The sequence below is a fragment of the Ambystoma mexicanum genome, chromosome 10 (genome assembly GCF_040938575.1).
Source record: "Ambystoma mexicanum isolate Mex_15411 chromosome 10, UKY_AmexF1_1, whole genome shotgun sequence".
Lineage (NCBI taxonomy): Eukaryota > Metazoa > Chordata > Amphibia > Caudata > Ambystomatidae > Ambystoma > Ambystoma mexicanum.
The window spans coordinates 65627248-66780680 of NC_090932.1; the positions used below are offsets into that span (position 1 = coordinate 65627248).

General features: G+C 46.1%; 2 protein-coding genes and 1 long non-coding RNA gene across 3 annotated transcripts; all 3 read right to left on the reverse strand.

Annotated features, from left to right (window-relative positions):
* Positions 1-20275: 20275 nt before the first annotated feature.
* LOC138492813 (tenascin-X-like) lies at positions 20276-780047 on the reverse strand. The gene is made up of 42 exons (XM_069620166.1): positions 780023-780047; positions 779187-779441; positions 762237-762491; positions 747258-747512; positions 743742-743996; positions 726274-726528; positions 721633-721887; positions 713760-713839; positions 672075-672148; positions 671801-671867; positions 655390-655568; positions 638663-639230; positions 513110-513425; positions 491632-491889; positions 468301-468558; positions 465410-465667; positions 462518-462775; positions 433840-434097; positions 430577-430834; positions 379088-379345; positions 336158-336415; positions 322014-322271; positions 299498-299755; positions 263394-263648; positions 234941-235198; positions 227613-227870; positions 214609-214866; positions 213657-213914; positions 204378-204635; positions 201677-201934; positions 199259-199516; positions 176278-176535; positions 163271-163528; positions 162319-162576; positions 153048-153305; positions 150347-150604; positions 149395-149652; positions 146894-147151; positions 114946-115203; positions 57574-57828; positions 45026-45105; positions 20276-22901 (listed from the first exon to the last, which is right to left on the reverse strand). The coding sequence occupies exons 1-42, from the start codon at positions 780045-780047 to the stop codon at positions 22827-22829; spliced, it is 9954 nt and encodes a 3317-aa protein (XP_069476267.1). The 3' UTR covers positions 20276-22826.
* On the reverse strand, positions 525583-598052 carry LOC138491154 (uncharacterized). Its single transcript, XR_011275970.1, has 3 exons — positions 597963-598052; positions 525795-525823; positions 525583-525715 (listed from the first exon to the last, which is right to left on the reverse strand). It is a non-coding gene; the product is annotated as an uncharacterized lncRNA (long non-coding RNA).
* Positions 780048-926999: 146952 nt separating the features above from the next.
* On the reverse strand, positions 927000-1055622 carry LOC138492814 (receptor-type tyrosine-protein phosphatase eta-like). Its single transcript, XM_069620167.1, has 8 exons — positions 1055586-1055622; positions 1052621-1052878; positions 1008354-1008608; positions 974884-975135; positions 959375-959632; positions 948673-948927; positions 929825-930079; positions 927000-927289 (listed from the first exon to the last, which is right to left on the reverse strand). Exons 1-8 carry the CDS (start codon positions 1055620-1055622, stop codon positions 927000-927002), a joined length of 1860 nt encoding a protein of 619 aa, XP_069476268.1.
* Positions 1055623-1153433: the final 97811 nt, after the last annotated feature.

Below are 1153433 nucleotides of genomic sequence, written 5' to 3' on the forward strand. Positions count from 1 at the left end.
ACCTGTTGCCTGAGGAGGTTGGAGGATCAAGGGGACCAACAATGTCAATCCCTACTCTCTCAAATGGGACTCCCACAACTGGGAGAGGCACTAAAGGTGCCACATTCTTGGAGCCAACCTTACCAGAGGTCTGGCAGGTGTGGCAGCTCCTGCAGTGTTTTTCCACTTCGGCCCCCATCTTCGGCCAATAGAGGTAGAGAGAGAGCCTTTCCTTAGTCTTCTTGAAACTCAAATGACCAGCCAAAGGAATCTCGTGGGCTAACTGCAAGAACTGTGGTCTGTTCTCTTGGGGTACTACTAGTCGTTTGTAGTCTCCAGGTGCAGACTCGGTCGGCTCACTGTAGAAGAGGCCATCTTCCCAGTGTAACCTGTATTTCCCAGGCTCTTGCCCTTCAGCCTGAGCTTCTGCCTGGTGGCGAAGACCTTCCAGAGTTGGACATTCCCTCTGTCCCTTACTGAAGTCTGCCCTGCTGGGTCCACCTTCTGCCAGTAAAGACTGCAGCTCAGGATGGTCAACAGGATCCACATCTCCAATGAGTTCCTGGCCTTTCATTAGCTCTTCCTCAGAGTCTAATTCTACCACACAGGGCTGTACCTCCCTCTCAGCCTCGGCTGGAGGTGGAGTTACGGGTGTAACTTTGGACAACCGCGGGGAAGTCCGTGTTGGCTGCACTGGAATGCTGGCTGCTGGTTTCGGGATAGAAGTCTTAGGTTGTCCTTTCGCTTCTGATTTCTTGGAGACAGCGGCCGACAATTCCAGTGGAGCAGGAGTGATTTCTTTCTTCATCATCTCCTGGAGAGTACCGCGCATGGTCCTCTCTCTTGCGGGTCTGGTTAGCTCCTGTAACCGTTTACTAGGAGGTCTGGGAGTATGCGATACAACTCCAAGAGTTTTCAAATCGTTACCCAACAGTACGCGTCCTGGTACCTCACTCTGTATGCTGACAGGTATCTTCACAGTCATGTTGTTACACTGGATGAGAACTGGTAATTGGGGAAGCATCTGCACAGGCCCTCCAGCTAACTTGGTGAAGCGTTTGGGTGCCTTTAGCAACATCCTCAGCCTGAAAAAACGATTTATGCACCACAGTTATGCTGGCCCCAGTGTCCCTAATGGCAGGAGTCTCCTGACCATTCACCTGGACACTGTCCTTATAATACTCCTTAGTATTATCGGGGATAGAATTATAGAAATCTAAATTCTGTTGTTCCCACAACCCCAGAGATACTAAAGAAACACTGGCTGAGACTCCAATGGGTTCGTCAGCTAGCAGTAGAAAGTTTCCACTTGCCATTTGGACTTCCTCCTCTGGAGCGAAGGCTAAGGAGACAAGCTGGACCCCTGAAGGTTTACCCTTACATCTGGGATCTCCTTTCACGTGGTCAGTCGAGCCACAAACAAAGCATTTACCGAATGCTTTCTGGAATGGTGGCTTGTTCTGACCTCCTTCCGGTTTGGCACCAGAAGACACACTATTCTGCTGTGGTTTTCCTTGTGGCTTACCCTTCTGGTTTTGTTTGGGGCCCTCTTTGGAATTTGAGTTATTAGAATTCTCTTTTGAGTCTTTTTTAGGCTGTTTTCCCTCATCCTTTTTCTGAGTTGCCCCAGAATCCTTATGAGTAGCCCTGTTGGCAACCCATAAGTCAGCAGCCTTAGCCAGTTTCCGGGAATCCAATTCCTTCGAATCAGCCAAGTGCTGTCTGAGCTCAGGAGAACAGGCATCATAAATAGACTTCAACATAAAAAGATTCCTCATACCCTCATAAGTGTTCACTTTGTAACCCTTAATCCATCCCTCTAAGTTTTTTAACCCTTCACTCACCCAGGTAGCCCAAGGGGTACCATCATGCTTTTTGAGGGTTCTAAACCTCTTAAGATACTGGGAAGGGGTCTTCCCGAATCTAGCTATCAAAGCTAGTTTCACACTTTCGTAATCCGTCTTATCCGCCTCCCCCAACTCCATTACCACATCAGTCGCAACAGGAGGGAGCCTAGAGAACAACCAGGGAAGTAAATCATTCCCGGTGATGTCCTGGAGCCCATGATTGTACTCAAACAGTTTCAACCAATCCAACACATCCAATCTCGGTTCATACATACCCACTAATTCCTTCGGCATCCGGGGTCTTTTGGGACTGGAGCTCCTAGAGGAACCAGAGGAGAGAGAAGCATTTTCCATAGACAACTTTATCATCTCTAACTCGTGATTAAGTTCTATTTCCCTGAGTCTTAACTCAGCTTGCTTCTGCTCAGCTTGGGCATTCATACGTCTGAACTCGAGCTCTTGGTTTTGTTCAGATTGAGCCAAGAACCGTTTGTATTCTAATTCGAGCTTCATTTTTTCGAGTTCAAAATAAGCAGGATTACTCGTGGGATCTGCTATGGGCCCCGTAGGTACAGCTGGTAAGGCAGGTAGAGGAGCAGGGGAGACAGTTTCGTTAGCCTCTCCTTCCTCTTCAGCCTCTTCATCGCTATCATCAGAATTACAATTTAGATCAACACCATCACTGTTATCTACATTTGCTGGAGAAATTGGTTCCTCTGAACCAGTACCCAGACTTTGGTTCGCCAGCAATCTCTCTATTAGTTCTAACTTCTTGCCTCTTACAGGAAGATTCTCTTGCCTACAGAGAGCTCGCAAACTATCAGTATTTTCACCTGACAAGGACTCTTGACCGTAAATTTCCATCGCAGACATGTTTTTGAAAGTTGCTTTTTAGTGCTAAGCTTTGTGGTTAGTTATCCTAAAGTGTCGAAAAGCACTCTAAACTGTATACTTGATACAAATCCCACCGCTGAACACCAGTGTTAGGCGGAAACCTGTGCAGTTCCCTCTGGGACCACTGCAAAAGATTTAGGACTACAGGTGTTTGGCAGTAAACCCATTTGGTAGCAGTCTGTACCACACAGATTCACTTGGTAGCTGTGGCTGAGCAGTCAGAATTCCCTCAAGAAGAGTTAAGCAGTATGTGGAGTATACAAGATAGGGCAATTCTTCACAGTAAGACAAGCAAACACGCAACGAGGCTCAGTGTAAAGATATTAAGGTATTTATTTATAACGAAACATCTATCAAAAACACTATGGCACTATCACGGCAAACAAATCAAATACAATTACTCTACGAAGAAGAAACGATCAATCCCCCTAACAATATTTCGACAAGTCTAGGTTCTACCAGCACCACTTATTTGCAGACAGAGGTGTATGCCTCAACCTAGATGGCACTCTAATATTAGTTAGGACGGGAGAGAAAAATAAGTAGGTTAAGAAATCAACACAGTTCAATACTTCACGGGAAAAATGCAAGGCGAGAAGGCAAGAACCACAATAGATCATAAAGTTCAGAGGCCAGGCCCACTCGGAGAGAGGCAAAGCGATATGTCCCAAATAGTCTCTAGTGGAGATGCGTTCGAGTCTTTGTAGCAAATTGTTATTGGCAGATTGAACTAGTTCAGAACAATACGTGAGAAAGCTTGGAGGCGACCCAACGGAAAGGAGAGGATTAAGACACCTCACTCGAACCGATCGAAAGGGAAGCCAGGCGGACACGGTACCTTGTTTGAGGAGAGACAGCTCCGGCGGGGGCAGTTGTTCCTGGTGGTGGATGCACGTCGGGTCTTTGCCAAGAGTAGAGATGATCTCGTCGTTGAAGAAAAGTGAAGTCCGGTGCACCACCAGGGAAGATGCCAGCCGCGGAGTGCTCCATCACAAGGCACCACCTTTTGGTCGCGGTACAGGGGTAGTGGCTATCCGGTTGCCGAGGTGCTCTGCACGGGCAATTCGACCACTGCGTCCTGAGGCGAAGAAAAAGCAAAAGGAGACTAGTTGTTCCCACCAGTCAGGGGAAGAGACTCTCCGGCAGGGAGATCTCCTCTGTCGTCGGGAAGTGGTGAGTCGGTTCAGCAGGGCTCCACCGGAGGTGTCGTCGTTGCAGGTCGGCTCAGCTTTACCCTCGTCGGATTCTTAGGTCCTGTGGCGACTTCTGAAGATCCAGTCCCAAAAGCCCTGCTTTTATGCAGAAAACCCCCATTCATTCAGCCTAGCTGTCAATGAACACATGCTAAGTGGTGAGCGGGGAGGCTCACCACTTGGGCCAATCACACCAGAGTGCGACCGGAGTTGGCAAGGCAACTCGGTCCAGGGTACCTAAACCCCCTCCCACACCCCTGTGGTAACCCAGACAGAATGGCACCACTTTGGAGGGTCTCTGTACAGAGCCCTTTGGTTTAGGAGTCATAGAGACGAACACAGACGCCATTTTAAAAACCGAGTTCTGGCAGAAAATACCATCCAATAGACTTATTTAAGATAAGTAGACCGGTGGTATGTCAGAGATTAACGAGAAACAATATCAATCTCTAATAATGGGAAGAATCCCATAGGGTTATATTCGGGGTCGAATATAACAAGTAGTTTCCACTGCCACCAGCCAAAACTCGACGAGGGGGGATGGGACAGTGCCCCTTCGAATAACAGACCTAGGAGTAATCAGATTAACCCTACTAGTACGTCCACAATAGGATGGTTTGTACTAGTTTGTACTAGTTCTGTTAGTAAATTTAGGTCTAGTAAAGCCAATGGTGACTTTACATGCCCGGGGAGACAGTAGTCAGTCCCCGGGTATGGAGTCTATGATGGAGGTCCGCTAGGACGCCCCAGTGTTACGGCACGTAGTGTGCGGTGTAACACACATAGCAAAACATATGAGACCCTATGGAGTAAAAGACCCCATAGCCCATAGAACACATTGACATTCACAGGAATTACACACATTCATGTCCAAGAGTGGGAGAAAAAGAGTCTCACTCTTGGCAGGATGGAAAAAACAAACTCCAGAAATCCAGCAAAGCTGCTGGGGGACTCACTAGGTTAGGAAATTCAGCCTAAACAGAGAATTCTACCTAACATGCATGTCGCTGTCCTTGACCCTGTGACTACACCATCATGCACCAGCAGGGAGGCCCCGTCCCAGGCCCGTCCGCAGGTAGGGGAGAGTGCCATATCACCTGCCTCTCCACTACCTGCGGACGAGGGGTCCCGCGACCGTATGGGATCCGTCCTAGTGGGTGTCGTGTTGCGCACGCGTGTCATTTGTGATGACGTGCGTTCTTCCTGGGCGGAGAACGCACACCATCACGAAGAGCAGCGTTGTGACGTGGCACTGCTGGGAGGGGCCCTGGTCGGAGGGTTCCTACATGTGACGCGCACTCTGGCGGACCTCTCCTCCTCTGTGGGGGCTATGCGCCGGTCGTTCTCCACATCGTCTTCCGGCCCAGATTCCACCAGGGCCCCCTGTGGACCTGGCCTGACCAACACAGCCAGCTTGGTGGAGATCCCATCCCTGCCACAGTCGGCAGGGGTGGACACCACAACTGGAGACCAGCAGATGGAGGATGTGCAGGCTCCATCGGACAGGGCACATGGACAGCAGCAGTAGGAGCAGGCTGTAGGTGGGAGCAATGATGGCTCGGGGCCATCAACATCGGAAGGGCAGGCATCGGCCGGAGGGCAGGAGGACCCTGGACGGGAAGTGTCTTCCGTGTGGCAGTGGTTGGGCCATGCGATAGATGGGGAGCGGCAGCGGGCGGAAGAGGCACGGCTCACGATTGTCAGGGCGGAGAACTCCATGCGTAGGGCCCTGAGGCGGGCCGAGTGCCTCCAGGCCATTTGCAGGGACCTGGAGTTCAGATGTCATCGTCCCTGCGAACCCTCGGGGCCATGGAAGAGGACCGCCTCCGGGAGATCGAGCAGGAGTTCGATGATGCCCTGGCCCGGAACATCAACATGTGAGCCGTTGGACTTGTCCGCTGCCCTCGTAAATAGTTATTTGGTTAGTATTAGGTTTCCTTTGGTTTTTTCTTTATTTTGGACCTTTTGGACAATGGACCACATTTTTGTATATAGTTTTTTTATTAGGTAGGAGTTTTTGATAGGTTTCATTTCTTCAGTTGGGATCATGGATCCTGGATTGTTCATCTGTATATAGTTAACTGTTGTATTCTACTTTTTTGTTTGGATTTCCCCATAGAGCAATGGTTTTACCTTGGATTTCATTTTTGGAACTGTGACTTTGGACACCTTTCCTTTGGGTTATGATTTGTTGTTTTTCATTATTTTACAGACATGCAGCTTTTCATTTTTAATTTCCATTGTCGTTTGTTTGATTTTAATTCCATTCATGTTGCTTTTAATACATTTTTTTCTTCAAACTTCGATGTGTGGTATTATCTCATTGTTTTCATGCATGTCCTGATATGGGTTTTGACATTCACTTGCACCCATTGTGTGTGTGTGACGGACATGTGTTCATTTACATACTTGCCATTGGGGTTGTATCATGTAATTGGCATTTCTATGTGGGTGGATGCAATACTTGGGTGGGTTTTTGGCATGTGGAGGCTGGCCATAAGGGCCAGGGATCTAGATTGTGATGACGTGTTGGCTGGGGGACATGTGTCAGGGCCTGCTGGCAGGTGCCCTGCACTGCTTGGGGGGTGGGGGTGCAAGGGGACATGAGTGGGGGCCTGCTGGCAGGTACCCTGCACTGCTGGGGGATGGGGGTGCAAGGGGACATGAGCGGGGGCCTATTGGCAGGTACCCTGCACTGCTGGGGGGTGGGGTGCAAGGGGACATGAGTGGGACATGAGTGGGGGCCTGCTGGCAGGTGCCCCTGACTGCTGGGTGGGTGGGGGTGGCAGGTACCCTGCACTGCTGGGGGGTGGGGGTGCAAGTGGACATGAGTGGGGGCTTGCTGGCAGGTGCCCTGCACTGCTTTGGGGGTGGGATGCAAGGGTACATGAATGGGACATGAGTGGGGGCCTGCTGGCAGCTACCCTGCACTGCTGGGGGGTGGGGGTGCAAGGGGACATGAGCGGGGGCCTGCTGGCAGTTGCCCCTGACTGCTGGGGGGGTGGGGGTGCAAGGGGACATGAGTAGGACACGAGTGGGGGCCTGCTGGCAGGTACCCTGCATTGCTGGGGGGGGTGGGGGTAGAAGGGGACATGAGTGGGGGTCTGCTGGCAGGTGCCCTGCACTGCTTGGGGGGTGGGGGTGCAAGGGGACATGAGTGGGGGCCTGCTGGCAGGTACCCTGCACTGCTGGGGGGTGGGGGTGCAAGGGGACATGAGTGGGGGCCTGCTGGCAGGTGCCCCTGACTGCTGGGGGTTGAGGGTGCAGGGGGACATGAGTTGGTGATCAGTGGTGCAAGCGGACAGGTGGCTTGTCTGGGGGGCTTGCCCATGGTGGATGGGCTGCCTGCGGGACATGACCAGGGGTGCGGGGTAGTCCCCTGTGGTGTGGTCTGCCTGGAGGGGCCGTGCAGGGTATAAAGGGAACACCTGGGAGGACCCACACTGCCAATTCACGTGTAGGACTCCCCGCGCACCCCCGAAATTCACGTACCCCACTCTGACAGCTAAATCGCGTGTGAAACTTCCCACAAACCCCTTAAATACACGTACCCCACTTGCACAGGGCCTATCGCTGGTGAAACCTCACGCGAACCCCAGGAATGTTGGCCCTGTGCGAGCGAGCGGGGTACGTGTAGTTCTGGGGTACAGCGTGAAGTTTTACACGTGAAAGGGCCCTGTTGAGCGGAGTACGTGTATTCCTGGGGTTCGCGTGCAGTTTCACCCGTGTTTTCAGCAGGGTACGTGTATTACGGGGTTCGAGTGAAGTTTCACCCACGATTTCAGCAGGGTGCGTGTATTCCTGGGGTTCGCGTGCAGTTTCACCCGCGATTTTAGCAGGGTACCTGTATTCCTGGCGTTCGAGTGAAGTTTCAGCCAAGTTTTCAGCAGGGTAAGTGTATTCCTGGGGTTCGCGTGCAGTTTCACCCGCGATTTCAGCAGGGTACGTGTATTCCTGCGGTTTCAGTGAAGTTTCACCCGCGTTTTTTAGCAGGGTATGTGTATTCCTGGGGTTCGAGTGAAGTTTCACCCGCGATTTCAGCAAGGTACGTGTATTACGGGGTTCGCGTGAAGTTTCACACGCGAAAGGGCCCTGGTCGAGGGAGTACGTGAATTTCAGGGGTGCGCGGCAAGTTTTACACACGAAAGGGCAACGCCCTTGCACAATACGTCACAGACCCGCTTACACGCTAAGGGCCTTTGGTCCAATGATATCGCGTACGTGTGGTGACGCGCTTACGCGCTAAGGGCCTTTCCTCGAATTACACGCTGATGTGCAAGATTTTCACGTGCCAAATCACTCCGTATCAAGCTGGCCATGCGTACACACACGGAAGACCACGCTCCTGCCCAGAAGGCCATTTTCCTGCCCCCCAGAGCCCCGAGCACGCTTCCACCAGCCATCTGCTGCTGCCTGTCTGCCTGCTGGCCACGTGCCCTGCTATTTGGTGCCTGCACGTCAGCCATATGCAGGGGTCCAGTTGCTGTGTCCACCCCTGCTGGAACAGAAGACTCCCGACTGGGTTCCATCGCTCCACAGCACAGCCCCAGGACCCAGTTGCCCACCCACTCCTGCCTCTGGGTTTGCCATGTTGGGCACTACATCATCTGGCACCACTGGCAACCCCCAGCCAGAGAGGTAGAGAGCCACCAGCTTCACTGCCACCGAAGTTGGTGTCCTGGTGGAGCATGTCCTGGGGCATTATGATGCCCTCTTCGGAACATCACGCGCCAACAAGGAAGGACGGGAGAGGATCTGGGACGACGTAGTGGTTGCCATCAACGCGGAGGGGGTGGCAACCCGCGACATCAAGCACGTCAAGAAGCGCTGGGAGGACTTCAGGTCCAGGACCCTCCACAAGGCCCGGCACCTCATGGAAGGGGGCCGGGCACGCCTGAGTGCCATCCAGATGAAGGTCCTGGAACGCGTAGGCCCAGCGCTCCATGCCCAGATCCTTCAGAGGCAGACCCGTCTGGAGTTGAGCAGTGAGTGGCCAAGCATTGCTGTGTGAGACAGGGCATGTTGCAGTGTGCTGGTAGTCTGATGCTTGCCTGTATGTGTGACATAGGCCATGTATGGATGTGTGTGTGCAGGGACATCATGGTCATGCATGTGAGACCAGTTATGTGTGAGCCACATGGTTGGTGCATGTGTTTTAAAGCAACATGGGGAGCTCTATGTGAAATGCACACATGAATGCATGGCTGTCTCTGTTCCTTGACATGGAGGGGGGGTGAGGAATGGGTGCTGATGTCATGTACATGTATGGTGCACATGTGTGTGTGTGTGCCTGCGAAGTGTGTGTGTGACTTTGAAATGCCATGGATGCATGTGACTTTGAAGGCAACATCTTGGTTTACAGGGGCCCTTCTACATGGATGTTGATGTTGATTGCAGGCACCCGGACTGTTTCTGCATGTGTGTTGTTTGCATTCACCCATGTGTTGTGGAATGACAGGATGGAAGTGACATTTGACAGTGCCACTCATGTGTTATTGCTTCCTGTCTAGGTTATTTTGTACTGTACTCTGATGCTTGTGTTCTATGTCTTCCTCTACGCAGCGTCAAATGAAGAAGAGGGCGGAGACGGCACTGTGGAGCCAAGCGGCGGGGACGCCTCCACTGGGCGGCGATGCAAGGCCCAGCCACCCTCCCAGGAATTACCATCATCCGGGAGCGAGGGGGCTGGTGCTGCGTCTGCCTCAACGGCTGTGGCGGAAGGGGCTTCCAATGGCGGAAGACGGTGTGGAGACATCCAGGTTGGTGGTCTCCACAGAGGAGGAGGAGCCTGCTACTGAGCCGCACATGGGGCCTGGTGGGGGCAGTACCACTGGTGCAAGTGGTGCCGTCCAGGGCCAGGGTCAGGAGGTAGCACAGGTCACCGCTGAGGGGCCTGTGCATGTCGCTGACCTTGACCCTTTGACTGCACCATCATGCACCAGCAGGGAGGCCCCGTCCCAGGCTCGTCCTCAGGTAGGGGAGAGTGCCATATCACCTGCCTCTCCACTACCTGCAGACGAGGGGTCCCGCGACCGTATGGGATCCTTCCTGCTGGGTGTCGTGTTGCGCACGCGTGTCATTTGTGATGATGTACGTTCTTCCTGGGCGGAGAACGCACACCATCACGAAGAGCAGCGTCGTGACGTGGCACTGCTGGGAGGGGCCCTGGTCGGAGGGTTCCTACATGTGACGCGCACTCTGGCGGACCTCTCCTCCTCTGTGGGGGCTATGCGCCGGTCGTTCTCCACATCGTCTTCCAGCCCAAATTCCACCAGGGCCCCCTGTGGACCTGGCCTGACCAACACAGCCAGCTTGGTGGAGATCCCATCCCTGCCACAGTCAGGAGTTGGCGGTCCAGCAGGGGTGGACACCACAACTGGAGACCAGCAGATGGAGGATGTGCAGGCTCCATTTTACAGGGCACATGGACAGCAGCAGCAGCAGGAGCAGGCTGTAGGTGGGAGCAATGATGGCTCGGGGCCATCAACATCGGAGGGGCAGGCATCGGCTGGAGGGCAGGAGGACCCTGGACGGGAAGTGTCTTCCGTGTGGCAGCAGTTGGGCCATGCGATAGATGCGGAGCGGCAGCGGGTGGAAGAGGCACGGCTCACGATTGTCAGGGCGGAGAACTCCATGCGTAGGGCACTGAGGCGGGCCGAGTGCCTCGAGGCCATTCGCAGGGACCTGGAGTTCAGATGTCATCGTCTCTGCGAACCCTCAGGGCCATGGAAGAGGACCGCCTCCGGGAGATCGAGCAGGAGTTCGATGATGCCCTGGCCCGGAACATCAACATGTGAGCCGTTGGACTTGCGCGCTGCCCTTGTAAATAGTTATTTGGTTAGTATTAGGTTTCCTTTGGTTTTTTCTTTATTTTGGACCTTTTGGGCAATGGACCACATTTCTGTATATAGTTTTTTTATTAGGTAGGTGTTTTTGATAGGTTTCATTTCTTCAGTTGGGATCATGGACCCTGGATTGTTCATCTGTATATAGTTAACTGTTGGATTCTACTTTTTTGTTTGGATTTCCCCATGGAGCAATGGTTTTCACTTTTGTTTTTCCCTTGGATTTCATTTTTGGAACTGTGACTTTGGACACCTTTCCTTTGGATTATGATTTGTTGTTTTTCATTATTTTACAGACATGCAGCTTTTCTTTTTTAATTTCCATTGTCGTTTGTTTGATTTTAATTCCATTCATGTTGCTTTTAATACATTTTTTTCTTCAAACTTCGATGTGTGGTATTATCTCATTTATTTCATGCATGTCATGATGTGGGTTTTGAGATTCACTTGCACCCATTGTGTGTGTGTGAGGGACATGTCTTCATTTACATACTTGCCATTGGAGTTGTGTCATGTAATTGGCATTTCTATGTGGGTGGATGCAATACTTGGGTGGGTCTTTGGCATGTGGAGGCTGGCCATAAGGGCCAGGGATCTAGATTGTGATGACGTGTTGGCTGGGGGACATGTGTCAGGGCCTGCTGGCAGGTGCCCCGCACTGCTGGGGGGTGGGGGTGCAGGGGACATGTGTCGGGGCCAGTTGGCAGGTGCCCCGCTCTGCTGGGGGGTGGGGGTGCAAGGGGACATTAGTGTGACATGAGTGGGTGCCTGCTGGCAGGTGCCCTGCACTGCTGGGGGGTGGGTGTACAAGGGTACATGAGTGGGGGCCTGCTGGTAGGTGCCCTTCAGTGCTGGGGGGTGGGGGTCCAAGGGGACATGAGTGGGGGCCTGCTGGCAGGTGCACCTCAGTGCTGGGGGTGCAAGGGGACATGAGTGGGGGCCTGCTGGCAGGTGCCCCTCAGTGCTGGGGGTGCAAGGGGACATGAGTGGGGGCCTGTTGGCAGGTGCCGCACACTGCTGGGGGGTGGGTGTGCAAGGGGACACGAGTGGGGGCCTGCTGGCAGGTGCCCCACACTGCTGGGGGTGGAGGAGCAAGGGGACATGAGTGGGGGCCTGCAGGCAGGTGCCCCTGACTGCAGGGGGGGTGGGGGTGCTGGGGGACATGAGTGGGGGCCTGCAGGCAGGTGCCCTGCACAGCTGGGGGGTGGGGTGCAAGGGGGTAATGCGTTGGTGATCACTAGTGCAAGGTGACATGTGGCTTGGCTGGGGGGCATGCCCATGGTGGATGGGCTGCCTGCGGGACATGCCCAGGGGTGCAGGGTAGTCCCCTGTGGTGTGGTCTGCCTGCAGGGGCCGTGGAGGGAACACCAGGGAGGACCCACACTGCCAATTCACGTGTAGGAATCCCCTGCACCCCCGAAATACACGTACCCCACTTGCACAGGGACTGTCGCGTGTGGAACTTCCCCGCACCCCAGAAATACACGTACCCTGCTGAAATTGCGTGTTAAACTTGCCCGCACCCCAGTAATACACATACCCTGCTGAAATTGCGTGTTAAACTTCCCCGCACCCCAGGAATACACGTACCCTTCTGAAATCGCGTGTTAAACTTCCCTGCACCCCCGGAAAACACGTACCCTGCTGAAATCGCGTGTTAAACTTGCCCGCACCCCAGAAAATACACGTACCCTGCTGAAATCACATGTGGAACTTCCCGCGCACCCCAGAAATACACGTACCCTGCTGAAATTGCGTGTTAAACTTCCTCGCACCCCAGAAATACACATACCCTGCTGAAATTGCGTGTTAGACTTCCCCGCACCCCAGCAATACACGTACACTGCTGAAATCGCATGTTAAACTTCCCGGCACCCAAGGAATACACGTACCCTGCTGAAATCGCGTGTTAAACTTGCCCGCACCCCAGAAATACACGTACCCTGCTGCAATTGCGTGTGGAACTTCCTGCGCACCCCAGAAATACACGTACCCTGCTGAAATTGCAGGTTAAACTTCCCTGCACCCCAGAAATACACGTACCCTGCTGAAATCGCGTGTTAGACTTCACCGCACCCCAGAAATACACGTACCCTGCTGCAATTGTGTGTGGAACTTCCCTGCACCCCATAAATATACCTACCCTGCTGAAATCGCGTGTTAGACTTCCCCGCACCCCAGGAATACACGTACCCTGTTGAAATCACAGGTGAAACTTCCCGCGAACCCCAGTAATACACGTTCCCCGCTTGCCGTGTGCTGTGTGGCGGCCCTGTATACTGGTTCAGGGTTAGCGCAGCCCTTTGCGCTGGATTGGGGATTTTGATGGCTTTTCCTTGCGCGAGTGGCGTTCTTGGGGGCGTTACTGGCGCTGCTGCAGGGTCGCAGCGCCACTCTACGCCGCGGCTGCTTTTGGTGGCTAAAATCCATGAATACGCTGTGCACCTAAATGGATTTTGGCGCATGCAGCTGGCGCAGACTATTGCACACGCACACTGTGCGCCAGCTGCGTGCGCCACTTGTGCGCTTAATTCTATGAATTACCCCCAAAGCCTCATGTAGCTTGTGTGCATAGTCAGGGCTCTTCATTTAAAAAAAGTTTAATTCGCTAAAACCAAATTAATATTTACAGAAGTTTATAACAGGCATTAGAGTGTGCACTGTGTCATCTGTGCATGTAGAGATAGACCCTAGCACCCGTTTTCATTTACATACACAATGTACCCACCAAGAATACATTTTATTTTAAATATGCTGTCTGCCCCATTAAACAAAAATACACAGGGCTATATTTTAGAACAAACTTAAAAAATAATAGCTTTCATATCATGTTTAAAAAGCACACAGCACCAGTGAACCAGCATTTCAACGAATATTAGCTGTTTAGCCAAAAACTCACTTGCATTCAGGCATGTCCTCCCAAAAACAAATATATTTTGCTTATATTGCACATTAAATAGCTGGTGCTATAAGCACTTAGAACTGGAGAGTCACAAACACATGTTAACGCCTTGAAACACTTTCTAGCACTAAAAATACTCTTCTTTAGATTAACGTGTATACATTTTTCACACTTTTACAGAAAGCACATGTTAGCGCCTCGAAACTCTTTCTAGCACTAGAAATACTCTTCTTTAGATTTAAAGAGTGTATAAAGAGTGTACACTTTTAAAACACCAGCTACCATGTATTAGTAATCCTTTCACATCCCTGTACAAGGCTACATAATATAAATAAATAAAACACATCTTACCTTATTGTTCTTTCAAAATGCGGCCTCTTCCATCTCAGGACTTGTAGATGGCGAAGGTCTTCAGGTCCAACCAGGCTCATCAGATTGTGCAAATCCCGTGAAATCCACTACACTATTCTGGCCAACATCCAAAGCATGGGTTTTGAAGATATCCAGTTAGAGCCCCCTCTATCTCTCACACAGCCCCTGAGCGCACGTATCGGAACATCGCTCATCCTGCACATGCCATCTGTCGATAGACTTTACAATGAATGGGCTAATTCAAATGCAGTTTAGACACATCGAGCACATGACATCTGGAAATTACACGCACCTCAGGGTTACATTGACTTTACAATGAATGTGTTAATTCCAATGCAATTTAGACACACTGAACACATGACATCTGGAGATAACACTCACCTCGGGGCTTCATTGCAAGGTTGCAGCGTTCTGATGTCGGGTTCAAATATTTTAATACTTAGCAGCTGATTGGATGAGTCATCAAATAACTGAGCCAAATGCACATGGGCTGTGTCGTCAGCTGATGCCAACTTCATAGATAAGAGTACCGGCTCTGATGTGTGTGTGTGTGAACCTGCCTGCAGAAACAGTGGGGCTAAACCACTGTATTTTTTTAAAAAGACACTTTTGGCTGGCTAGCATATGCAGAATTTGTCCCTCTGAATAATTATATTTTACACAGTCGTAAGCAATAACTTACAATTTTTTTTGTCTCAGTTTTCAATGGTTTCATGTTTGCCTTTGGGTCTGCGGCTGTGTTTGTGTGACCACTGTGTTTTTAAAAATGACAGTAGGCGCACCTCTGAAATTAGATGTTCAATTTTCATTTGAAAAAGCCTTATTTTCATTCTGTTAACTATAATGTTAATAAACTATATATTCCCTGTCCCTGCAACACAGCTGTTTAAAAAAAAAATAGTTTCACTTTGCCTGTCTGTATTTTCAAGGGTTTTATATTTGTCCCTTAGCCGGACATGTCTGCCCCGTCTTAATATACTATAAACAAAACATGCCCGGCCAAGCCCGCCATGCCTGGACGACATGCCCGGGCATGTCCACGCCATATTAAAATCATTTGTATTCAACTTGTATTGGTTTTAAAATAGTCACAAGCCTCCCAGACCTATCCTTCACATTATAAAATGATAACGGCATGCCTAGAAAAGCCTTATAAAGTTTATAAAAAATCTGTCATAAAACTCTTATAAAAAAGTGATGTTACCCCATCTGCCTCGCTTTATATTACAGCACTATTAAATCCTGCCAGCTTTATATACAATGATGACATCATACCATCAAGGCCACAACCCACTTCCGCATCATCAAAGCCTCACAAACACATAACGCTCGCCGGCTAACGCCTCACAACTTACTATGCCCTCGACCAAGTAACAGCGCACACATGCTCTCCCATATTGGAAAATAAATCAATTAAAATGCAATACAATTGTGCAATGAGTGCATCATAGTATTACATATTGTCATTACATACCCCATCATAGTATTACATAACCTAATTGCATACACAATCATAAATCACTATCATTCTACAGAGAACCTTGAACACAATAAAAGAAAACATGAATGACATTCTGTCTTAATGTCCAAATTCATTTTCCAGTATGCATCCCCCTCAAACTACACATTCATTCTATCAGCCAACTGTTTAGCATATTTGGTATATTGCATGAAAGTAAATTTTATTCATACTATGTCAGTAAATATTGATTTTCTGATCTTCAATGCAATTGTGATAAATGGACGAATGTTATGCAAGTCCTCTTGCTTCAACAGATTCAGCAAGCAATATTCAGCCTCCCCAATGTTCCTTTGGGTATGTAGAGGAAAAGTGGTAGTAACGATTGCTTACGCGGAAGACGATACCATCTACATAATGGTAGGAAATGGGCACAATCTCTCCTTCTGCCAAACTCACACTCACACAATACTTCACTGCCCTCCTTTTATACAATCTAGCTGCAAAGCTCTTCAAAGGGAGCATTTCAAATTGTAATCTCAACACTGACGTTTAATCACTTGGTAAGGCCATCAAGTCTAATTATGGCAGGTACGTAGTAATTTCCACACATTCCAAGTACTTTTTAAACGCTCTCTTGCAGAAATTGCACCCATGTTTACCCTACTTAACTCTTCTCCATGATATGATTTTTTTTACCAGTGGTATTTCCCCAGGATTAATATACAAATGCATCTTCCTCCCCTCCCCTGATGTCCTGAAACATTCTCTTGGGACTACACTCTGATCTACAGCTAGAGACTCTCCAGCTGGATCAGGTCAGCAATTTAGGCAATATTACTTTCATTGTGCCGTATGGTCTTCACAGCATATCTATTGATTCATACAAATGTATTTAACAAATTGGACTTTATTTTTTCAAATACTAAGAGATGTCCTATGGTGACTGTGCTTCACTTCCATAGGTTGCTTGTGAAATGAATGTTGGCCAATAACATATTTGGGGCGCTTGAAACATTTCAACTTCAGATTCAACCCGAGCATAGCTCCACTCGATTGGGACAGATGGGGTTAGGGTCTTTTACATCGAGAGGCCTGACTAGAGTCGGCTTAAAAATAGATTCTTAAAGAACCAAATGTTTGATCCTTTTCTTCGCTGCTCTCCTTCTAGAGAAAATATAAATGTGGGAATTGATATGATATGATATTTTATTTGCATCGCACTCAGACACAAGTGTTTCAGAGCGTGACTAGGCAAGGGAGGGGAACAGGGGAGAACAAAAACAACGATCTTACTAGGCCCAGTGACATTGAGAATGCGCAAGTGCATGGGAAAGGGAAAAGGGAAGAAGTGCATGGAAGGCGGAGAGTGGAAAGTGCAGAGCCGAGGAGCGCAGATAAATAAAATAAATACAAAATAAATAGACAATGGAGGAAATAAACTGTGGTAGTGCAGCCAGCAAGTGGCAAGTGCTGTGTTTAAGGCAGCAAACTGGGTAAGTCTGAATAAGTGCAGAAAAAGAAGTAAAATGGCAGGGGCTGTATGGTTACAGATACAGTCCCCAGTGCAAGGGGTGGCCAGGAGGCAGTGCAGGAAGGTGACAGGGTGAGCAGGTACCTGGGCCCAGGCGACAGAGGGTGGCCAGCTGCATAGTGCCACGAGAGAGCAGATCAGCAGGGGAGAAGGGGAGCGAAGGCAGAAGCAAAAAGGAAGGTTTTTGAGGTGCTTCCGGAACCAGAGATGGTTCTACTCAAGTTTTTGACTGGCAGGGAAGATGTTCCAGAGGGAGGCCCCAGCCGGAGATAGAGATCTACCACCAGCACATTTCTTTGAAAAATATGAGCGCCGATGTCCATTATATTTGTTTTCCTTGTGTGGATCTTGATATCTAAATCTGTGCACCTCTGGTCAAAGACCCTCAGCAAGTTGCACAAGGTCTTCACCAGTTTAGCTAATCCTGAGATATCATCTGCATACATTAATTTTTGAATAACAGCGGTGCCAACATGCCCTACTTCCCACCCCCCGGGACTTCTAAAAATAGGGTGTCCATGAGGGCAAAACCTCAAAAGCCCTTTATTATTGGAAAATATGTCATTTTTCATTATAAGCGATCACTCAGCCTGCCTCAAAACCTAAGGAGCATTCAAAGTTTGTGACCAAAATATTTTTCCTTTCCTAATTTCCTGATACTTCACGATAGTAAATGCAGATTTAAGCATTTATCTGTTGTCCCATATTTCTAAATCCCAGTTCACATGAAGACAATGGGCCTCATTACGGTTCCGGCGGTAACCCTGCCTGTGCTACCGGCTGGTTGCTGCCAGACCCGTAATATTTTACTGGCGCCTGACTTCCCGGTGCCACCGGCTCATTACGATTCCAAAGGCCCGGAAAGTCAGGGGCCGGCATATTGCAAGTCCCCATTCCCACAGAGTCCTATGGGATTCTATGGGAGTGGGGACACAGAAGCACCGGCACCATTAGCAACGGTGCCAGCGCTTCTGTGAACAGTCTGCCTACCATGGCCACATCACCAGGCAGGGTCAGACCTGTCAGGCACAGCGGCTCGGCAGGCAGACTAAGAGTTTGCTGATCCAGAAACAAGGGTGCCGGTGAGCTTACCTGCACCCTTGTTTCCAGACCGGCAAACTCCTAATGAAGCCCAATATCCCCTCTCTCTTCCCATTACTCTACTCTGCTCCGGTATAAGGAACCCTTCCAAACAGTTTGGTGTGCCTATTCAGGAGATAGATTCACAGATAAGAGCTAGGTGTCATTTGGGACTATTTCTTTTTTTTAATTGGGTCTTTGGGATTAATTTCGAGGATAGCGGTAAAGATGGCGCCTAGTTCACAGGGTGTAATTACCATTACCGGCATCCCATTGCATGGAATTAGCACCCTATCATGTGCGGAGTAAGCCTTGGCCATACCATATCATGGCCTTCCAAAGGATATCAAAAGGAAGAATGCTACACTGTAAAGTTACGGTCCCCCGAGGGAATCTAACCAACAATCCAAAGTGGTCAAAAAAGAGTGGACAAGCAGCGATGAAAAAACATGTTTAATTAACAGCTTGGAGAAAAAACAGACAGCTCTGTGCAACTGAAGTGAAAACCCGTTTCTGAAATTGACCCTTCCAGGCTACACCTTTTAAAGAGAAATTAACAATTTCTACAATTGCAAAAATTAACACAGTTCTGGCACCCTTAAAAGTTACCGCCCCTTAATGACAACATACTCTGCTGGGCAATACAAATCCGGACACACTGATTGCCTGGCATCGTTCTTAGCGCAAGGTGAGAAAGTGCTTGGTGCTAATTGGACCACTATGTTGGAGACAGCGCAGGCAGTAGCATCTCACCAAAACTGACCAGTAATATTACGTTTGGAAATCGGCCAGAGCAAAACTATATTGCAGCCCCTGTAACACAGTATCCCCTTCACCTGATTGGATCCCCTCATCCCTTGCACCCTGCTTGCTCTGTGCCTCTTAAGCTGATACGTGTGGCCAACTTTGCGCCAAGCCTCTGTTATCTTACGATGGACAGTTGCATGAAAAAACGTGAGCACAGCCCTGCTTCCAGATATGAATTCCTTCTAATTATTTGTTCTACCATACACTGTTATTCTTGTTTGAAATGCCCTGCTGGTCAATGGGGGCGCTATCGCTCCCCTCCTAATGCTATATTGTGGCATCGCTGTGATTCAAGCCCCCTCATGCATCATGCTTTGTCCTTCACAATCACTGTGTATTCATAAGTGTATCGTCTGGGAAGGCACCTGCTGTCTGGAAAGCAACTTCCTTCCCCTGAGAAACCATTCCCTTGTAACATTTAATTAGACCCTGTGTGGCATCTCTTTCCATTCTGACCTTTGCCCCATGAGCTCCTTTGTCCTGCAGTGAAAAGAACCCTAAATTAAACGAAAACTGCTGCCTTTAGCTAAATCATGGTGCTCTGCAATGTTCAACACTAACCTGTCCCAACATGGCCATCCTCCTGCTCCCTGAAACCACTAACAATACTACTTAATATCACCCAAGCTACATAATAAACACAAGCCATGTACAAACCCTGCCCCTCTGAGCCTACCCCTTTGCATGTGTGCTGTCTGCGCGTGTTGTCTGCATCACCCCCCTCCCTACTAGATCCCTAATGTGTGGCACATTGATGTGCACTCTAATTACCAGGTGAAGTCACCAATCCTTGTGACCGCTGCATCACTGCCTGGGCCTAAGGCTCTGCTCAAATACTTTGCATAGCTTGTACTTGCACCCCTCGGTGGACCACTGGATCTGCACCTTCACACTTCTCTAACCAACTTACATTTTTCAGCCCCGACCAACGCGCCTTTGCACTGTGGGCACACAAGGCCCCCCTCAATACACATATACCTCCAGTGATCTCGATACAAGACACCAAGAAACAGGCCAACATACAGTACCTGGCCTTTTCTGAACTGCACACATCAACACAACAGCAAAGGTACATTGTATTTTCCCTCTTTCCGCACTTTATAAAAGCACAATCTCCTCTATTCCAGGACTGCCAGAGCATCAATAGAACATACTAATGGTAGTGGAGTGCAGCATGCCATCAATAACATAGCATAATACAACATTGGGAAAGAAGGGCTTTGGGCTGCATGAGTCCTAGTAACAGAGCACAAGACTGCTTCAAAGCAGGAGAAATTTGGTGTGAAGTGCTATATGAAAGTGCAATAGCAGAGAATGCTACAAATATTCATAGGTGTCACAACATAAGGCACGAGGTGGTCGGTAGTGTCATCTTTGTATTTATTTCAAGCTTACATTGAACATAGACAAAACATGGCGTCCATATATTAGAATACATTACACAGTTTTGGGTCTTAATTAACAGAAAGCAAAATGCAGAAACAAGGTTTACAGGTAGGATTGTGAGCCATTCCGTGGGCATAGTGGAATACGGAGGGTCTTGCATTTCTAGCTAATCAGGCAGGAGAAGAAGGGGGTATTACTTGTTCCTGCTGATGGAAAGAGGCCATATTGTCTGTGTCTGATGCTTTTGGTTTTGTGTTAAGTATCCTCTCCTAGGTCCTCTTTCGTGATATAACAGCCTATATCCTTTTGGGGTTCAATGTTTGATGTTAGTGCCTGCCACTGAATTTCCTTTAGGCCTGAAGTGGGAGGCACATGTGTCGGCTCCCATCTCCCCCTTTGCTTGCAGTACTCATTCAAGTGTCTTAGACTAGATACTGGCAGATCTGATAACATGAGATTGAAGAGATGTCGTCTACATAGGTTTAGTACGTATATTAGTAGGTGCAAAAGAGATGCAGGCCGCAATGTTGTATATTACACAAGAGAAAAGCAGGGTGTTTAAGTGATTGTACTGCATGGCCACAGAGCTGCCGAGACACAACAAAGTGTTCTGGAACCAGGCTCAGGCAGGCTGATTTCAGAACAGGAATCCATTAGCAGTCAGAAACCCAGATACATCAGAGATATAGGTATTTCAATGGCAGCCCAAAAAACAGCTGCTCTTCCTCAATAAGACAAGCAAAAAATAATCAGAGATGATGACTGAATGATGGAACAAATTTTAGAAGTGTGCCCTAGATCAGACACCGCCTGGTTCTTGTTCTTTCACCTAGTGGGCCTAGGAGTGTTCAGAGATCAAGGGTGCGTGTGCCCTCTCCTTCCCTTACCTGTTAACTATGTGGCAGCAAGAGTGGGCAACTCAGCCCCAGCCATCTGAAAATCAAGCGAAACCGGTCAAATAAAATGGAAAAACCATGATTAACATTAAGGGCACCTAGGATGGTTTCAGCATCCAAGCACTATGCTCAATTCAGGCTTCCTAAAATGTAGATCTAATGCACAAACCTTGTGCAAACACTGGAGTTCTTCTTCCATATGTAATCATTTGAGAACACATTTAGGGTGGGCTAATAATTACTTGGAGGAATAAAAAACAAAGAGTTGAACACTTTTAGAAAAATCCCACTGTGCACAATGATTAAGTAATGTTAGGCTATTCAAACCTAAAGTTTCATTTTAGATAACTCTTGAGTGTCAAGCAAAACAAATTCATCTCTTTGTTGATAATAACTTTTACCCAACCGATGACTACTACATGATCCAAAATCTAATAAAAAGTATTACTAATAAAAATGATCAATGCTTCAAAGAGATCAGAATTGTTGATAGTTTGGACTATTTACTCAGAAGTTAAACTCATCATTCAGAATTATGAATCCCGGAATACTCATCAATACAATTAAGTTGGGAGCAGATAGGATCCATTAGTGCTTTACATGAACACCAAATGCCATTGGCTATACTCAGTGTGGTCTGGTACAGCAACCTCATTATGACTCTAGGAAAGCTCAAAGTGTGTCTCATTGGGCAATCTGCAGAATATACAAACAAGTATGGCTCACGTATTGCTCAGAACCCTGAATCCCAAGGCTACCGACAGTGGGGGGATGTTCTCACAGCCAATTCCCAGTGACCGCTCAGGCAGGTTTATGTACTGGCAACTTCTAAACACTTAAATTATATATTATCAGGAGCTGAGCAGGTTGTAATAGCTTTAGAAACTCCACCCTCACACCGCAATAGGTGTTATTGGTCCATAAAGCTTGTTAAATGCCATTGTTGAAAGACTGTGAAAGATGTTATCATCTGTTCCCCTCATTATGTGCACTCGGCTTTGCCTATGACCCATAACTTGAGTACTGGTTGATAACATCTGTTAAAGCCATCTCTCTTGGGCTGTAATGCCTCAGTCTGCCATCTTGAAAGGGCTTTATGATAAAGATATACTATATATAGTCTTAACTTTTACCATCAGCAGAATATTTGGATGCTTATCCATTTGGATGGAACTGAACTTAAATATTCAGATTTTCTTTATTCACCTGAGTGCTAATGGATCTTTATTGAGTTGCATGAACTCAGAGGAAACCTTTGGAACATTGACAGCTCCCAGTTTTGCAACCTTATGCAATGTCCATTTGGGCATGCCACATTGACAATATACATGAGCATGACACTTTATGAACGTGTTCCTCTCTCACAACACAGAAAAAGGTCCTTCTGCAACGATAGAAATTAATCCAGCTGCATCGATTTGTGATTTCTGCATCATTCCATGTGCAGTACTGCATGCTACCACACATGGGCACATGGCTACCATGCCCCTATGCCATTCACTCAAAAAGGCTTAAGATAACAGATCATGTACATTGGGCCTTTAGAAGTATTTCCTTTCAATGGTGCAAAGAGCAATTTTATGAAAATAACACCAATGTCCAGGGCCAATGACACATTTCAAAAGATTTCCGTTATGTAGGATTTTCTCTGGTCCACGTCAACGTAAAGTTCTCCCCTGGAAATTGACCTTCTATCTGTCGCTGCAACTGAAAGACAGAAGAAAGAACTGAGTTGTTTGTTCTGTGAGAGATATGAAGTTAATTACATGAAGTTGATCTATGAATACATGATGACACCTATCCAGATGGTCATTCTGCATCAGGCCTTCTATGGCCTAGGGATAAAGTCTAGGGATACATGATGACAACTAGCCAGATGGCCATTCTGCACCAGGGACTCTATGGCCTAGGAATAAAGTCTAGGGATACATGATGACACCTAGCCAGATGGTCATTCTGCACCAGGCACTCTATGGCCTAGGGAAGAAAGGCTAGGGATGCATGATGACACCTAGCCAGATGGTCATTCTGCACCAGGCACTCTATGGCCTAGGGAAGATGGTCTAGGGATATATGATGAAACCAAGCTAGATGGTCATTCTGCACCAGGCATTCTATGGCATTGAACACTGTTTTATATTAACCCACCCTGATGTGGTGTGCAGACTCAAACTCTTAATTCTTTCAATAAAATCTTTATTGATTTCACAAGACAACCAAATACAAAACAAAGGGGAATTTCATTCATTACACGAGAACCAGACAGTAAATTCTACATAACCACAGATTGGATGTTACGGATACAGTTTAGCAATGCTGAAGGACGAGGCGCTCAGAATACTCCCCCCCAAAAAAACATACTCATTGGGAAGATAGCACAACATGTTCAGGAGACAGGATCCCATAGGGGGTGCCAATGTTGAATGTACACCAGAAAGCACAGAACCACAAGGCGAGCCTCCAGTGCATAGGCCGGTCAGAATAATGTGATCAAGTTATTATAACCGTGAGCAAGCATTCAAATCATTATGTAGGCCACCAAAATCTGGGGTTTGTGATGCACCATCGGAAAGTCATTGCGCTGTAAAAATTTAATTCATGGCCGCCTGATCTCCAGGTATTTGGTCATTTCCCAATTATTAATAGCATCTATTTTATACATATCTAAGGAGAACCTGAACCTGCTCGACCAGTCTCGGATGTCTGGGGACAGGTTCCCCTTACAGTTATGAGCCAGTGTCACTCGGCCCACCACCACAAGGTGTGAGATTATTCTGGTGCCCTTACTTGAGAGATTATATATTCCATCAGAGGCATAAGGCATCCTTGGGCAGATCCATTACAGTAATACTTTTAATGTGAGATAGAATTTCCTTCCAATATTGCTGGATCAGATGACAGGACCAACAGATATGAAATAAGGATTGCCCACATGGCCAACCTGTTGGAAGTGAAGTTTGGTGCATCTGATGGAGATGCTCCAGAGTGAGATAACAACGGTCCAACAACATATAACTCTTTTCCCTCAACTGAATACATCCGGGCGATTTGAAAGTCCTAGTCCAGATGTTAATCCATGCCAGGTCATCTATATAACTGCCGAAATCTATTTCCCATTTATCCATATAGTTGTGCGGGAGCCCAAAGCATTTCCCATTGAGAACTCCATACAGAGTAGAAATCTTCCGAGAGGGGTGTCGCCAAAGAAAAGATCTTCAAATTTGGTGGTCTCTGTTCCCCACCCCCTTAGCATTTTGGGCCTAGCGAGCGATGCCTCAGCTGTTTATAAGCGTGCTTCGCAGTTTCTGGGTGGAGGAACGATTTGTTTGCATTCCTGGAAGGAGAGCATCCGCCCATCTACAAATAGCTGGCCAATTCCCTTCAACCCCCCTGCTGATCATTGTAAAAGAGATACTAGGTGGAGGCCTGGTGGGAAGGCGAATTCCAGGTTACCAGGGTAAGTGGGGATGACATTGTGGAAACATAGTACCTTCTATGTGCCCTACCCCAGATCATCAAGGAGGCCTTAGTAGCGGTCAACACTGAACTTGGGTTGCACCTGTCGTTATGGGGGATCCAGCACTGTTCATGCAATGGTACTCCTAGTCCACTCCTCTCAATCCCTAGCCAGTGCTTCTGATCAGCTGAGGAACCGGAATCGAGGAAAGGGGCAAGCTGGGCAGCATAATAGCTTTCCAGATCCAGGAACCGTTGCCCCCCCTTGATTTTAGCAGCTATCATAACACTTAGGAAAATGACGGGGGTTTATTGACCCAGATGAAATTAACTGAAAGGCTTGGGCCTGCAATTTCTGCAGAGTCTTCTTTGGAATAACCAGGGCAAGAGCCTGCATCATGTAGACAATTGACTCACACTCTTCGATTGTACACCTGTGCACCAGAACAGACAAACATATCTAGGGGATCCTGCAAAGACTTAAGGCTAGTTGTCAATACTCCATTGAACTGTATCCTTCTAAATCTTTTAAGCTTGCTTTTTCATTCTTCTACTCAAGCGATAACTTCTTTTGCAGCTCATTTTTAACTTTTGTGACTGTAGTGATTCTATTATTTAAAATGTAATGTCCCTGTTTTTACTGCTACTGATACCATCTTTTACGGCGCATGTTTTAATTTACTGAATTTAAACCTTACTCCAGATCAGCCAAATTTGTTCCCTGCTGTCTAGATTTCCTTTCTCTAAATTCATAATATTCTTCGTAAACATGACTCAAGGGTTCTAATTGATTTTGCGAAAGAACTTATAGGCTATCTGAAAGACTTGTATATTTCGGAGGGGTTCTTGGCTAACTTTCCAGGTGTAGTAGCAGTGTACATTGAAACAGCAAGATGGGATTGAAGAGAATGATGATCTTTGTAAATATGCATTGCTTAAAGAATATAAAAACATATTGAGATTGAGAGGAACCCTCTCTAAATATCTGGAAATGTTTCCAGATTATAAATTAAAAGCATCATTTATGCGTTTCTGCTTTAATCTTTTGTATACATTGGATGTTATTGCTTGGCCTCCTCCCTGAGATTCTGTAGGCTTCCTTCTGAAAAGAAAACTTTTAAACACCTTTTCCTATATTGCAAAGAGACGAGAGACTTAAAAATAAGTATCTTGACCAAATTTGAATACAGCACAGAAGCAGTATTTTCGTTATCCTTGTGGTTAAGATGACTAAATGGCAATCAGGTGTCAATGATGATACCAGGCTTATTTGTGTGGATTTTTTACCGAAAACCTTCAGCTGAAAAACCTCATAAAAATATGGGGGGCTAAGGGGATATTACGGGTACAGGGGTTTGGGGAATAGGGTCTAGATAATAGGGAAGAGGATTTGGAGAGATCATCCCCAAATAAAACAAATAAAAAATGCAATGATTTTGTTTTTCCACCCAACATTTTCTGCAAAAAACTCAGTGAAAAAAAAAACCTGCCGATCAAAGAACGTAGAATGACCATTCGACCATTGCAGAGGCTTTATGAGAGATTATAAGCGGGGAAAGGAAAAGATATGTATTTGCTCTCAACATCAAATGAGTTTATATCAATGTGTGAGAGTAAGAATTTTAGATCAATTATTAGAAGAACTACCAATGTGATATGATGTGGTGATTTCTTGGATTTCGTGCTCTTGATTTTGGAAGAATTATTAGATGATTTGTGATCAGTCTTGATAGAAGGATAGGATTTGATTGGTGATGCCACTTGAATGGTTTTATATGGAAGGAACACATTTTTATTTATACTGTTGGAAACAACACATTTTTATTTATACTTTTATATGTATATAATTTTGTTAATATAAACCATACACACTTAATTTTAAAAAGAATAATGTTTTCTCTTTTCTCAATTTAGATCTTATGTTGTCTACCTTGCTCAAAAACACACCTCGTGCATTCTAACTTCTCTATCTAGACATAACTATTGGTGAAGGTAAAGGCGACAATCTTTCTTTACCAGATAATGTCAAATCCAGACTCGGTATGAACATCTAAAATTGGCCTCTCCAAAACATATAAACATTGTCCATACATTGGGCCTCATTACACGGTAGGCGGTACCGCCTTCTGGGTCCGGGTAGGCGGTATGGAGACTTACCGGGTTATTCCGACCCGGGGGGACCCGGTAAGTCCCCATGCCAATTATCATTCCCCATTCCCATTCGAGCCCCCATAGGGCTCAATGGGAATGGGGAAAGAGCTAATAACGGTGCCGCTAAGAGCGGTACCGTTATTTGCTCTGAAGTCACTCAGCGGGTCCCTTCCTTAACGTGTGTCTGACCACACGTTAAGGACGGGACCCGCTGAGGGACCTCGTAGTAGCACGGTAGGGGATTACCGGCACCGGTGCCCTTACCGGTGCCGGTAATCCCTTACCATTATCCGTGTAATGAGGCCCATTGTGTTTTTCGGCCACAAGAGAGAGGATACTGTCACCTCTCTATGTTCCTCCTGTTCTTATATCAGAACATTCTCTTATATCAGAAAATTCATCAGGACAAAAACATTACAAAACAGTCGATGAGCCCCATTTATACCACATTTCAAGACAAAAACGGTGATTCTAAGCTTCTTAAATCTTGATAGTTGAAAACATCTCAGCACAACACCTCAATTCATATAAGGCTCCTCTTGTAGAGTCCTTCAATCTGTCCGCTGTGTTATCTGCAGCCTTGCATGTCAATTTGTATTAATCCATGATTCAATGAGGGCAATCTCATCCCTTTGAGAGGCAGGCCACTCCAAACCCCGAGGAAACTAGTCCCGTCAACATCATCGGAGACCCGGCTGACGCAGACACACTCTCTATACTTCCACTTTCGTCCTACAGCCAAAGCCGAAGCTGTGAGTACTCAGCAATTGATATCATTGTATAGGCCTATCAAGCTGTATTGACCCCTGTGATAACAAAGGACTGTTCTGAGTACATTCCAAACAGCTGAAGCATAATCTATTTACTTTAACATTAACCATCAAATAGAACCCATGGAAATCAGTAGGGGACTCACTGAAACAGGCACACAATATTGCAGCAGTGATCAGCGGCCACCTGGCAGGGATGACAGTAGTATACATAGCCTGTTCTTACTTTAAAAACAAGTTCTCACATCAGTGAAACATACAAGTTTCAACACTACGGAATGAAGGGTAGGTAGGTCTGCTTAGTTGACTATCAGTCAGCAAAAAGCTATCCTTGTTAAATGACACTCAGGCAGACTATGACGCTCGGGAAAAGTTCAACGTATTCTTGGTACTTGAAATGTAAGACTCACATAATTATTTGGGTGTCCTGTGAAAAAAAAACATCTGCTTCTTATGTATAGGTAGTTAATATGGACATTCTGTAAGATTCTGAGCTACTTGAGTATGCAATTCTGTTGCTACTTGAGTATGCAATTCTGCTGTCCTTGCTGTAATACACTGGCTTCAGTCTTGATAATTCTCAGTGATAATGCTCAGACCTTCTCAGGCTTCTTTTCTTAGTTCCCATATTCACTCTAAAACCTGTCTCCCAAGCACAGACACCTTAGGGTTTTTATAGTGTTTAACACAAAAGGCCAGATAAAGAAGAGCCAGGAACATTCATTTAGTCAGTTACATAGATAATGGACTTCCTACACTAACATCCTCTGACCTTGGGGCACCATGCCAGACCCATACAATTCCGCTGGCCTACCCATGTGATACAGACCACCGCTTTCAGCAGGTCCTGCCACTACGTCTAATAAGCCTGAACGTGGTCTAGCGCCAGAGTGATCGTTGTTCTGGTGCTCAGGCAGTAAAACATACCTTCATTGGTGATCAGCAAAGCATCCCCGGGCATAGCTGCAGAGGCTAACCTCATGCCCGCACAACCCTATGCGATGCTATATGTGTGCCAACCAATCAGATTTCTAACCACGCCACCTCCAAACATAGCTGCGATTACCACATCATCCTACCAAGCATGGCTGTGGTTTTGCTCGGCTTGTGGCTCATGTTTGTCCAGGGTTCCTCAAAAATGTTATAATGTCAGCTTTAATTTTTATTTAATTTATTTATTTATTTAATTTGATTTAGTTGTTAGTACAACTTTACAAATTTTTTTTTTTCACTTTTTACAGATGAACAAATAAAATCAGTATTAAGTTACAACATTTCAAATTTCACACCATATTTCATCATAGGATCATCTAATATGTGATAGGTCATAAGTTAAAATCCATGACAACAAATGAAATAAAACACTTGTGCATATATGACATATGACACTTTTTACATAGTTTTACATGTTGAGATGTCAAGCGCTTCATGTGACGTAAGTATATAAAGAAGGAACTTCTCAGTTACTAGGGAATCACCTTATTTAATTCTTTGGTTGTTATTTGCAATCTTTACCACAAACGGAAAAGCCAAATCAAGCAATCGCATTGTCGCGATTCTAACTGAAATCTTTCTGGAGCTAAAGATTTCATGCCATATTTCATTCAGCGTGTGATCAGCAAGATTCCAGGCTAAGCATTCAGCTATTTTTAAACGTTGAGGTACAAAGGCTTCACACTGCATAATAATGTGTTCCAAAGTTTCAGGAATCGATCTATTAGAACAGAATCGACAATAACTTAGCTCTTTAGTTATGAGGCCTCGTCTTAGCAAGATTTCGTTGACAGGCCATAAATTTAATCGAAATCGTAGTATTTTTTGTCTCAGGCTCAAGGATGGACATCTAACTAAGTAGTCTGCCATTCTTCGGTATTCTTTATGACCAAATAACATCCTGTTAAAATTTTTTCATTTAGAACATTTGTCTTGGGTCATAATCCAATCAGCTTGGAAAATTTTGGTTTTTGCCCGGTTCGGATTGGTGAGTAATATATCAATAGAGATTTTTGCCTCCACAAGGGCATCCAATACATGGGTTCTCCATTTTAATGGAAAAGAATGAGATGATGTTAGAAGATACTTTGCTAAGATGGCTAGACAATCTTGTTTGAATAGACCCATTATGCATTTTCTTAGCAGAACACACATTTTCCAAGTAACCAATGATTGGATTGATAACAGACCAAGTTCAAACCTAAGCAACAGACTAGGGGTGCCATTTGGTAAATTAAGGATGGTTTTCCAGAATTTAGCTTCTAATTTGGTTAGGCAGTTGGAAGACCTGGGTAACAAAGATTCTGAGCCATATGTAACTATAGGTAATTCTTTCTGCTGATAAAACCTCATTACCGGTATGCAGGAAAATTTTCCAAATCTAGCATGAATTATTTTTGCTTGGGAAATGAGTCCTGTTAGTTTGGATTGAAGCTTTATCTCGATTGTCTTTTCAGATACTAGATTGTTAAAGTCTACGCCCAGGTATTTATACTCAGTAACTACTTGAAGTTTCTTATCACATATTGTCCACTGGAACTTTTTATGTGAATGAGTTGGGTGTCTTCCAAGAGTGACAATTTGAGTCTTGGTCTCGTTTATTGTGAGGTTATTTTTTGCAACATAAGCCTCAAGAGCATTCAGCATTTTTTGAAGACCAGAAGGAGTTTGAGATAGCAGAATTAAATCGTCCGCATATAGAAGCCAGGGAACTACGTGATCACCCAGCTTCGGAGGATCTGATTGAGTTCTCATGAAATCATCAGCCATGTCAAGTAAAAAAAGGTTAAATAAGGTGGATGCAAGGATGCACCCTTGCTTCAGGCCTCTTGCAGTCAAAATAGATTTGGAAAGTAAGCCCTCCATATTTAATTTAACTTGTACAGAGGTGTTAGAGTGTAACAGCGTCACAATTTTTATCAAGTTTTCCGGACAGCTATATCGCACCAATTTCTGAGTTAGCAGTATTCTGTCCACTGAATCGAAAGCCATGCGAAAGTCCACAAATGCTATATAAAGTGGTTGCTTCCGCACGGCATACGAACATTTAATGGCATTGAGAATAGTTAAATTAATGGCCGTGCCCATGCCCGAAACAAACCCAGTTTGAAAAGGGTCTCTTCGTTTAAACTGTAGTGACCAGTTGTTTAGTTCTCGCAATATCAGCCTGCAGAAAATTTTCCCAGAGACATCAAGGAGGGCAATGGGCCGATAACTCAACGGGTCTTGCCTGTTGCCTTTTTTGAAGATGGGAACGATGATCGATTGTGTCCATGATGACGGAATTTTTTGATGACTAATAATAAGTTGAAAAAGAGAGAATAAAATCGGCGCCCATAGGTCAATGTTTTTTTTTAAGATGGCATTAGATAGACCGTCTGGGGCGGGGGCTCGGGACATACTGGCTTTGGTGATAAAATGATAAATATCATCCTCGTCAAATTCAAGAGAAAACGGAGTGGAGGTCATATACACATTTTCATTTGCAGTTGGCGCAGCATACACATTTTTAAAATGTAGGCACCAGTCAGATTCTGAAACACCATTAATGTGTGAAGATAGTTGGGACGGGGTGGTTACCGAATTTAGTAATTGCCAGAGCTGTGCCGTGTTTTTATTTTTAATTTCAGTTAGCATGAGTTCTCCATCATTCTGATGTTTGGTAATTTTGTATTCATTTAACCAATTTTTATAGCTGGTTTTGATGGATTTCATGGCTTGTGTTTTTACATGAGCTGGTAATTTCATGGCTTCTCTTTTTTGTGATCTGAATGCTGTTTTCCGAGTACGAACTATGTTATCAGAGATTTTACTTATTTTGGTGTTGATGCTTTGTTGGGAGGCATATAGTTGCATTAGGCTAAACTGAGATATTTTATTTGGTTCAGAAGATGACTCACATGATTTATAAGATTGTAGATGGTCATAATATGAAATTAGAGATTCATGTGACCATTTCAGTCGATTTAAAGAATTATTAATTTCATATTGACCTTTAAGTAAATGTCTTGGTGCAGTTGAAGTGAGGTGTAGGTTGATCTTAAAGGTTAATGGTCGATGATCGCTGTATTGTGATGTTTTGACTGCAAAGTTGTTTGAATGTGCAAACAAACTTCTCGAAACAAATATGTAATCAATGATGGCTGATTGTTTTTCCCTAAGCCAAGTGTCATGAGGAGGCAAGTCAGCCACGCTCGTACCATTTAGCATGATTAAATCCCAAGATTTCATAAATTTGTTCCACATGCATATACGTTCATTATCTTTCACTTTTTTCTTATTTACAAGATGTAAATTTAGATCACCAGCAATGATCACGTGAGTAGTTTCATATTTCAGCCTAGCATTCTCTAAAGCAGACGTTAAGTTTTTGAAGAACTGAGCAGATGTTATGCCTATAGGATTCCAATAAATATTAAGGCATGCAATCTTAATCAGTCTGATAGTGACGTAAGAGCATTGTATGTATGCATTCGATGAAGGTGTTGAACAAAGCTGAATGTCTGCTAAAGAGTTTGACGCTGTAAGCAATCCTGACATAGGTCTGCCTCTGGTTGCTTTTATAGCTGGATTAAGCGACACATCATAATTATTCCATGTTGGTGTAATGGAGAGCCATGTTTCTTGCAAGAAAATTAGATCATAATCACCCAATATGCTATCCTTGTTATTGATTAGATGCTTAAACCCCTGTGTGTTCCAGCTCAATACTGCTAGCTCTGCAAACTCTTCATTATTAGCTAGTTATACTCTAGTCATATAGTTTTGAGCATTATACATGTTTTTCGTGGGGTCAGCAGGAATTCTTGGGATGTAAGATTCAGATCTAGGTGTTGATTTCAGGGAAGATTTAATTTGTTTTTGATTGTTTCCGTTACGAGTGAGTAGAAATCCCAAGTTAAATAAGTCCTGTCGCGCGGCCCAAATGATGTTATGGATTACTAGTGACCGGGACCATATCAGGACTATGGTGTTATCATCTGCGATTGGAAATTCAATTTGATCAAGATCTTGTGACTGAATTTCTTGTAATGATTTCACATCACCAAAAAGTCTTAGGATGCTTTGACGATTCATATTATATGACAAACCTAAGTCCTGTCGACACGAAAGTGTCACGGAATGTCTGTTCTCCTCTTTTGCTAATCGGGTGTTAGATAGCATTGATGTTTTGCCTAGGGAAGATTTTATATTTGGAACAGATTGCAGGCTTGTCCATTGTCTTTCATTTGCTTGTTTTGAGGATGATACCGTCTGTGATCTAGTATTGAGTTGCCACAGACGCGCAATCGAATCTTTGATTTCATTTAGATCTGTTTGTAATAGGTTATTATTGGTGGTGTGGATTTGGCTCTTGTTTTCAACACCAGAAGGACCGAGCTCAGCAAACGAGACTCGCTTTCCTGGACTATTTGTTGTTGCACTCGTCTTTGACAATGTGTCAGAATGAGTCACAGTAGAGCATTTGGCAGGGCCATTCGTTATAATTGGGAAGATTGGTGGTTCAAACGTTCGGGACTCAAGATACGAATCGATTTCATGTCTTAAGGCCTTTCTTGAATCTGCTAAATCTTTGTTAACCTCATTGTTCTCTATTTTCTGATCACCACCGATGACTGGCATGGGATTCATAATCGCATCAGGGTTTTTATCGTGTGCAGATTTCTGTTTTTCAGCCAATTTGATGAGTTCATCTAGTGGAGGATGGTCTGCAATTTTTTTTGACGATTGAATAGAGTCTGCTTGTTTATTTTTTTTTCTTAAATTCGCTAACGCAGTATATTTTTTCGTTATAAGGCTCGCAGCCGCTGTCGATCTCAAATTTGCTCTAGCAAGAGTGTTAATAAATTGTTTAGTGGAAGAGTTTCCTGATATCTTCGCAGATTTTTCATTTTTTGTCTTTTTCAATTGGTCTGAGGGTTTATTACAGTTATTTTTTGACTTGATTATGGCTTCATTGGCCACTTTCATGTCGAAAACTGAATACGTGGGTTGGGATTTTTGTCCACAGTCTGACCTTTGTTCTCCTTGTGAGAGCGGGCAGTTCACGTGCCGATATGTGGAGGTAGCTATTACAATTTTTTCTTTTATAATACCTTCAACAAACGGAATGTCCGAGTTAGCCTTATAATGTCAGCTTTAATACCTGCACCATTCTCTAAATAATGCTGGTGACTGGTACGCTGTGTGTTACAAGGATTGACCACCTGGGGGCATCAGAGACTTAGCTGGGAGACTCATGCAGCATCAATTCTTGCTCGGTATCTTAGGAGCATGGGCTCATGATCTCAAAAGAAGAGCAACCCTTGAATAGTTATCCAGCATACGGGGGAACCACACCTCTCCTGCTGAGTACAGGAGGACAGCTGTACTGCAGCATAAGGGACATTTCTCAAATAGATCTGAGATGATAGGGCAGTGCATGACAGGGAAAGGTGTTGACAAATGTGTCATGTTTAGAGTATACCACTGTGCACAGTAGGGACAGAGGAAATGCACTCGTAATGCCTCTTAATCCTTGGCCTCCATGCTGAAACTGTTATTATTATGGTTACAGTCTAATTTCAAAGCACTTGTGTTCCATTGGTATTGCTGTGCAGCTGGGGCTATCATAGAGTGCAGTCCTGGACAGACCTGAGTTTCCAGAGGAGCATGGATGAACAGTGCTTAACATGAGGCATTTCAAAAGTACATTATATAGTGAGGTCCATTTCAATAAAGGTGTCCTTACACCTCGGATTAAACCTAGCGATCAATCCGGAATTACGTGTGCGATTACCCAGGGATGTCATTTGGGGGTCGCAGCTGCAACCCCTGCTATCTGACCTGCGACCCCTGCTGTCTCCCTGGCGACCCCTGGTAATGAAAACACATTTCTTTTAAACCGAAGCTCCATGACTGCCTCCTGGGCTGCGGGCGCCACTGGGACTCGTGCTTTAAGAGTTCTGTGACTTTTTGTGGTTGCTTAGCTTAGCAACCACAAAAAGTCACAGAACTCTTAAAGCACGAGTCTAGGCTTACACCCAACACTGGCGTAGCTGGGGCACCCGCAGCGCCTGTGCTGTGGGGGTCCTGCCATGAAAGCAATGAACCCACTTGCCTGCAGACTCACGTGCACTTGTGCTCTGGAGATCCCAGACTTGTTTGTTATAGCGCTTTCCTCGGCTAAATTCTGACGAGAGGCAACAAAAAGTGTGCATGGGGCTAAATTACACAGATTCACTTCATCGTGGCAGAGTACTCTAAATCGGTCGCCCTATTTTTAAGGGCAAACATAATTAAGCGACTATTAAGAACACACATTAAAATTAAATGAAGATATTCAAAGGAATGTTTACTGACTGTTGGTAAAGACCTATGACAGTGGGATCTGTCATTGAATGTCTTGTGAGGCAAAATGACATGGCAGTAGCTGTACCACTGCACACAACACTGCCTGGTGTTCACTGCCGAGCTCACTGCGTGCACTACTTCAAGTCTTCAAACAAAGCTTTTCCTCACACAACATTTAATTGTTGCAATTCTCATCTCACATCAACTCAATTCCCTCTGAAAGCACGTGGTATTTCAATGACGGTATACCGCACATTGGTATTGCAAGCAGGTAGTGCTGTAGGTTCAATAAATCAGTCAAGCAAGTATGGTGTGGCATGGTATGGGACGGCTTATTATGAAATGGTATGGTCTGCTATGGTATGAGAGAGTATGGCATGATATGGGCTGGTATGGTATGGTATGGTTTTGAATGGGATGGTGTGATTTAGTATAGAATGGCATGGTATGGTTTGCTATTGTATGATATGGTGTGATATGGGTTTTATATTGTTTAGTTGTAGATGCTATGGTATGGTAAGGCGTGAAATATTATGGGATGATATGTGCTTTATTGCATGGCTTCTATGAGTGATTATGGTATGATATGGTTTGGTATATGATGAGTAGGTATGGTCTCATATGCTATATTAATGCACTGTTTTCATATGATATGGCATACTACGGCATGGTGTGGATTAGTGTAGTTTGCTATATGTGCAGGCATGTATGGTATGATGTAGTATGGCATGGTATTGTATGATGGTGCATCGGGTGATTCTTGGGAGGAGGAGCAGGAGGGGCAGAGAATCCTTAAGCGCAACATGTGCAAGACGCATCCTCAAGCGACATGTGCGGGCAAATGTATCAGTGATTCAGGGAAGTGGGAGATACCATTCTGTTTTCATCTCCTAAAGTGATTGAACGAGACATGTACCATCGGTTGACTTTTGAGAGAAGGAGCAGAGAATCCCTGAGGAGAGCTTGAGTGAGACTCATGCTTCCATGATTTTTTTAAGAGAGGAATTAGCAGAGATTCAGGGAGACAGGACCAATCAATGTCTGTCGCTTGAAGGGAGTTAACTAGACATATACCATTGGGTGACACTTGGGAGGAGCAGCAGAGAATTACCGGAGGTTCTGGGAGGCAGGAGATACCTTTAAGTCAATGAACGACCCATTGGACAACCTGTCCGAAACACCCAATTGAGCCAGAGGCAGGGAGCTATGTGGTGGTCAAAGTCTTTTTTTTCATCTGCAAAAACACTTGCTTTGTGCGTTGCAGATGCCAGAGTTGGACATCGTCAGTCGAAGGTATCATCCAACTGAAAGTCCACACTCTTCTCACAAATTGCTCTGGAGTAAATGCACTAGTACATGTACGTGCACGGGTATTGCTCATTGACGATGAAGATCCAGCAGGTCTGACATAGGGGGTTGCTCTTTCAGTTCTGTCCACTATCTCAGGGGCAGAACAGGGAAGGGTGCAGATCATGGAACAAGAACACATGGTGTCTCGAACAGAGGGAGCAGCTGGAAAGTTACAGGTCTGTAGCTACACCTTCCTCACCCACTGAAAAGTCAGAGATGATGATGATGGTGATGATGATGAAGGCAATGACTGCGTGGATCTATTATAATAAATATTATGATGCAGGCAGGAATGCGCATTGCTGCTGGAAAGCCTTGATCCTGAGGAGTATGAGAATTACACCACAGATACAGAGGCTAAAGTGGTAATAGAAGCTCACGCCCACCACCCTTTGAGAAACATCCTTTTTGTCACAGAAAATATCTCACATCATAAAACAGCATTTAGAACACCCTCACAACCGCCAGCACCATCCTGCCCAGAATGAGCCCACAAGGAACCTAAAGTGTGTGAGTACTTCAGCAGAATCAGCAGCAAACACATCTTGCCACTTGCACACTTTGCTGGAAAATGGTGTCCTGTGAGAAGGCAGGGACCAACTTGAGAACCACATCTATGCAGTCGGATACAGCACCATGCACAATCATGGGAAGAAAAAAAACATCTGCAGCGCAACCTTACCCATGCATCGTACAAGCAGCATATCACCACCAATACACACAATTAACACAGAAAATACTGCAGATGTATCATTGTTTGGGACGCCAATCCCTTCTTAGTTCCGCAATGATGCATCACAGTAAACTCCAATTGTGTAATGTCAGTCTTTTTCAATCATTTGAGGCGGGACACACATAACACAAGTCATGTGAAACAGTGCCTGCTCGATGCTATGCAGGCTATTACTGTTGACTATAGACCTCTTCTCCTACTCCTTTGTGGAAAGCCCTGCCTTCCAAGATTTTATGTGAAAAGTCGATCACCATTTGGACAAGCCCGGGAACCATTTATTCTCTGGTAAGGTGGTACCGTAATCGTATGATGAGGTTATGGATAGTCTGGAGTGGGTACTGCATCCGTTTGTGGGCCAAAAAATCCACCATACAATAGACGTAAAGACCAGTAATCAAAGCATTGACTACATGGCCATCACAGCACACTGGGGGGCTTTGCTTCCTCTACCAGACAAGAAAGATCCTGGAGTAATGGGAGAGGTGTAGGTCCGCACCGGTCAATGTGGTGACGGCAAGGATTCAATGGCAGAATCCACAGGCGGCTGACATCTCGGAGAAGGTAGGGAGGTGGAGCAACTGGAGACAATGGATCGAACGTCCTTGCTGCCTTAATAATGTCAAGGCAATGCATGACCCATGCTTTGCATCTTTTCTTCATCTGGTTGTCACTCCCTAAAGTAGAAAGAAATAGTTGCTATGGCCCAGGAGATCAGCTCACATTTCAGCAGTGTTTACCACGCCAAAAGCACTGCCTCATCTGGAATTGCCCTAAAGGTGTTACTGCACAACGTGAAGAGCTCAGTGGCCACCCGTTGGATCTATTTGTTTCACATGTTGGACTGGAATGTCATCACAGATTACTGCAAGACATCCGAGTTCTAGATGGGGCATTTTTGACATTGTGTCAGTAGCAGACGCTGTTTAATGTCTGCCCTGTGCTACAAACGTTGGAGGAGGCAGCCAGCTGGTCTAGCTGGTAAATTGTGTCCGTCAGTGAGGTGGTCCCTCTGGTATGGTTAGTGGAGCTGAACCTGTCCAACATGGTTAGGGCAAATGCCTTGTGAGAGGATGCACACGTGACACAGCAGGGGGAGGGGCATGCTTTCAACCTTGCATGGTGATTCATGGAGAGTTGGATTTAAGGGTAACACTGAGTACTGGGTGGTCTCCTTTACGGATATTTGCTCCCCCATTACTATCGCATTCCATCCCCCTGCACAGCCACCTACATTGTAGGATGGTGCTGCAGCAAATGTCTCACCTCAGCAACCTCAATCGACATGGAGTACAACTCCCCCTCGCCGAGAGGCACCAGGCCATGCACGTAATATGTGCATGGATGCCTCATCACCCTGTCCCATAGTGTATGCTCAAATACAGCTACTGCCAGTGGAGTGATGCTTCCAATCACATTTCGGGGGCTGTCAGCAGCAAGGACGTGCGCTGCATGCATCTGGCGGTGCCACTGGCACTGGCTTGGCAGTCCTGGCTGGTGTGGGGGTTCCCTCCTCATTGGCATACCTTGGCCAGCACCCTTGCCCTAGGAGGTACTAGCACCCACAATGTCTCCATGGCTGGAGGGTGCTGCGGTGGCAACAGGGTCACTGACGGATATCAGTGGTTGCACAGTACTCATTCATCCAGGAAATGTCTTTGTGCCACCAGAGAATGTGGTTATTCTTTACCCCTCGTCCACAAGATGCGCCCTTGCTACTCTGCTTTGTCCTAGCTTTCTTCCCACATATCGCCACCTTGCTGAAGACTACACACGCATCACCTGTTGCAGTCTTCCCCAGCTTAAAGTCAAAGCACTGCCACACCCAGGGGTGGCCATATTTTCTCCCAGGACTCCTGTGTTTGCCCTGCCACCTCTGAATGGCAGGCATTGGGTCAGGCTAGTCCTCTGCCAGCTCCCCACATTCCTCCTCCACCGCTCTCACTCGGGTAGGTCCACCATCTGCTGTGGCACCACCACAGGGTAGATCTCCCCCTGATGCTCCTCCACAACATTATGTTCCTCCTTCAGGATCTCCCCCTCCTTTGCACTCTTGACCTGTTGAATGAAGACCAGTCCTCCTCTGCAACAGCCCCCAGTCACAAATTAACTTCCTCCTGTATCTCTCAAGGGTGCTTGCAGCAACTCTTCCCACTGCCAAAAGAGTAACATACCCATAGCCTCTTCCTGCACCACTGCATGCCACCCTTCTCCACGACAGGCCGTCCATCTTTGAGGGCCTCACCAGAATTACTGACTCCCCTGCCACCTTGCTCAATGGGGCCTCCTCCTAGCGCCCTGCTTCCTCTTACACTCCTGTATCTTCTCCGTATTCCACATCCCATTCCTTCGCTCCTCCTGTCTACTCAGAAGCCCGGCAGTGCTGAGTGGCCCGTTCCTGTGACCCGACATCAATATACAACACACAGTTCCCAGTATCCTCATAAATCTTTGGGGAAGCTTCCTCTTCCTGTGAGGTAAAAGGCAGTGCCTTTCTTCTCCTCCCAGCTCTTCTTCGTCTAAGTACCCTTACATCCTATTCCTCTCTTCAGAAGAACTGAACATTTTGAGAAATAGAGGGCCAAGCAATCAGAATCACTTAGACAATTGCACCCAAGGACCAAAACATGCACCACAATACCACATGCTCTACACAGAAACAGAATACAAAACATCACAGCAAACGTGATGACAACAATTAATATGCAACGGAAAATAGAAAGCGGTAAACCATATTCTTCTGTTTTTTTGAGGTTTTGAGGGAAGGAATAGGGGCTGGATCATTTTTATTCTTTAAAAGTTTTATCGAAGAAAAAATGGATTAAGGCAGAAAAGGAAATTACAGTTTTTGTTATTGTTTTGCTTTTATTTATCATCGAGAAACTAAACAAAACCAGAACAAACAAGAAACAGACAAAAGAACTTGAGAAGAGACAACAAAACTGCAAACAACACCAAAAAAATAAAGATACACGAAAGTGTGAAAAATGCTTCTAAAACTAGTCAAAACAATCTTAACAACCTCCAATAGTGAGCCTGTCCTCTGTACCACCTTACATCCCAGCCTAGCAAAACCTGCAAAGGAAGAGGAATTTAAACAGGCCCTCTTATAGAGCCTCAAGCTTCCTTTAGGGGACTCAGGGGATCCGAATGGCAGAAAGAACTCGGAGGCTCCTGATTGGAGCATAAAGCAGCGTTGGAGACCTGGAAACCAGCTGTAAAAATTCCACCCTGGATCAGACCGTGCCAAACGCCTGCTGTACGCTCGGGATAGGAAGAATCATGTCAAAGAGATCTGAGGGTTGCCCGAGTCACCTATTACAAAGGCTTGCCCAGTCTTACATACAAGGAAGGACACAGTCCCAGGCAGCATCCACCTTTGTGAGTTTTCCTAGGCTCCCCTTGAAGGGGGGTGTTCAGCGTTCCATGGTGCAGAGGAAGGCTTCCTGAGATGCACCCCTACAAAAATGGATAGTCCCAGTTCTGACTACGGCATTGCTAAAATACTATTTGCTTTTTAGGTATCATTGAATGTTTCTAATCATCCCTTCTATAATAGTAATAAGACTCTAGTTAATTCCAACACTAGCACAATGGGGGCTAAGCCTAACTCCAATCCCTCTAATGAGTTGCCGAGTGCCTGGAAGAAAGTAGGTTTTGGTTCTGAATCTGGGGCCATATTGAAAAGTGTTAATCATTCATTAAAATCTACAAATAAAAAGGAGTCTGTACGAACCGCCCACCAATTGTCTAGAAACACCTTTTCCAACTGCCACTCTCTTATTCTTAAATGTAGAGACGCTCCTCATGAAAAATATGATTTGTGCAGGACTAGCATTTTAAACATTTTAAACATTTTTGGGGATGTGAGCAATCTGCAGGACATTGCTTCAAGTGATATCGACCGAGTCGAATGTGTGTGTGTGATCAAAATCTTGCAATTGTGCGTCTATGGATCAAATCTGGGCTAGTCTTGAATTCAATTTGGAAAGAAAAAATTGAACTATTTAAAATAGGTTTCTTGATTGCTCAGGATCCGGAATGTCTCATAGCTGAGGCCAAAGATTGTGAACAGTTCCAACCCCCAAGTTCTCTCTCAAAATGCCCTGCAGTGTGTACTTGTGCTTACTGTGGGCCTGTAGTAATTCCCTCTCAGTCCAAACCCTCCACCTATCAAGCTTAACCATTAAAAGAGTGTCCTCAAGATAATTACTCACTAGTTTCTTGGAACACTAGAGGTCACTCTCATCTCCAATGGTCTTCGCCTCTTAATATCAACAAGTATGATATAGTGGCCTTGCATGAAACTTGCCTTGTCATGACACCTGTATGGGACGACCATGATATCATTCTTCTACCGGCTTTAACAGCGGCCAGAGGGACACCTAATTCTGGCCTTTTGGTGGCAGCAAAAACCAGTAAAGGACTGAAAATGACTAAGGGGGCATTGCCTAATAATTTAATATAATTAGTGAAAATCACTTGTGCTACTCAAACAATAGCTCTAATTAACTTGTATCAGAACCCTCTCGGGCTGACCGATGACATTTTTTACAAAGATCTATCTATGATATTGGAATTGATATCTTGTGACCTGTCTATTGATGCCACAATGATGGTAGGGGACTTAAACCTTAACTGCATATGACCAAAAACAAATTGTCAAAAGCTTGAGAGCATGAGATGGATTAACTTTATTAGAGATCATAACCTGCATATGGCCAATGGTGCAATTGTGGGTGATATTCCCCCGAAAACGACGTGGGAGAGAGGCTCTTCCAACTCAATCATTGACTATGTCTTTGTCTCGGATAGCCTCTTCCACAGAGCCATTACATTTGAAATCCTGTTCCAATCAATCAGTGATCATCATATGCTGAACTTTGTGTGGCAGGGAACACGTGATCATACCTTGCTAAAACAACTTTGGTCGAAGCAGGTCCTAAACGTGAACACTGCTAAAATGCGCATTAAGTGGTCAGATGCCTCGTTAAATGCTCTCAACTGTGCTACTCAAGGACTATATCTCTCGAAGCTCGACTTCTATGCAGATATTCTTCCGTCTTTTGGGTCTTTGTACAGTGGAAGATCCCTCCACGTGTTGAAACATAAATACCAAAACGATCAAACTCTTCAACAGGTAAGATGCACCTATACGAAAGAATTAAGAGCTACATTCAAACTCCCATTAGGTGTACAAGAATGTAGTAGTCGGAAAATTAAATGTCAGTACCGAAATTGGTGCCGAGCAAGAAAGGCTATTCTCTATCAGCAGGATAGTGAAGCCTTTTTATGCTCCGCAAACAATAAAAATTCTGCCCAAATATGGTCGCTGCCTAACAGCATGTCGAATCCACCGCAAGCCAATCTTCAATTGTGTGGTGTATCTGAAAAACAATGGCTTGAACATTTCTCGAAATTATATGCAGATACTAAATATGCTGACTTCACCTACTCTCCAACTTTAGACCATTGGAGCCTAGAATGTTCGCCTACAATTATTGAAGAGTTTATAAAGAAATCATCATCCTCACATGCTGCAGGGCCCGACGGTTTAAACAATTTTATGTTTAAACAGAATTCATCTAGATGGGCCGGGATACTGAACAACGTATTCCATCAAATTATTCTCTCCAAAAAAATTCCAACTTCATGGCAGTCCTCCTTACTTGTACCAATTTGTAAGAAGGGTGATATGGAATCACCTGCAAGTTATCGTCCCATTGCATTGCTCGACGCTCCAGGGAAGATCTTTGCTCGACTGGTATTGAGAGATTTCTCCCTTTGGACTGAGAGCTGCAAGCGACGGGATCCCTGTCAGACTGGGTTTGTGGCAGGTTTAGGAGCGACTATTAATCTACTGACTCTTAATGCCTTAAAGGCTCAGGCCCAATCAACAAAACAACCGTTATACTTTGCTTTTGTTGATCTACATACATTCTTTGACTCAGTTTCTAGAATTAAATTAATGGAAAAGCTACAGTCGGCTAATTGTCCAGTAACACTGTGCAATATTATTTATGCCCTACATTTGTCAACAACCATAATGGTGCGGTTATCTAAGCTTGGCTTACTATCAGCGGCGATACCAACTTTTAGGGGGTTGAAACAGGGCTGTGTCCTGCCCTCAGCCATTTTTAATTTTTTCATCCATGATGTGAGTTAGACCTTTTTTCAGGTAGCTTCGGACTCGCCAAAAATGAATGGTATAAGCATTAAAGCCCTTTGGTACGCAGATGACCTGGTGTTGGTCTCCAAAACGCTGATAGGCCTGCAGAAATTACTATCTGTTCTAAATGCATATTTGAACCCAAATGAGCTAATAATTAATTTAAACAAAACACAAGTTGTCATTTACACTCTGAGGCCATCCAGACGAACACAATTTGAGTGGAAAATTAACAGGATAGTGGATGTGGTCCCAACGCACCTTTACCTAGGAATTCTATTTGATGGTTCACCCTCCATTGACTCACACTCCAGGACCTTAGACCATAAGATCATGTCCGCTATCTCCCAGACAAAGATCATTCTGTACAAATTTGGTAAATTTACCATCAGGCCCGCAATTACCTACTGGAGACAAAAAGTACTGCTTACTATATTGTATGGCCTTGAGATCAAAAACATGCATCTCCTATTATTCTGCACAAGTTAGAGGCGAAATATTGGAGAGGTGTTTTACAACTCCCTCAATGCGTACCTGGTCCCTGGCTAAGACATGAACTGGGTCTGACATCCTTGAGTGCGGAATATCATTGGAGGCTTTGTGCCTTGTTTCGCAAGTGCTTGACTTTTGTAAGACCTGATAACATACTTGCCACATTATCCATCTATATGTTGACCTCTGAACATTAATTTGTTAAAAATTGGGTCTTGCATATTTATAATATCCTGGCTAGAGGCGATCTGTCTTTGGAAGCCCTCATTGTAAATCCAACTCGAGCAAAAGAAAAATTTTTCAGATCGGATTGGATTAACACAAGAACAGAGTGCCTATCGTATAAAGATTTTCATGTACTGGCCTTTGAACACAAAAGACTCAAAGTTTTGGCTCTACACCTAAACCAATCTCCGTCTCCGCAAGTAAAAACAACTATCTTACGTCTGCGGTTCAACCTATTTCTCACTCGTGATGTTTTGGTTAGAAGGAGGTTGTTGCCGTGGAAGGAGAACTACTGTGCTTTCTGTCAGGATATGGCAGTCAAGGAAACCCTTAAACATATTATAACCGAATGCCCGGCTGTAAATGATTTACAAAGAAAACTTTTTGAATCGCACATGTCTTATTTTAATGCGATACCTCCTGACACCCAATGGTCGGTAATATTATCCACTAACTCAATAAGTATCCGTATTGCCACCCATAATTCTCTAGCGGCTATAAAATTGAAATCGAATTTTGTGTCTCCACTTGGATCAGAATTGTAAGGGCTTTCAAGTTCAGTGATCTTACCTGAATGCATAGGAAAAGTCTCACTTGGGATGGGTCTTGTGTTTTAAAAATGTGCTTAGGTTGTGCAGAATTAATGTGTGATATATTGTTTTGACTGAGCAATCAAGAGACTTACTTTATGGTACTATGCTTTTAGTGGAAATAATGAGTCATGATTATGATTAATTACTTCAATATGTGGCACATAAATTGTCACAATTTTTCTTTTATATTTAGCTAAGTTTTGTAGAAGGATTTGGTTCTTTCCAAAGATTTTATGTTTGTTTTGTTCATATTTTGTCTCTTTTTATTCCAATTTTATTTTTGATTTTATCTGATGTTTGTGATGTATTTAATATGTAAATGAATTTTGTTTAAATATTGGAAAAGTTGAATTATTGAGCTATATTCAATAAAAAAAAAAAATAGTAAGGCACAGGCCCTGTACCACAAACGGCACTCAATACTGTGTGCATAGGGGCCAGCTTTTTAAAATAGTATAACAACACGCCACTCAACATACTCCGGCCACACCCTCCATATCTAGCATATAATTGCAATTTGGAGGTCCTCAAAACACAAAGCTTATCAATGCATAGAATAGAGCTCTTACCTGGGATAACATGTACACTTTTTGTTGATTTTCACCAACACTTGCAGACAATTGTAAAGAAATGTACAGACGACTGTTATCTGCAAAGAACAAGTAAACATGGCGTTATAACCTTTCTTTATGCTGCATTCTGTAGCCACAGGTAATAAGCAACAGGACCCATGAAAGCTATGCATCTTGCGGCATGTGCGCCTCAACACACATTTGCATGAGGGTTATCCCTATATAGTGTCAATTTAGTACATGGAAACTGCTTGCATTAGTGTAAACCAGTCCCATGTGCAGGATTCAAGCATAAAATGAGCCGAGCATGCTTGCTCTAAACTACAGTTAATTTGGTGCATTTGCTGTACAGGAAGAGTCAATATTCAAAAATCTGCAAATAATTAATATAGAACAATCTTCTAAGTTCGACAACATGAGAAATGCCAACAACATATACCAAGATAATACAACAATGACATTCCATTTATGAGGATAGGATATACTGACAGCATTACCACGTGTCTGAAGTACATATTGGCGACTTTCAATTCATATTTCTATATTTATAAAAGTGAAAATGTGTGGGCTTGTTTGTGGCATGGCAAAGTTTTTTTTGTTCTTATGCAACTCCACATCGTTTCACCAATCTGCACCAAACTCTGCTTTAGTGAAATTACCTGTTCGGATCTGCAAGACATTACTGGCTAGATCACATTTGGATGTCCCACCCTGTTCCCCAGATTTCAGCAAAAGAATTTGTTTGCGGGTTTGTGGCTTGACGAAGCATTGGTTCTTATACAATTGCGCACCGTTTCACCAATCTGCACCAAATTGTGCATAGTCACCTGATAGGACCCACCAGACATTACTGGTTACATAACATGTGGACACCCCACCCCTTACACTGGATTTCAACCCCTTCATGCATGAGACGGTTGCCTGAAATCAGTGAAGCATCAATGTGGTCGTAGAAGGACCGGTCTCCAAGCCTAGAATGCATGGTATCTGGAACATTTGCACCGCATTGCACCGCAACGAACTGCACCACGCCAGGGTGAGGCAACAGGTGGGGAGAAAGCACAGTGGGTCCCAGTGGGCAGCAGCACACGGACACTCGCCTCCCCCAACGTCTGCTCTGGGCTATGTAAGCCAGCCACACACGTCCATTCTTAGCGCAGTCTGCTTCGGAGTGCAAAGCACATCAAGCGATAAGCGACTCTGAACAGCGACCTACAGGATCATTGATTTTCAACAATTTATAAGAGTGTTCTCATGTCTGTCCACAGAACCGGTAATAATAAATAAAATGGACATGTATACAAAAATAGTGTGACAAAGATTTTCACATTTATATATTATTTGTAAGGCGCTTATTTGTGTTTCAAAACACAGGGCAAAGGGAAGGGAACAAGGGAGAAGCAAGACAATGGAATATAATAACAGAGATGAGCAGAAAATAGAAGTGGTCCTACTAGGCCTTGTGAACATTGGGATCATGCAAGTGCAGAGAGCGAGAGAGGGGAACGGAGAAGGGGGTAAGTGCTAGAGGTTCCACAGAGGGGTGAAGTGCCAGAGAGCCTGTTGCAAAGGCAACAGCTAAGTGCCAGGCAGTGACTGCTAGATGGAAGAGGGGTCACCAGCCCATAGAAAAATTGCAAGCTTGTGAGACAACACATGCCAAGTGGGGCCCGAAGGCAAGTGCAGGGGACATGGATGCTGCGGGCAATCAGACAAGAGGCCAGGACCAAGAAGGACACATACGGGTCCAGGCCACCAATCACAGTGACTGTGTGGTTTGGCACAGTAGGTAGGGAGGGAAGGGGGATGATAAGAGGAAAGTCTTGAGGTGTTTGAGGAACTTGTGGAGATTGATGCAAGACGGAGAGAAAGTGGGAGGCTGTTCCAGAGGAGGCAGCCAGTCAAGGAAAGGGAACGCCCGCCCGCTGTCTGCTTAAAGAAGCGACTGACAAGCCGAGAGTTGGAGCCGGAGGATTGGAGCGATCTGGAAGGAGAGTATTTGGTGAGAGTTGCAGATAGCGGGTTCCCTGGCCACAAACAGCATTATGGATAATGCAGAGGGATTTTAATTTGATCCTTGCAGCAATCGGGAGCCAGTGGAGAGATTTTAGGGCTGGAGAGATTTGGTCCCTGGTCTTAAGGCCAAGGATAAGTCTTGCAGCCCTATTCTGGGTTAGCTGGAGGGGGCAGAGAGAATAAGAACGTAGATTAAGGAAGAGGCTGTTAAAATAGTCCACCCTGGTGAGTACCGAAGCTCTGGAGACATTAAACTTCCGGGAAAAAGTGAGGAACGGGAGGGTGCCCCTGAGGAGGTAGAGATGGAAATGGGCCTTCTAGGCAAGGTCCAAGATGTGAGGAATGAAAGAGGGAGCGGAGCCGAAGATGGTTTCAGAGGAAGGAGAGGGGAGAGCGCCCATCGAGGGTGGCCAGATTGAAGGGAGGAAAGAAGCAACCAGAGTCCCAATAGGAGGAATCTCAGTCTTGCTGGTATTGAGACAGAGATCATTGTTCGTACATAACGACTGGATGGCAGACAAGCAATCAGGAATGAGAGTGGAAGTCAGAAGAGATGCAGGCGGTATGTGGGTGTCATCTGCATAACACTGGAAGTGAGTTGAGAAGGTGGTGATAAGGTGAGGAAGAGGGGCGGGATAGATGTTAAAGAGCCAAGGGGGAAAGGTTAGAGACCTGGGGAACGCCACAAGTGGAGATAGAGGGGGGTGAGGAGAAAGGATCCAGGATAACCTATGAGGGAGGGTCAGTGAGGAAAGAGGTCAGCCAGTCTAGTGCCTGCTTTGAGATACCAATGATATCATGGAGCCATGTTATGAGGATGGCGTTGTTAACTGTGTCAAAAGCAGAGGAGAGATCAAGTAGAATGAGAACAGCAGGTGAGTTGGAGTCAAGTGATGCAAGCAATTCTTCACAGATTGATGAGATATGATATGATATGGAATTTATGACGCGCCTGTACACAAGTGTTTCTAGGTGCGATAAGACAAGAAGGGGTGAAACAGATGGAGGACAAAACAACAATCTTTCTAGGCCTTGTGTCATTCAGATTGTGCAAGTGCAGGGAAGTGGAAGGGGTGAAGTGCTAAGGGGCGAGGGGGATGGAAAAGTGCTATTAATCAAAAAGTGCAGCCAGTGGGTGGCTCAGTGCAGGTAATCAGAAAGTGCAGCCAACGGGTGGCTCATAAGTGCAGAGAGAAGGAACTGTACGGTTACAGATACAGACCACAAGTGCTGGGGGAGTCAAGAGGTAGTGCGAGGTGCAACTGGACATGCAGGTACCTGGGCCCAAGTTCAGAGGGTGTCCAGGTGACCAGTGCATGAAGCAGACGGGTCATCAGCAGGGGAGAGGAAGAGAGAAAGCGGTAGCAAAGAGGAATGTATCGAGTTGAGTTTCTGCCGGAACCGAAGGTGGTTCTGCTCAAGTTTGAGAGAAGCAGGGAGGCTGTTACAGAGAGAGGCCCCAGCCAAAGAAAGAGATCTGCCCTCAATTCTCTGCTTGGTAAAGCGACTGACCCTCAGAGAGTTGGAGGTGGATGAGTGGAGAGCTCGAGAAGGGAGATGTTTAGGAAGAGAGAGTTGGAGGTAATGCAGTCTCATGCCCCAGAAAGTCATATGGACGACGCAGAGTAGCCAATGAAGAGATTTAAGGGCTGGAGATATATGATCTCTGTGCTTGAGGCCAAGGACAAGTCTTGCAGTCCTGTTCTGGATGAGTTATAGAGGACGGAGAGTAGAGGCAGGACAATTTAGAAACAGGCTGTTGCAGTAGTCCAGCCTAGAGAGGATCAGAGCTCTATAGACAATGAGCTTTTGGGGGAAAGTGAGGAAAGGAAGATGGTCGTGTAGGCAACCAACAAGCTCAGTGTGCTGGGCAGTTGGGGGAAGACCAACCTCTCCAGAAGTTTAACAAGGAAGGGAGTGAGACAGATGGGGCGGTAGTTAGCCAGATATGAAGGGTCAGCAGAAGGCTTTTTCAGGAGGTGCGTGCACAAGGGAGTGCTTGAGGGAAGTAGGGAAAGACCCAGTGGCAAGAGATTACAGAAGTCAATGAGTGCAAGGCCAATGGAACCAATATTGTCCTTGATAGTTCTTGAAGAACAGGGGGAGACCTGTTTGGAGGAGACCTTCATAGAGCGGACTACTCTAGTGACCTCATTTAATCTGATGCAAGAGAAGGAGGAAAGAGTGGATGGGGAGGAGGAGGGGCACAGGATGGCAGGGGAATGGGGGTAGGGTTGAGGGGTGAAAAGAGGGAACTCAGGATGTCCATGAAGTGTGTGGCCAGAGCATTGTAGAGGGGCTGGGAGGCTAGAGGTGAGGTAGATGGGTTGGCTAGTTCCCTTCAGATTTTAAAGAGCTCAGTCATGTTCTTAGAAGCTCCAGAAATGCAGGCCTGCATGCGAGCCCTCTTCTTGTAGCAAATGGAGAGATGATATTGCCTTGGAGAAGGCGACAGTCCAGTTTATCAGAGGATGAGCTAGAGTTCTGCCACTTCCGTTCAGCAGCTCTGCACTTGTCTTTCAAGGCTGCAAGGTCAGAGTCATACCAAGTGTTACACTTGGTGCCAGGTTTCAGACGGATCTTCATGACACGGGCAAGAATATTGAGAGTGTTTGTGATAGCAAGATTTAGATTGATGAGAGCAGAGTTAATAGTTGGGTCAGTAGTTGGAGGAGGGGGGGTGAAGGTGGAAACGAATCAGGCCAACCGACACATGTTTCATTTGACAGATGTCTGAAAACAAGGCTGTCAGAGGTGGGGGACGCTTGGTTAGAGGGCCAAGAGGTCCCAGATGGGAGGAAAAGAATGTGTGGTCAGACCAGGAGAGTGGGGCAGAGAGAGGGGTAGAGAGCAAGAGATCAGTATAGATGAAGGCATCGAGAGTGTGTCCGGCCGAGTGGGTAGGGCCGGAGGGGAGAATTGAGAGGGCGAGAGAGGTCACAGAAGACAGTGGAAGCTCCACCGCCAGCATGGTTGGGGCAAGGTTTTGAGATGATCTTGTAGCCATCAGGGAGAAGGGAGTCAAAAGCAGTGACTGAGCTGGCATTGAGCCACATCTCAGTGAGAGCGAAGAGGTCAAGATCAAAGTCTTCAAAGAAAAGGAAAATGTCAGAAGAATGTTTGGCAGCAGAATGAGCATTAAGTGTGGCTAAGTGAAGCCGGTCACCACACTTAAAGATTTTCCTGGGAGTGGCACAGGGGTGTGGTACACCCGTCGGTAGTGGTGAAGGAGGTGCTAAGGGAGAGGAAGGAGGGATAGCAGGGGCAGGAAGGAAGTTGATGAGAGACAGCAGGCGCTGGTCAAAGAGGAGGAGATTGGGTTGAGGACCCTGATCCATGCTGGTGCCATTGTGATAAACATTAATGATGCACCTCGAGGATGAGAAGCCAGCCCAGATAACTTCCTATCTAGTGCCACCATTAATGAATGAGAAAGAGGAAGGGGAGAGCATGGAAATTAGATGCAAAGTCCATTGGTCTGGAGAGACAGAAAAGAGGATTTCAGTGACAATCTGTCTGGAAGTGGCGCTGAGATAGGTGTCTGCGATAGGTTATCCAGGATTACCAGAAAGGAGATCTTTTTTGAATTTTTTTCTTCCAGACTTAGTGAGAGAGGGGGGATAGGTGATAGAATAGCAATTAGAGTAGATAGGAGAGATGGAGAGTGCCATAGAGGAAGGGAGTGAGGGACATTAGTAGATACAGCACAGGCACAAGGAAACACACCAGGCAGCTTAGCAGCCGGAGGTAGTGGGCATTTAAAAACAACACCTAGATTTGACTATGGCAAAAAAGCACAAAAACAGCACAAAATGGAGGCTCCAACAATTTAAAAAGCATACCTAGATTTGACTTTGCCAGAAAGCACTAAAACAGCACAAAATGGAGGATTCAACAATTTAAAAAGCATACCTAGATTTGACTTTGCCATAAAGCACTAAAACAGCACAACAATGGAGGATGAGACAATTTAAAAAGCAATCCTAGATGTGACTTTGCCAAAGTGCGCTCATGCAGCTTTAAAAAGGGTCAATAGGCATCCATGTGGAGAGTATTTGCCCAGGGCAGGTGATCCAGTGTGCTTACTGGGTCCCGGCCGTGGCACATTGTTCATAGTCTTGGACACAGGAAAGCAGTTAGTTTATTTTGTGAGCAGTGCTGATTGAGTGGATGGGGGTGCGCCTTCCAGCGCTGTTTGGGGCCAGGCAGGGGCTTTGTGTGGGCCTTGGTGCTGCGGGCAAGCTGTTCCAGCTGCTGGCTCCCGGTAGGCCAGATACACACAGAGAAGGGCCAATCAGAGGGAGCACAACCTCATTCCTATGGAAACCCTCAGAGGCACTCCTAGTCCGAGGAAGAGGGCGGCCATCATGCAGGGTGGGCAAATACATCAAGGATGGTGAAGCCTGCACGTCTTGCGGTGGAAAGGCAGCACAGGATTCCGGCACAATGTAAAAATTCACATATAGCAGAAAATGATGAGCAGCTGCAGAGGGGCACCACCACGTTGCCACATCCAACAAAGAACAAGCCCTACCTTCAGTAATTGCACTCCGGGCCAGAGAGAATGCGAGCACACTGCTTGGTGGGATCGCCGAGGGGAGAGCACGCGACCCTCTCGCTCCTGCGGCAGTAGAACGAAAGAAGACACAGAGGCAGGACGGGGCCTTGTGTGGGCCATGGTGCTGGGGGCCAGCTGTTTCCACCTGCCGGCTCCTGGTAGGCCAGATACACACAGAGAAGGGCCAATCAGAGGGAACCTGACCTCATTCCTATGGCAACCTTCTGAGGCATTCCTGTACCAAGGAAGAGGGTGGCCATCATGACATTAACTTGAAGTGTGTACAAGGTATTTACAAAAATGTATTTCCAATTTCAACCATGCCATACTGCGTTAATTGCAGTGGTCAAAACAACAGAAGAAACAAGATGCTGCAATGGATAAATTCCTTCCTGACAGAAAGAATGGAAATCACCTGGCTACCTTCTTTCAGCTCTACCTCACGCATGCTCACGTGTGGTGTTACACAAGACTCATGTGACTCACCACTACTCTTCAACATCTACATAGCTAGTATCTTGAAACTCTTCAAACGACACAGACTAACATGCTACAACTACACAGATGACACTCTAATCATCTACAAAATTGCCACCATCAAGGACATAGACCAAACAGTATTAAGTGTTTTCATAGAGTAGATTTGGCTGCAACCAAATCCATTGAATTGTTTTCTGCAAATATATGTGGGAAGGACCCCTCACATCTCCCCTTATTTATTACCCTTACCCACCCCTCACATATATTTGTGGCAAAATGCCACTGAATAAATGGTTTGGCTGTCCCCAAATCTACAGTGATGAAACCTCCCATTAATGACCAAACTCTAGTCAATTGCCTCTTAAAAATCAATGCATGGATGAGCAACAACCTTAAACTCAACCCTGGACAAAACTAAAATTGTGCTCACGCCCAACCACGCTTCCATCCAACAATCCATGCCATGGCCTATGGAAATGGGAGCCAGACCCGAAGACTCCAAAGTGGTTACACATTTTGGAATCCTTATGAACAATGAGCTCACATTGGTTCCTCAAGTTAATGCAGTAGTAAAGTAATGCTTCTTCCACCTACGATCTATGAGCCAGACATTATGCGTTCTCACTTCTCCACACCAAACACTCACCATTATTTCACTTGCCATGTCAAGAATAGACAATGCCAACGACATGCACTATGGCATGTCTGACTACCTCACCAAAAACCACAACAAATCCAGAGCTCAAGACTACTTCTAAGACTTAACAAGAGAGAAGACATCATGCCAGTGCCAAGATCACTACAAGTCAAGAAAAGGATCTAATGCAAAAAGCTGTACATTGTTCACAAAGCAAATTATGACCAAGTAGAAGAATTTCTGCAAGAAAAGATCTTCATCTTCAGACAAAACCGAACCGCTAGCAATGACATGCACCTTGAACCCAAGTGTTTTTCAAAATCAAACTTTGGAACTCCCTCCCTAAGAGAATGCACACAGTAGAGTAACCGCCGACATTCAGGAAAGCAGTACAATCATGGTTGCTTAATATGCCCAGTTACATCACAAACCATAGGCCATTGTCAAAGAGAGACCAAACATAGCAGATGAGGGCACACTAGGTTTCAGTTACCCAACACGCTACATTACAACTGCAACATAACCCAATGCCGTGAGGATTGCGCTCTCTTTCCCCCACTAACCCATACTAAAACCCTCCATACTCCTGCAAACATACCACATGTAAACCAACTATGTCACGTGCACACACCCATATCAACACCCCACACTGACATCAAAAAGCAGAATTCCGCACCTACTCCAATAACTCACACAAGGTCAATACGGCCAATCCCTCCTTCTGCTTCCGACACACAACTTCATCCATATGGACGCAAACCCCTTGCATGCCCACCAGCCCAGACCACCTATAAGCAAACCCACACAAAGTGACTGTTTTTCTGAGCTGAAACTCCATAGCAAAAGCATGTGGGCTCTCTTCCTCTCCTCCCACTAACAAACTGACTCTTCTCTTACTTTCAGATTCACCAGAGTACCTGGAAACCATGCAAATGGCAGTGGTGCTCAGTGTAAATCCCACTGACATAACATAAGATAACATAACATTGTAGACTACAGAATGCCAAGATCTGGGTCAATCCCAACATCCTCACTTTCCAAAAATCCAACTCCTAATGTTCTCTAAACATTGCTTTATTTAAGCTATTTTGAAGCAGTAAGACATGGCTAGAGCTTTTTCAGTCTGTCATTAACACACCCCTATTTCTGAGAGATATTTTTGCATAAATTGCAACACTACATAAGGAGTAGTGAAATTCACTTATCATTTCATACCCAACTACAATAGCACAGAGTAGGCATGTCTGCCCTTGTATCACATCATAGCCTGAGATTGTTGTCTCTTACCTAACATAGTTGTATGGTGGAACTGCCAAAACTGGCTCAAACAGGGCTTTGCAGTGGCCCTACACCTGGAGCCCACTTATGTAATATGCGTTTGCTTATTCAGGGCAGTCACACTGACCTCAAACACTGAATACCCCATTGTATAGCATTGATCTCTCTGAACTCTGTGCCATGTGCTGGTGAAGTAGGCCTGCACGCAATGTAGTTATTACACCAAGGAGCAGCATGCAGGCCTGTAGTGTTTACCTGAACTCCTTAGCGTAAACAGACCCTCAAGGAACTCCAGTATGAAAAATCAGTCTAAGAGTTAGCTTAATGGCTTCTCTTGCAGTGATGAGGGTATGAGGGCTGTCTCGATAGCTGCACCATCTCTCCAGATCGCCTAACTCCTAACGACAATGGGCAGAGTAAGGAAGGCATGGTATCAAGTAGCAGACAGACACAATGGATACACGTTTTGAAAACGTTTATTTAATATTTTGGTTGTGTTAGTAGAATTCCTAACCAACCCTAACTCTAAAATGGGAGTAATCTCGACCATTAAACAAAATCACAAAACAAGTCCAAGTCAGTCTAGTCAAAATAACAGTCCTATACTAACAAAACACAAACCTTGCCTTGGGAATAGAAAAGAAAAATAGTGTTTCAAAAGAAATGTCAGAATGGCTCAAGTGACAACTCCCTTCCCTGCATTCAGCCCAGAGGGATCTTGAGAGTTTCTTAAAAATGATAGGTGGATGGCAGATTTCTGTCTGTTTTGCACACATTAACTTACTGGTACAGTTTAACAGCTCAGGTTTGGGCTTCAAGCTTCTGATATTTCAATCACTTCCTTAGGCTTTGTCTGCCTTGTTATAAATGTACAGTTCCATTTCTGACCATAACTTTTCCACAGTTCAACACAGGCTTCCCTCTGCCGGGCTCAAGCCTGTCAATGCAGCTTTATAGCACAGTTCACACAATTTTGCACAGGTGTCCTTCTGCCGGGCTCGAGCCTGTCTCTTTCCTTTGTGGGGGTTCTCTTCTCCACGTTTTTTCTCAGGTAACTTTTCACTGTTGAAGACTTACAAAACTGCAAGGATTTTGGCAAAGACCTTTGTATGAACACTTTGATCTTTCTTTAACAATCCCACAATTCACAGTCTTCCTTATCTTGCAATGCACCAATGCTTTGTGGTACTTGTAGTCTCTTATCAAGTCACAGTTCATATACATGGCCCTCTTGGCACATTCAACGTTCATATACTTTGCTTTCCACTTATTAAGCTTTCTTTCAGGATTGCAGGTACTTTCTGTCTTTGGTTCCCGTTGCCATATATTTCACTTTAGAACATTTCAAAGTGACTTTGGAATATGTGACTTTACCTCGCAGGACCACTCTGTTACTTTGCATGCTTTCCTTTTACAATTCAAAAATTATCCTTTTCATTACGTCTCTTATCAGCTTTTTTTGCCCTTTATTACTCACTGTTTGTGTCAATTGATCTTCTTTCATCGCTGCTTTGCCTGCAGAAGTCAAGGATGTACCAACGCCTCTTCTGCTACTCCCCAACTCTGCCGTTCACCCCGAGGGTAACGGGCCGCTTTCAGGCACATTGAAGTTTTCTATCTTCCGCTCCCTCGGTTTCATTTTTCGAACACTTACGGCTTCCCAAAAGTGTGGACTTCTTGCCTGGCTCTCTCTCGTTCTTCGCAATTGCCAATCAGCACCTTGGCCTTCCAACTTCCACAGCCTGGTTTGCACTAACCCCGAAAGGGCTGTGTCTTCTTGTACCCAGCCTCGCTCTTTGTGTGCCTGTGCACAACACCTTTTATCCTGACAGGGAGTGTTAACAAGTGGCAGGTGTGTATAGTTATGGTTATGTGCCTGACTAGGCCTGGCCTTATTTCAGGGATAGCGTCATTGCAAGTCAATGGAGGTAATCATTCTAACCTCATTCCTCATCTTCCTCAGCTCAGTAGTGTTGTCAATGTTAAGTGGGGAGGAATTATAGGAGTTGTAGTTTCCCCCCAAAACAGCAGGGATAGGGGCTAAATGGGTTGTGGAAAAAGGGGGATACTGCATCTCACCATCAGGTGCTTCTCCCCCACTCCCTAAGGACCCCCTACCCAGGTGATCCTACCCCCCTTCCCCACCCCCAAGGTTGGGATCCAAAAGCGACAGCCTTTCCCTGGCCACCTGACTATGGGATCCCTGCTTGACTAGGTTGTTAAACACCCTCTGTCTTTTTCACAGCTGGTACAGCTGTGAAGTTTTCCAAGTGAGGCAGAGCACTTGGGATCTCTCGTTGGTGCTACACCAGGTTCCCCTGAGTTATCTTTTGGCAGGGAGCATGGAATGCCACAAGGGGATCCAAAGGACAAGACACATGGGGGTCATTCTAGAAGAGGTGCATGTTGCATGGAAAACGGAGGATAGCACAGGTGCAACGTTCGGGTCTTGGAAACAAGGCCGCAAAGAGCAACAGAGGTTTGAAACCCAGATCTGCGCTTAGAAACTGAAATCAGGTATCAAGAGCGTTATAAAAAAAACAATAAAAAACACAAATTAAATTTAAAAAAAGACTCCGAACACTTGCACTTATAGGTAAGCAACCATCTCTATGCAATTTTGATTGTTTCTTGGGGAGGATATGGTCTAGGAAAGCCATGGGTCTGCAACCTGTGGATCTTCAGATTTTCTGGACTGCGGCCCCCATCCTGCCTGACCATTAATTATGATGGCTGGGCTTGATGGAAGTTGTAGTCCAAAACATCTGGCAAACCAAAGTTTGCAGGCTTCTGGGCTAGTCATATAAATCTATCCCATCTAGAGTTAACATATCTAAAATAAACCCACCCGTAAACAGTCATAAATGTTGACAGCAAAGTCAGTGCGCTTTCGAGGGTATTTACATTAATCCCAGTGGGTGTATTATGAGGTCAATAAGTGATGCAATTCTGGTGTGGTTACTCTCATTTGAAGTTCCAGGCCCTTACTATATTCCAGTGAAGTTACACTTTAACTGTATGGGCCTCATTATAAGTCAGGCGGTAAGGGGTTAACGGCGCCGGTAAAGGTGCCGGTGCCGTCAACCCTGTACCGCCTGATTACGAGGTCCCCTCGCGGGACCCGCTCTGCACGTCTGGTTTTACCAGACGTGCAGAGCGGGTCCCGCGAGGGGAAGAGGGAGCAAACAACGGGCCGCTCGTAATCGGCCTGTTGTTTGCTCCCTCTCCCATTCCCATTCAGCCCTATGGGGGCTGAAATGGGAATGGGGAAGGGCCAGGCCTGGGTTCCTGAAGGGAGGAATTACCGGGCCCTCCGAACTCGGAATGGCCCGGTAATTTCCCATTCTGGGAACCGGACCCGATTTTGGCAGCAGCCATGCCGTCAAGAGCGGCATGGCTACCGCCAAAGTCGTAATGACGGCCTATGTCTTTCTATAAGCTTCCAGAGGATAAAGTGAGCATACTTTTATTTCCACAATGATATTTCTGTTAATAAGTTTCAATGCCTGCGGGCTTCGGCGCATTATACATGCACAAATAAATAAATAAAGAAAATTTTACTTTAAAATTGCGCACCTGTGTAAGCTGATGTAGAACTGTTCTTCCCCATTGTGCCATCACCAGCCACCGCTGAGACCACAAATGTGTACAGATTGCCAGCTGTTAATTTGTCGATTGATACTGATTCGCTTTGTACAGTCATGAGTGTGGGTGGGATCCCTAATACTTGCACCGAATAGGAGCTCCTGTTTCCAGTTGGTGGGAGCCAGTTCAGAGACACAGAATCAAAGGTGGTGGCGGTGACAGTCAGGTTCCTGATCACATTGGGGACTGAAAAAAAGAAACAAAAAATACATTAGAAATCAGAGATCTATTTAAAGAGTACGAGGGACTTTAATCTGCAAAATTACAAAACACATATGAAGGTTGGGGACTCAGCGATCAGCTACTGTCAAGATAGTTGAGTTAGGTCATTTGGTGAGACATGACATCATGCATTCTTCAGAAGCCTGGGCTGGAGCAGTTACCTGAAAAGTGCTGTGAGCTGCAAGGCATTTTGTTTTTTACAAGCAATTGACGTCCTATTATTGAGGTCTTAAGGTATCAGTAAAGCTGGAGACATTTTCAAAATACAGTCAGTTTTACCTCCTTCCACCAAGATGGATTGCAACATCAATATGAGGGTTGAAATGGATACAAACATTTTTTGAAAATACAGAAAATAGTATTTCTAGCATAGAGCTGTCACTCAGATTTCATAGATAAAATGCCACTCTGTTACCACTGCGCAAGTGGTAATACTGTAGTTCAGCAAATATCTGTGTACATCGCCTGCAGTGGAAATATATTTACTGTTGGCACTGTTTCTGCAGTGAAATTGACAAGCCTGTCATGTTCCCCTATGTGATTTGATTTTTCGATAGGACTTATTTGCCTTCCTAGAAATTACACATTTTTCCAGGCTCTCCAAGTTTGCAGGTTTTCAGAACTCCATTGGCACAGAATGTTTTATAAGTCTTTACTAATGGTATGGAGCAGCATAGTCCCCTTTTTATTCTTCTTGATTGCGTGCCTAGTAAGGGTGATAGTTTGTTGAAAAGCAAATACTGGTCCTACATATATAGCGGGTGGAATAAAAAAAAACTGTTAAGCATTCAATGAATTCAAATGTATTTACAACAAAACAAGCAACAGCCTTTCTATGTTTGACCTACATTGTAAGATACAAGGAACCTACTGTCAAGCCTTTCAACATGTCTCTAATTTCAAAGCAGTTTGTTTATCGACCGTGTGGTACTTGTGGTACTTAATTTGTGACTTGTGAAGAAGTTGTACAATTTCAAAACTGGCACCAGACAGTGTTCCACTTTCGGAGTTCCTGCACATTTCCCTCTCACCACTCCTCCTTTGTCAAGTCAACCTCACTTGTTTGCACAGATTTCTGTATGTTGTTTTACTTACTTGAATATTTGCGCATGAGAGGTCTCGATAGAATCAAGGAACTAAGATATTCTTAAGTCTAAATGAACAATCTATTCCAAAGGCAATTTTTCAAAGATGGAGCCTGTCCAGTTGTCGAGGAGCAGTTACATGCCTCTACAGGAAATCCCTATATGTTGCCGCTTGAGATTGTGCCATGCTTAACACCAGCAGTTGTGACCATACCATGGTGAGTATTTGAAAGATATCCACTGAGGAATCCCTATCAAATGTATCCCCAAAGAGACGATAATCTAAGGGAGGAAATCCCTGACGGAATATGAAAAAGAGTGAAACAGGAGTTGGTGACGTCACGGAAGATGAGCGTGACGCCCTTAGAATACTGGCTGAAGAGAATGCATAGATCTTACAGAAACTGATGACAAAGTTAAGGATCGAGTAAACTTTCATATGCGAATAGAAGAATGTACGTGTGCGGAGCACTGAAGAAAATGCAAACCGTTCAATAACTGTACAGATGCTGTGACGCAAGTAGACTAAGTGATCATAGAAGCTAGCTATATGTAGTGAATAGACTTCAGGCAAAGCCACCATTGTATAAAAACTGGACATCGTGGTCTCCTGTCTCGTGAGCCAAGGATGGAAATAGAGTTGAGTGTGGAGTTCTAGAACAACGATAGTGAAAGCCTGTACTCCCATATATTCCCAGAGACAAGAATACGTTGCAAGGCCAAGTTCAAAGATGATCTGCATTGCAGAAGGCATAGGTGATGAGAGATGTTGGGCTAATTGTGTGGGGAGGTAAAGTCAAGTCCACCCCCTGGCACCTGGGTCTGAGCTTACGTGCTGCTAGGTGAACTGAATGTTCCAGACATGGCACGAGCATGCCAACTAATTATAGATGGCCGTAAAATGAAGGGCCTTATAGTTTGAGAACCAATGATATACCATGTACTTAATAGTGTAATTGTAATGGGTTATTTAAAACGTGCTTAATACCCAGAGGTTTCTAAGCGCAGACCCGGGGATCGAACCTGTGATGCTCCACGTCACCTTGCCTCCAAGACCAGTGCTCTGCCCCTGAGCTATCCTCTGAAGATTACATGTTTTAGAGGAAGGCATAAATTGTCCACCTGACAGTAGATAGCCAATCACAGTTCCCCTTGAACCTATCACAATCCCTTGTAGGTTTTTCTTATTTGCCACATAGTATGATGTCACATCTGATGTATTTTTTGCATATAAAGATGTTTTTATGAGAAATGCACAGAGTAACTCCCTGTTTTAAATAATTGCTAATAAAACAGCACCTTTGCCATTTTCCTGAGTTGGTTCGATTATTTAGTGTCAGAGTTATTCTGCATCCTCATCCATTGCATGCACGATATCCAAAGGGCCATATGCTCACGTGGTAGCAAAGGATGGTGGGAAAAGATCCAAACTAGTTCATACCCAGTCTTTCGGACGATCGAGTATCCTCAGCCATTAGCCGGAAGATCACAGGGTTATCTGTGGAGAGCGGCCAAATAGAAATAAACTTGCAAGAAGAACCCGAGACGGCAGGCAGGTCCTCCTTTGTTGAAATCCGTGCCCAGTTTCCACAGGCGCTTAGTGGACAAAAGGCAAAGTGGGCGGATTGAAGGAGGAGTCGGTGCCGAAGGCCTCGGGTTGATTCACAAACAAATGTTGAGGAGACTAAGGGGAATGGCAAATGAAGGGGATGGGATTGTGATAATTTTTGAGTAACTGAAATTATTGTGTGAAGAAAAGTTAACGCCTAGAGTCCTCACTCAAGGGAGTTTCAGAAGGAGACGTTTCAAATCCCAACGGGGGTAGAACAGAAACATATAACATGCAAACAGGTTTGCGTAAGGTGACGTCTCAAACTCTGTATAGGGTACAAAGTAAAGGCAAGAGAGAAAAGGGTGATCACAGTGTTTATTAAGAAGTAATGTCAACTAGTCTGTATGTTGTTTGTTGAGTAAAAATATCGAAGAGCGATAGACGTTGTGAAGTAATTGAAAATGTTGAGGAGCAATAGTGATTAAGCCTAGCAAGGTGATTGGTACCAATCAAAAGGTAGAGATAGCTAATAAAGAAATTAGAGGCTTGAGCGGCGATTGATGGTGCATGCTCATATTTGTTGCTCTAAAGGCGTTGACAAAGTGGTGATTTAAGCAAAAGTATAAAGGTTATTTCAGAAGTCTGATAAGTATTGAAAGACAATTGAGACTTGTCATTATGGGAGATACTCCTATGACACACTTATATAAAACATTACCAAAGCACATGCCCAAGCTCAAACAGTGTAGTGCGGAATGGGTGAAAGGCAGGGCAGATAAAATATGTTCATGCCGTGGCCACAAGGGGGATCGTTATCAAAAGCGGTATTGCAACACATGACCACATACTTGCACACTGCATACACGGGGAAGAAATTAGAGAAAAGATTAGCGATTCTAGAACACTGGAAAATGTACCAGGAAGAAAGGGAAGATCCACCACCTGAGGAGTGAATGCTTAGGCAGCGTAAGGAGGAAGGTGTTGAGCCCTCATCTCCCCTTACCTCACCCAAAGTAAAAAGTACTAGCACGGAAGAAATAGGGTTATATTCTTTAAAGTAGTTGAAAGCGGCAATGGGTATAGTAATCCGATTTACGAACCCTCAGCTTCCAATAACAATGATAGTCCATAGGAGAATAAGAGAAAAGAAGAGATCTATAAGATCATACAAGACAAAGAAGAAAGGAGTGAGCGGTCGAATCTGTCGATAGAAATAGATAAGGAAATTAAGAGATGGCAAGGTGAGAAGGATAAAGCTGACGAGATAGCGCTCGTGCAGAACGAATGGTTGTGAGGACAGATATTACATAAAATAGATGGGAAAATCATCGAGGAAGTTAGGCAAAGAGAAGATAAGGACGAACAAGAAAGAAAAACAAAGAAAGAGAGAAGAGATTGAAAGAAGACATGCAGAAAAGGAAGAGCTGGGAGCGACGAGAACAGATATATATCAGAAGGAGCAAGAGAAAAAAGAATAACAGGCAGAAGAACAAAGAAAGTATGACAATAGACAGAGAGCGATAGAAGATAGGGATAGAAGAGAAAGGAAAAGAGAAGAGAAGAAAGTGCAAAGACTAAGGGACAACATATTCCAGAGGCAAAGGTAAGAAGAGGAAAGAAGGGAAGGAGTATGGAGAGAAGAACAAAGGCAAGAGAAAGACAGAATTAGAAGGGATACGAGAAAGCAAAGAGAATTAGATGAAGAAATAGAATGAAGAAGATGACAGCAGTGTCTTGATACCAGTCTCATTCGTAAGGATCCAGTAGGGCCAAGCCCAGAAATGTGATGAGACAGAATAGAAGAGATTCCTCTGATGAAGGAACCAATGCCAACAGCATTTAGAGTAGTATTGGCAGAAGAAAGATTTGATGCGGAAAGCATCAGAGAAAGGATTGATAAGGCTTATCAAGAATTAAAGGAAGGTAGCAAGTATGGAATTTGAGGGAAGAGGGATCAATCCCTAGTATTTAAATCACGAAGCGAAGAAGAAATTCTGTTCTGTCACGGACGTAGAGCATTGTCCTGAATCAGACTGAACTTAGAAAAAGGTGAGGAAGAAAATAGTCTCACTAGTTGGGGACAAGACATGTCAGATGAGGAAAGAAAATCCAGTCTTGGGGTAGAAGGAGGGAGTGCGTGCACCCGTGAAGGAAGTCTGCAAATTGATAAAGAAGTAAGATAAGCAGATCTGGAACAACCTAAGTATAGGACGCCAGATCTCAGAGCATATCCAGAACGTCCCTTAGGACGATCGTATAGTGAGAAGGGACAATCGCCGCAATATGTAAGCAGGTTAAGGTCATTACCGACAAGGAGACAGTAATAGTAGAATCCGACTGTGGGGCAGGGTTTACGCAGTTTCCATTACTGGAAAAAGGGGGAGCAGGACCACAGTATATTCCATGGCTGTAGATGGACAAGGATAATTTAAGGTGTAAGCTCCTGAGTTTGACTTCGGGCGCTGGGAAATGGATATATGAATTAGAAAAAATGACAGAAGGAAACACGCTGGCCATAGGGGACATAAAAGGTCTCCTGACAGCTATTTTTGGGGAAAGGGCTGATGACATATGGAGGAGAGCAGGATATTCAAGTGTGACAGCATGAAACACAGTTCATGACGGAGCGTCGTTTAATAATTGTAGAGCAGATGTGTGGAGGGCTCTCAGAGTAAAGTACTCCAATACATCAGATATGGGTGCAATTATGAGACGTAAGATGTAGGAAGATGAAGACCCTATTGTTTACATTCAAGATATTCAGGATAAATGTCAACTTATGAGATGTGGGAAAAGACAGTGGCATTATTTTATCACATTTTATGCCAGAGGTTGCCTGAGCCAGTGCAGAGGTAGATGAAAAAACAAGTACGGATGGAAGGTAGGCCATGAGGTGAGATACAGCTGACGATAGTACACAATTGTCGGTTATGACAAGAGAAAAATAAAAAGAAAGATGAGACTAGGAAAATCAAGGAAACCAAGTTAGTTCAGATTTTCTTTTCTAAATTTGCCCTAGAAGGGGCGGTATTGAAAAGTGCAGAAGGATTGGGAATGTAGGAAGCAAAGGGTGCATCACAGGCAAGTAATCAGCGCCCAACGGATCAAGGTGGATATGGGTTTGTGCCACAAGCCAGAGGTATAGGCTCTAGAGGAAGAGGTGGATTCCAAAATATTCAAGGTGGGTTTCAGAATACACAGAATGAGAATCAGAGTACCAACGGAGGATATAAACAAGGGGGACTTTTTACTCGGTCACACCCCAGTATGTTGGACTTGTGTGATGACAGGGCATATGGCACGTGTATGTGGGAGCCAAGGGAATGTACAGGATGTCCAGAATGGACAGCTTATCCTCCACCATATAGCACACAAACCTTTTTAAAACATTTTTTTTATTTAATTGTGTCTAGTAACCGTAATTCTTGCTTTACACAAAATCCATACAAAAATCCATAAAATCAAACATTGAATAATAAAACAGTAAATAAAACAAAACAATAAAGTTGATCCAGGCCTAACAAAAACACACAAAATGACTAAAATGACCAAAGGAGACACAGAAAGCAACTTAAAGCATCCTCATTCCAGTTAGAAGTATTTTATAAACCTTCCAACAGTAAGCGGACAGGATTATCCCAGTCGTTTTCAATACACTGATTCCATTGATAATAACCAGTGTTTCCTGGCCCGCTATGAGTCTATCCCAAAACATTTCTGTGAGATGACGCTCCTCAGTTTCAACCAGCTGACCTAAACCACTCCTTCTCACTTTCCATGTGCCTTCACATTCCATCATGAGATGTCTTAGGGACTGCTTTCGAGGATCCTCACAAACTTTACACAGTTTTATGCCTTCATTACCATGCCCCCAGCAAGATAAAACTTTGTCCGTATGTAATAGATTCAAGCAGAATCTCAAGTAGCTTTGTCTGACTTCTGGATCTGGGAACATTCTCAGATATCGTGAGAGAAAGCCCTCTGTTTTTTATCGTAAGTGGAAAGTGAACCTGCCAGAGCTAATTTACGTATTTGGTCTATGGTGTGAATCCAGTCCATCTGCATTTGGTCTTATCTGGGTTGGTGATGAGAGTCTCCATGTAACTATTACAGTCCATGAGGGCTTCCAACATCAACCTCTGCAGACTGAACAGGATGGGCGACTGTCAATGGTTCAGATGGGCTAGCAGGTCCTCATAAAGGGAGTCCATCTGAGGGGCCATAATCTGTCGATAAAGCAAAATGAGCCTCCAGATTGCTTGTACCTTTAAGGATTTGAGGCACAGCTCATACCATAGGCTTACCATCGGGAGGCTCTGTGGTAGACCCAGAACTTTCTTCCATAATGAACTCTCCAAGCATTGCCAATTAAAGTCCCACACCAATGGTTTTGCCTCCAACCCATACAAAAGGATTGGGATGATTTTGGCTGTATAATATCTGATAAGAGGCACAATGGAACATTTACAATATTTTCTCTTAATTTTAGCCATTTGAGCGATTAATTGAGATATTTTCCCTATAAGGTCTTGGCCACTTTGGGCCAGACTAGGGGATGCATACAGAGGAAAACCCAGGTAAATGAGCTCCTTCACTACCAGAATTACTTGTCCTTCCAGTGTCCAAATAAATTTGGACCCCTGCCTACTTCTACTCTTAAAGGCAACTATTTTTGATTTGCTTGGATTAACTATGAGGTCATTATCCTTAATATAGGTCTCCAGGGAATTAAACAGGTGCTGCAAAACCACCTCGGTCCTATCCAAAAGGACAATATTGTCCGCATATATGAGGCAAGTGATGGCACAAGTACCAATCTTAGGACTTATCAAGGCGGAAGCTTCCAACTTCCTCCCCATATCTGCCAGATATAGGATGAAGAGGAAAGGTGCCACCAGGCAACCCTGCCTGACCCCTCTTTCCACCTTAATACAGTCCGAGAGAGTGCCTCCCCATCCAATCTTACTTGGAGTGTGTTATCTCTATGCAGAGCAATTAGAATAGATTTGAGTGGTTTCGGTATCCCCCAACTGTCCAGTTTAGCCCAAAGAGGATCTCTGTTGACTAACTCGAATCCCTTCAACAGCTCAATCCAGGCCCCAAAGAGAGTCTTCCCCCCTTGCAGCTTGGCTTCCCTATTAGAGTTGATAATATGGTCCCGTACAGTGAGGTGGAAAGGCCTTTCTGGAATCCAGTTTGAAATTTGGGGATGATACGACGAACATCTTACTTTCCACATCCAAGAGGCCTATTGAGTGGTAATTTGCCAGTGATGTCCGGTCGCCCTTCAAATATATAGGAATGATGATCAAAGAGGTCCAGGACTTGGGGAGTGTTCTCCTAAGCAGGATTTCTTTAAACAACTGGGTCATGACCCGCCCCCATAGATTTAGGTTTCGTTTGAGAACCTGGTATGTCAGACCGTTTGGCCCAGCAGCCTGAGAGAAAGATGCCTTTTTGATCAATTCCCTTACGTCACTTTCTTCAAAAGCCAAATCCACGCTAACATCTGAAGTATTATAACTTATAGTACCCTTTGGCCTTTGATATTGAGACGCCAGGTACTCCATCCAATTGACTTCTGCTACTGAGTTTATTAAAACTCGGTTCAAAGTATTCTCCTCCCCATTGATGATTGACCAAAAGTTGCGAGAATTATTTTCGTTGAGTATCTCGATGATTCTCTCACCGTCATTCTGAAAGCGTAGTGCCTGATGTTGACGGGACCAGTTTTTGTAAGATCTTTTAATCTTTCAAGCGTTTTCTTTATGTTCATCTCTTGATAGGATAGTTAGCTTTCAGGTTCTAAGGGCATGTCTCATTTCTCTATTTTCGAACCACATGGACTCATCAAATGAATGGTGGTGCACCTTCTGTTTACTGATGTATAGGCCAGAGGGTCGATCAAGGGACCACAGGAAATCATGAAAAATGAAGGGGCTACAATTGTCCCTCCATTCCCTGTTTGATATATTGCTCTGGGAAGCTTCCACTTTGATGTTTAAGTGTCTCCCCTTGCTCTTATACTTATCAATCTGTTCTTACCATTGCTCAATATAAGTGGTTGATTTAAGTATAAAGCTTTCTTTGTGAAACTCCAAGACATTTCTGCTACTAGACATTTATGATCACTCGTACCCCCCTCTTTGATCTGCAGTTGCGTGCACATCTCAAAGATATTCGCAATTTTAGCAGGATCCTAAAAATGGTCCTGTGATAAGAAGGCTTCTCATCGCAATAATTGAGCAAATCTTACAGCTGCATGTGTAAAGATATTTGATGATTGTATTAAAGATGAGAAATCTAGAAGCTGGAATGGTTCTAGAGAATGAACAAGTGCAACAAGTACCAGGATGGTGTGAAAAATGGATGGCTATGTTTTTGTGCATAATGTATGCCTGCACGATTACTCTCTTTGTCTTTCTGTTCCTAATTTTTCACAGTCTCTATCATGTTAGTACTAGTACTTTCACTGAGGTAGAGGCCCCTACTGTTCGTCCTACTATGGGAACTTCCTTTGATATACTTCATGAATGGTACAAGGCTTCTAAAAGACATAGGAGAGATGCAGAGGAAGATAATGAGGGGATAAATACCTATCTAGATAATTCAGCACACTTTGGTAATAACATGGGGTACCATAACATGAGGGAAGTAGGGGAAGGAGAGTTGCTACATCTGCGCTCTCATCCCCTATGCCATGAATACAGTGCAAACTTTCATCTCAAGAGAAGTCCCAGAGCACGATGCCAGCTGCCTCATTCATCTTGCAGAATGTATGGCCAGAGGACAATTTCAGGTAAGTTGGTTCACTTAGCGATGGAGATCAAAATAGTTGTGAAGTATCCAGTTACACAACAACGGAAAGTGAGTGCAAATCCAAGTTTAATTTCATTAGTAGAAAAGGACCCGGTGCCCTGTCCTGCCTTCACTCACTCCGTTCACCCATTCTATCTCAACCCCTGTTCTTCGAATCACAACACACTAATACAGAAAAAATTCTAACTCACGCACTCGCAGGACAAGTGATGAACAAAGCTGTAAAAGGATTGTATAAATACAACGTCACCCCCCCTAAAACAATTTAGAAAGAATCAAAACAAAGAGGAAAAAAAAACAATGAATAAAACCCAAAAGGCCAAGAAAATTTCCTAAGGATAAATATACAACATCATTCCCCCTAGTAACAATTTAGAATGAATCAAAACAAGGAGAAAAAATGAACAAAACCAAAGGCAACAAAAACTGAACAACCTCCTCAGGATACATATAAAGCTATAAGAAATAACTTTAACCCAAAGGTAAAGTCTCATTTTTAATTGTCCATGACGTAGTCTTTCGACCAATTAGGTAATCTCCTGAGTCTTGAACTTCGAACAAATCTATCATCATCAACAACCTCAGAATAGTTCTCTCGATGTACATTTAACTCTCCCATTTCATTTCCTTGTTGCACATTCGTGATACTATTTTGTGAGCAGACAGCACTATTTTGTGAGGAGACATCACCCCCAAGCAGCTCAATAGCTATAGTATTATATCTCTTCTCCATCCGATTCTCCACTATATCATCACCCTTCCAATTCCACTTACTGACCCTATCCAAATTCCAAATAGACCCACCACAAACTCTAACAGCTCTTTTAAACACTTCAATAACTTTAACCGGACTGCTGTACTTAGACTCGCTTTTTCTCACATTGCGTCCCAATTTGATTCTTACTAGGTCACCAGGTGAGATTTTTAACCCACCTTGTTCCACGCACACCTCCTTACTAACACCTTCTCTTCTTTTCCTATAGTTCACCCACACAGGTTTAAGTAATGTGTTTGGTACTCTCCCTCTCATCATTTCAAATGGCGATTTACCTGTGTCTCTTCTGACAGACACTCTCACACTCCACAACTTCTCCATAAGTGCATCATCGACAGATATATTGTTCCTCAATGCTAGTTCTATTGTCTCTACAATGACTCTATTGCATCTCTCCACCAACCCGTTAGTTTGCTGGTGATATAGTGCTAAAAATCTCCAATCAATTCCAGAACTTTTGGCAAACTCCTTCATCTCTCTACTTCTGAACTGTACCCCATTGTCACTGATGATCACTTTAGGATAACCCTCCCTTCTAAATACTTGTACCAAAAATGTAATCACTTCATTTGAATCAATCTTACTAACGGACTTGATTTCCAACCATCCTCAGTAGTAGTCCACCAACGCCATCAAGAATTTCTTTTCATGTATCAAATTTCCATAAGGACCAACTATGTCAATACTTATCCTGTCCCATGGCATATCCGCTTCAGAGATGTTGATGGGTTCCAAGTTAAAACTTTTGCAACTTTTGTCACTATTTTGGCATGGCCAACAATTTCTGACAAATCTTTCAATCATCAAGTCCATACCAGGGCACGAATATGTTGCCCTTACATTGTTCTTCGTACCTGTAATACCTGGATGTCCTTGGTGAGCCTTTTCAACTAACTCCTTATACAACACTTGCAGAGGAATCAGTTTACCCCCCCTTACCCAAAAAATCATTTTCCACAGAGAATTCATCTCTAATCTCCCAGAACTTCATACAGTCATTACAAACCAACCTCTTTTCAGGCCACCCTGACTTTGTATACCTCATGACTTTTTGCAACGTGTCATCCTTACTAAGTTCATTTAACCATGTTTCTCTTGATGTCACTTCAAGAATGGTTGCTACAACTTCGCAGTCTTCCTCAGCGCCCAAGTTAGTATCTATCAAAGGTAACCTAGATAAATAATCAGCTATTAGATTTCTTTTACCCAGGACATACTTTACCATAAAGTGATAATCTTGCAACTTGAGGCTTAATCTGGCCAACCTGGGAGAAGCTCTACACATCCCACATACCGTAAGTACTTCAAGTAAAGGCTTGTGATCTGTCTGTATTATAAATCTGCTTCCCCAAAGGTACTTTCTAAAATAATTAACTGCCCAAACGCAAGCTAACAATTCTTTTTCAATAACTGAATACCTACTTTCAGTTTCAGAGATCGCTCTAGAAGCATGATTTATAACTTTTTCACAACCATCATCAGTGATCTGCGACAAAACCGCTCCTAGACCACTCCCACTGGCATCCACAGTGACTTTGTTCTGTCTACCAAAAACAAACCCTCCCAACTCTACAGCTCCACAAATCTCATTTTTTATGCATTCTGTTGCTTAATTGCATTCATCACCCCACTCAAACTTTGCATCTTTTTTCATTAGTTGTCTCAAAGGTTGCGTCACACTGGCAAAATTCCTTACAAATTTGTTATAATATTCGCATAGCCCAAGGAACGACTTGAGCTCATCCTTATTGGTAGGATTAGGCAAATCTCTAATCGCCTTCATAGCCTCCAACTTAGGTTTGTATCCGTTCCCATTCACCGTGTGACCCAAATACTCAACTTCTTTCACTTTGAATCTGCATTTACTGTTCTCTATTTCCAATCCCACCGCTTTCAATCTTGTTAACACCTCATCCAACCTTTTATCATGTTCTTCCGAACCTTTACCAAAAACAATAATGTAATCTTGGTATACTAGTGTCCCGGCTAAACCTTTTAGAACATGAGCCATCACTCTTTGAAAAACTGCTGCTGCGGATGCCAATCCAAAAGGCATTCGCTTGTACCTATATAGACCATAAGGTGTGATAAATGCTGTTATGTCTCTGCAGTCTTCTGTAAGCGATATCTGGTGGTATGCACTAGATAAGTCTAACATTGAAAAGTATCTGCATCCCCAATACGGTTTAGCATCTCCAATATTATTGGCAAAGGAAATATATCTATGATGATGTTCTTGTTCACATCTCTCAAGTCTACGTAAATTCTTGGCTTCCGATTTTTCTTTATTGCTACAACAATAGGACTCACCGATTGTGATGATTCAATCTTTTCAATCACCCCTTCTGATTCTAATTTTAATAATTCCTGCTCAACTTTATCAATAATAGCAAATTGAATTGGTCTGGCTTTTGTGTGCATTACTGGTACTGCTCCCCGTTTTAGTCGTATTCTATGAGCAAATTCTTTTAACAACCCCAAACTTGGTTGGAAATCATTGTCAGGATTCAATACTGTTTTCTTAGTTTGTTCTCTGCTGCTATTTACAATCAGAATTTGCTCTTATTCACACAGATCCAATCTTATTCTTAAACCTGCTTGGTCTCTCCAGCCTATTATGTTTACACCTTTTTCAGCCACATATTCTTTTACTTGAGCACGTCTGCCCTTGAATTGAATAATTCTTGAAAACCAACCAACAATGTGTATTTTTGACCATTCGAATCCACCTGGATTCTTTATGTCTGGTGCTTTGAATTTGTTTCTGAGGCCTTCCGCAACCAACTTCTGCCAAGTCTTCCTTGTAATGATAGTCCACGGTGAACAACTATCAACTTTCACCTTCAATTTCCAATTGTCTAGAATGATTTCACAACTTGGACATTAAGGGAGTAATTCATAGAATTTAGCGCACAAGTGGTGCACGCGGCTGGCGCACAGTGTGCGCGTGCGAATCTCTGCGCCAGCCGCGTGCGCTAAAATCCATTTCCGCGCACAGGGTGTGCATGGATTTTAGCTACCAAAACCAGCCGTGGCGCACAGTGGCTCAGCGAGCATGCAGCAGCGCCAGTTACGCCCCCAAGAACGCCCCTCGTGCAGGGAAAAAAGCCATCAAAATCCCCAATCCAGCGCAAAGGGATGCGCTAACCCTGTACCAGCACGGCAAGCGGGGTACATGTATTACTGGGGTTCGCTGGAAGTTTTACACGCGATTGGCCCTGTGCGAGCGGGGTACTTGTATTACTGGGGTTTGCGTGAAGTTTCACACGCGATTTCAGCAGGGTATGTGTATTTCGAGGGTGCGCGGGAAGTTTCACACGCGATAGGCCCTGTGTGAGTGGGGTACGTGTATTTTGAGGGTGCGCGGGAAGTTTCACAGGCGATTTCAGCACGGTACGTGTATTTCAGGGGTGCGCGGCAAGTTTTACACGCGATTTCTGCAGGGTACGTGTATTTGAGGGGTGCGCAGGAAGTTTTACACGCGATTTGCCTGGGTACGTGTATTTCAGGGGTGCGCGGGAAGTTTCACACGAAATTTCAGCAGGGTACGTGTATTTCAGGGGTGCGCGGGAAGTTTTGCATGCAATTGGCCTGGGTACGTGTATTTCAGGGGTGCGCGGGAAGTTTCACACACGATTTCAGCAGGGTACGTGTATTTCAGGGGTGCGCGGGAAGTTTTACACGCGATTGTCCTGGGTACATGTATTTGAGGGGTGCGCGGGAAGTTTTACACGTGATTTCAGCAGGGTACGTGTATTTCAGGGGTGCACGGGAAGTTTTACACGTGATTTCAGCAGGGTACGTGTATTTCAGGGGTGGGCGGGAAGTTTTACACGCGATTGGCCTGGGTACGTGTATTTCAGGGGTGCGCGGGAAGTTTCACACGCAATTTCAGCAGGGTACGTGTATTTCAGGGGTGCGCGGGAAGTTTCACACGTGATTTCAGCAGGGTACGTGTATCTCAGGGGTGCGTGGGAAGTTTTACACGCGATTGGCCTGGGTACGTGTATTGCAGGGGTGTGCGGGAAGTTTCACACGCAATTTCAGCAGGGTACGTGTATTTCAGGGGTGCGCAGGAAGTTTCAAAGGCGATTTCATCACGGTACGTGTATTTCAGGGGTGCGCGGCAAGTTTTGCACGCGATTTCAGCAGGGTACGTGTATTTCAGGGGTGCGCAGGAAGTTTTACATGCGATTTTGCTGTCAGAGCGGGGAACGCATATTCCCCGCATAGCACATCTCAAAGATATTCGCAATTTTAGCAGGATCCTAAAAATGGTCCTGTGATAAGAAGGCTTCTCATCGCAATAATTGAGCAAATCTTACAGCTGCATGTGTAAAGATATTTGATGATTGTATTAAAGATGAGAAATTTAGAAGCTGGAATGGTTCTAGAGAATGAACAAGTGCAACAAGTACCAGGATGGTGTGAAAAATGGATGGCTATGTTTTTGTGCATAATGTATGCCTGCACGATTACTCTCTTTGTCTTTCTGTTCCTAATTTTTCACAGTCTCTATCATGTTAGTACTAGTACTTTCACTGAGGTAGAGGCCCCTACTGTTCGTCCTACTATGGGAACTTCCTTTGATATACTTCATGAATGGTACAAGGCTTCTAAAAGACATAGGAGAGATGCAGAGGAAGATAATGAGGGGATAAATACCTATCTAGATAATTCAGCACACTTTGGTAATAACATGGGGTACCAGCACATGAGGGAAGTAGGGGAAGGAGAGTTGCTACATCTGCGCTCTCATCCCCTATGCCATGAATACAGTGCAAACTTTCATCTCAAGAGAAGTCCCAGAGCACGATGCCAGCTGCCTCATTCATCTTGCAGAATGTATGGCCAGAGGACAATTTCAGGTAAGTTGGTTCACTTAGCGATGGAGATCAAAATAGTTGTGAAGTATCCAGTTACACAACAACGGAAAGTGAGTGCAAATCCAAGTTTAATTTCATTAGTAGAAAAGGACCCGGTGCCCTGTCCTGCCTTCACTCACTCCGTTCACCCATTCTATCTCAACCCCTGTTCTTCGAATCACAACACACTAATACAGAAAAAATTCTAACTCACGCACTCGCAGGACAAGTGATGAACAAAGCTGTAAAAGGATTGTATAAATACAACGTCACCCCCCCTAAAACAATTTAGAAAGAATCAAAACAAAGAGGAAAAAAAAACAATGAATAAAACCCAAAAGGCCAAGAAAATTTCCTAAGGATAAATATACAACATCATTCCCCCTAGTAACAATTTAGAATGAATCAAAACAAGGAGAGAAAATGAACAAAACCAAAGGCAACAAAAACTGAACAACCTCCTCAGGATACATATAAAGCTATAAGAAATAACTTTAACCCAAAGGTAAAGTCTCATTTTTAATTGTCCATGACGTAGTCTTTCGACCAATTAGGTAATCTCCTGAGTCTTGAACTTCGAACAAATCTATCATCATCAACAACCTCAGAATAGTTCTCTCGATGTACATTTAACTCTCCCATTTCATTTCCTTGTTGCACATTCGTGATACTATTTTGTGAGCAGACAGCACTATTTTGTGAGGAGACATCACCCCCAAGCAGCTCAATAGCTATAGTATTATATCTCTTCTCCATCCGATTCTCCACTATATCATCACCCTTCCAATTCCACTTACTGACCCTATCCAAATTCCAAATAGACCCACCACAAACTCTAACAGCTCTTTTAAACACTTCAATAACTTTAACCGGACTGCTGTACTTAGACTCGCTTTTTCTCACATTGCGTCCCAATTTGATTCTTACTAGGTCACCAGGTGAGATTTTTAACCCACCTTGTTCCACGCACACCTCCTTACTAACACCTTCTCTTCTTTTCCTATAGTTCACCCACACAGGTTTAAGTAATGTGTTTGGTACTCTCCCTCTCATCATTTCAAATGGCGATTTACCTGTGTCTCTTCTGACAGACACTCTCACACTCCACAACTTCTCCATAAGTGCATCATCGACAGATATATTGTTCCTCAATGCTAGTTCTATTGTCTCTACAATGACTCTATTGCATCTCTCCACCAACCCGTTAGTTTGCTGGTGATATAGTGCTAAAAATCTCCAATCAATTCCAGAACTTTTGGCAAACTCCTTCATCTCTCTACTTCTGAACTGTACCCCATTGTCACTGATGATCACTTTAGGATAACCCTCCCTTCTAAATACTTGTACCAAAAATGTAATCACTTCATTTGAATCAATCTTACTAACGGACTTGATTTCCAACCATCCTCAGTAGTAGTCCACCAACACCTTCAAGAATTTCTTTTCATGTATCAAATTTCCATAAGGACCAACTATGTCAATACTTATCCTGTCCCATGGCATATCCGCTTCAGAGATGTTGATGGGTTCCAAGTTAAAACTTTTGCAACTTTTGTCACTATTTTGGCATGGCCAACAATTTCTGACAAATCTTTCAATCATCAAGTCCATACCAGGGCACGAATATGTTGCCCTTACATTGTTCTTCGTACCTGTAATACATGGATGTCCTTGGTGAGCCTTTTCAACTAACTCCTTATACAACACTTGCAGAGGAATCAGTTTATCCCCCCTTACCCAAAAAATCATTTTCCACAGAGAATTCATCTCTAATCTCCCAGAACTTCATACAGTCATTACAAACCAACCTCTTTTCAGGCCACCCTGACTTTGTATACCTCATGACTTTTTGCAACATGTCATCCTTATTAAGTTCATTCAACCATGTTTCTCTTGATGTCACTTCAAGAATGGTTGCTACAACTTCGCAGTCTTCCTCAGCGCCCAAGTTAGTATCTATCAAAGGTAACCTAGATAAATAATCAGCTATTAGATTTCTTTTACCCAGGACATACTTTACCATAAAGTGATAATCTTGCAACTTGAGGATTAATCTGGCCAACCTGGGAGAAGCTCTACACATCCCACATACCGTAAATACTTCAAGTAAAGGCTTGTGATCTGTCTGTATTATAAATCTGCTTCCCCAAAGGTACTTTCTAAAATAATTAACTGCCCAAACGCAAGCTAACAATTCTTTTTCAATAACTGAATACCTACTTTCAGTTTCAGAGATCGCTCTAGAAGCATGATTTATAACTTTTTCACAACCATCATCAGTGATCTGCGACAAAACCGCTCCTAGACCACTCCCACTGGCATCCACAGTGACTTTGTTCTGTCTACCAAAAACAAACCCTCCCAACTCTACAGCTCCACAAATCTCATTTTTTATGCATTCTGTTGCTTAATTGCATTCATCACCCCACTCAAACTTTGCATCTTTTTTCATTAGTTGTCTCAAAGGTTGCGTCACACTGGCAAAATTCCTTACAAATTTGTTATAATATTCGCATAGCCCAAGGAACGACTTGAGCTCATCCTTATTGGTAGGATTAGGCGAATCTCTAATCGCCTTCATAGCCTCCAACTTAGGTTTGTATCCGTTCCCATTCACCGCGTGACCCAAATACTCAACTTCTTTCACTTTGAATCTGCATTTACTGTTCTCTATTTCCAATCCCACCGCTTTCAATCTTGTTAACACCTCATCCAACCTTTTATCATGTTCTTCCGAACCTTTACCAAAAACAATAATGTAATCTTGGTATACTAGTGTCCCGGCTAAACCTTTTAGAACATGAGTCATCACTCTTTGAAAAACTGCTGCTGCGGATGCCAATCCAAAAGGCATTCGCTTGTACCTATATAGACCATAAGGTGTGATAAATGCTGTTATGTCTCTGCAGTCTTCTGTAAGCGATATCTGGTGGTATGCACTAGATAAGTCTAACATTGAAAAGTATCTGCATCCCCAATACGGTTTAGCATCTCCAATATTATTGGCAAAGGAAATATATCTATGATGATGTTCTTGTTCACATCTCTCAAGTCTACGTAAATTCTTGGCTTCCCATTTTTCTTTATTGCTACAACAATAGGACTCACCGATTGTGATGATTCAATCTTTTCAATCACCCCTTCTGATTCTAATTTTAATAATTCTTGCTCAACTTTATCAATAATAGCAAATTGAATTGGTCTGGCTTTTGTGTGCATTACTGGTACTGCTCCCCGTTTTAGTCGTATTCTATGAGCAAATTCTTTTAACAATCCCAAACTTGGTTGGAAATCATTGTCAGGTTTCAATACTGTTTTCTTAGTTTGTTCTCAGCTGCTATTTACAATCAGAATTTGCTCTTATTCACACAGATCCAATCTTATTCTTAAACCTGCTTGGTCTCTCCAGCCTATTATGTTTACACCTTTTTCAGCCACATATTCTTTTACTTGAGCACGTCTGCCCTTGAATTGAATAATTCTTGAAAACCAACCAAACAATGTGTATTTTTGACCATTCGAATCCACCTGGATTCTTTATGTCTGGTGCTTTGAATTTGTTTCTGAGGCCTTCCGCAACCAACTTCTGCCAAGTCTTCCTTGTAATGATAGTCCACGGTGAACAACTATCAACTTTCACCTTCAATTTCCAATTGTCTAGAATGATTTCACAACTTGGACATTAAGGGAGTAATTCATAGAATTTAGCGCACAAGTGGTGCACGCGGCTGGCGCACAGTGTGCGCGTGCGAATCTCTGCGCCAGCCGCGTGCGCTAAAATCCATTTCCGCGCACAGGGTGTGCATGGATTTTAGCTACCAAAACCAGCCGTGGCGCACAGTGGCTCAGCGAGCATGCAGCAGCGCCAGTTACGCCCCCAAGAACGCCCCTCGTGCAGGGAAAAAAGCCATCAAAATCCCCAATCCAGCGCAAAGGGATGCGCTAACCCTGTACCAGCACGGCAAGCGGGGTACATGTATTACTGGGGTTCGCTGGAAGTTTTACACGCGATTGGCCCTGTGCGAGCGGGGTACTTGTATTACTGGGGTTTGCGTGAAGTTTCACACGTGATTTCAGCAGGGTATGTGTATTTCGAGGGTGCGCGGGAAGTTTCACACGCGATAGGCCCTGTGTGAGTGGGGTACGTGTATTTTGGGGGTGCGCGGGAAGTTTCACAGGCGATTTCAGCACGGTACGTGTATTTCAGGGGTGCGCGGCAAGTTTTACACGCGATTTCAGCAGGGTACGTGTATTTGAGTGGTGCGCAGGAAGTTTTACACGCGATTTGCCTGGGTACGTGTATTTCAGGGGTGCGCGGGAAGTTTCACACGAAATTTCAGCAGGGTACGTGTATTTCAGGGGTGTGCGGGAAGTTTTACATGCAATTGGCCTGGGTACGTATTTCAGGGGTGCGCGGGAAGTTTCACACACGATTTCAGCAGGGTATGTGTATTTCAGGGGTGCGCGGGAAGTTTTACACGCGATTGTCCTGGGTACGTGTATTTGAGGGGTGCGCGGGAAGTTTTACACGTGATTTCAGCAGGGTACGTGTATTTCAGGGGTGCACGGGAAGTTTTACACGTGATTTCAGCAGGGTACGTGTATTTCAGGGGTGGGCAGGAAGTTTTACACGCGATTGGCCTGGGTACGTGTATTTCAGGGGTGCGCGGGAAGTTTCACACGCAATTTCAGCAGGGTACGTGTATTTCAGGGGTGCGCGGGAAGTTTCACACGTGATTTCAGCAGGGTACGTGTATCTCAGGGGTGCGTGGGAAGTTTTACACGCGATTGACCTGGGTACGTGTATTGCAGGGGTGTGCGGGAAGTTTCACACGCAATTTCAGCAGGGTACGTGTATTTCAGGGGTGCGCAGGAAGTTTCACAGGCGATTTCATCACGGTACGTGTATTTCAGGGGTGCGCGGCAAGTTTTACACGCGATTTCAGCAGGGTACGTGTATTTCAGGGGTGGGCAGGAAGTTTTACACGCGATTGGCCTGGGTACGTGTATTTCAGGGGTGCGCGGGAAGTTTCACACGCAATTTCAGCAGGGTACGTGTATTTCAGGGGTGTGCGGGAAGTTTCACACGCAATTTCAGCAGGGTACGTGTATTTCAGGGGTGCGCAGGAAGTTTCACAGGCGATTTCATCACGGTACGTGTATTTCAGGGGTGCGCGGAAAGTTTTACAGGCGATTTCAGCAGGGTACGTGTATTTCAGGGGTGCGCAGGAAGTTTTACATGCGATTTTGCTGTCAGAGCGGGGAACGCATATTTCGGGGGTGCGCGGGGAGTCCTACACGTGAATTGGCAGTGTGGGTCCTCCCAGGTATCCCCTCTACCCCCTCCATGGCCCCTGCAGGCAGCCCACACCACAGGGGACTACCCTGCACCCCTGGTCATGTCCCTCAGCACCCCCACACCCCCAGCAGTGAGGGGCACCTGCCAGCAGGCCCTGACACATGTCCCCCAGCCCCCCCAGACCCCCATCATTGACAGGCACCTGCCAGCAGGCCCCGACACATGTCCCCCAGCACCCCCACCCCCCATCATTGACAGGCACCTGCCAGCAGGCCCCGACACATGTCCCCCAGCACCCCCACCCCCCCATTATTGACAGGCACCTGCCAGCAGGCCCCGACACATGTCCCCCAGCCAACACATCATCACAATCTAGATCCCTGGCTCTTATGGCCACCCAAATCCCACCCCACGCCACCCCAGTCCAAACACCCAACCAAGCTTTACATCCACTCCAAATTGAAATCCCCATTACATGATAGATCACAAATAAGCAGTATGCGCATGAGTACAAGTCTGTCAGACCCACACAATGACAACACATGACTGAGAAAACCCACATTGTGACATGCATGAAACCAATGAGAGAAGACCACACATTGAAGTAAGAAACAAAAATGTATTCAAGTCAAAATGAAGGGAATGAAATTAAAACACACAATAATGCCAATAATAATCAAAATGCAGCATGTCCCAAAAAATGATAAATAAATAAAATGAGAATCCAAATTAATCCAAATGAAAATGTGTCCAAAGTCACCGTCCAACAAAGCAAATCCAAAGGGAAAGAAAAGCGTAATATCCATTGCTATATGGGGAAGAAAAAAAAAGATGAACGAGAAAAATCCACTGTAAAACTATGTACAAATAGCAAATCCAGGGTCCATGAGCCCAACGACATAAATGAAACCTACAATGAAACCTACCTAATTACTAACTATATACAAAAATGTGGGGCATAGTCCATGCGCCCCAAATGAAAGAAAAAAGAAATGAAACTTAACACTAATGAACTATATACAATGGCGGCGGGCAATTCCAACGGCTCACTTGTTGATGTCATGGGCCAGGGCATCATCGAACTTCTGTTCAATGTCTTGGAGGCGGGCCTGTTCTCTGGCCCCGAGGTCTCACAGGGATAACGCCATGTCAACCTCCAATCCCTGCGAATTCCCTTGAGGCACTCAGCCCGCCTCAGCACCCTGCGCATGGAGTTCTCCGCCCTGACCATTGTGAGCCGTGCCTCCTCCGCCCGCCGCCGCTCCACACCTATCTGCTGGCCCAACCGCTGCCACACGGAAGACACTCCCATTCCAGGGTCCTTCTGCCCTCCGGCCGATGCCTGCCCCTCTGATGTAGATGGCCCCGAGCCATGATGCCTCCCACGTTGAGCCTGCCGCTGCCTCCGACGCAGCTGCCTCTGCCAGCACGACGGCATCCAGGCTGATGGAATCCACCGACGCCGTCATGCACGTGCCCTGCCCGATGATGCCGGTACATTCTCCATCTGCTGGGGTCCAGTTGCTGTGGTGTCCACCCCTGCTGGACCTCCGATTCCCGACTGTGGCAGGGATGGGATCCCCACCGAGCTGGCTGCGTTGGTCAGGGCAGGTCCACAGGGGGCCCTGGTGGCATCTGGGCCGGAAGACGGCATGGAGAACAACTGGCACATAGTCTCCACAGAGGAGGAGAGGACCGCCAGAGTGGCAGACACATGTACAAAACCCCCGACCATGGACACTCCCAACTTGGCCACGTTGGCATGCTGCTCTTCGTGATGACGTGCGTGCTCCCCCCGGGAAGCACGCACGGCATCACGAATGTCACGCGTGCGCAACGCGACACCAATCAGGACCTTCTCCATATGGCCAGAGGTCCCCTCGTCCGCAGGTAGAGGAGTGTCAGATGACATGGACATCCCCCCTACCTGCGGACAGGCCTGGGATGGGGCATCCCTGCTGGTGCATGGTGGTGCAGTCACAGTTTCAGGGACAGTGACATGCACAGGCCCCTCCACGGCAACCTGTGCTGCCTCCTGCCCCTGCCCCTGGACTGCACCACTTGCACCACCCCCACCAGGCCCCATGTGCGGCTCAGTAGCGGCCTCCTCCTGCTCTGTGGAAACCACCAACCTGGATGGCTCCACACCGTCTTCCGCCGTTGCAAGCCCCTGTGGTGGCTCACCCACCCCTTCCACTGCAGCCGTAGTGGCAGACGCAGCACCAGCCCCCTCACTCCCGGACGATGGTAATTTCTGGGAGGGTGACTGGGCCTTGCGTCGCCGGCCGGTGGGGACATCCCAGCCGCTTTTCTCCACAGCGCCGTCTCCGCCCTCTTCATCACTTGCCACTGTGTAGAGGGAGACATAGAACACAAGCATCAGGGTACTGTACAATGGTCCCCTAGACAGGAAGCAATTGCAGATGAGTGGCACTGTCAAACATCACTTCTATCATGTCCCTCCACAACACATGGGTCAGTGCAGGCAAAACACCTGCAGTAATAGGCATGGCGCATGCTATGAACATTAGCATACATGTCCAAGGGACTCTTGAAACATACAATGTTGGTTTGAAACTCACATGCATCATGGGTCATGCCTATCACATGCACACACTTCACCGTATTTTCATCCATCTGGCCTCGTACACCCCAGACACAGTGGATACAAGGATGAGTAGGCTGCATCAGTGAATCTGAACATTGTCACAGACATGTGTCATGCATCCATGGCATTTACAAGTCACAGGCACGCAATTCAGACACACAGACATGGACACCATACATGTCCATGACCGCAGCCCCCAACTCTCACACCCCATCCATGTCCAATAACAGAGACAGGCATGCATTAATGTGTACATTCCGCATGCTGCTCCGCATGTTGCATTGTAACACATGCACCTACCATGTGGTTCACACATTACTGGTCTCACATGCATGACCATGATGTCCCTGCACACACACATACGTACATGACCTATGTCACACATACAGGCAAGTATCAGACAACCAGCACCCTGCAACATGCCCTGTCTCACACAGCAATGCTTGGCCACTTACCGCTCAACTCCAGACGGGTCTGCCTCTGAAGGATCTGGACATGGAGCGCTGGGCCTACGCGTTCCAGGACCCTCATCTGGATGGTACTCATGCTGCCCCGGCCCCCCTCCACGAGGCGCCGGGCCTTTATGACGGTCCTGGACCTCAAGTCCTCTCAGCGCTTCTTGACTTGCTTGATGTTGCGGGTTGCCACCCCCTCCGCGTTGATGGCAACCACAAAGTCGTCCCAGATCCTATCCCGTCCTTCCTTGTTGGCGCGTGATGTTCCGAAGAGGACATCATAATGCCCCAGGACATGCTCCACCAGGACACCAACTTCCTCCTGACTGAAGCTGGTGGCCCTCTGCCCCTCTGGCTGGGGGTTGCCAGTGGTCTCAGATGGTGTTTACCCCGACATGGCGACCCCCAAGGCAGGCGTGGGTGGGCAACTGGGTCCTGAGGCTGGGCTGTGGAGCGATGGTATCCCAGTCGGGAGTCTTCTGTTCCAGCAGGGGTGGACACAGCAACTGGACCCCTGCAGATGGCTGATGTGTAGACACCAAATAGCAGGGCACGTGGGCAGCAGGCAGTCAGGTAGCAGCAGATGGCAGGTGGGAGCATGCTCGGGGCTCTGGGGGGCAGGAAAATGTCCTTCAGGGCAGGAGCGTGGTCTTCTGTGTGTTTTCGCGTGGCCAACTTGATACAGAGTGATTTGGCATGTGAAAAAATTGCACGTCAGCGTGTAATTCGAGGAAAGGCCCTTAGCGCGTAAGCGCGTCAGCACACGTACGCGATTTCATTGGACCAAAGGCCCTTAGCGCGTAAGCGTGTCTGTGACGTATCGCGCACGGGCGTTGCCCTTTCGCGTGTAAAACTTCCCACGAACCCCAGGAATACACGTACCCCACTCGCACAGGGCCCTTTCACGTGTAAAACTTCCCGCGCACCCCTGAAATACACGTACCCTGCTGAAATCGCGTGTGAAACTTCCCGCGCACCCCTGAAATACACGTACCCGGGCCAATCGCGTGTAAAACTTCCCGCGCACCCCTGAAATACACGTAACCTGCTGAAATCGCGTGTGAAACTTCCCGCGCACCCCTAAAATACACGTATCGAGGCCAATTGCGTGTAAAACTTCCTGCGCACCCCTGAAATACACGTACCCTGCTGAAATCGCGTGTAAAACTTCCCGCACACCCCCGAAATACACGTACCCCACTCGCACAGGGCCTATCGTGTGTGAAACTTCACGCGAACCCCAGGAATACACGTACCCCACTCAGTATATGCATGCTTTTTATTTGTGCACACTTTTGTAATGCGCAGGGACGCTACCGCCTGCCTTCGTGTGGCTGACGTGTTTAGGCCTGTGCGTGTCTTTGCCCGTGCGCGGGTTTGCCCTATTCGATTCCATGAATAAATGTGGTTCGCGTGCGTGTGGGCGTTCCGTGTACTTCCCAGCAGTACTTCCCCCGTTACGCCTTCTTTTTCACGCGTTATTCCCCATTCCGCATGTTACGCCCCCCGTTCCGCCTACTTTTGTTGTGTGCACTGCGCTAGGTGCGCTTTCGCTGTGCGCTTAGCGCACGCTGTTTGGAGGCGTGTGCGCCAGCGTGGGCCATGCACGGATTTGGCGCACAACCAGTGGGAAAGTAGCACAGCGCCTTCCTTGAATCGCACGCGTGCGCATGCACTTGCTTTCTCACGCTTGCGCCTCCTTGCGCCTGCTTGCGCTGGGATTTTCGGTGCACGTTTGTTCCATGAATCGGCCCCTTAAACTCTCCTCCAGGTGGTTCATGTATTACGAATACTCTCTCTTCATCGGACTCTTCTTCCTCTTCTTGGATTATTGAAATCCTCTTTTTGTGTCTACATGTAACAGCAAAATGTCCTTTAATCCCACAATTTCCAAATTTTTGCCCAATTGCAGGACAGTTTCTGGAGTAAGCATAATGACCTACTCTCCCACAACTGAAACATCTGTCTGTCTCTTGTCAGTGTGTTCTGGGCTCTGGTTTCAGCTTTTGCCCAAGACTTCCCTTTAGAAAAATTTCCTTTGATATCCAATCCTTTATGTCTGTTGCCTTTATTCATGGCAAATTCAACTCGATCTCTGGTGCGCTGAGCATTGACTAGTCCTTGCTCTTCCACTTCCTGTACATTCTTGCTACTGCTCTGAGTAGCCTCCTGCTTCTTATTCTTCATCTCTTTAGAACACAATTGGCTGTGCTCTATTCTTTTCGCAATGGCATTAGTCTCTGGCAGAGATGGGTTCCCCACCATCCACAGTCTATCCTGAATTAGCGTATCTCTTGTATGAATTATAATCTGGTCTCTGATAAATTCATCAATGGTAATTCCATTTTCAAAATGACACGTACGGGCCAACAACCTTAAAGCCGAAACATATTCTTCTATATTTTCCTGTTTTTTCTGAACCCTTGTATAAAAATTGTACTTATTTATTGCCACGTTAGTCTCCGGGGAATAATATTTGTCTAATTGTCTCAGGGCTCTATCATGCTCATCACTATCAACAGCTTCGTCACCTGATAATTCTGGAAGCGCTCTATATTTTCTTTGTCGTTCCAAACATAAAGCATGGAGTAACACAAGTTTCTTTTTACGAGAAGTGAGTCCTTCTTGTTCCACTGTTTGAATGTAATTCAACCAAAACTCCTTCCATCCGGGCCAAACCACTGTAGGTTGCCCAAGAGTTGGAAGAAAACTAGCTGGTGGTTGAATACTGATTCCCTGCATAGCCAAACTATATGATGGTAAGTATGAACACTTTCCAAGTCCACTTGTATGCGATTCACTCCAGAACTCACTTTTACTCGACCTGTATACAGCACTACCATGTAAAATGTTCTGTCATGGTTCGGTAAACGTTCACGAAAAGGAATAATCCATAGACTACACTTTCATATCTTCATGAGAATGACCACTTGCATTTCATGACTTTTGAAAAAAAAAAAAAACTAATCTTTTTTTTTTTAAAATACTGTGACGAGGATGAAGCGTGTCTCGCAACATCCCTGCCTGACTTCCTCGTAATAGACAAAAAGGAGGCGCATCATGTGACGTGCGTGACATTTTTCAAAGTTCTTTAGTCTAGTTTAGTTATAAACAAACAGTGTCCCCCTGACGCGCGTGTGCGCGAGTATGAAAACATTTTGGAGTGAAAGTTTCTCCCGGATCAAAAGGTCTGATCCTTTCTGATCCTGCCGTCGATGAAAACAGCCACCAACAGCACAAGCAAACGCAGGCCGTTCACTCAGAGCCACTGCTCTCACTTATTGTTTTCCTTGTCTTCTGCTACGTGGGTGACGATGGCGCCGGGTCGACCGTCCTCGTCGGCAAAGTGAGATATCCTGTTACACAACAACGGAACGTGAGTGCAAATCCAAGTTTAATTTCATTAGTAGAAAAGGACCCAGTGCCCCGTCCTGCCTTCACTCACTCTGTTCACCCGTTCTATCTCAACCCCCGTTCTTTGAATCACAACACGCTAATACAGAAAACATTCTAACTCACCCACTCGCAGGACAGGGTGCCTCAAACAATGTGATAAACAAAGCTGTAAAAGGATTGTATAAATACAAGTTGTTTCCATTCCAGGATGATCATATCAAGAATACACAGATGGAAAAGGAACCTGGATGGGAGAGCAAAATGCTTGCGTATCCTGCAGCAGGACAGGAAGAGGTAGTCATTGAATACTTGAAGAGAATGGATTGCCCTGATATAACAGAAATGGCTGGGTCACCTGGATGTTGGGAACAAACTCAAGTTTTAGTCTATGGATGAGTGAAGTCCAAGAAGAGATGGGAAGGAGGACTGATGTCCTCTGCAGCTCATCTACTGAAGCCAGCATATGTACAAGAGGTACAGAGAGTGAACAATGGATGTTTTAAGTCCTTGGCTAAACATGCCAAACTACTGACATGGGTAGATGAGGAATCAGGTCTAATGGTTGTGATACCATTGGCGAATGCAACATTGTACTTCCGAAGAGAGGGAAATAAGCATGAGGGAGATAAAGGCTGCAAAACTACAGTTGACGTTTCCAGGATGGGTGCAGGGGCAGCCGTTCTGATGGCTTGCGAGCCTATGCTTGGGGAGAAACATGCTCGTTGGTGCTTATTCATGTTCCAGCATTCGTGAATCCTCAGAGCAACCGGAACATTGGAGAATTTCTAAAACTAGATAGCCGTTTGAGAAAAAGAAGATCGCTTGAATTTCTCAATCGAACTAGAAGAAGGAATTACTTCTCAGCCAAGTCAATAGAAACATATGACTCTATTCCTTATGAACACAGGTTTCCAGCAAGACTGCTTCATAATTTATGACTATATTCATGCCCAGGATTCAGACGATGGCCAATGTCAAGTGGTTGCAGATTACGAGATGGGAGCTCCTGCAGACGATCAATACCACCATAAAGGGATTCAATGCTGTCAAGGAAGAGCTGAGGGCCATACGACTAATGACCCTCCAGAACAGATATGTCCTTGACATGACCACAGCGATTGAAGGAGGAGTTTGCACCAAAATCGGCCCATCGTGTTATACATTCATACCTTTTCTAACGATTACGAGAATGGGACCTTGACAGAGGCCATTACTTTGCTAACTAACTTGCATAACAAGATAGAAGGCGAGACAGAGGGCATTGAGGATGACAGTTGGTTTGCTTGCATATTCTCATGGATTCCACAGTGGATGCGAAACATCTTCAAGTTTCTTGGAGCAATATTGGTGATGGTGATTTTTCGATTCTGTGTAATCAGGATAGTGATCGCCCAATGTAAAAAGACGGCAAAGAAGGCAGTAGGAATGAAGATCATGATCGATGTCGAATCAGGGTTTGGACCCAAGGAATTGACTGATGAATATGTTAGAAAATACATAGAGGCCAGCATTGTAGCACCTGAAGGAACAAAGTTCCTGTATCCAAAGAATCATAAGAAGTACATGGGACTATGGGGCTATTGTAATCCGAATGGACAGTGTAACTACAAGACCTGGAGTATAGATGAGCATGTCAAATCATTCGGCACCCTGAGGGGGTGATGAAGATCTGGACTCTGAAGAGTCACTTCTTCAACAGAAAATATCAAGATGTGGAGACCATTGAAAAGATGGGAATGTAGAGGAGCAGTTACATGCCTCTGCTGGAAATCCTGCACCCCTACCTCTTATATGTTGGTAGCCTGAGATTGTGCCATGCTTAACACCAGCAGTTGTGACCATACCACGGTGAGTATTTGAAAGAAGGTATCCACTTAGGAAACCCTATCAAACCTATCCCCAAAGAGACGATAATCTAAGGGAGGAACTCCCTGAAGGAATATGAAAAAGAGTGAAAGAGGAGCTGGTGATGTCAAGCAAGACGAGCAGGACCCCCTGAAAATACTAGCTAAATAGAATGCACAAATATTACAGAAACTGATGACGAAGTTAAGGATCAAGTAAACTTTCATATGCAAAAAGAAAATTTAATGTGTGCAAAGCACTGAAGAAAATGCAAGCCAATTAATAACTGTACAGATGCTGCGACACAAGTAGACTAAGTGATCATAGAAGCTGCAAGAATAGACTGCAAGCAAAGCCGCCATTGTATAGAAACTAGACATCGGTGTCATGAGTTTAGTAAGCCAGGACCCATGAAGAGGAAAGGCCTAGAACTGTGTTGCAGCAAGAATAAGCTGAGATCATGTAAATGAATGGTGAGGCTCTCTGTCCTGGTGTCAAAGCTGAGGCAACCAAGGCTGGTTATCTATTCTTGAAGGGGTGGACATGAGAAGCTGAATCATCCTTGTTAAGGTGCAAAGAAAGAACATCAAGCATGCCAAGTTTATTCATTTAAGACATTTAACTGTTGCAAAATGGACCAAATCGTGGTCTCCCGTCACGTGAGCCAAGGATGGAAATAGAATTGAGCATGGAGTACTAGAACAAAGATAGTGAAAGCCTGTACTCCCATATACTCCCAGAGACAAGAATACATTGCAAGGCCAAGTTCAAAGATGATCTGCATGGCAGAAGGCATGGGTGATGAGAGAGGATGGGCTAATTGGGTGGGGAAGTAAAGTCAAGTCCACCTCCTGGCACCTGGGTCTGAGCTTACGTGCTGCTAAGTGAACCGAATGTTCCAGACATGGCATGAGTGTGCCAACCAATTATAGAGTGCTGTATAATGAAGGACCTTGTAGTTTGAGAGCCAATGATATACTGTGTACTTAATAGTGTTGAAGATTACATGTTTTAGAGGTAGACATACATTGTCCACCTGACAGTAGATAGCCAATCACAATCGCAGCCCCAATAGAAAGTATACTTAGATGTTCCTGTTGAACCTATCACAATCCCTCATAGGTTTTTCTTATTTGCCATGTAGTATGACATCACGTCTGGCATATTCTTTTGCATACAAGGATGTTTTTATGAGAAATGCACAGAGAGCTCGAACGAATGTCCATTGATGTCTGTTGTAACGCTCTGTTTTAGATAGTTGTTAATAAAACAGCACCTTTGCCATCTCCCTTAGTTGGTTTGATTATTTGATATCGGAGTTACTCTGCATCCCCATCCATTGCATGCACGATACCCAAAGGGCCATATGCTCACAGTTATGCATTTGTTGGGGAGTAAAAGGAAATATGTGAGAAAGATACATATTTTAGTTATCCGTGAATCTATATTTTTTGTAATTCTAAATGTTTACATTGTGGAATTAATGCCCAAAGGGCAGATTAAAGACAGGGAGAAATTTGCGTCAAACTGATAGATTGTCACCAGTGTGATGCTCTAGGAAAATGCGCTAAAATATCCCTCTAATGGTTTGGTCAATGGCATCACTAGCTTTGTATTATAATGTGTTGATAAAATAAAGTTAGGTACTTTAAAGCAGCCATTGAGGAGCTGTATAAAGGAAACCTGAGCCATGGACGATAATCTCATCTTCGCAAGATGGCTCTTGGGCTGTAACAGTTGACAGGGTCTCTACTCCTGCAGAAGTTCAGGCACATTGCATGTCAGATAGAACAGCAAGTAGTATAACCGCTATAAAGGCATCCCAGTCAGAGCCTCAGTGCAGACCCGTTTACCTTTCTTCCTTGAGAGGAGCTGCAGTGACGGAATTTGGACCCTGTGTCTTTCATTTTTCAACTTGCCTACAAAAAAGAACTTGGGGCGCGGCGCGGAGTTCGGTGCTGAGTTCCAGTCAGCCCAGTCAGATCCTCAGTGCAGACCCGTTTACCTTTCTTCCTTGAGAGGAGCTGCAGCGATGGAATTTGGACCGTATGTCTTTAATTTTTCAACTTGCCTACAAAAAAGAACTTCCGGCGTGGAGCGCGGCGCGGAGTTCGGTGCTGAGTTCCAGTCAGCCCAGTCGGAGCCTCAGTGCAGACCCGTTTACCTTTCTTTCTTGAGAGGAGCTGCAGCGACGGAATTTGGACCCTGTGTCTTTCATTTTTCAACTTGCCTACAAAAAAGAACTTCTGGCACGGAGCGTGGCACGGAGTTCGGTGCTGAGTTCCAGTCAGCCCAGTCAGAGCCTCAGTGCAGACCCATTTACCTTTCTTCCATGAGAGGAGCTGCAGCGACGGAATCTGGACCCTGTGTCTTTAATTTTTCAACTTGCCTACAAAAAAGAACTTCCGTCCCAGAGCGCGGCGCGGAGTTCAGTGCTGAGTTCCAGTCAGCCCAGTCCGCCTCCGGATGCCACCGAACGCGCAATGGATCCTGTTCCCAATGATTTTGAAGTGTCACTAACGGGGGTCGGTCCACATACGCGCAACTGATTGTTGCAGCTGCGGCGGCTGCAATCTAAAACTTCATCCAAATCGAAGGTAAGCGTATTGTGTGTACTGTCCGGTGCTCCACCGTCTAGTACTAAGCTCCGGGAGACTGCCATAAGCCAAGACAGATTGTCTGGTGCCGCCGTCGTTGCCGTTGCGGAGCAACAAAATCCCTTTGAGCAAGCGTGTATTTCCATCTTAACACTAAATACACTAAATACACCAAGTGAATCGATGTCGATATCGAAAAGGGAAAATCACATGCAGGGAATAGTCACGCGAATAGCCACGGGAATAGACCCAGCTCGACCATGTATAGAAACACTGACCCCGATCTCCCTGTCTGTAACAAGTGATCATTTGTTGAGGCAATGTGAAAGTCAAGGCGAAAGTTTATCAACACTTGAAAAGCAAGTACATCAATCTGAAAAAAGTACAGCACCTCCACCTATGGTGTACCTAGAGGCCTCAGAGACAACATTCTCCTTTGACATAACTGATGCAGACATATTAGCGATAAGGTCTCCTTCTGACGAGGTGTCGTCCTCGTTGGTCCCATATGTGAGCCTCGATCAGCATCAGATCCGGTCGAGTTCAGTAGAAGAGCTTTCGAAATGCATCAGCAACTGCATTCACAAACCTACCAGAAAGAGAAAGAAGGTCTTAATACTAAAGAACCTGCCGTCGATTTAAGAGCAATCAGCACAGACAGTGAAAAATTATTGCCAGAAGAGAAGAAAAGAACTGGACATGCAGAGTTGGCAAATGCACCCTTACTAAGGATCCAGTTGAGCACTGCGGCAAACGCTGCGGCAAATTTTCGATGTGGCGGCCCGTGAAGCACGGCTCACCGAAAGGTTAAAGGCCAACTTTATTCTAACGAGAGAGCGACTAAACAAAAGTTTTGTCAATAAAAAAGATATGCAACTCACGAATAGACGAAATGTGAGTACACTGACAAAAGAATCAACACGTGTTAAGGAACAAGTTACTTACCTGTAACTGTTGTTCTCCAGCATGGGTCTGGCATGGATTCACATGCTCATGAATATTCCCCGTCGTCAGGCTGGGAATCCTCGGTAAAGAAAAAACCAGTATCAGTTTCGTTTCTGATCTGTCTTTCGTAGTAGTAACCAATCACTGATCTCTGCGTCATACTGACCACAGCCAATGGCCGCCCTCTACCTAAGCCCCGCCTCTGGCAGCCATCTTCAGATTTGGTAGCACGTGAAGTGGCAGTATGACCAAGTGAAGAGCCGCAGAGGGGTAGGCGGGAGGGTTCGCATGTGAATCCATGCCAGACCCATGCTGGAGAACAACAGTTACAGGTAAGTAACTTGTTCCTTCTCCAGCATGGGGTCTGGCATGGATTCACATGCTCATGAATAAAGAATACATAGCAGAACACACATGCACAACCACGGGAGGTGGCAAAGGCTCAACATTAAGCATTACATCAAACTCAACATTAAGCAAATCTTACCTCCTCACCAGGCTCACCTTAGGCAAACAGGTTGCGCAGCACTGCTTGGCCGATCCTGGACTCCTCCCTGGAATCCCGATCGACGCAGTAGAATTTCGTGAAGGTGTGCGTCGACCTCCACGTAGCAGCCCTGCAGATGTCCAGCAAGGGCACACCAGATAGGAACGCCGTGGTAGCTGCGATCGCTCTGGTGGAATGGGCTCTCGGACGGCCAGGCAGCGGTCGGTTTGCCAACCGATGACAGTACATGATACAGCCGGAGAGCCATCTGGAAATGGAAGCCTTCGAGAGAGCCTTCCCCTGATTGACAGGTCCAAAATTCACAAAGAGTTGTGACGTCTTCCGAAAACACTTCATGCGGTCCACGTAGAACTTCAGCGCTCTAGCCACATCCAGCGAGTGCAAAGTCCTTTCAGCCGGCGACAAAGGCGACGGGAAGAAAACAGGCAACACCAAGGGTTCATTGAGGTGGAAGTCCGACGGTACCTTGGGCATGAAGGAGGGGTGCGTCCTGAGCACTACCCTCGTGTCGTGAAAAGTCAAGTACGGGGCCTTGCAGGAAAGGGCCTGGATCTCTCCCACCCGTCGTGCGGAGGTGATGGCCACAAGAAACGCTGTTTTCCACGACAAGAACTTCAACGGAGCCGCGTGCAGAGGCTCGAACGGAGGTCCCATGAGCTTGGTCAGCACCACGTTGAGCTCCCACGCCGGGGCCGGAGCCTTCACCGGCGGGAACGATCTGAACAGTCCCTTCATGAACTCTTTCACCAGACGATGAGACCACAAAGACGTCCGCCCCGTGGTTCTGGTGTATCGGGAGATCGCAGCAAGATGAATCTTGATGGACGCGTGCGCCAGTCCAGCTTTGGCCAGCGTCAGTAGGTACGGCAGTACTTGGGGGGCCGTAATCCGTAGAGGGTTAATCTTCTGTGCGTGGCACCAGACAGAGAACCTCTTCCATTTGTGTACGTAGCATTTAAGAGTTGAGGACGCCCTGGCCTTTGCAAGAACCTCTCTGCAGTCGGCCGGTATGCCGTATCCTCCAAACTCTAAAGCTGCAGGAGCCAGGCCTGCAAGTTCAGCGACTTCGGGTCGTGATGGAGGATGGCGCCTCCTTCCCTGGAGAGAAGATCCGCGTCCACTGGCAGCTTGATTGACGGGGACGCTGACAAGTCCAGAAGGTCCGGGAACCATATCTGCCTCGGCCACGCAGGTGCGACGAGGATCATCCTGCACCGTGACCTCTTGAGCTGGTTGATGAGCCGGATCAGCAATGGCAATGGAGGGAACGCGTATAGAAACAGGCCCTCCCAGGGGAACGAGAAAGCATCGCCCATGCTCCTCGGCTGGGGAAACCTGCTGGCGAACCTCCGGCACTTGGAGTTCGTCGCCGTCGCGAACAGATCGATCTGGGGTGTGCCCCACCGTCGGAAGAGGCGGTCCACTAGATCCTGTCGTAGTTCCCACTCGTGGCACGAGCGCAGCTCCCTGCTGAGTGAGTCGGCGATGGTGTTTTTTATCCCTGCCAGATGAAACGGCACCAGAAACATCCCTTGGGCGACGGCCCAATGCCACAGATCCTGCGCCTCCCTGGACAGGGCTGGGGACCTGGTTCCGCCCTGTTTCCTGATGTAGAACATGGTGGTGGTGTTGTCGGTGAAGATCCTCACCACCTTGCCCTTGAGGGACGGAAGGAAGGACCTGAGGGCCCAAAACACTGCACTGAGCTCCAGGACGTTGATATGGAGGGACTTCTCCGTCGGGAGCCAAAGGCCTCTCGCGTGCAGATTTTCGGTGTGCGCTCCCCACCCTTCCAGGGAGGCATCCGTGGTCACTGTCTCCTGGTGGCCGGGGGTCTGGAAGTCCATGCCCGCCGTCAGATGCGCGCGGGTGCCCCACCACCGGATCGCTCGTCGGAAACTCTCGTCGAGTGTGATCCTCTCCTCGAAGCTGCCCGTCGTCTGGATCCAGCGCGCGTCCAGGACTCCTGCAACGGGCACATCCGGAGCCTGCACAGGGGGATGAGGTAAATGCAAGAAGACATCATTCCGAGGAGGGACTTGATGGACCTCACTCTGGCCGCGTCCGCAACCAGCATCCGCTGCACCTTGCCCAGAATGGCCCTTGTCCTTTCCTCTGACGGAGAGGCCAGAAGCGACACTGTGTCGAGCTTCGCTCCCAGAAACAGTGCGTCTTGCGCGGGCACCAGGTGGGACTTGGCGTAGTTTACGGAGAATCCCAGGTCCGTGAGAAGTTGGACGGTCCTTGCCGTGTGCTCCACGGCGAGCTCCCTCGTCTTGGCTCGGATGAGCCAGTCGTCCAGGTAGGGGTAGACGTGGATCCCCTCTCGGCGCAGCTGCGCCGCCACCGGTGCGAGGCACTTGTTGAACACCCTGGGTGCCGACCTTAGTCCGAAGGGAAGGGCTCTGAACTGATAGTGACGCCCTTGGACCCCGAACCTGAGAAACTTTCGGTGTCCCTTTAGGATGGGAATATGGAAGTAGGCATCCTCCAAATCCAACGACGACAGGAAATCGCCCTCCTCCAGCTGACCCAGGACGTGTTGGAGGGTGACCATCCGGAACTTCTGTGCCTTGATGAATTTGTTCAGTCGTCGTAGGTCCAGGATGGGACGCCATCCTTCCGTCTTCTTCTTCACGAGGAAGTATCTTGAGTAAACTCCGGAGCCCTGAAGCCTCTTTGGGACGAGTTCGATGGCGCCCTTCCTGAGCATCGCCTTTACCTCCAAGAGAAGTTGAGGGACGTGAAGTTCTTTCCTGGCCACAGGGGGGACGCGCGGGCACCTTCTTTGAAACTCGAGCGCTTGACCCTGGGCTAGGGAGTCCAGCACCCAACGGTCGGTGGAGATGGACTCCCACACGGTGACGAAGCTCGCCAGCCGGCCTCCCACCGGGGTGCTTCGGTGGGGGCCCGACCCCACGGCCGGTTCAGTCCTGCTTCGACGAGGCTTTGCCGCCTTGACCTCCTTGGCGACGACGGCGGGGTCCGCCTGACTTGCCTCGTCCCCTGTAAGCTTCCTGCGACGACGAACGGGCCGCTTGACGGTAGGTGGAAAATCCGCCGCCGGAAGCTTTGGAGGCACCCTTGCCTCCGCCGCTCCGAAAGGGCGGCCGCCGTTGCTGGAGAACCCCAAGAGCCCGGGCCGTCTCCGTGTCTGCTTTGATGGCTTGAAGGGAATCGTCCACTGTTTTCCCAAACAGGTTGTTTCCATCGAACGGCATGTCCAAGACTCTGGTCTGCACGTCTTGACGGAAGTCAGTAGCCTTGAGCCATCCACGCCGCCTAAGGCACACGCCGTTGCCCAACTGGCGAAATCCAGTGTCGGCGATGTCCGTCGCAATCGTAATGGCGTGGTCCGACGCCACCTCACCTTCCTGCAAGATCTCTAGGGCATCCGCCCTCTTGTCGTCCGGTAGGAAGTCCAGCAGGGGGGCCAGTTTGTACCACAGCTCCCTGTCGTAGCGGGCTACGATAGCCAAGGCGTTGGCCGCCTTAATCGTCGTCGCTGCAGACGAGATGACCCTGCGTCCCATCGTATCCAATTTCTTTCCCTTGCCGTTTGGCGGGGAAGTCGACGTGGAGGCCGCACCCCCCCCCGCTTTCTTCCTGGCCGCCGCGGAGACGACGGAGTCCGGGGTCGGCTGTGCCCGGAGGCACAAGGGGGCCGCGTCCGGTACCCGGTACTACTTCTCGTACCGATCCCTTCTAGCCGGCGTCGTGGATGGGTTCTTGAGGAGGGCGAGGCCCTCATCCCAAATATCGTCCAGTAGAGGCACGGAGAGGACCGTCTTCCTCTTGGCCTCGCGCCGTTGATAAAGGAAACCTTCCTTCTTCTTCTCCTCCGGGCAGAGCTGGAAGAGCTCGGATGCACTGGCGATCATGGAGTGAAACGATCCAATCTCGTCGGGCATCCCGGGGTTGGAGGTGACAACGGCAGATCCTCGTCGTAAACCTCGTCGTACGTACCCGTCGCGGCCGTGTCAGTCCCCGTATCATCCCCACGAGTCGTGGACGGGGAGGAGGGCTGAACAGGGCGCGATGGCTGAAAAGGAGGTGGAGGGTGAATCCTTCTTCTCTTAGGGGGAGGGCTCCCAGAAGGGCCTGGCTCTGGGTCCCCTGTCGGGAGCAGTTCCTCCGCTGGTGGTAACAGCAGTCTCGTCCTTATCTCCGAGCATAAGGACTGTATAGCCAACAAAATGGCCGCCGAGTTGTCTTGCGGCGCTGGTTGAGGGGAGTCCGACGGGCGGTCAGGGGCCCCGTCGGCACCCTCGACGATATCGTCGTCTCCTACGTCGCGATCCCTCCCGACGGGCTGGTCTTCTTCCACGCCAACGCCGTGGCTTAAGACCTCGATCAGCTCTTCCTCAGAGGTTGAGGCCGAATCCACGACGACCTCCTGCCCCCCCTTTTTCTTCTCCGTCGGAGGTTTCACGGGGGTCCTGTCGATGGGCATAAAAGAGGACTCCCTCCGCGGTGGCAGGGAGACTCTGAGCCCCGAGGTCGCCACCACTGGTGTAGCCTCCACAGGCTGAGCCAGGGCCGCCGCAACTGTCTCGATAGAGGCCTTGGCCGGATGGATTAAGGCTTTCACCACCCTAGGTGCGCTCACCGCCTTCTCCTTGGGTGGGGGGACACTGCCTCGCTCTCCCTCCGATGGGGCCTTTGAGCTCGACCGGGGCCTCTCCAGGAGCTTCGCCGGGTGCTCGGCCTTCCTCTTACCCGAACCAGAGCGTTGGCTCGTGGTTGATGGTGCCGGGGAGGATGCGCCCTGCCTGGCGCCCGTAGAGCCTGACCGTTCGGCGCTCCCGGTGCCAGCGGACTCGCGGTGCTTGGCCTTGTGTTGGACCCCCGTCGCCGGGGTGTCCTCAAAGGTCTTAGAAGACCGCTCGGATTTCTTCCTCTTCTTCTCGCCTGACGGGCTCTTCCCTTCCAGCCAGTTGGTGAGACGTTGATGGCGGTCCTTCATGGTCCGCTCCGACATATTGCCGCAAAACGCACAGTCCTTCTCCACGTGCGTCTTGTCCTCATGTAGGCAGTAAAGACAAAAGGAGTGTTCGTCCTCCTTAAAGACATTCTGAAGCTGGCATCCAGGGCAGACCCTGAACAGCTTTCCGGGCGTCGAGCTTCCCTTCTCCTGGGCCATGTCCGAGATGGGCCTGAGAAACTTCTGGAGTCCTCCAAAAGCATAGCTCGACGAAATCTTCACCCTTGAGGGGCGTAGACGAATCCGACACGGGTCCCCGTTGATCGGATGAAGAATCGGTGGAGCTTGAGGCTCTTTTTGACCGAAAAAATCGAAGTTTTTGAGAAAAAACATGAAAAAAATAGCACTAACGCTCGAGAGTAATAGCACGAGGATCCCAACACTTGAACGTGCTGTAAAAATCTGAAGATGGCTGCCAGAGGCGGGGCTTAGGTAGAGGGCAGTCATTGGCTGTGGTCAGTATGACGCAGAGATCAGTGATTGGTTACTACTACGAAAGACAGATCAGAAACGAAACTGATACTGGTTTTTTCTTTACCGAGGATTCCCAGCCTGACGACGGGGAATATTCATGAGCATGTGAATCCATGCCAGACCCCATGCTGGAGAACAGTAAAGCTGTCTCACTACAAAACCCGTCGATTACAGTGTGACCCATCAACTTAGATACTTCAGATGGTTGTCAAGAAATCTGTGGCAGTAAACTCGTAATGACCACTGAACAATGTGCCAAAGAACCTATGGCATGGGGAGAATCGCGAATGCCAAGTTCCAACGAAACTCAGCAGACTGCCAATACCCATCTTGAAGACACACCAAACTCCAAAAAGAACATTTCCATAGCCGCAGGCATACAGATTCATAACAACATTTTAGCAGCTACTTCCATTTCTTTGATGCCATTTATGAATCAGTGAATGATGCACTGCGAGACCAGAACTCTGTTCTAGAAACCTTGAACAATAAAGTCTCAGCTATGGAAAAATTAAACGAACATCTAATCACCGACTTGTTTTGGAAGCAGCAACCTCACGGCAATGGCACTCGCACCTCTATGAAATAACTAAGGGTGAGGCCCATGAAAAACTTGACCTCGCTGAAGCCATTGTCGAATGCACAAAGTGGATCAGGCATAATGTTGCGGTACAGCCTTTAGGTTGCTATGAGAGAACCCGCTGCACCTGCCAGCAACACTGCAACAACTCAGGATTGGTCAACTATCCAAGAAAACCTTCGGTACAATCTACAAGTGGTGTGCCCACAAATGAATTAACAACTCTAAAAGTGGTTCATAGAGGCACTGAGATCTGTGATTTAACAGTCACAACCAATGAAGAAGGAGCCATTGCTAAAGCTCCAATAACTAAAGGGTGCGCGGCTGCTGTAGCTGCGAGTGCCAACACCCCACCTGGATTGCAACCGGAAGATGCGGTTACGAAGATGGCATCAGCCACGCAGGAAATCAGATCTTCAAATGAAGTTGATGTTGTCCCGTAGTTGAAACAAAAGAGCTCTGCTACATCAGAGGAACAAATCGCTTCTTTTGGGATTTTTTCTGGCCTGGCCAAAACAATTAATCCACCAACTGTCAAAACAGTGCTGCAAAAAGGCAAAACACCAAAAGTGGCGCAAACGAAGGGCAAGGGCCTGGCCTCCAAACCCCCCCATACAAATGGTGCAAAAAAGTTTATACGAAACTTGACGACGCCCCTTCGACCAGAAAGTATGAGAAGCAGCAAAGTGGCTTTGCAAACAGAGAAACTAGGCAAGGAGACGAATCCTTTATTAACCCTTCCGAAGGCAACAGTGGAAACCCGACATCCCGCCTCAAAACGTGCACGTGATGACACTATGTCCTCAGACGATGCTGCTACAAATAATTCAATAGATCTATGTGATCTATCAACCTACACAATAGATGAAGACGCTGACCCCGAAAATACGACATCTGTGGGTGACCGCCTGGAAATACCCAGCGAAGAAAAGACAGGAAATGACTCTACAAGAAAAATCATGTGGCGCAGTCACTATGCGCAGAGGCAACCAGAATTGCGACCAGCAGCTAGTGAGAAGAGACACTCCACCACTGCCGATGCTCGATCAAATGCAAGCAGTAAACTGCATGAAGCATTGGTAAATGCTCCTCTAAAGTGTAATCCAAAATGCACAACTGCTCAATCACAAATACTAAAGCAACAAAGACCAAGTGAAAAGATTGTGTCGCAATCACAAGCAAAAGCCAGATGGTGGAAACTGGAACTGGAAAATATATTAGAAGATAACAGCTACTTAAATCTAAACAGAGCCAATGTAATGAGGCTGCTACACTATGTTCCAGCACTACACAACATAAGATCAGACGACATAGCAATTGTCGAATATAAATCAGAAGCAAGATCAGACTGGGTTGTTCTACATATGAAATTAAAGAATCTAGCCGGACCACTCCTAGAAGCAAAAGAATATCTATTGTTTTTTGGGTTCGATCTTACTGCATGTGATGATCAACAATCTGCTGCTGATGGTTCAAACGAACATAAGCAGAAAGGATCCTCAAACAACATCAAAAGAGACGTGCTATGGAAACAGATGAAACATCAATCTGCCCACCCAACTGAAACACAAGATGCTAAGATTCATGTATAGGATCACGCAGGGTCAAGAGGTATGACCCAACTACTAACATCCTGGAACACCCGTGGTTTTGCTCACCTATTTCAAGATGGTGACACACAAGATTTAAAAAGCTCTTTTATCTGTTTACAAGAAACCTGGTTACTGTTGGGGGCTGCTCCGGATCACCCCATACTCGGGTCGGGTGGCACCCGACAGTGCACACACAGGTGTGGCGTTCACGCCGCTCGATCAGAGGTGGGGGTTCATCCCACCCGCTCCGGGGACACCGGAGCTTCGCACATATGGCCGAGTGGTAGACCCCCTGGGCCGACTCACAGAGCCAGGGGAACACACAGGGATGGCGTAGCCCGGCAGGGGCACCGTCCGGACGGCGTTGCCCGGCAGGGGCACCATCCTGGAGCTGGGCCCCGTCCTTGGGCCCAGCACACGTGGTGGGGCACCCGCATGGTGTCACCACAGACACACACACACGCGGAGTCAGTTTGGTCTTGACTCCTGAGCCGGAAGCAGCTCTGACCTTTTATTAGGTTGGTCACATGGGTAACCATGTGACCACACAACAGTGGGAGATACCATGGCCCCTTACAGGGGTGCCATGCAACACTCCTTCTTTTCCATAACGACAAAACAAACAAACCCCACCGTCCCAACACAAACACAACGACTACTCTTGAACCACTGTACTAATTAACATACCCTTTATTAACCTGGGTGAGTGGTTCTCTAATTACCAAACGCTAATAAAACCTACTGGCACCATGGGTTTGACTACCACACAGCACTAATGAGAGCTACTGGCACCACATGACGTCCTCTACATGTGCAGGTGTGCACAACATTACACTGCCCACCCCCGGGCGACTATAATCAAGTCCATGTCTGCAGGCCCCCGTCTTCACAGGAATGTCAACAGTGAGGTCCCTCATTCCACGCTCGTGGATTCGCCGGACACCACCTCGCAACTTCCCCAGAGTTCTTTTAAGACAGTCACAACGCAGTCCCGAGGACCGGCAAAAACCACCCCTGGGGGGGGCAAGGGGCCACATTGTTCTAGGTCCACTTGTATTGGGGCAAACCCACAGCAGGGACCGATGACGGACAATCAGGCCACTTTACGCACCTCCCCCTTCACATGGGGGCTGCTGGAATTATGTTTGGCCAGCGTCACAGTTTTTCCCCTTCACCAGCGTCACAGTTGTTTTTTTTTTTTCATTCACCGCCGCGGGCCCAGTTGAAAATTAAGCCAGTCCATGGTGTGGGCAGATCTCCCCTCCCGCAGTGCTGGCACAGCGCGTGTTGTGGGCGGGGGAGGGGCAGGCAGCTCACCTCTCTCTCAAATGCGGGCATCCGTGTGTAGCGGCCACGCCGCACTCCTTTGTTGCATCTTTTCCTTCTCTTTTAAACGCTCCTGTGCGGAGCGAATTTTCCTTTTTTTTTTTTTTTTTTCTCTTGCGGCAGGCCCATGTTCTTGGGAGCACTGCCGCAGGCTTTTCTTCTAGATTGCTTGCTTGGGCCCACTTTCTGTCCATCGCGTCCCCCTTCAAATGGGAGAGGGGGCACCTCATGCGGCCACCGCCGCCCACACACTGCGGCCGGGACGCCTCAACTCACTTCTCCTCCCAACGGGCAGGGAGCGGCTCCCACTTCGTTGCCCTTGTGGGCCCAGCTGTAGTTGGGCTCGCACTGTTGTATTCCGTGCGGTGGTGTTGGCCGCTCTGTTTCCGTGGCTTGCGGGTGGTGGGGAGGGGCAGCACCTCCCCCTCTTACGGGCGACGCTGCAAGGCAATCTCCTCGGGGCCGTCTCAGTTGTTCGGCGGCCCCTCGTTTCACTCCTCCTCCGCGGCGGGCGCCGCCAACACGCCTCGCGGCCCGGTTGCGGGGAGGGGCAACCCAACTCACCATTGTGGCAGATGCCGCTCATCTCTTCACGGAGGGGGCCGCAGGGAAGCCGCCTGGCACCGTATTGCGGTTCCGACCACCAGAGTTTCTTTGTGGGGGGCCATCCCCCTCGCGGGGAGGACCCTCCTCCTCTGCTTCTGCGGGCCCAGCTGGTGTTGGGCCCGCCTCCTTTCCTTTTTCCGCGGCGATGTCAGACGCACCTCCCCTCCGCGGGTCGCGGATGGGGCAGCGCCTCCACGTTGCGGCCACCGCCGCAGGCGCTTTCGCTCTCCTCGGGGAGGGGAACTGGCATCCTCCCTCCTGTTTGTGGTGGTGGGGGCAGGCCACTCTCCACATGCTGGCCGACGCCGCACCCCTCCTAGCGGCCGCCGACACAGGCACCTCTTTCACCTCTCCGACGCCAGGGAGAGACCGCCTCCATGGTGGGGGAGGGACGCAGTCACCCCACGCGGCCGACGCCGCAGACTCCTTCTGTCCCCCTCAGGGGACGGGTACGCAGCTCGCCACCGATGTACTCGTCTCGCGCGGGCCCAGCTGGTGTTTGGGCCCGCCATGCCATTTCTCCTGCGCGGGCCCAGATGTGGATGGGCCCACCACACCAAACTCTTCCAGGGCACGCAGGGCCCGGTCCTCGTCGCCATTGTTGGGGGCTGCTCCGGATCACCGGGCGGCCCCATACTCAGGTCGGGTGGCACCCGACAGTGCACACACAGGTGCAGTGTTCATGCCGCTCGATCAGGGGTGGGGGTTCATCCCACCCGCTCCGGGGACACCGGAGCTCCGCACATATGGCTGGGTGGCAGCCGGCTTACCGCTGCCCCGGCTCTGGGGGCACCCAGGCCGGGGTCGACCCCCTGGCTCGACTCACAGGGCCAGGGGAACACACAGGGATGGCGTTGCCCGGCAGGGGCACCGTCCTGGAGCTGGGCCCGTCCTTGGGCCCAGCACAGGTAGTGGGGCACCCGCATGGTGCCCCATACTCGGGTCGGGTGGCACCCGACAGTGCACACACAGGTGTGGCGTTCACGCCGCTCGAAGCGGCTCGGACCTTTTATTAGGTTGGTCACATGGGTAACCATGTGACCACACAACAGTGGGAGATACCATGGCCCCTTACAGGGGTGCCATGCAACAGTTACGTGAGTTACCATCATGTGACGGATACACGGTATTTTTGAATGCGGCAGGTAAAAATATGTTTGGACGTCCTTTTTCTGGCCTGTTATCTACAGGCCGGTAAAGAATTCTTCCGGATGGGAAATGTTAAACATCCAAAACCCGAACTTGTTCGTCCAGGCCCTAACTCTGCAAACAGTAGTTGACGTCCAGGATGAAAAATCACTTAAACAACATCTACTGCTAATAAACACATATTGGAACCCTGCCATGATTTTGGAGTCCGTTTTCCTAGACTCAGTAATAACGGAAATAGACAAATGCCACGCATCGTTTGTCGACCCATTCATAATAGTGTGTGGAGACCTAAATTACACATGGTTCGATAAATCAAAAAGACGAAATCCACGTGAGAAGTTCAAATGTCCTTGGGCCTCATTCCGAGTACGGCGCTAACCAATGGCGCTATTAACGCCTTGGTTGACGCCGTACCCGGACCGGCAGCGCCTTGGTGGATGGCGGAATTACCGCCCCATTCCAAGGTTGGCGGGGCGGTAATTCCCCATTCACCAAGGCTCTTCCCTATTCCCAAATGAGCCCCTATAGGGCTCAATGGGAATGGGGAAGATGCAAATAACGGTGACCGTTCATTACGGTCACCGTTATTGGCTTGGAGGCCCCTTTGCGCCCTCGACTTTAACACCTGCTCAAAGCAGGCGTTAAGGGCGAGGGCGCAGAGGGAACTCGGAGTATGGCGGTAAGGGAATACCGCCACCGGTCTCGTTACCGGTGGCCGCTATCCCTTACCGCCATACTCTGAATGAGGCCCCATGAGATTTTGCAGACCGAGGTACCAAATGGGAGTACCAACAAATTCTGCGACACTGCGTAATGTTGAACGGCTCCATCAGTGGCGATATCCCTAGACACGTGGCACCGAGGAGACACCGCAAAAACCCTAGATTATATTTGGGCTTCAGAAAATCTTCATTCCCACATTACTAATCTCTCGATAACGAAGTCGATTAAAAGCGATCACGACACGTTAGTGCTATCGTGGGGGAATACACACAAAAATCGCTGCAAATTTATACAGTCCCATTAAGCATTAATAATGCCCAAAACCGACTGCGAATAAATAGCGAGCAGATCGATAACTTAACAACTGACTATACTCAAACACAGAAGCGGAACAAGCAAGTAGAATATGTATCCTTATTAAAGAAATTCACTTGCACAAACAAGTCAAAGGGAAGAATGATCTCTAACAAGCACCCATTTAGCCCAGTACTATATGATGTAAAGAAACAGCTACAAAAGGATTTGAAGCAGTTAAAGAAAGCAGGTGGAAACAATCTAAAGCTGTTGATGATGCAAAGACGACAGCGATACCGCAATTGGTTGAAAGCATTTAATAGTTTACGAGCACAAGAACAAGCCGAATTGATGCTTCGTTTACTAATTCAAAAAGATAGTCGTAACATCTGGCAAATCATAAATTCTGGCAAGTTAAACCAGATAAGTGCACTATCAAACGGAGTGAATGCTGCTAGCTGGGTAAAGCATTACACAGCAGTTTTTAACAACCATGATGCCAACAAGCAATCTGACCCTTTGGTAGAGGCGAGCAGTTGGAATGTGATCGAAACAGTCGAAGACATTGAATTCGCTATCCAGAAACTGATGACATCACGAGCCGCAGGACCTGATGGTATTTCAAATCACATGCTAAAAGCAAACAAAGAAAACTGGGCACAATTCATTAAAGTATTATTTGAGCACATAGACCTGACAAAAAAGATTCCTGTCTCCTGGACTAGTGCTGTGGTGGTACCAGTTTTCAAAAAGGGAAGACGTGACGACCCGGAGAACTACCAACCCATTGCTTTGTTAGATACCATGGTGAAAATATTTGCCACCTTTCTCCCAAAAAAATTGCTATATGGCAGTTATCTGATAACAGACAAACAGGATTTACCAAAGGTGTCGGAGTGGAACTAAATTTAGTGCTATTAAACTTGGCCAAATTGAATGCTATAAAACAGAAGAAGACTGTTTTTGGCATTTGTCGACTTAAAACAAGCATTCGACAGTATCAACCGCCAGCTCCTTTGCAAAAAACTAAAAAACTGGGGTTGCCCAAATCAGCTTTTGGCTCCACTAATGGCACTATACGCAAAAAACAGCATTCAAGTGCGTTTAAATGCGGAAGGGGATCTAACCGAAGAAATACAAACTACAAAGGGAGTGAAACAAGGCTGTCACCTGGCTGCCTTACTATTCAAACTCTTTATAGCTGATCTTCCAGCAGCTCTAGCGCAAACAAGGTCCTTCCCCCGAAAGTAAACGGAAATCACCTAAGCGACGTAATTTATGCTGACGACGTGGTATTATTAGACAGCACAGAAATTGGCCTTCAAAGACTGCTATCTTCACTACAAACATATTTATCAGACAACCAGCTGACTATAAACGTGAAGAAGTTGCAAGTCATTGCATTGGGTCCAAAAACAAACACTAAGAACAAAATATTCACGTGGAAAGTGAATCACGAATCCCTGTTCAAATCAGACACAATTCTCTATTTGGGGGTTGTATTTAATATCTCGATAAGAGAGTGGAGCTGGACAAATGATGTGTCTTCTCGTATGAAAATCCTAGCATTGCAAGGAGCAAAACTGCACGCAAAATACAGATGGTTTTCACTACAGCCGGTAATTACTTTCTATACCCAAAAAGTGACTCCAATAGTATGTTTTGGCAGTGAAACAAATTGGAATATCGACGCCAAATTCTGGATTCAACTGGAAGGCAAATTTTGGCGCAAAGTTCTTAAATTACCACAGTGTGCCTCAATGGTGGCAATTCTTCACGAGCTGGGACTCAACTCCTTATATTCCTTAGTACTGTGGAAATCAATAACCTTGCTGCGAAAAATGAGATTAACACCAGGAGCAAAACCCTACTTGATTTTAAATAACAAAAGCAACGAACCATCAGCCCCCTTGCTAAATAGTTGGGAAGTGAAATTGTTGTCAATTCTAGCAGCCGCGGATGTAAATATGTCATTGGTGTTGCATATTCCACAACTGGCAAAGGTCAAGTTCAGTCAATGGAATTGGATAATCAACACTAACACAAGAGCTTCATTGTCGACAGCCATAGACCTGGGAATGTCTTCGCAAAAAGCAGGTGAGTTACCAAAGTATTTTACCAAATTCCCATCACAATATTATAGAAATCAGTTCCTGAGACCATAACCTTTACCATACACGTGAGACTCTGATGAAAAGAAATGACCCAGCAACAAAGAGCGACATTTGTTGTTTCTGTCAGAAAGAGACAGAATCAATAAAACACTTGATAACTGAATGCTCTAACATCGCCAACCAGCGTTCATTGCACTTAGCGCGCTTTGCTTCAAAGAACGTAAACATGGCTGAATGGTGTAGTTATGTAATATCGGGGATAAATACCAATTTAACCTGTGCAATCATCAACTTCGTCGATATGATCCTCCCACGTTCAGCGGAGCTGATTGAAATTTGTCTGGGAGGTCATAAATATAAATGCGAGGTTCAGGCTAAAGGAAAAGAAAAGGGGAAACGAGACTCAAGAAACAGACGATTGTGACTCCATTGATGACGGGAATGGACAAAGACCGTCTGTGGCACCAAAGAGGAGATGTGTGAAAGCGGTTTAATTTTACGTCAGTCTATGTCTCTTTCTTTCTTTCTTTCTTTCTTTCTTTCTTTCTTTCTTTCTTTCTTTCTTTCTTTCTTTCTTTCTTTCTTTCTTTCTTTCTTTTTCTATTTCTTTTCTTTTCTTTTCTTGGAAGTCGGAATGTAATGATGAAAGTTTGTGACAAAAATTTTGTTTTCTTTATCAAACTAAAGTCAATAAATAATAAAAAAACGAAATAAATAACCGCTATAAAAAACGTGTTCTATGTGGGACAATCAAGGAATCGAAGCATTCTTATTTGTCAAGCAAACCTTTGAGAGTTATTAGGGGAAGCAATTTCTGTAGACCAATGGAGTTCAACGAAAAGAATCAGTGTCAGCCATTTTGAAGAGTCATAAATCATTCCTTGTTACAAAGTTCAATGAGGCTAGTTATAAAGCATAGAAAACTGATTAGAATGGTTGAACTACCGGTTAGCACAGAAATACTACTATTACCCAGGTATTTTATGGGGATCCAATTTTAAAAGAAAATGTTTCAGGCAAAACACACACTGTAAGAGATGAAGTTAAGTGAGTTCACATTTAAAAGAGCATCTTTTATGTGCTACGTGTGGATATTTTGACCTTTACTTGACATACGACTGCTGGTTAAGGTGGCTACATTGATAATAATCACCATAACCGCTCCCTTGCTATTTGTAAATGTTTGATATAAAATATAAGGGCTCAAGCAATGCTGATCAGAGCAAAGGATAAGAGGATGTCCACTTGCTGAAAGCACGATAGGTCAGTGGTCGGAGGCCCTGATAAAAACATGTTGGTAAAGGTCAAAATCCCAGAGGAGCTAATTCATCCCCAAGGTCAATTTTAACAAGGATTCAGTTGCTCAATTTTGCCACCAGTTATTCAAGCTCCTTGAGACATGCCGTTGATGGTTTAGACTTGGAATCATCAAAAACTATCCTTTGAAAGAATTGTCAATCTAGTTCTTTTGATGGGTGGTTTGGAAAAAGCTGTTGATCCGTTTGGATCCACGTGCAGTGCTCCACATTCTGTGGTTGGATTTTGGTCCCAAAAGAACAAGTTACTTTCTTACCTGGTACTGGTAACGTACTTTCGATGGGATGTTCCGACAACGTATTCCACATCTATGACAGGTAATCACCACAGCTGTGCTGGTTCGGAACATTTTTTGCATCTGCGTCGTGTGTCGATGACGTCGATGCGCTGTCCTCGAGGGCCTCCGTCGAGCCGATGTCGCCGGATGTTATAAGTAGGACGCACGACGCCCGTAGCCTCAGTTGTAGTTTTTTTCCAGAACGTGTGGCACCAATCTTCTGCCAGAATGACTACAGAAACCCTTGCGGAAACGAAAGCTGCAATCGCATAAGAAATTCTGTAGAGGGGCAGGTAGGGAGGGAGCGATGTGGAATATGTCATCGGAACATCCCATCGAAAGAACGTTACCAGGTAAGAAAGTAACTTGTTCTTCAAAGGGATTGGTTCCTCCGACATATTCCACATCTATAACAGACTCCCAAAGCAGTACCAAAGTATGGAGGTGGGAAAAGAATTTTGAATTTTAGAATGCCCAATCAAATTGCAGAATAGAGGACTGCCTTACCAAACGCCAAATCTTGCCCATGGACAGTATCCAGGGAGTAGTGTTTGTCAAAAGTATGGACAGAGGCCCATGTGGCTGCTTCACAAATGTTACAAATGGGAACACCCCTCTGCAGAGCAGTGGAGGCAGCCACACCCCTAGTAGAATGTGCCCTCAAGCCTACCTGAGGGTCCTTACCCACCAGACGGTAGCATTCCGAGATGGTCAAGATAATCCATCTGGACAGGGTCTGCTTAGTAACAGCTTGACCCAAACGCCTTCCAGCGTATCCTACAAAGAGCTGATCGTCCAGTCTGACCCGGGACATGCGTGAGATGTAGAAGCTTAACACTCTCCTAGGATCCAACCTATGGAGCCTCTCCTCTTCCTTACCAGGATGCGGAGGAGGATAGAATGCCGGAAGAATGACCTTCTGGTTTAAATGAAATTCCAACACAACCTTCAGAAGAAAAGAAGGACGAACCCTAAGGACAACCCTGTCCTCATGGAACACCATGAAGGGTGCTTAGCGGATAGTGCCTGCAACTCACTCTGCGAGCGGAAGTAACCGCAACAAAAAATACAGTTTTAAAGGTCAACAGTCTCAAAGGGCAAGAAGAACAAGTTACTCTCTTACCTGGTAATGTTCTTTCGATGGGATGGTCCGACGACGTATTCCATATCTATGACAGTAATCACCACAGCTGTGCTGCTTCGGAAAATCTTTCGGCGTCTGCGTCCTGCGTCGATGATGTCGATACGCCGCCCTCGAGGACCTCCTCCGACGGCCGACGTCACTGGATGTTATAAGTAGGATGCACGACGCCCGTAGCCTCAGTTGTAGTTTTTTCCCAGAACGTGTGGCACCAGTCTTCTGCCAGTCTGACCACACAAAGCCTTGTGGAAACGTAAGCTGCAATCGCATAAGAAATTCTGTAGCCGGGAAGGCAGGGAGGGAGCGATATGGAATACGTGGTCGGACCATCCCATTGAAAGAACGTTACCAAGTAAGAGAGTAACTTGTTCTTCGAGGGGATTGGGTCCTCCGACGTATTCCATATCTATGACAGTCTCCCAAAGCAGTACCAATGCAAGGAGGTGGGAAAAGAATTTAGAAAACAGAAATTTAGAATGCCCAATCAAATTGCGGAGTAAAGGACCGCCTTGCCAAAGGCCAAATCCTGCCCCCGGATGGAATCGAGGGAGTAGTGACGTACAAAAGTATGTACCGAAGCCCAGGTGGCCGCATCACAGATGTTACGAATAGGAACAGCCCTCTGTAGGGCAGTAGAGGCAGCCATACCCCTGGTAGAATGGGCCTGTAAGTCGACCGGTGGGTCCTTACCCGCCAAGCAGTAACACTCAGAGATAGCCAAAATAATCCAGCGAGACAAAGTCTGTTTCGTCACAGCTTGTCCCAAACGCTTTCCAGCGTAACCAATGAAGAGTTGATCATCCACTCTGACCTGGGACATGCGTGAAATATAAAAGCTTAACGCTCTCCTAGGATCAAGCCTATGGAGCCTCTCCTCTTCCTTACCAGGATGTGGAGGAGGATAAAACGCTGGAAGAACAACCTTCTGGCCTAAATGAAATTCCGACACCACCTTCGGAAGAAAGGAAGGACGAACTCTAAGGACAACCCTGTCCTTATGAAACACAGTGAAGGGTGGCTTAACTGAAAGTGCCTGTAACTCACTCACTCTGCGAGCGGAAGTGACCGCACCCAAAAATACAGTTTTAAGAGTTAACAGTCTCAAAGGGCATGAATGCAAAGGCTCAAACGGAGCACCCATCAGAAACTTGAGAACAAGGTTCAAATCCCAACCGGGCACCTGGAAAGGTGACGGAGGGAACACATTAGTGAGCCCTTTCAGAAACTGAGAAATTAAAGGAATTTTAAAATAGGAACACTCTTCAGACGAGCGCTTAAATATGGACAGCGCCGCCAGGTAACCTTCAACGGTACCCACTTGCAGGCCCCTGTGGGCCAAAGAAAGCAAAAAAGACAGAACTACAGGAATGTCATATGCAAAAGGATCCACATTCTTAACCCTGCACCAGTCGCAGAACTTACGCCAACGGCAACGGTACAGGCACTTTGTTGCTGGCCGTCTGGCCGAGAGCAACACCTCCATCACGTCTTCAGGGAGGTCCCAATCTTTGTACCTCAACCTTTCAGAAGCCAAGCGTGAAGGTTGAGGGATCTGACCTCTGGATGGAGAAGCTGACCCCCCTCCCGTGAGAGCAGATCGTCTCGGTAAGGAAGACGACGTGAAGTGCAGATGGAGAAGTCGAGAAGGTCCGGGTACCACGTCCTCTGGGCCCACGCCGGTGCAATGAGGATCATCCGGGAACCGAACCTCCGTAACCTCTGCAGTACTTGCGGGATGACGGGGACTGGAGGAAACGCATACAGCAGTGGGAATGACCACTCCACCTGGAACGCGTCTCCTAAGGCTCCTTTCGGAGGAAATTCCCACGAGCAGAACCTCTCGCACTTCCGGTTGACACTGGAGGTGAAGAGATCCACTTGAGGAGTCCCCGAAAGGGTGAAGATCTCCAGGAGAATCTCCTGAGCCAACTCCCACTCGTGAGAGATCGCGCTCTGCCTGCTCAGAGCGTCCGCCGTCTCATTTTCGTCTCCGGCCAGATGAACTGCCGAGATCGAAACTTCCTGCTGGATTGCCCAGAACCAGAGCTGCATCGCCTCCCTACACAGAGGAAGTGACCCTGCCCCCCCTTTTTGTTGAGGTAGTGCATGGCCACCGTGTTGTCCGTCAGGATCAGGACATTCTTCCCTCGCACAGTCGGCAGAAAAGCCTTCAGGGCTAGCCTGACGGCCCTCAGCTCCGACAGATTGATATGGAGTCTGGACTCCAACGGAGACCAACGACCGCTGACTGTCAACTCGATGGCATGAGCTCCCCATCCCGTGAGGGATGCGTCCGTCACGATCGTCACCTCCAGCCAGGGTAGCCAAAATTGGAGCCCCCTTCATCAGATTGATGGCCCACCACAGAAGGTCCTGGGTGACCGAGGACGGCACCTGAACAGGGTCCGACATCCTGCCGGAGGACTGAGACCACTGGAGCTTGAGTGCCCATTGCAAAGATCTCATCCGTAACCTGGCCTCTGGCACCAGAAGAATGCAGGATGCCATGAGGCCGAGCAATCTCAAGAACTCGAACGCTGGGAGACTCTGGGCAAGCTGAAACGTGTGCACCATCTGCTGAATGTGATGAGCCCTCACCTGGGGAGGAAAACACTGCCCCAGGGATGTGTCGAGCACTACTCCGATGTACTGGAGCCTCTGAGTTGGTGTCAAATGGGACTTCTTTAATTTGAGGGAGAAGCCCAGCTTGTGGAGGGAGTGGCAGGTGACTGACAGATGATCCAGGACTTGCTCGGGAGAGCGCGCCCTGATCAACCAATCGTCCAGGTAGGGGTAGACGTGAATCCCCCCTTTCCTGAGGTGCGCTGCCACCACTACCATGAGCTTGGTGAAGACCCTCGGGGCGGAGGTCAATCCGAACGGCAGGACACGAAACTGAAAGTGCGAGTCGCCAACCGCGAACCTCAGGTACTTCTTGTGCTTTGGATGTATCGGCACATGAAAATAAGCGTCCTTGAGGTCGATAGACACCAACCAGTCCTGAAGTTGATGGGCCTGGAGGACTTGAGAGAGAGTAATCATCTTGAACTTGTCCTTCCTGAGGAGTTTGTTCAAACCGCGCAAGTCCATGATGGGTCTCAATCCCCCGTCTTTCTTGGAAATAAAAAAATAAGGGGAATACCATCCCTTGTTCCTCTCCGCTACAGGCACCAGTTCTATGGCGCCTTTCTCCAGCAGGGATTGAATTTCCTGCGCAAGGAGCAGATCCGGACTCTTCAAAGAGAGATTCCCCGGTGGATTGTCTTGAGGCCTCTGCCGGAAGGAAGACAGTAGCCGTGGGTTGTGATCTCCAGAACCCACATATCTGAAGTAATGGCGCGCCACTCTGCAAGATGCCTCGCCAGCCTTCCCCCAACCGGCGAACCATGGGACATGGCATCATGACTGAGCTGAGGCGGCTGCGGCGTTACCTGAGGGCAAAGAGGCAATTGCCAGAGCGGCCTTGGCACCTCGAGTACCTTGTTTTCCACCTCTGGCACTCCTACAGTGGCCCCTTTGACTGGCAGATCCTCTCGCTTTACCAAAGGATGAGTAATAACGAAAGGAACCTCCCCTCCATTTCTGTCCCCTAGGACGAAAAGGCTGAGGTCGTCGAACTGCAGTGCCCAATGACTTCACTGCAGCTTTTGAGGTCTGCAACCTCTCAAGGCTCTCGTCAGCCTTGCTGCCAAAAAGATGTTCCCCGTCAAAGGGCATGTTGAGGAGCCGGGCCTGCACATCAGGAGCAAACCCCGACTTCCGCAACCACGCAAACCTGCGTATCACAGTGCTCGCCGCCATGGACCGGCTGACGCAATCTGCCATGTCCAAACCAGACTGAACGGCCTCACACATGGCATCCTTGCCATCCTGAACCATGGCAAGGAAACCATCCCATTCGTCCCCTTCGGGAATATGTTCAGCCGCTAAGGAAACACAGTTCCACAGAGTGTGCATGAAACGTGACAAGGCACATACGGAGTTGGCCGCCTGAAGCGCCATACCCCCTGAAGAAAACACTTTCTTCGCCCAGCCGTCAAAACGCTTGTTGTCCCTATCAGGAGGGATGGTAGGATACGACACCTGCTTTGCCCGGGCCGTAGCCGCCTGCACCACCAAACTCTCCGGAGTGGGGTGCTTGGACAAGTAGCAGGGGTCGCTACTGGCTGGGCAGTATTTTCGCGGCAAAGACTTGCCCACTGCCGGGAGACTCTCTGGAGCAGACCAAGCCGCTGCCACCCTCCTCTGTAGAGCCATATGGAACGGCAGTACCGGGTCAGTTGGTGGACCAAGGTCGAGGATATCCGTAAGGTCATCCTGAAGAAACTCCCCCTTGGGAGCAGACCATCCCAAGTACTCGGTGACCCTCGACATAAGGCGCCGGTACGAGAAGTCGGCATGAGTACCAGGCTCAGGCCTACAAAACTCCACCTCCGGAGAGGTGTCCAGCCCACTAGCATCGTGCAGGGACTTCCTCAGGTCCTCAAATTGGCTATGGCCCGAGAGGATCTCGTCTGGCACCGTATTAGAGCCATCATCAGAGCCCTCATCCACCTCTGAAATAAACTCAAGATGGCGGTAAGAAGGCACAGAATGTGAACCAAAGCCATGCTTGACCTTGGCCAGAGCCTTTCTAGGTGGTTCCACCGAGCCTCGGGGTACCCCCGTCGACACAGCCTCGAAAGGCGTCGAGGGCATTGAGTGAATCGGCGTCGATGCCGAACGCGGCGCCAACAGCATCGATGGCGTTGACACAGGCCTCGAGGCCAGAGCCCAGAGCGTGTCCTTCGACAACCTGGGCGCCGATGGCGCCGACAACTTTTTTGGAGGCGGGGCCTCGAAAGAGACAGTCGACGACCTCGGTGCCACCGGCGTCGACGTCTTCCTCGAAGACATCACAGGTACACACGGTCTCGAGCGCGTCGAGGACCGGGACCTGGACCGGGCATGACGAGAACGATTCCCCTTGTCCGAGCGGGACCTCTCCCGCAAATTGTGCCGACAACCCGAGCCCGAAGGCGTGCGAGCGATCACGACCGACCCCACTCAGATGCGCGGACGGACCGGTGCCCTGCGATTCGAGAATCGCTAACATTTTCTTCCCGAAGGAAGCCCATACCTCCGTCCTCGCCTGCTTGGTAGGGTAAGCAACCCGCCTACGGGCGGAGTCCTCGGAAGAGGACGGGGAAAGCGACCGATGACGGCGCTTCCGGGAGTGCCTCGAAGAGGCAGAGGAGTGGTGGGACCGACTCCGGGACCGAGACCCACTGGACTTCCGACGACGACGCGGAGAGTCGCCTCTCGAATCGTCCGTCGAAAGCCTCGCAGACCTCGACTTCCGTGGCTTAGACACCTTACCTACCGATAACTTCTTCTTGCGCTCCCGCAAGGCTTTAGACGTGAGCGACTGGCAGTCGACACAGTCATCCGTGTCATGGGCCTCCCCGAGGCACCAGAGGCAGGTGTTGTGCAAGTCCGTAACCGACATCTTGGACCCACAGTCCCCGCACTTCTTAAATCCCGGACGCAGGGTGGAAGATGAGGTAGACATCCTTCACGAAGAAGAAACTTCACAAAACGAACAGGATAGAAGAACCGAGAAACAACAGAAACTCCAAAGAGTCGAGGCGCGCCAAGATTCCCGAAGCGAACACGTTCGTGGCAAAAAAGGAACTGAGGCTACGGGCGTCGTGCGTCCTACTTATAACATCCAGTGACGTCGGCCGTCGGAGGAGGTCCTCAAGGGCGGCGTATCGACGTCATCGATGCAGGACGCAGACGCCGAAAGATTTTCCGAAGCAGCACAGCTGTGGTGATTACTGTCATAGATATGGAATACGTCGGAGAACCCAATCCCCTCGAATGTAAAGGCTCAAACAGAGATCCCATCAGGAATTTTAGAACCAGGTTCAAATGCCAACCGGGCACCTAGAAAGGTGACAGTGTGAACACATTAGTGAGCCCTTTGAGAAACTGGGAAATCAAAGGAATCTTAAAATAAGAACACTTCTCAGACGAGCGCTTAAATATGGACAGCGCCACCAGGTAATCTTTAATGGTACCCACTTACAGGCCCTTGTGGGCTAATGAAAGCAAAAAAGACAGAACCACAGGAATGGCACATGAAAAAGGATCCACATTCTTAACCCTGCACCAGTCGCAGAAATTTCACCAACGGCAACGGTACAGGGACTTTGTTGCGGGCCTTCTGGCCTTCTGCCATTGATACCATCAACCAATCTAACCTTCTCTTAACACCATCTATTCTAGGCATCAGGGACAAGGCCTTCACTTGGTTTGCTTCATATCTCGGCCTCAGACACTTCCAGGTGTAATGGAACAGACTTATCGCCCCACTCAACATCCTTACTGCTGGTGTTCCCCAAGAGTCAGTCCTGGACCCACTTCTCTCCACTCGCTATACTTCTGTTTTGGCACTTTGATCTCTTCCTATGGCGTCTCCTATCAACTACTCACTGATGACAGTCATATCTTCTTCTCCTTTTCCTCCTTATCAGACGGACAAAAATGTCTGTCTTCTCGCCATCAAATACTGGATGGCCTCTCACTCGCTCATGCTTACCTCCACTAAGACTGAAGTTCTCTACTTCCCATCCAAACAGGCTATCTCTTCCTCTCACCCTCTTCTATTCTTCTCTCCTGACTACCTTCCCTACTCTGTTTCTGCTCACAACTTCATCTTCGACCCATCTCACAATTTCTGGCTTTTCATCTCCAAATCTGCCACTGTGGCCAGACTTAATCTCCTCAACATCAGAAAACTAAGAAATGTTCTTCTCTTCAACACTGTTAAGTACGTAATTTCCTCTTTAGTACTCTCTCGATCTGACAACTATGCCAGTCTACTCTATAGCTTTCCCAACTATGATTTTGCACCTCTCGACAAAGTCCTCAACTTTGTTGTCCGTACACTCATCAACGTTCCCCGCTTTATCTCCACCCCCAACCCAATCATCAGTTAGGCTGGTTATCTATGAGCTAAAGGGCAAAGTCTAAACTCATTCTCATCTTCAAAACTATACACAGAATTGCCCCACCATACCTATCATCCCATCTCGCTCCCTACTCTACCCCTCGCTCCCTACGATCATCCTTGGCTCAACTCCTTGCCACCTCTCATGGCCCTTGCACTCTCTCTTTCTTCACTCCCTCTCTGCACTACCCCCACTCTTTCTCTATTTAAATCCAAACTCCTAGTTCTCCTGCTTTCTGAAGAACCACTTGCATAGCATTCTACGCCACCGGATCTCCCTGTTCTCCTCCACCCTCCCTCTCTACGACAAAACCATAGCACTTATCCCTCACCACATCATCCTAATACGTAGCACTTCCTCCACTATCCCGTTCCTACACCATGCTCCTCATGAGCTTGTCCCTGGTTCATGTTTCTACCTCTACTGCATCATCTGATCTTACATCCACATCCTCTCACCCATTGTTAAGGACACCACTGTTGAATGAGGAGCAAATGTCTCTCCCATGTGTTTCAGCTTTTATTTGTGGATATTTTGCAGCCAAAATGGTGGTGATAGGCATTGATTGAATGTCTGAACTAGGCAAGTAAATATAATGATATTTCCAAATGTTGCTTTTTAGAATATTAAGCTGTGCTAGTTCAATCTTTGAGTAGCATTACATTTTCCACCTCATAACCTGCTCAGTTCTAAACTAATTTGCTACTCTTAAACATTTACCTTAGTATCTTTGCGATTCTGTTCATAAGGTACTCACCTGTGTATGTCATGATGGAGCTGCTTTTCCCCTTCAAAGAGCCATCCCCTGAAAGAGCTGAGACCAGAATTGTGTACAGATTTCCAGGTATCAGGTTAGAGATGGACGCTGAATTACTGGACAAGGTCATATTTGATCGAGGCTCCCCAAATACTTCAATCAAGTAGGAACTTTTATTTCCAGTGGGAGGGAGCCAGACCAGAGACACTGAATTGATGGACACTGCACTGATGCTGAGGCTATTCGTTAAATTGGGCACTGCAAAAAGAATCAGACAATGGGCGAGGGGTTTATTTCATGTCTTTGTAAAGAACTATTACAGCTTCAAGAAAATGTCAAAACAATCATGTTCCTTAAAATTATTTCTTTGTAATTCATTGGATTTTTTAATTTGCAACATCTTTGAAACTGTAAACATAAGGGATTTAAAGCCTGACAGCGTTCTGTGTAAACTGACACATGCACCCTAAAATCTCTACTAAAAAAATCAAACAATCATTATACTTAACTTCGGAAACTGTTTCCCATTAAAGCACATAAAACAAATGTGCAGAATGTTGCAATTCATAGGCATAAAGAATATATCACAAAAAGACATAAAATACCCCCATCCGCTTCATTTTCTTCAGCTCTTATGTACAATGCAGCTCTTAGAATATGTAATAGTGCCTTGGCACTTTTCATGTTGTTTGGTCTTAGCAGAAAAAGATGTGCAGGTCTACACCATATAAAGGCAGATTCAAGTAGGTCTGGCAGCATTGTCCTGCTTCTTATCTTTGCGTGACATGTGCAAAAAGTATAAAATACAGGTTTCAATCAATCTGAGCGAAAGGGACACACAACATTTGACTGCAAAGAAAACACCCAGCAACCAATGACTTCATTGAGCGTATTTTATATTTATTTATTTATTACATTTATAAAGCGCACAAAGCAGCCCTCAGGCATTGAGGCGCTGTTACAAGCAGGCTTACTTAGTTACATGACACAGAAGGAAAGACAGCCTGGAAAGACAGCCTGTCTGTGGTTCGTGATTACATTGAACCTAATACCAGACAGGTAGTGGTTAAACGTGCAATTCTACAGAGGGCGTGGGGCTCTCCCGTTCAAAGGTTACAGGGGAACCGGATACAACTAATACCTTGATGGACACAAGTATCTGGGTGTACCTAAGGGTCTCGTGTGGGCTTGATATCATTAATGGGACATGGAGTGATTAAGACTCTACGTTTAAGATATAGGCCCTCATTACGACCCTGGCGGTAAGTATGCGACATTACCGCCATGGCGTAATCATCGTTTACGCCATGGACCGATGGCGTAAAGAGCACCATATTCCGACCCATCGTGCACGAGCATTACTCCATGGCGGTAATGTAAACTACGCCATGGCGTAAACAGCCCTTACCGGCATCCAACGCCGCGCAGGGTGACCTACCGCCACCCATCATTGCGCCGACCGTAATCAGCGGGCCCCGTAATTAGCGGGCCCCGTAATTAGCGGGCCCCGTAATTAGCGGGCACCGTAAATAAGCAGAACCGGAAGTAGCGTCATCGCGGCGGAACGGGAAAGAGCACAGCGGCCATCTTTAAAAACACAATCCATTGCCATCCTACCCAACCACACTGCATTCGACCCTGAAATCCTGTGAATCCCATTACCCACCCATTTCCTCACCTAACAATGCCAAAAGTTGTTAAAAAAGCCTGCGACAGGCAGCGGCAGGACCGCTTCAGTCGCGAAGAACTAACTATGCTTGCAGAAACGCTGCAGGAAAAGGCAGACATCGTCTTCTCATCAGAGATGACGAGACCAGCCATAGCCCGGAAAAAAGCAGTATGGGAACTCGTGGCACAACGCGTCAGTGCCGTAGGTACTACCCCACGCGCCGCCAGACAGTGCCGCAAAAGGTGGGATGACCTCCGGCTCCAAGTAAGGGGCATACTGTCAGCAAACCGCAACCTGGGACTGGCAACTGGCAGTGGAGCAGACTCCCCACTGAAGATGCAGCCATGGGAGGAGACATGTGCCTCATTGATCGGCATAGAGTGCATTGAGGGCGTCGGCGGAATGGAGAGAGGAGCCCCGACATCAGGAGACACAGGTAGGTGCCTCCAATTCAGCCTTGCAAAACACCCTGAATCACACTTACATGGGAATCACAATGTCGCCCCATATGGCAAACGCAACACATCAGCAGAAGACCCACACCCTGCACACATGCAGCATGTACACTCTACAGCAGGCACACACATTCCTGCATGCTCAACCCACCCAAAAGGGAGACAACCTGTATGTCACGGCCTACAAAGTCCACCATCTATCCATCTAAACCATGGCACTCATCACAATGCCTGCTCAATGTCCGCTGAACCATCAATAACACTTTCCCTCCTCTGCTCCACCACAGGCTCACACTCGGACACCGGCAGGGACGAGAGTGGCACCACCCCAGCCAAGAAGCCCAGGACTGAGGGAAGAGCCCACCAACCATCCACCTCTGCTGGACCCATGGCCAACCCACAGCAGGCCAAAATTCCTGTTGCCGAACAGCCCAGGGCAGCAATTCCCCCCGAGGGAAGGGACATGATAGCACCCACGGCAGACCCACAACCACTGCTGCCCACTGAGGGGATTGTGTCTGCGGGGAGCAGTACAGTCGGGGAGACTGCAGCCATCGCAGCCTGTTCTGACAGCGATGTGGCGAATGTGGATGATGACATGGAAGGTCCCCCCAACACCCAACTTACCTCCCCACACCTGTCCCCATGTAGCCTGCATGGACAGGACACACAGGGGCAATCCCCTGGAGATTCATGGCCAGCCACTCCAAGCCCAGTGGGAGTAGGGGAAGAGGGGAGTAGTCCTATTGGGCCTGCAATTGCAACCTCCATTGTGCCTGATTTCAGCCAGGTGCTGGACCAAATATCAGCGAGGCAAGAACAACTGGCGTCACTCCTAACGCAGCATGTTGCTGATTGTGGAGGTGCCAGTTCAGGCATGGAGAGGTGTGCTGAGAGCATCAAGGCAGCCATCCAATCAGCAAGCACGAACATATGCACAGAACTAGCCGCAGTGCGGAATATGATTAGTGAACTGATACGGACAATCATGGACACACGGTGTACCGAGCAGGCCGGTACCTCCTCAGCTGCAAGTTCGGCCCCATCCAGCCCCGTCCCCAGGTCATCCAGGACCGGAGGAGTACAGGCAGGGGGGCCCCAGGTTCCGGGACAGGGGGCTGGCAATAGTGCCCGCCCAGTGGACCACTGAAACATTACCCACTTCACCACGGGCACTGGCACTCCTTTGCAGGGATTTCTGGGGGGAGGGGGAGGGGGGATTGGGTGTGTTGGGGTGTTCAGGGGGGAGGGAGAGGGGGGATTGGGTGTGTCATAACTTTTCAGAAGCACAATACACTTTTTCGTTTATCACAAAACAAATGTGTGGACATTGCTCATTGTGTATGTGTGCTTTATTGTTGTACAGTCTACAGTGTGCATATACCAGACACACACAGTGCCCCAAGTGCCGTCCACATGTTACACGCACACGCTGTGTGTGCTAGAAGTATTGGTCAATGAGATTCTGACGCATTTCACGCCCCTCCTGTGCATCGCTGCCTCCTTGAGGTGCTGCCCCATCCCCATCCTCATCATCCTCATGATCCTCATCATCAGGTGGTTGCAGTTCTGCGTCAGGGGGCAGAGGCACGTTACGTCTGACGCACATATTGTGTAGCATGACACATGCCATGACGATCTTCGCAACCTTCTCATGGCGGTACAGGATTGCCCCGCCAGACCTGCTGAGGCAGCGGAAACGTGCCTTCAGTAGGCCAAAGGCCTGCTCTATCACCACACGGGTACGTGCATGGGCACGGTTGAAGTCCTCCTCATGCTGGTTCTGTGGGTTCCGGACTGGTGTAAGGAGCCACCTCTTCAGGGGATAGCCTGCATCACCTGTAAATGGGCAACAATGTATGTGTCAGGAATGAGATTGCTTTCTGAACATGACGCGCCACCATGCCTTCTACTGTTACTTTGCACCAAATTTAGTTGTGCTAATGGATTCACACTATGCAACCGGTATATGTTCATGGCTCTCATGTACTGTTTTGCATGCCAAGACACAATGCAGGGGGGACAATTGCCTTGTGAGTGCCCATCCACTGTGTCCGTTCAGGCCATTATTTTATGTGACCTGGCACGTGTCCTGTGATGTCAAAGCTCACATGATTGCAACATTGCTGTCTGGCTCATTATGACCCCAGGGAACAATACTGGTGTCAATGGGGAGAGTTTGTGGGTCTTGCTGTCTGTGTAGTGGTGCATTGATGTTCCTGTCCGACATGTGCCTCCTTTGTGCGCAGTTATGGGGTACAGGCCTTTCAGTTGATGGTGTTTGGTGACGTGCATGTAGGTGCGTCCCTTTGGAGTCAATGTGGTCACATTTCGTACAATGCACTTTTAGATGGTTGTGTCATGGTTGGGGTACACTTTCATTCACATGTTAGGGCTGATTAGATCAGGCATCATGTATACAGTTGTCAGATGACGTGAGTGCTGCCTCAGGGTATGATCTGGCTACTGCTAGTCGCAGCCATGTGACGTATGCATCATTCCCCCCCCCTTTCTGCCACGTGAAATATGCATTGGTACGTCGATCACCTACACACTTCGCATTTCCATGCTCATGACATTAGACTCACCGAGTAGGCAGGATCTTGGGCCTGCATGTCGCTCCATGTAGCAAGGTATTGTGGAGTTCCGAAGGACCATTGAATCATGGGTTGATCCGGGGAATCGGGCACAACAATGTGTGAAGATCCTGTTGGAGTCGCAGACCATTTGCACGTTGATTGAGTGAAATAGTTTACGGTTGCGGTATGGTACCTCCATGGCATGTGGGACCACCAATTCAACATGGGTGCAGTCGATGGCACCAATGCAACCAGGTATGCCAGCTAGTGCATGGAAACCCACTTTGGTGTTGGCAATCTCCTGGGCAGACCGTGGCAATGAGATGTGGACGTCTGTGTGCTTGAGGAGGGCATCGAGCACTTGGATCAGTGTACGTGAGAATAATGGTTGGGATATGCCATGCAAGTGGCCCACTGTGTGCTGGTAGGTGCCTGTGGCCAGGAAGTGGAGCACGGACACTACCTTCAGTAGAGACGGGATGGCGGTGGGTGTTTCTATCATGCTGACAATGTCGTTGTGTATCATGTGCACAATGTTGGTGATGGTGTCCCGGTCCAGTCGGTACAGGTTGTGGATCTGCTCTGCGGTGAGGTTGAATGGACTGGCTCTGATGCGTGGGATTGGGGGCTGCCTGCGTGGTGCCACTGGCTGTGCTGGTGGGGGTTGCTGGCCCTGCCTTGCCCTCCTTCTCCTCCTGCGTCTCCTCTGTGCAGCCTGTTGTTGTTGTTGTTGTTGTTGTTGTTGCAGTTGTAGCACTCGCATTGCTATCAGGTCCTCCAGCCCCAACATTGCTAGTCCTATTGGTATCATTGTGGAGTGTGACTGGGGCTGGTAGGGGTGGGGTGTGCTCTTTTTGCACTGGGAGAGTCTGTATTGCCTCCACCTGTGCTGATTCTGTGCACCTGTGGCAGCTGGGAACACTGCACATGGCCATTTACGGTTGGTTCGCGATGGCGGCATTAGCGCCATGGCGGTAAGGTACTTAACGGCCTTGGCGATGGTGCTAGGGGCATGTCCGCTTGGTTTGTGATCTGCGTAGCTTTGCACCATGCCGGTATTTACGGCATGGTGGGGCGCGCGCGCCCGACCTTGGTGCTGTTAGCGGCACCGTAAACTACGATGTCACTAATTGCACTTTCGCGGGTCGTAATCGGACCTAGCGGAAAACGATGCCGGTATTCATTTACCGGCATCGTTTTCCGCTTACCGCCTGGGTCGTAATGAGGGCCATAGTGCCCATTCTACATATGGCAGGATCATGTTATCAAAGAAAATTATACACAGTTACATATTTTATTTATTTATTTATTTATACATCTTCTCTCACATTCTGCTACAATGTTAATAATGCACTTTTAATCTCGGAGACCTCGGATTTTGTTGAATAGAACATCATTAAGGAGATACAGAGATGTTCATTTTAACAAACTCACTATTAAAGGCATGGTCTAGTAAAAAATGTTATTGTCCCAACGGGTCGGCCATGTTTTTTTAAGCCTAAGTGGCTCGATTCTAGAAAACTTTCCTATGGACCTTACCCGAGTTTTCGTCCATTAAACGCACGCGAAAACAAGCACCAGGGAGCCACCATTTTCTGATAATCCTATCTTTTCCACGATCGCCCTGGCTGACCTGCTTTTGCGGCACTAAATCAATTCCCCCGCCCCTGAGCCTGACATTATCAAAACATTCATATTCCCCGCCTCTCCCCGTGACGTTACTGTGCTGCATAGGCAAACGCGCCCAGTCGTCTTCTACGCGACTTCACACAGAACCCGGAAACCAACACAGATCAACTCACAACACAGCGCGCCACAATTCGGAATATGAAACTGTACTTTAAAATGAAACAGCAACACGGTACATTTGGTAAAGTACATTTATTTGACATTAAATGTTTAGAGAATATTCTGCAATTGACATATGAACTCCGGAAGCCATTTATTTTCTTTTATCTGTATCCGCAATAACTGTTCCGTTTCATCTTGAGTCACGCGCTGTTCCTTTATGGTACACAGGGTGTTCATTTTCGTAAAAAGAATCACTTTGGAAGCACGGTGAACCGCAAGGCTGTTCCATCAACTAGGCACTAGTCCATCCTAAAGGTTGATATGTTGCTTCTAGCCACTAGTACAGCGTAAGGGCATGTGCGCCCTTGGCAATCGTCCCATAATATGGTGATCGTGCTCCAGTTGTTGACACGAAGCTGCAGGTGTCTGCTGAAGAATCCATCCGCCGGTGTCTCAAACAGATGGCAGTGGCAGTAAGGGATCAAATACCTGTTATGAAAACAAAAAAATGATAATTAGTCTCGCTAGCCGAACTTCATTAATATTACTCATTTTATTTATTACGGCCGATCAGAAACTATTTGCTTGCAAGGGTAGTTCAATGGAGTATGTTCGTCTCTAAAATCAATGCGAAAAGTAACGAGATAAAACGAGGCCAACACACAATGATAAACGACAGTCTACATGCGTGAGGAATGATATGATATATGATATGGCATTTGTAACGCGCCTATACTCAAGTGTTTCTAGGCGTGACGAGGCATGTGGGGAACAAGGGCAGACAGACAACGATCCTACTAGGCCAGGTGTCTTTCTGATCGTGCATGGGGATGGGCTGTACAAGGTTAGTTGAATACAAATTAAATAATAGGGCCAGCTGGTTGCAAGTGCAAGGTAAATGCCGGGAGAAGGGGCTGAAGGATACAGAGACAGTCCCGTAGTGCAGTGAAAAGTGGCTGGGCCATGGAGCGAGATCGGTGAGACCAGTGGACCTGCATGCTCATGTGCCCACTACGAACAGTTTTACTTGCTTTTCCTAGCTCTTCATTCATTCATTTATGCATGCATCCATTCATTAAATCTTCATTCCGGTATAAAAGCGTGTAAAGATTTACTTACATTATATTTGAAATTTCCATTGTGTCTCTTCGTAATGCAGTCTGTAAAACGGACCGTGCTCTTAACAATGATTTTTCGTATACTGACCTCAAACTGAAACTCGGTCTAGTTTCTGAATTTTCTGCCTTATCGTCTCTTACGTTATTGCGCACTCCCTTCAAATGTAGTTCTTTCGGCATGGTCCCTGTCTCAAGGTCAAAAAACAATAGACGCTTATACTTCCAGTGCGACTTGCGGGCCTCATCTTGTCGCTGTCCTTCGCATTCTTTATTTGCAACATCACGTAGTATAGGCATCTATGAGAACTTGAAGTTTAGAATCCGTCTATGTAGTGCGCCTCAATGTGCAAATGCGAACTGGCTTCTCTCCCAAATGCCACGGCCCGCTTGGCTGGCGCGTTCTAAGTGCCCCAATTTTGTCCCCGTTGTCTGCGAGCTTTGCAGCCCAAATTGAGACATTTAATTTTTGGCGGAAGGTCAGGCAAAGTATAAAGTACCACAGGAGTTGAGTTAAAAGTGAGATTTATTGTTTGTTTGTTTGTTTTATTATTTGCAATACGCAAGCCTCCCGTCCGTTAACAGTGCGCAGCATTTACATTTACATGAGATGAGACATGAGAAAAATATATACATACACATATGTGAGGTGAATAGAGAGAATTCAAAGATAAGACCCAGCTTGTTCGCCACCCATGATGGTGAAGTTAGGGGTTAGGTTTACAGGTACACTGTACAATAACATTTATTTACAAAAAGACAATCGTATTGCAATTATTTAAACCGGGATTTGTACTTCACAATCAGCTGTGCATCGGGTGGGCATGGCACAGTCGCAATGTTCGGTGGCAATGGATCACTGCTCTGCACAGAAACGTCCAGAATTCCATATCTGTGCTTCTCTAACACAGCAACAATAAGGCCTTTCACAAAGTCAAACTGCATTTCATCATAGACTGGTTTGATCACCCATTGCTTACTTCGTTTTGAAAACACCTTAGTGTATCGAGGCATCCTTACTTTACCCCTAGTCCTAGATTGTTCACGTCCGACATTGCTGTTATGGGCCAAGACCGCTATTAGAGTGCGATGTTTCATGCCCCGAAAGCTAAAATGCAAGCGCTTTGGCCTGTACTTTAGGCACATATTGTGGAACACCTCCAAATCTCCTGTGTGACAGAATTCTGTCAGTCCTCTCAAATCTCTTGATAGAGTTTTGTCGAAAACAATCTTCTCAATGGCTTTGTGTGTCGGTGAAGATGGAATCAACCACTTCTTCTTCCGTGCCTCCTCTGGGGACAAAGGGCCATGTTCACATTGGTGGAAATGTTCATTTGCTGTCCAGCGGTGAACGTTGGTACAGTGGTGCATCAGTGACCGCCATTTTTCAAGTAATATTTCCACTGACCCCTCACAAGTTTTTGAGCTCCCCCAAAGATGGTTGGTGATAGAATGTGACCACTGCAAAATACTTTCAAAACCTTTTTTTTTTCCTGCAGCCGAGATTTTCTTACTGATTGATTTAGCAAGATGCCATACGTCAAATTGATGTTTAATATGTGGGAACTGCTCTCTCATTGTCTTGGCAATTGAAATGTGTCTATCCGTGGCTATGAGGTCGATGTGCATTCCCCTCGATTGTAGATATTCCACTGATTTTATAAAACCTAGTTTCTCCATGGCCACTGACGATGTACATTGTGTTACCTGCACGACCACCGAACTCCCAATTTTCTTACTATCCATGTCTTGAAAGGGGTAGGTGCAGTACTTGGCAGAAAATCCAGGGCTGTCGCACTGTCCATCGCCGGCTAGCCTGAATCGTTTGCCTTCGAATGTACTTGCTAGAGACAATTGTTCAATTTTCCAAGCATCACTAATGGCCGGAAACAGATAATCACGTTGGTATGTGTAGTACAGAGCTTTAGAAATGAAATGGAGTCCCACACACATAAAGAAAGCCTCTAACTTTCTAAAACTGGAGCCACTAAAAAGTGATGCAGCTGCACACAGTAGATTGCCTGCTGGCATTTTCCCCAGCATTGGTTGTGCAGACCATGAGAACCTATGATTTAATCTACAGGCGGCATTTATTTTGACGTTGCTGCCTTTTATATGACGAGTCACATTAATCAATGGCTTCCCACATACTTTCCCTCTAATGGAACGCACACATTTCAGCATACTTATAATTTCCATCAAACAACTGTCGAATACAATGTATTTGCTCTCTTTCATTAGACTGTCATCCTGCGTCAACGTTGTTTCGGCCTTTGACGTTGTGGAGATTTCAACACATTTGAAAGTAATATCGCTGATATCAAGTTGTGATGCATCTATGGATGCTGCGGCTGGTTCATTCACTGTCATTTCAACATCTATTACTTCAACATTGATGGGAGAACACAACAATGTCGACAGGTTTTTTGGTGGCAAATTTTTGGCGGGTGTAGATTGTGTAAATTGATCTGCAACTACTTCAGAGCTATCTTCAATACATTCAATAACATCTTCTTGTGGTGGTGCGGTCGCACTGTAGCTATGGTCCAATGCAACTTTGCTGTAGTCTCCAAACACAGTTATTTCATGTTCTGGCCATTGGACATGAGCATCTCGAGCCTGAACACGCCTCGCCTGAATTAATAGTTCCTCCATAGTGTACATGGTCTGGCAAGCCACATCTCTCATTTGCTTCACTGTCTGTGTGTATAGTTCTGACACCCACGGGTAACCGGAGGAGAGATTGTAAAAGGGATGTTCAGTTTAAACACAAGATGGAGTGTAGTAGAATTGACTGGAAAAAAACATAAAATAGTCCCCAGCACAAACATTTTTTTAAAGTTATGAACTGTTTGTAACTAACCTTTTTTTGTTTTTTTTTCTTTGCAACTTTTTTGACTCGACCTTCAACATCTGCACGCTGTAGCTCCGATTCGTTTCCGCATGTCCTCCCTTCCTCTTGCGCTGCAAGGACTATATTTTCTGTATCCGCATAGACAGCACGGAATGAGGCTCCATCATCTCCCTGAAACATAGTACTTTCATTACTATGTATCAAAATATTGTTAGCATAAAACACACGTGAGGACGAACACACAGGTACATCTCAATAGCCAAATACGATTTAAACATTGTGTGCAACAATCAAAGGACAAGTATTCGACCAGTGATGATCTATTTCGATGGAACTGTCAGTATCCATACCTCTGGCTCTGCATGGACTGCCATGAATGGTTGTATTGGAGAGGAAGCATCCGCATCTCCCTGAAACACAGTACTTGCATTAGTATGCTTTTCAATATTGGAAACACAACACACACTTGGGGTCGACGGCACAGGTACATATAAAGAGATAACCGCAAATGATGCATTGTCCAAAAGAATCAAGGAAAATCCAAATATGATCACATTTCATCGACTTATTTCAACGACTCCTTCACATCTGCATCATCTAAATGAGATGTTGTGATTGTGGTGGAAGCTCCGTCGTCTCCCTGAAACACAGCACTTGCGTTAATAGGGAAGAAAGTATAGCAAATGGAATCACGTTATATGATCACGCATGATGGAGCTGTCATTATCCATACCTCGTGCTGCTGAAGAATATCTATGGATGTTGCAAATGTAGTGCGCACTTCCGAAAGCTGTTGCGCCGATTCGTATACTTGAATGTCAGGCTCTGTATCAAGTGCAGGGGTTGACGCTCCATCAACTGCCTGAAACATAGTACTTGCATTAGTGAGGATTACAATTGTGAAAACATAACATACACCTGGGGTCGACAGCACAGGTACATATCAACGGCTAACCACGAATGAAACATTGTGTTGAACAATCAAACGACAAGAATTCCAGCTCTGATGATGACGCTCGATGGAGCTGTCAGTATCCATACCTCCTGCTGGTGAGGAACATCTAGAAACGTTGTAGATGTGGCGGACGCTTCAGCATCTCCCTGAAAGACAGTACTTGCATTAGTATGGATAACACTAATTATAACTGAAAACAAACACCAGTGGACGATAACTAAGGTGTATATTAATTGGAAAGCAGTAACCAAACATTCGGTAAAATAATTACACGATAGAATAAAACTATTACTTGACATGTATAAAACAAGTATGTAGCGGATTAGCCTAGTAAGATTACCTGATACGCGCTAGGAGTGGTTGATAACTGCGACCACGTCAAGGATGTAGAATGTTCTTGCTTCAGATTCAAGGGATAGTCAAGAACTTGTAAAGGTCAATTAATGATTGATAATGAAATGCCAATATTAAAAATAGCCATGTAAACCGACAGAATACTTGAAAAATGCTCAATATAGCACAGTTCCCTGTCCCCATATATATATACATTGCGTTTGTGGGTTATGAAATCGAAAAAGAATATATTGATAAATGTCATTATTCAAAAAACTATACACTCATATCAATATCGAAATTATTACAAGGGATAGAACACCTACAATATCTATTAATCCATTCGGCTACACACTACCGCAAGGCCTAAAGCTAAATCCGGACACTTGACTCACCGGTGGCGGAATGTGGACGAATAGAGTGGGAATAGCGTTTTCGCGCAATTTCCGTGTCGTTCGCCGTTTATTCTTCTTTGTTACCCAAGAAGTTGTGTACATGTCCAAGGAAAAGTGCCGGCTGCAGATGCGGTATCGATCACCCCTCTTGTCCTCTAAGACTTGTTGGACTCTACTTTCCAGCTCATCCAGTGGATATCCGCAATGTCTGACCCATTCTCTTATTCGATCAACAGTTTTCGGGAATACATGCATTGTAGTTCCTTCAGATTTCGCATGGGTCTTCGAAGGGCAACCGCTAATCGAACAGGCAGGCATTGTTGATAAATCTGAAAAGTAAATATCGACATTATTATACAATCTTCAAGAGTAAAGATTTGATACAAAAGTAAATGAATCATACAATGATCAATGCAAGGTTTGTTTTGGTCGCAGGAACTATACCAGTTCATTATGTGCTGCTTAGTATTTGCATAAGTTGCAGAAATGTATAATTGATGTGACTGAAATCTGAACATGTGACTCGTCCCTTGGATGTTCTGTCTTGCACGAGAAGGAAACATTCTAACATTATTGACTGGACCCCCGAAGGATGCAATTCAATCACAATAGTCACAGATGAAAATAAATAGATCTATTGATAGCATAGCAATGGAAACTCAAATCAATACCAATGAGACCAATGAACATAGCACTATTGTCTACTCTACTCGAAAATAGATAGAAATTTAAAAATCTGCGAAATATAACCAGGATACATGGCCTTACCTTGACCAACAAACAGTTGGGTTCAGCAAGCAGAGCAGTATGTTGCGGGAGAATAGGTGGATGGCCACAGGTAGCGCACTGATGGGTATGCTCGAAGCGGTCACAGAAGTTCACGGATAGCACGACGGCGAGCAGATTAGCATAGATCTCAGTGGTTCCCAGGTAGCACGTTCAAGAGTTGACTTGCAAAGCACAATCATGTTCTCATGAGACATATCGAGTGGTTTTTAAAGTATTAGAAACTGGGGTGTGTTTGTGAATGAATGACGTATGTATGTCGTGGTATTAGGGGGGTGGCCTGCCTCAGGGGAGGCCTGCCTGCCTGGAGACACGGGGTCTGAGGAGGCCATGTGACCGATGGCCCCTTGGCGTGGGACACCTTTTGAAGTGTACATGTAGTTTGGCACCTTGGCCGTTTGCGCCCCGGACAGCCCCCCATGCCAGCGCGCATCCACCGGCGCGAACCGCCTTTGATAGAGGGGGGTGGGATGGATGGCCCTGGGGCGTGCAGATAAGGCACAGGTAGACTGCTGAATGGAGACACACTTATGTGGATTGCAGGGGGGCGGCCTGCCTCAGGGGAGGCCTGCCTGGAGACACGGGGTCTGAGGAGGCCATGTGACCGATGGCCCCTTGGCGTGGGACACCTTTTGAAGTGTACATGTAGCTTGGCACCTTGGCCATTTGCGCCCATCACAGCCCCCCATGCCAGCGCGCATCCACCGGGGCGAACCGCCTTTATATAAATATACAGTATATCGCCTTTATATCAATGATAGTATATCGTTGCTTATCAATAACAAATGCCACATACCGGAGTTTCTTGTGAGCACAGACCCACACTTCAACCGGTGTATTATAGTGGCCAAGACCCTAAGGCCTGTATAATCCAATGGTAATTGTTAGTATAGATATATGTGTGACTTTTATAGAGACATAACCTACTGAAAGACTTTGAACAAGTGTTATTTAATGCATGCATTATCGAGAATATGTTATGTTAGCTTAGATAGTGACCACCCTGCTTCACAGCAACCAGACCTTCACCCATTCGGAGCACAGATGTCTGACGTCCATCCTTGAATGGAGACACACTTGATTCATTTAAAAAATCGAGACAAACGTTGTTAAAATATATGTGGTGTTTTATTTTGTATCTTATTTTCATGAAACAAAAATACAAGACTTTAAAGATTATACAGGTCAGGTTGCAGCACAGCGAGAGAAAATCCCCTTTACTGACCGCTGTCACTCGGGAACGTTTCTCTAATGGCACGAACGGCACAGGCGGGTATCACTCTTCGAACGCGGTGTCCAAGCCTCCCGTGAAGCCACCATGTAAAGGAACGATAGGCCACCAGCCTGTACCACCTGTGAAAAGGAATGAAACAAACTTTTTTTAAATGACCCAGATAAGTTTAATAAACGTTTGTTGTCAATGACAATTCTTGTAACTAATGGCATTTTACACGGACAAATGCTATCTAGACAATGCACACTATTGAATGACTTACATGCGTTACAATGATATGTAGATGTAATTTTGGATATAGTAGAAGAACATGAAATAGGAGTGGCATGACAAGCAGAGTATACTTACTTGTTACTCGGATTACGAGGACGAACAGTTGCTCGAAGTTCGTGCATAAGCACCATCATTATTCTCAACACGGCCCGTGTGAGGCAGGCTGCCCTGAAGTTTGGCAGCTCGGTGATGCATTGCGGTCGTGGCTCGCCTTCCGAAATGTAGGCCAGGCATCCCGAGTTTTCTCGGCAGCAGCAGTTCTCGTCCTCAGTTGGCATTAGCTCGCACCGATTGCATGTGCACCAGGTGGAGACGCCGTCCATTCGACTAGGCCCAGGCTCTTCATCTGTTGATTCGTCCTGCCAACTGCCGTCCAAATCCCCATCGTTTTCGCGTGCTTCCCTTTCCAGTAGTTCCTCCTCGGTATACTGGAGCTCGTACATGTAGGGCATTATTGTAGCCATTGTGTGTTAAACAAACTAAAATAATTGATAGCGGTGGTACTGGTATCTGTTCACACGGGCTACAAGCGGCGAAGGTAGCTGACAAGAGCACTGAAACGAGTCACAGAATACTCTAAGTAACACGGAGAGAGGAATGGAATTGAAAATCGGCTGCTGTGTGTTGTGAAACGGTCTGTTTATACTTATTGAGGAGAGAGGCATCCTGCCATTTCCATGGCGACACGTCATTAGCTGAAGCGCAGCGAATGTTGACACGAGACGTGCTTTGGCATTGGGAAATGGGCGGTACGAGTCTGCTGATGACAGGCTCAGGGGCGGGGGAATTGATTTAGTGCCGCAAAAGCAGGTCAGCCAGGGCGATCGGGGAAAAGATAGGATTATCAGAAAATGGCGGCTCCCTGGTGCTTGTTTTCGCGTGCGTTTGATGGACGAAAACTCGGGTAAGGTCCACAGGAAAGTTTTCTAAAATCGAGCCACTTAGGCTTAAAAAAACATGGCCGACCCGTTGGGACAATAAACATTTTTACTAGACCATGCCTTTAACATGACTCAGCCAATGTATCTCTTTCGCCGTTTGACTCTGGATGGTCATCCTTAGTAGATTATAGGATAGAGTTTCTATACCCTTTTTAGATATAAAACAACAGGATTTGCTCAAATAACTTCTTCCAAATAACCTATAGCTACTTTGTTGTGCACTGCACAATTGGAAGGCAGGTCTTGTGAAAAGAATTCTCATTGGTCTGAAGACCTTTGCCACATACATCCCCAAATACTAGAGACAGAAGTACCCACTGTTCTAACTTTGCCCTTGCAGGCTCTAAAGATATATTTTACGGGTTGCACCACATAACGCGAAGCAAACTTAAACTCGTGTTTGCTCAATTTTTTGAAGCATTCTAGAGGATTGTGTTGATCCATGTAGTTGGGGAGATATCATAATATGGAAGCACATATCTAGGTAGTCATAAAGTTCAGATGCAAGAATAATGTCCTTTTTATTATAGTAAATGCAGGATTACATGCTCCTACTACATGTACAATCTATAGTCACAGATTTTGATGCGTTAATATTTCAAGTCAATTCTCCCGTATATTTTGTGTAGCCATCTACAGAATTGTCAGGTTGTGAACACAAATTACATCCATATTCAAATAACATAAATCATCATGTAGGGATAGAGCATAGAGATTAAACAAAAGGGAGGCGAGGACATACAGCTGTGAAACTCGTTTAATTGTCATGGCTGAAGTAGTCACTAAACATTCCCTGCCATATCTTACCATGGAAAAAGTATGTGTATGCAGGCCTTTAATATAATGAATAAATAATGTTGTACCCCTAAAGTTTCCAGTCAAATCCACAGTTTTTCCCTATCAATAAAATTGAACACTGTTGACAGATCCATAAATGCTGCTTAATGAGGGTTCTCTTTTTGAATAGAACAATTTTGCAACAATTAAATACAAATTCAGATCCTGTTAAGGCATCCCTAAATCCTTCCGAAAGCCCAGCTGAACCAGCAAAAGGAGTTGTTTTCTTCCAATCATAAAATAAGTAACCAATATAATGTTGTCAGTTTACATGCGCTGTCAAGGAGGGATATTGGCCTGTAATTAGTCGGAAGGGCTCTATTCCTCTTATCTATGATTTGGAAAAATGATTGTTTCTTTCACCGATTAGGGCTGGCAATCAGTCTCACTCGTACAATTAAAAGGTGCAACATAGGAGTGGACTCCACACTTTGGGCCTCATGTTAAAAAGATCTGCCAAAATATAATTGATGACGGGGCTCATATTTAAATTTAAAGTAGTTGTAGCATCCAAAACATCCTCCGGGGTTATCTTTACACAGAAAGGGTCTGAGTCCAGCTAGGGCAAACCTTCTACTATCTGGTCACTGGGAAATGCCAAACCTGGATGAGAGTTATCACCAAACATCATGGAAAAATGTGCAATGCCTAGAACACGAGGTACATTAGTGATAACACTGCGTTCTTTTCATGAAGAAGGACCATGTTCTGCTATTTCCTCAAAAGCTTTGAGAACTGGTAAGGGCTGGTAAGGGCTGCTGCTTCTATTAAATCGTTGCAAGTGACTTCCAAAATACCCTCTTTTCTCCTAGTCAGACAGCTTTTGTACATTTGCCTTATTTGACCAATTTCTGAACTATTTGGGTTAAATATTTTTAAGGATTTCGAATGATTGCTTTCTTCCCTGGTACACAAGAGCTGTCTACCAGGATACCTTTATTGCAGTTCTTGCAGGTTTTGTAACCGCAGTCATCCTTCATTGTGACCCTGTCGATAATTCATCAAACAATTCTAATAGCTTGAATGGGTCATATGGTGAACGCAAGCGCCCTAGTATTACTCTCTTATTGGCCTTAAACATTTTGGGGATCATATTCCTTTCATTTATTCTTCTCCGGCTTAGGGCTCTAAGGTTAGATGCAAGGCTATACTCAGTAACTTTGATTTTATCCCTAATAATATTCTTCTCTGAGAGTAATTCTACATTAATAGCAATGCAGAATGATCACTATCTCACTTATTGTTAACTTCAGAGCCACATATTCGATTTCAGATAGAAGTGGGAATATAAAACAAACCTATAGGTGTGACCCAGGCACTCCAAGTAATCATAAGCCTACCCTGTATGCCTGATGGAAATCTCCCATTCAACAAGTGCAGCCCCCATCAAAATAGATAGTCATATATTTGCAATGAGGCCTATCTGCTCAGCTGTCTATCATAATTGGTAAAGCAATCCCCACGGCAATGTCCTCTTTCTCATCATAAACCCCTCCACTGTGACAATCCTGATCTTTGGATTAAAATCAGCACAAACATAATCAAATGTGTGGAAAATGCATCAATCTAAGGAAGTGTGCTTGTCATCCAAATGAGATAAGAAACAATTAGCCTTTCTTTGAGTTGAGGCCTTTAAGCAAATAATGAGAAAGAAGGAATCACCACTAGGGTAACAGCTTCAACATATTAAATAGCATTTGTAAGACGTAAGCAATTAAACTTATAGTTTAACTTAAGCAAAAAACATACTGAGGACACCTGAGTTTGTAACTCTTCTGTTGGGAGTAGCTAGCCTATTTCATTAATCCTTCAAATAAGGCTCAGAAATAGACCATATATCTTGTAACAACATGTTATATGAAGTACGAAAACTAAACTCTCTCAACATGGGTAAAAGAAATTCATATCTTCTTTCTGATCAATGAAATAACTGTCTCTGCAATCTTGGAGGTTCTAAATCCTGAGTGCTTATCCTAGAAGCATATGTATTTTCACTATAATGTTTTAATCGGTCTCAAGTATAGTACTCTCTGTCAGTTTAACCTTCAAACAATAATACGTCTCTACATAACGTACTAAAAGGCGAAGTCATTCTATACTCTAAAACATCTAGATCGATTTGTTTGTGATTCTATTTATGAGATACTCACCTGTGTATGTTATGATGGAGCTGCTGTTTCCCTTCAAAGAGCCATCTCCGGAATGAGCAGAGACCAAAAATGTATACATGTATCAGGTCAGCGATGAACGCTGAATTATTGGATGTGGTCATATTTGAACGAAGATCCCCGAATACTTCTATTAAGTAGAAACCTATTTTCCAGTCAGTGGGAGCCAGAACAGGGACACTGAATTGATAATCATTCTTTTTTTAATGTATTGTTCGCTTGCTAGGCACTTATACAGCAAGTACATACTGTTTCAATGCGCCCACAGGGCAAAGGGAGGGGACAAGGGCGTGATACATATTGAATACACAACAGAGGAGGGGAAAGAAAAAAAAAACTACTATGCCTTGTGAGTATTCAGAACATGCAAGTGCAGCAGGGAAGAGGGCAGAGGGGGTAGGTGCTGGAGTGTCTGTGCTCGTGAGTGAGCAACAGATGAAGTGCATGGTGTAGAAAGTGCTACACGGCCTGGAGCCATGTTGGGTGTAAGTGCGTGCCTCCAAGGCGGAGGGGGTGCCAAAGTAAGTGCTGAGAGTAGACAGAAGCTGGGCGATTGGGTGTGGTAGGTCAGGGGCCCCGAGGATGAATAAGTGCCCAGGACACCAATTACAGCAACTGTGAGATTAGCAGAGGAGAGAAGATGGGAAGGAGGATGTAAAGAGGAAAACCTTGAGGAGCTTCCATAATTTAAGGAAGTCCTGCTCAAGGCACAGAGGGACACAGAGGCACAGAGGGAGGGGGAGGCTGGTCCAGAGTAGGGAGCCAGCTGAGGAAAGAGTTCAACCTCCTGCCATCTGTTTAGCAAAGAGCTTTACACACAAAGAGTTGGTGCAAGAGGAAAGTAGAGGTCTGGAGGGAGAGTATTTAGTGAGATAAAGTTGAAGATAGTAAGGGCCATGGGCCCAGACAGCCCTTTGGATGATGCAGAGGGATATGAATTTAATCTGTGCAACAACTGGGAGCCAGTGAAGACTTTTAGGGCAGGAGAGATGATGTCCTTGGGCGTAAGCCCAAGGATAAATTTTACTAGCCTATTCCGTAATAGCTGGAGAGGATGAAGAGTGGAAGAAGGTAGATTCAGGAGGATGTCCTTTCTGTACAGGTCCTACCCCTGATGACTGCACTGAGTAAACTTCAAGTGACATCAGAGGAGTTGCTGGGGGGGGGGCAAGGGGGCTATAGTCCCTGGTCTTTTGGTTGTGGCCCCAGATAGAATCTCAGGATCTACAGCCAAAAGGCTATCCAGCTCCCAGTCCCAACAGTTCCGACTTCAGCGTAGCCCCAGGTCTTTTGCAGACCTAGCAACACCCCTGAGTGATATGTTTGCTCTTACATTATCCTGCACTGTTTTAGGAGTATTATGGAGAAATTTACACTGTTAATACTCTGAATATATTTTCATAGGTCATGTTTATCCACCTTTTCATCTCTATTTTTGTTTTCTTTGCATGGGTTTACTGCAATAAGGTGCGAATAACAACTATATATCTATATGTGCATCGCTAAAGATTCCAAAGCGTAAGAGAAGAGAACCTTAAAGCAATGTAGGGTGCTCCTTAGAGAAGCTCTCATCAAACAGAGACAAAGGGAATCCAAAGAGCATGACCAAATAGTTCAACACTGGGAAAGCACCTGAATGTTTAGCACGTAGGCGTTGGGTGCGATAACCTGTACATACAACAAAAAAAGTCTGTGGTGTTTTTCTAGGAGTCCCTGATCAAGAATCTGCATAAGTCATAAGATAATGAAAGCCACACATACCATCCTGAACAAAACAAACTGCTGGGTTTGCTCAAATCTACCACAGCATGGGGAGAGAGGGCTGGGTTGGTACATACATTCTCTCCCTCTGACTACTGCCTGTTATGCCTCTCTCAGGGCGTTATTTTTTGGAAGATGGAATGGTAGTGCTACAGGGAACTTCGATGGTACTAACATTAATGACTTTGAGAGACTTTTATTAACACCATTGGGTTGTTTGATATTTTCAGACAAAAGCAAACCAAACATTGCATCCACTAGACCTGTTGATAGGATTTCCAGACCCTATCAATCTATGATCACTTTCAAGATGCCTCCCACGGGCAACAGGGATGCCATACCACCCTCCTACACAATAAACCATAGCCCACACTCACCAAATGGGAAATTTTTATCGGTGCGCAAATACTGCTGTCTTAGGGCATGAAGAGAGACCATTGTTCATAGGGGGTCCCGTTTATTTTGTATGCAGGGATGAGGCATACCCATGGTTACCCAGGGATTGGGGATGTACCTGCTACTTGGGGATACTCTTGCCAGGAGTATATCGTGCAACTACTTCCGAAATTTCCAAAGCACGCCCCAGGTGGCAGACAGATGGTGATACAGCCTGGAAAATGTTTGCCGATGTGGCAAAATCTTTTGTACCCTTCTGGGGACAGGCAATCAAGTCGTACAACATTAGGAGATTGGCCAGAGTACTGGAGAAGACGATCAATGAAACACCAGACATAATGTATAATATGACATTAGAGCAAAAGGCAACCAGGCTGGTGGCCCTTCAAAATAGGATGGTGCTTGACGTCATCCTAGCGGAGCGTGGTGGTGTATGAACATTAGTGGGGTCTGCGTGCTGTGTTTTCGTACCTGACTCCTCCCCCACAATATTTAAAGCAATAAAAAGGTTGCTTCTACTAAGTACAAAAATTCATGTCCCCAAGGGTGATTGGAACATAGGTGACTGATTCTGGGACATGCTGAGATCCTGGGGTTGGAAGATATTTTCATTCTTGGACATAATACTCAGTGTCGTACTATTCTGTTGTTGCTGCGTGCAGTGTCTACCCGCCATTTGAAACCCGAACTGTCCCAAATCACCAACAATGCAATGGTAACACAAGATGCAACAATTAAAGAATTCATGTCCAATGACATTTTGGATGAGAATGATTAGGTTGTTCTGATGACAACAGCTCAGAAACTTGGTCTCAGGAAGATGCAGTTTTTGGGTGATTCTCTTGGCCTAGGCCAAAAGGAGGCTTTGTCGAAATATAAATGCAATTATGCCGTCTGATTATATGTTGGTCTAAGCCACTAGTATCACTTTTCGCATCATGAAACAATGTCGCAACATGTGAACCTGAAAATCCTTGCTTGAGAAGCCATTTTGTGTAAGGAGGCCATTTTGTGTTTTTGTTCTGCACTCTGCTCATTGCATATATATATTCTGGTTTTCAGCTTGAGCACAGTAACCGACAGCTGCTTGGCCCTTGAGTTGCTTACATAGTTAGGAATGCCAGGCTGCCACATGATTGGTTTTGTCTTATAATGAGAGAGCCTTGAAGCTGTACATAAACATGAATAATCTGCAAACCCCGGTACCGCTCTGTCTAGTTAGGCCATTATAGCAGGCAGCTAAAAAGAATTATACATAGCTGTATGTGTTCCCTCGCGGGAGTTGTTATTCATTTCTGCTTGAGAACTGTCTGACCTTAGCACAGAGAGATAACATTGGATGGCAAGACAAGGAATGCCACCTCAATATAGAGAACATGATATGTTTCCCTCCATCCAGATGCACCCGGTTCTCAGATAGTAAATTGTATTGGCACTGGCAGCAAGAGTGTAGAATGTTTTGGTATAATGAATTACGCAGTAACCCCTTGAACCCTAGCCTGATGATGTTTGGACAAAGGAGGCCAGGCAATGCCTTCTAATGCTGTGAAGTTTGCTATATATGTGCCTGTTATACTTGTGCTCTCTCTCCCCCTCCTCAAAGTGTCCTGTACACATCGTGGGGCGCTGAGATCCATTTGATTAAATGCTAATATTGAATAAATATATTTGACTTTGGATCCTTGTGACTGGCGTGTCATTAGTATATGGTTGGATGCCTTACTTCCGGTTTTTGATCTGTCAAGATAGTGGCCGAATAGGGACCCTCCCACTGATGCCCCATCGCGGAGACGAGGTGACTTAGCGGTGCCCCTATGCAAAGTGAGAAGTGATTCCTCCGCAGATCTGCGCACAACCCTTCTCTGGCCGGCAGAACGCATCTTGTGAGCACGGCGGCGAGGGTCCCAAAATGCAGACAGTTTGGGCCAGGACACGCCAGACACGAAGACTGCATCTTTCAAGACGATTGTTGAATTCAGGTGAGTCGTGCCCCGATATCCGATATCCCTGATATTTGTTGTTGAGAGTTGCCTTGCAAGAGCAAACTCCCAGGTAAAGAGAGAACAGGTTGTAACTATGCCTGGGAAATTGGCATCCTGCTTTGCTAGATTTTTGCATTGCGGAAGTCGATCTTTGCAATATGTCCATCCGGCGCCACCCGAAAGGTCGCCGGCATATGAAATGTAGGCAAAATATGGACTAGGAGCAATAGTTTTAAATACGATTTGGCACAGACAAACTAGGCATGAACCCGAACTTCAATGGCCAAATTACGGCAGTTTTGAGCTAGCCCACATAGCACACTTAGAAACTGTATTGTTGACCAAAAAGGCTAGGCCCACCGCATTTGACACTATCAGGGACTGGAGGAAGGAAGCCAAACGCATGCGAATTAGAAAATAGCATGCACGCGAACATAAGACTAATGCTGAGAAAGCATTAGAGCATGGCCAACAGAGACAAGAAGATAAAATCAGGGGTTTAGACAGGGCATTCCAGTTAGAGATACAAACGATATATCCCTCTCAGGATATGCATGCGTCAGACGAATTGATAAATAAGATATTGAATGAGCGAAGGTATGACCCAATTGATGATTCCACTGCACCACCTCGCTATGTACCGCCTCCGGCTGCTCCTCTGCATGCGCCCCCTCCTGTGTTGGCACCTGTGCCAGTTGTTGCAGTCGCTGCTCCATCTCTTCCATCTGCGCCACCAGCGTCATTTCCTCTGCTGCCTAGCGAGGCAGATTTGCATGTTGACTCTCGTCCGAGTTGTTCTGCCCCGTTGTCGGAGGTTTATAATGATTATAGGGAAACACGTAGTACAGTTAGCAAAGAAAGGAAGATGGAATTTCACCGGTGGGCTGAAACATATGTTGAAGGGGGCGATGAAGGCACCACTTTATCTGCTTTGTCAGATTATGGGGATTTCACTGACCAAAATGTACTGATTGAAAGAATGACTTCATATTTGGTTGAGATATGGGGTGATTTAACAGATGAAGTTGTGCCGCAAGACTTGCGTGATGAGTGGTCCTTGCCCGGACTTGTAGAAACAGCACAAAGATGCAAAATGATTTAAGTAGAATATTTGTGTTCAAGAGAGAACTTGATCGCTTAGACAAATCACTTGTAGACAAACATAAGACGCAGACATTATATGTTCAAAAGCGGCATTTCCCTCCTTCAAAAGCAGTTAGTGAAGAGATGCGTATTTGTGTGAGAGATGCCCTTTCAGGTGCCACTATTCCCCCAATTGAAATTCATGATACATTTTGTCAATACACTGCTGCGATGCAAAGGAAAGTGTGACAGGTGATGGTCGAGTATTTACAGGACGATTGTATGAAGCATAACGTATGTTGTCCGGCTGATTTAATGCTGATTTTTAAAAGAGCTTTTTCACCAGAAACCCCATTGACTGCATTGTCTCTTGATCTGGCCCTACTGTTGAATAGACGTTTACACCTTCCCATGATTGACCCGCCCACTATGCAGTTACCTATGAGAGAGGTTCTGCCAAAATTTGTTCCCAAGGTAGAAATTCCAGCCGTTAATGGAGGTGATGAACACACGATTGAAGCACATTATAATTCCCAGTTTGTCCATGTCCCATTCTCTCGCCAAGAAGTAAATACACTTAAACAGTCAATTCCAGATATTAGAAAGAATCCTTCTGGATTCTATAAGGAAATTGAATCTGTTATACATTCATCTGTGTTTACATTGGGCGATATTGATTTGTTATTTCCTGTTATTTTGCCTGCTGACATATGGAAACAGATAAGGTCCTTGGATGACGGGCCAGGATTAGGCGACACATGGGCTGCCATGACACAAGCAGACAGGGATAGGAAGGCTGGTGAGCGACCGCCACTGATTATCTTAAAATTGCCTATGAACATTGTCACTAAATTGAAAACTATTGTCCCAGAAAAAAGGATTGTTTGGGACAAACTCACTGCTTGTATGCAACACAAGTCGGAAGGTGCTACAGAATATTTTAATAGGTTTGAGAAACTGTTTTCGGATTTCAGTGGACAAGATCTGAGTACGGAGCCAGGTAAAAGATTGTTTGTCGACAAGTTTGTGTGAGGTTTGTTGCCCGAAATACAGACACTGATTATGACGTCTGAAAGCACAGGGCATGCAAAGTCGCAATTTGAGGTTCTGCACATGGCTCAGTATTATGAAAATAGAGTGAATGCAGAGAAGGATAAGATGGAGAAAAATAAAGGTGAATTGAAAACAAGGGTTTTGCTTCAGCAAGTGGTAAGGGGAGCTAGAGGTGGGGGCACACAGTTTAGAGGACAGTACGCACCACAGGGCCAGGCTCAATTAGGTCCCCCATCCATTAACCAATATGCATACTGTAGACAAGAAGGCCATTGGCGCGCAGAATGCCCAATTCTCCAGCAGAGAGCGAATGGTACCCTATCTAGGTGATCAAGGGGATGTCCAGGTTTAGGGGGCCCTGGAAGGAATAATTATGCAAATAATTCACAATGACAGCCACAGACACAACCCCAAACCCAAAACCTGCATAGTGCGTGCAGGGGGCTTCAGCTTCCCAGCCATCGCTGCCACCCACTGGAACGCACTACCTTCACACATTAGGGTAATCGACTCTCACCTGGCCTTCCGCAAGGCCATCAAAACCAGCCTGTTTGTCTGAAATGTCAGGCCCTGAATGCCCATCTGTCCTCTGTAACCTAGCACATATGATGTAACCAAGTAACCGTATGTCCTAATGTACTCATGCCTATGTACACTTTCATGTAAACAGCGCCTCAATGCCTTGAGGCTGTAGTGCGCTTTACAAATGTAAAAATAAAATAAAATAAAATAAAGAAGGCCAAGGGAACCAACAACAGAAAACAGGTGGCAGGAACATATTCGATAATCCCTCCAATGCATATTACACTGAAGACTTTACATCTGATGATGTACTTTTCCCATAGGACAGCCCAAAACGGGGTCTGGAACCAGTACCTATTCCCATTGATCAAAAAGGGCCCTACGTATGGATTAGAATTGGGAATAGGGAGCATGTATTCTTAGTAGACACAGGCTCGCAGAAATGCTCAATTGACCATTAGCGGGTTCCAGACATACCACTGTCAGGGCAAAGCAATGTTTCCGTAGGGTTTTCAGGTACACCAGTAATCTGCCCGGTTTCAAATCCGGTGTCCATTACATTGGGTCCTTTCACTGAGCAGTGTCCATTCCTACTGACCAAGAATTTGTTGAGGTTAAATTTGTTAAAGAAATTGAATGCTGTGATTTACTGTTCTCTGGATGGAGTGTATGTGACGATCTCAACGCAACAAAATCCTGTTTCGCAGTTTGTATCCATGTCATTTCCAACTGAATTAAGTACAGTCCCAGCATGTCTATGGGCTGTGAATGATAATGATGTTGGTGTTTTGCAAGCAGAACCAGTCCACATTACCTTGAAACCAGGTGTTTCCTTGCCACATATCCCGCAGTATAAAATCTCGGTTGAAGGTGAGCAGGCCTTAAAAAGCATTGTCTCTGATTTGGTACATAGATGAGCAATTGAAGAAATTGAAGGGAGTGTGTGTAATAGCCTGATTCTTCCGGTGTACAAGAAAGGGGATAATGTGATCCCATTCTGTTTTATTATTGATTTGCATGAGATTAACAAGATTGTTGCTCCACAGTTCCCGACTGTCCCAGATGTTACTGCGATTCTAACTATGATCCCGGCTACTGCCATTCATTTTAGCGTAATTGATGCTGATAGCTGCAGATTCAGTAGACGCTTGCAAGGAGTGCACTGTATTGTTATCAAAAATACTTAGCAGAACACGGCCATAAAGCATCACTTAAGAAATTCCAATATTGTCACCAGGAGGAGGCCTAATTAGGATACCTCCTGTCGAAAGAGGGCAGACGCTTGATGTCAGAACGAATTCGTAGCATATCTGCTATGTCTGTCCCAAATATGCAGAAAGAGGTCAGAGGTTAAATTGGCATGGCCTCATATTGTAGACAGTGGATTCCGAACTTTAGTTTGATGATTAAGCCTATGTTGGCATTGACGAAGAAGGATATTCCTTCGCCCTTGCCATGGAACATGGACTGTCAGACAGCATTCGATTTACTCAAAGCTGCAGTTTTAGGCACACTGAATTATGAAAAATGTTTTGTCCTGTATGTGCATGAAAGAGATGAATGACCATGCAGTTATTTTTCCTCCACACTGGATCCTGTTGAATGCGCTTTGCTGTGTTGTCTGAGAGCTGATGTTGCTGCGGCTGCGTCAGTAAAGCAAAGTGAGGGGATGGTTCTGGGTCACTCTTTAACCGTCATGGTACCTCACTCAGTAGACGTTCTGTTGAATAGAATGCAGACACAACATCTCACATCGGCTCGGCTAACAAGGTACGAGCTGATTCTCTTTGCTCCGCATATCCAAATTAAGAGATGTTGTGCCTTGAATCCGGCTGAATTGCTCACTCCTCCACAGGAGAAAGAAAACTGTGACATTGTATCACATGATTGCCTTTTTGTAACTGAACAACATACTATGGGAAGAGTTGACCTCACTGACACAACCTTGAGAGAACCAGATGGAGAGCTATTTTGTGATGGCTCATGTTTCAAATGACCAGACGGCACATCCACTGATGTCTATGCTATCACCAATTTGGCTACTGTTGTAGAAAGTAAACGAATTCCACATAACTCGGCCCAAGCCGCAGAAATAATCGCCTACACTAGAGCCTGTGAAATATCTGAAGGTATTACTGTAAACATATTTACTGATAGCCAATATGCATTTGGGGTAGTTCATAACTTTGGACGTCTGTGGGCTGAGAGGGGTTTCTTAACATCGCATGGCACAAAGATCCAGCATGGCACTTTGATAGTGCAGTTGTTGTCGGCACTCGCACTCCCAACCAAATTAGCAATAATGAAATGCGCAGCACATAAAAAGTGACAGATGACGTGGGAAAAGGAAATGCTTTTGCCGACCGAACTGCCAAGCAAACTGCAAATGACATGTACTCCAAAATGTACAGTTGTTTGGGTTGAGCATACCAAACAAAGATGGATGTTACCCAACGCATATGTTACTGCCATAGTCACCATGGCCCGACACATATATGTGCAAAAAAGATCTGTCAGCTTTTAGACCCTGTCTGGTATAATGAGAACATCTCAAAGGTTGCTGAATGAATTGTCCAAAACTGTATGGTCTGTCTGCAACATAACACTGGAAAGGGAACACCGACACCAAAGGGTAGTTTTGGTCCTCCCTCCATGCCATTTGAAGTGAGTCACTTTGATTTCATTGAGATGGAGCGTTGCGAGAACTACAAATATGTGCTGGTGGTAATTTGTGCTTTTAGTAAATGGGTTGAGGCCTACCCACCAAAACACTGTACAGCTATGTCTACAGCCAAATCCATGTTGAAGGAGTACTTCCCCAGGTTTGGGTTGCCAAGAGTAATTTGGTCCGCCAATGGCCCGCATTTTGTTGCAGCAGTAATACTGCAAATATGCACAGGCCTGCAAATTGACAAATGTTTTCACTCAGCGAGGCATGCTCAGGGTCCCTGACTTGTGGAACGTCACAACAGTATTCTGAAGAATAAACTTGCAAAAATATGCACCCAAAGCAAATTGAAATGGCCAGATACCTTGCCCTTAGCCTTACTCTCAATGCGGACAACCGCACAATCAAGAACAGGTCTCTCCCCATATGAGATCATCATGCGGAGGCCCGCGAACGTATGGAATGTACCTAGGCCCAGGAAGTTGAGTGACATAGAATACCCTCTGTTGGCCGATTACTGTTATCAATTGACTCAAAACTTGCGTTTGATTAATCAGCAGGTGGGAGAGGCTCTTCCTGCCAAATACGAAGGGCCAGGTCATTGTCTGCAGCCAGGGGACTGTGTCCTTACGAAAAACTTTGATTGAAGAAACTGCCTTGAACCTCGGTGGAAGGGCCCCTTCCAGGTCCTCCTGGCCACGCAGACTGCAGTACGTGTCGAAGGCCGAAAGCACTGGATCCATGCCACACACGTTAAGAGGATCCTGCTTCCTCTGCCTTACGACAAGTGGGACGACAAAGACATCGATGACTCCATCTCCCAGAATGCATCAGCACTGATCGACTTGCAGAATGCCAAGCTTGAGTTGAATCTACTTCCTGAGCCTGAAGGGCCTGGGGAGCTTGCAGCACCATCTTTGCTGCCTTCTTTATATTCTGCATCATCCTCCTGCAATGCTGTCGCTGCATCTGCATATGTTCCTGGACACAACAGTATTTTCTTTTCTGATCACTCCCTGCCTGGTGCAACCAGGTACAATCTGCGACCATGTGACGAGAAGAATTCTACAACTTTGCAGTAGCCTTTATCTTTAGCCCTGCCACTTGAAGGACTGGGGAGAAGGGCTAGTGAAAGGGAACGTATGAGCGAGAAGGAGGCACTGACACGCGCTTTCCGGGTGCTTTTTGAAGGTGTACGGTCCTTGTGGGGACAAGCAAGGTCATTGTTCTGACACCTCTGTGATCTACTTGCGTTCTGATTGAACCAACGAATTGAAGGATACCTGAATCACGCCAGCCCCCTCATCAACCCTCTGCTGGAAGTTCGAAAGAGGTCAAGGGGTTGGCAAGGACAGACAAGCTGCCTCTACAGACAAGAATAACAGTGCGATCAGATGCTGCCTATGAAGAAACTGTAAGAGTTCGACAGCGAAGCTCTAAAATGGACGCTGAGAAACTTTTAGAGAACTATGCCTCTGTCTGGGGCCGCCCGTACAGACAATGCTGATGACCAATTTGATGAAGTTAGACATGTGCAAATGAAACGATGGTCTTTGAAGGGCAAATGTATATTGATCATGGTATTTGCATGTGTTGCAATAGCTCTGATAATCCTGTTATGGTATTTGGAGCACTTACACCCGCTTGATGCTATGTTACCAACTATGGGCACGACCACAATGGTTACCCCACACGTCCTTTCTCATACTCTCCATCCTCGGGACGTTAAACATAGAGGGGGTTATGACAACAACACCCTCTTGCTGATAATGAAAGCCACACATACCATCCTGAACAAAACAAACTGCTGGGTTTGCTCACATCTACCACAGCATGGGGAGAGAGGGCTGGGTTGGTAAATATATCCTCTCCCTCTGACTACTGCCTGTTATGCCTCTCTTTAGGGTGTTATTTTTTGGAAGATGGAATGGTAGTGCTACAGGCAACTTCAATGGTACTAACATTAATGCCTTTGAGAGACTTTTATTAACACCATTGGGTTGTTCGATATTTTCTGACAAAAGCAAACCAAACATTGCATCCACCAGACCTGTTGATAGGATTTCCAGACCCTATCAATCTATGATCACTTTCAAGATGGCTCCCGTGGGCAACAGAGATGCCATACCACCCTCCTACACAATAAACCATAGCCCACACTCGCCAAATGGGAAATTTTGATGGGTGCGCAAATACTGCTGTCTTAGGGCATGAAGACAGACCATTGTACATAGGAGGTCCCATTTATTTTGTATGCAGGGATGAGGCATACCCATGGTTACCCAGGGATTGGGGAGGTACCTGCTACTTGGGGATACTCTTGCCAGGAGTATATCGTGCAACTACTTCCGAAATTTCCAAAGCACGCCCCAGGTGGCAGACAGATGGTGATACAGCGTGGGAAATTTTTGCCGATCTGGCAAAATCTTTTGTACCCTTCTGGGGAAAGGCAATCAAGTCGTACAACATTAGGAGATTGGCCAGAGTACTGGAGAAGACGATCAATGAAACAACAGACATCATGTATAATATGACATTAGAGCAAAAGGCAATCAGGCTGGTGGCCCTTCAAAATAGGATGGTGCTTGACGTCATCCTAGCGGAGCGTGGTGGTGTATGAACATTAGTGGGGTCCGCGTGTTGTGTTTTCACACCTGACTCCTCCCCTACAATATTTAAAGCAATAAAAAGGTTGCATCTACTAAGTACAAACATTCATGTCCCCAAGGGTGATTGGAACATAGGTGACTGGTTCTGGGACATGCTAAGATCCTGGGGTTGGAAGATATTTTCATTCTTGGACATACTACTCAGTGTCGCACTATTCTGTTGTTGCTGCGTGCAGTGTCTACCCGCCATTTGAAACCCGAACTGTCCCAAATCACCAACAATGCAATGGTAGCACAAGATGCCACGATTAAAGACTTCATGCCCAATGACATTTTCGATGAGAATGATTAGGTTGTTCCGATGACAACAGCTCAGACACTTGGTCTCGGGAAGATGCAGTTTTGGGGTGATTCTCTTGGCCTAGGCCAAAAGGAGGCTTTGTTGAAATATAAATGCAACTATGCCGTCTGATTATATGTTGGTCTAAGCCACTAGTATCACTTTTTGCATCATGAAACAATGTCACAACATGTGAACCTGAAAATCCTTGCTTGAGAAGCCATTTTGTGTAAAGAGACCATTTTGAGTTTTTGTTCTGCTCTCTGCTCATTGCATATATATATGCTGGTTTTCAGCTTGAGCACAGTAACCGACAGCTGCTTGAACCTTGAGTTGCTTACATAGTTAGGAATGCCAGGCTGCCACATGATTGGTTTTGTCTTATAATGAGAGAACCTTGAAGCTGTACATAGACATGAATAATCTGCAAACCCCGGTACCGCTCTGTCTAGTTAGGCCTTTATAGCAGGCAGCTAAAAAGAATTATACATGGCTGTATGTGCTCCCTCGCGGGAGTTGTTATTCATTTCTGCTTGAGAACTGTCTGACCTTAGCACAGAAAGATAACATTGGATGGCAAGACAATGAATGCCACCTCAATATAGGGAACATGATATGTTTTCCACCATCCAGATGCACCCGGTTCTCAGATAGTAAATTGTCTTGGCACTGGCAGCAAGAGTGTAGAATGTTTTGGTATAATGAATTACGCAGTAACCCCTTGAACCCTAGCCTGATGATGTTTGGACAAAGGAGGCCAGGCAATGCCTTCTAATGCTGTGAAGTTTGCTATATATGTGCCTGTTATACTTGTGTTCTCTCTCTCTCTCCCCAAAGTGTCCTTTACACATCGTGGGGCGCTGAGATCCATTTGATCAAATGCTAATATTGAATAAATATATTTGACTTTGGATCCTCGTGACTGGCGTGTCATTAGTATATGGTTGGATGCCTTAATTTCGGTCTTTGATCCGTCACTATGACATGACAATTGTATTGCAGTTTTCTAGTTTAATGTCACTGTGTAAAAAGGTCAGTCATTGGACACAAGTTCTTGAGAATCATCGCAACATTCTGAACAACAGAGTACAGCTACAATTAAGTAAGATTTAATTTACCTGTTGCAATTTTATTTGCTGAAATACTGACCTGTGTACGTTACAACAGAACTGCTCTTCCCTTTAGATGAGCCATCTCCAGCCACAGCTGAGACAAGAAATGTGTACAGATTCCCAGGTATCAGATTAGAGATGGACAATGAGTTATCATAGACTGTCTGACTGGAGGCAGGAACTCCTAATACTTCGACCACGTAGTAACTTTTGTTGCCAGTAGGAGGGAGCCAGCTCAGAGACACTGAATTGATGGAGATGGCACTGAAGTTCAGGTTGTTGGTTATATTGGGTACTGCAAATAAGGAAAACTCAATGAATATGCAATTGTTTTCTTTTTATTCTTTCTTAAATGTATTAAGTGGCCATTTCTTTATACAAATAGGTTTTAACATGTAACCCATCCCATCCCCCCTATCCACATCTCATTAGTATACTACATTTGTCTGTTCACCCAAATCAGTGATACACAATGACAATCTATGCAAGACCACTTAGATTACACGCAATACATAGCAGACTTTTCTAGGATAACAGGTCAAGATATAGACCCTAGAGGGGCAATGAGACAGTAATCTCCATCATCAGAGAAAAGATCATACAATCTTTGCATTCTAGCTCAATCATGGCATTTATTCCATCGGACCTAACAGCAGCATTTAACCCTGAAAAATACGCCCAATACCTAAAAATGACTAAACACACTGTGGGAATCAATGGAAGGGCCCTCAAATGGGTACCTAAAGCTCATCCCAAGTTAGAGTAAGAGATTTCAGATTGATACCTTTTAACCTCAAAGGAGAAACTCCTCAATGCTCCATTCTCTCCCTTTGCCTCTTCAATACCTGTGACAAAGCTCTAACGTCCCTAATTAAAGACTTTCTGTTGGATTTAAAATTCTCAAAGAAAATTTTCATATTGCTGTCAGCATAAAAGCCAATCAGGTCACCAAGTTCAATATTGCCACAAGTCTTCAATGATTACAAGACTGCATGATTGATAAACTGTGGCTTAACGCTGAAAAGAACAGAAATTATTTGATTTGCAATACCTACTTTCACACCTCTTTATTCTTTCATGGCTGGCCTCAATGGGCCCTTCAACTTTATAAGTTGGACGTGTAAAACACATTGGTATCCTTCACGACGCTGAACTGCCTTTAACTCTACATTTAAATGAAATGACACAGAAACCCTCCTACGAGCTCTATCTAGTGAGACACATTTGGTTTTACTTAGCAATGGTACACAAGATGGTGTTAAACTGGGCAATAGTTGTATGTAATGTTGAGACCTGTAAGAGATTTGCTTTAGTCCCGAACAAGTCATTGATTAGTGAGCAGCAACTTATCTAAAAGAGAGGTGCTAGAATGAACTTGGGTTTCAAAATCGGTGTCTCTTTAGCTCCTGTAACTAAAGCGTTGCACTGGGTTCCTGTAAAAGCAAGGATTAAAGGAAAAGTACCCTGTGTCATACACCACACTCTACCCGCTGCCTGGTTTAAGCACCTCTACACGTACTTGCAAATACACAATCCTGTAAAATTCTCCAGAACAGCCGGTAATAATAGATTCTCACCAATTAATTACAAACTGTTAACCAAAGGCAGAGTATCATTTGTCATAATGGCTCCCACCATCAGGAATAACTCACCACAAGGTCTAAGATTTAAAGAGGACTACATTGCTTCAAGGAAAAAACTTAAAACAAGTTTTTTTGAGGAAAGCCTTTCAGGCTCAGAGTGATAAAGGACACAATGACAATGGCTCCGCTCTACTTCTTTGAAGAGCTGCTAGTGCCAAGAAAAGGTTAGATGGACTGATGAATGATGATACCTCTGGTTAGAATCCTTTCTCTACAGATCCTACCCCTGGTGACTGTGCTGAGTAATCTTCAAGTTACACGTTTGCTCTTACACTATCCTGTACTTTGTAGGCGTGTTATGCTGGATTGTACACTGTTAATGCCCTGAATGTATTTTCATAGGCTCGGTCTATGCACCTGTTTATAACTACTTCTGGTGAGCTTTGCATGGGTTTACTGCAATAAGGTACCAATAACAACTATACATCTATATTGTGCCTCTCTTATGATTCCAACGTGTAAGAGAAGAGAACCTTAAAAGCAATGTAGGGTGCTCCTTAGAGAAGCTCTCATCAAACAGAGACAAAGGGAGTCCAAAGAACATGACCACACAGTTCAATACTGGTTGTGCACCTGAGTGTTTAGCATCTAGGCATTGGGTGATGTACCCTGTACATACAAAAAAAGAGTCTCTGGTGTTTTCCTAGGAGTCCCTGATCAAGAATCAGCATGAGTCATGCACTCATGTTCCTATATCCTGAAGTCAAGAAGTGTGAAAGAATCCTGTCACATGGCAATTCTATTTCTGTATTCCAGTTTAATGTCACTGCGTGAAAAGGTCAGTCATTGGACACAATTTCTTGTGAATCCTCTCAACATTCTGAACAACAGAGTACAGCTAAAATGAAGTAAGATTTCATTTACTTGTTGCAATTTTATTTGCTGAAATACTGACCTGTGTACGTTACAACAGAACTGCTCTTCCCTTTAGATGAGCCATCTCCAGCCACAGCTGAGACAAGAAATGTGTAGAGATTCCCAGGTATCAGATTAGAGATGGACAATGAGTTATCATAGACTGTCTGACTGGAGGCAGGAACTCCTAATACTTCCACCACATAGTAACTTTTGTTGCCAGTAGGAGGGAGCCAGCTCAGAGACACTGAATCGATGGAGACGGCACTGATGTTCAGGTTGTTGGTTATATTGGGTACTGCAAAAAAGGAAAACCCAGTGAATATGCAATTGTTTTCTTTTTATTCTTTCTTAAATGTATTAAGTGGCATTTCTTTATACATATAGGTTTTAACATGTAACCCAACCTATCCCCCTACCCACATCTCATTAGTATACTACATTTGTCTGTACACCCAATTCAGTGATACACAATGACAATCTATGCAAGACCACTTAGATTACACGCAATACATAGCAGACCTTTCTATTGTACCTCTCTTATGATTCCAAAGTGTAAGAGAAGAGAACCTTAAAAGCAATGTAAGGTGCTGCTTAGAGAAGCTTTCATCAAACAGAGGCAAAGGGAGTCCAAAGAGCATGACCACACAGTTCAATACCGGATGAGCGCCTGGATGTTTAGCATCTAGGCATTGGGTGATGTACCCTGTACATACAAAAAAAGAGTCTCTGGTATTTTTATAGGATTCCCTGATCAAGAATCGGCATAAGTCATCCACTCATGTTCCCATATCCTGAAGTCAGGAAGCCGGAAATAATCCTATCACATAGCAATTGTATTGCTGTTTTCTAGTTTAAAGTTACTGTGTGAAAAAGTCAGCCATTGGACACAATTGCTTGTGAATTCTCTCAACATTCTGAACAACAGGGTACAGCTACACTGAAGTAAGATTACATTTACCTTTTGCAATTTTATTTGCTGTAATACTGACCTGTGCATGTTACAACAGAACTGCTCTTCCCTTTGGATGAACCATCTCCAGCCACAGCTGAGACAAGAAATGTGTACAGATTCCCAGGTATCAGATTAGAGATGGACAATGAGTTATCATAGACTGTCTGACTGGAGGCAGGAACTCCTAATACTTCGACCACGTAGTAACTTTTGTTGCCAGTAGGAGGGAGCCAGCTCAGAGACACTGAATTGATGGAGATGGCACTGAAGTTCAGGTTGTTGGTTATATTGGGTACTGCAAATAAGGAAAACCCAATGAATATGCAATTGTTTTCTTCTTATCCTTTCTTAAATGTATTAAGTGGCAATTGTTTATACATACAGGTTTTAACATGTAACCCAACCTATCCCCCTCCCCACTTCTCATTAGTATACTACATTTGTCTGTACACCCTATTCAGTGATACACAATGACAATCTATACAAGACCACTTAGATTACACGCAATACATAACAGACTTTACTAGGATAACAAATCATGATATAGACCCTGTAGGGGCACTGAGACAATTATCCCATTCATCAGAGAAAAAATAGTAACATCTTTCCATTCTAGCTCAAACATGGCGCCTATTCCATCAGACCTAGCATCAGCATTCAACCCTGAAAAACACGCCCACTACCTAAAAATGACTAAACACACTGTACGAATCAAAGGAAGGGCCCTCACATGGCTACCTTTAATCCTAAACCGGAGTTCAGCCCCAGTTAGAGTAAGAGATTTCAGATCCATACCTTTTACCCTCAAAGAGGAAACCCCTCAATGCTTCATTCTCTCCCTTTGCCTCTTCAATACCTGTGACAAAGCTCTAACGTCCCTAATCAAAGCATTTTTGTTGGATTTAAAATTCTCACAAGAAAATTCTCAAATTGCTGTCAGCATAAAAGCCAATCAGGTCACCAAGTTCAATATTGCCACAAGTCTTCAATGATTACAAGACTGCATGATTGATAAACTGTGGCTTAACGCTGAAAAGAACAGAAATGATCTTATTTGCAATACCTACGTTCACACCTCTTTACTCTTTCATGGCTGGCCTCAATGGGCCCTTCAACATTTACAAGTTAGAAGTTTAAAGCAAATTGGGATATTTCATGATGCTGACCTGCCTTTCACTCAAGATTTAAAGGAAATGGCAATGAAAGCCCCCCTACCTGCTCTACCTAGTGAGCAGTGCCGTCGCCTGGAATCAAATTTAGGAAGGGCACAGAGGGGGCCAAAGACAAAAGTAGGGGGGCACAGACAAAAGTAGGGGGAGAACATGGTCACTACTCGTCTTAGGTAGGGAGGACCGAAGGGGGGGTGCACAGGGTTTCACAGGGGAGTGCCCTGGCCCCCCCCAGGCACCCGCTAGCGACGCCACTGCTAGTGAGACACATACAATGTTACTTAGCAATGGTACACAAGATTGTGTTAAACAGGGCAATAGTTGTATGTAATCTTGAGACCTGTAAGAGATTTGCTTTAGTCCCGAACAAGTCATTGATTAGTGAGCAGCAATTTATCTAGAAGAGAGGTGCTAGAATGAACTTGGGATTCAAAATCGGGGTCCCTTTAGCTCCTGGAACTAAAGCGTTGCACTGGGTTCCTGTAAAAGCAAGGATTAAAGGACAAGTACTCCACACCACCCACCACACTCTACACTCTGCTTGGCTTAAGCACCTCTACACGTACTTGCAAATACACAATCCTGGAAAATATCGAAGGAGCAGACGGTAATGATAAACTCTCGCCAGTCAATAACAAACTGTTACCCAAGGGCAGAGGATCATTTGTGCGTAATGGCTTCCACCATCAGGAACAACTCACCACAAGGTCTAAGATTTGAAGAGGACTACATTGCTTCCAGGAAATAATTTTAAATACATTTTTTAAGGAAAGCCTTTCAGGCTCAGAGTGATAAAGGATGCGATGACAGAGGCTCCTCTATACTTCTTTGAAGAACTGCCAGTGCCAAGAAAAGGTTAGATGGACTGTAGCATGGTGATACCTCTGGTTAGAATCCTTTCTGTACAGATCCTACCCCTGATGACTGCGGAGTCAATTTCAACTGATAAGTTTGCTGCACCTTCTTAGGCGTATTATGCGGGAATGTACACTGTTAATGCTCTGAATGTATTGTCATAGGCTCTGTCTATCCACATTTTCATCGCCATTTTTGGTGTTCTTTGCATGGGTTTACTGCAATAAGTTGCAAAACAACTACACCTTTATATGTGCATCTCTAATGATTCCAAAGGGTAAGAGAAGAGAACCTTAAATGTAATGTAGGGTACTGCATAGAGAAGCTCTCATCAAACAGAGGCAAAGGGAGTCCAAAGTGCATGACCACACAGTTCAATACCGGATGAGCGCTTGAATGTTTAGTACGTAGGCATTGGGTGCTGTAACCTTTACCTACAAAAAAAGAGTCTCTGGTATTTTTCATAGGATTCCCTGATCAAGAATCGGCATAAGTCATCCACTCATGTTCCCATATCCTGAAGTCAGGAAGCGGGAAATAATCCTATGACATAGCAATTGTATTGCTGTTTCTATTGTAATGTCACTGTGTGAAAAAGTCAGTCCTTAGACACAATTTCTTGTGAATTCTCTCAACATTCTGAACAACACAGTACAGATACAGTGAAGTAAGATTTCATTTACCTTTTGTAAATGTATTTGCTGAAATACTGACCTGTGTACGTTACAACAGAACTGCTCTTCCCTTTGAATAAGCCATCTCCAGCCACAGCTGAGACAAGAAATGTGTACAGATTCCCAGGTATCAGATTAGAGATGGACAATGAGTTATCGTAGAGTGTCCGACTGTAGGCAGGAACTCCTAATACTTCCACTGCATAGGAACTTTTGTTGCCAGTAGGAGGGAGCCAGGTCAGAGACACTGAATCGATGGAGACGGCACTGATGTTCAGGTTGTTGGTTATATTGGGTACTGCAAATAAGGAAAACCCAATCAATATGCAATTGTTTTCTTTTCTTCTTTCTTAAATGTATTAAGTGGCCATTTCTTATATATATATATATATATATATATATATATGGGATACATTACTCACCGTAATCGTATTTCTGATGCTTGTATCTGCTTAGATTCACATGCTGTGCATAGGCCGACATCAAGTGGAAGCTGCAGAGTATTACAGTTTGTTTTTCGAAACTCGAAAATGGGCGTCGACACAGGGCGTGCCAGTAATACTATCCCTAGTGTGATGTCCACTGTACCCAAAATCCCTCACGAGTCTAGGATCCTCAGATTGTATTTTTTCTGACATGAGGTAGCATGAGGAGTAGCGTGAGTACAGATAATCCAAGCAGATAGACAGAAAGGTAAGACTACAAGCAATCATGCGCCTTCTCTCGGAGGGGAGGAAGGGTGGGTCGCATGTGAACCTAAGCAGATACAAGCATCAGAAATACGATTACGGTGAGTAATGTATCCCTTCTGAGGCTTGTGGAATCTGCTTAGATCACATGCTGTACATAGATTAGCGAGCAGTACCAGAAGAAGGAGGTGGGATGTGAGAAGGGTCATGAGCAAATAAGTGTCTTAGAACCGCTTGTCCCATTTGTGTATCTGCCTTGGAATGGGTGTAAATGCAGTAATGCTGAGTAAAAGTGTGAAGAGAGCCCAAGTAGCTGCTTTGCAAATGGTGTCAAGGGGTACATTTGCAATGAAAGCCAGAGTGGCCCCAATGCCTCTAGTAGAGTGGGCCCTTGGCGTAAAAGGCAGAGTCTTTTCAGAGAGTGAGTAACACAGCTGGATACAGTTAATAATCCACTTCGAGATGGCACCTTTAGAGACGCGATCCCCCTCTCTGCCTGTAGCTACGGAGACAAACAGTTGATCTGTTTTCCTTAGCTGTCTTGTTTTATTTACATAGTAGAGGACCGCCCTATGCACATCTAGGGTGTGTAGTTTCACCTCAGCCGAGCTTTGCGGGTTCTGGAAGAAAGCCGGAAGCTCGATGGACTGATTTACATGGAATTTTGATATAAATTTAGGTGAGAACCTAGGGTGTGTGCGTAAAACCAGTTTGTCTTTATGGATAGTAAAGAGGGATCCTGCACTGACAGAGCCTGAATTTCACTGACCCTTCTTATAGAAGTAATAGCTACTAGGAAGGCCGTTTTATAAGTCAGGTGTTTGAGACTGCTTTTATGCATGGGTTCGAAAGGGGGGCCCATGAGCTTGGCTAGCACCACATTAAGGTCCCACCCTGGTGGTGGGTATGAAATAGGAGGGTGAAGTCTCTTTACTCCTTCCATGAAGGCTTTAACTACTGGTACGTTCCACCACGAAACCTTGCTATGGGAAGTGGTGTAAGCCGAGAGGGCTGCCAGGTGTACTTTCAATGAGTTAAAAACCAATCCTGCATCTAGCAGGTGGAGCATGTATGTAACAATAGTGGAAGGAGTGCAATCAACTGGGTTGATTTGTCTACTCTGGCACCAGATAACGAACCTCTTCCACTTGTCAAAGTAACAGTGCCTTGTGTTTGGTTTCCTAGATTCCTTTAGGATGTCCATACACCTCTGTTGCAAATTGAGGTGTCCAAACTCTATGACCTCAGGAGCCATGCTGCCAGGTTCATTGAGTTGGGTTGCTGGTGCACTGTTTGACCTTGATGCTGGGACAGTAGGTTGTACCAGGCTGGAAGTTTGATGGGCTCGCACACCGCCATCCTGCGTAGGTGTGGGAACCACGGTTGTCTTGCCCACATGGGAGTAACTAGGACGAGCGTCATTGATTCCCTGTTCATCTTGTTCACCACTTTCCTGATTAGAGGAGTTGGTGGAAAAGCGTACGCAAACATCCCTGACCAGTTCATCCACAGGGCGTTCCCCTGGGAGTCTGGTTGGGGGAACCTGGATGCAAATCCTGGGCATTGTCTGTTTTCGCTTGTGGCGAATAAGTCTATAGTGGGGAAACCCCACTGAGAGAAGAGATCTTCTACGACCTCTCTGTGAAGAACCCATTCGTGTTCCTCTGGGAGGGAATCTCTGCTCAGAGCATCCGCTAGGGAATTGAGCTCCCCTGGAACATGTTGTGATGACAGGAAGATGTTCCGCCTGAGTGCCCATATCCAGATTTTCTGGGCAAGCTTAGACAGATTTGGTGAGCGAGTCCCTCCTTGCTTGTTCAGGTAGAACATGGCTGTAGTGCTGTCCGTCCGGATTTGCACTGACAGGTTTAGTAGATGGGGCTCGAACGCCTGAAGCGCTCTGAATACTGCCAGAAGCTCTAGCAGGTTGATGTGGTTCTTGGCCACTGAGTGAGACCAGAGACCCTGAGCTGTGTGGTGAAGATGGTGAGCTCCCCACCCCGTCAGACATGCATCTGTAGTGACTACTGCCTGTACTTCGGGATCGTAAAAGGGTTTCCCCTGTGCGAGATTCTCTCTTGTCCACCAGTGAAGGCTTTGTACCAGTGTTGGCGAAATGACCACTAGATCGTCCCACTGACCACTTGCCTGAGACCACTGTTTCGCCAACCATACCTGCATGGGACACATGCGCAGGCGCACATGGGGGACCAGGTAAATGCATGACGCCATCATGCCCAGTAAACGCATTGCTTTGCGTACCGTTATTTGTTGACCGGACTGATAATGCGGAATTTTCAGTAGTATATTCCGAATTCTTTCTTCTGAAGGAAAGGTCAACCCCTCCTGGGTATCTAGGATTGCTCCTAGGAATTGTTTTGAGGTGCTTGGAACCATGCTTGACTTCTTCTCGTTGATTGAGAAGCCTAACTCGTGTAGGAGGTCGATAGTTCTTTGAATGTTTGTCCTGCAAATTCCTGGGGTTTCCCCCGTTATGAGCCAGTCGTCCAGATAAGGGTACACTGGGATTGCCTCCCTGCGTCGGTGTGCAGCCGCCACCGCCAGTACCTTGGTGAATACCCTTGGTGCTGAAGCTATCCCAAAGGGCAGTACCTTGAATTGGTAGTGGCGACTGTCCACCTTGAAGCGCAAGTACTTTCTGTGCGCTGGGAACATGGAAATATGAAAATAAGCATCTTTCATATCCAAGGTTGCCATGTAATCCCCCTTTTTCAGGAGGGGGATTACCTCTTGTAGCGTGGTCATACAAAATTTTTGGGGCTTGACATACTTGTTGGCAGGCCGTAAGTCCAATACTGGGCGCATTGTCAAGTCTTTCTTTGGCACAAGGAAGTAAGTTGAATAAATACCCTTGTTTACCTGTGTCCCGGGACGAGTTCTATCGCGTCCTTTCGTAGAAGAATGGCGATATCCTCGAGGAGAATCTTCTGATGTTCTAAGGAGTGTACTCTTTGTCGTGGAGGATGGTTCTGGGGACGCTGCAGTAGCTCTATACAATATCCTGTGGATACTGTTGACAGCACCCATCTGTCTGATGTGATCCCTTCCCAAGCCTGGGTGAAGTTTGAAATGCGTCCCCCTACTGGGGTTGCGTGAGAAGGGACCCTGAACTGAGCGTCACTGCTTTGGTGGAGGCGTGCCGCCTCCTTTGCTGGGGCTGCCTCTGCCTTTACCACGACCTCTCCTATTACCTCTGCCGTAACCCTGGGTAGACTGTTGGTTGTTGTTCCACTGTGTACCCTGCCCCTGGGAATAGTTAGATCCTCTCTGGGAATTTTGGCCGCGTGGGCGACAAAAATTACTATTCCCTCTCTGGTTAGGGGGTTTATTGGTTAACTGGCCAAGGGACTTGAGAGTCTCGTGTTCGTCCTTGGCATTTTTCAGTGCGTCTTCGACCGCCTTACCAAACAACAGATCGGCTTCCACCGGTTTGTCCAACAATGATGCCTGTGTTTCTGTCTTAAAACCAGACTGCCGTAACCACGCATGTCTTTTGATAACAGTACCTTCTGCTATCAATCTGCCTGCGTTGTCCGCGGGGTCGAAGGTTGCTTTCAAAATGCAACCAGACACCGCTCTACCCTCTGCGGAAATCCGAGCTAATTGGCCCTTTAACGGTTCAGGAGCAGAGGCTATGAGAGCCGCGACTTCTTCCCACTGATGGCAGTTGTAGCTGGCCAACAGGGTGGTGGAGTTAGCAATCCTTGCTTGATAGGCGGACGTTGAGGCTACCTTCCTGCCGAAACCATATAGTTTTTTGCTCTCCTTGTCGGGAGGAGCTTCTGACGAAGACAAGGGTGTCCCAGCCCTCTTACGAGTGTTGGTGACAACTAGGGAATCTGGCTTCAGATGTCCTCTTATATAGAGAGGGTCAGACTGTGCCGCCCTGAAAAGTTTTTCAACCCTGGGATTGACTGCTCTGGTGAGGTTTGGGTTCACCAGGGACGGATCTATTCTCCGCTGAATGGATTTAACGATAGGGATGGTCTGGGCAACAGGCCTCCTTTCCCCACTAACTCTTCTGCGAAGTCCCTTTCCTCCTGTACACCGTGGGTGTCAATGTGGAAATGTTCTGCTGCGCGAGCGAGAACCTCATTTAGGAGGGGTTGGTTATCGACCGGGAGTCGGTAACCGGGGCTTCGTTCTCTACCGGGGAATCTACTCTGTATGTTTCCGGGTCATCCTCTTCTTCTTCCTGGTCCTCATCATCCCCATAGTAGCCCGTCCCGGTTTGCTCTTCTATCATACCAAATTCTTGGTCTTCACAAAAGGAAGCCTCTCCTTGATACCGTGAGTATGGAGTTGCGTAAGGTTGTACCTCGAAGGGTTCAGACCACATCGGGGTTTCAAACCGGGCCTTCTTACTCGGGTGGATAGGATCAGTAGAGCCTGAGGGTGTGGCTCCTTGTGGATCATACGAGAGGAAATGTTCTGGATTTTTATCATAAAAATCAGCCAAAGAAGACATTCTTGACATGACCCTATCTATGTCTTCACTGGACCATTTTTTGGAACTGGGAATGACTCTCTCAGCAAGTGTATGGGATTTATCTTGAGTAGCTTTGCTGGTTGTGGACCTATCAGCAGACCTGGGCTTGTCTGTCTGTTTAGGGGGGGTGGAGTGTTTCACAGGTGTGGAAGAATGTACAGGTAGTTTCTTCTGGTGTTTTCCCCCCTCCCTGTGCGTAGAAAAATGTTTTCCCTGTCCCTTAGTGGCTCCGGAGTTTTTCGATGCCTGGCGTCGAGGATCGGGAGAGGTGTCCCTGTCCTTCGAGCGTGGGGCCTTGCTGGCTTTAAATGCGGGCTCCGACTCCTGGAGTGCGGCCTGGGAGTGGAAGTCGTCATCGTCTTCCGACGATCGAACTTCTGTTAGCCTAGGGAGCGAGGCACTCTTGGCAAGAGTGGATGATTGCCTGGAGTCATGCGGCGATCTTGATCGAGAGCGCCCAGAGGACACCGAATCGGACCGTTCTGTCTGTGCCTCTTTCCGAGAACTCGACGTCGTCGAGTCTCGGTTGGACTTAGTGTGTTTAGTGTGTGTAGTATGTGAAGCGCTTGTTTCGCCGGGGGTCTTCCCCATAGCCGCCCTGCCGGACGACCTTCCGAGGTCGGGGACCTGCGCTCGGCTGTCTTTCGACGCCGTAATGCCCTCGCCGTCCGAAAGTACGGCGTCGCTGCCATCGCTGAAGGCACCCTCTGCTGCCATGGCCGCCTGCCTGGCGTGGTGGGCCCAACGCTTCGTCGAACGGTCTTTAAGTGTCTTAGGTTTAAACCTACTACACGCTCTGCAGTTCGCTTTGGGGTGGTCCCTCGGCAAGCAGAGATTGCACATGGCGTGCCTGTCGACCCAAGGGTATTTGCGATTGCACTTGGGGCAGAATTGAAAAGGGGTACCCTCCATACGCACCTTGAGGCAGCGGGCTGTTAAGTGTAGGAAATGTATAAGGTGTACCTATATACCAAGAGTGTAGAGTATGTACCACCCCACACTCTCCCTACTTGCAGGGCCGAGGCCAGCGGCCTACCAGGCCCGGGCCGAGGCCAGCGGCCTTCCGAGGCCCAAATCCGTCGTGCAGCAGCCGACGGTCGATTTCTTCTCCAGCCGGCGTCGAGTGTCGAAGTTCGACATTGGGGTGGGGAAGGATGTCAATAGGTTATTATTTTATATTTTAGCAAAAGTATGGCTAAGGCCAGGGGACTCCGCAAAATGCTTCCGACCTGTATGGCGGAAAAAAACAATCTGAGGATCCTAGACACGTGAGGGATCTTGGGTACAGTGGACGTCACACTAGTGTGTCGACGCCCATTTTCGAGTTTCGTAAAACAAACTGTAATACTCCGCAGCTTCCACTAGATGTCGGCCTATGCACAGCATGTGATCTAAGCAGATTCCACAAGCCTCAGAAATATATATATATATATATAAAGGTTTTAACATGTAACCCATCCCACTTCCTGCCCACATCTCATTATTATGCTATATTTGTCTGTACACCCCATTCAGTGATACACAATGACAATCTGTACAACACTCGTAGATTACACTCAATATGTAGGAGACTTTTCTAGGATAACAAATCTGGATTTAGACCCTCTAGGGGCACTGAGACAGTTATCTTGTTCATCAGAGAAAAGATCCTAACATCTTTCCATTCTAGCTCAAACATGGCATTTATTCCATCGGACCTAACAGCAGCATTTAACCCTGAAAAACACGCCCAATACCTAAAAATGACTAAACACACTGTGGGAATCAATGGAAGGGCCCTCAAATGGGTACCTAGAGCTCAGCCCAAGTTAGAGTAAGAGATTTCAGATCAATACCCGTTACCCTCAAAGGGGAAACCCCTCAATGCTCCATTCTCTCCTTTGCCTCTTCAATACCTGTGACAAAGCTCTAATGTCCCTAATCAAAGAAATTATGTTGGATTTCAAATTCTCAAAAGAAAATGCTCATATTGCTGTCAGCATAAAAGCCAAACAGGTCATCAAGTTCAATATCTCTGTTCTAAGTGATTTGCCCGCGGCTGAAACTACTGCGGCCAAAACGTTCACACGAGAAAGGTGCGAACTACCAAATGTTTGCACCTTTCTCATGCGAACATACATACATACTCACACCCACACACACAACACAACCATAACACCCCCCACCCGCACCCTCAGCACACCCCCACCCACACCCCCAACATAAACAAGACCCACTTACCTTCATCTTCACGCTGGGTTCCTGCAGCGGCAGTTCCCTTTCACTTCCATGATCGGGAACTGGCGCCACATGGTCCTTTTCTTTTCATTTTTTTTTCAACGGAAGGCTATGGGGGTGCCCCCACAGTCCCCGCTCACTATACCATAAAGTATACTGAGCAGAGCGATGCAGGGGATACCCCCGCAGCCCCCATTTTTTTTTTTACAATGCTACCAGCAAAAACTTTTGGTGTTCGAACCTTTGGTGGTAGCATTTTTATAACTTTTGGTCATTGCAACCATTATATGTTAGTAAAATCGTCCTATACCCAATATCGCCACATGCCTCCAATCGTTACAAGGCTGCATGATTGATAAGCTGTGGCTTAACGCTGAAAAGAACAGAAATTCTTTTATTTGGAATGCCTACCCTCTCCTCTTCACTCTTTCATGGCTGGCCTCAAATGGCCCCTCAACTTTACAAGTTGGACGTGTAACACACATTGGGATCCTTCACGATGCTGAACTGCTTTTAACTCTACATTTAAATGAAATGACACAGAAACCCCCCTACCAGCTCTATCTAGTGAGACACATACGGTTTCACTTAGCAATGGTACACGAGATGGTGTTAAACTGGGCAATAGTTGTATGTAATCTTGAGACCTGTAAGAGATTTGCTTTAGTCCCGAACAAGTCATTGATTAGTGAGCAGCAACTTATCTAGAAGAGAGGTGCTAGAATGAACTTGGGTTTCAAAATCGGTGTCTCTTTAGCTCCTGTAACTAAAGTGTTGCACTGGGTTCCTGTAAAAGCAAGGATTAAAGCAAAAGTACCCTGTGTCATCCACCACACTCTGCACTCTGCTTGACTTAAGCACCTCTACACGTACTTGCAAATACACAATGCTGGAAAATATCGAAGGAGCAGCTGGTAATGATCAACTCTCACCAGTTAATTACAAACTGTTACCCAAGGGCAGAGGATCATTTGTGCGTAATGGCTCCCACCATCAGGAATAACTCACCACAAGGTCTAAGATTTGAAGGGGACTACAATGCTTCAAGGAAAAAACTTAAAACAAGTTTTTTTAAGGAAAGCCTTTCAGGCTCAGAGTGATAAAGGACACGATGACAATGGCTCCTCTCTACTTCTTTGAAGAACTGCTAGTGTCAAGAAAAGGTTAGATGGACTGATGAATGATGATACCTCTGGTTAGAATCCTTTCTCTACAGATCCTACCCCTGATGACTGTGCTGAGTAATCTTCAAGTGACACGTTTGCTCTTACACTATCCTGTACTTTTTAGGTGTGTTATGCAGGAATGTGCGCTGTTAATACCCTGAATGTCTTCTCATAGGATTTGTCTATGCACCTGTCTATAGCTACTTCTGGTGAGCTTTGCATGGGTTTACTGCAATAAGGTACCAATAACAACTATACATCTATATTGTGCCTCTCTTATGATTCCAACGTGTAAGAGAAGAGAACCTTAAAAGCGATGTAGGGTGCTCCTTAGAGAAGCTCTCATCAAACAGAGACAAAGGGAGTCCAAAGAGCAAGACCACACAGTTCAATACCGGATGAGCGCCTGGATGTTTAGCATCTAGGCATTGGGTGATGTACCCTGTACATACAAAAAAAAGAGTCCCTGGTATTTTTATAGGATTCCCTGACCAAGAATCGGCATAAATCATCCACTCACGTTCCCATATCCTGAAGTCAGGAAGCCGGAAATAATACTATCACATGGCAATTGTATTGCTGTTTTCTAGTTTAATGTCACTGTGTGAAAAAGTCAGATATTAGATACAATTTCTTGTGAATTCTCTCAACATTCTGAACCACACAGTACAGCTACAGTGAAGTAAGATTTCATTTACCTGTTGCAATTTTATTTGCTGAAATACTGACCTGTGTACGTTACAACAGAACTGCTCTTCCCTTGGCATGAGCCATCTCCAGCCACAGCTGAGACAAGAAATGTGTACAGATTCCCAGGTATCAGATTAGAGATGGACAATGAGTTATCGTAGACTGTCTGACTGGAGGCAGGAACTCCTAATACTTCCACTGCATAGGAACTTTTGTTGCCAGTAGGAGGGAGCCAGCTCAGAGACACTGAATCGATGGAGACGGCACTGATGTTCAGGTTGTTGGTTATATTGGGTACTGCAAAAAAGGAAAACCCAGTGAATATGCAATTGTTTTCTTTTTATTCTTTCTTAAATGTATTAAGTGGCTTTTCTTTATACATATAGGTTTTAACATGTAACCCATCCCATCCCCCTACCCACTTCTCATTAGCATCCCACATTTGTCTGTACACCCAATTCAGTGATACACAATGACAATCTATGCAAGACCACTTAGATTACACGCAATACATAGCAGACCTTTCTATTGTGCCTCTCTTATGATTCCAAAGTGTAAGAGAAGAGAACCTTAAAAGAATTGTAAGGTGCTGCTTAGAGAAGCTTTCATCAAACAGAGGCAAAGGGAGTCCAAAGAGCAAGACCACACAGTTCAATACCGGATGAGCGCCTGGATGTTTAGCATCTAGGCATTGGGTGATGTACCCTGTACATACAAAAAAAGAGTCTCTGGTATTTTTATAGGATTCCCTGATCAAGAATCGGCATAAGTCATCCACTCATGTTCCCATATCCTGAAGTCAGGAAGCCGGAAATAATCCTATCACATAGCAATTGTATTGCTGTTTTCTAGTTTAATGTTACTGTGTGAAAAAGTCAGCCATTGGACACGATTGCCTGTGAATTCTCTCAACATTCTGAACAACAGGGTACAGCTACACTGAAGTAAGATTACATTTAACTTTTGCAATTTTATTTGCTGAAATACTGACCTGTGCATGTTACAACAGAACTGCTCTTCCCTTTGGATGAACCATCTCCAGCCACAGCTGAGACAAGAAATGTGTACAGATTCCCAGGTGTCAGATTAGAGATGGTCAATGAGTTATCATAGACTGTCTGACTGGAGGCAGGAACTCCTAATACTTCGACCACATAGTAACTTTTGTTGCCAGTAGGAGGGAGCCAGCTCAGAGACACTGAATCGATGGAGACGGCACTGATGTTCAGGTTGTTGGTTATATTGGGTACTGCAAAAAAGGAAAACCCAGTGAATATGCAATTGTTTTCTTTTTATTCTTTCTTAAATGTATAAGTGGCAATGTATTTATACATATAGGTTTTAACATGTAACCCATCCCATCCCCCTACCCACATTAGTATTCTACATTTACCTGAACACCCAATTCATTGATACACAATGACACGGTACACCCCCTTTCGGCGCGGATGTTTCACCGTGGGTGGTTCGGCACGGCCAGTTGGCCACAGCGGCCAGTTCGGTCCGGGAGCCTTTCTGGTGCCGCCGATTTGGCGCGAGGGACGTTTGGACGTGGCTGACATTGCAGCCACGTCTAAACTTCCTCACGCCAAATTTAAAAGCATAATTATTTTCAAATGCAGCACGTTGACAGGAACTGTGCCTGACAACGTGTTGCATTTGAAAATAATTTGGGGTCAAGTGACTGGCGTGAAGTGTGTGGAACAGGGAAGTGTGTGAAGGATCAGGGGTCACAGTATGAGGGTGCGGGTTGAGGATTAGGAATTCGAGGCACAGGGTGAGCGCAGACAAGGAAGCTCAGGAAATAGGAGGGCACGATGTGAGCTTGTGCTCCTAGAGTCAGTCCAGGGAATCTCTTCCACGATTAACGGGATAAGGCGCCTGCTGTATCGTTGTTCACCCCCCAGTTGCTGCAGTGCACCCGATCAAAAAGACCCTCCACACTCTCTCATCCTGTGGTGATTGCCGGTTTACCATTTCCACCCCTGTCGCCTCATCCACATTAAATGTCACCATCTTGGCCTCCGGTCCTTTTGCAACAGCTCCATGGCAATTACCAATGGGGAACAGTCCAGAAAAGCTGTACTCTGGCATCTGCCTCACCATTTACCCAGCCACTCCCCTTCACTGCACTTCTCCAACAAGTACATGCCAAAACATGATGCCCCGGCTGCGTCTGAAAACTTAGGTGCTGGCAACTACACAGGAATCCCCGTCAGTGACATAGAGAACACATTCAATTGTGCCTGAAACATTTTCCACACCGTTGGATCCTCCTTTGAAACTCTTAATAACACCTAACTGCAAGGAGGTAACCTAGCTCCTGACATTGCCCTAGCAATAGTGCGGCAAAATGTTCTTCCTGGCACTACCACCTTGCAAACAAACTCAAGTGCCCCAAGAGTTTCTATTGCTCTACTGCATCGTCCACGTACTTATACCCTTCTCCAGAAGACTCTGTAACACGTCTACGTTGTCCTCAGGGAATCTCAAACATATTCTCTCTGTGCCCACAGAAGTGAGAGGCATGATGTAGGACCATCTGTCTTTTCTGACCCTGGCAGAAGAACACACTCCACTGTCAAAACCACAAACTCCAGCAAGAAACTGGCAGGGAGCTTACATTCCTCTTTTGGACCCCGCCATATCTAGGATCCCTACTCTCAATTATCCTCATGAACTAACCTTACTCCCTGTCTGCTAGGGGCCCACTGTTGCGTCTCCCACTCTTCCAGTTTCATCCAGGTCCATTCGCTGGGCACTGTCCACTGCCAGAGATACCAGCTAACAGCAGGGATGGAAGTTACCAGCCCCAGGATGTCTCCTCAAAAGTACCCAAACAGCAACAATACCAATACCCACTCAAGGGTCACTCTTACAGAGACCTCACCATGGGCACACCGGATGAAAGCTCGAAGGTGCCACCAGGCCCACCACCACCCTCCCTACACTAACGTTCTCAACCTCTACACTTAAACATACTATACACATGACAGCTATTCTCAACAGACATCAAACATTTGCGTATCCCTCCCTCTTGTATTTGTAAATTCGCTGGAGGTAGTGGCCTTGCGTTAAGTTCTCTACCCCAGAGTCTTGCAAGCCATGGTTTGTGGATAAACTGAACCTTTCTTTAATTTCCCCTTTTAAATAAAAATAATGTGATATTTTGCAAATACAATAAAATTAAAAGCTTTAGCCCAACCACGAACCATGGCCTGCAAGATGGTGAGGCTTGGAACTTAACCAAAAGACCAAACTGGCCTTGTGCCGGGGGCAGCAAAAGTTACATATTTAACCCACATGATTGAACAGTCTAATAAAAAAAAAAAAATAAAGCATTTGGGCAATTCACAATAAAAAAGAACCCCCTGGCCACTACCACCCCTCTCCTCCCACCACTTGGCCACTCCCACCTCTAACCCCCTTCCAGCTACCACCTCGCTCCTCCACCCACTGCCCACTACCGCCTCCCTCCTCCCACCACCTGCCCATTACCACCTCTAAACCCCTGTCAGCTTCCACCTCTCTCCTCCACCCCCGCAAGATGCCACAAACCCCCTGCCCACTCCCACCTCTCTCCTCCCACCACCTTCCCACTACCACCTCCCCCTCCCACCACCTGCCAGCTACCACCTCTCTCCTCCACCCTTGTCCACTACCATCTCTCTCCTCCCACCACCTGCCCACTACCACCTCTAACCCCCTGCCAGCTACCACCTCTCTCCTCCACCACCTACCCACTACCGCCTCTAACCCCCTGCCAGCTACCACCTCTCTCCTCCCACCACCTGCCCACTACCACCTCTAACCCCCTGCCAGCTACCACCTCTCTCCTCCCACCACCTGCCCACTACCACCTCTAACCCCCTGCCCACTACCACCTCTCTCCTCCCACCACCTGCCCACTCCCACCTCTAACCCCCTGTCAGCTACCACCTCGCTCCTCCACCCCCTGCCCACTACCACCTCCCCCCTCCCACCACCTGCCAGCTACCACCTCTCTCCTCCCACCACCTGCCCACTCCCACCTCTAACCCCTGTCAGCTACCACCTCGCTCCTCCACCCCCTGCCCAATACCACCTTGCTCCTCCTGTCATGGGTTTTGACCCATGTTGAATCAATAGACTGGGTAGATGTGGGGATGAGCTGTCGCCACCCATTATTCTATCCCAGAACAAACTAAATCAATAGACTGGGTGGATGTGGGGATGAACTATCGCCGCCCACATTCACGCCAGAATAGGAGAACTGTGCAGTTGGCACGAGACCACTCCAAATATACAACCTTCTTATGGGGGGGTTCCACATCACCACTCTACTGTAAGGATGCCATCAAAACAATGTTAAGCAAGGGTCCTATACTATCAAGCAAAAGACCACTCTATTGAAATGCAGTAATTCAAGACAACTCAAAAATGGATGCAGTATCGACAAATTCCCCAAGGTGGCGCTAGCGGTCTAAACTCTGACAGGGAAACTGTATTTAGGAGTTGCAAGAGGGGCAGGGACTTCAAAGCTTGTTAGTTAATTGAAAATCTAGCCACCTGCTGTTCCCAGAGGCCAAGAGGCTGGGAAACCTTAACACCTCAGAGATTCCACACCAGGAGACAGGATATCACATGACCCTGTTGATTGATTGAGGAGAGACTTCCAGGCAGCCTGCTGGAGCCCACACAAAAGGCTCTTTCTGTTGAATGGGGTATGTTAATTTTGAGTGTTTCCTGTCAACAGCCCTCTGCCAGCAAGGAGAGACATGTGATCACTGACCCACCCAGACTCCTGGAGGCGGACCCAAACACTTTGGGGGAGTTGAATTGCAAGAAATATATAGTTTATAGAAACAGTGATAATTTATTGTAACCAAATGACAGGAATGTACAACTTTGAGAGTCTTAGTTTGAAAAATGCCCTCACTATTTGAGTCCAAACTCCAATTTGTACCATGTTCTGGGGCAAACCCCGCTAATTATGATTATTGTCAACAATGTGTTTAAGCTAGAGACATGGAAAGTTACTGGGATATATGTGGAAGGGAAATGTACCTTTGTATAATTTTTGATGAAAATCCCATATTGCAAAACCCACTAAAATCAAAAATAAGTTGCCATTTTTAATGCAAGCTCCTAGAAACGCCAGAGTCGGGACAGGGACTATCTTCAGTAATATATGATGTGTGTATGTGATGTCAAGCAACTGTGTACCTGGGAAATATGTATTTGGGTCAGAAATAGATTTGTGTGCAATCTGACAAGGGGAGGTTCCTCTGACCATAAAACCTACAGCATCACTCTGACTCACATTTCCTTCCCCCAATCAAGGGAGAGAGGAGGAATTGGCCAATGGTAAGTGAGAGGGGCAGGTTTAGTTATGACCAACGCACACACCCACTTTCCAAAACACATAAAAAGAGACTGCTGGGACAGGTAGAGACATTCAATTCCATTTGCTGCGGAGCATGCTGACCGACGACTTCACATCCAGAGATCCAGACTTCAAATCCATCAATTTCCAGAACCTGTAGCAGAAATTAACTCCAGAATTTGTAGCAGAGAGGCCTGAATCCACCAGCTGAATCCTCTTCAGCAGGCCTCAGAACCAACCAAACTATTCAACAGCCGGGCGAGCTGTTTGAATTTTTGCAAAGAATTTTTGCCAAGAATTTTTACAAGAACCTGTAGCAGTATCCAGAAAGCAGTGCTGTATCCGGAACCCGAGAGAACCACAAACCAGACCGTTGTGAGCAGATCCAGTGCTTGACAGACCTAGAGAGCAGAGCTGACCCAGATAGCCGGGATTTCAGAACCACCCGCCGGAAGTCCCGTCCAACCTGACCAGACCGTGACGAGGCCTATTTCAAATTGATATTGTGAGTACCTAGCAGAACTGTGCAGAACCAATCTCTTGGTTAAAATAATCTAATCCAAACTATTTTAACCTAAGTAGAACAGCCTCCTAGAAATCGTGTCATCTGTCATTTTTAAAGCTGCACAACTGTCACCTGCCAATTCTGCAGCTGCAAGCTGTCACCTGTCATTTTGAGTTTACTTTAAATCCGAAAATCTACCTTTATTAAATCGTCCGTATCTCTTGAACCGTTTGGGCTAGGAACGAAATTTAACTTTCCAAGCTTAGAATCTAGGCTTTCCAAAGAACCTAGAACCGACTTCCTACTCCCTATACTTTTTCCGTAATCACGATTTACGCACTCGCGAAATTTACCGCGATTTGCGATTTTGGCTCAATTTCTCCACTTGTCAAAATAGCAGCTCCATTCTTTCTTTTGTTAAAATCCGTTTGCAACTTGGTAATAACTCATAGAGCATTGCTAAAGTGAGCCTGAACTAATACCAACACGCATCTCCCACTCACCCTGAATCTCTAGAGGGAATTAAAATCAGTTGGCACATTTTCCCATCCATTGCCATCACATTAAAAAAGCATTTTGGGCCTGTGTTTCAAACTCCTACCTGTTTCCTCTAAGCTTACTGGGGGGGAACTGAATTTCGTATTTGTATTTGATTGCATTCCTGAGAACTGTGTGCTCCTCTTTCCATCTCCTTCCATTTCTTACATTGCATAGGGGAGGGGGGTGAATTGCCAGAGAAAAAGTGATTATGTTATCTTTTGCTAAAATCATATCAAGCATTTCTGTACTGCATTTTATTCCACCTTGCGTTTCCTTGAACCATATAAAGCATTCTTTCCCACCTTATTCTTCTGTTCCTATTCATAAGTACCTCTTGCTGACTACTGCTCATATTCTGAAGTGTAATATCAGTTATCAATTTATTTATAAAGTGCAATAGATATATATTGTTGAATTGTCCAAATAAACCTTTTTAATTTGCAAAACAAACCTACTTCTTGGCTCAGTGGGGTCAGGGGGATTCTAAGAGGGGGGTGTTATACAAGGGTTGTCATCCAGAGTACTTAACTGGATATAAAAATACATCAATAAGGGTTTTCCTCAGCATCCCAGACTAGGCATTGACTTAGCCGTAGTGTTGATTGAATATCGCTTACGCTCCCACCACCTGCCCACTACCACCTGTAACCCCCTGTCAGTTACCACCTCTCCCCTCCACCCCCGCAAGATGCCACGAACCCCCTGCCCACTACCACCTCTCTCCTCCCACCACCTGCCCACTACCACCTCTCTCCCGATCCCAGGGATTACAGGCTCCAGGCCCTCACATTCCTATATGCGTGTCGCATTTGTAAATTCGCTGGAGGTGGTGGCCTTGCATTAAGTTCTCTACCCCAGAGTCTTGCAGGCCATGGTTTGTGGATAAACTGTACCTTTCTTTAATTTCCCCTTTTAAATAAAAATAATGTGATATTTTGCAAATACAATCAAGGTTAGTCTGAATTGCCTCATGATATCGGATATGCAGATGCATGCTATGTTCCACGTTGACATCTGATTGATTGCATACGTTTGCCTAAGGTATAGTAGTAGACTATGAATCCTGTATCTAGGTGAACCCTGTCTGCACATGCATCTTTAGCCGTAGTGTGTATTCTGTATCTAGGTGAACCCTGTCTGCACATGCATCTTTAGCCCTAGTGTGTATTCTGTATCTAGGTGAACCCTGTCTGCACATGCATCTTTAGCCCTAGTGTGAATTCTGTATCTAGGTGAACCCTGTCTGCACATGCATCTTTAGCCCTAGTGTGAATTCTGTATCTAGGTGAACCCTGTCTGCACATGCATTTCTAGCCCTAGTGTGAATTCTGTATCTAGGTGAACCCTGTCTGCACATGCATCTTTAGCCCTAGTGTGAATTCTGTATCTAGGTGAACCCTGTCTGCACATGCATTTCTAGCCCTAGTGTGAATTCTGTATCTAGGTGAACCCTGTCTGCACATGCATCTTTAGCCCTATTGTGAATTCTGTATCTAGGTGAACCTTGTCTGCACATGCATCTCTAGCCCTGGTGTGAATTCTGTATCTAGGTGAACCCTGTTTGCATATGCATTTTGCATTCTTGCAACTAACGAGCATGCCGCCCCTGCTCAGTAATTGCCTTGCCTACTCCCTGCTCCTCTTAATCACCATAATACTGTCCAACACACCGCCTCAACATCCATCTACCATGTGCGTGACCTTACCCAACTCCATTTCATCCAACAGCTCACCGCTAATGATAATGGCACCTCCAGTGCTACCGACTAGCATCCCTTGCCCCACTATAGACAGGAACACAAGACTCAGAGCTAGATTAGCCAAAATCTACGAGCCACTCGCCCGTTCCATGCCCACCACTAAGAGACCCAGCTCCACTCCCACCAGCCCCAACAACCACAAACCTAAACTATCTCTGAACCACCATACCAAATATCCACCTCATCCCACCAACCAGAGAAGCACTAAACCCTCACAGAAATTGTCGGCCTCTACCACCACTACACTCTTAGTGAGCCCCCAAATCAAGGGAGCTCTAATCAACGCTAGATCATTAGTAGCTCACGCAACTGAAATTGCTGACCTAATCACCAATGAAGACCTGGACCTTCTTGCTATCACAGAGACCTGGCTCCATCCGGCAGCAGGCCCCATGCTCATGTTAGCTGTCCCTGATAATTACACCATCCTGAGAAAAGACCGACCTAACTCTTGAGGAGGCGGTGTTGCCATCATTCATAAATGTAGCCTTCCAATAAGAGCAGCTACCACCTTCAGTGTCCTTTCTTGCGAACTACTCTCAGCCAAAATTCCCATCACCAATACCCAAACCCTTAACATCCATGTGATTTATTGCCCTCCAGGCCCATTAGGCACATTCGATGAGGATCTTAACACTATCCTATCCACTAACCTAAAAACAGCACACAGGTGCTCACCCTTGGAGACTTCAACATGGGTTTCAACGACCCCGAAGACCAAGCTGCCATCACTACGCTCAACACCCTCACCGAATTAGGATTTACTCAAAGAAGCCTTAAACCCACCCATGAAAAGGGCAAAATACTTGACTGGGTGGCCGACTACAACTGCCTAGCTAACATTACTAACATCTCACCACTAGCCTGGACGGACCACCACCTGGTATCGTTCTTGCTGTTCACCACTAGACCTCCTCCTATGCAGCCCAGTAGGGCCCCACTCACACTCACGGGAAACAAAAAGAGTATCACGGTGGATAGACTTATCCCCAACCTACTCCCTACACTCAATTCACTCCCTGACAACTTGGATCCTGAAACCCTGGTTGAGGAATACAATAAAATCATGTCCACCTCCTTGGACCTAATCGCCCCCCTCAAACTCAGGCCAAGCAAGCCCAAAACACACCTTAACAATTGGTATACACCATTCCTCAAAAACTTAAGACAGCAAAAAATAAATTGTGAAACCATCTGGAAAAGAGACCCATCAGTAGCCAACAAAATCAAATTCACCAAACTAGCGGTCCGGTACAAAAAAGAAATAATCCTAGCTAAACGCACCTCCTTTGACTCCCGCATCTCCCAAACCAGTTCAAACATGAAGGAACTATTCTCTATTCTAAAAGAAGTAGAAACCCCCATAGCACCACCGGACACCTGCATTAAAGATAAGAATTGGTGCACCGACATCCAAAATGCCTTAGCCAACAAAATCGCTACGTTACAAAATAAAATATCCTGCAAAAAAGCCTCCTTGAACAACCCTGCCTTGCCCAAGCCACCCGTGAAGCAGACTACTAATGAATATACACAATTCACTTTTAACAAAGTGACCATACTCGAAGTCGAAAAAATCATCTTGTCATTGAAGCCCTCTAACTGCCAGGGAGACCTATGTCCACCACAGCTCATAAAAGACGCTGCCCGCGACCTCTTCCCATTTATCACAAAGCTTATCAACGCCTCCTTATCCACTGGGTCCATCCCAGCCAACCTAAAACAATCCTGGGTATTACCTCTACTAAAAAAAACCTACTCTTGACCAAGCTACCCCCACTAATTACAGACCCATAACAACGGTACCATTCCTCTTGAAACTCCTGGACAAGGTCGCTTATGTTCACATACAGAAGCACTTGGAAAAACACCACCTGTTAGGAGCCAGACAATCAGGCTTCCGACCCCAACATGGGACTGAGACAGCTCTCATCGACCTTAAAACACAGATCGATCTGCTTAAAGACAATGGCCAAGCAGCACTACTCCTCCTCCTAGACCTCTCTGCAGCATTTGAGCTGGTCGACCACTCGGTCCTCTGCAATCACCTACACACGGCCGCCCACTTCTCCCCCGAGGCCATCACATGGATCAGATCTTTCCTCGATGGCAGAACCATGAGGGTTTTTTCACCTACAGATGCTGCAGACCCCATACCCATCACCTGTGGCGTACCCAGGGCTCCTGTGTCTCCCCTACACTGTATAACATATTTACCAAGCCCCTTTTTGATGATCTGGATCATCTCGGTATCACCTACACTAACTATGCAGATGATACCCAGATCCTCCTTCCGCTTTCTGGAGATTATGGAAAGGACTTGGCCTTGGTGAATAGGGTCTACATCATCATCCAGGCATGGATGGCTACCCACGGTCTATGCCTGAATGATGATAAAACTGAACTCATCACCCTAGGTACCACTGCCAGCCTAAAGAAACTAAGCCCAGCTTACTCATCCTTCATAATTGATGGCAATACGATCAGAGTGGGACACGAGGTCAAAACATTGGGCTTCTACCTGGACTCCAACTTCACCTTTAACAGCCAGGTGAACTCACTAGCCTCCTCCACGGTTTACACATGTAAATTGATCCGTACAGCCAAACCTTTTCTATCCGACACCAGCTGCCTTACCCTGGCCAGAGCCCTCATACTATCTCGCTTAGACTACTGTAATTCCCTCTATCTTGGGTCCTCCAAAGCCACTACTAGCAAGTTACAAACCCTCCAGAACAATGCACTCAGAGCAGCACTGGGCATCTCAAGAAGAGACCACATCACAGCACACAGTCGACAGAACAACTGGACCCCTATCATAGACAAAATCTCCCTAAAAACTGCCTCTCTCACCCACAAGTCCCTCAATAACGTGGCCACCATCTACCTGATCAACAGATTCCACAGACTGACATCCTTGAGACCGACTAGGACAGCATATAGAGACTCCCTCTCCGTCCCTATCTACAAGCGCTCCACCATAGGAGGTAACAGCTTCCCAGTGAAAGCGGCTAAACTGTGGAACTCCCTACCACCCACTCTTAGAATGGACTTACCCTACCAAAACTTCCGTTCCAAGATGACGTCTTGGCTGAAGACAGCCGTGGTCTAAACATACTGAGCCAGGTTCCGCCTCTCCCTCTTGTCACTTGGACATACTGGACACACAACTGTTCAACTGTATATATGTATATATTCCTGCTTACCTTCATCATTATTGTGCTTATGCCTTGTTTATATTGTATTTTCTGTAACTAAGCTTCGCATATTCCTGTATCTGCTGCGCCCTGTTACCCTAGGGTATTCCGGCGCATTACAAATAATAAACAAACAAACAAACAAACAATTAAAAGCTTGAGCCCAGCCACGAACCATGGCCTGCAAGAATGTGAGGTTTGGAACTTAACCACAAGACCAAACTGGCCTTGTGCCTGCAGCAGCAAAAGTTACATATTTAACTCCCATGATTGAACAGTCTAATAAAAAAAAAAATAATAAAGCATTTGGGCAATTCACAATAAAAAATACTATAAAGCATTTGGGCAATTCACAATAAAAATACTGAACCACACAAAACAATAAGAATATCCCCCCCGCGCCAAAAGATCCCTGTGACATATAACAAAGCATTTGGGCAATTCACAATAAAAAATACTGAACCCCCGTGCCAAAACATCCCCGCGCCCAAACCCAATTGTCTCCTGCGCCGAATCGGTTGCGGCGAATCGGCCCACGCCGAACTGGCCGCGCCTAATCGTCCTGCTCCGAAAATGACAATCTATGCAAGACCACTTAGATTACATGCAATACATTTTCGAGGATAACAAGTCAGCATATCGACCCTCTATGGGCACTGAGACAGTCATCTCCTTCATCAGAGAAAAGATCCTAACATCTTTTTCATTCTAGCTCAAACATGGTCTTTATTCCATCGGACTTTGCAGCAGCATTTAACCCTGAAAAACTGGCCCAATACCTAAAAATGACTAAACACACTGTGGGAATCAAAGGAAGGGACCTCACATGGGTACCTAGAGTTCAGCCCCAGTTAGAGTAAGAGATTTCAGATACATACCTTTTAACCTCAAAGGGGAAACCCCTCAATTCTCCATTCTCTCCCTTTGCCTCTTCAATAACTGTGACAAAGCTCTAACGTCCATAATGAAAGACTTTCTGTTGGATTTCAAATTCTCAAAAGAAAATTCTCATATTGCTGTCAGCATAAAAGTCAATCAGGTCACCAAGTTCAATATCGCCACATGCCTCCAATCATTACAAGGCTGCATGATTGATAAGCTGTGGCTTAACGCTGAAAAGAACAGAAATTCTTTTATTTGGAATGCCTACAGTCTCATCTTTACTCTTTCATGGCTAGCCTCAAATGGCCCTTCAACTTTATAAGTTGGACGTGTAACACACATTGGGATCCTTCACGATGCTGAACTGCCTTTAACTCTACATTTAAATGAAATGACATAGAAACCCCCCTACCAGCTCTATCTAGTGAGACACATACGGTTTGACTTAGAAATGGTACACGAGATGGTGTTAAACTGGGCAATAGTTGTATGTAATCTTGAGACCTGTAAGAGATTTGCTTTAGTCCTGAATAAGTCATTGATTAGTGAGCAGCAACTTATCTAGAAGAGAGGTGCTAGAATGAACTTGGGTTTCAAAATCGGTGTCCCTTTAGCTCCTGGAACTAAAGCGTTGCATTGGGTTCCTGTAAACACAAGTATTAAAGGACAAGTACCCTGTGTCATCCACCACACTCTACACTCTGCTTGGCTTAAGCACCTCTACACCTAATTGCAAATACACAATCCTGGAAAATATCGAAGGAGCAGCCGGTAATGATAAACTCTCGCCAGTCAATTACAAACTGTTACCCAAAGGCAGAGGTTCATTTGTCCTAATGGCTCCCACCATCAGGAACAACTCACCACAAGGTCTAAGATTTGAAGGGGACTACATTGCTTAAAGGAAAAAACTTAAAATACGTTTTTTTAGGAAAGCCTTTCAGGCTCAGAGTGATAAAGGAAGCGACGACAGAGGCTCCTCTCTACCTCTTTGAAGAACTGCTAGTGTCAAGAAAAGGTTAGATGGACTGATGAATGATGATACCTCTGGTTAGAATCTTTTCTCTACAGATCCTACCCCTGATGACTGTGCTGAGTAATCTTCAAGTGACACGTTTGCTCTTACACTATCCTGTACTTTTTAGGTGTGTTATGCAGGAATGTGCGCTGTTAATACCCTGAATGTCTTCTCATAGGATTTGTCTATGCACCTGTCTATAGCTACTTCTGGTGAGCTTTGCATGGGTTTACTGCAATAAGGTACCAATAACAACTATACATCTATATTGTGCCTCTCTTATGATTCCAACTTGTAAGAAAAGAGAACCTTAAAAGCAATGTAGGGTGCTCCTTAGAGAAGCTCTCATCAAACAGAGACAAAGGGAGTCCAAAGAGCAAGACCACACAGTTCAATACTGGTTGTGCACCTGAGTGTTTAGCATCTAGGCATTGGGTGATGTACCCTATACATACAAAAAAAGAGTCTCTGGTGTTTTCCTAGGAGTCCCTGATCAAGAATCAGCATAAGTCATCCACTCATGTTCCTATATCCTGAGGTCACGAAGTGTGAAAGAATCCTGTCACATGGCAATTCTATTTCTGTATTCCAGTTTAATGTCACTGTGTGAAAAGGTCAGTCATTGGACACAATTTCTTGTGAATCCTCTCAACATTCTGAACAACAGAGTACAGCTAAAATGAAGCAAGATTTCATTTACTTGTTGCAATTTTATTTGCTGAAATACTGACCTGTGTACGTTACAACAGAACTGCTCTTCCCTTTAGATGAGCCATCTCCAGCCACAGCTGAGACAAGAAATGTGTACAGATTCCCAGGTATCAGATTAGAGATGGACAATGAGTTATCATAGACTGTCTGACTGGAGGCAGGAACTCCTAATACTTCCACCACATAGTAACTTTTGTTGCCAGTAGGAGGGAGCCAGCTCAGAGACACTGAATCGATGGAGACGGCACTGATGTTCAGGTTGTTGGTTATATTGGATACTGCAAATAAGGAAAACTCAATGAATACGCAATTGTTTTGTTTTTATTCTTTCTTAAATGTATTAAGTGGCCATTTCTTTATACATATAGGTTTTAACATGTAACCCATCCCATCCCCCTACCCACTTCTCATTAGCATCCCACATTTGTCTGTACACCCCATCCAGTTATACACATTGGCAGGAATCTTAGATTGTTCCTGAAGCACAATTAGCACTAGTCATCCATCTATTGATTGCACTCCACATCCAAATCCAAAAGCTTAGGGATTTATATGCCGAGGTCGGCTGCAGGGGCTGTCACCAAGATGGAGCTTCACAGATTGATACAGTCCAACAAGGAGCTGTACCTGCATAGCAGAGGAGAGAGAAAGAGTGAGGGGAGGCATTGGCATCTTCACTGTGCCAGGATATGTGGCCATGGCAGAGGTCTGCTCATGTCAGTGTCCATCAAGCTCTTTAGCACATGTGGATGAGTTCGCTCCCTCCCATTGCTGTGATTGTTAGGTGCAGCTGAACATCAACTGAGTTGCCAGCAAACATTATAGACTTGTTCCAGCATTTGAGTTCTCGATGAGTTATCAGGGTGAACAAAAAACAGAAATTCTTTGTTTTGGAATACCTTCCCGCACCTCTTTACGCTTTCATGGCTGGCCTCAATGGGCCCCTCAACTTTACAAGCTGGATGTGTAAAACACGTAGGGTTCCTTCTCGACGCTGACCTGCCTTTCAATCAACATTTAATAAATGGCACAGAAGGCCCCCCTACCAATGGGCTCTTTATCCATTGTGTCTTCTCCCTGTGCCAGTACTGTAACACACCCCAAGATTTGTTTCGGTAGGATAGCTCAAAGGCAACGTGCTCACCTTGGTAGCAAGACGACACGGAGCAACACAGGTTTGATCCCTGGGTCCGTGCTTAGAAACCTCTGGGTATTAAGTGTCTTATAAATATCATATCATATCAAATCAAATTACAATATCTGCTAATGGGAGGGGCTGTGCCTGCCCTACTGATAAGGGACCTATTGGTGTATCACCACCCTCCACTTGTATAGCGAGTAAGTGAAAAACAACGCAAGCGGAATAAAAGGTGAAGACAAAAAAGGCAGCAGACCATGACTGAGAATATTATCAACATAAGAGTGAAACAAAATTCAATGTGCCGGACTGAAACTAATAAAGAGGATGTGATTGGCATGAACACAGAGAAGGGCTACGATCTGACAACAGGTGGCCTCTCTATTCCTGTGACTACAATCTGCCCTGGGCTAGCTCCTCCCTCATTAGGTCCCCTTGACAAATAGTTACAAGTCCCGGAGACAAGCAAGAGCTTTTAATTGGGTGATGAGCAGAACTCAACACTACCAGTATTGGGGTTAGAAGCGGGATCCAGGTGACCTGATGCGCCCTCATTGGGCAATAAATGTCACGTTGGGACACAATGCAACTCTCTTGACTCTCTTCCTAACATGATGACTGTTGAATCAGGGCATTTGTGTTGGGCCCCTCTTCTGTTGCACTGCCTTACCCAAAATTAGCCTCAAAGGAAAGTTGCTTGGAAAAGATGTTGAAGGTTGCGGAATTGTTTCTGACTGCTATCAGCCCCTTTCTCAGTAGATCACACCTGTTAGAACCTTTGCATCATATTCCTGAATTGGGGTTTATCTCTTCATCTGACATTGACAAATGTTGAGCTTCCTGATATTGACAGCATTACTAAGTGGAATTGTGTTAAAGGGAATATGGGAGGCTTTTGGGTTCCTTTTTCCAGTGGGGTCCATCAACCTTGACAAAGGGAAATTGACCCTTCTTACTGTTTGCTAATATGGAATAATAGAGGTTTTCACTCATTTCTGGAAAACACGGAGGGCCTAATGGGTAATATTTGTTTTGCTACAGGAGAGCTGGCTAAGGGAGATTTTTGTGCGGGATGGTTATAATATAATTTCCTGTGCTGCCACGCCATCTGTTAAGGGTCGTCCTAGGGGGCCAGTGTATTGGCGCCAAGGTGCACTTTTCATTAAGCGAATACTGGAAGTTAATTCTCTGGTAGAAGCTACATGTTTGCTTATTACACTGTATGACCCCCCCCCCCACCACCCTGAAGGTACTTTAACTAAGCAAATGATGTCTTACATTAATGTCATATGGGTAGCCTGGGTTGCCCTTTTCACTCTTGGAGGTAATCTGATAGCTGGAGATTTTAATACTCGCTATAATGTTCCCTTGGATGGTACTGGATCATCTAATGAGCAACTACTTGCAGTGGTCATATATGAAGCAAGTATAGGGCCACATCAAATAACATTAACAGAAAAGCTTGTTTGACCCAACCAGTCAGCAGAGTTCTAGGAGTTTCAACCTCTAACTTGCAGAATCGACATAGTCGTTCAGATTACGTTGTTTTTCTCCAAGTACCCAATCTGGATAAGGATGGGAGTAAACCAAGGCGAATTATTACCTTTCTGTTATTAGGTTTCTCAATATAACTAAAAGGCATGTTAATGGAAATCCCTGCAGACATACCAAGTATAATAAGATTTACTAGACAGCTTGGTCAGGTCATTTATTCCTATTCCAAATACAAGCTTTTTCTGTGATTTCCTTACATGCCACTGTGACATTAATGGGTAAGATCAATTAATATCCTCTATGATTATAAAAGGATAAAGCATCCTTCAGCCCCATATTTGAAATTCCCAGTGAACAGGGAGGTTTAAGTAGGTCTGTAAAATTGGAAATCATAGAAACCGGTTTGTCTTCTTCCTTGATCATTTTCAAATAAAATATAACACTGTTAATTTTTTTTAAAGTACATAAAGATGTCAAGCCCAATTCACTATCAATCACTCAACAGTGAGGCCCAAGGCCATACACCACAATGTTCCCTCAATGACTTTAAGGCAAGCAGTGTGTTTATTGGTGCAAATCTCTAAACTGTAAAGCACACTGGGGACTATACTGGCCCTAGAGATCTTCCAGCAGGCCTTCTATTGAATAACCTCCTTTATGTTTAACAAAGTTCCTGGTTGGTCTGAACACTTTCACTCAGTACACCTTCTTTATTAATTCTAAGTTTAACAGAAGTGTTGGTATAAAGTTGTTTAATGAAATCCAATATTTGTGGACGCTGATCCATCTCTCAAAGAAGAATAAATCAGTAAGAATAGCCGATGCAAAGTATTAGCCCATTTCTTCATAACAATATTAGGCACCCCATCTGGGTCGGGAGCTCTGCATGGCTTAAGATTATCGCGCGCACCTGGGAAGTACCCGAAGTACAGCTGTTGGCTGCGACCGCTGGTTCAGAACGCTGCAGAGGCGCCGCTTGACGCAGCTTCGAAATACTTTGCAGAAGAGCTGACAGGACGTACTTAAAGGCAACACGGAAGTTGCCTGTCCCTGAGATGCTCTGATTGGATATTCTCTTTTCAAACCCGCCCCTGGCCCCGCCCATTGGTAGCGTTAAATACGCTGTGCACTGCGCACCAGTGCGCGCACCTGGGAAGTACCCGAAGTACGGCTGTTGGCTGGGACCGCTGGTTCAGAACGCTGCAGAGGCGCCGCTTGACGCGGCTTCGAAATACTTCGCAGAAGAGCTGACAGGACGTACTTAAAGGCAACACGGAAGTTGCCTGTCCCTGAGGTGCACGAAGTATAAACTCTAAAAGCTAAAAGCTAATTGTTATAAAGTTACTGAATAATGAGGAAGAAGTGTGCCTGTTATTGATTATCTGCCCATCCTCTTTCAGATGCTCTGATTGGATATTCTCTTTTCAAACCCGCCCCTGACCCCGCCCATTGGTAGCGTTAAATACGCTGTGCACTGCGCACCAGCGCGCGCACCTGGGAAGTACCCGAAGTACGGCTGTTGGCTGGGACTGCTGGTTCAGAACGCTGCAGAGGCGCCGCTTGACACGGCTTCGAAATTCTTCGCAGAAGAGCTGACAGGACGTACTTAAAGGCAACACGGAAGTTACCTGTCCCTGAGGTGCACGAAGTATAAACTCTAAAAGCTAAAAGCTAATTGTTATAACTTTACTGAATAATGAGGAAGAGGTGTGCCTGTTATTGATTCTCTGCCCCTCCTCTTTCAGATGCTCTGATTGGATATTCTCTTTTCAAACCCGCCCCTGACCCCGCCCATTGGTAGCGTTAAATACGCTGTGCACTGCGCACCAGCGCGCGCACCTGGGAAGTACCCGAAGTACGGCTGTTGGCTGTTTGCTGCGTTGCGCAGTGTGCAACTGAGCAGCTTTGTGTGTGCCGAATTATACAATCGTATGCCTGTATAGAGACACAGCATCAGGGAAATTCATAGAAAAAGGCTATACACCCATATGTGTGGTACTGAAGGAAGAAGTTGATCTGAGTAAGGTACGTGAAGGACAATACGTGTATATGCTTGATTGGGGGTTCGGCTTTATCTCCTCAGAACGTAAGATTAGTAATGAAAAGAAAGTTTGCCAGGGGTAAAAAAGACCCAGCAACGGCAATGAATATTATAAAAACGCACCGTATGAGTATAGCGCATGCTATTGCAATAGCTCTTCCGTTACCCTCCGACTCTGATGAGGACCTAATTGAATGTGCCCAAAATGAATCAGCCAGAATAATTATTGAAAATCAAGATGATGTGATCCCTGCCTCCTCTCAGTCCATGTTCAATGAGGAGCCAAGACTGGGAGGAGGGGACGGGGTCGAAATAGGATGGAATGCGGGAAATCAGTCACAACTAAGACAGAATACCGTATCATTTATAGAGACACCTCACATATTTACCTCTGGTGAAATAACTTTACTGGGTTTATCTGAACACTTTCATTCATCCACACAATGTTCGAATTCAGCACGTAACATTGTGAATGCAGAGGAAGCTTTGAGCGAGTCTAGTCGACCTCAGATTCCACAGAGAAATGATGGGATTCATGATTACATACTAAAAGAAGTGAAGTCGCAGACCCGTATGCTAAAAGAAATCTTGCTTGCCTTGACAGCTTTCCCTGAAATGCTAGTTGAAAATATGGCAAAGTGGAAAGTAATGTCAGGGGAAGCCGCCCCAAATACTTTACCTAATACATTGAGCAATGGTGATCAGGACACAAGCGAGTTACATTTGATTCTTCCTAGACCTGGCATGGGAGATAATGAACAGAGTGTTATTGAGGTGCATAATACTAGGAAAAACAATAGCTTGCCGGAAGATTTGCAAATTCCTGCTGCTGCCAATGAGCCTATCAGGGTGGCGGATATATTTAATGTCAGGATTTCTAGAAAAAAAAAATGAAAAAAAATAGACAAAAACAGGTGCGTGCTCAAAAGGCTATGAATGCATCTGCCTTAAAGTCCTTGAGAGACATCGATACACGCAACCCTGATATGGCATTGGGAGGGAACTCCGTTACAGGACAGTCAAAAGCTGGGTTGGAAGCATGTATGGATGATGGTAAGCGGGAGAAAAGAGGGTCGACGACAGTAATCCCTCGTTTAAATCCTGCTTATAACAAGTCTGAGGGGAATATTGCCGAGCCGGGGCTTGAGAATGGCTCAAGTACCGAACCCAGTGTGATTCTGGTTTCTGATACAGGGACTAATAACGATCCAATGGTGACTGGCTATTCTGATGCGGTAAACAATTTATCAGATGCTATGAAAAATAAAATAGTCACTGATAGAATTGATACTAACTTGAAAAATCTAGAAATGGGCATGCTTGATATTTTCGACTTATTCAAGAACCCTGATGCTAAGATGCGTATAAAGATACCCCTCAGAGCGCCGAAGGGGAATGATAAGCCAATGGAAATTGCTGAGAATGCTAATAAGCTAAGGCTAATACATGAGGAGCGAATGGGTGTACGAAGAGAGAGATCAAAGGAAGAGAGAAGTCCTGAGAGAATTAATAAAGAATCCTCGACTGTAGATCAGACGTGCACATATAAAGGGGTTCAAGTCATCCGTGACCCTTTGGTGAGGGAGACGGATAGCCTAGCAGGAATGCCTGTACCTGAAATAATGAGAAAGCGTGATAATACACCATCTAAAAAAGAGGACACAGAGGAAAAAGATCAGCCCTTGACTGTGACAAGTGTCCGAGAAATAATACAGGAAATATTGTCAAACAAAGCGGGAAGGATGCCGGTATCAGAAAATGCAATCACAGGTAACGGTATGCCGATTGACAATAGATATAATGAACTAAGTAAAGGTTCCTGTGGAAAACCTATGTATGAAGCGAGAATACAGGGGGCTGTTAGTTCTCCTCATGAAGATGCTATTAGGGAGCGCGAGGTGTACCCCCATAGAGTGCAGGATATGGCATATGAAAATTATGTGAATAGGAAAAATCTGAACGGTAATCAGTATGATAAAGTGAGACGGCCTGAATGTTCTAGTGATCCAAGTCTGATCTTTTATTATGTGTTCGATGATGGCTATTATCCGATCTTAAATAGATCATATATCTGGAACTTGTTTAGAGAGATACCAGAATTAGCCCTTGTATCTTCATGTGATATTCAGCTAGTGGACTTTATTGATCCACATAGGATGGACTTTGTGTGCCTAGTGATAGCATCGCCTATGATGCGAGCTCTTATACTCAAGGAAGCTGGGGCTCTGCAAAAGAGGGGGTTTGACACGTATGAGTATGTTGATTCTGGGGAGAATACACGAGAGAGAAATGAGGAGAAATACCCCCGAAATAATAGTACAAGAGAGAAACAAAGGGTGACAAATCAAGTTGGGGGTGAGCACTTAACTCTAAGTGAAATGGACGAATGGAGATCAATGGCGGTTTCACTTAGAGATACTTTGGAACAACTAAAAGGTATGGGTAAATCCCTTTAGCGATGATAGTTTTTTTAAATTGATATCTTGGAATTCTAGAGGACATACACACCTGGTACAAAACAAAAAAGTATGCATGAATTTAGAGAAATTTGACTTTGTTTTGTTACAGGAAACTTGGGCATGTGGACCACTGTTATGGGACGGCTTTGTTGTCCTCTGCCTGCTTGGCATGATGGGCATTAGAGGTTGCCCCAAGGGTGGTTTGGCGCTCGCGTATCGTAATGATCTAGATATATCTCTGATAAAAGAGACACATGTGCATGAGTCCTGCCAAGCGCCCAATTTTAGAATCATAACCAAAGAGGGCATTACCCACCTTATGATCATTAATATCTATTGGAATGATGTGGAAAATGATGATCTCATGCTTGAAAAACTGTTGTCTGATCTGAATACATTGCTAGAAGAATGGATAGTGTCTACCCCAAACGGTTTGATAATCCTAGCAAGCGATTTGAATGCGGATTGCGATCTAACAAGTAGTGAAAGAGCAGCGAGATTAAGTGGGTGTTGCAACCAAAGAAGGCGATTAGATAATAAACAAAATAGAGGAGCCTTATGGTGTAATTTTGCAAACTCCTGGGGGCTGACACGGTTGTTTAATGACAAACCCACCTGGAAGGCGCGTGGGCTTTCCTCAATTATTGATTTTATCTTCCCAAGTGAACATCTAATTGGAAATAGGGCCAATATGCATGTGGAAGATAATTCAGAAAGCGATCATGCAATGTTATCAATGAATATAAATATAAGGAAACAAAATAATCTTACCAAAGTATATTGTGCCCAAACAACTGTTAATGTCAGAGGCTAGAGAATAAAGTGGAATATGAAAAAAACAGCGAAATTCAATGATATGATGATGCATGATTTTGAGAAATGTGCTCTGGAGGTAAAAAAGATCCAATACTCGGTTGACAAATTTGGCGAGTTCTTGGGTACAATGATGGCCAAGGTGGAGCAACCAACATCCAGAGTAGCTCTAAAAGACAAAAATCACAGGCACTCCTTTGACCTGGAGATCAAGTTGCAAAGGGCCAGGCTGAATAAGGATCTCCGTGCCATAAAAAAAAAAAGTTACTTGCCACTGAGTTTGGGGAGCATTGTAGACGGAGACAACAAGCTTATAGGAATTGGAGGTTGCATCATCAAGCCTTCTTATTACAGAAGGATGGTGAAGACATGTTGAATGCAATGAAGGAAAGCAATTCGCAAAATTATTGGGCTATCATCAATAGTACAGAGATTACACAAACTCAATTAAACACCAATCCCATTAGTGAAAAGGTATGGTGTGAATATTTCGAGAAGTTGTATGCATGTTCTTGTAATGATGACTTTGTGCTTGAAAAGATGACTTGTCATTGGTTCCTCGATGTTTCTGTGGAAAAAATACTATACACAATAAAGAAAATGAAAGCCTCCGCTACTCCGGGACCCAACAATTTGGCCATGGTGTTGATAAGGCAAAATGAATTGTTGTGGGCGAAAATACTCCATATGTTATTTAAAAATGTAATTGAGATGCAAACTATGCCAGTTTCCTGGAAAGTTTCATATGTAATTTTGATCTTTAAAAAAGGGAACCGACAGAGTATGACTAATTACAGACCAATATCTTTATTAAATATTGAGACAAAGATATTCTCAGCCATAATTCTAGAAAGTTTACTAAACTGGATGGAGGAAAAAGACATTTTAGATGTCCGACAGATTGGTTTTCGTAAAGACTTGGGAACCGATGCTGGGGGTCTAGTAGTTACAATTATGCAAAATCAAAGATCTAAAAAGGGGAACGGCCCCATATATGCTGCATCAATGGCCCTCTCGGCAGCATTTGATACGGTGGATAGGCTACTTCTATGGCAGCAATTAGCAATGTTAAACATAGAGGGTGGCCTACTCTCCATGATTATTCACCTATATTCAAACACAACTCTAAAGGTTCGACTTAATAATGAAGGACTGATGTCTAAGGAAATTCATTCAAAGAATGGCTTGAAACAAGGTTGTGCATTGGCAGCAATATTATTCAATTTATATGTCTCTGGAGCGAATGCTAGACTGGACCCTGCGGGCCTATTAGCCCCCAGGGTCGGTGGAATTGCGATCAAGTGGTTGGCATATGCGGACGATTTCATTCTTTTTGACAAAACTAAGATCGGTCTCCAGAGGCTTATTGATGCTTTCGTTAGCTTTATCAGTGATCTGAAATTGAAAATGAATCCGCAGAAAACAGTGGTGATTAACCTAGGAGAAAGCAAAAAGAAATGTGTTAATCCTGTTTGGTTTGTTGAGGGTACTGCAGTTCGTCTACAGAAAGCATTCAAGTACTTGGGCTACTCTTTTGTTAGCAATATGTCATATAGTTTTGTGAAACAATGTTTGGAAGTAAAAACCATTGATCCAGCGAAACAAATGAGAGTTATTGAAAGCAAGCATGGTAAATTTTCCATGAGTGCCTGTAGGGATTTCTATCTCATGAAGGTGATCCCAAGGCTGTCATATGGACTCGAATTCTACCCAGAGAAAGAAGCTTTACAGTTAAAAAGTTTTGAATCAAAAATCTGGATAAAGCTATTATTTTTTCTGCCAAAATGTATACCGATGGAGCTAATAAGATATGAGTTTGGTTTTAACTCTTTAAAATGTTGTATGGATTGCAAAAAAGCGATGCTTTATAGAAAATGTGTTCTTGCTAAGCATAACTCAATATATCAAGTCTGTAGGAATGATATGGGGATATACATGTCGAATTTGAAAGTAGAGGTGGAAAAGACGCTGAGTAATATTGGTGTTACTTTGAATGTCCTTTTAGAAAGACCTGCTAAAATCAAAACAATGATTAAAGCCTTCGATTGGGTTGCGAATAATTCTGTAATAATAAACTCAAAATTGTATGTGCAAGTATTATCGGTTTGGAAATGGTTCCCCGTACCTGAGCAATATCTAGTAAAATGTCCATCAAGGAATTTGCGACATAACATTATGAGATTTAGAATGAATGTGATGAACACCAATGAAATAGGTGCATTAAGAAAATTGATTCCACAGAATATGAAAGTATGTAGATTCTGCATGTTCGAAGATCTTCCAGAATCTTTGTCACGCTTGCTATTAGGTTGTTCCATGCTAAAGAATGAAAGACTTGTTTACTTTGCGGAATTTGTAATTGACACCTCGTGTGTATTTAGAGAGCAAATTTGGTTTGAAATGCTACATGGTCGTAATATCATATTAAAAATAAGGGTGATAGCGTTCTTGGCAAATGTATGCAAAGTTACATAGAAGGATTGAAGTCAGGCATGTGTGGACATACGGATATATGCTCGGGAAACATGATCAGGTGTAAGCAGTTAGATGGAAAGGCAAACTATGTACAGTGGAGGTTATCAACTCTGGATGAGGAAAAATAAAATAAACACATTTACTATAACTACTTTTAGTTGAAAGAAAAGAATTGAAGAATTGAAGACTTGCATGTGAGTCTGTTTATGAAAGTAAAAGTCTATGCAGTTGTTGTGAGAAAAAATACTTACTATATGTGTAAAATGATGTTTTAAGATTGTTGTGTTAAATGATAAAATGTATTTTTGTATAATTTTATGTTTTGATAATGAAAATTTGTAAAGGTTGTTTTAAACCAATAAACAATAAAAAAAAAAAAGATTATTTATCAAAAATACTGTGTCCTCAATGGCAAAACCCAGGCTATCATGATCATCCAGAGTGACATATTGCTCAGTGCAATAGTCCATTATATTAGGTATATTATAGAGCTTAGATATATAGTCAATCCATTGGTGTTCTGCAATCAGATTGATTTCTTTCTTATTTATTTATTTATTTATTTATTTATTGGGTATTTATAATCTGTCCATACACACAGTGTTTCAAGGCGCAACAAGATGGGGGAGGATGAAAAAACAGGGATGGAGAAAAACAAAAACAGTCCTACTAGGCCTTGTGACATTTGGATCATGCAAGTTCAATAAGACAAGTGCAGGGGAGACGAGAGGGGGGAAATGTCGGTCAGAGTGGAAGGGCCTGTGGGTTAAGCAAGTGCCAGGGGAGGCAAGGTGGAAAATGCCAGGGGAATGCAGAGACTGCAGGGGAGAGCAGGTCCATGTGATAAGTGGGAGGGACGGGTCTGGAAGGGCTCATGGGGGACAGGCCCGGTTTCCCTGTAAGAATTTGAAGGAACCAGGCAGCTAGTCGATAGGCAGAGGGAGACATTAGCGGGGGAGGGAAGGAGGAAGAGAAAAGGCGGGTCTTGAGAAGCTTCTGGAACTTAAAGAGATCCGGCTCAAGTCTGAGAGGGGCAAGGAGGCCATTTCAGAGGTAGGCATCTGTGGAGGAGATAAATCTACCCCCCACTCTGCTTGGAAAAGCGTCTGATTTGCAGAGAGTTGGACCTAGAAGTTCAAAGGGCTCTAGCAGGGAGGTATTTAGGTAGAGAGATTTGGATGTAGCGGGGTTCCAGGCCCCAGAAAAAACGTGTGGATGATACAGAGGGTCTTGACCTTCATCCTTGCAGTGACTGACAGCCAGAGGAGAGATTGTAGGACTAGAGAAATGTAGTCCCGGGCTTGAGGGCACGGTTAAGTCTTGCAGTCCTATTCTGTATTAGTTGAAGAGGGCGAATGGAGAAGTTAGGCAGTCTGAGGAAGAGGTTGTTGCAGTAGTCCAGCCTGGAGAGCACCAGAGCTCTGGAGACATTGGGCCTCATTACGAGGTAGGCGCTGACGGAATGAAGGGGGCCGGTACGGGACTGGCCCCTTTCATTCCGTCAGGGCTGATTACGAGCTTCCCATCGCGTGACCCGGATCGGACGCCTGGTAAAACCAGGCGTCCTTTCCAGATCCCGCGAGGGAAAGTGGGAGGTAACAACGGGACACTTATAATGTGCCCGTTGTTACCTCCATCCCCATTCCCAATGAGCCCTATGGGGACTCAAATGGGAATGGGGAATGGTTCCTGCAAGGAGGACTTACCGGGTCATCCTGTGTCAGAATGACCCGGTAAATCCCCACTGCAGGAACCCGGAAAAAGGAGCCCGGTTTGTAGGCAGCCATGGAGCTAATAGCTAATAGCTCCATGGATACCTCCAAACTTGGAATGAGGCCCATTGAGTTTCTGGAGGAAGGTGAGGAAAGGGAGAATGCCTCTGAGGAGGTGCAGCTGAAAGTGGACCTTCTTGGCAAGATTTGAGGAGAGAAGGAGCGAAAGGAGTCAAAATGACACCAAGGTTTTTTGCCTTACTGGAGGGTGTGGGGAGGGGGCCCATGGAGGGCACCCAGAGTGTAGGAGGGAAGGATGGAGCTGGGATCCCAATGAGAAGATTATCAGTCTTACTGGCATTAAGGCAGAGATTGTTGGCAGTGCACCATGCCTGAATAGTAGACAGAAAGTCAGGAATGAGAGAGGAAGAGGAGGAGGCAGAAGAGGGATGCTTGAAGGAGAACTGTGTGTCATCCCCACAACACTGGAAATTAGGAAAGATGGCAGAGATCAAATGGGCAAAAGCCAAGGCGAGAGGATAGAGCCATGAGGGACACCACAGGTGGAGAGCGTGGGGGAGGAGAGAAAAGGGCTAAATTCAACCTGGGAAGGACGGCCAGGAAGGAAGTAGGTCAACCAGTCCAGAGCCAGGTCTGTGATGCCAAGGGTATCATGGAGCCGATTTATAAGGGTGGCAAGATTGACTGTGTCAAAGGCAGAGGATAGGTCAAGAAGGATGAGAACGGAAGGCAAGTTGGAATCGAGATTAGAGAGCAAGTCTTCACTGGTGTTCTGGAGAGCAGTTTCTGTGCCTCTGGCAGATCTGAAGCCAGACTGGTGGTCATGGGGACAACAAACAGATTCAGTGTGGTGGATAAGCCCAGAGATGGTGGACAGGAGGGGTCGGCAGAAGGCTTTTTAAGGAGATGTGCACAAGGGAGTTCTTGAGGAGTAAAGGGAAGGATCCAGTGGCAAAGGAGTGATTGCAGAAATCAGCCAAGGCTGGAGCAAGGGAGAAAATGTTGTCCTTGATAGTTCTGGAGGAGCAGGGGAGCACCTGTTTGGATCAGTTGTAAATTCAGTCCAAGATTTTTTAATATTCCAGAACCTACATGAATCTAAATGACAGAGACGATGAAATATGAGTTGCCAATGAGAAGTCATCATAGAAGTTGAAACGTCAGCTATTCAGCTGTTTACACCACAACAGCCAGACAGGTTATTCCTAAACGGATGGAAACACACCCTGCCTTGCAAACAGCGCTACATGCCTGGCTTGCCATACCAGACATTGTGCCTCACAGTGTACATCACGCTTGAGCAGTAGGAGAAGAATAACCACCAAGAGCCTTCCGCAGGGGCGCACAGCGACCACAATGGCACTGGTTCTGCATGACTCAGCAACAGAGGCCTGACCAACAGCCTCCCCGTGAAACCAAGCAGTAGAGGAAAGAGACTCGGAAAGTCCACAAACCATCCTACTTCAACACAGCGTAACAAGTAGCAATCCTGATTCTCAAAGCTCACAACCACAAGCAAATTACTTAGCGAGGGAACACCCAGGGAAGTGTGATCGCCGTACTGAATCAAAGGGAGGAAGCACCCCAAACATTGATGCATGGCTTGGGCACTACACCTATGAGGTAAGGTGACTCAGCAATATCTCACACGAATCGATCACCTCGCATACCAGGCGCAACAACGCTTAACATGGGTAAAGATAAGGCCAAGAAGCTACCCGCCCAGAACAGAATTGACCAATACACGCTGCCAGTCACACATGCCCGAGAAGGGCAGGAAAAGAGGACTCAATGGCAGAAGCAGATAGCTCCATATCGCAGAAAGACGTTATGTCTGCCATCGCAGATTCCAGGGCCTCGATGGAACAGAAAATGGACGGCATCAGCATGGATTTGTCGCTCCTCCGTCATGACCTGCAAAAGCTAACGTCATGCACTGGCGAGGCGGAGCATCGCATATCTGGGACCGAGGATGGGCTTTGTGAACTACGCCAGCAACTATCTGGAGTGCAAACAAGATTGAAAAGAATGGAAGAAAGAGTGGACAAGGGTGAGGAAGATCAAGGCGCAACAACATCCATATTCTAGGCCTGCCAGAAAACACAGAAGAACCAAACATGGAACTGTTCCTGGAACAATGGATCACTGATATGTTTGAAACTAATTTGTTCTCCAAGTTCTTCTCCATAGAGAGAGCCCACCGCATGCCATCTGGATGACCAGTGCCTGGGGCAGAGCCCCGTATTGTGATTTCAAAGCTCCTAATTACAGGGACCGTGATGCACTGCTTCAACATGCACGCGCCAAGGGCACACTGACCTACAATGGCTCCAAAATTGCCTTCTTCCCGGACTACACCAGGGAAGTGCAAAAAGCTAGGCAATCATTTGATCAACTTAAAAGGCAGCTGCAGTCACTAAAGATGAAATATGGCCTGTTATTCTCAGCCCAACTGAAAATATATCACAAAGGCACCACTGTTCATTTCACAGACCCTAAAGAAGCATGGAGATGGGCAGAACAGCATATTGAGGGGGACTGGAAAAACACGAGGACTAGCAGGAATAAAACCCCCCGGGTACGGCCAGAACGAGGGCCACTGCCGATGCAGCCACCTCTGCACGACCATGAACCGCTGCAGCTCAGAGAAGTCGAGTGAGTGCCACAATTGAGCAGTGAAATTCACATTGGAGGCCCCACAGACCGAAAAGAGATCTAATGAAGGACAATGCCGAGACACGAAACTAAGAAGCCAAAGAATAGACAATATCAGCGAATGGTTGGGGGTACCCCCTACCCTACCAAGAGCGAACACCTCTTTGGACCCTAGGTGCAAGGGTAAAGTGATTTTGTTGGGGATAGAAGTTGTTATAGATCATTTAAGTATTATTGACGACTAACGGCATTTGTGCTCAGTCGGCATGCAAGGGTGACAGATGCTTCAAGTTGGGTGGAGTATGGGGAGAGTGAGGGGGAGTTTATTTTTTCTTATTATTGTTCTAGTTACTGTACTACGTTGATCCCAAAATCGATACACAGACGAATATTTGAAATTACAATACAACACGAGATCGCCAAACCAATGGGCACCTAGAGATACTCCTACACTAAGCCACCACATACCCACGACATTCAAAATGACCTCCCCTGAGCACAAAAATAGAACACTTAAAATACTGACGTGGAATGTCAATGGACTAGGCACCAGTGTGAAAAAGAGGCTGGTAACACAGCTACTAAATAGAAACTCACCAGACATAGCTTTCCTCACCGAAACACACCTGGCAGGTACAACCTGTAATCTCTTTAAACGTACCAACTACCGCACAGCAATCCACGTCGGCTTTACGATGGGCTCCAGAGGGGTCCTTATACTAATACAAAAAAGGCTCCCCGTGACCCTCTTAAACGTATTCCAAGACACAGGCGGGAAATGTGTTTACATCACAGAGAATTTCTGGAACAAAACAATAGCCATGCTTGCAAAATATGCGCCACCCATATTATTATCAACATTAATAGAGGATGTTACGCCCATACTCACCAATGAGTGAAGGGAATACTCATACCACTCTGGTGCCCATGCGTCTCTCTCGAGATTAGATGACGTCTTCCTCCCAACGGCAAATATACAAAGGGCTACTACTTCAACCCTGTTCCCAAGGGGTATCTCGGATCACTCCCCATTGGTAATGGAGATGATGACGGAGAGACAGCTCCGCCGCCACAGTGGTGCAACAACAGTTATTACCTTGGTTTCCCAGACCTTATAGAACAAATACAAACTGCCACAAATAATTACTTTGAGCTAAACACTGGATCCGTGGGGGACCGGTGTGTACTGTGGGAGGCGTACAAGGCGGTACTCCGTGGAGAAATCCTATCCTGGACTACTGCCCACAAGGGAAATTTCAGAAATCACTAGAAGAGTTGGAAACAAACGTAAAACGGGCAGAGGAGACTCACCTCTCCCTAGACCTACCTGACACACATCGAGCACTACTACTAGCCCAAAAACATCTACAGAACATAGCACTAGACTCCGCTAAACAAGCACATAGAGCAATGCATGCTAGAATATATGAAACAGGCGATAAAGCGAGTAAAATGCTAGCATGGCTTGAACATAGGGACGAGGGGCACAGCCAGGTCAGAGTTATAAAACCTGATAACGCAGACCCGCTGGTAACTGATGAAGACATAATAGAGGGCTTCGCGGCATACCACGCAGATCTATGCAAACCGCCAAACGCCCCAGTCGATGCCTCGATATCAGATGAAATTCCTCTTCCCTCCCTAAACGATAAACAAAAAACACTGCTGGAAAGAGACATCACAGAAGAACTAGTGGTAGCCATAACGCAACTTCAGTCAGGGAAAGCACCAGGCCCAAACGGGTTCCCAATAGAGATCTGGAAGAAAATAGGACCGAGCAAAGTGGCCCCGCGCCTACTGCACATGTATAACTACTTGAGAGAACGAGGCAACCTCCCTGCAGATCTCAGGAAAGCCACCATAACTGTGATACCCAAAAACGATAAACCCCCTGATAAATGTGGATCATATAGACCAATCTCCCTTCTAAATAGTGAAACCAAACCTCTGGCGAAGATACTTGCTAACAGAATGCGAGGAGTCATAACATCACTAGTACACGCAGATCAGTGCGGCTTTATGCTGCAAAGATTTACGCGCATGAACATACACAAACTCCATGCAGCAATGGAAAAGACATCTACTCTACAGGCTCCCCGGGCAATACTGGCAATAGACTTCGAGAAGGCCTTTGACTCTGTCCACTGGGAGGCACTCTGGGAGATAAATCGGCGCATGGGATTTGGGGAACACTATATGAATTAGATACGACTCCTCTACAGCTCCCCCGAAGCCGAAACCAGAGTGAATGGGTGGCCATTCACACCCTACACACTTGGGAAAGGAACAAGGCAAGGGTGCTCACTATCTGCAATGCTCTTCACCCTCGCAATAGAACCTTTAGCCGTCCTGCTAAGAAATACACAAACATGGAAAGGCTTTCGGTGGTCGGCCGAGTGGGAAGACAAAATATCCCTATATGCAGATGACTTACTGATTTACCTGCGTGACCCTGTGGTCTCATGCCTAGTTGTAATGGATCTACTGAAGCGATATGGTGCCTTCAATGGCCTACGAGTCAAATGGCCCAAATCAATACTGTTCCCTATGGGAGGTGAGAGAGATAGAATTCCAATAGACTGTTCCTATAAAGTAGAAATGAGCCACTTTCGTTATTTAGGCATAGTAGTATCCCATAGGCTAGACGAATACGTGACCAGGAATCTGCACCCGGTCACAGAGCGATTCAGGGACGATGTACGCCACTGGATTTCACTGCCCCTGACCCTGCTTGGCAGAGCGGCATTATTTAAAATGATGGCCCTGCCCCGCTTTCTATACATTCTCCAAAACGCACCACTACATGTTCCACCGCGAGAATTTCATAAGATCGAAAAGCATAATCAGGAAGTTGCTGTGGAGGGGCAGACGTCCACGGATAGCATTGCAAATGCTGCAACGTTCCGTATGGGAAGGAGGCATAGGACTCCCCGACTACAAACGTCTTATTGGGCAAGCCAGATGGCAATAGTCAATGATAAAACACTACCACACATCAAGGGCGACATAATGGGGGATCCGGGAACCACCCCACTGGAGGGCCTCTACCACACAACAAACTTATCCTCCCCACAGAGTATGGCAACACACAGAACACTAATCTGGGCAGAAGGACACAAATACATCGGGTGGGTCAATAAAATCACACCGGTTCAACCCCTGTGGGGAAACAAGAACCTCCACGAAATAGGCAAGCTCCCCAAATGGCCGAGCTGGTAACATGCTGGGATAACGAAGGTTGGAGACGTTACATTGAATGGCAAACTGATACCCTTTGGACAACTAACCTCCAATTTTAACCTGTCCGCTACCGAGCAATACACACACACGCAACTACAACATGCACTACAGAACCATCTCCCAGATCTGTCTGACATGCCTGACTGCACCCCAACAGAGAGGAATATAGTGCATGCTGGAAAGGATTGAAACTAAAATCACCTCCACCATGTACATTGCGCTGACCTCCTTTGCTACACCCAAATTATTAAGCCTGAAGGCGAAGTGAGAAAGAGATATAGGGGAAATCCTGCCGGAAGACTGGGTCACGACTCTAATGTACCCACGTGAAACAGCAATATCGTCTAGACTCAGGCTTGTTCAGTTTAAGATTCTGCATAGGGTGTACTACCCGAGATTAGCGCTCCACCGATGGGGCAAGATTGTAGACTCTAAATGCTTGAGATGCCCCACAGAAGAAGGCACATTCTATCACATACTTTGGGACTGCCCCAACATCCAACAATACTGGCAACAATGTTAATGTTAAATGAGTGGTCCCCTGGTGCTTTGGCGGCTCTGAAAAAGGGAGAAGGGCAGGGTGAGTTAGTGGGAATAAGCTGGAAAAGTGCAAGAGAGCAGTGATATGCTGTTGGCAGCCTCAGCCCGGTGGGACAATTGGCTGGGCTTGGGGTGTTTTACAGTCGGAGGTTGTTGTGTGCTGTTGTGCAAGTCTATGTGTGATTTGTTTTGTTGTTGCAGTGTAGTGAAGTTTGTGCGGATTGCTGTGTTTTAGGTTTGTGGTTGTGTTTGGTTAGAGTTTGAGAGGTGTATGAAGAGGGATGAGATTGTTAGTGGATTGGTTAGTTGGTATTGCTGTCCTTGCAATTGTGTCTCGGAGTGATGCTTGCCATCATTCACTGTTTCATCTGAGTGTGGCACTTGCTAATCTTCAATATCATGTCTAGATGTGAGGCAGTCTAGTTATCACGATTCTATCCAAATGTGGCACTTATCATCCACAGTTTCATCTAAGTGTGGCGCATGCTATCATTCACAATCCTATCTAGATGCGATGTCCGCTAAGTTAAGAATTCCAGCTAAGTGTGGCACATGCTAACTCACACAATCCTGTCTAGGTGTGAAGAAGCTAGAATTCCAGCTAAGTGTGGCACATGCTAACATTCACAATCCCATCAATGCTGCAAAGAGCTTTCAAAAGCCCTCAGACGTACGATCCCAAGAGACCCAAAGTTACTACCATTGGGGGTGGAAGATGAGAGAACAATGACACGATACAAAAAAGCCCTCTTCTCGACCACAACCACACTGATTAAAAAGAACATAGAGCAACTATGGGGAGCCGGAGAAACCCTGCAATACGGACAATGGGTTGCAGATGTAAATATGTGCATAGCAAAGGAGCAACGAGTATACAACGCCAGAGGTTGCCCATGGAAGGCCAAGACAATCTGGCAAAAATGGGAAGACGTACAGTAAAGTGTCATTGACAGGCTGACACACCCCCATAAGACTATTGTGATGTGATCGACAACAAAGTAATGCAATGAATGAGATTTATGATCGTGGATCCATGTTTTGTTTATGTGCTATTGCATTTTGACTCCTTTGAGTCTTAGTTCTGTTATGTAATGTCTTTTAAAAAAAACAATAAAATGTATCACAAAAATAATAAAATCTCTTAACATGAATGAAGGTTTTATGATATCCTATCTGATAAATGAAACAACTATCGCTCTGATCTTGCAGTGTCTAACTCCTGAAAGGTTATCCTATTAACATCTTTTATTCTTCCTAAAATGCATTAGTCACCCTCAAGTGTAGCAATCTGTCTCAGTGTAATCCGTGAACAACATTAATTGTTTCTAAAGATAACCTGCTAAATAGCTAAGTCAATTTTTACTCAAACATTTACATCCATATGATGGTGGTTCTACTTATGAGATATTCACATGTGTATGTTATAATGGAGCTGCTGTTCCCCTTCAAAGAGCCATCTCCGGAAAGAGCTTAGACCTGAATTGTGTACAGATTTCCAGGTATCAGGTTAGAGATGGACGCTGAATTATTGGATGTGGTCATATTTGAACGAGGCTCCCCGAATACGTCAATCAAGTAGGAACTTATATTGCTGGTCGGTGGAAGCCAGACCAGAGACACTGAATCAATGTAGACTGCACTGACACTCTGGTTATTTGTTACATTGGGCACTGAAAAAAAGAGACAGTGGATGAGTTGTAGAATTCATGTCTATGTAACACAATTATGGATCTAAATATTTCATTCATAATTCATTGAATTTGGACATTTGCTTAATGTTTGACCTCGGAAAAGTAGTGATATCTACGAGAGCCTCAGCCATAAAATGCTTCCCATGCCGAGCAACCCTAATTAACCATTTGATTAACATCAATCGGGCTATTAATCACAATTCAAATTCATCCATCAAACCTGCCCATATCGCCTCAACAGTTAAAAAAAACAGCCATCCCTCCCTTATTGAAAAAAACACAAATTGGATATGCCAGACACAAACAACTACTGCACAATCTCCAATTTCTCATTTGTCAAAAAAGTATGGAGACAGTTGCTACAACCCAATGTATGACCTTTAATGAGATTAACAGGCTTTACTGGGATAACCAATCAAGATTTAGACCCTCTATAGGCAGTAAACAGTTCTCTCATTGCAAAGATTGAAGATCATGACTTTGTATTCTAGCTCAAAGATAGTATTAATTCAATTGAATTTGGCAGCTGCAAATAACACTGTAGATCATGGGCAACTGCTAAAATGACTTCAATCACAGAAAGAGCCTTGACATGGCTGTCTTCATTCCTCAGCAAGGACCCAGGCCAGGCTTGAGTGGGAGGGTTCAGATCTGCATGTTTTACCCTCAAAAGGGCATCCTCCCAAGTCTTCATTCTCTCCCCTTGTCTCTTCAACATGTATGACACATCATTAGCATCACTGATCAAAGAGTTCACAACAATCTGCTTATCCTTCTCAGTTTGATTCAACATAAAACCCAATCTGGAAAAAGGCTTTGTCAGCCTCCATTCAGCCTTGCTTGAGTCTCAAACCAAATACACACCAAGGTATTCTGAGCTCCTGTGGAATCTCATGAGACTTGCTGACAGCCAATAATAGTGTCTAAACGCATCCTGTAAAATTCAGGCTGATGAGGATTTCAGATCCACACTTTTATGCCTCAAAAGGAGAGCAACGCAAAGCTCCATTCCCTCCCCTTCCCTCCTCAACACATTTGACAAATGCTGAGAATCCCTTACCAAAGAGTTTTCTATGGATTATCACTTCTCAGATGGCAATTCTCAGATTACTTTCATCATGAAAGGCAATAGGGTCACCAAATTCACTATCGCCACATGCCTCCAGCAATTAGAGACTGGATGATTACTAAATATATATATATATATATATATATATATATATATATATATATATATATATATATATTGAAATACTCTCCTCTTTTCATGGCTTTACCCAATGGCCCCCGCAATGTTCTGACATTAGACCTGCAAAACACCTGAGAATCATTCTTGACACAGACCTATCTTTCACTCCACATATAAATGAAAGTACATAGGATGCCCCCTACTAGCTCCATCTAGTAAGAATAATAATATACCACCTAGAAATGGTTCACACGATTGTGTTAACCAGGGCACTTGTTTTATCCAATCTTGAATACTCTGAGAAATTTGTTCTAGATCTGAACAAGTCATCAATGTGTGAAAAAATAACTTATCTAGAGCTGAGGCACTAGAATGAACTTGGGATTAAAAAGATGCTACTCCATCTCTCTAGGAGTTTAAGCCTTGTATTGGCTTCCTGTAGAAGCAAGGATTAAAGGAAATGTTCTCTGCAACCCCCACAACACTCACCCTCTGTGTGGCCTAGGCATCTCTCCTGGTACTTGCAAACACACAATCCTAGCAATATCCCTCGGTTCAGCTGGTCATACTAAGACCATCAGACAATACAAAATATTGCTGAAAGGCAGAAGATCATTTGCTGTGATGCCACCCAACATCAGGATGTATACACACAAATAAATTAGAACTAAACACAACTACATTGCTTTCAAGAAAAACATTGAAAAAACTCATTATTAAGGAAATTCCTTTCATAGAGTTAAAGGATAGGATGACGCAGGTGCCTCTCTATATCGTTAAAGAAATACTTACACAAAAAAGTTAGATGAATAGTAGAATGATGAGACCTTGTTTACAATCCTTTTTCTATAGATCCTACCTCTGATAACTGCTCTTAGTCGAGTTAGAGTGACACATGCGTCTTATACTATACTACAAACAGTGAACATTCCTGCATAATAAGCCAATATAAACTGTTAATGCATTGGTCATACCCTCAATTTATCAACCTGCTCTCCCCTGTTTCTGGTGTGCTTTGTAGGGGTTTGCTGCAATAGGTGGCCAACAAAACAACTATAAGTCTATATGTACATCTCTAATGATCGAACAACAGAAGAGGATTCATGTGAGGAATAGACTCTGATAAGCACTGTAGGATGCTCCTAAAAGAGGGTCTTATCAGACAGAGTCCAAAGGGAGTCCAAAGAACTTGATCACTTAGTCCTATACTGGGAGAGGACCTGGATATAGCTTTTCAGCATGTATGCACAGAGTGCAACCCAAGAGAATAGTCTCTGATGCATTTGAGGGACTCTCTGATCAATAATCAACGCAAGTCATCTCCACAAGTTCCTACAACCTGAAGTCAGAAGAGGGGTAATAATCCCATGAAATGACATGTCCATTGCTGTTTGCTGTTTTGATGTCACCATGTGGGAAAGTCAGTCATTGGACAGCATTTCCTGTCAATCATCCCGACATTCTAAAGTGCGGAGAAAAGCTTCCACCAAACAGAAATAAATGAACCTGTTTCAATTGTGCTTGTTTACTTACGGGTGTAGGTTATGAAAGAGCTGCTCTTCCCTTTCAATGAACCATTTCCAGCCACAGCTGAGACAAGAAATGTGTAGAGATTCCCAGGTATCAGATTAGAGATGGACAATGAGTTATTGTAGACTGTCCGACTGGAGGCAGGAACTCCTAATACTTCGACCACGTAGTAACTTTTGTTGCCAGTAGGAGGGAGCCAGCTCAGAGACACTGAATCGATGGAGACGGCACTGATGTTCAGGTTGTTGGTTATATTGGGTACTACAAATAAGGAAAGCTCAATGAATATGCAATTGTTTTCTTTTTATTCTTTCTTAAATGTATTAAGTGGCCATTTCTTTATACAAATAGGTTTTTACATGTAACCCATCCCATCCCCCCTATCCACATCTCATTAGTATACTACATTTGTCTGTTCACCCAAATCAGTGATACACAATGACAATCTATGCAAGACCACTTAGATTACACGCAATACATAGCAGACTTTTCTAGGATAACAAGTCAAGATATAGACCCTAGAGGGGCAATGAGACAGTAATCTCCATCATCAGAGAAAAGATCATACAATCTTTGCATTCTAGCTCAATCATGGCATTTATTCCATCGGACCTAACAGCAGCATTTAACCCTGAAAAATACGCCCAATACCTAAAAATGACTAAACACTCTGTGGGAATCAATGGAAGGGCCCTCAAATGGGTACCTAAAGCTCATCCCAAGTTAGAGTAAGAGATTTCAGATTGATACCTTTTAACCTCAAAGGAGAAACTCCTCAATGCTCCATTCTCTCCCTTTGCCTCTTCAATACCTGTGACAAAGCTGTAACGTCCCTAATTAAAGACTTTCTGTTGGATTTAAAATTCTCAAAGAAAATTTTCATATTGCTGTCAGCATAAAAGCCAATCAGGTCACCAAGTTCAATATTGCCACAAGTCTTCAATGATTACAAGACTGCATGATTGATAAACTATGGCTTAACGCTGAAAAGAACAGAAATTATTTGATTTGCAATACCTACTTTCACACCTCTTTATTCTTTCATGGCTGGCCTCAATGGGCCCTTCAACTTTATAAGTTGGACGTGTAAAACACATTGGTATCCTTCACGACGCTGAACTGCCTTTAACTCTACATTTAAATGAAATGCGCAATAGTTGTATGTAATGTTGAGACCTGTAAGAGATTTGCTTTAGTCCCGAACAAGTCATTGATTAGTGAGCAGCAACTTATCTAAAAGAGAGGTGCTAGAATGAACTTGGGTTTCAAAATCGGTGTCTCTTTAGCTCCTGTAACTAAAGCGTTGCACTGGGTTCCTGTAAAAGCAAGGATTAAAGGAAAAGTACCCTGTGTCATACACCACACTCTACCCGCTGCCTGGTTTGAGCACCTCTACACGTACTTGCAAATACACAATCCTGTAAAATTCTCCAGAACAGCCGGTAATAATAGATTCTCACCAATTAATTACAAACTGTTAACCAAAGGCAGAGGATCATTTGTCATAATGGCTCCCACCATCAGGAATAACTCACCACAAGGTCTAAGATTTAAAGAGGACTACATTGCTTCAAAGAAAAAACTTAAAACAAGTTTTTTTGAGGAAAGCCTTTCAGGCTCAGAGTGATAAAGGACACGATGACAATGGCTCCTCTCTACTTCTTTGAAGAACTGCTAGTGTCAAGAAAAGGTTAGATGGACTGATGAATGATGATACCTCTTGTTAGAATCCTTTCTCTACAGATCCTACCCCTGATGACTGTGCTGAGTAATCTTCAAGTTACACGTTTGCTCTTACACTATCCTGTACTTTGTAGGCGTGTTATGCTGGATTGTACACTGTTAATACCCTGAATGTATTTTCATAGGCTCGGTCTATGCACCTGTCTATAGCTACTTCTGGTGAGCTTTGCATGGGTTTACTGCAATAAGGTACCAATAACAACTATACATCTATATTGTGCCTCTCTTATGATTCCAACGTGTAAGAGAAGAGAACCTTAAAAGCAATGTAGGGTGCTCCTTAGAGAAGCTCTCATCAAACAGAGACAAAGGGAGTCCAAAGAACATGACCATACAGTTCAATACTGGTTGTGCACCTGAGTGTTTGGCATCTAGGCATTGGGTGATGTACCCTGTACATACAAAAAAAGAGTCTCTGGTGTTTTCCTAGGAGTCCCTGATCAAGAATCAGCATAAGTCATCCACTCATGTTCCTATATCCTGAAGTCAAGAAGTGTGAAAGAATCCTGTCACATGGCAATTGTATTGCTGTATTCCAGTTTAATGTCACTGTGTGAAAAGGTCAGTCATTGGACACAATTTCTTGTGAATCCTCTCAACATTCTGAACAACAGAGTACAGCTAAAATGAAGTAAGATTTCATTTACTTGTTGCAATTTTATTTGCTGAAATACTGACCTGTGCATGTTACAACAGAACTGTTCTTCCCTTTCAATGAACCATCTCCAGCCACAGCTGAGACAAGAAATGTGTACAGATTCCCAGGTATCAGATTAGAGATGGACAATGAGTTATCATAGACTGTCTGACTGGAGGCAGGAACTCCTAATACTTCGACCACGTAGTAACTTTTGTTGCCAGTAGGAGGGAGCCAGCTCAGAGACACTGAATTGATGGAGATGGCACTGAAGTTCAGGTTGTTGGTTATATTGGGTACTGCAAATAAGGAAAACCCAATGAATATGCAATTGTTTTCTTCTTATCCTTTCTTAAATGTATTAAGTGGCAATTGTTTATACATACAGGTTTTAACATGTAACCCAACCTATCCCCCTCCCCACTTCTCATTAGTATACTACATTTGTCTGTACACCCTATTCAGTAATACACAATGACAATCTATACAAGACCACTTAGATTACACGCAATACATAACAGACTTTACTAGGATAACAAATCATGATATAGACCCTGTAGGGGCACTGGGACAATTATCCCATTCATCAGAGAAAAGATAGTAAAATCTTTCCATTCTAGCTCAAACATGGCGCCTATTCCATCAGACCTAGCATCAGCATTCAACCCTGAAAAACACGCCCACTACCTAAAAATGACTAAACACACTGTTCGAATCAAAGGAAGGGCCCTCACATGGCTACCTTTAATCCTAAACCGGAGTTCAGCCCCAGTTAGAGTAAGAGATTTCAGATCCATACCTTTTACCCTCAAAGAGGAAACCCCTCAATGCTTCATTCTCTCCCTTTGCCTCTTCAATACCTGTGACAAAGCTCTAACGTCCCTAATCAAAGCATTTTTGTTGGATTTAAAATTCTCACAAGAAAATTCTCAAATTGCTGTCAGCATAAAAGCCAATCAGGTCACCAAGTTCAATATTGCCACAAGTCTTCAATGATTACAAGACTGCATGATTGATAAGCTGTGGCTTAACGCTGAAAAGAACAGAAATGATCTTATTTGCAATACCTACGTTCACACCTCTTTACTCTTTCATGGCTGGCCTCAATGGGCCCTTCAACATTTACAAGTTAGAAGTTTAAAGCAAATTGGGATATTTCATGATGCTGACCTGCCTTTCACTCAAGATTTAAAGGAAATGGCAATGAAAGCCCCCCTACCTGCTCTACCTAGTGAGCAGTGCCGTCGCCTGGAATCAAATTTAGGAAGGGCACAGAGGGGGCCAAAGACAAAAGTAGGGGGGCACAGACAAAAGTAGGGGGAGAACATGGTCACTACTCGTCTTAGGTAGGGAGGACAGAAGGGGGGGTGCACAGGGTTTCACAGGGGAGGGCCCTGGCCCCCCCCAGGCACCCGCTAGCGACGCCACTGCTAGTGAGACACATACAATGTTACTTAGCAATGGTACACAAGATTGTGTTAAACAGGGCAATAGTTGTATGTAATCTTGAGACCTGTAAGAGATTTGCTTTAGTCCCGAACAAGTCATTGATTAGTGAGCAGCAATTTATCTAGAAGAGAGGTGCTAGAATGAACTTGGGATTCAAAATCGGGGTCCCTTTAGCTCCTGGAACTAAAGCGTTGCACTGGGTTCCTGTAAAAGCAAGGATTAAAGGACAAGTACTCCACACCACCCACCACACTATACACTCTGCTTGGCTTAAGCACCTCTACACGTACTTGCAAATACACAATCCTGGAAAATATCGAAGGAGCAGACGGTAATGATAAACTCTCGCCAGTCAATAACAAACTGTTACCCAAGGGCAGAGGATCATTTGTGCGTAATGGCTTCCACCATCAGGAACAACTCACCACAAGGTCTAAGATTTGAAGAGGACTACATTGCTTCCAGGAAATAATTTTAAATACATTTTTTAAGGAAAGCCTTTCAGGCTCAGAGTGATAAAGGATGCGATGACAGAGGCTCCTCTATACTTCTTTGAAGAACTGCCAGTGCCAAGAAAAGGTTAGATGGACTGTAGCATGGTGATACCTCTGGTTAGAATCCTTTCTGTACAGATCCTACCCCTGATGACTGCGGAGTCAATTTCAACTGATAAGTTTGCTGCACCTTCTTAGGCGTATTATGCGGGAATGTACACTGTTAATGCTCTGAATGTATTGTCATAGGCTCTGTCTATCCACATTTTCATCACCATTTTTGGTGTTCTTTGCATGGGTTTACTGCAATAAGTTGCAAAACAACTACACCTTTATATGTGCATCTCTAATGATTCCAAAGGGTAAGAGAAGAGAACCTTAAATGTAATGTAGGGCACTGCATAGAGAAGCTCTCATCAAACAGAGGCAAAGGGAGTCCAAAGAGCATGACCACACAGTTCAATACCGGATGAGCGCTTGAATGTTTAGTACGTAGGCATTGGGTGCTGTAACCTTTACCTACAAAAAAAGAGTCTCTGGTATTTTTCATAGGATTCCCTGATCAAGAATCGGCATAAGTCATCCACTCATGTTCCCATATCCTGAAGTCAGGAAGCGGGAAATAATCCTATGACATAGCAATTGTATTGCTGTTTCTATTGTAATGTCACTGTGTGAAAAAGTCAGTCCTTAGACACAATTTCTTGTGAATTCTCTCAACATTCTGAACAACACAGTACAGATACAGTGAAGTAAGATTTCATTTACCTTTTGTAAATGTATTTGCTGAAATACTGACCTGTGTACGTTACAACAGAACTGCTCTTCCCTTTGAATAAGCCATCTCCAGCCACAGCTGAGACAAGAAATGTGTACAGATTCCCAGGTATCAGATTAGAGATGGACAATGAGTTATCGTAGAGTGTCCGACTGTAGGCAGGAACTCCTAATACTTCCACTGCATAGGAACTTTTGTTGCCAGTAGGAGGGAGCCAGGTCAGAGACACTGAATCGATGGATACGGCACTGATGTTCAGGTTGTTGGTTATATTGGGTACTGCAAATAAGGAAAACCCAATCAATATGCAATTGTTTTCTTTTCTTCTTTCTTAAATGTATTAAGTGGCCATTTCTTATATATATATATATATATATATATATATATATATATATATGGGATACATTACTCACCGTAATCGTATTTCTGATGCTTGTATCTGCTTAGATTCACATGCTGTGCATAGGCCGACATCAAGTGGAAGCTGCAGAGTATTACAGTTTGTTTTTCGAAACTCGAAAATGGGCGTCGACACAGGGCGTGCCAGTAATACTATCCCTAGTGTGACGTCCACTGTACCCAAGATCCCTCACGCGTCTAGGATCCTCAGATTGTATTTTTTCTGACATGAGGTAGCATGAGGAGTAGCGTGAGTACAGATAATCCAAGCAGATAGACAGAAAGGTAAGACTACAAGCAATCATGCGCCTTCTCTCGGAGGGGAGGAAGGGTGGGTCGCATGTGAATCTAAGCAGATACAAGCATCAGACATACGATTACGGTGAGTAATGTATCCCTTCTGAGGCTTGTGGAATCTGCTTAGATCACATGCTGTACATAGATCAGCGAGCAGTACCAGAAGAAGGAGGTGGGATGTGAGAAGGGTCATGAGCAAATAAGTCTCTTAGAACCCCTTGTCCCATTTGTGTATCTGCCTTGGAATGGGTGTCAATGCAGTAATGCTGAGTAAAAGTGTGAAGAGAGCCCAAGTAGCTGCTTTGCAAATGGTGTCAAGGGGTACATTTGCAATGAAAGCCAGAGTGGCCCCAATGCCTCTAGCAGAGTGGGCCCTTGGCGTAAAAGGCAGAGTCTTTTCAGAGAGTGAGTAACACAGCTGGATACAGTTAATAATCCACTTCGAGATGGCACCTTTAGAGACGCGATCCCCCTCTCTGCCTGTAGCTACGGAGACAAACAGTTGATCTGTTTTCCTTAGCTGTCTTGTTTTATTTACATAGTAGAGGACCGCCCTATGCACATCTAGGGTGTGTAGTTTCACCTCAGCCGAGCTTTGCGGGTTCTGGACGAAAGCCGGAAGCTCGATGGACTGATTTACATGGAATTTTGATATAAATTTAGGTGAGAACCTAGGGTGTGTGCGTAAAACCAGTTTGTCTTTATGGATAGTAAAGAAGGGATCCTGCACTGACAGAGCCTGAATTTCACTGACCCTTCTTATAGAAGTAATAGCTACTAGGAAGGCCGTTTTATAAGTCAGGTGTTTGAGACTGCTTTTATGCATGGGTTCGAAAGGGGGGCCCATGAGCTTGGCTAGCACCACATTAAGGTCCCACCCTGGTGGTGGGTTTGAAATAGGAGGGTGAAGTCTCTTTACTCCTTCCATGAAGGCTTTAACTACTGGTACTTTCCACCACGAAACCTTGCTATGGGAAGTGGTGTAAGCCGAGAGGGCTGCCAGGTGTACTTTCAATGAGTTAAAAACCAATCCTGCATCTAGCAGGTGGAGCATGTATGTAACAATAGTGGAAGGAGTGCAATCAACTGGGTTGATTTGTCTACTCTGGCACCAGATAACAAACCTCTTCCACTTGTCAAAGTAACAGTGCCTTGTGTTTGGTTTCCTAGATTCCTTTAGGATGTCCATACACCTCTGTTGCAAATTGAGGTGTCCAAACTCTATGACCTCAGGAGCCATGCTGCCAGGTTCATTGAGTTGGGTTGCTGGTGCACTGTTTGACCTTGATGCTGGGACAGTAGGTTGTACCAGGCTGGAAGTTTGATGGGCTCGCACACCGCCATTCTGCGTAGGTGTGGGAACCACGGTTGTCCCCACATGGGAGTAACTAGGACGAGCGTCATTGATTCCCTGTTCATCTTGTTCACCACTTTCCTGATTAGAGGAGTTGGTGGAAAAGCGTACGCAAACATCCCTGACCAGTTCATCCACAGGGCGTTCCCCTGGGAGTCTGGTTGGGGGAACCTGGATGCAAATCCTGGGCATTGTCTGTTTTCGCTTGTGGCGAATAAGTCTATAGTGGGGAAACCCCACTGAGAGAAGAGATCTTCTACGACCTCTCTGTGAAGAACCCATTCGTGTTCCTCTGGGAGGGAATCTCTGCTCAGAGCATCCGCTAGGGAATTGAGCTCCCCTGGAACATGTTGTGATGACAGGAAGATGTTCCGCCTGAGTGCCCATATCCAGATTTTCTGGGCAAGCTTAGACAGATTTGGTGAGCGAGTCCCTCCTTGCTTGTTCAGGTAGAACATGGCTGTAGTGCTGTCCGTCCGGATTTGCACTGACAGGTTTAGTAGATGGGGCTCGAACGCCTGAAGCGCTCTGAATACTGCCAGAAGCTCTAGCAGGTTGATGTGGTTCTTGGCCACTGAGTGAGACCAGAGACCCTGAGCTGTGTGGTGAAGATAGTGAGCTCCCCACCCCGTCAGACATGCATCTGTAGTGACTACTGCCTGTACTTCGGGATCGTAAAAGGGTTTCCCCTGTGCGAGATTCTCTCTTGTCCACCAGTGAAGGCTTTGTACCAGTGTTGGCGAAATGACCACTAGATCGTCCCACTGACCACTTGCCTGAGACCACTGTTTCGCCAACCATACCTGCATGGGACACATGCACAGGCGCACATGGGGGACCAGGTAAATGCATGACGCCATCATGCCCAGTAAACGCATTGCTTTGCGTACCGTTATTTGTTGACCGGACTGATAATGCGGAATTTTCAGTAGTATATTCCGAATTCTTTCTTCTGAAGGAAAGGTCAACCCCTCCTGGGTATCTAGGATTGCTCCTAGGAATTGTTTTGAGGTTCTTGGCACCAGGCTTGACTTCTTCTCGTTGATTGAGAAGCCTAACTCGTGTAGGAGGTCGATAGTTCTTTGAATGTTTGTCCTGCAAATTCCTGGGGTTTCCCCCGTTATGAGCCAGTCGTCCAGATAAGGGTACACTGGGATTGCCTCCCTGCGTAGGTGTGCAGCCGCCACCGCCAGTACCTTGGTGAATACCCTTGGTGCTGAAGCTATCCCGAAGGGCAGTACCTTGAATTGGTAGTGGCGACTGTCCACCTTGAAGCGCAAGTACTTTCTGTGCGCTGGGAACATGGAAATATGAAAATAAGCATCTTTCATATCCAAGGTTGCCATGTAATCCCCCTTTTTCAGGAGGGGGATTACCTCTTGTAGCGTGGTCATACGAAATTTTTGGGGCTTGACATACTTGTTGGCAGGCCGTAAGTCCAATACTGGGCGCATTGTCAAGTCTTTCTTTGGCACAAGGAAGTAAGTTGAATAAATACCCTTGTTTACCTGGTGTCCCGGGACGAGTTCTATCGCGTCCTTTCGTAGAAGAATGGCGATATCCTCGAGGAGAATCTTCTGATGTTCTAAGGAGTGTACTCTTTGTCGTGGAGGATGGTTCCGGGGACGCTGCAGTAGCTCTATACAATATCCTGTGGATACTGTTGACAGCACCCATCTGTCTGATGTGATCCCTTCCCAAGCCTGGGTGAAGTTTGAAATGCGTCCCCCTACTGGGGTTGCGTGAGAAGGGACCCTGAACTGAGCGTCACTGCTTTGGTGGAGGCGTGCCGCCTCCTTTGCTGGGGCTGCCTCTGCCTTTACCACAACCTCTCCTATTACCTCTGCCGTAACCCTGGGTAGACTGTTGGTTGTTGTTCCACTGTGTACCCTGCCCCTGGGAATAGTTAGATCCTCTCTGGGAATTTTGGCCGCGTGGGCGACAAAAATTACTATTCCCTCTCTGGTTAGGGGGTTTATTGGTTAACTGGCCAAGGGACTTGAGAGTCTCGTGTTCGTCCTTGGCATTTTTCAGTGCGTCTTCGACCGCCTTACCAAACAACAGATCGGCTTCCACCGGTTTGTCCAACAATGATGCCTGTGTTTCTGCCTTAAAACCAGACTGCCGTAACCACGCATGTCTTTTGATAACAGTACCTTCTGCTATCAATCTGCCTGCGTTGTCCGCGGGGTCGAAGGTTGCTTTCAAAATGCAACCAGACACGGCTCTACCCTCTGCGGAAATCCGAGCTAATTGGCCCTTTAACGGTTCAGGAGCAGAGGCTATGAGAGCCGCGACTTCTTCCCACTGATGGCAGTTGTAGCTGGCCAACAGGGTGGTGGAGTTAGCAATCCTTGCTTGATAGGCGGACGTTGAGGCTACCTTCCTGCCAAAACCATATAGTTTTTTGCTCTCCTTGTCGGGAGGAGCTTCTGACGAAGACAAGGGTGTCCCAGCCCTCTTACGAGTGTTGGTGACAACTAGGGAGTCTGGCTTCAGATGTCCTCTTATATAGAGAGGGTCAGACTGTGCCGCCCTGAAAAGTTTTTCAACCCTGGGATTGACTGCTCTGGTGAGGTTTGGGTTCACCAGGGACGGATCTATTCTCCGCTGAATGGATTTAACGATAGGGATGGTCTGGGCAACAGGCCTCCTTTCCCCACTAACTCTTCTGCGAAGTCCCTTTCCTCCTGTACACCGTGGGTGTCAATGTGGAAATGTTCTGCTGCGCGAGCGAGAACCTCATTTAGGAGGGGTTGGTTATCGACCGGGAGTCAGTAACCGGGGCTTCGTTCTCTACCGGGGAATCTACTCTGTATGTTTCCGGGTCATCCTCTTCTTCTTCCTGGTCCTCATCATCCCCATAGTAGCCCGTCCCGGTTTGCTCTTCTATCATACCAAATTCTTGGTCTTCACAAAAGGAAGCCTCTCCTTGATACCATGAGTATGGAGTTGCGTAAGGTTGTACCTCGAAGGGTTCAGACCTCATCGGGGTTTCAAACCGGGCCTTCTTACTCGGGGGGATAGGATCAGTAGAGCCTGAGGGTGTGGCTCCTTGTGGATCATACGAGAGGAAATGTTCTGGATTTTTATCATAAAAATCAGCCAAAGAAGACATTCTTGACATGACCCTATCTATGTCTTCACTGGACCATTTTTTGGAACTGGGAATGACTCTCTCAGCAAGTGTATGGGATTTATCTTGAGTAGCTTTGCTGGTTGTGGACCTATCAGCAGACCTGGGCTTGTCTGTCTGTTTAGGGGGGGTGGAGTGTTTCACAGGTGTGGAAGAATGTACAGGTAGTTTCTTCTGGTGTTTTCCCCCCTCCCTGTGCGTAGAAAAATGTTTTCCCTGTCCCTTAGTGGCTCCGGAGTTTTTAGACGCCTGGCCTCGAGGATCGGGAGAGGTGTCCCTGTCCTTCGAGCGTGGGGCCTTGCTGGCTTTAATTGCGGGCTCCGACTCCTGGAGTGCGGCCTGGGAGTGGAAGTCGTCATCGTCTTCCGACGATCGAACTTCTGTTAGCCTAGGGAGCGAGGCACTCTTGGCAAGAGTGGATGATTGCCTGGAGTCATGCGGCGATCTTGATCGAGAGCGCCCAGAGGACACCGAATCGGACCGTTCTGTCTGTGCCTCTTTCCGAGAACTCGACGTCGTCGAGTCTCGGTTGGACTTAGTGTGTTTAGTGTGTGTAGTATGTGAAGCGCTTGTTTCGCCGGGGGTCTTCCCCATAGCCGCCCTGCCGGACGACCTTCCGAGGTCGGGGACCTGCGCTCGGCTGTCTTTCGACGCCGTAATGCCCTCGCCGTCCGAAAGTACGGCGTCGCTGCCATCGCTGAAGGCACCCTCTGCTGCCATGGCCGCCTGCCTGGCGTGGTGGGCCCAACGCTTCGTCGAACGGTCTTTAAGTGTCTTAGGTTTAAACCTACTACACGCTCTGCAGTTCGCTTTGGGGTGGTCCATCGGCAAGCAGAGATTGCACATGGCGTGCCTGTCGACCCAAGGGTATTTGCGATTGCACTTGGGGCAGAATTGAAAAGGGGTACCCTCCATACGCACCTTGAGGCAGCGGGCTGTTAAGTGTAGGAAATGTATAAGGTGTACCTATATACCAAGAGTGTAGAGTATGTACCACCCCACACTCTCCCTACTTGCAGGGCCGAGGCCAGCGGCCTACCAGGCCCGGGCCGAGGCCAGCGGCCTTCCGAGGCCCAAATCCGTCGTGCAGCAGCCGACGGTCGATTTCTTCTCCAGCCGGCGTCGAGTGTCGAAGTTCGACGTTGGGGTGGGGAAGGATGTCAATAGGTTATTATTTTATATTTTAGCAAAAGTATGGCTAAGGCCAGGGGACTCCGCAAAATGCTTCCGACCAGTATGGCGGAAAAAAACAATCTGAGGATCCTAGACACGTGAGGGATCTTGGGTACAGTGGACGTCACACTAGTGTGTCGACGCCCATTTTCGAGTTTCGAAAAACAAACTGTAATACTCCGCAGCTTCCACTAGATGTCGGCCTATGCACAGCATGTGATCTAAGCAGATTCCACAAGCCTCAGAAATATATATATATATATAAAGGTTTTAACATGTAACCCATCCCACTTCCTGCCCACATCTCATTATTATGCTATATTTGTCTGTACACCCCATTCAGTAATACACAATGACAATCTGTACAACACTCGTAGATTACACTCAATATGTAGGAGACTTTTCTAGGATAACAAGTCTGGATTTAGACCCTCTAGGGGCACTGAGACAGTTATCTTGTTCATCAGAGAAAAGATCCTAACATCTTTCCATTCTAGCTCAAACATGGCATTTATTCCATCGGACCTAACAGCAGCATTTAACCCTGAAAAACACGCCCAATACCTAAAAATGACTAAACACACTGTGGGAATCAATGGAAGGGCCCTCAAATGGGTACCTAGAGCTCAGCCCAAGTTAGAGTAAGAGATTTCAGATCAATACCCGTTACCCTCAAAGGGGAAACCCCTCAATGCTCCATTCTCTCCTTTGCCTCTTCAATACCTGTGACAAAGCTCTAATGTCCCTAATCAAAGAAATTATGTTGGATTTCAAATTCTCAAAAGAAAATGCTCATATTGCTGTCAGCATAAAAGCCAAACAGGTCATCAAGTTCAATATCTCTGTTCTAAGTGATTTGCCCGCGGCTGAAACTACTGCGGCCAAAACGTTCACACGAGAAAGGTGCGAACTACCAAATGTTTGCACCTTTCTCATGCGAACACACATACATACTCACACCCACACACACAACACAACCATAACACCCCCCACCCGCACCCTCAGCACACCCCCACCCACACCCCCAACATAAACAAGACCCACTTACCTTCATCTTCACGCTGGGTTCCTGCAGCGGCAGTTCCCTTTCACTTCTATGATCGGGAACTGGCGCCACATGGTCCTTTTCTTTTCATTATTTTTTTTAACGGAAGGCTATGGGGGTGTCCCCACAGTCCCCGCTCACTATACCATAAAGTATACTGAGCAGAGCGATGCAGGGGATACCCCCGCAGCCCCCATTTTTTTTTTTACAATGCTACCAGCAAAAACTTTTGGTGTTCGAACCTTTGGTGGTAGCATTTTTATAACTTTTGGTCATTGCAACCATTATATGTTAGTAAAATCGTCCTATACCCAATATCGCCACATGCCTCCAATCGTTACAAGGCTGCATGATTGATAAGCTGTGGCTTAACGCTGAAAAGAACAGAAATTCTTTTATTTGGAATGCCTACCCTCTCCTCTTCACTCTTTCATGGCTGGCCTCAAATGGCCCCTCAACTTTACAAGTTGGACGTGTAACACACATTGGGATCCTTCACGATGCTTAACTGCCTTTAACTCTACATTTAAATGAAATGACACAGAAACCCCCCTACCAGCTCTATCTAGTGAGACACATACGGTTTCACTTAGCAATGGTACACGAGATGGTGTTAAACTGGGCAATAGTTGTATGTAATCTTGAGACCTGTAAGAGATTTGCTTTAGTCCCGAACAAGTCATTGATTAGTGAGCAGCAACTTATCTAGAAGAGAGGTGCTAGAATGAACTTGGGTTTCAAAATCGGTGTCTCTTTAGCTCCTGTAACTAAAGTGTTGCACTGGGTTCCTGTAAAAGCAAGGATTAAAGCAAAAGTACCCTGTGTCATCCACCACACTCTGCACTCTGCTTGACTTAAGCACCTCTACACGTACTTGCAAATACACAATCCTGGAAAATATCGAAGGAGCAGCCGGTAATGATCAACTCTCACCAGTTAATTACAAACTGTTACCCAAGGGCAGAGGATCATTTGTGCGTAATGGCTCCCACCATCAGGAATAACTCACCACAAGGTCTAAGATTTGAAGGGGACTACAATGCTTCAAGGAAAAAACTTAAAACAAGTTTTTTTAAGGAAAGCCTTTCAGGCTCAGAGTGATAAAGGAAGCGACGACAGAGGCTCCTCTCTACTTCTTTGAAGAACTGCTAGTGTCAAGAAAAGGTTAGATGGACTGATGAATGATGATACCTCTGGTTAGAATCCTTTCTCTACAGATCCTACCCCTGATGACTGCGCTGAGTAATCTTCAAGTGACACGTTTGCTCTTACACTATCCTGGACTTTGTAGGCGTGTTATGCTGGATTGTACACTGTTAATACCCTGAATGTATTTTCATAGGCTCGGTCTATGCACCTGTCTATAGCTACTTCTGGTGAGCTTTGCATGGGTTTACTGCAATAAGGTACCAATAACAACTATACATCTATATTGTGCCTCTCTTATGATTCCAACGTGTAAGAGAAGAGAACCTTAAAAGCGATGTAGGGTGCTCCTTAGAGAAGCTCTCATCAAACAGAGGCAAAGGGAGTCCAAAGAGCAAGACCACACAGTTCAATACCGGATGAGCGCCTGGATGTTTAGCATCTAGGCATTGGGTGATGTACCCTGTACATACAAAAAAAAGAGTCCCTGGTATTTTTATAGGATTCCCTGACCAAGAATCGGCATAAATCATCCACTCACGTTCCCATATCCTGAAGTCAGGAAGCCGGAAATAATACTATCACATGGCAATTGTATTGCTGTTTTCTAGTTTAATGTCACTGTGTGAAAAAGTCAGATATTAGATACAATTTCTTGTGAATTCTCTCAACATTCTGAACCACACAGTACAGCTACAGTGAAGTAAGATTTCATTTACCTGTTGCAATTTTATTTGCTGAAATACTGACCTGTGTACGTTACAACAGAACTGCTCTTCCCTTTGGATGAGCCATCTCCAGCCACAGCTGAGACAAGAAATGTGTACAGATTCCCAGGTATCAGATTAGAGATGGACAATGAGTTATCGTAGACTGTCTGACTGGAGGCAGGAACTCCTAATACTTCCACCACATAGTAACTTTTGTTGCCAGTAGGAGGGAGCCAGCTCAGAGACACTGAATCGATGGAGACGGCACTGATGTTCAGGTTGTTGGTTATATTGGGTACTGCAAAAAAGGAAAACCCAGTGAATATGCAATTGTTTTCTTTTTATTCTTTCTTAAATGTATTAAGTGGCTTTTCTTTATACATATAGGTTTTAACATGTAACCCATCCCATCCCCCTACCCACTTCTCATTAGCATCCCACATTTGTCTGTACACCCAATTCAGTGATACACAATGACAATCTATGCAAGACCACTTAGATTACACGCAATACATAGCAGACCTTTCTATTGTGCCTCTCTTATGATTCCAAAGTGTAAGAGAAGAGAACCTTAAAAGAATTGTAAGGTGCTGCTTAGAGAAGCTTTCATCAAACAGAGGCAAAGGGAGTCCAAAGAGCAAGACCACACAGTTCAATACCGGATGAGCGCCTGGATGTTTAGCATCTAGGCATTGGGTGATGTACCCTGTACATACAAAAAAAGAGTCTCTGGTATTTTTATAGGATTCCCTGATCAAGAATCGGCATAAGTCATCCACTCATGTTCCCATATCCTGAAGTCAGGAAGCCGGAAATAATCCTATCACATAGCAATTGTATTGCTGTTTTCTAGTTTAATGTTACTGTGTGAAAAAGTCAGCCATTGGACACGATTGCTTGTGAATTCTCTCAACATTCTGAACAACAGGGTACAGCTACACTGAAGTAAGATTACATTTAACTTTTGCAATTTTATTTGCTGAAATACTGACCTGTGCATGTTACAACAGAACTGCTCTTCCCTTTGGATGAACCATCTCCAGCCACAGCTGAGACAAGAAATGTGTACAGATTCCCAGGTATCAGATTAGAGATGGTCAATGAGTTATCATAGACTGTCTGACTGGAGGCAGGAACTCCTAATACTTCGACCACATAGTAACTTTTGTTGCCAGTAGGAGGGAGCCAGCTCAGAGACACTGAATCGATGGAGACGGCACTGATGTTCAGGTTGTTGGTTATATTGGGTACTGCAAAAAAGGAAAACCCAGTGAATATGCAATTGTTTTCTTTTTATTCTTTCTTAAATGTATAAGTGGCAATGTATTTATACATATAGGTTTTAACATGTAACCCATCCCATCCCCCTACCCACATTAGTATTCTACATTTACCTGAACACCCAATTCATTGATACACAATGACACGGTACACCCCCTTTCGGCGCGGATGTTTCACCGTGGGTGGTTCGGCACGGCCAGTTGGCCACAGCGGCCAGTTCGGTGCGGGAGCCTTTCTGGTGCCGCCGATTTGGCGCGAGGGACGTTTGGACGTGGCTGACATTGCAGCCACGTCTAAACTTCCTCACGCCAAATTTAAAAGCATAATTATTTTCAAATGCAGCACGTTGACAGGAACTGTGCCTGACAACGTGTTGCATTTGAAAATAATTTGGGGTCAAGTGACTGGCGTGAAGTGTGTGGAACAGGGAAGTGTGTGAAGGATCAGGGGTCACAGTATGAGGGTGCGGGTTGAGGATTAGGAATTCGAGGCACAGGGTGAGCGCAGACAAGGAAGCTCAGGAAATAGGAGGGCACGATGTGAGCTTGTGCTCCTAGAGTCAGTCCAGGGAATCTCTTCCACGATTAACGGGATAAGGCGCCTGCTGTATCGTTGTTCACCCCCCAGTTGCTGCAGTGCACCCGATCAAAAAGACCCTCCACACTCTCTCATCCTGTGGTGATTGCCGGTTTACCATTTCCACCCCTGTCGCCTCATCCACATTAAATGTCACCATCTTGGCCTCCGGTCCTTTTGCAACAGCTCCATGGCAATTACCAATGGGGAACAGTCCAGAAAAGCTGTACTCTGGCATCTGCCTCACCATTTACCCAGCCACTCCCCTTCACTGCACTTCTCCAACAAGTACATGCCAAAACATGATGCCCCTGCTGCGTCTGAAAACTTAGGTGCTGGCAACTACACAGGAATCCCCGTCAGTGACATAGAGAACACATTCAATTGTGCCTGAAACATTTTCCACACCGTTGGATCCTCCTTTGAAACTCTTAATAACACCTAACTGCAAGGAGGTAACCTAGCTCCTGACATTGCCCTAGCAATAGTGCGGCAAAATGTTCTTCCTGGCACTACCACCTTGCAAACAAACTCAAGTGCCCCAAGAGTTTCTATTGCTCTACTGCATCGTCCACGTACTTATACCCTTCTCCAGAAGACTCTGTAACACGTCTACGTTGTCCTCAGGGAATCTCAAACATATTCTCTCTGTGCCCACAGAAGTGAGAGGCATGATGTAGGACCATCTGTCTTTTCTGACCCTGGCAGAAGAACACACTCCACTGTCAAAACCACAAACTCCAGCAAGAAACCGGCAGGGAGCTTACATTCCTCTTTTGGACCCCGCCATATCTAGGATCCCTACTCTCAATTATCCTCATGAACTAACCTTACTCCCTGTCTGCTAGGGGCCCACTGTTGCGTCTCCCACTCTTCCAGTTTCATCCAGGTCCATTCGCTGGGCACTGTCCACTGCCAGAGATACCAGCTAACAGCAGGGATGGAAGTTACCAGCCCCAGGATGTCTCCTCAAAAGTACCCAAACAGCAACAATACCAATACCCACTCAAGGGTCACTCTTACAGAGACCTCACCATGGGCACACCGGATGAAAGCTCGAAGGTGCCACCAGGCCCACCACCACCCTCCCTACACTAACGTTCTCAACCTCTACACTTAAACATACTATACACATGACAGCTATTCTCAACAGACATCAAACATTTGCGTATCCCTCCCTCTTGTATTTGTAAATTCGCTGGAGGTAGTGGCCTTGCGTTAAGTTCTCTACCCCAGAGTCTTGCAAGCCATGGTTTGTGGATAAACTGAACCTTTCTTTAATTTCCCCTTTTAAATAAAAATAATGTGATATTTTGCAAATACAATAAAATTAAAAGCTTTAGCCCAACCACGAACCATGGCCTGCAAGATGGTGAGGCTTGGAACTTAACCAAAAGACCAAACTGGCCTTGTGCCGGGGGCAGCAAAAGTTACATATTTAACCCACATGATTGAACAGTCTAATAAAAAAAAATAAATAAAGCATTTGGGCAATTCACAATAAAAAAGAACCCCCTGGCCACTACCACCCCTCTCCTCCCACCACTTGGCCACTCCCACCTCTAACCCCCTTCCAGCTACCACCTCGCTCCTCCACCCACTGCCCACTACCACCTCCCTCCTCCCACCACCTGCCCATTACCACCTCTAAACCCCTGTCAGCTTCCACCTCTCTCCTCCACCCCCGCAAGATGCCACAAACCCCCTGCCCACTCCCACCTCTCTCCTCCCACCACCTTCCCACTACCACCTCCCCCTCCCACCACCTGCCAGCTACCACCTCTCTCCTCCACCCTTGTCCACTACCATCTCTCTCCTCCCACCACCTGCCCACTACCACCTCTAACCCCTTGCCAGCTACCACCTCTCTCCTCCACCACCTACCCACTACCGCCTCTAACCCCCTGCCAGCTACCACCTCTCTCCTCCCACCACCTGCCCACTACCACCTCTAACCCCCTGCCAGCTACCACCTCTCTCCTCCCACCACCTGCCCACTACCACCTCTAACCCCCTGCCCACTACCACCTCTCTCCTCCCACCACCTGCCCACTCCCACCTCTAACCCCCTGTCAGCTACCACCTCGCTCCTCCACCCCCTGCCCACTACCACCTCCCCCCTCCCACCACCTGCCAGCTACCACCTCTCTCCTCCCACCACCTGCCCACTCCCACCTCTAACCCCTGTCAGCTACCACCTCGCTCCTCCACCCCCTGCCCAATACCACCTTGCTCCTCCTGTCATGGGTTTTGACCCATGTTGAATCAATAGACTGGGTAGATGTGGGGATGAGCTGTCGCCACCCATTATTCTATCCCAGAACAAACTAAATCAATAGACTGGGTGGATGTGGGGATGAACTATCGCCGCCCACATTCACGCCAGAATAGGAGAACTGTGCAGTTGGCACGAGACCACTCCAAATATACAACCTTCTTATGGGGGGGTTCCACATCACCACTCTACTGTAAGGATGCCATCAAAACAATGTTAAGCAAGGGTCCTATACTATCAAGCAAAAGACCACTCTATTGAAATGCAGTAATTCAAGACAACTCAAAAATGGATGCAGTATCGACAAATTCCCCAAGGTGGCGCTAGCGGTCTAAACTCTGACAGGGAAACTGTATTTAGGAGTTGCAAGAGGGGCAGGGACTTCAAAGCTTGTTAGTTAATTGAAAATCTAGCCACCTGCTGTTCCCAGAGGCCAAGAGGCTGGGAAACCTTAACACCTCAGAGATTCCACACCAGGAGACAGGATATCACATGACCCTGTTGATTGATTGAGGAGAGACTTCCAGGCAGCCTGCTGGAGCCCACACAAAAGGCTCTTTCTGTTGAATGGGGTATGTTAATTTTGAGTGTTTCCTGTCAACAGCCCTCTGCCAGCAAGGAGAGACATGTGATCACTGACCCACCCAGACTCCTGGAGGCGGACCCAAACACTTTGGGGGAGTTGAATTGCAAGAAATATATAGTTTATAGAAACAGTGATAATTTATTGTAACCAAATGACAGGAATGTACAACTTTGAGAGTCTTAGTTTGAAAAATGCCCTCACTATTTGAGTCCAAACTCCAATTTGTACCATGTTCTGGGGCAAACCCCGCTAATTATGATTATTGTCAACAATGTGTTTAAGCTAGAGACATGGAAAGTTACTGGGATATATGTGGAAGGGAAATGTACCTTTGTATAATTTTTGATGAAAATCCCATATTGCAAAACCCACTAAAATCAAAAATAAGTTGCCATTTTTAATGCAAGCTCCTAGAAACGCCAGAGTCGGGACAGGGACTATCTTCAGTAATATATGATGTGTGTATGTGATGTCAAGCAACTGTGTACCTGGGAAATATGTATTTGGGTCAGAAATAGATTTGTGTGCAATCTGACAAGGGGAGGTTCCTCTGACCATAAAACCTACAGCATCACTCTGACTCACATTTCCTTCCCCCAATCAAGGGAGAGAGGAGGAATTGGCCAATGGTAAGTGAGAGGGGCAGGTTTAGTTATGACCAACGCACACACCCACTTTCCAAAACACATAAAAAGAGACTGCTGGGACAGGTAGAGACATTCAATTCCATTTGCTGCGGAGCATGCTGACCGACGACTTCACATCCAGAGATCCAGACTTCAAATCCATCAATTTCCAGAACCTGTAGCAGAAATTAACTCCAGAATTTGTAGCAGAGAGGCCTGAATCCACCAGCTGAATCCTCTTCAGCAGGCCTCAGAACCAACCAAACTATTCAACAGCCGGGCGAGCTGTTTGAATTTTTGCAAAGAATTTTTGCCAAGAATTTTTACAAGAACCTGTAGCAGTATCCAGAAAGCAGTGCTGTATCCGGAACCCGAGAGAACCACAAACCAGACCGTTGTGAGCAGATCCAGTGCTTGACAGACCCAGAGAGCAGAGCTGACCCAGATAGCCGGGATTTCAGAACCACCCGCCGGAAGTCCCGTCCAACCTGACCAGACCGTGACGAGGCCTATTTCAAATTGATATTGTGAGTACCTAGCAGAACTGTGCAGAACCAATCTCTTGGTTAAAATAATCTAATCCAAACTATTTTAACCTAAGTAGAACAGCCTCCTAGAAATCGTGTCATCTGTCATTTTTAAAGCTGCACAACTGTCACCTGCCAATTCTGCAGCTGCAAGCTGTCACCTGTCATTTTGAGTTTACTTTAAATCCGAAAATCTACCTTTATTAAATCGTCCGTATCTCTTGAACCGTTTGGGCTAGGAACGAAATTTAACTTTCCAAGCTTAGAATCTAGGCTTTCCAACGAACCTAGAACCGACTTCCTACTCCCTATACTTTTTCCGTAATCACGATTTACGCACTCGCGAAATTTACCGCGATTTGCGATTTTGGCTCAATTTCTCCACTTGTCAAAATAGCAGCTCCATTCTTTCTTTTGTTAAAATCCGTTTGCAACTTGGTAATAACTCATAGAGCATTGCTAAAGTGAGCCTGAACTAATACCAACACGCATCTCCCACTCACCCCGAATCTCTAGAGGGAATTAAAATCAGTTGGCACATTTTCCAATCCATTGCCATCACATTAAAAAAGCATTTTGGGCCTGTGTTTCAAACTCCTACCTGTTTCCTCTAAGCTTACTGGGGGGGAACTGAATTTCGTGTTGTATTTGATTGCATTCCTGAGAACTGTGTGCTCCTCTTTCCATCTCCTTCCATTTCTTACATTGCATAGGGGAGGGGGGTGAATTGCCAGAGAAAAAGTGATTATGTTATCTTTTGCTAAAATCATATCAAGCATTTCTGTACTGCATTTTATTCCACCTTGCGTTTCCTTGAACCATATAAAGCATTCTTTCCCACCTTATTCTTCTGTTCCTATTCATAAGTACCTCTTGCTGACTACTGCTCATATTCTGAAGTGTAATATCAGTTATCAATTTATTTATAAAGTGCGATAGATATATATTGTTGAATTGTCCAAATAAACCTTTTTAATTTGCAAAACAAACCTACTTCTTGGCTCAGTGGGGTCAGGGGGATTCTAAGAGGGGGGTGTTATACAAGGGTTGTCATCCAGAGTACTTAACTGGATATAAAAATACATCAATAAGGGTTTTCCTCAGCATCCCAGACTAGGCATTGACTTAGCCGTAGTGTTGATTGAATATCGCTTACGCTCCCACCACCTGCCCACTACCACCTGTAACCCCCTGTCAGTTACCACCTCTCCCCTCCACCCCCGCAAGATGCCACGAACCCCCTGCCCACTACCACCTCTCTCCTCCCACCACCTGCCCACTACCACCTCTCTCCCGATCCCAGGGATTACAGGCTCCAGGCCCTCACATTCCTATATGCGTGTCGCATTTGTAAATTCGCTGGAGGTGGTGGCCTTGCATTAAGTTCTCTACCCCAGAGTCTTGCAGGCCATGGTTTGTGGATAAACTGTACCTTTCTTTAATTTCCCCTTTTAAATAAAAATAATGTGATATTTTGCAAATACAATCAAGGTTAGTCTGAATTGCCTCATGATATCGGATATGCAGATGCATGCTATGTTCCACGTTGACATCTGATTGATTGCATACGTTTGCCTAAGGTATAGTAGTAGACTATGAATCCTGTATCTAGGTGAACCCTGTCTGCACATGCATCTTTAGCCGTAGTGTGTATTCTGTATCTAGGTGAACCCTGTCTGCACATGCATCTTTAGCCCTAGTGTGTATTCTGTATCTAGGTGAACCCTGTCTGCACATGCATCTTTAGCCCTAGTGTGAATTCTGTATCTAGGTGAACCCTGTCTGCACATGCATCTTTAGCCCTAGTGTGAATTCTGTATCTAGGTGAACCCTGTCTGCACATGCATTTCTAGCCCTAGTGTGAATTCTGTATCTAGGTGAACCCTGTCTGCACATGCATCTTTAGCCCTAGTGTGAATTCTGTATCTAGGTGAACCCTGTCTGCACATGCATTTCTAGCCCTAGTGTGAATTCTGTATCTAGGTGAACCCTGTCTGCACATGCATCTTTAGCCCTATTGTGAATTCTGTATCTAGGTGAACCTTGTCTGCACATGCATCTCTAGCCCTGGTGTGAATTCTGTATCTAGGTGAACCCTGTTTGCATATGCATTTTGCATTCTTGCAACTAACGAGCATGCCGCCCCTGCTCAGTAATTGCCTTGCCTACTCCCTGCTCCTCTTAATCACCATAATACTGTCCAACACACCGCCTCAACATCCATCTACCATGTGCGTGACCTTACCCAACTCCATTTCATCCAACAGCTCACCGCTAATGATAATGGCACCTCCAGTGCTACCGACTAGCATCCCTTGCCCCACTATAGACAGGAACACAAGACTCAGAGCTAGATTAGCCAAAATCTACGAGCCACTCGCCCGTTCCATGCCCACCACTAAGAGACCCAGCTCCACTCCCACCAGCCCCAACAACCACAAACCTAAACTATCTCTGAACCACCATACCAAATATCCACCTCATCCCACCAACCAGAGAAGCACTAAACCCTCACAGAAATTGTCGGCCTCTACCACCACTACACTCTTAGTGAGCCCCCAAATCAAGGGAGCTCTAATCAACGCTAGATCATTAGTAGCTCACGCAACTGAAATTGCTGACCTAATCACCAATGAAGACCTGGACCTTCTTGCTATCACAGAGACCTGGCTCCATCCGGCAGCAGGCCCCATGCTCATGTTAGCTGTCCCTGATAATTACACCATCCTGAGAAAAGACCGACCTAACTCTTGAGGAGGCGGTGTTGCCATCATTCATAAATGTAGCCTTCCAATAAGAGCAGCTACCACCTTCAGTGTCCTTTCTTGCGAACTACTCTCAGCCAAAATTCCCATCACCAATACCCAAACCCTTAACATCCATGTGATTTATTGCCCTCCAGGCCCATTAGGCACATTCGATGAGGATCTTAACACTATCCTATCCACTAACCTAAAAACAGCACACAGGTGCTCACCCTTGGAGACTTCAACATGGGTTTCAACGACCCCGAAGACCAAGCTGCCATCACTACGCTCAACACCCTCACCGAATTAGGATTTACTCAAAGAAGCCTTAAACCCACCCATGAAAAGGGCAAAATACTTGACTGGGTGGCCGACTACAACTGCCTAGCTAACATTACTAACATCTCACCACTAGCCTGGACGGACCACCACCTGGTATCGTTCTTGCTGTTCACCACTAGACCTCCTCCTATGCAGCCCAGTAGGGCCCCACTCACACTCACGGGAAGCAAAAAGAGTATCACGGTGGATAGACTTATCCCCAACCTACTCCCTACACTCAATTCACTCCCTGACAACTTGGATCCTGAAACCCTGGTTGAGGAATACAATAAAATCATGTCCACCTCCTTGGACCTAATCGCCCCCCTCAAACTCAGGCCAAGCAAGCCCAAAACACACCTTAACAATTGGTATACACCATTCCTCAAAAACTTAAGACAGCAAAAAATAAATTGTGAAACCATCTGGAAAAGAGACCCATCAGTAGCCAACAAAATCAAATTCACCAAACTAGCGGTCCGGTACAAAAAAGAAATAATCCTAGCTAAACGCACCTCCTTTGACTCCCGCATCTCCCAAACCAGTTCAAACATGAAGGAACTATTCTCTATTCTAAAAGAAGTAGAAACCCCCATAGCACCACCGGACACCTGCATTAAAGATAAGAATTGGTGCACCGACATCCAAAATGCCTTAGCCAACAAAATCGCTACGTTACAAAATAAAATATCCTGCAAAAAAGCCTCCTTGAACAACCCTGCCTTGCCCAAGCCACCCGTGAAGCAGACTACTAATGAATATACACAATTCACTTTTAGCAAAGTGACCATACTCGAAGTCGAAAAAATCATCTTGTCATTGAAGCCCTCTAACTGCCAGGGAGACCTATGTCCACCACAGCTCATAAAAGACGCTGCCCGCGACCTCTTCCCATTTATCACAAAGCTTATCAACGCCTCCTTATCCACTGGGTCCATCCCAGCCAACCTAAAACAATCCTGGGTATTACCTCTACTAAAAAAAACCTACTCTTGACCAAGCTACCCCCACTAATTACAGACCCATAACAACGGTACCATTCCTCTTGAAACTCCTGGACAAGGTCGCTTATGTTCACATACAGAAGCACTTGGATAAACACCACCTGTTAGGAGCCAGACAATCAGGCTTCCGACCCCAACATGGGACTGAGACAGCTCTCATCGACCTTAAAACACAGATCGATCTGCTTAAAGACAATGGCCAAGCAGCACTACTCCTCCTCCTAGACCTCTCTGCAGCATTTGAGCTGGTCGACCACTCGGTCCTCTGCAATCACCTACACACGGCCGCCCACTTCTCCCCCGAGGCCATCACATGGATCAGATCTTTCCTCGATGGCAGAACCATGAGGGTTTTTTCACCTACAGATGCTGCAGACCCCATACCCATCACCTGTGGCGTACCCAGGGCTCCTGTGTCTCCCCTACACTGTATAACATATTTACCAAGCCCCTTTTTGATGATCTGGATCATCTCGGTATCACCTACACTAACTATGCAGATGATACCCAGATCCTCCTTCCGCTTTCTGGAGATTATGGAAAGGACTTGGCCTTGGTGAATAGGGTCTACATCATCATCCAGGCATGGATGGCTACCCACGGTCTATGCCTGAATGATGATAAAACTGAACTCATCACCCTAGGTACCACTGCCAGCCTAAAGAAACTAAGCCCAGCTTACTCATCCTTCATAATTGATGGCAATACGATCAGAGTGGGACACGAGGTCAAAACATTGGGCTTCTACCTGGACTCCAACTTCACCTTTAACAGCCAGGTGAACTCACTAGCCTCCTCCACGGTTTACACATGTAAATTGATCCGTACAGCCAAACCTTTTCTATCCGACACCAGCTGCCTTACCCTGGCCAGAGCCCTCATACTATCTCGCTTAGACTACTGTAATTCCCTCTATCTTGGGTCCTCCAAAGCCACTACTAGCAAGTTACAAACCCTCCAGAACAATGCACTCAGAGCAGCACTGGGCATCTCAAGAAGAGACCACATCACAGCACACAGTCGACAGAACAACTGGATCCCTATCATAGACAAAATCTCCCTAAAAACTGCCTCTCTCACCCACAAGTCCCTCAATAACGTGGCCCCCATCTACCTGATCAACAGATTCCACAGACTGACATCCTTGAGACCGACTAGGACAGCATATAGAGACTCCCTCTCCGTCCCTATCTACAAGCGCTCCACCATAGGAGGTAACAGCTTCCCAGTGAAAGCGGCTAAACTGTGGAACTCCCTACCACCCACTCTTAGAATGGACTTACCCTACCAAAACTTCCGTTCCAAGATGACGTCTTGGCTGAAGACAGCCGTGGTATAAACATACTGAGCCAGGTTCCGCCTCTCCCTCTTGTCACTTGGACATACTGGACACACAACTGTTCAACTGTATATATGTATATATTCCTGCTTACCTTCATCATTATTGTGCTTATGCTTTGTTTATATTGTATTTTCTGTAACTAAGCTTCGCATATTCCTGTATCTGCTGCGCCCTGTTACCCTAGGGTATTCCGGCGCATTACAAATAATAAACAAACAAACAAACAAACAATTAAAAGCTTTAGCCCAGCCACGAACCATGGCCTGCAAGAATGTGAGGTTTGGAACTTAACCACAAGACCAAACTGGCCTTGTGCCTGCAGCAGCAAAAGTTACATATTTAACTCCCATGATTGAACAGTCTAATAAAAAAAAAAATAATAAAGCATTTGGGCAATTCACAATAAAAAATACTATAAAGCATTTGGGCAATTCACAATAAAAATACTGAACCACACAAAACAATAAGAATATCCCCCCCGCGCCAAAAGATCCCTGTGACATATAACAAAGCATTTGGGCAATTCACAATAAAAAATACTGAACCCCCGTGCCAAAACATCCCCGCGCCCAAACCCAATTGTCTCCTGCGCCGAATCGGTTGCGGCGAATCGGCCCACGCCGAACTGGCCGCGCCTAATCGTCCTGCTCCGAAAATGACAATCTATGCAAGACCACTTAGATTACATGCAATACATTTTCGAGGATAACAAGTCAGCATATCGACCCTCTATGGGCACTGAGACAGTCATCTCCTTCATCAGAGAAAAGATCCTAACATCTTTTTCATTCTAGCTCAAACATGGTCTTTATTCCATCGGACTTTGCAGCAGCATTTAACCCTGAAAAACTGGCCCAATACCTAAAAATGACTAAACACACTGTGGGAATCAAAGGAAGGGACCTCACATGGGTACCTAGAGTTCAGCCCCAGTTAGAGTAAGAGATTTCAGATACATACCTTTTAACCTCAAAGGGGAAACCCCTCAATTCTCCATTCTCTCCCTTTGCCTCTTCAATAACTGTGACAAAGCTCTAACGTCCATAATGAAAGACTTTCTGTTGGATTTCAAATTCTCAAAAGAAAATTCTCATATTGCTGTCAGCATAAAAGTCAATCAGGTCACCAAGTTCAATATCGCCACATGCCTCCAATCATTACAAGGCTGCATGATTGATAAGCTATGGCTTAACGCTGAAAAGAACAGAAATTCTTTTATTTGGAATGCCTACAGTCTCATCTTTACTCTTTCATGGCTAGCCTCAAATGGCCCTTCAACTTTATAAGTTGGACGTGTAAAACACATTGGGATCCTTCAGGACGCTGAACTGCCTTTAACTCTACATTTAAATGAAATGACATAGAAACCCCCCTACCAGCTCTATCTAGTGAGACACATACGGTTTGACTTAGAAATGGTACACGAGATGGTGTTAAACTGGGCAATAGTTGTATGTAATCTTGAGACCTGTAAGAGATTTGCTTTAGTCCTGAATAAGTCATTGATTAGTGAGCAGCAACTTATCTAGAAGAGAGGTGCTAGAATGAACTTGGGTTTCAAAATCGGTGTCCCTTTAGCTCCTGGAACTAAAGCGTTGCATTGGGTTCCTGTAAACACAAGTATTAAAGGACAAGTACCCTGTGTCATCCACCACACTCTACACTCTGCTTGGCTTAAGCACCTCTACACCTAATTGCAAATACACAATCCTGGAAAATATCGAAGGAGCAGCCGGTAATGATAAACTCTCGCCAGTCAATTACAAACTGTTACCTAAAGGCAGAGGTTCATTTGTCCTAATGGCTCCCACCATCAGGAACAACTCACCACAAGGTCTAAGATTTGAAGGGGACTACATTGCTTAAAGGAAAAAACTTAAAATACGTTTTTTTAGGAAAGCCTTTCAGGCTCAGAGTGATAAAGGAAGCGACGGCAGAGGCTCCTCTCTACCTCTTTGAAGAACTGCTAGTGTCAAGAAAAGGTTAGATGGACTGCTGAATGATGATACCTCTGGTTAGAATCCTTTCACTACAGATCCTACCCCTGATGACTGTGCTGAGTAATCTTCAAGTGACACGTTTGCTCTTACACTATCCTGTACTTTGTAGGCTTGTTATGCTGGAATGTACACTGTTAATACCCTGAATGTATTTTCATAGGCTCGGTCTATGCACCTGTCTATAGCTACTTCTGGTGAGCTTTGCATGGGTTTACTGCAATAAGGTACCAATAACAACTATACATCTATATGTGCATCGCTAATGATTCCAACGTGTAAGAGAAGAGAACCTTAAAAGCAATGTAGGGTGCTGCTTAGAGAAGATCTCATCAAACAGAGGCAAAGGGAGTCCAAAGAGCAAGACCACACAGTTCAATACCGGATGAGCGCCTGGATGTTTAGCATCTAGGCATTGGGTGATGTACCCTGTACATACAAAAAAGAGTCTCTGGTGTTTTTCTAGGATTCCCTGATCAAGAATCAACATGAGTCATGCACTCATGTTCCTATATCCTGAGGTCACGAAGTGTGAAAGAATCCTGTCACATGGCAATTGTATTGCTGTTTTCTACTTTAATGTCACTGTGTGAAAATGTGAGTCATTGGACACAATTTCTTGTGAATCCTCTCAACATTCTGAACAACAGAGTACAGCTACAATGAAGTAAGATTTCATTTACCTGTTGCAATTTCATTTGCTGAAATACTGACCTGTGTAAATTACACGAGAACTGCTCTTCCCTTGGGATGAGCCATCTCCAGCCACAGCTGAGACAAGAAATGTGTACAGATTCCCAGGTATCAGATTGGAGATGGTCAATGAGTTATCATAGACTGTCTGACTGGAGGCAGGAACTCCTAATACTTCGACCACATAGTAACCTTTGTTGCCAGTAGGAGGGAGCCAGCTCAGAGACACTGAATCGATGGAGACGGCACTGATGTTCAGGTTGTTGGTTATATTGGGTACTACAAATAAGGAAAACTCAATGAATACGCAATTGTTTTCTTTTTATTCTTTCTTAAATGTATTAAGTGGCCATTTCTTTATACATATAGGTTTTAACATGTAACCCATCCCATCCCCCTACCCACTTCTCATTAGCATCCCACATTTGTCTGTACACCCCATCCAGTTATACACAGTGGCAGGAATCTTAGATTGTTCCTGAAGCACAATTAGCACTAGTCATTCATCCATCTATTGATTGCCCTCCACATCCAAATCCAAAAGCTTAGGGATTTATATGCCGAGGTCGGCTGCAGGGGCTGTCACCAAGATGGAGCTTCACAGATTGATACAGTCCAACAAGGAGCTGTACCTGCATAGCAGAGGAGAGAGAAAGAGTGAGGGGAGGCATTGGCATCTTCACTGTGCCAGGATATGAGGCCATGGCAGAGGTCTGCTCATGTCAGTGTCCATCAAGCTCTTTAGCACATGTGGATGAGTTTGCTCCCTCCCATTGCTGTGATTGTTAGGTGCAGCTGAACATCAACTGAGTTGCCAGCAAACATTATAGACTTGTTCCAGCATTTGAGTTCTCGATGAGTTATCAGGGTGAACAAAAAACAGAAATTCTTTGTTTTGGAATACCTTCCCGCACCTCTTTACGCTTTCATGGCTGGCCTCAATGGGCCCCTCAACTTTACAAGCTGGATGTGTAAAACACGTAGGGTTCCTTCTCGACGCTGACCTGCCTTTCAATCAACATTTAATAAATGGCACAGAAGGCCCCCCTACCAATGGGCTCTTTATCCATTGTGTCTTCTCCCTGTGCCAGTACTGTAACACACCCCAAGATTTGTTTCGGTAGGATAGCTCAAAGGCAACGTGCTCACCTTGGTAGCAAGACGACACGGAGCAACACAGGTTTGATCCCTGGGTCCGTGCTTAGAAACCTCTGGGTATTAAGTGTCTTATAAATATCATATCATATCAAATCAAATTACAATATCTGCTAATGGGAGGGGCTGTGCCTGCCCTACTGATAAGGGACCTATTGGTGTATCACCACCCTCCACTTGTATAGCGAGTAAGTGAAAAACAACGCAAGCGGAATAAAAGGTGAAGACAAAAAAGGCAGCAGACCATGACTGAGAATATTATCAACATAAGAGTGAAACAAAATTCAATGTGCCGGACTGAAACTAATAAAGAGGATGTGATTGGCATGAACACAGAGAAGGGCTACGATCTGACCACAGGTGGCCTCTCTATTCCTGTGACTACAATCTGCCCTGGGCTAGCTCCTCCCTCATTAGGTCCCCTTGACAAATAGTTACAAGTCCCAGAGACGAGCAAGAGCTTTTAATTGGTTGATGAGCAGAACTCAACACTACCAGTATTGGGGTTAGAAGCGGGATCCAGGTGACCTGATGCGCCCTCATTGGGCAATAAATGTCACGTTGGGACACAATGCAACTCTCTTGACTCTCTTCCTAACATGATGACTGTTGAATCAGGGCATTTGTGTTGGGCCCCTCTTCTGTTGCACTGCCTTACCCAAAATTAGCCTCAAAGGAAAGTTGCTTGGAAAAGATGTTGAAGGTTGCGGAATTGTTTCTGACTGCTATCAGCCCCTTTCTCAGTAGATCACACCTGTTAGAACCTTTGCATCATATTCCTGAATTGGGGTTTATCTCTTCATCTGACATTGACAAATGTTGAGCTTCCTGATATTGACAGCATTACTAAGTGGAATTGTTTTAAAGGGAATATGGGAGGCTTTTGGGTTCCTTTTTCCAGTGGGGTCCATCAACCTTGACAAAGGGAAATTGACCCTTCTTACTGTTTGCTAATATGGAATAATAGAGGTTTTCACTCATTTCTGGAAAACACGGAGGGCCTAATGGGTAATATTTGTTTTGCTACAGGAGAGCTGGCTAAGGGAGATTTTTGTGCGGGATGGTTATAATATAATTTCCTGTGCTGCCACGCCATCTGTTAAGGGTCGTCCTAGGGGGCCAGTGTATTGGCGCCAAGGTGCACTTTTCATTAAGCGAATACTGGAAGTTAATTCTCTGGTAGAAGCTACATGTTTGCTTATTACACTGTATGACCCCCGCCCCCCACCACCCTGAAGGTACTTTAACTAAGCAAATTATGTCTTACATTAATGTCATATGGGTGGCCTGGGTTGCCCTTTTCACTCTTGGAGGTAATCTGATAGCTGGAGATTTTAATACTCGCTATGATGTTCTCTTGGATGGTACTGGATCATCTAATGAGCAACTACTTGCAGTGGTCATATATGAAGCAAGTATAGGGCCACATCAAATAACATTAACAGAAAAGCTTGTTTGACCCAACCAGTCAGCAGAGTTCTAGGAGTTTCAACCTCTAACTTGCAGAATCGACATAGTCGTTCAGATTACGTTGTTTTTCTCCAAGTACCCAATCTGGATAAGGATGGGAGTAAACCAAGGCGAATTATTACCTTTCTGTTATTAAGTTTCTCAATATAACTAAAAGGCATGTTAATGGAAATCCCTGCAGACATACCAAGTATAATAAGATTTACTAGACAGCTTGGTCAGGTCATTTATTCCTATTCCAAATACAAGCTTTTTCTGTGATTTCCTTACATGCCACTGTGACATTAATGGGTAAGATCAATTAATATCCTCTATGATTATAAAAGGATAAAGCATCCTTCAGCCACATATTTGAAATTCCCAGTGAACAGGGAGGTTTAAGTAGGCCTGTAAAATTGGAAATCATAGAATCCGGTTTGTCTTCTTCCTTGATCATTTTCAAATAAAATATAACACTGTTAATTTTTTTTTAAAGTACATAAAGATGTCAAGCCCAATTCACTATCAATCACTTCAACAAGGGTAGAGCTAGCGAGGCCCAAGGCCGTACACCACAATGTTCCCTCAATGACTTTAAGGCAAGCAGTGTGTTTATTGGTGCAAATCTCTAAATTGTAAAGCACACTGGGGACTATACTGGCCCTAGAGATCTTCCAGCAGGCCTTCTATTGAATAACCTCCTTTATGTTTAACAAAGTTCCTGGTTGGTCTGAACACTTTCACTCAGTACACCTTCTTTATTAATTCTAAGTTTAACAGAAGTGTTGGTATAAAGTTGTTTAATGAAATCCAATATTTGTGGACGCTGATCCATCTCTCAAAGAAGAATAAATCAGTAAGAATAGCCGATGCAAAGTATTAGCCCATTTCTTCATAACAATATTAGGCACCCCATCTGGGTCGGGGGCTCTGCATGGCTTAAGATTATCGCGCGCACCTGGGAAGTACCCGAAGTACGGCTGTTGGCTGGGACCGCTGATTCAGAACGCTGCAGAGGCGCCGCTTGACGCAGCTTCGAAATACTTTGCAGAAGAGCTGACAGGACGTACTTAAAAGCAACACGGAAGTTGCCTGTCCCTGAGATGCTCTGATTGGATATTCTCTTTTCAAACCCGCCCCTGACCCCGCCCATTGGTAGCGTTAAATACGCTGTGCACTGCGCACCAGCGCGCGCACCTGGGAAGTACCCGAAGTACGGCTGTTGGCTGTTGGCTGTTGGCTGTTTGCTGCGTTGCGCAGTGTGCAGCTGAGCAGCTTTGTGTGTGCCGAATTATACAATCGTATGCCTGTATAAAGACACAGCATCAGGGCAATTCATAGAAAAAGGCTATACACCCATATGTGTGGTACTGAAGGAAGAAGTTGATCTGAGTAAGGTACGTGAAGGACAATACGTGTATATGCTTGATTGGGGGTTCGGCTTTATCTCCTCAGAACGTAAGATTAGTAATGAAAAGAAAGCTTGCCAGGGGTAAAAAAGACCCAGCAACGGCAATGAATATTATAAAAACGCACCGTTAGGATGATCGCTTTCCGACTTGTTGATAACTTCAAAGCCACTTACTAGATTCCACATATGATCAGTGGTAAATGGAGTATAGTTCCACTGGAATTGAGGTAATATCTCACCTGAGTTAGCAGATGTGACACAGCGTAGCAAAGAAGCCCCAAGTAATTTGAGACGGACCGCAATGCCGTTTTCCTGGAATGATACGCTAGGTAAGGCCTCATGAATCCACATTTAGGTGATCTGTTAAAAGGTGTCATTTAACATACCACTTGCTTTAACATTACCATCTGTCTCCCAATTATCTCCTAAGGCTATTCATTTAAATGTGCAGCTATCTCCGAAGCAGGGGATTTAAACCCAAGAATGGCCTCTCAAAGCTGGCACCAGCATTCCTACAAGGTTATTTTCCCCATTCTGCTAGTGTTTATATGAACCTTAGAATAGGACTTTGTTTATAGGTTTAACCTTTCGACTGTCATGTTCTGAAAAAATATCCCCATTTGTCCTTTGGTTGTACATATTGATCCCAAATTGGGGTTCAAAGGATGTTAACTTGATTCCCCCCCATCAGAACCAGGAAGCAGGCTAAAACTGTTTTTGAATGTAGCAATCGGGGCAAAGGGTTAAATGTACCTGCTCTGGTTTCTCTAACCTCCCTCTTCCTGTCCTTTACCCTTTAAATTTGGTGCTCTGAAGCCATCATTGGCGGAGTGTGGAGCTCGACAATTGGCAGATACGTAAATAAACAAATATATTTCTTTGAGAGTTCTGTGTGTGGACTGTAGCTAACAAAAGATCACCCACAATGTACACTATTTTCACAAAGCCTCAATTTGATAACCTAGACAATGTGGGTGTCACCTACACTAACTATGCAGATGACGCCCAGATCCTCATTCCTATGTCTGGCGATTACGAGGCTGACTCTGCCCTGTTGGATAAAATCTATCTCTTCATTCAGACATGGATGGCCTTGCACGGCCTCTGTCTGAACGAGAAAAGACTGAGCTCTTGCTCATCGGAGAAACAGCCAACCTCAACAAACTAAGTAACCAGTTCCAATCATTTAACATCGATGGTATAGACATTAAAGTTGCCAAAGATGTAAAAAAACGTTCGGCTTCCACCTAGACTCAGCCCTTAACCTAAAAAGGCAAGTCAATGCTACTGCTTCGGCAACAGCATACACTTGTAAGCTCATTCACGCCTGCAAACCGTTCCTTTCTATGGCCAGTTGCATTACACTAGCCAGAGCCTTAGTTCTTTCAAAACTAGAATACTGTAAGGCTCTATGGGCCTCATTACACGGTATGCGGTAAGGGTTTACCGGTACCGGTAAGGGCATCGGTACCGGAAAACCCTTACCGCCTTACTACGAGGTCCCTTTGCTGGACCCGACCTCAACCGCTGGTTTTACCAGCTGTTAAGGAACGGGCCCGCAAAGGGATCTTGGTGCTAATTAGGGTACCGCAATTTGCGGTACCGTAATTACCTCCTTCCCCATTCCCATTGAGCCCTATGGTGGCAAAAATGGGAATGGGGAAGTGCTTTGGTGAATGGGGAATTACCGGCCCCGCTCACCTTGGAGTAGGTCGGTAATTCTGCCATCCACCAAGGCGGACACGGTAAAATACCGGCGGCAACCATGGCGCTAATAGCACCATGCTTACCGCATACCATGTAATGAGGCCCTATATCTTGGTTCCAGCAAGCAAAACCTCAACAAATAACAAATTCTAAAGAACAACGCCCTAAGAACTGCATTAAGCACCCCGAGGATGCAAAATATCTCAATGACCAGACGCATCACCAAGTGGCTTGCAGTTAATGACAGAATACAATTGAAAGCATTAACCCTTACCTACAAATGCCTAGCTAATGCAGCACCGAAAAATACCTGTTGGATAAATTTACAAAAAATATATCTGCACGACCGACTAGGACAGTGTATTCAAATTGCCTTAAGGTCCCCAGATATAACCTTAAAAAGGCAGGGGGCAGCAGCTTTCCTGTCATGGCAGCACAGATGTGGAATTCCATGCCTATAGCCTTAGGATCGGACCCATCATTCTTCCGCTTCTAGCTAGGGATCTTTAACTTATCTTAGATGGAGTCACTTCTTCGTTGGACCTTCACCTGCTGTTCCTGTATAGCTTTGTAAATATTCTGAACATCTGTGAATTTGAACTGTGTTATTCTTTATGCATTCTTGCCCTGTAATCTGTCTATTCTTGTATCTTGAAACAATGTAATGTAATAAGCATTTTTATGCAACGTGTAACGCGCCCAGATACCAATCAAAAGGCACTGTACACAGTGAGGAAACTTGGACACTCCTATATAAGCTTCCCAGCATGCAGAATCTATGCCACTAGGTATTCCTGCCCAATGGCAACTATTTAATGAGTTTTCTGGTCACAGCGGTAGCCTGGTGTTTTCTGGTGCCCCCTCTTGGTATGTAAGCATAGGTATGTATCTTCTTCATCGTGAAATTGGCCCTAGCGCTTAACACCGATCCAACGCGATGCTCAGTGTTATTTCAATTTAAATAGCTTTCCACATTGAAATTTAAAAAAAGCATGTACATTTCTTTATCTCATAAGCCTCTGCCCAAAACGAAAACAAGCCTATCATTATTATATAAATACCATTCATCTGGCTGAGGAAATCCACAAATAGTGAACACATTCCATGTGCAGTCATTGAGAAACGATGTCCATCACACATAGCAGTGAAGTTACCACTCTGTTAAATTCTCAGATAGCTTGTGGAGTCGAACCGTATAACCCTCTTGAGAAAACTCACCCTTCTGCATACACCTCCTCAAACTCTGAACTAAACACAGCCATACCTCTACAGCACCACAAACCGCACGCACTTCACAACACACCATACATATTCTCAACCGACAGAACATGGCGACTACCACCGAAAAGCACACCTATGCTATGTGACCGGTTTCTCTGAACTGAACCTACCAACAGCACATCACAGCTCTCTTGCTCTTTTGCCCGCTTAGTCCTACTAGCATACCCCGCCACGAGTGCTACTAGCATCCCCTGCAACCCTCCATACATTATGGATCCGCCAGAGCACCAAGAGACCACGCAGGTGGCAACAGTGTGTGGTATAAGAACCTTTAACATAACATTATTGTGCTTTTTCTTCTGAAATACATGTATCATCAAAATGTCTCTGTTTGGCTAACACTGACCTGTGTACGTCGAAATAGAAAATGTCTTCTCTTGCAACGATCCATCCCCAAGTATAACTGAGATAAGAAATGTGTAGAAATTGCCAGTTACTAGGTTATTGATGGAGACTGACGTACTGGCCGCTGTCACGTTTGAGTCAGGAACTCCTAACACCTCCACCAAATAGGAAAAGTTGGGACCAGATGGGAGGAGCCAGCTCAGAGACACTGCATCGATGGAGACGCCACTGACACTCAGGTTGCTGATAAGCACTGTCACTGTAATGATATATGAAAAAACATTGTTTACATTCATTTCTTTGTGAGCATTATTACAATATGGTGGTTCCAAAAGACATTTAAATAACAATCAGTAAAAAAAATCGCCAACAGCCTTGTGAAGATGCACTCTACAATCAAACATAAGCATTGCCAAAGCCAACAGTTTGGGCCTTTCTACCTGCTCCTCCATTCAGATATTAAATATATTTGATATATTACTGTCAATCCTTAGGAATGAGAGAGTATGTCGCCTATGTCGGGGCCTCTGCATCGAGACTGCGGGAGAGTGCACTCCCTGATAGGCTGAGACAACGAGCACTCAGGTCTGCTGGCAGGGCTGGGAACTCTAACACAGAAGAATTGTGGACCACCTTCATGAGTGGTAATGATGCCACTTCTATTTTAGATATGATTGTTTTTTGGAAGCAGATGTTTATTAATGTTGCAGAATCTCAGCTTCCTACATCTGGGGGATTGTGTGATGAACTTGTAATATCTTATGGTAGATAGGAATTACGTTGGCTCTGTTTGTATTTATCTGGTATGTATTAAAAGTTGCTTTGTCAACTGTATGATACTAAATAGAAAATAAAACAAAAAAGTTACTATTGTTAACAAATCATCTTAATAAAAGTAATACTATGTTATTACTTATCTTCAGGTTTTAGTTGCAAAACAAAAATGAATAGAATATTGCTACTTGTCAACCTTTTTATTATTTTTAAGGTATTAATTGAGCGCGGACCTAGCTTCGAGAAGCAACGGAGCGCGCGACAAAGGTATAGAACACTACAGATACACAGCAGAGGTGGGATACAGAGGGGCACAGACAAGGGATACAGGTGTACCGTGTGGCGGTGGAGGAGAGGGGCGGGTGCTGTCTAGCGAGTCAGGTGGCGAGAGGGGAGACATGATGGCCTATACAAAAGAAGCCAACATTGAGAAAAACTAAGTACTTTAGGTCAAGGCGACTGCGTGCAGGGATTTGTTGTTGTTGCTTATATTGCAAAAGGAGGCAGGCACACTTGATCAAGAGGTTTTAAGTACACCTTGAGCTGCTTATTAGCTGCAATGACTGTATTCCAATTCATTAAGATGGTTTTCCTGGCATACCTAGTTGTTCTAAATCCCCTCAGCGGTCATGAGTTGGATAATTATCAGATTAATAGTTGCAACTAACTCATTACATTCCAGAGGGCTGCTTGGGCGGGCATAAATGGTTGACTGAAATCACCTTAATGTGAAAAAGACTCGGAGAGCACAGAGAATGTGCCAGTGGTCAGGCTATGTGTGTGTGAAAGTGAGGAACCAACTCCACAGACCAGAAAGACGCGTTCTGGCAGAGGTCTAATGAAAGGCAAGGGAGCTTTACTGAAATAATTGTACCAGCTACCTTCAATAGCTCCAAAACATCCCTGCGGTAGAAAACCAGTTTTGGATTTGTGACTCATTTTCTCCAAAATGTCACTCTGATTTTATTTGCCCTTGGATAGATCTTCTCAAATACATTTTTTTTAGTTTTTTATTAAATTTGTTTTGGCTACACAGTAACCTTTACAAAAAATAGAAATATCACTTTACGTTACATAACATTTTAGTGAATAAAATCTAATGCATATTAAATATATCGAAAAACAAGCAAGCATGTCATTGCAAATTATTCCACGGAATATTTACAGTTGAAACGTAAACATCACTTTTCCTTCCATGACGTTTCATTTTGCATAACTAATAAATTTAACAGCTTTAACATTGAGATAATCCAAATCTTCCTAGTTGTTTACAGCATAATGCCAAGAACATGACTTTCTTAATACTCAGACAAATTGGACGACCAAATTCTACCCTTACACTATGAATCCAAGACCCACAATCGTCCTTGCAGTTCGCATTTAGTTTTTAAAAAGCGCAACACTGCCAATTGCAGTTTGACCCTGGAGCCCTGTAGCATATCCATCCAGAGTGCTTCGAGGTTAACACATTCGGGGTTAGGCACATATTTAAGAAAGTATTCTATGCGTGCTTGTCTAAGTCCCACACATTGTGTCAGCAAATGTTCCAGTGCCACTTCCCTGGCATCTAAATTACAAAATCGGCATTATGCCGAAGGAGCAAGCAAACCTCGCCTTATACTCATGATTTGGTCAGTTGCCAAAACATTGAAACGGAATCTCATAAATTCCTGTCTAAGCGCTTTGTTGGGGAATTTTATGAGATAAGGTTCCGTGGTACCCATTTTGTTATTGTTGTTTACAAGAGGCGCAAACAGCTTTTTACTGTGAATTAGACTAACCGTCAAATTCCAGTCCACATGTTGCAGGAGTCTCTTTACCTTCATGGGATTCATGATGAGAAGTTCGTTAGAGACACCAACTTCAGCGAGTGCTTCCTGTACCTCCCTTTCCAATTCCTGCAAAACTGAGTACAATTCCTCGCCCACCGCCAAGCACCGTCCCAGGATTCCGAACATAGAGGAGACCTTACCCACAAGCAATTTCCTGTACAGTGATACTCTATGCCAGACAATTATACTTAATAATGAAAACAGCCCAAGCTCGTAGCATATCGCCGCAAGTGGGATGCACTTCGGAAGGTACCAGACTAATGACCTCAGCAGGCGGGCCCCATATTTAGAAAATTTGCTTCTAAACCAGGAGGGGAACAATTGCATCCCATAGCAGAACTGTGCAGTAGATTTGCTATGGTATACTTTTAAACATGGCAACATCAAAAATTTTCCATATTTATTATCCATTTTGCGTAGTTGGGAGATCAACGGAGAGATTTTTTTATCCAAATAGGTACATAGGTTTGCCCTAGTTACAAACTGAAATATGGGATAGCCCAGATAGCGGAAGGCATGGCATATTGAGAGTTTGACATGATCTAAGAACCAAGTAAATCTAATTGCACATTTCCTGTAGCTTAGTCACATGATGAAAGTTTTTGTTCGGTTAATGGCTAATGAATTTTCAACAGTATATTTCCTAAAAGAGGAGAGCACACGTTGCGAGCCTATGGGCATCAGATCAAAAAGAAGAACATCGTCAGCATAGGCAGTCCAGACAATCTTGGTGCCTTCCACTTTAGGTGCAGCAAAGGAAGCACCTTCCAAAAATGGGCCAACATCAAATAGATAAAGATTAAAAATAGTAGGCGCGAATATACCCCTGCCTAAGACCATTTCTCGTAGAGATTTCCTCCGAGAGGATACCCTCAGTATTAAGACGGATCCTAATTTTAGTTTCAAGATGCAGATGATCAATAATAGTTAGCAACTGTGCGGGCATATCAAGAGCAAATAGTTTGCGCCACAATGTTGCTCTATTTACCATGTCAAAGACAGAGCTCAGATCAATTGACACCAAGTATATTGGTTGGCTGCCTCTTAACCTAGTCTGGTGCTGCATAATTGACAAGAGAAGGCCCCCAGCATCTATACCCACTGCTTTCCTAAACCCAAATTGCTGGGGTGAGAGTATTGCCTCTTCATCCATCCAGGAATAGATGTGTTCCAAGACTAAAGATGCGAACATTTTAGAATCAGTGTCCAACAGTGTGATAGGTCTATAACTAGATGGTACAGACCTATCGCCCTTTTTATAGATGGGTACCACATACGACATGTGGCAACTGGTTGGAAATACCCTGGATATAATGATGTCCTTAAACAATAGAAACAACATCTCTGCCCACAGATTCAGATTGCCCTTAAACAGAACATTAGCAAGCATGTTTGGCCCAGGGGCCCGTGAAGACGAGCTTCTTGCGATAAGTCTTTGTATATCTTGCAGTGTAAAGGGGATATTCCATTGACAAGTGAGGATAGTTGCAGGCACTAGCCAAACAGGTTGGTGGAAAATATAGGGAGCCAAAATGCCCTTCCCATACAGCAGAGGAGATACAAACTCCTTGTTCTCTAGGTTGAATTTCACCTCTCCTGTTGACCAGAGTCCAGAAGTGTCTCGTATTGGTTTTGGATAGTGCTGCTAATATACTTTCCGTGTCCTTCTGGAAGATTTTTGCTTTTAGGGTACGTGCTTTAGTTTTCCATTTATTTTTGCCTTTTTTATCGCTTCCCCCAGTACGGGAGTAAATGTGAGCTTTACTAGATTACGAATCTCACGATTCCTTTCTTTTTTGCGTAGGTACATAGTGGGATCAAAGACATAGGTATGGGACGGACCCCGATTCTTGGGTCTCCTTATCCCTTGAGGCCCATAGATGACACCCTTAATGTAGCGATTAAAATCCCTGTGTGTATACATTCTGATTTTTTTTTATCACAGCCATTTTTATCGTAGTCCTGAAAGAATATCTTATTTACTTTCTCAATGTTCTCACAGTGCCAATTAATTCTATTCCCCACAGTGTTGTGCTCCTTCATCAGTGGATATACATCCTTAGGAGCAGCCTCAGTTTGCGCCTGCAGGGTCAGTTTAAGTATACTGTGATCACTAACCATAGAGGGAAATACTGTAAACTTGGACATAAAATTGATTAGATGCGTGCTTACAAAAATATAGTCTATAGTGGAAAACTCACATCCATTTGTCCAGGTGTAGCAGAACACATCCTTACCCAAGCAATCATTAACACAGTTTAAGCACCAGCTCATCAAAAAATAATTCCAGAGCAAACCCTGCCTTTGTTTTCTGGAGGAACCAAAATTCTTGGTGCAAAGCGTAGACTCTCTAAGTGCCCCCTTAGATCTCAAACCTGCTTCAGAATTAAAATCACCCATCACCATGATATTCAAAACTTTACATAATATTTGGCACTCCTGTATAATTCCATCGATCAGGTTGATAAATTCCTTTAAATCGAGCTCAGGGCTCCAGTAAACATTAATTATCAGCAGTTGGCCAAAGGGAACGGGGTGAGAGAAATGCAGCAACATAGCAATACAGCCCTTATGAGGTGAAAAAAGTTTAAGACACTTGAAGGGCAGTGAATTTCTCACTGCAATAAGCATGTCCCCCGCCGGTCTTCCTCTAGATTTTTTTACTACTGGTATTTGATGCAAGCAGTACCCATCCAGCACCAGAGGAGAAAGTGACCAAGTCTCTTGGAGACAAAAAAATACTTGCTTCGAATAGATGGCAAATGCTGTCAGACGCCATCCTCAGAACTTTATTACCCCGTGTATTCCAAGATACAACTGTGTAAGCTAATGGAGTCTATGGTTTCCCATTTAGGGCCTGAATTTTAGCTAGTGATTCACTCAATGTTTGTACCAGCCATTGAAGTTCGCGTTCTGGAGTTTGACTTTGTGCAGTTACCCCCTCAGTCTCTTTTGAGTGTATATGCAGAGCGGCTTCCGAAGACTGTTGCCCTCTTCCTCAACCCCACGACTAATCAATCTGCTAATGAATGGTTTGAGGTCAAAGCCGAAGCAGTGGAGGGAGTCAATTTCCGAAGCCACTAGTTGCATGATAGCCTGTGAGAAGAATACCAGTCTTACACAATCAAACCTCAGTGGGTGAATAAAATCAACCAATTGCCCGATGAAATCATGGAAAGTCTAGGTAATTCGCTGAAAAGTGCTAGAACTATATGGCGATTTAGTGAACCCGGACCGCCCTGCGAAAACATAAAATATACCATAATGCTAGGGCAATCCGTAAAAAGGGGGGCTCTCCAGTCCATTCTCTTGGGCATCTCATTATTTAAAGCTTTGTTATTGGACCTATAGGGACTATGTTTGTCCCCCCCCCTATAGGGTTTTCGGGACCTGACCGGTTTTCCCCTTCTTTCTGTAGATCATTACCAGAAGCACGAAAGTCGGACCACTGAGACTTACTGTTTTCCCCCTCTAAAGAGTGTGCCGCTCGTACTAGGTTCACCCATTCTTTAGGCGGGTGGGCATTCCTATTTCTTTCAGAGATGTCTCTCATTTTGTGTTGCTCACACGTGTAGTTACACTGAGTGGCCAAAGTGTTTTGCTGCTACACAATAATTTAGCAAACACCATAGACCAGCATGTCCCATGCCAGAAATTAGTAATCTGATTTTCAGAGATTTACCAGTGCTATCCTTTTGTATATCACGTGATACAGAGCTTGACTTACCACTAAGGAGTCAGATTGCTGGTAGTGACATTTCTCACCACTTTGCGTTAGATACAAATGTCACCGTTAGTGGTGGATTGAAGGTGACTGTCCGCAGAGTTCAGAAACCAATAAAGATGTCCTTGAGAAGTTATGTTATCTCATTTGACTAAACTACCAGAAAATTGTGGGAATGCAATGATGCTTGACATTCCTACTACTGAACAAAGAAGAGCTACAGAAAATGAGCCATCATATATAACTGTGGTTGTTACTTCATGTAACAAGGGGGTGGTGTTGTGGTGTGGGCTCGAATTGTGTATGTGGAGGAAGACTATAGACCATAGCATTAATTATAAACTTAATTTTACATTTTGAATCAAGCAATAATCACCATTTCCATGGGCTTGAACGGGTTGCAACGACCCAGGGTCTGAGTTAATAGGACCAAGCGTAGCAAGCACCCTTAACGAGGGTCCCTGGTACAGTTGCCACCCGTTCGAGCACGTGGAATCAGTTATTATTGCTATTAGCACCTCGGATTGTCAAGTTAGTTACGCAGGATGCTAATAGCTATGTCTTTTGTATGAATGAATGGGACACCTTGAAAAGTCCCGTTCATTCATTCAAAAAACGGATGCAAGATCGCCGCCATGGAATTGGAAGACAGGGCTCCAAGTGGAGCCCCTCTTCCATTTCCATGGTGGTCAGCAGCAACACGGAGCTGCAGCAAGAACTGCCGCCGCTGCAAGCATCAGGTAAGTGGGGGTGGGGTGGAATGGGAAATTGAAGAAGGGAAGGGAGGGTGGGGAAAATGGCTGGGCAGGTCAGGTTGCTTGGAACGCAGGCTTGGATCGTGGGATTCAGCACATGATCCGAGCAATCTGATTGGTTGCTTCCCCCACCCTGGGTTATAATAAACCATACCATTGAACAAGTATACAAATGACCTGCCTCTATTATGTAAAGAAGGATCTTTGCCATCAGTCCATTCCCTATCCTTAATACACAGCAATATTTTACTCACACTGGTTACAGTTTTCTCATCACTGTTATAGTAAACATCTTTGGTCACTTCATCGCTCTGTCAAGTTAGTACTATATAAAGGCAATTGCCAAGAATATGTAAGGGGTATCAACTTTACAAAGTTATTCCACTTCTCTGCAATGATTAACAGTTCCTAGTCTAGGGCCCACATTCGTACATATCATAAGAACATCAATTAAATACAGAGAAATAGAGACAGTGAGTCAACACAAAGTGAAACATTTGTCTCTGTGATTCATTTAATTTTAAGAGAGCAGACCTGTCAGAACACTAGAAAAGTTTCTTTAAAACAACCAAAGCGTGTGTATGACACCTGCTAATTACCATAAGGGCTCTGTTTAGTGCTGGGATGAATATAGTAAAAGAAATATGCATGCAGATTTAATAGTAGCATTCCAGATGATAAAATGCCAGATAACAGAGAGATGTACATCTCTGACAGCACCCTCCCATAGTTACAAATCCTCCTGCTTTAACCTTGAAAGAATGTGGCGGCCATTTTGTAAGTCCAGGAGTGCAAATGTGTAAAAGCAATGTCAACGCCATCTCTGCCATCCTTTTGCACACCCAGGAATAATGGCGGCCTTTAGAGGTGAATCAGGGGCACGGAACAGAACGTATAATCCGCTGGGCACTGCCTTCCCCCTTCAAATGCCTCCTAGTTTTTAGACGAGCGATATTTTCATGTAGGCATAAGAATAAAGGACACCTATGAAATCGCCTGTTTTGAACACCTACTAAAAGCGAACATATTCCATAAGAAACAATTGTAAGTTATACCTGCTTAAAAGGCAGGCAGCATTAAAACAGAATGAAAAAGCATGCCGTAAAGATGATTTTTACACCTGGGATTTGCCCCCTATTTAAATGGCGGGAGCCAACATGCAATTGCCACTCCTATAAAATACCCCCTTACATTACATTAGTGAATGATGTTCCAGGACCATTATGTGTCTTCTTCGTCAGACTCTCCAGGGCATCGCAGCCTGGCATCTTGCAGTAAGGAAGGCGGTCATTCTTTAAGCATGCTAAAACCTGTCTAAGGCCTAGTGCAAAGCAATAGGCACTAGACCACTCGGGTAAGTTCTTCAATATGTGCCATTCACTGTACCTTAATAAAACAGCAAATATGCAATACTCAACACAATACATAATCACACATCACACACCATGCACATTCACAATTTCTAATCACATTATCAGCATGGCCCAATAAAAACACCACATTCCAAACACTCCTCAGTGTCCTGCTCCACAATTCTGGCCACAGACTTTGGATATGGCGCTTCATGAATATAGCGCATCATATCTTTGTTTGCTGCCAAGGCCTGCTGTTCTATCCATCCCATAAATCTCAAATCCACACTTGTGCTTCCTCCTGCATGTTGTTTTGTACAGGATTCTCCAGAGGCACTCTCTGCTCCCCAGAGCTGCCTAGCCCCACCCACACCAGTCCCTTCCTCTACCAGGGTCAGCTGTGTTTGCTGGCTCTTTTTGACACCTTTTCCCAGCTTCTGGCCCATACCCGTCTCCCCATTCTCAATGCCTTCCTAGCAGCCCTAGTCATTCCTTCTGTGAGTGGATTGGCCCAGCCACGGTCATGTGACCCTCCCCAGACCCCCAATGCTCCACAGTGCTTCCCAGATGCACAACTGTGTCTTCCTCCACCAGGGTAAGCTCTTATTGCATGTTGCTGATGTTGCTCCTTTTCTGTGAAGACCTACTGCCAGCCCCCAGGACCTTCACCCAATCCTCATAGCCCTCCAAACAGCTTGGTCATCCCTCTTGTCAGTAGATTGCTGTCACCATGTCCAAATGACCCTCCAGAAACTCTCTCTGCTCCCCAATTCTACCAAGCCCACACCAATTCCTCCTCCACCGGGGTAAGCTTTTTTTTCTTGATGTTCATTTCTTTTTTCTTTTTTCATTATGATTTTTATTAAAATTCCGCATAAGAATTAATTACAAAATATTCTTGACATTGGCATTCATAACGGTAACAATCACTTCCCACATTCCCTGACACCCGCCTCCCCCATCCGAATGAGTCTTGGATCAATTTCCATCCCAAAGTTCATAAGTCCACGTCCTTTTCGGCAGTCCTTGTTCTGAGGCCGTGGTACCTATTCAAAAATCAGCTTGACCGGAATTGATGGGGTCAAATTCATATTTCTATGCAGACTCTGTTAAATCTGTTCGATAGAACATCCTTCAACATTTAGCAGCATCCCATTGCCCACCCAGATCTTCCCCCCACTATCAGATTCCCGCCCTTCTGTTTGCTCATTGCATCTACTAGTCTGTTTCCCCTGCATTCTGTATCAAAGGATATTCCTTTTCCTTCAGTTATTTCTGCCTCTTCTCTCTTCCTCCCCCGGCTTTCCGATCGTATTGGCCACGTCACATTTCCCCTTTTAAGCCCCTCCCTCCTCTCTCACAGGGTTGGGCTAACCTCAATTGTCTCGACGTCTTCCCATTCCAGACGACTGCCACGACCCTAACGGCTCTCCGTCCTGTATCATGACCGCCCTTCCGGTTACGATTCTGCCCTTCTCTGAGAGTGATTGCCCATCCTTTGTACTAACCCATACATTCTCAACTTTTATAAACAATATGTTATAACGAAACTCAACCTGTAACCTCAGCTGCGTAGAATGGTCCCTGTGTTATTCGCCCAGTGCCTCCTTTCAGTCTGTACTCCTACTGAAATCACCAATATACCTTTCTGCCTGCCAGTTCCTCCCTGTTGGGCTCCATTCCCTGCCCCCCACAGCGTACTATTCAAGTGCCCAGTAGGAATTTCTCCCAAATTACCTGGGAGTCGGCCTCCCTGTCCCTTGCCCTATATATCAGTCGCTCATATGATGCAACTCTAGCCATTTCCTGTTCCCATGCCATGCATTCACTAGCAGGGTTGTTTCCGATTTCTATAACCGTAGAATCATCTGCTTTGCCACCATCAATGCCGCACCCAGCCACTTTCCATCTTCCCTACCTATGCTCGGCATCTGCGACATATCATGCCAGATACACAACCGCGGGTTCATTTGGGCACTCCATCCCAACGCTCTCTGTATTACCTCCAACACACCCTGCCAAGATACCTGCACCCTCAGGCAGTCCCACAGAATGTGCCCCACATCTCCTTTACTTCTTCCACACCTTCAGCGCCTGTCATCCTTCATGAGTTTGGCCACTTTGAGCTTTCCTGGCATCCAGTAACAGCCCTGTAGTACCTTATAGTGCATGAACTTCAACCTGGCCTCTGTGGCCCCTCTCCAAACATTTTGGAAGATGCTATGGGTCATGTCCTCTGTGAACTGCTCCCCCAACATCTTTTGCCATCTGTATACCACCCCTTCCCCGCAGTCGCTTCATTATAGACAATCTATTATCTCCATCTACAGCCTGCCTACTAGGCCCCTAACCCAGCTCCAATTCTCCAGCAGAGCCATCATTGTTGAGTTTCGAATCCCCCACTGGTGCTCCTTCATAACCCTCTGCAAACGGTGCCTCAGCAGCTTGTGCCGCCATACCTCCCCCACCCCAAACCCTTCTGAGTTTGCAAGTCTTGTAAAGATGTGTAACCCCTTCCCATCACAACACTACTCACTTGCTTCATTCCCACATCCACCCAGCTCTTCCAGTAAGCCTCGCTGTCCACTGTCCGTATCTTCCTGTTGTGCCAAATTGGGGCCTGCACGTGCCAATACCGATCCACCGTAAGCCAGGCATGAACCTTTTCCCCTGCAAGAACACTTGCGTTAAGTATTGGGTGCATTTTATCTTTTCCCTCCATTCCGAAGATCACCCCCTGGACCCTCCCTCCTCGCGATCTGCTGCTCCCATATCACCCACAAAGTGTTCCGCCACCTGAGTGGGACAGGTGCTGGGCCATGCAATACACTTCCTTTTGAGGAAGCCTCCGCCCCTGCCCTCCCTAGCGTGCATAGTTTTCCCGCTTTCAGTCTTGGTCTGCGTGTTCCCCGCACAAAGGACCTGATGCCCTGCATTATATTTCTCAGCGGGATGGGCACTTTCAGGGGCAAGATGCTGAATATAAAATTCAACTGAGCGGCCGGAACCATTTCAATTAGCTGGATTCGACCTCAAGATTTGATTTACCGCCCCATTCCAAGGTCGGTGGGGCGGTAAATCCCCTTTCTGCCATTGCCCTTCCCCATTCCCATTTCTGCCCCATAGGGCTCTATGGCAATGGGGAAGGCGCTAATTACGGCACCGCAATTTTGCGGTGCCGTATTTAGCTCCGAGGTCCCTTAGCGGGTTGGTTTTTAACGCTGGCTCCACATCATTGCTAATCATGCTTGCCAAGCCTTTGTTTAGGTAAATTCCTAGATAGTTGAGCTGCTCATGCACCCATCCTATCTGAGCTTCCTTTATGCACGTGCTTTGGGTTCTATCGTTCAGGGGCATAGCTTTGCATTTTCCCCAATTTTCTTAATATCCGGAAAAAGTCAAAACAGACCAATTTTCTTCATCAGCTCCCCCACTGATCGGGCCGGGTCTGCAAGCGCCAGCATGAAGTCATCTGCATGTATTAACGCCTTCTGTTCCCCTACTGGTGTTTTTATTCCCCTAATACCCGGGTTACGCTGTATAGCCATGGACAGCAGCTCCAGTGCCAAAATAAATAACAAGGGGGATAGCGGGGATCCCTGCCTTGTTCCCCAGCTGATGTTAAAGGACTCATATTCGGCACCATTCCCTCTACCCTTTGCCTTAAGGCCCTTGTACAACAGCCGTACCAGTGCGATGAACCCATGGCCCAACCCAAAGGGATCTAGTATCCTGAACAAGTATTCCCACTCCACCTGATCTAAGCTTTCTCAGCATCGAGCGCAAGCGCTATTCTGGGCTTCACCCCTCCCCTTTCTTGCCATAGTAGATGTAATAGTAACTGCTTGTTGTCTCTTGACGATATGCCTCGAACAAACCCCACCTGTGACTCGTGGATCAGCTTTGAAATAACTTTCTTCAACCACATTGCTAATACTTTCCAAACATTTTAATGTCTACCTTGATCAATGAGATTGGCCGACTGCATAAGAGGGGGTCCTTGCCCGGCTTCTGGATCACTGTTATCAAAGCTTCATTGAACTCTGCTCAGAGCTCATCTTTTTTTAGTGCCTCATTGAATACCTGTGCCAGCCTGGCAGCTAATTGAACCCCCCCCCACCTTGTAAAACTCCACTGGCAGACCTTCTTCCCCTGGTGATCTTTCACGGTTCATGCCAGTAATGCTCTCCCATACCTCTTTGGTTCGTATTGGCCTCCCTAGCATCGCCCGATCCCCCATATCTAATTGCAGAATCGGTAGTGGGTAATGGAGCTGTTGCTCTACTATTATGTCAGCGGTCAGTTCTGCCATATACAATGATCCATAAAAGGCTCGGAATTCCCGCAGGATATCCTCAGCCTTTGTCACCTGCTTCCCATTATCCCTGCATTGGATCATGGTAATTGCCCCCTGCTCCTCTCTGCTCTTGAGCTGAACGTCCAACATTCGCCCTGCTTTTTCCCCCTGCTCGTAGTGGGAAGCTCTCAGCCGGAAGAGGGCATACTCTGCCTTATGTGGAAAATAGTTGTTATTTAATACTTCACACTCCTAAGCTCCTACTGAACCTCTGTCTTTGGGCTGTGCTCATAACATCGTGTTAACTCCCTCAACTATTGCTCTGAATCTGCCAACTTCTCTTTATCCACTCTCTTCTTTCTGGCCCCCTTCTGTATCAGCGCCCCTCAGAAGTATGCTTTACCAGCAGCCCACAGAGTGCCCAGCGATCTCACTGAGCCCTCATTGAGCCTGAAGACATCATCTATCATTTCCCCCACCTCTCTTTTTTCGCTCTGATTCTTCAGCAAGCTAGTATTCAGTCTCCTCCTCTTGAAATCTTGTTGCTTAAAACCTATATCCAGGGTGATCATGACCGAGTCATGGTCCGAAATCCCCCCAGGCAGTATTTCCCCCTTCATTAGTTGCGACACAACCTTCTTTGACCGCAGGACAAAGTCTTCTTGATTGTGTGCCATGAACGCAAGAAGTAAATATGAACCTCTTGGCCGTTGGGTGTACCAAACTCCATTCACCTAGTTGCCTGTGGTGAGCCATTGTTTGCTTTAAAATGTCAATTTCCCTTTTTAGCCTGTCTCTATGCTTGTCTGATTTATCCAGGAATGGGTCCAGCGTGAGGTTCCAGCCGCCCCCCCCACAAGAAAAATGTTACTGCTGTGCATACTCACCTGGTGTCTTGGAGAGGTATGAGAGAAATGCTTTTTTATCCCCATTGGGCGCGTATACTGAACCGAGTATCAACGTACACTCACCCACATGTGCCTTGATCGCTACCATCCTTCCCCCCACGCCCCCATCTGCCCACACCTTGGTTACTCTGGTAGGCAGGGAATTCCTAATGAGAATGGCAACCCCAGAATGCTCCCTTTCTAGCTGCGACTGTAATAGAATTTCCCCACCAATTCCCAGTACATGAAAGTTGGGGGGACAAACACCCCTGTCTCCCCCTACAATTACGCCCATGTTTCATCCTCCACCTTCAGCAGATGGGTCTCCTTATTGCAGTACTTTCTTGCATTTGATATCATGATTAAGGCCATTCACAACTAACGAGACGACCTGTAAGGTCCTATGCGCTATTGGCTATCTTGCGCTTTTGATTCCCAGTTCCTTTCTTGCATAAAATGCATTGGTGGGTTCCACAGAGATGAATCCCTAAGGGCTCCATCGTCCCCTCCTGGACCATTTTCTCCCTAATGGACATGGGCCCCCAAAAGGAGCATCCTTCTAGGCTAGTTTCCAATCTACTTGCTGAGTAACTATAACCAATCACCCAGAAAACATGAATGCCCCCTAGACTATCTACCCCGTAATGATGCCCCCTACGCTCCATAACCACCTCCAGAGACCCCCTCACTCTCTTACACTTCTTTCCTCCGAGGTGTGGTGAGCCTGCCCTCCCCACCCCCCTTGCTGGCAGCCTGTCTACTGCCCCCCACTTTCTCCCCTCCTGGGTTTCTCCACCAGTACTCATACTGTGTCTTGCCTCTGCACCACGCTCTGGATGAGATGTTTCCATCAATACTGATGTCTGTTCCTGCAGAAATTCCCACAGCGTCTCCGGTTCCCTGAATTCCAGCGTTTTCTGTCCCTTTGCGACCAGCATTTTGGCAGGGTCAAGCAATCCATATCATAGGCCTAACTTTCGTAGTTGCGGCCAGAAAACCAGAAACTTTTTCCTGGTTTCCATGGTCTCCATGGAGTAATCTGCTGACACATAGCTTTTGTGGCCCTCCCATATCATAGGATTTTCCTTCTTGGCTAGCATTAATATCTGCTGCACCTGCGGGTATCTTAGGAGACATGCAATAAGTGGCCAGGGAGCTTTTGCACTGCTCCTGTTCAGCTTCCTGACCCTCCGTGCCCTCTGGATCTCCAAGGGTCTACTCAGTTCTAGCCTCAGTACAGATGGTATCCGTTTCTCCAGAAAAGCCACCGGATCTCCTTCCTCCAACTTCTCCAGAAAGCCAAAGGACTGTACGTTGCACCTCCTGCTTCTGTCTTGCAGTTTGTTGTGTGCCGCCTTCACCTCCTCAAGTTGTGCATGGAGTGAGAATATTTTGTCGGCCACACCCTCCACTCGCCCTACTCTTTCTTCCACTTCCATCAGTGTATTCCCAAGCTTGCTCACATCCATTTTCACTGCCTTCTTATGTTTATCTCTTACCCTGGCATCCATGCCTGCAATGGTCTCATTCAGAATCGCGAATTGCTGGAGGATCAAGTCAAATTTAGGTGAATCCATCTCCACTGGCATACAAGCCAAGTTACCCCTCAGAAACCCTCTTGCCTGTGCAATCTTCACCTGCGCACCTTAGCCGTTTTTTATCGGCAGTGCGGCTCTCCCCTCGCGATAGTATGTTCCAGGCAGCTCCTTGGCAGCCCTTCGTTCCCCCACAGACCGTTCGACTTACCTTAAAATCTGTCAACTTATGATGGTCTCTTACCAGGCCCTGTATCCACCCAGGCTGGTAATTATTGTCCCCTTTTCAGCCTCTTCCACCTCTGATCCTACACCTCCTACGTGTTGCCACGCAGGCGGAATCAGCCCTTCTCTTACACGCGCAGGGGAATTGCTGACGTGTGTGGCTGACTGCCCTTGTAGTGGGGGAGTGATGTCAAGCAATCTGCCCTTTTCTTTATGTTCAGTGCCCCCTCTGCTTTGCCACAGCAGCCGAGAGGGATTTCAGCTGCAAACATGTATATTCCCCTAATTGGCTCCAATGTGTAAGCCACATTTGCTCACAGTCAATGTGCCAGTAGGGGAGAGGGTGTTATCTGCCTAAATTGTGCTCCACTATCAAGTATGATGTGCTTTCAGGGGCTTCCTGGGGTGCTTTTTAATTATAGTGCAGGCAGCGACCCTCCACTCCAGCTCTCATCTCTCCTTTGTCTCCTTCTGTCGTGCTCCCTTCATTTAGTCACCGCTCCCACCGCTGCTCGCACCTCTATGGCACCACAGAGAGCAATATCGCGGTCACAGGAGCGGGGCTCTGTGAGTTCACTTACCACATCCGCACCCACTTGTACAGCCTTGGTGGTCTCCTCCCCGCTTTGCTGGGCTGCCGGTCTCTCTCAGCTGCTGCCCTCCTTCCCCCGGTCACCACTTACTGAGATGTTCCAGGCAACGCAGACTCCTGTCCACTGCACTCACTTCTGATTTTCAATTTAACTCTGCAGTGCAGCGGCAGACCTGCCCTCCCCTCCTTGCTCTCTCGCTGGACACTGTTCACTCTGGCAGCCGTCATCCACCATTTTCTTTGCTTGCGGCACACCTTCAAGGCACTGGAGTCCCTCTCTGCTATGTCATGTCCAGACAACCTCTGCTCATGCTGTTGAAGGAATTCTGCTCTCCATAACTTTACCATTTCATAGGTCTGGAATCCTGGAATCTTCCCCATTTAGGATATATGTATGGGGTCAGTTGCATTTAGGCAGCCATTTTACAGGCATCAGGCCATGCCCCGATGTTGATTTTGTTTTCTTTTTCTGTGAGGCTTACTAGCTCAATTTGCCTCCCCCGCCTGTCCCAGGTTTTTCCCCATCCCAATAACCTTACCTAAAAGAGTCACCCTTCCTGCTGCAAGCAGATTGGTGTACTCTGGCTCAGAAAACCCTCAATAAACCATTTTGGGGCCCTTGCGTTTTGCAGGCCCACACCATTGAGTCCATCCACCAGGTTAAGCTGTTTTTGCTTGTGGCTGATTTTTATTCTCTACGAAGCCCCTGTCCTTCATCCTACCTATGAGTGGACCAGGGTATTCCGAGTCCTGTGATCCATATGATCCTAAAACACCAGACACCTCATGTCAGACTTGCCAAGCACCTGGAGAAGCCCATGGGCAAATGGCAATGCTGGTTTGTCTGATGAGCTTGACGACTAGGTCCTGCTCTAGGTATCTACACCAGATCCAGCAACCCAATTCCACTGTTTGTAGATCGTGCCTGATTGACTATTTGCTGTGCTAGACCTCATTATTACTTTGCTACACTACATGTTGACACAACTATACTTTGCATCCCGATCACTCCAGAGCATGTGTTACATTCTACATTTACTCTTGCCCCACAATAGGTCACTCCTTATTTTTCCTCAGAGTAGTGGCTGCAATACTATATTAATTTGGAATTGATAGATCATGCCATTGCTAAACTATTACTTTGCTATATCACTTTTTTGCATTGCTAGACTGTAACATTGTTAGATTAATTTCTACATTGCTTTATTAACATTACCATTGATAGAATTGCTATTGCCCAATGGTAGGTCACTCCTCATTTGCCACATTGTAGTGGCTGCATTGATAGAATAACTGCATTGCTAAACTGCTACATTGCTACATTTATTTTGCACTGCTAGATCATCTGATGCGCAACCTTACTGCACTCATTGAATACCCCCGGTGAATTGTATGCATTGCTAGAACAACTGTTGCCCAGCGGCAGTTGGCTTCTAATTTGCTACACCACAGTGGCTGCATGGCTAGATTATCTGTAAGCAATGTTCCCTCTAAGTTGTGTGCATGTGTGCTTGCCCAGCTTCCTTTTGGGTCTCAGCCCCTGGAGCCCCCACAGAGGTAGGAACATACACATTTGATCAGGAACCACTGGGGAAGACGTACCACACCGTCACTGTGGTTTTGCCAGATCATCGGTTCAAAGGAAGTTGTCTTCTGGCTCCTCTGCTCCTCTGCTGACCTTGGATGGCGGTGAAAGCACACTCGATCACACCCACCATGACCACACATTGCATTAGACCCGCACAGATTTTTCTGGCCCTTGGCATCTTGGCGAATGGACTTCGGGTTCCTGTCAGGCTCCTCTTCTGGTGAAGATCAAGGCAGCAAGGTTCCGGTCTCACAGCAGAGCACTGAGGATGGCCATGGAGATTCCAGCACAGAGGCTGCATTGAAGTGTTTGCAGCAGACCAAATCTGGAAGCTGGTGTTGCAGGCTTGTGCAAAGCCTGAAAATGGCAATGCAGATGAAGCAGGACAGCTGAGTCTGGTGTCCTTCAGTCAAAGGGAGGGAGGTACCTTGCAAAAGTCTCCCTCGTCAAGCAGAAGGCTAAAGTCTGAAATGCGATAGTGCTGGCTGAGCTGCCGCTGACCTCTGCGGCAGTTCTCCAGAATGCCTTAGGCATCATCTTCTTTGGATTTCTCCAGGGTTCAGTGGTAGACTTCTTTCCTGGCACCAGCTCACCACCTTATATGTACAGATCCGTCTAGGGATAGCCCAACCCTCCAATAAGAGACCGGTTGTCTAATTGTGGACAGCAGCCACCAGAATCTGCCCAGCAACAACAATCCCTCTGTATGGAATGCGGAATAGGAACAGACAGCCCTCCTCTCCATTTTTCTGCCGGCTGAAGCACACTGGTCAACCTTCCCCGGCTTTGCAGAGGAGAGTCCTCAAATTCTACATGAAGAATGGAGACTCTCCCCTCCCTTGAAAGGCAAAAGACTGGCCATCAAAGATCATGCCATCTTGAACAGTACTTAAACCACGACGAGTAGCAATTTTGAGTTTATGGTCCTCCCAAACAAAGCGTTGCTGCTAAAAAAAGGCAGTGCACGACGCTGCATCCAAAAAAAAGGTATCAACTGACACCAGCCTGTTCAGGAGAAGCAAGAACAGTAACACAACGCACTCCATGTAACATGACTTGTGCTGCAGCAGAAAATGCCCACCTCATGAAACGGGGATACCATCCCCTCCACTGGACGACCCATCGGCTGCACGCTGCATCCATAACAACATAGGAAAGAGGCCCTTGGGGGGGGGGTCCCTGGCAGCACTCCATGGAGGGTGAGGGTTGCAACCATAAGGCAAACACATAGTTCAACCTGAAATGCTGTTCCAGTGTCTTCAGAACAAAAATAAAAGCAGTAGGGAAGTGAGGTTGTAAGGCATCACTCACCTTCACAGTCAATGAAACAATGAAACAAATGCAGAAGGTCCATCAATGGCGCTAGGGGCCCAAAGGAAGCGGGGGGAACATTTGCAAAAGAAAGATATCCCTAGCACTAGCTTACAACAAACCCATACATAGTTCCTCTGCAAAGATTACTAGAGAATGGACTAATTTGGGTAAGACTCTGCACAATCTAAATGAACTCCAAAGAATACAACCAACATCTTTAAACAGACGACCCCCATCATTTCCTGAGATGGTGCCCAATTACTTCTCTCAGATGGCGCTTAACACGCTGCTTCTCCCCACTACATGCGCCCCACATTTCCCAACCAGCCGACTCACCTCTAAAATCTCCCGACACCTTGCACTGTAAGCACCAACCTTCCCACAGGGTGACCTCGAGTCTGTGAGCCAGCAGATCATGAGTGATGGAGCTGTGACAAAGCTCACCTCTTTAGCTCCATAACAGCCCAGACTCAGAGCAAGATATTCTTAGATCTTGAGTTCTGCACCTCCATTCGAACACACACCCACGTGTCGCAGCCAACCCCATAGAACCAAAACAGCACCCAGGATCTGGTTCCTTTCGACCTGCACCCATCGGCACAACAGGCTTTGCATCTGCCTCTCCCTCGATCCCACTGACAGCACCCCACCTTTCCTACAAGGGCAGGTCGAGCAAGGCCAGCAGAAATGGCAGAAGGGGTAAGCAACAGCACTTTACATTATATTACTTCTGGGTGCCTTAGGTTGGGCACAATCATTATTGCACAATGAAATGTGCCCTCATAGAGTGAAAGCCAGTAGGAGCAATGGTTGAGTGTGTCCTGGCTGCTGAGCAGACTCTGCTTGCAGTGAGAAGGATAGGTTTACTGTGCATCTCCTTTCATAGTTGAGCTATCCTCTGCTCCAACCTTCATCTAATGTTCATCGTCACAGCAAAGCTCACATGTGCAAGCTGCTTCACACCTGATGAGCTGACCACAGATGCATATAAATGGCTTCATGAGAAATGCCTCCATAAACAGCAGCCATGGCTTGGCCTTCATCCATATATTATGCTGGCACTGATCCCCACGCCCCAACACCCCTGTTGATTCCACCTAACAATCATCCCCAAACACCTCTTTACATTGCAACTCTGACAGCTGTCTTCAAATTCCCATCACCAAACAGTCAATGTTCTTCGTCAAAACTTGGCTTTTCGACAAATAGGACTGAGGCTGTCTGGGCCTGCATTATATGACTGAAGACGCTGGTTCTAAATGATCTATCATATGATTTTGTACTAGCGCTGTGATACCCCAAGGTCTGAGCGCCGTCAACAAATTCAATAAATAAATAAACATGTTCTCACCCTCCCAGACATAAAACGTCACACTGTTCAACACTGGGACACCAGAATATACCAGCTAAGACAACACACACAAAATGTGCCCAAATCCTTTGAAAGGTCCCACTTGACTTGGCATGACAAGCACTACTTTCTTTAAGAAATATCCCCACAGCCGAAGACAATATCATGCTTAGTTTACTGAATAAAACACTATAAAATCCCCAAGAGCAAAGCATATATCCAATCCCCTTGCACCTCATCACATGAAGGAGTTCAATATCTTCAAATGAGAGATCTGCACAAGGGAACCATGTTGGTGCACGCCTCAAGCAGAATCAGATCTCCAAATGCCTACAAGTCATATCTTAGGCAAAGTCCAATATGTAAGCCAGAAACATTATGCACGCTAAAAACCAAAACAAGCTACTCTTCAAATAATCTGCTACTGCATAAAGACGCACTGAACCCCCGCCACCGCACTAAGATAGCAAAGTCTTATCTGTAAACAAATGCTGCCATGTTCCTGCTAATCCTACTCCTTCTCCTTACTATCCTTTCCCTTTCTCCCCCATGGCCTCCGGTCACCCAGTCTCTCGCACCTCTACTTCCCCTACCCCTCTTCCCAGGTGTTCCTATCCCCATCATGTATTCACATCCCAAACACCAGTCAAGATGCTCCTTCCGCTCTCCTATTCCACCCACTCCTACCTCATCTACCCTATCTGCTTCCTCTTACCTACTCCAGCATCTACCCTATTTACTTCTATTCCTACTGATCTCACCGTGGGTCTCCAGAATAAAAAAAAAACTTCTTTCTGACTGATCATTGTGATTCCAATCTCCCCAAAGCCTCGATGATGGGTAACGCTTCATCACACTGCCAACTTGGAAGGCCTTCTCACTGACTTTGCTTCTTTCGCCCTCTTCCCACATCTATCCAAAAAAAGGTGTTGGTCTCATGATCAGCAAAGACACATCATCAGCACTCCTTCCCCTCAATGATTTCACTCCCTTCTCCTTTGATCATATCTTGGTCCATTTTCTCACTTCCACCTCTCTTAGTATCCACCTGAATTACTTCCTCCTTCTGGGCACACTCAACCCCTTCTTCTGTGGCACAACAGCTCCAACTTGACTCCACTCTCTCTGACAACTCATTCGTCACCCTACATAAACCTCCTAGCCAAACCCAAGGGGAGTCTCTTGATCTGATAACCCTATCTTCCAACATGCTCTCCAACATGGTCTCCTCTGCTCCACAATTAATTTTCGCCCCCAACTAACCCCTCTCTCATTCTTTTCACCCTCTCTTTCCCCCCTCACTCTCCTATTCCTCTCCTATCACAAAATATAAAGTTGAGCCTGACTCCATGGCCCCCTACCTTGAACCAGTCCACATCTCACTCCAAGCTCTCTTTCCTCTACTTGCTCACACCTGTCCCAGATGGCTTAATAAATACTCAGAGTCTCAGGGACGGTTCAAGGGTTTTTATTTTTAAGATCTCTCAGGACCTAGGACGTCCCCTCTCACTCGTCTAGACACACACCTCCTCTCTAAGCCAGGCATCCCTAACTCCAGGTTAGTATAGTCTGCAAGCTCACCCTATGGTCTAAGTTCTGACTGACACTAGAGGTTAAGAGCAAAAGCCAGTAACCTTTTCTCACTACACTTGTGCATGGACCTCCACATTTCTCTGCCCTCAGACGACTCTTTGTAATTGCTAAGTATGCAAATACTGGCCTCAGGCTCTCTATGTCAAGCATGTTGTAATTTGCTTTGGTCCCATTCCCTGGTGCATGTTCTTATTCTTAACCCTTCAACACCTGGTTGAGGTCATTAAATCCAAGAATGCTCTTATATGAAGCTAGGACTCCCTCCAATCTCTGCCATTTCCTACTTTGTAAGTAACTTCTGTTTCAAATAACAGCCTGTCCGTCACAAAATACAAATAGAAGGGCATCGAGGTCACACCTCTCTTGATTGGACTACGCAGGCATGACTGAGAAACACTACATCACCTTCAAAACCATGATCCCAAAAAAGCAAGCACACCTAGAGCAAAGTGATGAGTCTTGAGACACGGATACCGTGGTAAGCAAAGTGTAAGGATTTATTAAGTAAAACGGAGCGAGAAACAGGCACCCAGCCCGGCCCAGCTCAAACTGATTACTGGTTCCAGAACCCTGATGGATTCTGGAACAACATTGGAACATAAATAAACAAGTTAACAAACACAACACAAAGCATTTGCATAACTCAAAATCAAAAGCTGCGCGGCCATCTTGGTATGCACGTTTACCTCCGGAGAAAGCCACTTTCACCTCTTGAAATCAGTCACTGCCCCATCGCACATTCATTTAAGGACTTACATCAATGGCTATCTATTCTGTCACCCCTGCCCTCTTCCACACTGGTGTCAAGACCCACATCCTGACACGGGAAAGGTTCCTAAACACATTGGACGCCTAAATGTCAATGAATTTCAACTACCACTTCATTGGGATCATGGAAAGATTTTGACTTCTCATCCAGTGCCACGTCCACCCAAAATTAAGAAATTACAGTACATAAGCCCATACATTCACCCATGCAATGCAAAAAATGCACGAGTATTGCCACCAGTGACTGTACTGTGCAGTATGCTGTTTATTGCTCAGTGTAAAGTGACGTGTTGCTGAATGCAACCCGGTCTGCACTAGACCCAAAGCTAATACAATAAGGGAACTGGACGAGTAGATTTCAGATTCATACCACCAATGGATAAAGCAGGCCCACAAGAGTCACCAATGATCCTTCTGTGCATTGTGCAACTCTCAGTGGCTGCGATTGATTAAAGCGTTCTGTCCTTCACTTTGTGATTGTTCCCCCAGGAGGACGTCCTGGCAGTAGGATGTCAAAGTCCTGATGCTACTTTCCTGGGCAGCTGTAAATGAAGTGGCAGTCTGTGTTTGGCTGTTTGGAAAGGGCTCTTGTTTCTTTGAACTACTTTGCGCCTTTGTTCCTAGAACGGCTTCAAAGAAGGGCACACAATCTGCTCTCGCGTTATCTATAAAATAAATACATTCAGAGAAATCCAATTCGCTGTACTTGCTGCAGAGCTTAAAAGTCGAGACTGCCTGGAAAAAAGTTTATACCATTTCTCCAAGCTGTTTTTACAATTCTTCCATGATGTTTCTTTAAAATAAGTTTTGATCGACTTTAGGGTGACTCAATTCAATTTCAATGTATACATTTATTTTTTTTAAAGTATATATGTTCCTAGCAAACTAAGTGAAAACTCCACAATCCGGTTTCCGATTAATGTTCAGTTAAAAAATCCTGCAAGGAAAAAAACATCTTTTTACAGGCGATTGTTTTGGAAAAAAGGTCTCTACTGGAAATGTTATAAGAAGTGCAAGTGTATAAAAGAGTTACATTATCAGAATGTGGGGACTTCAAATTATGAATTTGGCACCATTCTTACATGGTTTCTTCTATTTACATTTTAGAGGGCAAGATACCAATAAAGTGAAACATATCAATACAGAAGCATGTACTTCCATTTCCGAACGTTCACCAAAGTAAACGGCCTCATCACGAGTTGGGCGGTAGCCCTTAAATGTGGCGGTAGCGCTATTACCACCAGCACAATTACTGCCAACGGTAGTTGCACTTCACAATCCCATTGGGTGCTACATACCCAATGGGGAATGGGGATTTACCACTCCCCGCAACTTGTGATCCGGTGCAAATTGCGCCCGACCATATTGCGGTTGCGCTATTAGCGTTGGGCGCGGTATCCCAGTGATATTACTCATGATGATGCCCAATATATAAATGCATTATGACCTGACATTGACCCTGTATCCACTGTGTGTAATAGTACACCGGTTGGAAAAGTCTACCAAGTTCAGTGTACATTGTGCAGTTTGATGATCCCTTGCATCCTAGTCATGATACAAGTATGAGACATGCTGTGATGCAATGTATACATATGAACAATAGCACAATACCTCAAAAGGCATGTTGCATCAGACCTAGCCGCCATAGGTTCTGGGCTATAGAGTGACCACGCTGTAGCAGAGTCATCCGAAAGTGTACACCTGGGTCATTAGCAGTCTGGTGTATAAGGGCATCCTTCCCTGACTGCTAGTGGCGGGAGGTGGGCGCGCAGTCTTCAGGGTTTAGAACCCACGTGATCTGCCCACAGGCAGAACAGCCAGTGGCATCAGAGCATTAGGACATTCTATATTCTCCTTCATGCCACACTGTAAATGTATTCCATTGCCTCCCAATTAAGGGCCTGAGTCATGGAATTGTTTGCACAGTGCAAAGTGACTTTACCTTTTGCACTGCTACAGGAATCATGGTGGAGCATTGCAAAGCGTATTTTTGCAGGGCAAAGTGACCCTGCACGTCAAAAAGACATTTTGCACTGTTCCATGTATCAGGGTGGAGCAGTGCAAAGCAAATTATTGCAGTGCAAAGTGACTTTGCACAGCAAAAAGACATTTTGTACTTTTCCATGAATCAGGGTGGAGCAGTGCAAAGTGTATTTTTGCAGTGCAAAGTGACTTTCGAATCAGGGTGTTTGTTGGCAGTGGAAAGTCACTTTGCACCAGTGAAAATTCACTTTGCATCGTGCCAAAAATTCAATAAATCAGGCCTTAATTTAATACAGGGTCTTCACAAGTTTGGCGGTAACCCTTATATCTGGTGTTAACGCTATTACCGCCACATGTAAGGGTTTGCTCAATCATGAGTCTGGCAGCATTTACCTACAGCTCTAAGCTAGGGGTAAAGGTGCCAACTTAACACCCATTTTTTGGCGCAATTAACGCAGCGCTATTAGCGCGCTCTATTCCGCCGAAAATGCCCCATTGGGTCCGATTGACCCAATGGGGAATGTGAAATACCCATTACCGCCCAACCATTGATCTGGCACTAATAGCGCCACACAGGGTGGCTGTAACGCTATTAGTGCGGATGGTTTCCCGGCGGTAATACTGCCGGTGTGCGGCCCAACTCGTGATGAGGTCCAACGATTTGCAGTAAGAGAAGATTTTTTTGAAATGTGATCGCATGTGATGTGTAATACGGGCAAATGTTGTATTGAGAAGAAGCGGGACCTGGCCAAAGCTAATTATAAGCTAAGAAGGTTGAAGTAATTTTACCAACTTCAACATTCTTACTTACTGCATGGAGAAGAAGAGAGTTTTATATGAATATATGAAAATAGTATCTTAAACAAGATTTGTATTACATTCTGTGCTCAATTGTATAGACAAGTGTAATAAGAAGATGTGTTTTCTCTTTTGTTATTTTTCTGTATATTTGTGAATTTTAATACAATGGTATGGCTCTTGTTGGCACCTGACTAGGTTAATGGTTCGTATCTAATTGTCTCCATATTTAATGTTGTCTGCAGCTATTATGGCATTTCAACCGAAAATAAAGTTTGTTATGATGATGATGATGATGGAGTGATGATGCAGCTGAATACATCATTACTAACTCCTGCCACAACCCTGCCCCAGTACCTCAAAGGGGGGAAATATTACAAACTGAGACATCATACCCATACCACCCCATAAACATAGGAGTGGTTGATAATGCAATGTATGTGCTGACTCAGCGCTACCAGGTGGGGATGTACCTACCAGCTGCAGGAATAATGGTAACAGAAGGGGCAACCCCAGGCATGGGGCTGCATATATTTGATATGATATGATATGGCATTTATAACGTGCCTATACACAAGTGTTTCAAGGTGCGACAGATGGCTGTTATAAAAGTGCCTAGGGTAAACATGCAGCCTGAGAAGCCACGCGGCCAGAGTGGGGCGGGGTGCTCATGAGGGGCATCAGTTGTGTGAAAGAGGGGCATGGTATAAGAATGGTGGCATGATACATGAGGTGTTGCCACACAGCCAGTGACAGATAAACATTACAGGTAAGTAGATCACATGGGGGTAGCACAGACAGGCCCTGCACGGTAGGCCACATAGAAATGTGCACAGACATTCCATGGCAATGGGGTGAGGAAGATTCATTCAAGCTGACCGTCCCCAGGAGACAACCAACAGTCGTTGGGAACAGAACCAGCCGATACATACAAGGTCAGCGAGCCAAGCTCTTCGTCGCTCGCTGGGACCGGAAAAAAATTAAGCTCACAGAAACATGTCCAGGGAGGCAAAGTATGAACAGCAGTTTCAAATTGCCCTTCGGCAGGTGGGCCTGGGAAGAAGGATGTGGGACGAGGGGTTGATACGAGAAGGAGCCAATCAGAAGGTAACTCTTGGTGTCCCTGAAAAGTATCTTGTACTCTTGCTGATGTCTACGAGGCCCCTCATTGGTGGATGCTGAGTGAATGTCTCCCTTCCCATCAGCTCAGGCTGTCTCTTGTTTTCCTATGTGTGCTGACCGAGGACAGGTTAATAAAATTACAGAGATCAGCACGATTACGTAGTGTTTAATAACAATGAATTAATCGGGTGGAGGAATGTGTTCCTCTGTGCTGTTAGATTCGTGCTTGCCCCACTTTTTACCTGGTGTATGTTCTTTTTTGGATTGATTCCGGTAAATTATTGATTACTTGCTCATAGAGGACCCCTGATACAATAATATGCAACAATATGCTTAACCAAAGTGAATCTACATGCAATCGGCCATAAAGGATTAGTTGGATCGGGCATCACAAGTGAGCATAACAAGTGGTTGGTAGAATGCACCAATAGTGTGCATTATAAATAGTGCAAGACAGTAGACATGGGCAAGAGTTACATGTATACCAAGAAAGGGACTCCCTACACTGATAGGACAGGTGAATTGTAGGTAGATGAGATGCTGAATACACAGCTAGGGATATCATCGTATGGCAGCCGTACAAGATGAATAGAGGCGTCTATAGGTCACCTATCTGAAAACAGGAAGACAGAAGTGCAGCCATTTTCCTGACACAGAGGCCACAGCCGGTCACAGAATTAGCAAGGCCTCAGAACCCAAGATGCCGAGCTTACAAAAATACATGTGTTCTAGAAACCTGTGCAGAGCCCAGACAGAAGTTCATGGCCAGAGCCAAGGTCAGAAACTAGGAAGGGATTCATAGATGAACAGAACGCATGAACGAGATAACCGTTCCCAGAATGAGAAGTGGTACACTACGAAAATGAATCTATATTAATAGGAGCACAAACAGCCATTGATGTCCAAGTGCACGAGATCAGTAAGCCAAGTGACTATAGGAAAGTAACTGATTAGTGTCCCCAGAGGCCACAAAGAACACACATTGGGTGTTAGGATAGGCTAAAACCTTAATAAATAGAAGGAAATCCACTCTCAAACACGGTACACTAACATGTGATCCAGATACAAGAAACACTGGCTATTCATTATGAGCCCAACGCTGTTAAGACACCTGCAGAACTCCTTCAGTGCACGTGCAGACACCAGACACCCCACAAGGCCAACTACAAAGGGAAGGCCTCATCGTCTCCAAGATGACCATGAGCATTCTTTCATTAAAATTATGGCATACTGCAGAGATCTCTTCCCCCTATCTCACTCGTATCTTGATGCCTTGTCAAAATGTCCAAGGTTGGTAAGCTAGATGCCAACCAATAAGAACTCCCTGTGCGAAACCATCTATGATGGATGATGCCAGTCAATTAGCTGTCCTTATAATGATGTATTAGAAATGGATTCAATAGTAGAATAGGTCCAGGCGGAGCCATCAGATAGGTAATGCTCAATAGGGTAACTAACCCATATATAGCCTATTTGTAGTTCGAATTACTAACCAACCCAACTTCCCCGTAGGTTTTTTAAACTGATACTATAATGTGATGTCATTGCTGATGTAGTTCTGGTAAAAAACGAGCTTGCAGGCATTGAAAATGTTGAGAGCTATGAGAACGAGATGCGTGTATGCTGTCCTGGCTTGGCTTCGTTGTTTGAATAAAGCTGGGTTTTGACATGCACCTGAGTCCTCTATCATTGAGGATTATTTTGACTAATTTTGTGATCCTGGGCACACCTTAACAATGTAAATAAAAAAGACATATATTGCAATTTGCAAATGTTCAATACTTTTGCAATTACGAAAGTTAGGCAATTGACTTTGACAAGACATTTAGTTAAATCTTTATTGTCTTGGTCCTTATTTTTTTCTTTTTGAATGGTTATCTATGTTACGTCAGGGCCTGAAAATGTTTTATTTTCAAGGGGAAAAAGGAAAGAATGATCATGAAATAAGATGGCAATGCACTGACCTCTGTGTGTAACAGAGCTGCTGTTCCCGTGAAGTAATCCGTCAGCGGCGACTGCAGAAACTGAAAAGGTGTACAGATTTCCCGGCATTAAGTCAGAAATATTGACATGTTCATCGACCACAGTCACAAACGAGGCAGGGTCCCCAAATACTTCCACCAGATAAAAACTTCTGTTCCCGGTTGGTGGGAGCCATGTTAGGGACACTGATCCACCGGGGAGCTCCGTCACTCTCAGGTCGTTTGTAACATTTGGTACTGGAGAAAAAGAGAAAAGGTTGACAGGTTGATCCAGGTAATATGGTTTCCAGTTTTCCTTCACCCTCATCAACAGTCAGATTGCTATACATTGATTCTCAACAGGTGAAAATGCCATATAGTTTACAGATTACTTTAACATGCAAATCATTGACGATATCACATGCATCCTATTGGCCACAAAGAGCACAACATGCATGTTAGAATTAGCTAAAACCTTAATGAATAGAAGGAAATCCACTCTGCATGCTATGAGACATTTGAAGTGAAAAGCATGTCTCTGCTCAGACTGTTCAGAGTGCACAAGAACTGAACATGCATGATATGGCATTCATAACACGCCTGTACACAGGTGTTTCTAGGCGTCAAATGCATGGCACGGAATGAGTGATATGTGTGTGCTATTGTGTACTGTTAATGCTAAATCACACAGCATTTATTTGAATCTAAGTGTACTACTAGAAATGTCTTCTTTTTTTTTCAAAGGAATCTTAAAAAAAGAGCCAGGAGAGAAAGGTTGGCAAAGCATGGATTAGGGGCCATTTTAAAAGGCAGGGAGGGCACATGCAATGTGCGAAAGCAAGGCATTTGCAATGTTGTGTTACGTGCATGAAACGGAATTAGCGTTTCTGCAGTGCATTGCTTCTCTGACTTCCCAAGTGCACATGCGCTCAGGCCTCCAATAGATTTCCATAGAGCCATGAAAGGAACCGATTCCGCAGGAATCCATTCTGAATGCCACCTGCAAAGCGTAATGTGTACACCGCGTGCACATTTTCTACAAAACGAAGAGTACAAAGAAACAGTAAAGCCGATTTATCCTGCATTTACTCTTTCCCTTTGCACTCTGTTTTTGAAAATTAAGAGCACGTGACGTACCAGCATTCAAGTGATAATGTTAGGTCCTCCCTTGCACGCAATTTGCACTTTTTGCAAAATGGACAGCATTGTACATTGTATCTAGAGGAAAGTCATGGAAAAGAACAGTGCAGTGGGCCGCCATTCTCTATGCTTAGAATTAATACCTACATTTAGTCCAAGCACTGACAATTACCCTATTATTTTCAAATTATTAATTAAACATTTGAGCGATTTAAGAATGTATTACTTGGAATTCCAGTTGACCATTTCCTAAAAGTTTCAGCTAGATCCGGCTACTGGCATGCAGATCTTTTTACCACCTTTCCCTCACTACCTGGCCTTCCTTTCCTTGGTACTTACTGTTCCACTTTACCTCCCCCTTTGTCGACCTACTTTCCCTGGTCACTCTTCTTGCTCTTACTGAGATTGCTCCTCACCCTCTCTTTCCCAGACGCCTCCTTGCTCTTGTTTCTTTTGTTCTGCACAGACCTACCAGTCAATGCCAAAAACTGTTGGCTTTGCCAATGCTTGTGTGTGTTTTAGCAGTATTGACTGAAGGTTATTTTTAAAAGAGAGTGAGAGCAGGTGAATCGGTAATTGCTCAATGTGTGTCCATTGGGATTAGTTCTGGGTCAGGTGTTGCTGGATTGCTTTCCACAGAAAGAAAGCAATGGCAGCCTCCAGCATGTTGTGTGCTATCTACACTGAATGGAAGTGTAACTATTTTCCCAATTAGGAAAAAGGGGGTTCCTGGCTACGTTGCAATTTTTGGTTTTTGGAAAAGTAGATTCTCCACGCTTTTTGCAGTTTTTAAACAGTGTATGTTTATTTGTTCAGTTAATTGTGGACTCGAAGTCCTATTGGTGGTCAGCCGACACGTGTTTCGACCTTGTGGGTCTTTATCAAGGCTAAAGGTTGGTGTGGCCCCGGGTGGGGTCCCGTATTGCGGTCTATGCAGTTCCTGTGTGTTCACAGCTAGGTCCTGAGTGAGCCTTAGTGTCGATATATCACAGAGCTGTTGCTCTCACGGTATCTGCCAGAAACCGGCAGAAATAAATAAACCTGCACTGTTTAACAACCGCAAAGAGCGTGGAGAAGGGAATAGTTTCTTACCTGTAACTCCATTTCTCCAGCATTGGTATCTTTCATGGATTCACATGCTTAGAATATTCCCCGTCGTCAGGCTGGGAATCCCTGGTACATTATATAGACCCTTTCCCGTAGGAAAACTTTCTCGACGCTTATGCGTCCTATCCACCTCGTTTTGTATCATGCGTGCCCGCACCGTCAGGACGTCATGATATAAATACAAGACCCGCCCCCGCGCTCCCTCAGATTTCGGCCCCCAAAGTAGTGGGGAAACCGGTTTGCATGTTCAGGGAGGCAGGTGGGCGCATGTGAATCCATGAAAGATACCAATGCTGGAGAAATGGAGTTACAGGTAAGAAACTATTCCCTTCTCCAGCATTGGATCTTTCATGGATTCACATGCTTAGAATAGATTACATAGCAGTACACCCCCAAGAGAGGAGGCGTGCATGCAAACCCATATACTTTCTTCGCAAAGCCCGTTCCCTATGATCATGTATACATTAGTAATCGTTAACATAGGAAAACGAACCACATACCGTCATAAATTCCGCAGGATGCAACCCCTCAGTATGGGCTTACCTTATTGGAATAGGTGTCGGAGCACCGCCTGTCCCATCCGGGTATCTTCGGCATGTTGCTGCGACAGGCAGTAATGGCGGGTAAAGGTGTGTGTAGCCGCCCAGGTAGCCGCCATGCAGATGTCCCCCAGAGGGACTCCGGCCCACAGTGCCGTCGACGATGCCGCTGCTCTAGTTGAATGAGCTCTTGGCCGTCGTAGAAGAGGCTTCCCTGCCCTGGAATGGCAGTACGAAATGGTAGATGACACCCATCTTGACAGTCCTTGCTTTGAAATGGCTTTTCCTTTAGCACCCAGACCATAGGCCACGAACAGTTGTCTCGTTTCTCTGAATGGTTGCGTACGATGAAGATAAAATTTGAGAGCCCTTTTTACATCCAATGTGTGTAACGTGCGCTCCGCTACCGAGCATGGCTCCGGAAAAACGTAGGCAACACTATAGAGGAGTGTTTATGGAACACCGAAGGAGCTTTCGGTATGAACTGTGGGTTAGTGGCAAGGGCTACCTTGTTCTTGAAAAATCGTAAGTATGGTGGGTCTACCATTAGAGCCTGAACTTCTGAAATACGTCGGGCTGAAGTGATGGCCACCAGGAAGGCCAATTTCCACGACAAACACTTTAGAGACGATGATGACATTGGCTCAAAAGGAGGCTTCATAAGAGACGTTAAGACCAGATTGAGGCTCCACTCCGGCGGAAATTTCTTCTCTGGAGGGAAACTCCGAAAGAGGCCTTTAAGGAAGTGCTTAATGAGGCGGTCGCTGAACAATGGTGCCGAATGCCGTCGACGAGTAAACCTGGAAATGGCGGCCAGCTGTACTTTTATTGACGATACCGATAGGCCCTTTTGAGCTAAGAACAGCAAGTATGGAAGGAGCTGTTCCGGCTTAATCGATTGCGGGGCCAAACCTGGTTGATCCTCACACCACTGACAGAAACTTCTCCATTTGTACTTGTATGAGGCGTTTGTGGAAGGCGCTCTTGCCGCTTGCAGGATACGCCGACAGTCCTCCGGAATCGTTAGCCGACCGAATTCGGCGAAGTCAGGAGCCAGGCCGTCAACTTGAGGCTGTCCGGGTCGTGATGCCAAACGACACCCTCCTGTCGGGGGTCTTCTGGAGTCTCATCGGTTCCGCCACCGCTAAGTGTAGCAGGTCTGAAAACCACGCCTGTCTGGCCCAGTACGGGGCCACCAGAATTACCCGACATGGGTACCTGAGGATCCATTGCAACGTCCTCTGGACAAGGGGAAATGGAGGGAATGCGTACAGGAATTTGTTCGACCATGGGAAGGAGAACGCATCCCCCAGTGAGCCCTGCTGAGGCCACCTGCTTGCGTACTGATGGCATTTCCTGTTGCTCTTCGTCGCGAACAGATCTATGGAAGGATGTCCCCATTTCTTGAATACTTGCTGTAGTTGTTGGTCGTTCAGCACCCATTCGTGAACTTCGTTCATTTCTCTGCTGAGGGCATCGGCTTCCACGTTTCTCACTCCTGGCAGGTTGAACGCCAAGATTTGCATGTTGTGTTGTAGGGCCCAATGCCAGATTTTCTGTGCCTCCGTCGATAGGGACCTGGAACGTGTCCCTCCTTGTTTCCTCAAGTAGAACATCGTAGTGGTGTTGTCCGTCATGACACGCACCACCGAGTCCCTCAGTTGAGGAAGAAAAGATTTCAGAGCCCATCGCACTGCTCTCAGTTCTAGCAGGTTGATATGCAGGGAGGATTCCTGCAACGACCACTGGCCTTGTACCTGTAACGTATCCAGATGAGCTCCCCATCCGCTCAGCCATGCATCCGTCACCACCGTCTTTTGGAATTCCGGTTCCAGTAGAGGCATTCCTTTCGTTAGATGAGTAGACACTCTCCACCAGCAGAGTGCTTGTACTAGTTGTTCGTCGACGACCAGTCTGTCGGACCAGCGACCTCGGCTCTGCGCCCAACGGTCCGCTAGAAATTCCTGGCAAGGCCTCATAAACAGACGGCAGTTGCTTATCAACGGAATGCAGGACGACATGGTCCCTAGCAGGGACATGTATGTGCGCACCGACACCTTGGTACCGCATCTCCATTCCGACGCCTTGCTTTGAAGTTTCTGAATTCTTTCGCTGGATGGTCTCACCAGGCTTGTGTGTGTATGAAACTCCGCTCCTAGAAAGACCAAGGTCCTCGAAGGCTCTACGGAGGACTTGTTGAAGTTTATTGCGAAACCCAGTTCCTGTAAGAGGGACATTGTGGCCCTTAGACTGTTTCGTGTTTGTTCCCTGGACGAACCTCTGACCAGCCAGTCGTCCAGATATGGATAGACATGGTGACCATCCTTCCTTAAATGGGCCGCTATAGGGGCCAAGCACTTGGTGAACGTCCTGGGGGAGGACTTGAGCCCGAATGGGAGGACCTTGAACTGAAAATGCTTTCTCCCGACGACGAACCTTAAATATCTCCTGTGTCGTGGGCGTATTGGGATGTGAAAATAGGCGTCCTGAAGGTCTAGTGACGACAGATAATCCATGGGTTGCACCGACCTGATAACCTCCTGGAGCTTTAGCATTTTGAATTTTAAGCTCTTTAGCCATTTGTTGAGTACCCTCAGGTCGAGAATGGGCCTCCATTTTCCATTTGGCTTCTTGACAACAAAGAACCTGGAATAAACTCTGTGTCCTTCCTGTGTCACAGGAACTCTCTCTACCGCTCCTTTTCGCAACATAAGCGCCGCCTCTTGTCGTAGGATTCGGAGGTGGGGCTGGGTCGAAAATACAGGCGGGAGACGTGGAGGCTTGTCTTTGAATTGTAGCGCATGACCCATGCAAATCGTGTCTAGAACCCATCGATCTGTGGTGATGCATTTCCATTGGTCGAAGTGATGAGAGACTCGTCCCCCCAGGACGTTCCGAAGGCCGTCATTGGTTGCTGGTTTGCTTGTTCTTCGTCGACGAGGGACCCGAGCCTCGCCGCCTGGAAGCTTGATAGTCTCTGCTTCTACGTGCCGACTGGGACGCTCGTCTGAACCCTTGTGAAGAGTACGAGGGCCTGTTAAATCCACGGTCCCTCGAGGCTCCAAAGCGGGAGTTTCCAGAAGCACCCCTAAAGGGGCGAAAAGAACGAAAGTTTCTACCCGTTTGGAGGGCGCCGAGGGACCTAGCAGTATCCGTGTCTTCTTTCATCCCCTTCAACGCTTCATCAACCTTTTCGCCAAACAGGTGTTCCCCTTCACATGGCATGTCAAGGACTTTGTACTGGACTTCAGGACGGAAAGTAGTACATTTGAGCCACGCTTGTCGACGAAGTACTACGCCATGGTTGATTTGTTTGAAGCCAGACTCTGCTAGGTCAACTGCAATATTAATTGAATGGTTCGAGGCCTCTTCGCCATCCCGCACCAGTAACATGGCTGCTTTCCGGTGTTCGTCTGGCAGGTGTTCTAGGATAGGGGCTAGTTTGTGCCACATCTCTCTATCATATCGTGACACGATCGCTAAGGAATTGGCTGCTCTTACCGTCGTCGCACCGACCGAGAGCACCTTTTTTCCAAAGGCGTCTTGCCTCCTAGCCTCGCTTTCTGGTGGAGTTGAACATTTTTGCTGTACCCTGGCCTTCCTAGCCGCTGCCGCCGACACCACCGAGTCAGACAGAGGTTGTGATGTTAGACATTTTGGAGTGGACTCCGGAGCTTTAAACTTTTTCTCAATCCGCCCCTTTATAGCTGGCTCCGAGAACGGATGGCGCAACGTCTTGAGACCTTCTTGCCACACGTGGTCCAGAATTGGGATGGCAAATACCGATTTCCTCCTTTGACCCATATGGTCAAAAAGGAAACAGTCTTTCTTCTGCTCCTCAGGAATCAAACCGAACTCGGAACAAGCTTTTCCCATCATTGCATGGAAGGCTCCCACATCATCCGGAGGAGATGGCTGTGTCTGGCTCCTCGTAGACTCTACCTCTACATCCGAATTCCATGTTGGGTCCCTCGACGGTGACAGGGAGATGTCTGACCCCGAGTCACCCGGTATAGAATCTGACTCCGACAACTCACCCTCCTCCTGCGCTCGAGGACGATCTTTTACCGCCTGGGGAGCCGATGGGTTTTTAGTCGTCGAGCGAGCCGCACAAGTTTGCTCGTCGACGGAAGGTACAGAAAAAAGTGACGATGAAGTCCCAGGTTGAGGGATCTGCGTATCCAGCCGCTGCAGGAGCTTCTGAAGAGTATTGAGCACATCCAGAGACAGAACTGTCTGGGGGGTTAGTAACGTTGATGATATAGGTACCATACCCCCACTCGCACTCGTCGTCGTCGTCGACGTGGAAGGCCGTAAGCCTAAATCCGATGGCTGCAGAACCGTGCCACCTTCTCCTTCCGCCGAGTAGGCCGTGTCTGGCTGCAGTAAGACTTCAGGGGGGATCGGGTCATAGACCTCTGGCAGCCAAGCCATAGACTGAGTCTCCGTCGACGAAGGAATCCCAACCGCTGCTGCCTGAACAGTAATAGGCATCGTCAATGACACTGCGGTCGACGAGCAAGTAGTCGTCGTCGAGCCCTTAGACTTCGTCGCCGATTTCGATGCCGACTTCCCGGCTGAAGCGTCTCGACTCACGGTAGACCTGGGACGGTCCCCTGAGGAGGATTTTGACAGCGCTTGCCTCTCCGTCTTAGATGATGAGGAGGAGGAGGGCTTTTTATGTGATGAGGAAGACCCAGCATGCTTCCCCTTATGCTTGTCCTCAGCGCGGTTTTCTGCTGGCCGTACCTTTTTCGATGGAGGTTCCGACTTGCTCCTGGAGGCCGTGGAGCCAACTTCCGAAGCCGGGTAGGCACCCGCTCCGTCATTAAGCCAGTCGACCAGCCTTCTTTTACGGTCCTTAAGGGTTTTTTGGGAGAAACCCTGGCATATCTCACATGTATCCGCCGTGTGGTGCGAGTGGAGACAGTAGATACAATCCATGTGGGCATCTCCTTCATAAACTTTTTTGAGGCCACATGTCGCACAAGGGCGAAATAACGCTTTTCCAGACATAATTCTCCAGAATTTGAACGTCGCCGAAGCGAAACAGAAAAAACAACCTAGTTTCTACTAGTAGTAATCACGAGGATCCCACTACTTTGAAAGACGGTTGAAATCTGAGGGAGCGCGGAGGCGGGTCTTGTATTTATATCATGACGTCCTGACGGTGCGGGCACGCATGATACAAAACGAGGTGGATAGGACGCATAAGCGTCGAGAAAGTTTTCCTACGGGAAAGGGTCTATATAATGTACCAGGGATTCCCAGCCTGACGACGGGGAATATTCTAAGCATGTGAATCCATGAAAGATCCAATGCTGGAGAATTTACTTTCCCGAAAACCAAAAAATGCTAGGTAGCCAGGAACACCCTTTTTTCTAATCATACAAAGAGGTGTGGGCTGCACCTCGACTATTACCTGTGACCTTGCACCAATATCATTAGCAATAAAAATTAACCAGAGTTTAGCTCAGGAGTGTTCCAATTCTAGAGTCCATTCTCCTCTTTCTAGTTTCGCAATTATTTTATTCAATCAGTGAATGATAATGTTATGGTACAGAACGCATCCAATGTCATTAAATGTTACTTTATTTATAAATCATATTTTTCATTCTTGATATTAAAATAGCTTTACATAAATTATTCTAAATGACAGAATTTGAAAAACATTTAAGCACCAACAATGTGCAATTACAATAGTCATGTCAGATAAAAAAAACTTCAGAACATCTCACGATAGACAGTGATCATTCAGACAATTATGCCAGAAGAGGAGGAAAAAAACGATTTCTTTTTACAAAACACCATTACAAAATGTATTAATGTTCAATTAGTTGCATATAGGTTCAACAAACAGCAACCATAAGAAACGATCGCCACGTCTTTAGGACATTAGTATGTCGATGCCATATTCTAACCTATGGACAGTGAGACCTAATCACTCTGCTATCATCATCTAAAACGAAATGTGGTCTGTACCATAGACGTATCATTCACTGATTGAATACAATATTTGTGAAACTAGTTGAAATTCACCAACCAATACAGTTGAATGTAATTATTTTTTAAGTTGCCGGATGATTTGTTGTTTACAGGAATCCCGATGTTTGTATGATGTGCAGCATTTTGTTTTATCATTGATGCATAGCATCAACATGTTATGTTTCTAATATTGACTGCCACATCCCACAAAATAATATATTCGGGGGAATTCATAGAATTCAGCACAGAAGTGGCGCACGCGGCCAGCGCAGAGAGGGAGCATGCGCCAGCCATGTGCACCAAACAGCATTCTGGCCCACCGCGTATTCATGGATTTCCCAAGCCATTTGCAGCCGTGGTGCACGAACATCCAGCAGCGCCAGTTACGCCCCCAAGAACGCCCCTTGCGCAAGAAAAAGCCATAGAAATCCCCAATACTGCGTGAAGGGCCGCGCAATCCCTGGACCACCTTACAGGCCCCCTACACTGTAATCTCGTGAAAAACTATGCGTACCCCGCTCGCGGCAGCCAAAACACATGAAAATCAAATTGCGCACCCCCTTGAATACGCGTACCCTGCCTGCGCCAGGCAAATTGCATTGAAACGTCCCCCCTGTGGAGTGGGCTGCCTGCAGGTCATGGTCAGGGGTGATTGGCTGCCTGCAGGGCATGGTCAGGGGTGTAGGGTGGTCCCCTGTGGTGTGGGTTGCCTGCGGGGCATGGTCAGGGTGGATGGGCTGCCTGCTGGGCATGGTCAGAGGTAGTAGGGGTGTCCCCTGTGGTGTGGGCTGGCTGCGGGGCATGGTCAGGGGCATAGGGTGATCCCCTGTCATTTGGGCTGCCTGTGGGGCATGGTCAGGGGTGTAGGGTGGTCTCTTGTGGTGGGGGCTGCCTGAGGGGCATGTCATGGGTGATGGGCTGCCTGCGGGCATGGTCAGGGGTGTAGGGGTGTCCCCTGTGGTGTGGGCTGCCTGTGGGCCATGGTCAGGGTGAATGGGCTGACTGCGGGACATGGTCAGGGGTGTAGGGTGGTCGCCTGTGGTGTGGGATGCCAGCGGGGCATGGTCAGGGTGGATGGGCTGGCTGTCGGGCATGGTCAGGGGTGTAGGGTGGTCCCCTGTGGTGTGGGCTGCCTGTGGGGCATGGTCAGGGGTGTAGGGTGGTCCCATGTGGTGTGGGCTGCCTGCGGGGCATGTGAAGGGCACACACGGGAGGGCCGACACAGCCAAATCGTGTCAAGAGAGCACTTGCGTATCCCGGAGTACACGTACCCTGCTCGCGCCAGCGAAATCGTGTGAAGAGCGCCCTTGCATCCCCCGGAATACATGTAACCCACTCATGCCAGAGAAATTGCGTGAAGAGCGCAGTCGCGTACCCCGGAATACACGTAACGCGCTCGTGACAGCGAAATCGCGTGAAGAGCGCTGTCACTTACCCCGGAATACATGTAACCCCCATATAACCCGCTCGTGACAGCGAAATTGCATGAAGAGCGCACTGGCGTACCCCGGAATACACATACCCCGCTCGCCCTGGCAAAATCGCGTGAAAAGCGCACTCTCGTACCCCGGAATACACGTACCCTGCTCGCGCTTGCGAAGTCGCGTGCAGAACGTCTTTATGGCAGGGCAAAAGGGGCACTTGCCCAGGGCCCCCACCTTGGAGTGGGGGGCTCACAAGGCTAGCCGATCTGAAGAAGTAAGATTCTATTGTTCACCAGTCTTAAATAACACATGTCAGGATATTGTATGGGGTGCTGCTGAAGCTCTAAACCCATTGCCTTTCTGTTTTGATAAGTATATTCTGCCTTGATCAATTCATCATGTAATGCTTTCTGTGTTCACTGTGGTATACAAAGTTTGTGTTTTCCTTAAGTCACAACTCTGTAGCATTCTTTCCTTCCTGTGGGAATTATATTGATCATGTGCAATAGGCAATGGTGAAATTCTTATTGATACATTGAGTGCCACAATGGTTCAGAAGTTAGCTCAGTGTGTGAAGCACCCATTGTAGAGATATGTGTTAATATGCAAAAGTAGAATATCACATTACAGCCAGGCTGGCTGAGCATTTCCTATGTATGAAGTTTATAAACCTGCCTGCATATGTACTTTGTTTTGCAGAACACCATCTGCTATTATCAGCAATGTACCTGTACCAGCTAGGGGCTGCTATAAAAACGAACATATCATCCGTATGGTGAAGGTCTAGAAATTGGTTTGTACAGATGGGGTGTTGTAAAAACAAGGCAGTCGCCTCCAATGATGGGATAAACTGTTAGTCGAAGAGGTGACTAAGTATCCAAATTTAAGACTATGGAACAAAAGCGTTGATTTTTGTATCCTGGATTTTCCAGCAGACGATACAGTGATCCTGGTCAAATCATCTAATACATCTTACATTACTATGCTTTCTTCTGTGAGGTTTCCCTTCTTGCATGCTGCTGGTATCGTTTAGCCCATTACTTGATCTTTCTTCGTATGTAGGCTATTTGGGTCGAAGGGTTGGTAGACACGATTGGTATGCTGGTTCTTATATACTTCCCTTGATGATGGAGGGGATGAAGCTAGAATCATTCCCATTTTGCATACCACTCTTCTACCATCAACCAATGTGTGATCCTGTGCATCTCATTTAATATTGTATTGCCTAACCTCTCAATATTGCCAGTCTCTAAACCTTTCAAAATTGTCAGCCTTTCAGAGTGATTTCCTTCTCATGGTATGATCTTCATAAAAGCCTTATTCATGGTTTCACTGTGTTACTAGTGAGCATATTTATATTGCACACTACAGGCATTTGTTCCTTTGATATCTATGGCAACACTATTTGAAAACCATATCCCACTTCTAATCTCAGTCTGTCTAGATAAAGACACCGCCCAGGAAGCTTCTAATCTGCCTCCACTATCCATGCTACGGTATGTGTATTGATATTGATATTTTATTTCTATCGCGCTCGTACACAAGTGTTTCAGAGCGCAACAAGGCAAGAGAGGGGAACACAGGAGAACAAAACAACGATCTTACTAGGCTCAGTGACATTAGGAACGCGCAAGTGCATGGAAGAGGGGGAGGGGAAAAGTGCATGGAAGGGGGAGAAGTGGAAAGTGCGGAGCAAAGGAGAAACAGAGAAATAATAATACATAAATGATAAAGGCAACAAAGAGTGGTAGTGCAGCCAGCAAGTGGCAAGTGCTGGGTTTAAGGCAGGAGACAGGGTAGGCCTGATAAGTGCAGGAAGAAAAAGGGGGAGGGGGAGACTGTATGGGTACAGATACAGACCCCAGTGCAAGGGGTGGCCCGGAGGCAGTGTGAAAGGGTGGCAAGGTGAGCAGATAACTGGGCTGGAGGACAGAAGATGGCCAGGTGCACGGTGCCAAGAGAGAACAGATCAGCAGGGGAGACGGGGAGCGAAGGCAGAAGCAAAGAGGAAGGTCTTGAGGTGCTTCGGAACTGGAGATGGTTCTCCTCAAGTTTTAGAGTGGCAGGGAGGCTGTTCCAGAGGGAGGACTAGCCGAAGACAGAGATCTACCCCCAGCTAATTTCTTTGAAAAACGACTGACCCTGAGGGAGTTGGTGGTAGAGGAGCGAAGAGCTTGAGAGGACCCAGGCCCCAGAAAGCCTTGTGGACAATGCAGAGGGTTTTGAATTTAATCCTTGCATCCACTGGGAGCCAATGGAAAGATTTCAGAGCTGGAGAGATACTATCCCAGGGCTTGAGGCCAAGGACAAGTCTTGCAGTCCTGTTCTAGATTAGTTGCAGAGGGCGGAGAGAAGCATTCTCCTTCCTTCCAATTGGTGTTCTTTATCCATGCATGGGCACTTTTGCATTCTGTGAGGCAGCTAATATGAGGTCTCTGTCTATTATGGCTTACATGTACCTTTTACATACGGTCCTGCATTAATACTACAGGCTGCATACCTTCCTCGATGTTATTGATAAAAAGTATCATGTATGTACTATAACGGTAACCGCTTCGTAGACTGTTAATGGTGGTCTTCAAATGCTACTTGTTTATCATTCTGATTAGAGCAAGAATGAAGAGGGTAAGGGGACTTAAAGGGAGTAAACATGCTTATTATGCTGTGAGACAGCATATCAACCTATAGGTTGTGAGCGCAACAGTTGGGGGGCGCGGACTGTATTGTTGATCCCTTAATTCCTTTAGTTTGGTGGAGGGGAGCCCAAAATATGTCCGTGCCCAGGGCCCCAAAAGTGCTTAAGATGGCCCTTGTCGCGTGAAGAGCAATACTGGAATACTGGAATACACGTACCCCGCTTGTGCCGGCGAAATCGCGTGAAGAGCACACTCGCGTACCCTGGAATATACGTACCCTGCTTGCGTCAGCAAAATCGCGTGAAGACAGCACTTGCGTACCCCGGAATGCATGTACCCCGCTCGTGCCAGAGAAATCGCGTGAAGAGCGCACTAGCGTACCCCAGAATACATGTACCCCGCTCGTGCGGCAAAATCATGTGAAGAGGGCACTCGCTTACCCTGAAATACACGTACCCCGTTTGCGCCGGCATAATCGCGTGAAGAGCACACTCGCATACCCCGGAATACACATACCCTGCTCATGCCGGAAAACTGAAAAGTGGTCCATTGTCATGATCTCTGCTTCCAAAAGATCAGGACTTGCCCGACTCCCTTGGAGGCAGACCCATAACCCCGGTTCCGAGTGCCAGCCAGTCCCAATTGGGACCTTTTGGACCCTGTCCTGGCGCCAGTGGCACCAGGCTCATAAAGATGCCCAGTCCCAGCGCTGGAAGCGCCGGGCTCATAATGCTTGGGTGGACTTACCTGCAGCAGACCATGCTGCTTACTTACCTGCCAGTTGAACCCCTGATCCTCTTCTGTTTGAGACTACTTTTCCTGTTGGGTGGGGCAGGAGCCACTCCCTAGGTTCAGAACACTGGAACTCTTCTGGAAAGCAGGAACTCTTTTCTTACCTAGGCGTGGCTGTGGAAGGAGACACCTAAGCACTACAGGAGGCTATTTAAACCACACCCGATGGATGAATCTTGCTTTGCGTTATTCTGCATTCTCTGCAGCAGAACGCTCATCGTGTCTTCTGCTTCTGATCCTGGGCCTAAGGGAACAAAGGCTTACCATCCTGGAATCCAGTCTTCAGCAGCACCTGTAAAGACAAAGAAAGAACAGGTTAGCACCACGGTCTTCAGTGGCAGCGCATCTCTTACCTGGTCCATCGGCTGTCACCAACGCCTCGCGCTGCATTCCGGCATCTGAAAGACAAAGGTTTACCTACTCTTCGCATGCTCCGGAGGTCTTCGCACTGCATTCCGGCATCTGAAAGACAAAAGCTTACCAGCTCTTTGCACGCTCCGGAGGCCTTCGGCGCTGCATCCCGCATCTGAAAGACAAAAGAAGGTGCGTTTAAAGACATTGGGCAACTTTATTACTCACGTGCCATTACTCCTTCCCACGCCGAATCCAGTGGGTATTCCAGCACCCTTCAGCTTCTCTAAAGCTCTGAACTTATACCTGCAAGATAAAAGGGACAGTTAGTGCGCATCGTGAAGCAGGCTACAAGCGCTTACTTACGTGCTTCCAGGCGCTTCTATTTCTCACGCGGGTTCGATCCTCAACTCTCATCAGCCCGCCATCCGCCATCGCCGGAACCCTGCAAAACAAGAGATATCATTACAAAAGACTTTTAAGACATTTGAAGTACCCAGAACTTACCGTTCGTGCAGTTAACGACGGACAGCAGTCCTCTGAGGTCAAGAGGCCTGCACCCTTATCCAGTGAAGAAACTGGTTACGGCACCCTGCCCCGAGGCAGATGGAGAGCTCGGCGTTCACTTACCTAAGGTGAGGGCGTTAACCTTTGGGGTTCTACAGGAGAAGAGAAAGGGAAGAGGAGAGAGGCACCCAATAACCCCAGTTCATTAATCCCATATTTTCTATCTGTAGACATCTTACTCTTCGAGTCAGACATACAGTGCACAGAGGTGCAGCCCAAAGAGCCAACCGTGTGTTACACATCACCTTTGAAGATACGGCATTCACCCAGTCAAGACCGGCGCCTCTGCGGGAATCAGGTGAGCGTTACAGAACGCAAAGCCTACCGCAAAACTCCCACCCAGGCGCTATGGAAACCTCGGATACCGACCAGCTAGCCCAGTTACTTGGGGAACTAAGAGCAGAAGTGCATGCAGCCTGTCAGGAAACGAATGCTCTAAGAAGGGAACTGATTATTTCCAAGGAGCGAACAGACGATCTCGCTAGACAATTGCTACAGTCACAAGCCGGACAAACTCCATTACCCGCATCAGGGGCAAATCTTCCTTCAACATCCTCTACGAACCCAGTGCAGATCAACCTACCTGGGAATGTACCTCTGGCTCCGCCCGAATGATTTTCTGGTGACCCAAAGAGGTTTGCAGTATTTATTAATCAGTGCCGGTTGCACTTCTTATGCCGGCCAGCAGCCTTTCCAACTGATCAAGCTAAGGTAGCTTTCGTGCTTTCGTACCTTAGTGGCAATGCGGCAGACTGGTCGATCCCTCTAGTTAATCAAGATGATCCGGTTCTCCATGATTTTCAAGCTTTTCAGCTCAGTATGGAAAAACTGTTTGCAAGACATTCACAGGGGCAGGCCTTGGACAATGAGCTCCTTTCATTGCGACAGGGTAATCAAGACCTTTTGGCTTATATTGCGTCTTTCAACAGACTGATAGTGTAAACTCGATGGCCTGAGGACAAAAGGATTACACTGTTTTATAGAGGTCTAAGTGGAGAGCTCAAAGATGTGTTAGCCCAAGTAGTGAATCCCCCGCAAGACTGTTCGGACTATATTGACTTAGTCGTTCAAATTGACCACAGACTGCAGAACAGGAAGGCCGATCGTTCCAAGTTTGATGCTCGAGTAAACCACCAACTCCTACCAAAGGAGTAGACTCCGGGGAACCCATGCAAATAGGGGGCCTGAAAGGACCACTAACACAAAAGGAGCGGGAAAGGAGAAAACAGCTGCAATTATGCCTCTATTGCGGAAACTCGGGGCACTTTCTTCGAGACTGTCCGGTGAAACCAGCCAAGAAAGCAGTAGGAGCTGCAGTTACCAGGGTCACAAACTCTGAGCAGGGAAACGACCTCGCCCGACAAGAATAGAGGTCCTCTTGCCGAGCGTTAAAACCAGTTCCGTGACCTCGCATTTCGTGATACCTATGGTCCTCATTAGCCCCGAACATCCGGATCGATTACATGCGATTGAAGCTTACGTCGACAGCGGTGCCATCGGCAATTATGTGGATCATGAAATGGTTTTGAGGATGAATCTGACTCTTTGTCCAAAGGCTGTAAAGGACGTCATTACTACGGTGGATGGTACGGAGATAGCCTCCGGACCAGTAACGCATACCACCCAAGAAGTGACGCTAGTAAGTCAAGATGGACACCATGAGAAGATCGTGTTCGATGTGATCAAGGCCCCTCAGTTCCAGATTATTCTAGGAATTCCTTGGTTAGAGAAGCACAATCCTCAGATCGATTGGCGAGCAAGAACGGTTCAGTTTCCAGAATGTGTCTCTACTTGTCACCCTCGACCTGGTGTTGCACTGGCAGCAATTTCCTCGGAGGCTCCCCAGTTACCTCCTGAATACCTAGAATTCCAAGATGTTTTCCGGAAGGATCAGGCTAACTCTCTACCTCCTCATAGGTCTTATGACTGCCAGATAGACCTGATACCTGGATCTACTCCTCCTTGTAGTAGAATTTATGCCCTCACCGAGCCTGAGAATCTTCACCTCCGACAATACCTGGATCAATACCTAGCGAATGGGTTTATTCGTCCTTCCAAGTCCCCTGCTTCCTCAGCTTTGTTCTTCGTTCCAAAAAAAGAAGGGGACCTTAGAACTTGTATAGATTATCGCGCCCTGACCCAGATCACCGTTAAGAATAGATATCCGTTACCTTTGATCCCTGAACTCCTGGACCAAGTCAGAAAAGCATGCATATATACAAAGCTGGATCTTAGAGGAGCCTACCACTTGGTACGAGTAAAAGAGGGCGATGAATGGAAGACGGCCTTCCGCACCAAGTATGGGCTATTTGAATATCAGGTCATGCCCTTCGGACTTTGCAATGCCCCGGCCGCCTTTCAATATTTTATGAACGATGTCCTTAGAGAGCTCATAGATGTGTGTGTTGTTGTTTACATTGACGACATCCTCGTTTATTCTTCATCAGAAACTGAACATCGGAAACACGTGAAAATGGTCCTCGAGAGATTGCGTGAACACAAACTTTTCGCTAAGTTGGAAAAATGTGTTTTCAACGTGACTGAAGTTGAATTCTTGGGATTCATATTATCACCTAGCGGAGTGCGTATGGATTCAAAGAAGGTCGATGCAATTCTCAAATGGCCATCGCCATCCTCCGTAAAAGGTGTTCAAAGCATGTTAGGCTTCACTAACTTTTACCGCAGGTTTATCCCCGAATTCTCTCGAATAGTCCAGCCCATCACCGCCTTGTTAAAGAAAAACAAACGTTTTGAATGGTCTACCGAGGCGGAACAAGCTTTCCAGAATTTGAAGACTACATTTATCTCTGCACCGATCTTAAAACATCCTCGCCCAGAACTCCCCTACATCGTTGAAACTGATGCTTCGAGCCTTGCCATGGGGGCAGTTCTATCACAAAAGGACCCAGTAACCAATCAGTTGCATCCCGTGGCATTTTGGTCCCGCAAATTCTCGCCTCCTGAAATCAATTACACTATTACTGATAAGGAACTTCTAGCTATCAAGTCCGCCTTTAAGGCTTGGCGGCATTATCTTCTGGGGGCCCGACACACCGTTACTGTGATTACAGATCACAGAAACCTGCAATATTTGAAAACCGAAAAAGCTCAATCCTCTGGACAACTCCGTTGGGCACTATTCTTTGCCGAGTTTGACTTCATAATTACCTATCGACCTGGTACAAAAAACGGTAAAGCTGATGCCCTTTCTCGGATGGGAGTGGAAGAACATTTGATCAATCCTAAACCTGTACCTATCATTCCCGAACAAAGAATTCTAGGTGTAATCGCCACACAATCCATAGAGGAAGTTAAGGATAAAGCCAGGCTACTGGTAACTCCAGCAGACATACAGAATTGGCATCTGCAGGGAAAGGACTTTATGGTGAAGGACAACCTATTATATTTCCAAGAACGGTTATACCTGCCCAGCACAGATTTACAGAAAAAGGTAATCTCTTGTTATCACGATTCTTTAATGGAAGGACATCCCGGTATGACCAAGACCTCGGAAAAGACCAAGCGCTACTTCTGGTGGCCGTCTTGGAAAAAAGATATCAGAGACTTTATAATGTCCTGTGGAGTATGCGCCCAAAACAAGAGTCAAAAGGAAAAACCAGCCGGCCTCTTACGCCCTATTGACATCCCGCCTCGCCCTTGGCATACGATTTCTATGGACTTCATCACCGATCTACCTCCATGCTCCGGATACAATACGATCCTAGTAATCGTGGACCTATTCTCCAAGATGGCGCATTTCATTCCACTCAAAGGCTTACCAACAGCAGCAACTCTGGCCCGAGAATTTCTTGAAAACATCGTCCGACTGCACGGATTTCCTTCAGTTCTAATTTCGGATCGAGGTAGTCAATTTATTTCTCATTTTTGGCGAAGTTGCTGTCGGTCGGCTCAAATTGATGTGACACTTTCGACCAGCCACCACCCTCAAACCGACGGACAAACCGAGAGGACCAATCAAACTCTGGAACAGTATTTGCGCTGCATGCTACAACAAACTGAAAAAACTTGGAAAGATATCCTTTGGATAGCCTAATATGCCTACAATAACTCTGTCCACTCGGGAACTGGGAAGACCCCGTTTTTTCTTTTATACGGTAGTCACCCTCGAACCTCGGAGTTGGATCCACTCCAAGATCTTGGAACACCAGCAGTAGACCACCTGCATTCTACAATCACCCAAGCCTTTAAGGAAGCCGTTTCTCACCTTCAAAGGGCTAAAGAACAATACAAGAAAGGAGCAGACCAACATGGAAGGAAGCCCCCCAATATCAAGTAGGAGATCAAGTCTGGTTATCCACCAAATATCTACCTCTAAAAGGACCACGCACATTCAACCCAAGATACCTTGGTCCCTATTCCATCACTACCATAGTAAATCCAGTAGCGGTCAAGTTGGACTTGCCCCCTCACATGAAGATACATCCGGTCTTCCACGTCTCTCTATTAAAACCCGTGCAACCTCAAACCCGACTAACTAAATCTCCAAAACCTATTCTAGTTGATGGAGAACTCGAGTTTGAAGTCAAAAGCATCCTGGATTCCAAGATCTCCAAATCTAAACTATTTTACCTGATTGACTGGAAAGGCTACGGTCCCCAAGAAAGATCCTGGGAACCTGCAGAATATGTCCACGCGCCTCGTCTAATCAAAAGATTTCATCGAACATTTCCTAACAAGCCCAAACCCCCGGAGAAGCCCGGTTTGGGAGGGACCTTGAGGGGGGGTGCTGTCATGATCTCTGCTTCCAAAAGATCAGGACTTGCCCGACTCCCTTGGAAGCAGACCCATAACCCCGGTTCCGAGTGCCAACCAGTCCCAATTGGGACCTTTTGGACCCTGTCCTGGCGCCAGTGGCACCAGGCTCATAAAGATGCCCAGTCCCAGCGCTGGAAGCGCCGGGCTCATAATGCTTGGGTGGACTTACCTGCAGCAGACCATGCTGCTTACTTACCTGCCAGTTGAACCCCTGATCCTCTTCTGTTTGGGACTACTTTTCGTGTTGGGTGGGGCAGGAGCCACTCCCTAGGTTCAGAACACTGGAACTCTTCTGGAAGGCAGGAACTCTTTTCTTACCTAGGCGTGGCTGTGGAAGGAGACACCTAAGCACTACAGGAGGCTATTTAAACCACACCCGATGGATGAATCTTGCTTTGCGTTATTCTGCATTCTCTGCAGCAGAACGCTCATCGTGTCTTCTGCTTCTGATCCTGGGCCTAAGGGAACAAAGGCTTACCATCCTGGAATCCAGTCTTCAGCAGCACCTGTAAAGACAAAGAAAGAACAGGTTAGCACTAAGGTCTTCAGTGGCAGCGCATCTCTTACCTGGTCCATCGGCTGTCACCAACGCCTTGCGCTGCATTCCGGCATCTGAAAGACAAAGGCTTACCTACTCTTCGCATGCTCCGGAGGTCTTCGCACTGCATTCCGGCATCTGAAAGACAAAAGCTTACCAGCTCTTCGCACGCTCCGGAGGCCTTCGGCGCTGCATCCCGCATCTGAAAGACAAAAGAAGGTGCGTTTAAAGACATTGGGCAACTTTATTACTCACGTGCCATTACTCCTTCCCACGCCGAATCCAGTGGGTATTCCAGCACCCTTCAGCTTCTCTAAAGCTCTGAACATGTACCTGCAAGATAAAAGGGACAGTTAGTGCGCATCGTGAAGCAGGCTACAAGCGCTTACTTACGTGCTTCCAGGCGCTTCTATTCCTCACGCGGGTTCGATCCTCAACTCTCATCAGCCCGCCATCCGCCATCGCCGGAACCCTGCAAAACAAGAGATATCATTACAAAAGACTTTTAAGACATTTGAAGTGCCCAGAACTTACCGTTCGTGCAGTTAACGACGGACAGCAGTCCTCTGAGGTCAAGAGGCCTGCACCCTTATCCAGTGAAGAAACTGGTTACGGCACCCTGCCCCGAGGCAGATGGAGAGCTCGGCGTTCACTTACCTAAGGTGAGGGCGTTAACCTTTGGGGTTCTACAGGAGAAGAGAAAGGGAAGAGGAGAGAGGCACCCAATAACCCCAGTTCATTAATCCCATATTTTCTATCTGCAGACTTCTTACTCTTCGAGTCAGACATACAGTGCACAGAGGACCAGCCCAAAGAGCCAACCGTGTGTTACACATCACCTTTGAAGATACGGCATTCACCCAGTCAAGACCGGCGCCTCTGCGGGAATCAGGTGAGCGTTACATCCATGTCCAAAGTCCAATAAACGAAATCCAAAATGAAAACCATAAAAACCATTCCTTCATGGGATTTAAAAAAAAGAAAGTATGTACATGTCCAGAATTATTTACACTGAAAGTCTGAAGGGTCCATGATCCCAAAACAAAATGAAATCTACAAAAAAACCCTATGTAAAACACAACTATATACAAAAAGTGGAGCAAAATCCATGGACTCCAAATCATAAAAAAAAAAAAATGAAACCTAACCCTAAATAACTATATACAAAGATGGCAGGCTAGTGCGACGGCTCACTTCTTGATGTTCCGGGCCAGGGCATCATCGAACTCCACTTCGATGTCCTGGAGGCGGGCCTGTTCCGTGGCCTCAAGGGCACGCAGGGATCTTGCCCCCTGCGCGTTGATGGCAACCATGATGGCCGACCAGATCCTCCTCCCTCCTTCCTAGTCCGCGCACGGTCATCTGAAGAGGGCATCATAATTCCCCAGGACTTGCTCCACCAGGCCAGGATGCCAACTTGTCTGGATGAAAAGCTGAAAGCCCTCTGCTTCTCTGGCTTGGGGTTGCCAGTGGTCTCAGATGATGTTTGCCCCGACATGGCAACCCCCCAGGCAGGTGTGGGTGGGCAACTGGGGCCTGGGGCTGGGCTGTGGAGCGATGGAACACCAGTCGGGAATCTTCTGTTCCAGCAGGGGTGGTCACATCAACTGGACCCCTGTAGATGGCAGATATGCAGGCACCAAATTACAGGACATGTCGGCAGCAGGCAGGCAGCAGCAGATGGCTAGTGGGAGGCTGCTCGAGGATCTGGGCGGCAGGAAACTGGCCTTCTGGGTAGGAGCCTGGTCTTCCGTGTGTTGTCGCATGGCCAGCTTGATGCGCATGTTTTTTTTCATTCATTTTCCAGGCAGACGGTGAGTCGTGCATGTAGTTTTCCACTGTGGTTGCCCCTGTGTGTCGCATACCCATTCAGAGGTAATTGTAGCCTGCGTGTACCACGTGTACACATTTGTTGTGTTTCTGGGTGCCACAGCGTACTGCAGCTCCTTAATTCCACGCACGTGGGCTACCCAGGGGTCGGGTCCTTTTTTATTGTTTTGTTTTTGGGGTGCCTGAGCGTTGCATGACTCGTCATTTTTCCCCAGGGGTCACAGAAAGCCTTGAAGGAGCACATGGTTACCTATTCCATCTAGTACCCTGCCCCCCTCACCGCAATTGCCCAGGACAATTGTTTTCTGCACCTCCCATTCGCACAAGTACATCAGTTCCATGGTTGGGAGGCGACCAAGTGGTAAGGGAGGCAAAGGTGGCCGACCTCCATGAGGTGTCCGCGGTAGGGGACGTGGCCAGGATGAACAGGGTGGCCAAGGAGGCAGTGGTGGGCAACGTGGGCAGGGTGGCCCAAGAGGGCAATGTATCCAAGACCATTCAGGGACACCTATGCCCCCCACCAGTGGGTCAGGGAGATGCAGCTGACGCCATCCCAGCACAGGCCCTGCTAGCCCAGCCCAGATTGGTCACAGAACAGGCACGGGAGGACTCACAGGCCGACTTCCATGTCACGAAGTCCAAGTCACATGTGGTGGTGAATGTTGCTGTTACCGGCCACGTGGATCTGGGGCAGCAATGTCATCTGCTGCCCCGAGTAGCCTGGGTGAGGAGGTTGCAGGGGCAGCTGCAGCTCACTCCACCCCGGCTCTGAGTCACCCAGCCGGGACAGTGTTGGTCCCGGCCCCTCGCACCCAGGCAGTTGTGCTGCTTGGTCCTGGCAACAGCACCCAGCAGCCAATGCCTGCAGTGATACCTTTGGTCATCATGCAATTGCCTGCTTCCAGTTGCCAGTCCACCTGCGCTTCAGTTCCTGCAGACCAGAGCGGCGTAAGCCACTCAGGGTCTGCACCACCTCTCAAGAGGAAGAAGCATGCTCTTGCGGAACAGGCTGGGACCCCAGACACGGCTCGCCCCACCATCACGTCAAGGAAGCTGAGTTTCAATAATGTGGAACTAGAACTAGACGCATTTGTCGGCCACGTGTCGGAACATGGCAGCAACATGCTGGTGACGGCAGGGTGCAAGACTACGCGTGCTCAGTGTAGGGCCCACTGGCAGTGCATCGCGGACCACATTAGTTCCTTGGGTTTTGTGAAGCGCACAGCTGATGATTGCTCAAAGCATTGGAATGACCTCAAACACCGAGCAAAAAACAAGCTGGTTTCCTATTACGCCTCTACTCTGGTGACGGGCAGTGGGTCAACACCAGAGGAGGATGAACTCACAGAACATGAGGCAATCGCTGGAGGGTTCATCGCAGAGGATCAGATCCAAGGCATGGGAGACCTACCAGATCTTGAGACAATATCCGGTGAGTGCCCATGCATGTGTGTCAAGACCATGTGTATGTTGCTTGGGTGATGTGTTGTGATCGAGTGCCAGTTCAAGCTGTGTAGTCATAACTGCCATATGTGACCCATGTAGTGCCTCCAAACCATCCCCTGCCCTTGGGTTTGGGGTTCACTGTATCCCTACTGACCACTGCAAACACTTTGCACATGAAGACTGCACTTCCACTTAAAACTGCCATCATGCCACAGCATTGTTATTATACTTTTTTCTCTTTACTCTGCCTGATTCATGGAATCATTTGCACGAATGACGCAGATGTGTATGCTTTTCTGCCCAAAAATCCCCTTACTTCAGACAGGGAGTTTGGGCCAGAAAGGCACACAGATGTGCGCTTTTCACGCAAATGATTCCATCAATCAGGCTGATTGACTGCTGCGCACCTACACATGTACTGCACCCGCTCACTTCTGAGCCCTGTTTGAACCTTCAACATGACAATTCATTTGTGTCATCCATGTGCCTCCCATCACTGTATTTGAACACACTGGTATTGTTGCAGCATGTGACACATGTGTGTTTTGTCCCACTCTTTTGCATGTTCTGTTTGATGATATGCGTTTTACATGGATGGGGGACAGTAGTGATAAACTCCCATCGACAAGGGTGTCCTTGTCAGATCTGCCATGGCTATGCTACGTGCCATCTGTGTGCTGTCATTTGTCATGTTTGTGGATGGTCCATGCCACTCACAGGCTTATGTGTAATGCAGGTGCTATGCACCATGCATCACATGTGTTGCTTTTCTATTTTGGAGTCATACGTGTCTGCTTTCAGGGTCCCCTTCCACTTCATTGCCACTGCATGCATGGCTGAGTTTGTGTCATGTGTGACATGTCTAATTTATGTATTGGATGTGCACATTGTGATGCCTATGTGTGTCGGCTATGCTGTTCATGCGTGTCTTCACGACTTCTCCTTTCATTTTGTGCAGGTGATGAGGCACTAGATGCTGTGTAGGAGAAGGAGATGGGGCAGGGGTAGGAATACTCAGAGCCCCAACCAAGCACCAGTGGAGGACGTGGGGTGATGCCGCATGAGAATCCACTGCTCCTATTGACCATCCTGTCCATGGGTGTCTCTCGGTACACCTCCGAGGATCTCTATGGCTCAGGTGCTGAATCAGACATTTTCTTCACCTTCCATTCACAAAAGTACATCAGTGCCATGGTTGGGAGGTGACCAAGTCGTAAGGGAGGCAAAGGTGGCCGACCTCCACGAGGTGTCCGCGGTAGGGGACGTGGCCAGGATGAGCAGGGTGGCCAAGGTGGCAGTGGTGCGTAACGTGGGCAGGGTGGCCCAAGAGGGCAGTGTGTCCAAGACCATTCAGGGACACCTATGCCCCCCACCAGTGGGTCAGGGAGATGCAGCTGATGCCATCCCAGCTCAGGCCCTGCTAGCCCAGCTCAGATTGGTCACAGAACAGGCACCGGAGGACTCACAGGCCATTTTCCGTGTCACGAAGTACAAGCCATATGTGGCGGTGAATGTTGCTGTCACCAGGCCACATGGATCTGGGACAGCAATGTCATCTGCTGCCCCGAGTAGCCAGGGTGAGGAGGCTGCAGGGGCAGCTCACTCCACCCCGGCTCTGAGTAACCCAGCCGGGACAGTGTCGGTCCCGGCCCCTCACACCAAAGCAGTTGTGCTGCTTGGTCCTGGCAACAGCACCCAGCAGCCAATGCCAGCAGTGAGACCTTTGGTCATCGTGCCATTGCCTGCTTCCAGTTGCCAGTCCACCTGCACTTCAGCTCTTGCAGACCAGAGCAGCGTAAGCCACTCAGGGTATGCACCACCTCTCAAGAGGAAGAAGCATGCTCTTGAGGAACAGGCTGGGACCCCAGACACGGCTCGCCCCTCCATCACGTCAAGGAAGCGGAGTTTCAAAAATGTGGAACAAGACGCATTTGTCGGCCACGTGTCGGCACATGGCAGCAACATGCTGTTGACGGCAGGGTGCAAGACTACGCGTGTTCAGCGTAGGGCCCACTGGCAGTGCATCGTGGACCCCATTAGTTCCTTGGGATTTGTGAAGCGCACAGCTGATGATTGCCCAAAGCGTTGGAATGACCTCAAACGCTGAGCAAAAAACAAGGTGGTCTCTTATTACACCTCTACTCTGGTGATTGGCAGAGGGGTCACCACCAGAGGAGGATGAACTCACAGAACATGAGGCAATCACTGGAGGGTTCATCGCAGAGGATCAGATCCAAGGCATGGGAGACCTACCAGATCTTGAGACAATGTCCGGTGAGTGCCCATGCATGTGTGTCCAGACCATGTGTATGTTGCTTGGGTGATGTGTTGTGATCGAGTGCCAGGTCAGGCTGTGTAGTCATAACTGCCATATGTGACCCATGTAGTGCCTCCAAACCATCCCCCGCCCTTGGGTTTGGGGTTCACTGTATCCCTACTGACCACTACAAACACCTTGCACATGATGACTGCACTTCCACTTAAAACTGTCATCATGCCACAACATTGTTATTGTACTTTATTCTCTTTATTCTGCCTCATTCATGGAATCATTTGCACGAATGATGCAGATTTGTGTGCCTTTCTGCCCAAAAGTCCCCATACTTCAGGCAGGGAGTTTGGGCCAGAAAGGCACACAGATGTGTGCTTTTCACACAAATGATTCCATCAATCAGGCTGATTGACTGCTGCGCACCTACACATGTACTGCACCCGCTCACTTCTGAGCCCTGTTTGAACCTTCAACATGACAATTCATTTGTGTCATCCATGTGCCTCCCATCACTGTATTTGAACACTCTGGCATTGTTGCAGCATGTGACACATGTGTGTTTTGTCCCACTCTTTTGCATGTTCTGTTTGATGATATGCGTTTTACATGGAAGGGGGACAGTAGTGATAAACTCCCATCGACAAGGATGTCCTTGTCAGATCTGCCATGGCTATGCTACGTGCCATCTGTGTGCTGTCATTTGTCATGTTTGTGGATGGTCCTTGCCACTCACAGGCTTATGTGTAATGCAGGTGCTATGCACCATGCATCACATATGTTGCTTTTCTATTTTGGAGTCATAAGTGTCTGCTTTCAGGGTCCCCTTCCACGTCATTGCCACTGCATGCTTGGCTGAGTTTGTGTCATGTGTGACATGTCTAATTTATGTATTGGATGTGTACATTGTGATGCCTATGTGTGTCGGCTATGCTGTTCATGCGTGTCTTCATGACTTCTCCTTTCATTTTGTGCAGGTGATGAGGCACTAGTTGCTGTGTAGGAGGAGGAGATGGCGCAGGGGCAGGAATACTCAGAGCCCCAACCAAGCACCAGTGGAGGACGTGGGGTGATGCCGCATGAGAATCCATTGCTCCTATTGACCATCCTGTCCATGGGTGTCTCTCGGTACACCTCCGAGGATCTCTATGGCTCAGGTGCTGAATCAGACATTTTCTGCACCTTCCATTCACAAAAGTACATCAGTGCCATGGTTGGGAGGTGACCAAGTCGTAAGGGAGGCAAAGGTGGCCGACCTCCACGAGGTGTCCGCGGTAGGGGACGTGGCCAGGATGAGCAGGGTGGCCAAGGTGGCAGTGGCGGGTAACGGGGGCAGGGTGGCCCAAGAGGGCAGTGTGTCCAAGACCATTCAGGGACACCTATGCCCCCCACCAGTGGGTCAGGGAGATGCAGCTGACGCCATCCCAGCTCAGGCCCTGCTAGCCCAGCTCAGATTGGTCACAGAACAGGCACGGGAAGACTCACAGGCCATTTTCTGTGTCACGAAGTACAAGCCATATGTGGCGGTGAATGTTGCTGTCACAAGGCCACATGGATCTGGGACAGCAATGTCATCTGCTGCCCCGAGTAGCCAGGGTGAGGAGGCTGCAGGGGCAGCTCACTCCACCCCGGCTCTGAGTCACCCAGCCGGGACAGTGTTGGTCCCGGCCCCTCACACCAAGGCAGTTGTGCTGCTTGGTCCTGGAAACAGCACCCAGCAGCCAATGCCAGCAGTGAGACCTTTGGTCATCGTGCCATGGCCTGCTTCCAGTTGCCAGTCCACCTGCACTTCAGCTCTTGCAGACCAGAGCAGCGTAAGCCACTCAGGGTCTGCACCACCTCTCAAGAGGAAGAAGCATGCTCTTGCGGAAAAGGCTGGGACCCCAGACACGGCTCGCCCCTCCATCACGTCAAGGAAGCGGAGTTTCAATAATGTGGAATGAGACGCATTTGTCGGCCACGTGTCGGCACATGGCAGCAACATGCTGGTGACGGCAGGGTGCAAGACTACGCGTGTTCAGTGTAGGGCCCACTGGCAATGCATCGTGGACCCCATTAGTTCCTTGGGATTTGTGAAGCGCACAGCTGATGATTGCCCAAAGGGTTGGAATGACCTCAAACGCCGAGCAAAAAACAAGGTGGTTTCTTATTACACCTCTACTCTGGTGATTGGCAGAGGGGTCACCACCAGAGGAGGATGAACTCACAGAACATGAGGCAATCACTGGAGGGTTCATCGCAGAGGATCAGATCCAAGGCATGGGAGACCTACCAGATCTTGAGACAATGTCCGGTGAGTGCCCATGCATGTGTGTCCAGACCATGTGTATGTTGCTTGGGTGATGTGTTGTGATCGAGTGCCAGGTCAGGCTGTGTAGTCATAACTGCCATATGTGACCCATGTAGTGCCTCCAAACCACCCCCCACCCTTGGGTTTGGGGTTCACTGTATCCCTACTGACCACTACAAACACCTTGCACATGATGACTGCACTTCCACTTAAAACTGTCATCATGCCACAACATTGTTATTGTACTTTATTCTCTTTATTCTGCCTCATTCATGGAATCATTGCACGAATGACGCAGATTTGTGTGCCTTTCTGCCCAAAAATCCCCATACTTCAGGCAGGGAGTTTGGGCCAGAAAGGCACACAGATGTGTGCTTTTCACACAAATCATTCCATCAATCAGGCTGATTGACTGCTGCGCACCTACACATGTACTGCACCCGCTCACTTCTGAGCCCTGTTTGAACCTTCAACATGACAATTCATTTGTGTCATCCATGTGCCTCCCATCACTGTATTTGAACACACTGGCATTGTTGCAGCATGTGACACATGTGTGTTTTGTCCCACTCTTTTGCATGTTCTGTTTGATGATATGCGTTTTACATGGAAGGGGGACAGTAGTGATAAACTCCCATCGACAAGGATGTCCTTGTCAGATCTGCCATGGCTATGCTACGTGCCATCTGTGTGCTGTCATTTGTCATGTTTGTGGATGGTCCATGCCACTCACAGGCTTATGTGTAATGCAGGTGCTATGCACCATGCATCACATGTGTTGCTTTTCTATTTTGGAGTCATAAGTGTCTGCTTTCAGGGTCCCCTTCCACTTCATTGCCACTGCATGCATGGCTGAGTTTGTGTCATGTGTGACATGTCTAATTTATGTATTGGATGTGTACATTGTGATGCCTATGTGTGTCGGCTATGCTGTTCATGCGTGTCTTCATGACTTCTCCTTTCATTTTGTGCAGGTGATGAGGCACTAGATGCTGTGTAGGAGGAGGAGATGGCGCAGGGGCAGGAGTACTCAGAGCCCCAACCAAGCACCAGTGGAGGACGTGGGGTGGTGCCGCATGAGAATCCATTGCTCCTATAAACCATCCTGTACATGGGTGTCTCTGGGTACACCTCCAAGGATCTCTATGGCTCAAGTGCTGAATCAGACATTTTCTGCACCTTCCATTCACAAAAGTACATCAGTGCCATGGTTGGGAGGCGATCAAGTCGTAAGGGAGGCAAAGGTGGCCGACCTCCACAAGGTGTCCGCGGTAGGGGACGTGGCCAGGATGAGCAGGGTGGCCATGGTGGCAGTGGTGGGCAACGTGGGCAGGGTGGTCCAAGAGGGCAGTGTGTCCAAGACCATTCAGGGACACGTATGCCCCCCACCAGTGGGTCAGGGAGATGCAGCTGACGCCATCCCAGCTCAGGCCCTGCTAGCCCAGCTCAGATTGGTCACAGAACAGGCACGGGAGGACTCACAGGCCATTTTCCGTGTCACGAAGTACAAGCCAGATGTGGCGGTGAATGTTGCTGTCACCAGGCCATATGGATCTGGGACAGCAATGTCATCTGCTGCCCCGGGTAGCCAGGGTGAGGAGGCTGCAGGTCACTCCACCCCAGCTCTGAGTCACCCAGCCGGAACAGTGTTGGTCCCGGCCCCTCACACCAAGGCAGTTGTGGTGCTTGGTCCTGGCAACAGCACCCAGCAGCCAATGCCAGCAGTGAGACCTTTGGTCATCGTGCCATTGCCTGCTTCCAGTTGCCAGTCCACCTGCGCTTCAGCTCTTGCAGACCAGAGCAGCGTAAGCCACTCAGGGTCTGCACCACCTCTCAAGAGGAAGAAGCATGCTCTTGCGGAACACGCTGGGACCCCAGACACGGCTCGCCCCACCATCACATCAAGGAAGCAGAGTTTCAATAATGTGGAACGAGACGCATTTGTCGGCCACGTGTCGGCATATGGCAGCAACATGCTGGTGAAGGCAGGGTGCAAGACTACGCATGCTCAGCGTAGGGGCCACTGGCAGTGCATCGCGGACCACATTAGTTCCTTGGGATTTGTGAAGCGCACAGCTGATGATTGCTCAAAGCGTTGGAATGACCTCAAACGCCGAGCAAAAATCAAGGTGGTTTCTTATTACGCCTCTACTCTGGTGATTGGCAGAAGGGTCACCACCAGAGGAGGATGAACTCACAGAACATGAGGCAATCGCTGGAGGGTTCATCACAGAGGATCAGATCCAAGGCATGGGAGACCTACCAGATCTTGAGACAATATCCGGTGAGTGCCCATGCATGTGTGTCCAGACCATGTGTATGTTGCTTGGGTGATGTGCTGTGATCGAGTGCCAGGTCAGGCTGTGTAGTCATAACTGCCATATGTGACCCATGTAGTGCCTCCAAACCATCCCCCGCCCTTGGGTTTGGGGTTCACTGTATCCCTACTGACCACTACAAACACTTTGCACATGATGACTGCACTTCCACCTAAAACTGCCAACATGCCACAACATTGTTATTATACTTTTTTCTCATTATTCTGCCTGATTCATGGAATCATTTTTACGAATGACACAGATTTGTGTGCTTTTCTGCCCAAAAATCACCATACTTCAGACATGGAGTTTGGGCCAGAAAGGCACACAGATGTGCGCTTTTCACGCAAATGGTTCCATCAATCAGGCTGTTTGACTGCTGCGCACCTACACATGTACTGCACCCGCTCACTTCTGAGCCCTCTTTGAACCTTCAGCATGACAATTCAATTGTGTCATCCATGTGCCTCCCATCACTGTATTTGAACACACTGGCGTTGTTCCGTGTGACACATGTGTGTTTTGTCCCACTCTTTTGCATGTTCTGTTTGATGATATGCGTTTTACATGGATGGGGGACAGTAGTGATAAACTCCCATCAACAAGGGTGTCCTTGTCAGTTCTGCCATGGCTATGCTATGTGCCATCTGTGTGCTGTCATTTGTCATGTTTGTGGATGGTCCATGCCACTCACAGGCTTATGTGTGATGCTGGTGCTATGCACCATGCAGCACATGTGTTTCTTTTCCATTTTGGAGTCATCAGTGTCTGCTTTTAGGGTCCCCTTCCACTTCATTGCCACTGCATGCATGGCTGAGTTTGTGTCATGTGTGTCATGCCTGATTTATGTATTGAATGTGTACATTGTGATGCCTATGTGTGTCAGCTATGCTGTTCATGCGTGTCTTCATGACTTCTCCTTTCATTTTGTGCAGGTGATAAGGCACTAGATGCTGTGTAGGAGGAGGTGATGGCGCAGGGGCAGGAGTACTCAGAGCCCCAACCAAGCACCAGTGGAGGACGTGGGGTGGTGCCGCATGAGAATCCATTGCTCCTACAGACCATCCTGTCCACGGCTGTCTCTGGGCACACCTCCGAGGATCGCTATGGCTCAGGTGCTCAATTAGACATTGACACAAATGTCCCGTCGCAGGTGAGTGTTTCTGGCAGGGATGCTGTTCTGTCCAACGCACCTGCACTGGGGTAGACCCCTCAATGGCCCATTCAGTGTTGGAATGTCTGCCTGTGGTGTTACGGATGCAGGGTCACACTCCATACTATTTGCTCCTGTTCCTGGGGCAGCAGATCAAAGGAGGAATGCAGTCCTGCAGCCTCAGGCAGCGCCAACACAGCCAGGTGCACATCACCTTGGGGCCGCCAGGAGTGGTGTCCGGCAACACAGTGGCCACGCGCCACCGGGCAATACTGTGTGGGAGAACTCAATGTATGCAATTGCACAACAACAGGGGGCATCATGTGAGATGATGGCTCAGGCCGTGGATAGGGTGGCCACTTCCATTCTCCCCCCCAAAGGCAGGTGGAGCTCCAGCAGCAGGCAACGCGGTCCACGTGCCGCTCACACAGGCAGGACATGTTGGCCGCCAACAGAGACCGACGGGCTGAACTGGGGGCCCTGCGCACACCCATATCTGCTGAGGCACAGGCCCACAGGGATGCCCTGAGGGAAGATAACACCTCCCTCAGAGCTACTCTGGGTGCACGTGAGGTGTCCCGAAGTAGACGGTCAGAACAGCAGCTGGAGCAGCTAACACGCATCTCAGCTGAGCTCCAGGCAACCCATGAGGAGATCCGTGCATCACGTGAGATCTTGCAAGCAGAACTCTGTGCTACCTGTGACATGCTGCATGGGGACCTCCGGACCATCATCTTGCAGAACCAAACCTTTCAAACCCGCATGCTTGCTGCCATGGAGGAGCATGTCAGGGCTTTGCATGGTCTGCCTCCCATACCACGCACACCTTTTCATGTAGCACCAGAGGGTGACAACAGCGATGGCAGTTCTCCCACTATCGGGTAGCCGCCGTGCAGGCCATGAGCCCATGGAGGTATTTTTTTTTCTCAACATCCACGCATGTGGTTGTTGGTGTGCACCCTGCACCTCCTCCCTCCTGGGTGGACCCCCCCTCTCGCCCATGGCCATTTTTGATTTTTGTTTTTTGTTTTTTAATTTTAATTTTTCCTCTTTTTCTTGTCTATTGTGCATTCATGTTACAGTGTTTTGCTTTGAGTGGCACCCTTAGGCATCCACTGTGTGTTCCACCTGGGCCCATACAGGCTTGTCTTGTGTTTGTGTTTGAGGCTTGGGGTCCAGACACATATGCCACTCCTTCTCCTTTCCATGGGCTCGAAATGATGGCACTGTGTGACAGTAAATTACACAGAGGCATTGGGCTTCCATCAGTTGTGTGGCCAGTCTGTTGTCCAAACTGTGTATACACCCCTAGTGGGGATTAGTGATGGTTTCTCCAATGCATGGTTGATTTGTATATTGTATTCAATATTGCTCATTATGCATATTTACATGTAGCTTCTTCATGTGTTACCTTGCCTGTCTCCATTGCAGCTGCAGTTCATGCTGAAATACTGAATGCAGTACCCTGCCACATTTACCTACCACCAACACACTGAAGATGGGAGGGGTGGATGTGCTGCATTTGTCAGATTGTCACACTTGGACTATTGTGATTGGTCACTGTCAGATGTTGCCACTGTTGGGTTCTGTATTCATATTTTGTCATGATGGTAAGCATATGTTCATGTGTGCAGTTTCTTTTTCATATGTGAGAGGGAATTGTCTGTGGCCTGTTTCCATTTGTGACGGTGCACTTTGTGACAGTTGTGTCATGCGTTGTGCATTTATTTGGTTGCTTTCACATTGCATGCCATGCCATGGTGTCTCGGGCAGGTGACATGGGTTTTGGGAGGGGTTGGGTGACATACCAGTATTTGGGTGTGCTGTTTTGCAAGGGGGTAGTCCTTTATGCAGCATGAATGTGTGCCTTTTACTGACACGGCATTGGCTCTCTTTAAGTAGCTAGGGATGCACACAATGCAGCACTTCCAGGGAAACAATCTCAGGGTGGTAGGGTTGTGACAGCTGACTTTCCCTTTTTCATCATTTGCCAGGCCTGTGTGCACTCCGCAGGGGTGGGATTTTACGTGAAAAATGTTGCCACAAGCTGGGTATGTGCTGCCTCGCCACGTGCCTTTTCCCCGTCCATGTGCAGCGGCCATGCATGCGGATGTGGGGGCACCACCATGTCCACCGGCACGCCCCTCCGGGTTGCAACATTGTGCAGGACACATGCTGCGACAATGATCCTGCACACTACTGGGGCGCATATAGCAGCTGGCCACCAGAGCAGTCAAGGGAGCAGAAACGTGACTTGAGCACTCCGAATGTGCGCTCCACTATGCCCCAAGTTGCAATATGGGCTGTGTTGTATCTTATCTCAGGTGGTGTGGTGGGGTTCTGTATTGGCGTCATCATGTAGGTGCTCTGAGGGTGGGCACTGTCCCCATGGGAGGTGATAATGGTTGTGACTAATGGGTTTTGCCATTTCTCTGTGTGTGACATGCATGCATGTGCACAGGCATTTGTACTCACCAATGAGCCATGTGTCGCCATGCCTCCCAGCTTCCAGGTCCCGGTTTAGGGATGACATTCTGAATATGAAACTATCATGGATGGCCACTGGATAGTTTGCATAGACAGAAGTGATTATTCCCTTGGCATCGCATACCACCTGCACGTTGATGGAATGCCAGTGCTTGCAGTTGCGATAGATGTGCTCAGTGGCCCTGGGAGGACGTAGAGCCACATGGATGCAATCAATGGCACCGAGCACTTTGGGGAATGAACCAGTGGCCAAGAAATGCAGTACACTGAGCACCTTTTCCAAGGGGCTCAGTGCCTGGGAGCACAGGGTGGGTGATGTGAGGTCATCCTCCCACTCAGCGACGAGGTCTAGGATGATATGGGGTGGAAACATGTACCTGCCATAAACCTGGTCATCAGGCATCCCAAAAAGGCTGGTCCTGGGTAAATAGATACAGGGCCTGGCTATCCTCCTCCTCCTGCGGTGTCCCACGACCACTGCTGCGAGGTACGGTACATTCATTCTAGCGGTATGAGCTTGTTTGTTGTTTGCGCGCACTTTTATGCTGCGCGGAGCACTTACGCCAGCTTTCGGCTGGCGTACATGTTTCCGGCTTAGCGCGTCTTTTGTGGCGTGCGGGTTTCCCCTGTTCGATTCCATGAATACGTGTTGTTAGCGCGCATGTGGGCGTTGCGAGGATTTGGCAACGGTACTTCCCCCGTAACACCCACATTTTCACGTGTTGTTTCCCATTCTGTGTGTTCCACACCCTTTTTAGGTCTGTGCACTGGGCAGTGTGCGCCTTCACTGGCCGTCTCGCGCACAGCCTTCGGGATGTCGCAATCACGTGTGCGCGACACGCAGATTTGGCGCAGATCACAGGTAAGCCACGCTCAGCGACTTCCTTGAATCAACAAACGGGCACTTGAGCAGCTTTTGCACGCGTGTGCTGCGATTTTCACGCTTGCAACCCCATTTTCAGCGCACATTAATTCCATGAATTACCCTGCATATGTTTTCACAAATATATTTTAAAAAAGAAATGTCTCTGAGCACAATGACACGTCTCCCACTGTAAACAAGTATTTGTAATTCAGTAGACCTAGTACATTTATTTCTGAGCACAATAGACAACCAATCACCAATAACTTATTGGATATTCTGAAATAAGTCTATTTTTTTATGTGTGTGAACTCACATTTGATAAGTGCTTGATACACGTTAAATGTCATTAGGAATTTTTATAAAACCAATGATCATGCATTACCAACATTACCCAGCCTACCATAAGAATCCCAAATCATCCATATCGGAAATATATGCATTGATATTTCTTTAGAAGATCAAACTTCAGGTTTGATATTTGTCTTATCCAGAGATTTGCAACCTTTGACACACCATATGTTTTGGAATACAACTCCCATCAGCCTTTGTTATCAAAGTCAATGATGAGGGATCATGGGAGTTAGAGTCGAAAACATCTCGAGAACTGCAGGTTGCAGACCACTCAACTTTTGAAATTAAACTATACAAGTAGAATCTTCGAGTGTGTGCTTATCTGGCTTTCTCATGTTCTAACTGCCTTTGATTGCATCAGGGGGACTACTGGATTACTTGTTGACCTGTATGGCAGAAATGTTGGGCAGTGCAGTTCTTGTGGCGGCATAATATTGTGCCAGTGCAAAAACGTTCTGGCATGGTATGTTTTTGCATTGGTCCACAAACCTCACTAAATCAACGTACATTTCTGTAATACAATCCGTAATGTCAGCTGTCGTAAATCAAGAAGCATAAACACATTTGTCCCCAAAGTAATACCCCTTATTAGAACATGGAGATCATTATTGACCTCCACTCTGCCAATCAGAATGTTAAGAGTGCAGTCAATAACTACTGGTATCGACTGCATTCTGAACATTCTATCTTCAAAAGCAAACAGGGAAACAACAATGTAATTTCCTGCCAATATTCTTTTCAACAAGACACATCCTCCCTGAGAGGCCATTTTGTTTTCCACTGCAACATCCTGTTTAACACTCCAAAGAGAAAGCTACAATATGGGACAATTGTTTCACTTTCTTATAGAGAATGTGTGAACTTTTACATAACACCGAATGCAAGCTACACCCGTTTCAGTTCAACCAAGATTTCAATAACATTGCTTAACTTATGAAGATAATTATGTTTTTTAAATACTACAAAATAAAACCACATTTAATTTACTAACTTAGTTTGTCTATTTGCTTTGCTCGTTATTAAAGTCCACTTTTTACTTAACCACTAAAATTCCAAAATATGTATTGCTACTACCACTATGCGCTAATAGCCTTATAGACCTCGGGAGAGGGCATTATTGCTTGGGATAATGGCTCCACCTCGGGCCATAACTTGGTGACAGGTCATTATCAAAAGATAATAAACAACCTCGCCCTCGTATATAAGGCTATATTATTTACTGTTGCATGAAGAAAATACCTACTTGTGTATGAGACAACAGAACGGTTCTCTCCTTTCAGTGACCCATCACCAGAGACGGCCGAGACAAAGAAGGTGTAGAGGTTCCCTGGTATCAGTTTATGGATGGTCACTGATTCACTGTCCACTCTCCGACTTGAGGCAGGTTCGCCGGACACCTCCACTGAATAGTAACTTCTGTTGCCGGTAGGTGGGAGCCAGCTTAGAGACACTGAGTCGATGGAGACGTCACTGACACTCAGCTGATTGGTCACATTTGGAACTGTGGTAAAATAAACAGAATTAAGCTTTGTATTGCTCTGTTCATGTAAAGTGAATTCTCCCCATTAACGGAGTGGCTCCCACTGGCATGTCAGAACTGATGGTAATATCTGTCCCTCTAAGTCTGTTCATTCTCGGTATATGCTATGGCCTCTCCCAACTCACATAAAGGGGTCTCTAAGCTTACAGTTATTTTGCATGCAATACATGACAGCCTGCAATATCCATTAGAAAAAGCAGTAAACAATGTTCTGATAGCAGGTGTTGCAGACTAGTTGTAATTATCGCTAATCACATGTAATATATGTGATAAAGTACACCCTACTTTATGTTATAAGGGTGTTGCAAGTCAACCCTGAAACACCTGTGTATAGGCATGTTATAAATACCATATCATATCATAACAAGGATGTCCATGAACAAACAGGGGAACGAGGCCAGGTGCCTACGCCCTTTATATGGTCACAGAACTCAGACGTGGCTTGCAAGATCCTTGTATGCATGGTAGAGGGCATCTTGTCCCTTATAATAGATGGCCACATACTGTTACCCCTTGTAATACCTGATCTCCTGTTAATCTAATGTAAGAGATCCACTGTTTGCTGATTAATGCAACCAGTGTAGAATCCGTTTAGATTATAAAACAAATATGCAGTTTGTAATGTGTTGTAGAAAAATACCTAATGTGGTTAAGATTGCTTCGCTTTCTCTGTACTACCATTTTTGGTGTGGGTAGACATTTTAGACTTCTTTAACAATAAACAGAATACTGTTTGTTTTAGAAAACATTCCCTGAACACCGGTGACACCATTAGGGCCCTGACAGAGGGACGAAGGGAGCCCACCCAAGGGCGGGCAGGCTCCCTCCTTACTCCCACCTTACCTGCATTGACTGCGGTACTGCAAGGAGACACAGCCATAGCAGACTTTGCTGAGCAGCAGCCCACGAAAACCTTGCAGGTGCCATGAACGTGGCAACATCGGCCGCTGGAGGACGCAGCAAGATTGTACGCAGCATCATGGGGTCCCATGACAACTATAACACTGACAGGGCTCCAGCGACCACTAGCCCACCTGGGACTTTTTAATTATTAAATAAAGGCCTCCTGAAAGGCCTTTAGTCCACTACACCACCAGGGATAAATACTATATGAAAGACGCATGGAGGCCTTTCACATCCAACGTCCCTGGACACCATCAGGGTCTATGTTGGAAAAGGCTTGGGCTTACAAGCCATTTTAAAGCCTCCCAAACGCTGCCCATGACACACCCCCTGCAACCAGGTAAGCTATTGGTTAAGGTAAGTGGCCAATCCTGGGAGGTGGTGGGGTATTTAAGTAAGTGCGTTTGAATGATTCAGTGAGGGTTAGTAGGGTGAGGACACGGGGTGGTGAAGGAGGCATCGGAGAGACCAGAGGTGGGGGCGATTGGAGTGCAAAGTCTATTCTTTATCAGAGGTCTGTAGAGTGCTTGAGTGTGAGAGTGGAAAATCTGAGGAGTAGAGGTAGAGTAGGAGCAGAAAAGTGTTAGTGGTAGTATTGGCAGAGGTAGTAGTAGTTAGGTGTAGATATATGCAGTGGTAGTAGTAGTGGGGAATGGAAATAATGGTAGTGGGAGTAATGGAATAGCGAGTGAGGGCGAGGGAGTCAGTAGCAGTAGTGTCAGTGGGGGTGAAGGATAATATTGGAAGTGGAGTAGGTAGTAGAGAGCGTTAGCGAGTAGAAGAAGTAGAGCCGCAGTAGGCAGTAGAAGGTGACAGTGAGGCTTAAGTATGGAGTAGAAATAGTATGAGCGTCCCTGAGTGGGAGCGTAGGAATGACTATCTAGCGCAGAGTGAGACAGAGTTTAGAACTGAATAGTAAGAGGCAAGGAAGTGCAGTGTGAGAAGGGAGAGAGGAGAAGATAACAGCTGGAGGTACGAATTATAGTAAGAACATGAGTAAGAAAAGAAGTACGATCAAAGGGTGGAGGTGAAGAGGCGGAGTGAGAGATCAGAGGGACAGTGACGTGGTGGGAGGGGAATATCTTAAGAGGCCAGTATAGTGGAAGGTTAGGTATGAGCAGGTGTGAGAGAAGTGAGAGTGACACCAGGCGGAAGAAAGTAACATCCCTAACTCCCTATGAATACTAAGCGGGCTAGGCTAGGGAACGCCTAGAAAATCCCTAGGGGAGTTATTCAGCCCATGTCTCAACCACCATTAAAGTAAGGCCGTCAAAGACAGCCATTTGTTACCGTTGGCAAGAACTAACATCCCTTCTAGGGATGCCTGGGTAAGGGAAGTGGGAATCCCCCTTAAGGACCCAATAGACCCTAAAGGACCTGATTGACTATTCAGTCATTCTGTTGTAAACTTCCAATAAAGATCCTTGGAACTACTCTGAAAGGAAGTGTGGTTATTTGTGGTGGCCCACCCTGTCACACTTACTTATTTCAACACTGTTTTGTGCTGCTTATTCTGAGAAGCACTTTGAAAAGCACTGTGTGGCTGGCACATGTCCTAGATGGCATTGGCTTACCAAATCTTTGCTAATTAGCTTTAAAGATCACGACAGGCTCAACAGTGGAATAGGCATGGAGCATTATGCTCTGTTCTGTTCTCTCAAAACAGTGGTGAGTGAGCACCACTGTGAGAAACAGGTGTTTCCTTTCACTGACTTGAGTGTTCCCACAGACAGCTTGATTCCTGGAGCCTGATCCAAAGCATTGGCAGTGACTCATTCCTTGAGGCAAAGGAGTCAATTGCAATTTGTTCACCAGGAATATGCATAAATGTTTCCCTTTCATATAGATATTGGGTGTTTCATTTTAGAGTGACTCCCAATAATAACATTACAATAACTTAATTCAACCAGTTATGGTTGTGGATTTTTCTCCTCAGTGTCTAAGCTCAGGCCCATTTTCTTTGATAATACATTCTCAAGGACTTTTGTCCTTTGGGAGATGGGCATGTGCCCACCAGACCCGGGTACAATTATGCACGTTGAAAGGAAACACCGTCTGCAGATAGCCCTGGGGCTCCAATTGAGTGAGTGATGTCACAGTGATTGTATCCTTGCCCTCAAATCCCAAGCCTGTCTAAATGAGTACATTTAGTTCAATGCTACTCATATTTTAATGATAGGAAGACTGTTGTGGAAAATGAATGAGCACCAAACCCAATGAGAATGATGTGCTTAGTGATTCAAGCATGCCATCATGTTATCACAAGCATATCTGTGGTCATTCTTCTGTTTCCAAAATGCTCTGTGATTTTATGCAAATCAGTCAGGAAGCCTCACAAGTGTAATATGCCTCCTTCCCCTTCCTCATCATGGTACTTTGAGTATATGCGAATGTACTTCTTAGAGGGATAGTCATCCACCAGAAAACAATGTATATGGTTATCCTAGGGCTTGATCATATGCTTTGCAAAATAAGATAAGTATAATGTTCTTATTATGACTAAAAACTATACTGGAAGTGATCATTGGAAATGAACATTGCACACTTTTAAAAATAGCCTGTGTACAATGTTAGTACAAACACATATTATCCTTTTCTTTTTTTATAGCTGCTTATGCAAAAACCTTTATGGGAAGCAACAGAGCTGTGTACAGAGGGGACACACCCAGAGTTTACAAGTAGGGCAATCAGTGACCGGTGAGATGTTCTATAAAGAGTAGGGTCTTTAGGTCATCTCTGAAGTGTGTGATGGAGGGGGCTGGCCTTATATGCAGTGGTAACCTGTTCCAGAGACAAGACACACGGCAGATGCCTGGATTTTACCAGCTTGCAGTTCTTTATTTACAGACAGTCCCGGCTTCTGGTGTTGCGCTTGTCTCCGTAAATGGCTGCGTTTTAATGGCCACTCCATTTGGCCAAGTTTCTCAGGCAAGTAGAGTGGTGTTCTAAGGGGAGGCAGGGAATCTTGAATATGATGCATCCCCAAGGGGTAGCCAGTGCATCTCCTTGAGGATGGGCTGATGTTGTGGAATTTGCATAGTCCTCTGGTGAGGCATGCCGTGGCATGCAGCTTGGAGCAAAGGTAGCATCTGGGACTCCTGCGAGTAAGGTGTTGCCATCATCCGGGTGGGAGATGGCCAGGGCTTGGACAACTGTTCTGAAACTTGGGTAGCAATGAAAGGCTTGACTTTGCAGAGGAATGCCAGCTGGTCATGCTGACTGGGTCTTCTTAGTGATGTGTGTTTTGAATGAAAGAGTGCAGTCAGAAGAAAAGCCTAGAGAATGTGCACTGTCACTCAGCCAAGTCTGGACTTGGGCATTCTTAGTGGGGGTTTCCCAGGAGAATGAATTTGGTCTTTGTTGGGTTAACCTTCAGATATGACATTTGGTGGTTGGACTACAATATAGTGCTTGCTTGTCAGTATCTGGGTCCATAGATTCAATATGTAGGTTTACTAAATATATCCAATGAATTCTCAAGTATAGGAGCATTCTGAGGATCGTTGCATACATGCATTAAACCCCTGCATTGCCTCTGATGTGTGCAATGCCCGGATCATCAACAAGGGAGAGACAATAATGGTTAACTGCTATTCGCACTCCCTTCCAAACACTCCCTGCCACACTTGCGTCAGCCTAAACCCATTTAAGCGAATAATCATGTCTTCACAGGTTTTGGGTATTGCATCTGCTGTGACATGGTGCAAATTGATCCCGGATAGACGACACATAAAAATCAATTATATTGAACTCCATGCCGAAATCTAGCCTCTAATCGTGAGATAGGGTATCAAACCTGTTCTGCTCCACTTTGACTTGTTTTCAAGACAAGTGCTTTGTCCCTGACCTATCCTCCCACGCCGGAATATACAAGGAGATTCAGCAGAATGATCATGTATCTAAGCAGCTGAAAGTATGGCATGAACTTGGAAATCGAACCATACATAGGTTTCATAATATTGTCAACATCCATTCAAGAAGCTTTATAGCCCTCGTCTGCACATTACGCCAGATGTTAATGGTTTGGAAACCAAAGTTAATGCTCAAGGTTAATGACCAATTACAGCAAAGACATTAACGGGTGCTTAAGGCCACTAAGGGGCCAGTATAGCACACAAGTGAGGACGATAAGGCTATGAGTACCTAGACAATGGGGCTCAGGTGCAAACCCAGCCCTGCAGAAAATAAACAGAGGTGAAGGATCAGAGTGTGCTGTGTTTGATGCCCTCATGAAAGAGAATTCCAAAGAACCACCCTGATATGTCTGCCAAGGACAAAGCGGCAGGTGCAGCATGATCACAGCAGGGTTCCTTTGTAGTTGTTTGCGGGAGTAGAAGGGGTGGGGGCATAGTGCAAGGGGGATGGCAATGGGATCCAATGGTACAGAAGACAAGCTGCTGTTAGGCGGATGGGAGAGAAGCAAGATCGCTAGGTGACTCACATGGAGCAGAAACACTGGGGAGAAGAGCACTGACGATGGAGAGTAGAGTTAGGATTGTGGGTGAAAGCAGCAGTCAGGTTGGAAATAGAGAAGTGTGAGTGGTGGTCAAACCTGCAATGAAGTAGGAAAGGACCGGTTACTTATTCGGATATACCTTCACAGGAATACTTTGAGTAACATGTGGCACACTCCCCGTTTCGTAAGATATTGTGTTTGGCTCAGGCTAAATACACCTGAATCTCAATCGAGGGATGCCTTGCGAGTGAGGAGCAATGAAGAGATATGTGAACCAAATGGATTTTCAAAAAGGAAATGCTAGTTCCTCGTGCGGACTTATCTCAGTAGAATTGCATTGAACTGAGTGTGCCGTATTTGGTGCCAAATATCTTGACCTGGCTCAGGGAGATTATACAAGATTTAGGGGGAGGGCTTCCGAATATGTGCCTATGAGTGGACAGAGTATATAAGCTGTGCTTTCGGCGCAAACACAGAGTTGGAGAAATCAGCCCCAAGTATTATCAAAAGCGATGAGCTGCACTTTGATAAGTTGGACATTCAGATTGTAATACGGAAGCTACAAAAAAAAATCGAGAACACCAGGCCCTAACGGAATAGCAAATATCGTTTTAAAAAGTGACCCTGAGAATTGGTCAGAATTATTATAGGAACTATTCACTAAAGTGTCAGAGGAAGGGAATATCCCAACGTCTTGGAAAACATCTTATCTAGTAACGATCCATAAGAAGGCCAAATGGAGAGACCCAGCAAATTACCGCCTGCTGGCCATGTTAGATGTCTCAGGGAAGGTTTTTGCCTCCCTACCATTACAGCAGCTAACTAAGTAGGTAGGCCATAACCATGTATTGGAAAACTCCCAGATGGGCTTCTGTCCAGGGTCAACTACCACCAATGCTTAAAAATTATGGGCAGACAAATAAATCTGACGAAAGAACAAAAATGGCCTGTATTAATATGCAGCGATGATAGATTTCTGCTCTGAGTTTGATCTTGTAGACCAGAACATCTTATGGGCCAAGCTGCATAAGTTAGGCTATCCTGCCAACATATGAAGTGCGATCTGTGGTGTGTATCAAAACACCCAGGTCCAGGTGCGTTTGGAAAGCAGGGGTCCATTATCAGATCCTGTCTCCACCAGTAAGGGGTTGAGATAGGGCTGTGTATTGGCACCTCTGCTGTTCAATATCTACCTGGCAGACCTGCCCGAGGAACTGTCAAACTTGAACAACTGTCCACCAAAATGTAAAAACACCAAGATAAACTGTATTCTCTATGTGGACGATTTGATTGTATGTGATCGTACATATATATGATATTTTATGATATTATATGATATTTTATTTGTATCGCGCTCGTACACAAGTGTTTCAGAGCGCGACTAGGCAAAGGAGGGGAACAAGGGAGAACACAGCACAACATAAAAACGATCTTACTAGGCCCATTGACATTGAGAACGCGCAAGTGCATGGGGAAGGGAAAAGGGAACAAGTGCATGGAAGGGGGAGAGTGGAAAGTGCAGAGCCGAGGAGCACAGATAAATAAAATAAATCAAAATAAATAGAAAATGGAGGCAAACTGTGATAGTGCAGCCAGCAAGTGGCAAGTGCTGTGTTTAAGGCAGCAGACTGGGTAAGTCTGAATAAGTGCAGAAAAAGAAGAAAAATGGGGGGGGCTGTATGGGTACAGATACAGTCCCCAGTGCAAGGGGTGGCCAGGAGGCAGTGCAGGAAGGTGGCAGGGTGAGCAGGTACCTGGGCCCAGGGGACAGAGGGTGGCCAGGTGCACAGTGCCAAGAGGGCAGACCAGCAGGGGAGAAGGGGAGCGAAGGCAGAAGCAAAGGGGAAGGTTTTTAGGTGCTTCCGGAAGCGGAGATGGTTCTCCTCAAGTTTTAGAGTGGCAGGGAGGCTGTTCCAGAGGGAGGCCCCAGCCGAAGATAGAGATCGACCCCCAGCTCGTTTCTTTGAAAAACGATTGACCCGGAGGGAGTTAGAGGTAGAGGAGAAAAGAGCTTGAGAGGGGAGGTATTTGCAGAGGGATAGCTGAAGGTATTTGGACCCAGGCCCCAGAAAGCCTTGTGGATAATGCAGAGGGTTTTGAATTTAATCCTTGCATCCACTGGGAGCCAATGGAGAGATTTCAGAGCTGGAGAGATACAATCCCAGGGCTTGAGGACAAGGACAAGTCTCGCAGTCCTGTTCTGGATAAGTTGTAGAGGGCGGAGAGTAGAGGCAAGTAGATTTAGAAAGGCGCTGTTACAAAAGTACAACCGAGAGAGAACCAGAGCTTGGGAGACAGTGAGCTTCTGAGGGAAGGAGAGGAAAGGAAGAATACCTCTGAGGAGGTACAGTAGAAAGTTTGACTTTTTAGAGACCTCAGAGATATGGGCCGAGAAGGAAAGTGTGGAGTCAAAGATGACCCCAAGGTTCTTAGTCTCGCAGGTCGGGGTAGGAGGAGGGCCAAGGGAGGCCGGCCCGAGAGTGAGGGAAAAGGATGGTGAAGGTGTGCCAATGAGGAGGATCTCCATCTTGCTGGCATTCAGACAAAGATCATTGGCGGCACACCAATCTTGAATGGCAGTTAGGCAGTCAGGGATGAGAGAGGGAGAGGAGGTGGCCGAGGGCAGCCGGAATATTAGTTGAGTGTCATCAGCATAGCACTGGAAAGTTGAGGAAAAAAATGGCAACGCAGTGAGCGAGAGTTACCAGGTATTGGTTGAAAAGCCAGGGTGAGAGGTTAGACCCCTGGGGAACCCCACAGGTGGAGAGGAAGATAGATGATAGGAAAGACCCCAGTTGGACCTGGGTGGGTCAATCAGAGAGGAAAGAGGTCAGCCAGGCCAGAGCCTGATCAGTGATATCCAGGTTCTCACGGAGACGGTTGAGAAGGATGGTGTGGTTGACCGTGTCGAAGGCAGAAGAGAGATCAAGAAGGATGAGGACAGAGGGAATGTTAGAATCAAGGTTGGAGAGCAGATCTTCACGGATATTGAGGAGAGCAGTTTCCGTGCTTCTGGCCGCTCTGAGGCCAGACTGGTGGTCATGGAGACAACCAACAGAATCTGAATGAAGGTTAAGCTGAGAGATAGCCAGCTTTTCCAGGAGTTTGCCCAGAAAGGGGGTAATGGAAATTGGGAAATAGTTTGCCGGACAGGAAGGATCAGCTGTGGGTTTCTTGAGAAGAGGATGCACAAGGGAGTGCTTCAGAGGGAGAGGAAGGATCCTGAGGCAAACGAGTGGTTGCAAAAATAAGCAAGGGCAGGAGCGAGGGTGTCAATGTGGTCCTTGATGGTTTTGGAGGAACAGGGATGAACCTGTTTTGATGAGGCTTTCATAGATCGGACTTGTCTAGCGACCTCGTCAGGGGAGAAAGTAGGAAAGGAAGAGAGGGAATAGGAGGGGGAGGGGAGGCAAGGGTGGACAGGATGTCCTGGGTTTTAGAGATAAAGTGCGAGGCAAGGGCATTGCAGAGAGCCTGGGAGGCAAGAGGAGGGGAGGAGACTGCTGCAGGGTTGGCAAGCTCATTGCAGATTTTAAAGAGTTCGGCCGAGTTGTTGGATGCCGCAGAGACACGGCCTTGAATGTGGGCTCTCTTCTTAGTGCGAACATAGAGTCGGTATTGCCTTTGGAGCAGGCGACAGGCCAGTTTGTCAGAGGATGAGCAAGAAGACCTCCATTTCCTCTCAGCCGCCCTACACTTACGTTTAAGTGTAGCTAGGTCAGAATCATACCAGGAATTGCACTTGGCTTTGGACTTCAAGCAGATCCTCATGACAGGGGCAAGAGCATCAAGAGTATCAGAGATAGAAGAGTAGAGAAGGGACAGGGTTGTGTCGGGGTGTGAGTCAGCCAGGGAAGCAGGAGGGGGAGAGAAGGTGGCAGCGAAAGCCTCAGCTGACACACGCTTCATAGGTCGGATGTCCGAGAAGGTAAGTGGAAGTGTTGGGGTGTGGTTGGCTTGGGGGGAAGAGAGTGAGAGATGGCAGGAGAGGAGGCAGTGGTCACTCCAGGAGAGAGGAGTGGTCAGAGGAATAGAGAGGGGGAAGCCAGAGGAAATCAAGACATCAAGTGTGTGCCCTGCAGAGTGCGTCGGGCCAGAGGGGAGGATAGAGAGGGAGAGGGTATCGCAGAGGTTGCAAAAGAGCAGTGATGAGGGACAGTGAGAATCGAGGTGAATGTTGAGGTCACCAAGGAGGAGGAGTTGAGTGGTTGAGGCCAGGAGGGAGGAGGAGAGGTCAGCCCACTCAGAGAGAAAAGAGGTGATTTGCCCGTGGGGCCGGTAGAGAGTAGCAACGGTAAGAGAGTGGCTAGGAGAGATTGAGAGCCTGCAGACAAGGCATTCAAAAGAGGAGTAAATCTGAATGGGAATGATAGTGGCAGGAATCCACTCAGGAAAGATCAGGGCTATGCCCCCTCCAGGTCGAGTGGATCTGGGTGTGGAGAGGATCTTGTAGCACTCAGGGAGTAGAGTGTCAAAGCTTGTGACAGAGCTAGCAGTGAACCATGTCTCCGTAAAACCGAGGACATCAAGGTCCAGTTCTTCAAGGAGGTGGCAGATGTCAGAGGAGTGTTTGACAGCAGAGCGAGAGTTGAGAGTGGCAAGATGAAGAAGGTTGCAGGCCTTAAAGACCTTCCGGGGAGGGGTACAAATCAGAGGTACTCCCTGCGGAGTTGTGGAGGTAGCCTAAAGAGTGGCAGAGGAGGAGGAAAAAGTGGGTAAGGTAGCCAGGGAGTGAAAGAAGGGGACAGCTGGAGATGAGAGGAAGTTGATGAGGCGAGGGAAATGCCTATCGAAGAAGAGGAGATTGGCCTGAGGACCTTGGACCATGACAGTGCCATTTAGGTAGACATTAAGGATGACTCTGGAGGAGTCGAAAGAAGCCATGAGGACATCCCAGCGAGTGCCACCAATAATGGGAGAGGAGGAGACAGGACAAAGCACAGAGATCATATGGGGGGTCCATAGATCCGGCGAAGGAACAACAAAGAGGATGTCGGTGAGGGTCTGTCTGGAAGAGGCGCTGGTATTGGTATCAGCGATGGGGAGTCCAGGGTTGGAGGCCAAGATATCCTTTTTTTTTTTAAATATGTTTATTTATAGCAAGGCAGTATAGGTTACAAACAGTATCGGGTGGCAGTATAACATTGCAAAGAAAAGATTCTGGCTTTGTGTCCCTTTCCCCCCATCATTCCGGTTTTCCCGGGCCAGAGATTCAGTCTATCACCCCCGCCTGGTGCGTACTCTCCAGGTCCCCCAGGGCCCAACGGGCGTTGATTGGCTTGAACGTCATTGCAGGAAATCCCTGATCATAGTCCAGCACTGGAGCCCATACATTCTGGAAGCGGTGCAGAGTCCCCGCTCTCGCAGCGGTGACCTTTTCCGCTATTAAAATGTCCCACAATTTTCCCCACCAGTGGGCTAGGCAGGGGCCGTCTTGCGACTTCCAGAAACGGGCCAGAACTGTCTTGCCCGCCAAGAGGCATTGTGTGAGGAGCTTAGCCCTGTTGCCGGAGCGGGGGTAGATTCCGGGGACCGGGATCCCCAGTAGAATTGTCTCAGGGTCCAGTGGGAGGGCGGAGCCGGTGACTTGTTCAATGGTTGAGAGACACCTGGTCCAGAATTGCTGGATCTTGGGGCATGTCCACCACATGTGAAAGTAAGAGCCTGGTTGACTGCAGCCTCTCCAGCAGGCGGGGTCCACTTGTGGATTCATGTGGTGGAGTCTGAGAGGGGGGTAATACCAGCGCAGGGTGAGTTTGTATGCACATTCTTTGTTGGTGACGCAGGTGGAGGAGGAGTGGGTGCGGGACCATATGTCTACCCAAGTTTGGTCATCGAACGGATGGCCTAGGTCCGCCTCCCACTGAGCCATGGATCGGGTTTTTGCCGCCAGAAAGTCCCCCGAGAAGCATCTATATATGGCTGAAGTTCTTCCTCTAGCCGGCAGATCCGCGAGGGTTAGCTCCAGTGGAGTCGGGGGGCGAGTTGCCGCCTGGAGGGTCTGGGGGTGTGAACACCAGTGGCGGAGCTGGCAGTATGTGAACCTGTCCCTCTCTCGAAGCCGAAAAGTCTCCTTGCACTGTTCGAAGGTCCGGGGTCTGTTTTCGGAGTACATCTGCCCCAGGGTTTCAAGGCCCCCGTCTATCCAATTCTGGAAGTTGCGGGGGAGAGATCCCGGGGAGAAGTCGGGATTGTGAAAGATCGGCGAAAGGGGGCCTCAGCCCCTCGGGATTCCTTTCTGCTTTAGAGCCCAGTCCCAGGAGCTTAGGGTCTGCTTCGTTGTCAGTAGGATGTCCTTCCAGCGCGCCCTGAGAGAGGGTTGGATGTGAGGGAGGAACCGGAGGGGGAGCGGGAGCTGGGCTTGCTCCAGTTCCACCCATCTGGGGCGGGCTGTGCTCGACTGCCAGGCGTGTAGGTGTGACAGTTGCGCCGCTGCCCTATAGGCCTGCAGGTCCGGGACCCCTAGGCCTCCCAGCCTGGCGTTACCAATCAGGGTCTTGTGGGGGATCCTGGCCTTTTTGCCTTTCCATATGAATTTCGATATCTTCCTCTGTAAGTCGTGGAGGGTCTGGGTCGGGAAGGGCACCGATAGAGATGAGCAGGCATAGAGGAACCTAGGGAGCAGGTTCATTTTGACAGCTGTGATCCGGCCCATTAGTGAGATCTCTTGCGTGGTCCAGCGCTTCAGGTCTCCCTCCAGCTCCTTGATCAGTTTGGGAAAGTTCGCCTGATAGGTCTCCTTTGGGTTTGCTGGGATGAGAACTCCTAGGTAGGGGATCCAGTGGTCCCGCCATTCAATCGGGCACAGACCCGTTAACGCCTCTTTTTCCTCTGGGCGGAGGCCGATTCCTAGGGCCACTGATTTGGCGAAGTTGACAGTAAAGCCGGTGACCTCCCCCAATTCCTTTATTTCGGCCAGGGCGTGTTTCGCTGAGGTACTGGCTTCCGTGAGTGTCAATAGTACATCGTCCGCGTAAAGAGCGATTTTGTGGTGGGACGGGCCCACCTGAAGTCCCTTAATGGATTCATTCCGCCTGATCTTCTGGGCGAAGGGCTCCATTGTGAGGGCGAAGAGTAGGGGTGACAGCGGGCAGCCCTGCCTTGTCCCACAAGACAGAGGTATCGGGGCTGAGTGGGCGCCATTGATCCTGAGGATGGTTTTAGGCTGCGTGTAGTTCGCCAGGATCATGGCTCGGGCTGTGGGGCCGAACCCAAATGCTTCCAGGGTGCATTCCAGATAGGACCAATCGACTCTGTCAAAGGCTTTGGTTGCGTCCAGGGCCATTAAGGCAAGGCCTTGGGAGTCGCGGTGGGCGATGTTCACTAGGTTCAGAGTCCGCCGGATGTTGTCCCCTGCTGCTCGGTGAAGAATGAAGCCTGTTTGGTCGGGGTGGATTATTTCCGGGAGGATAAGTGCCAGGCGGTTGGCCAAAATCTTCGAGTACAAGTTGGCGTCGATATTCAGTAAGGCGATGGGTCTGTATGACGCCGGATCTCTCGGGTCTTTCCCCGGCTTAGGAAGGAGGACCGTCACCGACTCTTGCATTGTGGGGGTTACAGATCCCGAGACCTGGAAAGAGTTGAAAAGGGCCACCATGTGGGGGATAAGCTGGAGCTTAAATATCTTATAGAACCTCGGGGAGAATCCGTCTGGGCCCGGGGCCCGCGATTTGAGGGCCTTGATGGCTCCGTCAACTTCTTCATCTGTTATTGGGGCTTCCAACTGCTCTCGTGTGGAGTCCGGGAGACGCGTCAGGGCTGCGTTCCGCAGGTATGCCTCCTGCTTTGACCGATCTCGGGGGGGTGCTGTCATGACCTGGGTTAAGTGGTCCGAAGCTAGTTGTAGTTTCGTCTGTTCGGAGTGATGTATCACCCCCTGTGGGTCCCGGAGCCCTATAATTGTGTTGGTCCGTCTTGTTTTAGCTAGCTTGGCCACCAGCAACTTGTTGGCCTTGTTGCTTTTGGCATAGTAAAATTGTTTGGTCTTCGCCAAAAGTTGCGCAGTGTGTTCTGCATAGTGGGCCTCCAGTTTCTTCCTGGCCGAGCGAAGCGCTCTCTGTGTCTTGGGAGACCAGCCACTCTTTTTCTGGGCTTCCTCAGCTGCTCGCAAGTCCTCCTCCAGGGATAGACGGACTTGTTTCCGGTTTCGATGGTAAGCTACGCCTTGGGCTATCAAGGATCCCCTAACTACAGCTTTCATTGTATCCCAGTTATTGGCTAGGGAGGTGTCTGCGGCTGGGTTCTCCTCAAAGAAGTTCTTGATGGTGGTGGTTATATTGTCTCTGATTGACATATCATTGAGGATTGGGTCATAGAGCGCCCATCTGCGTGTCGCCTTGGCGTGGGTGTTCTGAATGCTTAGTTCCATTATTATCGGAGCATGGTCCGATAGAATTTGCTGGCCTATCGACACCTCATTAGCGAGGGCGAGAGTTTGGGGGGAAGATAGAAGGAGGTCGATTCTGGAATAAGTTCGGTGAACGCCCGAGAAGAAAGAGTAGTCTTTCTCGGTGGGGTGAAGCACCCGCCATGTATCCACCACCTCCAGGGTTCTGAAGAGCCGCAGCAGACTGAGGGCCTGACCGAACTCGCCAAGAGCAGGGGGGTTGGATTTGTCCTTAGTGGGGTCTGGAACCCCATTGAAGTCCCCTCCGATTATTGTCTGGCCTTCCGCAAAGCTTGAGAGGGAGGAGCCCAGGGAATCATAGAAAGTTGCCTGTCCCGAGTTGGGTGCATATGCCGATACCAAGGTGTAGAGGTCCCCCAGCAGGAGGCACTTGATGGCCACGAAGCGGCCCTCCGGGCACATCATGGAGTCCAAGATCTGGGGGCGCAGGTCTTTCCGAAACATAATTGCTGTGCCCCCCTTTTTGGAGTTCCCTGAGGCGAAGAACTGGCGTGGATACATGCTAGATCGGAGCCGGCCAAAGTCTGCCGGGAGGAGATGAGTCTCTTGAAGGAACACCACACCGGCCTCCTCATCTTGTAGCTTCTGGAGAATCGATTTGCGCTTGGGGGGAGAGTTGAGTCCGTTAACATTCCAGGAAAGGCATCTCAGCGTCTGGTGTTCCGGGATCGGGGAGCCAGAGGTTCCTTGCTTGGGGGATGGAGGGGGGACTCCAGGTTGTCCATTAGCTGCCATCGTGAAGAGGGTGTAGAGGTGATCTGTACCGCACTTGCAGTTTTAACAGAGGCCCCCAACGGGAGGCCAACTTTTTAACTAGCGGGGTGGGAAACATTGTGGGTGTAACCCCACCCCAGGCCAACAGGGCCAATTGTGTCTGGCAAAGTAACGTTTGCATCCAAGGACTCTAAGATGAAGCGGACCTTGGAGGGGGGCATAGGCCATGAAGGAATCCCGCCGCGCCGGGCGAACGTAGGACTGTGTTGGGCCGGAGTTACTGTTTCTGAATTTAGCTGAAAGGGCGTTGGGCGTCCGGGACGCCGGAGGAGCGGAGGACATCTAGGGCCGCTCGAACTCGGGTTATCTTCTCCTGTTTCGGGAGGCCTTGGACCATGGAGGTCGCCTGGGTTGGGGAGGGAGGGCTGACGTAGGGCTCCCCGAGGCTTCCAAGTCTGGGGCGGTAGTTCCCTCCGGGGAGGAGGATGTCTGCATGATTTTAGCGGCATCTTCTAAATGGGATATTCTCCGGAGGGAGCCATTATAAGAAAATTGCAGTGCTGTGGGGAAGAGCCATCTGTATTTGACTTTACGCTCTTGGAGGAAGAGGGTTAAAGGTCGGAGAGCCCTTCTTTTCTGAAGGGTTGAGAGGGAGAGATCCTGATAAATTTGAAGAGGGTGACCTTGAAAGGAGAGATCATCTCCGGACCGACTGATAGCGGAGATAGCTTCTTTTGTGGAGAAATAGTGAACTCTCGTTATGACATCGGGGGACTGGTCGGAGTCTACTCCCCGACGCGGACGCAGTCTGTGAGTCCGATCCAGCAGCAGTTGGGATTTATCTAGTTGTGGGAGGAGGATTTGGAAGAGGTCTCCTATGTAGCCTGCAAGATTTTGGTCGGGGACTGAGGACGGAACTCCCCGGATTCGGAGGTTATTCCGACGAGCTCTGTTTTCCAGGTCCTCTTGTTTGTATTCGAGGATTTCGCACCTGTCTTGGAGGGCTCTTACTGTTTGCTGAATATCTCCCATGGCAGCTGTTTGGTCTTGGGAGCGGTCCTCGATCTCACTCAGTCTTTGCTCCACTTCGGTCACCCTGTGGTCCGTTTGTTCCAATTTGGAGGTGAGTTCCGACATGCAGGACCAAAACTCGGCTTTGATGTCTGCCATAAACGCCAGTAGATCACCTCTGGTAGCTGGGGTGTCACCCTCCTCCTGGGAGATCATTGGGGTGGGAGTAACTGAGTCCGGTTTCTTTCCCCTGTCAGGAGCGGTGAGCATGGTAGCAATGTCCACGTTTTTAATAGCTTTCGACTGTCTCGACATGTTGGCGAATCGTGGGTGGGGAGATGGTTTGGAAGGCCCACCCTGTGGATGAGCGTCAAGGCTCTTGATTGAGGAAAGGGAATGCTGGTTCCAAGCTTGACCGGTGCACAGTGGCTTCAGATAAGGGGGTGAGCTCTCCAAATCTTGGTGGTGGGCAAATGTGTGGGGCGTAGGTTCCGGTGGGCAGATAGATTGATGGGCCAGAGAGAGCAGAGCGGGTGATGCAGTGGGCCGGGGCGCCCCAGGAGATACGCAGTCGGGTCGCTTCTGAGGCCAAAGGGGGCTACCCCTCCGGAGTCAGGGGTAGCCCGGGATGGAAATGCGGCCAGGCCCGGGGGTTAGCCTAGGCGCTTCGGGGGGTGTCAGAGAGGGCCCCGGGCTGGGGCTCCAGGCGGGCAGCGTTGATCAGGCTCTTCTCCGGGCTTGCAGCTGTGGGTCACTCAACGTGGCCCGGCTTAGACCGCTCCTCCTCCGTGGACCCAGGCTTGGATCCCCTGGTGGGGATGGTAGTGGGAGGGGACCTCCAGTTCTCGGGCCTGAGCGGTGGCCCCAGATGATGGTATGGGCCGGGGCGCCCCAGGAGTGCGGCGTATGGGGTCCGGATCTCTGGGTCCTGGGCAGCGAGGGGCAGAGGCAGGAGCCCGCCGGAGGGTGGAGGAGGGGGGGTGGTGATGGCGAGGCCCCCACCCCAGGCGCTGTGGCAGGTCCGGAGGGCTTCTCCTGTGTGGCCTCGAAGGGGTGGGAGGCCAGCCCCCCACCCGGGTCCTCACCCCCAGCAGCCCCTACCTGATGGGCACCGTCCGTGCCGTCCCTCGTCAGGCAGTCGCGTGCAGGTTTGGACTGGTCGCTTCGGGGAGACCACCGGAGGAGAAGTCCGGGGGTCTGGTGTCGCTCCGCCGCGCCCCGGGCGCTCGAGGAGCTGAGCCGCGTCTGGATGCGGCTTCAGGAAGCTCTCCCCGCCCTCCTGGGCCGAGAGACGAGCACGGCCGCCATCTTGGGGAGTCGTCGCTGAGGAAGGCTCGGGGAGCCGGAGCGGATAACTTCGTCCCCGTCGGGCGTCACGGTCCCCGCTTCAGCCTGCATGGGCCCCAGGTCCTCCGACGTCCTTGGGATCAGCTGGGCTCCGGTATCGAGGTGTGGAGCCGCATTAGGGGCCCAGAAGCGGCGGGCTTCGCACGGCGGGCCTCAGGGGAGCAGCCACATCGATGGCGCTCCAAGCCACCCAAGATATCCTTTTTACATTTTTTTCCAGACTTAGTGAGAATAGAAGGGTAGTTGATAGAGAAGCAGTTGGAATAGATGGGAGAAACAGAAAGCGCCATGAGTGGAAATGAGAAGAGGCAGAGGGAGGAGTAAGCAAGTAAAGCAGTATTGGACAGTCACTGGGCTAGCAGGTTACAATCAATGGGCAAACGTTAGATGCAGAAATACACTGAAGTTGAATTTTCAAGTAAATGCAAAAATACACCCAAGTCTGACTTTCAAGTAAATGCAAAAATACACTCAGTTTGACTTTCAAGTAAATGCAAAAATACACTCAGTTTAATATAGGTATTAAGAAATCGATGATGGAGATTTACAATTATGCAGAAGCTAATGGTTTATGCATTAGCTATCAATGGATCCTTCTGCTGTATAAACAGTGTTTTTGTGGCACAATGCTATACCGTTTGGGGGCACTATACATCAGTGACCTGCTCTGGCTGAAGTACTGGAAGGTACATTCTGGAGAGCAATACTCAGTCTTGGTCCGAGTGTGCCAATTGAATTGTTAAGGCTTGAGTTGGGACTAATTTTGCTGCCTGCACAGGTGATTAAAAGAAGGTGCTTATTACATTTTAAAACTAAAACTTTGCCAGTATGTCCATTACAAAAACTGTTGGGTGATTACTACCATACGGATAAACTCGATAATTTTACAAAACTGGTTAACACAACCTTCGGAATGCTTCAATGGGTACTGGATTGGAGTAAAGACTATTACTGTTTATAGAAATAGTTTGATAACAAATTGGAAAAGTGGGACTAGCAGTCTAAGTACAACCATTTAGAAAAATGTAAAAACTATGGGGAGACTCAAAAGCCAAACCACGTTTACCAGACACCACAGGGATACCTATGTTTGTGGCCATCGCTTGAATTTGCGAAGGTTTCTGCTGTTATTAAGAATAAATAAGCTACCTGTGCTGTCATGAATTGGCCCCGAACTAGGAATGTCCAGGGAGGACAGGCGCACTGTCACATGTGTGCCATCAATCACATACAAGAAATGGCATAACACTTTCTAACTGAATGTCAAACAAAAGGGCCAATTTACATGAACATGCTTGTCAAATTTGTAAGTGACTATGATAACATCAAGAGTGAAACGCTCTGGCTATATTGATTAAACACTGTTAACAAAGCCTAACACATTGCACTTTACAATGTCTGGAGTAAAGTTAAAACACGACTGAAATAGAATTATGTTAATCAAGAATTTTAATGTATATTATGTATATATGTGCTATAAGTATAGAATTGATTTTCTTATGAAATGTGAACATTTCTATAGAACTGTTAATAAATGAAATAAATATGTGCCTATCAACATCGATATCTCTGAGCCAAGTTGACTTTGAAGTAGGAAAGGACTTGTTACGTATTCAGACATATCTTCATAGGAATACATTGAGTAACATGGGGCACACTCTCCTTTTCGTAGGAGGTGCAGTTTGGCTCAGGTTAAGTACACCTGAATCTCAGAAGGATGCCTTAAGTGAGGAGCAATAAAGAGATACATCAGCCTAATGAATTTTCCTCTAGGAAATACTAATTCTTCATTATAGCCAAATAGCTTGAGAATTATGAATTTCAGAAACAGAAAAATTCTGATTTTCTGGAGAAAATAAAATGAGCATCCCAAATTCAGATGGTGAACAAAAATAATTTTCTAACTTCATGCTAACTTCAGCATGCAAATAAGAAGGCGCCATCTACCCGTGCTGGATGTTGCACCCCCTTGAGGGCTCGTCCAATGCCATTCCCATGTGATGTCATATTGACTTAGTTTATAAAGCCACATTACATCCTGGGAAGATTCTTTGGGTAAATATTGGATGAAAATGTGTATCAAGTGTTTTGGGTGATTACCATTACAACCATAGCTAAGTATTGAAAACGATATGCTTAATAAAGAAATAATGCCCTTTGCTATCGATTTGCACCCTCATATTGATGGTGGTAATTGATCGTGTATATTAGTGGTTCGTGCAAACACACAATTTTTCACACACACAAGCTTAATTCTAAGCTTTAATGCATCACATGTGAAAGGTGGTGAGAGAGTGAGCATCAGACATGCCTCTTGCAATGATCAAAGACACCAGATTATTTACTGTATTGAGATATCTGCTTGTGCTTCCCTTCTGTACAGGAAGTGACCTTTAAAATACTTGCTGGAACATTGTACAGAGCTGGCATATTGTGGGTGCCACATCAACATCATGAAAGGTTTACAGTGCCATTGATGATAAATAATGTGGCACTAATGTCATGGAAGTGTTTCATAGTGTGAATGCTCTAATTCCTGTGAGCACTATAATGATGAAAATACTTTACAGTGGGGATTTTAAAATATATGGTGTGCAACGCATTCTGGACATTTTAGACTGTGAATGCTGGCATATATTGTGGGCTCAACATCATAAAAGTTATTTTTTTACATTGGCATATAGTGTGGGCACAGACATCATAATAATGGTGTTCAATAGTCCTTTATACTGTAGGTAATCTGACATCTATTGGGTTTTTTCATGTGTTACCCTACTGAGTTAACTGTAAATTGTTTACCATATCGTTCTTAAAAATCATGCTGCAATTTGCCTTATTTTAACCGGTTATTTAAAAAGAACCAGGGCCTCCTTGACCAATGCAACATTAACTATGTGTCCCCACCTTTGCTTGTGCCTTCACGCTCATTTGGGGCGAAAGGCGGGTCATTCCACTAAAAGGTTCACCAGCTGCCACTGATCGTAACTAATTTAGAATACCTAACAGCCGCACACCAGCACCCCCCCTAAAAGCAGCCCATCATGCTGCAGCCTGCCTCATTACATCTGTCTGCAAATTCGACTGTTATCTCTCTAACACTGCACACGCTTCACTGGCTGCTCCTCCCACCCAGGATCATGATCAAAACTGCATGCATCACCTACCAATCAGTCTCAGAGTTGCGGCTAAACTCCACACTTCTGGAGGCTCTAACACCTCAACTAGCAAAACTGTCAAAAGGTTGGACTCAAAGCTTGCCCGCAAAGAGAAGACTTGCAGGGAGTCCTTCTCCTGCCACACCCCAGCCATCTGGAACTCCATCCTGGTAGTGGCTCGAACCCCGCCCGCTCGCCCCCCCCCACATCCTCCAGTCCCGGCAAAAAAATTAAAACATTGCTCTTTCAACAATACCTGCCGGACAAATAAAAATACCTCTCTCCCTCCACCAACAGTACTGCATTACTGTATAAAGTGCCAAGCCCAATTCTGGCACCTTCCTGTTGTAAAGCGCTCTGCTGCTCTTGAGATAAGTTCATGCTACAAGCAATAAAATGAAACAAAAATATATGCCCCAGAACCAACAGCTGCCTCCAACACTGTGTGGGAAAGACAAAGGAGCGTCAACTGTGTGGGTGCTGCTGGCAGAATAGGCTGAGGCCCACCCGACACCCTCCAAATGCAAAGTTTGGAAACCTAGATGGTGGGCTGCTGTTGAGAATCCTTCACACGCATAAGGGAACATCTGTTGCAGAAGCCCTTCAAGATGTCTGCTGTACGAGTGCAGCATAGGAGCTGATCTCATGCTCTTGGATACATGCCTCTAGAAACAAGCATTGGCAAAGGCAAGAGTTTGGGCTTTTGTGTAGGCATGGCAAAGGCACTTGTCAGGCACTGCCGTAGTGTTATTAACTGGCCGTTGATGGTAGCAGGTGCAACATGCTACGACTACCTGGGCATCTAATAGCAGTGCCTGGAAAAAGCTTAAAACGCATAAACAAGTCAAACATGTTTCCTAGCACTTTAGCGGCTTTGCCAATGATTGTTTCCAACAGAACCTCGGTGAAGGACATGCATAGTGCTTATAAATCGAGTGGCTGCAGGCTCATTTCAGTATTACCCTGTAAGTGCCAGAAACTGGCCCGCATGGGGATGAGATCAGGAGCATTGAACAGTTGCCCTTTTTGGATCAGTGCTGATTTGATCGTTCAACATTAACCCTAAAGGCATAGCAACTATAAGAAGCTCCATCCTTACACCTCAGCCTCCCACTTCCTCGCTGTACGATTATCTCATGTGCATTGTAACCTGTCCTCACTTTCGCCCTTTACCCTCATTCTGTTCTCTCACAGAGTCTGGTTATCCCTGGCATGCGCTCAATAGACCGCTATCCTGACCAGCCTCTGTGCTTTTAGACAACTACGACCATGCACCTCTTCTATCCAACAGATGCCCCTCCGAATTTGATCACATGAATCATGTCATATTACTGGGGGTCGGGGGTCTAAGGCTTGAAAGCCCCGGGCGGGGGCACAGGGCATATTTTTTTGCACAAGCCTAGGGTGTTTCTGAGACTAGTACAGTTTAGATTTGGTGCAGTATTCATCTTTGTAACATAACACAACATATGATTGTGGGCAAGGAAAGGAATGCTTTACTTTGGAAACGTGGAATTAAATACATGAAACTGCTTTAAATCAAAGGTGATGTGGGAAAATTATGAAAAATTGTCAAGGTGAATAGGAATCGTACCAGCTTTGTAAAGACCGTAACGGAGACAATGCGGAGTCTATACAGTTGCTGCGGACAAGGAAACGTGCAGATGAGATGGGCTCAGGCAGCCAAAAACTAGTCACAATATATGAATATGTGCATGCCATGAACTCACATTCCTTGCACTCTACAAACATTTTTTTAAAACAAAACAACTTATGCAATTTTCAATTTCAATTTCCTGAAAGTGATCAAATGGTAAAAATGAGTAAATATTGACTGCCGGGGTATCGAGTGTCTCCTCGCTCCTCGCTCTGTCTTCCCTCCACTTTCTATTTTGATGTTTGATGTTGCAATGCAGTACAGCCCGCCAGGTACGTCCTCACTGCAAGTCTCCATCCTTATTACCTTCTCCAGGACTCGAGGGCTGGAATCCTGACGTGTTTTGAGGATATCCCTCATTAATATTCATGAGAGAAATTGGCATACAATGATTCTAAATGTATGCACATTTTTCCTTGTGAATATTAATGAGGGATAACCTGAAAACCCATCAGGATTCTGATCCTTGAGGCCTGGAGTTGGACAACCTAAAGAGATCTAATAGTTAATTTACTCCCATGTTTAACTCATAACCATTTCTCAAACCTGGTTTTAAGGTACTTACTTACCCGTGTAGTTCGAAACACACGTGATGCTTCCTTGCAAGGAGCCATTATCAGACAGAGCCGAGACACAAAATGTGTATAGATTGCCAGGAACCAGATCAGAGATGAACGCTGACTCATTGTACACCCTTGCAGTTCTGGCAGGATCTCCTGATACGTTGACCAAATACGAGTCCTTGTTGCCGATTGGTGGAAGCCACTCAAGTGTGACTGCATCAATGGAGGCAGTGACAACCTGCAACATGTTGATTTGTGTTGGCCCTGCAATAAAACAACACATGGACAGTTTGCATTCAATCACAACAACAGCAACCAATCAAGTAATGTGTAATTACGTTTCGGGAGTTGCTTATTGAGAAGCTGATTTCAAATTCCCAAATGATAGCCATCTGGGAATAAATAAAAGCATTGACACTACCAGCTTTTAAAGTTCCCTAGGTGTGCATATGGTAATCAAATTAGACATTATGAACATATGTTAACAAAAGGTTAATTTACTGAGAATTTATGGAGATGCAGTTGAATATTTGTAAATGTTTCATTTTGCAATATTCACAAGACAATATTTTATGTAATAAACGTCAATAAACCGGTGCCTCTACTATAGCGCAATACACATGTTTCTGTGATTGTTTAGATGTCCTGCCTGAACTGTATAGACATACCAGTATTAAGGAATTTCACAGGATTTGGAGCAATGGCTTAAAAAGACAGTATCCTAAGACATCTGGACATTACTTTCTATGCAAGATATTTGAAGAATCATCAATAAATATAAAAAAAGAGAGAGAGTGTGTGTGTGTGTGTGTGTTTGCGCGCGCACGCGCTTGTGGTTCATTAATTGTTAAATGTTTTATTTTACACTCTGATTTGATTGTTACTGTATGTGTTCTTGTACAGAACTGAACCCTAATAGGATAACTACGTTCTTTGTGTGCGTGTTTTTGTTCTATATTATGTTACTTGTTTTTTATACTGTGGCTGTGGTGAATTGCCATCTGCCAAGGGTGTCAAGGCCCTGTCTTTTTATTTTGATTAAATAATAAAATGATATGGGTGATTCCCTATCTGAAAGGGAAATATGCTAATTATATTCCTCTTTCATAAACTCTGTGCCAAACGCATAGTGTGTACTTGTGCCCTGCTGCACCAGTATCCTGATCCACAGCACCTGCTCTACCAGAGGCACAGAGCAGGTTCTGAGGTCACAAGTGCCGACTTGAAAGCTGCAATGGCATCCAAATTCCTGCAGCGCATGTGCTGCATTAAAAATATGCACCAATGTTCCGAAAAATGCATAAATCTGAAGATTCTGTCATGGTGGCACACTAAGCTGCAAACATAAGTCATACCTGAGCTAGGGTACAGTGGCCAGCATCTCTCACAGTTATCCCAGACACATTAAATTGATATTGCACATATGTCAGCCCTGTGGGCACAGGACAGCTGTGGAAGCGGTATGTATTTTTGTTCCCAGATAAGGCTTACCCCGCCCCACTGACAGAGAGGTAGCCTTGGGGGATTGCTTTTCTTTGTTCCTGTGTAAGGGTAGGTAACACCCTTTCCCCAGGGACATTCACTCTGCAGGAGCTGGCATGGGAACAGGAACCAAGGTGCACACCTATACACAGAGAGCAAGGTCTCACCCCAGGGTGCTGAATTTCTAAAGGCCCTTTATTTTTTTAGAGAAGGGAAGAGGGCAGGGTTAGAGTAGCCAGGGGAACTCTGTTCGAGAGAAGGAGATGCCCACCATCTTGAATCTCTCTGTCTCTTTCCTGTACTCTTCACTTCCTCTGGAGCAAAGCACTTTGGGTGTAACATCACAAGGGCAAAGTCCACACATTTCAAGAGCTGAGATTAGACCCCTAAAGCAGACTAGATTTAGTATAATCAGCTAGAGACTTTTGCCTATAAAAGAAGGGTTCTCCCACCACTTCTTTGAATCATCTTTTGGACTTCCTCCCTTGAAGAAGATTTCATTTGGAACCTGCTGGGAGAGCAGACCTATCCAAAGTCCTCCAGTTGTGAGGTGAGAGAAGGTGTTGCAAGGCAGAGGCAAGGTCTATCCCCTAACGATCTCTAGGGACCATTGGGGGTGAACCTGCTGCTGGAACAATACCTGCCACTCTGCCAGCCACAACTGTACCTAGGACCTCACTGGGCTGAAGGGGGCCTGCTGTTGTGTGCCAGTCTCCCCCCATGTTTGTGAGCCCAAGAAAAATAACCCATCTTGTTTTTGAGTCCCTGGAGTGGGACTCACAGCAACCTAAGAAGTGGTCTGCTGCAGGAGCAACACCTGCCTCTCTGCCAGCCACAGCTGTAACCAGGACTTCACCATGTTGAAGGACCCCTGCCAGTCTCCACTGTGTTTGGGAGCAATAGAAAATGACCGATCCCCTGGATCGGGACTCACAGCACCCTGAGAACCAAGGCACCCAGGATCCTAGTGTTTTGCCAATGAACTGTGTTTCCAGAAATGTTCAACACATTTGAACCACCAAGAACCACTGTTATAGCCCTTTTTTATCCTCCCAATCTTCCCAAGAGTACCAACAAGTCTGATTTGGCGCTACCGTACCACCAAGAACTGCAAAAAGGTATTATTATTATTGAGAAGCTGATTTCAAATTCCCAAATGATAGCCATCTGGGAATAAATAAAAGCATTGACACTACCAGCTTTTAAAGTTCCCTAGGTGTGCATATGGTAATCAAATTAGACATTATGAACATATGTTAACAAAACGGTTAATTTACTGAGAATTTATGGAGATGCAGTTGAATATTTGTAAATGTTTCATTTTGCAATATTCACAAGACAATATTTTATGTAATAAACGTCAATAAACCGGTGCCTCTACTATAGCGCAATACACATGTTTCTGTGATTGTTTAAATGTCCTGCCTGAACTGTATAGACATACCAGTATTAAGGAATTTCACAGGATTTGGAGCAATGGCTTAAAAAGACAGTATCCTAAGACATCTGGACATTACTTTCTATGCAAGATATTTGAAGAATCATCAATAAATATAAAAAAAGAGAGAGAGAGAGAGAGAGAGTGTGTGTGTGTGTGTGCTTCGGCTGCTTTGGTCCATCTTTTGACTCCAGAGACTGGCTAGGTCATGTTGAAGAACATATAATTTGATCATTGTAGTCTTAATTGACTTTTCTCCCTCTGTCTCCTCATTACCCAGAGTGCTGCATCTATTCTATATGTGTATATTATGTGTTCTTTCTGCAGGGTTGGGGTTTTACAGTGTTTTCCAGTTAATATTGTACATTGTGTGTTTGATTTACGTATACATTTTTATAGAACCTTCAATGGACATTCCTTCATTTTGGACTGTAATACATCAGTCTTTGAGCTTCTACTGAACCACATTCACACCTCTCTTGAGAGTATAGCCTTCCCTCAGCACACGTTATGACAAAAGGCAAAGGTGGTATATCTGTTAACTGTACCTATTTTACAATTATGATTGGTTTGTAGAAGTGTGAGTGCGGAGTGGGCATGGGCACTTTAGTCTATACTCATCTTTATACTCCTGCAAGCAGAAGTCAATTCGTCACAGTTCCAGCATCAAATCCTTTCTGAAATTTGAGGTACCGTGTCCGCACAAGGCCTGCCTTAATGTTAGTTTGCAGAGGAAAAAGGAGAACAAAACAGAAGAGATGAATGGTGAAGGACAGTCACAAACAAAACTGATAAGAGACGATTCAAGATACTCTGGAGGGATAGGTGTGTGCTAGTCTGCATTGATGAAGCATCAGTGTGGAAAATCGATGCATATCGCTGAGAAGAAAGGAGAGTGATACAGCAGATGCTTATCATAGCAGATGCATTGCCCAATATGGCTAATTCCAGTCACTAAACCAGAATTCAAAGTAGTGTTCCATGAGATGCGTGATGGGCTTGAGTTGGCTCACACAAATCCATGGAGTTTCTTTGTCCGAAGGGTGATTCAGTGCCCTTTCCCAACCGCCCAGAAGGAAAATTCAGGTGATTCCCCAGGCCATTGTCAGAAGCGATGGAGACCAGAGTGACCTGTGGGCAGAACCATTCTTCAAAATGCCATACGTACATGGCCACATGATGAGATCCCAGTGTGATACAGAGTAATGTTTTAGAAATTACTGTGAAAAGTGAACACATTAAAGAGAAAATGAAAATTGAGACCTAAGTCACTGGCTGCAGAACACATCAGATCAGAAAAATGGTCTTGCTAGCCAAATGCTGATGAGACAAGTGGAATTGTGTCCATTTTGTATTCAATTTTTGTTTTTATATTGTTATTTAAAGCACGGACCTAGCTCAAGAGCAGTCGAGCACTGTACAAGGTTTGGGTAGCCAGAGTTTGGACTGGCATCTTCTAACAGTAGAGCAGTACTGTGAATTTTGAGAGATTTGCGAAATTGGAGAATTCTGGGGGCATGAGAAGAGAAGGATTGTTTGCGGGTCATTTCTTTGTGGACCAGTGTTGATTTGAGCCGGTTGATCGATTTACTGCGCAATGAACGTGTGCCACCATATATGTGCAGCTTATCTGTCAGATACACTGGTGTGCTACTTGTGACTGCTTTGTAGATGATACGTGTATTCTTGAACAGTATCCTGTCCTGGAGAAGAAGCCAATGCAGTTTGAGTAGGACAGGTCGGGGGTGGTCGGTCACATTTTCTCACACCTGTAATAAGACGTGCTGCAGCGTGGTGGACTGCTTTTAGGGGAACCAAGTGAGCAGGTGAGAGCCCTGTCTGGTTTCCATGTATGAAAACAAGAGTTAGGTTTATTGCATGAAAATGCACCTCTGGGTCGTAACATATTTATGTGAGCATCAATGCATTGCATAATAAACCCGTGGGTGGAAGTAAGGATGAAAAATCATGACTCTTTATGCAAGGAGAAAAGTCCTTTAGGTCGTTGCACGCTTCACTATTTGGATTGTCTCACACTACTTAATTGTGGTGTACCCGGCTATTCTTTGATTTTCTGCAATGTAACCTTCTACACCACCTGTAATGTAATGAATCATGTTTTTCAATTGAGATGTAACTAACTTACTGCTCATTGATTGGTGGGTGAGGTGGCTTCTCTGCACCAACGAGGGACCGGCAGGCTTTAGCAGTCCCACTGTCTCAAAGGCCCACCTCTAAGGCCCCTGTCAGCTTCCTGTCCACTGACAGGCCGCTAAAGGAGACTCCTGTATCTGCCACAGCCCAACCCTCCCTGAGGCTGCTATCACTTGACTATCGGAATACCATGACTCTCTTACCACATTCGCCATGGGTTAGTTCCCTCCCTCTTATGTACTCATCTGAAGCTGTTTCCATAATCACCTTTACCATTCTCACTCCCATCTAAATTTCCCTAACCACTGGTCCCTCAACTAACTGGAAAGTCAAACTTGGGTGTGTTTTGCATTTAACTGGAAAGTTAAACCTGGGTGTGTATTGCATTTAACTGGAAAGTCAAACTTGGGTGTGTTTTACAATTAACTGGAAAGTCAAACCTGGGTGTGTTTTGTATTTAACTGGAAAGTCAAACTTGGGTGTGTTTTGCATTTAACTGGAAAGTCAATCTTGGGTGTGTTTTGCATTTAACTAGAAAGTCAAACTTGGGTGTGTTTTGTATTTAACTGGAAAGTCAAACTTGGGTGTGTTTTGCTTTTAACTTTGGCCATTGATTGTAACCTACAAGCCCATTGACTTCTCTATACCGCTGTACTTGCTTACTCCCCCCTCTGCCTCCTCTCCCCCCACTTATGGTGCTTTCTGTTTCTCCTATCTGTTCTAACCGCTTCTCTATCAACTATCCCTCCCTTCCCACTAAGTCTGGAAAGAAGAAGTTTAAAAAGGATGTCTTGGCCTCTAACCCTGGACTCCCCATCGCTGATACTTATTCCATCGCCTCTTCCAGACAGTACCTCACCGACATCCTCTTTGTTGTTCCTTCTCCGGATCTATGGACCCCCCATATGATCTCTGTGCTCTGTCCTGTCTGCTCCTCTCCCATTAACGGTGGCACTCACTGGGAAGTCCTAATGGCTTCATTCGAATCCTCCAGAGTCATCCTTAATGTCTACCTAAATGGCACTGTCATGGTCCAAGGTCCTCAGGCCAATCTCCTCCTTTTCGATAGGCGGTTCCCTCGCCTCATCAACTTCCTTTCTTCTCCAGCTGTCCCCTCGTCTCATTCCTTGGCTACCTTGCCCACTCTTCCCTCCTCCACTGCCCCTCTTCAGGCTACATCCACAACTCCACAGGGCGTACCTCTGATTTGTACCCCTCCCCGAAAGGTTTTTAAGGCCGGCAACCTTCTTCATCTTGCCACTCTAAACTCTTGCTTTGCTGTCAAACACTCCTCTTACATATGCCACCTCCTTGGAGAATTGGACCTTGATGTCCACGGTTTTACGGAGACATGGTTTAAAGCCAGCTATGTCATGAGCTTTGACATGCTCCTCCCTGATGGTTACAAGATACTCTCCACACCCAGATCCAACCGGCCTGGAGGTGGTGTAGCCCTGATCCTTTCTAAGTGGATTCCTGCCACTATCATTCCCACTCAGATTTACTGCGTTTTCAAATGCCTTGTCTGCAGACTCCCAATCTCTTCTAACCACTCTCTTACTGTTGCTAATCTCTACCAGCCCCCTGGGCAAATCACCTCTTTTCTTTCTGAGTGGTCCGACCTCTCCTCCACCCTCCTGACTGCTACCACTCAACTCCTCCTCCTTGGTGACCTCAACATCCATCTCGATTCCCCCGGTCCCTCATCCCTGCTCTTTCATGACCTTGGCATTCCCTCTCCCTCTCTATCCTCCCCTCTGGCCTGAGGCACTCTGTAGGACACACCCTCAATGTCCTGATCTCCTATGGCCTCCCCCTCTCTATCCCTCTGACCACTCCTCGCTCCTGGAGTGACCACTGCCTTCTCTCCTCTCATCTATCACTTTCGTCCCCCCAAGCCAAACTCACCCCCAACACTGCCACCTACCTTCCTGGACATCCAACCTATAAAGCGTGTGTCAGTTGAGGCTTTTAGCTGCCACCTTCTCTCCCCCTCTCCTCCTCTGGCTGAATCACACCCGGACACAACCCTGTCCCTTCTCTACTCTTCCATTTCTGATACTCTTGATGCACTTGCCCCGGACACGAGGATGTGCTTGAAGTCCAAAGCCAAGTGTAATTCCTGGTATGATTCCGACCTAGCTATACTTAAACGTAAGTGTAGGGCGGCTGCGAGGAAATGGAGGACTTCTTGTTCATCCTCTGACAAACTGGCCTGTCGCCGGCTCCAAAGGCAATACCGACTCTTTGTCCTCACCAAGAAGAGAGTCCACATTCAAGACAGTGTCTCTGCGGCATATAACAACTCGGCTGAACTCTTCAATATATGCAAGGAGCTTGCCCACCCTGCTGCAGTCTCTACCCCTCCTCCTACCTCCCAAGCTCTCTGCAATGACCTTGCCTCTCACTTTATCTCAACAACCCAGGACATCTTGTCCTCCCTCTCTTCCCCGCCCCCTCCTATTCCCCCTCAGTCTGCGCTTGCTAATCCCCTTTAACCAGCCCCCTTCCCTTCTTCTCTTCCTTTCCACTTTTTTCCCCTGATGAGGTCGCTAGACAAGTCCGATCTATGAAAGCCTCATCGAAACAGGTTCATCCCTGCTCCTCTAAAACCATCAAGGACCACATTGACACACTCGCTCCGGCCCTTTCCAATTTTTGCAACCATTCCTTTGCCTCAGGGTACTTCCCCTCCCCTCTGAAACACTCCCTTGTGCATCCTCTTCTCAAGAAACCCACAGCTGATCCTTCCTGTCCGGCCAACTATCGCCCAATCTCCATTACTCCCTTTCTGGGCAAACTCCTTCAGAAGCTGGTCATCTCTTAGCTTAACCTTCATTCTGATTCTGGAGGATGTCTCCATCACCACCAGTCTGGTTTCAGAGCAGCCAGAAGCACGGAAACTGCTCTCCTGAACATCCGTGAAGATTTGCTCTCCAACCTTGTCTCTAACATTACCTCTATCCTCCTCCTACTCAATCTCTCTTCTGCCTTCGACACGGTCAACCATAGCATCCTGCTCAACCGTCTCCGTGAGAACCTGGGTATCACTGATCAGGCTCTGGCCTGGCGGACTTCTTTCCACTCTGATCGACCCTCCTAGGTCCAACTGGGGTCCTTCTTATCCTCTATCTTCCTCTCTTCCTGTGGTGTTCCAAAGGGGTCTAACTTCTCGCCGTGGCTTTTCAACAAATACCTGGCGACTCTCGCCCACTGCATTGCCATTCTAAGCTGAAATTTCCAGTGCTACGCTGACGACACTCAACTCATTTTCAGGCTGCCCTTGGCCACCTCCTCTCCCTCTCTCATCTCTGATTGCCTAACTGCCATTCAAGATTGGTGTGCCGCCAATGATCTTTGTCTGAATGCCAGCAAGACTGAGATCCTCCTCATCGGCACACCTTCTCCATCTTTTCCCCTCTCTCTCTGACCAGCCTCACTTGGCCCTCCTTCTATCCCCACCAGTGAGGCTAAGAACCTCGGGGTCATCTTTGACTCTGCACTTTCCTTCTCCGCCCACATCTCTGAGGTCCCTAAAAAGTCAAACTTCCTTCTGCATCTCCTCAGAGATACTCTTCCTTTCCTCTCCTTCCCCCCAGAAGCTCACTGTCTCCCAAGCACTGGTTCTCTCTAGGTTGGACTATTGTAACAGCCTCTTTCTAATTCTACCTGCCTCTACTCTCCGCCCTCTGCAACTAATCCAGCACAGGACTGCGAGACTTGTCCTTGGCCTCAAGCCCTGTGATCGTATCTCTCCGGCTCTGAAATCTCTCCATTAGCTCCCAGTGGATGCAATGATTAAATTAAAAACCCTATGCATTGTCTACAAGGCTTTCTGCGGCTTGGGTCCAAAATACCTTCAGCTATCCCTCCACAAATACCTCTCCTCTCGAGCTCTTCGCTCCTCCACCTCTAACTCCCTCAGGGTCAGTCGTTTTTCAAAGAAACGAGCTGGGGGTAGATCTCTATCTTCGGGGGTGGGGCTCCTTCTGGAACAGCCTCCCTGCCACTCTAAAATTTGAGGAGAACCATCTCCGGTTTGGGAAGCACCTCAAGACCTTCCTCTTTGCATCTGCCTTCGTTCCCCCGCTGATATGCTCCATCTTGGCACTGTGCACCTGGCCACCCTCTGTACCCTGGGCCCAGGTACCTGCTCACCTTGCCACCCTTTTCTGCACAGCCTTCCGGCCACACCTTGCACTGGGGACTGTATCTGTACCCATACAGTCCCCCACTACCCCGTTTTCTTATTTCATGCACTTATCAGACTTACCCAGTTCTGCTGCTGTAATCACAGCACTTGCCACTTGTTGGCTGCACTACCCCTGTTTATTGCTCCATTATCTATTTTATTTGTTTTTATTATTATTTATCTGTCTCTCCACTGCTCCACACTTTCCACTCTCCCCCTTCCATGCACTTTTCCCCTTTCCCACGCACTTGCATGTTCTCAATGTCACTGGGCCTAGTAAGAGCATTGTTTTGTTTCTCCCCTGTTCCCCTCCCTTGTCTTGTCGCATTCTGAAACACTTGTGTACGAGCGCGATACAAATAAAATATCATACCATATCATAAAATAATAATGTATCGAAATGTTTTGTAATGTAACCTTCTACACCACCTGTAATGTATGACTCATGCTCAGCAATTGAGATGTAATCAATTTAATAATGTATCGAAAATGTACCTACTGTATTGTAACTGTTGATATGAAGAGTGCACCCATATACCCTTCGGTTAGGTGCGCTATATAAATAACTAAATAAATAAATAAAAGGAAAAGGGTGGAGAGGAGTGAGTTAAGCGGTAAAGCGAACATTAAAACACTTATAATCGACATGATTCCTTCTGGGCTAGAACACCAGATTACACTAGATGTGTGCTATCACCTGTTTAACATGGAAAAATGACATGGGCCCTCATTACAACCCTGGCGTTAAGGGGTTATCGGCGCCGCAAAAGGTGGCAGCGCCGTTAACCCCTTAACGCCTGATTACGAGGTCCCTTTGTGGGTTGGCGATTTTAACGCCTGCTTTTTGCAGGCGTAAAAATCCAACCCGCAAAGGGACCTTGGTGCTAAGTACGGTGCCACAATTTGCATTTCCCCATTTCCATTGAGCCCTATGGGGCGAAAATGGGAATGGGGAAGGGCCATGGCGGCATGGGGAATTACCGCCCCACCAACCTCGGAATGGGGCGGTAATTCCCCATTCCGCCATGGCGGAGTCGGTAAGTTACCGGCATGGACCATGGTGCTATTAGCACCATGGTCCAACGCCAGGGTTGTAATGAGGGCCATGGAGTCTGCCTCATAGGGAATTCCAATAAAATATTTATTAAATGTGCACACAATATAGACTATAAAAAAGGAACAATTGGCAAACTGATGTAAGTTATAGAGTGAAACTAGTGTCAAGTGCATGTGTAACATGCGTGTTTCATTTTTAAATGTTCAATATTATAAATCGTTTTATTGCCGTTTTATATGTTTTTGTCTAGCACTGAACCCCGATCTTGTAGCCAGGCTATTTGTGGGCGGGGGGGGTTCCAGATTCCAATAATGCTGCAGTGCTGGAAACACAAGTGAGAACTATGTTCCGTTGTACTTGGTAATGCTGTTGACCAAGTAACAGAAATTATGTAACTTTGGTCTATTCACATCAAACAGGGAAGTGCACTGTTCTGAAAAAAGTGCTTGACTTCATAAAGAAAACCCCTATTACGTCACTGTTTGCTTTTCAACCGAGTGCCAAAGCACATTTAGAATTATTTATATCCAATGTTAAAGCAGAAACATACAGAATCCAAGCAGACATTTCTAATTGAACCAGTTCAAATGACTAATAGTTATGGGAGAAGGAGGGTGCAAAAAGGAACTCAGCAACGAGGACAGAACTGTCATGTTGGGCCGTAAAGGCCCCACCCAGAAGACTTCTTCAGCAGTTACGGATTCATATATTTCAGTGTGTCTTACTATGTTACAGGCAGAAATGCTATGGTGGCGACGATCTTGTTTTTATGGAAGTTTGGGCTTGCACAATACACACACAGCGTGCCTCCAGTAAAAAAGAATTAATTAAACTGTTTGCACCACGGATGAACACTGGGGTGCGAAAAGCAATCAACCCTGCTTAAAGGGAAGTACAGTGCTGGGCTGGAGGGACGTTAGCGGCCTTGTACTCCCCCTAAGTGTGAGTGGATTGCTACAATCTATTCCCACCATTACAATAACAGCAAGCCGTAACCTGCTAAATGCCAGGAAAATTCCTCCCTTCTCACCTACCGCACCACTAAGTCTCTCCTCTCAAACCTTGACCTCTTTGGACACAGCTACTTCTCCAGCCTTCTCCTGAGCCCTCCTTTTCCCCCCTTTTGCCTCTTAACAAAATTCTAAACTTTTCTACTAGCAAATCTTCACGACCTCCTCTTCTTGACCCAGCTCTGCTCACCACTTCCATGGTTATTGGCTTGCTGTGCACCACTGACTGCTCTTCAAATTCCGTCTCCTCCTCTTTAAATCAATGAGTGGACTAGCCTCCCATGTAGCTATCACTCTTCTCTCAAGCACCCTTCTCACTCCATCTGTCCCTTGCCCCATTAATTGCCTTGCACTCACACTCTGATTCTGTACTTGACCCTTTACACTTGATCGACCCTCCTGATTTAAAACACTGCCACCATGCCTCCATTCACATCTGCCTTCAAACTTCATATTCCATCCCTGGAAAGGGGCATTGCACTTATGCAGGACATCCACCCCCCCCCCCTAATCCCTTGCACTCCCCTTTGTACGTATGCTTGTTAAGCAAGCGTAGTTCACCTTATTTGTCAGCAGTGGCCCTGCCTCATGTTCGCCTACACTCATTGCTTGTTGCTCTTCTCACTTCATCCTCTTTTATTGTTCCAAGCTCTGTTCAATTAGTCTCCATTTTGGAGTCCCATGTCTCCATGCCGATCAGTAATTACCACATGCAGTAATGTTTTTATGTGGCAGTAATTACCAACATGCAAAAATAGGTAACATTACATTGGTGACGCAGTAAACTATGAGGGATTTGTGAATACTGCGTGTTTCACCATTACTGCCAAACTCTGACTGACCCCTATAGATCATTCCAGACCAATATTGCTTAACATGTACCAGCAGCCTCACATGACATGGGTTACATGTGAATTTATTGACCGAAAAATTCAGAGTGGTACATTTCATTGCAACCAAAATATTTTATTTGGGCGGGCTAAGCCCCCTGATTTTCTATCCTTATAAGACCACCATAACCCCATCCCGACTCATTTTAACCCTGTACCCCACTACCCTTTATATATTTATTTAATGTTTTCGGTGTTTTCGGTATTATGGACTTCAGTGAAATGTACCACTCTAAATGACTTTCAATACATGGGTACACATGACATGATGTAGCATGACATACCATAGCTCTATAAACCAAACCTAAGAAAGGGCAGTGCACAATGAACATAGCACAGGGTGGCATAGCACACACCATTGCAGATATATGGTATAGCATAGCATACCAGACAAATACAAATGTTACCCAGAGTAACAACTCCACAATCTATGCATGCACCGTATAAGATGTGAGAGTGGTGACTGGCAGCATGGGACATAGGACGGTGACATGCGATAATCCATGAAGCCCCAGGGAATGTGGCAAAAGGGAACCTTGAATGCTGCACATTTCAAATCCTATCTGCAACCATGCGAATTTCAGCAACAACCACCCATTTCAGCATTAATTAAATTCTACTTCACATTATTTTCTGCTGGGCATTATAATGAGATAATTAACTGGCCCCAAGTAAGAGGTTCCAGGGCGAAGGTCAGAGCTCCCAGAGAGGTTGCAGCTTAATTGTTCTGCAAATTAAGTTCACTTTATCACAGCTAATTTATGAAAGCTGATCAGGATAATTTGGAAAACGATTTTGAACTGGAAAGTGACAGGAACATCAATTATTCTACGAAAGGAGCACCAGAAATATTGCTACCATGAAGCAATTATACACGTCCAATTAGGGCACCACCGGCCGATGCGTGGCATTGTAAGGAAAGCAGCGCCAAAATCACTTTCCATGGCACAGTCATTATTTCCCAGGGCTGCCCACCTCCACAAAGATGGTGGGGTTTTCTAATTGTGAAATACAAAAGTGTCTTGCACATTCGCCCTCCAGACACTCTCAGCACTCGCGTGTATGAGGGCAGCACATTTCACGCACGTCGCTGTGGAATGCTAATAAAAAATGACAAGCATGTCTATGCCTGTTTGAGGGATAGAAATGCAAGCGGGAGAGCAGCGGTTCATACATGTGGGTTTCTTTTTTTTTTAAGTCATAAAGGGTCAGGATTGACCCTGTCATGCAAAGCACAGCCCCCTGCACATGTTTCAAACAAACACAGGGGGGCACCTTTGCCTTCCATGCAGTTTATTCTGTTTTTGGATATGGGACATGTGGTGTGCACAAATCCATTGAGGAGAGAAAAGTGGACCCATCCAAATGACCTTTGAGGATAGCCTGCATCTTTTATGGCTCAAATTATGAGGTGCGGTAGAGTATCTCATCGTTGGCGCACAAAAGGTTTCGAGAATCTGACTAAGGATAGGTTTTCAGCCCCGCATTGAAATGCACACCATAGTTCAAGAGAGTTTCAACTGCTTGTCCTTTCCACCTTCCATCCCAACTCAGCAATAGAACTGTGAAACAGGTAGTCATTGGTACTGATGTACTCTGGAGTCAGCTCCAATGTGCACAGCTGCATCCTGAGGGGGGATGGGGGGAGAGCTGACCTTAGTCCTCCATGTCCAATGTCTAGGTTTTGGGTATATGATTTAAAAATGCATGGTGTTCTAGCTTCAAGTTCCTCGTGCTCACAGCCTGACCACTCCCCCCCCCCGCCCCCCTTGGCCCACAGAGATTCCATGCACACTCTGCTGTTTGGTAAATGCAACATACACTTTGCTTGTCCCATCCTGCCACCTTTTGAGACTCAGCCAGTTAATTTTACTCCACAAAATAGAAAAGTATATTGTTATGTTGGTGCTTTCAGTAAAATACTTACCAAAGTATTCGATGGAAGCACTCATCCCTTTCGATATGCCATCTCCAGCCACTGCAGACACTAAGAAAGTGTAGAGCGTTCCAAGTACCAGGTTATCAAACGTCACTGATTCATTGACGCACGTCACATTCCAGGAAAAAGGATCCGCCGATACTTCAACAATATAGAAACTTTTGTTGCCAGTTGGAGGGTCCCAGCGCAGAGACACTGAGTCGTTGGAGAACGTGCTGATAATCAGATTGTTGATAATGCTTGGCACTGCAACCAAAAGACAAAATGGCAGTTTATATTAGCTTGTGCAAGTATTTATCCCCCTTTTTTGGGTGCAATAATTTTACAAAGGACAGCAGGGTCAACAAGAAACACAATCATGAGCTATAATATATATAGACTGCAGAAGGCCCAGAATGCTGCGGTGAGACTGGTGGGGCAGCTGGGTAAAAAGGATCAGGTGTCACCGCTTCAAAGATCTCTGCATTGGCTGGCGGTTGAGGACCGAATTATATTTCAAGTAGCCTGTTTAATTTATAAATGTGTCAATGGGCTCCCCCCAGGGTATCTCAGTGCCAACGTTCGTCGATATCACCCTGTCCGGGCATTACGCTCAGAGGATAAGCTTCTGTTGAATATTCCACTTACAAACTCTGTCTCCAGAGTTGATAGGAGACTTGGCGTTTTCGGACCCAAACTTTGGAGCAGCCTCCCTGTGGAGATTAGATTTTGCCAGTCACTATTCCGGTTTAGGAAGGATCTTGAAACCTACCTGTTCAAATAGATCTGATGAGCTCAGGCTCAGCACCTGTACACATGCTGTCTAGTGCCTCATCTTGAGGCACTCTATCCATCTGCGCCTGTACACAGTTAAGTCTGTTTGGAGCACGGTACAAATGTTCAAAATCTAAATCTAAATCAAAAGGACAGCTTCCTTAGTGGCCTAGCTTGGAGATTTTTTTTCTGTGTGCAACGATGTAACGTATTGTAAAGCGATGCAAAGGGATCTTCTAGAACACACTGTTGCCACTTTGGTAACGTCATGGTACACGGTTCTGCTAGAAATAGGGGGTGTTGTAGGTGAAAATTCCATGGTCTTAATGGTTGCAGACGGAAGAACCCCTGTCCCTTGATTTCTGGTGGTGACAGTTGAGGCCCGATTCTCAACAAGGTGTTAATTACCGAAAAGTCATAGTAAGGGTTACCAATGTTTTGGGTAATTAACACCTATTCTGATGCTGTCAGTTTTTTCAGAGGGAAGACAGAAAACGCCACTTTATAAACAAGTTTGCAGATTGCTAAGATTTGGAAATCAACCAGGCAACCGCCAATTTGGGAACACGTTAGTTTTCATGTTTATTCTGGTGTCACTCCTCCACATTAGCAAGAGTGTGAAATTGTCGTTTATATACAGCACCTCCTTGGGTAGCGGTCGGCTCATTGCACTTTCGCCATTGTAGAGGAGTGTTGAATAGGATTGAAGATGTAGTTGTTTGTAATTGCACTCTGACTTTTTGCATGTGCAGCAGGGGAAGATTTCACGTGGGGTTCCAGTGGCTGCTCTGTTGGATGAAATGAACCACTGCCATAGAATATCTGACCAGCCACGCACATCGCAAGTGCAGGCCTTGTCATGTGTTCATTGATGGCCAAGTGCGCCATCACAGATCACCTCCCCCTACTGAATATTTTCAGAGGAGGGTCCACTGCCCCCTGCAACGCTCTGCCGCATGCACGCCCTTACTCAGCTCCAGTGGCTAGTAGTGCTTACATTCTGCCAATGCACCTCAATGCCTCTTCTGATTTTCAGCAATGTTACTGGCACACAAGGCTTGCCAATTTATGATATGATATGTTATTTATAACGCGCTTAATACCCAGAGGTTTCTAAGGGCAGACCCGTGGATCGAACCTGTGGTGCTCCGTGTCGTCTTGCTTCCATGGCGAGCACGTTGCCGATAAGCTATCCTCCTGGGACCATTTTGTGCTTACCTACAGCGGCCCTGAACTTTAGCCTGCTCTTATCTGCATGTCTTGTATTGTTTATGGTCTCTGCAAATTAGATGTCTCAATGCATTTAGGTACAGGAGGAGGTCCTTAAAGTATAACGAAAGAAGCATTGACTGAGAAGCTGTGTTTTCGGCAGCACTTTCGTTAAATTGCAAATATCAGGCAATTAGGCAATTATACTTTTAAAACATGTGGATTGCAGGCTGTTTGAGCTACTTCAGAGTATGGGTGTCAAGAAAAACTGCAGTGAAGCGTGGTGGTTACTATGGACACTACCACATACATCACAATCAGGCTCTTGGTTGGAAGTTTCACCTGAAAGGAAGAACCCAAGTTCTATTAGCTTCCAGCGGTGGGATTGTGGCGAGCCGTTGGACGGAAGAGGAACAGTTCCATGTGATAATGTCCCCCAAAAACGTCGCCATGCAAAAAAAGTGCCGGAAAATGGACGTTTTAGGCGGAGACATTATTACATGAAACACTCCCGCAACCCTTGCTCCGTCTGTCCCTATAAATATAGTCACCTATATAATATTGACACAAACCTTTCCCGGCGACATTATGTACCGCAACCATATATATAGGGACATTATTACCTGATACCAGAGGAACAGTGGGACTGCATTAGGGCTGAAGATGTGGCAGGCCATGCCAAGAGCTCTGAGGGACTTTGCAAAGGTTGATGTGGTGGAGTCAGTGCTAGCAGGCATAATACGACGTCTGTTTGGGCTGGTTCCGTGTATGTACTGTAGCAGTGCTCGGTGATTGAATGGGGAATCCGTTGCGAGGAAGGTGGGGTCATTTTGGGGGCTCTTGAGGCGTGCTGTTGCTGAGGTTCAAGCCTAGACTGAACCTACAGATTTGCAGTCTGCTATCGGTCTGGAAGTGGCAGTCTTGTAGAGTTGTTATGCCTCCAGATAGAGATTCTGCATGCGCTTGGTTCAATTCCAAGTATAATTGTAATTGTTTATTTTTAAAGCGCTTATACACAAATGAAGTGCCTCAAAGCGCTTCAAGGCAGGAAGGGAACAAGGGAATACAGTGGTCATTCTTAGGCCTTGAAGTTTCAGAAGGATCTCTAACTAGCACACTAGGCTGGAGGCATTTCATCTTGTACAAGTGCATGAACAGGAATGAATGTGGGAAGGGGGAGAAAGAGAAGAGCAAACAATCAATAAGCTAATGTACTATGCCTAACGACTTGTTAGATAGTGCAAGTGCATGACAAAGAGTGGGGAGAGAAGGAGGGGTGGAAAAGGACATACAGAACAAACTACCGTACTAGACCAGGCTACATTCAGATTGATTGGTGGTTGGTCATCACTAATGCGCCTATGCACATGTATTTCAGGCAACCAAGCTAGGGAGGGGAGACAGAGGGAGGACAAACCAGACAATCTTGCTAGGACTAGTACATTCAAGGTCATTCAGGTGCGCAGACAGGAAGTGAGAGGACGGGCGAGGGGGACAATTGCACCCAGACCAGCAGGCGCTTGGGTTAAGTGCAGAGTGGTTGCCCATCTCATGGAACGTATTCCGAGTGCAGTAGTGACAAGCAGAGTGCAGAGGCCCGGAGGCAAGTGCAGCACTGGTGGGGACGCCGGGGACCTGTGAGGCTCTGGAGGTGCACCAGGTGGCCAGTCAGCGAACTGAGTAGTTGGGGAAGAGGGAGGAGGAGTGAGGCAGGAGGAAAGAGGAAGGAGGTGTTGCTTGTAGATACTGAGACCGATCTCAAAGCAGCTCTTGATTTTTTGCACACTGAGGCCTATGGGGTGCTGCGCTTTCTAAGAAATAAATCAAATCGAGTCAAATCAAATTATAGGATATGTGCCAGCATACTGCAACATGTCTGCGAGACTGACCAGAATGTCACAATATTCAGAGTCTATATCAATCGTTTAAATGTGGGTCATTTTACGAAATGTAATCGGAGACCAATATAATGACCACTTAGGGGTAACACTTTTCATATGACTAAGTGGTGTGATATGCCCCTTATTAAAAAATAGATTGATACAAGAGGCAGATCTGACGCTGATAGCGAAGAAATTCCATGAAATACTGTGTGAAAGTGATGCATGCAAGGAACAGCTTGAAAGAAGGAACCCAAACGCAGAAATGCGATTTCCTTGATCACATTTTGTGTCACTCTGTCACGCAGTGTCCTTTGTTCGATTCCAAAAGAATTGCGCGTGACATTGGGAGCACGACAATAAAACGACAACAAAAGTCTGTAAGGCAATGTTGCACTGAGTTTCATTGATATTGGCGCATGAAAATCATCCGACGGACGCTATTGCACGCATATTGCATGAAAAATACATGAGATGCAGTGATCGAAGTGAGCGGGAACGGTCGGTAGCAGTGTTCCACTACTTTTCTTTTTTTCTGTTTACCATTCCTCTACTTTTATAACAATATTCACCATTCTATATAGAGGATTGGTCTATTCCTGTCCTTGTGCAAGTGTAACGTTGTATTAGGAGCCTTAGTTACTAGTCATTTCGACTATTGCAATGGCCCGGCCGCAACACCTTTCTAAATGTTGCACTAGGCTTCCACACAGTTCCATTACTTTTTTAGTACACTTCCAGCACTGATGAGAGGCACATGTTCCTATCATATAATATAATGTTCCTTTCATGCAGATACAAGAAACATGTTTTCATCCAAAGCACTTCTGCGCGTTTTCACCAAAGACGACCTACAGGGGCGGAAGAACATGCATGGGTACAAGAAAGAAAAAGCAAAATTGCATGTCTGGAAAACCACCTAAAAAGCAGTCACTATGCAAAGAGGCCACACTTTGGCCCGTGCTGCTGTGTTTATCTGTGTGTAAGGTGGCGTGGCCAGGAATGTGAATGCTGACAGAGCTGAGAGAATGATTTTTACGGAATCAAAGATTCAGGTCCTCATCTCAATAATAGAGGAGCTGAAAGAGTTAATAATATTCGGTCTTTATGCGCCATGCACCAATGCTGCGGAGCCCAATGCCTTGTGGCTGGAAGTCCCAACAGGCATGCGTGCTCTGGCTGCCTTCCCCCACTGTCTGAATGATGCAGAGAAGGGAGGCGGGCACCATCGGTAGCCCACATCCAGGGTTAGCACAGCATGGGAGAGAAGGGAGGCGGGCACCATCGGTAGCCCACATCAGGGTTAGCACAGCATGGGAGAGAAGGGAGGCGGGCACCATCGGTAGCCCACATCAGGGTTAGCACAGCATGGGAGAGAAGGGAGGCGGGCACCATCGGTAGCCCACATCAGGGTTAGCACAGCATGGGGGTCACATGACAACTCGAGACGAACAGAAGGTCCACTCTTAGTTGTTTACTTTCTTCATACAAAAAGGATTAGGGCTTCACTGAGGCCTCGTGATATGGGCAGGGTTGTCACAAATAGGCCTTTTCCTTCCTCTCGTGACCAGGGTGCTCCATCGTTCTCTCTCTCCACCGGAATCAATTCCGCCTCCTCGGCAGAAAAGGGCCACTAAAGCTGTTTGGATGTATAGTGTCCCTGACCCCAGACCCCGGTCTTAAATCTTTGTCCTTCTTTGCTCTGGAAAATATCAATGCCATGGGTTTCTCCTTCTCTGTGCTCTCCTGCCAGGAACCACCACCCGAGGCCTTCCGGTAGGGTATCTGACAATCTGCTGATGGTTGTAGCCCATGGCACTGCAACCTTCTCCCTCCGGACTGGGCTTTGAGTAAAGACTAAGATCCCTGTCTCCCTTGACCCAGTCCTGACCCTTGGAGAAGCTCCCCTCCTTCGACTTACAAGGGTCTTACTAAGCCTGGCGTAGATGGACTTTACTCTCCTGGTTCTCTCACTACGCGTAGGTCCTTTGGCTTCTTCTCATGGTTCTCTTTACCCTTTTCATGCCCTTGGGGTCTCTGTGTCTCGGTCTCCCTGTGTGTTCCTTCCCCTTTCCTTTTCTTTCCTACATTGTTCTCCTGCTTCTCTTTAATCTGATATCCTGCTTCCACCTCTTGCTCCCCTTTTCCTGTTAGATGTCCCATTGCCTGCCTCCATCCTTTCCCTTTTACTGTGTTGTTCTTTTTTTGCCTCCTCTTCCACCTCCTTCCTCTCTCAACTTGTTTCTTAAGAGTCCTCCACCTCTTTCTCACACATACCTTGACACCACTCAACTTTCTCCCCTCTCTACATCTCCCTCATGTGCTCCATCCCGCCTCTTCATTCGCTATCCCCTCCACCTCCCCCTGTCTTCACTCCCACTTCTTCAACACTTCCTATCTGCTCTCTTTCTGATCCATCTCGGCCTCTCTGCGATCTCTCCACTTCTTCTCCGCCACCCACTTCTTTGTTGCTCCGCTGTATTCTTTTCGCTTGGGCCAGGGCGTTTTATTGTGTGAACAAGCACAGGTGTGTGAGAGGGGACTTCTTACACACTCACGGACAGGGATAACATGAGTGCTGTCCGGGATCCCCACAAACCTCCTCTGAGGACTGCATCATGGAGCGGGTTCCTGTCCCCAAAACCACAGGGTCACCCTGCTACTATTCCCTAACCTTGCACACGTGACTTTGTCTCAGAGTACATGCCAGTTTTATTTTTGGAGGCCAGAGTGCATCCCTACATGAGGAGCCAGTAACAGCAAGGATCTGCCGCAATGGCTGTGGTCGTTGTTGGGGAAATGACACAGTGCAGGAGCATCGCAGTAAATTAGCACAAGGCACTAACCTTGTTCTTGGAAGTGTGTGTATGCAGGGGCATGAGGGCTGTGAGTGTGTCTGCACTGTGTGTGTGTATGTATTCCTGTATCTGTGTTTGGGAAGGGGTTGTGAAGGGTTAGTGGGTACGTGCAAAAATGGTTGTTTGGGAGTAGAGTGGGTTCACTGTGTGCTAGCAATTGTGAGGGTTTTTATTCATATCCACATGCTATGGACATATTTCAGTGTCACGTACCACCTCACAACATATGCTACAAAACAGTGGCATAGGCTTTTTGGTGAACCACAGTGGAACCCTGTAAAGACTGGAGGGGGGTATCTGTACTTCTGCCCTCTATATGGTAGGGTAAAGGCACAGAACACTCCAGTCAGGTCTCTCAATGTGATAGCAATGGATGAGCAACTAGGCTTAAAGGGATGGTCCGGTAAAAAATGTATTTTATTTACAAAAAAGATAGGCAATATAAAAAAAAAACGATTGCCAATTTTTTTTCCCCAAGTCCCTATGTAAAATTTTGAGCAATTCAAGCTCACAATTTACAAAAGCAAGCACATGGGCGCATCCATTTTGTGAAATGGATGCCCGCCTGTGCTGCCTTTTGCTTTTGCGGCACTAATGAAGGAAAAGCAAGCCAGCTGTAGTAAACAAAAGCTACCACTGGGTGGCTTGTCCTTGATTGGTGCTGTACGCGGAGGACGGGTGCCGGAGACCAGAGCAGGAAAGCTGCAGCTGAAGGTCCAGAGGTGCGTTTCATGACTGGTTGAAGCTGTTGCAGTCTACCACTCAGACGAGGGGGTGCCATAGCATAGTGCTGCTGGTCACCCAGAGCTGAGAAAGTTCCAAACTGCCTAGGACATTTCCAAAGGACATCCTAGCCATCATCACTGACCACTCTTTCCCTCCAGAGAGAGTCCAGAGTTTCTGGGTCACAGGATGGCCTGTCGGTGGGTTTCACACCACCAGAATCTAGAAAATACATGCCAAGGGTCCGCACTTGATGAGTGTCCATGGTCTAGTCCAGTGGTCGAGTCAAGGTCACCAGAGGCCTCCAGAGGTTACTCATCAAGTGCGGACCCTTGGCATGTATTTTCTAGATTCTGGTGGTGTGAAACCCACCGACAGGCCATCCTGTGACCCAGAAACTCTGGACTCTCTCTGGAGGGAAAGAGTGGTCAGTGATGATGGCTAGGATGTCCTTTGAAAATGTCCTAGGCAGTTTGGAACTTTCTCAGCTCTGGGTGACCAGCAGCACTATGCTATGGCACCCCCTCGTCTGAGTGGTAGACTGCAACAGCTTCCACCAGTCATGAAACGCACCTCTGGACCTTCAGCAACACCAATGAACTTCTGTGACAAAAGATTTCCGGGCACTCCTTTTTAGAACTCACGAAGGCCCCTTCTTTGGATGACAAGCACTCAGGGCTGGCATCTAGGGTGCCTCCGATGAAGAGCAGCAGGTTTGCACATGGTCCCTCGTAGCTCGGAAGAGGTCTCCTTCACAGGTCCTCTCTGGATCAGTCCTTGGGATACACAACAGTTTTCAGATTACATTGAAGAAATTGCAGCAGCAGACTTCTCCAGCTGGGTTTCAAGGAACAGCTTCTTCTTGTTAAGCTTCAACTTCATCTTCTGAACAAATTGGTAAGTGAGAGGTCCCTAGACATACACATCTGTCCCTCATTCAATCTGGCCGAGCCAGGCTCAGTCAGCCATTTACACAGAAGGGCAAGCATGCATGCAGGCAGCCAATCAGGCTCACAGGCATTCATGCCATTCTCTCCACCCAGACACCCATAACAAAGAATGTGGATTGGGGTAAGTACCCAGCCTTTCAGCACACTACACTGCATTCATGTCAGTTTCAGGCAGGGCTGTCTCAGTCATTGTGTCTCACACACACAAATCAGACAACAAAACAGAGAATGTGAGTGGTCCCATCCTAGGGTGTACCCACAACACACAGCCCCTGGGAAGGCTCCAGTCAGTCTGACCTGAGGCAGCCCCAGGGCCTATATGGTATTGCCACCCAACAGCCAGTCAGGAGGTAAGGGAACAGAGACAGAGACATATATAGTGTTTCCACCCATCAGCCACTCAGGAGCAAGGGAGCAGAGACAGGGCTTCCCAGGACGTTTGGAAACAAGGCATAAGGCAATAGAAACAAAGAGGTCACAAGGGCCATCAGCCTTCCTGCAGGAATCCATTGATTCCTATAGCAGTGCCTGGGTATCCCAAAAAGCAAGGACACTCTGAGCCACTGCCAAGTCAGCATGTAGCTGCCACCAGCCCATACCCTGATCTGTGAGCAAAACACAGGTGTCCAAAAACACACATAAGGGGTACAAGGGTTAAACCCCACCCTTGGGTGCCATAGGGATATCCCATGGGTGTTGTTCACAAAAAAATTAAACAAAGAGATGCACTGCCAGAGGTCCAGGCTGGACCCCAGTGGCAGAAAACATAGAGAAAGCACACCCAGAGAAGTGGAAGGACACGGACTAGGGGTCCCTGTCCCTCCATAAGCTATTTCCAACTTCACATGCTCAGCCCCAGACCTAGATTAGGGTAACTGATCTCCCACAAGATCGTTAACCTCATCCAGATGGTCAACATACTTTCTGGTGAGGCCATCTGCATTATCATGACTCTTCCTGGCCTATGTTCAATGGTGAAGTCTAGACCTTGCAGGCTAATTGACCACCCGTGCAGTTTGGGGTGTTCACCCTTCATTTGCAGTTTGGACCTTAAAGGCAGACCATGTAAGGTAAGGTCTAAAACACCTAAGTACCCAAATTATGCTAAAACACGCATTTTCATTAGTGGCCCACCTAAATTCCCTACCCTTGAGTTGCCTACTGGTTGACATTATAGGGTGTGCTCTCCCTTTGTCATCTAACTGAGACAAGACACCTCCAATTCCAGTGTCACAGGCAGAATAAAGAGTTTGCTGTAGTCAGGGGCACACAAGAGAGGTGCCCTGCACAGACTTTCCTTTAATCCATCGAATGCCCTTTGACAGTCTTCAGTGCAATGAACCTTCTTAGGTTGTTTTGGTGATGTCAGAGGGGCAGCTATGGTGCCATAGTCTGCCATTAAGTTTGGGTAGTACCCAATGAGGCCCAACAAAGGTCTAATCTGGCTCTGATTAGAAAGAGTCTCCCAGTCCTGTAAAGCTTGTACCTTACTAGGGAGAGCTTGGATTTGACCCCGTCCTTACTCATGACCAAGGTAGGTAACCTACCCCTTGTGCTATCTGGTACTTGGTTGCCCTGATAGTGAGGTTGGCCTTTTTCATGGTCTGCAGCACCTTATCCAAGTGTGTCAAATTCTCTTCCCAGGTGGAATTGTAAATAACAATGTCGTCCAGGTAGGCCACACAAAAGACCTCCAGCCCACTGAGAGCATGCTTGACCAACCTTTGAAAGGTGGCAGGAGCATTCATCAACCCAAAAGGCATAACCCTAAACTGGTAGAGCTCTTCTGGTATTTAGAAAGCCATTTTCTCCTTGGCCTGGTCAGTCACAGCTTTTTGCCAATAGCCTGATGTTAGGTCAAAGTTGCTCACAAACCTGGCAGCACCTATCTTGCCCATAAGCTCATCTGCCCTGGTGAATGGGTGTGCTTCAGGCTTGGTGACTGCATTGACTCCTCTGTAGTCCACACAGAACCTCCAATTCTTGGTACCTACCTACCTGGGAACTTGCCTTAGGGACAAGGACCACTGGGCTGGACGATGGGCTGGTTGAGGGTTCAATAACACCCAAGTTCAACATCTTGGTGACCTCTGCCTGGATGTGGTTCTTAACAGTTTTTGAGGCAGCAAATAAGGGGAAACTAGAAAAAAGGCAAACAGGATTTGTACGCAAAATTGGAACTGTCAACTTGATAATACTAGGCCTTCTCAAATACGAAGCTGCACTAAGAAATCAACAGGTACATGCAGTTTTTATCGACATAAAAATGGCATTCGACTCAGTAAATAGAATAAAACTATGGACTAAATTAACAACATGGGGCGTCCACCAGCAATTCTTCATCCGATCAAGCAACTATACACCAACACTTCAGTCCGAGTCAGGCTAACAAAACATGGTAAAGTTACACAACCGATCAATACTTCAATGGTCTTAAGCATGGATGTCCCTTAGCTGCCTGCCTCTATAATCTATACACTTATGACTTTGTCAACTCAATCAAAGATCCACTTGCAAATCCACCAAAACTTAATAATGAATCAGTTCTATCTTTAATATACGCTGATGACATCAGAGTCATAGATAAAACCCCAGCAGGTCTACAAAAAACTCTGGACAAAGTAGTAATTTACATGAAAGCTAATGAACTTCAGATCAACATAAAAAAAACAAAGTAATGAACTACTCAAAGAACAAAGAAGAACCGAAAAAACCCAAAGTTTTACCTCGAAGAGAAAGAAATTGAAACAACAAATGTCATCAAATATCTGGGGGTAATGATAAATGCGTCATCCACGGAACAACAGTGGAAAATGCACAATCGAAGACAAAGCTAGGTCCCTAGCCAGATTGGGTCCATTCTATCACTGCAAATTCGGGACATATTCCTTCAAATCAACAATCACTTTCTATAAACAAAAAGTTGTTCTCATATTGACTTACGCTGGCAAAACCCTAGCAAACAACCAAGGACTGAAATGACACCTCTATGAAGCAATATTCTGGAGAAAAACACTGGCATTACCGAAAAGTTTCCCCATGACAAGGATCCGATTTGAACTGGCATGGCAATCATCACAATACATAATAGTATGGAAACAGATGGATCTTTACAGAAAATAATAAGTCATGAAAAGATTCCAGCGATAGAAATATTGAAAAGCAAAAACAACGCACTGATGCAACTGTTCTCCAACAATGGACCAATAAGATCAAGTCTAAAATGGACGCCGAAGGCATTACCGAAGAAACGCTAATAAACAGGCCACAACATGCAAAACTAATGCTACAGAGGATGACTGGATAAAATCCCTCGAAGACCAAACCAACTATAAATGCCACCAAGTATGCCAAACAGACATAAGAGCCCTACATGAACTTCCCCCATACATGACCTACTTTCCAGGTCGACAGTTCCGAGATCTCTTCTTAAGGTTCCGATTGAACATCCTACCAACTCAAGACTATCTGAGTATCACTCAACAGACAGAAATTAAATCTGCAGATTGCCTTTTCTGCCAGAATGAGGGAACCAAAGAGACATTGTTCCATATCATTATGATATGCCCAGGCCTACAAGAAAAAAGAAATCTATTCAAAGAATTCTTCAGAATATCAAAAAAACAGATGGCCACAAAAAAACGCTGGAACCAACTACTAAAAGGCAATGACAAACATCTAACGGCCATCAAATTTTGGATAGAAATCGAAAAGAATACGAAAAACAAAAAAAAGGACATCAACCCATGGCAATTTACTGAGCGTTTCTGCAAAAGACCAATACAATGAAAGGTTTGGTTTACCAAACATACCATTAAAAAAAACAAAAAAAAACAGTGTTTGACATCCTGTAGCAACTATTTTCGACAGGTACACTGTCACCAGTGTCAATATCATGCCTGCACCATGGGGTGAGGCTTGTTGTCAGTGCAAACAGGGGGGCATACTGCTGGAGCAACGCCCTGCAGGTCCTCTGCTGCTCTCTTGTCAGCTCTGGAGAGAGTTGCTCTCCCTCCTCTGAGCCATTCTGAGGGTTGCTCACCTCTCCTGTGGAAAGGCTTAAGCCTGTTGACATAGAATACCTGAGGGATTACCCCAGGAACACCCTTGTCAACCAGATAGTTGATTTCACCCATCTTGGAGATTATCCTGAAGGGTCCAGTCCACTTATCTGCCAAAGCTCGAGACTTGGTAGGCTCCATCACAAGGATCTCCTGACTAGGAGTCCAATCCACTTGTGAGGCCTTAAGTTCATGCCAGTACCTGTTCAATTCTTGGCTTGCCTTAAGATTTGCTGTTGCCTGGCCCATCATCTATCTGTGCCATCCTCCTTCTGAGGCCTAACACATATTCCCTGACTTGCTGGACAGTACCTGGAGGGGTGGCTTCCAAACATTCTTGTACAAAGGCAATGGGCCCCCTCACTGGATGTCCAAAGAGGAGCTAAAAGGGCTGAAACCAACCACCCTCTTGAGGCACCTCTCTGTAAGTAAACAAAAGGCATGGTAGGAGGAGATCCAATTTCCTCCTTAGGGGCTCTTCCAAAGCACCTAGCATGCCCTTGAGAGTCTTGTTAAATCTCTCAACCAGACCGCTGGCTGAGAATGGTAGGAGATGGAGAACTTATAGGTTACACCATACTCCTTCCACATAGATTACATGCAACTAGACATGTAGTTGGTTCCTCTGTCAGAGATTACCTCTTTTGGAAATCCAACTCTGGTGAAGATGCCCAGGAGAGCCCTGGCAACCACCTTGGCTGTTATGGTCCAAAGGGGTATAGCCTCACGGTACCTGGTGGCATGATCAACCAGTACTAGGATGAACCTGTGTCCACCTCATGTGTGAGGGTCAAGGGGACCAACAACATTGGTGCCCACCCTCTCAAATGGTGTGCCAACCACTGGGGCAATGGCTCTGCCTCCAGTCTTGCCAGACAAATGGCAAGTGTGATAGGCCTTGCAGCGTGTTAGGCAGAATCCTGTGCAGTTCCCTTAGGGAGCACTACAGAAGATTAAGACTACAGGTATGAGCATCATACAGGTAACCCCGTTGGTATCAGTCTGTACCACAAAGATTTAGTTGGTAGCTGTGGCTAAGCAGTCAGACTTATCTCAAGAGGGAGATGAGCAGTAGTAAGGGTTTACACAATAGCGCTACAGCACTTATGGCACAAGGAAACACTGACCAAGGCTTTGTATTAAAAAAAATATATATTTATTTTCTAGTTCAACACATTAATCACAGTTAATAAAGCACGTCAACATTTGTCAAGAAAAGTATACACAACTCCCTAGTTAAATTGTAGACAAGTTTGAGCACGAGTCAAAACTGAGCAAAACGGCACAGTGAAAACCAAACACAAATGGCACTCTAGCAATATCTCACAAGGGAGGGAAAGCACAAGTTATACAGAAATATCTTCTTACACACCCTAGCAACACTTCCCATAATTCTGTGAACAATTTTAGGCAAGGCAGTACTTTAGCATCAAGGATACTTAAATGAAAACCAAGCAAAATGGCACTTCACAAGTTTAAAAAGTGGGAAGGAAAAGGTGGTTATAAGAAGTAGGTGCACCAACACAGTTCTAGTTGAAAAGCAATCTAGAGAAGGCAGTTCTAACAAATTCAACCAGAGTCAATAGGCCTGTGCCAGAGTCAGTGGTACAGGGCAAAGGGCCCAGGAGCAAAATGATTTTATAGCTGCAGTCAAGTCTTTGGTTAACGATTTCGAAAAGGTGGATGCAGAAGGTGAAAGACAATGTTTAGAAGATCGGGGCGGCCAACCCAACAGGTATGTAAAGGATTTAAAACACCTTTAGCACTACCATGCGAAAAGGGAGGCCTGGCGGAACATGTACCTTAATATGAAGAAGTGGCTCCTGCAGTGGCGGTTGTTCCTGGTAGTTTCTGCAGTTCGGTGGATCCAGCAGAGGAAGAGAGGCTCTCGTCCTGGAGGAAGGTTCGAATTACTGCACTACCCAGGGATGAAACCAGCCGTGGTGCTGCCCGACGAATAAAAGGTACGCTCCTTTAAATCACGGTCCGGGTGGACGGGTGCCTGGCTATCCAGTCTCTGAGTACAGGGTACTGGCGATTCGACCAAGACAGGACCAGGAAGGCGATTGGCAAACTGGTTGGCCCCCCCAGCTCAAGGGAAGAAGGCTCTTGCAGATGAAGATCTTCTCTCGTCGTGTGGAGAAAAGTGGTGCGACACTGCAGCAGGGCTTCACCGGTGGTTCAGTCGTTGCAGGTGTCTTTGGCTTCTCTCCTCTTCGGCTTCTTAGTTCCAGTGGCAACATCTTGCTCTTCCAATCCTCAGGACCCTGTTTTTATGCAAATAGATCCCCATTCATACAGCTTAGCTGTCACTCACACAGTGGAGTGGTCATCTTGGCGGGAGACCCTCCAGCCTATCAGGGCAGAGTGTGACATGGGTTGCGGAGGCAACCCTGTCCAGGGGTCCTACTCCCCCTCCCACACAATGGACACACCCCAGACTCAGTGGCGCCGAAAGGAGGGCTTCATGGCAGAAGCCCACCAAAAGGACAAACAAAGGATCCCCAACCTGGGTTAGGAGAGAAAGACACGAGAAAGAAGTTATATTAAAGTTCTGGCAAATAAAACCTACCAGAGTAAAGTTAATATTAAAATACACCAGTGGTATGTTAGAGGCTGTCAAAATGTGGTAGCCTCGAACAATGGGAAAATCCCATAGGGAAATATTTGCGGTTAAATATTTACGGTAGTAACTACTGCCACCAGCCAGAAACCTTTGAGAGAGGGACTGTACGGTACCCTCTCGAAAATGAACACCATGGAAAAACTATTAACCCTTCCCAGTACCTCCATAGTAAGATGGGCTGTACTGGTTTAGTTCATAAAAATTGACTAGTAAAGTCAATGGGGACTTTAGATGCCCTGGGAGACGGTAGTCAGTCCCAGGGTATGGAGTCTATGTTTGGGGGTCACTATGACACCCCTGTGTTACTGCACGGAGGGTGCTGTATAACACATGTGTAAAAAGATGGTTCCTATGAGGGTGAGATAAACCCCATAGACATTAAACACAAAAGTAGCCTAGAACACACATAGCAAAAATGTCTAAGAGTGGGAAAAAGAGTCACATTCGTAGCAGGAGAAAAAAACAAACCCTTCAAATCCAGCAAAGCACTGGGGGACTCTATAGGTAAGGGAAATTAGCCATAAGATGAGAATTCTCCCTAATACAGTGAGCTTCCACTTCTACTTCCATTCTGGGCCAATTGAATTGGGCTGAGAGCCTTTGTTTGGTCTTCTTGGTGCCAAGATGACGAACTAAGGGTACCTCATGGTTCACTGCAAAAGAAGGGACCTGTATACCTTGAATGCAAACAACCTCTTGACTGCACCACATTCAGGCTGAGTGGGCTCACTGTAAAGTAGCTCACCCTCACAATACATCTTAAAGGACCTACGCACTTCTCCTTGCGCCGGGCTCAGTTTGCTTAGACCCTCTATAGAGTGGCATTCTCTTTGACCCTTACAGAGATCCGTCCTGGAGGGCCCACCTTCAGCCAACAAGCACTGGAGGTCTGGGTGATCCTCTAGGATGAGTACCTCTCCCTGAGTCTAGTCCTTCAGGCGCTGGGACCACAGTGGGTGCTGCTGAAATAGGTGGAAGGGAAGGAGCCCCCTTCACAGAGGCGGTCTTCTTCCCCTTCCTCTTAGCCTTGGGTCTCCCCTTTGGCTTGGGGAACTGACTGTCAGTCAGACCCTGTTGTACCTGTGACCTATTGACTGCAGCGGCAGAACTGTAAACATAGAGAACTCCAAGCAAAGGCTGGATACATACATCCAGGCTGCAGACAAATCCCAGCACTCAAGGACAGAAACAATGCTGAATTAAATGTGTGTGTGCAGCATAAGAAAATTGGATTTAAAAGGACTCCGTTTAAGGTGCTTTTTCCATAAATAAAGTGCAAAATAACCAGTTTAAAAGCATGTGTTGGTTTAAAAGTTTAATTCTTGAAGAAAAGTCAAAGGATTGCTAATGTCAAAATACACTGATAACTGTGTGCATTTTATATGTGTTAATGAAAGATGTAGGTAACTTAAAGTCAAAACCCAGTCTTGAGTTAATTAAATATTTAATTATGAGCTGACAGCCTCAGCCTGGGAATGGTTGACACCACACTACTGGCAGGAAATAATAATGCCACAGAGGTGGTCTTCTTACCCTTCCTCTTAGCCTTGGGTCTCCCCTTTGGCTTGGGGAAATGACTGTCAGTCAGACCCTGTTGTACCTGTGACCTAGTGACTGCAGCGGCAGTCGGAGGTAAACCCATCAAAAATTAACCCCATCTCTACTAAATTATTCCCCACCAACACATTGGCAGGCACGTTGTCCTGAACCAGGAAAGGACGCTTTGCTGTCTTGTCATCACTCTTGATGGTGACTAGGGCTACAGGAGAATGTTTTGGAGGCCCATCAGCTAACCTAGTGGTTCTCAGAGGAGCACCAACATAGCCCTCTGGCCCGAGCAGGATCCTTTCCACCACTGTCATGTTAGCCCCAGTGTCTCCCAAACCATTGGGAGGCTGGCCATTTATGAGGACACTTCTCAAAAACCTTCTAGTATTCTGTGGAATAGTAGCCAGTACTTCTGAGTACTGTTCCCAGGCCCCAAGGGACACTAAGGACATCTCTACTGGAGCACCAAAGGTGATTCCAGGAGTGGAGGGGAGGACAGTGGCCTCCACATCTGCCATAGAGTAAGGGTAGGTCAGGCTGACTGCATGGACACCAAGTGCCTTACCTTTACACTTGGGGTCACCCTTTCTGTGGTCCAAGGTCCCACAGTCCCAACAGGTACGAGGAATGTGGGGGACTGAACTAGATCCATTGGGAGCCTGCTTTGCAGTAGGAGCACCAATACACTTGCTCCCATCCCAATGAGACTTATCCCCACTAGATTTGTGGACCTTAGAGGTAGAATGTTTAGGCTTATTTGGATGCGGCTGCTTCTTGGACTCCTCAGCCTTCTGAGGGGTCCCTTTTTCCTTGTCCTTGTCCTTCCCACTAGGGCCCTTAGGGGACACCCTGTGAGAGACCCACTTATCAACCAACTTGGTCAACTTAAAGGGATCCAAAATATTTTGGTCAGCAATGTACACATGCAATTCTGGTGAACAAGCTTCAGAAAAAATATTTTAAAAACAGGATGTGAGACAATTCAACAAAAGACTTGGCTTTGTAACCATCAACCCATCTCATAATATTCATATGTGCAGCACTCACGCAATCAACCCAAGACATATTATCTCTCTTCTTATAATCACTGAACCATTTAAGGTACTCTGCAGGTGTCTTGGCAAACTTGGCAATCAAAGCAGTTTTCATGCACTCATACTGGCCTCTTTCTTCCACACTCAGTTTCAGAATACGGTCAGAGCCAGTCTGAAGTACTCTAGTTAGCAAACACTTAGCCCATTCCCTATTATCACCATCATGGATACCACAAGCCATTTCAAACGCTTCTAAATGTGGGACATTGGGACCCATTCCGATATGCCCCACTGCATCACTTTAGAAATGGGGAAAGAAACAGCCAAAAATGGACGCGCTAACCCCTGTGTGCGCAAAAATCTGCAAATTGCGTATGGGTCACAATCACAAAGGGCTGCACACCCCTGCCACACAGAGTCGAAGTGGGGGGGCCAGAATTCTCACTGCAGGAGCATGCCAGTGGGTGCTGTTACATTTAACATGAAGCAAGGCCACCGAATGGGGCTAAAAACAGTGAACCATTGAAATTAAAAGGGTACTAAAATTACAGATCATCCAGGTGGCTCAGAGGAGCCGGGCCTCACTGACTGACAGCAGCTGTGGATACAAAAATTAGTAAGGTCTTGCCCTTGTTGTAGCAAGATGAATCCTGTAGAGCCTCAGAGTAGAAAAGGGTGGTTGCGTGCGACTAGGCAGTGTTGCAAAATTTGTTTTCTTGTTAATCAGATGTCAAATTCCAAGAAGAAGGGAAAGGCAGAGGGTGGTGGCACGACAGATACACGATAGTCATGAGCAGCACAAGTGAATTCCTCGAAGAGGGCCCCTGAGATGCAGAGAAGGGCGTAATGGCTGTGCAGTTTTAGGCCTATCAGCTCACCCCAAGAGTGTGTTTACGAGGAACTCTTCTACACGAAGGAGGGATGGGGAGAGGAAGATTACTGACTAACTGCTATGCTTATGTAAACTCCTTCTTTGTGCAAGTGTTAGAGATTGGAACTAATGGTATTTGAAAATGTATATAAACCATGCAGACCTAATGCTTGTCAGCTCACTCCTGCGCAGTCTTTTGAATGTGCAGGAAGTCATTCCATTCGCGAATACTGAAATTGAATAAATGGATGACTTGACCAACCGTCTGAGTCTTTTTTGGAGTGGGGTCCCCTTTGACAGAAGTGGGGTGAGGGAAAGTGTACCCCCATTTACTGGCGACCGCGAAGGGACCCAAAGGTGTGGCAGCCCTTCACTGGGTGAGGCCTTCCAGGTCGAGGCTGGAGGGGTAATGGTATCGGGGCCCCAATGAATGAAGAAGCACCATTGACTGCACAAACGCGTTACCCTTCCTCCGCCAGCCCTGCCGGATGACAGGACAGCAGGCTGCTGCCCTTTGCGTCCAGCAGACCTAAAGGCAAAGACCCCACAAGAGGTGAGTGCAGGTAGGAGAAACGGTTGATAAGAGTATCAGTTTTATAGTATGTATTAAAGGGGTGGTTCGCCCAAAATTTTTTATTTAAAAAATAGATAGGCAATATTAATAAAAAACGATTGGCATTTTTTTTTTCAAGTCCCTATGTAACATTTTTAGCAATTCAAGCTCAAAATTTGCAAAAGCAAGCACATGGGCGCATCCATTTTGTGAAATGGATGCCAGCCTGTGCTGGCTTTTGCTTTTGCGGCACTAATGAAGGAAAAGCCAGCCAGCTGTAGTAAACAAAAGCTACCACTGGGTGGCTTTTCCTTCATTGGTGCCGGGACTCGGAGGACGCAGATTTAGGCAGAAACACTGCAGCATTTAGCATTTCTCATTTGGGGCTCTCGGGCCCCCCTGGGGAGCCCGAGAGCCCCAAATGGGAAATCAGCTGTAGGCAAAAACACCACGGCATGTAAACACAACTGTATTGTGTTTCTGCCTGCCTTGGCTTTCACTTTGGGTCTCCGGTGCTCTCCTGGGGGAGCACCGGAGACCCAAAGTGATAGACACGGCATGCAGAAACACAACGCATGTGTTTGAAAACGCTGCGTTTTTTCTTTCTGAGTTTCTCAGGCTCCTCCGAGTCGGAGGAGCCTGAGAAACTTAGAAAGAAAAACCGCAGCGTTTTCAAACACAATAACGTTGTATCTATGTTTGCGGTCGCTTCAAAAGCTACCGCAAACATAAATACGTTTTTAAAGCTGCGGTGTTATTTCTAAGTTTTCCGGGCTCCTCCAGCCTGGAAAACTTAGAAAAAAAACGCAGCTAGTGTTTATTTTTATTAAAAAAATAGCACTTACCGAGATGCAGCTGCAGCTTTTCTGCCTGTAGTCTCCGGTCCCCGTCCTCCGCGTACAGCACCAATGAAGGAAAAGCTACCCAGTGGTACCTTTTGTTTACTATAGCTGGCTGGCTTTTCCTTCATTAGTGCCGCAAAAGCCAAAGTGAGCACAGCGGCGGGCATCCATTTCACAAAATGGATGCCCCCATGTGCTTTCTTTGAGCTTGATTTGCTCAAAATTTTACATAGGGACTTGGAAGAAAAAAAATTGCCAATCGATTTTTTTTTATATTGCCTATCTATTTTTTAAATAAAAAAATGTTGGCGAACCATCCCTTCAATGATGAGGTCTGTTGTGAAGACTGAAAGGAAGGATGGATGTTTGATGTAAAGGACCGGTCCAGATGTAGAAGTTACAAGTGAAACAAAAGTCATGGGGAATTTGTTGTCAAGTTTGTTAAGGATTTCAATCAGGTGACACAGACCTTGTATTTTATATTTGTATTTTGTTTATTTATATAGTGTGCTTGGCCCAAAGGCATCTGGGTGCATGTCATAGGATACATGTTATAGAAAGCTAATTTACATACATGCCATAAATGAAAGTACATTGCAGTGAGGTAGGTTTACAGGCATATGAAGATCAAAGTACAGAAAGTTGTGTACAAGCATGATAGGTATTGTACAGGTACAGTGATATGTGAGTAGGCTAATGATACAATGACGTTTATCAATTACATGCAAGTGGATCCAAGGTAAAGTCCCAATGCGGGTCAGTCTTAAGAAGCCACAGGGTACAGTGACAGGATGTCTCAAATGTGTACCTTGTCTCAAATGCGTGACATTTTGGTCTCAGCCTAGTACGTAACGCACAACTGAGATGCCTTTCTCTTTATTTTTATGCAGATTCAATTTGAGATGGTACACAACTCGTATCACACCCCTTTTTTCAAATACCTCATGTCACATTGGACCATGAACCAGGCTGGTTGGTGAAAATACAATATTTACTTATTTTTTTAAAAAATCAAAGAAATCATACAGTTTTTATATGGGGCAGCAATCACCAATGGGGTGATATTTACAATGAAAATGGAAGCAATGCACTTAATTGACCGTCTCCTAGAACATATATGAAGCACAAGTGAATAGGAGCACATTTTGAATTAGGATAGATAGCACCCATGTTAAGGTTCCCCCCTGCAATGTTCCCTCAACCCACAAGTAATAACATTCTAAGTGGGTAGAAAGAAGCAGCGGGTAGTCAGGAATAAGAGGCACTAAACAGAATCAAAAATCCGACCTTCCCTCATACAATAAGAGGCAAAACCCTTTGCAAAGGTCTAAAATGACACTCAAATTTTACAAATAATTACTTAATGTGTGGTCAAAATTATGATATACATATGTTTTATCACAATAGCAGGTATGTTGTATCACTGGCAACCACAAGGCAATGGATTTGCTGCAGTCAAATGACACGTTGGAAAACTTGCAATTTACCTAATTCCCGTTTAAAAATGACACAAACAAATTTGAGGAAAATGGTTGAAATACCTGAATTCTTAATGCGTTTTTTGGGCTGGGTGATGGATGTATATCGCAGCGAAGGTATAGAGGTGGAAATAGGTCTCTAGCTAGTGGATTGAGGAAGATTTGGAAGGTGGAGTGAGGTTCGTTTGGGGGAGGGTGTAGCAGTAAAGAAGAGAGGGTCAGTTTTAAGGTGAAGGAAAGGTTTTACTTGGATTGAATTTGGTGGCTGGTAGGGGAGGGGCACCACCCGTGAATATCAGGATGCCCTGCAGTTGTGGCCCTTTGCGCGGTCAGCCCCTTATTCTTTGGGGTGAATTGATTTGTTTGGTCAAAATATCGCTAATTACTTATGATTTATGCAGAAAAAAAGGAAAATAGGAAAGTGGCGCTGGTGCTGGGAGATTCAGCGGCAGGGTGCGCAGAGAATTTTAGCAGTTTTAGCAGGTTGCCAGGGTGGGGATGGGATTACTTGGAGAAGTGGAACGGGGACACATGGATAGGGATGGGGTAGACTGTGTGTTGTGGGGTGTGGGATGCTCACGTTCTACGTTTGGGGTTTGGGAGTTTTGGAGCAGTCAGCAGGGTTTTGGTCACTGCACCGCTCGGGTTGCCGGGTGGCGGACTCTCTTGGCGGAGAGGCAGCTGGGCAATTCGGGACACTGGAGGGCACAGGTAATGGATAAGCCGGTCTGGTCTCAGGTTGCTAAGGTACCACAGCCTGCCCCCCTTTCATTTTAATGGGATTTCTTTAGTGGGATTTTCTTAAACCAGGACTTTGCTAGAGTAGAGTCAGCTATGCTTTGGCCTGGCAGTAAAATCTGGTCAGCTTTGTTGTAGCTGTAATGAGCTTATTTTACACAACAGTCTGTACAAGGCAAAAGTCTTCATGAAATTGACATGTGCACAGAAAGCTACGATTTTCTTTCCAAGCAGTGATTTTTGACATTTTGTAGCACAATTTAAGCGTTTCTCGTGTAGCTGAAGGAAAGCCTTTGTTGAGCTCCTCAGGTTTGCCTGGCACAGCCTGTCTTTCAGGAATAAGGCTCTTTTCTGATGGAGCACGTTGTGAATATGGCTGGGCATGACAGGATTTTTATAAAGGTGGTGTGATGAAGGACAGGGAAAAATGGCATTAGAGCGGCATTATTTTGACGGTGAAATATTCCCTTTTTCAATGGGAATTTGGGCTTGCAGTGGAGCGGCACCGTTTTCGCTCCCCTTCTTTTGTACATGTAAGGACACCATGGCAAGCTTTTTCAATGTGCCCCTCTTGTTTCATCCTGCCCAATATGTGCTTGGCCAGGAGGTGCAGCTGTTTTTTGTCATTGCAAAACGCAGTTTTGGGGTGAGGCAATGGTGCTTACAGGAGCCAGCGAAGCCATTTCGCTGGTTCTGCTGAAGTGCAGCTTGGTGATGTGAGGAAGAACTGCTGAGTGGGTAAATGCTACCAACAGGGACATCCCTGGTCCAGTACCTAGATGACATATGGGAATCAACTGTTATGGTACTGTTTCACCTGGCAAAACATAATCACAAAGTGCCTTTAGCATAAATGCAATATGTACAGCAATAAGTTGACTATTTGGGCTATGTTTTGTCAAAAGAAGGGCGGTCATTGTCGACAGAGTAGCGTTGATTCAGGCTATGCCGATTCCCAAAACATATAAAGAATTGAGAAAGGTTTTGGGAATGTTGTCATATTGTAGGCACTAGGATTCCAGAGTTCTCAGTAATAGCTAAGCCCCTGCTAAAAACATTGAAGGATGAGAAACAACATATACCCTTCGAATGGAACAAGGAGATGGAAGAGGGGTACATGGCATTGAAGAGCACCTTGTGTAACGCCCCAACTCTGGAGACACCCGATTATGGGAAAATGTTTTAGTTATTTATGGATGAGGTGAATGGGTGTTCTGTGTCTGTATTAACCCAAGAACAAGGTGGGAGGCAAAGGTCTTGTGCCTACTTCTCGACTGGATTGAAAAAAGTTGCCCGAGGATTGCCGCCATGTATGAGGGCGGACGCAGGGGCATTTGGACAATATATGTGTGAAACTGAAGGAGACGAATTTGGTGTGGGGGGAGCAGGTAGTAAGAATCCAGGAAGATGCAACATAGGGAGAAAGGAAAACCTGGCAATCGGATGAAAATATAAGACAACTGGAGAGTGGGGCATGGGCAAATGTGAACACAAGGAGGTGGATGTTACCAGATGCATACCTCCCTGTTGTAGGAAGCGTGGCACATGGAGCAACACATGTAAACACTAGAACAATGGAAAGTGTGCTAAAAACTGTCTAGGAGAACAAAAGAATGTGTCCCTCTTGCAGGCAATGGGCAAACCAGTGCAAAATCTGTGTAATGTACAATGTTGGAAAAGGTGTGCCGGCCCCAGCAGGGCACTGTAAACTGCCCACACAACCCTTTGAAGTTGTGTACATGGATTTTATACATCTGGAACCTGTAAACAAGTTTGCTTACTGCTTGGTATTGATATGTGGTTATCCAGGATGGGTGGAAGCCTTTCCCCTCTGAGACAACAGTGCTACCTCAACTGTAAAGTGTATATCGAAACAATGGGTACCCCTGTACACGGTCCCTACCTATCTATGGTCAGATAATGGGTCGCATTTCACGGGCAAGGTGGTGGAAAAGGTATTCACCCCCAGTCAGCAGGAATTATTGAGGGTACCAATAAAATATTTACCAACAAATTGGTAAAGGCCTGCGCAGAAACAGGTTCAAGCAGGTTTGAAGTGGCCTGATGCCTTGCCCCTGGCAATGCTGAGCATGAGAGCTGAGCTCAAACACACCCATGGACTGAACACCCAAAAAGATTGTCTGAACAAACCTGGCCATCGTTGCAACATATTGTATTGCACTGACTAACAGGCTTCTTTCTATACATACGCAGGTGAAAGATGTGTCCCCAGTACCACCAATTGGGCCAATCCATGATGTGAAACCTGGGGACTGGGCGGTAATCAAAGCCTTTGACAGAACTAGCGGCCTGCAGCCACGCTGGAAAGGACCCTACCAAGTGTTGCTGACAAAGCAGACAGCACTGAAAGTCGATGGTCAACCACACTAGTCCCATGCAAATCATGTGAAGAAAGCTGCTGCTATAGAACCATTGCAATCAACCGGGGTACAAACGAGCCCGTTGGAATCATCCCAGACCCCTCTCCCAATGGATGTCCTCAGGTACAGCCTGAGATCACGAAAAGTATATGTGCCAGGCAACGAGTAAGGACTGTGAATTGAACTTTGATTGTTAGAGAGACACAAACTCTTTTTTCATTCAGAGCAGTGCACAGCCTTGCCGAAGACAACAAGCAGTTGCTTGAAGGGCCTCCGGTGTCCCTCCTGGACAAAGGACAACGAGGCGTGCGACAGATCGGTGAAAGGGACGCTGGTGCACCCTGTACGTTTAGGGTACAAAGACACTGGAGCTTGAATTAGGGTTGGGAAGGTAAGCTGTAAGAGCGAGAGGCTGCTCACTAGGGTAGAACGCTAGGCGCTAGGACCCAGCCAAGCCACGGAACTTAACCTGCAACTGTCAGCATAAGCTCAGGTAAGGTGGCAGAAGCAATTATAAGTGAGATGGAACTGCAGGATTTAGCTCTGCCTGCCCACCCACAAGGATGGATGAAGGTGGACAAATAAGGGTGTACAACGAAGGAAAAAACTGTTTTATGTATGGCAGGTGCCTTGGTGGTAACAGGGCTTGGTGTACTTTTATGGTATCTGGAACATCCTTCAATGTATGAATTTAAGAATATGTTTCCCATGGCAAACTCCTCAAATGACACCAATATCAATTATTTATACAGTAAAGATAGGCATGAGCATGATGGTCATGAAGAGTATAGTAGGAATGCGTATATACGCTTAATGAATACAATACAGAAGGCGTTGAATTTGTCAAAATGTTGGATATGTAGTAATGTTCCCCGCCATGCAGGGGATGGAATACCTATGTATGATTTTGCGGTACCAGAAGTTGACAGTTGTATTTTGCTTTGGATGAGGGTTCTTTCACTAGACAGGTATATGCCAAATACTTCCAGGTGCTTTTCAATGAAATGGTTAGACATATCAAGGGGACACTTATGTTTGTAATAAAAAGGCTTATCTATGGCTTCCCAGGAACTTTTCAGGAACATGTTATTTTGCCAGGTTAATACCTGCTGCTATGATCTATACCCCTAAAGAAATGTATGCTAAACACAGATATAAGAGAGACAAGGAAAGGGCTTGACCAATCAGACACTGATCTGGATATAAAGGCAATGACACTCCCTGTAAGAATATTCCTGAACTCCCAAGCGGTACGCAGACTACGTAGGGCAGTGGAGACCATGATTAGTGAAACAGCTGATATACTCACTAATATTACATATGAGCTAAAGGCCATATGGTTAGTTGCATTACAGAATAGGTATGTGTTGGATGTGTTGACAGCAGAAGGGCAGAGTTTTGTACTATGGTGGGTTTTCAATGTTGCATGTATATTCCCGATACAAGTGAGGGAGTTGTCTGGGATATCCAGGTTACACAAGATAGCCGAGACAATCCACTATGAGGAGGGGGTCGGAGATAGTTGGTGGATGAAGTTAATGAAAGATATTGGCTGGAAGTTGCTAACCCCAATACTGGAAGTGATAGGATTAGTCCTGGTTTGCTGCTTGTGCATACAATGTTCTCCAATGCTTATTGGAGGTTGTATGGATTGCTGTAGCAGGACAGCCCACAAGGTACAGGATTCCCCCAGGAAAAGGAGCATTTGCGGATAATGTGGTTGAAGGAAATGGAGGATTTGAATAAGATTGACATATAGGGCCTCATTACACGGTAGGCGGTGAGCCATGGCGCTATTAGCGCCATGGCTCATGCCGGTAAAATACCGGCACCGCCTTGGCGGAAAGGGGATTTACCGCCCCATCCCAAGGTTGGAGGGGTGGTAAATCCCCCTTCCGCCATTACCCTTCCCCATTCCCATTTCTTCCCCATTGGGCTCTAAGGGAATGGGGAAGGCGCTAATTACGGCACCGCAATTTTGCGGTGCCGTAATTAGCTCCGAGGTCCCTTAGCAGGTTGGTATTTAACGCCTGCAAAAAGCAGGCGTTAAAACTCCAACCCGCTAAGGGACCTCGTAGTAAGGCGGCAGGGATTTACCGGTACCGGTATTTTACCGGTGCCGGTAAATCCCTACCGCCTACCGTGTAATAAGGGCCCATAATCTTGGTCAACATGAGCAAAAGGGGCAAATTGTGGATACAAAAATTAGTAGGGTCTTGCCCATGTTGTAGCAAGATGAATCCTGTAGAGCCTCAGAGTAGAAAAGGGTGATTGCGTGCGACTAGGCACTGTTGCAAAATTTGTTTTCTTGTTAATCAGATGTCAAATTCCAAGAAGAAGGGAAGGGCAGAGGGTGGTTAAGGCCTGGCACGACAGATACACGATAGTCATGAGCAGCAAAACCGAATTCCCTGAAGAGGGCACCTGAGATACAGAGAAGGGTGTAATGGCTGTGCAGTTTTAGGCTTATCAGCTCACCCCAGGAGTGTGTTTACGAGGACCTCTTCTACACGAAGGAGGGATGGGGGGAGGAAGATTACATGATTAACTGCTATGCTTATGTAAACCCCTTCTTTGTGCAAGTGCTAGAGATTGGAACCAATGATATTTGAAAATGTATATAAACCATGAAGACTTAATGCTTATCAGCTCACTCCTGCACAGTCTTTTGAATGTGCAGGAAGTCATGCCCATTCGCGAATGCTGAAATTGAATAAATGGATGACTTGACCAACCGTCTGAGTCTTTCTTTGGTGTGGGGTCCCCTTTGACAGAAGTGGGGTGAGAGAAAGTGTACCCCCACAGCTAAGAAATGTATGTTTCATGAAAAATACAGGCCAGCAACATTTGTTTTCAGTTCCACGGGAACGATGCGGCTAAAAATGGCAACATGGAACAATTTCAGCTGTGCAGAGAGAACTCCAAGCAAAGGCTGGATACATACATCCAGACTGCAGATAAATCCCAGCACTCAAGGACAGAAACAATGCTGAATTAAATGTGTGTGTGCGGCATAAGAAAATTGGATTTAAAAGGACTCAGTTTAAGGTGCTTTTTCCATGAATAAAGTGCAAAATCACCTGTTTAAAAACATGTTTTGGTTTAAAGGTTTAATTCTTGAAGAAAAGTCAAAGGATTGCTAATGTCAAAATACGCTGATAACTGTGTGCATTTTATATGTGTTAATGAAAGATGTAGGTAACTTAAAGTCAAAACCCAGTCTTGAGTTAATTAAATATTTAATTCTGAGCTGACAGCCTCAGCCTGGGAATGGTTGACACCTCACTACTGGCAGGAAAGGACTAATTTCTGCTGGGAGGTTTTCGTATTCTCATGACAAAGAACACATCAGACTTTTGTCTGGGACTCAGGTAAAGACAATGGGCCTCATTCTGAGTTTGGAGGCAGCCATGGGCTAATAGCACCATGGCTGCCTCCAAAACCAGGTCCGGGTCCGGTCTGGTTGAATGGGGACTTACCGGGACATTCGGACCTGTGCGGACCCGGTAAGTCCCCATTCAACCAACCATTCCCCATTCCCATTTGAGCCTCCATAGAGCTCAATGGGAATGGGGAAGGTGCTAATTACAGGCCTGCAGATAGCGGGCCCGTTATTAGCACCCTGGTCCCTTAGCAGAACCCGTAAAGGACATGTGGTCAGACCACATGTCCTTTACGGGTCCCGCTAAGGGAACTCAGAATTGGGCGGTAAGGGTTTAACGGCAACGGGTTCCTTAGCGGTGACCGTTAACCCTTACCGCCCAACTGGGAATGAGGCCCAATGGCAAGTTTGAACACTCATCCCTACAGGGGAGGGGCAGGAAACGTCCCTCTCAAGGAGGAAGACCCCCAACCTGATCAAAGGAATTTGACAGCTGTTGCCAATTGAAAGAATAGTAAAAAACGAAATAACTGCTAAGGATTTTTGGTGGTTAAATGCCTATTTGTAATTACATTTTTAAAACTTTTAACTTTGCCACAAGAAGGAGGATACATCTAAGTGTTGGTAGTTGTAAATCTAATTGTATGCTCTTTCTTTGGAGACATGATTGAACCATGTACTGCAAAAGGACCCAAAGTTACACATAAAACATTAATTGTACAAAGACTATTAATGCTGCAAACCTAATATTGTATACTTGTGTTCTAGAGGTGATTTATGATTAAAATTAACAAAATTCCACAGAAAGATAAAGCCAGCTCTCACTGACGTGGGAATTGAATGTAAAGGTAACCCACAAAATATGTAATGTATGTGTCCAATTTTATTAGAGGGCATAATTATAGAAATGTGTATTTGTGGGAAAGTTAAGTTGTGGTCCAAATAACCGTGGGAGTTCCCAAGTCACATCATAAAATATGACAGCCCTTTCTGGCTTACAACCAGAAGAAAGCAAGTGCCTTTGACCAATCACATCTGTGTGGGTGTGGATTGTAATTCTGCCTATGCCATAAACTGAGTGATGTCACTTGGCATGATAAATAAGGGAAGCTCACAACACACAGACACACACTGATTCCTGACTAGATCCTGATTCCGCGTCATGCCCTGTTATAGACTTCTTCATCTTGTCCTGATCTAGACTACTTTGCAAAACCAAGGCCATCAGCATTTGCTGAACTCTTTTTCAGCTAGGCCCAAATCCTGAACCATCCCAAACATAAGGGAATTAATCCTGATCCAGTCTGGCTTGCTACCATTCATGCTTGCCTGCTAAAACTCACCATCCCGCTAATCTACATTGTCCAGTGACCAGAAGACCAATTCAATCAAATCCAATCTGAGGTGCAGTCCAATTGACGTGATGACTAGAATCTGACAGTGCAATCTTAAATTACAGTGGACTGTAAGTATCAACATGAATCATAGTAACCCATAATATATTTGCCTTGTCCTATCCCAATCTATAACCCATCCTCTTTTAACTTAAGAACTTGTAATAGTGTCACACCAGTCTTGAAACATTGCTTTGATTTCTTGCGCTAGTAATAATTTCTTAAAATCCTTTTGTCTCGTGAAATCCCAAAACCTTAAAATCATCCTACGTGTATTCCAACTGAGTCCTCCAAGGCAGATACGGGGGTGCTGGGGTTGGTTTCCGCAGACTCTGGAGCTTACTGTGGGGGTCATTAAAAGGTGGGCGGTAAGGGATACCAGGCACCAGTAAGGAGACCAGTGCAGGAGATCCCTTAACACTCTATTCCAAGGTCCATTGGCGGGGATCGTAAGGATTGTGTGGTCTGACCACCCCATAATTTCCATTTTCTGTCCAAATTGTCCTTTTTCAGCAGGGTCATAACCCATGCCTCTTTAATATTTTCCGGTACATATGACTCTTGAAATTAACGATTTATAAATCTGGTTTCGAAGGAGCCAATCTAGAGATGAACTCCTTGAACAGAGATGCAGGGAAAATGTCACCTTTACAGACGATGGGTTTGAGTTTAAGAACCACTTCCGTGACCTCATCTATGGAAACTGTTTTAAGGGTGAAAAAGGGAAGATCAAGAGCAGATGATTCAGCCTCCTTAATGACAGGGCCCGCATAGGTAGATATTAAATTCACTTGGGCATTTATATTCTCCTGATGTCTAAGTGTTTTATTTGTATAACTATCATGGATGGGTTGGCACCAAATATTATCTGCAAGTGCGAAAGAGATGGTCGAGCATCCCTTGAGTTCCTGGAGAATTGTAAAAACGTCCATGGGCCGTGATTTGGCTTCTAAAATCCTATGATTTAGGTGAGTTTCTTTGGCCTTAAAAATAAGAGATTTAAACATTTTGGCTGCATGTTTGTAAGCACTATGATGGAGTTCTGTCGGATATTTAAGCCATACACGTTCTAGTTTGCGCTTATGGGCTCGAGCCTTGATAAGCGCAGGCGTAAAGGGAGTGTTGAGGGTGGAAGGCTTTTTAGTATGTGAGAGTTTTAAAGGAGCCAATGTCTCAAATGCGTGATCCACAGCTGATCTAATGCCAGAAATAAAATGGTCAAGGGGCATATTTTCTTCAAGGGAAGGTAATAAGGGGAGGACCAAAGCATGAAAAGCTTTGTGAGTGACCTTGCGTGAATTCTGAGATAGGCGAGGTAAGGGGGACTGCTGGTTGCTGGTTAGTGCAGTCTGATGGTCAAAAGAGACAAGATGATGTTCTGACCAAATACAGTTATCGACCTTAATGTTCATGGTCATGAGATTTTTGGACAAGACCCAATCCATGGTATTACCTCCTGTATTTATTTATTTTATTTATTTATTCGCATTTGTATAGCGCACTTGCAGCCCATGGACATCGAGGCGCTGTTACAAGTAAGTGTTGGATTCTTAATTCAGCAGATATGCATGAGACCAGAGGTCTTATGGATACAAAATTGCAGGCATAGTTGCAGGTGAGGCATGATATTCATAATACAGTAACAGAATGCATTCAGGTACGTTTCATACAAAGAGCTTGGTTTTAACAGCTTTGCGGAAGGCTTGGTGGGATTCAATCATTCTGATGTGAGGTGGCAGTGCGTTCCAGTGGGTGGCGGCCCGAGTGGGAAAGCTGGCACTACCAGCGCGCACCTTGCGTGATTTGGGCGTGACAATCGTGTTTGAATAGCACATTCTTAATGGTCTGGTGGCAGAGTGCTTGGTGATTCTTTGGGTCAAGTAGGGTGGAGCAAGTTCATGGAGGCATTTGTGGGTGAGGACGAGTGTTTTGAAAACAATCCTCTCTTTCATCGGAAGCCAGTGTGCCTGTCTTCTCACTTCTGAGATGTGGTCTTTTCTCGCGGTGCCTGTGGCCGCCCTAAGTGCATTATATTGAACTAGCTGAAGTTTGGCCAGGTTCTTATTGGAGGTCCCAACGAGTAGGGTATTACAGTAGTCCAGCCTGGATCCAATTATTGCCCTAGCAATGGTGAGGCAATTCTGGCGTGACAGGAAAGGTCTGGCAGCGTTGAGGACATTCGAGTAATAGGCTGAGGAGGAGGCAATGGCATTGACCTGTCTATCCATTGACAAGTCGGAGTCTAGGTAGACTCCGAGTGTCTTCACATGTTTGGAGACCTTGATGGGAATGTTGTCAATAGTGAAGGAAGTGTACTGTTCACCGAGGTTCCCCGACGTGGAAGGTGCTCCTATGAGGAGGAGTTCGGTTTTTTCACTATTAAGGCATAGCCAGTTATCTGCCATCCATGATTGGATAGTGGAGTAGATGGTGGTAAGAGTTTTAGTATCCGCCAGGTAATCGCCTGTGAGTGGGATGAGGACCTGGGTGTCATCCGCATAGTTTGTATACGAGATGCCCAGGGAGTCAAGGATGCTGAACAGTGGCCTCGTGAAGAGGTTGTAAAGCGTGGGCGCGATACATGAGCCCTGAGGCACACCGCAGGTGATGTGGCTAGGGGTGGCACAGGCTGAGTCGGAGAAGACTTTCATGGCCCTTTCTTGGAGGAAGGAGGTAATCCATTCGCAAGCTTTGGGGGAAAAGTTAGCTTGGGTAGCTAGATGGTGACACAAGGTGTTGTGGTCCACCAGGTCAAAGGCGGCGGATAGATCCAGGAGCAGAAGGAGAGCAGGTTTCCCTGCATCTCTTAGATCGTCCATTTGGTTCTTTAGGTCCAAGAGAGCCGTTTCGGTACCGTGTCGTGGGCGGAAGCCAGATTGCCGCAGGCCGAGGAGACGGTTTTCTTCAAGGAACTTTTGGACTTGCAGGTAAGCTGCCTTGTCCAGGATTTTCAGCAGGAAGGGTACAGTGGTGATAGGTCGATAGTTCCCCAGGATCGTTGGGTCCAGCGAGGGTTTTTTGAGGAGTGGGCGTACCCAGGCCTCCTTAAGTCCCGTTGGAACGTGGCCGGACTGGAAGGATGAATTAATGAATGCTGTGAGAAATGGAGCTAGGATCTGTGCTGAGTCTTTAATGAGACTAGCTGGACAAGCATCTCCCTTACAGTTGGAAGGTTTGATGAACTTGAGCAGGGCGATGACTTCGTGCTCAGTAATATCTTTGAAGTCAAAAGATGGAGAGGGATTAGTGGTGGAGGGTGTGGTGGGTTGACTATGCAGGTTAGCTATGAGGCGGGAAAGGGCTTTTTGGTGGCCACGAATTTTAGTTTGAAGAGTGTTAAGCTTGTCTAGCATTGCGGATTGAATGCTATTGCACCAGTTGTCATCTTTGATAAGAGCGGGAGGAGGAGAGGATGGTTTTTCCAGTTCCCTGAATATGGTGAAGATTTCCTTTGACCCCGATTTGGCGTCATAGATCCTAGCGTTGAAGGAGGCAGCTTTAGCTAGGGTGATGTTAGTTTTGTAGGATTTAGAGATGACTTTGAACGCATTTTTGGTGGTTTCTGAAGGGTTAGCTTTCCAGGTGGAGAGGGCAGTCCTCTTTTGCGCACGTTGTTCAAGGAGTTCTTTGGAGAACCATGAATTAGCGTGTTTGGTTTTCTTGGCTTTTTTGAGGGTCGGTGGCGCAACGGCGTCAACTGCTTGGGTGATGACTTCTTTGAAAGTGTTGGCTAGGGTTTCTGGGTTGTTGGAGAATGGGGCCTGCAAGGCCGGGTTGCGGAAGTAGGGTGCTAAATTCTCGACTGTGAGCTGGCGGGAGCTCCTGGCGAGAGTAGCTGGGCAAGGGGCGGGAGGTGAGTTGGTCTGTTTTTTGGTGCGAAGGTTGAATTGGATGTAATGGTGGTCAGACCATGGGATGGGCGTGTTTTCCGTGACAAGTAGTGAGCAGCTATGTTGACTGATCCAGTCGAGGGTGCGCCCTTTGATGTGGGTGGAGTCAGAGACAGATTGCGCAAAGCCCAGGGTAGATAGGGCGTTCTTGAGGGTTTTGGCATGGGGGTCCTTGGGGTCATTGGGCCCCAGGTTGAAGTCGCCCAGGAGTATGACCTGGGAAGTCTTTTTGATGTTGTTGGACAGTGCGAAGATGATGGTGTCATGGAAGTCAGTGCAAGGACCCGGAGGTCTGTAGACAATGTGCACAGTTATGGTGCAGTTAGGAGAAACATTAATTTTGAGTGGGAGGTAGTCACTATTGTGGTCAAGTTGCCCTGCCATTTCCCTAATAGCAAAGGATTCCCTGGCGATGAGGGCCACGCCACCACCTCTCTGAGAGGTGCGGTCCTTCCTGAATATGGAGTACCCAGATAGCCAGAGATAGTGCCGGGCCTGAACTTTCATTGAGCCAGGTTTCTGTGAGGAATAGGAGGTCGAGATTGTCCTTAATGATCAGGTCGTTGATGTCGAGGGCGTGGGCAGGTACGGAGCGAGCGTTGAGCAGGGCGCAACTAAGGGTGTGGACCGTTGGAGGTGTGATGGAAGTGGGTGGTCTGGGGGGGGTAGTGGGTGGGTCAGGGATAGAGGGTAGTATGTTTTTAGACTTGGTTGTGGTGTCAGCACTAGGCATAACAGGCAATGCAGAAACAACATTGGGCATAAGGGCAGCAGTATCAACAGTGTCAACAATATCTACATTTGGCATGGGGGCATCACTAGGCATAACAGGCAATGCAGAAACAACATTGGGCATAAGGGCAGCAGTATCAACAGTGTCAACAATATCAACATTTGGCATGGGGGCATCACTAGGCATAACAGGCGGTACATAATCCACATGAGGTATAAGTGCAGCAGAGACAGTAGTGGCAACATTGGGCTTGTAAGCATCATTTGGCCTGGGCGTGGATGGTAGTTCCGCGACAGTGTTAGTAATGGGCCTTTTGATTTGGGCGTCTGATGAGTTTGGGCGGAGATGAGGTGCAATGGCTTCAGTGTACAATGGTGCCATGGTGCAGGCAGGCCTGTGGGGCACAAGAGTGTCATCCAGGTAGGTCGAGTTAGAGTTGTGCCTGCGTGACGGCGGCAAACATCTGAGACCTACCTTTAGGTTACGGTCTACTATATTCGGGGTGTAGGTGATAGTGGGGCGGGTGCGCGACCGGAGTCGTGCGTTTCTGAAGCTGCACGGCACTGTGCGCAAAGTAGTAGGGAGGGCCTTCCCCCATGATGGGGGGGAGATGCAGATATTAAGGCAAGTGGCCTTACCTTGTGTGGGGCAGCATAATAGCGCCTTGCGCGCCGTCGAGCAGCGGAGAGCTGCAGAGAGCGGCGTCGGCCTTTGCCAACGGCCTTCGCCAGACTGCGGCTTTGCCTGCCGGTCTGCCTCCTCTCCCTTTAAAGCAGGAGAGGAGGGGCTGGCGGGCGCGGCAGGCAGATCAGCTGTGCTGGGACCAGCTGTGCGGAGTCTCGCTGTGTGGGAGGGGCTCTGCTCCTCCATGTGCACCGCGGGCCGGGCCGCGTGCATCCCAATGGCGGCGGGGTGGGGGCTGCAGCTGTGGTTCCTGGGGGGGTTCCTGGCGTGAGGCCCTCGCAGCGGAGCTGCAGAGAGCGGCGTCGGCCTTTGCCAACGGCCTTCGCCAGACTGCGGCTTCGCCTGCCGGTCTGCCTCCTCTCCCTTTAAAGCAGGAGAGGAGGGGCTGGCGGGCGCGGCAGGCAGATCAGCTGTGCTGGGACCAGCTGTGCGGAGTCTCGCTGTGTGGGAGGGGCTCTGCTCCTCCATGTGCACCACGGGCCGGGCCGCGTGCATCCCAATGGCGGCGGGGTGGGGGCTGCAGCTGTGGTTCCTGGGGGGGTTCCTGGCGTGAGGCCCTCGCAGCGGAGCTGCAGAGATCGGCGTCGGCCTTTGCCAACGGCCTTCGTGTAGGGGCCTTAATTTGTTGACGAAAATCTACAGTGTGCGGAGACTCCATAAGAGATATAACCTCACAATCCGTAGGCTTGTTCCCAGAGATTAAAATCTCCCAGGATAATAGTGGGAGAGTGTAGCTTGCAAGAGTTTCCAAGGAACGCTAATAAGTGTTCCTCAAACAATGGTTTCCATTGTTTGTAGTGTAGTTATCCATATACACTAATAGAACTCTAAATCAATAAAGAAGTGTGAATATTTTGTAGTAGCTAGGTTTAACACTGAGGGCCTCATTACAAGCGTGTCAGTAAACTCACTGGCACCCTTGTTTAAGGACCCCCACACTGCCTGCCAGGGCTGCTGTGCCTGACAGGTCCAGTCTGCTGGGCGCAGTGTCCCCGGCAGGCAGAGTCACAATGGAAGCACAGGCACCATGAGCAACAGTGCCGGTGCTTCCGAGTCTCCATTCCCATGGAGGCCCATGGGACTCCATGGGAATGGGGAATTACATAATCCGGTGCCTGATTTCCGTGCCGCCGGGACTTGTAATATCCCGGTGGCACTGGGAAGTCAGGTGCTGGATACGGTTTTACAGGGTTGGCGGCAACCCGCTGGTGGCACCGGCGGGTTACTGACAACCTCGCAATGAGGAACTGAGTCTTAAAACCAGTGATCTCACCGCTGTACCACCAGTGTAAAGACTGGAGGGGGGTATCTGTACTTCTGCCCTCTAGATGCTAGGGTGAAGGCACAGAGCACCCCAGTCAGGGCTCTCAATTTGGTAGCAATGGACGAGCAACCAGGCTTAAGCTTTTAGCAGTCGATGCAGGCTGGTTCTTAAGTACAGTGTTTCCCCAAGTCCCCACAAAGAATGTCCACACACTTTGTTAGGTGATAACACAGCTTCTTTATATAAAATAAGGTTTGCTACCCAAGCATAAACATAAATATAATAACACTTTGTACATGGAAATGCTTATTCAAAGAATGGCCAATATATATACATTATATGTGGTACCACACAATGCTTAAATCCAGTAAGAAACACACTAACTGCAGACAGTTTTAAACTGACGTGAATTCTTTAATAAGGTGTACTAACAAAGAATAGGGAAGAAAGACAGGTTAGTTGTGAACAGTGACAGAATGCTTTCTTTAGACTAGATACACAATTGTGTGTGAGGATACCCTCACCTGGGCAACCTGTAATGGAAACATTAGGGAGTAACTTATATTGGGCCTCATTACGACCCAGGCGTTAAGGGTTAACGCCGTCGTTAACCCTTAACGCTTATTCTGATTTTAACGGCTGCTCTTAAAATCCATGGCGCTAACCTGCCATGATGCTAATTGCGTAATTAGCGCCTTCCCCACTCCCATTATGCCCTATGGGGCAAAAATGGGAATGGGGAAGGGAAAATGGGAAATGGGGATTTACCGCCCCACTCACCTTGGAATGGGGCGGTAAATCCGCCATCCACCATGGTGTAAACATAGTTTACACCATGGTGGTAAAGTTGGCGCAATTAGCGCCTGGGTCGTAATGACCCCCATTGTCTTTTACAGCCCAGTCCAATAATGCTCAATAACCTTGTACTTTCTTTTAAAAGGTTCTACCACCGGAAGGTACCTGAGAAGCCACATGAGAACAGGATCAAAGACAAATATAGGACCCTGAATGATTCCTCTGGCTAGAAGATGCTCTTCCTCGTCACAGTACCTTTGGTGCCTTAACAGGCGAAGTGGCAGATTTTCTCGGTTTCACTCGACTGTTCACTCCGAGGATGTACCCCACTTGGAAGAAAGAGCCACTGAGATACTGAGTCCATGAATAAAAAGGAACCAAAGTCTTTCGAAAGGGCAGTAGTTTGGCTCTTCGCTTCGCTCTCCTTTGGTCGACGATTTATCCAACTGTAGGAATCCTGTGAAACTTGCTGTGGTCTCATGAAAGGCTTGGCACATGAAGATAAGACCCCTGGGACCCTTCGATGACTTCTGATGGCGACGGTTGCATAGGTCAAATTTGGTGTTGGGTTTTGGATTTACACGGTTATCTGACTTTCAGTTCTACGGTGCTGCAGCCAAAGCACAGATATCTTGACAGCTTCTGGCAACCTGTACTCGACCACTGGAGTAGACCAAGTGTGGACCACTGGGACATTTTCGCTTGCTTCTGGCGGTTGGAAACCCAACGACGGACATTCCTCTGCCCCCAGCGACTGTGGACTCTCTCCGGTGGGAAAAAGTGGTCAGTGATGATGGCAAGGATGTCTTTTGAAATGTTACAGGAAGTTTGGAACTTTTGCAGCTCTTTGTGTCCAGCCGCACTATGCCAGACTGCAACAGGGCTTCCAACGGTCATGAAATGCACCTGCGGACCCTGGGTGACACCAATGGACTTTTCTGACTTGAGATGTCTGGGCACTCCTCTTCAGGACTCACAAAGACCCCTTCTCCGGACGGTAGGCACACAGGACTGGCTTCCAGGGTACTTTGGATGAAAAGCATCAGGTCTGCACGATGTTCCTCATAGCTTAAAAGAGGTCTCCTTTGCTGGTCCTCTCTGGATCAGTCCTTGGGAGACACAGCAGCTTTCGGATTACATTGAAGAAATTGCAGCAGCAGACCTCTCCTCCAGCTGGGCTTCAAGGAACAGCTTTTTCTTTCTAAGCTTCAACTTCAGCTTCTGAACAAATTGGCAAGTGAGAGGCCCCAGATATACAAATCTGTCCCGCATTCACTCTGGCTGAGCCAGGCTCAGTCAGCCAATCACACAGTAGGGCATTCATGCAGGCAGGCAGCCAATCAGGCTCACAGGCAGTCAGGCCATTCACACCACCCAGACACACATAACAAATAATGTGGATTTGGGTAAGCACCCAGCCTTTAAGCACACTACACTGCATTCATGTCAGTTTCAGGCAGGGCTGTCACAGTCATTGTGTCGCGCACTCAGAATTCAGACACCCACAACAGAGAATGTAAGTTGACTCTGAACTCCATTCACACAGGTACCACCCCTACGGTGTACCCACAACACACAGCCCCTGGCTCCAGTCAGTCTGACAGGGGTCAACCCAGAACCACATTTGGTATTTCCACCCTACAGCCAGTCAGGAGGAAAGGGAAGGAACAGAGACATATATTGTGTTTCCACCCAATAGCCGCTCAGGAGGAAAGGAACAGAGATAGGGCTTCCCAGGACTTTGGTAAACAAGGTAAAAGGCAATAGAAACTAAGAGGCCACAGTGACCATCTTGCCTTTGTGTGGGAATCCATTGATTCTTATGAAGGGACTGGGTATCCCAAAAAGGGAGGACACTCAGAGCCACTGCCAAGTCAGCATGTAGCTGCCACCAGGCCATACCCCGCTCTGTGGGCAACACACCGATGCCCAAAAACACACATAAGGGCTACAAGGGTGTACACCCACCCATGGGTGCCAAAAGGATATCCAATTTGGTGCTGTGCACCAAAAGATACAATGAAGATCTGCACTGCCAGTGGTCCAAGCTGGACCTCAGTGGCAGAACACATACAGAATACACGCACAGAGGTGGTAGTACCAGGCCTAGGAGGCACTGTCCCTCCATAAGGCATTTCCAGCATCACAACCCCACTAATGATCATTCATCACAGGAGCTGTGGCAAAAAATACAGCTGATTGAAATATGTTTTAGGACATTATACCACTTGAGGGCTTGAAAAGCGACAGGCAGGAAATAGAAGGCACACAGACATTACTGGAAGATGTGGTTGAAGAGAAAACTGGCAACGGCCTTCCAGTGTCTATGGAATTTCCCCCACCAGGGTCAGGGATGAACATAACCCAGTTTCCTTCAGCCAGTCCAATGAGTCATCATCTCCATCTACAGGTGGAGAGAGCCAAGGCAATGTGGTGTTTGCAATATGGTTGACTTTAGAGAGTACACCTAAAAAAACTTATGATCGATTATGTTACAACTGCCACTGCTCCCATAAATGATTACAAAGAAGAGGAAACTCTAAAATAAAACTTTCAAAAATTGTATTCTGAATTCTGTTTGTACATAAATCAATGAATCTAATCCACTCATCACAACACAAAAAAAATCCAATATGGCATTTTGATATGATCCGGAAAACACTCTCAAACAGTCATTCCTCCAGTTCCTCTATAACAATGCAGCATTTACTAATTTCAGAACATAAGAACTGCAGTGAACTAAGCAGCATTTTTATTATATTTTCTTAGAATATGTCAGAATAAACAGAAAAGGATATTGAGGTCTTGAATGATATCCAGAGAGCCCCTTCCCTGATAAAGACTGAATTGAATAAGTGAATATTTGAATGTTGGACTAAACGTGCATTGGAAGTTCACTACTGTGTGGGACTGTGAGGGGTCCGAAATGAAAACTGCACACAAAGTTGTCATATTCACATTTCATTAAACAAAAAGGGGTTGGGAAAATACCTCTCTAGACCTATTCTACAGAGGAACGTCCCCGCCTAGAAACTAAAGCTAATGGGTTTTCTGCATCAGGATGTCAGTTATCGAAGTAATCCATCCTTGTGTCCAAAGCTCCTCATCCTGACCCTCACACTACAAACAAAAACAAAAGGTGCAAGGAAATGTCTTTATGTTGATGTTGGAAACACGTGTTAAAAAATGAAGCAAAAGGATGACTCCTAAGAAAATGTTCTCCAAGGTAAAGATCCTTGGATTCAGATAGTGGTCCCCTTTCCCTGGATTTTTAGATATGATGGAAAAAATGTCTCTTTTAGCTAAAAGTTCCTTTGTGTCTCACATGAACTCACATGGACTCACAAAGTTCTTGTTTAAACAATACGGTTTGTAACAGTCTTTCTGTAGTCATTTTGATAACTTTGCAGATCGCCTGGTATACTCCCCTGCAAGGCATCTTCATCAATTTCAGCTGCCTGGTGTACTCGCCTGCCAAAATGTTTCTTTAGGATTTTGAGATTCCCTGGTATACTCCCCTGCCAGGAATCTTTATACAATTTCAGCTGCCTGATGCACTCTCCTGCCAGGACTTTTCTTATGTGTTTCACAATTCTTTGGTTATCACAGTACTTTGGTTATACCACAACAGCATATACCGTGAGGTACTTAGTATATTTGCCTTTGGTAACACTTTTTCAAACTTCTCCCCACATTGGCATCTCAGAGATCTATACTTGATTGGGGTTTGCCTTTATAATTTGTCTTATCTGCCTTCAAACATTCTTCTTATTGCTTGTTGAATGTATTCTTAATCTTCTCTGCATTCAAACAAACTTGGTCTTTGTGCTTTGCCTTGTCTGAATTCAAATATTCTTCTTATTGGGTGCTGAATTCTCTCTTTTTCTTGACTGCATTTAAACAAACTTTGTGTATTTTCTGCATCAGCAATCTTGTACTATTCACTGTCTCTGATGCTGCTCGCACCTCTGCAATGTGGTTCATTCACCGCCTTCCAGTTTGGAGTGTGCAGACGTTCTTCCGGCATCCTATGTGGCTCCACTGTCACACGTCAGACTTCCTTCTTGGCCCGGGCTGGAGAACGCTGTCATGTTGAGCGGCCCCACCTCCTGGAGCTCTGCTGCGGCTCCCAGTGTTCTTGCTCACACGCAGTGCTTCTCCTCCTTTCCCAGCAGTCTTCTCCATTTCACCAGCTCCGTTGAGTGCCTCGCGTTTGTGAGCCTCAGCCTGGGCAGCAACATCTCCTCCTCAACTGCTCAACTTGATAGGGTGGGTGCCTTCTTTAAATGTATTGCGAACTGAACGTGTGGAAAAACAACTAGTCTGAATGTTGTACTTTGAGCACCTGTCATTTTGCACAAACTCTCTCACCCTCCTCCTCTCAGTACCTGAGTGATTTTGGAAGTTGGGGTCCATGGATATCATTGGACATTTAACTCTTAAATGGTTTCTCTCGAGGATTTCACATAAAGACACATTAAAAACAAAAGGTGATATCTGTGGGTTATTGGTGTTTGGGCCAAAGGTGGAGGCCTAACTAGAATGACAATTGGCCATTAAGAACTCGAGTATCTGTGGTCTTCCTCATGGGAAAAGGGGGGATACAGCATCTTGGCCTATGGAGTCAATTCCCCCGTAGTTGTCTCCCCCATGTGATCCTCCCTCATAAAAGCACCCCCAGGGTCAGGATCAGGTAATGGCTGCCATCTCCTGGCCACAGGGGAGGAAGTCACCAATGGGGAATCCATGATGACTCAATTGGATTCATCACAGGGACACACATTGTTATAGAGGAGTTGTGAAGATTGATGCCCACTCTACCACTGGGATAAGTCAGAAATGTTGAACTCACTATGTGGCCAATATAAATTGAGAGGATGTTTTAATTTAACAAGGAATGAATGTGCTAAGTTGGTTTTTGAACAGAGGAATGATTGGTTGATAGGGCTCTCCAGATCATGGCAAAGGACTCTATTTGATCTTTGTTTTGTGCTGTGATCTATGTAGTACACTGTTTGATTTTTGTTCAACTAGAATTTTGATAATTCAGAATAAGAATTTTAAAAGGTTTACTTTGCAGATTCTTCTTCTCTGTAAACATTATGGATGACCTTGAATCTCCTATGTATTGAGTTGAGAACCTTTCTTTGTAAACACTGCTCTCATAGGCGGCAGTTCGAAATATGTGACTGCCACTACAAGAAATAGAAGTTTAATATGCCTACTATACCCAGATTTATGAAGGATTTTAGATGTTTCCTGCCCTGGGTTAGTATTGTAAAAGTCTGTGTACAGTAGTAACAAAGGGTCAGTTTGCATCCAGTGTTCAATTATATCACCAATGTTATTCAACTTGCAGGTGGAGTGTTATAACCCACTGGGTATTCACTATTCATCTGTGCTCAGATTGTTGCAGGCTTTACCTGAGGGTGTCCTCTTTGGAGAACATTCTTGCAGGGGTTGACTGGTCTGTAGGGAACAATGGGGATGTACCAGTAGGCCTCAGCTCCCTGGGCCTCTTTTGTGTGGTAACCTATTTTATTTCCAAATGTTCTCATAGGAAAAGGGTGGCTGAAAATGAGTAATATGGGAACACTTGGAGAATTATTTCCAGGGTCTGTTGTGGTTCCCGGTCTACCCCTGCAATCTCATCCTAATAGCCTTCTTATTTAAACTCCTGATGAATTTGCCCACTCTCAAATCCAAATGTATCTGAAATGGAATATCTTTTACTAGCCTCTAACTCAGATACAGTGGCTTTTGAAAAATGTCCAGCGCTAGCCAAACTTCGTAGATTGGTCAAATAAAGGAGATGACCCGGGAAGTTCTTGGGATGTGGCGTTTACTCTTACATCCATTGACATTCTCTTATTGCCGCTCTCTCCAAATATGCATTATGAGTTGAACAAGCATTTTAGGGAGTGGACAGACAGATACCAGTTTTCCTTGCCTTTGATAAACTGGTATGCTAAGGAAACTGGAGGTACCATGCCCTTGGTCAGATGTATGAATTTACGTACAGTAACAACACATAATTTTTCAGATGATAGAAGCAAAGAGTGAGAAATCAACCACACGCCATCATTTTGATGTGCGTTCCAACACACATCTACTGTGAATGTTAACGTTCCTTTGCATGCAGTCAAGGCTGCCATATCAATGTATCTCCGTTGCCCATCTTAAAAACCTGTAGACATCATCGTGAACGTGCCTTAGCCCAAAGGGGTATTAGCAATAAACACTGCACAGTTTCACTTGAAAAGTTGCTTACCTGTGTACGTACTAACTGAGCTGCCAGCTCCCTGCAAAGCTTGATCTCCAGAGAGCGCTGAGACATGGAATGTGTAGAGATTTCCAGGTATCAGATGAGGGATCGACACTGCTTCAAGATCCACAATCACAACTCCGGCAGGATCCCCTGATATATTTACCACATAAAAGCTTCTGTTGCCATTGGGTGGAGGCCAGGTCAGAGACACGGAGTCGACGGACACGTTGATGACATCGACCTCTGTGATCACATTTGGTACTGCAATGAAAGACAGAATGTTGCTTTGCATTTAATTGACAACAGAACATGAAAGATAGAAACAGCATTTATATATTCTCAAATTTAATAAATAATAACATTTTTTATTGTGATTAGTTCAGATTGAACTTTGCACAAAAGAAAACATTTAATAAAATTGAATGCAATACACATCCATAAAATCGATACAATTCATTTCAGATTTCAGATGTAATTTTACGAACGTTTCCAAAATCTAATATTGAACATTAAACATTGCTAGAATAAAACTGTTAATTTAGAAACATCAAACTTGGTGGAGTTAAATTCAATATTGCCGCAGCCATCTCTCCACCCCTAATTTGTTACAAACCCTTAAATATTTTGAGGATAACTTAGCTCCCCTTACGAATACCTCATCCTGAAATGATTACCTTATCGGGCAGCTGTGACAGTAATAATAGTTTCTTCACCTGTAACCAAACCTGATATAAGGCAATTTGTGAAGAATTGTTGAGCATATTTAGGCAGTAATCCCAAAAAGATTTGGCTACAATAGCCTCATACCTGTGAACGAGGCTCACAAGGTTAGTCATATATATAGGGCCTGGTTGCAGACACTGGGTAAGCATATACCTAGCAGTTTCAGCTTTGTCAGGCAGCCCACAGATACGACATACCTTAGCAACTATGCCCATCTCCGTCTGTGGACAGCCAGGACTGGTAATTGGTGTGTCAGTAGCTGCAGTAGAAATTGCCTTATTGCAGGATCTGGGCACAATAACAAGTATGGCTGGGTCCTCCTATAACGATGCACCACATGGCACACAGCATCATATCCCTTTATTTTCTAAAGGTGGGTATAGTTAGTACACCAGCCCCACTTGTTAATTGCCTCTTAAAATACTTTTTCTAATAAATGTAAGGTGTACCTTTGCTGAAATCTGGGATCCAGTTAACATCAATAAAAATAGCTTTGTTCAGGGACTTATAATTGGAACTCTTAAATCTGGCTACCCCATCATAACTTTGGCCCAGGCCTGGCAATAACTTACAGGCAGCGCAAGATCTATATGGATGTACAGGTAGCCTCCAGCACAAATTGCCTTTCCCTTCAATAAAGTTGAGACCAAATTAAACTAAGGTAGTAAAAAATCCCCTGAGATCTAAGTAGTGGGAATATTAAATGACAACATGATTTATTTGGGCATTCTATTTGAATGTAATCATATTTGAAGAGGGAAGGTATTGCTTGAAAATGGTGGCGTAACAGGAAACACTGCTTCAGGGGTGAATGTATTGAAAGGTGACTCAAGTATGGGAAACATTGTCGATAAGGTAAAAGTGTGTTTAAAACATTTCAAGCAAGGGAAATTGGACACACTTTCAATTGTAATGTAGACTTATTTTAAATCCTTTTTCTTGTTTACCATTTATCTTTTTATAATTTTTATATTTTGTTCAGGCTAACACATCATGGGCTGGGTGAATTTAATGCACTAACAACCAAAACGGAAGTTTAATTCGTAAAATTCTCTTTAGTGACTAATTATGAATCCCACCCTTTTTCAAAACCGAATGGGATTTTGTAAAAGACAATCTGAAGCGATTCTTAAAACAAGACAATGAGTTTATGACACAAACGAATTGTGTCTTAAGGCAATTAACCTATATGTTACAAAAATAAATTGAGTTGCTTAAAAGGAAACACTTTGCTATTTGTTAAATTCAATCAACTGGAAAATACTCCTCAAATCGATTTGGGGAGAAATACCACAAATGTATACTTTTCAGACTGTTTCAATATTTTATATTTAAGAGAAGTTTACGACTAATTTTTGCAATTCATCAGCCATATACCAAATCGTATTATGTTTAACTGCATTGCATACATTTTACTTGAACAAAATACTGTACTTTTCCAAATTGTAGGAAAGTTACATAATGGGACAGCCTTTCCACCCTCCCCTCCCTCTCTCCTAATACCTCATTCTCTCTGTCACCTCTCACCTGCACCCTAGCTTGCTTCTAATAATTTTCACCAACCACATCCACTGATTTGGCTCCCATTCTCTGGAAATATAACAACCATGTAATTTAGAGTTTAATATGGTCTTATCTGTCATCTCTCTGCAACTGCTCGTTCTCTAATCACATGATAATAAAGTGGCTTCTGTTCTCCCCATCCTAAAAATCCCACTGCTGATCTGAAAAACCCTGCCTATTATTAACCTGTACATGTTCACCCTTTCCATGCTAACATTTCAGGGCGGGTGGTCTTCAACTGGGTAACCAGCTACTTTGAGGCTACAAAACTTTCCAAAACTCTCAAATTTAGGTTCCACAGTCATCAACCATTGAAACAGCCCAAGCTCATGCCTCCCTCTCTGCTGCTCCTGTGAGTACCCCATGCTTCCTAATTACAGTGCTGTCTCTCCACAATACAGTGCACACCTATAATCCATCCACTCCTGTTTCTCCTGCTGCTCCTCCCACTCACCTCTCCCTACGCTTTCTCCAATCACACTACAACGCCCTCCTTACATCTTGAAACTCCCACTACTCCATCTCTCATCCCCCTACTTCCAACAAAGCCGACAAGCTAACCATACCTCCCCTAACACCTATTCATCTTGCCCCCCTTCCTCTGACACCCAACTTCTCTACTCTTCCTTAAAGCATCAACTGAATATTGCACTCTGGAATGCTCAGTCTGTATGAAACACAATGTTCTTTATCACTGAATACTTTCACTCCAGATCTCCTCCTCTAGACCGTCTTGCTATCACTGAAACCTGGATTTCTGCATCTGACACTGACACTCTGGTGGCCCTACATGACTCCAGACAATCCTTCATTCACTCTCTTCAACTGACTGGCAGAGGTGGATGCCTCAGACACCTACTCTCGTCCTGCCTCAATTCCTGCTATCTCCCCCTTTAGTCACACTAATACTGACAAAGTGGTATATCTACTGATGAAGGCTAACCCCTCTTGTGCCCCATCAGACCCTCTTGCTCCTCAGCCAGACACTCCTATTGCCCATTTAGTGGCCTTTCACCTTGCTGAACTCTTTAACCTGTCTTTTGAATACGCTTACTTTGCCTCTATTTACAAAAGACTCATGGTCAGCTATCTCCTAAAAGAGCAAAGGCCTGATCCGAATCTACAGGCTAACTTTCACCCTATGTCTCGCCTTCCACTCTATTCTAAAGTGTTTGAAAGGGTTGTGTTCAACTGTCTTACCAATGTCATCAACATCCACAATCTTCGAGAACCCCTGCAAGCAGATTTCCACTCCTGACACTCCACAGAAACTGCTCTCATGAATGTGTCCAACTTTATCCCCTCTGCTAAACACTCCAACCTATTCTCTATCCTAATTCTCTTTGACCTGTCTACTGCATTTGACACTATCGATCACTCTGATCCTCTTAAAACTCTCTTTCTTCTTGGGATTCGGGATCAAGCCCTTGCCTGGATTGTATCCTAGAAGGAACATCGCCAATTCTCTATCTCCTGGAGCAACAAAATCTATCAACTCAGCCCTCTAACTGTTGGTGTTCCACAAGGCTCTTTCTTGGATCCACTCCTCTCTACTGTCTACAGCTCTGTTCTTGGGGCACTAATCTCCTGCATCGGGTTACTGTACCAACTCTTTGTGGACAACACCCAAATCTTCTTCTGTTTTCCTGAACTCTCCTTTGATCTCTCTATCAACATTTCCAACTGTTTCTCTGCCATTAAATATTGGATGGCTTTGCACTCTCCAATGTTAAACTCTACCAAAACAAAGGTGTTGTTTTTCACTGCCAAATGTGTTCTCTCATCTCTTCCCGTGCCTAACCAGTTCCCACCTCACACTCTCCCCTACTCTTTTCCTGCAAGAACCCTCACCATTATCTATGACCCTTCTCATACCTTCTCTATTTCCATCTCCAAAACCTCAACAGCAGCACGTTCTAACCTACTAAATATTGGGAAATTCAGTCAACTCCTTCCCTTCAACACCACAAAGCATCTATTAACTATGCTTGCCTTCTCTAAACTGGAGTACTGTGTCAGCATCCTCTTTGGTCTCCCCAATTATGCTGTGTGTTCTCTCGACAAGATCATTAACTTCATTACGAGGACTCTCGTTGAGCTCCTAATTCCTTGTACTGTCACCAAGCTTATTGGCTGATGATGGAAAACAGGGCCAGATTCAAATTTCTTCTTCTGTTTCACAAATCTAGTCATGGTACAGCAGTACACTATCTATCCTCCTCAATCTAACCCTACAAGCCTTCTTGTAATCTCTGCTCTGCCTCCTCGACTACCCTCGTGGTTGCTCGCCCTCCTGTGCTTCCGCTGACATCTGATCCTTCTCTCTTCTAGCTCCAGTTGCATGGAATTCTCTTTGAAACTGTACACATGGATTTGCTTTAAACAAAACTAAAAGCCTGCCCCCTTACTTCCGAGTTATCTTCTTAACCTACCTCTCAACTGCCTGCTATCTTACATTTCCCTCCCCTCTAACCTGCCTCTGCCTCTCACTTCCTCTGCTTCCACTCTAGCACTTCATTCATCATGATCACATCACGAGCACAGCTGGCCGTACTGCATGCCTGTCTAATGTTTGGTGTCCTTAATCTATGTATGTCCACGTATGTATTGTCTCTGATGACTGTCCCATTTACTCCCCTCCACAACCTAGTCAAAATCACCAAACTCACCAAATTTCAAGAAGCTCACTGCTTCCTGTCAAATCTGATTTCTTACCTATTGTACGTTCCTTTGTGATCAAAAGAGCATTGTTACTCCTGGCATATAATTAACTACAAAATTTAAAAAATTAAAAAATAAATAAATACATGTCATCTCCTCCACTGCCACCCACTGCAAGCGTGCACATGCTAAACATCAGGATGCTCCATACTCTCCTTTCCTACCACCCAAATAAAATATTCTCCACTTTGCTACTGGGCCAAGTCGACTGCTGGGCGAACCTTCTCATATGTCTCCCTCTACATATCTTTGCTTCACTTGACAAAAGTCTCAGATGATGCCACTCAGACTCTTTACAATCTTCTACTCTCTTCTCCCACCTATCCACAACCTCTGCACTCTCATTGGTTTTCGAAGTTCAACGGGTCCCTCTTCAAATTGCTGCTATTAGTTCTTACAACTAATTATGAACTTCGCGCGCCCTGCCGCACCACCCTTTTACTACCTCTCACCACTCTCCTGCATGCACCCTCCCTCATAGAAAACATCTTAATATCTCCATCCCTGACCAACCCTGCGCTCAGACTCAATTCTGCTATTTTTCTCTCCTCATCCCTCACAACTGGGACTCCTTAGCCCCTGACATCAAAAACATTACCAACATTCAGGCATTCAAGTCAGCCCACAAACTCCAGCCCATCCTACTCTGGGACACTCTTCATCCCCTATTCCACTTCTCACTTACCAGCACTTTTAATATGCTGTAATCTTCCTATAAACACCCGTCTCTTGTTTTAAAATCCTCTGATCAATTACTACTAATGAAAGACCTCTGCTTGTGGGATTGTGCTGGCTACTCTTTAGCTGCTTATGATCAAAACACCATGTTATATTGAATACACATACACAACACATGTGCTGATGTATTAACTGATCAATCAGAAACCAATTCCATACAACCTGGACCCTTTTTTCCTAAACATTATTAGGCAATGCATTCTGCAAATGTGCAGTTGCAACTCCAGTTACATTGTTTACATTGTTTTCTGTGTAAAAACATCAAATAAGTAATCACGAAGCATAGAAGAAATACCTCAGTGGGATGAGAACCCGAATCAGCATTCAAAGGATGTATTGCACAGTATTTATAAGTGTGGATATTGTAGGAGCAGTCACAAAGCAGTAGTGATTTTATACATTTTAGGCAGTTTAATCTTTCAAGCAAAGTTTGCATGAGTATGTTAAGGTAAGTTGCATGTTTTAACCCAAGTGGTGCTGGCAGCTGATAAAAACTGCTTACAAGGTTGCACATTTTTTTTTAAAGAGACCAGACATGTAAATTACCATTATTAGATGTCCAGCTGTTGTTTTTAATGGTTAAGGACTAACTTTCAGAAATGTCAATATGCGCCATGAATACTTTGCAGATAACATACTGGGAGGTATTTACCAAGTGTTTCTTTTGTGACTATGAAAGACAATTCTTCATTAAAGACACTACAGCACTGCCCGAGGGCCTTAAGAGGAGCTATGTGATCTGAGGAACGAAGTTGACCGGCTAATAACTTGTGGTACAGCTCGAGGGTGGGTTTTTGAGGGAGGATCAGTGGGAGGGATTATGCGTGACAGGGCCGCTTCTGCCAGGCGCGGCCTGGGCAAGGAGTGGACCAGTGCATGTGGCAGGTCTCAGCATGGCACTCTTGTGATGACAGGGAGTGCCGCACTGAGATCCCTGCTCCACCATGTAATCACTGGGAATAGTCACATCACTCCCCCTCGTTGGCCAATTTCAGGGCTCATAATGAGATTTCAGAGCCATATTAGCGTGTATAGCCCAGAAATTAACCAATGTTACAATGATTCTTACGCTTGCAAGTTGTCTTTACAAGTGGGCTTTTATAATCCTGTGGAGCAGTTAGAGTCTCATTCTCCTTACATTATTATGTTATCCTTTAGCAGTTAATAGAAACATCAAAAACAATACACCCACTATACAGCACAACAGTGGTGTTTGCTCCCTTCCTCTTTCAGAAAATTTCTCTGAGTGGCGGTGCCTTTCTGTACTTCTCGCATCACACACGTACTCAATAATTGTTTAGCCTTAAAAATATGAAGTACATAAATGTAATGTAACGTAAAGTGCTCGTATATTTGCAAACTTCTTTCATTTTGGCAGCCTCTTGCCATCCCATTAGTACCATCAGGATGCCTAGCGAAGAATCATGTTAACATGTTCACACTAAATAATGGATCTATGCAACAAAATAGTGAAGAAAATAATGCATATTTTTTTACCTCCTGTTTTCTTTTCAAGCCTTGATTAAACAAGTTGCCAAAATTGTAGGAGTACCTCGGTTTTGAATAAAAACGACCAAATTCCATGTTCTCTGTAATGGTTCCCACTTAGAGGATCTACAACGATGTCTAAGATATGACATGCATTACTTACCGTAAAAGCATTTCTGATGGTTGTATCTGCTTAGATTCACATGTTGTGCATAGTCCGACATTCAGTGGTAACCGGGGAGTATTGCATCTTGTCTTTCGAGAATCAAAAGGGGGCGTTGACATGGGCGTGCATGTAACACTATCCTTACGTGACGTGTAGTGTACCTAAGATCCCTCATGCGTCAAGGTCCCTCCGATTGTATTTTTTCTGCCATGAGGGAGCCTTATGACTATCGTGAGTGAGTACAGAAAAGAGAGAGAGAGTAGTAAGACGTCTATGTTCCTTCCATCCAAGCGGGGAGGAAGGGTGGGCGCATGTGAATCTAAGCAGATACAACCATCAGAAATGCTTTTACGCTAAGTAATGCCTGTCTTCTGATGTTTGCAATCTGCTTAGAATCACATGCTGTGCATAGACTAGCGAGCAGTACCCGGAGTTGGAGATGGGTTGTTAGAGGGAACAGTAGTGAAAAGATGTCTTAGTACTGCCTGTCCCACTTGAGAATCAGACCTAGAATGAGTGTCTAGGCAATAGTGTTTTGTAAAGGTGTGTACAGAACTCCAGATTGCCGCTTTGCAAATGGACTCAAGGGGAACATTTGCAATGAATGCTATGGATGCCCCAGTGCCTCGAGTGGAATGTGCTCTAGACTTGAAGGGCAGTTCTCTCTTAGCAAGATAGTAGCAGAGTGTAATGCAATTGACAATCCATCTAGAAATAGTGGATTTGGAGACTGCATCTCCTTTTTTTTCTGTGGCCACTGACATGAAAAACTGATTAGTCTTCCTTAGTGGACAAGTTCTTTCCATATAGAACATGACAACTCTGTATACATCCAGTGTGTGCAGGGTTCTTTCATCCAGGCTTGAGGGATTTTGAAAGAAAGATGGTAGCTCTAGTGACTGGTTCACATGGAACTTGGAAATGAATTTAGGCACAAATCTAGGGTGAGTGCGCAGAACCACCTTGTCTTTGTGAACTGTTATAAAGGAATCTAGAATAGAGAGTGCCTGCAGTTCACTTACCCTACTAATGGAGACGATTGCTATTAAAAAATCAGTCTTGAGGGTGAGGTTCTTAAGACTTGCTTTGTGCATGGGCTCGAAAGGAGCTCCCATAAGCCTAGTTAACACCACATTTAGGTCCCATCCGGGAGCCGGGTTAGAAGTTGGAGGGTGAATTCTTTTTACCCCTTCCATGAAAGCCTTAATCACTGGTCCACCACAACACCTTCTTTTGTGATGTTGTATATGCTGAAAGTGCCACTAGGTGCACCTTTATTGAGTTGAAGACTAGGCCTGAATCAAGTAAGTGAGTTAGGTATAGGACAATGTGAGTGGGAGAGCAGTCGATTGGGTTGATGCTCTTTGAGTTACACCAGATGACAAACCGTTTCCATTGACTAGAATCGAAATATCTAGTGTTAGGTTTCCTTGCCTCCCTGAGGATGTCCATATATCTTTGAGGGAGCTACAGGTGTCCGAATTCTATGAACTCAGGAGCCAGGCCGCTGTTAAGAGGGATTTCTGAACTCTGACCTGGAGGGGCAGAGGTTCAGAAGGCCAGCCTAGTTTCTTGGAACAGGGTAACCTCTGGACAAGCCAGACCAATCAGGGTAGCGACGGCGGCGGTCAAGACTAAGTCTCAAGAGGGGTGAGGGTGACTGAAAGACCTCAATGAGCACACAAAGCAAGGACACTTACAAATTACTCCAGACAGGTGTTATATTAAAAATGTAGACACATTTATTACAAGGCCTTTGTAACATCGACCATAGCAAAGAATCACAATAATACTAAAGTAAACCAACACATCACAATCAATACAATATATATACACAAGACCGAGGGGTCTAAGGAGTTAGAAGCATGAAATATGTAGACCACCTAGATGGGGAGGAAAAGAGGCAGTTGAAGGAATCGTTATACCTAGTCCGATATCAGGAATACACCTAACTAGGAGGCAGTCCACGCCCTACGAAGAGAGGAGCCTTGTGCTCAATAGTACATGCACGCGCATGTGCCAATGGACAAAACAGGGTCAACAGGGTCTCTTCAAGGGTCTCTGACAGTTCAGGAAGGTGGATGAAGGTGGATGAAGAAGAACACGTCCCCACTACTCAAGCAAGACCTCCACTTGCGGGCAGAGGCAGGGTGAGAATGAGGGATGGATCTGCTATTTCGCAGCAGCGGTAGAAAAGAAATGGGTTCCTGCGCTAGGGGCCACCAGTTGGGGTATGGAGTACTCACCGGTTCCCGACGCAGGCAGACCCAGACTTCGCCATTTCAGTTCACGTTGCTGGCAGGTTCGGATGCGACAAGCAAGACGTCTCGACACCCTGTAGATTTCGCGGTAGCAGGATTCAGGGTCGAGGGGTCACAAATGCAGCGAACGTGCACAGGTCGTTACCACAGCAGGGCAACACGGCAACCGCGTTTACTCTGGTCCGGGCGCACTCGTCTCACTTCAGACCTGGGCATGCCAAGTGTGCAAAATTCGGGGTGAGGGTGCCGTGGACACAGAGCTAGCAGTAGGCCAAGTTTCGAGGGCTTCCCCGAAACGGCAGCGGTGACAGAGCAAACGTCCTGGGTAAACTGGTCAGCCCACTGGTTTGCCCAGGGACACTTCCGAAGAGGCTTACTTACAGGGTTTGATGAAGGTGCCAAGAATAGTTGGTCCCACTATTCCAATGGGTCGAAGCGCCTTCGCAGACCTTCTAGGATGATCAGATGCAGAGGGGTCTCACAGGACGACAGCAGGCTCAGGGTGCCAAACCTTCCAGCGGGTCACCAGCAGTTCCTCGACTCGGCTTCTTGTTGCAGGATACTTGGCTCCTTATCCCTTGTTCGGTGTGAACTCAGGAGATTGACATGGTAGTGGTGTTTTCGGCCTCTTCTTATCCAAAGTTCCCTTCGCGCCAAAATGGAGACGACCCAAAGGGAGATCTGCTCACAAACACTCACTCCATACGTGGACCAATCACAGACCACGGTGGTCCCAGGCATTCCGGACACTCCAGACTCTCTGGCACCCAGGATGTGTATTGGGAACAGACATCCCAGCCCACATCCTGGAGGCACACACACAAGGCATGCTGAAGCCCGAGAAAGCGTTGGATTTCGCGGGAAAGTGCATGACCAAATAAGGACTGACCCGGGTCGGCTCGACCTGGGGAAGGTGAAGGGGCAAGATGGCCAAAGGACAGGACAAAGAACCTCGTGGCATGGCCATTTTGGAGCCAGGCCACCTATTTGTGCCAAACGCGGTAAGCGCGGATAACATGGCAAAAAAGGGTTCAAAACATAAGATCAACGATAGCTGCCACCAGTCCTGTCCGTGACACACCTGCACAGTTCATGATAAGTCCAGCGAGAGTTTCTAGGGCCCTTGGAATGACTAGAGACCCAAGAGTGCGGTAAAGTAAGTTACATTGCACTCTTGTTACATGTTGCACAAAAGCTGCAACATGAGGAAAGGACTAAGGGAAACAAAGTCTCCCAGTACTGATTGTCTTAAGGGCATGTCAGTTTCCCCATAAGAATTGAGGGAAAGCCCAGAGGAGTGCGGCAGAGGGCTGCGCTTCTCTGGCAAAGTTTAGATCAGGGTGTAAAACAGCAGCAAAATGTTTGGGGGTTGCCACACGGAGGGAGAATTACATTCAAATATGAAATCTTTCCCAACACTTGCCCCTCCCAGACTAAGGAGAGGGGGAACTAATCCACCCCTGGATGAGTTTCTTGTTCAGGTCGGTTAAACATTCTAGACAACCTATCAGCATTGCTATGTTGGACACCTGGCCTATGCTAAATAGTGAAGTCAAAGCCTTGCAGACTTATGGACCACCTAAGCAACTTTGGATTCTCTCCCTTCATGTTCATTAGCCACTTTAAGGGCTTATGATCACTTTGCACAGTGAAGTGGGTCCCATAGAGGTAGGGCCTCAGCTTCTGTAGGGCCCACACAACAGAGAAACATTCTTTCTCTACTGTGGACCATCCTGTGGAGCTCCAGTCCTTAAACTGGTGGCTAATGAAGCCAATAGGGTGTTCCTTACCCTTCTCATCTACTTGTGATAGTACAGCTCCTATCCCAGTGTCAGAGGCATCTGTCTGCACAATTAAAGGTCTTTGGTAATCAGGGGCCCTGAGAACAGGGGCCTGGCACAAGGAGTCTTTTAAGCCATTGAAGGCCTTCTCACACTCTTCAGTCCAAGTTACCTTCTTGGGTTTCTTCGGAGTGGTGAGAGCAGTCAGAGGGGCAGCTATGGTGCGATGGTCTGCCATGAAATTTCTGTAATACCCAGTGAGTCCTAAGAAGGCTCGCACTTGGATCTGTGTAGTGGGGGTAGGTCAGTCTTGTACTGCTTGTACTTTACTGGGTAGAGGCTGTATCCTCCCTCCACCTACTTCATGTCCAAGGTAAACCGCTGAGCCTTGTCCAATCTGGCATTTACTGGCCTTTATGGTCAAGTGGGCTTTCTGAAGAGCCTGTAACACAATCCCAAGGTGTTTCACATGGTCTTCCCAGGTGGCACTGAAAACTGCTATATCATCCAGATATGCAAGACAGAATTCATCCAACCCATTCAACAAATGATTCACAAGCCTCTGGAAAGTGGCAGGTGCATTCTTCAACCCAAACGGCATTACCCTGAACTGGTAAAGAACCTCTGGAGTGGAGAACGCTGTCTTCTCCTAGGCATGTTCTGCAAGGGCTATTTGCCAATAGCCTGCACTGAGGTCAAATGTGCTGAGGTACTTGGAGGCAGCCAAGGTATCCACCAGCTCATCTGTTCGAGGCAAGGGGTGTGCATCCGTCTTGGTGACAGCATTCAGAGCCCTGTAATCCACACAGAACCTCAATTCAGAAGTACCTGCTTTTGGAACCAAAACCACAGGGCTGGACCAAGGACTACTAGAGGGTTCAATCACCCCAAGATCCAACATTTTGTTGACCTCTGTCTTAATGTAAGACCGTACTTTGTCTGACATTCTGTATCCCCTACTTTTGGTAGGTACATTGTCTCCTGTGTCTATGTTATGTTTGCACCAAGGTGTCAAACCAGGGGACTGTGAAAACGGGGGCGGGGGAATTGCCTAAGCAAACTTTTCACCTCAGCCTGCTGATCAGAAGTCAGGTGAGGGGCCACTCGGACACCCTGAAAGGAGCTATCTGAAGGACTGCTTTGAAAAAGGTCAGGGAGAGTTTCAGACTCCTCCTCCTCAACATCTGAAGCTAATAGCAGTGCTGCAATTTCAACCCTTGGGATGAAAGCCTTCAGCCTATTTACATGGAACACTTTTGTAGCCTGTCCAGGCCTTCCAAGGTCCACTAAATAGTTGACCTCACCCAGGGGCTCCACCACTGTGTAAGGGCCTGACCACTTATTCTGTAAAGCTCTAGGCCTTATGGAATTCATGATCAGGACTTTCTGACCAGTGAAGTTGATGACGGAAGCTTTCTGGTCATACCAATGTTTCACCAGAGCTTGTCCTGCCTTCAACTTGTCACTAGCCAGACCCATCAGGTGTATCATCCTTTTTCTGAGCCCTACGTTGATAGTAATAGGGGGAGTGGGCATCTCCCATCCCTCCTTGACTATGGCTAAGGGTCCCTGCACAGGGTGACCAAACAGAAGTCAAAGCGGCTGACGCCAACACCCTCTTGTGGTACCTCTCTGTAGGCAAACAGTAAGCATGGTAAAAGAAGATCCCATTTTCTTATTTGGGGTTCTTCCAGAGCCCTAATCATACTTTTCAAGGTCCTGTTAAACAGTTCCATCAGACCATTGGTCTGGGGTGGTATGCGGAAGAAAACTTATAGGTGACCCCACATTCTTTACACATAGCCTGCATATACTTTGACATAAAGTTGCTGCCTCTGTCAGACACAACTTCTTTAGGGAAGCCAGCTCTAGTAAAGATGCCAAGTAAAGCTTTTGCAAATCACTTGGCAGTCACAGTTTTCAATGGGATGGCCTCAGGATACCTGGTGGCGTGGTCGACCAGCACCAGGATAAACCTATTGCCTGAGGATGTTTGGGGGTCAAGGGGACCAACAATGTTGATCCCTACCCTCTCAAACGGTACCCCCACAACTGGGAGTGGTACCAATGGAGCTTGGATTGTTGAGCCACTCTTACCAGATAACTGACAGGAGGCACAACTCCTGCAGTGACTTTCTACTTGCACCCCCATCTTGGGCCAGTAGAAGTGCATGGATAACCTTTGCTTGGTCCTCTTAATACCAAGGTGACCAGCAAAGGGCACTTCATGCGCCAGCTGCAGGAGGAAGGGTTTTACAGCAAGGGGAACCACCAACCTCCTATGGTCTCCTTCTGTAGACTCTGTAGGCTCACTATACAGGAGCCCACATTCCCAATAAATCCGATGCTTCCCAGGAGGTTCACCCTCAAGCTGGGAGCAGGCCTGTCTCCTTAGGCCTTCCAGAGATGGGCACTCACGTTGGCCTTTACTGAATTCTTCCCTGTCAGGACCACCTTCTACTAACAAATCGTTTAGTTCAGGATGGCCATTGGGGTCAAATACTTCAGGCATCAGGTCCGGGTGATTGACCAACTACCTCCACCTCAGTGGTAGGCCAGTTAAGGGGAATATTCTCTTTCCCTCTTTTTGATTTTTTGACTCCTTTAGCCTTGGGTTTCCCCTTTGGCTGGGGCAGGGCATTGGTCTTGGCCAGTGCTGGCCTCGTTTGAGACCTTTTGCATGGTCTGTCAGCAGTATCTCCCACCAGCCCTAAAGCTCTGAGATCATTGCCCAACAAGACCTTTCCTGGGACACTCCTCTGAATGCTCACTGGAATCCTGACTGCTGTACCATTGATAGTAAGATTTACAGGTATTACTGGGAACATGAGAGGTGGGCCGTCAGCCAACTTAGCGGGCATCAGAGTAGCTCTGGAAACTTCCGCTGGGTCTACCAAGGTAGAATCCACTACAGTCCGACTGCACCCACTATCCCTAAGAGCTGGAGTATCTACTCCATTGATCAGCACACTGTCCTTAAAGTAGTTCTTGGTGTTATTTGGAATCCTAGCATAAGCCTCTGAGACTTTAGGCTCCCAGGAACCCAGGGAAACTAAAACTACCTCAGCTTCTATCCCACTGGGGAAGGAGTCTGAGGAGAAGGATGCTCCGGTAATCTCTTCTTTCTCATAGGAGGAGAAGTCCAGATTAGCAGAGTGGACCCCCGAGGTTTTGACCTTACATCTGGGACCCCCCTTCACGTGGTCAGTTGCTCCACAAGCAAAACAAGATCCATTGGGTCTGTTCACATAGGGAGGCTTATTATAACCAGAGTTCGGTTTCAGAGGCTGACCTCCACTACCCTGTGAGTTCTTTTGTGTCTTACCCTTATTTTTCTTTTTGTGGCCCTTTTGGGAAGACGATTTATCAGTTTCCCCACCCTCCTTATCTTTTGACTTTTTCCCTTCCTCCTGCTTACCAGGATGAGTCTTGTCCTTATGAGACACTCGATGTGACACCCATAAATCTGCTGCAGTGGCTAGCTTCTTAGGATCTATCTCCTTTGAATCTGCCAAGTGCTGCTTAAGCTCAGGGGAAGAAGATGCAAAAATATGTTCCAGCATGACAAGACTTATCATACCTTCAAAGGTAGAGACCTTATAACCTTCGACCCAGCCAGTCAAGTTTTTTAAGGATTCAGTTACATAAGATATCCAAGTACCACCTTCTTTTTTCTTATACTCTCTGAATCTTTTTAAGTATTGGGCAGGAGTCTTTCCAAACTTTAAGATGAGAGTTTGCTTCAATATTGCAACAGCTGCTCTCTCAGCTTTCGACATTTCCATAATGGCACTGCAGCCAGAATGGGACAGTCTGCTAAGTAACCAGGCAATTTTATCAGCATTGTCAACTTGTTGAACTTCACATGCATACTCAAATGTATTCAGCCAGTCCATAATATAATTCTTTTCCTCATACACACTGAGCAGATCTTTTGGAAATCTTGGATGAGAGGAGGCCCCAGACCCATGTCCAGGACCCTTGGACCCATTGGCAACTTGAAGCTGGGCCAGTTCCAACTGGTGATCCCTGTCTTTTTGTTTTTCTGCCTGCTCTATCTTTAGTTTGGCCATACTAAACTCAAGCTCCTTCTGCCTAAACAGCAGCTCTTGCTTCTTGAATTCAAGTATGGCCTCCCCATCAGCACTGGCAGAGGAAACGTTAGACATTTCATCCTCCATGTCTTCATGGTTACTGTGGACCAGTGCAGCGGCAGAACTATCAGTTCTACCAGTGAGAGCAGCCCCACCTCCTTCTGCACTGTCCTCTGAAGCTATAGCACTAAGCTGAGCTTCTTGCCAGGCCATGATTCTTTGGATCATTTCCATTTTTGTGCCTTGAGAGGAGACACCTCTCTCAGCACACATCTTTTTCAATGTTTCGGATTTAGAAGCATTTAAAGTTAACAAGGTACTTGTTTCCATAGTGTTAGATAGGACTATGGCCTTTAAAAAGTTATACTACGACAATTCACTATGTGTCCTGGTAGGAATAACTCGAAATGCCTTCACTAGTATGCAACACTAGATACCTTGGGCCTCATTACGACCCAGGCGCTAATGGGTTAACGGCGCCGTAAAAGGCTGCAGCGCCGTTAACCTATTAGCGCCTAATTACGAGGTCCCTTTGCGGGACCCGACCTTAACGGCTGGTTTTACCAGCCGTTAAAGTAGGGACCCGCAAAGGGACCTTGGTGCTAAGTACGGTGCCGCAATTTGCGGCACCGTACGTAGCGCCTTCCCCATTCCCATTGAGCCCTATGGGGCAAAAATGGGAATGGGGAAGGGGCCATGGTGATTGGGGAATTACTGCCCTGCCAACCTTGGAATGGGGCGGTAATTCTGCCATTCACCATGGCGGAGTCGGTAACTTACCGGCATGGACCATGGTGCTAATAGCACCATGGTCTTCCGCCAGGGTCGTAATGAGGCCCCTTCAGTCCTATCCCACCGCTGTACACCAATTTGTTAAAATGGATTTCTGAACTCTGACCTGGAGGGGCAGAGGTTCAGAAGGCCAGCCTGGTTTCTTGGAACAGGGTAACCTCTGGACAAGCCAGACCAATCAGGGTAGCGATGGCGGCGGTCAAGACTAAGGGCCTCATCACGACTTTGGCGATAACCCTTAAATCTGGCGGTCGCGCTATTACCGCCGGATTTAAGGGTCCACCAAATCAGGACTTCGGCGTATTTCGCCCCAGCTCTTGGCTGGGGGAAATCCGCTGAAAATTCGCGCTATTACCGCCGGCAGGAAATCCGCCGGCGGTAAGAGCGCACATTTTCCGCATTGAGCCCAATGGGGAATGGGGCATTCCCAAATTGGGTCAATGGGGAATGGGGAATTACATTACCGCTGAACTCGTGATCCGGCGCTATTAGCGCCGGGGAGTTCGGCGGTAGGACTAATACCGCCGGCGTTACCGCCAAAGTCGTGATCAGGCCCTAAGTCTCAAGAGGGGTGAGGGTGACTGAAAGACCTCAATGAGCACACAAAGCAAGGACACTTACAAATTACTCCAGACAGGTGCTATATTAAAAATATAGACACATTTATTACAAGGCCTTTGTAACATCGACCATAACAAAGAATCACAATAACACTAAAGTAAACCAACACATCACAATCAATACAATATATATACAAGGAGTTTGAAGCACGAGATATGTAGACCACCTAGATGAGGAGGAAAACAGGCAGTGCAAGTAATCGTTAGACCTAGTTCGACATCAGAAATACACCTAACTAGGAGGCAGTCCAAGTCCTACGAAGAGAGGAGCCTTGTGCTCAATAGTACATGCACGCGCTTGTGCCAATGGACAAAATAGCGTCTCTTCAAGGGTCTGTGACAGTTCAGGAAGGTGGATGAAGCGATGAAGAACAAGTCCCCACTACTCAAGCAAGACCTCCACTTGCGGGCAGAGGCAGGGTGAGAGTGCGGGATGGATCCGCTATTTCGCAACAGTGGTAGAAAAGAAATGGGTTCCTGCGCTAGGGGCCTCCGGTTGGGGTATGGACTACTCACCGGTCCCCGACGCAGGCAGACCAAGACTTCGCCAGTTCAGTTCCCGTTGCTGGCAGGTTCAGATGCGATAAGCAGGACGTCTCGACTCTGTGAAGATTCCGCGGTAGCAGGATTCAGGGTCGAGGGGGTCACAAATGCAGCGAACGTGCACAGGTCGTTACCACAGCAGGGCAACACGGCAACTGCGTTTACTCTGGTCCGGGCGCACTCATCTCACTTCAGACCTGGCAATGCCAAGTGTACGAAATTCAGAGTGAGAGTGCCGTGGACACAGAGCTAGCAGTAGGCCAAGTTTCGAGGGCTTCCCCGAAATGGCGGCGGTGACAGAGCAAACGTCCTGGGTAACCTGGTCAGCCCACTGGTTTACCCAGGGACACCTCCGAAGAGTCTTACTTGCAGGGTTTGATCTAGGTGCCGAGAATAGTTGGTCCCACTCTACCAATGGGTCGAAGCACCTTCGCAGAACTTCTAGGATGATCAGATACAGGGGGGTCTCGCAGGACGACAGCGGGCTCAGGGTGCCAAACCTTCCAGCTGGTCACCAGCGGTTCCTCGACTCGGCATCCTGTTGCAGGATACTTGGCTCCTTATCCCTTGTTCGGTGTGAACTCAGGAGATTGACATGGTAGTGGTGTTTTCGGCCTCCTCTTATCCAAAGTTCCCTTCGCGCCAAAACGTAGAGGACCCAATGGGAGATCTGCTCAAAAACACTCACTCCATACGTGGACCAATCACGGACCACGGTGGTCCCAGGCATTCCGGACACTCCAGACTCTCTGGCACCCAGGATGTTTATTGGGAACAGACATCCCAGCCCACATCCTGGAGGCACACACACAAGGCATGCAAAAGCCCGCAAAAGCGTTGGGTTTCGCGGGAAAGTGCATGACCAAATAAGGACTGACCCGGGTCGGCTCGACCTGGGGAAGGTGAAGGGGCAAGATGCAAAAAACTGAAAGGAGCAGGAAAACTCTAGCCTCTGGACCAGAGTATTATAATGTCATCAATAAACAGAAAAAATATGTCCAGAGAGAAAAATATTTATAGTGCTGTATCAAAATTTATTTAAAGTGATACAAAATTGAAAAAATGGTGACTAAATCACAAATTATTAAACACTAATCACTTAAACATAGCAAAACAACAGCTATAATATGCCTAAAAGGGGCAAGATGGCCAAAGGACAGTACAAAGAACCTCGTGGCAGTAGAATTGGGCAAACTCAGGACTTTCCTCCAAAATGTTGCTTCCAATTTCAGCCAGATGTTCAACGGTAGGTTTGGCATTGCATCGCTTCCATATGTTAATGAATGCATCACTTTTTTTTATATAACTCCCATACTGGGACTATTGAGAATACCTGCCAAATTTCTTATCAATAGCTCTGCCTTGGGGCACCAATTTGTTTACTTTGGATCTTAATGACAATTGCATTGCATAATCTTGCTTTGAGCTATCTAATGTGACCCCCAAGTATTTAAAGTATTGTACTGTTTTGATGGAAGTGTCTTCGAGGGTAAGACGAGTTTTTTCTCTCTTTCTACACGCTGCTTCTAGCACCAAGAATTTTGTTTTTCTTTCATTAATCTCCAAGTTGTTTTCCTGGATGTATTTTTGTAAGTTGTTTAATTGGCGTTGTAGCCCAATTGGTGTATGGTCTAACAGTACTAGATCGTCTGCATAGAGTAACCTCGTGATTGATGTTTTGCATATCTTCGATGCTCTGATTTCTTTCTCTGAATCCTTAATGTCGCCCATAAATGCCGAAAGAGGGCCGTAGCAAGCGGACACCCTTGCTTTACCCCTCGAGCTGTTGGAATCTGTGCTGACAATAGTCCTTGATGGTCTAGGCCGATTTGCATACTAGTGTCAGTGTAGAGTGCCTTTATCGGGTCCAGTAGGGCTGTAGGGCAGTCCCAGGGCTCCAGCTTGGACCATAGTCTCGATCTCTCTACCCGATCAAAGGCCTGGGTGAGGTCGATAAAGGCAATGAAGATTCAAGGCCCTCCTTCCAATACTTTGTTCTTTAAGACTTTTATAAGGAGAATGTTTGCCGCTGTGCCTACGTTCTTCTTAAATCCTGTTTGGAAGGGATCTTTACAGGGCGCGTTTTTGGCCCAAGTCTTGAATCTATCTAATAGCAAAGAGCCAAATACTTTCCCCATTACGTCTAGTAGCGCTATTGGGCGGTAGTTCGCCGGGTCTTTTTTGCTGCCTTTCTTGAAGATGGGGACCACTGTTGCTGTCCTCCACGAGGGCAGGATAGTTTTCAAATCCGCACATCTCCCAAAGATTTTACTAAGGAGACTCGCCCACTCGTTTGGCCATGTCTTTAGGTCCACGTTCGTGATCCCATCTAGTCCCGGAGCCCTGGAGTTCTTTAAAGACTTGATCTGGTCTAGCATCTCACCCTAGTCATCCACCCTTACCCATGATGAGATATCTGCCGTGGTACAAGGGATTTATATAGTTGTCAGGTTTTGGTACACGGTCTTGAAGTGCATTATCCAGGTCTGTTCTCCAATGTCGTTTCTTATGGAATTTGCAAGACCTTTGGATGTTGTTTTCAATAGGCTCCAAAAATCTTTTGCTTTATTGCCGTTTATGGTGTTTAACATGTTTTCGGAATCTTGTTGATAGTGGTCCAGCCGATGGGTTTTAACCCAGGATTTGTATTGTTTGGAGGCTACTTCTGCCTCTTTGAATGCTGACGGCGTTGCGATAGTTTTTGCCTTATGCTGAATTCTCCTCAGTTCTCGGCGTTGGTTGACTAAGGTCTTGGCGAACACATGTCTTGGTTGTTCGCCCGAGTTGTACTTCGAGGTCGATACTTTCTTGTACATTGTTAGAAATGGCAGGTAGTCTGTTCGGTTTTGGCAGTTTGTTTGGGTGGAAGTATTGAATCTATTTTCTAGCTCTTTGATTGAGGTTGCTGACAATTTTACTCTGTTCCCCTGTGCATTAGTGTCTACCTGCACTTCCATTCGGTCCATGAATGGCAAAGTTGTCCGCCATGTGGTAGAGAGTGGGTTGTGGTCGCTAGCGTGATCTCTTGTAACCTCAAAAAGTTTGGTCACAGACAATATTGAGTCTGTGACAAATATGTAATCGATTGTAGCCTTTGTGTCTTTTCTCTCCCATGATGGTAGGCGATTTGGGTCCGGGAAGGCCTCATCTAGGTTATGGAGGTTTCTTGAATCCATTAGCCTCATCCACAGTTTCCCACGCTGCCCTGCTGATGTTTTGTTCACGGACCCTGGGTCAGCTCCTGTTCTTGGTCGACAAAGCGCATTAAGGTTGACACATATCAAAAATTGCTGTGCCAAGTGGACTGTAAAGGCCTCGTCTATTTCCTCTTCTACAATTGCTAGGTAGGCTGTCGAGTCCGTAGCGGCCGGGTTCTAATACATGTTTGCTATTATTATTGTAGATTTTTCATACAATGCCTTCTTCCTGCCTTGATTCGTCCATGTGGCTTTAACCATCAAGATGGCTTGATTGCTAATCAATGTCTGCTCCAGTTGGATCCCACATCCATTTTTACAAGCGGTCAACAAGCCTGATGAAGGTCGTCCCAACAGTCATTTTTTTGCTGGAGCCAGCACTATCTCATACCCTTGCATTGAGGGGTGCTCTGTCAGCTAGGTCTCCTGGAGGCATATTATGTCGTAGGACCCCATATCAGTATTGCCTGGAATTTGGAGGTGAGGGTGCCCTCTCGTATTCAATGAGCACATCCTTATGGTTTGTTCTCGTTGATTCGGGCGATGGGTTTCCTGGTCGACAAGCTCCAGGTCTGAGGATTGCTTCTTTTTTTTCTGCATGGTTAGGGCTTTTGGCAAACAAGACCACAAACCCTGCATTGTTGCACATTTCTTCGGTGGTTCTCTCTCAGTTTTTTGTGTCTGTACCACTTGGGTAATAGATCTTGTAATGGTGGTGTCTCTCCTTATGTGGCTTCCTTTTTCAGACCTCCTGTTTGTCTGTTGTTGATTTTTTGTTGACGGGCTGATCAGGACGGACACCTTAGCCTCTTGATCCTTGTTTTTTAGGCTCACTCGGTTGTCAATTGTTTGCTTTTTTTGGTGCGATCTGGCACTTTTCTCCTCCACATACTTATACTTTCTGCCTGTAATTGCCCCCCAGAGATTAGCAGGGTAATTCATAGAATTTCGCAGAAAAGTGTCGCAAGCGGCTGGCGCAGAGTGTCCGCGTGCGATTGTCTGCGCCAGGCACGTGCGCTAAAACCGATTTCCGCGCACAGCGTATTCATGGATTTTAGGCTCCCAAACCAGCCGTGGCGCAGAGTATCGCAGCGACCCTGCAGCCGCGCCAGTAACGCCCCCAAGAACGCCCTCGCGCAAGGAAAAGCCATCAAAATCGCAAAATCATCGCAAAGGGCTGCGCTAACCCTGGACCAGTTTACAGGGCTGCCAAACAAGGAACGCAAAGCGGGTAACGTGCATATCAGGGGTACGCGTGAAGTCATACACGCGATTAGCCACGGTGCCAGGGTACGTGTTTCAGGGGTGCGCGGGAAGTACAACACGCGATAGTCCAGGGAACGTGTATTACAGGGGTACGCGGGAAGTTCAACACGCGATTGTCCAGGGAACGTGTATTACAGGGGTACGCGGGAAGTTCAACACGCGATTGTCCAGGGAACGTGTATTACAGGGGTACGCGGGAAGTCTTACATGCGATTAGCCAGGGCACGTGTAATACAGGGGTACGTGGGAATCATCACACGCGATTTAGCAGGGTATGTGAATTACAGGGGTGCGTGGGAATTATCACACGCGATTAGGCTGGGTGGGTCCTCACAGGTGTTCCCTGTACACCCTCCACGGCCCCTGCAGGCAGCCCACAAAACAGGGGACTACCCTGCACACCTGCTCATGTCCCCCTGCACCCCCACCCCCCAGCCACCAGGGGCACCCACCACCAGGCCCCCACCCATGTCTCCTACCACCCCCACCCCCCAGCAGTGCAGGGGCAGCCTCCACCAGGCCCCCACTCATGTCTCCCACCACCCCCACCCCCCAGCAGTGCAGGGGCAGCCTCCACCAGGCCCCCACTCATGTCTCCCACCACCCCCACCCCCCAGCCACCAGGGGCAGCCTCCACCAGGCCCCCACTCATGCCCGACTCATGTTTCCCACCACCCCCACCCCCCAGCACTCTGGGGCACCTGCCAGCAGGCCCCAACCCATGTCACCCACCACCCCCACCCCCCAGCAGTGCAGGGGCATCCTCCACCAGGCCCACACTCATGTCCCCTATCACCCCCACCCCCCCCGCCACCAGGGGCACCCCCCACCAGGCCCCCACTCATGTCTCCCAGCGTGCTACGTGTATTTCAGGGGTGCGCGGGAAGTTCCACTCGCGAATAGGCTGGGCGCGTGTATTTCAGGGGTGCGCGGGAAGTTCCACACGCGAATAGCCTGGGCGCATGCATTTCAGGGGTGCGCGGGAAGTTTTACACGCGATTTCAGCAGGGTACGTGTATTTCAGGGGTGCGCGGGAATTCTCACACGCGATTTGGCTTGGTACGTGTATTACAGGGGTGCGTGGGAAGTTACACACGCGATTAGGCTGGGTGGGTCCTCACAGGTGTTCCCTGTACACCCTCCACGGCCCCTGCAGGCAGCCCACAAAACAGGGGACTACCCTGCACACCTGCTCATGTCCCCCTGCACCCCCACCCCCCAGCCACCAGGGGCACCCACCACCAGGCCCCCACCCATGTCTCCTACCACCCCCACCCCCCAGCAGTGCAGGGGCAGCCTCCACCAGGCCCCCACTCATGTCTCCCACCACCCCCACCCCCCAGCAGTGCAGGGGCAGCCTCCACCAGGCCCCCACTCATGTCTCCCACCACCCCCACCCCCCAGCCACCAGGGGCAGCCTCCACCAGGCCCCCACTCATGCCCGACTCATGTTTCCAACCACCCCCACCCCCCAGCACTGTGGGGCACCTGCCAGCAGGCCCCAACCCATGTCACCCACCACCCCCCAGCAGTGCAGGGGCATCCTCCACCAGGCCCACACTCATGTCCCCTATCACCCCCACCCCCCCCCCGCCACCAGGGGCACCCCCCACCAGGCCCCCACTCATGTCTCCCAGCGTGCTACGTGTATTTCAGGGGTGCGCGGGAAGTTCCACTCGCGAATAGGCTGGGCGCGTGTATTTCAGGGGTGCGCGGGAAGTTCCACACGCGAATAGCCTGGGCGCATGCATTTCAGGGGTGCGCGGGAAGTTTTACACACGATTTCAGCAGGGTACGTGTATTTCAGGGGTGCGCGGGAATTCTCACACGCGATTTGGCTTGGTACGTGTATTACAGGGGTGCGTGGGAAGTTACACACGCGATTAGGCTGGGTGGGTCCTCACAGGTGTTCCCTGTACACCCTCCACGGCCCCTGCAGGCAGCCCACAAAACAGGGGACTACCCTGCACACCTGCTCATGTCCCCCTGCACCCCCACCCCCCAGCCACCAGGGGCACTCACCACCAGGCCCCCACCCATGTCTCCTACCACCCCCACCCCCCAGCAGTGCAGGGGCAGCCTCCACCAGGCCCCCACCCATGTCTCCCACCACCCCCACCCCCCAGCAGTGCAGGGGCAGCCTCCACCAGGCCCCCACTCATGTCTCCCACCACCCCCACCCCCCAGCCACCAGGGGCAGCCTCCACCAGGCCCCCACTCATGCCCGACTCATGTTTCCCACCACCCCCACCCCCCAGCACTGTGGGGCACCTGCCAGCAGGCCCCAACCCATGTCACCCACCACCCCCACCCCCCAGCAGTGCAGGGGCATCCTCCACCAGGCCCACACTCATGTCCCCTATCACCCCCACCCCCCCCCGCCACCAGGGGCACCCCCCACCAGGCCCCCACTCATGTCTCCCAGCGTGCTACGTGTATTTCAGGGGTGCGCGGGAAGTTCCACTCGCGAATAGGCTGGGCGCGTGTATTTCAGGGGTGCGCGGGAAGTTCCACACGCGAATAGCCTGGGCGCATGCATTTCAGGGGTGCGCGGGAAGTTTTACACGCGATTTCAGCAGGGTACGTGTATTTCAGGGGTGCGTGGGAATTCTCACACGCGATTTGGCTTGGTACGTGTATTACAGGGGTGCGTGGGAAGTTACACACGCGATTAGGCTGGGTGGGTCCTCACAGGTGTTCCCTGTACACCCTCCACGGCCCCTGCAGGCAGCCCACAAAACAGGGGACTACCCTGCACACCTGCTCATGTCCCCCTGCACCCCCACCCCCCAGCCACCAGGGGCACCCACCACCAGGCCCCCACCCATGTCTCCTACCACCCCCACCCCCCAGCAGTGCAGGGGCAGCCTCCACCAGGCCCCCACCCATGTCTCCCACCACCCCCACCCCCCAGCAGTGCAGGGGCAGCCTCCACCAGGCCCCCACTCATGTCTCCCACCACCCCCACCCCCCAGCCACCAGGGGCAGCCTCCACCAGGCCCCCACTCATGCCCGACTCATGTTTCCCACCACCCCCACCCCCCAGCACTGTGGGGCACCTGCCAGCAGGCCCCAACCCATGTCACCCACCACCCCCCAGCAGTGCAGGGGCATCCTCCACCAGGCCCACACTCATGTCCCCTATCACCCCCACCCCCCCGGCCACCAGGGGCACCCCCCACCAGGCCCCCACTCATGTCTCCCAGCGTGCTACGTGTATTTCAGGGGTGCGCGGGAAGTTCCACTCGCGAATAGGCTGGGCGCGTGTATTTCAGGGGTGCGCGGGAAGTTCCACACGCGAATAGCCTGGGCGCATGCATTTCAGGGGTGCGCGGGAAGTTTTACACGCGATTTCAGCAGGGTACGTGTATTTCAGGGGTGCGCGGGAATTCTCACACGCGATTTGGCTTGGTACGTGTATTACAGGGGTGCGTGGGAAGTTACACACGCGATTAGGCTGGGTGGGTCCTCACAGGTGTTCCCTGTACACCCTCCACGGCCCCTGCAGGCAGCCCACAAAACAGGGGACTACCCTGCACACCTGCTCATGTCCCCCTGCACCCCCACCCCCCAGCCACCAGGGGCACCCACCACCAGGCCCCCACCCATGTCTCCTACCACCCCCACCCCCCAGCAGTGCAGGGGCAGCCTCCACCAGGCCCCCACCCATGTCTCCCACCACCCCCACCCCCCAGCAGTGCAGGGGCAGCCTCCACCAGGCCCCCACTCATGTCTCCCACCACCCCCACCCCCCAGCCACCAGGGGCAGCCTCCACCAGGCCCCCACTCATGCCCGACTCATGTTTCCCACCACCCCCACCCCCCAGCACTGTGGGGCACCTGCCAGCAGGCCCCAACCCATGTCACCCACCACCCCCACCCCCCAGCAGTGCAGGGGCATCCTCCACCAGGCCCACACTCATGTCCCCTATCACCCCCACCCCCCCCGCCACCAGGGGCACCCCCCACCAGGCCCCCACTCATGTCTCCCAGCGTGCTACGTGTATTTCAGGGGTGCGCGGGAAGTTCCACTCGCGAATAGGCTGGGCGCGTGTATTTCAGGGGTGCGCGGGAAGTTCCACACGCGAATAGCCTGGGCGCATGCATTTCAGGGGTGCGCGGGAAGTTTTACACGCGATTTCAGCAGGGTACGTGTATTTCAGGGGTGCGTGGGAATTCTCACACGCGATTTGGCTTGGTACGTGTATTACAGGGGTGCGTGGGAAGTTACACACGCGATTAGGCTGGGTGGGTCCTCACAGGTGTTCCCTGTACACCCTCCACGGCCCCTGCAGGCAGCCCACAAAACAGGGGACTACCCTGCACACCTGCTCATGTCCCCCTGCACCCCCACCCCCCAGCCACCAGGGGCACCCACCACCAGGCCCCCACCCATGTCTCCTACCACCCCCACCCCCCAGCAGTGCAGGGGCAGCCTCCACCAGGCCCCCACCCATGTCTCCCACCACCCCCACCCCCCAGCAGTGCAGGGGCAGCCTCCACCAGGCCCCCACTCATGTCTCCCACCACCCCCACCCCCCAGCCACCAGGGGCAGCCTCCACCAGGCCCCCATTCATGCCCGACTCATGTTTCCCACCACCCCCACCCCCCAGCACTGTGGGGCACCTGGCAGCAGGCCCCAACCCATGTCACCCACCACCCCCACCCCCCAGCAGTGCAGGGGCATCCTCCACCAGGCCCACACTCATGTCCCCTATCACCCCCACCCCCCCCGCCACCAGGGGCACCCCCCACCAGGCCCCCACCCATGTCTCCCAGCGTGCTACGTGTATTTCAGGGGTGCGCGGGAAGTTCCACTCGCGAATAGGCTGGGCGCGTGTATTTCAGGGGTGCGCCGGAAGTTCCACACGCGAATAGCCTGGGCGCATGCATTTCAGGGGTGCGCGGGAAGTTTTACACGCGATTTCAGCAGGGTACGTGTATTTCAGGGGTGCGCGGGAATTCTCACACGCGATTTGGCTTGGTACGTGTATTACAGGGGTGCGTGGGAAGTTACACACGCGATTAGGCTCGGTGGGTCCTCACAGGTGTTCCCTGTACACCCTCCACGGCCCCTGCAGGCAGCCCACAAAACAGGGGACTACCCTGCACACCTGCTCATGTCCCCCTGCACCCCCACCCCCCAGCCACCAGGGGCACCCACCACCAGGCCCCCACCCATGTCTCCTACCACCCCCACCCCCCAGCAGTGCAGGGGCAGCCTCCACCAGGCCCCCACCCATGTCTCCCACCCCCCCCCACCCCCCAGCAGTGCAGGGGCAGCCTCCACCAGGCCCCCACTCATGTCTCCCACCACCCCCACCCCCCAGCCACCAGGGGCAGCCTCCACCAGGCCCCCACTCATGCCCGACTCATGTTTCCCACCACCCCCACCCCCCAGCACTGTGGGGCACCTGCCTGCAGGCCCCAACCCATGTCACCCACCACCCCCACCCCCCAGCAGTGCAGGGGCATCCTCCACCAGGCCCACACTCATGTCCCCTATCACCCCCACCCCCCCGCCACCAGGGGCACCCCCCACCAGGCCCCCACTCATGTCTCCCAGCGTGCTACGTGTATTTCAGGGGTGCGCGGGAAGTTCCACTCGCGAATAGGCTGGGCGCGTGTATTTCAGGGGTGCGCGGGAAGTTCCACACGCGAATAGGCTGGGCGCATGCATTTCAGGGGTGCGCGGGAAGTTTTACACGCGATTTCAGCAGGGTACATGTATTTCAGGGGTGCGCGGGAATTCTCACACGCGATTTGGCTTGGTACGTGTATTACAGGGGTGCGTGGGAAGTTACACATGCGATTAGGCTGGGTGGGTCCTCACAGGTGTTCCCTGTACACCCTCCACGGCCCCTGCAGGCAGCCCACAAAACAGGGGACTACCCTGCACACCTGCTCATGTCCCCCTGCACCCCCACCCCCCAGCCACCAGGGGCACCCACCACCAGGCCCCCACCCATGTCTCCTACCACCCCCACCCCCCAGCAGTGCAGGAGCAGCCTCCACCAGGCCCCCACCCATGTCTCCCACCACCCCCACCCCCCAGCAGTGCAGGGGCAGCCTCCACCAGGCCCCCACTCATGTCTCCCACCGCCCCCACCCCCCAGCCACCAGGGGCAGCCTCCACCAGGCCCCCACTGATGCCCGACTCATGTTTCTTACCACCCCCACCCCCCAGCACTGTGGGGCACCTGCCAGCAGGCCCCAACCCATGTCACCCACCACCCCCACCCCCCAGCAGTGCAGGGGCATCCTCCACCAGGCCCACACTCATGTCCCCTATCACCCCCACCCCCCCCGCCACCAGGGGCACCCCCCACCAGGCCCCCACTCATGCCCGACTCATGTCACCCACCACCCCCACCCCCCAGCAGTGCAGGGGCAGCAGGCAGTCAGGCAGCAGCAGGTGGGAGCGTGCTCGGGCTCTGGGGGGCAGTAGTTCGGCCTTCCGGCCAGGAGCGTGGTATTCCGTGTGCGTACGCGTGGCCAGCTTGGTACGGAGTGATTTGGCACGTGAAAATCCTGCACGTCAGTGTGAAAACTGAGGAAAGGCCCTCAGCGCGTAAGCGCGTCTGTGACGTGACCCGCACAGGTGTTTCCCACACAGCACGTGATGACAGAGCACACGTGGAAAGACTGCACGTCAGAGTGTAATCGCGTGTGATTGGTGGAAATGGCCCTACACGCAGAAGTGACAAAGCGTGTGATTGGTGGAAATGGCCCTACACGCAGAAGTGACAAAGCGTGTAATTGGTGGAAATGCCCCTACACGCAGAAGTGACAAAGCATGTAAGACAAAGCGTGTAATTGGTGGAAATGGCCCTACACGCAGAAGTGACAAAGCATGTAATTGGTGGAAATGGCCCTAGCGCGTACACGCCGCGTAAGTGACGCTGGACGTGTGGGCCTGTATAAAAGGTACGTGTAGAACACGTTTTCCTTGTACGTGCTTTTCGTGGAGAGCGAGTGGGTCATTTCTGTACTTCTTGTCGTTTCACACGCGATTTACTTCACGGCGTTTCAAGTTCGTATTCCCTGTTACCTCTGACAGCTTTTTCTCTTTTTTCTCTTTTACTGGTTTACCTGGGCCTGTTCCCTCAAACAGTGTTCCCTTCTACTGTTGTCCTGTCTCCTCAGACAGCGTACAAATCTTCTTTTGGCGGGGGTGTTGCCAACCAAACGTGCTCCTTTTATACGCTCGTTTACCAGGCAGACGGTGAGTCACGCACGTATCTAACATCTGTGCTTGCCCCGTGTGTAGCCTACCCCTTCAGAGGTCCTTCTAGGCTGCGTGTGACACGCATACGTTCATTCTTGTGTTACTGGGTGCCACAGCGTAGTGCAGGTTTTTCTTTCTGCACACGTGGTCTAGGAGGGGTTGCGTGCACGTCATCTCCCTTTTTTGGGCCTCCTGTGCGTTGCGTGACCCGTCATCTTTCCCCAGGGGTTACAATCAGCCTTGCTAGAGCACTAGGGTACAATTACCATCTGGTACCCAACCCCTTTGACCCCCAATTGCCCAGGACAATAGTCTACATCCACTCCCATACGCACATTAACATCAGTGCCATGGCTGGGAGGCGAGGATTCCGTAAGGGTGGCAAAGGTGGAAGAGCCACAAGTGGTGGCCGTGGTGGATCCGGTAGGGGACGTGGTCGTAACTTGCAGGGTGAGCCTGTCCCCCCATGTGTGGAGGACCAGTCACGGGCACCCATAATCCCCCCCCACCCCCCCTCCCGTTGAGGCTGATGTGGCTGACACCATCCATGCTCAGCCCTTGTTGGACCAGCCCATTGTGGCACCAGACCTGGCTGACTCCATGGCTGACTTCCAGGTCAGCAGGGCTACGACACGTGCGCTGGTGCACGTTGATGCCATCATGCCACGTGGATCTGGGGCAGCAAGGTCATCTGCTGCACCAAGGAGGCAGGGCGGAGAGGCTGCAGGGGCAGCTGTGGCTCCATCCACCCCAGCCCTCACACACCCAGCCAGGACAGTGTCGGTCCTAGTCCATGCTGCTGACATTCCCCCTGACACCATCACACTAGAGCCAATGCCTGCACCAACTCCCATGCTGAGTGTGCAATCCCACACTCCTGATACAGAGTCCACCAGGGCTCCTGCCCCTAGTGTCCAGAGCGGCGCAGGACACTCAGGATCACCACCACCTTCCAAGCGGAAGAGGAAGAGTGCTCGTCCGGCACAGGCTGATGCCCCAGACACGGCTACACAGTCCGGCCCGTCCAGGAAGCCCAGCTTCACGGATGACGAACTGAATGCACTTGTCGAGTATGTGTCCGGACATGACAACGAGATGGTCATTGTTGCAGGATCCAAGACCACACCTGCACAACGCCAGGCACACTGGCAGACCGTTGCGGACATCGTAAGTGCCCTTGGAATCGTGAGGCGCACAGCCAATGATTGCTATAAGCGCTGGAATGACCTAAAGCGCAGGGCAAAGAGTAAGCTGGCCTCAAGTCATGCCGCAACTCTAGTGACTGGAGGTGGGTCTCCAGTAGTAGACATGGAACTCACTCCACATGAGTCAGTCGCTGGGACCTACGTCACGGAGGAACAGATCCAAGGCGTGGGAGATCTGGCTGATTACGAGGCATTGTCCGGTGAGTGCACATGCATGTGTGTGTCATCCATGTGCATGGTGTGTGTGTGAGGGCTTCTGTTTGTGTGCCAGGTGAGAGTGTGTGCGCCTGAGTCGTATGGGTCAGCCATGTGCTTCATGCAATACTTCCTGCGCAGCTGCATTTGGCCATAGCAGTATCCCTTCTGCCAACAGTAGAAATCTAGCCCAACTGCACGCCAGTTGCCCTTGAAGTGTCACCTTGCCACAACATTGTTGCTTATTTTTCACTATTCATTCAGTCAGATTGTTTGCATTCCCCCACTTTTACTAGCCATGTCGCTGTCCACTAGTCACATGTCTGACATGGCAATGGTGAAGTGGAGTGACTTTGTTACCTGGATATCATTTGTACACACATGTCCCTGTGCAATTGGACCATTTCAGACTGGCAGCTCCAGGTGAAAAATCTGACCTGTTAGAATTAGAAAAGCAATTTCATGCGGGAACTGGACTGAATGAATAGGTGCTGCCCTCCTCTCCATCTTCACTAAATAGCAATGGTACATGCCATCTGTGTGATGGCATGTGTGTTTCACCTGGCAATCACAGGCCAATGTGTGATGCCACTGCCAGGCAGCATGCAGAAAATGTGTTCATTTTCCATCTTGGTGTCATCAGTGTGTGCCATTTGCCTGCACTTCATACGCAGTGAGGGTGCATGCATGGGAGGGTTTTAGTCATGTGGGACATGTGTCAATCAAGTACTGGTTCTCTTGCTTCTCAGCCCTCATTGTGTGCCATGGTGCTAATGCCTGTTTCCATTTCTTTGTTTTCATGTCTTTGCAGGGGAAGACGCACCTGATACTGCTGGGGTTGTGGAGATGGTGCAGACCCAGGAGGGGTCCGAGGGCCGACCAACCACCAGTGAGGGACGTGGTGTGGTGGTGGGGGAGAACCCACAAGTGCTGCAGGTCGTGCTCTCAAGGGGTGTCTCTGGCTGCACCTCCCCCGAGCTGTACTCAGGTGTTGATTCGGATGAGACCTACGTGCCGTCGCAGGTGAGTGTTCCAGGGAGGGATTCTGTTCTGTCTCACCCACCTGCACCAGGGTCAGCACCCTCCATGGGGATGTCAGTGTTGGCAGCTACGCCTTCGGTGGTTACGGATGCAGGGTCACACTCCGCGACATCTGATCCTGTTCCTGGGCCAGCAGATCAGAGGGGGAATGCAGTCCTGCAGCCTCAGGCAGTGCCGGCACAGCAAGGCGCAGTTCGCCTTGCCCCAGACAGGTGTGGTGCCCGCCGACGTGGTGGCCGTACGCCACCCGGCAATACCGCATGGGAGCAATCCATTTACGGTATGGCAACCCAACAGGCTGCATCATCCGAGATGATGGCTCAGGCCATGGATAGGGTGGCCACTTCCATTGTCCCCCCAGAAAGGCTGATGGAGCGACTAGAGCAGGCAACCGACTCCATCTGCCAGTCACACAGGGAGGACATGTTGGGGTCCAACAGGGACAGGCGGGCGGCACTGGTGACTCTGCAGGAGGCCATCTCCATTGAGTCCCAGGGCCACAGGGAAGCCCTGAGGCAGGAGCTCCTTCACCTCAGGATGACTCTTGTTGAGCTTGAGGCTTCAACACACCAAAGGACAGAACAGCAGCTGGAGCGTCTCACCCGTACGCTCTCAGCTGAGATGCAGGCAACGAGGGCGGAGGTCCGGGCATCCCGTGAGTTGTTGCATGGGGAACTCCGCACACTCATCCTCCAGAACCAGACCTACCACACCCGCATGCTTGCAGCCATGGAGGAGCAGACTAGGGCCTTGCGTGGGCTGCCTCCCATAGTGCAACCACCTCCGGATGCAGCTGCACAGGGTGATAATAGCGACAGCAGTGATACTCCCACAACAGGGTAGCCGTGTGGGCCATGAGCCCATGGAGGTGTTTTATTTTCCCAGGATCCACGCAGGTGGGTTCTGGTGTGCATCCTGTCCTCGGACCTCCTGGGTGGCCTCCCCAACCCCCCCGGGCCCATCAATGGCCATTTTTGATTGTTTCTTATTTTTATTTTTATTGTTATTTCTTTTATTCCCTATTTTTTTGGGACGATTTGTTGGCTTCCGTGGTTCCTGTGGGCATACGCTGCATTGTGGCTGGGCACATGCAGGCTTGTAATGTATTTGGTTCAGATGCTTGGGTTTGAGTCACACACACCCCTCCTGCTTCCCGTTTCCATGGGCTTGCAAAGGGTGTGCCCAAGTGACAGTGAATTACACAGTGACGTTGGACTCCCATGAGCTGTGTGGGCAGTCTGTAGTCAATACTGTGTATACATTCCTAGTGCATATTGCTGTTGTGTTGTACACTGCATGTTGCATTGATGTGTAACTCATCTTCTGTGTCTACCTCCCAATTTGCAGGTCCCTTCCTCATGTCTACACAAGGACCTCTAGTCTGGAGATGGTGTCCATGTTGGCAGCAGTGCACCTACAAGTCTACATGGTGCCAACACTGCACAGTTGGTAGTGGTGGGAGTGCAGGCATTTCCAGGTGGTGAGACTACAAATATGTAACAATTGTGATGTCATGTTAATGGTACTACGTGCTCAAGTATGTAGTTGGTCCGGCATTGCTGTGAGCATTTCAGGTGTTGCAGGTTTCTAATAGGGACACTGTACATAGTGAGACTAGTGTCATGTTGTGGGGATTACTTTGTTTACCTGCAATTAGCATGACATGGCACGGTGTGTCGTGTGGCGGTGCTGGGGTTGGGTTGGCTGACATGGCACTGTCCTCTTGTTGCATTTTGCAAGTGGGTAATCATTTTAGCTGCTTGAATGTGTAACTTCACAAAACTGCATTGGTGGTGTCTGTGTGGGTAGGGATGCACACATTGTGACACTTCCAGGTGAACAATCTCAGGCTGATATGGTATTCACGGTTCATTCTCCAGACATTCAGGATCAGTGTCAGGTTGAGTCATCATTGATTGTCAGATGGAATGTGCAAGGGCAGTGTGCACTCCACAGGGGTGTGATTTCTATGTGAAGAAATTAGCCACTAGCTGTGTACGGGCTGCCTCCCCCCGTGCCCTTTCCCCTCCCATGCGCAGCGGCTGTGCATGTGGTTGGGGATGTGGGGCCACCACCATGTCCACGGCCAGGCCCCGGCGTGTTGCAACGTTGTGCAGGACACATGCTGCCACTATGATCCTGCACACTACTGGGGGAGCGTATAACAGCTGCCCGCCAGAACGGTCAAGGGAGCGAAAGCGTGACTTTAGCACTCCGAATGTGCGCTCCACTATGCCCCGGGTCGTAATGTGGGCTGTGTTATATCTTACCTCGGGTGGCATGGTGGGGTTCCGAATTGGCGTCATCATGTGGGGGCTGAGAGGGTAGGCACTGTCCCCTGTGGAGGTGGTGATTGGTATCATTGGTGGGGTTGTGACCTTGCTCAGTATCCAACATGCATGCATGTGCAGTGGCATACATACTCACCAAGCAGCCATGTATCGCCATGCCGCCCAGCTTCTAGGTCCCGGCTTAGGGTGGACATTCGGTAAATGAAGCTGTCGTGGGTGGAGCCGGGATAGTTGGCATATACTGAGGTGATGATTCCCTTGGCATTACATGCTACCTGCACGTTGATGGAATGCCAGTGCTTGCGGTTCCTATAGATGTGCTCAGATGCCCTGGGGGGACGTAGAGCCACATGGGTGCAGTCGATGGCACCTAGCACTTTGGGGAATCGTGCCACACCGTAAAAATCCAGGGCGGCAGCATGCCTTTCTGCAGGTGTTCTGGGCAGGTATATGTGCCTGCGGACTGATGGCCGTGCAGTCATGATGTTCAAGACCTGGTGTAGGCAGCGTGACTGGGTGGCCTGTGACACCCCACCCACTATGGCACTTGTCCGCTGAAATGATCCAGTGGCTAAGAAGTGCAGTACATTGAGGACCTTCTCCAGGGGGCTGAGTGCTTGGGAGCACAGGGTGGGTGATGTGAGGTCATCCTCCCACTCACTCACCAGGTCCAGTATAATGTGTGGTGGAAACCTGTACCTCCCATACACCTGGTCATCAGGCATCCCGAAAAGGCTGGTTCTGGGTGTGAATATTCTGGCCCTGACTATCCTCCTCCTCCTCCTTTGGTAGCCCACTGCCACTGCTGCTAGGAACGGTATGTTCATCCTGGCATCTGAGCTTGTTATTGTTAAAGTGCGCAAATGTATGCTTTGCGCGTGTTCTAGGCGAGCGTGTGACCCGCGCACCCCTGGAATCCAGTTCCCAGTCCAATAGCGTGTGGAAATTCACACGCACCACGGGATACAGCGTGTGACCCGCGCACCCCTGGAATCCAGTTCCCAGTCCAATAGCGTGTGGAAATTCACACGCACCACGGGATACAGGTTCGCTGACGTACTTGCGTGTGTAAATGCCCGCGCACCCATTAAATACACGTACATAGGCCAATCGCGTGTACGCGCACTTTTGTCCAATTACACGCGATGACACTCTGACGTGCAGTATTTCCACGTGTGCCCCGTCATCACGTGCTGAGTGGGGAACACCCGTGCGTGTCACGTCACAGACGCACTTACGCGCTGAGGGACTCTGGTCCAATAGAATCGCGTATGCGTGCTGACGCGCTTACGCGCTAAGGGCCTTTCCTCAGATTTCACGCTGACGTGCAGGATTTTCACGTGCCAAATCACTCCGTATCAAGCTGGCCACGCGAAAACACACGGAAGACCACGCTCCTGCCCAGAAGGCCGAGTTACTGCCCCCCAGTGCCCCGAGCAGCCTCCCACGTGCCATCTGCTGCTGCCTGCCTGCCTGCTGCCACCGTGCCCTGCCATTTGGTGCCTGCACATCAGCCATCTGCAGGGGTCCAGTTGCTGTGTCCACCCCTGCTGGAACTGAAGACTCCCGACTGGGATTACATCGCTCCACAGCCCAGCCCCAGGACCCAGTTGCCCACCCACACCTGCCTCTGGGGTTGCCATGTCGGGCACTTCCACATCTGGCACCAGTGGCAACCCCAGGCCAGAGGGGCAGAGGGGCACCAGCTTCACTGTCACTGAAGTTGGTGTCCTGGTGGAGCATGTCCTGGGGCAGTATGATGCCCTCTTTGGATCGTCCCGCGCCAGCAAGGAAGGACGGCAGAGGATCTGGGCCGACTGTGTGGTTGCCATCAACGCGGAGGGGGTGGCAACCCGCGACGTCCTGAAGATCAAGAAGCGCTGGGAGGACTTGAGGTCCAGGACCCTTGTGAAGGCCCGGCGCCTCGTGGAGGGGGGCCGGGGCCGCATGAGTTCCATCCAGATGAGGGTCCTGGAACGCGTACGCCCAGCGCTCCACGCCCAGATCCTTGAGAGGGAGGCCCATCTGGAGTTGAGCGGTAAGTGTCCAAGCATTACTGTGTGAGACAGGGCATGTTGCGGTGTGCTGGTTCTATGATACTTGCCTGTATGTGTGCCAAAGGCCATGTATGCATGTATGTGTGCAGGGACATCATGGTAATGCATGTGCGACCAGTGATGTGTGATCCACATGGTTGTTGCATGTGTTGAAATGCCGCATGGGGAGCCCTATGCAGATTTTGAACATGAGAGCATGCCAGTCTCTGTACCTGGACATGGGTGGGGGTGAGGGATGGGTGCTGATGCCAGGTACATATATGGTAGCCATGTCTGTGTGCCTGACCTGCGTGTCTGTGACTTGTGCATGCCATGGATGCATGACACATGTGTGTGACAATGCACAGATTCAGTGAAGCAGCCAAATTACCCTTGTATCCGCTGTGTTTGGTGTGTTTGGGGCCAGATGGATGTGACTGAGGTGAAGTGTGTGCATGTGATAGGCATGAGCCATGATGCATGTGAGTTACATATCATTGAATGTTTCAAGAGTCCATTGGACATGCATGGAAATGTCCATGGCATGCACCATGCCTGTTACTGTGTGTGTTTTGCCTGGACTGACCCATGTGTTGTGGAGGGACATGATGGAAGTGTACTTTGACAGTGGTGCTCATCTGCTATTGCTTCCTGTCTAGGGGACCATTGTACAGTGCCCTGATGCTTGTGTTCTTTGTCTCCCTCTACGCAGCGGCTAGTGAAGAAGAGGGCGGAGACGGCGCTGTGGAGCAAGGCGGCGGGGATGCCCCCACGGCTGCAGCGGAAGGGGTGGGTGAGCCCCCACAGGGGCCTGCTACGGTGGGAGACGGTGAGGAGCCATCCAGGTTGGTGGTTTGCACAGAGGAGGAGGAGGCCGCCACTGGGGCACACATGGGGCCTGGTGGGGGCATCCCTGCTGGTGCAAGTGGTGCAGTCCAGGGCCAGGGGCAGGAGGCAGCACAGGTCACCGTGGCGGGGCCTGTGCATGTCGCTGTCCCTGACCCTGTGAGTGCACCACCATGCACCAGCAGGGATGCCCCGTCCCAGGCCCGTCCGCAGATAGAGGGGATGTCCATGTCACCTGACTCCCCTCCACCTGCGGACGTGGGAACCCCTGGCCGTGCGGAGAAGGTCCTGATTGGGGTCGCGATGCGCACGGCTGTGATTCGTGATGCCGTGCGTGCTTCCCGGGAGGAGCACGCACGTCATCACGAAGTGCACCGTGCCGACGTGGCCCAATTGGGATCGGCCATGTTCGGGGGTTTCCTGCATGTGTTGGCCAATGTGGCGGCCCTCTCCTCCTCTGTGCAGGCTATCCACCAGTCGTTCTCCTTGCCGTCTTCCAGCCCAGATGCCACCAGGGCCCCCTGTGGACCTGCCCCGACCAATGCAGCCAGCTCGGAGGGGATCCCATCCCTGCCACAGTTGGGAGTCGGAGGTCCAGCAGGGGTGGACAACACTGCAACTGGACCCCAGCAGATGGAAGATGTGACAGCATCATCAGGCAGGGCACGTGCACGACGGCGTCGGTGGTTTCCATCAGCCTGGATGCCGTCGTGCTGGCAGAGGCAGTGGCGTCGGAGGCAGCAGCGGGCTCGACGTGGGAGGCATCATGGCTCGGGGCCATCAAGATCAGAGGGGCAGGCATCGGCCGGAGGGCAGGGCAACCCTGGGATGGTGGTGTCTTCCATGTGGGAGCAGTTGGTCCAGCGGATAGGTGCGGAGCGGCAGCGGGCGGAAGAGGAGCGGCTCACCATGGTCAGGGCGGAGTTCTCCATGCGTCGGGCGTTGAGGCGGGCTGAGTGCCTCGAGGAAGCTCGCAGGGAGTTTGAGCTGGACATGGAGTTATCCCTGCGAGACCTCGGGGCCAGGACAGAGTCCCGCCTCCAGGACATCGACATGGAGTTCGATGATGCCCTGCCCAGCAACATCACCGAGTGAGCCGCAGGACTTGCCCGCTGCCTTTGTATATAGTTATTTAGTTAGTTAGTGTTAGGTTTCCTTTATTAATTTTTGTTTTTTTGGACCGCTCGGACAATGGCCACTTTTTTGTATATATTATTTTCATTAGGTAGTAGTAGGTTTCATTTATGGTGTTGGGCTCATGGACCCTGGAAATTTCGTGTATATAGTTTGCTTTTTGAAGAAATATTTTTTTTATTAATTATTGTGTTCACCATGAGGAAATGGTTTTTCATTATTTTACTTCCACATGATTTTGCTTTGGACAACATTTGTTTTTGGATTACTTTGTTTTTTTTATTTTTGCATTTGTTCTCGGACATGGACCATTTATTTTGTTATCCCCATTGTTGTATGTTTGATTTTTTTACTTATTTTTCATCTTTAATACATGTTCTTTTTAACTTTCACTTGTGGTATTTTCTCATTGGTTTCATACATGTCATGATATGGGTTTTGACATTGACTTGCACCCATTGTGTATGTGTGTGTGACGGACATGTGTTCATTTACAGACTTGCCATTGGGGTTGTATCATGTAATTGCATTCACTATGTGGGTGGATGCAATCCTTGCCTGGGTGTTTGTGCTGGGTATGCTGCCCATTACTGCCATGATTGAGTATCGTCAGGACCTGGGGGCAGGGGGACATGTGTGGGTGCCTGGTGGAGGCTGCCCCTGCACTGCTGGGGTGTGGGGGTGGTGGGAGACATGAGTGGGGGCCTGGTGGAGGGTGCCCCTGCACTGCTGGGGTGTGGGGGTGGTGGGAGACATGAGTGGGGGCCTGGTGGAGGGTGCCCCTGGTGGCTGGGGTGTGGGGGTGGTGGGAGACATGAGTGGGGGCCTGGTGGAGGGTGCCCCTGCACTGCTGGGGTGTGGGGGTGGTGGGAGACATGAGTGGGGGCCTGGTGGAGGGTGCCCCTGGTGGCTGGGGTGTGGGGGTGGTGGGAAACATGAGTGGGGGACTGGTGGAGGGTGCCCCTGGTGGCTGGGGGGTGGGGGTGGTGGGTGACATGAGTGGGGGCCTGGTGGAGGCTGCCCCTGCACTGCTGGGGTGTGGTGGTGGTGGGAGACATGAGTGGGGGCCTGGTGGAGGGTGACCCTGCACTGCTGGGGTTTGGGGGTGGTGGGAGACATGAGTGGGGGCCTGGTGGAGGGTGCCCCTGGTGGCTGGGGGGTGGGGGTGGTGGGAGACATGAGTGGGGGCCTGGTGGAGGGTGCCCCTGCACTGCTGGGGTGTGGGGGTGGTGGGAGACATGAGTGGGGGCCTGGTGGAGGGTGCCCCTGGTGGCTGGGGTGTGGGGGTGGTGGGAGACATGAGTGGGGGCCTGGTGGAGGGTGCCCCTGGTGGCTTGGGGGTGGGGGTGGTGGGTGACATGAGTGGGGGCCTGGTGGAGGCTGCCCCTGCACTGCTGGGGTGTGGGGGTGGTGGTAGACATGAGTGGGGGCCTGGTGGAGGGTGCCCCTGGTAACTGGGGGGTGGGGGTGGTGGGAGACATGAGTGGGGGCCTGGTGGAGGGTGCCCCTGGTGGCTGGGGTGTGGGGGTGGTGGGAGACATGAGTGGGGGCCTGGTGGAGGCTGCCCCTGCACTGCTGGGGTGTGGGGGTGGTGGGAGACATGAGTGGGGGCCTGGTGGAGGGTGCCCCTGCACTGCTGGGGTGTGGGGGTGGTGGGAGACATGAGTGGGGGCCTGGTGGAGGGTGCCCCTGGTGGCTGGGGTGTGGGGGTGGTGGGAGACATGAGTGGGGGCCTGGTGGAGGGTGCCCCTGGTGGCTGGGGGGTGGGGGTGGTGGGAGACATGAGTGGGGGCCTGGTGGAGGGTGCCCCTGGTGGCTGGGGGGTGGGGGTGGTGGGAGACATGAGTGGGGGCCTGGTGGAGGGTGCCCCTGCACTGCTGGGGTGTGGGGGTGGTGGGAGACATGAGTGGGGGCCTGGTGGAGGGTGCCCCTGGTGGCTGGGGTGTGGGGGTGGTGGGAGACATGAGTGGGGGCCTGGTGGAGGGTGCCCCTGCACTGCTGGGGTGTGGGGGTGGTGGGAGACATGAGTGGGGGCCTGGTGGAGGGTGCCCCTGGTGGCTGGGGTGTGGGGGTGGTGGGAGACATGAGTGGGGGCCTGGTGGAGGGTGCCCCTGGTGGCTGGGGGGTGGGGGTGGTGGGAGACATGAGTGGGGGCCTGGTGGAGGGTGCCCCTGCACTGCTGGGGTGTGGGGGTGGTGGGAGACATGAGTGGGGGCCTGGTGGAGGATGCCCCTGCACTGCTGGGGTGTGGGGGTGGTGGGAGACATGAGTGGGGGCCTGGTGGAGGGTGCCCCTGGTGGCTGGGGTGTGGGGGTGGTGGGAGACATGAGTGGGGGCCTGGTGGAGGGTGCCCCTGCACTGCTGGGGTGTGGGGGTGGTGGGAGACATGAGTGGGGGCCTGGTGGAGGGTGCCCCTGGTGGCTGGGGTGTGGGGGTGGTGGGAAACATGAGTGGGGGCCTGGTGGAGGGTGCCCCTGGTGGCTGGGGGGTGGGGGTGGTGGGTGACATGAGTGGGGGCCTGGTGGAGGCTGCCCCTGCACTGCTGGGGTGTGGTGGTGGTGGGAGACATGAGTGGGGGCCTGGTGGAGGGTGACCCTGCACTGCTGGGGTTTGGGGGTGGTGGGAGACATGAGTGGGGGCCTGGTGGAGGGTGCCCCTGGTGGCTGGGGGGTGGGGGTGGTGGGAGACATGAGTGGGGGCCTGGTGGAGGGTGCCCCTGCACTGCTGGGGTGTGGGGGTGGTGGGAGACATGAGTGGGGGCCTGGTGGAGGGTGCCCCTGGTGGCTGGGGTGTGGGGGTGGTGGGAGACATGAGTGGGGGCCTGGTGGAGGGTGCCCCTGGTGGCTGGGGGGTGGGGGTGGTGGGTGACATGAGTGGGGGCCTGGTGGAGGCTGCCCCTGCACTGCTGGGGTGTGGGGGTGGTGGTAGACATGAGTGGGGGCCTGGTGGAGGGTGCCCCTGGTGGCTGGGGGGTGGGGGTGGTGGGAGACATGAGTGGGGGCCTGGTGGAGGGTGCCCCTGGTGGCTGGGGTGTGGGGGTGGTGGGAGACATGAGTGGGGGCCTGGTGGAGGCTGCCCCTGCACTGCTGGGGTGTGGGGGTGGTGGGAGACATGAGTGGGGGCCTGGTGGAGGGTGCCCCTGCACTGCTGGGGTGTGGGGGTGGTGGGAGACATGAGTGGGGGCCTGGTGGAGGGTGCCCCTGGTGGCTGGGGTGTGGGGGTGGTGGGAGACATGAGTGGGGGCCTGGTGGAGGGTGCCCCTGGTGGCTGGGGGGTGGGGGTGGTGGGAGACATGAGTGGGGGCCTGGTGGAGGGTGCCCCTGGTGGCTGGGGGTGGTGGGAGACATGAGTGGGGGCCCGGTGGAGGGTGCCCCTGCACTGCTGGGGTGTGGTGGTGGTGGGAGACATGAGTGGGGGCCTGGTGGAGGGTGCCCCTGGTGGCTGGGGTGTGGGGGTGGTGGGAGACATGAGTGGGGGCCTGGTGGAGGGTGCCCCTGCACTGCTGGGGTGTGGGGGTGGTGGGAGACATGAGTGGGGGCCTGGTGGAGGGTGCCCCTGGTGGCTGGGGTGTGGGGGTGGTGGGAGACATGAATGGGGGCCTGGTGGAGGGTGCCCCTGGTGGCTGGGGGGTGGGGGTGGTGGGAGACATGAGTGGGGGCCTGGTGGAGGGTGCCCCTGGTGGCTGGGGGGTGGTGGGAGACATGAGTGGGGGCCTGGTGGAGGGTGCCCCTGGTGGCTGGGGTGTGGGGGTGGTGGGAGACATGAGTGGGGGCCTGGTGGAGGGTGCCCCTGGTGGCTGGGGGGTGGGGGTGGTGGGAGACATGAGTGGGGGCCTGGTGGAGGGTGCCCCTGCACTGCTGGGGTGTGGGGGTGGTGGGAGACATGAGTGGGGGCCTGGTGGAGGGTGCCCCTGGTGGCTGGGGTGTGGGGGTGGTGGGAGACATGAGTGGGGGCCTGGTGGAGGGTGCCCCTGGTGGCTGGGGGGTGGGGGTGGTGGGTGACATGAGTGGGGGCCTGGTGGAGTCTGCCCCTGCACTGCTGGGGTGTGGGGGTGGTGTGAGACATGAGTGGGGGCCTGGTGGAGGGTGCCCCTGCACTGCTGGGGTGTGGGGGTGGTGGGAGACATGAGTGGGGGCCTGGTGGAGGGTGCCCCTGGTGGCTGGGGTGTGGGGGTGGTGGGAGACATGAGTGGGGGCCTGGTGGAGGGTGCCCCTGCACTGCTGGGGTGTGGGGGTGGTGGGAGACATGAGTGGGGGCCTGGTGGAGGGTGCCCCTGGTGGCTGGGGTGTGGGGGTGGTGGGAGACATGAGTGGGGGCCTGGTGGAGGGTGCCCCTGGTGGCTGGGGGGTGGGGGTGGTGGTTGACATGAGTGGGGGCCTGGTGGAGGCTGCCCCTGCACTGCTGGGGTGTGGGGGTGGTGGGAGACATGAGTGGGGGCCTGGTGGAGGGTGACCCTGCACTGCTGGGGTTTGGGGGTGGTGGGAGACATGAGTGGGGGCCTGGTGGAGGGTGCCCCTGGTGGCTGGGGGGTGGGGGTGGTGGGAGACATGAGTGGGGGCCTGGTGGAGGGTGCCCCTGGTGGCTGTGGTGTGGGGCTGGTGGGAGACATGAGTGGGGGCCTGGTGGAGGGTGCCCCTGGTGGCTGGGGGGTGGGGGTGGTGGGAGACATGAGTGGGGGCCTGGTGGAGGGTGCCCCTGCACTGCTGGGGTGTGGGGGTGGTGGGAGACATGAGTGGGGGCCTGGTGGAGGGTGCCCCTGGTGGCTGGGGGGTGGGAGACATGAGTGGGGGCCTGGTGGAGGGTGCCCCTGGTGGCTGGGGTGTGGGGGTGGTGGGAGACATGAGTGGGGGCCTGGTGGAGGGTGCCCCTGGTGGCTGGGGGGTGGGGGTGGTGGATGACATGAGTGGGGGCCTGGTGGAGGCTGCCCCTGCACTGCTGGGGTGTGGGGGTGGTGGGAGTCATGAGTGGGGGCCTGGTGGAGGGTGACCCTGCACTGCTGGGGTTTGGGGGTGGTGGGAGACATGAGTGGGGGCCTGGTGGAGGGTGCCCCTGCACTGCTGGGGGGTGGGGGTGGTGGGAGACATGAGTGGGGGCCTGGTGGAGGGTGACCCTGCACTGCTGGGGTTTGGGGGTGGTGGGAGACATGAGTGGGGGCCTGGTGGAGGGTGCCCCTGCACTGCTGGGGGGTGGGGGTGGTGGGAGACATGAGTGGGGGCCTGGTGGAGGGTGCCCCTGCACTGCTGGGGTTTGGGGGTGGTGGGAGACATGAGTGGGGGCCTGGTGGAGGGTGCCCCTGCACTGCTGGGGGGTGGGGGGTGGTGGGAGACATGAGTGGGGGCCTGGTGGAGGGTTCCCCTGCACTGCTGGGGGGTGGGGGTGGTGGGTGACATGAGTGGGGGCCTGGTGGAGGGTGCCCCTGCACTGCTGGGGAGTGGGGGTGGTGGGTGACATGAGTGGGGGCCTGGTGGAGGGTGCCCCTGCACTGCTGGGGTTTGGGGGTGGTGGGAGACATGAGTGGGGGCCTGGTGGAGGGTGCCCCTGCACTGCTGGGGGGTGGGGGTGGTGGGAGACATGAGTGGGGGCCTGGTGGAGGGTGCCCCTGCACTGCTGGGGGGTGGGGGTGGTGGGTGACATGAGTGGGGGCCTGGTGGAGGGTGCCCCTGGTGGCTGGGGTGTGGGGGTGGTGGGAGACATGAGTGGGGGCCTGGTGGAGGGTGCCCCTGGTGGCTGGGGGGTGGGGGTGGTGGGAGACATGAGTGGGGGCCTGGTGGAGGGTGCCCCTGGTGGCTGGGGGGTGGGGGTGGTGGGAGACATGGGTGGGGGCCTGCTGGCAGGTGCCCCACAGTGCTGGGGGGTGGGGGTGGTGGGGGACATGAGTTGGACATGGGTGGGGGCCTGCTGGCAGGTGCCCCACAGTGCTGGGGGGTGGGGGTGCAAGGGGACATGAGTTGGTGTTCATTAGTTCAAGGAGACATGTGCCTTTGCTGGGGGGCATGCCCATGTTGGGTGGGCTGCCTGCGGGACATGACCAGGGATGCAGGGTAGTCCCCTGTGGTGTGGGCTGCCTGCAGGGGCCGTGGAGGGTGTACAGGGTACACCTGGGAGGACCCACACTGTCAAATCACATGTGGGACTCCCCGGCACCCCTGAAATACACGTACCATGCAGAAATCGCGTGTAAAACTTCCCGCGCACCCCTGAAATACACGCGCCCAGGCTATTCGCGTGTGGAACTTCACGCGCACCCCTGAAATACACGCGCCCAGGCTATTCGCGTGTGGAACTTCCCGCGCACCCCTGAAATACACGCGCCCAGGCTATTCGCGTGTAAAACTTCCCGCGCACCCCTGAAATACACGCGCCCAGACTATTCGCGTGTGGAACTTCCCGCGCACCCCTGAAATACACGCGCCCAGGCTATTCGCGTGTGGAACTTCCCGCGCACCCCTGAAATACACGCGCCCAGGCTATTCGCGTGTGGAACTCCCCGCGCACCCCTGAAATACACGCGTCCAGGCTATTCGCGTGTGGAACTTCCCCCGCACCCCAGAAATACACGCACCCAGGCTATTCGCGTGTGGAACTCCCCGCGCACCCCTGAAATACACGCGCCCAGGCTATTCGCGTGTGGAACTTCCCGCGCACCCCTGAAATACACGCGCCCAGGCTATTCGCGTGTGGAACTTCCCGCGCACCCCTTAAATACACGCGCCCAGGCTATTCGCGTGTGGAACTTCCCGCGCACCCCTGGAATACAAGTAGCCCGCTCCCCCAGGCCCGATCGCGTGAGGAACTTCACACGAACCCCTGTAATACACGTAGCCCGCTACCCCAGGCCCGATCGCGTGAGGAACTTCACGCGAACCCCTGTAATACACGTAGCCCGCTCCCCCAGGCCCGATCGCGTGTGAAACTTCACGCGAACCCCTGTAATACACGTAGCCCGCTACCCCAGGCCCGATCGCGTGAGGAACTTCACGCGAACCCCTGTAATACACGTAGCCCGCTCCCCCAGGCCCGATCGCGTGTGAAACTTCACGCGAACCCCTGAAATACACGTAGCACGCTCCCCCAGGCCCGATCGCGTGAGGAACTTCACGCGAACCCCTGTAATACACGTAGCCCGCTACCCCAGGCCCGATCGCGTGAGGAACTTCACGCGAACCCCTGTAATACACGTAGCCCGCTCCCCCAGGCCCGATCGCGTGTGAAACTTCACGCGAACCCCTGAAATACACGTAGCACGCTCCCCCAGGCCCGATCGCGTGAGGAACTTCACGCGAACTCCTGTAATACACGTAGCCCGCTCCCCCAGACCCAATCGCGTGTGAAACTTCACGCGAACCCCTGAAATACACGTAGCACGCTCCCCCAGGCCCGATCGCGTGAGAAACTTCACGCGAACCCCTGAAATACACGTAGCCCGCTCCCCCAGGCCCGATCGCGTGAATAACTTCACGCGAACCCCTGTGATGCACGTACCCTGCTGAAATCGCGTGTTAGACTTCCCGCGCACCCCGGTATACACGCACACGTATTTTTTGTCAGCGGGTGTCCGTGTTTGTGGGTACCCCTTTGCACGTCATTTTTCCTGGAGGGCCACAGTATGGGACATTCATCATGGCAGTATATAGGTGCTATTTGTTGGCGCACCTTTTGGCGCACATTTCTTACAGCCGCAGAGACGCTACTACCTGTTTTCTTGTGGCGGTCGTGTTTGTGTCTGTGCGCTGGTTTGAGCGTGTGCTTTTTTCCCCTATTCTATTCCATGAATACGTGTTGTAGGCGAGCGTGTGGGCGTTCCGCGCACTTGTGCCCTGTACTTCCCCCGTGACGTCCACGTTTTGGCAAGTTGTTCCCCATTCTGAGTGTTACGCCCGTGTTCCGCCTACTTTTGTTGCGTGCGCCGCGCTATGTGCGAATTTCGCTGTGGCCTGTGCGATTTTCGCTGTGACCTGGCGCACGCTGTTAGATGGCCTGTGCGCCAACGTGCGCCGCGCACTTTTTTATCGCACATCTGCTGGTTTTCTCGCGCACGGCCTTCCATGAATCGACGTGCGCTGCTTTTCGTGCGATTTTCGCACTTGCACTGCGATTTTCGCTATTCCACTGCGATTCGCACGTTTTTGCCCACTTGCGCCGCGCTAATTATTCCATGAATCGGCATGTAGATCTCTTGCTGGGTTGGTCGCAGACACTTTGACTTGTTGATCCCAACCGCTTGGTTTTCTCATCACTAGATGGTCTCTTTGTTGTGGTACTTGCTGGATGTACACTCAACTCGTATCCCATTCTTAGCAATTTGTTTGTTTCGTTTTGAGGATATTTTTTGTTGTTTTTGAAGCAATATGTAGATGTGTTCTTGCTTTTTTCTGTTTGTGACTGGGTTCCACCACCAAAAGGTCTTCTGATTTGATTTGACGCACATTAGGAATATGTTTGAAGAGTGTTAACACTGATCCTCTGTTCAGTGTAACCCTATCGTTGTTTTCTTCAGATTGTATCATTTCGATTATCCATTTAGCCTGCTCCCATTTTCTTGGTTTTTCATTGTAGATGTGGGTTCTGGATCTAAAGTGGAAACCAGGCTCTCTCATTTCTTTGGACATGTAATGGTCTGTTGACCCATTTTCTTTACTCCTCTTTATCTTTTCTTTGATGTGGTTGGAGGTCGGTGATGGGCTATGAAATCTAGCCCTTCCGTCGGTTCGACCTTTGTTGTTTGGTGAGGTCGCATGTCTCTGTTTGATCTTATTCTTTTCTTTCGGGTAGTCCCGGTGCCTTGGAGAGTTTCCTTGTTTCACCCTTCCAAATTTTTGACTATCCTGATCCTCAGATGCCCCCTTTAGGTCCTGTTCCCTAACTTTTTGGGGCACACATGTCGGAGTGTTTTGGTTCCAGTTTACTTTTTTTTTGTTTAAACTTTTGTATCTGTCCTCCAGGGTTTGATGGTGTAAATCCCAATACTCGTCCTTCTCTCTGGAATTGTCCTCTGGTTTATTAGTAGTATTTTTACTCAGTGAAGTAGTACTTTGCTCAGCGGATGACTGCATCAGTGATTGATCTAAAAGGTGTTGGCTAAGGTTCATCAGGGACCCGTCTTCAAGAAAGTCATCGACTGTTTTTGGTGATGGGGCCCCTTCCTTTCTAGAGTCCCTGCTATTTTCGTTGGTGTCCAAACATTTTTTTCCTACTGCTTTATCTACTTGCTGGCTTAGGAAAGGTGCTGGCATTGGCTTGGGCTCTTTGTTAGGCCGTGGCTGAGTAAAAAATTTGAAAATCGGTTCTGCCGTTTGGGTGCCTAATTTCCCAGGTGGTCACATTTCCTTGCGAATGGTTGTTCCCAGGGCCGTCGCCTTTGGAGGCCCGCTCTTGGAAGTGACCGACGTTTCTTGGCAATCTGCCATGTGATCAACTGTGGGGTGCTTTTCTTGGCTTTCGCATAACCCCGTTGGGGTTTCGATGGCCAGAGGCACAGTCGGTCGCTGGCTGGATGGTTTGTTTGTTGTTAAGTCAATCAATATAGTAGTCAGTGTCCCTGCCCTGTTGCAGGGCACCCCCATTTTCTTTCCCTTTTGTGGGTCATAAAGTGTGGAAGACAGTTATTCTTGGCACGTCACCAATTTTTTTGTTCTAGACTCTAGAGCCATGATGTATGCTTCAAGGAAAATGACCCTGCTGTGGATCATTGCTTGTAGAATTGTGTGATCTTTTAAGGAGTCTGCCACCGCTTCATATAGCTTCATGAATCGTGCCAAAGCTATCGTCATGGTTGACATAATCAAGAGTAAGTCCACTTTTATGTTTGGAGCCCCTGGCAGGCTGGGTGACAATTGCTGTGTTGAAGGTCTCCTTGTTGGGGAGTCAAGTCAGGAAGTTGGAAGGCCCTGGCGGTGTGGTTTAGCAGAACGGTTTGTATCCAAGGAACTTCTTCTGTTCCTAGTCGAATCCGGAGTTAACAGAAGATGTTTTGACCCCCAAGTTCTTTGTTGGGGGGATGGCACTGCCCCCTGCTCCCCAATGGCGATTTAGCTGCCGTGTTTGGTAAAGTTGTTGGATGGACTAGGTTTATGTCCGTTTCCAGCACTCCTGGCTGTGGGGCTGGGAGGGGTATGATTTTGATGGACGTAGAGGAGATGTTTTTGGGTGAACCGTTGTCAGGTTCCATCAGCGGGACCCGGTCACCCTGGCACAGCAATAAGTTGTCCAAGGTTATATCGGGTACACCTGGTTTTCCAGGATCGTTCCTCCCTTTAGAGTCTGGTTGTTTCTTTGGCAACAAGTGCTGGTCGGCGTTGTGCATTGCTGAGGGTGCCGTTGATAGAGGCGAGGGATAATTAGAAACCATTTCCCCCTTATCCTGATGTTCTTGTTGGTCGAGCGTACTCTCCCTTTCTTCACAGCTCAAAGACCATGTTAGCTGTTGAGGATTGGATGGATTAGAGTCAATCCTATGTTGTTTCGAGAGAGGCAAACATTCTCTAATGGCCTCAAGTATTTCCACATCGGTTAATTCTAAAGAGCTATGCCTTTTCTCAGATCTGGAGCTGGTACGTGTGTGAAAGTAGTCTGTCACAAAATTTCTCGGAACCGATTCCTTATTCCTTTTTGTCTGTTTTCCAGCCTTGCAGCTCAAGGTCGTGTTTGTTACCGCTGATTATTTCACACCCTGGACTTTGGTCTTAGAATTGTTTTTCTTGTGGGTTTCAAACTGATGCTTGGCGTTTATTTTGTGTTTCCACGCATGTTGACGTCGGACGGGGGTGCGGAGTCAGCTCCTTCGGAGCCTCCAGAGCTTGCTCCTCCCGCCAAGACGCTCCCTCCACTGATGGGTCCCGGGGGACTCTCGCCATGGGTCACCTCTGTCCTCAGTTCCCGCTCCATGACCCGGACCCCCCCCTGGTCCCCACACAGACGGCGGCCCTCATCCGAGAGCTGCGGTGCATGGCACGGATCGAACAATCGTTCCATGCAGGGTGGATCCGCGCAAGACACCGGACACTGCTGCGTCGGCTCTCACTGCAAGGTAAGGAAGGGCTCACTTGATTGTTGCTCACAATTGTTTCCTGACAGCTTTTCGAATAACTGCAGCAGAGTTAGCTTGGTTTGAGCACCACTCACTGAATCGTCCACTTGTATAGGTGATAAAGCTAGGTCACCTTCATTAAGTTTGTCGAGGGAAAATCCCCGCTCTGACGTGTTTTTCGGCACCTCAGATTGGAGTGTAAATGTGTTTGGTCGCAGCCGTGAGCTTTTTAAACGGCATCCCTCCTCGTCCTCTTTAGATGTTGCGTTGAGGTCCACTGGCCTGGCTGACCTGGCAGTCCTGACAGCCATGACTGCAGGACTGCCACTCGTCTTCCACTCCGCGGCCGCTCCGCGGCTGGGAGCTGGTTATGTATTGTGGGTCCACCCACAGGCAGAAGGCAGTAATGGAGATAGGAGATGGACTCCACAGGCATTTACACCAGCGATTCAGGCTCAGCTCGACTGCAGGACTGCCACTCGTCGTCCACTTCGCGGCCGCTCTGCGGCTGGGAGCTGGTTATGTAGTGTGGGTCCACCCACAGGCAGAAGGCAGTGATGGAGATAGGAGACAGTCTCCACAGGCAGTAACACCAGCGATTCAGGCTCAGCTTGACTGCAGGACTGCCACTCGTTGTCCACTCCACGGCCGCTGCTCAGCTGGGAGCTAGTTATATAGTGTGGGTCCACCCACAGGCAGAAGTCAGTAATGGGGATAGGAGACAGACTCCACAGGCAGTTACCAGCGATTCAGACTGAGCTCGACGGCAGGACTGCCACTCGTCGTCCACTCCATGGCCGCTCCGCAGCTGGGAGCTGGTTATGTAGTGCGGGTCCACCCACAGGCAGAAGGCAGTAATGGAGATAGGAGACAGACTCCACAGGCAGTTACACCAGCGAATCAGGCTCAGCTCGACTGCAGGACTGCCACTCGTCATCCACTTTTTGACTTGACTTCCTTGAAGTGGATCCATCCACAGCAGTTGGACGAATTGTACCTGAAGACTTGCAGGTTAAGGGAGATTATTATCTCTCGTGGAGCGACGGTCCCTTGGCAGGGATCCAGGCAATGTGTGCCGGAATGCAGCGTTCTTGCTTGCAGCCCATTGACAAGAAGAGTTGTCACAGCGTTCTACTGGGATAATTGTCCTGCTTTAAACCATCTGTTAGTTTTCAAAAGCCCAATGCCTGGTGTAATTCCATTTGTACAAGAGCACGTGATGAGACTGCTTCGAAAGAAGGCACTGGGAATAAGAGGCTTGTCCAATGAGGCATCTGGTTCAGTTGTGTTGATTTCTGTCTACTCATTATTCTATGGGTTGTTGAAGTCTCATCTGCTGCAATATCCTTAATTGATTGTTTTCTGAATTTCTGAATTGTTTTTCTTATTCATTTTTATTGTACCATTTTTGATCCTTTGTACAGTGCCTTGGTTTAAGGCACTTTATAAAATAAAAATAAAATACAAATACAAATATGTATGCTGTACAATGTTTAGGACAATGGTATCTTTGAGTACCTTCCACCTTATGAGAGCCGATGAAATAAGAGTGCATCTCATTCCTTTCTGCCCCTACTGTCATGACATTTCACTCATCCATGTTAACCATTTTATCAAGATATCCATATACTTGCTGTAGGGATCCATCGAAGGCTGCTGTGCCCTAGTGGTCTGACCGATAACTACTGTGTGTTCTGCAAAATGAAGGGGAAATCACCTTGTACCAATGATAGGGACACTTCTGTTGCAATTAATAAGACCCTCTGTAATGTATTCATATATATGATGAATGGTGCCATGGCCGTGCCTCATGCCCTTATTCCATGGAGTGGTGTTTGATTAAAGCACCTTTGCATGGGGGGGAGAATCCATTGAAACCTGTCCCTGCTTACAACATTGAAGGCAGAATACACAGCTATTGAAGCAAAATCAAGAAGATCACATGATTTCTTTGCAACATGATTGAAATATTTGACATGACATTGCAACTCAAAATAAATAGAGCCATACTTTAAATAAGAACTTTCTAATTTATGTTTTGACTGAGGTAAATAGTAGTTTTCTTTGTTTTCAATGGAAAGTATGTATTATAAGAATATTTGGGAAATAAGTTATACTTTCTAAGAAATGTGCTATTAATTGGAGGATAGCTGGATACCACATCCTAAGTGTTGTGTTGCCACATAGAAGAAGAATATATAATTTGGGGAAGGATAAACATTCAGGCATGCAAACATGGGTAGCTATACCAACTCTTTCATCAAGCATTGCAATCATATTTACAGTAGTGATCAAAAAGCAATACACATTTTAAAGCAAGACAATTATGAGGAATCAAGTTAGGGCATGGTGTTGTGGAAACCCCTAATAGATACTTCCTGTAACTTCCAAAGACCCCATGCTTTCCTGCCTGGTGAGTGAGAGGGCAATCCTCATTGTTCATTATAGAAAGCTACTGAATGTCATATTGTTCTGTAATACCTTAAGAGTACATTATGAATGAATACTGAAATGTTTCATTTGGAAAGTATCTTACCTGTGTACGTAATAACCAAGCTGCTTTTCCCAATCTTCGATTCATCTCCAGAGATGGCCGAGACAAAGAATGTATACAGATTTCCAGGTGTCAGACCAAAGATGGTCAGTGATTCATTCACCCAGGTAAAATTTGAGGAAGGTTCCCCTAATACGTCTATTGCATATGAACTTTTGTTGCCAGTTGGTGGAAGCCAGGTCAAAGACACTGAATCGATGGTGACGTTGCTGACAATCAGGTTATTTGTTACATTAGGTACTATAAAAAAGCAAGAACAGTTCTATTTAGATTTACTCGTCCAACCAACTAAGCATAGATATATTTGTTATATGTAGCAGTGGCAAACAACATTGAGATATGGAAACAACAGCTGAACACTCTTAAACTAAACGCAAACAATGAGAAATCCCACAAGACAGTTGTACTTAAGCTCTGCCATTTTGAGATGCTTGATATTGGAGTAAGCAAATTCAGAGAATCCGTGTTTGAAAATGATATGGGAAGAGATTCAGAGTTGCGATAAACACTTTTAAATAATTAACGTTTTCAAGCAAATGGAGTAACAACATATGAAACAATATTGGGAATATATTAAAAAGGTGATTCAGCTAGGCAATGAACTCCTGTCAAACAATAATATTATTCAAAAAGATTTGATGATTATAGCAACTAGTTTGTAATGATTATGTTGAAGTTTGTGCCTTTCGGGTATGCACGAAAGTGGTAACAAGTATAATAAATAATTAGCTTTTTACTAACATTTTTCAAGAAATTATAATTTTCAGAATTAAAATTCTAACTTATCTCATAGGTTTCATACATCATACAACTTCACAAATAAGTAACTCAAACTTCAAGCACTACTATTCAAGAAGGATAATGTGTTTTGATATAAGAATATGGCAATCTTGATTAGGATACTAAGCAACTCCTCAAAACATACTGTGTAATCTATCACTCATAAGTAGATACTTAAAAAACAATTATACATGGTTATCTGACAAGCCAGCTGCAGCTCTCTGACTCATTGAAAGTTGATTCAAATATGTAACTTGCAACACCTCTCCTTGAAAAAATACAATATGCACAGAGTATGGACATACCCCAGAAATATCTACCACCAGACAGGCTCATCAGTCTTTTAAAAAAAAACATGGTTAGTCTTGATAGAATGTACTTCCATCCAAATAATCTAGTGAATTTTGATCAATAAATATAGTACTGCAAATCAATTTATGAAAGCAAATTGAGTATGGCTTAATTCCAGGATAAACGACCTTTACAAAATACACATGTGATTATTGGACTTCTCATAATAACTTGTGTAAAGAAAAGTTGCTTTGCGGTAATTGTTGATGATACAGAAATAACATTTGGAATGTACTTCTAGAAATCTACTAGAGGTTCTTATGGAGAATTCATGATTTAGTGCATTTTTTATTCAAAGGACTAACAAGCTTTCTAGCTCACATTTCTAATTAAAGGAAGCATTGTTGGAATGATTTTGGATTTAACACAGCAAAAACCTCAATGTATCCACTCAGAGGATTAATGTTTGCCCTAAAAAGATATTTGACTTGAAAAAAAGTTAAGACTGTACTATTGAGGATTTTCAACGTTATTTAATGCCCAAAACATGCACTGTTCACATGTTATACTCTGCCAATAGGAAGAAAATTATTAAATATATCCCCAAACATTATATTTCTCCTTTTCCTCTATTTCATATTCTCTTCCGGTAAAACACAGTGAATGTCTAGTTGCTATCCCGTCTTGGATGCACTCTCACTCCATCATTTCACCTTGACTAAATTGAGGTAGGTCTCCGCCTTACATCTATTTTTTACCCGTATCACCCCATTCTGCCTGGTTTATTCACTTAAATGTGTTTCTATACATCAACTCATAATCTTGTTCTCAGTTTGATCTTACTCTTTCCTTTTCACTTCACATTTCTAATATGACATGTAATTGCCACTTATATCTTTGCTGTATTTACATCATTACTGAATGATTTTATGTATTATACCTTTGTGTTCTGTTAAACGCTAATGCATGTTTAGAACAGAGACTGTCCCAATGCAGTTTTGAAATGTTCTGGTGGACACATCTTCCCATCTCGCCAAATATCTGACATGGGAACTTTTCAAAGTTATTTTTTGCTGCCTAATCTTAGACATTGGGGGTCATTCCGAGGTTGGAGGTAAGGGATTACCGGCGCCTGTAAGGGCACCGATGGCGGTAATCCCTTACCTCCGTATTCCGAGTTCCCTTTGCGGGTCCCTCTTTACCTCCTGCTTTTAGCAGGAGTAAATTACGGGACCCGCAAAGTGACCTTGGAGTAAATTACGGCACCGTATTTTACGGTGCCGTAATTACCTCCTTCCCCATTCCCATTGAGCCCTATGGGGGCAGAAATGGGGATGGGGAAGGGCTATGGTGAATGGGGAATTACCGGTCCATCCAACCTTGGAATTGACCGGTAATTACTCCATTCACCATGCCGGTATTCCATGGAGTAAATAGCTCCATGGTTGCCAACCATGGAGCTATTTACTCCATGGTGTAGTCCTAACTCGGAATGAGGGCCATAGACAGCTAATGCCTTATGCATCTGTGTGATTTTATTTCCCAACAACATGATTGCATTTGCAAAATGATTGAAAATCTAGACAAGGCATTGCACCTCAAATGTTTGTGTTACATTTAACCATTCTCCAATAAGAACATTGCAATTTACGTTTTGACTGAGGTAAAAAGAGGTTTTCTTTACTTTCAACTGAAAATATATAGTATAAAAATATTTGGGCATACGTTATATACATTTAGAGAAATGTGGTACTAATCCGATGATAGCTGGAAATCTTCTCTGAGATGAAAAGCAACCTAAGTGTGGTGTAACCACAAATAAGTAGGACATATATTTTGGGGCAGGAGATACATGCAGACATGCACACATGCTAAGATATAAGACAGCTTTCATAAAGAATTGCAATAATACTTACAGTGGTGATATCAAATCAATGACAATTATGAAAAGAAGTAAAGAATGAGAAATCAATTCAGTGCATGGCCTTGTGGGTTGCCCTTATGATTATTTTCTGTAAATTCAAACTATCCCATGCTTTTCTGCCTTCTCAATAGGAGGTCAATACTCACTGTTCTTGTTACAAAGTTATATATAGAATGCCATGATATTCCATAATACATTAAGAGTAAATGATCAATAACTACTTTAGAGTTTCAGTTAGAACATATCTTACCTGTGTACGTAATAACAGAGCTGCTTTTCCCAGTCTGAGATTCATCTCCAGAGATGGCCGAGACAAAGAATGTATACAGATTTCCAGGTGTCAGACCAAAGATGGTCAGTGATTCATTCACCCAGGTAAAATTTGAGGAAGGTTCCCCTAATACGTCTATTGCATATGAACTTTTGTTGCCAGTTGGTGGAAGCCAGGTCAAAGACACTGAATCGATGGTGACGTTGCTGACAATCAGGTTATTTGTTACATTAGGTACTATAAAAAAGCAAGAACAGTTCTATTTAGATTTACTCGTCCAACCAACTAAGCATAGATATATTTGAGGTATGTAGCATTTAAATTACATTTTAAAGTGGCAAACAACTTTGAGGTATGGGAACAATTACAGAACACTCTTAAATTCGATAGAAAAAATAAAGAATCCCACAAGACAGTTGCACTTGAGCTCTGAAATTTTGAGATGCTTGATATTTAAGCAACCACGTTCAAATAATCTGTGTTTGAGAATGAGTTGGGAAGAGATTCAGAGTTGCGATAAAGACATTTGAATAATTAATGTATTGAAGCAAATGGAGTAACAAGGTAATGAAACAATATTGGGAATATATTAAAAAGGGGATTCAGCTAGGCAATGAACTCCTGTCAAACAATAATATTATTCCAAATGACTTGATGATGATAGAAATCAGTTTGTAATGATTGTGTTGAAGTTTGTACGTTTCTGGTACCCATGAAAATGTTAACAATTATAATCACAAATCTTTTAGAATCTCTAAATATACAACAATGGGTTTCACACATCATTCAATTACACAAATAAATAACTAACTCAAACCACAAGCACTACTATTAAATAAGGACCATTTACATATCAGAATATTTCAATTTAGATTAGGATATTAAGGAATTTCTCCAAACATTCTGAGTAATCAGGTACGTGTATTTCAGGGGTGTGCGGGAAGTTTTACCCGTGATTGGCCCTGTGCGAGCAGGTTACATGTATTTCGGGGGTGCGCGGGCAGTTTTACACGCGATTGGCCCTGTGCGAGCGGGGTACGTGTATTTCGGGGGTGCGCAGGCAGTTTTACACGCGATAGGCTCTGTGCGAGTGGGGTACGTGTATTTCGGGGGTGCGTGGGAAGTTCTACACGCGATTGGCACTGTGCGAGCGGGGTACGTGTATTTCGGGGGTGCCCGGGCAGCTTTACACCCGATTGGCCCTGTGGGAGCGGGGTACGTGTATTTCAGGGGTGCGCGGGAGTTTTACCCACGATTGGCCCTGTGCGAGCAGGTTACATGTATTTCGGGGGTGCGCGGGCAGTTTTACACGCGATTGGTCCTGTGCAAGCGGGGTATGTGTATCACGGGGGTGCGTGGGAAGTTTTACCCATGATTGGCCCTGTGCGAGTGGGTTACGTGTATTTCGGGTGTGCCCCAACAAATTGGCAGTGTGTGTCCTCCCAGGTGTGCCCTCTCCCCCCTCCACAGGGCCTGCAGGCAGACCACAACACAGGGGAACACACTGCACCCCTGGCCATGCCCCACAGGCAGCCCATCCACCCTGGCAAAGCCCCTCAGCCAGCCCACATGTCACCACGCACAAGTGAGCACTGACTCATGTCCCCCAGCACCCCCATCCACCCAGCATTGACGGTCACCTGCCAGCAGGCCCCGAAACATGCCCCCAGCACCCCATCCACCCAGCATTGAGGGTCAGGCCCGACTCATGTCCCCAAGCACCCCCATCCACCCAGCATTGAGGGTCAGGCCCCGACTCATGTCCCCCAGCACCCCCATCCACCCAGCATTGAGGGTCAGGCCCCGACTCATGTCCCCCAACACCCCCACCCACCCAGCATTGAGGGTCACCTGCCAGCAGGCCCCGACACATGTCCCCCAGCACCCCCATCCACCCAGCATTGAGGGTCAGGCCGACTCATGTTCCCAAGCACCCCCATCCACCCAGCATTGAGGGTCAGGCCCCGACTCATGTCCCCCAGCACCCCCATCCACCCAGCATTGACGGGCACCTGCCAGCAGGCCCCAACTCATGTCCCCCAGCACCCCCATCCACCCCGCATTGAGGGTCAGGCCCCGACTCATGTCCCCCAGCACCCCCATCCACCCTGCATTGAGGGTTAGGCCCGACTCATGTCCCCCAGCACCCCCATCCACCCAGCATTGAGGGTCAGGCCCGGACTCATGTCCCCGAGCACCCCCACCCACCCAGCATTGAGGATCAGGCCCCGACTCATGTCCCCCAGCACCCCCATCCACCCAGCATTGACGGGCACCTGCCAGCAGGCCCCAACTCATGTCCCCCAGCACCCCCATCCACCCCGCATTGAGGGTCAGGCCCCGACTCATGTCCCCCAGCACCCCCATCCACCCAGCATTGAGGGTCAGGCCCCGACTCATGTCCCCCAGCACCCCCACCCACCCAGCATTGAGGGTCAGGCCCCAACTCATTTCCCCCAGCACCCCCATCCACCCAGCATTGAAGGGCACCTGCCAGCAGGCCCCGATTCATGTCCCCCAGCACCCCCATCCACCCAGCATTGGGGGTCAGGCCCCGACTCAGGTCCCCACCCAACATATAATGAAGATGCACATTCATGGGGCTCATGTCCACCAAAATCCCCATGCACGCCACCCCAGTCTTTAGACACAATCAAGTTTCCCATCCACCCCACACTGAAAGGCCTATTACTTGTCACTTACCAAAAGTTAAATAGGCACATCAACACATGTCCGTCACACACACACACTGGGTGCAAGTGATTGTGTAAACCCACATTCTGACATGCAGTACACCAAAGAGCAAATACCACACATGGGAGTAAGAAATCAAAGTGTATTGTGCACAAAAATAATAACAATTATTCAAAGCATGTAAATAATCATAAACCAGAAAAAAAGGCATGTCCAAAACAAAAAAAATAATAATGATGCCACAATCCAAATTAATCCAAAATAAAGTTTGTCAGAAATCCTTGTCCACCAAAGTAAATCCAAAGGAAACCAAAATCCCAAAAATCCATTCATCCATGGTGAGGGTAAATGATGTCATTAAAAAAATTCACTGTCCAACTATGTACAAATATTGCAACAAGGGTCCATGAGCCCAACAAATGAAATGAAACCTATATACAAAACCCTACCTAATTTACAACTATATACAAAAACGTGGGGCATTGTCCAAGCGTCCCAAAATAAAAATTAAAAGAAAGGAAACCTATCACTAACTAACTATATACAATGGCGGCGGGCAAGTCCTGCGGCTCGCTCTGTGATGTTGCGGGCCAGGGCATCATCGAACTCCATGTCTATCTCCTGGAGGCGGGACTCTGTCCTGGCCCCGAGGTCTCGCAGGGATGCACTCATGGCCTGTTGAAACTCCCTGCGAGTTGTCTCGAGGCACTCAGCCCGCCTCAACGCCCGACGCATGGAGAACTCCGCCCTGACCATGGTGAGCCGCGCCTCTTCCGCCCGCCGCTGCTCTGCATCTATACGCTGGCCCAACCGCAGCCACATGGAAGACACTCCCATTCCAGGGTTCTCCTGCCCTCTGGCCGATGCCTGCCCCTGTGATGTTGATGGCCCCGAGCCATCATGGCTCCCACCTAGAGCCTGCGGCTGTCCATGTGCCCTGTTCGATGATGCCTGCACATCCTCCATCTGCTGGTCTCCAGTTGTTGGCATGTCCACCCCTGCTGGACCGCCGACTCCCGACTGTGGCAGGGATGGGATCTCCACCAAGCTGGCTGTGTTGGTCGGGCCAGGTCCACAGGGGGCCCTGGTGGAATCTGGGCCGGAAGACGGCAGGGAGAACGACTGGCGCATAGTCTCCACAGAGGAGGAGAGGTCCACCAGAGTGCGTGACACATGTAGGAACCCACCGAACAGGGCCCCTCCCACAGTGCCATGTCGCCACGCGGCTCTTCGTGATGGCGTGCGTGCTCCCCCCAGGAAGCACGCACGTCATCATGAATGTCACGCGTGTGCAACGCAACACCAATCAGGACGGAGCCGATACAGTCATGGGACCCCTCGTCCACAGGTAGTGGAGAGCCAGATGACGTGGGACTCCCCCCTACCTGCAGATGGGCCTGGTGCGGGGTATCCCTGCTGGTGCATGGTGGTGCAGTTACAGGGTCAGGGGCAGCGACATGCACATGCCCCACCGTGGTGACCTGTGCTGCCTCCTGACCTTGACCCTGGATTGCACCACTTGCACCAGTCTTACTACCCCCACCAGGCCCCATGTGCGGCTCAGTAGCGGGCTCCTCCTCCTCTGTGGAGACCACCAACCTGGATGTCTCTGCACCGTCTTCCGCCATTGCAAGCCCCTGTGGGGGCTCACCCAGCCCTTCCGCTACAGCCGTAGTGGCAGACGCAGCACCAGTCCCTTCGCTCCTGGATGATGGCAATTCCTGGGAGGGTGGCTGGGCCTTGCATCGCCGCCCAGTGGAGGCATCCCCGCCGCTTGGCTCCACAGCGCCGTCTCCGCCCTCTTCTTCACTCGACGCTGCGTAGAGGGAGACATAGAACACAAGCATCAGGGCACTGTACAATAGTCCCCTAGACAGGAAGCAATAGCACATGAGTGGCACTGTCAAACGTCACTTTCATCCTGTTCCTCCAGAACACATGGGTCAAGCACGCAACACACATGCAGAAACAGGCACAGCGCATGCAATCAACATCAGCATCCATGTACAAGGCCCTCCATGGACATAAATGTTGCCTTCAAACTCACATGCATCATGGCTCATACTGATCCCATGCCAACACATCACCGTAGGGTCATGCATCATGGCTCGTACACCACAGACACAGTGGATACAACGGTGACCAGACTGCATGAGTGAATCTATACATCGTCATGGACATGTGTCATGCATCCATGGCGTTTCAAAGTCACACACACACTTCTCAGACACACAGACATGCACACCATACATGTACATGAGAGCAGCACCCATATCTCACCCCCCACCCATGTCCAAGAACAGGGACTGGCATGCATTCATGTGCGCATTCCGCATGCAGCTCCCCATGTCTCATTGGAAAACATGCACCATCCATGTGGTTCACGCATTACTGGTCTCACATGCATTACCATGATGTCCCGGCGCACACACATCCATACATGGCCTATGTTACACATACAGGCAAGTAGCTGACTACCAGCACACTGCAACATGCCCTGTTTCACACAGCAATGCATGGCCACTTACCGCTCGACTCCAGACGGGCCTGCATCCTGAGGATCTGGTGGCGAAGCACTGGGCGAATGCGCTCCAGGACCCTCATCTGCTGGTTGGTAAGATGGCCCCGGTGCCCCACTGCATCCTCTGCCTCTAAGAGGCGCCGGGCCTTCCTGAGGGTCCTGGACTTGTAGTCCTCCCAGCGCTTCTGGACGTGTCTCAGGTCTCGGGGTGCCTCCCCCTCCACGTTGATGGCACCCACGATGTCCGTCCAGATCCTCCTCCGTCCTTCCTTGTCGGCGCACGATGGTGTGAAGAGGGCATCATAATGCCCCAGGACATGCTCCACCAGGACACCAACTTCCTTCTCACTGAAGCTGGTGGCCCTCTGTCTCTCTGGCTGGGGGTCGCCCGTGGTCTTGGATGGTGTTTGCCCCGACATGGCGACCCCTGAGGCAGGCGTGGGGGGGCAACTGGGTCCTGGTGCTGGGCTGTGGAGTGATGGTATCCCAGTAGGGAGTCTTCTGTTCCAGCAGGGGTGGACACAGCAACTGGACCCCTGCAGATGGCTGACGTGCAGGCACCTAATAGCAGGGCACGTGGGCAGCAGGCAGGCAGCAGCAGATGGCAGGTGGGAGCATGCTTGGGGATCTTGGGGGCAGGAAAATGGCCGTTTGGGCAGGAGCGTGGTCTTCCGTGTGTTTTCGCGTGGCCAGCTTGATACGGAGTGATTTAGCACGTGAAAAAAGTGCACGTCAGAATGTAATTTGAGGAAAGGCCCTTAGCGCGTAAGCACGTCTGTGACGTTACGCACGCGTTTCCCACAACATGGGTAAAACGTGAGCGGGTCCCGGCGGTTTGCTGTACGTGCCTTTCGTGGGGACCGACATGTGTGTTGCTACTTCGTGTTGTTTCGCGCACCATCACTACTTCACAGCTATCAAGGACGTATCTCTTCTTTTGGCAGGGGTATTGGCTACGGGTGTTTTTCATTATCACGCTAGTCTGACGGTGAGTCGCGCACGCTATTTTTCCCACTGCGGGTGGCCCTGTGTATCGCGTACCCATTTTCGAGGTCATAGTAGCCTGCGTGTCCCACGCGTATGTGTTTTTTGTGTCCTTGGGTGCCACCGCGTACTGCGGGAGGGTAATTTCACACACGTGGGCTACCGGGGTGCGTGCACAGTTTTACTGCAGTTTTGGGGTGCCGGAGCGTTGCGTGACCCGTCACTTCATCACGGGGTCATATACAACCTTGCAGGTGCAGGGATGCTTATAACATCTTGTATCCCACCCCCTTCACGCAATTGCCCAGGACAATTGTGGTGTACACCTCCCATTGGCACTTCTCCATCTGTTCCAGCACTACTCCATCTGTGCCATGGTTGGGAGGCCACCAAAGGTGAGGGGCGCCTCAGCTGGGCGTACTCCTCGTGGCGGGAGTGGTCAGGGACGTGGCCGGGGTGACCAGGGAGTAGGGGGACTCCAGGGTGTCCAGGGTGGCTGCAGAGGGGGACGAGGCAGGGGTGCGCCAGCTCGGGGCGATGTTGAGCCACGTTTTGTTGCAGTCTTGGCACCACCCCCTGCGGCTCCGGTAGATGCAGTTCTTGCATCTGGCACTGGCGCCCGTGTGACCCGGCAGTCCGTTTTATCGACTGCCACGGGCCAAAGGGTAGTGGTAGCTGCAGGTGCAGCTGTGGACACCACCACCCAGGCTCAGGGTCTGCCAGCGCAGGCTGCGTTGGCACTTGAAGAGTCACTGGAAGATTTCCAGCAGGTCAGGAGGAACACCGTAGGTGCACGCAGGGCTGCCCTGACCGAGACACGTGTCCCTGGGGCAGCAATGTCATATGCTGCCAGACCAGCAGGGTGTTGGCAAGTGCAGGGGCAGATGCAGCCAGCAACACCCCGGTTGTGAGTCTACCAACCAGGACAGTCGCGGTCAATGACCCTGGCACAGCGGATGTTGCTGCGCAGGGTCCATTCCAGGGCACCCAGCTGCCACTGACGCAAGTCAGGCCTTCGGTCGTCCTTCAACCTGCCACTCCCTTGGTTCAATCCACCGGTCCCACTGGCCATACTGATCAGGGCAGCATTCGCCAGCCAGGGTCCGCGCCACCATCCAAGAAGAGGAAGGTTGCATCTGCAGCACAAGCATCTGCCCCAGACACAGCCACGGCCTCCTGCACGTCAAGGAAGAAGCCTTTCTGCAACCAGGAACTGGACTCCCTTGTGGACTACATGCAGGCCCACAGACGTGACATGCTACTGGGGCCGAATTGTCAAACTACGGCTGCCCATCGGAATACCCACTGGAAGCATGTCGCGGATAATGTGAGTGCATTCGGCCATGAGGTGCGCACAGCTGCCGAGAGCAAGAAGCGTTGGGATGGCCTCAAACGCAGCGCTAAGGCCAAGCGTGCCTCTAATTACAGCATGACTCTGGTGACTGGCGGTGGGCCACCACCTGAGGAGGATCACCTCCCTCCGCACAAGGCACTCGTTGCAGAGTTCATACCACAAGAATCGGTCGAAGGAGTGGGAGAGATGCAGGACTTTGATGCCCAGTCCAGTGAGTGTTGTTGCCCTTCTGGCCCCCTTCCACTCCTCTAAGGTTATCATTAAAATTTACGTGAATGGGACCGTCTTGGTCCAAGGCCCTCAGGCCAACCTTCACCTCTTTGATCGAAGCTTTCCGCGCCTCATCAATTTCCTTTCTTCTCCTGCTGTCCCCTCCTCCCTTTCTGTGGCTACCTCGCCTCCCTCTTCTGCCTCCAGCTTGGCTACCTTGCCTTCACCCTCTCTCTCTGCCTCCTCTCGGGCCCCTTCTATACCTCCGAAGGACGTACCTATGAGCTGTACCCCTCCTCGGAAGTCCTTCAAGGATGGCAACCTTCTCCATATTACCACTCTAAACTCTCGCTCTGCTGTCAAACACTCCTTTGATATCTGCCGCCTCCTGAAAGAACTTGCCCTCGATGTCCTCGGTCTCACCGAGACATGGTTTACAACCAGTTCTGTCACTAGCTTTGACACACTCATACCTCTTGGCTACAAAATCCTCTCCGCGCCTAGGCCCAACCGCCCTGGAGGGGGTGTAGCCCTGATCTTCCCCGAGTGGATTCCTGCCTCTGTCACTCCCACGCAGGTCTATTCCTCCTTTGAATGCCTCGTCTGCAGGCTCTCTCTCTCTCCTAGCCATTCCCTTACTGTGGCTACTATCTATCGGCCACCTGGTCAGATCTCCTCCTTCCTCTCTGAGTGGGTGGACCTCTCCTCCTCACTCCTGGCCTCAACCACTGAACTCCTCCTTCTTGGAGACTTCAACATCCACCTGGATGCCCCCTGTCCTCCCTCTGGACTCTTTCGTGACCTTTGCGACTCTCTCTCACTCAGTATTCTCCCCTCTGGCCCAACTCATTCTGCAGGACACACTCTGGATGTCCTGATCTCCTCAGACCTTCCCCTCTCTGTCCCTCTCTCCACCCCTCTCTCCTGGAGTGTTCACTTTCTCCTCTCCTCCCACCTCACCCTCCCTACCCTCCAGGCCAAGCCACCTCCAGCACTGCCACCCACCTTCTCGGTCATCCGACCCATGAAGCGCGTGTCAGTTGAGGCTTTCGCCACCACCTTCTCACCTCCTCCTCCTCCCCCTCTGGCTGACTCTCACCCTGACACAGCCCTCTCAATGCTCCACTCTGCTATATCTGATACTCTTGATATCCTTGCCCCTGTCATGAGAATCCGCCTGAAGTCCAAAGCCAAGTACAACTCATGGTACGACTCGGACCTCATCACCCTAAAACGCAAGTGCAGGGTGGCCGAGAGGAAATGGCATGTTTCGTGTTCATCCTCTGACAAACTGGCCTACCGCCTGCTCCAAAGACAATACCGGCTCTCTGTCCTAACCAAGAAGAGAGCCCATATCCAAGCCTGCGTCACTGCGGCATCAAACAACTTGGCCGAATGCTTAAAAAACTGCAAGGAACTGGCCGATCCTGCCACAGTCTTTACCTCCCCGGTCCCCTCCCAGGCCCTCTGTACAGCACTGGCTTCTCACTTCATCTCTAAAACTCAGGACATCCTGTCCTCTCTCTCCTCCTATCCCCTGCCCCCCACCCCACTCTCTGCTCCTCCCCTGGCCTTTCTGCAGCCACCTGACCTCCCTCCTTCTCTGCCTTTTCCCTGTTCTCCACAGATGAGGTTTCTAGACAAGTCCGATCTATGAAAGTGTCGTCGAAACAGGTTCACCCCTGTTCCTCCAAAACTATCAAGGACCACATCGACTCCCTGGCTCCTGCCCTGGCTGATTTCTGCAAACACTCCTTCATCACTGGAGTGTTCCCATCCCCCTGAAGCACTCCCTTGTGCACCCTCTTCTTAAGAAACCCTCTGCTGACCCCTCCTGCCCGGCTAACTATCGCCCAATCTCCATCACCCTCTTCCTGGGCAAACTCCTGGAGAAACTGGCCATCTCCCAGCTCAATCTCCACACTGAATCTGTTGGTTGTCTTCATGACCATCGATCTGGCTTCAGAGCTGCCAGAAGCACGGAAACTGCTCTCCTGAACATCCGTGAAGAACTGCTCTCCAACCTTGACTCTAACACCCCTTGTGTTCTCATATTACTTGATCTCTCCTCTGCCTTTGACACTGTCAACCATGCCATCCTGCTCAACCGTCTACGTGATAACCTGGGTATCACTGGTCAGGCTCTGGCGTGGCTGACTTCCTTCCTCTCCGACTGTAACGCTCACCTGACTCCCACAGAGGCGCTGGTCTAGTCTGGGTTGCTGTGACCTCTTCAAGCGTGATGCGCAGAACTCGCAACCCCGACTGAACAGGACCCTCAAATCTTGCTTGTCTGGCCCGTAGGAATATCCTTCTGCAGATGAGAAAGGGGATTAACAGTCTGCAGAATAGTGTGCTTGCTCTCCCATTCCCCCCTTCGTTCTTCTCTAACTTCCTCCGAAATCCCCGGTTGAAGCTCACCTTATGGTTTGAAAGGATGAACTCTCCATCCTGCTTCTGGTGCAGGGGCGCGTGTTTGTCCAGTTACTTCACTGGTTTTCAGAATGGCGCTGGCAAAATCCACTTGACTTTTCCGAGCGGAACGCCGTAAGTATGACGATTACAAAAGTTCAAGTGTTGAGCCTCCTTTTCTGTTGCCTTCCTTACCTGTGATCTGTCCTTTATTTCAGGTGCAGAATGAAGGCGATGCGTTGAGGAATTGAATTGCCGATGGTAAACTCAGGTGAGTTAGCGATGGGGGCGATCCCTCTTAATGTCTTTATATTCCTCCAGTAATGTCTTTTTGTCCTTTCCCCATAGGGGCCGGGGTGCGGTACCTGCCAACGAAGCGGCGCCGACCCGAAATGAGGAATGGTCCACCAACAGAAGACCGGTAAGTGTTATGGTGGAAAATTAGGCTTTCCTCATATGTTCCTTCTGCTCACCTTTTGTCTCTTCTTCTCTCCCCTAGGTGCAGAGATGTGGCGACCGGTGCAGACAGTCGCGGTGGAGCCAGAAGAACTCCCGAGGACAGGTGAGTGAAGCGCGGCGCTGCAGCGAGAAACGCGGTGCTTTTAAATGAAAGTCTTTTCCCAGGAACGCTGGCGTGAAGGTTCCGGATGCAGGTAAGAAGTTTGATAAAATTCTTGGTTTTCACCTTTCTCTTTTCTTCTTTCCTTACAGGTGTTCCAGGATCGAGGCGGGCGTGGCTGGAGACCAGATGCAGGAGCAGACACGGTGAGCGTTCAGCTGCTTGGATGCAGAACAACATGAAGCGTGAGCTACTGTCTGGGCGTGGCTTAAATAGCCCCCAAAGTAGTTCCAGGTAAGTATCCTTCCCTGGCCACGCCCGAGTGGCAAAATAGTCCCAATGAAAAAATAGTCCCTTTCAGGTCTCAGGGAGGCCTGAATCTTGCAGCATGGTCTGCATCAGGTAAGTGCACCAAACACCTTCCTTTATGAGCCCGGCGCATATGGCACCAGGACTGATGTCCAACATGAGCCTGGCGCCAACGGCGCCAGGACAGAGTACAAAGAGCCCCTATAAGGGGCCGCTGGGCTTTTACCCGGGGGCATGATGCCTGCTCCCGGGGGTGCTGGGCCTGGCCTGGTGCTCCGGGGGTAGGCATCATGACACCGACCGACCCTCCCAGGTTCAGCTGGGGTCTTTCCTCTCCGATATCTTTGTCTCTACCTGTGGTGTCCCCCAGGGATCTAACCTCTCTCCGTGGTTGTTCAACCAATACCTGGCCCTCCTTGCCCACCACATTGCCGCTCTCTGCCCCAACTTTCAGTGCTATGCGGACGATACTCAGCTCATTTTCAGGCTACCCTCGGCCTCCATCTCTCCTTCCCTCATCTCTGACTGTCTGTCTGGCATCCAGGAGTGGTGTGCCGCCAATGACCTCTGCCTTAATGCCAGTAAGACTGAGATTCTGCTCATCGGCACATCCACTCCCTCCTTCCCTGCAGCTCTCTGGCCGGCCTCCCTTGGCCCTCTTCCCGCTCCCACCCGCATGGCTAAAAACCTCGGGGTCATCTTTGATTCCACACTCTCCTTCTCTCCTCACATCTCTGATGTCTCTAAGAGGTTTAATTACCAGCTGCACCTCCTCAGAGGTATTCTTCCTTTCCTCTCTTTCCCCCAGAAGCTCACTGTCTCCAGAGCCCTGGTTCTCTCTAAGCTGGACTATTGTAACAGCCTCTGTCTAAATCTGCCTGCTTCTACTCTCCGCCCTCTGCAACTCATCCAGAACAGGACTGCAAGACTTGTCCTTGGCCTCAAGCCCAGGGATCGTATCTCTCCAGGACTGAAATCTCTGCACTGGCTCCCAGTGGCGGCGAGGATTAAGTTCACACCCTCTGCATTGTCTACAAGGCCTTCTGGGGCCTGGGGCCGAAATATCTTCAACTCTCTCTTCCTAAATATCTTGCTTCCCGACCTCTCCACTCTTCCTGCTCCAACTCCCTCAGGGTCAGTCGTTTCTCCAAGCAACGAGTTGGTGGTAGATCTCTCTCTTCGGCAGGGGCCTCCCTCTGGAACAGCCTTCCTGCCTCCCTGAAACTTGAGGAGAACCATCTCTGGTTCCGGAAGCACCTCAAAACCTTCCTCTTTGCTTCTGCTTTCACTCCCCCTCTTCCCTGTTGATTTTCCTGACAGATACTGCACTGGATACCTGGCCTCCCTTCTGATCTTGTGCCAGGCCCGCCAGTTGCACACCTGCACTGCCTCCCTGGCAACCCCTGCACCTGGGGACTGTTTTTCTGTATCCTTACAGCCCCCCTTACCAGCACTTATGTTCTACACTTATCATACACTGCCACCTGCTGGCCGTTTTTTTAATCTTATTTTATTGTACTATCCCTTGTACTGCACTTCTCCCCTCTCCCTTCCCCACCGCACTTCTCCCTCTCCCCTTCCCATGCACTTGCGCAATCTGAATGTCACCTGGCCTAGTAGGATCGTTGTCTGTCTTCCCTTTGTTCCCCTTCCCTTGCCTCGTCGCGCCTTGAAACACTTGTGTATAGGCGCGTTATGAATACCATATCATATCATATCATATGTTCAGCCCATGTGCGTTTTGCCTGTGTGATGTGTTGTGATTGACTGCCACTACATGCTATGTGTACATGGTTTTCATGTGCTAGTCATGCAATGCTTCACTAATGCGTGCTTGCTGTGCAGGATGGTGGACATGTAGAGCAGACGGGGACTGTCCTCATCACCACACTTGCACCCTACTCACATGTTTGTCACCCAGATGCCCCTCCGGTCCATGTCCTGCTCTCTGGCCCTTCTGCATTTAGCCAGGGGTGGTATTCCTCTCAGCCCAGGGACTATGTCATTGCATGACTGACATGCATGTGTCCTCTGCCTGCATGCGGGTACTCCACATAGGCATGCCCCCTTGCCCCTCCACCCCCCCTGCACCCCAATTACACCATTGCACTGTTGTGCCTCATTTTGGCATACTGCAATGGCCTATTCAAGCCTCCTGTGTACATGCTAACTTCCACCAGCCAACCTGCCAGACACATGCAGTGGGGTACATCCTCTGCCCTTCATGCAGGTTGTATCACTTGGACTGTGCAGATGGCAGATGCTCCGCAGGGACACGAGTGCCCATTCATGCTCCATGTGCATTCCATGCATGCCCCTATGTGTCCTTGCCTGGATGATCATTGTAGTACATGTCTTGTATGAGCAACATTTCATGGGATTTCTACAGCCATCCGATGCCCACACTGGCCCTGTCCTGCATCACACACATGTCCAGGGTGTCACAGGCTGTGTGGGGCACAGTCCTCCCCCAGTTTCAGGCCCACTGACTCTGTCCAACTGGTGTAGTGGCTTTTGCACACTTGGGTGTACTACTGAGGGTGCATCATGTGTCCTGCTTACTGCCCCATCATCATCTGCTGTGTTGTCAGTTGACTCAGATGATGCCATTGATGCTAGTCAACACTGTCTGCCAATACACAGGTCTCTGTTCATCCTTTTGCTACAAAGCAAGGCATCCCTGCATTTTCACTGAGGGGGGGGGGGGCTTTGCTTGTAGCCATGCAACCCATTGCATGCACATTGCACGTGATGCCTGAACTAGCCCTTCCACTGGCTTCACGATTTTTGATACACATCATGGAGTACTTGTTCATGTAGATAGTGAGTAACATACACATGTTCTGCACTGCATCAACCCGCTTCTGAGCCGTGTAACACTGTTCTACATGCCTACTCACTGATGCAATGTCAAATTGACCAAGCATGCATGGCAGGTTCTGTTTTGTGTGTGAGATGTCTGCTTCATGTGTTGGCTGTCTGTGTGAAATCTATGTGTATGTGTGTCATGTGCTTCTGACATGTGTACTAATTTGTTTTTCTCTCCACTTTTCAGGTGATGACGCAATGGAGCCAGAGGATGGTGTTGTCATGCCAGGCACAGGGTTGTTATCACAACCACAACCCGGCACAAGTGGGGGTCGTGGGGTGGTAGACCACGAGAACCCACGTGTGCTTCAGTCCATTTTATCTTTGGCTGGCTATGAGTCCAGCCCAGATGACCACTCTGACAGCCATGTTGAGTTGGATGTGCATCAGGTCCTTACGTCAGGCGTGAGTGATTCTGATGTGGACACTTCTCTGTCCGCGACACCTGCACTGAGGGGCCGGACAGTGGTGGGACCTCCGCCTGTGGTGGATCGGGATGCAGGGTCACCCTTCACACCAGTCGCTGATGTGCCTGGGGCATCACGTAGACGGGGGTATGTAGTTGTGCAGCCGCGGGCAGTGCCAACCCAATGAGGACGCACGGTCCTTGGGTCCCACAGGTGTCAAGCCCAGCAACGCGGTGGCCGCATGCCACTGAGGTATACTGAGTGGGAGCAAGACATGACAGCCAATTCAGAACGTCAAGGGGCAGCACTTGATGACATCGCTGCGAGCATGGAACGTGTGGCCCAATCTGTGCTCCCCCCTGCTAGGCAGGTGCTTCTCCAGTGGCAGGCGGCGCAGTCCACGGCCCGCTCGCTCAGGCTGGGCATGGCGGCCTCTGACAGGGCACGTCAGGCTGAAATTTTGTCTCTGGGTCAAGCAATTACTGCTCACACAGAGGCACAGATGGCGGCCCTGAGGGCTGAGTCTCAGTCCCTCAGATCCACTCTGGATGCCCTCTTGACATCCCAGAGGGTGCGGTCAGAGGAGAGGTTTGAGCAGCTTGAGCATACCATCTCGGCTGAGCTACATGCTTGCCGGGAGGTGCATCAGTTGTCCAGCCAGACCACGCAGGAAGAACTCTGTGCTACACGTGTTACCTTGCAAGAGGAAGCAAGTGTATCACGGGAGGTTCTGCATGCAGATCTGCGTGTCATTGCCGCACAGAACCAAGCTCACCCGTCCGGCAGACTTGCTGCCGACGAGGGGCAAGCTGCGCCTAGGCGTGGTCAGGCTCCTGTGACACGTCGTCGTTTACAGGATGAGGCAGACTCGGACGACGGATTATCTTCCACACAGGTCGTGGTGTGCAGGCGTTGAGCCCATGGAGGTTTTTCTTTTGTCTCAACATCATCGCATGTGGGTGTTGAGGTGCACCCTATACCTCCCCCCTCCTGGGTGCCCCCGCCCCGGGTCGTATGTGGCCATTTTTGATTTTTCCTTTTAGTTTAGTTAGTTAATATTAACTATTTGATAGTTATTTTAATTAGGTTATGTAGGCTGTTCATTGTTAGTTTAATTAGTTAATATAGTTTAATATTGTTTGTCTATTGTGCATTCATGTGACGGTGTGGTGCTTTGTGGCTTTTGAAAGCATCCACTGTCTGTTCCAGCTGGGCCCTTCAAGCTTGTCTTGTGTATGTTTTTGCAGCTTGGGGTCCTGACTTACATAGGCCACTCCCGCTTCCCTTATCCATGGGCTCGCTAGGATGGTTCGGTGTTACAAAATATTTCACAAGGGCTTTGGACTTCCTTAATTACTGTGGTCTGTCTGCTGCTGTTCTACTTGTGTTAACACACCTAGTGGGGATTAGTTGCATTTCATCCAGGCCATGTCTGTAATGAATTTGGTTGAGTATGTGATTGATTTCTCCATTAATTGATGTGGATTGTGATGCATGTTATTTTCTTGCCTGTATATGTGCTTGATGCACTTCATGCCGTAGACAGTAGCCTGCAACCTTGGCCTGTAAAAGTGACACTGATGGTGGGAGGAGTTTGGATGTAGCTCTGTAACCTGGCCCAGTGACAACCAGCATGTAGACACACACACAGGGAATTGTCAAGCCCTATTAATTTATTTCATGCCCTTTCTGCAGGAAGATGAGCCTCCAGACTACCTTTGCCAGCAGACACCGGGACGACTAATACAGAAAACTGGGCACATTCGGTGGTGCAGACGTGTGGATGTGTGGATGTGTGTGCAAGCAGATGCACAGGGCATGTGCTCAGACGTCCGACAGAAGCAGAGGTGTTTCCAGGAGATCCTGGCAAGGTGAGCAACACACTGCAGACTACCTTCCACCAGGCCACTTGCACATGGATGCTAAGTGGCACCATTTCTGTGGAGCTTTGCCAGGCATTGTTGGAGAAGCACACAGTACAGCTGACATGCTTTGAGGGTCAAATGCCAAGTGCCTTTACTAGTTGTCAGGGCCACATGCAGGGGCCATCAAACATATCCCTGAGTACCCCCTGCTCCACTGAAGCAGAGTAATTAGGGTAGTAGCGTTCCTGGCCAGAAACTGATACAGCGCACAGGGACAACCAGCGAGGCTCAGACTTGTGGTGAGTGCATGTCATTTGCATGTGCAAATTGCCACGTGCACTACCTGCGGCGGCCAGAACGCAACTTGTACTGAAGTTGCAACTTGCTATACGCGTCTAGCAGCTCACCCAGGGACCATTGTATCATGTCTGATTCTTGACTCATTGGTCTTCTATTTCCCGCGCGTCCACATGCGCCGGCATTACTGCATTGACAGTGTATGTACCATCGGTGGGTCAAGCTAAAGTATGGGTACATAGCAGCAGACAGGGGAGTTTGTTTGTGGAGATGTCACTTACTTTGGGGCATGGATGGGTGTGTGTGTGTTGTAAACACACATTCAGATTAGTAACTCACGCTCTCTTTGCAGCATTGAAGTGCTCCTGTTACCGGACCTGAGAGTGCGCAGGCAGGAGGTCAGCACTCACCCCAGAGATAAGTGTCTCTTTGGCTTTCATTTGACTGATTTGGTACAATGTACATGATGAACATGTTTTCTCTGATTGAGTATGTGTTTTTGTGATTAGTTGTATTTTGCCTACTTTACCTTGCAAATCCACATCCATTTTCCTGCCCCTCTTTCCAGTTATCCTGAATACCAATGCCTGTCCATGCAACATATCCCTGACCCTCCTTCCCCGCCGGGGTTTCAGAGGCCTCTGTTAGTTTGACCTTGCAGGCACCCAGACCACGGAAGGGGAGGTTGGTTCGTGCCACTCCTGCGCCTGAACACCGGAGCTCTGACAGTACCCATCAGTTGTTGCATCATCATTGTATATTATGTACCGTGAATGGTACCCATCCTGTTGGACCATTGTTCAACTGTGCTACCTTGGTTGTTCTATCATTGTGCTTGTACATGTGCTTTGACATTTCCTGCTACCTCAAGGCATCTACGGGAGACTCTTCCAGGGTTTTTTGGTGCCTACTGCCTTTTTCATTGGTTTGTGGGCTTGCCTACTTGGAGTTCTCTGCAATTTGGCATTTTTACCATTCAAGGTGGCCTCTGAGGGGGCTTGATCCTATTTACACGCAAGCTGGAACATGGAGACCAAGGGGTAGGGTGATCCTGTAGCCAGGTAGACTTGAAGAAAGAAGGCTACATACACCAGAGACAGTTGTTCAGAAGGTCACAGTGATGTGTAAGGGAGGGCCTTTTGTTGTTGGACAGTTGGCTTGGCCTACAGTGTTTTGGGCACTCTGACTTTTTAATTGTGGGGTACTATGTACATGATGTGTTATGCTGCTCAATGCCTGTTCCTGTGTTGTCTTTACTTTTCAGGTGTCAAGGGATTGGTGTGGTTTGACATGCTGGGGTGTTCACATGGGCAATGTTCACATGTGATGTGTACAGGACACTGAGGGTCACTTTATTTCACATGCATATATTGAGAGCATGTCCCTAATGACACACACAGTTGCACAATGATCCACCACACGCACATCCACCCTTCCATGGCCACAGGTGCACACAGATTGCATTTTCAGGCCCGCGGTGTCCATGCAGCACATGATCTATCGCCATTTGGGTACCTGTGCATGCGTCATTTGGTTGTAGATTTCATTAGTTTTTTTCATGTGATGCTCAAGGTGTATCTGCAACACAATGGCTGCTCAAAGTGCTCTGTGCTGTGCAGTGTGTTGCAGGAGACACACACAGCACACAGGTTCGGGAGTTTGGAATTTGCCATGCCCAATGTGCATGTGAACAGGCATTCAGTGTTGTTTTCATGCTACGACTGTTGGAAAGCATTTGTGTCTGACTTTGTATGTGTGGGAGGTTGTTGGTCAGTCATTTCATCTGATTCCATGTCAGGCATCATTGTCTCGTGCCAGTTTTCATTTATGACATGTCACTTTGTATCTTATTGGTCACGTGTTTGTCTTTTGCTATTGCATGCCATTTCATGGTGTAGCAGACAAGGGTGATGTGGTTTGTGAGGGTTTGGGTGACATACCAGGGATTGTGATGGACTGTTTTGCAGGGGTGTGTGATACATACACACCTTGCATGTGTTCCTTTTGGTCACACAGGATTGGTTATTTTTAAGTAGCTAGGGATACACACAATGTGGCACTTCCATGGGAACATTCTCAGGGTGGTAAGGTTGTGACAGTTGACTGTCTCTTTGTCATCATCGATTGTCACCTGGTATGTGCCAGGACTGTGTGCACTCCGCAGGGGTGGGGTTTAGGTGAAATATGTGGCCACAAGCTGGGTCCAGGCTGCCTCGCCACATGCCCTGTCCCCTCCCATGGGCAGCGCCTGTGCCTGTGGTTGGGGATGTGGTGGCACCACCATGTCCACCGGTACCTCCCACTGTGTTGCAACATTGTGCAGGACACATGCTGCCACAATGATCCTGCACACTACTGGGGGTGCATATAGTAGCTGCCCACCAGAGCGGTCAAGGGAGCGGAAGCGAGACTTGAGCACTCCGAATGTGTGCTCCACTATGCCCCTGGTTGCAATATGGGCACCGTTGTATTTTACCTGGGGTGGTGTGGTGGGGTTCCGGATTGGCGTCATCATGTGGTTGCTCAGAGGGTAGGCACTGTCCCCTGGGGAGGTGATAATAGTGGAGATTATTAGGGTTTGTGTATTTGTCTGTGTGTCACTTGCATGCATGTGCACAGGCATTTGTTCTCTCCTAGGAGCCATGTGTCGCCATTCTGCCCAGCTTCCAGGGCCCGGCTCGGGCGGACATTCTGTATATGAAACTGAAATGGGTGGAGCAAGGGTAGTTTGCATAGACAGAGGTGATGATTCCTTTAGCATCACATACAACCTGCACGTTGATGGAATGCCAGTGCTTGCGTTTTCGATAGATGTGCTCAGTGGCCCTAGGTGGACGTAGGGCCACATGGGTGCAATCTATGGCACCAAGCACTTTGGGGAAGTGTGCCACCCTGTAAAAGTCCTGGACCACAGCCTGCCTTTCTGCGGGTTTTCTGGGCATGTATATGTGCCTGCGGACTGAGGGGCGTGCAGTGATGATTGCCAACACCTGGTGTAGACAGCGTGACTGCGTGGCCTGTGAGACCCCCCCCACTATGGCAGTGGTCCGCTGAAATGACCCAGTGGCCAAAACATGCAGGACATTGAGCAACTTCTCCAAGGGGCTCAATGCTTGGGAGCACAGGGTGGGGGAAGTAAGGTCATCTTCCCACTCTCTGACGAGGTCTAGGATGATATGAGGTGGAAACCTATACCTGCCATAGACGTGGTCGTCAGGCATCCCAAAAAGGCTGGTCCGTGGTAAAAAAATGTGGGTCCTGGCTATTCTCCTCCTCCTGCGGTGTCCTACGATCAGTGCTGCGACAAATGGGGCATTCATCGTAGCTGTATATACGTGTTTGTTGTTTGCACCCACTTTTATACTGTGCACCGGAACCCTTCTGCCTGCCTTCGTGTGGCAGACGCGTTGACGCCTATGTGCATCTTCTGCCGTGCACGGGTTTCCCGTATTCGAATCCATGAATACGGGTTGTTCACATGCGTGTGGGCGTTCCGTGCATTTCCCTGAAGTACTTCCCCAGTTACGCCTTCTTTTTCACGCGTTGTTCCCCATTCCGCGTGTTATGCCCCGTGTCCCGCCCCCTTTTTGGTGTGTGCATGGACGTTGTGCGCTTTCCCTGTGCGCGTCACGCACGGCGTTCGGGATGTTGCAATGACGTGTGCGCCCGTGTGCACCACTCACGGGTTTGGCACACATCCAGAGAAAAACACGCGCAGGGACTTCGATGAATCGCACGCGTGCACGTGCGCTTCCTTTTTCACGCTTGCGCCTGCTTGCACCAGCTTGCGCCACTTTTTTCACCACACGTTTGTTCCATGAATCGGCCCCTTAGTCTTGATAGAATGTACTTCCATCCAATTAATCTAGTGAATTTTGATCAATAAATAAAGTACTGCAAATCAATTTATGAAAGCAAATTGAGTATGGCTTAATTCCAGGATAAAAGACCTTTACAAAATACACATGTGATTATTGGACTTCTCACAATAACTTGTGCAAAGAAATGTTGCTTTGTGGTAATTATTGATGATACAGAAATAACATTTGGAATGTACTTCTAGAAATATACTAGAGGTTCTTATGGAGAATTCATGATTGAGTGCATTTTTTATTCAAAGGACTTACGAGCTTTGTAGCTCACTTAAACACATTTCTGATTAAAGGAATCATAGTTGGAATGATTTTGGATTTAAAACAGAAAAAACTCAATGTCTCCACTCTGAGGATTAATGTTTGCCCTAAAAAGATATTTGACTTGAAAAAAAGTTAAGATTGTACTATTGAGGATTTTCAACGTTATTTAATGCACAAAACATGCACTGTCCACATTTTATACTCTGCCAATAGGAAGAAAATTATTAAATATATCCCCAAACATTATATTTCTCCTTTTCCTCTATTTCATATTCTCTTCCAGTAAAACACAGTGAATGTCTAGTTGCTATCCCGTCTTGGATGCACTGTCACTCCATCATTTCATCTTGACTAAATTGAGGTAGGTCTCCGCCTTACATCTATTTCCCACCCGTATCACCCCATTCTGCCTGGTTTATTCACTTAAATGTGTGTTTCTATACATCAACTCATAATCTTGTTCTCAGTTTGATCTTACTCTTCCCTTTTCACTTCACATTTCTAATATGACTTGCACTTGCCACTTATATCTTTACTGTATTTACATCATTACTGAATGATTTTATGTATTATACCTTTGTGTTCTGTTAAACGCTAATGCATGTTTAGAACAGAGACTGTCCCAATGCAGTTTTAAACTGTGCTGGTGGACATCTTTGTTAAAATTTGGGAACTGCAGGCCTGGAAGCCCTGCCTCGGCATCCCTAGCGGGCATCCGTGAGTAGATTGTGTTTTTGAATATAAAAAAAAAAAAAGTTTCATCTGCGCTCGTAGCGCGTTGTTGTGCCTGTTCTCCCCCTCCCCTCCCACTTCCTGGTTCTCCTCTCCCTCCCGCCTCCCTGCCCGCCCACCCCCCCCTCTGATTGGCTTCTGCCTGCCTCCCTTCTGGGCTACTCGACGCCCGCTCCCCCTGCTCGCTTCTTTGTGTAGCTGAGCGTGGGAGAGCGGTCGCCGGTGGCCCCGAGGGAACTGCAGGCCTGGAAGCCCTGCCTTGGCATCCCTAGCGGGCATCCATGAGTAGATTGTGTTTTTGAATATAAAAAAAAAAAGAAAAGTTTCATCTGCGCTCGTAGCGCGTTGTTGTGCCTGCTCTCCCCCTCCCCTCCCACTTCCTGGTTCTCCTCTCCCTCCCGCCTCCCTGCCCGCCCACCCCCCCCTCTGATTGGCTTCTGCCTGCCTCCCTTCTGGGCTACTCGACGCCCGCTCCCCCTGCTCGCTTCTTTGTGTAGCTGAGCGTGGGAGAGCGGTCGCCGGTAGCCCCGAGGGAACTGCAGGCCTGGAAGCCCTGCCTCGGCATCCCTAGCGGGCATCCGTGAGTAGATTGTGTTTTTGAATATAAAAAAAAAAGAAAAGTTTCATCTGCGCTCGTAGCGCGTTGTTGTGCCTGCTCTCCCTCTCCCCTCCTACTTCCTGGTTCTCCTCTCCCTCCCGCCTCCCTGCCCTCCCACCCCCCCCTCTGATTGGCTTCTGCCTGCCTCCCTTCTGGGCTACTCGACGCCCGCTCCCCCTGCTCGCTTCTTTGTGTAGCTGAGCGGAGCGTGGGAGAGCGGTCGCCGGTGGCCCCGAGGGAACTGCAGGCCTGGAAGCCCTGCCTCGGCATCCCTAGCGGGCATCCGTGAGTAGATTGTGTTTTTGAATATAAAAAAAAAAAAAAGAAAAGTTTCATCTGCGCTCGTAGCGCGTTGTTGTGCCTGCTCTCCCCCTCCCCTCCCACTTCCTGGTTCTCCTCTCCCTCCCGCCTCCCTGCCCGCCCACACCCCCCCTCCCCTTCCTCTCCTCCCTCTTCCTATAACTACACCCTTTGGGGCAGCCCTCTGCCCGGCAGCCCCCTGCGGCTAAGGGCCCCAAGGCCAAGGGCGACTCCTTCAGTTGCGGCTCCCTGTGTGTCTGCAGGTGTCCGCAGGTGACGCAAGGCGCCTGTACTTTGCCATTTCCACCTTGCGCGGCCCACCCCACCTACACCTGGTCACTTCCTTCGCATGGTGTCTTCACCTCACTGTGTTCCACAGTTGAGGTAAACTTTTTTCTCCCCTCGCAGGATTCTCTAACTTAGGTGGCCTCTGTACCTAATACTCATTTACTGTTCTGAAATGTGGTAAACTTGGTTTTTTTTCCTCCCCTCGCAGGATTCTCTAACTTAGGTGGCCTCTGTACCTAATACTCATTTACTGTTCTGAAATGTGGTAAACTTGTTTTTTTTTCTCCCCTCGCAGGATTCTCTAACTTAGGTGGCCTCTGTACCTAATACTCATTCACTGTTCTGAAATGTGGTAAACTTGGGCTTGCCGCTCACGTCCTGCCTGCGTGCTTCTCGTATCGTCTGTCTTCCCGCCCCCACACTCCCTCCTACTCCATGGTGCTCTCTATCTCACCTATCTTCTCTAACTGCTTCTCTATTGACTATCCTGCTCTCCTCACTAAATCTGGTAGGAAAAAGTTTAAAAAGGACATCCTGGTCTCCAACCAAGGCCTCCCTATCGCTGACACCTACACTAGTGCCTGCTCTTAGGAAACTCTCACTGACATCCTCTTTTTCGTGCCTTCACCTGACCTATGGACCCTTCATATGGTCTCTGTGCTCTCTCCTTTTTCCTCTTCTCCCATTAATGGTGGCACCCGTTGGGATGTCCTCTTGGCCCCCTTCCGCTCCTCTAGGGCCATCATTAATGTCTACGCTAATGGGACCGTCTTGGTCCAAGGCCCTCAGGCCAACCTTCACCTCTTTGATAGACGCTTCCCTCGCCTCATCAACTTCCTTTCCTCCCCTGCTGTCCCCCCCCTGTCTTCGGCTACCTTGCCTCTACCCTCCCTCCCTGCCCCCTCTCGCACTCCCTCTTCACCTCCTTCTTCTACACCTCCGCAGGGCGTACCTCTGATCTGTACCCCTCCCCGGAAGTCCTTCAAGGATGGCAACCTTCTCCACTTTGCCACTCTTAACTCTCGCTCTGCCATCAAGCATTCCTCCGAAATCTGTCGCCTTCTTGAGGAACTGGACCTTGACGTCCTCGGTCTCACTAAGACATGGTTCACAGCCAGCTCTGTCACGAGCTTTGACACACTCCTACCTGAAGGTTACAAGATCCTCTCTGTGCCCAGGCCCAACCGTGCAGGGGGGGGTGTTGCCCTTATCTTCCCTGAGTGGATTCCTGCCACTGTCACTCCTACGCAGACCTACTCCTCTTTTGAATGTCTTGTCTGCCGACTCTCTCTCTCTCCTAGCCATTCCCTTACCGTGGCTACTATCTATCGGCCACCTGGTCAAATTTCCTCCTTCCTCTCTGAGTGGGCTGACCTCTCCTCCTCACTCCTGTCCTCTACCACTCAACTCCTCTTTCTTGGTGACTTCAACATCCACCTAGATGCCTCCTGTCCCCCAACTGGACTCTTTCGTGACCTCTGCGACTCGCTCTCACTCTCTATTCTCCCGTCTGGGCCTACTCATTCTGCAGGGCATACTCTTGATGCTCTGATCTCTTCTGACCTTCCCCTCTCTGTCCCTCTCTCCACTCCTCTCTCCTGGAGTGATCACTTTCTCCTATCCTCCCACCTCACCCTCCCTACCCCACAGGCAAAGCCACCCTCATCATTGCCACCCACCTTCTCGGTCATCCGACCCATGAAGCGCGTGTCAGTTGCGGCTTTCGCTGCCACCTTCTCGCCCCCCCACCCCCTTCGGCTGACTCCCACCCTGACACAGCTCTCTCCTTGCTCCACTCTGCTATATCTGATACTCTTGATATCCTTGCCCCTGTCATGAAAATCCGCCTGAAGCCCAAAGCCAAATGTAACTCCTGGTATGATTCGGATCTCGTCACCCTAAAACGCAAGTGCAGGGTGGCAGAGAGGAAATGGCGTGATTCATGTTCATCCTCTGACAAACTGGCCTGCCGCCTGCTCCAAAGGCAATACCGTCTCTCTGTTCTCACCAAGAAGAGAGCCCTTATCCAAGCCCGCATCTCTGCGGCATCTAACAACTCGGCTGAACTCTTTAAAATCTGCAAGGAGCTTGCCAACCCTGCTGCAGTCTGTACCTCTCCTGTCCCCTCCCAGGCCCTCTGCACTGCACTGGCCTCCCACTTCATCTCTAAAACTCAGGACATCCTGTCCTCACTCTCCTCCTTTCACCTCCCTCCCTTCCCTGCTCTTCCTCTGGCCCTTCTGCAGCCACCCCTCCTCCCTCCTTCTCTGCCTTTCCCCTTTTTTCTGCTGACGAGGTTTCCAGACAAGTCCGATCTATGAAAGTCTCGTCTAAACAGATTCACCCCTGTTCCTCCAAAACTATCAAGGACCACATCGACTCCCTGGCTCCTGCCCTGGCTGACTTTTGCAACCACTTCTTCGCCTCTGGAGTCTTCCCATCCCGCCTCAAGCACTCCCTTGTGCACCCTCTCCTTAAGAAACCCTCTGCCGACCCCTCCTGTCTAGCTAACTATCGCCCAATCTCCATCACTCCCTTCCTGGGCAAGCTCCTGGAGAAACTGGCCATCTCCCAGCTTAACCTCCATGCTGAAGCTGTTGATAGTCTCCATGACCATCAATCTGGCTTCAGAGCAGCCAGAAGCACGGAAACTGCTCTCCTGAACATCCGTGAGGACCTGCTCTTGAACCTCGACTCCAACACTCCGTGTGTTCTCATTCTGCTCGATCTCTCTTCTGCCTTTGACACTGTCAACCATGCCATCCTGCTCAACCGTCTCCGTGATAACCTGGGTATCACTGGTCAGGCTCTGGCGTGGCTGACCTCTTTCCTTTCCAATCGACCCTCCCAGGTCCAACTTGGGTCCTTCCTCTCTGACATCTTTTTCTCCACCTGTGGCGTTCCCCAGGGATCTAATCTCTCTCCCTGGCTGTTCAACCAGTATCTGGCACTCCTTGCCCACCGCATCGCCGCCCTCTGCCCCAACTTTCAGTGCTATGCGGATGATACCCAGCTCATTTTCAGGCTACCCTCGGCCTCCTCCTCTCCCTCCCTCATCTCTGACTGTCTGTCTGCTATCCAGGAATGGTGTGCTGCCAATGACCTCTGCCTTAATGCTAGTAAGACTGAGATCCTACTCATCGGCACACCCACTCCCTCCTTCCCTGCAGCTCTCTGGCCGGCCTCTCTTGGCCCTCTTCCTGCTCCTACCTGCAAGGCAAAAAACCTTGGGGTCATCTTCGACTCCACACTCTCCTTCTCTCCTCATATATCTGACGTCTCTAAGAAGTCACATTACCAGCTGCACCTCCTCAGAGGTATTCTTCCCTTCCTCTCCTTCCCCCAGAAGCTCACTGTCTCCCGAGCCCTGGTTCTCTCGAAGCTGGACTACTGTAACAGCCTCTATCTTAATCTGCCTGCCTCCACTCTCCGCCCTCTGCAACTCATCCAGAACAGAACTGCGAGACTTGTCCTTGGCCTCAAGCCCAGGGACCGTATCTCTCCAGGACTAAAATCTCTACACTGGCTCCCAGTGGCTGCGAGGATTAAGTTCAAAACCCTCTGCATTGTCCACAAGGCCTTCTGGGGCCTGGGGCCTAAATACCTTCAACTCTCGCTTCCTAAATATCTTCCTTCCCGAGCCCTACGCTCATCCGTCTCCAACTCCCTCAGGGTCAGCCGCTTCTCGAAGCAACGAGCTGGGGGTAGATCTCTCTCCGCGGCAGGGGCCTCCCTCTGGAACAGCCTTCCTGCCTCCCTGAAACTTGAGGAGAACCATCTCCGGTTCCGGAAGCACCTCAAAACCTTCCTCTTCACTTCTGCTTTCTCTCTCCCTCTCCCCTGCTAAATTCTTCACCAAAACTGCACTGATTCTGCAACTGGGCTACTCGCACCGACCTCGGTCCTGGGCCCAGTCACTCTTCACTTGCACTGCCTCCCTGGCAACCCCTGCACTGCAGGACTGTCTCTGTATCACTACAGCCACCCCCCCAGCACTTGTCTGCACTTACCTTGCACTTGCCACAAGCTGGCCCTATTTATTTATTATTTTATTTCTATTCTACTTATTTGTACTGCACTCCCCTCCCCCCTCCCCCTTCCCCTTGCACTTTTTCCCTTCCCCCTACCCCTGCACTTGGGCGGTCTGAATGACACCTGGCCTAGTAGGATCATTGTCTGTCTTCCCCTTGTTCCACCCTCCCTGCCTCGTCGCGCCTTGAAACACTTGTGTATAGGCGCGTTACAAATGCCATATCATAACATATCATATCAATAACTACACTTTTAGGGGCTGATTCATGGAATTTGTGCACCAAAAAACAAGGATTTGTGCGTCCTTTTGCCCGCAAATCCCTTTTTAACAAATGGGGATTTGCGGGCAGAATGGTACACAAATCAGTATTTTTCCGGCACACAAATTCCATGAATCAGCCCCTATGGCTTGATATAATATCCTCCCATTCAATTTATTGCATTTAAACAATAAATAAAGTATTGCAAATTTATTTATGAAAGCAAATTGAGCATAACTTAATTCCAGGATAAAATACCTTTACAAAATAGACATGCAATTAGTGGACTTCTAGCAATGATTTGTGTAAAGAAATGTTGCTTTGTGGTAATTATTGATGATACAGAAATAACATTTGGAATGTACTGCTGGAAATCTACTAGAGGTTCTTATGTAGTATTCATGACTTAGTGCATTTTTAATTCAAAGGACTATTGAGCTTTGTAGCTCACCTAAACACATTTCTAATTACAGGAAGCATTGTTGGAATGATTTTGGATCTAACAAAGCAAAAACTCAATGTATCCACTCAGAGGACTAATTTCTGCCCTAAAAAGATATTTGACTTGAAATAAAGTTAAGGTTGTACTATTGAGGATTTTCAACGTTATTTAATGGCCAAAACATGCACTGTACACATTTTATACTGTGCCATTAGGAAGAGAATTATTAAATGTATCCCCAAACATTATATTTCTCCTTTTCCTCTATTAGATATTCTCTTCTGGTAAAACACAGTGAATGTCTAGTTGCTATCCCGTCTTGGATGCACACTCGCTCCTTCATTTCACCTTGACTAAATTGAGGTACGTCTCAGCCTTAACTCTATTTCTCACCGGTCTCACCCTATTCTGCATGATTTATTCACTTAAATGTGTGTTTCTATACATCAAATCATAATCTTGTTCTCAGTTTGATCTTACTCTTTCCTTTTCACTTCACATTTCTAATTTGAATTGTACTTGCCACTTACATCTTTGCTGTATTTAAATCATTACTGAATGATTTAAGGTATTATACCTTTGTGTTCTGTTAAACGCTTATGCATGTTTAGAACAGAGACTGTCCAAATGCAGTTTTGAAATGTTCGGGTGGACACATCTTCCCATCTCGCCAAATATCTGCCATGGGAACATTTCAAAGTTATCTTTTCCTGCCTAATCTTAGACATAGACAGCTAATGCCTTATGCATTTGTGGGATTTTATTTCCCAACAACATGATTTCTTTGCAAAATGATTGAAAAACTGGACAATGATATGCACCTCAAATGTGTGTGTTACATTTAACCATTCTCCAATAAGAACATTGCAATTTACGTTTTGACTGAGGTAAATAGAGGTTTTCTTTATTTTAAACTGAAAATAAATAGTATAAAAATATTTGGGCATACGTTATACATTTAGAGAAATGTATTCATTGGATGATAGCTGAATATCTACTCTGAGATGAAAAACATCCTAAGCGTGGTGTAACCACAAATAAGTAGGACATATATTCTGGGACAGGAGATACATGCAGACATGCACAAATGCTATGATATAAGACTGTTTTCATAAAGAATTGCAATAATACTTACGGTGGTGATATCAAATCAATTACAATTTTCCAAAGAAGTAAAGAATGAGAAATCAATTCAGTGCATGGCCTTGTGGGTTGCCCTAATGATTATTGGCTGTTCATTCAAAATATCCCTTGCTTTTCTGCCTTTTCAATATGAGGTAAATACTCACGGTTCGTGTTAGAAAGCTATAGAATGTTATGTTATTTCAGAATACATTAAGAGTAAATAATCAATAAATACTTTACTGTTTCATTTAGAACATATCTTACCTGTGTACGTAATAACAGAGCTGCTTTTCCCAGTCTGAGATTCATCTCCAGAGATGGCTGAGACAAAGAATGTATACAGATTTCCAGGTGTCAGACCAAAGATGGTCAGTGATTCATTCACCCAGGTAAAATTTGAGGAAGGTTCCCCTAATACGTCTATTGCATATGAACTTTTGTTGCCAGTTGGTGGAAGCCAGGTCAAAGACACTGAATCGATGGTGACGTTTCTGACAATCAGGTTATTTGTTACATTAGGTACTATAAAAAAGACAAGAACAGTTCTATTTAGATTTACTCGTCCAACCAACTAAGCGTAGATATATTTGACGTATGTAGGATTTAAATTACATTTTAAAGTGGCAAACAACTTTGAGGTATGGGAACAATTACAGAACACTCTTAAATTCAATACAAAAAATAAAGAATCCCACAAGACAGTTGCACTTGCGCTCTGACATTTTGAGATGCTTGATATTTAAGCAACCAGGTTCAAATAATCTGTGTTTGAGAATGAGTTGGGAAGAGATTCAGAGTTGCGATAAAGACATTTGAATAATTAATGTATTGAAGCAAATGGAGTAACAAGGTAATGAAACAATATTGGGAATATATTAAAAAGGGGATTCAGCTAGGCAATGAACTCCTGTCAAACAATAATATTATTCCAAATGATTTGATGATGATAGCAATCAGTTTGTAATGATTGTGTTGATGTTTGTACCTTTCTGGTATCCATGAAAATGGTAACAATTATAATCTCAAATCTGTTTTTTTCTAACATTTTTCAAGAAATCTATATTTTCTGAATTAAAAACATAAATTATCTTAATACATTAGAATCTCTAAATATACAACAATGGGTTTCATACATCATCCAATAACACAAATAAATAACTAACTCAAACCGCAAGCACTACTATTCAATAAGGACCATTTGTATATCAGAATACTTCTATCTCGATTAGGATATTAAGGAATTTCTCCAAACATTCTGAGTAATCAATCACTCATAAGTAGATACTTAAAAACGAATTATTAATTGTTATCTGACAAGCCAGGTGCAGCTCTCTGACTAACTGAAAGTTGTTTCTATTATGCAACCTGCAACACCTCTCCTTGAAATAATACAATCTGTAGGAGTATGGAAATGCCCCAGAAAAATCTACAACCAGACCGGCACCACAATCTTTTCAAATAACTAGACTTTTAGTCTTGATAGAATATCCTTCCATCCAATTAAACTAGTGCATTTTGATCAATAAATAAAGTATTGCAAATTAATTTATGAAAGCAAATTGAGTAGGACTTAATTCCAGGATAAAAGACCTTTACAAAATATACATGTAATTATTGGACTTCTCACAATGACTTGTGTAAAGAAATGTTGCTTTGTGGTAATTCTTGATGATACAGAAAGAACATTTGGAATTTACTGCTGGAAATCTACTAAAGGATCTTAGAATTCATGATTTAGTGCATTTTTTATTCAAAAGACTATTGAGCTCTGTAGCTCACCTAAACACATTTCTAATTAAAGGAAGCATTGTTGGAATGATGTTGTATCTAACACAGCAAATACTCAATGTATCCACTCAGAGGATTAATGTTTGCCCTAAAAAGATATTTGACTTGAAATAAAGTTAAGATTGTACTATTGAGAATGTTCAACGTTACTTAATGCCCAAAACATGCACTGTACAAATTGTATACTGTGCTAATAGGAAGAAAATTATTAAATATATCCCCAAACATTATATTTCTCCTTTTCCTCTATTTCATATTTTCTTCCGGTAAAACACATTGAATGTCTAGTTGCTATCTCGTCTTGGATGCACTCTCACTCCATCATTTCACCTTGACTAAATTGAGGTACGTCTCCGCCTTAAATCTACTTCTCACCCGTATCACCCCATTGTGCCTGGTTTATTCACTTAAATGCGTGTTTCTATACATCAACTCATAATCTTGTTCTCAGTTTGATCTTACTCTTTCCTTTTCACTTCACATTTCTAATATGGCTTGTACTTGCCACTTACATCTTTGCTGTATTTACATCATTACTGAATGATTTAAGGTATCAGACCTTTGTGTTCTTTTAAACGCTAATGCATGTTTAGAACAGAGACTATCCCAATGCAGATTTGAATTGTTCGGGTGGACAAATCCTACCCATCTCGCCAAATATCTGTCATGGGAACATTTCAAAGTTATCTTTTGCTGCCTAATCTAAGACATAGACAGCTAATGCCTTATGCATCTGTGTGATATTATTTCCCAACAGCATGATTTCTTTGCAAAATGATTACAAAAATGGACAATGCAATGCACCTCAAATGTTTGTGTTACATTTAACCATTCTCCAATAAGAACATTGCAATTTACGTTTTGTAAATAGAGGTTTTCTTTATTTTCAACTGAAAATATATAGTATAAAAATATTTGGGCATACGTTATATATTTAGAGAAATGCAGTATTAATTGGATGATTGCTGGATATCTTCTCTGAGATGAAAAACATCCTAAGTGTGGTGTAACCACAAATAAGTAGGACATATATTCTGGGCCAGGAGATACATGCAGACATGCACAAATGCTATGATATAAGACTGTTTTCATAAAGAATTGCAATAATACTTACAGTGGTGATATCAAATCAATTACAATTTTCCAAAGAAGTAAAGAATGAGAAACCAATTGAGTGCATGGCCTTGTGGGTTGCCCTAATGATTATTGGCTGTTCATTCAAAATATCCCTTGCTTTTCTGCCTTTTCAATATGAGGTAAATACTCACGGTTCGTGTTAGAAAGCTATAGAATGTTATGTTATTTCAGAATACATTAAGAGTAAATAATCAATAAATACTTTACTGTTTCATTTAGAACATATCTTACCTGTGTACGTAATAACAGAGCTGCTTTTCCCAGTCTGAGATTCATCTCCAGGGATGGCCGAGACAAAGAATGTATACAGATTTCCAGGTGTCAGACCAAAGATGGTCAGTGATTCATTCACCCAGGTAAAATTTGAGGAAGGTTCCCCTAATACGTCTATTGCATATGAACTTTTGTTGCCAGTTGGTGGAAGCCAGGTCAAAGACACTGAATCGATGGTGACGTTTCTGACAATCAGGTTATTTGTTACATTAGGTACTATAAAAAAGCAAGAACAGTTCTATTTAGATTTACTCGTCCAACCAACTAAGCGTAGATATATTTGACATATGTAGGATTTAAATTACATTTTAAAGTGGCAAACAACTTTGAGGTATGGGAACAATTACAGAACACTCTTAAATTCAATACAAAAAATAAAGAATCCCACAAGACAGTTGCACTTGAGCTCTGACATTTTGAGATGCTTGATATTTAAGCAACCAGGTTCAAATAATCTGTGTTTGAGAATGAGTTGGGAAGAGATTCAGAGTTGCGATAAAGACATTTGAATAATTAATGTATTGAAGCAAATGGAGTAACAAGGTAATGAAACAATATTGGGAATATATTAAAAAGGGGATTCAGCTAGGCAATGAACTCCTGTCAAACAATAATATTATTCCAAATGATTTGATGATGATAGCAATCAGTTTGTAATGATTGTGTTGATGTTTGTACCTTTCTGGTATCCATGAAAATGGTAACAATTATAATCTAAAATCTGTTATTTTCTAACATTTTTCAAGAAATCTATATTTTCTGAATTAAAATCATAAATTATCTTAATACATTAGAATCTCTAAATATACAACAATGGGTTTCATACATCATCCAATAACACAAATAAATAACTAACTCAAACCGCAAGCACTACTATTCAATAAGGACCATTTGTATATCAGAATACTTCTATCTCGATTAGGATATTAAGGAATTTCTCCAAACATTCTGAGTAATCAATCACTCATAAGTAGATACTTAAAAACGAATTATTAATTGTTATCTGACAAGCCAGGTGCAGCTCTCTGACTAACTGAAAGTTGTTTCTATTATGCAACCTGCAACACCTCTCCTTGAAATAATACAATCTGTAGGAGTATGGAAATGCCCCAGAAAAATCTACAACCAGACCGGCACAACAATCTTTTCAAATAACTACACTTTTAGTCTTGATAGAATATCCTTCCATCCAATTAATCTAGTGCAGTTTGATCGATAAATAAAGTATTGCAAATTAATTTATGAAAGCAAATTGAGTAGGACTTAATTCCAGGATAAAAGACCTTTACAAAATATACATGTAATTATTGGACTTCTCACAATGACTTGTGTAAAGAAATGTTGCTTTGTGGTAATTCTTGATGATACAGAAACAACATTTGGAATTTACTGCTGGAAATCTACTAAAGGATCTTAGAATTCATGATTTAGTGCATTTTTTATTCAAAAGACTATTGAGCTCTGTAGCTCACCTAAACACATTTCTAATTAAAGGAAGCATTGTTGGAATGATGTTGTATCTAACACAGCAAATACTCAATGTATCCACTCAGAGGATTAATGTTTGCCCTAAAAAGATATTTGACTTGAAATAAAGTTAAGATTGTACTATTGAGAATTTTCAACGTTACTTAATGCCCAAAACATGCACTGTACAAATTGTATACTGTGCTAATAGGAAGAAAATTATTAAATATATCCCCAAACATTATATTTCTCCTTTTCCTCTATTTCATATTTTCCTCCGGTAAAACACATTGAATATCTAGTTGCTATCTCGTATTGGATGCACTCTCACTCCATCATTTCACCTTGACTAAATTGAGGTATGTCTCCGCCTTAAATCTACTTCTCACCCGTATCACCCCATTGTGCCTGGTTTATTCACTTAAATGCGTGTTTCTATACATCAACTCATAATCTTGTTCTCAGTTTGATCTTACTCTTTCCTTTTCACTTCACATTTCTAATATGGTTTGTACTTGCCACTTACATCTTTGCTGTATTTACATCATTACTGAATGATTTAAGGTATCAGACCTTTGTGTTCTTTTAAACGCTAATGCATGTTTAGAACAGAGACTATCCCAATGCAGATTTGAATTGTTCGGGTGGACAAATCCTACCCATCTCGCCAAATATCTGTCATGGGAACATTTCAAAGTTATCTTTTGCTGCCTAATCTAAGACATAGACAGCTAATGCCTTATGCATCTGTGTGATATTATTTCCCAACAACATGATTTCTTTGCAAAATGATTACAAAAATGGACAATGCAATGCACCTCAAATGTTTGTGTTACATTTAACCATTCTCCAATAAGAACATTGCAATTTACGTTTTGTAAATAGAGGTTTTCTTTATTTTCAACTGAAAATATATAGTATAAAAATATTTGGGCATACGTTATACATTTAGAGAAATGCAGTATTAATTGGATGATTGCTGGATATCTTCTCTGAGATGAAAAACATCCTAAGTGTGGTGTAACCACAAATAAGTAGGACATATATTCTGGGCCAGGAGATACATGCAGACATGCACAAATGCTATGATATAAGACTGTTTTCATAAAGAATTGCAATAATACTTACGGTGGTGATATCAAATCAATTACAATTTTCCAAAGAAGTAAAGAATGAGAAATCAATTCAGTGCATGGCCTTGTGGGTTGCCCTAATGATTATTGTCTGTTCATTCAAAATATCCCTTGCTTTTCTGCCTTTTCAATATGAGGTAAATACTCACGGTTCGTGTTAGAAATCTATAGAATGTTATGTTATTTCAGAATACATTAAGAGTAAATAATCAATAAATACTTTACTGTTTCATTTAGAACATATCTTACCTGTGTACGTAATAACAGAGCTGCTTTTCCCAGTCTGAGATTCATCTCCAGGGATGGCCGAGACAAAGAATGTATACAGATTTCCAGGTGTCAGACCAAAGATGGTCAGTGATTCATTCACCCAGGTAAAATTTGAGGAAGGTTCCCCTAATACGTCTATTGCATATGAACTTTTGTTGCCAGTTGGTGGAAGCCAGGTCAAAGACACTGAATCGATGGTGACGTTGCTGACAATCAGGTTATTTGTTACATTAGGTACTATAAAAAAGCAAGAACAGTTCTATTTAGATTTACTCGTTGAACCAACTAAGCATGGATATATTTGAGGTATGTAGCATTTAAATTACATTTTAAAGTGGCAAACAACTTTGAGGTATGGGAACAATTGCAGAACACTCTTAAATTCAATGCAAAAAATAAAGAATCCCACAAGACAATTGTACTTGAGCTGTGACATTTTGAGTTGCTTGATATTTAATCAACCACGTTCAGAGGATCTGTGTTTGAAAATGAGTTGGGAAGAGATTCAGAGTTGCGATAAAGACATTTGAATAATTAATGTTTTGAAGCAAATGGAGTAACAAGGTAATGAAACAATATTGGGAATATATTAAAAAGGTGATTCATCTAGGCAATGAACTCCTGTCAAACAATAATATTATTCCAAATGATTTGATGATGATAGCAACAAGTTTGTAATGATTGTGTTGAAGTTTGTACCTTTATGGTATCCATGAAAATGGGAACAATTATAATCTCAAATCTGTTTTTTTCTAACAATTTTCAAGAAATTTGTATATCAGAATATTTTGATCTCGATTAGGATATTAAGCAATTTCTCCAAACATTCTGAGTAATCAATCACTCATAAGTAGATACTTAAAAACAAATTATTAATTGTTATCTGAAAAGCCAGGTGCAGCTCTCTGACTAACTGAAAGTTGTTTCAAATATGCAACCTGCAACACCTCTCCTTGAAATAATACAATGTTTACGGAGTATGGAAATGCCCCAGAAAAATCTACAACCAGACCGGCACAACAATCTATTCGAATAACATGACTTTTACAGAGTAATTCATAGAATTCAGCGCACAAGTGGCGCATGCGGTTGGCGCACAGTGTGCGCGTTCGAATTTCTGCGCCAGCCGCGTGCGCTAAAATCTATTTCCGTGCACAGCGTATTCATGGATTTTAGTTTCCAAAACCAGCCGTGGCGCAGCGTGGCGCAGCGACCCTGCAGCAGCGCCAGTTACGCCCCCAACCCCTCCCCGTGCGCCATGCACAGCGCACACATCCCATACATGGCGCACAGGCCCCCAACCACAAAAACGCCTGTAAAACTCCCTGCGCACCCCTCTGAATACACGTACCCCGCTGCACGGTGGAATGGCACACGCAATTGGAGTGGGGTACGTATATAACAGGGGTTCGTGGGAAGTTTCACACGCGAAATGCCCTGTGCGAGTGGGGTACGTGTATTCCTGGGGTGCGCGCAAAGTTTCACACGCGAAATGCCCTGTGCGAGTGGGGTACGTGTATTCCTGGGGTGGGCGGGAAGTTTCACACGCGATTGGAGAGGGGAACGTGTATAACAGGGGTTCTCGGGAAGTTTCACACACGAAATGCCCTGTGCGAGTGGGGTACATGTATAACAGGGGTTCGCGGGAAGTTTGACACGCGATTGGAGAGGGGAACGTGTATAACAGTGTTTCGCGGGAAGTTTCACACACGAAATGCCCTGTGCGAGTGGGGTACATGTATAACAGGGGTTCGCGGGAAGTTTCACACGCGATTGGAGAGGGGAACGTGTATATCAGTGTTTCGTGGGAAGTTTCACACGCGAAATGCCTTGTGCGAGTGGGGTACGTGTATAACAGGGGTTCGCGGGAAGTTTCACAGGCAAAATGCCGTGTGCGAGTGGGGTTCTTGTATTCCTGGGGTGCGCGGGAAGTTTCACACGTGATAAGCCCTGTGCGAGTGGGGTACGTGTATTCCTGGGGTGCGCGGGAAGTTTCACACGCGATTGGAGAGGGGAATGTGTATTTCAGGGGTGCGCGGGAAGTTTCACATGCGATTGGAGAGGGGAACGTGTATAACAGGGGTTCGTGGGAAGTTTTACACGCGAAATGCCCTGTGCGAGTGGGGTATGTGTATAACAGGGGTTCGCGGGAAGTTTCACACACGAAATGCCCTGTGCGAGTAGGGTGCGTGTATTCCTGGGGTGCGCAGGAAGTTTCCCACGCGATAGGCCCTGTGCGAGTGGTGTACGTATATTCCTGGGGTACGCTGGAAGTTTCACACGCGATTGGAGAGGGGAACGTGTATTTCGAGGGTGCGCGGGAAGTTTCACACGTGATTTTGCTGTCAGAGCGGGGTACGTGATTTTCGGGGGTTCGTGGGAAGTCCTACACGTGAATTGGCGGTGTGGGTCCTCCCAGGTGTTCCCTCTACACCCTCCATGGCCCCTGCAGGCAGCCCACACCACAGGGGACTACCCTGCACCCCTGGTCATGTCCCGCAGGCAGCCCATCCACGAAGGACATGCCCCCCAGCCAAGCCACATGTCACCTTGCACTAGTGATCACCAACTCATGTTCCCCAGCACCCCCACCCCCCAGCAGTGAGGGGCACCTGTCAGCAGGCCCCCACACATGTCCCCCAGCACCCCCAACCCCCAGCAGTCAGGGGCACCTGCCAGCAGGCCCCCACACATGTCCCCCAGCACCCCACCCCTCAACAGTCAGTGGCACCTGCCAGCAGGCCCCCACTCATGTCCCCAGCACTCCCACCCCCCAGAAGTCAGGGGCACCTGCCAGCAGGCCCCCACACATGTTCCCCAGCACCCCCACCCCCCAGCAGTCAGGGGCACCTGCCATCAGGCCCCCACTCAAGTCCCACACATGTCCCCCAGCACCCCCGCCCCCCAGCAGTCAGGGGCACCTTCCAGCAGGCCCCCACTCATGTCCCGCACATGTCCCCCAGCACCCCCACCCCCAGCAGTCAGGGGCACCTGCCAGCAGGCCCCCACTCATGTCCCGCAGCTCCCCCACCCCCCAGTAGTCAGGGGCACCTGCCAGCAGGCCCCCACTCATGTCCCCCAGCACCCACGTCATGATGATCCTCAATCATGGGCCTCATGGCCACCCACACCACACCCCATGCCACCCCAGCCCAAAGACCCAAACAAGTATTGCATCCACCCACAGAGAAATGGCCATTACATGATACAACCCGAATGGCAAGTATGTACATGAACACATGTCTGTCACACAGACACAATGGGTGCAAGTGAATGTGAAAACCCATATCATGACATGCATGAAACCAATGAGAGAATACCACACATCGAAGTATGAAACAAAAATGTATTGAACACAACATGAATGTAATGATAAAAAAAATGAAATCAGAATCCAAAGAACTCCAAATGAAAATTTGTCCAAAGTCTCAGTCCAACAAAGCAAATCCAAGGGAAAAGAAATATATGAAATCCATTGCGCCATGGTGAAATTAAAATAAAAACGAGAAACATCCACTGTTCAACTATATTCAAATCACCAATCCAGGGTCCATGACCCCAAAAAATTAAATGAAACCTACAAAAAAAACCTACCTAATAATGAACTATATACAAAAATGTAGTGCATTGTCCAAGCGGCCCAAAATAAAAAAACACAGAAAGGAAACCTAACACTATCTAACTATTTACAATGGCAGCGGGCTAGTCCGACGGCTCACTTATTGATGTCCCGGGCCAGGGCATCATCGAACTCCCGCTCAATGTCCTGGAGGCGGTCCTCTTCCATGGCCCAGAGGGCTCGCAGGGACGACGACATGTTCACCTCCACTCCCTGCGAATTGCCTCGAGGCACTCGGCCCGCCTCAGGGCCCTCCGCATGGAGTTCTCCGCCCTGACCATTGTGAGCCGTGCCTCTTCCGCCCGCTGCCGCTCCGCATCTATGGCGTGGGCCAACCGCTGCCACACGGAAGACACTTGAAATCCGGGGTCCTCCTGCCCTATGGCCGATGCCTGCCCCTCCGATGTTGAAGGCCCGAGCCATCATTGCTCCCACCATGTTGCTGCTGCTGTGCCTGTGCCTGCGCCCTGGCTCTTGTTGCCTGCACATCCTCCTCCGGCTGGGGTGCAGTTGTTGTGGTGGCCGCCCCTACTGGACGTCCGACTCCCGACTGTGGCAGGGATGTGTCCTCCTCCAGCCTGGCCGCTGGGTCAGGGGCAGCTCCACAGGGTACCCAGGTGACACATGGGTGGGAAGATGGCATGGAGGACGAATGGCGCGTAGGGGGTTCAGGTGAGGAGGGGGTCGCAAGAAGGTCCAGCACACGGAGGAATCCAGCACCGGTGACCTGTCCCAGTAGGTCAACGTGGTCAAAGAGGCATGCGAGACGACGTGCAGTCTCTCCACGAAAAGACTGCAGGTCACCTTGCATGCCCCGTTGACGCAACGCTATCCCACTCAGGACAGGCTCAACACGGTCCCGGATAGCCACGTCCGCAGGGAGAGGAAGGCCAGTTGTTGTGCGCTCATCCCCTCCCTGAAAACGGGTCTGGACGTAGGCATCCCTGCTTGTGCCAGATGATGCAGTGACAGGATCATGGACAGGATTGCACACAGGCACCTCCGCGGCGGCCTGTGCTGCCTCCTGTCCCTGCCCCTGCAATGCACCACTAGCACCAGTGGAATCCCCACCTCCAGACCCCGTGTGTGTCCCTTCCACAGCCTCCTCCTCCACCAAACCCCCCACCAACCTGGATGACTCTGTGCCATCTTCCTCCGTTGGACCCTGTGGGGTCTCAGCTGCCCCTTCTGCTGTCGAGGAGTCCTCCTCCGACCTCTTCCTCTTGGACCTACCCTCGGCAGCTGCAGCCTGGGACGCAGCACCAGACTCCTCACTCCCCGACGAGATGTCAATCTGGGAGGGGAGCCGGGCCTTGCGTCTCCGGCTGGTGGTGCGATCCCTGCCTCTGTGCTCCACAACACCCTCCCCGCCCTCTTCATCAGTTGACGCTGCAGTCAGGGAAAGATAAAACACAGACATCAGGGCACTGTACAATGGACTGATACACACATGACAATTGCACATGAGTGGCAGTGTCAAACTTCAGACATGGCATCACACTCCACGACACATATGTCATTTCAACTCACACACATGAGCATTTCCACAGCAATATTGCACCAGGCAGCAACATCCATACACATACAACAGCATGAACAGCCGAAGGTGAGCCTGACATCACATGAAACACAGGGAGTGCACTAGACATGCACACACGCCACCACACTTACATGCATGTCTACATCTCCTCCAACTGTCGCAGTGATGCGATCGCCATACATGTCACATCTGGCATTCAGCCTTCTACATATCAGTGCCACGTGCATCCATGTTGCATCACAGTTGCAAACTTGTCAAATACACACACATCCACATGTACACAGTGCAGATACATGCAGCAGGAACCACCATCCATGTGTGACACCACAACCATGCCAACGTGCATACACAGAAATTCAAACATGTGTGCTACCACACCTGCATTTGCACAGCATGCTTACCAACACATACACCATCGATGTGTCTCACACCTAAGAGGACTCACATGTGGGAGCCTCACACCCCTGTTCATACATATCCCTACATGGCCCTACGAAAACACATGTGCAACCTGCACACTACTGGCACACCACCACACGCACAGAATCCAGTCAGTATGCATGTACACTTACAGCTCGATTCCAGACAGGTCTGCCTCTGAAGGACCTGGACGTGGAGCGCTGGGCATATGTGTTCCAGGACCCTCATTTGGTGGTCGGACAGGTGGCCCCGGCGCCCCTTGGCATCCGCTGCCTTCAAGAGGCGCCGGGCCTTGTTGAGGGTCCTGGACCTGAAGTCCTCCCAGCGCTTCTTGACATGTTGTAAGTCGTGGACTGCCACCCCCTCTGCGTTGATGGCAGTCACGATGTCCATCCAGATCCTGGTCCATCCTTCATTGTCGGCGCGCAAACTTCCAAAGAGGGCATCATACTGCCCCAGGACTTGCTCCACCAGAACACCAACTTCCCTGGCACTGAAGCTGGTGGCCCTCTGCCTCTCTGGCTGGGGGTTGCCAGTGGTGCCAGATGGTGTTGTGCCCGACATGGCAACCCCAGAGGCAGGAGTGGGTGGGCAACTGGGTCCTGGGGCTGGGCTGTGGAGGGATGGTATCCCAGTCGGGAGTCTTCGGTTCCAGCAGGGGTGGTCGAAGCAAATGCACCCCTGGCTGACGTGCAGGCAGCAAATAGCAGGGCACGAAGCAGCAGGCAGTCAGGCAGCAGCAGATGGCAGGTGGGAGCGTGCTCGGGGCTCTGGGGGGCAGTAATTCCGCCTTCTGGGCAGGAGCATGGTCTTCCATGTGTTGTTGCGTGGCCAGCTTGATACGGAGTGATTTGGCATGTGAAAATCTTGCACGTCAGCGTGTAATTCGAGGAAAGGCCCTTCGCGCGTAAGCGGGTCAGCACATGTACGGGGTTTCATTGGACCAAAGGCCCTTAGCGCATAAGCGCTTCTGTGACATGACTCGTGCGGACGTTTCCCTCGTGACGTGGGCATAGTGGTTCAGCGCACGTGAAAAAACTGCACGTCCGCGTATGAATGCGTGTAATCCGAGGAAAGGGCCTACGCGCGTAAGTGATGTGACACGCGCGGGGGTTTCCCTCAGCACGGGTTAAAGATGAGCGGGGCCAGCAGTTCGCTGTACGTGCCTTTCGTGGAGACCGACGTGTGCTGCTGCTTCATGTTGTTTCGCGCGCCATCACAACTTTACAGCTAGCAAGGACGTATCTCTTCTTTTGGCGGGGGTATTGGCTACGCGTGTTTTTCTGCATCGCGCTAGTCAGACAGTGAGTCGGCCATGCTATTTTTCCCACTGCGGGTGCCCCTGTGTATCGCACCTGTTTTCGAGGTCATAGTAGCCTTTTTTCGCGTTACTGGGTGCCACCTTGTACTGCGGAGGTTGATTCCAAGCACGTAGGCTGCAGAGTTGCATGCACGGTTTTACTGCAGTTTTGGGGTGCCTGAGCATTGCGTGATCCGTCACTACATCAACGGGGTCACATACAGCCTTGCAGGTGCAGGGGGGCTGTTAACATCTTGCATCCCACCCCCTTCACCCCAATTGCCCAGGTCAATTGCGGTGTACACCTCCCATTGGCACTACTCCATCTGTGCTGGCACTACTACATCTGTGGCATCTGCCTCAGCTGGGCGTCCTCTTGTGGCGGATGTGGTCAGGGACAAGGCCAGGGTGACCAGGGAGTAGGGGGACTCCAGGATGTCCAGGGTGGCCGCAGAGGGGGAAGAGGCAGGGGTGCGCCACTTGAGCACGATGTTGTGCCATGTGTCGGTGCAGTCATGCCACCACCCCCTGTGGTTCCGGGAGATGCAGCTTCTGCATCTGGCACTGGCGCCCGTGTGACCCGGCAGTCCATTTCATCGACTGCCATGGGCCCAAGGGTAATGGTAGCTGCAGGTGCAGCTGTGGACACCACCACCCAGGCTCAGGGTCTGCCAGCGCAGGCTGTGTTGGCACTTGAAGAGCCCTTGGAAGATTTCCAACAGGCCAGGAGGGAAACCGTAGGGGCACGCAGGGCTGCCCTGACCACGACACATGTCCCTGGGGCAGTTATGTCATCTGCTGCCCCGAACAGCCGGGTGTTGGCAAGTGCAGGGGCAGATGCACCCAACAACACCCCGGTTGTGAGTCTGCCAACCAGTACAGTTGCGGTCAATGACCCTGCCACAGCGGATGTTGCTGCACAGGGTCCATTAGAGGGCACCCAGCTGCCACTGACACAAGTCAGGCCTTTGATCGTCCCTCCACCTGTCACTCCCTTGGCTCAATCCACCAAACCCACTGGCCATACTGATCACGGCGGCATTAGCCATCAGGGTCTGCGCCACAATCCAAGAGGAGGAAGTTTGCACCTGCAGCACAGGCTGGGACCCCACACACAGCCACGACCTCAGGCACGTTGAGGAAGAAGCCTTTCTGCAAACAGGAACTGGACTTCCTTGTGGACTACATGCGGGACCACAGACGTGACATGCTAGTGGGTGCTAATTGTCAGAATACGGCTGCCCACCGTGATACCCACTGGAAGCAAGTTGTGGAACATGTGAGTGCATTCGCCCATGAGGTGCGCATGGTGCAAGAGTGCAAAAAGCGTTGGAATGACCTGAAACGCAGCGCTAAGGCTAAGCGTGCCTCAAATTACAACTTGACTCTGATGACTGGCAGTGGGCCTGCACCAGAGGAGGAAGACCTCACTCCGCATGAGTCACTCGTTGCGGAGTTCATACCATCTGAATCGGTCGAAGGAGTGGGAGAGATGCCAGACTTTGATGCCCAGTCCAGTGAGTGTTGATGCGTGTTTGTTGAGGACGTGTGTGTTTTACTTGTGTGATGTGTTGTGCATGATTGCCACTACATGTCACGTGTACATGGTTCTGATGTGAAAGTAATGCAATGTTTCCCTGATGCATGTCTACTCTGCTGGATGGTGGACATGTGGAGCAGACGGGGACTGTCCGCATCACCACTATTGCACCCTACTCAAATGCTGGTTAACAGTATGCCCCTCCGGTCCATGTTCCAGCTCACTGGCACTTCTACATGTAGCGTGGGGTGTCCTTCCTCTCAGCCCAGGGACTATGCATAGCATGACTGATGTGCATGTGTCCTCTGCCTGCAAGCGGGTACTCAATGTAGGCATGCTCCCTTGCCCCTCAACCCCCCGCTCTGCACCCCAATTCCAATTTAGCACTGGTCTGCTACAATATTGCCGTTGGGTACTTCCCTGTTCATGCCTCCTGTGTACATGCTAACATCTAGCGGCCAATCTGCCAGACATATGCTGTGTGGTACATCCTTAGTACTTGATGCAGGGTGTCTCACTTGGACTGTGCAGAGGTCAGATGCCCCGCAGGGACATGAGTGCCCATTCATGCTCCATGTGCATTCCACGCATGCCCCTATGTGCCCATGACTGGATGATCACTGTAATACAAGCCCTGGATGACCTACATTGCATGGCATTTCATCTGCCTTCCCATGTCAACTGTGGCTCAGTACTGCGTTGCACACATGTTTAGGGTCTGACAATCTGTGTGGGTCACAGGCCTCAGCCTGTTTAATGGCCAATGACTCTGTCCAACTGGTGTAGTGTCTTCTTCACACGTGGGTGTACTCCAGAGGTTTGATCATGTGTCCTGCTTACTGTCCCATCATCATTTGCTGTGTTGTCTCTTGACTCACATGATGCTGTTGATGCTAGTCAACACTGTCTGTCAATACACAGGTCTATGGTCAGCCTTTTGATACCATGCTAGGCATCCCTGCTTTTGCACTTGGGGGGAGGGGTGGTTTGCTTGTAGACATGCTACCCATTGAATGCACATTGCACGTGATTCCTGAAGTTGACCTTGCACTGCCTTCACATTTTCTGACACACACCATGAAGTCCTTGTACATGTAGATAGTGAGTAACATACATATTTGCTGCACTGCATAGACCCACTTCAGTACAAACTGCCACCTTTCCACAGGTCCAATCACAGCAGCAATTTCAAGTTTACCCAGCATGCATGCCAGGTTCTATTTTGTGTGTCACATGTCTGCCTGATGTGTTTGGTGTCGGTGTGTGTGTGTGTTGTGTGCTTCTAACATGTGTAGTGACCTTTGTCCTCTCTATTTTTCAGGTGATGACGCAATGGAGCCAGAGGATGGTGTTGTCATGCCAGGCACAGGGTTGTTATCACTACATCAACCCAGCACAAGTGGGGGTAGTGGGGTGGTAGGCCACGAAAACCCCCAAGTGCTACAGTCCATCTTGTCTCTGGCTGCCTATGAGTCCAGCCCTGATGAACACTCTGACGACCATGTCGAGTTGGATGAGCATCAGGTCCATAGGTCAGGGGTGAGTGATTCTGATGTGGACACTCCTCTGTCCGCGACACCTGCACTGAGGGGTCAGACAGTCTTGGAACCTGCGCCTGTGGTGGATCGGGACGCAGGGTCACCCTCCACACCAGTCACTGGTCCAGCACACGGAGGAATCCAGCACCGGTGACATGTCCCAGTAGGTCAACGTGGTCAAAGAGGCATGCGAGACGACGTGCAGTCTCTCCACGAAAAGACTGCAGGTCACCTTGCATGCCCCGTTGACGCAACGCTATCCCACTCAGGACAGGCTCAACACGGTCCCGGATAGCCACGTCCGCAGGGAGAGGAAGGCCAGTTGTTGTGCGCTCATCCCCTCCCTGAAAACGGGTCTGGACGTAGGCATCCCTGCTTGTGCCAGATGATGCAGTGGCAGGATCATGGACAGGATTGCACACAGGCACCTCCGCGGCGGCCTGTGCTGCCTCCTGTCCCTGCCCCTGCAATGCACCACTAGCACCAGTGGAATCCCCACCTCCAGACCCCGTGTGTATCCCTTCCGCAGCCTCCTCCTCCACCAAACCCCCCACCAACCTGGATGACTCTGTGCCATCTTCCTCCGTTGGACCCTGTGGGGTCTCAGCTGCCCCTTCTGCTGTCGAGGAGTCCTCCTCCGACCTCTTCCTCTTGGACCTACCCTCGGCAGCTGCAGCCTGGGACGCAGCACCAGACTCCTCACTCCCCGACGAGATGTCAATCTGGGAGGGGAGCCGGGCCTTGCGTCTCCGGCTGGTGGTGCGATCCCTGCCTCTGTGCTCCACAACACCCTCCCCGCCCTCTTCATCAGTTGACGCTGCAGTCAGGGAAAGATAAAACACAGACATCAGGGCACTGTACAATGGACTGATACACACATGACAATTGCACATGAGTGGCAGTGTCAAACTTCAGACATGGCATCACACTCCACGACACATATGTCATTTCAACTCACACACATGAGCATTTCCACAGCAATATTGCACCAGGCAGCAACATCCATACACATACAACAGCATGAACAGCCGAAGGTGAGCCTGACATCACATGAAACACAGGGAGTGCACTAGACATGCACACACGCCACCACACTTACATGCATGTCTAGATCTCCTCCAACTGTCGCAGTGATGCGATCGCCATACATGTCACATCTGGCATTCAGCCTTCTACATATCAGTGCCACATGCATCCATGTTGCATCACAGTTGCAAACTTGTCAAATACACACACATCCACATGTACACAGTGCAGATACATGCAGCAGGAACCACCATCCATGTGTGACACCACAACCATGCCAACGTGCATACACAGAAATTCAAACATGTGTGCTACCACACCTGCATTTGCACAGCATGCTTACCAACACATACACCATCGATGTGTCTCACACCTAAGAGGACTCACATGTGGCAGCCTCACACCCCTGTTCATACATATCCCTACATGGCCCTACGAAAACACATGTGCAACCTGCACACTACTGGCACACCACCACACGCACAGAATCCAGTCAGTATGCATGTACACTTACAGCTCGATTCCAGACAGGTCTGCCTCTGAAGGACCTGGACGTGGAGCGCTGGGCATATGTGTTCCAGGACCCTCATTTGGTGGTCGGACAGGTGGCCCCGGCGCCCCTTGGCATCCGCTGCCTTCAAGAGGCGCCGGGCCTTGTTGAGGGTCCTGGACCTGAAGTCCTCCCAGCGCTTCTTGACATGTTGTAAGTCGTGGACTGCCACCCCCTCTGCGTTGATGGCAGTCACGATGTCCATCCAGATCCTGGTCCATCCTTCATTGTCGGCACGCAAACTTCCAAAGAGGGCATCATACTGCCCCAGGACTTGCTCCACCAGAACACCAACTTCCCTGGCACTGAAGCTGGTGGCCCTCTGCCTCTCTGGCTGGGGGTTGCCCGTGGTGCCAGATGGTGTTGTGCCCGACATGGCAACCCCAGAGGCAGTAGTGGATGGGCAACTGGGTCCTGGGGCTGGGCTGTGGAGGGATGGTATCCCAGTCGGGAGTCTTCGGTTCCAGCAGGGGTGGTCACAGCAACTGCACCCCTGGCTGACGTGCAGGCAGCAAATAGCAGGGCACGAAGCAGCAGGCAGTCAGGCAGCAGCAGATGGCAGGTGGGAGCGTGCTCGGGGCTCTGGGGGGCAGTAATTCCGCCTTCTGGGCAGGAGCATGGTCTTCCATGTGTTGTTGCGTGGCCAGCTTGATACGGAGTGATTTGGCATGTGAAAATCTTGCACGTCAGCGTGTAATTCGAGGAAAGGCCCTTCGCGCGTAAGCGCGTCAGCACATGTACAGGGTTTCATTGGACCAAAGGCCATTAGCGCATAAGCGCTTCTGTGACATGACTCGTGCGGACGTTTCCCTCGTGACGTGGGCATAGTGGTTCAGCGCACGTGAAAAAACTGCACGTCCGCGTGTGAATGCGTGTAATCCGAGGAAAGGGCCTACGCGCGTAAGTGATGTGACGCGCGCGGGGGTTTCCCTCAGCACGGGTTAAAGATGAGCGGGGCCAGCAGTTCGCTGTACGTGCCTTTCGTGGAGACCGACGTGTGCTGCTGCTTCATGTTGTTTCGCGCGCCATCACAACTTTACAGCTAGCAAGGACGTATCTCTTCTTTTGGCGGGGGTATTGGCTACGCGTGTTTTTCTGCATCGCGCTAGTCAGACAGTGAGTCGCGCATGCTATTTTTCCCACTGCGGGTGCCCCTGTGTATCGCACCCGTTTTCGAGGTCATAGTAGCCTTTTTTCGCGTTACTGGGTGCCACCTTGTACTGCGGAGGTTGATTCCACGCACGTAGGCTGCAGAGTTGCATGCACGGTTTTACTGCAGTTTTGGGGTGCCTGAGCGTTGCGTGATCCGTCACTACATCAACGGGGTCACATACAGCCTTGCAGGTGCAGGGGGGCTGTTAACATCTTGCATCCCACCCCCTTCACCCCAATTGCCCAGGTCAATTGCGGTGTACACCTCCCATTGGCACTACTCCATCTGTGCTGGCACTACTACATCTGTGGCATCTGCCTCAGCTGGGCGTCCTCTTGTGGCGGATGTGGTCAGGGACATGGCCAGGGTGACCAGGGAGTAGGGGGACTCCAGGATGTCCAGGGTGGCCGCAGAGGGGGAAGAGGCAGGGGTGCGCCACTTGAGCACGATGTTGTGCCATGTGTCGGTGCAGTCATGCCACCACCCCCTGTGGTTCTGGGAGATGCAGCTTCTGCATCTGGCACTGGCGCCCGTGTGACCCGGCAGTCCATTTCATCGACTGCCATGGGCCCAAGGGTAATGGTAGCTGCAGGTGCAGCTGTGGACACCACCACCCAGGCTCAGGGTCTGCCAGCGCAGGCTGTGTTGGCACTTGAAGAGCCCTTGGAAGATTTCCAACAGGCCAGGAGGGAAACCGTAGGGGCACGCAGGGCTGCCCTGACCAAGACACATGTCCCTGGGGCAGTTATGTCATCTGCTGCCCCGAACAGCCGGGTGTTGGCAAGTGCAGGGGCAGATGCACCCAACAACACCCCGGTTGTGAGTCTGCCAACCAGTACAGTTGCGGTCAATGACCCTGCCACAGCGGATGTTGCTGCACAGGGTCCATTAGAGGGCACCCAGCTGCCACTGACACAAGTCAGGCCTTTGATCGTCCCTCCACCTGTCACTCCCTTGGCTCAATCCACCAAACCCACTGGCCATACTGATCACGGCGGCATTAGCCAGTCAGGGTCTGCGCCACAATCCAAGAGGAGGAAGGTTGCACCTGCAGCACAGGCTGGGACCCCACACACAGCCACGACCTCCGGCACGTTGAGGAAGAAGCCTTTCTGCAAACAGGAACTGGACTTCCTTGTGGACTACATGCGGGAACACAGACGTGACATGCTAGTGGGTGCTAATTGTCAGAATACGGCTGCCCACCGTGATACCCACTGGAAGCAAGTTGTGGAACATGTGAGTGCATTCGCCCATGAGGTGCGCACGGCGCAAGAGTGCAAAAAGCGTTGGAATGACCTGAAACGCAGCGCTAAGGCTAAGCGTGCCTCAAATTACAACTTGACTCTGATGACTGCCAGTGGGCCTGCACCAGAGGAGGAAGACCTCACTCCGCATGAGTCACTCGTTGCGGAGTTCATACCATCTGAATCGGTCGAAGGAGTGGGAGAGATGCCGGACTTTGATGCCCAGTCCAGTGAGTGTTGATGCGTGTTTGTTGAGGACGTGTGTGTTTTACTTGTGTGATGTGTTGTGCATGATTGCCACTACATGTCACGTGTACATGGTTCTGATGTGAAAGTAATGCAATGTTTCCCTGATGCATGTCTACTCTGCTGGATGGTGGACATGTGGAGCAGACGGGGACTGTCCGCATCACCACTATTGCACCCTACTCAAATGCTGGTTAACAGTATGCCCCTCCGGTCCATGTTCCAGCTCACTGGCACTTCTACATGTAGCGTGGGGTGTCCTTCCTCTCAGCCCAGGGACTATGCATAGCATGACTGATGTGCATGTGTCCTCTGCCTGCAAGCGGGTACTCAATGTAGGCATGCTCCCTTGCCCCTCAACCCCCCGCTCTGCACCCCAATTCCAATTTAGCACTGGTCTGCTACAATATTGCCGTTGGGTACTTCCCTGTTCATGCCTCCTGTGTACATGCTAACATCTAGCGGCCAATCTGCCAGACATATGCTGTGTGGTACATCCTTAGTACTTGATGCAGGGTGTCTCACTTGGACTATGCAGAGGTCAGATGCCCCGCAGGGACATGAGTGCCCATTCATGCTCCATGTGCATTCCACGCATGCCCCTATGTGCCCATGACTGGATGATCACTGTAATACAAGCCCTGGATGACCTACATTGCATGGCATTTCATCTGCCTTCCCATGTCAACTGTGGCTCAGTACTGCGTTGCACACATGTTTAGGGTCTGACAATCTGTGTGGGTCACAGGCCTCAGCCTATTTAATGGCCAATGACTCTGTCCAACTGGTGTAGTGTCTTCTTCACACGTGGGTGTACTCCAGAGGTTTGATCATGTGTCCTGCTTACTGTCCCATCATCATTTGCTGTGTTGTCTCTTGACTCACATGATGCTGTTGATGCTAGTCAACACTGTCTGTCAATACACAGGTCTATGGTCAGCCTTTTGATACCATGCTAGGCATCCCTGCTTTTGCACTTGGGGGGAGGGGTGGTTTGCTTGTAGACATGCTACCCATTGAATGCACATTGCACGTGATTCCTGAAGTTGACCTTGCACTGCCTTCACATTTTCTGACACACACCATGAAGTCCTTGTACGTGTAGATAGTGAGTACCATACATATTTGCTGCACTGCATAGACCCACTTCAGTACAAACTGCCACCTTTCCACAGGTCTAATCACAGCAGCAATTTCAAGTTTACCCAGCATGCATGCCAGGTTCTATTTTGTGTGTCACATGTCTGCCTGATGTGTTTGGTGTCGGTGTGTGTGTGTGTTGTGTGCTTCTAACATGTGTAGTGACCATTGTCCTCTCTATTTTTCAGGTGATGACGCAATGGAGCCAGAGGATGGTGTTGTCATGCCAGGCACAGGGTTGTTATCACTACATCAACCCAGCACAAGTGGGGGTAGTGGGGTGGTAGGCCACGAAAACCCCCAAGTGCTACAGTCCATCTTGTCTCTGGCTGCCTATGAGTCCAGCCCTGATGAACACTCTGACGACCATGTCGAGTTGGATGAGCATCAGGTCCATATGTCAGGGGTGAGTGATTCTGATGTGGACACTCCTCTGTCCGCGACACCTGCACTGAGGGGTCAGACAGTCTTGGAACCTGCGCCTGTGGTGGATCGGGACGCAGGGTCACCCTCCACACCAGTCACTGATGTGCCTGGGACATCACGTCGACGGGGGCATGTAGTCGTGCAGCCGCGGGCGGTGCCAACACAACGAGGACACCCGGTCCTTGGGTCCCACAGGGGTCATGCCCAGCAACGCGGTCGCCGCGCGCAACCGCTGTATACTGAGTGGGAGCAAGACATGACTGCCAATTCTCTGAAGGCCAGGGGGCAGCAATGGAGAACATCGCTGAGAGCATGGAGCGTGTGGCCCGATCCGTGCTCCCCCCTGCTAGGCAGGTGCTTCTCCAGCAGCAGGTGGCACGGTCCACGGCCCGCTCACTCAGGGTGGGCATGGCGGCCTCAGACAGGGCACGCCAGGCTGAAATGTTGTCTCTGCATGAAGCAATTGCTGCTCACGCAGAGGCACATATGGAGGCCCTGAGGGAGGAGTATGCTTCCCTCAGATCCACTCTGGGTGTCCTTCTGATGTCCCAGAGGGAGCGGGCAGAGGAGTGGTTTGCACAGCTTGAGTGTACCATCTCGGCTGAGCTACATGCTTGCCAGGAGGTGCAGTGGTTGTCCAGCCAGGCCTTGCAGGAGGAACTCCGTGTTACACGTGCTACCTTGCAAGAGGAAGCATGTGTATCACGGGAGGTTCTGCATGCAGACCTATGTGTCATCGCCACACAGAACCAGGCTCACCTGTCTGGTCATACTACTGTGCCACGTCCTCCTTTCCAGGAAGAGCCAGACTCGGACGACAATCTATCTCCCACATAGGTCGGCCTGTGCAGGCGTTGAGCCCATGGAGGTTTTTTTTCCTCAGCATCATCGCATGTGGGTGTTGAGCAGCACCCTGTACCTCCCCCCTCCTGGGTGCTTCCCCCCCGGGTCGTATGTGGCCATTATTGAATTTTCTTAAAGTTTCTGTTTGATAGTTAGTTTAAATAGGTAATATAGGTTTTTCATAGTTAGTGTAATTAGTTAATATAGTTTAAAATTGCTTGTCTATTGTGCTTTCATGTGACAGTGTGGTGCTATGTGGCTTTTGAAAGCATCCAATGTCTGTTCCAGCTGGGCCTTTCAAGCTTGTCTTGTGTATGTGTTTGCTGCTTGGGGTCCTTGACTCACATATGCCACTCCTGCTTCCTTCCCTTATCCATGGGCTCGCAAGGATGGTTCGGTGTAACAGCCTATTACACAAGGGCTTTGGACTGTCATATATGTGGCATGTCTGCTGCTGTGGAACATGTGTTGACACCCCTAGTGGGGATGATTGGGGTGTAATTGACCACTGTTCTTCTTTTGCTAGATGGGGTGTTTCATGATTCATGTGTACATTCATTGCTATGCATTGTGTAGTATGTTTCTTATCTTTACTGTACATGTGCTTGTTGCAATTCATGCCATAGATAGTGTGTTCCACACTTTGGCTGTGAAAGACGGATTGATGGTGTGATTGCTGATGTACGTCCCTGACATGGTCCAGTCATGAAATGCCTGAAGAGACACACACTGATGAATCGAAAGCATTAATCATGTGTTTCATGGCCTTTCTGCAGGGAGATAAGCCTCCAGACTACCTTTGCCTGGAGACATGGGCCATTGGACGTCTGGAATCTGGACACGTTTGGTGGTGCCGACATGCGCATGTGTGCGCAAGCAGAGGCACAGGGATTGCGATCATACATCTGAAAACTGCTGACGTGTTTCAAGGGACTCCAGGCAAGGTGAGCAGCACATGGGGGTCACAACACAGCAAACCTTCCACCAGGCCAGTTGCACATGCATGCTTAGTAGCAGTACTTATAGTGAGCTTGGACAAATATTGGTGTTGAAGCGCACAATACAGCTCAGATGTGTTAGTGGACTGATGGCTAGTTGATAGCGAAAGTTGTCTGGGGCACCTGCAGGGGCAGTGGCAAATACCCTCAGGTCCACTATGGGCCATTGAGGCACTTGTATTAGCCATGTAGCGTTCCGAGACATGGAAAGAAGCAGCTCACAGGGACAGACAGCAAGGGACATACTCGGGTGCAGTGCATTTCATTTCCGAGTGGAATTTGCAACATGCACTGCCTATTTTTAGTTTGGTCATGGTGGTACATGACTTGTTCTGAAGTCATACTTTGCTATATGCGTCTGTCTGCTTACCCAGGGAACATTGCATGTTGTGTGAATGGTGACACATTGGTGTTCCATTTGCCACGCACCCAGCAGCGCCTGACTTACTGCATTGACTGTGTATGAACTATCACAGGGATAATGTTACGTATGGGTACGAAGCATCCACACAAGATTGTCTGTTTGTAGAGTAGTTTGTTACTTTGGGGCATATTTGGTGGTGTGTTTGTGTGTTTTGGGCACGCAGAGATTATTAACTGTGGCTCTCTTTGCAGCATTGAACTGCTCCTGTTACCAGCCCTGAGAGTGCGCAGGCAGGAGGCCAGCACTCACCCCAGAGATAAGTTTCTCTTTGACTTTCATTTGAGTAATTTGATGCTATGTGCATGATGAACAAGTTTGGTCTAATTGTGTATGTGTTAATGTGAGTACTACATTCTTGTGCATTCCCTACTTTCCCGTGTCAATCGTACTCCCCTCTCCTGTGCCTCATTCCGGTTATCCAGTATGCCAATGCCTGTCCTGACTGCATATCCCTGACCCTCCTTCCCCACCAAGGTCTCAGAGGCCTGTGTGAGTTTGACCTTGCAGGCACCCAGACCACGGTGGGGGTGGTTGGTTCGTGCCACTCCTGCGCCTGTACACGGGAGCTGTGACAGTACACATCCGTTCGTGCTGCATCATTCTATGTTATCTACCACACATGGTACACATCCTGTTGTGACATTGTTTTACTGTGCTACCTTGGTTGTTAACATCATTGTGGTAGTACTTGGCCTTTGTGGCGTACTGCTACTTCAAGTCATCTACTGGAGGCTGTTCTGGTTTGTTTTCCTGCCTGCAGGCTATTTGCTTGGCTTCTGTGTTGGCCTGCTTTGAGTTCTCTTGGATTTGGTGCTTTTGCAAATCAAGGTGGACTCTGAGGGTGCTGGCAACTTTTTACACACAAGGTGGGAGATGGTGACAAAGGGGAAGGGTGATCCTGTGGCCAGGTGAAATTAAAGGATGAGGCTGAATAACCCAGGTGCAGTTGTTCGGTGGGTCATGGTGATTTGTGAGGGGGGGAGGTGGGGGGATTTTGTTGTTGATAGTTGCCTTGCCCTGCAGTGTGATGGGCACCCTGACATTGTAATTGTGGTATCCTATGTACATGTATTCTGCTGATCAATGCCTGTTCATGTGTTGTGTTTACCTTTCAGGTGTGAGGGGATAGTTGTGGTTTGACATGCTGGGGTGTACACATGGTGAATGTTCACATGTGATGTGTAGAGGACACTGATGGTCACTTGATTGCACATGCATATGTTGAGTGCATGTCCCTACTGACCCACACACTTGCTCTATTATCCACTACATGTACAACCACCCTTGCATTTCCACGTGTACACTCTGTTTGCCTTCTGGTGCCCACTGTGTCCCTGCAGCACATGTTCTATGACCAATTGTGGATCCTGTACATGCCTAATTTGCTTTTTGATGTAGTTTGTCACTTAGATGTGATGCTCAGGGTGTGCATCACACACAATGGCTGTTCACTGTGCTGTGCACTGAGCAGTGTGTTGCAGGAGGTGGACACGGCACACAGAAGCTGCAGTGTTGATTTTGCAATGCACATTGTGCATGTAGACAGGCATTCATTGTTATGTTACAACTACAACTTTTGGAATGCATTTGGGTCTGACTTATTTTGGGTGGGAGGTTGTTGGTCAGTCATTTCATCTGATTCCATGTCAGGCATCATTGTCTGATGCCATTTTACATTTTTCACATGGCAATGTGTACCTTATTGGTACTGTGTTGGTGAATGGCTATTGCTTGCCATGTCATGTTGTGGTTTGGGAGGGTTTGAGTGACATAACCCAGTGATAGTCATGGCCTGTTTTGCAGGTCTGTGTGATTCACACCTTGCATGTGTGCCTTTTGGTCACACAGGATTGCTTGTGTTTAAGTAGCTAGGGATGCACACAATGTGGCAAATCCATAACACCAATCTCAGGGTGGTAAGGTTGTGACAGTTGACTGTCTCTTTGTCATCATCGATTGTCACCTGGTATGTGCCAGGCCTGTGTGCACTCCGCAAGGTTGGGAGTTTAGGTGAAAAATGTGGCCACAAGCTGGGTCCGGGCTGCCTCGCCACGTGCCCTATCCCCTCCCATGTGCACCGCCTGTGCCTGTGGTTGGGGATGTGGGGGCACCACAATGTCCACTGGTACGCCCTGCCGTAGTGCAACATTGTGCAGGACACATGCTGCCACAATGATCCTGCACACTACTGGGGGTGCATAGAGTAGCTGCCCGCCAGAGCGGTCAAGGGAGCGGAAGTGTGACTTGAGCACTCCGAATGTGCACTCCACTATGGCCCTGGTTGCAATATGGGCGGCGTTGTATCTTACCTGGGGTGGTGTGGTGGGGTTCCAGATTGGCGTCATCATGTGGTTGATCAGAGGGTAGGCACTGTCCCCTGGAGAGGTGACAATGAATGTGATTATTGGGGTTTGTGTATTTGTGTGTGTGTGACATGCATGCATGTGCACGGGCATTTGTACTCACCTAGGAGCCATGTGTCGCCATGCTCCCAACTTCCAGGGCCCGGCTCAGGGCGGACATTCTGTATATGAAACTGTCATGGGTGGAGCCAGGGTAGTTTGCATAGACAGAGGTGATGATTCCCTTTGCATCGCATACCACCTGTACGTTGATGGAATGCCAGTGCTTGCGGTTTCGGTAGATGTGCTCAGTGGCCCTGGGTGGACGTAGGGCCACATGGGTGCAATCTATGGCACCGAGCACTTTGGGGAAGTGTGCCACCCTGTAAAAGTCCTGAACAACGGCCTGCCTTTCTGCGGGTGTTCTGGGCATGTATATGTGCCTGCGGACTGAGCGGCGCGCTGTCATGATTGCCAAGACCTGGTGTAGGCAGCGTGACTGCATGGCCTGTGAGACCCCCCCCCACTATGGCATTAGTCCGCTGAAAAGACCCAGTGGCCAAAAAATGCAGTACATTGAGCACCTTCTCCAAGAGGCTCAATGCTTGGGAGCAGAAGGTGGGAGATGTAAGGTCATCTTCCCACTCCCTGACCAGGTCTAGGATGATACGGGGTGAAAACCTATACCTGCCATAGACCTGGTCGTCAGGCATCCCAAAAAGGCTTGTCCGTGGTGAAAAAATGCGTGCCCTGGCTATTCTCCTCCTCCTGCGGTGTCCCACGATCAGTGCTGCAACAAATGGGGCATTCATCGTAGCTGTATATACGTGTTTGTTGTTTGCGCGCACTTTTATACTGTGCGCGGGGACGCTTCCGCCTGCCTTCGTGTGGCGGACACGTTGACGCCTGTGCGCGTCTTTTGCCGTGCGTGGGTTTCCTGTATTCAAATCCATGAATATGGGTTGTTCGCGTGCGTGTGGGCATTCCGTGTAGTTCGCTGCAGTACTTCCCCAGTTACGCCTTCTTTTTCACGCGTTAATCCCCATTCTGCGTGTTACGCCCACTGTTCCCCCACTTTTGTTGTATGCGCCGCGCTATGTGCGCTTTTGCTGTGCATGTAGCGCACGCCGTTTGATGACCTGTGTGCCCGTGTGCGCCATGCACGGATTTGGCGCACAACCAGTGGGAAACAAGCGCAGCACCTTCCTTGCTCACGCTTGCGCCACCTTGCGTCTGCTTGCGCTGGGATTTTCGGCGCACGTTTGTTCCATGAATCTGCCCCTTAGTCTTGATAGAATATCCTTCCATCCAATTAATCTAGTGCATTTTGATCAATAAATAAAGTATTGCAAATGAATTAATGAAAGCAAATTGAGTATGACTTAATTTCAGGATGAAAGACCTTTACAAAATAGACATGTAATGATTGGACTTCTAACAATGACTTGTGTAAAGAAATGTTGCTTTGTGGTTATTATTGATGATACAGAAAGAATATTTGGAATGTACTGCTGGAAATCTACTAGAGGTTCTTATGTAGAATTCATGATTTAGTGCATTTTTAATTCAAAGGACTATCGAGCTTTGTAGCTCACCTAAACACATTTCTAATTATAGGAAGCATTGTTGGAATGATTTTGGATCTAACACAGCAAAAACTCAACATATCCACTCAGAAAAAGATATTGGACTTGAAATAAAGTTAAGATTGTACTATTGAGGATTTTCAACGTTATTTAATGCCCAAAACAGGCACTGTACACATTTTATACTGTGCTAAAAGGAAGAACATTATTAAATATATCCCCAAACATTATATTTCTCCTTTTCCTATATTTCATATTCTCTTGCAGTAAAACACAGTGAATGTCTAGTTGCTATCCAGTCTTGAATGCACACTCCCTCCTTCATTTCACCTTGACTAAATTGAGGTACGTCTCCGCCTTAAATCTATTCCTCACCCGTCTCACTCCATTCTGCCTGGTTTATTCACTTAAATGTGTGTTTCTATACATCAATTCATGATCTTGTTCTCAGTTTGACCTTACTCTTTCCTTTTCACTTCACATTTCTAATATGGCTTGTACTTGCCACTTACATCTTTGTTGTATTTACATCATTACTGAATGATTTAAGGTATTAGACCTTTGTGTTCTGTTCAACGCTAATGCATATTTAGAACAGAGACTGTCCCAATGCAGTTTTGAAATGTTCTGGTGGACACATCTTCCCATCTCGCCAAATATCTGCCATGGGAACATTTGAAAGTTATCTTTTGCTGCCTAAACTTAGACATAGACAGCTAATGCATTATGCCTCTGTGTGATTTATTTCCCAACAAAATGATTTCTTTGCAAAATGATTGAAAAACTGGACAATGCAATGCACCTCAAATGTTTGTGTTACATTTAACCATTCTCCAATAAGAACATTGCAATTTAAGTTTTGACTCAGGTAAATAGAGGTTTTCTTTATATTCAACTGAAAATACATAGTATAAACATATTCTGGCATACGTTATACATTTAGAGAAATGTGGTATTAATTGGATGATAGTTTTATATCTTCTCTGAGATGAAAAACATCCTAAGTGTGGTGTAATCACAAATAACTAGCACATATATTTTGGGGCAGGAGATACATGCAGACATGCACAAATGCTAAGATATAAGACTGTTTCATAAAGAATTGAAATAATACTTACAGTGGTGATATCAAATCCATGACAATTTTCAAAAGACGTAAAGAATGAGAAATCAATTCAGTGCATGGCCTTGTGGGTTGCCCTAATGATTATTTTCTGTACATTCAAGCTATCCCATGCTTTTATGCCTTGTCAATAGGAGGTCAATACTCACTGTTCATGGTAGAAAGCTATAGAATGTCATGTTATTACATAATACATTAAGAGTAAATTATCAATAACTACTTTACTGTTTCATTTAGAACATAACTTACCTGTGTACGTAATAACAGAGCTGCTTTTCCCAATCTTCGATTCATCTCCAGAGATGGCCGAGACAAAGAATTTATACAGATTTCCAGGTGTCAGACCAAAGATGGTGAGTGATTCATTCACACAGGTAAAATTTGAGGAAGGTTCCCCTAATACGTCTATTGCATATGAACTTTTGTTGCCAGTTGGTGGAAGCCAGGTCAAAGACACTGAATCGATGGTGACGTTGCTGACAATCAGGTTATTTGTTACATTAGGTACTATAAAAAAGCAAGAACAGTTCTATTTAGATTTACTCGTCCAACCAACTAAGCATAGATCTCTTTCATGTATCTAGCATTTAAATTACATTTTAAAGTGTCAAACAACATTGAGATGTGGGAACAACTGCAGAACACTCTTAAATTCAATGCAAAAAAGAAAAAAACCCACAAGACAGTTGTACTTGAGCTCTGACATTTTGATATTTTTGATATTTGAGCAATAAGGTTCAGATGATCTGTGTTTAAAAATGATATGGGAAAAGATTCAGAGTTGTGATAAAGACATTTGAATAATTAATGTTTGAAGCAAATGGAGTAACAAGGTAATGAAACAATATTGGGTATATATTAAAAAGATGATTCAGCTAGGCAATGAACTCATGTCAAACAATAATATTATTCCAAATTATTTGATGATGATAGCAACCAGTTTGTAATGATTATGTTGAAGTTTGTACCTTTCTGGTATCCATGAAAATGGTAACAATTATAATCACAAATCTGTTTTTTTTCTAACATTTTTCAAGACATTTAAATTTTCTGAATTAAAATAATAAATTATCTTCATACATTAGAATCTCTAAATATACAACAATGTGTTTCATACATCATCCAATAACACAAATAAATAACTCAAACCACAAGCACTACTATTCAATAAGGACCATTTGTATATCAGAATATTTTCGATCTCAATTAGGATATTAAGGAATTTCTCCAAACATTCTGAGTAATCACTCATACGTAGATACTTAAAAACAAATTATTAATTGTTATCTGACAAGCCAGGTGCAGCTCTCTGACTAACTCAAAGTTGTTTCAAATATGCAACCTGCAACACCTCTCCTTGAAATAATACAATCTGTACGGAGTATGGAAATACCCCAGAAAAACTCTACAACCAGACCGGCACAACAATCTTTTCGAATATCTAGATTTTTAGGGCCTCATTATAAGGATGGCGCTCCCGGAATGAAGGGGGCCGGTACGGGAATGGCCCCCTTCATTACGGGAGCACCGATTATGAGCTTCCCTTCGCGGGACCTGGATCAGATGCCTGGTAAAACCAGGGGTGTTTTCCGGGTCCCGCGAGGGGAAGAGGGAGGTAACAGCTGGACACTCATAATGTGCCCGTTGTTACCTCCATCCCCATTCCCATTGAGCCCTATGGGGGCTCAAATGGGAATGGGGAATGGTTCCTGCAAGGAGGAATTACTGGGTGCTCCAATGTTGGAATGACCCGGTTATTCCTCATTGCAGGAACCCGGTAAATGAGCCCGGTTTGGTTGCAGTCATGGAGCTAACAGCTCCATGGCTGCCGCCAAACTCGTAATGAGGCCCTTAGTCTTGATAGAATATCCTTCCATCCAATTAATCTAGTGCTTTTTGATCAATAAATAAAGTATTGCAAATTAGGAGCTGAACCACTGGGCTCTTTGTTCCTTAAGGGGTAATCGTGGTGGCTTCCCGTGGTAGACCCTACCTTCGCAAAAAGAAAGATTACCGATGGAGAAAGGCACCGACCATCAGCTCCGGAAGCTCAGATGAGGAGTTGGGGGAGCTGTCTTCTGAGAGTGATCTGGATCGTGACAGTTTGAAGCACCCACTACTTTCAACAGACCCCATGGCTACTGCAGAACAGATATAAGAATTGGTGGCAGCAGTGCAGAACCTTAACCTAGAAATGCAGAATGTTAAAAATGAGAATTCCATCCTTAGGCAGATGGTAGCGGCCAGAGATCGCCCGCCACCCGAACTCCCGCCCATGGCTCTTTCCTCCGGCAAGTATGACGGCTCACTTAAAAAACTGAAAGAATTTTTGGAGGCATGTACAGTTCATTTTGCCTTTCGCTCCACCACCTACACATCTGACCATGCCCGGGTGGGCTTCCTGATATCTAACCTAGTGGGCAATGCCCTGGCTTGTGCTACTCCGCTGATGACACGCAATGATCCCCTCTTACAGGACTATGGGGCCTCCCTTCCCTTATTCAAACAGACATTTGAACAGCCGGAAATAAGTTAAGGTGTTTGTGAGAAGTTATTGGACATTCAGCAGGGATTCACAGATCTGCTCACTTACATCACCAACTTTAAACGTTTAGCAGCCGAGGCTGCTTGGCCAGAACAAGCACAGTTCACAATATTCCGGAGAGGCCTCAAATAAGAGCTTAAGGACGTACTAGCTAGGATACCTCGTCCCTCCACATTCCCGGATTTGCTTTTGTGCGGTTCTCCAAATCGAGTACCGCCTGAGTGAAATAAGAACCGAAAGGAAGAAGGGAAGAGCTCCCTACACTCTCTCACCTGCTCCGACTGCTTACCCCTCTCTGGCTGTTTCCCGTGAACCCAAGGAAGAACCCATGCAGATTGGTACCAAACGAGCTCCACTTACTCCAGAAGAGCGGAAACGCCGAAAGGACTCTGGGTTATGCCTCTACTGTGGATCAGCAAACCATCTATTACAAAACTGTCCGGAAGTACCTCCCAGACGTCGGGGAAACGGACGACCTCGGTCTCAGGTGGGACGGAATACCGAGGTTCAGTTTACGGTCCCTATGTGTCAGTGGCAATAACAACTCCTGAATATAAGGAAGACACACGACTTATGGTAGTTAAACTGCAGATAAGTCTTAAAGATCAGAAGATTGATACATTGGCGCTCATTGATTGCGGAGCAAGTGGCAATTTCATGGATACCCTTTGCTGCAGTAAAGTCGGCATTCAGCGTATCGACAAAGGGGAGAATCAGAAGGTTGAAGAGGTGGATGGCACCCTGTTATACTCGGGTCCCATAACCCATACCACCAAACTTCTGCAGATAAACATTTTGCAACATACTGAGACATTGGCTTATGATATCATCCGTGCAGCCCATTTTCCTGTGATTTTGGTTATAGCCTGGCTATGCAAGCATAACCCAACTATCAATTGGTCCAACAACATCTTAGGCTTTCATTCCTCCTTTTGTAAGCAACACTGCCTTCATAGCCCTGAATATCATGCAGTTACCACATTACCTAGCCCTCCCATGGAGTCACGGACTGTGCATTGTATTCCGACCTTACTCAGTGAATTCAGTAGCGTGTTCGGTAACATGGGACCTTTGGCCTTACCTCCCCACAGACCGGAAGATTGTGCAATTGATTTAGTCCCTGGCGCCTTGGTCCCCTTCGGACTGATGTTCTCATTATAGTGACTGAAAAGAAAGCCTTACGGGAATATTTAGACACACATCTTGAAAATGGACTCATCCAACATTCCCTTTCACCTGCTGGTGCTTCATTATTCTTCATTCCCAAGAGAGACTCCTCCGAGCTACGACCCTGCATCGACTATCGAGGACTCAACAAGGTGACCATCAGGGATAGGTACCCGATGCCCCTTATCTCTGATATCCTCGAAGCAGTCCAAAAGTCTTGTGTCTATTCCAAACTAGATCTTCGGAGTGCTTATCATCTGTTGCGTATTAAAGAGGGTGATGAATGGAAAACGGCCTTTAGGACACCCTATGGCCACTTTGAATACTGGGTAATGCCCTTTGGTCTCGTTAACGCTCCTGCTGTGTTCCAACGCTTTATGGACTGTCTGTTTTCTGACCTACTATTCCATACTGTCATAGTCTATCTAGATGATGTACTGGTCTTCTCGCCCTCTATGCAGGAACATGCTCTACATCTGCGGTCTGTGTTGTCACGTCTGCAGGCCCACTGCCTACTCGTCAAACCCGAGAAGTGTTTATTCATGGTCTCTTCAGTTCCCTATCTCAGGTACTTCCTTTCTAGTGAAGGCATCATGATGGATCAACGGCAGGTACAAGCTATTCTGGAATGGCAGGCCCCAACCTCAGTCAAGGGGATCCAGAAATTCCTGGGATTTGCGAATTTTTACCGCAAGTTCATACCACATTTTTCGGACATTATTCTGCCCATTACTGGACTTCTTAAAAAGTCTGTTAACACCTTTCTGTGGTCGGAAGAAGCAGATAAGGCCTTCCAGAACCTTAAAGACCTGTTCTCGTCTGCACCTATACTCCGTCAACCCGACCAAACTAAGGTTTTCATCATTGAGGCAGATGCCTCAGCCAGGGCTATCGGAGCTGTTTTACTCCAGGAGCACGAGGGAAGGGACCATCCCATGGGATATATACCTGAAACATTAACCACCAGCGAATGTAATTATTCCGTAATTGAGAGAGAATTGTTGGCAATGAAAAGAGCCTGTGAGGAGTGGAGACATCTGCTGCAGGGAAGTATCCATCCTTTTATCATCCGTACAGATCATAAGAACCTGAAGACCTTACAGCGCATGGATTGCGTCAATTCTCGGCAGGCAAGATGGGCACATTTTTTTTCCCAATTTGACTTCAAAATTACTTACCTCCCAGGGTCCCAGAACATACTAGCAGATGCTCTCTCTCGCAGAGGCAGCCCGGAAACTTTCTTGACTACTCTACCCGATCCTTTTTTCCCCAGAAATCGGATAGTTGCTAAAGCCTCGTCTTTCATGGAAGAGGTCAAAGAGGCTACTGTTGGTTCTGAACCATCCATCCCTCGACGGTATCAGGCTTTTGAAGGAAAGAGGGGTTACTCTTTATCAATCACAAACACTTTGTTCCTGATCCCACCTTGTGTCTTAAGGTATTGTCCTGGTGTCATGACCATAAGTCTTCAGGTCACAGAGGCTCGAAAGGGACTCTAGAATTGGTCTTGTGTTCCTTCTTCTGGCCAGGAATGTCTTCTGATATCAAGAAGTATGTTGAGTCATGCCACGTCTGTTCCAGAAGCAAATCTCGGACTCAGAAGCCTATTGGAATGCTCCAACAACCCAAGCCTCCTAATAGACCATGGAGTCACATCTCTACCGATTTTATTGTTGAACTACCAGAATCGGAAGGAAATACCTGCATCATGGTGACCGTGGACTACTATTCCAAATTGGCCCACTTTACCCCTCTTCCTGGTCTTCCGTCGGCATCCAAAACCGCTGTGGTTTTTATTCGAGAGATTTATAGATTGCATGGTCTCCCAGACAAGATCACCTCCGATAGGGGAAGTCAATTTACCTCAAGGTTCTGGAAGGCATTATATGACAGGTTGGGTATTGAGAGGGCTCTGCCATCTGGTTTTCACCGTCAGACCAATGGACAAACCGAGCGCCTCAACGGAACTTTGGAACAATACCTGCGCTGCTATGTTAATACACAACATGACAATTGGGTATCTCTGCTAGCTACAGCAGAATTCTCCTATAATAACTCTGTTCACTCAGCCACAGGTATCACCCCCTTCTTCTGTAGTTATGGATTACATCCTCGGGGTATTATACCGGTGACTTCTCGCCCCACCAGCGTGCCAGCAATCAAGTCTTTCTTAATGGAAATAGCAGAAGCACATCGCATCACAAAAGACAACCTGGAGGTTTCACAACGCAAGGTCAAGATCCAGGCAGACCGCAAACGCTCCTCAGGTCCCTGTTGGGATGTGGGATCCAAGGTTTGGCTGTCTACCAAGTGCCTTCCCCGTTGGGTTCGTCCCTCTAAGTTATCACCTCAGTACCTGGGTCCCTACGAGATTGTAGCTCGGATAAACCCAGTAGCATATCGACTAAAGTTACCAACTAGTCTTAGGCATAGTCACCCGGTTTTCCATTGCTCCCTCCTTCGCCAAGCAGGAGACAAAATCCCTGCTCTTTCCGTTCGCAAAATAACTGCCAACCAAGAGAAAGACACGGATGAATATGAAGTCTCGCAGATTAGGGACTCAAGACACCATAAAGGTCAACTTGAATACCTTATACATTGGAAGGGCTACCCCCACTCTGAAGACTCTTGGGAGCCTTGCTCTTATGAGCACGCTCCCAAGCTCCTACGTAAATTTCAACGGGCTCATCCGGGGAAACCTGTTACCTCCAGAAGTAAGAGGGGGCATACTGTCACACACCATTCCCCCTGGAGGCTGTGGGATCGATGGCGCGCGGGGCGCCATTGATTTCCCGGTCACATCGACCACGATTCGCCTTTCGGCACTCTAGTGTTTCTTTAACATGGCGCCACCGGGAGGCTTATAGCTTTCTAGCCCCCGGCGGTCGGCACGCTTCAACCCGTGAGCATTGTGGTCTCCCTCACTGGGTCCTTGCGCTGTGTATTCTTTCTTGGCTCCGCTGAGCCCAGCCCATGCTTTCCCTCCCCCCGTATTCTCCCGCTGTCTGATTTTCCTTGCCGGTTCGACACAGATCTCTGCTCCACCTTCCTTGGCTCTCTCTCTCTTCCCTTTCTCTCCCCCCATTGCCTCCCTACCTCTGCCTTTCTTTTCCCGGGCTCCGCGGCTCGCGTTCTCTCTCTCTTACTTCCCCGAGCTCCCGCATCTCTGATGTCTTCTCCTCCACTCGGCAGTGACTGTCTTCTTTGAGTCTGTGTCAGTCACGGTTTCTACTCGCCGTTCTCTCCTGGAATCACGTCTCCTTCACCCTGTGGATTAACCTGCTTCCTGGTTATAAACGTCCAGTCCTGATTAGACGTTATACTGGCATTCCTCCTGCTACGTCTCTCCTTGAAAACAAGAAAGGACTCCAACATCATTGAGGGTTTTTTTGTGCCTTCTGGCTTTTTCCCCTATTCTGGCTATCCCGGGAGCTGAACCACTCAGCTCTTTGATCCTTAAGGGGTCACCGTGGCGGCTTCCCGTGGTAGACCCTACCTTCACAAAAATTAAGATTACCGATGGAGAAAGGCACCGACCATCAGCTCCGGAAGCTCAGGTGAGGAGTTATGGGAGCTGTCTTCTGAGAGTGATCTGGATTGTGACATTGACTCACTGTAATGAGTATGGAAATGCCCCCAAAATATCTACCACCAGACCGGTTCAATAGTCTGTTTGAAAAAGAAGATAATGATTACAAATTAATTTATGAATGCTAGTTGACTATAGCGTATTTCCAGGATAAAAGAGCTTTACAAATTGCACATGTAACCATTGGATTTTTCACTATGACTCGTTTAAAGAAATGTGGCTTTGTGGTAATTATTGATAATATGGAGAGGACATTTGGAATGTACTACTGCAAATTTACTAAAGGTTCGTATGGAGAAATCATGATTTAGTCCATTTTGTATTCAAAGCATTATGAGCTTTGTGCCTCACTGGAACACATTTCTAATTAAAGGAAAATGTGTTGGAACTATTTCGGATCAAACCTAGCAAAAACTCAATTCATCCACTCTCAGGATTATAGTTTGCCCTATAAAGATATTTGACTTGAAATACAATGAAGATTGCACTATTGAGGATTTTCAACGTTACCTAGTGGTCACTAAATGCACTGTCCACTGTTGATAATGTGCCATTAGGAGGAAAATGCACAAATATGTCCTAAAACATTATTTTTCTCATTGTACTCTATTTCAGATTCTACAGGTAAAAACTCTTAATGTCTACTTGCTATCCAGTCTTGGATACACTCTCACTCCTTCATTTCACCCTTAAACAATTGAGATACTTCTCCCTCTAAATCTATTTCTTGCCTGTCTCACCCCATTCTGCCTCTTTACCTCACTTAAATTTGCCTTTCTATATGCCAACTCGTAATCTTGATCCTACTCTTTCATTTTCACTTCACATTTCTAATATGGCTTTTACTTACCACTTTTATCATTACTGTATTTAAATTATTATTCAATGATTTAATGTATTATTCAATTTTATTCTGTGAAAGAGTAATGCATGATTAGAACAAAGACTTTTCCGATGAGGTTTTGAATCTTTCTGGTGCAGACATCTTCCCAGCTCCCAGATAGTTTCCATGAGAACATTTGAAAGTAATCATTTGCTGCCTAATCTTAGACACACACAGGTAATACACATATGCATGTGTGTGGCTTTCCTTCCCAGCAACATGATTTCTTTGCCAAATGATTGGAAGACTTGACATGGAATTACAACTCAAATGTTTGTCTTAAATTTAACCATTCTCTAAATAGGAACATTGTCATTTACTTTTTGACCGAGGTAAATAGCAGTTTTCTTTGTTTTCAACGGAAAATATATGTGGTATATGAATATTTGGGAAATAATGTATACATTCTCAGAAATGTGGTAGTAATTGGAGATTAGCTGGATATCTACTTTCAGTTGAAAAACATCCTAAGTGTTGTGTAACCAGTGATGAGGCCCAAAAAGGCCTAAACAAGTTTGGGGATGCGTGTGGTCTCGTGCAGAAGGGATGTGACTTAGCAGTTCGGGCTGGACTGCCCTTTTTGGGATGGGACCATGCCTGATTTGCATATGGTCTTTCCCCTTCTATAATAGCTTGGCAGGCGAAGAACGGTGGTCTGGTGGGTTGCCCAGAGCAATGCCAGTGGTTAAGATTGATTCTAAACCTTCCCGCCATCACCGCTTGTGTTTTGCTAAAGTCACCCTGAGTGGGACGGGTATGCCCAGACGTGGGTCCCGTGCCTGCTGGGCCTAGAGACCCAAGCTACTCCTCACTGATGAGGCCCAACAAGGCTGAAAAATGTTTGGGGATAATTGTGGTCTTGTGCAGAAGGGATGCAACTAAGCAGTTCGGGCTGGACTACCCCTTTTGGGGTGGGACCAAGCCTGATTTGCATATGGTCTTTCCCCTTCTGCAATGGCTTGGCAGGTGAAGAAGGATGGTCTGGAGGGTTGCCCAGAGCAATGCCAGTGGTTAAGATTGATTCTAAACCTTCCAGCTATCACCTCTTGTGCTTTACACAGAAGGACATATATGTTGGGGCAGGTGATACATGCCAGTATGCTCTCATGAGAATGATAAATCTATTCAGTGTGTCGTCTTGTTGTGTGAAGATGCACATCCAATGTCCTAAAGGGATGCACAAGTGGGAGCTAAGAAAGCTATTTTAGCATGATATTATGCCCATTGTATTGACGTGGGTGACACGTGAGGTTGTGCGGCCACAGCAGATTTAAAGTAACTGTAGCCGTGTTGTACATTAGAAAGGTTTTTTAGCTGGCTGTTGTTTAAGAAAAGTACACGTCTAGCCAAGCATTTGCTCATATAGGACACATGGTGTAGCACACATATATTATTCAGATATAGCTTGGTGGGGTGGGGTCGATTTGTATTGGATAGCTACATGAGGTCGAATTTGTAGGTGTTGTAGTGAGCATATAGTGGTCATGAATTAGCAGGCCAGCATTAAAGGTGCAGCGTTTGCCCTTTTACAGTTAGGAGCTGTAATGGTCATGTAATTCAATTTTATTCTTGCTGTTAACCGGAGAAGCTAAAGCAGCCAAGGTAAGGATGGAAGAAGCTGCCAAATAGTGTGCAATTAATTGTTGCAAGGGAACATTTTCTCAGAGGTCATGAACTACATTTGAGACAGCAGGTGCATTCCCAGACAATAGCAGAATGAACAGACAACGGTGGGGAAGGACACACTCCAATACACATGAGGGGTCACATAGCAGCAGTACTAGCATGCAGTATGAAGTTAGGAGCAAAAGCGTCACCAGTTGCCTCAGGACACTTGGTCCAGAAATAATGATGCCGCGGTAGAATGAATAAATAAGAAGGAATGAATTTCCAGTAGCTGGTCTCACACACGTTTTTTCAAGCAGCTATTCATTAAGAGAAGGTGGAAAGTTGTGTTGGAGAGTTGGCAACATACAGTGACAAGGGAGTTGGGGAGGGAACAGGTGAAAGGGGCAGAAAGCCATACGTACTAATTATGGGAGAGGGATTGTGGTGTTACAGGGGATGCAACAAACGGTTGGTTTTGCAGATTTGTATTCCTCACAGGATTGGTCGAACTTGACGGGATGCTCTCACCCCTGTTGTCTCAAGCCTAGCTGTCCATTTACAGCAAGCCTTTTATCACATTGTGCATGAGAAGGACAACCAATCCAAAGGTTTAATTTGATGCTGACAAGTGAAATATGATGTGGTCAAGGGGTGGGTTGAGGGATATTGTCGACAACTTTCAAGATGAAGAAGGCCTCCAATAGTAGTGTTAAATGCATAGGTACTTTGGGGATCGATGACAATCATCCAATGAAGAATGTCACAAATTTGAATAATTGTAGCACTTTATTCTGCTTAAAGACTGTACCCTGGAAGGGGTTTTGCTGATGTGATGCCGTACCATTTTTGAGGAGCGGTTTGTTTTTCTCCTGGCTGTTTTTACAATAAAGCTGTGTTTTGCCCTGCACATTGTAATCTCCATTTTTGATAAATTTAGATTTACTTTGGGGAACTGACTGCACCTGTACATTTGGAAGCCCCAGCGGGATCTACAATTTCCACAACGAGCTCAGGGCTCCATGCCGCAGACCTTAAGGGTGTGGCGCCGCCCTGTAGAGACCAGATCCAGTCCACCAAATGAGGAGGCCTGCAGACGCTGAGTTGCCAGAAGTCTGCCTGATCCCTTGGGTGGGACTGGAGGTCTGGGTGGTGCAGGCATTTTAGAGGGGAGACCAGCCCCAAGGGGATTCAGAGCTCCTATATCACTTGTGTGTAGTAGTGCATGAACATGAATGCTTTTGGTAATTCTTATATTTATTAGCAGATTGAATTGAGGGGATCTCCCCAGTTGTGGGGAAAGGTGGTGCCATGTAGTATTGCATGCAGTTTAAATAAGATATTGAAGGGAACTTCTCCATTGGGAGGAAAGATGGCATCATAAGTAGTATAAAGTTGTGAACTGATGTAAACCCTCCTTATAAGGGGGAAGACAGTGCTGCGTAGAGGTAGATATAGTCATTGTCCCAGAGAGTGGGGGAGAGTGGAAGATATTGTTGTGAATAGCAGTGATCTGTTGTGTAGAATTGTATAGATTCGGTAAGGTAGGATGTCGTGGCTGTTGTAGAATTGTGACAATTTGGGTGAGGTAGTTTGTAGTGGATGTTTGTGTGGGTGGTAGTATATGTGGAGTGGGGTGAAGTTTAAAGAGAAGGGTGAATGGGTTGAGTTGAAAGGTTTGGGATTATATTGCGCAATGTGTCTGGTGGTGCCGAAGAAAAAGAAATACTGGTTGATGATTGGAGTTTTTGAAATTCCTTCAGGAGATTTTGTGAATTGAGCCATTACAACTGACATTTTCTTAATTGGGGGTGTTGGTAAAGCTTTCTCTTTTTAACAACATTCCCTCCATTTTTATGGACCCCCAAACCTTCTACTTTTGTTTTTTAATCTGACCTGAATTTTGTACAGTGCAGTGGAGCGTTCAGCTTCACTTCACTGGCGTTTGCTCATTCAACAGCAAGAGACTGACATGTCCTTTGGCTGTCAGTACTGGGTAACTTGTTTCCCTTAGTATTTTGAATTTGTTTTCACTTATGGAAACTTTGTATTATTGTACAATGCATCTTACAATGCAGTACAATGGGATACATATTTTGCTTTTCCCTAGACTAACACTGAAAGGATATTTGGTTACTTCAGGTGTGCCTTATAGACCAGCTGCTGGCAGCAGTTACTTTTTGCTATTTTCTGGTGTATTTTGAGTTAGCCTTACCGCGTTTGCCACGTTTTTGCCACTGACTGTGACCAGTGTTCTAACATGGCTGAGCCACAAGGTCTTTAGATTGTCCCTTGGTCGTCTGGTCACTAATCCTTCTTCCTGACCTGTGAGGACAGGAAAATCCTTATATGGGCACGCAGTGCCTGGGAAAGTGGAGGCTTTTTGTCGACTACTGCAGGGCCATGTGGGCTGGAAGCCAGGAAGTGGTTTTGGACTGACTGGTCCCAATCCACAAACTGGTGTGTCTGAGTGATATGCATGAGCTGTGCCACCAGTGGTCCTGATCCCGATGTCAGGCGGTGTCCAACGAAGAAGAGCCTTCAGAAGTGTCCCTGACCTAACCGAGGGCTGACCAGCTCAGAGTTTGGGCTACCACACTACAGATGCTGCTGTGCTGGGTGTTGGCACAGAACTTTGGGGGCTGCCAGCTCGTCCTACAAGGGCTGCCTCTGCTGAATGTCAGGGTTTCAGCATTCAAGGTACTCACGATATGAGGCTGACTATGACAACTGTGTCCCTTCCTGTCGCCAACAAGAGGCGACCATCGTCCAAAACAGTGTTTCTGCATCTAGTTGTGTGCTGATAGGAGGCCTGCACTGAGAAAAGCTGCAATCTCCAACTGGAAGCCCTTGCACCAGAAATTGTCACGGACCAGGGACTTCCTCGAACCTGCAACTCATAGGCATCTAGACCGTAAGAAACCACAGGAAACACAACCTACGAAGACCCTCTAAAGACCTGCCAAGCTCTAAAAGAAACCAGGAAACCAGAGTATGGGGTGAGCAACTGAGGTACTTACCTGAACCCCATATCTCTCCTTTTAAATGTTGCTAACTTTTACAACTTTTTGAATAGTTTGGCTTTGCCATTGCTTGTTCATGCAAGCAATCTGAACGATGGGGTCCCTTTTATTCACTAGAACAACTACCTTTGAAACCTCTTCATCTGTCCCCAGGATCCCTCCACTAATTTTTTCCCATCTCACAAAACTGTGTGGAACTTTGGTGAACCTTTGTTCACAAGCCCCATACATTTTAGGGATGGACTCCTAAAGTCAGTGGTTTATTCCTGTGGACATGTAGTACATGAGCTAATACTTACGTTCCTTTAAAAGGGTTTGTTATGTGTTTTGCCCTACTTCAGTGAATGTATACATGTGTAAGGTATTAGTCTTGTGTGATAAATTACATGATAGTAGTCATTTATTATAGTGTTGCATGGACATTAATAAATATAATATTTGTATAACTGTTTGTCCAAGTATGTTCCTTGACTTCTCACTGTGTGTACTCATTGATGGCCCCTTACCAGTCTCACCCTTCCCGAGAATTAGCTTTTACCACTCACTTTGCTACCTTGAACGGATGTGGCTACAGCTTCCTAAGTTGTCCCTGTCACTAACTAGTTTGGCCTCCCATACATCTGTCCAACAGGCCAGAGTATAGCAATCCAGTCCTGACAAATTGGTGATCAGTTGTGGGATTCCCTCTCCACTTAACAAATACTTGTTCAGTGGTGAAGATCAGGAATTGGGTACCTCAGTATAGTCCACTGGTGAAGTGTCTGGATAACACTTACACAGTACACTGTGATCTTTGATTGACTTGTAGTTGAAAGTCACGTACTATAATTGAAAGCATGGAGGCAATCACTCTTACTACTTTGAGTACTTTTAAACTGAACCAGCTTAAAAGGGTATGTGGAGACAGAGGCCTCACAGTCTCTGGCACCAAAGCTGAATTAATTGTAAAAGTTCTGGATTTTGAGCATAGTAAGGGGGTACCTTCCCTTAATAACAGTACTGGTAGTGATGCTGGGACTGTGCACAGCAGCGGTAATGGAGTTGCTGCCACTGCAGCTACTGTAGGAAGGGATGAGGATTAGGAAGGTGAATTGTCTGCAAATTTATTCTGTGACTACCTCAGAGGCTGAGGCCATTATTTTTACTTAGAGGAGAAACATAGGCTCAAGCAAATGGAGCTTGACTTCAACCTAGCAAAATTGGACTTTGAGGGGGTTGAAAGACAGAAGGACAGAGATCACCAGCTGGAGCTGGCCAAGATATAGGCTTCACAGTGCGTGCTCTTCCAGGCGATATGGTGATGGTTCTAGGTCCTCTTCGCACCCAAGGTTCCCAAAGGATCTGCTCAATGTGTATGTGTATGAGGAGACGAATGACAAAATTGATTGGCTTGTGACTTTTCAGTATGCATGTGAAGTACAAGGAGTGAGTGATGCTGATAGAATTGAATGGTTGCTCAGCAGACTGCCACATTCTGGCTGTAGCGCCATTATGGAAATATTGACAGCTGACAGGTAAGATTGTGCAAACACGTAAGCACTAATCCACCCAAGGAGGAGAATGGTTTCTCTAAGCCTCCCTATGTGACCAACACCATTGGACTTTGATTCACCTGAAGAGCCAGTGACCACATAAAGGGGGACCCCAAATGTAAGGGTAAGACCTTGGGGATCCACTTTGTAAGTCTGGCCTTTCCTCAACATGAGGAGGAAATAACTACAAGGGTGTCCCTTGCTTTAGATCTCTTTCCCACTGGTGAATAATCTGAAGTTAGTCTAGATTACTTGGAACATAGTAGTGCTAGAGCGTCTGCTCCCATCCCAGTCCTGTCTGTGAGAAACCTGAAGGTGTCTCACTTACTAGTCCCCAGGGATCTGTCATCCAGGTGGCCAGGACATGGCCATCGCTATCGGATCCACTTCCTGGGGGTGGACCAGTGGGGGAGGGTCACCTGGATAAGGGGTTTTCGGGGAGTGGAAGTGGGACACCGACTGGCGAGACGCACTACCCCCTTCCTTGAAATATGCTTTGCCCATCCTACCTGGTAGGATATTTAGAAGCTCTAACCCCCTTTTTTGATACAAACACTTTCTTACACCGCAACAGACAACAGACTAACACCAGAGCTGTTTACCTGCAGGTCCCAACGCATGGGTCAGGTAGAGTCAGGCAATTGACAATAACCACGCACACCTGACGGCCATTTACCTTCCCCACGGGGATAAAGGGTGAGCACAAGAGCCCACTATGATCAAGGCCGAACGCACAAGTAATTAGCTACACCGAACCGGCAGTTCAAACAGAGGAGAAAGGTGGCAAGACCTGAAGGGACAATGAAGGGGGAACTGCCCTTGCCATTTTCAACTCAGTCCTGCGATGCCTCCGAAAGGGAAATCATAGGACCAGGAGATAAGCTGGTGTGTGGAGGAACAGATGTCAACGGTGCACGGGGGTCTCCCGTATTGATAAAACAGGCGGGGAGACACACTGGCTACTGTGGTACAGTCCTTGTCTGTCACCAGTGTCACAGAAAAGGCCTAAATTGCCAGAGAGCGGCATGCTAGTTAATTTTGAGTTAGAAGACACTTTTATGGTCATCAAAGGGATTAAGGCCTCAAGGGGGCCCGGTCCTGTTGGGCTCGCTAAAGCCACCATTGAAATAAACCCTTAACCCTGGGCCTGCCTCTTATGAGCTGTTTGATTTTGTTGTTAAAACTGGTAAGATGACCAGAACCAATAATGATTCCGGTGAACAAAAGAGGCTGCGCTTGGACCCCAATAACTTTCGCCTACTGGCTATGTTGGACTCCAGTGGGGAGACCTTTGCTGCATTGCTATTGAAACAACTTACTAAGTGGGTGGAGTCCACTAATTGGCTTAAATGCCAGCAGCCTGGTTTCAGAAAAGGTTGCAGCACTTCCAATAGCAGCTGAGTGCTGCACCTACGTATGTCGGACGCCCTTTGTTGTACGGACATTTGTTTATATCTCTGTTACACAGATTACAAGGCAGCATTTGTCAGTGTATCCCGAGTTAGACTTTGGGATAAGTTGGAGCATTGGTGGAATGATCCTTTGCTGTTGTACTTTATCAGTTTGCTCTATTCTGACACCCCAGTGACAGTTAGATTGACGCAGGAGAGTAACACATCTGAATCATTCGCCACTATCGTTGGCCTAACACAAGGCTGCATGTTACCTCCTCTTCAATCTTTTTGTTTCTTATATGGATGAGGCTTTATGGACTAGAAGCAATTTTCCTCCCAAATTCGGCGGCAAGAGCAATGTATGGTTCTCGTATGCCGACGACACAGTTTTGCTTGAACAAAAACCTATTGGACTACAGCACTCACTGGATGCCTTAAACTTGTATGCAACATTCAATAAGCTACAAATGTACTTTGAAAAACTAAAGTTATGGTACTTGGAAGGAAGGTGATTGGCAGACCGTTCTAATCTTGGCATATACGCAATGCCATCTTGAGGGTGTGAACACCTATAACTACTTTGGCTTGCCAGTAAGGGACTTCCGCTTTTTGGATTTTTATGCTTAGACACCAAAGTCTATTCGGAAATGGCAGACAATTAAGTGTGCCGTTAATAAGCGGGAGGGGGTTACTCTAATGAAGGGATGCTAGAGGTTTACCCCAAATGTATCATACCCTGGATCCTGTTTTTTAATTTATTTATTTATTGTTGTTTTAGTTGATCAACAACTTTTTCAACATAAGAGAGAATGACATTTTTTGTCTACATGATACATTAAAATTAAGTAAACAATAAACACATAAGACAGGACTTTAAATAGTTAGAATAGTGTATGCACCTCTTATTAACAATAGCTTTTTACAAGCACAACACATCATTTGTACTTAATGCAGTTTGGATTAAAAATTATTTCCTTTTGATTCACAATCTTCGTTGGAGAGCATAAAAATACAAAACAATGTAAAATAATTGCATATCATCAACCATTGTGCCTAGAATGACCAACCTACTGTGATGACGCCAAGGCCTTTAAAGAGTCTTCAATTTTAAAAAGAAGTTTAGTTAAAGCTAAAACCAGGGTAAGATTTGTTCCCCACATACATCGCTCCCAAAACATTTGTCCCATACCCTAGATCCTGTATGGCTTAGAGATATTATTGCGTATATGCTATGTGAGCTGGCTTCAGAAATTGAGGGAAAGATACTGCGCTCTTTGCAAGGATTGTCTGTTGCTACACCGGTGGAGGCATTGAGGCTGGAATTTGGCCTGCCCTCCCTTCTATTGCTAAGGAAAATGGCAAGGTATAAATTGCTATTCGTAATTTCTTTGGCTGCTGACTCTGATTCACCATTGCTTGGCCTCACTGTTGAACATGCCCAGATTAAGCCAAGTAATATTGCCTATTGGGATCTGTTAGCTACTGTGAACACTCACCTTAAGGAGATAGGGCTGGTGTTGCCTGTGGCCTGTGAAACCTTTTCATGTATGAATACATTGAAAGATAAGACACTTAAGTCTGATCAGTCGCAATCTACTTCTAAACTGGCTGAAAAGAAGAGATGTATGAAATATGCAATCTAGGGGTCTATCTCTGAGTCCCCACTTGGATATTTAATTAAGACGTACAGTCCTCCCCTAATACGCTTTATAATATATCTCCGTTTCAATATCCTTTCCGGTGATGGAGTACACTGGAGCTTGCAAGGATATCCCACGAGAGGCCAGACTTTGTCGTTTTTTTTGGTAAAATATAGAAACCGCCAGACACATTCTGATGGAATGTCTGTCTATGGCTGCATAATATAACAAAGTGTATCAAAATGTTTTGAGTCCTCGTTCTGATGAACTATGGTCTGCAATCTATGGGGCAGAGTCATTGGTAATCGCTGCGGTGGTGTATCACTTATGGGAGACTTTTTTGAAACAGTTTAGCTTATTACTTTTGTATAGATAGGATATGATTTGATTTGTATTGATATCTATTGTGATGTTTGTATGGCAACAATCTTTTTAAAACAATTTTGTATTTTGTTTTAAAGTATATTTATTGTGATTGCATAGTGTAAAAGGCTTGTATGACAAGCTATAAACATATATTTTTTCAATAAATAAAGTATTGGAAATTAATGTATGAATGATAGTTGACTATCCAAGGCTTATTTCAAAGGTAAAAGACATTTACAAAATACACATATATCAAATGTTCTATACACAACAATCGAACAATTAGATATTGTATGAGATTTATTCATGTTTAGTTAATTTTATTGAAAACTCTTTATTAGATCTTATAGGTAGATTCCATCGGGTTTGATTTAGCGACAGACACATTTGCGGATTTCTTTGTATATTCAGGTTGGGTTACAGTAATAATAATGGCGGGGGGGATGAGAGTAGGCTGTGGGGGGTCACCACCCTGCATACATTTGTGGTGAAATGTCATTAAAGAAAAACAAAATAAGGCAAAATTGTCTGCGGCAAAAAAACTTGATGAAATCACATTGATCTTATTAGATCTCTGAATAGGTGTGTGTTTGTTTGCAGTGAGAATTGGTTGCATATTATTGCTATATGTATCGTGACCTTAATTGGATGCATTTTCAAATTTTGTTCTGACTTTTTTGATGAATCTTCATTGAACCACTTGTTGAATGTTTTGAGTGGGAAAATACATTTTTTAAATGATATCCCTTCCAATCCCATGTTGGTGTTTATTTTTGACAGCTAGCAGCATACACACTGTATACACACATCGTGTGTTAAAGGATTTACACATGTTTTTGTACAGTGTGTGGTTTTAGTGGATTTGATCAGCAGAGCTTGGGCATGTAAAACAATGTTGGAATCTACCACTGACAAAAATCAGACCAAATCTTGCTTGCATGGCACATTGAAACAGACAACGATCCTGTGGATTCCTATGGAATCTCTATGGTTTGTTTTTTTTTACATCTAAAGAAAGCAGGTGCATTGCATAGCAACCCATGGATATGCTGTGTGCCATGCATACACATGGCAGGTAGCATTGAAATATAATTTTGTTACAGGTGTAAATGTAACATGGAATAAAGGATGGAGTGACACTTTGAACAATATGGTTAGAAGATAGAGGAAACAGGGCATCAATTTCTAAAATAATTGGAATTTTTCCGTTACACTAACCAATTAAGGTTAGAGAAGACTCCAGGATATTGAACCTTCGAGCTAGAGAGGGTACATCGTCTTTAGTAGAAGACAGAGGTTTAGTAGTACAGTTTCATCTTGAACAGAATTGACACAAGATACTTCATATCCCTGAAGAATGTCCTACATCGTTGTGCTAATGGGACAGAAACTTGTACAAGTTGGGAATCTAAAAATTCAAAATACGCAATAGCCATTAATATCTAAGGCTAAGGGATCTCAGTGTGAGTAGACTACACGGGTTTGACCCAAGATTGAATTTATGAATAGAACCCACTTAGGTTGATTCACTTGTGTTGTTTTAAGGTTGTTTGATTTTTTATGTGATATGATCATTTTTATGATGACTTTTTAATTGACTTTGCATGACTAATAACATTTGTATTTCTTGAGTACTATAGTATTATTTAACCACGAGATAGGATACCCATGTGTGTTTCGCACCTTTAAGGAACCAAACTTCTTTTTGTAGACAACAGACATGGAATAAAGGATCCACCTGGATTTCTGTCTTATATTTACACTTTTTTTAAAAATAAAAACTAATGAAAATAGCATGGAGGGATCTGATTGCAAGTAATGAGAATGCCAAGCAGACCCCTCATTGCTATTTTTGGTTTCTTTAAAATAAGCACCTCTGTTTCTCTGGACATCTGTTCCCCAAATTCACATCTTTTAGCATTTAGCTTTCAGTCTATATGGACTCCTCTGTATTTTCTACCAGAAGATGCATGTTACCCAGTCCCTCGTCTACACTGTCATCAGTCATTGCATTGAAGAGAGCTGGACTGAGTGACCAGTCATGGTCACCTTCACTCTCCATGTCGATCTAACGGATTACATAGTTTATCAAATTGGATCCACCGCAACTCGATTCAGAGACTTTTCAATGACTGTAAAATTACAATCAGGGCTGTTTTGAAATATAAATTATTGACATCCACTGCTTTGTTTTCATAAATTATTATTAACTGAAATTCACATTATGTTACTTTAGTGTGATATACAGTTCATGGGATCGCAGCTGAGAATTTGGAGAATCCCTGACAGTACGTCGACTCAGATATCGGATGAACGAATTAGGTCAAACATCTGCATAGGTTGGAATGACTAACCATGGTAACACTTTGTTTTCTAGATCAGGCTATTCACACATGTTTTTTGAGCCCACAAATCAAAATGTGCATATTAATGAGCTAATTAACATGTTCTACAGTAAAAAGTGAATATTATTGACGAAGAGTAGATTGGAAAACAGTCTGTAAGTGTGTATCTTCTATCAAAACAAGTATTCCTCATGAGAATTACCTGACTTGGGGCCTCATTACAAGTGGTCCGGTCCGGTAACAACAGTTCCGCTAAGCCTACCGTTCACCGTTGTTACCGGACCGGCACACTACAAATCTGCAGGCGGGTGTTGTCCCGCCCGCCAGGGTCAGGCCTGGCGGGTGGAACGGCACTCGCCTGCAGACTTTGACGGCAGTAATTTTTTTCGAGTCTGGCGGCAAGCCATCGGTATCACTGGCAGGCTTACCACCAGACTCGACATGAATCCCTTGGATTGGTAAACCGAGGCAGCAAACTCTGCTCATTCAGATGAGAGCAAATCCCTTTCTCCAGGCATGAAACTCAGTTAAATGGACTAAGGAATATATAAATCCACGTGGAATGAAATGGTGTAATTCATTTCCATTTATTTTTTTCTTATTGCAGGAGCACTAGAAAGAATATTTTGATTCCTATTTATAAAGATTTGGGTATTCGACATACCATGGCGGTTCAGCTACACGTGTTATTGTTTTGTGATAAGAGAGCTACTTGGTGAAAAAATAATCATTGAAAATACACTTAACGTAAGAAGCCGACTATTTGCGTGCAAATTTTTCAGCTTTAATGTGTTGTATTGCAATTAAATGTTTGCGTTATTTTATGAAGTAATGTTTATTTCGGAATAATACATGATTTGGTGATGATTGTGGAAAACAAGCTGCCTGCCTTCCAGAATTGAACGAACTTTGACATTTCTTGTTCGCTGGATCACTGCACAGGTCAGGAAATAAAAATTGCTAACCACAACCCAGTGATCAAGTTAATTTGCGTATCATGTTGAATTCTGCAACAAAGAGGCAATTAAAATAGAAAATCAAATACCTTTTTCATGGCAGCAGCATACAGCAATTGCCCACACGGTGAATTAAGGGGATGGGTTGGCAGTGAGTACCGGTGCCACCTGGTGATTTGGGGTTCAGGAGATTATTTTTCTAAGGGTCATGTTGTAATGTGTTTTCTTCCTGCCTTGTCTTCTATGTATGCATGCTGATGTCATGAGAGTGCGCAGAGTGGAATGGGATGTTGCTGCGGAGTGTGGAGTCTGGATGACAGTGGGAGAGAGGCTGGCTGTGAGAAAGGGTTTGCCGGTGGATAGCCCTTATTGTACCAGAATCTTGTGCCTTGTAAGATTTGGGGCCGTTCTGTCTTGAAGTGCAACACATGAAAAAGCTTTTTGGGCCTGCGGCTCCTGGTCGTCTCTAGGGAAGGACACTTTGCAGAAGGTCACCCTCCAATAGTCATGGGCTCCCTAGTGCCGGATTTCACATCTCAAGAAGCCAGTAATGGAACCGCACTCAGCAGAAAGGACTTCATAACTATGCAAGTTTCTAATCAGTAAGAAATACACATTCTTGACTTAACATCACAATGCTGATGTGCTGGTGTCAGTGCTTAGAAGAAAGTGATGCACTCACATGTGTAGCCAGATATTGTTACAGGATCTCCTTGTCTTGGCCCGGCTTGAGCAGACACTTGCACAGAGTAGTAGTTCCCAGGGATCAGGCCCGTCACGTTCACATATTCTGCTGTGACTGTTACGGTGAGTGAAGGGGTGCCCAGAACCTCCACCAGGTAGGAACTTGCGCCATCCTCTGGTGGGGCCCAGCCAATGAGCAATGTTGTTATTGATACTGGGGTGAGAGTGATGTTTCTGACAAGGCCAAGATCTGCAACACATAACACAGGTGAGGTGTCAATAATCACAGCTTCATTCAGCACTCCCCTTTCTCCCAATCAATGTCAGATTACACTGTGTAGGAGGGGTCGAGGGGGCGGGGTTAATCCACTTAGGCCATATGGTTAGGTTGGCCAAGAACATATTTATATTCCAGCATACCCTAATTGCCTCATTTGCATAGACCTACTGTGAATATCTTTAAGGCTCTATAGTCCAGTGTGTGTATATAATGCCGCCAACACAGCAAAACAGCACATTTCTATATGTAGTTTATCATTTTAGAATATTGTGGCATTTTACACTTGCAAGCTCAAACACTCATAGAACACTTTTTCCACAGAAGAAAGACAGTAGTAATTGTTATTTGCCAATTACATTGAAACACATTAATTTCTGCACCTTTATTAAATGTGTGACAGCCACATAGAAGTTGTAAGTCAAATAGGCATCTCTCATCCCAAAGATGGCCATTTGCTTATCAGCTTATATTGGTTGCATCACTGTGATGTGTCAATGTGTCGACATGTCCATCCCATGTACACATGCAGTAATACACACCTGATTCCTGGTCGCCTATGGAGAGATGATGTCCCACAGGGAACTTCAATTAAAACCATTTCTGTTAATTGCAACTTATGATGTCTGACAAAATCCATAAAGAGAAAATGGCACAAAGAAAAGATCCAGTAGAAGTGGGTTTAAGGGGAGGGGAAATGCCAAAACGAGAGCAAAGCTTCCAAGGAGGTGAGGAATGGAAACTGCTAAAAATAACAAAAATGCAGATAAACAAAGGGAGGCACAATGCAGAAAACAAGGTCCAAGAGAAAGAAAAGAAAGGGGGAAAAAATAGCTGACTCCAAAAAAGGGAATTGTACAAGAAGAAGGAAAAGAAATGCGCGGAAGAAAGGAGAAAGAGATGGGAAGAAGAAATGCCAAAAAGAGAACAAGGCTTGGAAGGAGACGAGGAAAGAAAATTCGCGAAAATAACAAATGTTCCCAGTCTACAGGTAAAAAAGCACGTTCTGTAAAAGCAGCGTTCAAATTAAGGAAGAAAATGATATACATACCCTTGCATTAGTTCCCCTTGCCTAGAGGCAGGGAGCTGCAACCTTAGGCTTTCCAGATGCTTTGGACTTCAACTTCCATCAGCCCTCGACCTCATAGGCCATGTTGAGGGATCATGGGAGTCATAGTCCAAAACAGCAGGATAGCTGCAGGCTGCCGAATCCTGTGGGAATGCTATCTGTTATACAGTGTCTATCAAAAGGAATAGAACGATGAGACAACACATTGCAGACATTGAATTTCAGGCCAGTCGGGTTTCTCCATTGAGTACTCAAGCTGTGAACGCTGCCATTATAGTGCGAAGCGCCAACCCTGGAAAATAGAGGAGAAAATCATGAATTATTTCAGCATTGCCTGCAGGAGGTATTCCAGGGCGATCCTCTTTCAAAATAAGACTGAAACAAACTTCTAAGGCTAAGACACTGTCTTTATATGTTGGAATGACAACCAGAGTAATAAGCAGCACCTAATCAGGCGTGTCCTTGCCCATGTGACCCACTCACACATATGCACATCTTGCATTGACCAATTCACACGTCCGTCATTCGCCTTCTCATTTGGTTTGGGACATAGACAGTGAAAAGAAGAAGTTATCCTTGGGATGGTGCCACATGGCGGTGCTGCCACATAACGAAATGGCTGCCGTTTGCTGATGTAAAACTACCAGCATTTGATGGTGAAGGAATGGTGGTTGCCTTGTTTCGTTCTACTGCCTCCCAGAATGTCTTAGAAAAAATGTGACGCATACACGTGATGGAGAGAAAGAAAGCAAAGACACTCGGTGGATTCTGCGTTTTTTCAACGCTATCAAGTTTGTTTAATCAGATTGCTCCGCTTGCATCAGCAATACACAGAAACACAGCAAATATCACAGTTTAATTGCATTTTGGTCTCGTCTGCATCTCCCGGGGCTCTCCTGCAGGGGAGATTTGAGGATGTTTCCAAAATGGTGTCTTGTGTTTTCAGTATCATTGCATGTCTTGATGCTGTCTGAAAGACAGGCCAAATGGTTATTTGTTCAATCTGGAGAAATTATCTTTGATAAATAGGGTTTACATCACGATTCCAGAGTCAAGCCAGACAGTGGGCCTGATTCCGAGTGGTGTGGGATAAAAGTAGAGGTAATTCTGTTACCTCCATTTTTCCTGGTTTGGCAGTGTTAACACTGGCGGAATTTCCTGGTGGTAATACCATGGAGGATGTATCGCAATAGATCCTCCACTTTACCTCCACAAATCAGCAGTATTACCACACAGTAATTCTACCGCTGGCAATACTGGCAAAAATCCCAAATGTAATCCTATGCAGTCCCTAAAATAGGGACTAACACCGCCAAACCGCCACTTATAATCCGGCAGAATTATCACCGATGGTAATACCGCTGGACCAAGTGACAGTAACGGTAATACTGTTTGGTGGTATCTCAGTGGTATTAACCCTGGGATACCACCAAACTCATAAAGAGGCCCGGTTTACCAAATGGATGTCTTAAAGATTGTGTTTACCATTCTGCAATATGCAGCATCCTTTGCATAGCTACCTTGGAAGCCATGGCAACGTTTTCCTGTACCCTTAAGCTTACCTCAGAAGATGGCATCGAAACATGTGGAAGCACCAACTCGGCTTTCAAACAGCATGCTGAGGCATAAAGCTCAAGAGATTAAAGCACTTGGAGAATTGGATAGCAAAAGGAGACAGGTGTTTTAGGTAATGTATACTTTTTAATGCATCTATTGTGAGGGTAATACAATTGCTACCACGACATATGTCAGCTGAGTTTACATATGTTATTAATTGTATTGAAGACATAACAGTACTCATTTATGGGCACATTAGTTTGAACAAATGTATAGCAATATTTTGCACTCTTTAAAGATTTTATTTTGTTCTGTGAATTTATCTGTTGCAGTTTGTGCTTGTATCGTACCAGTTTGATGGTAAGTGGGCTCTAACGAGATCGGAACGTTTTGCAAAGTACAGTTGATGAACGCATATATACATGCTAGCAAAATAAATACCACAAAAGACCCAACAGGTTGCATCCTGTTCCTGGAGCTGATGGGCCTGGAGCTTAAAACATTTATCAACACATTACAAAGCACCGGTTTGAACTCAGAATGTTGGGTCGAGTAAGACAACTAGAAATACTGCTTATGTTTAATTTGTAATGACCAGTGAATGATGGATGTGCCTTGAAAATGCGCAAAGTGGTGCGAAACACACTTTGGCTACAGTGCAGTTCAAACTGTTGATTGATGGCTGGTTCTGTAAATTATTATTTGGGCTGTATTGTTGTTAACATTTTTACTTGCCCAGCTGAGGAGTTGTTTAAATTGTTATACCTACAGGTCTTAACACCAATTATAATATATGGCCTGGAGGCATTGCAATTGATAGAACTGGACTGGCTTCAAATTCTTGAAGGAAAATTTTGGAAAAAAATACTCGGTCTCCCGGGCTGTATCCCAATGGCCATCCTTAGATTAGAGCTCGGCCTTACTTCCTGGAAGTCTCTTGTACTCAGGAAGAGAGCCGAATTATACCTAAAAGCAACACCTGACACAGCCAATTTATTGTTAGTGGCGATTCATTGCGAAATTAACAAAGCATCCTCATATCCTTTTATGAAAAAGAACATCGTCAAATATCTTGAAGAGATCGGCTGGATCCAAAAACAACAAGAGGTCTCCACTCCTGTGTTGAGAGCGTTAGCCAAGAAATCTGAATTGCACGATTGGATTAGCAATTTTGCACACTTGGAAAACCTAAAGCGCTATAAATTTGTGCAATTCATGAATTACACTCTCAAGAAGCCATTGCCATATCTGAATCTATGCCCTTCGCCACGGTTACGACGATTTATCCTTTTGTTAAGGATCGATCAGTTGCCTGTACTGGCCATAAGTGGGATTAAGAATAATCTCCCCTTACCTGAACGTTTCTGCAGGTTGTGCAAGGACAGAATGAAATCAGAAACGGGCAAACATGTTCTTACCAGATGTGTCGCTATGATAAAGGTCTACACATCATTTTACACAGATTTTGTCCATAACATGGAACATGTTGGCAGTAATGAATTCTGGCAAAGAGCCGTTAACGCAAAGGGAAACGGAATGAAATTATACATTGCCATGTATAATGTTTGGATGACTGTCGAGAAATTATTGGGCATAAACATATAGCGAACTGTCAACTCATGGATGCTCTCCTTCTGTTTTACTATGAGAAAGTTTTTATCAGGAAAAAAAAAAAAAAAAAAAAAAAAAAAAAAAAACTCTATAATTTTCCCACCAGCAATTACTATTTGGACTTGTAGTCTTTAATATGTAAAATAATTAATATTCATCCACTGGTGGATTACGAACACATCCGTACATTCTTTTAACTTTGAACTCTGAATGTAACTCATTTCTCTTTTTATGCTCAATTCTCTTTTTTCTTTTTCTCCTTTTCTTTGTTTATTCTGCTTATTTTGCTCCTTATGTTATTATTCTTTTTTCTTTATTCATTTAATATGCTAGTATTTATTTGTATGATCAATTGTTTTTTCTTTTGTTGAATGTAATTTTTTATGTCATGTGAAAAGCTTATAATAAGCTGTAACACATTAATAATAAATTAAATTAAATTAAATTAAATTGTTATTTACCAATTAAATAAGAATCATTGTAAATTCTTTAGTAAAGGTTCTGAACATTGTATTTAGCGTTTTTTCGATAAAGCATATTTGCATAAAGATTATTTTATTTTCGTGAGAGGGAGAGTGACGGAGGTAATCGCTAGCTGATGTCTGTCACGGAGGTGGAAACTCAGAATGAGGCTAAGTCAGACAAAAGCAGAGAGGAGAAGAGTGAGCAAAATGTGTTGGTGAATTAATCCAACCACTAAAAACCCAGAGGTGCAGCTGTGGCCTAATAGGTGATGATGGGATCCAGGCATCTGTAAGGCTGAGGCATACCAATTGGCAAGAAGGAAGTGGAGACATATAACTAAGATGGCAGAGCTAGTGAGAAGGCCCAAAGATCCAAGATGGGAGAACAAACCAAAGAGAAGAGCTTGTGATGGACATATAGTTAGAGATGGGGCTCATGAACCTCAGACATGTGAGGGACATAGAACTAGAGAAGGACCCATGAACCTCAGACATGTGAGGGACATAGAACTAGAGAAGGACCCATGAACCTCAGACATGTGAGGGGCATAGAGCTACAGAAGGGCCAAGAACTGAGCTATGTGAGGGGCATAGAGCTACAAAAGGGCCCAGGAACCGAGCCATGTGACTGGGATGGAGCTAGAGAAGGGCCCATGAACCTACCTGAGCCATGTGAGGGACACAGAGCTAAAGAGGGGGACATGAACCTGAGCCATGAGAGGGGCAAAGTGTCAGAGAAGGGGCCCATGAACCTGAGCTATGTGAGGAACACAGAGCTAAAGAAGGACCCATGAATCTGAGTCATTTGATGGACATATAGCTGGACATATAGCTCGAGAATGCCCCCATGGTCATGAGTCAAGCCAGGGATATAGAGCTAGAGAAGGGGCCCATGAACCTGAGCCATGTGAGGGATATCAAGCAGGATAAGGGGTCCAAGAACCCATGTCATGTGAGGGGCATAGAGATAGAGAAGGCCCCATGAACAAGAGTCATGCCAGGGACATAGAGCGAGAGAGGCGGCCCATGAATCAGACTTGTGTGAGGGACATTGAGGGAGAGAAGGGGCCCATGAACCTGAGCCATGTGAGAGACATAGAGCTAGAGAAGGGGCCCATTAACCCGAGGCTTGTGAGGGACATAGAGTTAGAGAAGGGGCCCATGTACCTGAGTCATGTGAGGGACATAGAGTTGGAGAAGGGCCTGTGAACCTGGGACATATGAGTGACATACAGACAGAGAAGGGCCCATGAAAGTGAGCCACGTGAGGTACATAGAGCCAAAGAAGGGGCCCATGAATCTCGGCCATGTGAGGGAAAAAGAGTGAGAAGGGGCCCATGAAGCTGAGCCATGTGAGGTACATAGAGCTAGAGAACGGTCCATTAACCTACGCCATGTGAAGGACATAGAGCTCGAGAAAGGAAGGACATAGAGCTCGAGAAAGAGCCAGGAACCTGATCCACGTGAGCGTCATTGAGTTATAGAATGGCTCGTGACCCCGATCCTTGTGAGGGACATAGAGCTGGAGAAGGGCCCATGAACCTGGGCCATGCGAGGGGCAGAGAGCTACAAAAGGGCCCAGGAAGAAAGGTATGTGAGGCTAGAGAAGGGCCAATGAACCTGAGCCATGTGACGAACACAGAGCCAGAAAAGGGCCTATTAACATGAGTCATGTGAGGGACATAGAGCTAGAAAATTGCCCATGAACCCAAGTCGTGTGAGGGACATAGAGTTAGAGAAGGCACCATACACCTCTGCCATGTAAAGGACATACAGCCAGAGAAGGGGCGCATGAACCAGAACTATGTGAGGGACATAGAGCTAGAGAAGGGCCCATGAACCTGGCTTGTGTGAGAGACAATGAGCTAGAGAAGGACCCATACACCTCTGCCATGTAAGGGATATAGAGCTAGAGAAGTGTCCATGAATCTACACCATGTGAGGGACATAGGGTTAGAGAAGGGGCCCTTGAACCCAAGTCATGTGAGGGACACAGAGTTAGAGAAAGGTCCCATGAGCCTGAGTCATATGAGGGACATTGATTAAGAGCTGGGGCCCATGAACCTGAGTCATAAGATGAACATCAAGCTAGATAAGGGGTCCACGAACCTGTTTCATGTGAGGGACATAGAACTAGAGAAGGGGAGCATGAACCTGAGCCATGTGAGGGAAACAGAGCTAGAGAAGGGGCCCATGAAGCTGAGCCATGTGAGGGACATAGAGTAAGAGAAGGGGGCCCATGAACCTGAGCCATATGAGGGACATTGAGCTAGATAAAGCGTCCAAGAACGCGTGTCATGTGAGGGACACAGAACTAGCAAAGGGTTCATGAACCTCAGAGATATGAGGGACATAGAGTTAGAGAAGGCTCTATGAACATGGGTCATGCCAGGGAAAGAGAGCTAGAGAAGGGGCCAATGACCCTGGCTCATGTGAGGGGCATAGAGCTACAGAAGGGCCCAGGAAGTAAGGCATGTGAGGGACACAGAGCTAGAAAAGGACAATGAACCTACCTGAGCCATGTGAGGGACAGAGTCAGAGAGGTTGCCATGGACCTTAGCTATGAGAGGAACACAGATCTAGAGAAGTGCATATTAACTTGAGTCATGTGAGGGACATAGAGCTAGAAAATTGCCCATGAACCCGAGTCGTGTGAGGGACATAGAAAAGGAGAAAGGGCCAATGAACCTAATGTGAGGGACAGAGAGCTAGAGAGGGAGCCATGAACCTTATCCATGTGAGGAACATAGAGCTTGAGAAGGTCCCATGGGCATTAGTCAAGCCAGGGACATAGATCTAGAGAAGGGGCCCATGAACCTGGCTCATGTGAGAGACATTGACCTAGAGAAGGGCCCATGCATTTCAGCTATCTATGGGACATAGAGCCAGAGAAGGGGCCATCAACCGGAACTATGTGAGGGACATAGAGCTAGAGAAGGGCCTATGAACCTAAGTCATGTGAGGGACACAGGGCTAAAGAAGGGGCCACTGGACCGAAGCCATGTGAGAGACATAGAGTAAGAGATGGGGCCCATGAACCTGAGTCATGTGAGGGACATAGAGCTAGAGAAGGGACCATGAACCTCAGACATATGATGGGCATAGAGACAGAAAAGGCTCCTTGAACATGAGTCATGCCGGGGACATAGAGCTAGAAAAGGGGCCCATGAACCTGAATCATGTGAGGGACATTGAGCTAGATATGGGGTTCAAGCATGCGTGTCATGTGCGGGACACAGAACTAAAGAAGGGTTCATGAACCTCAAACATATGAGGGACATAGAGTTAGAGAAGGGGCCCAATAACCTGACTCATGTGAGGAACATAGAGCCAGAGAAGGGGCTCAGGAACCTGAGCCATGTGAGGGACATAGAGCTAGAGAATGGGCCCCTGAATCAGAGCCATGTGAGGGACAAAGTGAGAGAGAAGGGTCCATGAACCAGAGCCAGTATCCAGTGATTTTACCTAATACAAAATAGAGAATTAAATTTTAACGAATTGAAAATACCCAAAACATACCTATTTTAAAAGAAATAAGATGGAGTTATGGGTAAATCTGGTGGGGAGGGGTTTGGAGTGGGATACTAAACATGGGGAAACAGATTGCTTGGGGGACCCCTTCTAAAAAAATAATTCAGTATGTGTTTCAGTATTTTGGGTTCAATAACATTTCATTAACTATTTTTGGCTTTCATAAAATCTGATAGATCCACCAGAGCCATGCGAGGGACATAGAGCTAGAGAAGGGGGCATAAACCAAAGAATTTTGTTGGAAGTGTAAAAATGCAAGGAGCAACCTCTGTCATTTGATTTGGTTCTGCCCGAAGACTAAGATGTTTTGAGAGGGTGTCTCTGAGAGATTGAGTTTGGTTCTATTCTGTACAGTCCCTATGACTGCCTATCTGCTGGCTCTGGGAGATGTGTCTCTGATGGAGGAAATTTCATTCAGCAAAAGGATCTGGCTTCTCCTCGCTTGCATGATTGCAAAGAAAATGATATCGAGGTCTTGGAAATAGAGTGGTTCCTTTTGTATCGACGACTGGGTGGAGGAGCTGCTCACTGTCTCCACTTATGAGAAAGTTATTCACAAACAAGCGGGAGACATTGATAAGTTTTGGGACATATGGGGAAGTTTCCTTGATGTAAATGCATAATGTATGGGTTAAGTTTGTATAATTCTGTTTCCTGGAGATATCATTACCGTTGTTTCATGATTTACCATACTTCGTTCCTGTATATACAATGGATCTCTTATCCTTATTAATGTGTGATGCTTTCCATGATTCATATGTCTGACTGCTGAACTATGTGAGGGGCACAGAGGTACAGAAGGGCCCAGGTATGAGGCATGCAAGGGACAGAGCTAGAGAAGGGACCATGAACCTACCTGATCCATGTGACGGACACAGAGCTAGATAGGGTGGCATGAACCTGAGCCATGTGAGGGGCATAGATTTTGAGAAGGTCCCATGGACACGAGTCAAGCCAGGGACATAGAGCTAGAGAAGGGACACATGAACCTGACTTGTGTCAGGAACATTGAGCTAGAAAAGGGCCCATGCACCTCTGCCATGTATGGGACATAGAGCCAGAGAAGGGGCCATAAGAACCAGAACTATGTGAGGGACATAGAGCTAGAGAAGGACCCCTGAACCCAAGCCATGTGAGGGACATAGAGTTAGAGAAGGGGCCCCTGAACCAAAGCCATGTGAGGGACATAGCGCTTGAGTAGGCCACAGGGACATGTGTCAAGCCAGGGGCATGGAGCTAGAGAAGGAGTACATGATCCTACCTGAGGCATGTGAGGGACAGAGTGCAAGAGAGGGGGCCATGAACCGTATCCCTGTGAGGAATACAGAGCTAGAGAAGGGCCTAGTAACATGAGCCATGTGAGGCACATAGAGCTAGAAAATTGCCCATGAACCAGAGTTGTGTGAGGGACATAGAGCTAGAGAAGGAGCCCATGAACCTGAGCCATGCGAGGGACATAGAGCTAGAGAAGGGGTACATGAAACTGGAGCATGCGAGAGACATTGACCTAGAGAAGGGCCCTTGCACCTCTGCCATGTAGGGTACATTGAGCCAGAGAAGGGGCCCATGAACCAGAACTATGTGAGGGACATAGAGCTAGAGAAGGGCCCATGGACCTAAGCCATGTGAGGGACATAGGGCTAGAGAAGGGCCACTGAACCCAAGCCATGTGAGGGACATAGTGTTAGAGACGGGGCCCATGAACCTGAGTCATATGAGTGACATAGAGTAAGAGATGGGGCCCATGAAATTTAGTCATGTGCAGAAATCAAGTGAGATAAGTGGTTCAAAAACCTGTGTCATGTGAGGGACATAGAGCTAGAGAAGGGCCCATGAACCTCTGACATATGAGGGACATAGAGACAGAGAAGGCCCCTTGAACATGGGTCATGCCAGGGACAGAGAGGTAGAGAAGGGGCCCATGAACCTGAGCCATGTGAGGGACATAGAGTAAGAGAAGGGGCCATGAACCTGACTAGAGTGAGGGACATTGTGCTGGAGAAGGGCCCATGAACCTGAGCCAGGTGAAGGACAGAGAGCTAAAAATAAGGCCCAGCAACGGAGGAATGCGAGGGACATCGAATTAGAGATGGGGCCATGAACCTGAGCCATGAGAGGGGCAGAGAGCTAGAGAAGTGGCCATGAACCTGAGCCACGTGAGGGGCATTGAGTTATAGAAGGGCTCACAACCCCGATTCTTGTGAGGGACATAGAGCTAGAGAAGAACCCATGAACCTGAGCCATGTCAGTGACAGAGAGCTAAAGAAGGGCCCATGAACCTGAGCCATGTCAGTGACAGAGAGCTAAAGAAGGGCCCATGAACCTGAGCCATGTCAGGGACAGAGTTAGAGAGGGGAGCATGAACCTGAGCTATGAGAGGGGCAGAGAGCTAGAGAAGGGCCTATTAACCTGAGTCATGTGAAGGACATAGAGCTAGAAAAGTGCCCATAAACGAGAGCCGTGAGAGGGACATAGAGCTAGAGAAGGAACCCATGAACCTGAGTCATGTGAGGGACATTGAGATACCAAGGGCCCATGAGTCTGCGCCATGTGATAGATGTAGAGCTTGAGAAAGCCCCATAAAAATGAGTCATGCCAGGGACATAGAGTTAGAGAACCGGCCCATGAACCTGACTTGTGTGAGGGATAATGAGCTAGAGAAGGGACCATGAACCTCAGCCTTGTATGTGACATAGAGCCAGAAAAGGGGCCCATGAACCAGAAGTATGTAAGGGACATAGAGCTAGAGAAGGGTCCATGAACCCGGGCCATGTGAAGGACATACAGTTAGAGAAGGGGCCCATGAACCTGAGTCATGTGAGGGACTAAGGGGCCCATGAACCTGAGAGACAAGGGGTCCAAAAACCCATATCATGTGACGTAGAGCTAGAGAAGGGACACTGAAACTCAGACCTATGAGGAACATAGGGATAGAGAGGATGCCATGAGCATGGGTCATGCAGGGACATAGAGCTATAGAAGGGGCTTGTGAACCTGATTGTGTGAGGAGCATTGATCTAGAGAAGGGCCCATGAACCTGAGCCATGTGAGGGACACAGGGCTAGATAAGGGGTCCAAGAACCCGAGTCATGTTTGGGACATAGAGCTAAGGAAGGGGCCTGTGAACCTGAGACATATTAGGGACATAGAGCTAGATAAGGAACCCATGAACCTGAGTCATGTGTGAGACATTTAGCTAAGGAAGGGGCCCATTAATCTTGCCATGTGATGAACACAGAGCTTGAGAAGGCTCCATGTACATGGGTCATGCCAGTGCCATAGAGTTAGAGAAGGGGCCAATCAACTCAAGCCATGTGAGATATATAGAGCTAGAGACGGGACCATGAACCTGAGTCATGTGAGGGACATTGAGCTAAGAAAGGGCCCATGAATCTGAGTGAAGTGAGGGACATTGAGCTAGGAAAGGGCCCATGAATCTGAGCCATGTGATGGACATAGAGCTTGAGAATGTTTTATGAACATGGGTCATGCCAGGGACATAGAGTTAGAGAAGGGAACTATGAACTTGACTCGTGTGAGGGACATTGATCTAGAGAAGGGCCCACGAACCTCAGCAATGTATGGGACATTGAGCCAAAGAACGGGACCCTGAACTCGAACCATGTGAGGGACATAGAGTTAGAGAAGGGGCCCATGAACCTGGGTCATGTGAGGGACATCGAGCTAAAACGGGATCCAAGAACCAGAGTCATGTCAAATCTACGGAGGAAAAATAACAATCCCAAATTTCAAAGGAACAACATTAAGGATTTCTTCAACCTACATCAACAGGTCTTGACATCCTTCATTGCATATCCAAAATATAGTGAAAACAGGATACACTGAACTGCATTGTGGGAGAATCTCATATGATTTGGTCCCCATCCATTGGCCACCTTAAAATAAATAGATCAGGTAAAATAACTTAAGATGTATCACATTTGACAATCAATGTAAAAATATTGGTTTAACCTCAGAAGGTTTATTTGAAAAGAAATCACTTCTAATTTTTGGTTATTTCTTTAAGATTCAGCAATGGGATCCAACAAAGGTCAGTACAAAGCTTGCAGATCAGACATGAAAACTCCTACAGTCCTGGAAAACAAATAAAAAGTTATATCTCAACGTTAGGAGTTTACAAACGTGGCATGAATGTTAGTCATATTGACCTTACCTGTAAATGATGACAGAGAACGTGTTTGTCTGCAAAGGAAACATAAGGAAACATAAACAGGTTGCATTTTAGAATAAATATAATTCTGTGTTTCAAAGTCAAATTCAGTCTGATGCCCAGGTTATTTAGCTGATGGCATTGACACATTACATATACAGTGTGAAGGCATCATGAAGGACACAGACAACAGACCTAAAGTTCAAACAAAAGATATTTATTAACTTAAATATTAGGATGGTAGAAGTCCTAACTTTCCCTATGCTAAGGGGGGATTTCCCTACCTGAATGAAACTAAGGAAAGTCTGAGTCAAAGTGTTCAACTTAAAAGTCTGTCTGTGTCCAAAACATATCCTTGCCCTCACAACTAAAGCTAAACATTGTCTAGGGATGTCAATAGTCAAAGAAATGGTGATTAACACAACGTTCTGAGTTTCTTCCAGCTCTTAGCTTCCTTCTCAGCTCCCCTTCCCTAGGTTCAAGAAGGTTCAACAAAAGTCTCAAGATTACCCCTTTCAAGTTCAAGAAAGTTCCATAAATCCGTGGGGTTCCCTTCCCCAAGTTCCAAATAACACAGTTGCAAAGGACAAGGGGGTTTTGAGGCTATTTCTTCAAGACACAGTTTGCAGTTCACCAAGTCTCAGGATTCCATTCCCCAAGACTGCAATGCAGCAATTACTATTTTTTTCAGGCCTTTAAAGTTCAACACAACTCCAGGTCAACTTGACCCTTCTTCTGGTTGGCATTATTAGTTCATTCACAGTGCTCCTTCCTGGTTTGTTTTATAGTGACTTTGGCTTTCACAATTCAGGGCTCCCTGGTCTAGGTGCAGTTGTCAGACCACACAGACCACCCATCACAGGTCACGCAACCAAGGACCCTAGGCACTTCAGAACACACTGGTTCTTCTGTATTGGCCCCTGTGTCCCAATTCACCTTCACTTTACTTCTCGTTGTCGGTCTCTTGGCTTCAGGTGAAAGTGCACGCTTTGTTGGCCTCTTTGCTTTGTGTGAATGTGCACCCTCTCATCGCGTCTGCATATTAGTCTCTTAGCTTAGCCAATATATGCCACACACCTCTTGTCAGACTTTTATTTTGCTGCACTGTATCTGTTCATATAAGTTCCATTTGAGGTGGTTTTATGTATTCCCCACCTTTTGTCACACACTTTTACCCTGGTGCAATTTTCTGTGGGTTGCTTTCACAAAGAGGCACCTTTCCTTTTTGTTCTCCTTAATTATGTGTCTGGCCGTGAACTTTCATTCAATTCAATTTTCAATATATGTGGTTTCACTTTGTTTCAAGATTTCATTTAGTACAGAATTTATGTGCATAATTTAACTCTTTTTTGAGTTTTAATTCAGCTCAGTATTCAATATCTATAGTTCAAATCTTCTTCGAGTTTTCATTCAGTTCATTCAGTTCGGAATTCAATATTGGGCATATGCACTTTTGCATTCAGGCTTTGGGTGACACGTTTTTCCACTCACCGGCACTCAGCGTTTCTCTGCCGGCTGCTACATGGCTTCAGTTCTGCTGCAAAGGCGAGCGGGCTGGTCTCCGTGATCCCTGTTTGCTTTCCTGGTGCCTCCCACTTCTGTTCTGCTTCATAGGCAAGCGGACCTGTCTCGTGAGCCCTGCTCACATTCTGGGACCTACAGAGCACATGTCAACCGCTCTGCAACCCGGCTCCATGGATGCAGAAGGCATCCCCGCTCTCTCCTTGTTTGCTCGCAGCTTCGGCTTCTTTCTCTGCGGAATGGAGGCTCCAACACCAGTGACAGCCTGTCGGCTCGAGTTGCCATAGGCTCCACAGGTTGTCGGGGCATCGGCCGGTGTCCTAACTTCGTCTCCGGTCCCACCACGGCTTTCACCTCATAAAACAGGTTCTCTGCTGGACTCTCCCATACAGGCCTCCCTGCTGCTCCTCTTTCAGTTATCTGGCTCTCTCTTTATACACCTGCAACCACTTGAAAGGTTTCAGGTGTGAACCCTCAATTAGGCTTGCCTGATCATAATTAAAGGGACATGCCTGACCCTCACAGTACTCTGCAGGCATCTTCCTCGTCTCAGTAACAGAGTGGTTAAATGAAGGTTTAGTGTTCATTCCTCTTAGTCTCCTCTTCCTCATTCCAGTACTGTCATAGTCCAAATGTGTGAAAATGAGGGCAGAGGCTTTGCAGTAGCCCATAAACGTCAGGGGAGGGTTAGGTTGATTGTCAATAGGGAAAGGGGGATACCATGTCTCTCATGTGGTCACCGCACTCCCAGTTCCCAAGTACCCTCCACCCAGTTGATCCTCCCTCTATTCTCCACCCCCCCAGGGTCGGGATCCAAAAGTGATGTCCTTTCCCTGGCCACCTGAACAGAGGATCCAGGGGGAGTAGGAGTGATAATACCCTCAGATTTCTCACAAATGATAAAGTTGATTTAGTTGAGCTTGTTTGATAGAAACCCTGACAATGGGAGATGGTCGATCTGAATACAGTCTAAAGTATTCATATTTTAATGGCAAAATAGGAAGATCCGGCAACGTTGTATGAGAAATCAGAGCGGCTACATGTCACAAGGACCTTATCCACACACAAGTAGCAATTCACTCCATCTGTCCAACATAAACAAAATGTGTTGCATCTTATTTTGTGTGTCTTATGCAAATGTCCACAATGATAATCCTCAAATCTTTGGAAAGCAACTGATAAACAATTCCAGGAGGTACATTTTGGGGGACATGTTTTTAGTAATGTTCAGATCACTTCTAGTAACGTCTGACATCATAAAGTGGCTGCAAGATTTTCACTTTGGCTGCAAAAATAAATATTTCTTATCAAACAACACAGTAGAAATATTTGCATGTATATAGGATGGTCGACAGAGCCCATATCCAGACCAGGCTCCAAAACACAGCACTTAGATAATGCCATATTATCAGGATAGCACAACTCACATCACCAAGTATCTGTGGTAGCCACTTCTCAATCCCATCCCTACCTAAGCCATGCCCCTTCTGGGATTTCCTTACCTGACATCAAGTCATCTGATATGGCGGTCACTGGTTCAGTAGCTTCATGGTGGTTCTACAACATCTGAGGCACTGGAACCTGCACATGCTGCACTGCCAGCAATTCCTGTCCAGTGAAAGTAGGCCACCTTTAATTGGCAACATTGGAAGGGTGGGTTCTAGGCTATCCAAGACATTGACCCCTTCATACCACACCTTACCTAAGTCACTGATGCTGCTCAGGCCTCAGGCACCCTGTAATCTCAGACAAATATTTTCTTGTCCTGTTAATACAATTCCCTGAGATAGCCCTGTTCCCTAATACGAGTGAGGGCCAGAGCCCTCAGGGTAGTTTCCACTACAAGCCCTTTCTTTCTTTCTTTTTTCCATGGACAACAGCCTTAAAAATGCTGGTGCAGTGAAGCCCTTTTGAAACAATGTAAGCTGAACCATGGAAACTGCTGCTAGCATCTCTGGCCTCCACTGACCTGTCCCCAGTTCTGCTGGCCATGTTGTGCACTCTCCATGGGCGACCTATCTCTCAAGACCTTTTCTGATTCATCCCAGGGCTTGGCAATCCCCAAAGTCCACACTACTGCCTCTAACTAGAGTGACCAACCCTCAACGTGACATTCGATAACTGACTCAGTCACCCACAAACCTCAGATTTCTTATTCAGGGCCTAGGACCTCCAATTCCATCTCAACCCCCAGAGGACACCTCCCCTTAGCCTCTCGATGTTAAATGATTGAAATGCCTACTTCTAACCTATATTATAGTGAAAACAAGACCCACCCAATGCCTTACTGATAGTACTCACTGACTGCTGGATCTATTTCCTCCTGCCTCGCTCCCACTCATGATCAAAATGGCGGAAGTAAAATATTGAGTAGATTATATGCACAAATACAATTATTAAAGTTTGATCTCTTCATCCACTTTTCCGCCTTCCAATATGGCGATTACACCCAGGGTGAGCCCCTTCTAAAAATTGGAATTGCCTGCGGCATTGCCCAATTTCTTTGCTTTTTGTGGGAGTGTGTGCTCCATTCTCCCTCTCCTTCCGTGTCCACTTTGCTCACCGCCCATACCCACCACTCTTCCTGCCTCCCGCCATCAGATAGGCCGGTGGTGAGATCCACGTGACCTCAACCGGGTATTTGTCTGCCCCTTTAGGGCAGCCTTTGCCCTGTGCATCCAGCAACGGTTTGGAGCAAAGGGCAGCTCCTCCCGGGGCAGCTCTTTCCCTGTTTGCCTTTGTTTGCCAAGGGAGCACCCGACAGCGACTAACACAGGTAAGGTGGTACGGGCTGGGAGCACAGACATTACTATGCACATGTAAACCCCGGCCACTTCTATATTCCACTAATTACATGCTTGACCATTGTATCCTGCCACAGGTTCTAATTGCTTTTGTGCTGTGCCTTGCTTTATTCCTTTCATTGCCTCCTAGACAAACCCCCTCCCCGCTAGGTGAACCAAGGCCATTCCCTCAATTTAATCAATACAAAACCTTGACGATTGGCTGGAGCAGATTCCTCTTTTCAGCATTGGCATGCCGCCCCTGTATTCTTAGTATAGCAGATGGCATATCCCCTTCAATAATATCAGTGTGGCCCTACCCCTGACAGATGCTCAGCAGCACATCTTTGCTGTCTACATTTGGAACTTAGGCTATTTTCAGGTACTGCATACTATTTGCATTTAGACTGCATTCTAAGGCATTGCACACATTTTTGATTTCAGGCTGTGTTCAGCTACTGCATATATTCTGAATTGAGTCTGCATTTTCTGGCACTGGATATGTTCTGAATTGAGTCTGCATTTTCTGGCACTGGATTTGTTCTGAATTGAGTCTGCATTTTCTGGCACTGCATATGTTCTGAATTGAGTCTGCATTTTCTGACACTGCAGATGTTTTGAACTTTAGGCTGCCCTTCAGGCCTTGCATATGTTATGACACCTGCCTACACATTGCACCTACATCTGTCACACCCTCTCCAGGGCCAACCTTGCTTACAGACGACAAGCCTCCAGACAACCCTCCCCTTACTGAAGCCACTGATAGCAACCTCCACAATGTCCACCAATTGCTAGAATAGGGCGGCACAATGATCCCTCCCCGTTAACCCCTCTTTAGCTAAGCCCTCTTCCGCCTCACCATGGGCACTTTCAAAATGTATCCCATCTCATCATTTATCCCAAACCTTCCCACCTCTCCCTTCTCCACATCCTTCCTCTCCCGCATCACCCCAATCCCATTTCCCTTCCCTGAGCATAGCTCAGGCTGCTCTGGCAAACACACCTATTTCAGTAACCCCATCTACACTCACACACACCCCTCTGGCGCCCAGGCTCCACCCTAAACATAGAAGACACCCCAACCACAGGACATCCCTACCTCGCTTCCCTTCTCTACTCCTTCCCAGTACCCACCCTACCCCCCATTTTTGAGACCCCTTCAATCCCCCATAATCCCGACCTTGTCCTCTCCATCACCCCTACTAACTCTCCCACTCCTGCCCCACCTCTACCCTCCCCCCAACCCCAAAAAGTACCCTTGCAGGTCCCTCTTCCTCCCTCCCACAATCACCCAAACGCCCTGGATATCCATCTCTCCCACTCCTTCTCAAGCATGTCCTACTGCCCCCTCTTATCCAGATATCCCACCTTGTTGCACCCTTTAAAGGAATTGTTCCTCTCAAGCACTTTTCTCCGGTAGCCCCATCCCCCCTACCACCTCCATGCTGTACCCCTCACCCCAACCCTACGGTTGCCTTCGGACCACTCCAAGAAACTTGCCGCCCTTGCACCTCCCCTCTCACCTCCCACCCTTAACTCCCTCCTCACCAAATCCTTCCCCCTTTTTGCACCCAACCTAATCTCTTGCATCCCCATCAACGTCAGATCTGTAGACAAAAACAGACACATGATTCTTGACTTTACCTCAGACAAAAACCCAGATCTCTTTATCACTGAAACCTGGTTCTCTGATGTCTTTGAACCCATGGGACATGAGGACCCTCATCCCGGATGCACACTAGTCATGCACGACAGATATTTATTTATTTATTTATTTATTTTACATTTATAAAGCGCTCACACAGCCCGCAGGCATCGAGGCGCTGTTACAGGAATTGTTATTAGTTGTGTAATTGTGTGTTTTTCTTTGTCTTAGTTACGTATTTATAACGCGCTTAAACACTCAGAGGTTTCTAAGCGCGGACCCGGGGATCGAACCTGTTGTTGCTTTGTGTCGTCTTGCTTCCAAGACGCGCACGCTGCCGCTGTGCTATCCTCCCGGGATATGGAGGACTAGCGATCCTCTACAAGCAAAACGTATCCATCTTGCGCGTTGAGAAACATCCCTGCGACCATGATTGTGAGTCTCTACTAGGGAAATTCCAAATCGCCCCCTCCTTTGCTCACAGTTTCTTAATCATCTACAGACCCCTTGGCTGCAATGGACATTTTGCAGACTCCCTTAGTGATTGGGTTTCAGCCATCCTTATTCCAAACCCCTTCCTCACCGTGCTAGGGGATCTCAACAACTGATTTGATATTCCATCTAACCCCATGACTCACCCTCTCCTTGATAACATGGAAGCGCTCAACGTGTCCCAACTGATTTCATACCCCACCAACATAGCAGGATCCACCACTGACGCTCTATTCAGCTCCACCAAACTGATCCCCACTTTACCTCTCCTATCCTCCCATTTAGAATGATCAATCCGCTGCGTTCTTCAATATCACGACCTCTTCCACCTTACCCACTCATCTCTCCAGCACTAGACAGCCCTCCCCTAAAATAGCTGAAAAGTACCAAGCCAACTCCCTCCTAAGCTCCCTCCGTATCCTCTCCCTTGACGAGGGTCCTCCCTCTATTGTGCCATTTGACCATTGGCTCTCTAGCGCCCTCACCCCGCTCACCCCTACAAGATCTGCCTCCCAGAGAACAGGCACCACTCTAAAATGGCTCACCCCCTCCCTCAAATCCATCAAAACCCTTACACACCACCTGGAACGCACCTTGCAGTCCAACCCTGCACACCTAAACAGAGCTTGCTACACCAGACAGACCATAGCACATATGATTGAAATCCAGAGAGCCAAACAATCTTTCTATGGGAGCCAAATAGCCAACTCCCCTAACCCTAGCAGAGACCACCATAAGATCATCACAGAGTTCGAAACTCCAAGCTGCTCCTCTCCACTCTCCCCTATCTCCACTTCTATAACAGCGCCATTGATCGATACCACGCCATCACCTCCAATTTAGCAACATCAGTTCCCCCTTCTTCCCCCCTTTCTCACTCTGACTCCTCCCTTCCCGCTCTTGCACACCCGGTACTCTCCTATTTTATGAGCATCTCCCACACATGGGTCCTGAAACTTCTATCCCAACGCCGACCCTCTGGATTCCCAGAAGACCCATGCTCCCCCTCTCTTGAAGAACATTCTATCTTCAACATGTACAGGCACCATTGCAAGAGACATGACTATTCTCTGATCTCAGGCATCTTTTTCCCAGCACTCAAAACCTCACATGTTAAACCTCAACTAAAAAAGCCTACCCTCGACTCTCTCATCAATGCCAACTCCCACCCAATTTCCAATACCCACTTCATAGCCAAACTCCTTGACCACACAGCTCTGCCTCTATACGGAATCCAAATCCCTTCTTGACCCTGCCCAATCTGGTTTCAGACCCCTCTGAGGAACTGAAACCTCAATCGTCTCTATGTCGGATGACATGAAAAGAGCGGCAGACTCTGCAGGCTGTGCTGAACTTTTCCTCCTCGACCTATCAGCGGCTCTGCCCTCAGGTGGATCTCTTCTTTCCTCTTTAACCGTTCTCAAGTCATGTTCCTTCCCCCTTTCTCCTCCCCACCCTGTCTCCTCTTCAATCTCTACCTAAGCCCCCTTCCTGCACTAATCCACTCTCACAACCTAACCTGCTACAATTACTCCAAAGATACCCAGATAATGTTCAGCATCCCCAAAACAACTTCCTCCTCCTAGCCCGACCTCTCCTCCTGCCTCTTGGCAGTCGACCAATGGATGGCGGCCAACCACCTCCTACTCAACCCAGGCAAAACTGAAATCATGATCTGCGGAAAAACCTCTCTCTTCCCCCATCCCACACTCTGGCTGGCCTCACTAGGACCCCCACCAGCAGCATCCAACTCAGTGAAAAACCTGGGATGCACCTTGGACTCCTATCTAAATCTCTCACATCACATCTACACCATATTCCGAACATGTCATTTCCACCTCAGTACCCTCAGACGAATCTTCCACTATCTCTCCTGTCCTCACAGAGTCTCAGCAATGCTGGCTATCATTCTCTCCCACCTGGACTATGCCAACTCCCTCTACCTGGCGCCACCTGTTCAGAAAACTCCAGCTGATCTACAGTTTGGCAGTCAGATTCCTCCTGTCACTCTCACCCAGAGAACACATCTCTCCTGCCTTTACAGTGCTTCACTGGCTCCTCGTTAGCTGATGGGCAACTTCCAAAGCCAGGTGCATCACACATCGTGCCCTTAGCAAGACAGGCCCTGAATTCCTACAAGACAAATTTATGCATTAGCATCTGACCAGACACCTTAGAGCAGGCTCTGCACACCTTTTGGTTGTCCCCCTGTCCATTCCACAAGAGTAGGAGGGTCCTCATTTTCTGTCCAAGCCCCCACCCTCTGGAACTCCCTCCCTCTAAGCATTTGCCACAAAGAGAACTCTCTCTCCTTCCGGCAGGCACTCAAAACCTGGCTTTGCCCCCCAGAAACCCAAAGACCGCTCCAATCTTAAATGCTCATCCCGTATCACATGGGCACTGAGACGCTCAGGACACCCAATCATCTTGCCTAGAACAAGGTAAAGTATGAACCCGGACCAGAGCAGATGATCTGTCCACAGGAATACTCCCAACACAAAGCCCAACTGAATCACATGGTTTATTTGCACTGGGAGGTGCTGGGGGAGTGACTAGGGTGTTGCACATGGAGAGGTGTTGGGGGGGTAATGCACTGCATTCCGCTGAAATGTAGGTGCAGTCATGCACTGCACCTGGGGGAAGAGAGGAAGTAGTGTGTTGCGCTTGGAGGAACTGGGAGGCCAGTTACTGTGAAGGCAGAATGTAGCCAATTGTACTGAATCTGGGTGAATGTAGAGTGTAGGCCGTTTTGATTCCAGGCCACTGCAGACTACAGCTCTGTACTGAATCTAGATTAATGTAAAAGTGAACCCTAGTGGATGTAGACTGTAGCCATTGTACTAAATTTAGGTAAATGTGGAATGTATACTATGTTTGGAAACTGGCTGAGTGCAAAATATAGCTAAGATATTAAACCTAGGCTAATGTACAATGCACTCAATTTTTCTAATGGAGAATGTAGCGTTTAGTTTTAATCTAGATGAACTACATTACAGCTGGCTGTATGCAGAAGGTTGCCACTAATCTTGATCAACCTAGACATTTTATAATAGGGTGAATGGTTGGAACTATGGCATTCACTCAAGCAATAAGCCCAGAGCCGGGGGGCATTACCGTTCAGGTCATGCCCCAGGGCCCATAGTTACAGGTCCAAGCGAAGCAAGGGCCTTAATGAAGGCCCTGATGCGGTAATGCCTGCCCCCCAGCGAGGGGCTTATTGCTATTAGTACCCTGGCCCATTAGAAAGGGGTACTAATAGCCTCCTTATTTTAGTTGTGAAACGGCAGTGTTTTGCAAATGAAAAAAAGAAGAAAAAAAAGATGGACACCATGGAACAGAGTGAAAGGTCTATGCGTAGTCCCTCCTCCCTAATGTAGAGCCCTTTGCACTCTTTGCTGATGGAACTTCAGCAGCAGGCACGGCCGCATCTCTGCACGCATTTGCCTCCATACACCACACTAAACATAAAACACAACACCTATGCCATCTGAATGCAGCAACATCCAACGACAAACAATTTGTTGTAGCTGGACACATAACAAGTCTCTTGCACTCACGCTCTCCCTGACCTCCTGTCAGCACCGATCCACATGCCTGACCATCATGGGTAGTTTACTGGGGCCCGTCATCCCACCAATTACTTACTTCGGCCATATGCACACATGCAATATAATCCTCCCTGACAATCTTTTCCCATAACTAGGACTTTGGTCCCCCGAGGGTGTCCCAACCCCACAAGCGCGTTCAGGCCACACTAATGGGATAAAGGCGTTATACAAATGACAAACTACTACTACTAATACAATAATAACGAGAGATGACTATTATTACTTGTAGATGCCTATTGATTATTACAGATTGTTGTGTTCACCTAGGCACTTCTCTGTGGTGTGACTGCCCAGTGACGCAGCAAACTTCAATATAAGTCATTATTCTGCAGAATGTATACTTGCAACACAAAGACCTTGTGGCGCCGTTGATGAAATGATGGTGATGTTACCCTGTACACCCCAAGTAAGCAACTAATTTGTGTTATTGTCTAAATGTTCCCCTTATACGCCAAGATAGCCTGAGACATTCAGATGTACAAGATAAACCGGGTGACATGAACAATGGGAGGAACATTGACATCAATCACGCTATTCGCATAATTGACCTAGAAACATTTGATCAAATTCTTTTGAACTTTTTTTTGGTCAAATTTAATTAAATATATATATGGGAGGGGGTAAGTGTATAGATTACGTTTGGGGGAAGTGGGAGAGTTTGCGGGGTTCTCCCCTGCATTTTAGACCCAAAAGAAGTTCAAATAAATTAGATCAAATGTGATTAGGTCAAATGTTTTAGGTCAAATAGACCCAAACCATCGACATCAGGTGTAGGAAGTCTTTGAAAACAACAGGACATCCTTGCTGGCATTAGAAGAACGAAATTTAAGAGTACATTGATGGACGAGGACTATGTGCTTTGCCTGTCATTATAGGGTTATCATGTTTTTTACTTAGCCCTTCATGGCAGATTTATGAGGCTTATAAGCACTTTATTATTAGGTGTTGCTTCTACCTAATGAATAGAAGTCATTTGCGCTCAATGCATCTACCGCAGAGGCATTAAGAGGTAAGCCGATCTTGCCAGAGGGCAGACCTGTGACTCCGGGCTGCACACGAATCTCCGAATTAGAGGAACGTCTTTGAGATAAAGTGTTTATATGCCTTGTAACTGTGCAATTAAAGTGCATACAGTTTATAGGAAGAAAGATACCCGCTGATACACATAACACACATTCTGAACAGAAAACAAGCAAGTCCAATAAAGAAACAAGACCATCAAATACCGACCAAACAAGCAATGACTTTCAGTTACACTGTCAGCAACCTCGGATACACATTGGTAATTATACAGGTTTCATGAGTTATCAATATTAGTCAGACGCTGCACTTGAACAGTAGGAAGCTTGAAACCATTACACCAAACTGGCAGTATGTGCTTGCTATGTGTTAGTGGCTCAGAGTAAATATATAGAATGTTCTAAATACAAATATGCCTGTCATGTGCTTTTGGTTTATATGAAACACTTGTGTACAGGCGCATTATAAATGACATAGCATCATATCATATCATATCAGCGTATCTTTGCCTTTGTGTTTGGTTGAACAATAAGGTGAGCTCTTTTATCAGAAACACTGTAAATGAGAACTAAAGAGTGAATGGAGCAATCCCTTTGGAGGGTACTTCACAAAAGCTCAAACTAACAATTAAGAAGAGAATGATTCAGGTGGTGTAGGGGGGGATTCTAATGTGAACGTGAACTGGGGACAGCACAGACTGACAGCGGATGTGCAAGGTGTCCGGTTAAAGGTGAGAATACAAAAGGTTTGAATGCAATAGGGCCGAGTACATTTGCTCGAAAACAAAAGGTTCAATTTTTTTGTTCATTATATATTTTTTTGGGGGGTTTTGTTTTGGGGAAAAAAAGTGTTTTTTACCACAAAAACAGGGGTTGGAGGGGACCTCCCCCCAAAAAAAAAAATAATAAAACATTTCCGAACCTTTTGTTTTCGAGCAAATGTACTCGAACCTATTGTATTTCAAACCTTTTGATTCAAACTTTTAACCCATAACCAATGTGCAAAATATATAAAGAGAACAAGAAGCTAGTATAAAGGGGAGAAGAGTTCAAAGGTTAGCAGCAATGGGATGGAGTTTAATGTGTCGTTAAGCGCCCATTCCAGGGGCTGGAAATGGGTTTAAAGGCCCTGTGGGCCAAGCTAAAAGCCTGAGCGAAGCGAGGGCTTTTAACGAGGGACCAAGGACCTGCCATTAGCACCCCAGGTTAAAAAAGCTGTAACCAGGGGTGCTAAAAACAAAAAAACAAAAAAAAGTTATTCATTGAACGGGATGCACAAGCCGTTACCGTTCAATGGATGAAATCCTTTTACAAAATGGCTGCCATGGAAAGGGACAGTGGGAATCTTCGGAGCCCTTCTTCCATTTCCATGGCAGCCGGTCAAGCGGAGAAGCAGCTGTGGCTCCACAATAAACAGGTAAGTGGAAGGAAAAAAATAAATAAAAGGAGAACGTAGGGTGGGGGTTGATGGCGGCAGGGGGAGCCGGCCGTCGGGCGACATGGAATGCAGGCTTTCACTGGCAGTTCTAACCCACATTACTAGCCACCTGATTGGCTGGCTCCCCCCGCCAGCATACTAATGGTAGATTTGATAGTAGAGATATGTTTTATATCAGGGTGGAGTGGCAAAAAGAGAAAACCGAGCAGAACGGGGAGACAGCATAAAAGAAGTTGAGGAGGGAGCAGGAGATAAGACAGAGTGGGGAGGGAAATGAGCCAGATGATAGTTGGCACCAGAAAATTGTTTGATTTGAATAGAGGGATCATCAATCCATGGAGACCCAGATGGCATTGAAGGGGTGGACAGAAGTTTGAGAGGAGCATGGCAAAATATACTGAGGGCAACGTCTAAATTTGAGAATGTTGGCAAAGAACAAACAAGTAGAGAGAGAGGCTAAAGAGCAAACTGAAGCAGGGGTTTAGTCAACAGAATAAGGCTGTATGCAAGAGTTTTACAGAAGTGGTAGGACATAATAAACCTTTTTTAATGTTTAATAGGTTCAGCCATGCATCAGTCGAAGAGGAACCCAAAGTTTTGAGTCATGGAAATAGTGTGAACATGGGGAAATGATAAGGTGGATGAATGAGAAATTGAGCATGATTTGAACGAGAGGTAGATCACTTCAGTCACAGAGGTGTTGAGAATCATTTAATCAAATGCCATCCTGTGATGGATGACCAAAAAGTAATTAAAGATACACTAGGAGAGGTGAGGGATAAATGTGGGAAAGAACAAGATCTGGGTATCGTCAGCGCTCTTCAATGACATAGCTGAAAACACTTTGCGCCTTGAACACAGTTAGCACTCAAGGGTGTACCAGCGTAGTCAGGCAACGGGGATGGGGAGAATACGTGGAGACCGGTGATATGAAGACTGCACTCCCTCTGAACTGATCATCTGGTGATAGTGTGGTCCTTATAGAGAACAAGGAAGGGTCTGAGCTATCACCTGTGACATTCCCCACCACCCACCGTAGTACCATCCCCGAGGATGGTGGACTTACCATAGTGCGCGGTGATGGTGGGTTCAGAAGCGGCTTTCTCCAGTTGTGTCGCTGGAACAACAACCCAGTCCAGCTCTGGTCGGCTTCCTTCTGCCTTCCTGTTAGTATCCAAAGTGTGTCCAAAATGCAGCTTCCTTCAGCGAGTTCAGTTTTAAAGATCCAGGATGATATCCAAAATATTTTGATAACGTGAATGAACTCCTAATGTCTTACTTGTTTATTTTGTGTTGTGTCCTGATATGTTGCCTGTAAAAACAATCGGGTCTTTAGGAGTAAGCTGGTCTGGAAAAAATGCTAGTAAAACGGGCGGTACTACCGGCTCTAGAATTTTATTTGGACCTGCTTACTCCGAGTCTGCCGGTAGGGGGCAGTAAACTACCGACATGTCCGACCTGCTACTATGGTCATCTTCTTCTTTTTTTTGCGAGCACGACACGCAAGATTCCATTTGGAGCCTCACTGCCTTTATCGCGGCTAATGTGAAGCCAAACTACTCAAAGCCTGGGAGACGGACCGACCAGCAAAAGGGACCACTCCAATTACCCTCATTAATTATGCACAAGCCGTGGAACAGGACACCAGGCTCGGTTGGATGCCCCATCTTATCTGATGGACATGTGACTGACTGCATTTACACAAGAAATAGGTCCTGAAGAAGATGACCATAGTAGCAGTGTCATCGAAACCGGTGGACCATGTCAATGTGCCATTATTCCCGAGTGGCTTCTGGGATACCCAGTATAAGTATTAACTATAAGTGCTGTTTGTCTGTTTGACATTATACAGGCTATTTGTTGGAAAGTTTTTATACCATATTCTATTTTACTTTGAGGAAGACCAAGAAAACTCAAACTAGGAGCTGTAAATGAATCAAAGGTATTAGTGTCTAACCTCTACTTATTTAGAGAACTATTTTCTCTCGCACAAAAGGTACACACTTCACGAAGGGTGAATAAAATCACGGCATAACTCCGACAATTAAATATTCCCATGTGAAATGTCCAGTATGCGAATGGCTATGGGACTGGATCCCAGCTATTTTTAGATCATCTTTAATAAACTAGAGAGAGCTGCGAGGAGGTGCAGTCTGGCAGAGATCCCTGAATCTTTTTTCCTGCTCGCCTGAGTCTGTTCTTGCCTTTCATTAAGGCACAGGGTTCAAAAACCCATTTTGGCCGCGGAGCGGCCGCGGAGAGCTGCGAGGAGGTGCAGTCTGGCAGAGATCCCTGAATCTTTTTTCCTGCTCGCCTGAGTCTGTTCTTGCCTTTCATTAAGGCACAGGGTTCAAAAACCCATTTTGGCCGCGGAGCGGCCGCGGAGAGCTGCGAGGAGGTGCAGTCTGGCAGAGATCCCTGAATCTTTTTTCCTGCTCGCCTGAGTCTGTTCTTGCCTTTCATTAAGGCACAGGGTTCAAAAACCCATTTTGGCCGCGGAGCGGCCGCGGAGAGCTGCGAGGAGGTGCAGTCTGGCAGTCCGGCTGCTGGCGTGCTGGCTGTCTGTCTGTCTGCCTTCCCCGACTGCTCCCAGCAAAGCAAAGCGAACCCAAGTACTAAATCCCATGCACTTAAGAACTTACCTGAACACCCCGACGACTATCCTCCCAGCACTGAAACTAGTGCAATCATGGAGGAACCCTCCCTGATAGAAAAGACGGACCTTGGGCAAACAGTGCAAGAAGAAGCCGGCCGTGTGTTGAGAAGCGGCTTTCTCACACTAAAAAAACAAGAGGAACCACTCGAGCGCAACAAACAGGATTCCAAACACAAAACGAAGAAAGCACAGCATTTAGAGACGCCTGATCTCTCCCCTCCGATACCCCCCTCAGATCGCCCCATCGGCTGCAGCACGACCCACCTTGGAGAGGCGCCGTATCACCACCTGCAGGATCTGCCGGCTGGCGGGCGCCGGTCGGGAGTCCGCCCCTCGCGGTCGCAGTCGTGCCGCCTGAGCTGGGGGGTGGGGGGAGCGGGAGTCAGCGGTGGAGTGTGCGGCGGCTCTGCCGATTGCTACGAGGATAAACGTCGGGGCCGTTGAGCCCCTCCGTGCGGAGGACCCGGTGCCGGGTGTTGGAGGGAGGGAGGAGGGCCCGATCCCAGCGAGCCCGCGGCCGGTTTCAGAGCTCCAGGAAGTGGGGAGAGGTGAGCCTGAGCCGGAGAGTTGCCGCACTACGCCCTCGTGTGGCAAACTGGAACCATCACATGGTGAAACATACACAGAAGCAGTACCAAGGACAAATCTAACTACAGATAAAGGATTGATGGCTTTTTTCGAGACAATAAAGAAAAAAAAACACACAGGGTTGGATAAAAATGACCTTTGTAGAAAACTAAAAATTGAAAGCGAGGTCCACCCAATGACTATAAGAGCTGCTCTACCAAGCCCTGAATTAGATTCGACTGGATACGGAGACCAAAATTGCCCAAATACAACTATATCATACCTGGAGGATCCCGAAGTAGAGGTAACTGATGATCTGAATATCCTGAGAGAACATCATTGGGCTAAGTCAATCACCTATTCAACTACAGAAGTACACGATGGATTCAAGTCCATACCTATTCTGTCTCATTCCCCTACTCCTGGAAAAGAGGAGGAGTTAAAGCTCAAAGCTCAAATTTCCAAATCAAATGAAATTGTCATAAACCAAAACACACAAAGTCTAGAGGGAAAAAAATTAAAGCCAACTGGCTCATCAACACCCAATAACAGAATACCAAATAAGATACAGATGAAAAAATCAACTAATACAGTAACTCCGACAAATAACCCGATTGGAAGGTTTTTTGAAAAATTGGGAAAGTTTCCGCCGGCAAACCGGTTCGAGCTATCGGATTTGGAAATCTTGGAGGGATTTCCCCCATCCCCTCGAAAAATCCCACCTAAACAACCGGCCTCAGCGCAGGGTCTGAGAAGCACCAGCCACTCACCCCAAACACGCTGGCACTACAACTTAGCTACGTCCCATCAAAAAACAGAACCACCGACCGTCAATACAGATCTCAGACTCCCGGAGCGAAACTTGGAAAACAACGCGGAAATGAGAGAAAAAAGCGTCGTGGGACAACCAGCTAAAATCACGCACTGGGAAGAAAAACAACTAGATCTTGGCTCACAGCCAGCTACGACTGAAGGAAGAAATTATGTTGAAACACAAATGGCAGACCCCATTATGAGCGAAACACCACTGCTTTCATCCTTAGGTATGGCTGACAAATCGGGTAAAGCCGAATCACCAAACAAACTTCTGACGCTGAAAAAAAAAGAAACGGAATCAAATACAACGATGGTCCAACTAGATCACCAGAGAAAACGTGATGAAATCAAACTGGCGGAGGCACTATTAAACTATAAAAATACGTTAAAAATCAGAGAAACTTCTCTCGGTGGGATTTTGATCCCGAAACAAAGACAGGACGCCGATCAAGTAGAAGTTTCACGACCATCACTCTCTACTTCATATAAAGCCAAGACAGAAAGCGAAATGCATAAAAAAAAGACACCAACTTACCTACCAAAAACACTGACATACTACCAATTATGTCAGCTGTGACCATCGCGCTTGCACCATTTGGAAAGCTATATGAAACTATCAATGACACGTTAAAGGATCACACCTCATTATTAGCTGCATGCAACTCAAAGCTAACCCATCTCGAAGGCTATATAACAGCCTTAGAAGCTTGGAAGGCAAGTACAAATGACCAAAGCTCCATGACAGATAACTTTGAGGTATTTCACTTCAAACATAAATCAGTGAATGTGTGCACTCAAACGAATCTGACCGAGATTAAAAGAAAACATAAACCAGAAAACAAAATGGCAGATGTATACCCGATGACCTCTGACAACACGGGCGCTTCATCGCCAAAAAGAGCAATAAACTCACATGCTAAGCCTGGTGACACGGAAAAGATCGGTAAAAACCTAACGGATGAAGTTCAACCCAGAACGCAAACCGAAGCGAGCAGTAAAAAACTGCTGAGTCTAAAGGTTCAAAAAAATCAATCATTAGTAAAAGAAAAAACCATGAAAGCTCTATCTGCACAGAAGAAACAATCAACAGAAAGCCTTTCAAATAAGCTTATGACCAAATGGATAACGGTGAACGATCAAAAACCAAAATCAATGGAGACCGAGTCCTCCCAGAGCACTGTAGAAGAAGAGCAGAGGGGAGCCAATGAAAACAACTCGCTGGACCTATCCAATCTAAGCATCTACTCCATTGAAACATCGGAATCAGACATTCCCAGACCATTTACAAAAAAAAGAAAGGTATCCTTTCTGGATGATAACCACTTACAACGTGAATCAGAAGATCCACACCACCAGATCCAAAAAACATCAACAAAAAAGAAAAATAAAACTGACGACTCAAGTAACAGAAGTTGTCAAATCACCCCAGAGAGGAACACGCTCCTTCGTCTAGGTAACTCAAAGATCAACAAAACTGAATCGAAGCTCGGAGGTACCGAGGATTCTTATCTAAGGAAACACAAGGGAAAACACACTGTTGGAAGAACTGAAGAGACAGCAAACAACGAATCGCGGTACAGACTAAAGTCTCGGACTAGTCATAGTGATTCAGATAAAAATGCAAATGCACCAACACACAGAATAACGAGTCACAGGAGGGATGTGAACAGACGAAGACACAATTCCGGGGAATCACCTGGATTAAATTGAAGACTTCCTGCCTCGTCCACACAACAAAATTCCACGCGTACATCCAAAATTTTCACTCAAAAGAGTCATTCGTCACGTACGCTGAAGCTTGAAAGACGTGACAAAACGGGAGAAAAAATCATCCTCAATAGAAGAGCAACCATGAAGCTCCTCGAAAAAATTAAGAGAGGAGACCTAATCAGAAGTGCAGACATCAAAATAGTGGAATTCGCACATAAAGCTAGGACAGATAGCATTTTTCTGCACATCACGTCTCTAACAGTGAAGAAACTCCTGCTCCAGGTGGCAGGCGAACTGTATAAAAGAGGGTACCTCCTAAGGGAAACCACATCTGAAGAAAGAGGTCATAGGAGTGCTCAGCCATATGCACCAAAATTAGAGTGCACTTATGAGACAAACGGGAAAGAGAGACGGAAATCAGCTCTGTTCACCCCGGAAGAAATAGACACTAATAGAACAAAGAGGAATTCATACCGAACACCAGAGAAGAATGAGCATGCAACTGAAGAAAATAGAAACACAGAGCGAGCAATTAAAAGGCAACACAGCCTAGACATCAGAAGAGATAAAGGAAGAGTAAAGAGCACTGACAATTCTACCACCTTGGGAAGGTGGAAAACACAGGAAGGGACCCCAGTAAGTAAATCAAACAGACAACCGAGGGGCCCGCCCTCGAGATCGGGCAGAAGGGAACAAGAAACGCGAAACGAGCGTGAAAAGCCCCCGACTTTAAAGCACGATGATAAGGTGGAAAAAGCTCTCAAAAAATGGGCTTGGATACCGTCCGTATTGACACGCTACGTGAAGAAATAGCAATCAAATAGCCCTTCGGCGAGGACTAGCGGAGACTTATTAGACCAAACGCAAGGTGCACAGAAGTTGAAGCAAATGATCACCATTGGCTCTTGGAATACAAGAGGCCATTCCCATCTGACCAAGCCCGGAGAAATAAACCTTGGCCAATTTGACCTAATAAATTTACAAGAAACATGGCTGCTCTACCCACCCAGCTTGGACGGCTACGAAGTTCTATTATCTCCTGCTCAAAAAGGAGATAAAGACCGACCTATATCAAGCCTCCTAACAGCAGTCCGATCAGGAGGGCCCTTACGAATAGTCCACAATCTGAGATCATCCTTGGCAATCCAGGCAACATTACTGAAATGGGAAAAAGAGGAAACTTACCAAGGAAAACTCAGATATGACCTCCTTCTCCTCCTGAACATCTATTGGAACCCATTAGAAGTTAAAACAAACGATTTTCTAAACATCGTGGAAAAAATACTGACTGATGTCGCTGAAATCTACGATGTGGACCACACTCTGATATGCGGTGACCTGAATGCCACCTGTCCCGGTCACAAAGCATCAAAGGCTGTGCAAAACACAACAAATTCATGCTCAATCGCCCGAGGCTGCGCTTGGTCGGCGTTGATGAAATCCAGAGACTTGTACAACTTGAACTCTTTAGAAGTTGCCAGCACCATCATCCCTACATGGGAAAGCGAAGGAAAGAAAAGCACCATCGACTACATCTTCGCCTCCAAAGAACTATACTCTATAATCACGAGCTTTAAGGTAGTGAAAACCACCAGCAGTGATCATAACTTACTATCCGCAACGTGGCCAGTAAGAACACACGCGACCACAGTAATGCCTTACAAGCTTGAAACAAATGCACAAGGAAACCGGCTGAAAATGACATCAGATGTTTTATTCGATATAACAACATCCTACTATAGACAAAGGACTGTTGAAGCTACCCCTGAAAACTTGGACTACTATCCCCTTCTCATTCCATACCTGTGCCCAATGCAAAAGAGAAGACCGGAAACAACTCATCTGCACAAATATAATGAAGAGCTGAGGATAAAGAAATCCTTCTTAAGGAAGGTAACACGACAAGCAAAACGAAATCCAACACAAAAAAATTTAAAATCGGCAAATATACAAAAAAAAGGCTACAAAGCATGGCTCCAATGGTTTCGTTGGAGATTATACCAAGAAGATGCTGAGCCCATGTTGAGAGCAACGTGTAAAAAGAACTCACAAGACTTCTGGAAACTAATAAAGTCCAATCAGGCTTCTACAGACACAACTATCACCAATAGTGTCCCAGAAGAGAAATGTGTAGAACACATCACCGAACTATTTAAAGAACCTACAACACCAAAATCCGCAGTGGTAAAACAAAATACATCGCAATGGATAACTTGCTCTGAGCGGGCCATTCTGGAAAAGATCTACAAGTTAAATAACTCTCGAGCACCCGGCCCAGATGGAATATCCAACATTCACCTAAAACAGGATGCAAAAGCCTGGGCACCTCTAATAACAGAAATTTTTCGTAGATGCAGAAACACAAGACAAATCCCTGACACGTGGAGAACAGCAAACATCGTTCCCATTTACAAGAAGGGCCTGAGAGACGATCCGAAAAACTACAGGCCTATAGCACTTCTAGATGTACTTGGAAAACTCTTCGGCTCCTTGGTGCTAGACGAATTTCAAACATGGCAAAAGGAGGCAAAAACAGCGGACCCATTTCAATCGGGCTTCGAAAAGAACCTAGGCACCTCCGTCAACATCATGCTGATCAGCATCCTGAAGTCCAAAGTCCTAGAAGGTCAACCGAAAATCTTCATTGCTACGATCGACCTGGTCCAGGCCTTCGACCGCGTCAATAGAGGAAAACTATGGACGAAACTCGAAAAACAAAATTGCCCAATATTCATCCTAGAACCAATGAAGGACTTGCATAGTGACACTTCCGTCAGAGTCCGGCTTAATGCAGCAGGCTCGTTGTCTACAATCATAAAGACAGCGAGAGGAGTCAAACAAGGGTGCCCTTTGGCACCAGCATTGTATAAAGCATACATGGCGGACATAGTGGACGCAGAAAACAACACTCGATCATTTCCTCCTCAAATAGGCATGCAGAAAGTGACACGTCTGCTCTATGCGGACGACATTCTTCTATTTGACCAAACGCCCATTGGGCTCCAGAGACAACTGGATAGCCTATCCTGCTACCTAAAGAAAAATGATCTGGAACTCAACACCTCGAAGACCAAAATAATGATCTTGGAAAAAGGATCCAAACAGAATAAACGCCCCGAGTGGTTTGCGAACTCAGAAAAACTGGATACAGTAAAGAGTTTCACATACCTGGGGGTTAAATTATCGTGCAGCAGAATTGAAACAACAATGCAAGAACATTTATTCTCCAAGGCAAAAACACTAGCAGCACAAGCCGTATCCTTGGAACGTAAATTCGGCAAATTTTCAATCTTACCAATAATAAGATTCTTCAAAGCAAAAGTTACTCCAGCTTTAACCTACGGAGCAGAGGCAATGCCTTATCTCCCGAAAACACTGTGGGCAAAACTGGAAGGATCATTTTGGCGGAGGGTGCTCCGGTTGCCAAACTCTACCCCAGTAGCAAACATTCGACGAGAATTAAGTCTGCAATCATTGGAATCAGTGGTAGAGAGAAATAGCTTATTGTTCCTGGGAAAGATTCTAAGACACCCACGACCAAAAATCCTGGAAATCATTTTTGCAGAAATGAAAAGCGGCCAAAACCCCATGCTAACAACATGGTATAACAACCTTCTAGATCGAGCTGCAAATATTGGTTGTTCTGAATGGGAAATCGAACGCATCCCTGGAAAAATAAAGAAAAAACTAAAGTTACAAGATTGGATTGAAACACTCGAAATAGCTGACGAATATACAACTGTGGCCCATCACACAACCAATACACAAAAGCTGGATGTCGTGAGAAACTACTTAAAAAAGTTCCCAGACAAAAGATTGCGTACAATCTTTCTGAGAGCACGCCTGAATATCCTGAAGACAAATGAGATCTTATTCATCAGGAAACAATCAGTGACCAACAAGTGCCGCTTCTGTGTAAGTGGGGATACCGAAACTCTCAGACATCTACTCCTTCACTGTCCTGGTACGAGCAACACCAGACAAACTTATCTTCATCCACACGGATTAAAGTTCCAGACCATAAGGGAAGAGGATTGGTGGAACAAGCTTATGAGCGGGGATTCAATTTCCCTGACTATAGCAACTGCAAAATTTCTGGATACTTTGAAACTAGAAGAAAAGGACAATCGAGATCAAATAGGAACCAGTTTCTCCTAACTTAGAATAAACAGAATCTTAAAAGAAAATCATAAAGAACAAAGGGAATAAATAACGGTTTTAGGAAGCACCCGAGAAATTGAGTGAAGGAAAGATCTTGTAAAAATTGAAATTCAATTAAAAAACAAGAAAAAAATAAATAAATAAATAAATAAACTAATTGTAGTGGAAGGGATAGCTTCTCTTTAATCTATCCTATTAGATAGGTGGTGCACCACCTATTTTCTAGGGACAGCACACCTCACAGGGATAAGGTGTTCTTCTGGTTAGGAATAGCATGTAGTGTATACATTAATTAGCTAACTGAATAATAAAACAGTGATGTATACCTATCATTGTTTTTGTGTTATATTATAGTTAATACATAACAGGAAGGTCTATACCGTGTATAGGTGCAGAAACATAATGAGTATTTCCCTGTTTTGGCCTGTGGCCTTTTAGAAACAACACTATTCAGAAAAACTACAGACAGGAATACACTCCTACAATATGGTAGCTTTCATCCCCTCAGCCTTAAGAATAGTTTACCTACAGGTGAGTTTCTCCGAGTCCAGAGAAAGTGTACACAACCCACACCTTTTGAACAGTATAGTAAAGCTCTGAAAAAGAGGTAAAAAAACGGAGGGTATCTGCATAAAGTTATACAAACTGCGTATAAGAGGGCACACCACACAGATAGGACTGTCTGTCTAAACCCTTTAGAAAAAAACTAATCTGGACAAAATCACATGTGTGATGATGACATTTAGCCCAATCAGTACAGATCTCAGGAGGCTTATTTTAACAAATTGGCACATCATTCAAACACCCGATTTTGCACCAGCTAAACCAAGATTCGCTTTCAAGCAACAAAAACATCTAGGAGACTGCTTGCTTCACACCTATTTAGCAAAAAATAAAAACATCACATCTAGAGATCCGACGCTGTGGGGCCTCCCTCTGGTGATAGGCCACTTTAAATGTGGCAAATGCTCAGTATGCCCCCTAACATTAGGGTACAAACCATTGGCCTATTATAGTGGGATTTTAGACCTAGTAATGAGAGGACACTATCCTTGTGAACAATCACTGGTTGCTGCCACGTTTGCGATTGAAAAGGCTGTATCTCCATGAGCTGTTTAATGACTCTATACGTCGAGCATGCTCTGTTTGCCATTTTAGAGAAACCCAAGAGCACGTTGACTACACAAAGAGTGTCAGGATATGAAGTGATTATTTCAAATCCAGCCATCAAAATAGTGAGATGCAGATTAGTAAATCCAGCCACATTTATCACCGAGTCAGTAGAAGAAGGTGACCATGGACATGACTGTATAGAGTAATCTGAATTTTATGACGATATTCTCTGCGTTAAAGAAAACGCTCTAGAAGGGGGGGATTCTATTTAATGACGAGTCTTCAAAAATTGACCAGATTACTGGGCAAAGACATGCGGGAATGGCAGTGATAAGGTATAGCTTTACTAGTGAATTTGTGGTAGTGGCAAGAGCAAGATTGCCTTTGCATTTCTCGGCACAGGGTGCAGAAACAGTGGTGTTTATTAACGCACTTGAGAAACACAAGGATCAGGAAGTAACAGTGTACAGTGACTCCATTGATGTGACATCAACCGTACATGCAGGATTGTCACATTGGAAAAGGAGGTGCTACCTTTGCGCAGACAGCAATCCAGTGCAACATGCATCCCTATTATAGAGGCTCATTAAAGCACCAAAACTCCCAGAGGCTATTGCAGTAGTTAAATGCACAGCCCATACTAAAAGGGAAGACTTAATTTCTTGCACAATCGAATCCGCAGATTTGGAAGCGAAGAGAGTAGCATACTCTCCCGATATTTCTAGTTTTGAGACTGAAGATGGTAAGAGAGGGCCAGACAGGTGTATGCTACTGAGAGAAGACTTTAACATGTTGTCTATTGTACAATTGATTGAATTGCAAGGCAGAGCCTCGGAGGATGAACAGGACTTGTAAATGTAAGGGGTGTTCTTTATCCCCCACCGAAGCAACATGGAGGCAAGATAGTACTGGAAAGCCAGTAATGCCATTATTGTTACAGAAAATTGTGTTATATCAGATTCCCTACCCTGCGCATATAACAAGAGAAAGTCTTGCTGCGATGATTGCAGATGATTGGTTCTCACCAAACATGCTAGAGCAAGTTGTACAATTTATTGTAAACTGCATCGTGTGCCAGAAGTTCACAGCAGGGCATACTCTGAGAACAGGGAGAGGAGCAATCCCCTGTCCAAAATGTCCCTTTCAGCATCTACATATAGAATTTGTGGATATGTTACAGACATGCAATGGCTATAGGTATCTATTAGTGGTAGTGTCAAGACCCTCAGCCCTGATCCCCACTGGCAAGCCCATTGGCCAGGTGGAATCAGGGCTTGGATCACTAATAATGCCTGGCATCCACTTCTCCAGCCCTCTTGGGGCCAGTCCTGGTGCCTTTGGTGCCAGGCTCATCAGTAAGGAAAGACATCTGCTTGAGGAACTACTTTATTTAGGCTTTCAGCCAACATGGAGGCATCCACATAGCTTGATTCCTAGAACCAAGCTATGCGGTCTAGTGTTTTGGGTGTGGTGGCCTAGGGACTACTTTACCTGGACTACTTTACAGTGGCTATTTAAACCACACCCGAACAAGACAACACGCTTCGCGTTACTTTGCTTCTAGCAACGTGACGCTCACCGTGTCCAGCTTTCTCACGAGCCTGGTGAATTCGGGACCTGCAGAAAAACCAAGAACATCGTTAGCAGTAGAATCCTACCTGTATTCATCATCCTTCACTGCTCGCAGCTCCTGAGCAGCTCTGTTGATGGAGTTCACCGCCCGGATCGAAGGACCTGAGAAAAGGAGGAAGACATCATTAAAGGAGGTAGTGGAGACATTACAACCACAAAGCGCTAAAAGACTTACCTGGTTGGTTGCTTTTGAGCCGGCATAGCTCCAGAACTCCATCTGCGCTGGGAACTCACTGCGACCTACGAAAAGAGAAAAGCACAGGTCAGTGAGGACAAGACATCGCTGCGCTACGCAAAGAGCCTCCTTACCGCATCATAGCTCTATAGCACGCCATCATCTCCCGTGAGAACCAGCATATCCAGTTCTCCAAGCGGACACTCCGCGCTCCTAGGGAGATAAAAAAAGAGACATTTAGAACAGAGAAAAGGCATGCAAGAATTACGATGCCATTAATCGCAATAAGACCTACCTGAAAGACACTACAAGGGCAGCAGTCAGTGAAGTAACTGGACCGCCTGCGCCCACAAAAGACAACGCGCCCCTGCCCAGAGAGCAGGACGGAGAGAGCCCACCGTGGAAACACAAGGGAGGTGGGGGAAAACTTACCTTGGTCGCCCAGTCCTGATATAGTTTTCATTTCCAGGCCGAATCCTTTCGACACCGAGACCACACCAGGGAATCATTGGGAAGGGCATCAACGACCAACTGGCTGGGTGGCGTCCCCGTGGATACCAGGTGAGCGTAACAGGTAGTCTGTCCTTTTTCCCGATGGATCGAAGCTGTTCCATGCATGCAACCTGATTCCACGTGCGCAGCCAAATTCTTAATGCGCAAAGTATTTCCAAGGTGGGGTTTGTGCGAAGTGCTGAGAACCTATAATGGGCCACACTTCGTAAATGAGCTGTTTGAGCAGATATGCATTTTATTGGGCATTAGGCATAGGTTTTCCAGCGCTTATGAACCCCAAGTGAACAGAATATGTGAGAGGCTCAATGGGCTTCTCGAGGAGAGAATAGCTAAGATCAGGATGTCATTGAAAAAGGGGTGGCTATATTCCCTACCCCTTGAAGTGTACGCACTGGGGAACCAGCCAGGCTCAGGTCACCATTTCACTTCAGATGAGTTGGTGACTGGACGCTGTATGAAAGTATCCCTTGCTCCTCCACTATAAGTAAAAGCGATGAGCATAGTGTAGCGAGGCTGCCAGGAGACGAAATGCATGAATATCTTACAAATATGACCTCTAGTGTTTCTTTTATTTCCCAACAGGTCAAACATCAGAGGGCGGTGTCGAAGAAGATTGAGAACAGACAAATCACTGATTTAAGTACATTGTTGACCCAACCTAAAATGTATCCAGGAGAGCGGGTTCTCATCAAGAATTTTGTTCGAACCTCGCACAAGCCCCATTTTGATGGTCCCCATTTAGTAGAGGACATTTCTCCCACTGCAGTTAGTGTGTGGCTGCACCTAAGTTATGTGAAGATCTACAAATGCGGCACCTCCAATGCCTAATGACAGTGAAGAACATTCAGCACCTGCAGACAGTGAAACAAGAGAAGAACATTCTGCACTTGTAGATAGTGAAGCAAAAGAGGAATGTTCAGCAACCGCAGATGATGAACCAAGAGAAAAAGTCCATCGGATCATAACAAGATTAGCTACTAAGAGCCTTCCAGGAGCAACACAATTAAGGACATAACCTGAACTATGAGCAAGACATTCCCATGAAAAAAGAGAAATAGGAGTACTTTTTATTGGTGTTTAAAGGACTGCCTGAATGATTTAAGAACTGCCTTTCTGCTTAATGTTGATAAACAAGGCATTTTGAAAAATCAAATATTGCATAACACATCTTTTGATGACCCCTGAAGAGATTCAAATGTTATATTGCGCTGTTTTCGTGTATATATTGCATTCTTACCCAGCACTAATAAGAAGGGATATAGACCTTGCCACCTTCTTGGGAAATCCCAAGCATGTTGAGATAATTCAGTGCATTATCACTGAAATATATTTGCAGGTTTTTCAATAAGAGTGATGAGATTAAAAGGGGATAAAGAGGAATTAGAGAACATATGGGAGTGTTTCAATACATTAGATCACTTTTAATGAGAAGTCCAGCAATTCAACAAGAGGTGGAAAGACATCTTAAAAAGATGACCACGCTACTCACAGTCACATTTGTAGTAATGTGCTGCCTTTATTTCACATGCTGTTTAGGTTTCCTGGTATATTGTTTTCCTATACAAATGATGAATCCCAAAATGAGAGAGCTATTATTATCCCTGCAAAAATTATGACTTCTATTTTCCTTAGTTTTGCTGAAGAAATTGCTTGAGTTTAAAGAGATGCGGGAGAAAATCGTGAAGGTATAAATATGTACCTTGGTAACTCAGCACATTTAAAGAATAACATTTTGTACCAGCACATGAAAGAGGAGGGGAGGAGAATGTCAAATGAAAAATGCTATGTATGGTCTCTCATCCTCTACGCTATGAGCACTGCCAGAACATTTATAGCAAGAGAAATACCTGCACATGATGCAAAGTGTCTCAGCCATCTAGCAGCATGCATGATAAGAGGACAATTCGAAGGGAAATGTGCGACCCTGTGATGGAGGTCGAAGAAAACATTTGCATTTGAAGATGCATACACAAAGACACAGAAATAGAAAAGGATCCAGTATGGAAGAGCAAAAAGCTTTTATACTCACTTAATGGGCTCAATTGAGAACAAGTGAGGGTCGTTGAGCAGAATAAATTGGAGTTTGAAGACACATGGGAAACACCAGGAATGCTAGGATACTGGGAAAGACTTCAGCTGTTGGTGTAAGTTGCTACCACATCAGGATGAGAAGCAGTAATTCTGGCATGCAGTGCACACTTATTGATGAAGGAACGAGTGAGTTTATTGCAAATAGTGAATGATCAATGCCTTAAATCGTGGGCCAAGTATGCAAAGAGGCTAACATCGGTCGAAGATGAGGCAGGACACGTGTCCATATTGCCCATGAAGAATGCAACAGTGTGCTTCAGAAACAGAGGGAAGGTCAGGGTTGGAGACAATATGGGATGTGTTCATATAATAAATATCCCAGGAATGAGAGATGGAACAGCAGTCCTGATGAACCACTACTAGACTTGCAGATCCAAGGCTTACATGAAGCTGCTGAAAAATGTGGGAGGAATGTGTTCTTTGGTGTTAATTCATGTTCCTGCATTGGTGGTCGTACAAAGCGACTTACAGATCACAGAGTTTCCGGAAAATGAATGCACAACTGAAAAAGGAGAGGTTGTTTGTCTAGACACAATAAAGAAGAGAGAACTACTTTTCAGCAAAATCAGAGTATGCCTTTCAGAGTATTCCAGATGAACACAGGCTGTTCGGCAACACAAAATTGGTACTCACTGGCATATTCATGCCAGGACTCCAGACTGCAGTGAATTCCAAATGGTTACAGATAACCAGATGGGAGCTGTTATTGACAATCAATACGACAATAAATGGATTCAATGTAATTAGAAAAGAATTGAAGGGCACAAGACTGATGGCCCTGCAGAAAAGATATGTCCTAGATTTAATTACAGCAATGGAAGGAGGCTTGTGTGCCATGATCGGGCTGTCTTGCTGTACGTACTACCTGGTCATGATTAAGAAAATCGAACCTTATTAAAGGCAATAAACATGTTGACGAAATTGCACACAAGGATGGAAGACGAAGCAGATGAGGCCAAAGATGAAGGTTGGTTCACAGACATGTTCTCATGCGTTCCAAAATGGCTAGCAGATGCATTCAAGATGCTGGGAGCAATATTAGTGTTGATATTGCTAGGACTTTGTGTCATAAATATAATAATTGGACAATATCAGAAGACAGCAAAGAAAGCTGTTGGGATGAAGATAATGATTTATGTAAATGCGGCAAATGGGAAAATACAGAGGCTACTACTCATGAACATCTAAGGGAAAGTCCTCTGGCAACGCCAGGAATGAAGTTCTACTTTCCCAGAGACAGGATGAGCTATTTGGGACATTGGGTGTTCAGCACTCCAACTGGGAAGTGCAGCCAAATGACCTGGATTGTGGATGAACATATAAGGAGAGCTGGTAACTGGAGGGGGTGATGAAGATCTGCGTGCTGGAGACACCATTCTTTGGAGACAAAATAAAGAAAGAAGAAAAGTTTGATGAGGTGGAGAAGATGGAAACAATCGAGGAGGAAGTGGTTGAGGACTCGACCAGAGGGGGGAGCGGAAAGGCAGAAGCTCTCACAGAACACCTTGCCAACCTACACCTCACATTTAATGAACACTGAAGTACTCAACGCCACCCTCTAAGCCTCCATCAACCAACACGTGCCTCTGAAATAATGCGCCTGCAAACTGAAACCGTCAGCATCCTGGTACATGCAAGAACTCAACTTCAGCAAAAAGAGGCATCAGAAAACAAGAGAAAACCTGGCACCACTCCTCAAGAAACTGTGAGGAAACCCGCCCACAAATAATCAACACAGCCAAGGCCTCCTACTATCAGAATACAATAGCAGAAGTAAACACAAAAAGCAGAGCCCTCTTCAAGGTGGTCAAGCACTGCGTGAACCTGCTACCCAAGCTTGCCATACCACACTCCATAAAAGAAAAGACTGCCATTAACACCTTCTTTGACAAAGCTCTAAAACCACAGACCCACCTCACGTCTCTCCTCAAAATTTCTCCACTCCCTGGACACAATTCAAGACACTTGTAGAGGAGGAGCCATATGCATCATCCGTAAGCTCCACCCCCACTGCTCTGCCATATTTGGATAAGGCCAGAGTCGTGCCATGTATGACACATGCTGTAATATCAATACTGCAGCGAGAGGTCAGGCTACGTTTGCCACCTGGGGACCAATTCCATTGGTGACGGTGCACAGTATAAATACCTTTAATATTAACATTCGTATTGAATGTATCCGCAAATTAATACAAGAGACATAGGCCAGCAGGAACCACTACATGAGGATGCCCTGTAAACCCAGAGCCAGGCCAAAAGTGTTAATGGAGAGGCATGGAACGCAGGCAAGGCTGCCATTATAGAGGATGGACATTGGCTCATATAAATTGTAAGCCTGAAACTTGGAGGAGAAAGGCTGGAAGCTGCAAAACCTGAGCAGAAGTGGGGATACATATTCTTGCAAGACAGATAAAAGGCTGTTTGGCTTGGAGTCAAGGAAGTTGCAAGAGGGGAGCTCATGTGCGTATGACACATTCTTCTTAGAATAGGTATAGAAGAGAACATTGCGACTGCCAAGTATTGGAGTTGAAAGATGCAGAAAGGAACATGAAGATGGAGTGAGCAAGTCGCCACGGGCCAAAATGAGTTATGACACCTGTAGAAAATGAAATCAAATAGTGCTAAATAAGAGACATAATAAACAAAATCGTAATGTCTTCAACACATGATACAGAAGTTGAAAATAGGTTCTGTTCATGGAGCTCAAGACGCAGATAGTGATGTGCCTTCACTCACGTAAATGTCTGATGAGGAAGACGTGTGGCAAGGTCAAGTACAGAGAGAAAATCTTGGCTTGAGGTCTAGATGATGAGAGATAGTTGCCTAATTAGCTGAGAAGGCAGTTGTCTGACGTTGTTCTCCTGCACCTGTTTTTTAGCTTACTAGCTGCTAACAAGCCGAATATTTGAGCTTGGTACGAGCGTGCCAAACCAATCCTATGAGTTTATGTGATGATGATTAATACAATGTTGCATCCACCAAGTAGTTGCTGGTAGTTCTATTTTTGTATCTCGTGTTATTTTAGAGGTAGTCTGAGGCGTATCTATTATATGAAGGACAGTCCGAAATGGCCTAATCCTTATGTGAAAATATATGTAGATGTGTCCCTTAAACCAATCCCTCCACCCGATAGGTTTTTACTGGTTTGCCACATAGGGTGATGTCATAGCTGACGCATCAAGGGGTATAAAGCCCTCAATTAAAGTGGAGTCTGATGAGAATGCTCTTCGTAAGGCGTTTACCAAGTTTCCCTGTTGTTATTTGTAACTGATATTAAAACTGTTGCTCTTTGCCAACTTCCATGAGTTTGTCTGATTATTTGGATCCAGGTTTATGCCTGTGGCAATTCCATCCTGCTTCTAATTGACCCCAAGGTACTTATGTGTATACACTCTCGGCAGAGGACCTGGTAGAAACACTGGCTGCCCTCAAAGCCACTTTGTATACAGATGGCATCCTCCCATCATCCATCCTCAAGACCCTCCCCACAGAAGCTCTCCTTCCGTACCAGGAGATCATCAAAAGCTCCCTAACAGAAGGCACCTTCCCATCAACCCTAAAAACAGGAAAGATCCTCCCTCTACCAAAGAAACCCTCTCTCTATCCCCACAACCTAGGTAATTGTCGCCCCATCACCCATCTTCCCTTCCTAGGCAAGATCATTGAGAAAGGGGTAGCCGCACAACTGCAGCAGCACTTGAGACCAACAATCTCCTCCAAACCTAGCAATCTGGATTCAGACGCAGATGCAGAATGTAGACAGCAACCATACAGGTGGTTGACGATGCCCCAACATCCTTGATGACAGCCACCCCAGCTTTCTATTACTACTCAACCTCTTGGCCGCTTTAAACACAGTAGACCACCAGGTGCTTACAGACACCCTACATTAGCGTATTCGGATCAGCAGCCTTGTCCTATGCTGGTTCAAGTCCTACCTTCCCAACCGCAAGCAGTTTGTCAGCTGGACTCCTCTAGATCACCAATGCAACCCATCACCTGTGGAGTCCCACAGGGTTCAGTCCTCTCCCCAGTGATCTTCAATCTATACATGAAGTTCTGGGAACCCTCATAGCCACACACAACATCCACATCCACCAATACGCCTATGAAACACAGCTATACCTCAAGATCAACTCCATCAAGGACATGCATAGGCACAAAATCTGCCTATCACTGATCCAGTCTTGGATGTCCAGTGCATACATGAAGCTCAACCCCTCCAATACCGAATTCCTACTCGTCACCAAAAACACCAAACACCAAGATATACAGACCTGGCTATCAACCATGAACTCTGAGGACTTCACACCAAGCTCACCTCCTGCGCTAAATCCCTCGGGTTCCACATCGACAAACACTGACACACATATCTAAGAAAACTCAGACAGTTTGGTATCAGCTCTCCATCCTGCGAAAGGTCAAGCCCTTCCTCCCTTAGGACAGCTCTAGATCCACCGTTCAAGCACTAATCCTATTCCACTTGTATGGGGGAAATGCACTCCACGAAGGCCTTCCGTCCTCTCTGTTGCCCCTGAGATGTGTCCTACACGTGGCCGCATGCCTCCTCAAGGGTCTACGCAGATACGACCAATCACCCCAGCCCTCATCGACCTTTATTGTCTCCCACTGCATGCACAAATCATCTTCAAGTTTTGCTGCATCATCTATACGGCAGTCGCCCTCAAGTCACCCAGCTACCTTGTGGGGAAACTCAGCATCTCTGGTGGACAGCGCACCACCAGAAGCCAGGACCCATGCAAACTTTAAAAAACTGCGGCTGCAAAAAGGAAAGGACCAGAAAACAAGCCTTCTCTGCCTACTCCCCAAGTCTAAGGAATCTCCTCCCCATTGGCATCAGACTCGTAATGACGCTCCTACAATTCAGAAAGATACTCAACACCCACCTCCTCAAGGAGTCTCTCCTAAACACCTAGGCCATCAGGTCACCCCTCGCGGCACTGACTCGCTAGACGGTGCCCGCACCTCTCCTCCCCGCCACCCGGTACAGCTGTACCCCCCCCTGTCCCCTTCTGTATCATATTCCCCGCTGTATGTGTGCTCTGTTATTACCACTGAAAAGTGCTCTGTTCTACATCTGTAATGTTGTGCACCTCTGTAAAGCGCTCTGGTATGTATCTGTATTGGTGTATACCTCTGTAACGCGCTTTGTTGCACCTTGAAGCTAGTTCTGCACTGAATAAATACAATAATAATAATAATCATAAATAATAATAAGGGTTATTGACAGATATTACTGCCATTCATTGTAGATACATGTAATTATCTGCAATTTCTAGGTCTGAAAGGAGGCAGGAATTGAACCATGCTGCGATAAAAGGGCTTTTGCCATAACAAAATGATGTATTATTAATAAATTTACAGCTTTTGCACAACAAAACAATATTACCGTATTTTCACTTTCCAAAATGAATAAAAACATTTTAAAAAATCAAAAAAACGTGTTATTTTCCTATGAAGACTAGCATTGTAATGCACAAATATGTCCTGATTGTAGAATAGTTGTTTTGGGACTGGTACAGGGATCTGCAATCATTGGCTCGCAAGATATTTTGGACTACAACTACCATCAGCACTAGCCATCATAGTGAATGATAGACATAATGCAAGGTCTCTAGAAACCAGCCGGTTGCAGACCCCAGGTCTAGGAGTACATGTGAAGACAAATTCACCAACAGTGCTTACAATTTGTAAAATACATGTATAGTTACGCATGGAGGATCGAGCATAACCGGTTTGGCAGGTATGCAATGACGCGCAGGGATCTGAGGGCACTTCACAGTTCAGGCATTATCTGTTAGTGACTTTGGTGACCTATTGTGCGTGACAGAGACTGACAAGGAGCACCAGGCATTTGGTTCTTAGTTCATCTTGTCTAAGAAAATAACATCACTTTAACAAAGGAGGGTTCACTTCTTGAAAGCAGATTGTACGAAAAAGGCGCTATAAATTCTTGAACTTCAAGTATTTGAAAAGGCTTCAGATCTTGCCAACGTCAAACATATTGTTTGGGTTTTACAGTAAAAAGATAAAAGAATGTGTCCCCAAGGCGAACACTGAAGAAAAATGCCACTGTAATGCTGCAGTGATGACTTGTTCTCCAAACCTTCCAATAATAACACATTTCTTTAACAAACTCATGATTATGGCCTTGGGGGAATTACATCACTGCATTCCAGAGCGATACTCCATGCTGTTATTACTGACATGTTATAAGGTCAAAATAATTTAGAACTCAATGGTTTTGTCTCCACTTAGTAGGTCTGGGTAAACATTTTTAAAACTCCCCTGAAGTTGTAAAAAAACAATGTTCCAGTTCTTGCGAGTGCTTTTCTTCAATACAGCAAAAAAAGGACTTAATGTGGGCAAAATCAAAGGAGGGGTGGAAGGAGTGGGCATCCTGTTGGCAACCTTCTCGCTACCTTTCCCTGTAATGGAAAAATTTAACAATATTGACACTTTTGTGCATTAAAGAATATACATGAATTGTGTGAACTATAAAAAATCTATTATGGAAATGTCTTTGACAAATTATTGAGTTAATGCAGGAGGATTTTCAAATATATTGTGTGCAGTAAGTTGGCGATACCGCAAACCCGCATGTGTTTCATATTTAAGTGGAATGCCAGAAACACCAAATGTGATAATGTTATTTTGAAAGTCTGCCAAAACTATAGTAATAGTTACATAACATCGAAAACAGATCGAATATCCAGATTTCATAAATAATTTAAATTGGTATAGGCTCCATCATTAAAACCCTGATACATCCCACCCTTCATCCCCTTTTGCTTGCACTCCAAAGAATTTACCCTGATTCATAGACATACATCAGGATTTCAGTAAAATCCCTCGTGCATAAACCACTACGTAGAACTGTTCAGTCCTGATGAAGTTTCCTTCCTGGCATGAAACACGTCTTGACATATTGTTGTGCTTAAACCTCCTAGGCACAATAGATTTACTGGTACACATTAAAATCAAACTTGTTTTTGCTAAATCAACATTTAAATTCTTTAGCACGACTGGTAAGTTTCAGCTCCAGACACCACTCCAGGAAAGTGGGGATTCAGCATATCCTACAGGGCTTTCTGACTGTTTCACAATTATCCTCGTGTGGAAAGCAACAACTCTGCAAATAACCAATTACTACTAGCAAATGGAAAGGCGTATCCTCAGCACAAGTCGCATTGTCTGTGACAGGAGTTTGAAAACCACGACTGGGGGTTCACCAGGGGATACGGGCAAAATGGTGGCTTGATCTAAGCGCTTCTTCAGGCACCAAAGATCAAGTCCAACTCCCTGTAAAATAATCGTCCATCTCCATCGACCTCCTGATGAATGCACAACCTATTGATGATATGGAGAAAAGGGTAAGGAGCTGCAACCTATGCATGCTTAGTGTTTCAGAGACATCTCAGGAAACAGAGTAGTAAGTGAAAGAGATCATTAAAGGCAAAGGAAAATATATTCTGCTAGGCAGGGCACATAGAGGTAGGGGCATGGTCAAGGGCCCCCAAACAGTATTACCTAAGTGTCATTACTATCATGATAGGGAAGCTGTTCCTCTCACAGATTCAAGAAAGAATTACTTGTTTTAATACCATTTTTTCAAGATCTGTTGTCTGAGGAAAATAATAGAATGTAAACCATTATCCTTTTAATTATAAGGACAGGATCTATAGTATCAGTGGGGATTCCCTTTTTCTCTGATGTTTAATATAAAGGAGTACAACTGCACATCATTGGAGGAGGTGAAGCAAGTATTACAACACCTATTAAAGAAATATGTCAAGGACCACTCTCTCTCATGGACATCATGGCCCCTCCCATATTAAACAGCTACTCAATAGATTTGATGATAGGTATAAGATGACCAAAGATGACCAGACTGAGTACATTTGAGAAAATGAACGCCCCTTCTTCAAGAAAACATGAAGAGGAAGACATATTGATTGGAGAAATTATATTTCATACTATGGGGATGCATATTTATTACGGTCAACATTATTGTCTTAAATGCTTTTGAATCAGGATTTCAACAGGGATTAAGAGGAAAAGAAGGTTCAGTGTATATAAGTGTCTTGGAACAGTGGGAGGATTGGTGATGAGAGGGGACCGAAGACGGCCGGGCGAGGCAAGGTTCTACGGGTGACCCAATTTGGTCCAGTGCCTCACTGAAAACCTGTAAAATGTATTGACACGCCTTTGAAAATGGAGGCTTACCATTTACAAGTTGTTAACGTGGTGGTTGGTTTGCTACGAGCTACATAGCAAACGGCTGTATTTGGAACTAATTCTTGGTGTCTCAGGTTGGAATGGAACGGCAGGGTGGGAATGACCACATAGAGAGTAATTATTAAGTTATTAATAGTGAAGTGGCTCAATTTCCCATACAAAAGATGTTGAATGAATTAAATCTAAATAAATAACTTCTCTATTTTATGTGTGCAAGAGACAAGTATACTCATCTTTTGGGAAACGCATAAGGGCTTCTTAATGGGCCTCCCATGCTTCTAAAAAGGGCAGTGGGTTGGGCTATTGTTAAGGTGCTCTTTGAGATTTCAAATGATTGCAGTGAAAGAAAAACCTAATGGAAGCCTTCTACTGGTGAAAGGATACTTGGAGTATGCATTGGTGCCACTCAGTTCTTGGTATAGCCTGAATCAGGGACAAGTGGATTGTGTTGATCAAACCATGGGGTTCTAATTGTAGGCGGGACTTCAAAGTCATCATGAATTATGATACAGGCGGGGATTCTAGTAGATCGCATGCACAAACACCAACAAAGAGGGATGCAGACAGGTTTCCAAGCCTTTGGGAGTACCATTTCCTGACAGGCATGTGGAGGCAGCACAACCCACTCAAGGAGGTTTAGACTTCCTACTCACCACACTATACCAACACCTGCATAGATCACCTGCTAATGGACATCAGTAAAACAATATGCGTTTTCACAAATTGGAGCGGTGGGTTGGGTGAATCATGACCTGGCGATGATGATGGAAGAGATTGGTAACCCTTACAAGATTTAAAATCACCGAAAATGTAATGATACTCTTGAAGTAACGAATGTCCAGGAATTCAGGTAATTTCAAATATTATAAGTATTTATCAGTATAAAAAGTGTCCCTCCTGCCCAGATTGAATCTCTCTCTCAACGTTTCCCCAGCCCTATATACACTGTGTCTTGGAACCCTTGCTGGTTCCATGTTTACCAGGTCACATAATAACATGTTGTTCTGACACTGGTAGCAACAGGGGGAACAAATACACCTTTGAAAGTTGAATCTGCCATAACATATTTATGCTTACACTGAACAGCACCCACAACATGTTTATACTTTCAGTTAACAGCGATATGTTTGAAACAGAACACTTTCCATAACTGACATTCAGGACAGTTTCTCTAATGGAGACAGGAACCGACAGGGCCCGAAAACCTCGCTGGAATTAGTGATAAAGAGTGCGTTCTGGTCAAGTGCCCCGATTAAATGGACCGCATTATCACCCATTATAAAAAAAACTGTGAGACGATCAAGGAGTTTAAAAAAAAACTCAAGACACACCTTTTTAAATAATATGGGTTAAAGCCCCACTTTATGGAAGAGCTTGATTTACGATCTGCGCCTGTATGCCCCCGGGACAATTTGGCTGCACATAATAAATAATAATAATAATAATAATAATTGCTATCAGTTTAATACTGATTTATACATATGTATAAATAACCAACATTGTATTTCTAACTTGAAAGAAGAAATGAAACATGTGATACAGGGGACATACCATTACCTGCGGTATACTGTGGGAAGCAGTCAAAGCCATGTTTCTGGGTTTATTGATCAGAGAGGGTGCAAGAATGAAGAAAGGGAAGTGTCTGTTGGAGATGAAATCAGGGGGTGAAACACAAGAGTTAGATGATTCCCTATGAAAAGCACAAGGGGACTTGATAGAGCTTCCTTATATGAACACAAAGGAAGGTAGGGAAAGCATTGAACTGGTGTTCAAGAAATTGAGATCTCTGCACTCAAGGTTTTACAAAAAAGGGAGAAAAGCAGACTGCTTATTGGTGGACAGATTTACAACACAGACAGACAAGAGGGGTAATTTAAGTTAGTTATGTTTCAAGGCAGATACAGAGCTGACCAGAAGATATTGACCAATGCTTTGATGTGTAATACACCTCTTTATATGAATGGAAGGAGAATGTAACTATATTGCAACCTGTATATATATTGCTAATGACCATGTATCTAAGCTTTGTACTGTAACAAGTGCCACGATGTCCTCGGGCTGTCGTGCGCTATATAAATACGAATAAAACAAAAAAAATAAAACAAAGGCGCATCTTGACTATTTAGACCCATCTAGGTTACAAGAGGTGGATGTAAATAGTCTAGAATCGATTTAGCATAGTTTAGTGAAAAAGTATATTGCTTTGCCGTGATAACGAAGGTAGATGCTCAGAGCTTCGCGCTAAAACTGATAAGGCGATGAGACAATCACTCAGAGCACCATGCTGAAAATTGATAACAAGAAGAGATGCTTTCAAACATCTTCCCAACAGCCAAAATGTCGCCAGACAATAAGAATTGTGCTAAATGGGATGTGCTAATTTAGAATGTTTATATACATCACCCAAAAAGGGAATGGTTTAACCTCCATGTAAAATACGTTTTCCTTAGAAACAAAGAAACTTCCAGTGACATGTACGTTTAATAATTAGGGGCTTTCCAATTTGACCTATGAACGCCATGACAGCCTAGCTGCTGACCTGACAGATTAGTTGGGACAAGCTGAAACAGTTTTAGAAGTCTGCATCTTATAAGAATGCATTTGGAATTGCTTAAAATTAATATGATACTAAAATGCGGGTCTTTTTCCTGATAGATGATTGGTGCATTGGATAATGTGTTTTCATTATTGCATTTCATTTCAATGATGTTTTTGTGATGCATGCTTATGGTTCAGTTCAGTTTGGGAATTTGAGTTGAACATGTTTCTTTGAACTTAGTTGGTGTTGGAACATGGATAAGACTTTGGGCGTTTATTAAAGAGATTTGTGAGTTATGCCCCATATGGGGATGAGCAGTGCCTTTACGTTTTTGGAGAGGTTATAAATGTTTATTCGCTGGAACATTTTAGTGAGAGAGCATTGAGGGATTTCATACTTCTGAAATAAATGTATTCTTTTATACAACGTTAGTCATTTTGACTCAGGTATGTGGAGACACTAATGTGAAAGTGTCCCCACACCCCAGCACCATGTACACAGACACCTGCTAATTCTATCAGAATTTTTATGGGCTGGGGAGGGGCACATGCTTTGAGCCCCGCAAGGTTAACAAACAAACCTAATCCATTACAGACAAGAAGAGATGATGTCTGGGCTCTGAACCAGAGTCCGATTGATACCTTGTCGCGTGAAAAGCTTGTTAGTTCCTTACTGCCAGCTAAGCTGGAAATGGGGTGGCTTCCTCCTCCCTATTAGTCTAACCTGGGTGGTCCTTTTATAGAACCATGCAACACCGAATTACTAAGTAACAGAGCAATGTACACAACAGGGTGGTGAATCCACAGAGGACATTGAGGAGAGACATGGGATGGGAGAAATATTAATAGGGTTGATGCACAAAACGCAAGATCTAAAGAGAGCTGTGGCAAATCTTTATGCATACGTTCATATTCTGTCGGGGATTTTCAGCCTTTCAATGCTGGGTTGAAATGGTGCAATTTATAAGCACATCCTTTGGCTAAAAGTCGGGTAAAGCACCATACAATTTACATGTAATTCTCAAACGCATGAACATTTCCAATAGATGCCTGGTCACCAGCAGTATGCAGGTTATGCCGGAAGTGGGCCAGCACAGCCATTGTAAAACACATATTGGTGCCATTGCAAACCATAAGTCATACTTGTCATTTTAAACCATTGTTGTGATGCTGCAGTCCTCAATAAGTCTGAGGCCATGCCAACCCTGCTATGCCTTATCACGGCCAAATGCACACACGCATTCTGATCCTACTCCGTGATCCCCAAAGCACTGGACTTTGGTCCCACAGGGCATTCCCGCCACCAGCACATTCAGACTCTAATAATGGTAAAAGGCGCTATATAAAATACAATACAAAACAGAGGATTGTAAAACACAATGCAAAGTGGGCTACTTCCGAATGGCATCCCTCACTCTCTCTCTCCCAGGTTACATTTGACCCTAGTGAATTGAATTAAAAACTATAATACTAAACGTCCGAAAACCTGCTTGAAACCGACGTATAAGGTATTATTGTTCACCTATGTAAGTTTGTAGCAGGTTGACTTGTATGAGAAATGAAACTGCCATGCAAATTCCTAGATAGCATACCCCATTGTTCTGTGGTGTCTTGTTTTAATATGTATGTGTTTTTTTTGTTAAAACATGTTTTTAAGGATACAAATACAATGCATGTCAGGAACATAGTATGACAAGAAATAATAACGTGATAACAATTTGAATGCATGTCAGAGTTGGATGATTTCAGTTATTGAAGCAAACAAATATTGCATTGTATTGATGGTATAGCTATTCTAGTAATACAATTAGATTTTTAGGGATAAAGCGGGGAAGGGGAGGAAGACATATAAGACATATAACTACAGACAAAAAGTGAAGGAGATGGGAGGGAAAAAAAGAGGCAAAGGGGGGATGGGGAGAGGGTAATTGTTTAATCAATTATCTTGAGATTAACTTAAAGTGTTATGACTATTTGAGGCAAGAAAATCAAAAAACATCTCCATTCCAATTCATATTTGCGATACAGTATCGTTGTTGATGCATTGCATCCCTCAATCCTATGTATATTACATATGGAGTTCCACCATGTCTTATGGTTAATGAGTTCAGATTTCATCCAATGGGAAGTGATTACCTGGACTGCAATTAGAAGGAGGAGATCAAATAAATTAGATGTATGGGAATTTAGATGGTAAAAAAGGACACTACCCAAAAATAGAATCTTAAAATTAAAGGGTTAATTTAGCTTAATAATACATTTAACAATACGCCACACATTGTCCCAGAAAGCTTTAACAAATGTACATTCGGCAAACATGTTTTTAAAAGATCCTTCACCATCTTGACAGTTCCAACATTTATTATCTAAGGTTAACTTACACTTAAAAGATTAGCAGGAGTAATAAAAATTCTATGATGCAAAAAGAACAGGGTTTGGGTCAGATTGGCAGCAACAGCTGTGGTAGAAGTCTTTTTTTAAAAGGGTGGCCAGCCGTGATCTTCTAAAGTGGTTGAGCAATCTTGTTGCCGTTATTGCTGTGTTTTCCATTGAGGGTTCTGAATGGAGTCATTGGTAAGTTTGTTATAGAAATGGGAGGCAGAAAACTGACGGTTATACATATGCTTATTTCTAATGTCAGTAGTTTGTCCAGAGGGTTGTAACATATGCTGCAAATTATCTGCAATACCATTAGTTAATAATGAGTATTGGTCTTAAAACGAGTGAGGAATTAGGAATTCCGCTTTCATTTTATTTAAGCAATAAGCCACGAGTCGCGGGGTCATTACCGAGTCTGGTAATGCCCTGGGGCCCATGGTTATAGGCCCGAGCGAAGCCCGCAAGACCGGGGTCCTAACAACATTTTTTATGTGTCGAAATGCTGCAGCGTTTCGAAACAGTAAAAAAATATATAACAAAGAAAATGGCTGCCAGGGAAGAGAAAACGGAGTCTGTTTTCCCTTTTCATGGCGGCTATTGGGAGTGAACGCACTGCCAACAGAAGTGTTCCCAGCGTGTTCACGCCTGAAGAAGGAGAAATATGAAGGTAAGTGGGGTTGGGAGGGCGGGTAGGGGATTGTTTGCAGGGGAGGGGGGAGAAAAAAAGAAAAACGTACCTGAATCCCCGGCGGGGGAGGATGGCAGCCTCCAGCCGTCTGGAGGCTCGAGCGGGGATGGCCCCGTTTCGAGCCTCCTTATTGGCTGAGGGGCTGTCATGCCCCCCTGCCAGAAGCAATGGCAAGGAATCCCGTCCGAGGGATTCCCGGTCGGATAATGCCCCGGCGAGGGCCAATCAGAATGTGTGTTACATTCTGGTTGACCCTCACCGGGTACTAATAAAGGTTAGCAGTATACCTTGCTTGAAAAGTTGATGAACAAATTTGATTCCCTTGAGAATCCAGGTTTTCCAGAAGATGACTTTGCCATTAATTCCTATTAGCTTGTTAAACCATATAGGTTGTGCAATCAACTTGGATGAATTTAAAGAGATGAGATAGAACTCCAGATCTGTTTGGCAGTGGATTGCACATTCTAGTATTTGGTTAATCTGTTGTTTGAATCAAATGCATGAGAGTCAGCAAGAGACAAAGGCTTAACCATATTACTTTCCACACTAACCCATGTGGGGACTGAAAATTGTTCACTTTGACAAAACCAACATTGTGCTTGGTTTAATATGAAGGCGGAATGATAATTGGCATAATCTGGAAATCCTACCCCTCCAGAGGTAACTTTTATCTTTAATTTACTGAGAGACATCCTATGCTTTTTCTTTCTCCCTTAGAAAATTAGTAAGGCATGAATCAACGCCTTCAAAGAATTTACTGGGAACCGGGATTGGGAGCATGAATAAAACATACAAAATAATCGGGCAGAACATCATTTTGATGGACTGAAGAAGACCCCGCCAGGATAGAAATAATGGGGACCATGACTCTAAATGGGTTTTGATTTTGATCAAGATACTGTTGGTGTTATCTTTAATGATATCTTTAATTGATGAAGACATACCATACTCTTGGACCTGTTGTTTACTACAGTAAATATTTAAGGGGAGAATTTCAGATTTGTCCATATTTAATTTGTATCCTGGGGCTAAAGAGAAATGTGCGTGATACAATATCAAGTATATTTTGCAAACTTGTCTCAGGGTTCTTAAAGAATAGAAGAATGCCGTCCGCATAAGCAGCTAATTTAATGTTTAGATCACCAAAGATTACCATGAATACCAGAAAGTATTCTGATAGTTTCTATAAAAGGTTCAAGGGCTAAAATGAACAACAAAAGGGAAAGAGGACATCCTTGTCGTGTGTCTCGCCTTAAAGGTAAGAAGGAAGACCTTTGACCATTAATAAAAATAGAGGTTTGGGGGTTAGAGTAGATAATTGTAATCATGGATATAAAAGTTTCATGCAACCCATGCCAGCGCAGCGCATCAAACAGGTAATCCCACTCAGCCCTATCAAACGCCTTTTCTGCATATAAGGCGACCACTGCATAAGGGTCCGTTTTGGTGGGCAGTGATGTTCAAAGAATTCAGAAACATATGATATTGGATGCCAATACTCTTTAACATATTCAACCTGATCTTGTTTAATTTGTTTGGGCATACAGGGGAGGAGTCTATTTGCTAGAATTTTTTGCAAATATATTACAATCAGTATTAATTAGAGAAATTGGTCTGTAACTTTATGGTAATTCTGGGTCTTTATTACATTTCGGGAAAGCTAGGAGAATAGCTTCAGTAACGGTGCCTACTGATTTAGAATTAGAGATAAAATGAGCAAAAGGTTCTAATAATTTGGGAGTAAATATTGATTTTAAATGTGCAAAAAAAATCAATTGAAAATCCATCAGGTCCTGGAGCTTTACTTTATTAAGCTTTGATAATTTCATTTTGTGTTAAGGGAGAGTGAATCAACATTAATAATTCAATAATTTGAACGTGTCATGTTTTAAAGTAATATAGCAATATTTAGATTGTTGGGGATAGATTCAGAGGAGTATAGTTGATGATCAAATTTGCTGGGCGCATTGATGATTTCTCTGTCGATATATTTTCTGGTTCCATTGGAATCTTTTATCACTGTCATTCTAATTCCTTCTTTTTTAATTTTAAGATAGGATGCTAGGGATTTTCTTATCTTATTGTAGAATTGATATATGTTTGATTTGTATTTGAGCAGATTAGCGCAAGAATAATCAGATGTAAGTTTATTATGTTAGATTGAATTTCCCGGGAGGGATTAGTGAAATATTGATTTTTAAGATTTTTCAATTTACATAAGGTTTCTTCAGATTCTTGCTTCAAATCTTTCTTTTTTTTGCTACAAAGGAGATTATTTCTACTCTGAGTACTGCTTTATAGCAGTCCCAATTATTGGGGTTAGATGTGTATTCTCCTTTGTTGATCTTGAAATAATTTTTGAGGATTTTTGTTAGAAATTAGATACATTTTTTATCTTTAAGTAGGGCCGAATTAAATCTCCATCTATTTGATTTAAAAGCAGGGTTGGTATCTCTTAATTTAATTTGGACCAGGGCATGGTCTGACAGGGATATACAGTAAATATTAGACTCAATTAGGTTAGCAGATATAGATTTAGCTACGAAAATAAAATCTACTCTGGAGAAAGAGTCATCGGGACAGGAATGAAAGTTGTAGTCCATGTCTGATGGATGACGCAGTCACCAGGAATCAGTAAGACCCATTTCTGAGGTAAAGTTTAGAAATTGCTTGTGGAATTTTTAATGTTTAAAAGGAACCTTGGATTTTCTGTCAAGAAATTGATCCACTATTTTGTTCAATCTCACATACAAAAAAATGTATATTTGAGCGGAGCAAATGTTCTTTAAGTGTCCTCCAGAAAGTAGGATCTGGTGCATTAGGTCATATACATTTAGAATTGAATAATATGTGGAGTTGTGGAAGATATCCACGAGGCTCCATCTACCTGAGTTAACAGATTCTGAATTTATGATCTTACAATCAAATGTTTTATTCACTAATATAATGACACAATTTTTCCTTGCAAATTGCTGCGCTGGCAAATACTTTGCCTACCCAAAGCTTCTGAAGTTTTGCTGCTTCTTCACATGAAAGGAGGGATTCCTGTATACATGCAATAAAGGGTTTCGATCTATTTAGATAAGTGAGTACCTTTTTCCTTTTGATGGGATTGTGGAGACCTTTAACGCTGTGAGATGATATGTTTATATATGTATGTTACCAAAGCAGAGGTGTAAGATATAGATCTAAAATAAAACATTAGTTGAAACTTTGGGGAGTATGCCTGAATACATTTCCATTCAAATATGATACTCATTTCAATCATTATGAACAGGAGGAGGAAGCGATATACCCCGGTAGAGAGGTGACAAACAGCAACATGAAAAAGAATAAACATTGACAGTGACATTGACAGTGACACTTAATATACCAAAACAAAATGGCTAATAGGATACAGCCAAAACATTTCTTGTTGAAAAAAAGGAAAAAAATGATGAGCTCAGGTGCCCAAATGAGAGTAGGCCAGTCAGGGCTCCACTCTCGCACACATCGTGTTTGAGAAGTCAAAGAAATTCATTTAGAATAACCTCTATGGCATATTGTTAAAGGAGGAAGGACCTGCAGTGTCCCTAACTTCTGAAATTTGTGAATGAATACAATGTTTCAGATCTTCTGGATTGTCAAAAGAAGTAGTATGGCCATTATGAGCTACCTTTAGGGTTGCAGGATGTACCATTGTATATCTGGCATTGATTTGTTTTAGTACAGGCCTTAACAGTAAAAGTTATTTTCTCCTAGCAGATGTTGAGTTTGCAACGTCTTGGGATATGAAGATGAAGATTAGCTGTTTGATGAGCTTTGCTTTTTGCATTATAGGTTGGACATGTTTGAAATCCAAAAGAGCAAAAATAAGAGTTATAGGAGAGTTTCTAGGGTTTGTTTGAGAACGAAGAGGTCCAATTCTGTGCGCACATTGAATATTGAGTTGTAGTGAAGAGGATAGATCCAATAGCTTTGTGAGCATGGTGACAAGGAATAGGCTAGTGTGTTCTCCTTCCTTCAATTCCCTCAGGAAGTGCAACAATACATAGGTTGTTTCTCCTGTTCCTGTTTTCCACATTTACAGAGTGTTTTGGAGAGCTTTACCTGTGTTGTCCAGGATTCCAACTTTGTTAGTGATGTCTTCAGCATCGTTGACTCTGCGCTCCACTTCAGATATCCTCGAGTCAAAAGCTGACCATTTTCCATGGAAACGAGCTTCCTTAGACTTAGCGGTACGCACGTCATACGACAGCCGGGCCACCCGACAGGAAATTCTGCTGCGCATTCACTATGACGCGCTGTCTCATAGGCCTTGCCTCTCCGCTTCTTGCCCACTTTGGGCTGTAAAAACGGCAAAGTGGTTTCATGTACCTCGACACATCCCGTCGTCTTCCGGAGGTTTTCCGTGTTTATTTTAGGTGAGTCGGATGACTTCTGAGAGTTTAAATGATGTTTGAAAGGGTGCAGAGTGAGGAGCAGAGAATTAGCCAAACATCCCGTACAGCGGAAATCCACGCCCCCATATGTATGTGTTTTCATGGATGCTGTGACATGCTAATTATAATTTCACTTCCTCGTGCTAATCCATATTGCAGATTAATATTCACATTGTGTTTTTATTGGAATTATTTTTCTTGTTTTTCTTTTATGTTGAATGGTTGATAAATGTAACCGAATCAATAAAAAAATGCATTTACATGTAACTCACTGAATCTAATATCAATTTAATTTCAGCTATGATGTTTATTTTAGGATTACAGCTGTGATCTAAGGCACGATCTGCACTGTTGATCTTATTTATCAAATATGTGTAGCTATTCTTTCTTTTTATTGTATTTAGCCGATTATCAGCTTTTTAAAAAGTAGAACATGATCATATTAAAATTTACAGTCATTACAAAATAAAAAATCCATACTATTCAACACATTTTACAGATAAAAAGTTATTACACTTAAAAAAGAGAAATAAAATGAAGGAAAGAACAACACAATCCACTAAGTATATCTTACATTCTTCAACAGTTTTAAGACCTCTAAGGTTAGTTTGGTCTCACGATCGGAAGCTGCTCTCTCACAGAACGCAGCAGCCTGGAGTCAGTCTTTGCAATGAACAAATTGAGAGTGATATCTCACTCTTTTCTTGCAAAGCTACACATTCAATACCAATATGTTTGAGAGTTTGTACTTCCCTATTCTCACAAGGTGAGCAAAAACCCTCTTCAATCCGAGGACTATATCTAGAGGCCCTTATTTCTCCTGTCAGAATTACTTTAAGCCAGAACATGAGAAATTCATGCCTCTCTCGCGGATACAGAAATTTAGTAAAATATCCCAGGAGTAAGCCCAGGGTTTATCCAGAAAGGAGAATGGTTTAGCAAGCTTCAGATTTCGAGCAGAATCAATTGTTTGGATCCAATCCTGGTCCACAATCGCTTTTTTAAGACAAAATCTTTCAGTCTTGTCAAATAAGGCGAGTTACCCTGATTCATATGGAATGCCACATCTTCATACAGAAAGCCCTCGTTTGGCACCAGAATGGATCGATATAGAGAAACTATTTGTTGTTCCAAAAATGCTTCCAAGGAACTCAGGCCCAGTTTGTATCTTATGCTAGAGACAGGAAGGGGCTTGGTAAGATTGAAAATCTTCTTCCAGACTGTCCCCTCCAGTCTCGTCCAGCTAACTGACCAGGCCTGAAAGTTTGAATCCAGGGCATATAGAACTTTAGGAATCACCTTCCCTTTATAAAAACGAATCTGAGGCAGCAACCAGAATTTACAAACGTAAAGGAAGGCGTATTCCACATTTTAAATGGTATTTAAACGGTGTATGTATTCCAGTGAAGGTGGAGGTAAGATATTTGGGCCTGATCCTATATGCCAATCCATCAATTGTGAAGGAGACAGTGCGCTTGAAAGGTGTAATAGATGAGTTAACTTGTCAGATGAGAAAGCCCTTAACGAAGTATAGGCCCCATTGATGCAATTTAAGCCACAGCTTATTTCTGTTAATTATATCAAAGACCAAAGAGAGGTGGATCCAGGCACCATATAGGACCGGTCCGCCCTTTGACCATGATTTACCTATTAATTTGTGCATTAACACCCCATTCAATGAGGTGGAGAGGCCTCTCCTAAACCCAGTCTGGTGCTTCTGCAGGATTCCACTGCCCTCAGCCTAAGCTTCCAATTCATCCAGAATTAGCTATTATGGGGTTTAATACTTTAATGATGAGTGTGCTTTCTATTAGTCATCCATACCCTGTCCAAATTACTACTGTGTATATTTCACAGTACTCAATATATTTTATTGACTGCATTTTTTTATAGTTACTGGATGCAATGTAATTTCTTCTTATTGCACACATTTAATATATGACTAAAATGTTTCAAACATCTAAGCATTTGACTCTAGTCAACAGAGTGACATTCTGGGAGAACAGGTATACAAAGTAAATCCGGAGTTGCTCTCTAGAGCTGGTAAATATTGACATAGAAAATTGCGGGAACAATGCGGGAGGAGGTGCTTAATCATTTGCCACCTTTGACTTTAATTTATTTTAAAATGTGCAGTGCATTTTTAATGTACATACAAATGTATTCACTCTCACACAAAACTTTAAACAAAAAAAACGTCATTCCTCAGCAATTTTACCAGAAGAACAAACATTTTGGCCTTACTGCTACTATTTTTATACATACCTATGCATTCACTAAAGGCCTAGTTAAAAAATGTCCCTTAAGTTCCTTTTAAAAATTCCCTATCGCTAAATAGAAAATGAGTTGCTGTCCATCCATGGATCATGCCCAACATGGTTCAGAAGATAGAGTCTAAATCTGCAAAAATGTTCCAAAATATTGAATTCTTTTTTTATGAGTTCTGGACCCCCTAGGTATAGATTTTTTAGGATGTCTTTCTCTGCTATATTCTTACAGAAACGACACACAAAACACTTTTTAGGGATGTTATTATACAGGCTCACATCCTCCATCATCTCCAAAATATTTAGATGAAAATGAAAGAAGTGGCGTACTTCAGCATCCTGAAAACCTTCTAGCGTGTGCCCCTCTGACTTTATATTCAAGAATGTATTACATTCCTGTGCAAGGTAAAGGATCTCTATTTTCTGTAGTCCCATATATAAGGCTTGTGCTTCATTTTTTAAAATCTGGACCATCAATGTAGCAATATAATTCCATTGGATATCAATATCTTTAAAAAAAGCTACACTCAATTTTCTTCATTGAAGCAGTAGGGATCTTCTCCCTAAAGCAATCACTTGCTTTCTGAATTTACAATATTGTTCCAGTATTCAGTAGCACAATTTTCAGAAACAACACAACTTTTCTAATGTTTGCTTCAAGGGTTACAGATGCTGTACCTAATTGACATCTCATCAGTGACAATGTGGTGCCACTAGATACATCCAAACTGGAGCCCCAGCACATTCCTCCAATCCCATTTAAGCATGGTCCTGAATCCATAGTTATTACCTCTAGACCATAAACGATCACTGGAAAACATTTTTGTTTGCTCCTCATTATTAAAGGCCGAAGGGAAAACAACCAAATTCCCTATGTAGACCTTTAATACATGCCTCAAGAGCCACTCCGCTCCAAACAGCTGCTTTTTTGTAGCAATGTTATTCAAAACAACTCGAAAGTGTTGATATTCTGGCAACATTTCTGAAAGAAAATCCCGCCATTTAAATAAATATGCAATTTAGCTTTCCTGTTACAATATTCCATAAGTTTGCATTGTGTTCAATTGTTTGTTAGATGGTTGTCAGTAGAAAAGAAAACCAGCACAGTTGCTTGGACACCTTTTATCCGTATGATCCTAATCATCTGCAATTTAGGCGTCTCTTGAAAACGTTCCTCTTCTGAAACATATTGGACTACCCAGTTCTGATTGATGTCCCTGCGCCAAGATATATCCGGAACTAGGAGCGCTTTACAGAACTGTAAAACATACACTGTATAACATAACAAAACATTGAATAACACCAGGTCACAGAATAGGAGAGCCAGGCAACATGGACATGTCCTACTTTTGGCAAAACCAACTTCACTTTGTTAAGATAGCGATCAAAATCTGCCATACATATGCAAAATAAAAATGTTGCCAAAATGTATCCTTGTTTCAATCCTCTGCTCCGTTCTATAGGTCCTGTATATATATCTTCTGAATGTAAACAACGTTCACCATCGTATTGTCATGTAAACCCATAACACATCTTAACCAACGTATTATTATTTTTCTTTTGTTGGATTGTTTAAAGCACGGACCCCGCTCGAGTGCAGCAGAGCGCTGTACAGAGTGTGGGTAGCCAGCATTTGGTCTGGCATCTTTTAACACTAGCGTAGTACTGTGAGGTTGGCGCGTCGGTGTGTGCATCCATTAGAATTAGTCCTTGATAGCGCGAGAGCAGTGGAGCGCTGTACAGGCTGTGGGTAGCCAGCATTTGGGCTGGCATCTTTTAACACTAGCGTAGTACTGTGAGGTTGGCGCGTCGGTATGTGCATCCATTAGAATTAGTCCTTGATAGCGCAAGAGCAGTGGAGTGCTGTACAGAGTATGGGTAGCCAGCATGTGGTCTGGCATCTTTTAACACTAGCGTAGTACTGTGAGGTTGGCGCGTCGGTGTGTATCCATTAGAATTAGTCCTTGATAGCGCGAGAGCAGTGGAGTGCTGTACAGGCTGTGGGTAGCCAGCATTTGGGCTGGCATCTTTTAACACTAGCATAGTACTGTCAGGTTGGCGCGTCGGTGTGTGCATCCATTAGAATTAGTCCTTGATAGCGTAAGAGCAGTGGAGTGCTGTACAGGTTGTGGGTAGCCAGCATTTGGGCTGGCATCTTTTAACACTAGCATAGTACTGTGAGGTTGGCGCGTCGGTGTGTGCATCCATTAGAATTAGTCCTTGATAGCGCAAGAGCAGTGGAGTGCTGTACAGGCTGTGGGTAGCCAGCATTTGGGCTGGCATCTTTTAACACTAGCGTAGTACTGTGAGGTTGGCGCGTCGGTATGTGCGTCCATTGGAATTAGTCCTTGATAGCACGAGAGCAGCGGAGTGCTGTACAGGCTGTGGGTAGCCAGCATGTGGTCTGGCATCTTTTAACAGTAGCGCAGCGCTGTGAGGTCTGTGTGTCGGTATGTGCGTCTATTGGAATTAGTCCTTGATAGCGCGAGAGCAGTGGAGTGCTGTACAGGCTGTGGGTAGCCAGCATTTGGGCTGGCATCTTTTAACACTAGCGTAGTACTGTGAGGTTGGCGCGTCGGTATGTGCATCCATTAGAATTAGTCCTTGATAGCGCGAGAGCAGTGGAGTGCTGTACAGGCTGTGGGTAGCCAGAATTTGGGCTGGCATCTTTTAACACTAGCGTAGTACTGTGAGGTTGGCGCGTCGGTATGTGCATCCATTAGAATTAGTCCTTGATAGCGCAAGAGCAGTGGAGTGCTGTACAGAGTATGGGTAGCCAGCATGTGGTCTGGCATCTTTTAACAGTAGCGCAGCGCTGTGAGGTCTGTGTGTCGGTATGTGCGTCCATTGGAATTAGTCCTTGATAGCGCGAGAGCAGTGGAGTGCTCTACAGGCTGTGGGTAGCCAGCATTTGGGCTGGCATCTTTTAACACTAGCGTAGTACTGTGAGGTTGGCGCGTCGGTATGTGCATCCATTAGAATTAGTCCTTGATAGCGCGAGAGCAGTGGAGTGCTGTACAGGCTGTGGGTAGCCAGCATTTGGGCTGGCATCTTTTAACACTAGCGTAGTACTGTGAGGTTGGCGCGTCGGTATGTGCGTCCATTGGAATTAGTCCTTGATAGCGTGAGAGCAGTGGAGTGCTGTACAGGCTGTGGGTAGCCAGCATTTGGGCTGGAATCTTTTAACACTAGCATAGTACTGTGAGGTTGGCGCGTCGGTATGTGCATCCATTAGAATTAGTCCTTGATAGCGCAAGAGCAGTGGAGTGCTGTACAGAGTATGGGTAGCCAGCATGTGGTCTGGCATCTTTTAACAGTAGCGCAGCGCTGTGAGGTGAGGTCTGTGTGTCGGTATGTGCGTCCATTGGAATTAGTCCTTGATAGCGCGAGAGCAGCGGAGTGCTCTACAGGCTGTGGGTAGCCAGCATTTGGGCTGGCATCTTTTAACACTAGCGTAGTACTGTGAGGTTGGCGCGTCGGTATGTGCATCCATTAGAATTAGTCCTTGATAGAGCGAGAGCAGTGGAGTGCTGTACAGGCTGTGGGTAGCCAGCATTTGGGCTGGCATCTTTTAACACTAGCGTAGTACTGTGAGGTTGGCGCGTCGGTATGTGCGTCCATTGGAATTAGTCCTTGATAGCGCGAGAGCAGTGGAGTGCTGTACAGGCTGTGGGTAGCCAGCATTTGGGCTGGAATCTTTTAACACTAGCGTAGTACTGTGAGGTTGGCGCATCAGTATGTGCATCCATTAGAATTAGTCCTTGATAGCGCAAGAGCAGTGGAGTGCTGTACAGAGTATGGGTAGCCAGCATGTGGTCTGGCATCTTTTAACAGTAGCGCAGCGCTGTGAGGTCTGTGTGTCGGTATGTGCGTCCATTGGAATTAGTCCTTGATAGCGCGAGAGCAGTGGAGTGCTGTACAGGCTGTGGGTAGCCAGCATTTGGGCTGGCATCTTTTAACACTAGCGTAGTACTGTGAGGTTGGCGCGTCGGTATGAGCATCCATTGGAATTAGTCCTTGATCAGGTGTTGCTGAAAGAGCCATGTATTGAGAGATTGACCAAATTTGAGAATTGTGGGGGCATTCCCAGCTGACACCGGGATCGAGTTCCAGTAACTTAAGTCTACTTGTCAATGATGGATTCTCCTCCATAAACGTTCCAGGCATACAGTGTCAAACGCTGAAGAAAAATGTTTGTATTCTACAAATAGAGGAGGCCTGTCTTTCCAACATGCTACCTTTGTAAAATAACTGAATATCAGGGTGTTATGTGTTGCAGAGCAATATCTCCTAAAACCCACCTGCCCTCTGTTTAAAGTGATTTGTTCAGATGCCCAAAGTAATCGTTTTTGAAGAATAAGGGATGCAAATTCCTGGCTTATGTCATCTAGCAAGGCTATCAATCTATATGAATGGTGAGCTCCATGTGTACCTAGTTTATTTATTTATTTTATTTAATTTTGGCATTTATATCAGCGCACAAAACACTGAGGCATCTAGGCGCTTGTTACAGAACGTGCATCGAGCAGTTCTTAGTTCATTACGTGCAAGTATATGCAGGTGGTTTAAGTGGACAGGCAAAGGAGACACAATGGTGTGTGTACACAGACTGGCAAAGCCTCACCTCATGGTGCGGGGGGCTACTTCAGATGTGTGGACAGGCATGAGAGACAAAATAGGTGTGGGTAGACATACTGACAAAGTCTCACCTCATTGTGCCGGGGGCTACTTCAGACATGTGAACAGGCATGAGAGACAAAATAGGTGTGTGTACACAGACTGGCAAAGCCTCACCTCGTGGTGCAGGGGCTACTTCAGATGTGTGGACAGGCAGGAGAGGAATCAAAATAAGTATGTGTACACCTACTGGCAAAGCCTCACCTCATGGTGCAGAGGGCTAGTTCAGATGTGTGGACCGGCATGAGAGACAAAATAGGTGTGTGTACACAGACTGGCACAGCCTCACCTCTTGGTGCGGGGGGACTACTTCAGACTTATGGACAGGCATGATAGACAAAATCGGTGTGTGTACCCAGATTGGCAAAGCCTCACCTCGTGGTGCGGAGGGCTACTTCAGAAGTGTGAACAGGCATGAGAGACAAAATAGGTGTGTGTACACATACTGGCAAAGCTTCACTTCACGGTGCGGAGGGCTACTTTAGATGTGTCAACGGTCAAGGGAGACAAAATAGGTGTGTTCAAAGACTGGCAAAGCTTCTCCTCATGGTGCAGTGGGCTACTTCAGACTTATGGACAGGCAAGAGAGACAAAGAGGTGTGTTTACACAGATTGGCAAAGCCTCAGCTCGTGGTGCAGGGGCTACTTCAGGCGTGTGTACAGGAAAGATTGAAATCAAAATAGGTGTGTGTACACAGACTGGCAAAGCCTCACTTCTTTGTGTGGGGGGCTACTTCAGACGTGTGGATAGGCAAGAGGAACAAAATAGGTGTGTGCACACAGACTGGCAAAGCCGCACCTTGTGGTGCAGGTGGCTACTTCAGACATGTGAACAGGCAAGAGAGGAATCAAAATAGGTGTGTGTACACCGACTGGCAAAGCCTCACCTCGTGGTGCGGGAGGCTACTTCAGGCATGTGGGCAGGTAAGAGAGACAAAGTAGGTGTGTGTACACCTACTGGCAAAGCCTCACCTCATGGTGCAGAGGGCTAGTTCAGATGTGTGGACCGGCATGAGAGAAAAAATAGGTGTGTGTACACAGTCTGGCACAGCCTCACCTCTTGGTGCGGGGGGACTACTTCAGACTTATGGACAGGCATGATAGACAAAATCGGTGTGTGTACCCAGATTGGCAAAGCCTCACCTCGTGGTGCGGGGGGCTACTTCAGAAGTGTGAACAGGCATGAGAGACAAAATAGGTGTGTGTACACATACTGGCAAAGCTTCACTTCATGGTGCGGAGGGCTACTTTAGATGTGTCAACGGTCAAGGGAGACAAAATAGGTGTGTTCAAAGACTGGCAAAGCTTCTCCTCATGGTGCAGTGGGCTACTTCAGACTTATGGACAGGCACGAGAGACAAAGAGGTGTGTTTACACAGATTGGCAAAGCCTCAGCTCGTGGTGCAGGGGCTACTTCAGACTTGTGTACAGGAAAGATTGAAATCAAAATAGGTGTGTGTACACAGACTGGCAAAGCCTCACTTCTTTGTGTGGGGGGCTACTTCAGACGTGTGTATAGGCAAGAGGAACAAAATAGGTGTGTGCACACAGACTGGCAAAGCCGCACCTTGTGGTGCGGGAGGCTACTTCAGGCATGTGGGCAGGTAAGAGAGACAAAGTAGGTGTGTGTACACAGACTGGCAAAGCCTCACCTTGTGGTGCGGGAGGCTACTTCAGGCATGTGGGCAGGTAAGAGAGACAAAGTAGGTGTGTGTACACAGACTGGCAAAGCCTCACCTTGTGGTGAAGGTGCTACTTCAGACATGTGGACAGGCATGAGAGACAAAACAGGTGTGTGTACACCGACTGGAAAAGCCTCACCTCTTGGTGCGGGGGGCTACTTCAGGCATGTGGGCAGGTAAGAGAGACAAAGTAGGTGTGTGTACACAGACTGGCAAATCCTCACCTTGTGGTGCAGGTGCTACTTCAGACATGTGGACAGGCATGAGAGACAAAACAGGTGTGTGTACACCGACTGGAAAAACCTCACCTCATGGTGTAGAGGGCTACTTCAGATGTGTGGACAGGCATGAGAGACAAAATCGGTTTGTGTACATAGATTGACAAAGCCTCACCTTGTGGTGTGGGGAGCTACTTCCGATGTGTAGACAAGCATGAGAGAAAAACTAGGTCTGTGCACACAGACTGGCAAAGCCTCACCTCGTGGTGCGGGGGCTACTTCAGACCTATGGACAGGCATGAGAGACAAAATCGGTGTGTGTACCCAGACTGGCAAAGCCTCACCTCGTGGAAAGGGGGTTACTTCAGAAGTGTGAACAGGCATGAGAGACAAAATAAGTGTGTGTACACAGACTGGCAAAGCATCACCTCATGGTGCAGAGGGCTACTTCAGATGTGTGGACAGGCATGAGAGACAAAAGAGGTGTGTGTACATAGACTGGCAAAGCCTCACCTCCCAAGGCTAAGAGTCAAAGCAGGTTGGTAGCAGTTACAAAGATTAGTTGCATATGCAACCTAAGGCTGACAAATACATCAGGTATAAACAGATCAAGTCTGACAATCAAATGAAGTAGGTTGCAGGAGCAAAAATGCTGACAGATAAAACAGAGGTAATCACACTCTGGTAAGACCACGTCCAAGGGAGGTGGGGGCTACATTGGAGAGCGAAGAGAGGAAGGTACAAGTACAGCAAGATACAGATGAGTCATGATCGGTAGGTTGCGAGTGAGAGCAAGAAACAATTAGCAGCAAGATAATATTCAGTTGTATGTCTATGAGGCATTACAAGGTAGGTGATAGAGCAGGCGATGGGCACTTCAGGACACATATATGAGTCTGCTGGTGGAATTGTATCCTGCAAACCTCTGGCAGTGATAGAGAACACAGTTAAGTTATGAGGACCATTGGGCCAGGGAAGGCTCACAGTGGTGCATACCAGAGATGTCTTCTTGGCGGCTTTAGGTTTTAAAGCTGTCCAGTATGAGCAGATAGACTAAGGGGATCGAAGTGAAAAGTCGTTTCCATTGAAGTTGCCAGAGGGCCGTATGAGATGGAGGTAAAGGTAACGGCTTGATCGGTTGAGGTAGGGAACTGTCGGAAACGTTGGATGGTGCCGACCGGCCACTTTTGTTACTAGCGGGGTGTGTCGACCGCACTTAGAAACGTATCAGAGAGGGCGGACGGGAAGTGAGGGAGTGCCGTTGCGGCCGAGGGAAGTGGGACAAGTTACAGTGTGAATAGAGGGACGCCAAGGTAGGAAGGGGTTCGGGGGAGGCATGTCACAATACTGTAGGTACATTTGCAAAAGGCATTTACCTTCTTTGAAATAGTTTCATATAGAAGTGAAGCGATAGCAGGCTGCTTTTCTGGGATGTGGATGATAACACAGGAGTTAATAAATGTATGAAGGATCTGTTGCTCCGGTGCGCAGTACGGGCCCGGACAGGCCCAAACAGGGGCTGCAGTCCTTAAGAGGGGTCTTTGAAGGGGGGCTGGCTTCGTCTTCTGGCTCCCATGATCCCCTGCATTTGTATTTGTAAGTGACCAATTAGAAGCGAATACAGGCATACAGGACCCGGCAAATGGCTTGCAGGAGGCAGCGGCCATCTTAGAGTGCCGCACGAGCTCCCATTGGGCTGCCCTCATGGTGTTAGGGTTTACCTCCTCTTGGTCATCACCCATGGCCTGGCCAAGGTCTCGTTCTCTGTAGCAGGTGGAAAGTGCTTGCTGATGTAGAAGGGGGATCATTTAAAATGGGGATCATTATTGCTTCTTTTAATAACAATGGGATCGCTCCCGTATTCACAATTCAGGGAAAAGAAAGGACTCAATAATCTGGCACAGTTTTCAGAATGATATTTTAATGACATATTAGGTAAACCGTACAGTCCAAAAGCCTATGAATTCTTCATGCCGCGTCATCCGGGAAATTACCGCTTTTAACAAGTTCACGTTTTAATTCTTCTCAGTGGGTATATTGGAAGGTGGACGCTGGTGATTCGTCCATTGGCCTTGACTTATAATACAGCTGTTCCTTGACTTATAATACAGCTGCTCTCGTTTTATCCGAGTTCCTGCAGAAATACACCTTAACATACAGTGACTATACTATGTGTATAGAGGCATCATTTGTTCATTTGAGGCTGCGCTTGGTATCATTTTGGCATGAACTGCATATATGGGTTTATAACGTAACATATGGTGAGTATGGTAGAGGTATTGGCAGGTTATTGACATATTTGAAGAGCTATGCCTTATATGTGGTGATTATGCCACTTATATGATGGTCTTAATGGACCATTTGAGGCCACACGTGGCCTATCTGGCAGGAACTGGAAACATGGTGGCTGTACCAGATATAGGATGGCATTATTTGGGCATTTGTGGCTGCACTTGGCATATGATGGTGGCGGCATACTTAAATGAGGGGTTATACCTTAACTCGTGTAGGCCACTTTGTTCCTGCACTTCGGTGAGTGCTGCATTGGCCTGCTAAGACCCTCTTGGGCCGAATTCCTGGTGCCCCAGACCCTTTCTAACCCTGTGCCCAGCCCGCTTCCACCCCGTTTCAGCCCTCCCTTCCCTAGACCCTCTCCCTTCCGTGTTTGTCTCTCCTCCCGCCTCCCTCCTCCCCTGATTGGCCGGACCGCTTCCTCCTTGGCCCTGATTGGCTCACGAGCACACAGCAACAGAGCCTACCGGCCCGCGCTCGACTCGTGTAGGCCACTTTGTTCCTGCACTTCGGTGAGTGCTGCATTGGCCTGCTAAGACCCTCTTGGGCCGAATTCCTGGTGCCCCAGACCCTTTCTAACCCTGTGCCCAGCCCGCTTCCACCCCGTTTCAGCCCTCCCTTCCCTAGACCCTCTCCCTTCCGTGTTTGTCTCTCCTCCCGCCTCCCTCCTCCCCTGATTGGCCGGACCGCTTCCTCCTTGGCACTGATTGGCTCACGAGCACACAGCAACAGAGCCTACCGGCCCGCGCTCGACTCGTGTAGGCCACTTTGTTCCTGCACTTCGGTGAGTGCTGCATTGGCCTGCTAAGACCCTCTTGGGCCGAATTCCTGGTGCCCCAGACCCTTTCTAACCCTGTGCCCAGCCCGCTTCCACCCCGTTTCAGCCCTCCCTTCCCTAGACCCTCTCCCTTCCGTGTTTGTCTCTCCTCCCGCCTCCCTCCTCCCCTGATTGGCCGGACCGCTTCCTCCTTGGCCCTGATTGGCTCACGAGCACACAGCAACAGAGCCTACCGGCCCGTGCTCTCCTCCCTGCCGCTCCTGCGTCCTGGTCTGCCTCCCGACCCGCCCACAACCCTTCCGATTGGCCATCCGGCCTCCTTTCCCAGGCCATTACTGCAGCTCCCAAGGCAGCCCTCTGCCTGGCAGCCCTACGGCGAAGGACCCGAGGCAAAGGACGACTCCAGATCGTATCTGCAGGTATCCGCAGGAGAAGCAAGAAGCCAACAACAAGTAAGTGTGGCAAGGGCAGGGCCAGAAGCAACTACTTCAGGCCATACTACCCTACCACTCCTCTAACGCAGCATCAACAACGTAATTATTGCGCCCAATACCCTCCCTGAGAAAGTTGAATTGAGAAGTGTCCCCAATTGCATATAGAAATATTCCCAATTGCATTTAGAAGTGTCCCCAATTGCATATAGAAATATTCCCAATTGCATTTAGAAATATTCCCAATTGCATTTAGTAGTCGCGCCGGATAGCCTCTCTGAGAAAGTTGAACGAGAATTGCTCCCACCCACATTTGAAGTGTACCCAGCACCCTCTCCGAGAAAGTTGATTCTAGAATTGTTCCCACCTGCATTTAGAAGTGCACCCAATTGCATTCAAAGTTGTGCCAAATAGCCTCTCTGAGAAAGTTGAATTTAGAATTGTTCCCACCTGCATTTAGAAGTGTACCCAATTGCATTTAGCAGGTGCGCCAAATAGCCTCTCTGAGAAAGTTGAATTCAGAACTATTCCCACTCGCATTTAGATCTGTACCCTATACCCTCTCTTAGAAAGTTGATTTTAGAATTGTTCCCACCTGCATTTAGAAGTGTACCCAATAGCATTCAAAGTTGCGCCAAATAGCCTCTCTGAGAAAGTTGAATGAGAATTGTTCCCACTCACATTTGAAGTGTACCCAATAACCTCCCTGAGAAAGCTGAATTGAGAAGTGTTCCCAATTGCATATAGAAGTATTCCCAATTGCATTTAGAAGTGTACCCAACTGCATTTAGAAGTGTACACAATTGCATGTAGTAGTTGCGCCTGATAGCCTCTCTGAGAAAGTTGATTGAGAACTGTTCCCACTCACATTTGAAGTGTACCCAGCAGCCTCTCTGAGAAAGCTAAATCTAGAATTGGTCCAACTTGCATTTAGAAATGTACCCAACGGCATTTAGAAGTGTACCCAATTCCAGTTAGAAGCTGCGCCCAATAGCCTCTCTGTGAAAGTTGAATTTAGAAGTGTTCCTACCTGCATTTAGAAGTATACCCAACAGCATTTTAGAAGTGTACCCAATTCCATTTAGAAGCTGCACCAAATAGCCTCTCTGAGAAAGTTAAATGAGAATTGTTCCCACTCACATTTGAAGTGTACCCAATAACCTCTCTGAGAAAGTTGAATTTAGAACTGCTCCCACCTGCATTAAGAAGTGCACCCAATTGCACTTAGAAGTGCACACAATTGCATTTAGTAGTTGCGCCGGATAGCCTCTCTGAGAAAGTTGATTGAGAATTGTTCCCACTCACATTTGAAGTGTACCCAGCAGCCCCTCCGAGAAAGTGGATTTAGAATTGTTCCCACTCACATTCTAGAAGTGTTCCCACTCACATTTGAAGTGTACCCAGCAGCCCCTCCGAGAAAGTGGATTTAGAATTGTTCCCACCCACATTCTAGAAGTGTACCCAACAACCTCTCTGAGAAAGTTGAATTTAGAACTGCTCCCTCCTCCATTAGAATTGCTCCCACCTGCACTTAGAAGTGTACCCAATTGCATTCCGAAGTGTACACCATTGCATTTAGTAGTTGCGCCTAATAGCCTCTCTGAGAAAATCGATTGAGAATTTGTTCCCACTCACATTTGAAGTGTACCCAGCAGCCACTCTGAGAAAGCTGAATCTAGAATTGGTCCAACTTGCATTTAGAAACGTACCCAACGGCATTTAGAAGTGTACCCAATTCCATTTAGAAGCTGCGCCCAATAGCCTCTCTGTGAAAGTTGAATTTAGAACTATTCCCGCATCTAGATCTGTACCCTATACCCTCCCTTAGAAAGTTGAATTTAGAATTGCTCCCACCTACAGTTAGAAGTGCACCCAATCACATTTAGAAGTCACGCCCAAGAGCCTCTCTGTGAAAGTCGAACTTAGAATCGTCTCCCACCTGCATTTAGAAGTGAACCCAATTGCACACCAATCATGAGCGCACCAACTCCACCAATGCCCGTCAGAAACGACTCCCATGAACCTCCTCCACTCTCCAATCTGCCCTCCCTCGCCCCCCCCGCTCCCAAGATAACCCACCCTCCTCCACAATCCCTGCCAGCACCCTCTCCAAACACCAAGCCAGGGGGGCACGATGGCGTGCCACCCACCCCAAGACCACTCATCACCTGAACCCCACCGCCGACCCGCCAGCACTGCCCATGCCCGCTCTCCCCACTACCACACCCCACCCTGCAACCATCCACCCCCCGCCTCGCCATCATACACCTGCCACCTTCCCCATCCGACTGCACCCTTTCCCCTCCCTAAAAACTGCGCGCCTAGCCCTAGCGAGAACCGAAGCCGCCTCTCTCTAACCCCTCTGACCGTCCTACCCTCTTTCTCACGCCAATCGCAGCAAAGAAACTAAAGAGGAAGCGTTCCTGGTCCCCCTCTACCTCTCTGCTCTCCTCGCCCCCCTTGTCTCGACCCACCACCTCTCTCCCACAATCCCCCCCTTCCCCCGTGGCCTCGCCCTTCCTGAAACCCCTCGATTTCACCACAACCGAAACTCCCAACCGCCCTCCCCCATCCTCAAATCCCCCACCCCAATCCCGATCATCCCATCACACACATCCACCCAACCCCGCACGAAGCCTGCAAAACTCTCGGCTCGCCCACTCTTCCCTAGCACCACCAACCCTACCCCTCTCCCGCTACTCTCTCCCCCTCCGCCCCATCCCGCTCCAGCACCAAAACCAACCTTCCCTGCCGATGTGAACTGTATCCTATTTAACGCCCGCTCTGTAGCAAAAAACAGACATTGCATCTTTGACCTCCTCACCTCTGTCAAACCTGACCTAGTTTTCATCACTGAAACCTGGTTCTCTGATGACTTCAGCCCAATCGCAAATGAAGCCTTTCCGCCCGACTACTGCCTCATCCCACTGAACCGTCCGTCCAGAGGAGGGGGGGTAGCATTTGTCTTTAAATCTCCCTTCCGCGCCTCAATCATGGACAACCAACCCTCCATTCCATCCTGCGAATCTCTCCTCGTTAAACTATCCCTCTCCCCGTCGCTCTCACTCACCTTCCTAATAATCTACAGGCCCCCTGGCTACGATAGACATTTCGCAAACAACCTTTGCGACTCTATTGCCACCCTCCAAATAAACCATCCCAACCTCATCCTTCTCGGAGACTTTAACATATGGCTCGACATCCCCACCAATCCTATGACACACGCCCTAATCGACGGTCTAGATGCAATTAATCTCCAACCCCACATAAACGGACCGACTCATTTTAAAGGACACACTCTCGATGCCATCTTTAGCTCCGACACCCAGATTCAGTTAAAGCCCCCAACTCCTATCATCTGGTCCGATCACTTCATTCTCTCGTTTGCCATCCCCGCACCCGGCCCCCTTCCAGTATCCGCATCTGAACCTCCGATCCTACGCAAATGCTGGAAAAAACTAATAATCACCCCTGACCTAGCCGAGGCACTCCTCCAGTCCCCACCACCCACCCGCCACCCTAAAAACCAACTAACACCTGAAGCCTTTGACTCATGGCTCAACGCATCTCTGATGCGACTCACCCCTACATGCAAACCATCAACCCGCCGTGGCCCGTTCCCCAGATGGTTCACTCCTGAGCTGAAGACCAGTAAACGACACTACAAATACCTAGAACGCAATTGGCAAAATGAGAAAACCCACGAAAGCAGGACCACCTTGGCCCGTCACTTGTACCGGTACAAGGCTGAAATCCGGAAAGCTAAAAAAGCCCACTACAACACCCGAATCCTAAACTGCAAAAACCCAAGCAAAGAACTCCACAAAATCATCTCCGAATTCACCAATCCAACTTGTAATACAACCGTCCCGACCCCGTCACAATCACTGTGTGACTCACTCTCCCTCCACTTTTACACCACAGCTATTGAAAGGACAAAAACTCTAAACACCAAACTGGCTCTCTTACAACGAATTGACAATCCTCCACCCGTACCGGCCAGCCAGTCAACTACAACCTCAACTCAACCAACATTCGAATCCTTTAGTCCAATATCACCAGAACAATTTCTCAAACTTCTATCTGCCCGCAAACCATCCGGATCCCCTCTGGACCCCTGCCCAGCCACAACCCTTAAAGAAATCTTTGCCTCCACCTGCGCAGGAGAACACGCAAGATCTATCATAAATGCCTCCCTTTCCTCCGGTATTTTTCCCGAAGCATTCAAAATGGTACACGTCAAACCTCTAATTAAAAAAGCCTCGCTGGACCCTCTCGAGCCCAAAAACTACCGCCCAATCTCAAACAGCAGATTCCTCGCCAAACTCATTGACCGAACCGCCTACTCCCAACTAAACGCCTTTGTTGAAGCCAACAATCTCCTTGACCCCGCCCAATTCGGGTTTCAGAACACGTCACGGAACTGAAACCACCTTAACCTCGATCTGGGATGACCTCAAAATGACAGCAGACTCCGCGGGATGTGCCGCTCTAATCCTTCTTGACCTATCCGCTGCCTTTGACACGATCAATCACTCGATACTCCTAGACCGCCTCCACTCGCTAGGAATTCGTGGAACCGCTCTTAAATGGATAGCTTCATTCCTCAAAGACAGGCACCAAATAACGGCACTCTCCAGCTTTACCTCCCAAGCCCGACCAGTCAACACGGGAGTCCATCAAGGAGCATGTCTATCCGCCCTCCTATTCAATCTCTACCTGATCACCCTCCCACCAATAATTCGTTCACACAACATCCTATGTTACAACTACGCCGACGACACTCAACTAATTCTAAAATTCCTGAACTCGAAACCCAACTCCCAACCCGACCTGGCATCCTGCCTCGTAAACATAGAGCGCTGGATGACCCAAAGCCACCTCTTGTTAAACCCCTCCAAAACAGAAATCATGGTATGCGGCAACTCCGACCTTCTTCCGCACCCACTACCCTGGCCACCCGCCATGGGCAACTCACCTACACCCTCCAAAACAGTAAAAAATCTTGGATGCACCCTAGACTCCGACCTAACACTCTCGCGCCAAATCAACAATGTCTCAAAGTCCTGCCACCATCACCTTAAAAACCTAAGGCGCGTTTTTCCATACCTCTCATTTCCCAACAGAGTCTCCGCTGTCCAATCAATCGTTATATCCAGACTGGACTACGGAAACCCCCTTTACCTCGGAATCCATACCTACCAACTGAATAAACTCCAAAGAGCACAAAACGCAGCGGCCAAATTACTACTTTCGCTCAGTCCAAGAGACCACATATCCCCAGCCCTTAAAACACTGCACTGGCTTCCTGTAGCCCGTAGGGTAGCTTTCAAAACCTTATGCCTCTCGCATCGAGCACTGCATAAAACTGGATCGCAATATCTTCAAGACAAACTAATACCTTATCATCCCACTCGCACCCTAAGATCAAGCTCAGCCGGCCTCCTAGTAATTCCCAAGACAAACTCAGTCAGGCTAGGGGGATCATCATTCTCTGCCCTGGCTCCAACCCTGTGGAACTCACTCCCACCCCACATCCGCTTAACTGAAGACTTAACGTCCTTCCGCAAACTACTGAAAACCTGGCTCTTCCCATAAAACCAATCCTGTATCATCACAATAATACCGACCCATCAAACTACCTGAAGCGAGAATGACAGCTAAATAAACTCGAATGTAAACTAGAAAGACGAGCAGGCTTAAACGAGTAAAGTAGATCAAAACAATGAAACAGAAAATACGAATAAATCATTGAGAAACTCAGGAAATCTGAACCGATCAAAACGACATAATGAATGCGAAGGGAATACAGTGAATGACATAAATGAAACAGTTAGAACGGATGAAGCGTACAGAACAGACAATTACACTAAACGGAAGCATGAGGTTGTGACTGGAGAGCAGATGAGTTGTGGAAAGCGGTTGAGTGTGGAAAGCGGTTGAGTGTGGAAAGCGGTTGAGTGTGGAAAGCGGTTGAGTGTGGAAAGCGGTTGAGTGTGGAAAGCGGTCGAGTGTGGGAGCGGATGAGTATGGAGAGCGGGTGTATGTGGAGAGCGGATGAGTGGAGAGCGGATGAGTGTGGAGAACGGATGAGTGTGGAGAGCGGATGAGTGTGGAGAGCGGATGAGTGTGGAGAGCGGATGAGTGTGGAGAGCGGATGAGAGTGGAGAGCGGATGAGAGTGGAGAGCGGATGAGAGCGGATGAGAGTGGAGAGCGGATGAGAGTGGAGAGCGGAGGAGAGTGGAGAGCGGAGGAGAGTGGAGAGCGGATGAGAGCGGATGAGAGCGGATGAGAGCGGATGAGAGCGAGAGCGTAGTGCAGATGAGAGCAAGAGCGTAGTGCAGATGAGAGCGAGAGCGTAGTACGGATGAGTGTGGAAAGCGGGTGTGTGTAGAGAGCGGGTGAGTGTGGTGAGTGTGGTGAGTGGGTGAGTGTGGTGAGTGTGGTGAGCGGGTGAGTGTGGTTGAGCGGGTGAGTGTGGTTGAGCGGGTGAGTGTGGTTGAGTGGGTGAGTGTGAAGAGAGGATGAGCTTGGAGAGCGGATGAGCATGGAGAGCGGATGAGCGTGGAGAGCGGATGAGCATGGGGAGCAGATAAACGTGGGGACCGGATGAGTGTGGGGAGCGGATGAGTATGGGGAGCGGATGAGTGTGGGGAGCGGATGAGTGTGGGGAGTGCAGAGAGTACATGAGTGCGGAGAGCGCATGAGTGTGTGTGAGCGGACGAGTTGTGAGGAGCGGATGAGCGCGGTTGAGCGTGGAGTACGGTTGAGTGCGGAAAACGGTTGAGTGTATAGAGCGGCTTAGTATGAGGAACCGAAAAGACCGGAGGACTGTGGAGAGCGGAGGACTGTGGAGAGCGGAGGACTGTGGAGAGCGGAGGACTGTGGAGAGCGGAGGACTGTGGAGAGCGGAGAACTCTAGAGAGCGTAGAACTGTGGAGAGCGGAGGACTATGGAGAGCGGATAAGTATGGAGATCGGGTGAGAGCGGAGATCGGGTGAGAGCGGAGATCGGGTGAGAGTGGAGATCGGGTGAGAGTGGAGATCGGGTGAGAGTGGAGATCGGGTGAGTGTGCGGAGAGCGGTTTGAGAGTGGAGAGCGGACGAGAGTGGAGAGCGGACGAGAGTGGTGAGCGGATGACTTTGAGAGCGGATGATTTTGAGAGCAGATGAGTGTGGGGAGCGCATGAGTGTGGGGAGCGCATGAGTGTGGGGAGCGCACGACTGATTATGGACTGAACGAGTGTCCTACCACGACCAGTATGTAGACTGGACGAGTAGATAAACTACACGAGCATATAGTCTCGACGAAGTGTACGGTCTGGACGAGGGTGCGGTCTGGACGAGCGTGCGAACCAAACCTAGGGTGCGGACTGGACGAATGTGTGGAGCGGTCGAGTATGACGAACGGACGATTATGTGCAACGGACGATACTTAACATGCCTTGGAATGAAGGAAACTCTTGAAAACATACATCACGCCACACCCCACACTTACTCTCTCCCTTACACCACCACTCATCTAGAACACAGAGATACTATGACACCATTCGGTATAACTGTTCTCATATCTACATCTCCCGCTTACTCCACATCACTCTAAGTAAACATTGCTGGTTTCTCACCACCCAGCCAGGCGTTCTTCTCAAGCCTAACGCAGCCACACTCGTTCCGGATAAAGCCGACCAGAGCGAACACATACTCCTGATCTCTCAACCACCACACCTACAGCTAAGAAGCAGCTACCACTTGTTTTCGCACCAGCTGCACACATACATGGTGCGCACACGCACTTTTTGACTCCCCCCTACTCTCTCTACTGACCTGAACTTCGGTTCCCAAGGGCGTTCAACCTACCAGCGCCTTCAGACCATACCAATGGTATATAAGGCGCTATATAAATGCAAAATAACATAACATAACATAACATAAGGACTATACCTAGGATATGATGGCATTATTGGGGCATTTGTGGCTGCACTTGGCATATGATGGCGGCATACTTAAATGAGGGGTTATACCTTAACATAAGGACTATACCTAGGATATGATGGCATTATTGGGGCATGTGTGGCTGCACTTGGCATATGATGGCGGCATACTTAAATGAGGGGTTATACCTTAACATAAGGACTATACCTAGGATATGATGATGTAATTGGGGCATTTGTGGCTGCACTTGGCATATGATGGCAGCATACTTAAATGAGGGGTTATACTTAACATAAGGACTATACCTAGGATTTGATGATGTTATTGGGGCATTTGGGGTTGCACTTTGTATATCTTGGCATCACCCACTCGTGCGAGGCTGTAGCATAAATATGATGATACCAGGCACATGGTATTTGACGCTGTTGTGGCATTCGATGGCAGCACCAAGGGCATATCTTCCATACAGTGGATATGTTAACCATACAATTAATTATTGGCACATTTTAGGCTGCACTTATACGCTGGCACGACCTGAATTTGTGGGGCTGTACTTTACACGTGATGCCTATACCAGGTGGTGCCAATATCAGGTATATGGTGGTGTTACGTGGACATTTATGGCTGCACTTATCCTATGATGGCAACACCTGCACTTGAAGGGTTATACCATACATATGATGTCTATGCCAGGTATATGGCGCTATTGCTTGCACATTTGAGGCGGCACTTGGCATACATGCTTTGCATATTGGTAACAGACTATGCTGTAGCTGGGGCTGTATTATTTGGCATAATGCATGATTGCAGCACCAACATAGATATGGCAAGGAACACATTAGCAGTGTCTATATGTCCAGGCACTCATGCAATGGCAGGTATTGCAAGTATTTGCAAGGTTACTCACACCAGTTGGCTGCAGCCTCCCCACTCACCTTCAGAGACCTCACGTGACAATGGCTGGAGAGATCACGTGCTGTCTGGCCATTAGATTGCAACACCCTGCACGTGGAAAGAGCCACTGGTTATGGGATGCCTAGCTCATGCCCAGGCAACATGCACACATGCTGGCTCTGACAATGCATGCATGTATGATGCTGTCAGAGCCTGTCCGCCATATGTTTGCAGCAGGCAGCCGCTGAAAATGGCGACTAATACAATTTATGTTTTCTTCTTTAAAACTGCGGGAGTGGGCAGAGCCTACAATGATTCCTTTTGGGAATTCAGGACAAACATATAGACACCCCTATAACTTAAAGGGTTTCTTCATTTTGCTTTACATTTTAAAAGCAAATGCTCTCCTTAAACCATTCAATGGTGCTTATTGCTGGAAAATGTAAAATGTTGGTAATGCTAACGGTAATGTTTATTTATAAAGCGCCTATACACAAGGCAAGTGTTTCAAAGCACTTTGAACGGTGTATTGTTCTTTTGCTTACCAGGATGCAGTCTAGTGACTCTTTGAAGTAATTACTTATCGGTTACATCAGCATTTGTATATGAATATATTATAGATGATTGAAACATTGTTTTAGCTAACCTTTAATTAAATGAGAGGTACTAAGGATGCCTACCAGGACTCTACCCTCTCTGGAATCCTTACTCCGAGATGATTCTCACCCACTGTCTACTCGATACCCACTTCTGCATGTTCCCTATGCCCCGCCTCTGCCCCGCCTCTGCCTCACCTCTGCCTCACCTCTGCCTCACCTCTGCCTCAACCCACCTCCCCCTGTGTCCCTCCGCTCTAGTCCAGGACCAGTCCCGGTACATGGTTCAGTACCAGAGATACCAGGACATCTCCACACAAGTACCGTTCCTGATGGGAACTCCACTGAGCTGTCTCCACTATACATCGAATGCACTCTACAAGTTGCCTACCGCCCTCCACTAATGTCCTCACACCAGCAATGTCAACTTCTCCACTCAAACACACTATGCGCGGACCAGCTAAGCCACTCACACACCGCGTTTACTCTCCCAGCCAACAGACATAAAAAGCAAACCTCTAACTTCCATTCCACAACCTGGCCAATGCATCTGAAGACCACAGGCACACGAGGCTTCATTCTAGAAACGGACCCTTGCATACATGGCTCATTGTACTACCGGTCTGGAGGCATCAACTCACGAGCAAAGCTATCTTGCACTCAGAGGCAGTGCTAGGGGGGGCTGAGCGGGCTATAGACCCGGGTCTTTTGGTTGTAGCCCCAGATAAAAGCTCAGGGGCTACAGCCAAAAGGCTAGCTAGCCCCAAGTCCCGACAGTCCCGACATTAGTTTAGCCCCAGATCTTTTCCAGACCTAAGAACACCCCTGCTTGCACATTCACTCTCTCCCCTCTAGCCCACCCCTCCTTCTCGTTATTGAAAACTGGGAGCACAGTAAAAAAGGTTGCATATCATAACATGTATTTATTTATTTAAAATTGTATGGCACCTATACAGCAAAAAGTGTTTCCAGACGCCATAAGACAACAAAGACGATTGGGGGGACACAGGAGAAAAAAACAGTAAAGACCCTACTAGGCCTTGTGACATTCGGATCGTGCAAGTGCAGTATCGAGAAGTGCAGGGGGGACAGATCAGGGCGAAGGGATGGGTTAGGGAGAGGGTGAAGAGAGAGAAGTGAAGGGAGAAGGAGTCCATTGGGTTGGACTAGTGCTAAGGGGATCCCAGGAGGGCAAGCGCCAGGGGAAACAGAGGTAGGGGTCAACTGGTGCAAGGACGAGGGTGGACCAGCCTCAGTAGGCTATTGAGAGGGGTGCCACAAGTGCTGGTAAGAAGGGGTGCGGAGGGGGAAAACATTGTAACACTTTACATTTTTACTCAACATTGTATTTCAAGTATTTCATTAAAAAAATCATTAAAAAAATAAACATTTTAGTTGAATACAACTTCTCAAATTGCCAGGGCAAGTCAAATTCTTCTGGATATATTTTCTGAAAAAGACTGCATTGCAAACGCTCATGGCCGATCAGTCTGGACTACCCATTAGGTCGCTCAGTGGGGATGGGGAGATTGGCCTGCAGCCTACATGCCATGATGTTCCAGTCTGTTGGGAAGATGCTTATCCAGTTTGTTTTTCTCTTTGCTTTGTGGAACTTATATCCATGGATATATAAAAAGCAATATAATAGGAAATCCAGCACTATAAGCCCAGAATACAACAGATAAAGCAAGAATGAATTCCACCACCAGAATGGAGTGGACTGTGTTGACAGTCATGTTCTATGGCTGTGCCTGTGAGCCATGGCGTGCATGTATAACTTCCCAAGGCGGACAGTTAGTAATGGCGAGTTGCTAGTGCAACTGACAGGAAGAATATCTAAGCTGAAAACATGTGCTTATTGAAACTAAGCAGTGGTGCCCTGTGTTGTTTTATTTGGTGGTTTTTGGTTGAATTTGGTACCCAGTCATTTTACCAAATACAAAACAGAGTTGTACATTTCACTGAAGTACATAACACTGAAAAACACAGAAAATATTAAAGAAATATATATGGGGTAGAGGTGTAAGGGGTTAAAATGAGCAAGGTTGGGGTTGGGGCAGCGTTATAAGTGTGGAAAAACAAGGTGTACGCCTCCCCACCCCCCAAATAAAACATGTATTAATATCGCTCATTGTACAGGGGGAGCTGCTTGCAAATATGTGACAAAGGCGTTTCTGCCCCCATTGTTTGTCGTCCCTGGTCCTTTTTGGTCTGTTCCCTTTCGTCAAGGCTCGTGCAGGGAGAAAGGGTCCCTTCCCTCCACTCGCCTTCCCTTCCTTTTTCTAGGTGAGTATTCCCCTCCTACCACTCAAATCTCGTATGCGTTACTGTATTACACAATACATAAATACAGATATATATGGACATATCAACAAAAAACAGTTTTCAAATCACCAGGACAAAATACATAAAACAAACCACATATAACAGAACAAACTCCCCCCACCTTTATTTCAGAGCCACCATTCCATTTCCACTCACCCGCTCGTCATTCACATCAAAAAACACTGAACATAATAAGCAAAGATAATAAGCTAAAACAACAAACTCTACTTGTTCCCGAGCCCTCTACTTATATGAGGCTCCTACTTATGTCTCCTTATTTATTTCCAGCACTGCCAAAACAGTGCTCTGTGGCGCCACCTTCCAACCTCTCTCTAGGTCAGGCTTCCGTACTTCCTCTTTTATCTTTCCTTCGCGTGTTTCTACTAAAGAATACTAATGGCCATAAAGAATGGATAGCGCTTTACTTCAACAAGTCATCCAATCCATTCATCCATTCATACACTGCGTGTTCCCCTCAAATTCTGTGTTTTTCGGTATTATGGCTGCGATGAAATGTGACACTCTGAAATTGGGGATGGTAAAATCGCATATAGCCGTTGAATTTTTGTAGAACCTGTCGATTTCTAGCAAAAAAAGGGCTTTGCAACTGTAGAGATAGAAAACACTCTTTAAAGGGTGCTTTGTGGAGCCACAAATCCTTGCACTGGGAACATAATCGATAGATTTGGAGTGCAGTCAAGGGCTGCTCCTTTTTGCAGGTTCGTGCCCCCTCCCAGATTAAATGAATTTTTGAAGGAGACCAAAAGTGCACCGAAAAAGTATTGGAACTGTGACTCTGGTGGGGTCAGAGTAGGAAGGAAGGGAACAACGTGCAACACCTTTTTCAAGGGTTGCAGTCATGCTGACTGACAGCCAATTTAGTTGAAACAGATTTCAGTTCAGCTGTAACTGATATCCGATGGTGAAGTGGCAAAGTGTGCTTTAACTTCACAAAGTACAGTTCCAGAATGGTGAAAATGGTTGCAAATAGTAGTGGAGCTGTTCACATAAAAAAATAAAAGTAGTGGAACACCGCTCTCACTTCGAACACTGGAGCACAGCTCTGAAAATTCACTGGCTGCTTGGATAGGCATGTTCGAGTCTTATCAGCTGTGACTGTCACCAGCACTTGTTTATTAAGCAAAGCATTGAGGTTGGAACATCAATACTATGCCTGAAAAAGGCAAGTGAAAGGATGCACTACTCAAAGGTCTGGACCGTATACCACTTGAATAAGCAAGCAGCCGCAAAGAACTCAAGTTGTGTTCACAGTGGTAGTTCCCATAGGTTTCCTAGCATGCACTGAGCTGGGATAGTAGCTGTCAGACTCTGTATACATTCACTGCACATTTTTTCAACAGAAAGTATTCAGACTTCTCAACACAGCTCAATTACCTTGAATGAGTCAAACCTGCAAATTACACGACTGAAACAAGCACTGTTATGCTGTAGTGAGACCATAGTCTTCCTTTCCCTTTAAAACCCCATTCAGATGTTTGAAATATACCCTTAACAAACATGTCGCCAGGGTCAGGGGTTCTCAGCGTGGTCATACATCTTGAAATCACGAAACTGCTTATAAAAACACATTTAGTGGGACGCCGGCAGCACAACCTGTTATGGCCCAGGGTCTCTCACTTCCTAGAGCAGGTTTGTGACACTTGAATTGATGATTAAAAGAACAAGTGATAGTCTTAGAAGCCCAGTGGGCCTGATTTAAAAATAAGAGCTTTACAATCGCGCTGAACCTAGCTTTCCAAATCAGGCCCAATGACCCCCAAACGTCGATATATCACGGACGGGAAACAGTTCTCCATAGGTAGAAAAAGACAAGAAAGTGTATGTTTGTACTCACCAGTTGGCCCCCATCCACTCCAGAGCGTGCTGCAGCCTCTCAACACTGCAGCAACACAGCACGAGCAACTTCCAGACCGCCTTGGCCTCGCATTGCAGGAAACCTGAATGCCTTGTTTTTGTGCATGCTAATTGTTCCTGTAATTGTAGGCGTGCACTTGTTCTTGCGCGCTCCAGGAATGCGTGCGTTCGGTACCACGTGACTGTAGACGTTCAAGGGCGATTTTGGTGAAGATTCTATTCTACTATTGGTATGGCTGAAGCTAAAGGCGACCTACGATTTTAAAACAATACTAAAAACAAACAATACATTCCTACCTAAAAACATAAACAGAGAAACATGCTACTACATTCTCTCTTTTAAACAGTGTCGCCTAGAGAGCTTGCTGGACTGAATTTATTCAACAAAGACGCACATATTCACCAGAGGAAGAGTTAAGAGGCACTGTCACATCCAATGGTGTTGGCATTTCCACTTATTTATTGTATATAACATGCATAGGTACGAATGAAGTAAATGCTTGGCCCCTAGGTAGTCAGTACGATGTGGGACCCTCCCCATACTTGACAACATTCTGTGACCAAAATCTTGTAGGAATTTTAAAGTTTCAAAAATAGTAAGTAGCAAAATGATGACATCATTTACGTCACATCAATTTTATCCAATGAAATACATCTGGGGTTAACATCTGCCGATTATCAGGAGATGGCCAGGCAGCAGGGAGCTGAAACGAGAAATACCCACTGAAAAGCTATAAATCCATCTATGTCAGCAGGTGCCTGCTTCAGGGGAACCAGTGTGAAAAGGTAACGAGATGATAACACTTCTGTATACCCCAAGGGAAGTGACTGCCGCAAGGGCTCCTGCAAATGCAGCGTGTAAAACAAGCCCCTGACTGGCTGCTGACTGGCAACATGAGTCAGTTGCTGGGGGGAGGGAGGGTTTGGTGGGCTGAGGTTCATGCATGGACCATTTCAACTGAAAAGATGGAAAGACCCTGACCCCTGCCCTTGACACATCAGTTGTGAAATATTTTGAAAAAGTACACTGGTGTGAAAAGACAATGAGGTGATAACACTTCTATATACCCGAAGGGAAATGACGGTGGCATGGGCTCCTACAAATGCAGCATGTAAGGCGAGCATGCAAAGTGCACATGTAAAGCCCCAGAACTATAAAGAGAAATATAGTAATGTATTTAAGAGTACTGACTGGCAACAGGGGGTCCCCTTGAGCCTCATGCATTTCCCCTTTTCAACTGAAAAAGTGGAAGGGCCCTGATGCCCTCCCTACCCCGTTGATCTAGCTTTACACAGATTTGTAAACCTGGCTCTGGCTGAGTATCGGCTGCTGCCTCATGTATTTTACAAGCACTGCTCCGGCGGAAAGCAATACTGAAATTTAAGCTTTTATGTCATATTCAGCCCTGCGTGCAATCTAAGCGCTGTCTGTTATGCGTAAGAATTTACTTGGGATTAGAAACCATCCCACTGGAGGTAATTCAATAAATGTTTCTTTCTAGACGGGACACAAGCACAATATTGCTGAAACTAATTTTCAGTGAATGACATTTGTCAAGTATGCCCCGGGTTAATAACGGGAGGGGGAGGAAAATGTTCAGAATAATCCAACTCTAGCTCCCGTGCTCTGTAACCCTGCTATTTAATTATATGTATAAAAAAAGGCACGCACATCCAGGAAACCCAGCACTACAACAAACTGCCACCGGACCTCGAAACACGTATTGGCTATTTCTGGAAACTGCCTCAGGGAAATAACTGTCGCCGAATGTCCATTTGCATTGGTTTTCAACTGGTTGCTAGCTTTAGATATACAAGTTGGGGAAAACCAGCTCTGTGATGGATGTCTGGTTTTGGAAACATGCATGGAATTCCTGGCTGTCAAGCTCCCCTGCTGCTCGGTTCAGTCCACCTTGTCATCTGCCCACAGTTTAGGATGGAGGGTGCGTGTGCATCAGGTTGTGGGAAAGAAAGTGCAAGCTCAGCAAGGGGAGAGGGCCAGAACTCCATTGGAGACATTCCTGTGATCCTTTCAGAAAGGAATCCCATTGGGCAGTTGCTAAGGGCCCCCTTGAGGCTCATGGATAGCCCCTTTTTAACTGAAAAGGTGGAAATGCCCTGATGCCGCCACTGCCCTGATGTCATCAAACAAACTTAATAAGTACCTAATTAATCAACCTGCATCAGACATTATGATTGTAGACTCGGACTTCGTTTGCATCTAGCAGCTGTATGTATTAACAGCTGAGCCCAGACAATGACAGGCCCAAGCCTGAAGGGAGGTGAGCACGAGCACATGTACCCCATTTTATCCCTGCACTTTCAATTCGGAAGAGGGACTCAACGACTATCGTTGTACAGCCATCTGTGCCAGCCTCTGCCTCACCTCACCACTGCCTGCCAAGTATTTCCCATCGCTGCGCAACGTCTACCTGAAAGGAGGGACAATTTTAAAATACTACTTAATGTCTACACAAAGGTGACGCTGTTCAGGAACGCGAAACGTGCACCTCGATGTACACCACATTCAGTGCTCTTTTTGGCGTTTGGAAAGTAAAGAGCTGTGAAATACATCATGTTTGGCAAAAAATGACCCATAGTAAGAAGAAGTGGGTTTTGTGTGTCCATGACCTATTAGTGGGGGATCGTTTGGCGATGATTGACCGTTTACAATATAAACACAAGCTCTTATTTTTGCCGCACATGTACTGCCTGCCTGCCCGTCCTCAGCGGAGAGCACAGTTCAAACGTGCCTCTTTTCCCAGGGACAGAGGACCTCAGAGCGCACGAGTCCACGCATAAACCGACTAGCGGGGGATTTTCTTGCATTTAGAAACGGTTATGGTTTGAGCCAAACATTTCAGACAATAAAAACAGAGCAGTATCTCTAACTCATTCTATCGCAATTCATGAATTTGCTTTTTCCCCGCCATTTTCCTTTCGGAAGACTCTGATTACCGCCGAGAGGCCCCTCTCCCAGCTAGACTCTGCAATAGTCGTTTTGTGGCACAGGTTCAGGGATTTCTAATTGCACAAGAGACAGAAGTTATTTGTAACACGTTTCCAAAAATAAATGTGGAACTTTTCTGGAGAGCTCTCTTTCTGCATACAGCTTCATCACACCCCCAAATCACAGACCCAGCTTCCGATCCTAGAGTGACCCTCTTATTGGCATCACTTTGAGGCACTTTTTGTTATTGTTCAAAACAAGAAAGAGTCTACACACCTACGTCACATGTGCACGTTCGCCTTTGAAGAGTGGCACTCGTAGACGTGGCTGTACGTGCAAGCTCCAGTGGAGGAGCCTCCATAACTTCAGAAGAATTTCTAGTAAAACACCAGCTCGGAGCTCTGAACAAACACGGAGATGAGGGAGGCAGCTCAGAGGCACGGCATGGCTGGCGCAGGTGCCCACCTTCAATACACTGACTGGAAGATGCTGCTCCCAGCCTCGGGCAGCCAGGCCTAGTGGAGCCATCATAAGTCAGGAGGTTTTGACAGGAAAATCGGTAGGTGGTAGTCGTATACTACCGCCGAAACCTGTAGGGCTGGTAAGTATGCCTCCCATGTGTATTACCCTTTTAAGGGGATGTGTCCCTCCCACCTGTATTGCCCTTTTAAGATGAGCTATGACTGTGTCATGGCCCAAGCTTATAAAAGGAGCCCCTGCAGGCACGTGCAGCAGAACGGCTGTAGACTCCAACTATGAAACTTGTGTTGTCTCCGTATCTCATTGTGGGCCCGCAGGCCTACACCGTGTGATTGCGTTCCTTCGGCCCTGGCCTGCAGGCCCCATGCCAATTGACCACATCGCTGCTGGTCCCTGCTGGTCTGGGCCCCCAGCCCAGGCACCCACCATCCAGGATGTTACCGGCATCCATGGTGCTCCAGCACCTAGGCGGTGCCCCACAGCCTCACAGAGCTCTGCCCTGCAACTACCTATAAATCCGGGTGATCCCACACCAGCATGTCCACTGCCGGCCCCACAGTAATGGCGACGAGGGAGTGGAACCCCCGTGGTGTGCCCCGCACCACTGCTGTCCCTCATTTTTTTCCTTCTCTTCATTTCAAGAAGGAGGAGCGGCATCCACCGCCCTGGAAGATGGGTGGATACCATGCCTGGCACCCTGCCGGCAGATCCTCCCTGGCCACAGCCCTCTGAGAGGAGGGTGCTCGTGCAGCCAGGGTGGGAGTCCACCCGCGACCCCTGCGGCGTCCGCCACCAGAAGAATAAGGAACTGTGTGCTGGCTAGCCAAGCAAATTAAAGTGCTTGTTTGCACCCTGTGCGAGCCGGTGGTGTGGCAGCCAACCAGTGTGCCGCTTCGGGTAGCCAGAGTGATCCTGGGCCCCCACCGGCAGTGAGTGTACAACAAGAAGCGGCATCGCCGCCAAGAAAAGGAGCTGCGTTCCCGCCTCCTCCCCGTGCGGTTGGCACTGACTGCCAGTGTCTGGCAGTGCTGCCGAAGCCCAGGAAAACTCCTGGGCCAAACTGGCACTCAAAAGAAAGAGCTGCGGGTCAGAGCTGGGCAGAGTACAAGGCCCTCAGAAGATCCTGGGCTGTCCGAACATGATGACGGAAAAGCGCTCCATGAATGCGCTAGAAATGCAGAGGAGAGGCAGGTTCGGACTGGGACAAGAAATAGGCCCGGTCACCCAAGAAAAAGTGGCCCACCCCTCGCCTCAAAAAAGGCCCCACCCCTTGCCTCACGACCCTTGACCTCTGATGATATCACCGGAAGTGATGTCATTTGACCCCACCCCAAAATGACATCCTGGGAAGCGATGAAATACAACCTTTCACCCCTTGACAAAACAGGAAGTGGCATCAAATGGCATTGTCCCTAAGTACACTATGAAGAAAATGGTTATGATTTCACTAATGTGATATAGATTTCATACAAGAATGGATCACCATATGTATCATTAATATCTGTGTGTATAGATCCATATTGTCAAATTACTGTGAATTCAAGCAGACGTCCAAGGCCAAATGATAATATGTTATTATATAGCACTTACGCTTAAGCTCTTTTCTATAGAACAAATATACATACAATATCACCCAACCTGTGTTGGTACTCATTTATCGACCTAAAATGGATGAAAGGTTTTATGAAAAAAAAATATTCTTTTTCTATTTTTTTTGCCAAACCGGCCCAGGCATGGCCAGAAACCGGCCCCCACTCCCCAGGGACGATTTCGGCCCAGCCACGTGCCGAAAGGCCGAGGTGCCAATCCGACCCTGGGGAGAGGCCCTGCAGAATAAAGATCCAGAGGCCAGCTGACGGTGAATTGCTAACACGCTCCGTGTTGGAGCATAGATCAAAGGAACCTGGGTCACCGGCAGTAAATAGTGATGCGCTCCATGTCAGAGCAAAATGTAAATCCTAGCGCTCCATGCTGGCACTCTCTTTGTGTACCCGGGCCAGAAGGCAGTGATTTTTTTTGCTGTGCTCCAAATCGGAGTACAGCAAAAAGAAGAGGCTGGGGTCAAGTGGTGGTGAAATGCATTATGCTCCACGTCGGAACTGGAGAAAACAAATGTGCTCTAGTGTTGGAGAAGTGGTAAAGAGGCCCCCTGCATAAAAGGAGATCCCGTGTGTTTCGCCACAGCACGCTTCAAGATCAGGCAGCTAGTTGCCCTGATTGCCTGCCATTAAAGCTACCCTGCATTTCCTACAAGTGGCCTCGCCACCGTGCACTAAAGTCACCCTGCCTGCCATACCATCCTTGTGCTACCCCTGCCTCCCGGGCCAGGGATGAGGAATGCCAACCCCTAGAAAAAGGGGGAGGGGGGAGTGTGTAGCTGGTCCTGCTCCAGGAAAAGCAAGTAGCTCACCCTACACCCAGCCACCAATGTCGCGTTGCCGGCCATACCATCTAAGGACCAGGTCAATGTGGGCCCGGGTGCGACACCTGCCGGCCCCCTGAGCTGAGCCAACAACTTGTGTCTGGCCAACCAACACATGCGACCCTGACACCCGCCACCAAGAAGTGGTGCAACGGGCAAGGTAAGGGTTTCAGCTCCTCACGGGAGCGTGTGCGCCGTCCTGTGCCCCTGTATCAAAGGGACACTCCTGACTGGCGCAGCATGGCCAAGAAAGTGGGGTGGATAATATCCTGTCACCCCATGCCCTGTCAAAATAATGTGGTGCAGCCTAGACGACTCGCTACCAGCGTCTCGCTGCCCTGCCCCGACATCAAAAGGGACTGACTGAGCCTGAACGTGGTGCAGCCTGGACGTCCTGCTACCCACGTCTCGCGGCCTGCCCCAACATCAAGGGACTAAGCCGATGTGACCCCTGGTGCCCGCCTGCTGCCCGCCAGGTGCAGCTTTGCCGGCCTTCGAACCGGACCATCAATGGACCTGGACCTGTGTAAGTGACGATCCTAAACGGACTCTGATGGAAAGTGAACTGGTCTCCTGCAGACCTGCAATTGCTTAAAGAAGACTCAGTAAGCACGTGTATTGATGCTGTGATTCTGCATATTAGCTACATGCTTAAAGTGGTAAGTAAAGAACAGTGATGTGAAGCTGTGATCCCGCAGTTTGTAGGTGTGCTCTATATGGTGCCACCAGCTAACAATGGCATCATTCAGTGGTTACAGTTCTGAACCCCAGGTCAATAAAGGGTCTTGTAAAATAGGGTAGTACTGCCACCATTCCACCCGTGGTTCATCAACCACGACTGCCACCCACTGAGTATGTTTATAGTGTGATAGTCTGTTTTATGTCTGTAACTCTCTTAGTAGCTATTTATGTATCAGTGGCATATCCTACTATCTGTCTACCTCATAATTCCCAAGTGGTAAGTATTGTTGTTCTGTAATGGGGGGAATCATGTATGACTGTGTCATGGCCCAAGCTAATCAAAGGATCCACTGCAGGCATGTGCAGCAGAACAGCTGCAGACTTCAACTATGGAACTCCTGTTGTGTCTGTCTCTTATTGTGGGCCTGCAGGCCTACACCGTTTGATCATGGTCCTGCGTCCCTGGCTTGCAGGCCCTATGCCTTGTGACCACAGCCCTCCAGACCAGCCTGGTGCCCTGGGTCCAGCCCAGGCACCCACCATCCAGGATGGTGTCCGGTAAAGGGATCGAATGCAAAAGGATCGAATGCAATAGGGTCGAGTCAATAGGACCTAAAACAAAAGGGTTGAATTTTTTTTTTTAAATGTATATTTTTGGGTTTCTGTATAGGAAAAAAAAGGGATTTTTACAGCAAAAACAGGGCTTTACATGCTTGGTGTGGAAGGGGGAAGGCGCTAATAACGGTATTGCGGTACTGTTATTAGCTCTAAAGTCCCTTAAGGGGTCACGTCCATAACGCCTGGTAAAACCAGGCGTTAAGGAAGGGACCCGCTAAGGGAACTCAGAATAGGGCACAAAGGGATTACCGGCACCGGAGTCCTTACCAGTGCCCGGTATCCCTTTGCGCCCAACTCGTAATGAGGCCCTCTGTGTGATAATGGCGTATGCCGATGATTTAGTAATCTTTGACCATACATTTAGCGGACTGCTCCGTTCGGCAGAACGACTTTGGGAATACGCTAAAATGAATGAATTAGTCATCGATCAAAATAAGACCGAAATCCTGTTATACTCGCATGGAAAAGTCACCCGGCTTCGCCTGAATATTAATTCCACTGAGATTCAATATACCTTCTCACATAAATACTTAGGGTTGGAATTTGACAATAAGGGTAGCTATGAAACATGCAAGCAGGTCCGGAAAATCAAGGCTGCTCAGCTCACGGCCATGATATATCAATTTACGCGTAACCAGAATGGATTTTCCATCTGGGGGTTGCGTCAGTTATATATACAGTGCCTGGTCCCAATGATAACCTACGGACTTGAGTCATTGAATAATATGAATCTTGATTGGCTACAGATTATCAAGGGAAAGTTCTGGAGGAAACTCTTGGGCTTCCCTCAGAGTATTCCTGTGGCGATTCTCAGATTGGAATTAGGGGTATTTTCCTTGAGATCCATAGTGTTAAAAAAGAGGGCGGAACTATTCGTTAAAATGTGTAATTCACCATCTAATCACCTGCTGAGGTGTATTGAGGAGGATATCTGCAGTAATAAGCAAAAGAAAAGGAAGATATCTGCAGATATGGCCCCTTTGTTTAAAGCAATCAATTGGGCTCTGAAATGGGGTGAGGATTACGATCTCCTGAAATATCAACTAGGCCACTGTGTGAATATCTGGGATTGGCGAAAATAATTTTGCCCACTTAGAAAACCTGAAAAACTATGGCTTTGTGACACATACATTATACACCTATAGGAAGGCACAGAAATATCTGGATGTATGCCCGTCTGTTAACTTAAGGCGATTTATATTGCTCCTGCGCATTAACCATCTACCATTACTTGCAACTACAGGATCTGAACGTTCCATACCTAAAAATGAACGTTTTTTTCAGAATATGTATAAAGCAGGAGGAACAGGAAACTGCTAGACATATATTAACAAAATGTACTGCGATGGCTACTGTTTTTGTAAAACATTATGAGAGATTTGTTCACAATCTGGACCATATTGAGGAGGACGGGTTATGGTATATGTGTCTGAATACTCTCAATGCCAGTCTCCATCTGTCCCTTTATAGAGTGTGGCTAAATGCTAATCACCTTCTTAATAATAATACACCCACAAGTTCACATATCTTCATCTATATATGACAGATACATTGATCCGAATGTAACATAAATCATGTCTTCTATTTTAATTGGGAATTTTAGTATATATTATTTGTTTGCTAAATAAGCCACGTGTTATTTAGATGGTAAACTTTATTGGTGCAAGAACGTTGGTGCACCCATGACATGCACGTTTACTGGATCCGTTTTTTGCACAGCACCTTAACAGGATCACCGCTTCAGATACCTAAATCATCACTGGTAATTGGTCCATGTTTATACATTACGATGTGAGTACTGGTTGTGGGGCAGCTTATCCGTTTCCTGGGTCATGCCTGCTGGGCAGCAACAAGGACGCACAGCGGTTGAACTCCCCCAGGCAGGAACTACTCCAGTACTGCAGCGGGTGGCTTCTTGTCTGCCCCCAACTTGGGAGTTCCTCATTGTGGGCACCAGGAGCAAGCATCAGGCTGCGGTGTCTTACGCGCCCCGACCAGGCCCCACCGGCAGGAGTTTCCTTCCTTGATGCTGCGGCGGTGGATATTACATCTCCTCCTTCCCAATGCGGGAGCTGAACATGATGTGGTGGGGCATGCCGGCGGCTGTTCAGGAGCCGTGATGTGCCTCACTCCCCCAGACGGGAGAACTTACGGAAACACTGAGGCTGAAGCAGCAGCCGCACCTTCTCTGTCCCAGGTGGGTGTTCTTGTTGTAACACTGTGGTGGCAGCAGAGGCCACCTCGCTCCCTTTCTCCCCCAGTCGGGAGTCATGGTGATGATCCTGCTGCAAGGGAAGAGGCTGCACCGCTTCTTCGACCCTGGCGGGAGTTACGCTTACTGCAGTGCAGCAGCACACCGCTCCTCTCTCCCCCCATTCGGGAGCTTTCATTTCGGGACAGGGGACAGGCTGCAGGCCATGATCATGGGCTGCAATTTTCCTGATCCCCCAGTGCAAATTTAAAAACGTCAGTGGCGGTCATTACCAGGCCGCCATCCAGCTCCTGCCTATATAACACGGTACTTCATTGGGGAGGCCTACGGTTACCGGGATGTCAGGGAAGCCCCGATGGCTGCGATGGAGCTTTACATTTCATATTGAGGCGAACGAAGCTGGGAGGTGGTGGGCTGATGGCAGCAGTGCACTGCGGAGGCTGGCTACAGTGTTCCAAGCCACGGAGGCCGGCTGATCCTTGTTGTGCCAGGGAGAATGGCGGATCATCAGGTGGGCGTTGGGGAGGTCGACTCCTGGGAGGGGTCGATGGCCATGCGTGCTGCTCCAGTACTGGCAAGAGCGAGCTTTGCCGGGGAGGCCAGCATCCTTACAGGAGGCGAGCCTGTGTCTCCTTGGCCGTGCGCAAATTCCCTCCCCACGCCCCCATGGAGAGCGCGCTTTGCCATGCCAGCAGCATGGCGAGGGCAGGCCGAGCCCCTTGCTGTTTGGAAGCAGCTGGATGCCGCATCCCACCTTTGTTGCCAATATTATGGGGGCCGGGGGTGCCAGGCCACATTTTTTAAGGGATCTGCTGAGCAGGCCCACTACCTTAAATGACGCGCTGGCTCAGCGCTAAATGAAGCGCCTCAGGCAGGAGTCTGATGGTAAAATGACTGGCGCACGGGGGGCCGTGCACCGATTTATTAGCACTGTCACATGGGTGGCCATGTGACCCATCACAAGTGACTAGTCACGAGCCCTTGTCACAGGCTCTGATTAAAACACCCTGGTCACCACACTGTGTATATCTCTTTTTAATGTGTCTGCTTTTAATAGATATCACCCCCTTGTCGGGAGTGCGCACATAGCCTGGTAACGGCCAAAACCTTCGTCGAGGCCCTTGCTTCAGCGTCTGCCTAGGCTGGAGCCTCACTGGCCATGTACACCCCCGCGCCCCGGCATGGGCGTGGCTGCTGCATTAGGATCTCTGACATGTGCACATGTGCGCGCGCTGGTGGTCAGCAGGTTCGGTTGCTCTTGGGTTAATCCTGCAGAGATTTGCACACACGCACACGAAATGCCTGCTTCTAAAAGTAGGTGAATGTTCCACTCAGGGGAGTTGCTAGGTCTGGAAAAGACCCGGGGCTATGCTGTTGTCGGAACTGTTGGGACTGGGGGCTAGCTAGTCTTTTGGCTGTAGCTTCTGAGATTCTATCCAGGGCCACAACCAAAAGATCAGGGGCTATAGCCCCCTTAGCCTCCCCCAGCAACGCCCCTGAATTCCCACAGGCCTTCTATCCTGCCAGTCAGGATTTCCCAAAAACGCATTTCAGCTGTGCTTCGTGTTTCATCACGTGCTTTTAATTAGTGAAATCAAACTGAAGGTATAAATAGTGCTGCATGAAGATCTCGTTTTAGGCGTTTTTTACTGTCTCTATTCGCTGACTTATCAGATCCTACACTCACAGGCACTCACTTCCGGCATGTTCAGGTTCAAGTTTTGCTGCTTCACTTCCCGCCTTACCCGCTCTTCTTTCTCACAATTCTTTGCGTGGCGTGACCTAAAACTCACCCAACCAGTTCCCCCCAGAATCCTTTGAACTCTTTCACGTGCACATTTCAGAGTGGGGTTGCCCACTGCCCCCATGGCACTGTACTGGTTAAGCTGCATTTCAGGCCTGCAGAAAAATAGGTGTACTAGCCCGCCCAGGTGAGCAGAGTGTCAAATTCCGCTGGAGTAGTTGGGCGCGAGAGTCGTAAGCTTTTGCTTTGGTAATTTGTGACGTTATGAATTTATTTTCTAATTGTGCCTTTGGCTGAATTACTGGAAAATAAAACCAACAAAAAACGTATTTGTAGCTTTTAAAGTCAGCAAAATAACTTGACAGATTTGGTAAAGTTTGAAGTTTGTTTGGGAATGACTTTGCAAAAGTTTTATAGTCAAAATTAGTTGAAAACTAAAGCAAATAAGTTTCACTTAGTTTCCTGGAACATCTTCCACAAAACTGTATCTCCACTATTTTTTAAGTAAACACTTACAGGGTAATTCATAGAATTTCGCAGAAAAGTGTCGCAAGCGGCTGGCACAGAGTGTCCGCGTGCGATTGTCTGCGCCAGGCGTGTGCGCTAAAACCGATTTCCGCGCACAGCGTATTCATGGATTTTAGGCTCCCATACCAGCCGTGGCGCAGAGTATCGCAGCGACCCTGCAGCAGCGCCAGTAACGCCCCCAAGAACGCCCTCGCGCAAGGAAAAGCCATCAAAATCGCTAAATCATCGCAAAGGGCTGCGCTAACCCTGGACCAGTTTACAGGGCTGGCAAACAAGGAACGCAAAGCGGGTAAGGTTTATATCAGGGGTACGCGGGAAGTTTTACACGCGATTAGCCAGGGTACGTGTATTACAGGGGTACGCGGGAAGTTTTACACGCGATTGGCCAGGGTACGTGTATTACAGGGGTACGCGTGAAGTTTTACACGCGATTAGCCAGGGTACGTGTATTACAGGGGTGTGCGGGAATTATGACACGCGATTTGGCCGGGTACGTGTATTACAGCGGTGCGCGGGAATTATCACACGCGATTTGGCTGGGTACGTGTATTACAGTGGTGCGCGGGAAGTTACACACGCGATTAGGCTGGGTGGGTCCTCACAGGTGTTCCCTGTACACCCTCCACGGCCCCTGCAGGCAGCCCACAAAACAGGGGACTACCCTGCACACCTGCTCATGTCCCCTAGCACCCCCACCCCACAGCACTGTGGGCCACCCTCCACCAGGCCCCCACTCATGACCCCTTGCACCCCCACCCCCCAGCAGTCATGGGGCAGCCTCCACCAGGCCCCCACTCATGTCCCCTTGCACCCCCACCCCCCAGCAGTCATGGGGCACCCTCCACCAGGCCCCCACTCATGTCCCCTATCACCCCTACCCCCCAGCCACCAGGGGCAGCCTCCACCAGGCACCCACTCATGTCCCCTATCACCCCCACCCCCCAGCAGTGCAGGGGCAGCCTCCACCAGGCCCCCACTCATGTCTCCCACCACCCCCACCCCCCAGCCACCATGGGCAGCCTCCACCAGGCTCCCACCCATGTCTACCACCACCCCCACCCCCCAGCAGTGCAGGGGCAGCCTCCACCAGGCCCCCACTCATGTCAACCACCCCCCCAGCACTGAGGGGCACACTCCACCAGGCCCCCACTCATGTCTCCCACCACCCCCACCGCCCAGCAGTGCAGGGGCAGCCACCACCAGGCCCCCACTCATGTCCCCTATCACCCCCACCCCCCAGCACTGAGGGGCACCCTCCACCAGGCCCCCACTCATGTCCCCTATCACCCCCACCCCCCAACAGTGCAGGGGCAGCCTCCACCAGGCCCCCACTCATGTCTCCCACCACCCCCACCCCCCAGCAGTGCAGGGGCAGCCTCCACCAGGCCCCCACTCATGTCTCCCACCACCCCCACCCCCCAGCAGTGCAGGGGCAGCCTCCACCAGGCCCCCACTCATGTCTACCACCACCCCCCAGCAGTGCAGGGGCAGCCTCCACCAGGCCCCCACTCATGTCCCCTATCACCCCAACCCCCAGCCACCATGGGCAGCCTCCACCAGGCTCCCACCCATGTCTACCACCACCCCACCCCCCAGCCACCTTGGGCAGCCTCCACCAGGCCCCCACTCATGTCTCCCACCACCCCCACCCCCCAGCCACCATGGGCATCCCCCACCAGGCCCCCACTCATGTCTCCCACCACGCCCACCCCCCAGCCACCATGGGCATCCCCCACCAGGCCCCCACTCATGTCTCCCACCCCCCACCCTCCCAGTACTGAGGGGCACCCTCCACCAGGCCCCCACTCATGTCTCCCACCCCCCACCTTCCCCCCAGCACTGAGGGGCACCCTCCACCAGGCCCCCACTCATGCCCCCTTGCACCCCCACCCCCCAGCAGTCATGGGGCAGCCTCCACCAGGCCCCCACTCATGTCCCCTTGCACCCCCACCCCCCAGCAGTCATGGGGCACCCTCCACAGGCCCCCACTCATGTCCACTATCACCCCCACCCCCCAGCCACCAGGGGCAGCCTCCACTAGGCACCCACTCATGTCTCCCACCACCCCCACCCCCCAGCCACCATGGGCATCCCCCACCAGGCCCCCACTCATGTCTCCCACCCCCCACCCTCCCAGTACTGAGGGGCACCCTCCACCAGGCCCCCACTCATGTCTCCCACCCCCCACCTTCCCCCCAGCACTGAGGGGCACCCTCCACCAGGCCCCCACTCATGCCCCCTTGCACCCCCACCCCCCAGCAGTCATGGGGCAGCCTCCACCAGGCCCCCACTCATGTCCCCTTGCACCCCCACCCCCCAGCAGTCATGGGGCACCCTCCACAGGCCCCCACTCATGTCCACTATCACCCCCACCCCCCAGCCACCAGGGGCAGCCTCCACCAGGCACCCACTCATGTCCCCTATCACCCCCACCCCCCAGCAGTGCAGGGGCAGCCTCCACCAGGCCCCCACTCATGTCTCCCACCACCCCCACTCCCCAGCCACCATGGGCAGCCTCCATCAGGCTCCCACCCATGTCTACCACCACCCCCATCCCCCAGCAGTGCAGGGGCAGCCTCCACCAGGCCCCCACTCATGTCTCCCACCCCCCACCCCCCCAGCACTGAGGGGCACCCTCCACCAGGCCCCCACTCATGTCTCCCACCACCCCCACCCCCCAGCATCCAGGGGCAGCCTCCACCAGGCCCCCACTCATGTCTCCCACCACCCCCACCCCCAGCAGTGCAGGGGCAGCCTCCACCAGGCCCCCACTCATGTCCCCTATCACCCCCCACCCCCCCAGCACTGAGGGGCACCCTCCACCAGGCCCCCACTCATGTCTCCCACTCCCCACCCCACCAGCACTGAGGGGCACCCTCCACCAGGCCCCCACTCATGTCTCCCACCCCCCACCCCCCCAGCACTGAGGGGCACCCTCCACCAGGCCCCCACTCATGTCTCCCACCCCCCACCCCCCCAGCACAGAGGGGCACCCTCCACCAGGCCCCCACTCATGTCTCCCACCCCCCACCCCCCCAGCACAGAGGGGCACCCTCCACCAGGCCCCCACTCATGTCTCCCACCCCCCACCCCCCCAGCACAGAGGGACAGCCTACACCAGGCCCCCACTCATGTCTCCCACCCCCCACCCCCCCAGCAGTCATGGGGCACCCTCCACCAGGCCCCCACTCATGTCCCCTATCACCCCCACCCCCCAGCCACCAGCGGCAGCCTCCATCAGGCACCCACTCATGTCCCCTATCACCCCCACCCCCCAGCAGTGCAGGGGCAGCCTCCACCAGGCCCCCACTCATGTCTCCCACCACCCCCACCCCCAGCCACCATGGGCAGCCTCCACCACGCTCCCACCCATGTCTACCACCACTCCCACCCCCCAGCCACCATGGGCAGCCTCCACCAGGCCCCCACTCATGTCTCCCACCCCCCACCCCCCCAGCACTGAGGGGCACCCTCCACCAGGACCCCACTCATGTCTCCCACCCCGCACCCCCCCCAGCACTGAGGGGCACCCTCCACCAGGCCCCCACTCATGTCCCCTATCACCCCCACCCCCCAGCCACCATGGGCAGCCTCCACCAGGCTCCCACTCATGTCTACCCCCACCCCCCAGCCACCATGGGCAGCCTCCACCAGGCCCCCACTCATGTCTCCCACCCCCCACCCCCCCAGCACTGAGGGGCACCCTCCACCAGGCCCCCACTCATGTCTCCCACCCACCCCACCCCCCAGCAGTGCAGGGGCAGCCTCCACCAGGCCCCCACTCATGTCTCCCACCCCCCACCCCCCCAGCACTGAGGGACACCCTCCACCAGGCCCCAACTCATGTCTCCCACCCCCACCCCCCCAGCACTGAGGGGCACCCTCCACCAGGCCCCACTCATGTCCCCCTGCACCCCCAGCCCCCAGCAGTCATGGGGCAGCCTCCACCAGGCCCCCACTCATGTCCCCTATCACCCCCACCCCCCAGCAGTGCAAGGGCAGCCTCCACCAGGCCCCCACTCATGTCTCCCACCACCCCCACCCCCCAGCCACCATGGGCAGCCTCCACCAGGCACCCATTCATGTCCCCTATCACCCCCACCCCCCAGCAGTGCAAGGGCAGCCTCCACCAGGCCCCCACTCATGTCTCCCACCACCCCCACCCCCCAGCCACCATGGGCAGCCTCCACCATGCACCCATTCATGTCCCCTATCACCCCCACCCCCCAGCAGTGCAAGGGCAGCCTCCACCAGGCCCCCACTCATATCTCCCACCACCCCCACCCCCCAGCCACCATGGGCAGCCTCCACCAGGCCCCCACTCATGTCTCCCACCCCCCACCCCCCCAGCACTGAGGGGCACCCTCCACCAGGCCCCCACTCATGTCTCCCACCCCGCACCCAACCCCAGCACTGAGGGGCACCCTCCACCAGGCCCCCACTCATGTCCCCTATCACCCCCACCCCCCAGCCACCATGGGCAGCCTCCACCAGGCTCCCACTCATGTCTACCACCACCCCCACCCCCCAGCCACCATGGGCAGCCTCCACCAGGCCCCCACCCATGTCTACCACCACCCCCCAGCAGTGCAGGGGCAGCCCCCACCAGGCCCCCACTCATGTCCCCTATCACCCCCACCCCCCAGCCACCATGGGCAGCCTCCACCAGGCTCCCACTCATGTCTACCACCACCCCCACCCCCCAGCCACCATGGGCAGCCTCCACCAGGCCCCCACCCATGTCTACCACCACCACCACCCCCCAGCAGTGCAGGGGCAGCCCCCACCAGGCCCCCACTCATGTCTCCCACCACCCCCACCCCCCAGCCACCATGGGCAGCCTCCACCAGGCTCCCACCCATGTCTACCACCACCCCCACCCCCCAGCAGTGCAGGGGCAGCCTCCACCAGGCCCCCACTCATGTCTACCACCCCCCACCCCCCCAGCACTGAGGGGCACCCTCCACCAGGCCCCAACTCATGTCCCCTTGCACCCCCACCCCCCGGCAGTCATGGGGCAGCCTCCACCAGGCCCCCACACATGTCCCCTTGCACCCCCACCCCCCAGCAGTCATGGGGCACCCTCCACCAGGCCCCCACTCATGTCCCCTATCACCCCCACCCCCCAGCCACCAGGGGCAGCCTCCACCAGGCACCCACTCATGTCCCCTATCACCCCCACCCCCCAGCAGTGCAGGGGCAGCCTCCGCCAGGTCCACACTCATGTCTCCCACCACCCCCACCCCCCAGCCACGATGGGCAGCCTCCACCAGGCTCCCACCCATGTCTACCACCACCCCCACCCCCCAGCCACCATGGGCAGCCTCCACCAGGCCCCCACTCATGTCTCCCACCCCCCAACCCCCCAGCACTGAGGGGCACCCTCCACCAGGCCCCCACTCATGTCTCCCACCCCCCACCCCTCCCCAGCACTGAGGGGCACCCTCCACCAGGCCCCCACTCATGTCCCCTATCACCCCCACCCCCCAGCCACCATGGGCAGCCTCCACCAGGCTCCCACTCATGTCTACCACCACCCCCACCCCCCAGCCACCATGGGCAGCCTCCACCAGGCCCCCACCCATGTCTACCACCACCACCACCCCCCAGCAGTGCAGGGGCAGCCCCCATCAGGCCCCCACTCATGTCTCCCACCACCCCCACCCCCCAGCCACCATGGGCAGCCTCCACCAGGCTCCCACCCATGTCTACCACCACCCCCACCCCCCAGCAGTGCAGGGGCACCCTCCACCAGGCTCCCACCCATGTCCCCCTGACCACAGGCCCTGACAATCCTCAAGCATAGGCCTCATGGCCAGCCACCACAGCCCACAGACACAACCAAGTATTACATGCACCCATGATACTACTCCAATTGAAACAATGTAAATCAACACATGTGTCTCACACACACACAATGGTTGCAAGTGAACCTACATGCATGAAAACAATGAGATGAAACCACACATTGAAGAATGAAAAAATCCAAATAATGTATTAATAACAACAGTAATGGCAATCAAAAAGAAACAAAATACACACGTAAAAAAAAAAAATCAAGCTGCCTGTCCCTAAAATCAATAAATGATAATCCTAAAAAATGTCTTCCAAAGTTCTAGTCCATAAAAAGGAAATGAAGGGAAAAAAGAAAATGAAAACCATTGCTCCATGGAAAAAAATATCCATAGTAAAAAAAATATCCAAATCCAAAGTCCAACTATGTACACAGTATTCAGGGTCCATCATCCCAACAGAAGAAATGAAACCTACCAAAAAACCTATCTAAAATGGAAATATATACAAAAGGTGAAGCAGTGTCGTCGACTCCAAATAAAAATACACCATAAAGGAAACCTATCACTAAATAACTATATACAATGGCGGCAGGCCAGTCCAGCGGCTCACTTAGTGGTGTTCCGGGCCAGGGCATCATCGAACTCCTCGTCTATGTCCCGGAGGCTGTCCTGTTCCCTGGCCCCGAGGGTCCGCAGGGAGGCCGACATGTTCACCCCCAACTCCCTGCGGATTGCCTCGAGGCACTCGGCCCGCCTCAGGGCCCTCCGCATGGAGTTCTCCGCCCTGACCATCGCCCTGAGCCGCGCCTCTTCCGCCCGCCGCCGCTCCGCACCTATCTGCTGGCCCAACCGCTGCCACACGGAAGACACTTCCCGTCCAGGGTCCTCCTGCCCTCCGGCCGAAGCCTGCCCCTCCGATGTTGAAGGCCCGAGCTATCGTGGCTCCCACCTACAGCCTCCTGCTGCTGCAGCTGCTGCTGTCCATGTGCCCTGTCCGATGGTGCCTGCACATCCTCCTCCAGTTGGGGTGCAGTCGTTGATGTGGCCACCCCTGCTGGACGTCCGACTCCCGACTGTGTCAGGGATCTGTTGTCCACCAGCCTGGCCGCACGGTCGGAGGCAGCTCCACAGGGCACCCAGGTGACACATGGGTGGGAAGATGGCATGAAGGACGACTGGGGCATAGGGGGTTCCGTGGAGGAGGGGGTCGGAACAAGGTCCAGGAAACAGAGGAATCCAGCCCTGGTGAGCTGTCCCAGTGGGCCAACGCAGTCAACGAGCCATGCAAGAAGACGTGCAGACTCATCATGAAAAGACTGCAGGTCAGCTCGCATGGCCCGTTGACGCAACGCCACCCCACCCTGGACAGGCTCAACCTGGTGCAGGATAGCCACATCCGCAGGGAGAGGAAGGCCAGGTGTTGTAAGCCGACCCCCTCCCTGAGAACGGGTCTGGAGGTAGGCATCCCCGCTGGTGCAAGATGATGCAGTGACAGGAGCAGGGACAGGATTGCACACAGGCACCTCCGCGGTGGCCTGTGCTGCCTCCTGTCCCAGATCCTGCACTGCACCACTAGCACCAGTGGAATCCCCACCTCCAGACCCCGCCTCTGTCGCTTGCACGGCCTCCTCCTCCTACAAACCCCCAACCAGCCTGGATGACTCCGTGCCATCTTCCTCCGTTGGGCCCTGTGGGGTCCCAGCTGCCCCTTCTGCTGCCGAGGAGTCCAACTCCAACCTCCGCCTCTTGGACCTCCCCTCGGCAGCTGCAGCCTGGGACACGGCACCGGACTCCTCACGCCCCGACGAGATCACAACCTGGGAGGGGATCCGGGCCTTGCGTCTCCGGCTGGTGGTGCGACCCCTGTCGCTGTGCTCCACAGCACCTTCTCCACCCTCTTCATCAGTTGACGCTGCAGACAGGGAGAAAGAAAACACAGGCATCAGGGCACTGTCCAATGGACTCATACACACATGACAGTCATACATGAGTGGCATTGGTAAACCTCAGACATGGCATCACAATCCCCAACACACATGTCATTTCAACTTGCACACATGAGCCATACCACAGCCATATTGCAACAGCCAGCACCATCCATTCACATACAACAGCATGAGCAGCCAAAGGTCATCCACACATCACATGCAACATAGGGAGTACACTACACATGCACACACACCACCAAACTTGCATGCATGTGTACACCTCCGCCAACTGTCGCAGTGTTCCGATCGACATCCATGTCACACCTGACAATCATTCCTCCACATCCTGTGCCATGCAAGCCCACACACACAAGCACCATCCATGTGTCACACATGAGACCCCTCGCATGTGTCACCCTCACGGCCCTGTACACCCCATCCTACTTGCCCACATAAAAATACATGTTCAACCTGCACACTTCTGGCACACCACACGCACAGCTTGCAATCAGTATGCATGTACACTTAACGCTCGACTCCAGATGTATCTGCCTCTCAAGGACCTGGACGTGGAGCGCTGGGGATATGCGTTCCAGGACCCTCATCTGATCTTCCGACAAGTGGCCCCGGCGCCCCTTAGCATCCGCTGCCCTCAGGAGGCGCCGGGCCTTGTTGAGGGTCCTGGACCTGAAGTCCTCCCAGCGCTTCCTGACAGGTTCGTAGTCGCGGACTGCCACCTCCTCCGCGTTGATGGCAGTCACGATGTCCATCCAGATCCGAGTCCGTCCTTCCTTGTCGGCGCGCAACCTTCTGAAGAGGACTTCATACTGCCCCAGGACATGCTCCACCAGGACACCAACTTCGGTGGCAGTGAAGCTGGTGCCCCTCTGCCTCCTTGGCCGGGGGTTGCCACTGGTGCCAGATGTTGCAGTGCCCGACATGGCAACCCCAGAGGCAGGAGTGGGTGGGCAACTGGGTCCTGGGGCTGGGCTGTGGGGCGATGGAAAAACAGTCGGGAGTCTTCGGTTCCAGCAGGGGTGGTCACAGCAACAGCACCCCTGGCTGATGTGCAGGCAGCAAATGGCAGGGCACGTGGGCAGCAGGCAGTCAGGCAGCAGCAGATGGCAGGTGGGAGCGTGTTCAGGGCTCTGGGGGGCAGTAATTCGGCCTTCTGGGCAGGAGCGTGGTTTTCCGTGTGTGAACGCGTGGCCAGCTTGATACGGAGTGATTTTGCACGTGAAAATCCTGCACGTCTGCATGTAATTCGAGGAAAGGCCCTTAGCGCGTAAGCGTAAGCGCGTCAGCACACGTCTGTACATTCATTGGCCCAAAGGCCACCAGCGTATGCGGGTCTATGAAGTCACGTGCACGTTGAATATGGCACGTGTTAAAAAAATGAAAGACACGTCCCATTGTCAAAGCGTGTAATTGGTGGAAATGGCCCTAGCGCGTACACGCGGAAGTGACGCTGGACGTGTCGGCCTGCATAAAAGGTACGTGTAGAACACCATTTCCTTGTACGTGCTTTTCGTGGAGAGCGAGGGGGTGAATTCTGTACTGTAATTGCCACACGCAATTTACTTCACGGCGTTTCAAGTTTGTACTCCCTGTTACCTCTGACAGCTTTTTCTCTTTTTTCTCTTTTTCTGGTTTTCCTGGGCCTGTTCCCTCAAACAGTGTTCCCTTCTACTGTTGTCCTGTCTCCTCAGACAGCGTACAAATCTTCTTTTGGAGGGGGTGTTGCCAACCAAACGCTCTTTTTCCTGGCAGACGGTGAGTCACGCACGTATCTAACATCTGTGCTTGCCCCGTGTGTAGCCTACCCCTTCAGAGGTCATTCTAGGCTGCGTGTGACACGCATACGTTCATTCTTGTGTTACTGGGTGCCACAGCGTAGTGCAGGTTTTTTTTTCCGCACACGTGGTCTAGGAGGGGTTGCGTGCACGTCATCTCCCTTTTTTGGGCTTCCTGTGCGTTGTGTGACCCGTCACCTTTCCCCAGGGGTCACATTCAGCCTTGCTAGAGCACTAGGGTACAATTACCATCTGGTACCCAACCCCTTTGACCCCCAATTGCCCAGGACAATAGTTTACAGCCACTCCCATACGCACATTAACATCAGTGCCATGGTTGGGAGGCGAGGATTCCGTAAGGGTGGCAAAGGTGGACGAGCCACAAGTGGTGGCCGTGGTGGATCAGGTAGGGGACGTGGTCGTTACTTGCAGGGTGACCCTGTCCCCCATTGTGTGGAGGACCAGTCAAGGGCACCCATAATCCCCCCCCCCCCCGGTTGAGGCTGATGTGGCTGACACCATCCATGCTCAGCCCTTGTTGGACCAGCCCATTGTGGCACCAGACCTGGCTGACTCCATGGCTGACTTCCAGGTCAGCAGGCCTATGACACGTGCGCTGGTGCACGTTGATGTCATCAGGCCACGTGGATCAGGGGCAGCAAGGTCATCTGCTGCCCCAAGTAGGCAGGGTGGAGAGGTTGCAGGGGCAGCTGCGGCTCCATCCACCCCAGCTCTCACACACCCAGCCAGGACAGTGTCGGTCCTAGTCCATCCTGCTGACATTCCCCCTGACACCATTACACTTGAGCCAATGCCTGCACCAACTCCCATGCTGAGTGTGCAATCCCACACTCCTGATACAGAGTCCACCAGGGCTCCTGCCCCTAGTGTCCAGAGCGGCGCAGGACACTCAGGATCACCACCACCTTCCAAGCGGAAGAGGAAGAGTGCTCGTCCGGCACAGGCTGATGCCCCAGACACGGCTACACAGTCCGGCCCGTCGAGGAAGCCCAGCTTCACGGATGCCAAACTGAATGCACTTGTCGAGTATGTGTCCGCACATGATAACGAGATGGTCATTGTTGCAGGATCTAAGGCCACACCTGCACAACGCCAGGCACACTGGCAGACCGTTGCGGACATCGTAAGTGCCCTTGGAATCGTGAGGCGCACAGCCAATGATTGCTATAAGTGCTGGAATGACCTAAAGCGCAGGGCAAAGAATAAGCTGGCCTCAAGTCATGCCGCAACTCTAGTGACTGGAGGTGGGTCTCCAGTAGAAGACATGGAACTCACTCCATATGAGTCAGTCGCTGGGACCTACATCACGGAGGAACAGATCCAAGGCGTGGGAGATCTGCCTGATTATGAGGCATTGTCCGGTGAGTGCACTTGCATGTGTGTGTCATCCATGTGCATGGTGTGTGTGTGAGGGCTTCTGTTTGTGTGCCAGGTGAGGGTGTGTGCGCTTGAGTCGTTTGGGTCACCCATGTGCTTCATGCAATACATTCTGCGCAGCAGCATTTGGCCATAGCAGTATTCCTTCTGCCAAAAGTAGACATCTAGCCCAAAAGCACGCCAGTTGCCCTTGAAGTGTCACCTTGCCACAACATTGTTGCTTATTTTTCTCTGTTCATTCAGGCAGATTGTTTGCATTCCACCACTTTTACTAGGCATTTCTCAGTCCTCTAGTCACATGTCTGACATGGCTATGGTAAAGTGGAGTGACTTTGTTACCTGGATATCATTTGTTCACACATGTCCCTGTGCAATCGGACCATTTTGGACTGGCAGCTCCAGGTGAAAAATCAGACCTGTTTGAATTAGAAAAGCTATTACATGCGGGTACTGGACTGAATGAATAAGTGCTGCCCTCCTCTCCATCTTCACTCAATAGCAATGGTACATGCCATCTGTGTGATGGCATGTGTATTTCACCTGGCAATCACAGGCCAATGTGTGATGCCACTGCCAGGCAGCATGCAGAAAATGTGTTCATCTTCCATCTTGGTGTCATCAGTGTGTGCCATTTGCCTGCCCTTCACACGCAGTGAGGGTGCATGCATGGGAGGGTTTTAGTCATGTGGGACATGTGTCAATCAAGTACTGGTTCTCTTGCTTCTCAGCCCTCATTGTGTGCCATGGTGCTAATGCCTGTTTCCATTTGTTTGCTTTTATGTCTTTGCAGGGGAAGACGCACCTGATACTGCTGGGGTTGTGGAGATGGTGCAGACCGAGGAGGGGTCCGAGGGCCGACCGACCACCAGTGAGGGACGTGGTGTGGTGGTGGGTGAGAACCCACAACTGCTGCAGGTCGTGCTCTCAAGGGGTGTCTCTGGCTGCACCTCCCCCGAGCTGTACTCAGGTGTTGATTCGGATGATGAGACCTACGTGCCATCGCAGGTGAGTGTTCCTGGGAGGGATTCTGTTCTGTCCCACCCACCTGCACCAGGGTCAGAACCTTCAATGGGGATGTCAGTGTTGGCAGCTATGCCTTTGGTGGTTATTGATGCAGGGTCACACTCCGCGACATCTGATCCTGTTCCTGGGCCAGCAGATCAGAGGGGAAATGCAGTCCTGCAGCCTCAGGCAGTGCCGGCACAGCAAGGCACAGTTCGCCTTGCCCCAGACAGGTGTGGTGCCCGCCGACGTGGTGGCCGTACGCCACCTGGCAATACCGCATGGGAGCAATCCATTTACGGTATGGCAACCCAACAGGCAGCATCATCAGAGATGATGGCTCAGGCCATGGATAGGGTGGCCACTTCCATTGTCCCCCCCGAAAGGCTGATGGAGCGACTACAGCAGGCAACCGACTCCATCTGCCAGTCACACAGGGAGGACATGTTGGCGTCCAACAGGGACAGGCGGGCGGCACTGGCGACTCTGCAGGAAGCCATCTCCATAGAGTACCAGGGCCACAGGGAAGCCCTGAGGCAGGAGCTCCTTCGCCTCAGGACGACTCCTGTTGAGCTTGAGCCTTCAACAAACCGAAGGACAGAACAGCAGCTGGAGCGTCTCACCCGTACGCTCTCAGCTGAGATGCAGGCAACTAGGGCGGAGGTCCGGGCATCCCGTGAGTTGTTGCATGGGGACCGCCGCACACTCATCCTCCAGAACGAGACCTACCACACCCGCATGCTTGCAGACATGGAGGAACAGACTAGGGCCTTGCGTGGGCTGCCTCCCATAGTGCAACCACCTCCGGATGCAGCTGCACAGGGTGATAATAGCGACAGCAGTGATACTCCCACAATAGGGTAGCCGTGTGGGCCATGAACCCATGGAGGTGTTTTTTTTTCCCAAGATCCACACAGGTGGGTTTTGGTGTGCACCCTGTCCTCGGACCTCCTGGGTGGCCTCCCCAAACCCCCCGGGCCCATTAATGGCCATTTTTGATTTTTTTTTTCTTTATTTTTATTTTTTTTGGGACAATGTGTTGCCTTCTGTGGCTCCTGTGGGCATACGCTGCATTGTGGCTGGGCACATGCAGCCTTGTCATGTATTTGGTTCAGATGCTTGGGTTTTTGTCACACACACCCCTCCTGCTTCCCGTTTCCATGGGCTTGCAAAGGGTGTGCCCAAGTGACATTGACGTACATGGTGACATTGGACTCCCACTACATGTGTGGGTAGTCTAGTCAATACTGTGTATACATTCCTAGTGCATATTGCTGTTGTGTTGTACACTGCATGTTGCATTGATGTGTAACTCATCATCCGTGTCTACCTCCTAATTTGCAGGTCCTTTCCTCATGTCTACACAAGGCCCTCTACTTTGGAGATGGGGTCCATGTTGGCAGCAGTGCACCTACAACTCTACATGGCGGCAACACTGTACAGTTGGAAGTGGTGGGAGTGCAGGCATTTCCAGGTGGTGAGACTACTAATTCCTTACATTCGTAATGTCATGTTAATGGTAGTTTTGAGGGTCAGTGGCTGATAAGTGTTATTGCTAAATACCTGCTCAAGTGTGTTGCTGGTCCTGCATTACTGTGAGCATTTCAGGTGTCGCGAGTTTCAATTAGGGACACTGTACATTGTGACACTTGTGTCATGTTGTGGGGATTACTTTGTTTACCTGCACATAGCATGACATGGCACGGTGTGTCGTGTGGCGGTGCTGAGGATGGGTTGGGTGACATGGCACTGTCCTCATGTTGCATTTTGCAAGTGGGTATTCATTTTAGCTGCATGAATGTGTTTTTTCACGAAACTGCATTGGTGGTGTCTGTGTAGGTAGGGATGCACACATTGTAACACTTCCAGGTGAACAATCTCAGGCTGATATGGTTTTGACGGTTGATTCTCCAGACATTCAGGATCAGTGTCAGGTTGAGTCATCATTGATTGTCAGATGGTATGTGCCAGGGCAGTGTGCACTCCACAGGGGTGTGATTTCTATGTGAAGTAATTAGCCACTAGCTGTGTACGGGCTGCCTCCCCCCGTGCCCTTTCCCCTCCCATGCGCAGTGGCCGTGCATGTGGTTGGCGATGTGGGGCCACCACCATGTCCATGTCCAGGCCCCGGTGTGTTGCAACGTTGTGCAGGACACAAGCTGCCACTATGATCCTGCACACTACTGGGGGAGCGTATAACAGCTGCCCGCCAGAACGGTCAAGGGAGCGAAAGCGTGACTTAAGCACTCCGAATGTGAGCTACACTATGCCCCGGGTTGCAATGTGGGCTGTGTTATATCTTACCTCGGGTGGCGTGGTGTGGTTCCGAATTGGCGTCATCATGTGGGGGCTGAGAGGGTAGGCACTGTCCCCTGTGGAGGTGGTGATTGGTATCATTGGTGGGGTTGTGACCTTGCTCAGTATCTGACATGCATGCATGTGCAGTGGCATTCATACTCACCAAGCAGCCATGTATCGCCATGCCGCCCAGCTTCTAGGTCCCGGCTTAGGGTGGACATTCGGTAAATTAAGCTGTCGTGGTGTTGTAAATAGCGTCACGAGAACGCTGCGTACCTGTTCGTCCGGTTGGGTTCCTTGGTGAGGAGGCTAGGCTGTCAGATGATCCGAGGGGACGTGAACGATGGCGCGGGGAACCAGCCCAACACCAGCCCGAATGGAACCGGATTGGAGGTGAACCGGCTCCCAACGCCACGGGTTGGCTCACCCCTGATTTGCGTGGCGTCAGGACAGTGCAAGCACTGGCAGGGGGAGCCTCTGAGTAGAAGGTTCAAGGTCCACAGGAGGCAGTGTGATCTCGGCGGAAGCTGATGAAGATCCGGAGACCAGAAGCTGAACAGTACCTCCAGGAGCGAAGACTAGGCAGCAAGAGGAGCAGGCCGGACAACGAGATGAGCACGGGAACCAGAAGGAGCAGTGGGAACTCAGAGCCGGATGGAATCATGGAGGACTGAGCCGGACAGGCGGGAAAGGAGCACAAGGACCAGAACCAAGGTAGGCCAGTGGGAACTCAGAATCAGGGAGGAAGCAGGAGGAAGGGAGCGAGGCAGAACAGGTAGGAGGGCAGGGTGCCCCAGGCAGAACAAGGGCAGGTGAAGGTAACAGGATAACGGGAAGGCAACACAAGGCAGTGAAGACACGATCCGAACAAACCGTGTTGAGACGCGGTTTGAAAAAGGATCAGGGCTCCTTAAATAGGCCCACCAGCACCTGGGAGGCTTGCAACGCAAGCCGTGCCGTCTCACAGGCATTGAATACCCCACAACGAGGCTTGAGCCGCATATCTCCCTGAATCGAGCATCCTGCGCACCGCGCATGCGCGGAGAGCGGAGAGCAGACGCCCGCGCATGCGCAAAGCAGTGCGCATAGGAGACCCGGAAGTGCCCGAGACCCAGGACAACCCCGGACCCGGAAGCCGAAAGCGGGGATACAATCTCCAAGATGGGGAGCGCCGTAGCGGGTAAGGAGACCCCTGGACAGGCGGCGTGACACTATGCCCCCTCCCAGAAAGACCCAGGGCCCCAGGTTTCCAGGGAAAACGAAGAAAGAATTCACGGATAAGCCGGGGAGCGTGCACATTACAGTGCGGCTCCCAGGTGCGATCACAAGCAGGATAACCCTTCCAATCGATTAAGAACTGGAGTACACCCCGACGAATCCGTGAATCACAGATTTCCTGAACCTCAAACTCAGGAACCCCCTGTACCAGAACAGAGGAGGGTCATGGACCAGAGCGCTTAAAGACATCCTTCACATAGGGCTTCAAAAGGGAGACATGAAATACAGGGTGTATTCTCCAAGTGAGGGGCAGCACTAATCGAAAAGCCACCGTTTGGCAATCCTGAAGGGCCCATAGAACCGGGGTGCCAACTTGGTGGGTAAATTACGAACAGGTAGGTTCTTGGAGGACAACCAGACCAGATCGCCCACCTGGAAATCGTGCTCCATGGTTCGGCCCCTATCAGCCTGCTCCTTCATGCGTTCCCGTGTCTCCGTAAGGGTTCTCCGGACCAGGTCATGCTGTTTCTGAATATTGAAGACCAATTGATCCGCAGACGGAACAGAGCTGGGCACCACAGGTGAGAAGGGAACCAGCCTGGGATGTTGTCCGGCTGAACAAAAAAAAGGACTGATGCCGGTGGCAGCATGGGCCGCATTATTGTAGGAAACTTCCGCCAGATCCAGGTACCTTAGCCAGTTTGACTGAGTGGCATTGGTATAGCAACGTAAGTATTGCTCCAGGGTTTGATTTGTCCTTTCGGTCTGACCATTGGTGTGCGGGTGATAGCCTGAGCTCAAGGCTCTGTGGATACCTAGATGATTACACAACTGATGCCAGAAAGAAGAAAGAAATTGTGAACCACGATCAGAGATGATCTTCTCTGGGAGTCCATGTAACCGATAAATGTTGTGTAGAAATGCCAAAGCCATCTGGGAAGAAGTTGGGATCTTCATGAAAGGAATGAAGTGTGCGTATTTAGTGAAACAATCCACGACCACCATGACACAAGTGTGACCCTCAGAGGGTGGAAGCTCAACAATGAAGTCAGTGGCGATAGTATGCAAAGGGTAGGGTGGTGTTTCAGTAGGCTTAAGTAGTCCCAAAGGCTTTCTTCTGGGCGTCTTCGTCTGAGCACAGATTGGACAACTTTCCACATACGATCTTACTTCTTTGGCCCATCCAGGCCACCAGAATTGTCTGGAGATCAACTCCTGGGTAGCCTTGATACCTCGATGACCAGCTACTTGATAATCGTGAAAACCATGTAGAATGGTCAAGCGAAGGGCAGTCGTTGGTATGTATAACCGGTTCAGGAAGAACAAAAAACCGTCGCGTTCGCAGATCTGGGGTCTCTTCAGCAGATTGACACGTTCCGGATCCCTCAAGGTCTCTTGAATGATCTTCTGGAGATGCGGAGCTAAGGTCAGTAGAAAGTGTTTGGGAGATATCATAGGCGTGTTCAAACCGACTCCCACTTCTTCCTTTTCCAAGGATCGAGATAAGGCATTAGCCTTCTGGTTCTGGGAGCTAGGAATGTATGTGATATTGAAGTCATAGTGAGAGAAGAAGAAGGCCCATCGGGCTTGGCGAGCAGTGCGACACTGCAATGATCGTAGGAACTGCAAGTTGCGATGGTCAGTACGAACTTCTACAGGGAAACGACCACCAAGTAAGTGATGCCTCCACTCTTCGAACGCCGTCTTGATGGCCAACCTCTGGTCAATTGTCAAAACTTGATCAATAGGTTTCTGTAGATCGTCAGGTTCAGGAATGTGTAACAATTCATCCTTGTATTCCTCTCTTAATCCCCGGCGAAACAAGGTCTTTTGTGTTACCTCTGGCCATAAGGAGTCAGTTGCTTATTGACGGAAACGGCTGATGTAAGAGATGATGTCAGTATTGGCTTGTTGTATGTCCATCAATTGGTTCTGTGCTGCTGAAGCCAGATTGGGGGATTGAAACACATCCAAGAATGCCTTCTCGAAGGCTACAAAATCATTCAGGATTGGGTTATTGGTAATGACCAAAGGAGTTGCCCAGGCCAGCGCGTTTCCAGACAAGTTGCCCAATATGTATCCGATCTTGGCCTTGTCATTGGTGAAATGAGTTGAACGGAAGAGAAAGTGTATGCGGCAATGATTACAGAATTCACCCACGCGGCGGGGATCTCCATCGAACTTGATGGGAGCAGTGTGAGCCATGGGCCCTTCAGGCTGTGGAATGGCACCAACATTCTGTGTCACCATTTGGCGCAAGGTTACATTCTCCTGACGGAGTGCCGCCATCTCAGCATGAAGCGCTTGAAGCTCATTACGAAGACCCGGATCCGCTTCCATCCCAGAGTCCGAGGTTTCAGAAGACAGGCGTCTCAATCTGTTGTAAATAGCGTCACGAGAACGCTGCGTACCTGTTCGTCCGGTTGGGTTCCTTGGTGATGAGGCCAGGCTGTCAGATGATCCGAGGGGACGTGAACGAAGGCAACACAAGGCAGCGAAGACACGATCCGAACAAACCATGTTGAGACGCGGTTTGAAAAAGGATCAGGGCTCATTAAATAGGCCCACCAGCACCTGGGAGGCTTGCAACGCAAGCTGTGCCGTCTCCCAGGCATTGAATACCCCACAACGAGACTTGAGCCGCATATCTCCCTGAATCGAGCATCCTGCGCACCGCGCATGCGCGGAGAGCGGACGCCCGCGCATGCGCAAAGCAGTGCGCACAGGAGACCCGGAAGTGCCCAAGACCCAGGACAACCCCGGACCCCGAAGCCGAAAGCGGGGATACATTCTCCAAGACGGGGAGCGCCGTAGCGGGTAAGGAGACCCCTGGACAGGCGGCGTGACACGTGGGTGGACCCGGGATAGTTGGCATATACTGAGGTGATGATTCCCTTGGCATTACATACTACCTGCACGTTGATGGAATGCCAGTGCTTGCGGTTCCTATAGATGTGCTCAGATGCCCTGGGGGGACGTAGAGCCACATGGGTGCAGTCGATGGCACCTAGCACTTTGGGGAATCGTGCCACACTGTAAAAATCCAGGGCGGCAGCATGCCTTTCTGCAGGTGTTCTGGGCAGGTATATGTGCCTGCGGACTGATGGGCGTGCAGTGGTGATGTTCAAGACCTGGTGTAGGCAGCGTGACTGCGTGGCCTGTGACACCCCACCCACTATGGCACTTGTCCGCTGAAATGATCCAGTGGCTAAGAAGTGCAGTACATTGAGGACCTTCTCCAGGGGGCTGAGTGCTTGGGAGCACAGGGTGGGTGATGTGAGGTCATCCTGCCACTCACTCACCAGGGTCCAGTATTATGTGTGGTGGAAACCTGTATCTCCCATACACCTGGTCATCAGGCATCCCGAAAAGGCTGGTTCTGGGTGTGAATATTCTGGCCCTGACTATCCTCCTCCTCCTCCTTTGGTAGCCCACGGCCACTGCTGCTAGGAACGGTATATTCATCCTGGCGTCTGAGCTTGTTATTTTGTTTGCGCGCAAATTTATGCGTCGCGGGTCGATGTATGCCTGCTTCCTACTGGCGTACGTGTTTCTTTGCGTGTGTTGTAGGCGAGCGTGTGAATCTTCCCGCGCACCCCTGAAATCCAGTACCCAGGCCAATAGCGTGTGGAAATTCCCGCGCACCCCGGTATACACGTGCGCTAATGTACTCGCGTGTGAAACTTCCCGCGCACCCCTGAAATCCAGTACCCAGGCCAATAGCGTGTGGAAATTCCCGCGCACCCTGGTATACACCTGCGCTGATGTACTCGCGTGTGTAAGTGCCCGCGCACCCCTGAAATACACGTACATAGGCCAATCGCGTATACGCGCACTTTTGTCCAATTACACGCGATGACACTCTGACGTGCAGTCTTTCCACGTGTGTTCCGTCATCACGTGCTATGAGGGAAACACCCGTGCGGGTCACGTCACAGACGCGCTTACGCGCTGAGGGCCTTTCCTCGAATTTCACGCTGACGTGCAGGATTTTCACGTGCCAAATCACTCCGTATCAAGCTGGCCATGCGAAAACACACGGAAGACCACGCTCCTGCCCAGAAGGCCGAATTACTGCCCCCCAGTGCCCCGAGCAGCCTCTCACGTGCCATCTGCTGCTGCTGCCTGCCTGCCTGCCTGCTGCCAGCGTGCCCTGCCATTTGGTGCCTGCACATCAGCCATCTGCAGGGGTCTAGTTGCTGTGTCCACCCCTGCTGGAACAGAAGACTCCGACTGGGATAACATCGCTCCACAGCCCAGCCCCAGGACCCAGTTGCCCACCCACTCCTGTCTCTGGGGTTGCCATGTCGGGCACTTCCACATCTGGCACCAGTGGCAACCCCAGGCCAGAGGGGCAGAGGGGCACCAGCTTCACTGCCACCGAAGTTGGTGTCCTGGTGGAGCATGTCCTGGGGCAGTATGATGCCCTCTTTGGATTGTCCCGCGCCAGCAAGGAAGGACAGGAGAGGATCTGGGCCGACAGTGTGGTTGCCATCAACGCGGAGGGGTGGCAACCCGCGACGTCCAGAAGATCAAAAAGCGCTGGGAGGACTTGAGGTCCAGGACCCTCGTGAAGGCCCGGTGCCTCGTGGAGGGGGGCCGGGGCTGCATGAGTTCCATCCAGATGAGGGTCCTGGAACGCGTACGCCCAGCGCTCCACGCCCAGATCCTTGAGAGGGAGACCCGTCTGGATTTGAGCGGAAAGTGTCCAAGCATTGCTGTGTGAGACAGGGCATGTTGCAGTGTGCTGGTTGTCTGATACTTGCCTGTATGTGTGACATAGGCCATGTATGCATGTATGTGTGCAGGGACATCATGGTAATGCATGTGCGACCAGTGATGTGTGAACCACATGGTTGTTGCATGTGTTTAAATGCCACATGGGGAGCCCTATGCAGATTTTACACATGAGAGCATGCCAGTCTGTGTTCCTGGACATGGGTGGGGGTGAGGGATGGGTGCTGATGCCAGGTACATATATGGTAGCCATGTCTGTGTGCCTGACCTGCGTGTCTGTGACTTGTGAATGCCATGGATGCATGTCACATGTGTGTGACAATGCACAGATTCACTGATGCAGCCTAGTTACCCTTGTATCCGCTGTGTTTGGGGTGTATGAGGCCAGATGGATGTGACTGAGGTGAAGTGTGTGCATGTGATAGGCATGACCCATGATGCATGTGAGTTCCATATCATTGTATGTTTCAAGAGTCCATTGGACATGTATGGAAATGTCCATGGCATGCACCATGCCTGTTACTGTGTGTGTTTTGCCTGGACTGACCCATGTGTTGTGGAGGGACATGATGGAAGTGTACTTTGACAGTGGTACTCATCTGCTATTGCTTCCTGTCTAGGGGACCATTGAACAGTACCCTGATGCTTGTGTTCTATGTCTCCCTCTACGCAGCGGCTAGTGAAGAAGAGGGCGGAGAAGGCGCTGTGGAGCAAGGCGGCGGGGATGCCCCCACGGCTGCAGCAGAAGGGGTAGGTGAGCCCCCACAGGGGCCTGCTACGGCGGAAGACAGTGACGATCCATCCAGGTTGGTGGTTTCCACAGAGGAGGAGGAGGCCGCCACTGAGGCACACATGGGGCCTGGTTGGGGCATCCCTGTTGGTGCAAGTGGTGCAGTCCAGGGACAGGAGGCAGCACAGGTCACCGTGGAGGGGCCTGTGCATGTCGCTGTCCCTGACCCTGTGAGTGCACCACCATGCACCAGCAGGGATACCCCGTCCCAGGCCCGTCCGCAGGTAGAGGGGATGTCCATGTCACCTAACTCCCCTCCACCTGCGGACGAGGGGACTCGTGTCCGTATGGAGAAGGTCCTGATTGGGGTCACGATGCGCGCGGGTGCAATTCATGATGACGTGCGTGCTTCCCGGGAGGAGCACGCACATCATCACGAAGAGCACCGTGCCGACGTGGCCCAATTGGGATCTTCCATGTTCGGGGGTTTCCTGCATGTGTCGGCCAATCTGGCGGCCCTCTCCTCCTCTGTGGAGGCTATACGCCGGTCGTTCTCCTTGCCGTCTTCGGGCCCAGATGCCACCAGGGCCCCCTGTGGACCTGCCCTGACCAATGCAGCCAGCTCGGTGGGGATCCCATCCCTGCCACAGTCGGGAGTCGGAGGTCCAGAAGGGGTGGACACCACAGCAACTGTACCCTAGCAGATGGAGGATGTGCCGGCATCATCAGGCAGGGCACGTGCACAACGGCGTCGGTGGATTCCATCAGCCTGGATGCCGTTGTGCTGGCAGAGGCAGTTGCGTCGGAGGCAGCAGCAGAGTCAACGTGGGAGGCATCATGGCTCGGGGCCATCAACATCGGAGGGGCAGGCATCCGGCGGAGGGCAGGAGGACCCAGGACAGGAAGTGTCTTCCGTGTGGCTGCGGTTGGGCCAGCAGATCGGTGCGGAGCGGCGGCGGGCGGAAGAGGCGCGGCTCACGATGGTCAGGGGGGAGAACTCCATGCGGAGGGCCCTGAGGCGGGCCGAGTGCCTCGAGGCAATCCGCAGGGGGTTGGAGGAGCACATGGCGTCGTCCCTGCAGACCCTCGGGGCCATGGAACAGGACCGCCTCCGGGACATAGACGAGGAGTTTGATGATGCCCTGGCCCGGAACACCACGGAGTGAGCCGCTGGACTTGCCCGCCGCCTTTGTATATAGTTCTTTAGTTTTAGGTTTCCTTTGTTTCTTCTTATGATTTGGAGTCGACGGACACTGCTCCACTTTTTGTATATAGTTGGATTTTAGTTAGGGTTTTTTCTAGGTTTCCTTTGTTCAGTTGTGCTCATGGACCCTTGGATGTTTTGTACATAGTTCTTCATTGGATTGTTTTATTTTTTTATTTTTGATTTATTCTCCATGGAGCAATGGTCTTTGCATTTATTTTTCTCTCTCGGATTTATTTTATTTTTAATGTGACTTTGAACAACATTTTTTTGGATTTGGATTTGTAGTTTTGATTTTTTTGGACGGACATGCAGCTTATCTTTTTTTCATTGCCATTGTAGTTTGTTTCATTTCATTTGCATTCAATTTTTTTTAATACAATTTTGTTTTCATACTTCACTGTGTGGTATCATCTCATTGGTTTCATGCATGTCATGTTGGGTGTTTTCCCATTCATTTGCAACCATTGTGTGTGACGGACATGGGTTCATTTGCTTTATGTACATTGGGGGTGTAACATGTAATTTCCATTTCCATGTGGGTGAATGGGTTACTTGGTAGGGCCTTTTGGCTGTGGAGGCTGACCATAACGCATATGATTGGGGATTGTGAGGACCTGGGTGCAAGGGGACATGTGTGGGGGCCTGGTGGAGGGTGCCCCTGGATGCTGGGGGGTGGGGGTGGTGGGAGACATGAGTTGGGGCCTGGTGGGGGCTGCCCATGGTGGCTGGGGGTGGGGGTGGTGGGAGACATGAGTGGGGGCCTGGTGGGGGATGCCCATGGTGGCTGGGGGGTGGGGGTGGTGGGAGACATGAGTGGGGGCCTGGTGGGGGATGCCCATGGTGGCTGGGGGGTGGGGGTGGTGGGAGACATGAGTGGGGGCCTGGTGGAGGGTGCCCCTGGATGCTGGGGTGGGTGGGGGTGGTGGGAGACATGAGTGGGGGCCTGGTGGGGGATGCCCATGGTGGCTGGGGGGGTGGGGGTGGTGGGAGACATGAGTTGGACATGAGTGGGGGCCTGATGGTGCTGCCCCTGCACTGCTGGGGGGTGGGGGTGGTGGGAGACATGAGTGGGGGCCTGGTGGGGGCTGCCCATGGTGGCTGGGGGGGTGGGGGTGGTGGTAGACATGGGTGGTGGCCTGGTGGGGGATGCCCATGGTGGCTGGGGGGTGGGGGTGGTGGGAGACATGAGTGGGGGCCTGGTGGAGGGTGCCCCTGGATGCTGGGGGGTGGGGGTGGTGGGAGACATGAGTGGGGGCCTGGTGGGGGCTGCCCATGGTAGCTGGGGGAGTGGGGGTGGTGGGAGACATGGGTGGGGGCCTGGTGGGGGATGCCCATGGTGGCTGGGGGGTGGTGGGAGACATGAATGGGGGCCTGGCGGGGGATGCCCATGGTGGCTGGGGGGGGTGGTGGGAGACATGAGTTGGACATGAGTGGGGGCCTGATGGTGCTGCCCCTGCACTGCTGGGGGGTGGGGGTGGTGGGAGACATGGGTGGGGGCTTGGTGGGGGCTGCCCATGGTGGCTGGGGGGGTGGGGGTGGTGGGAGACATGGGTGGTGGCCTGGTGGGGGATGCCCATGGTGGCTGTGGGGTGGGGGTGGTGGGAGACATGAGTGGGGGCCTGGTGGAGAGTGCCCCTGGATGCTGGGGGTGGGGGTGGTGGGAGACATGAGTGGGGGCCTGGTGGGGGCTGCCCATGGTGGCTGGGGGGGTGGGGGTGGTGGGAGACATGAGTGGGGGCCTGGTGGGGGCTGCCCATGGTGGCTGGGGGGTGGGGTGGTGGGAGACATGAGTGGGGGCCTGGGGGGGGATGCCCATGGTGGCTGGGGGGTGAGGGTGGTGGGAGACATGAGTGGGGGCCTGGTGGGGGATGCCCATGGTGGCTGGGGGGTGGGGGTGGTGGGAGACATGAGTTGGACATGAGTGGGGGCCTGATGGTGCTGCCCCTGCACTGTTGGGAGGTGGGGGTGGTGGGAGACATGAGTGGGGGCCTGGTGGGGGCTGCCCATGGTGGCTGGGGGGGTGGGGGTGGTGGGAGACATGGGTGTTGGCCTGGTGGAGGGTGCCCCACGCTGCTGGGGGGGTGGGGGTGGTGGGAGGCATGAGTGGGGCCTGGTGGGGGCTGCCCATGGTGGCTGGGGGGTGGGGGTGAGTGGGAGACATGAGTGGGGGCCTGGTGGGGGATGCCCATGGTGGCTGGGGGGTGGGGGTGGTGGGAGACATGAGTGGGGGCCTGGTGGGGGCTGCCCATGGTGGCTGGGGGAGTGGGGGTGGTGGGAGACATGAGTTGGACATGAGTGGGGGCCTGGTGGTGCTGCCCCTGCACTGCTGGGGGGTGGGTGTGGTGGGAGACATGAGTGGGGGCCTGGTGGGGGCTGCCCATGGTGGCTGGGGGGTGGGGGTGGTGGGAGACATGGGTGGTGGCCTGGTGGAGGGTGCCCCACACTGCTGGGGGGGTGGGTTGTGGAAGACATGAGTGGGGGCCTGGTGGGGGATGCCCATGGTTGCTGGGGGGTGGGGGTGGGTGGGAGACATGAGTGGGGGCCTGGTGGGGGATGCCCATGGTGGCTGGGGGGTGGGGGTGGTGGGAGACATGAGTGGGGGCCTGGTGGGGGATGCCCATGGTGGCTGGGGGGTGGGGGTGGTGGGAGACATGAGTGGGGGCCTGGTGGAGGGTGCCCCTGGATGCTGGGGGGGTGGGGGTGGTGGGAGACATGAGTTGGGGCCTGGTGGGGGATGACCATGGTGGCTGGGGGGTGGGGGTGGTGGGAGACATGAGTTGGACATGAGTGGGGGCCTGATGGTGCTGCCCCTGCACTGCTGGGGGGTGGGGGTGGTGGGAGACATGACTGGGGGCCTGGCGGGGGCTGCCCATGGTGGCTGGGGGGGTGGGGTGGTGGGAGACATGGGTGGTGGCCTGGTGGGGGATGCCCATGGTGGCTGGGCTGTGGGGTTGGTGGGAGACATGAGTGGGGGCCTGGTGGCGGCTGCCCATGGTGGCTGGGCAGGTGGGGGTGGTGGGAGACATGAGTGGAGGCCTGGTGGGGGCTGCCCATGGTGGCTGGGGGGGTGGGGGTGGTGGGAGACATGGGTGGTGGCCTGGTGGGGGATGCCCATGGTGGCTGGGGGGTGGGGGTGGTGGGAGACATGAGTTGGACATGAGTGGGGGCCTGGTGGTGCTGCCCCTGCACTGCTGGGGGGTGGGGGTGGTGGTAGACATGAGTGGGGGCCTGGTGGGGGATGCCCATGGTGGCCGGGGGGTGGGGGTGGTGGGAGACAGGAGTGGGGGCCTGGTGGGGGATGCCTATGGTGGCTGGGGGGTGGGGGTGGTGGGAGACATGAGTGGGGGCCTGGTGGGGGATGCCCATGGTGGCTGGGGGGGTGGGGGTGGTGGGAGACATGGGTGGTGGCCTGGTGGGGGATGATCATGGTGGCTGGGGGGTGGGGGTGGTGGGAGACATGAGTTGGACATGAGTGGGGGCCTGGTGGTGCTGCCCCTGCACTGCTGGGGGGTGGGGGTGGTGGGAGACATGAGTGGGGGCCTGGTGGGGGATGCCCATGGTGGCTGGGGGGTCGGGGTCGTGGGAGACATGAGTGGGGGCCTGGTGGGGGATGCCCATGGTGGCTGGGGGGTGGGGGCGGTGGGAGACATGAGTGGGGGCCTGGTGTAGGGTGCCCCTGGATGCTGGGGGGTGGGGGTGGTGGGAGACAGGAGTGGGGGCCTGGTGGGGGCTGCCCATGGTGGCTGGGGGGGTGGGGGTGGTGGGAGACATGAGTGGGGGCCTGGAGGGGGCTGCCCATGGTGGCTGGGGGGTGGGGGTGGTGGGAGATTGAGTGGGGGCCTGGTGGGGGCTGCCCATGGTGGCTGGGGGGGTGGGGGTGGTGGGAGACATGGGTGGTGGCCTGGTGGAGGGTGCCCCACACTGCTGGGGGGGTGGGGGTGGTGGGAGACATGAGTGGGGGCCTGGTGGGGGCTGCTCATGGTGGCTGGGGGGTGGGGGTGGGTCGGAGACATGAGTGGGGGCCTGGTGGGGGATGCCCATGGTGGCTGGGGGGGTGGGGTTGGTGGGAGACATGAGTGGGGGCCTGGAGGGGGATGCCCATGGTGGCTGGGGGGTGGAGGTGGTGGGAGACATGAGTGAGGGCCTGGTGGAGGGTACCCCTGGATGCTGGGGGGTGGGGGTGGTGGGAGACATGAGTGGGGGCCTGGTGGGGGCTGCCCATGGTGGCTGGGGGGTGGGGGTGGTGGGAGACATGAGTGGGGGCCTGGTGGGGGATGCCCATGGTGGCTGGGGGGTGGGGGTGGTGGTTGACATGAGTGGGGGCCTGGTGGAGGGTGCCCCTGGATGCTGGGGGGGTGGGGGTGGTGGGAGACATGAGTTGGACATGAGTGGGGGCCTGGTGGTGCTGCCCCTGCACTGCTGGGGGGTGAGGGTGGTGGGAGACATGAGTGGGGGCCTGGTGGGGGATGCCCATGGTGGCTGGGGGGTGGGGGTGGTGGGAGACATGGGTGGGGGCCTGGTGGAAGCTGCCCCTGGATGCTGGGGGGTGGGGGTGCTGGGTGACATGAGCAGGTGTGCAGGGTAGTCCCCTGTGGTGTCGGCTGCCTGCAGGGGCCGTGGAGGGTGTACAGGGAATACCTGGGAGCACACAGCCAAATCGCGTGTAGAATTTCCTGCGTACCCCTGAAATACACGTACCCAGCCAAATCGCGTGTGTAAATTCCCGCGCACGTACCCGGCCAAATCGCGTGTGGAACTTCCCGCGCACCCCTGAAATCATGTACCCTGCCAAATCGCGTGTGGGACTTCCCGCGCACCCCTGAGATCCACGTACCCAGCCAAGTTGCGTGTGTAAATTCCCGCGCACGTACCCGGCCAAATCTCATGTGGAACTTCCCGCGCACCCCTGAATTCCACGTACCCTGCCAAATCGCGTGTGAGACTTCCAGCGCACCCCTGAGATCCACGTACCCAGCCAAATCGCGTGTGTAAATTCCCGCGCACGTACCCGGCCAAATCGCGTGTGGAACTTCCCGCGCACCCCTGAAATCCACGTACCCTGCCAAATCGCGTGTGAGACTTCCCGCGCACCCCTGAGATCCACATACCCAGCCAAATCGCGTGTGTGAATTCCCGCGCACGTACCCGGCCAAATCGCGTGTGGAACTTCCCGTGCACCCCTGAAATACACGTACCCTGCCAAATCACGTGTGAGACTTCCCGCGCACCCCTGAGATCCACATACCCAGCCAAGTCGCGTGTGTAAATTCCCGCGCACGTACCCGGCCAAATCGCGAGTGGAACTTCCCGCGCACCCCTGAAATCCACATACCCTGCCAAATCGCGTGTGAGACTTCCCGCGCACCCCTGAGAGCCCGCGCACGTACCCGGCCAAATCGCGTGTGGAACTTCCCGTGCAACCCTGAAATCCACATACCCTGCCAAATCGCGTGTGGGACTTCCCGCGCACCCCTGAGATCCACGTTCCCAGCCAAATCGCGTGTGGGACTTCCCGCGCACCCTTGAGATCCACGTACCCAGCCAAATTGCGTGTGAAAGTTCCCGCGCACCCCGGAATACACGCACATGTTATTTTTCAGTCAGCGGGTGTCCGTGTTTGTGGGTACCCCTTTGCACGTCATTTGTCCTGGAGGGCCACAGTATAGGACATTCATCATGGCTGTATATAGGTGCTATTTGTTGGCGCACCTTTTGGCGCACATTTATTACAGGCGCTGAGTCGCTACCGCCTGCTTTCTTGTGGCGGTCATGTTTGTGCCTGTGCGCTGGTTTGACCGTGCGCTTTTTTGCCCCATTCGATTCCATGAATACGTGTTGTAGGCGAGCGTGTGGGCGTTCCGCGCACTTGCACCCTGTACTTCCCCCGTGACGCCCACATTTTGGCAAGTTGTTCCCCATTCCGAGTGTTACGCCCCGTGTTCCGCCTACTTTTGTTGTGTGCGCCGCGCTATGTGCGATTTTCGCTGTGGTCTGTGCGATTTTCACTGTGACCTGGCGCACGCTGTTAGATGGCCTGTGCGCCAACGTGCGCCGCGCACTTTTTTAGCGCACATCGATGGTTTTCTCGCGCACGGCCTTCCATGAATCGATGTGCGCTGCTTTTCGTGCGATTTTCGCACTTGTACTGCGATTTTCGCTATTCCACTGCGAATCGCACGTTTTTGGCCACTTGCGCCGCGCTAATTATTCCATGAATTTGCCTGTTAATTAGGGATGTCACGATATTGATTTTTTGACGGTATGATAACCTTCATTTGAAATGACGGTATACCGCGGTTATCGCAGTATAGCGCGCACGTGTGTATAAGCATTGTCTTAAATATTATTTTGACAGGAAAAGTCACATTTTCAACAAGACACCATACACAAACAAGAAAACATCACCAAGAAGTTGTCTTAGTTCTTCTTACAAACATTTATTTTAGTTTTAACTCAACGGAGCAGGAGGTCCAATTTAACTTTGTAAACCAATACAACCTTTTTAGAAGTTTAATTAAAGAAGAAGGATGCCAAGACATGTATGACACTAGGGTCTCAAAGTAGGATAGCTGGAAGGTTTTAAAAATCAATCAACTGCAGGCATAGCTCTGGGCAATCACCCAGACCAAACTATCGTTTTTCAAGGTCTACCTGCCATCACAAAAGGAAGAACGCCCAATTTGCAAATTCAATATGTTTTGTTCCTTCTGAACAATGATGGTCAGAGAAGGGGTGCCCTGGGGTTATGCCAAAACTTTTGGTTTGCTGAATTATGTTTTAGCTACACTACCAAGGTAAAACTGTCAAAAAGATCATATATCTGCTTACTCAAAGTCTGAAAAGATTCTAGGTATTAGAACGCAAGTCTGAGTGACCAGCAAACAAACCACTTTCGTTTTAGAAAAATAAAAAAAATCACAAATTATGATGCAGAAATACCAGCATGTTTACATGCTCTGTAGATAGTCTGCTCCTAAAAGGAGATAATATGTAGCCACTGCTACTGAATACACGTTCAGAAGGAACACTAGTTGCTGGGATGCACAGGTATTTTTGGGCTAGGTGTGACAGAATGGGTAATTCCTTTTGATGTTGTTTCCACCAAATGAGCGGATCCTCATTTCCCGGAAGGATTGGCAGAGCTTTGTAGTGTTCGACTTGAGCAATGATTGCTGCTTCTGGTTCAGAGTCTGCTGCCATAGAAGTGGACTGTTTCACACTTTCTGTGATTTCCCACAGTAAATCATGTAGCCCTTTTCTGGGATTAACATCAACTGTTTTTTTGCTTGCTACTACTGGAGTTGGTGATGGAACTCCAAGGCTTTGCAGCTGCTGCTCACTCTGTTGTTCTTCACTACCTTGGGGGGTCCCATTTCTTGTCATGGTGGCAGTGGTAAAATCTGATTCCTGATCCTCACCTTCTTCCAGGCTGTGTTTTTCTTGTAAAGCATTTTCTTTTATTGCTTCTGTTGTATCAGACACATTACTGAGGAAGTGTTCTTTGAACCTTGGATCCAGGAATGAACAGATGTCAAGCAACAATCGTGTTTCAGGTGCCTCGTATCTACTGCTCAGGTCTGCTGCAATAGTTTTTCATTTCTCTCGCTAGTGGACGATCAGTGGGAGCACAAACCAGAACATTATTCAATAAATGATTTAATATTGGTCTGATTGCTGATGCGGTGACACGTGTGCCACTAGCAAGGGAATCTGTGAACATGTGGACTGATCCAAGTACTAATGAAATGTCCTCAAGGTTCGTCATGTCATTTTGTTTTGGCATCAAATGCCAGAGATTACTATCTGCCGCAAGAACTGCACACACCGCTTGCTGCTGCTCAGTGAAGCGCTCTATCATGTCGTATGTTGAGCCCCACCTTGTGACTACATCGTGAATCAGGGAATGTTTAGGAACGTTGAGATCAGTTTGTTTTAAGGTTAGCTCTCGTCTTTTCTTCCAGCTGCGGCTGAATGACTCAACCAGCCGTCTGCAACTTTTCACTGCTGTGTCAACGCGCTGAATTTTTAAACACTTTTGAATGCCTAAATTTAAGTTGTGGCCAAAGCAGCTTAAGTGTGGTACTTTAAGTACCTGTTGAAATGCTTTCTTCATGTTTGAGGCGTTATCTGTGCCAATACATGTAAGTCTATTAATGTCTACCTGCCATTGTTGTAACATGCCTTCAAATATTTCAACTATGTTTTCTGCAGTATGGTCTTCGGGCACATACAGTGTCTCCAAGCAGTGAGACTGCATGACCCACTCTGATGAGATGTGGTGGAGTGTCAGGCTAATGTATGGCTCCCCTTTGCCACCATTGCTTGTCCAAAGATCTGTAGTTGCTGCAAACCAGCTGGCTCTGCCAACAGCTTCCTGCACTTCATTTCTCAAAGCTGAATACAATTTTGGGATTTCTTTTCCAGAAAAAAATGTTCGCGATGGAAGTTCGTATTTAGGATTCAGATGGTTTACTAAATGCTTGAAACCTGGTCTTTCTACTATGTAATAGGGAACCATATCTTTATTTGCTGTGCAGATTTAGAGGTACGGTCATATTTCTTTTGCTTCTCAAACATTTTTTCCATTGTATATTGAGTGAGGTTTTCTGGGGATTGGCGGCACCACTGCAAGTGCAAATGCAAAAAAATTAACTCAAAAGTAAACTAAGGTAGGTAAGTTAAATTCATATACATGTGGACAGCCCCACACACCAGCGCCAAGGCAGCAGCACCTCACCAGTTCAAGCTGGGCCTGTGTGATGCAGTGCACTGCACTAGTGCGCAATGCACATGTTACGCTCCTAATCATGATGATTTTATTTGGTGATGAACGTTAAGTTTAAAACTAAAAATACCTTTGTACTGGATGATGCTTCTGTGGAGTCTGCTGTAGTAGTGAAAGTGGCAGGATGAGCAAGTCGTTTCCTTTTGATGGACGGCTGCGTTTCTAGAAAAAGGGCTGGATGATGCTCTCGAAGATGCGTAAACATATTAGATGTGTTTCCACCCTTAGCTGAAATTTTTTTGGCACAGGCACGGCAAATGGGAAAGCCATCTTCTTTTATTTCTCCTCTGATTTTAGCGTAGCCAAAGTAGTTCCACACTGCTGAAGTTCTACGTTTCATGGGAGGGTACAGCAGCATTTCCTCACATGATGGGCCGGCGGTGTCGGTAGTGTCATGGTGTTCATCTACCTCTTCCATCATTGTTGGATTTTGTTGTTTTCACTACTTCGCCTAACAGTTGCTCTAGCTGCACTTGTATAAATCTGCCTCACTATTTGACCCTGAAATTGGAAATAAAATAGCCTTATTGACTTTTGATTCAGTCTGTGGCAGTGATCGTACAGTTACAGTACTATTCAACATCAACAAGTCACTAACTCTGATAGATTCAAGTTATTAGTCTAACTGTGAGGTCAATCCCCTCTCCTTTTAAGTAGAACCGTACAAGTGCTTTTAGACTGACACACACCTCATGTGATGTCTGATGATGTGACATTTTACTTTACACGTCACAGACAGGAAATGGAATACATAAGGGTGAGACAAAGAAATACGTACAGGTGGGTGGGCCCGGGCCGCCGATTGAAGGCTCTTAAATAATCTGTGGCTACTGGCTATAATATAACAAGCCCCACCCATCAGCTGTATTTCTTTTGTCTCCATTATAATGTAAAAAAGAAAAGTGGAGATCCTTTTTTTGTTCCATTATAATGTCTACTCTACTCCAACAGGTGTGTGCCTCTGAATGCCGTAGTGAGTCTAGTGACAAAGAAGGATTGGGAATTGGGATAGGCAAATGTGCATTTAGTGTTTCAGATCCCTGCTGGATATCCATCTTGTGTCTTGAATCAAGAGTCAAAAGAGATGGCCACCCAGCATGGATGTGAAACACTACATGCCCAATTACCCATGGCCTGCGAAATGCCATAGCTAAGAAGTGGGTGGAACAGATGATTGTTAAGCCAATGACTGAGGTGATAATACAGGAGGAAACTGACAGCCGCAGGGATCAAGCAAAGTCTGCAAACACAGCTATAAATCGACTCCTAGAATGCAAAATAATGTCGACCTGAAAAATCTATTTAAGCCCACTATACTTTCAGTGATTTGAAGAGATGTAATAAAATAAGTTGTGTAATAACAAACAGATATGCAGATTCTTTGCAACAAACCTCCACTATGTGGTGCATGTATACGATCATACAAGGTTAGGTTTTTAATTATTAACATATGACCCGTGAGGTAACTCGCTCACAAAGATCTTTTGTAGGACAGACTCATTTGGATGGGTAGTGGCATAGTAGTGCTGCACCAAACTTACCTTCTAGCCACGATGTTAAATCATACCGGTTGGTAAGCCTGCAAGGGTCTTGGACCCTCCCAGATGTTAACACAGGGCAACAGGTCCAATCACAGAGTGTGATTGGGGAACGAGGGGGGCAAATTGAAGGCAGGGGTGGACTGGACCAAAAGGGGCCCTGGAAATAATTTTCAAAGTGGCCCCATATTACACATTTTCAACAAGCCCAACCCTTTTCCCATGAGAAAATGTGGAAATAAAATAGGTTATCACACAAAAGAGGCCCAGAGTGCAGAGGCCTACTGGAAAATCTCCAGAGTTCTCTATAGGCCAGTACACCCCTGATTGAAGGTACTGGGAATGAGTTGGAGGTTGGAATAGGAGTGAGTCTGCAAGTGCTAGAAGCGCGTTTGCAACGACAACAAAAAACAAAATGTAGCCTACTTGTCCGGCATATAGTGGCAACACAATCAATAGGCCCACACAAGGCCCTTCTCCCGCTAGCAGTAGTCAGCTCATCTCTTCCACTCTGCCCCACACATCTTACCTCAATTGTAACATGAGATGCGGAAGGCGCTCTGCTTTCCTACAGGCTCTCAGCCAATGCACTCTCCCCTCTGATGTACTACAAGAGGAAAATTAAATTCTTTCACCAAGGCTAGAAAAGAACAAATAGGCAGAATACATTTTAGACCTTGCCCAATGAGTGTGTCCTGGTCCTTAAAACCTTCCCCTCCCAAACATGTTCCCTTCCCTCACTGCAATCTTGACATGTGGAGGACCCTTTTTTAAAATACTGGCTGGGCCCATCACTATACAGTCACACACGCATATCAGATTTCATTCTTTTATTGAATAGTACTGGTGTATTCATACATTACTGTAGCTGTAAATCATTTCATGATATTGGAGTTTATATTTTAATCATCTAACAGAGGTAAAGTGCATACTTGCACCATTTAGTAATATACACGTGCATAATATATACCAACCAATTAATGATGCATGGGTGTATGCATAACGCCGTTCATATGTAAGTGTATGTATGTCCGTTCAAATGATATAGTTGCAACTATTCACACCAGGGTGCATGATATAGCAATCAAGAATATCTCCTAGATGAATTGTAGGGTGTATGCAAATATCAATTAGTAAGATCAGGGGGTTACATACGAGGAGGTAAGTATATATTCTGTCCTTGTATCCAGAAGACTCGCCTGGTGCAAACATGCAGGTTTGGTTCATGTTTTGCTGTGCACCAACCCCCCTGCACAGAACTGTCGTGCACTCATTCGTGTATCGCTGGATTATATGCGGGCGAGGGCATTTCATCGGAAAGCGCAAGGCCACCTGTTGAATAGCGCGCTCCCATTTACAACTGGCAGCTTCTCCTTTTTTGTGCAATTTACATTTTTAAAATGCAGAATATGTACATTTTCTAAGGAAAACAGTTCCTTCGTATTCAGTCCATAATAATGTGTGTGTGTGGTAGTGTGAGGGTTGCCTCCTTTAATTAACGAATGGACGCTCCGAGGGGCTAAATCAAGGATGTGCAGTAGAAGCAGGCTCACTACCACAAACCTACTCGAACAATCTTTCACATAGTGTCCCCCATCCATGACTAAGAAAATAAAGGAAAGTCTGCTGTGTGCGAATCATTTCAACATTCAACGTCGACTGGCATATATATATACTGTAATATATACTATATTTCGTCCAGAAGCGATGGCAACTGATAAGAAAAGATCATTGTTTAATTAGATAAGAGAGACCTACATGTTTCCGCCTGGCAGTGCGATTAGCAGAAAGCTAATTATGGGCGTTTTGTGATTAGAGGGATTATAAATTAGATATTAATCTGACTCCGGATTGATCCATTCATAGTTTCATCTTTTCGGAAAACACTTAATTGGAAGGCTGCTTGCGCCAGCAGGCGGAAGGTTCATTAATTAACCCCCATTTTGATCTGCTTGAGGTACAATGAAATACATTTCAAATGCGTTAGTTCAAATCAGCTGGTCATTGTTCTTTTGGTACTTCATCCAACTGCTAGGATCACAGTCAGAAAAGAGCAATATATTTGCAGTGAATTCTCACCCTAAGAGCAAATGTAACTTGCAATGTTAAAGTGTACAACCTTTGTATGTGTGCAGGGGCCACAATTGAAGCACTCGTGTTTACACCGTATTGCATGGAGCAACAGTAAACACATGACGTGATGACGCTCCTTTCCCGTATAATGCGTTTAAACTGCATTTAGTGACCCGAACACATAATTTGAAGCAGAGAGAAGTCTCCACTATCAGATAGTAGGCCCCTAGAACTCCTGGTAGTGGTGTGGGCATAATGTGGCATGAAGGGCAAGGTGCGGGCGCCAGGGGCCAACTTGTTGCTCTTGCAATGGCTCCGCTTTGTTCAGAGCTGGTCCCGACAACTTATCATGACAGCGCACATTTCCCTGCTTGATGCACACAAACGGGTTCAATTGTTTAAAAATATAGAGCTTCAAATTTTATGCATAAAAAACGCAATGCCCGTGTCAAAAAATAGCTACAAGCATTTGACTCTCACACAGTCTCTTCATGTCTCCTCTCCATCTTGTAAGTAGTACACTTCATTGGGCAGGAAATTAAGTTGTCCCTTATTAGGAGTGAAATAATCAAGCACTCTTAGCTTTTAGGCTCATATCATACTACATTTTCGACATATTGGCCTTTATTTATAAACTGTACAAGAATGGAACATAATCTATTTCAGCACATTTGTATGAAACAAGAGTGTGATGCAGTAGTTGGGTGAAGTAAGTGGGCACTGCAGTCGGTTGTCTGCAATGCTGGCTTTCCGATTCCCACACTCAGCAGTGATTCTGGATGCAGAATGCTCATGTGCACCAGAAGAAAAAACTTCTAGCTATGTCTGTCTGTATGGACCGTATATAGTACGATCCAAACCAGCACTCAATGGAGCATTGTGTAACAAAAAATACAGAGAGAGAACGCTGGAAAGAGCTGGGGAGGGCAGCCAGGGCAAGTAAGACGGTTTGGCCCGTGGTTCCAGTTTCACATGTAGGATCTTTGTGGAAAGTTAACTGCATGCACATGATTGATTGGTTTGAGGTTTTATAGTGTGCAACCTGTAAAGGCACTACATAATTATGAATAATACGTATGGCAGGCAGTGCTCACCTACTGTGTACTTAGGTATTGTAATGCATTGGGCTTGACGCACGTATACAAATGCATTTCAGAACAACCTTAGCACGATGCATGTTCCATATTTACCCACACCTACACATTCAAACGTGTGCGTTTTTACCTACACAAATGCCCTGCGCACGTGTCCATGAATGGCATGTATGCGTTGAGTTCTTCCCCATGGGGGGTGGGTTGCAGAGGGTGTGAGATCTGAGTTGGAGAGTTTGGAGACTCTCAGCCTCCGAACGCCTGGCTGTGAGAGTGGAAGTGGCAGAAGTGAGCGAGGCGCGTGCTATCGGGATCTGGAGAGCTTTTAAAAGCACAGCGAGTGGGATTCGGTTTCGATTTCAATAAAGGATATATTGTGAATGTGAATGCTAAGTGGGTATTTGTAAACGAGTGATTCCGTAATAGGTTACAAACACTTTTGTTTATAGGCACGTTATAAATGCCATACCATATCATGCGCTCAGTAGCATTTCACACTCATCTGCCAACAGGTATATTATCGCGCACCATGCACATTCATTCAGGCTCACAATAACACAGAGAATAAAAACACATTTAATTCCCACTAACACGTGTTAAGGGCACATTCATCACTTGGGCTTAGATTTCAACAAAGGGGGAGAAGCAGGAAAGAAGGCCATGAGACGGGAGGGAAGAAAAAGAGGATAGAGGACCTGGTGTGGGGGCTGCCTACCTTCTTGGAACCTTTGAAATCCGGCACAGCACGTAGCTTTCGGAAGTGTGACAGCAGGGTTTATATGGAGCACAAACGGAGCCTCAACTGTCTCTGACAGTGACACGTGCATTGATTCCGGAATGTTCCAGCCCAGGAAAACTCCACCTTCTCCAGGCTCACTGGAGCCAGCCCAGCCCAGCCTTGGCCCGGGCCCGGGCAAACTCCACCTCCTCCAGACTCACTGTTGCCAGCCCAGCCTGGGCAAACTCCACCTCCTCCACTCCCAGGCTTGCTGAAGCCAGCCCAGCCCAGCCTGGGCCCGGGCCCGGGCAAACTCCACCTCCTCCAGGCTCACTGTTGCCAGCCCAGCATGGGCAAACTTCACCTCCTCCACTCCCAGGCTTGATGAAACCAGCCCAGCCGAGCCTGGGCCTGGGCAAACTCCACCTCCTCCAGGTTCACTGTGAACAACACAGCCAGCCCAGCCCTATATGCAATTTGCAATGCATCAGCCCAGCCGAGCCTGGGCCTGGGCAAACTCCACCTCCTCCAGGTTCACTGTGAACAACACAGCCAGCCCAGCCCTATATGCAATTTGCAATGCATTCATTGAAGTGCAGACTTGCAAAACAAAAACAACAGTTCAATCGGTTTACCGTTACAAACAAGGTAACGGTTATTTACACAAAATGAAATTGACAACGGTTTTTGTACCGGTATACCGGTATACCGTTACAACCCTACTGTTAATACAGTTCAACTCACTTTGCTGGAAAAAACGAAATCCATTGAAGTTGAATTTATTATTTACTGAAATAAATTAGAGACACTGTTGGGAAGATGCCAGCCCCGCCCCACCCTCCCAGGTGCTTTAGAGTAAGGTGATATGCATTTGAAGCACTATGACGGACCAGGGGGGGTTGGCGGGGCAGTGAGAAGACCACCTCCCACCATAAAAGAACCCCCTTCCAAAATAACCAAATATAGTCCATCTACGTAGCATAGGGCACGAGCAGCATTGCTATTTTTGCATAGATGTCAGTAACCATAGGTAAAAGGGAAGGCCTGTGCAACAAATGCGGTGTTGTATGCATTGGGCCCAATTGCAAGTCAAGGGAAATCTCCAGCAGTGCCCGAACTCCCATGAGGACGGCCCACACCCCCCCAACCGCCACAATGCCTATTCATTGTTCTTGCAGTGTTGCAATGATGGTCAAGATGAAGGTGCCCTACAAAGCCGTGATCATAGGCCAGCGCCTGGTGTGCATGTTATCTCACACTGGCCAAAGCATGACCCGGCCCATCCCCAGGCGACCACGAATCATAGTCCAAATAACTGACTAAAACCTAAGACCTCTGAATTCCATGGCACCGGAGGCCCTTTGATCACCACCCCAAAGTAACGAGTCCTAAGATGTTCAAAGAGGAAGGACAGGGCAGATCGTTGAAGCAACAATCTTGTGATTTGTATCGCGAGGTGCTGGGAGGGATTAATTATAGTTCAAAACGAGGGTGGAGACCTTGGAGCCGGAGCCTTGGAGCCGGATGGCATGGAGGGGAGTGAGTGAAATCGGTGAGTGAAAGTTATAGTGCCCCAGAACCTCTTTTGTGTCCATCTTAAGGCCTGAGACGTTCACAGTATGAGTGATAAAATAGTTGTATGGTAGGAGTATCATTTGTTTTCTAACCTTCAACGTGAGAAGAAGATGAGCCCTGCAGCACCCAGGGGATCGAAAATGGATGGACTGACCTGGGACCAATAGACCGCCATTCCTTAACGGTAAAGGTGGAACATGTATAGTGTCCATCCAATCAGCCGCACAGGTTTTTACTGTATGTTGTTGCATCATTATGACGCTGTGTACCTTTAAAAGTTTCTTCTTGTACCTCTCTTTGGCAGAACGTTCTTTGCTGTTGCTCTCATCTGAGTGTGAGATTAAAACTTGTTTTCCTTTAAAGATCGACTCGGGCCTTTCTTCCCTAGCGGGTTGTATTCTCTCTGGTTTGAACGTTCAGGGACTTGCCTTCAATCCTAAACACAATCCAAAGAAGAAATAATATAAACACATATCAAACAGTGCAATAAAAGTGTACTGTTTACATAAAACTACATCAAACACAATCCTTAATCCTTGAAAGATTAAGCAACATCTCTTGTACATCCCTTGTACGAAAGCTGTTCCTTGAAAAATTAAGCATCATCATTTGTAGCAAAATCACTGCTTGAAAAATCAAGGATCATCTCTTGCATGTAAGCTGTTCCTTGAATAATTAATGGGGACAAATAATTTCATTTTTATAGCGTGCGTGGTGCGTGTGGAAAAAAAATATTTTGGGCTTGATGGTCTCCACTTTTTTCCTGCTTTGCACCCACCCCACACCCATTTGCTTGCACCTTTATGACTGTCTTACTTTGTCAGTGGGGCATGTGGTGCCTTTGTCACCCCTGCACCTTCAATATGGCCACCATCTTCTTTGGTGCAAAGGTGCTCAGCTTCCTTGCCCTGCCTCACAGTGATTGGCCCCCAAACCCTAAGGCCCTCCATCTAAGGCCCCTGTCTGAGCCTGTCGGAGCCTGAAGGAGTTGGTGTATCTCTTCCAACATTTTTTTTTCTTCCCACTAAAGGATTCATGGACTTCCACTGGTCAGCAGCCATGCAGCATTTTCCATTCCTACACTTGCATTTAATTGACCACACAGTCTGCTGCCTGCCCTTTTTCTTCATTTACTTTTCTGCATCTCCTGATCTAGCATCAGCAGCACTACCTGCATTCACCTGCTGTTAAATTGGCACGCACACTGCTCTCCTAACTCCTTCTCCCAAAAGTTGACATCAATCCACCTGAATGTCTTTGCTAAAAATCGAATCACATCTAGGCACCCCTTTCATGTGTGCAGCCATTTTCGTTTCTGTATGCTTTAAATGCCTTTGCTAAAAATCGAATCTAGGCACCCCTTTCCTCTGTACAGCCATTTTCGTTTCTGTATGTTTTGAAGGCCTTGGTTAAAAATGAATCTAGGCACCCTTTTCATCTGTGCAGACTGCTGGGGTAATTAATTATGATCTAAGAGGTTCATACAGATAACAAAAACACATTTGTCTTTTTGAGCTCTGTGTTCTAGCGGCTGTGTTCGGTAATACACATGTGACAATAGAACCTCACCTCCTGTCACTGCAGGGAAGCTGCTTGGGGATATCAGTAGACCATCGCAGCAAGCTACCCGGCTACATTATGGTTTTCTGGCTTGGAGCATATACATGTATGGTCTGATTGACAGATCTCACTTTCAGAAAGAAAATTACCCACATCAATTTATAACAAAAAATCCAAAAAGCTCAATCTACCCCACTCTCAACAGATAGCATTCTCTCACACCACCCTTCCACACCTAGAAACCAAGAAACATTTGTGTGAGAGGCAATCAAAATATATCTTCAAGCGATGTGCTTTCTTCTTCCATGTCATGAGTGATTACCATCATCATAACAGTACAAGTAAGCATAATTATAATAGTAATAATAATACTCATAATATTATTATTAATATTATTTTTGTTATGATTGTTATGGTTATGGTAATTATCAACGGCAGTAATGGAAACTAAATATGGGGCCCTCTTTAATGTAACATATTCAAATCCCTTGAAAGAAGCGTTAAAGAGGAAGATGTTTTTTACAGGTTCTGGATCTACCCTATGGAACAAGCTCCCAATTCGCTGTCGTGTAGAAGAGCCACGTCAAGTATGGGAAACAACTAAACACTATTTGACTGCACGGCAGAAGCTGTGGAAATCTCCAGTCCACCAATAGCTCATGCCTGTTTCAACAATCGGTGAGTGAGTGGTCAGAGCTCTCCTTCCCAACTCGTTTTCCTTTCTCCTCCTCCCCTTCTACATTGGACCCCATAAAGCAATTGTTTTCACAGAAGGCACCTTTAAGAAATCAGTAATGCATAATATAAAGAGATCTGCCATAAAACCTGTCCCTAATTTCAAAGAGTTCATCATTGATTTCTCCCAAACCTCCAGTAATGAATCAGATGGACCAGTTGTAGACAGCCTTGGCTCCACTAACTGCAATCTCCTGAGTATAAATTGAAAACTCATCAAAGTCCTCAACATCGCCATCATGTATATGGAGATCTGTTCTATGCCATTTCATGGATGGGTGAAATTTCGATTGGGTTTTTTCTGAGTATTTTTTTACCGAACAAACTCATCGAAATTGATTTATTTTTATTTCTGGGGGGTCCCGCCAGTCGCCCATCCTCTGTTATTTTTTTTGCTATTCCCGACCACCCCCACCCCATATATATACTTGTATAACCCACCCTAAACATTTCAATGAGTTTTTTCGGTGTAATATACTCTGAGAAAACCCCATCGAAATGTCACCCATTGATGAAAGAACGCTATACCATGAAGATAATCAGTGACAAAGAAACTGCTACTATAGAAGTTATTCGACTACCTCCTTCCAAAATGCTTCAGTGCCCGAGCCACTCCTTTCTCTGTGCACAAGCAGCCAACAAAATACAATACCCCTTCCTAGATAGTATCCTAAAGTTTGCTCAGTACCTACTTTCAATCTTCAGTGATGATAATATTTCAGAGGTTCACCATGGCCACTCAGATTTTAAAGGAATCATGCAAGCTATGCATAACGTAGAACTCACCTCGCTCTTAAGCACACTCGCCTATGAATGAAGCCAAAGCCTGGATGTCCTGTTCACTCTCATCCAAAACATCCTAATCAAAGACAACCTACCATTCTCCTGGGTTTACCATAACCATCACCGATTTCCACATGGAGTGATTGAGTGACTGATCATTTTTATAGTACTTGATATGATATGATATGATATGATATGGCATTTGTAACGTGCCTATACACAAGTGTGTCAAGGCGCGACGAGGCAGGGAGGGGGGAACAAGGGGAAGACAGACAACGATCCTACTAGGCCAGGTGTCATTCAGACCGCGCAAGTGCAGGGGTAGGGGGAAAGGAAAAGTGCAAGGGGAAGGGGAGGGGGGAAGTGCAGTACAAGTAAGTAGAATAAGTAAACAAATAGGGCCAGCTGGTGGCAAGTGCAAGGTAAGTGCAGACAAGTGCTGGGAAAGGGGGGCTGTAGGGATACAGAGACAGTCCCTCAGTGCAGGGGTTGCCAGGGAGGCAGTGCAAGAGGAGAGTGGCTGGGACCAGGACCGAGGTCGGTGAGAGTGGCCCAGTTGCAGATTCGGTGCAGATTCAGTCGAGACTTTAGCAGGGGAGAGGGAGAGAGAAAGCAGAAGCAAAGAGGAAGGTTTTGAGGTGCTTCCGGAACCAGAGATGGTTCTCCTCAAGTTTCAGGGAGGCAGGAAGGCTGTTCCAGACGGAGGCCCCTGCCACGGCGAGAGATCGACCCCCGACTTGACGTGAACTAGGCAGAACTTTAATGTGTTTCAAAAGCTGGAAAAGAAGGTTGGCTGGTAGTGACATTGAGTACTTTTAATCATTTCTCGAAGATGGAATAAGACATTTGTGATGACCACAGCTGGCAGCTGACTCCAGAGTCCAGCAAATGGTAGCCTTCCATCAACTCTCAAGGACCACTTAAGATTCACAAACAGTAGAGTGCCATCTTACTAGAGATTACACTAAGAATATTGTAGAGTAAGACTGTTCAACAGGTATTTTAGAGTTTCCTGTAAAATACACATATGTAGTAAGCACATTTTCTTAAAATTAATTCACCGCTCTACCAACAACTAGTGAAGTGTATTCCTTGTAGTGGAAACATGATGACGTTCTGTGAAACTAAAAAAGAAATGACACTGAACTCTGAAGCCTGTCATCTACCCATGGTACTCAACCTAAAGAATATCCTAAAATCCCTCAACCAACAAGTGCCCTAAAACGCCGACCCGCACTACAAGGTACCACTTTATACATCCTTACAGGCACAGAAGAGAAGCGGTATCATCACTGCCCTACTTTTAGTGAGTCCCTAGAATCAAGGAATAAATCCTGTCAAATCAACGAAGAATTTGTGTTTCAAAGATTATGTAACATAATCAAAATGCAAGGACTTTAATCTAGTACACACACACACACACACAGACACAGACACACACACACAGACACACACACACACACACAGACACAGACACACACACACACACACACACACACACACACACACACACACTGATAAAACAGATGGCTGGATTCCCCTTAGTAACAAGATAGCAACTTGTATCCTTCATCAATGATCTCCTCAAAAGAGGTCTTTGGGATATACATCACATGGTTATCCCCTTTACTATCTGTGACTGAACAGGCCCTCTACCAAAAGCTATCTGATGTTATTAGGTACTTCTTTAGTAACAAAATGAACACTTTATGGGCAAACATCAAGCAACCTGACTGAGACCCAGGTCCATCCTGTCCTACAGAGAACTCATGTCTCTGGTCTTTCAGTGGATTCACCAAAAGTGCTGAAATCCATGTGCAAGAACGCCCTATCATCAATCAAACTATCAATACTAGATAAACACAGCCCCAAAGTAGAGACCCATAGGCTTCAAATTCCAGCCCCCTTTCTGATATCTTACTTAAGGCATGTTTGAAGACTACAGTGGTCTCACAAAAACAAAACAAACTAACATAATTTCGTTTTAAACTTAAAATATGGTAATATGTCTTAATCGTGTTTCCTGTAGCGTGAAACCACGAAAGATACCCACGATGGGGCTACTTGGCCATTACTACGCCACTCCCATCTCTGCCACTCTATTTTGGGGGGTCTCAGCAACCTTTGTCTATGCATCTCCTGCCACTCTCCTGCCCAATCCCTGGGATGGTCCCTACCTTTGTTGAACCCTCCCTTACAATCTTATCAGCTCTCCCATCCCCGCTAACTTGTTCTCCATTTGGAGGTCGCTGATGACGAGTAGCACTTTACATGCTGGAACCATTTGAGGCGATGGCGATGACGTCCCCCTGGAGACCTTTGTCCGTGTCACCCTTCTCTTAAGAGCCTCAACACCTACAACATAAAAAATAGCAGTCCCATACAACCTTATTTGGGCATACTTCTGTGGCCAAGAGCATCACTTCAGAGCTCACAACACTTCAAAACCAACTGGATCCCAAGCAATTTTCAACGCAGTTTTGGCTCTTATTGCAAGAAAGAAAGCACCATCCTAAACATCAAGAAGGAACTTCTCTCAACGTTGGATCCTGGTCAAGGTTGCTCTCTATCCCTCCTCAGTCTCTCAGCATCTTTCTTGACCAACATCTTACAGAATGTCACCGGACTCAGGGGTAATTGCCTGTCACAGGTCTCATCTTTAATGGGCAATTTATCACAGCTGGTAAAACGCTCAACAGTCACCTCCATCAGATACAGTCACCTGTGGTATCCTACAAAGAACACTCCTATTTGACATTTACACAGACCCAGTACCAGTGGCTTCCAGATCAATCTTAAGACTAAGATATGACTGGGGGGCTGGTAGCACTTTGCAGCATGCCAGACACAGCTACAAGACGGCATAAATAGGCGTCTGAATTTGTCTTAATTCCTCTCTCACAAGCTATGAGCCAATTGAGACAGTGTCAGTCTCCTGATCATATAATCTTGCAACTGCACCAGAGGTACTCATGGCCCCAGCGGGCCCCTCAGAACTCCCATTTGAATGTTTTTTTCCCATTCCCCTTTCAGAATTGTATAGCTTTGGTGTAATATTTGATCACGCACTCTTCTTTACTGCACACGTGTGTGCCATCTCCAGAAAAGGCTTCCACCACCTCCCAGTCCTTCTAAGAGTTCTCTATTGTCTCACCCCCCTGGATAGTCGCCCTCCTCCTAACAGTAGTAATGCCTTGAATGAACTATGAAACACTGTCTGCACCGGCTTCCAGTAGTATCTATAAAGGCTCAGAACTATGCGGCACGCTCCATATTCGTTCTGCAGTGCAATAACCACATCACCCTATTACTCAATGGTCTCCACATAGGATCTACATGAAAGCTCTTTATTCAAGACAACATGCATTGTGTACCAGAACCTGACTTGCCCGCTCCTGAATTTCTCATCAAGCCCCTCCACCCAAGATGCGTGCTGACCAGGCAGCTAAAGCGAACCTCCCCAAACCTACTTGCCATCCGTCCGGAGAAGTGCAAGCGATTGATTGGCAGACCCGCACACCATCAAAGCTCTATGAAATAAAATAATCAAAATACTTTATCTTGGTCAAGGTAACCCTACACATGCAACATATACAATAAAACAGTGCCATTGGCAATAACATGCAATAATAAAATGAGACATCAATACATTCAAAATTCCTAATAAAAACTAAATTGCCGTAGCTGCTGCTAACGATATGAGAAGAACCCCTATGGTTTCCAGAAAAGCGTGCCCTAATTATAGTCATCAATCAAGCTCTACTCGTTGGATCTATCCACCCTTAAACCTCAGGCAGAAGGAGAACAGCCTGAAAGAGGCTTGCTATCCCATCTCAAATGTGGCAAGAATTCCTAGTCCATCACTGCTGCACCAGCGGCCAAATGATCAGCAGAGACAATGTTCTTGATAGGTTTTAATACCACATCATTCTATGTTTCTTTCTGGTATCATTCCACTCCCTTCAAAGTACTAGAAACACTAGTGTACAGGCGTGTTATAAATGACTTATCATATCATATATCATAGCATACTCTGGAATGGATGGCGGTCACCGGGGATGGCTCTACTGAGAAATGCCTAACTAGATAACTTGCAAGTGAGGAAGCACGTCTCAGTATGAGGTTGCAGAGGAAAAGTACACAGGCTTGGAGCCGCATATTGGTTTAGCTTGGTGTGATTTTAAATCTATTAACGCATCATCGTTGCAATGGCTATTCATCTATCCGACCCCGCATTTTTGTTATTGGTGCATTTTGGTGGTTCAAAGGGCCACCATATGTGGCAAAACCTTTGCACCACGGAAGAGAGATAATAAGATGGGGTGCTATGCACTAGAATATCTGGTTGGCATGGCAACTGACAAAGCTGCTGGCTTAAATCTGATAATGCACAAATTTGCTAATGTTAGTGACCTTCTGACGTTTAAATCAATGTGCAGGTTTTGCATTCATTGGGCTAATACTGAGTTGTCTTTGAAATCAAGTGTTTTCATTTTATTTTGGAGCACTGCAAACCTTTGTTTGTTCCTGCTCAGCCCACTTGCTTAGACCCAGAAACGCTGCTGAGTGCTCAGTGTCGCTTACTGTGACTGTCTTCACATCACCTCCCTTCCTTCCTACCCTAGACTCAGGCTGTAAGTGCTGTCCCAAGAAACCAATCAGAAACCTGCTTCTGATCATGTAATGGTCTCATAGATAACATGATCTGAAGGGTGAGGAGAAGGGACCTTTGCTCGGCCCCCTACCCTCACCCTCTTGTAAGGCTAATTACCTGGGTGTCATCTTTGACTCCTCTCTCTCCTTCTCACCCCACATTGCTGACCTTGCCGAGAAGACCCACTTTCGGCTGCACCTCCTCAGAGGTATTCTTCGCTTCCACGTCTTCCACCGGAAACTCAATGTCCCCAGAGCTCTGGTTCTCTCCAGGCTGGATTATTGCAACAGCCTCTTCCTTAACCTTCCTCTTTCCTCCCCATGCCCTCTTCAACTAATCCAGAATAGGGAAGCAAGTCTTATTCTTGGCCCCAAGCCCAAGGATTGCATCTTTCAGGCCCTTAAATCTCTCTGCTGGCTCCCGGTGGTTCCAAAAAACAAATTCAAGAGCCTCTGCATCATCCACATGGCTTTCTGGGGCTGAGGACTTCAATACATCCAACTTTCTCTCCCTAAATACCTCCAGGCTAGAGCCCTTCGGTCCTCTAGCTCCAACTCTCCGCAGATCAGACGATTCTCCAAGCAGAGAGTGGGGGTGGGGGGTGGGGGGGTAGATCGCTTTATTCGGCAGGAGCCTCCCTCTGGAATGGTCTCCCTGGCCCTCTACGTCTTGAGTGGGATCTCTTTAATTTCCAGAAACTTCTCAAGACCTTCCTTTTTTCTTCCTCCTTCCCTCTCCCCCTCCTTTGCTAGCCTCCACCTAGCCTTGTGACTGGTTGCCTGTGACCTTTATGAGTCTTCCGGTGCCAGGCCTTCCTTCAAACAGTCTTCCCCTGCACCGCTTACAAGCGCTTACCCTCAGGGGCTCCCTTCCCTGACTAGCCACTGAATCTGGTCCATCCTCTTCCGCCCACTTATCACGCCTACCCCACCCTTCCCTGGCACTGGCCTTCTGAGGCTCCCTCTGGCACTTTCCCAGGCCCTGGGCCCCGTCCCTCCTGCACTTCTACCTCACCCTTTCCCTATCCCATAGCTTGCCCTGTCCTGCCCCCTGCCCTGGCACTTCATTCTACTGCCCTTGCCCAATCCGAATGTCACAAGGCCTAGTAGGACTGTTACTGTTGTTTTTCTCTTCTGTCCCCCTCCCCCTCCTTTTTCGTCTTCTGGTGCCTGGAAACACTTCCTGCTGTATAGGCGCTGTACATATGTTCAATAAATAAATAAATAAATAGATAAATAAACAAATACGTATTTCTGATCTTTTTCTAAAGGAATTCAGGTTAATTTCGAGCAAGCGAACCAAAACATGTGTAAACAACAATGTAGAGATTAGGCCAGGCAACATTTTCTTTGCTTCTCCACTCAGATGACTGGGAGGGATTTGTTTTCTGTAGGAACACTGAGGTAGAGAGGCAGGATGCCAGGTAGGGATATGCTGCTGTTGGAAGTCCGTCACCATCCTACTCCACACCACTACAACAACAGACCATTCCACTATAACTCAACACACCCAACAAACCCACCCATCGCATCACCCCACACCATCCTATCACCGTCACCCTCTCACCACCCCATCACATCATTTCCTGAACCCTAACAGCCCACCCGATCCTATCCCATTATCCCACCCCACCACATCCTAGAACCCCACCACATTTGATCACACCACCCATCAATACATCCAACCCCATCCCAAAACCCTATCCCATCACTGCAGCCCATCATTCCAACCCCGCCCAGCCCACCACAGGGGTCAAGTCCTAAAAAAACAATGAGGCGAGTCTCATTAACATATGCGATGGGATGTGACATCACCATAAATTAGCATATCAAGGTGAAATGTGCAAATTTCATTCAATTGGCTTTGCATAACCAGACAAATTGCACAGAACAAATGGGAATTTGCCTTTCATTAAATCAACATGCACAAAAAACCCAAGAAATTATATTTTCTTCTAATAGGGTTTGAAAATGTTAAAAAGTGAGCACATTTTAAACCCCAAGAATCAATGCCAATGTTTTCCCTCCAGAGTTCAGCCTGGAGATGTAACATTTCACTTTTAGTTCGTTATTTTTCACCAGTTTGTTTATATGGTTTACGGTGAAGTGCCCAACCTGTCAACCTGGCGACAGGTCGTGCCTAAAATCATAATTTCGAAAAAGATCATCAAAGTGTCTTGTTTTACACACAGCCTTTAATACACCCTGGGGGAAGGCGTCCACACTCAGAAAACGTGGGGGGTCACTGTCCACCCACGTGTACCCTCAACTTTAGCTCTGCCCACCACACCCTCCTATCACTGCACCCCATGCCACAAATCACCCCACTCATGAGCCCACACCATCCCAACCATAACACCTCACCCCAAGCATTCCACCCCACAACAATCCATACCACTAACACTCCACACACCACTACATCACTACACACCAGCCCATCACACCTCCACACCCCACTGCAAGATAACACCGTACCGTTCATGCCACAACTGCAATCCTGCACCACACCCTAACCTCCCTCCACATGCATACATCTCTATACATCTCCACACCCCCAACCACACTAATTCACATGACTACTCCTAAATGTAAAATGCAATAAACAACTGTCGATGTGAAAACTATTAACTTGCCAACGCTTGTTTCATTAACTAGTAAAGTTGCCAATGTTTTCCATTCCATACCTTTTCATTGTTGTGATTTTCTCTGTGCTTTACATCTTCAACAACTGGTCATTTCACTGTGGTAGCTACAACTAGCCCAGCCCTACATTGGCTTATTTAGAATCTTCTTGCACACTCATTCAAAAGCAAGTAAAAACCTTACTTTTCAACAAGTATGACTAATTCCTCAGCCTATCATTAATTTATGAATAAGATTGTCTCTGATGAAATGTAACCCCACTGTTCCTCACCTTCCTGTAACGCATTATGTACTGCCTTTAGCGCCGTGATAGCTCCGGGTCTGGGCGCTATCAACAAATAAATAAATAAATAAATACATAAATAAATAAATAAGTAACAAATCTGAATAGACAGTGTTATTAAAAAAATGAATGCTTACCAGGCGAATTCCATGTGCTTCCATTTAGCAGGTTTAGTCCTTTTTAATGTATACCAGTTAAAAAGATGGGCAAACAATAGTCACTGTAAGCTTGGCACATTGTAAATAAAGCTTTACAGGTGGTCATTCAAGCAAGGACTTGTGCAAAAATGTAGGGCTCCCACAGTTTACCGCAACCCCTTAGGGAGCAGCAATGATATTTTATAGACAAAATCACACCCCACCTGCACACTCCACCTTACCCCCCCCTAGGAGCCAGAGGCATAGGCAGGATTGTGTATCAAGGGGGGACTGGAGCTAATGTAGTAGGGCTCACCCTAAGGGGAGTCAGCGGTGTGAAGGAGGCTTGTTCTGACCCTGGCTGGATGCCCAGGAGAACTCGAGTGTAGCGAGGGAGTGCAAACCAATCAAAGGGAGTTCAAGGGGGTGCACCTGCTCCAAGCACATTTTTTAAATTATGATTTGAAATGGTGCATTTTAGTTTCTGTGATAAATTAGGTAAAAAGTCACACAGTTTACAATTGGGTTTGTAGGGAAAGAGATGAAAAAAGCCAGTTAGAAGTCAAGTCACCAACAATGCACAGTAGAACTGTCCAATGCATTTTCAAAATGTCTTTTCACACTATATGCCAGTCCTCTGCAAGTGTAAAACCATGTGCATACTGATTGTGCCCACACATGTTCATTCTGGCCCCCCTATATATATGCCAGTATCACCACGGAAGGGCATACTCCTGTTGGCTTTGCCTTATTGCAATGCAAAAAAAAAAAACATGCCACAGTAAGAAAATATGCCGTTGTTGGCCACACAAATCCCCTGCCCCCAAACAATAACACTCATCATGCTGTATTTGCCCCGTAACACCAGTCAAAAATGTCATGCCACAATAAGAAAACAGTGTCTTGCGAGCTGCATACATGCCCCCTATCCATGTAAAAACACGTACCATGATGTCTTTGACCTTAACACCAGTAAAACAATGCCGAAGTAAGGAAACATTCCATCCCCTCTCTGATGTAAGGACACTCATCATGTTGGCTTTGCCCTTAATGAGAATACAACATTCCATGCCACAGTAGTACCCAGCCAGACCCATTGTAGTAGTCTCCTGACCCCATAACCTCCTTCACATAATAATACTTTGCTCAAAAACAACAGAAAAAACTGCCATGCCCCAGCCCAAAAAATGGTCATGCTCCAATGCCCATCCCTGGGCCCCAGCCTTGCATACACAGATACTCTCTCTCACACACGGGCACACACGCACCTACACACGCACACACACACATGCACACACTTACTCACGGAGATACCCACTTAGATACAGAAACATGGAGATATACACATGCACACATATGCAGAGATATACACGTGCATACACAGAGATATACACACACATACACAGAGATATACACACACGTACACAGAGATATACATACATACACACAAATAGATATACACACAGGTCCACACATACACAGATACACAGAGATACACACACATGCAGATAAATACGCACCTAGGGAGATATACACACAGAGAGATACACACACAGATATACAGAGATAAACACAGAGATACACACACACAGATAAACAGACACACACACAGATACGAACCGAGATACACACACACACATTGTCAATGCATTCATCTACCAATCAAGCTCCCACACAGCTTCTCTGTCATTCACACAAGCACTGAGAATATTCACGCTGCATTCGCACATGTGCGCACACCAATGTGGACGATTCACGCTGCATTCATTCATATGTGTGCATTTGCAGACAAACCCGCACAAACATACATATATGCACTTTCACACCCATGCACGCATACATTCATACATATATCTAATCTTTGCACACAGCACACATACATACACAAACGAAACCACTTTTTCCCCCTTACCTGCTGTTTCCCTCCAGACTCACTGCCGCCTCCTCAGCTACAAAACACAGAAGCAGGAGAGCGACCCCTGCTGCTCACTCCACAGGGTTCAGTCTGGCAATGCCCACACGGTGCTGCTGCACACTGAGTGGCCATTTATAGATATGGTCGGACCCTACCCTGTCTACGCCTCTGTCAGGGGCCCTTTTACCCGTGGCGCCCTAGGCAGCCACCTAGAATTGCCTTTTTGCAGGATCAGCACCAAGTCAACACAACATTCTTGTGTGTTGGCCTTTGACCAGTATATTGTATTGTGAAAACAATACACAAAATGGAAGGCATGATCATTTATTATTCTTTACATGTTTGCATTAAGCATAGATCAGACAATTAATAAGGTTTACAAATTGGTTCAAAATGCTATAAACAGAGGATGTGGAACTGGTTTTAATTAAAGGATAGTTCCGGGACTTTATTTTTATTGTCCCTACGGTTCGGCCATGTGTTTTTAAGCATAAATCGGTAGATCGTAGAAAACTTTCCTATGGACCTTACCCGACTTTTCGTCCATTAACGCACTCGAAATCAGCCGCCATTTTGTGATAATCCTATCATTTCCCCCCATCGACCTGGCTCACCTGCGTTTGCGGCACTAAATCAAATCCCCCGCCCCTGACATCAGCAGACGCGTACCGCCCATTTCCCAACGCCAAAGCACGTTTCGTGTCAACAATCGCTGCGCCTCAGCTAATGAAGTGTCGCCATGGAAATGGCAGGACGCCTCTTTCCTCAATAAGTATAAACACACCGTTTCACAACACACAGCAGCAGATTTTCGATTCCATTACTCTCTCTGTGTTACTTTGAGTATTCTGTGACTCGTTTCTGTGCTCTGGTCAGCTACCTTCGCCGCTTCTAGGCCTTGTGAACACCTGTACCATCTCTGTAAATTATTTTACTTTCTTTACCACACAATGGCTACAATAATGCCGTATATGTACGAGCCCGAGTACACCGAGGAGGAACTACTGGAAAGGCAAGCACGCGAAAACGATGGGGATTCGGACGGCAGTTTGGAGGACCAGTCAACGGATGAAGAGCCTGGACCATGTCGCATGGACGGCGTCTCCACCTGGTGCACGTGCAATCGGTGCGAGCTAATGCCAACTGAGGAGGAGAACTGCTGCTGCCGTGAAAATTCCGGGTGCTTGGCCTACATTTCGGAAGGCGAGCCAAGTCCGCAATGCATCACCGAGCTGCCAGAGTTCAGGGAAGCCTGCCTCTCACAGACCGTGTTGAGGATGGTGATGGTGCTTATGCATGAAGTTTGCGGCACTGTTCGTCCGCGTAATCCGAGTAACGAGTAAGTATACTCTGGTTGTGATGTCAGTGATGCCACTACTATTTCATGGTCGTCTCCCACATATAAAATTACATCTACATATCATTCGAACGCATGTAAATTGGTTCCATATTGTGCATTTTCTAGATAGAATTTTTTTCAAAGCAGAATGACATTTTTTACCTGAATCGACATTGATAAGAAAGTTTTGTCATTTTAATACAGTTTGCATCTTTCTTTTTCACAGGTGGTACAGGCTGGTGGCCTATCGTTGCTTCACTTGGTGGCTTCACGGGAGGCTCGGACACCACGTTCGGAGAGTAATACCTGCCTGTGCGGTACTTGCCATTAGTCAACATTTCCCCAGCGACAGTGGACAATACCGCGGATTTTCCCTGGATGTGCTGCAACCGGAACTTTACAATGTGTAATGTTTATTATTTATGTTAAATTGAAATTAAGATCTAAAATAAAACCCAACATATATTTTAACAATGGTTGTTTTGATTTTTTAAATGAATCTAGTGTGTCTCCATTGAATAGTCTTCCTGTGCCTTGTCTTGTCACACCACATGTCTCCGGCCAGCATCCTCCCTCACGCTGGCCGCCCACCTTCAATCCACATAACCGTTGAACCCATATGCAGCAGACATACATATGTTATTTTGCGGGTTGGCATCAAGCCTCCCGGCCTAACCTCCTCCCCCAAAAATACTTACCACACCACTTTGTTCAAGCGTTGACAATAAAAGGCTGTTGGATTTTATTGATACAAAACATGGTTATAGGTAAATAATCAATATGGTTGATCATAATAAATCATCCTTTTGGGCACCGGGTACAGAGATGACCCCCTCTGGCCCGTGCCGCCTTGCCACCACAGGCCAGCCTGCTGCTGACTAACTGCCTAGGCATCCAGGGTCTCCAGGGTGAACTGCACCCATATATTCTCCTGGGAGGGTGAGGTATTTATAAACTCACCCCCCTGCCTTCCATGTACTAGATCCTGCAGCCTGCCTCTTACATGCAGTTATATGGCCTCTCCTTGGTGAGGCCCTGCGGCAAACGAGTCTTGTCTGCACGACCACCGCCCCAATCCACCCCCCGCCCTATCAAAGGCAGTTCGCACCGGGGTACTTGCGCTGGCAAGTGGAGCTGTCAGGGAGCGATAAAGGCCAAGAGGTGCCAAAGACCATGTACACTTCAAAGTGGTCTATAGAGCATGGGTTGTTGTTCCCATGTCTACCTCCAGACCCCGTGTCTCCTGCCAAGCATCCCCCCTCACGCTGGACACCCCCCTGCAATCCACATAAGTGTGTCTCCATTCACGAGTCTTCCTGTGTCTTGTCTGCATGACCACCGCCCCAATCCACCCCCCGCCCTATCAAAGGCAGTTCGCACCGGGGTACTTGCGCTGGCAAGTGGAGCTGTCAGGGAGCAATAAAGGCCAAGAGGTGCCAAAGACCATGTACACTTCAAAGTGGTCTATAGAGCATGGGTTGTTGTTCCCATGTCTACCTCCAGACCCCGTGTCTCCTGCCAAGCATCCCCCCTCACGCTGGACGCCCCCCTGCAAACCGCATAATGCCACGACATATTCACGTCATTCATTCACAAACACACCCCTGTTTCGAATTCTTTATAACCCACTTCATATTTCTAATGAGAACTTCTTTGGGCTTTGCTAGTCAACCCGTGAAGGTGCTGGTTATCTGCTCTTCGTCTCTGTGAACTTCCGTGACCACTTCGAGCAAACTCGTCAGTTTGCAACCTGTGAACTGCTCCCTGTTCTACGACAAGAAACTAATCTGATCCCTGCATCTAACTGTTTGTTCGTCAAGGTAAGGCCATGTACCATAATTATTTTGCGTCCAATTTTTTAATTTATATCTATTTGCTAGTAGTCATCAAATTGCATCCATGTTTTCTTTTCGTTCAAGACAGTACATGCAAGGAACTAGTCACATGTTCTGAGTTTAGTCACATTTTTTTTCTATTTTTTTAAAGTTATTCAAATACTTATCCGCATGTGAATAACGTGTATAGTTCCAAGAACCAAAACAAACCTTGCATTGAACCTTTTATGTGTCATTTAATTTTTTTAACACATTGGTATTCATAGAGAATTGTTGATCTTTACTTTTCAGAACTTTCCACAATGCCTGCCTGTTCCATTGGCGGTTGCCCTTCGAAGACCCATAAAAAATCTGAAGGTACTATAATGCATGTTTTCCCTAAGACAATAGATCAGATAAGAGAATGGGTCCGATATTGCGGATATCCACCGTCTGAGCTTGAAAGTAGAGTCCTAGAAGTCTTTGCGGACAAGAGGGGTGATCGATACCGCATCTGCAGCAGGCACTTTAGCTCAGACATGTACTCCATTTTTTTCTATTTTTTTAAAGTTATTCAAATACTTATCCGCATGTGAATAACGTGTATAGTTCCAAGAACCAAAACAAACCTTGCATTGAACCTTTTATGTGTCATTTAATTTTTTTAACACATTGGTATTCATAGAGAATTGTTGATCTTTACTTTTCAGAACTTTCCACAATGCCTGCCTGTTCCATTGGCGGTTGCCCTTCGAAGACCCATAAAAAATCTGAAGGTACTATAATGCATGTTTTCCCTAAGACAATAGATCAGATAAGAGAATGGGTCCGATATTGCGGATATCCACCGTCTGAGCTTGAAAGTAGAGTCCTAGAAGTCTTTGCGGACAAGAGGGGTGATCGATACCGCATCTGCAGCAGGCACTTTAGCTCAGACATGTACTCCACATCATTGCTAATAAAGAAGAACACACCGCGAGCAAAGCGAAAATTGCTCTCAACCGCTATTCCCACTCTATTCGTCCACATCCCTCCACTGGTGAGTCAAGTTTACGGATTTAGCTCTCGGCCTTGCGGTAGTGTGTAGCATTAGCTAACAATAATTTCCCCATTTATGTATCCACTCAATATGAAGGCGGAAGATTCTCCATCCGTGTCGTTATTGCAGTCATCAGCCACTTCAAGCGCCTATCGGGTAATCTTACTTAGCTATTCTGCCACTGACTTGTTTTAGGCATGTCAATGAATAGTTTTAATTTATCGTGTAATTATTTTACCTAATGGTACACCCTAGTACTCGTCCTCTAGTCTTTGTTTTCAGTTATAATTATTGTTATCCAAAATAATGCAAGTACTGTCTTTCAGGGAGATGCTGAGGAGTCCAAAGCATTGACGACAACCGTTGATGTCACTCAGATGCTCGAGGTACGTTTCCGGACAGTTCCATCGATGGAGATCATCAGATCTTGCATTCTTGTAGCGTGATTGTTACACACGTTTCTTTCGTTTTTAGCCATTGATATGTCCTTCTGTCGTCGCCCTCCTCTGTGTCTTCTTTTTTCAATATTGTGTTCATTACTAATGAAAGTCCTATGTTTCAGGGAGTCGATGGAGCATTAGTCCAAGAAGAAGGGGGAGCATGCAGTTACGGGTCGGCGCAATGTTCTACAAGAACATCACCCCTAGTAGTTGATGCAGATCTCTGGGTGGTGACACTTCCAACGATCGAGCAAATCGAATCATATTTAGATATCCATTACTTATTTTAGACAACTGATCATTTGTGCAGGTCTATTTAGATGAGCCGTTGACGCCTGCACAAGGTTTATGTTCTTTTTAACAAAATAGAAAACCATACTAATGCAATTACTGTGTTTCAGGGAGTTGCTGAAGCGTCATCTTCAATAATATCATCAATGGAAGTCTATGCGGAGCCCGTGGTATGGATCTTGACAGTTCCATCTAACTAGATCAACAATGCGTGAATAATTGTCGTTTGAATGTTCTACACAATGCGTTCATTCGTGTTTTGCTATTGAGATGTACGTGGGTATTGGTCCCCAAGTACATTTTGTGTTTTCAATATTATTATACATACTAATGAAAGTTCTATGTTTCAGGGAGTCGATGGAGCGTCAGTGCGTGATGGATGTGCTTATCATGAAAATATAGTCGTTGCAGCGCAAGAGGAAGTGGAGACATGCACACACGAGTCGGAGCAACAGCGTCCTGATGTTGAAGTTCGAGGCAAGAAAGTTTCAAAGAAAAGAAAGCAAAAGAAGGTTAGTGTCCTGGTCACTATATTATGTTGTTTTTCACTGTTAATAGTTCAATACTGTAAGTTGTGTTTGAACTGAACATCCCTTTTCCAATCTGTCCTCTAGTTGCGAGTGGGTGTACGAACTAGATCTACACAGACAGTGAAGCGAACGAGAGATGTTGCTTGTCAAACCTTTTGGCAGGGACTTGAGACTGGAGATGCATCGTGCCAATGGGAAGAATATGAAGTGATTGACAACGGAGCTATACCACCACCAGCCATTGATAGTGAATGTCCTCCTGGTAGTTCGGATGCAGTCGGAGATCAATTCACAGAATCCACACCTGCAAAAACTAAGACCGCGAGAAAGTTGAAGAAATTGTTTTATTCACCCATCGCCGGAGAAGGAACAGATGTTGCAATGGAAGAGAATGAAGTGGACGACAATGAAACACCATCAATATCACTGAACATAGCGGAAGACGATATCAGAGATTCTACCTTTCATGTGAGTGACATGTCCTCAACGTTACAGGCCGAACCAGCTGGGATGCAGAGTGACAGTACAAGGAAAGAGGCCAAATTCATTGTATTCGATAGTTGTTTGATTGATATTATTATTAGGATGAAATGTGGGCATTCGGTTGGTGGGGAAGTATGTGGGGAGCCATTGATTGATGTGACTCGTGCAATTCGAGGCACTAACCTTAAAATACATGCCACCTGTACAAAATATCATCCTTTCTCATGGTCTGCACAACCCATGCTGGGGCAACTGCCAGCAGGCAATCTACTTTGTGCAGCGGCCGCACTTTTTAGTGGTTCAAGTTTTAAAAAGTTAGAGTATTTCTTTCAGTTTGTGGGAATCCATTTCATTGCGAAAACTCAGTTCTACAAATACCAAATCGATTATCTATTTTCAGCCATTAGCGAAGCTTGGAGAATGGAAAAAATGTCTATTGATAGTACATTCGCGGGCAAACGGTTCAGGCTAGCCGGTGATGGACAGTGCGACAGCCCAGGATTTTCAGCCAAGTACTGCACCTACCACTTTCAGGACATGGAAAGTAAGAAAATTGTGAGTTCGGTGGTCGTGCAGGTGTCACAAAGTACATCCTCAGTGGCCATGGAGAAAGTTGGCTTTGTAGCATCATTGCAAGAACTACAATCGCGGGGAATGGTGATCGACCTGATAGCCACAGACAGACACGTTTCAATTGCCAAGACAATGAGAGAAGAGTACAAAAATATAAATCACCAATTTGACGTATGGCATCTTGCAAAAACAATCAATAAAAAAATGTCGGCTGCAGGTAAAAAAAAAGATATGCAAGGTATTTCAAAGTGGTCCAAGTCAATCAACAACCATCTTTGGTGGAGCTCAAAAACATGTGGAGGGTCGTTGGAAATTCTACTGGAAAAATGGCGGTCAGTAATGCTACACTGTAGCAACGTTCACCGCTGGACCACAAACCAACATTTCCACAATTGTGAACATGGCCATTTGTCCACAGAGGAGGCATGGAAGAAGAAGTGGTTGATTCCTTCATCACCCACTCACAAAGCCATTGAAAAGATTGTATTTGATAAAACTATAACAAGAGATTTGAGGGGACTCACGGAATTCTGCCACACAGGAGATTTGGAGGTGTTCCACAATATGTGCCTAAAGTACAGGCCAAAACGATTGCATTTTGGCATGGAGGGCATGATAAATCGGACTCTTCTAGCGGTCTTGGCACATAACCATAATGTTGGCCGTCAACAAAGTAGGACGACCGGAACTTTAGGGACGCTTCGCTACAATAAGGCCTTCACTAAAAGAAGTAAACAATGGGTGATCAAACCAGTGTTTCAGGATATGCAATATGAGTTTATTGAGAGACTTATTGTTGATGTCCTAGATAGGCACATACATGGAGTTGTGAACGAACCTGTGCAGGGGACAACTGCATTGCCACCCAACATTGCCTCTGTTCCATGTCCACCTAAAGCAGAGCTCATTGAGAAATACACATCACGGTTTAAATGATTGTAATTTGATTGTCTGTTCTCTCGAGTCTCCTCATGTTGCAGGCCCATTGAATATGTGTATCTATGTAATGTGTAAATAAAAGTGATTGCTCAGTGTACATGCAATGTGTCTCTCCACCGTTGCCCCTCCCTTCACCGTGCAGTTGTGCGAACCACCCGGGTGTCACCTGTGACTTTGCTCTGGAGTCTCCTCATGTCGCAGGCCCATTGAATATGTGTAGCTATGTATTGTGTAAATAAAAGTGATTGCTCAGTGTACATGCAATGTGTCTATCCAACCTTGTTCATTTGCGCATTAAATTAAACCAAACAGTAATATAAATCATTTTTCAAAAAATATAGAATGTCTCCGTATTTATGGTTCTCTGGGGCTGCAAATGCACGCAGACAAAATGCAAAGATGGAGTGTAAATTTCAAGTCCTGTGAGATGGCCTTACACTGAATGTAGCTAACTAGGAATGTGTGCTCGTTCAAAGTGAAGGTCAGCTGCTTTGATTTTTTGCTCGGGTGCCGGAATGGCCCACGACTCAGTATAAGGTTCTATTGTTATTTGACCTTGACAGGCCGGGACCATCCCGAAAGACTTCTTTTTGGGGGTGTGGTGCAATAACGTAAATGATAATGAATATCATTTCAGAAACGAAAGCCATTTAATGTTCGTTCATTAGAAGAAATAACGTCGGCATAGAAGGAGTGGTATTTCGGGGCTGCCCTACGCACAGACACAATGAAAAATGCAAATATAATGTAAGTAACTCTTAAGATGAGTTTATACCGCAATTTAATTACTATATAGTAGCTTTAAAGACGGGTTAAGTTGTACTTGTTCGTTCTATGTGGCATATTGTTTTGTACCGCGCACTATCTTGAGGAGAACCATCTCCTTTTACGGAAGCACCTCAAAACCTTCCTCTTTGCTTCTGCTTTCTCTCTCCCTCTCCCCTGCTACAACTGGTCCACTGTCTGCGACCTTGGTCCTGGGCCCTTCCACTCTCCACCTGCACTGCCTCCCAGTCAACCCCTGTTGTGTATAGGCGCGTTGCAAATGCCATATTATATCATATCAGTGACGAAGTGGTCCACTGGCGCTCATGCGGGTCTGAAAAAGGCGGAGGAGAGGGGGTGGGTTACTGGAAATGACGTATAATACCCAGTTGCACTGTCCTAGCTATGAAATAATTTCCCGACCTAATATATAAAATGAATAATTTTAATAAAGATCTGATGGTGAGACTAATTTCATTTTTTATGTTTTTAAAACAGGTACATCCTTCATTATTGTATGTGTCACGAGTACCAGACACCGGCGGATGGCTTTTACAACCGCCAGTTGCTTCTCCGCGTGAACAACGTTACCACCCTGACCATTTTATGGGACGATCGCCAAGTACAAGTATGCCCTTACGCGGTACTAATGGCTAGATGCAACATACATACCGTTGTGGTGGCCTAGTGCCTCGTTGTTGGAACAGCCATGCGATTATCAGTGCGACCGAAGAGCTTATTTTATCGTAAACCAACACCCTGTGTACTGCACACGAACATCGCTTGCCTCAAGACGAACTATTTTGGATCGAGAGCAAAGAAAAATGCAAATCGCTGAATATTCTCTAAACATTTGATGTCAAATAAATGTACTTTACCAAATTTACAATCTTGCGGTTTGATTTAAAAGTACAGTTTCATATTCCGAGTTGTGGCGCGCTGTGTTGTGAGCTGATCTGTGTTGGTTTCCGGGTTCTGTGTGGAGTCGCGTAGAAGACGCCTGGGCGCGTTTGCCTACGCAGCACAGTCACGTCACGGATAGAGGCGGGGAATATGAATGTTTTGATCAAGTCTGTTTCAGGGGCGGGGGATTTGATTTAGTGCCGCAAAAGCAGGTGAGCCAGGTCGATGGGGGGAAATGATAGGATTATCGCAAAATGGCGGCTGATTTCGAGTGCGTTAATGGACGAAAAGTCGGGTAAGGTCCATAGGAAAGTTTTCTACGATCTACCGATTTATGCTTAAAAACACATGGCCGAACCGTAGGGACAATAAAAAAAAAGTCCCGGAACTTGCCTTTAATGATATCAAAATAGTGAACAAATCAGATGCATAAACTGTAGATTGGTAACACTGTAGAACGTAAACAAATACTTTGCAAGGTAAAGACAAGAGCCATTGTGGCTTGCATACATTACCATATCAGGGCAGCAATTATCACCTTAGTCAGTTTCTTTGAGGTACAATATACTTTCCTCGTGTATGTCTCATTGGATTCCCCGCCCCCCCACATGCTCCTGGAAAAGAAGGACTGATAACCCTTATATTCACATTGCACATCTTCAAAGACTCAGCGCCTCTTCCCATCCTCCTGTCTGCCTATTTAGGCGATTGGGTATCGTATAGCGCTGACGTATACATCCCTATGCATACACAGTTAGTGCCCCAAGCTGCCAGCTCAGCTGTAGCATCCAGGGCGTCATTTGTGAGATTTTAATCCATATTTCGATGGAGCTGCTAGCAAGGAATGTCTCGCAGCACGTGACAGGACCGCCATTTGCAATTGTGATTCTCTCAGTGTAGCATGCTGTTTAGTCAAATAAATAATAACCAACATTGGGAACCCTGTTTATTAGGACCTGGAAACAAAGGCCAGTCAAGGAAGTTCATTTGAATGCAAGGTGAATGCATAACAGCTGAAACTGTGCATAGAGATTAGCACTTGTTTAGAAGAAGGCTACGCGATGGACTAAACATGTAATATCTGCAGTACAACTTTCCGGAGCATTTATTAATTCACCAAGATATTTGGCATCTCATTATAATCCATTTCAGTGTTTGAGGAAGTTCTTTAGGCAGCAGGCATCACAAAGCAGTGTGGAAAAGGGCAAAATCCACTTGGATCATTCTCCTCGGACCTTGGGATCCTGGTGCTCGGTTCCACAAGTGTACGCCACGCCTCTTCGCCCTTCCAGGGCCACCTGTATGTGGAAGGGATCCCTGAGGATCTAGTGAATTATGGTCTAGTGGATCATGAGTGGAGAACCAAAGGGGAAAGGTGTGAAGCCTCTTTCATCAGGTAAGCAATGGAAGCAATTGGCTTATTGGTTTTGTCTGCGGGTGGAGAACCAGTGAGGAAGAGGGGACTGTGAAGGAGGCAACAGGAATAGAGGACAGAGGGGTGGAAAGTGGAGAGGAGATTGTAGAGAAGATTGGAGGGTGCAATGGTGGAAGGTGAGGATGTTCAGGCATTTTCTGAGGGCCGGTGCGTGTTGCTATTGATTTCCTGGGAGCACCCTCATCTGGGTGATGCAGTTGGGGGCACACAACTGGTGAAAGCAGTACTCCAAATACTATTCATGACAACACTTGATGTGTTGCCTTTCAGTTGGGTGGGCACTGCCACTTCCCCCCAGGGACCAAAGTCAACCTGAAAGTTGACACAAAAGAAGTATGCCTTAGTTCAATGAAGATACTGTCCTCTTAAGAATGATTTCAGCTTGTTTACTCTTTCTAAAGAAGAAAGGTTTTACTCTGGCACATAGTATTTCCCCAAAATATTGACATGAACAAATGGCAAAAATATGAAGGGTTCAGAGCGGGACATGCTGTACTCAAAGAGAGAGATATATTACATTTGCTGGCTGCATTACCACTGTTTGTAGCCTTTATTATTTATTTATTGATGTATTTATTATCTATTAGCGCGATAGAAATAGAATAGCAATATCAATATCAATACATTGAGGATTTGTTTAAACACGTACATCAAGCGTTAAAAAGAAAATGCAGTGAACATATATCAAATTGTTATTAACAGTAAGGGAAGTAGAAAAACGAGAAAATGATCCAAGAAGGATTTCAAGTTTTAATCCTCATTAACACGCAGGAGGGGTGGCCTACACAGAGGTATAAGGCATTTGTGTTGGAAGTGCGCAGTCAACTTCATTCTGTCTCGTTGACCAATATTGTGTATTCTCTGCGATATTTGGTGAAAGACAGGCTCCACGTACCTAAGGAGTGGCATCAGATTGTTTGGAATTTATAAAAGCACTTTCGACTGACCTTCATTCTCCAGGTTTTAATAAACCTTAAAAAGAGAGTGGGCAGGTTCATGAAAATTGGCCTTTGTCACACAACAGACACATTTCTAACAGAGTCAATCCCACTGAGTTCCTCTTTGTGGTTTCTGCATTGTTCCGGGTGCTGTACAATGACACAGCTGAGCAAATGTGCAGCAGAGCAAGATTCAGTGCACTGTGAAAGGTGGTAGTGCACATGCAATGGGGTTTATTCCGGTGGAAACCGATCACACCAATGCCGCCCTCGAGGACATAGGACTGTCCGGCGATGCAGTCCGGATGCACTCTACGCCCCCGCACATGTTTTTGATGACATTGCAGCATGGCAACATTTTATAGGTTCTGGCTAGTTGTTCTTTTCTCCAGTCCATGTCAAGGTAAAGTTCTGCCCAGGAAATCTTCTTTCTATCTGCTGTTGCAGCTGAAAAAAGAAAATAAAGAAAATCGAAACCTTTAGCAATGCATAAAATAACATTGTGATGACTCTCCTATTTAATTAGACAAACAACTTCATTTCAGAAATAAAATCCTTTAAAGGTCTCAATGCCAGCAATAAATCTGTTTGATGGTGGAATTGGGTATTTTAATGCTGTCATACTAGTTTAAAATCTTTCCTTAAGTAAAATGTATGTTCAATTGCTGAAACCTAAATACAAACAGTAACAATTATTATTCATTTCAAGACATAATATCGATGATTAAAACAGCACACACATGCCAGTAAAACAATTTAATGAATAGGAAGGCAAAACTCCCATCATAAAATAGTGGTGCCCGATATGATTACAGGAAAATAAAATCAGTAACTTCAGATATGATCCAGAAGCGAAGTTAATGTAACCAGCACAATCACATCTGAGAGTGATTTTTATTCTAGGTGCCTCTGGTTATTTAACCACCTTACAGAGAAAAGCCAATCATTATTCTTCCATCATGAAGTGGCAATACCCAGAATAAAAAGAGCAGGACATTGTAATAAAAAGTGTAAAAGTCTCCCCTAACATCAGATATCCCCCATCATCTCTGCCCACACACTCAAGACTATACACTTCACTCTAAGAAAAAGTATTAAATCTGATACATCAAAAATGACAAGTAATGGCAGAACTGAGGATGGGGTGGGGTTAAGGCGTCCCAAATCTCACGTGGACCAAGAGGAATCGCTGTCAGCCCTAACCAGACTCAATGACGGAGTAGACCAAGTGGAAGGCAAAAGCCAGCTCTACCATCATCTAAACACCGCCAGGACAAGCAGTCAGATATCATTGTTCGCGACATGTTACTACAAAACAATTGCTTAAATACTATAAACACGTCATCAATAACGTCATAACATAATCTTATTTCACAAAACCTATGGGGAGCGGGGCTCGGTTCAGGGGGTTAGCTATATATATATATTGTATAGGGGTTAAACATTTTATTGGGTTACAAGTACCTGATGGCTCCACCTGGGACCACTCCCATATTGATAAAAGTAAAAATACATCATCTCTACAACAAGTGGTTGTTTGGGACATTTCTTAATGGGTGGCACGATCATGGTGATTTTGATAGGTTGACCCTTTGCTAACCAACCTTGGACCCTTGACAGGTTGTCAAGATATGAGCTGGACAGTAGGGGGAGAGAGGTCCATGGACTGCTCTTTCTTTATTTAAAAGTTACCATCCCTCGGATTCCAAGATGGCCGCCGGTGAGTGAGGACGTGTTGTTCTCGGCTCTGCTCTGGGCCGAGATAGCAAACCTTGCGTATCTGAATATCGGAGGCGGCCCGGGCAATTAAAATAGCCTGGAATCGAAGGAACAGGGTGGTGACCCACGTCGGTAACAAGGAGTGTCTCCCCTTCTGGAAGGGGAACAGGACAAGCAGATCGCTGAGACGTGGGAGCGTGTGGCGTGCGCAGCCGGCAAGGGGAGGCAAGCGTGGCAGAGGCACGATAGCCGGCTGTGAGGCAGCAAGTCCTGAGGTGACCCCAAACCAGGCTGGGGAACTAAATCGCCTAATTAGAGACTCCCGATTAGAGACCCGGCTGGTTCTCATGACATCGCGGGAAGAATACCTCTGTGAAGGTAGGCCATCACGTGATGGGCGCAACAATTCCATAGATCGGATCAAGAACATTCTCCATGGGTGACCGGCAGCTAGGAGACAGGCAGAGGAGTAGAAAACAGATCAAAGGCCCTGATGGTGCTGGAAAGCAACATATAAAGTGGGAAGGTGTCCAGAGTGGAAACCAGGCCCCGTGGTTGGTGGAGAATCCCTTCCCCGGCAAATGAAGGTGGAAAGAAGGAGTGGACCCCAGAGGAAAGATGCGGGTGTGCAAGAGAGTGGTTGACCCCCAAGTGAGGCCGTTTGGGCGTGAACTCTGAGGAAGGAAACCGGTATGCGTGAGAGAGGTGATGAAGAGAGGAAGCAGCAGTGATAGGAGTGAATAGAGGGACCGGTTACATAGACAATATAGAACATTAGGAAACCGGGAAGTGGAGGAGAGACCCACCTATGTAATGGGTGGCTGTCCCCAGAGACGGGCAGTCAATGAATATACAGTGGTGGGGAGTGCCACCCAGATGCCAGGACCTAACGGGAAGGGCATCCCAGCCAGAAAGAGGCAACCCACAGTAGTGCAAGAAGGACAGTTGGAGCACTGTTGGAAGAAGCGGGCGAGGGTGCATCAGGGTTCGAGAAAAGGAATGTCAAGGAGGAGAAAGGGGTGTTAGGCAGAATCCTGTGCAGTGCCCTTATGGACGACTACAAACAATTAAGACTACAGGTGCCAATACAAGTTTTACCTTTGGTACAAGCCTGTACTACTATCTTAAAGTGATAGCAGTAGTGGAGCAGCCAGGCTTATCTCAAGAGTATATGAGCAGTAGCAGAGATTACACAAAGGGACCACAATTACTGTGACTCAAGCAAACACTGACTCAAGGTTTCAGGTAAAAAAAAATATAAGTACATTTATTTTTAAACCATTCGTTATAAACACAACACTTCTATTAATTCAAAACCACACGTAAAGTACACCACAACCAACCAATTCACTTTGGTACACTCTAGCTCAAGGTAAGTACCCTATGTTTTGACAGACCGGTGTTGCGAAACTAAAGACGTTACCGGGAATACACTTGCGATCACTTTTTGACAGTAATGACAGTTCGGTCTTACTAAAAAAACGTGCATCCACGGCAAGATATGTTACTGGGCCAAAAACACACTTAGCACCTGAGTTAACCAGAGAGAGTTAGGGGCAGAAATCATAGGCAATACTTTTGTCAAGGCAGACAGAATCAGAGAACACTCATAGACAGAAATTCAAGAGTCAATAGGCCGGAGCCAATGTCAAGTGGAACCGGGTTCCTGTTGTCGAGGATCACACAGTCGGATAGTTCAAGATTCAACGTTGCCAGGAGTACTTAGATATTGTCAACAGAGGAAGCAAAAGTTATAAGAAGGAGTGAAAACAGGGGCAAGCCTTGGAGGTGAAGAAAAGGGGTTCATCCTACTTCTTCAAGCAGAACACAGTACCTTATTCAGTGAAAAAGCTGGTGCCACGGCAGATGTTCCTGGTAGTTTTCTGCATACCCACGGTTCCTGGAGCTTCGATGTGAAGGAGGATGTCTGGAGGGGTCTGCACCACACAGGGATGAGGCTGGCAGCAGCGACGGTGATAAAAATGTGCGCTCCTTAAAAACAGGAGAGGCTCTTCAGATGGCTATCCAGACCACTACGGCAGTGTGCAGCGATTTCGACCAAGAAGAGGATCCTCTGGCTGTGGAAGATGAGCCACCAGGCTCAAGGGAAGAAGACTCCGGACTGGATCTTCTCTAGTCGTCGAAAGGTAGATAGCTCAAGACTGCAGCAGGGCTTTGCCGGGATGGGGTAGTTGCAGTAGCCGTCTTCTTCTCTGCTTCTCTTCGGTTCCTTGTAGTTCCAATGGCGACTCTGACTTTTAGCCCAAGAGACCTGCCTTTTATGTGAAAATCCCCCATTCACACAGCCTGGCTGTCAATCACGCAGCAGTGAGGTTGTCCAGCCCGGACAACCACCTCAGCCAATCATGGCAAAGTGCGACTTGGGTTTCCTAGGATACCCTGTGCAGGGGGTGACTACACCCCTCCCTCACATTCAGCCCACCTAGACACCCAGGCGCCTAGAGGAGGGCTTCTTGGCAGAAGCCTGCCAAAAGACAGTGAACAAAGGAGGCAAACCTGGTTTGCCGCGCAAAGTAAAACACAAGAAGCACTTTAACAAATAGAAATGGCGAATAAACCCGACCGGAGCCAAAAGAAAAAGTATTTGGTCAAGTGGGTTTAAGTTCGAGGCTAATATAATAGCCTAAAACAATACCACATTTATATAGTATAATCGCGGTCGCAAAGTTAGGGTAGATACCACTGCCACCAGCCAAGTCTAAATGTTAAAAAAGCGAAACAATGCTCTAGGATGTACAAATAAAAAGGGATATTGAGTAACCCTTTCCAATACTCCATGTAAGATGGGGTGTACTGGATCTGTGGTTAGATGACTATGTAAAGTTAATGGCAACTTTACCCATTTCTGAGGGACAGTAGTCCGCCTCAGAAATGGAGTCGGTGGGAAGTCTAAAAGATAACCCTGTGTCACTGCACTGAAGGTGCTATGTAACACACACAAGAAGGGGGCTACTGAAGTGGTGTACTCCAGAGTCCACAATCACAAAAACAGATGAAATACATATGGCAAAACATGGTTAAGAGTGGGGGAAAAGCTCACACTCTTACCAAGGGAAAAAAATAAACTCCAGAAGTCCAGCAAAGCTGCTGGGGGACTCACTAGGTGAGGGAAATTAGCCATAAAATGAGAATTCTCCCTAACAAGGGGCCTCTCAAGAGAGTGTGGAGATGGCTCTCAGTAAGGAGGTCCTCAGGGAATGCCTCAGCGATATGGATGGGAGAATGACAAATATTTTCCAGGAGCAGTTTACATCATTGCAGGATGAACTGAGAAACTCCCTGACCGAAGTCAAAGGGGAAGTGAAGACACTGGAAGAAAGGATGACGGAACAGGGCCTAGAGGATATGTCGGAGGATGTACAAAAGAATATCAAACTACTGGATCAGCTGGCTAGAGTCTCTCACAACTTGAAATTGTAAGCAGAACACCTGGAGAATCGTTCACTCCGGTCCAACATTCAGGTGAAAGGCCTAAGCGAGTCAATACTGGATGCAGACTTAAAAAAACCAACAATGCTTTAGGAATGTATTGATGGACACAAGGCCAGAAGATATTGGGAATGATCAGGTGCATAGAGTGGGGCCCAGGAGAAGGGAGCCAGGAGCAAATGGAAAGTGTTAAAGTTAAGTGAAGGAGGGGTGTGTGAGAATACTGGAGGGTTTGATACCGGACATCTTAGCCCAGAGCGGAGCGCTGTTGGTACTGTTTTGGAATCTGTGGGAGTTGTTAGGATAATTCCCATTGTGGTTGACCTCAGGTATTTTCTTGGGCAATACCTGCTCGTGAGATGGTTTGTTGGGGGGTTTGGTTGGGGAACATGGGGGTCTGGATCAATATATACATGGCAATCAACACTATTACTATACTTCACATTCAAAGTTTTGTCACATAATGTGAAGGGTCTAAAATCCTCAGTGAAGCATAAAAAGGTGGAAGCCATAGTGTGAAGGGAAAATGCAGATGTTATTATGTTACAGGAGACACATATAGAGAAAGGCAGATAAATCTGTAATGAGATGGCAGCAATTCTCCCGGTTTTTCCAGTCCAATGCAATAGGGAAGACTTCAGGGGTCCTCATAGGGTTCAAAGACTCGCTGAGGGCCAAGATTGTACAAAACCAAGGGGATGTTCAGGGGAGGTATTTGTTTGTGTTGGTACAGCTGGAATGTAGACAACTTACCATGAAAAGGGTATATGCACCCAATTCAGGGAAGGATGTATTCTTGCAGGAGGTGGTAGCAAAGCTGGAATGCTTCGCAGTTGGAGAGATTCTATTAATGGGAGACTTTAACTTGGCGTGGGACCCTGCCAAGGATAGGAGCGTGGGAGCAGGGAGGGGATCAGCAGCCCCATTCACGGCCCTAAAGGAAAGTTTTGAAACTCTGACCCTATGAGATGTTTGGCGGACCAGGACAGGAGCTGAAAAGGGCTATACGTGCTTTTTTGCATATTTATCAATACCTGTCCAGAATAGACTATGGGCCTAATTACGGGTCCTGCGGTAACCCTGCTGGTGCTACCAGCGGGTTGCTGCCAAACCCGTACCCATAACCCAGACCTGTAATAATTTACCACTGCCTGACTTCCTAGTGCCATCAGGCTTTTACAAATCCAGGAGCCGGGAAGTCAGGAGCCGGTACATTTGTTAATTCCCATTCCCAGAGAGTCCAATGGGACAGTGGGGAGTGGGGACATGGGAGCACTGGTACCGTTAGCAACAGTGCCAGTGCTCCTGTGACAAGTCTGCCTACCGTGGCCGCTGGGCCCGGCAGGGCCAGACCTGTCAGACACAGCGGCTCCGGCAGTCAGGCTTGTAGTTTGACGGACGGAAACAAAGGTGCCGGTGAGCTTACCGGCACCCTTGTTTGCGGACCAGCAACATTATAATGAGGCCCTATGTGTGGGTAACAGCTAGGTTAATGGGCGAGGTAAAGGAAGTAGAATTGGGGTCCATGTAATTGTGAGATCATGCCCCACTGCTGATGCTGGTCACGTATAAGGGGCTATGTACAGGGCTATGGGCTTGGAAGTTACCAGGGGAATTGTTGAATGACGTGAGTAGGCAGAGGTGATTGGGGACAAGATAGATGGGTACTTTGCAGCTTATGATAATCAAGATGCGTCACCAGAGGTGATCGGGGATGCCTTTACGGCAGTAATGCGGGAGGATCTAATTGTGTTGCGAGCTCGGCGGGAGAAACAAAGAGTAGCAATGGAAAAAGATTTGGAGGCTCAATTGAGGGATACCCAATATGCCATAGCTAAGCGTAGAATGATGAAGGCGCTGCACAAAAAGTAGAAGGAAGTCTGCTGTCAATTGGAACGGCTGGGAAGCAATAGGGCAGAGAGATCCCTGTTGTTGACCAAGCAGAGATATATACAGGCCAATAAAGAGGACAAGCTATTGACTTGACAGCTGAAAATATCAGAGGCTTTTACTGAGTCGGAGGCCATAACAGAGGCGATTGCTAAATTTTTTATGAAACGTTACTTACCTCGGTGCACCCAAATCCTCGAGCTCTCGAGCAAAATATTTCAGATATATCAATGGCAAAGATAACATCTAAGGAGCAGGAAGGGCTGGAATGGCACATATGGGAGGACGAGGTGGAGTCAGCCCGCCAGGGCACTACCAATGAATAAAGCGCTGGGACCCAATGGATTCCCAGCAGCATTTTATAAAAAGTATGTTCCGAAGCTGACCCCAAGGCTGACAGCGTTAACCCATTTTGGCTAAAGGGGGGCTAACACCGACCATGACAGAGGTGAAGGTGGTGTTATTTGGGAAACTGGCCAAAGATTTGACTAAAAGCGGGTGGTACAGACCTATTGTGTTGATGAATATAGACGCAAAACTGTATACAGGTATTTTGGTGGTGAGATTAGCGCCTCTTATCCCAAATGTAACTGATGCTGATCAGTCGGGGTTCATCATGGTGAAACAGACCTGGGATAACATTAGGAGGATCATGCATTTGATAGAAAATGTCAATACTGTCAGGGAGAATTCTCCAGAATGGCTAATGTCCCTTACCTACTGAGTCCCTCAGCAGCTTTGCTGGATTTCTGGGATTTATTTTTTTCACCTTGTAAAAGTGTGAGCCTTTTTTCCCACTCTTGCATGTGTTTTGCTGTGTGTGTTTAACATTTTTGTGTTCATAGACTGTGGAGCTTCACCTACTCCATAGGCATCATCGTGTTACTGTGTGTTAGACAGCACCTTTAGTGCAGTGACAAAGGGTTGTCTTTTTCAGACTTCCCGCTCTAAACTCCATATTCTGGGACTGACTACTGTCTCCCAGAACATGTAAAGTTGCCATTGACATTATTAGTCTTTTTAAATTCACAGACCCAGTACAAACTATCTTACATAGAGTACTGGAAAGGGTTAATGGTTATGCCTTTTTGTCTGTCTCTCATGGAACATTATTTTGTTCCCCTTTCGTTAAGATTTGGCTGGTGGCAGTGGTATCTACCCTATTTTTCCTACCGCGGTCTATGTATAAAGCCTTGGTACTGTTTTAGGCTAAGTTAGTAGTCTCGAGCTTAAATCCGCTGAACCCCATTAACTTTTATTAGATTCCGGCTGGGTTTATTCACCATTCTTTTTGTAAAGGTCTTTCTAGTGTTTTACTCTGCACGCCAAACCAGGTTTGGTTCCTTGTTCGCCGTCCTTTGGCGGGCTTCTGCACAGAAGCCCTCCTTAGGTGCCTGAATGTCTGAGGGGGACAGGATGTGAGGGAGGTGTTTGAGACTCCCTGCAGAGGGTCTCCTTGGAGACGTATGTTGCACTCTGTTTGATTGGCTGTGGTGACTGTCCCACCAGGACAGCAACCCTGCTGTGTGAGTAACAGCCAGGCTGCGTGAATGGGGAAATACTATAAAAAGACGGTCTCTGGGGCTTGGAAGGCAAAGTCGCCACTGGATCGAGAGAACTGAAAAGAAGCTGAAAGAAGAGGACCACTACCACGACTGAAACTCCTGGTGAAGCTCTGCTGCAGGTCTGAATCTCCAAACTTCGATAACAAAGAAGATCTGCAAGGAATCTTCTTCCCTTGAGCTGGTGGGGCCAACCAGTTCGCAAAACACCAAGCAAGGCCTCCCTCCCCTGGTTGAATTTTCTGTGCACAGCTGCAGTGAACCGGATAGCCAGGAGGACCTGACCCTGTTTGAATTTTAAGGAGTGCCCCTTTTATTCGTTGCTTTGATCTGCTGCTGGTTTCTTCCCTGGGCAAATGCAGGACCATCCAGTCTTCCTAATCATGTCAGTCCAACAGTCGCTTCAGGAACCACGAGCCTGCAGGATCTGCCAGGAACGTCTTCCTTAGCTACAGCCTTCTTCTTTGATTAAAGTACTGTTCTAACCCAGTTGTTCGTTCCATCCAACCGCGGTTAAAGTGTTTGAAATTTTTCGCCAACCTGAGGGCTTGTCCTTCTCTACTCTTTTAAATAACTTTTCCTTCGACTAACTTCGTTTCGAACTCTTGGCAAAGACTTAACCGCAAATCACTCTGAACTGTGAGATCCTCTGCAAAGACTCTGTACCATTAACATTGGCCCAGGACTATTGACTTGAATCCTCATTGTAGCAAGTATTTTCTAGATTGCCCTGCCTACTTACTTGTTGGTGCTGCTTAATTTTGTATAACCTTGTCTTTCCCTCCCTTTTAAATGACTGGAGTGCCATTTTGCTCAGACTTAATTTTGAGCCTAATTTATCCAGAATTGATTGGGATTGGTGTAGTATATTAAGAGTGTGATTTTTCTGCTGCTTTATTAAGTGAACTGTTTTACAACTGATGTGTGAATAAATCTATATTCTTTTACTCAGAAACCTTGAGTCAGGATTTGTTTGAACCATAGTAATTGTTGCCCTTTGTGTAACTATTGATACTGCTCACTTTACTCTTGAGATAAGTCTGGCTGCTCAGCCATCGCTAACACTTTACTGTGTAGTACAGGCTTGTACCAAAGGTGAATTTGTACTGTCACTTGTAGTCTTTATTGTGTGTGGTGTTCCCAAAGGGTACTGCATATGATTCTGCCTAACAAATACAAAGCAGATTTCATCAGTGTTAGTGTTGTTAGATGCCAAAAAGCCGCTTGGTCCTTTTTGTTTACTACTATGGAGCAGATGGGTATGGAAGCTAAGTTTATACAAATGGTAAAAGAAAACTATAAGTCCCCCAAGATGCTCTTGTCGATTAATAAACAATTGTCCCATAATATAGAAATATGCCCGGGTACACAGCAGGGATGCCATCTGTCACCGGTTCTTTATGCGATATATCTGGAGCCACTCCTGGTTAAACTCTGACAGAAATCAGCAATACATGGCATCCCTTTTGGAGGGGAGGAGCATAAGATAGCCTCCTTTGCGGATGACATGCTGATAGCACTGGCACACCCTGAGCTATCGATGCCAGCACTGATGGCAGAATTGACAGAAATAGAAGAAGTGGCGGGCCTCAAGGTTAATATGGGGAAGTCGGAGGTGCTATAGTTGGGACTCTCGCAGACACAGAGGGAAGCTGTACCCTCATACCCCGCGTTTGTGGTGGCAAGTAGTTATATTAGGTACCTAGGGGTTACCATAGCTAACTCAGTGTCGCAGATGTATGATAAAAACTCCCCGAGGCTGCTCTGGCAGGTGAGGGAAGATCTGGGGAGGTGGACCCCAATTTGTATTTCATGGTTAAGTAGGGTGATTGCCATCAAGATGGAGACACTCCAAGGGTACTTTACTACTTCCAGGCTCATCTGATACCGGTCATTGAATAAAATGATCTTGAGATGCCTATGGCGAAATAAACCCCATGGGGTAGTATTGCGTACTTTAAGGGCACCCAGAAATAAATGAGGGATGGGTCTTCCGAATTTTATAAAGTATTATACTGCAAGAATGGTTTACGAGAGACACTTCGAAACCCTGGGCTAGAATGGATAGGGCAGTGGCGGGGTGCCCCCTGGAGGGGGTCCTTTGGCTACATAGACGAGAACGCACGATTAGTCAGGTTTTGGCAGTAGTGTGTGATGTATGGGATTGGCTACTATAAAAGGGATATTTATCTACACACCCTTTCACCCCAATATTTGAGAACCTGAAATTCCAACTAGGAACTGTACAGGGAGCATTTAGAAAAAAAGGACAGAATGGAATACTATCAACAAAACTAGACATTTTGAATTAAAAGGCGCAGGCTAATGGCCTCCGGATGAACATTGCAAAAACCAAAATTGTTGCATTCATGGGTAAAATAAAGATCCAAAAATCTAATTGTAGGATCTGAAAGTTAGATCAGAAGGAAGTGGAAGTGGTCGAGGGCTACAAATACCTGAGGGTATCTTGATAGCAAACTCAAGTGGGCAACCCAGCGGGAAGACGCTTAAGCTAAGTGAATGAAGATGTGCCATCTGATGAGCCATCGTATTGGTAACCAAGATGGCTGTTCAATAAAGACCATCTTGCTACTGTGTACGGCTAAAATAGTCCCATGTACCCTATATGGGATTGAAGTATGGGGCTCTAAATTTAGCGATGTGTTATCGAAACTGGAGGCCAAAATCTTGTGCATATTATTTAGAATGCCCAAATGTTTATCAGTTACATTTTTAACATTAGAATTGAATGTGATGCGAATAGCAGCCAGAGGGTCTAGCTAGCTTTGAGTCACGTCACGAGAAGTTGACGAAATTAGACAATGGCACAATCATGGTGGATGTGATGCAGGCACATAAAATCATTGATGATTGTGAGACCTTTGGCAACCTTGGTTACCAGTGGGGCAGACAGAACAGCTGGGTGAAAGGCCATGATCTAGAAAGCCTAGACACCACTGTAGAAACACTGCAAAGGTGGCTAGAAAAGAAGATATGTAGTCATAGTGTGAATAGTGATGTTGTCCGCTTGTTCACTAATGTTAATAGCGGCCCATTTATCCAATATCTGATGGCACGAAGTGAGGTTCCTAATTATATTGATGCCTTTCCTAATAGCGCTACTATTAGAGCGTACTTCTTGCTTAGCAGCGGTACTAGAGGTCCAGGGCGCCACTCTTGGTATACACCTCGTTCAGGCTGCTTGTGTAGATTATGTGGCGAGGCTGTGCTAGAGTCTGCAGAGCATATCATGAGTCACTGTAGCAGCTTAAACACCATCAGAATGTGGCACATGAAAGCATATAGCAATATACATTCTCATGAAGATGTAAGTGTTAGGCAGAATCCTGTGCAGTGCCCTTAGGGACCACTACACAAGATTAGGACAACAGGTGGTAATACAAGTCCACCTTTGGTACAAGCCTCCTGTACTACTATGTTAAAGTGAAAGCAGTGGCGGAGCAGCCAGGCTTATCTCAAGAGTATATGAGCAGTAGCAGAGATTACACAAAGGGACCACAATTACTGTGACTCAAGCAAACACTGAGTCAAGGTTTCAGGTAAACAAAATATAAGTACATTTATTTTTAAACCATTTGTTATAAACACAACACTTCTATTAATTCAAAACCACACGTAAAATACACTACAACCAACCAATTCACTTGGTACAGAATAACTCAAGGTAAGTACCCTTTGTTTTAACGGACCGGTGTTGTGAAACAAAAGACGTTACCGGGAATACATATGCGATCACTTTTTGACAGTAATGACATTTCGGTCTTATGAAAGATACGTGTATCCGCGGCAAGAAATGTTACCGGGGCAAAAACACACTTAGCACCTGAGTTAACCAGAGAGAGTTGGGGGCAAAAATCATAGGCAATACTTTTGTCAAGGCAGAGAGAATCAGAGAGCACTAGTTGAACCGGGTTCCTGTTGTCGAGGATCACACAGTCGGACAGTTCAAGATTCAACGTTGCCAGCAGGAGTACGTAGATATTGTCAAAAGAGGAAGCAAAAGTTATAAGAAGGAGGGAAGATAAGGACAAGCCTTGGAGGAGGAGAAAGGGATTCACCCTAGCTCCTCGAAGCAGAACACAGTACCTTATTCAAGAAAGAAGCTGGTGCCACAGCAGTTGTTCCTGGTAGTTTCCTGTAGAACCACTGTTCCTGGAGCTTCGGCAAGAAGGAGGACGTCTGAAAGGGGTCTGCACTACACAGGGATGAAGCCAGCAGCAGCAACGGTGAATAAAAGGTGCGCTCCTTAAAAACAGGAGAGGCTCTTCAGATGGCTATCCGGACCACCACAGCAGTGTGCAGCGATTTCGATCAAGAAGAAGATCCTCTGGCTGAAGATGATAAGCTGGTTATCCCCACCAGGCTCAAGGGAAGAAGACTCCGGACTTGATCTTCTCTGGTCGTCGAAGGGTAGATAGCTCAGGACTGCAGCAGGGCTTCACCGGGACGGGATAGTTGCAGCAGTCGTCTTCTTCTCCGCTTCTCTTCGGTTCCTTGTAGTTCCAGTGGCGACTCTCACTTCTAGCCCAAGAGTCCTGCCTTGTATGCGAAAATCCCCCATTCACACAGCCTGGCTGTCAATCACGCAGCAGGGGGGTTCTCCAGCCGGGACAACCACCTCAGCCAATCATGGCAAAGTGCGACATGGGTTTCCTAGGATACCCTGTGCAGGGGGTGACTACACCCCTCCCTCACATTCAGCCCACCTAGACACCCAGCCGCCTAGAGGAGGGTTTCTTGGCAAAAGCCCGCCAAAAGACAGTGAACAAAGAAGGTAAACCTGGTTTGCCGCGCAAAGTAAAACACAAGAAGGACTTTAACACTAAGAAATGGCGAATAAACCCGACCAGAGCCAAAAGAAAAAGTATTTGGTCAAGCGGGTTTATGTTCGAGGCTAATACAATAGCCTAAAACAATACCACGTTTATATAGTATAAACGCGGTTGAAAAGTTAGGGTCGATACCACTGCCAATAGCCAAGTCTAAATGTTAAAAGAGCAAAACAAGGCTCTAGGAGGTACAGATAAAAAGGGCTAAGAAGTAACCCTTTCCAATACTCCATGCAAGATGGGGTGTACTGGATCTGTGGTTAGATGAATATGTAAAGTTAATGACAACTTTACCCTTTTCTGGGGGACAGTAGTCAGCCCCAGAAGTGGAGTTGGTGGGCAGTCTAAAAGACAACCCTGTGTCACTGCACTGAAGGTGCTGTGTAACACACAAAAGAAGGGGGCTACTGAAGTGGTGTACTCCAGAGCCCACAATCACTAAAACAGATTAAATACACATGGCAAAACATGGGTAAGAGTGGGGGAAAAGCTCACACGCTTACCAAGTGAAAAAAAATAACTCCAGAAATCCAGCAAAGCTGCTGAGGGACTCACTAGGTAAGGGAAATTAGCCAATGAATGAGAATTTTCCCTACCAGTAACTGTAAAATGGAATAGGTTGTTTGAGGGTAACATCAACCTCATTTTTTATATGATCAAATGTTATGAAGAATGTATGGACATTTTAAGAATGCTATCCGAAGGGATATTTTAATATATTGTGCAGATATGTTTGTATTTAGTATAACGTTTTTAATGTTTTATTTTGTATGTATTATGAATGTTATATGCAAAGCTACCTCAGGCTGTATGCATATAATAAATAAATAAATAAATAAATAAATGAATAAATAAAATGCTATAACATAAGACATTGGATAGCCTGCTCAGAGAGGAAGGCAGCTGCAGGGAGAGAGCTCACAGTGTTTGAAAAATTAATCACCACACTTACAGGAAATAAGCAGATAGTGTCAAAGCTGTACTCGATTCTGATGGAAGGGCTTTGGACTAGGTATAGGGATATATGCATACATTGGAAAAGACACTGTCGGAGGATATCCCAAGAGACCATTGGGACACTTGTGAAAATAAACCTAAACTGACGAGGTCGATTCAGATTAGAGAAGAGTGGTATAAAAAAATGGTTCAGTGGCATTATACCCCGGAGAGATTGCACAAAATATTCCCAGAAACCCATGAGAAGTGTTGGAGGGGATATGGCATGAGAGGGGAATGGGTGTCTAGTCAAATGGTCGACAGACAAATGGTCGACACAATTTGGTCGACAGGACAAATTATTGATTTTTTTTTTGTTATATATATTTTTTTAGGTTTTCGTTTAGGGAAAAAAGGGGTTTTTAGCAAAAAAAGGGGGGTTGGGGCGGGGACCTGGGAACCTGGGAGTGGACAAGTGAGGGAGGATCACCTGAATGGGGGGGGGTTGTCTGGGAGTGGGAGTGGAACACCAATGGGTGAGACGTGGTATCCTCCTTCCTTCAACACCTTTTCCAAATCCTCTCACCTTGGACATTCAAAAAACTGCCCCTTCCCCACTTTTCTGACACAAACACTTTCACACAACACGAAAGACAACTGACTAACACCAGGGCCGTTTACCTGACATGTCCCAATACCAGGGTCAGGCAAAGTCTGGCAATTGATCAGAATCACACACACCTGATGGCCCTTTCCCTTCCCCACAGGGATAAAAGGTGGAGCAAGAGAGCAAAGTAAGAGCAAGGCAGACCGCATGACGAGACAGCTATCCAGGTCCGGCAGTTTAACAAGAGAACAAAGGTGGCAAATATCGAGAGGTTGAAAAGGAGAGACAAGACCTTGCCCTTTTTGACGCAGACCCGTGAAACCTCTGCCGAAGGAATCATAAGACTGAGGACAATAGCCCAAGTGTGTTGCAGCAGATGCTGACAGTACACAGAGCGTGCAGACGCTAATAAGCAGGAGTGGGGGAGACTCCTGCTACCACAGTACTGGCCCTGACTCAAGATACAAGAAAAGCCAAGCGGTTCATCTCAGCCGGTGAGTCGAAGGGAGAACTGATAAGAACCGCGCTGTGTTCAATGAAAGACGCAAAGTGGCATGTTGAAAGAAATTCAAAGAACTGTAGAATTGTTAAGGGAAGACCAGCTGCAGAGGGGACCGGCACCACATGGGTGCTAACTCGAGAAACTTTGGTCGATCCCATGTGGACTGAATCTACTCATACCAGAAGGCTGTAGGAGAGCAGCCAAGAAAGGTCAAAGTTATCATACAGGAGGTCTAGTGAAAGATCCCCATACAGTCAAAAGTCTTTGAACTACAAACTGTTAAGAAAGCAAGGGAAGTGAATCCTGCAGCGAGAGAAAGCAAGCGAAGTGAATCCCACAAATATTGCAAGGAAAATGGAATGGTGAAGTGGCAAGAGTAAACCCGGCAGAGGGATGCCAGTAAAGAGGGGCAAAGTCTAAAGTCCCAAGAAACAGTCTGTTGACAAACGTGAACCTGGCAGAGGGATGTTCATGCAGAACTGTTTAAAAAAACATTAAGATTTGTGAAAACCAGAAAAGCCATAGTGAACCCGGTGGAGGGAGGCTGAAAGAATCGAGAGGGGTCAGCGCCCAGAAGAGGGGCACCCAGTGGGCGAGGAATCCTCATCCTAAGAAACATAAAGAACAGAACTATCATTTGTTAAAAGTACATTTATTTTGTCATTTTGAGTAAATCAGTTCCTCAGAGGCAAGAGACTTTCAAGGGAAATGAGACTTGGGCATCGGCGGTCCTGATAGCTAAAACAGAACTGCCATCTTGTTCTGGGAAAGCTCAAGAGAGTACTGTGCTCTAAGATCCCATTTAACCCTGTGCTCAAAACGTTGGAAAGAGAGACCCAATCCTGACATATTATTTGAGAACACTTCTTTGTTTTCTTAAAAACTATCCCACACCCTTTTTGTATTCGTTGTAAGGATTGGCAATAGGTTTTTCGCAGTAAAGACCTTTTTATTTGACCCAAAGCCACCAGGACTGCCCTATTTTTTCATTTGATGGTCGATGCTTGCTCCCATCTTAGATTTAGGTTTAGATTAGGTGTTTTTCCATCCTGCATACAGTTTAATGTACACCATTGAACTGTGATCCCTTGTGTCTGTCCTTACTGGTGCCACTGTGAGTTCCTTACACTGCACAATCTGATAATATTGGACAATATGTAACCGAACGATATTCCATCCAGGAAGCGGAAAGATAAGAGAACACTGCTATTAAAATGCCACCAAAAACATGTTTAAAAAAAAAGTTGCCATCCCTAATTCTCAGGCCATGAGACCAGGCAATCTCTTTGTACTTTGTTCTGTGTGACGCCTCCCATATGTGTGAGCATTTAGGGAGTACTGCAGGTGTCTTATCTATGTCGCATCTTATGAATACTCAGTGTTCTCCAGTTGTGGATCACGTGCCACAAGACCGTGTATGAAATTGAATGACCTTCTATTTATTGAGGTTTTGACTAATAATCATGTGTCTGTCGCATTTTTTTGTTGCCAATAGGGCCACTCATGAATTATTCTCCATGGAGCATCTTGGCTTACTGTTTTCCTTCTACACCTAGCTAACAAAGACTGGTTGTCCACTTATGCTTGCGCCTTGGGAATTGCTATCTCATGTCCTTGTTCCATCGTACCAATCCTCCCTTAGTTCACTCTAAACTTGGCGCTGGTTGTCAGCTTCTGTCTGAGCTCTGCAGGAATATGTATTTCTCTGGATTGAGCCTTTTGAGGTTCTCAAGGCCATGAGGCATGTGCTCCTTCAAGGATGTGCTGTGGCTTCCATTTTTAAGGAGATGGCTACCCTGCTACACTCTGGTTTCTCTTTTAGTGAGTTATATTCACATGTTATTCATCTTGCATTCACCTTATATATTGCCCAAGTCAGTGTTCTTCATGTCTGTGGATGCTATGTTAGTATTCTTCATGTCTAAATGCATATATTACCTATTGTAAAAATGTTGAAAGAGCCAAAGCGTATGACCGACGAAATTCCATGTAGATGGGATTAAACCCAATACAGATCCGAAACTATCAAGACAGATTTATGACTCCCGGCGAGGGAATGTATTAGCCCTGATTTCAGAAAGGCCAGGAAGGGCCGAAACACGTGTTATCACCTAAGGGCTGACCTAATAATAAACACGTTTCTCACCTTATCGGGCACAATGTCCTGGATTTTTTCCTCTTTCTTGCATCACTATTACCTATTGTATGTGTTCTTCATGTGGAGTGCATGTTACAGCTACAACGTTAGTGTGAATGCTTTTACCCACTTCAGCTCACAGTATCTCCACATCCTGCTGTACCTGCATGGGATAAGGGCGGTATGGTTGTCTCAGTTAGTTACTTCTCTCATCTTTGCAGTATTGGTGCAGGTGAGGTGCAGAAGTTAGGGATGATGTATTCATCTGCCTCCCAACACTGGTTATATGTGTTTTGGTACAAACATAACATACGCACAGTAACTGCGGAGATGATGATGAAAAAGCTACTCATGTATGTGGCCAATGGGAATATTGTTTGTTTCTAGTGTATTTACAATGGAAGGTTGTGATTCTGTTAATGGTACAGAAGCAGGAATTATGTAGTTTATTCTCTTACGTTTATTTCTCAGCAAAAATAACTGCACCTCTTACTGTTCCCCTTATCATGTGAACCAGCCCCTCTTTCTTTGACACGTCATCTTTCTGTGTGCTTCCCATTGTGCCCTGTTCATACAGTGACAATCTTTTCATTTTTATTTGTTTAGTTGTTTTTTATGAGATGCCAATCACCCATGCACTTGCTTGAATCATTGACATTACACACCTCTTTGGCGCCTTCTTTTCAATTGACAGCAATGGACCTCTCGCTGCTCATGTTTCATTATTACGTTCTGCAGCTTGTAGTAATTACTTACACCCCAGGAAATGTGGGCTTCTGGAGACGTAAATAGGGTGCATGTCTTTTCTACCCCTCCCACGCTTAAACTGGTGCTATCTGGGTCTACGCTTTATCTTCTAAGACTGGGGCGGTGACGTTCCGTCATCAACATCCCTCAAAATATGCACTCATCGCTGCCATTAGTGAACGGTCATTCTAAGCCGCAGAGCCCACGGAAGTCCACTTCCCCCTCGTCCCTCCAGTGTTGCGAATATTCAGTATCTTCCAAAGCACTTTGCACGCGCTTCTGCCACACACAGGTTGTGATTCAGGCGGGAATTGCTGTATACATATTTGGGTTCTTATTGGATGGGGTAAGTATTTTCCCTCCTCTTTCCTTCCAATGGTTGCATCATGAAATATTTCTCATTTATTTTCTAGCCCTGGCTTAATTATGCAGTATTCAGACCAAAGAGTGTCTGGTCCAGGAGGATCTTAGGAGTGATTGACTTTTTATTCCCCTAAATGAAAAGTACCCATAATGGTGAGGCATTTGGGTGGCTGCTGAGAGGTTGTCAGGAGAGTGCGCGACTGCGATAGACTCGGGATGTGTCCAGCTAGGCTGTATTTTGTCATAGGCGCTAGCTGAATTCTGATGGCAGAGGTATTGTGCTTTATGTTGGTCTGCATTATGTGAGTCCACGTGTGCGGGAGTGTATTCATGCCTGCGGCTAGCGTTCCATAAGCATGGTGTGTGAAAGGCTTAAATATAATGGGCCTCATTACGACCCAGGCGGAAAACCATGGTGCTAATAGCACCATGGTCCATGCCGGTAACTTACCGACTCCGCCATGGAGAAAGGGGGAATTGCCACCCATTACAAGGTTGGCGGGGCGGTAATTCCCCCTTCCTCCATGGCCCTTCCCCATTCCCATTTTTGCCCCATAGGGCTCAATGGGAATGGGGAAGGTGCTAAGTACCGTACCGCAAATTGCGGTACCGTACTTAGCACCAAGGTCCCTTTGCGGGTCCCTACTTTAACGGCTGGTGTAGACCAGCCGTTAAGGTCGGGTCTCGCAAAGGGACCTTGTAATCAGGCACTAATGGGTTAATTGCGCTGCAGCCTTTTACGGGCCCGTTAACCCATTAGCGCCATGGTCGTAATGAGGCCCAATGACTATATTCAATGGATGATTCAGTTCCACCGCCAAAAAGCCTTTCTACTGCAACACATTATCTATCTCAACAATCCATCTAAGTACATCACATCGTTGGCACCAGAGATCCATCCAAGTGCAACACATTGGGGGTCATTCCGAGGTTGGAGGCAAGGGAAAAACGATGCCGGTAATGGATTACCGGCATCGTTTACCAGTACAGGCTATTCTGACCAACCTAGAGCGCTATTTACGGCACCGTAAAGTATGATGCAGTAAATAGCGGCCTTGGGTCACGCGCGCGACACGCCATGCCGATATTAGCAGTGTTGCGTAGTAATACACCAATGTACGCATGCACGGGCGGGATCGAGACTTGCGCATGCGCAGTTAATAATAAAGACTGTACGCTGGCAGTTACCACCGGGGACCAGAGCAAGTCACACGTCTCCGGCGTGGCTCATTGTGCGAATGTGTGAGCACACGTGTGAATGACGACGGGGACCCCCTGGCACCCCCTGCCAATGTAACATTGGCGACGAGGACGACTCCGGAGCAATTCTCCACTCCGACGGCATTGGAGGGAAAATCGTCGCTCCGTGTCGGCACGGATACATGCACACGGCCAGCCGCCATTTTGCTTCACAGTGGTTGCGGCCCGCGAGGGTGCTCGTGCACCAACTGCACTTCGTCCATCTTTTCAGACCAAGTTGTGGAACTTACACAGCCCGTGCTGCCATAGGGCTGTGGCATTCAAGAAAAGTGAACCAGTCGGGAAGGTGTGTCGGAGAAGGATACTGTGTCGCAAATAGGCCCACCTGGCCAGACCACCAAGACACCCACGAAGGACTACATTCCCCTGTGAGTACCATAAGTCACAATGGGTGAGGAGGGTGAGCAAGAGGGTGCCATGGCCCTGGTCCCATGCAGGATGCACAGTACTTTGGCTCCCATGCCTGAATTCGATACCACGGGCCCTCCATCCAAATTAGGACCGAAATGGCTCCTGTGGGTCAAAAAATTAGAAATGTTCTTCAGAGCTTCGGGGGAAACAGAGGATGAGGCGAAGATAGCCATCATGGTATACTCAGCAGGGACGGAGGTCCACAGAATATATGACTCGCTCACCATCCCAGTAGTCACGTATGACGCAGTAAAACAAGCGCTCAGAAACCATTTCCTTCCCATGGCAAACGTGGACCTTGACAGGTTCGTCATGAGCGCCGAAAAGCAACTGGAAGAAGAGTCGCTAGACCAGTTTTGTGCGAGGCTAAGGCACCTAGCAAGCTCCTGCCGGTGGGCGAATGAAGAAGAAATGATTCGTAACCAGCTGCTGCAGGGTGCAATTCCGGGAAGCTGAGGAGACAAGTCCTGAGAGAACCTGGGCTGATGCTGCAGCAGATTCTGGACATGGGGAGAGCCTACGAACTTGCTGAGGCCAGGGGGGCAAAGATGGATGCAGCCATGCACTCGAGAAAGGAGGAAGAGGCGTTTGCAATCGGACGTTCTGGTCCAGGGAGAGCGAGGTGGACTCCAAGGAGTGGGGAAGGCTCCACAACTCCAAGCACTGCTCCGTCGTGCTCCTACTGCGGGTATGACCTGCCGCACGTGGGTGAGTGCCCAGCCAAATCAAGAGTATGTGGCCGGTGTGGCACACCAGGACACTATGCTAGGGTGTGCAGGGCAGCGACACCAGTAGCGGCCTCGAGGGGGCCAGAGAGAGCTGGCAGAAGCAACGTTCAGAGAGTAAGGGGTGTATCGGCTGTCGAACAGGGTATGCAAGACTTCAACATCGCAGAAGAGGAAGAGGAAGAAGAGGACATTTTCTTCATCTCCAGCATTGCCAAGGTCCCTGGCAAAAGTCGACAACCAAAATGTACAGTACTCATCGGAGAAGTCCCTACTCCGGTCCTCATAGACACCGGGGCATCTGTCTGTGTGTTAGCTACCGAACACTACAATGCACTCCCAGGCCCGCCAAGTTTGACTGAGTCCACAGCACGGATATACGCATTTGGAGGAGATGCACCCCTTCCCTACCAAGGAGTGTTCGTGGCTCCAGTATCTCATGGACAGAACAGAATTAAAGCAAGGTTCTTCGTCACCAGCGTAAGCCCACATTCCCTTTTAAGTTGTGCCACGTCAGAAGCGCTGAACATTGTGCACTTCACTTTGGCGGTATATCATGCCGATCTGGAATGTCTGCTGCAACACTTTGAGATGATTTTCGACGGCATAGGGAAACTAAAGGCCGACCCCATACGTTTGCACATCGATGGATCGGTGAGACCGACAGTGCTCAAGCACCGCCGCATCCCATTCCATCTGCGGGCTCAGGTAGAAAAAGAGCTACAGTCACTGGTTGACTTAGACATTATCGAAAGAGTGGAAGGACCTACCCCGTGGGTCTCCCCAATTGTGGTGGCCCCAAAGCCCAAACAGCCGGGCGCTGTACACCTATGTGTGGATATGAGGCTACCAAACGTAGCAATCAAGAGAGAACGCCACCTTACGCCCACCCTAGATGACATTGCTGGCGAACTTCAGGGAGCGAAGGTCTTCTCGAAACTGGACTTGAGATCTGGTTATCACCTGCTAGAGCTCCACCCCGAGTCGAGGTATATTACCACTTTTACAACTCACGAGGGGCTATACCAGTAGAAAAGGCACAGTTTCGGGGTTTCGTCCGCGGCAGAGGTCTTCCAAAATGCCATCAGGGGGCCCTGTCAGGACTCAAGGGGGTCATTAACATGTCGGACGACATCCTGGTCTTTGCACGCTCGGAGGCAGAACATTTAAAGCGCCTGGAAAACACCCTCGAGAGACTTCGCAGCCTCGGTCTGACTCTGCACAAAGAAAAGTGCGAATTCCTGAAGGACAGGCTGGAATTTTTTTGATTCATATTCCACGCTGGGGGCATCTCCCCAGATGCCAAAAAAGGTGAAAGACATTCGAGAGGCAGCACCGCCAGCATCCCCCCAGAAATCAGAAAATCAGAAGCTTCCTGGGGATGGTTAACTATTGTGGACGATTCATTCATGACCTAGCCTCCTTGTCGGAACCCCTGAGGGCTCTGACCAGAAACAACGTAGCGTGGACCTGGACCGGGAATGAACAGAGGGCTTTCACAGCCATCAAGAATGCCCTGTCCGGACAAGAGACCATGGCCTATTTCAACCCGGACCGCGAGTCGGAGATCGTGGTCGATGCCAGCCTGGTGGGGCTGGGCGCAGTCCTCATGCAGGCAGACCATCAGGGGACCATGCGACCGATCACCTACGTGAGCAAGGCGCTCACCGAGACACAGAGGAGATACTCTCAGATTGAACGTGAGGCCTTGGCTATATTGTGGGGGTGCAAACACTTCCGGATCTACATCCTAGGGAAGCCAGTTGTCCTAGTGACAGATCACAAACCTCTCATCCCGATTCTGTCAGGAACATCATCTAAACCTCCACCTCGCATAGAAAGATGGATGCTCTCGCTCATGGAATATGGGGTCAGGCTACACTACCGCCCAGGGACACACAACCCGGCAGACTATTTGTCCCGCCATCTGGGTACCGGACGGCCAAGAGACTCGCAGGAAGTGGCTGACTGCATAGAAGCTATACATCTGGTGGTGGAGTCGGCACTGCCTGTTGCCCTAGCGCGCCACGAGATCGCAGACGAATCCAACACAGACGAGGCATTCATCGTAATAAAAGAAGCCGTAGCCAGTGGGGAGTGGCAGGAAGTCCTCCAGAACAACTCCCGGAGGAATGTAGGAGCACATAAGGACCTACAAGCGCTCTGGAAGGCGCGCCATGAGCTGTCGGTCGCAGATGACGGACTCCTGCTGAGAGGCCACCAGATCGTGATACCAAGAACACTGGTGAACAAAGTCCTGCAGCTCGCCCACAAAGGCCACTAGGGTATGGCTAAGACGAAAGCACGGCTCAGGTTGTAGGTCTGGTTTCCTGATCTGGAAAGCAGGGTTGAAGAATTCGTGAGGGCCTGCATTCCCTGCCAGGCAGCAAGTCCCGTGGAGAGGGGGCCACCTATTCAGGCAATGGAACGGAGTGACCGCCCATGGGGGATGGTGCATGCCGATTTCAGATCCACGGGCAAAGGAACACACTTCCTGGTGGTGACAGACCAGTGGTCGCGATATCCAGAGGTGGAGCTCGTTGAATCCACAGCCAGTGACCACACCATCTTAGCCATGGAGAAGATGTTCGCCACCCATGGTTTTCCCCTGGAGATATGCTCGGACAACAGAGCACCGTTCAAAGGACAGCAATTTGCTCGCTACTGTGAGGAAAGGGGGATAAATCATCGCAAAGTCACCCCCCTTTGACTTTCTCCGGGAATACTGCACGACGCCGCACCAGTCCATGGGAGTCGCTCCTGCGGAGGCCCTTTTCAGCCGGGTACCAAGAGGACTGTTACCTGAAGTGGAAGGGCGATGTCCGGGAGAGATGGGAGAGATCGACAACAACCACGTGCGAACGGAGAGGGCCGCTCAGAACGAGAGAGAGACAATACAACGAGGATTACCAGAGAGAGAGATTGCAGTGGGAGACATCGTGCTGGTGCAGAATCGGAGACCTGAAGGAAAGCTGTCACTGCCCTATGAAACACAACCACTGGGAGTGACGCACGCCAAGGGCTCTATGGTCACAGCCGCCAATGCACGAGGGACAGTCACCCGGAACGTATCGTTCTTCAATAGAATAGGATCGGCGAACACGGAAGAAATCGCCACGCAAGGCCCAGGTCCAGATGCAGAAGTGCCACAAGGAAACGACGGACCGCCAGAAACTCCTGGGACACCAGAGACGCCCAATGTTGAGGCACGCAGGTACCCGAGCCGGGCGGGGTTCAAGCCGCCACAGAGGTTCCAAGACTTTATCATGGACCCTCCCTCGTAACCCGTGACACCATGTCAGTTGCAGTTTGAATAGAAGACTGTTAATTCTAATGTTTAATAATGTTTGTTGTTCAAGGGAAAAGGGAGAGATGTTGCGTAGTAATACGCCAATGTACACATGCGTGGGCGGGATCGAGGCTCGCGCATGCGCAGTTAATAATAAAGACGGTCCGCTGGCAGTTACCGCCGGGGACACGAGCAAGTCACACGTCTCCGGCGTGGCTCATTGTGCGAATGTGTGAGCCGCGTGTGAATGACGGCGGGGACCCCCTGGGACCCTCTGCCAACGTAACAAGTGGCATGGCGTAAACCGGAGCTGATCACAAGTAATGCGCACACGTAAATAACGGCCTCCCTAAGCCCGTAAAGTAACTTACCGGCATGGAGTACATACAGGTATCTCAGAGAAGGTGTTAAGAACCCTGAGCAGTGGTTCTCAGAGGCACAGGTGCACACAATCAGCACAGGTGTAGGCAATGGAGTCTGCCACAGCAGAAAAGTCTCACACCCACACAGCACACCCCCTCCCACACCAAGATGATACCAATAGTGGTAGAATCACTGAAGCAGGATGCCCTGCTTGCAAGGCCTCAACTACAATGACAACAGCAACAACACCAGGCCCCACCACAGAGGAGACACAGGAGGAGAAGGAGGGTGAGACAGGCCCAGCATGCACCACCAGTGCAGCCACCGTTACCACCCCGGCAGCCCCCAATCCCACACATCAGGCCCAGTCCCTCAACCTAACCCCCGAGCAGATCCACACCCTGTACCAGCTTGACTGTGACACTATCACCACCATTGTCGACCTGAGACATGGCGACACAGTGAGCATCAAAGAAATACGCACCGCCATCCCCCCTCAACTGAAGGTGGTTTCAGTGCTCCACTTCCATGCCACAGGCACCTACCAGCACACAGTGGGGCACATGCATGGCATATCACAACCGTTCATTTCACTGACACTGAACCAAGTGCTGGATCACCTCCTCAAGCACACTAGGGACTACATATCCCTACCATGGACTACCCAGGAGATACTGGCTCCCATGCACTGCCAGGCATGCCAAATTTCATAGGTACCCTTGACTGCACCCACGTGGAGTTGGCTGTCCCGCATGGCATGGAGGTGGCACATCGCAACCGCAAGCAATACCACTCCACCAACATGCAGATGGTATGCAATGCAAGCAAGATCACCCATGGGTGGGGCTGACATCCAGGATCAACTCATGACTCAATGGTCCTGCTGAACTCCACACCACCTCGCTACATGGAGCGACATGCAGGACGATGTGCCTGGCTGCTTGGTGAGTTGCCTGACTGTGCCATGGCAGTGCATCGGTGTCATGAGGTCGGTGCCTGCATACTCAAACTGGGTGGAAATGTCGACGCCAGTGCACGATGTGCACCCCACCAAACACTGTGCCACAGAGCCAGTGTAACGGCACATGACTACCGAATCCAACATTGATGAAGTAAGGCCCACACCTAACACTACATGACCAACAGGTGACAAGGCCACATCCCAGAACAACACTCATCGGCGGCCCTCACGCACCGTAAGGGCATGTGGGAAAACACACTGCATATGCACTATGTGGCTGCCTCCAGCATATCACCACACTGGAGATTCATCCCTGGGAGTGGATTGAACTGAGGCGAGCAGGGATACCACACTGCATCACCGGTGCGGCACACCCATAGGAGTGCTGGAAGTCACCATAGTACGGATCAGTGCAGTATGATGACTATGCTACTGACTACAGCCAACACATCCAACTACAGAATCTCACAGTACACAGCACTTCAAGGATCTTACCCCTAGAGTGCTGCATGCATAAACGATGCTTGTTCCACAAGATGTGCGTGCCATAGTCCATAGACCATCTCGAAGATGCTACTCCCTACATCATTCCATTGCACAGGACACATAGCGGGGCCAGGAATGGGGTCAATGCATCCATGGACATGTGTGTACTGGCAGAAATGACCTGCTGCCATGTAAGACTAGTTCAGTTGTCCATCATGAAAGTCCAAACACTTACCTTCATTCCCTACACATGCAGGTGATGGTGGCTGTCCCTTCACGCCGTGGCTCAGGACCCCTGTCAGGAGCCAACTGAACAGGCCCGAGGAGCCCTACAATTTTGTCCATACCCCTGCACATGTGGTGATGAAGCAGGCACTTGGCCCGGTGAAGGCACGAATAAGTCGCCTCAACCGGTCGGGTGGGGCACCCATCTACTGCAATGAGAAGGTGTCCAAGCCCCCCATGTCATGTGTAATGCTGCACAATATGTGCATCCCTTGGAACGTGCCCCTGTCCCCTGACATGGGACTGCTACCACCAGATGATGATGAAGGGTAGGAGGAGGAGGAAGGGGCAGGACAGCATCATGGTGCCGATGCACAGGAGGGACATGCCATGTGGCAAACATTGATTGGACATTAAAACCGAAACACAAGTCAGCAGAGGGTGTCATGCCATGGGGACATAGGGAACTGGGTGTGGGGATACATGTACACCATGCACTGTCAGATATCAGAATACACATGCTCAATGATGAATGTCCCCACAGGTTTACCTTTGCAACACAAACGGTGTATTGAAATTGTATGTGCATTAGTGTATAACAAATCCTCCACCACCCCACCCCCCTCCTTCTCCCCCCAAACTCCACACCCTCACCCCCTTCCCCCCAAACTCCCCAACACACCCTCACCCCCCTCCCCCCAAACTCCCCAACACACCCACACCCCCTCCCCCCCAACTCCCCAACAGTAGTCCCATGGTGGCCATCCAGGCCACATGTGGCAGGTATGCAAGTCACTCCGTGCCCTCGGGGCCCGGGGGAGCCATGTCCCGGCGACGCTGGGAATGTAGTGAACGTTGCAGTGGGCTCGTCCGGGTTGGTTGACTGGTGGAGGGGGTGTCCTCTTGCTGAGCTGGCTGAGAAGGATGCGCAGCCTCAAGGGCATCAGCAATGTGTCAGAGGACTTCGCACAGGCGGTTTGTGCTGTCCGTCACCACATGCTGCATTGCCCTTAGTTCCTCCCGCCACTCCTCCCTGCCCTGGCGATTGTCTTGCATCACCTCTGTGATGAGGGCAGTGGGTTGTGCTGCACGCTGTGCATCAGCAGATGGGGTGTCATCCCTGCAGGGGATTGGGCTTCCATGCCCTGACAGGCCTTCGGCTGGGGGACTGGGCACAGGATTGGCCTGTTCCTGTGCTTCTCCATGTGCACATCGGCCAGGTGTGTCCAGCTCCCCTGAGTCGCTGGACGACACCTGTGGGTAGTTGCTGGGCTCTGGGGTGTGGACGATTGGGTATGAGTCTTCCTCTGCCGCTCCACAGATGGACAAGGGGCTGTCCATGGTTTCCAGGGGGGCCGTGGTTGCCACCTCCCCAGCGATGCTGGACTCCGCCGACCTTCGGGTGGACGATGTACCTGCCGCCAATGAAGGGGGTGCTGGGGGTGGTGCACCCTCCATGGGCCTTGCAGGAGCCGGTGTAGGTGTGTCCTTCCTGGCTGGGATGTGGCAGACCCTGCCTTTGACCCTGGAGGTGGTGGGACAGCTGGCGTCATGGTCCTCGCTGTCATGCTCACTGTCTGTGGGGGTAGAAGGGAGGGACGGCATGAGTAATGATTTGAGACGCAACTTACATTCATGGCTATATTCACATATTCAGTCATTTGGGTTTTATGGGCATTTGTGTATGCAACAGCACTACATTCTATTTATGGGTGTGATATGTATGCAGGTGTCGGTGTCACTCATCCTGGCCGGGTACGGTGCAATCTGACTCGTACACTGGCCACATCAGCTGCACAGTGTGCATCATGGGATGTGCGAGTTCGTGCACTATGTGTGATGTGCGTTATGCCCTTGCACTTGGAACTTGCCTGAGTCGCAGTTGGTTCAGCATGATTTTGATGGGGGGGAGGGCACCATGCCGTGGTTCCTTGTGTGGGCCTTGGGATTGTATATCATGGAATTGGCATTGGCAGTGTTGACTCTGGACACTCACCTCCATCATCGGACGAAGGTGCCCCACACTCCATGTTGCCAACGCCTTCTATCGATTCCAGTCCTATCAGGCCGGCACATGTCTCGTCCCATGATATAAGTTCCATCGGGGAACTTGGGCCCCCTCCGGTCTCCTGGGCCTGTCGGCAGTTGGCAGAGAGGATGCTCCTCACCCTCAGCCGCAGGTCATCCCACCGCTTGCGGCAGTCCTTGAGGGTGCAGGGGGTGGTGCCGACTACGCTGACCCTTTGGGCCACTAGTGCCCAGATGTTCTTTTTCCAGAGCACCGGCTCTCTGCGCATGTCCCCGCTGAACACGTGCTCCTCAAGGGTGTCCACCAAGGCCTGCAATTCATCCCGGCTGAATCGCTGCTTGCAGAGCCGGTCTGCTGTCTTCTTAGGTGCTTTTGGCATTCCTCTAGATTCTGATGGCCTTTTCAAGGGTTCAAAATGCTCCCAAGGGTGCTGCCTGTTGAGGATGGCAATGGATTGTGTTTTTAAAGATGGCCGCTGTGCTCCTTCCCGTTCCTGTGCGATGACGATATTTCCGGTTCCGTTATTTAGCGGTGCCCGTAATTTACGGGCACCGTTATTAACAGTCATCGCTGTTTCCACTTTGTTCTATGGCGGTATTGTTAAGTATGGTGTACTTCATGCCCGTAAGGGCTTTTTCGGGCCCTTTTGCAGCATGGCGCTAGGTACTTTACCGGCATGGCGCAAAGCTCATGCCCGTGAAGTCGTAATACGCCGCAATTAGCGGTCTGTTACCAAATCGGACACGTTGTTTGCTCCATGCCGGTGAAGCCCGGTACTTACCTCCAACCTCGGAATGACCCCCATTGTGTTGGGATGGAAATGAGCCTATCCCACTGACCTAGGCGCTTTCAGGTAAGGCAAACACCATATGAGGTGATGTAGTGTATATGGGGGAGCAATTTGCACTATTAGGTCACATGTAAAGGCACTGTAGTGCCAACAGTAGATGTGCGGCACTAGAAAAACCATGGCTCATGACTATTTTGTATTAGGCCTAAAAGGAATATGTTTGCAGAACCGGGCTGTTCACATTCTCTGCTCACTCGGCCCAATCTCACTAAGCCGCAGAGCCCTGTTCCCAAGGAAGTCCACTTCCCCCTCGTCCCTCCAGTGTTGCAAATATTTAGCATCTTTCAAAGGAATGCACCCTGCAAGAGTGTGGGACAACACCAGGCTTCTCATTGCATCCATTCATCTCCACTAAACTGCCAGTAGGCCTCTTACGCCCACCCAGCCACTCCGGAGCCAGTCACACACCCCAGACCTGACAACCCCACCTTTGCAGTCTCCACTATGTACACGACACCCCTGGACCAACACAAATCAAGTGTTCACAGAAGATCTAAGCATGCACAGCTGTATTTTTCCAAGCATGAAAACATATCTCATGTAACACGAGGTACAGGGAGGGATAAATGAAAGATCAAAACCCTGGGGGGAGACCTTGAGTGTTGGAACTGCGGTATCAATGAAGCCCTGAATGTGTTAGTCAGGTTGACTTTATTTTATACTCCCTTCCCCCTGGCACCATTTCCTGTGCTGCCCAGGTGCCTGCCACAATGATATAATAACCAGGCTTTGCCTGTGTCGAGTAGAGAGAAACAATTTTGGTTATGTGTGCCCTGAACTTCACCGCAAAGGTGAGGCCAGCTGACCCACATGGATCGTGATTGACGGGAGAAGAACCAACCAATTGCAGCTTGGCATCCCCTATGGAGCAGGCTCGTGTGTAGGGTGCCTCCAATCAGAGCCATCAATTAGTACTGTATGTAATGACGACTGTTGGGTTTTTAAGCCCGTTTGTAGCAGGATGAGTCGGAGTCCTTTGCTGACATTTGTATTCTGCACAATTTATCCTTGCAATGCTATCGCCTGGCCTATTTCCCTAGCGGGTTGTCTTTATTCTGGAGTTTGCGTAAAAAGGGACTTGCCTTCAATTGCCCACCCCAAAACCCATCCAAGCATAACACAATGTCTACCCCTAAAAATCAATCTAAGTGCAACACATTACATATCAATGTCACCTCTGCTGAAGGACGCATGTGAGAGCATGCATCGGACCAGTGCATCCATCATACAGATTAGACGTGTATTATTTCTGGCAAACAAAAGAAGTCACATTCACACCAAGCAGCTTCTCTCGCTTACCAGCAGCTTTTTCTGAATTTTGATTTGCATATTGGGAATACAGAGGAGCCCGGTTCCGCACAGACAATTTCAGCAGGGATTCAAATGGGAGGGAAGGAGTTCTCATATGTTGCTGAAACAGTTTTAAAATCCCAAATGGCGGCAAGGCTTGATATAAACTCAGGCCAACATCCTTTCAGTTCATTTCTAGACCAGCCCAGCCCACACTACACTGGTGCAAAAGATACACATAAGCTCCACCCAACGGGAGGGGAGACCAGAACATAAATACCATCTTGTTCAGTCAAATAGTATCCAGTGTTTGAGAAGGAACTGGAGGAAATCGTTTGGAGGAGATCTAGAGGTCTATAGAGTGTAAAGCTGGGAGGAGAGGGTTGGAGTTGAAGTCATGAAGTTACATTGAAGGATATTTGCTACCAGCCAGAGGGAGAATCATTACTGAGGAAGGAGCAGATCTGTTACCATATGGTGTAAGAGTTATTTAGGAGGTTGGAGGACAGTTATCTAGAAAGAGGGACTCAATGAGGTGGAACAAGTTGGGAACCCATACCAGCTTGGGAGGAAGACTCATATTATGTGTTTTATCACCTGTAACTATTCCCCTGTTAAAATGGAAGACAGTGGTTGGCCTGGGGAACCTGGTGAGCAGAGATCCAATAGAGAGGGAAGGGGAGCACAAACGTTTACACAGGAAATAGGAATGTGTGGGTTATTTTGGACAGGGGCAACAGATTTGTCCTGGAAGCAAGAAAACGCAGACCGTCACAGGTTTTAATCCCAGACTTGCGCTTAGAGGCTGATTCCCAGCATGAAGCACGATATAAAAAATCTATTTTTTATTTTTTATTTGGGTGAGGTCAAGGGAGGGGAAGGAGCACCAAGAAACCAGGCAAAAGAGGATTGGTATAGAGGAGCATGGATGAGGATTGGTGAAGGTATGTGTAAGCAGAAACCAGGCAAAGGAAGATTGCTGAAGAGGAGCATAGATGAGGATTGGTGAAGATGGGTGTAAGCTGACCTAGTGGTTGGTAGGAGAAAGTGGTACTTGGGTTTGAGTGTGCATGCACGATGAGTGAGTAGGGCTAATGGAGGGACAGTACAGTAGCAAATGAATGAGAAGGGGACTGAGGGAGTGAAAGGAGAGTGACAGAGGAGAAGGTGTGAGTGGAAAGTAGTAGTAGTTTGGAGAGCAGAGAGTATTCGTGGTGTGGAGAGGAATGATTAGTAATTGTGTGGAAAGGGGAGAATTGTAGTGGTGTGGAAAGGAGAGAGTAGGGGTAGTGATTGGAGGAGAGTAGGCGTAGAGCGAGAGAACATCAGAGAGATAGGAGAGTGACCGAAGCAGAGACAGACGAAAGGGTGAGATGGAAGGGGGAGAAAAGACAGAAGACAGAAGAAGGATAGACTATCCGGGTAAGGAATACAAGGGCATGAAAGGAAAGACTAAGTGAGGCTTGAGTGTCTGGAAGGCACTACCTTTCAGTCACACCGCATTGGGGATCTAGGTAAAAGACCACTTAGGGTGTCCCAGAGGGAGATAATTAGAAAGGGCCTTTGTCCTTAGGTCATTGCCAACAGACAGGCAGACTCTTAGTCAGTAGGGGCTACCGATTTCTAGGGACCATCTTGGGGTTGAAGGCAGCTTGGGCCAGGAGGGAATGGCCCACAATGGACGAGAGACAGAGAAATGCCCCGGTGCAAGCCCCTTTATAATGCTTATAATAAAAATCTTAATCTTTCTTTGGGAGTTGGTGTTTTCTTGAGGCCATCTGTGACATTGTGCATATTAATAACATGAATTACATCCACAACATGGCCATAGCGTTTGCTACATAGCAGATACTGGGCATCATTATAACTGTGGCGGCCAAGGTATGAAAGGTGCCGGTAAGGCACCGGCACTGTTCATACTGGGCTGCCGCATTACGAATTCTGGGGATCAGGAGCCTGGCATTACCGCCTCCCGCGAATGGTCAATTACCGGCCTACTCATCTCGTAATAGGCCGGTTACTGCCCAATCGCGGGAGGCGGTGCCGGTAGCGAGCATGCCTGCCATAAAGGCACGGCTACCGCCATGCTCGTAATGAGGCCCACTGACTTGTTCTGCTGTACATATAAACAAATAAAAATACCAGGATTTGGTAGACTCCCCAAGCTCCCAGCTCAGACATCACTTGGCATCACCAGAAAAGACAGCATGTGTGAGCAGTGTTTGTGTGTCACAGTTGAGGCAAATGCATGTGACTAAAAGCCCCATTGATCTCTTTGCTCTCCACTAACCTTTGACCACTTCCAATCGTTCTGCATTGGTTAATCCACAGGAATTTAGCAATAATTCCTGAAGGCTCACGTTCTCTTACTATTGCACAGTGCTTTGTTCCTTCCCGGCTAGGTTTGCACTTTGTAAATCCCACACATACATTCTATTTAACTAGAGCCAGAGCATGTGACTTAGCTGCCCAAAATAGACCTCTGAGGCGAGGGTAGCTAAAATGTTCTGCCAACATTATTTGGGGTCCTCAGCAACCCCAAAGTCCTTATTGTAGGGGGGCCACATAAAAGTCAAAGCTAATATTTAAAAGAAAACACATTAAATCTTCTAGAAGTGAGGCCGACAGCCACAATGTGTGCATAGTTACCATAATTAAGGCAATTGCAATTGGCTGTGGGCTAGTGGGCAATCCCATCGCTAAACACAGAGGGGGACATGAATGACGAGACAAACAGGCAGCTATCAGGTAACCGGATACTGTTTAGGAACATGTTCCTCAGCCGACCTTGCCAAGACTGGTGAGGCCAACCCACTGCCGGGCTGTGGTGCTGATGTGGAGAGGATGGATTTTGTAACTGAAGAGTTTTTCAGGATTTTGGTGTGCCACATTCTGAGCCCCACCACTCAGAATGCTGCTCATTGGTTGTGCTGCTGAGACTGCCCTGCCACTACTGGCACACCCCACTCTTCGAGAGGAGATGCGGGCAGAGGTGTGGCAGGCAAGTTGTAGGCAGAGTGAGAGAATATTGTGTCATTTCTCTGTAGTTTGCTGCCTCTTACTCTAATATGCAATGCTATGATATTGTATGTATGGTGCGCCTATACACAAGTATTTCAAGGTACAACGAGGCAAGAGAGGGGAACAAGGGAGGACAAGACAATGATCTTACTAAGTCAAGTGACATTCAGATCGCGCAAGTGCAGGGGAGAGGGAAGGGGAAAAGTGCCAGAGGAAGAGGAGGAGAAGTGCCAGACATAGGATCAAGACATAGAAAAAAGAGTGTGGCCAGTAGATGGCAGTGCAGGGGTAAGTGCAGACAACAAGAGTTAGATAAGTGCAAGTACGGGGACTGTAGGGTTGCAAACCCTATAAACCCTATATGATGGTCTGCAGCCATGTTGCCTTTTTTGTCCTGTTATTCGAAGCTTACAGCTATTTATTTTCTGATAGACAACCTATTCAAGAACCACACACTGCTGAAAGACTGCTCAAAATATATAAGCTAGTTCATAAGCAATTATTTTTATTACTGCAGAACAAATGCCTTTTACTCGAAGCAGAGCAGTTGTGATTGCGCATGACTCCAGAAACAAATTCATGATCCAATGGTAAAGCCTAGTGCTTAGAAGGACCCTGTAGCACTGTATTTGGCACTGTCAAACAAGGGTTTACAAAAAGCAATAGTGCCTTAGATAGATCATTTTCATCATGAGGTTGGCATTTCTCATAGAGTTAAATCTAAACACATCATGATAAGTTGTTTAATGAGTTAACTGGTGCCTCTTTTATTTGGGCAAGATGCAGAGATACACAAAAATGGTGGCGAAGATGGCATTTATTGTGTTACAAAAGCCACGTTTATTTAAATTGGGGCTAGTGTTTAGAAATAGGGCTCAGAGCGTTTCTCAGTATTAAGGGTCTCAACACGAGTTGGGCAGTATCGCGACTCGGATACCACCCAACTGTATTTAAGTTACCGCCCACTCCTCCAGCGGTATTACTGCCGGATCACTGGTTGAGCAGTAAATGAAATTCCCCATTGGGTCCGCAGGACCCAATGGGGAATTGCCGGTGCAATTACCACTGGTTGTATTACAGCACAGTAATTGCACTGAAAATCAGCATTTTTCCAGCGCAGAGCTGGGGGAAAATGCTGCCAGACTTGTGATTGGGCGAACCCTTAAATGCGACGGTAATAGCGTTACTGGTGCATTTATGGGCTACCACCCAACTCGTGATGAGGCCCCAAGTGCTGAGCTGTTATCGTGGCTGTAGCCCTGGGATGAACGAAATGCACATGTGCTAGTTCACATTCATTATGCAGGATTGAAAGCAGGATATGAATTCATGCAGCCGGCCACTATGAGAGATTGATATATGACAGTTTATTTATATAGCGCCTATACATCACTTGTTTCAAAGCGCTTCAAGTTAAGGGAGGGAACAAGGGAAAATACAATGACATTCTTACAGGCCATGAACAACAAGAATGTGAAATTAACTATTGCACTCTGCCTGGCGACATTTCAGATAGTGCAAGAGCTTTGACACAGATAGGAAGGGGGTGAGAGGGGAATTGGAACAGACAGGTGACTACCGTACTAGGTCTGACGACATTTCTGGTAGTGCCGGAGATTTACAAGAGGTGAGGGAGAAAGGGAGGAAAAAGCAGGGAGAGGAACAAAACAAGTGACTATTGTGCTAGGCCTGACGACATTTCAGATAGTGCTGGAGGGGAGGGGGATGAAACAAGTAAGGGAAGGGGGAGGAGACAAACAATTTTTGCTATCATACCAGGTCCACGGACAATTCTAATAGAGTAAGTGCATAGAAAAAAGTAAGGGATAGTGGGAGGAGAGGGGGAGAAGGGAGAGAAGGAGGGAACATATAACAAAAACAGTAAAAAAAGAGCAGAGAAGCAGAGGGTAGAGCAAGTACAGTTGCAGAGGTCACTAAATCACAATAATGTTGCAGGAAACAGAAAAATGTAAACAATGATTCAAGAAGACAATGGTCACAACATGATTAAGGATCACTCTGAGTACGTGAACCAGGGGAGGTCCAACACGAGAGTTGAGAAGGTGAAGCGTCAAGAGTCAATGTGTCCAAAAGTCAAAAATCCAATCGTTGGCATCAGGTCGGTGATGGTGAAACCATAGTGAATCAACACAATTCCTGTAATAATTAGCTGAAAGGGAGGTTTGGGGGTAAGGGATGAGGGGGGAGAGGAGAGATCAGGCAAAGCAGGGTGGGGGGACGGACAACATGAGGGGCCAGAAAAGGTGGGGCGCAAGGACAACACAGGGGATCGGAAAGGGGGTGGGGGTTACAACAGACATCACAGGGGACCAGGAAGGGGATGGGGGGGTACAACAGACATCACGGGGGACCAGAAAGGGCGAGGGGGCACAACAGACATCACAGGGGACCATGGAGGGGGAGGTGGTCACAGAAGACATCATGGGGGACCAAGAAGGGGGAGGGGGCACAACAGACATCACAGGGGACCAGGAAGGGTGAGGGGGCAAAACAGACATCACAGGGACCAGGAATGGGGAGGGGGCACAACCGACATCACGGGGGACCAGGAAGGCGGAGGGCATTAAGGTTCCTCCTCTTGTAAATAATGCACAGACTGACGTGGAGTCAGTAGATGAGCCGATTGGTGAGCCTAAATTCTTCTCGTCCAGTGAATCCTATTTTAGATCAATGGGCAATTCTCTGAATCAACTCTTTCAGCCACAGAAAAACAAAATGGTGAAGGGAGAGAGAGAGAGAGAGAGAGAGAGAGAGAGAGAGAGAGAGAGAGAGAGAGAGAGAGAGAGAGAGAGAGAGAGAGAGAGAGAGAGAGAGAGAGAGAGAGAGAGAGAGAGAGAGAGAGAGAGAGAGAGAGAGAGAGAGAGAGAGAGAGAGAGAGAGATTGTCAGCCTTTGTTATCCAGGAGCTAGATCAGATAAGGCAATGTGGCTGGGGGAGAGCAATTTCTAGAGCGGCAATTATCGGTAGAACGTGCCAAGATGGGTACCGTGCTGAGAGTACATGCAGGTGGTTTATTGTTAGCAGCCGGGTAAGTGGAGAAAAGCATGCACACAGACAAGTGTTAGAAGCCTAGAGATAGAGACAAGGATTGCAGAGCTGTAAGGATCTGTGTGGAATAGCGCAGCCAGCTTCTTTACTGTCCCATGACAGACTCCATGCCCTCCATGGCGTGCCTGAGAAAGGGGCTTCTGGAGAGGCATGACTTGAGTATGAGATAACATGTCCACTGGTTGAAAGGGGAGCATTTGCATCTAATTACTGAGCTTTTCCTAAGCTTTACACGTGGTTTTAAGAGTACCACCAAGGACATATACGAGAACTGTCCATTTGCAGTTTGTGAGTACATGCTTTTTGCCCAGAGTGGGAGTACAGGAGACTAGTTGGACAGGCGGAATAACCGATTGTATATTGTCATATTAGGTTGTGAGTTTAATTTTACGTATTGCGTTTGGCAATTGTATTCCACACTCAGATTGACCTAGAACGTCAGGCGCAGGTAGGTGATTATCGAGCGTGTCCTGGGATAGAAGGTGCATTCGGGTTGTAACTAATATGGCATACTCAGACAATGTTGACTGTTCACGGTGTGTCCACGCTTCAACTGATCCATAGTATGCTAAGCAAATATAGAATTCATGTGTTTTTCATCACATCATTTTTAAATATCAATTTTAAACACACAGAGTGTGCATTTAATTACACTCCATCGGAATGTGCTGCGCCTCTGCAGGCCAGACCAGAATGTTTCAAGGATCTTTGATACTGTCTTTTATTACCTTTTCAGAACCTTTTAGAATCAGAAGTATTATTTAAACTAAACGTACAAAATACTATGGGCCTCATTACGACCCTGGCGGTAAGGGGTTTACGCCTGCGTTAGCTGCGCCGACCCCTTACCGCCAATTACGAGGTCCCTTAGCGCCATGGCGCTTTTAACACCTGCTTTTAGCAGGTGTTAAAATCCATGGCGCTAAGGGACCATGGAGTTAATTACGCCACCGTAATTTACGGTGGCGTAATTAACGCCTTCCCCACTCCCATTATGCCCTATGGGGCAAAAATGGGAATGGGGAAGGGTAAATGGGGATTGGGGACTTACCGCCCCGCCAAGGTCGGAATGGGGCGGTAAGTCCGCCAACCACCATGGCGTAAACGTAGTTTACGCCATGGTGGTAAAGTCACGGCCCAGGCGGTAACTTACCGCCTGGGTCGTAATGAGGCCCAATGTGTGATTCATGTCTCAAGTGTCAGATGATCGGAGAAGTTTAAAACGATGGTGAGTATTGTACATAGGAATATGTAATTTTAAAGGGTGTTAATGTCAAGAGAAATGTTTCCTAAAAATTGTGTTCTCCAAGAGATTATATCTTGATATATTGATTAAGGTATCAAATAATGGACTCTCCTTACCCAATACCTTTTTATTCTTGGACACCGGCATACATCTGCTGATGCGTGATCAACGGTGATGGTTTCTGAAGCAACAGGAGTCAAGTACCTTGCCCAATAAGTTGCGGACCAAAATTCAGGTACAAGGTCCAACTCTATCACTCAGCAATGTTTAATCCATAGGAATTCTGCAAGAATGTTTGTTTGCTCATTTGTTCTTTTGCTATTTCACTAGAGCCAGACCATACGACTTAACTACCCAAAAAAGAGACCCTGGAGTAAGCGAAAATGTGCTGCCAAAACTCTTGGCTTTCTCAGTATCCTCAGCAACCTTGGTGTAGAAGGGCCTTAAAGAAAAGAGAATTCTGAACACCTATTTGAGAGATGGTAAAGAACTTTGATGAAGTCAGGGGAAGATAGTGCCACTATATGGGCATTGAACATCAACATTTGAAGGAAAAATATTAGTAAATGTCATTTTGTTCCAGAAGAAGGCAGGCTAAAATAATTTGATGCCGAAACATTTTACTGAACAAAACTAATGAATTATTGTACTCTATGGCGATCATGGTCTGTAATCTTGATTCCAGCTCTCCCTTTGTACTCATCCTCATTGACCTTTCCTCTGCATTTGATGCGCTCAATCACGCCACCCTGATCAATCGACTCTGTGAGAACCTGGGCTTCATGGATCGGGTGCTGGCGTGGCTGACCTCCTTCCTCCTGCAGCGACCTTCCCAGGTCCAACTTGGGTCCTTTCTCTCACCACCTCTCTCTCCCCATGTGGTGTCCCCCAGTGCTGTATCGTCTCACCCTGGCTCTTAAATGTCTATTTGGCTGCTTTGGCCCACCTGATCGCCCCCTTCTCTTCTAACTTTCACTGTTATGCAGATGGCACTCAGCTCTCTTTCAGTCTTCCCTCAGCCTCCTCTCCTTCCTCGCTCATTTCTGACTGTCTATCCATGATTCAGGGTTGGTGCGCCTCCAGCGATCTCTGCCTAAATGCTAGTAAGACTGAGATACTACTCAGTGGAACCCCTGATCCTGCCTTCCCTCTCTCACTCTGGCCCCCCTCTTGGGCCCTCTACCCATGCATTCCTGTGAGGCAAAAAACCTTGATGTAATCTTCAACTTCACTCTCTCCTTTTCTCCTCACATCTTGGACCTTGCCAAGAAGCCCCACTTCCAGCTGCACCCCCTCAGAGGTATTCTACCTTTTCTCACCATACCCCAGAAGCTCACTGTCTCCAGCGCCCTGGTTCTCTCCAGGCTGGACTATTGCAACAGCCTCTTTCTCAATCTGCCTAACTCTACTCTTCGCCCTCTGTAACTAATCCCAAGCAGGACTGCAAGACTTAGCGTTGGCCTCAAGCACAGGGACTGCATCTCTCCAACCCTGATATGGCTCCAATGGCTCCCGGTTGCTGAAAGGATCAAGTTCAAGACTCTCTGCATTGTTCACAATGTTTTCTGGGACTGGGGCTTTCACTATATCCAGTTCTCTCTGCCTAAATACCTTCCTTCTAGAGCCCTTTGCTCAACTACCTCTAACTATGTGAGGGTCAAACACTTCTCCAAGCAGAGAGTGGGGGATATATCTCTCTCCTCTGCAGTTCCCTCTCCCTGGAATGCCCTCCCTGTTCCTCTCAGACTTCAGCCGGGACACCTGAAGTTCCTGAAGCAACTCAAGGCCTTCCTTTTCTCCCCTGCCTTCTCTCTCTCTCTTCCTTTCTAACTTTCCTGTCTGCTGCACTGACTGGTTGCTTGGTACCCTTAGAGTCTCACTGGGTATCAGGCTCCTCCATGACCGGTCTTCCTTGCACTGCCTCATGGCCTACTGCGCACTTAGGGGCTGTAACTGTAACCCTCTACAGCCCTCCTTGCCCCTTGCACTTACCCAGAGCCGCGCTGCCTGGGATGCACTTACTCCGAGCCATGCTACCCTGATCGCAGGTCCCCCTACCCTTTCCCCTGCAAATCCCACTCTCCCTTCCCCCTGCACTTCTTCTCGCACTTGCACGATCCGAATGTCACAAGACCTAGTAGGATTGTTTGTCTTGTCTTCTCTCTGTATCCCCTCCCTAGTCTTGTGGCACCTAAAAATTCTTGTGTACAGGCGCGTTATAATTATCTTATATCATATCATATCATAGGGAGTCACAAAAGGTAAGAGACTACGAATAATATGTGATTGATACATTTGTACAAATTGTGATGCACATGTCTAGAAGAAATGCAAGATGAGTAGATCATGCATCATAAATAGGTGACCTTGTTTGCATTCAGTGGGCCGCATCACGGGTTTGGCGATAGCTGTGCCTGTAAAACTGGCACGACTCCCGCCAAACTCTTAAAATGACCGGCACCCGGCAATGGACAATTACCGGGGTATGCCGACCACTTCTGACCCAGTAATTACCCATCGCCGGGTGCCGGTACCGATTCCTTCCCATTCCCATTGAGCCCAATAGGGCTCAATGGAAATGGGGAGTTTGGATGCACCGGCACCATTCATGAAAGGTGCCGGTGCATCCGACGTGCTGTGCTTGCAGGTGAAGCTCTGCCCGCCAGGTCAGACCTGGCCGGCAGAAAGGCACCCGCAAGCACAACTCGTAGTTTCCGGTCCGGGAACTACAGAACCGGCAAGCTTACCGGTACCATAGTTCCCGGACCGGCAAACTTGTAATGAGGCAGAGTGTTTTGTGATTTATATGTCTATTGAATTGTCAGCTAAGCACTCTGCACTTTTCATTGCACTTTATTTTAAATCAGCTAAAGACAGAAATAATACATCGCTCAGCACTTACCCAGTGTCTGACCAACTGGGCACATCCGGTTCCCTCTCTGCACTTGTACTCCTCCCCCTTCCCTCTCCTGTAGCGTCTGTGCACTTGCACGATCTGATGTACATGTCGTGCAGATCATCTATCCTTTCCTCCCTGTCTCCCCTCCCGCGCCTCTATGCTCTTGGAAAAACATCAGAATCGTCGTCAGACCTATTTGATGTTATCTACAATGTGAATTGTATTATATGCCATTGCTCTGCCTCGGCAGACAGGTTATCGTTCAGAAACTCAGGGCTCTGAATGCCTCTTGTTTTTCTCTCTGGTTCCCTCCCTCCTTGAGTGCCTTGTAACACAAAGCGCCTATACACGAGTGCCTTGTAACACTTGTGTATAGGCGCTTTACCAATAAACATTACCATACCATACCAATGAGTGTATCAAAATCGTATGTATAATATCCTGTCAGCTTTGATGTTCTTCGAGGGACTTGGGTTTTAAGCAAATAAGTGGCTTATGCAATAGATGTAACCTTGAGAGGAACTGTTGTGTGTAGTTTAATATATAGTCCTCAGTTCCTGTGAGTAGAGCTGACCCCATATGTAATGTCATAATTTGATGATTGAGCGTTTTCGTGATGCCAAATGGGTACTTTATTTCAAGTAAATGATTTTAATTAATATTGGCTGTTTTGGGTATCATGCATTATTAATGCTGGTGTTGTATAATGCGTGTCAGTGTGTAGAATTCTTTTTTTTTTAAAATGTGTGTTGAAAGTTTTAACAACTGCATCACATTATTAATTAAAACAAATAATAATTTAATAAATCCTATATCATACTCTACAACACATTTTGACCCTTTCCCGAATTCAACATTTTTCTGACTGCACTATCCCAGGCACTGAATCTTCCGCTTGATGCTCCAGTGCAGAGGTACCTATCTCTGATGTCCCACCTCCTGTGCTCTGCGTCACACGTGTCACTTCTCCAGAGAGCAATGTCCCCCATAGCCCACATTTGAAGTGCAACCCTTGCCCTAGCTATTTGCCTAGAATTCGAAAGAAAGTCAGGACTCACATGTGCTATTGATATCTTAGCAGTGTCTTGAAGCCCCCCTAGCCGAAACTCTATGTTATACAATGATATTACAGAACTAAACAAATGCACATATCACAGGACTGGGTCCTTACCTTTGACAAAATGTGTTTCTTTCTTTCATTTTGAAGGAGGCTCGATGAAAACTGTAGCGATGTAGAGAGGCGCGCCGCAACTGCAGGGGAACATAACATATAGAGTGATGAAGCACGGGGGTCATTACGCATGAAATCAGTAAAATAGCCCATGGAAGGCCTGCAACTGAATCCTACTGTGTGTCGTTCCTAGAGGGGATATTAGTTTTGTGTGGGGCCTCCACAGGTCAAAAGGGCCAATCTCCTAACTTTTGAAAACATTCAGCTGCATCCTTTGTCCACGTGATCCTCAGGCCTGAAATAGTCCCTATCCCAAACCCTCTCACATTATCCCCTGTAGGCATATATGTAGGTGATTAATATTGTGATATTGATATAATTGGTCATTTATAACGTGCTAAGCGCAGACCCGGGGAATCAAACCTGTGTTGCTCTGTGTCAATTTGCTTCCAAGGCAAGCATGTTGCCGCTGAGCTATCCTCCCGGGACCTGCACTCCTAGCTAGAAACATAGGGAGCACTGTACAAAAAAGGAATGTAGTGGGTAGGCAGCCCCTCCTTGTCATTCTATCAGCCTCATTTATCCCTGAAGTGTTATTTGAAGAGCAGAGCCTTCAGATCGTTCCTGAAGCAGAGGAGGGAGTGAGCCGGCCGGATGTTAGCAGGACCGTTGTTCCAGATCGTGGGAGCATAGACAGAGAATGTTTGTTTTCTTTCTGGTTTTCTCCTTCTTGCACTTCTTGGATTTCAGTCTGGTGATACCTTGGCTCTTGGGTTGCGTTGACCCCATGACATGGTCATCCTTTCAGCTAAGTATGATGGGGTCTTCTGCAGTAGAGCTTTGTAGGTGATGCAGGCTATCTTAAAGATGATGCAAGTTAGGAGGTATAGGCAGAGAACTTCTTTTCAAGGGGGGAAATATGTTGGTGGACTTTCTTGCAGCCTGTGATGAAGTGTGTTGCAGCATGCTGAACAGCTTTCAAGGGGGCCAGGGCAATGGTTATGATACCTGCTAGGAGGATGCTGCCACCATCCAGGTGGCAGTGCACCAGAGCATAGGTGACAGATCTGAAATCTGAGCCTGTGATGAAGGATTCTATTCAGCAGAGGAGTGGCAGATGGTACCATCTTGTTTGTCCCCTCTCAGTGATGTGTTCTTCAAAGGAGGGATCGCAACAAATGTTGGCGCAGAGAAACTTTGCACTAAGGGCAAGGGACGCGGGGGGTAGTTGCGATGCAACTACAGCAGCCGGTTTCCCACTTGTGACCATTTTATGGCACACCTGAAGAGGTTGAACTCTGTGTTGGTAGGGATGAGTTTCAGAAAGGCACTTAACATGCAGCATTGAATGGTGGAGAGGCAGAGTTTCAATTGGTGAATGTTATTGAGGCAGTTTACCTTCTGGTATAGCTGTGTGTCATCAGCATGCTGGTGGATTTTGATGTTGAATTTGGACAAGAGAGCCCCCAGTGGCTCCAAGTAGAGGTTAAGGATGACAGCAAGGATGAAGTCTTGTGGGACACTACAGGTTAGTGGGTGTTGTTGGGATCAGCGGTTGCTTCTCTGAATGTGCTGGTGTCTTTTGGTGCGGTAAATGTCAAAAGGACTATGACATTGATTGGCATTGGAAGTTGAGCAGTGCATTTTGGGTGACCAAGTTGAATGCTGTATTATTATTATTTATTACTTTACAAAGCTTATATAACGCTTTTATACAAAGTGCTGAACAAAATAATAAACAGTACAAACATATAGAAAACAAGAGCAAAAAAACAAGTAACAACTCACAGTGTAGATCATAAAATCAGAAATGATTACGAAGATACAGATTGAAGTAGATACGATTTGACACACTTCTTGAATAGATTGAGAGAGAGGCAGGAGCAGAGCTGAATGGGTAGTGCATTCCACAGACAGGGGGCAAGAAGCAGAAAATAACAAAAATGTAAAGAAGGACAAGGAGGGTGAGCAAGAGAAAGGAGAAACTGAGAGAAAGATGATACAGAGTAATTAGGGAACAGAGATAGGGTTGGACCAGCGCATGAATGCTCTTAGAAACTAAACAAAGAAAGTGAAACTGAAATCACAGATTCATAGGAAGCAAATGAAGACAAGCCAAGTAAAGGTGGATTTGAGAAGAAGGAGGAAGTTTAAACAAGATTTGATTGGCAGAATGGAGAATAGAGCGCAAAGGAAGAATAGCATAGTTAGGGAGGCCAATATATAACGAGCAGCAATTGTTAAAATGAGAAAGAAAAAAGCTTTGAAGAAGTAGCATGGTAGACAAGAAAGTTAGGAGATGGCGGATCTTCTTAACAATAAATAGGTAAAACTGACAGGCTCTAACGACAGATGCAATATGGGGAAGAAGAGGTTAAGAAGAACCAAAAAGAAAACCAAGATTGCGTGCTTGATTGACTATATAGTGCATGAGAAGAGGAAAAGAAATAAACAGAGGCAAGGCAGGAAAGAACAGATTGTCCGTTTTTTCTGGGGTTAAGACAAAGACACTGGGTGGCCATCCCGGATTTGACCACAGAGAGGCAAGCGAAGAGGCTCTGGTGAATAGAATCATCAAAGGAAGAGAAGGAAGTAAACATTTGAGTGTCGTCAGCATACAGGTGAACCTGGCAGCCGAAGTCAATGATGAGTGAAGCTAAGGGTGAAGCTTAACGCGAGAAAAGAAGAAGGTCAAGTATTGAGCTTTGGGAGACATCATACAGAAGAGAGTGAGATTGGAAAGTGGACCCTTTCAAGGTACCTTTAAGTGAGCGGGTCTGACAGGTAGGACGAAAAACAAAGAAGAGCGCAGTTAAAGAACCAAAGCGATGAAAGAGTGGAAAGGAGTAAAAAGTTGTCTACCATGTCAAAGCTGCACTGAGATTGAGTAAAACAAGCAAAGAAGAACATTTACGGTGACATGCATGAAGAATAGAGTTTGAGACTGAGAGAAGGGCAGTTTTGTTAGAGAAACCCGAATGAAAGCCAGATTGATGAGAGGGGAGAAGCTTATAAAGATGAAGATAGGAGCTCAGTTAGGAAAAAACAAGACGCTTAAAAAGTTTTGAGAGATAACGGCGAAGGGAGATAGGGCAGAAATTAGAAGGATCAGCAGAATCCAAGGAAGGTATTTTATGAAGAGGAACAACAGTAGCAGATTTGAAGGAGTAAGGATAGTAACCGGAGGACAGAGAAGAATTGAAGAGAAAAGACAGAGTGGAGACAAAAGCAGGTAGAACGGAGTTAATGAGAGAGGCTGGAAGAATATCAGAAGTAGTGTGACTGAGAAATATACTTAGCAATATCAGATTCAGAGATGGAATTAATTGAGAAAGAAGGGTGCTAAGAAATGGGCAGAGTAAGGGGATTAGTGGAATTAGTTGCTGGAGCAGAGGGAGACTGAGAGGTCAGTGAACACCTAATGCCATTCATTTTTGACAAGGAGAAATGAGCAAAACCGTCTGGTGTAAGGGAGGAAGAAACAGACGTGTCAGGGGAAAAGCAAGAATCTTATTAAAAGTGTAATGACGGAGCTTAAGAGAAGAACACGGAGACTGGATAAGATCATCAAAGTAGTTGCCTCTTGATTGTTTAAGGATAGAAGAAAAATAGTGCTATAATGAAGAAAATGATTGATAAATTATAAGTTATTCACCGTAGTGACTAATGTACTCTTAGTCCTTAGTCCCCTTTCCTCCATACTGTATGGGTGTCCCTTCCAAGGGATGGGAGACAGAACCTTTTTCGCCAGAAAAACCCTTGTTTCCCTTTAAATTTAGAGGCACGCCGGGGTGCGTCCCAGGAGCATGCACTGCCCTGACTCCGCCCTCCGGTACCACACCTCAGTCCCCATTGACACGTCGACAATAGAATTAACATTGCCGAATGATACCAGTATTATTAGGGGGGAGGTTGGTGGGACGTATGAAGGAAAGGGGACTAAGGACTAAGAGTATGTTAGTTACTACAGTGAGTAACTTATAATTACTCCTACGTCCTGTCCCCTTTCCTACATACCGTATGGGCGATTACTACTGATTGTAGCCTCAGGGTGGAGAGGAGACCCTCCTTAAGCAAATAGGTTCCTGAGAACCGCCTGTCCTAACGCCGCATCCGATCTAGAGCCGGCATCCAAACAGTAATGCTTGCAGAAAGCCGAGGGAGTGGCCCAAGTGGCTGCCCTGCTTATGACGTGCCAAGGGACATGGCGTTCGAATGTGATGGGCGTTGCCTTAGCCCTGACTGCGTGGGAATGAATGTTGGCTGGGAGTGGCTTCTGCTGGCCCTCGTATGCTTCTTTGATAACCGAGACCATCCAGCGGGATATGGAAGCCTTGGAGGTCTGATAGAAGGTTCTTGAGCCTCCAAACGTGACAAACAGGGCGTCCAATTTGCAGAAGCCCTTGGTCCTGTCCAAGTAAAATTTCACGGCACTGCTGAAATCCAGGCAGTGCAGTACCCTCTGAGCTTCACCCTTGGGATTGGGAAAGAACGTACAAAGGGCTATATCCCCGTTCAAGTGGAAAGCAGGCGGAACCATGGGCAGAAATGCCATGTGTGTCTGCAGGACCACCTTGTCCCTGTGAAATGTGGTATATGGCTCAGAGGCTACCAACGCCTGTATTTCGCTGACTCTTAGAGCCAAAGTGAGGCCAACTAGCAGGGCATCTTGATGGTGACCAGCCTGATGTCCGCGGACGCCATAGGCTCAAATGGTTTGTGCGCCAGAGCGCCCAAGACTATGTTGAGGTCCCACACCGGGTGTAGCCTCTTGACGGGCAGATAGAGCCTTTCGAGCCCCATCAGATGTTTCTTGACGATAGGATTGGAGGAGGAGAAGATCCCTTCCTCCGAATTCCTGTAAGCCCCAATGGCTGCAAGGTATGTACGGCAGGTGTCCACCTGCACCCCAGAGTGGGTGAGGTGCCCCGAGAAGGAGAGCACGTCGTCCAAGGAACATGCCAGGGGGGTCAATTCCCCTGGAGTCTGCCCAGAGGCTGAATCTAGTCCATTTACATTTATACTGGGCCCTGGTAGCCTTGCTCCTTGCGCCCTGTATGATTTGCAGATTAGCCTGGGAGAGGCTGAGTTGCCGCAGCATTACCTGCTCAGGTACCACGCTCTGAGGGCTAGTTTCTGTGGTGCTGAGTGGATGACCGTGCCCCCCCTGCTGTGCCAGAGATGTGCTGGGCCCATCGGGAGGTGAATCAGAGGAATCTCTGAGAGGCTGAGAAGCTCCGTAAACCATGGCCTCCATCATGGAGCTATTAGAATGATGTTGAGTTGGCGAGACTCCTTGATCTTGCAAATCACTCTGTGAATTAGAGGTGTGAGGGGAAAGGCATAAGCCCTCATGCCATTCCACTTAACCCGAAATGCATTGCCCAGGGAGGCGGGGCCCTGTCCCTGACAGGAGGTGAACTGAGGGCATTTCTTGTTGTGCTAGGTGACAAAGAGATCCACATGGGGAATACCATACCTGTTGAAGATCTCCTGAATAATGAGGTTGTTTAGCTGCCACTCGTAATTGTCTGCTCCCAACCTGCTGAGCCTATCCGCCTCCAGGTTGGATTCCCCCAGGAGGTAGACTGCCGTGAGGTAAATGTCGTTTTCCAGGGCCCACTCCTACATGCTGATTGCCAGTCTGCACAGAGGAGGGGATCTGGTGCCTCCCTGCTTGTTGACGTAGTACATGCTGGTCGAGTTGTCTGTCTGGATGAGGACAATCTTGCCCCTGAAAAGTGGTAGGAATGCTCTGAGTGCTAGCCAGATGGCATTCAGCTCTACCCAATTAATGAGGTATTCCTGCTCCTGTCGGGTCCAGGTACTGTGGACCGAGGGGTCGTCCAGAGTGGCTCCCCAGCCCTCGAGCGAGGAGTCTATGGTGATGGTGGCCTGCAGGGCGGATGGCCGAAAGGGCTTGCCCATCCGTAGGTTGCAGTCCCTGGATCACCATGTTAGGTCCGGGTGGAGCGATGGAGGAACGTTAAACATCTCGGATTGAGAGCCCCACTCCTGGTTCCATGAAGCCGCGAAATGCAGCTGAATACTCCTCATCCTCAATCTTGTGTGTGTGATGGCTAATAGGACCGCCGCAAAGAGACCCAGGAGATGCTGGTACCACCATGTTGAGGTCATTTCTCTGCTGAGGAAGTGGGCGGTGGCTCTCTTGATGGCCGAGATCTTGCCCTCTGATGGGAATACCTTCTCGGAGCACGTATCCCAGATGAGGCCCTAGAATGTCAGTCTGCGTGGGCTGCAGCTGTGACTTCTTGAGATTGAGCGAGAAGCCCGGATCGCGCAGCATGTTCATAAGGACACGGGAAGAGTGGTGAACCGCTTCCGGAGATGTAGCCCTGACGAGGTATGGGTAGATGTGGAGGCCCTGAGCTCTGAGGAGGAGGGCAGCCACCATATTTATGAGCCTGGTAAACACCCTAGGGGCCGAATTGAGGCCAAAGGAAGGACCTTGTATTGAAAGTGGTAGCCCATGATCCTGATCCATAGGAAAGAACGACGGGGCTGCCAAATCGGGACGTGTAGGTACGTGTTCTTCAGATCCAGGGAGCACATCCAGTCTCCCTTGCACAGTGTCTCCGCTATAAAAGCTGGCGTAACCATCTTGAATTTCTGAAGGGGTAAGGAGAGGTTGAGGATGGAAAGGTCCAGCACAACTCTCAGGCCCGTCTGGTTCTTCTTCTGAATGGTGAAAATCCTGGAGTAAAATCCCAAGCCTCGCTGGGAGTCTGGGACTTCCTCCACTGCCTGGCCCTCTTCGACCGACCGGATCTCCGCCAGAAGAGTTGCTGTCCCAACCTGAGGGAGCGGAGGGGAGGAGGGAGGAGAGGCTGGGATAGGTAGGCGGTACCCCGTGGATACTACAGAGAGGATCCAGTGGTCTGTGAAATTCTGGCACCAGAAATGTGCATGGAGAGCAAGCCTGCCCCCCACTGGAGACACGTGGACCCGAAGGAGCGTGTCATGCCTTCTTTCCATCGGAGGCTGTCATGGAGGAGGGGGACTGGAAAAAGCCCTTACTCCCCCCCTCCTTTTTGTTGCTTGCACCGGTTCTGAGACGGCGAGCGGTCCGGCTGCCTGGATCTCCGTTCCTGGAAGCCACAGAACCCTCCATACGTTCGCCCCCTGTCGGAGCGCTGCTGTGACTGGGTGTACGACTTGGGCGTGGTCTTTGTCAAGATGGATAAAGACTTGGCCGTTTTTGAGCTGTTTTTCTTCTTGTCCAGCTCTTCGTCCATGGTGGAGTGGAAGAGGTCCCCCCCTCAAATGGTAGATCTAATATGCGTTCTTGAACGTCCAGGTTGAATTTCTTTGTGGCCCGGAGCCAGGCTGTCCTTCTCATGTTCGTGGCAATACAGATGGCACGGCGAGAGGTGTCGATATGGGCCATGGTGGATTCCGTGAGGTAATGCACCACCAGCTTGGCCTCTGCCAGCCACGCCTTAAACCGTGATTGGCTCTGCGTAGGGAGTTCCGGGATTAATTTCTACAAGCAATAATACATTTTGGCAAACATTAAAAACATCAGAGCCAGCTAATTTATTTTAGTACTGAGAAAAATCAATTTTCATTTTGAAAAAGTCAGGTACAATCTTTCTCATTCAAAGTACACATTCACTACCATTATTGATCAATTGCAAACATTTGGAACACAGTTGATTTATGGTAGTGGAGTAAATAGTTAATTGGTTCTATTCCTTTCTTTGATACATGTAGTTCATCTCTCTTGGCTATGTAAGCAAGCAGGTGATTTTGTAAATATCATTTCCAGGCTATAAAAAGAGATATCATGTACAGCTTGGCTCCAAAATAATAAATAGATCAATCATTTTGAAAATTGAATTGAAAAACTGACCTGTCCATGTTGAGATGGAAGTGGTTTTTCCTAATGAGCCATCTCCAGCCACAGCAGACACTAAGAATGTGTATGGATTTCCTGGTAGCAGGTCTAGGATGGATGCAAATTCAGTGACGACTGTGTAGTTTTTGCTAGGGTTGCCCAAAACTTGGATCAAATATGAACTCTTATTGCCGGTGGGTGGGAGCCAGCTCAGAGACACTGAATTGATGGACACTTCTGTGACATTCAGTTTGTTCGTCACGTTGGGGGCTGAAAAAAGGAGATGGACAATGGGTTAGTGAGGATGGGATTGCTAAAAATGAATGAAGCAGTGACTGCATGAAGTAGGGAGGTGACGTTACTTTGGAAAGAACTGGAATATACCAAGAGGTCTTTAAATCATCAGTCAACTCTTCCTAAAATGTCCCAGTCATTCTTTCCCTGCTTACAAGCATTAAGAAAAAAGACTCCGTAAACTTGGTGTTAAAGAAACTCGCAGGTATGATTAGAAGATTTCTTTCTGCATAATTCAGACAATTCTTAGCACAGACTTATAGTTGAAGTTTGATATCTACTGTTTACGGAGATCATTTACTGGAGACAAAACCTTTGACACAAACGAATTGATGAAGTTTACTAAAATTGGCTTGATCTTTGCTTGCGCATGTCAATAGTAGCCCTACAGACTGAGGGAGGGTTCATTTTACAGAGTGGGCGGGAAGCAATGTTGATAGTCGCAGCTGGTCCACTGTGTGAGAGTGTGAAGGATGGTGTTAGTCACAGAGACTGTCTGAAGTAGCTTAGAGGAGGCCCAAAGCAGATCCAAATAGGAAGAGAGCCAGATCCTTTGGAGGAGGGTTGGGAGCCGCATCTAAAGGTTGAGTTCTAGATGCAGAACTCACACTGTGCCGCTCGAGGATTACCTGATGTGGAGGTTGTCACAAGTGAACAAAAGCGAGAGGTGAGCACATCCGAGGCTGAAGTGAGGTTCAAAGATGCCCAATACTTGCAACGAGGGTGGCCAAGGGGAAGCCACGTGACAGGAAGGACAAGTATGAGGCGAACCCCGGTAAGGAGGTGGAAGCAAAATCTCATTATAATTAGCAAGGCTGCTGGAAGAAGCCTATTGAGGTAGTTCCTTCAGTTATGAGAAATGGGTGGTCAGGAGAAAAACTCATAGAAGCTGGCAGGAGAGAAAGATCCCAGAGTCACAAGGAAAGAGATATTAATATTAAGGAGAGCATTTGCTGGATAAGTGGGAAGAGCAGGTTCTGAGATCCATAAAACAAGTGTATTGAGAAAGGATAAAGGCTGGAGCATGAAGGCTAATTTCCTAGACACAATGGGCCTCATTACAAGGTTGGTGGCCACGGTATGAACAGTACCAGTAAGGCACCGGCACCGTTCATACCGGGCCGCCGCATTACGAGTCCTGCTCGCGGGTTCCTGACAGCCCACCAGGTCTTACCAGGTGGGCTGTGCGGCACCCGCGAGCAATACTCGTGATTGCATCGGCACCATTATGAACAGTGCTGGTGCAACCATGCTGCCCACCCCCATTCTGTCCTATGGGGCAGAATGGGGATTGGGAGCCCATCATTACGGCCACCCGAGAATGGGCAATTACCGGCCCACTCATTGCGAATGGGCCGGTTATTGCCCAATCACGGGAGGCGGTGCCGGTAGCGGGCATGGCGCTAGCCGTACCTGCCATGCAGGCACAGCTACCGCCATGCTCGTCATGAGGCCCATTGAGAACTAAGGGCTTTTTTGAGAAAGAAAAAAAAAATGAAACTTACCAACAGAAGCCGTGAAGCGCATTCAAGGTCTGATGTTAATTTTCCTAGGTGATCATAATATCAACAACAGGAAAAGGGGACTAAAGAAGCTCTACATTTTGAGGTGTGCTGCAGGTACGTTTAATTTTGAGATTTTGGAAGGATTCAAAATAGTCCTTATTACATGGGTGTTCTGTTTGCATGTGCTTTGGTTTGTGCTGCTGGCTGCATGGGGACGATTGAAAGAATGGGGATCAGGGGCAGGGCAACAGGCTGAGCAGCACTTGAGATGCTCAGAATTGCGACTTGTACCGGTGAATACAGCCTGCATTCTGAGCATCCAGATTGGTCAGCGCCGAACCCCTGGATGCAGATGAGAAATAATGTCTGCTGGGATTTGAAGGCAAAGACCCTGGATACACTCAGAAATAATATGTACTGAGACATTATGCATGTTGGGGTTTGTACACAAAGGCCTAATCATGAGTTGGATGGATTTAGCAATGGTGTTTTTGCGTAGCTCGTAGTGAGGTCAAAAGTCTCCAGAACCTTTGTGACTCATTATGTGTTTGCTGGTGTGGCCAAAAACAGTGGTAATGCAGCGTACTGCATTACCTCCGCATTACCACACCACTGAACTACAGATTTGGAAGTAAGGCAGAGAAAAAACATCCAGTAGAATGCTGGAGGTAATTCCTCCATTTACAGTCTAAAAATTCCATTGAAATCTCCATGGAGTCCTATGGACTACAATAATGAGTACTAACACCACCTACCGCCACTCGTAATTCCACAGTGATTCCGCTCAACCAAGTGGCGGTAACAGTAAATCCATTTGTTTGTATCTCTGCTGATTTACCGCCAAGATACCACCAGACTTGTAATGAGGTCCAAGTCCCTCATGACACAGAGAAACTGAATATACATAGGAGCATTGCATATTAGGCTTTTAAGGAAGAAATTATAATAAACTTTGAAGTTGGGAAAAACTGTGGTATAAAAAAGGACAAAAAGCCAGATTCTCAAAAATAAAAAAAGTTTGGAAATCTGTGATGTGCCACAAACAAGTCACACATGAAATGGAGGCTTCATTCACATAAATGTGCATCTCAGAGAAGTGCCAGTTCCTAAAAAAGGAGTGCAAAATGTGCACAGGTGATCCACAGTGATGCACAGAGTGGGCGGAAAGCATACACATACACCACATTGAGCATGCAAAGGGGGAGTGACCAAAAAAATTAAGCAAAGTCCTGATTCACAAAACCTGACTAATGGATTTGCTCCAAAAATGTGGAACAAGTGGCCCAGAAAAGATTGCAACTGATTTGTCCAAGACAAGAGGCAAACACCACTCCACAACCACAACCAATAACACAGTATTAAAGCTGCTGCTGCTGCTGTTGCTGCTGCTGTTGCACAAACTGATAATGAGGAGGAAAATGAGGAGATCAAGTACAGACAGGAGGAGCCCCACATTATTTCAAGTGTCGGCCCCAGAGGTCACCCAGAGGTACCGCTTTCCACCACAGGTCATAATGGAGTTGGTGAGTCAGTGGGAGGGGGCCCTTACCACACCCACAATGTGAGACAAGGGAATATCAGCACTAGGCAAGGTACTGCCTGCCTTGCATTTCTTTGCCACAGGCTCCTTCCAGAGGACCAGTGGCATCACAGTAGGGACATTATAATCCTCCCTGTCAAGTCCCTATGCAAGGTCATCGGTGTGATCCTTACATCTGCCAGGGTATTTTTAGGCATACCTCATTATGCATGTACTAGGTGCAGGGATAGTGAGGACATTTTCTTTCATGGCAGGGCAATGTGCATGTGCGGTGCCATTGATTGCACCCATGCAGCCCTCATATCCCTGCGGCCATAGAACACTTGTACAAGAACAGGAGACACTGGCATTCCTTGCACATACAGATCATGTGTGATCCATGCAACATGATCATAAATGTGAATGCTAGCTGTTATTAAGCTGCACTCCACAGCGACATCTATTGCTACTATGCTGTACTACAATGTTTGAAGAAGGATAGTACACTGATAGATGTTGGCCACTTGATCAAGCCACTGGCCAGTGAGTGTACATGATGTGCTAGGTTCTTCAGGTGTTCTGGCAACTTATATCCGGGCCTCATTTCAGAGGTTTACCATCTGGCAGTATTTATGGTCAGATAAAAGAGAGGACATTACGAAGTTGAGTGCTTTCCATGTGGCTTTCTAGAAATCACACTGATGGTTTTTACACACTTATGTAAAGTATATGCACAATCCTACTGCACATCAACACAGTCTTAGACATCACTCAACAGCATTCTTGAATGGTGTTGCAAAACGACTACCTGAGACTTTTAAATGGTATTTAATTACCACCATGGAAAGAGATCTAATTTCAAAGTAGACTCACCGCATAGTTTAAGGTAAAAATACATATTATTGTCTTATTCCAAGACGTATTATGCACACTATACAAAAAGGGTATGTACCATAAACAAATTGTCTGAAATACTTTGCTTGTTTTTTTAGAGTGTTTGCATTCCTTTTTGGGGCATCTTTCAGGGGTGCACATGTTTTTACTGCAATTTGATGCCCATGAATTCATTTGCACATTACGCATGTACATGTGACATATGTGCCAAAATTATGCATATCTGGTTATACGCATCACTAAATGGCCTCTTATTTATGCATATTTTCTGCTGTGTGCTTTCTTGAGCATGTGTCAGTTTTTGGTGTTTCCTTCAAAAATACATGTCGCAATGAGATACGTGATTGCACAAGCGCATATTTGCACCATTGTGGATTTCATTGCAACGTGCATGTTTTTGTGAATCTATCCCACGTTTTAGAGTTAAAGACACAATTAACTGACCTGTCCACTTAGATATTGAAGTGTCATTTCCTGATGAACCATCTCCAGCTACAGCAGACACTAAAAACGTGTACAGATTTCCGGGTATTAGGTTGTTTATGGATGCAACTTCAGAGAACACTGTCACATTTCGGCTAGGGTTCCCTAACACTTGTATCAAATAAGAACTTCTATTGCCAGTAGGAGCGAGCCAGCTCAAAGAAACAAAATCGATGGAGACATCACTGACAATCAGATGGTTGGTCACATTGGGCACTGAAATGAGAGGGAAATCAAGTTAATGATGACAACATTATTAATAATTAACTGCAGTGTTCATTGCATGTTTTATAATGCTAACCATACTTCAGAAACACAAAGAAAATTATTGGGCCAAGAGGCCATTATAGCCACAGTGATCACTATATACATTATCCACTTACTTATGTAAAGTTTGTAATAGTCATGGAACAATAGGTGCAGTTAATTAGAGATAGCTAACAAATCAAGTTTACTTAACAAGTCCACAGTGACAGATAATTGGAGGATTACTTCCTGTTTATTAGAGAATGGAGCAGTCTGCATCCCAGATATAGGAAATGTCACAACCTCAATCTCCGGAGTGCCCACCTCTGTTATTTCAAACCAATCACATATAAGTGCTCCTGCATTCTTTCATAGGGCTCATAGGGATTCACGTTGTATTCTTAAATTGAGATCCAAGAAACAATCCAGCTGGTCCAGGGCATGGCATGCTTGGCACCAGCTGCTTATTTCCTCACAGAACTGTACACCAACATGGAGGAACATTTGTCCAAAGGAAGAAACGGGAGCAGTCTAGTTTTTGGGTGTGGCTGACTATATAAGCCACACCCAGACAGAGCTCCACGCTTAGCGTTATTTTGCCCTAAGGCACAGCACGCTCACCGAAATTCCAGAGAAACTCCTGAGGTTTCCGGACTTCACGCAGTTCAACTAGCTCCCGCTCAGTCCCCCGACATCTTCAGAACCCCTACTTACCTCTTCCTGGCTCGGGCGGCTTCCTCAACTCCTCCAGACCTCCCTGAGCACTCGGGGGCCGCTCCTCCATTTGGCCCCCGCAGCATCTCAGAGTGCACACGAGCCACCAACATTTTTTCATTCGGCTCCCGCAGCATTTCAGTGCGCATCCCGGCCGCCGACTCTTCTCGGCCCCTGCAGCGCACCAACTCCAGCAACATCAGTCTCCCGGTCGGTGCACTCGAGGTGCCCTCCTTTGCCGGCACTTCGGATCAGGGAACAAACGCACGCGTAAGGCGAAGTAAGGCCATTTACAGTATATAATGAGCCATTAACAGCATCTATCAAACTGAATAGAAAGCTCAAGCACAACGGAGAGAGAGAAAGAAGGAAAGACACTGATATGGTACAGACAAGAAGGACAGGAAACCTAAGACTATAGGTTATCTTATCAGGCCAAGCAAGTCACTTCAAAACCAGCAAAGGAAAACAACTTAAGGACAATACCCTCTGTTGGGGTGCAAAGAACGGATTTGGACTTTGATGAAGCAACCCCACTACGCAGTCCCATCAGTGAAGAAACTGCTGGACTATTGCGCCCCTGCTTAAAAGAGAGAGCAGGATGGAGAGCTCACCAACTATTTACCTAAGGTGAGCATACACTCAACAGGAGGTTACTGAAGGGAGGGTTGGAAGGGGCAGTTTGCAGACCTTAAAATACTAACAGTTGCCCTGTGCTCTTGTCTTAATTTTACATCAAACACAGTCATCCGAAGGGAGGAGGCCCAAGAATAGACTCAGCATTGAGGATCCAGGTACTCCCGCAGAGCTAAGGTGAGTGTCACAGGACCCTAAGCCAGCTTTGAAAACTCTGCCTGAGTACCATGGAGACCTCCGATACCGATCAGATAGCACAGCCGTTAGGAGAATTGCGGGCTGAGGTTCATGCCGCTCGGCAGGAAACCAATGACTTGCAGAGAGAAATCGTAGTGAACAGAGACCGAACTGAGGAATTGGCACATCAAGTGCTACAGCATCAAGTAGGGCAGTTCCCATTACCTGGTAGTCGGCCTACAGTCACACCCCAAGCATCCCCAGTGCAAGTAGTCCTTCCAGGTGCGGTACCATTGGCTCCTCCCGAGCGTTTTTCCTGGGACCCTAATAAATTTGTTTTCATGAATCAGTCTTGTCTGCATTTCCTGTGCAGACTTGGGGCCTTTCCCAATGAACAGTCCAGAGTCGCGTTTGTTTTGTCCTACTTGGGGAGGGAGCACGGCAGATTGGTCCATTCCTCTGGTGAATCGGGATGACCCATTGTTATGAAATTTCGCAGGTTTTCAGTGAGAGTTAGAGAAACTGTTTGCCCGACAAACCAGGGGTCAAACCTTAGACAATGAACTCCTATAGTTGCGGCAAGGGAACCAAGACTTGTTAACATACATAGCCACATTTAACAGGTTAGTGGCAGAGACCAACTGGCCTGAGGAAAAAAGAACCACTCTCTTCCATCGAGGGCTAAGAGGGGTATTAAAAGACGTTTTGGCCCAAGTGGTGAATCCACCCGACGATTGTGCAGAGTTTATCGACCTCGTGGTACGGCTGGATCATAGACTACAGGATCGGAAAACCGACCAAGCACGCTCCGAGGGTAGAGCAATGTTTGTACACACGAGGGAAACACAGTCTTGCCAGTCAGAAAGCCAAACAGAACCCATGCAGATCGGCGGGATACAGAGCCCACTTACTAAAGCTGATTGGGAAAAGAGACGACAACAGCAGTTGTGTTTGTATTGTGGTAAAGCCGGACATTTTCTGCGTGAATGCCGAGTGAAGCCACCAAGAGGAGGTTTAGGAGCACTGGATAGAGAAGACCCCAAGCCTGACTTGGAAAACTCCAACGCCCGGCAAACGTACAGGTCCGTTTGTCGAGCAGGGAGAAGAATTCACATGTGTCATGAGATACAAAGTGCCATATTTCCATATTAGGGCCTTATATGGCTGCATTAAGAGCGAAAACCAATAGTTTATTCAAAGTATGTGCTAAATGCTGAAAGTAATGGGGTAGCGCCTCCATTACGCATTAGTGAGCTACAAGGAATATGCAGGCCTAGTAGTGGTGGAAGGTTACATTATGACTTGTGCATAGACAGGCAGGGCGGAGGCCCCAGTTCAGTAGCTAATAGAGACTGGTATTGGAGTGTTTGGAGCATTATAGCACCTATATAGCGCTTAGATAGCCAATCTTTGAAGTGCTATGGACACTAAGCTATGAGTGAAGACCTGGTAGAGCTTGCTCACTAGGGGTTAATTGATTCCAGCTTCTCCCAAAATATTCTGCCTTTGCAACTGTAGCTCTGCATGGCTTTGTAAACAAATCCTCTTTCCCTGAGAAGGCCTGGTACGGCCTTGCCCACACGCTGATAAGACATTCCAATGCTTTCACGGAGAGGGCTCCAAGGGAGGGGTAGGAGCACATTGGAAATTTACTGAGTTGGGTTTTTCCATGGGCAAACCTATTTTTTGCACGACAAAGGTTCTGGAACTGTGCGTCATGTTGATTGACGGCACGAGAGCACAAAAGTTGCGCGCACCCAGAACTGGGCGGGAGATCGATCCGCGGACTTGGTTCAAGCAAGAGCGAGTGCCCAGAACCTGATGCTCTGTGTGCCACCCTGCTGCGCTGTCATCTGAGCGGGGCTGGCAACAGTTAGCTTAAGATGACCAGGGTCTCCAGCGCTGATTAATGATACCATCTCAAGGGGCGTAAGACTGTGTTTCTCTAAGTTTTGTGTTTCTCTAAGTTTTGTGATTTTTCTAATGAGTTTTGTACTCTACTTTAACTTGAATACCACATCGCTGCTAAATTTACTATTATTTTATATTATGCTTTTTGTCTAATAAATGCTACATTTATACTGACGGTGTCATTTTACTAGCATGAGTTCACTGCTTGGCACGAGCGGACCTGTAATTTGGGCTGAATTGGGTAATTTATGCTCTCAAGGGCTGGTCCCTGGGAAGAAACACCCCTTTTTAAGACATTTGGTGGCAAGCTTTGGTGGGATCGTGCAGAGCCGTGCCTTGCTGGGGAAATGACAAGTGTGTGAGAGAACACAGTACAGATTGAAGAGTAGGCTGTCACATTTCCTTGGTCGTCTCACTGCAGCTCTGAGACAACAACATGACATCACTTATGTGTCGATCTGCCGCAATCGATAGCTTGTGTGGTTAGGATTTTCCCCTTCAGTAAATCAGGTGTGGTTGACTTACTGCTTGGGAATGATGCCAGGGAGCAGAAGGCAATGAGCAAAGCGGGAAATGGCTATGTTCAAAGCGCTCTGATGAATGGTGAAGAAAGATTTATGTTCAATTCGGAAATAATTTTTCATGCGGTTTCCCTTGAAAAAGTTGTAATTTGGATTGCAAAGTGAGACGGAGTTCTTGCTCTATTTTGGCATGAGGGCAGAAAAAAGTTGCGAATATTTGACATGCAAATTGTGAATAGTGATTTAAACATTGCAACACAGCCCCAGTGTGCTAGCGAGTTGGGGGCTGTAATGGAAGGAGGTGAAGGTTCGCCTTTTTAAATGCATGCTTTTGAATGTGGACATTCCTGAAGATAACGTGGGAATGAGTCGAGGTTAGCAAAAAGAGTAACATCTGTGTTGAGAGTCTAAAGAGGTTTGTTTTTGGCAAATGTAAATTCCATGTTCTGGTGATGCCTTCTGTTTAATGGGACACACTAAAATTGGCTACATTGCATTTTAGCTGTGTTGTGTTTACAATGGATGAAAGACTCACAAAAAAAAAGTGAGTGTATGGAATTTGAAAATGGTTGCCTTGATTTGGAATTGCAGAATCAGTTTTCAATGGTTTGGGGGGAAAGACAATTTAGATGTTCTAAATTACCCCTAGAGTATTGGAATGTCATGGATTTGCTGCTAAAAACAAAGAAATGTTGCTATTAAGGGATGTATGTTTCACACATATACATGGTGAAAAGGTTTTTGACAAATTAACAGCCCACAAGCCGAACAGAGTGTGGGTTATTCATGCAGAAATCGTGCAGGGAGCTGCACTAAAAGTGACATTTTTAAGCGCAATGATTTGTTTTGGTTTGGCAATGGTACCACAGATTAAAAAATAAAATCTGTGCGTAAGAAGGAAGCACAAAGCTTCAGTGGGTTGAGGGTTCTTCTGATAGATCGCACTCTGCATTGGAGTGAGCGTGTGAAGCCAAACTACAAGGTTACGAGGAAAAAAAATATATGCTTTTGAATGGGACATTGATCAGCAGCCTGCTTTTAAACAGGCTGAAAGACGCTTGGCAGAATTACATTGAGTTGAATTTAATGACAAACATGAAAGTTCGTGTGCGGAGCTTGTGGCTTGAACGCAAATTGCAGACATTCCTATCATGGGCTGGGTGCGTGAAAATGGCTATGGGAGGAAGAAGTGAGAAAAGCAAAGAATGCCGCTCCTGTCCAGTAAAATGGTGTTTTCAACAGCACACAGAAGCTGGCAGATATGGGAGCTTTTCTGAGTTGCTGGAGCAGAACTGTAAGCAGTAAATCTGGATGAACTGTCTGAAACAAGTGCTCCATTTATAGTCACGCCAGAGTGCAGAAACAGGCTTCATTTGTGCACGGCGCTGCCATGCACAGGCAAGATAAACAATGGGCAGCTGTGTGCATTCCATTCCCCTCGACTGTCAGTGTGAGCAAAGAAAGAGTTGGGGTGCCGGAATGCTGAAAGTGAACTGAAGGCAATAATTGCCGTGAGTGGGTAGATGAAAAAGAGCACAATATACCTGGTGCAGGCCGATGCACGCATGCTTTCTGACACTGGTATGCAATACAAATGGCAGGCGGGGCGCATAGCGCATTTGAACATTTTGGAAAACTGTGCACCTGTGAATGGGCTAAGAAAAGACAGCTGCCCATTTCAACAGACTTTGCTGTGCCAGCTGCATCCCAGTTCCCCATGTGATGTGAAGTGAAGTAAAGCGCTGTGCACTGGAGAAGAAACCTCTAGGCGCTTTGAGAAGTGAAAATGCACAGCCAGCAAAATACAAGCTACATTGCCAGGGCTAGAGTAACTGACAAAGACATTATGACATTTCAGATGGAAGCAAACTGACAAAGGTAGCCGTTTTGCAAGAGACAACATGCAGAACTGGGCTTTACAGTATAACATGAACACTGCGCATTAGCCATGATCCAGAAGCTTCGCGTCTTAGTGCAAGAATGAATGATGTGTTGAAGCAAATAAAGGAACTGACTCAGACTATCGCTCTTAGGGGTTGGCCCAAGAAATTAGCAGACACCCTTTGGGAAACTGAAAAGTGGAAAACCAGAAGCTTTAAAGACACTGGCTGTATGGAGAACTGGAAAAAATAAATGAGGCTGCTTGTGCAACTGCAGGCGGTATTGGACTAAAAGACTTTACCTTTAAATATGGAGTGATGCCAGCAGGGCAACCGAAACCAAGATCATGAGACACTGGTAGCAAGTTGGCGGTTGGCGCCTGGCATTCGTGATCGATTTGATGACAAAGAAAAGCATTGATCTATTGAGAAGTGCGATCTGGGAACTTATTATATTGCTTTTGTAAAATCACAGATCAGTCTGAGGTACCATTGACCAACTATGTTCACATTGCACAAATGAGTTTGTGATTAGGCAGTTACACCCTGTATGTTTGAAAGCAAATAAGCCCCCAGTAACACGCATAAGGGTGACAAATGATAATGTGTGTAGTTACCTGATGAGACTTCTGAAGATGGGGGAAATGTTAAGGGAAGGGGTGGATAACACTGATATTGTACTTTTGATGAAATCCTAACATTTCTGTTTGTATCTTGCCTAAGCAAAAAACCAAGACAGTAGCGTGCCATTATTGGGGTAGACGTGTGCAATTTTCGGGTACTACTGATCAGTCAAGCAGATGCATTCTCAGAGAAACGGGTCACTGAGGGGTGCCTGGTGAACGCTGAACACTTCCTGCACCGCACTCAATGCAACTAACATTTGTGCTACAACCTGCGAGAAGTGCCCAACAGAGTAATAACTTTTGCTGAACTGTCATGGTGCAGACTTGGCATATTATCAGACACTTGATGCTGCACATTCTCAAATGATTCAGTTGATGGTTGTAATAACCTGGTTGATATGTTTTGCTGTTCTTGTCTAAAGGACTGTGGACAAAGCAACCATAATGGGTTGTGGACTGTGACATCATGCACCACAACATTTGAGATGAATCTGCGAAAAACTAAATGTTTTATTCTTCCAACTGCATTGCTTTAACCAGAGTTTTTTTGAGAAAAATTGCTACGTTGCACGTAGCCGAGAGAGTGTTTATGAATTGTGGGGGCAGCAGGATTATGCAAGCAGGAGCGTGATATATTGTGAGATAAAATGAGTGCGCACAGAAGTTATCTGTGTGTTTAAGGGTTTTGCTTTAAAGAAATGCTGCCAAGTGTGTGAGCTCTAATTAGAAATTATAGCATTTGAGACACGAGGATATTTTTACAGCCTTCGGGCGTGTAAATGAAACCATGACTGACTTGATACACTCTTTGTGACACATTTTATGACACGGTTTTTGTTAAACCAACCAGTTTCATGTTTCTATGGGGACGGCTGTCTCCAGCACATTGATGCAAAGAGCTACATTTTATTGTAGACATTTAGAGTGATCCATTTTAGTTTTTTAGTGTTGCTAGTGCAATATTGAGTTTTGATGCAAATGAGTACAACAGTTTTTTTGTTAGAAACCTGGTGCCCATGGGTTAATCTTGCTCATGAAATTAGATGGTTTTGGTTGGGTTAATCATGCATGGGGAAAGTGTCTAATCACACAGCCCATAGTCACGTTTGAATGTCCTGGGATCAGGGGGGAGGGTAGGCCCTTAGAGTGGAAGGATGCCAGGGTTAGAGTTGGTAACCATACACAAATTCAATAGTGCATTGTAGATTAGACTACACCATATTGCCTTGATATTTTAACTGCATGCTGCTTTTTAACTGACAATCAGTTATATGATAATTCTTTGGTATTTTTGTGTAGGCCAGGTTTTGGATAGGGTAAATGTCACTACTCACTTTGTGTACATTTTTGTTTAGATAGGGTTTTTATTAACCTTGCATGCCACACTGACTAACCACTAGAAGATAGCTTGCTTGAACCTCTTGCAAAGCCCCAAGGTTTTTAACTACCTCATTTATCACTGAACTACATACAAAATAATAGATATTAGCCAGCATTGTCGCCCACACTTTGAAAACGGGTGGAATGTCATGAGATACAAAGTGCCATATTGCCATATTAGGGCCTTAAACGGCTGCATTAAGAGCAAAAACCAATAGTTTATTCAAAGTATGTGCTAAATGCTGAAAGTAATGTGGTAGCGCCTCCATTACGCATTAGTGAGCTACAAGGAATACGCAGGCCTAGTAGGGGTGGAAGGTTACACTATGCCTTGTGCAGACCTGGTAGAGCTTGCTCACTAGGGGTTAATTGATTCCAGCTTCTCCTAGAATATTCTGCCTTTGCAACTGTAGCTCTGCATGGCTTTGTAAACAAATCCTCTTTCCCTGAGAAGGCCTGGTACAGCCTTGCCCAAACGCTGATAAGACGTTCCAATGCTTTCGCGGAGAGGGCTCCAAGGGATGGGTAGGAGCACATTGGAAATTTACTGAGTTGGGTTTTTCCATGGGCAAACCTATTTTTTGCACGACGAAGGTTCTTGAACTGTGCGTCATGTTGATTGACGGCACGAGAGCACAAAAGGTGCGCACACCCAGAACTGGGCGGGAGATGGATCCACAGACTTGGTTCAAGCAAAAGCGAGTGCCCGGAACCTGACGCTCTGTGCGGCACCCTGCAGCGCTGTCATCTGAGCGGGGCTGGCAACAGTTAGCTTAAGATGACCAAGGTCTCCAGCGCTGATTAATGATACCATCTCAAGGGGCAGAAGACTGTGTTTCTCTAAGTTTTGTGTTTCTCTATGTTTTGTGATTTCTCTAATGAGTTTTTTACTCTTCTTTAACTTGAATACCACATTGCTGCTAAATTTACTATTGTTTTATATTATGCTTTTTGTCTAATAAATGCTACATTTATACTGACGGTGTCATTTCACTAGCATGAGTTTGGCACGAGCGGGCCTGTAATTTGGGCTGAATTGGGTAATTTATGCTCTCAAGGGCTGGTCCCTGGGAAGAAACACCCCTTTTCAAGACAACAGGCCTCTCACTCCGTCGTCTCAGTGATCCTGATCAGTCAGCAACAATCCTCTCGGATGCATCCACTCGAGGCGTACATAGATAGTGGGGCGGTCAGCAATTACATTGATCAGGGCCTGACGGGGCAAATTGGTCTCCTCTCACACTCAAAAGCAAGGTCTGAGAATGTTACGGGGGTCGATGGCACACAGTTGTCCTCTGGACCAGTAACACATTGCACTGAAACCGTAACACTCCTTTGCCAGAATGTTCATAGAAAAGACATTGCCTTTGACCTGATAAGTGCTCCCCAGTTTCGGCTGATCTTGGGAATCCAATGGTTAGAGGCTCATAACCCGCTTATTGATTGGCATTTGAGAGTGTTGACCTTCTCCGAGGAGGGCATCCATTCTTGTTGCAAGAGCATCGATACCCAGGAGCCACAGAAACAAGCCATTTCAAGGAACAATAAGGTACTCGGCTTAAGTGCTTTACCCCAGGCATATGCGGATTTCCAGGATGTATTTCAGAAGGAACAGCCGAACATGTTGCCACCACATCGGGCATAAATACTGCCAGATAGACCTCACTCCCGATGCCCAGATTTCATGCAGCCGCATATATGTGCTAACCGACCAGGAGAACACCCACCTGAAGGCATACTTGGAGCATTATTTGGTAAACAGGTTTATCTGACCCTCGAAATCCCCAGCAGCCTCTCCTCTCTTCTTCGTCCCCAAGAAAGAGGGGGACCTCAGGGCCTGTATTGATTACCAGTTACTAAACCAGATAACGATTAAGAACCGTTACCCTCTGTCACTCATTCCGGAGCTACTAGACCAGGTGAAAGATGCACAAATTTATACCAAATGTGACCTACTGGGGCATACCACCTGGTACGAATTAAAAGTGGAGATGAGTGGAAAACAGCTTTCCGAACAAAGTACAGGCTTTATGAGTACCAGGTGATGCCATTTGGGTTATGCAAGGCCCCGGCTGTCTTTCAGAATTTTATGAACGATGTGTTAAGGGACCTACTCGACGTCTGTGCCATCGTATACATGGACGATATCCTGGTGTATTCAGCTAACGAACAGGAACACATCAACCATGTGCGGGCCGTCTTGGACAGGCTAAGGCATCATCGACTCTACGCCAAACTGGAAAAGTGTTCCTTTCATGTGTCAGAAGTAGAGTTCTTGGGATTTGTTCTATTGCCTCAGGGAATCAGAATGGACAACAGGAAGGTGGACGCAATCCTGAACTGGCCAACCCCCACCTCCATCAAAGGAATCCAGAGCTTCCTAGGCTTTGCGAATTTCTATCGCCGCTTCATACCCAGCTTCTCCCAGGTTGTCCACCCGATCACATCCTTGCTACGAAAAAATAAATGATTCAATTGGCCCGAAGAGGCGGAAATCGCCTTCCAGGCTCTGAAATCTAGATTCACTTCAGCTCCGGTTTTGCGCCACCTGAAATCCGACCTTCCTTATATAGTGGAAACTGATGCATCCAGTACAGCCATGGGAGCAGTCCTCTCACAAAGAGACCCAGACACAGGCCAATTACACCCGGTCACATTCTGGTTGAAGAAATTTTCTCCAGCAGAAAAAGACTATGCAATTACCGATAAGGAGCTCCTTGCCATAAAAACTGCCTTCAAAGAATAGAGACATTATCTTTTAGGGGCCTGACACACGGTCACTGTCATCACAGACCATCGCAATCTTCAGTACCTAAAGACAGCAAAAGCACAATCGTCACATAAGCTTCGATGGGCACTATTCTTTGCAGAGTATGATTACGTCGTTACATATCGCCCGGGGGTATGCAACGGCAAGGCCGACGCATTGTCACGACTAGGAATCGTAGACAAGGTTTACGAGAAAACTGAACCTATTGCCATAATACCAGAAGACAGACTCCTAGGTGTCGTAACCATTGATCCTTTTGATGAACTGAAGTCTGACGTACTTCATCATATGAACAAAGAAGAGGTCCAGACATGGGTCACTAAGAGCAGTCAACAAACCTGAAATAATGGTCTGCCATATTTCCAGGACTGACTATATCTCCCAACTGAAAACCAACAGGAAAAAGTCATTGCCTCCTATCACGATACCTTAGTGGAAGGGCATCCTGTGGTAGCAAAAACCTTGGCCAAAGTCCAAAGAAGTTACTGGTGGCCCAGCTTGCAAAAAGACATTACCCAATTTGTGCTCTCGTGTGGCACATGTGCACAGAACAAATCTCAAAAACAGAAACCAGAAGGTCTCCTATGACCCCTGGCTGTTCCACCGATATCATGGCACACACTATCCCTCGATTTTATAACAGATCTGCCTTCCTGTAACGGGTATAATACGATACTAGTTGTTGTAGATCTGTTCTCAAAGATGGCCCATTTTGTTCCCCTGAAGGGTTTACCAACAGCGCTCACCTTAGCGAAGGTTTTCTTAGAGCAAATAGTCAGGCTACATGGTTTCCCTTCAATCCTAGTGTCCGATCGAGGTAGTCAATTTATCTCCAAATTCTGGCGAAAGAGCTGTGAAGTAGCCCAAGTGAAGGTACGCCTATCTACCAGCCACCATCCTCAAACCGATGGCCAAATGGAACAAACCAACCAGACGCTTGAGCAATACCTCAGATGTTTACTCCACCAATCAGAAAAAACCTGGAAGGACGCTCTCTGGATCACAGAATATGCCTACAACAACTCGCAGCATTCCACTACTGGACAAAGCCCATTTCACATCTTTTATGGACGACATCCACGAACCTCCTGGTGCTGGAAATGCCAGCAGTAAAGAATTTGCACACAACCATCAACTCGAACATTATGCCCGAGATATATAGGCCCATACACCATAGAATCAATCATCAATCCAGTAGCAGTAAAGTTAGCTCTACCAAAAAATATGCGAATCCACCCAGTATTTCATATGTCACTCCTGAAACCAGTTCTCCCCGGTATCCGCTTGCAAGCGCCTGCGCTACCTACATTCGTGGATGGAGAACTAGTATATGAGGTTAAGAACATACTAGACTCAAAACTTGTTAAGTCCAAGTTGTATTACCTAGTTGAATGGAAAGGGTATGTCCCATAAAACGCACCCTGTGACCGCATAGAACACGCCCACACCCCTCGGCTAGTAAAGTGATTCCATCAGGTACATCCAACTAAACCTAGACCTGGGGGTTCCATTTTAGGGGGGGTTTTGAGGGGGGAGTACTGTCACAACCTCAATCTCCGGAGTGCCCGCCTCTTTTATTCCAACCCAATCACCTCTAAGTGCTCCTGCATTCTTTCATAGGGCTCATAGGGATTCACGTTGTATTCTTAAATTGAGATCCAAGAAACAGTCCAGCTGGTCCAGGGCATGGCATGCTTGGCACCAGCTGCTTATTTCCTCACAGAACTGTACACCAACATGGAGGAACAATTGTCCAAAGGAAGAAACGGGAGCAGTTTAGTTGTTGGGTGTGGCTGACTATATAAGCCACACCCAGTCAGAGCTCCACGCTTAGCGTTATTTTGCCCTATGGCACAGCATGCTCACCAAAGTTCCAGAGCAACTCCTGTGGATTCCGGACTTCACACAGCTCAACTCACTCCCGCTCAGTCCCCCGACATCTTCAGAACCCCTACTTACCTGTTCCTGGCTCTGGTGGCTTCCTCAACTCCTCCAGACCTTCCTGAGCCCTCACTGGCCACTCCTCCATTTGGCCCCCGCAGCATCTCAGCGTGCACACGAGCCGCCGACTTTTTTTCATTCGGCTCCCGCAGCATTTCAGTGCACATCCCGGCCGCCGACCCTTCTCGGCCCCTGAAGCGCGCCAACTCCAGCAACATCAGTCTCCCGGTCGGTGCACTCGAGGTGCCCTCCTTTGTCGGCACTTCGGATCAGGGAATAAACGCACGCGTAAGGCGAAGGACAGCCATTAACAGTATATAATAAGCCATTTACAGCATCTATCAAACTGAATAGAAAGCTCAAGCACAATGGAGAGAGAGAAAGAAGGAAGGACACTGATAAGGTACGGACAAGAAGGACAGGAAACCTAAGACTATAGGTTATCTTATCAGGCCAAGCAAGTTACTTCATAAAATACACTATATGAGGGTAAAAGCGGCAGTGCAGAGGATACACCCCACTTTCCCTAATGAACCGGAGATTAATATGGGACTAGGCTATATGTTTACAGGGGGGGCACAGAAAATCACAGCTTCAGCACTGTACAAAGTTATAATGCAAACACGCCCAGTCACTAATCACCCGTCCAGGAGCAAATGGGAACATGATCTGGGACAGCAAATCGAGCATCACGAGTGGAGCAAGGTCTGTGAACTCACCAAACAAATATCTTGCAATGCCAGGTACAGGCTAATACACTATAAAATAGTGCATCGGACCCACTATACCCCTGCAAGGCTCAAACTAATTTACCCCGCCTTATCGGGTGCATGTCCGAGGTGTAAAGCCGAGCATGCAAATATATACCATATGCTCTGGGCAAGCACAAAGTTGAATGGGTATTGGACAGAGGTGAGTGCAACGATAGATGAAATGGCAGATCAACCTGTAGAATGGACGCCACGGTTGTGTTTGCTGGGCGTGATAGGCAAAATGGCGAAAACTGTTAAACCTTAGCTTATTGATGGCAAAAAGAGCGATACTTATGAAGTGGAAAAATGTAAACCCGCCAACGAAGGCAGATTGGGATAGCGATATGCTATGGACTAACAACACAGAAGAATTATATATAGACTCAGTGCTGCCCTCCTCTAAACCCAGGAATATATGGGCCAGATATAAGCAATATTTAGCAGACAAAACAGAAACTGAAAATGCTGAAAATGAAGTACAATGACATGTGTGCAACTCACTGTATGTAATGTTATTGCATGAGTATGTATGTGCTTACCTTGTGCAACAATAAATAAAGTTTTTAAAAGAAAACAGCAAAGGAAAACAACTTAAGGACGATACCCCCTGTTGGGGTACAAGCAGGGGATTTGGACTTTGATGAAGCAAACCCACTCCGCAGTACCATCAGTGAAGAAACTGCTGGACTATTGCACCCCTGCTTAAAAGAGATAGCAGGATGGAGAGCTCACCAACTATTTACCTAAGATGAGCATACACTCAACGGGAGGTCACTGAAGAGTTGCCCTGTGCTCTTGTCTTAATTCTACTTCAGACAGTCATCCCAAAGGAGGAGGCCCAAGAATAGACTCAGCACTGAGGATCCAGGTACTCCCGCAGAGCTAAGGTGAGCGTGACAGGAAATCATTCTTAAGATTATACCAATGAAAATTACTTCTAGCAACATTTTAAGAGACAGGTACTGAAAACATTCTTAATGAAGAGGTACTATGTGTGCTATCTACGTAGGTAATCTCTGCTCACTAAAACAAAATACGAAATGTATAGCCAATTGTCACAAACATGTTTTTAATTTGTATTCACGTATATACATAATCTTTATGGAAGCGAGAATATCTCAACCATTAAGGTGTAGATTTTGTGAATTGTATGTACTTTGTACAATTTTCAAGCTGGATGCAAACCATTTAGGATGTATATATTTCTTGCACTTTTTGGGGCTTTGTATTGATATGTTCACTTTCAAACAATCCCTGCAAGCCTCAACTGTGAAATGCAGCATTGCATTATTGGGTTTGCAAACAGCGAGAGTAGTGTAATAAGCAATATTTGAAATGTATCTGTTGATTTCACACCACAATATCAAAAAGGGGTTAGTACAATGGAGAAAATAAAGAGGAAAATTAAATAATGTATTGGATGTCTCGAGGACTCAGTTTTTCAATAAAGATGTAATAAAAATGAGATAGCTTAACCCCACAAAATTGTCAAGTTTACCTTTGTGTTTTTATAAAGAATGCTCATTTTTTACAAGGTATGTACTAAGTTAACGTTTTAATTATCACACAAAAGTTCATATTGTAAATCCCAGACACACATAAATAAAATGAAAATGGTAAGAGACATCTCATGAGTGAAGAAGTTTCATTCTAGAAAGTGTTCTCATAAGAGTGGGTCGGAATCTTGGTAATGTTAGACTTTAATCCTCTCTTAATAAAAAAAGGTTATTCAGTGAGATTCGGATTGTTTCTACTTCAAGAAATGTCAACATGGTCAATACATTTATTCAAACCCTTAATTACTGAAATGTCCTGTGTATTAGAATACAATCAACTTCTTAAATGTTTAAAAAGTATAGATCTTAGACTCATTTTAAGTTGGTGTCAGTTGCAGGTCCATCAATGTATCTGTAAACAGTGAGTTGAAAATTCCAGTCTTTTCTGCCAGTTTCATTTCATAAGAAGGAAAAGTGTAATTTCTCAAGAATAATGGCTTGCTGGTTTTAGTTATTTTCAAACTAAAAGCAAAATAAATTATTTGCTTTCAGCTAACAACAATGTATGTCCTTAAAACACAACACGTAGAACACAGAGATTGTGATATATTTCCCAGGTAGAGGGCTAAACTAAACATATATTTGTAAATAAACTGTGTCATAAGCAACCTCATAGGGATGCATGGCAGTATCATACTTTAAGGACACATCTTCAATAGGATGAAATGCAGCATCGCCCTCACACTAAATTTGTATCTGACTGCCGCAGCCCTTTGGAAATTTCAGTGGTAGATATCTGCCTTGAAATCATTAGTTTATAAAAATCAGAAACCTCAATTATAGTGACTGTTTCAATGTCAGACATATTACTTGCAGCGCAGAGTGTGCCCAACAAGTGATTGATTCTGCATGTGTTATATAAACTCTCTAAACACCCACTTTAACTATACCTATTTTAATCAATATCCGAAGTAACAAAAGCTGAGTTCTTCCCTCAGAGAATCAAACTTTGGTATATTAACAAATATTACTGTAGCTATACTTTAAGCTCTTCAGATTTCAACTTATAGTGTTTAATCTCCCATCTTTGATTTATAATATTGTCAATTTCTATTGAATCTTGCTAACTACCCTCATCCATCATTAATTATGCAGTTCCTTTCCAGCAACCTTATATAACTTCCTGCACTGTTTACTTTTATTTCAATAATATTTCTTTACCTATGAAAAAACATGATGAAGACTGACAAGCCCCCAATTGTTCCAAACGTCTCTAGAAACCTCTTTCTCTAAAAAGAGTTTTGTCCGATTTGGTCTCTAAGACAATTCTGTGTATATTAGCTTAACCATTAATGTCAGACTTTAGGATAGACCGTCTCCCATGTAACACTTTTTAAAACATTCACATACGCCTATCAGAAAGGATTGGACACTGGCATCCACAGGGTCCTTTCCAACTGTCTAGCTCTAAGAATTTAAATTATTCTTCATTTTCCATTATCTGATATGCATTTTGTAGAATGATAGACTACAAAATACACTGGGCACACTTTCACTCTAATGTTTAATACTTGAAACCTATACATGTGGTCACTCTGGAATGCTTCTCACTGGAGTATCATCCATACATGTTGGTGCTTGCAAATTTGCTGCACTTTTCTAAGATTAACAAAGAGTGTCCCCTATTTAAAAAACTGAAGCCAGGTTGGAAATTGCACAATTTGTGCCATGTGCTCAACACTTTTTAAGAATATATTTGATAGGCAATGTTTTTTCTGTACTGTATGTCTTCCGGTAATGTATTTTTTATAAACAGTTACAATTTAGGAGATAATCAACAATATCTGAATGTTCAACTGTATTCATATCGGAATATAAACATATCTTTCTTCTCTAGCTGCTGTTTAAAAGAATACTAAAGTTTAATGTGCAGTGTGTGTTTTCCGATTGTCAGCATTGCGCTAATAGTGCAATTCAGGAGACGTCTTTCCGGGACAGAAGCTCACATTTCCACCTAATATTGATCAAGTTAAGACATTTACTGCCTGATTCATGGAATTATTTGCGCCGAAAACGGGGATTTGGGCGCCATTCTGCCGGCAAGTCCCTGTTTGCAAATGGGGATTTGCAGGCAGAATGGCGCACAAATCCTCGTTTTCGGCGCAAATAATTCCATGAATCAGGCAGTTAGGACAGTGCAAATGGAGGGTTTTCAAAAGCATGATTGGCAGCTTTGTAGACTGTATTTCTACTCCCCTCATCTTCCTAATCAAGCAGGTTATGAAACAACTAATTTTGTCAGACTATACATAGCCAACTCAAGTGCAAAGTAATGCAATATTTATATAGGTATCATTATCTTTCAATATCAAAACTGACCTGTCCACTTTGATATTGAAGTGTAATTTCCTGACGAACCATCTCCAGCTACAGCAGACACTAAAAACGTGTACAGATTTCCGGGTATTAGGTTATTTATGGATGCAACTTCAGAGAACACTGTCACATTTCTGCTAGGGTTCCCTAACACTTGTATCAAATAAGAACTTCTATTGCCAGTAGGAGCGAGCCAGCTCAAAGAAACAAAATCGATGGAGACATCACTGACAATCAGATGGTTGGTCACATTGGGCACTGAAATGAGAGGGAAATCAAGTTAATGATGACAACATTATTAATGATTAACTGCAGTGTTCATTGCATGTGCAAGAAAGCTTACCATACTCCAGAAACACAAAGAAAATTAATGGGCCAATAGGCCATTATAACAACAGTGATCACTTTATACATTATCCACTTACTTTTTTAAAGTTTGTAATAGACAAGGAAAAATAGGTGCACTTTAAAAAGTGATAGCTAACACATCAAGGGAACTTAACAAGTCCACAGTTACAGATAATTGGAGGATTACTTTTTATTTATTAGAGAATGTAGCAGTCTGCATGCCAGATATAGGAAATCATTCTTAAAATTATACCAATAAAAATTACTTCCAGCAACATTTTAAAAGACAGTTACTGAAACAATTCTTAATGGAGAGGTACTGGGTTTGCTGTCTATGTGGGTAATCTCTGTTCATTAAAGCAAAATATGAAATGTATAGCCAATTGTCACAAACATGTTTTTCATTTGTATTCACGTATATATATAATCTTTAAGGAAGCGAGAATATCTCAACAATTAAAGTGGATATTTTGTGAATTGTTGTACTTTGTACATTTTTCAAGCTGGATGCAAACCAGTTAGGATTTATATATTTCTTGCACTCTTTGGGGAATATGTATTGATATGTGCTTTTTCAAAAAATCCCAGCAAGCCTCAACTGTGAAATGCAGTATTGCATTATTGGGTTTACAAATAGCGAGAGTAGTGTAATAAGCAAAATTTGAAATGTATCTGTTGATTTCACACCACAATATCAAAAAGGGTTTAGTACAATGGAAAACATAAAGAGGAACATTAAATAATGTATTGGATGTCTCGAGGACTCCGTTTTTCAAGAAATATGTATTAAAAATGGAGATAGTTTATCCCCACAAAATTGTCAAGTTTACCTTTGTGTTTTTATAAAGAATGCTCATTTTTTTACAAGGTATTTACTAAGTTAACATTTTAATTATCACACAAAAGTTCATATTGTAAATCACAGACATAAAGAAAATGAAAATGGTACGAGACATCTCATGAATGAAGCAGTTTCATTCTAGAAAGCGTTCTCAAAAGAGTGGGTCGGAATCTTGGTAATGTTAGACTTAATCCTCTCTTCATAGAAAAGGTTATTTAGTGAGATTCAGATTGTTTCTACTTCAAGGAATGTCAATATGGTGAATACATTTATTCAAACCCTGAATCACTGAAATGTTCTGTGAATTGAGAGTACAATCAACTTCTTAAATGTTTAAAAAGTATAGATCTTAGACTCATTTTAGGTTGGTGTCAGTTGCAGGTCCATCAATGTATCTGTAAACAGTCAGTTGAAAATTCCAGTCTTTTCTGCCAGTTTCTTTTCATAAGAACGAAAAGTGTAATTTCTCAAGAATAATGGCTTGCTGGTTTCAGTTATTTTCAAACTAAAAGCAAAATTAATTATTTGCTTTCAGCTAACAACAATGTATGTCCTTAAAACACAACACGTAGAACACAGAGATTGTGATATATTTCCCAGGTAGAGGGCTAAACTAAACATATATTTGTAAATAAACTGTGTCATAAGCAACCTCATAGGGATGCATGGCAGTATCATACTTTAAGGACACATCTTCAACAGGATGAAATGCAACATCGCCCTCACACTAAATTTGTATCTGACTGCCCCAGCCCTTTGGAAATTTCAGTGGTAGATATCTGCCTTGAAATAATTAGTTTATAAAAATAAGAAACATCAATTATAGTGACTGTTTCAATGTCAGACATATTACTTGCAGTGCAGAGTGTGCCCAACAAGTGATTGATTCTGCATGTGTTCTATAAACTCTCTAAACACCCACTTTAACTATACTTATTTTCCCTCAAAGAATCAAACTTTGGTATATTAAACAAATATTACTGTAGCTATACTTTAAGCTCTTCAGATTTCTAATGATAGTGTTTAATCTCCCGTCTTTGATTTATAATATTGACAATTATTTTTGAATCTTGCTAACTACCCCATCCATCATTAATTATGCAGTTCCTTTCCAGCAATCTTATATAACTTCCTGCACTGTTTACTTTTATTTCAATAATATTTCTTTGCCTAGAAAAAAACATGAGGAACATTGACAAGCCCCCAATTGTTCCAAACGTCTCTAGAAACCTATGTCTCTAAAAAGAGTTTTGTCCGATTTGGTCTCTAAGACAATTCTGTGTATATTAGTTTACCCATTAATGGCTGACTTGAGGATAGACCGTCTCCCATGGAGCACTTTTTAAAACATTCACATACGTCTATCAGAAAGGATTGGACACTGGCATCCACAGGGTCCTTTCCAACTGTCTTGCTCTAAGAATTTAAAGTATTATTAATTTTCCATTATTTGAAATACATTTTGCAGAATGATAGACTACAAAATACACTGGGCACACTTTCACTCTAATGTTTAATACTTGAAATCTATACATGTGGGCGCTCTGGAATGCTTCACACTGGAGTATAATCCATACATGTTGGTGCTTGCAAATTTGCTGCACTTTTCTAAGATTAACAAAGAGTGTCCCCTATTTAAAAAACTGAAGCCAGGTTGGACATTGAACAATTTGTGCCATGTGCTCAACACTTTTTAAGAATATATTTGATAGGCAATGTTTTTTCTGTACTGTGTGTCTTCCTGTAATGTATTTTTTATAAACTGTTACTATTTAGGAGATAATCAACAATATCTGAATGCTCAAATGTATTCATATCGGAATATAAACATATCATTCTTCTCTAGCTGCTGTTTAAAAGAATACTAAAGTTTACTGTGCAGTGTGTTTTCCGATTGTCAGCATTGCGCTAATAGTGCAATTCAAGAGACGTCTTTCCGGGACAGAAGCTCACATTTCCACCTAATATTGATCAGGTTAAGACATTTACTGACTGATTCATGGAATTATTTGCCCCGAAAACGGGGATTTGGGCGCCATTCTGCCTACAAATCCCTGTTTGACAAATGTTTTTTTTTTTTTGGCAGAATGGCGCACAAATCCCCGTTTTCGGCGCAAATAATTCCATGAATCAGGCAGTTAGGACAGTGCAAATGGAGGGTTTTCGAAAGCATGATTGGCAGCTTTGTAGACTGTATTTCTACTCCCCTCATCTTCCTAATCAAGCAGGTTATGAAACAACTAATTTTGTCAGACTATACATAGCCAACTCAAGTGCAAAGTAATGCAATATTTATATAGGTATCATTAACTTTCAATATCAAAACTGACCTGTCCACTTTGATATTGAAGTGTCATTTCCTGACGAACCATCTCCAGCTACAGCAGACACTAAAAACGTGTACAGATTTCCGGGTATTAGGTGATTTATGGATGCAACTTCAGTGAACGCTGTCACATTTCTGCTAGGGTTCCCTAACACTTGTATCAAATAAGATTTTCTATTTCCAGTAGGAGCGAGCCAGCTCAGAGAAACAAAATTGATGGAGACATCACTGACAATCAGATGGTTGGTGACATTGGGCACTGAAATGAGAGGGAAATCAAGTTAATGATGACAACCAATAGTCATGAAAAAGTAGGTGTAGTTAATTAGAGATAGCTAACAAATCAAGTTTACTTAACAAGTCCACAGTGACAGATAATTGGAGGATTACTTTCTGTTTATTAGAGAATGGAGAAGTCTGCATGCCGGATATAGGAAATCATTCTTAGGATTATACCAATAAAAATTACTTCCAGCAACATTTTAAGAGACGGGTACTGAAAACATTCTTCATGGAGAGGTACTATGTGTGCTGTTTACGGAGGTAATCTCTGCTCATTGAAGCAAAATACGAAATGTATAGCCAATTGTCACAAACATGTTTTACATTTGTATTCGCGTATATACTAACAGGCCGATTTATGGAATAAATGTGCGCTGAAAATTTCCGCGCAAGCGTGCGAAAGCGTGCGAATTGCAGCGCAAGTGCAAAAATCACAGAGAAACCCACGCACATCGATTCATGGAAGTCCGTGCGCGTGTAAATCCATGGATGTGCGCTGAAATCCTGCGTGGCACATGCGTGCGCACACTTCACCAAACAGCGTGTGCTATGTGCACATCGAAAGCGCACATAGCACGGCGCACACAACAAAAGTAGGTGGAACACTGGGCGTAATACGCGGAATGCGGAACAACGCGTGAAAATGTGGGCGTTACGTGGGAAGTACAGGAGGCAAATGCACAGAACGCCCACACGCGCGCCTACAACACGTATTCATGGAATCGAACAGTGCTAACGCGTGCGTCAAAAAAACGCGCTAATCTGGAAACACGTACGCCAGCAGGAAGCAGGCGCACACGGACCCGCGCAGCATAAAAGTGCGCACAAACAACAAACAAGCTCAGACACTACGATGAATATACCGTTCCTCACAGCAGTGGTCATGGGATACCGCAGGAGGAGGAGGAGGACAGTCAGGCCCAGAATTTTTACACCCAGGACCAGCCTTTTTGGGATGCCTTATGACCAGGTGTATGGGAGGTACAGGTTTCCACCACACATAATACTCGACCTGGTGAGTGAGTGGGAGGATGACCTCACATCACCCACCCTGTGCTCCCAAGCACCGAGCCCCTTGGAAAAGGTGCTCAATGTACTGCACTTCTTGGCTACTGGGTCATTTCAGCGGACAAGTGCCATAGTGGGGGGGGGTGTCACAGGCCACGCAGTCACGCTGCCTAAACCAGGTCTTGGCCATCATGACTGCACGGCCATCAGTCCGCAGGCACATATGCCTGCCCAGAACATCTGCAGAAAGGCAGGCTGTTGTCCAGGATTTTTACAGGGTGGCACACTTCCCCAAAGTGGTAGGTGCTATTGATTGCACCCATGTGGCTCTACGTCCTCCCAGGGCATCAGAGCACATCTATAGAAACCGCAAGCACTGGCATTCCATCAACGCGCAGGTAGTATGTGATGCCAAGGGAATCATCACCTCAGTACATGCCAACTATCCAGGGTCCACCCATGACAGTTTCATATACAGAATGTCAACCCTAAACCGGGACCTAGAAGCTGGGTGGCATGGCGATACATGGCTGCTTGGTGAGTATAAATGCCACTGCACATGCATGCTTGTCAGATACTGAGTAATGTCACAACCCTACTAATGATACCCATCATCACCTCCCCAGGGGACAGTGCCTACCCTTCTGAGCACCCACATGATGACGCCAATTCGGAACCCCACCATACCACCCGAGGTAAGATACAACACAGCCCATATTGCAAACCGGGGCATAGTGGAGCGCACATTTGGAGTGCACAATTCACGCTTTCGCTCCCTTGACCGCTCTGTTGGGCAGCTGCTATCAGCGCCCCCAGTAGTGTGCAGGATCATAGTGGCAGCATGTGTCCTGCACAACGTAGCAACCCGCCGAGGCCTGCCGGTGGACATGGTGGTGCCCCCACATCCCCAACCACATGCACGTCTGCTGCGCATGGGAGGTGAAAGGGCACATGGTGAGGCAGCCCGTACCCAGCTCGTGGCTAATTACTTCACCTAAAATCCTACCCCTGTGGAGAGCACACAGCCCTGGCACATACGAGGTGACAATCAATGATGATGACATAAGGGACAGTCAACTGTCACAACCATACTAGCCTGAGATTGGTCACCTGGAAGTGTTACATTGTGTGCATCCCTACCTACTGAAAGACAACCAATGCTGTGTCATTAAAAGACATACATTCATGCTGCATGAATGACTACCCCCTTGCAAAATACCATCTCCGCCACCCAACACACCATGGCATGTCATCCAATGTGAAAGCAAACAAAGCAATGCACAAGACCTGACACAAGTGTCACAAAGTGCACTGTCCCAAATGGAATCAGCCCACAGACATTATGCTCCCAGTAATCAATAACAAACAGCACACATGACCAAATACTTACGACCAACACAATACAGCAACACAGCATGAAACATTGCAAAAACATGACAGTACAAAGTCAAAGTAGTGGTAGTCATACAACCTGAATAAGCCAGCACATCAACCCCTTCCAACTGCACAGTGGTGCTGCCACGCAAATGTGTCAGTGTACTGCATACAACATGAACTCCATCTGCAAAGGAGACGGCCTTGTGAAGACATGAAGAAGGTACCTGCAAATTTTGTGGAAGACATGGATGCACAAGCACATATCAATACACCATGCAGTGTTCAATACAACAACAATACCCACTAGGGATGTCCGCACAGTATTGACTACAGACTGCCCACACAGCTCATGGGAGCCCAATGTCACTGTGTAAATCACTGTCACTTGGTCACACCCTTTGCAAGCCCATGGAAACGGGAAGCAGGAGGGGTGTGTGTGTCACAAACCCAAGCATCTAACCCAAACTCAGGACAAGCCTGCATGTGCTCAGCCGGAATACATAGTGGATGCCCACGGGAGCCACACAAGGCACCACACTGTAAAAAAAATGGTCATGTGCGGGCCGGGGGGGGGGGCACCGAGGACAGGGTGCACACCAACACCCACCTGCGTGGATGTTGAGAAAAAAAAAATATCTCCACGGGCTCATGGCCTGCACGGCTATGCCATTGTGGGAGAACTACTGTCGGTCTCTTCATCCTCTGCTGCTGCATCAGGAGGTGGTGGTGCTATGGGAGGCAGCCCACACAAAGCCCTGGTATGGTCCTCCATGGCAGCAAGCATGTGGGTCTGGAAGGTCTGATTCTGGAGGATGATAGTGCGAAGATCCCCATGCAGCACCTCACAGGTTGCCTGCATTTCTGCAACAAATGGCCTCCCGTGATGCCTGGATCTCCTCACAGGTTGCCTGCAGCTCAGCCAAGAGCAACCGTGTGAGCTGCTCCAGCTGCTGTTCTGTCCGAAAATTTCAGGAAGCCTCAAGTTCAAGCAGAGTCTCCCTGACGTTATGGAGTTCTACCCTCAGGGCTTCCCTGTGGCCCTGTGACTCTATTGATATGGCTTCACGCAGAGTCTCCAGTGCCGCCCGTCGGTCCCTGTTGGACGCCAACATGTCTTCCCTGTGTGATTGGCAAATGGAGTCTGTTGCCTGCTGTTCTTGCTCCATCTGCCTTTCAGGGGGATAATGGAAGTGGCCACCCTCTCCATTCCCTGAGCCATCATTTCAACTGATGCTGCCTGTTGGGTTGCCATACCGTACATGGGGTTTTCCCATATAGTATTGCCTGGTGGCGCACAGCCACCGCGTCGGCGGGCACCACACCTGTTTGGGGCAAGGCGATCTGCACCTTGCTGTGCTGCCACTGCCTGAGGCTGCAGGACTGCATTCCCCCTCTGATCTGCTGGACCAGGAACAGGATCAGATGTTGTGGAGTGTGACCCTGCATCCGTAACCGCCAAAGGCGGACCTACCAACACTGACATCCCCATAGAGGATTCTACCCCTGGTGCAGGTGGGTTGGACAGAACAGAATCCCTGCCAGAAGCACTCACCTACGACAGCACATAAGTCTCATCATCCGATTCAGCACCCGCACTGAGGTCTGAGGAGGTGCACCCAGAGACACCCCTGGACAGTATGGTCTGCAGTAAAAAAGGGTTTTCACCCACCACCACACCACGTCCTCCACTGGTGCCCGGTCGTGGTTAAGATCCCACCTGGGTCTGCACCATCTCCTCAACCTCACCAGAATCAAGTGCGTCATCACCTGCAAAAACATGAAATACAACAAATGGAAACAGGCATGAGCACCATAGCACACACATAGGCCTGACAAGACAGAGATCCTGTACATGATTCACACATGTTGCACATGACTATAACCCTGGCATGCATGCACTGTCAATGAGTTGGAAGGGGAGGCAAAAAGCAGACACTGAGGACACCAAGATGGAAAAGAAACACACTTGCTGCATGGTGGGTAGCACTGGCATCACACATTAGCCTGTGAGTGGCATGCCCAATACACATACATGACACATGCCAGCAGATGGCATGTAGCATAGCCATGGTACAGTAGACAACTACAGCGATATGTCAGTGAATGAGTACTGTCACCCATCCATGTCATATGGACATGATGAGATGAAAAATGCTAAATAGTGTGGCAAAATATGCATATGTCACACACTGCAACATATCCAGTGTGCAATAATACAGTGATTGTAGGCAGATGTACACATCAATGGTTGGTCACTTTAACATAACAGGAAACAACTATCATGTTCCACATGCAAACAGGCCCTAAAAATTAATGTGAGCAGGCCAATACTCTATCGGCCTGAATGGTCTAATCATTCACATAACCAGGTTACAAATGTGGCCCAATTTGTGGTGTAATCAATGACAGAAGCATGTCACATATGTGGCATTAGGGCTGAAAAATGCTTTGCAAAAATGGGAGAATTGAAACAATCAACCTGAATGAGCACTGAAAAAATATGAACAATGTTGTTGCAAGATGACAGTTCAAGGGCAACTGCAGTAATGTGGTGCTAATTGGCTTCTGTGGGCAGAAGGGATACTGTCATGCCCAAATCCAAGGCACGTGAATGTATTGGAGGAAGCACATGGGTGACCCATACCACTCTGGAGTACACACCCTCACCTGGCACTCAATCAGAACCGTCACCCAAACAACATACACATGGATTACACACACATGCATGGGCACTCACCGGACAATGCGTCGTAATCAGGTAGGTCTCCCACGCCTTGGATCTGTTCCTCTGTGACGAAGGTTCCAGCAACAAACTCATGTTCAGTGAGTTGGTTGTACTCTGGTGGAGACCCACCGCCAGTCACCAGAGCAGAGGCATGATTTGAAGCCAGTTTGTTCTTTGCTCTGCATTTCAGGTCATTCCACCGCTTGTAGCAATCATCAGCTGTGCGCCTCACAAATCCAAGGGCACTAATGTGGTCCGCGATGGTCTGCCAGTGGGCCCTAAATTGACCAGGTGTGGTCTTGCACCCTGCAGTCACCACCATTTCACGGCTATGTGCCGACACATAGGCCACAAGTGCATCAAGTTCAGCGTCATTAAAGCTAGGCTTCCTTGATGTGCCGGAGTGTGTAGCCGTGTCTGGGGTCTCAGCCTGTAGTGCCAGAGCACCCTCCTTCTTTTTCAAAGGTGTTGCAGATCCTGAGTGGCTTACGCCGCTCTGGTCAGTAGGGGCAGAAGCGCCGGTGGGCTGTGTACTAGGATTGTGCGAAGGCACCATGACCATAGGTCTTGATGCAGGTATTGGCAGCAGGGTGTTGTTGGCAGAGGCAACGTCAGTTTGATGGACCTGGACCAACACTGTCCTGGCTGGGAGACTCAGAGCTGGGGTGGATAGAGCTGCAGCTGCCCCTGCAGCCTCCCCACCCTGTCTACTTGGGGCAGCAGATGAAATTGCTGCCCCAGATTCACGTGGCCTGGTGACAACAACTTGCACCGCCACACGTAGCTTAGATTGCTGAGCTGGAAGTCAGCATGGGAGTCATCTTGTGCCGGTTCAGGTGCCACAATGGGCCGGTCGAACAAGGGCTGAGCTGGGATGGTGTCAGCTACGTTTCCCACAACCATGGGGGGGGTGAGGCATGGGTGTCCCTGATTGGTCCTCCACACATGGGGGTCTAGAGGCACCCTGCAAATCCTGGCCACGTCCCCTACCACACCCACCACGCCCACCTTTTGAAGGTCGGCCACCTTTGCCTCCCTTGCCGCTTGGTCGCCTCCCAACCATGGCACTGATGTTGTTGTGCGTATGGGAGTAGCAATAAACTATTGTCCTGGGCAATTGGGGGTGAAAGGGGTAGGGTACTAGATGGAATTCGTACCCTAGTGCTCTAGCAAGGCTGTCTGTGACCCCTGGGGGAAGATGACAGGTCACGCAATGCACAGGCACCCCGAAAACAAAAATGAACGTGCATGCAACCCCTTGTAGACCACGTGCATTGAAAAATGAACCCGCACTACGCTGTGGCACCCAGAAACACAAAAATATGCATATGCGTAATACACGCAGCCTACAATGACCTCTGAGGGGGTACGCGACACACGGGGCAAGCACAGTTGGTAAATAGGTGCGCGTCTCACCGTATGCCTGGAAAAAGAACGTGAAAAAGACACACGTGTGTGCGTTGGCAACACCCCCGCCAAAAGAAGAATTGTACGCTGTCTGAGGAAACAGGACAAAAGAAGAAGTGAACGCTGTTTGAGGAAACAGGCCCAACAAAAAAATAGAACGCTGTCAGAGGTAACAGGGAGTACGAACTTGAAACTCTGTGAAGTAATCGCGTGTGAACCAACAAGAAGTACAAAATTCACCCACTCGCTCTCCACGAAAAGCACGTACAAGAAAATGGCATCCTACACGTACCTTTTAAACTGGCCCACACATATAATGTTACTTACGCGTGTACGTGCCTCGGACGTGCAGTTTTTGCACGTGTACAATGAACATGCACCCGTGTTGTGGGAAATGCCCTTGCGCGTCCCGTCACAGATGCACTTACATGCTAAGGGCCTTTGGTCCAATGAAATCGCGTACGTGCTGTGTCTTCATGTGCTGATTCATTATGCACCCGTCATGAGGGAAACACCAGCGCATGTAATGTCACAGACGCGCTTACGCGCTAAGGGCCTTTACTCGAATTACACACTGATGTGCAATTTTATTCACGTGCCAAATCACTCTGTATCAATCTGGCCATGCAACAACACACGGAAGACCATGCTCCTGCCCAGAAGGCCAAATTACTGCCCCCCAGAGCCCCGAGCATGCTCCCACCTGCCGCCTGCTGCTGCCTTCCTGCCTGCTGCCCATGTGCCCTGCTATTTGGTGCCTGCACATCACCCAGGGTTCCAGTTGCTGTGTCCACCCCTGCTGGAACAGAAGACTCCCGACTGGGATACCATCGCTTCACAGCCCAGCCCCAGGACACAGTTGCCCACCCACGACTTCATCGGGGGTCACCATGTCGGGGCAAACACCATCTGAGACCACTGGCGACCCCCAGCCAGAGAGGCAGAGGGCCACCAGCTTCAGTGAGAAGGAAGTTGGTGTCCTGTGGAGCATGTACTGATGCATTTTGATGCCCTCTTCAGAACATCACGCGCCAACAAGGAAGGACGGGATAGGATCTGGGACGATGTAGTGGTTGCCATCAATGAGGAGGGGGTTGCAACCCGCGACATCAAGCACGTCAAGAAGCGCTGGGAGGACCTCAGGTCCAGGACCCTCTACAAGGCCAGGCGCCTCGTAGAGGGGGGCCGGGTCAGCATGAGTGACATCCAGATGAGGGTCCTGGAACGCATATGCCCAGCGCTCCATGCCCAGATCCTTCGGAAGAAGACCCGTCTGGAGTTGAGCGGTAAGTGGCCAAGTATTGCTGTGTGAGACAGGGCATGTTGCAGTGTGCTGGTAGTCTGATACTTGCCTGTATGTGTGACATAGGCCATGTATGGATGTGTGTGTGCAGGGACATCATGGTCATGCATGTGAGACCAGTAATGTGTGAACCACATGGTTGGTGCATGTGTTACAATGCAAAATGGGGAGCTGTATGTGGAATAAACACATGAAAGCATGCCAGTCTCTGTTCTAGGACATGGAGGGGGTGTGAGGGATGGGTGCTGCTGTCATGTACATGTATGGCGCACATGTGTGTGTGTCTGAGAAGTGTGTGTGTGACTTTGAAACGCCACGGATGCATGACACTTGTCCGTGATGATGTGTAGATTCACTCATGCATTGCGGTCATCGTTGTATCCACTGTGTCTATCCACTGTGTCTGTGGTGTACAAGCCATGATGGATGACCCTCCGGTGATGTGTGTGCATGGGATCAGTGTGAGCCATGATGCATGTGAGTTTGAAGGCAAGATTTTTGGTTAATAGAGGCCATTGTACATGGATGCTGATGTTGATTGCAGGCGCCGTGCCTGTTTCTGAATGTGTGTTGCGTGCATTCACCAATGTGTTGTGGAGGGACAGGTTGGAAGTGTCGTTTGACAGTGCCACTCATGTGTTATTGCTTCCTGTCTAGGGGAATATTGTACTGTACCCTGATGCTTGTGTTCTATGTCTCCCTCTACGCAGCGTCAAGTGAAGAAGAGGGCGGACACGGCGCTGTGGAACCAAGCGGAGGGATGCCTCCACCGGGCGGCGACGCAAGGCCCAGCCACCCTCCCAGGACTTGCCATCATCCGGGAGCGAGGGGGCTGGTACTGCATCAGCCACTGCGGCTGTGGCGGAGGGGCCGGGTGAGGCCCCACAGGGGCTTGCAATGGTGGAAGACTTTGTGGAGACATCCAGGTTGGTGGTCTCCACAGAGGAGGCGGAGCCCGCTACTGAGCCGAACATGGGGCCTGGTGGGGGTGGTACCACTGGTCCAAGTGGTGCAGTCCAGGGCCAGGGTCAGGAGGCAGCACAGGTCACAGCGGAGGGGCCTGTGCATGTCGCTGTCCTTGACCCTGTGACTACACCACCATGCACCAGCAGGGATGCCCCATCCCAGGCCCGTCCGCAGGTAGGGGAGAGTGCCATGTCATCTGCCTCTCCACTATCTACGGACGAGGGGTCCCATGACCGTATGGGCTCCGTCCTGATTGGTGTCACGTTGCACACGCGTGACATTCATGATGACGTGCGTTCATCCTGGGTGGAGAACGCACGCCATCACGAACAGCAGCGTCGCGACCTGGCACTGTTGGGAGGGGCCCTGGTCGGTGGGTTCCTACATGTGACGCGCACTCTGGCGGACCTCTCCTCCTCTGGAGACTATGCACCAGTCGTTCTCCTTGCCGTCTTCCGGCCCAGATTACACCAGGGCCCCCTGTGGACCTGGCCTGACCAACACAACCCGCTTGGTTGAGATCCCATCCCTGCCACAGTCGGGAGTCGGTGGTCCAGCAGGGGTGGACACCACAACTCAACTGGAGACTAGCTGATGAAGGATGTGCAGGCATCATCAGACAGGGCACATGGACAGCAGCATCAGCAGGCTCTAGGTGGGAGCAATGATGGCTCGGGCCATCGACATCAGGGGGGCAGGCATCGGCCAGAGGGCAGGAGGACCCTGGAATGGGTGTGTCTTCGTGTGGCTGTGGTTGGGCCAGCGTATAGGTGCGTAGCAGCGGCGGGCGGAAGAGGCGCGGCTCACCATGGTTAGGGCTGAGTTCTCCATGCGTCGGGCATTGAGGCGGGCAGAGTGCCTCGAGGCGACTCGCAGGGAGTTGGAACAGGCCATGAGTGCCTCCCTGCGAGACCTCGGGGCCAGGACAGAGGCCCGCCTCCAGCAAATAGACATGGAGTTCGATGATGCCCTGGCCGAAAACATCACTGAGTGAGCCGCAGGACTTGCCCGCCGCCATTGTAAATAGTTTATGGTGTTAGGTTTCCTTTTCTTTTTTTTTTCTTTTGGGGCTTTTGGACTATGTCCCACACTTTTGTATATAGTTTTTTTGTTAGGTAGGTTATTAGATAGGTTTCATTTATTTTGTTGGGCTCATGGACCCTGAAAATTGGATTGTACATAGTTGGACGTTGCATTTATTTGGACTTTTTAATTTCATTTCAACATGGATCAATGGATTTACCTTTTTGCGTTTCATTTGGATTTGGTTTGGTGGACAGAGAGTTTTGGCCATTTTTCTTTTGGATTAATTGGGATTTATTCGGGATTTCTTTATTTTTCAATTGGACATGCATTTCAATTCATATTTGCCATTATTTTGTGCTTTAATTTATTTACATTGATTTTCATATTAATACATTTGGATGTTTTACTTCAATGTGTGGGATTCGCTCATTGGGTTCATGCATGTCAACATGTGGGTTTCCTCAATCAATGGCAACCATTGTGTGTGTGTGACGGACATGTGTTGATGTACATAGTTGATTTTTGGTTTGTGTCATGAGATAGGCATGTCACTGCTGGGTGGGTGAGTGGGTGGGGGACATGAGTGGGGGCCTGCTGGCAAGTGCCCCTCACTGCTGGGGGGTGGGGATGCTGGGGACATGAGTGGGGCATGAGTGGGGGCCTGCTGGCAGTTGCCCCTCACTGCTGGGAGGTGGGGTGGGGGTGTTGGGGGACATGAATGGGGGCCTGCTGGCAGGTACCCCTCACTGCTGGGGGGTGGGGGTGCTGGGGGACATGAGTGGGGGCCTGCTGGCAGGTGCCCCTCACTGCTGGGGGCGGGGGTGCTGGGGGACATGAGTGGGGGCCTGCTGGCAGGTGCCCCTCACTGCTGGGGGGTAGGGGTGCTGGGGGACATGAGTGGGACATGAGTGGGGGCCTGCTGGCAGGTGACCCTCACTGTTGGGGGGTGAGGGTGCTGGGGGACATGAGTGGGGGCCTGCTGGTAGGTGCCCCTCACTGCTGGGGGTGCTGGGGGACATGAGTGGGGGCCTGCTGGCAGGTGCCCCTCACTTATGAGGGGTGGGGGTGCTGGGGGACATGAGTGGGACGTGAGCGGGGGCCTGCTGGCAGGTGACCCTCACTGCTGGGGGGTGAGAGTGCAGGGGGACATGAGTTTTGGTGATCACTAGTGCAAGGTGACATGTGGCCTGGCTGGGGGGCATGGCCATGGTGGACGGGCTGCCTGCGGGACATGGCCAGGGGTGCAGGGTAGTCCCCTGTGGTGTGGGCTGCCTGCAGGGGCCGTGGAGGGTGTAAAGGGAACACCTTGGAGGACCTACACTGCTAATTCACGTGTGGGACTCCCCGCGCACCCCACTGGATACACGTACCCCGCTCTGACAGCGAAATCGCATGTGATAATTCGGGCGCACCCCAGGAATACACGTACCCCGCTCGCACAGGGCCAATAGCGTGTGATGATTCCAGCGCACCCCAATAATACACGTACCCCACTTGCACAGGGCCAATCGCGTGTAAAACTTCCCGCGTACACCAGTAATAAACTTACCCTGCTTGCACAGGGCCAATCACGTGTGATGATTCCAGTGCGCCCCAGGAATACACGTACCCCGCTCGCACAGGGCCAATCGCGTGTGAAAGTTCCCACGCACCCCTGAAATCCACGTACCCTGCTCGCACAGGGCCAATCGCATGTGATGATTCCAGCGCACCCCAGGAATATACATATCCCGCTCGCACAGCGCCAATCGCGTGTGAAATTTCCCTGCACACCCCCGAAATCCACATACCCTGCTTGCACAGGGTCAATCGCGTGTGATGATTCCAGCGCACCCCAGGAATACACATACCCTGCTCGCACAGGGCCAATCGCATGTGAAACTTCCCGCGTACCCCAGTAATACATGTACCCCGCTCACACTGGGCTAATCGCGTGTGATGATTCCAGCGCACCCCAGGAATACACGTACCCCACTCGCACAGGGCCAATTGCGTGTGAAACTTCCCGCGCACCCCCGAAATCCACGTACCCCGCTCGCACAGGGTCAATCAAGTGTGATGTTTCCAGCGCACCCCAGGAATACACGTACCCCGCTAGCACAGGGCCAATCGCATGGGATAATTCCAGCGCACCCCAGGAATACACGTTCCCCGCTCGGCGTTTGCTGTGCAGCTGCCCTGTAAGCTGGTCCAGGGTTAGCACAGCCCTTTGCGCTGGATTGGGGATTTTGATGGCTTTTCCTTGCGCGGGGGGCGTTCTTGGGGGCGTAACTGGCGCTGCGGGATGTTCTCTGTGCCAGGGCTCTTTTTGCCTTGGAAATTCCATGAATACGCGGTGCGCCAGAATGCCGTTTAGCGCACACGGCTGGCGCACAATCCCTCTCTGCGCTGCTCGCGTGCGCTGCCTCTGCGCTGGAATCTATGAATTACCCCCATAATCTTTAAGCGAGAATATCTCAACAATTAAAGTGGATATTTTGTGAATTGTATGTACTTTGTATATTTTTCAAACTGGGCGCAAATCATTTAGGATTGATATATTTCTTGCACTTTTTGGGGAATATGTATTGATATGTGCTCTTTCAAACAATCCCTGTAAGCCTCAACTGTGAAATGCAGCATTGCATAATTGGGTTTGCAAATAGCGAGAGTAGTGTAATAAGCAAACTTTGAAATGTATCTGTTGATTTCACACCACAATATCAAAAAGGGGTTAGTACAATGGAGAAAATAAAGAGGAAAATTAAATAATATATTGGATGTCTCGAGGACTCAGTTTTTCAAGAAAGATGTATTAAAAATGAGACAGTTTAACCCCAAAAAATTGTCAAGTTGACCTTTGTGTTTTTATAAAGACGGTTCATTTTTGACAAGGTATTTCCTAAATCAACATTTTAATTATCACACAAAAGTTCATATTATAAATCACAGACACACATAAATAAAATGAAAATGGTAAGAGCCATCTCACGATTGAAGCAGTTTCATTCTAGAAAGCGTTCTCATAAGAGTGGGTCGGAATCTTGGTAATGTTAGACTTTAATCCTCTCTTCATAAAAAAAAGTTATTCAGTGAGATTCGGGTTGTTCCTACTTCAAGGAATGTCAGCAAGGTCAATATATTTATTCAAACTCTGAATTACTGAAATGTCCTGTGTATTGGGAGTAAAATCAACTTCTTAATTGTTTCAAAAGTTGAGATGTTAGAATCATTTTAAGTTGATGTCTGTTGCAGGTCCATCAATGTATCTGTAAACAAGGAGTTGAAAATGGCAGTCTTTTCTGCCAGTTTCTTTTCATAAGAACGAAAAGTGTAATTTCTCAAGAATAATGGCTTGCAGGTGGCAGTTATTTTCAAACTAAAAGCAAAATTAATTATTTGCTTTCAGCTAACAAAAATGTATGCCCTTAAACAAAAACCGTACAACACAGATATTGTGATATATTTCCCAGGTACAGGGCTGAAATCATTAGTTTACAAAAATCAGAAACCTCAATTATAGTGACTGTTTCAATGTCAGACATATGACTTGCAGCGCAGAGCATGCCCAAAAAGTGATTGATTCTGCATGTGTTCTATAAAATCTCTAAACACCCACTTTAACTATACTTATTTTAAAAGATATCCGAAGTAACAAAAGCTGAGTTCTTCCCTCAGAGTATCAAACTTTTGTATATTAAACAAATTTTACTGTAGCTATACTTTAAGCTCTTCAGATTCCTAATGATAGTGTTGAATATCCTGTCTTTGATTTATAATATTGACAATTTCTATTGAATCTTGCTAACTACCCTCCTCCATCATTAATTATGCAGTTCCTTTCCAGCAACCTTATATAACTTCCTGCACTGTTTACTTTTATTTCAATAATATTTCTTTACCTAGAAAAAAAACATGACGTAGATTGACAAGCCCCAATTGTTCCAAACGTCTCTAGAAACCTCTGTCTCTAAAAAGAGTTTTGTCCGATTTGGTCTCTAAGACAATTCTGTGCATATAAGCTTACCCATTAATGTCTGACTTGAGGATAGACCGTCTCCCATGGACCACTTTTTAAAACGTTCACATACGCCTATCAGAAAAGATTGGACACTGGCATCCACAGGGTCCTTTCCAATGGTCTAGCTCTAAGAATTTAAAGTATTCTTCATTTTCCATTATTAAATATGCATTTTGTAGAATGACAGATTACATAATGCATTGGGCAAACTTTCACTCTAATGTTTAATACTTGAAATCTATAAATGTGGTCACTCTGGAATGCTTCACACTGGAGTATAATCCATACATGTTGGTGCTTGCAAATTTGCTACACTTTTCTAAGATAAAACAAAGAGTGTCCCCTATTTAAAAAAATGAAGCCAGGTTGGAAATTGCACAATTTGTGCTAAGTGCTCAACAGTAATTAAGAATATATTTGATAGGCAATGTTTTTTCTGTACTGCATGTCTTCCTGTAATGTATTTTTTATAAACAGTTACAATTTAGGAGATAATTAACAATATCTGAATGCTCAAATGTATTCATATCGGAATATAAACATATAATTCTTCTCTAGCTGCTGTTTAAAAGAATACTAAAGTTTACTATGAAGTGTGTTTTCCGATTGTCAGCATTGTGCTAATAGTGCAATTCAAGAGAAGTATTTCAGGGACAGAAGCTCACATTTCCACCTAATATTGATCAAGTTAAGACATTTAGTTCAGTGCAAATGTAGGGTTATCGACAGCATTATTGGCAGCTTTGTAAACTGTATTTCTACTCCCCTCATCTTTCTAATCAAGCATGTTATGACACAAATAATTTTGTCAGACTATACATAGCCAACTCAAGTGCAACGTAACACAATATTTATATAGGTACCTTTAACTTTAAATATCAAAACTGACCTGTCCACTTAGATATTGAAGTGTCATTTCCTGATGAACCATCTCCAGCTACAGCAGACACTAAAAACGTGTACAGATTTCCGGGTATTAGGTTATTTATGGATGCAACTTCAGAGAACACTGTCACATTTCGGCTAGGGTTCCCTAACACTTGTATCAAATAAGAACTTCTATTGCCAGTAGGAGCGAGCCAGCTCAAAGACACGAAATCGATGGAGACATCGCTGACAATCAGATGGTTGGTCACATTGGGCACTGAAATGAGAGGGACATCAGGTTAATGATGACAACATTATTAATGATTAACTGCAGTGTTCATTGCATGTGCTAGAATGCTTACCATACTCCAGAAACTCAAAGAAAATTCATGGGCCAATAGGCCATTATAGCCACAGTGATCACTTTATACATTATCCACTTATTTAAAGTTTGTAATAGTCATGGAAAAATAGGTGCAGTTTAATAAGTAATAGCTATCACATTAATGGCACTTAACAAGTCCAAAGTGACAGATAATTGGATTGTGAATGGAACAGTCTGCATGCCAGATAAAGGAAATTAATTTTAAGATCATACCAATGAAAATTACTTCAGGCACGTTTTAAGAGACAGGTACTGAAACATAGTTAATGGGGAAGTACTATGGGCCTGATTCATGGAAGGGTTTTATAATGGCACAATACCATAGGAAAATGTTAGATGAATCAGGCCCTATATGTGCTGTAGGTAATCTCTGCTCACTAAATCAAAATATCAAATGTATGGCCATTTCAGTGGTAGATATCTTCCTTGAAATCATTACTTTATAAAAGCTGAAACCTCAATTATAGTGACTTTTTCAATAGCAGACATATGACTTGCAGAGCAGAACGTGCCTGACAAGTGATTGATTCTGCATGTTTTCTATGAAATGCCTAAACAACCACTTTAACTATGCTTATTTGATCGATATCCGAAGGATCGAAAGTTGAGTTCTTCCCTCCGAGAATCAAAGCTTTGTATATTCAACAAAGATTACTGTAGCTACACTTTAAGCTCTTCAGATTTCTAATGATAGTGTTTAATCTCCCGTCTTTGATTTGTAATATTTACAATTTCAATTGAATCTTGCTAACTACTCTCATCCAGCATTAATTATGCAATTCCTTTCCAGCAACCTTACATAACTTCCTGCACTGATTTCTTTTATTTAAATAATATTTCTTTACCTCGAAAAAAAACATGACTAAGCTTGACCAGCCTCCAATTGTTCCAAACGTCTCTAGAAACGTATGTCTCTAAAAAGCGATTTTGTCCGATTTGCAGGGTAATTCATAGAATTTCACACAAAAGTGGCGCACGCGGCTGGCGCACACTGTGCGTGTGCGAATGTCTGCACCAGCCACATGCGCTAAAAGCGATTTCCGCGCACAGCATATTCATGGATTTCAGCCTCCAAAAACAGCGACCCTGCAGAAGCGCCAGTTACGCCCCCAAGAACCCCCTCGCACAAGGAAAAGCCATCAAAATTCCCAATTCAGCGCAAAGGGCTGCGCTAACCCTGGACCAGTTTACAGGGCTGCCAAACAGCAAACGCCAAGCGGGGAACGTGTATTACTGGAGTGAGCGTGAAGTTTCACACGCGAAAGGGCCTGTGCGAGTGGGGTACGTGTATTACTGGGGTTCGCGGAAAGTTTCACTTGTGATTTCAGCAGGGTACGTGTATTACGGGGTTCGCGCGAATTTTCACATGCGAAAGGGCCTGTGTGAGTGGGGTACGTGTATTACGGGGGTGCGCGGGAAGTTTTACATGCGATTGGCCTGGGTATGTGTATTTCAGGGGTGCGTGGGAAGTTTCACACGGGATTGGCCTGGGTGCGTGTATTTCAGGGGTGCGCCGGAAGTTTCACACGTGATTGGCCTGGGTATGTGTATTTCAGGGATGCGTGGGAAGTTCCACACGCGATTGGCCTGAGTATGTGTATTTCAGGGGTGCGTGGGAAGTTTCACACGCGATTGGCCTGGGTACGTGTAGTTCGGGGGTGCGTGGGAAGTTTCACACGTGATTGGCCTAGGTAGGTGTATTTCAGGGGTGCGCGGGAAGTTTCACACGCGATTGGCCTAGGTACGTGTATTTCAGGGGTGTGCGGGAAGTTTCACACGCGATTGGGCTGGGTACGTGTATTTCAGGGGTGCGCAGGAAGTTTCACATGTGATTGGCCTGGGTACGTGTATTTCAGGGGTGCGCCGGAAGTTTCACACGCAATTGGCCTGGGTACGTGCATTTCAGGGGTGTGCGGGAAGTTTCACGCGTGATTGGCCTGGGTACCTGTATTTCAGAGGTGCGCAGGAAGTTTCACACACGATTGGCCTGGGTATGTGTATTTCAGGGGTGCGCGGGAAGTTTCACACTTGATTGGCCTGGGTACATGTATTTCAGGGGTGTGCGGGAAGTTTCACACGCGATTGGGCTGGGTACGTGTATTTTGGGGGTGCGCGGGAAGTTCCACACGCGATTGGACTGGGTACGTGTATTTCAGGGGTGCGCGGGAAGTTTCACACGCGATTGGGCTGGGTACGTGTATTTCGGGGGTGCGCGGGAAGTTTCACACGCGATTGGCCTGGGTACGTGTATTTCAGGGGTGCGCGGGATGTTTCACACACGATTGGCCTGGGTACGTGTATTTCAGGGGTGCGCGGGAAGTTTCACACGCGATTGGCCTGGGTACATGTATTTCGGGGGTGCGTGGGAAGTTTCACATGTGATTGGGCTGGGTACGTATATTTCGGGGGATGCGCGGGAAGTTTCACACGCGATTGGCCTGGGTAGGTGTATTTCAGGGGTGCGCGGGAAGTTTCACACGCGATTGGGCTGGGTACGTGTATTTCGGGGGTGCGCGGGAAGTTTCACGTGCGATTGGCCTGGGTACGTGTATTTCGGGGGTGCGCGGGAAGTTTCACAAGTGATTGGCCTTGGTACGTGTATTTCAGGGGTGCGTGGGAAGTTTCACACGCGATTGGCCTGGGTACGTGTATTGGAGGGATGCACGGGAAGTTTCACACGCGATTTTGCTGTCAGAGCGTGGAACCCGTATTTCAGGGGTGCACGGGGAGTCCTACATGTGAATTGGCAGTGTGGGTCCTCCCAGGTGTCCCCTCTACCCCCTCCATGGCCCCTGCAGGCAGCCCACACCACAGGGGACTACCCTGCACCCCTGGTCATGTCCCGCAGGCAGCCCATCCACCATGGGCATGCCCCCCAGCCAAGCCACATGTCACGTTGCAATATGATCACCAACTCATGTCTCCCAGCACCCCCACCCCCCAGCAGTGCAGGGCACCTGCCAGCAGGCCCCCACACATGTTCCCCATTACCCCCACCCCCCAGCAGTCAGGGGCACCTGCCAGCAGGCCCCCACACATGTCCCACACATGTCCCCCTGCACCCCAACCCCCAGCAGTCAGCGGCACCTGCCAGCAGGCCCCCACACATGTCCCACACATGTCCCCCTGCACCCCCACCCCCAGCAATCAGGGGCACCTGCCAGAAGGCCCTCACTCATGTCCCACACATTTCCCCCTGTGCCCCCACCCCCCAGAAGTCAGGGGCACCTGCCAGCAGACCTCCACTCATGTCCCACACATGTTCCCCTGCACCCCCACCCCCCAGCAGTACAGGGCACCTGCCAGCAGGCCCCCACACATGTCCCCCAGCACCCCCACCCCCAGCAGTCAGCGGCACCTGCCAGCAGGCCCCCACACATGTCCCACACATGTCCCCCTGCACCCCCACCCCCCAGCAATCAGGGGCACCTGCCAGCAGGCCCTCACTCATGTCCCACACATTTCCCCCTGTACCCCCACCCCCCAGAAGTCAGGGGCACCTGCCAGCAGACCTCCACTCATGTCCCACACATGTTCCCCTGCACCCCCACCCCCCAGCAGTACAGGGCACCTGCCAGCAGGGCCCCACACATGTCCCCCAATACCCCCACCCCCCAGCAGTCAGGGGCACCTGCCAGCAGGCCCCCACACATGTCCCCCTGCACCCCCACCCCCCAGCAGTCAGGGGCACCTGCCAGCAGGCCCCCACACATGTCCCCTAGCACCCCCACCCCCCCAGCAGTCAGGGGCACCTGCCAGCAGGCCCCCACACATGTCCCCTAGCACCCCCACCCCCAGCTGTCAGGGGCACCTGCCAGCAGGCCCCCACACATGTCCCACACATGTCCCCCTGCACTCCACCCCCCAGCAGTCAGGGGCACCTTCCAGCAGGCCCCCACACATGTCCCACACATGTCCCCCTGCACCCCCACCCCCCCATCATTGACAGGCACCTGTCAGCAGGCCCTGACACATGTCCCCCAGCCAACACGTCATCACAATCCAGATCCCTGGCTCTTATGGCCACACAAATCCCACCCCACTGCACCCCCGTCCAAACACCCAACCAAGCTTTACATCCACTCCAAATTGAAATCCCCATTACATGATAGATCACAAATAAGCAGTATGTGCATGAGTACAAGTCTGTCCGACTCACACAATGGCAACACATGACTGAGAAAACCCACATTGTGACATGCATGAAACCAATGAGAGAACACCACACATTCAAGTAAGAAACAAAAATGTAATCAAGTCAAAATGAAGGGAATGAAATAAAAACACACAATAATGCCAATAATAAAGAAAATGCAGCATGTCCCAAAAAATGATAAATAAAAAAAAATGAGAATCCAAATGAATCCAAATGAAAATGTGTCCAAAGTCACCGTCCAACAAAGTAAATCCAAAGGGAAAGAAAAGAGTAATATCCATTTCTCCATGGTGAAGAAAAATAAAGGTGAAGGAGAAAAATAGACTGTAAAACTATGTACAAATAGTTAATCCAGGATCCAAGAGCCCAACGACGTAAATGAAACCTACAATGAAGCCTACCTAATTACTAACTATATACAAAAATGTGGGGCATAGTCCATGCGCCCCAAATGAAAGAAAAAAGAAATGAAACTTAACACTAATGAACTATATACAATGGAGGCGGGCAAGTCCAACGGCTCACTTGTTGATGTCATGGGCCAGGGCATCATCGAACTCCTGTTCAATGTCTTGGAGGCGGGCCTGTCCTCTGGCCCCGAGGTCTCGCAGGGATAACGCCATGTCCACCTCCAACTCCCTGCGAATTCCCTCGAGACACTCAGCCCGCCTCAGCACCCTGCGCATGGAGATCTCCGCCCTGACCATCGTGAGCCGTGCCTCCTCCGTCCGCCGCCGCTCCGCACCTATCTGCTGGCCCAACCGCTGCCACGCGGAAGACACTCCCATTCCAGGGTCCTCCTGCCCTCCGGCCGATGCCTGTCCCTCTGATGTAGATTGCCCCGAGCCATGATGCCTCCCTTGTTGAGCCTGCTGCTGCCTCCGACACAACTGCCTCTGCCAGCACGACGGCATCCAGGCTGATGGAATCCACCGATGCTGTCGTGCACGTGCCCTGCTCGATGATGCTGGCACATCCTCCATCTGCTGGGGTCCAGTTGCTGTGGTGTCCACCACTGCTGGACCTCCGACTCCCGACTGTGGCAGGGATGGGATTCCCACCGAGCTGGCTGCGTTGGTCTGGGCAGGTCCACAGGGGGCCCTGGTGGCATCTGGGCTGGAAGACGGCATGGAGAACGACTGGCACATAGTCTCCACAGAGGAGGAGAGGGCCGCCAGAGTGGCCGACACATGTACAAAACCCCCAACCATGGACACTCTCAACTGGGCCACGTTGGCACGCTGCTCTTCGTGATGACGTGCGTGCTCCCCACGGGAAGCACGCATGTCATCACGAATGTCACACATGCGCAACGCAACACCAATCAGGACCTTCTCCATACGGCCAGGGGGCCCCTCGGCCGCAGGTAGAGGAGTGTCAGATGACATGGACATCCCCCCTACCTGCGGACGGGCCTGGGATGGGGCATCCCTGCTGGTGCATGGTGGTGCAGTCACAGGGTCAGGGACAGCGACATGCACAGGCCCCTCCGCGGTGACCTGTGCTGCCTCCTGCCCCTGGCCCTGGACTGCACCACTTGCACCAGTGGTACCACCCCCACCAGCCCCCATGTGCAGCTCAGTAGCGGCCTCCTACTCCTCTGTGGAAACCACCAACCTGGATGTCTCCACACTGTCTTCCGCCATTGCAAGCCCCTGTGGGGGCTCACCCACCCTTTCCGCTGCAGCCGTAGTGGCAGACGCAGCACCAGTCCCCTCACTCCCGGATGGTGTGGGCATCCCCGCCGCTTTGCTCCACAGCGCCGTCTCCGCCCTCTTCATCACTTGCCACTGTGTACAGGGAGACATAGAACACAAGCATCAGGGTACTGTACAATGGTCCCCTAGACAGGAAGCAATAGCAGATGAGTGGCACTGTCAAACATCACTTCCATCATGTCCCTCCACAACACATGGGTCAGTGCAGGCAAAACACATGCAGTAACAGGCATGGCGAGTAACAGCTCCTGGAGAAACTGGCCATCTCCCAGCTTAACCTCCATGCTTAATCTGTTGGTAGTCTTCATGACCACCAATCTGGCTTCAGAGCTGCCAGAAGCACGGAAACTGCTCTCCTGAACATCCGTGAAGACCTGCTCTTGAACCTCGATTCCAACACTCCGTGTGTTCTCATTCTGCTCGATCTCTCCTCTGCCTTTGACACTGTCAACCATGCCATCCTGCTCAACCGTCTCCGGGAAAACCTGGGTATCACTGGTCAGGCTCTGGCGTGGCTGACCTCTTTCCTTTCAAATCGACCCTCCCAGGTCCAACTGGGGTCCTTCCTCTCCGACATCTTTTTCTCCACCTGTGGTGTCCCCCAGGGATCTAATCTCTCTCCCTGGCTGTTCAACCAGTATCTGGCACTCCTTGCCCACCGCATCGCCGCTTTCTGCCCTAATTTCCAGTGCTATGCGGACGATACCCAGCTCATTTTCAGGCTACCCTCAGCCTCCCCCTCTCCTTCCCTCATCTCTGACTGTCTGTCTGCTATCCAAGAATGGTGTGCCGCCAATGACCTCTGCCTTAATGCCAGTAAGACTGAGATTCTACTCATCGGTACTCCCACTCCCTCCTTCCCTGCAGCTCTCTGGCCTGTCTCCCTTGGCCCCCTCCCTGCTCCTACCTGCAAGGCAAAAAACATTGGGGTCATCTTCGACTCCACACTCTCCTTCTCTCCTCATATTTCTGACGTCGCCAAGAGGTCACACTACCAGCTGCACCTCCTCAGAGGTATTCTTCCCTTCCTCTCCTTCCCTCAGAAGCTCACTGTCTCCCGAGCCCTGGTTCTCTCGAAGCTGGACTACTGTAACAGCCTCTATCTTAACCTGCCTGCCTCCACTCTCCGCCCTCTGCAACTCATCCAGAACAGAACTGCGAGACTTGTCCTTGGCTTCAAGCCCAGGGACCGTATCTCTCCAGGACTGAAATCTCTACACTGGCTCCCAGTGGCTGCGAGGATAAAGTTCAAAACCCTCTGCATTGTCCACAAGGCCTTCTGGGGCCTGGGTCCTAAATACCTTCAACTCTCTCTTCCCAAATATCTTCCTTCCCGAGCCCTTCGCTCATCCGCCTCCAATTCCCTCAGGGTTAGCTGCTTCTCGAAGCAACGAGCTGGGGGTAGATCTCTCTCCGCGGCAGGGGCCTCCCTCTGGAACAGCCTTCCTGCCTCCCTGAAACTTGAGGAGAACCATCTCCGGTTCCGGAAGCACCTCAAAACCTTCCTCTTTGCTTCTGCTTTCTCTCTCCCTCTCCCCTGCTGAACAGCTAATTAATTCTTCACTGAAACTGCACTGATCCTGCAACTGGACCACTCTAAACGGGTTCGGTCCGGGGCCCAGCCACTCTCCACTTACACTGATGCCCTGGAACCCCTTTGCACTGCGGGACTGTCTCTGTATCCCTACAGCCCCCCCCTTCCCCAGCACTTGCTCTGCACTTACCTCGCACTTGCCACCAGCTGGCCCTATTTATTTATTTATTACTTTACGCCAATTACCTTGTACTGCACTTGCCCCCCCTCCCCTTCCCCTTGCACTTTTCCCCCTCCCCCACCCCTGCACTTGCGCGATCTGAATGACACCTGGCCTAGTAGGATCGTTGTCTGTCTCCCCTTGTCCCTCCCCTTCCCTGCCTCGTTGCGCCTTGAAACACCTGTGTATAGGCGCGTTACAAATACCATATCATATCATATCATATGAACATTAGCATACATGTCCAAGGGACTCTTGAAACATACAATGCTGGTTTGAAACTCACATGCATCATGGGTCATGCCTATCACATGCACACACTTCATCCTCGTTTCATCCATCTGGCCTCGTACACCCCAGACACAGTGGATACACGGATGAGTAGGCTGCATCAGTGAATCTGAACATTGTCACAGACATGTGTCATGCATCCATGGCATTTCCAAGTCACAGACACGCAAGTCAGACACACAGACATGGACACCATGACAGCAGCACCTATCTCTCACACCCCATCCATGTCCAATAACAGAGACAGGCATGCATTAATGTGTGCATTCCCCATGCTGCTCCGCATGTTGCATTGTAACACATGCACCAACCATGTGGTTCGCACATTACTGGTCTCACATGCATGACTATGATGTCCCTGCACACACACATACGTACATGGCCTATGTCACACATACAGGCAAGTATCAGACAACCAGCACCATGCAACACGCCCTGTCTCACACAGCAATGCTTGGCCACTTACCGCTCAAATCCAGACGGGTCTGCCTCCGAAGGATATGGGCGTGGAGCGCAGGGCCTACGCGTTCCAGGACCCTCATCTGGATGGTACTCATGCTGCCCCGGCCCCCCTTCACAAGGCACCGGGCCTTGTTGAGGGTCCTGGACCTCAAGTCCTCCCAGCGCTTCTTGACTTGCTTGATGTTGCGGGTTGCCACCCCCTCCGCGTTGATGGCAACCACAAAGTCGTCCCAGATCCTATCCAGTCCTTCCTTGTTGGCGCGTGATGTTCCGAAGAGGGCATCATAATGCCCCAGGACATGCTCCACCAGGACACCAACTTCCTTCTCACTGAAGCTGGTGGCCCTCTGCCCCTCTGGCTGGGGGTCACCAGTGGTCTCAGATGGTGTTTGCCCCAACATGGCGACCCCCGAGGCAGGCGTGGGTGGGCAACTGTGTCCTGGGGCTGGGCTGTGGAGCGATGGTATCCCAGTCGGGAGTCTTCTGTTCCAGCAGGGGTTGACACAGCAACTGCACCCCTGCAGATGGCTGATGTGCAGGCAACAAATAGCAGGGACGTGGGCAGCAGGCAGACATGCAGCAGCAGATGGCAGGTGGGAGCGTGCTCGGGGCTCTTGGGGGCAGGAAAATGGCCTTCAGGGCAGTAGCATGGTCTTCCGGGTGTTTTCACATGGCCAGCTTGATACGGAGTGATTTGGCACGTGAAGAAATTGCACGTCAGCGTGTAATTCGAGGAAAGGGTCTTAGCGCGTAAGTGCGTCAGCACATGCACGCGATTCCATTGGACCAAAGGCCCTTAGCGCGTAAGCGCATAAGTTACATTACGCACGCAGGCATTTCACTCATAGCACGTGATGACAGAGCACACGTGGAAAAACTGCACGTCGAAGTGGCATCGCGTGTAATTGGATGAAAGGGCGCGTACACGCGTAAGTGAAGTGTACGTGTGGGCCGGTTTAAAAGGTACGTGTAGGAAGCCATATTCTTGTACGTGCTTTTCGTGGAGAGCGAGTGGGTGAAATCTGTACTTTTTGTCGGTTCACACGCGATAGGCCTTGGGCGAGCGGGATACGTGTATTTCTGGGGTGCGCTGGAAGTTTTACACGCGATTGGGCCTGGGCGAGCGGGCTACCACTCACCGTCTGCCTTGCGTGTAGATGAACGCGTAGCCAACACCCAACTGCTGTGAAGTAATAGCGTGTGAACCCCAACGCCTGGAAAACACACGCACCGCACCCCAAGAAAAGCACCTACAGGGCAATGGAAATCCACGTGGGATCTTCAAGCCCTGCCAGATACGTCACAGACGCGCTTACGTGCTAAGGGCCTTTCCTCGAATTACACGCTGACATGCAATTTTTTCATGTGCCAAATCACTCCGTATCAAGCTGGCCACGTGAAAACACACGGAAGACCACGCTCCTGCCCTGAAGGCCATTTTCCTGCCCCCAAGAGCCTCGAGCACGCTCCCACTTGCCATCTGCTGCTGACTGCCTGCCTGCTGCCCACGTGCCCTGCTATTTGCTGCCTGCACATCAGCCATCTGCTGGGGTTCATTTGCTGTGACCACCCCTGCTGGAACTGAAGACTCCCGACTGGGATACCATCGCTCCACAGCCCAGCCCCAGGACCCAGTTGCCCACCCAGGCCTGCCTCTGGGGTTGTCATGTCAGGCACACCACCATCTGAGACCACTGGCAACCCCCAGCCAGAGAGGCAGACGGCCACCAGCTTCACTGCCACCGAAGTTGGTATCCTGGTGGAGCAAGTCCTGGGGCAGTATGATGCCCTCTTCGGAAGTTTGCGCGCCGACAATGAAGGACGGACCAGGATCTGGATGGACATCATGACTGCCATCAACGCGGAGGGGGTGGCAGTCCGAAGATTCCAACATGTCAAGAAGCGCTGGGAGGACGTCAGGTCCAGGACCCTCAACAAGGCCCGGCGCCTCTTGAAGGCAGCGGATGCTAAGGGGCCCGGGGCCCCCTGTCAGAACATCAAATGAGGGTCCTGGAATGCATATCCCCAGCGCTCCACGTCCAGGTCCTTGAGAGGCAGACCCGTCTGGAGTCGAGCGCTAAGTGTACATGCATACTGATTGTAAGCTGTGCGTGTGGTAGTGTGCCAGTAGTGTTCAGGTTCCACATGTGGTTTTGTAGGGCCATGTATGGATGTGTATGTACAGGGCGTGAGGCTAACACATGCGAGTCCTCTCATGTGTGAGACACATGGATGGTGCATGTGTGTGTAAGCTTGCATGCGAAATGCAGATGTGTGAGCACACATGCTTGAATGACTGTGTATGTAAGTTGGCATGGTTGTAGTCTCACACATGGATGTCGGTTCCAGCTGCATGTATCTGCACCGTGTACATGTGCATGTGTGTGTATTTCACAAGGGTGCAACAGTGATGCAACATGGATGCTTGGGACACTGATATGTAGAAGACTGATTGCCAGATGTGACATGGATGCCGATCTCATCACTGCGACAGTTGGTGGAGGTGTACACATGCAGGTAAGTGTGGTGGTGTGTGTGCATGTCTAGTTCACTCCCTGTGTTGCATGTGATGTCTGGCTCACCTTTAGCTGCTCATGCTGTTGTATGTGTATGGATGGTGCTGGCTGTTGCCATATGGCTGTGGAATTGCTCAGGTGTGTGAGTTGACATGCCATGTTTGTTGGGGATTTTGATGCCATGTCTGAAGTTCTGACACTGCCTCTCATGTGCAATTGGCATGCGTGTATCAGTCCATTGTACAGTGTCCTGATGCCTGTCTCCTATCTCTCCCTGTCTGCAGCGTCAACTGATGAAGAGGGCGGGGAGGGTGCTGTGGAGCACAGCGACGGGGATCACACCACCAGCCGGAGAAGCAAGGCCCGGCTCCCCTCCCAGGTTGTGATCTCGTCAGGGAGTGAGGAGTACGGTGCCGCGTCCCAGGCCGCAGCTGCCGAGGGTAGGTCCAAGAGGCGGAGGTCGGAGTTGGACTCCTCAGCAGCAGAAGGGGCAGCTGAGACCCCACAGGGTCCGACGAAGGAAGATGGCACGGAGTCATCCAGGTTGGTGGGGGGTTTGGTGGAGGAGGAGGCCGCGCAAGGGACAGAGACGGGGTGTGGAGGTGGGGATTCCACTGGTGCCAGTGGTGCAGTGCAGGGGCAGGGACAGGAGGCAGCACAGGCCGCCGCGGAGGTGCCTGTGTGTAATCCTGTCTCCGATCCTGTGACTGCATCATCCCGCAACGGCAGGGATGCCTACGTCCAGACCCGTTTTCAGGGAGGGGATCTGCTTACAACAACTGGCCTTCCTCTCCCTGCGGACGTGGCTATCCGGGACCTGGTTGAGCCTGTTCTGGGTGGGGTGGCGTTGTGTCAACGGGACATGCGAGGTGACCTGCAGTCTTCTCAAATGTCAGCCTACTGGGACAGGTCACCCAGGCCGGAGTTCTTCCGTTTGCTGAACCTTGCTTCGACCACCTCCTCACCTGAACCCCCTATGCGCCAGTCGTCCTCCGTGCCATCTTCCCACCCATGTATCACCTGGGTACCCTGTGGAGCTGCCTCTGACCTTGCGGCCAGGCTGGTGGAGGACACATCCCTGCCACAGTCAGGAGTCGGACAACCAGCAGGGGTGGCCACCTCAACAACTGCACCCCAGCCGGAGGAGGATGTGCAGGCAGCAGGAGCCAGGGCACGGGCATATGCACAGCAGCAGCAGCAACAAGGTGGGAGCCATGATGGCTCGGGGCCTTCGACATCGGAGGGGCAGGCATCGGCCAGAGGGCAGAAGGAACCAGGACAGGAAGTGTCTTCCGTGTGGCAGCGGTTAGGCCATGCTATAGATGCGGAGCGGCAGTGGGCAGAAGAGGCACGGCTCAGGATGGTCAGGGCGGAGAACTCCATGCAAAGGGCTCTGAGGTGGGCCGAGTGCCTCGAGGCAATTCGCAGGGACCTGGAGGTCCGGATGTCATCGTCCCTGTGAACCCTCGGGGCCTTAGAAGAGGACCACCTCCGGGACAACGAGCAGGAGTTCGATGATGCCCTGGCCTGGGAAATCAGGAAGTGAGCCGTCGGACTAGACCGCTACCATTGTATATAGTTAATTAGTGTTAGGTTTCCTTTTGGTTTTCATTTCATTTGGGGCGCTTGGACAATGCCCCACCTTTTTGTATATAGTTGTTCATCAGGTAGGGTTTTTGTAGGTTTCGTTTCAATGGTTGGGCTCATGGACCCTGGATTTGTACTTTGTATATAGTTCTACACTGGATTTCACTTCATTTAAGTTTCTTTTTTACCATGGATCAATGAATGTGTCTTATTTTTACACTTTGGATTTGGTTGGATGGACAGACTCTTTGGACCCATTTGCTTTTGGATTGATTTGGATTCTGGTTTCACACATTTTTTTTTAAATATTTTGGACATGTAGCTTTTTCTCCATTATTTCCATTATTGTGTGATTTTTTTTTATTCATTTGGTTAATTATTGAATACACATTTATTATATACTTTACTGATGTGGTCTTATCTCATTTGTTTTGTGCATGTCACAATGTTGATCTTTTCACAGTCATGTGTCACCATTGCGTGGGTCTGAGGGACATTGATTCATGGCCATGCTGGTGATGTATTTTCTATCATGACTTTGGGAATTCAATGTGGGGTGTTTGGACTGGGGTGGGATTTGGGTGGCCATGAGGGGCATGGGTCTGGAGTATGATGACCTGTCGGGGGGGACATGTGTAGGGGCCTGCTGGCAGGTGCCCCTGACTTCTGGGGGGTGGGGGTGCACGGGGACATGTGTGGGGGCCTGCTGGCAGGTGCCCCTCACTGCTGGGGGGTGTGGGTCCTGGGGGAAATGAGTGGGACGTGTGTGGGGGCCTGCTGGCAGGTGCCCCTGACTGCTGGGGGGTGGGGGTGCTGGGGGACATGAGTGGGGGCCTGCTGGCAGGTGCCCCTGACTGCTGGGGGTGGGGGTGCTGGGGAACATGAGTGGGACATGAGTGGGGGCCTGCTGGCAGGTGCCCTGCACTGCTGGGGGGTGTGGGTGCTGGGGGACATGTGTGGGGGCCTGCTGGCAGGTGCCCCTGACTGCTGGGGGGTGAGTGTGCTGGGGGACATGAGTGGGACATGAGTGGGGGCCTGCTGGCAGGTGCCCCTGACTGCTGGGGGGTGGGGGTGCTGGAGGACATGAGTGGGACAGGAGTGGGGGCCTGCTGGCAGGTGCCCCTGACTGCTGGGGAGTGGGAGTGCTGGGGGACATGTTTGGGGGCCTGCTGGCAGGTGCCCCTGACTGCTGGGGGTGGGGGTGCAGGGGGACATGTGTGAGGGCCTGCTGGCAGGTGCCCCTGACTGCTGGGGGTTGGGGGTGCAGGGGGACATGTGTGGGACATGTGTGGTGCCTGCTGGCAGGTGCCCCTGACTGCTGGGGGGTGGGGGTGCAGGGGGACATGTGTGGGGGCCTTCTGGCAGGTGCCCCTGACTGCTGGGGGTGCAGGGGGCAAGTGTTGGGGTCTGTTGGCAGGAGCCCCTGACTGCTGGTGGGTGGGGGTGCAGGGGGACATGTGTGGGACATGTGTGGGGGCCTGCTGGCAGGTGTCCCTGACTGCTAGGGGGTGGGGGTGCAGGGGGACATGTGTGGGACATGAGTGGGGGCCTGCTGGCAGGTGCCCCTGACTGCTGGGGGGGTGGGGGTGCTGGGGGACTTGAGTGGGACATGTGTGGGGGCCTGCTGGCCAGTGCCCCTGACTGCTGGGGGGTGGGGGTGCTGGGGGACATGTGTGTGGGGCTTGCTGGCAGGTGCCCCTGACTGCTGGGGGGTGGGGGTGCTGGGGGACATGAGTGGGACATGAGTCGGGGCCTGCTGGCAGGTGCCCTGCACTGCTGGGGGGTGGGGGTGCTGGGGGACATGTGTGGGGGCCTGCTGGCAGGTGCCCCTGACTGCTGGAGGGTGGGGGTGCTGGGGGACATGAGTGGGACATGAGTGGGGGCCTGCTGGCAGGTGCCCTGCACTGCTGGGGGGTGGGGGTGCAGGGGGTCATGCTTGGTGATCAGTAGTGCAAGGTGACATGTGGCTTGGCTGGGGGGCATGCCCATGGTGGATGGGCTGCCTGCGGGACATGACCAGGGGTGCAGGGTAGTCCCCTGTGGTGTGGGCTGCCTGCAGGGGCCGTTGAGGGTGTAGAGGGAACACCTGGGAGGACCCACACTGCCAATTCACGTGTAGGACTCCCCGGCACCCCCGAAATACACGTACCCTGCTGAAATCGCATGTGAGACTTCCCCGAACCCCAGGAATACTCGTACCCCACTCGCACAGGGCCTATCGCGTGTGTAACTCCACGCGTACCCCAGAAATACACGTACCCCACTCGCACAGGCCCCTTCGCGTGTGAGACTTCCCCGAACCCCAGGAATACACGTACCCCACTTGCACAGGGCCTATCGCGTGTGTAACTCCACCCGTACCCCAGAAATACACATACCCCACTTGCAAAGGCCCTTTTGCATGTGAAACTTCCCGCACACCCCAGAAATACATGTACCCCACTCGCACAGGCCCTTTCGCGTGTGAAACTTCCCGCGCACCCTAGACATACACGTACTCGTATCCAATCGCATATGAAACTCCACGCGAACCCCAGTTATACACGTACCTCACTCGCCCAAGGCCTATCGCGTGTGAAACTTCCCGCGCACCCCCGAAATACACGCACATGCTATATTTCACACAGCGGGTGTCCGTGTTTGTCGCTTACCCCTTTGCACGTCATTTGTCCTAGAGGGACACAGTATGGGACATTCATCATAGCTGTATGTACGTGATTTTTGTTAGCGCACATTTTTTTCATGTGCAGGGGCGCTACCGCCTGCCTTCGTGTGGCGGACGTGCTTAGGCCCATACGCGTCTTTGCCCTATTCGATTCCATGAATACGTGTTGTAAGCGAGCATGTGCGCGTTCCGCGCACTTGCCTCCTGTACTTCCCCCGTGAACCCCACATTTTCACAAGTTGTTCCCCATTCCGCGTGTCACGCCCCCTGTTCCTCCTACTTTTGTTGTGTGCACCGCGCTATGTGCAATTTTGCTGTGCGCTTAGCACACGCTGTTTGGAGACGTTGCGCCGGCGTGCGCCACGCAGAATTTTGGCGCACATCCTGGAATTTCCTCGCGCACGGACTTCCATGAATCGCTGTGCGCGGGTTTCGCTGCGATTTTCGCACTGGCACTGTGATTCGCACGCTTTTGCACGCTTGCGCTGAAAATTTCAGCACACATTAATTCCATGAATCGGCTCCTTGGTCTCTAAGACAATTCTGTGTATATTAGCGTGCCCATTAATGTCTGACTTGAAGATAGACGTATCCCATGGAACATCTTTTAAAAGAATAACATACACCTATCAGAAAGGATTGGACACTGGCTTCCACGGGAGTCCTTTCCAACTCTCTATCTCTAAGAATGTAAAATATTCTTCATTTTCAATTATTTTAAATTCATTTTGTGTAATGGAAGACTACAACAAGATTTGGGCTTACTTTCTCTCTAATGTTTAATACTTGGAATCTATAAATGTGATCAATCTGGAATCCTACACACTGGAGTATAATCCATACATGTTGGTGCTTGCAAATGTGCTAGATTTATCTAAGATTAATATAGAGTGTCCCATATTTAAAGACTGAAGCCAAGTTGGAAATTGCATAATTTGTGCCCATTGTGCATCACTAATTAAGAATATATTTGATAGGCAATGTTTTTCTGTACTGTATATCTTCCTGTATTGTATTTATTATAAACAGGTACAATTTAGGAGACAATCAACAATATCTGAATGCTCAAATATATTCACATCAGACTATAAACATATAATTCTTCTCTAGCTGCTGTTTAAAAGAATACTAAAGTTTACTGTGCAGTGTGTTATCTGATTGTAAGCATTGCCCTAATAATGCAATTCAACTAAAGTTTTTCAGGGACAGAAGCTCACATTTCCAACTAACATTTTTCAAGTTAAGACATTTAAGACAGTGTACATACAGGGTTATCGACAGCATGATAGGCAGCTTTGTAGACTGTATTTCTACTCCCCTCATCTTTCATATCAAGCAGGTTGTGACACAAATAATTTTGTCAGTCTATATATAGCCAACTCATGTGCAACGTAATGCAATATTTATATAGATATTAACTTTCAATATCAAAACTGACCTGTCCACTTAGATATTGAAGTGTAATTTCCTGACGAACCATCTCCAGCTACAGCAGACACTAAAAACGTGTACAGATTTCCGGGAATTAGGTTATTTATGGATGCAAATTCAGATAACACTGTCACATTTCGGCTAGGGTTCCCTAACACTTGTATCAAATAAGAACTTCTATTGCCAGTAGGAGCGAGCCAGCTCAAAGAAACAAAATCGATGGAGACATCACTGACAATCAGATGGTTGGTCACATTGGGCACTGAAATGAGAGGGACATCAGGTTAATGATGACAACATTATTAATGATTAACTGCAGTGTTCATTGCATGTCCTAGAAAGCTTACCATACTTCAGAAACACAAAGAAAATTCATGGGCCAAGAGGCTATTATAGCCACAGTGATCACTTTATACATTGTCCACTTACTTATGTAAAGTTTGTAATAGACAAGGAAAAATAGGTGTAGTTTAATTAGTGATAGCTAACACATCAATGGAACTTAACAAGTCCACAGTGACAGATAATTGAATGATTACTGTCTCTGTGTATTTGAGAACGGAGCAGTCTGCATGCCAGATATAGGAAATCCATTTTAAGATTACACCAATGAAAATTACTTCAGGCAACATTTTAAGAGACAGGTACTGAACTATTCCTAAAGGAGAGGTACTATGTGTGCTGTCTACATAGTTAATCTCTGCTCACTAAAGCAAAATACGAAATGTATAGCCAATTGTCACAAAAATGATTTTCATTTGTATTCACATGTATAATAATCTTTAAGGAAGCGAGAATACCTCAATTAAAGTGGATATTTTGTGACTTGTATGTACTTTGTACATTTTTCAAACTGGACGCAAACCATTTAGGATTGATATGCTTCTTGTACTTTTTGGGGAATATGCATTGATATGTTCACTTTCAAACAATCCCTTCAGGCCTCAACTGTGGAATGTATAAATATTCAGTGATGTGGCTGTTACATAAGAAGCTTTTAAACAGAGTACCTAAATAAAACAATATGTAAGCACAATTGCATTATTGGGTTTAAGAATAGTGAGAGTAGTGTAATAAGCAAAATGTGATATGTATCTGTTGATTTCGAACCAAAATATCAAAAAGAGTTTAGTACAATGGAGAAAATACAGAGGAAAATTAAATAATGTATTTGATGTCTCGAGGACTCTATTTTTAAAGAAAGATGTATTAAAAATTAGATAGTCTAACCCCACAAAACTGTCAAGTTTTCCTTTGTGTTTTTATAAAGAATGCTCATTTTTTAGAAGGTATTTACTTAGTTAACATTTGAATGATCACACAAAAGTTCATATTGTCAATCAAAGACTCAAATAAATAAAATGAAAATGGTAAGAGACATCTCATGATTGAATCAGTTTCATTCTAGAAAGCTTTCTCATAAGAGTGGCCTGGAAGCTTGGCTATGTTAGACTTTAATCCTCTCCTCATAAAAAAGGTTATTCAGTGAGGTTCTGATTGTTCCTACTTTAAGGAATCTCAGCAAGGTCAATATATTTATTCAAACCCTGAATCATTGAAATGTCCTCTGTATTGAGAGTACAATCAACTTCTTAAATGCTAACATTTTTTGGATGTTAGACTCATTTTAAGTTGATGTCATTTGCAGGTCCATCAATGTATCTGTAAATAGTGAATTGAAAAAGCCTGTCTTTTCTGCCAGTTTCTTTTCAAAAGAAAGAAAAGTGTAATTTCTCAAGAATAATGGCTTGCAGGTGCCAGTTATTTTCAAACTAAAAGCAAAATTATGTTTTTGCTTTCAGTTAACAAAAATGTATGCCCGTAAAAACCAAAATGTACAACACAGAGATTGTGATATGTTTCCCAAGTGCAGGGCTAAAATGGCAGTATCATACTTTAAGGACACATGTTCAATAGGATGAAATGCAGAATCACCCTCACACTTCATTTGTATCTGAGAGCCCCAGCCCTTTCAAACTTTCAGTGGTAGATATCTGCCTTGAAATCATTACTTTATATAATCAGAAACCTCAATTATAGTGGCTTTTTCAATATCATACTGTTGACTTGCAGCCCAGAACGTGCCTGACAAGTGATTGATTCTGCATGTTTTCTATGAAATGCCTAAACAACCACTTTAACTATGCTTATTTGATCGATATCCGAAGGATCGAAAGTTGAGTTCTTCCCTCCGAGAATCAAACCTTTGTATATTCAACCAAGATTACTGTAGCTACACTTTAAACTCTTCAGATTTCTGATGATAGTGTTTAATCTCTCATCTTTGATTTGTAATATTTACAATTTCTACTGAATCTTGCTAACTACTCTCATCCAGCATTAATTATGCAGTTCCTTTCCAGCAACCTTACATAACTTCCTGCACTGATTTCTTTTATTTAAATCATATTTCTTTACCTCGGAAAAAACATGACTAAGCTTGACCAGCCCCCAATTGTTCCAAAGTTCTCTAGAAACGTATGTCTCTAAAAGCGATTTAGTCAGATTTGGTCTCTAGGACAATTCTTTGTATATTAGCGTGCCCATTAATGTCTGACTTGAAGATAGACATATCCCATGGAACATCTTTTAAAAAAATAACATACACCTATCAGAAAGGATTGGACACTGGCTTCCACAGGGTCCTTCCAACTCTCTATCTCTAAGAATGTAAAATATTCTTAATTTTCCATTATTTTATATGCATTTTGTAGAATGAATGACTACAAAATGAATTGGACTCACTTTCTCTCTAATGTTTAATACCTGGAATCTATAAATGTGATCAATCCGGAATCCTACACACTGGAGTATAATCCAAACATGTTGGTGCTTGCAAATTTGCTAGATTTTTCTAAGATTAATATAGAGTGTCCCCTATTTAAAGACTGAAGCCAGGTTGGAAATTGCACAATTTGTGCCCGGTGTGCATCACTAATTAAGAATATATTTGATAGGCAATGTTTTTCTGTACTGTATATCTTCCTGTATTGTATTTATTATAAACAGTTACAACTTAGGAGACAATCAACAATATCTGAATGCTAAAATCTATTCACATCAGACTATAAACATATAATTCTTCTCTAGCTGCTGTTTAAAAGAATACTAAAGTTTACTGTGCAGTGTGTTATCCGATTGTAAGCATTGCCCTAATAATGCAATTCAACTAAAGTTTTTCAGGGACAGAAGCTCACATTTCCACCTAACATTTATCAAGTTAAGACATTTAAGACAGTGTACATACAGGGTTATCGACAGCATGATAGGCAGCTTTGTAGACTGTATTTCTACTCCCCTCATCTTTCATATCAAGCAGGTTATGACACAAATAATTTTGTCAGTCTATATATAGCCAACTCATGTGCAACGTAATGCAATATTTATATAGATATTAACTTTCAATATCAAAACTGACCTGTCCACTTAGATATTGAAGTGTCATTTCCTGACGAACCATCTCCAGCTACAGCAGACACTAAAAACGTGTACAGATTTCCGGGTATTAGGTTATTTATGGATGCAACTTCAGAGAACACTGTCACATTTTGGCTAGGGTTCCCTAACACTTGTATCAAATAAGAACTTCTATTGCCAGTAGGAGCGAGCCAGCTCAAAGAAACAAAATCGATGGAGACATCACTGACAATCAGATGGTTGGTCACATTGGGCACTGAAATGAGAGGGAAATCAAGTTAATGATGACAACATTATTAATGATTAACTGCAGTGTTCATTTCATGTGCAAGAAAGCTTACCATACTCCAGAAACACAAAGAAAATTCATGGGCAAATAGGCCATTATAACCACAGTGATCACTTTATACATTATCCACTTACTTTTTTAAAGTTTGTAATAGACAAGGAAAAATAGGTGCACTTTAAAAAGTGATAGCTAACACATCAAGGGAACTTAACAAGTCCACAGTGACAGATCATTGGATGATTACTGTCTGTGTATTTGAGAATGGAACAGTATGCATGCCAGATATAGGAAATCAATCTCAAGATCATACCAATGAAAATTAATTCAGGTACATTTAAAGAGACAGGTACTGAAACATAGTTAATGGGGAGGTACTATATGTGCTGTAGGTAATCTCTCCTCATTAAAGCAAAATATCAAATGTATGGCCAATTGTCCCAAAAATGATTTTCATTTGTATTCACAAATACAATAATCTTTAAGGAAGCGACAATATCTCAATTAAAGTGGATATTTTGTGACTTTTATGTACTTTGTACATTTTTCAAACTGGACCCAAACCATTTAGGATTGTTATGTTTCTTGCATTTTTTGGGGAATATGTATTGATATGTGCTCTTACAAGCAATCCCTTCAGGCCCCCACTGTGAAATGTATAACTATTCAGTGATATGGCTGTTAAATAAGAAACTTTTAAACAGATTACCCAAAAAAACAATATGCAAGCACAATTGCATTATTGGGTTGCAAGTAGGGAGAGTAGTGTAATAAGCAAAATTTGAAATGTATTTGTTGATTTCTCACCACAATATCAAAAGGGGCTAAGTACAATAGAGGAAATACTTAGGAAAATGTAATAATATATTGGATGTCTCAAGGACTCTGTGTTTCAAGAAAGATGTATTAAAAATGATGTAGTTTAACCCCACAAAATTGACAAGTTTACCTTTCTGTTTTTATAAAGTATGCTAGTTTTTTAGAAGGTATTTACTTAGTTAACATTTTAATTATCACTGAAATGTTCATATTGTAAATCACAGACACAATTAAATAAAATGAAAATGGTATGAGACATCTCATGATTGAAGCAGTTTCATTCTAGAAAGCGTTCTCATAAGTGTGGGTAGGAAGCTTGGTAATGTTAGAATTTAATCCTCGCCTCATAAAAAAGGTTATTCAGTTAGATTTGGATTGCTCCTACTTCAAGGAATGTCAGCAAGGTCAATATATTTATTCAAACCCTGAATCACTGAAATGTCGTATGTATTGAGAGTACAATCAACTTCTTAAATGTTTAAAATGTTTGGTTTTCAGACTCATTTAAAGTTGATGTCAGTTGCAGGTCCATCAATGTATTTGTAAACAGTGCGTTGAAAATGCCCATCTTTTCTGCCAGTTTCTTTTTAGAAAAAAGAAAAGCGTAATTTTTCAAGAATAATGGCTTGCAGGTGGCAGTTATTTCCAAACTAAAAGCAACATAATTCTTTTGCTTTCAGCTAACAAAAATGTATGCACTTAAAAACCAACACAGAGATTGTGATATGTTTCCCAAGTACAGGGCTAAATTAAACATATGTTTGAAAAGAAATTGTGTCATAAGTAACCTCATATGGATGCATGGCAGTATCATACTTTAAGGACACATGTTCAATGGGATGAAATGCAGAATCACCCTCACACTTCATTTGTATCTGACAGCCCCAGCCCTTTCAAACTTTCAGTGGTAGATATCTGCCTTGAAATCATTACTTTATAAAATCAGAAACCTCAATTATGGTGGCTTTTGAATATCATACTTATGACTTACAGCGCAGAAGTGCCTGACAAGTGATTGATTCTGCATGTTTTCTATGAAATCTCTAAACACCCACCTTAACTATCCTTATTGCGGATATGCGCCGGCAGAGCTTGAAAGTAGAGTTGAAGAAGTCTTGCAGGACAAGACGGGTGACCAATTCCGCACCTGCAGCCTGCACTTTACCCCGAATATGTACGACCCATCCATGTACACAAAGAAGAATCAACTCAGAACGACTCGAAAATTGCTCCCAAATGCAATTCGGACTCTATTGGTTCACATGCCACCTCAGGTGAGTCACGGTTCCGGATTTAGCTGTTCCCTTGGGGTAGTGAACAGGTAACTAAATGGACGGATTGGTGTTTTAGGTGTAAATGGGCCTCATTACACGGAAGCGGTAAGGGTTATCGGTCACTGGTAATGGTACTGGTGACCGTTAACCCTTACCTCCTTATGACGAGGTCCCTTTGCGGGTTGGTACTTTAACGCCTGCTTTTTAGCAGGCATTAAAAACCAACCCGCAAAGGGACCAGGGTGCTAATTACAGTACCGCTATTTGCAGTACCGTAATTAGCACCTTCCCCATTCCCATTATGCCCTATGGGGCAAAAATGAGAATGGCGAAGGGCAATGGGGGAAGGGGGAATTACCGCCCCACCAACCTTGGAATAGGGTGGTAATTCCCCTTTCCTCCAAGGCGGTGCCAGTATTTTACCGCATGGACCAAGGTGCTAATAGCACCTTGGTCCACCGCCTACCGTGTAATGAGGCTATAATACTTTTCATATTTATGAGATTGTGTTTCTTTTTAAATAAAGACCATTTTGCTAAACACCTGTCCTTGGTTTTAGAAGCCTCATAGAAAATTGATTTATGGGCACAGATAACTATGCTATAGTGTCCTTTGAAATAAGCATAATGTTTTTGTAATCTGTCTCCTTACATGCCAAATTTTAAGATTAGCATTTCTAAATCAAATAATATTTTCCCTTTACAACTCCATGACTATGCACTGAATATGAAGGAACAAGATTCAGCATCCATGTCTTGCCTGGAGACAACAACCACTTCGAGTGCGTATCAGTTGGTCTTACTTAGCTATTCAGTTCGAAATTGTTTTATGCATGGAATTTGAGATAATCTGATCATATTTACATATCATGTTGTTCGTTTACACAATGTTTCATTCATGGTTTGCTATTGATATGTAGCAATGTCTGCGTCACAATGTGTGTGTTCAATTTCAATTTTTTCATCCATACTAATACAACTACTGTGTTTCAGGGAGATGCTGAAGCTTCGACTACAATTACATCATCCCTTGTAGTTGATCCAGAGCCAGAGGTATGCGTACTGACAGTTCCCTCGAATGAAAGAAAGTCGGTCCTAGATCTGATACTATTAGACAGTGACAATATTAGAAACAAGCAGTTTTTGCAAATTGCTTGAGTGTAACATTTTGAAGAGTGTGCTTCGCACAGTCAACTTTGATCGAGTAAACTAGCCATCAATCAGATGAAATCCCAAATGTATATTTTGACTAAATGACGTACACAATGTACGAGTTTATCTGTGTAAGCCATGTGTGCGAAGGAATAATTTGATTTCTAATACAAATTACTTATTTTAAATGGATACTCTTTTCTAGGGATGTATACAAGATCCAGATATAGAACAGGAGGCATGTGGATCCGAGTCGGTGGACCAGCTTGCTGTTGCTGACGTTACAGTAAAGAAGGTTTCAACAAACAGCAAGAAAGATAAGGTAATTTATAAACAATTTCAATTTTTTAACCAGTTTTTTGTGCTGATGCCTTCATAATATGCTTTTTTTTTAATGTAAATTGTCCAATACTGTATGTTGGATTTACATTGAACATCTTTTTCCAACCTGTGTTCTAGTTGCCCAATTGTGTATGGACTATGCAGACACAGACAGCGACACAAATGAGAGATGCTGCATGCCAAACTGTTTTCACCATGGAGCAACTATCAATTGAGGCGCAGCGTGTTCAGACTCGAGATGCATTTGCCCAAAGCCAGAAATTGAATTTAATGTGACCGGGGAAGCCAGCAAAGTGTTTTTCAACCATTGCTATAATGCAACTGCTCCACCAGATGAAGATGAAACTGAATGTATTGAAGATGCTTTTGAATTAGTCGCAGACCACTTGACACAATCGACTCCTGCCAAATAAGGGCCACCCAAAAATCAATCGACATTGATGATTTCTCCGATTCACGTTCAAGTAACAGATGCTGAAATTACAGAGACTGAAGCGCATCAATACAATTGAGTCGAGGAACTAGACACAGATTTCGACTGCAGTATGTCCAGTTTGGCTGATATTTCAACCACAGTTCAGTCAGAAACAACATTAATGCAGGATGACAGTCTAATAAAGGAGGCCAAATACATAGGTCCTCATTCCGAGTACGGTGCTAACCAATGGCACTATTAACGCCTTGGTTGACGCCGTACCAGGACCGGCAGCGCCTTGGTGGATGGCGGAATTACTGCCCCATTCCAAGGTCGGCGGGGCGGTAATTCCCCATTCACCAAGGCTCTTCCCCATTCCCAAATGAGCCCCCATGGGGCTCAATGGGAATGGGGAAGATGCAAATAACGGTGACCGTTCATTACGGTCACCGTTATTGGCTTGGAGGCCCCTTTGCGCCCTCGACTTTAACACCTGCCTAAAGCAGGCGTTAAGGGCGAGGGCGCAAAGGGAACTCGGAGTATGGCGGTAAGGGATTACCGCCACCGGTCTCGTTACCGGTGGCCGCTATCCCTTACCGCCATACTCGGAATGAGGCCCATAGTATTCAACAGCAACTTGGTGGACATTATAAAGATGCTGAAATGTGTGCATTCAGTGAGAGTGGAAGTATGTGGGAAGCCATTGGTGAATTTGACTTGTTTATCACAAGGCAGTAACCTCAAAATACTTGCCACCTGTGAAATGTTCCATGAAAAATGTTCATGGTCTGCTCAACTCTGGGAAATGGCCAGATGGCAATCTACTGTGTGCAGCAGCCTTACTTTTCAGTGACTCTAGTTTCATAAGTTGAGTAGTTTCTGTCAATTTGTGGGACTGCATTTCATTTCTAAAACGCAGTACTACAAATATCAACGTCAATATTTATTCCCTGCCATTAGTGAAGCTTGGAAAATTGAACAATTGTCTATTCAAAGTACATTCTCCGAAAAACGGTTCAGGCTAGCTGGCGATGGACAGTGTGACGGCGCCGGATTTTCAGCAAAGTACTGCACCTAGCACTTTCAGGACATGGATAGTAAAAGAATTGTGAGTTTGGTGGTCCTGCAGGTGTCCGAATGTAAATCCTCAGTGGCCATGGTGAAACGTGGTTTTATAAAATCATTGGAAGATCCACAATCGAGGGGAATGCAACTCAACCTCATAGCCACTAGAGACACGTTTCAATAGCCAAGATAATGAGAGAGCAGTTTCCAAATATTCGCCATCAACTTGATGTATGGCATGTTGCCAAATCCATCAACAAAAAATTCTCAGCTGCAGGGAAAAAAAAGGTTCTGAAAGTATTTCACAGTGGTCCCAGTCTTTCAGCAACTATCTTTGGTGACACTCCAAAACTTGTGATGGATCTGTGGAAATTCTACTGGAAAAATGGCGGTCATTAATGCATCACTGTTCAAACATTCACTCTTGGACAGAAAACCAACATTTCCACCAACGTGAACATGACCCTTTGTCGCCGGAGTAGGAACGGAAGAAGAAGTGGTTGATTCCATCTTCACCTCCACATAAAGCCCTTGAGAAGATTGTGCTTGATAAAACTCTATCAAGAGATCTGAAGGGACTCACAGAATTCTGTCACACGAGAGATTTGGAGGTGTTCCACAATATGTGCCTAAAGTATAGGCCAAAGACATTGCATTTCGACATAGAAGGGATAAAATAAAGGACATTACTAGCGGTATTAGCACATAACGAGAATGTGGGCCGTGAACAATCGAGGACTGCGGGAAACTTTGGGATGCTTCGCTACACAATGGCTTTTACGAAAAGAAGCAAAAAATGGGTGGTAAAGCCAGTCTATGAAGAAATGGAATTCGATTTTGTGAAAGATCTTATTATTAATGTTTTGGAGATGCATAATCACGGATTGCGCGAGTGCTTTTGTTCCGAGTACACATACATTGCCACAAAACATTGCCAACGTGCTCTGTCCACCTAAAGCAGAGCTCGTGGTCCACCTAAAGCAGAGCTCGTGGAACAGTTCAAATCCAGGTACAAATGATTTTGATAAACAATGTTTTTATGAAGTGTCCAAATAAAGCATCCAATTTGTCTTTTAAAATGTATCCTCTTCATCCATTTTTTTTCAACTACTACCTTTTTTACGATTGCCATACAATGTAAAGCTGTGCTTTCATAGTTCACAGTTTTGTCAACCTGGCCCTCCCACTGATTGTGGGAGGGCCAGATGGATAAAAGTGTGAAAGAAACTTTGGGGTTCGGCAGTTGCCTTCCACGGGGTCCTTTCCAACTCTCTATCTCTAAGAATGTAAAAAATTCTTAATTTTCCATTATTTTATATGCATTTTGTAGAATGAAAGACTACAAAATGGATTGGACTCACTTTCTCTCTAATGTTTAATACTTGGAATCTAGAAATGTGATCACTCTGGCATCCGTCACACTGGAGTATAATTCATACATGTTGGTGCTTGCAAATTTGCTAGATTCTTCTAGATTAATATAGAGTGTCCCCTATTTAAATACTGAAACCAGGTTGGAAATTGCACAATTTGTGCCCGGTGTGCAGCACTAATTAAGAATATATTTGATGGGCAATGTTTTTCTGTACTGTATGTCTTCCTGTATTGTATTTATTATATACAGTTACAATTTAGGAGATAATCAACAATATCTGAATGCTCAAATCTATTCACATCAGAATATAAACATATAATTCTTTTCTAGCAGCTGTTTAAAAGAATACTAAAGTTTAGTGTGCAGGGTGTTATCCGATTGTAAGCATTGCCCTAATAATGCAATTCAACTAAAGTTTTTCAGGGACAGAAGCTCACATTTCCACCTAACATTTATCAAGTTAAGACATTTAAGACAGTGTACATACAGGGTTATCAACAGCATGATAGGCAGCTTTGTAGACTGTATTTCTACTCCCCTCATCTTTATATCAAGCAGGTTATGACACAAATAATTTTGTCAGTCTATATATAGCCAACTCATGTGCAACGTAATGCAATATTTATATAGATATTAACTTTCAATATCAAAACTGACCTGTCCACTTAGATATTGAAGTGTCATTTCCTGACGAACCATCTCCAGCTACAGCAGACACTATAAACGTGTACAGATTTCCGGGTGTTAGGTTGTTTATGGATGCAACTTCAGAGAACACTATCACATTTCGGCTAGGGTTCCCTAACACTTGTATCAAATAAGAACTTCTATTGCCAGTAGGAGCGAGCCAGCTCAAAGAAACGAAATCGATGGAGACATCATTGACAATCAGATGGTTAATCACATTGGGCACTGAAATGAGAGGGAAATCAAGTTAATGATGACAACATTATTAATAATTAACTGCATTGTTCATTGCATGTTTTATAATGCTAACCATACTTCAGAAACACAAAGAAAATTCATGGGCCAATAGGCCATTATAACAACAGTGATCACTTTATACATTGTCCACTTACTTTTGTAAAGTTTGTAATAGTCATGGAACAATAGGTGCAGTTTAATTAGTGATAGCTAACACATCAAGGGTACTTAACATGTCCACAGTGACAGATAATTGAATGATTACTGTCTGTGTATTTGAGAACGGAGCAGTCTGCATGTCAGATATTGGAAATCCATTTTAAGATTATACCAATGAAATTACTTCAGGCAACATTTTAAGAGACAGGTACTGAAATATTCTTAAAGGAGAGGTACTATGTGTGCTGTCTACATAGTTAATCTCTGCTCACTAATGCAAAATACGAAATGTATAGCCAATTGTCACAAAAATGATTTTCATTTGTATTCACGTATATACATTATCTTTAAGATAGCGAGAATATCTCAACAATTAAAGTGTATATTTTGTGAATTGTAAGTACTTTGTACATTTTTCAAACTGGGTGCAAACCATTTAGGATTGATAGGTTTCTTGCACTTTTTGGGGAATATGTATTGATATGTTCACTTTCAAACAATCCCTTCAGGCCTCAACTGTGAAATGTATACATATTCAGTGATGTGGCTGTTACATAAGAAGCTTTTAAACAGAGTACCTAAAAAAAACAATATGTAAGCACAATTGCATTATTGGGTTTAAGAGTAGCGAGAGTAGTGTAATAAGCAAAATGTGAAATGTATCTCTTGATTTCGAACCAAAATATCAAAAAGAGTTTAGTACAATGCAGAAAATACAGAGGAAAATTAAATAATGTATTTGATGTCTCGAGGACTCAATTTTTCAAGAAAGATGTATTAAAAATTAGATAGTTTAACCCCACAAAATTGTCAAGTTTTCCTTTGTGTTTTTATAAAGAATGCTCATTTTTGAGAAAGTATTTACTTTGTTAACATTTTAATGATCACACAAAAGTTCATATTGTCAATCAAAGACTCAAATAAATAAAATGAAAATGGTAAGAGACATCTCATGATTGAAGCAGTTTCATTCTAGAAAGCGTTCTCATAAGAGTGGGCTGGAAGCTTGGCTATGTCAGACTTTAATCCTCTCCTCATAAAAAAGGTTATTCAGTGAGATTCTGATGGTTCCTACTTCAAGGAATATCAGCAAAGTCAATATATTTATTCAAACCCTGAATCATTGAAATGTCCTCTGTATTGAGAGTACAATCAACTTCTTAAATGTTTAAAAAGTTTGAATGTTAGACTCATTTTAAGTTGATGTCATTTGCAGGTCCATCAATGTATGTCCGTAATGAGTGAGTTGAAAAAGCCTGTCTTTTCTGCCAGTTTCTTTTCAAAAGAAAGAAAAGTGTAATTTCTCAAGAATAATGGCTTGCAGGTGGCAGTTATTTTCAAACTAAAAGCAAAATTATGTTTTTGCTTTCAGTTAACAAAAATGTATGTTCGTAAAAACCAAAATGTACAACACAGATATTGTGATATGTTTCCCAAGTGCAGGGCTAAAATGGCAGTATCATACTTCAAGGACACATGTTCAATAGGATGAAATGCAGAATCACCCTCACACTTCATTTGTATCTGAGAGCCCCAGCCCTTTCAAGCTTTCAGTGGTAGATATCTGCCTTGAAATCATTACTTTATATAATCAGAAACCTCAATTATAGTGGCTTTTTCAATATCATACTTTTGACTTGCAGCGCAGAACGTGCCTGACAAGTGATTGATTCTGCATGTTTTCTATGAAATGCCTAAACAACCACTTTAACTATGCTTATTTGATCAATATCCGAAGGATCGAAAGTTGAGTTCTTCACTCCGAGAATCAAACCTTTGTATATTCAACAAAGATTACTGTAGCTACACTTTAAGCTATTCAGATTTCTAATGATAGTGTTTAATCTCCCGTGTTTGATTTGTAATATTTACAATTTCTATTGAATATTGCTAACTACTCTCATTCAGCATTAATGATGAAGTTCCTTTCCAGCAACCTTACATAACTTCCTGCACTGATTTATTTTTTTTAAAGAATATTTCTTTACCTCGAAAAAAACATGACTAAGCTTGACCAGCCCCCAATTGTTCCAAACGTCTCTAGAAACGTATGTCTCTAAAAGCGATTTTGTCCGATTTGGTCTCTGAGACAATTCTGTGTATATTAGCGTGTCCATTAATGTCTGACTTGAAGATAGATGTATCCCATGGAACATCTTTTAAAAAAATAACATGCACCTATCAGAAAGGATTGGACACTGACTTCCACAGGGTCCTTTCCAACTGTCTTTCTCTAAGAATGTAAAATATTCTTCATTTTCCATTATTTTATATGCATTTTGTAGAATGAATGACTACAAAATGAATTGGACTCACTTTCTCTCTAATGTTTAATACTTGGAATCTATAAATGTGATCAATCTGGAATCCTACACACTGGAGTATAATCCATACATGTTGGTGCTTGCAAATTTGCTAGATTTTTCTAAGATTAATATAGAGTGTCCCCTATTTAAAGACTGAAGCCAGGTTGGAAATTGCACAATTTGTGCCCGGTGTGCATCACTAATTAAGAATATATTTGAGAGGCAATGTTTTTCTGTACTGTATATCTTCATGTATTGTATTTATTATAAACAGTTACAATTTAGGAGACAAGACAATCAACAATATCTGAATGCTCAAATCTATTCACATCAGACTATAAACATATAATTCTTCTTTAGCTGTTGTTTAAAAGAATACTAAAGTTTACTGTGCAGTGTGTTCTCCGATTGTAAACATTGCCCTAATAATGCAATTCAACTAAAGATTTTCAGGGACAGAAGCTCACATTTCCACCTAACATTTATCAAGTTAAGACATTTAAGACAGTGTACATACAGGGTTATCGACAGCATGATAGGCAGCTTTGTAGACTGTATTTCTACTCCCCTCATCTTTCATATCAAGCAGGTTATGACACAAATAATTTTGTCAGTCTATATATACCCAACTCATGTGCAACATAATGCAGTATGTATGTAGATATTAACTTTCAATATCAAAACTGACCTGTCCACTTAGATATTGAAGTGTCATTTCCTGAGGAACCATCTCCAGCTACAGCAGACACTAAAAACGTGTACAGATTTCCGGGTATTAGGTTATTTATGGATGCAACTTCAGAGAACACTGTCACATTTCGGCTACGGTTCCCTAACACTTGTATCAAATAAGAACTTCTATTGCCAGTAGGAGCGAGCCAGCTCAAAGAAACGAAATCGATGGAGACATCACTGACAATCAGATGGTTGGTCACATTGGGCACTGAAATGAGAGGGACATCAGGTTAATGATGACAACATTATTAATGATTAACTGCAGTGTTCATTGCATGTGCAAGAAAGCTTAACATACTCCAGAAACACAAATAAAATTAATGGGCCAATAGGCCATTATAACCACAGTGATCACTTTATACATTATCCACTTACTTTTTTAAAGTTTGTAATAGACAAGGAAAAATAGGTGCACTTTAAAAAGTGATAGCTAACACATCAAGGGAACTTAACAAGTCCACAGTGACAGATCATTGGATGATTACTGTCTGTGTATTTGAGAATGGAACAGTCTGCATGCCAGATATAGGAAATCAATCTCAAGATCATACCAATGAAAATTAATTCAGGTACATTTAAAGAGACAGGTACTGAAACATAGTTAATGGGGAGGTACTATATGTGATGTAGGTAATCTCTGCTCACTAAAGCAAAATATCAAATGTATGGCCAATTGTCACAAAAATGATGTTCATTTGTATTCACATATATAATAATCTTTAAGGAAGCGAGAATATCTCAATTAAAGTGGATATTTTGTGACTTGTATGTACTTTGTACATTTTTCAAACTGGACGCAAACCATTTAGGATTGATATGTTTCTTGCACTTTTTGGGGAATATGTATTGATATGTGCTCTTACAAACAATCCCTTCAGGCCCCCACTGTGAAATGTATAAATATTCAGTAATATGGCTGTTAAATAAGAAACTTTTAAACAGAGTACCCAAAAAAAGAATATGCAAGCACAATTGCATTATTGGGTTGCAAGTAGGGAGAGTAGTGTAATAAGCAAAATTTGAAATGTATTTGTTGATTTCTCACCACAATATCAAAAGGGGTTTAGTACAATAGAGGAAATACTTAGGAAAATGTAATAATATATTGGATGTCTCGAGGACTCTGTTTTTCAAGAAAGATGTATTAAAAAGGATGTAGTTTAACCCAACAAAATTGACAAGTTTACCTTTCTGTTTTTATAAAGTATGCTAGTTTTTTAGAAGGTATTTACTTAGTTAACATTTTAATTATCACTGAAATGTTCATATTGTAAATCACAGACACAATTAAATAAAATGAAAATGGTATGAGACATCCCATGATTGAAGCAGTTTCATTGTATAAAGCGTTCTCATAAGAGTGGGTCGGAAGCTCTTAATGTTAGACTTTAATCTCCTCATAAAGTAGGTTATTCAGTGAGATTCGGATTGTTCCTACTACAAGGAATGTTAGCAAGGTCAAAATAGTTATTCAAACCCTGAATCACTGAAATTTCCTGTGTTTTGAGAGTACTATCAACTTCTTAAATGTTTAAAACATTTGGATGTTAGACTCATTTTAAGTTGATGTCAGTTGCAGATCCATCAATGTATCTGTAAACAGTGACTTGAAAATGCAAGTCTTTTCTGCCAGTTTCATTTCATAAGAACGAAAAGTGTAATTTCTCAAGAATAATGGCTTGCAGGTGGCAGTTATTTTCAAACTAAAAGCAAATAATTTTTTTTGCTTTCAGATAATAAAAATGTATGCCCTTAAAAACCAAAATGTACAACACAGAGATTGTGATATGTTTCCCAAGGACACAACTAAAATAAACCAATATTTGAAAAGAAGCTGGGTCATAGGCAACCTCATAGGGATGCATGGCAGGATCATACTTTAAGGACACATCTTCAATGGGATGAACTGCAGCTTCACCCTCCCACTTAATTTGTATCAGACTGCCCCAGCCATTTGGACATTTCAGTGGTAGATATCTTCCTTGAAATCATTACTTTATAAAAGCTGAAACCTCAATTATAGTGACTTTTTCAATACCAGACATATGACTTGCAGCGCAGAACATGCCTGACTAGTGATTGATTCTGCATGTTTTATATGAAATCTCTAAACAACCACTTTAACTATAATTATTTTATCAATATCCGAAGGATCAAAAGCTGAGTTTTTCCCCTCTGAGAATCAAAGCTTTGAATATTCAACAAAGATTACTGTGCTATACTTTAAGGTCTTCAGATTTCTAGTGATAGTGTTTAATCTCCCGTCTTTCATTTATAATATTGGCAATTTCGATTGAATCATGCTAACTGCCCTCATCCAGCATTAATTATGCAGTTCCTTTCCAGCAACCTTACATAACCTTTTGCACTGTTTTCTTTTATTTCAATATTTCTTTACTTAGAAAAAAAAACATGAACAAGCTTGACCAGCCCCCACATGTTCCAAAAGTCTCTAGAAACCTCAATCTCTAAAAAGCGATTTTGTCTCATTTGCTCTCTAAGACAATTCTGTGTATATTAGCTTGCCCATTAATGTTCGACTTGAGGAAAGACGTATCCCATGGAACTTTTTTTTTAAAAGTTCACATTCACCTATCAGAAAGGATTGGACACTGGCTTCCACATGGTCCTTTACAACTCTCTAGCTCTAAGAATGTAAAATATTCTTAATTTTCCATTATTTTATATGCATTTTGTAGAATGAAAGACTACAAAATGAATTGGACTCACTTTCTCTCTAATGTTTAATACTTGGACTCTATAAATGTGGTCACTCTGGAATGTTCACTGGAGTATAATCCATACCTTTTGGTGCTTGCAAATTTGCTAGATTTTTCTAAGATTAGTAAAGAATGTCCCCTATTTAAAGATTGAAGCCAGGTTGAAATTGTACAATTTGTGGTAGGTGTGCAGCACTAATTAAGAATATATTTGATAGGCAATGTTTTTCTGTACTGTATGTCTTCCTGTAATGTATGTATTTTAAACAGTTAACATTTAGGAGATAATCAACAATATCTGAATGCTCAAATGTATTCACATCGGAATATAAAAATATCATTCTTCTCTAGCTGCTGTTTGAAAGAATACTAAGGTTTACTGTGCAGTGAGTTATCCGATTGTAAGCATTGCCCTAATAATGCAATTTAACTAAAGTATTTCAGGGACAGAATCTAAGATGTCCACCTAATATTGATCAACTTAAGACATTTAGGACAGTGCAAATACAGGGTTATCGACAGCATGATTGGCAGCTTGTGGACTGTATGTGTACTCCCCTCATCTTTCTTAACAAGCAGGTTCTGACACAAATAATTTTGTCAGACTATAGCCAACTCATGTGCAACATAATGTCATATTTATATAGATATTAACTTTCAATATCAAAACTGACCTGTCCACTTAGATATTGAAGTGTCATTTCCTGACGAACCATCTCCAGCTACAGCAGACACTAAAAACGTGTACAGATTTCCGGGTATTAGGTTATTTATGGATGCAACTTCAGAGAACACTGTCACATTTCGGCTAGGGTTCCCTAACACTTGTATCAAATAAGAACTTCTATTGCCAGTAGGAGCGAGCCAGCTCAAAGAAACAAAATCGATGGAGACATCACTGACAATCAGATGGTTGGTCACATTGGGCACTGAAATGAGAGGGACATCAGGTTAATGATGACAACATTATTAATGATTAACTGCAGTGTTCATTGCATGTGCAAGAAAGCTTACCATACTCCAGAAACACAAAGAAAATTAATGGGCCAATAGGCCATTATAACCACAGTGATCACTTTATACATTATCCACTTACTTTTGTAAAGTTTGTAATAGTCATGGAACAATAGGTGCAGTTTAATTAGTGATAGCTAACACATCAAGGGTACTTAACATGTCCACAGTGACAGATAATTGAATGATTACTGTCTGTGTATTTGAGAACGGAGCAGTCTGCATGTCAGATATTGGAAATCCATTTTAAGATTATACCAATGAAATTACTTCAGGTAACATTTTAAGAGACAGGTACTGAAATATTCTTAAAGGAGAGGTACTATGTGTGCTGTCTACATAGTTAATCTCTGCTCACTAATGCAAAATACGAAAGGTATAGCCAATTGTCACAAAAATGATTTTCATTTGTATTCACGTATATACGTTATCTTTAAGATAGCGAGAATATCTCAACAATTAAAGTGTATATTTTGTGAATTGTAAGTACTTTGTACATTTTTCAAACTGGGTGCAAACCATTTAGGATTGATAGGTTTCTTGCACTTTTTGGGGAATATGTATTGATATGTTCACTTTCAAACAATCCCTTCAGGCCTCAACTGTGAAATATATACATATTCAGTGATGTGGCTGTTACATAAGAAGCTTTTAAACAGAGTACCTAAAAAAAACAATATGTAAGCACAATTGCAATATTGGGTTTAAGAGTAGCGAGAGTAGTGTAATAAGCAAAATGTGAAATGTATCTCTTGATTTCGAACCAAAATATCAAAAAGAGTTTAGTATAATCCAGAAAATACAGAGGAAAATTAAATAATGTATTTGATGTCTCGAGGACTCAATTTTTCAAGAAAGATGTATTAAAAATTAGATAGTTTAACCCCACAAAATTGTCAAGTTTTCCTTTGTGTTTTTATAAAGAATGCTCATTTTTGAGAAAGTATTTACTTTGTTAACATTTTAATGATCACACAAAAGTTCATATTGTCAATCAAAGACTCAAATAAATAAAATGAAAATGGTAAGAGACATCTCATGATTGAAGCAGTTTCATTCTAGAAAGCGTTCTCATAAGAGTGGGCTGGAAGCTTGGCTATGTCAGACTTTAATCCTCTCCTCATAAAAAAGGTTATTCAGTGAGATTCTGATGGTTCCAACTTCAAGGAATCTCAGCAAAGTCAATATATTTATTCAAACCCTGAATCATTGAAATGTCCTCTGTATTGAGAGTACAATCAACTTCTTAAATGTTTAAAAAGTTTGAATGTTAGACTCATTTTAAGTTGATGTCATTTGCAGGCCCATCAATGTATGTCCGTAATGAGTGAGTTGAAAAAGCCTGTCTTTTCTGCCAGTTTCTTTTCAAAAGAAAGAAAAGTGTAATTTCTCAAGAATAATGGCTTGCAGGTGGCAGTTATTTTCAAACTAAAAGCAAAATTATGTTTTTGCTTTCAGTTAACAAAAATGTATGTCCGTAAAAACCAAAATGTACAACACAGATATTGTGATATGTTTCCCAAGTGCAGGGCTAAAATGGCAGTATCATACTTCAAGGACACATGTTCAATAGGATGAAATGCAGAATCACCCTCACACTTCATTTGTATCTGAGAGCCCCAGCCCTTTCAAGCTTTCAGTGGTAGATATCTGCCTTGAAATCATTACTTTATATAATCAGAAACCTCAATTATAGTGGCTTTTTCAATATCATACTTTTGACTTGCAGCGCAGAACGTGCCTGACAAGTGATTGATTCTGCATGTTTTCTATGAAATGCCTAAACAACCACTTTAACTATGCTTATTTGATCAATATCCGAAGGATCGAAAGTTGAGTTCTTCACTCCGAGAATCAAACCTTTGTATATTCAACAAAGATTACTGTAGCTACACTTTAAGCTATTCAGATTTCTAATGATAGTGTTTAATCTCCCGTGTTTGATTTGTAATATTTACAATTTCTATTGAATATTGCTAACTACTCTCATTCAGCATTAATTATGAAGTTCCTTTCCAGCAACCTTACATAACTTCCTGCACTGATTTATTTTATTTAAAGAATATTTCTTTACCTCGAAAAAAACATGACTAAGCTTGACCAGCCCCCAATTGTTCCAAACGTCTCTAGAAACGTATGTCTCCAAAAGCGATTTTGTCCGATTTGGTCTCTGAGACAATTCTGTGTATATTAGCGTGTCCATTAATGTCTGACTTGAAGATAGATGTATCCCATGGAACATCTTTTAAAAAAATAACATGCACCTATCAGAAAGGATTGGACACTGACTTCCACAGGGTCCTTTCCAACTCTCTTTCTCTAAGAATGTAAAATATTCTTCATTTTCCATTATTTTATATGCATTTTGTAGAATGAATGACTACAAAATGAATTGGACTCACTTTCTCTCTAATGTTTAATACTTGGAATCTATAAATGTGATCAATCTGGAATCCTACACACTGGAGTATAATCCATACATGTTGGTGCTTGCAAATTTGCTAGATTTTTCTAAGATTAATATAGAGTGTCCCCTATTTAAAGACTGAAGCCAGGTTGGAAATTGCACAATTTGTGCCCGGTGTGCATCACTAATTAAGAATATATTTGAGAGGCAGAGGGCCTCATTACAACTCAGGCGGTAAGGGGTTTACGGCAGCGTTAACAGCGCCGACCCTTACCGCCTGATTACGAGGTCCCCTAGCGCCATGGTGCTTTTAACACCTGCTTTTAGCAGGTGTTAAAATCCTGGCGCTAAGGGACCATGGAGTTAATTACGCCACAGTAATTTACGGTGGCGTAATTAACGCCTTCCCCACTCCCATTATGCCCTATGTGGCAAAAATGGGAATGGGGAAGGGTAAATGGGGATTGGGGACTTACCGCCCCGCCTAGGTCGGAATGGGGCGGTAAGTCCGCCAACCACCATGGCGTAAACGTAGTTTACGCCATGGTGGTAAAGTCACGGCCCAGGCGGTAACTTACCGCCTGGGTCGTAATGAGGCCCAATGTTTTTCTGTACTGTATATCTTCATGTATTGTATTTATTATAAACAGTTACAATTTAGGAGACAAGACAATCAACAATATCTGAATGCTCAAATCTATTCACATCAGACTATAAACATATAATTCTTCTTTAGCTGTTGTTTAAAAGAATACTAAAGTTTACTGTGCAGTGTGTTCTCCGATTGTAAACATTGCCCTAATAATGCAATTCAACTAAAGATTTTCAGGGACAGAAGCTCACATTTCCACCTAACATATATCAAGTTAAGACATTTAAGACAGTGTACATACAGGGTTATCGACAGCATGATAGGCAGCTTTGTAGACTGTATTTCTACTCCCCTCATCTTTCATATCAAGCAGGTTATGACACAAATAATTTTGTCAGTCTATATATACCCAACTCATGTGCAACATAATGCAGTATGTATATAGATATTAACTTTCAATATCAAAACTGACCTGTCCACTTAGATATTGAAGTGTCATTTCCTGATGAACCATCTCCAGCTACAGCAGACACTAAAAACGTGTACAGATTTCCGGGTATTAGGTTATTTATGGATGCAACTTCAGAGAACACTGTCACATTTCGGCTAGGGTTCCCTAACACTTGTATCAAATAAGAACTTCTATTGCCAGTAGGAGCGAGCCAGCTCAATGAAACGAAATCGATGGAGACATCACTGACAATCAGATGGTTGGTCACATTGGGCACTGAAATGAGAGGGACATCAGGTTAATGATGACAACATTATTAATGATTAACTGCAGTGTTCATTGCATGTGCAAGAAAGCTTACCATACTCCAGAAACACAAAGAAAATTAATGGGCCAATAGGCCATTATAACCACAGTGATCACTTTATACATTATCCACTTACTTTTTTAAAGTTTGTAATAGACAAGGAAAAATAGGTGCACTTTAAAAAGTGATAGCTAACACATCAAGGGAACTTAACAAGTCCACAGTGACAGATAATTGGATGATTACTGTCTGTGTATTTGAGAATGGAACAGTATGCCTGCCAGATATAGGAAATCAATCTCAAGATCATACCAATGAAAATTAATTCAGGTACATTTAAAGAGACAGGTACTGAAACATAGTTAATGGGGAGGTACTATATGTGATGTAGGTAATCTCTGCTCACTAAAGCAAAATATCAAATGTATGGCCAATTGTCACAAAAATGATGTTCATTTGTATTCACATATATAATAATCTTTAAGGAAGCGAGAATATCTCAATTAAAGTGGATATTTTGTGACTTGTATGTACTTTGTACATTTTTCAAACTGGATGCAAACCATTTAGCATTGATATGTTTCTTGCACTTTTTGGGGAATATGTATTGATATGTGCTCTTACAAACAATCCCTTCAGGCCCCCACTGTGAAATGTATAAATATTCAGTAATATGGCTGTTAAATAAGAAACTTTTAAACAGAGTACCCAAAAAAACAATATGCAAGCACAATTACATTATTGGGTTGCAAGTAGGGAGAGTAGTGTAATAAGCAAAATTTGAAATGTATTTGTTGATTTCTCACCACAATATCAAAAGGGGTTTAGTACAATAGAGGAAATACTTAGGAAAATGTAATAATATATTGGATGTCTCGAGGACTCTGTTTTTCAAGAAAGATGTATTAAAAATGATGTAGTTTAACCCAACAAAATTGACAAGTTTACCTTTCTGTTTTTATAAAGTATGCTAGTTTTTTAGAAGGTATTTACTTAGTTAACATTTTAATTATCACTGAAATGTTCATATTGTAAATCACAGACACAATTAAATAAAATGAAATTGGTATGAGACATCCCATGATTGAAGCAGTTTCATTGTAGAAAGCGTTCTCATAAGAGTGGGTCGGAAGCTCTTAATGTTAGACTTTAATCTCCTCATAAAGTAGGTTATTCAGTGAGATTCGGATTGTTCCTACTACAAGGAATGTTAGCAAGGTCAAAATATTTATTCAAACCCTGAATCACTGAAATGTCCTGTGTTTTGAGAGTACTATCAACTTCTTAAATGTTTAAAACATTTGGATGTTAGACTCATTTTAAGTTGATGTCAGTTGCAGATCCATCAATGTATCTGCAAACAGTGACTTGAAAATGCAAGTCTTTTCTGCCAGTTTCTTATCATAAGAACGAAAAGTGTAATTTCTCAAGAATAATGGCTTGCAGGTGGCAGTTATTTTCAAACTAAAAGCAAATAATTGTTTTTGCTTTCAGATAATAAAAATGTATGCCCTTAAAAACCAAAATGTACAACGCAGAGATTGTGATATGTTTCCCAAGGACACAACTAAAATAAACCAATATTTGAAAAGAAACTGGGTCATAGGCAACCTCATAGGGATGCATGGCAGTATCATACTTTAAGGACACATCTTCAATGGGATGAACTGCAGCTTCACCCTCCCACTTAATTTGTATCAGACTGGCCCATCCATTTGGACATTTCAGTGGTAGATATCTTCCTTGAAATCATTACTTTATAAAAGCTGAAACCTCAATTATAGTGACTTTTTCAATACCAGACATATGACTTGCAGCGCAGAACATGCCTGACTAGTGATTGATTCTGCATGTTTTATATGAAATCTCTAAACAACCACTTTAACTATAATTATTTTATCAATATCCGAAGGATCAAAAGCTGAGTTTTTCCCCTCTGAGAATCAAAGCTTTGAATAGTCAACAAAGATTACTGTGCTATACTTTAAGGTCTTCAGATTTCTAGTGATAGTGTTTAAACTCCCGTCTTTCATTTATAATATTGGCAATTTCGATTGAATCATGCTAACTGCCCTCATCCAGCATTAATTATGCAGTTCCTTTCCAGCAACCTTACATAACCTTTTGCACTGTTTTCTTTTATTTCAATAATATTTCTTTACTTAGAAAAAAAAACATGAACAAGCTTGACCAGCCCCCAAATGTTCCAAAAGTCTCTAGAAACCTCAATCTCTAAAAAGCGATTTTGTCTCATTTGCTCTCTAAGACAATTCTGTGTATATTAGCTTGCCCATTAATGTTCGACTTGAGGAAAGACGTATCCCATGGAACTTTTTTTTTAAAAGTTCACATTCACCTATCAGAAAGGATTGGACACTGGCTTCCACAGGGTCCTTTACAACTCTCTAGCTCTAAGAATGTAAAATATTCTTAATTTTCCATTATTTTATATGCATTTTGTAGAATGAAAGACTACAAAATGAATTGGACTCACTTTCTCTCTAATGTTTAATACTTGGACTCTATAAATGTGGTCACTCTGGAATGCTTCACTGGAGTATAATCCATACCTTTTGGTGCTTGCAAATTTGCTAGATTTTTCTAAGATTAGTAAAGAATGTCCCCTATTTAAAGACTGAAGCCAGGTTGAAATTGTACAATTTGTGGTAGGTGTGCAGCACTAATTAAGAATATATTTGATAGGCAATGTTTTTCTGTACTGTATGTCTTCCTGTAATGTATGTATTTTAAACAGTTAACATTTAGGAGATAATCAACAATATCTGAATGCTCAAATGTATTCACATCGGAATATAAAAATATCATTCTTCTCTAGCTGCTGTTTGAAAGAATACTAAGGTTTACTGTGCAGTTTGTTATCCGATTGTAAGCATTGCCCTAATAATGCAATTTAACTAAAGTATTTCAGGGACAGAATCTAAGATGTCCACCTAATATTGATCAACTTAAGACATTTAGGACAGTGCAAATACAGGGTTATCGACAGCATGATTGGCAGCTTGTGGACTGTATGTGTACTCCCCTCATCTTTCTTAACAAGCAGGTTCTGACACAAATAATTTTGTCAGACTATAGCCAACTCATGTGCAACATAATGTCATATTTATATAGATATTAACTTTCAATATCAAAACTGACCTGTCCACTTAGATATTGAAGTGTCATTTCCTGACGAACCATCTCCAGCTACAGCAGACACTAAAAACGTGTACAGATTTCCGGGTATTAGGTTATTTATGGATGCAACTTCAGAGAACACTGTCACATTTCTGCTAGGGTTCCCTAACACTTGTATCAAATAAGAACTTCTATTGCCAGTAGGAGCGAGCCAGCTCAAAGAAACGAAATTGATGGAGACATCACTGACAATCAGATGGTTGGTCACATTGGGCACTGAAATGAGAGGGAAATCAAGTTAATGATGACAACATTATTAATAATTAACTGCAGTGTTCATTGCATGTTTTATAATGCTAACCATACTTCAGAAACACAAAGAAAATTCATGGGCCAAGAGGCTATTATAGCCACAGTGATCACTTTATACATTGTCCACTTACTTATGTAAAGTTTGTAATAGTCATGGAACAATAGGTGCAGTTTAATTAGTGATAGCTAACACATCAAGGGTACTTAACATGTCCACAGTGACAGATAATTGAATGATTACTGTCTGTGTATTTGAGAACGGAGCAGTCTGCATGTCAGATATTGGAAATCCATTTTAAGATTATACCAATGAAATTACTTCAGGCAACATTTTAAGAGACAGGTACTGAAATATTCTTAAAGGAGAGGTACTATGTGTGCTGTCTACATAGTTAATCTCTGCTCACTAATGCAAAATACGAAATGTATAGCCAATTGTCACAAAAATGATTTTCATTTGTATTCACGTATATACATTATCTTTAAGATAGCGAGAATATCTCAACAATTAAGGTGTATATTTTGTGAATTGTTAGTACTTTGTACATTTTTCAAACTGGGTGCAAACCATTTAGGATTGATAGGTTTCTTGCACTTTTTGGGGAATATGTATTGATATGTTCACTTTCAAACAATCCCTTCAGGCCTCAACTGTGAAATGTATAAATATTCAGTGATGTGGCTGTTACATAAGAAGCTTTAAACAGAGTACCTAAAAAAAACAATATGTAAGCACAATTGCATTATTGGGTTTAAGAGTAGCGAGAGTAGTGTAATAAGCAAAATGTGAAATGTATCTCTTGATTTCGAACCAAAATATCAAAAAGAGTTTAGTACAATGGAGAAAATACAGAGGAAAATTAAATAATGTATTTGATGTCTCGAGGACTCAATTTTTCAAGAAAGATGTATTAAAAATTAGATAGTTTAACCCCACAAAATTGTCAAGTTTTCCTTTGTGTTTTTATAAAGAATGCTCATTTTTGAGAAAGTATTTACTTTGTTAACATTTTAATGATCACACAAAAGTTCATATTGTCAATCAAAGACTCAAATAAATAAAATGAAAATGGTAAGAGACATCTCATGATTGAAGCAGTTTCATTCTAGAAAGCGTTCTCATAAGAGTGGCTGGAAACTTGGCTATGTCAGACTTTAATCCTCTCCTCATAAAAAAGGTTATTCAGTGAGATTCTGATGGTTCCTACTTCAAGGAATCTCAGCAAGGTCAATATATTTATTCAAACCCTGAATCATTGAAATGTCCTCTGTATTGAGAGTACAATCAACTTCTTAAATGTTTAAAAAGTTTGGATGTTAGACTCATTTTAAGTTGATGTCATTTGCAGGTCCATCAATGTATGTCCGTAATGAGTGAGTTGAAAAAGCCTGTCTTTTCTGCCAGTTTCTTTTCAAAAGAAAGAAAAGTGTAATTTCTCAAGAATAATGGCTTGCAGGTGGCAGTTATTTTAAAACTAAAAGCAAAATTATGTTTTTGCTTTCAGTTAACAAAAATGTATGCCCGTAAAAACCAAAATGTACAACACAGATATTGTGATATGTTTCCCAAGTGCAGGGCTAAAATGGCAGTATCATACTTTAAGGACACATGTTCAATAGGATGAAATGCAGAATCACCCTCACACTTCATTTGTATCTGACAGCCCTAGCCCTTTCAAACTTTCAGTGTAGATATCTGCCTTGAAATCATTACTTTATATAATCAGAAACCTCAATTATAGTGGCTTTTTCAATATCATACTTTTGACTTGCAGCGCACAACGTGCCTGACAAGTGATTGATTCTGCATGTTTTCTATGAAATGCCTAAACAACCACTTTAACTATGCTTATTTGATCAATATCCGAAGGATCGAAAGTTGAGTTCTTCACTCCGAGAATCAATCCTTTGTATATTCAACAAAGATTACTGTAGCTACACTTTAAGCTATTCAGATTTCTAATAATAGTGTTTAATCTCCCGTGTTTGATTTGTAATATTTACAATTTCTATTGAATATTGCTAACTACTCTCATTCAGCATTAATTATGCAGTTCCTTTCCAGCAACCTTACATAACTTCCTGCACTGATTTATTTTATTTAAAGAATATTTCTTTACCTCGACAAAAACATGACTAAGCTTGACCAGCCCCCAATTGTTCCAAACGTCTCTAGAAACGTATGTCTCTTAAAGCGATTTTGTCCGATTTGGTCTCTAAGACAATTCTGTGTATATTAGCGTGTCCATTAATGTCTGACTTGAACATAGATGTATCCCATGGAACATCTTTTAAAAAAATAACATGCACCTATCAGAAAGGATTGGACACTGACTTCCACAGGGTCCTTTCCAACTCTCTTTCTCTAAGAATGTAAAATATTCTTCATTTTCCATCATTTTATATGCATTTTGTAGAATGAATGACTACAAAATGAATTGGACTCACTTTCTCTCTAATGTTTAATACTTGGAATCTATAAATGTGATCAATCTGGAATCCTACACACTGGAGTATAATCCATACATGTTGGTGCTTGCAAATGTGCTAGATTTTTCTAAGATTAATATAGAGTGTCCCCTATTTAAAGACTGAAGCCAGGTTGGAAATTACACAATTTGTGCCCGGTGTGCATCACTAATTAAGAATATATTTGAGAGGCAATGTTTTTTTCTACTGTATATCTTCCTGTATTGTATTTATTATAAACAGTTACAATTTAGGAGACAAGACAATCAACAATATCTGAATGCTCAAATCTATTCACATCAGACTATAAACATATAATTCTTCTTTAGCTGTTGTTTAAAAGAATACTAAAGTTTACTGTGCAGTGTGTTCTCCGATTGTAAGCATTGCCCTAATGCAATTCAACTAAAGATTTTCAGGGACAGAAGCTCACATTTCCACCTAACATTTATCAAGTTAAGACATTTAAGAAAGTGTACATACAGGGTTATCGACAGCATGATAGGCAGCTTTGTAGACTGTATTTCTACTCCCCTCATCTTTCATATCAAGCAGGTTATGACACAAATAATTTTGTCAGTCTATATATACCCAACTCATGTGCAACGTAATGCAATATGTATATAGATATTAACTCTCAATATCAAAACTGACCTGTCCACTTAGATATTGAAGTGGCATTTCCTGAGGAACCATCTCCAGCTACAGCAGACACTAAAAACGTGTACAGATTTCCGGGTATTAGGTTATTTATGGATGCAACTTCAGAGAACACTGTCACATTTCGGCTAGGGTTCCCTAACACTTGTATCAAATAAGAACTTCTATTGCCAGTAGGAGCGAGCCAGCTCAATGAAACGAAATCGATGGAGACATCACTGACAATCAGATGGTTGGTCACATTGGGCACTGAAATGAGAGGGACATCAGGTTAATGATGACAACATTATTAATGATTAACTGCAGTGTTCATTGCATGTGCAAGAAAGCTTACCATACTCCAGAAACACAAAGGAAATTAATGGGCCAATAGGCCATTATAACAACAGTGATCACTTTATACATTATCCACTTACTTTTTTAAAGTTTGTAATAGAAAAGGAAAAATAGGTGCACTTTAAAAAGTGATAGCTAACACATCAAGGGAACTTAACAAGTCCACAGTGACAGATAATTGGATGATTACCGTCTGTGTATTTGAGAATGGAACAGTCTGCATGCCAGATATAGGAAATCAATCTCAAGATCATACCAATGAAAATTAATTCAGGTACATTTAAAGAGACAGGTACTGAAACATAGTTAATGGGGAGGTACTATATGTGATGTAGGTAATCTCTGCTCACTAAAGCAAAATATCAAATGTATGGCCAATTGTCACAAAAATGATTTTCATTTGTATTCACATATATAATAATCTTTAAGGAAGCGAGAATATCTCAATTAAAGTGGATATTTTGTGACTTGTATGTACTTTGTACATTTTTCAAACTGGACGCAAACCATTTAGGATTGATATGTTTCTTGCACTTTTTGGGGAATATGTATTGATATGTGCTCTTACAAACAATCCCTTCAGGCCCCCACTGTGAAATGTATAAATATTCAGTAATATGGCTGTTAAATAAGACACTTTTAAACAGAGTACCCAAAAAAACAATATGCAAGCACAATTGCATTATTGGGTTGCAAGTAGGGAGAGTAGTGTAATAAGCAAAATTTGAAATGTATTTGTTGATTTCTCACCACAGTATCAAAAGGGGTTAAGTACAATAGAGGAAATACTTAGGAAAAGGTAATAATATATTGGATGTCTCGAGGACTCTGTTTTTCAAGAAAGATGTATTAAAAATGATGTAGTTTAACCCCACAAAATTGACAAGTTTACCTTTCTGTTTTTATAAAGTATGCTAGTTTTTTAGAAGGTATTTACTTAGTTAACATTTTAATTATCACTGAAATGTTCATATTGTAAATCACAGACACAATTAAATAAAATGAAAATGGTATGTGACATCTCATGATTGAAGCAGTTTCATTCTAGAAAGCGTTCTCATAAGAGTGGGTCGGAAGCTCTTAATGTTAGACTTTAATCTTCTCCTCATAAAGTAGGTTATTCAGTGAGATTCGGATTGTTCCTACTACAAGGAATGTCAGCAAGGTCAAAATATGTATTCAAACCCTGAATCACTGAAATGTCCTGTGTTTTGAGAGCACTATCAACTTCTTAAATGTTTAAAACATTTGGATGTTAGACTCATTTTAAGTTGATGTCAGTTGCAGATCCATCAATGTATCTGTAAACAGTGACGTGAAAATGCAAGTCTTTTCTGCCAGTTTCTTTTCATAAGAACGAAAAGTGTAATTTCTCAAGAATAATGGCTTGCAGGTGGCAGTTATTTTCAAACTAAAAGCAAATTATTTTTTTTGCTTTCAGATAATAAAAATGTATGCCCTTAACAACCGAAATGTACAACACAGAGATTGTGATATGTTTCCCAAGGACACAACTAAAATAAACCAATATTTGAAAAGAAACTGGGTCATAGGCAACCTCATAGGGATGCATGGCAGTATCATACTTTAAGGACACATCGTCAATGGGATGAACTGCAGCTTCACCCTCCCACTTAATTTGTATCAGACTGCCCCAGCCATTTGGACATTTCAGTGGTAGATATCTTCCTTGAAATCATTACTTTATAAAAGCTGAAACCTCAATTATAGTGACTTTTTCAATACCAGACATATGACTTGCAGCGCAGAACATGCCTGACTAGTGATTGATTCTGCATGTTTTATATGAAATCTCTAAACAACCACTTTAACTATAATTATTTTATCAATATCCGAAGGATCAAAAGCTGAGTTTTTCCCCTCTGAGAATCAAAGCTTTGAATATTCAACAAAGATTACTGTGCTATACTTTAAGGTCTTCAGATTTCTAGTGATAGTGTTTAATCTCCCGTCTTTCATTTATAATATTGGCAATTTCGATTGAATCATGCTAACTGCCATCATTCAGCATTAATTATGCAGTTCCTTTCCAGCAACCTTACATAACCTTTTGCACTGTTTTCTTTTATTTCAATAATATTTCTTTACCTAGAAAAAAAACATGAACAAGCTTGACCAGCCCCCAAATGTTCCAAAAGTCTCTAGAAACCTCAATCTCTAAAAAGCGATTTTGTCTCATTTACTCTCTAAGACAATTCTGTGTATATTAGCTTGCCCATTAATGTTCGACTTGAGGAAAGACGTATCCCATGGAACTTTTTTTTTTAAAGTTCACATACACCTATCAGAAAGGATTGGACACTGGCTTCCACAGGGTCCTTTACAACTCTCTAGCTCTAAGAATGTAAAATATTCTTAATTTTCCATTATATTATGTGCATTTTGTAGACTGAAAGACTACAAAATGAATTGGACTCACTTTCTCTCTAATGTTTAATACTTGGACTCTATAAATGTGGTCACTCTGGAATGCTTCACTGGAGTATAATCCATACCTTTTGGTGCTTGCAAATTTGCTAGATTTTTCTAAGATTAGTAAAGAGTGTCTCCTATTTAAAGACTGAAGCCAGGTTGAAATTGTACAATTTGTGGTAGGTGTGCAGCACTAATTAAGAATATATTTGATAGGCAATGTTTTTCTGTACTGTATGTCCTCCTGTAATGTATTTATTATAAACAGTTAACATTTAGGAGATAATCAACAATATCGGAATGCTCAAATGTATTCACATCGGAATATAAAAATATCATTCTTCTCTAGCTGCTGTTTGAAAGAATACTAAGGTTTACTGTGCAGTGTGTTATCCGATTGTAAGCATTGCCCTAATAATGCAATTTAACTAAAGTATTTCAGGGACAGAATCTAAGATGTCCACCTAATATTGATCAACTTAAGACATTTAGGACAGTGCAAATACAGGGTTATCGACAGCATGATTGGCAGCTTGTGGACTGTATGTGTACTCCCCTCCTCTTTTTTAACAAGCAGGTTCTGACACAAATAATTCTGTCAGACTATAGCCAACTCATGTGCAACATAATGTCATATTTATATAGATATTAACTTTCAATATCAAAACTGACCTGTCCACTTAGATATTGAAGTGTCATTTCCTGATGAACCATCTCCAGCTACAGCAGACACTAAAAACGTGTACAGATTTCCGGGTAGTAGGTTATTTATGGATGCAACTTCAGAGAACACTGTCACATTTCGGCTAGGGTTCCCTAACACTTGTATCAAATAAGAACTTCTATTGCCAGTAGGAGCGAGCCAGCTCAAAGAAACAAAATCGATGGAGACATCACTGACAATCAGATGGTTGGTCACATTGGGCACTGAAATGAGAGGGAAATCAAGTTAATGATGACAACATTATTAATAATTAACTGCAGTGTTCATTGCATGTTTTATAATGCTAACCATACTTCAGAAACACAAAGAAAATTCATGGGCCAAGAGGCTATTATAGCCACAGTGATCACTTTATACATTGTCCACTTACTTTTGTAAAGTTTGTAATAGTCATGGAACAATAGGTGCAGTTTAATTAGTGATAGCTAACACATCAAGGGTACTTAACATGTCCACAGTGACAGATAATTGAATGATTACTGTCTTTGTATTTGAGAACGGAGCAGTCTGCATGTCAGATATTGGAAATCCATTTTAAGATTATACCAATGAAATTACTTCAGGCAACATTTTAAGAGACAGGTACTGAAATATTCTTAAAGGAGAGGTACAATGTGTGCTGTCTACATAGTTAATCTCTGCTCACTAATGCAAAATACGAAATGTATAGCCAATTGTCACAAAAATGATTTTCATTTGTATTCACGTATATACATTATCTTTAAGATAGCGAGAATATCTCAACAATTAAAGTGTATATTTTGTGAATTGTAAGTACTTTGTACATTTTTCAAACTGGGTGCAAACCATTTAGGATTGATAGGTTTCTTGCACTTTTTGGGGAATATGTATTGATATGTTCACTTTCAAACAATCCCTTCAGGACTCAACTGTGAAATGTATACATATTCAGTGATGTGGCTGTTACATAAGAAGCTTTTAAACAGAGTACCTAAAAAAAACAATATGTAAGCACAATTGCATTATTGGGTTTAAGAGTAGCGAGAGTAGTGTAATAAGCAAAATGTGAAATGTATCTCTTGATTTCGAACCAAAATATCAAAAAGAGTTTAGTACAATGCAGAAAATACAGAGGAAAATTAAATAATGTATTTGATGTCTCAAGGACTCAATTTTTCAAGAAAGATGTATTAAAAATTAGATAGTTTAACCCCACAAAATTGTCAAGTTTTCCTTTGTGTTTTTATAAAGAATGCTCATTTTTGAGAAAGTATTTACTTTGTTAACATTTTAATGATCACACAAAAGTTCATATTGTCAATCAAAGACTCAAATAAATAAAATGAAAATGGTAAGAGACATCTCATGATTGAAGCAGTTTCATTCTAGAAAGCGTTCTCATAAGAGTGGGCTGGAAGCTTGGCTATGTCAGACTTTAATCCTCTCCTCATAAAAAAGGTTATTCAGTGAGATTCTGATGGTTCCTACTTCAAGGAATATCAGCAAAGTCAATATATTTATTCAAACCCTGAATCATTGAAATGTCCTCTGTATTGAGAGTACAATCAACTTCTTAAATGTTTAAAAAGTTTGAATGTTAGACTCATTTTAAGTTGATGTCATTTGCAGGTCCATCAATGTATGTCCCTAATGAGTGAGTTGAAAAAGCCTGTCTTTTCTGCCAGTTTCTTTTCAAAAGAAAGAAAAGTGTAATTTCTCAAGAATAATGGCTTGCAGGTGGCAGTTATTTTCAAACTAAAAGCAAAATTATGTTTTTGCTTTCAGTTAACAAAAATGTATGTTCGTAAAAACCAAAATGTACAACACAGAGATTGTGATATGTTTCCCAAGTGCAGGGCTAAAATGGCAGTATCATACTTCAAGGACACATGTTCAATAGGATGAAATGCAGAATCACCCTCACACTTTATTTGTATCTGAGAGCCCCAGCCCTTTCAAGCTTTCAGTGGTAGATATCTGCCTTGAAATCATTACTTTATATAATCAGAAACCTCAATTATAGTGGCTTTTTCAATATCATACTTTTGACTTGCAGCGCAGAACGTGCCTGACAAGTGATTGATTCTGCATGTTTTCTATGAAATGCCTAAACAACCACTTTAACTATGCTTATTTGATCAATATCCGAAGGATCGAAAGTTGAGTTCTTCACTCCGAGAATCAAACCTTTGTATATTCAACAAAGATTACTGTAGCTACACTTTAAGCTATTCAGATTTCTAATGATAGTGTTTAATCTCCCGTGTTTGATTTGTAATATTTACAATTTCTATTGAATATTGCTAACTACTCTCATTCAGCATTAATTATGAAGTTCCTTTCCAGCAACCTTACATAACTTCCTGCACTGATTTATTTTGTTTAAAGAATATTTCTTTACCTCGAAAAAAACATGACTAAGCTTGACCAGCCCCCAATTGTTCCAAACGTCTCTAGAAACGTATGTCTCTAAAAGCGATTTTGTCCGATTTGGTCTCTAAGACAATTCTGTGTATATTAGCGTGTCCATTAATGTCTGACTTGAAGATAGATGTATCCCATGGAACATCTTTTAAAAAAATAACATGCACCTATCAGAAAGGATTGGACACTGACTTCCACAGGGTCCTTTCCAACTCTCTTTCTCTAAGAATGTAAAATATTCTTCATTTTCCATTATTTTATATGCATTTTGTAGAATGAATGACTACAAAATGAATTGGACTCATTTTCTCTCTAATGTTTAATACTTGGAATCTATAAATGTGATCAATCTGGAATCCTACACACTGGAGTATAATCCATACATGTTGGTGCTTGCAAACTTGCTAGATTTTTCTAAGATTAATATAGAGTGTCCCCTATTTAAAGACTGAAGCCAGGTTGGAAATTGCACAATTTGTGCCCGGTGTGCATCACTAATTAAGAATATATTTGAGAGGCAATGTTTTTCTGTACTGTATATCTTCATGTATTGTATTTATTATAAACAGTTACAATTTAGGAGACAAGACAATCAACAATATCTGAATGCTCAAATCTATTCACATCAGACTATAAACATATAATTCTTCTTTAGCTGTTGTTTAAAAGAATACTAAAGTTTACTGTGCAGTGTGTTCTCCGATTGTAAACATTGCCCTAATAATGCAATTCAACTAAAGATTTTCAGGGACAGAAGCTCACATTTCCACCTAACATTTATCAAGTTAAGACATTTAAGACAGTGTACATACAGGGTTATCGACAGCATGATAGGCAGCTTTGTAGACTGTATTTCTACTCCCCTCATCTTTCATATCAAGCAGGTTATGACACAAATAATTTTGTCAGTCTATATATACCCAACTCATGTGCAACATAATGCAGTATGTATATAGATATTAACTTTCAATATCAAAACTGACCTGTCCACTTAGATATTGAAGTGTCATTTCCTGATGAACCATCTCCAGCTACAGCAGACACTAAAAACGTGTACGGATTTCCGGGTATTAGGTTGTTTATGGATGCAACTTCAGAGAACACTGTCACATTTCGGCTAGGGTTCCCTAACACTTGTATCAAATAAGAACTTCTATTGCCAGTAGGAGCGAGCCAGCTCAAAGAAACGAAATCGATGGAGACATCACTGACAATCAGATGGTTGGTCACATTGGGCACTGAAATGAGAGGGACATCAGGTTAATGATGACAACATTATTAATGATTAACTGCAGTGTTCATTGCATGTGCAAGAAAGCTTACCATACTCCAGAAACACAAAGAAAATTAATAGGCCAATAGGCCATTATAACCACAGTGATCACTTTATACATTATCCACTTACTTTTTTAAAGTTTGTAATAGACAAGGAAAAATAGGTGCACTTTAAAAAGTGATAGCTAACACATCAAGGGAACTTAACAAGTCCACAGTGACAGATAATTGGATGATTACTGTCTGTGTATTTGAGAATGGAACAGTCTGCATGCCAGATATAGGAAATCAATCTCAAGATCATACCAATGAAAATTAATTCAGGTACATTTAAAGAGACAGGTACTGAAACATAGTTAATGGGGAGGTACTGTATGTGATGTAGGTAATCTCTGCTCACTAAAGCAAAATATCAAATGTATGGCCAATTGTCACAAAAATGATGTTCATTTGTATTCACATATATAATAATCTTTAAGGAAGCGAGAATATCTCAATTAAAGTGGATATTTTGTGACTTGTATGTACTTTGTACATTTTTCAAACTGGACGCAAACCATTTAGGATTGATATGTTTCTTGCACTTTTTGGGGAATATGTATTGATATGTGCTCTTACAAACAATCCCTTCAGGCCCCCACTGTGAAATGTATAAATATTCAGTAATATGGCTGTTAAATAAGAAACTTTTAAACAGAGTACCCAAAAAAACAATATGCAAGCACAATTGCATTATTGGGTTGCAAGTAGGGAGAGTAGTGTAATAAGCAAAATTTGAAATGTATTTGTTGATTTCTCACCACATTATCAAAAGGGGTTTAGTACAATAGAGGAAATACTTAGGAAAATGTAATAATATATTGGATGTCTCGAGGACGCTGTTTTTCAAGAAAGATGTATTAAAAATGATGTAGTTTAACCCAACAAAATTGACAAGTTTACCTTTCTGTTTTTATAAAGTATGCTAGTTTTTTAGAAAGTATTTACTTAGTTAACATTTTAATTATCACTGAAATGTTCATATTGTAAATCACAGACACAATTAAATAAAATGAAAATGGTATGAGACATCCCATGATTGAAGCAGTTTCATTGTAGAAAGCGTTCTCATAAGAGTGGGTCGGAAGCTCTTAATGTTAGACTTTAATTTCCTCATAAAGTAGGTTATTCAGTGAGATTCGGATTGTTCCTACTACAAGGAATGTTAGCAAGGTCAAAATATTTATTCAAACCCTGAATCACTGAAATGTCCTGTGTTTTGAGAGTACTATCAACTTCTTAAATGTTTAAAACATTTGGATGTTAGACTCATTTTAAGTTGATGTCAGTTGCAGATCCATCAATGTATCTGCAAACAGTGACTTGAAAATGCAAGTCTTTTCTGCCAGTTTCTTATCATAAGAACGAAAAGTGTAATTTCTCAAGAATAATGGCTTGCAGGTGGCAGTTATTTTCAAACTAAAAGCAAATAATTGTTTTTGCTTTCAGATAATAAAAATGTATGCCCTTAAAAACCAAAATGTACAACGCAGAGATTGTGATATGTTTCCCAAGGACACAACTAAAATAAACCAATATTTGAAAAGAAACTGGGTCATAGGCAACCTCATAGGGATGCATGGCAGTATCATACTTTAAGGACACATCTTCAATGGGATGAACTGCAGCTTCACCCTCCCATTTAATTTGTATCAGACTGGCCCAGCCATTTGGACATTTCAGTGGTAGATATCTTCCTTGAAATCATTACTTTATAAAAGCTGAAACCTCAATTATAGTGACTTTTTCAATACCAGACATATGACTTGCAGCGCAGAACATGCCTGACTAGTGATTGATTCTGCATGTTTTATATGAAATCTCTAAACAACCACTTTAACTATAATTATTTTATCAATATCCGAAGGATCAAAAGCTGAGTTTTTCCCCTCTGAGAATCAAAGCTTTGAATATTCAACAAAGATTACTGTGCTATACTTTAAGGTCTTCAGATTTCTAGTGATAGTGTTTAAACTCCCGTCTTTCATTTATAATATTGGCAATTTCGATTGAATCATGCTAACTGCCCTCATCCAGCATTAATTATGCAGTTCCTTTCCAGCAACCTTACATAACCTTTTGCACTGTTTTCTTTTATTTCAATAATATTTCTTTACTTAGAAAAAAAAACATGAACAAGCTTGACCAGCCCCCAAATGTTCCAAAAGTCTCTAGAAACCTCAATCTCTAAAAAGCGATTTTGTCTCATTTGCTCTCTAAGACAATTCTGTGTATATTAGCTTGCCCATTAATGTTCGACTTGAGGAAAGACGTATCCCATGGAACTTTTTTTTTAAAAGTTCACATACACCTATCAGAAAGGATTGGACACTGGCTTCCACAGGGTCCTTTACAACTCTCTAGCTCTAAGAATGTAAAATATTCTTAATTTTCCATTATTTTATATGCATTTTGTAGAATGAAAGACTACAAAATGAATTGGACTCACTTTCTCTCTAATGTTTAATACTTGGACTCTATAAATGTGGTCACTCTGGAATGCTTCACTGGAGTATAATCCATACCCTTTGGTGCTTGCAAATTTGCTAGATTTTTCTAAGATTAATAAAGAGTGTCCCCTATTTAAAGACTGAAGCCAGGTTGAAATTGTACAATTTGTGGTAGCTGTGCAGCACTAATTAAGAATATATTTGATAGGCAATGTTTTTCTGTACTGTATGTCCTCCTGTAATGTATTTATTATAAACAGTTAACATTTAGGAGATAATCAACAATATCTGAATGCTCAAATGTATTCACATCGGAATATAAAAATATCATTCTTCTCTAGCTGCTGTTTGAAAGAATACTAAGGTTTACTGTGCAGTGTGTTATCCGATTGTAAGCATTGCCCTAATAATGCAATTTAACTAAAGTATTTCAGGGACAGAATCTAAGATGTCCACCTAATATTGATCAACTTAAGACATTTAGGACAGTGCAAATACAGGGTTATCGACAGCATGATTGGCAGCTTGTGGACTGTATGTGTACTCCCCTCATCTTTCTTAACAAGCAGGTTCTGACACAAATAATTTTGTCAGACTATAGCCAACTCATGTGCAACATAATGTCATATTTATATAGATATTAACTTTCAATATCAAAACTGACCTGTCCACTTAGATATTGAAGTGTCATTTCCTGACGAACCATCTCCAGCTAAAGCAGACACTAAAAACGTGTACAGATTTCCGGGTATTAGGTTATTTATGGATGCAACTTCAGAGAACACTGTCACATTTCGGCTAGGGTTCCCTAACACTTGTATCAAATAAGAACTTCTATTGCCAGTAGGAGCGAGCCAGCTCAAAGAAACAAAATCGATGGAGACATCACTGACAATCAGATGGTTGGTCACATTGGGCACTGAAATGAGAGGGAAATCAAGTTAATGATGACAACATTATTAATAATTAACTGTAGTGTTCATTGCATGTTTTATAATGCTAACCATACTTCAGAAACACAAAGAAAATTCATGGGCCAAGAGGCTATTATAGCCACAGTGATCACTTTATACATTGTCCACTTACTTTTGTAAAGTTTGTAATAGTCATGGAACAATAGGTGCAGTTTAATTAGTGATAGCTAACACATCAAGGGTACTTAACATGTCCACAGTGACAGATAATTGAATGATTACTGTCTGTGTATTTGAGAACGGAGCAGTCTGCATGTCAGATATTGGAAATCCATTTTAAGATTATACCAATGAAATTACTTCAGGCAACATTTTAAGAGACAGGTACTGAAATATTCTTAAAGGAGAGGTACTATGTGTGCTGTCTACATAGTTAATCTCTGCTCACTAATGCAAAATACGAAATGTATAGCCAATTGTCACAAAAATGATTTTCATTTGTATTCACGTATATACGTTATCTTTAAGATAGCGAGAATATCTCAACAATTAAAGTGTATATTTTGTGAATTGTAAGTACTTTGTACATTTTTCAAACTGGGTGCAAACCATTTAGGATTGATAGGTTTCTTGCACTTTTTGGGGAATATGTATTGATATGTTCACTTTCAAACAATCCCTTCAGGCCTCAACTGTGAAATATATACATATTCAGTGATGTGGCTGTTACATAAGAAGCTTTTAAACAGAGTACCTAAAAAAAACAATATGTAAGCACAATTGCAATATTGGGTTTAAGAGTAGCGAGAGTAGTGTAATAAGCAAAATGTGAAATGTATCTCTTGATTTCGAACCAAAATATCAAAAAGAGTTTAGTACAATGCAGAAAATACAGAGGAAAATTAAATAATGTATTTGATGTCTCGAGGACTCAATTTTTCAAGAAAGATGTATTAAAAATTAGATAGTTTAACCCCACAAAATTGTCAAGTTTTCCTTTGTGTTTTTATAAAGAATGCTCATTTTTGAGAAAGTATTTACTTTGTTAACATTTTAATGATCACACAAAAGTTCATATTGTCAATCAAAGACTCAAATAAATAAAATGAAAATGGTAAGAGACATCTCATGATTGAAGCAGTTTCATTCTAGAAAGCGTTCTCATAAGAGTGGGCAGGAAGCGTGGCTATGTCAGACTTTAATCCTCTCCTCATAAAAAAGGTTATTCAGTGAGATTCTGATGGTTCCTACTTCAAGGAATCTCAGCAAAGTCAATATATTTATTCAAACCCTGAATCATTGAAATGTCCTCTGTATTGAGAGTACAATCAACTTCTTAAATGTTTAAAAAGTTTGAATGTTAGACTCATTTTAAGTTGATGTCATTTGCAGGCCCATCAATGTATGTCCGTAATGAGTGAGTTGAAAAAGCCTGTCTTTTCTGCCAGTTTCTTTTCAAAAGAAAGAAAAGTGTAATTTCTCAAGAATAATGGCTTGCAGGTGGCAGTTATTTTCAAACTAAAAGCAAAATTATGTTTTTGCTTTCAGTTAACAAAAATGTATGTCCGTAAAAACCAAAATGTACAACACAGATATTGTGATATGTTTCCCAAGTGCAGGGCTAAAATGGCAGTATCATACTTCAAGGACACATGTTCAATAGGATGAAATGCAGAATCACCCTCACACTTCATTTGTATCTGAGAGCCCCAGCCCTTTCAAGCTTTCAGTGGTAGATATCTGCCTTGAAATCATTACTTTATATAATCAGAAACCTCAATTATAGTGGCTTTTTCAATATCATACTTTTGACTTGCAGCGCAGAACGTGCCTGACAAGTGATTGATTCTGCATGTTTTCTATGAAATGCCTAAACAACCACTTTAACTATGCTTATTTGATCAATATCCGAAGGATCGAAAGTTGAGTTCTTCACTCCGAGAATCAAACCTTTGTATATTCAACAAAGATTACTGTAGCTACACTTTAAGCTATTCAGATTTCTAATGATAGTGTTTAATCTCCCGTGTTTGATTTGTAATATTTACAATTTCTATTGAATATTGCTAACTACTCTCATTCAGCATTAATTATGAAGTTCCTTTCCAGCAACCTTACATAACTTCCTGCACTGATTTATTTTATTTAAAGAATATTTCTTTACCTCGAAAAAAACATGACTAAGCTTGACCAGCCCCCAATTGTTCCAAACGTCTCTAGAAACGTATGTCTCTAAAAGCGATTTTGTCCGATTTGGTCTCTGAGACAATTCTGTGTATATTAGCGTGTCCATTAATGTCTGACTTGAAGATAGATGTATCCCATGGAACATCTTTTAAAAAAATAACATGCACCTATCAGAAAGGATTGGACACTGACTTCCACAGGGTCCTTTCCAACTCTCTTTCTCTAAGAATGTAAAATATTCTTCATTTTCCATTATTTTATATGCATTTTGTAGAATGAATGACTACAAAATGAATTGGACTCACTTTCTCTCTAATGTTTAATACTTGGAATCTATAAATGTGATCAATCTGGAAAACTACACACTGGAGTATAATCCATACATGTTGGTGCTTGCAAATGTGCTAGATTTTTCTAAGATTAATATAGAGTGTCCCCTATTTAAAGACTGAAGCCAGGTTGGAAATTACACAATTTGTGCCCGGTGTGCATCACTAATTAAGAATATATTTGAGAGGCAATGTTTTTTTCTACTGTATATCTTCCTGTATTGTATTTATTATAAACAGTTACAATTTAGGAGACAAGACAATCAACAATATCTGAATGCTCAAATCTATTCACATCAGACTATAAACATATAATTCTTCTTTAGCTGTTGTTTAAAAGAATACTAAAGTTTGCTGTGCAGTGTGTTCTCCGATTGTAAGCATTGCCCTAATAATGCAATTCAACTAAAGATTTTCAGGGACAGAAGCTCACATTTCCACCTAACATTTATCAAGTTAAGACATTAAAGACAGTGTACATACAGGGTTATTGACAGCATGATAGGCAGCTTTGTAGACTGTATTTCTACTCCCCGCATCTTTCATATCAAGCAGGTTATGACACAAATAATTTTGTCAGTCTATATATACCCAACTCATGTGCAACGTAATGCAATATGTATATAGATATTAACTCTCAATATCAAAACTGACCTGTCCACTTAGATATTGAAGTGGCATTTCCTGAGGAACCATCTCCAGCTACAGCAGACACTAAAAACGTGTACAGATTTCCGGGAATTAGGTTATTTATGGATGCAACTTCAGAGAACACTGTCACATTTCGGCTAGGGTTCCCTAACACTTGTATCAAATAAGAACTTCTATTGCCAGTAGGAGCGAGCCAGCTCAAAGAAACGAAATCGATGGAGACATCACTGACAATCAGATGGTTGGTCACATTGGGCACTGAAATGAGAGGGACATCAGGTTAATGATGACAACATTATTAATGATTAACTGCAGTGTTCATTGCATGTTTTATAATGCTAACCATACTCCAGAAACACAAATAAAATGAATGGGCCAATAGGCCATTATAACCACAGTGATCACTTTATACATTATCCACTTACTTTTTTAAAGTTTGTAATAGACAAGGAAAAATAGGTGCACTTTAAAAAGTGATAGCTAACACATCAAGGGAACTTAACAAGTCCACAGTGACAGATAATTGGATGATTACTGTCTGTGTATTTGAGAATGGAACAGTATGCATGCCAGATATAGGAAATCAATCTCAAGATCATACCAATGAAAATTAATTCAGGTACATTTAAAGAGACAAGTACTGAAACATAGTTAATGGGGAGGTACTATATGCGATGTAGGTAATCTCTGCTCACTAAAGCAAAATATCAAATGTATGGCCAATTGTCACAAAAATGATTTTCATTTGTATTCACATATATAATAATCTTTAAGGAAGCGAGAATATCTCAATTAAAGTGGATATTTTGTGACTTGTATGTACTTTGTACATTTTTCAAACTGGACGCAAACCATTTAGGATTGATATGTTTCTTGCACTTTTTGGGGAATATGTATTGATATGTGCTCTTACAAACAATCCCTTCAGGCCCCCACTGTGAAATGTATAAATATTCAGTAATATGGCTGTTAAATAAGAAACTTTTAAACAGAGTACCCAAAAAAATAATATGCAAGCACAATTACATTATTGGGTTGCAAATAGGGAGAGTAGTGTAATAAGCAAAATTTGAAATGTATTTGTTGATTTCTCACCACAATATCAAAAGGGGTTTAGTACAATAGAGGAAATACTTAGGAAAATGTAATAATATATTGGATGTCTCGAGGACTCTGTTTTTCAAGAAAGATTTATTAAAAATGATGTAGTTTAACCCAACAAAATTGACAAGTTTACCTTTCTGTTTTTATAAAGTATGCTAGTTTTTTAGAAGGTATTTACTTAGTTAACATTTTAATTATCACTGAAATGTTCATATTGTAAATCACAGACACAATTAAATAAAATGAAATTGGTATGAGACATCCCATGATTGAAGCAGTTTCATTGTAGAAAGCGTTCTCATAAGAGTGGGTCGGAAGCTCTTAATGTTAGACTTTAATCTCCTCATAAAGTAGGTTATTCAGTGAGATTCGGATTTTCCTACTACAAGGAATGTTAGCAAGGTCAAAATATTTATTCAAACCCTGAATCACTGAAATGTCCTGTGTTTTGAGAGTACTATCAACTTCTTAAATGTTTAAAACATTTGGATGTTAGACTCATTTTAAGTTGATGTCAGTTGCAGATCCATCAATGTATCTGCAAACAGTGACTTGAAAATGCAAGTCTTTTCTGCCAGTTTCTTTTCATAAGAACGAAAAGTGTAATTTCTCAAGAATAATGGCTTGCAGGTGGCAGTTATTTTCAAACTAAAAGCAAATAATTGTTTTTGCTTTCAGATAATAAAAATGTATGCCCTTAAAAACCAAAATGTACAACGCAGAGATTGTGATATGTTTCCCAAGGACACAACTAAAATAAACCAATATTTGAAAAGAAACTGGGTCATAGGCAACCTCATAGGGATGCATGGCAGTATCATACTTTAAGGACACATCTTCAATGGGATGAACTGCAGCTTCACCCTCCCACTTAATTTGTATCAGACTGGCCCATCCATTTGGACATTTCAGTGGTAGATATCTTCCTTGAAATCATTACTTTATAAAAGCTGAAACCTCAATTATAGTGACTTTTTCAATACCAGACATATGACTTGCAGCGCAGAACATGCCTGACTAGTGATTGATTCTGCATGTTTTATATGAAATCTCTAAACAACCACTTTAACTATAATTATTTTATCAATATCCGAAGGATCAAAAGCTGAGTTTTTCCCCTCTGAGAATCAAAGCTTTGAATATTCAACAAAGATTACTGTGCTATACTTTAAGGTCTTCAGATTTCTAGTGATAGTGTTTAAACTCCCGTCTTTCATTTATAATATTGGCAATTTCGATTGAATCATGCTAACTGCCCTCATCCAGCATTAATTATGCAGTTCCTTTCCAGCAACCTTACATAACCTTTTGCACTGTTTTCTTTTATTTCAATAATATTTCTTTACTTAGAAAAAAAAAACATGAACAAGCTTGACCAGCCCCCAAATGTTCCAAAAGTCTCTAGAAACCTCAATCTCTAAAAAGCGATTTTGTCTCATTTGCTCTCTAAGACAATTCTGTGTATATTAGCTTGCCCATTAATGTTCGACTTGAGGAAAGACGTATCCCATGGAACTTTTTTTTTAAAAGTTCACATTCACCTATCAGAAAGGATTGGACACTGGCTTCCACAGGGTCCTTTACAACTCTCTAGCTCTAAGAATGTAAAATATTCTTAATTTTCCATTATTTTATATGCATTTTGTAGAATGAAAGACTACAAAATGAATTGGACTCACTTTCTCTCTAATGTTTAATACTTGGACTCTATAAATGTGGTCACTCTGGAATGTTCACTGGAGTATAATCCATACCTTTTGGTGCTTGCAAATTTGCTAGATTTTTCTAAGATTAGTAAAGAATGTCCCCTATTTAAAGACTGAAGCCAGGTTGAAATTGTACAATTTGTGGTAGGTGTGCAGCACTAATTAAGAATATATTTGATAGGCAATGTTTTTCTGTACTGTATGTCTTCCTGTAATGTATGTATTTTAAACAGTTAACATTTAGGAGATAATCAACAATATCTGAATGCTCAAATGTATTCACATCGGAATATAAAAATATCATTCTTCTCTAGCTGCTGTTTGAAAGAATACTAAGGTTTACTGTGCAGTTTGTTATCCGATTGTAAGCATTGCCCTAATAATGCAATTTAACTAAAGTATTTCAGGGACAGAATCTAAGATGTCCACCTAATATTGATCAACTTAAGACATTTAGGACAGTGCAAATACAGGGTTATCGACAGCATGATTGGCAGCTTGTGGACTGTATGTGTACTCCCCTCATCTTTCTTAACAAGCAGGTTCTGACACAAATAATTTTGTCAGACTATAGCCAACTCATGTGCAACATAATGTCATATTTATATAGATATTAACTTTCAATATCAAAACTGACCTGTCCACTTAGATATTGAAGTGTCATTTCCTGACGAACCATCTCCAGCTACAGCAGACACTAAAAACGTGTACAGATTTCCGGGTATTAGGTTATTTATGGATGCAACTTCAGAGAACACTGTCACATTTCGGCTAGGGTTCCCTAACACTTGTATCAAATAAGAACTTCTATTGCCAGTCGGAGCGAGCCAGCTCAAAGAAACGAAATCGATGGAGACATCACTGACAATCAGATGGTTGGTCACATTGGGCACTGAAATGAGAGGGAAATCAAGTTAATGATGACAACATTATTAATAATTAACTGCAGTGTTCATTGCATGTTTTATAATGCTAACCATACTTCAGAAACACAAAGAAAATTCATGGGCCAAGAGGCTATTATAGCCACAGTGATCACTTTATACATTGTCCACTTACTTATGTAAAGTTTGTAATAGTCATGGAACAATAGGTGCAGTTTAATTAGTGATAGCTAACACATCAAGGGTACTTAACATGTCCACAGTGACAGATAATTGAATGATTACTGTCTGTGTATTTGAGAACGGAGCAGTCTGCATGTCAGATATGGGAAATCCATTTTAAGATTATACCAATGAAATTACTTCAGGCAACATTTTAAGAGACAGGTACTGAAATATTCTTAAAGGAGAGGTACTATGTGTGCTGTCTACATAGTTAATCTCTGCTCACTAATGCAAAATACGAAATGTATAGCCAATTGTCACAAAAATGATTTTCATTTGTATTCACGTATATACGTTATCTTTAAGATAGCGAGAATATCTCAACAATTAAAGTGTATATTTTGTGAATTGTAAGTACTTTGTACATTTTTCAAACTGGGTGCAAACCATTTAGGATTGATAGGTTTCTTGCACTTTTTGGGGAATATGTATTGATATGTTCACTTTCAAACAATCCCTTCAGGCCTCAACTGTGAAATGTATACATATTCAGTGATGTGGCTGTTACATAAGAAGCTTTTAAACAGAGTACCTAAAAAAAACAATATGTAAGCACAATTGCATTATTGGGTTTAAGAGTAGCGAGAGTAGTGTAATAAGCAAAATGTGAAATGTATCTCTTGATTTCGAACCAAAATATCAAAAAGAGTTTAGTACAATGGAGAAAATACAGAGGAAAATTAAATAATGTATTTGATGTCTCGAGGACTCAGTTTTTCAAGAAAGATGTATTAAAAATTAGATAGTTTAACCCCACAAAATTGTCAAGTTTTCCTTTGTGTTTTTATAAAGAATGCTCATTTTTGAGAAAGTATTTACTTTGTTAACATTTTAATGATCACACAAAAGTTCATATTGTCAATCAAAGACTCAAATAAATAAAATGAAAATGGTAAGAGACATCTCATGATTGAAGCAGTTTCATTCTAGAAAGCGTTCTCATAAGAGTGGCTGGAAACTTGGCTATGTCAGTCTTTAATCCTCTCCTCATAAAAAAGGTTATTCAGTGAGATTCTGATGGTTCCTACTTCAAGGAATCTCAGCAAGGTCAATATATTTATTCAAACCCTGAATCATTGAAATGTCCTCTGTATTGAGAGTACAATCAACTTCTTAAATGTTTAAAAAGTTTGGATGTTAGACTCATTTTAAGTTGATGTCATTTGCAGGTCCATCAATGTATGTCCGTAATGAGTGAATTGAAAAAGCCTGTCTTTTCTGCCAGTTTCTTTTCAAAAGAAAGAAAAGTGTAATTTCTCAAGAATAATGGCTTGCAGGTGGCAGTTATTTTCAAACTAAAAGCAAAATTATGTTTTTGCTTTCAGTTAACAAAAATGTATGCCCGTAAAAACCAAAATGTACAACACAGATATTGTGATATGTTTCCCAAGTGCAGGGCTAAAATGGCAGTATCATACTTTAAGGACACATGTTCAATAGGATGAAATGCATTATCACCCTCACACTTCATTTGTATCTGACAGCCTCTGCCTTGAAATCATTACTTTATATAATCAGAAACCTCAATTATAGTGGCTTTTTCAATATCATACTTTTGACTTGCAGCGCAGAACGTGCCTGACAAGTGATTGATTGTGCATGTTTTCTATGAATTGCCTAAACAACCACTTTAACTATGCTTATTTGATCAATATCCGAAGGATCAAAAGTTGAGTTCTTCACTCTGAGAATCAAACCTTTGTATATTCAACAAAGATTACTGTAGCTACACTTTAAGCTATTCAGATTTCTAATGATAGTGTTTAATCTCCCGTGTTTGATTTGTAATATTTACAATTTCTATTGAATATTGCTAACTACTCTCATTCAGCATTAATTATGAAGTTCCTTTCCAGCAACCTTACATAACTTCCTGCACTGATTTATTTTATTTAAAGAATATTTCTTTACCTCGAAAAAAACATGACTAAGCTTGACCAGCCCCCAATTGTTCCAAACGTCTCTAGAAACGCATGTCTCTAAAAGCGATTTTGTCCGATTTGGTCTCTGAGACAATTCTGTGTATATTAGCGTGTCCATGTGTCCATTAATGTCTGACTTGAAGATAGATGTATCCCATGGAACATCTTTTAAAAAAATAACATGCACCTATCAGAAAGGATTGGACACTGACTTCCACAGGGTCCTTTCCAACTCTCTTTCTCTAAGAATGTAAAATATTCTTAATTTTCCATTATTATAAATGCTTTTTGTAGAATGAATGACTACAAAATGATTTGGACTCACTTTCTCTCTAATGTTTAATACTTGGAATCTATAAATGTGATCAATCTGGAATCCTACACACTGGAGTATAATCCATACATGTTGGTGCTTGCAAATTTGCTAGATTTTTCTAAGATTAATATAGAGTGTCCCCTATTTAAAGACTGAAGCCAGGTTGGAAATTGCACAATTTGTGCCCGGTGTGCATCACTAATTAAGAATATATTTGAGAGGCAATGTTTTTCTGTACTGTATATCTTCCTGTATTGTATTTATTATAAACAGTTACAATTTAGGAGACAAGACAATCAACAATATCTGAATGCTCAAATCTATTCACATCAGACTATAAACATATAATTCTTCTTTAGCTGTTGTTTAAAAGAATATTAAAGTTTACTGTGCAGTGTGTTCTCCGATTGTAAACATTGCCCTAATAATGCAATTCAACTAAAGATTTTCAGGGACAGAAGCTCACATTTCCACCTAACATTTATCAAGTTAAGACATTTAAGACAGTGTACATACAGGGTTATCGACAGCATGATAGGCAGCTTTGTAGACTGTATTTCTACTCCCCTCATCTTTCATTTCAAGCAGGTTATGACACAAATAATTTTGTCAGTCTATATATACCCAACACATGTGCAACATAATGCAGTATTTATATAGATATTAACTTTCAATATCAAAACTGACCTGTCCACTTAGATATTGAAGTGTCATTTCCTGATGAACCATCTCCAGCTACAGCAGACACTAAAAACGTGTACAGATTTCCGGGTATTAGGTTATTTATGGATGCAACTTCAGAGAACACTGTCACATTTCGGCTAGGGTTCCCTAACACTTGTATCAAATAAGAACTTCTATTGCCAGTAGGAGCGAGCCAGCTCAAAGAAACAAAATCGATGGAGACATCACTGACAATCAGATGGTTGGTCACATTGGGCACTGAAATGAGAGGGACATCAGGTTAATGATGACAACATTATTAATGATTAACTGCAGTGTTCATTGCATGTGCAAGAAAGCTTACCATACTCCAGAAACACAAAGAAAATTAATAGGCCAATAGGCCATTATAACCACAGTGATCACTTTATACATTATCCACTTACTTTTTTAAAGTTTGTAATAGACAAGGAAAAATAGGTGCACTTTAAAAAGTGATAGCTAACACATCAAGGGAACTTAACAAGTCCACAGTGACAGATAATTGGATGATTACTGTCTGTGTATTTGAGAATGGAACAGTATGCATGCCAGATATAGGAAATCAATCTCAAGATCATACCAATGAAAATTAATTCAGGTACATTTAAAGAGACAGGTACTGAAACATAGTTAATGGGGAGGTACTATATGTGATGTAGGTAATCTCTGCTCACTAAAGCAAAATATCAAATGTATGGCCAATTGTCACAAAAATGATGTTCATTTGTATTCACATATATAATAATCTTTAAGGAAGCGAGAATATCTCAATTAAAGTGGATATTTTGTGACTTGTATGTACTTTGTACATTTTTCAAACTGGACGCAAACCATTTAGGATTGATATGTTTCTTGCACTTTTTGGGGAATATGTATTGATATGTGCTCTTACAAACAATCCCTTCAGGCCCCCACTGTGAAATGTATAAATATTCAGTAATATGGCTGTTAAATAAGAAACTTTTAAACAGAGTACCCAAAAAAACAATATGCAAGCACAATTGCATTATTGGGTTGCAAGTAGGGAGAGAAGTGTAATAAGCAAAATTTGAAATGTATTTGTTGATTTCTCACCACAGTATCAAAAGGGGTTTAGTACAATAGAGGAAATACTGTTTTTCAAGAAAGATGTATTAAAAATGATGTAGTTTAACCCCACAAAATTGACAAGTTTACCTTTCTGTTTTTATAAAGTATGCTAGTTTTTTAGAAGGTATTTACTTAGTTAACATTTTAATTATCACTGAAATGTTCTTATTGTAAATCACAGACACAATTAAATAAAATGAAAATGGTATGAGACATCTCATGATTGAAGCAGTTTCATTCTAGAAAGCGTTCTCATAAGAGTGGGTCGGAAGCCCTTAATGTTAGACTTTAATCTCCTCATAAAGTAGGTTATTCAGTGAGATTTGGATTGTTCCTACTACAAGGAATGTTAGCAAGGTCAAAATATTTATTCAAACCCTGAATCACTGAAATGTCCTGTGTTTTGAGAGTACTATCAACTTCTTAAATGTTTAAAACATTTGGATGTTAGCCTCATTTTAAGTTGATGTCAGTTGCAGATCCATCAATGTATCTGTAAACAGTGACTTGAAAATGCAAGTCTTTTCTGCCAGTTTCTTTTCATAAGAACGAAAAGTGTAATTTCTCAAGAATAATGGCTTGCAGGTGGCAGTTATTTTCAAACTAAAAGCAAATAATTGTTTTTGCTTTCAGATAATAAAAATGTATGCCCTTAAAAACCAAAATGTACAACGCAGAGATTGTGATATGTTTCCCAAGGACACAACTAAAATAAACCAATATTTGAAAAGAAACTGGGTCATAGGCAACCTCATAGGGATGCATGGCAGTATCATACTTTAAGGACACATCTTCAATGGGATGAACTGCAGCTTCACCCTCCCACTTAATTTGTATCAGACTGGCCCAGCCATTTGGACATTTCAGTTGTAGATATCTTCCTTGAAATCATTACTTTATAAAAGCTGAAACCTCAATTATAGTGACTTTTTCAATACCAGACATATGACTTGCAGCGCAGAACATGCCTGACCAGTGATTGATTCTGCATGTTTTATATGAAATCTCTAAACAACCACTTTAACTATAATTATTTTATCAATATCCGAAGGATCAAAAGCTGAGTTTTTCCCCTCTGAGAATCAAAGCTTTGAATATTCAACAAAGATTACTGTGCTATACTTTAAGGTCTTCAGATTTCTAGTGATAGTGTTTAATCTCCCGTCTTTCATTTATAATATTGGCAATTTCGATTGAATCATGCCAACTGCCCTCATCCAGCATTAATTATGCAGTTCCTTTCCAGCAACCTTACATAACCTTTTGCACTGTTTTCTTTTATTTCAATATTTCTTTACCTAGAAAAAAAACATGAACAAGCTTGACCAGCCACCAAATGTTCCAAAAGTCTCTAGAAACCTCAATCTCTAAAAAGCGATTTTGTCTCATTTCCTCTCTAAGACAATTCTGTGTATATTAGCTTGCCCATTAATGTTCGACTTGAGGAAAGACGTATCCCATGGAACTTTTTATTTTAAAGTTCACATACACCTATCAGAAAGGATTGGACACTGGCTTCCACAGGGTCCTTTACAACTCTCTAGCTCTAAGAATGTAAAATATTCTTAATTTTCCATTATTTTATATGCATTTTGTAGAATGAAATACTACAAAATGAATTGGACTCACTTTCTCTCTAATGTTTAATACTTGGACTCTATAAATGTGGTCACTCTGGAATGCTTCACTGGAGTATAATCCATACCTTTTGGTGCTTGCAAATTTGCTAGATTTTTCTAAGATTAGTAAAGAGTGTCCCCTATTTAAAGACTGAAGCCAGGTTGAAATTGTACAATTTGTGGTAGGTGTGCAGCACTAATTAAGAATATATTTGATAGGCAATGTTTTTCTGTACTGTATGTCCGCCTGTAATGTATTTATTATAAACAGTTAACATTTAGGAGATAATCAACAATATCTGAATGCTCAAATGTATTTACATCGGAATATAAAAATATCATTCTTCTCTAGCTGCTGTTTGAAAGAATACTAAGGTTTACTGTGCAGTGTGTTATCCGATTGTAAGCATTGCCCTAATAATGCAATTTAACTAAAGTATTTCAGGGACAGAATCTAAGATGTCCACCTAATATTGATCAACTTAAGACATTTAGGACTGTGCAAATACAGGGTTATCGACAGCATGATTGGCAGCTTGTGGACTGTATGTGTACTCCCCTCATCTTTCATATCAAGCAGGTTATGACACAAATAATTTTGTCAGTCTATATATACCCAACTCATGTGCAACATAATGCAGTATGTATATAGATATTAACTTTCAATATCAAAACTGACCTGTCCACTTAGATATTGAAGTGTCATTTCCTGACGAACCATCTCCAGCTACAGCAGACACTAAAAACGTGTACAGATTTCCGGGTATTAGGTTATTTATGGATGCAACTTCAGAGAACACTGTCACATTTCGGCTAGGGTTCCCTAACACTTGTATCAAATAAGAACTTCTATTGCCAGTAGGAGCGAGCCAGCTCAAAGAAACAAAATCGATGGAGACATCACTGACAATCAGATGGTTGGTCACATTGGGCACTGAAATGAGAGGGAAATCAAGTTAATGATGACAACATTATTAATAATTAACTGCAGTGTTCATTGCATGTTTTATAATGCTAACCATACTTCAGAAACACAAAGAAAATTCATGGGCCAAGAGGCTATTATAGCCACAGTGATCACTTTATACATTGTCCACCTACTTATGTAAAGTTTGTAATAGTCATGGAACAATAGATGCAGTTTAATTAGTGATAGCTAACACATCAAGGGTACTTAACATGTCCACAGTGACAGATAATTGAATGATTACTGTCTGTGTATTTGAGAACGGAGCAGTCTGCATGTCAGATATTGGAAATCCATTTTAAGATTATACCAATGAAATTACTTCAGGCAACATTTTAAGAGACAGGTACTGAAATATTCTTAAAGGAGAGGTACTATGTGTGCTGTCTACATAGTTAATCTCTGCTCACTAATGCAAAATACGAAATGTATAGCCAATTGTCACAAAAAGGATTTTCATTTGTATTCACGTATATACATTATCTTTAAGATAGCGAGAATATCTCAACAATTAAAGTGTATATTTTGTGAATTGTAAGTACTTTGTACATTTTTCAAACTGCGTGCAAGCCATTTAGGATTGATAGGTTTCTTGCACTTTTTGGAGAATATGTATTGATATGTTCACTTTCAAACAATCCCTGCAGGCCTCAACTGTGAAATGTATAAATATTCAGTGATGTGGCTGTTACAAAAGAAGCTTTTAAACAGAGTACCTAAAAAAAACAATATGTAAGCACAATTGCATTATTCGGTTTAAGAGTAGCGAGAGTAGTGTAATAAGCAAAATGTGAAATGTATCTCTTGATTTCGAACCAAAATATCAAAAAGAGTTTAGTACATGGAGAAAATACAGAGGAAAATTAAATAATGTATTTGATGTCTCGAGGACTCAATTTTTCAAGAAAGATGTATTAAAAATTAGATAGTTTAACCCCACAAAATTGTCAAGTTTTCCTTTGTGTTTTTATAAAGAATGCTCATTTTTGAGAAAGTATTTACTTTGTTAACATTTTAATGATCACACAAAAGTTCATATTGTCAATCAAAGACTCAAATAAATAAAATGAAAATGGTAAGAGACATCTCATGATTGAAGCAGTTTCATTCTAGAAAGCGTTCTCATAAGAGTGGGCTGGAAGCTTGGCTATGTCAGACTTTAATCCTCTCCTCATAAAAAAGGTTATTCAGTGAGATTCTGATGGTTCCTACTTCAAGGAATCTCAGCAAGGTCAATATATTTATTCAAACCCTGAATCATTGAAATGTCCTCTGTATTGAGAGTACAATCAACTTCTTAAATGTTTAAAAAGTGTGGATGTTAGACTCATTTTAAGTTGATGTCATTTGCAGGTCCATCAATGTATGTCCGTAATGAGTGAGTTGAAAAAGCCTGTCTTTTCTGCCAGTTTCTTTTGAAAAGAAAGAAAAGTGTAATTTCTCAAGAATAATGGCTTGCAGGTGGCAGTTATTTTCAAACTAAAAGCAAAATTATGTTTTTGCTTACAGTTAACAAAAATGTATGCCTGTAAAAACCAAAATGTACAACACAGAGATTGTGATATGCTTCCCAAGTGCAGGGCTAAAATGGCAGTATCATACTTTAAGGACACATGTTCAATAGGATGAAATGCAGAATCACCCTCACACTTCATTTGTATCTGACAGCCCCAGCCCTTTCAAACTTTCAGTGTAGATATCTGCCTTGAAATCATTACTTTATATAATCAGAAACCTCAATTATAGTGGCTTTTTCAATATCATACTTTTGACTTGCAGCGCAGAACGTGCCTGACAAGTGATTGATTCTGCATGTTTTCTATGAAATGCCTAAACAACCACTTTAACTATGCTTATTTGATCAATATCCGAAGGATCGAAAGTTGAGTTCTTCACTCCGAGAATCAAACCTTTGTATATTCAACAAAGATTACTGTAGCTACACTTTAAGCTATTCAGATTTCTAATAATAGTGTTTAATCTCCCGTGTTTGATTTGTAATATTTACAATTTCTATTGAATATTGCTAACTACTCTCATTCAGCATTAATTATGCAGTTCCTTTCCAGCAACCTTACATAACTTCCTGCACTGATTTATTCTATTTAAAGAATATTTCTTTACCTCGACAAAAACATGACTAAGCTTGACCAGCCCCCAATTGTTCCAAACGTCTCTAGAAACGTATGTCTCTAAAAGCGATTTTGTCCGATTTGGTCTCTAAGACAATTCTGTGTATATTAGCGTGTCCATTAATGTCTGACTTGAACATAGATGTATCCCATGGAACATCTTTTAAAAAAATAACATGCACCTATCAGAAAGGATTGGACACTGACTTCCACAGGGTCCTTTCCAACTCTCTTTCTCTAAGAATGTAAAATATTCTTCATTTTCCATCATTTTATATGCATTTTGTAGAATGAATGACTACAAAATGAATTGGACTCACTTTCTCTCTAATGTTTAATACTTGGAATCTATAAATGTGATCAATCTGGAAAACTACACACTGGAGTATAATCCATACATGTTGGTGCTTGCAAATGTGCTAGATTTTTCTAAGATTAATATAGAGTGTCCCCTATTTAAAGACTGAAGCCAGGTTGGAAATTACACAATTTGTGCCCGTTGTGCATCACTAATTAAGAATATATTTGAGAGGCAATGTTTTTTTCTACTGTATATCTTCCTGTATTGTATTTATTATAAACAGTTACAATTTAGGAGACAAGACAATCAACAATATCTGAATGCTCAAATCTATTCACATCAGACTATAAACATATAATTCTTCTTTAGCTGTTGTTTAAAAGAATACTAAAGTTTGCTGTGCAGTGTGTTCTCCGATTGTAAGCATTGCCCTAATAATGCAATTCAACTAAAGATTTTCAGGGACAGAAGCTCACATTTCCACCTAACATTTATCAAGTTAAGACATTTAAGAAAGTGTACATACAGGGTTATCGGCAGCATGATAGGCAGCTTTGTAGACTATTTCTACTCCCCTCATCTTTTATATCAAGCAGGTTATGACACAAATAATTTTGTCAGACTATACATAGCCAACTCAAGTGCAACGTAACACAATATTTATATAGGTACCTTTAACTTTAAATATCAAAACTGACCTGTCCACTTAGATATTGAAGTGTCATTTCCTGACGAACCATATCCAGCTACAGCAGACACTAAAAACGTGTACAGATTTCCGGGTATTAGGTTATTTATGGATGCAACTTCAGAGTACACTGTCACATTTCGGCTAGGGTTCCCTAACACTTGTATCAAATAAGAACTTCTATTGCCAGTAGGAGCGAGCCAGCTCAAAGAAACGAAATCGATGGAGACATCACTGACAATCAGATGGTTGGTCACATTGGGCGCTGAAATGAGAGGGACATCAGGTTAATGATGACAACATTATTAATGATTAACTGCAGTGTTCATTGCATGTGCAAGAAAGCTTACCATACTCCAGAAACACAAAGAAAATTAATGGGCCAATAGGCCATTATAACAACAGTGATCACTTTATACATTATCCACTTACTTTTTTAAAGTTTGTAATAGACAAGGAAAAATAGGTGCACTTTAAAAAGTGATAGCTAACACATCAAGGGAACTTAACAAGTCCACAGTGACAGATAATTGGATGATTACTGTCTGTGTATTTGAGAATGGAACAGTATGCATGCCAGATATAGGAAATCAATCTCAAGATCATACTAATGAAAATTAATTCAGGTACATTTAAAGAGACAGGTACTGAAACATAGTTAATGGGCAGGTACTATATGTGATGTAGGTAATCTCTGCTCACTAAAGCAAAATATCAAATGTGTGGCCAATTGTCACAAAAATGATTTTCATTTGTATTCACATATATAATAATCTTTAAGGAAGCGAGAATATCTCAATTAAAGTGGATATTTTGTGACTTGTATGTACTTTGTACATTTTTCAAACTGGACGCAAACCATTTAGGATTGATATGTTTCTTGCACTTTTTGGGGAATATGTATTGATATGTGCTCTTACAAACAATCCCTTCAGGCCCCCACTGTGAAATGTATAAATATTCAGTAATATGGCTGTTAAATAAGACACTTTTAAACAGAGTACCCAAAAAAACAATATGCAAGCACAATTGCATTATTGGGTTGCAAGTAGGGAGAGTAGTGTAATAAGCAAAATTTGAAATGTATTTGTTGATTTCTCACCACAGTATCAAAAGGGGTTAAGTACAATAGAGGAAATACTTAGGAAAAGGTAATAATATATTGGATGTCTCGAGGACTCTGTTTTTCAAGAAAGATGTATTAAAAATGATGTAGTTTAACCCCACAAAATTGACAAGTTTACCTTTCTGTTTTTATAAAGTATGCTAGTTTTTTAGAAGGTATTTACTTAGTTAACATTTTAATTATCACTGAAATGTTCATATTGTAAATCACAGACACAATTAAATAAAATGAAAATGGTATGTGACATCTCATGATTGAAGCAGTTTCATTCTAGAAAGCGTTCTCATAAGAGTGGGTCGGAAGCTCTTAATGTTAGACTTTAATCTTCTCCTCATAAAGTAGGTTATTCAGTGAGATTCGGATTGTTCCTACTACAAGGAATGTTAGCAAGGTCAAAATAGTTATTCAAACCCTGAATCACTGAAATTTCCTGTGTTTTGAGAGTACTATCAACTTCTTAAATGTTTAAAACATTTGGATGTTAGACTCATTTTAAGTTGATGTCAGTTGCAGATCCATCAATGTATCTGTAAACAGTGACTTGAAAATGCAAGTCTTTTCTGCCAGTTTCATTTCATAAGAACGAAAAGTGTAATTTCTCAAGAATAATGGCTTGCAGGTGGCAGTTATTTTCAAACTAAAAGCAAATAATTTTTTTTGCTTTCAGATAATAAAAATGTATGCCCTTAAAAACCAAAATGTACAACACAGAGATTGTGATATGTTTCCCAAGGACACAACTAAAATATACCAATATTTGAAAAGAAACTGGGTCAAAGGCAACCTCATAGGGATGCATGGCAGTATCATACTTTAAGGACACATCGTCAATGGGATGAACTGCAGCTTCACCCTCCCACTTAATTTGTATCAGACTGGCCCATCCATTTGGACATTTCAGTGGTAGATATCTTCCTTGAAATCATTACTTTATAAAAGCTGAAACCTCAATTATAGTGACTTTTTCAATACCAGACATATGACTTGCAGCGCAGAACATGCCTGACTAGTGATTGATTCTGCATGTTTTATATGAAATCTCTAAACAACCACTTTAACTATAATTATTTTATCAATATCCGAAGGATCAAAAGCTGAGTTTTTCCCCTCTGAGAATCAAAGCTTTGAATATTCAACAAAGATTACTGTGCTATACTTTAAGGTCTTCAGATTTCTAGTGATAGTGTTTAATCTCCCGTCTTTCATTTATAATATTGGCAATTTCGATTGAATCATGCTAACTGCCATCATTCAGCATTAATTATGCAGTTCCTTTCCAGCAACCTTACATAACCTTTTGCACTGTTTTCTTTTATTTCAATAATATTTCTTTACCTAGAAAAAAAACATGAACAAGCTTGACCAGCCCCCAAATGTTCCAAAAGTCTCTAGAAACCTCAATTTCTAAAAAGCGATTTTGTCTCATTTACTCTCTAAGACAATTCTGTGTATATTAGCTTGCCCATTAATGTTCGACTTGAGGAAAGACGTATCCCATGGAACTTTTTTTTTTAAAGTTCACATACACCTATCAGAAAGGATTGGACACTGGCTTCCACAGGGTCCTTTACAACTCTCTAGCTCTAAGAATGTAAAATATTCTTAATTTTCCATTATATTATATGCATTTTGTAGACTGAAAGACTACAAAATGAATTGGACTCACTTTCTCTCTAATGTTTAATACTTGGACTCTATAAATGTGGTCACTCTGGAATGCTTCACTGGAGTATAATCCATACCTTTTGGTGCTTGCAAATTTGCTAGATTTTTCTAAGATTAGTAAAGAGTGTCCCCTATTTAAAGACTGAAGCCAGGTTGAAATTGTACAATTTGTGGTAGGTGTGCAGCACTAATTAAGAATATATTTGATAGGCAATGTTTTTCTGTACTGTATGTCCTCCTGTAATGTATTTATTATAAACAGTTAACATTTAGGAGATAATCAACAATATCTGAATGCTCAAATGTATTCACATCGGAATATAAAAATATCATTCTTCTCTAGCTGCTGTTTGAAAGAATACTAAGGTTTACTGTGCAGTGTGTTATCCGATTGTAAGCATTGCCCTAATAATGCAATTTAACTAAAGTATTTCAGGGACAGAATCTAAGATGTCCACCTAATATTGATCAACTTAAGACATTTAGGACAGTGCAAATACAGGGTTATCGACAGCATGATTGGCAGCTTGTGGACTGTATGTGTACTCCCCTCATCTTTTTTAACAAGCAGGTTCTGACACAAATAATTTTGTCAGACTATAGCCAACTCATGTGCAACATAATGTCATATTTATATAGATATTAACTTTCAATATCAAAACTGACCTGTCCACTTAGATATTGAAGTGTCATTTCCTGACGAACCATCTCCAGCTACAGCAGACACTAAAAACGTGTACAGATTTCCGGGTATTAGGTTATTTATGGATGCAACTTCAGAGAACACTGTCACATTTCTGCTAGGGTTCCCTAACACTTGTATCAAATAAGAACTTCTATTGCCAGTAGGAGCGAGCCAGCTCAATGAAACGAAATCGATGGAGACATCACTGACAATCAGATGGTTGGTCACATTGGGCACTGAAATGAGAGGGACATCAGGTTAATGATGACAACATTATTAATAATTAACTGCAGTGTTCATTGCATGATTTATAATGCTAACCATACTTTAGAAACACAAAGAAAATTCATGGGCCAAGAGGCTATTATAGCCACAGTGATCACTTTATACATTGTCCACTTACTTATGTAAAGTTTGTAATAGTCATGGAACAATAGGTGCAGTTTAATTAGTGATAGCTAACACATCAAGGGTACTTAACATGTCCACAGTGACAGATAATTGAATGATTACTGTCTGTGTATTTGAGAACGGAGCAGTCTGCATGTCAGATATTGGAAATCCATTTTAAGATTATACCAATGAAATTACTTCAGGCAACATTTTAAGAGACAGGTACTGAAATATTCTTAAAGGAGAGGTACTATGTGTGCTGTCTACATAGTTAATCTCTGCTCACTAATGCAAAATACGAAATGTATAGCCAATTGTCACAAAATTGATTTTCATTTGTATTCACGTATATACATTATCTTTAAGATAGCGAGAATATCTCAACAATTAAGGTGTATATTTTGTGAATTGTAAGTACTTTGTACATTTTTCAAACTGGGTGCAAACCATTTAGGATTGATAGGTTTCTTGCACTTTTTGGGGAATATGTATTGATATGTTCACTTTCAAACAATCCCTTCAGGCCTCAACTGTGAAATGTATAAATATTCAGTGATGTGGCTGGTACATAAGAAGCTTTAAACAGAGTACCTAAAAAAAACAATATGTAAGCACAATTGCATTATTGGGTTTAAGAGTAGCGAGAGTAGTGTAATAAGCAAAATGTGAAATGTATCTCTTGATTTCGAACCAAAATATCAAAAAGAGTTTAGTACAATGGAGAAAATACAGAGGAAAATTAAATAATGTATTTGATGTCTCGAGGACTCAATTTTTCAAGAAAGATGTATTAAAAATTAGATAGTTTAACCCAACAAAATTGTCAAGTTTTCCTTTGTGTTTTTATAAAGAATGCTCATTTTTGAGAAAGTATTTACTTTGTTAACATTTTAATGATCACACAAAAGTTCATATTGTCAATCAAAGGCTCAAATAAATAAAATGAAAATGGTAAGAGACATCTCATGATTGAAGCAGTTTCATTCTAGAAAGCGTTCTCATAAGAGTGGGCTGGAAGCTTGGCTATGTCAGACTTTAATCCTCTCCTCATAAAAAAAGGTTATTCAGTGAGATTCTAATGGTTCCTACTTCAAGGAATCTCAGCAAGGTCAATATATTTATTCAAACCCTGAATCATTGAAATGTCCTCTGTATTGAGAGTACAATCAACTTCTTAAATGTTTAATAAGTTTGGATGTTAGACTCATTTTAAGTTGATGTCATTTGCAGGTCCATCAATGTATGTCCGTAATGAGTGAGTTGAAAAAGCCTGTCTTTTCTGCCAGTTTCTTTTCAAAAGAAAGAAAAGTGTAATTTCTCAAGAATAATGGCTTGCAGGTGGCAGTTATTTTAAAACTAAAAGCAAAATTATGTTTTTGCTTTCAGTTAACAAAAATGTATGCCCGTAAAAACCAAAATGTACAACACAGATATTGTGATATGTTTCCCAAGTGCAGGGCTAAAATGGCAGTATCATACTTTAAGGACACATGTTCAATAGGATGAAATGCAGAATCACCCTCACACTTCATTTGTATCTGACAGCCCTAGCCCTTTCAAACTTTCAGTGTAGATATCTGCCTTGAAATCATTACTTTATATAATCAGAAACCTCAATTATAGTGGCTTTTTCAATATCATACTTTTGACTTGCAGCGCAGAACGTGCCTGACAAGTGATTGATTCTGCATGTTTTCTATGAAATGCCTAAACAATCACTTTAACTATGCTTATTTGATCAATATCCGAAGGATCGAAAGTTGAGTTCTTCACTCCGAGAATCAATCCTTTGTATATTCAACAAAGATTACTGTAGCTACACTTTAAGCTATTCAGATTTCTAATAATAGTGTTTAATCTCCCGTGTTTGATTTGTAATATTTACAATTTCTATTGAATATTGCTAACTACTCTCATTCAGCATTAATTATGCAGTTCCTTTCCAGCAACCTTACATAACTTCCTGCACTGATTTATTTTATTTAAAGAATATTTCTTTACCTCGACAAAAACATGACTAAGCTTGACCAGCCCCCAATTGTTCCAAACGTCTCTAGAAACGTATGTCTCTTAAAGCGATTTTGTCCGATTTGGTCTCTAAGACAATTCTGTGTATATTAGCGTGTCCATTAATGTCTGACTTGAACATAGATGTATCCCATGGAACATCTTTTAAAAAAATAACATGCACCTATCAGAAAGGATTGGACACTGACTTCCACAGGGTCCTTTCCAACTCTCTTTCTCTAAGAATGTAAAATATTCTTCATTTTCCATCATTTTATATGCATTTTGTAGAATGAATGACTACAAAATGAATTGGACTCACTTTCTCTCTAATGTTTAATACTTGGAATCTATAAATGTGATCAATCTGGAATCCTACACACTGGAGTATAATCCATACATGTTGGTGCTTGCAAATGTGCTAGATTTTTCTAAGATTAATATAGAGTGTCCCCTATTTAAAGACTGAAGCCAGGTTGGAAATTACACAATTTGTGCCCGGTGTGCATCACTAATTAAGAATATATTTGAGAGGCAATGTTTTTTTCTACTGTATATCTTCCTGTATTGTATTTATTATAAACAGTTACAATTTAGGAGACAAGACAATCAACAATATCTGAATGCTCAAATCTATTCACATCAGACTATAAACATATAATTCTTCTTTAGCTGTTGTTTAAAAGAATACTAAAGTTTACTGTGCAGTGTGTTCTCCGATTGTAAGCATTGCCCTAATAATGCAATTCAACTAAAGATTTTCAGGGACAGAAGCTCACATTTCCACCTAACATTTATCAAGTTAAGACATTTAAGAAAGTGTACATACAGGGTTATCGACAGCATGATAGGCAGCTTTGTAGACTGTATTTCTACTCCCCTCATCTTTCATATCAAGCAGGTTATGACACAAATAATTTTGTCAGTCTATATATACCCAACTCATGTGCAACGTAATGCAATATCTATATAGATATTAACTCTCAATATCAAAACTGACCTGTCCACTTAGATATTGAAGTGTCATTTCCTGATGAACCATCTCCAGCTACAGCAGACACTAAAAACGTGTACAGATTTCCGGGTATTAGGTTATTTATGGATGCAACTTCAGAGAACACTGTCACATTTCGGCTAGGGTTCCCTAACACTTGTATCAAATAAGAACTTCTATTGCCAGTAGGAGCGAGCCAGCTCAATGAAACAAAATCGATGGAGACATCACTGACAATCAGATGGTTGGTCACATTGGGCACTGAAATGAGAGGGACATCAGGTTAATGATGACAACATTATTAATGATTAACTGCAGTGTTCATTGCATGTGCAAGAAAGCTTACCATACTCCAGAAACACAAAGAAAATTCATGGGCCAATAGGCCATTATAACCACAGTGATCACTTTATACATTATCCACTTACTTTTTTAAAGTTTGTAATAGACAAGGAAAAATAGGTGCACTTTAAAAAGTGATAGCTAACACATCAAGGGAACGTAACAAGTCCACAGTGACAGATAATTGGATGATTACTGTCTGTGTATTTGAGAATGGAACAGTATGCATGCCAGATATAGGAAATCAATCTCAAGATCATACCAATGAAAATTAATTCAGGTACATTTAAAGAGACAGGTACTGAAACATAGTTAATGGGGAGGTACTATATGTGATGTAGGTAATGTCTGCTCACTAAAGCAAAATATCAAATGTATGGCCAATTGTCACAAAAATGATTTTCATTTGTATTCACATATATAATAATCTTTAAGGAAGCGAGAATATCTCAATTAAAGTGGATATTTTGTGACTTGTATGTACTTTGTACATTTTTCAAACTGGACGCAAACCATTTAGGATTGATATGTTTCTTGCACTTTTTGGGGAATATGTATTGATATGTGCTCTTACAAACAATCCCTTCAGGCCCCCACTGTGAAATGTATAAATATTCAGTAATATGGCTGTTAAATAAGACACTTTTAAACAGAGTACCCAAAAAAACAATATGCAAGCACAATTGCATTATTGGGTTGCAAGTAGGGAGAGTAGTGTAATAAGCAAAATTTGAAATGTATTTGTTGATTTCTCACCACAATATCAAAAGGGGTTTAGTACAATAGAGGAAATACTTAGGAATATATAATAATATATTGGATGTCTCGAGGACTCTGTTTTTCAAGAAAGATGTATTAAAAATGATGTAGTTTAACCCCACAAAATTGACAAGTTTACCTTTCTGTTTTTATAAAGTATGCTAGTTTTTTAGAAGGTATTTACTTAGTTAACATTTTAGTTATCACTGAAATGTTCATATTGTAAATCACAGACACAATTAAATAAAATGAAAATGGTATGAGACATCTCATGATTGAAGCAGTTTCATTCTAGAAAGCGTTCTCATAAGAGTAGGTCGGAAGCTCTTAATGTTAGACTTTAATCTTCTCCTCATAAAGTAGGTTATTCAGTGAGATTCGGATTGTTCCTACTACAAGGAATGTTAGCAAGGTCAAAATAGTTATTCAAACCCTGAATCACTGAAATGTCCTGTGTTCTGAGAGTACTATCAACTTCTTAAATGTTTAAAACATTTGGATGTTAGACTCATTTTAAGTTGATGTCAGTTGCAGATCCATCAATGTATCTGCAAACAGTGACTTGAAAATGCAAGTCTTTTCTGCCAGTTTCTTTTCATAAGAACGAAAATGTAATTTCTCAAGAATAATGGCTTGCAGGTGGCAGTTATTTTCAAACTAAAAGCAAATATTTTTTTTTGCTTTCAGATAATAAAAATGTATGCCCTTAAAAACCAAAATGTACAACGCAGAGATTGTGATATGTTTCCCAAGGACACAACTAAAATAAACCAATATTTGAAAAGAAACTGGGTCATAGGCAACCTCATAGGGATGCATGGCAGTATCATACTTTAAGGACACATCTTCAATGGGATGAACTGCAGCTTCACCCTCCCACTTAATTTGTATCAGACTGCCCCAGCCATTTGGACATTTCAGTGGTAGATATCTTCCTTGAAATCATTACTTTATAAAAGCTGAAACCTCAATTATAGTGACTTTTTCAATACCAGACATCTGACTTGCAGCGCAGAACATGCCTGACTATTGATTGATTCTGCATGTTTTATATGAAATCTCTAAACAACCACTTTAACTATAATTATTTTATCAATATCCGAAGAATCAAAAGCTGAGTTTTTCCCCTCTGAGAATCAAAGCTTTGAATATTCAACAAAGATTACTGTGCTATACTTTAAGGTCTTCAGATTTCTAGTGATAGTGTTTAATCTCCCGTCTTTCATTTATAATATTGGCAATTTCGATTGAATCATGCTAACTGCCCTCATCCAGCATTAATTATGCAGTTCCTTTCCAGCAACCTTACATAACCTTTTGCACTGTTTTCTTTTATTTCAAGAATATTCCTTTACCTAGAAAAAAAACATGAACAAGCTTGACCAGCCCCCAAATGTTCCAAAAGTCTCTAGAAACCTCAATCTCTAAAAAGCGATTTTGTCTCATTTGCTCTCTAAGACAATTCTGTGTATATTAGCTTGCCCATTAATGTTCGACTTGAGGAAAGACGTATCCCATGGAACTTTTTTTTTAAACGTTCACATACACCTATCAGAAAGGATTGGACACTGGCTTCCACAGGGTCCTTTACAACTCTCTAGCTCTAAGAATGTAAAATATTCTTAATTTTCCATTATTTAATATGCATTTTGTAGAATGAAAGACTACAAAATGAATTGGTCTCACTTTCTCTCTAATGTTTAATACTTGGACTCTATAAATGTGGTCACTCTGGAATGCTTCACTGGAGTATAATCCATACCTTTTGGTGCTTGCAAATTTGCTAGAATTTTCTAAGATTAGTAAAGAGTGTCCCCTATTTAAAGACTGATGCCAGGTTGAAATTGTACAATTTGTGGTAGGTGTGCAGCACTAATTAAGAATATATTTGGTAGGCAATGTTTTTCTGTACTGTATGTCCTCCTGTAATGTATTTATTATAAACAGTTAACATTTAGGAGATAATCAACAATATCTGAATGCTCAAATGTATTCACATCGGAATATAAAAATATCATTCTTCTCTAGCTGCTGTTTGAAAGAATACTAAGGTTTACTGTGCAGTGTGTTATCCGATTGTAAGCATTGCCCTAATAATGCAATTTAACTAAAGTATTTCAGGGACAGAATCTAAGATGTCCACCTAATATTGATCAACTTAAGACATTTAGGACAGTGCAAATACAGGGTTATCGACAGCATGATTGGCAGCTTGTGGACTGTATGTGTACTCCCCTCATCTTTCTTAACAAGCAGGTTCTGACACAAATCATTTTGTCAGACTATAGCCAACTCATGTGCAACATAATGTCATATTTATATAGATATTAACTTTCAATATCAAAACTGACCTGTCCACTTAGATATTGAAGTGTCATTTCCTGACGAACCATCTCCAGCTACAGCAGACACTAAAAACGTGTACAGATTTCCGGGTAGTAGGTTATTTATGGATGCAACTTCAGAGAACACTGTCACATTTCTGCTAGGGTTCCCTAACACTTGTATCAAATAAGAACTTCTATTGCCAGTAGGAGCGAGCCAGCTCAAAGAAACGAAATCGATGGAGACATCACTGACAATCAGATGGTTGGTCACATTGGGCACTGAAATGAGAGGGACATCAGGTTAATGATGACAACATTATTAATGATTAACTGCAGTGTTCATTGCATGTGCAAGAAAGCTTACCATACTCCAGAAACACAAAGAAAATTAATAGGCCAATAGGCCATTATAACCACAGTGATCACTTTATACATTATCCACTTACTTTTTTAAAGTTTGTAATAGACAAGGAAAAATAGGTGCACTTTAAAAAGTGATAGCTAACACATCAAGGGAACTTAACAAGTCCACAGTGACAGATAATTGGATGATTACTGTCTGTGTATTTGAGAATGGAACAGTCTGCATGCCAGATATAGGAAATCAATCTCAAGATCATACCAATGAAAATTAATTCAGGTACATTTAAAGAGACAGGTACTGAAACATAGTTAATGGGGAGGTACTATATGTGATGTAGGTAATCTCTGCTCACTAAAGCAAAATATCAAATGTATGGCCAATTGACACAAAAACGATTTTCATTTGTATTCACATATATAATAATCTTTAAGGAAGCGAGAATATCTCAATTAAAGTGGATATTTTGTGACTTGTATGTACTTTGTACATTTTTCAAACTGGACGCAAACCATTTAGGATTGATATGTTTCTTGCACTTTTTGGGGAATATGTATTGATATGTGCTCTTACAAACAATCCCTTCAGGCCCCCACTGTGAAATGTATAAATATTCAGTAATATGGCTGTTAAATAAGAAACTTTTAAACAGAGTACCCAAAAAAACAATATGCAAGCACCATTGCATTATTGGGTTGCAAGTAGGGAGAGTAGTGTAATAAGCAAAATTTGAAATGTATTTGTTGATTTCTCACCACAATATCAAAAGGGGTTTAGTACAATAGAGGAAATACTTAGGAAAATGTAATAATATATTGGATGTCTCGAGGACTCTGTTTTTCAAGAAAGATGTATTAAAAATGATGTAGTTTAACCCCACAAAATTGACAAGTTTACCTTTCTGTTTTTATAAAGTATGCTAGTTTTTTAGAAGGTATTTACTTAGTTAACATTTTAATTATCACTGAAATGTTCATATTGTAAATCACAGACACAATTAAATAAAATGAAAATGGTATGAGACATCTCATGATTGAAGCAGTTTCATTCTAGAAAGCGTTCTCATAAGAGTGGGTCGGAAGCTCTTAATGTTAGACTTTAATCTTCTCCTCATAAAGTAGGTTATTCAGTGAGATTCGGATTGTTCCTACTACAAGGAATGTTAGCAAGGTCAAAATAGTTATTCAAACCCTGAATCACTGAAATGTCCTGTGTTTTGAGAGTACTATCAACTTCTTAAATGTTTAAAACATTTGGATGTTAGCCTCATTTTAATTTGATGTCAGTTGCAGATCCATCAATGTATCTGTAAACAGTGACTTGAAAATGCAAGTCTTTTCTGCCAGTTTCTTTTCATAAGAACGAAAAGTGTAATTTCTCAAGAATAATGGCTTGCAGGTGGCAGTTATTTTCAAACTAAAAGCAAATAATTTTTTTTGCTTTCAGATAATAAAAATGTATGCCCTTAAAAACCAAAATGTACAACGCAGAGATTGTGATATGTTTCCCAAGGACACAACTAAAATAAACCAATATTTGAAAAGAAACTGGGTCATAGGCAACCTCATAGGGATGCATGGCAGTATCATACTTTAAGGACACATCTTCAATGGGATGAACTGCAGCTTCACCCTCCCACTTAATTTGTATCAGACTGCCCCAGCCATTTGGACATTTCAGTGGTAGATATCTTCCTTGAAATCATTACTTTATAAAAGCTGAAACCTCAATTATAGTGACTTTTTCAATACCAGACATCTGACTTGCAGCGCAGAACATGCCTGACTAGTGATTGATTCTGCATGTTTTATATGAAATCTCTAAACAACCACTTTAACTATAATTATTTTATCAATATCCGAAGAATCAAAAGCTGAGTTTTTCCCCTCTGAGAATCAAAGCTGTGAATATTCAACAAAGATTACTGTGCTATACTTTAAGGTCTTCAGATTTCTAGTGATAGTGTTTAATCTCCCGTCTTTCATTTATAATATTGGCAATTTCGATTGAATCATGCTAACTGCCCTCATCCAGCATTAATTATGCAGTTCCTTTCCAGCACCCTTACATAACCTTTTGCACTGTTTTCTTTTATTTCAATAATATTTCTTTACCTAGAAAAAAAATATGAACAAGCTTGACCAGCCCCCAAATGTTCCAAAAGTCTCTAGAAACCTCAATCTCTAAAAAGCGATTTTGTCTCATTTGCTCTCTAAGACAATTCTGTGTATATTAGCTTGCCCATTAATGTTCGACTTGAGGAAAGATGTATCCCATGGAACTTTTTTTTTTTAAAGTTCACATACACCTATCAGAAAGGATTGGACACTGACTTCCACAGGGTCCTTTACAACTCTCTAGCTCTAAGAATGTAAAATATTCTTCATTTTCCATTATTTTATATGCATTTTGTAGAATGAAAGACTACAAAATGAATTGGACTCACTTTCTCTCTAATGTTTAATACTTGGAATCTATAAATGTGATCAATCTGGAATCCTACACACTGGAGTATAATCCATACATGTTGGTGCTTGCAAATTTGCTAGATTTTTCTAAGATTAATATAGAGTGTCCCCTATTTAAAGACTGAAGCCAGGTTGGAAATTGCACAATTTGTGCCCGGTGTGCACCACTAATTAAGAATATATTTGAGAGGCAATGTTTTTTTCTACTGTATATCTTCCTGTATTGTATTTATTATAAACAGTTACAATTTAGGAGACAAGACAATCAACAATATCTGAATGCTCAAATCTATTCACATCAGACTATAAACATATAATTCTTCTTTAGCTGTTGTTTAAAAGAATACTAAAGTTTACTGTGCAGTGTGTTCTCCGATTGTAAGCATTGCCCTAATAATGCAATTCAACTAAAGATTTTCAGGGACAGATGCTCACATTTCCACCTAACATTTATCAAGTTAAGACATTTAAGACAGTGTACATACAGGGTTATCGACAGCATGATAGGCAGCTTTGTAGACTATTTCTACTCCCCTCATCTTTTATATCAAGCAGGTTATGACACAAATAATTTTGTCAGTCTATATATACCCAACTCATGTGCAACGTAATGCAATATGTATATAGATATTAACCCTCAATATGAAAACTGACCTGTCCACTTAGATATTGAAGTGGCATTTCCTGACGAACCATCTCCAGCTACAGCAGACACTAAAAACGTGTACAGATTTCCGGGTATTAGGTGATTTATGGATGCAACTTCAGAGAACACTGTCACATTTCTGCTAGGGTTCCCTAACACTTGTATCAAATAAGAACTTCTATTGCCAGTAGGAGCGAGCCAGCTCAAAGAAACAAAATCGATGGAGACATCACTGACAATCAGATGGTTGGTCACATTGGGCACTGAAATGAGAGGGAAATCAAGTTAATGATGACAACATTATTAATAATTAACTGCAGTGTTCATTGCATGTTTTATAATGCTAACCATACTTCAGAAACACAAAGAAAATTCATGGGCCAAGAGGCTATTATAGCCACAGTGATCACTTTATACATTGTCCACTTACTTATGTAAAGTTTGTAATAGTCATGGAACAATAGGTGCAGTTTAATTAGTGATAGCTAACACATCAAGGGTACTTAACATGTCCACAGTGACAGATAATTGAATGATTACTGTCTGTGTATTTGAGAACGGAGCAGTCTGCATGTCAGATATTGGAAATCCATTTTAAGATTATACCAATGAAATTACTTCAGGCAACATTTTAAGAGACAGGTACTGAAATATTCTTAAAGGAGAGGTACTATGTGTGCTGTCTACATAGTTAATCTCTGCTCACTAATGCAAAATACGAAATGTATAGCCAATTGTCACAAACATGATTTTCATTTGTATTCATGTATATACATTATCTTTAAGATAGCGAGAATATCTCAACAATTAAAGTGCATATTTTGTGAATTGTAAGTACTTTGTACATTTTTCAAACTGGGTGCAAACCATTTAGGATTGATAGGTTTCTTGCACTTTTTGGGGAATATGTATTGATATGTTCACTTTCAAACAATCCCTTCAGGCCTCAACTGTGAAATGTATAAATATTCAGTGATGTGGCTGTTACATAAGAAGCTTTAAACAGAGTACCTAAAAAAAACAATATGTAAGCACAATTGCATTATTGGGTTTAAGAGTAGCGAGAGTAGTGTAATAAGCAAAATGTGAAATGTATCTCTTGATTCCGAACCAAAATATCAAAAAGAGTTTAGTACAATGGAGAAAATACAGAGGAAAATTAAATAATGTATTTGATGTCTCGAGGACTCAATTTTTCAAGAAAGATGTATTAAAAATTAGATAGTTTAACCCCACAAAATTGTCAAGTTTTCCTTTGTGTTTTTATAAGGAATGCTCATTTTTTAGAAGGTATTTACTTTGTTAACATTTTAATGATCACACAAAAGTTCATATTGTCAATCAAGGACTCAAATAAATAAAATGAAAATGGTAAGAGACATCTCATGATTGAAGCAGTTTCATTCTAGAAAGCGTTCTCATAAGAGTGGGCTGGAAGCTTGGCTATGTCAGACTTTAATCCTCTCCTCATAAAAAAGGTTATTCAGTGAGATTCTGATGGTTCCTACTTCAAGGAATCTCAGCAAGGTCAATATATTTATTCAAACCCTGAATCATTGAAATGTCCTCTGTATTGAGAGTACAATCAACTTCTTAAATGTTTAAAAAGTTTGGATGTTAGACTCATTTTAAGTTGATGTCATTTGCAGGTCCATCAATGTATCCGTAATGAGTGAGTTCAAAAAGCCTGTCTTTTCTGCCAGTTTCTTTTCAAAAGAAAGAAAAGTGTAATTTCTCAAGAATAATGGCTGCAGGTGGCAGTTATTTTCAAACTAAAAGCAAATAATTTTTTTTTGCTTTCAGATAATAAAAATGTATGCCCTTAAAAACCAAAATGTACAACGCAGAGATGGTGATATGTTTCCCAAGGACACAACTAAAATAAACCAATATTTGAAAAGAAACTGGGTCATAGGCAACCTCATAGGGATGCATGGCAGTATCATACTTTAAGGACACATCTTCAATGGGATGAACTGCAGCTTCACCCTCCCACTTAATTTGTATCAGACTGCCCCAGCCATTTGGACATTTCAGTGGTAGATATCTTCCTTGAAATCATTACTTTATAAAAGCTGAAAGCTCAATTATAGTGACTTTTTCAATACCAGACATCTGACTTGCAGCGCAGAACATGCCTGACTAGTGATTGATTCTGCATGTTTTATATGAAATCTCTAAACAACCACTTTAACTATAATTATTTTATCAATATCCGAAGAATCAAAAGCTGAGTTTTTCCCCTCTGAGAATCAAAGCTTTGAATATTCAACAAAGATTACTGTGCTATACTTTAAGGTCCTCAGATTTCTAGTGATAGTGTTTAATCTCCCGTCTTTCATTTATAATATTGGCAATTTCGATTGAATCATGCTAACTGCCCTCATCCAGCATTAATTATGCAGTTCCTTTCCAGCAACCTTACATAACCTTTCAAGAATATTCCTTTACCTAGAAAAAAAACATGAACAAGCTTGACCAGCCCCCAAATGTTCCAAAAGTCTCTAGAAACCTCAATCTCTAAAAAGCGATTTTGTCTCATTTGCTCTCTAAGACAATTCTGTGTATATTAGCTTGCCCATTAATGTTCGACTTGAGGAAAGACGTATCCCATGGAACTTTTTTTTTAAAAGTTCACATACACCTATCAGAAAGGATTGGACACTGGCTTCCACAGGGTCCTTTACAACTCTCTAGCTCTAAGAATGTAAAATATTCTTAATTTTCCATTATTTTATATGCATTTTGTAGAATGAAAGACTACAAAATGAATTGGACTCACTTTCTCTCTAATGTTTAATACTTGGACTCTATAAATGTGGTCACTCTGGAATGCTTCACTGGAGTATAATCCATACCCTTTGGTGCTTGCAAATTTGCTAGATTTTTCTAAGATTAATAAAGAGTGTCCCCTATTTAAAGACTGAAGCCAGGTTGAAATTGTACAATTTGTGGTAGCTGTGCAGCACTAATTAAGAATATATTTGATAGGCAATGTTTTTCTGTACTGTATGTCCTCCTGTAATGTATTTATTATAAACAGTTAACATTTAGGAGATAATCAACAATATCTGAATGCTCAAATGTATTCACATCGGAATATAAAAATATCATTCTTCTCTAGCTGCTGTTTGAAAGAATACTAAGGTTTACTGTGCAGTGTGTTATCCGATTGTAAGCATTGCCCTAATAATGCAATTTAACTAAAGTATTTCAGGGACAGAATCTAAGATGTCCACCTAATATTGATCAACTTAAGACATTTAGGACAGTGCAAATACAGGGTTATCGACAGCATGATTGGCAGCTTGTGGACTGTATGTGTACTCCCCTCATCTTTCTTAACAAGCAGGTTCTGACACAAATAATTTTGTCAGACTATAGCCAACTCATGTGCAACATAATGTCATATTTATATAGATATTAACTTTCAATATCAAAACTGACCTGTCCACTTAGATATTGAAGTGTCATTTCCTGACGAACCATCTCCAGCTACAGCAGACACTAAAAACGTGTACAGATTTCCGGGTATTAGGTTATTTATGGATGCAACTTCAGAGAACACTGTCACATTTCGGCTAGGGTTCCCTAACACTTGTATCAAATAAGAACTTCTATTGCCAGTAGGAGCGAGCCAGCTCAAAGAAACAAAATCGATGGAGACATCACTGACAATCAGATGGTTGGTCACATTGGGCACTGAAATGAGAGGGAAATCAAGTTAATGATGACAACATTATTAATAATTAACTGCAGTGTTCATTGCATGATTTATAATGCTAACCATACTTCAGAAACACAAAGAAAATTCATGGGCCAAGAGGCTATTATAGCCACAGTGATCACTTTATACATTGTCCACTTACTTATGTAAAGTTTGTAATAGTCATGGAACAATAGGTGCAGTTTAATTAGTGATAGCTAACACATCAAGGGTACTTAACATGTCCACAGTGACAGATAATTAATTGAATGATTACTGTCTGTGTATTTGAGAACGGAGCAGTCTGCATGTCAGATATTGGAAATCCATTTTAAGATTATACCAATGAAATTACTTCAGGCAATATTTTAAGAGACAGGTACTGAAATATTCTTAAAGGAGAGGTACTATGTGTGCTGTCTACATAGTTAATCTCTGCTCACTAATGCAAAATACGAAATGTATAGCCAATTGTCACAAAAATGATTTTCATTTGTATTCATGTATATACATTATCTTTAAGATAGCGAGAATATCTCAACAATTAAAGTGTATATTTTGTGAATTGTAAGTACTTTGTACATTTTTCAAACTGGGTGCAAACCATTTAGGATTGATAGGTTTCTTGCACTTTTTGGGGAATATGTATTGATATGTTCACTTTCAAACAATCCCTTCAGGCATCAACTGTGAAATGTATAAATATTCAGTGATGTGGCTGTTACATAAGAAGCTTTAAACAGAGTACCTAAAAAAAACAATATGTAAGCACAATTGCATTATTGGGTTTAAGAGTAGCGAGAGTAGTGTAATAAGCAAAATGTGAAATGTATCTCTTGATTTCAAACCAAAATATCAAAAAGAGTTTAGTACAATGGAGAAAATACAGAGGAAAATTAAATAATGTATTTGATATCGCGAGGACTCAATTTTTCAAGAAAGATGTATTAAAAATTAGATAGTTTAACCCCACAAAATTGTCAAGTTTTCCTTTGTGTTTTTATAAAGAATGCTCATTTTTTAGAAGGTATTTACTTTGTTAACATTTTAATGATCACACAAAAGTTCATATTGTCAATCAAGGACTCAAATAAATAAAATGAAAATGGTAAGAGACATCTCATGATTGAAGCAGTTTCATTCTAGAAAGTGTTCTAATAAGAGTGGGCTGCAAGCTTGGCTATGTCAGACTTTAATCCTCTCCTCATAAAAAAGGTTATTCAGTGAGATTCTGATGGTTCCTACTTCAAGGAATCTCAGCAAGGTCAATATATTTATTCAAACCCTGAATCATTGAAATGTCCTCTGTATTGAGAGTACAATCAACTTCTTAAATGTTTAAAAAGTTTGGATGTTAGACTCATTTTAAGTTGATGTCATTTGCAGGTCCATCAATGTATCCGTAATGAGTGAGTTGAAAAAGCCTGTCTTTTCTGCCAGTTTCTTTTCAAAAGAAAGAAAAGTGTAATTTCTCAAGAATAATGGCTTGCAGGTGGCAGTTATTTTCAAACTAAAAGCAAAATTATGTTTATGCTTTCAGTTAACAAAAATGAATGCCCGTAAAAACCAAAATGTACAACACAGAGATTGTGATATGTTTCCCAAGTGGAGGGCTAAAATGGCAGTATCATACTTCAAGGACACATGTTCAATAGGATGAAATGCAGAATCACCCTCACACTTCATTTGTATCTGACAGCCCCAGCCCTTTCAAACTTTCAGTGGTAGATATCTGCCTTGAAATCATTACTTTATATAATCAGAAACCTCAATTATAGTGGCTTTTTCAATATCATACTTTTGACTTGCAGCGCAGAACGTGCCTGACAAGTGATTGATTCTGCATGTTTTCTATGAAATGCCTAAACAACCACTTTAACTATGCTTATTTGATCAATATCAGAAGGATCGAAAGTTGAGTTCTTCACTCCGAGAATCAATCCTTTGTATATTCAACAAAGATTACTGTAGCTACACTTTAAGCTATTCAGATTTCTAATGATAGTGTTTAATCTCCCGTGTTTGATTTGTAATATTTACAATTTCTATTGAATATTGCTAACTACTCTCATTCAGCATTAATTATGCAGTTCCTTTCTAGCAACCTTACATAACTTCCTGCACTGATTTCTTTTATTTAAATAATATTTCTTTACCTCAAAAGAAACATGACTAAGCTTGACCAGCCCCCAATTGTTCCAAAAGTCTCTAGAAACGTATGTCTCTAAAAGCGATTTTGTCCGATTTGGTCTCTAAGACAATTCTGTGTATATTAGCGTGTCCATTAATGTCTGACTTGAAGATAGATGTATCCCATGGAACATCTTTTAAAAAAATAACATGCACCTATCAGAAAGGATTGGACACTGACTTTGACAGGGTCCTTTCCAACTGTCTTTCTCTAAGAATGTAAAATATTCTTCATTTTCCATTATTTTATATGCATTTTGTAGAATGAATGACTACAAAATGAATTGGACTCACTTTCTAATGTTTAATACTTGGAATCTATAAATGTGATCAATCTGGAATCCTACACACTGGAGTATAATCCATACATGTTGGTGCTTGCAAATTTGCTAGATTTTTCTAAGATTAATATAGAGTGTCCCCTATTTAAAGACTGAAGCCAGGTTGGAAATTGCACAATTTGTGCCCGGTGTGCATCACTAATTAAGAATATATTTGAGAGGCAATGTTTTTCTCTACTGTATATCTTCCTGTATTGTATTTATTATAAACAGGTACAATTTAGGAGACAAGAATATCAACAATATCTGAATGCTCAAATCTATTCACATCAGACTATAAATATATAATTCTTCTTTAGCTGTTGTTTAAAAGAATACTAAAGTTTACTGTGCAGTGTGTTCTCCGATTGTAAGCATTGCTCTAATAATGCAATTCAACTAAAGATTTTCAGGGACAGAAGCTCACATTTCCACCTAACATTTATCAAGTTAAGACATTTAAGACAGTGTACATACAGGGTTATCGGCAGCATGATAGGCAGCTTTGTAGACTGTATTTCTACTCCCCTCATCTTTCATATCAAGCAGGTTATGACACAAATAATTTTGTCAGTCTATATATACCCAACTCATGTGCAACGTAATGCAATATGTATATAGATATTAACTCTCCATATCAAAACTGACCTGTCCACTTAGATATTGAAGTGGCATTTCCTGAGGAACCATCTCCAGCTACAGCAGACACTAAAAACGTGTACAGATTTCCGGGTATTAGGTTATTTATGGATGCAACTTCAGAGAACACTGTCACATTTCGGCTAGGGTTCCCTAACACTTGTATCAAATAAGAACTTCTATTGCCAGTAGGAGCGAGCCAGCTCAAAGAAACGAAATCGATGGAGACATCACTGACAATCAGATGGTTGGTCACATTGGGCACTGAAATGAGAGGGACATCAGGTTAATGATGACAACATTATTAATGATTAACTGCAGTGTTCATTGCATGTGCAAGAAAGCTTACCATACTCCAGAAACACAAAGAAAATTAATGGGCCAATAGGCCATTATAACAACAGTGATCACTTTATACATTATCCACTTACTTTTTTAAAGTTTGTAATAGAAAAGGAAAAATAGGTGCACTTTAAAAAGTGATAGCTAACACATCAAGGGAACTTAACAAGTCCACAGTGACAGATAATTGGATGATTACTGTCTGTGTATTTGAGAATGGAACAGTATGCATGCCAGATATAGGAAATCAATCTCAAGATCATACCAATCAAAATTAATTCAGGTACATTTAAAGAGACAGGTACTGAAACATAGTTAATGGGGAGGTACTATATGCGATGTAGGTAATCTCTGCTCACTAAAGCAAAATATCAAATGTATGGCCAATTGACACAAAAACGATTTTCATTTGTATTCACATATATAATAATCTTTAAGGAAGCGAGAATATCTCAATTAAAGTGGATATTTTGTGACTTGTATGTACTTTGTACATTTTTCAAACTGGACGCAAACCATTTAGGATTGATATGTTTCTTGCACTTTTTGGGGATTATGTATTGATATGTGCTCTTACAAACAATCCCTTCAGGCCCCCACTGTGAAATGTATAAATATTCAGTAATATGGCTGTTAAATAAGAAACTTTTAAACAGAGTACCCAAAAAAACAATATGCAAGCACAATTGCATTATTGGGTGCAAGTAAGGAGAGTAGTGTAATAAGCAAAATTTGAAATGTATTTGTTGATTTCTCACCACATTATCAAAAGGGGTTTAGTACAATAGAGGAAATACTTAGGAAAATATAATAATATATTGGATGTCTCGAGGACTCTGTTTTTCAAGAAAGTTGTATTAAAAATGATGTAGTTTAACCCCACAAAATTGACAAGTTTACCTTTCTGTTTTTATAAAGTATGCTAGTTTTTTAGAAGGTATTTACTTAGTTAACATTTTAGTTATCACTGAAATGTTCATATTTTAAATCACAGACACAATTAAATAAAATGAAAATGGTATGAGACATCTCATGATTGAAGCAGTTTCATTCTAGAAAGCGTTCTCATAAGAGTGGGTCGGAAGCTCTTAATGTTAGACTTTAATCTTCTCCTCATAAAGTAGGTTATTCAGTGAGATTCGGATTGTTCCTACTACAAGGAATGTTAGCAAGGTCAAAATAGTTATTCAAACCCTGAATCACTGAAATGTCCTGTGTTTTGAGAGTACTATCAACTTCTTAAATGTTTAAAACATTTGGATGTTAGACTCATTTTAAGTTGATGTCAGTTGCAGATCCATCAATGTATCTGCAAACAGTGACTTGAAAATGCAAGTCTTTTCTGCCAGTTTCTTTTCATAAGAACAAAAAGTGTAATTTCTCAAGAATAATGGCTTGCAGGTGGCAGTTATTTTCAAACTAAAAGCAAATAATTTTTTTTTGCTTTCAGATAATAAAAATGTATGCCCTTAAAAACCAAAATGTACAACGCAGAGATGGTGATATGTTTCCCAAGGACACAACTAAAATAAACCAATATTTGAAAAGAAACTGGGTCATAGGCAACCTCATAGGGATGCATGGCAGTATCATACTTTAAGGACACATCTTCAATGGGATGAACTGCAGCTTCACCCTCCCACTTAATTTGTATCAGACTGCCCCAGCCATTTGGACATTTCAGTGGTAGATATCTTCCTTGAAATCATTACTTTATAAAAGCTGAAACCTCAATTATAGTGACTTTTTCAATACCAGACATCTGACTTGCAGCGCAGAACATGCCTGACTAGTGATTGATTCTGCATGTTTTATATGAAATCTCTAAACAACCACTTTAACTATAATTATTTTATCAATATCCGAAGAATCAAAAGCTGAGTTTTTCCCCTCTGAGAATCAAAGCTTTGAATATTCAACAAAGATTACTGTGCTATACTTTAAGGTCCTCAGATTTCTAGTGATAGTGTTTAATCTCCCGTCTTTCATTTATAATATTGGCAATTTCGATTGAATCATGCTAACTGCCCTCATCCAGCATTAATTATGCAGTTCCTTTCCAGCAACCTTACATAACCTTTCAAGAATATTCCTTTACCTAGAAAAAAAACATGAACAAGCTTGACCAGCCCCCACATGTTCCAAAAGTCTCTAGAAACCTCAATCTCTAAAAAGCGATTTTGTCTCATTTGCTCTCTAAGACAATTCTGTGTATATTAGCTTGCCCATTAATGTTCGACTTGAGGAAAGATGTATCCCATGGAACTTTTTTTTTTTAAGTGCACATACACCTATCAGAAAGGATTGGGCACTGGCTTCCACAGGGTCCTTTACAACTCTCTAGCTCTAAGAATGTAAAATATTCTTAATTTTCCATTATTGTATATGCATTTTGTAGAATGAAAGACTACAAAATGAATTGGACTCACTTTCTCTCTAATGTTTAATACTTGGACTCTATAAATGTGGTCACTCTGGAATGCTTCACTGGAGTATAATCCATACCTTTTGGTGCTTGCAAATTGGCTAGATTTTTCTAAGATTAGTAAAGAGTGTCCCCTATTTAAAGACTGAAGCCAGGTTGAAATTGTACAATTTGTGGTAGGTGTGCAGCACTAATTAAGAATATATTTGATAGGCAATGTTTTTCTGTACTGTATGTCCTCCTGTAATGTATTTATTATAAACAGTTAACATTTAGGAGATAATCAACAATATCTGAATGCTCAAATGTATTCACATCGGAATATAAAAATATCATTCTTCTCTAGCTGCTGTTTGAAAGAATACTAAGGTTTACTGTGCAGTGTGTTATCCGATTGTAAGCATTGCCCTAATAATGCAATTTAACTAAAGTATTTCAGGGACAGAATCTAAGATGTCCACCTAATATTGATCAACTTAAGACATTTAGGACAGTGCAAATACAGGGTTATCGACAGCATGATTGGCAGCTTGTGGACTGCATGTGTACTCCCCTCATCTTTCTTAACAAACAGGTTCTGACACAAATAATTTTGTCAGACTATAGCCAACTCATGTGCAACATAATGTCATATTTATATAGATATTAACTTTCAATATCAAAACTGACCTGTCCACTTAGATATTGAAGTGTCATTTCCTGACGAACCATCTCCAGCTACAGCAGACACTAAAAACGTGTACAGATTTCCGGGTATTAGGTTATTTATGGATGCAACTTCAGAGTACACTGTCACATTTCGGCTAGGGTTCCCTAACACTTGTATCAAATAAGAACTTCTATTGCCAGTAGGAGCGAGCCAGCTCAAAGAAACAAAATCGATGGAGACATCACTGACAATCAGATGGTTGGTCACATTGGGCACTGAAATGAGAGGGAAATCAAGTTAATGATGACAACATTATTAATAATTAACTGCAGTGTTCATTGCATGTTTTATAATGCTAACCATACTTCAGAAACACAAAGAAAATTCATGGGCCAAGAGGCTATTATAGCCACAGTGATCACTTTATACATTGTCCACTTACTTATGTAAAGTTTGTAATAGTCATGGAACAATAGGTGCAGTTTAATTAGTGATAGCTAACACATCAATGGAACTTAACAAGTCCACAGTGACAGATAATTGAATGATTACTGTCTGTGTATTTGAGAATGGAGCAGTCTGCATGTCAGATATTGGAAATCCATTTTAGGATTATACCAATGAAATTACTTCAGGCAACATTTTAAGAGACAGGTACTGAAATATTCTTAAAGGAGAGGTACTATGTGTGCTGTCTACATAGTTAATCTCTGCTCACTAATGCAAAATACGAAATGTATAGCCAATTGTCAGAAAAATGATTTTCATTTGTATTCACGTATATACATTATCTTTAAGATAGCGAGAATATCTCAACAATTAAAGTGTATATTTTGTGAATTGTAAGTACTTTGTACATTTTTCAAACTGGGTGCAAACCATTTAGGATTGATAGGTTTCTTGCACTTTTTGGGGAATATGTATTGATATGTTCACTTTCAAACAATCCCTTCAGGCCTTAACTGTGAAATGTATAAATATTCAGTGATGTGGCTGTTACATAAGAAGCTTTAAACAGAGTACCTAAAAAAAACAATATGTAAGCACAATTGCATTATTGGGTTTAAGAGTAGCGAGAGTAGTGTAATAAGCAAAATGTGAAATGTATCTCTTGATTTCAAACCAAAATATCAAAAAGAGTTTAGTACAATGGAGAAAATACAGAGGAAAATTAAATAATGTATTTGATGTCTCGAGGACTCAATTTTTCAAGAAAGATGTATTAAAAATTAGATAGTTTAACCCCACAAAATTGTCAAGTTTTCCTTTGTGTTTTTATAAAGAATGCTCATTTTTTAGAAGGTATTTACTTTGTTAACATTTTAATGATCACACAAAAGTTCATATTGTCAATCAAGGACTCAAATAAATAAAATGAAAATGGTAAGAGATATCTCATGATTGAAGCAGTTTCATTCTAGAAAGCGTTCTCATAAGAGTGGTCTGGAAGTTTGGCTATGTCAGACTTTAATCCTCTCCTCATAAAAAAGGTTATTCAGTGAGATTCTGATGGTTCCTACTTCAAGGAATCTCAGCAAGGTCAATATATTTATTCAAACCCTGAATCATTGAAATGTCCTCTGTATTGAGAGTACAATCAACTTCTTAAATGTTTAAAAAGTTTGGATGTTAGACTCATTTTAAGTTGATGTCATTTGCAGGTCCATCAATGTATCCGTAATGAGTGAGTTCAAAAAGCCTGTCTTTTCTGCCAGTTTCTTTTCAAAAGAAATAAAAGTGTAATTTCTCAAGAATAATGGCTTGCAGGTGGCAGTTATTTTCAAACTATAAGCAAAATTATGTTTTTGCTTTCAGTTAACAAAAATGTATGCCCGTAAAAACCAAAATGTACAACACAGAGATTGTGATATGTTTCCCAAGTGGAGGGCTAAAATGGCAGTATCATACTTTAAGGACACATGTTCAATAGGATGAAATGCAGAATCACCCTCACACTTCATTTGTATCTGACAGCCCTAGCCCTTTCAAACTTTCAATGGTAGATATCTGCCTTGAAATCATTACTTTATATAATCAGAAACCTCAATTATAGTGGCTTTTTCAATATCATACTTTTGACTTGCAGCGCAGAACGTGCCTGACAAGTGATTGATTCTGCATGTTTTCTATGAAATGCCTAAACAACCACTTTAACTATGCTTATTTGATCAATATCAGAAGGATCGAAAGTTGAGTTCTTCCCTCCGAGAATCAAACCTTTGTATATTCAACAAAGATTACTGTAGCTACACTTTAAGCTCTTCAGATTTCTAATGATAGTGTTTAATCTCCCGTGTTTTATTTGTAATATTTACAATTTCTATTGAATATTGCTAACTACTCTCATTCAGCTTTAATTATGCAGTTTTTTTCCAGCAACCTTACTTAACTTCCTGCACTGATTTCTTTTATTTAAATAATATTTCTTTACCTCGAAAAAAACATGACTAAGCTTGACCAGCCCCCAATTGTTCCAAACGTCTCTAGAAACGTATGTCTCTAAAAGCGATTTTGTCCGATTTGGTCTCTAAGACAATTCTGTGTATATTAGCGTATCCATTAATGTCTGACTTGAAGATAGATGTATCCCATGGAACATCTTTTAAAAAAATAACATGCACCTATCAGAAAGGATTGGACACTGACTTCCACAGGGTCCTTTCCAACTCTCTTTCTCTAAGAATGTAAAATATTCTTCATTTTCCATTATTTTATATGCATTTTGTAGAATGAATGACTACAAAATGAATTGGACTCACTTTCTCTCTAATGTTTAATACTTGGAATCTATAAATGTGATCAATCTGGAATCCTACACACTGGAGTATAATCCATACATGTTGGTGCTTGCAAATTTGCTAGATTTTTCTAAGATTAATATAGAGTGTCCCCTATTTAAAGACTGAAGCCAGGTTGGAAATTGCACAATTTGTGCCCGGTGTGCATCACTAATTAAGAATATATTTGAGAGGCAATGTTTTTCTCTACTGTATATCTTCCTGTATTGTATTTATTATAAACAGTTACAATTTAGGAGACAAGAATATCAACAATATCTGAATGCTCAAATCTATTCACATCAGACTATAAACATATAATTCTTCTTTAGCTGTTGTTTAAAAGAATACTAAAGTTTACTGTGCAGTGTGTTCTCCGATTGTAAGCATTGCCCTAATAATGCAATTCAACTAAAGATTTTCAGGGACAGAAGCTCACATTTCCACCTAACCTTTATCAAGTTAAGACATTTAAGACAGTGTACATACAGGGTTATCGACAGCATGATAGGCAGCTTTGTAGACTGTATTTCTACTCCCCTCATCTTTCATATCAAGCAGGTTATGACACAAATAATTTTGTCAGTCTATATATACCCAACTCATGTGCAACGTAATGCAATATGTATATGGATATTAACTCTCAATATCAAAACTGACCTGTCCACTTAGATATTGAAGTGGCATTTCCTGACGAACCATCTCCAGCTACAGCAGACACTAAAAACGTGTACAGATTTCCGGGTATTAGGTTATTTATGGATGCAACTTCAGAGAACACTGTCACATTTCGGCTAGGGTTCCCTAACACTTGTATCAAATAAGAACTTCTATTGCCAGTAGGAGCGAGCCAGCTCAAAGAAACGAAATCGATGGAGACATCACTGACAATCAGATGGTTGGTCACATTGGGCACTGAAATGAGAGGGACCTCAGGGTAATGATGACAACATTATTAATGATTAACTGCAGTGTTCATTGCATGTGCAAGAAAGCTTACCATACTCCAGAAACACAAAGAAAATTAATGGGCCAATAGGCCATTTTAACCACAGTGATCACTTTATACATTATCTACTTACTTTTTTAAAGTTTGTAATAGACAAGGAAAAATAGGTGCACTTTAAAAAGTGATAGCTAACACATCAAGGGAACTTAACAAGTCCACAGTGACAGATAATTGGATGATTACTGTCTGTGTATTTGAGAATGGAACAGTATGCATGCCAGATATAGGAAATCAATCTCAAGATCATACTAATGAAAATTAATTCAGGTACATTTAAAGAGACAGGTACTGAAACATAGTTAATGCGGAGGTACTATATGTGATGTAGGTAATCTCTGCTCACTAAAGCAAAATATCAAATGTATGGCCAATTGTCACAAAAATGATTTTCATTTGTATTCACATATATAATAATCTTTAAGGAAGCGAGAATATCTCAATTAAAGTGGATATTTTGTGACTTGTATGTACTTTGTACATTTTTCAAACTGGACGCGAACCATTTAGGATTGATATGTTTCTTGCACTTTTTGGGGAATATGTATTGATATGTGCTCTTACAAACAATCCCTTCAGGCCCCCACTGTGAAATGTATAAATATTCAGTAATATGGCTGTTAAATAAGAAACTTTTAAACAGAGTACCCAAAAAAACAATATGCAAGCACAATTGCATTATTGGGTTGCAAGTAGGGAGAGTAGTGTAATAAGCAACATTTGAAATGTATTTGTTGATTTCTCACCACAATATCAAAAGGGGTTTAGTACAATAGAGGAAATACTTAGGAAAATGTAATAATATATTGGATGTCTCGAGGACTCTGTTTTTCAAGAAAGATGTATTAAAAATGATGTAGTTTAACCCCACAAAATTGACAAGTTTACCTTTCTGTTTTTATAAAGTATGCTAGTTTTTTAGAAGGTATTTACTTAGTTAACATTTTAATTATCACTGAAATGTTCATATTGTAAATCACAGACACAATTAAATAAAATGAAAATGGTATGAGACATCTCATGATTGAAGCAGTTTCATTCTAGAAAGCGTTCTCATAAGAGTGGGTCGGAAGCTCTTAATGTTAGACTTTAATCTTCTCCTCATAAAGTAGGTTATTCAGTGAGATTCGGATTGTTCCTACTACAAGGAATGTTAGCAAGGTCAAAATAGTTATTCAAACCCTGAATCACTGAAATGTCCTGTGTTTTGAGAGTACTATCAACTTCTTAAATGTTTAAAACATTTGGATGTTAGACTCATTTTAAGTTGATGTCAGTTGCAGATCCATCAATGTATCTGCAAACATTGACTTGAAAATGCAAGTCTTTTCTGCCAGTTTCTTTTCATAAGAACGAAAAGTGTAATTTCTCAAGAATAATGGCTTGCAGGTGGCAGTTATTTTCAAACTAAAAGCAAATAATTTTTTTTGCTTTCAGATAATAAAAATGTATGCCCTTAAAAACCAAAATGTACAACGCAGAAATTGTGATATGTTTCCCAAGGACACAACTAAAATAAACCAATATTTGAAAAGAAACTGGGTCATAGGCAACCTCATAGGGATGCATGGCAGTATCATACTTTAAGGACACATCTTCAATGGGATGAACTGCAGCTTCACCCTCCCACTTAATTTGTATCAGACTGCCCCAGCCATTTGGACATTTCAGTGGTAGATATCTTCCTTGAAATCATTACTTTATAAAAGCTGAAACCTCAATCATAGTGACTTTTTCAATACCAGACATCTGACTTGCAGCGCAGAACATGCCTGACTAGTGATTGATTCTGCATGTTTTATATGAAATCTCTAAACAACCACTTTAACTATAATTATTTTATCAATATCCGAAGAATCAAAAGCTGAGTTTTTCCCCTCTGAGAATCAAAGCTTTGAATATTCAACAAAGATTACTGTGCTATACTTTAAGGTCTTCAGATTTCTAGTGATAGTGTTTAATCTCCCGTCTTTCATTTATAATATTGCCAATTTCGATTGAATCATGCTAACTGTCCTCATCCAGCATTAATTATGCAGTTCCTTTCCAGCAACCTTACATAACCGTTTGCACTGTTTTCTTTTATTTCAATAATATTTCTTTACCTAGAAAAAAACATGAACAAGCTTGACCAGCCCCCAAATGTTCCAAAAGTCTCTAGAAACCCCAATCTCTAAAAAGCGATTTTGTCTCATTTGCTCTCTAAGACAATTCTGTGTATATTAGCTTGCCCATTAATGTTCGACTTGAGGAAAGATGTATCCCATGGAACTTTTTTTTTAAAAGTTCACATACACCTATCAGAAAGGATTGGACACTGGCTTCCACAGGTTCCTTTACAACTCTCTAGCTCTAAGAATGTAAAATATTCTTAATTTTCCATTATTGTATATGCATTTTGTAGAATGAAAGACTACAAAATGAATTGGACTCACTTTCTCTCTAATGTTTAATACTTGGACTCTATAAATGCGGTCACGCGGGAATGCTTCACTGGAGTATAATCCATACCTTTTGGTGCTTGCAAATTTGCTAGAATTTTCTAAGATTAGTAAAGAGTGTCCCCTATTTAAAGACTGAAGCCAGGTTGAAATTGTACAATTTGTGGTAGGTGTGCAGCACTAATTAAGAATATATTTGATAGGCAATGTTTTTCTGTACTGTTTGTCCTCCTATAATGTATTTATTATAAACAGTTAACATTTAGGAGATAATCAACAATATCTGAATGCTCAAATGTATTCACATCGGAATATAAAAATATCATTCTTCTCTAGCTGCTGTTTGAAAGAATACTGAAGTTTACTGTGCAGTGTGTTCTCCGATTGTAAGCATTGCCCTAATAATGCAATTCAACTAAAGATTTTCAGAGACAGAAGCTCACATTTCCACCTAAAATTTATCAAGTTAAGACATTTAAGACAGTGTACATACAGGGTTATCGACAGCATGATAGGCAGCTTTGTAGACTGTATTTCTACACCCCTCATCTTTCATATCAAGCAGGTTATGACACAAATAATTTTGTCAGTCTATATATACCCAACTCATGTGCAACGTAATGCAGTATGTATATAGATATTAACTTTCAATATCAAAACTGACCTGTCCACTTAGATATTGAAGTGTCATTTCCTGACGAACCATCTCCAGCTACAGCAGACACTAAAAACGTGTACAGATTTCCGGGTATTAGTTTATTTATGGATGCACCTTCAGAGAACACTGTCACATTTCGGCTAGGGTTCCCTAACACTTGTATCAAATAAGAACTTCTATTGCCAGTAGGAGCGAGCCAGCTCAAAGAAACAAAATTGATGGAGACATCACTGACAATCAGATGGTTGGTCACATTGGGCACTGAAATGAGAGGGACATCAGGTTAATGATGACAACATTATTAATGATTAACTGCAGTGTTCATTGCATGTGCAAGAAAGCTTACCATACTCCAGAAACACAAAGAAAATTCATGGGCCAATAGGCCATTATAACCACAGTGATCACTTTATACATTATCCACTTACTTTTTTAAAGTTTGTAATAGACAAGGAAAAATAGGTGCACTTTAAAAAGTAATAGCTAACACATCAAGGGAACTTAACAAGTCCACAGTGACAGATCATTGGATGATTACTGTCTGTGTATTTGAGAATGGAACAGTATGCATGCCAGATATAGGAAATCAATGTCAAGATCATACCAATGAAAATTAATTCAGGTACATTTAAAGAGACAGGTACTGAAACATAGTTAATGGGGAGGTACTATATGTGATGTAGGTAATCTCTGCTCACTAAGGCAAAATATCAAATGTATGGCCAATTATCACAAAAATGATTTTCATTTGTATTCACATATATAATAATCTTTAAGGAAGCGAGAATATCTCAATTAAAGTGGATATTTTGTGACTTGTATGTACTTTGTACATTTTTCAAACTGGACGCAAACCATTTAGGATTGATATGTTTCTTGCACTTTTTGGGGAATATGTATTGATATGTGCTCTTACAAACAATCCCTTCAGGCCCCCACTGTGAAATGTATAAATATTCAGTAATATGGCTGTTAAATAAGAAACTTTTAAACAGAGTACCCAAAAAAACAATATGCAAGCACAATTGCATTATTGGGTTGCAAGTAGGGAGAGTAGTGTAATAAGCAAAATTTGAAATGTATTTGTTGATTTCTCACCACAATATCAAAAGGGGTTTAGTACAATAGAGGAAATACTTAGGAAAATGTAATAATATATTGGATGTCTCGAGGACTCTGTTTTTCAAGAAAGATGTATTAAAAATGATGTAGTTTAACCCCACAAAATTGACAAGTTTACCTTTCTGTTTTTATAAAGTATGCTAGTTTTTTAGAAGGTATTTACTTAGTTAACATTTTAATTATCACTGAAATGTTCATATTGTAAATCACAGACACAATTAAATAAAATGAAAATGGTATGAGACATCTCATGATTGAAGCAGTTTCATTCTAGAAAGCGTTCTCATAAGAGTGGGTCGGAAGCTCTTAATGTTAGACTTTAATCTTCTCATAAAGTAGGTTATTCAGTGAGATTCGGATTGTTCCTACTACAAGGAATGTTAGCAAGGTCAAAATAGTTATTCAAACCCTGAATCACTGAAATGTCCTGTGTTTTGAGAGTACTATCAACTTCTTAAATGTTTAAAACATTTGGATGTTAGACTCATTTTAAGATGATGTCAGTTGCAGATCCATCAATGTATCTGCAAACAGTGACTTGAAAATGCAAGTCTTTTCTGCCAGTTTCTTTTCATAAGAACGAAAAGTGTAATTTCTCAAGAATAATGGCTTGCAGGTGGCAGTTATTTTCAAACTAAAAGCAATTAATTTTTTTTGCTTTCAGATAATAAAAATGTATGCCCTTAAAAACCAAAATGTACAACGCAGAGATTGTGATATGTTTCCGAAGCACACGACTAAAATAAACCAATATTTGAAAAGAAACTGGGTCATAGGCAACATCATAGGGATGCATGGCAGTATCATACTTTAAGGACACATCTTCAATGGGATGAACTGCAGCTTCACCCTCCCACTTAATTTGTATCAGACTGGCCCAGCCATTTGGACATTTCAGTGGTCGATATCTTCCTTGAAATCATTACTTTATAAAAGCTGAAACCTCAATTATAGTGACTTTTTCAATACCAGACATCTGACTTGCAGCGCAGAACATGCCTGACTAGTGATTGATTCTGCATGTTTTATATGAAATCTCTAAACAACCACTTTAACTATAATTATTTTATCAATATCCGAAGAATCAAAAGCTGAGTTTTTCCCCTCTGAGAATCAAAGCTTTGAATATTCAACAAAGATTACTGTGCTATACTTTAAGGTCTTCAGATTTCTAATGATAGTGTTTAATCTCCCGTCTTTCATTTATAATATTGCCAATTTCGATTGAATCATGCTAACTGCCCTCATCCAGCATTAATTATGCAGTTCCTTTCCAGCAACCTTACATAACCTTTTGCACTGTTTTCTTTTATTTCAATAATATTTCTTTACCTAGAAAAAAACATGAACAAGCTTGACCAGCCCCCAAATGTTCCAAAAGTCTCTAGAAACCCCAATCTCTAAAAAGCGATTTTGTCTCATTTGCTCTCTAAGACAATTCTGTGTATATTAGCTTGCCCATTAATGTTCGACTTGAGGAAAGATGTATCCCATGGAACTTTTTTTTTAAAAGTTCACATACACCTATCAGAAAGGATTGGACACTGGCTTCCAAAGGGTCCTTTACAACTCTCTAGCTCTAAGAATGTAAAATATTCTTAATTTTCCATTATTGTATATGCATTTTGTAGAATGAAAGACTACAAAATGAATTGGACTCACTTTCTCTCTAATGTTTAATACTTGGACTCTATAAATGTGGTCACGCGGGAATGCTTCACTGGAGTATAATCCATACCTTTTGGTGCTTGCAAATTTGCTAGAATTTTCTAAGATTAGTAAAGAGTGTCCCCTATTTAAAGACTGAAGCCAGGTTGAAATTGTACAATTTGTGGTAGGTGTGCAGCACTAATTAAGAATATATTTGATAGGCAATGTTTTTCTGTACTGTTTGTCCTCCTATAATGTATTTATTATAAACAGTTAACATTTAGGAGATAATCAACAATATCTGAATGCTCAAATGTATTCACATCGGAATATAAAAATATCATTCTTCTCTAGCTGCTGTTTGAAAGAATACTAAGGTTTACTGTGCAGTGTGTTATCCGATTGTAAGCATTGCCCTAATAATGCAATTTAACTAAAGTATTTCAGGGACAGAATCTAAGATGTCCACCTAATATTGATCAACTTAAGACATTTAGGACAGTGCAAATACAGGGTTATCAACAGCATGATTGGCAGCTTGTGGACTGTATGTGTACTCCCCTCATCTTTCTTAACAAGCAGGTTCTGACACAAATAATTTTGTCAGACTATAGCCAACTCATGTGCAACATAATGTCATATTTATATAGATATTAACTTTCAATATCAAAACTGACCTGTCCACTTAGATATTGAAGTGTCATTTCCTGACGAACCATCTCCAGCTACAGCAGACACTAAAAACGTGTACAGATTTCCGGGTATTAGGTTATTTATGGATGCAACTTCAGAGAACACTGTCACATTTCGGCTAGGGTTCCCTAACACTTGTATCAAATAAGAACTTCTATTGCCAGTAGGAGCGAGCCAGCTCAATGAAACGAAATCGATGGAGACATCACTGACAATCAGATGGTTGGTCACATTGGGCACTGAAATGAGAGGGAAATCAAGTTAATGATGACAACATTATTAATGATTAACTGCAGTGTTCATTTCATGTGCAAGAAAGCTTACCATACTCCAGAAACACAAAGAAAATTCATGGGCAAATAGGCCATTATAACCACAGTGATCACTTTATACATTATCCACTTACTTTTTGAAAGTTTGTAATAGACAAGGAAAAATAGGTGCACTTTAAAAAGTAATAGCTAACACATCAAGGGAACTTAACAAGTCCACAGTGACAGATAATTGGATGATTACTGTCTGTGTATTTGAGAATGGAACAGTATGCATGCCAGATATAGGAAATCAATCTCAAGATCATACTAATGAAAATTAATTCAGGTACATTTAAAGAGACAGGTACTGAAACATAGTTAATGGGGAGGTACTATATGTGATGTAGGTAATCTCTGCTCACTAAAGCAAAATATCAAATGTATGGCCAATTATCACAAAAATGATTTTCATTTGTATTCACATATATAATAATCTTTAAGGAAGCGAGAATATCTCAATTAAAGTGGATATTTTGTGACTTGTATGTACTTTGTACATTTTTCAAACTGGACGCAAACCATTTAGGATTGATATGTTTCTTGCACTTTTTGGGGAATATGTATTGATATGTGCTCTTACAAACAATCCCTTCAGGCCCCCACTGTGAAATGTATAAATATTCAGTAATATGGCTGTTAAATAAGAAACTTTTAGACAGAGTACCCAAAAAAACAATATGCAAGCACAATTGCATTATTGGGTTGCAAGTAGGGAGAGTAGTGTAATAAGCAAAATTTGAAATGTATTTGTTGATTTCTCACCACAATATCAAAAGGGGTTTAGTACAATAGAGGAAATACTTAGGAAAATGTAATAATATATTGGATGTCTCGAGGACTCTGTTTTTCAAGAAAGATGTATTAAAAATGATGTAGTTTAACCCCACAAAATTGACAAGTTTACCTTTCTGTTTTTATAAAGTATGCTAGTTTTTTAGAAGGTATTTACTTAGTTAACATTTTAATTATCACTGAAATGTTCATATTGTAAATCACAGACACAATTAAATAAAATGAAAATGGTATGAGACATCTCATGATTGAAGCAGTTTCATTCTAGAAAGCGTTCTCATAAGAGTGGGTCGGAAGCTCTTAATGTTAGACTTTAATCTTCTCATAAAGTAGGTTATTCAGTGAGATTCGGATTGTTCCTACTACAAGGAATGTTAGCAAGGTCAAAATAGTTATTCAAACCCTGAATCACTGAAATGTCCTGTGTTTTGAGAGTACTATCAACTTCTTAAATGTTTAAAACATTTGGATGTTAGACTCATTTTAAGATGATGTCAGTTGCAGATCCATCAATGTATCTGCAAACAGTGACTTGAAAATGCAAGTCTTTTCTGCCAGTTTCTTTTCATAAGAACGAAAAGTGTAATTTCTCAAGAATAATGGCTTGCAGGTGGCAGTTATTTTCAAACTAAAAGCAATTAATTTTTTTTGCTTTCAGATAATAAAAATGTATGCCCTTAAAAACCAAAATGTACAACGCAGAGATTGTGATATGTTTCCGAAGCACACGACTAAAATAAACCAATATTTGAAAAGAAACTGGGTCATAGGCAACATCATAGGGATGCATGGCAGTATCATACTTTAAGGACACATCTTCAATGGGATGAACTGCAGCTTCACCCTCCCACTTAATTTGTATCAGACTGGCCCAGCCATTTGGACATTTCAGTGGTCGATATCTTCCTTGAAATCATTACTTTATAAAAGCTGAAACCTCAATTATAGTGACTTTTTCAATACCAGACATCTGACTTGCAGCGCAGAACATGCCTGACTAGTGATTGATTCTGCATGTTTTATATGAAATCTCTAAACAACCACTTTAACTATAATTATTTTATCAATATCCAAAGAATCAAAAGCTGAGTTTTTCCCCTCTGAGAATCAAAGCTTTGAATATTCAACAAAGATTACTGTGCTATACTTTAAGGTCTTCAGATTTCTAGTGATAGTGTTTAATCTGCCGTCTTTCATTTATAATATTGGCAATTTCGATTGAATCATGCTAACTGCCCTCATCCAGCATTAATTATGCAGTTCCTTTCCAGCAACCTTACATAACCTTTTGCACTGTTTTCTTTTATTTCAATAATATTTCTTTACCTAGAAAAAAAACATGAACAAGCTTGACCAGCCCCCAAATGTTCCAAAAGTCTCTAGAAACCTCAATCTCTAAAAAGCAATTTTGTCTCATTTGCTCTCTAAGACAATTCTGTGTATATTAGCTTGCCCATTAATGTTCGACTTGAGGAAAGACGTATCCCATGGAAGTTTTTTTTTTTAAAGTTCACATACACCTATCAGAAAGGTTTGGACACTGGCTTCCACAGGGTCCTTTACAACTCTCTAGCTCTAAGAATGTAAAATATTCTTAATTTTCCATTATTTTATATGCATTTTGTAGAATGAAAGACTACAAAATGAATTGGACTCACTTTCTCTCTAATGTTTAATACTTGGACTCTATAAATGCGGTCACGCGGGAATGCTTCACTGGAGTATAATCCATACCTTTTGGTGCTTGCAAATTTGCTAGAATTTTCTAAGATTAGTAAAGAGTGTCCCCTATTTAAAGACTGAAGCCAGGTTGAAATTGTACAATTTGTGGTAGGTGTGCAGCACTAATTAAGAATATATTTGATAGGCAATGTTTTTCTGTACTGTTTGTCCTCCTATAATGTATTTATTATAAACAGTTAACATTTATGAGATAATCAACAATATCTGAATGCTCAAATGTATTCACATCGGAATATAAAAATATCATTCTTCTCTAGCTGCTGTTTGAAAGAATACTAAGGTTTACTGTGCAGTGTGTTATCCGATTGTAAGCATTGCCCTAATAATGCAATTTAACTAAAGTATTTCAGGGACAGAATCTAAGATGTCCACCTAATATTGATCAACTTAAGACATTTAGGACAGTGCAAATACATGGTTATCGACAGCATGATTGGCAGCTTGTGGACTGCATGTGTACTCCCCTCATCTTTCTTAACAAACAGGTTCTGACACAAATAATTTTGTCAGACTATAGCCAACTCATGTGCAACATAATGTCATATTTATATAGATATTAACTTTCAATATCAAAACTGACCTGTCCACTTAGATATTGAAGTGTCATTTCCTGACGAACCATCTCCAGCTACAGCAGACACTAAAAACGTGTACAGATTTCCGGGTATTAGGTTATTTATGGATGCAACTTCAGAGTACACTGTCACATTTCTGCTAGGGTTCCCTAACACTTGTATCAAATAAGAACTTCTATTGCCAGTAGGAGCGAGCCAGCTCAAAGAAACAAAATCGATGGAGACATCACTGACAATCAGATGGTTGGTCACATTGGGCACTGAAATGAGAGGGACATCAGGTTAATGATGACAACGTTATTAATAATTAACTGCAGTGTTCATTGCATGATTTATAATGCTAACCATACTTTAGAAACACAAAGAAAATTCATGGGCCAAGAGGCTATTATAGCCACAGTGATCGCTTTGTACATTGTCCACTTACTTATGTAAAGTTTGTAATAGTCATGGAACAATAGGTGCAGTTTAATTAGTGATAGCTAACACATCAAGGGTACTTAACATGTCCACAGTGACAGATAATTGAATGATTACTGTCTGTGTATTTGAGAACGGAGCAGTCTGCATGTCAGATATTGGAAATCCATTTTAAGATTATACCAATGAAATTACTTCAGGCAACATTTTAAGAGACAGGTACTGAAATATTCTTAAAGGAGAGGTACTATGTGTGCTGTCTACATAGTTAATCTCTGCTCACTAATGCAAAATACGAAATGTATAGCCAATTGTCACAAAAATGATTTTCATTTGTATTTACATATATACATTATCTTTAAGATAGCGAGAATATCTCAACAATTAAAGTGTATATTTTGTGAATTGTAAGTACTTTGTACATTTTTCAAACTGGGTGCAAACCATTTAGGATTGATAGGTTTCTTGCACTTTTTGGGGAATATGTATTGATATGTTCACTTTCAAACAATCCCTTCAGGCCTCAACTGTGAAATGTATAAATATTCAGTGATGTGGCTGTTACATAAGAAGCTTTTAAACAGAGCACCTAAAAAAAACAATATGTAAGCACAATTGCATTATTGGGTTTAAGAGTAGCGAGAGTACTGTAATAAGCAAAATGTGAAATGTATCTCTTGATTTCGAACCAAAATATCAAAAAGAGTTTAGTACAATGGAGAAAATACAGAGGAAAATTAAATAATGTATTTGATGTCTCGAGGACTCAATTTTTCAAGAAAGATGCATTAAAAATTAGATAGTTTAACCCCACAAAATTGACAAGTTTTCCTTTGTGTTTTTATAAAGAATGCTCATTGTTTAGAAGGTATTTACTTTGTTAACATTTTAATGATCATTCAAAAGTTCATATTGTCAATCAAAGACTCAAATAAATAAAATGAAAATGGTAAGAGACATCTCATGATTGAAGCAGTTTCATTCTAGAAAGCGTTCTCATAAGAGTGGGCTGGAAGCTTGGCTATGTCAGACTTTAATCCTCTCCTCATAAAAAAGGTTATTCAGTGAGATTCTGATGGTTCCTACTTCAAGGAATCTCAGCAAGGTCAATATATTTATTCAAACCCTGAATCATTGAAATGTCCTCTGTATTGAGAGTACAATCAACTTCTTAAATGTTTAAAAAGTTTGGATGTTAGACTCATTTTAAGTTGATGTCATTTGCAGGTCCATCAATGTATCTGTAATGAGTGAGTTGAAAAAGCCTGTCTTTTCTGCCAGTTTCTTTTCAAAAGAAAGAAAGTGTAATTTCTCAAGAATAATGGCTTGCAGGTGGCAGTTATTTTCAAACTAAAAGCAAAATTATGTTTTTGCTTTCAGTTAACAAAAATGTATGCCCGTAAAAACCAAAATGTACAACACAGAGATTGTGATATGTTTCCCAAGTGCAGGGCTAAAATGGCAGTATCATACTTTAAGGACACATGTTCAATAGGATGAAATGCAGAATCACCCTCACACTTCACTTGTATCTGACAGCCCGAGCCCTTTCAAACTTTCACTGGTAGATATCTGCCTTGAAATCATTACTTTATATAATCAGAAACCTCAATTATAATGGCTTTTTGAATATCATACTTTTGACTTGCAGCGCAGAACGTGCCTGACAAGTGATTGATTCTGCATGTTTTCTATGAAATGCCTAAACAACCACTTTAACTATGCTTATTTGATCAATATCAGAAGGATCGAAAGTTGAGTTCTTCCCTCCGAGAATCAAACCTTTGTATATTCAACAAAGATTACTGTAGCTACACTTTAAGCTCTTCAGATTTCTAATGATAGTGTTTAATCTCTCGTGTTTGATTTGTAATATTTACAATTTCTATTGAATATTGCTAACTACTCTCATTCAGCATTAATTATGCAGTTCCTTTCCAGCAACCTTACATAACTTCCTGCACTGATTTCTTTTATTTAAATAATATTTCTTTACCTCGAAAAAAACATGAATAAGCTTGACCAGCCCCCAATTGTTCTAAACGTCTCTAGAAACGTATGTCTCTAAAAGCGATTTAGTCTGATTTGGTCTCTAGGACAATTCTTTGTATATTAGCGTGCCCATTAATGTCTGACTTGAAGATAGACATATCCCATGGAACATCTTTTAAAAAAATAACATACACCTATCAGAAAGGATTGGACACTGGCTTCCACAGGGTCCTTTCCAACTCTCTATCTCTAAGAATGTAAAATATTCTTAATTTTCCATTATTTTATATGCATTTTGTAGAATGAAAGACTACAAAATGAATTGGACTCACTTTCTCTCTAATGTTTAATACGTGGACTCTATAAATGTGGTCACTCTGGAATGCTTCACTGGAGTATAATCCATACCTTTTGGTGCTTGCAAATTTGCTAGATTTTTCTAAGATTATTAAAGAGTGTCCCCTATTTAAAGACTGAAGCCAGTTTGGAAATTTTACATTTTGTGGTAGGTGTGCAGCACTAATTAAGAATATATTTGATAGGCAATGTTTTCTGTACTGTATGTACTCCTGTAAGGTATTTATTATAAACAGTTATCATTTAGGAGATAATCAACAATATCTGAATGCTCAAATGTATTCACATCGGAATATAAACATATAATTCTTCTCTAGCTGCTGTTTGAAAGAATACTAAGGTTTACTGTGCAGTGTGTTATCCGATTGTAAGCATTGCCCTAATAATGCAATTTAACTAAAGTATTTCAGGGACAGAATCTAAGATGTCCACCTAATATTGATCAACTTAAGACATTTAGGACAGTGCAAATACAGGGTTATCGACAGCATGATTGGCAGCTTCTGGACTGTATGTGTACTCCCCTCATCTTTCTTAACAAGCAGGTTCTGACACAAATAATTTTGTCAGACTATAGCCAAGTCATGTGCAACATAATGTTATATTTATATAGATATTAACTTTCAATATCAAAACTGACCTGTCCACTTAGATATTGAAGTGTCATTTCCTGACGAACCATCTCCAGCTACAGCAGACACTAAAAATGTGTACAGATTTCCGGGTATTAGGTTATTTATGGATGCAACTTCAGAGAACACTGTCACATTTCTGCTAGGGTTCCCTAACACTTGTATCAAATAAGAACTTCTATTGCCAGTAGGAGCGAGCCAGCTCAAAGAAACGAAATCGATGGAGACATCACTGACAATCAGATGGTTGGTCACATTGGGCACTGAAATGAGAGGGACATCAGGTTAATGATGACAACATTATTAATAATTAACTGCAGTGTTCATTGCATGATTTATAATGCTAACCATACTTTAGAAACACAAAGAAAATTCATGGGCCAAGAGGCTATTATAGCCACAGTGATTGCTTTGTACATTGTCCACTTACTTATGTAAAGTTTGTAATAGTCATGGAACAAAGGTGCAGTTTAATTAGTGATAGCTAACACATCAAGGGTACTTAACATGTCCACAGTGACAGATAATTGAATGATTACTGCCTGTGTATTTGAGAACGGAGCAGTCTGCATGTCAGATATTGGAAATCCATTTTAAGATTATACCAATGAAATTACTTCAGGCAACATTTTAAGAGACAGGTACTGAAATATTCTTAAAGGAGAGGTACTATGTGTGCTGTCTACATAGTTAATCTCTGCTCACTAATGCAAAATACGAAATGTATAGCCAATTGTCACAAAAATGATTTTCATTTGTATTCACGTATATACATTATCTTTAAGATAGCGAGAATATCTCAACAATTAAAGTGTATATTTTGTGAATTGTAAGTACTTTGTACATTTTTCAAACTGGGTGCAAACCATTTAGGATTGATAGGTTTCTTGCACTTTTTGGGGAATATGTATTGATATGTTCACTTTCAAACAATCCCTTCAGGCCTCAACTGTGAAATGTATAAATATTCAGTGATGTGGCTGTTACATAAGAAGCTTTAAACAGAGTACCTAAAAAAAACAATATGTAAGCACAATTGCATTATTGGGTTTAAGAGTAGCGAGAGTAGTGTAATAAGCAAAATGTGAAATGTATCTCTTGATTTCGAACCAAAATATCAAAAAGAGTTTAGTACAATGGAGAAAATACAGAGGAAAATTAAATAATGTATTTGATGTCTCGAGGACTCAATTTTTCAAGAAAGATGTATTAAAAATTAGATAGTTTAACCCCACAAAATTGTCAAGTTTTCCTTTGTGTTTTTATAAAGAATGCTCATTTTTTAGAAGGTATTTACTTTGTTAACATTTTAATGATCACACAAAAGTTCATATTGTCAATCAAAGACTCAAATAAATAAAATGAAAATGGTAAGAGACATCTCATGATTGAAGCAGTTTCATTCTAGAAAGCGTTCTCATAAGAGTGGGCTGGAAGCTTGGCTATGTCAGACTTTAATCCTCTCCTCATAAAAAAGGTTATTCAGTGAGATTCTGATGGTTCCTACTTCAAGGAACCTCAGCAAGGTCAATATATTCATTCAAACCCTGAATCATTGAAATGTCCTCTGTATTGAGAGTACAATCAACTTCTTAAATGTTTAAAAAGTTTGGAAGTTAGACTCATTTTAAGTTGATGTCATTTGCAGGTCCATCAATGTATCCGTAATGAGTGAGTTCAAAAAGCCTGTCTTTTCTGCCAGTTTCTTTTCAAAAGAAAGAAAAGTGTAATTTCTCAAGAATAATGGCTTGCAGGTGGCAGTTATTTTCAAACTAAAAGCAAAATTATGTTTTTGCTTTCAGTTAACAAAAATGTATGCCCGTAAAAACCAAAATGTACAACACAGAGATTGTGATATGTTTCCCAAGTGCAGGGCTAAAATGGCAGTATCATAATTTAAGGACACATGTTCAATAGGATGAAATGCAGAATCACCCTCACACTTCATTTGTATCTGACAGCCCTAGCCCTTTCAAACTTTCAGTGGTAGATATCTGCCTTGATATCATTACTTTATATAATCAGAAACCTCAATTATAGTGGCTTTTTCAATATCATACTTTTGACTTGCAGCGCAGAACGTGCCTGACAAGTGATTGATTCTGCATGTTTTCTATGAAATGCCTAAACAACCACTTTAACTATGCTTATTTGATCAATATCAGAAGGATCGAAAGTTGAGTTCTTCCCTCCGAGCATCAAACCTTTGTATATTCAACAAAGATTACTGTAGCTACACTTTAAGCTCTTCAGATTTCTAATGATAGTGTTTAATCTCCCGTGTTTTATTTGTAATATTTACAATTTCTATTGAATATTGCTAACTACTCTCATTCAGCATTAATTATGCAGTTTTTTTCCAGCAACCTTACATAACTTCCTGCACTGATTTCTTTTATTTAGATAATATTTCTTTACCTCGAAAAAAACATGACTAAGCTTGACCAGCCCCCAATTGTTCCAAACGTCTTTAGAAACGTATGTCTCTAAAAGCGATTTTGTCCGATTTGGTCTCTAAGACAATTCTGTGTATATTAGCGTATCCATTAATGTCTGACTTGAAGATAGATGTATCCCATGGAACATCTTTTAAAAAAATAACATGCACCTATCAGAAAGGATTGGACACTGACTTCCACAGGGTCCTTTCCAACTCTCTTTCTCTAAGAATGTAAAATATTCTTCATTTTCCATTATTTTATATGCATTTTGTAGAATGAATGACTACAAAATGAATTGGACTCACTTTCTCTCTAATGTTTAATACTTGGAATCTATAAATGTGATCAATCTGGAATCCTACACACTGGAGTATAATCCATACATGTTGGTGCTTGCAAATTTGCTAGATTTTTCTAAGATTAATATAGAGTGTCCCCTATTTAAAGACTGAAGCCAGGTTGGAAATTGCACAATTTGTGCCCGGTGTGCATCACTAATTAAGAATATATTTGAGAGGCAATGTTTTTCTCTACTGTATATCTTCCTGTATTGTATTTATTATAAACAGTTACAATTTAGGAGAAAAGACAATCAACAATATCTGAATGCTCAAATCTATTCACATCAGACTATAAACATATAATTCTTCTTTAGCTGTTGTTTAAAAGAATACTAAAGTTTACTGTGCAGTGTGTTCTCCGATTGTAAGCATTGCCCTAATAATGCAATTCAACTAAAGATGTTCAGGGACAGAAGCTCACATTTCCACCTAACATTTATCAAGTTAAGACATTTAAGACAGTGTACATACAGGGTTATCGACAGCATGATAGGCAGCTTTGTAGACTGTATTTCTACTCCCCTCATCTTTCATATCAAGCAGGTTATGACACAAATAATTTTGCCAGTCTATATATACCCAACTCATGTGCAACGTAATGCAGTATGTATATAGATATTAACTTTCAATATCAAAACTGACCTGTCCACTTAGATATTGAAGTGTCATTTCCTGACGAACCATCTCCAGCTACAGCAGACACTAAAAACGTGTACAGATTTCCGGGTATTAGGTTATTTATGGATGCAACTTCAGAGAACACTGTCACATTTCGGCTAGGGTTCCCTAACACTTGTATCAAATAAGAACTTCTATTGCCAGTAGGAGCGAGCCAGCTCAAAGAAACGAAATCGATGGAGACATCACTGACAATCAGATGGTTGGTCACATTGGGCACTGAAATGAGAGGGACATCAGGTTAATGATGACAACATTATTAATGATTAACTGCAGTGTTCATTGCATGTGCAAGAAAGCTTACCATACTCCAGAAACACAAAGAAAATTAATAGGCCAATAGGCCATTATAACCACAGTGATCACTTTATACATTATCCACTTACTTTTTTAAAGTTTGTAATAGACAAGGAAAAATAGGTGCACTTTAAAAAGTGATAGCTAACACATCAAGGGAACTTAACAAGTCCACAGTGACAGATAATTGGATGATTACTGTCTGTGTATTTGAGAATGGAACAGTATGCATGCCAGATATAGGAAATCAATCTCAAGATCATACCAATGAAAATTAATTCAGGTACATTTAAAGAGACAGGTACTGAAACATAGTTAATGGGGAGGTACTATATGTGATGTAGGTAATCTCTGCTCACTAAAGCAAAATATCAAATGTATGGCCAATTGTCACAAAAATGATGTTCATTTGTATTCACATATATAATAATCTTTAAGGAAGCGAGAATATCTCAATTAAAGTGGATATTTTGTGACTTGTATGTACTTTGTACATTTTTCAAACTGGACGCAAACCATTTAGCATTGATATGTTTCTTGCACTTTTTGGGGAATATGTATTGATATGTGCTCTTACAAACAATCCCTTCAGGCCCCCACTGTGAAATGTATAAATATTCAGTAATATGGCTGTTAAATAAGAAACTTTTAAACAGAGTACCCAAAAAAACAATATGCAAGCACAATTGCATTATTGGGTTGCAAGTAGGGAGAGTAGTGTAATAAGCAAAATTTGAAATGTATTTGTTGATTTCTCACCACAGTATCAAAAGGGGTTTAGTACAATAGAGGAAATACTGTTTTTCAAGAAAGATGTATTAAAAATGATGTAGTTTAACCCCACAAAATTGACAAGTTTACCTTTCTGTTTTTATAAAGAATGCGAGTTTTTTAGAAGGTATTTACTTAGTTAACATTTTAATTATCACTGAAATGTTCATATTGTAAATCACAGACACAATTAAATAAAATGAAAATGGTATGAGACATCTCACGATTGAAGCAGTTTCATTCTAGAAAGTGTTCTCATAAGAGTGGGTCGGAAGCTCTTAATGTTAGACTTTAATCTTCTCCTCATAAAGTAGGTTATTCAGTGAGATTCGGATTGTTCCTACTACAAGGAATGTTAGCAAGGTCAAAATAGTTATTCAAACCCTGAATCACTGAAATGCCCTGTGTTTTGAGAGTACTATCAACTTCTTAAATGTTTAAAACATTTGGATGTTAGACTCATTTTAAGTTGATGTCAGTTGCAGATCCATCAATGTATCTGCAAACAGTGACTTGAAAATGCAAGTCTTTTCTAAATCACAGACACAATTAAATAAAATGAAAATGGTATGAGACATCTCATGATTGAAGCAGTTTCATTCTAGAAAGCGTTCTCATAAGAGTGGGTCGGAAGCTCTTAATGTTAGACTTTAATCTTCTCCTCATAAAGTAGGTTATTCAGTGAGATTCGGATTGTTCCTACTACAGGGAATGTTATCAAGTTCAAAATATTTATTCAAACCCTGAATCACTGAAATGTCCTGTGTTTTGAGAGTACTATCAACTTCTTAAATGTTTAAAACATTTGGATGTTAGACTCATTTTAAGTTGATGTCAGTTGCAGATCCATCAATGTATCTGTAAAGAGTGACTTGAAAATGCAAGTCTTTTCTGCCAGTTTCTTTTCATAAGAACGAAAAGTGTAATTTCTCAAGAATAATGGCTTGCAGGTGGCAGTTATTTTCAAACTAAAAGCAAATTCTTTTTTTTGCTTTCAGATAATAAAAATGTATGCCCTTAAAAACCGAAATGTACAACGCAGAGATTGTGATATGTTTCCGAAGCACACGACTAAAATAAACCAATATTTGAAAAGAAACTGGGTCATAGGCAACATCATAGGGATGCATGGCAGTATCATACTTTAAGGACACATGTTAAATAGGATGAAATTCAGCATCACCCTCACTCTTAATTTGTATCTGACAGCACCAGCCCTTTGGACATTTCAGTGGTAGATATCTGCCTTGAAATCATTACTTTATAAAAGCTGAAACCTCAATTATAGTGACTTTTTCAATATCAGACATATGACTCGCTGCGCCGAACTTGCCTGACAAGTGATTTGATTGATTCTGCATGTTTTCTATGAAATCTCTAAACAACCACTTTAACTATAATTATTTGATCGATGTCCGAAGGATCGAAAGCTGAGTTCTTACCCCTAAGAATCAAACCTTTGTATATTCAACAAAGATTACTGTAGCTACACTTTAAGCTCTTCAAATTTCTAATGATAGTGTTTAATCTCCCGTCTTTGATTTATTATATTTACAATTTCTATTGAATCTTGCTAACTACTCTCATCCAGCATTAATTATGCAGTTCCTTTCCAGCAACCTTACATAACTTCCTGTACTGATTTCTTTTATTTCAATAATATTTCTTTACCTCGAAAAAAACATGACTAAGCTTGACCAGCCCCCAATTGTTCCAAACGTCTCTAGAAACGTCTGTCTTAAAAAGCGATTTTGTCCGATTTGGTCTCTAAGACAATTCTGTGTATTTAGCTTCCCTATCAATGTCTGACTTGAGGATAGACCGTATCCCATGGAACACTTTTTAAAATGTTCCCATACGCATATCAGAAAGGATTGGACACTGGCATCCACAGGGTCCTTTCCAACTCTCTAGCTCTAAGAATGTAAAGTATTCTTCCTTTTTCCATTATTTTATATGCATTTTGTAGAATGATAGACTTCAAAATGTATTGGACACACTTTCCCTCTAATGTTTAAAACTTGGAATCTATAAATGTGGTCACTCTGGAATGCTTCACGCTGGAGTATAATCCATACATATTGGTGCTTCCAAATTTGCTAGATTTTTCTAAGATTAATAAAGAGTGTCCACTATATAAAGACTGAAGCCAGTTTGGAAATTGCACAATTTGTGCCAGGTGTGCTGCACTAATCAAGAATATATTTGCTAGGCAGTGTTTTCCTGTACTGTATGTCCTCCTGTGATGTATTTATTATAAACAGTAAAAATGTAGGAGATAATCAACAATATCTGAATGCTCAACTGTATTCCCATCGTAATATAAACATATAATTCTTCTCTAGCTGCTGTTTGAAAGAATACTAAAGTTTACTGTGCAGTGTGTTATCCGATTGTAAGCATTGCCCTAATAATGCAATTTAACTAAAGTATTTCAGGGACAGAAGCTGAGATTTCTACCTAATATTGATCAAGTTAAGACATTTAGGACAGTGCAAATACAGGGTTATCAACAGCATGATTGGCAGCTTGTGGACTGTATGTGTACTCCCCTCATCTTTCTTAACAAGCAGGTGTGTGGGAGTGAGGGGTCATTTGGGCCCCCCTCATGCATTCAGAACAATGTGCATCACTTGCTCGATCAACAATGGGGTCTGCCTCCATTGCCCTTATGCTCATAACCAGCCCTCATGCTGACGATGACATAGGTGGGACTGTTGCAGAGACACTTGCCATCCATTTTGTGCACCCTCGACTCCATTGTGGAGTAGGCCTCACTGTGATAATAAGAAAAGGCTTCTCTCCCCTCTGCAGCGCCGCGCACACCGCGCTCATGGCTCCCACCTTTTCTCCCTGTGTCTGAAAGCTTTGCGGCTCCGTTCTCTCGCCGAGCCAGAGGTAATTGCTACAGAACAAATGTAACATCTCACTCTTCCTCTGAGATCACTGCCCCATGTGTGAACTGGCCTGATCCAGGCCCTGCAGCTCATCCATCTCAATCTCTGTTTTCTGTGTTCTATGTGCTGAAGTTTTACATGTTGGTCTGTCAGTAAGTACATCTGTATCTGTGATTTGACAAACATACCGGTTAATGAGAAATGTTGGTAACGAAAACAGTGATTGATGTTGAAAAATAGTTAAAATATTGGAGTATAATTAATATTTCAGGTTGATATAATTTGTGGTCTCAGCAAAAGGGTGTAAGTAAAAAGAGTGTTGAAATTTGTGGTGTCAAAGGGAAAAACCAAGACTGAGTAAAAGTGTTGCAATGATTGTTAATTAATTAACAGTGCGTATTTATACACAGAAAAAGAGGTAAACACATGTAAGAGTAAATAAAATACGTCATAATGGGAGGGACAACACCATTATTTGTCAACATCTCCCTTTGTATAGTGAAACAATTCAAAAGTACCATGATCAATGGGTGGTGGAAATAAAAGGAGACAGCGTACAGCCTATATGGCCCGAGGGAGGGTCATTTGATAAGAGGGTGTTGGAATTAGTATCAACACACTTGCCAGCAAAATACAGAGGAAAGAAATTGCAGAACAGAAGGGAGGTGATAGACTTGTGGTGGATGTTTGAGGAAGTAGTGCCTAGTGGCGAGATAAGTAAAGATACAATGATTGAAAAGAAGGAGGGCATAGAGGAAGGAGAAGGGGCCACAGGAGGCGAGTGTGTGACAACCATGACAGAGAATGATCCGACAAAAATATACCCGTTATTGACGAGGCCAGCAGTAGGATACAGTGAGCCTCTGTATGTACCAGCGTGCACCACACCAGTTACCTGGAGAACAACAACAGCCATGGCCCCGCCTCCATATGATACGGGTGAGCTTTATGGCCCAACTAGTGCCCCGCCAGTAAAACTAGCACGGTTAACAGGAGACCTAAATAGGCAACTCACACACGCACAGATGGAAATAACACTTTTAAGGGCACTGTTTGATAAAGGCCAAATGTTACCAGGGGGAGGGGAAGTACCACCAGTAAAGGCTGCTGACCTCACGCCCCGGCCGAATGTTACAGGGGGATCTATACCATCCCCACCACCGTCAGCAACAATACCAAAAGGGCAAGAACAAGAGTGGCAGAGAGGAGAGTTCCTGTTCCATTTAAATGGCAAACCAGTGAGAATAATATGACATCCAATGCCAGACAGCCAAAAAGGAGAAGAGCAAGGAGAAAGGGATCCGGAGGAAGAGGTAGAGGAAGTGTGGTGTGACCTAGATGAATACGAAAAAGGAGCAGCAGCGGTGGGATCTCCTCTGCCATTCCGCTTTGACCAAGAGGACGAAGGGGTTGTACCAAGGTGGCAAGGGAGATTAAGGCAAAGAGTAGGGAACATGCTGGTGAGTAAAATGAAGAAGGGAACGGCAAGTAAGAAAGGAGGAAAAACTAAACTGCAAATCCCTCTGATGCACAAGGGAGCTGGAAGGCCCCACTACATACCATGGGCACAGATGGACAAGAATAACTTGTTAAAACTACTCCCTCCACTTTCGGGTGGAGCGGGGAAGTGGATACATACATTCGAAAAGCACACAGAAGGGGCTCCCTTAGCTATAGGGGACATGAAGAGTTTGTTGGTGTCAGGTGTTGTTGATCAAACAGACGCAGTGTGGGTGAAGGTGGGGTTCCAGGGGAGACTACGAACTGTGACCGCCATGATGGGTCAGCCTTCAATAACGTTAGAGCGCAAGTATGGGATGCATTGAGGAGGAGGTTTCCAGACACTCCAGATTTACACTTATTGATGTAATGCCCTTCGGCAGAGGAGGAGGAGCCTACACCGTGGGACAAATCTACTGCCTTGTTCTACTTTATAATAAAAAAAGGGCTCCCGAAGAAGGTACAGAAGGTCTTGGATAAAATAGCTGGGATCGAAGCCAAGGGCTGCTCTGAAATTCCGAGCATAATTGTACACCATTGTAGGAGGATCAAAGAAAGAGAGAAGGAGATAGCACAGCGAAGGTTGGCAGACGAGGCAAAGTTAGTGCATAACAAATTAGTGAAGGTTGCAGCATTGAATGCAACAACATCAACTGACAGACAAGGCGAACGGGAAGAGCGGGTAGGAAATACACCAGCAAAGATGGCCGCGACATGGGCTGCAAATGGACAAGAGCAGTGGGACGGAGAGGAACAGTACGGAGGCCCCCAATGGCAAGGGAGGCCTACCAGAGGACGAGGTGGGTACAGAGGACCAAGAGGGGGATTTGGAGGAATGGGAAACGGAGGATTTGGAGGTCCTGGGATGAGAGGGGGACCACAAGAATCATGTTTGAACAGTGGGAGGTGGAAGCATTATTCAAGAGAATGCAGAATGTGACCTATGGGTTATTATCAAGGACAGCCCCCATGGGGAACGAACAACAGTATGGTCATCCACACCCAGGTAGTCCCTATGGGTTACCAATGGGAGGGAATGGGCAGAATGAACACTTTTGTAATGAGCCACAAATGAAACAAAGACAGCAACATACACAACTACTACAGCAGAGAGGTATGCCACAACAAATGATGAGGCAGAACACTATGGCCAATGCAAGCACTAATATTTTTGCAACTACTGCAAACGGTGCACCGGCACCTTTCCGTGGTGTAGCAGTGGTGGGAGATCATTTATTCTCTGTTCCAGAAACAGAGACATATGCAGATTAAGACAGCCCACTGAAAGCACTTGCGTGTCCAGTCCTATCCACTACCCTACGTGCAGAAGAGGAACCACTAGTGGGGGCGGAGATAGGCAACAAACAATTCATTATGGTGGACTCAGGAGCTGAAAAATCGTGCCTCATGGAAGGCCGGTTCCCGCTCTCGGGCAGAAATTCGAAAACGCAAGGGTTCTCTAGGGCTATTTCAAAAGTTCCTTACACAAAAGATCTTGACATAACGGTGGGGGGAAAAACAGTGCGAGCACCTCTACTGTATCACGAGGACTCGCCAATAAATTTGTTGGGAACAGACCTCCTGAGTAAGTTGAATATGACCATATCCTTTACTGAGCGGGGAATAGTTTGTTCCACCCCAGGAGTGTGCCCCGTGCGGGCAATGTTGATGATTAGCACAATGACAAACGAAGTGGCGGTTAGAGGGGTACCCATAGACATTGATATGTTCATTTATGGTATCAGAGTGTTAGCAAGTGTGGTGCCAGAGATAACAAGAAAGGAATAAAAGGTGCCTTGAGATTTTGTGTTCCGCCCCAGGTCTCGAGCAAACGTATTGCAGTGATAGGACTGGACACACATGGGTGCAAATGGTGAACAGTATTGTGCATAGACCCAAACATAATGTTGCGCGACTTAACTGATGAAGAACTGTTTACTGACAATGAGAGTGATGGGGAAATAATAATGGAGATTAGTGTACCATGTGACATCATGATCCAACACAGGGCGATACACAATCCCCTCATGGCCAGTGTTAATGTACCACCCACCATATTTGAAGGAGATATAGAAATGGTCCTGACAGAAATATGGACTACCGGCCCCCATGATGTAGGGCTATTACAAGAAGTTACGCCAATCAGAATAAAATTAAAACCAGGTGCCATACCCCCAAGAGTAAAACATTACCCATTATCAAGGGAAGCAGAGGAAGGAATAAGAGAAACAATAAACGCATTACTAGGACAAGGAATAATAGTGCCATCAAATTCACCATGTAACAAGGCGTTTTGTCCGATCAAGAAAGCAAAGGGTGGGGCTCGGAGGATGATCCATGACCTACACTCACTTAATTACGTCATACAGAAAGAATTCCCATTAGTGCCTAATACTGCATCAATATTGTACAGCATACCTAAAGAGGCGACGTGTTTCACAGTAGTAGATTTGAAGAATGCTTTCTTCTCGATACCACTTGACCCAAGCTCCCATTACCTCACAGCGTTCACGCTAGGGGGGAACAGATACAAACATTGCAGGTTACCCCAAGTATACTGTGAGAGCCCCAGCATTTTCAATAGAATTTTGCATGAAGGGTACAAGGTAGACAAGGGCAAACTACAATATTGCCTAGCAGAAGTACTATACTTGGGACAATTAGTTTCAAAAGATGGCAAAGAATACTACCAGACAGAGCAGCAGCCATACACCACCTGATCATACCAAAAACAGTAAAAGACATGCAAAAATGTCCCGGCAGCTGCAATTACTGCCGCGCATAGATACTTCACTATGCAGCATACACATGCCCTTTACTACAGGCACTGAAAGCAACGCAAAAGAACAATGTCTCATTAAAACAGACAAATTACATGATGACACAGTATTTCAAACTGAAGGATCTCATTGCACACGCACCAGTTTTGGCGAACCCTGATTATGACCGGGTGTTTTACTTATTCTCCCACTGCAATCGCATTTTAATGACAGCAGTATTAACACAGAAAACATCCTTAGGCCATAAGCCATTGGCCTATTACAGCGGTACATTGGACTCAGTAATGCGAGGTCACTTCGCGTGCGAACAAGCTCTCGCTGAAGCGGCCTTCGCAATAGAAAAAAGTCCAACCATTGTAATGGGGTGCTCAGTGACCCTATATGCAGAACACTCCCTTTTTGCAATTTTAGAAAGGTCAAAATCAACACTGACAACACAGAGGGCAACAGCCGATGAGATAATAATATCAAGCCCAAACGTTCATGTGGTCAGGTACAAGACAGTGAACCGAGCCACATTCATCACAGAACCGTGCACAGTCGAAGATATCCAGACACATGACTGTGCCACATACGAGGGAGAGGAAGATGATATTCCTAAAGCCAGTGAAAATGCATTACAGGAGGGAGAAATATACTTTGCGGACGGGTCAGCATCGATAGACAATGAAACAGGGGAAAAGCACGTGGGGGCGGCAGTTGTAAGGATGGAAGAGGAAGAATATGAGATTATTGTACAAAAGCGCCTCCCTTCCCATTACTCAGCTCAAGCAGCAGAATTGACAGCATTAATTGAAGCACTGCACACGGCTAAAGGATGTGCAGTGACAATATACTCTGTCTCGTCATACGCTACAATAACAATACACTCAGGTTTGTCACAATGGCGGCGCAGAGGGTTTCGAAGGGCAGATGGTTCACTAGTACAACATGCCACATTGCTAAACGAACTGATAGAAGCATTGGCAGAGCCGTCAGTAGTAGCTTTGGTGAAGTGCAAAGCACACACCAACAACATGGACGCAATCTCATTGGGGAACACAGCAGCAAAAGACGCTGCATATTTCAAAATACCACAAACAATAGAATGCATTGTAAAACCACAGAGCACAGATGCATTAGAGGAAGGGTACAGTCACACACCAATTGCCCAAATAATACACAAAAGCGTGCACCTGCAGAAGAGCAAGACATGTGGGGGAAAAGAGGATGCAAACAGTCACCAACAGACCTCATATGGAGACAGGAATTAACAGGAAAGGTTGTGATGCCAGTGGAATTATTAGAAGTAGCATTCCAACAATTGCACTTCCCAACTCACGTGACCAAACAACACATTGCAGCAGAGATACAAGAACATTGGTTCATTCCAAACTTGCACGAACACTTGTCCAAATTATCAATCGAGTGTACAACCTGTCATACATATAATTCAGGAATGACCCTAAGAACATTGAGAGGAACATTGCGTGCCCTGTGGGTCCATTTAGAGAGCGCCGCATAGGGTATGCAGATATGGGAGAAAGACGTAATGGTGCAAAGTACCTGATTGTGTGCCTGTTTTCAAGATGGGTGGAAGCTGGACCGTGCCCGCACCCAGATGCAAAGAGTGCTGCCAAGTTCTTAGTGCGAGAAGTTTTTTCTAGGTGGGGCATATGCGACGTAATAAGATCAGACAGTGGCACACACTTTATGAATGACCTCTTCAAAGAAGTAACATCCTTACTGGGGATCAAGCACAAACTGTGTTCTATTTATCACCCGATGTCAAACAGAGTGGTGGAAACGATCAACGGTCTGCTAAAAATCAAGTTATCAAAGTTATATAACACTCTCAAAAAGAATTGGGTGTATTGCTTGCCTCTAGCACTGTTCCAACTCAGGACGCAGCCAAGTAAAGACCATCATATGAGCCTGCACGAAATAGTGATGGGAAGGAGCATCCACACGCCACTCTCCCTGTGAGAGGAGCATCAGACACTCACAGAGCTGCCACAGTGCTGGGGGATGAATTTAAGGACTATCTCACCCACTTGATACGAGCGGTGCGGAGCATAGCAAAACAAATTGCACCTACAACAGACACTGCAATTGCAGCAGATGACAGTGCAAAGGGTCAATTGATGCCAGGTGAAAATGTATATGTGAGGAGTTTTGTATGGAGATGGAACTGTCCAAGATTTCATGGGCCATGTCAAGTGATTTACTGCACACCCACTGCAGTGAAAGTTAAAGGATTGAAATATTGGGAGCATCTGTCTGATGTGAGACGAGCATGTGACAGTGCAATCCCTCAAAATTAATATAATAACAGCAAAGAAGTTGCAAGTGGGTAAAAGTAAGGTAAAAAGTTACACAAAGACAGAAATTAATAAAAATGTAAAGAAATGACAAATAATTATGTTGAACTATTATGCTCTCTCTCTCTCTCTCTCCCTCCCACTCTCTCTCTCTTTCTCTCTCTCTCAATAAGGAAAAATATAATTGATTGAAGGGTTTTTGGTAATTGCATAGAACATATAAGGAATCAAGAGATGTTTTCATATTGAGTTTCAGAAAAATTATGAGAATAATGATAGGGTCTGCACGCTAGTAGAGTTTCAAATACAATGTTAGAATAGTGAAAAAATAACAAGTTTAAAATGATAACGTATGTATGCATGTTACTTAACAATTTTATATCACCCTTTCAGGTGACACAATGGCAGAAAGGAGTGCACTCACCGATGACAACGCAATTTTAGTTAGTGATAGAGTAGTTAATAGAGCCAGCAAGTACTATAATTATGAATGTGGCATAAAGTATTCAATAATAGTGTTTTCTGCAATGTTGTTTTTTATGGCATGGTACTATACTGTGTCTTTTATTGTGAGCGACATAAAAGAAGGGGGGAGTGGGGTAAACTTAATACGACAAGGCTCAACAGTTATATGGGCCGGGGTGAAAACAATGTGGAAACATAGTGCCTCTGCCCACACAAACCTCACCACGCTGCATAAGAACCGCACAGAACCAGTACCCCTTTTTCCACATGTTACCATAAAACCGATTAATGTGAATGAGACCAATCAGTATGATGGGGATTACTTTTGGGAGAGTGAACCTGATCTGATAGATTCTGACGCACATGCAACCCCAGAACCTACCTCACGAGGCACTATACTGCACTTTAATATTGCTACCACCAATAAATCAGAGACGCAAAACCCACAGGCCTGGCAAACTGCTAATGAACGAAATGACACAGTATGGGCAGGTGTCTTTCCCATACACTATCGAAAAGTAAAAACGATCAATGACAGGGAAGGGGGGAGGAGGAGACGGAAAAGGGGGGCGCAAGGGAAAAGATATGATGTCTACCATGGCCTGGGATTAGATGAAATAGAAGACCCCCGCCATCCAGCCCAGTCTAACAAATGGTACTCAGACATGAGTGCAACAGCAAAACAAGCAACAAACGAGAGCTGCTTTGTTTGCTCTCTCATACTGCACGCATCGGGCACGCCCAAATTACTCGTACCCCAAGAAGTACCCTTGTCAGACGCCCAATGTTTGATTCAACTCGTGTTGTGTAGGATTCGGAGCACCTTCCAGGCACACAAAGTTACAAAAGAAATGCTGCAGAACGAGAAAACATGCACAAGCAAACGGCAAGGAGTGATTTGCATGAAAGAACCTTTTTTCGTCATAAGAGGAACATGATTTACAGAAAATAAATGGCATGTTGAGACAATTGAGTGCAAAGCCGAAGCACTTAGAGGACTAACTGAAGAAAACTTTCAATGGATCAAAGAAACTTGTGCTTCAGTCTGGATCCAGCACATTGCAAAACTTACATGGGTTACTGCTCTCGACATGTACTGGGTGTGTGGCAAACAAGTCTACCTGTATCTGCCAGCATCATGGAGAGGCACTTGCGCCCTAGTCACACTGCATTCCGCACTGATGGTAATACCAGAAAGCAATATCCAAGGGGGGTCAGCTGGCATATCGGCAGCAGGTAAATCGGCTGGCATATCGGTAGCAAGGGAATTGGCTGACACATCGGCCGCGACCCAACCAGCAGCCACAGAGCTGACTTAAAAAAGTGACTTAAAAAACAGACTATCCCACAAAAAGAGGTCATCAAACTATATTTCCGGCGAGTCAACTAATCATCTCGCGGAGATCCAAGTGAAGTACAAATTCTTTAACTCGGCAGAAACATTTTTTGCATCCCCCCACCAAATGGTTACAGATCGTCCGCTGGGACCTGATCCAACTGGCCAACGACACTGAAGAGGGATTCAACGTGATCAAGGTGGAACTTCGTGCCTTGCGTTCAATGACAATTGCTGAAAAATCGGGAGTGCATGCTGTACATTTGTACCTTCTGAAGACGCAGATAATGGGAACCTCTCCCACGTCATCTCAGCAGTACACAGCCTGGGGGAAAGAATGCGGGAGAAGGAGGAATAGAGCCAAGTAACTGGTTCGACAACATGTTCAAATGGATACCATCCTGGTTCAGCATCATGATGAAAATTTTTGTTCCAGTCATCATTTTTATTTACTATTTTTCTGTGTGTGTCAACTAGGTATCCGATGTTGTGCAAAATCTATGCCTAATTCAGCAATGATGATGGTAACGATGGGCAGACAGACAACGGCAGCCACCATGATAGATGCACAAATGCAAACTGGAGAATCAAACCCACCACAGTATCGCATGACAGCTGTCTACTGCCAGAATGGGGATAGGGTGGATAATTTGTATCACACAACCATAAAGGTACCAAGGGATCTGCAATGGTACAGGGAGGTGTGGGTTGACCTGGATGGGGATGGAGGAATATATATGACCTGCATAGCCTGGGAAGTGTATGTCGGGCTTGGATGCCAATAAAAGTTACACCTGCTTGGGACGGAGCGATAGCAGAAGCGGAGTATTATCGGAATGAGAATAATAATAAAAAGTAGTTTGTTACTTTAGATGTAATGAAAGGGGGGAATGTGTGGGAGTGAGGGGTCGTTTGGGCCCCCCTCAAGCATTCAGTACAATGTGCATCACTTGCTCGACCAACAGTGACGGACGCCTCCATTGCTCTTATGCTCATAACCAGCCCTCATGCTGACAATGACATAGGTGGGACTGTTGCTTAGACACTTGGCATCCATTTTGTGCACCCTCGGCTCTATTTTGGAGTAGGGCTCACTGTGATAATACAAAAAGGCTTCTCTCCCCTCTGCAGCGCCACGCACACCATGCTCATGGCCCCTACCTTTTCTCCCTGTGCCTGAAAGCTTCGCAGCTCCGTTCTCACGCTGAGCCGGAGATAATTGCTACAGAACAAATGTAACATCTCACTCTTCCTCTGAGATCACTGCCGCATGTGTGAACTGGCCTGTTCCAGGCCCTGCAGCTCATCCATCTCCACAAACCTGCCTGTGCCCACTCACCCCCGCCGTTGAAAAGTGACTGCCAATGTAACCCTGTGTCCCTGCAAGGTATTCTCTTGATGTACCAGATACGCGACCCTGCCATGAAGCCCTTCTCAGTGTGCCCCCAACTACGATCAGACCTCTGTCACAGTATATGGCACTCTAGAACTAACAAACGTCAGAGTGCCCCCTAGTTTCTTTGATGCGCCCAGACCCACCCCATGATTGATGTTATCACACCCACCTAAGCCCAGTACTCCATATAAGTCTTAATGAGTAATGGTATGATCGTATGTATACAATTTATAAGTTTGTAATGATTTGCTCAAAGGAGCTGTAGTGACTATTATTTAGTGCATGTCTAACGATAGTATCTCATGTTAGCTTAGTTAGTGGACACCGTGCTCCACAGCGAACTGACCCTTACCCCACCTGGACACTGGCAGCTGGGCCACCTGATGCTAACCCTCCCGCCAACCGACCAGACAATCCTGAGGGAGCAACACCTACACATCCATAAGCAACGCAAACTTGTGTCCAACCACAGCATACTGAGTAATCTTTATGTCTGAACTCATTGATGACGATTTTTGTTCTTATAATCAATTGCACGTGTATTGTTTGCCAGAGCACTCTCGGGCAGCAGAGTTCTCTGGATGCCAATTTTACATAACGACAACTAACTCTTGCAGCCTGTTTGCTTAGTCTCATTCCCCGTTGGGGTGTGTCTTATTTCTTTGCATTGCACATTTAAGACAGGGATGGGCCTTTACACAGGTTATGACACAAATAATTTTGTAAAACTATATATAGCGAACTCATGTGCAACATAATGTCATATTTATATAGATATTAACTTTCAATATCAAAACTGACCTGTCCACTTAGATATTGAAGTGTCATTTCCTGACGAACCATCTCCAGCTACAGCAGACACTAAAAACGTGTACAGATTTCCGGGCATTAGGTTATTTATGGATGCAACTTCAGAGAACACTGTCACATTTCGGCTAGGGTTCCCTAACACTTGTATCAAATAAGAACTTCTATTGCCAGTAGGAGCGAGCCAGCTCAAAGAAACAAAATCGATGGAGACATCACTGACAATCAGATGGTTGGTCACATTGGGCACTGAAATGAGAGGGACATCAGGTTAATGATGACAACATTATTAATGATTAACTTCAGTGTTCATTGCATGTGCAAGAAAGCTTACCATACTCCAGAAACACAAAGAAAATTAATGGGCCAATAGGCCATTATAGCCACAGTGATCACTATATACATTATCCACTTATTTATTTATTTTTTGCATTTTTAGAGCGCTCACACAGCCCGCGACATCGAGGTGCTGTTGCAGAAATTTTTGTTTTAGTTGCGTAGTTTGTCTTAGTTGCGTATTTATAACTCATTTAATACCCAGAGGTTTCTAAGCACAGACCCGGGGATCGAACCTGTGTTGCTTCATGTCGTCTTGCTTCCAAGGCTAGCACATTGCCGCTGAGCTATCTTCCCCGAATTTACTTATGTAAAGTTTGTAATAGTCATGGAAAAATAGGTGCAGTTTAATTAGTGATAGCTAACACATCAAAGGTACTTAACAGGTCCACAGTTACAGATAATTGAATGATTACTGTCTGTGTATTTGATAATGGACAGTATGCATGCCAGATATAGGAAATCAATTTTAAGATTATACCAATGAAAATTACTTCAGGCAACATTTTAAGAGACAGGTACTGAAATATTCTTAAAGGAGAGGTACTATGTGTGGTGCCTACGTAGTTAATCTCTCCTCACTAATGCAAAATACGAAATGTATAGCCAATTGTCACAAAAATGATTTTCATTTGTATTCACATGTATACATTATCTTTAAGGAAGCAAGAATATCTGAACAATTAAAGTGTATACTGTGTGAATTGTATGTACTTTGTACATTTTTCAAACTGTAAGCAAACCAATTAGGATTGATGGTTCTTGCACTTTTTGGGCAATATGTATTGATATGTTCACTTTCAAACACTCCCTTCAGGCCTCAACTGTGAAATGTATAAATATTCAGTGATGTGGCTGTTACATAAGAAGCTTTAAACAGAGTACCTAAAAAAAACAATATGTAAGCACAATTGCATTATTGGGTTTAAGAGTAGCGAGAATAGTGTAATAAGCAAAATGTGAAATGTATCTCTTGATTTCGAACCAAAATATCAAAAAGAGTTTAGTACAATGGAGAAAATACAGAGGAACATTAAATAATGTATTTGATGTCTCGAGGACTCCATTTTTCAAGAAAGATGTATTAAAACTTAAATAGTTTAACCCCACAAAATTGTCAAGTTTACCTTTTTGTTTTTATTAAGAATGCTAATTTTTTAGAAGGTATTTACTTAGTTAACATTTTAATTATCACACAAATGTTGATATTGTAAGTCACAGACACAATTAAATGAAATGAAAATGGTAAGAGACATCTCATGATTGAAGCAGTTTCATTCTAGAAAGCGTTCTCATAAGAGTGGGTCGGAAGCTTGTTAACGTTAGACTTTAATCCTCTCCTCATAAAAAAGTTTATTCATTGAGTTTTGGATTGCTCCTTTTTTGAGGAATGTCAGCAAAGTCAATATATGTATTGATACCCTGAATCAATGAAATGTCCTCTGTATTGAGAGTACAATCAACTTCTTAAATGTTAAAAAAAGTTTGGATGTTAGACTCATTTTAAGTTGATGTCAGTTGCAGATCCATCAATGTATCTGTAAATAGTGAGTTGAAAAAGCCTGTCTTTTCTGGCAGTTTCTTTTCAAAAGAAAGAAAAGTGTAATTTCTCAAGAATAATGGATTGCAGGTGGCAGTTATTTTCAAACTAAAAGCAAAATTATGTTTTTGCTTTCAGTTAACAAAAATGTATTCCCTTAAAAACCAAAATGTACAACACAGAGATGGTGATATTTTTCCAAAGTACACGACTAAAATAAACATGTGTTTGAAAAGAAATTGTGTCATAAGCAACCTCATAAGGATGCATGGCAGTATCATACTTTAAGGACACATCTTCAATAGGATGAAATGCAGAATCACCCTCACACTTCATTTGTATCTGACAGCCCTAGCCCTTTCATGCTTTCAGTGGTAGATATCTGCCTTGAAATCATTACTTTATAAAATCAGAAAACTCAATTATAGTGACTTTTTCAATATCAGACATATGACCTGCAGCGCAGAACATGCCTGACAAGTGATTAATTCTGCATGTTTTCTATGAAATCTCTAAACAACCACTTTAACTATACTTATTTGATCGATATCCGAAGGATCGAAAGCTGAGTTCTTTCCTCCGAGAATCAAACCTTTGTATATTCAACAAAGATTACTGTAGCTATACTTTAAGCTCTTCAGATTTCTAATGATAGTGCTTAATATCCCCTCTTTGATTTATAATATTGACAATTTCTATTGAATCTTGCTAACTGCCCTCCTCCATCATTCATTATGCAGTTTTTCTAGGTTCCCTATTTTGGGCTCTACTTTGTTGTTGACTGTATATTGCATCTGATTTCTCTGTTCTGTTGTTTCTTGTCCATTGTGTGCCCCCTCCTTTTGTGTCCACCCTGGTGCCCCCCCCCTGGCCTGTCTGCACCCGAGTGCTACCCCTTCCCCTGCTTCACCTACTCTCTGCCCCCTCTACCTTTCTGCACCCTCTATCATACTCTCTTATTTATTTATTTATTTTGTACATTTAGAAGAAGCGCACCAAGCCCATGGGCATCTAGGTGCTCGTTGCAGAGGAAGAAGAGGAGAAGGGGAGGGCTGCAGTGGGAAGAGAGAATGCCAGTTGAAGAGGTAGGCTCAGAGAGAGGTAGGCTCTCTGTCTCACCTATCTTCTCTACCTGCTTTTCTATCGACTATCCTATCCCTTTCACTTAGTCTGGCAGGAAGAACCTCAAAAAGGACATTCTGGTCTCCAAAGCAGGCCTTCATATTGCTAATAACTACAACAGTTCTTTCTCCAGACAGACCCTTACGGACATCCTCTTTGTCCTTCCCTCTCCAGGCCTATGGATCCCCCCCATATGGTTTCCTGGCAACCTTCCAGTCCTCCAAGACCATCATTAATGTCTACTTAAATGGTACCGTCTTAGTTTAGGGCCCTCATGCCAACCTTCTCCTTTTTGATAGATGCTTCCCATGCCGTATCAACTTCCTTTACTCTCCTACTATCCCATCTTTCCCCTCTCTGTCTCCTCTGCTGCCTCCATCCTCTGCCACCTCTATGGCACCCTCTGCAGCCTCTCTGGCCACCCTTTTGCATTCCTCTTCCACTTCCTCCATAGCACCCTCCTCCTCCTCCTTGGCTATTTTGCATTATCCTCCTTTCTCCTCTGCCCATCCTCGGGCAACTCCACCACTTCAGCAGGTTGTACCTCTGACCTGTACCACTACATGAAAGTCCTTCAAACGAGGCAACCTGCTCCACATCGCTACTCTCAACTAGGCTCAGTTGGCAAACACTCCTCTGACATCTGCCGTCTCCTGGAAAAACTTGATTTGGATGTACTCTGTCTCACTGAGACTTGGTTCACAGCCCGCTCTGTCCTGAGCTTTGACATTCTCCTTCATGATGGCTACAAGATCCTCTCTGAACCCAGAACCAACCTTCCTGGTGGGGCTGTATCCTTGGTCTTCCCGGAGTGGATCCCTGCTTCTATCATTCCTATGCCGGACGACTCCTCCTTTGAATGCCTGGTCTGCAGGCTATCTATCTCTCCTGGCTTCCCTCTCACTGTGGCCACTATCTTCAGGATGCCTGGCCAGGTCACCCTCTTTCTCTCTGAGTGGGCTGACCTCTCCTCCTCCCTCCTCACCTCTATCTCTCAACTTCTCCTCCTCAGGGACCTGAACATCCACCTTGATGCTACTTGCCCTTCTTCAGGACTCTATCACAACCTCTGCGACTCTCTCTCTCTATTCTTCCCTCTGGACCGACTCACTCTGCAGGGCACACACTTGATGATCTGATCTCCTCAGGCCTCATATTCTCTAACCCTCTCACCACTCTCTCTCTACCCCTCAAGCAAATCTGACTCCAGCACTGCCAGCTACCTCCTCGGTCATCTGACCCATGAAGTGTGTGTCAGTTGAGGCTTTTGCGGCTACTTTCTCTCCTCCTTCTGCACCTTTGGCTGACTCACACCCTGATAGAGCACTATCTAACCTTCATCTCTCTAACACCCTTGATTTCCTTGCCCCTGTCATGAGGATCTGTCTGAATCCCAAATACAAGTACAACTCTTTGTACAATTCTGACCTCATCACCCTTAAATGCAAGTGTAGGGTGGCTGAGAGGAAGTGGAGGGCATCAGGTGCAGACCCTGACAAACTGGCATGCTGCCTGCTCCACATGCAATACAGACTCCCTCCCCTCACTAAGAAGAGAGCCCACATCCAAGCCTGCATCTCTGCGGCATCTAACAACTCGGCTGAACTCTTCAAAATCACCAAGGAGCTGGCCAATCCTGCTGCATTCTCTACCTCTCCTGTTTCCTCCCAGTCCCTCTGCATGGCCTTGGCTTCTCATTTCATCACTAAAGCTCAGGACATCCTGACCAACCTCTCTTCCTCTACCTCCTCATCCTCCTTCACTCCTGGCCTGCCTGTGGCCATCTCTCCTCCTCTTTTCTCCTCCTTTCCCTTGTTTACTCCTGGTGATGTTTCTAGAAAAGTCTGATATATGAAAGTTTCATCAAAGCAGGTTCTCCCCTGTTCATCCAGAACCATCAAGGACCACATTGACACCCTTGCTCCAGCCTTGGCCGATTTTTGCAATCACTCTTTTGAAACTGGAACCTTCCCCTCCCCCTTAAGCACTCCCTTGCACACCCCTTCGAAAGTATCCCTCTGCTGATCCTTCCTCTACGGCTAACTATCGCTCGATCTCCATCACTTCTTTCCTGGGCAAAGTCTTCGAAAAGCTAGCCATCTTCCAGCTTAATCTGCACACTGAATCTGTTGGTTGTCTCCACGACCACCAGTCTGGCTTCAGAGCTGCCAGAAGCATGGAAACTTTTCTTCTGAACACCTGTGAAGACCTCCTCTCTAACCTTGACTCTAACCTTCCTTCTGTCCTCATTCGCCTCAATCTTTCTTCTGCTTTTGATATGGTCCACCAGGTCATCCTGCTCAATCCTGGGTATCACTGATCAGGCTCTGGCCTGGCTGACTTCCTTTTTCACTGACTGATCCTCTCAGGTCCAACTGGGGTCTTTCCTCCTTTCTATCTCTCTCTCTACTTGTGGTGTTCCCCCGGGGTCTAACCTTTCTACTTGGCTTTTCAACCTCTACCTGTCACCTCTTTCCCACTGTATTGCTACTTTCTGTTCCAACGTTATGTGTTATGTGGATGACTAAAAGCTCTCTTTCAGGCTCCCCTCAGCTGCCACTTCCCCTTCTCTCATACCAGATTGTCTGGCCGCAATTCAGGAATGGTCTGCCACCAATGAGCTCTGTCTTAATGCCAGCAAGACTGAGATCCTCCTCATCTGAACACCAGGTCCCTCCTTTCCTCTCTCTCTCTCTGGCTGCCCACTTTGGGCCATCTTCCTGTCCTACCTGTGAGGCTCAGAAAACTGGTGTCTTCTTCAACTCCACCCTCTCCTTCTCTCCCAACATCTCTGATGTCTCTAAGAAGTCAAACTATCCACTGCACCTCCTCAAAGATATTCTTTCTTTGCTCACTTTCCCCCAGAAGCTCACTTTCTCCAGAGCTCTGGTCCTCTCTAGGCTGGACTTCTACAACAGCCTCCTTCTAAATCTGCCTGCTGCTACTCTCTGACCTCTACAATTTATCCAGAACGGTTGTATACTAATTGACCTTTTCACAATTGACCTTGGGAAAATTGACCTCGGGAGAATTGACCTAATTTAGAAGGTCAATTGGGACAAATATGCAGGGGGAAACACCTGCAACCCCCCCACCTGATCCAAAAACACCTGCAATCCTCCACCCAATCCCCTTATATTATTTATAATCCAAAACCAACCCAATACATTTATAAAATAACTAAAATAATATAAAGGTCAATTGTGCAGAAGGTCAATTAGGACCACTACAATTAGGTCAATTGTGCAAAAGGTCAATTGTAAAAGGTCAATTTGGGTAATACCTCCAGAACAGGACAGTAAGACTTGTCCTTGGCCTCAAGCCCAGGGATTGTATCTCTCCAGCTCTGAAATCTCTGCAATGGCTCCCTGTAGAAGCAAGGATCAAGTTTAAGACCCTTTGCATTATCCACAAGACTGTCTGGTGCCTGGGACCACACTACCTCCAACTCTCCATTCCTTAACATATCCCTTCTTGAGCTCTCCACTCATCCACTTCCAACTCTCTGAGGGTGGGACGCTTTACCAAGCAGAGAGTTGGGGGCAGTTCTCTCTCTTCGGCTGGGGCCTCCCTCTGGAACAGCCTCCCTGCCTCTCTCAAACTTGAGCAGAACCACCTCTGGTTCCGGAAGCAACTCAATACATTCCTTTTCGCTTCTGCTTTCTCTCTTCTTCTCCCCTGCTAATGTCCTGACTGCTCCATGCACTGGTTACTTGGCTACCCTCTGAACTCGGAAGTAGACTCCTGCATGTCCAGTTGCCCTCGCACTGCCTCTGGTCTGCCCCAGCACTTATGGATAGGCGCGTTACAAATGCCATATTACATCATATCATGGTCTGTATCTGCAACCCTACAGTCCCTTCTCTATGCACTTATGAGCCACCAACTGGCTGCACTTATGAAGTTACCTGCACTTCTCTCCTCCCCCCTCGGCACTTCTCCCCTCGTACTTCCCTGCACTTGCGCGATATGAATGACCAAGACCTAGTAAAATTGCTGTTTTTGTCCTCCCTCTGTTTCGCCCTCCTTGTATTGTAACGCCTAGAAACACTTGTGTACAGGCACGTTATGAATGCCATATCATATCATTAAATAATTTCACTACTTTTATACGGAACTGCCATAGTTGATACGTTTCTAATTAAAATTACTCTTTAAGAGATGATAAAAGTGTTTGAACTAATTCATGTTCTTAGGGTGAGTTTGAGAAAATGGTAATAATTGAATAGATTCTAATAGTATCAATGGCAACACTTGTAAAAATAGTTTAGGCTAAATAAATACTGTTCATTGTATTGAACTGTAATACAAACTTAATATTGTAAATCGAATAAGAAGCAGATAGTATACTTTTGTGTTTTACAGGTCCTACTGCAAACCTTGATGGACACATCCTTTAAAGAGTTACTGGAAAACATTTTATACAAAAAAATGGTTTTGTTGTGTTGCGAAGGTCTGACAATCATTTTACAAGCCTATCATTCTTATTCAATTGGGACATTATATGTTGTCAATTTTTAGTAATTTATTTGATCAAATTCAATTAAAGGCAGTAATTATTTACAAGGTCTTGAAGAGTAAGTTGTCTAGCTTGTAACACTTATTTTCAAAACTGTAATTCTCATCAGCATGTTAGGTTAGTTTGATTTTCATTGTGAATCCTATTAGAATTGCAGGCCTAGCAGTTCAATACATTTGGCCTCAAAGAAAAAATATGTGTTCATGTCGTTTTTTAAATTAATATGTAATAAAATTACATGTATATGTAAGACTCTGCTCCTGTTCCCATGCAAGGAGCCATCACCAGAGACAGCAGACACAAAGAATGTGTAGAAATGTCCAGGCACCAGGTCAAAGATGGAGACTGTTTCAATGTTCACCACAACACTTGATGAAGGCTCTCCTGATACTTCAACCTAGTAGGAACTCTTGTTGCCAGTTGGTGGGAGCCAGATCAGAGACACTAAATCAATTTGTATCTCACTGACACTCAGGTTGTTGGTTATATTTGGAACTGTAGAAAAAGACTGAACAGAAACCTCTAAGTTTCAATATTTAAAATTGTACTTTGATAGATCCCACACCAATGTTCAATTATATGTTTTACTGTGTAACAGACAGCCTAACAAAACAAGAACAGTTGATATCCAAAATGTAAATATATAGAAACACACAATCCAAATGATGTGCATAAAGATGTGTGGGAGTCCCTCTGCCGGCACAAGCACGGCCCATTGGCCTGTTCCAGGGTGGATGGCGCCCAGGAGATTCTCAACCATGCTTTAGCTCACCGTGCTTTTCACAGAGGAGAAATCTCCATAGGCATATCAGTCTTTGTCCTGAAGTGGGAGAATGGAAGAACAGGCTCCTGCCCTTCCCCTCTCGCGCTTGGCCTAGAGGATCACGGCCCAGACACCCGCCACGAGAGGAGTTTGCCTATCTACCGGACGACCAAATACCCTAGTACAGGAACATACGGATGTGCCCATCTACCTGCCCAGCAGCCCGCCCTGTCCATGCCGACACCTGCGGCACGGACCAACTCGACTAAACCTACACGTCGTTAGAGATGCCATGACGACCTAGCCAATGGTCAGCATTGTGCAAATATACACACCGGACACTCCCGCACCAATCTACACGAAGAATATACTCAGTGCTATGACGTAGGCGACAGACATACTCACGGACGTACATCTTTATTATTTTCCACATAGGCTCTCAAAATGCAGAAACGCAAGACGCATCATGAACTTATATAAAAAGGCTTGCTCACGCTTCTTCTAAGAGCCATGTACCATAATGAAGAATATAACGGGGACACGATACTGAGGATAAAGCAATATGATACCGTAACCTAAAGCGCCCTGCATCAAACGGTTCCACCTATGCACCAGGCCCAAGTAGGCCGCAGGCAAAAGCTTCCATGAACATTGAATGAGCAAGAACTGGGTTGCTGACCCTGCAAAATGAGCCCGGCGAAAGCACACCGCCAAGGGCACGATGTTGCAATCTCGCACGCCGCAAGCCGACGCCAAGGTCGCACCTGCAAGATAAACCAGGCACACAGTAGGAAAAACAATATTAATTGTGTTGAATTTTGCCTCAAACACGGTCCCACCTCACGTGACAAAGCCAAACCTGACAAGATGCCAAGCCCAGGAGGAAGGAGACGCCTGAATCCCACGTTTCAAGACACAGGCAGATACAATTAAAAGACTCATTGGACATCTGCAGCAGTGGGAGTATTCGACCTCCCAACATATGAATAAATCCTCACATTGTTTACACCTACCCATATTAAAACATTGTTGCAAATGACAGGTGCACCGCGAGCTGGGAACAGCGATAGTCCCAGACTGGGAGGCTCGCGAGCGGACCAATTAGAACATGGGGTTCTTATCACTGACGCCATTCACATTGACCAATCCTCAGAGGTCTTCATGTAACAATTTTCATGTATCTAATTGAAGGGACAGCCCAGGTATACCACCTGACTAACCCTCAGCCACTAACACCGTTCTCTATATGTGCGCTATACTAACCCTACCACTCGAGTAACCAATCCAGAGTGCTAAACTTTCCAAGTGACGCAAGTAGCGCGTCATACTAAGGTAAAAAGGGCCTGCGAGCCCCACGATTGTGTGTGTGTCAGGACGGACGCGTACGCTCCTTGACCCATCCCTGCCGTTTTGTCTAATAAACAGCAGAGTCACCTTGCTTCTTGCATGTGTCTCATACTCTATCTCTTTTGGGATATACGGGAGGAGTTGGGGCCTCCCTGCCCAGAGGTCTGCGGACGGGCCGGCCGACCCCGGCAGAATTTCCCCCCGACAAGTTGGAGGCACTGCTGAGATCTGTTTAAGATCTGCTTTTTTATTTTTACTTTTTCCAGGTAATCGCGTTGCGAGGAGGCCCGGCGGCGCTGCCCCCTCTGCCGTTGCCCCCTTCTGAGGACTACAGGACCATCGCGGAGCTGCGAGAAGACCGGACAGCGCAATCCGGATATTGGCCCTCAGGAGCCGGTTGAGAAGTATCCCGCCCGCGGTTGGCGAGTGTCCAGACGTGGTCCAGACGAGGGGAGGTGGCGAGCCGCTTGGAGGGGTGCACGCAGTCGAGCGGCCCCGCATCAAGAGAACTTGGTGAGCATGCCACGCACAACAAGCAATGTGAAATTGTGAGGGAGGGGGGAGGAATTAAATACGGGAGGTGGGAGGTGTTGCACAGGTGCGCGGCGAAGGTTTGACAATTTAGTGTTGGCAATGGAATGAATGGTAGCCGAACGAGTGCGAGAGCAGTCGGCTACGTTGCGCGAGAGAGGGGGTGGAGCACGAAAACATCACGTGCGGCCGCTCGTAGACACTGATTGGCCTAGGTCGCGACTACGTGTAAGGGTGTGTGTGTGTGTGTGGTTTCCAACGATTTGCCATTTATTGATCAATGAGTAGATGAGGATCCCTATTGTTCAAGCAAGAAACTCGATAGGTAGATGACGTTTCCCTGTAGGCGGTAGCTAGTTAGTTGCCCAGTACGGAAGATAATTGGCTGGTTAAGCCCTCCTGTCGAGGGGCGTATCACACGTGAGGCGACGCAGCGTGCGCAGTCCGATTATATTATTGATTACCTTGTTCCAGGAGTGACAGGAAGACAGCTGTGAGGTTAACGGGGGTAGATTGCAAGTGTATTTTGAACTTAAAGAATATATGAAGAACTTACCAGTAGCTCGAAGAGATCGGTGATGTCACCAGTAGGGCTTTCATAGGATATCCCGAGCACAAGGCATCTTTCTTTCTGAGAGTGGTGGGGAAGAGAACTGTGGTAAGGGAGTGGAAACGGAGATAAACGGTAATGAGTTGATCGGGGAAAGGTGAAACGGGCGACGTGGCTGCGCACGGAGAACGCCGGCCACGGCAAGTGTAGAAGAAGGAGGAGGAGCAAGTGAAAATAGGACGATTGTATAAGAACGTCATAAGGGGTACACAGCCGCAGGGGGCTACGTGCGCCTCGGCTGCAGGGGGCCGTAAGGGTGTCGTGTAAAGGAAGAAAGACAGAAGAAAATATACAAATGTAAATACTATATTTTTATAATTTTCCTTAGCGGACTATCGCAAGTCCCCAAACTTACGGGGCCAGGTAACGATATAAGGCTGTATATTGTAAACTGCTAGTGAGATAACCGCTACCAGAAAGGGGAAGGGTAACAAGTGGAGCGCTACTATGTCATACCGGACAGGATCGGGAGGGTGGGGGAACACCCTCACTACCCCACTACAACACATATGTACCACACTGTCACCCCATAGGGAGAAACTGATAAAGTATAGCATAGAATGGACCCAGAGGACGGACAACAAAATGATAACACCGTGGCCGCCTAATGGTAGCTTCGATCCATATGCCCAACATTCACTATTAAACCATCTGCATAATACATACAAAGGGAAGAAGTTGGCAAACCACGTGGAGGTGTTTAACTTATGGAGGATGTTCCAAGGGTCCCGACCAGGACCAAATGGAATGTTCACTCTGGGGGAAATACCGGAAGAAAGAGAGATTAAGGAGGAAGGAAAGGATGGGAAAAAGGGGAGTGAAGACCCAAAGAACACGGCGAACGGACAAGAGGGAGGAGAAAAGAATAATACATCAAATGAAATAAAAAAGGAACCGAGCAATGATATACCCCTAGCAAAGGGAGTGAACACAGAGGGAGGGGGGTTGTACCCTTTAAGGGAGTTAGAAGAAATAGGAAGAGGTCAGTTAAGGGCGGCTGAGGGGTACTCGAACCCGGCATACAGCCCTCCACCATATGTGGCTCATAGGAAGATGCCAGCAGGGGAGGGGAGGACTGGAGAAGAACAAACTGTGGAAATAGGAAATGATGAGTGGGTAGCTGCACAGATACTATTAAAATTACGAGGTTCATTAACAGGAGAAGAGAAGGAGGTAGTAAGGAAAACAGACAAGGATAATACTAGGGAGAGTGAAATGAGGGGGGAAGAGCTGTTACGACAAAAGGAAGAGATTTTGGAGGAACGACTAGCAGAGTTAAGGGATGAGCAGAATGAATTGATCAAACAGCTCGAGAGGGAGGAAAGAGAGAGAGCGAGGAAAAGGAAAGAAGGTAAGAACGAATTGGAAAAAATAAGGGAATGAACTGAGGAGCAAAGGAGAGAAGCTGAAAGGGTAAAAGCAGCAGCAGAAAGGGTATCAAGAGCAGTGCTGCGAGAAAAGAAAAGGGAAGAAGAAGAGAAAGAAAGAGAAATGGCAATGTGGAAGAGGAGATTACTATCAGAAACGACTAAGAAATACGAAGAAGGGAGGGTGATAGAGAGTATATTAGAAAGGGAAAGGGTGAAATGGGAAAGGAAGAAAGAGGATGAAAGAATACTGGAACAGATGAGTAGTGAAGTAATGGAGGAATTAAAAAGGAAAAGGGAGGAAAATGGTAGGGAGATGGAGGAGAGAAATGAAGGAGAAAAAGAAGATAGGAGAAGGGAGAGTGAAGTATGGGGGGATGTATATAGAGACACAGAAGTAGCAACAACATCAGCACAAAGGGGAGCGGTTGATAAAGGAGAAAAAGGATAACTGGACCTAATAGACTTACAAACAGTAACAATCAAGGGGAAAAAGACCGAATGGGGGGTGCCGTTTATGACTGACTTTTGTAGTGAGGAAGAAGAAGGAGTGGAGAAGGAAGGAAGAAACTGTGAAAGGGAAAGCCTAGATAAACTATACATCACCCGGACCAACACAGACTCACCATGGATCCGTAGGAGAAAGGATGAGCTGGAGAGAAGTGAGGAGGGAGAGCAAGGAATAGCGGAAAGACAGACACATGAGGCCGCACCGTCCCCATCACGCTCTCTCCCATCGCACCCTACATGCTCAACCACCTCACGCTCGTTACGCACAATAAAACTTGCGCCCTTCACAGACGAACTGACACCCTATGCATGTTGGCTTAGGGACCTCCCTAGACGCAGGCAGGAAAGACGAATACACATGCCCACATTAAATACAGGAAATGATGGAAGAAGGGGAAAAGATGGAGAAGAAAGAGTTACGAGCAGGGGAAATACGGATGAAATTGACGATGTAGAAGAAAGGGAAGAAGAGGAAGGGTGTGAGGACTCGATTTTATGGAACACAAAGGGTAAAACGAGACATAACTTAATGCCACTTCTGGAGAGGGGAGGAGTTAGACCACAGTATGTCCCTTGGAAGTATACAGACAAAGAAAATATAAAATGCAGGCTCCCATCATTAAGTGGAGGTGCGGGTAAGTGGATATATGAAATGGAAAAACACACCGCAGGACAGAAACTGGCAGTAGGAGATGTAAAGGGCCTTCTAATATCGATATTAGGGGATGCAGCGGATGACATTTGGAAGAGAGCGGGATTCCCAGGGGTAACAATAACAAACACATCGCATGATGGGGCACCATTCGCAAACTGCAGACATGCACTATGGCAGGCACTGAGGGTACATTACCCAGACACATCAGACATAGGAGCAATTACAGAAGTGGCGCATGTAAACTAGAGAACAATGGGACAAAACACCAGCAATATTTTATCATATACTAGTACAAGGGCTCCCAGAAGGAGTTCAGAAACAACTAAAGAAAGTAGTGGGAATGGAAGCAAAAGCATGGCCAGACATACAACTGACTATAGTGCATCATTGCAGGACATGGCAAGGAAAAATGAAACAAAAGGAAGAGGACAGGAAAACGGAAGAGGCTAAACTAGTACAGAAAAAGCTTACTAAATACACAATGGAAGGGGCACTAATAACTATGCCTACAACAATGACCCAAAGCCCCACACAAGTAGTGGCTGCACAAGATTCCTCCCAAATACCACCTTCACAGACTATAACACAACAGGTGCCGCCACTCCAACCATACACGACCAACATGGGAGGAGGATACCCAATGCCAGGAGCTGGGTATTATAATTATAACAGGGGGAGAGGAGGAATTATGAGAGGGAGAGGATACGGATATAACACCCAACAGCAGGTGGGAGGACTTAGAAATTCCTACCCCACAGGGCAACCAGTATACCAGGACAACACAGGGAGCTTTCCATGCCAGAGTAGGGAACCACCGGTGTGTTGGAGTTGTGGATTATTAGGGCACATGTCACGCACGTGTAGAGTTAGACCAGGAACACCATCATGGAGTGAACATCATGGAGTGAACAGGGACAACCAAGGCCCTTACAGGAACAGCAGGGCATACATCAACAGCAGACGTTGCAACAGGGAAATGAACAGCAACAACTAATAACACAACAACAACCACAGACACATTCACTGCCACAACAACAGGTAGCGATAACACAACAACCCCAAGTACAACAAACAGAACTGGGTAGGGTGACGGTCCTGGGACACAACCCTTACACAGGAAATGGCCAATCGTTGTACCCTCAATAGGACAGCCCACAGACGGCCTTGGTGTGTCCCATCCTGTCAGTAACACCTAATAGTGCGGAGGAACCACGCATAGAGGTAACGATAGGTGACAAAAAGTTATCATTCCTTGTTGACACCGGGGCGACCCGGTCTTGCATAAGGGAAGGTAAATTTAAGATGTCAGGCGAAGCCATGAACACCCAAGGATTCTCTCGGGCTAGAGGGTTGGTTCCTTTTACTGATAACATTCCCTTATCTATAGGAGATTATGACCTGTCAGTTCCACTTCTATATTATAGTGCCTCACCAGTAAATATACTGGGGAGAGACATAATGAACAGGTTGAATATGACAATCTCCTTTACTAAGGACGGCATAATTTGCTCTACCCCAGGGATTAACATGCTCACAGCACGACAGATTATGCAAGCATACTGCGGACAGAGAGCGATTAGGGCGGAGCCAGTAGATGGCAAACTCTTCCAGTACGGGACAGACATGGCATTTGCATGGATGCCAGGGATAGAAGGAAAAATCTGGAGGAGGCCAGCAGCCTATCTGTTCAGACCAGAAACACCAGTTAATGAACCAGAAGGAAAGGTGGTTCCAGTGGACATTGAGAGCATTATAGCAACAACTGATTACATTGCTGTACATGCCCAAGACAGAGAAGGAAGAGCATGGAGGGCAGTGATAGCACTAGCAGAAGGATGTAGACTCACCCAGGTGTCAGATGAGGAGCTGTTCTCAGAAGAAAAGGAGGAAGGTGAAATGGTGTTTATGATGAGTGTGGAAATATGGCTAAGAGTGGCGTACAAACAAGTAGCACAGAAAATTGCAATGGCACTTGAGGCACCCGCATGCACTTCAGTCCCCTTCTTTAAGGAGGATATGACAAAGGTACCCACATCATTGTGGACTACTAGCCCCTATGACGTGGGGTGCATAAAAAGTATAGGGGGAGTAAGGATAAAATTGAAAAAAGGTGCAATACTCCCCAGAGTGAAACAGTACCCACTATCAAAAGAGGCAGATGAGGGCATATATGAAACCATAACGGCCCTTATAAATAATGGCATATTGGTCCCCTCAGAATCACCATGTAACACGGCTGTATACCCAGTGCGCAAGGCTAAAGGGGGGTCTTGGCGCTTCATACAGGATCTCAGGCCCTTGAACAACATAGTAGAAGCAGAATACCCCATAGCCGCAAACCCGGCCACATCACGATTTACGGTGATCGACCTTAAAAATGCTTTTTTCTCAATACCATTGCACCCAGACTCACAAGATCTGACAAGCTTCACTTACAGAAACACAATTGGAAACACACCAGATTGCCACAAGGGTATTGCGAATCACCCTCAATTTTCAACAGAGTAATACAGATGGATTTGGGTAACATTGAAGTGGAAAGCACAGTGTTGCAGTATGTGGATGACATAATAATTTGCAGTACAAACGAAAGAACATGCAGAGAGGACTCATTAAAGATGTTGACAATATTGTCTGAGAAAGGTTACAAGGTAGACATGGAAAAGCTACAGTACTGTCAAGAACAGGTACTTTACATTGGTCAGCTCATATCCCAACATGGAAGAAAGATTGCACCACAAAGGGCACAGGCCATTTCAAAAACGCCAATCCCACAAACAGTGAGGGAACTGCAGCAGTTCCTGGGTCTGTGCAACTACTGTAGAGCATGGGTATTTCATTACAGCTCATACATAGGACCCCTGCTTGAGGCGTTAAAGGAAGCTAATAAAGGGGAGAAAAAGCTGGGGTGGACGATGGAAATGAAAGAGGCTTTTGATGAATTGAAAGATGCGATATCAACTGCTCCGGTACTGGCATCCCCAGACTATGAGCGACAATTTTTTATATTTTCACATTGCGACTCAGCAGTAATGAAAGCAGTGTTGGCCCAAAAAACAAGCATGGGCTACAAGCCAGTAGCATTTTACAGCGGCCACTTAGATCCTGTGATGCTAGGTCATTTCCCTTGCGAACAAGGTCTCGCCGCAGCTGCTTTTGCGGTAGAGAAAGCATCAGCAATCACCATGGGGTGCCCAACTACACTGTTTGTGGAACATGCACTATTTGCCATATTGAATAAACCTAAGTCCACCCTAACCACAGAAAGGGCATCAGGTTATGAGATCATCTTATCCAGAGCTGAACTATCAATTGTTAGATGTAGCACGGTCAACCCTGCAAGGTTCCTAGCAGAAGTAATTGAGGAGGGAGATTATGCCCACGACTTTAGGCAAATAACTGACATGTACTCATGTACTAGAAAGGTTGAAGAAAACGCACTAGAGGGAGGTGAGCTCTTGTTCATTGATGGGTCATCAACTATCGACCAAAGGGATGGTGTAAGGAGGACTGGGGCAGCAGTGGTAAAAATGATGGAGGTACCGGTGTGTGTGGCCATGAAATGTGTACAATTACCACAGCATTACTCCGCTCAAGCAGCGGAATTAGTTGCACTGATCTTGGCGTTGAAGGAAAGCTTTGACAAATGAGTGACCATATACTCCGACAGAGCGTATGTTACATCCACTGTCCACTCAGGGCTGTCGAAATGGAGAAGAAGAGGGTTTAGTAGAGCTGATGGCACTCCAGTGCCACATGCCCTCCTATTGGCTGAACTAATTGAAGCAATAAATGACCCCCAAGAATTAGCTTTGGTCAAATGCACCGCACACACCAATGGTGAAGACCACATCTCAAAAGGGAATGCAGAAGCAGACACACATGCGAAGTATGCTGCATACTTTGGTGAGATATGGAACCCCCCAGAGTCACAGAGAGGGAGAGGGAGGGGAATGGCTAAGGAGATGTTGATAAGAGAAGGGTACACCCATCTCCCAGCCACACAGATTATGGAGCTACAAGCGGCTGCACCAATGGCCGAAAAAGAAATATGGGTAAAAAGAGGATGCACAATGTCACCAACCGACGCACTATGGCGCCAGGGTGACACTGGAAAGGTTGTAATACCATTGGCACTTTTGAACACCGCCTGAGTCAACTACATTACCCAGCCCGCACAGGCAAGGAAGTAATTGCAGCACGAATTAGGGAAGACTGGTTCTGCCCCGAGTTAAATTCTCATGTGTCAAATTTTATCAGCAATTGTCTCACATGTCAACAGTTTACGGCCGGCCACACTCTGAAGGTGATAAGAGGTACTACACCCCGGCCAGAGGGACCGTTCCGACATCTCCATATTGACTATGTTGATATGATCAACGTATGTCAAGGAAATAGGTATATGATTGTAGTAGTATGCCCATTCTCGAGATGGATTGAAGCAGGGCCCTGTTCACACCCAGATGCATTTAGAGCAGCTAAATTCCTAGTGAGGGAGGTCTTCCCCAGGTGGGGAGTGTGTGAGGTATTAAGGTCAGACAATGGCCCACATTTCGCAAACGAAATGTTCCAGCACATTACATCCTTGCTGAACATCAAGCATAAATTTGCATGCGCATACCACCCACAGGCCAACGGTATATGTGAATGCCTGAATGGCCTACTAAAGGAGGCAATTGCAAAGATACAGCAAACAACAAAGAAGAGTTGGTTGTATTGCCTTCCATTAGCCCTATTTGAGCTAAGGAATAGACCAGGGTCCGACCACCACCTCACCCCTCACGAGGTGGTTACCGGACGTCAAATGCGCCTTCCCCTAACGCCAACATCAAGAGCATTTACCGACCACGAGATTACTGTGAGTGTTCTTGGTGATGAAATGTACCAATATGTGTCTTCTTTGATTACTAGTGTAGCGTTTGTGTCTCAACAGCTCGAGCGCACGCGGGGCGGGTCTAACAGCGATCAACAAGAAGACGTGGATAAAGAATTGGAAAAGGAAAGACTGTGCAAAGTTGCTAAAGGTGACCACGTACTACTTCGCAATTACAACAGAAAGTGGAACAGTCCACGATTCACTGGCCCCCATCTGGTAGAGGAGGTATCAACGAGAGCAGTAAAGCTACAGGACAAACGTGCCTGGAACCACCTACACGACGTAAAGATCTACAAACTCCAGACCCGCCCCAGCGCCACCGACAGGGCCACTGAAAGAACAACAGCAGCGTCACCAACGGAGGAAGAGACTTCTACTGCAACTAACGGCCTAAGTGTCCCCATACCCTGCCACCCCCCAGATTCCCCAGAGACAACTATTAGAAAAGAAAGGGGTGATCCCCATACCGCCCACCCCATGGTTACACGATCAAAGGGTAAAGAGACTCCCGCCAGCTGAGCCCCAAACCCTCTGCCCATTGACCCCCTACCCACTGTAGTAATAACTGAACTGAAGGACATTGTTTTGCACATATACACATGTAAACACCTGAATGTTCTCTTTCTTTTCTCTCGCACATGCAGGTAAAGCGTATTATTGTACTGTTAAGAAAGTAGATAACTAACTAATTCACTGCCCAGGAGTAGATGGTACCCTCAGACGATAATTACCTGGAAGAATTGTCACACCAATTTGTATATGAAATAAAACGGCCAACGTACCTGAAAGGAAGGAGGGTACGTGCCTACTACACAGCATTCCTCTTGGCCATAGAACATTCAATGCCCCACCTCCAACCATGCTTGCCTGCCCTAAGAGATAGATCGCTTAGATTGGCGTGGGAACAGCTCTTCGCCTGGGCACTGAATGACTACTTGATAGGGAGAGCTTAATAACAATAACTAACCTTAATAACGAGCATATTAAGAATTTTCAGGCGGGCAACTGTAACGTCGCAAGAATAAGCTGCCGGACTGCAGCAAGGTAAGAGAAAAATGCCGGTGAAATTAGCATTTGTAATAAAATTGATAGGGATTTTAATGATCACCGGGTTCTTGGCTGCCTCTGTATGGCAGTACAGCTATGCTATTGATATTATTGCTGTACCCAAACCTAATATACCCCCACCCCCAGCTGCAACAGGTGTTATGTCAGGTGGTACTAGTAAAACCCCACACCAGGAAAATAGAGTTAAACGCAGCACATACTCAGATAATAAAGGCATTGACAACTATGTACAAGATTCAGCACACGTCTCTAACAACATGTGCTACCAACACATGACCAAAATAGGCAAGCAGACAACAGATGACAGCTGCTACGTTTGCTCATTGATCCCATACGCCATGAGCGCTTCTCGAACATTTGTTGCTACGGAGATAGATGGAAAAATAGCACGATGTATAATATACCTGGCACTGTTCCAGACGAAAGGAAGATTTCAAGGGACAGTGGTGCATCTGGTGTGGAAAACACGAGATACATATCCATATGAAAACAACTTCCTTAAGACTTATTTGAGTTACCACAAGAGCAGTTTACATGCTGAAGGATTCAGATACATAACAAGTGGTCCTGAAAAAGGAGAAACAAAGAAAGTAACACTGCAGTACCTATCATGTGATTGGTACGCCGCTGAAGTCCCTGGTAAAAACGGATGTTGGGAAAGACCACTGATGATAATAACAGGGAAGGTGTACATGGACAACAAATGGGACATAGGAGTGGTTGGCAGCAACATGGTAACAAGAGAAAATATTTCAACTATTGATGGACATAACCATAGATGTTGGATGACTTGGATCAAGTACGTACCCATGCTTACGTGGATGGAGAAGGATGAAGACCCAATAACAATACTGCCGCTAACTGCGCCTAAGGTATGCTACCAACATAAAGGAGAGGTGGATGTAGGATACAACACCAACTGTGAAAGCGTGATGGAGTTACCTGAGGGGGGAGCAGGAACAGCAGTAGTAATGGACCATTACTGGGCCTGTGGAGACAAGGCGTATCACACACTGCCCCCTTTGTGGAATGGTGTATGCACTATAGTACACGTTAATGTACCATCACTAGTGGTACCCCAGAAGCATGTGAATATGGCGAATTTCCCCAAGATGGATGAAGGAAACAAAAGGAAGAAGACATCTGCACAGCCTCGGAAAGGGCCAGAGAACAGACGCAACGGCAACAACACTGTCCTCAACAGAAGGAAAAGACAAGGAGAACCTCTGACAGGAAATTACCCTTGGGGAAGGTCGGAAACAGCACTCACCTCAATTCCGCTGGAACACAGACTATTCAGCAGAGCAGCCATGTTCTTCTCCTCAATAATACATCCTGGACTGCAGGCCTATGCAAACGCGAAATGGCTCCAGATAACTAGGTGGGAACTAATGATGACAATTAACTCTACAGTAAATGGATTCAAGGCAATAAAAGAGGAATTGCGAGCAGTAAGAATGGTTGCATTACAGAACAGATATGTACTGGACCTCCTCACAGCAATGGAAGGAGGAGTTTGCGCAAAGATAGGACAATCATGCTGCACATTCATTCCTGCTAACGATGCTGACAATGGTACCCTCACGGAAGCTGTGTCACAATTGGCCCAGATGCACTCAAAACTGATGGATGAAAGTACAGGTGTGAAAAAGGATGAGAGCTGGTTTTCAATATTATGGTCATGGATGCCATCTTGGCTGTCAGATGGACTGAAGATTATAGTTGGATGCACTATTTTGGCTGGAGCTGCACTGATCATAATAAGATTTTGGAAGGCCCGGAAGGCACGCACCACAGACGAGATGATCGAAATGGTTGGTATACACGTCTTGATGCCAACAGATGACGGCCAACACACAGGCACAATCATAAAGGAGAGAGAGAAGTTGCGCAACCAGATCATCACCAACCACCTGGACCCACCATCTGTGAAGCTCGAAAACCCAAGAAACCCAAGGAGCTACATAGGGAAATGGGTATACTGCACTCCTGGAGGAACATGTGAATATATGTATTGGTCATTTGAAGACCATGTTAACCACTATGGACATTTGGGAGGAATAACTAAAATATGGAAAGTAAGAGGAGATAAAGAAAAGGATATGTTTGTGGTCGACAAGTCGACCAGAGGGGGGACTGAAGTGGGAGAATGGAAGAACAGGCTCCTGCCCTTCCCCTCTCGCGCTTGGCCTAGAGGATCACGGCCCAGACACCCGCCACAAGAGGAGTTTGCCTATCTACCAGACGACCAAATACCCTGGTACAGGAACATACGGATGTGCCCATCTACCTGCCCAGCAGCCCGCCCTGTCCATGCCGACACCTGCGGCACGGACCAACTCGACTAAACCTACACGTCGTTAGAGATGCCATGACGACCTAGCCAATGGTCAGCACACCTGTGCAAATATACACACCGGACACTCCCGCACCAATCTACACGAAGAATATACTCAGTGCTATGATGTAGGCAACAGACATACTCACGGACGTACATCTTTATTATTTTCCACATAGGCTCTCAAAATGCAGAAACGCAAGACGCATCATGAACTTATATAAAAAGGCTTGCTCACGCTTCTTCTAAGAGCCATGTACCATAATGAAGAATATAACGGGGACACGATACTGAGGATAAAGCAATATGATACCGTAACCTAAAGCGCCCTGCATCAAACGGTTCCACCTATGCACCAGGCCCAAGTAGGCCGCAGGCAAAAGCTTCCATGAACATTGAATGAGCAAGAACTGGGTTGCGGACCCTGCAAAATGAGCCCGGCGAAAGCACACCGCCAAGGGCACGATGTTGCAATCTCGCACGCTGCAAGCCAACGCCAAGGTCGCACCTGCAAGATAAACCAGGCACACAGTAGGAAAAACAATATTAATTGTGTTGAATTTTGCCTCAAACACGGTCCCACCTCACGTGACAAAGCCAAACCTGATAAGATGCCAAGCCCAGGAGGAAGGAGACGCCTGAATCCCACGTTTCAAGACACAGGCAGATACAATTAAAAGACTCATTGGACATCTGCAGCAGTGGGAGTATTCGACCTCCCAACATATGAATAAATCCTCACATTGTTTACACCTACCCATATTAAAACATTGTTGCAAATGACAGGTGCACCGCGAGCTGGGAACAGCGATAGTCCCAGACTGGGAGGCTTGCAAGCAGACCAATTAGAACATGGGGTTGTTATCACTGACGCCATTCACACTGACCAATCCTCAGAGGTCTTCATGTAACAATTTTCATGTATCAAAATGAAGGGACAGCCCAGGTATACCACCTGACTAACCCTCAGCCACTAACACCGTTCTCTATATGTGCGCTATACTAACCCTACCACTGGAGTAACCAATCCAGAGTGGAGATAGGTTTTTTGCTAAACTTTCCAAGTGACGCAAGTAGCGCGTCATACTAAGGTAAAAAGGGCCTGCGAGCCCCACGATTGTGTGTGTGTCAGGACGGACGCATACGCCCCTTGACCCATCCCTGCCGTTTTGTCTAATAAACAGCAGAGTCACCTTGCTTCTTGCGTGTGTCTCATACTCTATCTCTTTTGGGATATACGGGAGGAGTTGGGGCCTCCCTGCCCAGAGGTCTGCGGACGGCTTGGCCGACCCCGGCAGAATTTCCCCCCGACAGTCCCAACCGAAGGTAGTCCAGCACCGAAATGCTAGGCAAATCTCCTCTGAACAAGAGTACCAACAGCAACCCCAAGCACATGTTTCACCCTAATCGGACCTCGTCAGTGAGGTGGAGCTGTGAGAACCCAAGGTACCCAAAAATGTACATAAAGAGGTCTGGGAGTCCCCTCTACTGGTACAAACATGGCCCATTTACCTGTTCTTGGGTGGATGGCCCTCTGGAGAGTCTCATCCATGCTTTAGCTCACTGTGCTTTTCACAGAGGAGATATTTCCCTAGGCATATCAGTCTTGTTCCCACCTGAAATTAGTCCAGCACCAAAATGCTAGGCAAATGTCCTCTGAGCAAGAGTACCAACAGCAACCCCAGGCACATGTTTCGGCTTAATCAGGCCTCATCAGTGAGGTGTAGCAGTGCCTCTCTGAGCACATTGAGCAACGGGTCGATGTCTGGATTACCCTGGTAAGTTAGGGTGAGAACCCAAAGTAACTAAAAATGTGCATAAAAAGGTCTAGGAGTCCCTGTACCGACACGAACACGGCTCATTGACCTGTTTTTTGGGTAGATGGCCCCCGGGAGAGTCTCAACCACGCTTTAAGGGACTTAGGTTTAGTTACCCTAAGATTCCTAGGGTCATCCAGACGTGGACCCCTTGCTCACTGTGCTCAGAGAAGCACAGATTCACCTAACGGGTGATGAGGTCCAACAAGGCTGAAACATGTGTATGAGGTTGCTGTTGGTATTCTTGTTCAGAAGAGAATTGCCATAGCATTTCGTTGCAGGACTGCTCATGTGGGCGGGACACAGACTGATATGCAAATGGATATTTCCTTTCTGTGAAAGGTACAGTGAGCTAAAGTGTGGCTGCGGACTCTCGAGTGGGTACCTTCCCAAAGAACAGGTCATTTAGCCATGTTCATTCTCGCAGAGTGGCACATATGACTTTTGTTTTGATTGTTTAAGGGACATAGGTTTAGTCACCCTAAGTTTCTGTTGGGATGGAAATGAGCCTATCCCACCCCCCTGGGCGCTACCAAATAAGCCGGACCCGATATGAAGCAATATAACATAGCAGGGGGAGCCCTATGCCTCATCAGACACCATACAAAGACCCTGCCGCGCATAGAAGTAGATGCTCAGCACTAGAAAGGCCCACTCTCCGCAACTCCATTTTGTATTAGACCTAGAAAGGTCGAACTCAAACTAGCGCTGCTCATGGTCAGAATTCACAGAGTTACCAGGCCCAATTTCTGCACAACATGCGCGCTTCGCTTGATCCCTGTTCCCACGGAAGTCCATTTCCCTCTTGTCCCTTTAGTGTTGCAAATATTAAGTATCGCCTCTAGGAATGCGCCGGCGAAGAGCGTGAGACAGAACCAGGCTCTGCACTGTGTCCATTCATCTCCACTTACCTGTCATCAGTCCTCTAAACCTCACTCAGCCAGGCCGGAGCCAGCCCCACACCACTCACTCGACCCCTACACCTCTGAATTCTGGATAAACACAAGACCCTCAGGTCCTAACCTCCATAAAGTGGCCACCACAGACCTTAAAGCCCACACAACTGTATTTTTCTCCAGCTGTCACACACGTCTCCTGTAACATGAGGTACCAGGAAGGGTAAATAAAAGATGAATCCCCTGGGGGAGATTTTGGGTGCGGGAACTGCGGTATTAATGAAGCCCTGAATGCATGGGTCAGCAAGACTGTATTTTATTCTCCCCTCTCCCTGGCATCCCTTTCCTGTGCCGCCAAGGTGCCTGCCATAATGAGTGAATAGTCGGTTTTAGTTGTTTCGCTTAGATAAGATTAATTGAAGTTTATTTATGCCCTGACCTTCACCGCAAGGAAGAGCCCAGCAGAACCATGTGGAGCCAGACCGACAGGGAAGAACCAGCCATTTACTACTTGGCATCCCCTATGGAGTAAGCCTAATTGTAGGGTGCCTCCAATCAGCAGTCCCGGAGTGTACCCTATGTTGTGACGTTTTTTGAAGTTATAAACCACTGCTTGTTAATGTAAGACAAGAGTGCTCTCTCAAGCAGCACAGTTATTTGTATTCTGTATGAGTAAATCTTTTTATCCTGGCAAAGCTATCTCTTGGCGTATTTCCCTAGTGGGTTGCATTTAGAGGGACTTGCCTTCATTTTCTTAGGTTCATCCAGACATCGACCCCTTGCTCACTGTGCTCAGAGAGGCACAGCTCCACCTCACTGATGAGGCCCAAAAAGGCTGAAACACGTGTCTGGGTTTGCTGTTGGTACTCTTGTTCAGAAGATAATTGCCATAGCATTTTGGTGCTGGACTGCCCATGTGGGAGGGACAAAGACTGATATGCAAATGGATATTTCACTTCTGTGAAAGGTACAGTGAGCTAAAGTGTGGCTGCAAACACTCGAGTGGGTACCTACCCAAAAAACAAGTCATTTAACAGTGTTTGTTTTTCACAGAGGGGTGTCTATGACTTTATTGTCTCCAAATAATATGTGTTCAAAGAAAGCAGTGCATTTTCTTGAGTCTTCTTGGGAAGTGTGCTTGGGAATGTAATCAATCATACACTATATACGTAATTGATATAATTACAATTGCAATGTTTGCTTGAGATACAGGAGTTCTCTCTATACTAGACCATGCTTTTAGGCTTCTAATGAGAACACAGTGGCAATTTGACACAATTGCTATCTTCAACAAAAGCACACAGTTAATAAACATATAGGAGCAGATTCAAAATGTGAATTTAATGCATGTTATATCTGTACCTGGAAAAATGAGTAATACACAGATGCCTAACAAGAACTCACAATATTTGTAAAATGGCTAATGCATGCCTACTGATTTGCATAATTAACACGATGATGAATAGCTGAGATGTTCTCATACTACTAACTCATCTAAAATCTAGATGTTTTGAAGGGGTTGTCATGAAGCGGGTAGACTATTTTATTGAACACCCACCAGATTGTATGTTACATGGTAGCTCACAACCATTTTGAAATGTATTCTCCAAAATGATTGGCACTTTTATTTAAGAAGTGAGTCATCTATGCTTAAATGGTGCAATACCCGTGGGAAATTGTAGATACTTCTATCAAATTAGCCATATGTTTTTAGAAAGATGTATGTTTTTAGAAAGAATTGACTAAATAGTGAACTGTACACGTGAAGACAACGCTGCTAAACACAAGGAAATATCCGCTAACAAAGACAGCTGAATTTCAATATGTACAGAAACATCTAGAGACCAGTCCAAAAGATGAATACTCATTCACGGTCCACCTTGAAACTTGAGGTAGACAATCCTGGTAAGTATGAGCTTGGGTTACATGTTGATATGTTTTGGTTCAGTGAAACTTGATTCAGTGGCACATCACTGACAGTCTGCTATTTGTTTGCAATTGTAATGAATAACATTACATGTTTATTTGTATTTATTTTTCTTAATTTGCTAAGTTAACTTTCCTTCCCTTCATTTGGCTGTTCAATTTCATATTTAACTTTTGAACAATTAGTGTGATTTTGCAGTAGCAAACACTATACAATTGTACAAGTGTAATTCAGAGACGAACACAGGTTTAAATGTCGATTGTACAATGACTGCAAGGCAACACCAAGCTTGTGCAAGACTGATGACAATTTCATTTGACAACTTTTATGGAATTGTCATAGTTGATACATTTCTCATAAAAATGACTTTTTAAGAGATGGTGTAAGTGTGTTAACTAATTTATATTCGTAGGGTGAATTTGAGAACACGTTAATCATTGAAAACATAGTAATAATTTCTTTGAAGTAAAAATATTTATTTAAAATAAAATAGATTTTAATATTATCAATGGCCAAACTTAAAGTAGTTTAGGCTAAATAAATATCGGTCATTGTACTGAACCTTCTTACCTACTTAACATTGTGATAAATTGAATAAGAAGTAGAGAAGTATACTGAGTTCTAAATTGTAATGACATGGACTCAACATGTTCTTTTGTGTTTTACCGGTCCTACTATAAACCTTGATGACAGATCCCTTAAAGAGTTACTGAAAACATATTTTTATACAAATCAATTGTTTTGTTGTGTTGTGAAGGTTTGACCATCAAGTAGAAGTAAAATCATTTTACAAGTGCTCGATGTGAAGTACAAATGCCTATCTTTATTACTCATTCTGTTCATTTCTAGTAATCTATCCTTTATCAAATTCCATGAAAGGCAAGTGATTATTTATTAAGTCTTGAAGAGTAAATTGGCTAGCTTTTACCACTCACGTTTAAAACTGTAATTCTCATCAATGTTCCAGCTCATTTTTATTTCTGTTTTCATAGTGCATCATTTTAAAATTGCAGGCTTAGCAGTTAAATACATTTGGCCTCAAAGAAAATATATGTAATCATATAGTTTTCTAAACTAATATGCAAAAAGCACACCCGTATATGTAATGACTCTGCTCCTGTTCCCATGCAAGTAGCCATCACCATAGACAGTAGATACAAAGAATGTGTAGAAATGTCCATGTATCGGGTCAAAGATGGAGACTGATTCATTGTACACCATAGCACTTGATGAAGGCTCTCCTGATACCTCAACCAAGTTGGAACTCTTGTTGCTAGTTGGTGGGAGCCAGATCAAAGACACTGAATCAATATGTATCTTACTGACACCCAGGTTGTTGGTTATATTTGGAACTGTAGAAAAAGACTGAAATGAAACCTCTAAGTGTCAATATTTAAAATTGTACTTTGATATATCTCACTCCGCTATTTCATTCTAGAAAGTGTAACTTCCTGCATGTTTTACTTTTATTTCAATAATATGTATTCCCTAAGAATCCACATGATCAAGCTTAACCAGCACCCATTTGTTCCAAGTCCAGTATTTAAAGACTGAAGGCAGCTTTGCAATAGTAATAAAGAATATGTTTGATTGGCGATGTTTTTCTGTACTGCATGTCTTCATCTAATGCATTTTTCATAAACAGACACAATTTAGAAAAGAATCAACAATGCCTGAATGTGCAAATGAATTCATATCAGAATATAAACACATAATTCTTCTCTAGCTGCTGTTTAAAAGACTACTAAAGTCTACTGTGCATTGACTTATCCGATTGTAAGCATTCCATAAATAGCTGTAATTCAACTAAAGTATTTCAGGAACAAAAGTTCATGCTTCCACCTAACATTGTTCAAGTGCAGACATTTAGGACAGTGTGCAAATATTGGGTTATTGACAATATTATTGGTAGCTTTGTAACCTGCACTCGTACTTCTCTCATGTTTTTAATGGAGCCGGTTATGACCCAAATATCCTTGTGAGAATAGACATAGTCATATCATGTGCATCGTAACACAATATTAATATAGATATGAATATCTTTCAATATCAAAACGGACCTGTCCACTTTGATATTGAAGTGTTGTTTCCTGATGAACCATCTCCAGCTACAGCAGACACTAAAAACGTGTAGGGATTTCCGGGTATTAGGTTGTTTATGGATGCAACTTCAGAGAACACTGTCACATTTCGGCTAGGGTTCCCTAATACTTGTATCAAATAAGAACTTCTATTGCCAGTAGGAGCGAGCCAGCTCAAAGAAACTGAATCGATGGAGACATCACTGACAATCAGATAGATGGTCACATTGGGTATTGAAATGACAGGGAAATTACAAAATTATTAAAAATTGACTGCTTTGTTCATTGCAAGTTCTAGAAGGGCTACCTTGCTTCTAAAACCCAAAGAAAAGACTTTTAATGTATCTCTTACTGACTTATTGACTTAAACATCTTAAAAGTAGGAAAAAAGTATATAAAAATAGGCAGTGTATCATTAGTTATAGCTAAAACATCAAGGGACTTGGCTACTCCAAGGATACCAGATCATTAAAGTATTACTGTCCATGTAATTGAGACTTGACAGAGACAGTTATGCATTTAGGAAAGTGGTTTCTAAATATTCTTGTATTGAATCCCTAGAAAAGTAGTCATATTGTCTATATATGTTTTAGAAAATAAATGATGAGGAATACTTATAAATACAAATACTGAAGTGTTTTAAAACACAGATGCAATATATTTCGAGTCGATTTTGTAAGACACTTTAACCATTACATGAGATGTACAAGAAGGAGAACACAATGCTAGTAGAATGTCCGAAAGAACTCTATGATTGGATGAACACAAACAGCCTCAAACTCAGCCCAGCAAGACAGAAATCATGATCATATCCAAAAACCAGGAATGCAACCAGTGCATCCCATGGCCAACAGAACTGGAAACAGAGCCCACACCATCAGAAATAGTCCAAAACTAGGAATGCTAATGGATAATGAGCTAACACTAGAACCGTAAGTAAATGCAATATTCACAAAATGCTTCTCCATCTGCAAGCAATGAAAAAGATCCTACCATTCCTCTCCTTTGCACAAGAAACAATAGCCATCATTTCCTTCATCATGTCCAGGATTGACTATGCCAACAGTTTATACTTTGGAATGCCGGATTATCTACTGAAGAAACTGCAATGTTTACAGAACGCAGTGGCCAGACTCCTCCTTAAACTATTGTGAAGAGACCAAATCACTCCGGTGCTAAAGATAATATACTGGTTGCCAGCCAAAAAATTACTCACATCAAAACAATGTGCATAACACACAAAGCAATCCACGACCAAGGAGTAGAATTCCTACAAGAGAAAATCGCCATTGACCACCCAGCCAGAACACTCATATCCAGTAATGACATCTGCGTAGAACCAAAACAGTAAACCCGGAAAAAAACGTGGTGGGTCAGCATTCCCCTGCCTAGCGGCAAAAATGTGGAACTCCCTACCGAGAGAAATTTGAAAGATGAAGGGCCATCTAAAATTCGGAAAACTCCTAAAAACGTGGCTGTTCAACTCAGAATTCACAAAAATGAATGAGCAACACCCACACCCCTCGGAATGAACACACTTCTCATAAAACGGTGGTACAAACTGCACCACGACAAGTGGCAGGAGGAGCCGGGTCCCCAGGAGGGCCTTAACAGAGTCTAAACAGGGAGATGGGAGTATCCTAGATTGGAACCTCGACCGAGGGATAAGAGTGAGGCAAGGCAATTCGAGAGCACAGGGAGAAGGCCCCACCACCCCCCCACCCCGATGCACTCAAAAGAGGCAGAGGAAAGAGGTGGTAGGTGCACACCTGCATAGGGCAAAATGGGTGCAGAAGCACATTATCAAGGATAGTGAGTGGAGAGGGGGGAGGAGGCACTGTCTCTAAATAGCCCCGCAGACAACCCTACACAGAATACAGGAGGGAGATCCCCCACCCCCTAGAGCACCACAATGCGTGGCACCAGCAGGGACGTGTATCACAGGTGACCATATCGTAGGAGGTACAATGGAGCACCACCACTAACCAAACCCACTAATAATCTCATCCCTCTGCTCACACATCTCAAATTCTGAACATAACACAACCATACCTATGCTGCAAAACAAACCGCACACACTTCACTACACTGCAACAACAAAACAAACCACACATAGCCACGCACAACAGCACACAACAGCTAGCGACTGAAAAATCACACCCATGCTCAGGGAAAGGTGTAAACCAAAATGAAGCTGCCAAAAGCACATCACAGCTCTCTGGAGCCTTTTCCCGCTAAATCCTACTAACTTACCCTTCCCCCTTTTTTTCTGATCTGCCAGAGTTCCACTTAAAGTGGATTGTTTTGTAAAAAGTGGCAAATGCATTTAGGTGATGACCAACCCTAGCAATTACATTCTGTGGGGACCTCTGCATGCAATTCTACGCATTTACTAAACCAGACAGGAATTCCTTTACTCTTCCCTTTTACTCCTTTCTCTTTAAAGAAGTCATGTCTGTCTGAAAACTACACTTTGCAGACATCTTTTACACTGGATTTCTATGGAATCCACCTGTTTTTAGCAGGTGCTAATTTCATGTAGATTTCATATGATCTCCCTGGTTTACACCAGCATGAAAATGTCATGCTGGCATAACACAGAAACAACCCCATTTTACAGTAACAGCCTTGTTTTATTTTAAAGTGTACATTGAATGCAGGGAAGCACGGGCTTTAGCACTTATGTGGGGTGGAGTCCCCTGCAAGCAATTTTACACATTCACGTAGAGGAGGGGTGAAGGAAAGAGTGAAAGTGAGGCAAACTCACTTTTATTCTTTCATTTTCCTTTCTGTGTTTACTAATGAATTTCTAGGGAATCTGCCTGGTTTTGACCAGATGCCAAACTTAGGCGGATTCCAGAGGAATCCATCAGTTGCACGCCTGCATGAAAATCTAAGGCAGGTGTACAAACACACTGATGAGACAGAGGAGGTCAGCACGGCAGAGATCTTATCACCACTCCGTGGCCCTACTCCACCTTATCACTGCTCCAAAATGGGGCGGTGCATTAAATGGAGGTGGGAAAGCATTACACCTCACCTTTCTGCCTCCATTTAATATCCAGCCCCATTTAAAATGAGGCTGTATGTTTAAATTTCATAACACCTGCGTTTGCAGTTAAATGCTTTCACGTCCTCTGCAGGCAGGTTTACAAATCCATGGGGTGGGCGGTACAAGCGAGGCGGGCTCACTTTTATTCTTTGACATTCCCTCTGTCTCATGAAAAGGCGAACGACGAGAAGAAGGTCAGAGCGGTGGCGATGTCATCTCCGCTCAGTGCACCTTCTCCACCTCATCAGTACTTAACAATGGGCTGGAGCTTTAAGTGGGGGTGTAAAAGCAATGCACTGGCTTTTACACCTCCATTGACCTTACCACCCATTTCAAAATGAGTGGGAGGGGTTTTGCAGGTGGAGTGGCAAGTACGAAGCATACACTTATTTCCCTTCCGGTCTTCTCCTCTGCCAGCAAAACCGATGGAAAATCTAAAGTAAAGGTGTAAATGCCTTTATGCCTCCTTATGCCACAACGCCAGCATTCAGATTATCTCTATAGTGTACCTACAAGAGCTGGTTGGATGCTAAGTAATGCAAGAATCAATCCTTATTAAAATAACATTTTAAATGCAACACATTTAGAGCTGGTAGAAATGTTCCTCAGGGGAAGCGGAAAGACTACAATTTGGTCCTTTAAACTATGATGTATTTTTGCCAGATAACCTGATATTGTTCAGAATGCGAAGGCTGGAGAAAACCTGCACATTACTCACTTCCTACCATGGTTTCAACACAAAGAATGGAATCTTTGAACAGCACCAACATGTCTGCCATTTTGTCTGGAATGCTTTTCCCACAAGAAAGTTAATTGAAGGCTACAATCAAGGATTTTTGAGATGGAACTCAGTGTTAAGATCTATCCCTCATCTTATTTACATGGAAAACCAAGGCTTTTAATGAAGTGAGCACTGCGGTTGCATAGTCAACATTTTCGTCATTCAGCTACAATGTGTGGAATTCAATTGGGTCACAGAGAATGTGTCTGGCTGTGAAATGAAACATTGGGGCTCATTACGAGTCCGGCGGTAGCAGTGCCGGTAGAACCAGCAGGCTGCCGCTGGACCTGGGATTTAACGGTTCTGGACTTGCCAGACTTACTGGGACATTACAGCCCAGGTGGTCCGATTATTCCAGAGCCGGCATTCCGTTACTCCCCATTCCCGTGGAGTCCCCCAGGACACAGGCACCATGTGGAAATGGTGCCAGTGTTTCCACGTCCGTCTGCGGGCGGGTGCCGTTCCGCCCGCCAGGTCAGACCTGGTGGGCGGTATGGCACCCGCCGGCAGAACTCGTAGTTTGCTGGTCCAGAAAACAGTGCTGGTACGGTTTTACCAGCACCGTTTATTCCGGACCGGCAAACTTGGAATGAGGGCCATTGTGTGTTTGCATTCCCTTTACTGTCACATGTATTTCCTTTCTTCTCAGCCATTTAAGCAAGCAGATTATTGTGTAATTATCCTTGACACACCACACAGAGTCAATTAATGTCCAACTTAACTACAGAATAACAGGTACATCAATATCGTTCAATCCTAAATTGAAAACACTGACCTGTCCATGTTGATATAGAAGTGCTCTCTCCTAATGTACCATCTCCAGAAACAGCAGACACTAAAAACGTGTATGGATTTCCGGGTATTAGGTTTTTTATGGATGCAACTTCAGTGAACACTGTCACATTTCTGCTGGGGTTCCCTAACACTTGTATCAAATAAGAACTTCTGTTTCCGGAAGATGGGAGCCAGCTCAGAGATACAGAATCGATGGAGACATCACTGACATTCAGACCTTTAGTGACATTGACTTCTGTAAGAAGTAAAAAGAACATAAGTTAGGCATAGATGGGTTTATTAAAGAATAGCACCAAGGCTCATCACAAATTTAAATTACATTATAATGTAGAGTGAACACAGAGGTTTAGATTCACAAACAGTGGTGGATGCAGGATGCGGTTAGGGCAATCCTCGCCCCAACATGTGGCTACCTATATCTGCACCAAAGCCGCATATTCATGAAAGAGCTATGTGGACAGATGTAGGGTTGGTCTGCAATAACCCAACTCCTGGCTATGGATTGTTCAAATCCACCATCTGGGTTTGGAGTTATGGTCCACCCTCCACCTACATGGGTGCAGGGATAATTTGTGGATTGAATCATTAAAGGATGAATATTTGACATTCCCACTCTTATTTACATGCAGCAAGTGTTAGAAAGAATGTCATGGTCATGTGGTGCATGAGCATGTCTATTCCAGGCAATGCAAGTCATGTAAGGGGATGATAGCACTCACTGCTTTGTGTATTTCCCTCTGCCTTGTCTGTGACAGGTCAGGAATGTTGCAGCAGGGAGCACATCAGTGATCGCATGCGTTCTGGTAAGAAGGGCTCTAAACTTCCCCGGTACACCCCACAAATACAGATTTTACTAGAGGGTCAAAACCAAATGTGCAACTTCCTCTGCACGTGCAGTTTGATGTTTGCCAATCAGCACTCACATATACTGTACTGTGTGCATTTTTTCATCTAGCGTGCATACTAGTAATGTGCAAGTCAAACACTGATGAGGCACAACCAGGCTGAAACATGAATGGGGATGCTTGTTGTCTCGTGCAGAAGAGATGTGAACAAGCAGTTCGGGCTGGACTTCCCCTTTTTGGGTTGGTACCAAGCCTGATTTGCATATTGTCTTTCCCCTTCTGTAATGGCCTGGCAGGCGAAGAACGATGGTCTGGAGGGTTGCCCAGAGCAATGCCAGAGGTTAGGATTGGTTCCAAACCTTCCAGCCAGCAACTCTTTTATTTTGCGCCACATATAGTGGGCTTCATAGTCATTTCCAGATTTCCCAAGCTAAAACATAATATTTGTTTTTTATTTTTACCAAAACCATGTGTTCCTTCAGCGCAGCATTGCATTCTTCCTAGATTTACAGAACAATTCTCTGCAGTTCTAGATTTTTTAAAGCAAGAAATGTGCACCGGTCTATCTGACTAGAATAAAGCAATAGCTGCAATGTGGTGTTCACAAGTCTGCCCATTTTCTACTCGGCTGGATTTTTACATTCAAAATATACGCTCTTCTCAATTTGATGGTTGAAAACAAATTGGACATTTGGTAATTTCTGTCAAGATTTCCAAATGTTATTTTAAAATTAAGAAAGGGTCATGTGAATGACTCCAGACATTTCTGCATTGCAATTCTGTCTGAAATTGATGTGCACACTAAATTTCAGACTGGGCGGGAGCCCAACATATTAAAGCAAGCAAATACATTCAGAGTGAAATTAAACATACGCATTTCCCCCCAAAAGCCTCTTTGGTAGAAAGGCTATGTGTTATAATACACATACACATTGCACCAACTGCGTCTTAGATAGAAATGCTATCGTTTATATTCACATAAACATTGTACCTACTGCCTCTTTGGTAGAAAAGCAATGTTTTATATAGACATACACATTGCCCAATCCGCATCTGAGGTAGAACAGCTGTTTTATATAGACATACACATTGCCCAATCCGCATCTGAGGTAGAACAGCTATGTTTTATATAGACATACACATTGCCCAATCCGCATCTGTGGTAGAACAGCTATGTTTTATATAGACATACACATTGCCCAATCCGCATCTGAGGTAGAACAGCTATGTTTTATATAGACATACACATTGCCCAATCCGCATCTGAGGTAGAACAGCTATGTTTTATATAGACATACACATTGCCCAATCCGCATCTGAGGTAGAACAGCTATGCTTTAAATACAGAAGCCCATTTTACCCACTGCCTCTTAGGTAGGAAAGCTACACCCACATTTGCCCCGGCTTTTTTAAATACCCATACGCACATCCCACAACTAGCTCTTGGGTAGAAAACCTATATTTTACACGCACATACATTATTGCCCCAGACTGCTTCTTAGGGGAAAAAGCTATGTTATACATAGGCATACACACACACATTTTACCCAAATGCCTGAGGTAGAACAGCTACGTCTTACATACACATACACGTTGACCCCAACTGCACCTTAGGTAGGAAAGCTATGCTTTCAGTACCTTGGACATTCCAAAGGGGCTGTTAAAAGGTTAGCCATTGATCTAAAATATGTCTGCAACAAAAACGTCCTCCCTGTTAGGATTAATTATGAACATTTAGGACAATATTAATATATGGTTAGTGAGCGTAGAAGTGTGAGGTTGATGTTCCTTCTTTGTTGAGTTTGTCTCCTTTCCTCTCGGTTATTTAAGCAACCAGTGAATCTGTTAATACTTGTGTAAGTGAACATAGTCTCCGGAAGGATTTATACATACATATCTGTGAGTATTAAATTGAAAACACTGACCTGTCCATGCTGAAATTGCCATACTCTTCCCCGATGAACCATCTCCAGCCACAGCAGACACTAAAAATATGTATGGATTGCCCGGTATTAAGTTAGTAATGGATATATATTCAGTGAACACTGTCTCGTTTCTGGCAGGATTCCCCAACACTTGTACCAAATAGGAACTTCTGTTGCCGGTGGGAGGGAGCCAGCTCAGAGACACTGATTCCATAGTGACATCACTGACAATCAGATTATTGGTCACATTGGGCTCTGAAAGAAGGAGATACAAGAGGACATACGATCAGTTGACAACAATGTATTTATTAACAATAACAGTAAGTTCCATCACATATGGTAGTAGAAAGTAATTACTTTAGAAAGAACAAACAACACATAAACTCGTAGAGGCCTTAAAATACACATTAACAGGCCGATTCATGGAATAATTAGCGCGGCGCAAGTGGCCAAAAACGTGCGAATCGCAGTGGAATAGCGAAAATCGCAGTGCAAGTGCGAAAATCGCACGAAAAGCAGCGCACATCGATTCATGGAAGGCCGTGCGCGAGAAAACCATCGGATGTGCGATAAAAAAGTGCGCGGCGCACGTTGGCGCACAGGCCATCTAACTGCATGCGCCAGGTCACAGCGAAAATCGCACAGGCCACAGCGAAAATCGCACATAGCGCGGCGCACGCAACAAAAGTAGGCGGAACACGGGGCGTAACACTCGGAATGGGGAACAACTTGCCAAAATGTGGGCGTCCCGGGGGAAGTACAGGGTACAGGGTACAAGTGCGTGGAACGCCCACACGCTCGCCTACAACACGTATTCATGGAATAGAATAGGGCAAAAAAGCGCACGCTCAAACCAGCGCACAGGCACAAACACGACCGCCACAAGAAAGCAGGCGGTAGCGTCTCTGCGCCTGTAAGAAATGTGCGCCAAAAGGTGCGCCAACAAATAGCACCTATATACAACCATGATGAATGGCCCATACTGTGGCCCTCCAGGACAAATGACGTGCAAAGGGGTACCCACAAACACGGACACCCGCAGAAAAAAAATACGTGTGCGTGTATACCGGGGTGCGCGGGAAGTCTCACACGCGATTTGTCAGGGTACGTGGATTTAAGGGGTGCGCGGGAAGTTCCACACGCGATTTGGCCGGGTACGTGGATTTCAGGGGTGCGCGGGAAGTTCCACACGCGATTTGTCAGGGTACGTGGATTTCAGGGGTGCGCGGGAAGTTCCACACGCGATTTGGCCGTGTACGTGAATTTCAGGGGTGCGCGGGAAGTTCCACACGCGATTTGGCCGTGTACATGGATTTCAGGGGTGCGCGGGAAGTTCCACACGCGATTTGGCCGGGTACGTGGATTTCAGGGGTGCGCGGGAAGTTCCACACGCGATTTGTCAGGGTACGTGGATTTCAGGGGTGCGCGGGAAGTTCCACACGCGATTTTGTCAGGGTACGTGGATTTCAGGGGTGCGCGGGAAGTTCCACACGCGATTTGTCAGGGTACGTGGATTTCAGGGGTGCGCGGGAAGTTCCACACGCGATTTGGCCGTGTACGTGGATTTCAGGGGTGCGCGGGAAGTTCCACACACGATTTGGCCGGGTACGTGGATTTCAGGGGTGCGCGGGAAGTTCCACACGCGATTTGTCAGGGTACGTGGATTTCAGGGGTGCGCGGGAAGTTCCACACGCGATTTGTCAGGGTACGTGGATTTCAGGGGGTGCGCGGGAAGTTCCACACGCGATTTGTCAGGGTACGTGGATTTCAGGGGTGCGCGAGAAGTTCCACACGCGATTTGGCCGGGTACGTGGATTTCAGGGGTGCGCGGGAAGTTCCACACGCGATTTGTCAGGGTACGTGGATTTCAGGGGTGCGCGGGAAGTTCCACACGCGATTTGGCCGTGTACGTGGATTTCAGGGGTGCGCGGGAAGTTCCACACGCGATTTGGCCGGGTACGTGGATTTCAGGGGTGCGCGGGAAGTTCCACACGCGATTTGTCAGGGTACGTGGATTTCAGGGGTGCGCGGGAAGTTCCACACGCGATTTGTCAGGGTACGTGGATTTCAGGGGTGCGCGGGAAGTTCCACACGCGATTTGGCTGGGCACGTGTATGACAGGGGTACGCGGTAAATTCTACACGCGATTTGGCTGTGTGCTCCCAGGTATTCCCTGTACACCCTCCACGGCCCCTGCAGGCAGCACACACAACAGGGGACTACCCTGCACACCTGCTCATGTCACCCAGCACCCCCACCCCCCAGCAGTGCAGGGGCAGCCTCCACCAGGCCCCCACTCATGTCTACCACCACCCCCACCCCCCAGCATCCAGGGGCAGCCTCCACCAGGCCCCCACCCATGTCCCCTATCACCCCCACCCCCCAGGATCCAGGGGCACCCTCCACCAGGCCCCCACTCATGTCCCCTATCACCCCCACCCCCCAGCATCCAGGGGCACCCTCCACCAGGCCCCCACTCATGTCTACCACCACCCCCAGCCCCCAGCCACCAGGGGCAGCCTCCACCAGGCCCCCACTCATGTCCCCTATCACCCCCACCCCCCAGCATCCAGGGGCACCCTCCACCAGGCCCCCATCCATGTCTCCCACCACCCCCACCCCCCAGCAGTGCAGGGGCAGCCTCCACCAGGCCCCCATCCATGTCTCCCACCACCCCCACCCCCCTGCCACCAGGGACACCCTCCACCAGGCCCCCACTCATGTCTCCCACCACCCCCACCCCCCAGCAGTGCAGGGTCAACCTCCACCAGGCCCCCACTCATGTCTCCCACCACCCCCACCCCCCAGCCACCAGGGGCAGCCTCCAGCAGGCCCCCACTCATGTCCCCCTGCACCCCCACCCCCCAGCATCCAGGGGCACCCTCCACCAGGCCCCCATCCATGTCTCCCACCACCCCCACCCCCAGCAGTGCAGGGGCAGCCTCCACCAGGCCCCCACCCATGTCCCCTATCACCCCCACCCCCCAGCCACCAGGGGCACCCTCCACCAGGCCCCCATCCATGTCTCCCACCACCCCCACCCCCCAGCAGTGCAGGGGCAGCCTCCACCAGGCCCCCACTCATGTCTCCCACCACCCCCACCCCCCTGCCACCAGGGACACCCTCCACCAGGCCCCCACTCATGTCTCCCACCACCCCCACCCCCCAGCAGTGCAGGGTCAACCTCCACCAGGCCCCCACTCATGTCTCCCCCCACCCCCACCCCCCAGCCACCAGGGGCAGCCTCCAGCAGGCCCCCACTCATGTCCCCCTGCACCCCCACCCCCCAGCATCCAGGGTCACCCTCCACCAGGCCCCCACTCATGTCTCCCACCACCCCCACCCCCCAGCAGTGCAGGGGCAGCCTCCACCAGGCCCCCACTCATGTCTCCCACCACCCCCACCCCCCAGCCACCAGGGTCACCCTCCACCAGGCCCCCACTCATGTCTCCCACCACCCCCACCCCCCAGCAGTGCAGGGTCACCCTCCACCAGGCCCCCACTCATGTCTCCCACCACCCCCACCCCCCTGCCACCAGGGACACCCTCCACCAGGCCCCCACTCATGTCTCCCACCACCCCCACCCCGCTGCCACCAGGGACACCCTCCACAAGGCCCCCACTCATGTCTCCCACCACCCCCACCCCCTAGCAGTGCAGGGTCACCCTCCACCAGGCCCCCACTCATGTCTCCCACCACCCCCACCCCCCTGCCACCATGGGCAGCCCCCACCAGGTCCTCACAATCCCCAATCATGTGCGTAATGGTCAGCCTCCACAGCCAAAAAGCCCTACCAAGTAACCCATTCAGCCACATGGAAATGGAAATCACATGTTACACCCCCAATGTTCATGAAGCTAATGAACCCATGTCCGTCACACACAATGGTTGCAATTGAATGGGAAAACACACAACATGACATGCATGAAACCAATGAGATGATACCACACAGTGAAGTATGGAAACAAAATTGTATTGAAAAAAATAAAGTATGCTAAAGAAAGAAAACAAACTACAATGTGAATGAGAAAAAAAAAGCTGCATGTCCGTATAAAAACACAAAACTGCAAATCAGAATCCAAAAAATATTTTGTCCAAAGTCAAATGTAAAAAAATCTCCATGCAATAAAGAACTATGTACAAAACTACCAAGGGTCCATGAGCCCAACTGAACAAAGGAAACCTACTAAAAAACCTACCTAAAAATCAACTATATACAAAAAGTGGAGCAGTGTCCGTCGACTCCAAATCATAATAAGAAAGAAAGGAAACCTAAAACTAAAGAACTATATACAAAGGCGGCGGGCAAGTCCAGCGGCTCACTCCGTGGTGTCCCGGGCCAGGGCATCATCGAACTCCTGTTCGATGTCCCGGAGGCGGTCCAGTTCCATGGCCCCGAGGGTCCGCAGGGACGACGCCGTGTGCTCCTCCAACCCCCTGCGGATTGCCTCGAGGCACTCGGCCCGCCTCAGGGCCCTCCGCATGGAGTTCTCCGCCCTGACCATTGTGAGCCGCGCCTCTTCCGCCCGCCGCCGCTCCGCACCTATGGCGTGGCCCAACCGCTGCCACACGGAAGACACTCTCTGTCCTGGGTCCCCCTGCCCTCCGGCCGATGCCTGCCCCTCCGATGTCGAAAGCCCCGAGCCTTCATGTCTCCCACCATGTTGCTGCTGCTGCTGCTCTGCCTCTGCCCGTGCACTGCCTTCTGCTGCCTGCACATCCTCCGGCTGGGGTGCAGTTGTTGATGTGGCCACCCCTGCTGGACCTCCGACTCCCGACTGTGGCAGGGATGCCTCCTCCACCAGCCTGGCCGCACCGTCAGAGGCAGCTCCACAGGGCACCCAGGTGACTGATGGGTGGGAAGATGGCACAGAGGACGACTGGCGCGTAGGGGGTCCAGTTGAGGAGGGGGTCGGAGCAAGCCCCATCAGACGGAGGAATCCGGCCTGGGTGACCTGTCCCAGCAGGCTGACGTGGTCAACGAGCCATTCGAGATGACGTGCAGTCTCTCCATGAAAAGACTGCAGGTCACCTCGCATGGCCCGTTGACGCAACGCCACACCAGCCAGGACAGGCTCAACCCGGACCTGGATGGCCACGTCCGCAGGCAGAGGAAGGCCAGTTGACGTCAGCTCATCCCCTGCCTGAAAACGGGTCTGGACGTAGGCATCCCTGCTGGTGCAAGATGATGCAGGGACAGGATCGGGGACAGGATTGCACACAGGCACCTCCGCGGCCGCCTGTGCTGCCTCCTGTCCCTGGTCCTGCACTGCTCTGGTGCTTGCACGGCCTCCTCCTCCACCAAACCCCCCACCAACCTGGATGACTCCGTGCCATCTTCCCCTGTTGGGCCCTGTGGGGTCCCAGCTGCCCCTTCTGCTGCCGAGGAGTCCAACTGCATCCTCCGCCTCTTGGACCTCCCCCCGGCAGCTGCGGCCTGGGACGCAGCACCGGACTCCTCACTCCCCGACGAGATGACAACACAGGAGGGGAGCCGGCCTTGCGTCTCCGGCTGGCGGTCGGATCCCCGCCGCTGTGCTCCACAGCACCTTCTCCGCCCTCTTCATCAGTTGACGCTGCAGACAGGGAGAAACAAAACACAGGCATCAGGGCACTGTACAATGGACACATACACGCATGACAGTTGCACATGAGTGGCATTGGCAAACCTCAGACATGTCATCACAATCCCCAACACACATGTCACTGCAACTCGCACACATGAGCCATACCACAGCCATATTGCAACTGCCACCACCATCCATACACATACAACAGCATGAGCAGCCAAAGGGGAGCCAGACATCACATGTAACACAGCACAGGAAGTGCACCACACATGTACACACACCACCACACTTGCATGCATGTCTACACCTCTGCCAAGTGTCGCACTGTTCAGACGGGCATCCATGTCACATCTGCCAATCAGGCTTCCACATACCGCTGTCACATGCATCCATGTTGCATCACTGTTGCACCCTTGTCAAATACACACACATGCACATGTACACAGTGCTCATACATGCAGCCGAAAAATACATACATGCCTGACATGACGGACATGTCTACTTACATACACATTCATCCAAACATGTGTGCACGCACAACTGCATTTGCCATGCAAGCCCACACACACAAGCACCATCCATGTCTCACACATTACAGCCCTCGCATGTGTCAGCCCCACTGCCCTGTACACCCCCACCCATACTCGACCCCATACAAACAGATGTGCAACCGGCACAATGCCGAATAATCACCACACGCACTGCTCACAATCAGGATGCATGTACACTCACTGCTCGACTCCAGACGGGTCTGCTTCTTAGGACCTGGACGTGGAGCGCTGGGGATATGCGTTCCAGGACCCCCATCTGTTCTTCCGACAAGTGGCCCCGGCGCCCCTTGGCATCTGCTGCCTTCAAGAGGCGCCGGGCCTTGTTCAGGGTCCTGGACCTGAAGTCCTCCCAGTGCTTCCTGACATGTTGTAATTCCCGGACTGCCACCCCCTCCACATTGATGGCAGTCACGATGTCAGTCCAGATCCGAGTCCGTCCTTCCTTGTCGGCGCGGGAACTTCCGAAGAGGGCATCATACTGCCCCAGGACTTGCTCCACCAGGACACCAACTTCGGTGGCACTGAAGCTGGTGCCCCTGTGCCTCTCTGGCCGGGGGTTGTCAGTGGTCACAGATGGTGTTTGCCCCGACATGACAAACCCAGAGGCAGGAGTGGGTGGGCAACTGGGTCCTGGGGCTGGGCTGTGGAGCGATGGAATTCCAGTCGGGAGTCTTCGGTTCCAGCAGGGGTGGTCACAGCAACAGCACCCCTGGCTGATGTGGAGGCAGCAAATGGCAGTGCACGTGGGCAGCAGGCAGTCAGGCAGCAGCAGATGGCAGGTGGGAGCGTGCTCGGGGCTCTGGGGGGCAGTAGTTCGGCCTTCTGGGCAGGAGCGTGGTCTTCCGTGTGCTTACGCGTGGCCAGCTTGGTACGGAGTGATTTGGCACGTGAAAATCCTGCACGTCAGCGTGAAAACCGAGGAAAGGCCCTTAGCGCATAAGCGCGTCAGCACGCATATGCGATTATATTGGACCAAAGGCCCTCAGCGCGTAAGCGCGTCTGTGACGTGGCCCGCACGGGTGTTTCCCACACAGCAAGTGATGACAGAGCACACGTGGAAAGACTGCACGTCAGAGTGTCATCGCGTGTGATTGGTGGAAATGGCCCTACACGCAGAAGTGACAAAGCGTGTAATTGGGTGAAATGGCCCTACACGCAGAAGTGACAAAGCGTGTAATTGGGTGAAATGGCCCTACACGCATAAGTGACAAAGCGTGTAATTGGTGGAAATGGCCCTACACGCATAAGTGACAAAGCGTGTAATTGGTGGAAATGGCCCTAGCGCATACACACCGCGTAAGTGACGCTGGACGTGTGGGCCTGTATAAAAGGTACGCGTAGAACACCATTTCCTTGTACGTGCTTTTCGTGGAGAGCGAGTGGGTGAATTCTGTACTTGTTGTCGTTTCACACGCGATTTACTTCACGGCGTTTCAAGTTCGTATTCCCTGTTACCTCTGACAGCTTTTTCTCTTTTTTCACTTTTACTGGTTTACCTGGGCGTGTTCCCTCAAACAGTGTTCCCTTCTACTGTTGTCCTGTCTCCTCAGACAGCGTACAAATCTTCTTTTGGCGGGGGTGTTGCCAACCAAACGCGCTCCTTTTTCACGCTCTTTTACCTGGCAGACGGTGAGTCACGCACGTATCTAACATCTGTGCTTGCCCCGTGTGTAGCCTACCCCTTCAGAGGTCATTCTAGGCTGCGTGTGACACGCATACGTTCATTCTTGTGTTACTGGGTGCCACAGCGTAGTGCAGGTTTTTCTTTCTGCACACGTGGTCTAGGAGGGGTTGCGTGCACGTCATCTCCCTTTTTTGGGGCTCCTGTGTGTAGCATGACCCGTCATCTTTCCCCAGGGGTTACAATCAGCCTTGCAAGAGCACTAGGGTACAATTACCATCTGGTACCCAACCCCTTTGACCCCCAATTGCCCAGGACAATATTTTACAGCCACTTCCATACGCACATTAACATCAGTGCCATGGCTGGGAGGCGAGGATTCCGTAAGGGTGGCAAAGCTGGAAGAGCCACAAGTGGTGGCCGTGGTGGATCCGGTAGGGGACGTGGTCGTTACTTGCAGGGTGAGCCTGTCCCCCCATGTGTGGAGGACCAGTGAAGGGCACCCATAATCCCCCCCCCTCCCGTTGAGGCTGATGTGGCTGACACCATCCATGCTCAGCCCTTGTTGGACCAGCCCATTGTGGCACCAGACCTGGCTGACTCCATGGCTGACTTCCAGGTCAGCAGGCCTATGACACGTGCGCTGGTGCACGTTGATGTCACCATGCCACGTGCATCTGGGGCAGCAAGGTCATCTACTGCACCAAGTAGGCAGGGCGGAGAGGCTGCAGGGGCAGCTGCGGCTCCATCCACCCCAGCCCTCACACACCCAGCCCGGACAGTGTCGGTCCTAGTCCATGCTGCTGAAATTCCCCCTGACACCATCACACTAGAGCCAATGCCTGCACCAACTCCCATGCTGAGTGTGCAATCCCACACTCCTGATACAGAGTCCACCAGGGCTCCTGCCCCTAGTGTCCAGAGCGGCGCAGGACACTCAGGATCACCACCACCTTCCAAGCGGAAGAGGAAGAGTGCTCGTCCGGCACATGCTGATGCCCCAGACACGGCTACACAGTCCGGCCCATCCAGGAAGCCCAGCTTCACGGATGACGAACTGAATGCACTTGTCGAGTATGTGTCCGCACATGACAACGAGATGGTAATTGTTGCAGGTTCCAAGACCACACCTGCACAACGCCAGGCACACTGGCAGACCGTTGCGGACATCGTAAGTGCCCTTGGAATCGTGAGGCGCACAGCCAATGATTGCTATAAGCGCTGGAATGACCTAAAGCGCAGGGCAAAGAGTAAGCTGGCCTCAAGTCATGCCGCAACTCTAGTGACTGGAGGTGGGTTTCCAGTAATAGACATGGAACTCACTCCACATGAGTCAGTCGCTGGGACCTACGTCACGGAGGAACAGATCCAAGGCATGGGAGATTTGGCTGATTACGAGGCATTGTCCGGTGAGTGCACATGCATGTGTGTGTCATCCATGTGCATGGTGTGTGTGAGGGCTTCTGTTTGTGTGCCAGGTGAGAGTGTGTGCGCCTGAGTCGTATGAGTCAGCCATGTGCTTCATGCAATACATCCTGCGCAGCTGCATTTGGCCATAGCAGTATCCCTTCTGCCAACAGTAGACATCTAGCCCAACTGCACGCCAGTTGCCCTTGAAGTGTCACCTTGCCACAACATTGTTGCTTAATTTTTCACTGTTCATTTAGTCAGATTGTTTGCATTCCACCACTTTTACTAGGCATGTCGCAGTCCTCTAGTCACATGTCTGACATGGCTATGGTAAAGTGGAGTGACTTTGTTACCTGGATATCATTTGTTCAGACATGTCCCTGTGCAATTGCACCATTTCGGACTGGCAGCTCCAGGTGAAGAATCTGACCTGTTTGAATTAGAAAAGCTATTACATGCGGGAACTGGACTGAATGAATAGGTGCTGCCCTCCTCTCCATCTTCACTTAATAGCAATGGTACATGCCATCTGTGTGATGGCATGTGTGTTTCACCTGCCAATCACAGGCCAATGTGTGATGCCACTGCCAGGCAGCATGCAGAAAATGTGTTCATCTTCCATCTTGGTGTCATCAGTGTGTGCCATTTGCCTGCCCTTCATACGCAGTGAGGGTGCATGCATGGGAGGGTTTTAGTCATGTGGGACATGTGTCAAACAAGTACTGGTTCTCTTGCTTCTCAGCCCTCATTGTGTGCCATGGTGCTAATGCCTGTTTCCATTTCTTTGTTTTTATGTCTTTGCAGGGGAAGACGCACCTGATACTGCTGGGGTTGTGGAGATGGTGCAGACCCAGGAGGGGTCCGAGGGCCGACCAACCACCAGTGAGGGACGTGGTGTGGTGGTGGGTGAGAACCCACAAGTGCTGCAGGTCGTGCTCTCAAGGGGTGTCTCTGGCTGCACCTCCCCCGAGCTGTACTCAGGTGTTGATTCGGATGAGACCTACGTGCCGTCGCAGGTGAGTGTTCCAGGGAGGGATTCTGTTCTGTCTCACCCACCTGCACCAGGGTCAGAACCCTCAATGGGGATGTCAGTGTTGGCAGCTACGCCTTTGGTGGTTACGGATGCAGGGTCACACTCCGCGACATCTGATCCTGTTCCTGGGCCAGCAGATCAGGGGGGGAATGCAGTCCTGCAGCCTCAGGCAGTGCCGGCACAGCAAGGCGCAGTTCGCCTTGCCCCAGACAGGTGTGGTGCCCGCCGACGTGGTGGCCGTACGCCACCTGGCAATACCGCATGGGAGCAATCCATTTACGGTATGGCAACCCAACAGGCAGCATCATCCGAGATGATGGCTCAGGCCATGGATAGGGTGGCCACTTCCATTGTCCCCCCTGAAAGGCTGATGGAGCGACTAGAGCAGGCAACCGACTCCATCTGCCAGTCACACAGGGAGGACATGTTGGGGTCCAACAGGGACAGGCGGGCGGCACTGGCGACTCTGCAGGAGGCCATCTCCATTGAGTCCCAGGGCCACAGGGAAGCCCTGAGGCAGGAGCTCCTTCACCTCAGGATGACTCTTGTTGAGCTTGAGGCTTCAACACACCAAAGGACAGAACAGCAGCTGGAGCGTCTCACCCGTACGCTCTCAGCTGAGATGCAGGCAACGAGGGCGGAGGTCCGGGCATCCCGTGAGTTGTTGCATGGGGACCTCCGCACACTCATCCTCCAGAACCAGACCTACCACACCCGCATGCTTGCAGCCATGGAGGAGCAGACTAGGGCCTTGCGTGGGCTGCCTCCCATAGTGCAACCACCTCCGGATGCAGCTGCACAGGGTGATAATAGCGACAGTAGTGATACTCCCACAATAGGGTAGCCGTGTGGGCCATGAGCCCATGGAGGTGTTTTATTTTCCCAGGATCCACGCAGGTGGGTTCTGGTGTGCATCCTGTCCTCGGACCTCCTGGGTGGCCTCCCCAACCCCCCCGGGCCCTTCAATGGCCATTTTTTATTTTTTTTTATTTTTATTTTTATTTTTATTTATTTTATTCCCAATTTTTTTGGGACGATTTGTTGGCTTCCGTGGTTCCTGTGGGCATATGCTGCATTGTGGCTGGGCACATGCAGGCTTGTAATGTATTTGGTTCAGATGCTTGGGTTTGAGTCACACACACCCCTCCTGCTTCCCGTTTCCATGGGCTTGCAAAGGGTGTGCCCAAGTGACAGTGAATTACACAGTGACGTTGGACTCCCATGAGCTGTGTGGGCAGTCTGTAGTCAATACTGTGTATACATTCCTAGTGCATATTGCTGTTGTGTTGTACACTGCATGTTGCATTGATGTGTAACTCATCTTCTGTGTCTACCTCCCAATTTGCAGGTCCCTTCCTCATGTCTACACAAGGACCTCTAGTCTGGAGATGTGGTCCATGTTGGCAGCAGTGCACCTACAACTCTACATGGCGCCAACACTGCACAGTTGGTAGTGGTGGGAGTGCAGGGGGACATGAGTGGGGGCCTGCTGGAGGCTGCCCCTGGTGGCTGGGGGGTGGGGGTGGTGGGAGACATGAGTGGGGGCCTGGTGGAGGCTGCCCCTGCACTGCTGGGGGGTGGGGGTGGTGGGAGACATGAGTGGGGGCCTGGTGGAGGCTGCCCCTGCACTGCTGGGGGGTGGGGGTGGTGGGAGACATGAGTGGGTGCCTGGTGGAGGGTGACCCTGGATGCTGGGGGGTGAGGGTGCAGGGGGACATGAGTGGGGGCCTGCTGGAGGCTGCCCCTGGTGGCTGGGGGGTGGGGGTGGTGGGAGACATGAGTGGGGGCCTGGTGGAGTCTGCCCATGGTGGCAGGGGGGTGGGGGTGGTGGGAGACATGAGTGGGGGCCTGGTGGAGGCTGCCCCTGCACTGCTGGGGGGTGGGGGTGGTGGGAGACATGGGTGGGGGCCTGGTGGAGGCTGCCCCTGGTGGCTGGGGGGTGGGGGTGGTGGGAGACATGAGTGGGTGCCTGGTGGAGGGTGACCCTGGATGCTGGGGGGTGGGGGTGGTGGGAGACATGAGTGTGTGCCTGGTGGAGGCTGCCCCTGCACTGCTGGGGGGTGGGGGTGGTGGGAGACATGAGTGGGGGCCTGGTGGAGGCTGCCCCTGCACTGCTGGGGGTGGGGGTGGTGGTAGACATGAGTGGGGGCCTGGTGGAGGCTGCCCCTGCACTGCTGGGGGGTGGGGGTGGTGGGAGACATGAGTGGGGGCCTGGTGGAGGGTGACCCTGCACTGCTGGGGGGTGGGGGTGGTGGGAGACATGAGTGGGGGCCTGGTGGAGTCTGCCCATGGTGGCAGGGGGGTGGGGTGGTGGGAGACATGGGTGGGGGCCTGGTGGAGGCTGCCCCTGGTGGCTGGGGGGTGGGGGTGGTGGGAGACATGAGTGGGTGCCTGGTGGAGGGTGCCCCTGGATGCTGGGGGGTGGGGGTGGTGGGAGACTTGAGTGGGGGCCTGGTGGAGGCTGCCCCTGGTGGCTGGGGGGTGGGGGTGGTGGGAGACATGGGTGGGGGCCTGCTGGCAGGTGCCCCACAGTGCTGGGGGTGGGGGTGGTGGTAGACATGCATTGTTGATCAGTAGTGCAAGGTGACATGTGGGTTGGCTGGGGGGCATGCCCATGGTGGATGGGCTGCCTGCGGGACATGAGCAGGGGTGCAGGGTAGTCCCCCGTGGTGTGGGCTGCCTGCAGGGGCCGTGGAGGTTGTGGAGCGTACACCTGGGAGGACCCACACGGCCAATTCACGTGTAGTACTCCCCAGAACCCCTGAAATACACGTACCCTGATGAAATCGCGTGTGGAACTTCCCGCGCACCCATGGGATACACGTACCCTGATGAAATCGCGTGTGGAACTTCCCGCGCACCCATGGAATACACGTACCCTGCTCGCACTGGCCCATTCACGTGTGTAACTTCCCGCGCACCCCTGAAATACACGTACCCTGCTGAAATCGCGTGTGGAACTTCCCGCGCACCCATGTAATACACGTACCCTGCTCGCACTGGCCCATTCGCGTGTGGAACTTCCCGCGCACCCCTGAAATGCACGTACCCTGCAGAAATCGCATGTGGAACTTGCCGCGCACCCCTGAAATACACGTACCCTGCTGAAATCGCGTGTGGAACTTCCCGCGCACCCATGTAATACACGTACCCTGCTCGCACTGGCCCATTCGCGTGTGGAACCTCCCGCGCACCCCTGAAATGCACGTACCCTGCAGAAATCGCGTGTGGAACTTGCCGCGCACCCCTGAAATGCACGTACCCTGCAGAAATCACATGTGGAACTTGCCACGCACCCCTGAAATGCACGTACCCTGCAGAAATCGCGTGTGGAACTTGCCGCGCACCCATGTAATACACGTACCCTGCTCGCACTGGCCCATTCGCGTGTGGAACTTCCCGCGCACCCCTGAAATGCACGTACCCTGCAGAAATCGCGTGTGGAACTTGCCGCGCACCCCTGAAATACACATACCCTGCTGAAATCGCGTGTGCAACTTCCCGCGCACCCCTGAAATTCACGTACCCTGCTTGCACGGGGCCAGTCGCGTGTGGAACTTCCCGCGCACCCCTGCAATACACGTTCCCCGCTTGGCGTTTGCTGTTTGCCAGCCCGGTGAACTGGTCCAGGGTTAGCGCAGCCCTTTGCGATGATTTAGCAATTTTGATGGCTTTTCCTTGCGCGAGGGCGTTCTTGGGGGCGTTACTGGCGCTCCTGCAGGGTCGCTGCAATTCTCTGCGCCACGGCTGGTTTGGAAGCCTGAAATCCATGAATACGCTGTGCGCGGAAATCGGTTTTAGCGCACGTGCCTGGCGCAGTCAATCGCACGCGGACACTCTGCGCCAGCCGCTTGCGACACTTTTCTGCAAAATTCTATGAATTACCCTCTAAGTGTTTTATAAATGATGCCCCTCATTGACTCGATATTTAGAATATTGTTATGGAATACAACTCATTAATGTGCTCATAATTAGCACAGCATAGGAGTCAGTAGCATGATGGGAGATGACAGATGTCTGCATAACTGATATTGGAGTGATCTGTAATTCAGAGATAACTGATAATGCACAGATTTGCACCAAATCCGGTAACAGGCAAATCATTCAACATTCCTAAAGTAGTTGCAGTATTTCAGATGCACTAGTGCTTATTTCTGGCACAACCAAACCCTTGTGAGAAAGAAACGACTGAATTGTATTGTGTTGTATTTATGCGTATATAGCGCCGGTAGCCCGAGGGCATCATGGCGCTTAAACAATACAACACAAGTCGGCCAGGCATAAGACCTGACCTATTCCAGACCTCATTACTAACCCTGGGGACCTAGAGCACTAGTTCTTATCTGAAAAGGTGAGTTTTAAGCCTTTCCCTGAAGGCCAAGTGGTTATTTTCCAGCCTTAATGCTTCAGGAAGGTTATTCCACAATTGTGGGGACAGCACCAGGAAGGATCTGCTCAGCCCAGATTTCAGTTTAAACTTGGGTACAACCAACAGACACTTGCCTTCTGATCTTAATCGTCTCGGGGGTGTATATGGCACTAAACCATTCTTAAGGTAATCAGGAGCTTTGCCGTATAGGCACTTATGCACCAGTGAGAGAGCTTTGAACTTTATTTGTTCCTCAACTCTAAGCCAATGGAAGGACACCCTCTCACTTGTGACATGATCCCTCTTCTTCAGGTTTCTGACTAACCTGACCGCATCATTCTGAATCACTTGGCATCTAGATAAATCCTTGATAGATGCCCCTTACAGAAGAGCATTGCCATAGTCAAGCCTGGATAACACAATGGCTCTGGCTATGATAGCCAGGTTACATTCATTAAGGAAGGGCTTGATCGATTTCATTAGCCTGAGGTAATAAGCCGTGTTTTTCTGAAGATAATTGGTCTGGGCGTCCGAGTTAATCGCTGAGTTGACCATCATGCCCAGGGTTTTTAGTTTGGAGACCACTGGAATAGTGGCATCCTTGATTTGAAAGGTTTGGTAATCCGCCCCCAGGTTAGCCAATTGGCGACTGGATCCGAACAACATCAGTTCAGTCTTTGTGTCATTCAGACACATCCAGTTGGCCTGCATCCAGTCGTCTATTATTTTATAGACGGTTCCTATCAAGACACTGTCGGAGGTATGGTGACGCCCCCCCAGATCCAAAATGAGCTGGGAATCGTCTGCATAATTCATAAAATACACCATGGCCTTAACAAGGATGCTACACAGTGTACGCATGTAAATATTGAACAACATCGGTGACAGACTTGCCCCTTGGGGGACACCAAAAGGAATGGGGCAGGAGTCGGAGAAGCTGCTACCCCAATGGACTCTGGCTTGGCGGTCCGATAGAAATGACACCAACCATTCTATTGCCCCTTCGGAGCAGCCCACATTCTTCCTGAGCACCTTGATGAGGAGTTGATGGTCCACCAGATTGAAGGCGGCGCTTAGATCTAGGAGCATCAGCATCCCTACTTTGTTCTTATCCACCAAGCTCAACATCTGGTTCTGCAAATCCAGCATAGCAGTCTCAGTACTATGAGACGCTCTAAAGCCTGTTTGTTGCTGATGTAGGGCCTCATGGTTCTCTACATAGCATTGAAGTTGCTGCGTGGCTACTTTGTCCAGGATTTTAAGGACAAAGTTTGAGTTTGTTATTGGACGAAGATTAGCCGGATCCTTAGGATCCAAGCCAGCCTTTTTTACTAGTGGGGTGATTGTAACATTCTTTAACACTTCAGGCACTTAGCCCTCCTTAAAGGAGGCATTCACGATTTTCAAAAGAATACAATTGAAATGGCATACTTGTATGTTGGCATTTAAGCATCAACCTTAACCTTAGCTGCGAGACAATCCATAATATATCATGTGCAAAAAATGTGTTTTGTCGATTGTTAAGTTTAAAATCTGGTATCTCCTTTGTTAATGAAAATTTGGAATTTGTCACAAATTCAAAGTCTACATCTTGATAATTAGCAAAACTTGCCAGCCCTCATGAATATGTATTTAGTAGAAAGAAACATGATTGAGCAGACTAAAGACATAGGGCCTCATTAGGACTGTGGCGGTAGAGTGATAACAGCGCCGGTAGTGCTGCCGGCGCCGTTATCACTCTACCGCCACATTATGAGTTCTGCTTGCGGGGACGCCCTGTATGCCTGGTCAGACCAGATGTGCAGAGCTGCACCCTCTAGCAGAACAGGATGCTAACAACGGTCCCGTCACTAACGGGACCGTGTTAGCATTCTCCCCATTCCCATTGAGCCCTATGTGGGCTCAATTGGGAATGGGGACGTACCGGGTCTGGGTCCTGTGAATGAGAATTATCGGGCCCGCAAAGGTCGACTACCCCAGTAATTTCCATTTTTCGGGACCCGGATCCGAGTTTGGGGGTAGCCATGCCACTAAAAACAGCATGGCTCCTTCCAAACTCGTAATGAGGCCCATAGATTTGAAAGGTAGTCAGCATCAATGGAGGGATACCATTTTTAAGTGCAGATTTAAAGTATCACTGTGGATAATCAACTGCTTTTTCATCACAGTTCACCACAGTTTCCTGTAAGACAATTCCAAAATCGAACAACAGGAGCATCCATGCAGCAAATAACGAGTGCAAGCTCTTGCAAGGCTAACACGATTTTATAGATGCACATTCGGTCCGGGTAGCATCGCCAGCTCCGTAGAACTGAAAACTATCACTCGCTCACCTTACACATACAAGTCACACGTTTTTATAGCAGTAAACCCATGGAATTAACTCATCAGACAAAAACATTCCCATGTTCGCCATTGGACAAAATACTATACAACCCAAATCATTCCCATATGTATTGCAACCCCCATTGGATACACATTTATCTACAGCACACCCCTAAAAATGATCTAATTGTGCAGTCATCGTAAAACACTACAATATAATTGATTTCTGCTAATCAGATAGTCTCTTATACTGTTAGTGGATACACTTTCATCAACTCAATATGTGCATACCACAGGTACACCTCTTCTAAGATATATGGACTTGTCATGTGATCAAACAACTTAGCAAACCCAGACAACTCGCTTGACCTTGCAATTTATGTGCATGGCTCACCTCGGACTACTCCCCTCTTGAAAGATGCGCCCTCCCTAATAAATGTTTCTTCCTTATCGCTCTAGGAACCCAGATGTCTTTACAGCAACACAACCATGCACCCTTCTCATGTTTATGCATCACGTTTAACTAGCACCATGTCTGACACCCCTGCTTTCTACCCACAAGAGTTGTCCACTTAGCTGCGGTATAAATGTACTCCACATTCCATTTTCCATCTGCAGCAGCCGGGCTGACCTCCTTAAATCAGCCATTTATCATACATGGCCCCTACCTCTGATATTCTCAGCCTTGAATATCCAAACACTCGCACAGGAAGGGGAATAACCTTCTAATTAGCTGGCAGAACTGCAGACCTCTAGACGGGAGCTAATGCTCTCTTCTTCGAACAAACTCTTGTGACAGAATTTACTCCTAAGGCCAAATCCAGAAAATGGAAGAACTCTTGCTAATGTGGCCCATGGCCCTAACACAGAAAGCTAGCTTCCCAGTACGATATGTGTATTCTATCAGGCACATCAGCCTCCCATTCATATGCTTCTAATTATACAATATATTCTGTATTCTTTCTCATACTAATAGAACGTGGCATAACTCCCTGCCACTGGGTGCATGTTCTCAACACAACTTGGCCTGCCTCAGTCTCTTAATTTCAACATTGTTGCTGCTCTTCCTTTCATCCCGTAATGCTCTCTAGAGTGCGTTGATGCTAACTACAAAATAGCACGTGCTGTGCGTTGATGCTAACTACAAAATAGCACATGTGCTGCGTGCAAAGCTACCATGGCAAAGAACGAAAATAGTGACACTACATAAGCAAACCTCTGTGATCATGTAGTTTGTGCAGTCTGAACCTCTTGCCTCTGCATAGAGGCTGTACATGTATCCTAGCATTGCTGCTATGCTTCCGTTTCCTGAACAGGTCACCAACGCAGTAAAGACTAGCTCACTCAACACTACACTTCAGGAAAGATCTGAAGAGCCTACTCTTCAAAGCACATCTCGCCAATCGCTGATTAATCCAGTGGAACGTATTTCTCCTACTGTGGGATTTGCCCACACCCAGCTCCCCCTACCCATCCCAGCTTATCTGCTACCCCTGAATCCTACTTGTAACTCCAGGGGTGTGTCCCCTTTGTACAGCACTCCACTGCTTCCCGGCTAGGTTTGCGCTACGTAAGCCCCAGACATACAAACATACATTTGCAAAAAAAATCAATACAATTGAGACTATTCTAAGGATAATGAAACAAGTTATTTCTGCCAAATCACAAATCTTTTGTCTCACTGAGTTGAGACTTCACTAGTGTCGATCAGAATGTGCACATTGGTCGTCACGGTAAGCATAAGTATTTCAAAAATTACATGTTCGGAAGCTATATCTATTTTAGAAATGCAGTGTGATGACTTAATGAAAATCGGATCCATAACCTTCTCTCTATTCCATTCCTGGAGTCTGTGGATTGTTCTGTGAACCTCATTATAAGCTTATGTATAGTGAGATCAGTGTATATTTCTGCTTAATAAAATGTACATCAATATCTATCTTTCAATAATGCATTGGAAACACTGACCTGTCCATGTTGATATAGAAGTGCTCTCTCCTGATGAACCATCTCCAGATACAGCAGACACTAAAAACGTGTACAGATTTCCGGGTATTAGGTTGTTTATGGATGCAACTTCAGAGAACACTGTCACATTTCGGCTAGGGTTCCCTAACACTTGTATCAAATAAGAACTTCTATTGCCAGTAGGAGCGAGCCAGCTCAGAGATACAGAATCGATGGAGACATCACTGACAATCAGATGGTTGGTCACATTGGGCACTGAAATAAAGAGAAAGACAATTAGTTGGTGTTGATGGAATTATTAAAGCACAACAACCGAACGATCCATTTGCCCACCAATGAGATGCCTAAGAGGAAAAACAGACACTGAAAATACTGACATCTCAATCAATTTAACATGACTGACAAACATCATGGGCATTTTCTGTCATCTTTGTTACTGTATTGTTGTCTTTTCCAGCAATGGTCAACAGTTAAGGTTATATACATCACTATTTGAATTCGAGATTGTTATCCCAAGATGGCATTTGTGAGGCTGCTCTACTTAAGAGCGACATTTCGAAATATTGCTCTCTGTTCACGCTGGAAATGCCTGACTTGGGAAGCATTGCTAGTAAGAAAAATACCTTTGAAAAACGGCAGCCTTGACCATGCATAAAACTGCAGATGTGCAGTGCCCAAAATCAAAATGGCAGCGATCAAACTATCAAGCGTCGAGCAATAAGAAACTAAAACAGCATCTTGATGCATCGCAATCCTACATTATGTTGGTCATTCTCTAATGTGATCTTTGTTCATGGGATGGTGTAGAACTCAATGCAGACTACCAGTCGTTCATATATTTTAAGTAATTAAGTAAAAGAAGCGTTTGCTCCTTGCAGCATCTCATGCCACAAGCTGATCCGCAGAGTTTCCTAAGTAGAAATATTCTCAATATTCAGTCAGTGGCGAAAGAAAGAAATGGCAAGAGCATTCTTACTTGCGAAAAACTCCCCATTAAGGCCAGGAGGACTTGAATAAAGAACCTACAAATTGAATGGATGGATAGTGACAGGTGTGTGATCCTTGGCACAACACCCGAAAATGTGCCCAAACCAAAACAGCCTTTTGAGGTCCCAGGGAAATTCTCTGGCACTCGGCTTGCTCCGCAACTCTGCTGAACCCAGGAGAGATGAAACGTTTGCAGATGCCGTCATCAGATCCCTCTGACAAGCAGGGTTCACATTACACTTTGATGGTTGTCTTTCAAGTGTGTGGATTATCAATGAGGGACGAAAACATGCTCAATTGTGGATCTATTTCCTTATTGATATTGATATTGTATTTGTATCACGCTCATGCACACGTGTTTCAGAGCATGACGAGGCAAGGGAGGGGAACAAGGGGGAACAAAAACAACGATCTTACTAGGCCCGGTGACATTGAGAATGCGCAAGTGTAGCGTAGAGGGAAGGAGGAAAGTTCAGGGGGGAGGGGAGGAGTGGTTTTTCAGCTGACAGCCTTTTCCATTCTGACACTTGCACTTTCTCCTTTTGTGTGCCCGTCCAGCCACCCAAACCACAGTTTGCAAAGCTATTTTGGCTCTAAGAAATCAAACAAGACTTCGCGGCAACAACTCCATTATGCTTACCATCTTGCCAGCATCAGCAGACCTAAGAGATTGCCCACTCAAGACTGGAAAGCTGGAAACCGTTCCGCCTATTTAGGGTCACATGGGAGATCATGTGACCCACCACATGTGACTAGGCATGAGCCCTGTGGCATGGGCTCTTAGTCACAACACCCGAACACCCCATACTAGAGCTGGGTGAGCGTGGCGGGGCTCGGGTAGGCCCGAGCCTCACCTAGAGCTCTGGCCTGATCCCTCTCTCAGGCCAGTGCCTGCCCAAAGCAGGGGCCGGCCACAAGCCCCACCAGGTGCTCACCAATTTCTTTCATTTAAAAAAAAAAAAAGCACTCGTGTCTACCTGTATTCCGGCCGCCTGACCCGAATTTACCCTGCCTGTGAGAGCACGGCCTTCTCCACTGCTTCCTGAAACCAACAGCCCATTTGTAAATTCGCTTCTTCTGCCTCGGCATTTCTCTCTCAATGTCCTTTTTTCTTAGATTATTCATTATGTTGAAAACATTTAATTAGTGACTTAAAGCAACGTTATTATTTTGGAAAAGATGGTAGACATCATGGATATAAAGAAATCTTTAAACGGGCGCTTTGTGTTGCTCACTTTAACTAGCACAGATTTGCAAAGTAGCTGATGCTTTGCGAGCTCTTTGAGTTGCCAATGTTCCATCAGGCATATGAAAGGCTGTGCCACTGAAAAAAGAAATGTGTCCTTGGACCCGCAATGGACAATAGGCCATGCAGTCAGGTTTCCAAGGCGATAATTATCGGGGGAACTTGCAGGGAAAACTCAGGTGCCACTAAGGCAACTGCAGTGGATACTGGACAGAAGGGACCATTAACACCTTTCATGCAGCAGAATGGGTATCGGCTCCACAGTCAATCACCCGCCGGCAACACTCAATCACCAAAAGGGAGAGGCAGAGGCATGACAATTAGGAAACCCCAGGAAGGAACATGGGGCGTGGGGGAGACAGTGGCCGATTTCGGTTTGCTTGCAAGAGCGGATGCCTGGTGACCAAAAGGCATAGCCCGCACCATTTTTTGAGGAATAAAAAGTTGTGATCTGCCGTGGTAAGCAGCATTTTCAGCTGTGCACCGTAGCAGGTAAGATAGCTCAGCGGGTTGAGCACTCGCTGATGTGATCTGTGCGTGATATGCAGGTTCTGATCTGGCAAGATAAACTCACTCATTCATCCTTCCGAGGTGTATTAATGGGTACCAACTTCAGTACACATCTATTGACATGCAAATATGATGTATGTACAGTGTATTGGAGAAAGCATGTTGGCTGCTATTCCCTGGGTTTGGCCCATGGTGGGCTTCTAGAGACCCCCAGGCTCGGCCCTACCCATTAAATCTCTGGCTCCCCGCCTCTACCCGCTACGCCATCGGCACGGTCTGCAGCCCAGCCCAGCCTCTGTTTTTGTAAAAATAAATGAAAACATTATTTGGGATCGCAAGAAAGATCACAGGGTAGCAATTGTGAGCCTCGGGGTCACCCCCAAATGACAACCCTGGGGCCATAGAGGTACTTCATCTTTGACCAGTACGTGAAGTTTTAGTGGAGATTTGAAGAGATAGACAGTGAGTTCCAATGGAGCAGGTCGAGAAGGGAGAAGTAACTGAAGTGAAAGGACGCACAGGGGGAGTGTGAGTAGTGTTTTATTTGTGGGGGTGTTTACCAGGCACATATTGTCTCAGACTGAGTTTGATTATAGTGTGGTGTTTTGGCAACTTTATTATTGTAACTACCAGTCACATAATGAACACCTATAGAATCAGAGAAAAAGATAAATCATGATTGTGTTTATAGACACACTCAAACATGTGTCTCATGTCAAGAAACACTGAGTATGTTATCTTATATGTATGTTGATTGGTATTTGTAGATCAGACATCTGCTGTGGTGACCAAGTACATCCATCAACCACAATAAGCTGGTGGGAGCTGCAACTTTAACCCCACATATGTTGACAGTATGGGGTGCAGCCATGGGTGGTGGCAACAGTTTGCAGGAAGCTGCGCATCCTGACATATTTTAATCCCAGCACATATTTCTTTACAAATTAAGCACTTAGCGTGGGGCAGTGAGGTTGAGTGCAGTGAAGGAACAGAGGTAACACAATGCTGAGAAGATGGAGACACAGTCAGCCAGATTACTAAGAAGAAAATCTTTGATGGCTTTGTAGTCTATCAGAAGGGACTTGAAAAAGAGAGAGGTTGTGCGTGGTAGTCATCCAGCAATAGGTCGGTAGGCAGAAGTTGGCAAGATCTGGGTAGGTTGCAGAGAGTCTTGGTTACAAAGATGAGGACTTTGTCTAGAAGAGGAAAGGATGGAGATTAGAGTTTTCGTATAGTGCAGAGTAAGACCTGGATGAATTTTCTGAGTTGTTTAGAAGGTTAATACAAGCAGCAAATGTGATTTTAGAAGTGATGAATTGTTGCAGTTGGGGGTCGCTATCAAATAGGACCCTCAAATTTGCTAACCTTGGGCGAGGGAGCAAAAGGGTGAAGAGGGAAGGAGATGGGACGAGGGAGGGTAGGGCTTTAGAATCCAGGAGAAAGATGACTTCTATTTTTGAAGAGTTCAGCATGAAGCAGCATAGACCCATCAAGTGATGGATTGCAATAGGAAAGCTGGTAGTCCATTCTGAGATGTCTGGGATGGAAGAGGGAATGGTGAAATATATTTGAATGTCACCAGAAATGCGATGGTAGTGTCAAGGGATGAGAAATGTTTACCTAAGGCAGAGGTATAAAGGGTGAAGACTAAAGGGCCATCGACTGATCCTTTGGGAGCACTGACAGGGAGAGGGGTGGGGTCAGAGGATTGTGAGTTCCATTATAGTTTAACAGAGTGACCTTCCAGGTTGAAAGCCATCCAGGGTAGAGCAGATGTGTGAAACACACGTTCATAGAGTGTGATGAGGGGAGAGGAGTGGTTGACAGTGTCAAATGTAGCAAAGAGGTCCAAACGGATGAGGATGGATGACAGTTTGGAGGGGTGAGCATCAGAGAGAAGGTTAGAGACATGCATGAGTTTAGTTCCAGTGGAGTGTTTACTATGGAAGCAAGACTGAAGTGGACCTCCAATGATATGATATAATATGATATGATATGGCATTTGTAACGTGCCTATGCACAAGTGTTTCAAGGCGCGATGAGGCAAGGAAGGGGGAACAGAGGGAGGACAGAGACAATGATCTTACTAGGCTAAGTGACATCGAAATCACGCAAGTGCAGGGGAGGGGGAGGGGAAAAGTGCCAGGGGAAAGGGGAGGGTGCAGTGCTTTACATGGGATCAAAACAATAACAAGAATTGCGGCCAGCAGGTGGCAGCTGCAAGGGTAATTGCAGACAGCAGGTGTCCAAAAGTGCAGGTAGCGGGACTGTAGGGTTACATATACAGACCAAAGAGCAAGGGTTGCTGGGAGGCAGCGGGAGTGTGCAACTGGGCGGGCAGGGATCCGGGCACAAAATCAGAGGGTATCCAGGTGACCAGTGCAGTATCAGACAGGAAATCGGCAGGGGAGAGGAAGAGAGAAGGCAGAAGCAACAAGGAAGGTCTTGAGGTGCTTCCGGAACTGGAGATGGCTCTCCTCAAGTTTCAGAGAGGAAGGGAGGCTGTTCCAGAGGGAGGCCCCAGCCGAAGAAAGCAATTAGTACCAAGGTACGTGATCATCTGGTTTAAGACACCTGCACAAGAAGGTTTGACTAATGGGGTATGAGGGAAAATGGGAAATTGCTTGCTGGGGATGTTTCGGTCAGCAGAGGATTTGTTCAGAAGGGGTAAGACAGTTGCAGACTTTAGAGGAGGCATGGAACAGTCCAGTCAAGAGAGAGAGAAGTACATTGCTCATAGAGATAAGGGGATGTGATTGGAACTAAATCTATGACCGTTTGGGGATAGAATGGGTTGATCAAAAATGGGTGGTCACTTCAAAGGATGGGTGCTAATTCAACTAGTGTTCAAGACTAGAAGGGATAGGACTGTAGGTGGTGGACAAAAGTAAGATGGAATACAGAGACAGGAGTGCTGTGGGAGTGTCATAAATCTTGGAGATTTTAAAAGAAAAGTAGTGAACAAAGTTACTAGGAGAGTGACAGGAGGTACAGAATACTGGCTTGGAAAAGGTGAGCAAACATTGCAGATTAGAGGAAGGTTTGCATGGAGGTTATTAGGTTTGTGAAGAATGAGGATGTGTCAGAGTCCTGTCCAGAGGAGAAAGCAGTGAGGGAATTTCGTATGCTAACAGAAGGGTAGCAGTCTGAATTTGTGGCAACGTCGCAGGTCAAGGCACATGTTGGCTATGAAGATCTGAATATCAGAGGTGATACATGGCTGCAGACAGGGGTGGGAAGGTAGGAATGTGCCTTCAGGATAGTGTTGGACAAATGGAGTCATAAATGAGTAGTGAAATTCAGAAACAGCATGGTCAATGTAAGTGACATGGACGTGGGAGAGAGACAGGAGAGAGAGGTTCTTACATCATCCAGGTAAGGGGCAAAATATGCCTGCTTGATTTCCCCTTGGTCATTGAAGAGGTGCTTGAAGAGGGTCAGGAGGAGTAGAGGGTGGCAGACTGCGACATTCAAGTGAACAATAGAGTGGTCGAGAGCTGTGGGCCAATGGAGAGGTCGGAGATGGAGAGCAAAGTAGAGATAAAAATACTAAGTCAAGGAATTTCCATCACAGTGGGTAGGCTGGTTGGCAAGGGAATATAGGGAGTGGTCAGATGGGAGGGAGTTAAGTTCGAGTTGGGTGACTGCAGAGGATTTTGGCAGCTTAAAGTTCCCAAGATGACAATGGGGTTGCAAGTGGAAAGTGACTTGAACGGAAGGTTCAGGTCAGGGAAGATAGAGTTGGGAGGGACAGGGGGTCCATAGATGGGCCACAACAGTGAGAGAAGTAGGAGAGAAGACTTTAGTAGTTGCATATTCAAAAGAGGAGGAGGTTACATAAGAAGGAAGCACTTGGGCAGTGGTTAGGGACTTATTAATCAGGAACCCAATCTACTACCCTTCCCAACAGGTCAGGGAGAGTGGGAAAAGTGAGCATAGTCACTGTGGAGAGCCGCCAGTTTAACAGAGCCAGATTCAGGCTTCTATGATAGCAGGAGGCGGATAGTGAATGCGATAAGAGTCAAAGTGTTCAGTTATGTAGAAAGATGTTTTGCAGAGTGATTATGCATTCCAGAGGTCAAGTGAAAGAGGGATAGGTGGTGCGGGATAGGAGCAGATGATGTGCAGTATGTGAGGGGCATATATAAGAAATGGAGCATTGGGTTTGAGGCTGCAGGGGGAGAGCAGTGGGATGAGGAGTGGTGAGAGTTGTGGCTGAAGGCTATGAGGAAAATGGGATAGAGTGAGTACAACGATGAAGGGAGAAACAATGAGGTGTGTGATGGAGGGAAAATAATTAGGCAAGTGGAGAAAGGGCATAGGCAAATGAAGGGTTTATGGTCTTTCCAATGAAAACATCCCAATGAAAGTTTTTTGCATCGAAACCTATTCATCAAAATTTGCATCAAATGCATTTTTTTGTATTTTTCTTGGGGGGGTCCCCCCAACTCCCCCTGTTTTTTACCCTTAAAACCCCACCCCAATCATAATTAACCCTTTACCCTACACATATATGCATTCCCAGCATATATTTTCAACGGATAGGTTTTGATTGAAAAGGTTTAATTGGAAACTTTTTTGATGGAAATACTAGATACCCAAATGAAGAGGTGGTAGAGTGTGAGGGGCAAAGGAAAGTGGATAGCACGAGGAAAGGGGGGATGCAAAGCATTAGTTATAAGTTCTGTGGTGGAGTAGAATGGGGCAAACTGTGACCAAAATACAGTTAGCAGGCCGAGGCAGCTGTTAGATGGCCCAACTCATGGTTGTCTCTTGGTTCGTCAAAGTAATAACAGGTCAGCAGTGAATGTAGAGTCACTTACTCAAAACATCCCAATGTGTGGAAAGTCTTGCAAAAGTCAAGCTCAGTGAAAAGGCAAAGACGTGTTTTTCTAGCGACTATTAGTACTGACTAGAGCAGGGTCCTTTGCCCTACGCACTTTCAGGCCTAAACATGGAGCTGCCATGGAGCTGCCTTTTGCTAATGGTGTCCCTTTGATGCAGACACCAGGCTGTTTGTCCAGTGGAGACTCAAGCATGACCTCTGGGAACCAATCAGAATGCTTAACATGATTCCCTGCATTCCCTGGCATGATGCAGGCAGAGTCCTTTGTGTTGGATGGGAGTTTCGATTTTGAGGCAAGAGCCTCCGTTGTTGATCAACATCCGCTGAAATGGTACGATTTGTCAAGGAATTATTTTAGAAAGAATTTCAGCTTCATGTCCTCCAGGAGCCAAATAGAATGCTCAAGTTGGCAGAGAAAGAGCTACATATAGTCAATATTTTGAGAACGGTGCAAGACATTTCAGAAGATAGTTGCATACATTCTGGCTATAGGATCAACCTGGGTAAAATGGAAATAATGCTGAACAGTATAGTATACAAGGGGTAGAGGCAAAACCCCCTAACAATATCAAGTACTTAAGAATTGAGATAAGAATGCATAGTAACAAGGCTGACACAAATGTCGATAAGAATACATGCATCCAAATGTAACAAGCCTTTATGAGGATTGGACTTCTTTGAATGGTGCTGAAGGACATATCCATTTGTCAAAATGTTGCTTTTTTTCCCAGAATTGAATACCACTTGGAGACAACATCAAATGATTGCATGGACTTGTGGAATGGGACAATCCAAGTGTAGCTTGGACAAAGCTAATATAGGAAAATATTAGTGGAGGTTGGTGACTGCCTGATGTTTATTATTATTATTTGACAGCAATATTGGAGAACTGGACAGAAAATGTCCCTTTGATAACAGGAAAAGAGGCACAATGTTCAATGTCTTCTAAGTAAGGTACAGGAAGCAGGGGTTGTATAAAGGTTGGGTCATCTCATATATTTTAAGCCATTCAGGGCAGAGGTGGCGAAATATTAGTTAGAAGGCTGGTGCGATATCATTAAAAAGCAGGCGTGGATGAGGTCAGTGTCCACTTTCTACCATGGAACAACCCCTTCCTTTCCTGTGATCTTTTGAGGAGGTAAATAGTGAAGAAAGGTCTAGGAGGGCTGACCTGAATGTAGTGGGGCATATAATTAGGCAAATTCATTCAACCAAAACAAAGGGGATGCCATGTCAAGATGTCTCCCCTCTTCAAATCTGACTAATGAAATCCTATTTGGAGGGAAGAGTTGGTTATGAGAAATGGGTGGTACTCAGTAGAACAGATGCAGTTAGATTTAACAGCTCAACTCAAAGTCTTTCACTTCTACAAAGCAATTCATCTATCAGCAGCAGGAAGCGAAGAACCTCCATTAAAGGAAAATGGGAAGAACCAGTCAAGAACATAAGAGAATGTGCAGGGTTGTAACTCATTAGAAATACAAACACTACAATAACACACTGACAAATCCAACTAAACCAAGCCTGTAATTGTCTTTATTATAGCCCGAAAAAATGTGAAGAGCAACACAGGAGTCTAACACACATCAATGTATATGCTCATTAGCTAGACTAAAACTATGAGGAAATAAATTGCACACTCAACAAGATAGTGGAGAAGAAAATATATTTAAGAACACACTTTTTTTAGGTGTTGATCCCTTAGCCAACAAGCTATAGAAGAAGAAAATCAAACTGTTTTCAGTAATGATAACAGATATGTGTTAAATCATGAGAAAATTGATTAGATAATTGCACTCCAAGTTAGATGGAGAGAAATACTTTAGCAGGCCCAGAAGAAAAGCCCATCCAATAATTATTGGCATCAGTTAAGTATTAAGCTAAAAGTAAAACTTTTATTTAAAATTAAAAAATATGGGTCATGGGAAAGCAAAATATGAGGAAAATTACTTCAGATTTTTTGTAAAATCTTATTGTATTCTACCAGGATTTTTTCCAAATTGTCATTATTTGGGCATAACACTCTAAGCAACAAAAATAGAGTATGGCAAAGATGGTTTTTTGGAAAATGTTGAAAAAAGTGTAAATGTGTAAATAGAAAGGCATATACTTTTAAATACTTAAAAAAATGGAAATACAAGTGAAATGTTTTAACAAACATGCTAAGAACCAACCAAATGCAGAAGAAATTACATTAAAGATAAAAAGGAGGTACGAAGGGTTTGGCATTGAAGACCTTTGTTGGCATTTTCAGGGGTGTTAATCTTGTAAAAGAAAATAAACAAAATAGTGGCTTCGGGCAATCAGCATACACATTTTAAAACACCATGGGCCTCAATACGACCCTGGCGGTACGGAGTGAACTGCGCCGTAGAAGGTCCCGGGGCCGTTCAGTCAGTACTGCCGCATTACGAAAACCAGGCGTGCTTACCGGGTCCCGCGAGGGGAAGAGGGAGCAAACAACGGGCCATCTCGTAATGGCCCGTTGTTTGCTCCCTCTCCCATTCCCAATCAGCCCTCTTGGCGCTGAAATGGGAATGGGGAAGGACCGTGTCCGGGTCCTTGGAGGGAGGAATTACCCTATGTTCTCCATAATTTGGTCTTCTACTTTTTACTATTTCAGTGCTAGCGAAGACAGGTCAGGCGGTCCGGAAATAACAGTGGCGGTAAACCCGCCGCCACTGTCAATTACGGACCGCCCGATCCTGACTCCTGCAGGCGGGAGGTGATGTTCCCACCAGATCTGACCTGTCGGGCTGAACACCTCCCGCCTGCAGGCGGACATGGAAACACCAGCACCATCACAAGATGGTGCCGGTGTTTCCACTTCCCCATTCCCATTGAGTCCTATGGGACTCAATGGGAATGGGGATTTACTGAATTCCGCCTCCGGAATTTCCGGGACACCAGGGTCGTAATGCCCTGGTATTTCCGGGAGTCACGGAGGCGGAATGGTAATACGAGTCCGACGGTAACCAGGCAGTTTTACCGCCTCGGTTACCGCAGGACTCGTAATGAGGCCCATTGACTTTGCACATCCTTTAAACCCCAACGCATTCACAAAAGGTAAATCCCATCCTTTTCTTTACCAACTGTCTTTGGGAAATACTGACCTGTGTACGTGGCAATGACGCTGCTTTCCCCTTCCAATGGAATATTGCCAGCCTGAGCTGAGACATAAAAGGTGTACAGATTTCCAGGTATCAGATTGTAGATGGACACTGATTCGTTGTACACCATCACACTGGAAGCTGGGTCCCCTGATGCTTTCACTAGGTATGAACTTCTGTTGCCGGTAGGTGGGAGCCAACTCAGAGACACTGAATCGATGGAGACATCACTGACAATCAGATGGTTGGTCACATTGGGAACTGAAATAAGAAGAAAGGACATGGGTCAGCAATGATGCACATGTGGCGGACATCAGTTGAATTAGTGAAGTTGAAATACTTCAATTCAAATACTTCACAATGAAGAACTCATGTACAAAAATTACAAAAAAGGAAATGTGATCAGCAAACAGCAATGGACAAGAGGCAGATGAAGCAAGGGGATAGGCATGATCAGCATTCATGGGATCCATGGGATCCAATTCGGAGTGATCTGAATTTGAGAGACACCTGGAAAAGTACAGATGTGCACCAAATTGAGATTGATATACAAATAATTAGGCATGCTTTTTGCAAATGTTGACTGAAATCACAATCACTAAGTCACGCATAAGTGTATTCTGGATGGATATATCAGTAGTTTCTGGGCAAAGGCTTCTAAATATAATTAAGCTGTAGGAGATTTTAATGATATCTGTGTCTGCTTTCGACAGCAATTTAACTTAGGGGAGGACAAATTAGTGAATGTGATTTACTTTAAGGAGGCTGTTTTGATACATGTTATGCTTTTTTCAATTGGCAGTCAATTTCATCAAGTTAACTTTTAAAGGAATGATGGCTGATGAATTATGGCCAATTATGGTGACGTTTCAAATGATTATAGACAAGTTGTAGAAGTTCCCACAGGTAAAAAAGTAACTACTTATTTGCAGATAAAAAGAAAATGGTCATTAAGAAATGTCAAAAATGCATGAAAATTTACACATCTAGGAGCATTTGCAGAAACACATATTTCAAGAGTATAAAGAGTCTAGAGTGAGATTAACAATTCTCTTTATAGAGGCAGTATCTATTCACATTTAGCATATAGTTCAAGGTATTGTTGGGAGTGCAGTTAAGGAATTATTCACAAGCATGGACCATTAAGCCAGTGATATCTGGGAAGTGGAGAGTTTTAAATAATTGTAGGTGCACCTGAGTATATATATATATATCTCACAGGGCCTGCGGTAGTGGCCCTGTAGTTGTGGTTAAATTGCTCAACCCGTAGGGAGAGCATTTTTTGGGCGGCTTATAACTTTGGCCCCTCCTAGACGAATTCTCACGAAACTTTGCACAAAAAGTATATGGACCCGTCAGATGGATCCTCCGAAGATTGGTGAGGTTTCGTGAAGGAGGAGCAAAGTTATAGGGGGGGTTCCAAAATGTGGATGCAATGGAAAAATAATGTACTCACTTCTACAGGCCAAACCGCTGGACGGGTTTTTCCAAATTTGGGGCTGGAGTGGCGGCTTGGTCCTGAAAGCATGTTTTTGTAAATTTGGTGTAAATTTGTCCTGTATTTTATTGTTAAAATGATCAAAAAGTAGGCAAAATAAATGTGTGATATCTGGGTTCGGTCCGTGGACTCACTTCCCTGCATGGTCCGCAGACGGGCCTCCGATTGGTCCAGAGGCTGATGTGAGGTTCGCAGACTTCGGACGTGCCCGCTGACTGGATGGTGAAAAGCATGAGGTTGTTTGATTTTTGGGAACGCCCGCCATGCTGGATCTGCAAACAGCGGGTGTTGTCCACGAACATCACGGTACAAACATAGTCATAAACATAAGATTGCACTTGGTAAACTGATGAAACAATATCTGGGGAGTTAAGGGCTGATGAGGATGGGATGTGATATGGCTTTAAAAAGTGAAAAAAACACACTTGTTTTTTCTCTGATGTCTGCAAACATGTCTCGGATATCATTTGGATTGCAGGGGCTTGGGGTGAGTTTCATTAGCTCACTGTGTACGATACGTACTTGGTATTCAGTTAATTGTGTTGTGGTCAGTGGCTAGATTCTGGGGGGCATGGCCCCAGGGCATGCCCTCTAGAATATGTGCACTGATCACAATGACCACAATAGTAGTATGTGTATTGTAATTGTAGGTAATGTAGTAAGAGTAAGGCTAGAATGATCATAGTAGGAATATGTGTAAAGTAATTGTTTGTAATGTAGTGGGAGTATAACGTGTTTGTAGAATGAGGTATTATGAAATGGAGTCATTGGGAAAAAGAAACGGTACCGGATAAAAAAAAAAACATAAATACTAATATTACAAGTAGCTACAGGTAAACAGTTGTAAGACACTTTTGTAAGTGCAGTACACGTTCAAACATATAAGCGTATTGGTACATAGAGGTGTGCAATAACATATGCATTGGTGTATGGCACTCACCATACCCTCACATACCACCTGTCTAGTATCAATGACAGTTGGCAGCTGTGATGATGTTCTGGAAAGGTGGCATGGTGGGTGGAGACGTTTCAGGTGTGGTACACCATGTGCACCAGGAAGGTATTGTATGCACAGTGACTATTGTGGAAATGGAGAATGCAGTGCTAGTGTGTGCAGACTCTCTTTTGAAGACCTTGGGCCTCATTATGAGTTTGGAAGTAGCCATGCCCTTAATAAGGGCATGGCTGCTTCTAAACTCGGGTCCGGGTCCGTGGTCCCTGAATGGGGAAATACCGGGCCATTCCGACTTTGCAGAGCGGGTCCGGCGAGGAGACCTCATAATGAGGTGGTTCGGGGTTAACGGCACCAGCACCTTTACCGGTGCCATTAACCCCTTACCGCCTCACTTGTAATGAGGCCACTTGTTTCCGCAATTAACATATGCATGAGTCCATTGAATGCTGTCCCAGGCCTATTGCTGAGGAGCAGTGATGGCCCCCTGGTCCTTTTGTGTAATTAGCCCCTACTCCCAAGCTTGTTGTGTTGTTTGTCCAACAACTACTGACAAATTGTAGGTAGTGTTGGGAATAAAAGGCAGTGGATTTCACTACAGAATTACATATATGATAATAAAATGTGATTGATAACATTTTGCATTAAAAACAAGAAAAAGTCCTTGTTAGCACGAGGGCAGTGGGTGTAACCATTGGCCCTTGCCGCTTTTATTTCCTACGACTGTGTGACAATGTCATTGTTTTTTGTTTCTGTGTTTTGTTTTTTTGTATTCTTATTTTTGTGGGTGGGTGGGTTGGGTGAATAAGTAGTAGTGTTCTGCAGTCGCAGAACGGCTGCTTTGCCTTCCGTTTGGATTGATATGCGAATTAGAGTCTGTTGCTGCCAGGGCTCCTTTTATTTGCTTTTTATGGCCTTATGCCGTTAGTTTTGTGGTGGCGTTGCTGCCTTTGCCATCTGGCTGTCGCTGAAAATGTCCATATGCATGTGTTATCCCCGCCATCCTGTCCTCTCATGCCGCACTTGCTTCCCATCCTTTGTTGTTCTGCAGAGTGGCACTTGGGCCCTTTTGGAACAATGGTGTGAGATCCTAACTTGCCTTCTGCTTTCACTGGAGGACGTCTTTTGTATTGTGGCTAAAGGAAAGGGGACGGGAAGAGAAGAAAACAGAACCTCAGGCGGGAAAAAGGGGGGATAACAAGCACTGTCAGTGTTGTGCACTCATTGAGCTGTACTAATGTTGAACAGCTTCAGCATCCCTGTACTCGCCCTTTGGATCCCTGCATCCCCTGCTTATGCTCCTGTGTCTTCTAGCTACATATGGTGGACTTATTTCGTGGCGTTGGTCCTTGTTATATTTCTCCTCTAATTTTTATCTAGAAGCTGAATGTGTGCAGAGCATGGTACTGTGGAGGCGGCCTTGGTGGTTGAGTTAAGTAAATAAGGGTGTCATTGTATTGTGGCCTTCAAAACAGTGCACTAAGAATTTGTGGGAGTAAATGTGTCAACAGTCCGCAAAGAAATGATAAGAGTCACTGTATTAAAAGCAGACATTGGAAAGTACAGTTTATATTTTAGAAAACTATGTTGTGAAGCAGTTCATCGTGTACAACATTGGAAAAATTGATTTGTGAAAGCTATTGTAGTGTGGAAAGTAACTGTCTGCCATATTATGGACTCTGTGATGCATGAATGTTGAATTTACCGGAAAGAGTAGACATAGTAGACATAGTACATGTTACAAGAAATATTAAATGATAGCCAAAATACGAATGTACATGTATATTGAATTGTAAAGTCTTTACTGAAATATGTTTTTTGTACTCTATTTCACATAGTTATATACTCCCGCTGTGTGCGTGTCATGGGTGCAGTCTACCGGCAGAAGGTTTTTTCAACAGTGTATGGACAATAATTATCAACAACGGATGTGTCATCAACATTGTGTGGGATGATCGTCAGACAACAATTTGTCCTTTTGCCGTTACAGTCACAAGAAGCAACATGGTCGCATATAGGTACTAGAAAAGTGCATATGTGAAAGTATTGACTTTATTTGAATTGGAAAGCAGTAATTTGTCCTGTGTAATGGAGCGGCATGTGCACAGATTATTCATTGCTTATGGAAAATAATTTTTGTTGGAGGACACAAAGACTTGCATGGATGGATCGATGATTGGATTTGGCAGTGGAAGATTACAGTTGTGAGTTTCAGTGAAAATGTAAACGCTGCCACATTCCGTAGCTGTGAAATGGGTCAAAAAACTTAAACTGAATGTTTTCATTGCTATGTCAATATCAAAAGTATTTTTTACGGTCCCTGTCACTGCTATTTTATTCAAAATAAAATGTTTCTATCATTTCAGTAAAAAAAGACCAAGGTTTTTGCATTAGTGGTGGATGTTTGTGTTTAACTTTCTTGTTCAAGATTGGTGATTCAAGATTCAAGGTGATTCAAGGTTCAAGATTGGTGTGCCGCCAATGATCTTTGTCTGAATGCTAGCAAGACTGAGATCCTCCTCACCGGCACACCTTCACCATTGTTTCCACTCACTCTCTGGCCGGCTTCCCTTGGCCCTCCTCCTACCCCCACCTGCGAGGCTAAGAACCTCAGGGTCATCTTTGACTTCACCCTTTCCTTCTCCGCCCACATCTCTGAGGTCTCTAAAAAGTCAAACTTCCTACTGCACCCCCTCAGATGTACTCAGCATTTCCTCTCCTTCCCCCAGAAGCTCATGGTACCCCAAGCTCTGGTTCTCTCTAGGTTGGACTATTGTAACATCCTCTTTCTAAATCTACCTGCCTCTACTCTCTGTCCTCTGCAACTAATCCAGAACAGGACTGCAAGACATGTCCTTGGCTTAAAGCCCTGGGATCGTATCTCTCCAGCACTGAAATCTCTCCATTGGCTCCCAGTGGATGCAACGATTAAATTCAAAACCATCTGCATTGTCCACAAGGCTTTAAGATATGATATGATTGTTTATTTATATAGCGCCTATACACAATGTGTTTCAAAGTGCTTCAAGGCAAGGGGGGGAACAAGGGAAAATACAACCACATTCCTACAGGCCATGAACAGTAAGGATGTGAAATTAACTATCGTACTTTGCCTGACGACATTTCAGATAGTGCAAGAGCTAAGACATAGATAAGGAAGGGAGGGGGAGAGTGGGAAGGAAATGGAAACAGACAGGCAACTACCGTACTAGGCCTGACGACATTTCTGATAGAGCCAGAGAAACACAAAAGGTGAGGGAGATGGGTGCAGAAAGGGAGGGGAGGAACAAAACAAGCGACTATCATAGTAGGCCTGACGACATTTCAGATAGTGCTGGAGGGGTGGTGGGGAGGAACAAAACAGTAATGGGAGGGTGGAGGAAACAGACAAGGTTGCTATCATATTAGGTCCAGGGATAATTCTGATAGAGTAAGTGCATAGAAGAAAGTAAGGGGAGGAGATAGGGAAAGGGAGAAGGGAAAGGAGGAGAGAAAAGAGAGTAAGCAGTCAAAAAGAGTGGAGAAGCAAGAGTGGAGAGTGAATACAATTGCAGAAGTCAGTAGTAACACATAATGTTGCAAGCCAGGATACAAGATGAAGATGGGAACAGCATGATTCAGGGCCAACATGAGCACAAGATGCAAAGGAAGTCCAGCATGAGAGTTGAGAAAGAGTGACGCACCGTGAATGAATGAAGTCCATAAAAGTCAAATCCAGTATTGGCCACAAGACAGTGATGGTGAAGGAAGGCACCAGGTGGGCGGGGATTGCTAAGTGGTGAAAAAGAGCAGCAGGCAGGAAGGTACCAGGTGGGCGGGGCTTAGGCCAGGTGACCTAGATCCACTTGCACCTGCTCCCCATCTGCAAAGAAAAAGATTCTGGAGGGCTCCTTAAGTAGCGAAACAGAGCGGCAAGCAGGAATGCACCAGGTAGGCGTGGCTTGCTAAGTGGTGAAAAAGAGCAGGAAGCAGGAAGGCACCAGGTGGGTGGGGCTTGCTAAGTGCTAAAAAAGAGCGGCAAGCAGGAAGGCACCAGTTGGGCAGGGCTTGCTAAGTAGTGAAAAAGAGCGGCAAGCAGGAAGGCACCAGGTGGGCAGGGCTTAGGCCAGGTGACCTAGATCCACTTGCCCCTGCTCCCCACCTGGGGCCAGGGTCCAAAATACCTTCAGCTCTCCCTTCACAAATACCTCCCCTCTCAAACTCTTCACTCCTCTACCTCCAGCTCCCTCAGGGTCATTCGTTTTTCAAAGAAACAAGCTGAGGGTAGATCTCTGTCTTCGGCTGGGGCCTCCCTTTGGAACAGCCTCCCTGCCACTCTAAAACTAGGGGAGAACTATCTCCGGTTCCTGAAGCACCTCAAGACCTTCCTCTTTTCTTCTGCCTTCACTCCCCTTCTTCCCTGCTGATCTGTTCTCTCTTGGCATCGTGCACCTGGCCACCCTCTGTCCCCTGGGCCCAGGTAGCTGGCCAGCCTGCCACCCTCCTGCACTGCCTCCGGGCCACCCCTTGCACTGGGGTCTGTATCTGTACCCATACAACCCCCCCCTTTTTCTTCCTGCACTTATCAGACCTACCCTGTCTGATGCCTTAAACCTAGCAAGCACTTGCAAATTGCTGGCTGCACTACCAATGTTTGTTACCTTTATTATTTATTTATTTATTATTTATCTGTTTCTCCTCTGCTTTACACTTTCCACTTCTCCCCCTTCCATGCACTTTTCCCCTCCCCTCTCCCATGCACTTGCGTGTTCTCAATGTCACAGGGCCTAGTAAGATTGCTATTTTGTTCTCCCCTGTTCCCCTTCCTTGTCTTGTCGCGCTCTGAAACACTTGTGTACGAGCGCGATAGAAATAAAATATCAATATCAGACTTTCCAGGCAGTGTCACGTAACTGCACATGTGTGCGCCGCATGGAGACGTGCCGCCGAATTCGCACACACTTCATTTTCGTGTCTGTGCTTCAAGGACAGTTTGGAACTGCACTTTCTGCTGATCTAGCAACTTTCAACCTCAAAATGTACCCTTGCACAGCTCCTACAACCATTCTTACTCATTATCCACTAACAATCTAGCACACAGTACATCCTTGGAAGAATATTAGTAAAAATGCTATTTACCTTAAAGATGGCATCATCCTCTGCCATCCCTCATCCCCAAAAGCCACCATCACCGCTACCAGCTGCAGGACGAACACAACAACAAAAAATGCTGCACTTCTAAAGATAAACAAAGGGACCAAGAAAATGAGGTAGAGGAAGTACCTACCTCTACCACCAAGACAAATCATGGGTGTGGCCATTCGTTACCACTGTTTGGAATGTACCAAAGGCTAAAGCAACCAAAGTGAAATGCACTGAGTGTAACATTGTACTCAGTCGCGGACTACCTGGACAGTACTCCCACTGGACCACCTCAATGCGCCACCACACCCAAACAAACCACTGCAATGCTCTCAGAAAGGCTGTTCCTTTCTTAGGAAGTAGTAGGCTGTCTTCCTCCACCTCATCTTCCTCAACCAATACTGTAACCACATAGCCTTCTTCTGTGGGACACAAAGTCCCACCAGCTACCTTGCAAGCAATAAAACAGGCTGTTGATCCATATATTTTGAGGACAGCAGTCATCTGTATATACTGTGTTAGGGAGAATTCTCTGTTTAGGCTGAATGTCCTAACCTAGTGAGTCCCCCAGGAGCTTTGCTGGATTTCTGGAGTTTGCTTTTTCCATCCTGCCATGAGTGAGACTCTTTTTCTCCCACTCTTGGACATGAATGTGGTTGATTTCTTTGAATGTCAATGTGTTCTATGGGCTATGGCGTCTTTTACTCCATAGGGTCTCATATGTTTTGCTATGTGTGTTACAACGCACCCTCCGTGCCATAACACCGGGGCGTCCTAGAGGATCCCCACCATAGACTCCATACCCGGGGACTGACTACTGTCTCCCCGGGCATGAAAAGTCACCATTGGCTTAACTAGACCTTAATTCACTAACAGAACTAGTACAAACCATCCTATTGTGTACGTACTAGTAGAGGTAATTTGATTACTCCTGGGTCTGTTATTCGAGGGGGCACTGTCCCGTCCCCCCTCGTCGAGTTTTGACTGGTGGCAGTGGAAACTACTATACCACCCCGAATATAACCCTATGGGATTCTTCCCATTGTTGGAGGTTAATACTTTTTCTCGTTAATCTCTAACATACCACCGGTTTCTTTATCTTAAATAAATCTATCGGTTGGTATTTTCTGCCAGAACTCGATTTTTAAAATGGCGTCTGTGTTCGTCTCTGTGACTCCTAAACCAAAGGTTGAGCCCTTTGTTCCACTTTTGGCGGGCTTCTACACAGAAGCCCTCCAAAGTGGTGCCATTCTGATTGGGTACCACAGGGGTTGTGGGAGGGGGTTTAGGCACACTGGACTGAGTTGCCTTGCCAACTCAAGTCGCACTCTGGTTTGATTGGCCCAAGTGGTGAGCCACCCCGCTCACCACTTAGCATGTTTTGATTGACAGCTAGGCTGAAGGAATGGGGGTTTTCTGCATAAAAGTAGGGCTTTTGGGACTGTATCTTCAGAAGTCGCCACAGGACCTAAGAATCCGACGAGGGTAAAGCTGAGCCGACCTGCAACGACGACACCTCCGGTGGAGCCCTGCTGAACCGACTCACCACTTCCCGACGACAGAGATCTCCCCGCCGGAGAGTCTCTTCCCCTGACTGGTGGGAACAACCAGTCCCCTTTGCTTTTTCTTCGTTCCAGGACGCAGTGGTCGAATCGCCCGTGCAGAGCACCCCGGCAACCGGACAGCCACTAACCCCTGGACCCCGACCAAAAGGTGGTGCCTTGTGACGGAGCACTCCGTGGCTGGTCTCTTCCCTGGTGGTGCAACGATCTTCAACTTTCCTTCGACAACGAGATCATCTCTTCTCTTGGCAAAGCCCCGACGTGCATCCACCACCAGGAACAACTGCCCCCGCCGGAGCTGTCTCTCCACAAACAAGGTACCGTGTCCGCCTGGCTTCCCTTGTGTCAGTTAGCGTGAGGTGTCTGAATCCTCGCCTCTCCATTGGGTCGCCTCCAAGCCTCCTTAACTTTCTGTTCTGAACTGGTCCAATCTTTCTATAACAATTTGCAACAAAGACTCGAAGTGCATTTCCACTGTGATACTTTTTGGGACATATCGCCTTGCCTCTCTCCGAGTGGGCCTAGCCTCTGAACTTTGCGATCTACAGTAGACCCTACCTTACTTGCCTTGCATTTGTTCGTAAAAGTGTTGGTACCCAGTTGATTTCATACCCTGCCTTTTCTCTCCCGTCCTAACGAATACTAGAGTGCCATCTAGGTTAAAGCATTCACCTCTGTCTGCAAATAAGTGGTCCCGTTGAACCTAGACTTGTCGAACTATTGTTAGGGGGATTGATTTACTTATAGTAATTGTGATTGAAGTTGTTTGCCGTATTAGTGCCAGAGTATTTTCCATAGATGTGTTTTTATAAATAAATAACTATATATCTTTACACCGAAGCCTTGTTCCGTGTGTGCTTGTTCTACCGTGTAAATTGCCCTATTTTGTATACTCCACATACTGCCTAACTCTTCTTGAGGGAAGTCTGACTGCTCAGCCACAGCTACCAAGTGAATCTGTGTGGTACAGACTGCTACCAAGTGGGTTTACTGCCAAACACCTGTAGTCCTAAATCTTTTGCAGTGGTCCCAGAGGGAACTGCACAGGTTTCCGCCTAACATACTGCAATACACCACTTTGCAGGCGGAGCAATTTCTAAGTGCTTTTGAAGCCATAATCAAGGAGCATGAGAAACATTGCCCCCTACCTTAGATGTAACACACACGCAACACCTTCCCCTATCCACCTGCCCCTCCATAGTAGTGCTTGGTGTCTCTTCCCTCATTTTCCTCCCCACCTTACGTTCTAACCTCTCAATTGGCCCATGGGCCTTCATGAGGTTCGCGGGCATCGGATGTGCCCGCTGATTGGATGGTGAAAAGCATGATTTTTGAAAATGCCCAGCATGTTGGATTTGCAGACAGCCGCCGTAGTCCATGGACATCGCGGTACAAACATATTGAAAAACACAACATTGCCCTTGTCAAACTAATGAAACAATCTCCGGGGAGGTGAGGGGTGATGAGAATGGGATGGAATATGGCCATGAAACGCCAATAAATGGGTGGATTTTCATCTTCGAAGTCCACGAACAGGTCGGGGACAGCTCTGTGATGTTTTCGAACATCTCAGATGGTCGGGGGCATGCATACATATTTTTTCATTACAGGGTTGGTGAAAGCAGTTTTTGGATGGCTTATAACGTTGGCGCCACTCAATTAAACTGCTTGAGGTTCTGTGATGTCATTCTAAATCCAACCTTGAATGGTTCTACAAAGTTTGGTGTTGTTTTGCCAAGAGGGAGCAAAATTAGAAGCGGGTCACACAATATTTGAAAGGTTTATACATTTGGTGCCATTTTACAAATCTGCACAAAAGTTTGCAAAAAGATTTACAACGCAGATATGCATGTTTTTGCAAAGTGTGGTGGGATTTTGTGAAGAGGGGGCAAAATTGGAGGAGGTTTGACATTTTGTAGATGGCTTATTATTTTGTTGCCGTTTGAAGAATGTGCACACAAGATTTTAGAAAGATTATAGACCCAACCTTGAATGTTTGTCGAAAGGCTGAATGGATTTTGTGAAGTGGGAGCTAAGTTATACGACTATAACATATATGTACATTTTGACACTTTTCAAAAAATAAAACTTGGCCGGATTTGCAGCACAGTCATGGAAGGAGCATTGTCAAGGACCTGAAAGCATGGTTTTGCAAATGTGTCCGTGTTTTATTTTTTGTTTAAAGTGTCATAATGTAGGTACACAAAATAGTGATATACCTTTGGTGACTGAGGTATAACTTGTGGCCATTGGAAGTGGCCAGATTGTCAGACACTCTGGCTACTAGCCATGACCAGGAGGGACTGGCAATGGGGTAAAGTGGGCATGGCCACCAGGGAACGGCTATCTGATAAAGTTTTAAAAAATTGGGATAGGTTTGCATGGGAATACAAATTCTGCATGTGGCAAAAATTCTGCCCGCGGCTACAGCCCAAAAGGCTGCACAGGATTGTATCAACAGATCGCTGTGACTACCGCTATATACACTCTGAGACAATGCTAATCAGCAGACTATTGCCAAGCATGCTGAACCAGGTGCCCGCGTGGTCACCATGACGCCCCTTCAAATCATTAACTACTTTTATTTGTGATGATACCATGACAAGATATTGGGATTGCATGCTGGACTCATTTCCACAACCTCTCAGCAATGACTGGCCCACAATCCATACGCCCTGAGAATGACCCTAGAAAGTCCAAACACGTGTCGGCTGACATCTAACAAGAAATATAGCACAAACAATGGTTTTGAAGACTGCTTTATTACAACAACAGTTACCTATTGAATAACCCAGCACTCAGGTGAACAGGGCTCACACTCCTATTCGAAACCTAACACTTGAAGAAGAAAGGGCACCTTCACAAAAGAACCCCATCACCAGCAGCAGGGTAATACGTGTAAAGTGCTAGATGAAGCGCAGTGATCGACCTATTCTTCCGCCCTTCAATTACCTGTTAATCGTATTCTAATTTTATAATGGGGGTATGAAGCATGACCGAAGCCCTAGGGTTGAATGGGAAAAAATACTGTGCTTGCGGCTACAGCCTGAAGTGCTGCACTGGATTACAACAAACCTGTGTGAGGAGCATCAGCAAGGACCTGAAAGCATGCTTTTGCAAATATGTTTTGTGTTTTATTTTTACAAAGTGTCCTAATGTAAGCACAACAAATAGTGATATAAGTTTGGTAAATGGACAATGGGCCTAGGCCTTGGCAAGGACGAATGCCTACTCTGATTACTTATTGGGGCATGCGGCATGGCAGAAGCTCTAGGTTTAAATGGGGAAATAAATTCTGCTTGTGGCTGCAGCCCAGAGTGCTGAATGGGATTGCAGAAATATTGTGTGAGGAGTGTCAGCAAGGACCTGAAAGGATGCTTTTGAAAATCTGTGCTGTGTTTTAATTTTTTGAAAGTGTCAAAACGTAAGTTAAAAACATTGTCATATAACATTTCTGCTGTGGGCAGTGGGCCTGGACTTCGGGAAGGACAAATGTCTACTGATTTGCCTATTGAGGTACGCGGCATAGCTGAAGCCCATGCCCAATGGATTGTGCAGACTAGCCATGCAAGCCATGAGCACTGGCCATTGGTTACATTATGAGGGTATAGTGGACACTGAAGTAGGATGCTGGGTAGGTGCAGTGGATAACAGGGGCGGTTTGGTGGAGCTGGTGTCAGAGTCGAGCCTCGTGCCCTAGGCAATCGAACAATGACTTGCATCGCCAGCATACGCTGCTGATAACGACACACATTTCTTTCATATATGTTAAAAGAGGAATCATTAATAACTTTTATACAGTGATGTAACATTATGAAACATTTTCACTTATAAAAACCTATTCAATTGAAATTGACAGAAAAAACATTCTTAAAGGGATGTTACGGTTAAGATGTATCCCACCCTTGGGATTCCTCTGCCCCAGCAGTTAGCTAGTGGCCTCCCACCTTGGCATAGCTCGGCACTTCCCTCATGGGCTCCCATGAACACGTGTCCATCCACACTGCCCATTTTATTTATGCACTTCTCTCATTGCACAATGCATATGTGCACTTATAGGAGCACTATGTACAATTTTTTGTATACGTATGGGAAATACAGATGCAAAAGATTTGTAGAACATTGTTAATGGCAGTTGGTGGGTGGAAGTTTATTATGTTGATAGGCTATAGATAGAGTTTTTTTAAGTGATTGGTGGATATATGTGTGAATGGTTTAAAGCAGGCAATGAGGGAGTGTTACAAACATAACAGCACAAAGAGTAGAAGGGCTGTCTTGTGTGATGGCGTGCATGTGCAATCTGGGTTTTCTAATAAGGCATGGGCTGGACAGGGGAATGAGGAGACTGTGGATAGTAATAAAGGGCTTTCTTGTATACTAGAGAGAAAAGATTGGGACAGACATGTGTTTCTGTGCTTTTTTCTTTTTCTCTATTATACAATTGTCAATTTTTTCCATTAGCATAGTAGAAAATGCTAATGGAAATGTTGGAGAATCTTATTGAATCTAACTACTTTACTGAAAAATGTAAAGTAGATGAAGTCCATAAGCTTATTATTTTATCTCTATTTTGTAACTGTGAAAGGTGGTTCCTAAAGGAACCTTTTTTTATGTTTTCTTTTTTCTTTTTGCAGGAGATGTCAGAAAGTGAGGTGGGGAGGGAAACGAGTGAAGTGGCTTCAACTCAATATAGAGGACTCAGGGGGGTTCAAAGGCCATAGCCCAACACAGAAGATGCAATAAAGGTTGTTCAATGATTAGGGCACATCAATGAATTATAGGAATAGGTGTAGTCACCAGACAACACATCCATACAGTGGTAAAACACACATAATCCTAACAGGTGCACGGTCCCAGAGGAAAGGGCCTAGGAGCACATCACATGAGGACATGCATGTAAATCATGGGACAGGAAGGAGAGAAGTTACATGTTTCCAATCAGATGTTGCAATAGTATGCTGCCGGTTGATGCAGCTTGAAGTGCGAGAATGTTTAATTCACATGATGACAGGATGCAAAGAATACAATTGTTGCCACACTGTTCACACCTCACAACTTTATTGGTCAAGAATGACCGAAGCGGCCCACCCCAGAAATGTCAAAGAAGATCCACCAATCGAACACCAAGGATTATATGAAGCATAATAAAATGTTGATTATCCAATCATGTGTCTGGGAAACTAAAAGGGTACCACAATGAAGTCATTATTATGAACGGTCACAAGGATTAGGATAGGCCAGCAGGGCTAAGCATTGTACAGATTCCCCTATTGAGTAATCCTGATTGACCAATGAGAAAACAGTATTTTCAACATATTCTGAAACAATGTTTAGTGATGTGACTGTACTTTCGAAAACACCACCATTTTGTATTGTTCCGGCCCATTGTTGCATGCAATAAAGCTTTGTTTTTCTTGCTCTGGTACACTTTATTGACTCATTTGTATTATTTTCATTATTGATTTTTGGGTCTTACCCTACAACAGCAATGAAAGACTTTTGATACCACGTTGCCACATTGCCATACAACACTTAACATAGGAATATGTGGGAAGGTTATCCTCTGAAACGTTTTACCTCATACAAGTAATTTCACCACATTTGTGAAAACACGGATCCAGCAATATCCAACGAAGCGTGCTAAATTTGGTGAACATGCAAGGACATTTTCGTACAAAAACATAATACACAAACAAGATAAAATTTACATTTGGTTACCCATAAATCCAAAAAACATGGTTCAGGACACATATTTTTAAACTGTCTCACACTCTTAGAAAATGGGGTAAGCCAAACTGGTGATCCAAATCCAAAATCTGTATCTATGAATCAAAGCTATGCGGTCTGAGTGTACAGAATTGTGGGCATTATTGGATTACGCATGCAAATTAAATAACACACACAATTTGCTTACACTGTGTATATTCACTTAGAATGCACCTTGACTACAGCACAATACGCATAGCCAATATGCTCAGACTGACTACCCATACATTCACTCATACAACACCACAATCACACCAGAACAAACACACATAAACCACACACAGAGACATTCAAAACACACTCTTAAAAAACACAGTACATTCCAACTGTGCACACAGACTCTTATGTAATTAACTTTAAACAATCTATGATTGAATATTTTAATTACATGAATCTCTTTATACTTATTGCTCAGTTGGCTTTCATGAAAGTTTAAACATGACTTGATTGTTTTACTCATTTCAGTTGTAACAAATGCAAATATTGAAAAATACTGATTGTTTAGCATAAGTATATTGCTCATCCTCGCTATCCTCTTGAGATAATGGCAAGTGTGCTTCAAACTCATTCTTAAGCCTGGCAATAGTCCTCAGAGTAATTTGGAAATACTAACCTGTATAAGATGAAATATTAAGTGTTTCTTGAAGTGCACCATCTTCAGGAACAGTTGAAACATAAAATGTGTAGAAGTTTCCAGGTACCAGGTCAAGGATGGTCACTGAGACATTGTTCACTAGGATCCTTGAGGCAGGATCTCCTGCCACCTCTATCGAGTAGGATGATTGGTTGTCAGTTGATGGGTACCAATTGAGAGAGACTGAATCCATGGTAATGTTACTGATACTCAGGATGCTTAAAATACCCACTGCAATAGAATAAAGATAAAACATGTGTCATTATTAGACAATGTACATTGTAATCATGTGCACTGTTCCACTTGGCAGCTCTAGTTCTCTTAGGAAAGAAAAATAGAAAGGAAAGAAAAGTGGACCAGTCACAGAAAAGTAAAATCATAATAACACATTTCAAGCAAAAGACAATTAGTTGGCAAATACAGCCAGTAACCGAATCACTGCCACCAGCTTGCCAAATGAGGATCTAGAAGGCCCCCACAACACCCCTGGACCATACTTGGCCCCAGCACTGGCAAGCTAGAATCGCAGGAGGCAAATCCACCCTATTAATGCTTGTGTGATGTATGGGAGCATGGCTCCAAACAGTCATATGTAATCTCTGCCTAATTGCCTATGTGTACCGTTACATTTTCATCAGTATACAGGGCACTTAATTTTAGTGAGCCCATGGAGAGCATACTATGATATTGTTTTAGTGCCAGTGACCAAGGAGTACATTTGTGTGAGCCCATGGTTGCAGGGGATGTTCTGAAACGTGTTGTCATGATCTTGAACTGTCTGCAGTCATCTTACTTACTCTTCTTTTACGATAGTCGCAGAACCAGTGCAGCCTGCCTAATGTCAACCAAGAATACTATAATGAAATGTATGCATGTATCACTATTGGAAACATACAAATCACTGGTCACTGCCTCAGGATATTATTGCTCTTCTGCAAGAATACTGTTGAGTATCAAGCTGTAATTAGTTTTTTGCAGTGCGAGATATCCCAGCGTATATCATTTGGTGAACAGTACCTTCGTGCTACATACGACAAATTCAGTATTTTTATATAGGTGAATAAACATGATCGCCACCAAGTTTGATCCATTATACTACATTTTATCACAATAATGAGTTGCTACAGGCAAAATGACCTAAGCTGGTGGTATCTGTTTCTTATCCGAATACTGTCCAGGTAATTTGCATGTTGACTGCATGTTAGCCATTGATGCATGTGTTCTGCATGAAAAGTAGAGCAGAGCCCTCAACTGTAGACAGTTGCCCTAGGGACTGATAGACTATTTATTCTACCCTTTCCCTCTCTCGCACTGCAATCCATACAATAAAGCTGAGTCTCACAAAAAGTTCTGTCCAGCTGTCACATAGGCACTGACATAGCAGTCTTTCCTCATGCCTTTCCACTTTGGTGCATGAATGAAAATGCTTCAACCTAGTCATCTCTGATTATCATGGAATGTCAATTACTCTTTGTTCGCATTGTATTGCTTCTTTTATTCACGTTTGCACAGACTACGGTCTTCCGAAGGGTGTTCATCTACCACAGCACTGTGAAGCGATACTGATGGCAATAGATGATATAAAAGTATCAAATAACATATCACTCTCTGTGTAGAAGAGGTGACCCCACCCTGCTGGTATATAATATTGTGAGAAAAGAAGAAATTCACAGTATGGAAAATATATCATCAAAACACGTTGATCTAGTGTTTAATGTGTGTGTTTCTTAAGGCTTCACAGTATTTATTTATTTTGAAATTTTTGTAAACATGCCAACTTGCCCGAGGACCTCAGGGCACACATCAAACAAACAAGGCAAGACAAGAGAAAGTGGACGTCAGAAGAGAAGGAAGGAGGATTTAGATTGAGGGTGCATTAAAAAGAAAGGTTTTCAGCCTCTTTTTGAACTAAGTGTTGGTTTGTATTTTTTTTAGTTCAAGGGGGATGGCGTTCCATTTAACAGGTGCCAGAATATCAAAGCTTGTACCCCCGTACTTGCTCAGGCGGAATCTGGGTTGAACAAGTTTGGCGTGGTCTTGTGATCTGAGAGAGTGTGAGGCTAGATATTGATTCAGGCGCTCTGTAAAATAGACAGGCGCATCGTTGGTCAAGGAATCGTGGGTGAGAGTCAAGATCTTGTGCGAAACACGCTGCCTCATGGGCAGCCAGTGCAGCATTCTCCTTGCTTCAGAGATGGAATGGCCGTCTGGGAATACCCAGGACTGCTCTTACTGCCCCGTTTTGGCTCACCTGGATAGCAGGTCAAGCATCACCAGAAGGGGGAGGATGTAAATATTAAACAGCATGAGTGACAACGAGGAGCCATGGGGAACCCCGGGGAACCCCGTGGGTGAGTAATTCGGGGGAGGAACAGGCATCATCCATGGCAACCCTGGCAGTACAGGGTGTCCAGAAAGGAGCCGAGCCACTGAGTAGCTGTAGTCGAACAGCCAAAGATTGCAACCTGGTTGCCAGCAATTCATGCTCGACCAGGTCGAAGGCATCGGAAAGCTGACGCAGCATAAGAAGGGCTGCGTGGCCTTCATCGATGATAGAGGAAAGATTTGATTTAAAGTTGAGCATGGCGGTCTCTGTGCCATGTCGAGCCCGAAAGCAAAATCGACGAGGGCACAGCATGCGTTTTACTCGATGAATTTCTGAAGTTGCAGATATGCAACTCGATCCATAACCTTGAGGAAGAACGAGCCATTGGTAATTGGGCAATCATATTTTGGCTGAAGGGGATCCAGGTTGTCATTTTTAAGTCGGGGAGTTATCCAGACTTCTTTAAGGTCATGGGACACACACCCTTTTTGTATTCTTTTTTATTTTGCATTTTTAAAGCGCTCACACAGGCCCAGGGGCATTGAGGCGCTGTTACAGGATTTTTTTTTGGTGTCTGGTGTCTTAGTTGCGTATTTATAACACGCTTATTAACCATAGGTTTCTAAGTGCGGACCCGGGGATCGAACCTGTGTTGCTTCATGTCGTCTTGTTTCCAAGGCGAGCACGTTTCCCCTGAGTTATCCTGGGAAAAGACTGATTAACAAGTTTGGTTACCCATGGCCCTATATTGTTAAGGCAGCTGACAATAAGCCTTGAGGGACAGGAGTCACCCTTGCAAGAGGTGGACTTCATACTCGATATGATCTTGGTAATTTCAACCACCGTACTGGGGGTGAAAGGAAAAGATGGTTGGGGTTTGGCAGTCGTGATGAAGCGTCGTCCTGTGCCTGCAAGGGAGGGGCAAGGGATACCAGTTTGGTTATTGTGAGGTGTGCTGAACTGCAGATGAGAGGTAACTTTAGTGATGAACGTGTCGTGAATTGTTTGGCACCAGGCAGAGTCCTCAGGCGGTGCAGCTTTGGTGTAAGGTTTGCTACTAAAGTCATGCAAGATGGCAAACAATTCCTTGGAGTTTGAATTTGTCTGTGGAATTCTGTTATTGTAGTAGGAATATTTGGCCTTGATAACAGTGGCCTTGATGTTCTTCACTGTCAGTTTATAGAAGGAAAGTGTTTCCACCAAGTTCGTTGGGCAGATCTCCTAAGATGTCTGAGGGTCAGAATGTCATTATTAAACCAGATTTTGGTAAAGGCTTCAGGCTTTACACATCTGGTTGTAAGGGGCACTAGGTTGTCCATGACTTCACCCAGGGTGTTTGTGAGATGAAGTGCAAGATCAGTGGTGTTATAATCCTCAATACGGCCCAACTTAATGCTTCTAGTCCTAAAGGACTGTCTTGGAAGGACATTGACTCTGGGGGTGGGGCCTGGGAGATTTGCAAAAGAGGTCAGGACATGGTGATCGGATCAAGGACAAGGAAAGATGGGAGCGGAAGCGGAGACCTGATGGAGTAGGATCCCATCATGAATGTGGCCTCCCAGGTTGGTGGGTTCTTTAACCTGTTGGGTGAACCAAATGGAATTAAGCGCTGCGAGTAGTGACTGACCGGCTTTGTCTGTAGACACATTGGCCCTAAGGTTGAAGTCCCCAAGGAGAATAACTGGTGAGTTGACATTAGTGGTTTTGTTAAAAAGATGCTCCTCAAATAACGGGAGGAGTCTGGGGGGCCTATAAATGACCAGAATGGTAAGAGAGGTGTTGTCATCAAGCTTTAATTTGGCCACTAGGGATTCACAGTCATCGGGCCGATCATGAGGCGACACATGACACTGATATTTGGCCTTGTATAACAGGGCAACGCCCCCTCCCTTCATGTTATCGCAATCAACTTGAAAAATGTCATAGTCCGGGGAACAACAAGAGTGGCTTTAGCGGGAATGGAATCACCGAGCCAAGTAGTGTTTTTGATGCAGGAGAAAACATTTTAATAATAGATGATACGTTGCATTTAGTAATTTAGTCTGTTGTGTGCGATACAGAGACACTTCTTCAGGACTAAAATACTGTTAATAAGATAAACAGAAACAAATAAAAAGTGAAATGACCCTAAATGGCCTTGAAAGAAGGTGTGCTTCTCAAGTTATTACACCAGGGGTAAATAATGAAAGAAACCCAAGCGCATCTGATAGCTCAAGCTAGAAGCTATCAGGGATTTGGTGGCAAACCTAAAGAGACATGTGGCACAATGCCCACTTCACCATCTCCAGACTAGGTACCTCAGATGTAGAAGCCAGCCAATCAGACAGTACCATCTCATGAAATAAGGTCCCTAAACTACAACTTAATGAATGCAAAGAAAAACAGGTGGCATGGATACCTTTGCTTGAGGTCAACCAACTGAAGCCACCTTAGAATACATTGTCCATAAGCATTAGCCTGGTGTCACTAACTGAAGCCACCTAAGACTACATTGTCCATACGCATCAGCATGGTGTCACTAACTGAAGCCACCTTAGACTACATTGTCCATACGCATCAGCATGGTGTCACTAACTGAAGCCACCTTAGACTACATTGTCCATACGCATCAGCATGGTGTCACTAACTGAAGCCACCTTAGACTACATTGTCCATACGCATCAGCATGGTGTCACTAACTGAAGCCACCTTAGAACACATTGCCCATACACATAAGCATGGTCTCACTAACTGAAGACACCTTAGAACACATTGTCCATAAGCATCAGCATTTTGTCACTAACTGAAGTCATCGTAGAATACATTGTATATAAGCATCAGCATGGTGTCACTAACTGAAGCCACCTTAGACTACATTGTCCATACGCATCAGCATGGTGTCATTAACTGAAGCCACCATAGAATACATTGTCCATACACATCGGCATGGTGTCATTAACTGAAGTCACCTTATAATACATTGGCCCTCATTACGACCCTGGCGGAATTCGCGGTGCTAAATGCACCGCGGAGCACGGCGGAAAGCTGCCGATAGCGCCATGGGGGTTGGCGGATTTTCCACCCCATGCCGACCTTGGCGGAGCGGTAAATCCCCAATCCCCATTTTGCCCTTCCCCATTCCCATTCTTGCCCCATAGGGTATAATGGGAGTGGGGAAGGCGTTAATTACGCCACCGTAAAGTACGGTGGCGTAATTAACAACGAGGTCCCTTAGCGCCATGGATTTCTCCGCCCGGTAAAACCAGGCGGAGAAAGGCTCCATGGCGCTACGGGAACTCGTAGTAGGGCGGACGGGTCCGCCACGATTACCGCTGGCGGTAACCCACTCCGCCAGGGTCGTAATGAGGGCCATTGTCCATAAGCATCAGCATGGTGTCACTAACTGAATCCACCGTAGAAAATATTGTCCATAAGCATCTCATAGGCCTTATACATTCAGGTATCAAAGTGGTACTATGCCAGAAAGACATAGCATATCTAAACACATATCAACTATTCACACTTGATGTAGCCTCCCTCTATATCATCATGAAATGACATTTAGGCCTAGAAACTGCAATATTTTGTCTTTCTACAATGTCAGCAGTCTACATGGAACACAATGCTATGATCATCCAAAACTTCACTTTCATGCTGAATCATAAACATTTTTGGATTGTGAAGACAAGCTCAAGGTTCAGCAACGGGTCAAAGTTTCCCCAGGTGTGCCAATCTCTATTCAGGACATATTAACTTACTACAAGTCTGGCAACACCTCGGCTTTCTGAACTATCACATGGTATGCTGGGAATCCTACATTGAATATATCCTCATCCTAATGGATTGTGATGAGGATTCTGGGAGAACATATGTTTCCTAACCAATGACATCTACAACTTAAACCTCATTTCTACTGACAAGCCACACATCCATTAACGTTCCTGGACTGACCATTTAAGTCAAAGCAAATATGCTAGAAACAACGATCTTAAAGGGAGTTATTAGTTGTGCCATGGAAAGGAGACATTCCAAATGTGCTACTGCATTGCTCTTTCTCTTCCCTTCTGATTATGACACCTGCATTCCATACCCCCATGCATGTGGTGGGAGTGACAAGCAGCAGTTATGAATTACCTTCAGTGCAGCTGCCATACACTAAGACCAACTTTGTGGTCGCTGATGGCCTGCGGGAGACTGGCACTATTGAGCTGCAGTATTGAGAACGAATATTGCAATAGGGGTTGTTATCGTACTATTGCCCTATTGGACATATGGTTTTTTTTTTGCAAGATTAGTGCTGAGAGACCTTAGTGAATGGCTTAATACAGCAAATTTGTTTGATTGCCACCAGTCAGGATTTGTTAAAGGGCTGGGAACAACTGTTAACTTGCTTCTTTTCTGTGCTATAAAAAACAAGCAATTTCTTCCAAACAACCTATGTTCTTAGCCTTTATAGATGTTAAATAAGCCTTCGGAGACCTATTGTAGACTAAACTAATAGATGCAGGCTACCCTACCCACATTTTAAATCTGATACATCAATTTTATTCAAATACATCCATCAGAATTAAATTAACACATGATGGATTACTGACAAAACCCATTCTTTTTTTTAATTTTTATATTTTTTATTGGCATTTCTTTAAACATTAACATAGGGACTCAAAATTGTCCCCAAACCCCTTTTCCCTCCCCCCTCCCTCCCAACCGGTGTTAGCGTCCTTGCAGGTCCTTTGTGTCCCTTGTATGCTTCGGATCTAACTAGTAAACATGTCCAGGATGCGGATGTTGTGTGGGCAGCGCTGTATCATATAGTCACTTTGAAGGAATTCTTTAACCTCTCCCCAGTCTGTAGCAAATCTTTGTCTGTCCCCTTGGAGATTATATGTGATTCTCTCCATTGCTACATAGGTCCATATCCTGTGAAGCCATTCTTGTGTAGTTGGGGGGGACTTTTTTTTCCCAATTCTGGGCTATTATACGCTGCTATTAGGAGCCCCTTAAAGTTCCGCTTTTGCATCTTGGAAAGAGTCCTATCTCCGGGGGCCCACATGCCACACATCCAGATCTCATCTGCTAGATTTGCCGTTCCATCGAACATTTCCTGCATTTGCGTTTTCACTTCCGCCAAAAATGGTTGTAGTTCTCCACAGTCCCACCAGATGTGTCTCCATGTGCCTGTGGTGTCGCACCCCCTCCAGCAGTTCCTTTGAGCTGTGGGGAGCATTTTGTGAAGTCTTTCTGGGGTATAGTGCCATTTCACCATCACTTTAGTCCATGCTTCCCTTGTTTGAATTGCCCGGGTCCACTTGGGGATTATTTGCGACACATATATCCACTGCTTCCTCATGATTTGTTTTCCCAATGTTGTTTCCCATTTTTTCATGTATTGCCATGTAATATTTTCTTCTTGTGCGTTTATAAATTTGTAGAGGGTTGATACAAACTTCTTTTCTCCAGTTTGGGTCAGTATGTATGACTCGAATGGGGTGAGATCCCTTGTCATGGCCTTCGTTATTCTTGGGGTTGTGAGCCAGTGGTGGATCTGTTCATACTGCTATCTGTCTTTCTCCGTGAGACCCAGCAAATCCTGACATTCCGTGAAGGATCTGATCCGTTGGCCCACAAACATGTCTCCCACTTTTGAGCAATTGGTGTCTCTCCATTTCTGGAATGACCCTTTCGCCATCCCTGGGGGGAAGTCCAGGTTGTCGAGCAGTGGTATGAAAGGGGCCGGGTCTATCGTTAGGGTTTCTCTCTTGGTGGCCCTATCCCAGATTTGCATGGTAGAGCTCATGACTTCGCTGATCTTTATGTTTTTGTGCCTGTGCTCAGGTCTCTTCCACAGGAGGTGACGCAGCTTCGATCTTGCGACAGCTCTATCCTGTGCCTCCCACCATTTTTCTGAAGTGTCTGCGATCCATTCGTTGATTACCCATAGTTGGGCCGCCTCGTAGTACTTCCTGAAATGGGGGAGCGCCATTCCTCTATCTGATTTGTGAGCTGTGAGCGCCTGTTGTGAGATTCTTGGTGTTTTGTTTTGCCATACGTATTTGGTGATTATTTTGGTGAGTGACTTGAAGAAAGATGTCGGAATCCTTATGGGGAGTGCTTGGAAGTAATAGAGCAATCTGGGCAAAATCGTCATCTTGATTACAGTTATTCTGCCCCACCAAGAGATTGTCAGCGGGTTCCATCTGTTTAGGTCTCTTTTCACAGCTTCTAAGAGGTTTGTGTAGTTCCCCGCGTACAGGTTTTGTATCTTGGGTGTCAGTGTCACTCCTAGATACCTCACGCCTTCTTCTGCCGTTTGTAGTTGTAGGTCTTTTGTTAATTTGTGGATCTCTCCTTTGTTTCCAGCTAGTGCCATTACTGTTGATTTCTGCTTGTTAATTTTCAGCCCCGAGATGTCCCCATATTTGTCTATTAGTTGGATGAGGAGTGGGAGGGTTTTGCTTGGTTCTGTGATTGCCATCACCATATTGTCGGCATATACGGCTGTCTTGTGTGTGTGTCCTCCCATTTCTATACCCTTGATGTCTTGGGTCGCTCTGATTTTCACCAGGAGGGGTTCTAGAAAAATCGCATGCAGCAGTGGTGACAGGGAGCATCCCTTTTGTGTGCCTCTTCCGATTTTGATGGGATTCGAGAGTTCCCGGTTGACTGCTATCCTGGCCGTCGGTGCATTGTAGTTGGCATGGATCATGTTTATGAATTCGTTTCCCATGCCCATTTTCTTAAGGGTCGCGAATAGCATTGACCATTCGACGCGGTCGAAGGCTTTTTCTGCATCTAGCGAAATTATTGCCGATGGGATATTCATGATCCCTGCCTTCTCTATGAGATGTACAATACGTCTTATGTTGTCGTGGGTTTTCCAGCTGGGGATGAAGCCAGCTTGTTCTTGATGTATCTTGATGTATCAGTTTGGGGAGCAAAGGATCCAGCCTGTTTGCAAGAACCTTCGTGTAGAGTTTGGCATCGACATTAATAAGGGTTTTCTGTATCTTTTCCCTTTTTGTGGAAGACGAGTATCTTAGCCTCGTTCACTGAAGCCGTGATATTGTTCGAGGTCTTGAAGGTGTTGAATAATGTGGTTATATGGGGGGTCAGTACGTCCGCATATGTTTTGTAGAAGGCTGCGGTGAAGCCATCTGGGCCTGGGGCTTCATTCTTGGGGAGATCTCTTATTGCTTTCCCTACCTCCTCCGGCGTGATGGACTCCTCTAAGGCCTCTTTTTCAGATGGGGATACCGTCGGGAGAGTGATTTCTTTCAGAAAGGCTGCTTGTTCTTCTTCCCTCGGATGTTGCGAAGAGTACAGGTTCTGGTAGAACTTTTGAAATGCTTCTTTTATGTCTTTCATTTGTGTTTTCTCTGTTCCTTGTTCGTCTTTCAGTGTTTGCACCGTTTGCTCCTGTCGTCTACCCTTTAACTGTCTTGCTAGTAGTTTGTCGGCTTTGTTTGATTTCATCACGTACTAGTGTTTTGTGTGCATTAATTGCGTTTCTGCTCTTTTGGTCCTGATCAAGTCTAGCTGGCTCTAGATATGTCTATGTGCTCTCTTTACTTTCCTGGAGGGATTCTTGACCATTTCTTCCCCTATTTCTACCAGTTTTTTCCCCAGTTCATCTTCCCATATATATGATAACTTGTCTTTCTGTGCCTTTAATGCAATTAGATGGCCCCTCATTACTGCTTTGAATGCTTCCCATGTTGTGCTTTTGGAGACATCCGGGGTGTCGTTGTACTCGAAGTATTCCTCTATCTTTTCTCTGATAGCTTCTTTTGACACTGGGTCTTGTATTATGTCTCTAAGGAGCGACCATCTCCATAGATTCGATCTTTTCATGAATATGGGGAGTGTAATCTGCAACGTGGTGTGGTCCAAGAGTGATATTAGGCCTCTTTCTATGTCCCGTATTTCTCCGACTAGGGTCCCTGATGGCCAAATATAGTCTATCCTGGAGCTGGTGTCATGTACGTGCGAGTGGTAGGTGTATCCTTCCGTTGATCCTTTAAGTCTGCGCCATACGTCCTCTAGGGCTTGGCTCTGCATCGTCTGTTTCAGCGCCTGAGAGGGAGATCCTATTTGGTTACTTTTGGGGTTCGATCGATCTTCTTTGTGGTTCCATGCTAGATTGAAGTCTGCGGTGAGGATCACCTCCCCTTCTGTGAAGTTTTCTAATTTGTTGATTGTGTCCTTGATAAAGACCTCTTGTCCAGTGTTTGGGGCATACAGAGTGGCTATTGATAATTGGCGGTTGTCTATCTTGACATTTGTGAAGACATAGCGACCGTTCTTGTCTGTTTGTGTCTCTTTGATCTGGATCTGTAGGTGATTTGCGAAGGCAATAAGTACTCCTTTCTTTTTCCCGTCATCGTTAGATTGGATGATTTGATTGTAGCCCCTAATCCAAAGGAGGCCTCTCCTATTTTTCTGTATATGTGTCTCTTGGAGCGTGATTATATCATATTTTTCTCTGTGCAGGAAATGTTCCAGTTTTTTCCGTTTTACCGGCGTTTTCAGTCCTCTGATGTTGTATGTTAAGACTTTCAGCCCCATTCTTCCGGGTTAGTCTTCGTTTTCTTATTGGTTTTCCTTTGTGGGTCCCTGTGGTGAGCTAACAAACTGGTGGTGGAGTCTTTTCCCCTATAAACATCCCCCTCAACCCCCTTTCCCCCCTCCCTCCTTCTCCCCCCAACTTTGTCCCTGAGGAGGGCGCTGGGCCCGATGGTTGCTCCGGCGTTGCCCCTTTGCTCCATGCCCTCTAACATCTCAGGGTTAACTGTTCGCAGGGGTTCCTAAACCCTGCTAGTGGTACGGATTCCATGGCCGTCCCATGAATCTGCCGCGCCTACTCGTCGGCACCTGCCCTGTCTGATTTGTCTGTTCAATCTTTGCCTCTCCCTCCGTCTGATTTTGCGATCGTGCTGACTGCTTGGGGTGTCTTAGCTTTTCTCCAGCTTGCGGGATTGGGGTCTTGTTTTCCGTTGCTCAGTTTGCCATCCCCTCAGCTGTCTTCTTTGCCTTTGGGGTTTCCTGGTCTTTGCTCTCTCTGGTTCCTGTTCCCGGCATCCCAATATCGTTAGGCCTTCCTCGCAGGTGAGTATTCAATGTTGCTTTTCTTCCCATGTGAAGAGAAGGCCAAAAGGGAATGTCCATTTGTAGTGGATTTGTTTTTCTGTGAGGAGTTTTGTAAGCTGGCTCATTCCTCTTCTTTTTCTGAGCGTGGATTGGGCTAAGTCTTGGTAAAGCTGGATTTCCTTATCGTTTATTCTAATTTGCTCCATTGTTCTGGCTTTATTTAAGATTTGTTCCTTTTGGGCGTACAGTGTCATGGCCACTAATACGTCCCTTGGGTGTTATCCGGGCTCCCTAGTTCTTCGAGGTCCTACTCTGTGTATCCTATCGATGTGGATTGCGTCCCCTGTCCCGTCTTGCAATATTTCTTGGAATACTTGCTGAATCGCTGTGCGTAGGTCTTTGTTGGCTACTGTTTCTGGCATATTTTTAATTCTGGAGTTCGATCTTCTGGACCTGTTTTCCAAGTCTTCGCAGTGGGTTTCGTTTCCAGTTCCTGTGCTAGGCGTGGGAGTCGATTTTGTGCTTCCGCATATTGGAGGACTTCTTCATCCATATTCTGGACCGACCTTTCTAGATTGTCTGTTCTCGCCTCAAGGTTTTCTATGTCCTTTTTCAGTTCTTGGACCGCTTGTTTCAGTTCTCTCTTCATGTTGCCGAACTGTGTTTGGGTCGATGCGATGAACTGTTCCTGGAACTCCTTGAACCATGTTTTCATGTCGTCCCTTGAGGCCATTTCTGCCTCTTCTTTCTGATCAGCTGGGTCTACCCCCTTATTTTTCTGTCTGTTTGATCACTTTGGTATATGATTTTCCAATCCCCAGATTTGGGCCAGGTCTTGGTCTAGCCTGGAACCGCTTTTGCTTGCTGCTGTTGCCTGGGTCCCACTCTTCGTTCTAGGTCTTGACATGTGTATGTCTCTTGCCCCCTTCTGCCGCTTCGTCGTTGGGTCCTCTGTAATGTGTGGAGTTGTTGTCGGCTGCGTATCTCTGACAGAGTACCAGCCGCGCTATGGGGTGCTTGATGGAGTTTAGGATTCTCTTTTTCTATCTTTGTGGCGCGTTCCCCACCGCGCGTTGGAGCACGGTCTTGGGGGCCTGTGTTTCTCCCTTTAGGTGTCTCTTCTTGTTTTCCTGGGGTCCCTTCTTCGTGTCTTTTGCGGTTTCAGTGTCCCTGTAAATTTGACCCTTGCGGGGCTTCTGCCTGTTCCCTAGGTAGAGGCCTTCACTCTCTTGGTGTGCCCTCTTTGCTGAAGGAGTTCCCGCCGGCCCGCCTTGATGTCGCCGGTCGGGCCTGGGTCCTTATTTCTTGCTTCATGGGGGGGGCCGGGCTCTCGCAAACTCCAGAGTGGAGCGCCGGGTTCCCCTCCCCCGTTCTTGTCCGGGGTGAGGGGGGGTTTCCTTCTCTACCCCGTCCCCCGTGCGCTCCCCTTTGCTCCTTGGGGGCCCATCGCCTTTGTCTGTATGGGGGGGCGGCCCTCCTCGTCTGTCCCAGGATCTCGCCCCTGGCACGTACCTGCGTTATGGGTGCACCTCTGCTGGGCTCCTCTGGATCTGGAGGTCCGCTGTGCTCAGACCGCTGTCTCTGCTGTCTCCACAGCCTCCTTCTCCCTCCGATCGGCGCCGGGGGGCCTGGTATCCCGTCTCTCCCGCCGTGTGGGCCTCGCTCTCCTGCTGTGGCTTCCTCCGGCGCCCGTCTCCTCTCCTTTCCAGCGCTGCGACATCTCCAGATTGGGTTGACTCCTATGTACGCGGGCCTCGCGGGCTGTCGGAGTTTCTGCTCGGCTCTTCGGGTCCTCCACGGAACTGCCCAGCGTGTTTTCCTCTGCTGCTAGTGGGCCCCGAAGGGCGGCTCTCTCTGTGGCTTCCTCGCCAGCGTGGAAGTTGTCGCGGCTGGGTCTTCAGGGCCGCAACCGCCGGGTGGTTCACTTCTGTGGGAGTTGTCTCCCCTGTCTCACCTTCCGGGGGGATGTGGCACCTCTCGGATGGCTCGGTGACCGCCTAAATTATTGTGCTTTATTGTCGCGGCCCGAGCTGGGGGACAGAGCTACGCTCACGCACGTCTGCCTGGCTCGGCCGCCATCTTGGAATCAACGACGAAACCCATTCTAACGCACTCTGGCCTTAAACAAGGCTGTATGCTAGCTTCTACCCTCTTCAACTTTTATATTAAGGACATTAACATATCCTTAGATGCTCCTCGTTCGTTTCCCCCTAAAGTTGGCAAATGGTTGATATCATGACTTTTATATGCTGACGACCTCGTTATAATTGACCAAACCCCAATAGTGCACCAAAGAAAAATTAACACCTTGGAAAAATATGCGCTATCCAATTGCTTGATGATCAACACCCAGAAATCTAACATCATGATAATGCATACATGAAAAAAGCAAATCTAAGCATCAGTTTAAATGGACAATTAAGTCACTTGAAGTTAACATAGTTAATGAATTCCGATATTTTGGACACAATATTAACAACAATTTACTGATCTACATATCAAACTGAGTTGTGATTCAGAATGCAGACATTGTCATCACAAATACAAACCAAGTTTGGAAAATTCCCTCATGCCCCGCTGATTAATTTCTATAAACAAAAGGTTGGTCCAGTAATTGTATATGGGTAAAGGCCAAACTTCCGGAGAAACACCCAAATTGGCATCTGCTAGAAGGCATATATTGGAAAAAGTTACTATCGCTACCAAAAGCACACCAATTGCTTTTTTTTGTTATGAGTTGGGATTGGTCTCGTTAAATGCCATGGTAGCCTGGCAATCCCTATCTTTGTTTAGAAAATGTATTATGGTACAGACAAACCAGGCAAACTTACTTCCGCTTCTCTCTGCTGCATTAAAATGAAAGAAGGACAGATCCTTAAACACGTGGGAAATGTACTGTATGACAATGTTAAAAAGTTGAGATATTAGTGAACAACTACTTGTTGAGAAGCCGGATAGGGCAAAAACAAAACTATGGCTGTGGGACTGGTGTCCAACTTGGGATAAGTGCAATACTTACACAATCCTTAAAACAGGAGAATTTTATTTGAAAGCACTTCATCAAATCCCAATCTATCTAATAAAATTCCCAGATAACAAATATTCCACAATTTTAATGAGAATACGCCTTAACCCATGGCTTACGACAGTAAAAATAGCATTACAACATGTAGGTTCTGCAATGATACAAACCAAATGGAAACATTAAAACATCTGTTTGTAGAATGCCCACAATTGTTATCACTAAGAAAATAATTATTTCATAAACATTTTGGCAAATTTATAACAATAAATCAAGATCAAATGTGGACCAGGATTGTTAATGCAAAGCAAATATCTTTAAAAATCCCAACTATTCATTATCTGCTTGCATTAAAGATTCACATTGACCCTACTGTCTCAGGTATCCCATGAAACATAGCGGTCCAAAGGGGTATCTAGGAAAGATGACAACTAAATTCCACCCGATAATATACTTAATTTATCAAAGTATATGGATGTGTTGTGCACCCCAGCCTCAATGTGTAGGTGTGCTCTCCGAACCCTGAGGAAAGGTGTTAAACTGGTGAGTGTACTTGCATCCAACTCTAGAGCTATTGACCAGGGCTTTCATTATGTAATGTTTTGCGACATACTAGTGTTGATATGCACTGATATTAATTGAGAGCATTACTTAAAGAAATATCAGAAATGTTCTACTGATCATTGTAGCATGATGTCTTAGAATCACTTACATATGTCTTAATAACTATCCTCAGCCTCAGCTCAACACATTGCTCGGGTGCCAGAATACTGGGTTGAGGGCAAGATTTACCAACATAAACAAGTGGAAACCTCAACTGGTCACATTGTGGTGAGATAGGAGTATAAAACGAAATCAAGATATGTATTGTGTTAATGTTGACTAATTCATTTACTGTAAATTGGAATAAATACATAAATATATTTTGTATGTAATTTTTAGAGTGGAAACCTCACTGATGTTGCTTGTTTTAAGGGTGTGTATTTTTGTATATTTCTCTGATTTTTCTTATCTAATATTTAATGTGAAATTATGTCATGTAAATGATTATATTTAAAATGTTGTGCTTAACAACCAAAACAAATAAAGCACTAATAATAATAAAAATTAAATTAATAAAAGCAATCTGGCACATACGGCCCTGGACTATTATTCCCTGTGCATTTATATTGCAAAGGAAGTGCATTTAAATTAACATATCTGGGTCCGAAGGCCCTGCACTATTTTACCTGTGAATTCATATTGAATCTGCCATGTATTTACAGTAACTGAATCATCCGACCTTCATTAAAATAATGTAACATTTAATCTGAGCCCTAAGGCCCTGTCTTATTTCCGGTTGTATACCAATTGACATTTTCACAATTGACCTCAGGAGAATTGACCTTGGGAGAATTGTCCTAATTTAGAAGGTCAATTAGGACATATATGCGGGGGAAACCCCCCGCGACCCCCTACCCAATCCAAAAACCCCTTAAATTTGTGATGTCATCTTTGATGTCCTGGGTGTTAGTGTTAGCAGTGCACGGTCATGCGAGTTACGGTTGCTTATGTTACCATAACTGCCGAATTTCAGGGGGTTTACGGTTTTACTTTGAACCATAACGTCCCTTTAACAAAGTTTTTTCACTGAATTTCATAGGTTTTTAGTAGCGCAACTTAACCATAACGTCCCTTTAACAAAGTTTTTTTACTGAATTTCATAGGTTTTTAGTAGCGCAACTTAACCATAATGTCCCTTTAACAAAGTTTTTTCACTGAATTTCATAGGGTTTTAGTAGCACAACTTAACCATAATATCCCTGACTTCATATACATGTAACATAGACCATACTAACCCCCTTGTAGTGATTTTCATGTCCGCGGACTACCGCCATGTCCGCGGACATATGGAAAATCTGAGCGTGTTGAATGTAAATTTAAATAGTGTGCCCCATTTCCCCTTTGAAGTTGGCTCTGAAAAGAGCCGTTTTCTTTTGTTTTTTTTACAGATGCTTGACAGACACCTGTTGTTTTGTATTTTGTTTCTTGTTTTTTTTCTTACTTTACTCCTAAAATCTTCACATAACCTTCTCCAAAGCAACCCTTACATTCCAAAATAGAAAGGCATTTCCCGTAAAAGATAAAGAAATGCCATCTTCTTTAAAATTAACAGCATTACTGGCATCAATATTCTCATTATTACAGAAGAACATACCAGCTCTAAGCATGAAGGCACACATGCCTCGGTTGATGACACACCTAGCATTGTTTTGCTGAAGACAAAAAACTGAACTATTGTCCCATATTGCCCTAGGTAGTAATCCAGAAAAAATTACTTTCGCATTTGGAAGGATCTTCATTACGGCTTGAACCAAGCGTTCCAAATCAGCCAACAAAGTAGGGGCACTGACGTTGCCCAAATGGAAAGCGCCATAGTGCAAAACTACCACATGCGGACTGTTCATCGTGGCCATATCCTCACAAACTTGTACAATTCCCTGTACATTGCAATCAGGCACAGTGCTCCACACCACCACCACTCCTTTCACATCAAAGTTCTTTGCAACATGCCTGCATTGAGCGTACTGTTGTAAACCATACACAAACATATCTCCAAGCACCAACACCCTGACTTTCTCTACTTCTGCCATCTTCACCACACACAGTCTCTTTCAACACAAATCCACAACCTCGACATCTGATTGGCTGATCTGTACAGTCTTCTTTCCATGTTGGATTTCCTGGAAAAACCCAGATGTAGCACGCCCTGTCCATGAACAGCCGCGGTGTCCGCGGACGGCGTCCACTTTACTCTCTGTGCCATTCCCTCATTGCATACAGCTAAGCAATCACACAATACGAATAACATCCGCAGAACACCCCCATTTTGTGAATTTTCGAACATTTCAGGACAATTATCATTTCATTATTCAACATATTAACATTACAAATATTATACTTTCATCTTGTACTCTGCACACAATGCTATGTTTCTCCATTAGTAGCTCAGTATACTAGATAGAATCCCATAATACAATGCTATTTATATCAATGCATCGTTCAAAGCACTAATAACGGTATGATATTTATTGCAATATCCTTGACACTTTTTTCGCAACATTATAATAACAATCCCTAGTACACAAATTCCATGAAAAGTACATACACATGTGATGTCATCAGTGATTTCATCAATGACATTTGCAATGTCATCTTTGATGTCCTGGGCGTTAGTCTTAGCAGTGCACGGTGGTGGCGCGAGTTATTTTTCATAGCTTACCATAACTTGCGATTTTCACCTATCTTTCGGTTGTACTTAGAACAATAACGTCCCTTAAACAAACTTTTTTTAATATCACGCAAACACTATACAAACATGGCGTGCAAAAACCAACTTCTCACAGATGGCTTTACACAGAATGTTGCAAAGTAAGAATTTATGCTCGTTCACGTTGCAGGTCAGCTGCTTCCATTTTTTTCTCGGGCCCTGGAGAAGCTCACGAAGCGGAATATAAGGTTGTATTGTGTTTTGACCTTGACAGACAGAGATTGTGATGAAAGACTTCTCTTGAAGGAGTGTTGCTAAAGCGTAAGAGAAGATAAGGATGAAATTTCTGAAACGAAACCACTTTTATATATTATATCACTACGCGAAAGATCGTTCGCACACGCGGAGTCGTATTTTGGGACTGCACTACTCATAGACAATGGAAATTGCAATCGTCCTGTAAGTAACCCTTTAGATTATTTTATACCAAATATAATTACAATAGCGTAGCATTAAAGACCGCTCAAGTTGAACTTGTTCGTTGAAAGTGGCATAATGTTTTCTACCGCGCACTATCACCGCCGAATTGATCCCCTGTCGTTTAGAGGGCTCTGAAAAAGGCAGACGACACAGGGTGGGTTAATAGAAATAATTTAACCGGTCTATAGGCGGTCAAGCGCTCTATTCGCTGTGCCACTTCACTGTAGCCTGTCAAGTGGCACAGCGAGTACAACGCTCGCTTTGACATCCGTGCACAGCTTGCTAACGCAAGTTCGAATCCCAGCAAGTCCAAACTCAGCCTTTCATCCTTCCGTGGTCGATAAATGAGCACCACACACCGTGGTTAATAATAAGCACCGCTTAGATACCTCAAGGTTCTTAGCGCTATATGAATGGGAAAATATTATTATTTTATTATTAACATACTCCGTTGCACTATCTTCGAAAGCAAATAGTTTGACACCCTAATAAATAAAATTATGATTTTTAATGAAGATCGGCTGGTGAGACTAATTTATGTTTTTTAAAACAGGTATGTGGCCCCATTTTGCCTATGTCACGATTTACAGACTCCAGCGGATGGGGTCTTCAACTGCCAGGTGCCGGTTCAAATATGCAACTTCATGACCCTCACCATTTTATGGGACAATCGCCAAGGACCAATATGCCCTTACGCAGTACTAGCGGCTATAAACAACATACCAACCAATAGGGTGGTCTAATGGCTCGTTGTTGGACAACCTTCCGATTATCAGAGCGACCATTTACTGCTTTTATCATAAACCAACAGCCTATCTACCGCAAAGGAACAACGCGTGGCTCAAAATAAACTTTTGCTGATCAACAGCAGAGACAATAGCAAATCGCTGAATATTCACTAAACATTTCATGTGAAATAAATGTACTTTACCAAATGTACAATCCTGCTGTTTACTTTTAAACCACAGTTTCATATTCCGAATTGTGGCGCACTGAGTTGTAAGCTGATTTAACACCCTCTGTACCGCAAAGGAACATCGCGTGCCTCAACATGAACTTTTGCGGATCGACAACAAAGACAAATGCAAATTGCTGAATATTCTCTAAACATTTGATGTCAAATATATGTACTTTTTTATTTATTTTTTTATTTATTGTTCGGCTGTATAAAACAACCTTTCAATAATTACAAAAAAAAATAAATGGATAAAAACATATCATAAACATATTACAAATCAATTCATCAGTCTATAACAACATCTCACAATTGATAAAAACCAATGTATGTACAACTTAGTAGCAGCATTTTTTTTTTATCACCTCCCCCTCATAAGACCATTCACAATTACTTTGGGTATAATTCATTTAAAAAACCTGTTGTTGCTAATCTAATTGACATTCTCTTTGCACCAAAGATCAGTAGCCATAATTCTTCCATATCGGTTATCATTTGCGCTTTAAAACAATGAAAATAATATTTACGACGTATAGCATATAATGCAGGACAGTAAGCGATGACATGTTTCAAGGTTTCTATGGTATCAGGCTCCTTACAAAATCGACAGATATTCTCACTGACGTCTATTAGTTTTCGCCTAAATAGTATATCCTTTGTATGACACAGATTTAAACGAAAACGAATATAATCATCTCTAAATTTTGGAGACGGATATTTTAGGATATAAGATTCTGTAACTCTAAATTTTTTGTGACCAAACTGGCCGATGTTCCAGTCTTTAGAGTAGGAGCATTTTTCCAAAGTGTATATCCAATCTTGCCGATACAGTTTAATTTTGGCTTGAGTTGGATTGTGGATTAAAGTATCTAAGGAGATGTCCGCATCAGAAAGAATATTTATAGCTGTATTTAAACAGCGTTTGGGGTATTGGTCATCTGAATATAGTAAATATTTGCCTAAGATACAACATATGTCTACACATTGTAGTGACAGAATACATTTCCTCAATAGAGCTATCAATTTCCATGCAATAGTACGGTATAGCGATAGCAGCCCTAATTCAAAACGAATCATTGCAATGGGGACACAGGTAGGCAAGTTAAAAATTGAGCGCCAGTATTTACCCTCCAATCGATCCCATACTAAGCGGGGCAACATCGACGCAGCTTCAGACCCATATGAAATAATGGGTTTGACTTTCATGGAATAAAATGATATTATATGATTGCATGTAAACTTTCCAAACTTATATAATATAACCTTAGATTGGGAGATTAGGGTTTGCAGTTTCAATTCAAGTTCTTTTTGGAACACTTTATCATTGTTACCCTGGCTAATCATAATACCTAAGTATCTATATATTGAGGTTGAGAGAATTTGCTCCTTTTTTATATACCACTTGAATTGAGAGTATTTTGTCATTTTACGATTTTGGCACATCATAATTTGTGTTTTCGTTAAGTTTATGGTCATAGCATTTTCTACGGTATACTCCGATAACCCGTTAATCAAACGTTGCAAACCTGCTGGAGTTTTTGACAATAAAACAAGATCGTCTGCATAAAGGATCCATGGTATCTGTTCTTGGTCTAGTTTGGGGGCGTCAGAGTTAACATTCTGGAATTTTTCACCCATATCAAGGATAAATAGGTTAAATATGGTAGCCGCCAGGATGCATCCTTGCTTCACTCCTCGATATGTTAAGATGGGAGGAGTTAACATCCCATCGCGAGTAAGGCGGATATGAACTGATGTGTTTTCATGAAAGATAGAAATCAGCTTAACCAGTGAATAAGGGCAACCCAATAACAGCAGTTTATGCAGCATTAGATTGCGGTCTATAGAATCAAATGCTTCCTTGAAGTCTACAAAGGCAACGAATAACGGTTGCCTTTGCTGGCAGCAGAGAGCCTTGATTACAGTCAAAGAGACGATATTTATAGCCGTTCCCTTACCAGCCACAAAACCTGTCTGAAACCTATCTCTCATGTTCGATGAGTTAATCCATTGTTGGAGATCTCTTAAAATTAATGAAGCAAAGATTTTCCCTGGAACGTCTAATAAGGCGATTGGCCTATAATTTGCAGGATTTTGTCTATCGCCTTTTTTATAAATGGGTACAATCAATGAGGTACACCACGATTTAGGGATCTTTTGAGTAATTACAACTTGAGAGAAGATTTCAAACAGGATAGGAGCCCATAGATCCGGAAATTCTTTCAGCATGGCATTAGAAAGCCCATCAAGGCCTGGAGCACGGGATCTACTAGCTTTGTGAATAAAATAAAGAATATCGTCTATTGTGAAAGCTATTGAGAAAGGTCCTTCAAGTTTTACAGAAGGTATGCAGTTGGTAGGAGGGTGAAGAGCATAAAGACCAGAAAAATGAGAGAGCCATGCGGAGGAAGCAACATCATTAATCTGCATTTGACATTGGGTGGTGTTATATGTGTCTGTTATTAATGACCAACATCCTGCAGAGTTTTTTGTTAAGACTTTAACCAACATTGCCTCACCATCTTTTTGATATAATAGCGAACGATAAGATCTTCTCCAATTCCTATGTTTAGTCTTAATTGCTTTAAGAGCAGCCCAGCGCTGATCAACTGGTAGAGATTGGACCGATTTCTTATTTTTTCGAAATAAAGCTTTCGCTTTCTGCATATTTTGATTGTAAGAATGTGAGACAGCTGAGGATCTTGTTATCTTATTAAGACCAGCAAATTGATACATTAGTTTTGTGTAATCAAAATCGGAATTCCAATCATTTAGCGAGCTTTTACATGATATTTTAAGGCGATCCGTAAAATGCAATAGTTTGGTACTGGACCATCGTAAACGGTTTCGACCAGGATTTACATCAAAAGTACCCTCCATTGTTATAGAAGACACAAGCGGAGTAATTCCTTGGTTACCAGAGTTCAGTGACCATTGGAGATGCAACATATTATGATCACTAGCCGAAGATGGCAAAACCTGAAACCACTTCAAAAGATGGAACAATGAACGGCTAACATAAATGAAGTCAATGGTAGCCACAGATCTACCCCTTTTCCATGTCGGGTGAGGAGGAGAATCCTCAGGAAATGAACCATTCACCATAAACATATCTTTCGACTGTATAAACGCATTCCAACTTCGCAGTCGATCGTCAGATAATGCTTTACTATTATTTAAACAATGGAGATTTAAATCTCCCGCTAAGATTATATGCGATTGTTTCTTATATTGATATATATTTTCCCATAAACGCTCGAAAGAGCGCAAATAGGAATCAGTAGAGTGAGCAGCTGGGTTCCAATATGTATTAATAAGGAAATACTGACAATCGTCAATAGATAATTGGACTAACTGATTATACGGGGTCAGGGTTTCATGTGAAATAACACTCATGGTTGGAGTTGTTTTCAACATCATCAGCAGACCAGACATTGGGCGACCCTTAATAGCAGAAATAGCAGGATTTAGAATGGGGTAATAACCATCCCAAGACGGGCAATTTGATAGCCATGTTTCCTGTAGCAGTAAAAAATCATACTCTCTTAGTTTAATAGCAGCATCAGAGAAAAGATGTTTGAAGCCTCTAGTATTCCAGCTTAATAATGAGAGTTGTTTACCAAAGAGAGCGTTAAGCTTAGGAGGCAGAGCACCGACATTTACATTGTTGTTTGCATTGTTGACCGCTAGGATCCGCTTTAATAGAGTCGCCCAATGTTACTTGCTCATCTTTACATGAGACTGAAGTAGCAGAGCTTCTTTGATGGTCAATTGTCAGATCGAAACCCAAATCCCACAAGGCTGAGCGGGCGGCCCAAAGAGTATTTAAAACCACTCTTGAGCGGAGCCAAAGCCGCACTGAAGACAGGTCATTATTATTTAGAAATTCAACTTGTTCAATATCACCCGAATTAATATCCTCCAAAGCATATATGTCACCAAAAATAGCTAAAAGGCTAGCTCGATTCAAATCATAAGAATGAAACGGCAAGGGCCTACATTTAATAATTAGTGAATGGAGATTTTTGTTTACATCAGGTTTTTTCTGTCTGTTTTGAGTACTCTCCAAATTCATACTGGGTATAGCATGAGAGCTCACCTGTTCAGTGAGTCCAGACGGGGGAGCAGATATAGTTTGTTTTAGGTTAGAAGTAGCAATAGATGAAGGTAGTTTCTGCCAACCTTCATTGCACGTAACAGCACTATTACCATAAGTCTGAAGATATTTTAACATGTATTGTTCAATAGCTGACGCTATGACACAATCTACAGTTGGAGGCACGGAGGATAAGTTACGTTGATCCATTTTATTCGCAACCGCCAAAGAAGGGAGGGATGGCAGCTGCGGTGTAGGATTTAGGCTAGAAGGTAATCTAGGTTGAGATAAATTATTTGCTTCAATTTGAGAAAGAGAACTATCTTTAAGTTTAGATCCAACAGTGACGTTATTTTCAGCCAGAGGAAGTTTCATACTTTTAACGTCTAGATAAAGGTCTATTTCTTTGCGCAACTCTGCACGTTTTAAACATAATTCAGCATCCGATAGATCTTTCACTCTTGGAACCGTGATTGATTTCGGGTGATTATCCAATAAAACAGATTCATTGTCAATCAGAGCCACAATATTATTTAAGGGCAAGTGTTCGACTGAAAGTTGTTCATTTACAAGCCCTTTTAGGCTTTTCTCAGCAGCGATTTTTGCATATTTATCCCGTACTACTTTAGCAGCCATGGTTATTTTATTTTTGGCAGGTAGCTTTAGTCCTTTCAAAAATGATTTAGCAATAGAGGAGGGAATATGCTGCTTTGGCCGATTTTTGGTTTTCTTTTTTAAGGGGCTTGTATGAATCTGTTACAAAATTTACAATCTTGCTGTTTGCTTTTAAATCACTGTTTCATATTCCGAATTGTGGCACGCTGTGTTGTGACATAATATGTGTTGTCTTCTGGGTTCTGTGTAAAGTCACTTAAGACTGCAGAGGACTGGGCGCGTTTGATGACGCACCCTGTAACTTCACGGAGAGAGGCGAGGAATATGAATGCTTTGATAATATCAGGCTTAGGGGCGGGAGATATGATTTAGGGGCCGATTCATGGAACAAACGTGCGCCGAAAATCTACGCGCAAGTAGGCGCAAGCAGGCGCAAGCAGGCGCAAGCGGAAAAAAACAGGCGCACGCGCACGCGTGCGATTCATGGAAGTCCCTGCGCGTGTTCACCGCGGGATGTGCGCCAAACCCGTGCATGGCGCACAAGTCACTGCAACATCGCGAAAGGCGTGCGCGACGGTGCGCGACGCGCACAGTGAAAGCGCACAACCTCAGCGCACACAGCAGAAAGTGGGCGGGACATGGGGCGTAACGCGCGGAATGGGGAACAACACGCGAAAATAAGGGCGTAACTGGGGATGCACTGCACGGAAGCAGAGGTAACGCCCACACGCACACGAACCACACGTATTCATGGAATGGAATAGGGCAAACCCACGCACAGCCAAAGCCGCGCACAAGCTGAAACACGTCCGCCACACGAAGGCAGGCGGTAGAGTCCCAGCGCATCAAAAAAGTGGCGCCGCGGGAAGTAAAATACGCGATTGAGCGGGGTACGTGTATTCCGGGTGTGCGCGGGAAGTTCCACACGCGATTGAGCGGGGTACGTGTATTTCGGGGGTGCGCGGGAAGTTCCACACGCGATTTGGCCGGGTACGTGGATTCCAGGGGTGCGCGGGAAGTTCCACACGCGATTTGGCCGTGTACGTGGATTCCAGGGGTGCGCGGGAAGTTCCACACGCGATTGAGCGGGGTACGTGTATTTCGGGGGTGCGCGGGAAGTGACACACGCGAATTAGCGGGGTACGTGTATTACGGGGGTGCGCGGGAAGTTCCACACGCGATTTGGCCGGGTACGTGGATTCCAGGGGTGCGCGGGAAGTTCCACACGCGATTTGGCCGGGTACGTGGATTTCAGGGGTGCGCGGGAAGTTCCACACGCGATTGAGCGGGGTACGTGTATTTCGGGGGTGCGCGGGAAGTTCCACACGCGATTTGGCCGGGTACGTGGATTTCAGGGGTGCGCGGGAAGTGACACACGCGATAGAGCGGGGTACGTGTATTCCGGGGGTGCGCGGGAAGTTCCACACGCGATTTGGCCGGGTACGTGGATTCCAGGGGTGCGCGGGAAGTGACACACGCGATTGAGCGGGGTACGTGTATTCCGGGGGTGCGCGGGGAGCAGCACACGTGAATTGCACGTGTGGGTCCTCCCAGGTGTACCCTCTACACCCTCCACGGCCCCTGCAGGTGGCTCACACCACAGGGGCCTACCCAGCACATGTCCTGCAGGCACCCCATCCACCATGGCCATGCCCACCAGCCAACCCACATATCAACTAGCACTACTGCCCACCAACGCATGTCCCCCTGCACCCCCAGCCACCAGGGGCAGCCTCCAGCAGGCCCCCACCCATGTCTCCCCCCACCCCCACCCCCCAGCAGTGCAGGGGCAGCCTCAAACAGGCCCCCACTCATGTCCCCCTGCACCCCCACCCCCTAGCATCCAGGGGCACCCTCCACCAGGCCCCCACTCATGTCTCCCCCCACCCCCACCCCCCAGCAGTGCAGGGGCAGCCTCAAACAGGCCCCCACACATGTCCCCCTGCACCCTCACCCCCCAGCATCCAGGGGCACCCTCCACCAGGCCCCCACTCATGTCCCCCTGCACCCCCACCCCCTAGCATCCAGGGGCACCCTCCACCTGGCACCCACACATGTCTCCCACCACCCCCACCCCCCAGCATCCAGGGGCACCCTCCAGCAGGCCCCCACCCATGTCTCCCCCCACCCCCACCCCCCAGCAGTGCAGGGGCAGCCTCAAACAGGCCCCCACTCATGTCTCCCACCACCCCCAGCATCCAGGGGCACCCTCCACCAGGCCCCCACTCATGTCTCCCACCACCCCCACCCCCCAGCATCCAGGGGCACCCTCCACCAGGCCCCCACTCATGTCTCCCCCCACCCCCACCCCCCAGCAGTGCAGGGGCAGCCTCAAACAGGCCCCCACACATGTCCCCCTGCACCCTCACCCCCCAGCATCCAGGGGCACCCCCCAGCAGGCCCCCACCCATGTCCAACTCATGTTCCCCACCCAACATGTCATCACAGTCCAGATCCCTGGTCTCTATGGTCAGCCCCCAAATGCAAAACACCCACCCGAGTATTGCATCCACCCACTCATATTCTGCAATTACATCACAGAACACCAATTGCAAGTTCCAAAACAAACACATGTCCCTCACATACACCCAATGGGTGTCAGTGATTCTCAAAACACATAACATGAAATGCATGAAAACAATGAGACACCACACATTGAAGTGCAACAAATAAATAATGTATTAAAGGAAAGATGAATAGAAACAAAAATGAATAAACAGAAATGTGAATGGAAAAAAATGAAAAGAAGCATGTCCGTTCAAAATAAAAAAACAATTAAAGAATATAGAAATCCAAAGTAATGTAGTACAAAGTCAAAGTCCACCAAACAAAATCCAATGTGAAAAAAAAATTATAAGCCATTGAACCATGGATAATGTTAAAAAAGAAAGTATGTACAAGTCCACAACTATGTACAATCCAAGAAGCCAGGGTCCATCATCCCAACAAAATAAAGGAAACCTAACTAACTACACTAACTAATAAAAAAAACTATATACAAAAATGTGGCCAATGTCCAAAAGGTCCAAATGAAATAAAAACAAAAATGAAACTTAACACTACCTACATAACTATGTACAAGGGCAGCGGGCTAGTTCCACGGCTCACTTCTGGATGTGCCGGGCCAGGGCATCATCGAACTCCTCCTCAATGTCCCGGAGGCGGTCCTCCTCCATGGCCCCGAGGGTCCGCAGGGCCGTCGACGTGTCCACCTCCAAAGCCCTGCGGATTGCCTCGAGGCACTCGACCCGCCTCAGGGCCCTCTGCATGGAGTTCTCCGCCCTGACCATTGAGAGCCGTGCCTCTTCCGCCCGCTGCCGCTCCGCATCTATGGCGTGGCCCAACCGCTGCCACACGGAAGACACTTTTTGTCCTGGGTCCTCCTGCCCTCCGGCCGATGCCTGCCCCTCCGATGTCGAAGGCCCCGAGCCTTCATGGCTCCCACCATGGTGCTGCTGCTGCTGTGCCTCTGCCCCTGCACTGCCTCCTGCTGCCTGCACATCCTCCGCCGGCTGGGGTGCAGTCGTTGACGTGGCCACCCCTGCTGGACGTCCGACTCCCGACTGTGGCAGGGATGCCTCCTCCACCAGCCTGGCCGCACCGTCAGAGGCAGCTCCACAGGGCACCCAGGTGACTGATGGGTGGGAAGATGGCACAGAGGAGGACTGGCGCGTAGGGGGTCCAGCTGAGGAGGGGGTCGTGGCAAGCCCCATCAGACGGAGGAATCCGGCCTGGGTGACCTGTCCCAGCAGGCTGACGTGGTCAACGAGCCATTCGAGATGACCTGCAGTCTCTTCATGAAAAGACTGCAGGTCACCTCGCATGGCCCGTTGACGCAACGCCACTCCAGCCAGGACAGGCTCAACCCGGGCCTGGATAGCCACGTCCGCAGGCAGAGGAAGGCCAGTTGACGTCAGCTCATCCCCTGCCTGAAAACTGGTCTGGACATGGGCATCCCTGCTGGTGCAAGATGATGCAGGGACAGGATCAGGGACAGGATTGCACACAGGCACCTCCGCGGCGGCCTGTGCTGCCTCCTGTCCCTGGTCCTGCACTGCACCACTAGCACCAGTGGGATCCCCACCCCCAGACCCCGTCTCCGGTGCTTGCACGGCCTCCTCCTCCACCAAACCCCCCACCAACCTGGATGACTCTGTGCCATCTTCCCCCGTTGGGCCCTGTGGGGTCCCAGCTGCCCCTTCTGCTGCCGAGGAGTCCAACTGCAACCTCCGCCTCTTGGACCTCCCCCCGGCAGCTGCGGCCTGGGACTCGGCACCGGACTCCTCACTCCCCGACGAGATGACAACCTGGGAGGGGAGCCGGGCCTTGCGTCTCCGGCTGGCGGTGGGATCCCCGCCGCTGTGCTCCACAGCACCTTCTCCGCCCTCTTCATCAGTTGACGCTGCAGACAGGGAGAAACAAAACACAGGCATCAGGGCACTGTACAATGTACACATACACACATGACAGTTGTACATGAGTGGCATTGGCAAACCTCTGACATGTCATCACAATCCCCAACACACGTCATTACAACTTGCACACACGAGCCATACCACAGCCATGTTGCAACTGCCAACACCATCCATACACATACAACAGCATCAGCAGCCAAAGGTGAGCCAGACATCACATGCAACACAGGAAGTGCACCACACATGTACACACACCACCACACTTGCATGCATGTGTACACCTCTGCTAAGTGTCGCAGTGTTCAGACGGGCATCCATGTCACATCTGCCCATCAGGCTTCCACATACCGCTGTCACATGCATCCATGTTGCATCACTGTTGCACCCTTGTCAAATACACACACATGCACATGTACACAGCGCTGATACAATCAGCTGAAAACAACATACATGCGTGACATCACGGACATGTCTACTCACATACACATTCATACAAACTTGTGTGCCCACACAACTGCATTTGGCATGCAAGCCCACACACACAGGCACCATCCATGTCTCACACATTACAGCCCTCGCATGTGTCAGCCCCACGGCCCTGTACACCCGCACCCATACTCGACCCCATACAAACAGATGTGCAACCTGCACACTACTGAACAATCACCACATGCACCGCTCACAATCAGGATGCATGTACACTCACCGCTCGACTCCAGACGGGTCTGCCTCTCAAGGACCTGGACGTGGAGCGCTGGGGATATGTGTTCCAGGACCCTCATCTGTTCTTCCGACAAGTGGCCCCGGCGCCCCTTGGCATCCGCTGCCTTCAAGAGGCGCCGGGCCTTGTTCAGGGTCCTGGACCTGAAGTCCTCCCAGCGCTTCTTGACATGTTGGAAGTCGCGGACTGCCACCCCCTCCGCGTTGATGGCAGTCACGATGTCAGTCCAGATTCGAGTCCGTCCTTCCTTGTCGGCGCGGCAACTTCCGAAGAGGGCATCATACTGCCCCAGGACTTGCTCCACCAGGACACCAACTTCGGTGGCACTGAAGCTGGTGCCCCTCTGCCTCTCTGGCCGGGGGTTGTCAGTGGTCACAGATGGAGTTTGCCCCGACATGACAACCCCAGAGGCAGGAGTGGGTGGGCAACTGGGTCCTGGGGCTGGGCTGTGGAGCGATGGAATCCCAGTCGGGAGTCTCTGGTTCCAGCAGGGGTGGTCACACCAACAGCACCCCTGGCTGATGTGCAGGCAGCAAATGGCAGGGCACGTGGGCAGCAGGCAGTCAGGCAGCAGCAGATGGCAGGTGGGAGCGTGCTCGGGGCTCTGGGGGGCAGTAGTTCGGCCTTCTGGGCAGGAGCGTGGTCTTCCGTGTGCTTACGCGTGGCCAGCTTGATACGGAGTGATTTGGCACGTGAAAATTCTGCACGTCAGCGTGTAATTCGAGGAAAGGCCCTTAGCGCGTAAGCGCGTCTGCACGCATACGCATTTTCATTGGACCAAAGGCCCTCAGCGCGTGAGCGCGTCTGTGACGTGACGTGCGAGGGAGTATCCCTCATTGCACGTGATGACAGTACACACGTGGATCCCAACCAATCGCGTGTGAAAGTTCACGGGACCCCGAAACACACGTACCCTGGCCAATCGCGTGTGGGACTACCCGCGCACCCCGAAACACACGTACCCTGGCCAATCGCGTGTGGAACTACCCGCGCACCCCGAAACACACGTACCCAGGCCAATCGCGTGTGGAACTACCCGCGCACCCCGAAACACACGTACCCAGGCCAATCGCGTGTGGAACTACCCGCGCACCCCTGAAATCCACGTACCCAGGCCAATCGCGTGTAGTCTTTCTCGCGCACCCCTGAAATCCACGTACCCAGGCCAATCGCGTGTGGAACTACCCGCGCACCCCGAAACACACGTACCCAGGCCAATCGCGTGTGGAACTACCCGCGCACCCCGAAACACACGTACCCAGGCCAATCGCGTGTGGAACTACCCGCGCACCCCGAAACACACGTACCCAGGCCAATCGCGTGTGGAACTACCCGCGCACCCCTGAAATCCACGTACCCAGGCCAATCGCGTGTAGACTTTCTCGCGCACCCCTGTAATCCACGTACCCAGGCCAATCGCGTGTAGACTTTCTCGCGCACCCCTGAAATCCACGTACCCAGGCCAATCGCGTGTAGTCTTTCACGCGCACCCCTGAAATCCACATACCCAGGCCAATCGCGTGTAGTCTTTCTCGCGCACCCCTGAAATCCACGTACCCAGGCCAATCGTGTGTAGACTTTCTCGCGCACCCCTGAAATCCACGTACCCAGGCCAATCGCGTGTAGACTTTCTCGCGCACCCCTGAAATACACGTACCCAGCCCAGCCGCGTATGGGAACACCCGCACACCCCTGGAATACACGCTCCCAGCTCTGCGTTTGCTGCTGCCCTTTGCGCTGGGTTGGGGATTTTGATGGCTTTTCCCTGCGCGAGAGGCGTTCTTGGAGGCGTAACTGGCGCTGCTGCAGGGTCGCTGCGCAACTGTGCGCCACGGCTGGTTTTGGTGGCTGGAATCCATAAATACGCTGTGCGCGGAAATGGATTTTAGCGCACGCGGCTGGCGCAGGGATTCGCACGCGCACACTGTGCGCCAGCCGCGTGCGCCACTTGTGCGCTGAATTCTATGAATCGGCCCCTAAGTGTCGCAAAAGCAAGTCAGCCAGGTCAATAGCGCCAGTCATAGGATTATCACATAATGTTGGCGCACACCAGCCGGATTTATCGTTTCTTTAGTGGACAAAAAGTCGATTGACGCCCATAGGAAATTGTACTATTAGTGGACAAAAGGAATGGTCTTAAAACACTTTCACCCTGACAACAAACAATACAAACAACGTTCTCAGAACACCCCCATTTTATGTAATTGCAAACATTTCGGGACACCGCAAGTGTTCTTAGAACACATTCAACTAGACAGATTACAATACGGGCAGCGTCCTGAGGACACCCCCAGTTTGTGTATTTACGAACAATTAAGTACACCGCGAGTGTTCATAGCTCATTTTTACCTTCCTTGCGAAGAAAAATGACACATACTCTGTCCTCTAAACACCCCACCATTTAGTTTATTTACAAAATGTCAGAACAGACGTGTTCTCCGCGGACAAATCGAACGCAACAAAAACGTCTAGCACATACAAAAACAAAACATTGAACCTATCTCATACTCCCCCACCCTCCCCAAACACTCTTACACACCAACACACGGCACTAAATACAATTTTTTATCCACGTTTCACCGTGCTGTACGCGGTCGACAGCGAATACAAGATGGCGGGCGCCACAGAAAATGTGACGCGCTCCACGCCCCTCGCTGTCCAATCAGCGAACACGTTGCATGTCCGCGGACATGACGCAAGGCCATGGGCCAATCGGGGTGCTGTCCGCGGAGTGAACAGGGAAGTCCGTCCACGAAGCGAACACAGATATCACTAATTTTTTTGCCTTACGTTTTGGTCATTTTATAAAAAACTACTGGACGGATTTACACCAAATTTGCAAAAGCACGCTTTCAGGACCAAGCCCCCCTCCTGCCGCAAATTTGGTGTAAATCCGTCCAGCGGTTTGGCCTGTGGCCGTGCGCAAAGTTTTTTCCCATTATGTCTATAGGAAAAAACACAAGTTTTGGGACCCCCCTATAACTTTCCCCCCCCTGGACGAATCCTCACCAAACTTTGCAAAAATATTCAGAGTGGGCCATATACTTTTTTTTTGCAAATTTGGGTGAGGATTCGTCCAGAGGGAGCAAAGTAATAAGCCACCCTAAAAATGCTCTTCCTATGGAAACACCAACTTAACCATAACTACATGGACGCATATATATATATATATATATATATATATATATATATATATATATATATATATATATAAATTAAAATAATATAAAGGTCAATTGTGTCAGAAGGTCAATTAGGACCGCTATAATTAGGTCAATTGTGCAAAAGATGCATTGTAAAAGGTCAATTTGGGTAATACCTTCTTTCCTGTGCATTTATATTGCATCAGACCCCTAAGGCCCTGTAATATTACCTAGGCTTTTTATATTGCATCTGAGGTGCATTTTTATAAAATTGAATCTGCTTCCTTAGGTCTTGTATTACTGTGGGTGTATCTTAACTGCATTTGAAAACATAGGGGGTCATTACGAGTTGGGTGGTAGTGTTAAATCTATCAATATTTGGCAAATATTGCTGGATATACCCTCCGCCCATTCAGGGTTGAATCAAATACCACCAGTGGTATTCTATGCAAATACGTCAAGTGATGCTGCACGCAGACTTCCAGTAGAAACTCTGCCTATTTCTTTTCCTCCAACTTAAAGGTGTAGGTAAAAATCCCAGCGAGGCACTAACATTTTTTAAAGCATGTTTTGCTGTACAGAATGTAAGCACTGATATATTCCTCCAATATAGTAAAACAAGTTCTGAGAATGGTCCATGGTAAGGGGGTGAAAGGGTGGGCATGTTCGATTCCCCCCTTCTGCCACCTTACCCATGTAATGCATACAAGGGTTAGAGTGTACTGTTTCGGGCATTACAGAATAAACAGAAGCGGTATGAGCTACTGTGTGCATTGTCCATTTTGATTTTTCACATTTAAGGTGGGGATGGCTCAAAAAGATTGGAAAAATAAATTTGATGGTTACCACTGGAAGACCTGGTATTGCCGGAATGGCTCTGAGATACCTATGGAGGTATTGCAGAAATGCCGCATCCGCTAGTGGTAAAGTCTGAATTGTGTGAATGCTCATGCATAGCACCAGCAAAGGTGGTAACTTCCTCTGGGGTTATTGCACAACAAAGGTGCCCAACTTGTAGTGACACCCTTTAATGCCCTATACTATCACAGGCACCTCCGCTCCCTCCCCCGCGCAGACAATTGAACCATCTCAGGAATAACCATTTGCTGAAATTGATTTTTTTGAAATATCCTTGCAATTACCTAAATCTCTCACCAGCAATTTCCTCCACAAATGTATGCAGATATCTTTCTCCTTAGTAGCCAAGACACTGCTGATGCTGAGTGCCGTAGTAGCAATGAATGTTGCACTGACATTCTCATTTTACATTCTCATTTTTACTAATCCCCAACATTATGGCAGATGACCCAAAAAGAATTGTCATTGTATTTCTAAAATCCCTATGAACGAATCTACTCACCTATGCAACTCAAGGATGTACTCTTCCCTTGCAGCGAGCCATCATCGGAAATTGCTGAAATCGAAAATACGTATCGATTCCCAGTTATCAGCTTATCGATTGTCACTGATTCATTGTACACTGTCACGCTCGAGGCAGGATTCCCCAATACCTGCACCAAATAGGACCCTTTGTTGCCATATGGTGGGAGCCAGCTCAGAGACACCGAATCATTGAAGGCCGTGCTGATATGAAGATTGGTGATTACGCCGGGTACTGCAAAATATAGAAAAACCGGATCAGATTGCATTACATTTTCTTTGAAATATTTCTAGTTTGCTTTGCACTCTTACAGGGATGATTCAGGAAGAAGCTACCAGGACTAGCCCTGAGTTACTCCTGGGTGCAACTCTGACTTACTCCTGAATTACTTTTCTCTTTGTATGACTAAGGCAGGAGGAAGCCAGATTTAATTCTGGTAACTTCTTTATGTATCTGATCCTACATCCAATCCAATAAACAACTGTAATATGTCAAGAGCGCCAAGATGCCCCTCTGGGTGTGAATGTGCGCTTCTGAAATGCATCTGTTTTGTTGTGTTATGTTACATAGCCACTATGTACTTCAATGACAAACACTGGAAAATGTAGATAACAATGAGACCTCAACACGTTGGCACCCTACCATAGTAAGAATAATATCTTATCCAGGTAAGGAGAAGATTTGAGGCATATTATAACTGAGGGCTCGATTCTGAGGTGCATGCAAATGTAAGAAAGTGTTCCTCTATGAAGGAGGAACACTTTACTTAAAAACACCATACTCTGATGAACAAAGAATGGGGTACAGGGACATGAAAGCTTCTGCTTTTGTATGTGCCTGCTTTATGGCTTGACAGCAGTCCTAGCAACCAGCAGCAATGCAGGGCAGCCACATGGAGGGGATTCTCCTCCCAGCAGCACTGGTTTAGCATGAGAAAAAAGGGAGTAAATATACAGTACCTTTGAGGTGCCATTAAACTCCACTGCACGCTTCCCACTTTATAAACAATGCATTTCCTAGACTGCAGCACCACTTTTCTAGTTTAATGAAAGTTTAAGAAAACTTTCTTAAACTAGAAAAATGGCACACTATTTTTTTTATGTGTTATTGGCTTAACAAGAAAAAAAGGAAAACACAACATTCTTTCTCTCTTTACATAAACCTTTAACATCACTTTAACATTACTACCTCCAGTTTAAAAAGAAGGAAAAAAAACAAGGAAAATGAAATAAAATGGTACTCTATTAAGAAATGCTTGAAATTTCACTGGAGCACATGTTTCCCTAACAATGTGTGATTTTAGCAGCTTTTGCTGCGGGAAAACACGACATCTCCCCTCCAATATTTCCACCCACCTCGGGATGATGGTGGTGGAAACTGGAGGGGAGAATGTCGTATGACGCTGCACTTAAATGGAATATGAATACCCCTGTGTTTGACAGAAAAAGTAAACATCAACTAAAAATAGGATTTGCAGGCAGCGTTTACGATTGGATTCCAATAGAATCTGCCTGATTTTCACCAGGTGCGCAACTAAGGCGTATTCAGTAGGAATCCATCATACAGGTGTGAAACGATACATACTGAAAACATGGAGGAGGAGTGCCTGGCGTAGATCTTAATTCATGGATCTGCAACCTTTGGCACTCCTACGTTTTTCACTGTATTATGGGAAAAGAGCAAAAACACTGCAGGGCTGCAGGATCTCAATAGATTAAATGCGGTTGACCAGTAATCAACTAGAGGGTGACACCATACGCAGTTGATCATTTCACAAGAATACACGGAATACAGAGTGTGATCAGCAGATAAGCAGAGGCAACACATGTCACGAAATAATTCTTACAAGAAATATATCCACTGGCCCTGAAAAGTCCTGTGTGGAACACAGAGAAGGCATATACAAACCTAAACCACCTGCATAACAAACAGAAGAGCACAATAAGAACCCTAATACACAGCTAGAACTAACATTAAAAGTTTCTATGAATAGTTGGGGTATCTAAGATTGAGTCCAACTTTGAGCAAGGTGACCGTCCTGATGAAGGCCTTATAACCAACAGTCTGAGGACGACAGGAAAAGGTGTATTTTAGCAAAAAGGCCGAAACACGTGTCAACAGATGGCTAGAGTATACATTTGTATCTAGTCCTCCGGTTTTTTCCTTAGAGGACAGTCCAATCATGTGAATTCCTCAGTCCACATTATCTGTACACTGTCTATCTAGGCCCATTTTTTTGACTAGGTGATTGAGTGTCATTTAACGTTCCTAGTGGAGGTACAGATTATAGATGTGGACATTGCTGTTGTTGTTTTTCCTAATGAAAACAACCAAATAAGTTGTAAAACGGTGTACCAGAAATGTTTTTCGAAGTCACTGTGCACTAACCTCCATGCATAAATGGTTTTAGAATGTTCATTGTTGATTTGTGATGAGTTGGTTTATATGAGTATGTCTAGTGTGTATAATGTATGTGAGATACAAAGCACCATGAATTTTTACAAAAATAAAAATAATTAAAGAATTCATTTCTGCTCACAATTGTTGTGACTGTGTAAGGGAGGGGTAACCAATCTCCACGCATACACAGTTTATCTTACGTCTTCCCGCCTTGGGAACGGTCCCCCAGAAACAAAAAATCAAGGAAAGTACCCATATCCTACATAGACTCCTACGTTTTGGACTACAACTCCCGTCAGCCCCAGCCAGCATAGTCAATGCTGAGGGATGATGGGTGTCATAGTCCAAAACATCTGGAGTGGCACAGGTTGCAGACCTCTGTCTTATCTGCACGCTGTGCCCTTCCTCAGCCTTGTCACTACATTCAAATTGGTGCAGAGAGGAAAATGATGGTGTAAAAGCATTGAGACTTGCATTCCTGCTCTGACTTGTTACCCCGACTCACTTTGAAATTAGGCTGTTTTGATAGACAAGTTTGTGACGGTGTGCATGCGCTTAAGTCTGCACTGTTACTTGGGATCCGTCTAACCCAAAGGCATACCCCCGATCTTCAAAACATCACTGAAGGGGTTCCAAACACTGGTATTTTCCCTTGGGGAATAAGCAGGGGCATGCTCCCTAATCATGCCCATTGCTCTCAATAAGTGCACCACTTGTTGTGACGATAGATTTGAAGCAGACAGTACAAAAAGACAATGGGCCTCATTACGACTCAGGCGGTAAGGGTTTTACGGCGGCGTAAACAGCGCCGACCCTTACCGCCTGAGTACGAGGTCCCTTAGCGCCATGGCGGATTTAACACCTGCTTTTAGCAGGTGTTAAAATCCATGGCGCTAAGGGACCATGGAGTTAATTACGCCACCGTAATTTACGGTGGCGTAATTAACGCCTTCCCCACTCCCATTATGCCCTATGGGGCAAAAATGGGAATGGGGAAGGGTAAATGGGGATTGGGGACTTACCGCCCCGCCAACCTCGGAATGGGGCGGTAAGTCCGCCAACCACCATGGCGTAAACGTAGTTTACGCCATGGTGGTAAAGTCACGGTCTAGGCGGTAACTTACCGCCTGGGTCGTAATGAGGCCCAATAATGAATGGGAATGACAAAAAGTGGTCATTTTGAATAGGTTGGTAATTGCGCCTAGAGGATCGCAGCCACTGGGCCTCATTACAACTCAGGCGGTAAGGGTTTTACGGCGGCGTAAACAGCGCCGACCCTTACCGCCTGAGTACGAGGTCCCTTAGCGCCATGACGGATTTAACACCTGCTTTTAGCAGGTGTTAAAATCCATGGCGCTAAGGGACCATGGAGTTAATTACGCCACCGTAATTTACGGTGGCGTAATTAATGCCTTCCCCACTCCCATTATGCCCTATGGGGCAAAATGGGAATGGGGAAGGGAAAATGGGAAAATGGGGATTTACCGCCCCGCCAAGGTTGGAATGGGGCGGTAAGTCCGCCTACCACCATGTAACTTACCGCCTGGGTCGTAATGAGGCCCACTAACATTTACCTGCCCATGGCCATCCATGTAAAATTCAAATCGATTTGTGCACCGACTGTTAAAAAGCCCTGGAAATCGAGGCGGCCCTGCATTTTCATGCAAATCTGCACACACTGCAGAAAACAATTGTTAATGCCGCCTGCCATGCATGCATGGCTTGCAGTATTAACTTGAATACAGATGGATACTACCTCGTTTTTACAGGTATAAAAAAACAGGTGATATCAATCAGTGCTATTTAAAAAACAAAAAAATTGAATTACTTGTGGGGCACCTCCAACATTAGCACTTTCGTCCTTTGGGGTCCCCTGTATACAATTTTAAATGTCCATGAGGTGGAGTGAAAAAGGAAACAGTAACAGTGAGCCAGTGTTTACTAGTGGTTTACTGTGCACTCCACATGATCTAGAGCAGGTGCAAAACCGAGGTGGATTTCAAAGAAATCCCTTGTTATATGTTTTCATGAAAATTTTATCTCCACTCCATGCCCCTCCTCCATATGATCACTCCTGGAAAATGAAGCAGCGTGTTAAATGGGGCCGTTAACACATAATGGGCCTCATTTACTAGCACCTTGGTCCATGCCGGTAAAATACTGGCACCGCCTTGGTGGAAAGGGAAATTACCGCCCTATTCCAAGGTTGGTGGGGCGATAATTCCCCCTTCCCCCATTGCCCTTCCTCATTCCCATTTTTGCCCCATAGGGCATAATGGGAATGGGGAAGGTGCTAATTACGGCACCCCAAATTGCGGTACCGTAATTAGCTCCCTGGTCCCTTTGCGGGTTGGTTTTTAACGCCTGCAAAGGGAAACCCTTACCGCCGTCCGTGTAATGAGGCCCTATGCCTCACTTTAACACCTCCATTCTATACCCCACCACATTTAAAATGAGGCTGAATGTAGATTGCAGCACACAAAAAGCTGATGCGGGCAGAGGTTCATGTCGCAATGTAAAAAAAGCTCAGGTATAAAAGCGCAAAGCAACCCCATTCAAAATAGGACTTCCACAATGTCGCACCCCACTGTAGTGGCACTGATGGTACATCATGGAAGAAGGAGGAGGATGATGAGGAGGGCCAGAACTTTACATCCTCACACCACACTATTTGGAATACCAGACGAGTAGGTTTATGCAAGGTACAGATTTCCTCCCCATGTCATCCTAGACTTGGTCAAGGAATGCGAGAATAACCCAGCGTAAGCCACCATGTGTTCCCAAACGCTGAAACCCTTGGAGAAGGTGCTATCAGCCCTTCATTTCCTGGCAACAAGATCTTTCCAGTTCGCCACTTCCATTGTCTGGGGCATATCCTGACCCACGCAATCAAGGTGCCTGCACCAGGTATTGCAATGCATGTTAACATGTGTGCATAGGCACAAATACAAAGCGTGTACTAAGAGTTTTATGCCATTGCATAGTTACCATGGATTCTGGGTGCCATTGACTGCACCCATGTAGCGCTCCAGCCCCCACAAAAGATCAAGCACATCTTCTGCAACAGGAAATATTGGCACTCCATTATGCATAGGCCATCTGTGATGCCAAGGGCCACATCATGCTTATGAATGCAAATACCAGGGATCTACGCATGACAGCTACATCCTACATCATGCGATGATATACCCTTGCTTCAGAAACATTTGCAAACAGTTGGCTGCAGGGTGAGTATCAACTATCACGCACATAGAAGCAGTCAGTTGACAAACAGAAAAACAAGCAATGACAACCAAGGCTAACAAACAACATTTCCATCTTTGCAGGGGACAGTGCCTACCCGCTCTCACCATTCCTGCTTAAACCTTTCGGAAATCCAGCAACCCCAAGTGCAGTAAGCTACAACACAGCACACAGAGCCAATAGGGGCATAGTGGAGTGCACATTTGGGGGTGCTTAAATCACGCTTCCGCTCCCTTGACCACTCAGGGGGTGTATTGCTATATGCACTGCCTGTAGTATGTAAGATCTTTGTGATATGTTGTGTCCTGCACAATATTGCTGCATGTTGTGGCATAGCAGTGGAGCGACAGGAGACATACTACCCTCAGCCACAACTCATTCCAGTAGTAGACCATAGGGCACAAGGACAGGACACGCAAAATCAGGTGGTACAAAGATTCTTCACCTGAACTGCAGCCCCTGTGTTGTGCACACAGTGAATCCACATCTCTGTTGCCCTTCAATGATGAAATGGGGCCAATTCAGCTTGACCATAACAACACTCTGAGAATGTACGTCTGGGAGAGGCAACTGTGTGTGCCCCATATCCATAATATCAAGTGCACAAATTACCTGCACACTCATAGCAACTGGAAATAATAGTATCCTTGTCAAAGACACAAGATCACAGAACACAGTGAAGACATACCTGCCCACAATGTCACCAAACCATCTGCTCCCCTGAGTGCGTTGCACCAATGTGCACAAAGGACTCATCTGCTCCCACCTTCATCATGTCACCCTCTGCACCATTTATTTATTTGTTTATTTGTAATGCGCCGGTAGCTCGCAAGTTTCGGGGTGCAGAAACACGTACACAACAGACCCACTGACCAGACATGACACAGATCACAGGACAAATGATAATACATGGCAGATCATATTGTCTATTAGTACAGGGCTAGGGGATTTATTTGAATAGATGTGTTTTCAATTTTTTTTCGAAAGCTCAGGTGATTCGATTCCAATCTCATGTTGGCTGGTAATTTATTCCAATTTCCTGCTGCCACTATCGGGAAGGATCTTCCCATTCCGAAGGAGCGCTTGTGTGGTGCTACAGTCACCATGGCCAAGTCAGCGGATCAGAACGCTCGGCTTGGTACATAGAACTTGATTCTTGATTTTAAGCAGGCTGGGGCTGTCCCGTGTAGGCATGTATGCACCAAGATCAAGGCCTTGATCTGCACCCTATCTTCAACTTTCAGCCAATGTAGCTCTCTTCTGGCTTTGCTGATGTGGTCAGATCTTAACTTTAGCTTGGTTATTCTGACTGCATTATTTTGAATATATTGATAGCTAGTGAGGCTTTGTTTATTGGCTCCCAAAATAAGTGCATTACCATATTCTAGGTGAGAAAGAATAGTTGCCCTTGCTATGGTGGCACAGTTATCATCCGTCAGGTAAGGTTTAATGGCTTTCAATAACCTGAGGTAGTAAGAGCAGTTTTTTGTTTTTCCATATTGTGCTTGGGCGTCAGCTCCAAGGGATGCTTCCAATATCATCCCCTAGGTTTTGACTTTGCCCAAAACCTGGATATGGGTATCCTTTATCTGGAACGAAGTGTACGAAGGGGATAATTTGGCTCTAGCTTGATGAGAGCCGAATACCATTAGCTCTGTTTTTTTACTGTTCGGGCACATCCAATTTGAGTCTATCCAAGATTCAACTGTGTTGTAAGTTGAAGTTATTAGCTCACTGTCCTTCCGATAGTCCCCGCTCAGCTCCACCGAAAGCTGAGTATCATCAGCATAGTTGGTGAAGAAGATGTTAATGTGATCGAGAACTAAGCATAGACCTCAAGTAAAGATTAAAAAATGGAGGTGACATACTAGCTCCTTGTGGGACGCAACAGAGGATGTCTTTTTCAATAGAAAATGTTTCCCCCCAGTGCACTCAGGATTTTCTATTTGTTAGAAAAGAGGTTATCCAAAGGATAGCCTCTTTTGAGCAGTGGGCAGTTTTCTCTAGGGCCAATTTAAGAAGGTCGTGTTCTAGGAGATCAAATGCGGCGCTCAAATCAGATTGAATAAGAAGGCCAGCCCTGCCCCTGTCCATAATGCTTAGCATGTTAGTCTGCAGGTCGAGCATGGCAGTCTCGGTGCTGTGGGCTGTGTGAAACCCTGATTGTTGAAGGTGTAAGGATTCAGACGTTTCAACGTGTACCTGTAGTTGCTTTGTAGCTTTCTTATCCATAACTTTCAGGATAAAGTTACAGTTTGTAATATGCCTTAGATTGCTTGGATCGCTTTGGTCTAAGTTGTTTTATTTTACCAGCGGTGTAATGGTAACATTTTTACAGTGCTGGGCACTATTTGGTCACAGAACGATGTGTTGATAATTTTCGTGAAGATGGGTGCGAAAATATCAATGTTCTCCAGTATTATTTTCGGAGGCAGTATGTTCTCTGCACGGGAGGTAGGCTTCTCTGCAGCTAGCACTTTCGCCATATTCGTGTTAGTAATTTCCTTGAATTTAAACGATTCTGCGCCCTTGATATTATTCTCTGGTGATAGACCGCTTCACTCCCCTTTGTAGTGTGCCTTTATTATAAGCTCCCTGGCGCTAGAGATTTTGTTGAAAAAGGCCATCTGGGTATTATAGCATTCCTCCTGCGAGGGGGAGAATAATGTGAAATGGCTCTAGCCTTCTATTTAGATTTCAATATACTGAATAGTTTACTGGTGGTGTTAGCTGCAGTTGAGATTTGCTTATTGTAATGATTTTTCTTGACCTCTATGATCCTATTCCTGTATGTTTTCTCGCTATCCCTCCCAAGTTCCCTGTTGGTTGTGGATGGATTTATTTGCCATTTGCTTTCCTTTTTTCCTTCTTTAGGCCTGCAGGTTCAGCAGTGAACCACGTTTGGTGTTTAGTATTGGGTCTGACTATTTTAGATTGCAGCGGACCCCTCAGGTCCACCAGCTACTTAGTATGATACAGCAGACTTGTCATAAGGATGTTGCATGTATCCTCCCCCTTATATTCATTCTAAATGTCATCTATGCATTTCTCAAAATGACTCCTGTCAATGTTTTTGAAATTCCGGCATGTCATACTTTTGGGTTCATTTGGGACCTTTTGTTTTGGGAGTGGCGGAGTCACTAGAAATGTTATACTAAAGTGGTCCGACCAGATACAAGGTAATGTCTTGTATTCTTGTGTCGCAAGATTTTGCGTGACCACCTGATCTAGTTGGTTGCTGTTGGCCATAGTTGGCTCGGAGTTCATAACCTTATAGTCAATGTTATTCATTAGTTTTGCCAAACTACTCACTTCTTTGTCTTTGGGGTCCCCATACCAACGATTGATGTCCCCCAACAACAATGTAGCCGTGTTAGGCCCTTTTAGTAGATTAAGTTGGTGTGTGAGTTCCTAATTGAATTCAGGCATTATTGATGGTGGTCTGTAGACTACAATTAAATTGAAGCTACTGTTGTCTGTTGGAAGGTGTTTCATGTGCAAGATTTCACAACCACCACAGCCGATTTTGGTTGAGAACATGCGGATGGAGTGTCTGGCTATTATTGCTTCTCCCCCCCCCCCCCGACCTGTTTCTCTATTAGTGTAGTGAATGGAGTAGCCTTCTGGGACAGCAATGTCACAGGTGGGACCTAGCGGGTCTTTCAGCCAGGTCTCTGCAATACATAGAATGTCCAGTTTTTCATCTAGGATTAGATCATGATTACACCGGGCATGTTTGTTTAAGGCCCGGGTGTTTAATAGACAGATCTTTAAGTCAGTTTCAATGTTTTTTTTTCTTTTTGTTTTCAGCCATGGGTGAGGCCTAGGTGTGTCCTTTGTTTTAGTATGTTTAGGTTCTTTGTGTCTCTGGTGATTGAGGCCTGTTTGGTGCTATTCTTCTGTGTGGCCTCAAACACTATTCATACTCTGGTGGCTTTGCAGGTCTAGCAATAGTTTTTCCAGCGGTAGGGAACCCGTGCCTACCGATTATGTAGTGTTGGAAGGCCTTAGCTCCCATGGACAGAGTTTTGTTCGCCGGACGCCGTGGACGGCGAGGACCACGGCAATCTGAGTAGCAGAACGTTGTATCTTGGCCCAATCCGGCAGGTATACAAGCCAACTTGCAGCGTAGCAGCTTATGCCCTCATGCCTAGATCAGCAGCACTCACAGCTACAGTTACACTCAGATTTCTGGGGAAGTGAGACCGCACAGTTTGCCTGCTCACCTCAGGCCAACAAAATTAAAAGTACAGAACACAGTGAATAAATCCCTGCCCATAATGTAACAAAACCATCTGCTCCCCTGCGTGCCATGCACCAACGTGCACCAACGACTCACCTGGCTCCCATCTTCATCATGTCTCCCTCCACATCATTGCTGCTGGACCTGCTCACCTCACGCCAACACACTTAGAATTACAGAACACAGTGAATACATCCCCATCCACAACATCACCATACCATGTGCTCCCCTGAGTGCCATGAACCAACGTGCACAAAGGACTCACCTCACTTCCATCTTCATCAGGGTTTGCTAAATCTCCATGTCAGCTCGCAGAGACATGCAGGGCATGAAAAAGAAAAACACTGGCAGCCTTGAAGTGCTCCTTATGGAACAAGGTAACAAGACAGCTATGGTCTACCCAGCATCACCCAAGGGTGGGGTTGCCCGCCTGTCCGCCTGGGGTCCTGCTCTGAATGCCTTTGAGCTTTGACCTCCCGAGTGGATGTCTGGGGCTCTGACTGGGATACCTTTGAGCCATGCCGTCTGGAGAGGCCTGATGCCCCTGAGTGCCTGACCCAGCCCCAGTAGCACTTCCCCAGTAGCTCGTTGGTCCCCACCTGATCTACCCAGTAACCTTGCACCCACCTCAGGTCGATCTTCACGACCTCTGGGCCATCTTTGGAACATAAACAACCCTTGAGGGGTTGGACTGGTCAACCACACAGGCCCTGGTGACCCAGCCTGTCCCCTGTGGGGGGGGGGGGTGAAATGGGAGAGTCTGGGCTCAGGCACAACTGAAAGCGGGAAGGGTAACTCCATGCACGACCACTACTGTGGTGACAAGGGGGTTGACACCCCACAGAATGGTCATTCTGAACTGTTACACATACATGCTCGGTGGAGAAGGGCAACAGCATGTCTTAAAGGGCCCGCACTGGGGCTAACACCACCAAACCCCATCCTCTCTGATCTGACCATCAGGGAGCTGCCAGGCTGCTCAGCTTTTGCTCTGCTTGGAGGGGAGAACCAACCACAAGGGGGCATACCCTTGATATGGTTCCAAGGTGGGTGGAAGCCAATTATTTAAAACAGCAGCCAAACCTAGATAATCCAAGTGTGCACTCCAATGTGGAGTGCATGTAGGCATACAGGCAGGCTGCCCTGCCGTCCATGTGCAAGTCAGCTGAGGTTCTCCTTTCGGCCAGGAATCCTGCTGGCTGTCAAAAAGCAGGACTCCTGGAAAATCACCACATACATTTAATTTACTACACCACGGCATTGGGCCAGCATGGGCCCCCCAGCAGAACAAGCTGTGCTGGGACATTCCATGGGGCATGGTCCATTTCCAGCTTGGGGGGTGCTGTGGTTTCGCCACAGAGCTCGGGTAGTGCAGTGCAAACCTATTGGTGCACAGACAGGATCCATACACATTGTCTACAGTACTCCGGGGGAAGGGGACTAAGCCATCTTGTAGTCTGTGCATCCTGGGTGATAGATGGGGAGTGTTAGGCAGAATTGCAGGGAGTACCCTCTGGGAACACCACATACAATTAGGACTACAGGTGTAAGCAAAATCCAAACTTTGGTATAAGTCTGTACCACACACTTTTGCTAGCGAGTTGAGCAGCCAGGCTTATCTCAAGATGGAATGTGAGCAGTAGCAGAAGTTACACAAAAGTAACACAATCACTGTGGTTTAACTAGACACTTACACTCAACATTCATTTCTTGGTAAAGTTACTTAAACATTTATTTACACAGTCATTTGGAAAACGTTCACTAGTAGAAATCAACTCAATATTAAACACCAATATACAGTATCAAACTCTAAGTTAGAAAGACAGTTTGCGCTCCCCTGAAAAATGAGCCAAATGGCACATCAGTACTTTCAAATAGGAATAAAAAGCATAGGTTTATACAAAGGGTTAGAAAGACACTTCTTTTAGATAATGCAAAGGTTCAGTTTACCAGGAGGGTCAGTTCGAGTCAATAGGCTATGCCAAAGTCAATAGTCTAGTGTTCTTGGATAGGACAGCACAGTTCTGGTACAAACAGAGAAGTCCTTATAAAAGTTTTTAGAAGTCGTTTGATGATAAAGAAAAATATGCTTGGTCACAAGCTGATTAGGCCTGCGAGTGGGGACAGTTTCATGAAATTTCACCATGAGAATTAGGGTCTCTCAACCAAATGGCACAGTACCTTAAAGTGGAGTAAAAAGATGCAGCTGAAGCCATTGGTTCCTGGCAGGTCATGCAGGTCTCGCTGTTCCTGAGCCTCAGTCGTGGGGACAAGAGGGAGGACGTCGGGGGACTCCTGCACTGCACAAGATTGTCGTTAGAGCAAACAAAATGGCGTCACTTCAGCTCAAGTAACTGTGGCTTCCAAACACAAACTGGTATCCTTCCCCCTGGTTAACCTTAACCAGCTCCGACAATGGTGTCCAGGCGTTTGCTGAGTTGATTGGTCCCACCAACTCAAAGGAAGAAGCCGTCCTTGAAGGAGCTTCTCTGTCGAGGGAGTTTCAGGCAATTTGGACCTGCAGCAGGGCTTCACCGGGCAAACCAGCGGTCCAGGAGTTGCAGCAGTTGTCTTCCTTCAGCTCGTCTTTGGTTCTTTCGTTCCAGTGGTCGACTCTGCCTTCCAGTCCTAGAGACTCACCTTTTAAACAGTTTTCTCCCATTCATTCCAGCCTAGCTGCCACTCACCCAGCAGGGTGTCTGTCCTTGCAGGACAGTTAACCAGCCAATCACGTCAGAGTGCATTCGGGTCTCCTAGGAGACTAAGCACAGGGAGTTTCAGGCACCACCCTCACTTCCTGCCCACCCCAGACACTCAGACGCCATGGGCGGACTTCAGTCCTGAAGCCCGCCAAAGGCTCACGGACAAAGGGACCAAACCTGGTTTGGCGTGCACAGTTAAACACAAGAATAACTTTTCCACAAAGAAACAGCAAAAAAAGATGGCCAGAGCCTGTTTTTACAGAGGGGTCTTGGGCGCCATATTGGAAAACATGGTTGACCCGATTCTTAGCTAGCGGTGTTCGCAGTCGGGAAAAATCATGGTAGTTCGTTATAAAACCACTGCCACCAGCCTTTTCAATAGGAAAGGGTAACATTTGACTGTTACAAAAGTGTTTAGACATAGGGGATGCCAGTCAACCCCTCCAGCACTCTATAGGAAGAAGTGTGTGCTGGGTGTAAGTATTTAAAAAGACTAGTAAAGTCAATTTAACTTTACATTCTGTGGGAGACAGTAGTGAGTCTCAGAGAAGGTATTTAAACCTTGGGGAGTCCAAAGGACACCTCTGTGCCAATGTACTAAAGGTGCTGTGTGACACAACAATAAAAAGGTGATGCGTATGGGGTTATCTAAAACTCTATAACCAAAGAACTCAAGAATAAAACACACATCAAAATACCTGAGAGAGGGGGAAAAAGGCTCACACTCTCTCCAGGGAAAATAACAAGTCCTCAAAATCCAGCAAAGTTGTTGCAGGTCTATAAGGTGAAGGGAAATACGCACATTTCTGAGAATTCTCCCTAACAGGGAGGTCTTGGCAAAAGTGTCCAACCTCCATATACACCCAAATGGAGTGCATACACTTTTTTGCACCCCTCCAGAAATTCAGAGAAGGCCAGCCATCTGATCCCTCTATCCATTCATATGCCCCACTACCAGATGGCTGGGCTCAGAGAGTGCCTTCTGGTAGTGTTATGCATTTCAATGGGCCCATGGCTGGGCTCGGAAAGCGACATCTGGTAGTGCTATGCATTCAAATGGGCCCAGGTACAGAAGGGCCCATGACACCCTGGCAATTAGACCCCTGTCCCTGCTGTGTGGCCCTAGGAGGCAACAACCACGCAGTGCGTTGGTGGGGGCTGCAGAGCCATTGGCAGGGCGGCCAACTGCTAACTGCATTTGAGCTTTGCAGGGCTGGGGGCCCAAGTGCACTGCTGGGTAGAGCATTGCTGTCAATGTTTCAAGTTCTATGCAGGACTCCTCGAGCCAGTTCTTGTGCCATACCACACTACATGCCTATGCGAGCGGGCGAGGAGGTATCACAAGCCATGTTCCCAATGTCACCCTCTGCACCATCTCACATTCATACACAATAGCCATGTACATGCTCCTGAAATGGGGAAATCAACAGCTGGCCACCCATCTCCTCCACATGTATGTCACCAATGACTTCAACATGCCCCCCCTCCTATCATGAAAATGCAGCCCAGGAATACCAGAAAGCACACTAGCCATCCACAGGATACACAAACAGAAACAAAGGTAAAGTAACACACCCCTCTCCCTCAAAATTCCTTGGCATTTTATGTCAACAAATCAGCAATATGACACATGTCACATGATAAGGACATACTGACATCCAACACCAGCAAAGCAACGCACCCTACACACATCACCCACATGCATACATGTCATCCGAATCATCCACCTGTGTGGAATGAGACAGTCAGGTGTTTTGCATGCCCATGCAACATGGAGAGGGTTGGACCAGGAACCAAAAGAGGGAATGGAAATGACATATAAAAGTGCCCCATATGACATTTCCAGTACAAGCCCAACCCCATTCCAAATGAGAAAATGCAGAAACACCAAACAAACGAGGCCCAGGATGCAGAGACTAACCGTAAATTCATCAAATTACACAATAGGCCAGTCCACCCGTGATCATGGAATGGTCAATGGACCTAACATATGGCAGGAGACTGTAAAGAGAATGGAAAGCCCCTCCTCACCACCATGAACATGACAGCCCGAAGAGGCATGTACACACGAAGCAACTCATTGTTTGGACAGACCCCAGGATGGCCAGTGACATCGACTTAACACAAACAGATATTCTCTTAGATAGCCATTCAAACCTTATCCAGTCAATGGACCTCATTACAACTCCGGTGGTAGACATGCCGGTAAAAACAGCAAGCTGCCACCGGAGTTGTGTATTTTTTTCAGCGCCTGGCTTTAGGGATACACCGGGGCTGGAAAATGTTGCTCCCGATTTCCATTTAAGTCCCATAAGACCGGCACCATTCATAACGTGAAAGTCTGCGAGTGGGTGCCGTTCCGCCCGCTAGGGCATGCGGCTCACCGAATTGTACTCTGCCGATCGGGTAACAACATTGCTGGTAAGCCTCCCGGCACTGTTGTTACCGGACGGGCAGGGTCATAATGATAGTTTGAAGAATGCCGTGTCGGCCACGGTATGAGACAAACTTGGAGCACAATCGGAGAAGTGAATAAAATAGGAGAAAATTAATTTCTCCAAAGTGCCTCAAAGTTTTTTCAGAAAGGATCTGGTATGGGGCAAGACGAGAGGTGGGGAAGCGGCAGGTGCAGGTGACGAATTTTGGTAAATTTGTGGTAGTAGACAGAACATCCTCCTTCGGGAGGAATTATGACATCAAATTTAGTGGAAGTTGATGTTATTTGTTGTAGTGAGAGTATTTTGGGATCTCCTCGTAAGGGGAAAGACTGTTGTGTAGTCATGAGGGGATCTCCCGTATAGAGGAAAGATAGCACTGTGTAGAGTTGAGATAAGGTGTTAGCCGATGTGTGAACCAATCGGAAGGTTGTGATGGGTGACCTAAGGACTGTAGCAATGTTGGTGACCTTGCTGATGTTCCCTTGCATGGTAATTGGTCGGTTTTGGTGCGATGTTGGGCTTTGCACTGTCTTCAACATAGGTTTCCAATTAACATCAAGCAGAGTATCAAACCTGTGTATTGAGTACTCCAGCCAATGAAATGCTGGAGATTTTGCCAGTCAGTAGAATCTGATGTCATTGAGGGTTGGGGGGGGGTGTAACGTCATGATGCCACCTTTGGGTATTGTGTTTTTGGTTTCACCTTTGTGTGGTCCTATCCCAGTGGGTAACATATAAGGTACTATAGGGGTATGTAGACAGGTAGCCAATGAAAATGTTAGAATAGCCTTACAATGTTATAATTATGGAATATCTTAATAAGTTATTCCAGTGTTATAAAAGTTTTACCCCAAGTGGGCGGGGTTGAGAAACTTGTGTTCCAGTTCAGTTCTACAGAGCTGTTTGTATTTCTCCCAGCTGCTTGAGCAATAAAGATGTGTTCTTGCTTGCACAGTGTGCACTCCTTTGTTGGATTACTTTTGTATTTTTATTGGATTACCCTTGGTGATCACTCCTGTACATTTGGATGACCAAGTGAGATATCCAGTCTTCCTGACAGGCCGAGCACTCTCTGCCGCACTCCCTGGGGGTGCAGTGCAGGCCGGCAAGACCAGATCGAGTACACTCAACGAGGAGGTCAAGCAAATGCCTAGTTCCCAAAGGACTGCCTGTTCCCAGGGAGCTGGCCATGGCCAGGGAGGCGCAGCCAACTAAGGGGTGGTTCAACATCGAGAAGATTTGGATGTCCTACAGCATGGGAGTGTACCAGTGCACGAAAGCACAGCAGTATGTATATTGTGGTATATAGTATTTTGGTTTTGAATATTGAGATTGAGGGATCCGCCCAGTGCAGTATTAGAGATGAATTGTGTGGTAGTAGACAGGACCTCCTACTTCGGAAGAAATTATGACATCAAAGTTAGTGGAAGGTGATGTTATTTGTTTTATTGAAAGTATTTTGGGATCTCCTCGTAAGGGGAAAGACTGTGCTGCGTAGTCATGAGGGGATCTCTTGGGTAGAGGAAAGATAGTAGCGCTGTGTATAGTTAAGATATTGTGTTGGCCGACATGTTTGGATCAGAACAGGTGTATATATCTGAATAAGTAGTGGTGATTTTGGTAGCTGGTACTGGATTTTTTGTGTGCGAAGGGAAGGCGGTGTGAGTAAGGAAGTGTGTTGCGTTGGAGTGATAGTGGGGTAGGGGGTTGTGTTATGGAATTAGGGAGAGAGTGGGGTGTGATGAGTTGCTGGTTTGTTTTGCGTTTTGTGTTGTGTGTAAAAAGAATCTATTTTTGAGTCTTGTACAAGTGAAGAAATTAAAATGAAAGGTTTTGTCAAATTTTGGGTCTAAATTGAAAAGCATCGGAATTCACAATTCTTTTAGAGAAGCGTTGGAGTACAAAAGGCGGGGTGGTGTTGATCAAAATAATGCAGACTCCTTTGGGGCAGGATATGGCCAGTCAATGCTTTAAAGCATGGCCTGGAGAAGGCTCCTTTGATAGTGACATTGTCGAAAACATGTATGACTATTTACTGCATAAGGGAAATAAACTACAGAGTAGAAAGAGCATCTTGGCTCTATTGCAGAGTTCAAGGAAGAGAAAAATACCCAGCCCGAGTAGAAGGGCAAAAACAAAGAAACTGCCATTGTGCCACCCGCGCCGCTTTCATATGGGGTCTACCCCTCCAGGAAATTACAGCCAACGGCAGGATACACAAACCCCCATTGTGCACCTCCAGTGGAGAACATGTCTATGATATGATATGATATGGCATTTATAATGCGCCTATACACAAGTGTTTCAAGGCGCGACGAGGCACCGGGAGGGGAACAAAGGGAGGATGGACAGCGATCCTACTAGGCCAGGTGTCATTCAGATAGGGCAAGTGCGTGGGAAGGGGGCTGGGACAGTGCAGTACATGGGAAAGATGATAACAATAAGTAAGTAAGCGACCAGCATGTGGCAAGTGCATGGGTAAGTGCGGGCATCAGGTGTCAAGGGCTGGTAGGTGGACTGTGGGCAGTGCAGGTGTGTGACGCTGGTGGGGGAAGGACCTGGGCCCGAGATTAGAGGGTGTCCAGGTAGCCAGTGCAGTTCTGGTTAAAGCCAGGAAGTCAACAGAGGAGAGGAGGAGAAAAAGCAGAAGCAAAGAGAAAGGTTTTGAGGTGGTTCCGGAACCATAGATGGTTCTCCTCAAGTTTAAGGGAGGCACCAGACAAAGAAAGAGATCTACCACCAACTTGTTGCTTGGAGAAGTGACTGACCCTGAGGGAGTTGGAGGCGGATGAGCGAAGAGCTCGAGAAGGAAGATATTTAGCAAGAGAGAGTTGAAGGTATTGAGGCCCCAGGCCCCAGAAGGCCTTGTGAATGATGCAGAGGGTTTTGAACTTAATCCTCGCAGCCACTGGGAGCCAGTGCAGATATTTCAGTCCTGGAGAGATACGATCCCGGGGCTTGACACCAAGGAAAAGCCTCGGAGTCCTCTTCTGGATAAGTTGCAGAGGGTCGACATCTCATATTTTGAGTCTTGTGAAACCTTTGTGTTTCAACTTCTTCATTAACATTCCCCATATTGACATCTCTTGGTATGGACACTTGTGCGACCTTTGTCTCTCAACTTCTTCTCAGGTAGAAGGATTAGTGCAAATTCTGTCTTTGTACTTTTCTCGGTTGGTATTCAAAATGAACTCTTAATTGTTCATATCTTTGTCGGTATGCCACGGGGTCCCCACCATCACTGGGATGACTCACTGCAGCAAAGTCTTCACTCTGGAATAGCGTCTCCCGCGTTGCAGACCCCCTTTTAGTTCATCCGCTGGCTTTGCATTCACCTATCCATGAAGATGTTGCTATCTGACATGACCGCATCCCCGACAACCTCCCTGCTGCTGCTGGTACCTTAGCAGCTCTCCTCTGTTGTCTGCTGTGCTTCCCTGGGACTTCTGCCACTCTGGTAAGTAATGCTTACAAGCAGCAGTCCAGATTTGTCCTGGTACTTCTCTTAAATCTGCATGCATGTGTGGTAAAATGGTGCTCATGATATATGTCTTTTGAGGGGCTTCTCTGTGTTCAATAACCACTTGGCATGGTATGATTATCTGGAACACTAGCTCCCCATCATCCTCATTATCTGCAAAAAGCTGCTCATCAGTCAAGGCTGTCAAGCATTGTGTTGGGTCCACAAACAAAACAGTATGCCAGTCAATACCTGCATTGTCCGTCCCGTGTAAAATCACCATGCCCTTACTTGCAAGCCCTACTTCTAAATGTACTGTGATAGTTGTCCCGGGCGCCACCTCCCTCTGTATTGCTATTCAGGATAGGAATTCTGTCAGTAGCCAAAATGTATGGTCTTTGATCCAAGGCACCCACCCGAATTATACTTGTACACCATACAGAAATAGGGGTGGGTGCAGTGGGGCTCTGCTCAGTTTTAGCTACATGCCGAATGCTTGTATAAGTTCTCTTACTCGTGTGTGGTACATTCCTGGTGTGGATCCTGCAATGCCTTTCTTAGAGAATTAAATGGTCATGTTTAATTTACTCATGAGGTCCCTGCCCAATATGTTGATCAGTGTGTCCATGTCTCTTGTATCTGTTGGATCTCTCGTATCGTATCTCTCCAGGACTGAAATCTCTGCACTGGCTCCCAGTGGTTGCAAGGATTAAGTTCAAACCCATCTGCATCATTCCCAGTGCCTTCTGGGGCCTGGGGCCTCAATCCTTTCAACTTTCTCTTCCTAAATATATTACTTCTCAAGCTCTTCGCTCATCCGCCTCCAACTCCCTCAGGGTCAGTTGCTTCGCCAAGCAACAAGCTGCTGGTAGATCTCTTTCTTCAGCTGGTGCCTCCCTCTGAAACAGCCTCCCTGCCTCCCTTTAACTTGAGGAGAACCAAGGAAGCACAGAAAGCAAAAAATTCAGTTCTTTCAAGGAATTAAAAGGTGCCTTGAATAAGGCACCTGTTTTTGTGATTACCAGAAAATGTTTTCTTCTGTTTTTCCTTTCCAATGGTCAAGTGGTGATGGCTGTCCTCACTCAGAGAAAGCCACAAGGGCACAAACCCCAGGCCTATTATAGTAGTACTCTTGATCTAGCTATGCAGGGTCACTTTCCATGTGAGCAGGCCCTTACCACTGCAGCATTAGCAATATAGAAATCATCCACAATGACTATGGGGTGTCTAGTCATACTGTATGTAGAACATGCTGTATTTGCAATTTTGGACCAATCAAAGTCTACCCTGACCACCCAACGAGCTTCAGGGCATGAAGTGATATTGTCAAACCCCACTATCCAAACTGTGCGATGCCGTGTTGTTATTACTGCTACATTTATTGCAATACCACTTGAGAAAAGAGATTATGCACATGATTGTGCCACGTACATGGACACTGTGGCCGATGAGCACACAGTGGAAGACCTGTTAGAGTGTTAGAGAAGGGAGAAGAGCTTTTTGTTGGCGGCTCGTCGATGATCGATCAATATTCAGGATGTCGTCACACAAGTGCAGCAGTGGTGTGCCACCACGAAGGGGAATTTCAGGTTTGGACTACAATGAGGTTACCCATGCACTTCTCTACACAAGCCGTGGAGCTTGTGGTGCTAATATCGGTGGAGGAAATGTTGGCGGGTCAAACAGTCACCATATACTCCGATTCCACTTACGGCACGCCCATAGTGCCCTCAGGGTTGGCCAGATGGAAGAGTAGACAGTTCAGGAGAAGTGAGGGCACTCTTGTGAAACATGCACAATTATTGTCCAGACTAATAGAGTGCACCACCCACACTAACAGTACAGATTTAATTTCTCAGGGCAATGTCAGGGTGGATGCCGCAGCCAAAGAAGCTGCATATGTACCACTAGGTATGTGCCTCACCATGCCAAAAATGTACCCATGCTTGTGACGAGCACACATCAACAGACCGCTCACTGAGCCATACACAGCTCTGTGAGTGGCTCAAATAATACATCTACAGGGAGGAGCACTGCAGGAGGAACAGGAGTTTTGGATAAAGAGAGGGTGCTCCTTGTCCCCAATCGATATGGATTGGAGGCAAAATAGCACAGGGAAGCCAGTAATACCCCTGAAGTTCCTTAAAATTGCACTAGATCAACTGCATTAGCCAGCGCACACCTCTGAGGAATATGTTGCTGCAGAGATTATGGAGGATTGGTTCATACCAAATTTACAGGAACATGTGGCTGGATTTGTAAATAACTGTGTGACTTGTCAGTGGTAAAATGCGGGTCACACCCTAAAAACAGTAAAAGCCACATTGCCACACCCCTCAGGGCCATTTCGGCATCTGCATATTGTCCTACATTGATATGTCCACCAGTTGTAGTTCTTATCACTATGCGATTGTTGTTGAATGTCCATTTTCACATTGGCTTGAGATAGGTAAAGGTGCCCACAATGTGGGGTGTGTGAGGTGTTAAAGTCTGACAATAGACCACACTTCGTTAATGAGCTTTTCAAGGTTATTACATCCCTATTGGGCATTAAGCACAAGCTATGTTCTCCTTACTGTCCTCCAGCCAATGGTGTGGTGGAGTGCTTGAACAGCGTGCATAAGGAGCAGCTTGCAAAGTTAAGTGACACACTTTGCATGAGCTGGCTCCACTGTTTTCCTCTTGCTTTGTTAGCACTGACTCTGACCATCATCTCACGCCCCATAAAATAGAAAGAGACAGGAGAATACATGTGCCTCTCACTCCTACACATACTATTTTGGATGCTCATAGCACTGTACAGTTTCTGGGGGATCAATTCCAGTGGTATCTTAAGCAGCTCAACAATTCCCTGAAGTATTGTTCATGGCAGGCACAACCTCATCAAAGCTGGCGGCCTCCTCATCAAAGCCGGCCGGCCACCTCAGCAAAAGAAACACCATCACAAGAGGAAGAGAGCCTATTGCCACAGCCCCACCTCTACGCAGGTGACCAAGTGTTTCTCCGGAACTTTACCCACTGATACAGTGAGGCCAGATTCTGTACATGGTGATCTGTTGCACCCAAATCAACTGTGAAGGTGGAGGGCAGATGGATGGATTCACCTCTCCAACATCCGTCATGACAAGGGAAACACCCCTCTTCCAGGAGAATAAAAGAGGGCCAAGTGAATGGGAGGATTTGTAACCTTTGCATCCACTTGTCGCATCTTCAGGACGCCTAACTCTTTTCTTGAAGCTGCACAGCATGAAGGAGTGTCAGGAGTGAACAAGGAGTTTTGTGCTCTGTCTATCCTTTGGTTTAATGTAGAAGGGGGGTATTTTACCCTCATTGGGAGTAATGTTGGAAAAGCAGGAAACTAAATCATTTTGTGTCTAGAAATCAAAGGGAGGTGTTTGATCCCAAACATTTTGTCGATGGTGCGGGGGAGTGGCTTCAAGCTGGATCCGATAAAATACGGCATTTATGACCATATGAATACAGTGGGGCGAGAAAGGGATAATGACACATGTTATGTGTGCTCCCTCATCCCACATGTCACAGAGAAACTTAAGCACTTCCTACCACCGGAGGTGCAGGTGAAAATGGGTCACTGTCTGATACATCTGGTGTTCAGTAATGTCTGAGGGTTGTTTCAGGGTCATAAGGTCTTTGTGAAGTGGGTGGAGGAGGATGAGGTTATATATGATGATAATGATATCAAAATAAAAAGATGGCAGAAGCAGAAGGGACTAAACAAATCGTATTGCAATCCCAGAAAATTATTAAGGTTAGGGGAGCCCTGTGGCCTAAAGAAGGATTGTCCGGATGCAGATTCAACACCTACAAGGGGGTGTACGTATAAACTGCAAAAGTAAAGCAGTGACATCAGGGGCATGAGGGGGGTGATGTCATGGCGCACTTCTAATATACATCATGTGAAACGCGTCATGGATTTGGCACTGTGTAGAAGGGACACGCAATGTTGAAGGAGATTTTGTGTGACAGGTAAAGTATATGCACAGAGAAGCTGGCTTTTAATCTTTGTTTTTTATTAACTAAGGGTGCGCGTAGGGGGCAGTCGTCATAAAGCATAATTGTAGCAGTGTCCAGGAGATGCACCATTTTTTAGTGGTCCAGAAGGAATATGGCAGGTCTGGCGTTACATTAGCCAAAAGCCACAGCCTGCAGCAAAGTTGAATTTATGCTGAAGAGTCAAAAAAATGGTAATTAGCCAAGGTCGAGATATGAAGGAGTAGCCAATTATGTCCAATAATTGTTGTGAGGGAGACGTTTTCTCATGGAAGGCTAAAGCACACCAGACAGCAGTGTATTCCCACATGACAGTTCGAAGGACACCGTGCTGGGCACAGTATGAGACAGACTTGGACCACAATCGGAGAAGCTAATAAAATAGGAGAAATTGAATTTCTGCAACAGGGCCTCACAAAGTTTTTCAGAGAAGAGCTGGCACAGGACAGGACAGGAGGGGGGGAGGCGGCAGGTGCAGGGGGGGTGAGATACAAGGAGGATCAATTAGAAGGTTGGGATGGGTATCCTGAGGGCAGTAGCAAAGTCAATGGGCCTCATTACGACTCAGGCGGTAAGGGGTTTACGGCGGCGTAAACAGCGCCGACCCTTACCGCCTGAGTACGAGGTCCCTTAGCGCCATGGAGGTTTTAACACCTGCTTTTAGCAGGTGTTAAAATCCATGGCGCTAAGGGACCATGGAGTTAATTACGCCACCGTAATTTACGGTGGCGTAATTAACGCCTTCCCCACTCCCATTATGCCCTATGGGGCAAAAATGGGAATGGGGAAGGGTAAATGGGGATTGGGGACTTACCGCCCCGCCGACCTCGGAATGGGGCGGTAAGTCCGCCTACCACCATGGCGTAAACGTAGTTTACGCCATGGTGGTAAAGTCACGGCCCAGGCGGTAACTTACCGCCTGGGTCGTAATGAGGCCCAATGACCTTTCTGATGTTCCAGTGCACAGTAATTGGTCGGTTTCGGCGAGATGTTGGTCCCCATGCTCTCTTCAACATAGGTGTCCAATTAACATTGAGCAGAGTATCAAACCTGTGTATTGAGTACTCCAGCCAATGAAATGGAGTTTTTACTAGTCAGCAGAATTTGATGTCATGAAGCGGTGGGGGTGTAACATCATGATATCACCTAGAGGTGTTGTGTTTTTAGTTCCAAATGTGTGTGGTCTAATCTGAATGGGTAATGTATAGGGTTCTATAGGGGTATGTAAATTGGTAGCCAATGAAAATTTTAGACTTTCCTCAAATTGTTACAATTTTGGAATATTTTACTAAGTGATTCAAGTGTTTTAAAAGTGTAACCCGCCATGGGCGGGGATGAGAAACTTCTGTTCCAGTTCAGTTCTACTGAGCTGTCTGTATTTCTCCCATCTTTTTGATCAAATATATGTGTTCTTTCTTGCTACACTACTTTGTTGGATTACATTTGTTTTTTTTTTCTTGTATAAACCTTGGTGATCGCTCCTGTCAGTCCGGTTTGTATCCTTTCCCACGTTGCATGTCTATTTTTATTTTATTATATTTATAACATTTATAGCAGCGCCCAAGACCCTAAGGTAGTATGGCACTAGTTACAGAAAGTGCTAAGAGACAGTTTATACAGTGCAAGACAACGTATACAGGTAGGTACAAGAGACAAGATCGGTGTGGGTGCACAATCTGGCAAAGCCGCGCCTCATGGTACGGGGGACTACTTCAGGTGTGCAGGTAGGCATGTTCCAGCCAAGTAAGATTGCAAGTGCAGTGCGAGGCTGAACATGTCAGCACCAGTAGTTGCAATTAGGTTAAATGCCATACACAATGCAGGGCTGAGAAGTGTCAATCCAGTGGTTACAGGTAGGTTATATGTAAAGCACAGCGCAGGGCTGAGAAGTGTCAATCCAGTGGTTACAGGTAGGTTATATGCAAAGCACAGCGCAGGGCTGAGAAGTGTCAATCCAGTGGTTACAGGTAGGTTATATGCAAAGCACAGCGCAGGGCTGAGAAATCTCAATCCAGTGGTTACAGGTAGGTTATATGCAAAGCACAGCGCAGGGCTGAGAAATGTCAATCCAGTGGTTACAGGTAGGTTATATGCAAAGCACAGCGCAGGGCTCATAGATGTCAATCCAGTGGTTACAGGTAGGTTACATATGAAGAACAGTGCACGGATGAGATGTGTCAATCCAGTGGTTACAGGTAGGTTATATGCAAAGCACAGCGCAGGGCTGAGAAATCTCAATCCAGTGGTTACAGGTAGGTTATATGCAAAGCACAGCGCAGGGCTGAGAAATGTCAATCCAGTGGTTACAGGTAGGTTATATGCAAAGCACAGCGCAGGGCTGAGAAGTGTCAATCCAGTGGTTACAGGTAGGTTATATGCAAAGCACAGCGCAGGGCTCATAGATGTCAATCCAGTGGTTACAGGTAGGTTACATATGAAGAACATGTAGGTTACATATGAAGAACAGTGCACGGATGAGATGTGCCAATCCAGTGGTTACAGGTAGGTTAAATGTCAACGCTACACACCGCCGAAAGGCCAGATACTTATGCAAACGCAATTGCGAGGATATATAGATATCTACTAGCACATCTTTACTATGACCTTCAATACTAAGTGATACGTGAAGGAATAGAAGAGCGCACAAGCCTCAGAAGAAGAGCAGTTTGGAGGCTGACCCAGAACTCAATAAATTACATGTGACCACGCATTTAATATTCTGACACATGCGCACTGTGAATGTATCTGTGTTTTCATAAATGAGAAACACAGCGCAAGTCTGAGAAAAGTAAATTCAAGATGAAATGCATTTGCAACAACGTGCTACTACAGATAAATAGGTGGGTTTGCAAGTCACACTCATGTGCAGTAACATGCTGCTATAGTCAAGTTAGGTTCTGGGTAAAAAGCATATGCATAAACCTGCTGCTAAGGATAAACAAATGCAGAAACAAGAGGGTCCTCAGAGTGTCTCTCTGCCCGCCTTTATCCCGGGTCTTTCACAGAAATTCAAGAGAAATTTCCACTACATATCAGTCTTTGTCCTGCCCAAGGGCAGTCCAGCACCAAAATGCCAGACTTTGTTCCTCCAATGGCATTCATCTACAGTGCTTTGAGACCATTACAATGGCACAAAGGCACTTTACAAATGCCACATTACATTATATTGAATTACTAAGCCACATGTACATAATGCAGTCAAATAGTAGCTGGTGCAACAGTATGCTGTCCTTTTTATGTGCAGCTGAGTGTGGTCTACCAGGAGTCATGGAAGATGGTCCTGGATTCAATGGCTTTCTCTCAGTTGTTCATGTTGGAGGAGGATATGTGGCAGGTGTACTTCATGGTGGAGGCTGGCCAAAGGAGTTGAGGTAGGTTGTTGCTCCACATTGGACTGGTGTGGGAGTGGTCTAACGGGTGCTGCCTGGGGTTGGGGCAGAGGTCAGTGGGGTACTGGAAGAAGGCAGGATTAACAGGGACTGCCAGGCGTTGGGGTGGAGTTCAGTGGGGGTAGTGGGAGGAGGGCAGACTAGCAGGGGATGTCTGAGGTTAGGGGTTTGGGGGTAGTGGGGGTTCTTGGAGGAGGCAGGACTTGAGGGGGCTGTCTGTGGATGAGGTGGAGGGAAGTTGGGGTACTGGGATGAAGACAGACTAGCAGGGGCTGACTGGGGTTGGGGGTTGGGGCAGTGAGAGGAGGGCAGACTAGCAGGGGCTGACTGAGGTTGGGGGTTGGGGCAGTGGGAGGAGGGCAGACTAGCAGGGGCTGCCTGGGTTTGGGGCGGAGGGTAGTCGTGGTAGTGGGAGGAGGCAGAAATAGCAGGGGCTGTCTGTGTTTGGGGCAGAGGGCAGTGGGAGTAGGGTGGACTAGCAGGGGCTGCCTGGGATTTGGTTGTTGAGGCAGTGGGGGTTACTGGGAAGAGGTAGGACTTGAGGGGGTTGTCTGCAGTTGGGACAGAGGGTAGGGTGTGTAGTGGGAGGAGGGCAGACTAGCAGGGGCTAGCTGGGGTTGGGGTTGGTTCAGTGGGGGTAGTGAGAGGAGGGCGGAATAGCATGGGCTGCCTGCATTTGGGCTGTGGGGGGTAGTGGGATGAGGCAGGCCTTGAAGGGCTATCTGGGGTTGGGGCAGAGGGAATGGGGGTAGTGAGAGGAGGCAGAAATAGCAGAGGCTGCTTGGGGTTGGGGCAAAGTTCAGTGGGGGTACTGGGTGGAGGCAGGTCTTCAGGGGGCTGTCTGGGGTTGGGGCAGAGGGTAGTCAGGGTAGTGGGAGGAGGGGAGCTGACTAGCAGGGGATGCCTGGGGGTTGGGGTTTTGGAGAAGTGTGGGTACTGGGAGAAGACAGGACTTGAGGGGACATCATGGGTTTGGTGTGAAGGACAGTGGGGGTTGGTGGATGAGGATGGATTAGCAGGGGATGTCTGGGGTTGGGCCAGTGGGGGTACCCGGATGGCCAGGACTAGCAGAATCTGCCTGGGGTTGGAGAGGAGGTTAACGGGAGTACTGGCAGGAAGTCAGACTTCAGGGTGCTACTTTAGTGTAGGCGATGAATGCACAGTTTTGCAGTTTGTAGGTGTTGCTTTAAGTTAGGGGTAAGGGTTGCAGTTTCTCAGGCATTTACAGGTGCTGCTTTGAGTTACGGCGGACGGGCCACAGTTTCACCAGGGTGCTGCCTTGAGTTACGGGGCATGGGGTGCAGTTTTGTCAGGGTGCTGGTTTGAGTTAGGGGGTACGGGCCGCAGTTTCACTGGGGTGCTGATTTGCGTTACGGGGGACAGTAATTTGATTTGCTGGGTTGCTGTTTTGTTTTAGGGGGTATGGGCTTCAGTTCTGCCGGGGTGATGATTTGAGCTATGGGGGAAAAGCGCAGTTTTTCCATGGTGCTGCTTTGTGTTAGGGGGTATGGGTGTTGTTTCAGCAGGGTGCTGCTTTGAGTTATGGGAGAAAGGCCACAGTTTTGCAGAGCTGCTGCTTCGATCGAGGGGATACATGCCGCAGATTTTCTGATGGCTTCTGCTTTGAGTTAGAGGGTATGGCCGCAGTTTCACTGGGCTTCTGATTTGAGTTAGGGGTGACGGGACGTAGTTTTGCCAGGTACTGGAACATGGTCTTGTGAGTTCCAGGAGTGAATTGGATGTAATCTTGATTACTTGTTGGTATTCCTTGATTCGCTTTTTGACATGTTCTTTTTTGGTTTTTGAAGGCGAACAATTTTACTTGAGCTTTTCATGCAATTAATTCTTGGTGCTAAGTGCACCAACTTTACCACCATGGTGTAAACTCTGTTTACACCATGGTGGATGGCGGATTTACTGCCCCATTCCAAGGTGAGTGGGGCGGTAAATCCCCATTTCCCATTTTCCCTTCCCCATTCCCATTTTTGCCCCATAGGGCATAATGGGAGTGGGGAAGGCGCTAATTACGCCACCGTAAATTACGGCGGCGTAATTAGCACCATGGCAGGTTAGCGCCATGGATTTTAACGCCTGCTAAAAGCAGGCGTTAAAATCAGAATCAGGCGTTAAGGGTTAACGGTGGCGTTAACCCTTAACGCCTGAGTTGTAATGAGGCCATTGTCTCCCAGCGCTAATCTTTTCTTATTCGCAATGTTCTTTCTCACACAAAATACTTAGCACAGACTTTGCGCCTTTCTTGTAAATCAGATGCAAATAATGTGTAGAAATTTCCAGGCACCTGGTCAAAGATGGAGACTGATTCATTGTACACCATTGCACTTGAAGAAGGCTCTCCTGATACCTCAACCAAGTAGGAACTCTTGTTACCGGTTGGTGGGAGCCATATCAGAGACACTGAATCAATGTGTATCTCACTGACACTCAGGTTGGTGGTTATATTTAGAACTGTAGAAAAAGACTGAACAGAAACTTCTAAATGTCAATATTTAAAATTGTACTTTGATATAACCCTCTCTGATGTTGTTCAATTATATATTTTACTGTGTAACAGACAGCCTAAAAACTAAGATTGGCATGTACATTTAAGCTATTATCCCTGGCCGGAGCATATTGGTTGGTAAATGTTCCTGGAACATATGGTAGGTTGGTGCTGGTGGGTACAATTGAGTCGCTGAGGGTATCCCATGGGGCAGAGTCTACAGTACATGGGCAGCAATCTTATTTAGCTTCACTTTTTGGGAGAGCTGGGGCCTGGTAGCCACATCAGAACTATAAGAGGACTGTAGCGAGGTAGGTAAGGTGGTGGTGGGTTGTGTGGTGGTCGGGCTGGCATGGGGTAAAGAGGTGGGGACTTGAAGACGTGCATGATAGAAGAGGGGCTTACAGTTTGCAATGTTAGCAAAGGGAGTCTAGCGTACCTGTCCTTTGGGTGGGATCCTCGCAGGTGTTTGGTGCCCGCTCATTGGCAGAGGTTTCTGACTTTGATGGGGCGGTGGAGGTCCAGACATGGGATGACCCAGTGCGAGAGCTCACGGTACCAAAGCAGATATTCAACAGAAGTTGGGTAGCATCTCATCTGCAGGGTGAAATTCCTGGTGAAATTTGGTGGATTTGTGTAGTGTACCAGCTAAAGTAGCGGTTGCACAGACCATTTGTCACAGGGATCCATTTGAGTCTGCATGGGTTGCAGGGAGGCTAAGAGGCAGCTGTCAGGTTTTGGGGGGTGAGAGTGAGCAGAGGGGGAGGTCAGGAGGTGCTGCAGGGGGCCAGGGGGTATAGAGAGCTGCGTCGGGTATCCCTGTGAGTGGTCTGATGTAGTGCAGGGTGAAGACAGTGCACATGTCCTGGTGCCATCTCGGGGGTCAGCAAAGCAGAGAATTGCAGGAACCCCATTGCTAAGAGGGTTGTGGGTGGACCAGCTGGTGGGGTAAGGAAGCGGGAGGGTGGTGGCGTAGGGATGAATGGGGAACATGTGAGGGTGATCGACCTGGGTTTATGGGGATTATCTTGCGGGGTGGAGCTATACAGTGTAGGCAAGGCACGTCTCTTACCTGCTGTTAGCAGTGTGGTGGCCGAGGTTGTAGGAGGTTTACAGGAGGTGGCGGGTGCTAAGGCGCTATTGCAACTTCACTGGCAGACACCGGCAAAGACATCAGACCCTGGTCTTAGCAATAGGACTTTGCAAGTTGCCGGTTGCACCTACCGGCTTGGAGATGCAATCAGAGAGAAGGGCGGAGGCAACCAATCATGTTGCATGATGTTTGGGACATGCTGGGAGCCTGCTGGTAGTGAAGTCGTGGCAGCAGCCATCTTAAAGGCATCCAGGGGCAACATAATCAGGGATGAAGCAGGAACCGCATCTAGAAGGCCCTTCTTGGCTGGTCCCTAGAAGGAGATTAGGACCGGCACAGACATCAGACCCTTTTAGCAATAGGCATTTGCAAGCCAAATGTATAGAAACATCTAGAGACCAGTCCAAAGAATAATGCTCATTCACTGTCCACCTTGACACCTGAGGAAGAATATCCTGGTCATTCTTCTAAATATGAACTTGGATTACATGTTAATAGGTGTCAGTTCAGTGACACTTGAATTATTGGCATATCACTGACAGTCTGTTGGTTGTTTGCAATTGTAATAATGAACATAAAATGTTTACTCGTATTTATTTTTCGCAATTTGCTAAGTTAACTTTCCTTCCTTTCATTTGGCTGTTCAATTTCATAATTCACTTTTGAACAAATAGTGTGATTTTGAAATAACACTGCAGAATTGTAAAAGTGTAATTCAGAGACTAGCATTGGTTTAAATGCTGATTGCACATTGAATGCAAGGCAACACCAAGCTTGTTCAAGACGGATGACAATTGCATTTCACTACTTTTACGAAATTGCCATATGTTAGGGAGAATTCTCAAGAATGTGCTAATTTCCCTTACCTTTTGAGACTCCCAGCAACTTTGCTGGATTTCTAGTATTTGATTGTTCTACCTGCGAAGTGTGAGCTTTTTTTTCCCACTCTTCCATGTATTTTTTGATGTGTGTTTTACTTTTGTGTTCTTTGGTTATGGAGTTTTAAAACAACTCCATAGGCATCATCTTTTTCTGTGTGTCACACAGCACCTTTAGTGCAGTGGCACAGGGATGTCTTTCAGACTTCCCAAGGTTTAATACCTTCTCTGCGACTGACTAGTGTTTCCCAGAGCATGTAAAGTTAAATTGACTTTACTAGTCTCTTTAAATTTACTGACCCAGCACGTACTATCTTCCTATAGAGTGCTGGAGGGGTTGCCTAGCATTCCCTTAGTCAAAACTCTCATGTAACAGTCAAATGTTACCCTTTCCTACTTGGAATGACTGGTGTAAGTGTTTTAGATCAAGCTACCATGATTTTTTCCGACCGCGAGCAACTGTAGCTAAAAATAGGGCCAGTCATGTTTTTCAGTATGGCGCCCAAGACCTGTCTGTAAAAACAGACTCCGGTCAACTTTTTTCGCCATTTCTTTTTGGAAAGGTCCTTCTTGTGTTTGTCTCTATGCGCCAAACCATGTTTGGTCCCTTTGTTTGTTGGCCTTTGGCGGGCTTCAGTGCTGAAGCCCTCCTCTGGCGCCTGAGCGTCTGGGGTGGACAGGATGTGAGGGAGGTGCCTGAAACTCCCTCTGCTTAGTCTCCTAGGAGACCTGAATGCACTCTGGCGTGATTTGCTGGCTGACTGTCCGGCAAGGACAGCCACCCTGCTGGGGGAGTGACAGCCAGGCTGAATGAATGGGGGGGACTGTTTAAAAACAGGTCTCTGGGACTTGGAAAGCAGAGTCAACCAATGGAACGAAAGAACCGAAGACGAGCTGAAGGAAGACGACTGCTGCAACTCCTGGACAACGGGTGAAGCCCTGCTGCAGGTCTGAATTGCCTGAAACTCCATCGACAGAGAAGCTCTTCAAGGTTAACTTCTTCCCTTGAGTTTGGTGGGAACAACCAACTCGCAAGCCACCTGGACACCGTCCCCTCCTGGTCGAAGTTTCTTAAGAGTGCTGTGGAAAACCGGATAGCCAGTGGGAAGGATACTAGTTTGTGGTCTTTAAGGCACTCGCACCTTAAAACAAGGTTTTGCCAAGATTGTGGCCTCTTCCCTGGGCAGTGCAGGAACCTCCCGACATCCTCCTTCTTGTCCCCACGACTGAAGCTCAGGAACAGCGAGATCTGCTTGACCAGCCAGGAACAGCTCTTCTTCACTTCAAAGGTACTTTGCAAACGTGGTCCGGAAATCTTTTCAGCCATGGTGAAAGTTTGTGAATCTTTCCCGGCTTTGAAGGCTTGTCCTTCCCTAAACCAACATCTAACTTTTCGTCTGACCAAATTCTTATAGGATCCATGCCAAAGACTTAACCGTTTACTACCAGAACTGTGCTATCCTATACAAAGACTCTGAACCATTGACTTTGGCCCAGGCCTATGAACTGAATTGCTGGTTGTAGTTAACTGAAAACCTTTGCCCTGCCTTTGAAAGTATTTGTGCTTCATTTCTTATAACCTTTTCTTTTTACCTCTTTTCAAAGTAACTGAAGTGCCATTTCGCACCCACTTCAGGGGAGCTGAACTTGTTCAGTAACTTATTGGTTGTATATTGGTTGTATATTTGTAGCATATTCGTATATGATATTGAGCTGCTCTTGCTATTGTAATGTTTTCCAAATGACTGTGTAAATAAATGTGCATTCTTTTACCAAGAAACCTTGAGTACGTGTTTGTTTGAATCACTGTATTAGTTGGTCCTTTGTGTAACTTGTTCTACTGCTCACTTTACTCTTGAGATAAGTCTGGCTGCTCAGCCACTGCTACCACATTACTGTGTAGTACAGGCTTTTACCAAAGGTGAAATTGTACTGACACTTGTAGTCTTAATTGCATGTAGTGCCCCCCAGGGAACTGCATGTGATTCTGCCTAACACCATCGTTGATAATTTTATATTTAAAATTACTCTTTAAGAGATGGTAAAAGTGATTCAACCAATTCATGATCTTGGGGTGTTTGAGAAAATGGTAATCATTGAAAACATAGTACTAATTTCTTTGAAGTACAGATAAATATCCTTAATAGAATAGATTTTAATAGTATCAATGGCAACACTAGCAAACATAGTTTAGGCTAAATAAATATTGGTCATTGTATTGAACTGTAATACAAACTCAGTATTGTTGTAAAATTGAATAAGAAGCAGATAAATATACTGAGTTCTAAAATGTAAAGACCTGGACAGAACATGTTATTTTGTGTTTTACAGGTCCTGCTACAAAAACGTGATGGACACACCCCTTAAAGAGTTACTAGAACACATATTTTATACAAAAAAATAGTTTTGTTGTGTTGTGAAGGTCGGACCATCAAGTAAAAGTAAAATAATTTTACAAGTCTGATGGATGTGATGCAAAAATGCCTATCATTCTTACCTAGTTGGGAAATTATATGTTGCTAATTTCTATAATTTTTTGTTTTTTTTGTTTTTACTTTATTTGTGTTTGTTCCAAATGGAACTATACAAAGCTCTTGATCACATGATTATCAAATCTTAAGTTTACTCAGCCTAACATTTTCAGTGTTTCTTGTATGATCTTCACTGGGGCAATTTGCCATGTTGTTCTGTCGCCACCGATTAGTCTGTGCCACCATTGGTTGGTGTTGAAAGGTCCATTTGCCTGGAGTGGATTGAGGTAGGCTAATCTTATCTTTTGGTTCTTTGGGCAGGTCATTAGTAGATGACGTATAGTTTCCTTTTCTGCTCCACAAAAACGGCATTCACATGTGTCTGAGATACCTCTGATGTAACGGATCACGTTGGTTTCAATTAGGTTTAGTCTTATCCTGAGCAAGTAATTCCGAGATGGTCTATTAGGAAATGTTTTAATGTACCTTTGCAGTTCGTTTACTTTGCACAGAGTCTGTGGAAGGTGAGCTAGGAGTTTGTTGTCTGATGCTTCAGTTTGAGTATTGGCCCAGTCGAGATTTTTGAGTTTTTCGCACACTCTGACTGGATTTGAGGTCATCTTCAGAGCATGCGAGTGAGTCCAGAAGGGCTACATTTTCCTCTCTCCATTTTGTCAGCATTTTCACCGAAAGGGATTTTGTTTCTTCACCTATCATTGTGTAGATGTTCTGGACGTCCTGGCAAATGCACTTTCGGTAGAGCAAAATTGAGTTGATGGTTACCGCGCCTGCTAAGGAAAGAAGGCTAAGTTTGTGGCGGATTGCCGGCATTGAGGTTGAGTTTGCAGGCACAGGACCTTTTTCCAAAAGAGGCCTTCTAGTTTTGGCCAGAGGTTTTTTGGTATCTCAGGCATGGCTTCTGCTCTGTAAGTAATTGAAGGCACTACTTTTTTCTTGTAAAATTCAATTACCGGGATCATTGAGAATTTTCCATATTTTAGGTCGATGGCTTTTCCTTGTGCCGCCAAACCCAAGTAATTGAAATTTTTTATTCTCCGATTTCTGTGTTTTCCAGGTACCACTTGTACTTATCAGATTTTTTTTGGCGCTGATTCCAGAATTAATATTTTTGTTTTTCCTTTGTTGATTAGAAGGTAGTTTTCCTCTGTGTAGTGAAAAAGGTTTGTTAATTGTCTCTGCAATCCAATTTGAGTCTGATCGAACAGAACAAGGTCGTGGGTGTACATGAGCCTGCTGATGTGTACTTTGGCCAATTTCGGTGGAAATTTTTTTGTGAGATCGTCTGTTTCTCCAAAGTCACCCATGTATGCTAGGAATAACTCAGGGGCAAGAGGGCAACTCTGTTTAACTCACCTGCTCGTCAGGATTTCTGCAGAGACTTGGCCTTGTGGAGTCAGTCGCACTCGCAGAGAAGTGTTTGTGTGCAGTGCTTTTAGCGGCAGAAGAATTTCCTTTGGGCAGTTCCATCCTTCAAGTTTTGCCCAGAGTCGAGACCTGTCTACCAGGTCAAATGCCTGGGAAAGGTCGACAAAGGCCATGAAGCATCTGGATTTTACTTCAATGGCTTTGCTCTTCAAAGTGCTAATAGTGAAGATATTCGCCGATGTACCGACGTTTTTCTTGAAACCTGTTTGAAATCTGTCATAGCATGGTGCCAGTTTGGCCCAGGCTTGGAGTCTTTTCAGCAGCAATGCTCCAAAAACCTTTCCGATACAATCCAAAAGTGCGATTGGTCGGAAGTTCGAGGGGTCACCCACATCCCCCTTTTTGTAGATTGGGACTATAGTCGCTTTAGTCCACGAAGATAGAATAGATTTCGTTTTAGCACAGCGGTCGAAGATCTTTTTTAAGAGGGCTGACCATTCTGTTGTTTTTTTTTTTAAGGTCCGTTTTAGAGATCCCGTCTGGGCCGACCGCTCTAGAGTTTTTCAGTTTTTTCAGGGTTTCAAGAATTTGTTCGTAGTCATCGAAGTTTAACCAACTCGAGAGGTCGTTTTCGGTGCGGTCGTCGTTTTCGTTGGGGAGAGCTTTGAAGAGGGTTTGGAAGTGGTCAATCCATTTCTGCTCCCCAATCGAGTTGAGGATGGAGTTTTTGATCGACGGATTTGTAGATTTTATAAGGGACCAGAATTCTCTTGCCGCAGATCATTTTCAAGACTTTTTCTGAGTCTTGCTGGTAAAGCAAAGCGCAATGGTTTTTTATCCAATTTCTGTAGTTTCTGGTGATTTCCGACAGCCTTTGCTCCTGTTTGCTGGGCGATGATCGTTTCAGGTGTCGCTTGAGTCTTTGAAATTCGCGTCTTTTTAGGACCAGCTGTTCGTTGTAGCTGTGTTTATGTGTGATTTCAGAATTTTGAAAGTTCCTTTTCTTTGTCGCGAAAGCCACGAGTAGAGGCACATAGTCTGGTTTGGGATGTTTCTCTGAAAGATCCTCTTCTGAGTATCTTTCTGAGAGCAACCTCACTGCTGATGTTGAGAGTTTTAGGCGGTTGCCTTGGTTGTTTACTTCCATGCCGTATGGTTCATCCTTGGCTCTCTGAAAGTTGATTGACCAAGTTGTTGTTAATTGTTTGTGGTCACTAGCCGTCGTTTTGTGGACCTTGCAAGTTGTTATAGTCTCTAAAAAAGGACGGGACACGTATATGTAGTCGATTGTTGCTTTTGACCTTCCCTGTTCCCATGTCGGGGGACGATCTTTTTCCTTGAAGATCGTATCGAGGTTTAACATGTGTCGTGATGACATCAGCTTACACCAGAGCTTTCCTCTCTGAACTGCAGATGTGGATTTAGGGTTTTTTCCCTCTCCCGTGCCTGGATGAGTGCATGTTATATTGAGGTCTCCACAGATGATGAGAAATGGAACCAGGCGAGTTGACTGGATTTCGTCAATGGTATCTTCCATCATTTGGATGAAGTCCTTCGAGTCTGTGTTTGCAGGATTCCAGTAAGTGTTTAGGATTGCAATTTCTGAGCTTGACTTCTTTCCAGGCTCTTCAATTTCCAATAATCTGTTCTTCAATTCAAAAAAAGCGAGCCATTGTCTATCAGGTCTTGAAGAGTAAGTTGGCTAGATTTTACCACTCATTTTAAAAACTCTAGTTCTCATCAGCGTGGCAGCTCACTTTAATTTCTATTTCCATTGTGCATCCTATTAGAATTGCAGGCCTAGCAGTTAAATACATTTGGCCCAAAGAAATAATATGTACTCATATCGTTTTCTAAATTAATATGCAGTAAACTCACCCGTATATGTAAAGACTCTGCTCCTGTTCCCATGCAAGGAGCCATCACCAGAGACAGCAGACACAAAGAATGTGTAGCAAATATCCATGCACCATGTCTATGATGGAGACAGATTCATTGTACACCATAGCACTTGATGAAGGCTCTCCTAATACTTCAACCAAGTAGGAACTCATGTTGCCAGTTGGTGGGAGCCAGATCAGAGACACTGGACCTCATTACAAGTATGGCAGTATGGTAACAATGATGCTACCATACCGCCATACTACAAGTTCAGCGTGCGAATGCCTGTCTGCCCGCCAGGTCGGACCTGGCGGGCAGACCGGCACCCGCCCGCAGACCTACACGGTAGCACCGGCACCGTTGCTAATGATGCCAGTGCTACCGTCCTCCCCATTCCCATTGAGTCCCATGGGGCTGAAATGGAAATGGGGAGTAATAATTACCGGCACCCGGCATTGGGCAATTACCGGGTCCATCAGGCCTGGAATGCCCCGGTAATTGCCCATTGCCGGGTGCCAGTGATTTCACGACTCCGGCGGCAGCCGTGCCGGTTTTACCGTCACGGCTATCGGCAAAGTCGTGATGAGGCTAACCAAATCAATTTGTATCTCACTGACATTCAGGTTGTTGGTTATATTTGGAACTGCAGAAAAAGATCAAACATAAACCTGTAAGTGTCAATATTTATGTTCAATTATATAGTTTACTGTGCAACAAACAGCCTTAAAAACCAAGAAGAGTTAATATACAAAATTTAAATATACAGAAAAACACCATCGAAATGATATTTGTACAAAGAAAGCAGTGCATTTTCTTGAGTCTTCATGGTAAGTGTGCTTGGGAATGCAATCAATCATACATTATATAAGTAATTGTTATTTTGTTTTACAGGTCCTACTACAAACCTTGATGGACACATCCCTTATAGATTTACTGTAAAACATATTTTATACAAAAAAATGGTTTTGGTGTGTTGTGAAGGTTTGACCAGTAAAAGTTAAATCATTGTACACATCTGCTGGATTTGAAGTGCAGATGTGTATCATTCTTATACTGATTAATTGTACACAAATTTGAACTTGAACTCCACCAACAGTTCACAATGTTCAACAAGTTTTCTTCCTCTTTCCATTTGTGAATAGGAGTTCAAAACAACTTCTGTTCATGAAGCTAGAATACTTCCACAATACAATAGGATTAACAACAATGTCTTTGTCAGGTTGGTTCTGCAATATATCACAAAATACAACAGTAGTTCTGCCACTTCTTATTCAACACCTTTTACCTCACCACTTGAACAACTCCTGCTTGGTCCACTCACTGCTAGGCCTATACTACAAGGTCAGTTTGTCCTGGTGTACTCCTTGCCAGGACTAAATGAAAACTACTAACTACACATACTTCTGTGGTAAAGGGTTGTTTCAACAATTTAGCAATGTCTTTTGCGCTGTTACATCAGGTTTGGCTACTCCTTTTGCGAAGACAAGAAACACATTGGTGCTATTTATTACAACCCTGTTACTGCCATACGCAATGCAGGTTTTCCACCACTCCTCCTGAATACCTTCTGTAAAAAAGAGAGCCTTCCTGCCCCTCTTGTTTCCCCACTTCTCCGTTAACCAAATGCTGGCAAGGGTTTTCTCTCAATCGTACACTGATTTGGCTTTGGCAATGTGGTTTAGGCCAGTTGACCTTTTTACACATGGACAATATGATTTACAAGCACTTGGATTCTTAATTGCCCTATTTTGTGTTTGGGAAATTATATGTTGTTAATTTCCAGTAATCAATTTTTTTATCAAATTCAATTAAATTAAGTAATTATTCATAAAGTCTTGAAGAGTAAATTGGCTAGCTTTTACCACTCATTTTCAAAACGGTAACTCTCATCAGCATGCTAGCTCAGCTTGATTTCGTTTTCATTGTGAATCCCATTAAAATTGTAGGGTTGGCAGTTAAATTCATTTGGCCCCAAAGAAAAAATATGCATTCATGCAGTTTGCTAAAGTGCGCAGAGTGTTACCGGTGTTGCTAGGTAACTCTGCTTGTTCGTGCTGGTGATTTCTGGAGTATTTCCACTGTGTCTGCCCGCAAGGAGGAGGGGCAACTGACTCATAAGGGCTTGAAGGAGCAGAGCGAGCGGAGTGCGCAGAGTGTTTCCAGTGTTGCTAGGTAACGCTGCTTTTTCGTACTGGTGATTTCTGGAGTCTTTCCACTTTGTCTACCCACAAGGAGGAAAGACAACTGACTCTTAAGGGCTTCAAGGACCAGAGTGTGCAGAGTGTTTCTGGTTTTGGTGGGGGAGACAGGGATATTACATCACGTTGTAACTACCATCTTTACATTGATCACAACAATATCTGGAAAACTCAAACACCAGAGTGCCTTGTTTGGGTAGGAACAGAAAATCTCCACCTCCAACTGTTTATAAGTAGGGTCTACAAAGACCAGACCCCCACCCTCTCCCTCACGGATGCCCAGGAAAACAATAAGCAAAGCAGCGAGGAGACGCTTGCAAAAACTGTATAACAAAATGCCTATTACTCGATTGCGGGCAGTTGTATCTAAACCCCCAGACAAAATGGTCATAGAAGGTGGGATCGAATGAGGAGCTGGGGTCACTAATGCAAATAGAGCAACAATTCAAGCCTTCTTTCATCGTGAAGCCGGGCAAAGCATGAAGACTCCAGTGCATGAAGCGACTAAGTCAGAGGAACAAGCTCTCCTCTCTAATCATGATCAAACATGCACTGCCATGCATCACCGATAATAACTCCCTGCTAGACTTGTGCTACACCATGCATGAAATCTTGCAGTCAGGGTTTCTGTAGACACAAATTCTGTCTGGGTCAACAAATGCACCTACTGAACCTCAAGTACCATTACTCCAATCTCCCCCTCCTCACGCTCCAGATCATTATCAGATCAATCTCTGATGGTCACCCAGATACCTAGGCTTTCTACTACCCCTGACTTATACCGTCCTACCGGTGGCCCTGAAATATGTGGAGTAACACAATTGTCTATCACTAACTCTGCCACACACAGTGATACAGAGAAAGTCGATAGTAATATCCCCATACAGTTTGCAGTCAAAATCCTACTAAAACTGTCTGGCACCATCCTTCAAGAAGTGAACATACAGAGGGTGGTTATTCAATCAATGGCGGACCCTCTTAACATTAAGAACACTCAGGGTGCACAGACCGAATTAGACACAGAGCAGTTTAATACTAAGGCACCTAAGGCCACGTACTATGAGGAACCCACGGTTAGACCTAAAAGATTGGCAAAAAATAACTCTGCCACAGAGCAAACAAATGAACTGGATGAATGTGACTCAGTGGAGGACGTAGCCATCTTTTTAACCTGTAAGCAGAGGAGAACGGCAAAACGCAAGCTGCAGGCACAAAGGAAACTCTCAAAACAATCTAAAAGCACAGCCCAGGTGCCTGGAAACAGCTTAAGACCGAGAGAACCATTGAATTCCACTATAACTCCGAACCCAATATGAGAAACGCGGAAGAAGGAGCCAGGCCGCAAGCGAAGATTGCAACAGGAATTTGGGACCCTAAGCAGCTGGCTATTAAAACACAAAATATACTGATTTTATCGAAAAAGCTCTGGCCGGTGACATTGAATCCACATACAAGTCTTCACCAGGCGCTGCGAGGAAGCCGTCTGGTGCCATCATTGCTGGCGATAGGACGCGTGTAATGTAGTGCAGTTGCAGAGCATTGTTAATTCTAAGGCAATGGAGCCTGCGGTTCTTGAAGATAAACTCCTGGTTCATTATAATTGCAATGGCTACTAATGGCAAGCCACAAACATTGATCAAACGTAGCGAGTTGATCCATATCTTACACAGAATACCCCAATCTAAGAGTGCTGAACTCAACTGACTTTGAATTTGTCGATCCTTTGAAAGAAGCCAGTGGTAACATAATGCATATTCATAGCACATTGCCTGAAATAGCCCAACTAATATGCTCACAAGAAAAAACATTAAAGGGCTTGGGGCTCACCCTAGAGAAGGATATACCTAAAGATGTATTTATTATTTGGGGGTTGTGTGAAATGTCGAGTGCCTCTGTAAAAAGAAACACCAGAGAATAGCAGACAAAATCATCCCTGAGCCAATAAATGTGAAAATGATTTGGGATGGGCCTTGTTAAAGGGTCTCCTGCATACTCAGGGATTCGAGCCCAATTGAAATACGAGCATTGCATGTGGGAACATCAGGGGGCATTGGCCATCAATTCCTTGGCTCCAAATGCTAAGAAGACTGAACTCCTGATTCTGGCCTCCGGTCTGAAACTTAAAACACTAACACAGGAATATAAGAGCTTCGCCATCTTTGGCACCATCATTCCAGTAGCCAAACATGTAAAGACTCTTGGCGTCACCCTGGGTGCAGAGTTATCTATGAATCAGCTCGTTGCCCAGATGTGTTCCTCCTATGGCTTGGTCAATAAATTACTTTGTAACATTCAACATTTTGTATCACCCAATAATGCAGCCATCCTGGCCACCACCCTTGTTAATTCCCGCCTGCATTACTGCAATAGTCTGCGAGCTCAATCTGACAGCACTTCAGATTCCTCAGAATGGAGCCGTTTGCGCCATTTCTGGCCTCTCTAAACTGGCTCATATTACAGCCCCCAGGCAGGATCTTCACTTGCTTCCTGTGAAGCACAGAGTTACCCACGAGCTCCTCACGCTGACCCACAAATGTGTACTCAATCTAGAACTGAAATAACCTGTGGATCGCCTTCTGCACTATGTCCCTTCGCTCATTCTCAGGTCTAAAAACCAACTCAAACTTATGCAGGCAAGATTTAAATTGGCCAAAGCTGGCGGTTGTACCTTTGACGTCCAAAGCCTGATGGCCTTGGATGCACTTCCGTATAGCCTCAGAGCTACTCCTACGACTACAGAGTTTAAAAAAAGGCTGAAGACCTATCTCTTCAACCTTCCCCCTGATGAACTCAATCCTACCTTCTGCTGCTCTGTTTGCTCCTCTGACACTGAATCCTTTGCTCCTATGCTCATTTGTTCTTATTTTTTTGTGTTGTTCACTTGTGCGCTCTGAGGCCCTCGGGCATGTGGCATGGTATAGCAACATTTTAAATAAATAAATTCACCTGCTGGGGCAAACAAGACTATCAAGATGTTAACACAATTTGATGTTTTTATGCTACAGGAGACATGGTTGACCTCTTCAATAGTGATCGATGGGTTTCACCACATATATGAGGTAAGCCCGCTGGAGAAAAGGGCGCAGGTGTTTGCTCCCACCTGGGGAGCCCTGGAGTCTCTCTTTACCAGCCACATTGCTGACGCTGAAGCCCCACCCCCAAAAGGACAAATACAGCAGGCTGCACCCGCGAGGGTGTGAGCCCATGGGAGGAAAGGGCACGGGTTTTTAAACCCACCTGGGGAACCCTCTAGTCTCTCTTCACTGGCCACATTGCGGACGCTGAAGCCCCACCCCCAACAGGACAAATACAGTGGCTGCACCCACAAGGGTGTAAACCCACCGGAGGAAAGGGCGCATTATAAATATTATAAATAACCTATCATATCATATCATATCAGGTGTTTGCTCCCACCTGGGGAGCCCTGGAGTCTCTCTTCACTGGCCACATTGTTGACGCCAAAGCCCTGCCCCCAACAGGACAAATACAGCAGGCTGCACCCGCAGGGATGTAAGCCCGCGGGAGGAAATAGCATGGGTGTTTGCTCCCGCCTGGGTGTTTGCGACTTGCCAGTGGAGCTCCAACAGGAAAAGTGCAGCAGACCCCAGAGTGCCCCATGGATTTGGCCCATCATGAGGTGAGATAAACATTTGGGAGCTGAGCCCCTTGGTTTTATTTGATTTCCTTTGTATTGGATGGTCAGCTTGGCCCAGGACACTGCTGTAGATATGGCTGGAGTCGTGGAAGGGGAGGATCGCCTTTCCCCTAGCCCCCATCTTTCTCACCAAATCTGTCCTTTTGTCCAACCTGCAAGGCCACTCGGACGTTAAGGCAATCACAAATTCATAGCAGGCTGAAAAAAACGGGGGGCTGCCAAGCAAAGTGCTGGGGAAATGCCAGGGAAGTGGAATTCGCTTTGGGGGATCTAACGTGGTCGGAGCACTCACCCAACTGTCTGCAGACATCATCTGTGACCCAGGAGGGCATATTGGGAGCCAGCAATCGAGATCCTCAGCATCCATAGCCTTCAAGGGGAGCTTCTCCCACAGCCACCTAGGACTACCCAAGGACATGTTTTGAACCCCCCTGTCTGATACCTCCCAGCCAACCATATTCCTAGATGAATATGTGCCGATGTTAATCCCCCAAAAATTGGGATGGAGAGTGTCAGAAGTACGTTGTATGCAGATGATTTGGTGTTATTATACCACACCCTTAGTGGGATGAACAGCATGTTAAACGAACCTCACAAGTATGTGCATGAAAATGGCCTTACGGTGAACCTTTCCAAGAGCAAATGCATGTTAGTATCTAATACACAATTATATAAAACAGTTTTGAACACAAAGTTGGGGGAGTATTTAGGCCTTGAAATGAACAACAAAAATTAATATGAGGGCATCCTCCAAAAATTGGGATGGAGAGTGTCAGAGGTACGTTGTATGCCGATGATTTGGTGCTAATCGACCACACACTTAGTGGGATGAACAGCATGTTAAACGAACTTCACAAATATGTGAACGAATATGGCCTCACGATGAACCTTTCCAAGACGAAATGCATGTTAGTATGTAATAAAAAAAGTATATTAAATAGTTTTTAATACAGTGCTGGGGGAAATAGAATATGTGGGAAGCTATATGTATTTAGGCCTTGAAATGACCAACAAATATAATTATGAGGGCATCATAGAGACCCAAACAACGAAATCACATCAGATGACGTTTCCCCTCCAAAAATGTGCTTATGATACTACGGGATACACTATACATGGCATTCCGGTTCTTTACAAGCGATGCTACTGTCCAATGATCTTGTACAGCCTGGAGGCACTAACAATAATGGACCTTGGTTGGTTAGATCGTTTGGAGGGGAGATTCTGGTGTACAGCACTAAATCTAGCAACCTCCATCCCTATGGAATATTTATGGCTGGAAGTTGGGATTGTATCACTAAGCACATTACTGCTAAAAAAGTGAGGAGCCTTGTATATTAAGTCCAAATGTTCACCTAAGTACCCACTATTGGAGGATTTAGGTCAGAGCTGTGGGCAGGAAGAATGTAACGGTGGGAAGAACCTCGAAACCTGACATTTTGAGTTCCTCAACACCGTGAAATGGACGCCACAGCCTGAGACTTGATCCAACTTTGATCTGGTCAAGGCCTCCCTATTTAGAAAGGTCAACATCTGGGACTGGGTTCAAAATTACACACATTTGACAGGTCTCTGTAATTATGGCACGGTCACACATATTATTCACTGTTACTTGAAACCTCAACCGTATCTACTTTTAAGCTCAAGCCCTGAGGTTTTGCACTTCATGCTGAGATTAAGAATTCATTATTTACCATTGCTAACGTTTATAGGCCCTCAACTGGGAATGCTGAAAGAATTGAGAACATGGCGGGTATGTCAATCCTCTGAGCATTTGGAGACGGTAAGGCACGTAATGATAGAATGCTCTGCACACGGACCAATATATACGTGCCTGCTAGGCAGTAGACTGCACAACTGCAAAAATATTTAAGATTTGTTTAGGGAGTACTGCCCAAATTCAGATTCCTAACAAATGCACATTGCACTTTATTCAGTTTGGAAAATAGTTGAAAAGCCTCTGGGAATGTGACATTTTAGAAACTTGCCAAGGAAGTAGTAGATATGCTAGGAGTTATTATGAATGGACAACATTTTTAAACTGTTTTAAAAGAGTTTGAGTAAGTATGTACTGTTAAATGTAATCGACAAGGACATATTAATATTTTAGTGCCAAACTAATTGCTGTGATCGATAGATGAAATTGTTACGGTTTTAGGTGAATGTATCCATTTTCATTTACCTGGAAATATGCGATTTATGAAATTGGATCGGTTCTTTTTTTGTCTTTTGTTAAAGTTCTTGTTGAACTATTAACAAGTAAAGATAAATAAATACATTAATATGCAAAAAACTCACCCGTATGTGTAAAGACTCTGCTCCTGTTCCCATGCAAGGTACCATCACCAGAGACAGCAGACACATAGAACGTGTAGAAATTTCCAGGCACCAGGTCAAAGATGGAGACTGATTCATTGTACACCATTGCACTTGATGAAGGCTCTCCTGATACTTCAACCAAGTAGGAGCTCTTGTTGCCAGTTGGTGGGAGCCAGGTCAGAGACACTGAATCAATGTGTATCTCACTGACACTCAGGTTGTTGGTTATATTTGGAACTGTAGAAAAAGACCAAACAGAAATCTCTAATTGTTAATATTTAAAATTGTAACTTGATATATCCCACTCCTATGTTCAATTATATATTTTACAGAATCCAAATGATATTTGTACAAAGAAAGCAGTGTACTGTCTTGAGTCTTAATGGGAAGTGTGCTTGGGAATGTAATCAATCATACACTATATAAATAATTGATATGATTCCAATTGCAATGTTTGCTTGAGATACAGGAGTTCTCTCTATACTAGACTGTGCCTTAAGGCTTCTAATGAGAACACAGTGGCAATTTGACGCAATTGTTATCTTTGAAAAAAGCACACAGTTGAAAAACTTATAGGAGCAGATTCAGAATGTGAATGTAATGCTTGTGATATCTGCAACTGGAAAAATGTGTAATTCACAGATGCCTAACAACTCACAATCTCTGTTACATTGCTAATGCATGTATTTACACAATGAAGAATAGCTGAGATGTTCTAATAATACTAACTAATCTTGAATCTAGATATTTTGAAGGGTTTGTCTTCAAATGTGTAGACATGGGCAAAACAAATTGTATTGAACACCCACCAAACTGTATGTTACATGATAGTTCAAAAACATTTTGAAATGTATTCTCCAAAATGATTGGCACTTATATTTAAAAAGTGAGACATCTATGTTTAAATGGTGCAATAAATGAGGGAATGTGTCAATACTTTTATCGAATTAGCCGTATGTTTTTAGAAAGATGTATATTTTTCAAAAGAAGTGGCTAAATGATGAACTGTACATGTGAAAACAATGCTGATAAACACAAGGAAATATCCCCTAAAAGAGACAACTGAATATCAAAATCTATAGAAACATCCAGAGACCAGTCCAAAGATGAATACTCATTCACTGTCCACCTTGACACTTGAGGTAGTATATCTTGGTAATTCTTCTAAATATGAACTTGGGTTACATTTTGCTAGGTTTCAGTTCAGTGACCCTTGATTGACTGGCACATCACTGACAGTCTGTTGGTTGTGTGCAATTGTAATAATGAACATAGTGTTTACTTGTATGTATTTTTTTCTTACAATGCCAAGTTAACTTTCCTTCCCTTCATTGGCCGTTCAATGTCATATTTCACTTTTGAACAAATAGTGTGATTTTGCAATAAAACTATGGAATTGTAAAAGTACAATTCAGAGACTAAAACGGTTTTGAAAAGGGATGGGCAAGTTTACCCCCACCTCCCCTTCATGACCCGGAATAAGGCTAGGAAACATCGCAATCACCCATTCTATTTGAAACAAATCCCCAACGGACCAGTGGATGACAAGTATGTCGAGAGGTACCCCTTCAGCCAGCCCTACAGACCAGGACGAGGTGCCCCAAGTTACAAATAAAGACACTTTAATCGACAGTCTCGATTAAAGCGCCATGAATCCATGTTGCTGACGTCATAAGAGAAACCACGACTTAGCAGCGTTAGACATGAAGCACACGTGCCATCCACAGTCTGGGACATAAACATATATTCAAATACATGAAGAACACGAGCGTACATTTCTATAATTAGAGGACAGACACATATACATACTGTCATTGCTTTTATTATTTTGATCATTAGCCAAATGCAGCAACGCAGAAACCGCAAGAAGCAACAGATCCTGTGCAAAGCTTGCAGATGATTACATGCAAATAACCTTATGGAACTGTTGGAGCACCTATGGGACCTGACAGAACCAAGTGTGACTAACCTATGGAGAATGTAGTATAGCACGAACACTGTAGAAACCGCATTATAATGGTCTAGGAAAATTACAGCAGGTCACAGGCCTCTCAGCCAGAGCCAAGCTGAGCTGGATTCTAGCTGGACAAAGAGCAAAACGTGTGAGACAGGACCCGCTGCCAAGGTCACAAGATACGGACAGATGACATTCCATTCCCTCATCGACAAAAGCACCAGCTGCAGTAAATACAAATAATTCCTCATAATTCAGAGCTGCACAGCTCAAAATCATGGCCTCCGAACACGTGACCCATCAGACGCAGACAATGGACAGCCACCAGTGCTGGGAAAGGGAGCCGATCTCAGGCAACCGGACAGAAGACTGCAACAAAGTTCCTACAATGTGAGACAAGTGTTGCCCTGAGCAAAAAGAGCACTCTCATAGACCAAGGTGCTACACACAAGTTACAATGCAGACACATAGCTATTCTTATTACCTTGAAATGGTACACCAAGAGCTGAGAACCTTTGCAGATCCCAGCCCTGGGGACGTCAGCTCTAGCCAATCACAGTTCAGTATCCTAGGGGTGGGTACCAACAGGCAAGAACCAATGGCAAGAAACTCACACTGCAACATTGTTATAGATAGTGACTTGGGGATGGACCAGGTAATCCACCTGACATGGGAGAGCCAGTAGAATAACACATAGAGGTGACCATGTACGTTATTAGGCTCCTGATGGCCAATCCCACACGTCGATAGGTTTTTAGAGAGAGACCTAAGTAGTGACGGAGCAGTGACACAATTTTGTATCAAAACTGGCCTGCGAGCCAGGAGAAGTTGCGACGTCCACGGATTTCTTCTGTCCCTGTGCTGATCCCTGTTGGTTTTGTCTGTAATAAACTGCAGTTTGAACATTCCGTTGCATGAGTCCTCAGTTTGTCCTATGGAAGGTGTTTGGCCTTCCAAGATTCCGTGAACTCCAGTGGGCCTCTGGCATACCTGGGAGTTTGTCCCAACAAGTTGGTAGCAGATGCATGGTTGGCTGTGCCAGCCCGGCACCACGTTGTCTCCTTCGCTGCCGAACCTAAGAGACTGCGGGACCCTCGCATATTTTGAGAAGATGGGAAAATGCGTGCCTGTGTACCGGTCGTGAGGAGCCCCTTGTGAATTATCGAGTTGTCCAGGCAGACCAAGATGGGCCGGCGAGTGCCTTCACAGGGAGCCGACAGCCAAGCAGCGCTAGCACACCACAGTGTTTAAGTATTGACAGAGTCTAACAGCAACTGTGGGTGTGGGGGACGATATTGAGTATTGTGGAGTATTGCTTTGTACTGTCGAGTATTGCTAATGTATTGTCTAGTATTGTCAAAAGTGAGTAGGGACAGGGGCAGAGGTAGGAGTCCCTTTTCTATGTTTAGGGCACAGAGCTAAAAGGTTCTGGTGAATAACCTAGACTATGTAAATAGAGGTGTTCCTGTGGGTTGAGCGTTTTAGCTTGGGTCATAGATGACATTATCCCCATGAGGGTTAGCAAGGGAGCTGGCCTAGATTGAGGAAGGTGAGTCGACTGATTAAGTCTCCTGGAATGAGATGTTGTGCACGCTACGCGACGCAGCGGGTATAGTTCGATCACAAGGGAATATTGGAATACTCTGCCTGGAGCATCGGAATACAGCTGTGGGGTTTTGTGTGGTGTGGGAGTAACAGGCTATTACAGTGTGTGCGCAATATTTGATTTTCCTATGCTGTATTGCTAGCCTGGTGACGTCACCCATAGGTTTGAACATAGGACACAGTGAGCTTGAGACAGTGAGGAACTAGTATCAGAGAATTGGGACTGGCAGACGAGGGGAGCAAGCGGCGGTGTGCGGAAATCGCATGCCAGAGATTGTAGGTGTGCCTAGGGAGGCAGCGAGTGCAAAGGCGGGAGGTGCGCAGAGCACGCCTGTATGTTTTGAAGCGTGAGAGGCTTTTAGACATTGCAAAGTATCATTATTGTATTGTGCTTCTCTCCCTTAACGGCGGACTGTCCAAATCCTCGACTTGAGGTCAGGTAAACGTACCAAAATGTATCAAAGCAAATGTGGGGGATACACCCCTTCAGCAGATGTGTAAGACAATGCTACCCTATAGGGCATACATCTGTAAATATATTATAGAATGGTCCAAAAGTACTGAGGGTAAATTAACCAAACCATGGCTACCTTGTGGAAGTTTCTCCAAAGGTGTGCAGCAATCACTATTAACACATATACAGGGTACCTATAAGGGGAAGAAATTGACAAAACGCATGGCAATATTCGAGTTGTGGTGCATGTTCCAGGAGGGCGATGGGGATGCCGCAAGGCATCAGTGGATGCTAAGCCAGCAGGTGGTAAAAGACCAAGGGACCCATCCCTCCACACCTCCCCATGCCCCTCAGGGTGTAGCATCCGATGATGCAGATGATGAAAAAAGAATGTATCCAATGAGGGCACTAATGGCAGCAGAGGGGTATTCAAATCTGACATATGAGCCACCACCATACACAAGGGAGGAGAAGCTAAAAGGTGCAGGGCAGCAAGTTAATGACCCAGAGGCGAGCAGTGAGGCACAGCTGGGTACGAAGGAGGGGCTCGAGGGCATAACTACAAATGAGTGGATAGCAGCACATGTACACCTGAAACTGCAAGGGAAGACAAATGGAGAGCAAGAAGGGGCAACAGAGGTGATAGAAAGACCTGAAGCGGAACAGCAACATGACAGATTGGGCAGAGATAATGGATGAGGAAGACAGGAGGAAGAGGGACAGGGAAGTAAGAGTAGAGCACGAAGACAGGGGGAGAAGGAGAGAAGAGACGTTAGAAAGGGAGGATAGAGAACAAAGAAGGGGGAAGAGAAGGAACACATGGAAAGGGAACGAGAAGAAAGGATCGAGAGACACCTGAAGGAGCAGAAGAGGGTGGAACGAGAGATTTGGGAGAAAAAGGAACAGGAGCTGGAGAAGGCAGAGAGACGGAGGGAGATAGCAGAGCACGAAAAAAGCAATTTAGCTGAGAGAGAACAGAGAAAGTTACAGTTGACCAGACTGGCAAGGGAGCGAGCGCGCAGGGAAGAGGACATTTGAGCTATAAGAGCAGTAAAGACACAAGTAGCACTAACTAGGAGAAAGGATAGATTTGAGAAGGACAGATGGATAGAGCCAGACAGTACAAGCTCTCAGGGAAGGAGCACATCAGAAGGAGGAGGAGAAGGCCTAGGGGCCAGGGCAGGAGGCAGCAAGTATGATTTGAGAGACATTGATCTCAGTATGAAGCCCAACACAGAACTGACATCAAGGAGACTGGGTTTTGCCAATAACTTTTGTAGCAACATGGACACTGGATCTGACAGTGAGGCCAAGTACAGTGGGGACGAGAGGGGGGAACAGCCCAAGCACTGTCCACAGGGACGGGGATAGACAAACGGGTGTTATGGGAGTTTAGGACGCATACAGAGTGAGAAGAGGGAGGGTGACTCAGATTAGCAGGTACAGCAGGCAGAAGACTTTTGCACCTGACACAGCACCTATATTAACAGACTAAGGGATCTATCTCCCAGGGCGAAGGAGAGGGGCGACAGCCATAGCTTGCTGAAGGGGACGATTGACTAGGGCTTATTACGACAGCAGAAGAGTGCCCATATTAGAACCAGTAGATGTATGCGCATGCATTGAGAGCGAGAGGGGGCCTCGACAAATTAAACTGAACAAAGGTCACTGGAGGAGGAGACAGCATACACACAGATGCCCTTATTGGAGAGAGGGTGGGGTGAGACCTCAGTTCGTGGGCCATAGGCTTGCAGTGGGTGACATAAAGGGACTGTTAGTATCGATACTAGGAGACGCAGCAGATGATATATGGAAGAGGGCGGGTTTCCCAGGGGTGACTACACAGAACACAGCACATTACGGGTCGCCATTTGCAAACTGCAGGGCAGTAGTATGGCAACCATTGAAAACACAATATCCAGATATGTCAGACATAGGGGTGATTACATCACGTAAGATGAGGGAAGTTGAAGATCCGGTGCAGTACATTCAGGAGATTCAAGAGCTTTGGCACTTCAAAACTCAAGAGCTTTGGGACAAGACAGTAGCAATATTCTACCACATATCAGTGCAGGGACTTTCCAGACCAAGTTCAGAAGAGTTTGAAGAAATTGGTAGGGATGGAAGCGAAAGAATGGCTGGAGATACAGCTCACAATAGTGTATCATTGAAAACTATGGCAGGAGAAGGTTAAGCAAAAAGCAAAGGACAGGAAGGCAGATGAAGCAAAACTAGTAAAGAGGAAGAGAAAGCTATCGAAGTATGTGTTGGAAGGCGCAGTTATAAACAGCCCCACCTCACAGGCACAGTAGCAGCAACAATTGCAACCACAGCAGTTTGCACCGCCCTTGGGAGGAGGGTACATGGGGCAGGACAACCATAAATAGAGGTTCTGAGGTGGGGGGCCTACAGATGGGGTGTGGCTTTGGACCACAGATGCATCACAATCAATGGGGGTTTTCGGGAGGCTTTCGGGGTATGGACAACAGGTGCAGCAGTACCCTGGGGACTTTTCGGGGGGGTTTCAAGCACAAGGGAGGGAACCACCACAGTGTTGGACCTGTGGACAGCTAGGACACATCTCAAGGGTATGTCCGTTTAGAGAAATGAAACATAATTGGGGAGGGCAGGGCCAGCAGCCATATCAAGGGGACCAAGACGATTATTATGCACAGGACCAGCAACCACAAGGGCAGATGCAAGGTACATATCAACAGATGCACAAGCACAAGCACAAACACATGCACAAGCACCACCAGCACATATGTAGGTACCACAGATGCCAGCACCAATACCACAGTATCTAAAGGCACCACATATTAGAGGGATCACACAACAACAAGCACAGATACAGAATGATGATGCACCAGCACATGTGGACACAGTAGCGACAGTATCCGTCCGACGACTGGGGGGAGTAACCATGGTAGGGAACAACCCCTTTACAGGAAATGGGTTGTCCTTGCACCCTGAATAGGACAGCCCACAGATGAACTTGATGTGCCCCATCCTGTCGATCACACCCAACCCTGCGGAGGAACCTCGCATAGGGGTGGCGATAGGTGACAACACTTTTTCCTTTCTTGTTGACACCGGGGCGACTAGGTCATGCATTAGGGAAGGAACATTTACATTGTCAGGCGATGTCATGAACACTCAAGGATTCTCTGGGGCTCAGGAAGTGGTTAATTTTACTGATAATATCTCACTATCTATAGGAGATCACAATCTATCACTACCTTTACTCTACTCTCGACAGACACCTGTAAACATACTGGCATGAGACATTATGAGCAGACTAAACATGACCATCTCATTCACAGACAAAGGCATAGTGTGCGCAACACCAGGCATACACATGCTCAATGTAAGGCAGAGTGTCCAAGCATATTGCGGATGCATGGTACAGAGGGGGGTGGCAGTGGACCCAGAGATGTTCCAGTATGGGACTGGCATTGCTATTGCATGGCTCCAGGCATCGCAGGGAAAATGTGGCGATTTCCAAACGAATACCTGTTCAGGACAGAAACACCATTGGACGAGCCAGAGGGAACAATAGTTCCCATAGAACCAAGCAAACAGATTCCCTATTGAAGACAATGGGCCTCATTACGAGTTTGGAGATAGCCATGCCCTTAATAAGGGCATGGTGCCTCCAAACTCGGGTCCGGGTTCCTTGAATGAGGAATTACCGGGCCATTCCAACATTGGAGGACTCAGTAATTCCTCATTCAAAAAACCCATCTCCATGCCCATTTGAGCCCCCATAGGGCTCAATGCGAATGGGGAGGGAGCTAATAATGGGCCCATTAATAGCGGGCCCGTTATTAGCTCCATGGTCCCCTTGCGGGACCCGCAAAGGATGTCTGGTCTGACCAGACTTCAGAACGGGTCCAGAAAGGGAACCTTGTAATAGGACGGAATGGGTCTACTGACACTGGCACTGGCACCATTACCGGCGCCGTTAAACCCATTCCGCCCACCTCGTAATGAGGCCCATTGTTTTGTAGTGCCCCCAGCAATCTTATTAATAGGCCTGTAGACCTCTGTACGCCATTACTGGCTGAGGATATACATTTGCAGCCATCTATATCCCAGGGAGCAGTGCAGGCATACATGATTTCAGGGCATTCAGTGTTACCAGTGCACAAACTGTTGTGTCTATTATTAAATACTAGATCAATTGTAAAACATGCCACTGAGGTTGCAGCCTATATTGAGCCTTCGGACACAGACATCTGCGCCATTACTGAAATGTGGGCACATAACACTGCTGGTCTCGCGCTTAACATGGCCATACCGGAGGAGTACATTATGTTTAGAGCAGATAGACTTGAGGGTAAAGTGGGTGGGTGGCCCTTATCTTTAAATCTACATTATCTGTATGAAAAAAAATAGGGACCATCATGGACTGCATTGAATCTTTACAGGTTAAGATCGGCTTCAATGCGGAATCTACCCTTAACTTACTGGTGATTTATAGGCCCTCCTCCGTAGTGGAAGATTTTACTTCAGCCCTATCTAACCATCTCATATCCTGTCTTAAGCCTAATTCTGGTTTCCTTCTCATAGGCGATTTTAATTGTTGGCTAGGCCATATGGACGGCCCCTGGGGCCTTGTGTTAGAAACAGTCCTGGCCAATTTAGGCTTCACCCAAAGAAATCGTCTACCTACCCACAACCTGGGGCATACCCTGAATTGGGTCGCTGCTATCAACATGAGTACTACTGACCCACTAGTTTCACCCTGCCCATATTCCGACCATTTCTTTCTACACTTTTCTATTCGGGCAGATTACCCGCTCAAAATTAGAGGTCAAACCACGCTGGGATCAATAGGTAGAGATCCCAGGAACCTTACGTTGGAAAAAGTGACCCAACTGCTGAGCCATGATTTATTTTTTTTGTCTTCCTCTTCCTTAATGGGGATGGCCAAAGCCCTGATGTCCAACTTGGAAAACATCACTAATACCCTAGCACCCGGAAAACAGAGAAAGGTCAGTCCTACCATAAAAAGTAAACCATGGTTTTCGCCTGATTTACAAAAAATTAAATCAAACATGATTAAATTGTTTTACGCATGGAAAAGCAACCCAGGGACTGGCTCACTGAAGACATACAAAGACGCTGTTAGAAGTTGCAAAGTCACTATCCCGGCCGCCAAAACGAACTTCTTTAACGACAGGATTTCGAACTTGAAATCGGAGACTAAGGAGCTCTTTAAAATCCTCAAAGAGCAGGAGTCTACCTGTTCACCTGATATATTCCCGTTACTTAAAGACACGGCATGGTGTCAGAGTATTCAGGACGCTATTGTCTAAGAAACTCTATGACATAAAGGCCAAGATAACAATTCAGAAATCTGGCGCACTACCGAATTCGTCCCAGCAGAGCATTGAAAATTTTAAAAGATGCACCTCTATTCCCCAATTTAATTTCTCCCCCATTTCTTTGGAGGAACTCTCGAAAATTGTGGCTCATCTTAAAATGACTAGTTGCAGAGGTGACCCACGCTCTGCTGTCATCATAAAGTCCTGCTTCCGACTCTTTTGGCAGCATATGGCACATTTGTCAATACATCACTTGCAGAGGGTGTTGTGCCCGATGCCCTTAAACAGTCATGTGTGACTCCCTTATTGAAGAAACCTGGGTTTTCTCATGGAGACCCTTTAAATTACAGAACTATTACCAACAAAGCTTCTATACTAAAGATCTTGGATCGCGTTGGTTACACTGAAGTAGCCTGTCATCTTAACAACTTTCTGGTCCTGAATATACAGCAATCGGGCTTTAGGGCCGGACATAGCACGGAGACAGCCCTCCTCGAGCTGAAATCGAGGCTCCATGAGCGCCTGGATAAGGGTTTTCCCTCTATGCTCATGTTGCTGGATCTTACAGCAGCTTTCGACTTGGTCGACCATTCCCTACTTGTCTCTAGGCTAGGGGAGGTTGCAAATTTCTCCCCAACCGCATCTCGTTGGGTTTCATCATTCTTGGAGAACAGAAAAAGTAGAGTCTGTTCTGAGTCAGCAGAGGCAGCTAGTATAACAATAGAATTTGGTGTTCCACAGCAGGTGAGTATTTCCCCCTGCTTATACATCATCTTTACGGCTCCCTTTTATGCTATGCTGGATCAGGAAGGGATAAGCTTTACTAACTTTGCTGATGATACTCAGTGCATTATCCCCCTGACTGGCAGTCATAAACTTGACAAGGAAAATTTGAACTAAGCCTATGCCAGCATTGACAATTGGATGGTTGTGAATGGCCTAGCACTCAATAGGTCCAAAACAGAACTCTTTATCGTAGGTTCACCGGCTGCTCTTTCTAAGCTGAGCCAGGACTATGAAGCTTTCCAACTTGGCGATATCAAGATCACATCACTGAAAAAAGTCAAGTCACTAGGAGTTAGCTTCAACCAGAACCTTTCCATGAAGACTCAAGTAGGGAGTCTGGTTTCATCTGCTGCCTATTATATCAAACTGATTGTGCATCTTCATCCGCTTATTACTCAGATCAACGCAGAGATACTGGCAAGAGCAATAGTGGGGGCTAAACACGACTATTGTTGTAGCCTACTGACAGGCCTCAGTAAAGAAGAATCCAACCAACTCCAGGTCATACAAAAAAGGGCAGTGAGAGTAGTTAAGGGATTGGCCAAATGTAATCATGTGTCAGAGGCCAGAGGGGCCCTACACTGGCTGCCTGTGGAGGCGCAAATTCGTTTTCACCTCCTTACTATTACATTCAAATGTATGCGGGGCACCATGCCAGGATATCTCGAGGACCTAGTTGTTAAGAGGCTCCTGCAGAACTCTCCGATCCAATAATCAAAATCTCTTAATTATTCCAAGATGCAAATCCAGGAAGACTGAAAAGAGGGCTTTCGTAGTGGCTGCTCCTTTGGCCTGGAATCAGCTACCGCTGGATCTAAGGCTTCAGACTAAGCTCGAGCCTTTTAAGAAGACATTAAACACCTGGTTGTTCGCTCAAATCCTACCATGAGTCCACTGTAATTTCTCCCCCCTGACTCGTGGACTTCTGTTTCTCCCGGTCACTGTTTCTATGTTTGTCAGCGCCATTATGCCTATGGGTCAATTGCTGCGCTATATTAGATATTATAAAGTAAAGTAAAGTAACCTATGGACACTATAGAAGACACATACAATAGGAGCCCGACTATGGCTTTAGAATATAGTTGGCCCAATGGTCGCAGGAAACCTCAAGACCACAGAATTCTGCACAAGCAGAATCACTGCAGCGAGGGACTGCGCGCGCTGCCAAGGTCTCAGTGGTGCAAGCAACATTCCACACCCTGAACCCAAGTAACACAGGCTGCTAGACGAGGCCGCGATCAGCACAATAAAGGGTAATTCAGAGCGCACAAACGTGGTCTCCCCAACACGTGATCTGGCTGAGCTGAGATGATGCCAAGATTGGTAGCTGCAAAGATCACACTGTCTCACGGCCCAGATGCAGGTTGCAAATATACTGGTATATCTAAGGTACAGTTCTGCGCCGGGAATGGGGCCCGCTCACGGCAGCAATAGTCTACACACTGTTATGTCACAGATACAAAATTACATCTAGCAGACACATAGTTGCACATGCACTGTTCACAGGTGTCTTGCAGGCTGGGAACAGAGTTTGTCCCAGGCTTGGGGGCCTGCACCTCACGCAATCACACACCGGGGTCCCAGGGGTAGACGGCGGGGGTCACTGACCAATTACAGGGTCTGCTCACTGTAACAAATATGGTGTAACAATTTTAGGAGACTGTCCAAGCCTGACACCTGCTATAATGTAGCCTAATCACATCACATCTATATGGGTTTGCATAGGTGAGCTACCACTCCACAGCCTATCCGGGACAGGGATAGGTTTTGGAGAGGAGCCTGAGGTATGACACAGATTGTGATGTCACACAGTAAGAAAACTGGCCTGCAAGCCTGAGTTTGGCAGATGTGCCTGGACCTCACTCCTAGCATGTGACCCAGTTGGTTTGTTGGCCTCTAATAAACCTCTGTTATCCTTGCTACTTGCGTGGACCCTGAGTTCTTTTGGCTAAGGGGAAGGAGTTAGGCCTTCCACAGGCTCTGCATCTGCGGACTCCTAGCACGGCCCTGCCTGCCTGGGGGTTCACCCTAACAGTCTGACCACCATTTAACACCCCATGTGGTGGTGACAGGACGGCACATGCATCTTCCCCTGGCTCCTCCCACAAGAGCACTGAAAGACTGTGAGAATAGTGCAGGTGTGTTAGGGCAGGAGATGTACGAGTACATTACTTCTCTGGTTGCTAGCACTTCTTTTATCTCTCACCAGATACAGCGAATCCAGGGGGGCCCAGAAGACGGCAAAGAGATCAATTGCGACAACGCACCGCAAGACTGTGAACTAAGACACTCTATTCGGCACTGGAGTGCGCCTAGGTTTACTGGACCCCGTGTGGTTGAGGAAGTGGCATACCATGCTGTGAAGCTAGTAGGTAAAACTGTTTGGAACCACCTGCAGGACATGAAGCCCTACAAAGTAGTCGCCTCACCTGGCAACAAAGTCTCTGTGACCGACAGGGCCAACGTTCAGCACCTTGACAAGCTGCAAGTGCGTGCTGAATTTACACGCTATGGGAGACACAGACACCTACTGTCACACGATCCCAAGCAGCAGATGCAGTGAATGGCATACTTGTACAAATCGACTGACAATACACTGTCTGTTTGTTATTTTCCCTTTCCGCACACGCAGGGTCTACGTGAATGTTGTGGGGATTGTACTGTTTGTTTCACCCATGTTACCTTCCACCCAGAAACGTCCTCTAACCGGTTTGTAGACTATGTGAGGAGACTCAACAGATTCAGAGCACGATCCCCTGGAGTATATTACCTTGTCTTTGTAGAGTTTTTGGCCCAAACCTACCCACACCTTGACCACAGTGAGCCCCCAGTGCTGGCCATATTAAGAGACCCATCAGTGAGAAAGGTCTGGGAGGAGGTATTCACCTTTGCCATAAGTGATTATTTGGTCCGCGGGCTTAAGGGCACTGACAATACTAACACAGTAATGCCTTTTTAAGTGCATTTCAGATGGCAACTGTATCACCAGGCTGCAAGAATCAAGCAGCGTAAGTGGAAATGAAGGGAACAATAAATAAAGAACATTATCGTTATGTTGTGTCTTTTAATTCTCAGTAGATTAATGGGATTCATATTTTGGCAATTATATGTTGTTTTTAGTGCTACTGCTGTACCCTCTACTAACATTCGCCCGACCCAACCAGGTGGAACAACCATGTCAGGTGGATGAGAGAACACTGCTGATAAGGTAAGGGGAGGTAAGCGCAGTGTTGACATAGACATGAAGGTGGTAGACATGCATCTCACTGACGATGCTCGAGTGTCTAACAACATGTGGTACAAACACATGACAAAAGGAGGTAAGGAAACCACTGGGGAGAGCTGTTATGTCTGCTCTTTAATCCCCTACGGCATGATTGCCTCTAGAACGTTCATAGCAGCGGAAATACCACAAGCAAGAGCACAATGCCTGATGTATCTCGCGATGGTACAAATGCGAGGAAGATACCAAGGGAAGTCAGCAACATTGAGATGGATGTCCAAAGGAACATTCCCATACGAAGATAATTACATAAAGACATTAGACATGATGAATAATTAATGACGGCTAGATTAAGTCATATAGTACATAACTGACGCACCTGAAAAGGGAGAAACGAAGACTATCACATTGAAGGAACTGCCATGTCCCTTGATAAGAGAGAAGGAGATAGGAGGAGAGCCTGGCTACTGGGAAAGGCCACAGATACTAGTGTATGGACGAGGGTACACAAACGAGGGATGGAAAGATGGAGTGGTGGGAAGCAAAGCACTGACACTAGCCCAGTCATCAGTGAACAAGGTGCTGGAAGAAAATGACAAGTGCCTGAGGGAATGGGACACAAGAACAAAATTACTTACATGGGTATAAAATGAATCTGGAGCGATGCCGATAAACCCTCTGAAGACACCAGCCCTGTGCTATCAGTACAATGGCAAGGTTAAATTAGTGAGAACATTGGGTGCAAAACAATTGAACAACTTGCAGCCATGAGTGTTGGAACAGCACTACTGATGAATCACTACTGTGCTTGTGGAGCGAAAGCATACGAGAAGCTACCACCTGAATGGGGAGGAGTTTTCTCGCTGGTACACATCAACCTGCCCTTGTTGGTCGTACCAAAGAAGGATGTAAAGCTCAATGAATTACTGAAAATGAACAATAATAAGCGAAGGAAGAGATCGGTCAAGGCGGCACTAACAACCAAGGCAGAGATGATGGAGAAACGAGAAGGATTGAGCATAATGAAGAGAGGGGGGAATTACTTCTCGGACGCATCAGAAACGGCACTGAAAGAGATCCCCACAGAGCACAGTCTGTTCAGCAGAACACAGATGTTCTTCACATCAATAATACCATTGGTGAAGACATGCACGAACGCCAAGTGGTTACAGATCACTCGCTGGGAGCTGATAGTATCGATTAACTCTACAGTGAATGGGTTAAACACAATAAAGGAAGAGCTCAGAGCAATAAGGTTGGTGGCACTACAGAATAGATATGTTCTGGATCTCCATATGGCTATGGAAGAAGGAGTTTGTGCAAAGATAGGAAGTTCCTGTTGCACATTCAATCCTGCTAACAACAAAAGATAACAGAACTCTATCGGATGCTGGCATTACTGGCACAGATGCATGCCAAAATGGATGATGAAGCACGTGGAATGGGAAGGACAAGAGTTGGTTGGCGTAGATATAGTCATGGATGCCATCATGGCTGTCAGATGGACTGAAGGTGAAAGCAGGAGCTCTCGTGTTGGGAGCAGCATCCATGTGTGGGATCAAGATCTGCATGGCGAGATGCAAGAAAACAGCAGAAGAGCCTATCGGAATTCAGATCCTGATGGATGTAAACGTACGGGGAACAAAAGGCAAGATTGTTCCAGAACGGGACAAGCTCACTTCGAAAATTGCACAGTGTTAACTATTCCCGATTGAATCCATTAAGCGGGACAACCTGCACGATCCAAAGTACTATGAAGGAAGGTGGGTCTGGTGTAATCCTGAAGGAGAGTTCTATTACATGCACTGGTCATTGGACGACCACACAAACTACTATGGACACCTTGGAGGAATAACAAAGATATGGCAGCCCAGAGCTACAGGACTGTCATATACAGATGTGGTTGACAGGTAGACCAGAGGGGGGACTGAAGAGGTTTTGGTAAATCTATCCCCACCTGCACCTCTTAGGAAATTCATAACCTGGAAAAGGTCAGGAAACATCGCAATCACCCATTCTATTTTGGATGAATCCCCAACAGACCGATGGTTGACAAGTATGTCGAGAGATACCCCCTCAGCCAGCCCTACAGACCAGGAGGAGCACCAAGCTACAACTAAAGACACCTCAATCGACAGTCTCGATTAAAGTGCCAAGAAGCCATGTTGCTGATGTCGTTAGAGACACCACGACTTAGCAGCATTAGACATGAAGCACACATGCCATCTGCACTCCGGGACATAAACACACACTCGAATACATGAAGAACTCGAGCATACAGTTCTATAGTTAGAGGACAGACACATACACATACTGTCATTGCTTTTATTATTTTTATCATTAGCCAAAGGCAGCAATGGAGAAACTGCAAGAAACAAGAGATCCTGAGCAAAGCTTGCAGATGCTTACATGCAAATAACCTTATGGAACTGCAGGAGCACCTATGGGACCTGACAGAACAAAGTGTGACTAACCTATGGAGAAGGTAGTATAGCACTAACACTGAAGAAACCGCTTTATAATGGTTTAGGAAAATTACAGCAGGCCACAGGCCTCCCAGCCAGCTGAATTCAGGCTGGACAAAGAGCAAAATATGTAAGACAGGACCCGCTGCCAAGGCCACAAGATAAGGATGACATTCCATTCCCTCAATCACAAAAGCACCAGCTGCAGTAAATACAAATAATTCCTCATAATTCAGAGCTGCAAACACATGACCCACCCTACACAGACAATGGACAGCCACCAGTGCTAGGAAAGGGAGCCGATCTCAGGCTACCAGACAGAAGACTGCAACAAAGATGCTACAATGTGAGACAAGTGTTGTCCCAAGCAAAAAGAGCACTCTCATATACTAAGGTGGTATACACAAGTTACAATGCAGACGTATAGTCATTCTCATTACCTTGAAAAGGTACACCAAGAGCTGAGAACCTTTGCAGATCCCAGGCCTGGGGACGTCAGCTCCAGCCAATCACAGTTCAGTATCCTAGAGGTGGGTAGCAACGGGCAAGAACCAATGGCAAGACCCTCACACTGCAACATTGTTATAGAAAGTGACTAAGGGATGGACCAGGCCAGCCACCTGACATGGGAGAGCCAGTAGAATAACACATGTAGGTGACCATATAGGTTATTAGGCTCTTGACAGCCAATCCCACACGTCGATAGGTTTTTGGAGAGAAGCCGAAGTAGTGATGGAGCAGTGACACAATTTTGTATCAAAACTGGCTTGCGAGCCAGGAGAAGTTGAGATGTCCACAGATTTCTTCTGTCCTGTGCTGATCCCTGTTGGTTTTGTTTGTAATAAACCGCAGTTTGATCTTTCTGTTGACTGAGTTATCTGTTTGTCTTGTGGAAGGTGTTGGGACTTCCGAGAGTCCCCGAATTCCTAATGGCCCTCTGGCTTACCTAGGAGTTTGTCCCAAAAGTTTAAATGTTGATTGTGCATTGAATGCAAGGCAACAGCACGCTTGATCAAGACTGATGTCAATTGCATTTCACTACTTTCATGGAATTGCCACAGTTGATAAGTTTTTAATCAAAATTACTCGTTAAGAGATGGTAAAAGTGTTTTAACTAATTCATGTTCTTAGGGTAAGTTTGAGAAAATGGTAATCATTGAAAATATAGTCCTAATTTCTTTGAAGTACAGACAACTATTTAAAAAACAATAGATTTAAATAGTATCAATGGCAACACAAAAATAATTTCGAATTACACGTGGACGTGCTGTTTTTGCACGTGCGGATTCACTATGCACCCGTGCCGAGGGAAACGCCCGCGCACGTCACGTCACTTACACGCTTACTCGCTAAGGCCCTTTCCTCGAATTTACACGCTGACGTGCTGTTTTTTCACGTGCGGATTCACTCTGCATGAAGCTGGCCATGCGACAACACACGGAAGACCACACTCCTGCCCAGAAGCCCATTTTCCTGCCACCCAGAGCAGCCTCCAACACGCCATCTGTTGCTGCCTGCTTGCCTGCTGCCAACGTGCCTTGCTATTTGGTGCCTGCACAGAAGCCATAGCCAGGGATCCCGTACCTGAGACCACCTCTGCTGACCCAGAAGACTCCCGACTGGTGTACCATCGCTCCACAGCCCAGGACCAAGTTGCTCACCCACACCTGCCTCTGGGGTTGCCATGTCTGACTCAACACCATCTGGGGCCAGTGGCAACCCCCAGTCAGAGATCAGAGGGCTGCCAGCTTCACAGAAAATGAAGTTGGCATCCTGGTGGAGCGAGTCCTGGGGAATTATCATGCCCTCTTCTCACGTTCGCGCCTCGACAGGGATGGACGCAGGAGGATCTGGAAGGACATTGAGGGTGCCGTCAACGCGGAGGGGGTGGCATCCCATGACTACGACTGTGTCCTGAAGCGCTGGGAGGACTTCAGGTCCAGGGCCCTCAGGAAGGCCAGGCGCCTCATTGATGCTGGTGGAGAAGTGGGGCGCCGGGACCAGCAGACCAACAACCAGATGAGGGTCCTGGAGCGCATTAACCCAGCGCTTCACCACAAAGTCCTCCAGATGCAGACCCATCCGGAGTCGAGTAGTAAGTGTCCATGTGTTCATCTCCAGCGTAGTGTATGTTGAGGTGTGTCAGGTCTGTGCCCCTTGGACATATGTCTGGCATGCACCATGTATGGATGTCTGTGTGCAGGGACATGACAGCGAAGCATCTGAGTCCGGTCAAGCGTGTGCAACGACAATGGTGTGTGTGTTGCTATGCATGATGTGCACCTGCATGTGACGACGCACACATGTTTGCATGCCTGTGTTTGTCCCTGGCCATGTCTGTTGTGTGAATCATGGATGCTGATGTCACCCTCATGGACATGCATGGTGTACATGTGCGTGTTACAGAGTGGTGAGTGTGTGACTGGGAAACGCCTTGGATGCATGACACATGCACATCTCGATGCATGCATTGACTGTTGTGGACTAGCTGTTCATTATTGCACTGTGATGGGATGTGGACACGGACGGATGCATGATTGTGCGGTGGTGTATGTGTATGTGTGTTGCTTTCAAGGACCCGTGTGTCATGGAAGGTGATGATGGCTATGACATACGACAGTGCCAGTCATGTGCATTTGCTTTGTGTCTGACAGACTTACGTTCAGTCACCTGATGCTTGTCTTCAATGTCTCCCTTTCCACAGCGGCGAGTGAAGAAGAGGGCGGAGACGGTGCTGTGGAGCAGAGCGGCGGGGATGCCTCCAACGGCCGGAGACGCAAGGCCCAGTCACCCTCCAAGGTAATGCCATCTTCCGGGAGCGAGGGGACTGGTGCCGCGTCCGCACTACGGCCGCAGCTGCTGAGGGGAGGCCCAAGAAGCCAAGGTTGGAAGTGGGCTCCTCGGCAGTGGAAGGGGCAGGTGAGCCCCCACAGAGACAGGACAATGCAGAAGAACGTACGGAGGCATCCAGGTTGGTGGTCGGTGAGGAGGAGGAGGCCACTTTAGACCCACACGTGGGGCCTGGTGGGGGTGATTCCACTGGTGCAAGTGGTGCAGTCCAGGGACAGGGCAGGAGGCAGCACAGGTTGCCACGGAGGTGCTTGTGCGTAATCCTGTCCCTGATTCTGCAACTGCATCTCTCTGCACCAGCAGGGATGCCTCATTCCAGGCCCGTCCGCAGGTAGCGGATGTGTCCACATCAACTGACCTTCCTCTACCAGCGGACGAAGCAATCCATGACAGGGTTGAGTCCGTCCTAGTCGGTGTCTCGATGCGCACACGAGTGAATCGTGATGATGTGTGTGATTCCAGGAATGACAACGCACATCATCACGAGCAGCTGTGTGCCATCTTGAACTCGCTAGGACGGCTCGTTACCACAGGGTTCCTCCATGTGCTGGCCATTCTTGCGACCCTCTCCTCCTCTGCATCCACTATGCGCCAGTCGTCCTCCATGCCATCTTCTGGCCCAGATGCCCCCATGGCAACCTGTGGACCTGCCTCATCCACCGTGGCCAGGCTGGTGGAGATCCTATCCCTGCCACAGTCGGGAGTCAGAGGTTCAGCAGAGTTGGTCACCCAAGCAACAGGATCCCTGGCAATGGAGGATGTGCAGGCAACTTCCAGCAGGGCACGTCCACGACAGGGCCGGGGGTCATCACCATCCCGGAGCCAGTCGTGGTGGCACAGGCAGATGACATCAAGGCAGCAGCACCAGGCTCGATGTAGGAGGTGTCTGGACTCGGGGCATTCAACATCACAGGGGCAGGCATCAGCCAAAGAGCAGGAGGACCCTGGACTATGTGTGTCTTCCGTGTGGCAGCGGATGGGCCAGCAAATGGATGCAGAGCGGCGGCGGGCAGAGAGGGCATGACTCACCATGGTCAGGGCTGAGAACTCCATGGGGCGGGCATTGAGCCAGGCACAGTTTCTCGAGGAGACTTGCAGGGAGTTGGAGGAGACCGGTTACCAGACATTTGGTCGAAAAAAATTGGTCGACCAGACAAATGGTCGAACCAATTTGGTCGAAAACCAAATGGTCGAATTTTTTTTATTTTATTTTCACCTTTTTTTTTTTTTTTTGGGGGGGTCCCCCCCCAACCCCCTTTTTTTTCTAAAAACCCATTTTTGTAAAAAACGAAAACCCGAAAAATAAATATATAATTAAAAAAAAAAATTCGACCATTTGGTTTTCGACCAAATTGCGTCGACCAAATGTCATTCGACCAGTTTTAGGTCAACCAAATGTCTGGACACCGAGGAGACCATGTCGGCATCCCTGCGAGCCCTCGAAGAAAGAGCCCAGTCCCGGCTCCAGGACATTGACTCAGAGTTCAATGATGACCTGGCCAAGACTCTTGGTAAGAACGGTGAGCCGTAGGACTAGCCCGCCGCCATTGTAAATAGTTGATTAGTCTTAGGTTTCCTTTTGTTTTATTTTTAGTTTGGAGTCCATGGACATTGCTCCACTTTTTGTACATAGTTGTATTTTTGTAGGATTTTTTTAAAGGTTTCATTTGGTTGTGGGATCATGGACCCTAAGAACTTTCATTGTAAATATTTCTGGAACTGTGGACTTTATTATTTTGATTTTTTGACACACATGATGGAATGGTTTTATTTGATTTACCCTTTGGAATCTGCATTTTGTTTTCTTAACATGGACCACTGGGAGCTTTTCCTTTTGTTTTGATCACATTTATTTTTTTTATTTTGCATTTCAGTTCAGTTCACAATCATTTATTTTTCCTTGTTAAGGTTGTTTTTCGTTTGGGAGATTTCTGTTTTTTTAATACATTTTCATCAATTCACATATTTGTGTTGTGTGCTCTCATTGGTTTGGAACATGTGTCAGTCGTCAATGCCTCAGTCATCTGTCGCTGGTGTGCGGCCATGTTGGGGATGTGTTTGGGTTCATGCATGTGTGCTTCTGTGCATGTCATGCCATGGGGCCTGTACTGGGGAGTGGGGACAATGGATGGATGTGGAGTTGCACTGTGGGGGGGGCAGCGTACTGTGGGGTTTGGGTGGACATTTGCTACATGCATGCATGTTGTGACAATGTGTTGGTTGGGTGGACATGAGTCGGGGCCTGCTGGCAGGTTGCCGTCACTGGGGGTGGGGGGACATGAGTCGGGGCCTGCTGGCAGGTTGCTTTCACTGGGGGTGGAGGGGACATGAGTCAGGGCCTGCTGGCAGGTTGTCGTCACTCGGGGTGGGGGGGACATGAGTCGGGGCCTGTTGCCAGGTTGCCATCACTAGGGTTAGGGGGAGCATGAGTCAGGGCCTGCGGGCAGGTTGCCGTCACTGGGGGTGTGGGGGAGCATGAGTCGGGCCTGCTGGCAGGTTGCAGTCACTGGGGGTGGGGGGGACATGAGTCGGGGCCTGCTGGCAGGTTGCCATCACTGGGGGTGGGGGGGACATGTGTTGGGGCTCCAAAGTGCATGGTGCCATGTGGCCTGCCTGCAGGGTATGGTCAGGAGTTGTAGGGGTGTCCCCTGTGGTGTTGGCTGCCTCTGGGGCATGGGGTGGGGTGGTCACACTCGGGAGGGCCCACACTGGCAAATCACGTGTGAAAGTCCTTGTGCACCCCCGGAATGCGCCTCCCCGCTCGCGCCGGCCCATTCACGTGTGATACTCCTCGCGGACCCCTGGAATACACATACCCTGCTCGCGCCAGCGCATTCGCGTGTGAAACTCCTCACGCAACCCCAGAACACACGTACCCCGGGCACGCCAGCCCATTCCCGTGTGAAACTCCTTCCACACCTCCGGAATACATGGACCCAGCTCGCGCCAGCCCATTCGTGTATGAAACTCCTTGCGCACCCCCTGAATACACGTACCCCACTCGCGCCAGCCCATTCATGTGTGAAAGTCCTTGCACACCCCCCGGAATACACGTAACCCACTCGCGCCAGCCCATTCGCGTGTGAAAGTCCTCGCGCACCCCCGGAATACACGTACCCCGCTCGCGCCAGCCCATTCACGTGTGAAACTCCACGCGCACCCCCGGAATACATGTAACCCGTTCGCGCCAGTGGAATCGCGTAAAAAGCAAACTTGTGGTGTGGTGAGGGGCCACATGCACCCTGTGCAGGTAGCCCACACCAGAGGGGAGCGCCCTACCACCCTGGACTTTTTCCAATGGCAGCCTATCCACCCTGACCATGCCCCGCAGGCAGCCCATCCACCCTCCCCATGCCCCACAGGCAGCCCATCCACCCTACCCATGACCCGCAGGCAGCCCATCCACCCTGACCATGCCCCGCAGCCAGCCCACACCGCAGGGGGGACTTTTTCCATGCAATTTGCTTGGCGCGAGCGGGGTATGAGTATTCTGAGTGGTGCGTGGGGAGTTTTCCACGCGATTGGCTTGGCGCGAGAGGGGTACGCATATACCGAGGGGTGCGCGGGTTGTTTACAATGCGATTGGCCTGGCGCGAGCGGGGTACGTGTATTCCGAGGGGTGTGCGGGTGTCAGGCTTTATCTTTAATCAGGATGTTGTCCGTGGAAGCTGCTGAACCCCCATGGTCCCCTTTGGATGCTAACCTCTCAACTGGTAACAAACAGTTTAGCTGAGAGCATCCACAACGGAAAGGGGGAAAATGGGACAAAATAATAAACTTCAGGTCTTGTTCAGCTTCTTTATATCACTTAACCTGTAGAAAAAGTAACAACAAATAAACTTTAATCACTAACCTTTCTTTTTCTAGGTTCTGACTTCTCTTAAATAGAATTGAGCAAATTATTTATCAAGTCTGAAGAGTAAGTTGACTAGCTTATACAACTCTTGTTCGAAACTGTAATTCTCATCAGTCTACTAGCTCAGTTTGATTTCTGCTTTCATTGTGCATCATTTTAAAATTGCAGTCTTAGCAGTTTAATACATTTGGCCTCAAAGAAAAAATATATATACATCTAGTTTTCCAAACTAATATGCAAAAAACTCACCCGTATATGTAAAGACAGTGCTCCTGTTCCCATGCAAGGAGCCATCACCAGAGACAGCAGACACAAAGAATGTGTAGAAATTTCCAGGCACCAGGTCAAAGATGGAGACTGACTCAATGTACACAAGTGCACTTGAAGAAGGCTCTCCTGATACTTCAACCAAGTAGGAACTCTTGTTACCGGTTGGTGGGAGCCATATCAGAGACACTGAATCAATTTGTATCTCATTGACACTCAGGTTGGTGGTTATATTTGGAACTGTAGAAAAAAATATTTAAAATTGTACTTTGATATAACCCACTCTGATGTTCAATTATATATTTTACTGTGTAACCGACAGCCTGAAAAACCAAGAACAGTTAATATACAAAACTTAAATATATAGAAAAACACAATCTAAATTATATTTGTACAAAGAAAGCAGTGCACTGTCTTGAGTCATCATGGGACATGTGCTTGGGAATGTAATCAATCACACATTCTATAAGTAATTGATGTGATTACAATTGCAATGTTTGCTTGAGATACAGGAGTTCTCTCTATACTAGATTGTGCCTTTAGGCTTCTAATGAGAACAGCCTAGGAATTTGACGCATTTATTATCTTCAAAAAAAGAACGCAGTTAATAAACATATAGGAGCAGATTCAAAATGTGAGGTAATGCTCGTGATATCTGCACCTGAAAAAATGAGTAATTCACAGATGCCTAACAACAACTCACAATCTCTGTTACATGGCTAATGCATACCCACTGTTTTGCATAATTTAAACAATGATGAATAGCTGAGATTTTCTAATACTACTAACTAATCTTAAATCTAGATGTTTTGAAGGGTTTGTAATCAAATGGGTAGACTCGGGCAAAACAATTATATTGAACACCCTCCAAATTGTTTGTTACATGATAGTTCACAAACATTTTGAAATATATTCTCTAAAATGATTGGCACTTATATTTAAGAATTGAGTCATGTATTTTAAATGGTGCAATACATGTTGTAAAGAGTAGATATTTCTATCACATTAGCTGTATGTTTTTAGAAAAAATTATGTTTTTAGAAATAAGCGGCTAAATAGTGAACTGTACATGTGAAAGTAATGATGCTAAACAAAAGGAAATATCTGCTAACAGAGACAGCTGAATATCAAAATGCATAGAAACATCTAGAAACCAGTGCAAATATTAATACTCATTCACTGTCCACCTTGACACTTGAGGTAGAATATCCTGGTAATTCATCTAAATATGAATTGGGTTATATGTTGATAGGTTTTAGTTCAGTGACACTTGATTGATTGGCACATCACTGACAGTCTGTTGGTTGTTTGCAGTTGCAATAAAAAACATACCATGTTTACGTGTATTTATTTTTCTTAAAATGCTAAGGTAACTTTCCTTCCCTTCATTTGGCTGTTAAATTTCATATTACAATTTTGAACAAATAGTGTGATTTTCCAAAATAGTTGAGGCTAAATAAATATTGGTCATTGTATTGAACTGTAATACAAACTTAATATTGCTGTAAATTGAATAAGAAGCAGAGAAGTATTCTGAGATCTAAAATGTTAAGACATGGGGGCCGATTCATGGAACAAACGTGCGCCAAAAAAAGTGGCGCAAGCTGGCGCAAGCAGGTGCAAGCATGAAAAAGGAAGCGCACGCGTGCGATTCATGGAAGTCAGTGCACGTGTTTTTCTCGGGATGTGCGCCAAACCAGTGCGTGGCGCACACGGGCGCCCACGTCATTGCAACATCCCGAACGACGAGCGCGACGTGCACCGGGAAAGCCCACAATGTCCGCGCACACACCAAAAAGGGGGCGGGACACGGGGCGTAACACGCCGAATGGGGAACAAAGCGTGAAAAAGAAGGCGTAACTGGGTAAGTACTGCAGGGAAATACAGGGAACGCCCACACGGACGCAAACAACCCGTATTCATGGATTCGAATACGGGAAACCCACGCACGGCAAAAGACGCGCATAGGCATCAACACGTCCGCCACACGAAGGAAGGCGGAAGCGTCCCCGCGCACAGAATAAAAGTGCGTGCAAACAACAAACGCGCATATACAGCTACGATGAATGCCCCATTTGTCGCAGCACTGATTGTGGGACACTGCAGGAGGAGGAGAATAGCCAGGGCCCGCAATTTTTTCCCCGGACTAGCCTTTTTAGGATGCCTGACGACCACGTCTACAGGAGGTACAAGTTTCCACCTCATATCAGCCTAGACCTGGTCACGGAGTGGGAAGATGACCTTACATCCCCCACCCTGTGCTCCCAAGCATTGAGCCCCTTGGAGAAGGTGCTCAATGTCCTGCATTTTTTGGCCGCTGGGTCATTTCAGCAGACTACTGCCATAGTGGGTGGGGTCTCACAGGCCATGCAGTCACGCTGCGTACACCAGGTGTTGGCAATCATCACTGAGCGCCCCTCAGTCCGCAGGCATATATACATGCCCAGAATCCCTGCAGAAAGGCAGGCCGTTTGTCCAGGACTTTTACAGGGTAGCACACTTCCCCAAAGTGCTCGGTGCCATAGATTGCGCCCATGTGGCCCTATGTTCACCTAGGGCCACTGAGCCCATCTATCGAAACCGCAAGCACTGGCATTCCATCAACATGCAGGTCGTATGCGATGCTAAGGGAATCATCACCTCTGTCTATGCAAACTACCCTGGCTCTACCCATGACAGTTTCATATACAGAATGTCCGCCCTGAGCCAGGCCCTGGAAGCTGGACAGCATGGCGACACATGGCTCCTAGGTGAGTACAAATGCCTGTGCAACATGCATGCATGTCACACACAGCCAAATACACAAACCCCAATAATTCCAACCATTATCACCTCCCCAGGGGACAGTGCCTACCCTCTGAGCAACCACATGATAACGCCAATCCGGAACCCCACCATCCCACCCCAGGTAAGATACAACACTGCCCAGATTGCAAACAGGGGCATAGTGGAGCTCACATTTGGAGTGCTCAAGTCACGCTTCCGCTCCCTTCACCGCTCTGGCGGCCAGCTACTATATGCACCCCCAGTAGTGTGCAGGATCATTGTGGCAGCATGTGTCCTGCACAGTGTTGCAAAATGGCTGGACGTACTGGTGGACATGGTGGTGCCCCCACATCCCCAACCACAGGCACAGGCACTGCCCATGGGAGACGAAAGACCACGTGGCGAGCCAGCCCGGAAACAGCTTGTGGCCACATTTTTCACCTAAACTCCCACCCCTGCGGAGTGCACACAAGCCTGGCACATACCAGGTGACAATCAATGATGACAAAGAGACAGTCACTATCACATCCTTACCACCCTGAGAATGTTGCCACGGAAGTGCTACATTGTGTGCATGCCTAGTTACTTAAACATAACCAATCCTGTGTGACCAAAAGGAACACATGCAAGGTGTGTATGTATCACACACCCCTGCAAAACAGTCCATCACAATCCCTGGTATGTCACCCAAACCCTCACAAACCACATCACCCTTGTCTGCTACACCATGAAATGGCATGCAATAGCAAAAGACAAACACGTGACCAATAATATACAAGGTGACATGTCATAAATGAAAACTGGCATGAGACAATGATGCCTGACATGGAATCAGATGAAATGACTGACCAACAACCTCCCACACATACAAAGTCAGACACAAATGCTTTCCAACAGTCGTAGCATGAAAACAACACTGAATGCCTGTTCACATGCACATTGGGCATGGCAAATTCCAAACTCCCGAACCTGTGTGCTGTGTGTGTCTCCTGCAACACACTGCACAGCACACAGCACTTTGAGCAGCCATTGTGTTGCAGATACACCTTGAGCATCACATGAAAAAAACTAATGAAATCTACAACCAAATGACGCATGCACAGGTACCCAAATGGCGATAGATCATGTGCTGCATGGACACCGCGGGCCTGAAAATGCAATCTGTGTGCACCTGTGGCCATGGAAGGGTGGATGTACGTGTGGTGGATCATTGTGCAACTGTGTGTGTCATTAGGGACATGCTCTCAATATATGCATGTGAAATTAAGTGACCCTCAGTGTCCTGTACACATCACATGTGAACATTGCCCATGTGAACACCCCAGCATGTCAAACCACACCAATCCCTTGACACCTGAAAAGTAAAGACAACACAGGAACAGGCATTGAGCAGCATAACACATCATGTACATAGTACCCCACAGTTAAAAAGTCAGAGTTCCCAAAACACTGTAGGCCAAGCCAACTGTCCAACAACAAAAGGCCCTCCCTTACACATCACTGTGACCTTCTGAACAACTGTCTCTGGTGTATGTAGCCTTCTTTCTTCAAGTCTACCTGGCTACAGGATCACCCTACCCCTTGGGCTCCATGTTCCAGCTTGCGTGTAAATAGGATCAAGCCCCCTCAGAGGCCACCTTGAATGGTAAAAATGCCAAATTGCAGAGAACTCCAAGTAGGCAAGCCCACAAACCAATGAAAAAGGCAGTAGGCACCAAAAAACCCTGGAAGAGTCTCCCGTAGATGCCTTGAGGTAGCAGGAAATGTCAAAGCACATGTACAAGCACAATGATAGAACAACCAAGGTAGCACAGTTGAACAATGGTCCAACAGGATGGGTACCATTCACGGTACATAATATACAATGATGATGCAACAACTGATGGGTACTGTCAGAGCTCCGGTGTTCAGGCGCAGGAGTGGCACGAACCAACCTCCCCTTCCGTGGTCTGGGTGCCTGCAAGGTCAAACTAACAGAGGCCTCTGAAACCCCGGCGGGGAAGGAGGGTCAGGGATATGTTGCATGGACAGGCATTGGTATTCAGGATAACTGGAAAGAGGGGCAGGAAAATGGATGTGGATTTGCAAGGTAAAGTAGGCAAAATACAACTAATCACAAAAACACATACTCAATCAGAGAAAACATGTTCATCATGTACATTGTACCAAATCAGTCAAATGAAAGCCAAAGAGACACTTATCTCTGGGGTGAGTGCTGACCTCCTGCCTGCGCACTCTCAGGTCCGGTAACAGGAGCACTTCAATGCTGCAAAGAGAGCGTGAGTTACTAATCTGAATGTGTGTTTACAACACACACACACCCATCCATGCCCCAAAGTAAGTGACATCTCCACAAACAAACTCCCCTGTCTGCTGCTATGTACCCATACTTTAGCTTGACCCACCGATGGTACATACACTGTCAATGCAGTAATGCCGGCGCATGTGGACGCGCGGGAAATAGAAGACCAATGAGTCAAGAATCAGACATGATACAATGGTCCCTGGGTGAGCTGCTAGACGCGTATAGCAAGTTGCAACTTCAGTACAAGTTGCGTTCTGGCCGCCGCAGGTAGTGCACGTGGCAATTTGCACATGCAAATGACATGCACTCACCACAAGTCTGAGCCTCGCTGGTTGTCCCTGTGCGCTGTATCAGTTTCTGGCCAGGAACGCTACTACCCTAATTACTCTGCTTCAGTGGAGCAGGGGGTACTCAGGGATATGTTTGATGGCCCCTGCATGTGGCCCTGACAACTAGTAAAGGCACTTGGCATTTGACCCTCAAAGCATGTCAGCTGTACTGTGTGCTTCTCCAACAATGCCTGGCAAAGCTCCACAGAAATGGTGCCACTTAGCATCCATGTGCAAGTGGCCTGGTGGAAGGTAGTCTGCAGTGTGTTGCTCACCTTGCCAGGATCTCCTGGAAACACCTCTGCTTCTGTCGGACGTCTGAGCACAAGCCCTGTGCATCTGCTTGCGCACACATCCACACGTCTGCACCACCGAACGTGGCCAGTTTCCTGGATTAGTCGTCCCTGTGTCTGCTGGCAAAGGTAGTCTTGAGGCTCATCTTCCTGCAAAAAGGGCATTAAACAAAGCAATAAGGCTTTTAACCTTTTTTTTACCTTTGTTGGAAGTAGCCTTGAATGGACTTGCTGCTGGTGTGCTTTTAAACACTTTTGCTGAGCCTAAAGGAAGCTCCTTGGCCCCTTCACAGCACTGCGAGCAGTCGGCTCTTGCTGGTAGGGAGGCCGAGCTACACTCACCCACGTGACTGTATCACGTGACTTCACTGGACCCTTCAAATTGCAGCCAGCACCGCCCGAGTGCCGCCATTTTTTACCTTTGTTGGAAGTAGCCTTGAATGGACTTTCTGCTGGTGTGCTTTTAAATACTTTTGCTGCGCCTAAAGGAAGCTCCTTGGCCCCTTCACAGCACTGCAAGCAGTCGGCTCTTGCTGGTAGGGAGGCAGAGCTACACTCACCCACGTGACTGTATCACGTGACTTCACTGGACCCTTCAAATTGCAGCCAGCGCCGCCCGAGTGCCGCCGTTTTTTACCTTTGTTGGAAGTAGCCTTGAATGGACTTGCTGCTGGTGTGCTTTTAAATACTTTTGCTGCGCCTAAAGGAAGCTCCTTGGCCTCTTCACAGCACTGCGAGCAGTCGGCTCTTGATGGTAGGGAGGTGGAGCTACACTCCCCCACGTGATTGTATCATGTGACTTCACTGGACCCTTCAAATTGCAGCCATCGCCACCCTTGCGGCGTAAACCCTGGTGGCAGAAGGGCTGGTGCTGTTTGGCTGCTTGCTGTGCTCTGTGCGAGGAGCAGGCCACTTGGATTTGCAAGAGCACTTCAGTGGGAGACTGTTGAGGCAAGTCGTCTTTGATCCCATTGTTCTTTCTTATACGTAACTTTGGTGTTGTATATAGCACACATATTAGGGAAATAGGCAAAGTGTGTTATGTGTGTAGCATCTACAACTTTGGCTGAGGTTCTCTTTATTGTTTCTTCATTCTGATTCATTTTCTGTATCAGGGACTGCGGGGTGAGGCAGCTGTCTTTAACCTTTGACCCGATTTCTGTCTAGCAATTTCCTTGCTGATTGATCCCAATGAGATCTGGTCTACGAAGTGGAGTTGGCTTGCGTACACCTCTACAAGAATCTATGATGTTACCCTGTGGAGTTAGTGGTACCCAGCTGGGGGATGCTTTAATACATGCGAAGAATAGGCAAAGTATTCATACTATGGCAAATATCCCATTACCACCAGAAACAGGGATTACATTTACTACTGATGATGAGGTTCAGGCATATGAAGTCCAGAAAACAGCTGCTAAAACGGCCCATATGCCTAGTAAACCTGCCTCTGTACTTGTAACAAAAGGGCCTATCCGAAAAGGGGTCGGCAACATAACTAAGGCAGCAGAGTTAATGTTGGATAGTCTTCCTGTTTCAACTCTTACACCCCTAGGGTATCAGAAGGGGTGTAAAGCAGTAATGTCAAATGTTTCAGCCCTTCGGGCATCTAATGCAATGCAGCTCTTAAAGCCCATTTCAGGTCAAAGAGTTATGGACCACTATTTCGTTAAAACAGTTACCACAGCACTGAGATTAAATCCTTGCCAGCCCTAAAGGGAACAGCCATGTTGGACCATTCAGTGATGGCTACGCAGCCAAATTTTGGGGGTCTTAGAGATCTGACAGACATAAACATCATTAAATTGGCTGATCAAGCAAAAGACGAACTGGAGGCCCTGAATATGGAACATTCTAACCCACAGTCCCAGAGGCCTCTTAATGCTGCTACTTTTGATTCACCAACTCCCTTGGTGGATGTCATAAATGAGGAATCACCTAGTCATAACCAAGAAGACGATCAAATTCCTTTACCAACAAGGGAGGACCTGAGAGTCCACGAAGGCTCCTCAGAGTTACACTATACATTGAAGGAGGTGGATGAACGTATTCGCCTATCTCACCCTACTGTATCGGCTCTGAATATGGTGTTAAGTTCTTTTGTTGCCCTATATGACAACATATGGGCTGAATTGAAATCCACCAACACTATATTGACTAATGTTACTTCGAAACTTGAGGAATTAGAGTTTGAAATTCGTTTTGCTAACGTGCCCATGAGAGATGACGATCAAATTAGATCTGCACCACAGCATAAAGCAAATTCTGATAATGCCTTGGGGCCTGTTATTGAAATCTCTGATTATCAGGGTCTAAACGATCAGTCAACCCACTTGGGAGCAAGGTCATCATCTAGTGGAATGGGCCCGTTAAATAATTTGCCAGGACAGGGAACTGCTGGGACTGTGGTGGAAATAATTGATATTACTAATGATAAACTCCCAGTAGAGGCGGTGGCTAATATACCCATGGAAGGTGAAGGGTCCCTATCCAAAGGGCATGAGAACCCCTCAGTCTCTAAAAAAAAACTGTCACTGTGGTGAAAGGTAAAGCCTTGAAGCGGAGGGCAGGGGCCAGAAAAAACAGATTGTTACCTTTAAGAAAGGCCCACCGGACTCTGTTTCAGGCTAGACTATCCCCCGTTCTGGAAAAGGTAATGCCATTACTGGAACCAGTGTTGGTAGCTAAGAATATATCTGAGAATATTTCAATGATACCAGATAGGGTGGGCGGGGTTGCGGCCCTTCGGAATCCTATCACAGAGGCACTGGTAAAGTGTACAGATAATACAAAGTTAGGGGGAGCTACCAATATGAATCAGGGCAGGAGACTGAATGATTCTCCCATAACCCCATTCCCATATTTAACTGGGTCTTGGGGTGAGCAGGGAGGAGGTCCTGGCAGATTCAATCTATTTTCTAGTCAATTTCCGTCTATCTGGGGTCCATCAGTGGGGGCAACTACCTCCTTTATGTTTGGGAACAAAGTGGATGGGAAAACGGTATATGCAAGCTCGACATAAAGGCCCCTGTAGTCGCAACTGAGGTGCCGGTGATAAGTCGGGGTGTAACAAACGACCTTGGCGGACCCACGTTGGATACAGGGGATACTTCTAGTACACATTTGCCCCTCCCATGTCCTAATTCTACCTTCCCTATAGACAAGGTGGTGGCAGGATCTGGAATGGGGAAATCAATATTCCTCAAAGAGGTGGGTGACCTCCCCCCTGGAATCTAACTACCCGAGTGTGTCAGCCAGTATGAAGAATTTGTTGCAGCGCTTTCACTACCCCTCAAGTGCCATGTTACGGTCCAGCGGGCACTCCTCCTCCAAGAAAACATTCTTACTCTGATGTACTCAAAGAGAAAAAAGGCACACAAAAGAGGGTGAAGGGTGTGGGCTTTGCAACCCATCAAGTTATGATCCACTGCACTCTAGGTTCGGACTATCAGATCTGTCTGAATCGGCCAAATAATTTAACCATTTTTGCATCTATCCCAAGCCTAGCTTTGGTGTCATCGGCAGATATTGGGAGAGTTTCCTTCCCAGTCAGAGAAGATTTGAGTATGATGTCTCTATCCTCTCCGCTAGTAAGAGAACTAATTTTTACCCAAAAAGAAGAACTAGCGGTGATGGGTTTTGAAATCTCTCTGATTCAGGAATCATAGAAGGGAATTAATAAGAATGGGATGAGTCAATCTATTGCTAGTTTTCCCAAGGCTGCCGCCATTACTGATAGGTTGGCCCAGGGGGGGGTGCAATGATATGGATTGGGCATCCATTATCTCCTCTCTATGGCAAAAATTGGTCCCATGAACAGACTCCGCCTGGGGGAGATAATTGGAAGAGCACAATGTTATGTGTGAAGTCTTGAATACTCGAGGCAATATCCACCTATTTACCAATCCTGTATGTATGAAAACCCAGAGAAAGGCGAATTGTATTTGTCTGCAAGAGACATGGCTAACCTCAGCACCCACTCTGGACGGATATAGTGTTTTTATTCAATTGGCTAGAGATGGGATGGGAGGGAGACCATCGGGGGGCCTTTTGACTGCTGTTGCTATTTCCCTCGGCCTCAGTGAGGCGGCAATTGCAAATTTTCCCTTTGGTGTATTGGGGGTTGACTGTAGGTCAATAGACAGTTAGCTTAATTTACTGTTACTCAATATCTACTGGCACAAAGGTATTGAACTAGTTGGCCCATTCATAGATGTTCTCTGTCGGGTGCTGGACGAGTGGATGGAAAACCACCCAGATGGCAGGGTTATAGTCATGGGAGATCTAAATGCAAATTGTGTATATTCTCACAGATTGGGGGAATTGGAATTGACTGGTGGGGGTATTTCAGCTAAGGAAGTGGCTGGTCAGAAATCGTTAATGAATCTGGGAGGGAGGGGTCTTTTTCCATTGGTTGGGAACAGTACTGAATCAGGGAATTCTAGTAAATGGCATACTTGGTACAGAGGGGATAGTTCCTCTCTGATTGATTATATTTTTGTAGATTCCTCCCTTATGAACGCTTGCCTGCCATTTGAAATACTTAAAAATGATTGGAGTGACCACTGCGTTCTCACAGCACAATTTAATTGGGTTCTTAATATCAGAAAACATGGGCAAAAATTAAATTTAGTGGCCAAGGTAGGGCGGAATGCTGTTAGGTGGACTGACCCTAAGATTTGTGCCCTGAACTCTGAAATACATAATGCATTGAGTTCCAGTCGTTTGCTTGGAACCTAATCTCTGCAAATGCAAGTGCTTTTTGGTATTTGGTCAATGTGCAGGACCCAAACTATACAACTTGCCAGTCAAATTCAATTTCAGAAAAAGATTGGGTTGTATTTTTGGAGAGCAGATTTGGGAAATCATCGATGGACCCACCATTGGTTTTGGACTTGACTAGAGAGGTTAGGTGGAACCCAAAAGTTGAGTTAGAAACCATTTCAAAATTAATCACCAGATGTAAGTGCTCTAGGGCTCCAGCCCCAAATGGCCTAACAAATAATACATTTAAGGATGATCCTAACTTGTGGGCCCAGTTGTTATGCCTGGAGTTTAGTGATATTTTGTCCTCAGGGACGACCCCCGTATCCTGGAACACAGCACATATTGTACCACTCTTCAAGTGTGGCAGCAGGACTGATCCGACGAACTATCATCCGATTTATTTAATTGATGTGAATTGTAAGATCTTCTCATCTTTCCTGTTGTCACACTTGGAGGAGTGGGCTCGTAGGAGCCACCCGCTGGCCCAATTCCAGACTGGGTTCAGAAGGGGTCATTTGACCAATGTTAACGGTCTGGCCCTGAAGAGTATACAAGAGGTGGCATGGTCAACAGTGAGTGGTTGCACGTATATGGCTTCAATCGATCTGACTGCCGCGTTTGACTGGGTTGACCGAGGTAGGTTGTGGTTAAAACTGGCTGGTTGGGGCCTACCTGTAGGGCTACTGAGATTAATTAGTGGGGTCTATGCGGGGTTCTGGTTCGTTTGAACCAAGAAGGTGATTTATCAAGGAGGGTCAGACAGGGTTGCACGCTGGCACCCTGGCTGTTCAACCAATACTTTTCAGATGTAGCCATCTCACTTGCCAAAGAAGGACTGCTGGCCCCTAAAATTGGCAAGGACAAAATTATCTGGTTAGCATATGCTGATGATCTGTTGATATTTGATAACACCAAGGCGGGGTTGCAACGGTCTTTAAGACATTTTGAAGCATATGCTAAAACCAATGGTTTATTAATTAATCTCTCCAAAACTCGAATCTTGTCCTTTAGAAAAGCAAGAGGCAAGACATCAGGCTTTATTGGTAAGTTGGGGGAGACTCCTTTGAAACTGGTTGAGTCTGTGCGATATTTGGGTTTCAACATCTCAGCCTACCCGGGCTCTAAGCCTTTAATTGAATCTATATTAGATAAGGCAAAATTGTTGGAAGCATGGGTGGTCAGGATTGACCGAAAGTTTGGTAGATTTTCTCTAAAGCCTGCTCTGATATTCTATGAGAGGAAAATGATACCCAAACTGATCTATGGCCTGGAACTGGCTCCAGAGAGAGTGAGCGAGTCACTTAATCACATTGAGGGCCGTATTTGGAGAAGGTTGCTATATATGCCAAATGCAATCCCAATCTCAGCAATTAGATTTGAATTGGGTGTTGTATCAATGTGGGCTCGGGTACAGTGGGCTTGCATATCTTTGTATGCAAAAATTAAAACTGGAGTGCCAAAAACACTGTATGACCTACTAGATAGAAACTTAGATCAATCGTGTACATTGACCTCCTTAAGGGATAGATCGGAGGCCATTTTAGAAAAGATTGGATTGACAACTGAGTCGTTGATCTGTAATCCTATGTATGTAAAACAGGCAGTATTCAATTTTGATTGGTGTGAAACTGTAGATGCATTCCATTCTTATCCTTCACTTGTTCACTTGAATCATGAACATAGAGCCTGGGGATCTGCCTCGAATGTTATTTTACAATTTCCAGATAGATTATATCAAGGCATTGTCCTTAGAGCTAGATGGAATGTCCTTCCCACTAGAGACATCCTGGTCAGAAGAGGGGTGATCACCATGGAATTGGCTGGTTGCAGGTTCTGCCTGGCCAAGGAGGAGACTTTAAAACATTTGGTTATGGAATGTGTGATTCTTCACCCACTTAGGGTAAAATATCTGGAATCCCTAAAACTCAACTTTATTATGTTTGAGGATGAGTGGGCTTGGAAAAGATGTTTAAATATCCAAACCACCCATGAGGGCTTGGCTCTATCGGGATTTATTAAAAGCTTAAATCTATAAATTCATAACTCCATATAGCTAAATGTATTATGCCAGGGTTATGAAATTGTTTATGAAATTGTTTATTTGTAATGTCTGAGCACAACAAATATTTCATATTACATTTTATATCTTGTCTTTCTCTGTCGGTAGAGTTGTCTATGTATAATGTGTGTACATTCACTTTCGCTGTGTTCTATTTTAAATGATTGTCTTCTAAATTTTTGTCTTTTAATGATTGTTTAAAATGATTGTTTTTTGATGTTTTTTTGTAAAGGTTTGAATAAACCATATACAAATAAACAAATAAAAAAATAAAAAAAATAAGGCTGGAAAGTTCCGTGTGTGTGTGTCTACATGCTGGTAGTCACTGGGCCAGGTTACAGAGCTACATCCAAACTCCTCCCACCATCAGTGTCACTTTGACAGGCCAAGGGTGCAGGCTACTGTCTACAGCATGAAGAACATCAAGCACATATACAGGCAAGAAAATAACATACATCACTATCCACATCAATTAATGGAGAAATCAATCACACACTCACCCAAATTCATTACAGACATGGGGTGGATGAAACACAACCATTCCCCACTAGGGGTGTTAACACAAGTAGTACAGCAGCAGACAGGCCACAGTAATGAGGCAAGTCCAAAGCCCTTGTGTAATATTTTGTTACACCGAACCATCCTAGCAAGCCCATGGATAAGGGAAGCAGGAGTGGCCTATGTGAGTCAGGACCCCAAGCTGCAAACACATACACAAGACAAGTTTTAAGGGCCCAGCTGGAACAGACAGTGGATGCTTTCAAAAGCCACAAAGCACCACACCGTCACATGAAAGCACAACAGACAAACAATATTAAACTATATTAACTAATTAAACTAACAATGAACAACCTACATAACCTAATTAAAATAAATATCAAATAGTTAATATTAACTAACTCAACTAAAAGCAAAAATCAAAAATGGCCAGATACAACCCGGGGGGGAGGCACCCACGAGGGGGGAGGTACATGGTGCACCTGAACACCCACATGCAATGATGTTGAGACAAAAAAAAAACATCCATGGGCTGAACGCCTGCACACCACGACCTGTGTGGGAGATATGTCGTCATCCTCATCTACCTCATCCTGAATAGGAGGACGTGGGCCAGGAGCCTGACCACGCCTAGGTGCAGCTTGCCCCTCGTCGGCAGCAAGTCTGCCAGACGGGTGAGCTTGGTTCTGTGCGGCAATGACACGCAGGTCTGCATGCAGAACCTCCCGTGATACACGTGCTTCCTCTTGATATGATATGATATGATATTTTATCTGTATCGCGCTCGTACACAAGTGTTTCAGAGCGTGACTAGGCAAGGGAGGGGAACACGGGAGAACATAACACAACAGCGATCTTACTAGGCCCAGAGACATTGAGAACGTGCAAGTGCATGGGAAAGGGAAAAAGGGAAAAGGTGCATGGAAGGGGGAGAGTGGAAGGTGCGGAGCAGAGGAGAGCAGAATAAATAATAAATAGAACATTGAGGCAATAAACAGTGGTAGTGCAGCCGGCAAGTGGCAAGTGCTGTGTTTAAGGCAGCAGACTGGGTAGTCTGATAAGTGCAGAAAAAGAAGAAAAGAAAAATGGGGGGGCTGTATGGGTACAGATACAGTCCCCGGTGGCCGGGAGGCAGTGCAGGAGGGTGGCAGGGTGAGCAGGTACCTGGGCCCAGAGGACAGAGGGTGGCCAGGTGCACAGTGCCAAGAGAGAGCAGATCAGCAGGGGAGGGGGGCGAAGGCAGAAGCAAGGAGGAAGGTCTTGGGGTGCTTCCGGAACCGGAGATGGTTCTCCTCAAGTTTTAGAGTGGCAGGGAGGCTGTTCCAGAGGGAGGCCCTCTTGCAAGGTAACACGTGTAACACAGAGTTCTTCCTGTGTGGTCTGGCTGGACAACTGATGCACCTCCCGGCAAGCACGTAGCTCAGCTGAGATGGTACGCTGAAGCTGCTCAAACCTCTCCTCTGACCGCCTCCTCTGGGGCGTCAAGAGGGCACCCAGAGTTGATCTGAGGGACTCATACTCAGCCCTCAGAGCCTCCATGTGTGCCTCTGCGTGAGCAGTAATTGCTTGACGCAGAGACAACATTTCAGCCTGGCGTGCCCTGTCAGAGGCTGCCATGCCCAGCCTGAGCGAGCAGGCCGTGGACAATGCCACCTGTCGTTGGAGAAGCACCTGCCTAGCAGGGGGAGCACGGATTGGGCCACAAGTTCCATGCTCACAGCGATGTTATCAAGTGCTGCCCCCTGCCGTTCTGAATTGGCAGTCATGTCTTGCTCCCACTCAGTATACCTCGGTGGCGCGCGTCCACCGCATTGCTGGGCTTGACACCTGCAGGACCCAAGGACCGGGCGTCATCGTTGTGTTGGAACTGCCCGCAGCTGCACAACTACATACCCCCATCTACGTGATGCCCCATGCACATCAGCAACTGGTGTGGAGGGTGACCCTGTGTCCTAATCCACCACAGGCGGAAGTTCCACCACTGTCTGGCCCCTCAGTGCAGGTTTCGTGTAAGAGGAGTGTCCACATCAGAATCACTCAACCCTAACGTATGGACCTGATGCACATCGAACTCGACATGATCGTCAGAGTGGTCATCTGGGCTGGACTCATTGCCAGCCAAAGACAAGATGGACTGTAGAACACGTGGGTTCTCGTGGTCTACCATCCCATGACCCCCCCACTTGTGCCGGGTTGCGGTTGTGATAACAATCCTGTGCCTGGCATGACAACACCATCCTCTGCCTCCATTGCGTCATCATCTGAAAAGTGGAGAGAAAGAAACATTAGTACACATGTTAGAAGCACATAACACAGTCACACATCGACATCACACAGACAGCCAACACATGAAGCAGACATGTCACACACAAAAGAGAACCTGCCATGCATGCCTGGTCAATTTGACATTGCATCAGTGAGTACGCATGTAGAACAGTGTTACATGGCTCAGAAGTGGGTTGATGCAGTGAAGAACATGTGTACGTTACTCACTATCTACATGAACAAGTACTTCATGATGTGTATCAAAACACATGAAGGCAGTTCATGGGCAAGTTCAGGCATCACGTGCAATGTGCATGCTATGGGCTGCATGGCTACAAGCAAACCCCCCGAGTGAAAATGCAGGGATGCCTTGCATGGTAGCAAAAGGGTGACCAGATACCTGTGTATTGGCAGCTAGTGTTGACTAGCATCAATGGCATCATATGAGTCAACTGACAACACAGAAGATGATGATGGGACAGTAAGCAGGACACATGACGAACCCTCAGTAGTACACCCATGTGTGCAAAACCCACTACACCCGTTGGACAGAGTCAGTGGGCCTGAAACTGGGGGAGGACTGTGCCCCACACAGACTGTGACACCCTAAACATGTGTGTGATACAGGACTGGGCCAGAGTGGGCATGGATGGATGGTGGAATGGCATGAAATGTAGGTCACCCTGGACATGTACTACAATGAGCATCCAGTCAAGGACACATAGGGGGACGCATGGAATGCACATGGAGCATGAATGGGCAATCAGGTCCCTGCGGAGCATCTGCCATCTGCACAGTCCAAGTGAGACACCCTGCATGAAGGACAGAGGATGTGCCCCACTGCATGTGTCTGGCAGGTTGGCTGGTGGAAGTTAGCATGTACACAGGATGCTTGAACAGGCCATTGCAGTAGGCCAAAATGATGCACACCAGTGCAATGTTGTAATTGGGGTGCAGGGAGGGTGGAGGGGCAGGGGGCATGCCTACGTGGAGTACCTGCATGCAGACAGAGGACACATGCACGTCAGTCATGCAATGACATAGTCCCAGTGGTGAGAGGAAAGACACCCTGGGCTACATGCAGAAGGGCCAGTGAGCTCGAACATGGACCGGAGGGGCATCTGGGTGACTAGCATGTGAGTAGGGTGCAAGTGTGGTGATGAGGACAGTCCCTGTCTGCTCTACATGTCCACCATCCTGCACAGCATGCACGCAGCATTGAAGCATTGCATGACTAGCACATGAGAACCATCTACACATAGCATGTAGTGGCAGTCAAGCACAACACATCACACAGGCAAACCACACATAGGCTGGACATACACGACACAACACACACTGGATGGGGCATCAAAGTCCTGCATCTCTCCCACTCCTTCGACCGATTCTGCTGGTATGAACTCCACAACGAGTGCCTCGTGCGGAGTGAGGTCATCCTCCTCAGGTGGTGGCCCACCGCCAGCCACCAGAGTCATGTTGTAATTTGAGGCATGCTTGGCCTTAGTGCTGCATTTGAGGTCATCCCAACGCTTCTTTCACTCGGCAGCTGTGCGCACCTCATGGCCGAATGCACTCACATTATCCGCGACATGCTTCCAGTGGGTATTCCGATGGGCAGCCGTAGTTTTACAATTCGGCCCCACTAGCATGTCACAGCTGTGGTCCCGCCCGAAGTCCACGAGGTAGACCAGTTCCTGCTTGCAGAAATGCTTCTTCCCAGACGTGCACGAGGCCGTGCACGTGCAACCTTCCTCCTCTTGGACGCTGGTCCGGAACCTGGCTGGCAAATCCCGCCCTGATCAGTATGGGAAGTGGCACTGGTGGAATGAGCCGAGGGAGTGGCAGGTGGAACATGGAGTGAAGCCCTGACTTGCATCAGTGGCTGCAGAGTGCCCTGGAATGGACCCGGCACAGCAACATCCACTGGGCCAGGGTCATTGACCGGGACTGTCCTGGTTGGTAGACTCACAACCGGGGTCGTGTCGGCTACACCTGCCCCTGCAGTTGCCGACACCCGGCTGGTCGGGCCAGCAGATGGAATTACTGCCCCAGGGACACGTGCCTTGGTCTGGGCAGCCCTGTGTGCATCTACAGTGTGCCTCCTGACCACCTGGAAATCTTCCATGGACTCCTCAGGTGCCAACGCAGCCTGCGCTGGCAGGCCCTGAGCCTGGGTGGTGGTGTCCACAGCTGCACCTGCATCTACCACTACCCTTGGGCCCGTGGCAGTCGATGAAACGGACTGCCGGGTCACACAGGTGCCAGTGCCAGATGCGACAACTGCATCTTGTGGAGCCGCAGGGGGTGGTGACATGACTGCACCCACATGTGGCACAACATTGTCCCGAGCAGGCGCAACCCTGCCTCTTCCCCGTCTGCAGCCACCCTGGACACCCTGGAGTCCCCCTACTCCATGGTCACCCCGGCCACGTCCCTGACCACGCCTGCCACGAGGAGTACGCCCAGCTGAGGCGTCCCTCACCTTTGGTGGGCTCCCAACCATGGCACATATGGAGTAGTGCCGGCACAGATGGAGAAATGCCAATTGGAGGTGTACACGACCATTGTCCTGGGCAATTGGGGTGAAGGGGGTGGGATACAAGATGTTATAAGCACCCCTGCAGCTGCAAGGCTTTATGTGACCCCGGTGATGAAGTGACGGGTCACGCAACGCTCAGGCACCCCAAAACTGCAGTAAAACTGTGCACACACGCCGGTAGCCCACGTGTGTGGAATTAACCTCCCGCAGTATGCGATGGCACCCAGAGACACGAAAAACACGTACGCGTGGGACACGCAGGCTACTATGACCTCGAAAACGGGTATGCGATACACAGGGGCACCTGCAGTGGGAGAAATAGCATGCGCGACTCACCGTCAGACTAGCGTGATAATGAAAAACACGCGTAGCCAATACCCCCGCCAAAGAAGAGATACGTCCTTGATCCGCTGTGAAGTTGTGATGGTGCGCGAAACAACACGAAGTAGCAACACACACGTCAGTCTCCACGAAAAGCACGTACAGCGAACCTTTAACCCGTGCTGAGGGAAACGCCCGCGCAAATCACTTCACTTACGCGCATAGGCCCTTTCCTCGGAATACACGCATTAACACGTGGACATGCTGTTTTTTCACATGCTGAATCACTATGCATCCGTCAAGAGGGAAACGCCCGTGCGCGTAATGTCACAGATGCGCTTACGCGCTAAGGTCCTTTCCTCGATTTACACGCTGACGTTCACTTTTTTCACGTGCCAAATCACTCCGTATCAAGCTGGCCAAGCGACAACACACGGAAGACCACACTCCTGCCCTAAAGGCCATTTTCCTGCCCCCCAGAGCCTCGAGCACGCTCCCACCTGCCATCTGCTGCTGCCTGCCTGACTGCTGCCCACGTGCCCTGCTATTTGGTACCTGCACGTCAGCCATCTGCATGGGTCCAGTTGCTGTGTTCACCCCTGCTGGAACAGAAGACTCCCGACTGGGATAACATCGCTCCACAGCCCAGCCCCAGGACCCAGTTGCCCATCCACACCTGCCTTGGGGCTCACCATGTCGGGGCAAACACCATCCGAGACCACTGGCAACCCCCAGCCAGAGAGGCAGAGGGCCACCAGCTTCAGTGAGAAGGAAGTTGTAGAGCAAGTTCTGGGGCATTATGATGCCCTCTTCACATCATAGCGCGCTGACAAGGAAGGACGGAAGAGGATCTGGGAGGACGTAGTGGTTGCCATCAACGCGGAGGGGGTGGCAACCCACTACTTCAAGCACGTCGGAATCGCTGGGAGGACTTCAGGTCCAGGACCCTCAACAAGGCCCGGCACCTCGTGAAGGCAGAGGATGCAGAGGGGTGCCGGGTCAGCCTGAGCAACATCCAGATGTGGGTCCTAGAACGCATAAGCCCAGCGCTCCATGCCCAGATCCTTCGGAGGAAGACCTGTATGGAGCTGAGCGGTTAGTGGCCATGCATTGCTGTGTGAGACAGGGCATGTTGCAGTGTGCTGGTAGTCTTCTACTTGCCTGTATGTGTAACATCATGGTAATGCATGTGAGACCAGTAATGCGTGAACCACATGGATGGTGCATGTGTTCCAATGCAACATGGGGAGCTGCATACGGAATGCCCACATGAATGCCTGCCTGTCTCTGTTCTTGGACATGGAGGGGGGCTGGGAGATGGGGCCTGCTCTCATGTACATGTATGGTGCACATGTGTGTATCTGAGAAGCGTGTGTGTGACTTTTAAACACCACGGATGCATGACACATGTCTGTGCTGATGTGTTGATTCACTTATGCAGTCTAGTCACCCTTGTATCCACTGTGTCTGTGGTGTACGAACCCTGATGCATGACCCTCCGGTGATGTGTGTGCATGGGATCAGTATGAGCCATGATGCATGTGAGTTTGATAACAAACCTTAATGTCAATAGAGGCCCTTGTACATGGATGCTGATGTAGATTGCATGCGCCGTGCCTGTTTCTGCATGTGTGTTGCCTGCATTGACCCATGTGTTGTGGAGGGACAGGATGGAGGGGACGTTTTACAGTGCCACTCATATGTTATTGCTTCCTGTCTAGTGGACTATTGAACAGTACCCTGATGCTTGTGTTCTATGTCTCCCTCTATGCAGCGTCGAGTGAAGAAGAGGGCGGAGAGGGTGCTGTGGAGCTAAGCGGCGGGGATGCCTCCACCGGGCGGCAACGCAAGGCCCAGCCACCCTCCCAGGTATTGCCATCATCTGGGAGCGAAGGGACTGGTGCCGCATCTGCCACTACGGCTGTAGCGGAAGGGCCGGGTGAGCCCCCACAGGGGCTTGCAATGGCGGAAGATGGTGTGGAGACATCCAGGTTGGTGGTCTCCACAGAGGACGAGGAGCCTGCTACTGAGTCGCACATGGGGCGTGGTGGGGGTAGTACCACTGGTGCAAGTGGTGCAGTCCAGGGCCAGGATCAGGAGGCAGCACAGGTCATCGCGGAGGGGCCTGTGCATGTCGCTGTCCCTGACCCTGTGACTGTACCACCATGCACCAGCAGGGATGCCCCGTCCCAGGCCGGTCTGCAGGTAGGGGGGAGGCCCACGTCATCTGGCTCTCTACTACCTGCTGACGAGGAGTCCCATGACCGTATGGGCTCTGTCCTGATTGGTGTCACGTTGCGCACGCGTGTCATTCGTGATGACGTGCGTGCTTCCTGGGGGGACCACGCACACCATCACGAAGAGCTGCGTGGCAACATGGCACAGTTGGGAGGGGCCATGGTCGGTGGGTTCCTACATGTGTCGCGCACTCTGGCGGACCTCACCTCCTCTGTGGAGACTATGCGCCAGTCGTTCTCCCTGCTGTCTTCCGGCCCAGATTCTATCAGGGCCCCCTGTGGACCTGGCCTGACCAACACAGCCAGATTGGTGGAGATCCCATCCCTGCCATAGTCAGGAGTAGGCAGTCCAGCAGGGGTGGACACCCCAACAACTGGAGACCAGCAGATGGAGGATGTGCAGGCATCATCGGACAGGGCACATGGACAGCAGCAGCAGGCTCTAGATTGGAGCGATGATGACTCGGGGCCATCAACATCAGAGGGGCAGGCATCGGCCAGAGGACAGGAGGACCCTGGAATGGGTGTGTCTTATGTGTGGCTGCGGTTGGGCCAGCGTATAGATGCGGAGCGGCGGCGGGCGGAAGAGGCGCGGCTCACCATGGTCAGGGCGGAGTTCTCCATGTGTCGGGCATTGAGGCAGGCTGAATGCTTCGAGGCAACTCGCAGGGAGTTGGAACAGGCCATGGATGCATCCCTGTGAGAACTCGGGGCCAGGGCAGAGGCCCGCCTCCAGGAGATTGACATGGAGTTCGATGATGCCCTGGCCCACAACATCACAGAGTGAGCCGTAGGACTTGCCTGCCACCATTGTATATAGTTCGTGTTAGCTTTCCTTTATCTTTTTTTTTCTTTTGGGATGCTTGGACAATGCCCCACGTTTTTGTATATAGTTCTTAATTAGGTAGTTATTTTTTTTTTTGATAGGTTTCATTTCATTTGTTGGGCTCATGGACCCTGGTTGTTTCAATCTCTGTACATAGTTGGACTGTGGATTTCTGCAAAAATATTATTTTACTTCCCCATGGATCAATGGATTTTAAAATGTATGTTTCCTTTGGATTTGCTTTGGTGGACAAGGAGTTTTCACTGATTTTATTTTGGATGACTTTGGATTGTTACTTCATTATTTTCTTTTTCTTTTTTGGACATGCTTTTTTTTTAGATTGATATTATTTTCATGCTTTGATTCCATTTGCTTCATTTTGTGTACAATACATTTTGATTTCTTACTTCCATGTGTGGTATTCGCTCATTGGTTTACTGCGCACACAGTGTGTGTGTGACGGACATGTGTTGATGTGCATAGTTGACTTATGGTTTGTGTCATGAAATAGGCCTTTCAGTGTGGGGTGGATGGGAAACTTGATTGTGTCTCAGGACTGGGGTGGCGTGCAGTGGGATTTTGGTGGACATGAGGCCCATGAATGTGCATCTTTATAACATTTTGAGTGAGGACATGTGTCGGGTCCTGCTGGCAGGTGTCTGTCAATGCAGGGTGGTTGGGGGTGCAGGGGGACATGTGTCGGGGCCTGCTGGCAGGTGTCCATCAATGCAGGGTGGGTGGGGGTGCAGGGGGACATGTGTCGTGGCCTGCTGGCAGGTGCCCGTCAATGCAGGGAGGGTGAGGGTGCAGGGGGACATGAGTCGGGCCTGCTGGCAGGTGCCCGTCAATGCAGGGTGGGTGGGGGAGCAGGGGGACATGACTCGGTGCTCACTGGTGCATGGTGACATGTGGGCTGGCTGGGGGCATGCCCAGGGTGGATGGGCTACCTACAGGACATGACCAGGGGTGCAGGGTAGTCCCTGTGGTGTGGGCTGCTTGCAGGGGCTCGGGAGGGGGTACAGGGCACACCTGGGAGGACATACACTGCAAAATCACATTTGGAACTCCTGCGCACCCCTCAGAATACACGTACCCTGCTCGCACAGGGCCTATCGCGTGTGATTCTCCACACACACTCCCAAAATACACGTACCCCGCTCGCACAGGACCTGTCGCATGTGATTCTCCACACGCACCCCTGAAATAGATGTACCCCGCTCGCACAGGGCCTGTCGCATGTGATTCTCCACACGCACCCCCGAAATACACGTACCCCGCTCACACAGGGCCGGTCGCGTGTGATACTCTACGCGCACCCCGAAATATACCTACCCCACTCGCTCAGCGCCTGTCGCGTGTGATTCTCCACACGCACCCCCGAAATACACATACCCTGCTCGCACAGGGCCTGTCGCGTGTGATTCTCCATGCGCACCCCCGAAATACACGTACCCCGCTCGCACAGGGCCTGTCGCATGTGATTCTCCACACGCACCCCCGAAAAACACGTACCCTCTCGCACAGGGCCTGTCGCATGTGATTCTCCACACGCATCCCCGAAATACACGTACCCTCTCGCACAGGGCCTGTCACGTGTGATTCTCCATGCACACCCCCGAAATACACATACCCCGCTTGCACAGGGCCTGTCACGTGTGATTTTCCACGCCCCCTCCCTAAATACATGTACTCCGCTCGCACAGGGCCTGTCGCGTGTGATTCTCCACACGCACCCCCGAAATACATCTACCCCGCTCGCTCAGGGCTGGTCGCGTGTGATCCTCCATGCGCACCCCCGAAATACACGTACCCTGCTCGCACAGGGCCTGTCGCGTGTGATTCTCCATGCGCACCCCCAAAATACATGTATCCCGCTCGCACAGGGCCTGTCACATGTGATTGTCCACGCGCACCGCCGAAATACACGTACCCCGCTCGTACAGGGCCTGTCGCGTTTGATTGTCTAAGCGCAACCCCGAAATACACGTACCACGCATGCACAGGTCCTATCGCATGTGATTCTCCACGCGAAAGCCCGCTGCGAGCGGGGTTCGTGTATTCAGAGGGGTGTGCGGGGAGTTTTACAGACGTTTTCGTGGTTGGGGGGCTGTATGCTGGTCCACTGGCCTGTGCGCCATGTACGGGATTTGTGTGCTGTTCATGGCGCACGGGGCGAGGTTGGGGGCGTAACTGGCGCTGCTGCAGGTTCACTGCGCCACTCTGCGCCACGGCTCGTTATGGATATTAGAATCTATGAATACGCTGTGCGCGGAAATGGATTTTGGCGAACGCGGCTGGCGCAGACTGCCGCACGCACACACTGTGCGCCAGTCGCGTGCAACACTTGTGCGCTGATTTCTATGAATTACCCCCATGGACTGAAAATGTTCTTTTCTGTTTTACAGGTTCTACAACAAACCTTGATGACAAATCCCTTATAGAGTAACTGAAAACATGTTTGTATATAAAGAAATTGCTTTGTTGTGTTGTGAAGGTTTGACCATCAAGTTGAAGTAAAATCGTTTTACAAGTCTGCTGGATGTGATGTAGAAATACCTATCATTATTACTCAGATGTGAAATTATTCGTTGCTAATTTCTATTAATCTATTCTTATTCAAATTCCATGAAATGCGAGTAATTATTCATCAAGTCTTGAAGAGTAAGTTGACTAGCTTTTACCACTCATGTTCAAAACTGTAATTATCATCAGTCTACTAGCTCAGTTTGATTTCTGTTTTCATTGTGCATCATTTTAAAATTGCAGTCTTAGCAGTTTAATACATTTGGCCTCAAAGAAAAAATATATATTCATGTAGATTTCCAAACTAATATGCAAAAAACTCACCCGTATATGTAAAGACAGTGCTCCTGTTCCCATGCAAGGAGCCATCACCAGAGACAGCAGACACAAAGAATGTGTAGAAATTTCCAGGCACCAGGTCAAAGATGGAGACTGATTCATTGTACACCATTGCACTTGAAGAAGGCTCTCCTGATACCTCAACCAAGTAGGAACTCTTGTTACCGGTTGGTGGGAGCCATATCAGAGACACTGAATCAATGTGTATCTCACTGACACTCAGGTTCGTGGTTATATTTGGAACTATGGGAAAAGACCGAACAGAAACCTCTAAGTATCAATATCTAAAATTGTACTTTGATATAACCCACTCTGATGTTCAATTATATATTTTACTGTGTAACAGACAGCCTGAAAAACCAAGAACAGTTAATATACAAAACATAAATATATAGAAAAACACAATCCAAATTATATTTGAACAAAGAAAGCAGTGCACTGTCTTGAGTCTTGTTAGGGTAAACCCACAGGCAGGGAGGGCAATGCTAGGAGTCCGCGATGCCGAACTCATGGAAGGCCTAACTCATTCCCCTTGACCCAAAAGAACTCAGGGTCCACGCAAGTAGCAAGGCTTTACAGAGGTTTATTCGAAGCCAACAAATCACCGGGGTCACATGGACGGAGGGAGGTCCATGCACATCTCGACGAACTCTGGCTCGCAGGCCAGTTTTGATGACCTGTGATGTCACACTTTGCTTCACTGCCCGGGACATTCTCCAAAACCTATTGCTGTACCTGATAGGTTGAGGTGTGTCAGTTCCCTTATACAATCCCGTATAGGTGTTATCCTATTGGACTAAGCGAGGTCAGGTGTAAAGCTTGGACTGTCCCCCAAAATGATTACTCTGAATTAGTTACAGTGAGCAGAACCTGTGATTGGTCAGTGACCCCCACCATACACCCTAGGACGTTGGAGTGTGATTGGTCGAGGTGCGGGCCCCCAAGTCTGGGACAAACTCGGTTCCTAGCCCGTAAAAGCACCTGTGAATGGTTGCTAGTTTTTACCACTCATGTTGAAAACTGTAATTCCCATCTGTCTACTAGCTCCGTTTGATTTTTGTTTTCATTGTGCATCATTTTAAAATTGCAGTCTTAGCAGTTAAATACGTTTGGCCTCAAAGAAGAAACATATATTCATGTAGTTTTCCAAACTAATATGCAAAAAACTCACCCGTATATGTAAAGACAGTGCTCCTGTCCCCATGCAAGGAGCCATCACCAGAGACAGCAGACACAAAGAATGTGTAGAAATTTCCAGGCACCAGGTCAAAGATGGAGACTGATTCATTGTACACCATTGCACTTGAAGAAGGCTCTCCTGATACTTCAACCAAGTAGGAACTCATGTTGCCAGTTGGTGGGAGCCATATCAGAGACACTGAATCAATTTGTATCTCATTGACACTCAGGTTGGTGGTTATATTTGGAACTGTAGAGAACAAAAAAACACAAACCACTAAGTGTCAATATTTAAAATTGTACTTTGATATAACCCTTTCTGATGTTCAATTTAATATTATACTGCGTAACGGACAGCCTGAAAAACCAAGAACAGTTAATTTACAAAACTTAAATATATAGAAAAACACAATCTAAATTATATTTGTACAAAGTAAGCAGTGCACTGTCTTGAGTCTTCATAGGACACATGCTTGGGAATTTAATCAATCATGCATTCTATAAGTAATTGATGTGATTACAATTGCAATGTTTGCTTGAGATACATGAGTTCTCTCTATACTAATGCGTTCAGTGACACTTGATTGATTGGCACATCTCTGACAGTCTGCAGGTTGCTGGCAGTTACAATAAAGAACATACCATGTTTATGTGTATTTATTTTTCTTAAAATGCTAAGTTAACTTTCCTTCCCTTCATTTGGCTGTTAAATTTCATATTACACTTTTGAACAAATAGTGATTTTCCAAAAATAGTTTAGGCTAAATAAATATTGGTCATTGCATTGAACTGTAATTCAAAGTTAATATTGCTGTAAATTGAATAAGAAGCAGAGAAGTATTCTGAGATCTAAAATGTAAAGACATGGACTGAACATGTTCCTTTCTGTTTTACAGGTTCTACTACAAACCTTGATGACACATCCCTTATAGAGTAACGGAAAACATGTTTGTATATAACCAAATTGTTTTGTTGTGTTGTGAAGGTTTGACCATCAAGTTGAAGTAAAATCGTTTTACAAGTCTGCTGGATGTGAAGTAAAAATACCTATCATGATTACTCAGTTGAGAAATTGCATGTTGCTAATTTCTATTAATTTATTCTTTATCAAATTCCATGAAACGCAAGTAATTATATATCAAGTCTTGAAGAGTAAGTTGACTAGCTTTACCACGCATGTTCAAAACTGTAATTCTGAGCAGTCTACTCAGTTTGATTTCTGTTTTCATTGTGCATCATTTAAAATTGCAGTCTTAGCAGTTTAATACATTTGGCCTCAAAAAGAAAATATATATTCATGTAGTTTTACAACCTAATATGCGAAAAACTCACCCGTATATGTAAAGACTGCGCTCCTGTTCCCATGCAAGGAGCCATCACCTGAGACAGCAGACACAAAGAATATGTAGAAATTTCCAGGCACCAGGTCAAATATGGAGACTGATTCATTGTACACCATTGCACTTGAAGAAGGCTCTCCTGATACTTCAACCAAGTAGGAGCTCTTGTTGCCAGTTGGTGGGAGCCATATCAGAGACACTGAATCAATTTGTATCTCATTGACACTCAGGTTGGTGGTTATATTTGGAACTGTAGAAAAACATGAACACAAACCACTAAGTGTCAATATTTAAAATTGTACTTTGATATAACCCTTCTGATGTTCAATTTCATATTTTACTGTCTAACCGACAGCCTGAAAAACCAAGAAGAGTTAATATACAAAACTTAAATATATAGAAAAACACAATCTAATTCATATTTGTACAAAGAAAGCAGTGCACTATCTTGAGTCTTGCCCACAGGCAGGCAGGGCAGTGCTAGGAGTCCGCGATGCCGAACTCACGGAAGGCCTAACTCCTTCCCCTTGACCCAAAAGTACTCAGGGTCCAGGCAAGTAGCAAGGCTTTACAGAGGTTTATTCGAAGCCAACAAATCAACGAGGTCACATGGACGGAGGGAGGTCCATGCACATCTCGACGAACTCTGGCTCGCAGGGCAGTTTTGATGACCTATGATGTCACCCTTTGCTTCACTCCTCGGGACATTCTCTAAAACCTATCGCTGTACCTAATAGCTTGAGAAATGGTAGTTCCCTTATACAATCCCGTATAGGTGTTATCCTATAGGACTAAGCGAGGTCAGGTGTAAAGCTTGGACTGTCCCCCAAAATTATTACTCTGAATTAGTTACAGTGAGCAGAACCTGTGATTGGTCACTGACCGCCACCATCCACCCCTGGGACCTTGGAGTGCGATTGGTCGAGGTGCGGGCCCCCAAGCCTGGGACGAACTCTGTTCCTAGCCCACAAAAGCACCTGTGAATGGTTGCTAGCTTTTACCACTCATGTTGAAAACTGTAATTCCCATCAGTCTACTAGCTCCGTTTGATTTTTGTTTTCATTGTGCATCATTTTAAATAGCAGTCTTAGCAGTTTAATACATTTGGCCTCAAATTAAAAATATATATTCATGAAGTTTTCCAAGCTAATATGCAAAAAAGTCACCCGTATATGTAAAGACTGTGCTCCTGTTCCCATGCAAGGAGCCATCACCAGAGACAGCAGACACAAAGGCCCTCATTACAACCCAGGCGTTAATGGGTTAACGGCGCCGTAAAAGGTGTTGGCGCCGTTAAACCCTTAACGCCTGATTACGAGGTCCCTTTGCGGGTGGTACTTTAACGCCTGCTTTTAGCAGGCGTTAAAAAACCAATCCGCAAAAGGACCTAGGAGCTCATTACGGCACTGTAATTAGCGCCTTCCCCAGTCCCATTGAGCCCTATGGGGCAAAAATGGGAATGGGGAAGGGCCATGGCGGCATGGGGAATTACCGCCCCGCCAACCTTGGAATGGGGCGGTACTTCCCCATTCCACCATGGCGGATTCGTTACAACACCGGCACCAACCATGGTGCTAATAGCGCCATGGTTTAGCGCCGGGGTTGTAATGAAGGCCAAAGAATGTGTAGACATTTCCAGGCACCAGGTCAAAGATGGAGACTGATTCATTGTACACCATTGCACTTGAAGAAGGCTCTCCTGATACTTCAACCAAGTAGGAGCTCTTGTTGCCAGTTGGTGGGAGCCATATCAGAGACACTGAATCAAAGTGTATCTCACTGATACTCAGGTTAGTGGTTATATTTGGAACTGTAGAAAAAAAAATGACCAGAAACCACTAAGTGTCAATATTTAAAATTGTACTTTGATATAACACATTCTGGTGTTCAATTGTATATTTTGCTGTGTAACCGACAGCCTGAAAAACCAAGATCAGTTAATATACAAAACTTAAATATATAGAAAAACACAATCAAAAATATATTTGTACAAAGAAAGCAATGCATTGTCTTGAGTCTTCATGGGACACGTGCTTGGGAATGTAATCAATCATATATTCTATAAGTAATTGATGTGATTACAATTGCAATGTTTGCTTGAGATACAGGAGTTCCCTCTGTACTTGATTGTGCCGTTAGGCTTCTAACAAGAACAACCTAGCAATTTAATGCATTTGTTACCTTTAAAAAAGCACAAAGTTAATAAACATATATTAGCAGATTCAAAATGTGAATGTAATGCTTGTGATACCTGCACCTGGTGAAGTGGGAGAATGGGGTAATACCCTCACACCAATCTCATCCAGACCATGGCCTAGAGGATCACGACCTAGACACCCCCCACGAGACCAGTTTGTCTATTTACCAGATCACAAAATACCCTGGTTTAGAAACTTACACATAAGAGGAGTATGCCCACCAGCACGCACCTCACCAGCCCGCCCTGCTGAAGCCGACACCTGCGGCATGGATGAACTCGACTAGAACCACAGCCACAAGTATCCACATTGTTAGAGATGCCATAACGACATAGCCAACAGACAAGAACACACGTGACACCATGCACACTGGTCACTCACACACCAACCTACACGAAGAACATACTCAGTGCTATGACGTAGCGGACTGTCATACCCATGGACATGCTTCGTTGTTATTTTTCACATAGGCCTTCTACAGCACCGCAGAAATGCAAGACGCCTGAAGAGCTCGTATACGTGCTTGCTGACGCTTTCCGGCCACCCAACCCTATGATGACACTATTATGTATATTCGATGCTGCTTGTGACACTTTGTCACCCTGAGACCTCCATACTATGGATTATGTACCGCGAACAAGAGTCCCCAGGCACAAGCCCTACAATGGAAATCCTCTCAGAGCAAAACACAAGTGCTGACCATGCAGAACGAGCCTCCAGGAAGAGGTCACAGCCAAGGTCACGATGTTGCAACTCGCATGCCGCGATCCCAGCGCCAAGGTTACACCTGTAAGCGCCAAGCCTCAGAGACCAAATACAAAATCAAATGCTCATAAATCTGCTCCAGCTACGGTCTCTCCATATGTGACCAAGACGAACTGACAAGGTGCCAAACTCACGAGACAGAAAGTCGCCAGGTTCCCACGTTTGGGACACAGGTTGCAACAACGAAGCAGCAAGATGGACACCTACAGCAATGGGAACGACCTGCTCATGAGCCTATGAGCAGACCTGTCCGTTGTGTGCACAAACACATAGTTGCACATTGTTGCTAATGACAGGTACACCGTGAGCTGGGAACGACGATGGTCCCAGGCTTGGGGGCTCACAGGAGAACCAATCAGAACACGGGGGGCTCATTACTGATGCCATTACTCTCAGCCAATAACCAAGGGTCCCCTTGTTACAATTTCAAAGTAACAAATGTTAGGGACAGCCCAAGTATACCACCTGACTTGATTCCTTCCAATAATATCCTTTCCTATATGCTAACTATACTAACCCTACCACTCGGAGAACCAATCCTGAGCCCCACTAAGATTGAGTGCGTGTTTTCTCGGATGCATACGAGAAACCCATCCCTGCCGTTATAATAAACTGCAGTCTCAGCCTTGCTCCTTGTGTGTGTCTCCTACTCCTTTTGGGAAAACGGGAGGAATTGGGGCCTCCCAAGCCCAGAGGTCCGCGGACGGCTCTGCCGGCCCCAGGATAATCACCCTGACAAATTGGAGGCACTGCTGAGATCTGTTTGAGGTCTATCTCCTTATAATTTTATTCAAAGGCCTCTCAATGTGAGACGGCCCGGCAGCGCGGCCCCCTCTGCCGCTGCCCCCTTTTGAGGACTACAGGTCCATCGTGGAACTGTGAGAAGACGTGACAGCGCAATCCGGATATTGGCCCTCAGGAGCCGATTGAGAAGTATCCTGCCCGCGGTTGGCGAGTGTCCGCACAAGTCCAGACTAGGGGAGGTGGGAGCTGCTTGGAGGGGTGCACACAGTCGAGCGGCCACGCATCAAGGGAACTTGGTGAGTATGACACACCCAGCAAGCAACGTAATGTTGTAAGGGAGGGGGGGAATTGCGAGAAGGGTGGCGGGAGGTATTGACAGTGTGCGCTAAGAATTTGATAACTAAGTGGCGACAGGCGAGTGAGCGGTGGCTAGACAGGCACGAGGGCCGTCTCCCACCGCGTCGCGGAAGAAGGTGGGTGGAGCTGAAAGGAGCCACACGTGATTGTCGGAAGGCACTGATTTGTTCAGATCGAGGGCACCTGTAGGGAAGGGGTGTGGCTTTCCTAGGAATTGGCATTTAGGTCAATGAGTAGATGAGGATACCTACTAATTGAGTGTTGAAGCTTGTTAGGTAGATGACGTTTTCCAGTAGGAGGTAGCTAGATTGTTGCCAAGTGCGGAAGATAATCGGCTGGTTAAGCTCCCCTGGCGAGGGGCGTATTACACGCGAGGCGATGCAGTGTGCGCAGTCTGATTATAGGAGTTTTATTGTTTGTTTCCTTGTTCCAGGCGTAGCAAGAGGACAGCTGTGGGGTTGACGGGGTCAAAGAGTTAAAACATATTGAGCACTTTCTTAATATTGTAAAAGTTCTTACCCATACTAGATTGAAGAAGTTGGTGATGTTACCTGTAGGGCTTCCATACGACTCCGAGACTGCCTGATGTTTTGCTCGGGTTGCCCAAGGGGTGACCGCGGGTTAAACAACAGGGAGGAGGGGCGGCATAGAAGAGGTGGGGAGGCCACGCACGGAGAACACCGGCAACCCCCGATAAGGGAGGGGCAAAAAGGGGAGAGGTGAATGCGCACGGAGCACACCGGTCATGCTGAGCGAAGTGGTCGAAAGGTGGAGAGGGAAAGGTGGGGCGGCTGTACAAGCATGTCACACAGGGCACGCAGCCGCAGGGGGCTTCGTGTACCGTGGCCGCAGGGGGCCGTACCAGTGATATCAAAGGAGGAAAAATAAACAGAGGAAAAAGAACTGTATATTTGTAAACTGCATTACTTTTCAGCGGACAATCGGAAGTCACCAAGTTGCGGGGCCAGGTAAAGATGATTGTTATTAAAGAGAGTTAAGACACAGTATAACCATGTCCTACGGGTCGGGGTCCAGAGGGTGGGGGAACACTCTAACTACCCCCTCCAACATATTTGTAAGACGCTATCACCTCACAGGGAGAAACGTATCAAATATAGCAAAGAGTGGACACAAGGGACAGACAACAAAATGACGACACCATGGCTGCCTAACAGCAGTTTTGAGCCATACGTCCAACACTCGCTCTTGACGCACATACACAAACCGTACAAGGGGAAGAAGTTAGCTCATCGTGTGGAGATGTTTAACTTGTGGAGGATGTTCCAGGGATCCAGGCCAGGACCAATAGGGATGTTTACCATGGAAGGGACAACAGAGGAGAAAGGGAGCAAAGAAACAAAGGAGGGCAAAGGAATTAAGGAAGAAGAAGGGAGCCAGGGCACGGCAATTAGCAATGCGCAGTGCACTGAGAAGGACAAAGGGGAGGACAAAGGGCCTGACACCACACGTGATGTGGAGGTGAAGAAGGAAAGGATAGAAGATATGCCTTTAGCGAAAGTGGTGAAGAAAGAGGAAGGTGGGTTGTATCCAGTGACGGAGTTACAAGAAGCAGTGAGGCAACAACTGACGGCAGCTGAGGGGTACTCAAACTCCACGTACAGCCCTCCACCATATGCCGCTACTGGTAGCTCCCAGAGGGGGGAGGAGTTGTCGAGCACGATGGGTTCAAGTTCCACGGAGACGGGCGCAAAAGGAGGAAAGAGAAGTGAGGAGCACATCACAATCATAGGACCAGACGAATGGATAGCAACACAGGTGCTCTTAAAGCTGCGAGGGGCACTAACGGGAGAAGAATTGGTGAGGAGAGTGTATAAGGATGACAAGGACGACACACAGATAGGGGACGAGGTGAGTAACGCGAGAGAAAGAGAACTGTCACAGGAAGAGGAGGAAATGTTGGAGGAAAGACTGGCTGAATTGAGGGATGCGCGAAGTACACTGATTAGACAGTTCGAGCAAGAGACACGAGGAAGGAGGAAGGAAAGGAAGGAGAATAGGGATGAGCAGGAAAGGATGAAAGAGCGTACGGAAGAGAAGAAGAGGGAAGCGGAGAGGATAAAAGCAATAGCGAAAAGGGAATCCCACGCAGAGCAACGTGACATGAAAAGGAGGGAGGAAGAGAAGGAAAAGGAAATGGAACTGTGGAAGAAGAAAATACTATCTGAAAGCACCAGGAAATATGAAGAAGGTAAGGTAATAGAAAGCATACTAAAGAGGGAAAGGGAAAAATGGGAAAGGAAGAAAGAGGAAGAAAGGATATTATCAAGGGTGAGTAGCGAGGTGATGGAAGAACTGAAAAAGAAGAGAGAGGAAATTAGTGGTGAGATAATGGAAAGGAAGGACGAGGAGAGTGATGACAGGAAGGTGGGGCACAGAATAAGAACTTACACATGCCAGGACTTGGAAGTGGCTGCAACATCAACGCAGGGGGCAGCCGCTAGTGTGGGTGAACAGCGAGGAACAGATTTAATAGACTTGAAAACGGTAACAGTGGGGGGAAAAAGAACAGAATGGGAGTTGTCACTGTTGGACGGGTTCTGCGGCGAAGAAGAAGAGGGTGTGGGGAAAAGAGAAAGAAGGGGCAGTTGGGGAAGTTTAGATAAACTGTATCTCACACGCGCTAACAGTGAATCACCATGGGCTTGCAGAAAGAGGGAAGAGGAGAAGACAGGTGAAGAACAGGTAAGAGAGGCGGCAGGAGGAGCGGCGCACGCAACAACATCCACGCTATCACGCCCACCATGCCCACTCACGCCTACACCTGAACACACACCATACATTGGCAGGCTCAGAGATCTCCCAGGATGCAGGCAGGAAGAACGGCCACACACGCCTGCGGTGAAACAAGGCGGTAATAGGAAAGGGAGGAAGAATGAAGGAGAAGATATGACAAGCAGTTGTAATATAGACATGATAAAAGAGTTTCCTGACACAGAGGAAGAGGATGAGTACACTGACACTACCCCACGGTCACGGGGGGAACCGAGGGGTTACAATTTAATGCCACTTCTGGAAAGGGGAGGGGCCAGACCATAATATGTCCCCTGGAAACATGCTGATAAGGAGAACATAAAATGTAGGCTCCCATCCCTAAGCGGAGGAGCAGGGAAGTGGACATACGAGATGGAGAAGCACACTGCGGGGCAGAAGCTAGCGGTGGGGGATGTGAAGGGACTATTAATATCAATATTGGGGGATGCAGCAGATGACATTTGGAAAAGGGCGGGCTTCCTCGGGGTCACGATTACAGACACGTCACATGATGGGGCGCCAGTTACCAACTGTAGGCATGCACTATGGCAGGCCCTGAGGGTCCAGTATCCAGACACGTCAGACATAGGAGCTATTACGTCACGCAAGATGCGTGAGAATGAAGATCCTGTTGAGTACATCGAGGAGATTCAGGAGAAGTGGTGCTTGGAAACTCGGGAGCAGTGGGATAAAACACCAGCCATTTTTTACCACATAATAGTACAAGGGCTCCCGGAGGCAGTACAAAGACAACTGAAGAAAATAGTGGGAATAGCAGCTAAGGTGTGGCCGGAGATACAACTAACCATAATACATCACTGTAGAATATTACAAAGGGTGAAGCAGTACCCACTATCAAAAGAGGCAGATGAGGGCATATATGAGACAATGGGCCTCATTCCGAGTACGGCGCTAACCAATGGCGCTATTAACGCCTTGGTTGATGCCGTACCCGGACCGGCAGAGCCTTGGTGAATGGTGGAATCACCGCCCCATTCCAAGGTTGGCGGGGCGGTGATTCCCCATTCACCAAGGCTCTTCCCCATTCCCAAATGAGCCCCCATAGGGCTCAATGGAAATGGGAAAGATGCAAATAACGGTGACCGTTCATTACGGTCACCGTTATTGGCTCGCAGGCCCCTTTGCGCCCTCGACTTTCACATCTGCTCAAAGCAAGCATTAAGGGCGAGGGCGCAGAGGGAACTTGGAGTATGGCGGTAAGGGAATACCGCCACCGGTCTCGTTACCGGTGGCCGCTATCCCTTACCGCCATACTCGGAATGAGGCCCAATAACAGCTTTGATAAACAATGGCATATTGGTACCATCAGAGTCAACATGCAACACGGCTGTGTACCCAGTGCGCAAAGCGAAGGGAGGGTCTTGGTGTTTCATCCAGGATCTTAGGCCCTTGAATTATATGTTAGAGGCAGAGTACCCCATAGCAGCAAACCCAGCCATGATACTATGTGGAATAGCAGCAGAGGCATCACGGTTTACCGTAATCGACCTCAAAAATGCGTTTTTCTCCATACCTCTGCACCCAGACTCACAAGACCTGACAAGCTTCACATACAGGAACACAAAGTGGAAACATACCAGGTTACCCCAAGGGTACTGTGAGTCACCCTCAATTTTCAACAGGGTGGTACAGATGGACTTAGGAAACATCGAAATGGAGAGCACAGTGCTGCAGTATGTTGATGACATAATAATTTGCAGCACTACTGAAGAAAGGTGCAGGGAAGATTCAATAAAGATGCTCACAATGTTGGCTGAGAAGGGGTACAAGGTGGACAAGGAAAAGTTACAGTACTGTCAGGAACAGGTACTAAACATTGGCCAACTCATTTCCCAGCATGGAAGAAACATTGCACCACAGAGAGCACAAGCAATAAGCAACACACCACAACCACAAACAGTGCGGGAACTGCAGCAGTTCCTGGGCCTATGCAACTACTGCACAGCATGGGTTTTTCATACATAGGACCCCTGCTCGAAGGACTAAGAGAAGCACAAAAGGGGATAAAAGGTTGGAGTGGCCAAGAGAAATGACAGAGGCGTTTGATGAGTTGAAACACGCCATATCCTCAGCACCCGTACTAGCCACTCCAAACTATGAGCACCAATTTTTAATTTTTTCACATTGTGAGTCAGCAGTAATGAAGGCAGTACTGACTCAGAAAACAAGCATGGGGCACAAACCAATAGCATTCTACAGCGGTCACTTGGACCCTGTAATGTTAGGTCACTTCCCTTGCGAACAAGGCTTCGCCGCAGCAGCATTTGCGGTGGAGAAATCATCATCAATAACAATGGGGTGCCCCACCACACTATTTGTGGAACATGCACTGTTCGCAATTTTGAACAAGCCCAAATCTACACTGACCACACAGAGGGTCTCAGGTTATGAAATAATCCTATCCAGACCAGAATTGACAATTGTCAGATACAGTAATGTAAATCCGGCCAGGTTCATAGCAGAAGTAATAGAGGAAGGTGATTATGCCCATGATTGCACACAGGCTATTGAAATGTACTCATGCACAAGGATGGTTGAGGAGGATGCACTAAAAGGGGGTGAGATAATGTACATTGATGGGTCATCGACTATTGACCAGAGTGATGGGATCAGGAGGAGGGGAGCAGCAGTGGTTAGAATGACGGAGGATTTGATGTATGTCCCAGTGAAATGTGTCCAACTGCCACAGCGTTATTCGGCTCAAGCAGCAGAATTGGTGGCGCTGATTTTGGCACTAAAAAAAGTTTTGACAAAAGAGTTACTATATATTCCGACAGTGGATATGTAACATCAACCGTGCACTCTGGATTAATTAAATGGCAAAGAAGGGGATTTAGAAGAGCTGATGGTACCCCAGTACAACATGCCCTCTTACTGGCCGAATTGATTGAAGTAATTAACGACCCCCATGAATTAGCTTTGGTTAAGTGTCAGGCCCACACTAATGGGGATGACCCTATCTTGAAAGGTAATGAAACAGCAGACGCACATGCAAAACATGCTGCGTACTTCAGCGAGATGTGGACTCCCCCAGTATCAGAGAGAGGAAGAGGGAGGTCGATAGCAAGACAAATGTTGATGAAGGATGGGTATGCCCATCTCCCTGCAGCACAGTTAATGGAGTTGCAGGCAGCCGCACCAATGGCAGAAAAGGAGCTGTGGGTAAAAAGAGGGTGTACAATGTCACCCACAGATGCACTGTGGCATCAAAATAATACTGGAAAGGTGGTTATGCTGCTTGCACTGTTGAACACAGCCCTGGCTCAGCTACATCATCCGGCACATGGAGGAAAGGAAGGGATTGCAGCACAAATTAAGGAAGCATGGTTCTGTCCCGAGTTAAACTCCCATGTTGCAAATTTCATCAGCAAATGCCTAACATGCCAACAGTTTACGGCCGGTCACATGCTGCAAGTGATAAAAGGTACTATACCCCAGCCAGAAGGACCCTTTCTACACCTTCATATTGGGCCTCATTACGACCCTGGCGCTAATGGGTTAACGGCACTGTAAAAGGCACCATTAACCCATTAGCTTCTAATTACAAGGTCCCTTTGCGGGACCCGACCTTAACGGCTGGTCTAGACCAGCCGTTAAGGTCTAGAAGGGACCTCCGCGGTAAGTATGGTACCGCAATTTGCGGTACCGTACTTAGCGCCTTCGCCATTCCCATTATGCCCTATGGCGCAAAAATGGGAATGGGTAAGAGCCATGGGGAAATGGGGAAATACCGCCCCGCCAACCTTGGAATGGGGCGATATTTCCCCATTTCACCATGGTGGACACGTTACGATACCGGCACCAACCATGGTGCTAATAGCGCCATGGTTTAGCGCCTGTATCGTAATGAGGGCCATTGACTACGTTGATATGATCAATGTATGTCAAGGACACAGGTATATGATTGTTGTGGTATGCCCATTTTCGAGGTGGATTGAAGCTGGGCCCTGCTCACACGCGGATGCTTTTAGAGCTGCCAAATTTTTAGTGAGAGAGGTTGTCCCTATATGGGGCGTTTGCGAGGTGCTGCGGTCAGATAATGGCCCGCACTTTGCAAACAAAATGTTTGAGCACATCACTGCTCTCCTGGGCATGAAGCACAGGTTTGCATGTGCATATCATCCGCAGGCTAACGGCATGTGGGAACGCCTAAATGGCCTCCTAAAGGAGGAAATAGCAAAGATTCAGCAAACAACCAAGAAGAGCTGGTTGTACTGCCTGCCCTGGCTCTATTTGAACTCAGGAACAGACCGGGATCCGACCACCACCTCAATCCCCACGAGGTGGTGAGTGGTCGTCAAATGCGCCTCCCATTAACACCACCATCAAGGGCATTCACTGACTGCAAATGTTTTTGGTGATGAAATGTATCAATATGTGTCTTCCTTGATTACTAGGGTCATCTTTATCTCTTGTGTGGGAGCGAGGGGCCAATGGGCCCCTCACTGACATCACTTCTCAGTACAAAACTCGGACCAAGTGCCTCCAGTGGCGGGTACACCCCTCGCCCTTATGCGATGTTAACTTTGGGTTACATTCGCGTAGATGGGACTACTGAGCAGGACACGGGGCATCCATTTTTTGTACCCCCTTTGGACTCCATCTTGGTGACCAGGCCTCACTGCGATAGTACAAAATGCCCCTCTCCCTTTCCCAGCCACAGCAGCTCGGAGCACATGGCCCCCACCCTCGTTCCCACTCTGACTGGAAAACTCAGCGGCTCCATTCTCATGCTGAAGCCGCAGATGCTTGCAACAAATAATAAATGTAACACATCTCTTGTCCTCTGAGATCACTGTCCTGCATGTGAACCAACATGAGCCAAGCACATAGCTCGTCCATCTCCACAAAAGTGTCCTTGCTCTCTTACCCTCGCCAGTTGAAACTTATTGCCATTCTAACCCTGTGTCCCTGCAAGATATTCCTTTCATGTGCCAGACCGCTGACCATGCTATGAAGCCCACCCAACAGACCCCCAACTAACATTAGACCCCTGCTGCAGTATATTGTGCCCAATACTAACAAATGCCACATACCTGAGATTCATGTGAGACTAACCCCACAGTTCAATGAGAATATTATGGTGGTCAAGACCCGTAAACCTGTGACATGTATAACCCAAATGTTATAGATGATATAGATACCTCAGTGATTTGTACAATGACATGATAAACTACTGAGGGTCTTTTTGATCAACCATTATTTAGTGCATGCATTATTTAGAATGTATTTTCTTAGCTTAGATAGTGACTACCGTGTTTCACAGCGACCTGACCTTCACCCATCCGGAGCACAGATGTCTGACGTCAATCCTCCCGCCAACAAAGCAACCAACCCGGAGGAAGAGATGATGCCCACACCTAAGACACCACCCTGGCTGACCAATCCGGGTCCAATGTAGCATCATATGTTATATATGCCAATGTGCTTATATAAATATGTTGTAACCTTGATGTGGTCATTGTGCTCTCAGAGATCTAGATAAACTTTTCCTTGAACTCTCGCAGCCTGCTCTTCTGTGCCTTATTCCCTGTCCAGGGAGTGTCTGTTTTATTCATTTTTTACACGTATAAGTCAGGGAGGGCACAAACACTCTCACCAGCTCGAGCACACGCGGGGCGGGTCGAAAAGCACCCAACAAGAAGACATAACTGAAGAACAAGAACAGCAAAGAGTGTGTAATATTGCAGAAGGGGATAGTGTACTTCTCCGCAATTTTAATCGCAAATGGAATAGCCCACGTTTTACGGGGCCCCACTTAGTGGAACCAGTAGCTCCCAGAACAATAAAATTGGTTGATAAAAAGGCAAGGATTCACCTCCACGACGTCAAGCCCTACAATGGCCAGACCCACCCTCGTGTCGACGACAGGGCCACTGCAACAACAACAGCATCAGTAGACAAAGAAACAGAAACGGCAAAGAAGGACAATTGTGACACTGCCCCTGATCTCTCCCTAGCCACAGACTCACTAATAGATTTGGAACAATTGCCCATAGCCCACCCCATGGTTACGAGATCTCAAAGCAAACAAACCTCTGCTCAGCACAGCCCCGCCCATTCCCCAACCAAATAAAGGACATTGTATAACAAAGTTGAATGTTACACACACTAATATAAACACTTGTATGTTCTCTTTTTCTTTTGTCTCACGCATGCAGGTACCGCATATTACTGTGTTGTTTAGAAAGTGAAGTAACTAACGTGGTGTTCTGCCCAGGAGTAAATGCTACCCACACATGATAACAACCCTGAGGCCCTATCACACCAACTTGTATACCATATAAGTAGACCAAAGTATCTCAAAAGGAGAAGGATGCCTGTGTACTACACCACGTTCGTTTTGGCCATAGAACAATCATTTCCACATCTCCACGAGCACCTACCAGCTCTGAGAGACAGGTCACTGAGATTAGCGTGGTAACAGCTTTTCGCCTGGGCACTGAATGATTACTTGATAGGGAGAGCTTAATTAAGGAGAACTAACAACTATAACACATACATTTCAGAATTTTCAGGCGGGCACCTTTAACTTTGCAAGAATTAGCTGCAGGACCGCGGCAAAGGTAAGAGCAAAATGCCAGTGAGATTAGTGAAAGTAATACAGATCTTAGGAGTGTTGATGATCACTGGCCTATTAGCTGCCTCTGTCTGGCAGAAAACGTATGCTTTAAATACTATGGCTGCACCCAAAACTAACCTATCCCCTCCCATGGCTGCAACAGGTAGAGTGTCAGGTGGTACAAGTTGTACCAGAAATAAGGGAAGCAGAGTTAAACGCAGCACATACGCAGGTGACAAGGGAATTGACACATATCTCACAGATTCAGCACACATCTCGAACAACATGTGGTATCAACACATGACCAAAATTGGTAAGCAGACAACTGAGGACAACTGCTACGTGTGCTCCTTGATCCCATACGCTATGAGCACATCAAGAACATTTGTAGCTACCGAAGTGCCAGCAAAAACAGTGCTATGTCTGATATATTTGACATTATTCCAGACGAAAGGACGGTTCCAAGGGACGGTGGTGAGAATTCAATGGAAGACAAAGGACACATATCCATACGAAAACAATTTCCTCAAAACATATTTGAGCTACCATAAAAGAGGCCTACGTGCTAAAGCTTTCAGATACATGACAGATGGTCCCGACAAAGGAGAAACAAAGAAAGTAACGCTAGATTACCTGCCGTGCAATTGGTATGCAACTGAAATTCCTGGAGAACAAGGGTGCTGGGAAAGCCCCCTAATAACAATAACTGGGAAAATATATATAAACAATGAATGGGAAATAGGAGTGGTCGGGATCAACATGATAACAAGAGAAAATATTACCACCATACAGGAGCACAACGACAGATGTTGGACGACGTGGGGTACATATGTACCGATGCTGACGTGGATGGAGAAGGACGAAGATCCAGTGAGCATACTACCACTGACTGCACCCACACTGTGCTACCAACACAAAGGCGATGTGGATGTAGGATACAACACCAACTGTAAAGACACAGTACAGATACCTGAGGGGGGTGCCAGCACAGATGTTCTAATGGACTACTATTGGGCCTGCGGTGACAAGACATACCATACATTGCCCCCATCATGCAATGGAATATACACTATGGTACACATCAACGTGCCATCCCTGGTTGTACCTCAGAAACATGTCAACATGGCCAATATTCCCAAGATGGACGAAGGGAGTAAAAGGAAGAAAAGATCGGTTAAGATTGCAGTAAGTGACGAGAACAACAACAATAACGTTGTGTCAAGAGCGAAAAGACAAGGGGAAACGCTTACAGGAAACTACCTGTGGGGAAGGTCAGAAACAGCGCTCACCTCCATCCCACCAGAACACAGACTATTTAGTAGAGCGGCAATGTTCTTCTCATCAATAGTACATCCAGGACTACAGGCATATGCAAATGCAAAATGGCTTCAGATCACCCGGTGGGAGCTGATGATGACAATAACTTCGACTGTCAATGGGTTTAACACAATAAAAGAAGAGCTACGAGCCGTGAGAATGGTAGCACTACAAAACAGGTATGTGCTGGATCTTCTCACGGCAATGGAAGGTGGAGTTTGCACAAAAATTGGACAATCATGTTGCACATTCTTCCCTGCTAATGACACGGACAATGGAACACTTACTGAAGCAGTATCACAACTTGCCCTGATGCAATCCAAAATGGTGGAAGAAAGTAAAGGAGTAGGGAAAGTCAACAGCTGGTTCTCCTTTCTATGGTCATGGATGCCTTCATGGCTGTCAGATGGGCTGAAACTAATAGTAGGAGTAATAATATTGGCTACAGCTGTATTGATTGTGATAAAGTTTTGGAAAGCTAGAAAAGCACGTACAACGGACGAAATGATGGAGATGGTCGGCATGCACGCCTTGCTACCGGCTGATGATGTCAAGCACACAGATATGATAATACAGGAAAGAGAGAGGTTGCGCAAACAGATTATTGGTAACCACAAGGATCCAACATCTCTGAAGGTGGAGAACCTGAGGAACCCGAGGAGCTGTGTCGGAAGATGTGTATACTGCAAACCCGGCGGCAGCTGCATTTACATGTACTGGTCGTTTGAAGATCATGTAAACCACTATGGGCACTTGGCTGGAATAACTAAAGTATGGCGAGTGAAAGGAGATAAGGAAAAAGATGAGTTTGTGGGCGACAAGTCGACCAGAGGGGGTACTGAAGTGGGAGAATGGGATAATACCCTCACACCAATCTCATCCAGACCATGGCCTAGAGGATCACGACCCAGACACCCCCAACGAGACAAGTTCGTCTATTTACCAGATGACAAAATACCCTGGTTTAGAAACTTACAAATAAGAGGAGTATGTCCACCAGCACGCTCAGCACCAGCCCGCACGGCTGAAGCCGACACCTGCAGCATGGATAAACTCGACTAGAACCACAGCCACAAGTATCCACATCGTTAGAGATGCCATAATGACATAGGCAACAGACAAGAACACACGTGCCACCATGCACATTGGTCACTCACACACCAACCTACACAAAGAACATACTCAGTGCTATGATGTAGCAGACTGTTATACCCACGACATGCATCGTTGTTATTTTTCACATAGGCCTTCTACAGCACCGCAGAAACGCAAGATGCCTGAAGAGCTCGTATACATGTTTGCTGATGCTTTCCCGCCACCCAACCCTATTATGACACGATTATGTATATTCGATGCTGCTTGTGACACTCTGTCACCATGAGACCTCCATACATTGGATTATGTACCGCCACCCATGAACTAGGCCCGAGTAGGCCGCGATCAAATGTCCCCAGGCAGGAGCCCCACAATGGAAATCCTCTCAGAGCAAAACACAAGTGCTGACCATGCAGAACGAGCCCCCAGCAAGAGCTCACAGCCAAGGCCACGATGTTGCAACTCGCATGCCACGAGCCCAGCGCCAAGGTTACACCAATAAGCGCCAAGCCTAAGAGACCAAATACGAAATCAAATGCTCATAATTCTGCTCCAGCTACGGTTTCTCCACACGTGACCAAGCCGAACTGACAAGGTGCCAAACTCACGAGACAGAAAGTCGCCAGGGTCCCACGTTTGGGACACAGGTTGCAACAACGAATTTGCAAGATGGACACCTGCAGCGATGGGAACGACCCGCTCATGAGCCTATGAGCAGACCTGTCCGTTGTGTGCACAAACACATAGTTGCACATTGTTGCTAATGACAGGTACACCGTGAGCTGGGAACGAAGATGGTCCCAGGCTTGGGGGCTTGCGGGAGAACCAATCAGAACACAGGGGGGCTCATTACTGACGCCATTACTCTCAGCCAATAACCAAGGGTCCCCTTGTTACAATTCCAAAGTAACAAATGTTAGGGACATCCCAAGTATACCACCTGACCTGGTTCCTTCTAATAATATCCTTTCCTATATGCTAACTATACTAACCCTACCATTCGGAGAACCAATCCTGAGTGGCGATAAGTTTTGTGCTAACTTTCCCCGGTGATACGGGTAGCGTCTCATACTGCAGTAAAAAGGGCCTGCGAGCCCCACTACGATTGAGTGCGTGTTTTCTCGGATGCATACGAGAAACCCATCCATGCCTTTATAATAAACTGCAGTCTCAGCCTTGCTCCTGTGGGTGTCTCATACTCCTTTTGGGAACACGGGAGGAGTTGGGGCCTCCCAAGCCTGCAGGTCCGCGGACGGCTCTGCCGGCCCCGGGATTATCACACTGACACTGGAAAAATTAGTAATTCACAGATGCGATGCCTAACACCAACTCACAATCTCTGTTACATGGCTAATGCATGCCCTCTGTTTGGCATAATTTAAACAATGATGAATAACTGATATTTTCTAATACTACTAACTAACCTTAAATCTAGATGTTTTGAAGGGTTTGTAATAAAATGGGTGGACTTGGGCAAAACAAATTATATTGAAAACCCTCCAAATTGTATGCTACATGATAGTTCCCAAACATTTTGAAATACATTCTCTAAACTGATTGGCACTTATATTTAAGAACTGAGTCATCTATGTTTAAATGGTGCAATACATGTTGTAAAGTGTAGATATTTCAATCAAATTAGCTGTATGTTTTTAGAAAAATGTATGTTTTTAGAAATAAGTGACTAAATAGTGAACTGTACATGTGAAAGTAATGATGCTAAACAAAAGGAAATATCTGCTAACAGAGACAGCTGAATATCAAAATGCATAGAAACGTCTAGAAACCAGTACAAATATTAATACTCATTCACTGTCCACCTTGACACTTGAGGTAGAATATCCTGGTAGTTCATCTAAATATGAATTGGGTTATATGTTGATAGGTTTTATTTCAGTGACACTTGATTGATAGGCACATCACTGACAGTCTGTTGCTTGTTTGCAGTTGCAACAAAGATCATACCATGTGTACGTGTATTTATTTTTCTTAAAATGCTAAGGTAACTTTCCTTCCCGTCATTTGGCTGTTAAATTTCATATTACACTTTTGAACAAATAGTGTGATTTTCCAAAAATAGTTTAGGCTAAATGAATATTGGTCATTGTATTCAACTGTAGTACAAACTTAATATTGCTATAAATTGAATAAGAAGCAGAGAAGTATTCTGAGATCTAAAATGTAAAGACATGGACTGAACATGTTCTTTTCTGTTTTACAGGTTCTCCTACAAACCTTGATGACATATCCCTTATAGAATAACTGAAAACATGTTTGTATATAAAGAAATTGCGGTGTTGTGTTGTGAAGGTTTGACCATCAAGTTGAAGTAAAATCGTTTTACAAGTCTGCTGGATGTGAAGTAAAATTACCTATCACGATTACTCAGTTGAGAAATTGTATGTTGCCAATTTCTATTAATCTATTCTTTATCAAATTCCATGAAACGCAAGTAATTTTTTATCAAGTCTTGAAGAGTCAGTTGACTAGTTTTTACCACTCATGTTCAAAACTGTAATTCTCATCAGTCTACTAGCTTAGTTTGATTTCTGTTTTCATTGTGCATCATTTAAAATTGCAGTCTTAGCAGTTTAATACATTTGGCCTCAAAGACAAAATATATATTCATGCAGTTTTCCAAACTAATATACAAAAAAACTCACCCGTATATGTAAAGTCAGTGCTCCTGTTCCCATGCAAGGAGCCATCACCAGAGACAGCAGACACAAAGAATGTGTAAAAATTTCCAGGCACCAGGTCAAAGATGGAGACTGATTCATTGTACACCATTACACTTGAAGAAGGCTCTGCTGACACTTCAACCAAGTAGGAGCTCTTGTTACCAGTTGGTGGGAGCCATATCAGAGACACTGAATCAATGTGTATCTGATTGACACTCAGGTTGGTGGTTATATTTGGAACTGTAGAAAACAAAAAAACACAAACCACTAAGTGTCAATATTTAAAATTGTACTTTGATATAACCCTTTCTGATGTTCAATTGTACATTTTACTGTGTAACCGACAGCCTGAAAAACCAAGAACAGTTAATATACAAAACTTAAATATATAGAAAAACACAATCTAAATTATATGTGTACAAAGAAAGCAGTGCACTGTCTCGAGTCTTCATGGGACACGTGCTTGGGAATGTAATCAATCATACATTCTATAAGTAATTGATGTGATTACAATTGCAATGTTTGCTTGAGATACAGGAGTTCCCTCTGTACTTGATTGTGCCTTTAGGCTTCTAACGAGAACAACCTAACAATTTAACGTATGTGTTATCTTCAAAAAAGCACATAGTTAATAAACATATATTAGCAGATTTAAAATGTGAATTTAATTCTTGTGATATCTGCACCTGGAAAAATGAGTAATTCACAGATGCCTTACAACAACTCACAATCCCTGTTACATGGCTAATGCATGCCCACTGTTTTGCATAATTTAAACAATGACGAATATCTGAGATATTCTAATACTACTAACTAATCTTAAATCTAGATGTTTTGAAGGGTTTGTAAATCAAATGGGTGGACTTGGGCAAAACAAGTTATAATGAACACCCTCCAAATTGTATGTTACATGGTAGTTCACAAAAATTTTGAAATATATTCTCTAAACTGATTGGCACTTATATTTAATAATTGAGTCATCTATGTTTAAATGGTGCAATAAATGTTGTAAAGTGTAGATATTTCTATCAAATTAGCTGTAGGTTTTTAGAAAAATGTATGTTTTTAGAAATAAGTGACTAAATAGTGAACTGTACATGTGAAAGTAATGATGCTAAACAAAAGGAAATATCTGCTAACAGAGACAGCTGAATATCAAAATACATAGAAACATCTAGAAACCATTCCAAAGATTAATACGCATTCACTGTCCACCTTGACACTTGAGGTAGAATATCCTGGTAATTCATCTAAATATGAATTGGGTTATATGTTGATAGGTTTTATTTCAGTGACACTTGATTGATTGGCACATCACTGACAGTCTGTTGCTTGTTTGCAGTTACAATAAAGAATATACCATGTGTACGTGTATTTATTTTTCTTAAAATGCTAAGGTAACTTTGCTTCCCTTCATTTGGCTGTTAAATTTCATATTAGACTTTTGAACAAATAGTGTGATTTTCCAGAAAAAGTTTAGGCTAAATAAATATTGGTCATTGTATTGAACTAAAATACAAACTTAATATTGCTGTAAATTGATTAAGAGGCAGAGAAGTATTCTGAGATCTAAAATATAAAGGCATGGACTGAACATGTTCTTTTCTGTTTTACAGGTTCTAATAGAAACCTTGATGACACATCCCTTATAGAGTAACTGAAAACATCTTTGTATATAATGAAATTGCTTTGTTGTGTTGTGAAGGTTTGACCATCCAGTTGAAGTAAAATCGTTTTACAAGCCTGCTGGATGTAAAGTACAAATACCTATCATGATTACTAAGTTGAGAAATTGTATGTTGCTAATGTCTATTAATCTATTCTTTATCAAATTCCATGAAACTAAAGTAATTATTTATCAAGTCTTGAAGAGTAAGTTGACTAGCTTTTACCACTCATGTTCAAAACTGTAATTCTCATCTGTCTACTAGCTCAGTTTGATTTCTGTTTTCATTGTGAATCATTTAAAATTACAGTCTTAGCAGTTCAATACATTTGGCCTCACAGAAAAAATATATATTCATGTATTTTTCCAAACTAATATGCAAAAAACTCACCTGTATATGTAAAGACAGTGCTCCTGTTCCCATGCAAGGAACCATCACCAGAGACAGCAGACACAAAGAATGTGTAGAAATTTCCAGGCACCAGGTCAAAGATGGAGACTGATTCATTGTACACCATTGCACTTGAAGAAGGCTCTCCTGATACTTCAACCAAGTAGGAACTCTTGTTGCCAGTTGGTGGGAGCCATATCAGAGACACTGAATCAATGTGTATCTCACTGACACTCAGGTTGGTGGTTATATTTGGAACTATGGAAAAAGAACGAACAGAAACCTCTGAGTATCAATATCTAAAATTGTACTTTGAAATAACCAACTCTGATGTTCAATTATATATTTTACTGTGTAACAGACAGCCTGAAAAACCAAGAACAGTTAATATACAAAACTTAAATATATAGAAAAACACATTCTAAATTATATTTGTACAAAGAAAGCAGTGCCCTGTCTTGAGTCTTGTTAGGGTAAACCCACAGGCAGGGAGGGCAGTGCTAGGAGTCCGCGATGCCAAACACATGGTAGGCCTAACTCCTTCCGCTTGGCCCAAAAGAACTCAGGGTCCACGCAAGTTGCAAGGCTTTACAGAGGTTTATTCGATGCTAACAAATCAACGGGGTCACATGGACGGAGGGAGGTCCATGCACATCTCGACGAACTCTGGCTTGCAGGCCAGTTTTGATGACCTGTGATGTCACACTTTGCTTCACTCCCCGGGACATTCTCCAAAACTTATAGCTGTACCTGATAGGTTGAGGAGTGGTAGTTCCCTAATACAATCCCGTATAGGTGTTATCCTATTGGACTAAGCGAGGTCAGGTGTAAAGCTTGGGCTGTCCCCCAAAATTATTACTCTGAATTAGTTACAGTGAGCAGAACCTGTGATTGGTCAGTGACCCCCAACATCCACCCCTAGGACCTTGCAGTGTAATTGGTCGAGTTACGGGCCTCCAAGCCTGGGAAAAACTTTGTTCCTAGCCCACAATAGCACCTGTGAATGGTTGCTAGCTTTTACCACTCATGTTGAAAACTGTAATTCCCATCAGTCTACTAGCTCAGTTTGATTTTTGTTTTCATTGTGCATCATTTAAAATTGCAGTCTTAGCAGTTTAATACATTTGGCCTCTAAGAAAAAATATATATGCATGTAGTTTTCCAAGCTAATATGCAAAAAACTCACCCGTATATGTAAAGACGGTGCTCCTGTTCCCATGCAAGGAGCCATCACCTGAGACAGCAGACACAAAGAATGTGTAGAAATTTCCAGGCACCAGGTCAAAGATGGAGACTGATTCATTGTACACCATTGCACTTGAAGAAGGCTCTCCTGATACTTCAACCAAGTAGGAGCTCTTGTTGCCAGTTGGTGGGAGCCATATCAGAGACACTGAATCAATTTGTATCTCATTGACACTCAGGTTGGTGGTTATATTTGGAACTGTAGAAAACAAAAAAACACAAACCACTAAGTGTCAATATTCGAAATTGTACTTTGATATAACCCTTTCCGATGTTCAATTGTATATTTTACTGTCTAACCGACAGCCTGAAAAACCAAGAAGAGTTCATATACAAAACTTAAATATATAGAAAAATACAATCTAAATTATATTTGTACAAAGAAAGCAGTGCGCTGTCTTGAGTCATCATAGGACATGTGCTTGGGAATGTAATCAATCACACATTCTATAAGTAATTGATGTGATTACAATTGCAATGTTTTCTTGAGATACAGGAGTTCTCTCTATACTAGATTGTGCCTTTAGGCTTCTAATGAGAACAGCCTAGGAATTTGATGCATTTGTTTTCTTCAAAAAAGCATACAGTTAATAAAAATATAGGAGCAGATTCAAAATGTGAATTTAATGCTTGTGATATCTGCACTTGGAAAATTTGTAATTCACAGATGCCTAACAACAACTCACAATCTCTGTTACATGGCTAATGCATGCCCACTGTTTTGCATAATTTAAACAATGATGAATATCTGCGATTTTCTAATACTACTAACTAATCTTAAATCTCGATGTTTTGAAGGGTTTGTAATCAAATGGGTAGATTTGGGCAAAACAAATTATATTGAACACCCTCCAAATGATATGCTACATGATGGTTCACAAACATTTTGAAATATATTCTCTAAACTGTTGGCACTTATATTTAAGAATTGAGTCATCTATGTTTAAATGGTGCAATATATGTTGTAAAGTGTAGATATTTCTATCAAATTAGCTGTATGTTTTTAGAAAAATGTATGTTTTTAGAAATAAGTGACTAAATAGTGAACTGTACATGTGAAAGTAATGATGCTAAACAAAAGGAAATATCTGCTAACAGAGAAAGCTGAATATCAAAATACATAGAAACATCTAGAAACCAGTCCAATGATTAATACGCATTCACTGTCCACCTTGACACTTGAGGTAGAATATCCTGGTAATTCATCTAAATATGAGTTGGGTTATATGTTGATAGGTTTTAGTTCAGTGACACTTGATTGATTGGCACATCACTGACAGTCTGTTGCTTGTTTGCAGTTGCAATAAAGAACATACCATGTATACGTGTATTTATTTTTCTTAAAATGCTAAGGTAACTTTCCTTCCCTTCATTTGGCTGTTAAATTTCATATTACAATTTTGAACAAATAGTGTGATTTTCCAAAATAGTTGAGGCTAAATAAATATTGGTCATTGTATTGAACTGTAATACAAACTTAATATTGCTGTAAATTGAATAAGAAGCAGAGAAGTATTACAGTTCTAAAATGTAAAGACATGGACTGAACATGTTCTTTTCTGTTTTACAGGTTCTACTAGAAACCTTGATGACACATCCCTTATAGAGTAACTGAAAACATGTTTGTATATAACGAAATTGCTTTGTTGTGTTGTGAAGGTTTGACCATCAAGTTGAAGTAAAATCGTTTTACAAATCTGCTGGATGTGAAGTAAAAATACCTATCACGATTACTCAGTTGAGAAATTGTATGTTGCCGATTTCTATGAATCTATTCTTTATCAAGTTCCATGAAACGCAAGTAATTATTTATCAAGTCTTGAAGAGTAAGTTGACTAGTTTTTACCACTCATGTTCAAAACTGTAATTATCATCAGTCTACTAGCTCAGTTTGATTTCTGTTTTCATTGTGCATCATTTAAAATTGCAGTCTTAGCAGTTTAATACATTTGGCCTCAAAGAAAAAATATATATTCATGTCGTTTTCCAAACTAATATGCAAAAAACTCACCCGTATATGTAAAGACAGTGCTCCTGTTCCCATGCAAGGAGCCATCACCAGAGAGAGCAGACACAAAGAATGTGTAGAAATTTCCAGGCACCAGGTCAAAGATGGAGACTGATTCATTGTACACCATGGCACTTGAAGAAGGCTCTCCTGATACTTCAACCAAATAGGAACTCTTGTTGCCAGTTGGTGGGAGCCATATCAGAGACACTGAATCAATTTGTATCTCATTGACACTCAGGTTGGTGGTTATATTTGGAACTGTAGAAAAAAAACGAACAGAAACCACTAACAGGGTAATTCATAGAATTATGCACAAAAGTGGCGCACGTGGCTGGCGCACATTGTCCCCGTGCGATACACTGCGCCAGCCACGTGCGATAAAATCCATTTAAGCGCACAGCGTATTCATGGATTCCAGCCTCCAAAACCAGCCGTGGCGCAGAGTGGCGCAGCGACCCTGCAGCGGCACCAGTTACGCCCCCAAAAACGCCCTTGCGCAAGGAAATGCCTTCAAAATTCCCAATTCATCGCAAAGGGCTGCGCTAACCCTGGACCAGTTCACATGGTTGTGAAACATCAAACGCCAAGCGGGGAACGTGTATTTCAGTGGTTCGCGGGAAGTATCACACGCGATTGTCCTGGGTACGTGTACATCAGGGGTGCGCGTGAAGTAACACACGCGATCCCATCAGGGCATGTGTGTTCCTGGGGTGCGCGGGAAGTATCACACGCACAATCAGCACGGTACGTGTATTTCAGGGGTGCCCGGGAAGTATCACACACGATTCCATCAGGGTACGTGTATTTCAGGGGTGCGTGGGAAGTATCACACGCGATTCCATTAGGGTACGTGTATTTCAGGGGTGAGTGGGAAGTATCACACGCGATTCCATCAGGGCACGTGTATTCCAGGGGTGCGCGGGAAGTATCACACGCAATTCCATCAGGGCACGTGTATTCCAGGGGTGCGCGGGAAGTATCACACGCAAAATCAGCAGGGTACGTGTATTTCAGGGGTGCGCGGGAAGTGTCACACGCGATTCCATCAGGGTACGTGTATTTCAGGGGTGCGTGGGAAGTATCACACGCAATTCCATCAGGGCACGTGTGTTTCAGGGGTGTGTGGGGAGCACTACACGTAAATTGGCCGTGTGGGTCCTCCCAGGTGTTCCCTCTACACCCTCCACGGCCCCTGCAGCCAGCCCACACCACAGGGGACCACCCTGCACCCCTGCCCATGTCCCGCAGGCAGCCCATCCACCATGGCAATGCCCCCCAGCCAAGCCATATGTCACCTTGCACTACTGATCAACAACGCATGTCTCCCAGCACCCTCACCCGCCAGCACTGTGGGGCACCTGCCAGCAGGCCCCCACTCATGTCTCCCAGCACCCCCACCCCCCTGCATCCATGGGCACCCTCCACCAGGCCCCCATTCATGTCTCCCAGCACCCCCACCCCCCAGCATCCAGACGCACTCTCCACCAGGCCCCCACTCATGTCTCCCTGCACCCCACCCCCCACCAGTCAGGGGCACCCTCCACCAGGCCCCCACTCATTTCTCCCAGCACCCCCACCCCCCTGCATCCAGGGGCACCCTCCACCAGGCCCCCACTCATGTCCAACTCATGTCTCCCAGCACCCCCACCCCCCAGCACTGTAGGACACCCTCCACCAGGCCCCCACTCATGTCCCCCTACACTCCCACCCCCCTGCATTCAGGGGCACCCTCCACCAGGCCCCCACTCATGTCTCCCAGCACCCCCACCCCCCACCAGTCAGGGGCACCCTCCACCAGGCCCCCACTCATGTCTCCCAGCACCACCACCCCCTGCATCCAGGGGCACCCTCCACCAGGCCCCCACTCATGTCTCCCTGCACCTCTACCCCCTTGCATCCAGGGGCACCCTCCACCAGGCCCCCACTCATGTCTCCCTGCACCCCCACCACCCTGCATCCAGGGGCACCCTCCACCAGGCCCCCACTCATGTCTCCCAGCACCCCCACCCCCCACCAGTCAGGGGAACCCTCCACCAGGCCCCCACTCATGTCTCCCAGCACCCCTCCCCCCTGCATCCAGGGGCACCCTCCACCAGGCCCCCACTCATGTCCAACTCATGTCTCCCTGCACCCCCACCCACCCCCCAGCACTGTGGGGCACCCTCCACCAGGCCCCCACTCATGTCTCCCAGCACCCCCACCCCCCAGCATCCAGGGGCACCCTCCACCAGGCCCCCACTCCTTCCTACCACCCCCCACCCCTCAGCAGTGCAATTTGCCTGTGTACGTGTATATCAGGGTTGCGCGTGTAGTCTGACATGTGATATCAGCAGGGTACGTGTATAACGGGGTTCGCGGGAAGTTCCACACGCGATTGCCCTGGGTACGTGTATTTTGGGGTGCGCGGGAAGTTCCACATGCGATTCCAGCAGGGTACGTGTATTCCAAGGTGCGCAGGAAGTTCCACACGCGATTTCAGCAGGGGACGTGTATTCCAAGGTGCGCGGGAAGTTCCACACGCGATTTCAGCAGGGTACGTGTATTCCAAGGTGCAAGTGAAATTCCACATGCGAATCCAGCAGCCTACGTGGATTCCGGGGGTGCCGGGCAGTCCTACATGTGAATCCGCCATGTGGGTCCTCCCAGCTGTTCACTCGACACCCTCCACGGCCCCTGCAAGCGGCCCACACCACAGGGGACTACCCTGCACATGTCCCGCAGGCAGCCCATCCACCATGCCCATACCCCCCAGCCAACCCACATGTCACCTTGCACTACTGCCCACCAACGCATGTCTCCCAGCACCCCCACCCCCCAGCATCCAGGGGCACCCCCCACCAGGCCCCCACTCATGTACCCCAGCACCCCCACCCCCCACCAGTCAGGGGCACCCTCCACCAGGCCCCCACTCATGTCCCCCTGCACCCCCCCGCCCCTGCATCCAGGGGCACCCTCCACCTGGCCCCCACTCATGTCACCCAGCGCCCCTCCCCCCACCAGTCAGGGGCACCCTCCACCAGCCCCCCACTCATGTCTCCCAGCACCCCCACACCCCTGCATCCAGGGGCACCCTCCACCAGGCCCCCACTCATGTCTCCCTGCACCCCCACCCCCTACCAGTCAGGGGCACCCTCCACCAGGCCCCCACTCATGTCTCCCAGCACCCCCACCCCCACCAGTCAGGGCCACCCTCCACCAGGCCCCCACTCATGTCCAACTCATGTCTCCCAGCACCCCCACCCCCCAGCACTGTAGTGCACCCTCCACCAGGCCCCCACTCATGTCTCCCAGCACCCCCACCCCCCCGCATCTAGGGGCACCCTCCACCAGGCCCCCACTCATGTCCCCCTGCACCCCCAACCCCCTGCATCCAGGGGCACCCTCCATCAGGCCCCCACTCATGTCTCCCAGCACCCCCACCACCCTGCATCCAGGGGCACGCTCCACCAGGCCCCCACTCCTGTCACCCAACACCCCCACCCCCCACCAGTCAGGGGCACCCTCCACCAGGCCCCCACTCATGTCTCCCAGCACCCCCACCCCCCTGCATCCAGGGGCACCTTCCACCAGACCCCCACTCATGTCCCCCAGCCAACATGTCATCACAATCTAGATCCCTGGCCCTTATGGTCAGCCTCCAAATGCCAAACACCCACCCGAGTTTTGCATCCACCCACTTAGAAATGGCAATTACATGATAAAACCCCAATTGCAAGTTTGTAAATGAACACATGTCCCTCACATACACACAATGGGTGTCAGTGAATGTCAAAACCCATATCATGATATGCATGAAACCAATGAGATGATACTACACATTGAAGTTTGAAGAAAAAATATGTATTAAAAGCAACATAAATTGAATCAAAAATAAACAAACAAAAATGGGAATTAAAAAAAAAAAGCAGCATGTCCGGGAAATAATGTATGTTAGGCGGAAACCTGTGCAGTTCCCTCTGGGACCACTGCAAAAGATTTAGGACTACAGGTGTTTGGCAGTAAACCCACTTGGTAGCAGTCTGTACCACACAGATTCACTTGGTAGCTGTGGCTGAGCAGTCAGACTTCCCTCAAGAAGAGTTAGGCAGTATGTGGAGTATACAAAAAAGGGCAATTTACACAGTAGAACAAGCAAACACGGAGCAGAGCTTTGGTGTAAAGATATATAGTTATTTATTTATAAAAACACATCTATGGAAAACACACTGACACTAATACGGCAAACAACTTCAATCACAATTACTATAAGTAAATCAATCCCCCTATCAATAGTTCGACAAGTCTAGGTTCAACGGCACCACTTATTTGCAGACAGAGGTGAATGATTTAACCTAGATGGCACTCTAGTATTCGTTAGGACGGGAGAGAAAAGGCAGGGTATGAAATCACCCCGGTACCAACACTTTTACAAACAAATGCAAGGCAAGTAACGCAGGGTCTACTGTAGATCGCAAAGTTCAGAGGCCAGGCCCACTCGGAGAGAGGCACGGCGATATGTCCCAAAAAGTATCACAGTAGAAATGCACTTCGAGTCTTTGTCGCAAATTGTTATAGAAAGTTTGGACCAGTCCAAACAGAAAGTTAAGAAGGCTTGGAGGCGACCCAATGGACAGGCGAGGATTAAGACACCTCACGCTAACCGACACAAGGGAAGCCAGGCGGACACGGTACCTTGTATGTGGGGAGACAGCTCCGGCGGGGGCAGTTGTTCCTGGTGGTGGATGCAAGTCAGGGCTTTGCCAAGAGAAGAGATGCTCTCGTTGTCGAAGGAACGTTGAAGTTCGTTGCACCACCAGGGAAGAGACCAGCCGCGGAGTGCTCCGGCACAAGGCACCACCTTTTGGTCACAGTACGGGTTAGTGGCTATCCGGTTGCCGGGGTGCTCAGCACGGGCAATTCAACCACTACGCCCTGGAAGCGAAGAAAAAGCAAAGGGGACTGGTTGTTCCCACCAGTCAGGGGAAGAATACTCTCCAGCCGGGAGATCTCCTCTGTCGTTGGGAAGTGGTGAGTCGGTTCAGCAGGGCTCCACCGGAGGTGTCGTCATTGCAGGTCGGCTCAGCTTTACCCTCGTCAGATTCTTAGGTCCTGTGGCGACTTCTGAAGATCCAGTCCCAAAAGCCCTGCTTTTATGCAGAAAACCCCCATTCATTCAGCCTAGCTGTCAATCAAAACACGCTAAGTGGTGAGCGGGGTGGCTCACCACTTGGGCCAATCACACCAGAGTGCGACTTGAGTTGGCAAGGCAACTCAGTCCAGGGTGCCTAAACCCCCTCCCACACTCCCTGTGGTACCCAGACAGAATGGCACCACTTTGGAGGGCCTCTGTGCAGAAGCCCGCCAAAAGTGGAACAAAGGGCTCAACGTCCACAATAGGATGGTTTGTACTAGTTCTGTTAGTAAATTTAGGTCTAGTAAAGCCAATGGTGACTAAACCTTTGGTTTAGGAGTCACAGAGACAAACACAGACGCCATTTTAAAAACCGAGTTCTGGCAGAAAATACCATCCGATAAACTTATTTAAGATAAGTGGATCGGTGGTACGTTAGAGATTAACAAGGAAAAGTATCAATCTCTAACAATGGGACGAATCCCATAGGGTTATGTTCGGGGTCGAACATAACAAGTAGTTTCCACTGCCACCAGCCAAAACTCGACGAGGGGGGACGGGACAGTGCCCCCTCGAATAACAGATCCAGAGTAATCGAATTACCCCTACTAGTACGTCCACAATAAGATGGTTTGTACTAGTTCTGTTAGTAAATTTAGGTCTAGTAAAGCCAATGGTGACTTTACATGCGCTGGGAGACAGTAGTCAGTCCCAGGGTATGGAGTCTATGGTGGGGATCCTCTAGGACGCCCCAGTGTTACGGCACGGAGGGTGCGGTGTAACACACATAGTAAAACATGAGACCCTATGGAGTAAAAGACCCCATAGCCCATAGAACAAATTGACATACAAAGGAATTAACCACATTCATGTCCAAGAGTGGGAGAAAAAGAGTCTCACTCTTGGCAGGATGGAAAAAACAAACTCCAGAAATCCAGCAAATCTGCTGGGGGACTCACTAGGTCAGGAAATTCAGCCTAAACAGAGAATTCTCCCTAACACTCGCCCCCCCCAGACTAAGGGACAGGAGGATTTAATCCACTCCTGGATGAATCTCATACCTCTAGTCGATGACAAACATCCTATTGAGACCATCAGCATTTTGGTGGTGACACCCTGACCTGTGCTCAATTATGAAATCAAACCCTTACAGGCAGATCGACTATCTCAGTAGTTTAGGGTTTTCCCCTTTCATTTGCATTAACCATCTCGAGGGTTGGTGGTCAGTCTGAATGACAAAAGTAGAACCATACAAGTATGGCCTAAACTTCTTCAGAGCCCACACGATAGCAAAGCATTCTCTTTCAATTGTTGCCCACCTTGTTTCAGGATCCTTCAGCTTGCGGCTGATGAAGCAAACGGGGTGCTCCCTACCTTTCCCATCCAGTTGACTGAGTACCGCACCTATTCCTACATTTGAAGCATCTGTCTGCACAATCAAAGTTTGGTGGTAATCAGGAGCTCTGAATACTGGGGCTTGGCAAAGAGCCTTTTTCAGGTTTTCAAAAGCCTGATTGCACTCCTTGTTCCATCTAACCTTTTTAGGAAATTTGGGAGAGGAGATGACATTCAGAGGAGAAGCTATGGTCCCATAGTTCTCAATGAAATTCCTGTAGTACCCAGTAAGGCCTAGGAAGGCTCTCACTTGCGTTTGAGTAGTAGGTGTTGTCCAATTTTGCACAGCTTCAATCTTACTGAGCAAAGGCCTTATTTCTCCACCTCCTACCTCATGTCCAAGATAGACTACCTTACTCTGTCCAATTTGGCATTTACTCGCCTTTATGGTCAGATTGGCTAGTCCAAGAGCCTACAAAACATCTCTCAGGTGGGTTACATGTTCTTCCCAGGAATTGCTGAACACTGCTACGTCATCCAAGTATGCCATGCAGAAGTCCTCCATCCCATTCAGAACCTGGTTTACCATCCTTTGAAATGTAGCAGGTGCGTTTTTCAATCCGAAAGGCATTACCTTAAACTGGTATAAGCCAACGGGGGTAGAAAATGCAGTTTTCTCCTTGGCATGGTCTGTCAGGGCTATTTGCCAATAGCCTAACGTCAAGTCAAATGTGCTGAGGAACTTGGCTGCGCCAAGTTTATCCACCAACTCATCTGTTCTTGGCAAAGGGTGGGCATCAGTCTTGGTGACTGCATTAGGAGCTCTATAATCCATGCAGAATCTAAGTTCTTTAGATCCGGCCTTTGGTACTAACACAACTGGGCTAGACCATGGACTAGTAGCGGGCTCTGTTACCCCGAGATCAAGCATCTTGCTGACCTCACCTTTGATGTGGGTTCGTACGTTTTCTGACATTCGGTATCCTCTGCTTTTGACTGGCAGACAGTCACCAGTGAGTATGTCATGCTGGCCCGAAGGGGTCAAGCCTGGTGAAAGCGAGAACAGAGAGGCAAACTGATTCAACATAGATTTGAACTCTTCTTGTTGCTCGGGTGTCAGATTTGAAGAGAGGTTTACTCCTTCAATTTTTTCGTCTAGAGGTAAGCCTCTGAGGAGATCCGGAAGAGCTTCACTCTCTTCTTCTTCCTCTGATGATGCTAGAAGCAACGCTCCTACATCCGGTCTTGAGACATACGCTTTGAGTCAGTTGGTGTGGAAGACTGTCGGAGCCTCCTTGGGATTGCCCAAGTCCACCAGATAGTTGACCTCTCCAAGTTTACCCACAACTCTGAAGGGTCCCATCTATTTGTCTTGCAATGCCCTCTGCCTTGTTGGGATCATAACGAAAACGAGCTGGTCTTGAGGGAACTCAACCATGTTAGCCTTTTGATCATGCCAGTGCTTGACCAATGCTTGTCCAGCTTTCAAGTTATCGCTTGCTTCTGTCATCATGTGCGACATTCTCCTCCGGAGACCTATCACGTAGTCAGTCACTCTGACTGGCTTGGGGGAAGGAGCACTCTCCAACCCCTCCTTAATCAGGGCCAATGGACCTCTGACGGGATGACCATAGAGAAGCTCAAAGGGAGAATGACCTACTCCCTCCTGAGGGACTTCTCTATAAGCAAAGAGAAGGCATGGCAGTAGAAGGTCCCACTTACGCTTAAGGGGTTCCTCTAAAGCACCTATCATGCTCTTCATGGTTCGGTTGAACCGTTCTACCAGCCCATTGGTTTAGGGTGGTAGGCTGTTGAGAACTTGTAAGTAACTCCATAGGTTTTCCACATGGCTTTCATGTAGTGGGACATAAAGTTTGACCCCCTGTCAGAGATTACTTCCTTAGGAAACCTGACCCTGGTAAAAATATCAAGGAGGGCCTTAGCCACAGCCGGAGCTGTAACAGTCCTCATAGGAATTGCCTCAGGATACCTAGTAGCATGGTCTACTACAACAAGTATAAACCTGTTGCCTGAGGAGGTTGGAGGATCAAGGGGACCAACAATGTCAATCCCTACTCTCTCAAATGGGACACCCACAACTGTGAGAGGCACTAAAGGTGCCACATTCTTGGAGCCAACCTTACCAGAGGTCTGGCAGGTGTGGCAGCTCCTGCAGTATTTTTCTACTTCGGCCCCCATCTTCGGCCAATAAAAGTAGAGAGAGAGCCTTTCTTTAGTCTTCTTGAAACTCAGGTGACCAGCCAAAGGAATCTTGTGGGCTAACTGCAAGAAATGTGGTCTGTTCTCATGGGGTACTACAAGTCGTTTGTAGTCTCCAGGTGCAGACTCGGTCGGTTCACTGTAGAAGAGGCCATCTTCCCAGTGCAAACTGTATTTCCCAGGCTCTTGCCCTTCAGCCTGAGCTTCTGCCTGGTGGCGAAGACCTTCCAGAGTTGGACATTTTCTCTGTCTCTTACTGAAGTCTGCCCTTCTGGGTCCACCTTCTGCCAGTAAAGACTGCAGCTCAGGATGGTCAACAGGATCCAGGTCTCAATGAGTTCCTGGCCTTCCATTAGCTCCTCTTCAGAGTCTAATTCTACCACACAGGATTGTACCTCCCTCTCAGCCTCAGCTGGAGGTGGAGTTACCGGTGTAACTTTGGACAACCGCGGGGAAGTCCTTGTGGGCTGCACTGAAATGCTGGCTGCTGGTTTCGGTATAGAAGTCTTAGGTTTCCCTTTCGCTTCTGATTTCTTGTAGACAGCAGCTGACAATTCCAGTGGAGCAGGAGTGATATCTTTCTTCATCATCTCCTGGAGAGCACCTCGCATGGTCCTCTCCCTTGCAGGTCTGGTTAGCTCCTGTAACCGTTTACTAGGAGGTCTGGGGGTATGCGACACAACTCCGAGAGTTTTCAAATCGTTACCCAACAGAACGCATCCTGGTACCTCACTCTGTATGCTGACAGGTATCTTCACAGTCATGTCGTTACACTGGATGAGAACTGGTAATTGGGGAAGCATAGACCCTCCAGCTAACTTGGTGAGGCATTTGGGTGCCTTAGCAACATCCTCAGCCTGAAAAAAAGATTTATCCACCACAGTTATGCTGGCCCCAGTGTCCCTAATGGCAGGAGTCGCCTGACCATTCACCTGGACACTGTCCTTATAATACTCTTTAGTATTATCGGGGATAGAATTATAGACATCTAAATTCTGTTGTTCCCACAACCCCAGAGATACTAAAGAAACACTGGCTGAGACTCCAATGGGTTCATCAGCCAGCAGTAGAAAGTTTCCACTTGCCATTTGGACTTCCTCCCCTGGAGCAAAGGCAAAGGAGACAAGCTGGACCCCTGAAGGTTTACCCTTGCATCTGGGATCTCCTTTCACGTGGTCAGTCCAGCCACAAACAAAGCATTTTCCGAATGCTTTCTGAAATGGTGGCTTGTTCTGTCCTCCTTCCGATTTGGCACGAGAAGACACACTATTCTGCTGCGGTTTTCCTTGTGGCTTACCCTTCTGGTTTTGTTTGGGCCCTCTTTGGAATTTGAGTTATTTGAATTCTCTTTTGAGTCTTTCTTAGGCTGTTTTCCCTCATCCTTTTTCTGAGTTGCCCCAGAATCCTTATGAGTAGCCCTGTTGGCAACCCACAAGTCAGCAGCCTTAGCTATCTTCCTGGAATCCAATTCCTTCGAATCAGCCAAGTGCTGTCTGAGCTCAGGAGAACAGGCATCATAAATAGACTCCAACATAAAAAGATTCTTCATACCCTCATAAGTGTTCACTTTGTAACCCTTAATCCATCCCTCTAAGTTTTTCAACCCTTCACTCACCCAGGGAGCCCAAGGGGTACCATCATGCTTTTTGAGGGTTCTAAACCTCTCAAGATACTGGGAAGGGGTCTTCCCGAATCTAGCTATCAAAGCTAGTTTCACACTTTCGTAATCCTTCTTATCCACCTCCCCCAACTCCATTACCACATCAGTCGAAACAGGGGGAAGCCTAGAGAACAACCAGGGCAGTAACTCATTCCCTGTGATGTCCTGGAGCCCATGATTATATTCAAACAGTTTTAACCAATCCAACATATCCAATCTCGGTTCATACATACCCACTAATTCCTTCGGCATCCGGGGTCTTTTGGGACGGGAGCTTCTAGAGGAACCAGAGGAGAGAGAAGCATTTTCCACAGACAACTTTTTCATCTCTAACTCGTGATTAAGTTCTATTTCTCTGAGCCTTAACTCAGCTTGCTTCTGCTCAGCCTGGGCATTCATCCGTCTGAACTCTAGCTCTTGGTTTCTTTCAGACTGGGCCAAAAACCGTTTGTATTCTAATTCGAGCTTCATTTTTTCAAGTTCAAAATAAGCAGGGTTACATGTGGGACCTGGTATGGGCCCCGTAGGTACAGCTGGTAAGGCAGACAGAGGAGTAGGGGAGACAGTTGCGTTAGCCTATCCTTCTTCTTCAGCCTCTTCATCACTATCATCAGAACTTTGATTTAGATCAACACCATTACTGTTATCTACATTTGCTGGAGAAGTTGGTTCCTCTGAACCAGTACCCAGACTTTGGTTTGCCAGCAATCTCGCTATCAGTTCTACTTTCTTGCCTCTTACAGAAAGATTCTCTTGTCTACAGAGGGCTCGTAAACTCTCAGTATTTTCACCTGACAAGGATTCTTTACTGTAAAATTCCATAGTAGACATGTTTTTGAAAGTTGCTTTTGGTGCTAAGCTTTGTGGTTAGTTATCCTAAAGTGTTGAAAAGCACTCTAAACTGTATACTCGATACAAATCACACCGCTATACACCAGTGTTAGGCAGAAACATGTGCAGTTCCCTCTGGGACCACTGCAAAAGATTTAGGACTACAGGTGTTTGGCAGTAAACCCACTTGGTAGCAGTCTGTACCACACAGATTCACTTGGTAGCTGTGGCTGAGCAGTCAGACTTCCCTCAAGAAGAGTTAGGCAGTATGTGGAGTATACAACATAGGGCATTTTACACAGTAGAACAAGCAAACACGGAACAGAGCTTCGGTGTAAAGATATATAGTTATTTATTTATAAAAACACATCTATGGAAAACACACTGGCACTAATACGGCAAACAACTTCAATCACAATTACTATAAATAAATCAATCCCCCTAACAATAGTTCGACAAGTCTAGGTTCAACGGCACCACTTATTTGCAGACAGAGGTGAATGCTTTAACCTAGATGGCACTCTAGTATTCGTTAGGACGGGAGAGAAAAGGCAGGGTATGAAATCAACTCGGTACCAACACTTTTACGAACAAATGCAAGGCAAGTAAGGCAGGGTCTACTGTAGATCGCAAAGTTCAGAGGCCAGGCCCACTCGGAGAGAGGCAAGGCGATATGTCCCAAAAAGTATCACAGTGGAAATGCACTTATAGTCTTTGTCACAAATTGTTATAGAAAGTTTGGACCAGTTCAGAACAGAAAGTTAAGAAGGCTTGGAGGCGACCCAATGGATAGGCGAGGATTAAGACACCTCACGCTAACCGACACAAGGGAAGCCAGGTGGACACGGTACCTTGTATGTGGAGAGACAGCTCCGGCGGGGGAAGTTGTTCCTGGTGGTGGATGCAAGTCGGGGCTTTGCCAAGAGAAGAGATGCTCTCGTCGTCGAAGGAAAGTTGAAGATCGTTGCACCACCAGGGAAGAGACCAGCCGCGGAGTGCTCCGGCACAAGGCACCACCTTTTGGTCACGGTACGGGTTAGTGGCTATCCGGTTGCCGGGGTGCTCAGCACGGGCAATTCGACCACTACGCCCTGGAAGCAAAGAAAAAGCAAAGGGGACTGGTTGTTCCCACCAGTCAGGGGAAGAAGACTCTCCAGCCGGGAGATCTCCTCTGTCGTTGGGAAGTGGTGAGTCGGTTCAGCAGGGCTCCACCGGAGGTGTCGTCATTGCAGGTCGGCTCAGCTTTACCCTCGTCAGATTCTTAGGTCCTGTGGCGACTTCTGAAGATCCAGTCCCAAAAGCCCTGCTTTTATGCAGAAAACCCCCATTCATTCAGCCTAGCTGTCAATCAAAACACGCTAAGTGGTGAGCGGGGTGGCTCACCACTTGGGTCAATCACACCAGAGTGCGACTTGAGTTGGCAAGGCAACTCAGTCCAGGGCGCCTAAACCCCCTCCCACACCCCATGTGGTACCCAGAATGGCACCACTTTGGAGGGCCTCTGTGCAGAAGCCTGCCAAAAGTGGAACAAAGGGCTCAACCTTTGGTTTAGGAGTAACAGAGACGAACACAGACGCCATTTTAAAAATCGAGTTCTGGCAGAAAATACCAACCGATAGATTTATTTAAGATAAATAAACCGGTGGTATGCTAGAGATTAACGAGAAAGAGTATTAACCTCCAACAATGGAAAGAATCCCATAGAGTTATATTCGGGGTAGAATATAACGAGTAATTTCCACTGCCACCAGCCAAATCTCGACGAGGGGGGACGGGACGGTGCCCCCTCGAATAACAGACCCAGGAGTAATCAAATTACCCCTACTAGTACGTCCACAATAGGATGGTTTGTACTAGTTCTGTTAGTAAATTTAGCTCTAGTAAAGCCAATGGTGACTTTACATGCCCTAGGAGACAGTAGTCAGTCCCAGGGTATGGAGTCTATGGTGGGGATCCTCTAGGACGCCCCAGTGTTACGGCACGGAGGGTGCGGTGTAACACACATAGTAAAACATGTGAGACCCTATGGAGTAAAAGACCCCATAGCCCATAGAACACATTGACATTCAAAGGAATTAACCACATTCATGTCCAAAAGTGGGAGAAAAAGAGTCTCACTCTTGGCAGGATGGAAAAAACAAACTCCAGAAATCCAGCAAAGCTGCTGGGGCACTCACTAGGTTAGGAAATTCAGCCTAAACCGAGAATTCTCCCTAACAATGTAAAACCACAAATCATAATCCAAAGGAAAGGTGTCCAAAGTCACAGTTCACAAAAGTAAATCCAATGGAAAATAAAATTCGAAACCATTGCTCGATGGGTAAATCATAAAAAAAAAAGAAAATCCAACAGTCAACTATATACAGATAAACAATCCAGGGTCGATGATCCCAACAGAAAAAATGAAACCTATCTAATAACACTACCTAATAAAAAACTATATACAAAAATGTGGGCCATTGTCCAAAAGGTCCAAAAAAAATGCTAAACCTAAGGAAACCTAACACTAACTACAGAACTATTTACAAGGGCAGCGGGTTAGTCCGACGGCTCACTTTGGGATTATCCGGGCCAGGGCATCATCGAACTCCTGCTCAATGTCCCGGAGGCGGTCCTCCTCCATGGCCCCGAGGGTCTGCAGGGCCGTCGACATGTTCACCTTCAACTCCCTGCGGATTGTCTTGAGGCACTCGGCCCGCCTCAGGGCCCTCCACATGGAGTTCTCCGCCTTCACCATCGTGAGCCGTGCCTCTTCCGCCCGGCGCCGCTCCGCATCTGTGGCGTGGCCCAACCACTGCCACATGGAAGACACTTCCCGTCCGGGTCCTCCTGCCCTCCGGCCGATGCCTGCCCCTCCGATGTCGAAGGCCCCGAGCCATCATGGCTCCCACCTCGTTGCTGCTGCTGCTGTGTCTCTGCCCGTGCCCTGCCTCCTGCTGCCTGTACATCCTCCACCGGCTGGGGTGCAGTCGTTGATGTGGCCACCCCTGCTGGAAGTCCGACTCCCGACTGTGGCAGGGATGCCTCCTCCACCAGCCTGGCTGCACCGTCAGAGGCAGCTCCACAGGGCACCCAGGTGACTAATGGGTGGGAAGATGGCACGGAGGACGACTGGCGCATAGGGGGTTCAGTTGAGGAGGGGGTCTGAGCAAGCCCCATCAAACGGAGGAATCCGGCCTGGGTGACCTGTCCCAGAAGGCCGACGCGGTCAACGAGCCATTCGAGATGACGTGCAGTCTCCTCATGAAAAGACTGCAGGTCACCTCGCATGGCCCGTTGATGCAAGGCCACACCAGTCAGGACAGGCTCAATCTGGACCCGGATAGCCACGTCTGCAGGCAGAGGAAGGCCAGTTGTTGTGAGCTCATCCCCTGCCTGAAAACGGGTCTGGACGTAGGCATCCCTGCTGGTGCAAGATGATGCAGTGACAGGATCAGGGACAGGATTGCACACAGGAACCTCCGTGGCGGCCTGTGCTGCCTCCTGTCCCTGGTCCTGCACTGCACCACTAGCACCAGTGGAATCCCCACCTCCAGACCCCGTCTCTGTTGCTTGCACGGCCTCCTCCTCCACCAAACCCCCCACCAACCTGGATGACTCTGTGCCATCTTCCCCTGTTGGGCCCTGTGGGGTCCCAGCTGCCCCTTCTGCTGCCGAGGAGTCCAACTCCGACCTCTGCCTCTTGGACCTCCACCCGGCAGCTGCGGCCTGGGACGTGGCACCGGACTCCTCACTCCCCGACGAGATCACAACCTGGGAGGGGAGCCGGGACTTGCGTCTCCGGCTGGCGGTGCGATCCCTGCCGCTGTGCTCCACAGCACCTTCTCCACCCTCTTCATCAGTTGACGCTGCAGACAGGGAGAAATAAAACACAGGCATCAGGGGACTGTACAATGGACACATACACACATGGCAGTTGTACATGAGTGGCATTGGCAAACCTCAGACATGGCATCACAATTGCCAACACACATGTCATTTCAACTTGCACACATGCGCCATACCACAGCCATATCGCAACTGGCAGCACCATCCATACACATACAACAGCATGAGCAGGCAAAGGTGAGCCAGACATCACATGCAACACAGGGAATGCACTACACATGCACACACACCACCACACTTGCATGCATGTGTACACCTCTGCCAACTGTCGCAGTGTTCAGATGGGCATCCATGTCACATCTGCCAATCAGGCTTCCACATCCCGCTGTCACATGCATCCATCTTGCATCACTGTTGCACCCTTGTCAAATACACACACATGCACATGTACACAGTGCTGATACATGCAGCTGAAAACAACATCCATGTGTGACATCACAAACATGCCTACTTACATACACATTCATCCAAACATGTGTGCCCACACAACTGCATTTGGCATGCAAGCCTACACACACAAGCACCATCCATGTCTCACACATGACAGCCCTCGCATGTGTTAGCCTCACGGCCCTGTACACCCCCACCCATACTCGGCCCCATACAAACACATGTGCAACCTGCACACTACTGGCACATCACCACACGCACAGTTTACAATCATGATGCATGTACACTTACCGCTCGACTCCAGACGGGTCTGCCTCTCAAGGACCTGGACGTGGAGCGCTGGGGATATGCGTTCCAGGACCCTCATCTGATCGTCCGACAAGTGGCCCCGGCGCCCCTTAGCATCCGCTGCCTTCAAGAGGCATCGGGCCTTGTTGAGGATCCTGGACCTGAAGTCCTCCGAGCGCTTCTTGACATGTTGAGAGTCGCAGACTGCCACCCCCTCCGCGTTGATGGCAGTCACGATGTCCGTCCAGATCCGAGTCCGTCCTTCCTTGTCGGCGCGCAAACTTCCGAAGAGGGCATCATACTGCCCCAGGACTTGCTCAACCAGGACACCAACGTCGGTGGCAGTGAAGCTGGTGCCCCTCTGCCTCTCTGGCCGGGGGTTGTCAGTGGTGCCAGATGTTGCAGTGCCCGACATGACAACCCCAGAGGCAGGAGTGGGTGGGCAACAGGGTCCTGGGGCTGGGCTGTGGAGCGATGGAATCCCAGTCGGGAGTCTTCGGTTCCAGCAGGGGTGGTCACAGCAACAGCACCCCTGGCTGATGTGCAGGCAGCAGCAAATGGCAGGGCACGTGGGCAGCAGGCAATCAGGCAGCAGCAGGTGGCAGGTGGGAGCGTGCTCGGGGCTCTGGGGGGCAGTAATTCGGCCTTCTGGGCAGGAGCGTGGTCTTCCGTGTGCTTACGCGTGGCCAGCTTGATACGGAGTGATTTGGCACGTGAAAATCCAGCACGTCTGTGTGTAATTCGAGGAAAGGGCCTTAGCGCGTATGCGTGTCTATGACGTGCGCGCGCGGGTGTTTCCCTGTACACTGGTGCATGTTACAAGTCCAATGACTGCAAGTCAGAGTGTCAGCGCGTGTAATTGGAGGATGGGGCCTTAGCGGGTACACGCGGAAGTGACGCTGGATGTGTGGGCATGTTTAAAAGGTACGTGTAGAACGCCATTTCCTTGTAAGTGCTTTTCGAGGAGAGCGAGTGGGTGAAATCTGTACTTCTTGTCGGTTCACACACGATTTACTTCACGGCGTTCCATGTTCGTACTCCCTGTTACCTCTGACAGCTTTTTCTCTTCTTGTCTTTTTCCTGGGCCTGTTTCCTCAAACAGCGTTCACTTCTCCTGTTGTCCTGTCTCCTCAGACAGCGTACAATTCTTCTTTTGGCGGGGGTGTTGCCAACACGCACACGTGCGTATTTTACACGTGATTTTTCCTGGCAGACAGTGAGTCGTGCACGTATTTGACATCTGTGCTTGCCCCGTGTGTTGCCTACCCCTTCAGAGCTCAGTCTAGGCTGCGTGTGACACGCATACGTTCATTTTTGTATTTCTGGGTGCCACAGCGTAGTGCAGGTTTTTTTTTCCACGCACGTGGTCTCAGAGGGGTTGCGTGCACATTATCTCCTTTATTCAGGGTGCCTGTGCGTTGCGTGACCTGTCATCTTCCCCCAGGGGTCACATACAGCCTTGCTAGAGCACTAGGGTAGGAATTCCATCTAGTACCCTACCCCTTTGACCCCCAATTGCCCAGGACAATAGTTTACTGCAACTCCCATACGCACAACTACATCAGTGCCATGGTTGGGAGGCGAGCATGCGGTACGGGTGGTAAAGGTGGGCGAGCCACAAGAGGTGGCCGTGGTGGATACGGTAGGGGACATGGCCAGGACTTGCAGGGTGACCCTAGCCCCCCATGTGTGGGTGACCAGTCAGGGACACTCATGCCCCCCCCCTGGTTGAGGGTAACGTGGCTGACACCATCCCTGCTCAGCCCTTGTTGGACCAGCCCATTGTGGCACCAGACCTGGCACTGGGTGACTCCATGGCTGACTTCCAGGTCAGCGGGTCTAGGCCACGTGTGGCGGTGCACGTTGGTGTCACCAGCCCATGTGGATCAGGGGCAGCTATGTCATCTGCTGCCCTGAGTAGGCAGGGTGGGGAGGCTGCAGGGGCAGCTGCGGCTCCATCCACCCCAGCTCTGAGTCTCCCAGCCAGGACAGTGTCGGTCCTAGTCCATCCTGCTGACGTTCCCCCTGACTACATCACACTTCAGCTAATTCCTGCACCAAGTCCCATGGTGAGTGTTCATTCCCACACTCCTAGTCCACAGTCCACCGGGGCTCCTGCCCCTAGTGTCCAGAGTGGCGTAGGACACTCAGTATCACCACCACCTTCCAAGCGGAAGAGGAAGAGTGCTCGTCCAGTACAGGCTGATGCCCCAGACACGGCTACACAGTCCGGCCCACCAAGGAAGCCCAGCTTCAATCAGGTCGAACTTGATGCACTTGTGGAGTATGTGTCCGCACATGACAGCGAAATGGTGATTACTGCAGGATGCAAGACCACACCTGCACAACGTCAGGCACACTGGCAGACTATTGCGGAACTCATAAGCGCCCTTGGATTCGTGAGGCGCACAGCTAATGATTGCTACAAGCGGTGGAATGACCTTAAGCGCAGGGCAAAGAAAAAGCTGGCCTCAAGTCATGCCGCAACTCTAGTGACTGGAGGTGGGTCTCCGGCAGAGGACATAGAACTCATTCCACATGAGTATGTTGCTTGGACCTACATCACGTAGGAACAGATCCAAGGCGTGGGAGACCTGCCACATTACGAGGCATTGTCCGGTGAGTGCACATGCATGTGTGTGTCATCCATGTGCATGGTGTGTGTGTGAGTGCTTCTGATTGAGTGCCAGGTGAGGGGGTGTGTGCCTGAGTGGTTTGGGTCACCCATGTGCTTCATCCAATACATTCTGCGCACCAGGATTTGGGTGTTGCAGTATCCCTTCTGGCAACAGTAGACATTCAGCCCAACCTCACGTCAGTTGCAGAATTGTCATCTTGCCACAACATAGTTGCATGTTATTCTGTGTTCATTCAGGCTGATTGTCTGCATTCCACCACTTTCACTAGGCATTTCTCAGTCCTATTGTCACATGTGTGACATGGCTAGGGTACATACCATCTGTGTGATGGCATGTGTCATGTATGTGTATTGGACATGCCAATCACAGGCCAATGTGTGATGGCACTGCTAGGCAGCATGCAGCAAATGTGTTGGTCTTCCATCTTGGTGTCATCAATGTGTGCCATTTGCCTCCCCTTCATATGCAGTGACAGTGCATGCATGGGAGGGTTATAGTCATGTGGTACATGTGTCAATGAAGTACTGTTTCTGTTGCTTCTCAGCCCTAATTGTGTTCCATGTTGCTAATGCCTGTTCCCATTTCTTTTCTTTCATGTCTTTGCAGGGGATGACGCACTTGATACAGCTGGGGTTGTGGCGATGGTGCAGACCCAGGTGGGGTCTCAGGCCCGACCGGGCACCAGTGAGGGACATGGTGTGGTGGTGGGTGAGAACCCACAATTGCTGCAGGCCGTTATCTTAAGGGGTGTCTCTGGGTGCACCTCCCCCGAGCTCTATTCAGGTGTCGATTCGGATGATGAGACCTATGTTGCGTCGCAGGTAAGTGCTTCTGGGAGGGATTCTGTACTGTCCAACCCACCTGCACCAGGGGTAGAACTCTCAATGGGGATGTCAGTGTTGGTAGGTCAGCCTTTGGTGGTTACGGATGCAGGGTCACACTCCGCTACATCTGATCTTGTTCCTGGGCCAGCAGATCAGAGGGGGAATGCAGTCCTGCAGCCTCAGGCAGTGCCGGCACAGCAAGGCGCAGTTTGCCTTGCCCCAGACAGGTGTGGTGCCCGCCGATGCGGTGGCCGTACGCCACCTGGCAATACCGCATGGGAGCAATCCATATACGGTATGGCAAACCAACAGGCAGCATCAACTGAGATGATGGCTCAGGCCATGGATAGGGTGGCCACTTCCATTGTCCCCCAAGAAAGGCTAATTGAACAACTACAGCAGGCAACAGACTCCATTAGCCAGTCACACAGGGAGGACATGTGGGCGTCCAACAGGGACAGGCGGGTGGCACTGGAGACTCTGCGGGAAGCCATTTCCATTGAGTCCCAGTGGCACAGGGATGCCCTGAGGGTGGAACTCCGTCAGCTCAGGGCAACTCTGGTTGAGCTTGAGGCTTCAGCTAACATGAGGACAGAACAGCAGCTGGAGCGGCTCACACGTACGCTCTCAGCTGAGATGCAGGCAACTAGGGCGGAGGTCCGGGCATCCCGTGAGTTGTTGCATGGGGACCTACGCACAATTATCCTCCAGAACCAGACCTTCCACACCCGCATGCTTGCTGCCATGGAGGACCAGACTAGGCTTTGCGTGGGCTGCCTCCCATAGTGCCACCACCTCCTGATGCAGCTGCAGAGGGTGAGGAGAGCGACAGCAGCGATTCTCCCACAATAGGTTGGCCGTTCAGGCCATGATCCCATGGAGGTGTTTTTTTTTCCGCAAGATCCACACAGGTGGGTTTTGGTGTGTACCCTTTCCTCGGACCTCCTGGGTGGCCTCCCCAACCCCCCTGGTCCCATTAATGGCCATTTTTTATTTTTATTTTTTTTAATTTTTGATTTTTGATTTTTTGGGACAGTGTGTTGCCTTGTGTGGCTCCCGCGGGCATACGCTGTATTGTGGCTGGGCACATGCAGGCTTGTCCTGAATTTGGGTCAGATGCTTGGGTTTGTGTGACACACACCCCTCCTACTTCCCGTTTCCCTGGGCTTGCAAAGGGTGTGCCCAAGTGACATTGACTTAAACGGTGACGTTGGACTCCCATTTGATGTGTGGGCAGTCTGTAGTCAATACTGTGTATACATTCCTAGTGCATATTGTTGTTGTATTGTACACTGCATGGTGTATTGATATGTGCCTCTGCATCCATCTCATCCTCCTAATTTGCAGGTCCATTTTTCATGTCTTCACAAGGCGGTCTACTTTGGGACTGGAGTCCATGTTGTAAGCAGTGCACCTACACTCTTGCGTGGCGCTAACACTGTATACTTGGAAGTGTTCGAAGTGCTGCCATTATCAGGTAGTGAGGCTACCATTTTTTTAAGTCTGTACTGTCATGTTTATGGTAGGTTGGAGGTTGTGTAGGTGATTGGTATTCTTGGTAAGTATTTGGTAATGTGTGTTGTTGGTCCTGCATTACTGTGAGCATTTCATGTGTGGCCAGTTTCCATTAGGGACACTGTAGTTGGTGACACTTGGGGCATGTTGTGGGGATTAATTTGTTTGCTCTCACATTGCATGACATGCCATGGTGTGTTGTGTGGCCGTGCCGGGGAGGGGTTGGGTGACATGCCACTGTTCTCATGTTGTATTTTGCAAGTGGGTATTCATTTTTGCTGCATGGAAGTGTGTCTTTTGATGACACTGCATTTGTGGTGTTTGTGTAGGTAGGGATGCACACATTTTGACACTTCCAGATGAACAATCTCAGGCTGCTATGGTTCTGACAGTTGACTGTCCCTTTGTTCATCATAATTGTCAGATTGAGTCATCATTGATTGTCAGATGGTATGTGCCAGGGCTGTGTGCACTCCACAGGGGTGTGCTTTCTATGTGAAGTAATTACCCACCAGCTGCGTACGGGCTGCCTCACCCCGTGCCCTTTCCCTTCCCATGCTCAGCGGGCGTGCATGTGGTTGGGGATGTGGGGGCACCACCATGTCCACAGCCAGGCCCCGGCGTGTTGCAACATTGTGCAGGACACATGCTGCCACTATGATCCTGCACACTACTGGGGGAGTGTATAACAGCTGCCCGCCAGAACGGTCAAGGGAGCGAAAGCGTGACTTGAGCACTCCGAAGGTGCGCTCCACTATGCCCCGGGTTGCAATATGGGCTGTGTTGTATCTTACCTCGGGGGGCGTGATGGGGTTCCGAATTGGCGTCATCATGTGTGTGCTCAGAGGGTAGGCACTGTCCCCTGGGTAGGTGGTGATGGGGATCATTAGTGGGGTATTGCCATTACTCTGTATGTGTCATGCATGCGTGTGCTGTGGCATTTCTACTCACCAAGCAGCCATGCATCACCATGCCGCCCAGCTTCCATGTACCGGTTTAGGGTTGACATCCTGTAAATGAAGCTGTCGTGGGTGGACCCTGGATAGTTGGCATATACTGAGGTGATGATTCCCTTGGCATCACATACTACCTGGACGTTGATGGAATGCCAGTGCTTGCGGTTTCTATAGATGTGCTCAGATGCCCTGGGGGGACGTAGAGCCACATGGGTGCAATCAATGGCACCTAGCACTTTGGGGAATTGTGCCACCCTGTAGAAATCCTGGCTGACAGCCTGCCTTTCTGCAGGTGTTCTGGGCAGGTATATGTGCCTGAGGACTGATGGGCGTGCAGTGATGATGGCCAAAACCTGGTGTAGGCACCGTGACTGCGTGGCCTGTGACACCCCCCCACTATGGCACTTGTCCGCTGAAATGATCTGGTAGCCAAGAAGTGCAGTACATTGAGGACCTTCTCCAGGGGGCTTGTGCTTGGGAGCACAGGGTGGGTGATGTGAGGTCATCCTCCCACTCACTGACCAGGTCGAGTATTATGTGTGGTGGAAACCTGTACCTCCCATACACCTGGTCATCAGGCATACCAAATAGTCTGGTTCTGGTGTTAGGCGGAAACCTGTGCAGTTCCCTCTGGGACCACTGCAAAAGATTTAGGACTACAGGTGTTTGGCAGTAAACCCACTATGTAGCAGTCTGTACCACACAGATTCACTTGGTAGCTGTGGCCGAGCAGTCAGACCTCCCTCAAGAAGAGTTAAGCAGTATGTGGAGTATACAAGATAGGGCAATTGTTCACAGTAAGACAAGCAAACACGCAACGAGTCTCAGTGCAAAGATATTAAGGTATTTATTTATAACGGAACATCTATGAAAAACACTATGGCACTATCATGGCAAACACTTCAATCACAATTACTCTACGAAGAAGAAACGATCAATCCCCCTAACAATATTTCGACAAGTCTAGGTTCTACCGGCACCACTTATTTGCAGACAGAGGTGTATGCCTCAACCTAGATGGCACTCTAATATTAGTTAGGACAGGAGAGAAAAATAGGAGATCTCCTCTGTCGTCGGGAAGTGGTGAGTCGGTTCCGCAGGGCTCCACCGGAGGTGTCGTCGTGCAGGTCGGCTCAGCGTTACCCTCGTCGGATTCTTAGGTCCTGTGGCGACTTCTGAAGATCCAGTCCCAAAAGCCCTGCTTTTATGCAGAAAACCCCATTCATTCAGCCTAGCTGTCAATCAAAACATGCTAAGTGGTGAGCGGGGAGGCTCACCACTTGGGCCAATCACACCAGAGTGCGACCAGAGTTGGCAAGGCAACTCGGTCCAGGGTGACTAAACCCCTCCCATACCCCTGTGGTAACCCAGACAGAATGGCACCACTTTGGAGGGTCTCTGTACAGAGGTCCGCCAAAAGTGGAACAAAGGGCTCAACCTTTGGTTTAGGAGTCACAGAGACAAACACAGACGCCATTTTAAAAACCGAGTTCTGGCAGAAAATACCATCTGATAAACTTATTTAAGATAAGTGGATCGGTGGTACGTTAGAGATTAACAAGGAAAAGTATCAATCTCTAACAATGGGACGAATCCCATAGGGTTATGTTCGGGGTCGAACATAACAAGTAGTTTCCACTGCCACCAGCCAAAACTCGACGAGGGGGGACGGGACAGTGCCCCCTCGAATAACAGATCCAGAGTAATCGAATTACCCCTACTAGTACGTCCACAATAAGATGGTTTGTACTAGTTCTGTTAGTAAATTTAGGTCTAGTAAAGCCAATGGTGACTTTACATGCCCGAGGAGACAGTAGTCAGTCTCCGGGTATGGAGTCTATGGTGGAGGTCCGCTAGGACGCCCCAGTGTTACGGCACGTAGGGTGCGGTGTAACACACATAGAAAAACATATGAGACCCTATGGAGTAAAAGACCCCATAGCCCATAGAACACATTGACATTAAAAGGAATTACACACATTCATGTCCAAGAGTGGGAGGAAAAGAGTCTCACTCTTGGCAGGATGGAAAAAAACAAACTCCAGAAATCCAGCAAAGCTGCTGGGGGACTCACTAGTTTAGGAAATTCAGCCTAAACAGAGAATTCTCCCTAACATCTGGGTGTGAAGATTCTGGCCCTGACTATCCTTCTCCTCCTCCTGCGGTATTCCACGGCCACTGCTCCTAGGAACGGTATATTCATCCTGGTGTCTGAGCTTGTTTGTTGTTTGCGCACTCTTTTATGCTGCGTGGGACGTGCGCCTGCTTCATGCTGGCGTACATGTTTCAGGATTGGTCCTTTTATTTTTTGGCACGTTGTAGGCGACCGTGTAAATCTTCCCGCCCACCCCAGGAATACACGTAACACACTCTCCCAGGCCCAGTCGCGAGTAAATAATCCCGCCCAGCCCTGGAATACACGTACCCCACTCTCACAGGCACAGTCGCGTGTGGAGCTTCACGCGCACACACCGAAATACACGTACCCTGCAAATTCGCGTGTGAAACTTCCCGTGCACCCCAAAATACACGTACCCTGCTGGTATCGCGTGTGGAAGTTCACGCGGACCCATCGTTACACGTACCCTGATGGAATTGCGTGAGTGGGGGCCTGGTGGAGGGTACCCCTGGATGGTGGGGGGTGCGGGTGCTGGGTGACATGAGTGGGGGCCTGGTGGAGGGTGCCCCTGACTGGTGTGGGGTGGGGGTGCTGGGAGACAGGAGTGGGGGCCTGGTGGAGGGTGTACCACAGTGCTGGGGGGTGGGGATGCAGGGAGACATGAGTGGGGGCCTGGTGGAGGGTGCCCCTGGATGCAGTGCTGACTGGTGGGGGGGGTGGAGGTGCTGGGAGACATGAGTGGGGGCCTGGTGGAGGGTGCACCACAGTGCTGGGGGGTGGGAATGCAGGGAGACATGAGTGGGGGCCTGGTGGAGGGTGCCCCTGGATGCAGGGGGGTGGGGGTCCAGGGGGACAGGAGTGGGGGCCTGGTGGAGGGTGCCCCACAGTGGTGGGGGGTGGGGGTGCAGGGAGACATGAGTTGGACATGAGTGGGGGCCTGGTGGAGGGTGCCCCTGACTGGTGGGGGTGGGGGTGCTGAGTGACATGAGTGGGGGCCTGTTGGAGGGTGCCCCTGACTGGTGGGGGTTGGGGGTGCTGGGTGACATGAGTGGGGGCCTGGTGGAGGGTGCCCCTGACTGGTGGGGGCTGGGGGTGCTGGTAGACAGGAGTGGGGGCCTGGTGGAGGGTGCCCCACAGTGCTGGGGGGTAGGGGTGCTGGGAGACATGAGTGGGGGCCTGGTGGAGGGTGCACCACAGTGCTGGGGGGTGGGTATGCAGGGATACATGAGTGGGGGCCTGGTGGAGGGTGCCCCTGGATGCAGGGGGAGGGGGTGCAGGGGGACATGAGTTGGGGCCTGGTGGAGGGTGCCCCACAGTGCTGGGGGTGGGTGTGCAGGGAGATATGAGTTGGACATGAGTGGGGGCCTGGTGGAGGGTGCCCCTGACTGGTGGGGGGTGGGGGTGCTGGGTGACATGAGTGGGGGCCTGGTGGAGGGTGCCCCTGACTGGTGGGGGGTGGGGGTGCTGGGAGACATGAGTGGGGGCCTGGTGGAGGGTGCCCCACAGTGCTGGGGGGTGGGGATGCAGGGAGACATGAGTGGGGGCCTGGTGGAGGGTGCCCCTGGATGCAGGGGGTGGGGGTGCAGGGAGACATGAGTTGGACATGAGTGGGGGCCTGGTGGAGGGTGCCCCACAGTGCTGGGGGGTGGGGGTGCAGGGGGACATGAGTGGGGGCCTGGTGGAAGGTGCCCCACAGTGCTGGGGGGTGGGGGTGCAGGGGGACTTGAGTGGGGGCCTGGTTGAGGGTGCCCCTGACTGGTAGGGAGTGGGGGTGCTGGGAGACATGAGTGGGGGCCTGGTGGAGGGTGCCCCTGACTGGTGGGGGTGGGGGCGCAGGGGGACATGAGTGGGGTCCTGGTGGAGGGTGCCCCTGACTGGTGGGGGGTGGGGGTGCTGGGAGACATGAGTGGGGGCCTGGTGGAGGGTGCACCACAGTGCTGGGGGGTGGGGGTGCAGGGAGACATGAGTGGGCACCTGGTGGAGGGTGCCTCTGGATGCAGGGGGGTGGGGGCGCAGGGGGACATGAGTGGGGGCCTGGTGGAGGGTGCCCCACAGTGCTGGGGGGTGGGGATGCAGGGAGACATGAGTGGGGGCCTGGTGGAGGGTGCCCCTGGATGCAGGGGGGTGGGGGTGCAGGGGGACAGGAGTGGGGGCCTGGTGGAGGGTGCCCCACAGTGCTGGGGGGTGGGGGTGCAGGGAGACATGAGTTGGACATGAGTAGGGGCCTGGTGGAGGAAGCCCCTGACTGGTGGCGGGTGGGGGTGCTGGGAGATAGGAGTGGGGGCCTGGTGGAGGGTGCCCCACAGTGCTGGGGGGTGGGGGTGCAGGGAGACATGAGTGGGGGCCTGGTGGAGGGTGCACCACAGTGCTGGGGGGTGGGGATGCAGGGAGACATGAGTGGGGGCCTGGTGGAGGGTGCCCCTGACTGGTGGCGGGTGGGGGTGCTGGGTGACATGAGTGGGGGCCTGGTGGAGGGTTCCCCTGACTGGTGGGGGGTGGGGGTGCAGGGAGACATGAGTGGGGGCCTGGTGGAGGGTGCCCCTGACTGGTGGGGGGTGGGGGTGCTGGGTGACATGAGTGGGGGCCTGGTGGAGGGTGCCCCTGACTGCTGGGGGTGGGGGTGCTGGGAGACATGAGTGGGGGCCTGGTGGAGGGTGCCCCTGACTGGTGGGGTGTGGGGGTGCTGGGAGACATGAGTGGGGACCTGGTGGAGGGTGCCCCTGGATGCTGGGGGGTGGGGGTGCAGGGGGACATGAGTGGGGGCCTGGTGGAGGTTGCCCCTGACTGGTGGGGGGTGGGGGTGCTGGGAGACATGAGTGGGGGCCTGGTGGAGGGTGCCCCTGACTGGTGGGGGATGAGGGTGCAGGGGGACATGAGTGGGGGCCTGGTGGACGGTGCCCCTGACTGGTGGGGGTGGGGGTGCTGGGAGACATGAGTGGGGGCCTGGTGGAGGGTGCACCACAGTGCTGGGGGGTGGGGGTGCAGGGAGACATGAGTGGGGGCCTGGTGGAGGGTGCCCCTGGATGCAGGGGGGTGGGGGTGCAGGGGGACATGAGTGGGGGCCTGGTGGAGGGTGCCCCACAGTGCTGGGGGGTGGGGATGCAGGGAGACATGAGTGGGGGCCTGGTGGAGGGTGCCCCTGGATGCAGGGGGGTGGGGGTGCAGGGGGACAGGTGTGGGGGCCTGGTGGAGGGTGCCCCACAGTGCTGGGGGTGGGGGTGCAGGGAGACATGAGTTGGACATGATTGGGGGCCTGGTGGAGGGTGCCCCTGACTGGTGGGTGGTGGGGGTGCTGGGAGACGGGAGTGGGGGCCTGGTGGAGGGTGCCCCACAATGCTGGGGGGTGGGGGTGCAGGGAGACATGAGTGGGGGCCTGTTGGAGGGTGCCCCTGGATGCAGGGGGGTGGGGGTGCAGGAAGACATGAGTGGGGGCCTGGTGGAGGGTGCCCCTGACTGGTGGGGGGTGGGGGTGCAGGGGCACATGAGTGGGGGCCTGGTGGAGAGTGCACCACAGTGCTGGGGGGTGGGGGTGCAGGAAGACATGAGTGGGGGCCTGGTGGAGGGAGCCCCTGGATCCAGGGGGGTGGGGGTGCAGGGGGACATGAGTGGGGGCCTGGTGGAGGGTGCCCCTGACTGGTGGGTGGTGGGGGTGCAGGGGGACAGGAGTGGGGGGCTGGTGGAGGGTGGCCCAAGTGCTGGGGGGTTGGGGTGCAGGGAGACATGAGTTGGTCATGAGTGGGGGCCTGGTGGAGGGTGCCCCTGACTTGTGGGGGGTGGGGGTGCTGGGTGACATGAGTGGGGGCCTGGTGGAGGGTGCCC

Bases quoted from the DNA above. Each gene is read 5' to 3' on its own strand.
- LOC138492813 (XM_069620166.1), bottom strand. From the start codon at position 780,047: ATGGTTTGCGTCCAGTTTGAAAAAT. The intron at 430,835-433,839 runs GTAAGATATGTT...GCTTTTTTATAG, and splicing joins CTCTGTTATTACGTACACAG to TACCTAATGTAACAAATAAC. The intron at 149,653-150,346 runs GTCAGTATTACA...CCTTTTTTGCAG, and splicing joins TTCTGTTGTAACATGCACAG to TACCCAATATAACCAACAAC.
- LOC138492814 (XM_069620167.1), bottom strand. From the start codon at position 1,055,622: ATGCATCTGCTACCAACTTGTTGGGACAAACTCCCAG. The intron at 975,136-1,008,353 runs GTGAGTAGATTC...ATTCTATTGCAG, and splicing joins TACATCCTTGAGTTGCATAG to TGGGTATTTTAAGCATCCTG. The intron at 927,290-929,824 runs GTCAGTGTTTTC...TACTTCTTACAG, and splicing joins GGCAATTTCAGCATGGACAG to AAGTCAATGTCACTAAAGGT.